General features: G+C 44.1%; 14 protein-coding genes across 22 annotated transcripts; 9 read left to right on the forward strand and 5 right to left on the reverse strand.

The window, feature by feature from the left end:
• Positions 1–110777: 110777 nt before the first annotated feature.
• Positions 110778–200354, forward strand: CDYL2 (chromodomain Y like 2). The gene is made up of 7 exons (XM_063141223.1): positions 110778–110850; positions 162548–163142; positions 186584–186801; positions 189733–189905; positions 191509–191719; positions 194817–194960; positions 199654–200354. Exons 1-7 carry the CDS (start codon positions 110827–110829, stop codon positions 199810–199812), a joined length of 1524 nt encoding a protein of 507 aa, XP_062997293.1. The 5' UTR covers positions 110778–110826; the 3' UTR covers positions 199813–200354.
• Positions 200355–222643: 22289 nt separating this feature from the next.
• Positions 222644–827761, forward strand: CMIP (c-Maf inducing protein). 3 transcript variants are annotated; one of them, XR_010026126.1, is made up of 23 exons: positions 222644–222648; positions 644484–644658; positions 747140–747265; positions 760335–760385; positions 786515–786676; positions 788216–788257; positions 795514–795576; positions 797301–797381; positions 798471–798574; positions 799041–799145; positions 800896–801249; positions 807254–807319; positions 810833–810859; positions 812796–812844; positions 813816–813923; positions 815359–815475; positions 816133–816273; positions 817180–817227; positions 819805–819951; positions 822194–822299; positions 824080–824150; positions 825404–826766; positions 826982–827761. XR_010026126.1 is itself a non-coding variant. In XM_063141221.1 (21 exons), exons 1-21 carry the CDS (start codon positions 644365–644367, stop codon positions 825455–825457), a joined length of 2316 nt encoding a protein of 771 aa, XP_062997291.1. In that variant the 5' UTR covers positions 643532–644364; the 3' UTR covers positions 825458–827761. The 3 variants fall into 3 exon arrangements, 1 of the variants encoding a protein (XP_062997291.1); XR_010026125.1 differs by lacking the exon at positions 222644–222648 and having other exon boundaries at positions 643532–644658; XM_063141221.1 differs by lacking the exon at positions 222644–222648 and having other exon boundaries at positions 643532–644658; positions 825404–827761.
• On the reverse strand, positions 226829–250295 carry CMC2 (C-X9-C motif containing 2). Of its 2 annotated transcripts, none has more exons than XM_063141226.1 (4): positions 250228–250295; positions 234843–234967; positions 229441–229512; positions 226829–227045 (listed from the first exon to the last, which is right to left on the reverse strand). In XM_063141226.1, exons 2-4 carry the CDS (start codon positions 234921–234923, stop codon positions 226968–226970), a joined length of 231 nt encoding a protein of 76 aa, XP_062997296.1. In that variant the 5' UTR covers positions 234924–234967; positions 250228–250295; the 3' UTR covers positions 226829–226967. The 2 variants fall into 2 exon arrangements, with proteins under 2 accessions (XP_062997296.1, XP_062997294.1); XM_063141224.1 differs by lacking the exon at positions 250228–250295 and adding an exon at positions 236668–236724.
• Positions 250613–271490, forward strand: CENPN (centromere protein N). Of its 3 annotated transcripts, none has more exons than XM_063140920.1 (11): positions 250613–250747; positions 253219–253399; positions 256619–256664; positions 257181–257240; positions 258261–258337; positions 258772–258948; positions 259144–259245; positions 260205–260262; positions 260678–260790; positions 263666–263789; positions 270027–271490. In XM_063140920.1, the coding sequence occupies exons 1-11, from the start codon at positions 250674–250676 to the stop codon at positions 270140–270142; spliced, it is 1128 nt and encodes a 375-aa protein (XP_062996990.1). In that variant the 5' UTR covers positions 250613–250673; the 3' UTR covers positions 270143–271490. The 3 variants fall into 3 exon arrangements, with proteins under 3 accessions (XP_062996990.1, XP_062996991.1, XP_062996992.1); XM_063140921.1 differs by having other exon boundaries at positions 260687–260790; XM_063140922.1 differs by lacking the exon at positions 259144–259245.
• Positions 273362–280191, forward strand: LOC134408946 (ATM interactor-like). Its single transcript, XM_063141464.1, has 3 exons — positions 273362–273669; positions 275773–277431; positions 280137–280191. Exons 1-3 carry the CDS (start codon positions 273362–273364, stop codon positions 280189–280191), a joined length of 2022 nt encoding a protein of 673 aa, XP_062997534.1.
• On the forward strand, positions 283574–293735 carry LOC134408551 (ATM interactor-like). Of its 2 annotated transcripts, XM_063140862.1 has the most exons (4): positions 283574–283744; positions 287424–287549; positions 289243–289442; positions 290281–293735. In XM_063140862.1, the coding sequence occupies exons 1-4, from the start codon at positions 283703–283705 to the stop codon at positions 292106–292108; spliced, it is 2196 nt and encodes a 731-aa protein (XP_062996932.1). In that variant the 5' UTR covers positions 283574–283702; the 3' UTR covers positions 292109–293735. The 2 variants fall into 2 exon arrangements, with proteins under 2 accessions (XP_062996932.1, XP_062996931.1); XM_063140861.1 differs by lacking the exon at positions 283574–283744 and having other exon boundaries at positions 287491–287549; positions 289224–289442.
• On the forward strand, positions 326315–327434 carry LOC134408843 (protein phosphatase 1 regulatory subunit 3E-like). Its single transcript, XM_063141331.1, has one exon. The coding sequence runs from the start codon at positions 326322–326324 to the stop codon at positions 327432–327434; it is 1113 nt and encodes a 370-aa protein (XP_062997401.1). The 5' UTR covers positions 326315–326321.
• On the reverse strand, positions 356341–374175 carry GCSH (glycine cleavage system protein H). Its single transcript, XM_063141146.1, has 5 exons — positions 373780–374175; positions 361093–361172; positions 359246–359309; positions 357836–357967; positions 356341–357083 (listed from the first exon to the last, which is right to left on the reverse strand). Exons 1-5 carry the CDS (start codon positions 373964–373966, stop codon positions 356986–356988), a joined length of 561 nt encoding a protein of 186 aa, XP_062997216.1. The 5' UTR covers positions 373967–374175; the 3' UTR covers positions 356341–356985.
• Positions 377781–450999, reverse strand: LOC134408947 (polycystin-1-like protein 2). The gene is made up of 43 exons (XM_063141466.1): positions 450675–450999; positions 447097–447261; positions 444097–444282; positions 442809–442919; positions 441099–441246; positions 439874–440103; positions 437841–438245; positions 435950–436048; positions 435412–435461; positions 434399–434519; positions 432051–432258; positions 430790–430915; positions 430285–430421; positions 429345–429545; positions 428468–428613; positions 427247–427441; positions 423905–424030; positions 422158–422340; positions 420690–420814; positions 418718–418844; positions 417119–417250; positions 415805–416030; positions 414651–414841; positions 413581–413811; positions 410502–410603; positions 409867–410045; positions 408744–408890; positions 404469–404668; positions 403082–403302; positions 400149–400365; positions 398266–398494; positions 395209–395440; positions 393642–393738; positions 390863–391003; positions 389278–389463; positions 388265–388592; positions 386993–387126; positions 385416–385543; positions 384190–384350; positions 383795–384005; positions 382757–382858; positions 379555–379686; positions 377781–378131 (listed from the first exon to the last, which is right to left on the reverse strand). Exons 1-43 carry the CDS (start codon positions 450973–450975, stop codon positions 378006–378008), a joined length of 7443 nt encoding a protein of 2480 aa, XP_062997536.1. The 5' UTR covers positions 450976–450999; the 3' UTR covers positions 377781–378005.
• BCO1 (beta-carotene oxygenase 1) lies at positions 490961–541432 on the forward strand. The gene is made up of 11 exons (XM_063140947.1): positions 490961–491113; positions 499094–499222; positions 508959–509088; positions 510110–510257; positions 511473–511620; positions 512426–512652; positions 514990–515247; positions 522217–522322; positions 525267–525361; positions 530713–530824; positions 537437–541432. Exons 1-11 carry the CDS (start codon positions 491026–491028, stop codon positions 537631–537633), a joined length of 1638 nt encoding a protein of 545 aa, XP_062997017.1. The 5' UTR covers positions 490961–491025; the 3' UTR covers positions 537634–541432.
• GAN (gigaxonin) lies at positions 556288–603559 on the forward strand. Its single transcript, XM_063141222.1, has 11 exons — positions 556288–556514; positions 584342–584456; positions 586466–586816; positions 587773–587990; positions 590552–590673; positions 592536–592648; positions 592899–593048; positions 596077–596213; positions 597842–597970; positions 601075–601184; positions 602702–603559. Exons 1-11 carry the CDS (start codon positions 556339–556341, stop codon positions 602881–602883), a joined length of 1803 nt encoding a protein of 600 aa, XP_062997292.1. The 5' UTR covers positions 556288–556338; the 3' UTR covers positions 602884–603559.
• Positions 827762–862448: 34687 nt separating the features above from the next.
• Positions 862449–935943, forward strand: PLCG2 (phospholipase C gamma 2). Its single transcript, XM_063141227.1, has 33 exons — positions 862449–862671; positions 881581–881724; positions 883180–883273; positions 884866–884913; positions 888892–888976; positions 890535–890618; positions 890993–891036; positions 891923–891995; positions 892865–892966; positions 894226–894344; positions 894435–894520; positions 895262–895382; positions 897030–897198; positions 903974–904078; positions 905041–905130; positions 905752–905930; positions 907269–907469; positions 910103–910222; positions 912305–912485; positions 914780–914848; positions 915083–915192; positions 916552–916648; positions 918899–918965; positions 920586–920743; positions 921695–921797; positions 923540–923749; positions 926251–926396; positions 927979–928093; positions 929605–929769; positions 931350–931438; positions 932671–932849; positions 934222–934306; positions 935549–935943. Exons 1-32 carry the CDS (start codon positions 862476–862478, stop codon positions 934262–934264), a joined length of 3792 nt encoding a protein of 1263 aa, XP_062997297.1. The 5' UTR covers positions 862449–862475; the 3' UTR covers positions 934265–934306; positions 935549–935943.
• Positions 935944–936469: 526 nt separating this feature from the next.
• Positions 936470–1031424, reverse strand: SLC12A4 (solute carrier family 12 member 4). The gene is made up of 24 exons (XM_063141425.1): positions 1031227–1031424; positions 994261–994355; positions 984045–984176; positions 980647–980793; positions 979601–979655; positions 978350–978480; positions 976610–976851; positions 974403–974617; positions 972339–972503; positions 971647–971745; positions 970050–970107; positions 965712–965886; positions 962168–962286; positions 959321–959419; positions 957854–957973; positions 956748–956852; positions 954858–955026; positions 950251–950446; positions 948297–948466; positions 944957–945088; positions 944645–944752; positions 942416–942600; positions 938896–939029; positions 936470–937666 (listed from the first exon to the last, which is right to left on the reverse strand). Exons 1-24 carry the CDS (start codon positions 1031375–1031377, stop codon positions 937575–937577), a joined length of 3294 nt encoding a protein of 1097 aa, XP_062997495.1. The 5' UTR covers positions 1031378–1031424; the 3' UTR covers positions 936470–937574.
• Positions 1031425–1044872: 13448 nt separating this feature from the next.
• Positions 1044873–1076536, reverse strand: LOC134408684 (dipeptidase 2-like). 3 transcript variants are annotated; one of them, XM_063141055.1, is made up of 11 exons: positions 1076452–1076536; positions 1072277–1072554; positions 1070903–1071029; positions 1068382–1068511; positions 1066340–1066487; positions 1064015–1064081; positions 1060593–1060769; positions 1058626–1058713; positions 1055750–1055825; positions 1051748–1051883; positions 1044873–1049135 (listed from the first exon to the last, which is right to left on the reverse strand). In XM_063141055.1, exons 2-11 carry the CDS (start codon positions 1072417–1072419, stop codon positions 1048950–1048952), a joined length of 1278 nt encoding a protein of 425 aa, XP_062997125.1. In that variant the 5' UTR covers positions 1072420–1072554; positions 1076452–1076536; the 3' UTR covers positions 1044873–1048949. The 3 variants fall into 3 exon arrangements, with proteins under 3 accessions (XP_062997125.1, XP_062997126.1, XP_062997124.1); XM_063141056.1 differs by having other exon boundaries at positions 1072277–1072551; positions 1076452–1076502; XM_063141054.1 differs by lacking the exon at positions 1076452–1076536 and adding an exon at positions 1076031–1076097.
• Between the last annotated feature and the right edge of the window lie 76897 nt (positions 1076537–1153433).

Consider the following 1153433-nt stretch of genomic DNA (forward strand, 5'->3'; position numbering starts at 1 on the left):
GGCTTACAAGACAATATTAGCCTTTGGGAGCCCTCCTCCTGGCCTCTTTAAAGTGTGGCTCCTTGCAGAGCGGCTCCCAGAAGAATAATCCCTTTTCACTCTTGCTGCCAGGTGCAATGGCGCTCTCTTGAAGGCAGTGGTTCATTGACACAGTGGCGGATCAGCCATAGGGCAGCCAGAGGACTGTTCCCACTGCGTCTGGATCCCTACTCAGTGCCCCCCTCAATTCAGCTCTTATTGTTGAGACATTAGGGTGTGCCTGGGCACAACCGGCACACCCTTCTGTGCATACCTATGGTAGCACTACCTACAATTTACCTTTGATTTCCACACACACACAGACACACACAGGTCCAATTACTCTCCTATTTCCCAAATTCAGGTAAAGTGTCCCCAGCTAAACTCTTGCCCAGTGCTGAGTTGGCCCAAGGAGGGCTTTTTTTCTTCTTAGGAAGGGGTGAGAAATTCATTCCATCCAAATGTTAATACAGATTTAACAAACCTGCACATGCCAAAACAAAGAGCAACGAGAATAGAGGTGCACACCAGAAACTCTACTTTCCCAAATTTATCAGTAATAGTTCTCCACCAACACCACCAACACTCAAATGCACACAACAAATGGACACATTGGCACACAAAAATCCATACTCCATGGAAAACTGTGCAAATTTATTTATTTATTGCAAGATCATGAAAACAATGCACAGACAAGCATTATTCCAGAGAAAACAGTGTGGAAAAATGTGCACATTTATATCTATTAAGAGCTGTACCCAACATTATATCTATTAAGATCAGCGTGCTGGAAAAATGCATAAAAAATTCCATCCAGACATTTACAAATCAAATGTGTGTATTGACGTGGAATTGGGCTGAACCAAACTTAAGCTCAGAAGAATGAGAAATGTAATGGGACTAAAATGGACAGATTTGACTTTCTCTGCTGCCCATGCAAACTGCATTGATCCTCACAATAAAACTGTTTCCTAATAATAATGATGCTTCACTTTACATGGCTCTTCCAAGGCTTAAAAGCATTTCACATGGAGCATTATTTAGTGGTAATCCTTACAACAACCCTATAAGGTAAGCCAATATTACTATCCCCCATACTGGAGATGGGGTACTGAGGCTGACAGAGAACAGCTTGGCAAAGGGCCACCCAGTGAATCCTTGGAAGAGGGGAGGTCTGAACTCTTCAAATACTTGAAAGGTTGTCACACAAAGGAGGGCAAGGATGTCTTCTTGATCATCCCAGAGTGCAGGACGAGGACTAATGGGCTCAAGTTACAGGAAGCCAGATTCCAGCTGGAGATCAGGAAAAACCTCCTGACTGTTAGAGCAGTACGACAATGGAACCCATGACCTAGGGAGATCGTGGGCTCTCCCACACTAGAGGCCTTCAAGATGCAGCTGGACAGCCATCTTTCAGGTATGCTTTGAGGTTGATTCCGGCATTCGGCAGGGAGTTGGACTTGATGACCTTATAGGCCCCTTTCAACTCTACTGTTCTATGATTCTATGAGCCGGGGACTCCCTAATTCACAGCTCTGTCTCTTAGCCACTATGCTACACCAGCTGGTATCTTAGCAACCAGTTTAGGTCCTCTCCTGATTTTGATATTCTTTTTCCAGTCCTCCCCATGTCTTTTACTTGGCCATGGTAGCCATTATTTTTTTAAAAAAATCACATGTCTTTATCAGTTACCAGAAAAGTTGTACTTCAAAATGACTTTCCCCCCCCCCTTTGTAATCCCTTTACAATGCAGCCGAAGTTTCCTTTTCACTCCCACACTGGCCAGAATCATTATTGCTTAGAATGTCAAACAGGACAGGTTCGCAAATTAACGCCTGTACAATGATGCCTTACAAGCAGACGGCAATTGACGGTGTACTGTTTCCTAAAGTGGAAGCAGTGATCCAATATTCCAGAAAATGAAGAGTGAGAAACCCCTTCTATAGCAGCAGACAGAATTGTCAGACATGTTGTTGGATAAAATCAAGAGCCTGCGTGTCTCCGGAGAGCTCGCTATGAACTGGATGATACACGATTAAGTAAAATTGCTGCTGTTATTGATTGCTTGGGGCCAATTATTCTCTACTGACAAAAGGAGATTCGTTATCTTATCTGTTCTGTTAGTTTTCACTGCTGTGATTGCTCCGGAGATGGTCGAGGATTTGGTTCGGTCCGCGTTTCAAAGAGAACTGTACCGATCCACACCTAATCCAAACCACTGTGGAGGTTGGAACTCAGTTATCCTTCGGAGGTCACATTTCTACAAATTTTACAATGCAGCTCTCAGCTAAAAGAAAGAAAGAAAAAAACAAAGCACCTATTATTATTATTATTATTATTATTATTATTATTAATTTATTTATTTATTTATATAGCACCATCAATGTACATGGTGCTGTACAGAGTAAAACAGTAAATAGCAAGACTCTGCCGCATAGGCTTACAATCTAATATGAAGAGGTGTGTTTTAGGATACAATGCATTCAGAGATGTGTGCTTTGAGAGAAAATGCTTTTAGAAATGCATACTTGGCAAGATAAAAATGTGAATGTATGGGTTTTTTTAATGCTGATTTGCAGATTAACGTTTAGACTGCTGAAATTTGCTCTACGTGGGTCTACCCCTGAAGAGTGTCCAGAAGTTTCAATTGATGCAAAATGCAGCAGCTAGACTGCTAACTGGTCGATGGTATCAGGACCACGTTACACCTGTCTTGAAAGACCTGCACTGCTGGAAAAATGCTTTCAGGGTGCAGCCAAGGTGTTGGTTTTAACCTTTAAAGTAGGGCAGTGCACAGATCCCCCCTACCCAAATCAGCCCTGACCTGTTTCATCCTGGATCCGACCTGGTTCGGAATGAGATTCGGACGTCCGAATTATTCAGACATCTGACAGGCTGGATGGGTACCCACCAAGCAGCTGACCCGCTCACCCACCCACCCCGCCGTGTGAGCCCCCCTGCTCCTTACCTGGACCTGTCAACCGGGCCACTTCAAGGAAGTCACTATTTTTAAAATCCTGCCCAAACCAGCCTCCAGTTCCAGACCAATTTGGTCCAAATTAGCCTGCCGTGCCTTGGAATTCAAATCTGGAGTCCAAGCAGTGCACCTTTAAAGGTCTATGCAGCTGAGGGCTGGGCTATTTAAGGGAACCCTTGTCTCGGAATGCACCTGCCCAAGTATTAAGATCTTTTGAGAGCGCCCTTTTGTTGTGTACATGTGAGGGGGCTTTCTCCTGTCTTGTCCCCAAACTATGGAATGTGCTCCCTCAAGAACTACAATTGGCCCCCGCTCGCCAGGCATTTAGAAAGCGTGTAAAGATGCAACTTTTCAAAACTTTCCAGCTGTGCAGTTTTAATGTTTCTTTTACTGTTTGTAATGTTCCTTTTTATTGTTTGATGGTTTTATTCTTTGAAATCATTGTGTTTGAAGGCTTTTTAGAAGACAAAGGTGAATCAATAATAAACAAACAAGTACTGTGGAAATGGGGTGGAAAGGCCTTCTGAATGGAAACGTGCAAAACTGACACAGACTGAAAATAGACTAATCCATCTGTCCTTATTCCTGACCAACAGTGGTTTGTTTCCCAATGATCTCCTTTGTTAAATATACCTCATGTGAAAGAGGGAAGTAGAAATCAAAATTGTTTCCAGATTGCCTGCACTAACAGTTGGTTCACATGTATGTATACATCAGGGGTGGGCAACCTTTTTGCCTCCAAGAGCATCTCTACATTAAGGGGAATATCATGTTGCTTACCTGGGGCTTTTGTGCTTCCTGCTTTTTCGCATGATTGTTCTGGGCTGCGTTACATGGGAGGAGAGGAGCGACCAGGTGGTTTGAATTGAATTGAATACTTCCCCTCCATTCACTTCAAAGAGATAGCACCATCTAGTGGTGGAAGATTCTGCTTTTTTCATGAGTTTACCACTTTAAAATGGTTCTATTCATGGTGGAATTTTCAGGGGGTACTACACTGACGACATCATATAAAAGCCCTGCAAACTTTCATGAGTGGCCAATCATGAGTGTGCAATAAATCGCTTGATTAGAGGAGCTACAGGGTCATCTGTAGTGGTGGGCCATGGGTCTATGGCCTCCTGTTAGCAGAGGGCATGGCTAGAGTAATCAGGTGGCAGAGCCATTAATCCCCATCTCCTCTCCCACACAAACACACACACACACACACAACTCTCTTGCTTCCTCCCCACAAGGGGTGTCCCTATCAGGGCCTTGAGGAACTCAAGAATAAGATATTCCCTCAAGACTACCATTTATCTTAAGGGAGAAACCACAGAGGACAGAGAGCTAGAGCTTTTGCCACTCTAGCCCTCTGTGCTCCATGTATTTTTATCATGGAAAAGATGCATCAGTCATCTGTAATCTGTGGTGTCCCATTCAATAATGTTATTTTTGAGAAGGAAACCATAGCGTATGTTGGGCTAGGGTGGCATGGCAGTCCATTTTAGGCTCCGAGGAACAGGGGTACAGTGAGAGAGGTGCAGAATGGCAAATTGGTCGGCGGCTACGATACTGGTGGGCCACACGGCAGACTCTCTGAGGGCCAGGAGTTGTTTGTGATTTATTCATTTAATTATTTAATTATTAAAACATTTGTATCCCGCCCTATACCACTGGGATCTCAGGGCAGCATACAGATAAAATCATACCAACAGTATAAAAACAATAAATATACACAGCTAAAAACATGACCCCTTCAACACTTGCTGGTCATTTCAATGGGTGAAACCGATTCAATTTAACACAACTGTGTTTGAGGTCAGACTCTTGATAAACACGATCCCTTTGGGTGACACAGGCAATCACATTTTAAGAGTGACAGAGGTAGTTCAATAGCGTTCCCGCTGCTCTGTAAACGAACGTGCGGTATTTTCTCTACCTCTGGGAAGAGCTCTGGTAAAACTGGTTCTGCAGGCTTTCAACGTGGTTCAGCTCAAATGAGGAAAAGTGGGTTATGGGAGTCATCTATTGACTAGTATCCATGCATTATTATCATAGAATCACAGAATCATAGAGTAGTAGAGTTGGAAGGGGCCTATGAGGCCGAGTCCAACCCCCTGCTCAATGCAGGAATCCACCCTAAAGCATCCCTGACAGATGGCTGTCCAGCTGCCTCTTGAAGGCCTCTAGTGTGAGAAAGCCCACAACCTACCTAGGTAACTGGTTCCATTGTTGCACTGCTCTAACAGTCAGGAGTTTTTTCCTGATGTCCAGCCGGAATCTGGCTTCCTCTAACTTCAGCCCATTATTCCATGTCCTGCATTCTGGGAGGATCGAGAATTGATCCTGGCCCTCCTCTGCATGAGTATTAACTCACCATCATCACCTCCCAAACCAAAAAGCCATTTTCAACTGAGCTTATAATGCTTGTAAACAGGTAGGAACAAGCAAGGTGCATTCCTACCAGATAGCAGCTTTGCTATCAAGTTCCCGGAGGGAGATACCCCTATACCCTAAGGTGCCTTCAGCCCTCTCTGCTCCCGACTCTCTCTCTTCAAAGCCCTAAACGGCTTGGCTCCTCAGCACTTGAGGGAACACCTCTCCCTATATTTGCCTGCCTGGGATCTGAGATATGTGAGAGAAGCTTTCCTCTGCATCCCACCAACACGAGGCGTACGTTATGGTGGGACAGGGCTTTCTCTACTGTTGCACCCCGGCTGTGGAATGCCCTCCCCTTGGAGGCCCGATTGGCACCGGCACTGGCTTCATTTTGGCACGTGGGCTGGATCTACACTACTGCTTTAAAGCGCTTTATAACAGTTATAAAGCGCTTTAACTGCTTTAAAGCGCTGTAAAACTGTTATAAAGCGCTTTAAAGCAATAGTGTAGATCTGGCCCAAGTTAAAACTTGGCCTTTTATCAAAGCCTTCAAGAGTTAAATTCCCCATGCTTACACATAGTTTTAATTGATTTTGATTGATTGATTGATTGATTGATTACATTTCTATACCGCCCAATAGCCAGAGCTCTCTGGGCGGTTCACAAAAATTAAAAACATTCAAAGTATAAAACAACAGTATAAAACCATAATATAAAATACAATATAAAAGCTCAACCAGATAAAAACAGCAGCAATGCAAAATGTTATTGCTTTTTTTTAAAAAAAAATCTACCGTTCTTAATTTGTTAACAATTTAATACATTTTTAGCTGCTTAAATTATTTGGGTTTATGTTGTTCTGATTTTATCTGTACGCTGCCCTGAGATTCCAGTGATAGTAGGGCAGGATACAAAAGTTGTAGTAAATAAATAGGCAGCACCCAGTTCCCCAAATTAGAAATCACAGTAACAATGGTAAGTTTGACACATTGGGTGTTAATTCTGGCAAGGTAGAAAGTTGGCTAGGTCAGTGTGTATAGCTGGCCTGGCAGTGACGTCCTACTCCTTAGGCTTATTATCCTTAGTCATGAAGAGATAGAATCATAGAATAGCAGAGTTGGAAGGGGTCTATAAGGCCATCAAGTCCAACCCCCTGCTCAATGCAGGAATCCACTTAAAGCATGACAGATGGTTGTCCAGCTGCCTCTTGAATGCCTCTAGTTTGGGAGAGCCCATGACCTCCCTAGGTAACTAGTTCCATTGTCGTACTGCTCTAACAGTCAGGAAGTTTTTCCTGATGTCCAGCCGGAATCTGGCTTCCTGTCACTTGAGCCCATTATTCCGTGTCCTGCACCCTGGGATGATCGAGAAGAGATCCTGGCCCTCCTCTGTGTGACAATCTTTCAAGTATTTGAAGAGTGCTATCATGTCTCCCCTCCGCCTTCTCTTCTCCAGGCTAAACAGGCCCAGTTCTTTCAGTCTCTCTTCATAGGGCTTTGTTTCCAGACCCCTGATCATCCTCGTTGCCCTCCTAATAGGGGAAAGCGTGGGTAAAGGAGGGACGGACATCACATGGATCCTCAGTAGTTGCCTGAACATAGCTACACTTGACACCAGCCCTGTTTACCAGTGAGCCATGTGGCTAAATACCATTAGCACAAATGCTTCTGCATCCTACAGTTGGCTGCCAAGCCAGCAAATCAATTACATGTCCATTCAGTATGTTCCTCAGGACTGTTCAGCATTTTTCTCCACCCCCCTAGGAGTGTTCCTCCAAGTGCCCTATCCATTAAATTGTGTTTCTCGGTAGCAGCAATTGTATTAATTATAGCTGAATTGCAGGCGGGGTGGGGGATGTATCATGGAAATTATAGCAGAACGCAATTGAGAGTTATCAGTTTGGCCTTCGATATATGCACACAGTTAGAGAGGAGTAAATCCAGGCACAAAACAGAGCAGCAACTGGCAGGCTTCCAGCAGCTAACTTCAGATTCTGTAATATCTCAGCAGTTCTGCCATAGCACCAGATTCCTGAGCAGAGTAGTTATGAAGGGGACACAGCATCCTTTTAGAATTACACCTTGGTTTCAAATGCATCAGCACACGCATTTAACAGAAAGTAAGTACTATTGAACTCAACAGGACTTACTCCTTGGTTCATTAATATCTTTCATTTCTACTACACAGAGAGAAGGTCTATGGGACTATTGTGATTCATCTATTTTCTGTCATCATTGAGTGTGTGTGTGTGTGTGTGTGTGTGTGTGTGTGTGTGTGTGTGTTTTGCTAGCTGCCATCAGTATGTCAATGGAGACAGACAGTTTGAGTGAAAGGAACAGTACATAAGTGCATAAGAAATTTGCTCAGTCCAGGGATTTTTTAAATGGATTTACCAAATTCACACTTCCCTAGCCTTTCAGCAAGGTGAGACAGAGTTGTATTCTGAAATGTTTTTGTGAGCTTTCTGGTACACCTCGCCTTGGGGAAAATATGCACAAAAATGAAAAGGTTAGTGCATGCAAAATGTGTATATTTGAGAAACAGCATTTCAGCAATGTAAAGTAATTGGGAGATGTGCATGTTTAAAAAATGTGCTTGAAAATGTGCACATTGATAAGTACATTAAGAAGAATGTATGCCAAAAAAATATGAATTTCCATATGGGTTTAAAAGTAAAATCACAAGTGCATGCAGAACTAGGGTGGAATGCAGCGGAGTTCAATCTGAGCAAGACCAAGATTGATAAATCTCCCGATCCCTAAGAGGAAGACCTGCACCCATATTAACTTGTTCAGACCTTCAAATTGGCCCACCACTGAGAGCACAAGAGACAGATCTTTTCCAGTAGAGTCTCCATGTAATGTTTTAATGCTTTTTCTTGATTTTGATGATCTATGTTTTGCCATTTTACACTGCCTTGGTCCATTGTTGTTTTTATGGAGCGCTGCGCAAGCATCCTCTCAAAATCCCCCACCTTATTTCTGGGTAGAGAAATTGGGGGGACATTTTCACAGAATTTCTCCAGTGGGAGGAGAAATTCTCCAACAATTTCTCACAGGTAGGCATCATCATTGGCAAGGGTTGTTGAACATCTACTTTCTTTTTTCCTATGGGTTTTTTTTTGGGGGGGGGGTGTTTTTGCACTGCCACTGCAAGTGGCAACAGCATCAACTGTGCTGGCAGCCTGGCCCCCATTTTGCATCCTCCACAATGCCCCATCTACCTAGCACCACCCCAGGGGAGGGAATGCAGCCACCACAAAAAATAATGGTAAAGAAAATATGAAGGAAATTCTGAAATATGTCCTTTATTTCTAGGGGGTAAAGAAAGGAACCTCTCGTGCAAGCACTGAGTCATTACTGACTCTTGGAGGGACACCAGCTTTCTCTGACGTTTTCTTGGCAGGCCTTATAGTGGGGTGGTTTGCCGTTGCCTTCCCTGGCCATTATTACCTTTCCCCCAGCTAACTGGGTACTCATTTTCCCGACCTCGGGAGGATGGAAGGCTGACCAGAGCCGGCTGCCTGAAACCAGCTTCCGCTGGGATCGAACTCAGGCCGTGGGGAGAGTTTCAGCTACAGAAACTGCTGCTTTATCACTCTGCGCCACACGAGGCTTACTAGGGGGTAAGAAAAGAAAAATTTCAGGATTATCCTGAAAGTTTTCTTTCCCCAGGGAAAAGCCTTTCATTTTTCTGCCTTATTCTCAGTGCATTTTATAATTTATGATGTGTGTTGGTTGTTTTTGACCTTAAGTAATCACTATGAGCGGCTGAGGGTACTGTCTATATTTTTCTTTGTATTACACATCTCAGAATTGCCTGTAGTCTCCCAGGCTGCCTGCATTTCCTGATCTGAAAAGGCCCTACGGGAGGAATGAATTCATGATGTCTTCCCCTAGGCAGGAAGTACGGGAAGCCAAGGAGGCTGCAGGCTGTCAGAGAGGTGACAGTACAATCAAAGACAGGACAGTCACACACACTCCTCAGCCATCTGATAAGTAAGATAAATACAAGAACCCTGAACTAGACCCATGAGAATTTCTCTGAAATTTCTTCTCCTTTGAATTTCTTTTCGAAATCAATTTCTTTTCCATCAGATTATATGAGGATGGTTGAAATTTTCGTAGGAGAATTTTTCAGCACAGCACTAGTCTTTTTTACTTTGAAAGGTATCATATTTATTTATTTATTTATTTATTTATTTATTACAATTCTATACCGCCCAATAGCCGGAGCTCTCTGGGCGGTTCACAAAAATTAAAACCATTCAAAGTATAAAACAACAGTATAAAGCCATAATATAAAATACAATATAAATTTCTGAAATAAATAAATACATCACAATAGCTCATCCATTATCCTTGCTGCACATTTTTCTACAACTTTCCAGGGCTATGGAATAGATGGACTATGGATGTAATTCAATGCAACAATTCCCACTGGTTGATTTTTAAAGACTTTCCAAACTTCAGTTCCACTTCTGGGTATTCTCAATTCTCTTTTTAAAAATGGCAGTGCTTTCCAGGTGCAATTTGTTGTACAGAGTTGTATTAAAAATAACGTTAACAAATTTTAAAAGTGCTGAACAATTAATCAGAGGTACCTTTCTTTAGTCAATCAAATTGTTTTTCATTGGTTAATCAATTAATTTATGAACTGAGAGTGGGAAATGGTATCGCTGGTTGCTTTTCATCTTCTTTGCCTTTATCTTACTTTCTAATAAATTTCTTTTTAAATTAGCTTTATTTTTAAAATTTCCATAGACGGCATATATAAATGAAGCCAAAGAAAAGGAAAATCAGGACATGTTCATTACTATTATTGTTCAATTAACAATTAACAATTGTTGTTAATTTTTACATGCTACATTTGGGTGGGTGGGGGGGGGTAATCTAGTTGATTTCTTGGGCATGGAGAAGTGGAATTGGACATGGAAGAATACTGCCTAAACCAGCTTTTCCCAACGTTGAGCCCACAGATATTGTTGGACTGCAATTCCAGCATCCCTGAACATGTGATGCAGGGATTATGAAGATTGTAGACCAACAATTGCAGATCTAAACTATTATCAGTTAATCTGAAAGAGAGAAAAATGACATTCCATCTCAATGCTATTAAACCCTGTATAAATTAAGTCAGTTTTATAATTTCACATATCATTCTTGTTGGTAATTCAGATGTCTTTTGGAACTGCCCAGCAAAACAACCATTTTGGACCAATATTCTGAACCTGATTAATGGAACACCCAGCTATTTAATAGCACAAAATCCTAAAATAGCATTATGAACTTGATTAATAACATTGATCTTAAATTTGCTGTAAAATTACTTACTACTGCCAAAATGTGCACAGCAGCAATTTGGAAGGAAATACTTGCTCCGTTAATATCTGAACGGGATATGGAACATCGTAATTTTATCAAGATTAATCTATTATAAAAGATCAACTGACATTTAACAGACTTTCTGCAACAGGTTAATTCTGATAGAACTGTGATGTCCCATATCCTGCCTTACCTTTCAGAGTTTTACCCTACCCTGTGCCTGTTTACCCTACCCTGTGCCTGTTTGCATTCTCTTCCCCTCCTTATCGCTTTACTATGATTTTAATAGAATGTAAGCCTATGCGGCAGGTTCTTGCTATTTACTGTTTTACTCTGTACAGCACCATGTACATAGATGGTGCTATATAAATGAATAAATAATAATAATAATAATAATAATAATAATAATAATAATAATAATATTGATGGAGCAATTATTCCTTCCAGCATTCCCGTGGCCATGTTGATTGGGGAGCTAAGATCAAAGCCATCTTTCAATTTGGTTTCTGCAGCACAGCATCTGCATTCTATCATCCCCAGGTTCCCACAACATCATGCTGACCAGCCATCTCCAATCTGGTGCCCTTCAAATGTGTACAAGCATAACTCAAGTCATCCCCAGTCATAGAGATGTTGGCTTCCAATTAGCCATGGAGCATGTTTGAGATGCATGGTGATCCATGACCTCCACAGCAGAATAAGGCATAATGTTTCAATTGGCCCACAGGGACATTTCATTAGAGCAAAATCAGCCAATCACAGGTTGTCACTTGACCATTATTATTTTTACCTCAAGTAGAGCAGCAGAATTAACTATCCATTGCAAGTCTGAAGTAGCTAGAGCTAATCAGGACTTATTATTACTCAGAGATATTGATCAATGAATCTGTTACTGTTCTGTTTAGATAGGCCAGGCCACTGTGCTACCGTCTGTTAAGTAGATCTTCTTAGAAGGTTTTCCGACAGTTGGTCCTCAGGGTAGATTTAATACACTTCAATTATTTCAGGTGAGAAGCTGAAGATTCTGGAGGGATTGTCAAGAGCAAGGCTTGCTTAAAAGTTTCCAAGCTATTCAATACAGGTATTAATTTTAAACCCTCATGCTGCTGCTGTGCCTGAATTTAAATTACTTTTCATCTCACTAGAAGATTTTGAGCATTATTTTATTTATATTATTATTAGCACAGTACAAATAATCTCTAGATATACTTTGAAGTGGGGACAGCTATTCCAAGCCGTTCTTCATCCTGTCCTTTGCAGATCCTTATTTCCAGCTGAGTATTTTCAAGTATGCCAGGTATCAGAAGTGACACTCCAAGTAGGGTGACCACTTGTGAATCACCAAAGCAGAGAACATGCATCACCCAAAAAGAGGACCAAAGAGGAGAGCTATTTGTGTAATGTTTGCATATGCTAATTTAAATGAGTAGATACAAATTTAGATGCAAATTTATTATGAGTTACATAGAAATATGCTTTGTCTCACCATAGTGTGGAAGACGGTGGGCAGGTGAACTCTATGTCTTGCTCAGTCCGTTTTCCATAATTTGTTGATGGGCAACTTCAAGACCCACCTCTTCCTTCTGATGGTTATTTATCTTTATACTGGACTTGGACTGGACAGCCCTTCAAATAGAAGATGTCTTCAAAATAGATAGGGCGTCATTCCTCTAACAGTCCTTCAAATAGAGGACTGTCCTCTGTAATAGGGGACACATGGCCACCCAAACTCCAGGTAAGTACATTGCTCGGCACAGTTCAAGTCATCCTCCTTGCAATTGGTCCCAGAGACTATGGCAACAGTCTATAAATTAATTTGAACTTGCTGTTTTAATTTGTATTTTAAATTTTTATTTTTGCATTGCTGCTGTGCTTTTGCATTGGTTGTGCTTTTATATTGTATTTTATATTATGGTTTTATACTGTTGTTTTATACTTGAATTGTATTAATTTTGTAAACCGCCCAGAGAGCTTCGGCTATTGGGCGGTATAGAAATACAATAAATAAATAAATAAATAAATAAATGATGTGTTGGTTGCATTTATAAAGACAGAACTTGCAAGTGGATAAATATATGGAAATCTGGTCTGCTTTTCTTGAAACTTTTGAGGGTTGTTGTTGTTTTTAAATGGTACGTATGATGGGAAATGATTATAATTTTATATACACAATGTATGTTTTTTCCCCATTTTCACGATGTATTTTTGTTTTGTTTGTTGATAGAATAAAAAGAGAAATTAAAAAACAACAACCCACCTTTCCTTCAAGGTGGTGGACATGGTTCTCTGATGTTGTATCTTCACAGCAACTCTTCCAAGTAGGTTAGAGTGGGGCAGGGCAGGAGGGCAGTCCAGCTGGATCTGGTGCTACATTATTATTATCTTTATTATTATTTCTTATTATTTCTTTCTTTAAAAAAAAAGACTCAAGGCAACTTATAAAATTAAGATATGCAAAAATTCAAAACAATTTAAAACAGCTAAAAACAATAATCAATAAAATCCCATGACCCCATAAAGTGTGTTTTTCCCACCACTACCAAGGACCTGATTTTTGAAAAGCCACTCCATGCAAGCTCCACTTCCCCAAACTTTGAAGCTCTACACACTTCGTAGCTCTCTCCAAGGTGGCACTGGAGAAGTAGAGGCACCAGGGCGCGATCTCATTCCCAGCCTCCATATCCCACCATCCTCCATTCCCACTCCTCAAATCCGTAGATGTGGCAAACTCGCCCCCAAAGCAGGTCAAAAAGCGGGCAAACCCTCTCTTGCCATTTGTATCTATTCACTACTCACCTCTCCCTCATTCCAGTTGGCTGAACATAAGGGCCAGACTCCACATCTAGACGCTCCATTGGGAAACAGACCTGCTCATCTTTACTTCCTCCTTTTCCCCACTAAAGCTCCAAAGAAGCTCCTGTCTGTGAGCAGTGATTGGCTGCCCCAAGACTCACCATTGGCTTGCCTCCCTCTCATTCTCTCTTGCCTGAGACCCCTCACACAGGGTAGGTTGGTGGCTGTGGGGGTGGGGGAGTGGATAGTCCACTCCAAATAGGTTTTCAGATGGCCGTGGCTGCCTCCTTAGCTGCTCTTTATGACATGACTCATAGCTTTCCTTCAAACCATGCCTGTGTTCTCTGCAAATGCTCATTTAGCTAAAAGCTACTTTCTCCGGCTCCATTTTACTCAAGGACTAGCTGGAGCTATTTTTGTTGCCTGATCACCTGCATTGCTAGAGTATAGTTGCATAATCAATCTATGTGGATGAAGATTTACTAGATGGTGGGAGAAATGGAAAGTGTTCAGTGTAGTCTATGGTAGCGTGACCATATTTTGGAACCCCAAAAGGAGGACAACAGGGCTCAAGGAGGCGTGCCCAACCCAACCTGCTCAGCCCCCAAGGCGGGCCCATCCTGACATGACCGGCCCCCAGGGGGCGTGGCCTTCGCCACATGTCTGATTTTACAGCTCACAATTAAGACAAACGTGTTCTACAAAACAGGTTAATGTTAAAACCACTGAAATAAAGTGAGCCATTCAATGTATCTGAAATTAACATGAATTTTTAGTTGCTGTAAACATTTCTTTGTGGAGGCTCTTTTTGCTGTCCTCATAGCAGATCAATGCAAAAGAAAATCTATAATTTTCCATTTTTCTAAAGAAAACAGGTCCTGGATTAGAAAAAACAAAGGCTAAAGCTCACTGGGGTTAGGACCTGGTACACAACGGCTAGACTAAACAGAAAATGGGGAACTGACAGTAAAGAAAGAAATGTCCTACAACTCCCAGCACTGCACAGACAGCATGCAAAGGATTGTGCCCTAAGCAAAAGCGAGCCTCACTGAGATTAACAGGACTTATTCCCAGACAAGGGTGGAGAAAGAAAAGAGGAAGAATGATTGGGTCACTGCAGCAATCTTTTCTCAGGCCCATTCAATGTGATTGAATATTGAGCAAGAAAGAGCGTCTCTCTTTAAAACATTGTAACACTTGAGATGTAATATAAACTAGATTTTCACAATTTCTATTAAAGGTCTTGCTCCAGGCATAGCCTTTTGCAGATTTTTATCTGTACAATAGTGGGAGAACTGGTGAGAAGCACCCACCATAAGGCCTCAGTGTTGAGTTTCTACCAAACTCTGTTACGACCACTATCAAAGCATCTGACTACAAGTTACAAGAGTTAGGTTTTATTTATTTATTTATTTATTTATTCATTCATTCATTCCATTTATATCCCACCATTTTCCCTCTAAGGAACCCAAAGCAGTGTACATAATCCTCCTCTCCATTTTATCCTCACAACAACAAGCCTGCGAGGTAGGATGGGCTGAGAGTCTGTGACTGGCCCCAAAACACCCAGTGAGCTTCCATGGCTGAGTGTAGACTAGAACCCAGATCTTCCGACTCTCAGTCCGACACTCTAGCCACTACACCCCAAACCACAAGTCAGACATTTAATATGCTAGCAATATTAAAGGGATAGTCAGTGTGAAGTTCAGGTTAATTCTGGTTCACTTTGTGTGAATGACTAGGCAGTGTAGCCTAATCCTACTCAGAAGTAAGTTCAATGGAGTTTAGTGAACACAAAAGAAGACGAAGCGCTCCATCTGCTTTTCTTCCCCTCTGCTCCCCTTTCTCCAGCAAGTGCAACTCGCTCCTGTCAAGGGAGGTTTGCCATAGGATTACATTGGCCTAAAGAAATGTCTATAACTTTTTTATTTTTAATGATATAAAAATGAAATTTGGTGAGCTTACAGATACCTTGGAGATGCTTAAGCATTTCCAATTTTAGACAGATATGTCCATCAGTTTTCTTGCAATGAATTTTTTAAAATGTGAGTTCCAGTCACTTCAAAGTGCTATAACTTCCTCATTTTTCAAGAAACACACATGTAACTTTGCATTGTGATAGAGCCTAAGCGGGGCTTGATGCATGGCAATTTTGAAGCACATATGTTCATCCACTGATTTTTAAGATTTTACCCTCAAACCATCCCCCCATTTACAAAAATGCATTTATCACCATCATTTTTTAAGGTAAACACACATAACTTGGCAACCGGATAGCTTCTAATTATATCCTTAGGAATGGCAATTTTGAAGCACATGGCTTCATCTGCTACTTTTTAGGTTTTTAAAAAATGTTTGAGTTTTTAAAATTATTCTTTAAAAATACGCTGTCATTTTTCAAGCTACACACCTGAAATATTGCAGCATGATAGAACCTAAGTAGGGCTAGATGCATGGCAATTTTGAAGCAAATAGGTTCATCCGCTGGTTTTTAGTAGTTTTTTAAAAAGTTTTACCATTCTCCTTTTACAAAAATGCATTCATCTCTGTCATTTTTAAAGGTAAAGCCATGTAACTAGGCACCATGATAGCCTTTAAATATGGTAGGTCTTTATAAGGGCTTGATGCATGGCAATTTTGAAGCATATAGGTCCATCCGCTGATTTTTAGTGATTTTTAAAAAGTTTTAGCCAAGTTCAGAAAGCTCTGTGTGTATTGGCAGCCGACAAGTTCTTCAATAAATTAGAAACTTCCTCTCAGCAGGAGTGTTAACCACTTCAAAGGAACACAGGCAATACTAAGACAGGGAGGCCCAGTGGTTTGGCCCAGTATTAGGGGAATTCCAACACATTCACCTGCGGCAGCAAGTGGGCTATCACCTTTCTTGCAGGGGGAGGGGTACTACCGAACAGAAGATCCAGCAGAGACAACCAGCTCAAAAATATGTATTGATTTATTAGTATTTATAGAAGTTTTAAATCAACAGATTTCAGTGTAATGAACCAAAAACATAAAAACATAAACATATAAAAACTACGTTGGGAATGCAATGCTGACATCAACTGATGTGTCTTCTTCCCAGCAGAACCCAGAGAGGATTGGAGAATGTCCCGGATCCCTCAGGAGAGTGGAGTGTACATACTGAAACAAAACCTCTGCCTAGCCCACGTCGCGAACCGTCTAGCTGCCATGCCAACTCCTCAGCCGAAACAAGTGCCGACCAGCCTGCCGAAGGTGGTGGAGGCCTTCTTCCAAGGCCCGTGATTGAAAGAAGGGCCCCTTGGCCGAAGCCAGTACAGGGCCCTTGTCAAATGCCAGTAGAGAAGCCTGTGCCGCCTCCAACAACGGTACAGAAGCAGTTGCCGCCTCCTGTGCGGAGCCCAGATATCACCAGGTGGCCAGAGCCACCCCACACGTCTACCCCGAAGCCGGTGCCTCCCCGTCTGCAGAACCTAGTGACAACTTCGCCGCCGAAGCCACACCTGACATCTCTCCCGACATCGATGGCGGCCTGCGTGGAAAAGGCCGTGGCAAAGCCAGGGCTGACCGATGGACCCAAGATGGATATAATCAATCCTATGGCACTCTGGAAAAATGAAGGCATAACATGTTAGTCTTCCATTCAGACAAAAGGGTTTTCAAGTGATTCTGTGGAAGAAACTTAAATTATCTTGACTAAGGAGGAATACGGCCCTGAAATGGACTTTGTTGCCTAAACCGTCTTCTCTGTTTCATACCTTGCCAGTAGAGATTCCTGGAAATGAGTTCAAACGTTGGCAACAAGCTCTAGCCACGTTCAGTGGAGGGGGCAAGCGCATCCGTGTCAATCAAGCGACTCTCTTCCAGCCAACTAAACTAGGGGGGTTGGGTGTCCCAAATCTTAGGCTGTACCATGATGCCTTTCAATTGAGGCAACTACTCCAAATAATTAGGAACAAGACCGCAATCCCGTGGGTGTCAATTGAAAGCGCCCCCTGCATCCCTACGATCAGGGCGATCCCCTTTCTTCCAACACTGAAAAAACATGTACAAACCATTAAAAACCCGTTTTTGAAAGCAAATGTAAAGCTTTGAGCAAAATGGGCAAAATGGTTTGCAACAACCCCTTCCCCCTAACCCTGATTTATCAATAGGAATCCTGGCGAATCCTTACAAATGTCGTAGTCTCGTCACTGACCTGTGCGGCGGCTTTGGATAGTAAAGCCGCGTTGGCCTGGACGAAGTCGAAGGTGGTGGGTTGGGTCCATCGGTCTTTTGCCAAGGCGTCTCTCTCGCTTTTGCCGGAGCGGCCTTTCCGACGCAGGTCGCCTTTGACTTTTGGAGAGATGCCCGGTGTGGCTTCTTTGGCGAAGTTGCTCCTCGGCTCTGCGTTGGGGGTGTCACCGGCTCCAGGGTAGTCACGTATTGTGGGTTGACCCACAAGGTGATAATTTCTGGGGTCCGCACACGAGGCGGCACCGGCTTCTGTACCGTTGTTGGCGGCGGCACAGGCTCCTCTACTGGCACTCCTCGAAGGAAGAAATTGTTATTTCTTTCGGGCCTCGGCAAGGAGGCCTCCACCAACTTGGGCAGTCTGGACGGCACTTTTGTCAGCTGATACGTTGGCCATGGCTTCGCTTGAAACAGAGTGGTTTTACGGCTCCACTCATCACGACGTGGGCTTGGCAGAGGTGTTTCCTTGGCAGAGGTCATTCCTCTCTCCTGAGGGATCCGGGGCAGTCTGAAATCCTCTCTGGATTCTGTTGGGAAGAAGACACATCAGTTTATGGAAGCGTTCTCTGTGTAATTCATCCTACACTATACATACAATCTATAGCCGGTGCCAGACTACTTTGAGCCCTAGGCAAGGTGAGCTACTTGCACTCCCCCCCCCCAAATGGCCAACTTTGATTTTTAAGAACAGATCTTCTGTAGAAAAAATAAAAAGCACAAAACTTGAACTTATTCTGTTTTTTCTTAAAACAGCTAATTGGTATAAAACGGTGACCCTTAAAGGGCAGTACGGCGCCCCTCTGAGGTCTGCGCCCTAGGCGGCTGCCTAGTGGGCCTAATGGTAGCACCGGCCCTGCTTCTCCCAATACGTTGACCATTTCTTGCACCCCTTCGTGGCACAAATGCTTTCATATTTAAGAGAAAACTTTGATTTCATCTATAAAATAGAGGGTAAATATATTCCGCCCGATGCCATTATGGCAATTTTCGACGTCAATTCCCTCGATGCTACCCCCCATATTGAGGCACGCAATACTGTTGAATGGTATCTCAAGAAACGGGATAATCTTTCTCCACCTACCTATGTCCTATTAGAACTTACTGAGATCATATTAGAAAAAAACTATTTTAGGTTTGATGAAAAACAATTCCTGCAGATTCGAGGCGTTGCCATGGGAAGCCCTTTTGCCCCTAGTGCGGCCAATTTAATCATGGCACGGCTGGAAGAGGATTTTATCTCTCATCCGGCTCAAAACCCCTTCTATAAGGAAATACTATTCTATAAACGATACATAGACGATATTTTTTAAATTTTTGCAAATCCACATAGTTTCATTGACTTTTTAACCTGGATCAATACTATAGCAACATCAAATTTTCCTCTCATCAAGATAGAAATGAGACTGCCTTTTCGGATACGTGGGTTTACTGCCATTCTGATCACTTATATCTAAAAAAGTTTATAAAACCAACAGACAGAAATTCTTTCTTACATTATTCCTCATTCCATCTTCCACATCTAAGAAAAAATTTCTTACCTGCCATGATGTTGAAAGGCCACCACTCTGGAAAGTTTCCCTAATGCTGAGTCTCACAGCTGCAGTCCTTACCGTCCCAAAGTCCGGTAAGGAATAGGCCACACACTTGCAATGATGTAAACCTGTTTATTGCTGTTCCCATGGTAACCTGGGATTTGTGAGGCGGGCTCAAGGGAAATATTCAAAGTGGGATATGGTGATGAAAGACGGTGTCATAGCAGAAGGTAGGGTGACCATATGGAAAGGAGGCCAGGGCTCCTGTATCTTCAACCGTTTTAGAGAAAAGGGAATTTCCCTTTTTATCTCAACAGTGAAAGCTGCAGGAGCTATACTAGAGTGACCAGATACAAAAGAGGGCAGAGCTCCTGCAGGCTGAACTGTTTGATGACAAGGGAATTCCATCAGGTACTCCATGCATACAAATGACACCTGCTGAAATTCCTTTTCCTCTACAATTTTTACAGAAGCCCTGTCCTTCCTTTTCATAGAGTCACCCTACAGAAGGCAGAAGAGCAGACCAAGGGCTAAGAATTCAGCTAGGCAGGGAAGAGAGTTAGTGGTTCACAGACTCCCTGTATCTGTCTGTTGAAGAGTCAGTGATCTCCATCTTGACCTCTAGAGAGCAAGGCCTAGTCTGAGATGGCTGAGATAGTTCAAAGAGAATCACTTGAAAGCCCTTTTGTTTGAATGGAAGACTAACATGTTATGCCTTCAGGTTTCCAGAGTGCTATGGGTTGTGAACAGTGCCAACTCCAGGTTTTTGAGAGCTTTGGGGCCAGACACCTTCAACGGGCTCCTCCCTCAGTGATTTTACCTTGGTGCAGGTTCATGAGCCCACCTAATAATAGCACCAGCCCTGCCAACCAGGCCTATCTTTGATGCCAGCCCTGGTTGACACATTTTTTCACTGAATTATCTCAATTAAGTAAATATTTGTTTAGGTGTACATCCCCAAATGTTTGGCATGTTCAAAGCAAACAAAAAGGGGATTACACTTACTACTCCTTCCTAGAAATTACATATTGCCTTTGGGACGTGCAACAATACAAGCTAATGTGATATCCTAGCTACACTTTATTCTCAGGCTTTGGATTCTGAAAATCCTGAAAGCTCCTCAAGAGACAGACAAAGAAAGAAAGAAGGGATGATAGAACCCCAGAAGACCTTTCTTTCTCTGCTTACAGATGCTTATTTTATCACTCTTTAGCAGCTAATTATCACAGCTCCTCCATCCTCCTATTCATAGAAAAAAAAATAGCTGCTAAAAGATGGTATAAAATAAGCAGAGGTGAGCAATGGACAAAGGTGGCCAAGGGCAGAACCACCATTGAGGGTAGGTATAGTTGGGCATTTGCCAGGGGACCACAAGCCAGTAGGGGCCCATTGATAATAGCCCCCTGGACATGTTCCTCCTCTTCACCACTGCAACTTCCTTGTTCACCTGTCTCTCACCCTGACCCAGGCAACAGAGTTGGTGAAAAGATAGAGAAACCATTGTATATGCTCCTGTCTACTTGCACACTGGCTATCTGCCAGTCAAACAAGTGAATGGTAGCAATAATAATAAAAAGGATAAGGAACAATAGCAGCTGGTGACAATGGCAGTGACAACGTAGTCTCACTGAAGGAGGGGGGCATTGAAAGTGTCTTCTCCAGGAGCTCTCCATAACCTAGGGCCAGCACTTGGCAAGGACTATATGATCCCGCCTGGTTTCTCTACCAGTCTCTGGAGAACTTTGAGAATCATAGAATAGAAGAGTTCAAAGGGGCCTATTCCTGCAGGAATCCACATCAAAGCATACCAGACAGATAGTTGACCAGCTGCATCTTGAATGCCTCCAGTGTGGGAGAGCCCACAACCTCCCTAGGTAACTGGTTCCATTGTCAGTGCTCTAACAGTTAGGAAGTTTTTCCTGAAGTCAGCTGGAATCTGGTTTCCTGCAACTTGAGCCCATAATTCCATGTCCTGAACTCTGGGAGGATCGAGAAGGGATCCTGGCCCTCCTCTGTGTGATAACCTTTCAAGTATTTGTGATAACCTTTCAAGGAAACCTTGTCTCCCCTCAATCTTCTCTTCTCCAAGCTAAACATGCCCAGTTCTTTCAGTCTCTCCTCATACGGCTTTGTTTCCAAACCCCTGATCATCCTTGTTGCCCTCTTCTGAACATGATCCAGCTTGTCTGGATCCTTCATGAAGTCAGAGGTTGACTTATATGTGGTTAACTTTTCATGTGATGAGTGTAACATCTAGCTAGGATCTAAGAATTAGTGGAGGAGGAGAACGAAGTTGCCATTTGCCCTCAGAATTAAATATTGCAATAACTATGATGGAGAGCCATGCCTAAGAACTAAGAAACTTGGGAGAACTCAAATACCAGCTCTACTGCAATGCATTGTAAGACTGAGTCTTGGCTGTGTCAATGCCAATTTAGAATGTTTTGTATGATGTGATATGTTGTCAAGCACATATACATGTGCATTCCAATTTGTGTGTCCATCTTAGAAGTGAGCTGAAATTTCTTGGAATTCTGAGCAAATGTCTGAGATTTTTTATTATTATAATTATTTCCCAAGAAAAATTGTAGAACATTCTCCAAAAGTTCTCCACCCCTTGTTTCAAGAGGTTTTGTTTTGTTGTGTTGTGTTGTTATTTTCTGGCAACTGCTATTCCCACAACTCCAGCATGTCTTGGAACAATACTAGTTCCAGGGCATTGTGGAAAGTGAAAAATGGTGGTAATGCTGCTAACATAATCGCAGCATGCGCACGCGCGCGCACACACACACACACAAAACCTCTGTTGGTTTTACACTGTTGGTTTTACACAGTTGCTAATACACTGATAATAGTGTAACTGACTTCTGAGGAACTAGCATTACTCCTTCTACCACTGGAGAGATTTAGTGAAAGGGCCTCTGGAATTTCTCTGCCCACAAATAGGGTGGGAGATTTCAAGAGGCCCCCACCCTATTTGCACACAGCTCTAGTTAATCCATCCTTTTTTGGACAGATCACATGGGTAGAACATATATATGCAGGGATATATGTTCATGACTTCCCAATCCCATGTTGCCTCCTATAAAGCAGCTTCTTCCTGGGCCCTACTACATGTACAATCCGGACACAGCTCAGAACTGCAATACCTGAGAAAAGCACTTGTCCTGATATGAACCTACCTGGACACTACAACATCTGAGCCCCCCACCCCCAGTGCATCCTCCAAGGGAAGCTCAGAAGATGGCAATAAGGGAGAGAATCTTCTCATTGGTAACTCCCCAATTGTGGAAGGCTCTCCCCACTGAGGTCCACCTGGTGCCAACATGGACATCTTTTTGGTGCCAGGTTAAGACCTTCCTCTACGTCCAGGCATTTGACAGCATATCATGGGGCTTTTAAAATCAGTTGTTTGTCGGGTCCCAGTATCTTATTGTAACTACTCCTTTTAGCTGTTTTAAAACGTTTCAAAATTTTGTATGTTAAAGATATTATGTTTTGATAATGTTGTGTTTTGGGGTTGTAATGTTTGCAAACTGCCCAAAGAGTTTTGACTATTGGGCAGTATAGAAATGAAATGACATGAGATACAAAAAGTACGAAAAGAAGATCGTCAATAAAATCTACTTTTGGCTTGGGTTAGGCTAAGTGGAATTTTAGGCTTTCTTTCCCCATCTGAGCAGCTGACCCCTATGCCATATCGCAAATTGCTTTAGAAGTCCCCTCAGTTTAAAAAGCTATTTGCTACACCTGTGCCATGCAGGGGCCGCTGTCCAAGGATAACAAGTCAGAATTGGTGTCATGGTCATTTGGATCCTGGGCATCTTCCATAACACTATCTGGTCTCAGAACGACCTTGTAGGAGCAACACAAAGAAAAGGGAGCGGAGAGAATCCAAGCCACATTTGAAGCTTCCCGGCTAAATGCAAGTGCATTGCCTTCAAGCTCATCATTCTGAATTAGACCTGAGGATGTCATTTACCTAATTATACACATCTATGGATTGTGTCTTCGCTGCTCAAAAGCCTCCAAACTGAGTGGCTCCCAAGTTCCCTAAACTCTGCTGGGCTGAAGCTGGCAAAGTGGGAGGAGCAGCGGAGGTGATCTTCGCCTCCCCATCTTCCAACCTTTCCTTTATTTATTTATTTATTTATTTGGGGTTTGTTTTGCTTTTTTGCTGTTTTTTTTTTTTTTTTTTGCTAGATGGGCTTTTCAGCCCATCCAGTGAGGGTGCTTTGAGGAGGAGGGCAGGAAACTGGAGAAGGCTCGGGATAAATTGTATCCTGGGCTCTCAGGGTTTCTCCCCAACCCACTGGAATTTTTCAACATCAGAGAGGAAGCTGGCATCAGATCTCTGATTCCTCCTCCTCCTGTCTCCAACCTCAGAGGAAGGAATCTGAGCCACCCTATGGTCCCTGGGACATTCGCCCAAGGGACCATAGGATGGCTCTCTTCCAAGATACTCCAAGATCTTCCAAGATATGCCATTCCATTAATCCTCCACCCCATTTTCCATTTCCCCTCAACTTTCAGTATGGATCCCAAACCAACTGAGTATGTCCTGTCCTCATTAAGCTGTTGTCGGAGGGTGTACCCCTTTAAGGTTATAAATGGCCAGCTGTACTGTTAAGCAGAGTGAAGTGGTTGCCTCAGGCAGCAGTTGCCGGGAGGTGGCAGCAAGGTGTTGGTGGAGAGGGCTGTGAGCCATGTAGCCTGTCTGTGCCCCTTAAGTCAGCCTGCTTTTTTCAGGTGCAGTGGAGGATGCTGTCCCATCCCTAGTATTGAATAGCCAATCTAGGCAGCTACTGAATATGGAATGGGAGGGGCTGCCCTCTCTCTCTCTGTGTGTGTGTGTGTGTGTGTGTGTGTGTGTGTAAAACCTTAGCATTTTCCTCAAGCCACTAGTGCATGGGAAAGTGCCCTTTTGGATACATGAGGAACAGAACTTGGAGAACAAATTCATTATTAACATACAGCAGGGGTGGGCAGAAAGTAGATCTCTAGATTTCTTGGACTTCAACCTCCAGAAGCCTTTCCCAGCATGTCCAATGGTCAGGAATGCTGGGAGTTGAAGTCCAAAGCACTTGGAAATCTACTTTCTGCCCACCCCTGGGCCATATAAGATACTGTGTGTGTGAATTTTGATACGCTTTCATTCTCATCTTCCTCCCCAATATGTTACTGATATGCATGTGTGCCTTGGCAAAACACCACAGAAAAGCAATTGCAGCTGTGATTGTACATACTGTATAGAGATTCTCTTTGTGTATGATTTTTTTTTATTATTATTGTGCAGGAACATATGAGCACATCAATGAATCGCTGCACAAGAAGAACCTTGATCTAATCCTACGTACAATCTCACATTGAGATTGCTTCTTTTATTGTGTTTAATCAATGCTCATGTAAGGGAAACACTGTGGGAAAAGGAAACAATACAAATGAACTAAAGGACCTGTTCACACTCTAATTCTGGGATTCATCCTGCATATTCTCCTGGTTCAACCAGAATCCAGCAACAGTGAAATGCAAGGCAGTGCAAATCCATGAAACTACAAAGCATAGGTGTAGAACATGTGGCCTGCCATATGTTGTTGGACTCCAACTCCCATCAACCCCAACTGATATCATCAATGGTCAGATATAATAGAAGTTGGAGTCCAACAACGTCTGGGGGATGCAGGCTCACTTAGTCTGGATCTAATCCACTTATTAGTGAGTAAACCCCATCAAATACTGGGATTTATTCCCAAGTCAACATACAGAGCATTATGCCGACAGTATGAAAGTCAGCCAGCCAAGATAACATATAACATCTTTTCTCTCTTATCTTCTCATTACATCAATTTAATTTAGGTGAGTTTTTTTGGGTGGGTCGAGCACATTTTTTAAAAAACCATATTTTACTGCTGTACTATACACTCAAAACCCTTCCTCAGTTTACATTGCACCAGTTCAATAGCCGAAGGAGCAGGTTGAAAAATGGGGGTTAAAGTAGCAGATTTCAAGAACACAGTAATCAACACAGCAACGTTTCGAATATATTTTTCCCCCAAAGTGGGCTCCATGTACAAATCTAAAACCTTCAATTAAGTGTAATGTGCTAAACCCAGCAATTCAGGAGAGACATAAAACTGTATAGAACAAATCTAACTACCCAGGAGAATTCATAAAACTAATTATCCCTTGTTATTCACAACCCCGATTTGATCTAAGTGCAAAATATTTATACAGAATTGTTTATTTCAAGTTAGTGCTCTTACTCTAGCAGTCTGATTTTTGTGGAAGTTAGTCATGCTGAGTCATACATTTAAAAAGAGAGAGAAGAAGAAGAAGAAGAAGAAGAAGAAGAAGAAGAAGAAGAAGAAGAAGAAGAAGAAGACAAGACAGAGCCTCTCTCTCTCTCTCTCTCTCTCTCTCTATATATATATATATATATATATGAGCAAACATAAAAAATCAAACAAACAAAAATATGGTAAAGGCGTGCAAATATTTCTGTATGTATTTTCCACTGCAAAATAGCTGACTATGTTACATGGCAGCAAAAAGATGCATTTTCATTTTGATACCAATCAGCTATGAATGCATTTACATTTTTGTACCAAATATTTCCTGGAAATAGTCTACCGAGAGAAGAATGGTCGTTGCAATCAGGGAGGGACTGTAGCTCAGTAGGAGAGTGCAAGCTTTGCACGCAGAAGGTGCCATGTTCAATCCCTTTCATCTCCAGTTAAAAGGATCAAGCAGCAGGCGATATGAACAGTAAACCTGCAGGGCAATTACCAATCAGGGAACACAGTACTGGGCTAGATAAATAGTTTGATTGAGAGGAAGGCATCTTCCTAACATCCTGCACACAACAAAAGTGGTGGCTATTCTAAGTTAGGGCTTTGCTCCGCTTCACTTCAGTTCATAGAAGCAATAGCGGAGCAGCCTGATTCGCCTCTGCCAATGGCGGAGACAGATCGGGTCGGGGGAGCTACGGATCGAGACAAAGCAGATCAAGACACAGTGGATCCTTTGCCTTGTTCCGGAGCTCCGAAAAAAAGGTATGTGTGGGGGGAGGGGGCTTACTTGGCGCCACCACAGTCCGTGTGGCGATAGCGGCAGAGCCAGGTAAGGGGGGCTTACCTGCCTCCATCGTGATCTGGTGGTGGCTTCAACTGAGGCCCAGGCCTCAAACCAGAAGAGCAGCCTACTCTTCTGGTTTGAAGCTTGGCCCTCAGTTGAAGCTGGTGCCGGACCACGACAGAGGTAGGTAAGTAGTGGTGGGGGAGGGGGGCTTACCTGGCTCCGCCGCCCACCGCCGCTGCCACAGTCCATGCAGCAGTAGGCAGTGGAGCCAGGTAAGGTGGTAGGGGGACTTATTCACCCCCCATTTTGTCCCCCCTTCCCCACTTACCTGCCGTCCGCTTTGGAGGCAAGTAAGTGGGGAAGGGGGGCAAAATGGCGGGTGAATCAAGATCCGTCCCTTTGGATCTCGGTCCGGGATCCAAACCGGAGCGGTTCAGGGGAGGATTGGATCAGTGCAAACCAGTTCGGGCCCGATCCGAAAGTTCCGGATCGGGCCACGAAGCGGTTCGGGGGCCTGGTGCACAGCCCTATTCTAAATGCATGTAGCTGAGGAATGCTGAAAGTGTAGGACAATTTTCTCTGTCTGAACATGTATGGGATTGGTCATTGGGTAGAATTCAGACTTGCAAGATCAAAGAAGGTGGTGGTGGTGGTTTTACTAGAAGATCAAGAGCCTGGTAATGCAAAATAAATAAGTCTGCAGTCCCACAGGCAATAAGCCTACATACAGTAGTTTTGGGGGAACATGGGTGGGAGGGAGCTGTTGCACTTGTGTCTTGCTTGTGAGTTCCTGTTTGACAGTTGGTTGACCACTGTGTGAACAGAGTGTTGGACTAGATGGACCCCGGGTCTGATCCAGCAGGGCTCTTCTTACGTTCTTAACACTTTATTGGGAGTAAGTGTTGAACTCAATAGAATTGAGGCTTGGGGCCAGGTTATCTGAAGGAACGCCTCCTCCCATATGTACCTGCCCGGACCCTAAGGTCATCTTCAGGGGTCCTTCTCCGTGAGCCCCTGCCAAAGGAGGTGAGGCAGGTGGCTACCAGGAGGACGGCCTTCTCTGCTGTGGCACCCCGGATGTGGAATGAGCTCCCTAAGGAGGTTCGCTTGGCACCTACATTATATGCTTTTAGACGCCAGGTGAAGACCTTTTTATTCTCCCAATATTTTAACAATCTATAAATTTTAAATAACATGGTTTTAAATTTGTAATTTTGCATTGCTGCTGTTTTGTTTTTATCTGGTTGAGCTTTTATATTGTATTTTATATTATGGTTTTATACTGTTGTTTTATATTTTGAATGGTTTTAATTTTTGTGAACCGCCCAGAGAGCTCCGGCTATTGGGCGGTATCGAAATGTAACAAATAAATAAATAAATAAATAAAATGTCCTTCTGCATAGATGTGTACAGGATTGCACTGCTAGATTTAAAGAATTCTGAGCCCAGGAATGAAGGAATAAATGGAATTCACAGTCCTTCTATCCCAAAACCCATTCTTGGTTATTACGTGACCTCTCTTCATTTCAGCAGTATCATTTAGAATGGAGAGAAGGAATCACTGTAGCGGCTATTATTCCATAACTGGAAGTCAGAAACCCTTGCCAATCGGCTGCAAATCACCCAGCGACCTACCATTGGATCTAGATCTACGCACATTGACTATTTCCAAATACAGGAGAGCGTTCATGCCCACTCGTTTCAATGTGTTACTCTCTGCACAGCTAAGTGAATAATTCAATAAGATCCCGATTAACAAACGTCTGTATCTGTGTGGAATGGATGCAATAGAGATTCTTGATGATGTACTCCTGTGCTGTAGCCTGTATAAAAACAACAGGGAGAAGCTGACTTTCCCCATACTAAGAACTATTCTGGGATGGCCTTCTGAAGAACTGATGATGTTCTCTTTGAAAGATGATTCATCCTATATCACTAGGAAGATTGCCAGGTTCTTTCTTATTTTCATGCAGACAAGGGGGAAGGATATGTTGGCCTCATTTTAAAAAGTTGTTGGTTTTATTGAATTAATTAGCTGAATCTTTCTTTTGCACAAAAATTAGTATTTGTCTGTGACTGTAATAAACAAATCATTCATTCATTCATTGGGTCCAGATCTTCTTTCTGCCCAGCCCTGCATTAAATCATGTACTCTTTTATTTGTTCTAACTCATGCCATTATGAAGCACGCTGTCACAACCCAACATGGAATTTGATGCATATCAACCATAGGTGGTGCCATATGTATGGGGGGAGACTGGTAAGTAACCCCTAAACTGTCTTGCTCACATTAGCTGCAGAGGCCCACAATTCCCAGCTATGAACCTTATCTCAGCTGCTGGCTAGAACTCAAAGCAAACTGTGCTAAATAGTTTATATAAGCAAGTTGTTCAGCCTCTTTTAGTGATAAACTACTTTTGTCTATTGTATTTCATTCATTACATTTCTTTATCACGCTATAGCCAAAGTTTACAAAGATTAAAACCCTAGAAAGGCAATGTATTAATGTAATATAAAACTATTTGCATGCAAAAAGAGGAAAACAAATTTGCACAATCAACGTTAAAACTCTCAGGACACATTAAACAGTTTTTTTATCAAATGTTGTCAAATACCTCGGGGTAAAGGAAAGACTTCACCTGGTGCTGGAAAGATGACAATGTTGGCACCAGGTGGAACTCACTGGGGAAGAGTCCCACAATGAGACACCAGTTCCAGATAATCAAGATGTTCAAAACACTTCTCATTAAATGCCTAGGAAGGAAGGAAGGAAGGAAGGAAGGAAGGAAGGAAGGAAGGAAGGACGTGGATGTAGGGCAACATGGATGCAAAGAAGAGGGGAAATATCTCCTCTTGTTAATATAATATCTCAAACTAGTTTTTCTGGAATTACTGCGGTGAGGTGGGTGGCTACCAAGGAAAGGGCCTTTTCAGTAGTAGCACCCTGGTTGTGGAATACCCATCATAGAAAGGCTCTACTGGTGCCTAGGCTGTAGTCAGTGCTAGGTGATTTCTTTATTCTCAGGTTTTTTCATAGTTCCAGTTTTAAAAACCGTGTTTGTGCTTTTTAGATCTTCGCACTGCTATTGGTTTTACTTTGGTTTTATTCAGCCGCTGTTGATGCTGTGTCCTACGTTTTCCTGTTTCGTGGATTTAGCTCTGCTTTGTGACCTGCTCAGAGAGCTTCAGCTATTGGGTGGTACAGGGCGTTACTAGACGAGGCCTTAGTGCGCCTTCTGACCCGGTTTCCCTGCTGTGCGTCCAGATGACGCACAGGGGAATCCGGAGGCAGGCCGCGCTGAGGCCTCCTCCAACGCGCCATAAGCGAATGCGCTTATGGCGCGCCTTTTCCCCAGCTCCGGCCTCAGGCCGAGGCTGGGGGAAGTGTGCTGACTTCCGCGGCTTTTCGCGGCTCCTCGAGGAGCCGCGAAAAGCCACGGACCTGCCTGGCACAGCGCTCATAGGAGCGCTGTGCCCATTGGCGGGGGGGAAGAGAGGGGAGGGTGAAGGATGGCAGGGTGGGTGGCACGGGGGAGGGCGGGTGAGATCACGCCACGCGCCGCCCGAGCAAGCAGCTGAGCGGCGCTTGCCCGGCCCGGGCAAGCGCCGCTCAGCTGCTTGCTTGGGCGGTGTGCGGCGCGATCTCACCCACCCTCCCCCGTGCCACCCACCCTGCCATCCTTCGCCCCCCCCCCCATAAAAATAACCAAAACAACCGGATTTACCAGTCCGACGTCTTCGGGCCGCACCCGGCCCCTTTAAAATAATTTTAAAAATGGCGGACGCTGCAGGGACCCTGCGCGTCCGACGTCTGGAACCCTGGGTGAGGCACACTAACGTTAGCGCACCTCGGCCCCGCCTCCCTGCCGGCATAAGCCGGCAGGTCTAGCAAAGGCCATAGAAATGCAAAACCATCTCTGGTGTAGCGGTAAATTCTGAAGCGGAACTGCTCATCATGACAGTCCCCAGAACCAAGCCCCAAACAAGAATCCAAAACTGCAGACAGCTGCGTTGATCCATATTAATGAATCAGTCTTAGCAGGACCAAGACTTCTGTAAAGCGAATGGGTTATTATTATTATTATTATTATTTATTTATTTATTTATTTATTTATATAGCACCATTCAAGACCAGGGTGAGGAAGAAGAGCCAAGGCTCTGGTCCTAGTGTGAATAGTAAAACTGGCTTTAATATGTTTTTTTTAATATACAAAAAAAGCACTCGACGTTTCGGATTACTGAGAATCCTTCTTTGGGAGCTAAAATAAATTGAATTAATATACTGTTATAAAAAAGGTACCTTAAATTGTAAAACATAGCATATAGCAAACGACATGGACAAAACCTAAGAATATGGAACATCTTAAAAACATTTCTATTGTCTCTTACCACGGTCATTGTAACTCCAGTTTTTATAACATAGTTTCTACCTGAATTATTCTCACATCAATACATACATGTCTTCAAGCCACCCGTTCACTTTTTAAGCGAAAGAACTCTATATGAAGTCACATTCAAGACCAGGCCACACCAAAACACTTTATATGCCAATATGGAACGATACGTTGTTGTTTGGAAAATGCATTTCCTTCCAGCTACTGCAAGGATGGCACCTAAGCTCAGGATCAACAGAGCATTCTGGGCGGGGGGGGGGGGAGAGTGGCAGAATATTTCAGCATCCCTGCTAGTAAAAAGGTGCATGTAAAGCATCCCTGTGAGCCCTGACCCCACTACACCACTGAATTAAATGAGTGAATGAAGAAATATTAGTCTCACCTAACTAGCAGCAGATCTCTGGCAGAAAAGGGCTTTTCCTAACACCTACTACCTGATCCATTCAACTGCAGAGGACTGTATTGAACTTGCAACCTTCTGCATAAAAAGCAGGTGCTCTAACCACTGAGCTACAACCATTCTGTCTATAGAGGGACACTTCATTGTAAATATAGATCATAACTTGTTCACCATCTCATTATGCACTGCTAAATTTTCAATCCATGATGTAACTTGGCTCCTAAAATATGTCTTCTTCGCTAGGATCAATTGGTGGACAGACACAGCGGACCTAAACAGGTGCTGTGTACCAGGTTGGAGTAGTTGTCGACCTAGCCCAGTATTGTCCACACTGACTGGCAGAGTCTCTCTCTCTCTCTCTCTTAGTGTCTAAGGACTCCAGAAGAAGACTTTCCCATAACCTGCTAACTGTTCCTTTCAACTAGAGAGGATGGAGATCAAACCTGAGAGCTTCTACATGCAAAGGAAACCACTGAGCTATATGGACTTCCCTCAACCCTTTTTTATTGTAAACCTATTTTTATTACAATATTTCAACAAAAGAAAACATGTGGCTACATAGATTTGAATATATCAGTTTGGCCTCTAAGAACTATACATAAACTTCAACAAAAAAACAGACGAAATATCCAAATAAGTATCCATTCGCAGGTGTGATCTATATACCACTCATTCAAATTACATTGAAAATGTTGTAAGGTCTTTAGTCCATTGCATTACAGGAAGCGAGCATTTATCCTTCAGATCTTGTAATATCATTATTTTAGCTGTCACAAAGGTGTAGAGAATCCATTTCCACTGACCATGTGAACTTCTAGGAGGCAGGTAGATAATTTTTAAAAGGATGTACATCAGTAAACATTAAGGAGTGTTCCACTACAAAATGTATCCATATAATAACCTCCTCTCAAAAGGGGGTAACTACTGGGCATTGCCAAAACATATGCTTAGAAGAAGAGTCAGCTGTGTTACACCACCAACAGTTAGCCAACTTTGACAAATGCTTACTTCAAAGTTGTTGCGGCATCCAATAGACACAAAGCAAATGTTTTTGCTGAGTAAGATGCAACCTGATATGTCCCTCGGCAAACCTGCAAATCTAACATGGAAACAAGCCAGGTTCCTGTATCCACACACATGCCATTGCTTTCTCCTATTGTTCATGATGTAACCAAGGGAAACATCAAGCACAGTCCATAATACGTTTAACACCTTGTTCTGTACTTTATCTCCGCCAGTGTCATTTTAAAATAAACCAATCTCCCTTTTTTTCTTTCTTTCTTGTTCCCAGAAAAGGTTTACTCAGAACCGTGATACGCTCTGTACCATGTTGTGCTAGCTTTTCACGCTCCAATTCCCCTCTGCATTTCTCCAAATATATATATTTTTAAATCACAGGCAAGAAATGCTAATTGCCAGGTCTTAAGAGCCACTGATCACATTTGGGCCATTGCACTGTGGCTTCATATAGCTCCTTTCCAGCAGATCCAATGAGCCAAGAAAGCTCCCGTGAACTGTACCTGCCATTCTCAACATGTCACTTAGAGACTCATCAATGCCTGCAAGAACTGCTGCCTCCACCCAACTTAATTCTTAAAAAATTACCAGGAAGCCAGGCGCACTGAAAAGCCAAGCACTGCCCCCCAGTTCCATCTTGATTTCCCCAGTATACTATTAGGCTACATGTGGGCACAGAGGCAGTCTTCAGAAATTAAGACTTCAGGTGGCCAGAGACCAGCACTTTGGAGGATACCAAGCTGCCCAGGCGGGGGGGGGGGGGGCTGGGGGGTTAGAAAAAGGAGAGGAAATGGAGCATCAACTGGTGAACTGGAGGGGGTGGTGGAGCAATCCAGTGGATCAGGGGAGGTTGACAGAGATTTGAAGGTGAGTTAAGTGGCAAAAAAAGGAAGTACTTCTTCACAGAGCACATAGTTAAATGATGGAATATTCACTACTACAAGATGTAGTGATGGCCACCAATTTGGATGGCTTTAAAAGGGGGTTGGATAAATTCCTGGAGGCAAAGGCTATCAATGGCTACTAGCCCTGATGGTTAGGTGCTACCTCCAGTATCTGAGGCAGTAAGCCTGTGTGCACCAGTTGCTGGGGAATATGGGTGGGAGGGTGCAGTTGCACCACGTCCTGCTTGTTCATCCTTGGCCGATGGCTGGTTGGCCACTGTGTTAACAGAGTGCTGGACTAGATGGACCCTTGGTCTGATCCAGCAGGGCACTTCTTATGTTCTTAAGTTCTTATGTAAGATAGCAGTGTCTGCTCATAGAGGAGATAGTGAAGAAGAAGAGTTGAAGGCAGCAGACAGACGTAGCGGTGAAAGATATGTTGTCATTGGCATGACATAAAAAGGTCGCAGGGAAGTCACTTCTCACAAGAGAAAAAATATCACAAGAAATTGACTGGGGGCATAATTTTAACTAAGACCAAAGAATGATGGGGATTTGTAGTTGCTGATGGGAAAATGGCACAGCAAAGGATTCTGAGAAGTTCGTGATGGAACTTCTGAATAGTTAACCTCAACATCCTTCTGAAAAAAACCCAGCCTAGAACTGCAATCCTGCATGCAGCCAGATCTCTTACATCCTATGAAAGACTGTGGGATTTTTGCAGTCTTTGCGTGGGATTTGCAACCTAAATCAGCAAATATTCAAATATAGCCCTACTTCTTTGCTGTTCTCTCATGTCAGTAATACAAATAAACTCGTTACATGAGCTGTCGGATGTGCAAGGGAGCCAGCAAAGATAATACCTCTTCTGTCACAGAGCACTTCTCTCTCTCTCTCTCTCTCTCTCTCTCTCTCTCTCTCTCTCTCTCTCTCTCTCCATGGATAAAAAGTGAGTGACATGGTGGTTATAACATCATGGGAGGGGCCCCCTCCAGACCACAAGAGGTTTCCCCCTCTGCTGTAGCCAGTCACCCAGAGGAATGGACAAATATAGGACTAGGATAGTCATTAAAAGGGGATTAGATAAATTCCTGGAGGAGAAGGCTATCAATGGCTACTAGCCCTGATGGTTGTGTGCTACCTCCAGTATCCGAGGCAGTAAGCCTGGGTGCACCAGTTCCTGGGGAACATGGGTGGTAGGGTGCAGTGGCACCATGTCCTGCTTTGTTGGTCCCTGTTTGACAGCTGGTTGGCCATTGTGTGAACAGAGTGATGGACTAGATGGACCCTTGGTCTGATCCAGGATGGCACTTCTGATGTTCATATACTTCAAGGGCTGGCTCTACCATTAGCCAGACTGAGGAGGCTGCCTTAGGCTGCAGATGACAAATGTTTTGTCATTCTGCCCCACTGACGGTGCAGGTGTTTTTGATTGTATTTTTATGTTGTACCTTTGTTATTTGTTGTGTGATACCATGAACTTTTTTTATTCTTCTTCTTCATGTTTAGCTTATTAGCTGTCTTGGCAGTCGTTGGACTGAAAGGAAGAACAGCAATTACTGGAGTGCGTAGACATATTTTTGTGTATCTCCTTCCGTGTTCCCCCCACCTTCATTCTTTTTCTGTATCAGTTCTTTTTTTAAAAAAAAAAAAAAAAAAAAAAAAAACCAAAATGCTCTTCAACATGAATCACACAGCCCTCTCCAAAGGAAGAGGTGGAATTAGTCATAAATAAACACAATTCTATAATTGAGAAAAGACAACTGTGCTGAGCAGGAGGAGGAGGAGGAGGAGGAAAGGGAGGAGTGAAAACATGAAACAAAGCTATTTTTGTCAGTAAAAGAAATAGTGATAATACACATGAAAACAAGTTAGCTTCAACATACATAGCCAGCAGAGGGAGCAAGGAAAAGTCCTTAATGTCCTAAGATAACAAATTAATTAAAAGGAAGGTGGGTGGGTGGGTGCATTTTTTAAAGCTTTCTTTTCTTTCTTTGCATAATGCAGGTACTTTGCTATCTTCTGTTGTTTAGAACTCCTTGATTCATTGGATTTAAATTTTTTCTGTCTGACTGAGGGCCAGATTTACACCAAGCAGGATATAGCAATATGAAAGTGGTATGAAAGCAGTATATGGTATGTGTCTATGGGCCCCAACATTTGTCAGTGCATTTCGATACAGGTATAAAGCAGTAGTGTAGATCCTGTCTTTTATATACCGTTATCATACTGCTTTCATAGTGCTATATTCTGCTTGGTGTAGATCTGGCCTAAGGCCATGGCTAGATGGGGCTTTATCCCGGGTGAACCCCGGGATTGTCCCTGTGCATCCACATGACGCACAGGGGATCCCAGGATCAGAGAGGGATCATCCCTCCCTTGCCCCAGGATATAGCCCCCCCCTTTGGCCCCAGTTTTTCTGTGGTCCTGGGCTGAGCCGGGAGGACCAGAAGCCAGGAGGAGCGCTGCACCCATTGGGGGTAGGAGGGGGAGCAGGGAAAGTAAGTTAAAAAGATTTTTAAAAAATTTGCCTTTAGCTCACAAGCATTTGTGCGCTGCTGTCTCTTTAAAAAATAAAAATGGCGGATGCGACACCTCTCCTGCTGAGGTCGTCACATGTCATGTGTAGACAGAGGAGGGATCTCACATTAAACACAACGCAAGATCTTCCCTCCTCCCTCGCGGGATAGCAGGTAGGTCTCGCTAAGACCCAATCTACACCAACCAGGATATTGCACTATGAAAGCGGTATGAAAGCAGTATATGAAAGGCAGGAGCCACATTGCTGCTTTATAGCAGTATTGAAGTGCAGTGACAACTGTTGGGGCCCATTGACACAAACCATGTACCACTTTCATAGAGTTATATCCTGCTTGGTGTAGATTAGGCCCATGAGTTACTTTACTATGAGATCTTCTGCTGAGCTTTGGAAATGTGGACAAATCTCGATTTAACAGATCAGATTGTTAATGGACAGGCATACAGGTGTTGCATTTGTTCAACTAAAGTGAATCTCAAGCCAGTTCCAACACTTGAAATCCAGTGATCCCATGTATGCAATTGGACAGTTGACCCAAATAAATATACCCTCTGTTATGACAATGATTTATCATGTGATATGTACAGTACAACTTCATCTCTCTGAAGGTGAAAGAAGGAACAAGGTGATCTGCTATCCTGGGCTTAATCTTTGAGAATTCCTGGTGAACAGGTAGATACTGGAGACAGGCAAATGTTTTTCTCATTTTCAAGAAGGGGGAAAGGGTGGATCAAGGAAACTGCAGAACAAGTCACCCTAATGTCCAAACTGGGCAAAATTCCAGAACAAATCACTAAACAGTCAGTCTGTGAGCATCAATAACAAGTGTAGGCAACCTTTTGGGGCCATGGGCACATTTGGTAATTTGAGAAACTGTCCTGGGCACCACCACAAAATGGTTGCCTTGGGAGATGTAGCAAAGGACAAGTAACTTGCCCAAAAGATTGAGTACAAGGCAGAGGTGGGGTCTGAGTCCAAACACACTAAGCAACTTCTTTGGACTCAATTTTCAGCACCAACAGAGACCTATTTCACAGCAAGCCCAGATGCCAGTAAGAAAATCTGTAAAATGTAAAACAAATAAGTGAGAGCAGATGGAGATGCGGTTGTAGAGATATTGCTTGTTGGATCTGCAGATGACACAAAGCTAGGAGAGAAAGCCAACACCAGAGAAGACAAGGTCAAGGTTCAGAAGGAACTAGATTAAATCTGAATCAAACCTAACATGATAAAATTCAACAGAGAGACTTACATTTAGGTACAGGAGAAAAAACCAGAAATATAAGGATAAGATGGGGAAACTTGGCTTGGGTGCAGAACATGTGAAAGGACTTAGGTGTCTTAATGGATCGCAAGCTGAATATGAGCCAGCAGTGCAATAAGACTGCTAATAAGGCAAATGCAGTCTCGGGCTGCATTAACAGAAGCATTGCCTCCAGGTCATGGTAACTAATAATGTACTTATTTCAATAACTTTATCTGTTCTTCTAAGAATCAGCAGCAACCTTGATTAATTCAGTACTGGGAGACATCACTGCGCTAAAGACCAAATGCCTCCATTTACACACAGATATCTTCCACAATGATGAATCGCCAGAGCTGTCTGCCCTGCGCAGCATGAAAGTGTACGTCCATTAATATTTTGCTGCAAGGAAAGCAAACCTTTCGTTACTTTGAACACTCAAAGAGTTTGAGAGGGAGGCAGTTTATTTGCTGATTCCAAATATTGATTGACAGTTTCTATTTATACAGAGGATTTTCCAGTTAAGTGCAATCCACTTCACTTGTGGCATCCCAGGTTAATCTAAGGAATGGCTTCATGCATCCAAATTTCAAAAACCCATTTCTAATCACCCCAGTCCTTTTCCATCTTCATTGGCTGCCAGTCCAGGCCCAGGCCCAATTCAAAGTGCTGGTATTAACATTTAAAGCCCTAAACAGCATGGGGCCAGGTTATCTGAAGGAACGCCTCCTCCCATGTGTACCTGCCCGGACCCTAAGGTCATCCTCAAGGGTCCTTCTCTGTGAGCCCCTGCTAAAGGAAGTGAGGTAGGTGGCTACCAGGAGAAGGGCCTTCTCTGCTGTGGCACCCCGGATGTGGAATGAGCTCCCTAAGGAGGTTCACTTGGCACCTACATTATATGCTTTTAGATGCCAGGTGAAGACCTTTTCCTCAGTATTTTAACAATCTAGCAACTTAATTTTAACTTTGCTGTTTTAAATTTGTATTTTAAAACTGTATTAATTTCTGCATTGCTGCTTGGTTTTATCCTAGTTGTGTTTTTATATTGTATTTTATACATGCTTTTATACTTATTGTTTTATATTTTGAATGGTTTTCATGGTTTTAATTTTTATAAACCGCCCAGAGAGCTTTGGCTATTGGGCGGTATAGAAAACACGATCTTGGGGTTCTAAGCTTGAAATCTGTCCGTGGCTGCCTTAGGCCAATGGTTTTGAAACCACGTTCTTGGGAAACATGGAACTCCAGTTGTGGAAAGGGTTCCCTGGAGGCAGGAAGTTTGGGGATGACTGCATTTGCCCATTGTCACCTGTAAACACTGCCTTCCCTATGGTGTGCATATATTTATTTCTACCCACCTCTCCCAGGGATGCTAGAAGCATCTCAGCACATAAAACGTGAACAACGTCCATGAAATTAGCAGTGTCTAAAGCAGATAATAAAAAGCTGAAATAACCACAGCAGTAACTGCAATAAACCAGTGAGAAGAAAAGGGTAAATGCATCACAACACTGAAAAGCCATTAAGTCATAGAAGGCTGAAGAGCTGTTTAGTTACATTGTTAAAGGTAACAGTCTGAGAGCTGCAACGCTGGCAGATGCAGCATTATTATTATTATTATTATTATTATTATTATTATTATTATTATTATTATACTGTTAGTTTTACCCTACCCTGTGCCTGTTTACCCTACCCTGTGCCTGTTTGCATTCTCTTCCCCTGAGAACTGCAAAGGACATTGGACAGTAAATGCTTAATAGAAGTGACCACAGTAAAGACAATTCTCAAAATAGTTAGGCTGGGCTGCTGCCACCCTGCTGCTCAGTAATGTCAGTACTTTCCTCTGACATGTCACATTAAATTTGTGTGATTGTCAAGCCCAACTTGAAAATATTCAAGTTATTTGCATTGGTAATTAGCATGAGACTCAACAAGTTAAGGATATTTTTGGCTGATTAAATACTTGGCATTTCAATAATCAATTAAGTGACTACACTTGCACATTTTTTAAAAAAAATTGCATAATAAGTTGTCCCATTAAAGGTGATTGTGAAAATCCTTAGGGAAGGAGGGGCAGTGTAGTACAATGGTTATTGCATTGGACTAGGACCAGGAAGATTCAGTTTCAAATCCCCTGTTACAAAGCCCATTGGGAGATAAGATACTCTCTCTCTCTCTCTCTCTCTCTCTCTCTGGCTCTTTCTACACCTAAGGACTTTCGGAGAGGGAGAGGGGATGATCCTGGACTTACCTGCTTCTGGGATTGTCCCTGGGCATCTAAATGGAAGCGCATCATCCCAGAAGGGAAGAGGGATGTCACGCCTGTCACGCCCACCATTTTTTAAAAAAGAAAAAAGAAAAACAGGAGCCGGAACACACTTGCGCTCCAGCGAAAAGTAAATGTTTTTTTAAAAAAAAAACAAAAAAAAACAATCCCACTCCCCTCCACCTCTGATGTCCCTGGACTCCCCTCTGCTGAGCTCGTTCCCTCTGCTGACCCCCACTACTCACGGGGAGGAGGGAAGAAACTGGGATGGGCGCATGCACCATCCACGATCATCGGGATCATCCCAGGACCATGGGTAAAACCAAGATAACCGAGGTCTCGGTTATCCCAGGAAAATGGAGGGATCATCCCTGCCTGCTCCCAGAAATCCCTGTGCATCATTTGGACACACAGGGATGATCCAGGGATGATTCTGGGGGGGAAGGCAGATGTAGAAAAGGCCTCTCTCTCTTTCTCTCACAATGGCTTTAAAAGGGGGTTGGATAAATTCCTGGAGGAGAAGACTATCAAGGGCTACTAGTCCTGATGGTTAGGCGCTACCTCCAGTATCTGAGGCAGTAAGCCTATGAGCACCACTTGGTGGGGAACATGGGTGGGAGGGTGCTGTTGCACTGTGTCCTGCTTTGTTGGTCCCTGGTTGACAGCTGGTCGGCCACTGTATGAACAGAGTGCTGGACTAGATGGACCTTCAGCCTGATCCAGCAGAGCACTTCTTATGTTCCTTGATCTAACCGCAGCCTTTGACACGGTTGATCATGATATTCTCTTAGACTCCCTCCATGACCTTGGACTTTGTGGCTCTGTCTATAACTGGTTTGCCTCCTATCTAACGGGTCGCTCCTTCAGCGTGTTGGCTAATGGCAACTCGTCCTCCTCTTTTCCCCTTTCAGTAGGGGTTCCGCAAGGCTCGGTGCTTGGCCCGTTGTTGTTTTCTTTATACATGTTGCCCTTGGGTAAGCTTATTCAATCTCATGGCCTCCAATATCATCGGTATGCCGATGATACACAACTATATCTCTCATCTCCGGAACTTTCTCCTGATGTTCACGATCGTATCTCAGCTTGTCTTTCAGATATCTCAGACTGGCTGCTTCATCGTCGTTTGAAACTCAATATGGCAAAGACTGAATTGCTTGTTTTTCCTCCTAAACCTTCTCCTCACCTCTCATTCTCTCTTACTGTCAATGATGTTACGCTTACTCCGGTCAATGAAGCTCATAGTCTTGGCTTTATATTTGATTCCTCGCTCTCCTTTAGTCCTCATGTTGAGGCAGTAGCTAAATCCTGTCGCTTTTTCCTGTATAATATTGCCAGGATTCAACCATTTCTGTCTGTCTCTTCTGCCAAGACGCTTGTTCATGCACTGGTTATTTCTCGGTTGGACTACTGCAACCTTCTTCTCTCTGGCCTTACTTCTTCTCACATCAGTCCGTTGGTTTCTGTCCACCACACTGCCGCTAAGATCATCTTCTTGGCTCGCCGCTCTGACCATGTTACTCCACTTCTGAAATCTCTCCATTGGCTTCCAATTCACTTCAGAATCCAATATAAACTTCTCTTGTTGACCTTCAAAGCTTTTCACGGTCTAGCTCCGCCCTATCTCTCCTCTCTCATCTCACACTATTGCCCCACTCGTGCTCTTCGCTCCTCTGGTGCCATGTTTCTCACCTGCCCAAGGGTCTCTACTTCCCTTGCTCGGCTCCGTCCATTTTCTTCTGCTGCCCCTTACGCCTGGAACGCTCTTCCAGAACATCTGAGATCTACAAGTTCAATCTCAGCTTTTAAAGCTCAGCTAAAAACTTTTCTTTTCCCTAAAGCTTTTAAAACTTGATGTTACTTGGACTTTAGACTGTTAGTTATACTGTTAGTTTTTCCCTACCCTGTGCCTGTTTACCCTACCCAGTGCCTGTTTGCATTCTCTCCCCCTCCTTATTGCTTTACTATGACTTTATTAGAATGTAAGCCTATGCGGCAGGGTCTTGCTACTTACTGTCTTACTCTGTACAGCACCATGTACATTGATGGTGCTATATAAATAAATTAATAATAATAATAATAATAATAATAATAATAATACCTCATCGGGTTGCTGAGAGGATAAAATGAGGGACTGAAGAATGGCAAACATTGGCTCAAATACCTTGGAGGAACAGTGGGATATGAACATAATGAACAAATAATGAAATAACAAAACGATCAAATAATTCAAAAATAATCAGTGTATTCCCTCATTATTTTATTCAAATCTGGGGAACAGCCACACTCTGGTCCTTCTGGGTTTGAATTTAATGGGTTATTTTGAAATAACTGTTGTCTGGCCCATTCTTTGGCATTATTTAAGCATTAAGTATTGGCAGAGTCTGAAAACATCATGGTCCTGGAATCAACAGCCCTGTAGCCTATTGACTAGGAAGGGAAACTTTTTGGTGCACAAGAAAAATCTGTTACATAATAGTGTTTTGTCTGATTAGCTTATTTATTTTTAAATCTGTGATTAAAGCTTTAATCCGTTCATCTCACCATTCAACAGATTAAAATCTTGTAGCCCTAATAAGGGCCCTTCCACTTCCTTTGTTTATTTGTTTATAAAAATATCTACCCCACCTTTCACTATAAACCAGCTTCAAGGCAGCTTTCAATAAGTAAAATAAATTGTCATAAAATAGAGCTCTAAAATATGCCTTTTAAAAAAATAAGCACATTTAAAAAAAAATAGCAGACAAAAAAAACCAGACAAAATGTAATTAAAAAACATTCAACTACCACTGAAAGATCAAGAGAAGAGGATGGACAAAGTCAGCAAAGTTGATGCCAGGTGAATGTGTCTGAGTAGAGTTCCATAATTTGGGTGCCACCATAGATAAGGCCCTTTTCTTTAAGAGCCAGCTTCCTAACATCAGAAGACGTTACTAAACAAGCACCTTTGAAGGATATCTGAATCGGCAAGTAGGTTCCTATGTGTAAAGGGGTCCTTTAGTATTGCATCTATAGGCAAACTATCATATATATTAACAGTGAACTCATTGTCTGATTGTCATGGGGCATGGGAGGCATCTGTCCTCTTTTACAGAAAACAGACCTCTGTTTGAGGGCATCCTTTGGACTGTCCTTTTAAAAAAAAAAGTCCTATGGTGGCCATGTGTCCTCTTTTACAGAGTACAGTCCTCTATTTGAAGGCATCATCTGTTTGAAGGATTGCCTTTTTTAAAAAAAATCCTAGAGTGGCCATGTGTCCACTTTTACAGAGGATACCCATCTATTTGAAGGTGTTCTCTGTTGGAAGGATTGTCCTTTTAAAAAATCCTAGGGCCATGTGTCCTTTTTCACAGAGGATAGTCCTCTATTTGAAGGTGTACTCCCTTGGAAGGGCTGTCCTGTTTAAATATAAAGAACCATAGGAAATGTCACCCATCGAAAGTTAGCAGACTGAACAGGCAGGCACACAGGTTCCATTGGCACAATTGTCCACACTATGGTGAGACATAGTGTATTTCTGCTTAAATTATAACAATAGTTTCTAAATTTGCACCTATACCATTTGCATCCATAAATTTTTAAGCAAACTGAATCCAGAACATGAAAGAGGTGACAAATTTGATTGAATTGAAAACAGATAGTTCCTTGGCTAAGCAGTCAACAGAGCAAATTGGGCCAATTTCTAACAGAATAAAACCACCACTACTACAAAACATACTGAAAGTACTTCTCTTCTTATCCACCACAAATCAGGCTAAAAGGGGACATTTTGCTCCACCTGGCTGCTGGACAACATTCCCCCTCCCTCCTTTTCAGGGCTTTCAAGTGCATCCAGATCTGTTAATTACAGGAACGGCCAAATGACCAATATTTGAGATCACCAAGATTTCTCCAACACCATCTCACTGCCCGTCTTGTGCCCATTTGCATTTGCGATTGCTACTTTTGTGCAAATTTAGCTGTGATCAAATGGGAGTGTTACACAAACCACCCCACATTTACACAAATTTCCTCCATAGACTAAAATGGGTTTGATTCAGTCTACTGAGGAAATTTACCCAAATTAGGAAATTTGTTCAAATCAAATTGGGAATTGGGATCAAGGTGAATGAGAGTGCATGTTTGACAATTTGCAAACATTTTCAGCGGACACTTGCTCACGCTTGCATCTTCTGCAAGCACAACTGAAATTTTCAGATATCTCTAGTTAACTAACTTGATATTCTTGCGATTACATCTAGTAACTGCTTTAAAAACTCAAAAGAGCACGTGAATTCTTAGCCTATACCTTGATTTGGTGTGATTCCTTACCTTGCTATTCCAACACCCTAAGCATGAGCAGTCCACACCACAATAATTTGTTGCAGGTTCCACTTGTTACTTGTACAAACAAACCTTAGAAAAGATCTGTTTGCTTTTGATTCTGTCCAATAAAGAGATCTCTATAACCCAGAAACCTGTCATCACCTTTCATCAGTAGCATCTAATGCATTTATTTATTTTTTCTGTTTTCTTTTTGTATCTCTCGACTGTATTTTGTGATATGACCTATGGTGACATTGTATTCATTATATTATCCTCATATAATTAATAAATTGATTCCATTATCCTCATGAAAGTTAATCTAATACCTGTTATTATACAGAAACATATCAGAATAAGGTCCATTCTCAGAGTACAAACCAGGCTTGGCTTCAGCGGGAGGTGTTTTTTAATTCATGATGAAAGTGATAGAAATGCATGCTCATCAACAATGCTCCATCTCAATTAAAATGTAAAGTAAATACCACTCTCTAAACTGCAAATGCTTTTCAGCTCAATTATCAGCAGTGAAATAAAATAAACAATATCGTAGCAAATTAAAGGACACAAGATGTACAAATAATGCCATTAAGTAGTCTCGCTGGTGATATGTAAATAAGAGTGTGTGTATATATATATATATTGAGGAGGAGAAATATATATATTTATATATATTTCCTCAATATATATATATATACACAGACTCCTCAAAAGTATGTGTATTTTTGAGCCCAACCAATTTGTATCAACTTAGTAGCGGTGTAAATTTAATTAAAGAGATCTATAAATCATGAATTTTGTACAGTGCAAATTTAATTTTAAAACATGGTACAGTTATAATTTGTCAATCTAAAGTTTCTATTATCTATTGCTGCTACATGGGAAAGGTATGATCATGGTAGAAACAATGAACCTGTTCTGACAACCTGCTAAGCCATGGTGGTTAAGCATTTTGAGCTAAACGTTGTGGCTCAGCTTGACATGTGAACCATTCCTAACTATGGTGGTTACATAACTGTGGTTTAAACATGTTTACTAACCTTTTTCTGCAAAAGGGTTAGTGTCCTAACCATGGCTTAGTGTGTTGTCTGAACAGGGTCAATATGCTCTTAATAGGCCCTTTCTACACCTAAGGATTATCTCAGGAAAATGGAGGGATCATCCCTGCCTGCTCCCAGGATCCCCTGTGTGTCATTTGGATGCACAGGGATGATCCCAGGATATAAGACTGGTGTAGACCTCAGTTACAGGAAAGTGTTGTAAGAAGATATGAGTGAGTAAATGAGTCTCACCTGCCTGTAGAAAAATACATATTCAGGACTGGTGGAAGAAAAGTAGGTGAGATTCCAAATATAGAGATATTACACAAGCAAAATCATCTTTTGGCAACCCACATTTCAAGACCCAATAGGCCATCAAGAGTGTCATGACTGATACTTGCATTTAGAGGTAGTTCCATGTTCAGCTCTGTGGTTGAGGGATTTCTTGTCAGGGCACTGTCCAACCAGCCTCCCATGGCAGTAATAGATCTGCCACTCTAATTTTCCCCAAATGCTGTTTCCAGACTTCAAAATTTGCACTACCAGCATTGACCCAGAAGAGGTTGCCTACCACTATCAAGGCTAACCAATCTTGAAGTGTCTGAATTAGAAGCACAATTTTGAAGCAGCAAATGTGATCCAAAATATGTTTACCATCCGCCAGTCTGGCACTAACCTCATCAGCTCTAGACTCTTGGAAGCGTTCCTCAGGTGTGGGTGGGTGTTGAACCGGGACTCAGGCTCCAACACTTTACCACATAAGCTACCAACGCTTGGTTCCCATTGTAAATCTGGTAGCAGACTGTGCACTGTGTTCTGGAGGGCTGGATTGAGCCCTGAGTCAACAGTTACCTATCCCCACTGAAAACTGATTGATATTTTTGTTATTAAATTCCTACATTTTCAGCTTGATCCTATACTAGGAAGAAAAGCTTCCTTGCAGGAAAAAAAATGTACCTAGGTTTACAGTCCTTGCTGGGGAGTGAGGCAGGGAGGGGTTGCATTCATCCTGTAAAGTCTTGCATTTCCGATAATCACGTTGGCAACACCCCAAATAAAAATGAAACAGTGCCTTTTTTAAAAAAAAACCTATTGATGCTCTTTACAGTAAGCGAATTGCACACAGCAGTTTTACAGTGTGATGTATTTCCTTTTTATCACGATAGGCAGCCAAGTTTCATGTGATCTTATTTTCAACTGCAAAATTACTTCCTGTAGTGAGTTCAACTACTCAAAAATACCTTTGCAAAGAACGCAGCTCTGCAGGAAACCAACTTGCCCTATTTAAATATTTTCTCATTATACAACTTACTTCCCTAAAGATTTTTTTTTCTTCCCTTTTCCAAACTCTAAAAACTTTATCGACTGAGTGGGTTTCCTTAGCAAAGAATCTTTCTTTCTTTCTAAATTAATAATTTCAAAGAAAACTTTTATTATAGTTGAGAAGTGTTTAGGCTAGATCTTTTCCAACATCAGCAATAACAAAAGAGGCAAAATAAAAGTGAAAGAGAATTGCTTCGGTACATCTAATGAGGTGGAATTTCATGTGAAAATGAAATTTGGATTTTCCGCACTGATAAAGGTCAGCCTATTAACTTCAAGGCTTTCATAAAACAAATAAGCATTATACTGGGTCTTGTTTGTTTATTTGTTTGTTTGTCTTTCAGCAGGAAGTCTTTTTATTAGCTGTATGGATTACATATTCGGGGTGGTTGGGGATACACATTTCAATTCTCTGTAAAATCCTGCTTTTTTTAAATCAGGTATCTCTGGTTTGCTAGGATCCTGTTTAGTGAAAGACAAGCATGAAATGACATTCGGCAATGTCCTATGCAAACAAATCAGGTGCGTGTCTAACAAAGCCATTCAAGAACAATAAAGGTCCTGGTAACAAAAGAAGTTATATTTAGACTGGATTTACTGCCCAGTTCCCACATGAAGCTGTGATGGCAGCATCTTTATTAAAGTTTGGTCAACATTGCTTAAGTCACTGTCTAATTATAGAGAGCAAAAACACAGGCTTAGATATCCACCCTTACTTTTCTTTTCTTTTTTAAAGTCTCTCTAACAAGAAGATCTGAGAGGTGTGCAGACCTTACAAGGGGCGTTGTTGGAGGGGGCTGTCAAATACAACCATTAAGAAGAAATCATCTGTAAGTGAAGCGGCACAGCTCAAGGCTGGCAGAGAGAAAACAGCGGAGGGGAGGGAGGTCTGATGTAGTAGACAGGGTGGAATGGTGAGATGTGGGGCTCATCTGCACCGCGCAGGATATTCCACTATGAAAGTGGTATATAAAAGGCAGGATCTACATTATTGCTTTATAGTGGTACTGAAGTGCACTGACAACTGTTGGACCCATTGACACAGGCCATAGCTAGACCTAAGGTTTATCCCTGGATCGTCCAGGGGTCAAACCTGTTCATCTAGGTGACACACAGGGGATCCAGTGCTCAGACAGGGACGAACCCTGGGTGATCCCAGGATAAACCTTAGGTCTAGCTGTGGCCACAGACCATATACTGCTTTCATAGTGCTATATCCTGCTTGGTGTAGTTTAGGCCATGGAGTCTTAAGCCAGATCTACACCAAACAGGATATAACACTATGAATGTGGTATGAATTTATTTATTTATTTATTTATTTATTTATTTATTTATTACATTTCTATACCGCCCAATAGCCGGAGCTCTCTGGGCGGTTCACAAAAATTAAAAACATTCAAAGTATAAAACAACAGTATAAAACCATAACATAAAATACAATATAAAAAGCTCAACCAGATAAAAACAGGAGCAATGCAAAATTACAAATTTAAAACACCAAGTTAAAATTTATTTAACGGTATATGGTCTGTATCAATGGGCCCCAACAGTTGTTAGTGTACTTCGATACCGCCATAAAGCAGTAGCGTAGTTCCTGCCTTTTATATTTATTTTATTTTATTTATTTATTTGTTACATTTATATACCGCCCCATAGCCGAAGATCTCTGGGCGGTTTACAAAAGTTGAAAAGTATACAAAATTTAAAAACATAAAAACAACAGTATAAAAACAACAGTATCCATTTAAAAACAACAGTTCTGGGGGTCTGTTAAAAATCAAACTTAGCGTTGTTAAATGGTGTTAAATGCCTGGGAGAAGAGAAAAGTCTTGACCTAGCACCTAAAAGTTAATAGTGAACCGCCCAGAGAGCTTCGGCTTTTTGTGAACCACCCAGAGAGCTTCAGCTATTGGGCGGTATAAAAATGTAATAAATAAATAAATAAATAAATAATGTTAGCACCAGGCGAGCCTCATATCATTTTCATTAGGGGTGTGCACGGACCCCCCACTCTGCTTCACTTCCAGATCCGCCATTTTCGGATCGGGCCGCTCCGCCCCGCCCCCACTCCGCCTATGCCCGCTCCGCTCGGAGCTCCGGATCGGAGCTCCGTTCCCCCCCCATAGGGCGACGGCGGCAGAGCCCGGTAAGGGACCAAGGGAGAGGGGGACCTTACCTGCCTCCGTCCACGGTCCGTCGCCGTCTTCAATTGAGCCCACGGTTCCACCAGGAAGTCTGGGCCGCAAGTGCAGCCTAGACTTCCTGGTTGAACCGCGGGCTCAATTGAAGAAGCCGAGGGACCGTGGACGGAGGCAGGTAAGGGAGAGGGGGGGGTTACCGGGCCCTGCCGCTGTCGCCGCATGGGCAACAGCGACAGCGGAAGGGCCCGGTAAACCCCACTTACCTTTCCAGCGGAGCTCCGGATTGAGGCGAAGGAACCGCCTTCACCTCGATCCTCTTCGCCACGCTCCGCCGGCCCCCCAATCCTCTTCGCCTCCGCCTTAAGGGGAGGCGAAGCACCCCGCTCCACTTCTAATTCACCGGTCCGATTAGAAGCGGAGCACATCCCTAATTTTCATATCGCTTTCATAGTACAATATGAAAGATGTAGATGAGCCCATGATCTACACCATGGCCCTTTCTACACCTAAGGATTATCCCAGGAAAATGGAGGGATTGTTCCTGCCTGCTCCTGGGATCCCCTGTGTGTCATTTGGATGCACTGGGATGATCCGGGGGTGGGTGGGTGGGTGGCGGAAGTAGGTGTAGAAACGGCCCTTGCGTCAAACCATTACAATCCCATCATGGTAACACTATATCCCTCTTGTACACTTGCAGCTCCATCAGACGAGCATTTTATTGCACGCTCGCTACTGGGCACTCACAGATTTTTGCAGGTGCCTCTCATGCCGTCGTCTGCCTCCCGCATGTCTTCCACACGCGACCTGCCCTTTCTAGCCTTATTTTTAAAGACGGATGTTGCCGCTATCTCCTGATGTGTGCAGGAGAAGCAGCGGGATCAAACCACCCCACTGAATGGGCCACATGCAAGTGAGGAAGTAATGAGGGCAAACGCACAGGCGGAGAAGCGACAGTAAGCAAACGCGATTTCCCCCTGTGCAATGATGCTCTTATACTTTCCCCCCTTTCTACACCTACAGCCCTTTCACAATGGCGGAAGGGTGATTGCGAGTTTTGCCGCTTCTGCGATTGGCACTCACAGGGCACACCCGAGCACAGTTTCCTACAATGGCAGAAGTGCCATTGCGGGAGCACGTGTGTCCCGTTACAGTGGTTCCACATGTGTATCGGTAGAAGTGGGCGGGGCTAGGCAAATGGCTATGGGGCACAGGATTTTTTAATTACTCATGAGGGATGCGCACCAGAGCAGATTCACAGCAATGCATGGGTGAGTAGGCTCAGCCGAATATGCACTCCTGCACAGAGATATTGTCATGTCTAGCCCTGCTCCCCCTGGGTTGGAAGAAGGTGTTTCAGGTGATCAATCAGAATCAGACTCTGAAGTAGAGGAGTCGGCGCCAGAAACAGGCCAGCCTGTACCAATGTGGGAGGAAGCTCTCACGGGCTCTTCACCAGCTGGGGGTGATCTCTCTCCAGAGCTTATCTCCTCAAGGGCAAATAATACACAGTCAGTGGGAAGCCAACTTTCTTCCAAAGGAGAGAGCACGCACAGGTTAGCCGATCCCAGAGTACGCCACCAACTAAAACAGGCAGAGTGAAAGGAAGGTAAGAGAAAGTTGGCCCGGCTCATATCGCATCAGAAGCCACCTCAGAACTAGACTCTCTGACGTTAACATGTCTTGGGAAAAGGCTTTCCCTTCTTCTTGAAAGGACAATTGTCTCGCTTAGTTTGCATAGTTTTGCCTAGGGGAAAGTTCAAAGAGGTTAGACTCTCTTCAGGTGGGAAGAGATGTTTATTGCTTAAATAAAGCTTGGTGGTTTACTTAGAAGGCCTTGTTATTGTCTCCCAAGAAGGCAGGAGGTTTTGAGAAACACGACAGATAGGTTTGTTTTAAAAAAAAAATACATTGGCAGTAAAACACGTCAGCACCCCTGCACACACCCCTCACAGCTAATTGGCTGTTTGCTGATCCTGGAACTCATGGCGAACAGCAACAACCTCGCAAAGGGGGGAGCCACACCCAGGGCCAGGGCCAGACTATTTTGCGCCCTAGGCAAGGTGAGCTACTTTCACCACCACCACCCAGTTATTATTTTTTTGCCAACTTTGATTTTTAAGAACAGATGTTTTGTAGACAAAATAAGAAGCACAAAACTTGAAACTGCTAAATTTATTTTAAAGTGCAAGAATAAGTAATAATCAAATTTTGATTATCTTTCGCAAATACAAAAGAAAATATTTTGGCACACAAATCGTTTTGAACTAAAGGGCACTCGGTAAAAAGTATACCTCCGCCATTGGCAACACAACATTGAAACCTTTGTCTTATACTATTTAAGGTAACTTGGTGTAACCAACCCGTCATGTTAACAGAATGTTTAGATAGAGAAACAAACAAAAATCAGACAAACAGAGTTAAAAACGTCTCATAAAACGTCTCATTTCTGAATCAGTAAAAGACGGCATGACTTGGCAAAGCCCTTCATGTTCATCTAGAAAAACTACCACAAGCAAGAAAAGTGAGATAAATGATGATGATGATGATGATGATGATGATGATGATGATGATAATAGCAACCCTGTTAATTTTTTAAAAGGTTTTTAAGAAGGATGAACAATTATCACCCATATACGTCATGCCAATTATAGCAAACAAATTGGAAAGGAAATGTATTATTTAATAGGAATATCACTTCCAAATCATCTCAACTCACACACAGAAAACTACAGCCCTCCCCACACACACACACACACATTGCAAACATGCACATGCATCCATTCATAATAAAACAACCACCAGGCATCCTATTCAGACATCAATACACTGCCAGCACACGTGCGTGTGCGCGCACACACACACACACACACACACACACACACATACTCAGCATCACTCACTCCAAACAAACACATGCATGCACACATGCATTCAATCAAAGACCCCATGCATGCACCCCATTCACCCATACATTCTATCTCTCTCTCTCTCTCTCTCTCTCTCTCTCTCTCACACACACACACACACACACACACACACACACACACACCCTCAGTCTTACCCTACTTGCTTCTTCTCTCCCTCCTGCTGCTTGCTTCTTGCTGCTGCTGCCTGCTGCAGTGCTGCTGCTTCCTTTTCTTCCTCCCCTTCTTTAGCACTGGGTGTGTGTGCTGGAGGCTGTGTTGAAGAGTTCTTGCAGCCCCCACTCCAGCCACTCGCCTCTGATCTGAAGCAGTCCCCAGCCCCTAGTTCTCCCGGGAGAACATGTGCGCCATGGAGCCACCCCACCCCCACCCCAGCGTCCCTGTCAACTTGTGCGATGTGAGGCGATGGGCGGGGATTTGAGGCAGCCTCCATCCACACCTGTCGCCTCATGTGACGTATCCCGGAAGTGCGACACTAGACGACAGGTGGGGCTACCTGCCCATCACCTTGCATCGCACAAGCCGACAGGGAAGCTGGGGTGGGAGGGCGGCTCCAGGGTGCACACGTTCCTGGGAGAACGTGTGCGCCATAGAGCTGCCGCCCCAGCCCAGCATCCCTGTAGGCTTCGCTTCGGCTGGGTGGGCGCCTTCTCGCCCACCCAGCTGAGAGCTGGCCAGCTCAGACACAGCCAACGCAGTGCACCGCCCTCTTAGCTTGGCACCCTAGGCCAGCACCTGAGTCGCCTTAATGGTCGCGCCAGCCCTGGCCACACCGCAAATGTTCCTTGCAGTGGATGAAAGAAGCCGGGGAGGAAACATGACAAAAGCAATCAGCAATATTCTGGGAAAACTGAGAGGTGGAGCCGAGATCACTGTGGGAGCAGGTGAACATCATGTGGCCCATGAGTGATGACTACAATACAATCCTGGAATAAACGGCTGGTGTAGACTCCTAGGACACACGATGACATTTGAGATTATGTGGAATAACAAGCAGGAAATAACAGCATGAACATGATATATTGGGGGAGAGTGACTCTTTACTACCCAGCCCAGCAGAATTTGATCATTAACAGGTGCACCAGTGTGGTCCACATCACCCTCTAACATCCCCCTACCCAAACAAAACAATAATCATGGATGGTACAATGCGCTCCTCTTTAGGGCCACAGCTAGACCTCAGGTTTATCCTGGGATGATCCAGGGTTCGCCCCTGCCTGAGCACTGGATCCCCTGTGTGTCACCTAGATGAACAGGTTTGACCCCTGGACGATCCAGGGATAAACCTTAGCCCTAGCTATGGCCTAGGAATTTTACTTTAAAAACCAATCTCCCACTCCATCATACCCGAAATTCTACTGTGTACACCAATAAACCCTAAATTCTGTATAAATGATGCTAATTCAAAGATTCACATACAATAGATTGATGATGAAGATGATGATGATGATGATGATGATGAAATGTTTATATAGCACTTTCAAGTGTTCCCAATGCTTCACATGCATTATCTAGCTGCAATTCTTACAATACCGCTGTCAGGTAAATCGGTATTATAATCCCCATTTTAGAGATGGGGGAACTGAGGTGGAGAAAGCAAGACTTGCTTAAGGCCACCTAGTGAGTTCATGGCAGAGGCCAGATTCAAATCAGTGACTTCCTGATTTGCAGCTTGGTCACCTAGGGTGATGATAATAGGCTGCAATCCTCTACACACTGACCTGAGGGTAAGCCCATTGAACTCAATAGGACTTACTTCTGAGTAGAGAGATATAGGTTTGTGCTGTTGGCTTTGTTTTGGTTTTTCCAGGCCTTCCTATGCTTTTTTGCTTGGCCTTGCTACCTGATGCATATAATATTCCGATCACTGTAGCAACTGCACCACACTGCACCACACACTAACCACTGCACCACACTGCTTCCCTCCAAGTTGTTTTGCATGCTTCCTCCTCCTCCTCCGTCTTCTTCTTCTGCCAAACGACAATCTTATTTCCACAATGTTTCCTGCTTTTTTCACTCGCCCGTTCCTGCCCGCAGACATTTTACATATATCTTCCCCAAGTATGAAGTATATTCTGGGGTTTTTGCCATAATCTATTAAACAGGCCCTGCGAGTATTTTCCAGCCACAGAAAGGCTGGATGTTTGCTGAAAGCACAGGCTTAACATTTATTTGAAAAATTACACCCAGGAAGAGACTTGAGTTCCTTGTCGCTGTTTTGGAAAGTTGTACATTAAGTGCAGTGCAGTTTCTAAAGGCCAGAAGGCTACAAGATGCAGAAGGGGTGGAATGTTTGGGAACAGCTGAAGATCTCCTGCTAAAAGGAATGAGAAATCTTCATTTGAAAAAGGACTTTGTGTCATTTCATCAAAGGATATTGACATGGACCTGTCACAACAGCATTATACAATGAACGAATACTTGCAGGACAAGACAGTAGTATTTGGGATCTAATACAAATCCTTCGTGTATTTATATTATGGATGTCGGAGAAATTCACAACACATTCCCAGTGGATTCAGTTTTCTATGAATCTCACCTGCAGATTCCGCAGTGGACTGGCTTTTTCTGAAACATGTGGATTTCGGGACCTCATGGGATCATTACTGTGATTTTGTGCAGATGAGGGGAGCTGAGAAGGAGAGAAGGGGAGAAGACGGATGGTGAGTCAAAACAGATGAGTGGAAGGGGGAAGCCCTCTGCAAACAAGCAAGGAGAGAAGGGGAATCAGAAATGGGTGGAGTGATGGAAAGAGGAAAAGCCCTCAGCAAGGGGACAGCTCATACCTCCGGCAAAAGTAATCCATCCATCTCTCAATAGCCAGGAGACACAGAGAGAAAAGGGGTGTCAGAGAGAGAGAGAGAGAGAGAGAGAGCATTCAAAATACACCTTTCACCATGGCTTTAACCATGGTGAATAAGGGTTTTTGCTTTATGCACGGTGGTTAAAGCCATGATTTAAGGTGTTTTCTGAACACAGCCTGGTTTTCTGGGTTAACCACTGTGGTTAAAGCCATAGTTTAAGGTGTCTTCTGAACAGGACCACTGAGAGAGGGGGTGGTGGCCACTCCTGACTCTCGCCTCTCTGTTTCTGAATTCAAAAAATTCATTGAGAGTAAGGCTAGCAATGGCTACTCGTCCTCATGCCTCTATGCTACCTCAAGTATCAAAGGCAGTATAACTATGTATTCCAGTTGCTGTGGGAGCATGGGCCCAAGGGTGCTGTTGCACTCCTGTTCTGCTTGTGATTTCCCCATGGGCAGTTGGCTGGCCACTGGGTGAACAGAATGCTGTACTTGATAGATGTTGCTCTGATCCAGCATGGCTCTTCTGATGTTCTTATGCTCCAGTGTGTGGTCCCTGACAGAATCACCCTGAGAAAATAGGGACCTCAACCAAAAAATGGCCTGGAAACATGAAAGAAAAAAGAAGTCAATCAAAGTTTGAGTTAACTTCAATTATTGTGAAGGGAATTGGTCCCCTTCTATCAGATGGTCAAGGAGTTCCCCAGTGCCAAGAAACCTGAGAATGGTGTACATTTTTAATTAGTTAAAATGGACTGAGACTTCCAGCCTAGACTGAACGTGTTCCTTATTACAGCAAATGATAGAAGTTGAAATTGTCCTTTGCCTAGTTTTGCTCCCACTTAATCTACTCAAGAGCTGTCCACTGACACATATTTGCTCTCAAGGCACAACTTCACATGCAGTGGTGCATATCAAAGCATTGAGCTTTGATGTTCAATGCAATGTACAGTTTTAGAACCCTGTTACCATAGAGATTCTCTCTCTGGCATGCATCTCCAAGGAATTGGTGGCTATTTAGGGTGTTTTGTTCCACACTGTCCCCCAACTGTTGCACTGAAAAACCAGGAGAAAGGCATTTCCCCCCTAAGAGCAACTACATGGCTTGCCTTCCCAATCACACATTAGGGGCTTTATCTGTTGACCTTCAAGGAATATTGAAGCTTTTCTTAAAGACTGACTTATGCTAGTAATTGGATTTTTGTGGAGTGCAATGCAACTCTGTGCATGTTTTCTTCGAATTACCTCCCATTGTGTTCAATGGATTTTACTTCCAAGTAAGTGTGCATAGGAGTCCAATCCTATAATACTTGGAAATAAGCCCAAATTGTACTCAGTGGGACTTACTTATGAGTAAGCATGCAACACATACAAATATCGCAATAAACATATTAGAGATCTACACACCCTATTCATTATTGAAGTTCCTAAGATTCCTTGAGGACCAGTATAAAGTCTGTAGTGTAGATATGACACAAGAATCTTTCCATTGCCTGAAACAATAGATACAAATGGGCTTGCAAGCATAGAGCATTCTCAGTGATGTCTTCCTCATACACCTAACTGAGCCTGCCTTCCTAGGCAGATCAAATCAGTTAAATTTTTCAGTAGTTTGGTGAATCTTTTTGCATGCAGCGAAATTGCCAAAATTGGGCACCAGCAAAACGGAATAAAACCATCATCATCATCATCATCATCATCATCATCATCATCATCTTTATACAATTTCTGCGTGCTGTACAATACATTTCTTATAAGGATCTTGGAATTGTTGTAGATCGCAAGCTGAATATGAGCCAACAGTGCGATATGGCTGCAAGAAAGGCAAATGCTATTTTGGGCTGCATTAATAGAAGTATAGCTTCCAAATCACGTGAGGTACTGGTTCCTCTCTATTCGGCCCTGGTTAGGCCTCATCTAGAGTATTGCGTCCAGTTCTGGGCTCCACAATTCAAGAAGGACGCAGACAAGCTGGAGCGTGTTCAGAAGAGGGCAACCAGGATGATCAGAGGTCTAGAAACAAAGCCCTATGAAGAGAGACTGAAAGAACTGGGCATGTTTAGCCTGGAGAAGAGAAGATGGAGGGGAGACATGATAGCAGTCTTCAAATACTTAAAAGGTTGTCCCACAAAGGAAGGCCAGGATCTCTTCTCGATCCTCCCAGAGTGCAGGACACGGAATAACGGGCTCAAGTTAAAGGAAGCCAGATTCCGGCTGGACATCAGGAAAAACTTCCTGACTGTTAGAGCAGTGCGACAATGGAATCAGCTACCTAGGGAGGTTGTGGGCTCTCCCACACTAGAGGCCTTCAAGAGGCAGCTGGACAAGCATCTGTCAGGGATGCTTTAGGGTGGATTCCTGCATTGAGCAGGGGGTTGGACTCGATGGCCTTGTAGGCCCCTTCCAACTCTGCTATTCTATGATTCTATGATTCTATGAGTTATCTTCCTACAAGCTTAGCCGACGATCTAAAAATCAACCAATACTATTGTTGGGATTTTACTAAAGATGTTCAATCACAGACAGATGACAAGGAAACTTCTGAGATTATCTACATTGTATTACCTTTGTGGCAATGAAGCCTCACTACCTACATCATATGTGCATTTCACTAAAGATGTTTGATCAAAAATATAAGAAGAGTTCAGCTGGATCAGACCGAGGGTCCATCTAGTCCAGCACTCTGCTCACCCAGTGGCCAACTAGCAGTCGACCAGGGACCATCAAAGACAAGTGACAAGGAAACTTCTGAGATTATGTACATTGTATTACCCTTGTGACAATGAAGCCTCACCACCTACATCACACATGCATTTTACGAAAGATGTTCAATCAAAGACAGGTGACAAGGAAACTACTGAGATTATGTCATCCTCTTATCACCACCACCTCAGAATTCCTTGTTCCCTCTGAGTTTAGCTGCAATCCTCACAGTAGCTGGCAGGACATCAAATTCCCAACCAACAGCATCTTGTTCCTTGTTGGAATGCAAAGTATTTTGGGGTGTCTTGGTCTTGAAAGGGCAATTAAGATCCATCAGCACTATAAAAGACTTGTTCCTGGTGGAGATGAAAACTGCTAGAACTTGTTCCCTGATATGGATTAACATCATTGCCTGCATGTTTGGAGTCTCCATGGGGGCATTGCTAGGGGAATGTCTTCATGAGCACCTGCACTTCCAAATTTACCACTACACCACTGTTCAGAAGTTAAGAAGAGCTAGCTCAGACCAAAGATCATCTAGTCTCATAACCTGTTTCTTACATTGGCCAACCAGACGCCTCCAGAAGCCCAACAAGCAGGAGATGAAAGCAACAGCCTTGGCCACTTTATGTCCCCTGTGATATTCTATTCCTTTGGATTTTACTTTACTTTTCAGTTTATTTCCTGTGTCCTCTTTGAATCTCATTTTCATAAAACGAAGCTTACGAAGTCTTTGGGGTTACTGTGAACTTCTTGAGAATGCTCAGCTTCTGGCATTTGGAGGCATACTGGCATTTAGCTATTGGATGATGATGATGATGGTGATGATGATTCCACCCAATAGCCGAAGCCCTCTGAGCAGGCCACAACAATGTCTTCTTTCCTTTTAAAGACATATAAGCCAGTGACTTCCATAAATTGCTTGCGCATTGTGTGGGGAAAAAACCCACTTGCTTTTGTCTGTCCTGAATCTACTGTCAATCAATTATCAATTGGGTTTCCCAAGTTCTAGTGTTACAGAAGAGAGAGAAAGTCTCTCTTTTGTCCACTTGCCTGTGAAGCTTCTGGATTAACTGCTCAGTCCTCACCTCCAACATCAACAAAGCCCAAGTAAACGTAACTGCATTTGCCAAAAGACACTTCGCCACTGAGCTCATCTCTCTCGCTCTCCTCCCAACTCTCTGCTCCCTCCTCCAGTATTGAAATTTAGTGAAGCTTCTCTGCATGTCAGTTCCTGTGAGCAAGGTTCCATATTGCTTTTTCCATGGACCACTTGAAAATTGCTGGGTAAATAACTCCTTCTACATTACTCATATTTTAGTAACGTTAGTCTTGCCTTTCTCATGTAATGCATGTCCCTGTTTTTATAAGCAAAATTTTGTGAAGTTGAATGTCAGCTTTAGCCTCAGGTCTGGTTCAGCAAAATTGTCTTTAATTTTTTAAGAAAAATCAATACACTGGAAACCCAGAGGTCCTAGGATAGGCTCTTATTTGCCTGATGGATGATCTGCCCCTGCTCAAAACAGCCTCCATCTCCACCATCAGAATCAATAAGTTATGTGTAGCCTCATCTACAGATGTTCTTGACTGTTCCATAACCTTTCTGAGCACCACATGAATGGAGCTTGCGGACTACGAATGGTTTGTGGACCGCAGTTTGAGAACTTCTGAATTATTTTATTCTGCAAAGTGCAACATACACTGATAACATAAATAACAATTAAAATGTACATATAACTAGCTGACACATGTATTTGCTTAATAAGTAAACTTTGCAGTAAATATTTGAATGTTTAGTTTTAGTTTTAATGTGTTATTTATTGATTTTTTTAAACATTGGAAGATGCATATTGTTACTACATTTTATTTATTGCATTTACGTGTTTTTTTACTTCAAGGAACTCAAGGTAACGTACATAATCCTCCTCCTCTCCATTTTATCTTCACAACGACAACCCTGTGAGGTAGGTTTGATTGAGAGTCTGTGACTGGCCCAAAGTCACCCAAGGAGCTTCCATGGCTGAGTGGGAACTAGAACCCAGATCTTCTGACTCCCAGTCCAACACGCTAACCACTACACCACACTGTAAAAAGATTAGTCAATTATGTTTAAGGTTCTCAGACTGTGGAATGGCCTGCAGGAGGAGATTTGTCAACTTAATACTCTCTCTGAGTTTAACACAGCTAAAAAGATTAGTCTCTTCCAGCAAGCCTACCTAAGAATTTTAAACCTAAGAATTTTAAGATGTCCTGATTGTTATTTTAATATTGTATCTGTTTTATATGCTCATTTAATTAGTTTAATGCATTTGATTTATATTGTATTGTTGTACTTAATGTTGTTCCCCGCCTCTCCCTTTGGCTCGAGGTTGGTAAGAAATAAATATGATGATGATGATGATGATGATGATGATGATGATGATGTGTAGGCACTTCCCTTGGGGAAACAGCTTTTCCTAGTGAGATACGATCCAAACCTGGGTTGCAATATCTGCCTGGAAGAGGAATGCAGCGGGGAGGTTATCATAATTTTATTTGTAAAAGCATTTACTTTGCCAGTAATTATCAGTGAAAATGCATGGGTTCAAAGATTTTAAAAAGTCATGTGCAGTGCTTAATAAGTTGGTTTCCATGAATAGAAACCATAAGAGAATGGCCCCGTTCAGACAACACGCTAAACCATGCTGCTTAACCACAAAATGGTTAACGGCATTCCGTTAACCATTTTGTGGTTAAGCAGCATGGTTTAGCGTGTTGTCTGAACGGGGCCACAGTCTCAAATTTATAAATTTTCACAGTGTGTTGGGGTAAAAGGACAGGAGAAATCTAAAATGGCTTCCTCTTGGACAGCTGGTGCAAAATATCTTGGTTACACAGCTTGAAAAGGGCAGGCTTATTTCACTTTAGGTTTTTTTAATCTTTATCCCCACCTTCCTCCAAGGAGCGCAGGGTGGTATACATGGTCTCCCTCTCCCCAGCCCCAGCCCATAACACACATGTACATTTCATCCTCACAACAAATCTGTGAACTAGCTGAGGCTGTGAAAAGGCTATGGTCACCTGAAAGCTATGTGGCAACACGAAGATGAATTTTCTTCCTAGTTTCTCTCTTCCTTTGTTGCTGGGCAATGAATATTATATAATCACTGTGATGTGGCCTTGCTGTCCTTTTGGGCATAGGCTTCTGCCTAACTGATTAATTTAAAATTAATTTTAAATATGATCCTTTTATTTGTGTGTGGTGGGGAGAGCTGCAGCGGAGCGAATGTCAGCATTGTAATGACCCTCAAAGTAGCACAGAATATCGAGTGCCTTTTATGTGATGATGATAATAATTATGAATCTGTACCAACCAAGAGACACATTTCTGTGAGGGTCAACATGGTTGAAAAGACCTTCTCCTCTTGATTAAATGGAGATTGTGCATTAACAGAGAAGCGTCCCACTGATTCAAAGGTTCCAGTAAAGGGCTCCAGAAACAGCTTCACTCTGACCTCTGTACTACCTTTGCTAATTCATTTATTCTCTATTGTTGTTTGCAGCCCCATGGAAGCACATTGCATCCCATTGCAATGCTTTTATCAGCTTTGGTTGATATACCAACTACGCCCTTATCTGGACAGAGATAGCCTAGCTACAGTTATCCATGCTCTGAAAACCTCTCGTTTGGATTACTGCAATGCGTTATACGTGGGGCTGCCTTTGAAAACGGTCCGGAAGCTTCAGCTGGTACAAAACAGGGCAGCCCGTTTACTAACAGGGACTGGCCGGTGAGATCACATTACGCCAGTCCTTTTACAACTTCATTAGCTGCCAGTCCAGGTCCGGGCCCGATTCAAAGTGCAGGTATTGACATTTAAAGCCCTAAACGGTTTGGGGCCAGGTTACTTGAAGGAACGCCTCTTCCCATATGTACCTGCCCGGACCTTAAGATCATCTACAGGGGCTCTTCTCCGTGAGCCCCTGCCAAAGGAAGTGAGGCAGGTGGCTACTAGGAGGAGGGCTTTCTCCGCTGTGGCACCCCGGTTGTGGAATGAGCTCCCCAGAGAGGCCCGCCTGGCGCCTACACTGTACTCCTTTCATCGCCAGCTGAAGACCTTTTTATTCACTCAGTATTTTAACACTTAATTTTAACTTAAATTTAAATTTTACTGTTTCAACTCTGTATTTTAATCTTATATCAATTTTGCTGTGTGGTTTTATCCTGGTTGTGCTTTTTATATTGTATTTGTGGTTTTAACCTGTTGGTTGTTTTATGATGGTTTTAATTTTTGTGAACCACCCAGAGAGCTTCGGCAATTGGGCAATATAAAAATGTAATAAATAAATAAATAAATTGTGCAGCCCCTGTTGAATGGGCACTCAATGCATCTTTCATAGCTAGGGTCAACGTTTTTCATGCTTGATAAAAAATAATAATACTGGATCAGGGCCTTAGACATCAATCCTACATGGTGGCTCTGATTTCAGTGGAGTTATTAACCCATTCTGTTTTTTTCAGTCAGAATCAGCCATAACTCTAAAGGAGGTCTCTCCAAGGTGCCGACGCCAAGTGAAAACATGGCTTTTTAACAAAGCTTTTAATGGTTAAATTCACTAAGATGTACTATATAAGGTGCCAGGAGGCACACAACTACTCCAAACACCAATAAAAAGTGATAATTATCAAATAACCCATTTATTTACAATTTGTAAAGATATGTAAAACAAACTGATGTGTCTCATGGTGGTTAACAATCACGATGTTGGGTACTATAATAACCAATAATATATACCAAACATGAAAGAGTACAATTATAATACAGTCCAACAATATTACAGACTTTTATAACACTTAGCACCTGAGACAATACCATCAGAATAATATATATACAGAAATAGGGTTTCTTCTCATTTTCTATTCTTTTCAGCGTTGTCAATGCATGAGAAGAAACCCTATTTCTGTATATATATTATTCTGATGGTATTGTCTCAGGTGCTAAGTGTTATAAAAGTCTGTAATATTGTTGGACTGTATTATAATTGTACTCTTTCATGTTTGGTATATATTATTGGTTATTATAGTACCCAACATCGTGATTGTTAACCACCATGAGACACATCAGTTTGTTTTACATATCTTTACAAATTGTAAATAAATGGGTTATTTGATAATTATCACTTTTTATTGGTGTTTGGAGTAGTTGTGTGCCTCCTGGCACCTTATATAGTACTACTTAATGACTACTGCCTTCTATTACTTGTGTAAATTCACTAAGATGGCACATTGTTTTAACTGTTTTAATTGTTTTACTGCTTTTAAATTATATATTGTTTTAACTTGGTTTATGGTTTAATTTGTTTTTAGCTGTGTATATTTACTGTTTTATATATGCTTTTATCTGTATGCTGCCCTGAGATCTTAATGATATAGGGTGGGATATAAATGTTTTAAATAAATAAATAAATAAATATTTGGGGGATAGGGTTCAGCACCTTGGATAGCTTCTTTAGAGTTCTGGATGGTTCTGGCTGGAAGATGCAAGGGGGCATCCAAGGTGGACACAAAAGGAGAGAATAATCTCAGGATAAGATCATAAGGGTCATGCTGGATCAGGCCAAGGGTCCATCAAGTCCAGCACATTGTTCACACAGTGACCAAGGAGCTGTTGACCAGGAACCCACAAGCAGGACACAGGTGCAACAGCAGCCTCCCACCCATGTTCCACAGCAACTGGTGTAAATGACTTAATGGATGAAAATTCAGATGCGTTTCAGCCTCTTTCCACACTAATAATAATATTTATTTTATTTATTTATTACATTTATATCCCGCCTTCTTTCCTCCAAGGAACCCAAGGCGGCATACATAATCCTCCTCCTCTCCATGTTATCCTCACAACAACAACCCTGTGAGGTAGGTTGGGCTGAGAGTCTGTGACTGGCCCAAAGTCATCCAGTGGGTTTCCATAGCCGAGTGGGGACTAGAACCCAGATCTCCCCACTCCCAGTCCAACACCTTAGCCACTACCCCATTACTAATATTATTAATAATAATAATTTATTTATTTGTTTGTTTATTTCTTATCCTCCTCTCCCTCTGGATCGAGGTGGGGAACAACATTAGATACAAATGAAGGCCTCCTTCAAGGGATGTAACAATACATATCTAAAACATGCATGAGACAACATAAATAAGAAGATCTTGACAATTAGAAGTAGGGCTGTGCACAGACACACACCCGTGATCCGCTCCAGTTCCCGATCCACAACTTCAAGATTGGGTCCACTCCACCCTGCGTTAATCCGCCTATGGTCCGTTCCGCTGTGGAGCTCCGGATCAGAATCGGAGGTCTGTGGTGGCGGCGGTGGTGGTGGTGACAGGTAAGGCCCCCCTACCCCCTCACAACTTACCTGCCTCTGTCGTGGTCCAGCAGCAGCTTCAACTGAGGCAGAGGACTCAGACAGGAAGACCAGGCTGCAGCCGCGGCCTGGTCTTCCGGTTTGAATCCTCAACCTCAGTTGAAGCCACCATGGGATTGCAACGGAACCTGCTGCGGTGGCGGCACCAGGTAAGGCCCCCCTCCCTCCTCCCCTCTTACCTGGCTCCGTCACGGTCCGGCAGTGGCTTCAACTGAGGCCGAGGATTCAAACCAGAAGACCAGGTGGCCTGGTTTTCCAGTTTGAATCCTCAGCCTCAGTTGAAGCCGCCTCCGGACCGCGATGGAGCGAGGTAAGCCGCCGCCCCCACCCCTTACCTGGTTCTGCCGCTGTTGCCGCACGGATTGTGGCAGCGCCAGGTCAGCCCCCACTTACCTTTTTTCGGAGCTCCAGATTGAGGCGAAGGATCCTCTTGGTCTCGATTCACAGCTCCCCTGACCCGATCCGTCTCCACCTTTGTTGGAGGCAAATCAGGCCGCCTCACTATCGCTTCTCTGATCTGAAGCAAAGTGGAGCACAGGCCTGATTAGAAGAACAATATATTGTTGCATCCCTTTGAAAAAGGCCTAATACTACAGAAAGAGGCTGAAACACATCAGGCTTTTCATCAATAAGGTTGTTTACAGCATCCTGAGATTATTCTCTCTTTTTGTGGGCCTGACTGACACCCAGAATGAATTCACAGCCCCACTGAAATCGCAGCCATCAGCCTTCAGTGGCTACACTGCTCCACACATTCTGTGTGTAGGATTACAGCCAGAGCACTGACCTTTTGAGCATTGCTAAGCTCAGAAAGACTAGCACAATAAAGACAATTGTTTATTTTTCTATCATTTGTGGCCTCAAAAACTAATTATGTTACAGGCCAAAAAGATCTGTTTCTACACACACACACACACACACACACACACGCTTGTGTCATAATAGCAAACTCCATCTGGAATCCGAAAAATCAGCTGTGTTTTTGCCCTCACTGGATAAACATCACTGACAATAAAGAGTGTTCATTTGGAACTCTCACGACACAAAATCTGTATTCTTGGGTGAGAACAGAACTCAGCGAGCCCTTCGTGAGCCGGGAGAGTACATTGACCTAGGTGGCATTCAGTGAAAATGATACTGGTATATAAATGATACTGACAAAAGATTGACACAGTTAAACTGCAATATTATTTAGTAAAAACGGTATTACATTGCACATAACAATAACCACATTTATAAACCAGATTCAAACTATGACAGTATTCATATTTGTAGGCCCCTTCCAACTCTGCTATTCTATGATTCTATGATTCAAACTATACTGTGATACAGTATGCCATTAACAAAACTTTCAGTGAGTTAAAAAAGTCTTACACAGGGCTGAATTTCTTGAATGCCCTTTGAAAGAAAGGACTTCATTCATGGAATAATGAGCTCAAGTTACAGGAAGCCAGATACCATCTGGACATCAGGAAAAACTTCCTGACTGTTAGAGCAGTATGACAATGGACGCAATGACTTAGGGGGGTGGTGGGCTCTCTCACACGAGAGGCATTTGAGATGCAACTGGACAGCCATCTGTCAGGTGTGCTTTAAGATGGATTCCTGCATTGAGCTGGGGGTTGGACTTGATGGCCTTATAGGCCCCTTCCAACTCTACTGTACTATGATTCTGTGACTCAGTTTGGCACATATGAAGATGGGCAGATGTACAGTTCAATCAATGTAGCTGGGTGGGTTTAATATTAAGAGTAAGGAGAGAGATGGACAATAGATTTTTAAAAGGGTTGAAAATCATACATACACACACTTTTTAAAAAATGTTCCCTGTCTTTCCCCTATGAGCCCAAGGTGGTTTACTAATGAACTGAATTAAATAAAAATAATTTAAAAATATAACGAAAGTTTAAAAAATAACTTAACAGATTGAAAGCAGTAGTAAGAACATAACAAGAGTCCTGATGCTGAATCAGATAAAAAGTCCACTTGGGCAGGAGCCACACTACTGCTTCATAGCGGTATTGAAGTGCACTGACAACTACTGGGGCCCATTGACACAGACCATATACTGCTTCCATACCACTTTCCTAGTGTTACATCCTGCTTGGTGTAGATGTGTCATGGGCCCCAACAGTTGTCAGTGCACTTCATTACCACTATAAAGCAGTAGTGTAGATCCCGCAGTGCACTTCAATACCACTATAAAGCAGTCGTGTGGCTCCTGCCTTTTTTATACTGCTTTCATACCACTTTCATAGTGGAATATCCTGCTTGGTGTAGATGAGCCCTCAGTCTCATGCAGCAGTGTTTCACATTATCTGAAACGTCTAACTAGAGATGCTGGGCCCTGAACTTGAGACCTTTTATACATGCTCTACCACTGAGCCATGGTCCTCCCATATTTTGGTGTCCACGTTCAGGGCCTGATACTCCCTCCTGAGTGACTCATTGTGTTCCCTCTCTAAGGCCCCTTGCCAAAACCTTCCTTTTTAGGGAAACTTTTGTACCAGAAATGGTTGCTCTGTTTTTGAAGAGGACTTAATTGCTGTGACTACATCAGTTTTTATGATTGCAGCATGTTTATTTTCTTTCTCTGCTAAAGGCAAATTCCTTGCCAGGCATAATTAAGGAAAGAATTGAAAATAAAACTGCCAATATCATATTGCCTATATAGAAATCTATGGTGTGGCCACACTTGGAATACTGTCTACAGTTCTGGTCACCGCACCCAAAAAAGAATATTGTAGAGTTGGAGAAGTGCAGAAGAGAGCAACTAAAATGATCAAGGGGCTGGAGCATCTCCCCTATAAGGGAATGTAATAACAGCTGGGATTGTTTAGCTTAGAAAAGAGATGAGTAAGGAGAGACATGATAGAGGTGTACAGAATCATGCATGATGTGAAGAAAGTGGATAGGGAGACATTTTTATTCCTTTTTCAAAATGCTAGAACCCAATGGGGTCATCCCATAAAGTGGATTGGTGAGAGACAGAGGGCAGATAAAAGGAAGGCGTTCTTCACAGAGTGCGTAGTTATACTAGGGAATTCACTTCTACAAGATGTAGGGATGGCCACCAATTTGGATGGCTTTAAAAATCTATGGAGGAGAAGGCTATCAATGGCTACTAGTCCTGATGGCTATATGCTACCTCCAGTAACAGAGGTAGCATGCTTCTGTAGACCTGTTGCTGGGGAACATGGGTGGGAGTGTGCTATTGTATTCATGCCCTGTTTGTGGGTTTCCCATGGGCAGCTGGTTGGCTACTGTGTGAACGGAATGCCAGACCAAGGCCACAGCTAGACCTAAGAGAGCTTCGGCTATTGGGCGGTATAAAAATGTAATAAATAAATAAATAAATAAATAAATAAATAAATGGGATCATCCAGGGTTTGCTCCTCCCTGAGCACTGGATCCCCTGTGTGTCACCTAGATGAACAGGTTTGACCCCTGGATGATCCAGGGATAAACCTTAGGTCTAGCTATGGCCATAATTTCCCTCTGTGTGATGAGACTCTTTGGAGAACCAATCTTTGTAAATCGCCCAGAGAGCTTTGGCTATGAAGCGGTATATAAATGTAATAAATGATGATGATGATGATGATGATGATGATGATGATGATGATGATATCAATCCAACATAATGGGCTTGGTGGACAAATTTCTGCCTTAGTATAAGGCTTCTTCCTATGGTACAAGCAATAGATCCTCTTTGAAACTGCCTTCAACTGTCTAAGAAAAATCTCATTCTTTAGTCTAAGAGCTCCATCATACCAGCGATTTATCGCACTCTCACCATGCCTGGTATGTGTTTTTGCAAAAGCGCGGTACTCACATGACGTTGTCCCTGTCCTGTGCTCATCTCACCTCTTCCCCTCCCTTTTTCATCTTATTTTGCCCTCCATGTGCAATAAAACCGCTCCTCCATCCCTTCCTTGCGCTATATCGGACCATCCTGTTTTTTGTTGGGTGTGTGTGTGTCAAAGGGTGTTCTCCGCTCAACTGCTCAACTGTGAAGGGATTTGCCCAAAGTTTTGCCCAGTTCTCACCTTCAAGACTGAACATGGACTCAGATGCAATCTGCGTTCAAAGTCCATACATTTCTGAGGCTGCAGTGTCATTCACAGACCCCAGAAAAATGTGTTTGAGAGCATGCGAACATGTGAAAAATGTGCGTGAGAAAACACATATTTTTGAAACGTGTGCAGAAATGTGCTGTAATCAATGGGGAAAGAATGTGTACATTTCAAAGATGTGCACAATCAGCATGTACATTTGGAAAAACTGTGCAAAAATACGCATGCATGTTCAGGAGAAACATTGAAATCAAAGCTCGCAATCTGATCCCAACTCAAGTCGGAACAAGCTTCAAGATGGAATTTGAAGAGATTAGGTGAGCTCACATTTTGTTTATTTGCACTTCTCACTGCCTGAGATCTTGGAGAACAACTGAATCCAGCCAGAGTAGATAGTCCTGAGCTAGATGGACCAACAGACTTACTTAGTATAAGGCAGTTTTAGACGTTCAAAGGGGTTAAACACACACACACACACAGGGCTGGTATGAACAAAGTCATAGCCCACCCCAACAGATTTCCATGTTTGTTTGTTTCAAATGCCAGGCAATCCAATCACAGATCTCCCATATAATATGTGTAATTTTGTTCACAAAGCCCTTCCAACCAATCTGATCATCAGACATCAGAGCCCAGAGCCATCCATGATCAGAAGGAGCTAGATTATCTCATTGGTAAACTAAATTTACCAAGCTTTCAATAGCTCCAGATCTCTTCAACAAAGATCTAGAAATCTCTGATGAAGATCTCCGTGAAGATGATGTAACACACCAATGGCTACTAGCCCTGATAGCTATATACACCTACCTCCAGTATCAGACTCAATAGGCCTGTGTTCAACAATTGCTAGGGAACGTGGGCTGTTCCACTGATGTCCTGCTTGTAGGCTTCCCATGGGCAACTGATTGGCCACTGTGAGAACCAACCAGCTTGGTCTGATCCAGCATGGCACTTCTTACATTCTTAAGTTCTTAGCGCATTGCATAATGAACATATATGAAGCTCTGAAAAGCTTGCCCATTTTGTGTGACCTTAAGTTGGCCTAATAAAGGTATTATTCTAATATGGATTTTGGACTTCTTATTTCCAGCACAGCTACCTTTGCTTTTTGTGTAAATCTACAGTGAAAATAATTTATTTATTTATTTATTTATTTATTACATTTCTATACCGCCCAATAGCTAGAGCTCTCTGGGCAGTTCACAAAAATTAAAACCATTCAAAGTATAAAACAACAGTATAAAACCATAATATAAAATACAATATAAAAGCTCAACCAGATAAAAACAGCAGCAATGCAAAATTACAAATTTAAAACCATGTTATTTAAAATTTATAGATTGTTAAAATGTTGGGAGAATAAAAAGGTCTTCACCTGGCGTCTAAAAGCATATAATGTAGGTGCCAAGCGAACCTCCTTAGGGAGCTCATTCCACAGCCGGGGTGTCACAGCAGAGAAGGCCCTGCTCCTGGTAGCCACCTGCCTCACGTCCTTTGGCAGGGGCTCACGGAGAAGGACCCCTGAAGATGACCTTAGGGTCCGGGCAGGTACATATGGGAGGAGGCATTCCTTCAGATAACCTGGCCCCAAGCCGTTTAGGGCTTTAAATGTTAATACCAGCACTTTGAATCGGGCCCGGACCTGGACTGGCAGCCAATGAAGCTGGAAAAGGACTGGCGTAATGTGGTCTCACCGGCCAGTCTCTGTTAGTAAACGGGCTGCCCTATTTTGTACCAGTTGAAGTTTCCGGACCGTTTTCAAAGGCAGCCCCACGTATAACGCATTGCAGTAATCCAAACGAGAGGTTATCAGAGCATGGATAACTGTAGCTAGGCTATCTCTGTCCAGATAAGGGTGCAGCTTTTATTTGCTTTTATCTGGTGTTGCTTATTAGCGATGTTTTGTTAGCTACTGTTCCATTTTTGTCAGGACTGTCATAAGGGTCAAATCCTGTCTTACCAGGAGTAGTGCTGTGGGTCAAAGATACAGACATTCAGATTTGCAGGGGAGTTGTCCAACAATGGCTAGACTCCAACTGAGCAGCCCCACCACATCTCAGCTTGTCACTGAGGGCTTGATCCAGAGCAGGCTTCCTGCTGCTAGGTACTCACTGATCCTCCAAGTTCTTATGCTTGTGCTTCTGTTCCTGGATCCTGAGAATGACCTCCAATGGGTCTGGAATGTGGGGGGATGGGACCAGTCAAGGCACTTTAATTCTTCCAGTGCTGCTGCAGCCTCTCCATGTGAGGCACCCTTTTGGGTGATAATCTTTGGAGGGCTATCTGCAATTTCCAACTCTTACTTGACCGCTGCAATACTTCTCCTCTTCCTCCTCCTCCTCCTCCTCCTCCTTCTCTTCCTCCTCCTGGGATGGTACTGCCAGGGAGGTAATAGCATATGTCAGCTGCTTTGGGCACTCCTATTTTGGAGCCGAAACAGAAAAGAAAGACTTTTAATTAATAAATCTATCTCTTAACCAAATACATTTGTATAGTGCTCCAAAAGTAACCCACTTGCAATGGAATGGAACATTTCCAGTGCAAGCACCTAAAATCTGCCTTATTTACTACGATCAAAACACAAGGAAACCCAAACCATTAGCAGCTAACAATTTGACTGGGAATATGACAAACATGCAAAGTAATGCTTTGAGTCAAGATAAGAGGAGATCGCTGAAAAACTGTAATGTGTCTTTTATTTTATTTTTATACTTAGGGTTTCACCACAGAAATATGACAAGTTAAGTGTCTCTATAAGCCATTAATGTCATCATGAATGAGGGATATTTTATCATGTGCTGTGGAGGACTGGATTTAAGCAGAAGTGATCTGATGAGATATATCTTATTAGTGAAGGCATTATAATTTCCACAATAAGAGAAAACAATTGCCCTATTCAGTTGTTAAAGGGCGTTAAAATCAACACTCAGGGGAGGGGGATATACAGATTTTGTTCAATCTGTTCCGCTTTTCATTATGTCGTCTGCTCATTGACGGAATTGGAATTTTTTTTCCATTTTCCAAACTTTCTGTTTGCATTGGAAAGTGTGCACTTGTGTAAATGTTCACTATGAAGATGCACAAATCCCCCCTACATGCATTTTCATGCTTCAGCCTATAGGAGGGGAAGATGCACATTTTCATATTTTTTCCAGAAAATTAAAATATCATCTGCATGTCTGCAGAACCCACATGACTCTGGAAAAGCCAGTCCACTGCCGAATCCATAGGCCAAAACCATTTTAATCCATTGTGGATTTCACCAATATCCCTGCATGAGGGGAGAGAGCACTCCATCCCTGCCCTTCTAATCAGTCCCTACTCATGGAAGACAACTGTCTGGAGGAGACACCACATCTACCTAACCCCTGTGAAATAAAATAAAATAAATAAGATGAATTCAGTAATATGTTGGAGAGGTTGTCAAGAGAAAGGATCGTATTTACATATGTGGTGGGAATGTGAATTTGTACAAAAATTATGGAAAATGGTGTTTAAAGCGATAAAAGAAATTATAGGAATGGAGATAGAAGAGACACTTACTGTGGCATTATTATCAGTTTATGGAGAATTGAATTGTAATCAAGAGACAAAATAATTGATAACGAATTTTTTAACAGCCACAAGACTAATGATATCCAGGAACTGGAAGGTTCAAGGGGATTATCATTTAGAAGATTGGTATAAAGAAATATGGGATATTGCTATTAATGATAAATTAACATGTAACATGAAAGTTAGAAGAGGAATGATAAAAACGAATTATTTTGAAGGAATATGGAAACAGTTTTTAGAATGTGTAATATTAAAGAGGAGAGGGAAAACACCTCCAGAGGAAGTAATGAGATTTTGGAAATATAAATAAGATCCCGTGGTTGGGGGGAGCACACTATTGTTAATTATGATTATGTTAAATGGAATTAAGTTAGAATATATGTTTATTAAATTGTTTACTTTATATTATTGTGTATTATGGGGTACTGTTTTATATTGTAATGTTGTATTGTTTGGATGTTTAGAAAAAATAAAAATTAATTATATATTTAAAAAAAGAGGCTCACCTCATCATTGAGTACCCTTACTTTCCCTATTCAGGTACTGAATAGGGCTAAGTGACATATTTCCCAAAACCTCCCACCTTGTAGAGAGACAATAAAGAGGTCTGCCACATAATCCACAAAACATTATTCAGGGAATAAACACCTCTTCCCACCTAAAGAGAGTGTAACCTCTGGGAGCTTTCCTCTAGGCAAAACTAGGCAAACTAAGTGAGACAATTGTCCTTCCAAGAAAAAGGGAAAGCCTTTTCCCAGAACACTTTAACTTCAAGGAGGCTGGTTCTGAAGAAGCCTTTGGTGAGAAGCTAGCTGGGCCGACCTTCTCGCGCCTTCTTTAGCTCCACCCATTTGAGTCTGCGGCGGACACTAGGGTCAGCTAGCCCTGAAGTGCCTCCCCCTCTGAAAAATACTGATTTCCCTCAGACTGTGTGTTGTTAACATTTTCCGTGATAAGGTCTGGTGAAGGTTCATTCCCAGCTGGTGAAGACCCTGTGGGAGTCACCTCCCCAACTCCCCATGTAGGCTCATACGTTTCTGGTGCTGTCTCTTCCGCTTCAGAATCTGATTCTGATTGATTGCCTGAAACTCCTTTCCCCTCCCCCCCCCCAGCCTAGAGGGAACAGGCCTTGACATGACATCGAGAGCATAAGTCTTTACTTGAGCTCAGAGCCCTTGTGTCTAGCTGTCTTCCAGACACCAGGGAAGGAGCTGATTCTAACTGGGGATATCACAAGCCTTCAAGGAGGGGAGCTTGAAAAAAACATATGCTGTTTGCTCAAGTCATTCTATGAATCCACCTCAGGAGCAGGGGCCATTTTTTCTCGCCAGTTCCACATTCCATCATGGTTAAACTGACGGAAGCAGCTGGTTGGCAGTGGGCTGAGCCAAATGCAGCAATGATCAGGGCCAGAGCCAAAAATAGATGGGCTCAGAGCCGGCTCTCGGGCAAAGGACAAGATGGCGCCCCCTTCAATTCCAGGTACAGAACCCAACTGGACTTGCACTTTCTTGAACACTGACTACTATTGTCCTCCATCAATCCTGAGGGAAGCAAACTAATTTAGGGGATGTAGGACAGGTTGTGAGGCACACACCCCTTTGTCATCCTGGAGATTAGAATTCCTGGGGGACACAAGATAATTTGTTGTTTTTTTAAAAAAAGTCTTTGCAGACATTATTACAACCCTTTGAAGAAGGCCTATCAACAAAGAGGCTGAAACTTATCAGTCTTTTCATAAATCAAATTGTTTACAGCGTCTTTTTGTATTCACCTTGGACGCTCACCCAACTTGGACTAGCACTGATGCCTCCTAGCATCAGCCACCAAAGGCAGAGTTGCCTCACAATGGGCCCATTCAGGAAGACACCTTAAACCATAGCTTTAATCATGGCGAATAAGGCTTTTTGCCATGGTTTAAGGTGTCTTCCGAACTCAGCCTGGCTTTCTGGCTTAACCACCATGGTTAAAGCCATGGTTTAAGGTGTCTTCTGAATGGGCCTTTGCCTAATGACAGGGCTGGCCATGAGTGAGTCACCCATTTTCTCTTTCTGCCACGCTTTTCCTCTCTCTCCCTCCTGCTCCCCACCCAACAGACTCCCAGGAAAAGGACAATTGGCTCTTGTCAAATGTCTGAACAGATTGCATGTAGTTGGCTTCTGAAATGATTAGGCTGAGGCCCACTGGTGTCTCAGCCCTGATCTAGCCTCAATATGGCCTTCACAGACTGGGAGTGAGTGGTTCTTCGGGGTTTCAGACAGGGGTCTTCACTATCCACCCCAAGAGATGCCTGGGGATTGAACCTGAGACCATTCACATGCAAAGCATGTGCTCTGAGCTGCAGCCCTTCCCAGTTTTACTTGAACTGATCAATTCTAATCAGTGAGGGCATAATATAATCAGCCGGATGGCAAGTTAAAGGGCACTCCTGTTTACTTTCGAAAGCTATTTTTACCTCCGCACCCTTTTGTGCATGCTCTCTCTCTCTCTCTCTCTCTCTCTCTCTCTCTTTCACTCTCTCTCTCTTGTGGCTCCTTATATGTGAAATTCTCTTCTATGAAATTTTCACGTGGCCTCACTTTAAGAAATAAAAATAACATAAAATAATCTCTTCTCTCTTGCTACTTTAGAACAGAGAGCAGGGGGATAAAAATCTATAAAGGTCAAAGAGGATAAAAACCACTATTTTTGTGTACTTTTATAAATAATAGATGGTGGTGATAGAATCACAGAATAGTAGAGTTGGAAGGGGCCTATAAGACCACGGAGTCCAACCCCCTGCTCAATGCAGGAATCCACCCTGAAGCATCCCTGACAGATGGCTGTCCAATGTTGAGTCTCCTCGTAGGGCTTTTTTTCTAGACCCCTGATCATCCCTGTTGCCCTACTCTGAATCCCTTCCAGATATTCTGGATCTGGCGTGTTACTGGAATATGGGGCTTGTAACAGAATGAGTTGTAGCTCCTGTGATTTAAAAGTTACCCCATCCTTCCTTCAGTATTTGCAAAAACCATCTCTGTTGGGGGGTGGGTGATATGCCCATTTATTTGAATATAATAAATTGAACAAATCAAAAGTTGATTAATCAAATAAATATCCTTTATTCAGCTAACCATCCTAAATGTTATCATTCTTGACAAATTAATCTGTAGGGTCTTGAGTCGTTTCTTGCACACTGGTGCAAGCGTTTTACCAAGGCATGGGCACTTAACTGGTTTACAAAGTCTACGTTATTTTCTTTACTAGAACTTCTAGGTTCTGCACAAAGAATCAAAAGCGACAGATCTGTTCCAGAATGGCCTGGTGGATGTGATGCCAAAGGGAGACGTTGACAAATGGGAGGATGGAGAAAACAGTCCAACTCAGAGGTCGGATATGATCCATTTGCAAATGACCAAAGCTTTATCTCAGATCATTTCCCTGAAAATCTTAAAGTCTCTTTACACCCAATATTGGTCTTTGTTTTTAAAAGGGCATTTATCACAGATCATTTACCAGTAAATCTTAATGTCTCTTTACACCTAATATTTCTCTTTGCTTTTAAAAGGGCATAAAATGCACACGGCAAGGCTCAAAATTGAGTTTTCCAATATATTAAGGGTCAAGTCTTACGTTTGAATAGTATCGAACTGTTACACTGCAATCCTATACCACATCCTTGGAAATAAGTCCCATTGAATTCAGTGGTGCTTGCTTCTGAATAAATATATATAGGATGGAGATAGAAATTGGCTCCTCCCAAAAGACCTATTTATAATCTACTCTTAGTTTTTGAACATCTGCTTTACCAACAGAAGTGTAACTGCTGAGAAAAACAGAGAAGAGGCCGTTTTAGTGATGGTGGCTAAACTTTAGAATTGCCTCCCAAGAAAGGTTTGCCTGAGTCCCTATTTGCCCACGTTTAGATGGGTATTTTTGAGTTAGAGCTTGTCATGATATATATTTTAGTCTACTGTTGTTGATAAAGGGCTAAGTCCAGACTTAGGCCTTAGCTAGACATAAGAATTATCCCAGGGAAATGGAGGGGTCGTCCCTGCCTGCTCCCGGGATCCCCTGTGTGTCATTTGGATGCACAGGGATGATCCCGGGACAATCCAGGGATATAGGCCTGGTCTAGCCATGGCCTTAGTCAGAGTAAAACCCTTGAAATCAATGAGGCTTAACTTAGTTATGCCTAATTCAGATCCCATTGATTTCAGTGGGTCAACTCTATGTTTGACTAAGGGCCTTGCTAGATGACGGGTTAGGCCAGTGCAAGCCCCGGGCCTTCCCCTGTGCATCCAGATGACACACAGGGGATCCCGGGCTCAGGCAGGGGTAACCCTCCCTTGGCCCAGGATTACCGGCACTGCTTTTGGCCCGGTATTTCCCGCGGTCTCTGGCTGAGCCCGAGACCGCGGGTGTGTAGACCGGTCCACCACTTTTCCCGGCTACCGCAATTACTCGCAAGTAGCTGGGAAACGCGGCGGACAGGGCACAGCCCTCCGCAGGAGCACTGCGGCCATCAGGGCAGGGTGGGGAGATCAGTGGGGGATCGGAGCCAGGGGGAAATCAGAGCCAGCAGGAGATGGGGGGAATCTGAGATCGCAAAAGGGAAATGCGGCCAGGGTGAGGAAATCGGGGGAGCGGGTGTGGCGTTACACCCCACAAGTCAATTCCAAATATATGTCTGCAGTTTGTAAGTCTGTGGTTTTTAGAGTGTTGGCCTGAGTGGGTGGAGTTAGAATGTCTTGGGAGGGGGGAGGAGTGATATATATAAGGGAATGACTGAAGGGTTTGTGAGTTCTAGTTCTTTTCAGGGAAGGCTTTTCAGGAAAACTTTTCAGGGAGACTTGTTAGTTACTCTTAGAGTCTGTAGTGCTCTCTGTGTTTATGGTACTTAAGTTCTGGGAAATTTGAGGGTCAGTGTAGTGAGTGGTGTCTTTAGGGTGTGGTGTGCACGTAGTGGAAGTATATTAATCAATACTGATAATAAAGAAAGTTCAAGAGTGATTGTGTGAGAAAAAGGAAAGCGCGAATGTGAATGAGTGACAGGATTGTATGAAAGGTTTCAAAAAGGTTTTTAAATGTTATTTGAAACAAAGCTTATGAACTTTTAAAAATAAATTTTGATTGTTTTGTTTTTAAACTACCACAAAAATCCCACGTGTCTGTTTGGCATTTATCATCTTAAGTTTACACATTCAGCACCCACTCTGACAATCATTCACCTAAGCAGATATAACTCACAGCGCATTATTATATATATTAAAATCCTTCTCCATTTTAAACACCTTTCTCCACATAGTTTGGAGGAAGGTGGTTCTTATCCCTTGCCTCAGGCGTATCAAGCGGCGGTGCTTAGTTTGAGCAGGGAGTAGCCTCGGCCGGGTCTGGTGTTCAGAGCCTGTGTCGCCCCATAAGAAGTGGTGGCAGACGTGAGGTCTGGTGTTCAGAGCCTGTGTTGTGGCATCAGGGCAGGGTGGGGAGATCAGTGGGGGATCAGAGCCGGGGGAAATCAGAGCCAGCGGGAGATGGGGGGGAATCTGAGATCGCAAAAGGGAATTGCGGCCAGGGTGGGGAAATCAGGGGGAGCGGGGAACCCTGTTTTTTAACAAAACAAAAACAAAAAAACTTACCTTGGTCGTTGGTGCTCTCCTGCGCACCCGGCCCTTTAAGAAATGAAACAAAATGAAGGACGTGACTGGGCTTTCCTGCAGCCCGTTGCGTCTGACGTCTGGATTGGAGCAACGGCCCATGCTACATGTAGTGTGGGCTCGCCCATCCTCCAGAATGGATTCCCAGGTAGGTCTTGCAAGGCCCTAAGTCTGAATGTAACCCATGCTTTCTCTGATGACATCTTAACTGCTTTTTGTTTTATTGTTAGGATTGTTAAGGTTTTTGTTTTGTTTTTTAAAATTGTTTGTGATTTATTTTGGTTTGTATTTTAACTTGGAAGCCACCTCGGGTTTGATTTTATCATAGGAAGTTGGAGTATAAACAGTGCATATATACATAGACATGTGCATAATGTACATATACGAGCACATTGTAAGTTCAAATAAACTCAGCTGACACCAGTCACTTGGTCCTGGGGTTTTTCTGGAAAGCAAATATTCTCTCTCTCCCATCTGTCTATCTGTCTGTCTGTCTGCCTGTCTCTCTCTCTCTCACACACACACACACACACACACACACACACACTTGTGTGCACAAGTCAGTCAACCACATCTTGGCTGCAATGAGAAAGTAATCCACAGTATATATTCCTGAGCGCAAGAGATTGGAAAGGACTTCCCTGGCTGTTAAGTCCCTCACTTTATTTAACTACTTTTTTCCCCAGAAAGAAGTCTTTCTGACAAAGCAGTGCAAATGTATGGAGACATCCCATCGCTGTTGTCTCTGTAAATTCTGTTCAGGCAACGGCAGGAGAGAAAAAAGGAGGTGTGTGTTCGTGTGCAGCAAAGAACTGTACTCTCTGAAAGTGGGAATGTCTCCTGTTCCCAACTATTACGCTTTGTTGATATTTCACGAGCTCTGTCCATGAGAAATAGAAACCTTCCTGTGGGTCTTTGTTCCTAAAATAATAGAAAAGATGTAAAATGCATATGGTAGAGATTATACATGATGATGTTGGCTCCATTCATTTCATGGCACTACAATGCGCATAGTGCTTTTTATACAGTAAATGGCACATAATTAGATATCCTTCATTATACTAGTGGCGGCCAAAAGTCTCAAAGAACTATACTGACTTCTAATTTGCTCCTGGGCGCAATTTCATCTGCTGGTTAAGATTTTTAAAGCCCTACACATTTTGGGAGCTCTCCACTCATTGAGATAATCAACCAAGGGCAAAATATTATGCATGTTTAAATAGAAAACAAAGTCGTACAACTTTTTGTAGGGCGTCCACATGACACACCTTGCATCCCAGGAGCAGCGAGGGATGATCCCTCCTTTTCCCCAGGATCTTGCCCTACCCTTTAAGAGTGCTTTTTCCGCGGTCTTGCGGTGTGTGTCACAGTTTGTCCCGGCTCCTTGCGAGGAACTGCAAGGAACTGGGAATTGTGCACGAGGCACAGAGTTCCTCAGGAGGTCTGTGGCCATCGGGATGGGGGGGGGAGTGGAGGATTTTTTTAAAAAAACAACAACACCTCACAGTTCGGCACTCAAGCACTTGTGCGCTTCTTCTTCGTTAAAAAAAATGGCGGGCGCAATGTCCTTTTTCTTCCTGGACACTGCACGCCGCGTGTAAACAGAGGGGGATGAACTCATGATCATAATATCGCGAGATCCTTAGCCCTGCATCATGCTTGACCCGTAGGTCTAGCTGAGGCCCATGTCTTTTCAGTGGCGGCTCCACAGTTGTGGAATTTTCTGCCCAGGAAGCTCTGTCCTCATCCCCCACACAATCTTTAAAAAAGCTCTGAAGATGATGATGATGATGATGATGATGATGATGATGATTCCACAAGGATTTTTTACGAGTAATTTTATGCTGGCTCAAATATTTCATCTTGATGAGCTTTTAATTGTTACTATTTAAATAGCAATTGTGGGTTCTATTTATTGCTGTGCTGTTCTATTTTGCAAGCTGCCTTGGTGGGGAAATTTCCATTTTAAAAACAGAATACAAATGAAAATTATAAATTAATAACAACTTTGGCTCCTGGATTTTGCACCACTCACATAGGGAACACCTGAACTGTTCATAATGTGGGAGGTTAAGGTGACACACCTATATGAAAATGCCCAAGGGATGACCTGGCTAATGACACTTAGCTCTTTTGATGGTGTATTTCATTGTCTCATTAGTATTAAACATGATCAGGAACATCTGAAGCCATTCAATTCTCTTTTGATGACCTCATGGTATTCTTGGCTTCTTGCCTCGTTCACTTTTTCAAGCTGCTGTTTTGAATTGTACAAAGTACAGCCAAGAAAGATCAGAATGATGAGGACTGCAAATGCCCTCACCCATTTCATTACACCACCACGCCTTTTAATTACTATTTACTGTTTATGGCTGCACAGACTGTCTCCACCTACAAGAAGTAATTTGACCCCTTGTGCTGACGTGTAATTACAATGCAAAACTTTCAGTGGGAAGAGGTTATGATAAATTTTTAAAAAATCTCAATTCCTTTCCTAAGCCATCAATTCATATTTACTGGGCCAAATGTAAGTATGAGAGCCAGTGTGGTGTAGTGGTTGAAGTATTGGACTGGGAGTCAGAAGATCTGGGTCCTAGTCCTCACTCAGCCATGGAAACCCACTGGGTGACTTTAGGCCAGTCACAGACTCTCAGCCCAACCTACCTCACAGGGTTGTTGTTATGAGGATAAAATGGAGAGGAGGAGGAGGAAGAGGATTATGTACACCACCTTGGGCGGGATATAAATGCAGTAATAAAATCAATGGGCAACTTATCCCAGAATCTTCTTTCCGATTGCCCTTCATTTGGCTTTTGGAGGAGGCATTATGTGCACAAATGCATCAATATTATTTTTGTGATGTATGTTACTGAAGCATATATGAACTTCTGTGCTTTGATAAACCACCACCAAAAATGCAAGAACTGTGATTGCATGTACTGTGGTATCAAAATTCTTTTTGTATGGTGTTTTACCATCAAACAGGAGAGCATTTGTGCACTGGTAAAACACTGCACAAAAAGAATCTTGGTACAAACTGTATGATGCATGCAGTATTGTTGTGTGTGTTTTTGACTCCTGTTCACTCAACGCTGCAGCAAACACTGCATGCTTCTGTTCCAGAATTCATTTTAGAAATTCTCCTAACTAAACCAGAATTTAGGAAGAGATCCACGCGTGGCAGAGTAAACTCATGGAACAAGAAAGGGACACAGTGAAAAAGATCTGGCCATCCCAATCATCATCAATATGGAATGTGGCATGATTGTTAGGGATGGCAAAACATTGAAAGAGTTTGGGACAGTCACATCTGCTTTGTTCTCTGGTTGTGCCACAACCAGAAACTGGCTCAATGTATGTTTGGCATGAATTAGGCTGAGAGCAGCTTTTTTTCTCTCTTGCCAACCCCAAAAAGGCTCTTGGCAAACACTCAACAGATCATTGCTTCCAGCTTCTAGATAAAGAATACATTTATTCATTTCCAGTCCATAAACAATAAATATTTGCAGTGCCCGTTACAATACTTGGAAGCACTCCTTATCACATTAATTCTGAGAATGCAGAGTAGATCTTAAAACCAGCCGAAATGAAAACCACACCAATTGTGCATTCTGAGAATGAGACTTGACTGCAACAAGCAGATTAGTCATTGAAAATTACCCTAAAATATAGGCAACCCAACAGATTGTTAGGTTGTTGAACTATAAGCTGTTATTGTGTGATGGGGGAGAACGTTCATGAAGAACGTTGTTTTTCATGCTAGTATGCAATCTGGATGGAAATGCATAACTATGAACACAGTGAGAAGTAGTCGGTCACTTTGCAACAGTTGCAAAACACGATTATGCACTTAAGTAGTTAATGGAGATTCGATAAGGCACATGAAACTACCATTTTTAGATATGCTCATTTGATAGAAGCATTTTACCTGCTGTCTCCTCTTTTCAGCTTGTGGTAATCCACGGTAACTGAATAGAACCTGTACTGGTCATTGGATTCCATCTTGTTCCATGCATAGTTTTTATTTATTTATTTATTTTATTTATTTATTACATTTCTATACTGCCCAATAGCTGGAGCTCTCTGGGGTAGTTTTTGTTTGTTTGATATCATGATAGCAAAGAGCAGGGCATATGGTGTACAAAGGCTCACTGTTTTTTCTAGCACCACTCAATATCAAGAGAGGAATCAACTTTTTAGCCCAGCTGATCCTACAATGGAACATGGCAGTGGAGTAAGTGGGTGGGTGGGTGGGTGGGCAGGCAGGGGAATAGGCAGTAGCAACCTCTCCTTCCACCTCAGTGTTGAATACAATAAGAGAGGCAGAGTAAAATACAAACACTTTATTTAAAAGTACAGATAGCAAGGGTAGAGATAGGAATGTATAGATTTTGTTAAATCTGTTCCAACGGTCAATTTCATGGATTGCAAGGCATCTTCTGTTCCAACGTTTGCCCATTGGTCATAATTTCATTCGACTTGAACAAATGTGCACAAGAGGTAATGCACACATGGGCAAATCCACCCCCCCAAAAAAGGTGGAAAAAATGGTCTAAATTCCGCAGAATCTGCAGGTCACATTCATTGTAATCTGAACTCTAGGGCTGTGCACGGACCACCTGAACCGCTTCGTGGCCCGATCCAGAACTTTCAGATTGGGCCCAAACCGCTTCAGGTTGATCCAACTCTCTCCTGCGCCATTCTATGGAGTGAGATCCAGAGGGCCAGATCGAAATTTTGCCCCCCCCCCTTCCTCACTTACTTGCCTCCGCGGTGGATGGCAGAGGCAGGTAAGTGGGGAAGGGGGGACAAAAGGGGGCTGAATAAGCCCCCCTTCCCCCTTACCTGGCTCCGCTGCCATCACCGCATGGACTGCAGCAGCAGAGCCAGGTAACCCCCCCCCCTCCGAAACAGAGCGAAGGACAGCCCTACTGAACTCATTTGAATCCATTGCAGATTCCTCAACATCCCTTGTAGCAAAAACTAGCAGCTATGCCTAAAACTAAGCAGAACTCATTGCCTCTTCCTCTTTCCTTTTATAACCTACCTGCCTTCAACTGGGTATAATCCCAGCTTAAAGGAACAATGCCTTAAAAATCACCATACCCGGCATGTCTCAACTGCCACTTAACCCATAGAAACATTTTATCGCATGCTTATTTGATGGCATTTTTTTCTTCTTTGTTATTAGTCACCTAGAGAGATTGACTAACATCGTGGGAGTATAATATTTTTACTTGTCCTTAAAAAAGATCCTTTATTTTAGTCTGAACAGCATGCAATAACTACAAATGCCAAAGACCCACACAGAGGAATGAAAGTTATGGTTGCCACTTTTTTTTCTGGTCCTGCTCCGTTGCTGTTAATAAGCTTGTGATGCAGAAAGTTACCCCGGCTCTTCCACATGACAGCAATGGACTACACAGACCCCCAGCATCTGATGGACCATTTCACTGACTTTGGCCATTACATGAAATGCCTGATTTATACATTCCTTTATGTGCAGGGGAGGGGCGCATATTTACTTCTTCAGCCATACAATTTGGGGATACTGGCCAAACCAGATTCTGGTGTTTAGGTATTGCTCTAAAAAAAACACCTCTACAGCAGCCTTCTGATGTTTTGGACTTCAATGCCCATCAGCCCCACCCAGTGTGGACAATAGTCAGGAATGCTGGGAGCTGTATTCCAAAATATCTGGTGGGCCACAGGTTGGGTCTACAGTGTTAATATTCTCCGTATAATTTCCTAGATGGCATTAAGAAATTCTGCACTAGGAGAGAGGTAGTTGTTTTGATAAGGCTGTTCAAATCTGCAAAGCCTTGTTGTTCAGTTGCCTTTGAATGTGTGTCAATTACAAATTTCAGGACTCTGCCTCTCTGACCATTGTTGTCAATTTCACTGCAGCTTCCAGCAGCTGAGGTGGTTGGTTTCAGGGGAGAAGAAAGGGTAATTTTGCAGCAGTTTCGCTACTGCTGAAGTTTCAGTGAGGCAGTGTTTCTTTTTTCTCACTTTCTAAATTCATAGATGACATTCATGTAAGGGTGACTGCTAAAAAGAAGAAGTAAGCACATCTTGAACCAGAAAATGCACAGTGTTCATTATATGACTTCCTGTGCTATTGGGAACTCTCAGAAACGAATTTTTAAAATGACAAATTCCTCCCCGGTACCTAACCCAAATTGTTTCTATTGTGGTGGGTGATTTTAAAAAAATAGTACTGATTTTTTTAAAAAAATTAAAGTGTTCCCCATTTGAATCCCCCTTAATACAATTTTCTGTCGTGTTCCGTTTTGAATAGCCCGTCACATTTTCCTGCTGCTTTTATTCATCCCCTGCCCAGAATCAAATGACAAGTGAATCAGCATTGTTCATTCCAGTGACTCAGATCAGGAACCTGCTGCAACATGATGCCAGTAAGGCATTTCCTTCTGTAACATATTTTCCCTTCACACTGGGAGCAGTGCACTGATGAAGCCCTTTCTAAGAATTTTGGGAGGAAATTCCAGAAATTCTACATTTCATCTATTTTCCTCCCCAAGAGACATTAAATGTGTGTCATCAAAATGAAGAGCATTCTGCTGTGGAACGTTGTTAGAGAATCCAAACAGGTTGGATGGTAGCTCCTCCCTGGAAGCCACACCTTCTGATCTGGAAGATCTAGGTTTAAGTTTGTTTGTTGTTATGTGTTTTTAAACTTATTTATTTATTTATTTATTTATTTATTTATTTATTTCCAATATTAATATGTTGTTCCCCAGTCAAAATATTTCAGAGCGATGAACAACAAATAGAATAAAAGAATAAAAAACATCATATTAAAAATACTTTTTTAAAAAAGTTCTGATAAAACCCCATTACTGGTAAAACTGTGGCCAGTTACTCACAGAAAGCTTCTTGAACCAGTAATGGTTCCAGGACGCCCTGAAAGCAATATAACGTTGGCACCTGCCTGACCTCCAAAGACAGGGAATTCCATAGGAAGGGACAGTTTCTTCTCCTGGTGGATTCTGATCAGACCATTGGTCCTTGTGGAATCACCTGAAACATGGTCTCAGATGACCCCAGTGACCTCAGAAAATTTATTATTATTATTATTATTAGTAGTAGTAGTAGTAGTAGTATCCTGCCTTTTGCCCAATGCTGGGCCTCAAGGTGGCCTTACAAAGTTTAAAACATACATGGGAGGGGGGGACACTGCCCAGAGAGCTTCGGCTATTGGGTGGTATAAAAATGTAATAAATAAATAAATATAAACATTTAAAATACACAACAAAATCATAAGACATTAACATAGATGGAGGGCCAGATTATTCTCCAAAGGCCTGCTGGAACAAAAAGGTTTTAGCCTTGTTCCAAAAGCCCATCAAGGAGGGAGCCAGTCTAGCTTCCCTGGGAAGAGAGTTCCAAAGCACTGGAGCAGCCACCAAGAAGGCCCTCTCCCATGTTCCCACCAAGTGTATAAAGCCCCAAACAACCTGAGACCAGGAGACTTGAGAGGGAGAGACTTCTCCATTACCAACCTACTCAATTACTGAGATCATCAGAGGACGTGCTCCTGGTGATTCCACATGGACCTGCAGTTCATTTGGAATCCACCTGGAGCGAAGCCTTCAGTGTGGTAGCTTTCTCTCTGTAGAACTCCCTGTACTGAACTGGCTTTCAGTGTGTACGTTTTACTTATGCTCATAACCTAAATTTTCCCTCATGTCACATTAGCAACTTGTAACCATATCTTCCCTCACCCACGCAATATTTTCCTTTGTTCCATCGCTTGACTAATCTTGAGATATTTGAAATAATTCTCTGCATCAAAAAGGCCTGTTTTAAAATCAGGATGAGCAAATGTTCAGTACAACAATGACCCTATTTAGATGGCATGCTAAGCCATGGTTGTAAAGCATTTTGAGCTGAACATTATGGCTTAGCGGGTCAAGCAAACCATTCTTAACCATGGTGGCTACATAACCATGGTTTTAACACGCTCACTAACCATTTGCTGCAAAAGGGTTACCGGCCTAACCATGGCTTAGCATGTCATCCAAACAGGCACAATGGCTGCAATCCTAAACACATTTACCAGTTCTACTGAAAACAGTAAGACTTACTTCGGAGTACGGATGCTAGAGAAATCTGTAACAGATTAAAATGCATACAGTTTTTGATGAATTCTGCAGCAGGCCAGCTGTTTCTGAGTTGCACAGACTGCTTTTTTACATTGGGCATTTGTGCATATTCACACTGATGCTAATGCACATTAGCAGCAATGCACACTTGCACCGATGTCCATTCATGGCAATGTGCACTTGCGCTAATGCACATTAGCACCAAGCGAACAGAATTCCCATACATCCCTAAGGCACTCTGATCCTGTCAATGAGCAGAATAAGAGATGTCTGTGGAACACAGATGGAACAGTTTTAACAAAATCTGTAAATACCTACGTCTAAGTACATATGCATTGGAATACAGGGTAAATTGTTTCACTGAGCAGCAGGTAAATATTTGAGAAGGACCAGAACTCAGTGGTATATTATTTATTTATTTATTTATTTATTTATTTATTTATTTATTTTAGAGTATTTTTATCCCGCACCTCAGCCAAAAGGCTCTCGGAGCGGCTTACAATTTATCAATAAAGAAGACAGTCCCTACCCTCAGGCTTACATTCTAAAAAAGACATGATACACAAGGAAAAGGGGATGGGGAGGGAAGAGGGAGAAAATAAAAAGAAATTAAGGAGACTTGTTTAGGCTGGTGGGAAGGCTTTGCTCCATCCTCTCATCTCCCAATGGAGGGGCAAACCAACAGCTCCTTCTTCTTCCACACAGGGTGAAGATGTTAGCCCTGTGGAGGGGGGTGGTCCAACTGAAACAGGCTCCAATGGTCCCTGCCTGCTCCAGTTTCCTTCGCATCTTCTCCCTTGCCTTGCATGTGGAAGGTCCCAAGTCCAATTCCCAACATTTCCACTTAACAAGAACAGGTAGCAGGTGATGAAAAAGATTCTGCTTGAGGTCAAGGAGAGTCACTGCTCGTCAGTGCAGACAGTACTGGGCTAGATAATCAAATAGTCTGAGCTGGTATAAGATAGCTCTCCGCGTTCACAACATTCATTTGTAATCAGGACAGGCCATCTTGATTATAGTAAAGCAATTTAGGATGCCATCCTATTAGTCGCACTGGGACTTTCTTACCATGGATAGGATTGTTTTGGCATTCTGTTACTTATTCTTTTATTTCTATTAAGTCCCTCACCATCTTGATGTAAAAATGCCTTTGATAAATTTGAATGGGGACATTTATACTGCATCTCAGAGAAAGTTTGGAATTTCCCCTGTTTTTATAGCAAGCACACTTTAAAAATAGTCTTCACAAGCAAAAGCTAGAACCAGTGTGCAAAAGTTCTCTCTGCACCAGCTATGGGGATGGAGGTGGGAGCAGGGAGCATGGTTTCCTGGCTCCAAGGTCAGAGCCCTATCTCTGACCTCGGAGCCAGGAAACCGAACAATCCTATGACCCCCAGACACTGTCAAGGAGCCATAGCATTGCTGTCTGAGACATATAAAGACCCTTCACCCCAAGGAATATCTTTCTCAATAGACACTGGGCTATCTAAGAATAATTACAAACTGCTGTTTTTTGCTTTGATATATGTTGGTCATGTTCAGTCATTCAAGAGTCATGCTAAGCATCCCATGTGTCATCCACCCCATCACAAACATATTCCCCCACCACAGCCCACCAAATAAATGATTGGCAGACTGGAGTAAATATGATTTTCGTGGAGAAGATCACATCAGCAGAGTTATCTCCTTGCACTGTACTCATGTAAATTGTGTGCCTCCCCACAGCCCACCTGCCCACTTGGTTGGTGCTTGGAAAAGCTGAGGAGCATGGCAATTAGTGCACTGCTCAACTGGTAACTGTGCCAACCAGCTAGGCAGTGCGGAGGTGATAGGAGTGATAGGAGGGGGGCACACATGGACTGCAGGGTGGCCATGGGTGCCATGCGTATTGATTCCTAGAATCTTTACAAAATTAGAATCATGTAGTGGAACTGAAATAATGATTAACTTAATAAAAATGGTAAAGAGTCTTGTGAAACTGTAAAGACTAACACATTTAATATGGCATAAGTTTTTGTGATCTGCAGTCACCTTCACTGGAGGCTATCCTTCTGGAAACTGTAACTTAATAAAATCTACTAGAATCCTAACAACACAGTCTGAGAGACAGAGACAGAGAGAGAGAGAGAGAGAGAGAGAGGGAGGGAGGGAGGGAGGGAGGGAGGGAAGAAGGGAGGTTGGTTCAGACTGGAAACAAAGCCCTATGAGGAGAGACTGAAAGAACTGGGCATGTTTAGCCTGGAGAAGAGAAGATTGAGGGGAGACATGATAGCACTCTTCAAATACTTAAAAGGTTGTCACACAGAGGAGGGCCAGGATCCCTTCTCGAGCCTCCCAGAGTTCAGGACACGGAATAATGCAGGAAGCCAGATTCCAGCTGGACATCAGGAAAAACTTCCTGACTATTAGAGCAGTACGACAATGGAATCAGTTACCTAGGGAGGTTGTGGGCTCTCCCACACTACAGGTCTTCAAGAGGCAGCTAGTCAACTAACACTCAGGGATGTTTTGATGTGGATTCCTGCATTGAGCAGGGAGTTTGACTCGGTGGTCTTATAGGTCCCTTCCAACTCTACTATTCTATGATTCTATTTGGCAATGGGGAAAATTCTGGTCAATTATAAGGAGCATAAAATTAACATATAATGTGCAATTCAGCCAAGAGGAAATTAAATATAATGAGGGTATTTCAAAAATTAAACAAAAGCTATTGAGCAAGTAAGTACAGTTTGAGGTTGTCTAACGGGTTAGTTGGAATGGATTAAGAATCACTGTTGTTTGACCTATTTCAAATGTTTTTAGGGATGTACTGATTTTTTTAAAAAAAACAACCCATTTCATCTGTGTTTTGCGGATTGCCAGGCATCTTTCATCCCATTATTGGCTCATTGACGAAGTCAGATTTTTTCTTTTCTTTTAGAGATGTACAAGAATGCGCTCATGCACAACTATGCATTACAGCAAGTGTGTAAATTTCAAAAGTTATAAAGTTTTTAAAAAACTGGTCCACAAGTCTATGGAATCAGAACAACTCAGAAACAGCCAACCCACTGCAGAATCTGTGGATTTCTCCAAATCTCTAAATGCTTCTAAGGAGCACTTTGTCTGGTTTTGGTTTTTCTTTTGCTGTTAGTATATTGAAGTGTTCAGGAACACTTCAAAATTGTGTGCGTGGGAGATTGGCAGGGAAGAGGGACCTGGGCCGGATCTACACTACTGCTTTAAAGCACTTTATAACAGTTTTATAGCGCTTTAAAGCAGTTAAAGCGCTTTATAACTGTTATAAAGCACTTTTAAGCAGTAGTGTAGATCCTGCCCTGGTGAAAATTGGCTCTCCCATGTCCATTTTTGGAAGATCCACAGGTTCTCATCCCTCTTCCATGAACAGAAGGAGCTGTTCAACAAATAGGAAGATTCCCACTGATCACAAAAGGGCAACTTTGCATCCAGCTCCTATCTATGGTTGCCACAGGACATCGAATCTGAAAGAAGGAGAAAGCGGTGAGAATCAACACCTAGGTTCTGAACATGTGAAGTGCCTATGCACATGGGTGCTCCTTGCTAGGAATGCGCAAATCAACAAAATTTAAGCTCACCAAAATTCATTGTTTTTTATTCTTTCTGCATGAAAATCCCTGCATAATTTTCCAAAAATATGCATCAATTTTGCACATTTTAAAAATCTGCTTATTTGGTTGTGTATGCATTTTTGAGACATATGGACTCTTCTCCCATGATTCTGTATTTGTGAGATTTTTGAAGTGTAGTTACTTTGAAATGTATGCATTTTTTATATATATATATATATATATATATATACACACACACATGCTGTTGAACACTTTTTTGGGTGGGTCTGTGGATCACTTTGCAAGATCAGAAAAATATGGACTTTAACTGGACTGCAGTTTAACTAGATTGCAGTTTGAGATTGATAAACAAATGGTCAAAGAACACCTAATTTCCTTGAATGAGTTCAAATCTCCAGGGCCCGATGAACTGCATCCTAGAGTAATGAAGGAGCTAGCGGAAGAACTCTCATAACCTTTGTCTATTATCTTTGCAAAATCATGGAAGACGGGTGAGGTGCCGGACGACTGGAGGAGGGCTAATGTTGTCCCTATCTTCAAAAAGGGCAAAAAGGAGGAACCTGGGAACTACAGACCAGTCAGTCTGACATCCATCCCTGGGAAAATTCTGGAGCAGATTATAAAGAAGTCAATCTGTAAACACCTTGAAATCAATGCAGTGATTACTAGAAGCCAACATGGATTTATCAGGAACAAATCCTGTCAGACTAATTTGATCTCATTTTTTGATAGGATAACCTCCCTTGTGGACTGTGGGAATGCTGTGGACGTCATATATCTTGACTTCAGCAAAGCTTTCGACAAAGTGCCCCATGATATTCTGATAAACAAACTAGCTAAAAGTGGGCTAGATGGAACAAGTATTAGGTGGATTCACAGTTGGCTACAGAATCGGACTCAAAGAGTACTTATCAATGGAACCTTCTCAAACTGGGGAGAGGCAACGAGTGGGGTACCGCAGGGCTCAGTCCTGGGCCCAGTGCTCTTCAACATTTTTATTAATGATTTGGACGAGGAGGTGCAGGGAACGCTGATCAGATTTGCAGATGACACAAAATTGGGTGCGATAGCTAATACCCTGGAAGACAGAAACAAACTTCAAAGTGATCTTGACAGGCTGGAGTGCTGGGCTGAAAACAACAGAATGAAATTTAATAGGGATAAATGTTGGGTTATTATGCCAGAACTTTTCTCTCTCTGGAACTCTGTTTGTGCTCAGAAACAAACACACATCACGCAGGTCTTACACAGCAGAGCTGGTTTATTTCCTTCAGGCTTCTGTGCAGTTCAATTCAGATCAGTTCAGATCAGCACACTGAGGCATACACAGAGAGCAGTGATCATAGAGCAGTGATCAGTAAGCAGTGATCATAGAGCAGTGATTGGAGAGCAGTGATCGGAGAGCAGTGATCAGAGAGCAGTGATCAGTTCCATTTTACACAAGTGAGAAACTATATACAGATCTACACAATTCTTATCTACATTACATACAGCTGTGATGAGGCTAACTTAGAATCTTGGCAAGGTTCCCAGAACAGCCTCTATCTCAAGGTAATTGCCCACAGATAGACTTTCTCTGTTTAACCCTGAGATAGCCATACACACACAATTTTAATGACTAAGCAAGTATTTCTTTTCATATACTTAACAGTCCTCCTCTTGCGCATGTTGTTTAAATTGTGTTACAATCTGAGACCCAGCTTTAAAAGCATCTCTTTGTGTTTTACCATTGATACTGGTTTTGTGAATAAATCAGCCAACATCATTTCAGATGGACAATATTCAAGCTTAATCCAGCCCTTCTGAATTATATCTTTCACATGAGAATAACGAACATCCACATGTTTAGTTCTTGGTTTACACTTTTCAGATGTAGCCATACTAATACATGCCTGATTATCCTCAAATATGGTTACTGGTGTCTCAATTTCCAACCTTAGATCAGCAAATAATTGTTTATACCACTCAATCTCATTACAAACCAGAGATAAGCTGATACATTCTGCTTCTGCACTAGAGGTTGCTACACAATTTTGTTTTCTTGTAATGTTCCACCTGTCCTTTCTCATTTTGTTTTACTTTGAATACCCATTTACAGGTAATGGCTTTACGACCTTCAGGTAAAGGTACTAGCTCCCACGTTTCATTTTTTTCCATTGCTCTGATTTCCTCTGACATTGCTTCATGCCAGCCCTGAGCTTCTGTAGGTTCCATTTCCTGAATTTCCTCAAATGAAGTAGGTTCATAGGCTATTAGTAAAGCTCTATGAGAAACCTGTTTGCTTTGGTATTCATCTGAGTAACGAATTGGAGCTTTGCGTTCCCTTTCTGATCGTCTTGGCATAGTTACAGGCATAGTTTCCTCCTCTACAGTTTCTTCCCCCTCCCTCTCTTGCTGAGATTGTTCAGGAATTTCTTCTGTTTCTACAGCTTTCTGTTCTACAGGCAAACTTACATACTGTTTTGTTTCCTGCATTTGTTCATGAAAAACTACATCTCTGCTCACAATTACACTTTTGTGATATGGAGACCACAAACGATAGCCTTTTGTTTGTGTATCATATCCCAACAGTTTACATTCCAAACCTCTCTGAGCTAGTTTTCCTGGTCTGTTTTCTTTCTGAATATGAGCAAAACATTTACTTCCAAAAACCCTTATATGTGACACTCTAGGTTTTCTTTTGTAAAACATTTCATATGGAGTTTTTTCATGTACAGAGTGGTAAAGCCTGTTTAACAAATAATTTGAGGTGGACAAAGCTTCTGCCCAGAACAGGTTAGACAATCCTGACTCTTTCAATAGAGCTCTTAACATGTTCTGCAAGGTTCTGTTTTTCCTTTCTGCAACTCCATTTTGAAATGGTGAATATGGAGCAGTAAGGTCATGTTGTATACCCTCATCACTGAGGAATTTTTTAAATTGGTTGCTGAGAAATTCACCTCCCCGGTCCGTTCTTAGATTAGCTATAGGTTCTTTAAATCTATTTTTACTCCACTTAACAAACGCTTTGAACTTTCCAAAAGTTTCACTCTTCTGTTTTAACACATACACAAATCCAAATCTACTGTAATCATCAACAATAGACAAGAAAAATCTGTTTCCTCCTTGACTTGTCTCAAAAGGACCTGCAAGATCTGCATGAATTAATTCAAAAATTCTTTTTGTTGTTCTGTCACTATGTTTTGGAATGTTTGACTTATGACACTTGGTTTCACTGCATACATTACATTCTACATAGTTAGAACATGGTTTGATTTTCACCCCTTCACACAATTCTGGAATCTTAGAAATTGTTTTATAGTTAGCATGACCAAACCTTTTATGAGTTAAATGGATACACTCTTGGTGTGGTTTGCAATTGGCTATTGTTTTTGTTGTGACTTTGCTGGCTACAACTTCATTTTTTGTACAAGTATTAATCACATACAAAGATTCTTTCATTATTCCCTGCACACACACCTTGTTTCCCTGTTTTATAGTACAATTTTCTTCAGTAAAACAAACCTCATACCCCATTTCTGTTAACTGAAACACACTTAGAAGGTTTGTTTCTAATTCTGGTACATATAAAACACTTTGTAGTTCAACTCCCAGACAATCAAAATATACATTACCCACACCACAAATCTGGATTTTTGTTCCATTTGCAAGGGTAACACACTTTTGCTCTGAAGTAGAAGTTTCCAAGGTTACAAATGAAAGTTTGTCTTTTGCCATACTTATTGAAGCCCCAGAGTCCAAAAACCAAGGATTTATTGTCTCTTTGACTCTTGCTAGAAGACACTTCTTTTTTGATTCAGCTTCATTCATGTTGTTTTCTTCTCTCCACTTTGCTGTTGACTGCTTTTTCTTCTTCTTGTTGCAATCCCGCCTTAAGTGTCCTGTGGAACCACAATTAAAACATTTCCTTGCCTTTAATGCAGCCACCACATCAGAAGATTTATGGCTTTGTTGAAATTCAGCCACAGGATGTTTAAAGCTCTGTTGTTTTGAAGCTTGTCTTCTTTCATAGGTTTCCAGTAGTTTTCCAGCTACATACTCGAGGGTTAAATTTTTCTCCTCTTGACTTTCCATCATGGTGACAACCGCGTCGTACGATGAATCAAGGCTTGACAAAATCACATAGACTTGGTGTATAGTTGTAAACTCCATCCCTCGTGCCCTGAGTTGATTGAAGATTTCTCTCATGCTTTTCAAATGGTTTGACATAGACTCCCCTGGTTTCAGCTTCATTCCATACAGCTTCCGGGTTAGAATTACTTTACTGCCCGCTGTTTCTCTTTGATATACAGCTTGTAGCGCATTCCAGCACTCTTTTGATGTATTCAAAAACTGAATGAAGGAAATTTGAGAGTCTTCCACAGCTAATGCAATAACTGCCATTGCTTTTGCATCGTCCTTAAACCATTTAGCATTCTGTGGATCTGCTCTATCTGGTGGATCCTCTGTGACTACATACCACAGTTCAGCCTGAATCAGATACATTTGCATTTTGTAAGACCATAATGCATAGTTAGAGTCATTCAGCTTTTCCAACAATTGATGCAAACCAGACATATTAGCTCCTGCCATTCCCTCTGCTTTAGGAATTTGTATCTCACCGTCCTCCTGCTCAGAGTCCTCCTCAGAGTCAGCCGACTGAGATTTTTCCTCACTTTGCAGCACTGGCTTTAGCTTGATGTCTTCCTCCATCAACAGTTAGCAGACTCCTGGTTCTGATACTGCACTGTTCCCACCAAGTTCTGGTTCTTCTGCCTGGATTAGGCTGACGTAGGCTGGTCTAGGCTGGACTGGGCCCATAACCTTTGTTGGGTTATTATGCCAGAACTTTTCTCTCTCTGGAACTCTGTTTGTGCTCAGAAACAAACACACATCACGCAGGTCTTACACAGCAGAGCTGGTTTATTTCCTTCAGGCTTCTGTGCAGTTCAATTCAGATCATTTCAGATCAGCACACTGAGGCATACACAGAGAGCAGTGATCATAGAGCAGTGATCAGTAAGCAGTGATCATAGAGCAGTGATTGGAGAGCAGTGATCGGAGAGCAGTGATCAGAGAGCAGTGATCAGTTCCATTTTACACAAGTGAGAAACTATATACAGATCTACACAATTCTTATCTACATTACATACAGCTGTGATGAGGCTAACTTAGAATCTTGGCAAGGTTCCCAGAACAGCCTCTATCTCAAGGTAATTGCCCACAGATAGACTTTCTCTGTTTAACCCTGAGATAGCCATACACACACAATTTTAATGACTAAGCAAGTATTTCTTTTCATATACTTAACAATAAATGCCAAGTTCTACATTTAGGAAATAGAAACCAAATGCACAGTTACAAGATGGGGGATACTTGGCTCAGCAATACTACAAACGAGAAGGATCTTGGAATTCTTGTAGATCGCAAGCTGAATATGAGCCAACAGTGCGATATGGCTGCAAGAAAGGCAAATGCTATTTTGGGCTTCATTAATAGAAGTATAGCTTCCAAATCACGGGAGGTACTGGTTCCTCTCTATTCGGCCCTGGTTAGGCCTCATCTAGAGTATTGCGTTCAGTTCTGGGCTCCACAATTCAAAAAGGACGCAGACAAGCTGGAGCATGTTCAGAGGAGGGCAACTAGGATGATCAGGGGTCTGGAAATAGAGGCCTATGAAGAGAGACTGAAAGAACTGGGCCTGGAGAAGAGAAGATTGAGGGGAGACATGATAGCACTCTTCAAATACTTAAAAGGTTGTCACACAGAGGAGGGCCAGGATCTCTTCTCGATCCTCCCAGACAGGGAGTGCAGGACATGGAATAACGGGCTCAAGTTAAAGGAAGCCAGATTCCAGCTGGACGTCAGGAAAAACTTCCTGACAGTTAGACCAGTGTGACGGTGGAATCCGCTACCTAGGGAGGTTGTGGCCTCTCCCACACTAGAGGCCTTCAAGAGGCAGCTGGACAACCATCTCTCAGGGATGCTTTAGGGTGGATTCCTGCATTGAGCAGGGGGTTGGACTCGATAGCCTTGTAGGCCCCTTCCAACTCTGCTATTCTATGATTCTATGGACGTGTTCCATCCTGGGCAAAATCCTGTTCAAAAATGTCCTGAAATAAGTTTCTCACTTATCCCTAACCTTTACAGATGTCTCAGGCCTAACCCTATACCAAGCAGGATATTGCACTATGAAAGCAATATGAAAACGGTATATAAAAGGCAGGAGCCGCACCAAGCAGGATATAGCGGTATGAAAGCGGCATATGGTATGTGTCTATGGTCCCTAACAGTTTATTTATTTATTATTTATTAAATTTATATACCACCTCATAGCCAAAGCTCTCTGGGCAGTTTACAAAAGTTAAAAACAGAGAACATTAAAAAGTATACAAAATTTAAAACAATCAAAAATATAAAAACAACAGTATAAAACAGTATCCATTTTAAACAACAAAAGTTCTGGGGTCCATTAAAAAAACAAACCGACTTAGCATATGTTGTTAAATGCTGTTGTCAGTGCACTTCAATACCACTATAAAGCAGTAGTGTGGCCCTTGCCTTTTATATACCACGTTCATACTTCCAAATTAGATTACTGCAATGCCCTCTACATGGGGCTGCCTTTGAAGACGGTCCGGAAGCTGCAGCTTGTGCAAAATGCGGCGGCCAGATTGATAGCTGGAACAGGGAGGTTTGAGCATGTAACACCGATTCTGGCCCGCTTGCATTGGCTGCCTATATGTTTCCGAGCCCAATTCAAGGTGCTGGTCTTAACCTATAAACCCCTACATGGCTTGGGACCACAATACCTGATGGAACGCCTCTCCCGACATGAACCTACCCGTACACTGCGCTCAACATCTAAGGTCCTCCTCCGAGTGCCTACTCCAAGGGAAGCTCGGAGGATGGCAACAAGGGAGAGGGCCTTTTCAGTGGTGGCCCCCCGACTGTGGAATGATCTCCCCGATGAGGCTCGCCTGGCGCCAACATTGTTATCTTTTCGGCGCCAGGTCAAGACTTTTCTCTTCTCCCAGGCATTTTTAACAGCATTTTAACAGCATTTAACAACGTTAAGTTTGTTTTTAATGGACCCCACAATTGTTGTTTTTAAATGGATACTGTTGTTTTTATACTGTTTTTATGTGTGTGTGTGTTTTTAAATTGTATACTTTTAATGTTTACTATTTTTAAATGTTGTAAACCGCCCAGAGAGCTTCGGCTGTGGGGCGGTATATAAATGTAATTAAATAAATAAATAAATAAATAAATAATACTGCTCTCATAGTGCAATATCCTGCTTGCTGTAGACTAGGCCTCGCTCCACACATGGATGACTGAGCTGGCAGGATGTGTGAAACTGGGGGCAGGGCTAACAGGCACATTTCCACTCTCCCCACCCCACCCCTGTGCATATAATCGACAAATGGAGGTGAACCTCTGAAGAAGGCTAAAGCAGGTACGTGAAATGCAGAAGACAAGATCATGATCATAAATGGACATTGAAGGTGGAGATGCTTTGTTCTCAGGTTTTACGTTGCACAATAAGGTAAATAAGAAACCCCTCAATTTGTATAAACTATAATCAACCAAGTGGGACTTAATTTTGAGTGAATTTAATTCAGATTAGAAGGCCCCCTTAAAACATTGCATTTTCTTTAAGCTTCTTGAATTTAAGTCATGCCCAAACAACCTTGCGAATGAATCTCTAATGCCGTGGTTCCTAAACTTTCATGCATTGGAAATCACTATTTCCTAGTTTGTTTCTCCTTCTACCATGATCACAAGTTTACCTTATCATTGTTATGTGGGATTTTGATTAAATGAGATCTTCTGAGTTAAAAATAAAAATAAAAAATCAGCTGCCACACTTCCTACTACGACCCCAATTCAACAAAGTGATATGTGCCATCATCCTGCCAGTTTTGAAAGATCATTTGACCCATGTTCCTCTTCCACAAGAGGTACGAAGATTATTGACAAGGGCGAGGATAAGGTCTGGTGAAGATTCCTCCCTGGCAGGTGAAGAGCCTGGGAGAATCACCTCCCCGCTTCCTGTGTAAGCTGGTGCGTTTCTAGTCCTGTTTCTCTGGATTCAAAATCTGATTCTGACTGATAGCGCGAATCTCCTTCAACCCACACTAAGGGGAACAGGCCTAACCATGATAGGGGTGGTTCAGGAGACACTGTGGGTCCTTCCACCCCCACCCTCAATACCCTTCCCCAAATTGGCCAGTAATCTACAATGGGCCTGGAGCTAGTATAGATCAGGGATAGGTAACATGGAGCCCATGGGTGCCCTACCACTCCCACTTAAGACACACTCACACATTTTCTTACTAGCAGCTGGGAATGCAGTGAAATAGGTTGGTGCTGAAAACATTGGGTTCAAAGGAATTGTTTAGTGTGTGGCGGCTCAGAACCTACCTCTGCCTTGTACTCAGTCTTTTGGGAAGGTTACTTGTCCTTTGCTATGCCTTCCATGACAGCCATTTTGTAGTGGCGCCCTAGACAGTTTCTCAAATTGCCAAATGCACCACAGACAGAAGGAGGCTCCAGCATCTGAGCTCTCTAAAATACAGGTTAGGATTGCTCCGTCAATCAAGGACGTTTTACAGAGCAATCCAAAGAGGGATTTCTTTTGGTTTGCTTTTCCTTTCCTGTATGTAAATTAAATTTAAAAAATAAAGGCGGGGGAAGAAAGTATATTTTAACAGAAGTAAGAGAATCTGATATCCTGCTACTAAAAGATAAATCCCCCTAAGATATTTCCGAACATCTGTCCTCAGATGTGCCCTGGATTAACCTACTAGATCATGGTCCCAGCAATAGGAAAGAGAAAATAGCTATTGAGCTGTAGTTTTATGATTAAATAAATAAAAGGCATCCTGCAGCCTAGAACAGAGCAATAAGAATTAAAGGTGTTTACTCAGCTCTTAGCAATAAAACAACCCTAATAACTTCTCACTGTTCAATTGCCTGTACAGGATGCCTAGTAAATTCTGTTCTTCTAAGAGGTGCCACAATGTTGAGGTATGGTAAAGTGTATTATTATTATTATTATTATTATTATTATTATTATTATTATTATTATGCGGTACCATTTTTTGAGTGATATATTATTCATAGTATTATCAAGAATTAGGAAACAATTTACAGAACTGCATTACTGATGCAGATCAAAAGATTGTTATAGACATGAGCTTCAAGCAGGACCAGACCTACTATTAGCCAAAATGCAGCAACTGCCTTGGGTGGCAAATGAATCCCCCTCTGTCCCCTTCTGATTCCCTAAGACAGTCTGCCCTGCACTCCCTACTCAACCATGCTGCTCTTCGGTACATGAAAGGATGTTATCGTATTAACAGGGTTGAAGTAAGTTTCATCCGCTGGTCAAATTCTGTACACGGGGGTATTGGTGCTCTTTTGACCTTTGCGGCAAGCAGCAAATTATCTTCATAGAATCATAGAATAGTAGAGTTGGAAGGGGCCTATAAGGTCATTGAGTCCAACTGCCTGCCCATTGCAGGAATCCACCTTAAAGCATCCCAGACAGATAGCTGTCCAGCTGCATCTTGAATGACTCTAGTGTGGGAGAGCCCACAACCTCCCTAAGTCATTGGTTCCATTGTCATAGTGCTCTAACAGTCAGGAAGTTTTTCCTGATGTCCAGCCGGAATCTGGCTTCCTGTAACTTGAGCCCATTGGTCCATGCCCTGCACGATCAAGAAGAGATCCTGGCCCTCCTCTGTGTGACAACCTTTCAAGCACTTGAAGAGTGCTATCATGTGTCCCCTCAAACTTCTCATCTCTAGGCTGAACATGCCCAGTTCTTTCAGCCTCCTGATCATCCTCATTGCCCTCCTTGGGCCAGCCCTGATTTCAAGGTACCTTCCCCATTGTAGAGGAAAGACCAAAGGAGGAAGATCCCATAGGAATTGAGCTTAGGGATAAGAAAGGGGGGTCATGTTGTTTTTATCATTATCATACAGCCAGAGCTCTTGATAATCTCAAAGGGCCTGTTCAGACAATATGCTAAACCAGGTTAGTCCACTAACCCTTTTGCAGCAAGGGCTTAGTGAGTGTGTTTAAACCATGTTAATGTAGCCACCATGGCTAGGGATGGTTCACACGACACACAAAGTCATGGTTCACAAAACATGATACGCTTTAAAGTTTAGCTCAAAACATTTAACCACCATGGTTTAGTGTGTTGTCTGAACAGGGTCAATATAACACTTTATACCAGGGATCAGCAACACATGCCCCCCCCCCTGGCCTTTTTGCAGCCACCACCCCCACCCCACCCAATTCCCACCGCCAAGTTACAGCAGTGGGGAGAAGGCACATTTTTTCACTTTAAAGCAAAGTACATGCGGAGCACACACCTTGTTTTAATGCAAATTTGCACTCCCACAGGGCTTGTGGGAGTAAGATTATGCATTTAAAAAAAGGCACATGTTCCTCATGTGTCTTTTTTAGAGTGAAAATGCAGGGGTGGGGAGTTTGTGTCTTTGTTTTGCCACAACTGAATTGATGCTGAGTTTTGGCAGCAATTTGAGTGGTGGGATGCACAGCCTTTGGTGGATTATGGAAAAAAATTCCCCTGGACTCACTGAAGTTGTCCACCACTGCTAGGCTGTAATCTTATACCCACTTACTTTGGAGTAAACCCCATTAAACTCAGTGGAACATACTTCAGAATACACATTTCTAGGCTGCTGCTGTCTAGCATTCTTTTAACTCTACAAAAGTTACGCTGACTTTTCAATTGCTTAGGAAAGGGAGACCACTTTACGAAGATGAGATGAGATCAGGTACAAGTGCATTACGAGGCATGGCAACTGCGTGTGTCCCAGAAGCAAGATCATGTGCAGTGGACATATTTATTTTGTTTTATTATATTTTAAATCATTTTTATATGGCCTTTCCCCACAAAATCCTTTCAAGGCTGCACAAAACAATAAAAACCACAAAACTGAAACAATATAACATTGTTAAAACATGTTTAGATTCCCAAAAACGCAACAACAACAACAGCAATGACATTTTGAAATATAAAACAGGCAACATAAAAATATCTATCTCAAACCACAGCAATAAAGCTGTGCATCAGCAATATATCCCATATCATATCAATTAAATGCCACCTGCAACATATAGGTCTTCAAGCCCTTTCTAAATAACAGGATTGAAGCTTGAACACAGAGATCAGATTATCTCAGGGTGAGGAGGGAACTACGGAGCAGGGAGGGGTAAGAAAACCGTGACTCGCACGCCCCACAAGGGTGGCAACAGCGTAGTGCACCATGGTTTACTTACCCATTGCCACCCCATAAGTAGATTGCTATCCGCCCTCCACCCTCGCGTCTCCCAGCAGACAGAAATCGCATCGTGCCAGCCATTCCATCCATCGCTATGCAACGGCGACCATAGAAAATGGCTGCATCCAAAGCAGGTGCTGTACCACTGCGCGTGCGAAAAGAAGGAACACCCTATAGGGGTGTAAAAAATAAGCCAAAGGCAAGGGCAGAACCAAGGGATCTTGGCACTTTAAAAAAACCTTTTACTAATAATATTATTGCAGGAGATTCCTTGGTTCCGCCCTTGCCTTTGGCTTGTTTTTTACTGCTCTACCACTGCGCTACAGACTCATGGATTGCATCCCAACAGGGGCCTGATCTACTCCTGCCACAAGGTCGTCCCTGCACATCCAAATGATGCGCAGCTGATCCTGGGGTGAACCAGGGATGAGCACTCAGTTCTCCCAGGATAGTTGGGACTGCTTTTTCCCATTTTTTCTTGCCATCTCGGGACCATCCTGAGCTCTTCGGGCAGGGGGGATTTCCCTCCCAGGGCCCTCCCTCTTTGCCATGAGTAGCAGGGTTCAGGAAACGGGCACAGAACTGTGCGGGGGGAGTCCGTGGACATCAGGGGTGAGGGGGAGAGCATTTTCACCATTTTGGGGATGGCAGCCATTTTTGTGAACCGCCCAGGGAGCTTCGGCTATTGTGCGGTATAAAAATGCAATAAATCAATAAATAAACCTTCCAGCACCGAGTTTGTTGTATATATGTGTGTTTTTAAAAAATCTCACCTTGACGCAGGATTGCACCCGCACAATTGTGTAAATGTCTTCTCTTTTTTTAAAAAAAAAAATGGTGCTCCAGAATGTCCCTCTTTACTTCTGGGACAACTCGCTGGCGTGTGGCCCCTGAGGGGTGAGCCTGGAAGTGGAAAACACCGTGATCGTCCCTCCCTACTCCTCAAAGGGCTGTTGGTGTAGATGAACCCTTAGAGCGCAATGCCCTGGCCCCTAGACAGCATCTGGGGAAGGGGGCATCAGATAGTTCAGATTCCTGGATCCGAGGTCAGAGACAGTGCTCCCACCTTGGGCCTAGGGATCCCAGTTCCCTGCCACCTCATAGCCCGACAAGGGAAAGGGGTGGTTCTGTGGCAGGGAGGGGAGAGGACTGGGGAAAACAGCTTACCAAGGATCCTCTGGCCTCCCCAGCCTCCTTTCCTTCTGCTCTGCAGGGCCCCAACTAGATGAGTGAAAAAGCCCATCTAGCAATAATGTAGAATGGGAGTTTCATGGAGAAGAAGATTGCCTCCACGCTCTGCATAGGATGCCCATCAGCCTCCAAGTTCCAAGGGTGATGGGCATCCTGATAGGACCGCACCCTTAGTCATGCTTAGCATAGTCCCACTGAAAACAGGAGGACCTAAGCTAGTCAAATTAGGTTTCAACTACTTCAGTGGGTTTACTCTAAGCATGAATATGCCTGGAACCAACCCTATGATAATACTGAGGGCTGATTAAAACAGAGGACATTGTGCCAGTCAGTAAGTTATTCTTCTACCATTGTGTTTAATCTCTGGCATGAAAAGTGGTGTGATGTTATTATTTCTGCCAAGCGTTCTAGCTTGTGGTACAGGTTGTAGAGCTTATGAAGTCATAATGTGTTGTTCATTTGTTGTTTCAACCATCGTGGTCATATCAACTTACAAACGCATAAACCAAAAATACAGGAATGCAGATCTGCATACACAAACTCTGTAATACAAAGGATTAAAACAGAGAAGAAGAAGGAGAAGGAGAAGGAGAAGGAGAAGGAGAAGGAGAAGAAGAAGAAGAAGAAGAAGAAGAAGAAGAAGAAGAAGAAGAAGAAGAAGAAGAAGAAGAAGAAGAAGAAGAAGGAGAGGAGGAGGAGGAGGAGGAGGCTTCCTCAAATTTGCCTCACAGTAAAGTGGCATCTATATCAGTAATTCATGGTGGGTGACATTGCGTGAGGCAGGCATTTCCCCGAGGTACAGAATTGCACAGCTATCGTTGTCTTTGAAGGAACAACTTCTCTTCCTGGCTTTTTCTGCACGGTTTACAGATTTTAAATTTAATGTTTCAGATTGCTATTTTAAGCATTGTTCAAACATTTAAAAGATATAAACGTCTGCCATTTTTGTGCGGGTTTTTTTTTTTAAAATCACTTAATGTGGGGAGTGTTTTATATGGGGACGGAGATATCTAAATGGGGAGGAAGGGGAGAAAAATTCCTAAGTGCTGCTTGCTCATGCCAACCAGGATGGAAAACATGGGGCAGGTTTTTCCATTCCCCACCCCCATTTCATTAAACGCCCCGCTCCCACCGGACACAAATGGGAGAGACACTCACTATACCGACTCCAGGGCTGGCATAGATTTTCTTCCTTGCCATTGGAATGAGGGGACTTTGGATCATGCAAATGCAAGGCCACCCCCAATATGCCAACAACATGCCACCCCAAATGACCCACCCAGAACCAGAGAGCTTCAGCTGTTGGGCGATATAGAAATGTAATAGATAGATAGATGGATGGATGGATGGATGGACGGACGGACGGACGGATGGACACCTTTCCCCACACTTTTGAGAGGGCACCAGTGAAACACTGGTGGTGGTAAATCTACAGTATGCCAGGGGCTCCCAGGGGTTTACATCTGAGATGGACAAACCTCAGGCTTAGGGACATAGGAAGCTGCCATATACCGAGTCAGACCATGGGTCGATCTAGCCCAGTGTTGTTGACACTGACTGGCAGCAGTGATTCTCCAGGGTTTTGGGCGGGATTTTTTTCCCCTCAACCTGGAGATGCTGGGGATTGAACCTGCGACCTTTTGCATACAAAGCAGGTGCTCTTCTGCTGTACCACAGCCTTCCCCACTTCTGCAGCATCCTACAACCCATTGGGGCCCAGCTGATGGGGCTGCAGGATTGCAGCCTAAACTTCCTATTCGCTTTATTTGCAGACCGAGAAATCTGAGCCATCCGTGTGGGGTCACGCTGGGCAGAAACTGAAAGGAACTGGAAAGAAAAGTATGGGTGGACTCCAGCCAGTTATACTCAATCCTAAATTTATCCCTATAATATGTTTGAGGGTTGGCTTTTGTTTGTGTTTCTAAGCAAAGAAAGAAAGAAAAGGAACCGTAGTCATATCTCAAACTTATGGTTCTGTGTTATGTGATCAGTGGGCTGGGGGAGGTGAATGTGTTTGCATATATGAGTAATCTCGATTTTATGATGTGAAATTATACACATTTCCAAGACTTAAAAGCCATGCAGGAGACAGCTTTGCAGGCTTAAAAAGCAATGCAATCTACTTTTTAAAGGGACTTTCCCCCCCCCCCCCAGGAGAAAGGGAATAATCCAAAGAGAAGAGCAAATGTTTTATGGAGTTGTTTGAAACAATGCCATCATCAGTATGAATAAACATTCAAGAATGGGCGAACACATTAACCATCTATGTCCTTAAACAAAGAACCGGGATGTGAGGCTAGCCTGTATTGCATCACACCATTAGTCTTTCCAACTCAACATTGGCCAGTTCTACACCAAGCAGGATATAGCACTATGAAAGCTGTGTCAATGGGCCCCAACAATTGCCAGTGCGCTTCAATACTGCTATAAAGCAGTAGTGTGGCTCCTGCCTCTTATATACTGCTTTCATACCGCTTTCATAGTGCTAGATCCTGCTTGGTGTAGAACATTGGATCTGGAATCAAGTGGACGAGCATCTCCAAAATCCCAGATCTAGGAACACAAGAAGCTGCTTAAGATCAAAACAGGCCATTGGTCCCTTTAACTAAGGCCGTAGCTAGACCTAAGGTTTATCCCAGGATCATCCCGTGTTCGTCCCTGCCTGAGCGCTGGATGCCCTGTGTGGCACTTAGATGAACAGGTTTGACCCCAGGACAATCCTGGATTAAACCTTAGGTCTAGCTATGGCTTTGGTCTTAGTGCCTCCCCATAGTTTCAGACAAGAGTTTTCTCTAACCCTACCTGGAGATACCACGGATTGAACCTGGGACCTTTTGCATGCAAAGCATCTGCTCTACCACTGAGCTACAGTGAAGGGATATGCAGTAGTGTAGAGGAGCCAGGAATCACAGGGTCAAAGTACCAGGACTTTTTGATTAGCAGGGATGATTACATCATCTGCCTCCCCCTTCAGGTTTCCCTGTTCTCTCTGAGCAATCATAACAGTAGCTTGGACAGAGGAGGGGATGGATTTTCCCAGCAACAATATATTGTGGTGAGCTATCCCTGTTGTAATGCTAAATATTTTGGGATGAATTGGCCTAGAGTGGACAATTAAGCCTCGTTCACTTTACAAAACACCTGCTCTTGATGGAGTTGAAAATTCCTAGGACTGGTTTGTTGTTACGGATCAACACAGCTGCCTGCATTTTTAGAGTCTCCTTGGGGATGTGGCTATGGGGACTGCCATCTTGAGTGCCTGCACTTCAAAATTTCCCATTATACCACTGAGGATATCACTTCGCTCCATAGCAGCAGAATAAGTCAACAATTAGGGATGGAGTGAGCAACACAACAGTCACCAAATTCTGCAAAATCAGCCACAGTCTGTATAACTGCTTTTTATTTAGTTGCATTTCTTTTGTATAGAGATTTCTACCCTGCCTTTCTAGTGTCCAGGCAATATGTATCTTTAATAGATAGATAGATAGATGTATGAAATATATCATAAATATATGGAAGATTCAAAAATTTATAGCAGAGTATATAAAAATGAATATACTTTGAGCTAAACCTTTCAGCTTCCAGCCTCATCAATAGCTGAGCTGTTAAAAGCTATGCTGACACCTATCTATAGATATAGATATATGGATATATATGGCAGATAGATAAAACCCAGCTCTAAGCAAAAATCCATTGAGATAAGAATGTCTTCACCAGCTGGCAAAAGACGATTTCCTTAGGACAAGATGCCCCACAATGACGGTGCAATCACTGAGAAGGACCTGTCTCTCATCATCATCATCAACCATGCCTCCACAGTTGGACTCAGAGGTCAACCTCTCTTTATGATCTCAGGGAGTAGGCAGGTTGTTTTTTGAAGGCACTTTAAGCACACATTTAAGAAGCGTGCAAACTTCCCCACACTTTGACCATTCAGTAAGTTGGTCATCTGCATTCATTGCATGTCTTATGACTGGATGACTCACATCCAAGTACGTGAACTTCCTCCACTGGAAGGCAGGATATCAGTGCTTCGTATGAAGTGGCATGAAAGCCTTCCCTGTACAGGTTGATCTGCGACAGCCCATTCCCACATGGGAGTCATCCTCCCTCACCCAGCGTTGCAGTCAGGAATGGGTTGAGAGAAGGACATGGTCATGTGATCTCCACAAAGCTGTGGGCCATAGCTAGACCTAAGGTTTATCCCTGGATCGTCCAGGGGTCAAACCTGTTCACCTAGGTGACACACAGGGGAACCAGTGCTCAGGCAGGGGTGAACCCTGGATGATCCCAGGATAAACCTTAGGTCTAGCTGTGGCCGTGATACAGTTTCAGTGCCACAGTCTACTGAAACCATTTTTTTCAGGGAGGCAGCCATGTTAGTTTGATGCAGCAAAAGCAACGAAGGGTCTTGTGGCGTTTTGAGGATGGATAGAGTGATTATGGCATAAGCTTTTGTGGGCTAGAGTCCACTTCATCAGAAACTGAGGTTATAATACATTTTAAAGGTCTTAATCTTTGTAAACTGCCCTGATAGCTTCGGCTATCAGGCAGTATAGAAAAGTAATAGACAAAAGGAAAGGAAGTCAACATCCACCACTTTTCGGTGTGGTGTCTCCGTTAAGTGAGTTGTTATTGTTGTGAAGACATTCACTAAGGAATTTAATCTCTCTGATGAGAGGAACGTTGAATCAATTAAGTAATTGTTAATGGAATCTGAATGCAACCATGGGCTTTCCTCCAGCAGCCCCCTGGGCATAAAGGTCATCAGGTGAAGAACTGCTTTAGTAATAATATGTAACATTTATATAGTGCTTTTGAATGTTCAGGGCTATTTCACATGAATTATCTAGCTGCAATCCTTACAACAACCCTGTAAAGTAAGTCAGTAACAGTGCTTGTCTTTTTTAAAAAGGAGAGAGACAGAGAGACAGAGAGAGAGAGAGAGAGAGAGAGAGAGAGAGAGGAGGAGGAGGAGGAGGAATGACACATTGGGATGATGGAATTAAAAAGTGGCAGAGGGGAGGGCACAACCCGCCCAGAGAGCTTCGGCTATTGGGCGGTATAAAAATGTAATAAATAAATAAATAAATAATAAATAAACCCTTCCCCCCCTCCTCACCATATCAAATCTCTCCTTCCCACTCCCAACTCATGTGCACCAAAGTTATTGATAATAAGAAAGGATTCACAGTAGACTTCCATGGATGATAGAAGATCCTAGAAGGAAATTCAAGAAAGATGCTTAATCTATGGGGAGCAGGCAAAATTAAAGGGAGTGTGTTAAGAGATAATTAAAATAGTCTCAGAGGACAGTGAACAAACTAATTGTTCATGTGTACTATATCCAAGACAACAAACATTTGCATAAAGTGCACGGTCCTAGACTTCCCACCACTTGGGGTTAGATCACACAAGCATTTACATTATTTGATTGCTCCTCCTTAATTACCCAACACCTGGAGACACTTCGGACGTGCATATTCATCACAACAATGGTAATATCAAGCCATAACAGCTTGTGTGAATAAGTCATTGCAGATCAAAAGTCATGGCTAGAACTTCCACATCTGCAGTACAGTGGTCAAAAGTGTCAGTTGTTCACCTGGATCCAAATCCCCACACAGCCATAAAACTCACTGGGTGACAATGGTCCAGATAACTGCTTGACCAACCTCACAGGGTTGTTGTGGGGTTGAAACAGGGGAAGGGAGAGAACCATGTATGCTAAACTGAGTACCTTGAAAGAAAGATAGGAATAATAATAATAATAACAATAACAATAATAATAATTCCTCACCTCAAATGAAAAACAAAGTCAATGGATTTAGCTCAACAATCAGCAAGTGTAGAGAGATCAAGCGACAAACAGAGTCATAGAGTCATAGAATAGTAGAGTTGGAAGGGGCCTATAAGGCCATCGAGTCCAACCCCCTGCTCAATGCAGGAATCCACTCTAAAGCATCCCTGACAGATGGTTGTCCAGCTGCCTCTTGAATGCCTCTAGTGTGGGAGAGCCCACAACCTCCCTAGGGAACTGGTTCCATTGTCGTACTGCTCTAACAGTCAGGAAGTTTTTCCTGATGTCCAGCTGGAATCTGGCTTCCTGTAACTTGAACCCATTATTCCATGTCCTGCACTCTGGGATGATCGAGAAGAGATCCTGGCCCTCCTCTGTGTGACAACCTTTTAAGTATTTGAAGAGTGCTATCATGTCTCCTCTCAATCTTCTCTTCTCCAGGTTAAACATGCCCAGTTCTTTCAGTCTCTCTTCACAGGGCTTTGCTTCCAGACCCCTGATCATCCTCGTTGCCCTCCTCTGAACACGCTCCAGCTTGTCTGCATCCTTCTTGAATTGTGGAGCCCAGAACTGGACACAATACTCTAGATGAGGCCTAACCAGGGCCAAATAGAGAGGAACCAGTAACTCACATGATTTGGAATGTGTGAAGACTCACTGAGGAGTAGTTGAACTACAACAAAAAAATATGAAATGATGGATGTGCAACAATATGGAAGTCCTCTCCATGGTGTTTGATAGGCAATGGCACACACAGAAATGTAAGCCGCCATTTTGTACTGAAAGTTGTGGGATGGACGATTCATGCATCAGCTGACTCTTGAACGTTTGATGGCTTTAATGAACAGGCAGTGGTTGCACTGACTGGATGTGATGTGAATGTTCTGCATAAAGTCTTTGACCTCTGACAAATCATCCACACATGCAAGTCATCACTATATCCTGCTATTCTGAATCTTTTGCCATTAGACTGATGAGAATGAGACCAAGATTATGGAGAAACTGGCCAGTAGAGATCTGTCATGCTCCCCTCTTTTCAAGTAATTAAGCTCCCCACCCATTTTAATGTAAGTTAGGTTTTAAACTGCTGTTGCTGACTTTCACATTCTTACAAGTGGGACCAGAAACAAAATGTTGCAGTGTAGTGATGGCCACCAATTTGGATGGCTTTAAAAGGGGGTTGGATCAATTCCTGGAGGCGAAGGCTATCAATGGCTACTAGCCCTGATGGTTGTGTGCTACCTCCAGTATTCAAGGCAGTAAGCCTGTGTGCACCAGTTACTGGGGAACATGGGTGGGAGGGTGCTGTTCCACCATGTCCTGCTTGTTCATCCCTGGCTGATGGCTGGTTGGCCACTGTGTGAACAGAGTGCTGGACTAAATGGACCCTTGGTCTGATCCAGCATGGCTCTTCTGATATTCTTATGATGCATTCCAGCCACTTCATTCCTTTCCGCATCTCCCCAGGTTTCCCTCTCTCCCACCCCCCATAAACACTCAGCATACCCACTGAGCATGCACAGTGCTCATTTTTCCCCAACAGATATTTTGTACTTGGATAGAACATAGTGATGTCTCTTGCATGTGGGTGGTGTCATTTTGGCTACATAAAGCATTGAGCATTGGAAATAGAAAGAATAATTATTGCTTTCTGTTTTAACAGTTCAGAGTATTTTAATGTGTGATTTGTATTTGGGGGGTTATTTCATATATATTCCATTTAAGCCGTTCTGGATACTATAGAGAATAAACTGAACTGAAATGTGCATTTCACTTTAAAAGGACAAGTCACTTCCCAAGTGGCTTATAGTCTAGTGTCGAACACAATGGAGACACCAAAGGAAAGGGAGGCAAATAAATGACTAGATGGGGGAAAGAATATGCATTTATTTCAGTTACACTTAAGTTCAGGTGAACCATCTAAGCCTAAATTGACTAAGCAATTTGTGAACCTGCCCTCAAAAGAGAAAATAATTAAGAGAACGACTCAATGGTCCCTGACCTAGTGTCCCAAAGACCATAGGATTGCTCAGAAAAAACCTTCTGAGATTGGAGACAGGTCTCTGACCTCAGGAGGGGGAGTCAGATATCCAACCGTTCCTCTGCCACTGCCCCATGGAAATAACTATGCCCTCCGTAAAAGTGACCTCGGAGGAGGAAAGGGGGTGTTCCAGTGGATGGGGAGGCAAGGAGACAACAGAGGCCACGATAACTCAAGTGATCTTGAACCTCTAGCCGCCTCCTTCGCTGCCCCTCCGAAGCGCCCTCGCTAGATAAGCGAAAAAGACCATCTAGCAAAAACTGAAAGGTGAGAGTTACGGGGAGCTGACAATCGCCTCCACCACCCCTTCCTTCCTCCCTGCGTTGGATGATTGGACGCCTCTGGAATCAGGAATTTCTGATCACCAAGGGTGCAACCCTCTTGATGAGCAAGACCCCAGATGAGATGAAGGAATCACACTGGGAGCTTCAGCTATTGGGCGGTATAAAAATGCAAGAAATAAATAAATAATAAGTTGGGGGAGTGGAAAGGGTAAAAGAAAAGAGCAATCAGATCCAGCTGATTCACATCTCTTCAGGCAGGGCAAACCTGTTTTGTTTCGTGTGTGTGTGTGTGTGTGTGTGTGTGTTTAATTAATAATGAATTGCCTTATCATTGGGATTTAAGGATTCCAGAACAGTTTCAGTACAATCCAAGTTGGAGAGGTGACGTCTTTCTTATTTGTGAAATTTGTAGGAATCGGATGTAGAATGGGGGGAAAGTCATTACACTTCAACAATTTAAATGTCTTGATTTACTAGGCTAGAGAATGTTTCGCCTAGAGGTATAAAACAAATTAAATAATAAAAGAATTGCCATTCTTCTGGAGCTTGGATGTGACTTGTTTACAACCTTCTTTCTCCACCATTTTGACTGGTTTGGTAGCTGGAATTATGGGTAAACAAGGGTTGAATCCAAGTTCTATCTTTCACAAGAAGAGACATTCCATAAGAAGAAAGGCTCTACTTGCAGAAAGTCCCTTGGTCTGATTTTTGGGGATTCCCCACACACACCACAGTTCACTCCAGGTCTCCTGACTCTCTGTGTAGCATTTTCAGGGGCCTGGAGGGGCTGCCATGGGGAGGAGAAGATAGGGAAGTCCAGTTTTGTCAGTGTAGTTGATCCAGCATAAATCTGGATCTAACAAAACGTCATCAAGGAAGAAAATATGCTTTCCATTTTAGTTATTTAAACCAGGGGCAGAAGGAAGATCTCCAGATGTTCCAGACTTCAACTCCCAGAAGCCCCTGCTAGTATGGCCAATAGTTCTGGAATGCTTGAAGTTGAAGTATGAAACATATGGAACTCTGCTTTCTGCCCACCCCTGATTTAAGCATCTCAGAAACTCAATGGATTGAAAGACCAATATGGTCTGATTTACTATACAACAGTTTCCTATGTTCCTAGATCTGAGATTCTGAAGACATTTTTCCATTAGATTCCAGACTCAATGTTCTCCGGCCAGTCAAAATGGAGTGTCTCTAAAGTCTTGAAAGATCTGTTAACAGGAAGAATGGAAGAAACCAGGTTTTGGCTTGGGTTATTTGGGTTTTCCCGGAACCTTATGGATATCCATCTCCAACAAAAATCTAGAAGACATGAGATATGATCTTGGGGGTGGTCAGATTTTAAAAGTCAGATGTTTGCCCAGTGGTGCAGCAAGGTAGTAGCAGGCCCTTGGCTTAATGGTATTGGGGGAGGACTTTTGATGGTCAGTTGTGAAGCACATTGCTTTAAAAAAAAACACCTCTCTCACACACAGACACATATTCCATGCTTTAAAGCTCCTTCTACATGCCTGATGTACAACAGCAACTGTTGCCAGCTCTGATTTTAAATCAATCAATCAATCTCTGAGCATGTACAGTTTTGCATTTTGAGCTCACTTCTATCACAGTGCCCTCCTCACTACAGGGATAAACCGGAGTTTGCTTCTGCACCAGTTGCTGTCTGGGTGGTCAACGGGAGGGCCCCCAAAGCCCAGCCGTTTGGGCCAACATCTGGAGTCGCCGGTTCTGTGCATGTGCAAATTGCCGACCTACCCAGACGCTGCCCACAGATCCCAGAAGACTTTTTCCCCTCCCTCCCTAGGCAGTTGGATGGGGACATCTTTGGACCCGGGAGCGAAAGACCACGGCGTGCCCCCAAAGCGAATCAGAGTCGGACCTGACGTTTCCAAACCAATCGATTCCATCAATTGGCCGGGGCGAGCGGGCGGGCGGGGAGGGGGAAGAGGTCTTCCTTGTGGCCAAAGGCGCGGGGGTTCTGCTTGCCGGGGGAGTGGGTGCAGTTGGGGGGGGGGGGGTTGGTTGCGCTGCGTAGGGATCAGCCTTCCTTTTTATCCCCACCACCACCACTCACTCCACTTCGTCTGCGCCGCTTTGATCGTGTGGCGGGTGGGGGGGGCGGAGGTTCCCGAAGGCAGAGTCACACGCGCGCAGGCACAGGCACACGCACACGCACACACTCGCCGCTGCCTGGCTCACACCAGATCCAGCGCGCTGCTCTCTGCTCCACAACTGCTGCTGCTGCTGCTGCTGGTTCCGCCTGCCTGCCTGCCTCTCGCCGTCTCCCTTCGCCTCCGATTCTGCGCACACCCGGGCAGCCCCGAAAGCCTGTCATTCTGCACAGCGCAGTTTTTCTCGCTCCGGTCGGCGGCAGCGAGAGCGAGAGGGGAGGGGGGGAGACGGAGAGAGAGAGAGAGAGAGAGAGAGAGAGAGAGAGACACGCACACACACACCCGCGCGCACACACACGCCGAGAGCGAGAGCGACGCGCGCCCCCAGCACGCAGCGAGAGCGCGGCGCCCAAGCGCCCCCGAGTCCCGCAGCCCGGCATGGCTTCAGGGGACCTTTACGAGGTAACGCCGCCCCGCCGGAGCTCGGCCGGGCTTCGCTCGAGGGCAGCCGGGCGAAAGGAGGCGGGGAGGGACGGAGAGAGCGGGGAGGGACGGAGGGAGGGGAGGCAGAGCCCCGGGAGCGCCCGGAGAAGGCTGCGGGGACTTGTTTGGCCAGGGCGGCTGTTCCGCGGCGCCTTTCTTTCGCCTTTCCCAACGCCCCCCGTCCCCACCCCGCCGCGCGTTTCTTCCTTTCGAGTTCCTGGAGAGACGGAGGGAGGAAATGGCCAAGGGAGGCGAGGAGGGCTGGGAAGGCGGAGGAGAGGGAGGGAGCCGGAGCTCCGGCTACTGCTTGGGCTGGCGGGAGGGAGAGATGTGAGCCTTCCCTCCTCCTTGCTCCCCCCCCTCTCTACTTTCCATGGGGGTGGGGGGGATGAGCTCTGCAGGCTTTGGGAGGAGACGGGAGGTGGGACTCCCCTCCCACCCACATACCCCGGGTCGGGCGCCCCTAGTGCAGAGAAAGTCCAGGTAAAGTCCAGTTTGCCCCCTTCCTTCTCCTCCTCCCCCCCACCCGCAAGCCACCCGAGCCAGGGTTGCGCCTAGCTTGCGCCAAGACTTGCCAAGAACGCGGCGTTGCCTCTCCGCCCCCTCCCCTTCTCAGTCTTGCACCTGAGGGCTGATGTAAGCCAAGGGGGGAGGGCTTTAGTTGCTGGGGGGGAAGGAGGAGTTTTGGTAGCTACAGATGCATGCTGGGGGAGGTTGTGGGGAGGGGAAAGGGGCGGCCCCTGGAGGATGCTGGGAATGGGCTGTCAAAGTTTGGCAGCCTTCTTGTGGAGAAAAGAGGTGGAGCTTACTGGGTTGGATCGGTTCTGGACACATACATACCCCCCCTTCCCAGAAGCTCATCAAACGTCTTGGTTTGATAAACTCTTTGATTGGGGACAGCCATGAGGGGCATGTGCATGGGTTTCTCATATCTGAGTACTACCTCTCCCCCCCCCCCCCCATCCAAATAAAGTGTACCATGTTGGGCACAAGTCGATTATATTAGAGTTCTCCTACCCATGTTGACCCCACTTATTGCCCTGGTCTGGCTTTTAGAATAGCCTTTGAGCCTTTCCGAATCGGCGCAGAAACTGGTACAGTCACTGTCTGGTTTGTCACAATTATGAAGTGCTGGATGGGCGTTTCCACAAGGCCACCAAAGTTCTGTGCCGCCAAGTCCGTATTCCGCTACATAGCGGAATTTTACTGGCTTGGCAACACTTTGTACCAAGCCTCATCATCCGAAGCGCCATCAAACCATCATCTGACGCGCCATCAAGTCCAACTCCGCCAAGTAGTTTAAAACTATTGCTCAATCCAAAGCCCATTTAGTTTATATATTTCTAAATCGTGGATCCGGGGAAGGGCGCCAGTGGAATCTTGATGAAGTAACTTTGATCTCACATTGTACCGTCGTTCTGAACTTGATGTTGCCTCTTTGTGAACGCCTACCTTCAGAAGAAGTCCTGGCAAAGCTAATGCCCATGGGTTATAGTTTGGTGCAGAAACACGGCTAACTTTCTGATTGGCCCAGTGGTTGGATTCACATATGGAGTGTCTTGAAGTCTTATGTTCTGAGGGAAATTTCAGACATTGAAAAGAAGTAGCAACAGGTGGTCCATAGTGTTGGAACGTTGTAAATGTTGATAGGGTTGTGTGAGAAACCTGTACCATCAGATGTTTGTTTGTTTTCATGGATTTTGGTTATCCACACCACCTGGAAATGGATGTGGATCAGACTCAGTTTGTATCCAAAATCGTACATATCTAGATGTGCATTCTGTGTAATGGAGGGGGGGGGGGAGGCGGTTCTCAGAAGAAATGTGCACATTTGAAAAATGTGCCAAAAATGTGTGCATTAAAAAAAAAGGTGTAAAGACTCTTTAGTCAATGAGTGGTCACATACAAAAATATGACCCACATTTGAAAAATGTGCAAAAAATGCACACATTTTTTAAAGTACGCCAAAAAAGGAGAAAGACCGCAGAAATGGACTTGACAGATCTACCCCAACACTAAATGTTGAATAGTACAGAAGCACCTAGAAGATTTTTTTCTCCTCCCACCCCCAACAATGCTCACCACCCACATAAAGATTTTTCAGTCAATTAACAGCCTTGTTTGTAGCCAATTAATTGATTAATTAACTGATTCAAGTTACTGTTAAAAGTCTTAATGGTGATTAATCCCAGTCGGAAGTTTGGGCCATCTTTCCCTAGCCAGGCCTTATAGTATTACTCATGTGTTTATAATATAATGATATGTATAAATAGTATATGAATACTTATGCTATATTTGAAGGTATTTGATGATGGAAGCATTTTTTTTCTGGTCTTTAAGAAAAAATATATATACTTCCCTTGGAAAATAATCTGTGACAGAGGTGACAAATAATATTAAACACAGTGGCTGCAATCTAGTAATCCATGTATGATGTCAGCCAAGGAGGTCAAAGAATCATTCCGTAGTTGACAATGGAATTCCTCTGCACTTCTAATAGTCATTCATTGGATGACAACTATTGGGTAAATAAAGGAATGGATTATCTACCCCCAACAATGCTGTCAACACTGTTCACCTTTTCACAAGGATCACTGTTGATTAAAATCCAACTTTAACCCCAAATTTTAGAGCCATGATTGCTAAGCCAAAGTTATTTGCACAAATGAAACCAAACTAATGTTTTTGATACCTCATTTGCTTATATTTAACTTTAAGGGCAAAAATGTTGCTTGATCACGTGAGATCCTTTCCTTGCATTGCACATCTGCACTCAACCTCTGAAGATTGTTAGGAGGAGAGCTGCTTGGAGGACAGGTGGGGTATAAATGTAGGAAACCTTAACAAATGGATTTTTGTACCTTCTGATGTCTCGAAGGATTTGGTTTCTCTATTGGATGATTTGGAGGCAAAGAAGTCAAGATATGGAAGCAACCTGTTGGATACATCTTTATAGTTTTAGTGGTTATTGATGTACCCTTGGAGAGCAATTAATGTTTTGAACACTTGTTGATTTCTTCTGGGGCAATCTGAACCTCCCAAGGTGGCATCAGTTGCTCAGAAATTTGTTCTGATTGGTATTCATGCCTTTAGCTTCACTTGAAACTTGATGCTAAAGTGACTTGCATAGGTTTGTGTTTGTAGTTAGTCATGGAGTTCCTTGTGTCAACTTTTCTCCAACACCATCATTGTTGGTGAAATCCTACTTACTGATTACTTTGGCTGGAAGTAATTGATTACCAGAGTAATGTACTTGATTAGTTTATGCATAGAAATATTTTTGTGCTATGTTGTGTAAATATTAATTATTACATTTGCTATTGTATTGTTTTTAGCTTATGAACTGACATGAGAGGGGTTTGTACCCTAAAATTCATCTATACCATTTGGAATAAATACTGGAAATGTTTATATTCTTTCACAGTCTTGAGACATCTCAGCTTAGATGTATAAATGGTTTCTAGAGTAAATCATGCATTCTCCATGGATGTCATTGTCCCACCATTTTTTCTTTACAAATATTATCAAATGTGTGCACTTCAGAATTGTGCCCAAGAAGTAAGATGAATTATGGGCTGATCTTACGTTCTGGTGTGGAATGTCTATGAATATCAAGTGGAATTTCTATGAGTAACAACACCATGCCAGAACACTGAAGCAAAATCACTAGTACTTTTAGATTGTTTGGCCATCTCTGTTTCTAGATGAATTTTGGGCAACGCTTAATCTCACATTTTTCATCTTTGGAATGCTCCCTCCCTTCATAGCAACTTTTACTTTAAGTAAAACTTTTTGTTGTTGTTAACTGCCCAGAGAGCTTTGGCTATTGGGCTGTATAGAAATTAAATAAATACATACATAATAAATAATAATAATAGGGTGGCATAGAAATTAAATAAATACATCATCATCATCGTTGTCATAAACAACAGATTGGGTAAACAGTTGCATCCGTTGGCATGAAACTGGCAAAAACATCTCTTTCCTTGACTTGATAGCAAGCGTGATTTTGCTATTACATAAGCACCTGTACGTCACGTGTTGGGCAAAAGGGTTTATTTACAGGTTCAAGTCAGTAACCCCAAAGCCTACAGGCTGTTTTTTTAATAAAGCCTTTTTTTAAAAAAATATTTATTTATTACGTTTATATTCCATCTTCTTTCCTCCAAAGAACCCAAGGCGGAATATATAATCCTCCTCTCCATTTTATCCTCACAACAACAACCCTGTGAGGTAGGTTGGGCTGAGAGTCTGTGACTGGCCCAAAGTCACCCGGTGAGCTTCCATGTCTGAGTGGGGACTAGAACCCAGATCGCCCGGCTCCCAGTCTGACACCCTAGCCACTACATCACACATTCAAGGTCAAAAGAGTTCCTGATGTGATTAAATTGTGAAGATGTAAACAACTGATTAAGCCAACTAAACCACCACTCAAAAAACCCATATCAAGATTGATTTACTGGAGCCATAAGAACTAATCTTTCATAGTTTTTTCCCCCCACCCGAATGCATGGTATATCTTAGTAGGCTGTGTCAGATTTTATTCTCTTCCTGTTTGGGACACTGAAAACACCTGATAGCTGAATACATATTATTATTATTATTATTATTATTATTATTATTATTATTATTGTTTATTTATATAGCACCATCAATGTACATGGTGCTGTACAGAGTAAAACAGTAAATAGCAAGACCCTGCCGCATAGGCTTACAATCTAATAAAATCATAGTAAAACAATAAGGAGGGGAAGAGAATGCAAACAGGTACAGGGTAGGGTAAGCAGGCACAGGGTAGGGAAAAACTAACAGTAGAAAGTAACAGTAGAAGTCTGCACAACATCAAGTTTTAAAAGCTTTAGGAAAAAGAAAAGTTTTTAGTTGAGCTTTAAAAGCTGTGGTTGAACTTGTAGTTCTCAAATGTTCTGGAAGAGCGTTCCAGGCGTAAGGGGCAGCAGACGAAAATGGACGAAGCCGAGCAAGGGAAGTAGAGGCCCTTGGGCAGGCGAGAAACATGGCATCAGAGGAGCGAAGAGCACGAGCGGGGCAAAAGTGTGAGATGAGAGAGGAGAGATAGGAAGGAGCTAGACCGTGAAAGTCTTTGCAGTTCTTTTTCAGTAGTAATGTTCTTACGGTGCCCTATTTAGTATCAGAGATTGTGCTTACAGGCTTTTGCTGAAATGTGGTATATAAGATGATGGTGATGATTGTAATTAGTTTTGTCATAGTAGTAATTGGTGATGTTTGCAACATCACTTAACTACCTATGATTATGATCACTGCTATCAAATAGACATCGCTCAATGGAGCACTTTTGGCATCTGCACTTATAATTCATGCTAACTCCTTTCATTCCATCTCTATGAGTCCTCAAAGAAATAAAAATCAATAGAGATACCAACATTTTCATAGTCAAGGCCATATCAGAGTAGCCCAAAGCAGTCTTACCCTATGACATACGTCATGCAATACTTATTGAAAGGCAATGTATCAAATATATGGAGAGAAGATTGTGGAAGATTGCCCTAGATAACTGTGGAACAATAACACTGACCCATCCATCACTAGAAATGGAAATTGTGAAGCAGTCACATAGAATCATAGAATAGCAGAGTTGGAAGGGGCCTACAAGGCCATCGAGTCCAACCCCCTGTTCAATGCAGGAATCCACCCTAAAGCATCCCTGATAGATGGTTGTCCAGCTGCCTCTTGAATGCCTCCAGTGTGGGAGAGCCCACAACCTCCCTAGGTAACTGGTTCCATTGTCATACTGCTCTAACAGTCAGGAAGTTTTTCCTGATGTCCAGCTGGAATCTGGCTTCCTGTTACTTGAGCCCGTTATTCTGTGTCCTGCACTCTGGGAGGATCAAGAAGAGATCCTGGCCCTCCTCTGTGTGACAACCTTTTAAGTATTTGAAGAGTGCTATCATGTCTCCCCTCAATCTTCTCTTCTCCATACTAAACATGCCCAGTTCTTTCAGTCTCTCTTCATAGGGCTTTGTTTCCAGACCCCTGATCATCCTGGTTGCCCTCCTCTGAACCCGCTCCAGCTTGTCTGCGTCCTTCTTGAATTGTGGAGCCCAGAACTACCCTTCCATTCAATGAAAATGGCACATGTTGGCCAATCTAATTTTGGGCAGGTGCCAGTACCGATTTGGGGTGTGATCCAATCAAAATGATTCTCACTAATTTCAACAATGATAAAATAAGCACATTCTTAACTTTTCCCCTGAAATCAGTGGGAATGCATAGTGCTTCGGGTTGACAGGATTGTGCCCAATGTTTTAAATCTTTCCAACTCGATGGTGTTAGTTTAATGTCCCATGAGTGGTGGATAAGATTAATGTGAATGCAACGCAAAAGATTATGCTGGTGTGTTGAAACATACAAAATGACAATCATACTAGTCATTGTGTTTTATGTTTTCCTGATGTGTGTTTCAATATAAAAATGTCTCCTGATGATGTAGGCTTGAAATATGGTCTACTGTACTTCTTGAAAGGTTGTGAGTTATTTGTCATTTACACTACAGAATGAGCCTGCTTACAGAGACCTACAGGAACTAGAAATATAGTCCTCTGTTTTCACTTCTTCAAAATCCAGCTATCAACCTTTTAAAACGATTGATAAAAAGCAAGTCTACATTCTGAAAACAGCAGAAAAATATAACATAGGTGCCTGATTTTCAATTAAGGAATTAAGTCAATGTTATTAATTTAAGAGTCTCATTCAGGGCTGAATTAAAGAACGCAGCACGTTTGTTCTGGGTAATGTTGATCCCAAACCACTCGCTGTTTCTCAGAAACATTTTTGGCATGTTGGAGAGTGCTCCCCTCTTTCAACTATTTTTTGGCAATGCCTTTTAAATGGTCAACCTAGTCATTTATATTGTTATCTCTCCTCCCCTCTCTCTGCTTCTTTGCTGTCCTATTTGTTGTTTATTCGTTCAGTCGTTTCCGACTCTTCGTGACTTCATGGACCAGCCCACGCCAGAGCTTTCTGTTGGCGGTTGCCACCCCTAGCTCCCCCAAGGTCAAGTCTGTCACCTCCAGAATATCATCCATCCATCTTGCCCTTGGTCGGCCCCTCTTCCTTTTGCCTTCCACTTTCCCTAGCATCAGCCTCTTCTCCAGGGTATCCTTTCTTCTCATTATGTGGCCAAAGTACTTCAGTTTTGCCTTTAATACCATTCCCTCAAGTGAGCAGTCTGGCTTTATTTCCTGGAGTATGGACTGGTTGGATCTTCTTGCAGTCCAAGGCACTCTCAGAATTTTCCTCCAACACCACAGTTCCAAAGCATCTATCTTCCTTCGCTCAGCTTTCCTTATGGTCCAGCTCTCGCAGCCATAGGTTACTACGGGGAATACCATTGCTTTAACTATGCGGACCTTTGTTGTCAGTGTGGTGTCTCTGCTCTTAACTATTTTATCAAGATTTGTCATTGCTCTCCTCCCAAGAAGTAAACGTCTTCCTATAGCCAAAACTAATTAACTATGCAGGGCACAATGAGATGGGAATCACTCATGATCCAGGAAGCATTGCCGTCACTCTCAATTGACTTCATTTGTCTTCTCTAATCCACGTTTGTAACATAGTGATGTCATCCCATTCCTCACATGATCTCCACTTGGCTAGAATTTCCTATGTGACTAAGGCTGCAATCCTGAACACATTACTTCAGAACATAGGAATCTGCCTTATAGTCAGACTATTAGTCCATCTATCCCAGTATTGTCAACAGTGACTGGCAGAAATGGCTCTCCAGGGTTTCAGGCAGGAATATTTCCAGACCTACCTGGAGAGGCCGTGGACTGAACCTGGGACCTTCTGCATGCAAAGCCTGTGCTCTACCACTGAGCTACAGCCCCTTTCCCTTGGGAGCAAGTACCATTAAACTCAATGAGACTTACTTCTGAGTAGAAGTGCATGGGATTGTGCTGTGATCCGGGAAGGAAAAAAGCAATAAACATGCATGGGTGCAAAATAGCACCCAACAAGCATCTAAGAAAAGCAATGGTGCCAAACACGATTGAAGCAAATGTGCATATTCTGACTCGCAAGCAAAGGATGATTTCATTTCTAAAAACCCTTCACCAAAGTCAGTATTTTGCACACACACCCCCAAAGAAAATATTCAGTGCAACCCATGTTGTAGACTAGAGGTTGTCTTCTACCAAGCTTCTTGTTGCTCAAGTTGTGGTAGACTACCTTGAACCTGAAACACATGCTATCCACCTGCATTGTTTGTTGAGTACACTTAATATCCCCAGGAAGCTAGGACAGTGGCATTTGGTCTTCAGTAGGGCTGTGCACGGACACACACACACCTCGATCCGCTCTGCACCCAATCCGCAAATTCCGGATCAGGTCCGCTCCGCCCCGTGTCGATCTGCCTATGGTCTGCTCCGCTTTGCTCCGCTGCGGAGCTCCGGATCCAAATCAGAGCTCTGCAGTGCTGGTGGCGGCAGGTAAGCCCCCCCTCCTTCCCCCTTACCTGCGTCCATTGTGGTCTGGCGGCTGCTTCAACTGAGCCCGAGGACTCAAACCGGAAGACCAGACTGCAGCCGCGGCCTGGTCTTCCGGTTTGAGTCTTCAGGCACAGGTGAAGCCGCTGCCGGAACGTGACGGACTCAGGTAAGACCCTTCCCCCCTGCCCCCTTACCTGGCTCTGCCGCCGTCACCACACGGACTGTGGCAGCGCCAGGTAAACCCCCACTTACCTTTTTTTCGGAGCTCTGGATTGAGGCGAAGGATCCACTTGGTCTCGATCCTCTTCACCTCGATCCGCACCCCCCCCAACCCGCTTCATCTCTGCCTTTGTCAGAGGCGAATCAGGACGCCTCGCTATTGCTTCTATGCTCCAAAGCGATGCGGAGCACAGCCCTAGTCTTCAGGTATAAGATGAGATGAAGGCCTTAGCTACACCTAAGGTTTATCCCGGGGTCGTCCCTGCCTGCTCCCGTGATATCCTGTGTCATTTACATGAACAAGGATGACCCCGGGACGATCCTGGGATAAACCTTAGGTCTAGCTAAGGTCGAAGACTCACCAGATTCTGAACCAGAGGGGAATGAAAGCCACTGATCCAGGAAATTCCCACTCAGAACTCATGGTAAACAGAGCAAAAGTATATGTGGGGGTATACATTTTACCATTGGAAAGTTCCCAACACTGTGTATTTAACCGAGCAGTCTGGTTTTTACTGCATGTGTGTTTGAGTAAAGGCCCGGGGGGTTCTTCAGGGTTTTGTTTAGATAAAAAAGCTGATTCTAAGTTTTTCTAGGAATATGAGAATGTGTTTCTACAGTTGCTCCAAATGGTTGTCAAGGAACAACAGGCTGATTCGAAAAATATATTTCTCGTCAACAGAACCAGTCTAGGTTTTATCCTGTTGTACACTCCTGTGGACAAATGTAATAGCTTGTGATAAATATGGCTGGTTGCAATTGCCACGATCACAGCCGCTGGGTGTTGGGTGGGGGGATCCCAGCCGTGGTTACAGATGTTTCCTTATCCAAGACCTTACATTCCATTTATCTATAGAAGTGTATGTTTGCAGAAAATGAGGATTGCTCACATGCAGGAGTGCTGCTAGGTACTTCAAAGATTCAGGGCCTATGCCCTTAGGATGCAAATCTATATAAATATAGATATATGGTATCCTTCTGGAACACCTGAGGGGTTTGGGAATCAGGGGCACTGTGCTCCATTGGTTCCGGTCCTACCTCTCAGGTAGGTTCCAGATGGTGATGCTTGGAGATAGTTGCTCCTCAAAAAAGGAGCTGTTGTATGGCGTACCATAAGGTGCCATCCTATCCCCAATGCTGTTTAACATCTACATGAAACCGCTGGGAGAGATCATCTGGAGGCATGGGTTGGGGTGCTATCAATATGCTGATGATACCCAAATATATTTCTCTGTGCCTTCAATAACAGCATCAGCTAAGGATAGTGTGTCTCCTCTGAATGAAGGTGGTAATGGGCTGGATGAGGAAAAACAAACTGAAGATTAATCCAGACAAAACAGAGGTGCTTGCTGTCAAGGGCTCTGACCTAGGTTTGGAGGTGTGTCAGCCAGTTCTGGATGGGGCTACACTCCCCCTGAAAGACTGTGTTCACAGTTTGGGGGTGCTCCTGGATCCATCGCTCCAAATGACAGCCCAGATAAACGCAACGGCCAGGAGTGCCTACTATCAGCTTCGGCTGATACGCCAGCTGCGCCCCTTCTTAAGAGTCAGAAGATCTAAAGACGATTGTGCATGCACTGGTAACCTCAAGGCTTGACTTCTGCAATGCGCTATACATAGGGCTACCATTGTACCTAGTTCAGAAACTTCAACTAGTTCAAAATATGGCAGCCAGGTTGGTCACCGGTACATCTAGGGGTGAGCATATTACCCCAACATTAAAATCACTCCACTGGCTGCAAAGTACAAAGTGTTGGTCATTACCTTCTGGGCAAAGTACAAAGTGTTGGTCATTACCTTTAAAGCCCTAAATGGTTTGGGTCCAGGTTACCTGCGGGATCGCCTTCTCCCATACAGTCCGCCTTGCACACTCAGGTCCTCTGGGGAGAACTTACTTCAGTCAGCCAAAACTAGTCTGACATCAGTTTCCCAGAGGACCTTTTCTTCGGTCGCCCCTGGATTATGGAACGGCCTGCCGGAGGAGATTCGTAATATTAACTCCCTCTGTGATTTTAAGGCAGCTTTGAAGACTAGCCTTTTCCGGCAGGCCTACCCAGATTAATGTAAAACCAAGAATTTTTAAAAAATATGTTGATTCCTGCACTAATGTTGTTCCCTGCCTCGATCCAAAGGGAGAGGCGGGTAAGAAATAAATAAATAAATATATTATTATTATTATTATTATTATTATTATTATTACCACATGTGCTGATTTCTATCTATATATCCATATTAAAAACTATGAGAATTTCGTTACATTTCACAAGAGCCAAAGCCAGTTCGTTTCTCATCCAAATGGTCTGAAATAAAATAAAGGCTTCCATTCATTTTCACCCTGATCCAGATCATACCAAACCAATGGGAAACGTTTTTCCCCAAGTTTAATTGCTGTGCAGGGTATGACTTGGGGTGTGAGTGTGTGTCAGTGTGGCTGCACTCTTCCCTTTCCAGCTGCATTTTCCTTGAAAATTGCCCCCTGCATTGCAATTAAACTTAGAACAAACTTTTTTCCCCATTGGCACCAATGAGCATTCTGGGCTCTGGGGAACAGAGTACCTTGCACAAGGATTGAACTCATACCCCCTTTTGACTTGCCAGTTTGTTTTTGTTTATTTAACTTTTGTGCCACAATAAAAAATATGTTGTACTTTCAAAGTCTTAAGCGTGTTGTGTAGATCAAATCGTAAACATATCAATTAACTCAGTTTGAGTTCCAGGTTGTAACACAACAAAACGTGGACAAGTCAAAAGAGGAGTGAATACTTATGCAAGGCCCTGTAGATCCTGGGGGCCTGGGACATAAGGACATAAGAATTTTATTTATTTATTTATGTATTTATTCATTACATTTTTATACAGTCCAATAGCTGAAGCTCTCTGGGCGGTTCACAAAAATTAAAACCGTGAGGAACATGATAAAACAACCAATAAACTAAAAACCCAAATACAAAATGCAATATAAAAAGCACAACCAGGATAAAACCACACAGCAGAAATTGATATAGGATTAAAATGCAGAAATAAACCAGCAAAATTTAAATTTAAGTTAAATTGGGTATTAAAATACTGAGAAAATAAAAAGATCTTCAGCTGGCGACGAAAAGAATACAGTGTAGGCGCCAGGCGGACCTCTCTGGGGAGCTCATTCCACAGCCGGGGTGCCACAACAGAGAAAGCCCTCCTCCTAGTAGCTATCTGCCTTACTTCCTTTGGCAGGGGCTCACAGACAAGGACCCCTGTGGATGATCTTAATGTCCGGGCAGGTACATATGGGAGGAGGCGTGCCATGTTGGATCAGACCAAGGGTCCAGCTAGTCCAGCACTCAGTTTACACAGTGGCCAACCAGCCATCGGCCAGGGATGAACAAGCAGGACATCGTGCAATAGCACCCTCCCACCCATGTTCCCCAGCAACTGGTGCACACAGGCTTACTGCCTTGAATACTGGAGGTAGCACATAACCATCAGGGCTAGTAGCCATTGATAGCTTTCGCCTCCAGGAATTTATCCAACCCCCTTTTAGAGCCATCCAAATTGATGGCCATCACTACATCTTATGGTAGTGAGTTCCATAATTTAACTACGCGCTGTGTGAAGAAATCCTTCCTTTTATTTGCCCTGGATCTCCCACCAATCAGCTTCATGGGATGTCCCCTGGTTCTAGTACTTTGAGAGAGGGGGAAAATGTCTCCCTATCCCCATCCTCCACACCATGCATGATTTTGTACACCTCTATCATGTCTCCCCTTAGCCTCCTTTTTTCCAAGCTAAACCATCCCAGCTGTTGTAACCTTCCCTCATAGGGGAGATGCTCCAGGCCCTTATCATTTTAGTTGCCCTTTTCTGCACTTTTTCCAGCTCCATAACATCCTTTTTAGGTGTGGTGCTCCAGGCCTAGTAACAACCCTTCTCACGTGGGCAAGAAAAGTATCACACGTGCTTTAAATAACTGTGGTTTGGATCTAAAGACTGTGAGCAGACGGAGAAAATGCATCCGTGCTTTTCCGTGGACTCTTGCGCAAGTGCTAGCAGGAGACTTCTCGCCATGCATCATCACAGCAGATTATCAAGAGTTTATAATAACATTGAGTGTATAAAGCAGCGAATAAGGGAATTACAGGCTGCAAGTCTTGAGAATGGATTTGTGCAAAGTCTTGACACAAAAGATGCTGGACAGGTATGCAGCTCCCCATGTGGCGCACTCTTGAACTGCAGATGGAAACTTCTCAGTAAAGAACTTCCTGGATTGACCCCGCCCACTGCCAAGGTCTACGTCAATCTCCAAGTGAATAGGCTTTATTATGCTAGGCAATCAGCCCTTCAGCAATTCTCGTTACCGACTTGGTCGGCATTTCTAAAATCTCTGATTACATTGACGGAATTCTGAGAGCTTATTTCAAGACCCTTTTCAAGGACAAACAGTGGCTGCAAGTCTGAGAGTAATCCACAACACAAACCCTGAAATGCTTTCTTAGAACCGCCTTCAGGCAAGGTCTTCCCCATGAGACCTCCAGTGATGGGCTAATTGGGTGGAACACCGTACGTCTTTGTGCCTCTCCTCCCTACTTTGCGTCTCGTACATGCATCTGCCATGCTGAACTCCTCCCCCCTCTGAGAGTGGCTGGGTTCCCACAACAGGAGAAGTTCTGACTGGGCCTTGAACCACTGGATATGATTGCCCTTGGGAAGAGTCTTCCCTGAATCTGTGTCCTTGAGCTCCCTGAAGCTCAGGTTCCTCTGATGATGAATCTCCCTCCACGGTCCCTGCAGGGAGCCTGGGCCCAATCCTGACATCCACCCAGGCCAACCATTGGATGCTTCTGGATCAGTCGAAAGGCCTTCCTGTTCCAGTTGAGCCTTGCTTGATCAATAAGGCCTTCTTGAGCTCTGGTGTGTTCCTGTGGCCTTGGTTATTCTTTGATCCTGATTTTTCGTTTGCTCCTCGATCATAAGAACGTAAGAAGAGCCATGCTGGGTCAGACCAAGGGTAGACCAATGAAGTTGTGCTGACGGGAAACCAGGTTCTGAACAACGCTCAAGAGAAGAATCCAGCTATGGTTACATTTGCCCGAGTGCTTTTGTGTAACTCTGGTGCAACGTGTTCTGCATTGCCGTTGTGCGGCCGGTTATGCAACTGCTTGCACCTGTTGTGCATTGCATTGTACAACCGCTTGCACAATGCAAAGTTTCAGCCAAACTCCACTAGCGCTGTTTGAGTTCACGGAATTTTACGATTGGATACTGTTGTGAACCGCCCAGAGAGCTTTGGCTATTGGGCGGTATAGAAGTGGAATGAATGAATGAATGAATGAATGAATGAATGAATGAATACAGCCCCTTGGTGCAATCTGGATAATGTAGCTTATAACATGCTAAATATAAGATGTTCTTTAGAGCAGCCAGGGCAGGGTTTTCATGCGGAGTGGGGCTTGCAAGTTTGCCCTCATATAAGCAGGAAGAATGCCTCCATAGCAATATTGATGCTGTATGATGGTTGAAGCTAAGTGGTTGTGGACCTGGCCATTGCCTGGATGAGTGACTAGACAATTGGGAGCCCATGTAGGCATGGGAGCTTCCAAAAGGAAGGACACTGGGAGCCAGTGTGGTGTAGTGGTTAGAGTGTTGGGACTTAGGTGATCTGGGTTCTAGTCCCCACTCAGCCATGAAAACCCACTGGGTGACTTTGGGCCAGTCACAGACTCTCAGCCCAACCCACCTCACAGGGTTGTTGTTGTAAGGATAAAATGGAGAGGAGGAGGAGAATTTACACCACCTTGGGTTCCTTGGAGGAAAAAAGGCAAGATATAAATGTGATGATGATGATGATGATGATGATGATGATGATGATGAATATAATAGATAAATAAGCAATGGAAGGAGGTTTCTTGTATCCCAGTGGTTCAGAACCTCAGGCCCATGGGCCAAATCCTGCGTTCGTAGAGTATCAGTCTGGCCACACCCCTTCAAGGTGGCCACACCCCTTCTCTCACCCCCGGCACCAATTACTTGGTAGTTTCTTAGCTTTTATGCAGTCCCCCCCCCTTCTAAAAGTTTGAGAAGCTTTTGTAGGGCTTAGTTGCTGGAAGTAAGAGCCCCCACCTCTTCGGCCTTTGGCCCCACTCGCCACTGGAATGTGGCTCCCGAGAGCTTTTCCGAAATATAATTCAGCCCGCGGGAAGAAATGGTTGTGCACCCCTGCTGTATCCAAAGGGCTTCTAACTTTCTTAGTACAGTTTTGTTTTACAATTCTGGCAACTATTAAGTATGTTGCTATAGAGTCCTTTGTGATTTTAATGGCAAACAGAATTAGTCATCTGCTCATCAGTAGTAAATTTCAGCATTGTTTATTGACACTCATTAAACCTCTTGCTGTTGACTTGGGATAGCCGAGTGCATTCTCCACATTGTGTTCCGCTCCAGCATGTTAAGGATAATGAACAGCTCAACCTTAAAAGCTCTTCATCAACAAAAGCCCTATTAAAGTTAAATAGGGCCTCTGCGAATAGAGGTGCTTGAAGATCTGGCTGCCAAGCTTAAAACACAAATGAGGTTCTCAAAGAATCGTATGGCTGGAATAACGAAGTTAGGGCGATAGGCTTAGATTGATTGTGCAAAGTTTTCATCTAGGCTTGTAGGAAGAATTCACTTTTACAATCCTGATTTCCACCAAAAACATTTGGTTGGAGGGAGGAAATATGTCTACTCAAATTTTAGCAAATTTTGTAGCCGTCCTTCTGTTTGGGTGACTAATATTCTTAAAGGATGTCATATTTGGGGGCTTGCTGCTACAATGCATCATGGCTTGTGTAGTCTTAAGTAGGGCTGTGCACTGCTTTGGATCTGGATCCAATTTCCGAGCCAAAGCGGGGCGATTCGGACTGAATTGGTCCAGTGAGCCTGTATCATTCAGAAGTGGGTGGGTCAGATTGGGTGTGAAGCAGTTCAGATTGCTTCAGACCGATTCAGACGATGCAGAAGACCCAGGTTTTCCTGGGTGCCAGCCGAGCAGCTGCCCCCACTTGTGCCTACAGATCTGTGTGAGTGCTCTGCTCCTTACCTGGACCCATCGCAAGCACCCACTGCCATCCATGCCTCTTCAAAGAAGTCACCATTTTCTTTTAAAATTGCAACTCGTCTATTTCCGTAAAACAAATCTTGTGCAAATGGTGACCGTAAGGCAGTCATTTACACAACATTACAGGCTCAGTGGGTGCATCCATGGATATGTGTGTGTGAACTGGGGCAGCTGTTCAGCAGGCTCCCGGGAAACCCAGGCACCCACCCAGCCTGCCGGGTGTCTGAATAATTCAAATATCCGAATCCCAATTCGGATCCGGATCTAAAGCAAGTTTGATCAGGTCCAAATTGGGCCGAGGCGGATCAGGGGGTCTGTGCACAGCCCTAGTCTTAAGGCTGTCTGAACAAACAGTCATTCTCACATAAGTATATTTTACTTGTCTCCAAATACTTTATCGTTATAATTGTCCCACCTCCTCTTCCACCTTTCCTCTTACCACAAAATAAATCTGTTAAGCAGGAAAAGACGGAATAGCTGCACAATACCTTTTGTTTGGTAGAAGCCTGCCTAGTTGCCCAGGGACTGCAACACCAAAAGTAAGTGCACACACTCTATCCATTGTCCAGAGGACTAAGGCTTGCTGGGTTGAGTGTGTATGTGTGCATTTGGTGTGGTGATCTTTGATGTTGTTGTTGTTGTTGTTACGCTCCATGGTAAGCCATCCACGGGATGCCAAAAATTACAACGCCGTAACTGCGGGTGAGAAAACCAGTGAGACACAGTAGCTCCTGCTAGCACAGCAACTGTTTCCAGGTTAGAGAGAACAAGTTTTGGCTTCGTATTTGTATTTTTCTGTTTGTATTTTTATGTACATGTAATAGTTTATAGTCTATGTGAGGCATTGCCAAGGGAAAGTAAAATATCTTTGGCAAGGTATCAATACGGGAAGATAGTGATTGCATAGGATTAGAAATAAGCCATTAACGGGGAGGTGATGAGTTAAGTCAGAAGAGCTTAGATTTTTGAAGTGAAAAATTTGTGGACTAGGGTCAGCAAATAGTATTACATAATCCTGGGGAGGGACAAGGACAAAAGTGTCCCTAGAAAAACCTTTAGTCTCCATGACTTGTGGCAACTACGAAATCTGTAGATAGGAGTAGCTGAGGTTTCTACATGAAATGTTTCATTAATGCATGGGTGTTGTTCCTGTTTTGTTATTTTTTAAAAGAATTGCATATTTTATTATAGCTCCTGACAAAGGACGATACGTCCGAAACGTTGAGCAGAGCATTTTTGGATTTTAAGAATAAAATAGTTTGTAATACGTTTATCAAGCACCAGAGTTGATTTCTCTTTTTAGCATCTACGCTTATTGGTGCGTTTTCCCCCCCTACATCGGCATACAAGCCATCTTGAGAACCATTTGATTAACGTTAAACTAAACTAGTCTTTCATCATGCTAGCTTTCATAAACTCTGTTAAAAATAACAGCAACAAGTAGACCAAGGATGCCAAGAGCATTGTATGCTTCACAAATGTGATGAGAAGATATTTAGGTTAGTTGTCTTTTCTTTAAACCAAGAATGGTAGATTTGTGGGATATTTTTTAATTGAATAATGAATGTTTAAGAAAAAAACTGTTGTGTGCATTTGTGATCTCAAAACAACAACAATCCCACCTTTGAGATTTAGCAGTCTGTACATTTAATCAGCAAATTATTTATTTGATTGTCAGTACTAGGTAAAATATATAGGTGAAAGCATATGTTAACTGCAATATAGTGCCCATATCATTTAGGAATCTGTGATGAATACTTAATGAATTATCAATATTGGAAAGGAAGCTTTTGTGCATGGACGCTCTTCCTTTGAAGTGCACTTTTTTATTTTGAGCTATGTGACTTTTTTTTTTATCACCTCCCATACTTTATACCTGATCCTTTAGAACAGCAACAATGAAGCCTGGGTTGTCAAACACACAGGCTTAGATTTAACACATCTTCAACGCGCGTTGCCCAGATGACAGAGAAGAGGAAGTGATTCACCTTTTCCTGTTTTGATGCATCCAGCGTAATGCGTGAAGGGGAAATTAGTTAGGGTGACCACTTAGCAAATTACCAAAGAATAGGAAATACATCACTGAAAAGAAGGCAAGATATCTACATAAAATATGCATGTGCTAATTTAGAGAGAGAGATGTACACATTTAGAAATGATGACTATAATTTAAATAGAAATTCAATACATCTCTTACCATAGTGGGATGACTATGACCGGCTCAGTCTGTTATGTGTACCTGCTCCATCAGCTGCTGTCCAGGTGTTAACTGTTGATGGACAACTTCAAGACTCCTGCCTGCTCTCCCTCCTTAGGTTCTTTTTCATCTTTAAATACACTCGGACTGGACAGCCCCTCACAGACAGGATGTCTTCAAATAGTGGGCTTTCCTTTGTAAAATAGGGCACATGGCCATGCTAAAACTAGTGTAATTTGTGTACAACTCCTGCAACTTTGAATGTTGCACCAGAAGTGCTGAAACGAAGAGCAAGCATGATTAATTATGGTTCCTGTACCCTACATCTTCTCAACCTGCAAAGCCTCTTTCATTTGCACTACAACAAGCTGAAATTTGTTATTAAATAATACCATCATATATAAAAGGCATTCCCCAGGGATCCATTACACTCTTGGCCCTACACTTCATTGAGAAGGTCAGCCCATGTCAGGAAGACTGTATGAGTTCAGTTTTCTTTGAGGGCTTGGATGATTGAGTGCTCCTCCATTAAAAAAAAAAATCTGCACATAGAAAACTAAATGTCAGGGTGAAGGGTTCTAGTCTCTTCTCTTCCCTTACATGCTAGTTATCTATGTGTACGATCATTTTCTTTTGAAGCGGTTTGGGGGTTGAGGGAGCATTCTATCGTGCAAGAGCTTATCTGAAGATTGAAGTGGTACAATCACGATGCTGATTAATCAGTTCAGTGGGGGACTAGATTCAGCATCATATTTATTTATTTATTACATTTTTATACCGCCCAATAGCTGAAGCTCTCTGGGCGGTTCACAAAAATTATCAAGATCTAGACCACTGTGGAAGAGATAGGCAAATGAAAATAGAGCCCATTCATTTAGGGTCTGACTCAGTTCTCAGTCGATTCCAAAGTAAATGGTTTTTTTGCCATTATTACATTTCTATACTACCCAATAGCCAAAGCTCTCTGGGCGGTTCACAACGATTTAAACCAGAAAATGCACCATCGGACACACCACACAAGTTTAAAACTACAGCATAAAGGAGAAGTAAATGCCAAAATAAAACCTAGCAGCAATGCAACGGTTTAAAATACAATAACAGATCTAAAACAACAGAAAAGGAAATACGCATTTATTACATTTGCAATCAGAATCTTGGACACTGTTTACAGGGAGCAAACTCTGAGGCTCACTCCAGATGGTGCAGTCAGCAGAGACATGGAGCAAGTTTTTTACCCCATCCGATAGTACCCCTTTACTTTCTCCCATGTAAATGATGGACAACTGATCTCCTCTATTAGGAAATACCATTGGCAGGCCTCCTACTAAGGGTTGCTCATACACAAACACAAACACAACACACACACACACACACACACACACACACTGGGAGCCCTGCAGTGCAGCAGCTCTTCCTCCCTTCACACGAGACTCACACCACTCATCATAATACTTTGCCAAAGGGGCACTTTGCCAACGACATCCTTAATAGCAGAACCATGCAATTTCTGTATCTGAAAGGCTGCAGCCAATTCATGGAGCAGCAGGTGAGCCCACCATTGGCCTTCATGTCTTCGCTACATCTCATCTACCAGCTCTAATTAGGTGAGCAACAATCTGTCTTTCAAGAAGATTGGCATATCTGAACTGCAATCACGTAATTATTGGGCAGTGCCATTTATTTTTTAACAGAGACGCAGCCAGTTGAATCGGTGTCAAAAGCGAAGTACGCGTTAACTGCGGTTCATTCTTTTGCTGAAGTCTTGAGGAGTGAGTGAAGTATAGCCCAGCTTGGTAAAGAAGTTCCTTCACTAATCAAATCCCCTTTATGCGTTGTGTTTGCCTATTATTGCCGATGTGTTGGTGGATGCAGAATATGGAAGGCCGAATTCCCTTTCAGGGGAGCAATTGGGGCCCACATTCCAGTGGTGGGTGGAGCCAAAGGCAAAAGAGGAGGGGCAAAAATACCTACATATTTTAGATTAAACCTGTCATGTCCAGCCCTGTTCCCCCTGGGTTGGAAGAAGGTGTTTATTTATTTATTACATTTTTATACCGCCCAATAGCCGAAGCTCTCTGGGAGGTTTCAGGTGATCAGTCAGAATCAGACTCTGAAGTAGAGGAGTCGGCACCAGAAACAGGCCAGCCTGTACCAATGTGGGAGGAAGCTCTCACGGGCTCTTCACCAGCTGGGGGTGATCTCTCTCCAGAGCTTATCTCCTCAAGGGCAAATAATACACAGTCAGTGGGAAACCAACTTTCTTCCAAAGGAGAGAGCACGCACAGGTTAGCCGATCCCAGAGTACGCCACCAACTAAAATGGGCAGAGCAAAAGGAAGACGAGAGAAAGTCAGCCCGGCTCACATCTTGTCAGAAGCCGCCTCAGAACTAGTCTCTCTGAAGTTAACGCATCATTCTTCTTGAAAAGACAATTGTCTCGCTTAGTTTGCATAGTTTTGCCTAGGGGAAAGTTCCAAGAGATTAGACTCTCTTCAGGTGGGAAGAGATGTTTATTGCTTAAATAAAGCTTGGTGGATTACTTAGCAGGCCTCGTTATTGTCTCCCAAGAAGATAGGAGGTTTTGAGAAACACGACAAAAGCCCTTCTTGCGAGTAACTAAGCCTTAGCAAAGGCATTTCAACCTTTTAGAATAGAAGGGAAATGGCACAAAAGTTGGGAAAGTACCAAGTGATTGGTTGTTGTGGGAAAGGGGGTGGAGCCAGAGAAGGGGTGGGGCCATATGGGGAGGTCCAGGCTGAGACCCCAAGCAGGCTGGATTAGGTCCCTATGCCTGAGGTTAAGAACGTAAGAAGAGCCCTGCTGGATCAGGAAAAACGGCGGGATATATGTGGTAAATGCAATAAAATAAATAAACAAATCAACAAGTGATAAACAGTTGTTTGTGAACCAGGCCTTGGGCTGTCTTTGCATACCATGTCAATTCAAGAAGGAGCTAAAATATTCAATTCATGCATATCTTAGCATTTATCCATATGCACTTTTCCCCCCTTGAGGACAGGGATTAGAAAGCCCAAGTAGTTTACACACACACACACACACACACACACACACTCTGTTGTTATATTTCTTCACACTTTGTGGATTTTTTTCGGCTCTATCCCATACAAATATATGTATCTCTAACAATATTAGTAATGTTGTTTGGAAACCACAATTCCACCTCTTTGAAAAGAGTTCTTTCTTTCTTTATGTCAATTAGTTGTGGTGGTAATATATATGATGTCACAAGTACAAAATGTTGACTTCAGTGACACTTGTGGTCTGCCATGAATATGTAATTAGTTAATGTTCAGCCGTGTGCTATTTCAGACAATTGTAAAATTCAAATGTGATCAAAATCAGCATTTTTTTTAATCAAAGGAGTGATTGTGATGACTAACTGCTATGGAAAATCTAAAAAAAAAAAGTTCTTTTGTCCATTCATTAGATTTTTAACAGTGTAGCATATACTTGGCTCCGTATCTTTTTCTCTCTCTCCTTCTTGCTATCCCATATATTGCATTGAGGGAGAAAACATTTTTTATCTATTTTATGACATACGCACCTCGGTGGTGTCAACCTTTTTGAAAAAAGAATTATTCTTTATTGTGAAAAGCAGAAGAATTAACAGAAGTTTAATATCCAGCCATGTCAACACATGGAAGTTTTTATGGAGCAATACAGGACTATAAGAAATTGTTGGCATCCATGATTGCTTTACATAAATTAAAACCAAATCCTCTTATGGATCAGTAACTGGTTAGATAACAGAAAACAGAGAATAGGAATAAATGGTCAATTATCCCGACAGAGGAAAGTAAATAGTGGGGTCCCACAGGGATTGGGACCAATTCTTTTCAACTTGTTCATAAATTATCTGGAATTAGGAGTGAGCAGTGAAGTGACCAAGTTTGCTGATGACACCAAATTATTTAAGGTTGTTAAAACACAAAGGGATTGTGAAGAGCTCCAAAGGGATCTCTCCAAGCTGGGAGAGTGGGCTTCCAAATGGCAGATGCGGTTCAATGTAAACAAGTGTAAGGTGATGAACGTTGGGGCAAAAAAAACCAACTTCAAGTATAACCTAATGGGTTCTGAGCTGGCGTTGATCGGACAAGAAAGAGATCTTGGGGTTGTGGTGGACAGCTCGATGAAAATCTCCACCCAGTGTGCGGCTGCTCTAAAGAAGGCAAACTCCATGTTAGGCATTATAAGAAAAGGAATTGAGAATCATAGAATCATAGAATAGCAGAGTTGGAAGGGGCCTACAAGGCCATTGAGTCCAACCCCATAAAATGGCCAGTATCGTACTGCCTTTATACAAATCTATGGTGTGACCCCACTTAGAATACAGTGTACAGTTCTGGTCACCACATCTAAAAAAAAAAAGAGAGAGAGCTGGAAAAAGTGCAGAAAAGGGCAACTAAAATGATTAAGGCGCTGGAGCATCTCTCGTATGAGGGAAGGTTACAACAGCTGGGATTGTTTAGCTTGGAAAAAGGAGGCTAAGGTGAGACTGGGAGCCCGTCTACACTTGTCTAGATGAAACGTAACAAGTTGGCAGAGATGACGTCAGCAGTCACGTGATGCTGTTGTTGTTACGTTTCTTCTGACTTTTAAAACCGTTCCACTTTCTGTTAAAATCGTTTTAAAACTAACAATGTGCCCCAACCTTTCGTTGTATTCAATGCCGTCTTTCAAAGTCATGTCTCGTGACCATGGTCTTTGCTTCCTGATTAGGACAAGTGAGGGCTTTTCTAGGGGAGGGAGAGCTGGCACAACGCGACGAGGGGGAGGGGGAGGGGGAGGGAGGGCGGTGAAAGAGGGGACAGAGGCTTAATTTTTTAAAAAAACTGCTTATCTTTCCGGGCGCACGTGGCCCCTTTAAGACGCTGCAGGGTTTCCCTCGTCCCTACGCGTCGCCCCGCCTCCCTGCTGGCTTATCCTGGCAGGTTTAGCTCAGAGTCACCGGAAGAAGGAGGTTTACTTCAGAGCCGGTATGAGCATAATGAAGAACGTTCTAAAGAAGAGTGTGCCGGGGTAAAACGATAGAAGAAAAGGTATTTCGATTGACTGGGCTCAAGTTGCATTTTGTAACGTAGCAAGGGAGGATGCAACAATGCACTTAAACAATGGTGTAATGAATAGTGTAGATCCTGCCATGATAAAGGTGTACAAAATTATGCATGGTATGGAGAATGTGGATAGGGAGACATTTTTCTCCCTCTCTCAAAATATTGCTTCATCCCATGAAACTGATTGGTGGGAGATTCAGGACAAATAAAAGGAAGGACTTCTTCACACATTGCATAGTTAAATTATGGAATTCACTACAACAAGGTGTAGTGATGGCCGCCAATTTGGATGGCTTTAAAAGGGAGTTGGATAAATTTCTGGAGGAGAAATCTATCAGTGGCTACTAGCCATTATGGTTGTGTGCTATCTTCAGTATTCGAGGCAGTAAGCCCGTGTGCACCAGTTGCTGGGGAACATGGGTGGGTGGGTGCTGTGGCATCATGTCCTGCTTTTTGGTCCCTGGTCAACAGCTGGTTGGCCACTGTGTGAACAGAGTGCTGGACTTGATGGACCCTTGGCACTCCTTATGTTCTCATGTTTCTTATGTTTTAAGAACACTATCATGATCATTTTAGTTTTATAAAATACAAGCCTTTCTCAGTAGTTTGGAATGGGTTCATCTTTTTCTATCATCCCTAACCACTTGTAACAAAATGCAACAAAATGTTGCAATGTGAGGTGCTCCTGTTCCAGGAGACTCTGTTCCATGCCCTCTCCCAGGAGACTCCATTCCATGCTCTCTTCTAGGAGACTCCATTCCATTCCTGTGCCATTCCTATCTCCATTCCACTTCAGACTCTGGCTTGTGAGGGGAGTGATAAACTAGGCATCTCAGTTTGGTTGTAACTAACCTTTTTCTTGCTGATGAGCTGTGAACTACTATTGGTAACCACAGTGTTCCATGGGCACTTAGAGACAACGCTGTAGCCATTCCAAGAACTTTCCTTCAGTCACCATTTAGTAGGTGGGGGTGGATTCTTCATTCCTTTGTGGCTTATCATTTTCCTTGCTTCATATGCTAGAGTTCAATGAGATATAAGCCAATGACTTGCCCAACAAAACTGCAGAGCCCCCTACCCAGTACAGCTTCCGTTTGGATTTGGAAATAAATCCAAAACAAATAATCAGGTGGAAGCACAGGCTTTGAAGTTATACAGAGCAGTGCCAGTTCATCATTCCACAAAAATGAAGAGGACTATTTGGAAAGAATTCCATCTCCCCCCCCCCCACACACACACACACATTTCCCTTCCTACCACTAAAATGTCAAGGGTTCCAGATATTACAAAAGAGAAAATGTGAATAATGCTGAGGGTTTTACACTACTAATAGTTCAAGTGGAAGCAAGAATCACAGGATTGTGTTAGTTCGGAGAAGTCTCTTTATGAACTGGTCAGATAAGCGACTGAACTAATGAACCTGTTTTGGGGGCCAAAAATTAATCTCCAAGTTTAATGGGAAGCTTTTCAGACCCAATGCATCACCAGGCAGTCTCTGTGGCCAAAGGAGGAGCTTTAATTCTTAAAGGTGCAAATCTGTCCGTGTCTACTCAGAAGCAAGTTCCATTCAGTTCAATGGGACTTCCTCTCAGACAAGTGTGTATAGGATTGCAGCCTAAGCCTCAATTCAATTTCAGTAGCATATAGATGTTTCTGAATGTGCTACATCATGGTCAATTAACTAATTGCTAGTTACTGATGGGCCTCTCAACCTAAAATAATACTGCCCATTTTACCTCTTTGTTTTAGCATCTTATGCCCAACATAAATGCTTCTGAAACTTGTGGGTTTTGTATTCTCATTCTTTGGTGTTTCCACTTGTATGTTTGGCTTATCCTTATGGTGGTCGCTGTGCTTTCAGCCAGCCCACATCAGAGTCTGATAAAACTATCTCAAGAACTTCGAAAAGGTGCACCACATGTCATAGTGTCCTGTAAGAACCTGGGGGGCGGGGAGTAGTAGAAACCAACAGAGAACAAAGACAGACAAAGAAAACTTGAGGGCTCATTGAGAAAGAAGATTACATGTTATACTGTCTGCAAGGATCGCTTTTGGATTTGTAAGCCATCAAGGATTGTCTGAACAGAGGAAAATATATTCTTCAATTTTAAGCTTCTCTGTTCCAGCAATTGGATTAAAGATGGAATCATTTGGAATGATGAACTGGGAGAGCAATACTATAGCTCCTAAAGAGCATCTGGGAGGTCATAGGAGAGTTCGGACTCCTGGATCTGAAGTTGGAGAGAGTGCTCCGATCTCAAACCTAGTAGTCTGCGCTCCCCAGCCCCTCCCCCTCTTTTCCAAGGAGGGAAAGTGGGTGGTTCTGTGAGTGGGGAGAGGAGGGGACTGGGGAGGCCGGGATATGAAGAATCCTCTGGTCTCTCCAGCCTCTTTCCCACTCTGTAGAGTTGCAGCTAGATGAGCGAAAAGACCATCTAGCAAAAATCCAGATAGCCTCCTGCATAGGATGCCCATCAGCCTCCGTTTTTGGAGGCTGATGGGCATCTTGATAGGATTGTACACTAAAGAGTAAAGGCATAATAAGAACATTGTAAAGTCCCTAGTTCAATGATTAAAAAAATATATTGTACCTATTTATATCCATTTATTATACAGAAATATTCTATACCGACCATCTTACAAAAAGAGAAAATACAAATACAACTTAAAACAATGTATTAAACAAAACAAAACAAAAACCTGGGAAAATAAATGATGACAATGTTGGCACCAGATGAGCTTCTCTGGAAAGGGAATTCCACAAATGTGGAGGGCCACCACTGAAAAGGCTTCCTATCTGATCACCATTTATCTTATCTCTCATGGTATGGGGAACTTGAAGGAGAGCTGTTCCTTTAACAGCCTTTGTCCTAACCCATGGACAGCTTTAAACCTAAGCACCAGCACTTTGAGATGTGCTCCAAAATAGGCTAAAAGCCAGTGCAGTTAATACTGGCAAGATATGTTCCCACCTACTGGCAGGGATGGTCCAAGACATTTTGCTGCCTGAGGCAAGACACAACATGGCGCTGATTGGATTATCAACTGAAATTTATTTTGACACTGGTAATATCAGTGTCAAAATGTGTTTTATATTCAGTGTTCCCTGCCTCGATCTAAGTGGAGAGGCGGGTAAGAAATATTATTATTATTATTACATCCTCCTGATGGTAACAGGCTAGTTTAGGAGGCACAGGACAGGCCTATGTGGCCCCTAAAGTTTTGTCCTCCAACACCACACTGCCTCTCCTGGCAACTGCCGCCTGAGGCTGCTGCCTCACTCTACTTAATGGAAGGGCCGGCCCTGCCTACCCATCCCAGTCAACAGACTACCTAACCGAGATACATGATTTGGTGGTAACAAATATGGTCTAATGTTGAAAATGGTGAGTTCATGCACTTGGTTCAGGTAAATGAATGGAGGAGTGTATCATAGTTGGAGCAGCAAATTCCAAAAATAATAATAATAATAACTGGAAAACTGTAAAGCCCTTTCTAGCAGTTTTTAAGTATCATTGTGAGATGAGGATTCCTTACATTGTGAAACTGGCAGAAGTACTATATGAGTTGAGAAGTAAGGAAGGCACTTCATAATCAATGACTCTTCACGTATGTTCACTATGGTAAGAGATGAATAGTGGGACTCACACAAGCAACTCTTCTAGGAAAGGTGTTCATTTACGTTCCTAAGTGTGCAGGAGGCAGAAGTGACAATTTGTAAGGCCCACCAAAATAACCTGAAAAACAACATCCAAATTGAGCTGAAGAACTCTTGAAGGAGCTCTTCAAACTGAGTGTCTGAATGGACAGAACGGTAAAAGAATATGTTCTTGTGGGATCAGCGTTGAATGCAACTACTCAGAAAGTTTTTGTGGTCACGGTGGAAAACAAGATGGAAATGTCAGGTCAGTGCACTGCTGCAGAAAATAATGCAGATATCAATTTTTTTAAAAAAAAAATCTTTAAATTGGGGAAGGATGAACACACACACACACACATATTCTACCATCGTGTAAACCTATGACGTAGCCGTATTTGAAAGAATCTGATCACGTCACTTCAAAATGGTATGATTATACTACAGCAGATACAGAAAAACGGCAAATGAAATGGACAGCAGGGTGAGTGAATGTTATGCTTATGGAAAATAAACAGACCAGAATTTTATTGTTAGGAACTGCTAGGACTTAAACCAGTGGTTCCCAAACTTTTTCAGGCCACCACCCCCTTGGTTCCACAAACTCATGCCCAGTGCCCCCTACCCTACACTATAAAAATCATTATTCAGAATAGCCGTTTTCAACGACCCACTAAAGAAGATAATAACAATAAAATTCAAAACAGTAACAATTAATTGAATATTTATTCAAAATCTGAAGCACCTGCCGCAGGCTTGCCGAGGGAGGGGGGGAAAAGAGAGCGAACGCCTCTGTTTTGCAGCCGGCGTGGCGGGGCACACCAAGTAGGATATGTCTCTTCATTAGCATTTTGGTGCTTTTGAAACATTTGAATTCACCTTTAAAAGGACTCTTCTGAAACGGTATTAATACATGTGTGGATTCTTCCCCTATATGGCTTGGGATCAAATTACCTTCTCTCATAAAAATGTCCCTGGGTTTTAAGTCCTTCTGGAGAGGTGCTTCTCGGAAAAGACCACCTTGAGCGCCCCCTGCTCCCCCTTTGCCTCTTAGCACCCCCCTGCCGCCCTTGCCTCTTAGCCCCCCCTATGCAATCCCACTGCCCCCAAGGGAACCACTGACTTGGGAACCACTGACTTAAAGCATCAATCTGTATGCTGTTGTCTCGTGGCAAACTACTGAGGCTCCAAGTTGGAGTGTTCTCTGGATGGTGAAAAGTTTTTAGGCTCTAGAGTGTCTCTGCTCACCAAGCCCGCGATTGGCTCCTTTTAACTGTATTTACTGTAAAGACTTCTGGGTCAGGCTGAAACTTTACATGGGCAACCATGTAAGAAGACCCGTGTTGGATCAGACCAAAGGTCCATCTAGTCCAACATTATGTTCACCCAGTGACCAAACAGCTGTTGATGAGGAATCCACAAGCAGGGCATGAGTGCACCAGCACTGCCCCACCCATGTTCCCCTGCAACCGGTGTACGTAGGCTTACTGCCTCTGGTACTGGAGGAAGCACATAGCCATGAGGACTAGTAGCCCCTGATAGCAGCTAACAGCAGCAGCAATCTTTGCAGCAGCATCTCAAATATTCCAGAATATTTAAGAATTCTTGTGGTAGTGAATCCCATAGTTTATGTGTTATGTGCTTTTATCTGTCCTGAACCTTCCACCAATCAGCTTCACAGGATGACCCCAGGTTGTAGTATTTTGAGAGAGGGAGAAAAATGTCTTCCTATCCACATTCTCCACATCACGCATAATTTTGTACACCTTATCATGTCACCCCTTAGCCTCCTTTTTTTTCTAAGCTAAACAATCTCAGCTGTTGCAACCTTCCCTTATAGGTCAAATGCTCCAGCCCCTTGATCATTTTAGTTGACCTTTTCTGCACAGTACCTACTATGTCTAAATCCTGGCTTTCACTCCAAGGATGCCTGTGCCCCAACATTGACGACACTAGCTTAATTGAGCATAGGGATGTTAAAAGTGTTATTAAATCCTGATGGGTAAACAGAGAGTAAATAAGGGAAATTGTTCATGTGTTGTGACAAGAACCCAAGGTTATCCAACACTATGTACCAGCAACAGGTTCCAAACATCCAAACAGGAGTCATAATTAATGGGAGAGAATGAATTGCTGCTTGTTGTTGCGACCCGGGAATGGTATTTTTAACAGGTTAAATTATTTTGTAGTGCAATTCATCACTAGCTACTGGTTGTGAGATCCAGAAACATAACAGTGGTGTTCAGAGACAGGATGCCTTTGAATATCACATGCTGAAGACGGACAATAGGGCAGATGAGTATCCCCATGGCTTCTTGGAGACTTAAGTGTTAAGCTTGTCCAAGTATTGGTTTCATGCAATATTTGGACTCTGCAGCTAAGATCATCTTCTTGGCTCGCCGCTCTGACCATGTTACTCCACTTCTGAAATCTCTTCATTGGCTTCCAATTCACCTCAGAGTCCAATATAAACTTCTCCTGTTGACCTACAAAGCTTTTCACAGTCTAGCTCCTTCCTATCTTTCCTCTCTCATCTCACACTATTGCCCCGCTCGTGCTCTTCGCTCCTCTGATGCCATGTTTCTCACCTGCCCAAGGGTCTCTCCTTCCCTTGCTCAGCTTCATCCATTTTCTTCCCCTGCCCCTTACGCCTGGAATGCTCTTCCAGAACATTTGCGAACTACAAGTTCAATCGCAGTTTTTAAAGCTCAGCTAAAAACGTTTCTTTTTTCTAAAGCTTTTAAATCTTGATTTTGATCTTACATTGATACTGTTAGTTTTACTCTACCCTGTGCCTGTTTGGTGCATTCTCTTCCCCTTCTTATTGTTTTATTATGATTTTCTTAGAATGTAAGCCCATGCAGCAGGGTTTTGCTATTTTATTGTTTTACTCTGTACAGCACCATGTACACTGATGGTGCTATATAAATAATAATAATAATAATAATAATAATAATGCATCATGTAAATTCTTATATTAATCATCATCATCATCATTTTATTTCTTACCCACCTCTCCATTTTGATCGAGACAGGGAACAACAGTAAGTATAAAATACATAAAATACTGATAAAAAACATATACATTGGTAAAACATCCTTAAAAAAAACCGCCTTAAAAGCATCCTAAAAGCATCCTAAAATTCCACTGGATAGGCCTGCTGGAAGAGATCAGTCTTAATAGCTTTCTTAAATGCTAAAAGACTGTTAAGTTGACGAGTCTCCTCCGGCAGGCCATTCCACAGTCCAGGAGCAGCAGAAGAGAAGGTCCTCTAGATCATTGTAATGGAGTCTCTAGCCTTACAGAGCCGTTAAGAAATCTTCACTGATCTCCATGGAAGAGGATTATACAGACTTTTAATGGGCTGCGACGGATGCTGGTGTTATAAGGAAGAGCTGCTGTTCTTTCTGTATAGTTTTAGCCCTCCTCTTCCACTCCTGGGCAATGCTCTATGTTCAGTGTGTGCGTTTCGCTTGCTCCTCTTTCCATGCTGTGTTCATCCGCCACCTCCCTGTGCCGCCTTCTTTTTGCTGAAAAAGGACCCGCTGATACGGGATCATAAATTCCGCGCATAATTGCAGAGTCATCTAATCCTCGGGTATTCTTTGTCTCAGCAATGGAAAACTTGCATTTCACTTGTGACCTTGCAGCAATTGCCTCGCATTCTGATGAACCGTCTTGTTTCCTAGCTGTGGTGAGGTGGTTGTGCACAGCTACTGCTGGGCACAATAAAATGCAAAAAAAAAAAACCCAAAAAACACGTTTTCAAGAGCATGCTGAAAGCTAAACCTCGCACACAGCATGACTGTCATCCCCACCCTTGGAAAAGGAAGCGGATTGGAACAAGCTTTTCATGTGGCCATCGCGGCTGTTCATGTGACCAAGCCTTTGGGTGATACCTATGGAAGCAAGGTCCTGCCGCAGCCTTGCTTGGTGCCTTCAGACTGCCTTCCTTAGAGGGAATGAAAGAGAAAGACTGGGTTTTGCAGCCTGAGCTGAAGGTCGCCACTCTGTGGCTCTGTCAGAACAAAGGAGGAAGCAGAACATCTTGTGGGGAATTCTCTGCCTGCAGCTTCCTCATCCAAGGGCACGAGAAGGAAATCTATTGGCTTGATTCTTCTACTTCATTCTCACTGCCATGGAAAAAGCCAAAAAGCCAGTGTGGTGTAGTGGCTAGAGTGTTGGGCTCAGAGTTAGGAGATCCAGGTTCACTTGGGCATGGAAACCCACTGGGTGACTTTGGGCCATAGCTGGGTGGGGCAAAATTCTGGGGCGATCCCCGGGATCATCCCTGTGCGCTCACATGACGCACAGGAGATCCCAGGATCAGGGAGGGATGATCCCTCCCTTGCTCCAGGATCTCACCCTACCCTTTAGGCCTGTTTTTTCTGCAGTCTCGGGGGTGGGGTGAGAGGAGCGGGGAAAGTAATTATTTTTTAAAAAATCACTTACCTTTTGCGCATGAGCGTTCATGCGCTGCTGTCCCTTTAACCCCCAAAAATGGCAGGCGCGATGCCTCTCCGTCTGAGGTCATCACACGCCACGTGTGAACTGAGGGGGAGATCTCACGATGAAAAAATCGCGAGATCTTCACCCCTCCATCCCGCTAGACTGCTAGGTCTCGCTAGGCCAAACTCTCATCCCAACCTACCTCACAGGGTTGTTGTCGTGAGGATGAAATGGAGAGGAGGATTATGTACTCTGCCTTGGGTTCCCTTGGAGGAAAAAAGGCAGAATATAAATGCAATAATGAATAAAAATAAATTTTAGTCACTGAAACCCCTCAGTTAAAACTAGGGATAGGGAATAAGTTTGTTCAGTTTGCATTTTAATGCAAACTTCACTAATTTTGTACTTGCAAACTTAACTGGTAACCAAAATCCTTCTCCAAACTGTGATTCAGTTCTCAAACCAGAAAATGTGTACAAAAACACATGTATTAATAAAAAATAACTTTTAAAATGCATTCTGTTAGGGCAAATCAGTAATACATATAATAGGCACAACTGCACATGAAAAATTCATTTCATTTATTAGATTTCTATACCGCCCAGTAGCCAAAGCTTTCTGACCAGTTTACAAAGATTAAAAATGCATGCATTAGGAGAAATGCACACACATATGCATATAGATTTTTGTGCAAACTTTTTGTCTACAAAAGAAAAAAGTCTCAAACTGTTGCGGAAACAGAATGAACTGAATTTAAGGTTGGAAAAATGAGAAACTGAGAGAACCCACCAATGGCAGTTTTGTTCATCCCTCATTGAAACACTTTATCCTGGTGGCAGGCAACTTGTTAAACACAGGGCTCTTTATTTATTTATTTATTTATTTATTTATTTATTTATTTATATAGCACCATCAGTGTACATGGTGCTGTACAGAATAAATCTACACCAAGCAGGATATTCCACTATGAAAGCGGTATGAAAGCAGTATATAAAAGGCAGGAGCCACATTCCTTTATAGCGGTATTGAAGGCACTGCAGGATCTTCACTACTGCTTTATAGTGGTACTGAAGTCCACTGACAACTGTTGGGGCCCATGATGCATCTACACCATGCAGGATATTCCACTATGAAAGTGTTATGAAATTGGTAGATGGTCTGTGTCAATGGGCTTCAACAGTTGTCAGTGCACTTTAATACCGCTATAAAGCAATAGTGTGCCTCCTGCATTTTATATACCGCTTTCATAGTGGAATATCCCGCTTGGTGTAGACGAGCCCACAGAGAGTGCTGATCCTATGCAAGTTTACCATCTGAACAAGTGGGACTTACCACTGAGTAAACATCAGATCTTCCCATTTGAAAGGCGAGAAGCTCTATTTCTGAATCAGATGTGAAAATAATGCTCTCTATCTTGGAGAGTTCACATCTTGCTCACATGTTGATTCTCGCTCACATTGGATTGCTTTAACATTACAAGCACATTACTTGTTGGGGACACAGGAAGATGCCTTCGACTGATGCGATCTAGCCCAGTACTGTCGACCCTGACAGGCAGCAGCTCTTCAGGGTTTCCAACAAGATTCTTTCCTAGCCCTACAGATGTAGAGTTTTTTTGTAAAATCCATTCCATCCGCTTTTCGTGAATTGTCAGGTGCTTTTCGTGCCGTCGTCTGCTCATTGGCAGAATTGGGATTTCCTCCGATTTCCAGAAATTGCACAAATTTGCATTTACGCAAATTTGAACTTCTGAATATGTGCAAATCCCTTCCTCCCAAAAATGTGCACGTCCCGTCCCCCCAAGTGTGCATTTTCATGCTTTAGCCTATTGTGGAACTGTACATTTTTGCCCAGTGGTTATTTTTAATTATTATTTTACGTGTTTTTCTACAACTAAATTTGCATAACTTTCCAGAAAGTAAAACAAAACAAAAACCTCTCTACAAGTCTACAAAATCCATACAACTTGGGAAAAGCCTGTTGAATTTGTGGGTCAGATTCATAGGAATGCGAACAGATTTGATTCTCTTGGAGATTTCTCTGACATCCCTACCTAGCCGTACCTGGAGAACCCAAGTATCGAACTGGGGACCTTCCATTCTAAGCCATTCTTCATGAGACATTTATTGTCCTATCGTGATTCCTTACTCACGGTTGTTTACAGGTTCTTTTGACGATGTTGTGATCCTTCAGTTTTGCTTCTGTTTAAGAGCACTTTCCCTGGGTTGAGAGGTAGAGAAGGGAAAATGGGTATTATTTCTGAAAGCGAAAGAGCTACTTGTGTATTTTTCCTGTTCTCCTATAGCACCACCTAGAGGTTATATAGAGGAAAAGCAGGAAAGGAAAATCTCTTTATATAGAGCTTGGATCTGAGTTCTGCAACAAACTCAAAAGTAAATATGGTGATTAACAAGCTCATGTAGAAAATCTCTTAGAATGCAACTTTTTTCTGCTTATTTTTGCTCCTTAGGAAGTGCAACTTGCAGTGAGTCTGGTAGGGGGAAATAGCCCCTAGACCAGCCAATGTTGAACATGCTCAATGGTCACAGAATGTTGAATGACTTGGGAAGGGGAGACAAAAACAGGGGGATGGATGGAACGGAGTATCTTGGGAACGGGCTGCCTATCTGGCTACTAGGCAGGAACCTGAAGAAGAGCACTCCACACTTCAACATTTTCTTACACCCATTATGGATTCTAGCAGGGTTACCATTCAATCCTCCCCCTCACCCAATAGCTCAGCTTCCATCTTAATCAATGAACAACTGTGTTTGGATAGATCTAACTGACTTGAGAGATGCAAATTAGTAGTGGCCCCACCAGCTGAGAACTGTTTACCTATGTTCCCAGGATCCAAATTAGTCCTCCGGAAGAGGCAGGAAGACATAAATCAAGTACATATAACATTACATGTGATGCTACGTCTAATAAAACTTTAACCTTCTGAGCCTTAGCGGCTTCCTTTCAACAAGGACTCCAAAAGAGCTTTGCAAGTTTAAGCCTCATTAATAAATTAAGTCTCCTCATTCCCACAAGGTGAGCAAAGAGTAAATAAGTCAGGATTTTCGGAATATTAATTGCACCCAGATTGTTCAGCATACGTGTTCTGGGGCTTCCTTCTTTGAATACATTTTTTGTACCATAACACAGGTACAAAAATTTCACTAGGGGTGCTTGAGGAATTTGGTTCCTCAAGCAGACTCACCTGATTTGCACCTCCTGGACTAATGTCTGGATCCGTTGTGGTCCACTTCAGAACTGCCTCTGAATTCAATGAAGGTGTGGTCTGAGGGCTAACCATTTTTTCTTTTCCTATTTACAAATACTGGCCTGCCCTCCAAGGGGCATCTAGTTCCTGGTTTTGTTTTAAAATGTGAGCCCTCAATCCACCTCATAAAAACTTTAATAACATGTATAGTCCATGTGGACTTTTGTGGTGAGTGGTGGTGGAATCTGCATAGAAACTAGACAGAATGGACATTTAGTTATTTATTACATTTATGTCCTGCTTTTTTCGTCTTCGACTATTGGGCGGTATAAAAGAGCTTCGACTATTGGGCGGTATAAAAATGTAATAAATAAATAAATAAATAAATAATAAAAGGAATCCAAGACAGCATACATGTTCCTCCTCCTCCTCTCCCATTTTATCCTCACAATAACCCAGTGACGTAGAGTAATCTTAGGCCACAGCTAGACCTAAGATTTATCCTGGGATCATCCAGGGATCATTCACCCCTGCCTGAGCACTGGTTCCCCTGTGTGTCACCTTGGTGAACAGGTTTGACCCCTGGATGATCCAGGGATAAACCTTAGGTCTAGCTATGGCCTAAGAGTCAGTGACTAGCCCAAAATCACCCAGTGAGCTTCATAGCCCAAGTGGGGACTGGAACCCAGATCTCCCAATTCCCAGTCTAATATTCTAACCACTTCACTGCCCGAGTCTCACAACATTTGTGCTTTGTATCTGTTCTTCAGTTGCAAAAGTTGCGATCCCTAAGCCCATTTTCTTCCCGCCCTTAAAAGAGAACTCACCTGTACCCAGTGCAAAGCAGGGAAAGGTCTCCATGGGCATGAACAGAATGTCAACATGGTGAAGGCAAGTCTAAGGAAGAATTAACACAATTGTTTGTGATGGGGAAAGTTAGCCCAGGATGAATTCCACATCACATTACACAATGGAGCTTTCTTTTGAATGTACCCTACAGATGAAACAATTCTACTTTCTCATTTGTGAAGTGCAGTAGAATCTTTGATTCAGGATAATGGCCAGGCATGTGTCAGTGTGCCTGGTGCAACACGTGCCCAGATGAAAACCAACATATGAGGGGGGAAAGAGCACCATGGGTATGTCTACACCAGCCCAATATCCCGGGATCGTCCCTGTGCATCCAAATGACACACAGGAGATCCTGGGAGAAGGCAGGGTCAATCCCTCCATTTGCCTGGGACAATCCTTAGGTGTAGAAAGGTCCTGTATGAAGAAAACATTATGCTTTTCCAATGTAGGGGAAGCCCATATGCTAGACTTGCCAATGGCCAAAGCAAGTATGGTGGGCAGTAATCTAAGTCAGAAAAAGGGAAGGACATATCCACCATGTTACTAAGATCTCATGTTGGCCTAATTTGGAAGTAACACTAAACCCTGGTTTAATGAGCAGATCATGGGCTCGCAGGTTCCTGTCTCCACTCTCCTCCAGTTCATCTCCTGGAGATGAGATTGGAAGCATCACTTCCTGTTTAAAACTAACCAGAGTTTATTGTTACATCCAAAGTGGGAACTGCTTGTTTGTTTCAACTAGGATTTGTTAATAAGCCAGGATTATAAACCATGGTTTGCTCCTGGCTCTTCCAGAAAACAGTACTTTAAAATTAACCAAACTTAAACAGGAAGTGGATGATTCCTTGTGGCTGGAGGAGGTAACGGATGAGCCAAAAGCTTGCTTCTGTTCACTCACATAGGCCGTTGCTAGACAAGGCATTAGCGCGGTGTGAGGCCCGATTTCCCTCCTGTGCATCCAGATGACGCACAGGGGAATCCGGGGTCAGGCCGCGCTAAAACCTCCCTTAAACCGGCATAAGCGAATTCACTTAGGCCGGGGCTGCAGAAGGTCTAGCAGGGTCCGTGGCTTTTTGCAGCTGCTCGCTTACTCGTGAGTAGCCAGGAGAAGCCACAGACTGGGCACAGCGCTCATAGGAGCGCTGTGCCCATCGGGCCGGGGGGGGGATCAGGGGGAGATAGGGGCCGCGGGGGAAGGCCGGACCCGGCAGGAGAGAGGGGGGAAGAAGGCATGGGGCATGGAGGGAGGGAAGAAGGCATTGGGTGAGGGAAGAGGGCACGGGGCATGGGGGAAGGGCAGAAGGCATCGGGCGAGGGAAGAAGGCACGGGGCATGGAGGGAGGGAAGAAGGCATCGGGCGAGGGAAGAAGGCACGGGGCATGGAGGGAGGGAAGAAGGCATCGGGCGAGGGAAGAAGGCACGGGGCATGGAGGGAGGGAAGAAGGCATCGGGTGAGGGAAGAAGGCACGGGGCATGGAGGAAGGGAAGAAGGCATCGAGCGAGGGAAGAAGGCATGGGGCATGGGGGAGGACAGGCGAGCGAGGAGGAAGGAGGTCATCAGGCATTGGGGGGAATCGGGCAGGGGGCGCGGGGGGGCTTAATTTTTTTTTAAAAAAACCACTTACCTTCTCCGGCGGCTCTCCGGTGCACATGGCCCCTTTAACTAAAAAAAAAAAAAAAAAGGGGCCGATGCTACAGGGCTTCCCGTTGCCCCTTCACATCTTATGTGTAGAAGCCGGCGACGGCGCACGCTACCTGCTTATCCAGCAGGTCTAGCAAGGCCCATAGTAATAAACCATGGTTTAGTGTTACATCTGAGAAGCATGTCTCCAGAAGGTCTTAAAACCCAGGGACATTTTTATGGGAGAATGTAGTTTGGTCCCAAGCCATATAGGGGAAGAATCCACACATGTATGAATACCGTTTAAGAAGAGTCCTTTTAATGGTGAATTCAAATGTTTATCCGGCAGGTCTAGCAAGGCCCATAGTAATAAACCATGGTTTAGTGTTACATCCAAAATGGGACATTGGAATAATAAGTGGTTGTTTCCTGTGTTATATGCTGGATCTGCCGTATTTACAAGGTAAGAAATGCTACATTAAGGACAGAAAATATGTGTTTCACTTCTAGAGACTGCTGTAGCTCCAGTAGAGTTGAAAGTGAAAGAGAAAATTGTATGTATTCACCAATGTAAATGAACAAAAATGGGGAATATAATAATTATTTGGTTTGCATGTGTCAGTTCCAATTGAAGAGAGAACAGATGGGGAGATGGAAATCTAAATGACTGGTTTCTTCTTCTTCAGAATTGAAAATATCCTGATTAGCTATATAATATTTTTCCATACTAATAGAAACTCCCATGAATGTACTTTGAGAAGTTGTAGAATATAAAAGAAAGCTCTTCTGAGTCTCCAACCTATGAAAGCAGCAAAATATGCATTTTGAAACTGGAATAATGGAAATTAAAAGTGCCTCTTTCCAGATAAGCACATCTGGCAAAGAAAGAGGCTAGGTTGAGTCCTTCAGGGTATCTTGTTCTCAGTCTGTATCAGTGGTTCCCAAAGTGGGCAGTACTGCCCCCTTGGGATTGCATCGGGGGGCATTAAGAGGCAAGGGGGTGGCAGAGGGGCACTAGGAGGCAAAGGGGCAGCAGGGGGGCATTCAAGGTGGTCTTTTCCGAGAAGCACGTCTCCAGAAGGACTTAAAACCCAGGGACATTTTTATGGGAGAAGGTAGTTTGGTCCCAAGCCATGTAGGGGAAGAATCCACACATGTATGAATACCGTTTAAGAAGAGTCCTTTTAATGGTGAATTCAAATGTTTCAAAAGCACCAAAACGCTAATGAAGAGATATACCCTGCTTGGTGTGCCCTGCCACGCGGGCTGCAAAACAGAGGCGTTCACTCTCTTTTTCCTCCCTCCCTCGGCAAGCCTGCGGTGGGTGCTTCGGATTTTGAATAAATATTCAATTAATTGTTACTGTTTTGAATTCTATTGTTATTATCTTCCTTAGTGGGTCATTGAAAACGGCTATTCTGAATAATGATTTTTATAGTGTAGGGTAGCGGGCACTGGGCATGACTTTGTGGAACCAAGGGGGTGGTGGCCTGAAAAAGTTTGGGAACCACTGGTCTTTATTATGATACCTTCATTGAACCCCGTACTGGAAGTTCATGCACACAATGGCCCCATGTGGTGGTGTCCATCATTTTCAGTAAAAATGTACTGACTTTCAGCTGCACTGCCATAAGTGGTCATGTGACTGCCGACTATGTGCAGAAGTCTATAAAGATGGGATTTTAGTGCCCCATTGTAACCCATCTCCAAAGGAGCAAACTCCAAGGCATATTGCTTGCCGGTTGGTAGACTTTCCGTATGCCAACTTCTTTTTATGGCAGCGCAGATAAACATTACCACTACCATCTGCAATTGGTACATATTTTCTCATCAAGATACTCAGAACTGGCTGTCTGATTCTTTCCCCAGTTATAGTATTATTTATTTGTTTTGTTTCGGCTACTTCAAAAACAGTAAATTCAATCGGCAGTATAACCCAACACCAGGCCAGAATTGTACCATTAAATATCACCAGAGCCTTCTAAAACAGTGTCAAAGGAGAAGCATTATAAAAAGCTTTAGGGATGGGGCCCTTGAAATTAAAAGGTTCTTAACGCCCATTTGAAGGCCTGAATTGCTGGGACCAGGCATACACCAGTCGGAAGGGAGCTCCACAAATGTGGGGCCACCACTGAAAAGCCCCCGTCTCTTACTGAGTTCTTACAGAGCATTTAAGAGCATCCACAGTTTCATTTTTACCTAGTTTGGTGAAAGCTGCACGTAACATAAAAGCTGATTTGAGCAGCGGAGAAGGAAGGTGGATTTGTGGGTTTGCATATAAGAAGAAAAAGCACGTGTGATTCCTGCAGCCTGCTCACGGTTATTTTAATTTTTTTAAATGTGCTATGTTTTACATCTTTTTCAGTTGTTATTTTTTGCCAAATAAGCAAGCGTACCCGTCTGGTTCTCCTAATTTTTCCGCACAAAGTAATGTAATAAATACCCTACGCAAACAATCAAAACAATGAAAGCTTCTCCAAGTTCCAAATATGGGCAGAGTTTACATGCAGGTTTAGTTGTATATCGTGAAGCAGGCGAAGTTAATTTAGGAGGTTGTGTGGGCTCAGTCTGGCAGATGCCCAATGAATTCAAGGCTAAATTAGATTCAGTTGATTGTGTGGTTGCAATTAAGATGTTTAATTTTTTAAAAAATGAAAATAGCAGCTAATTAATGCTGTGGTCCAGATAAAAATCAGCACTCACCAAGGCTGCTGTTTCCAAGACAGGTAGCAGTTTTGGGGGAGGAGATAATTTTCATCAGGACTGCAGTGTTGTGGGGGTTAAACCCACCTTCCCCGTGCCCTGCAGTCCTAATCCCAGTGCAGGCTGGTGGCTCTGCTTTCACTAGGGCTGTGAATCCATTTTGGGTTTTAGTAAGAATCAGCCAGGACTCAAGGCTGCTAACCAAGGTTCTGAATTTATTTATTTATTTATTTATTTATTTATTTATTATTTAAAGCATTTTTATCACGCCGCCTCACCATTTCTGGCATCGAGGCGCTTTACAATAACACATAAAACAATTCCATTAAAACCCTCAACCCACATTAAGACAATTCCATTAAAACCCTCACCCTCAAACCATTAAAAGCTCTCAACCCCAATTTAAACCACCCCCTCCCCAGGCTCTTGTGAAAATAGAAACGCCTTTCAAAGGCGTTTGAAGCAATTGAGAGTGGAAGCCTGTGTAATCTCCAGCGGCACATTGTTCCATAACCGGGTGCCAGCCACTGAAAAAGCCCTGGCCCTGGCACATTCCAATTTGCAGCGGGGGACCATCAGGGCACCCTGCTCCTGAGAGCGAGTCTGCCAATGGTGAGACACAGGAGAAAGGCGAGTGCTCAGGTATCCAGGACCCAAGCAATGCAGGGCTTTATACATGGTCAACAAGACCTTGTAGCTCACCCTAGCAGCCACCGGCCACCAATGGAGCTCTTGAAGCCCCGAAATGATAGAAGACCACTTCGGGAGCCCCTTGAGCAACCTCGCTGCTGCATTTTGTACAGCCTGTAGGCGTTGGATTTGCTTCAAGGGAAGCTCTGTATACAACAGGTTGCAATAGTCCAGTCTGGAAACAACCAGGGCCTGGACTGCGGTGGTAAGATCAGCCTCTGACTGAAAGGGGCGAACTTGGCGGAGCACATGGAGTTCATAGAATCATAGAATAGCATAGCAGAGTTGGAAGGGGCCTACAAGGCCATCGATTCCAACCCCCTGCTCAATGCAGGAATCCACCCTAAAGCATCCCTGGCAGATGGTAGTCCAGCTGCCTCTTGAATGCCTCTAGTGTGGGAGAGCCCACAACCTCCCTAGGGAACTGGTTCCATTGTCGTACTGCTCTAACAGTCAGGAAGGTTTTCCTGATGTTCAGCTGGAATCTGGCTTCCTTTAACTTGAGCCCGTTATTCCGTGTCCTGCACTCTGGGAGGATCGAGAAGAGATCCTGGCCCTCCTCTGTGTGACAACCTTTTAAGTATTTGAAGAGTGCTATCATGTCTCCCCTCAATCTTCTCTTCTCCAGGCTAAACATGCCCAGTTCTTTCAGTCTCTCTTCATAGGGCTTCATAGAGTTGATAAAAGAAACTCCGAACCACAGTCCCCACCTGTGATGACATAGTTAGGGACTGATCAAGAATAACACCCAGGTCCCGCGCCTCAGTCACAATCCTTGGTCGGATTCCTGAAATAGGCAGATCTGCGAGCTCCTGGTTCAAATCTGCCAGCCGCCGACCTCAGCCAATCACAATCAGCTCAGTCTTCTCTAGTTCAGGACCTAGAACTAATCTAGTTCAGGACCTTGGATAGCTCTTTTAAAGGACTGGCTGGTTCTGACTGAAACCCAGGATGGATTCACAGCCTTGCCAAAATCAGAGCCACCAGCCTCCATTGCTGATCCTACCCCACCACTAAGCAGCTGCTATTTAAATATTTTAAAGTCATCACGTTCATTGTCATCATGCAATGAATGTCCTGTCCAGTGTGGTTGTGGGGGGAGTGGTTGATAGGCAAAATCACATTTAGGACTTCAGGTTGCTATCTCAGGCACCAGGGATTCAAATGCTCAGATGCGTAGATGGGGCGTTCAACAGTTAACATACGTCTAGTTGGTTTTATATTTCACTTCGATAATTCTGATCTTTTTTGCAAAAAAAGTTTCAGGGATGAAGAAGCCAGGAACTGTGTTGCACCTGTTAAATCACTGCAATGTTCTTACCGTAACTTTCATTGGTTCGGGCACATTCTCTTTCAGCCATCAATGACAGATGCTTTGGCTTTTATACCCCTCAGAGAAGCTGTTAGATGTTTTGCAACTGACTGCTTATGAAAAATTTAAGACAGAAAACTGGAAGCCATGAGAACGTCTTCTTCCAAAGTACCCTACACACAGGCCCTGTTCATGGCCAAAATCTGCCTTGGTTGTCAGGAATTGGCTTCGTGCTCACATGGTTTTCTCCTTCACCTTTTTCCTCCCCTTACTTGCTACAATTCCCAACTTCATGTCCCGGCTTGCTGTAAGATCTGAATCAGGTACATTGTGACTATCACAAATCATGCCTCTAAGCAAGGATAGGAAACCCAGTTCAAACCATGGTTCCCAGTTCTGGGTGTTTGTTTTGTAGTAACCATACTTGGCTCAGTTGAGATATGACAGTAAACCATGATCACTGCAAACCAGGAAATGAGGAGAGTGTAAGGTCAGAACTGGCCTGAGGCAAGACCCAATGGCGAAAACATGGTTTGTCCTTGACAGGGATTGAAGGAGGTGTCATTGAAACACTGCTCCTGTTCTCTCACAGTCATGGATCAGGAACCTGAACCCTTATCTTTAGAAGGGTTGTAAATCCACTCTGGAATTCAGTCAGAACCGGTCAGAACTCTAAAGGAGATGTCCAAGGTGCTGAACCCTATCCCCAAAAGAGGTTCAGCTCTTTGGATTGCTCCTTTAGAGTTCTGACTGGTTCTCCTTGAAACCCAGATCGGACTCACTGCCCAATTGTCATCGGAGCCACTAGCCTCCACTGATGGAAGTGAATTCATGCAAAAATAGAAGTTGTTTCTTTGGAATCTTGTGTCCTTCTTTTGAGTGCATGTGTACAACTGATAGAGTCAGCACATGATGCAGTCCTTAAATCAAGGAAAGCATGTGTTCCTTTAAGAGGTCTCTCTCCCAGAATACTTGGCCTAGCTTTTAATAGCAGAGATGGCCGTTGTGTTGAATGACAATGTACTCTTCTTCTCGAAATCCTCTTTGAATACCATAGGATTTCTTCCTTGTCTTTTTGCCGCGTATTGCCTAGAGAGATCGCGCTGTAGAGTTTCTAAGATTAGATTCTGTCAAACTGTGACGGCGGAATCGTATGTTGTACTAAAATCATTTTCACAGTCAAAAATAGGGCATCTGTAAAAGGAGTCGCAATCAACATGCAAAAGTGGCCGGACAAGAGAATTCTCTTTCGCATAACCCCATGAATGAGCGCATCCCTTTGACCCATGAAATCCTTAAAGTCTTATGAGGACGAAGGGGAATGCAAGCAAGACGAATATAGGTCAACAAATCAACCATACGGCAGCAGAGCCAGGTAAGGGGGAGGGGGCTTATTCGGCCCCCATTTTGTCCCCCCTTCCCCAATTACCTGCCTTTGCCATCCACTGCGGAGGCAAGTAGGAAAGGGGGGCAAAATCTCAATCCGCCCCTCTGGATCTCCCTCCGCAGAACAGAGCGGGGGAAGGTCAGATTGACCCAAAGCCATTTAGGCCCGATCCAGAAGTTCCAGATTGGGCCACGAAGAGGTTCGGGGGGGGGAGGGGTGTCCGTGCACAGCCCTAGTTTTCAGGATGCAAAATGTTTATTTTCACAAAGCCCAACATGTTTCGGCCTGTGCTTTATTCAAAGGCCTTCCTCGGAAGAATATTAGAAGATGGTGTCTGCAGAATTTCTTCTAGCAAAATACAAACTAAAATGATTACAAGGAGACAATTATTTTGCTAGAAGAAATCCTGCAGACACCATCTTCTAACAATCCCCTGAGGAAGGCCTTTAAATAAAGTACAGGCCGAAACACGTTTGCAAATCATGCGAACATTTCCCATTTGTAATCCCGACTGCAAGCAGGAGCGATTTCTTTTCAACAGGTTAGAAAAATGTAGTTTTTTTTAAAAAAAATGCACACTTAAAATGCATCTTTTTTTCAAAATGTGGGGAAAGTATGCACTTTTGAAGACTAGGCATGGAAATGCACACTTTTCCCATTCAAAATGGCACTTTTCCCATTTGAACGAGCCAAAAAAAAAAAGAGCCAAAAAGGTTTTTATTGATTGCTTTTATCTCGCTCTTAAAGATCTTCATGGCTTTTTAGTCTTTGAATTTTACAGTAGCTCTGATTTGTTTTATCGGTATCTTTTGAATGGTTGTTATTGTTGTTCCTTTTATTTATTTATTTATTTATTACATTTTTATACCACGCAATAGCCAAAGCTCTTAACTAGGAATTTCCACTGCAGGGTACTATAGATTATTATTATTTATTTATTTATTTATTTATATAGCACCATCTATGTACATAGATATTATAATAAATAAATAGTGTCACATACCAAATTAGATGGGGGTGGGGAGTACAAGTATTTGTCCTGTTCCATTGGGGGGGATCCAAAAACAAGTGAAGTATAATAGCAAATAAGCGCCAATGTCGTATAGTGGTTAGAGTGTTGGACTGGGAGTCAGGAGATCCAGGTTCTAGTCCCCACTTGGCCATGGACGTTCACTGGGTGATTTTGGATCAGTCTCAGACTCTCAGCCCAACCTACCTGGAGAGGAGGAAGATCATGTAAGATGCCTTGAGTTCCTTGAATGAGGAAAAAGAGGTCAGATATAAATGTAATAAATACATCAATGAAATGATATAAAGGCCATCTAATATGTCATCGAGTAGAGAGCAAGCTTTCAGGTTCTTCAGAACTCTTCTTCAGGTTAAATGTTTGATAAAATAGTGTGGGCAGGGAGGAAAACAGATAAGCATGATGGGAAAGTCTATAAGATACATGAGACGTTATGCAGACTTAATTTGGCTATCTTGCTAGTTGCAAATCAGGTATCAGGTTACACTCAGGACTTTTGTTGTTTATTCGTTCAGTCGCTTCCGACTCTTCGTGACTTCATGGACCAACCCATGCCAGAGCTTTCTGTCGGCTGTCACCACCCCCAGCTCCCCCAAGGTCGAGTCCGTCACCTCCATAATATCATCCATCCATCTTGCCCTTGGTCGGCCCCTCTTCCTTTTGCCTTCCACTTTCCCTAGCATCAGCCTCTTCTCCAGGATATCCTGTCATCTCATTATGTGGCCAAAGTACTTCAGGTTTGCCTTTAATATCATTCCCTCAAGTGAGCAGTCTGGCTTTATTTCCTGGTATGGACCGGTTTGATCTTCTTGCAGTCCAAGGCACTCTCAGAATTTTCCTCCAACACCACAGTTCAAAAGCATCTATCTTCCTTCGCTCAGCCTTCCTTATGGTCCAGCTCTTGCAGCCATAGGTTACTATGGGGAATGCCATTGCTTTAACTATGCGGACCTTTGTTGTCAGTGTGATGTGTCTGCTCTTAACTATTTTATCAAGATCGGTCATTGCTCTCCTCCCAAGAAGTAAACGTCTTCTGTTTTCCTTGCTGCAGTCAGCATCTGCAGTAATCTTTGTGCTCAGAAAAGTAATGCCTGTTCTCTCTTTGAAATAATTTGGAACTGCCTCTAATGCAAATCATAACACAGAGCCCCTTGAAAGGCAGAGAGCAGAGTATTTCAATAAAAATGTCCACATAATATAACATATAAATCTCATTAAGTGTGCTTAATTTTTCCCCCCCTCCAATACTTCTGGTCAAGTGGTTTTGTTCTAGTTTTGTTTACCAAATAAAGGGAAAATAAACATGCTAAAAGGGATTGCTCGGTTGTGCATCAGAACATTCTCTTATGCAAATTAACTGATATGTAAGCAGTGCAATGTGCACAATACAGCACTCCAGACAAAACAAATGTTTTGTAGCGCATCAAGTTTATACGTTGGGCCTTGCTAGACCTACCAGTTAATGCAAAGAGGAGAAGGAGTGAGGCCGCGCTGCAGCTAGCGCGGGCCGTCGCCCTTTTCTACACGTAAGACACGATGGGGAAAGGAAAGCCCAGTCACGTCCTGCATTTTTAAAAAAACTTAAAGGGCCATGTGCACAGGAGCACACTAACGAGAAGGTAAGTCTTTGTTTTTTTAAAAAAGGGTTCCCCGCTGCCCCCTGCCCCGATTTCCCCACACACAATGTATGATGCCCCCTTGCTTGCCCGTCTGTCCGCTCACCCCCCACTCACCCCCTCGCCCGCTCACTCCATCACTCACTCGCCCGCTCGTCCACCCCCCCGCTCGCCATGTCCACCTCCCCGCTTGCCATGTCCACCCCTCTGCTCACCATGTCCACCCCCCACTCACCTGTCCACCCCCTCGCTCGCCATGTCCACCCCCCGCTCACCTGTCCACCACCACCCCGCTTGCCATGTCCACCTCACCAGCTTCAGTCAAAAACAATACCACTATAAACCAAGCCAGAACCAATCAGGAACATGGATTAACAACCAACACTTGAATTTAACTATTTGTTATTTATTTATTATTGTATTTATATCCCACTTTTTTTCCTCTTAAGGAACCCAAGGCAGCATACATAATTCTCCTCCTCTCCATTTTATCCTCACATCAACCACCCTGTGAGGTAGGCTGGGCTGAGAGTCTGTGACTGGCCCAAAGTCACCCAGTGGGTTTCCATGGCCGAGTGGGGACTAGAACCCGGATCTCCTGACTCCCAGACCAACACTTTAGCCACTACACCACACTGGCTGTCAAGCCACATTGATAAACATCATGGCTCATTTCTTCCTCTAGAATTGCTTAGAACCCTAGCAACTGGTTGTGTTCAGCAGCCAGAACATTTTATTTGTGGAACCTTCCGCCAGGATATATGACCTGTTAATTTTCAGGCAAGCCTTTAAGACTTCTTTATTTGGGGTCACCTTTAGCTAAGGAGGGATTTTCCACCCCCTTCAAAGTGGCTTACAAAACAGCAAAAATTAAAACACAAAATTAAAAAGCCCCAGTAACAATGGTCATCAACATTTAAAACATAAAAATACATATTTATGTCAGCCAGATAGGAATACACATACCAGTGTCTCATTAGAAAATGTTCAGGGTATTCTGAATATCCAGATATTAACACCAAACATGAATAACACCCCCCCTCCCAAATGTGCAGATGTCTTGGTTATGTCTGCAAATTGATACTGTGTGGGATACATTGATTTATGAGACATAAATATGATCTTGGTCATGTCTCTCTTTTACGGAAACCTAGAAATGTGTTCTATTTATGGCATCAATTCTATCTGTTAAGTATATAATGTCACAACTGTTATTCAAGCTAAATGATTCCTGAAAAAAGCTTACTTCATGGTGGAGAAGAAAAGCACAATTAAGGCAGATAATATATCACATGTATTGGCTTTCACATTCCTTCCTAGTTCATTGCATTTTTCCTGAGCTTGGCCGACGGTTATCCACTTTGGTTGCCATTAAGATGTATCTTTCCTCTCCAAGCCCCAATCTGCAGGACTTGGTAACTTTGGATGTCTTTCAGGTACCTTTCCTAGCACATGTCCTATATGATTGCATGTTTTGCACATTACTTGAGAGTAGAAATGCTGGAGAAATTCAAGCTGGACGAAAATGAGTTCAGATTTCTAAGAATCCAACCTGCAGAATCCACTGTGGACCAGCCTCCTCTGGCCACACAGAATCCCCGAACTTCCAGATTTTAGTTTTTACTTTCCCAAAATTTACACAAATTCTTTTGCAGGAAAATACGCGTGTTTCTCCCCTTATTGGCACAGGGAGGCCATGCATGGCTGTACAGATGTTGGAAAAACCCACAACTGATTTCTATGAATCTTGACTTTTCTCAAGTCGCACAGATTCCACGGACTTATGTACTTTTTCTTTTTTTACTGCCTGGAATTTTACGTCAATTTAGTCATAGAAAAATATGTAAAATAAAAATTTCTAAAAAAACAACACTGGCCAAAACACATTTCCCCCATAGGCTAAAGCATGAAAATTCACATATTGGGGGATTTGTACAAGTGCGAATTTGTGCAAATTTAGAAAATTGGGGAAAAATCCAATTCCATCAATGAGCAAATGATGAAAGAAAGCCACCTTGAATCTGCGAAACTCAGACAGAATGGATTGTACATCCCTTCATGGTAGTGCCTTGAACCCCAGAATAGCATTGGGCTGGATGTGATCCTCTAGTATCTTGTAGATACTGTATTTCCTTTCTGTACCTCCCTATGCTAAACCACTCTGGGCAGTTCACAAAAATTACAGCCCACAAATACAGGATAATAAAAACATAATATAAAACCTTTAACACACACAAATTAAAAAATTTAAAACAGCTTTTTAAAGAAGCCCAATTACAATAAGATACCTGGACTTGATAAAAAAATTGCTGTTAAAAGCTCCATCATATGCCAGCAAATGCCTTGGAGTAGTGGAAAGTCTTTACCTGGTGCAAAAAGATCCCAACATTGGGGAGAGCATTCCATAATCATGGGGCCACCACAAAGAAGGCCATCCTCTGGTCCTCCCAAAAGAGATGTACAGAGAGCTTCAGCTTCTGGGCACTATTGAAATGTAATAAATAAACCAATGAATTTTATTTGAGATGGCCTAAAGCTTTATTTGGGCTGCACGCTCCAGTTCGTTATTCATTTATGCATACGTTGGGTCTATCTTTAGCATGTAGCAGTATGCTTGACAGTGTCCGGCACCCAAGCAATGCACTGGGCCAGAAATTATGCTCATAGCAACTCATAGTGGACACCATGTCAAAGGTGTGGTTGATGCTGGGTCTTGTATTCACCCTCTCATGCTGCTTGAAGCAAGTTACATGGCCGGGCCAACTCGTGTAACATTTGTATTAATTGTGATTGCCCCCCGAACCACTTGATAGCCACTGGTCCCCCACCTATTTTCCATCTGTTGGCATGTAGACCTTGTTAAAAAAATCACCTTCATTATTATTCATCACAGATGGTAAAAGTTTTTGACCTGGCTCATGGACTGAAAAATAGAATAACAGAATTGTCAGTCGCCTGCCCCTAGGGGGCATTGCTTAGTGGGATCCATTTTTTAAAAAAAAATAGTATGAGTCAATGTATAAGTGTGCCAAGTTTCATATTTTTGACCCAAAGGGCATTATTATAGGCTTAACCGCTCCATTAACTTTCCACTGAATGGCACCAATTTTTCATAAATTGTAACATTGTCAATGGTGCGAAACATTGTGGGAGAGTCTTGCAGCTGGGGCGAAAATGACCCCAAAAGCCAGATTAGTAAATTTTGTGTGAAATGATGGGGGGGGGGGGGGAAACCACCCACTTTTGCCCTCATGGAAGGTTGTAACTGGGGGGAAATAAGTTTTAAATATTCAGGTCTGTAGAGGGTTTTTTGGTTTTGTTGGAGCACTATTGATCCCTGTTATCATTTCTGGGGATATTATGGAAAGGGATTATCTATGCTCCTTTCTCATACAAAATGGGCAGAACAGATTCTGGATTAAGTAACAGCAGACACATCAAGTTAACTAATAAAGTAACATTTGGTGTGCATCGTTTTTTTGGTTCTCTCAGACTGCTCCGAAAGCTGGAGCTGGTGAAGAACGCAGCAGCTCGGCTGCTGTCAGAAGTTGCCTCCTTTCAGCATATAACTCCTTTGCTGAGGGAACTTCACTGGCTACCTATTGGCTACCAGGCCAGGTTTAAGGTTTTGTTACTGGTGTACAATGCCCTAAACAACTTGGGACCAGGATACCTGAAAGAGTGCCTTCTCCCTTACCAACTTGCCCGGTCACTGAGGTCATCTGACGGCATGCACCTGGTGGTTCCACATGGACCTGTGGCCCAACTGGAATCCACCAGGAGAAGAGCATTTAGTGTAGTGGCCCCTTCTCTGTGGAACTCTCTGCCCCTGGAGGTCAAGCAGGCACCAACACGAGGCTGCTTCCGGCGCTTCCTGAAAACAAGTCTGTTTCGAGAAGCCTTCCTCAACTGAGTAGCCACTGTTTTTCTGGTTCCTTTGTTTTTAAATTGAACAATTTTAATTTGCTTTTTTAAACTTCTTTTACGGTTCATAACTATGTTCACTGCTCTGTGTTAGATAATTGAGCGGCATATAAATATTGTAAATAATAATAATAATTAATAATAATAATAATAATTCCAATGGGATTGAATTGACCCCAAAAGCCATAAGAGTAAAAAAATATTGATTCTCTAAGTTCATCCCTGAACAGCAGGATGAGGAACTTGTGGTCCTCAGGATGTTGTTTGACTCCTTGTCCTACCAGCCCCAGAGAGCATGTCCAATGGCTAACATACCTATCTGTCATTGAAATGCATGTATGTCTCGGAGTGAAATGGAACTAATAGATAGTGACAGTGAAACTGAAGGTGCCCCAATGACCTCAGCGGAAGAGAGTTGACCTCTGTTGAAATAGATCAGTAGTTGTTAGCATATCATGCACGTGTCTTTGGGTTCCTAAAATTAATTCGTGTGTCAACAGTTTTCAGTACCTTTGGGTTTTTTTCTTAAATTTAAACCATGTCAGGAAGTACCTGCTTTAACTTTTTACAAGCATATCAAGATAATTTTTACAGAATGCAACATCTGAATCACATTAAGAAAGTAGTGCTATCGATTGCGCCCTCAAACTTGGAGGCTTCCAAGATTCCTATGCTCTGAAACTGACAGGGCAGAAGGAGTGGCAGAGGTGATCTTCACCTCCCTGCCCTTAGTCTTTGGTGAGTTTCACTAGGTGGGGAGTCCCCATCTAGTGAGGAGAGTTTGAAGGAGGCTGGAGGCAGCTCAGGATATCTCGTGTCCTGGCCTTTCTAATCTCCTCCCCGCCCACCGGAACGCCCCCTTTCCGCCTCCTTCAAGGTCACTTTTCCAACTTCCAAGGGCAGCCACATGGTTCTTTCTGCACTCACTGCGAGGGGGCTGGGGAGTGGTGTTGGATTACTGACTCCCCCTTCTGAGGTCAGAAGGTTGTCTCCGACCTCAGAACAATTTTTTTGAGCAATCCTATGATCCTTGGGGGGTATTTCAGGTCAAATACTTGTGGTGTACCAGGACAAAAAAAATGACATGGGTACAGTTTTTTTTTTTAGCTTTGTTTGCTAAACAAAACACGAAAGAGCCTCGTGTGGCACAGAGTGGTAAGTGGCAGTTACTGCAGCTGGAACTCTCCCCACGGCCTGAGTTCGATCCCAGCAGAAGCTGGTTCTCAGGCAGCCGGCTCAGGTTGACTCAGCCTTCCATCCTTCCGAGGTCGGTAAAATGAGGACCCAGCTAGCTGGGGGAAAGGTAACTGCGACTAGGGAAGGCAATGGCAAACCAACCCACTACAAAGTCTGCCAAGAAAACGTCAGCAAAAGCAAGCGTCCCTCTAGGAGTCAGCAATGACTCAAGTGCTTGCACGAGAGGTTCCTTTCCTTTCCTTGCTAAACACATGTAAAACAAACATGCTAAATTAGATCTACCTAGGGCAGTGGTAGGCAACTTGTGGTTCTCCAGATGTTTTGGCCCATGGCTTCCATCAGCTCTATCCAGTATTGCCAATGGTGAGGGATGCTGGGAGTTGTAGTCCAAAACTTCTGGAGGGCCACAAGTTGCCCTCTAGGGAATCCGAACATTTTCTGATGCTAACTGAAAATTTTTCTATGCAAATGAACCTAATTTGCATTGGATTTCCCCCCCCCCTCGAAAATCTATGTCAGGGCTGCTGAGATATGATTAACCCTACCTGTTATGGAGGGTTAAAAGAGGCATTTCCTTTTTTAGAGAGAACAGGAAGTGCAACTTCTAAGATTATGTCTACTATAGCACATGTGTACATTGTCTATAAGGAAGCATTGGGTTAGGTTCTAGATTAAGTAAAGTCCCAGTGATTTCAGTGGCAATTCAGTTCAATTAAGCTAGTTGGGGTCCAACTCATAATTTTTTCTCATGTGCAAATTAATACAGGTTTAATTGATCAATTAATCAATGCAAACTTAACTGCTCGATTAATCAACTAAAATGAAATACCCATTGATTAATATTTCTGTAATTGGATGACAGCTCTCCTGATGAATTGCGTGTTTCCTATACTTTTCTGCTTAGATGTAAGGCCCATTGAGTTCAATGGGACTTACTCCCAGGTAAGTGGATCGAGTTTTATAGCCTGAATTATTTCCCCTTGTACCTGCTCACAGTTTTTTCCATTTTCTCTGCTTAGGTTGAAAGGATTGTAGATAAAAGGAAGAACAAAAAGGGTAAATGGGAATATCTTATACGGTGGAAAGGTTATGGGAGCAATGAAGACACGTGGGAACCTGAACATCACCTATTGCACTGTGAGGAATTTATTGATGAATTCAACGGACTGCACGTCACGAGAGAAAAGCGAGCGAAGCACGGGAAACAAGCCAGCACACCAAAATTTTTACGAGAGAGCAGAGGGTCGTCCCTTGACAAACTACCACACAGGCCATCTGACTCTGGGAAGAGCAAAGGATTGTCCCATAAAAGGAAGCGCATGGCCCCCACATTTCAAAAGCCAAAAAAAGGCTACACGGCAAAACCGGCCTCTTCGGGAGATAGAGCTGCGAAAACGGTATCTTATCGGACTACCCCCAGCGGATTACAGATTATGCCATTGAAAAAGCCACAGAACGGCTTGCAGAATGGAGACGCCAGTTATGAGAAGGATTCTAGACATTTTGGGAATGGCTCCCAAAAGCCAGACATGGATTTAAATGTACATGAAGGGGAACCTGACGTGCCCGGAGTGTTGGATGTTAACAACGAATCACCCGTCATGAATGGAATCGGTATGTGATTTTGATTTGTTTACTTCAAGCATTCTTTTTTTATTTTCATATGATATTTCAACATTTTAAGTCTATTATAGTATTAACTTATTAAGCATAAATGCAGTCAATAAAATGTTTATGTGTCAGGGTTCCTTTTATATCCTGGATCCATTGAGCAACACTTTGAGGATCTCTTGCCTCCTTAAGGGTATCATCTTCTTTCTTTTCATCTTCCCCTTCCAACTTATGCAGGGTTTAGGCATTAGACATGGGGTGATTGGCATTTAACCCAGCAGTTTACTAATATATCAAAATGAGCAAATTACTATTAAAGATAGAGCTGAGTGATAAAAAGGCATTAAAAGAAAATAAAAGTTGCAAACACTCAAGTTCTTTTACCCTAAGCTCCACCTAGACTTCTTCAGGCTGTTTCTTTCCTCTCCTTCCTCATGCTCTGGTCTTTTCTGGCTCTGCCCTGGCTGGCTCTCCCACTCTTTTACTATTTCAGCCTTGAAGAAATTAAAATTAACCAGGGAAATAAACTTAACCAGAGAAATAAAACTACTCCTTTCAGGGATACGACGGCGACGACGACAACGATGATGATGATCATCATCATTTACATACCGCCCCATAGCCAAAGCTCTCTGGGTAGTTTACAAAAGTTAAAAACATTGAACATTAAAAAACAAATATACAAAATTTAAAAGCATAAAAGCATAAAATACAAACAAAAACAAACAATATCTGTTTAAAACAACTATTATTGGGTAAGAATAGTTCTTCTAAACTACTTTAACACCCCCTCCTAACAGAAAAAAAACTAGGCCTCTAAGGCCTGGCCTTTTTACTTTGCCTCTATAGGCCTCAAACCTTCACAGTAAGTTATTACATTTATTTATTGCATTTCTATACCGCCCAATAGCCAAATTACATTGCATCATCATCATCATCATCATCATTATTATTATTATTATTATTATTATTATCATTATTTCTTTACCGCCACATAGCTGAAGCTCATAGCTGAATCCATAAAAATATAAAATATGACATAATAAAAACAGGCTAAAATGTTTAATAAAACAATGCAAACAGCTAAAAACACTTTAAATAAACAATATTCCCCTCCACCAGCAGACCTGTTCTAAAACAGCAGACATAGATGCCTCATCATTTACCATTAAATGCTGGGGCTGGGGGGTCTTTATTCCTTTCCCACTACTGAAAAAGTATGTGTTAAAATACATTAAACTTACTCAGATCTCTTATCCATTCTTCCCTGTATCAAATGATGGTATTTTAAACAGTTTTGTACTACTTTGCCACAAAGGTCAAAATGGTTGAGCTGGCTATCTCATGTGTGGTGGACACTGTCCTATTGCCAGTGTTGAACTGTGATTCAATATGTTGTATTTTGTGGTTTTAATTGTGCCTCAGCTAATGGGCAGTATATAAATGTAATAAATAAGTAAACTGTGAGTCCCACTGGCTTCTATATATGGAATGAAAACAGGGCGCTAACTTGTCCTTTGCCTCAGGCAGCAAAATCTCTTGGGCCGACGCTGCAGGCTGATATATGGTGGAGTGGTCCTTTTAGTTTTTCAACAAAAGCTTTATTAATTGTCATTAAAAGTGGTGATTTCTAGTGGAAAGCTTCTGTGCATGTAATATCAGGACATCTGTTTGGCTAGGGATGAGGTATTCCTTCAGAGTTGCCTTTCACGGGTTGGTCCAGTCAATGGAGAACATATCTTAGGTTACCAATGAGGCGAGTTCCATGACTGCAAATAAATGCACAGAACCCCATCTGGAGAGGCATTTCTATAGAAAAGTGAATGAGGCATCAGACAGACACAGTCAGGCAGATCAAGGGAGTAAAACCCATACTTGCTAGTTGCAAGTTACCAATAGAATACGTAGGGCTGTGGCTGACCTGTCTTGAAAAGGTGTGCCTAAGCTTCCCAGCCAATCAGAAGTCTGGACTCAGGACTGATAAGAGCCAGGTTGTCTTGCCATCGCAACCAAAAGATGGGCAAGTTCTAAAGAAGGGGTCAACATCTCACACCCTCTTGACCAACTCCAATCCCCAGTGGACAACTTCCAAATGTCAAGGCAAAGAACATCTTTGGCAAAGGAATTGATAGCAGGTTCTTCAGCAGGGAATGAGGTTAAGCCTTAGCTTGTTATTCCCCATTCTCCTGTCAAAATGGGACTCTCGCTAAGGTTCTAAAGGTTACCAGGTCCTCCACGTTGGCTGAAAGATTGACGCCTCAAAGGATGTGAAGTCTACTCCCTTGAGGGCTGCCACTGACCTGTGAATTCCGAACATGATGCATTTATGATTGTGGATTTTTGATGGCCATCTCTTCTACCATCGCTAGGGATCGTCTTGGCCTATCCATCAATACACAAAATGCTTCCGTGCTAATGCTTGATCTTCATTCATGATAAAATCCATTGGCGGGGGGTGGGGGTGGGCTCAGGAAAATGCTACTTTATATCAATGTTATATGTTCCAATTCATTTTGGGGTTTTGCTTATATCCCTTTGTTCCTGTGTTGTATGTACAGGTGACAAGGAGTATTCATAACTCTCCAATTCCCGTTTATCTCCTCCCTAGACCAAGCAATCCCGATATCGTCACGGTCTCCTTATATGGAAATCTGCTCTAGCTTCCAAAAATTTTTGCTGATCTTTTCGCGATCCTTTCTCTTGCCATTATATCCTTTCAGAGATTATGGGCTCAGGATTGAGCATGCTGTTCCAGCAAAGGATGTCATTGCAATATGTTAGGTTCAGCGTGTACAGTCTTTCGCTTTCTTCCATCTTCAGTCTGGCTTCTTTAACTCTTGTAGTGCCCACTCAGCAGAAGTTTTGAAATATTCAGGGCAACCTTCCAATCTCTTTCCGGTTAGTTTCATTTCAGACGAAGATGTTTTCTCCTTTTTGCATCATATTCCCTCACCCAGGCCTTTTTTTAATGTCTTTGAGAAGCCCGGTAACTGAACATTCATCTAATGCAACCTTCCATCTCACTGTCATTGAATTTCCACCACCACCGCCCTCAGCTGGAGTGTACTCTTTCTCATTTTTTGCTTTGCTTTTCAAACCAGTATTTTTCATGTCTTATAACAGACAATGCAGTCTCAAAGAAAGAGATGCAATAGGGAAGGTGGAGGAAGGGAAGTCATGGATCAGCATTCAACTAGCGGCCAAATCCCACCAGTTGAAGATGAATTATTATTTCTCAGTGAGCTTATCGTCCATGAAAGCTGACCAAATGGGCATACATGTGTCCATATCGTGTTGCAGAACATAAATGGGAGACCTTGGGCCTTCCAGATGTTGATGGACTTGGCCAACATGGCCAGTTCCCTTTCACCCTGTTATAGTTCCCAGGGTGACAGGGAAAGTAGATTCTCAGGGCTCTTCTGGACAAGGCATTTATCTTGCTTTCTTCATTCCCTACTCATAGTTGTTCACAGGTTGTTAGACGAAGACGTGGCCCTCCAGTTTTGCTTGTGTTTTTAAACAGCAAGGTTTTTTTAAAGCAGGGAAAGTGCAGTATTTAATTGTAAAAGTGAAACAAAACCCTTTTTTTTACTTGTGTATTTGCGATATTCCCCTATACCACAGTGCTACCTAGAAGTTACATAGCAGGAAAGCAAACGCTCTTGTATAGTGCTTAGATCTCAATTGTGTGACAAAACCACAAGTAGATACAGCAGATTAACAATCTCTTGTAGAAAAGCCTTCACCCTGTATGGGGTGAGAAGAGACATGAGTGAGCACGGATGTACCAATGAACTTTGATTCATACATTGCATGAATGAGGTGCTGTGATGGATCTTTTGCCCAATAGCCTCCAACGTTCTACATGTGACACAATTGAATTGGGTGTCCTGGGTTCAAACATTTTCTCAGCTGTCAGGTTTACTGGGTGACTTTGGCTCAGTTACTAATTTTGAGCCTAAGGTACTCAGGGCTGGCCCAAACAAGATGGCACCCCCTCCCATTCCAAGTATGAAAGCCAACTGGCCTGCCAGATGAAACTGAATTCAATGCTGAAATGGTACAGCATCCTCTACTGCACCTGAAGGCACCAGGCTAACTTAGACGGCACAGAGCAGGCTGCACGGCACACAGGTTTTCTTCCAACATCTTGCTGCCACTTCCCAAGATCTGCTGCCTGAGCCGACTGCCTCACTCTTCCTAACGGTAGAGCTGGTGCTGAAGCTACCTCCTTGTCATGAGGATACAATGGGTATTTTGAGCAGAATTAGGAAAAGGACTAAAAATAAAACTGCCAATATCAAAGTGCCCTTGTACAAATCTATGGTGCGACCATGCTTGGAAATATTCTGTACAGTTCTGGTCACGCCAACTAAAAAAGAGGAGATATTGTAGAGCTAGAAAAGGACATTCAAGGTGTTCAAGGGGCTAGAGCAACTCCCTGTGAGCAAAGGATACAATATTTGGAGGCTGTTTCCCTTAGAAAACAAGACGAGTAATAAGTGACGTGATAGAGATGTATAAATATTGCATGGTGTGGAGAAAGCAGATAGAGGGAAGTTACACTCACAACTTCTCTCTCTTCCTCATAATATTAGAACCCAGTGGGGTCATTCCATGAAGCTGAATGGTGGGAGATACAGGACAAATAAAAGGAAGTCCTTCACACAGCACATAGTCAAACTACGGAATTTGCTACCACAATTTGGATGGCTTTATAAGGGGGCGGATGAATTCCTGGAGGAGAAGGCTATCAATAGCTATTAGTCAGAACTGGCTAATATATTACCTCCATTATCGGAGGAAGTATGCCTCCTGGGCTGGCCCTACCATTGGGCAGGGTGAGGCAGTTGCCTCAGGTGGTAGATGTTACGAGGTGGCAACAAAGCATTGGAGGAGAATGCTGCGAGCCATGCAGGCTTCCCACAAGCATCTGGTTGGGAACTTTGAGAAGAGAATCCTGGACTAGATAGGTCTGTGGACTGATCTAGCACAGGGATCTTTTTATGTAGTAGGACTTAAATTAGTCATGGCTAATTTAAGTTCCATCGAGTTCAATGGATCTAGTTGTTCTTATTATCAGCAGTTATTTGGAGTAAAACTGGTACCTCTTCTTCTTTTTGACAAAAGATTTGCTTTCCTGCATAGGGTTTCATCTAGCCTGAAATATCAAGGTAGTGAGATATTTCTGGGTGGCTTTGGAGCATAAGAACTGGCAAAACCCTTCCAGCGTTTCTTCAGATGAGGTGTACTCTCTTCCCCCCCGCCCCACTCCTACTCCGTTCCCTTCCTTCATGTCTGGCTTTCTCGCATTGCTGCCTTCATTCAAGTCAGTTCCCTCCTGCAGGAAGCAGCAAAGAGAAGCTGACTTTCCATTTTATTTCTTTTTTTCCTTCCCCGGCGTCTTTGAGCCCTGGGCTCCTGTCGTCGGCAAATTCTGTGCTCATGAGGTCAGGATGCCGGCCAAAATTGCTTTACATTGGCCAGCCACACACGCACTGCAACATATGCATACGGTGCAATGGAGCCAGAGGAAGAGAGATGAGGTAACCGAAATGAAATAGGGGAGGGAGAGAGAGAAGCAACTGAGAAACTGGCTAGACCACAGGTTGCAAATGATGATGGACAGGAGGGACGGGAACACTATAATGCTCATTTTAAATAAATGATCTAGAAAACAAGGGTTGGGGGGGGGGGAAACAGTGATTCAACTATAAATTTGTGAAATTGAGCCAGTAATTCAAGGAGAAACGGTTCAGTGAAACAGGGTGGGTGGGTTTAAATCTAGGTGATTTAAATCAGCAAGAAAAAGAAGGTCGGTTTAAATTACTGATTTAAGCCATGTTTCCCACTGAAACCTTTTCATCTATTTCCTGATCAGTCGTGCAAATCTGACCACTAAACCATGCTAATTTACAACTAAGGGGCAATCCTATGCAAGTTTCGACTGAAAAATGTCCTACAACATTCTCCAGCCAGCAACGTAGGACTTTTTTTTCCTGTCTAAGCATGCAAAGGATTGCATCCCAGAGTATTATTTATACGGTTTCCTTCTTACAAGGAGGCTTTGCATCTCTTGGGGGCGGTCTTTACACAGGGCAAGCCCTGCGGTGGCTGTGAACCTGCGCTGCGTCCCATGGAGCTGCGCATTGAAAGAGTTGGGGACTTACCCTGACTTTTTCATTGGGAGCCAAGTCAGTACAGCTCTTCCGCCATCTGACATCATCCCTGGGGCAAATCCGGGGGATGGTTCTGGTGGGAGGCAACCAGCAATTCACCTTCCACCAGGAAGAGGGCAGGAATGTGGCTCTGGTACCCGTGTAACCACCAGAATCCCTGTGCCCCCTCCTTGGTGTTGGGATTACCCAGTGAGAGTAAAACCGCAAGGTTTTGTGGGAAGGCAGTACCCACTTTTCTCGATCATCCCAGAGTGCAGAACACAGACTAACGGGCTCAAGTTACAGGAAGCCAGATTCCTGACTGTTAGAGCAGTATGACAATGGAACCAATGACCTAAGGAGGTTGTGGGCGATCCCAAACTAGAGGCCTTCAAGAGGCAGCTGGGCAACCATATGTCAGGTATGCTTTAGGGTGGATTCCTGCATTGAGCATGGGGTTGGACTCGATGGCCTTATAGGCCCCTTCCAACTCTACTATTCTATGATTCTATGACTCTGCGCCATGAAGACAGAGCCTGTCTCACTGTATACATTTTGCATGTTTTTAATTTTTTTTACCTATAGAGGGCATTGTCTTTAAAATATTCCCCTATAGGGTGTCTCTTATGTCCAGAACCCATGACAGTTTGAGCTTAACAGCGCAATCCTATACATGTTTACTCAAAAATAATTCCACTGAGTTCAATGTGGCAAAGGGCTCATCTACACCAAGCAGGATATTCCACTATGAAAGCGGTATGAAAACGGTACATAAAAGGTAGGAGCCACACTACTGCTTTATAGTAATATTGAAGTGTACTGCAGGATCTATACTACTGCTTTATAGTGGTAATGAAGTGCACTGACAACTGTTGGGGCCCATGACACATCTACACCAAGCAGGATATAACACTATGAAAGTGGTATGAAAGCAGTATATGGTCTGTGTCATGGGTCCCAACAGTTGTCAGTGCACTTCAATACCGCTATAAAGCAATAGTGTGGCTCCTGCCTTTTATATAACGCTTTCATACCACTTTCATAGTGGAATATCTGCTTGGTGTAGATGAGCCCATAGTCTCAGGAAAGAGGCTATGGAATTGCAACCTAAGTACAGAAAGAAATAAAGAAATAAATTAACCCAAGTACAGAAATGCAGGAGAATGCGCACAGGCCATTATCCTTTCCACTTCACTCACATCTCGGCCCAGCCTCGCTCTCACAAAAGCTAAGTAGGAAGCAAAATCTAAATGCTCATGACTGATAGGTCAAAGCAAAGTTTGATCGTTACTGGGCAGACAAGAACCGTTTGTTTTCATCAGGTGAAAATGAATTGCCTGTGTGGTAGGTAGAGGGTAAATATTCCTGTTTGAGAAATGATCAGGCTGATTCTTCATTTGGATAGAAAAGCCAATTTTAACTCAATATATGGCAGGTTTAAAACTGATTTAGTTAACTGTCTGATTAACATGCTTATACCCAGATTATTTAGTGTATTTACACTTTTTGAAAGAACAGATTTAAATTTTAAAGAACCTCATCAGGGGTTTTATCCACCATTCTACACCGTCTTTCTGTCTGAATTAACTCCATTGCCTTACTTGGCCCAGCTCCATCACCGCATAAAGACAGAACAGCAGTCCTGCCCGTCATGTATCATGGCACATGTGACTTTAGTCAGAGAAACAGAAACCAAAAACTCAGAACTGTCAAGAAGCAGAAGCTGGTAGCTAAGCTGTACAGGGCCATTTTCACAACATAAAAAACTAATAGGTATGCCCACATTTGATTGCATTTCCTACCAATGTGTGTCAATACAACAACAATACTTTTTTTTTTGTATGGTTTTTAAATTTTGTATACTTTTTAATGTTTACTGTTTAAACTTTTGTGAACTGCCCAGAGAGCTTCGGCTGTGGGGCGGTATATAAATGTAATAAATAAATAAATAAATAAATAAATTGTATAACAAAAGCCATTACAAAGAAACAGGACACATAGAAACAAACTTCTTACTGGGGGACAGATTGAAAGATGGCCCAGTTTGCCTTCAAAGCAGCAATTTTAAAGAGAGAAATTTGCAATAAGCAGATCTATTGTTGTTTATTCGTTCAGTCGCTTCCGACTCTTCGTGACTTCATGGACCAGCCCAAGCCAGAGCTTTCTGTCGGCCGTTGCCACCCCTAGCTCCCCCAAGGTCATGTCTGTCACCTCCAGAATATCATCCATCCATCTTGCCCTTGGTCGGCCCCTCTTCCTTTTGCCTTCCACTTTCCCTAGCATCAGCCTCTTCTCCATGGTATCCTGTCTTCTCATTATGTGGCCAAAGTACTTCAGTTTTGCCTTTAATACCATTCCCTTGAGTGAGCAGTCTGGCTTTATTTCCTGGAGTATGGACTGGTTTGATCTTCTTGCAGTCCAAGGCGCTCTCACCACAGTTCAAAAGCATCTATCTTCCTTCACTCAGCTTTCCTTATGGTCCAGCTCTCGCAGCCATAGGTTACTACGGGGAATACCATTGCTTTAACTATGCGGACCTTTGTTGTCAGTGTGGTGTCTCTGCTCTTAACTATTTTATCAAGATTTGTCATTGCTCTCCTCCCAAGAAGTAAACATCTTCTGATTTCCTGGTTGCAGTCAGCGTCTGCAGTAATCTTTGCGCCCAGAAATACAAAGTCTGTCACTGCCTCCACGTTTTCTCCCTCTATTTGCCAGTTATCAATCAAGCTGGTTACCATAATCTTGGTTTTTTTGAGGTTTAACTGCAACCCGGCTTTTGCACTTTCTTCTTTCACCCTTGTCACAAGGCTCCTCAGCTCCTCCTCGCTTTCAGCCATCAGTGTGGTGTCATCTGCATATCTGAGATTGTTAATGTTTCTTCCTGCGATTTTAACTCCAGCCTTGGATTCGTCAAGCCCAGCACGTCGCATGATGTGTTCTGCATACAAGTTGAATAGGTAAGGTGAGAGTGTACAACCCTGACGAACTCCTTTCCCAATCTTAAACCAGTCCGTTGTTCCGTGGTCTGTTCTTACCGTTGCTACTTGTTCGTTATACAGATTCCTCAGGAGGCGGACAAGATGACTTGGTATCCCCATTCCACCAAGAACTTGCCACAGTTTGTTATGATCCACACAGTCAAAGGCTTTAGAATAGTCAATAAAACAGAAATAGATGTTTTTCTGGAACTCCCTGGCTTTCTCCATTATCCAGCGGATATTGGCAATTTGGTCTCTAGTTCCTCTGCCTTTTCTAAACCCAGCTTGTACATCTGGCAATTCTCACTCCATGAATTGCTGGAGTCTACCTTGCAGGATCTTGAGCATTACCTTGCTGGCATGTGAAATAAGTGTCACTGTCCGATAGTTTGAACATTCTTTAGTGTTTCCCTTTTTGGGTATGGGGATATAATTTGATTTTTTCCAGTCTGATGGCCATTCTTGTATTTTCCAAATTTGCTGGCATATGGCATTCATCACCTTGACAGCATCGTCTTGCAGTATTTTAAACAGTTCAGCTGGGATACCGTCGTCTCCTGCTGCCTTGTCATTAGCAATGCTTCTTAAGGCTCATTCAACCTCACTCTTCAGGATCTCTGGCTCTAACTCACTGACCACACTGTCTGAGGTATCCTCGATGTTATTATCCTTCCTATACAGATCTTCCGTATATTCTTGCCACCTTTTCTTGATCTCTTCTGTTTCTGTTAGGTCCTTGCCATCTTTGTTTTTGATCATACCCATTTTTGCCTGGAATTTACCTCCGATGTTTCTAATTTTCTGGAAGAGGTCTCTTGTCCTTCCTATTCTATTGTCTTCTTCCACTTCCGCGCATTGCTTGTTTAAATATAATTCCTTATCTCTTCTGGATAACCTCTGGAATTCTGCATTTAATTGGGCATATCTCCCCCTATCGCTGTTGCCTTTTGCTTTCCTTCTTTCTTGGGCTACTTCTAGTGTCTCAGCAGACAGCCATCTTGCCTTCTTGGTTTTCTTTTTCTTTGGGACGTTTTTTGTTGCCACCTCTTGGACAATGTTGCGAACTTCTGTCCATAGTTCTTCCGGGACCCTATCTACTAAATCTAGTCCCTTAAATCTATTCTTCACTTCCACTGCATATTCATTAGGAATATTAGTGAGCTCATATCTAACTGATCTGTGGGTCTTCCCTATTCTCTTTAGTTTGATTCTAAATTGTGCAATAAGAAGTTCGTGATCTGAACTACAGTTAGCTCCAGGTCTTGTTTTTGCCGTCTGTATAGATGTCCTCCACCTTTGGCTGCAAAGGATGTAGTCAATCTGATTTCAATGTCAGCCATCTGGTGAAGTCCATGTAAAAAGCCGTCTTTTAGGTTGTTGGAAGAGAGTGTTTGTTATGCACAGTGAGTTGTCCTGGCAAAATTCTATCAGCCTATGTCCCGCTTCATTTTGTTCTCCTAGACCATGCTTACCTGCAATTGCAGATGTCATTTCACTACCCACCTTGGCATTCCAGTCTCCTGTAACGAAAATAACATCTCTTTTTGGTGTATTATCCAGTAGGTGCTGCAGATCCTCATAGAACTGATCTACTTCTACTTCTTCAGCATCTGTGGTTGGGGCATATATTTGGATTACTGTGATGTTAAATGGCTTACCCTGAATTCGAATTGAGATCATTCTATCATTTTTTGGATTGTATCCAAGCACTGCTTTAGCCACTTTATTATTAATTATGAATGCTACTCCATTTCTTCTGTGATCCTCTTGTCCACAGTAGTAGATCTGGTGGTGATCTGATGTGAAGTGGCCCATTCCAGTCCATTTCAGTTCACTGACACCCAATATATCTATATTTAATCTTGACATCTCACCAATAACCACATCCAATTTGCCCTGGCTCATAGATCTTACATTCCAGGTTCCTATGGTGTGTTGATCTTTAGAACATCGGATTCGTCGCTCACCACCAGCACCGTCGGCCGCTAGCCGTCCTTTCGGCTTTGAGCTAGCTGCGTCATCACATCTGGGGCTAGTTGAACTTATCCTCTGTTCCTCCCCAGTAGCATTTTGACCATCTTCCGACCTGGGGGTCCCATCTTCCAATGGTATACCGACATACCTCTGGTTGTACTGATCCATTTAGTTTTAAACCATTACAGTTGGATTTTTTTTACATTATTTTAAACTGATGTGTATTTTACTTTTGTTTCTATGTGTCCTGTTTCTTTGTAATGGCTTTTACTATAAAAATAAATTTGTATTGTATTAAAAAAAAATGTGTGTGAGTATGACAGCTGTTAATTAATTTTGATCAGTCTGTAAGTGCAGGTTTAGCATATTTATGATGAGATTTAATTGTAGCTATGTTGTTGCTTTTTCAAATGAGAGAGAAATTCAGTATTTTATTTATGGGTTTTTTTTAAAAAAAAATCCAATTTTAATTTTAAATGAATAAAATAAAAAACAATTTAAGTATCAAAACAAATTTATTTAAACATCATCTGTTTTTTATTCATCCTGCAGTGAAATGGCCCCTTCCTTCCAGACTCTACCCCTGCCCTACAGCCTTTGTGAAATTGGAGTACCCCCAGATACTCCATGGGGTTATCTAGGGTGACCATATGAAAAGGAGGACAGGGCTCCTGTATCTTTAACAGTTGTATTGAAAAGGAAATTTCAGCAGGTGTCCTTTGTATATATGGGGAACCTGGTGAAATTCCCTCTTCATCACAACAGTTAAAGCTGCAAGTGCCCTGCCCTCTTTTAAATCTGGTCACTCTAGTATAGCTCCTGCACCTTTAACTGTTGTGATGGAGAGGGAATTTCACCAGGTTCTCCATATATACAAAGGACACCTGCTGAAATTCCCTTTTCTATGCAACTGTTAAAGATAGAGGAGCCCTGTCCTCCTTTTTATATGGTCACCCTAGATAACCCCATGGAGTGTCTGGGGGTACTCCAATTTCACAAAGGCTGTAGGGCAGGGGTAAAGATTCTCGACTGCAGTTGAGGCTTTTGCAACTTTGAGCCATTAGCTTTCTCCTTTTCTTAAGCTCTGCATTAGGAAAAGGCTGCACCCGTTGAGTTTCTTCTTTTCTGCACAGCTGTTAATATAGGGTAGAAGGAATGGAAGGTGACCCTGATCTTCTGCAGCCAACTGTTGAACAGTAGCTGATGGCCAATGCAGTCAAACTAGAACAAGAAACTAATTCATGCTGCAAGCTTAGCTCTCCAGGCACTTTGCTATCAGCCAGCAGATGTCAAAAGCTTCCCCGGGTGTCTCCCGGCCCACGTTGGCCAAGCCCTTGATAACATACAGAACATCTATTGAGGTATCTCCTACTCTGACTCGCAATGGTATTCTGTCATCTTCCATTGACATAGGCTGTCTTTTGTTATCACATTGCTGTCTGCTTCTTTTGTGATACTGTAATTGAGAGTGATTGTTTTGTCAAGTTCCTTGACAGCATTTTTTTTTTAAAAAAAAAACTGCCAATCCATTAAGTTGTCCTTTTCTCTCTCTCTCTCCAGTGATCTAATTGTCTGCACCATTTCCTAAAGAATGCTTGTTTTATTTCACGATACCCTCTTCCACTCTCGTACCTTCGTAGACCCAGGGACAATCCTTAATTGCACTACTACGGTAGTTTCTCTCCCAAGGAAATCCCTGTTTGCGCCGATTGCTTTCCGAAATGCTGGCAAAATACCATTTTGCCACATGTTAACTTTGCGAGACTGTGCTTTGTAGTTGAACAAATGGTCGCTGTTTTTTCTAGGTACCCCACAGAGGGGCTAGGGACTCCAGGAAACGGCAGTGAACATGGAAGGTTTTTTAAATTTGGATTTTCTTTTATAAAATGCTGTGCTCAGTGCTTTTTGAGTGGAAAGGAGTTATAGGGGGAGTCTATACCAGCCACTTATTGCAGGGCTGTACCTCAGTCACCTGCTCCCATGGTAATCTTGGGTCCACCTCTCAATCAATCAATATGTTTATTGCTCAATCCACAGATCATTGCAACACATACAAACATGACATTTTGCTATACTATACACGATAAAAATTACATATGGTTAAAAATTACAGAGCTATCAAAAACGTAACATGCATTACTAAAAGGGTAGTAAGATAGGAGCACAGCGGACACACAGAAACCTTTAATTGCTTCTCAATGACATTTCATTTATATCTCTGAATCTTTATAACAACACACACCAATAGTATCTAAAAACTTTGCTCTACATCTATTAGCTTTCACTGCAAATAGTGCAACCCTTTGTATCACATATGGGTTGGTTGAATATAATAAATAACTCAGTTTTTCCTTAGCACCCCAGTATTTCACTTCCTTTAAAAAAGGCTCTAAATAACTTTTCCTTATATCTATATATAAGGGGCAGTCAAATACATAGTGTGCTATGTCCTCTGGAACTGGCTCTCCACAAACACATAACCTGTCTTCTACTGGTATGCCGTGGAATCTCCCCCATTTCTTCACAGTATCCATTTGTTCAAACCTTAAACGTGTAAGGGCTTTCCGGGGGTCCACCTCTCAGTTATACCAGAATATCCCTGCCTGCTTTTTGTCATGTTTTTTCCGGCTCTCTTGCGTCCATTCCAAAGAACATGTGCGGTGTGCCCCCCTCCTTTATGAGGTCGTTGTTGTTCGCCGCGTGTTCTGGTGTCATCGAACAGCCAATCAGCTCTGAGGGGCATGTACATGGGTACTGGAGGTGTGCTGGAGTAGACCTGTCTGCTATTTTCGCCACATGTTTTGGATGGAATGGGAGGTGACACGTCTGTCGCAAGTTGTTCTCAATGGCTCCAAGTGTCTTTCCAAGCACCAGAGAGAATGGAACAAAACAGCGTCCGTTTTCTCCTCCCATAACCTGGTAAATCTCATCGGGCCTGTTCAAGCAACAAACTAAGCCATGGCTAGGCTGCTAATCCTTTTGCAGCAAACGCTTAGTGAGTGTCCTTAAACCATGGTCATGTAGCCACCATGGTTAGGGATGGTTTGCACAACATGCTAAGTCATGGTTCACATGACAGACTATGCCATAATGTTTAGCTCAAATGCTTAACCACCATGGCTTAGCGTGTCGTCTGAACAGTGTCGTCCTATTATGGCACTTGGTCATGTTGTGAAGTTCAGGAGGCCGTGTGATTCAGGCTGCCATCAGATTACGTGGATTAAATTTTGACGCATAAAACAGCAAAATGCACACGGCACAGTATCCCATTACATGCCAGCTCATGTTGTCCGTAGCCTCTCCTTTTCACTTCTCACAAATGCGGCAATGGATCTCCCGTGGACTAACCGTAGTTTGAATTCCCATCCTTTTGCGCTCGCGCTTTGCTTTGCTTGGGAGACTGCTGTGAGGTTAACAGCCTCTTTTGTCACCTCTTCAGCTCGCTCGCTGGGCGCTCTCTTTGAGCAAACGAGGAAAAAACAAATAATGGTAACCTGATTGATGAAAGGGGTTGTGTTGTGTTAGATTTCCCAAAGGATTAATCTCTTGCCCTCTTCCATTACCATCTGTACCTTCAACAGCTGTTGCTTATTCCTCAATAGCATGTAGATTAGCAGCCCACTAAGCCCAAATCAGCCTTCATCTTCACCAAATTCACTAGCATGTGATCTTTCTTTCAGCATCCTCCAGACTTCGCTGTAGTTGAGCCAACTTGGATCTCCTTCAGAACTAATTCCATTACCCTCCCAAGTCCTACTCATTGGGGCTGCCTGTCACCGGATTAAGGAAGTGTTATTGAATTATTTGTGTGTGTTTTAGCTGACCAATTAATCAATTAAATTTGCATTTGAAAACACAAATAGTTACACTTCCTTGAAAAACAAGCAAACCATACTTCTGTTGTATTTAAATTAGGGATGTGCTCCACTTCTAATCGGACCGGCGAATTAGAAGCGGAGCGGGGTGCTTCGCCTCCCCTTAAGGCAGAGGCGAAGAGGATTGGGGGGCCGGCGGAGCGTAGCAAAGAGGATCGAGGTGAAGGCGGATCCTTCGCCTCGATCCGGAGCTCCGCCGGAAAGGTAAGTGGGGTTTACCGGGCCCTGCCGCTGTCGTTGTCGCCCATGCGGCAACAGCGGCAGGGCCCGGTAAACGCCCCCTCCTCTCCCTTACCTGCCTCCATCCGTGGTCCATCGGCTTCTTCAATTGAGCCTGCGGTTCAATCAGGAAGTCTAGGCCGCACTTGCGGCCCAGACTTCCTGGCTGAACCGCAGGCTCAATTGAAGAAGCCGACGGACCGCGGACGGAGGCAGGTAAGGCCCCCCTCCCCCTTGGTCCCTTACCGGGCCCTGCCGCCGTTGCCACACGGGCGGCAACAGCAGCAGGGCCCGGTAAACCCCCCTGCCCTCCTCTCCCGGCCTTACCTGGCACCACTCCCCTCCACTGCGGAGCTCCGATTCGGAGCCGGAGCTCCGTGGCGAAGAGGAGCGGAGTATGAGCGGGGCGGAGCGGAGCAGGCCGATCCGAAATTTTCGGATCGGCCCGCGGGGTGGAGCGGGGGTTCCGTGCACACCCCTAATTTAAATGCCTTTTGTCACAGATAGGTTTGCCTTCGGGTCAAAACATACCAGACTTTAAACATGTGTCTAGCAACTATGGGTAGTGTCCAAGGTTAGTCCTAGTCAGAGTAGATGCATTGCAATTGATGGGACTTTCACCATCATTCATTTTTATTTCTTGCTTGGGCCTCGTGTGGCGCAGAGTGGTAAGCGGCAGTTACTGCAGCTGAAACTCTCCCCACGGCTTGAGTTCGATCCCAGCAGAAGCTGGTTCTCGGGCAGCCGGCTCAGGTCGACTCAGCCTTTCAGCCTTCCATCCTTCCGAGGTCGATAAAATGAGTACCCAGCTAGCTGGGGTAAAGGTAACCACGACTGGGGAAGGCAATGGCAAACCACCCCCCTACAAAGTCTGCCAAGAAAACGTCAGCGAAGGAGTCATTAATGACTCAAGTGCTTGCACGAGAGGTTCCTTTCCTTTCTTTTTTTTTCCTGGGCCATAGGCCATTTGCATACAAAACTTAAGTCCCATTCATTTCAATGGGTCTGTTATAAATAGGACTAACACTGGACACAACCACATGTCTTTTTTTCATTTTTAGTCTGGAGTGAATGCACATGCACACACACTGATTTGGATTGGGACCCTAGTGTGTTAAGTAAGGAGCCTTTTCAGATCCTCATTGGGCTGCTTTGGGGAGGGTGTTACCCCCTTGGTGTGTGTGTTTTCCTCAAATAGCTTTTCTACATTTGAAAACCAGGGTTTTCCCCGCCAACATGATGTTATCTCCCTGTTTCTTAACGGTCCTTTTTTGTGCCCAGTCCTATTGGCACTCACCATTTGAGTGTGCTCTTAGAGGGAATTATTATTATTTGACAGTTGGTCCAAAGTATTCCCGTAATGAAAAGGATATTCCCGGAGTGAATTGTTTTAACTGGTGTACCAGAGTAAGACGCACAAAGGCCCTTTGCCCATGAGTGAGACCCTTCTCATTGTCAAAACATGTCAAGTAATCGTCGAAGCAGTGGAAGCTGGTGACTCCGATGTCAGTGCAGTCGGTGAATCTGCTCCAGGTTTCAGTCAGAACTCTAAAGGAGCTAGCCAAGGGGTGGACGCAACCTGGGTAGCTCCTTTAGAGTTTTGACTGAAATTCATCACCCCACTGACATGGGAACCACCAGCCTCTACTGCTTCGAACAGTAATAAATTTCCGTTTTAAAGCAGCAGTCCTTGACTGAGGTCAGGGGTCTTCTTATAATTAATCCATGTAAGCCCCTTGGGAGCCTTTTTTGGTTCGAAGGTAAAAATGCTGTAAATAAATATGGTAGGTATCCTCTTGTGCAGAGATATCAGATGCACAAATGGACTGCTTGCACTACTTCACACCTGTGATCATTTATACAAGAAGTTCTGCTAGGTTTTGAATAATCCTTGTGGAGAAAGGCAAGTATATTATTGACTTGGACTTCACCAAAGACTCCTGAGCAAACTGAGCAATCATGGAATAAGAGCAAAGGCCCTCTTATGGTTCAATAACTGCTTAAAGAACAAAAACCAAAGAGTAGGAATAAATGGAGGGACGTAAACAGTGGGGTCCCACAAGGATCTGCATTGGGACCAATGCTTTTCAACTTCTTAGATCTGAAATTAGGAGTGAAGAGTCAGGTGGCTAAGTTTGCTGAAGCCCCCCTCCTCCCTTCCCCACTTACCTGGCTCTGCTGCCGTCACCGCACAGACTGTGGCGGTGGTGGACAGGGGAGCCAGGTAAGCTCCCCTCCCCCACTTACCTGGGTCCAGAGCTTTGGAACGGTCCGAATTGCTTTGGACCATTCTGAACCACTCCAGACCTCCCCCGATCTAATCCAGAACCGGACTTCGGAGGTCCGGATCGGCCCGCTCCACTTCGGATTCGGGGATCCAAAACGGAGCGGAGCACACCCCTACTATCAGATGCAGTTTGCTGATGTACATCAATTGTTGGGGAACATGGGCTGGATGTTGCACTCATGTCCTGCTTGTGGGAATCCTATTGGCACCTGGTTGGCTACTGTGTGAAAAGAATGCTGGATGAGATGGACCTTGGTCTGATCCAGTATGGCTCTTCTTTTGATCTTATGTATATCCCTGTTTCCTCCATGCAGAGGTTTGCGCACGTATGTATGTATGTGTGCGCACATGCTCATAAGATCTCATTTTAGAAATAATTACTGAGTAATTCAGCCAAGCAAGTTGAAGTACTCATCACTTCTGCCATTTAATCTACCTGAGCTTCCCTTATTTGTCAGTGCTCTAATGAAGACAAGACAATTGTTGGAACACATATATTGTTTGACCATTAGGATATGATTCAACACTGACATTCTGTCTTCTATCATCCAGTACTGCTCTGTGGCTACATTTTCTCATCAAGGCTAGATTTCAAATGTCATTTCACCTACACATGAACTGCCAATTTCCTTCTTTGGCACTGCACACACACACACACACGCCACACACCCTTAGCTAGGGAAATATTAATTTAAGCCAGGCTGCGAGTAGATACTGCCAGCAGTTGTGCATTATCATTTTCACAACCCTGGGGCAACTCTTTCCAGCTGCTACAGTCGCTGTAATTGCTGTGGCAGCGTCCCTGAACCACCTGCTTCACACTATCCTGTTCCCCCATACATACCATCATAGGTGCACAACTGGACAAGGAGGAATAATGGCTTCTTAAAGGTAAGAGGAACTGCTCTTGTCAGCAAGCCCTTAGAGAACGACTCGTGGACTCTAACTCAGTGGCTTTCAACCTGTGTTTTGTAAGGAGTTACATTGGGAGTTCCAAGGGATCATGGGAAATGGAAATGGCTTCTTGTTTGCAGATGGAGTCCCATTTGGGTGCAGCTCTGCTCTGGGATTTCCTCTACCTCTTATCAAGTGTCTGGCTGTTGTACCCTAGACAATTGCAGGGCGGCTTATTTTTCTCAAACAAGCCATCTTGAGAACCTATGGGTTGTTGTTGGGTTGTTCAGGGTGGTTAACAAGCCACACTGCATGGTTAACAAGCCAACTTGCCGAAAAGGCCTGGGTTCAGACAGCAAGTTAAGACGTGGTTCAATAAACAACCCACACTCAGCAATCGCCCCACCCATCCATACCAAATCAGATCATTGGTTCATCTAGCTCAGTATTGCCTGCTCTGACTGGCTATAGCTCTTCAGACTTTCAAACAGATGCCTTTCCCAGCTTTACATGAAGATGCCACTGGATTGAACCCAACACCTTTTGCAAACAAGGCATGCGCTTTACAAGCTGCTGGTTCTAACCTATAAAGCCTTACAAGGCTCAGGAACACAGTACCTGACAGAACGGCTTTCCCAACATATATGAACCTACCTATATACTACGTTCAACATCTAAGGTCTTTCTCCGGGTGCCTCCTCCGAGGGAGGCCCGGAAGACGGCAACAAGGGAGAGGGCCTTCTCTGTAGTGGCCCCACAATTATGGAATGATCTCCCCATCAAGGCCCACCTGGCGCCAACATTACTATTTTTTTGGTGCCAGGTTAAAACTTTTCTCTTTCCTCAGGCATTTAGCAATATGTGATGAGCTTCATTGATCCTGGATCTGTTTTAATAGTTGGTTTTAAATTTGTTGTTGTTGTTAGATGTATGTTTGTATGTACGTTGCATGTTTTTGTGATTTTAAATTTTGTATATTGTTTTTAATTCTTTTAATCTTATGTAAAGTGCCCCGAGAGACACGGCTATGGGGCGGTATAGAAATTTAGATGATGATGATGATGATGATGATGATGATGATAATAACTGAGTGACAATCTTCCACTTGTTCTGCTTTATTACATAGTTGGTTTAAGCATGGAGTGAACTCACAGTATCCAAACTGTAATTTGTCAGATTACATAAATGACACTACATGCACCAATAAATCACATATTACTATTATCCCACATTACGCTTTTTGGAAGGAAGGGGGGGGAGAGAATAATGAAATCTCATTAAGAACTTCAAATGGGCTCTTCTAATCTGAGGAACTAATTTAAGGGGTTTTCTATATGATTAATAATCACCATCCATAATCATTATTTCACAAACTATCTCTAGTAGGGCTCCATTAAATTTGATGCAGATTTGACTCCAGAGAAAAATTAATTAAAGTGCTTGCTGCAAGAATAAAACAATACAAATATACAGTATAAAAGTTGCTGCTCTGACAATATTAGATATTTAAAATAACTTCTTAATGTATTAATAAACATAATAATGAAAGAGGCAGTGGGTGCAATATATATGATGAATGGATTGGATCCAACAGCCACATTTGGAGTAGACCTATTGAAATCAATGAAACTTCAGTCACAATTAATTCAATCCCCATTGAATCCAATGGGTCTACTGCAATTAAGTCTAGATTTGATTAATTATGGATCCGACCCATTATATCTGGAGTATAATGTTTATAGAGGCCATTATGTCTGGAGTAAAATGTTTATAGAGGCTGTCCAGTCACAAATTATGTAGACATTTTTCTTCCAACAGCCTAAGAGCACATAATCCATGCCCCAGTGATATCAACTGAAAAATGTCTACTGTTTTTGTGTGCTGCCAAAGCATGGCTGGCTGGGGCATGCTGGGAGTTGTAGGACTTTTCCTGTCCAAACATACATAGGATTGTGCCATGATTTATCTTAAATTCCCATGGCAGTCCACCAGTTCTTTAACTTAGCAAATATGAATCCAATCTATGAAATGCAGATCTAGGTTCCATTTGTTTTGATTCTGATTGAAATTACACTCAACTGTCCGGAGCCAAGAAGCGGCATGTTTCATTACAGTTCAGATATAAGGACCAACAATGAAGTCCAGATTTAATATTTATTCATTTATTTCATATCACGCCAGTCCTTCTACAACTTCATTGGCTGCCAGTCCAGGTCCGGGCCCGATTCAAAGTGCTGATACTAACATTCAAAGCCCTAAACGGCTTGGGGCCAGGTTATCTGAAGGAACGCCTCCTCCCATATGTACCTGCCCGGACCCTAAGGTCATCTTCAGGGGTCCTTCTCCGTGAGCCCCTGCCAAAGGAAGTGAGGCAGGTGGCTACTAGGAGGAGGGCTTTCTCCGCTGTGGCACCCTGGCTGTGGAACGAGCTCCTCAGAGAGGTTCACTTGGCACTTACATTGTTTTCCTTCCGTTGCCATCTGAAGATCTTTTTATTTTCTCAGTATTTTAACACCTAATTTAACTTAAATTTAAACTTTGCTGTTTTAATCTCATATTTTAACCTATATCAATTTTTGCTGTGGTTTTATCCTGGTTGTGCTTTTTATATTGTATTTTGTATTTGTGTTTTTAAATTGTTGGTTGTTTTTATGTTCTTCGTGGTTTTAATTTTTGTGAACCGCCCAGAGAGCTTCGGCTATTGGGCAGAATAAAAATGTAATAAATAAATAAATAAATAAATAAAATAATAAATTTAACATATTTGCATCCTACCGTTTAGCGTAAAAAATCTCACAATGCAGCTTATAGCAATCAAAGAATTCAAACCTAAGAATAAAAGCAGTTGATGACCAATCAAAACAACAGCAACTAAAACATGATAACCAAACAAAGCCATTAATAAAAAGCTGAGAATAATAATTTGGGAAGTTTTTAAAAGCGGTTTAAAAACCACCAGTGACGGGGCCATACACACCTCTTGGGGAAGGGAATTCCAGAGATATGTGGCCACTACTGAAAAAGACCTTCTGTCCCTGATTTTGGATGGACAGCTAATCTGTTTCTTGTGCACGTCAGTTTGGCATATATTCATTCATCATTTCCATTACCACATTTATGCGTGTGTTGTTTTTAGGGGGGGAGGGAATCCACGTGAAAATTCGTATTTAAATATATACTTTCAAGTGTATGTTTAACAAAAAATAGATTTCTTAATGTATTTTATCCTATAGTTGTCAGGCATGCACACAACAGTAGGATGCATTTCTATATTATTTTATCCTACAATCTAGATTTTGATACATTTTACTAGTCAAGAACTGCATTGCAATTCAGAAAAGTGTGAAATCCAAGTGATAGCTCTGTTGCTATCCACACATTGATTCAAGAGGTGGGGATCAGGTTGGTTTGCTTTGAAATGCAGACCAAACAAAACCCTCCGCCGTCCCTATCATTTACCAATCTAGTGAAACTTAGTGGCTGGCCAGAAAGCAGTGTCTCTGAGGCTGATCTCCAGTTTGGGGCAACTTCATATACAGCAGGAGTGGCCTACAACTCAGCTAGGATTGTTGTTACTCCTTAGGAACACCACAACGGTCACATCTTGTTGAAGTCTCTTCTCCCTTTATCATATTTATTCATTTATCAACAAGTAATTTAAAACATACAGGCATGTGACTGTCAGGGAAAAGAAATGGTGACTATATCTGATACATAAAAGCCAATGGCAACCTCTACATTGAGGGTGGACAACTTGTGGCTCTCCCGATGTTTTGGCCTACAACTCCCATCAATCCTAGCTGAGTTGTAGGCCACTCCTGCTGTATATGAAGTTGCCCCAGACTGGAGATCAGCCTCAGAGACTCTGCGTTCTGGCCAGCCACTAATGCCGTAACTAGACCTAAGGTTTATCCCAGGATTGTCCTGGGGTCAAACCTGTTCATCTAAGTGCCACACCAGGCATCCAGTGCTCAGGCAGGGACGAACCCGGGATGATCCTGGGATAAACCTTAGGTCTAGCTATGGCCTAAGTTTCACTAGATTGGTAACTGAATAGTGTTGTAAAAAAAGCATATCATCATTTTCAGCTCTTTTATTCTGCATGGATGATATTTGTTGCCAGTTGGGTATTTAACATGGAATCCTAGCTTCAGTTCCATAGATTCCATGCATCTGTTCCAGCAGACAAATCTGGTACTTAGATCCACCACACTTCCACCATCACCAAGCCATCTCCACCGACAGCCATCCACCAGCCATAATGGTGAAGCTAGAGCTAGCTCCAGCATAGAATATCATCCCATATCCCTATTGCTAAAAATAATACATCCATTAAATGTGTGGCTCTTGACATCTCCAAGTTCCCAGCATTTTTTGGCTTGAGTGAACATGGAAAGCCTTTAATACAACATGTTAATCCAAAAGTTTTTTTTGTGAACTCAATAAAGATTTATATCTCAGCTTTCCAGTGCTTACACACCATTCCAGGCACCTTAAAACAATTAAAGACAATTGTGAAATGAAATAACATTCTGTGACAAAGCTTTATTGTTCCAACCCATTGTTACAACAAGCACAATAAAAGCAATACCAACAAATCATACATATAAGGTCAGAAATTTTGCTATATACATTTGAGCTTCAAGAGCGAAGTTGACCAACGCCAATATGACAGTCTTGTTGTTGCATGTATTCTTTTTGAATCAGACCAGCTGGACTTTGCCTCAAAAAACCAATCTAAATATTTAGAATGAATTTGAGAATAGATAGGGCAGCAGAACAAATAGTGAGGGGAACCCTCCACTTTGTCACTACGGCAAGGACAGAGTCTCGAGGCATAAGGGATTTGATTCAAACAACAATATGATGAAGCAGAGGCAAGTTCAGCAGATAAATAAAAAATATATATGGCAAAACACAAGAAGAGAAGGGGCAAAATAAGTATCGTGAGACAAAGAATTCCCTAAATTGGTAACGATCACTGAGAAGGCTGTTTACTTCTTTTGGGGGTTATAGAGATAATGATGCGTGTTCCCTTTGACTCTTTGCATTCTGAAAGGTTCTTCTCTGGCGAATGGAAGCCTGAATCTCCATAGCACTGTGAAAAGGAAGCTGGAAGGGGAAAAAGATTACGTCTTTGATAAGAGACTCAGGTACAGCGTGCGTCAAAACGAGAGCAACTGTCGGTTCAGAGACATTGTTGTACGCAAAGAAGATGGATTCACGCACATCCTCCTGTCCAGTCAGACCTCAGATAACAATGCACTGACTCCAGAGGTATGCAGGCGAACATCAAAGCAAAAAGAAAAAAGAAACCTTCCTGAAAATTGGGACAAAATCCAGTCTTAATCTATGCTTAAGATTTCTCCCTCTCCACCTGTGAAGGAGCTATCTCTAAGTTTATTGCTAATGCCCACAACAGTTTAAATGAAGATTAGAATCATAGGCTCTAGATGTGGAATCTATTTACAAGTTTTGTTGGGTTTCTCAGAGCTTGGTCCTAGGTGACATTGAATTACAAGGGTGGTATTATTATTGTTGTTGTTGTTGTTGTTGTTGTTGTCATGTTATTTTTCCTTTCTTTTTTCCTCCTGAATTTACCCCTCAGTGGTAGAATCATAGAATCATAGATTAATAGAGTTGGAAGGGGCCTATAAGGCCGTTGAGTCCAACGAATGCAGGAATCCACCTTAAAGATCCAGATGGCTGTCCAGCTGCCTCTTGAATGCCTCTAATGTGGGAGAGCCCACACTAGGTCTTCAGAGTTACTATATCTTGGAATATTTTGGTCTTTCACTCATTCTCCAGGATGAGATAATTCTGAAGAACTTACCACCTGAGAGAACAATTAGTAGAAAAGTATACCCCAGTAAAATGATGCATTAAAAGTCACCTCAGACACAGTCTGCGCTGCTGGTATGACCAGTTTCCCTGTGTTCATGTCCGCAGATGACTTGTGGAGACTGAGAGTGATCATAAGTCGGGGGCGAAGCCTGGTGTGAGAAGAGGATGGTGCTTGCCAGTCAGGAAAGAGGCTGGATGTCAGGGCTGGAGGCGGGCTTTAGTGGGCCCTTGGAAGAAAGCCACTGATGCCTCCACCAGTCTTGCCACCAGGCACTCCCCCAGATGTACTTACTCAGCACAGTGCAATACCTCCAGTCCACAGTGGGCTGGCGCCATCTTGCATTCCGTCAAACGCAATGCCCACTGTTGACTTCTTGAAGGCACAGCCATAGCACAATGTCCATAAGGCTTTGTTCCCTTGAGGCAGTAGCTTATGCCATTTCATCTTCAATTAATTAAGATGCCTCAGGACCTGATGATTGCATTTCAGTTCCCTGCGTGTATGAAAAAAAACAAAGCAGAACTAATCATTCACCTGGCATCTCTGCGTTGTGTGTGCTAGGCACAAGATGCATCTATTTCCTATACAAACATTTCAGAGACCCCAGTAGGGAAAGAGGTAAGACTTGGAGATGGAGGATTCTTGTTACTCACACTCATGTTTTAAGACAGAATCCCCGAAAATGGAAACGGAGACAAAAAAATGGGCAATGATTTCGCAGGGACAGACACCAGAGGCTAAGGACTCCCCAGGATAAGCGGGGAAAGTTGAGGGGGGAGAGCTGTTAATGCCGTCTTCCCAAACTGGTGCCTTCCAGATTCATTGAGGAACAACTCCCAGCATGCCCCAGTCAACCACAGGAGTTGAAGTCCGACACATCTGGATGACACCCATTTGGGGAAGGCTGTGCTAATGGAATGAGAAGACTACTGCTTTACTAGACTAATAGGACTAAGCCTGTAACATTTTATGGGTATTTTATGAATTATTTTTAAATTTACAGGAAATCAAGATAGTCATTATTTCATCTCCCCTGAGGATTTCAGTGCTGTCTTCCTGGTAGAATTTTAAAGTTTCCCAACCACACAGCTGTACTCCTGGAATTGGCAGCCCGTCTGAGTCACAGAAAACTACATTTCCCCCAATACTCTTTAAGACCAATGAAGGTGTTCTTCTCAAGTGTTTATAACTGGGGGAGGGGAGGGGATGCCACTTAGGTCCGTAGTCTCCATCACATCCCCACGCCTCGCCCCAACACTCTCCACACATTGAGGCTGAACCTCTGCAGCGAGGAGCCTGCTGCTGTTCTCTTCAAACCCTGCCTCACTGACAGAATTTCACAGGAAGTCCAAACATAACTCTCCCATGTTTTCCCACTGCTTCTTCCATTTTTTTCTTACAAGAAGAGAGAGAGAGAGAGAGAGAGAGAGAGAGAGAGAGAGAGAGAGAGAGAGAGAGAGAAGAGGTGTCCATCGCTGGGAAATCCAGTTCTTTTTCAACTCAACGAAGTTCTGCAACGTTTACAACTCGATTTGCATTTGCGAGTCAAGCTGCGAGCTTTTCCCCTGAACTCTGGCGCCTGTTTTGCGCATTTTCTTTTCACAGGTTCTACAAGTTGCGCAAATTTCTGTGCAAATTGTGCAAATTTCTGAGCAGTGTGCTCAAATTACTGGGCAATGTGCACGAATTATGGCCTAATTTGCACAAATTGCACAGAAATTTGCTCAAATTGCTCAGAAATTTGCTCAAATAGTAGAACCTGCGGGGGGAAATGTGCAAAATGCCAGGAAAATCCTCAAACTGGCCCAATTCAGGCACCACAGTGGGAACCAGAATGAAGTCGGGGGGGGGTAAGAAAACCTGCCAAATTCCACCCTCCAAATGATTTTCTTTGATATCCCTACTTGAGGAAAAGGGGCAATACTTGCACAATGCCTTTTGACTAGTAGCAATAAGAGCCCACTGTTTGGACACACCTTCACTCAGATGCCAAGGTAAAAAGCTTCTCTGGAAGAAAGACAGGAATGTGCAATTTCAGGTATGGAATTGGGAAGACTTAGCAGGCCCAGAAACAATCCAGGGTGGCCTTAAAGTCGAGTCTTCTTTATTTCTATAGCAATAGCTGTTGCCTTTGCTGTAGGAAAGCATCTTATTAAAAATTGATATATTGAGTAAATATGTTGATATGTGCAGTTTTGAGAAGAACATCAAGGGTGCAAAGGCCCAAAGTGGATACAGAAGTTCTATAAGTTGACTTGAAGTTGCTGAAAACCATGAGACTATTCTTTTGGTGATTTATTTTCAACCGGTGATCGCCCTACTTCTATACCTCAAAGAACTGCATTCGTTTCGGTTCTCCGCAGATCATGAAGGAGGTCCGGAGAGCGCTGTGCAATGCATCAGCTGATGACAGTAAACTCCTGCTCCTCAGCGCGGTGGGCAGCGTCTTCTGCAGTGGCCTAGATTACTCCTATTTAATCGGCAGGTTATCCAGTGACAGAAGAAAGGAGAGCACGAGGATTGCAGAAGCTATAAGGTGACTTGGGCTTCCTGTAGTCACTCAGTGAGGAAATGCACTGTGCAGGGGTAGAGGGGGGTAAGATTTTATTTAAATCCAAGGTTGTTTGTTTTTTATTGGGCCAAACACCCAGGGCACTCCCAGGAATGCTGTAGGGCTTTTCTCTGTCTAAACATGCACAGGATTATTGACTCCTAAACGTTGCTTATTTATTTACAAGAGATGCTGCCCTGCACTTTTGGTTCCATCAACCAAACAAGGTGAAGGGCACAACCCTACTGAGATGGCCGTAAGCCTCCGAACTCAGAGGTTTATGGCCAACCAATGAGCGGGAGCTGCAAGGCAATCTTTGCCTCCACATTCCTCCCACTCTGCATTTGGGGTGGACGGGGCTTTTCACCCATCTAGCTAGGGAGCCTCTGAGCAGGGGGAGGAAGGAGGCGGAGAAGGCCTGGGGGTACAGCATAAGCTGGCCTCCCCCTTCCCTTCCCCACCCACCCATCAGCATGCCCCCTTTCTCTCTTCTCCGAGATTGCTTCTTGCATGGTTCTCTCCACACCAGCTGTGAGGGGACGGGGAGCTCAGATTCTTGTCTCCAAGGTCCCCGACCACCGTTCCAGGAATCAACTATCCTATGGCCCACCCAGACTCTGGGAGCCATGGAAATGCTCCCTAAAAGTTTTGTTTAATGTGCCAGCCACTATAAACATGGATTTGCACATGGAATGAGTGGACCACACATAAGTTCATAGCCAAATAAGTAGCCAACATTTTACTAGGGTGCAATCCTATATGCACTTATCTGGGAGTAAGCCCCATTACTTCTGAGTAGACATGCATAGGTTGCACTGTAAAGGATCTACAATGGGATCAACTAAAATTACCTCATCTCCATGATAGAGATACCATGGTTTGCAAATGAGCCTCTGTGTTACCCTGTGCTGGGGACAAAAGAAAAGGCTATATTCAGCTTGTTTGTTTTATGAGCTTCACTTTTTTTTTTTTGAGCTTCACTCATTGTCACAGACAGTGATGGGCGGGATGGACTTGGATCTCATTCATCAAGGCAAAAGTTCTGCCTTAAGGGCACGATCCTATCGGGATGCCTGTCGGCCTCTGAACTCAGAGACTGATAGACACCCTATGCAGAGTGGGAGAAGCACAAGGGCGCTTTTCGCCTCTGCACTCCTCTCACTCCGCATTTTTGTTAGGTGGGCTTTTTCGCCCATCTAGCTAGGGCTCTGCAGAACAGGAGGGAAGGAGGCTGAGGAGGCCAGAGGATTCTTCATAAGCTGCCTCCTCTGTCCCCTCCCCACCCACAGAACCGCCCCCTTCCCTCCTCTCTGAGGTCATCTTTGTGAGGTTCTCTCCATGCCGGCTGCGAGGGGTCAGCTCGGACTCCTGGGTCCGAGGTCGGAGCACTGCCTCCAACCTTGGATTCAGAAATCCAAACTATCCCATGGCCCCCCAGATGCTGTCCAGGGGGCATAGGATTGCTCACTAAAAGTCTGCTCAGAATGACAGGGCCAGCCATTGAAAATACTCTCTTTATATTCCCATAGGATCTTTGCCATTTCAGAATGGGATTCATAACAGTCTTCCTCCTTCTCTTCCATTTTAGGGATTTTGTAAAAGCATTTATTCAGTTTAAGAAGCCAATCGTGGTTGCAATCAACGGTCCCGCTCTGGGTTTGGGGGCTTCGATTTTACCGCTCTGTGATATCGTGTGGGCAAGCGAAAAGGCCTGGTTTCAGACACCCTATGCAACCATTCGGCTCACTCCAGCTGGCTGTTCATCTTACACCTTTCCACAGATATTGGGTGTCGCTCTGGTAAGATTGCTTCCTGAATGGTGTTTTTTTTGTTCTGTGGTGCGGGGAGGCCCAATCCAGATCAATCCTTGGTTCCAAATGTGAGAAGCTTCTTCTGCTCCAGAAGGACCATTTCTGCCTTTGCAGAAGAACATTGCACGACAGAAGTGAACTGAAATCCGAATATCTTCTCTTTGCATCGCCCTTGCTCAATTGTTTATACGAGACCGTTTGATTTCCCCCCCCCCCTCTGAGTTCAATACCTTTCTGGTACAAATCCCTTACATGTGCACAAATCACTGGGGTACACGCATTTTAATAGTGATTAAAATATTTCCAACCTGCCCTATATCAATAGATCTCAGGGCAGCGTGAAATAATTAAAACAATTCACCATAAAATCACAACAATATAAAATCGGCATTCATAACTCAAACAAGCAAATCAAAGACACCAAGGCCTAATCTACACCAGACTTTTATTCCGAAATAATATTGAGGTCGTCCCTACCGCGATGCATGACATTCACTTACTCCCACAGTGATCTAGAGACAACCCCTCAGTTATTCAGGAATATCCCTGAGTCCTTTTGTCAGTGTTTTTCTAGCTCTCTCGCTACGATCCCGAAGTCTGGCTGGTGTGCCCCCCCTTCCCGAAGCTGTTGTTGTTCGGTGCGAGCTCCCAGTTCAGCGAAGAGCCAACCCACTGTCAGGGCCATGTCCAGCGGTTTCAGACATGTGCCAGAATGGGCAGCCGCCATTTTCAGCACATTTTTAATTGGCTATCAGCATGTTTTGGTGCCAACCATGGGTATTTTTTTTTAACACAACCATATCAATGCGCAGGAGCGCATCTTTGACACAGTACCTATCCCACCCCCTTGCCTTTCTGTGTATTTGCGCTGGTACACATCTCGGACAAGGCGTACGGTGGAGGCCCTTAGATGCTGAACATGCCGAGAGAGGTGCTCAATCAGGTATTGAGGCCCCAAGCCATTTAGGACTTTAAACATCATCACTAACACCTTGCACATAGACCGATAGTATATTGGCTGCCAGTGCAGCACCTTTAAAAGTGGTATTATGTAAGCAGTTCCCTGCAGAAATCTACTGAAAGCACTCAGAACAGCCGCTTGCAAGACTGGCCACTTTTAAGCCCCAGACCCTGAGCTCAAAGCAAACCCTAATGACTGAAGTTTATGCAGTTCCCCATTGGGAAACAAGCTTTGCTTTGTACTGGGCCTTCGGGATTTAAAATGGGTCGCTGCGTGCAGCCCTACCAGTGGGGTCAGAGGGAATTTTAGAAAGAAACCCCACACGTGAAAAGGTGTTCTCAAGAGCATCAGCTAAACGGCTTCACGTATTAGCTGGCTTCCTCTGTTTCTCCGGTGGTAGGAGAGCAGGTAAGCGAGCTCACGTTCCACAGGAAGTGTGCATAGGATTGCAGCCTGGGGCACCCTTGAGCTGGACTTTTGTTATTTCTGGTGCTTTAAGCTGCGTTGTGAAGCATGTGATGATTACGTTATGATGCTTTTAGGATTGGGTTTTTACTCTGTAATTTTTCACCTTGTGGGGAAGGGACAAAAAAAATTAAAAAAAAATGCTGCACACCCAGTCATTCGAGGGACTAATGTAGAAAATTATCAATCTCTGGGAGCAAAAGAAGTGAGTCCCCCTGTTTTTAGTATTACATGAGGAACTGTGTGCTGGGTATTTCCTCTTTATTAAAATGGTTTCTACAAGAAGTATCTATAGAAGCCAGGGGATGGTGCCAGTCTCTCCCCTTGTCCAAAGGGTATGTAAACGTACCAAACAAACGCAAATCACACAGTTTTGTATCCCTAGTGGGACGAAGGAAAAATATAAGGAGACAAGAGAAGAAAGGACTGAGGCTTTGAACTCTTTACCCGATTGTACAGCAGAAATAAAAGGATTAGAGGGAGAACGGGAAACACCCATTATGGAGCCGCTGCCTAAAGGCCTTGCTCAAGAGCACCTAAGGTTCGAAAATTGGACCCTGCCAAATCCAACACATTCCCCTGAGCTCGCTGAGTTAGAAGACCTAGAGTCAAAGGAAATAAATGAGTCAATGAAAGAGCAAATGGAGAAGTTAAAAATTGAAAGGAAATCAATGGCTTTAGAGGGGAAAATAAATAAGTTGGTTGCTGCACAAGAACAGATAAGAAAAGAAAGCCTAACAATAGAAGGTGGGCTTTATATAATAATGAGAGAGATAGAATTAATTAAAAATTTCATATCTGAATGCAACAATCTTCTAACCACCATTGTGGGAACGTACATAAAAACAGACCCTAAACTAGAAGATGTGGGTTTAGGGAAAGTCTGTAATAAAAACTTAGCACCGAAAAGTAACTCCACATTGAGGAAGGGTGAGAAACAGAAGAAAGTAGAAAAGAAGAAAAATGTAGTTCAAGTAAAGAAACGTAAAAATAAAAAGACCCCAAAGATACAACGTTATAATAAAAAGGGTCTTGAAAGGTTATGCAAACTACTGGTCTCTCCACCAAGTAACAAAATGAAGATAAAGACCAAGAAGCAAACTAAACAGGGATCATCATCAATGGAATCAAACAATACTAAGGACGAATCTCTCTCGAAAGAGGCAGCTGTTTCGCCTCTAGTTACTGCCCAAACACAAGTCGAGGCATCAGAACAATTGGACCCATGGGGCAGCGTACGTATGCAATCTAAACAAAAATCAGAGAACTCCCCAAATAATAAAAAGTGGTCGTTAGTATTAAACCGCCAAAAATTGGTGATGTTAAATTATCCTAAACCTACTGGTCTTCTTACACAAACTGAACGCAAACTACATCTTCTAGAAATTCTGAATGTGCACACCCAGTCTGCACGCACATATCCAGTGGAGCAAGGAAATGAACCGACTGAGCTGGCAAGCACACACGTGACCTGGTCACCGCCTTCTCCACCACAGTGAGAGACTGGCATTGTATTTCTGCTTCAATTATAGCCGTTGCTTCTAAATTTGCATCTGCACATATGAATTGGCCTACTCCAGTTTTATGCAAATCGGTGTCCTCTTTTGTCCTCATGCTGCGTAAGTGGCCACCCTGCTCAAACGTGTTTGGTCATTGCAGGCAAACGAAATGTTGTTCTGCGGAAGGAAGCTCACGGCACAAGAAGCCTGCAGCCGAGGACTCGTCTCCCAAGTCTTCTGGCCGACAACCTTCGGGCAAGAAGTGATGCTGAGGGTGAAAGAAATGGCATCCTGCAGTGCAGTGGTAAGAAACGTCAGAGGGTTGACATGGGGTATTGTCGTGTTTCTCCAAGACACTGCCTTATTGGTAGACAATAAAGAGGTCTGCCATGTAATCCACAAAGCTTTATTCAGGCAATAAATGTCTCGTCCCACCTGAAGAGAGTCCAACCTCTGTGAACTTCCCTCTAGGCAAAACTATGCAAACTAAGTGAGACAATTGTCCTTTCAAGAAGAACAGAAAGCCCTTTTCCCATAGTGCTTTAACTTCAGAGAGACTGGTTCTGGAGAAGCTGTTGGTGAGAGGCTAGCCAGACCAACCTTCCTTTAGCTCCACCTGTTTTAGTCTGCAGCTTACTCTAGGAATCAGCTAGCTTTTCAGTGCCCTCCCCCTAGGAAAAATACTGATTTCTCACAGACTGTGTGCTGTTACGGTTTACAGAGATAAAGTTTGGCAAAAGTTCATTCCCAGCTGGTGAAGAGCCCATGAGAGTCACCTCACCCACTCCCGTTATAGGCTGGTATGTTTCTGGCACGTCTCTTCTGATTCTGATTGATCGCCTGAAACTCCTTCCCCCAGCCTAAGGGGAACAGGCCATGACAAGTATTGGCTAAACTAGGAAACCCAATAATTCAAATCTCACCTCTTCAAGGACCTTATGAGATATGACCTTAGGCAAGTCTCTCTCTCTCTCTCTCTCTCTTCCACCCTCCACATCACACAGGGATAATAACACTGGCCTACCATAAAGGGTTGATGTTGTGATGTATTATAAGAAGGTAATAGATGTGACGTGTCTTGAAGATTATAAAAGTTCTTATAACTTATGGAGGAAGGGCTTTTTGAGATGAGATTCATAGAATCATAGAATAGTAGAGTTGGAAGGGGCCTAAAAGGCCATCGAGTCCAACCCCCTGCTCAATGCAGGAATCCACCCTACAGCATACTTGACAGATGGTTGTCCAGCTGCCTCTTGAATGGGGTTAGGCCTCATCTTGAGAATTGCATCTAGTTCTGGGCACCACACTTCGAAAAGAATGCAGACAAGCTGGAGAGAGTTTAGAGGAGGGCAACAAGGATGATCAGGGGTCTGGAAACAAAGCCCCATGAAGAGAGACTGAAAGAACTGGGCATGTTTAGCCTTGAGAAGAGAAGGCTGAGAGGAGACATGATAGTTCTCTTCAAATACTTGAAAGGTTGTCACACAGAGGAGGGCCAGGATCTCTTCTCGATCATCCCAGAATGCAGGACACCGAATTATGGGTTCAAGTTACAGGAAGCCAGATTCCAGCTGGACATCAGGAAAAACTTCCTGACTGTTAGAGCAGTACGACAATGGAACCAGTTACCTCTGGAGATTGTGGGCTCTCCCACACTAGAGGCCTTCAAGAGGCAGCTGGACAGCCATCTGTCAGGGATGCTTTAAGGTGGATTCCTGCATTGAGCAAGGAATTGGACTCAATGGCCTTATAGGCCCCTTCCAACTCTACCATTCTATGATTCTATATGGTGTGGGGGCATTTTCTAAGGGAATCAGCAAGAGTGAAGACTTATCCCCAGGATAAGTCTTCCAGCTGGGAGCTATTTTTCTTCCAGCTGGGCTCTGAGTCTAAGTGGGTAGAAAAACTGAAGTTGTGGGGGGAAATTAATGAATCTGATAAGGTTTAAGCATTTCCACTGCTACGCACCAGTTTTCCCCTGCAAATTATCCTCAGCTCCTGGAGGGAAGTAATTATCATGTTACCTGGTAAACATAATCCCAGCTGGATCAGAACAAAGAACTATTTAGTCCATCATCTGGTTCCCAACAGTGGCCAATTATATTCTTCTGACAAATTCCCCCCCAATCTTTCTTTTATATGAATATTACTGCTGATTATATTATCTTTTTGTTTCAATCAAATTCATACACCACCTTGGTAGCTGCAAGGATGAAGGTCAATTTAAAATGCTTTTAAATAAATAAATAAATAAAATGAGTCAGATCAGTAGTCTATGTAGCGCAGTGCTGGATAGAAGCAAGATGGGGATGCAAGATGTCACAGGTACCAGCCAATCAGTGCTATGCACAGACTGCTTCCTCTGCAGACTTGCAAAACCAATTTCCCTGAGATCAGCTCTTGGACAGAAAATTGTTCATTCCCACAGACGGGGGTGAGTGTGCTTCAAGAGCGGTCCCAAGACATATTCAGGCATTCCAACCGTGTGATTAGAATCACCTGAGAGAACAGAAGTGCTGGCTGGCCCCACTGCCCCCTACACATGGGAGGGCAAATGTCTGCATCAGGGAGCCTGCTGCACTCCATCTGAAAACGAAGCTTTTTTTTCTCCACCTGCTGTATTCAAGAATGTTGCCCTGCTACATTTTCGGGCAAAGAACATAAGAAGAGTTGTGCTGGATCAGGCCAAGTGTCCATCTCGGCCAGCATTCTGTTCACACAGTGGCTGACCAGCTGCCTGAGGGAAACCCACAAGTAGGATATAAGTTCAATAGCACCCTCCCTCCCACCTATGTTCCATAACAACTGGCGTGCCTCTGATACTGGAGGTAGCACATAGCCATCAGGTCTAGTAGCCCTTGATAGCCTTCTCCTCCAGGAAATTGTCTAACCCCTTTGTAAAGCCATCCAGATTGGTAGTCATAAGTACACCTTGCGGCAGCAAATTCCATAGTTTGACCATGCACTGTGTGAAAGACTTCCTTTGATCTGCCCTGAATCTCCCACCCATCAGCTCCATGGGATGACCCCATTGGGTTCTAAGTATTTTAACACAGAGAGAAAAATGTCTCTCTATCCACTTTCTCCACGCTGTGCATAATTCTGCACACCTCTAAAGACAGGACAGCTCCTCATTTCACTGTAAAGGGCCATAGACACAGCAAGGCACGGAGGAGTTTTAATTAAACGGAGTGCAGATTACATCTCCTCCAAGGCACTTGGCATGAGACACACAAAAGAAAGACACACTGAAAAGACATTGTAACTCCCTTGGATTGGGCCGATAAGCATGTCTATTGATCTGGCAGTGCCCCAGGCCTGATCCTGGATTCTTCATTTCCCATTGTTATCTTCCAAGACCTCATTCCATTTTTGGCTTGTATCAGATGGTGTAATATAGCTGTGTCTGGCCACAAAGCCTACAAAAACAAAGCGATTAGGGGGATGTTCGTAAATGACGTTAAGAATACTTCTCTCCCTGCCAAATTCATTTTTTCAATTAGATGGTTACTCTTCCATCATCATCATCATCATCATCATCATCATCATCATCATCATCATTCACAGTGGCTTTCAATGGTTAAAAAACAACCCACAAAATAAAAGGAGAATTTAAAACGGACATCAATTCAAACGGTAAAAGCCATCAGAATTTGAAACAAGAGCAACACTTTTCCAAGTCCATGGATTGGATGGGGATTCCCCCCCCTTCCTGCCCCCCTTCCCCCGGGAAACTTGGAAACTTTCAAAGCCAATCTGATGAAAGCTTCAAAGAGCTTGCTCGTGACTAGTTGTTAATGATCTCAAAAGTCATTTTATGTTCGTTTTAAATGCTGATCAGCTGGCTTGGGGACCATGGTCAAATGGTGGAGGAGAAATGTTTTAAATAAATTAATAAAGCCACTTGTTGAGTTTATGGGTGGAGGCAAAGTCGGAACATGGATTTCCTGGGTTTTAGCTTCTCAGGACTTACATTAGTGTAGCATTCTAAAACAGAAACAAGTGTTTGGCATGAAAGTGGTCCCCATGACTAGATTGGATGGGTGGGTGGATAAATGGAAGGGTAGATATAATCCCTATTCAGGTGTTATGCTAAGTGGTTAAACTCGCCATGGGGGCCATGCTGAGTAGCTTTCTATGTGACTCAGAAACCTGCCCAAGTGGGGTTTTAAGTGATATGGAATCCTATGCACACACAGCTGTATGCATGAAGGCCTCCCCACTGCAGGCGTTAATGCTGTATGCATGGATGCCTATGGGCGCAGCTATGTTGTGACGGGGCAGCAGCGGCAGAGCTGTTCAGCACAGCCCCACTCCTGCTTGCGTGGTGAGTGTCACCACTTAGCATTATGACTGAATAGGGCTACAGTTTCCTTTTGCTTTGGTCGTCTCAGCTCCTTTCAAATGGGAGAGGATGGCACTTCACCCATAGCATGCTGCAATCTATTACAGGTGTGGGGAAACATTTAGGTTGAGTGCTGAATATCCTTGGCAGTGTGAAGGCGGCACATGCCAGTAGTGGATGGGCCAAAGTCATTGGCGGAACAGGACCAATTCTCTCTCTGTGTGTCTTTCTGACACCCCTCCCTCTCTCTCTCTCTCTCTCTCTGTCTTTCTGACACCCCTTTCTCTCTCTCTCTCTCTCTCTCTCTTTCTCTCTCTCTGTCTTTCTGACACCCCCCCTCTCTCTCTGCCTTTCTGATACCCCTTTCTCTCTCTCTCTCTTTCTCTCTCTCTCTCTCATACCCTTTCCCCCCTCTTCCTTCTGGCCAAGCAGATTCCCAGGAAGGAATAGACCACCTTTGCCATAGATCTGAGCCAGCTACTTGCATAGGGCTTTTGAAATAAGTCCAAGGGCCACCTGAAATTAGCTGAAGGCCATAGTTGCTCACCACTGATCTGTTGTTTCCTGAAGCAGACTGATCACAGTGTTCTACTACTCCGATAGCATTGCTAGGGTCCAAATGATGAAATGGGGTTGTGATTTCTTTTCTTAGGTATTAGAAGAATCTAAATGCCTGGTTCGAAGTTTCCTGAAATCTGGCCTTGAAGATGTGAATGAGAAAGAATGTCAGATGTTAAAACAACTCTGGAGTTCTTCCAAAGGACTGGATTCATTATTCAGCTACCTGCAAGACAAAATTTACGAAGTCTGACATCATTGCGCAACTTGAAAGAAAGAAGAGAGAAAAAAATGTTCCCGAGAGATTTCAGGCATCACCGGGGTTTGAAAAATAATACGAAAGTCAAACCCAGATCCAACAAATCCCTCGGAGGAATTTGTGACAGTGTACCTAACATACCTATGGTTGTGTCAGTTTCCTTGTGAGTTAAATAGAGACATTTCAGCGGCTGCTCCTGGAAGTATCGGTTCTTCTTTGACAGAGGGAGAGGCAGATGTGTTCAGGTGCACAACCATTGCCAAAAGCTGCAATTTAATGCACATGTGGCTGGAAAGAAACATAACATTCCACATGCTGGAAAGCACTAGGGTTGCCCTTCAAGGCACACCAGGAATATCAATTTCTTTGTCTTATTTTTTTTCCGTCCAAATTAACTTATTCTTGCTTTCGTGAGCAGCTTGTCTCTGCGTTGACCCAAGTGGTGCAATTTAGAATTTGGGCCAAAGTTACACTTTTCAGGCCTGCTTTAAAAAGATTTCAATACTTTTGTGTTTGTCGAAACATTAACAGTGGAATGAATTGGGGGGGTGTTATAATTTATATGTATGATGTATTAAAAATAATAATTTTGCAACAAAAACAAGCCCTACATGGAATTGTTTTTTCCCCTCTGTTGGTTAATTTATTTAATTAATTTATTTGTGTGTGTGTGTGTGTGTGTGTGTGTGTGTGTATACATGCACAGTTTCACTGATGGTCTGATTAAATTATTAGTATAATTATTATTGTTGATTTATTTGAATATTTCCCAGGATTGGATATTTTTGTACAACTGTACAAGCTCTTTGGTTTACTTTAAACAGGTTGAGCTGTATGGGCAAGAAAAAGACAGTAAAATGGAATGTTATGGGGCAATGGGGCATTAAAAAGCAACAGCCATATCCGTGTTTCTATATGCAGGAAATGTTACCAAAAGGTAGAGGGTAAACATCATTGTTTAATATTGTTTAACTAGCAAAAAAGTCCGTCATACAACAGGTGTAGAGGAGCAGTCTGGTGAGGTTAGTGGGTTTTGGCCCCTCTGCTAGGCCAGAAGCTCTTTCTCAGAACTTGGAACTTTCATAGAAGGTCGCAGTTCCGAGAAACATAGCTAGATGGAGCCAGAGAGCAAAAACTGTTTCTCGGAACTTGGAACTTCCATAGAAGGCCGCAGTTCTGAGGAAACGTCCCTAGATGGAGCCAGGGGGCAAAAACTAAAACTGGCTTGGAGGAGCAGTCTGGTGAGGAGGTTAGTGGGTTTTAGCCCCTCTGCTAGGCCGGAAGCTCCTGGCAGTTATCTTTCTCGGAATTTGGAACTTCCATAGAAGGCCACAGTTCCGAGAAACGTCGCTAGATGGCGTCAGAGGGCAAAAACGATTTCTTGGAACTTCCATGAAAGGCTGCAGTTCCAAGAAACGTCCCTAGATGGCGCCAAAGGGCAAAAACTATAATTGGCTTGGAGCAGCAGTCTGGGCTTTTATATATAGATATTCCTTAAGGAAAACCAATGGAACATCCTGAAGCAGTGAGTGTGGCACATGTAAGGGCAGGGTATGCTGATTTTTCTTTCAAAGCTAATATGTTTAATATTTTTCTTACTAGCTGAATGTTAATAACAGGGTGAACAGTGCCTAAATTGTGGTACCCACGAAAGCTTAGCATTCTTTTTGTACTACGGACCTTAGTACCTAACCCTCATGAGCCGCTCAGTCTAGTTGACACTTTCTTCAGAAGTGGTATATTACTTTTCAAGTGAGCTCTTAGAGGTGTCAGGCCGTGAATTAGATGGGCAAAGGCTTTCATACTTCTTTCTTTCTCCAGCACGGAGGGGCTCGCTCTTCCACCACGAAACTGGACAAAGACGTAGTTTTTCCTCTTAGAACGTGACCACCACCCTCCCCAAACAATATTCCTTGGAAACAAGGAATGGATTTTTTCCTAATTGCAGCATTTTAACGTCTTGTTGTGAGTGTGCCGTCCCTGGAGAAATAATAGAAGGAATGTGTTCTTGAAATTAAGCAAAGACACTGGAGAGCCAAATCAAAGCTCATTCAAGCAGAAGGTCTACATGGGTGGGTTGTCCAAGTGGCTGATGCATTGAGTCTCCATTTTTCGATTACTGCAATATGGGTATCTCCAGGCCCATATCTTTTAAAATTGTAAAAGGAGAGTGTTCCTTACAAAAGAATACTAGAAACAGAGGTTCAGCATTATCTTTTTGGTTAGTCATTTCTTGGAGTAAAGGAAGTAGCTTCCACGAGTTCCCTATGGAAACTCCTAGAAAGGGGGTGTGGTTCTGTGGTAGAGCACATGGTTTGCCTGCAGAAGTTCCAGATTTATCCCCAACATCTCCAGGTAGGGCTGGAAAAAATCCTGCCTGAAACCCTAGAGAGCTACTGCCAGTCAGTGTTGACAATACTGGGTTAGATGGACCAATGATCAAACTCAGTATAAGGCAGTTTTTTATGTTCCAAAACGTTATCGTCTTTCTTTTCTTTTCTTTTTCTTATCTTTTCATTGTCTGTTCAATGTTATGTAGAAAACACTTTCCATTTTCAGAGTTTCCAAATGAAACTGTTGGAGTTTAGGATTTTATTTTCTTTGTTTTGTTTTGTGTTTTTCTATATATTTGGCATAGATGTCTTCTAGTTAGAAGACCTTCATCAAAAAGACCTTTTTGATGGAGAAGTCCTTCAAAATCAGTGCACAATTCAGCTTCTAGTTAAGATCTGTCTAAATATTTTTGGAAAGCAATATTCAAGGCTTGTAAATCTATTCTTTTCCACGTGCATTGGGAACAAATCCTGAGTTCTTCCATGAAGATGAAATGGCTGATGCCTTTCTTATGCTCCCCCAAGGATTGTGAATGGTGTCAGAAACCGATGTAGTCCATTGCTACTGTAGTCCAATTGATGTCTTTGGATTCAGTGTGTGGAACTGAAATCATTCTCTTGAACATACATGTGTAAGAAAGTACTTGTAGTGCCTGACATTAAGCAATTGCGGGAAATGAAACAAAATGTACGGCAAAACTTCCTTTTTAAAAATTCATCTTTCATATCTCACGACAAATTATACAACCGTAAATGATGTGTCAGACATGTTAATGAACTGGCAGGAAGATGTTTCTGTGAAAAGATTTGTTTTGTAGCAACTGCTGTAGATATCATTCTTGGGAATGTGAAAATTTGGTTTTAGAACAAAGAATTGTCATACAACACCTGATTTTTCAACATTAACAGTTTCTTCAACAGCATTTTCAAAATATTCTTACTTTTACATTTTCTTGGCAAATGAATAGTTGCAACATATGAATACTATTTCTTCATTTTTTAAAAAAATGAGCTCTAAAGATTTCAACAGTTTTTAAAAAAGCATATCTAGAGGGTTAATCTGATTTCAGTGTAGTCTTTCGTTTAACAGTGATTTTTAAAAAACAAGACAAAAAAACCTTCATCCAGTTTTAGCTTTCTATAGTCACTGGGTATACAGCTATGTAGGTGTACTGTATATACTACACCAAACACTTTATTAATATTCACAGTATTTAATAAAAGCAAATGAAAATCTGTTAAGTATGTTATATTATTTCATGTAAAGTTTTTTGTACAAATCTTTAAAGATCTGCAGTTTTTGCATTTGTAGATATGGAAATGTAAGCAATTCATTTCTGTGTGTTTGTCTTGCATGTATATTTTTGCTGTACATAATGTGTGGCTTAGTTGAGTACCCTTCTGCTTCAATGAATAAGCTTTCAGACTTTAATACAGTATATATTTTCAAAAATATAAACTTTTATATTTCCGTGGTAGATTAGGGTAAGCGTTTTAGGCAATCTTTTTCAATGATGGTTAACCATTCTTTTAATCTCTAGCATTCTGGAGTTGGTGCCAATTGTTTTCCCCTTAGAAGAATACACTCTTCTACTCTTATAAATTATATGTGGGCAGGGTTTTATTTTGTTTTTGTCTTTTGGTTTGGTTTTCTTTTTGTTTGCTTGTTCGTTTTGTTCCAGCCTTGAAATGTGAGTTTAAGGTATAAATTTGTAAATTGACTGCATTTGTGAATAAGCCTTACCACTAGTTTGAAGCAAGCATGGTTAATTGCAGAAGTAAGATCCAGGGTCCGACTAGAAGTGATGGAAGCAGAACATGGTTTAGAACACAGCTGCCGCCATGGAGATATAAATCAGGGCAGAGGGCAAATCAGGACAAAAAGTCTGAGTAATACATGTTTTCCCCTCATCAAAACCCTCTCGTCCATCCAAGTTGCATTTCTCCCATCCAGGCTGAAAACCCTGGATATCAAAGCAGCAGAGGAGAGGTGATTCCGGGGACAGAAACACATGGGTGGTGAAAGCGTCCAACATAATGTGCCTTCCAGTGGAGTCTGGTGGCTCCCATGTCAGTAAGAGTGATGGATCCATGCCGGGTTTGAGTCGGAACACTAAAGGAGCTATCCATGGAGCAAAGCACCTTCAATATCTCCTTTAGAGTTCTGACTGAAACCCGGAGCAGATTCACCACCTCACTGACTTCAGAGTCACCAGCCTCCACTGGTGCATTCTAAAAAACAGATGGTGTCGCCATCACTTCTACAGAGACCCTAAGAAATCCAAACCCACCCCACCAAAAAGCTGCGTTCAGACAGTTGGCAAATTTAGCTTGCAAGGCCTTTTGGTTTTATTTTTTCCTTTGTGAAATGGATAATACGGGTTGTTTCTTTCAAACAACATAGTTAGATATGTCGGTTTCGGCTTTGTTCTATATAATCTGTGCATATTGTCCACCCAGTCCTATTAATCAATCTCAGGCTCTCTTTTTTTGGGGTGGCTAGATCTATAGAAGTCAAATCTGACTGAAGCCACCACTCTTTAGGAGACACTAAAGAAGTTTACATAAGAGACTTATAGACAATCTTAATCGTAGTGCATTTAAGTACTCCATTTAAGTACTCCATATCCTAGGTGTGTTATCCCTGTCTACCCAATTAACTGTATGTTTTTAAGCCATACTAAATCTCTTTAAATACTACACGGAAAGTCATTCATTAACTCACTGACATTGTCAACAGGATTTGTGCTTCTAGGGAAATAAAAATATTATATATTAAAAAACACAATAAGGACCAAAGAGTTCCATTTTCTTTACCGGGCATTAGTTAGAAAATGAACCAATTTCATCTGTATAGCAAAGGTCAGCTGTTGACGCACTTTCAACATTCATTTTCATATCATTTCTTATTCATTTCAGGGAGATAGAAAAGGGCAGGGAAGCCAGAGAAGGCCTGACTGCTTTAAAAGATTGTTGGAAAATAGAGGAAAGCCAGTAAATGATAGAGTGTCTATTGGTAAGGCTTATTACCAAACCGGGGAGAGAGAGCAGATAACCAAAAAAATTAAAAAAAATTAAAAAATTGCAAAATATGTCTCTGAAATATGATTTCTAATGAGTATCTTGCACAAAGCAATTAAAGCATAGATGGTGGTTTTTTTCAGATGAACCCATATGTTATTTTGTTGTGTGGATGTCATAGGATAAGACGGAATCAATTTCCAATATTTGTGATGATGGAGAATGCACAGTATAATGACTATGAGGGTATGGGGCACCCCTTAACCACAGTGTTGTAAATACTACTTCGGAAACTAGTTCAGTACTGAGGGGCACGTATCTTCTGATATATCAAATATTGACTGTCTAGATCAAATTGTACACAATATATTTGTCGATGGTCCTGTAAACTAGTGTATGAACACATTTTTCTGGGTGCCTTAGAAGTTGTATTTTTCATGTGTGTTAATATGCAGTATTTATACATTGTGAGAAGCTGCTTTGAATAAAAACATTGAAACTTCCAATTGGTTAGTCTGGGATTTTGAAAAGGGCCACGGTGGGTTTCGTCAAGGAGGGTCAAGGCACATTTCCAGTACCGCAAACATCAAACTTAGCGTGACAGCACAAGCAAGAGTTAAAGAATATAAGACGAGCCATGCTGGATCAGACCAAGAGTCCATCTAGTCCAGCACTCTGTTCACACAGTGGCCAACCAGCTGTCAACCATAAGCAGGACATGGGTGCAACAGCACCCTTCCTCCCATGTTCCCCAGCAACTGGTATATCTAGGCTTGCTGCCTCTGATACTGGAGGTACCAATAGCCATTAATAGCTTTCTCCTCCAGGAATTTATCACATTGATGGTGCTGTATAAATAAATAAATAAATAAATAATAATAATAATAATAATAATAATAATAATAATGGGATGAGCCCATTGGGTTCTAGTATTATGAGACAGGGAGGAAAAAAATGTCCTTATCCACATTCTCCTACATTGCAGAATTTTGTATAGTTCTATCATGTCTCCTCTGGCCCTCATTTTTTCCAAGCTAAACAATCCTAGCTTCCCTCATAGGGAAGATGCGCCAGCCCCCTAATCATTTCAGTTTCCCTTTTCTGCATTTTTTCCAGCTATACAATTATTATTTTTAAGGTGTGGTGACCGGAACTGTACACAGTATTTCTAATTCTGCCTAACATGGAGTTTGCCTTCTTTACAGCGGCTGCACACTGGGTTGACATGTTCATCGAGCTGTCCACCACAACCCCAAGATCTCTTTCTTGGTCTGTCATCACCAGTACAGATCCCATCAGGTTATATTGAAGTTGGGATTTTTTTGTCCCAACGTGTATCACCAAACACTTGCTTACATTGAACCGCATCTGCCATATGGCTGCCCATTCTCCCAGTTTGGAGAAATCCTTTTGGAGCTCCTTGCAACCCTTTTTTTTTGTTTTAATCACTTTAAATAATGTGTGTCATTGGCAAACTTGCCCACTTCAGTGCTCACTCCTAATTCCAGATCATTTTTTTACAAGCCATCACAGGGGTTCCTTTATCCATGGTGTGAGCATGGCTTCCCATCCTACATTATAGACAGGTGTGTATTTTTTCTTAAATTCATATTCATGCAAATTGCAGCTATAATTTGCGTAAAATTTGACCATAATTTGCACAAATTTGCACCCACAATTTCAATTTACGAAAATATTTTTTTAAAAAAAGAAAGAAAATCCATGAGCTGGCCTGACTCAAACTTCATTGAGTCAGGCTGGTTCATGGGTAAGTGAACCGAAATCTGGGGGGGGGAGACCTGATGAGAGCTCAGCGAACTTTAGGCCCCGGGTGGATTCCTCTGATATCCCTACTGAAGGGCCCTCAAAAAACTGACACCACCTTGAACGCCTCAGAAGAAAAGCCAGAAAATGATGATATTATTATGCCCCACAGTTCCAAACTTCAGATCACTTGCACCAAAGAAAACCCATGAAGTTCTAAAATGAGACTGGAAACCCCATGTCCATGATGAATATGGCTGGCTGATCTGCTAATTTGTTTCATTGGCCTCAGTGCTGGTCAGTAGTTCAGGCATAGATTTGCATGGTTTTAAAGAAGTAGCGCTGCAGTTTTATTCCCACTTCCATGAGCACAAGCCCCATTGAATTTGGTGTGATTTATTTCAGAATAGACACATATACACAGGGCTGTGGAGTCGGAGTCGGAAGCAATTCTTGGGTTACTGGAGTCGGTAAAAATGTACCGACTCCAACTCCGACTCCTAATAAATTTAAATTGTATATAGAATTGCGATATGTCCCTGAAAACCAAGATTGTCCTGGATTCCAGCCAATTCCAAAATATTCTGGCTGGTTGGACAAAAATCCCGGATTTGCAGTCCAGCTGGCCAGAGAAATTCAGACCCCCTCAGTGGATCGGCAGCAGCAGCAGAGAAAAAGACGGATCAATGTGCTGCCTTTTCCAGAGTGCCGCTGCTCCTTCACAGGCAGGCTCAGATGAGTCACCATGACTCAGGTGCTCCAAGCATGTGAGTTCCAAGCACAAGAAGGAGTTTGGTCATCTTGGCTGGTTGTGGTAAGCGCTGGGCCCCACTGGGTTGTTTGTGGGGGAAGAAAGAGTTTTTTGGGGTGTATGAGGGAGGGTGTGGGGGGAGGAAGGAAAGGAAGCACAAAAACAAACTTTCACTTTTAACTGAATGAAATACAGTTGTTATGAAGTAGCTGTCCTGTGAGTGAGCAGTACAGACTCCATTCTGAGGCAGCCAACAGTCCAGGTGTCTTCACCCCTCCATCTCCAACAGAGATGGAGGGGGAACAGGAATGGGGCTGAGAGCAATCACAAGGCTAGGTCAAGGAATTCATTTAGATAAGAATCACCTTACTTAGCCACAGACGCTCTATGACCAATGTCTAAAGATTCCTTACAAGTGTGTGTGTGAGTCTCATTAGAATGTGTGCAAGTTGTACACGGCTCTAATGAGAGCATATCACGTAACACAGTAAAGGAGATTTTTATTTGGATTTTAGAAAATATAACCTCATTGTTTTCATTTTTGGGCTTCTTTAATAAATAAAATTTAAAAAAACCAGAATGTCTTAGCTATAGCCTTTAGACTCGAGCTTTAATAGGTTACGGTTCTAAAAAGTTGCGTGCTTGCAGTCGATGTAGGAAATATATAGAACATTTATTTCCTATATCGATATATAATTAAAGGAGTCGGAGGTGCCATGAATAAAGGAGTTGGAGGTTTTATGTGCTGACTCCACAGCCCTGCATATACAGGATTATGAGATTACAATCCTAAGAAAACATAGGTGTGCAAATCTCATGAAAGTTGGTAGATTCCAAGTAAACCTGCATAGATTTTCACTGTAAAATAGGAAAACAAGCAATTAGACTGCGAAAGACTGCAGGACAATTCCTCAGTTTCTTCCACCCAACCAGATTCCATAATCTCCCAGACAAGACTAACAAAAACTTGTTAAAGGGGTGGGGAGAAATTGTTGGAGGGAAAAGAGGAAATTAGGAGTTTCCTTTGTTTTGGCAGGTATTTCATATTTCCTGCTGTTATCATGTATTTTACATCTATGTGCAAGTAGCATAATATTTTACCTGTATGCATTATTTACTTGCAGGCTGCAATGCTACTGTTCGAAAGGAAAGATGCCAAAATCTGCATGAGCAGGATGAACAGTGTTCATTTTCTTGCTTGGTTCCCAAGGTGTCCAAACAATATTTTTACTTTGGCGCTTCCTTTAGTTTCATTTGTCATTCGAAAGCCGAAGCTAACTTTAAAATGAAAACATTGTAAAACATTTATGTGCTGTCGTAAGGAAGTGCTTCACTTTACGCTCACGCAGGCCATTTTTTTTATAGGAGGTAATAATGTGATAATCATTCCATGCAGTAAAAGGAGAGAAACTATAAAACAAACAATATAGAAATTGCTAGAAAGCCTGACTTGGAATTCTCTTGTGCAAATGACAATCTGTGCCAATCCTCAGTAATCTCACCTTTTATTTCATATTTTTAATGAATAAACTTAATATGTATCTTAAATAATCCTGTACAACTTAATTGCAGTAAGGGAATTACTATAAGGGAAGCCTCAAGTGGCTGGAGTGTCACTCACCCCACATTTGCAACCTAACCCCAATGTGGTGTAGTGGCTAGAGTCTTGGACTGAGAGTCAGGAGATCCGGGTTCTAGTCCTCACTCAGCCATGGAAGCTCACTAGGTGACTTTGGGCCAGGTTTTGCCTTGCCGGCTAGATGAGAGTACCTCTAACCTCAGCAACTCGAGTCCTGACACAGACTATTTATCTATCTATCTAATATCTTTTATATCTGGACAGATGAATGGACAGATAGATGGATAAATGAAAAATACAGAAATCAATAAACCAATCTGTACGTGTAATGCTTTTCTAGGAGCCCTTACTAAGTATCCTGTTCTGATCATATCAGCTGCTTGAGATATTAATTTACCCCCCCCCCCCCAGTTCCAACTGTTATACCCAAAGGAGATTCAGGGATTAATTGTACTCCAGAGACGCAGAAGAGACAGACAGTTGTTCTGTAGAAAAAACCCTTGTGAATAATTACTGAAAAGCTGAATGGTGAACCAATGCCGTCTCATTAATCAATAAGCCATCTGACATGCTAAAAGCAACTCACAATCACACTGTTATTCAATCTCTCCATCAATTGCATTCAGTTACTATTGTGCCTGGTTGGTGAAATGATTGGTTTTGTTTGTTTGGTAACTGGTTCGTTGAGATTTTTAAAATGTCGAAACTATAAAACAAAAAATATAGAAATTGCTAGAAAGCCTGACTTGGAATTCTCTTGTGCAAATGACAATCTGTGCCAATCCTCAGTAATCTCACCTTTTATTTCATATTTTTTAATGAATAAACTTAATATGTATCTTAAATAAACCTGTACAACTTAATTGCAGTAAGGGAATTACTATAAGGGAAGCCTCAAGTGGCTGGAGTGTCACTCACCCCACATTTGCAACCTAACCCCAATGTGGTGTAGTGGCTAAAGTCTTGGACTGAGAGTCAGGAGATCCGGGTTCTAGTCCTCACTCAGCCATGGAAGCTCACTAGGTGACTTTGGGCCAGGTTTTGCCTTGCCAGCTAGATGATGTTAAGATTTTTACCTGTCATGCCTGCTTCTATTATATCTTACTGATGCAGTACTTTTATTGTGCTATTGTCATTTTATCAGATGTAAGCCACCTTGGATGATGTGTAGCCATCTGAAAGATAGTGTCAACATTGTCTTTAAAATAAAATAAATCGGTATTTGCATGAGACAGATTCTAACAGCTAAAGACTCTGTGGCAATCTGCACTCCCCTGTCTTTGAAATAATGGGAGATTCCCACAGTGGTGCAGTTGGCATCTTCGGTCAAGTTGTTGCCTGCTAGGGCTGTGCTCCGCTCCGTTTCAGGTCATAGAAGCAGATACGAATCAGATCGGGGAAGCGGAGCAAAGCGGTTCGCTCATTTGCAGAGCGCTCCGCGTAGTTCTGGAGCTCTGATCGCCATTGGATTACATTCGGTGAAAAAACACCTATAACTTCTTTGTTTTTAAAACTAGATCCCTGAAATTTAGTGTGCTTAGAGATGATTGGGGGTCATTTGTGTAGATTTTCAAAAACATACATTCAGCGCTTGGGTTGCTATTAATTTTTATTGAATGGGTAAAAGCGGGAGGGGGAAGTTTTTTCCAGTGTTGATAGACAGCTTCATCTCCCAATCGTGATGATAAGTGATCACCTGATGTGAAGCATCCTCCAATCCCAATGTTGGAGGTGGGGACTAAGTCAGAGGCACCAAGAGACACTTTTCTCCCTGTGTTCATTTTTGAAGTGGTAAACCTGAGAGGAAGATTCTGATTTAGGTTTAACTTTAAAAATTCCCAAAAAATCAGGGGATGATCTGATTTCCTTCAAAGTGTCTATGCCTAATGTCCTATGTGGAAGCTATCCTGGTGCCCAGTTACATGTGTGTAGCTGACCAAATAACGTAGATAACTGCATTTCTGTAAAGGTGGGAATATTTTTAACAATTCCCCCAAAATCAGGACATGATCTGATTTCCTTCAAAATTGGCATGAATAAGGATCTATTTGGAAGCTATCATGGTGCCCAGTTACATGTCTGTATCTTGAAAAATTACAGAGATGGATGAAGTTTTGTAAATTGGGGTAATGGTTGAGGGTTAAAACGTTAAAAATTGCTAAAAATCAGGGCATGATCCGATTTCCTTCAAAGTAGCCATGGCTAAGGATCTATGTGGAAGCTATCATGGTGCCCAGTTCCATGAGTGAATCTTAAAAAATAACGGAGATAACTACATTTCTGTAAATGGGGAAATCTTTTAAACATTCCCCCAAAATCAGGGCATGTTCTTATTTCCTTCAAAATTGGCATGAATAAGGATCTATTTAGAAGCTATCATGGTGCCCATTTTGATGTTTCTAACTTGAAAACTAAAAAAGTTATAGGTGTTTAACCTTTGCAATGCAAGTCTATGGGGAAACGGAGCTCTGATCCGGATCTGGAGCTCTACAGAGGAGCAGAGCGGAGGTGGATCGAAGTGGAGCAGAGCGGACCCAATCCAAAAGGAGATCAGGATCAGGATCCGATCGGGGGGTCCGTGCACAGCCCTATTGCCTGCTACAAACCTGATGAACAACCGGAAGCTGAGGAGGAGTTTGATCCCCAGTCTAAGAACTTGATAATCAGCCTGCCATAGCTACACACTAACAAAGCAAACAAAGAGGTCAGATAATGCAGCTCTTCACTAACTCGGAATGGGGGAAGAGAGCTTTTCAGGGATGCCTTTATCCATCTAATGACCTCTCACAGAAAATAGATACTCTGGAGCTTGCTTGGAAAGTTATGTAATCTGGGAGCAGGAAGGGGAGCAAATGTACTTGTGGGATCTACTTTGTTTTTTACTACATCCCCAAGTTGTAGTAAAGAGCAAAATGCAACTTAGGGGGAAGTAGGCGGCAGAATTAATTACCTACTACACCCCAGCAATCATAGACTGTATATATAAATAACAATCTACAACTGATCTGGCCTCAGTCATGTATGCCTTAGTTACATCCTGTTTAGACTACTGTAATGTGCTCTGCATGGGACTACCTTTGAAGACTGCATCCTGTAACCAGCGTGCAGCAACCAGATTGTTGACCAGGGCTGGTTACAGGGAGCCTGTGACTGGCTACTGGTCAGTCACCAGGCACAATTCAAAGTGCCCTAGAAGACTTGGAACCAGACTGTTGGAAAGACTAAATTCTCCTATACATAAGAACATAAGAAGAGCCCTGCTGGACCAGACCAGTGGTCCACCTAGTCCAGCACTGTGTTCACACAGTGGCCAACCTGTCTGGGTTTGAAGATCTTTGAGAGGAACTATAGAGGACAGTCCTCTATTTGAAGGCATTTTGAAAGTGCCCTTTGAAGGGCTGTCCACATCTCTCCAGTATGAAGTTAAAGAACCATCAAAAGGAAGACCTGGGCCTTGAAATTCCCATTTCACACCAGACTAAGCAAGTCACACAAGTCTAGGGATGTCAGAGAAATGTGCAATGGAATCAGATGAGTTCAGATATCTAGGAATCCAGCCCATAGATTCTGAAGCGGCTTTTCTGGGTTGCAGGGATTCCATGGACTTGAAGACTGCTGTTTACTTTCTGGAATTTTATACAAGTTTAGTTGTAGAAAAATACATAAAATAAAATTTTAAAATGCACATTTTCCTCATAGGCTAAAGCATGAAAATGCACATTTTGAGAGGATTTGCGCACTTTGGGGGGAGTTGTGCATTTTCGCAAGGGTGAATTTGCACAAATTTGGGAAACTGGAAAAATCTCATTCCGTCAATGGGTGCACGATAGAATGAAAGACACCTGATAATCTACAAAACACAAACAGAAAGGATTTTACAGGTCACTTGGGCCACAGCTAGATCTAAGAATTATCCTGGGATCATCCAGGGTTCACCCCTGCCTAAGCACTGGTTCCCTTGTGTGTCACCTAGGTGAACAGGTTTGACCCCTGGACGATCCAGGGATAAACCTTAGGTCTAGCTATGGCCTTGGTCACAATTTTCTGCAATGTGCTGTATTGTGCTGTATTGCTATTCAAATTCTAATATTTATTTCTAACCTTTACATATATGCAAATTTTATGCAAATGTGTCCAAATAGGCGGGGGTGTATGTGTGTCATCTTTTTTGGTGAGTCATAAGCAGCCATCCTCCTTGAGTGCCATTTTTGATGGAAAGGTGGGACATAAATTACATAAATAAATTAGGTTATTATAGATCTGTTGATCCAGTTTGCCACTAGTCACATGGGTGAACCTGGTTTTGGCACGCTCTCATTGCTGGAACCAAATGTGAATTTAGCAGAAAATAATTGGTGAAGCACACCTCCACAGTAATGCAACCTTTTGATTAAGCCACCTCTGAGCACCCTCCAAAAAAGTCTTTTCCATCAAGCCAGAATGTCACAGGTTTAAAATACTCACATTCCCCCCTTGCAAGTTTAAAAACACCAAAGCACAATATCATTCCCTTCATGCCCAAAATATTTATTACAGAAGGCTCTGAGCAATAGGAAGATGGCTGTGTGCCAGTCAAATGATGAGTCAGCATTTGGGAGAGGCTACCGAGAGAAAGAGAAGGAAGGCATCCAGCATCAACTCTGCCTTGAAATCCTCAGTCTAGAGGTGTTTTATGCAGAGCTGCATAAAATGCTCAGTACCAATAAGGCTGCACACGTTTTTCTCTTAAGGCTATGTGACCTCTTTATTTTAATTTGCCCAAATGGATCCTCTCTCTGTAGTTTTAATAATGGAACCCTTTTTTTCTTTTTTGAAGAGAGAGAATGAAATTAGCAAATGAAAAGGCAATTTAAGAAATATTCTTGCAGATTCCATATACATAAAATGCCAGGCTGGTTCCTGAATATAATTTGCAGCCTGTTTGCTGAAGTGTAGTGTTTCCAGACTACAGATATTGGAGAAATCTGTTGGAGGGTGGGGGATTTCAATGAGTTGTTCTAGGCTAGTTCTGGGTTTTGTTTCAGTTCTTGACACAGGGCCCAACTTGATCTGCAGTAAGTTGGGCCACTTCGTAGATTTTCTGGGAATTTCGTGCATTTTTTCTATAGTTCTGCAATTTGCACAAATTATGGCTGAATTTTCACAAATTGCACAAAAATGCGCAAAAAGATTCCCAGACATCGGGGAACAACCTGCAGCTCAGCTCAGAGGTGCAAAGTGAATCATACATGTTCCAGAACTCCATTGAGCCAAAAAAGAAATGGATTTTCCAGTGATGGACATCCCTGTTCCAGAGAAGACATTTATGGCACCACTATATTGCTGCATTCGTGAAATTTTATAGGGAGCGTCCATTTATTACCCCCTTGTTTTTTCTCACTGCTTCTTTAAAAAATTAATCTTACCACAGAACATCTGTTAAGGAGAAAAAGTTGGAAGAGCAACATAATGCCTTCTGGTAGTGCTAGGAACCCTCTGTCTGCAACCCTATGGTTGTAGCCATCAGCGGTGGGCTTAAATACTGCTGTTCACCAACTGCTACTTGGCTCAGCAATACTACAAATGAGAAGGATCTTGGAATTGTTGTAGATTGCAAGCTGAATATGAGCCAACAGTGCGATATGGCTGCAAGAAAGGCCAATGCTATTTTGGGCTGCTTTAATAGAAGTATAGCTTCCAAATCACAGGAGGTACTGGTTCCTCTCTATTTGGCCCTGGTTAGGCCTCATCTGTATTGCGTCCAGTTCTGGGCTCCACAATTCAAGAAGGACGCAGACAAGCTGGAGCGTGTTCAGAGCAGGGCAACCAGGATGATCAGGGGTCTGGAAACAAAGCCCTATGAAGAGAGTCTGAAAGAACTGGGCATGTTTAGCCTGGAGAAGAGAAGATTGAGGGGAGACATGAGAGCACTCTTCAAATACTTAAAAGGTTGTCACACAGAGGAGGGCCAGGATCTCTTCTCGATCCTCCCAGAGTGCAGGACACGGAATAACGGGCTCAAGTTAAGGGAAGCCAGATTCCAGCTGGACATCAGGAAAAACTTCCTGACTGTTAGAGCAGTACGACAATGGAATCAGTTACCTAGGGAGGTTGTGGGTTCTCCCACACTAGACGTCTTTAAGAGGCAGCTGGACAACCATCTGTCAGGGATGCTTTAGGGTGGATTCCTGCATTGAGCAGGGGGTTGGACTCGATGGCTTTGTAGGCCCCTTCCAACTCTGCTATTCTATGATTCTATGATTCTATGCTGCTTCCAACTGACCACAGAACAGCCAACAGAGAGCCAGTGTGGTGCAGTGGTTAGAGTGTTGGACTGGGAGCCAGGAGATCCGGGTTCTAGTCCCTGCTCAGCCATGAAAGCTCACGGGCTGACTTTGGGTCAGTCACAGTATCTCAGCCCAACCTACCTCATAGGGTTGCTGTTGTGAGGATAAAATAGAGAGGAGGAGGAGGAGGAGGAGGAGGAGAAGTATTATGTATGCCGCCTTGGGTTCCTTGGAAGAAAAAGTGTCCATTACATGAGCCAGAACTCTAAAGGAACTATCTAAGGTGCTGAGCCCATTTTGGGGACCAGCTTCAAGCACATTGGATCACTCTCTTAGAGTTCTGGTTGGTTCTGACAAAAAACCAGAATAGAATCACAGCCACCAGTACTCGTAATTGTATTCTATCGTCTGCCTTTTTAATATGTTTTGCTGTGGTTGCTGGATCTATTTATTTTTCTTGGCTGTTTTATCTACGTGTGTGTTTTATTATATTTTAGTGCTTTCTATTTTAAGCCACCTTGGGTCTCTTCCAGTAAAAGGCAAGGTATAAGTCTTGTAAATAAAACAAATATACGATAAAACCACAACTAATGGAACACCGAAGCATCCCAAATTTTATGCTGTAGCTCACAAAGCTGTCTTGTAGCACAGTTCTAATAGTTTTTACTATTAGAAATAAGTAAACCCACTTATTCCAATTCGACTTCTTCTGATGCAAGGGTGCATAGGATTGCAAGCTTAGGCATCTTTTAGGAAAACCACAGAAATCCTGTTACCTGCATTGCGTTCCTCTCTCCACATGCCTGGTGTAAAGAATATCTGGAGAGGCTCCATTTGTTAGGGAAACAGACAAAAGGTGTTTTAAAAACGCTCATGTATGTCAGGCATCAGCTGAACTTGGCCAACTTTCAAGAAGGAAATCATGTTTTGTCACAGGCCATACCATAAAACAGGAAGCAGCACAAACCACTTTTTGACAGGAAATCATAACAGCAGAAACAGAGAACTGCGCATTATCTCGCTAAAGACAGATTATAGGTAAGAGACCCACTAAATGCAAAAGGCGGGATTCCATTCCCTAGGTATAGATCAGCCTTCCCAAGCCAGGTTTGCTTCCAATGGATTAACTACATCTCTCATCCTCCCCAGCCATCATGGGCAATGATCAGAGATGGCCAACGGTACTTTAAGCCCAACTCATATGGAGGGCATCAGATTTATTTGTTGCCGTTTGGGTTGGGAAAAGCTAGCACATCTTGTATTAAGCTAGGCCCGTGGAGACCTGGAATCAGGGCCGGTGCTACCATAGAGGCCACTCAGGTGGCCGCGTAGAGCGCCAAGCTAAGAGGGGCGCCGGGTGCAGCACTCACGTGAGTTGGCTGTAATCCAGCCCAGCCTGAGGATTCAGCTGGGCCTGGGCAGGCGAGATGGCGCCCCGCGCCCGCCCAGCCGAAGCGTGGGTTGGCTCCATGTTCGGACTTCCGGAATGCGCCCGGAAGAGAGAGAGAGAGAATGTATGGGTGAATGGGGTGCATGGGGTCTTTGAGTGAATGCATGTGTTCATGCGTATGTTTGTTTGGAGTGAGTGATGCTGAGTGTGTGCGTGCGAACATGTGTGCATTGGGGGGGGGGATGATTTGGAGGTGATATTCCTTTTAAATAATGCATTTTAGACCCATAGACGTTCCTTTTGCTATAATTGGCATGACGTATTTCTTGCACTTTAAAATAAATTTAGCTGTTTCAAGTTTTGTGCTACTTATTTTTTCCAGGAAACACATGTTCTTAAAAATCAAAGATGGCATTTTTTGGGGGGAGGGTGAAAGTAGCTAACCTTGCCTAGGGCGCAAAATAGTCTGGCACCGGCCCTGCCTGGAATCAAATCCCTGCTCATCTGTGAAGCTCATTGTGTGACCTTGGTCCAGTCACTATCTCAGCCTAACCCACCTCACAGGGTTGTTGCAAGAATAAAAGGGTGAGTGCAAGGATCCATATATGCCCACCTTGAGTTCCTTGGAGGATCGGCGAGACAGAAATGTAACAAAATTAATGCATTAGCATGGAGTAAACCCAGCCTTGCCTGTTACATTGGAGAACTTGATTTTCATTGCATTAGTATTATTTTCAGCCCTATTTCAATGCTACTGGAATTGTAAGGTATTCCAAGAATCAAGAGGAAGAAAAGAGAGAGCAGTGGAAGTGACCAGTTGGTGGCTCTAAAGCAGCGTGCTTTATAACCCAGCCTCCAAATGCTGGGCCTTTTTCCCTAGTCCCTTTAGGTTAGGAGAAAGTCCTGCTGCAGTCCTGTGTTAAGAGCCATCCTGGGGAGCTGTATAACCCGTTTGCACTTGCATACAGGCCAAATGCTATAGGATTTCTCTACACAGAGGCTTTTTATCCCACAACTTTTCTAGGGCTTCTGGATTCTTTGCGGGATTAAGCTCGGCCTTTTCAAACACTTGCCCATTTTTTCCCTGGGATTTCGTTTATCTGCAAGTTCTATATGTTTCATTATACAGCCACTAGATGGTGCTGTGGCATAGCTGCTGTTATATCACAACTTCGTGGAGAAATTTAACTTGCAATGTTTAAAGAGCACATTATCCCCAATCTTTAAAAAATAAAAATAAATAAACATGGGATAAAGGTCAAAAAGCATGGGAGAGGCTTTGGAGGTTGATGATGTAAAGGAAGCACGCCCCAGCAAAGCTGGCCTTTCCACTGGATTTTGCACAGATCCCCAGAACATACGCACACAGCTCACAATTTAGAGGTTTAAGACCATTTTATTTCAGGATAAGTGGTAGGTTACATGGGATTAGCATACTAAAAACTATAAAACATGCATATATATATAAGAACCCAGAAAAAGCAAGCCAGAAACTAAGTTACAACTCATACATCACCCAACCTTGGAGTCAGCCAGCTCAGACCAACCCCCCCTTTCAAAGAATAGGCTTTATAGTTTCTTTTTCCAACTCCATCCCCCCCCCCCCCCTTGGCTTTCCATACGAAGATCTTTCACACCTCCGCCTGAGATGTTAATTTCTCTCAAGGCCGGCCGGACCTTGCCCCAAGCGGTTCCTGGATTCGCCACAACTCCCCCATGCAGCTGGCCGCTTATCTCCCAGTTCCTAGGAACCATAATAAAATTTAACATATTAAAAGACAGGCCATTCCCAGTACCATTCACCCATCCCTTACAGATGACACCATGTTAAGGATCTACACACATCCGTGAGTAACCAATCTTGATCGCAGGATAAAAGCCTCATGTAGAGATACCCATAGTCAAAAACAAACAGACAACAGTAACAGTAAAGGAAGGTGGGCATGTTGACTGAAATAGAATGCCACACATTTATGCATTTGTCCCTCTATCCCTATTGTTTAGTATAGAAATAGGCAGCTGGTAGTTATGGGGATCAGGTCCTTGAAGCAATTTTATCTGGTTTCTGAGGATGCTAAAAAAAAAAAAAAAATGCAACAGTAGAATGAAATGTTTGCCCACAGTTTCACTTGCAAGGAAAAATTCTGACAGCTGTAAGAAAGATATTGACAGTTGTAAGAGAATACAATCCATGTTTTTTAGGATTACCTCGCTCGCTCACTCGGGTATTCTGTGTAATGCCCAAACTCTGCCTCAATGCATGCACTCTGTTCCTGTTAAATCCTTACTGCAAGAGCGAGAAACATGTGGTTTGGTTTAGTTGTGCCCCGCATTTTCCCTAGTGCCATGCCACCAAAACTCAGCAGCATGGTTGTGGTGGTGGGGTTGGAATTGGCATCTTGCTTTGTAGCAGCAACAGCAAAAAGGGTCTCCTTCAAAGCAAAAAGCCATTCGGTTTGCCGCGGCTCTTTGACCAACCATTAGGACCTCAGTCTCATTGTGGTATGAAAACATTTAGGAAACATATTTCTTTATTCTTCAGATTCATATAAACAGGAGAGACAGGTAACTTTATAAGTGTGCCTGCAGGGCTTCAGGTCAGATGGTATCGGTGGTCTGCTGGTGAGTTTTACTTTCTTTAATTCATCTCAAAAGAAGATCGTTGTCTCTCAATGTGTGGGCAAGTGGCGGTTTCATTCCCCATCTTGCCTCGGTTTAATATTAATAATTGTATTCTCAGTTTTGCAGGCTAACATAATATCCTGTGAAAGAGATAAGAAGCTAACTCCAGGAAATTGGGTGGGGGGCAGGAATGTCAACACGAGATTAGCAGCAGGAGTGTAGTGATAAAATGTCATTGTTAAGAGCATTAATTGATGTTTTGCCAACTCTTCCCTGTCTCCCCACTTTTACAAACACATAGAATACACTAATGTATGATACCCAAAGGTATGGGAGGGATTAACTTGGTTTTGGAAGAGCTGAAATCTTAACTATTCTTATGTGCTATTGGACAGCTAGAAAAATTGGAGGTCTGGTTAAGAGCATGCTTGGACCTTAATTTTCCTTTAGACTTAATTTTCTAGCTACACCACATTAAACCACCTAATATTGTTGTTAGCCACATGTCAGCATGATAACTGGAACCCACCAGGGTTGGTATAGAGCAGGAATGGGCAACTTCTGGCCTTCCAGGAAATCAGCTGTGGGGGAGGCAGTTGGACCGTTGGGTGACAATGGAGTTAAATGAGTACTAAAGGAGGATAACGAGACCGCAGAGAAGCTGAATGAATACTTCTCATCGGTCTTCACTGCAGAAGATACAGGACAGATATCTGTTCCTGAACTGATGTTTTCAGGAAGGGAGTCTGAGGAACTGGGGCAAATGGTGGTGACAAAAGAACAATACTGTTATTTTATATTGTTGTCTATATGTTTCTGATGGTTTTTTAAATTTTGTATACTTTTTTTATGTTTACTGTTTTTAACTGTTGTAAACCACCCAGAGAGCTTCGGCTGCGGGGCGGTATATAAATGTAATAAATAAATAAAAATACTCTGAAGTCAGAATACTCTAAAGTCAGTCTCTCAAACAATCCTTGCACAATCACCACAGACCTGTCTCTCCCTCTCTCTCTCAGTTCTAAAATCTTAACTCTGGTCTTAACCTTATCTCAACAAATCCCTGTTTGCCTCCCACAGGCACAGCATTCAGTTTATATAGCACACACACATTTCACCCCCTCTTTCTCACTCTCTCAGCCACAAATTCAAATCCATAATTCTCACCCTAGAGTTACATACCAAACCATAGATCTATAACAAGAATACAGAGTTATAAACTCAGTATGGACAGACGTGTAATGTCACAGTGTGCGTGCTTTTTCTACCCACCCTCATTTTACCCACACAACTACCTTGTGAAGTACATAAGATTGAGGAAGAGCAACCGACCCAAGGGTCACCTAGTGAGCATCATGGGAGTGTAGCAGGACCGGCCCTACCGTTAGATAGAGTGAGGTGGCTACCTCAGGCAGCTGATTTTCGGTGTCATGTAATATCAGCACATTGTTCATTATTTAATTTGTTCTTGTTGTGTTTTTAATGCCAGGAGGAGGAAAGTTGCTTGCGGTATTTTCTGCCTCAGGTGCTAGAATAACATGACCAACCTAAAGTCAGGGGTGGGCAGAAGGTTGATCAGGATATAATGGTACTTCTCCAGATGATTTGCAGTACATCAATAAGGGTTTCTGATGCCCAAGTTTAACAACTGCCACCTTGAGAAGCAGTCTAGAAATGTTCTAGAGCCTTTTCTATTCCTAAATTATGTTGCTGAAATCAAGAAAGTTTGGCCACAGGTAGCCTTCAGGTCTCTAAGCCTACAGTGAGGTTTCTGGTGAGTTGTTCCTTCTGCTCCTCCCCTTCCTTCCCCTCCTCTTCCCTTACTGGGAGCAGTTGTGTTTGATCTCTTGCTCCTGCCAGTGCCATAGAACACAAAGTGGACTGAACAAACTTTGTTTGAAACTAAACGTTGTACCTGCATATTGTATGCAAGAATATCGTGAGTAAACTATTTTATCTCTTTCTGCCAACCTCTTCTCTCTCTCTCTCTCTCTCTCATCTCATCCATTCTCTTTCTCTCTCTTTTTCTAACACCCTCTTCCTTCTCGGTCTTTCAATTCCTCCCCACCCAGAATGCTGCTACCAACTCCTTCAGTTTCTCTGTCCATTTCACCCTCCCCCAGAGTTTTCTCTTCTCTCCTCTTCCTTCTCTTCCTCTGGGCTCCCCACTCCCAGATGCATGAAATGAGGCAGCCATTGGGTAGCCAGTTCCCCATTCCTTGTCTACGTGGACTAGCTGCAGCTCTCCAGGGTTTCAGTCAGGAATCTTTCCCAGACAAATTTGGACATGCAGGGGATTGACTGGACTCTCTGCATACAAAGCATGTATATATTTGACTGAAAGTCCAATATTTGTGTGTGCATTTTATAAGGAATACACATGGGGACATGGAGAGATTCTACAGATGAATGACTGCACTTCTCTTCATTACTTCGCTGGACAAGGCTAGGCAAAACTGAATCCTACACAAGGAGCTCAACATAAAAAGGATATTACGTAGCAGACTATAAATACTCATTTTATTTTTAATTCATAACTCTGCCAGGCACTGGCTGCCGGCCCAAGAATGATCATTGCAACAATGCAAAGTGCTTTTTGGCAAACAAATACAATATGCAAACCAGCCTTTTCATGGCTCCGTCATTCGCCTTGAAAGGCCCATCCCAAACAGGCAGGAATTCACATGGTCAAGGCTTCTCAAGCATCCGTACCACTTCAGCTTCCGTGTGATGGCTGCCCCGTCTGAAAGCATGCCTTGCCCACCTCAGAACACACCCTCATGTGTCATCTCTATTCATCCGGGGAAAATGAACCTTCCCTTCCCATCCCTTTACAAAAGGGGATACATTTTTGTTATGGGAGCATTGCAAAGAAAGTAACTTTCCAAGATCCTAATGTTTGGCGAAATGATTATACTACATTTATTTACTTATTTAAAATGTTTCTTGGCTGCATTTCAAGGCAGAAGCCCTCTCAAGGCGGCTCACAGCAATAAAACACACATAAGTAGTTAAAATATTAAAAGCAACAAATACATAAACACAATAAAAGAGCAATAAAAACAATAAAAGCCAATAAATAAATAAAACCACCACCAGCAGCAGTAACAATGGCAATAGCAACAACAATGGTAGATCTGATCGTATCACAAGAAGGCCATGGTAAAATCATGTTTTCAAGGCCTACTTAAAAGCTTGCATTGATGGGCCTCTGATGGCAGCTTGTTCCAAAGGTGTGGGGCAGCCGCAGAGAAGGCCCTTATTATTCCTTGCACTTTTGAATCAATCCCTATGGACAACTTTCACATGCATTTTGGGTGTATTTTTGGTAAAGGAGATACCATATCTATCTAAAGTTTCAGCAGCATGCCTCCTTCAGTAACGGCTGTAGGTGCCTGTTTTGATCAGTGGACAGGATTATGGCACTGGGAACCCCAAGGGATGAAGCCTAGCAATGCCATAGATTGATTATGAGCTTCTCTACATTAAAAATAAAATTAAATTATAAAGTCCTGCTGCTTTACCAGGGCTTTCTGCTTCCACTTTCTTTCTGGGATTATGATGGGCTCAATTATACTGGCAGCCAGATGGCTTGAATTGAATTCTTCTCTCTGCATGCTCCATTCACTTTAATGAAACAGCACCATCTAGTGGTGGAATGATAGTGCAATGCCAGCTTTACACGGATCCAATTTTGCTCTTTAAAAAAAAAAAAGAAGCTGATTATCTCCAGGTTTTTTAAAGGGGGATAAGGGGCGTGGAAAGTGCGTGAAATGTCCCAGTAGTTGACAATGTCATCTAAAGGACTCACAAACTTCCATGAGTGTCCAATCATGAGTGTGCAATGAATCCCTTATATAGAGAAGCTCTATGTGGTTCTGGGCGTGCTGCACTGTTTCCTTTAATGGACAGTGGCTCTCCAGTCCCAGGCAGAAGACTTTCCCATCTCTCACTACCTGATTCCGTTAAATCAGTAGACCTAGGTAATGAATCTGGGATGTACCACTGTAACCCGTCCTATTTGTGAATATATATGATAGTGAATTACGTAACAAGACTGTTGTGATGGGGGAAACTAGGGTTGTGCACTGCTTCGGTTCTAGATCTGCTCATGCTCAGCAGCTGCCTGTCGTCCATGAGAGCCACCATTTTTAAGGAAGATGGGGGCTCTGTATTGATGGGTCATGTAAGTCCTGGCTGCATGTGCCGCTCAGCAAGCGGGACGCAGCAACTCACTGATTTTTGTGGGGGGGAATCCAACGGACTCCTGGTCGTTCTCGCACCTGGCTTTGCCAGACTCGCACTGAGCAGCTGCTCAGAGGGAACCCGGAAACCTGCAACATCCGGACGGCTTCAGATGCCCAGATCTTGCTTTGGAACTGAGTATGAAGAGGGCCGAAGCAGATTGGGGCTGATTCGGAAGCCCCGAATCAGGGCCTCTGAATCAGGTTGGGAGGTCCTTGTACAGCCCTAGTGGAAACTACTGTACAGTACATTGCTGTTTACATTTGGGACATCAAAGCTACAATCCAATGTCACACCTCTTGATTTGACATCAGACCTTTCTAAAGCCTGAGGTCAAAGAGGTTTCTGTCTGGAGCCAAGAAGATAACAGGAAAGATACTCCTTCCAGGAGGTGATTTGAAAGGGAGTGTCACTAAGAAAGCTCCTTGCACCATCACCCCCCACTTCGTCCAAGATGGCAGAGGCACTCGGAGAAGTATCTCAAACCATAATCATAACATATGGACAGGTTGATGTGGGATCAAGCAACAAAATGTGGCTTTATAGACAGCTGCTCTAGTTCAGGACAACTGCTCTTAAGTGCCGTATATAACTATTTACCTCCTCCAGTGCTCTGTTTCGAGATATTTTATTTTATTGTTGTGGATTTCCATTTCAGATGCAATCACAAGCTGCAGTATCTCCCAGTTGTAGCCTCACATGAAGGGAGTATGGTGCACCATAAATGTCAATGCTTTGATTTAATGCAACTATCTGGGGAACATGATATTACAAACGCCATAACTGAGCACAGCTCATGTATAAAACACCTTTATGATGGGGCTTTTATTAGCAGTGATGTTAGAATTAGAAGCAAGAAACAGTCAAGGAGGTAAAATAGTCTGCTTAAGCCAAGACTCCAAAAGGGCTGAGAGGCAGTGACCCAAAACGTCAAGTGTGAAGAACTCAGAGCAACATTATAACTCAATCAATGAAACTCAGGAGTTAATTTTCATAAAAGAGATTATATATAATTTTGTCTTAGTTCATTTTAAGTCTTAAACCCCCCTCCTCCAGCACAACCAAGAAAAGAAAAACAGCAACAGCACATACCATCGCTCTATGAGAACAGCCTAGAGCTCAGAAACCAACAACAAACCATAGGTTCCCTATCTGAGATATTCATGGTTAACAACCCATGGTTAAAATATAGGGCAGGTTTTGCATGTAGCGACAACCCACAATTCAACAAGCCACAATTCAATAACAACCTAGACTCTAGGTTGTCATTATGTGCAAAACAAGCCAGTATGACATAATACTGTACTCTTGAAGGCACTTCATAAGTTAGGCACCAATGTCTGTATTAATCCACATAACACCTATTTTAACTTGGTTCAAAGCAATCCAGTGGCCCAGTTCAGACAATCTCCCATGCCCCCCAAATGATGGTTTAAGTGCTCTGGAACAACACACAGAGATCCTTAGGCTCACCTCCTTTACACAGCAGGAGGAGGGTTGGGAAACAAACCACAGTTGTGTGTTACACATGAACTCAGGAAACCATGGTATGTTCTAGACTAGTTCAGACAAACAAGGATCAAACACGCATTTCAGGTCCTGGTTTGTTAACTAACTTTGCTTAAAACACATCAGTTCAGCTGTTGGCACAAAACTGCAGTTTGTTCTTACGAATGGAAGTGGAAGCTTTCACTCTCTACCTCTTATGAAAGAATGGGGAGGGGAAGTGCACAAACCAGAGGCTTGCCATGGCTCTTGCCTGATCACCAAAACAATTATGAACTGTGGTTTGTTTCCTTAATCCCTGGGTTATGTGTTTCCTTCCTCCTTCACCCGCTTTCTCCGTTTTTCAAATGCCTTTGTGGCACTGTAATACTGGAATGAAGAGAAGCTGTTGTTTTTTATCACACTTGCCCAGTGCTTCCCTAGCCTGCTAAAACAGCCCCTGAACTCACAGTTCTGGGGTTCACTCATAATGACAACCCATGGTTTAAGCAAACCTCAGTTCACAAGCCAACAACAAACAATGAGTTCTCTTTCTGGGTTGTTCATGGTTAACCATGGTTTGTTAGTGCAGCCCAGAATTCAACAAGCCATACTGTGGGTTAATGTTATATGTGAAGCCAGCCAATGGCCTGGTTTGCACGCAACGATAACCCTGAGTATGGGTTGTTGATGAATCATGGGTTGTCAATATGTGCAAACCCTGCACAATGGTTTAACTACGTGTTGTTAACTACAAACAACCCAGGAAGACGATCCATGGTTTGTTACCGGGGTTGTTTGAGGTTAACAACCCATAGTTAAAACACAGTGCAGGGTTTGCATGTGACAACCCATGATTCAACAACAAACCACGAACCCACAGCAATCCATACTCAACCTGCACTTTGAGTTGTCATTGCGTGTGAACCAGGTCTATGTCTCATTATTTCTTGTTTTATTTCTTTCAAGAAGTGGGTATGTCCGTGTACACATGTTCGTAGCACTTCCCTGATTAGTTCCATAAATAAAAATTATACTCTTATAAATAAATACATAGGGAAAAACGTAGGAAGCTGCCTTATACCAGGTCACTTTTTTTGTCCATCCAGCCCAGTATCGGCCATTCTGATTGGCAGTAGCTCTCCAGGGTCTCAACAGAGGCCTTTCCCAGACCTGTCACCTGGTAACTTCACTGGAGATGCGAGGGACTGAACCTTGGATCTTCTACATGCAAAGCATCTGCTCTACCACTGTTCTCCCACAGACAAACTCTAGAAGCAGTTATACTCCTTGGCGATCAATGGCTACTAGCCATCATGGCAATGTATTACCCTCCAAGATCAGAGGCAGCACGATGCTAAATACCAGGCGCTGGGAATCAACAGGGGGTGAAGGCCATTGCTCCCATGTCTTGCTTGTGGGCTTCTCAAAGGCACCTGGTTGGCCAACGTATGAAACTGAAAGCTGGACTAGACCGACCATTGGTCTCATCCAACAGGGCCCATCTTATGTTCTGAAATCTACACGAAACAATAAAAATGCATTCAAGACCTATCAGGAGCCAACCACAATCGTTTTTATTACTAAGAGTTTTGAATAAATAGTTTCCTGCATTCAAGTGTACAGAAGACATGAGCTGACAAGCTCCTTTAGCTGTCCAACTGATGTCCAATCGGCTGTGTCGCCAAACCGACTAGTCTTCAGAACAATTCTGCAGTTTCTGTCTGATCCGTTCTGCATGTGCTTGGCTCTTGGCTCTGTTCACTTGGTACTGGAAGGAAAACAAGGTGAAAAATGAATAATAGATAAGTCATGTCACTGCATTTAAAATGCAGCATGAGGTTTATCACTCAAGGAAGGGAATAAATGTTTTTTTTGTAGAACGCCAATTAGATTTGGATTGGTAAAACTAGAAAAGTGCTCTAGGATTATTATTTAATGTGCATCTTTAGCAATTCCATTTGGTTTAGGTTGAACACAGCGTTCAAGAAATGAACAAGCAAACAAAACACTCTTCACAAAGCACCATTAGTTTTCCTAAGACCTCAAGCGGATTACAACTGGGTTCACACAACACGCTAACCCATGATGGTTTGCTTTCCGGAACAACCCATGTTGGGTTAGCATGTTGTGGGATGTTCCCCCCTCCCCACCGCCTTAACAGTGGGTAATTCCCCCCCACAAAGTCACTCTGGGTTCACACAACACACTAAGCCATGATGGTTTATTTTCTGGTGGAACCCATGATGGGTCCATGTGTCGTCTGTGGGACGTTTCCGCCATCCATAATGGGTTAATCTGCCCAAATGCGCCACCCTGAGAACCCACACTCTGCAGATGGGCACAGTGGGCTGTTTGCATAACCTACAACTTATCGTGGCTAGCAACCCATCATGGCTTGGGTGTTGTGTGTAAACTCAGCCACAGTCTGCAGTAAGGGTTATTTTACCTATGGTGGGGTAGTGTGTTCTGTCGTGCAGCATGGGTTACAGAGATTGCCTATACAGGTGCTTGGCAAGAGCGCCCAGAAATGATGCCGTTGCTCTGCCCCTCTCAAGCGTTCTCTATTCCCGCCGCAAAGGAAACTGGAATACCTGCCTGGCTGGGCAGGAGGACTTCAGGAGGAGAAGGTGCATGGGGGGCTTGACCTAAACTACTCTGCGTAACTTTGTTGCCTGATCATCTGATGGAAGCACAGTAGATTGTTTGCATAACCACCTACCCAGCGTAGCTTGCCACCCACCATGGGTTAAAAGTGATGTGCGAACCCAACCACTGCCTATACATTTTTAAACCAGGAGGACTATCAAACCCCCTAAAGTGGAAGCTGTACTAACTAGAAAGCCAAATTCCATGGCAGAATACAGACACAGCCCTGTACGCGTAGATGCACACAGAACTACCAGAGGATAACTAGAAACGGTCTAAGGCAGGTGTGAGGAACCTCCAGCCCAGAGGCCAAATCCGGCTCCCTGGAGTTCTCCAGAAGACCACTCCCCTTCCCCTGGCTCCACCCTCTTCCCCCAGCTCCACCCCCTTCCCCCAACTACCTGTCATTTGGTGGCTTTCCATCTTTTGTGCAGGTTCCCCCCATTTCAAAGTTCAAATGCCTTAGTTACTGACAGTAAGAGGTTTATGAGTTTTAATATGCTGTTATTTTTTGTATTGTGGGCCCCACCACTTTGACCTTTGGCTCTCCTCCCCTCATTTTACCTTCCACGCCACACACCTCTGAAGTCCCCACCCCCTTCGAGAGCTTCTCTCAGTCTTGGGGCGAGAATGGTCCCCCCTCCTGGTCTAAGGAAAGGACAGGTAACCTAGTGCTCTCCAAATGTTTAGGACCACAATTCCCATGAGCCAGTGTGGTATAGAGAGCCAGTGTGGTATAGAGAGCTAGAGTGTTGGACCGGGAGTCAGGAGATCCGGGACTTAGTCCCCGGATCTCAGCCATGGAAGCTCACTGTGTGACTTTGGGCCAGTCACAGACTCTCAGCCCAGCCTACCTCACAGGGTTGTTGCTGTGAGGATAAAATGGAGAGGGGGAGGAGGATTATGTACTCCGCCTTGGATTCCTTGGAGGAAAAAAAAGTGGGATAGAAAGGTAATAAATGAATAAATAAATAATAAATAAACAAACCAGCATAGCCAATGGTCAGGAATTATAGGAGCTGTAAATTCAAAATGTCTGAAAGGGAACCTACCCCTGTCATAGGGCCTATGACCAGAACAGGAGGGATTCACATACCTGGGGTGAGCATGGATTATTTATTACATTTATATATACCGCCCCATAGTCAAAGCTCTCTGGCCGGTTTCACAATCCCACAGCCTAATCCCTTAACCAAGATTAAAAGGTTATGACTCCCTAAACTGAGAGCAAGAGCCATTATCTGTATTTTTTTCTACACCTGTCTCAGTCATGCCTCGGCCTTTGCACAGCTTCCTTGGCATAAAACAACATTTTTATTGCTGGAAGTGGTTTCGTAGTCGAACTATAGATACGAGAAGGTTGAAACTTCTCGGCAAGAATCTAGACCAACTACCCTTCCTCAACCTGCTGCCCTCAGCACTGGCTGAGGATGATGGTAGTTGAGGAAGACTGGTCTAGACTCAGAGGAAGAAATGCCATCAAACGCTTGTGAATATTTCAACGGTTAGCGGCTTACCTCTTTCTTTAAGCATTTCCTCATTTCACTGTCAATATTATTGCAATGCCCAAAAAATTTCAGGAAGGAGTGCTGAGAGGAAAAGAGAGAGAGAGAGACTTTGTAATGATAACAAAACAAAACAAGGAGTTTGATTTCCATTACTGCCACGTCCTCCTATGCCAGAAGGACTTTATGTAGTGCTTTCTTTTTTTATTAAATGCAAAATGCCAAGAACGAATATAAGCAACATAATTATGTCAAAATAAACATTAAATCATCAAAGAGCATTTATATGCATCAATAACATGCTTTTGTTTCCAGCAGTCAATAAATGGATGCTAAATCAGTATTATTAAAATAATAATAAACACGAGGAACCTCTCGTGCAAGCACTTGAGTCATTGCTGACTCCTAGAGGGACGCCTGCTTTCGCTGACGTTTTCTTGGCAGATTTTGTAGCAGGGTGGTTTGCCATTGCCTTCCCCAGTCACGGCTACCTTTCCCCCAGCTAGGGATGGAAGGATGGAAGGATGGAAGGCTGAGTCGACCTGAGCCGGCTGCCTGAGAACCAGCTTCCGCTGGGATCAAACAGGCCGTGGGGAGAGTTTCGGCTGCAGTAACTGCCGCTTACCACTCTGTGCCACACGAGGCTTTTTTTAATCATAGGGTCTTGTTTAATTTTGATAGCCAGCCTACGTGACAAATTATTATTATTTAGCCACTCCTTGAGTGTAGAGGTTTTCAAATGACACCAGTTTGTCGCTATTAATTTTGTGGCTATATCAGTGGTTATACTGTCAAGACATAATGACTATTTGGGGCGAAATCATTTAGATATCGCAGGGATACAACATTCTGCACGTGGTAAATCGTAATTAGTTCTTCTTAATTTTGTGCACAATTTCCACCCCAAATATCTGTATGATGGGGGTGAGGATTTGGAGGTTCAGAGAGCTTTTAGATTGAAGTTTATTCTGCATAGAAGTCAGATTCCTTTCTGAAGAATCTTCTACTGAACTTGGAATGGATTTTAAGTTACATCCCAAAATCAACTCCAAAGGAGCCAGGAGAAGACGTTCAATCCAAGACAAACCTACCATTTAGTTGGCAGCCTATGAATAGCGGCCAGTATTCATTTGGAAGACGCTCCATTCACTTTGAGTCACAGAAGAAGCTGCGTCAGTTTTGCCAGGTACAGATAACCAGCTAACAGAAATAGCACTTCCTATTTGTGAGTTAAACCTGGCAGCCTTTGGGGGGAATTTGGTCTTCTAGGGAATTCCTTAAAGGACTGTACAACACCACGGTGACTTTAAATATGGATAGCTAAATGACTACACCCAAGATCCAGAATTGCTCATTTATCTCCACGAGCTCAGTGGGGATGTTGGTTTCTTGGACAGTACTGCTGGCCAAGCTTACAATCAAAATGTGTTTCAGCTCAGAGTGGTTTCAAAAGCAGTTTTTAATAACCATGGTGTAGTGAGTTTGTTAGTGAGCAGAAATATGGACTCCACAGAGTTCCAAAATGCTGCTATGAGATCTGTGTAGCCGAAAACAGTGAGTCGGTTTTAGCAGGCTTTAGGTGACAAGAGCAGGCCTCATTCCCTGGATGGGTCTCTCATAGTTATGTCCGCCTTTTCTCACAAGGTCTTATCTCTAGATGAGCTGGGAGGTTTTCACTCCTAAGGAGGCACTGGAAAAGGCAATTAATTTCCCAAGCTGAGATGCTTTGGGAACATGGGAGAGGGACCCCCACCTGCTTCTGCTTCTTCTGACAGGGGGGAGGGATGCAGCCTGTCAGCTCCTGAGAGAGAGGAAGGATGCTCACAGGAAAGCCCATAATATCCAGTGCCCAGGCTTCATGCTCGCTTCAGGAGGAACCGCGCAACCAGCCTGGAGAACCTGCTGTGGCAAAGGAAGACCTTCTGTCTATCATGGCAGCCCAAAAAAACACCCAGTTAGCTGGAAGGAGGTGCTAACTTCCTCTGCATTCATTTCCCATCAATAAACTGTCGCCTTTTTGCACAAGTGGCTTGTTTCATCTTGGTAACCAAATGACTTGGGGCCTTCCTAGAGGGTTTAGCCCGGTGCGAGGCCTGGGCTCCCTGCTGTGCGTGCAGATGACCCACAGGGGATCCCGGGGTCAGGCCGGGCTAAACCCTCCCTTGACCCGGGATAACTGGATCCACTTGTGGCCCGGTTTTTCCGCAGCCCCAGACTCAGCCCGGGGCTGCGGAAAGTCTAGCTTGCTCCACCGCTTTTCCCGGCTGCTCGCTTACTCGTGAGTAGCCGGGAGAAGCCGTGCTGTGCCTATCAGGCCGGGGGCAAGGGAATCATGGGGGGAGAGATGGGGGCCAGGGGGGTAAGAGCGGACCCGGCAGGAGAGATGGGGGGAAAGCGGAGCCAGGGTGGGGAGATCGCGGCCGGGGTGGTGGTGGAGGGGGCATCGGATATGGCGAGAGGGCGGACGGGCGAGCGGGGGGGGCGAGCGGGGGGGGGCATCAGACATTATTGGGGAAATCGGGGGCAGGGGGAGCGGGGAACCCTTTATTTTTTAAAAAAACCAACTTATCTTTTCATTGGTGCGCTCCTGCGCACATGGCCCCTTTAACTTTTTTTTAAAAATGGAGGACGCGACAGGCCTTTCCTTTCCCCGTCGCATATGACGTGTGGAAAGGAGTGACAGCCAGCGCTACTTCTAGCGCGGGCTGGCTGCTCCTTCCACATGGATTCTGAGGTAGGTCTAGCAAGGCCCTTGGACCTAGCAGAACCAGAACCCAACTCAACACAACATGGCATGAAAAAAAAAGTCTTTTTAAGTAAAGAATTCCACTGAACACTTGCAAGCCTTAGGGAGCATCTAAAACAGGGTTGGGCAACTAGTGGTCCTACAGATGTTTTGCAGACGATTATCAATGACCTTCACTATTGGCTATGTTGGCTCAGGCTGGTGGGAGCTGTAGCCCAAAACATCCGGAGGGCCATAAGTTGCCCAAAGCAGCTTTTTGGGATCTTGACCTTCATTAAGAAGAGGGAAGTAAGGGAAACAGCAGGAAGTCATTGGATTACGACCATTGTGCCTGTGCTGCCCAAGCAAGGCCATGCTTTGTTGAATGATTCCCCCCAACACTAGAGTGTTCCATCTGTCATTGTAACCAGATGCCTCCTTAAGGGCCCAATTAAGAAGATATTTTAATTTGTCCCAATATATTATATATGCTGGGGAAGGGGGCAATGTGGTGCCCATGGGACGCCTCTCTTGGTAACAACCAGGATCCCTGTGCCTCCTGATTTTAATTTTATTTCTTAAGATTTTTTTCAAATTTTTAATTGGGAGACTGGCATGTGGCAAAGTGACGTTTTGTCCTTCAAGGTCATCTTTATAGGGGTTTAAATGAGTGGTTTTGTGTTTTAGATCTCAGCCCCCACCTCTGACTTGAAATTCGGGCAAGTTACTTTTCTTTTAGTCTCACAAATTTGCCTACTGGGAAATGGGTGTTTTGTGACCAGCCATGCCCACCTTGTCAGCTGTTTTATGAATGGCCAAGCATTTATTTTATTTTATTTTATTTTATTTATTTAGAATATTTATATACCGCTCACCATTGAAAAATTTCAGAGCAGCGTACAAGATAAAATGAAAATAAAAACAGAATAAAACACTTAAAACAAATTTTAAAAGAAGCAAATACAGAGACTCAAGGCTGCATATTAAGGGAAGGCTTCCTGGAATAAAGATGTTTTTAGGAGGCGCCAAAAGGAGTACAAGTTTGGAGCCTGCCTGACCTCCAGAGTCAGGGAATTCCACAGGAGCGGAGCCACCACGCTGAAGGCTCTTCCCCTGGTGGACTCCAATCGGAGGATAGATCTATGTGGAACCACGAGGAGCAGACCCTCGGATGACCTCAGTGACCGGGCAGGTTGGTAGGGGAGAAGGTGCATCCCCTATGACAGCCATTTTGTGAGAGCACCCACAACATCCTCTCAAAATTCCAAATGTGCCCACTGGCCCAAAAATGTTAGAAATCCCCTCCCACCTCCAAATTTCTGAATACAATTATTATGCTCACATAGCATAGGATGAAAAGAAACAGCCAAGTAGATCCGTTTTCTCAAAGGGGCTCTGGATTCGTGTTCCTTGAAGAGCAACCTTCTCCCCCACTTACACCTACCTCCATGACAAACTGTGTTAAAAACTGAGGAAAGTATTAAAAAGCCATTGTAATGCGTCATGTTGGTGGTCAAGATGAAAAGATGGGCCTTGTTTGAAGTAACTTTTTGGAACCATCTCACAGCCATAATTAAGTCATTTCTATTCTGCAGATTACTATTTCTTCCACCATGAGAACCATCCAGGAAACCTGCTCAGCTAATTCTATTTGGGCATACACACAACACTTCTACATCAAGACATTTATGTTGTCAGCTTTCAGTTAAAAATTGTGAAGTCATATATAAATATATACTCCAACCATTAATATGCTAGCTTATAACCATGAGGTCTGGAAATGGTAAAACAGCAGAGGCAACTTATTGCCTTCCTACATTTTAAAATATAAATGAGAATGCTGAGCTCTGGCCACATCATCTCCAACTGTGGCTGATTTCCTCTGGCATTCGTCTTTTTGAACTAAAAGAAAATTAACCAGTGTCTATTGATATTTGGTGACAATATCAGTATGTAGCAAGTACAGGACATACTTCCCTTGCAAACCTCCTAGCTGGGAGACCATCTCCCTGGGAATCATATTTCAAGTGCTCTGACTTCCTTAGAAGACCAAGGTATAAATAAAAGAGAGGTGATTCCATCGGGCAGCCAGGAAGGCAAGTCTGAAAACAGGACAAGGCACACTTGCTTGGGATAGCCCCATTTCACATACCGTAATAATCCTTGGTTTGGAGGAGGGATTTCCAGTGGCAGCTAGGAAAGTATGGTCGATGTATGGACAGTAAACGTTGTCGTTGTTAATGTTGTTGTTACAATATCCCTGTTTTTGGCACGCAAAGGAATTTACATAATGCAATGAAACCATAGTAAAATGGTACGTTTATGAACAGGCACATTAAGGGTAATCAAAAGGGTGCCCAGTTTATATATGCACGTCGGTACCTGCAGTGATACAGAGGTAAGCTGGGAAAGAGATGGTAGATGACATTTCCTCCTGTGAAAACGGGCAGGTTCACGGCTGCAGACCCCATCTAACCTTTGTAACTTGCTTTCCTTGCTAAAGGCTTCAGGGGAGTTCTGTGTGCCTCTGAGCCTGAGAGCCAGGGAAGCATATGCGGTCTTTAGGGAGAGTTTAGCTATTTCACGGTCTTACTCCCTGGGGGGCTCTTTCACCTAACTGTAGGACCCTGGGGTAAGCATCGTCTCTCAGGGGATACTTCTTTGCCTGGGGTTTCATCAGAACTCTTACCTCCTTGTGACACTCCTTCAGCAAATGGATAAGAATATTGCATTCTTCGGTATGCAGATGAGGAGACAGGTCTGGGTGCATCCTGCATTAAGGACAGTTCATGAGCAAAGTCAGACGCCTTCCACCTGTAAATATGGGGATATGTTCTTTTTAACCCACACAATGCCACCTTGCTTTGTGTATATTCATTACTGATGGATAACAATATGAAGACCACAGAATGCTTGCAAAGCAGCGTTGATTTCAGTTGCTACTCTACAGCCGGTTGGAGATCTTAGGTCAGCTCAATAGTCAGCAATCCCTTGTGAGTCAGCTTACAGGGATTATTACTGCACTATCATCATGGTAGAAAACCAGCAAGGTGTTAACTCACATTACTGGCCTAGGGCACAATGGACTGGGATTAAAATCCCCACTCAGCCATGAGGCTCATCGGGTGAGCTTAAGGCAGCCACACTGACCCATGGTTTATTTAACCCACAGTTTGTTGCCCTACGTAGGGTTGGCCTGGCAGACAAGTGAACAAACTGTGTGTGGGGGAATTTTCAATGCCCAGGTTGTTTCCCTTCACCCTCCCTATACCCCAAATGCCTCTTCAATGCTGTAGTGCCACTTTTGTTCACTGCCTCTGTAGCTTGGTGAAACAATCCATGGTTTCGGGGTCACACATAATGACAACCCATGGTTTAAAAGCCAGAGTTCACAACCCAACAACAAACCATGGGCTCTCTCTCTGTGTTGTTTGTAATTAACAAACCATGGTTTGTTAGCATGGCCAGGTCCGCACAACATGATAACCTAGAATTCAACTACCCATACCATGGGTTAGTATTATGCCAACCTACTCTGTCTCACAGGAGAGTTGTGAGAATCAAATGAGGAGGGAGGGAGGGAGAACCATATATGCCACCTTGAGCTTCTTGGAAAAAAGTAAAGATGTAAATGTAATAAATAATACTCATCAGGCCACTATTAATATATAATACTATTGCTAATATATCCATATATATTTCAAAACAGGTAAATCTCAGAAACCTGACATTTACTGGTAAGTCTTAACATTTTGGCAAACCTGCAAGAGGAACTTGCATTCTCCATTTTTCTCTTTTCTAGAGAATGTTAATCCTCAGAGCAACAGGGAACAAAAAACTTTCTCAGCAAGATATATATATATATATATATATATATATAAATGGTAACGAGTAGTTAGTGGTTCTTTTTTTAATCATGTTATTTAATCAAGTTATTTACAAAATGGCAGAAGACACAGTGATCTGTATCTGTCTGATGTCTACCTCTTCCCCTATCTCCAATAAAGCAGCTCCTTGGGAATGATGTCTTCTGATTTCAGCTTCTGCTTTGTCACATCTCATTCTCTATGAGAATTAGTTTTTTTAAAAAAAAAAAGAAAAAAGAAAAAAGCTGAAGCTTTATTTCCACCCCATCACTGCAGGATGATACTGGAAAAAGAGCCTCCATTTCTGACTGCCTATACAGATTGAGTCATTGGGTGTTTTTTAAAAAGAAGTAAAATATGTACTGTACACATTGTCAATACCTTGAACATGTGTCCCTAGACATTACACAGAAGGGGTAAGAGATGTAACTCCCTCTGCTTTAAAAACAAATCATGAAGTAAATCCTCCTGCAAGGCTTTCAAAGTTGACCTCAGCGGTCTAGCCATAAACCCACAGAAGCAAAAATACTAAGCCCGCACAGCCAACTTCAATAAACCTTGATCCATCAGATTTGGGGCGGGGGGGGGGGGGGGAGGATAACGGCACAGTATATGTGGAGAGGGGGCATGACCGTAGGATAAATTTACCTGTAGCCCATCCCAAAAGTCCTTCAGCCACCACAGAAGTAGCAAGTTAGAGCCAACCTACGAAGTAAGATAAAGGAAGGGGAGTTCTCTGAGCCTTTAGGGTAGGCTAGAAGTCAAACTTAGAAGTCAACAAGGTATATATAAACTGACAAATAGAAACTGATTTTTAAATCATTCCTTCAAGCTTAATAAATGTTAAGAAATGCTACTGGATGGAGGGAAGATTAAGTTTTGTTAACCACCCTGAACAACCCAACAACAAACCATGGGTTCTTAAGCTGGTTTATTTGAGAAAAAATAAGCTACACTGCATGGTTAACAAGCCCCCCTGTGGAAAATGTCCTGGGTTCTGACAAGACGTTAACCCACAGTTCAACAACAATCCACACTCAACCACTCAGTGTTGGTTAGCGTGTTGTGCGATCCCAATCATTCTGTACCCGAACAGAAAGGCACCCGGATCTCTGGACGCACAGACCAAAATGGCTTAGAAGATTTCAAGTTCAACCCTAAAGGCCCTTATGGTCTCCTTGGACTTCAGAACTAATTGCATCTGTCTCTGGATCCAGGTTAACGATTCCATGGCAAGTTTAAATTCAATGGAAACTTACAAGACAGAAAGCAGATAACCATGTTGGTCTATGACCAACTCTTAAAATCCACAGTTGGGTGATGCCTTTATTAGGAGCAACCAAGCAAGAAAAAAAATCACAGAGCAGTGAGTAAGATTTCAAGTTCTCCAAAACTCTTCATCAGATTATATTAGGGCCCACCAATTGCTTTGGGCTGGTAAGCATATTTGGAAGTTTGTGTGTCTTGGGCACTCTCACAAAATGGCTGCCACAGAACAGGCTTGCCCATTCACAAAATGGCTGGCATTGTAGGCATGGACAATCACAAAACACCCATTTCCCAATGGCATACTGATGAGGCTTAAGAAATAGTAACATGCCCAAGAACTGAGATATGGTCTGGGCTCCAGAACACAAAACTACCCTTCTGATGCCACATTTTTCCTGCTCTAACATCCATTTCACAGACAGCAAATGGATGAGGCTCATAGGGAAGCAGCTTGGCCATGACACTGCATACAAGGCAGAGGTGAGCCAACACATTAGACACTTGAGGCCAGTATGTTGTTTTGCAACATGCCAGTTTCTCAGGTCTTTAAAAAAAAAACATCTTTTTTAAAATATCAGTGAGCGCCATGGGGCCTGGAAGGCGCCATGGGCTATGTGCATGGGCACCATGTTGGAAATCCCAGGGCTAGACAGTACCAAAAAAAACCACAGATGATGAGGAAGAAGACAAAGCAGTACAAAAATTAGACCAGACGTTGTGGCTGTGAGATCTGCATTTTAGACTCAGTCTCAAGATGAATGAATTAGTCACTGGTAGTTGCTGCAGGTATCAGATTTACACCTACGCAGCTCTGAGCAGTGACCAATTCATTCACTTTACTATCGCCATCTTGAGACTAGTTACAAAACAGGGTTTATAGGTGCATGCACATATATACACTGTACCATTACGTTTGCAAATGTTTGGAAAGAAAGTTATGAATAAAAATGGTTCAGAAAGAACACACAGGAATGCCAGGGGAGAGGGCCAGTGCGCGCTATCAAGGGAATTCAGCAATTGCTCGGAAAGAAATATTAGACTTCAAGCACAAGGATAATATAGCAGTTGGGAAAATAGAGCAATTGCTCAGGGAGAGAAGTTTGCTGGGGGGGGGGGGGGGAAGCGCTAAGCAAACACCATTAAGATATAAAGCAATTATTTGGAGAAAGGTATTAAGGATGAACTCCATTTATTAAGCAGATAGATCGTGTTCCGCAGGACACTGACAGGCAGCTGCCTAGATTTCAATTAAATCAATTTACTGGAAAACTAGTCATCTTGTGTGCACGACTCTTGCTGATGGATAATAGGATTAACAAATGAGTCAGCAAAAATCATGAAGTTTTATTATTATTATTATTATTGAACAAGGACTCTGAATTTACATAGAAATTGGCTCAGTTCAGACAACACGTTTCTCAACGATGGTTTTAGAACCCCACAGTGGAGTTCTAAAACCACTGTGTTGTCCGACAGGAAAAATCCACCCCACAGAATATCCACGCTGTGCAGAAGAGACTTCATGCACAACTGTTGTGTTGGTTGGAGGACTCCGTGGAGTTTTCTGTTGCATTGAGTTGCCTTTTCCCACTGGCTACAGAGTTCCCTGGCAGGAGCGGCAGAAGGAGTGAGTGCTGCTCTCGGAGAGCCACTGGGATTGTGTTTTTGCAGCAATGGTTGATGGGATACCATCGGGAGGACCAGGGGAAGAGATAGGGTGGAGGAAATGTCAATCAAACGTCGCAATGGATTTTACTTAACTCCACAGTAGCCCACAGTCACACAACGGTGGAGTTAGAACATGTTGTGTGGAGCCTACCCCCTACAAACTCAGCCACTGAGTGGAGTTTTCACACTGGGTTGACTAACGTATTGTCTGAACTGAGCCGTTGACTCCTTCTTCGACCCTTTCTGAAAGAGCATGAAATCAAATACAGTCTTGGTTACCTGCCTTCTTCATCTATTCTAGGGCTGTTGAACCTCTTTCAACCAGAGGGCAAAATTCCATTTTTAACTCTCAGGCGGCACATTCCAGTGCTGGGTGGAGCTAGAGATGTGAAACCCCGGAAACAACCCCCCCTGAAAAATTAGTTCCCCACCCCCATTTTTTTTCTGAGAATCGTTTTTGTTTCTCAAAAAAATTTTTGGAAAAATTGAGAAGCTATGGATTATGAATTAATTTCTTTTAGAATTTAAGACAAGGTACCCAGCCTTCTCCCCTCCCCCTCCACAAAAAATATTTCAAAAAACTATGTAATAAGAACAATTTTATTGAAAGACTAGGGATGTAAAATATCGGGAAATAATAAAGCAATGTGAGAAAATGTTTTTTAATCCTCTCTGTAAGATTTAAAACATAGTTATTTTTCATTCTTTATTAAAATTATTGACCTAAATGGATTGATTCTACAGATAGATATTTATGCTCAGTTTCCCAACATGTGAGTAGGATCACCATTGAACATTCGTGACAGTAAATGCACATTCTTGGCAGTCTGGGTTTTGATCTACAGAGTCCTAATGTTGTAGCTACCATTTAATGTAGCTCTAATTTATTCAGACAAAAATTACAAATTTACTGAGTTTACTTTTAAAAGTTTTAAAATGTAGTAACAAATTTTATGAGCAAACTAGGGTATGCATAAAATAACTTCAGGAACAGAAAGCCTGCTTTATGGTCCTAACGCAACCCTCTGCAACCTCTGGACGTTTTGGACTACAGTGGCCAGCATTCCTGACCATCGGCCATACTGCCTGAGGTCGATGGGAGCTGCACCCACAGGACCAAAAAGTTGGGGATCCCTGCAGTAGACCTGCACCCACAGGACCAAAAAGTTGGGGGATCCCTGCAGTAGAATGGTGAATAGCTACTATACCTACTGAGAACAACCATTAGACCCTGAGATGGGTGCATGTGTGTCAAGATTTCAGAAACCTGAAGGAATATGAATGTGTGCGTGCATTCAAATCACGATTAGTACTGAAAGACGTGTTGTAATGGAAGAGGGATAAGAAACTTGCTTATACACATTGAGCACAGTTTGAGAAATGTATGCAGGATACAGAATGCTCCCATGCTTAGTTTTTGGCTTTCACCTGAGGAGCTTCTAATCCCTAGCGTTGGAGATCAATAGCCTTCATTCTTTCCAGAGCCAAGATACATATTTAATTGCAAGATAGAACATTAGACCCACTTTAATGGATTTGTTTTCATATTTTACTGACAAATAAAACAAAAACCATATCATCATGCCACAGCACGGTGAACGTGCATACTTAAATGTCAGCAGAGATTATTCAAATCTCATATCAGGACCCCAGAAAGATGGAAAACTTTAGAAGGGGAAGTACAACTGTCCAAAACAAGTTAGAACTTTCAGTAAAAAGTCTTCACTGAAGAGTCTTCATTAACACATGCAAGACCATTGGCCACACGTAATTCTTGCATTAACATGTCCATCAAAGCCAATTTCAATCATCTTTAGTATCACTGATTAAGTTGGGCTGCTTTCCAACACCAAGCAATTTCCATTCTTGCTGCCTGAAGAAGAAAAGAACCCAAGAACCATGCTTCCTTCTGCAGTGCTGGCTCCAGGTTTTGGAGGGCCCTTGGGCAAGCTATCGCCAATGGCGACCCTTCCGTAATGAAATGACTTCTCGCAACCATTGTCATCAGCACCGCTTGCTCCTCATCCTTCTTTTTCTCATCCTAACCACCTGCTTGCTTGATCGGCAGAGAGCCAAAGAGCAAGTTGACGGGAGCATCTCCTGACCTTCCTTCAACCCAGCACCACTGTCTGGACTAGAGCAAGAAGCGGGTGGAGAAGCAGGTTTCAAATTGGGAAGAGATGGAGCAACTCTGGTCAATGCTGACATGTAGATCCTTGGCAAGCATCTAACAATGCCTGCCCTTGACAATGGCTTCGAGAAAGTTTTCTTCTGCCAGTGGAAAAAGTCCCAAAAGAAGTCTTCCATCTAACAGAAAGACTTCTCATCCGTTGGACAAAGACGCTTGTCTTTTGGCTAGGTTTTTCTTTTTTTTAAAAAAGTGACAGTGGCCAGACAGATGCAAAGGAGAATCAGACTCCTATTTCACCTACAATTACAGTAGAAAGGAGGAAATATCAGCAGATACAGCCTCCACCCCACCCCTGCAATCTTTCATCCAACCAAAGGAGTCTTCCTCTGTTGGAGGAAGACCTCTTGGCAGAAAGGAGGTAACGATGCATCCCACCTTAGATCAGAATGTAGTCCATCGCCTAGCAATGCATACATCAGTCTATTTCTAGTACGTATCAGTTTCACATTATTTCAATTGTAAATGCCTTCTGTCCTATTTCCTGTGATTTGGGGAGGGAGGAACTACACAAAAAATTGCAACCCACCTTAGATCAGAATGGCCCCATTCAGAAGACACCTTAAACCATGGCTTTAACCACGGTGGTTAAGCAAGAAAACTGGGCTGTGTTCAGAAGACACCTTAAACCACAGCTTTAACCATGGTGAATGGAGCAAAAGCCTTCTTCACCATGGTTAAAGCCGTGGTTTAAGGTGTCTTCTGAACACAACCCGGCTTTCTGGCTTAACCACTGTGGTCAAAGCCATGATTTAAGGTGTCTTCTGAATGGGGCCTCTGCATACCACCACCTAGCCATGCACACATCAGTCTATTTCAAGTCCATGTCAATTTCACATGATTTCAATGGTAAATGCCTTCTGTCCTGTCCTGTTTTCTGTGATTTGGGGTGGGGAACAACACAAAAAAATGCATTTAAATCGCACGCCTTTTCCCCTAAAACACCAGCATTTTCCTATAAAATACATGGTTTTCTCTGCATTCTTCTGAGCAGAAAACGGCATCGCAAAATTCGAAGAATAACTGCATTCCAACCTGCATAAGAACATAAAAGTGCCATGCTGGATCAGACCAAGGGTCCATCTAGTCCAGCACTGTTTGCACAGTGGCCAACCAGCCATCGGCTAGGGATGAACAAGCAGGACATGGTGCAACAGCACCCTCCCATCCATGTTCCCCAGCAACTGGTGCACACAGGCTTACTGCCTCGAATACTGGAGATAGCACACAACCATCAGGGCTAGTAACCATTGATAGCCTTCGCCTCCAGGAACTGATCCAACCCCCTTTTAAAGCCATCCAGATTGATGGCCATCATTACATCTTGTGGTAGTGAGTTCCATAATTTCACTATGTGCTGTGTGAAGAAGTACTTCCTCTTACCTGTCCTGGATCTCCCACCAGTCAGTTTCATGGGATAACTCCCAGGTTCTAGTATTTTGAGAGAGGGAGAAAAATGCCTCCCTATCCACATTCTCCATACCATGCATAATTGTGTTCACCTCTATCATGTCTCCCTTTAGCCTCCTCTTTTCCAAGCTAAACAATCCCAGTTGATGTAACCTTCTCTTGTAGGGGAGATGCTCCAGCCCCTTAATCATTTTAGTTGCCCTTTTCTGCACTTCTTCCAGCTCTATAATATCCTTTTTTAGGTGTGGTGACCCAGGCGCTGCAAATTAGGTTGGCTATCCTGGTATAGACGATGCGGAGCGAGGCACACGAACAATCTGGCAGCCTGCCCGCAATGATTAGCAGTGTATCAGGGCAGCCACACACACCCCTAGGGCACCTACATGCAGGTAATGATTGCATCCCTCCCTTGTGCAAAGAGAGCAGCAGCAGCAACACCCCCCTCAAAAAGCCCCTTCTCCCCAGATGCCTCAATTTGCATGAGACCATTGAGCTGTCCTGCTAACTCCGTTGGTTTGACACTAGAATCACGGCAGAGCACGCTCTCACTCTCTCCACTGCCAAATCATTCAGGGAAAAATGAGCAGGTCTGCTCCACCAAATTTCAAGAGGGGACTTATTTCTATTTGCAACAAACAGCATTCTCCACGGCTGGAGGCTTTACCCTCATGATGTTAGAGCCCCTCACAGAAACAGCACTTCTTTTCTTGCACGGAAGAGAGCGCTGTTTAGGAAATAGGATATGGCCAGTATTTTTCCACTACCTTCTGGGATAAACAGAAGAGTTTTACATCCCCCTAAAGAGATCTAACCGTCTCGTAGCCCGTTTTATCAACCCTACATAATAACAACGAACTCATTCTCCGAGTCTAAACCAGGAGTGGGCAAAAAGTAGATCTGGACTGGTAAATCTCTGGGCGATTTACAGTTGATCAGCAAAGATTTCTAACTCCCAATAATTTAATAGCAGGTGTAGCAGCAAAAAAGAAAAAGGTAAAGGTAGCCATGTTGTCCATAAGAAAAATGCCAATATAATAATAATAATAATAATAATAATAATAATAATAATAATAATAATAATCTGCTCCATATCTAAAATAGATTCCGGAGGGGTGCACAAAGGAATGAAACAAAAAAAAAGATTAAAAGCAGCATATTAAAATTGTTCAATTAAAAATAAAGGACCAATAAAAACAGTGGCTGGAGGAAGGTTTCCTAGCATAGTTTTCAGGAGGTGCCGGAAACAGCCTAGTGCTGGAGTCTGCCTAACCTCCACGGGCAGGGAGTTCCAAAGAGGAGGGGCCACTACACTTAAGTCTCTTCTCCTGGGGGACTCAAACTGGGCCAGAGGTCCATGAGGAACCACCAGGAGCATGCCCTCTAATGACCTGGCAAGTTGGTAAGGGAGAAGGCGCTTTCTCAGGTAATCCTGGTCCTGAGTTGTTTAGGGTTTTGTACACTAGTACCAAAATCTTAAACCTGGCCCAGTAGCCAATAGGCAGCCAGTGCAATTCCCTCCGCGAAGGAGTTTCATGCTGAAAAGATGCCGCTCCTGAAAGCAATATTAGTGTAATACCTTTATTAGATCTACCCAAAGGTGTGATCGTTTGAGCTAACCTAGCAACAAAAAGCTAGGCTGAACTGCTGAAATGAAGAAAACTGAGGTTAACTTAGGTCGATGGAGATTAGGAAATTGTACCAGCCCCAAGACCAGGCGTATGCTCAGCTCAGCGAGTAGATGGGATCCTTTCCCAGATGGCCTGTGGAGAGGCCGGAATGGACCAAGCTTTGTGTCCCCCTCCAGCGACTAGTTTTCCATTCCCCGGCTCCTTTCGATAGATGAGATTTGCATCTAGAAAGTGGGTAGGAACTGGCCAAAGGACTGAGAGCGAAGAGCCAAGAGAAACACTGTCTCATGTTTTAAATGTTGTTGTTTTATACTTTTGGTGGTTTTTTAAAATTTTGTATATCTGTTTTAAACCACCCTGAGAGCTTCGGCTACGGGGCAGTATATAAATGTAATGAAGTAAATAAATAAACCAAGAGTGGATATTTTGTGGGGAAAGTCTGAGCTCCATTCAGTACTGGAACTCAAAACTAATTCCTAGATTCAAGCTTCTTTAATTCTAAAGCCTTACCCAGGTGTTCAGAAATGGTTTATCTTAAAACATGAGAGGGGAGGAGGGCTGCCCCATGTAGCCTGACCCCGCAACGTCACTCACATGGCGTAGCCCCACCCCCTGGGGGCAACTGCGCAAACAGCACACAGGTTTGCCGGAAGAGCACACAGGGCCATGTTGCTGTCCCTTAACCAGGGATTTAAAGGTCCGCTTCCCCAGCGCGTTAATAGCCAATCAAACACACGAGGCTGGAGAATACACTTAATCCATTTACTTCCAATACTGCAGTATGGGGGCGCTCCCCGGTTCTACAAGATGGAAGCGCCCAGAACTAAGGAATCTCACAGTATATGTAGGCCCTGACTACAAGAGGGTGTTAGTCTATTATTAATTATTATTATTATTGTTGTTGTTGTTGTTATTATTATTATTATTATTACATTTATATCCCGCCTTTTTTCCTCTAAGGAACCCAAGGCGGTGTACATAATCCTCCTCCTCCTCTTCATTTTATCCTCACAACAACAACCCTGTGAGGTAGGCTGGGCTGAGAGTCTGTGACTGGCCCAAAGTCACCCAGTGGGCTTCCATGGCTAAGTGGGGACTAGAACCCGGATCTCCCGACTCCCAGTCCAACACTTTAGCCACTACACCTAACCCTTCTATTGGTCAGTTCTGGATTAGCAAGTTAAGTTACATTCAATTTTCAAGTTAAGGTGCACAATCTCAATGAGTCATAGGTTACATTCGATGCTCTATTGGTCGAAAGTTTTCCCCTTTGTCTGCTAGGACATGATGTCCACCATTAAGGAATGCAAATCTGGCATGTAGCCACTTGTAGCCACCTTTTGGCAGAGAAGCCATCTTTTAACCCTTGGCACATTACATTCATCAGAGAGATGAAACCTCTCCCTGGGGCCATCAATGTGATCTAGAACCTTGCATTATTGGGAGCTCCAGCTGACATGGAGACCTGCTCCCATCACTGCAGATGTTCACGCTGTACAAGTCAGCACCTGGAAGGGGCTGCGTAGCACTCATGCTTCCGGGGGGTGAGACTACATGGTGTGGCCCAGACTGTGCATTAAGATAAGCTATATTTTGAACATCCAGACAGGGCTATAGTGTTATGTCTTTTGCACCAAACTTCAGTTGGTAGATCATAGAATCATAGAATAGTAGAGTTGAAGGGGCCCATAAGGCCATCAAGTCCAACCCCCTGCTCAATGCAGGAATCCACCCTAAAGCATACCTGACAGATGGCTGTCCAGTTGCCTCGTGAAGGCCTCTAGTGTGGAAGAGCCCACAACCTCCCTAGGTAACTGGTTCCATTGTTGTACTGCTCTAACAGTCAAGAAGTTTTTTCTGACGTCCAGACAGAATCTGGCTTCCTGTAACTTGAGCCCGTTATTCCGTGTCCTGCACTCTGGGAGGATTGAGAAGAGATCCTGGCCCTCCTCTGTGTGACAACCTTTCAAGTATTTGAAGAGTGCTATCATGTCTCCCCTCAATCTTCTCTTCTCAGGAGAGATTTCAGGATTCTAGTAGAAAAAGAAAAAGGAGATCCTGCAGGCCTGTCACCTACCCATCTCTGGTCTAAACAGCACCATTTGCAAACAATATGTTTGCAGAAATACCAAAAAACTTGGGGGGGATTTAAGTTTTGGGGGACAAAAACAGCCCAATGTGGACGGATCATGCTCAGCGGCCACAGAATACTGCCAGTTGGGAGTGCGAGAGAAAAACCAGGAAAGGGGATGGAATGGAGTGTCCTAGCAAAGGATATGGCAGGCTGGCACCCTTAAGAGGAGCACTCCATACTGCAACATTTTGTTGCAGGTCTAACTTTCAACCGTCACCATCAGCCACAGTCATAAAGCACTGAGCAAAGAGTGGATTATTCCAAGCCTGCAAATCAAATCAAATATAGATTTTGTGACGCAGAAGCCACTACAAAAAGCAGAACACATCAAAGAACAGAATAAAATTACACCGGTCACTTAAAATGATTGATAATAAAACCTAGCATACTAAGAAATAATGGATTACACATCACGACGGTTCGACTTAGGGTTTCCCCCTTAAAACTTTCCCCCTTAAAATTACTGCTTTAAAAGCAAAGCAGGCCACCTTTCCAGAAACATGAGGGGACCTGCCCCCCCCCATAAAAAGAACAATTAAACACCCAACAGATACCCAAGCCTGCAAGCAGTATTAGAGTCCCTCATCTTCCAGCTTCCTGAAACTCCAAAGCAGCCTGTACTGCAGCTTTCGCAGATGTGATGGACCGCATCTGGCATAATTCCAAGCCAGTACAGCCACCAGCACCACATTAGGGAAGGCTGCTCTACGATTTGGCTTGCCCAGCTGTCTCAGGCCCGCTTCCATTGGCAAGATCAAAACCACACTAAAACATGGTCAGGGAACTGCACTAGCTGCCTATTTGCTACTGGGCCAGGTTTAAGGTTTTGGTACTAGTGTACAAAGCTCTAAACAACTTGGGACCAGGATACCTGATAGAGCACCTTCTCCCTTACCATCCTGTCCAGTCATTGACATCGGTAGAAGGCATACTCCTGGCGGACCTATGGCCCAGCTGGAGTCCCCCAGGAGAAGAGCCTTTAATGTGGTGGCTCCTTCTCTTTGGAACTCTCTGCCCCTGGAGGTCAGGCACACTGGGCTGCTTCCGGCCCTTGAAAACTCTTTTTCCTGTCAGCCACAATTTTTTTATTGGTATTCTGTTCTGAAGAATTTTAATATGCCATTTCAATCTTTTTTAAAAAAATCTTTTTATTGTTTAATTCTTATGTTCACTAGTTTGCAATGTTTTTCAGATATGGACCAGTATATAAATACTGTAAATAAATACAATACAATACACAGAGTGATGTTTATCAAAACTTTTAAGTATATCGTTATGAGAGAGAAATATCCAAAACGAAACAAGCACAAAATAAGCAGCTGAAGTTCCTGAAAATTTTCTAGATTTAAGTAGGGGATCCTGACCTCATAACAAGCTAAATATAAATCGGCATGGCTTGGACCTCGCTCAAAGCAGACACGGAAGGAAGGAAAGTGGTAGAGATAAAGAGGTAGCTTATGTACATTCCATAAACCACACAACAAGGGTGAGGGACGAAGAAAAATTAAAATAGGTCAATCAAAAGCTTAAATATTTAAAAGCACTGAAGGTCTGTTGGGGGGGGGGGATGACCCATAAAGGGTGATCACCAATATGCTTGAAATTTGTCGTAGTTACAAAAAAACAACAGATTAGACACGTGTTATTGAGAAACAGTAAGAAACTTTTTTAAAAGAACTGTAATGATTTATTCTATTACAGCATTATTCCACCCTTCTGCCAAGGTCAGTGCACTCCTCACCGGCCATAGCTAGACAAGGCTTTATCCCGGGGTGATCCCCAGGATCGTCCCTGTGCGTCCACATGAAGCACAGGGGATCTCGGGATCAGGGAGGGATGATCCCTCCCTTGCCCCGAGATCTCGCCCTCCTCCTTGGCCCCGGTTTTTCCGCGGTCCCGGGCTGGGCCCGAGACCGTGGAACGTGTGGCTGGGTGCCGTGAGCTGACCCGGCTCCGCGCGATTCCTCGCAAGGAGCTGGGAGCCACGCACGGGGGGGCGCAGGGTGGGGGGAGCAGGGAAAGTACTTTTAAAAAACCACCATTTGCGCACAAGCGTTCGTGCGCTGCTGTCCCTTTGATAAAAAAAATGGCAGGTGCAACGCCTTTCCTTCTGAGGTCATCACGTGTAAACAGAGGTGGGATCTCGCGTTAAACACAATGCGAGACCTTCCCTCCTCGATCACGGGCTAACAGGTAGGTCTAGCTAAGGCTACTTTATCCACACACACACACACAAACTGCCATTTTATTTTCACAACAAATCTGTGAGGTAGGTTAGGCTGACAGAGTGACCATGTTCAGACGACACGCTAAGCCACGGTGGTTAAGCATTTTGAGCTAAACATGACTTAGCATGTTGTGTGAACCATTCCTAACCATGGTGGCTACATAACCACGGTTTAAACCCGCTCACTAGCCATTTGCTGCAAAAGGATTAGTGGCTTAACCATGGCTTAGCATGTTGTCTGAACAGGCCCATCACCACCTAATGAGTGCCATGGCCTAGTGAGGATTTGAACCTGGTACTCCGATGTCATAGCCCAACGCTCTACAAGGACAACCTTCCCATTGACCATGCTGGCCGGGGATACTGGGAGTTGCAGTCCAAAACATCTGGAGGGCAACAAGTTGGCTTCCAGATGTACTAGGCAGTCGCCTATGCCAGTGATGACTGCTTGTGCTATTGGGTGGTATAACTATCATTTGATATTCCATGGCTACTGAACAAGCTCAGTTCTCATTGGGCTGTGCGGGTTAACCCCTTCACTTTTTAAAAAAATTACTTTTGCAAACCTCAGGATTCCCTGAACATGGTGATACTTCATTCTTGTTTCTCAGTGACCCTAATTTTGTTCCAGTTCTCTTGGCACTCATCGCCTGAGTTTAAAGGAAGGAATATTATATAGCTGAAGGTAAAATCATTCACCTTCAACTAAAGCCAGATCTGCAGATTTTGCATGATATAAAAATACCTTTTGCTAATATGCATGGACTTCTTCTTTATACATTATACATTTTGTGAATGACTGGTTGTCAATGCAATAACTGAACTGAACTATTAACCAGTGCACAGACAACATATACTAAAAAAAGAAAAAGGAGGTGAGGGAATCACAAACAAGACCGAGATAGGGTGCAACCCTATGCATGTTTAGACAGAAAAAAAGTCCTACAACTCCCAGCATTCCCAGCCAGCCATGCTGGGAATTGTAAGACCTTTTTCTTATCTAAACATGCATATCTATATGCCGCCCTGAGATCTTAGTGATATAGGGCGGGATATAAATATTTTAAATAAATAAATAAATAAATAAATAAGATTGCATCAGTAATTGATAAGATTTCCAAGCTCCCTAATTTGGAAAAGTTATCCAACTCTCAAAGAGACCTACTTAAAAAAGTTATCCAGAAACCTGTTGTTATGTGTATATTAAGTATTTATTCAAGTATTGATTTTGATTGAATTTAAAGCATTACTTGGATCTTCTTGATACTTATCTATCTATCTATCTATCTATATATATATATATATATTCCACTGTTACTTACAAACACACGTTAATATATTGCACGTTTTCTTTTAAAAACGTTGATCTGCAAATTGTATTACATAACACACTCAACAACACGATTAGTGCAAAGAATCATTATTATTATTATTACATTTATTTGTATCCCGCCTTTTGCCAAACGTTGGGCCTCAAGGCGGCCTTACAAAGTTTAAAACATACATTGGGAGGGGGGAGAACCATAAACGTTTAAAATACACAACAAAATTATTAGACATTAACATAAATGGAGGACCAGATTATTCTCCATTATTACTCTTATTTATATTCCTACTCCTCCTCTCAGGTCTCCGGCTCCAAATCCCAGCAGTTTCCCCCCAGTCTCCTCCACTTGGCACCTACCTCAGTTTTTACAAAACTCCTCACACACCTGGAATAGACAAAAAAAACCACGGACGGGCATAACCCGGAAATAAACCTCACTCAACCCGGAAGTTGTTCTTTTAAACCCCTCCCCCTTACACTCAGCTACCCCTCCCCCTTTTTTTTCTCTTACCGCCGCGAGAGTAGAAATAAAAGCGACGTGGCATCTATTTGATAAGGAGGCGAAGAGAGGTGGTAGAGCAGCCTTCCCCAAGTTCCCTTCAGATGTGTTGGACTACAACTCCCATCATGCTCCAGGCTAGCTGGGGTAAAGGGCTTCCCCATGGAAGTGTAGGTCAAGCACTGCGCAGCCGCCAACGCGGGCAGGCGGTTGGTTAGCTGGATGAGAAGGCGGCAGCTGATTGGGTCATTCGAAGCTGAGGGGCCGGTTGGGCGCTCGCGGTGGCTGGCGGGAGGCGCCTGGGATGCTGAGGAGAAAGATGGACAAAATGGCCAAGAGGCGGGCGCGGGATGGTCGCGGCAGGAGTCCTCCGCCTAAGTGAGTCGGCCGTGAGGGGAGGCCTCAGCGGCAACGGGCCTGGTGTCTTTCCCTCAGGAGGGAGCGGGGGGCCGTTTATCCAGGCTGCAATCCTACCCGCACTTACCCGGGAACGCCTACTTCTGAGTAGACATGCGCAGGGTTGCGTTTATTCATTTTATTTAGGACATTTCTTGGCCGCCTGTCAGGGCAGAAGCCCTCCCGAGGCGGCTTACAGCGATAAAATACATTTTAAAAGTTACAATTTTAAAGGCAATAAAAAAAGTAGTGCGTTTAAAAGCCATAAAAACAGTGTCCTTTTGCCCCGCTCTTCCTCCATGGAATCTGGGGCTGCGTCCGTGATGCTCCCCCGTGTCATCCTTGCAACACCCCTGTGAGGTGGGATAAGGCCGAGAAAGAGTGACTGGTCATCCAGTGAGAACTTCGTGGGAGAGGCTAAGTGGGGATTTTGAACCCTGGTTAGGCCCATGGAACAGCCTTCCAGATGCCTTGGGACTACAACTCCCATAATTCCCCATCAACATGGTCAGTAGCTGGGCATTATGGGAATTGCACTCCCAATGCATCTGGAAGGGACCAGGGTGGGGAAGGCTGCCATAGACAGTATGCTGTTTATTTACTAAGTGCCACCTCATTTGGAACAAATCCTGTTAAGCTGGTCATGAATGACAAAATGCCCTCATAATAAAAACAAAAATTGTTTTGCTGGATCCAGATAAAGTCTGTTTAACTCAGCAGTCTGTTTCCAACATAGGCCTGCCAGATGGGTCTGTAGACTACAGTGTAGAGGCTCATTTTCGGAGCATCGTGATGATTGCCTTCCACTTTTGTATGTAGTTAGTATCTGGTATTCAGAGGTACACATTTAATTATTTGTATCTCCAACTTTTCTCCAAGGAGCACAAGGCTGTTTTCATGGTCCCCGACTCCCTGTTCTGCCCTCACAACAACCCTGTGGGGTGGGTTAGGCTGAGAGAGAGGCCCCATTCAGATGACACCGTAAACTATGATTATAACCACGGTGGTTAAGCAGAAAGCCTGGCTTTGTTCAGAAGACACCTTAAACCACCTTATTCACCATGGTTAAAGCCATGATTAAAGGTGTCTTCTGAATGGGCCCATAGTGGCCAGCTGACGGTCAACCAGAACACTTCATGGTTGGGTATGGATTTAAATGGTGAATTAAGAAGAAGAAAGAATGTAAGCTCTTTGAGTGATATTTTATTACAAAATCTAATGGTAACATATTAACACACTAATAGTAAAAAACATCATAAGCCTGATACTTAAAAATCCATAACAAAATAAGCCAAACGACATGGAAGTCTTCAGCAGTGGCTTAATAGCAGTAAAGCAACTGAATAGGCTTTTGTATACAAACTTTAAATGGAAGAAGACAAAACAATTCTCTTCAGACCCCATTTATAGATTGCCATCCTAAGTAAACAATTGATTATTCTTCAATGTGGTCATTGGGAAAAGCTCTCCAAAAACAATTACTGTTATAACAGTTGCTCACTGGTGTCTTTGAGCTTAATATAGGAGAAAGCGATTTTATGGATGTCAGGTATAGTAATTGTTTTTAAGAGTTCTGTGGGGGTTCTCATTTGGTCTACAGATAGCCTCTTGTGAAGCAGATTGCTTTAGTAAAGAGTCAGTGTGGTGTATTTAATGAGTTCACTGAAAAAAGGAGTTAGAGGACTGGGGAAATATTAAACTAATGCTTCTTGGTAAGGGTGTTTTCTTCATATGTTCAAATGCTAGCTGTTATTTTGCATGTTTCAAGCATTTTCTCTAACATTGCTCATAAGAAAAAGGGGCTGTTGTATGCTTGTGATGCTCTGTTCTCACAACAATAGCAAGGGTCAGTGTGGTGTAGTGGTTAATGTTAGTATACTACACTGGTTGGAATGAAATCAGAGGGGTTAGACTGCAGAGTGGTTACACTGAGATAAAGGAACAGACCATATATGCTGCCTTGAACTCCTTGGAGGAAGGACAGGATAAAAATGGAATAAAGAAACAACAAGGATTATTGTTCAAGGACTCACCCATTTAAGTATTTCTGAAAGCTCTTTTCTTGCAGTACACGGTATGTATTTAACCTGTAGTAGTGTGTCCTGGTTTCTGAAGCAGGTTCAGGTAGTCAAAGCACAGGAGATCTTGGTTACTAATAATCAGACTTCCTTGAAATTCTGTGGCAGCAAGAGCATTGCCGGAAGTGGCGGTTGCTTTTACTGACAGACTCCATGGTCACCAGTTTTTCTTTTTTGCTGAAACAGATCATCTTGCAGATAATGGTTAGCGGGCATGGGTACGGGTACATGCCCCACCATGGTGAGGGGTTTCTCTCAACACATGATGTGCTAACCCACCATGTATTGCATTTTTTAGCAATCCACAGTTTAGTGTGTCATCTGAAAAGACCCTATACCTGATTCTGGCTTATTGTGTTTCATTTTATTTTGTAGGGTCTTCATTATGGATGAGACAGTAGCTGAATACATAAGGAGAACTGTGCTGCGAATCCCATGCTCAGAAATAGGAAAAATGTTGGCCACATGGGGGTTTCTGACTGAGACTCAGCTTCAGTCTTTAAATATTCATCAAAAAAAGGAAAAGGTGTCCCAAGAAGTAGTGCAGCTTTGTGAGGTGAGAACAAAATTTGAGAAATGCTTTGAAAAACTTGTGAAAATGTTTTGGTGTCAGCTCAAGAAATAGTTCATAAAACATTCTTGTAAAATGGATTGTTTTTATACATATGTATTGTAATAAAGGTATAAAAAATAAATTCATCTCAATTTAAAAAGGGAGTCTATTGTCCCTGTTCGCATGTCACAATACCCCAGCATTATTTAAAATTATGGTTTATTGTGAACACGTCAGCATGCTATCCATGTTTCCAGATTGCTCCCACTTTAAAGTTATTCACTCTGTAGGTGTCATTTTTGTAGGCTTATACCTTAACTTAAGGGGCATTCATGTACCCCCTTTGATTTCAATAACGTATATGTATTCTCTCAAATACTTGGTAGGGATAATCAGCTGATAAAAGTTTAATTACAACTTTGAAACTGCCAAGGTTGCCTAATATTGTGTTTGCCATTGGCATCAATTCATTGTTACTAATAAAGTTATGAATTGGAACATTTTCTGCATAAAAATTAAGCACTGGAAAAATGTTCTGACCAACATCACTGCTTCCCACCTATTTAGCTCTATGTTTGAAAATAAAGTGAATATTACAAAAACACCACATGTCTCCTCCAAAGGAACTCAAACCCTGAGTTGCATTGCCTCTGAAGCTTCTCACCACTCAGGGAAATAATGTGTATTCAACAATTTGTTATACAAATAGTTTGTAGTCCTATTTACTAGGCTAATTATGCCAAAAATAGGACTGGACATGGGCCACAAGGAATAGGGTGGATTGAATTCATCAAGGTGATTTAAATAAATGATTTGAATCAGCGAGAAAAAAGGTTGATTTAAATCACATTTTCCATTGAAACTTTATTCATATATTCCTGATCAATGGTGCAAATATGACTACTAAACCATCTTAATTTACAACTAAATAGTGTTTTACACTGTTTCCTTCTTTACAAGCATGTTTTGCATCTCTTGGTCTCACTATATACTTTGCATGTTTTCCTTTTTTACGTATAGAGGGAATATCTTTAAAATATTTCCATATACCATCTTTCTTATGACCAACACTCATTACAGTTTGAGGTTATCAGCACAATCCTATACATGTTTAATTAGAAATAAGTTCCATTGAGTTCAGTGGGGTTTAAAACCACGCAGGAGGTTTATTTATTTTTATTTTATTTATTTCATTTCTATACCACCCAATAGCCAAAGCTCTCTGGGCGGTTCACAAAAATTAAAACCATGAAGAGCATAATAAAACAACCAACAATTTAAAAACACAAATACAAAATACAATATAAAAAGCACGACCAGGATAAAACCACACAGCAAAAATTGATAGAGGTTAAAATATGAAATTAAAACAGCAGAGTTTAAATTTAAGTTAAATTAGGTGTTAAAATACTGAGAAAATAAAAAGGTCTTCAGTGGGCGACTAAAAGAAAACAATGTAGGTGCCAAGCGAACCTCTCTGGGGAGCTTGTTCCACAACCGGGGTGCCACAACAGAGAAAGCCCTCCTCCTAGTAGCCACCTGCCTCACTTCCTTCGGCAGGGGCTCACGGAGAAGGACCCATGTGGATGATCTTAAGATCCGGGCAGGCACATATGGGAGGAGGCGTTCCTTCAAATAACCTGGCCCCAAGCTGTTTAGGGCTTTGAATGTTAATACCAGCACTTTGAATTGGGCCCGGACCTGGACTGGCAGCCAAATGAAGTTGTAGAAGGACTGGCGTAATATGATCTCATCGGCCAGTCCCTGTTAGTGGGCGGGCTGCCCTGTTTTGTACCAGCTGAAGCTTCCGGACCATTTTCAAAGGCAGCCCCATGTATAACGCATTGCAGTAATCCAAGCGAGAGGTTATCAGAGCATGGGTAACTGTAGCTAGGCTATCTCTGTCCAGATAAGGGCGTAGTTGGTAAATCAGCCTGAGCTGATAAAAGGTGCTCTTTGCCACTGAGTTCACCTGTGCCTCAAGTGACAGTTCTGGATCCAAGAGCACCCCCAAACTACGGACCCGATCCTTTAGGGAGAGTGCAACCCCATCCAGGACAGGGCAAACATCACCTCGCCGGACAGATGAACCACTCACTAACAGTACCTCCGTCTTGTCTGGATTGAGTCTCAGCTTGTTAGCCCTCATCCAGTCCATTACCGTGCCCAGGCACTGGTTCAGAACAGCCACTGCCTCACCTGGGTTTGATTAAAAGGAAAGGTAGAGCTGGGTATCATCCGCACATTGGTGACACCTCAGTCCACATCTCCGGATAACCTCCCCCAGCGGCTTCATGTATATGTTAAACAGCATAGGGGATAAAATAGCCCTGTGGAACCCCATGGCTTAGGAGCCACGGCACAGAGCTGTAATCCCCCAGCACCACCTTCTGGAATTGGCCATCCAAGTAGGAGCGGAACCACTGCAACGCAGTACCTCCAACTCCCAGCTCAGACAACCTATCCAGAAGGATACCTATCCAGAAGGTTATAGAATTCTAGCCTCAAACAGTTCTGTACCCCTGCTCATTGTAATAATAAAATCCTGATTAACCTAGTTTGAGGGAAAATAATGACAACCTGTAAATGTCCCATTGCTTTAAAAAAATGAAATTATGATTTATCATTTCAGTTTGGTAAACACTTTTTTTTATTGTGGTTTTAAGTGAGAACCTTTGCTTCATCTATAGTCAATGATTTTATCACAGGGTTGCCTTTGGAACATTTCATGCCAAATCAAGAAAATGTGGTACGTGAGGGTTGTGTTATAGTTCAATTGAATTTTTTCAGTCACTGTACATGTTCAAATGTATGTACAACCAAAAAAATTGTTTTACAAGAACTCTAGCACTGCAGGGCAACCACCTCCATTGCTCAAACTTGTTCTTGCTTTTCAAGAACAAATTTTCTTGGAGTTGAACAAATTTTGTGAGATGGGCGGTTGCCATTCTCCCAAGTGATAGGAAAGTGTCAGGAGACACGTTTCAACTTATATAATGACTGCAGCATTTCAACAGGTTTGTTGATTTGGGATTGAATGCTTCCAATATTATGTCAATCTCAATGGAGCATTCATTCCCTGTGTGCTATATTTCAGGCAGATAGGTTTTGATGCTTTATAAAGTTCCTATCTTAATGGAAAAAACAATTTAGTTTTATATGAATGAATATATTGTATAAAATGTGTAACCATGCTCATGAGATGTTCATATTGTCTTGAAGGAGAACTGTGCAACTATCAAGCATGCAGCAGATCTAGACATGATTTGTAAGTAAAGTGCTGGTTGTATATATTGTAGTTGGTTTTTGTAAAGAGGACATTTTTACATTGTTTAGAAAAACCAGTTACATTTCAGACAAGCTCTTAGCAGTTCCTTTTGATGAGATTAAGATTTGTCTTCTCCACCACTCAATTGTACATAAATGACAAAACAAGTCCAGTTTTCCTTTTTAAGTAATATAAGATAGTGTTCTCTTGGTGCCTGGCAGGCTCTCTGTCTCCTCCAGATTTTTATTTTATTTCTTACAATTTTTTAAAAAAATGAAATTAACTGAGAGGCTGGCATGCTGTAAGCTGAAATTCTGCCCTCCAGCGTCTTTATTTGGGTTCAAAAGAGTGGACTTTGTGTTTTGAAGGTCAGCCTCACTGTACTTAGTTTCTAAGGCATTTTATGAATGGACAAGCATTCATGACACTCCTTCTAAATTCCAAATTTGTCGACTGATCCAAAATGTGTTAACATTCTGTTTGTTTCAATGCTAATTATTAAACATTTTTCCTCAGATAACTACACATTCAGGGAAAAAAGGGTTTGGAGTGTTTACCAGATGACTAGAGAAGAAGGTAAGGGTTCATCCGTCTAGCAAAACATAACTAACTAAAATGCCTGTTCCTATTCAGCTGAATACATTAAAATTTATTTTCTCGTGTTTAAGCTATTATAGTAGAATGTGTTCCGTACGTCTTGTCTTCTGCTTGCAGTACGTAGTTTCCTCGTTGCTGTAGTAATCACATTATTTCATACAAAGTACTTAATCATTAGGAACTGGAATTATCTAATTCATATCTTAACTTCCAATCACATTTGAAACAAATATATGAAACATTTATTAAAGGAGTGATTATTCTTAGGTGTTATAACGTTGTTCATGTGCAGTACTCTATAGCCTTATTTTGCGTATCCTCACAATGACACTAAAGTAGTTAACTTTATCAACCATCTTACAAAACATGCAACTTGTTGGGAAATCCCAAAGTCATGTTATATCTAGATTATGGTATCGTGTGTTGTCTGAGGTTTACAGTCAAAGATATACATTCTTTCATCCCATAGTAAATGGTATTTGACATGAAAGTAAATATACACCCATCAGTGTAAAACTGTATGTAATTTTTTACTTAAGCTATACATATTGTGTCTGGAATGAAGCATAATTCAATAATTCTACCCTGTGGGGAAGAAGATGCGAGGGAGACTGGAGCAGGCAGGGACCATCAGAGCCTGCTTCAGTTGGAAACACCCCCCCACACACACACACACACAGGGCTAACATCTTCACCTTGGGAAGAAGGAGCTGTTGGTTTGCCCCTCCATTGGGAGATGAGAGGACGGAGCAGGGCCTTCCCACCAGCCTAAACAGTCTCCTTAATTTCTTTTTATTTTCTCCCTCTTCCCTCCCCATCCACTTTTCCTTGTGTGTCATGTCTTTTTTTATTTTTTAGAATGTAAGCCTGTGGGTAGGGACTGTTTTCTTTATTGATACATTCTAAGCAGCTCCGAGAGCCTTTTGGCTGAGGTGCGGGATAAAAATACTCTAAATAAATAAATAAATAAATAAATAATAGGTTTTATTTTATTGGCAGGTGATGAAAATTACTTTTTTGACTTGGTGGATTTCAAAAAGAAATTTAAAAGAAGTCTTCGGTCAGCTTTGAAAAATGTAAGAATAAACAATGAAAATGCATATAAAGGTTTTTACTTAATTAAGAGGTTTTACTTATTGTCCTACTGTATTAAAATAATCTAAATCTAAAGCAGTTTGAAATTACAAGGGAGGAAATTTTGTCTTATGTCCTATTTAGCAGTGATCCTTATCTTTTGAACTGCCTTTAATCCTTGAAGGTTGGGACACAACGCACAATGCAGTTGTCATACAGGGGAAAGTAATCATACGCTTAAAGTCATATTACTTTTATAAGCTGTAGAAACTATGTTTTGAAGTAGTTTGCAATCTTTGTGTTCACTCTAATGCGCATATAAGAAATAACTATGTCTATCCCTCTAGAGACTTTAACTATGGTGTGCTCACTGCTTTGATATGCCTAACTCTACCAGCTACACTGCAATGTAAATCTTTCCTTACCTTTGAATCAGGTAACTATCAGCTTTAAAGAATATGAAGACAATGCAATATGGATTCGAATTGCTTGGGGAACACAGTATACAAAACCAAACCAATACAAGCCAACCTATGTTGTTTACCTGTCACAGACTCCTTATATCTTCATATCCAACTCTACGAAAAGGAGCTGTATACCTTTGCTTTTTCAGGTAAATATACTTTCCCTTTTAAAGATTTACGTTCTGTCGTCTTGAAGGTAATTCCTAAACTTAGCCATAGCAAGAATGAATGAATGGGCGAGCAACAGTGCAAGTTTGATTCTCTGAGAATTTAAATATGCTTAAATATGAAATTATTATAGTGTTTCAGCGTAATTAATAAATCACCTCCATTTTCATTTGAAGGCCCTGTTGATTGCTGCCCATTACAGTGACACCCATGAAATGGACCTCCGAAGCCATTGTTTAGATTCCCTTAAAGATATTTTACTTAAGCGGTATAGCCAGGTGAGCAACTTCAGTATTCTATTCTGAACCAAACTTGGAGTTTTTGTTTTAGGCGTGGTTCTAAACTTCCCAGCAGGTGGGGAAATGACTTATTCCAAGAGATCGCATTATAGTACTACAGAACTGGACAGACTTTCAGTAAGGTAAACTTACCACCGGACAGGATTAATTTCCCGACTTCTGATTTTTAAAGGCATTCCTCAATTCTTAATCAATAGTTGAATAGTAAATTGGAGTTTTAAAATTCTGTGCTGTTACTACTTAACCTCTAAAGGTACTGATGCAGGAACTACGATCATTGAGCATTCACTTCCCATTTCTGAATAGCAACTCAATAGGATTTGTTCAGCCATTATGACTGAACAAGAAATTCCAACGTTTGTAAAGAGTGCAGGGCCATGTGTACCAGCCCCACCTTTCCATGTTAAGTGGAAAGGTCTAGAGGGAGCTTCTCTGCTCATTGAGTGGAAAACGCATAGTTGCCTACTTGATCACTGTGGCAAGGTTGAGATTGGAGAGGGCGGGGCTCTTGCATGTGGGGGGTGTTGGGGTGGGGGCAGTAAAGCCCCATGCTGCTACACAAGTTGGAATTCCACAAGCTGGAATAACCTGAACAGGACTATAAAGAGGTTTGAAATCAATACATGTTCCTGCAACACTGGTCATTACTAGATTCCTATTGCTTATAAAAAGAGGATAGACTTAAGAATATTTCCTAAAATTTACTTAGGGCACAATCCTGTACATGTTTAGGCAGAAATAACAGCCATGTTTAGACATAGCTTCCTAGGGAATCCTGGCAGTTGGAGGGCCTATTTCTGTCTAAACATGCATAGGATTGCACTCTTAATCGTAAACTTGAAATACTTATTTCTAAATGCTTAATTTCCAACTCATAGCCAAAATACACTAAATTAATGTTCTGGTATTCTTTCTTTTTTCCCTCCTCTCTTTCCCAGAGCTTTCAAACTCATCACCCACAACCTCTAGAAGAAAAAAATAGCACCTTGAAAAGTGGTATGTATACTACCTTGCTATGTATAACTTCACATCAAAATAGCTGACTTAAATATTAAGACTTCTGGCCATCGCTGAAGGTAGATAGATCACCTTCATTGCATGGCCAACTTTGTTGGGCTCCCTGTCTCCTCTCTGTGTGTGCACAACAAGAGGTTTAGCATATGCAGGAGCATGCCTTCAAGCTGTGCCCAACATGTTTGTCTTGCCAGGTGATAAAGTTTTCTCTGGCACTGGCCTAATAAGACTATTATTGGGTAAAAGGATTTTAAGGGTTCAGCATACTTTAATGACACTGGGCTGAGCATGCATGCTTAACTCTGTGTTTTTGGAATTCTTTTCACTTCTGAATGTCACTTTGAAAAAGATAAAATTTAATGTTTTACATGTGTTTATATGATTCTGCATTTTCCAGTGGTTCCAGGGATTATTCAGGAAGATAAACATGAAAAGGAGAAAATTCAGAGAATTAATCGGGAAGCTTTTGCTGATGGTCCTCAGCCAAAATTAGAGTTTGCACAATACAAGGTAAAAAATGTATATTTAAAGCGTATTTGGCAGTACAAATAAGTACATTCTTCAAAATGTATTTTTCCCCAAAATTTTGCATTCCTTATGTTTTTTAGGGCTGTAACGTTTAGTCAATTGCTTAAATTAATTTATAAAAATACTTCCTCAGCTAAAAAGGATCCTTTGCTCATATTAAGCAGATTTTTTTTTTTTAAAAAAAAAAAGTTAATAATTTGAATATCAATTTCCAAAAAAACCCACATCTTAGAGGGGGTATGTCCCCTTCTGTTTCATATAGGAAGAAATAGTAATAGTAATATTTATTTCTTACCCGCCTCTCCCTCTGGATCGAGGCGGGGAACAACATTGAATACAAAAATATAAAATACATAAAGCTGATTAAAAACAGAAAACCAATACATTATTAAAATCCTAAAATCTTTTAAGACATCTTAAAATTTGACTGGAAGTAATAATCGAAAGATCATGCTGGTTGAAAGATGTGCGTTCTTCTTTAAACAAGTATTTTATTCATATGCAGGTTTAACCGTGCAATCTTCTGCATGGAAGTAGGTTCCACTTTGTAAAGTGAGATTTACTCCCATATAGGTATGCATAGGATAGCAGCCTAAAATTCATATAATTGATTGACTAAGGGTACAGTCCTATACATATCTAAACAGAAAAGGTTGTACAACTTCCATGCTGCTGGAGTATGCTGGGAGTTGTGGGGGTTTTTTCCTGTCTAAATGTGCATAGGATTGTGCCCTAAGTTTTGTCGTCATTTTTTTAAATTGGGCAACAGCCCTATAATTTTCTAAAGATCAGGAAACTCTGAATTTGTAGTTATCATTGCGCTTGTGAAAAAATATTGGTTTGCTTCTCAGTTTTGTATGAGTCACCTCTAATTATACATTTGTTCAACATGCAGCATGCTTGGGATGCAGTCTGAAACGCATTCTTCATTCTCTTTTATTAAGGGAAATATTTCACTGATTGGGATTTTCCATTCTGCATGCAGATCATTCCCTGCATATAGGATAGCAAAATTCCATACACACTGCAAATGTTGAAGCATGGTTATGAAATTTAAAATATTTCTCATGCCTCAGTAGACTGCAATCCAAAAACAGTGTTCTGAGGCCGAAGTCATTCCTATGCTTAATGCAGCCATCTGTCGCCAGTAACAATACTGAGTAGGTCAATTATAATACATAATTAGTTGCAAGAAGAACAAAAATTGCTCCAGTGGCTGTGTTTTTTACTTGCTAATAGTGACCTTGGTCTTAAGTTGCCTGTCTACCACTGGGGGGCACCCTTTGCTTTGTCTTTAATAAGATGCTAGTAAAAGTATTTATGGCTTAAGAAAATGAACTCTAAAAGGCAAGTCAATCATACTTTAAACAAAATAACATTGGGATGATGGTCTTTGGCAGGAGGAAAATAAAACATAAATGGATGATTAATGAAAATCCCATTGAGCAGGTTGCTAGCTGTAAATATCTGGGAATGATGTTCCATGCATCTGGATCATGGCTCACTCATATAAATCATGTGGTGACACATGTGTGGAGGAGCACTGCAGCACTGATAAGATTTTTTTATACTAAAGGCAGGCAACATATCCCCTCCGCGATCCAAGTGTTTGTGGCTAAAACTATTGCCCAAATGCTATATGGAATTATTCAGACCAAATTTTTAAGAACTATATTTTCAATACTTCATTGTGTGTCCAATACAGCTTTGCAGCTAGAGGCTGGTCTTATTCCCATTGAAGCCCGTACCAAATTGCATATGAACAATTACTGGTTGAAACTTACATTCTTACCAGCTGGGCTGGCTCCTTTGATACTGTTGGACCCCTTTCAATTGAAATGGGAAAAGTATCTGGGTAAGGAATTATCTCTATTGGGATTTTCTCCCAATGTCTTAATAGCTTTAGGCTACTCAAATGCCAAGGCAGCAGTCAAACAGAGAATCTGGGATATTGTATTGCAGGAGCATGTAAGCTCATTGTCTTATACCAGTCCTTTAAGAAATAAGACATTTGAGTCAAGTGCTTACCTGACCAATCTGACTTTCCGTAATTACAGAAAAGCTTTTACTTTGGCTAGACTCAATGTTCTGCCCTCCAAGTTTTTGGAGGGGAGATTTCAGGGAATACCATTCCAAGACCGTCTATGCCCTTGTAATAACAGGGATGTTGAAATGGTGAGTTGTACTTTTATACTGCTCCTTTTATCGGGATCTTCGGAATTATCTTATTCTACCTATTTTATATAAATACCCAGGTAGAACTGCAAAATTTTATATTTCCTTATTACTTTTGGATAAGATTTCTTATATTACCAATAAAATGGCTAAATTTTGTACAATTACAATAATATGCCGTACCTTTTTAGCCCCTGAGGGTACCCTGTGATTTTCGACGGATTTGTTGATATAACTGTTATGAACTCTGACTCTCTAGATGTAGGTAGATGTAATGTGGTAACGTATTTTGTATAGAGTGTTGTTTGTTAAATGTATTGCTGGTATTGGTCAATGACCGTAATAAATATATTCATTCATTCATGGATTACTATATAGTAAAAGACTGGATATTTTGAAAAGAAATTGTAAATTCTGGGGAAGTTGACATGGGTTATTTTTATTACGTATTTGAAATTAAAGAAAATGCTTAAACCTTGAAAGGGGTATCTAGCAGAAGGTAAGGAGTTCTTAAAGCAGATAATTAGTAGGCCAGCGTGATATCTTAAGCCAAGCCTCAAAATATAATCATGTGTTTTCCAAAAATAAAGCGCAGTCATTTTAAGATTTCGAAATCTAAAAGTGATTTATTAGAAACTATGAAGGCCTTTTAAAAAATAACATTGATTGTTTTGGCTTATAGCTTGAAACAATGTTCAGAAGTGAACAAGAAAACGTCGTCTTGAATAATAAAGAGCCATTTAGATGCATGGTCAAGTTTTCCAGTCCTCATCTTTTAGAAGCACTGAAGTCCCTAGCACCTGCTGGTAAGCGTTTCAGTGGTGGCAACGCCAGAGAGCAATTGTATAAGCAATTACTATGTTGTGGTATATTTTGTAAACATATTTGTGTGAATAAGGAGATTGTAGAAGCAGCGATTCAAGGTTCCCTGTGCAGGGGGGAGAGTGTCCATTGCAACAGCTTTACTGCCAATCTTCTTTAGAAGCGCCCTTTGTTGGTTCCAAATTTAGTCAAGAGTAGACCAACTGAAATCAGTGGAATATAAGTTACTCATTACTGATCTGTCCCATTGACTCCATTGAGTCTGCTTGAAATATGAAAATCTGGATTCACCTCCTCATGTTTAAAAAAACGGTTTGGGAGTTTTACTGACAAACTGCTAATCAGACAACTACCAAAATAAACTTTTTTGTAATGCTCACAATCAAGTGTCAAAATTTGAGTCGAGCAATATTGACTCTGCCAGATGTTTCATTCCAATATATGCCAAGATACAGGTAAAGGATTCCTTAACTCACCCATTCTTCAACCCTTTGGTCACCTCAGTTGTTCACTACCACTCAATTGCCTGTTCCTTCATTCTCACATGGAATGAACAGCTGAAGTGCTTTCATGCAATAATCTCACGTTGCTGGAAATTGTGTAAAGCACTTGTATAGGTGGTTTCAAAAAGTTACTAATATTCAGATATAGAGCCAGACAAAAATGTTGACTTCAGAGGACTAGTGGTCTGGCCGCTAATAATTTCGAACTTCTCATAGACACAATGCAAAATACCAATTATAGAGTACTATAGTTGTCCAAATTAAATTGCAAATGTATATACTAGAGTGCACTAGCAAAAATGACAGTTCTCCAGGTTGGTGTGCGGAAGGCATCCCACAATGGGTTAACTCCCCCTATCGCCCAGGAAAAGCAGGGATTCACATGACTGAGTTTTAAGCCCTCTATTGGTCTGAAGCTCCTCCCACCCAGTTCGTCCCTGCTTTTCGCCCAGGACAGAGCTACTTCTCATCTCCTATCTCAAGCCTATACTTATCTCTATTTCTAACACTTTTTAAACTTCTTACCTCTTTGACTTTCTTTCTTATAACCAGGCTTTATTTTTTCATCCTCTTACCAAAAAACAAACCTTTTCTGCTTCTTTTTCTCTGCCGCTTGCCTATCATTCTCTATGACCCCTCCAGCAAAGAAAACCATTTCGAAGCCTCAAAAGAAAAAGAAAACAATGACTCATGTGAGAGTCGTTAGGAAGCCATCAGCAGACAAAAGGATGACCTGCCAGAAAGGTCAAGGAGAGTTTGCCGGCTTAGGCTGCCTACTGAGTCTCCCAGCCATGGAGGATCAAAGAGATCACCAGCGAGGCCCCTCGCTGAGTCTCTTACACACCAGGAATGGTGCGATCCCGGCCTCAAAAGTTGCGGCCGAGACTGAGGGAGTCCGAGACTGAGGGAGTCGGGGGTTCAGCACGCCACCCTCTCCACTCAGAACAAGAGGAGGAAGCAACGGAGCAGCTAGATGCTCCAACAGCATCAAGGGTGAGATCAAATCCATTCTTTCTCCCCCATGTGGATGTTTCCCGCCAAACAAAGCGGGCAGCCATTTTGAGTTGCAGTTTCGATTCCAACTTGCAAAGGGAAGCCCCTCCTCCTTCCACCTCCTCCATTGCTCAGACACAGAATAATGAGATAGCCCCAACGCCTATCCTAAGCATGGCTCAAATAGATAAATCTGTTTTAGCACAGATCACTAAGGCAGTACTGGATAATCTGTCTGTCCATTTGTTAGACAAGCAAACCTTGAGATCAAGCCGTTCTGCAAACTTGCAGAATCAAGCTTGCACACTTCTGAGTCTTCCTCCTCTCCTCCTCCACAATTAGAAAACAAAAATAAAAACAATGATAAAACAAAAAACAAAAATAAGGCTTTCAGGTCAAAACAGCCCAATTCTTCCCATAGTCTGCACTCATCAGCAGGCTCTGGGGATGACTCTCCAGACCCATACTCCATAGCCAAAGGTCGCTCTAACAAATCCAAGACCCCCTTGGCTGAGCCCCACCATGACAGTGATTCCTCCATAATGTCACTGCAGGAGTTCTTTTCAGAAGGAGAGGAGGGTGGATGGTCAGACATAGAAATTACAGACCATATCTCGGCTGATCGATTCTTTAACAAAGAGGATTTTTTACCTTTATTGTCCAAAGCAATTGTCTCTCTAGCTAGTGAGCCAGTACAACCCGACAAACAGCAATCTTTATCTAGACGGGCAGCGATGTTTCCAGAACCCAAGCCAACCACCAGAGAGGTACCTTTTCCCAATTCCTTTAATAAATTAATGAAGGAGGAGTGGAAATCTCCCCTCCAGGGGAAAAAGGGAGTCAGTACAGCGCAGAGGTTTTATACTCTTCCTCACAATGTGATGGAAGAATTAAAAATTCCATTAGTAGATGCCCCTGTGGCGGCCTTGCTCTCAGGTGCTGTATTGCCAAAAGATGGTGACTTTCCCCTAAAAGACCACGGGGAAAGAAGATCAGATACAGCTTTAAAAAAGGCGCATGAAGCTTCAGCATTAGCTTTAAGGGCCTCAGCAGTATCATCTTTTTTCGCTAGAGCTTCCATCTTATGGGTGGAAGACATAATAAAAAATAAGGAATTAGATCAGCCTACTTTATACAGAGGACTGCTCAAACTCTCTAAATCTTTTGCCTTCCTGGCTGATGCTACACAAGATGTGCTTCAGTTTTCAGCCCGCTCCATAGCAGCTGCTAATGTGGCCAGACGTTCCATTTGGCTTAAGCACTGGAATGTTGATCTTCCCTCAAGGGGAAATCTTGCGCCAACTCCTCTAGCGCTTCTGGCCTCAAGGTCTGGACGACAGCAGTTCTGACGCCAGGGAACCCTTCATCGGGGGGAGACTTCAGAACCAGTATCATCCATAGAAAAATACGAAGGTATTTATTCCATCTTATTTCTAGTAGCCAAAAAGGGCAAAGGCTGGAGACCAATTCTGGACCTCAAGCATCTGAACAGGTTTGTCAAATATCGAAAATTCCGTATGGAGACATTGCAAACCATCAAAGAAGCCCTTCACAAAGCAGAATATTTGACTTCCATAGACCTCACAGAGGCATATCTGCATGTTCCCATCTCACTACCTCACAGAAAATTCCTACGCTTCACGTACCAGAACTATCATTACCAGTACAAAGCACTTCCATTTGGCCTATCCTCGGCACCCCGCATCTTCACCAAGATCATGGTGACACTAATAGCTCATCTCCGGCTAAAGGGCGTGCATATTTATCCATATTTGGACGACCTTATCCGTTCTGTTTCCAGTCAGAAAGCCTCGCAGGATCTACAGACAGCTGTCGAGTGCCTAGAAAGACACGGCTTTGTCATAAACAGAAAAAAGAGCCATCTCACACCCACCCAGGTCCTCCCTCATCTAGGAGCACTCATCGACACCTCCAAGGGTTTAATATTCCTCTCCCCAGAGAGAATAGTCAAGCTTCAGGACCGCTCAAGGGCAATTCATCGGCAAAGAACCAACTTAATGTATGCTGCGCATCTTCTGGGTTTAATGATCTCGTGCCTCGGCATTCTCCCATGGGCCAGGCTGCATTCTCGCCCCCTTCAGTGGTTCCTATTACCCTTCCAAGCTCAAATAGCAAGGAGGGATCGCCTCCCAATACTTCTCCCTCTGCACGTCAGAGACTCCCTCATGTGGTGGCAAGACCTCCAAAATCTGCAGGTGGGCAGCCCCTTCCAGGAGCCTCAGAGGATCTTACTGACAACAGATGCCAGCCTCGAAGGGTGGGGAGCCCACTGCAACTCTCTCCTGGCCCAAGGAAAATGGAATGCAGAGGAAAAATGCCACAGCATCAACTGGCTGGAGCTCAGGGCAGTACACCTGGGTCTAAAAGCATTCTCACGCCATCTGCGACATTCTCATGTCCTAGTCAGAACGGACAACACAACAACACGAGCCCACATAACACGTCAAGGGGGTTCCAAATCCCTCTCCCTACACCTGGAGGCCCAGAGCATGCTATTATGGGCTGAACAGAACTTAGCCTCCATATCAGCCCAACACATCAAAGGGACCCTGAACCATACAGCAGACTATTTGAGTCGGCAACAAATAGACCCAGGGGAATGGAGCCTACATCCAGCAGTCTTCCAGAGAATCATACACCATTTCGGCCCACTAACGCTGGACCTGTTTGCATCCAGGCACAACCACAAGCTGCCAAGATTTCTCTCCAGATTCCAGTCTTACGGAGCCGAAGGGATAGATGCTCTATATATCAACTGGCCGAAAGAGAGGCTCTACGCATTCCCTCCAATCCCCCTCTTAGCCAGAGTTCTACAAAAAATCAGAAAGGAACAAGCCACTGTAGTCCTAGTAGCCCCCTTCTGGCCCCGACGCCCCTGGTTCTCCGAGATTCTAGCCCTAGCAGTGCAAGGTCCATGGTTCCTGCCCCAGATCTCAGATCTCTTGTCTCAGGAACCAGTACTGCACCCAGACCCAAATTGGCTCAAACTAGCCGCCTGGCTGCTGAGAGGTCCATCTACTTAACTCTGAGTTATTCTGAGGATGTCATATCCACCCTGCTGGCATCCCGCAAGGACTTCACCACCAGAATTTACGAAACAACCTGGAAGTCCTTCTGCAGGTGGAGTGAAAGGGAGAAGCTTATTCCACGGGCAACAGGTGTCAAGGAACTCCTACCCTTTCTCCAACAAGGCCTTCAGATGGGTTTAAAACCGGGTACCCTGCGCAGGCAGACGTCAGCCGTGTCATCAGTCCTTTCCAGGCCTGGTAGGCAGCCACTAAGTTCACACCCTCACATCAAAAGATTCCTCCGTGGAGCAGCACTCAAGAGTCCTCCCATTGTCCATAGGTTTCCTTCCTGGAGCCTACATGTTGTACTTTCTGCATTGACTAAACCTCCCTTCAAACCAATTGCCTCTATTCCACTATGCATTTTGTCACAAAAAGTTCTTTTCCTTGTGGCCATAACATCTGCTTGCAGAATCTCAGAGTTATCTGCCATCTCAATCAGAAAAGGCCTCATCACCTTCCATAAGGATTCTGTCGTCCTTCGAACAGACCCGACCTTTATCCTTAAGGTCAACACGCTATTCCATAGGTCACAGGAGCTTATTCTGCCATCTTTCTGTCCTAACCCTTCTCATCCACAGGAGAAGGCCTGGCACAAGCTGGATGTCTGCAGAGCCATTAAAGTTTACTTAAAAAGGACAGAGTCCTTTCGAAAATCTGATTCACTGTTTGTTTCCTTTCACCCTGTGGCTATGGGCAAGAAGGTTACCAGATCTACCCTAGCTAGGTGGTTAAAAGCATGTATTTTTTCGGCCTATGAGGCCTCATGCCTCCCCAAGCCATTAGGAGTCACAGCTCACTCCACTAGAGCAGCAGCTACATCAGCCGCCTTAAGTACTAATGCCCCTCTGGCAGAAATCTGCAAGGCGGCCACCTGGACAAGTCCTAATTCCTTCATAAGACATTACAAAATAGACACATATGCCTCAGCGGATGCCTCCTTTGGCAGGAGAGTCCTCCAGCAGGTTGTAGGACTACAATAGACTCGGCTTAAGATTTTCCCACCCAGATAAGGGGTTTTAGCTTTTGCATATCCCATTGTGGGATGCCTTCCTCACACCAACCTGGAGAACGGAACATTGGTACTTACCGAGAAGGTTCCTTCTGGGTTGGTGTGCGGAAGGCATCCCAACCACACCCTGAAACACCACCGAGTCTATCAGGCCACTTGTCTCTGCATTTAGCCGGCCAGACCTTTTCCTAAGGATCCTCAAAGTTTGTACTCTCAGATTGATTTCTAAGTACTTACTAAAAAGTTATCTGTTCCTCTGTGGTTCTTCCTTACCTATGATACAAAGAGATGCTTCCTTTCTCAATTTCTGAGCTTTAGCCATGGACGGAACTGGCTAGGAGGAGCTTCAGACCAATAGAGGGCTTAAAACTCAGTCATGTAAGTCCCTGCTTTTCCTGGGCGATAGGGGGAGTTAACCCATTGTAGGATGCCTTCCGCACACCAACCCAGAAGGAACCTTCTCGGTAAGTACCAATGTTCCGTTCTGTGACACTTAAAAGACAATTGTCATTAAACTCTTGATTTGTTATTTAGTTATATCAAATGTGCTTTTGAAAAGCTATAAAGAACTATATAGAAATCATATAGAAAATTGGTTCTAACTTTATTTTATTCTCATTCTAGGGCTGGCAGATGCTCCCCTTTCACCATTACTTACTTGCATCACCCAAAAAGCTAGGAATTATTTTAAAATCAGAGAGAGAAATGGTGCACTTTCACAAAGCTTTGCAGGCCAATGACATTTTTAAAATAGACTAAAGAACAAATAACTGTATTTCTCCTGATTGCTTAACTGTTCTATTCTGCCGAAGAGACACCACATGGAATCTACTCTCCCAAGCATTCTACAGTTGAATTGATCAAATTACAATATGACAGAGCAAATAATCATCTTGGCAGGTTATAACCTGCTAGCTGGTGTGACCTGTTGACAAGAGTTGGTGTATAATTCCTGCACAGTGACTAGCTGATCTCTTCCTTACCGTTGCACATTATAATAGAAGCACGTCTTTGTGATAAGCCATGTGAGAAAGTTTTCAGAAACTCAGTAAACCACTAACTTTGCCTTTAGGGTGCTCAGTAGGTTAAACAAAGGGTGTTTTGCTAGTGAAAATCCCCATATTCTTAAAATGGTATTGAAACAAATGAACTTGACACTCGATGATCAGTTGATTTTAAGTGTTTTAGCTAATTGCTATGTAAATAGGTATTTGATCCGTGTATGATAAAACTTAGGCCTACTGATTAAATAAAGCTGACAATTGTATCTAATTTTTCCACAAGTGTAAATAACAAAGCAATTACTTTTAAAGGCAGTTTGCGCTTAATAGTGTGCTTATCGAGAGAATCAGATCGCTTGTTAGCTATCCATATGGTTAAAGTTTTTTATCCCAAAAGCTAGTCAGGGTGATAAAACACATACAAAAATCAGGCTATGGATAATTAGACCACTTTTGAAACAGGCACCCCTGAAATGACAAAGCACTAACCTAGATTCAGCACACTGTGAAGTGTGAACAGGTAGTGGCTCTATACGCTTTAAATCAAATGTGTGTGTGTGTGTGTGTGTGTGTGTTTGGTAAATTATCTGTTTTCCAAAGAAGGTTGGAAGACAGCATATTTTGGAGAATTAAAGATTTACTTCAATCTTCTCTTTAACAGCATGCCTAGTAGCCATAGGCAACAAGGAATTCCATGCAGGCAAATAAGTTGTGTGGTGGAGGATGCATCTTTCTTTCACTCTACCACCTGGTTTCCATGCAGGCCATGGAGAAAATGAAGCCCATCCCTCAGATACAGCTAGTAAAAAAAAACCCTGTAGGCTAGTAACTTTGTAGGCTTATTTATCTTTTTTAAACTTGTAGGCTTATTTAATTTTTGTGAACCGCCCAGGGAGCTTCAGCTATTGGGCGGTATAAAAATGCAATCAATAAATATCACAAGTGCAGAGAAATTGATACTTGCCATTTAAAAGGGAAATGATACCAATTAATATAAAATCCAACTGGTATAGCTATTCCTTTTTCCTTAATGAAAGCCTGTTTTAGAGTTTCTCCTTCTGTTCTAGTATGGCTCAGTTCAGACAACATGCTAAACCATGCTGCTTAACCACAAAATGGTTAACGGAATGCATGCATTCCATTAACCATTTTGTGTTTAAGCAGCATGGTTTAGCATGTTGTCTGAATGGGGCCTATAGATGAATTGTAAGGAAGTTAATGTGATATTAGTTAGAAATTAGATTTTCTTCCAATTAAATAACACGCATGGTCAGTGTGTCAAACCATATTCACAGAGAAGGCTTCAGAAAGTTGGGGTAGGTAGTTAAGAGAGGTTTCAACTGCATAAGTGTTTTTAACCATTATTTTTAGTGAAAATGTGTATTTAAAATATTGCAATTGTGATTTGAAAAGCAAATGGGTAATTACCCTTTGCAATGGGATTTTTCATAGACTAGTGCTCTTTGGCACTGTGTGTTGCAGGAAAGAGAAAACTACTGTCAATACAGTTTGGTTAAATTGTATATCTTTACTTCTGTAAACATAAATAAAAACTGCTTTTGTAAATGTTAGTTTTGCTTATTATTGCTATTTTGTTGCATTTTTATCTTGCCCTTCCTGCAAGCTCAGAGCAGCATATGTTGTTGCCCGACCCACACTCTATTTGTATCCTCACCCTGTGACATAAATTAGGCTGACAGATGGAATCTACACCAAGGTCACCCAATGAGCTTTACAGCCCAATCCTATACACATCTCAGAAATTCAATCACACTGCGTTCAATGGGACTTAATCCCAGGTGTGTATAAGATTGCAGCCAAAGGGTGCGATCCTATACATGTGTTAACAGAAAAAAAGTTGTACAGCTCACAGCAGCCAGCCATGGAATCCTGACTTTTTTTCTTTCTAAACATGCATAGGATTGCACTCTACGTTGCCTAAACATGAGCGTGTGACTTCTGTCACTATCGCTCAATACATTTGTGGCATACGTTTCTGTGGATTAGGATTCGCTTCATCAGGTACATGAAGTGTATCTGTTGTTGGCAAGTATATACACACATGAGTGATGGAAAACACTAAAGAGATCAGATGGAAATTAAGAGTAACATTTTATGTGTCATAAGACTTCCTTGGTTTTGCTACAACAGACTAATGAGGTTACTCCGCCAGAAAAATTGCACTCTGGACAGCTAACAATAAAATCCAGATTTAAAACTTTTAAAACATTAAAAACAAGTCTCCCCCCTCCCTCACGTTTAATATGGGGTTAACAGATGCACCTCATAAAGCTACTCCACAAAAAAAACTCAAAATTACAACGGATACTTAAAAGAGTGCAACTTGTGGTGCGCCATCAGAAGGCGATGTACTAAGTCCTTCGTCATAGGAGACAGCTGCAATTCGGAAAGTACTTTACAACCTGCAGTGCGCACATCCTATAATAAACCTGCAAGTTGCGTCGCTATTAATCCTACTCTGCAGGTTGAGAAAGCGAAAACGCTGCCCTACCCATCTTCCCAACCCAGGGCAAAGTGCTAGACGAAGTGGAACATTTAACTGTAGGGGGGCAAAGAAACGAGTGCGGGGGGGGGGATGCGCGCCGGAGTGAGCCGAGAAAGCGCTGCTCCACTGCAGTGCAAGTCTCGGATCAGTCGCGATGCTTGCGAGGGGCCCTTTGGGGAAGAAGCTGCATCCCTCCGAGATCCTCTAGCTGCGCTTCACACGTTGCAACCCAAGAGGGCACCGCCGTCGCCCGGCCTGTGCTACGCCGAGATCACGTCTCCCCACTCGAGCAGCACGTGGGCCGAGCCTCTCTTCCGGGGAGGCCTCTTATCACGTGGCCCTCATGAATGTAGAAAAGCGCTGTCATAAACATGCACGAGCCTTTCCCTTCCCTTCCACTCCCCCCTACCGGAAGTGCCCGACCGGTCGGTTTGGCAACGGCCGAGCACAACATGGCGGCGGCTGCAACGGCGGCGGCGGCGACGCGGGAGCCCGCTGGGCGTGCCGGCTTGGGGCTCGGGCGCCCGCCTCGCTCCACACCCCGCGGGGCCCGCCAGCTCCCGGCCAGCCCGTGGGAGCTGGTGAAGCCCTCCGTGACCGAGCTCTCGCGGGCCGTCCGGAGCAACATCCTGTGCACCGTGCCCGGCTGCGGCAAAGTGCTGCCCAACCCGCCGGCGCTGAGCATGCACCTCAGCAAGGCCCACCGCGTGCAGCAGCAGCAGCAGGTGAGCGCCGCCCCCGCCGCGGCGTCGCCTCGGAGGCCTCTTTCCTTCTCCCCCCCCCCCCCCCGGGGAAGGCTTTACCTCAGCGAACCCCTCCAGGGCTTTACCTGGGAGACCCCCTTCCTCCATCCCACCCTCCCTCCAGGGCTTTACCTGGGAGACCCCCTTCCTCCATCCCACCCTCCCTCCAGGGCTTTACCTGGGAGACCCCCTTCCTCCATCCCACCCTCCCTCCAGGGCTTTACCTGGGAGACCCCCTTCCTCCATTCCACCCTCCCTCCAGGGCTTTACCTGGGAGACCCCCTTCCTCCATCCCACCCTCCCTCCAGGGCTTTACCTGGGAGACCCCCTTCCTCCATCCCACCCTCCCTCCAGGGCTTTACCTGGGAGACCCCCTTCCTCCATCCCACCCTCCCTCCAGGGCTTTATCTGGGAGACCCCCTTCCTCCATCCCACCCTCCCTCCAGGGCTTTACCTCGGGGTGGCTGGGGTGGCTCTCTTCCACGGGCCGCCCCCCCTCAAGCATTTGCCTCGGAGATCTTGCCTCAGGGGCTTGCCTCGGTTCTCTTCCCAAGGCTGTAATCCGGAGAGACACCCCGCTTTCTTTCCCCCCATCATGCGGTGCTTTACCTCAAGAGACCCCCGGCCACCGCACAGGCTCTGAACACCAGACCCGGCCGCGGCTGCTCCCTGCTCAAGCCAAGCACCCCCGCTTGATACGCCTGAGGCGAGGGATAAAAACAACCTTCCTCCAAACTATGTGGAGAAAGGGGTTAAATGGAGAAGGATTTCAATAATATAAAATAATACGCTGTGAGTTATACGTGCTGAGGGGAATGATTGTCAGAGTGGGTGCTAAATGTATAAACTTCAGATAATATATGCCAAACAGACACGTGGGATTTTTGTGGTCGTTAAAAACAAAATGATTAAAATTTATTTTTAAAAGTTCACAAGCTTTGTTTCAAAATAAAACCTTTAAAAACCTTTTTTGGAACCTTTCATCCAGTCCTTTCACTCATTCACATACACGCTTTCCTTTCCCTCACACAATCACTCTTGAGCTCTCCTTATTGTCAATATTGTTTAATATACATCAACTATCTGCACACCACACTCCGAAGACACCACTCTCTACTCGGAACCTCAAATTTCCCAGAACTTAAGTACTCTAAACACAGAGAGCACTAAAGACTCTAAGACAGCCTTTCTCAACCTGGGGCACTCCAGATGTGTTGGACTACAACTCCCAGAATGCCCCAGCCAGCTCTGGCTGGGGCATTCTGGGAGATGCAGTCCAACACATCTGGAGTGCCCCAGGTTGAGAACCACTGCTCTAAGAGCACCTAAAAAGTCCCCCACAATCCCCTCCGTCCTTCCCTTATATATCACTCCTCCCCCTCCCCAGACATTCTAACTCCGCCCACTCAGGCCAACATTCTAAACTCACCACAGACTTACAAACCGCAGACATACATTTGGGAACTGACTTGTGGGGTGTAACGCCACACCCCATCCTTCCTTCACCCAGGGACTTACTTCGGAGACGACACTCCCCCCCCCCCTCTTTCTTTCTCCACTGAGCAGGGGGTTGGACTCAATGGCCTTATAGGCCCCTTCCAGCTCTACTATTGTATGATTATACTTCAGAGATCCCTCCAGTGCTTTGAGTCAGAAGTCATCTTACATTCCCTCCCAGTGGTTTACCTTGGAGATCTTGCCTCACTTCCCTCCAATGACTTACCTCAGATACCCATCTCATGCTTTGATTCAGAGACCCGCTTTCTTTCCCCTTGTGATGCTTTATCTCAGCAACCCTTCCAGTGCTTTACCTGGGAGACCCCCTCCCTCCAATGGCTTACTTCAGAGACCCTCCCACCTGTCTCTCTCCAGTGAGTTCAGATATCCCTCCAGTGCTTTATGTTGGAGGTCTTTTTCCATTCCCTCTCAATGAGACCTCTGAGATCTTGCCTCACTTTCTTCCAATGACTTACCTCAGATACTCTTCCAATGTTTTGATTCGGAGACACACACCCCTTTCACCGAAGTAATGCTTTACCTCAGCGACCCTTCCAGTGCTTTACCTGGGAGACCCCCTTCTATTAGGGGGTCAGTTGTTAAGGATTTATTAATGTTTACAGGGATCCACCTAGTAAGAAAAGGAAAATTGAAACTTCAATATCAAGTCAGTTGCTGGGGGAGAAAGTTAAAGAAGCTTCTGCCAATGTCCACAGCAGATGTACTAGCACTAAAGACTTGGAGACTTCTGTGATCAAACCAGCAGCTTCCTTTGAAGATTCCAGCCGCTCCTATACCACTAAGCAAACACAAACGCAGCCCAAAAATATGCCAAAGTTGCTTCTGCCAAAGCCCAAAGTGGCTTTGGTTAAACTACCTGTAATGCAGCTTACTCACTTGCCTATCTTTGTATCTGCGCCAGACTCTTCTGTCAAACCCGTTGTAGTTGCTGTTGATGACAAAGGCTCTGTTATGAGTACCGTTCACTTGATGCCTCTGCCATTAGGAATTATGATGCCTGCACTGGAAGCTGAAAATCTTGCATTTAAAGACACTTTGACCCTTTCAAAAAACAAAAGTTCTGGCAGCATTGAGCCAGTCAGCACAGGTATTCAGGTCAATTTGGGTAAAGTTACATCAAATAATACAATTCATGGTCTGGAGGCTATATGCTACAAGAATGGAATTTGTTCCACAAATGTACAAACTGATCTATCTTACATTTCACAAAACTTTGTGCCCTCTACAGCCTGGACTCCCGATTCCTCAGTGTCCTCTTTTTCTCAAACAGACCTGACATTCAGTTCACAAGTTTTGCTGCCAATTAGTGTACAGACACAGACCCTGTTGCCCAGTTCAAAGCTGACTTCATCCATCGCTGCTCAGACAGATACACTTGCACAGGCTTGCTTCCAGTCATGTGGAGTTTCTCGAGAGACTCAAACCACCAGGTCACAGAAAAGTATTGATGGGAGAGTACAAATGGACCAGGCTGTAATGTGCAATGACATTTTTGACAGTGTTAGTTCATCGTTTAATGATTCAAACTCAGTTGTGCTTCCAGGCAGCAACTTGATGGCTGCAGGCCTGGGTCAAAGTTTGCTACAAAGAGGAACCTGTAAATCTTTGAGTCAGGACTCTAAGTGTGAGCCGATTATCAACTTCAGTGCACAGAATAATATTCTCCCACAGCAAGTTATGACAGACAATCAAACCCAGACAATGGAGTTACTGAATGATCTCGAAACTATTTTTTCAAGTAATACAGCCGGTCAGTCGTTGGATAACCGTAGTCTTTTAACAGATACTAACTCCAATTCTGGGGCCCCACTCCCGTCTGGCCCTACACAGAACTCAGGAATTGATTTTGACATAGAAGAGTTCTTTACAGCTTCAAATATCCAAACTCAGACAGAAGAGACCGAACTTGGTAACTTGAATTCTGAGCCAGTCTTGGAATCACTAGATATTGAAACTCAAACAGATTTATTTTCAGATAATGCCACACAGTCCTATACCTGCCGAGGTAATCCCAGTTTCTTAGGCTTGGAGATGTTTGACACACAGACCCAGACAGACTTAAATTTCTTTTTAGATAGTCCCTACCTACCTTTGGGAAGCATCTTGAAGCAGTCCAGTTTCTCTATGAGCATAGATTCATCTGATACAGAAACACAGACAGAAATGCAGTTTCCTGAGAGAAGTGCCTCTAATCAGATAGCAGAGAGCAAAGTCCAGCTGAACCGCTCAAGGGCAATTCATCGGCAAAGAACCAACTTAATGTATGCTGCGCATCTTCTGGGTTTAATGATCTCGTGCCTCGGCATTCTCCCATGGGCCAGGCTGCATTCTCGCCCCCTTCAGTGGTTCCTATTACCCTTCCAAGCTCAAATAGCAAGGAGGGATCGCCTCCCAATACTTCTCCCTCTGCACGTCAGAGACTCCCTCATGTGGTGGCAAGACCTCCAAAATCTGCAGGTGGGCAGCCCCTTCCAGGAGCCTCAGAGGATCTTACTGACAACAGATGCCAGCCTCGAAGGGTGGGGAGCCCACTGCAACTCTCTCCTGGCCCAAGGAAAATGGAATGCAGAGGAAAAATGCCACAGCATCAACTGGCTGGAGCTCAGGGCAGTACACCTGGGTCTAAAAGCATTCTCACGCCATCTGCGACATTCTCATGTCCTAGTCAGAACGGACAACACAACAACACGAGCCCACATAACACGTCAAGGGGGTTCCAAATCCCTCTCCCTACACCTGGAGGCCCAGAGCATGCTATTATGGGCTGAACAGAACTTAGCCTCCATATCAGCCCAACACATCAAAGGGACCCTGAACCATACAGCAGACTATTTGAGTCGGCAACAAATAGACCCAGGGGAATGGAGCCTACATCCAGCAGTCTTCCAGAGAATCATACACCATTTCGGCCCACTAACGCTGGACCTGTTTGCATCCAGGCACAACCACAAGCTGCCAAGATTTCTCTCCAGATTCCAGTCTTACGGAGCCGAAGGGATAGATGCTCTATATATCAACTGGCCGAAAGAGAGGCTCTACGCATTCCCTCCAATCCCCCTCTTAGCCAGAGTTCTACAAAAAATCAGAAAGGAACAAGCCACTGTAGTCCTAGTAGCCCCCTTCTGGCCCCGACGCCCCTGGTTCTCCGAGATTCTAGCCCTAGCAGTGCAAGGTCCATGGTTCCTGCCCCAGATCTCAGATCTCTTGTCTCAGGAACCAGTACTGCACCCAGACCCAAATTGGCTCAAACTAGCCGCCTGGCTGCTGAGAGGTCCATCTACTTAACTCTGAGTTATTCTGAGGATGTCATATCCACCCTGCTGGCATCCCGCAAGGACTTCACCACCAGAATTTACGAAACAACCTGGAAGTCCTTCTGCAGGTGGAGTGAAAGGGAGAAGCTTATTCCACGGGCAACAGGTGTCAAGGAACTCCTACCCTTTCTCCAACAAGGCCTTCAGATGGGTTTAAAACCGGGTACCCTGCGCAGGCAGACGTCAGCCGTGTCATCAGTCCTTTCCAGGCCTGGTAGGCAGCCACTAAGTTCACACCCTCACATCAAAAGATTCCTCCGTGGAGCAGCACTCAAGAGTCCTCCCATTGTCCATAGGTTTCCTTCCTGGAGCCTACATGTTGTACTTTCTGCATTGACTAAACCTCCCTTCAAACCAATTGCCTCTATTCCACTATGCATTTTGTCACAAAAAGTTCTTTTCCTTGTGGCCATAACATCTGCTTGCAGAATCTCAGAGTTATCTGCCATCTCAATCAGAAAAGGCCTCATCACCTTCCATAAGGATTCTGTCGTCCTTCGAACAGACCCGACCTTTATCCTTAAGGTCAACACGCTATTCCATAGGTCACAGGAGCTTATTCTGCCATCTTTCTGTCCTAACCCTTCTCATCCACAGGAGAAGGCCTGGCACAAGCTGGATGTCTGCAGAGCCATTAAAGTTTACTTAAAAAGGACAGAGTCCTTTCGAAAATCTGATTCACTGTTTGTTTCCTTTCACCCTGTGGCTATGGGCAAGAAGGTTACCAGATCTACCCTAGCTAGGTGGTTAAAAGCATGTATTTTTTCGGCCTATGAGGCCTCATGCCTCCCCAAGCCATTAGGAGTCACAGCTCACTCCACTAGAGCAGCAGCTACATCAGCCGCCTTAAGTACTAATGCCCCTCTGGCAGAAATCTGCAAGGCGGCCACCTGGACAAGTCCTAATTCCTTCATAAGACATTACAAAATAGACACATATGCCTCAGCGGATGCCTCCTTTGGCAGGAGAGTCCTCCAGCAGGTTGTAGGACTACAATAGACTCGGCTTAAGATTTTCCCACCCAGATAAGGGGTTTTAGCTTTTGCATATCCCATTGTGGGATGCCTTCCTCACACCAACCTGGAGAACGGAACATTGGTACTTACCGAGAAGGTTCCTTCTGGGTTGGTGTGCGGAAGGCATCCCAACCACACCCTGAAACACCACCGAGTCTATCAGGCCACTTGTCTCTGCATTTAGCCGGCCAGACCTTTTCCTAAGGATCCTCAAAGTTTGTACTCTCAGATTGATTTCTAAGTACTTACTAAAAAGTTATCTGTTCCTCTGTGGTTCTTCCTTACCTATGATACAAAGAGATGCTTCCTTTCTCAATTTCTGAGCTTTAGCCATGGACGGAACTGGCTAGGAGGAGCTTCAGACCAATAGAGGGCTTAAAACTCAGTCATGTAAGTCCCTGCTTTTCCTGGGCGATAGGGGGAGTTAACCCATTGTAGGATGCCTTCCGCACACCAACCCAGAAGGAACCTTCTCGGTAAGTACCAATGTTCCGTTCTGTGACACTTAAAAGACAATTGTCATTAAACTCTTGATTTGTTATTTAGTTATATCAAATGTGCTTTTGAAAAGCTATAAAGAACTATATAGAAATCATATAGAAAATTGGTTCTAACTTTATTTTATTCTCATTCTAGGGCTGGCAGATGCTCCCCTTTCACCATTACTTACTTGCATCACCCAAAAAGCTAGGAATTATTTTAAAATCAGAGAGAGAAATGGTGCACTTTCACAAAGCTTTGCAGGCCAATGACATTTTTAAAATAGACTAAAGAACAAATAACTGTATTTCTCCTGATTGCTTAACTGTTCTATTCTGCCGAAGAGACACCACATGGAATCTACTCTCCCAAGCATTCTACAGTTGAATTGATCAAATTACAATATGACAGAGCAAATAATCATCTTGGCAGGTTATAACCTGCTAGCTGGTGTGACCTGTTGACAAGAGTTGGTGTATAATTCCTGCACAGTGACTAGCTGATCTCTTCCTTACCGTTGCACATTATAATAGAAGCACGTCTTTGTGATAAGCCATGTGAGAAAGTTTTCAGAAACTCAGTAAACCACTAACTTTGCCTTTAGGGTGCTCAGTAGGTTAAACAAAGGGTGTTTTGCTAGTGAAAATCCCCATATTCTTAAAATGGTATTGAAACAAATGAACTTGACACTCGATGATCAGTTGATTTTAAGTGTTTTAGCTAATTGCTATGTAAATAGGTATTTGATCCGTGTATGATAAAACTTAGGCCTACTGATTAAATAAAGCTGACAATTGTATCTAATTTTTCCACAAGTGTAAATAACAAAGCAATTACTTTTAAAGGCAGTTTGCGCTTAATAGTGTGCTTATCGAGAGAATCAGATCGCTTGTTAGCTATCCATATGGTTAAAGTTTTTTATCCCAAAAGCTAGTCAGGGTGATAAAACACATACAAAAATCAGGCTATGGATAATTAGACCACTTTTGAAACAGGCACCCCTGAAATGACAAAGCACTAACCTAGATTCAGCACACTGTGAAGTGTGAACAGGTAGTGGCTCTATACGCTTTAAATCAAATGTGTGTGTGTGTGTGTGTGTGTGTGTTTGGTAAATTATCTGTTTTCCAAAGAAGGTTGGAAGACAGCATATTTTGGAGAATTAAAGATTTACTTCAATCTTCTCTTTAACAGCATGCCTAGTAGCCATAGGCAACAAGGAATTCCATGCAGGCAAATAAGTTGTGTGGTGGAGGATGCATCTTTCTTTCACTCTACCACCTGGTTTCCATGCAGGCCATGGAGAAAATGAAGCCCATCCCTCAGATACAGCTAGTAAAAAAAAACCCTGTAGGCTAGTAACTTTGTAGGCTTATTTATCTTTTTTAAACTTGTAGGCTTATTTAATTTTTGTGAACCGCCCAGGGAGCTTCAGCTATTGGGCGGTATAAAAATGCAATCAATAAATATCACAAGTGCAGAGAAATTGATACTTGCCATTTAAAAGGGAAATGATACCAATTAATATAAAATCCAACTGGTATAGCTATTCCTTTTTCCTTAATGAAAGCCTGTTTTAGAGTTTCTCCTTCTGTTCTAGTATGGCTCAGTTCAGACAACATGCTAAACCATGCTGCTTAACCACAAAATGGTTAACGGAATGCATGCATTCCATTAACCATTTTGTGTTTAAGCAGCATGGTTTAGCATGTTGTCTGAATGGGGCCTATAGATGAATTGTAAGGAAGTTAATGTGATATTAGTTAGAAATTAGATTTTCTTCCAATTAAATAACACGCATGGTCAGTGTGTCAAACCATATTCACAGAGAAGGCTTCAGAAAGTTGGGGTAGGTAGTTAAGAGAGGTTTCAACTGCATAAGTGTTTTTAACCATTATTTTTAGTGAAAATGTGTATTTAAAATATTGCAATTGTGATTTGAAAAGCAAATGGGTAATTACCCTTTGCAATGGGATTTTTCATAGACTAGTGCTCTTTGGCACTGTGTGTTGCAGGAAAGAGAAAACTACTGTCAATACAGTTTGGTTAAATTGTATATCTTTACTTCTGTAAACATAAATAAAAACTGCTTTTGTAAATGTTAGTTTTGCTTATTATTGCTATTTTGTTGCATTTTTATCTTGCCCTTCCTGCAAGCTCAGAGCAGCATATGTTGTTGCCCGACCCACACTCTATTTGTATCCTCACCCTGTGACATAAATTAGGCTGACAGATGGAATCTACACCAAGGTCACCCAATGAGCTTTACAGCCCAATCCTATACACATCTCAGAAATTCAATCACACTGCGTTCAATGGGACTTAATCCCAGGTGTGTATAAGATTGCAGCCAAAGGGTGCGATCCTATACATGTGTTAACAGAAAAAAAGTTGTACAGCTCACAGCAGCCAGCCATGGAATCCTGACTTTTTTTCTTTCTAAACATGCATAGGATTGCACTCTACGTTGCCTAAACATGAGCGTGTGACTTCTGTCACTATCGCTCAATACATTTGTGGCATACGTTTCTGTGGATTAGGATTCGCTTCATCAGGTACATGAAGTGTATCTGTTGTTGGCAAGTATATACACACATGAGTGATGGAAAACACTAAAGAGATCAGATGGAAATTAAGAGTAACATTTTATGTGTCATAAGACTTCCTTGGTTTTGCTACAACAGACTAATGAGGTTACTCCGCCAGAAAAATTGCACTCTGGACAGCTAACAATAAAATCCAGATTTAAAACTTTTAAAACATTAAAAACAAGTCTCCCCCCTCCCTCACGTTTAATATGGGGTTAACAGATGCACCTCATAAAGCTACTCCACAAAAAAAACTCAAAATTACAACGGATACTTAAAAGAGTGCAACTTGTGGTGCGCCATCAGAAGGCGATGTACTAAGTCCTTCGTCATAGGAGACAGCTGCAATTCGGAAAGTACTTTACAACCTGCAGTGCGCACATCCTATAATAAACCTGCAAGTTGCGTCGCTATTAATCCTACTCTGCAGGTTGAGAAAGCGAAAACGCTGCCCTACCCATCTTCCCAACCCAGGGCAAAGTGCTAGACGAAGTGGAACATTTAACTGTAGGGGGGCAAAGAAACGAGTGCGGGGGGGGGGATGCGCGCCGGAGTGAGCCGAGAAAGCGCTGCTCCACTGCAGTGCAAGTCTCGGATCAGTCGCGATGCTTGCGAGGGGCCCTTTGGGGAAGAAGCTGCATCCCTCCGAGATCCTCTAGCTGCGCTTCAAACGTTGCAACCCAAGAGGGCACCGCCGTCGCCCGGCCTGTGCTACGCCGAGATCACGTCTCCCCACTCGAGCAGCACGTGGGCCGAGCCTCTCTTCCGGGGAGGCCTCTTATCACGTGGCCCTCATGAATGTAGAAAAGCGCTGTCATAAACATGCACGAGCCTTTCCCTTCCCTTCCACTCCCCCCTACCGGAAGTGCCCGACCGGTCGGTTTGGCAACGGCCGAGCACAACATGGCGGCGGCTGCAACGGCGGCGGCGGCGACGCGGGAGCCCGCTGGGCGTGCCGGCTTGGGGCTCGGGCGCCCGCCTCGCTCCACACCCCGCGGGGCCCGCCAGCTCCCGGCCAGCCCGTGGGAGCTGGTGAAGCCCTCCGTGACCGAGCTCTCGCGGGCCGTCCGGAGCAACATCCTGTGCACCGTGCCCGGCTGCGGCAAAGTGCTGCCCAACCCGCCGGCGCTGAGCATGCACCTCAGCAAGGCCCACCGCGTGCAGCAGCAGCAGCAGGTGAGCGCCGCCCCCGCCGCGGCGTCGCCTCGGAGGCCTCTTTCCTTCTCCCCCCCCCCCCCCGGGGAAGGCTTTACCTCAGCGAACCCCTCCAGGGCTTTACCTGGGAGACCCCCTTCCTCCATCCCACCCTCCCTCCAGGGCTTTACCTGGGAGACCCCCTTCCTCCATCCCACCCTCCCTCCAGGGCTTTACCTGGGAGACCCCCTTCCTCCATCCCACCCTCCCTCCAGGGCTTTACCTGGGAGACCCCCTTCCTCCATTCCACCCTCCCTCCAGGGCTTTACCTGGGAGACCCCCTTCCTCCATCCCACCCTCCCTCCAGGGCTTTACCTGGGAGACCCCCTTCCTCCATCCCACCCTCCCTCCAGGGCTTTACCTGGGAGACCCCCTTCCTCCATCCCACCCTCCCTCCAGGGCTTTATCTGGGAGACCCCCTTCCTCCATCCCACCCTCCCTCCAGGGCTTTACCTCGGGGTGGCTGGGGTGGCTCTCTTCCACGGGCCGCCCCCCCTCAAGCATTTGCCTCGGAGATCTTGCCTCAGGGGCTTGCCTCGGTTCTCTTCCCAAGGCTGTAATCCGGAGAGACACCCCGCTTTCTTTCCCCCCATCATGCGGTGCTTTACCTCAAGAGACCCCCGGCCACCGCACAGGCTCTGAACACCAGACCCGGCCGCGGCTGCTCCCTGCTCAAGCCAAGCACCCCCGCTTGATACGCCTGAGGCGAGGGATAAAAACAACCTTCCTCCAAACTATGTGGAGAAAGGGGTTAAATGGAGAAGGATTTCAATAATATAAAATAATACGCTGTGAGTTATACGTGCTGAGGGGAATGATTGTCAGAGTGGGTGCTAAATGTATAAACTTCAGATAATATATGCCAAACAGACACGTGGGATTTTTGTGGTCGTTAAAAACAAAATGATTAAAATTTATTTTTAAAAGTTCACAAGCTTTGTTTCAAAATAAAACCTTTAAAAACCTTTTTTGGAACCTTTCATCCAGTCCTTTCACTCATTCACATACACGCTTTCCTTTCCCTCACACAATCACTCTTGAGCTCTCCTTATTGTCAATATTGTTTAATATACATCAACTATCTGCACACCACACTCCGAAGACACCACTCTCTACTCGGAACCTCAAATTTCCCAGAACTTAAGTACTCTAAACACAGAGAGCACTAAAGACTCTAAGACAGCCTTTCTCAACCTGGGGCACTCCAGATGTGTTGGACTACAACTCCCAGAATGCCCCAGCCAGCTCTGGCTGGGGCATTCTGGGAGATGCAGTCCAACACATCTGGAGTGCCCCAGGTTGAGAACCACTGCTCTAAGAGCACCTAAAAAGTCCCCCACAATCCCCTCCGTCCTTCCCTTATATATCACTCCTCCCCCTCCCCAGACATTCTAACTCCGCCCACTCAGGCCAACATTCTAAACTCACCACAGACTTACAAACCGCAGACATACATTTGGGAACTGACTTGTGGGGTGTAACGCCACACCCCATCCTTCCTTCACCCAGGGACTTACTTCGGAGACGACACTCCCCCCCCCCCTCTTTCTTTCTCCACTGAGCAGGGGGTTGGACTCAATGGCCTTATAGGCCCCTTCCAGCTCTACTATTGTATGATTATACTTCAGAGATCCCTCCAGTGCTTTGAGTCAGAAGTCATCTTACATTCCCTCCCAGTGGTTTACCTTGGAGATCTTGCCTCACTTCCCTCCAATGACTTACCTCAGATACCCATCTCATGCTTTGATTCAGAGACCCGCTTTCTTTCCCCTTGTGATGCTTTATCTCAGCAACCCTTCCAGTGCTTTACCTGGGAGACCCCCTCCCTCCAATGGCTTACTTCAGAGACCCTCCCACCTGTCTCTCTCCAGTGAGTTCAGATATCCCTCCAGTGCTTTATGTTGGAGGTCTTTTTCCATTCCCTCTCAATGAGACCTCTGAGATCTTGCCTCACTTTCTTCCAATGACTTACCTCAGATACTCTTCCAATGTTTTGATTCGGAGACACACACCCCTTTCACCGAAGTAATGCTTTACCTCAGCGACCCTTCCAGTGCTTTACCTGGGAGACCCCCTTCTATTAGGGTGACAAACAGCTAGGATAATAAAAGATTGATATAAAACCACATCTAAATGACAGCACAAAAATTTAACGTAACATAGAATCAGTATTGCATATTAAAAAGGACTGGTAAATAGGAAGGTCTATTTACCTTAAAGAGGCCTCCTTTCAGAATCCTTTCTTCAAGTGATTTCTCTTAAACCAAGAAATAGTGAAGTGGCAACAGCACCTTGTTGTGTCACAGTCCTTCCCTGTGTGGTATAGTGGGATAATCACTGTACCACATTGTCTCTGTCATAACAGATCATCGGACTAGAATTAGGGGGCCAAGAAGACATGGATTCAGGTTCTCACTCAGCAGTGAAGCTCACTAGGTGACTTCAGGCCAATCACATGTTGTCTCGGCCTGATATGCTCCACAGGGTAGTTGTGAGAATAAGATAGGTGGGGGAGTACTGTGTATGCTACCCTGATCTCCTTGGAGGAATGTTGAGATGAAAAATGTAATAAATTTAGGCAGCTTTTTAAAAGAAGAAGAAAGAAGATGCTTGTACCTAAAAAAAAAAAAAAAAAATTGAAAATATTTTTCATTCCGAAGGATTTATATCAATTACCATTGCTATTTCCTGAGGAATGGGGAAGCGCTGAAGAACAAAAAGAATTCTAGTCCCTGCTTAAACTGCAGTGCCTTTCGGACCTAATCCTTGAATTCCACGTTGTAGCCCAAGTTGTTTTCCCACACCTTCTTCACTCCCTTTTGTGGGGGAAGATAAAAGTTAAAGAGGAGGGATTGATGTTGAAACTTGCAGCCAGGCTGTGAGTTTTTGGAGGGCAAGCAAGCTCCATCTAGTGCAACTAGTTTGGGAAATCTTGGATGATGAATATTTTGAAGTATAATTTATATATTTCCAGAGGAGTAGCACTGTTAGTCTGTTGCAGCAAAAGCAACAAAGTGTCTTGGGGCACCTTAAAGACTAACAGAATTGTTATATGGGATAAGCTTTCATGGAATACATCTGATGAAATGAACTGTAGTCCAAGAAATCTTATGCCGTAATAAATTTGTTGAACTTTAAGGTGCCACATAGTGTTTACTGCAGGATATTTCCCTGAAGATTGCAAAAAGAAGATAGCTCTGTCGGTCTTAAATTCTGGTTCAGAACAACCCAGGATTTTAAAGCAACTTTAAACCTCGGCATAAGCTGATGACCATATTTTCTGGTTCAGATGTAACAGGGAAGTATGGTTAATTGGAGATTTCCTGGCTTTTCCCAGTTATGCCAAAGAGGGGAAGAGCTAGAATAATGACAGAGCTTATAGACATGAGCCTTTTGCACTTCTCAACTTGTTACACTGAGATGATTGTCCATATCAGGCCAGTGAATGTTCAGGTTCTTTAAGTAATTAGACTGACTTGGGATGGAATCTACAATGAGGCTTGTTTCTGTGTGAATAATGAGACAGGCATATTAATTCCCACGGTTATGGTCCTTGTGTTTAAGGGTCAAGCCGAATAAAGGAAAGCTTCATTTGTCTTGAAGATATTTCTAAACTTCAAATATTTGCTTTATTTTTTAAAAAAATATTCTGTTTCCTCAGGATGGAAAAATAAATTCTGCAATAAGGAAAGACTTGAAAACCCCACAGAAATACTACTGCTGTCCTATTGAAGGTTGCCCTAGAGGGCCAGAAAGGCCTTTTTCACAATTTTCTCTTGTAAGGCAGGTATGTATCTTAAGTATTATGTTTAATATAACAGAATTAAGAGAATTCTGGATACAACACATACAACATTTTATTAAAGAACTATGTATCTTTCTGAATTTCTACATTTCTGTATAAAGGTATATTACTTTACCATCCATTAGAGGTCCTGCATATTTTGAGATCAGTTTTATTGTCAATTAAATACTGATTATGGGATTAGTATGTTGGGAAAGTGCTATCTTATGGAACTGAAAAGTGCATAGCTTCATTGTGAGTCTACTGTATGCTAGTTCTTTTAGTAGAAAAGTGTACTTGTTGAATAATTGACCAGTGGCGTTAAGTCACTGTGATCCAAATTATCAGAGATTTATTGTAGCTGGAAGTGAAAGCAAGAAATGGAAGAAATATTTTGCTTTGCATTTCTGAGTAGTTAATTCAGATACTGATTTGATTTACGCATCTATGGTATGAACTCTTTCAGTAGAAGTGCAGAACTATGTAAAGCTTATAATGGCCTGTTTAGATTACTGCAAACATGGTAAGAGTACCCTCCTGCTCATATTCCCCAGCAACTGGTATTCAGAGACATAGCACCTCTGATACTGACTAGAATCATAGAGTAGCAGAGTTGGAAGGGGCCTACAAGGCCATCGAGTCCAACCCCCTGCTCAATGCAGGAATCCACCCTAAAGCATCCCTGACAGATGGTTGTCCAGCTGCCTCTTGAATGCCTCTAGTGTGGCAGAGCCCACAACCTTCCTAGGTAACTGATTCCATTGTTGTACTGCTCTAACAGTCAGGAAGTTTTTCCTGATGAAAATGCTAGTAGCATTATCCTCCATGAAACTGTCTAATCCCAATTTGCTACACCATGTACTGTGCGAAGAAATACTTCCTTTGTGGGTCTTCAATCTCTCATCATTCAACTTGATTGGATGACCCCAGGTTCTAGTATTGTAAGAGTGGAGGGGAAACATTTCCCTACCTGTTTTGGCCACAACATATATAATTTTATACACTTCTATTATGCCCGTCCCTTACTCAGTTTTTTTCACCGGGGTAGCCAAAAAGCCCCAAACATTGCAGTCTTTCCTCAGATGTGAATTGTTCCAGCCCCCTTATCATTTTGGTTGCCTTTTTTGCACCTTTTCCAGCTGTAAATGAGAATGAGTGGCAAAGGTCTGAATCTTCCTTCAAGTGCATTCCTCTAATTGATAGTATCTTTTGAAAACTCAGCTTAGTAGAGTGACATTAGATGCAATCCTGTTAAAGTCAGTTGCAAGACTTGCTTGGATTCCAATGGAGCCACATAGCACAGGTAGGCTTTTATCTCATGTTCTAACCATTTTGTGATATTTAGGTAAAAATGTTAAACCCTTAAAGCATTTCCCATGGATGGTTTAAAAAAGAAAAAAAATACAGAAAATTTTTAATAGCCTACTTTAAAATACACTATTGATGAACAAGACAAAAAAGTAATTATGTCTCAAACATGACTCCACTCTATCACCTCAGTGATAGAGCACCTGCTTTACATACAGGAGGTCCCAGGTTCATCCAGGTAGGGCTGGGGAAGACTCCTATCTAAGACAGTAGAGAGCCACTTCCAGTCAGTGTAGACAGTATTGAGCTACAAGGACTAATGGTCTGTCTCAGTCTAAGCAGATTCCTATGTGCCTATGACGTGCTTAGCTTATTTTATATATTTCAGCACTTTATGAAAATGCATGCCGAAAAGAAGCATAAATGTGATAAATGTAGCAATTCGTATGGTACCATATGGGATCTAAAGCGACATATTGAGGATTGTGGCAAGACTTTCCAGTGTACGTGTGGATGCCCCTATGCCAGCAGGACAGCATTATTGTCTCATATTTATAGGACGCAGCATGAGATCCCTGTTGAACACAGGTAAGGGAAACATCTTTCATTTGTTAACGTGTTCCTGTATGTACACACATTCATCTTAAGTGGTGGAGTCGGGGTGGATGGATTCTAGCATCTTTGCATGCTTTGCTTCTCTTTTCCTCTAAATTTTTCCATAAAATTTCTGCTGACAACATAATGGGCATAGAGTTTTTCAGGTTTTGTATAATCAAGATTATTTTTTTCAAATATACTGCTACAAGCACAATGTATTCTCTTTGGACAGCCTGTTGTATTCCTGTTAGAGGAGAAACTTTACTGCTTCTCATGAAGTCCTTCATCAAAATGCTTAACATAATAGGCTCATGAATGTTGAATGCAGTTAATGAGAAATCAGTATTAAAGACTATGGTACTGCAATGCAAATTTTCCTATTAAGTCAGCATTGTTGGCTACTTAAATCTTTTCTTGCTTAAACTGCTGCAGTATTATATTTTGCATTTCTTAATTGAATAATCTGAAGGAGATACCTGATTTCTTTGCTCAGTAATGAACATAAGCATGATTTCTGCTTAGTTTGGCCTTTTAATTCCAATTTCTTACAACTGGTTTTTAAATATATATATATATGTTTTCAAAGCAAACAATTCCCATTACTTTGTGCCTGGGATTTTGTTTTAGGAATGGAAAGAGCGGCAGGGTGGTAAATTACATTTAAATGGAAATCTTCCTTTACCGATTTCTGTCCTTCTTAGACTGGCTCCAATAGGGCACGGATGGGAAAATGCTTCCATTTTCACAAGCGCTTACCTTGATTTGGAGGGAATGGGGGAGACTGTCCTATACCTGAACTCAGTTGTTAAGGATTTATTAATGTTTACAGGGATCCACCTAGTAAGAAAAGGAAAATTGAAACTTCAATATCAAGTCAGTTGCTGGGGGAGAAAGTTAAAGAAGCTTCTGCCAATGTCCACAGCAGATGTACTAGCACTAAAGACTTGGAGACTTCTGAGATCAAACCAGCAGCTTCCTTTGAAGATTCCAGCCGCTCCTATACCACTAAGCAAACACAAACGCAGCCCAAAAATATGCCAAAGTTGCTTCTGCCAAAGCCCAAAGTGGCTTTGGTTAAACTACCTGTAATGCAGCTTACTCACTTGCCTATCTTTGTATCTGCGCCAGACTCTTCTGTCAAACCCGTTGTAGTTGCTGTTGATGACAAAGGCTCTGTTATGAGTACCGTTCACTTGATGCCTCTGCCATTAGGAATTATGATGCCTGCACTGGAAGCTGAAAATCTTGCATTTAAAGACACTTTGACCCTTTCAAAAAACAAAAGTTCTGGCAGCATTGAGCCAGTCAGCACAGGTATTCAGGTCAATTTGGGTAAAGTTACATCAAATAATACAATTCATGGTCTGGAGGCTATATGCTACAAGAATGGAATTTGTTCCACAAATGTACAAACTGATCTATCTTACATTTCACAAAACTTTGTGCCCTCTACAGCCTGGACTCCCGATTCCTCAGTGTCCTCTTTTTCTCAAACAGACCTGACATTCAGTTCACAAGTTTTGCTGCCAATTAGTGTACAGACACAGACCCTGTTGCCCAGTTCAAAGCTGACTTCATCCATCGCTGCTCAGACAGATACACTTGCACAGGCTTGCTTCCAGTCATGTGGAGTTTCTCGAGAGACTCAAACCACCAGGTCACAGAAAAGTATTGATGGGAGAGTACAAATGGACCAGGCTGTAATGTGCAATGACATTTTTGACAGTGTTAGTTCATCGTTTAATGATTCAAACTCAGTTGTGCTTCCAGGCAGCAACTTGATGGCTGCAGGCCTGGGTCAAAGTTTGCTACAAAGAGGAACCTGTAAATCTTTGAGTCAGGACTCTAAGTGTGAGCCGATTATCAACTTCAGTGCACAGAATAATATTCTCCCACAGCAAGTTATGACAGACAATCAAACCCAGACAATGGAGTTACTGAATGATCTCGAAACTATTTTTTCAAGTAATACAGCCGGTCAGTCGTTGGATAACCGTAGTCTTTTAACAGATACTAACTCCAATTCTGGGGCCCCACTCCCGTCTGGCCCTACACAGAACTCAGGAATTGATTTTGACATAGAAGAGTTCTTTACAGCTTCAAATATCCAAACTCAGACAGAAGAGACCGAACTTGGTAACTTGAATTCTGAGCCAGTCTTGGAATCACTAGATATTGAAACTCAAACAGATTTATTTTCAGATAATGCCACACAGTCCTATACCTGCCGAGGTAATCCCAGTTTCTTAGGCTTGGAGATGTTTGACACACAGACCCAGACAGACTTAAATTTCTTTTTAGATAGTCCCTACCTACCTTTGGGAAGCATCTTGAAGCAGTCCAGTTTCTCTATGAGCATAGATTCATCTGATACAGAAACACAGACAGAAATGCAGTTTCCTGAGAGAAGTGCCTCTAATCAGATAGCAGAGAGCAAAGTCCAGCTGAATAGTGCCGAAACACAGACCATGGATAACTGCTTTGAAACTCTAGGGAGCTTATTCCTTACCAGCAATGAGACTCAGACAGCTATGGATGACTTTCTGTTGGCTGACTTGGCTTGGAATACAATGGAGTCGCAGTTCAGTTCAGTAGAAACACAGACTTGTGCAGAATTGTGCTCTTTATTTCAGAGTTCTGAAAAAGCAAGCCATTGAGTGTGGTGCTCAAACTCTGTCTTATCTGAGAATTAAGTTATGTGTGGGTAGGAGAAACTGACATTGGAGTTAGCTCTGCTGAATGTAATTGACCATATACAGTTGGTTTACAAACCTTGTCATACTATAAGGTACTTTAACTGTTGTGTGTTGTTACTAATATGAACCCTGTGTGGGTGTGTTCACTGTAGTGTGTTAGTGTATGTTTGAACACTTCATAACGGATTGTTATCTGGTGCCTGCCTCTGCTATTTTGAGTTGCATTTTTTAAAACCCAGAATTTTAAACCTGTATCCTTTAGTCATGTCTGTACTCTGAACTTGGCACTAAAGCTGCAGTCCTTTATTCATTTACTTGATAATAAGCCCCATGGAACAAAGTAAAACTTCAGACAGAGGATTGCACTGTATTATTTTAAAAGATTGGACCAAAAGCTAGGATTTTTTCATTCTTACTCATTCCCCAGATCCTGAACATGTCATCATTTTTGTTGTTGTTGTTATTGTTGTTCCTTATATTGGAGTTGGTTGTCACAATTTAAATATAAGGATGTTACAACATGGTTGTCCTCATTAGTTCCTACATGTTCACCCATCAGCATATTGATTCGACATCAAGTCCTGTTCAGGTGTCAAGCCTGAACAGGCTATGGATCATGCATGCTAGCCCCACCCTCTCAGCCTAAGATCTGAAGAGGGGTTCTATCTCAGCGCAGCAAAGTTGGGGACTGAGGAGGTAGCACCATCGTGCACAGAGTTGTAGGGGTGGGGGCAGCATGCAACAGCTTGACACCGGAGCAAGGCTATAAGCCAACAGGTTTGCAAGATTGTATTCTGTAAATTTGGAGTAGCATGGCAGTTGCTGGATTATTTAGTGTAGTGTTCTAAGAAATGCAACAAAGTATATGAACCAGGTTTTTTTTCTGGTTTCTAATACTTCATAGAGCATAAGTCAAGCTTTGTGCTTCTGTGGGTAGGAGGACAATTGAATTTTGAAGCTACCATGTTAACAAAAAGTCCATATACTTTGTCTTTAAAATGGGGAAATCTCATGGATTTAATTTGATCGTGGATTTAATTTTCTTGAAACAGTGTCTGCCATCTGGTACAATTTTGGCTCTGAACTTTTGCCAGATTTCACAGTCATAACAGGCAGTTTGAAATTGAGCTCTTTTGCCTCCAAAATCTATACCAAATAAGGAAAGGAGGGAGGGCAGCAATGCAAAAAGAAGAGCCTTCAAAAGGTGCACCTGATTATCTTATTTTGAATCAGCAACTCTTCTTCAAAAGCACAAGTTGAAATAGTGTCCTGTTCTTTCAAGGACTGCTTTGTTTTAAGCAGTATCTCTGAAGTGTATTGCTCTAAATTATTTCCAGTTGTACCCTTTGGAGCTTTCATTTCCTTCTTCAATTTTTAAACCTGTCTCAAGCTGCTGTCAAACAACTACTTAGGAAATGTAGCTGTAAGGCAAGCCATAAAAATTAGATTCTATCGACTCAGAACAAGACCGGTAGGTAGCTCTTCTACAACTAATGAAGTTCCTCAGAGCACCAGATGTGTGTGCAACTACAGCCCTTAACCAAAGACCTTATATGCTAATGGACATATAGTTATGATGATGAGTAAACTCTCTGAATTCCTGTTAAGCCCTGAGCTTCTGTAAGCACCAGCGTCACTTTCAAAGCCCCCAAACGGCCATCATTGAATTTGTGCTGGGAAAAGTCTAACAGCATAGATATATCAACTCTTCATTTTCCAAACTGATTTTGTGTTTTGCCTTTTTGTTATTATCACTGTGCAAATTCTGAAGTGTTAGCAATTGCCCAATATTTCCAATGATGTTCTCCAGAAAAGTTATATTGATGGGTTTTGTTCATTCAGTAGGGATATCTTGCATTGGATATCTGCTGTCTATATTAACCGTGTACAGAACTTGTCTCCCTCAGTGTTTTTTCGGTGTATCTATTTCTTAGACTGCCTTGGAAGTACATCTGGAAGGAGAACTTGGGACTGGGCCATATATGTATAGAGCACTCTTGGTATGTGCCAGCTGATGACTTCAGCCAAAAAGTGGCTTCCAGGTTGATCCAGGTTCTTCACAGCTGTATGGCATACCCCTCACAGAATGCCTTTGTTGATGCTGTTTAACAGCCGGTAGAGCTGAAGGTCTCAAATGAGATGTAGTTTTGTCAGAGTCCCTGTCAATGGTGGAGTGTGAATCTAAGGGTACTTGCCAGTGCATGGAGATATTGGCGTACCATCAAGGTTACAGGAATGAAACTCCCAAGGTTTTATTATACACTTGGCAGATTGTCAGGATGCACTACAAAATCTCCAGTCCCCCTGAAGCATGGCGCCATGCTTGTGCTTCCAGTGCCAAGCTAGTGTGGTGTAGCTTACTGAGGTCTACAGCCTGGCAGTTGCAGTTCAGAACGCAGCGGCCTTGATGCACTTTTGACAAAGAAGCTAGTAGGCACCTTGAAATGGATCTGAGTAGTGTGTCTGCTCAGAGGATATCTGCAATTGTTCAGGCACTAGTATGAGTGTGTGTGTTTATGAAGCACTTCAACTAAACAGATATCTGTCCTTTTGTTTCAAAAATGTAGTTCCACTGATGCAGTGGAGATGTTGGTATATAATGCCCTCAAGTTGGTGATAGTTTTAGCTATTTGTACTTACTTCCAGAACCAGTGCTGCCATTTGATCTTTGGACCCTATGCTTTTACAGTGTCCTATCACAGATGCGGTGTTTCTGCAATAGCTGCCGAACTGCAGCCTTGCCTATATCAATCCATGCATTTGGGTCAAGGATTTCAGAGTGGGGAGAGGAGTGTTCCACACCTTTGGATGCATAAAGTAGACTTAAATGCTATCCACAACTTTGTGTACAAAACTGTTACACTTTTTTTTTAGCTTATTTTCCAGGAATGACAAATTTGTTGCATGCGACTGAAAGCCAAGAATATATTTGCTAAAGAGAAACTATCTTGATGGAAAGCAGTCCAGTCATATTTGCAGGAAAGTCCTGATTCCTGGGTATCTATCATCCTCTAAAATAGGGCAACAAAGGATGAGGACCATGTGTAGCCAGATCCTGCTCTGAAAGGATGCCAGGAGGAAACCTTGAACCTGTTCTAGAAATGAACCTCATAACATTTTGTTCTTTGGTTCTATTAAGTGGATTCCCACTACCACTTAACACTTTACAGAACCAGAGTGTTTCTCCAATTGTAATTATCTGAACTTAATCCTTCTATGAGATTAATATGAGCTCATTAAAGGGAGTTTGGTGCATAGACTACTGCCTCACCCTTTGATTATTCCAGTTACCAGGTCCTTTCTAGCAATTAATGTATCCTGCCTGTTAGTGAGTAGTAGTCACCACTATGAATTTTTTGAAAGTGAGTTATTCAGAAGTTTTGCAAAACTGACATGACCCAAACACAGAAGTCCTAGTTGCCTGACAGTATTGCGACAGGAAGATAAGTTTCTGCAGGCATGAACAACCTGACCTGAATAAAGGTTGATACACAGATCCTTATTCTGAGCTGGAGATTATCCCTTGTTAGATCTAAACCATCAAGCCCTTCAAAAAAGACTCCTTGCATTCAGTGTAGTCTTGTCGAAAGCGAACTAAAAATTTTTTAACAGTGCTTCTGATTATTAATCTAATTTAATAGGAAGTTAAAGATGATAAAATATCAACTAATGTGTTGGTGGGTTTAGTTTTAATACGAATTGCTGTAATGCTGAGACAAAAGGAAAGTATTTCCCCCAACGTCATAAATACAGATATATAGGAATGATTTTGAATGATTCCTACAGTATCATACAGCATGTATGCTTCATATAGACAACGTATCTTCTAAATGCTCTAACTTAAATCCTAACTGAGATGCCTGATTTTACTAAGGGAACTTCCTCATCTTTAATTCATGGGGTTTTTTTCAATTAAGGGTCAGAATGAAGTAGGTCTAAAAGAATCAGGTTCATTTTTAGGCAGTGAACATTAATGCAGTCCTATAAATTACTACCCACCTGAGGCAAGTATCAAACAACCTCTACAAGTAGCTGCATGACAAACTGTCCCTCCCAGCCACACACAAAGTCTCTCACTCCTCATTCACACACTCTTAACTCCACCTTGACGGCAAAGTTGAGGTGACTTGCAATGAATATTCACATGAAACTCAGCCTGTTGTAAGTTTGACTGGACTTGTTTCTGAGTAAACATGCTTATATTGTGGATAAACCTGTATCTTGGCTGTATAGACGGCATAGGTAGTAAATTTAGCATGATGGGAACAGGATTCCAGTCTCTCGAACATCTCATTTTCTATAGAGAGGGAATTATTTGTAAGGAGGGTCATTCAGTCATGTCAGCTCTAGGCTGAAGTAATACACCCTAGGCACAGGTTGACCATCTCAAGCACAAGCTGGTCCTGTGAGCTACATTTTCTTGTCCACCACACATTGGTTGAAACGGTAAAAACGAGTGGATTCACCAGGTTTATCCATTAAACGTGACAATGGTACTTGGTCATGTAGATGAATCGTCTGGGTGACACCATATTGAACTTCAGCACCGCATTTTCTTTGTCATCATTTTCTGAATCCAAATCATGCACTTTATGAACGGTTTTTGAAAGGAAATGGCACAGGATGGTTATTTCCTCGCTCTTGTTTGGGGAATGTTCTATTTCAAATCTCATGAGTGGAGGAAGGGAGCAGGGGGTGCTGGTCTTGAGTAAAATACAGTTGTGGCCTGTCACTTTTAAGGAGCCTTTCATATGATCATTACAGTTTTGAGATCTGTCTGGAAATGCATGAGAGCAAATATTTCGGTCTTGTCTATAGTGATAACTTTCTGCCTAGCTTTTGAGGGCACAATAATCCTCTTATCTTAGAGAAAGATGGGGGTGGGGTGTTTCTCCTTTGTGCTCACTTTGCTAAAGATCTGATTGTTCTGCTACAATTAAAGCTGTTCTTTAAAATGCTGCAAGCTCCTATTTTGCTCTTCAGTACAGCTATGCTCACTTGCAGGCAGCTCATCAAGATGAAATGCCAAAGACCACATTATGTTACACCTGCACGCAATGACGTTTTAGAACTCCTAGAGTAAGTAAACACCCAGAACCCAATATGCACATACATTCTTCTGCTTTTAGACAGTAAAATGGAAAAAACCAGACTTCTCTCTGTGCATTACATATTTGCACAGACAAATGCATGCATAGAGTTGCAAATATTGTGAGGTTTAAACAACTGAACTCTTGTCCTGAATGAAACTGTTCAGATTAAGGTCAGAAATGTATGTGCTGAAACACATGTATTTTGCAATGACAAATGAACAAATAAATGTCTGCCTTATACCAGAGTTCTCCTGCCTTTTATTTTGCACAGTGAAATTGCTGCTTACATACTCATACTCTAGTGTTCTTTCCTTTGTTCTGTATTTGTCTTTCTTGGGCCTGGAAAAGGGGTTATACTGTGGAAATTTCTGCATACATGCCAATTCCAACAGATTTTTTTAAAAATAAATTAAACCTTAATGCTACAGCTTCACTCCTCTGGTGGGGGTGGAGGGAGAGAGAAAAATTCACCTTCTGTGAAATAGAGTTTTGTTGGTGATGAAAACTGTGTTCAAAGGAGTTGTTCCTGCCCTGTACTCAGTCTTTTGGGCTTTATTTGTTCTTTGTGATTAACCACACCTCCCATGGCAACCAGGACACATTCTCAAATTGCCAAATCTGGCCACGGGCCCTAAAAGGTTGCCTACCCCTGGAATATGGTTATCCCCGAAGCAAGAGGTTTCCAAGTGATGGACTATTACCTTGAAAAGAAGTATAGTCAAGCTGACTTTTTTTAAGGCTATTCAAACATTCGCATGCTTTAATACAGAGGTATATTATGGATTTTATGCTGCTTGTTGTTATTATTATTAGTTGTTTATGCTTGTTGTTATCTCTTTCAGGCCAAGGGCTGAATTCTATTTTGGAGAAGCTTTGGGGGGGGGGCACATTCCAGGTGTGGGTAATGTTGAAGGCAAAAGGGGGGCAGGGCCAAAAATACCAGCATATTTTAGCGTAATGTTCTTCTTGCTAGCAACCATCCCTCTGTGAGGCGTTTCAAGCTTTGAGAATGGGGAAACTGCACTGAAGCCTGGATTACCACCAAACGATGTGTAATTGGGGGGAAAGGGGGTAGGGCTGGGGAAAAGGTATCTGGGGAGACTTGAAGGGTCAAATGTGGCTCCCAGTCCTGAAGTTCTGCACCCCTGCTTTAATACAAGGAAGTACTCTGCCACCAGTTATTTAAAAAATCAAAATAGCTGCAAATAAAAGTTGGAGAGGACATCTGTCAAGGGACTGCTGCACTTGCCTACAGTTGGCAGTTAGATTCTCTGGTAGAATCATTTGGGATGAGATCTTCACAAAATTTAACAATATGACCGAAATAATATTGGTAAGACTCCGATTTTTGCAATTCTGGGTGTTTTTCCAAACAGTCTGCGCTTTCTTAAAAACTTAGTTTTACACTTTTTTTTTTTTTTAGCAACAAGAGCAGTCATTACAACACACTGGAAAAGTTCAGTGGACTTATCTATCAAGGCTTGATTCTGGGAGCATTTATTAAGGGACAAAATTATTTGCCACATGACGATCATTAGGGGTCTTGCAAATCCCGAAGCAGTGCTCATGTTCATTATAAGATTTGGTAACGAGGATTTTGTGGTTCTGTACTCTGTTTATCCTGACTAAATTAAAATTATGTTTGATTTCTTTAAACGGTTTGGACTATGTTTAACCTGAGTTACTGGAACGTGCATATTAAAAGTAATGCGTTATTCCTTAAAGTCCACAAAATGCAATGAGCATTGGCTGGTGAAGGCTTATTAATCATCAGCAGAAAGATCTTGGGCATCTCTAGTAGATACCTATGATATTTGCACAACCACATTTCCACATAATTGACTTATGTGTTGGGTGGAGCAGAAAATAATGAATTATTCCTTTATAAACCTCTTTTAATAAGCCCCAAGCATTGGGAAGTATCTTCTCTGACTCAGAAGAATCATAATAGAATAATATAATCATGTTGTCATAAGCAGCTAGAGTCCTAATTCTAAGGCTCCATGTTACAGGTAAATAAATGTTCAGTGGATGTACCACCACTTCGCAGTACCAATATAACATTGCAAACTATCGTTTTTGGATAGGGACACTGGGCTACAACCCTGTGCTGTCTTACTTTGAGTTAGAACTTGAGTCTGATACTGTTAGTATACTGCAAAATCAGACTTTGCAACATGAAAATAGCAAATTCACTGTTCCCCCTCCCATTTACTTACATAATCCTGTGAAAACTATTATACTCGTGACATAATTAAGTTATTCTCAATGATGTAATTAAACATCGCTGATTCTTCCGTAGCAGCATTTTTTAACATTTATTTATTTATTTATTACATTTCTATATTGCGTTATAGCTGGCACTCCTGCTTTTCCTAACATTTTTATGCACGGAACAAATTTGTTCTTGAAGATGTTTGGCACAATTGCAATTAACTCACTGTACTATCAAAACAAACTAAGGTATCCCTACTTTACAAACTGTTTCCTTTGTTGAAAGACTAGTTGGATAAGATTTTATTAGAATAGAAACAGGCATGTCTTTCTGGGTCAATGCATGATTTGTTGATTGCCATAGAAACAATCAAAGTTATTCCAGTTTCCCTTGTAGCATTTGGATCTTGCAAAATGTTCTGCATTTCTAGGGGAACAATATTTCCTTCTGGTGGAGCCCCACATACTTTGTGCAATGTTACTCTGGAGGGCTTTTCAGGGGGCTGCCACTGAAAGAAAGCTGGAATGCCCCTATGCACAAGTGGAAAACCATGGAACTGGCTGTATATGGCATAGAGAGGCCATACTTTATTTTTGTTTAAATTTTCAATTATAACACTAGAACCAAAATAGCCTCAAAAACCAAGAGTACTTTTCATTTTCATCACCACCCCATTCATTTTTGGCTTCAACTTATTAAAATTAGTAATCAACTGAACTTTGAGGTTATTTAATGATTAAAGCTCAAATCCCTGATATTAATGCTGTAGCCCTTGTAATTCTCCCTGTTTTACCAGAACAGTGCAGGTAATTCATATCACTTCACAATTGGAGTTTGCAATATTCTATACAAAAGAAAAAGTTCAAACAGTTTTGCGGACAAGAACAAAATACCTGAGCATCATGGACAAATCAACGGGCGGTACATGATTTTTGTATTTGCTTTTTCACCGTATTATTCATACTAAAAAAAATTTCATTCTGCTTTACTTTTTTAGTTGCATGGCTATGAGAAGCTGTGGAGATACTTCCGGTTGACACGCTGCCCCCTTTCTCAATTCCCTTGAATGCAGTTGCTTTGTTTTTTGAAGGGGGTTCCAGATGCAAGTTGATTATCCCACCTTCATGTGGTCTAAAGACCAACAATGCATTTAAGGTTATACAGTTCAAGCTGTTGGAAGGATTTCCATGGATTACTTTCGGTAGGCCGATCTCATTATATTGCAAGACTTCAGGTTCTCTGCGTTGTTGCGGGTATTTAATTTCGTATTCCTTAATTGGCAAGGTTCTTTTTTCACCTAGGAATGTCTGAATGGAATCTAATTTCCCTCTTGTTCTTTCCCCCTCTGCATTGGCTGTCATTATTGGGATGTAGTTGTACGGTTTGATGCAGGAGACTCCAATCTTTTTGTTGCCTAAAACTGTTTCTCCTTCAGTAAATTTGCAGTCCATCTTCCGTCGTTCTCTTGCCAGTTGTGTTACCCAGGCCACGTTTTTCTTAAAAGCAGGCGCCATATTCTGGTGAGATATGCTTGAGACTGTTTTAGTTATTCTTCGTTTCTTGAGCTTTTGGGGGATCTTGCAGCATGTGAAAGGATTAGCTCTCCCCCAGCCTTGTTCCTGAGGGGGAAAAGAGGGAGCCTTTAAATTAATATAGAAGATTTCACAGCTATACTAAAAATGTGACTCTTCCACTTTACATTTAATATGAATTTGGCCAAATGTTCCATCCAAAAATAGTGCTGAATTTTGGCCAATTTCAACTTAATTTTTTTCCATGCCAGGAGGCTTTCATTTAAAAGCTAAGAATTCCCACTATACAATCGTTATATTGGCTCTAACCTGATGGTGTCAGAGGATTGAGAAATTAATAAAATTCTGTAAATAGAATCCAAATAACTGCTTAGGCCAATAACTTATAACTGCTAAGGTCTTGCGTTTGCCTAGTATATTTTTCCCCCTTGGAATAGCTGACTCCCATGGCTTACTTCAAACACTTTAAAAGTTCCCTCTGTTTAAAAAATAAAATTTCCGGTTGGCATGGGGAAAAAAAGTCTTAGGCTTATGGAATTAGTTTCCATGGTTCTATAAATCAAGAAATTAAAATCCTTATCAGGACTCACTCATTCATATAACCTATTTTCACCTCAGCACTAAATGCTAGTGATTAAGTAATAACGCAACAGAATTTATCTCCCATTCTTTGTGGTTTACATTCTGCATGCTCTATTATCCTTTTCATTTTCCACATTTGATAAAATACTTGAGGTTGTTTTGTTTTTTTAAACACACACACGCAATAGAGGTGTGTATTTCCAGGACAGAAGAGTGTATATGTACATTTTGCAAATGCACTATTTTTGACAAAGTATGTTGAAGAACTAACAAAAATCTGTTAAATTCATACTCTTATTTGAGCTAGTAATTTGGCAACACTAATTATCTATTTCCTTTGGAGGGCAGGAAGGGGGTAATAACAAAGGACATGATCCAATCAAAGTGAGGCACTTTTTATGTCCCACTGATTTCAGTGAAAGAATGAAACGTGTACTTAACAGCACAATCCTACTACACATGTCTACTCAAGACATCAGCTCCATTGAGTTCAGTGGGGCATATCTCCAGATAAGTGTTTATAGCAGGGGTGGGGAAACTTTTGGGGACTGGATTGGGCCCCAGGATCCACCTCCAGGCCACATAACGGGTGGGACCCCACCTCCTGACATCAGCTCCCTAGCTGAAGCTGTCAAAGGAGTGCTCCTTTAGCCTGCACCTCCACTGAAGAGAAACCCGTGAAGTAAAACTTTGGGAAGAGTGAGTAGGTCTCACCTGAGGCCCACAGGTTGGTTGGATGGGTTGGTCTGGCCATACATTTCCCCATCCCTGGTATATAGGATTGCAGCCATCATTCTCCAGTGGAAATCGATGGTACATGCAGCCTGGACATAAGTCCAGGTAAATGTGCATAGGTTTGCAGCCTTTGATTAGATCATATCAAAAGATCTTTACTTGGTTCACTTTAATGCCAGATCCCTTTTGTAGGTTTTTTACAAAGGCATCAGGAACCATATCTTTTAAGTATTATTAAGCATAGTTCTTCAGCTCACTAATTTGGTCTAGCTGGCATAAATTTTTAATTTGTTGAACTGCACCTGTTTTATATTTATTCACTCATCAGTGGAGTCAGTGACTTCACACTTGGAAAATTGACGTCCTATGGATTTATCCCATCAGTTAAACATCAATCACATTCATTTTTATTCTACTTACGATTCTAAACAAAAAAAAGCACTTATTGTTACGCCTAAATATGAGAGGGGTGTACATAATTATATTATGTAAATCCACTACTTCACAAAACAAGTCTATATAGATGAATATCGAATAAAGGTAAATTTATCATACATCTGCATTTGATGCATGGTAAAACTTCTTACCGCTTAGCAAGACTGTGCAGATAACGGACTCACCAAGAGATTATACAGGTAAGTTAATGCTTGGTAAATGGTTGTCTACATAATGGTTAATTTCTACATAATGGTTAAAGCCTTTGGTTTGGTTAAAACCTTTGTGGAAGCAAATCCAGTCCCCTAGAAATTTGTTCACATTATGACTATATGTGTCACTATCTTATCAAGTATATATGTCATAGTTAGAGATGTGAAGGCCTGGAAAAAAGCCAGAAAAATTCATGGGGGAAACAGATTTTATCCGTTTTTTTCGGAAGCCTTTTTTGTTTTTGGAAAAATTGGAAAATGTGAAGAAAAATGGATTATGGGATGTTTTATTTTAGCATGATGAATAAAATGTTAAAGACAAGGAGTTCCAATATTTACTTCTGCAAATGATTTCTAAAAACTATGTACAGTATCAGATTGTTTCCATTTCTGTGCATTGAGGACAAGCAAGTCCTAGGTTGCAAACTGAGACTACAACTCTCAAATGCAAGAGCAAGATGCATTTCTGCCTCTAGGGGGCACTGCCACTGAAGCAGACACTGAAACTGATAGTGATAGCTATATATAGCTTCGAAAATAAGTCTGAATAAATTTATTGCATATTCATTTAATCTTGGTCCCTGCCTTTTTTTCTCAGTTCTTTTTATGAGAATGGGTGCTTTATGTCTGCTTGACACTGTGGAGGACTAGCGCAGACATAAATATTTTTCTTTGTTACTAACGTTGAAGGTTTCTTCTATTTGTTTTTAATTGTTTTTTGCCTGCTCCTCATAAACTGGCAAAACCAAAGAGATTCCTTACAGTTCAGGAGCTTGTAGCTCCACCTGTCACCAAAAAAAAAAGTGTAATTTTTTTTTAAAAAGTACATTTAATTTGTCATAATTGCTTGAATACACTGAACTTTTAATATAACAAATGTAATAATTTTATGCCAAACCAACTTGGACATAATTACATTTTATGTTCCTAAAGTAACAAAGTGACTTTCAATCAGTAAATAAGTTCTAATATTGCATTATTTCAATTTTTCTAAAATTTCCATTTTCCCCTGAAAAAAACAGGGGAAAGTGGGGGGTTTTCATTGCTTCAAAATTTTACATCTCTAGTAGTCCTATAATTCCTAGCAATAAATGTGTCGATGTGTATACATGCAATGAGGGTGACCGGAAGCATTCCAGTATAGCTCACTAAGGAGGAAGGATTATTTTGCAGACAGATCCAACCAAGGAAAGACAACTATAGAATTAAAGTAGTCTTCAAGCCCTTTTTTGTGGTAATTGGCTATGAGAAAACGGCTATTAGAGAGCGTTTTTCTTCCATCCTATTGCTATTTAACATTTCTCCTTTAAATGGGTTTGTGCTAGTTTTAAAGACTGAAGACCAAGCCACAACTTTCAATATCAGTAGTGACAATTAACAGGAAGTTATATTTGCTTTAACTCCTGCAGCTTCACTTGGGAATATGATTATTTTACTATGAAATACCTTAGAGCCCAACTACATTAGGGCCTGGCTTTCCTTGGTCAACTGTAAGCAGCAACTTCTACAATATTTTCTCCAGCAGCTGTGATTGTGGAAATTGTTGAGGTTTATGCAAATCCATAGCTAATGAGAACCCTTTCTTTGCTAGCTTAAAAAGAAGCTATTCAGCTCTCAGCTTTTGGGGACATAGAGCCCCAAAGTTCATGGTTCTAAGTCTATGATTAATTTATCTACAAACTCATGTCATTGGGACTAAAAGAGAATTTGGCAAGATTGTTATGAGAATAAAACTACATGAACAAGTTTCTGTACAGTTGATCCAATATCAGCGGGTTCCATGGATCATGGTCTTAGTGTGACACTGGGACTTGCAATTGGATATCCAGAAATGTCATTACCTTCCTGCTACTCCAAATGCATCAGATAAGGTGTAGGATAATTATGGCTGGTCTTGACAGTAAAATCTCTTGGATTGAAATACTGAGGAACATGCTGTCACTGTGCATACAGAAAAGTATTTTATTGTAACTAAACTATAAAGCAATGTGAGTTACCTAATTTGGTATGGAAGGAAAAGTCCTAGCTAACATAAACATATTAAAGTATGCAGTCTACACAAAAACATTTACTTATAGTCTTATCTGCAAGTTGTTCAAATATTAAAAACAAAAGGAAAATGTTAAAATATAAAACTTTTCACAGCATCTAAAAGTGGTTAAGTTCACAAAAACTGATGGGCATTGGAGAACAGAACAATTATTTTCTAGGTGCTGTTCAGTGAAGCACTTGGACCAGGCCTGTACAACCTGTGTCCCATCCCGCTGAATATAGCCCACCAGTTACATAGTATGGCTTGCCAGATGTTTAACAACTTTCATTCGCCATTTTGCAGCAAAATCAGGAGCTGTGGGCTGTGTTTGGTTTATTGACTCCCAAATTGTGCAGGTGTAAGTCAGGCAAGGCCTGAGTCTTTGTCCATCAAAGAGAATTAGGGCATGTCTATGCATGCTTCCCATGTCCTTAGTTTGGTGCAGTAAGCACAAATATCCCTGGAAATGACAAACTGCACAGGCCATGCTGGTCCTGCAATGGTCCTTCCCATATACATGTGGACTAATGAAAACTAACTGACGCAAGTCGTGATAATGCACTGTGAGTTCTGGAAGTACTGAAGCACCACATCCTAAACAAGAGCTGAGTGTGCTCTGAAAGACATAAAAGTTTTTCTAATCTGGGCCGTTGCACTTTAAGCCTCAACTTCTACAGATTCAACAAAGTATCATTAAGGATCTACTAAAACCATTATTATATTGTTAGAGGCAATAAGTAGACATTTTAGTTTTGTACCGAAATGAGTAGTCATCAGTTTAAACAAATAACCCTTATCAATGCCCTGTCTGCTTTACAGTAAATATTTTCTTTCATACAGAGTGCCCAAAACAAATCCATAAACCGCTCAACATGAAATTACAATTTAAGAATTCAGGTCAGCCTAGAAGGCAAGGCAGTTATTGCAACACGGCTGACCGTTAAGGAAGGGAATAGTCCAGAAAGCAGCGGGATCTCCTGGGTTTTTGACTCATTTCCTTGTTTGGTTCCAGTGTGACTCCTGCTTCTGGCACAAGGGTCTTGAATCACATTGGCTTTGTTGACTTGCATTCCTTTTGTATGCAGAAAATGCATGCTGTTGAGATGATTGTGTCTTCTCAGTGCAATTGAATTAGACATGGTTGCAATTTTCCTATCTGGTAAAAGAGCACAATGCCAGTAGCACTGATCCGAATTTCTTGGGATGAATGAAGTCTTGGAAAGCCTCGGGACCAAAGAGGCAATCTCTTGCAATTTTATTTGCTCCTTCATTGCATCATACATTGTGTCTATTCCTTTTTCACATTTTTTCTCTTTAGTTTTAAAAACCTGCGTGCAGGACACTGCCTCTGAAACAGGATGGAATGTTTTTTCACTTGCCTGAGAAATAACTGCCTTACTTTTCTTTGGTGAAGGATCCAGGCTGTTTTTGAGAGCTGTATCCTTCAAAGGTGGCAGTACCAGTGATGACTTAGAGGCAGTAGTTTCAGAGCCAACCTGATTATATACAGAAGGCTCTTGGCTCTTTGTGTCTTTGCATTTCAGGGTTTCCAGACTTTTGGGCTTTCCTGGTGACAGTATACTATACTCCTTTATTGGCACTGTTTTCTTCTCTGTTTCAAATAGCAAACTGTCTTTCATTAGAAAAAGCTTCCTTTCACTTAGAGAAGCTTGAGCTTCCTTTAAGGTTGTTTTTCTCTTTTCTCCTTGGGATGTTTGAATAGTGTGTACTTTGCCATAACAGCTTTCTTTTTTAGTATCATCAGTTGCAGAAGAAGAGTTTATGGTTGTATTAGAATAAAGCTGTTGTTTTTCTGGAATACTATGTGTAGCAGCACTTGTACTTAATTTGAAATCATATTTCAATTGATCTGTAGTCTTGGGGTCTTGCTCCAATCCTTTGTCAACAACTTGCATCAGATCTAAGCAATATAGGCATCCGCTGTCAGACTCACTTGGCCTCATTTTTCTGGCTCTCTTTTGTAACTGAAGATAAGCAAGTGGAGCTGATTGGCTCCATCCTTGGACCTGAGACCAAAAAATATCAGTACAAGTAAGCAAGGGGTGAGGGATGTATTGAAGAAATCAAGTACAATTAGCTATGATATTTTAAGTGGTAAGACAATTGCATTCATCAGTAATCCAAACCACACATTGCCCCAAAAATACCTATTTTATGTAGGACAATCCAATTAATTTCCCCTGATTACTTCAAATAATACTCCTCTAAAACTAATTTATTCTACCCAATTAATAGGATGATCACCCACAAATCAATTCAGCCCAAATTCATTACCCAAACCTATTCCTGTATAATTAACTCTCAATCCACTCATTTCACTTCTGCCAGCCAATTCACTCTCGACAAAATTCTGTCGCACCTATCAGTTATCAGCCATCCATGCAAACTCTTACTCAATCCAGATCAACTGTACATACACACACACACACACACACACTCACACAGATGTATCACACATGCTACTCATTCACCCAAACAGACACATTTATATATAGCACTACCCCAGACTCCAGCTGCTCCACCATCTTAATAGGTCTAGCTGCCATATTCCAAACCAACTGAAAGTTCCAAATAGTTTTCAAAGGCAGTCCCACATGCAACACATTGCAGAAATCATATTTAGATGTTTGTCGGACATAGATGACCATGCCAGTGCTATATCTGTCTAGGAAAGGTCATTGGTGGCTCACCAGTTTAATTTAATGAATGGTGCTTTGGGCCACAGATGCAATTTAGTCATCCAGAGTAAGGGCCAGATCTAATAGTAACCCTAAACTGAGCTTTGGGGAAGGGGGAGAATCTGGGGTGTGACAGTTCAGAACACACTGAACACCATCATGGGTCACTGGTTAGTTAAAAAACTAAAAGTGGAAGCTTTCAGTTTTCTACACTGATAGGTGAAAGAAGAGAAGGGGGAGCATAGGTGCCCAAGGCTCATGCAGGCATATTCACATAATAGGAAAACATGGGTTTTCTGAAGGGGATTTTTAAACAGATTAACTCACTTATTGCATGCTGGAAAATTTATAAAACAATGGAAAGCTCACTGAATTCCTAATTTTAAAACAAAAGACCTATGTATGCAGATACATAACTTGCTGGATTGAGAAACGAGTATAAAGTGGATGAACATCAGAATTCAAAAGTAGATGCTGTTTATATGCATTCCATTGGTTCAATGCAATGCACCTTTGTATGAACAGCCCCATCCACATTCTGGTGTACCTAAGGCCTAGTGCAGACAACTAGTTTACAAAATGATAGAAAAAATCTACCACAGTTTTGGCTGGTTACCTGAATTAATGAAAACAGGTTTGTTTAAACTTGAGTTTCCATTTACGTACATCCCAAATAGGAAACTGTGGTTTGAAGCGTCATCAGACAAGTGTTTTATTACATGCTTATTGCTCCCCATTCATGGATGTTTGCAGGTCCATTTGACGACAATATCCACCTCCCATGCATCTCCTGCTCCTTGCCTTCTTTCCATCACTAAATAGAACCCTTTAAATCCGATTTTTTTAAACGAAATGTGCCGCCATTTCCTGCTGTGTGCAGGAAAAGCGGTGTGATAAAACAGCCTCTGAATGGGCCATGTAGTCATTGTTTACTTCCTCTTTCTCCCCCTGTGTATCATGGCACAGAAATGGGGGGAAGCTACTGTAAGGAAACGTGATCCCCCCCCCCTCTGATGACGCTCTAAATCTCTGCTTGTTATCTAAAATATGAAACCAAGATCAGATCCTGGTTTCATATCCTGGCTCATAGTCTTGAAATTAAATCACAGTTCCCAGATCAATAGAGCCCAACACGTACAAGGTATGGAGATAAATGGCAAGGGCGTGAGCACAATAAACCATGGTTTATTATACTGAGAGCATTACATTTGACTCTCTCTCTCTCTCTCTCTCTCTCTCTCTATATATATATATATATAACAAAAGTCCTCACTCACAGCTTCCTCCCATCCTGTTCCAGTCACACAGTCCAAGGACCTTTCCTCTTGCTCAGTTACGCTGTTACTGATGCTCAGAAGAGTGTAAATCTGATTCCTCTCACGCCTTTCATTTGGATAGGTGCAGCGTGACTCTATTTCCACACTTCTTGTATTTGTATCGTCTCTTTCGGAATTGATTTCACTTTGCTTCTGTCCAGAGGAATTCATTACAGTTGCTGACTCTGCAGGTTGCACGCCTTCTGCCTGCAGGAAGATGGTTTTAAAAGTAATGTCAGGCAATGGATTTTATATCAGCATAAATGAAACAAAATAGGAATGGTTATATCTTTTATTGATCAGGTTTTACTGGTGTAGCAATGTTTAAACAGTTTGAGTTACAACAAGTAATTTTGTCCCGGAAGTTACATGGTATAACTCCAATTCTGCCTTATAAATAGTCCTGTGTGCCAAAATAAAATCATTCAAATAATAAACAGCCTGTTGCCCTGGCCTTTCTTTCATCTAGGAGCACATACATACTCTACAGCATTTCAAAGGGAGATGTCCTGTAACACCTGGAAGTCCTTACCTTACCCCTTCATCTCCTACACATAGCAACACCTTTCCTTTAATTTGTTTTAGAAAATTTATATAAGCTACCTATTTTTAAAATCCTGAAGTGATTCATAGCATAGTATAAAACCATACATCGTTAAAAGTATAACAGCACATTCCCTTAACATTAGTTAAAGGAAGGCCTTCAGCCTATGGTCAGAGCCATCCACATCTTTTAAGTTCCACTTATTAATTAATGAGAAGTCCCTCAGCATACAGTCTGAGGTTCTTCAACATTAAGTTTGTTATTTGTAGGGCAGCACTCTGCACGGAATCAGAGGCACCATTGTCTTGAAGCTCCAGTTACTTGTATTTATTTATTTATTACATTTATATACTGCCCCATAACCGAAGCTCTCTGTGCGGTTTACAAAAGTTAAAAACAGTGAACATTAAAAACAGATATACAAAATTTAAAACCATCAAGAACATAAAAACAATAATATCCATTTAAAATAACTATTCTTGGGTCAGTTAAAAACTCAGCATATAAATGCTTGGGAGAAAAGTCTTGACCTGGTGCCTAAAAGATAACAATGTTGGTGCCAGGCGAGCCTCGTTGGAGAGATCATTCCATAATTGGGGGGCCACCACTGAGAAGGCCCTCTCCCTTGTTGCCATCCTCTGAGCTTCCCTCGGAGTAGGCACTCAGAGGAGGACCTTAGATATTGAGTGCAGTGTACGGGTAGGTTCATGTTGGGAGAGGCATTCCATGAGGTATTGTGATCCCAAGCCGTGTAAGGCTTTATAGGTTAAAACCAGCACCTTGAATTGGGCTCAGAAACATATAGGCAAGCCAACGCAAGCGGGCCAGAATTGGTGTTATATGTTCAAACCTTCTGGTTCTGGTTATCAATCTGGCCGCTGCATTTTGCACAAGCTGCAGCTTCTGAACCGTTTTCAAAGGCAGCCCCAGGCCAGGATCTACACTCCTGCTTTAAAATGGTTTATAACAGTAGTGACAACTGTTGGGGCCCAGGACACACTCCGTTTTCAAAGTGTCATATCCTGCTTGGTGCAGATCTGGCCCTAGGTAGAGCACATTGCAGTACTCTAATTTGGAGGTTACCAGGGCAGGAAGAAACTTGTAGGAAGGCACCCAGCACATGATGGGAAGCACCCTTCTCTTTACGCTCCAATTCCTTGGGGGGCAAGGCCCTCGGCACGGGACCAGCGGCACCCTCGTCAACAGGTTACATGGAGGGAGGCACTCAGTCCATGGGCAGAGGCCATCTCGCTTTCAAAAAAAAGTCTCCCCCTTCTGGAGCTCGGCTTCAGCCCTGCCCTGCGACTCACCCCATAATAACGTCTTCCCTCCTTCAGGCGCTCCTGCGAGGCTCCTTCCTCCCTTCCTCCTCCCCGCCACAAATCCCGTGACCCGCCCCCGAGGGCTGCCGCCTCCTCCTCCTCCTCCTCCTCCTCCTCAGCCGGCCAGTCCCTCGTATGGGAGGAGAGGGAAGGCGGAGAAGAGCCCGGCGACGAGGGCGGACGCGGGTGTTGTGCGGCGCTGCTCAGGGAGATGGAGCCGCCGATGCGTTCACAGTCCCCCCGCGCCGCCCGCCTTGTCGCCGCCGCCTCTGTCGCCGTCATCATCGTCCCCAGGCCCCTCCGGCCTCCACCGCGCCGTTGCTATGGGTTACGGGAGCAGGCGTTGTGAGGGGGGGCGTTGTGAGGGAGGCGTTGTGAGGGGGGCGCGCGCGCGGCCCGAGATCGGGGGGGGGGGGAGGAAGGGAGGGAGGAAGAACGGCAAAAAGAGGCGGGAAAGAAGCCCGGGAGGGGAGATGGGCTGAGGAGAACCTGTAGTCTGCGAAGAGCGGGGGGGAGGGGGGGAGGGGAAACAATGGGCGAAATGAAGCGAAAAGCGTGAGGGGCCGCCGAGCAGCCTTCCCCAACCTGGTGCCCGCCAGATGTGTTGGGACTACAACTTTCCGCGAGCCCAGCTGGGGCATGATGGGAGTTGTGGTCTAACTGTGTTAAGACTTCTTAACACATCCGGGGGGCTCCCAAGTTGGGGGAAGTTGACAGGGAAGCTGGGAGGATGTGGCGACAAGGGAGAGGGCCTTTTCAGTGGTTGCCCCCCCTGACTGTGGAATGATCTTCCCGATGAGGCTCGCCTGGCGCCAACATTGTTGTTATTATTATTATTTATTTATATAGCACCATCAATGTACATGGTGCTGTACAGAGTAAAACAGTAAATCGCAAGGCCCCACTGCATAGGCTTACAGTCTAATAAAATCATAGTAAAGCAATAAGGAAGGGAAGAGAATGCAAACAGGCACTGGGTAGGGTAAACAGGCACAGGGTAGGGTAAACAGGCACTGGGTAGGGTAAACAGGCACAGGGTAGGGTAAACAGGCACTGGGTAGGGTAAACAGGCACTGGGTAGGGTAAACAGGCACAGGGTAGGGTAAACAGGCACAGGGTAGGGTAAACAGGCACTGGGTAGGGTAAACAGGCACAGGGTAGGGTAAACAGGCACTGGGTAGGGTAAACAGGCACTGGGTAGGGTAAACAGGCACTGGGTTGGGTAAACAGGCACTGGGTAGGGTAAACAGGCACTGGGTAGGGTAAACAGGCACAGGGTAGGGTAAACAGGCACTGGGTAGGGTAAACAGGCACTGGGTAGGGTAAACAGGCACAGGGTAGGGTAAACAGGCACTGGGTAGGGTAAACAGGCACAGGGTAGGGTAAACAGGCACTGGGTAGGGTAAACAGGCACTGGGTAGGGTAAACAGGCACTGGGTTGGGTAAACAGGCACTGGGTTGGGTAAACAGGCACTGGGTAGGGTAAACAGGCACTGGGTAGGGTAAACAGGCACAGGGTAGGGTAAACAGGCACAGGGTAGGGTAAACAGGCACTGGGTAGGGTAAACAGGCACTGGGTTGGGTAAACAGGCACTGGGTTGGGTAAACAGGCACTGGGTTGGGTAAACAGGCACTGGGTAGGGTAAACAGGCACTGGGTAGGGTAAACAGGCACTGGGTAGGGTAAACAGGCACAGGGTAGGGTAAACAGGCACAGGGTAGGGTAAACAGGCACTGGGTAGGGTAAACAGGCACTGGGTTGGGTAAACAGGCACTGGGTAGGGTAAACAGGCACTGGGTAGGGTAAAACTAACAGTATAACAAACAGTCTAAAGTCCGAGCAACATCAAGTTTTAAAAGCTTTAGGAACAAGAAAAGTTTTTAGCTGAGCTTTAAAAGCTGTGATTGAACTTGTAGATCTCAAATGTTCTGGGAGAGCGTTCCAGGCGTAAGGGGCAGCAGAAGAAAATGGACAAAGCCGAGCAAGGGAAGTAGAGACCCTTGGGCAGGCGAGAACATTGTTATCTTTTCGGCGCCAGGTCAAGGCTTTTCTCCCAGGCATTGTAACAGCATTTAACAACGTTAAGTTTGTTTTTAATGGACCCCAGAATTGTTGTTTTTAAATGGATACTGTTGTTTTTATACTGTTTTTAAAAATTTTGTATACTTTTAATGTTTACTATTTTTAATTGTTGTAAACCGCCCAGAAAGCTTCAGCTGTGGGGCGGTATATAAATGTAATAAAATAAATAAATAAATAAATAATATTGCATGGCAAGAGGGGTTATTGTCATTCATTCCCCAGAGAGCTTCTGCTATTGGACGGTATGGAAATGCCGTCAATAAATAAGTAAATTGACACCTCCCAGCAAATAGAAAACTAGCACAGCCAAGAATCTCTCTCTCTCTGATAGGCTAGCTTTCTCTTTGCAAGGTGTTCCTATTTGCAACCATCTTGCAGGCGGATCCCTAGGGGTGTTTTACTGAGAAGCCCCACTGAGGCCTGGTATATACACTCTCAATTGCTTCAAATGCCTTTGTAAGGCGTTTTTATTTTCACAAGAGTTTGGGGAAGGGGTGGTTTAAATTGGGTTGAGGGCTTTTAATGGTTTGAGGGTGAGGGTTTTAATGGATTTGTCTTAATGTGGGTTGAGGGTTTTAATGGAATTGTTTTATATGTTATTGTAAAGCGCCTCGATGCCAGAAATGGTGAGGCGGCGCTATAAAAATGCTTTAAATAAATAAATAAAATAAATATACATGCAGGAGAATGAAATCGCAGAATCCTAAGGTAATAAGTGGACTCTGCCAACTTTAAATAAAAAGGAGAAATTGAGGGATGCCACTTTTAAGGCTGGGAGCAGTAGAGTGTTTTCCATCTAAACATGCATAGGTTCGTGCCCTTAACTTTCAAAGGGCACTATGGTGAATATATTGAAATATACAAATGCAAACACTATTTATTTATTACATGCTTCCTCTCTCCAAGGAAATCAGGGTGGTACAGTGCCTTGCATAAGTATTTAACGCACACACACCTTTGACTGGTCCACATTTTTGTTGTGTTACAATCTGGAATTAAAATGGAGTTAATTGGTATGTTTACCATTTTGATTTACACAACGTACTTTGAAGGTGCAAAATATTTTTATTGTGGCACAAAAGCTAAGTGAATGAAAACAAACTGACATTTGTTGGTTGCATGAGGCACTATGTGTATGATTTCTCTCCCCACACCATCACCACCACCACCACCACCACCTACACTATTTTATCCTCACAACAACCCTGTGAAGTAGATCAGGCTGAGAGATTAGCCCATAGTCAACCAGTGAGCTTCATAGTTCAGTGGGAATTTGATCTGACTCTCTCCAGTCTAGGCCAACACCATCCATTCTACTACAATGCAGGAACAAAAATCTAGAATTGCCACCAATCTGACATATGGACAGTGCAGCTATTCACAACACCATAAGGGGGAAATAAGGATCACTAGCCACATCATTTTCATTTTTAAATGTGAAGTTGGAAAACACGTGATTAATGCAGTAATATATCAACTGAGGGTGTAGGAATTAATTTAGTCATCTGCCTGTCATCATACATGTGAAATTCCTTTTTTCCAGTGGGTTTCTTTTCCTTTGAGAAATAACTCGTGACATTTAAAAATATGGACAAGGCTTGGTCTTGGAAATGAATTTTCCACCTACTATTCACAGAGCTTACAAAACATAAAGAGGCCATAAAAATATGAACAGGTGGCAAAAAAAAGAATCTAGCACAGTCTGAATGTCACTCCTTTTGGCCCAAATACTAACATTAGCAGTTAAGATAAACTAACAGCAGTTTATTGGGAGACTAAAACTGTAATATTGGCACCCTTTCTCAAGAGACCTATTCATAACTGCAGCGCCATCACTGAAAGAGCCCTGTCCAAAGAAGCCATAGTAAGAACAGAAGTGCCCTGATGCTGGATCAGACCAAGGGTCCATCTAGTCCAGCACTCTGTTCATACAGTGGCCAACCAGCCATCAGCCAGGGATGAACAAGCAGGACATGGTGCAACAGAACCCTCCCGCCCATGTTCCCCAGCAACTGGTGCACACAGGCTTACTGCCTCGAATACTGGAGATAGCACACAACCATCAGGACTAGTAGCCATTGATTGCCTTCGCCTCCAGGAATTTATCCAACCCCCTTTTAAAGCCATCCAAATTGGTGGCCATCACTACATCCTGTGGTAGTGAGTTCCATAATTTCGCTATGTGCTGTGCGAAGAAGTACTTCCTTTTATTTGTCCTGGATCTCCCACCAATCAGCTTCATGGCTGACCCTGAGTTCTAGTATGAGAGAGGGAGAAAAATGTCTCCCTATTCACATTCTCCATACATGCATAATTTTGTACAAATTGACAATCCTAAATAATGATAATCTGCTGTGTCCCTTAAATGCTTTTTAAATTAAAGCAACTTTGTAGTTTAGTTATTTTTGTATCTCTATTTCTGTAATGACTAAGGGAAAGTCCTTGTTTCAAATGTCACCTTTATTCTGGACCAGATGCCCTTTGGCAAAACATTATTCTCTTTGCCTCGGGCCACACTTCCAGTCTGCAATATCTATGTTACAGACCTGTGTATGTGAAACACTGAATGCAAAAAAAGAAGAGCTATATAAATGCTTTAGATTATTACTGTAATTGTTAACTTGTTTGGGACATGCAGATAGACAGATCTGCAACATTTTGATGCTAATATGTTTGGGAATTTTGTTTTTAATCATTGGATTTAAGAGTAGTGGTTACAAACTGTAATCATAACGCTCAAGTGTAACTCTGCTGCCCTGTGACTAATCCTGTTTATTTATCATTTGAATCAGGCACTAGTGAATACAATAGAACTTTCTCCCAAGTAAGGCTGTAATTCGTATACACACTTAACTGGGAGTAAGTCCTATTGAACTCAGTAGGGCTCATTTCTGAGTAAACATTTGTAGGATTGCACTATTAATATGATAGTATTGCAGTCTTACACACAAGGTAAATCTCAACAAAGGCACTAGGATATAGATACATATAATCTGTTTGAGTTGGTGCAGTAAATCTTGAAAATGGATTATAGCTTTCAAGAGAGCATGTGTCAAGGTGAGGGAGGAGCAAACGTGGAAATAGTCAAAGGCATGCAGAGAATGAGGGTAATGGTGTGAGCAGGGCCAGGTCAAGCTCTGTTTGCTGCCATTGGTTCACCCTCTTCATATATGCTGATGAAGTGGAGTGGAAGGCTGTTTGCTCTTAGGAACTTTCCAATGACAGCTCCAATTAAAATTGCAGAGGGGAAACAAAGCATCTACTTCCACCCTGATCCTTCAGCCAAAAGGTTATGAGAAGACCTACCCACCTATCCCACACATTCACAAGGGTTTCCCTTGTCAGTGGGGTGGTGAATCCGCTCCAGATTTTAGTCAGAACTCCAAAGGAGCTATCCAAGGTGCTGAATCCAAATTGCATCTTCCGTAACTCCTATAGTGTTCTGACTCGTTCTGACTGAAACCTGGAGAGGATTGGCTGTCTCACTGACACTGGAGCTGCCAGCCTCCACTGGGTTTCCCAAGTGAAGCCCCTTCTCCCTTTTCCATGCAAGTGAATGGACACTATTAGTCATTTCACTTGTACGGAATGAGGAAAACAGTCTTGAAAACATGTGATCCCAAAGATGTTTCCATGGGGTGAAGATTGTGCTCCCTCTATCATGGGAATGGGGGATGTTTGCCCTTCCAGATGTTGGACTACAGCTACAACTCCTATCATTCCTCACCATTGGCAATGCTGGTGGGCGTTGCCATCCAAAACATCTTGCTCCCCACCCCTGCCTGTTTGCATTCTCTTCCCCTCCTTATTGTTTTACTATGATTTTATTAGATTGTAAGCCTATGCGGCAGAGTCTTGCTATTTACTGTTTTACTCTGTACAGCACCATGTACATTGATGGTGCTATATAAATAATAATAATAATAATAATAATAATAATAATAATAATAATTCTCCAAATTAGCACGGTGCCCTTTGAAGTCTGCTTCTCTAGGCAGCAGCCTGTGCTGCTTATTTGGGCTGGGCTGGGCTGGGCTGGATGTAATGAATACAGGCAATTTCTCCCATGCTGGGAGGGAATGGAGGCTGAGACAATGCAGAGCAGATTGACAATAATTACACACACACACACTCTTCCATTGGTAAGAATGGCTTGCATGTTAAGTATTATAAACTTTGTGTAACTATCCTGACTGCCTGAGTATCACTTTGCACTTAAAATGAAATATTATATTAACCTAGTAACAACACACGTAGCCTGCCATTAAACAGTGCTCAGGGAGTAGTGCTGGGCAAGGCTTGCTTTTATTCCAGGCCTGCAATTCCATTTCCTCATAACCATCCTGGCCCGAACCTCCCCACCTTCATTCAAATGCGCTGAATGCGCTTAGCCTTCTGGAAGGCTGTCAAGCAAGAAGGGAAGAAAAACATCCCTTCTGCTTTACACCATTTAATCCTTCTTCTCTGGAATGGAAAGTGGTGATTGCTGGTTTCCATGTGTACACATTTGTACACATGAGACGTAACTAACGCCAGGGTCTAAGCTGATTGGAGAAATTCCTCCACTAGTCAACATCCCCGACTAGTTAAGTTGAGTTGGGTTTTACTGTGCTTTTGTCTTCAACTGGATATCTATGGGGACCTACGATGCCAGCATGTAACTCTTGGGACTTAGCCTTATAACTGCTTAGTATAGGCTATGTAGAAGCTATTTATTTGTTCTATTTTCCGTTGCACCTCACTTGATTCCTCTCTCATTTCTCTTTAGGTTTTTCTTAAATTAGCCTCCAAAGTTTGTCTGTTGAAGTCTGTTCATCCCATTTTTTTCCAGCCTTTTCTCCAAGTAGGCGAAAGCAGCATACATTTTATCCTCCATTTTATCCTCACAACAACCACCCTGTGAGGTAGGTTAGGCTGAGAGTCACTCAACCCAAAGTCACTCAGTGATCTTCGTGGGAATTAGAATCCAGGTCTCCCCAATCCTAGTCCAACACTCTTGACCACTAGACCACACTGGCTCTACCTATCTTAAACACCCAAGAGATAATCTTCCTCTTGCTAGAGCACTTATCTTATACTCCATGCATTGATCTAAGGGGAATAAGGAATAATGGCCCCAAACTCTCAGCACTATCTAGGAATTTCAGCTGGCAGCATCTTCCCCCTCAAATTAGAAGCCATTCATTTCTGGGGATCCCTTCACCATGTTAAGCAAAGGATAATTTGTCAAGGTGGTGGCAGATTTAAAGAAGATTGTTGAACATCATCCATCTTACAAGGTTGTTTTATGGCCCTTCATCAGAGTAGGAAACTGAATTAAAAGGTGGGGGGAGGGGAGATCACATTTTATTAAAAAATACATCACGCCTATATTGTGTAAAGAAAAATATTGCCCAAATACCCAGACCATCATAGATAGAACTTCTTAACAACATTCTTTTGGGGGCATTATCCGATGCCTGTATTGAACAAAAGGGCTCCAATTTTCAAGTCAGATTGTTCGTTACCATGATGTTCCAGATTCCGTGTTTCCATACCTCAGTTAATGGTAGTTGAATCAGCTTTCATGATTTTGCCCCCAAACGATTCTACCTGGGAGATTCATAACAGATAAAAGGAAGTATGTCTTCACACAACACATAGTTATATTGTGGAGTTTGCTACCTCAAGACATAGTGATGGCCACCAATTTGGATGGCTTTAGAAGTGGGTTAGACAAATTCCTGAAGAAGGCTATCAGTGGTTACTAGTCCTGAAGGCTATGTGCTACCTCCAGTATCAGAGGCAGTAAGCCTATGTACACCAGTGGCTGGGGAACATGGGTAGGAGGGTGCTCTTGCACCATGTCCTGCTCGTGGGTCCCTGGTCAACAGTTTGTTAGCCACTGTGTGAACAGAATGCTGGACTAGATGGACCCTTGGTCTCATTCAGCCTGCCTCTTCTTATGTTCTTACCTCTCATTGACATATTAGTTCAAAGTACTTTGTGCAAACTCTATACTACGTTCTTCAACTATCCTATTAAAATAACCATGGGATCACATGGAAGCTCATAGTCTAACTGCCTTTATATAAAATAATTTTATATAATTATATAAATTATATAAATTATAAAATAATTCCTAACATACATGAGAGCCCACATGAATCCGTCTGGGGAGTTCAAGTCCCCACACTCAGCCATGAGGCACACGGGATGACCTTGAGCCAATCACACATTCTCAGCCTAGCCTACCTCACAGGTTTATAGTGAGAGTAAAATGTGGGGGGCGTGGGGAGGAAAGAATCATATATGTGTCCTTGGATTCTTTGGAGGGTGAGATATAAATGAAATAAAGAATAATATAGGTCCCTACCAAATATGGCAGAACATGCATCTTACATAAGATACCAACAAAATCCAGATAAGCTTTTTTGTTACATTACCACCCGAAATTGATAGAGCACATCAAAGGAAAGGGCCCGTATCTGTGACCATTCTGTCTTACCTGTGCAGGCCACTATTATGAGGAAGACTTCATGGGTTCCCCTGTATGTGTACTGGACTTGCTGCAGGATGGGAGGGTGGGAATCCTACCTTGTACATTCAGCATGAATGTGAAATGCTGGTTCCTATAGCTGTATGTATGTAGAGATCCTGTATGTAGGTAGGGCTCCAGAACACAGTGTGAAACCCTAGAGCAATTGCTGTTCACAATCACAAGCATACAATCCCTTTCACACATACACTGAACTCACAGGCATTGGCACCAGGGCCGCCAGGCAGTGGAGGCTGGTGGCTCTGATTTCAATGGGGCAGTAAATCCACTCTGGGTTTCCACCAGAACCAGTCAGAACTCTAAAGGTGCCAAACCCAATCCTCAAAATGGGCTCTGCACCTTGGATAGCTCCTTTAGAGTTCTAACTGAAACCTACAGCGTTTTCACAGCCCCACTAAAATCGGAGGCACTAGCCTCCACTGCCAGTAGGCATTACCCCCCCTCCACACAACACCCATTTTGTATACACATGTGGCCTTGCATTTCCCAGCACTCAAGGAAGGGGGGGGTCACACAGTCCCATTTTCACGTTAGCCCAATAGCTCTTCTTCCTGGGATAGAGTTATTGGGAGAAGCAGCTTTGCAATAGAGTAAGTGGAAGAGGTTAGCCTGTTCCCCCCCCCCCCCCCGCCAACCTGCTGCTGTCGATTTGTTGGCCTAAAATTCCCAGCATCCCCCAGCCAGGCTGGGGAAGGACAGCTTAACTTTTCCCTGGCAGCTGTCCCCCCACCCCCCACCCCCCCCAATTCTGCCCTAACCACCTGTGTTCCAGCCATGTTATTTTTCCTCGCAAACACAGTAGAAAGACTACAGATGCATCAGATTTCAGCATCACAGTTTTAATGCTTCTATTACGGGGTGGGAGCACAAGTCATACTCGAGTTTGTAAATAGCAGTTCTCTGTAGTGTCAAGATAGTGTCACGTTCACTCAGCTTCACATAGGGCTAAGACAATGAGCATGAAGCACTTTTTTTTAGGTAAAAATCAGAGGCGTTTTGAATGTTTCATCTGAACACTCACAGCCAGCAACAGTGGGAGTTGTGCTTAGAACAAGTCTCCTGTGAGGTTTGCTTCCCTCCCCTATATGAGCAAGACTTAGCAGTCTGTGTGATTTTCATGTTCAATTATCCACGTAATTAACTGTATTAGTTAAATTCCTCTTTTCAGACCAGTTTTGATTTTTAAAAACGCACACAGGTTTGCAGTCTTTACAAAGGGCCCAGCCTATAAATTGCAGCTTTTATCTCCATTGCAAGAAAATAGTTCCCCACTCCACCCCAACATTCAAACTGCAAATTTATCTTTTCCAGTAGTCCAATGCAGCACTAGTTTTTTGTACCTTTCTGTGTCACAGAGCTTCAGGATGTGTAGAAATGTAACATCGGATCAGGAGTTGCAAGAGATTGTTCTTCTGCAAGGTGAACCCAGTTTCTTCCTGCTTTTGTAATGTAAACAACAGGCAGAAATATCACCTAATCAAATTCTGGGTTTAAAAGCATAATTTTAAAAGAGTTGCAAAATTCTTCAAAGGGTGAGGGGAGAGTTTACAGTCAATCTGTGTTGTACATATGGGGTTAGCTCCAGTCTTGGGCTCAGAGAAGAGCCACCAAAATCAATGGGAACTGAATAATCATGACTATAAATTCCATTGCTTTCGAGTGATCTACTGTAAGTCTCCGTTTGGATCCAACCTATTGTGTAGAGGAAACCTTATTTGCAGTTTGATAGGAACAGCTTGTATAAGCAGCAAGCCTGCATTACTCATTTATGTACATTTTTATCCTGCTTTTTAGACAAGTATTGTCTCCCAAAGTGTTTCACATCAATAAAAGAGAGAAATCCTGCCATCGTGCTTACAAACAAAAATGACAAGACACACAAAAAAGGGAGAGTAGAAGGAAAAGGAAGAGGGAAATACATTTTTCAAGGCCAGAACATGGAGGTGAGCTATAAGCAGACATTTAAATGCACTTGGAGCCTGACTGATCTAAGCTGGTGTTCTCTTGCTTGAATGTGGCTCTTGTTCCTTAGCCCAGTGAATGGGGCTAGTGCATTCTTTCCCCCTTCCTTCTTCAGTCCAGGGCAACGATCACTTGGAGCACTTGAGATATTCCTGGCAAAGAGAAGGAAGCAAGTTTCCTGCAACTGTTCCTTCTCTGGCTCAGTTCTCCCCCTTGGTTTGATGTTATTCCTCGGAAGCAGGGGATGCAGCCCCAGATCCCCTGGCTGATGTTTTTTAGGCAAAACTGATGCTGTCTTTTAAAGTGCAGCAATGTCCGTGTACATCATGCTTTTCAAACTAAATTTCTGTTCCCAAGAATGCTGGTCTCAGTCTGTATGAATGCTTCTGACTTGCTCTCATTCAGCAATGGGTTCTAAGCTGAAAAGCACAATATTCCCATTTGGAAGGCAAAAGTCCTACAGCAAGATAAATTAACATTTGAACATAAGGCTGCTAACCAATGAAGTATTATGTACTTAATCAGTTGTCACACACCTAATTATTTGGTTCAGCTTAAATAAATCTATGTCACTAAATCATCAAAATGCTTTTGAGATACTGAAACGTAAGATAACTTGCAATTGAATAAACAAATGCTAAGGCTGATTGTTAGAAGCAGATTTTATTAGCTTCATCCCCAGTACACTAGCCTGTTAGAATGATAATCTCCAAAAGAATCAGGTGTGCCCCTAAATGACAGCCCATCTAATTCAAAACTAGCCCAATTAATCATGGAATCTGCATCTATAAATTTACACCTAAGAAGTAAATCCCATTTTATTCAACAATATTTCTGAGCATAATACTGCAGTCTAAAGTTTTGTAATCGGATGATTAAAAGCCCACAGGCCTACTAAATAGATTTTGCATGTATGTAAATTTACCATCAAGAACAGAATGACCTATCTATAGTGATAAATAGGTATGAAAAATAATGTTTACAGGACTGGACTCAACATAATATTCAGTGTCATTTTTTTGGCATTATTAGAGCTTTATGCCTGCAAGAGCGATCTATAAATCAGGAGTAGGCAACTTGTAGCCTTCCAGACATTTTGGTTTACAACTCTCAGCTTTCTTGAGAGCTATGCTGGCTAGGTTTGATGGGAATTGAATGCCAAAAATACCTGGAGGGCCACACATTGCTTACCTGTGAAAATGATAGGTCAAGTAACAGGTCCTATCTTCCTAACGCTGTATTTGGCATTCTAAAACCCTCTTCGAAGCTACGGACTTTTAACAGGCGTGTCCTACAAGGTCTGTTTAGTGAACATTAACACGATTGATGTTTATACAGTAAAATAGGTGTAACTTATCTAAGCAAAGCAGCATGACATAACCAAAGGCAAAGTGAAACCATTTTAAGCGCTTTGGCTTATTTGTACACTTTTCTTTTACGCCTTCTGCATGTCTGTTTAAACCAGAACAAGCCACAAAGAACAATTTTAGTCATCATTTGAAGGATGAAGCTACGTAGCTATACAGAAAAATACAGTGACTCAGGAAACCCGTCTTGTGAATGATGTGTCTATAATTACAGTTCAATTTTTTGTGAGTGCTTTTAAGTTCACTTACTGCAGGTTGCTCTCTCCACTACACTAATGTTCCTTCCATGAAGAATATTTCACTTTTAACAAGAAATAATCACAGATGAGCTCAGCTGCTGTTTACCTTCTGCCGAAACAAGATGACCATTTCTGATTCTGTAATACTGCTGCTACATAGTGCAGTTTTTAGCCGTTGCTGTTTACATTTTAAATTGGGTATTGGTGTTTTATTTTTTGTTTTGGGGCCACCTCAAGTGTTGGTGAAGCAAGATACAAAGAGTCTAAATAATTTTTTAAATAAAAATCCCAGAGGAAGCATGGCAAAAAAGGGAAAAGAATGAATTGTAATTCCATCAATCTTTTATTGAATTACTCCCCCAAATATAGAAGATGTAAAAACTAAAAACAGAATCATAGGCATAGAATCCTGGAAGTAAAAAATGAATAAATAAAAGTAGCCCACGCCTGCTGTAAATAATACCTCCAAAACCCATAAGCGGCAGTTTCTGCAGCCGAAACTCTCACCACGGCCTGAGTTCGATCCCAGCGGAAGCTGGTGCTCAGGCAGCCGGCTCAGGTCGACTCAGCCTTCCATCCTTCCGAGGTTGGTAAAATGAGTACCCAGCTAGCTGGGGGAAAGATAACGGTGACTGGGGAAGGCAATGGCAAACCACCCTGCTACAAGGTCTGCCAAGAAAACGTCAGCAGGCGTCCCTCGAGGAGTCAGCAATGACTCAAGTGCTTGCACAAGAGGTCCCTTTCCTTTTTTTCCTTGTAAAAATTACCTAAGTGACAGCACACCATAAAAGGTAGGTGCAAATTTTGGCTCTAAAAATTCATGCACGGAACACAATTGTATAAATTATGCTTTATTATGAATCACTGATATGCCGCTTTATTTGTTCAAAGCACTTTTAGAAGACTTCATTCTTGTCATGGCTTGGCAAGGTTGAAATACAGTTGCTTGCGATGAGTAGGGGCTTGAATTCAATGGCCTTGTTTAGGCCCCTTCCAACTCTACTATTCTATGATTCTATGCCCACTGGGTCTTTAACTGAACTGGGATGGTTTCCCCAATGCAATAGTTTACCCACTGGAGCATAGCAACTTCTATTGTTTATCTGTGATATAAGTAAATGACCAAGTCTTGTGGAATCTTAAAGACGATGCAACCCTAGACAAGTCTACTCAGAAATAAATTCCATGGGGGTATTTTTCCCCCCTAGACAAGCAGATATATTACACAAACCTGTGCCATATCACAAACTGCTTTTGGGAAACAGAAGCCCAAAGATTTGTTGAATTTACAGAATTAGTCATTAAGTTAGATCCCATTCACTTACAGTAGTCTTAGCTTTCCAAAAGTATCCTGCTAATTTAACAATGAGAAAGTGTTCTCTATTTCCTTATGTAACTATCTGTTCCTCTGCTTAATCACAATCTTTATGGCTGGTCTCATATTTATTTTGAAGGTATGTACAAAAGCAATGAGTACTTCCTGGCTTTGAAATTTTTTTTCCTGATTGATCCCAAACTTCTAGAAGCTTTTAAAGGCATGTTTATCCAAGTAGATAATCTAGAAAGAGAAATTTTAATTGTTTTACATAGTTTTAGTAAATATTTTAAGGGAGTTAATATAAATTCTGAGTTTGTGATAATATATACTGAAAAATCACATATGTGATATATTTAAAACAATCATATATATTTACCACTTACCTTTTCATCTGCTAATGATGACAGGCATTAAAGAGATCTGGGTAAGTGAGACAGACAAGAAACTCACCTCCCAGTATTTCAATCCATTGAGGTTTACATTGGATAGAATAATAAGGCTGACATCTCCTTTTTTTCTATGTAAATTTTGTAAAAACATAAACAGCTCAGGTGGAAACTAAAATAACATTAACTCAGAAATTAGTCAGAGTAGCAATGCAACCTGACCCTATGCACGCTTGCAAGTTGTTTTTTTGCTAACATGCAACTGTGCATAGGACTCTTTTCTCCCTGTTCCTTGTGTCATTGCTGTAAAACCACTTTCCAAATTAAAATTCCAGGACTGCAATATGTTGAACAGGGCTTGAAAAAGACAGGTTGCTAAATTCCCTTTGCCTCTGTTGCGCTGCCATTATTCCCCCCTCCTCATTATTATTTATATCATCTGAATGCCATTTCATAATCGAATTAACTTCCTTTTTTAAATGGGACCAATAAACTGTCTCCAGTGTGTTTCAACCAATATCTCTTTTGTTTTGCTGTTCTGGACTGTGACTGAGCCACTCTGCAGTTCAAGCGTGGCTGATTGATCGAAAACGGCATTACAGGGGATTAAACGGGATTTCCTCCTTTTAAATGTGCGCTGTCAGATCCAGTCCGGGAGCTCGCAGCCGCGTCGCCGTCTTCTCGCAGCCCAGCCTGAAATCTCCCCGAGACGGGCTTTGATCCTGCTATTTCTGTATAGGATGCATGGCGGCAGAAGCTGAGCTTTCCCAGGCTGCTACCGGGGAATCCCTACTGTCCCCTCCTCCTCCTCCTCCTCCTCTTGGATCGAGTTCCTAAGGACGCTCGGGAGGGAGGGAAGGAGGGAGGGAAGGAGGGAGGAAGATGGTTGGCAGAAACATCGCGGTCCGGGGGCAAGAAGCAAGAGCGCGAGGGGAAGAGGCGACGGGGTGATCGTGAGCCGAGCTGGCAGGAGAGGCGGCCGAGTGGGTGGGCAGAGGGAGACGAAGGGGCGGAGAGCGGAGCGGTGATGAATTGGAAAGATGACACGAGGCCCGGGATGCGTATATTCTGCTGCATGACTCCGCGACGTCAGTAGCAGCAGCAGCAGCTGTCGGGAGCAGCAGCGCGTCGAGAGGGGCTCCCTCCTCAACCGCGCCGGGCTTTGCAGCAGCAACAGCAGCGCCGCCGCCGCCGCCGCCGCCGCCGCCGCCACCCGCGGAGATTAGCGGGCAAGTCACGGTCACGGCGGCGGCGGGCGCTCGGCCACGCCAAGACCCGGGCAGCGCTCTTCCCCCCGCAGGGGGACCTAAGCCGAGACGCCGCTCTGGCCCGCGCCCCGTCACGCCAGAGCCAAGCGGAGCGCTGCAGCCCGGCGACGGCGGTGCCTCCAACGCCGGAGCGGGAAGAAGCGGCGCAAGGCAGCCTGCGGCCGCGCCGTGCTCTGAAGGGGCGCCGAGGGAGAGACCCGGCTGCTGCAGCCGCCGCCGCCATTGCCCGGGCCATGAAGTGACCGGCCTGCTCTCCAGACAGCGTCTCCGAGGAGAGCGCGCCGCCGCCGCTGCGCCATGGAGAAGGCCGGCTCGCTGCACGCGTCGGTGCCCACGCCGCCGCCGCGCCTCTACCTGCCGCGCAACTTCAGCTGCAGCGCCTGCCTCTACGGCAGCCTGGCCGACCAGTGCAAGGGAGGCTGCAGCCCGGAGCCCGAGGCCGTCGAAGCGCCCGCGGAACAGCCGTCGCCGCCGCCCTCCCCGCCGGTGACCCGCGAGGCGGCCAAGAAGCCGCCGCCGCCGCCGCCCTCCGCGCCTCGCTCGCCCTCGCCGCCGCCCGCCTCGCCGCCGCCGCCGTGCCGCGGCAGGGAGCCCACGCTGCCGTCGGTGCCCCCCAGCCCGACCCTGCGCCGGAGGGCCAAGTCGCTGCCGACCCCCGGCGAGCGGGGCCTGAGGCCGGCCTTGCAGCAAAGCCCGTCGCGCCGCAAGACGGTGCGCTTCGCTGACTCGCTGGGCCTGGAGCTCACCGCCGTGCGCCACTTCTGCCAGGCCGACGTGCCGCGGGTGCCGCCGCCGCTGCCGCTGCCGGCCTCGCCCCACCCGCGCGCCGGGCCGGGCGCCGCCGCCTCCTCGTCCTCCTCCTCGCCGTCCTCGTCAGCCGCCGCCGACCTGCTCAAGACGCGCAAGCCGCCGGCGCTGGGCGAGCTGGAGCCGGTGCTGTTCGGGCCGCCGGCGCCCGTGCTGGAGCCGCTCTTCCCGCCGCAGCCGGGCTCGAGCGCGGGCTTCGGCGAGCGCGTGCGGCAGCACAAGGTGAAGCTGGAGTGGGTGCGGCCCGAGGCGGCGGGCTTGCGCGGCGCCGTGCGCGTCCTCAACGTGGCCTACGAGAAGAGCGTCTCGGTGCGCTACACGCTCAACCGCTGGGCCAGCTGCAACGAGGTGCCGGCCGCCTACCAGCCCCCGCCGCCGCCGGCCGGCCACCCCGCGCCCGCCCTCACCGACCGCTTCGCCTTCCACCTGCCCGTGGGCGCGGGCACCACGCTGCTCGAGTTCGCCGTGCGCTACCGCGTGGCCGACGCCGAGTACTGGGACAACAACGACGGCCACAACTACAAGCTGCGAGGCAGGCAGCGGCCCGCGGGGGCATCTGGCCACGAGCCCGGCGGCGGAGGCGCCTGGATCCACTTCATTTGACCGGGGCGAGGAGGAGGAGGCGGAGGTGACCCGGGGCCTCTCCGCCAGCAGAGCCGGCGATCGGAGCCCCCCCCCCTTCCTCTCCTTCTGCCTCTTCGCGGCCCCGACGTGCGTGTGGCAGCAGCGGAAGAGCCCTTTTGGCACTGGCCTGGCGGTGGTAGCACGTGAGAACCGGGAAAGAAGAGGAAAAAAAACCCCGCCGCCGCCGGGCGGTGCTCTGAGGGGGTCGGGGGTGCCTCCTCTGTTATGCCCACTCCCCGGAATTGTGGATTATGGCCAGTAGATGTGGAAAGCCCCTTCATTCAAACCTACGCTTCCTTGGTTTTGCTTAGTTAAAGGCATTCGTCTCCCTCCAGTTTTGGCGCACCTTCTATGAGGCAGTGGTTCGTTTTTTATTTATTACATTACGTTGCTATCCCACCTTTTTTTGACTTGCAAGAAGCGCAGTCAGCAATCAGCCTCCGTGCTTCATAGCCCAGAGGAGACTTGAACCCGGATCTCCTGGGTTCTGGTCCAACGCTCTCACCATTACACCAGGATCATCCTCAACCACCTTTCACCTGCCTTCTAATTAACCTGGAGCAAGTCTCCTTTTCTTTGCAATTTGGCCTGCAATTCGAAATTACTTAAGAAGTAAATCCCCTTGATGAATTCACCCAGGAGGCCTACCGGTTCCTGGTGGTGCGTTTGAGGCTGCAGATGCAACCCACCCATCATGGAATGTTGCTCTCTGTGTTTTTAAAGAATGAAATAAATTCTCTCCACAATGAAAATTGCCCTGTCACAGGGAAGGCTAGGAGGGATTTATTTATTTTTCATGGAGGTGCATTCCATCATGTGACATACACACGCACACGCACACACACACCACATACAATCTGAGATGGTACAGCCAGAGGATTCAGGCATGGGTTGCATAGGTGATTTGAGCAGTGAGCCTGCTGTGGCAGCTCACCCTTTGCATTTTGTTTAAGGGCACAATCCTATGCATTGTTTAGACAGGAAAAAAGTGCTAAAACTCCCAGCATTCCCCAGCTAACCTGTAGCCAATTGTAGCACTTTTTTCCCTATCTGATCCTGCATCGGTTTCCACCCTCTGTGTACCATTTCCTCTCAGATCAAGGTCAGGGGCAAGTTTTTGCAACAGTGTCTGGCTGTGTACAGCGCTGATTGGCTGGAAAATAGTGACATCACTAACCCACCTTTCCCCCTCCCCTTAAATATCTTTTGAGCATTTTTTTAAAAGAACGATTCTACCTTTTTAGAAAAAGGTGAAATGAATGTACATTTAATTTAATAAATGTAGATCAGTGCTATTTTAAAAAGGGTAGACAGCTTGTCTGAAGCATGGAAAAGGGCAAACCAGAGCACTGAACCGAGTTCAAAAGCATGACAAAGGATAAGGAAAGGGGCATGGCAGGCTTGAGCTGTGGAGAAGACAACCCCACAGCATGTCCTGGTTTTAATGTCTGGCCGTACTTCCTAGTTAGATGTGTTTAGCGTTGGCTGTAGGGGTGGCTTCAGTTCAACATTGTATGCAAACAAGCTCTGTTGGAACCCACCATCGGACGTTGAGCTGCTCTCCTATCCCGCTGAGGGTTCCATATGTGTGTGCCTGAGAGGTTATCGGGAAGATTTATTTCAAGATTGGGGAAGACTTGACTTTCTCAATTCCCTCCGCCCCGTCCTGATGTGGACCACGAGACCTCGCCTACTGTTCTCACGGGTATCTTTTCCTCCGCAATTCTTCACTCGCTGTCTCTGAGTTGTGAGATGTTCCTTATTTATACGCCGCCAGATGATATTTTCAGAATTGTGTGTTTCCGAGTTCAATACAGATGGTTTATATTTTATATTTCGAAAACTGTATTTGGGGAAGGGAGGAACCATTTCAAGCCTCCTTCAGAGAAACAATGTGAGGCAGAGTGTCCGGAAAGTAATGTGTTGTAATAACTTGCAAGTCCTTGTGAGCTTCCTCTTTTTTCTTTTCCCTCCCCCACAGTCATTATGAAAGCTGTTTGTAGTATGAAAAACTTTGGATGCTGGGCCAGACGGTAACAGAGGGGAAAGTGTGCAAACCAGCATCTGGCTTGGTATTATTTCTGATTAGGTGTTTGGAGCAAGGAGTGGGAAATTATTTCTAATTCCTAGGTATAGATCATTTGTAGGAGCCAGAATCAAATTTTGAGTCACCAGTGTTGCAAAGAGCTGAATAATTACTTTGAGGTTTCTAAGGGGTTAAGACCAGCAGTTGCCTCCGATTGTACAATGCAAAGGGCTCTTCTGCATTAGAAAGGATGCAACCCCCAAACACCTGCTCTCGGGTTGTTCTTGCGCCCTGATGCTTTGCGTGTTTCTTAAGAAGTAAATGCCCCCACCGGGACTTACTCTCATACATTGGATTGCAACCTTAGGTCTAGGGTACAATAAGATGATTCAGCAGATTGTCTGATTGATTCCAAATGACAGACATGAGGACGTCAGAGCCGTACTGGATCAGACCAAAGGCCTATCGAATCCAGCATTCTGTTCCCACAGTGGCCAGCCTGATGCCTATGGGAAGCCCAGAAGCAGGGCATGGGTGCAACTTGAGCACCATGTTCCCCAGCAATTAGTATAAAGAGGCACACTGCTTCTAATACTGGGCATAAGACATAGCCATTGTGACTGGTAGTTATTGAAAGCCTTCTCTTCCATGAATTGATATAAGCTGTCCATGTTAGCAGCTGTTGCTACATCTATTCATTTATATCCCACTCCATATCAAGACAGATTCTGGAGCGGTGAACAGTAAGGGATGAAATAATACAAGGATAAAAAGAATAAAACACCATAATAACTTTTTTTAAAAAAAACACCCCAGAATGCCTGTAAAAACCATAGTAGATTAATTAAGGGAGACTTCATGGAATAGAATTGTTTACATCTGACTCGAATCTCCTACTGTTTGGCTTCATTGGATAACTCCGGGTTCTAGTATAATTTCTCTACACCATACATAATTTTACATGCTTCTGTCTAGCTTGCATTAGGAACTGGGAGGCATTAGGAAAAATCCTGTATCCGATCAATGATGTCATGGCTTCACCTCAGTTCAGACACTTGTTCACAGAATTTGATACTGGCCCCTAAGGAACTGAATATTTTACAGCACCGCCTCAGGATTACAATCCTGATAGCGTTACCTACGATTTGGAAATATTTTGTTCAGCCTTGCTTTCTGGATTTGTATACTAAATGTTTGCCGAAGCTTAGGTGTTCACTTTGTGTGTGTGCATCAATCTGTCTTCGGCTCCATTAGAACTTGCACTATTTTTGAGTGGCAGATGTCCCTGTAAAGACGTCTTTGACTCCAGATTTCTGTCACTAGTGTAGCTTCTGTATGCTGTGAACCACCGTTTAATTATTGTGAAATGCATACAGTGTAGCTGTGTTCGGTTTGAATGGAGCACAGTGTAAATTATATGGATACTTGCGGGGAAAATGTTTTGAGGTTGGGGGAAAAGAGAAGGGGAGAAAGAACTGAACTAGAATTTTCTTGGGGGGAAAAGAGTTTCCTGTCAAATGCCAATTATTTTTGCTCTGTCTCAATCCCCTCTAAAAATTAGAGAAATAATCTTTCTGTTTAATGTTGAGGTACGTGCAATGGTTTTTCAACTCTTTTCTGGTTTTAGCTCCTTTTAAAATAGAAACTCAGTACAGAGGTAATGCTGACATTTATTTTATCAAAGCCCTATCTTATCAGGGATGTGACGAATCGTAATCTTGTTGACTCAAGCAAGATTGCTCATTCCACAGGGAGAATCACCTGCTTATCTGAAGAAAAGAGGCCTTATCTAAAGTGTGATTCAAGTACATTTCCAAGAGTAGGAGGAATCCTAGCCTCATTAAAACCCACTGAGCTGCTGCAATGGACTCCTATCTCACTGGGTTTATTCCCTTGTTAAAGAAAAAAAACAAAAGCAAAGCCCTTCCTCAAAGGACAGGCACAAAATAAATAGAGCCTGGGCCAATGAAGTTGTCAAGGACAACAGATCACCACCCACTGGCGGATTCTCCCATTGCATCTCTCGGAGATGCAAAAGACTTATCAGTGGAACTGGCCTAGAGTGAATGGTGTCCTGGATCCTTTTGTTTATTAAATAAATCCTAACTCGTTTTTTTTCCCGTTCTTTCACCCGTTTCCGCCTTAATGCAAGAGAACAAAACAAACGGAACGTTTTGATGCACCTTTCGAATGCCATGTTCAGATTTTTGCAAACCAAGCGGCTTTCTTTTCTGCGTTGGAACTTTTCAGCACTTACAGTGTGATCCTGCAGCTATTTCTTGGGGGGTGGAGGGGAATGGCTTGGCCCTCAACCAGGCCGGCACAACTTGCGACCGACAACAGCCATGTTTGGTGGCCCAGGAGGGGCTTAAACAACTCTCCTGTTCTTGCTGCTTGCCTGGGAAGTGAGCAAAGGAGCATTTGCCAGGCCATAATGCTTTAGGCCATAAACCTAAACAGGTTTTTAAGGTTTGCAAATCCCTTTGAGCCACAGTCTGTTCCTATGAGCTCCAACAGATGCTTGTGTTTTGTTTTAATATAACACTGTTATCATGGCAAAGTTTATTTGCAATGTAAAGGGATGTAAAGTAGTTTAGTTTGAGCAGGGCGAGGTCTCTGGAGCAATCATTCTCATAGCTACTGCACTGTATCCCTTTTGTCAAGAAGCCCAAATGCTTGCTTGCAGCTCGGATGTATAGCATAAAGAATCATAGTCTTGCACTAGTTCGTTAATAACCAGCCAACTGCATTTGTGATTTATGCTGTGTTCTCAAACTCCTTGTGGTTTTTATTGAGTATCTTTGCACTAGAGCTGCGGCCTCTTTGTTTTGCATCCCTGCCTCTAATGGCACCTTGTCAAGCAGAAATTAAGCAAATGGAGCTGATCTAGAACTGGAGATAGTTGGGGCTGGTGCCAGGTTTTGAGGAGACCCCTGGGCAAGAGATCCCCAGTGGGCCCCGTCTTCGAGTGCATTCGTCTCCACCTCTTCACCGCTATCGCCACTGCCAATTCACTTATGTCTTGCTCGGGACCCAATTTTAGGGTGACCCTATGAAAAGGAGGACAGGGCTCCTGTATCTTTAACAGTTGTATTGAAAAGGGAATTTCAGCAGGTGTCATTTGTAGGCATGCAGCACCTGGGGAAATTCCCTCTTCATCACCACAGTTAAAGCTGCAGGTGCCCTGCCTTCTTCTGAATCTGATCACTCTAGTATAGCTCCTGCAGCTTTAACTGTGGTGATGAAGAGGGAATTTCACCAGGTTCTCCATATATACAAATGACACCTGCTGAAATTCCCTTTTCTATGCAACTGTTAAAGATACAGGAGCCCTGTCTTCCTTTTCAGATGGTCACCCTACCCAATTTGTATCCCTCTCGTGCCTCCCGCAGACCCCTCATCATCAGGGGACGAAAGAGGAGTTCAAGCTCCAGTAGATCCTGGGGAAGGGACTAGCAGCAAGATAGGACAAGAGCCCTTCCTTTCAGGGGGCAGGCAAGACCCGTCTGAAGCCCCCCCAACAGAGTCTGACAGCAAGGAAAGGGATCGTGAGGTTCCTCCAACCTCAGCTGAGCACAGGCTCATGAGAGTAAAAGATCAGCGCCTGCAGCCTGCCAGAGTTTGGAAGCTACAAGGCTAAATGCCAGCACCTGGTGTCAGGTTGTTAAGGGTTAAAAGGTCCTGAGCAGCCCAGGGATGGCACTGGAAACAACCCGCAGTCCCCAGTGTTCAGCCCATCCAGGTCTTCCATGTGTTTGGACTCGCTGGTGAACTGAGACCGCTTGGCCTGTGACCCCAACTCTGCCTGCATCTAGGAGCCCTCTTCTGTAACTCCAGGACTGCGTTATTCAGCTGTGCCAGTGTCCAGCCAACGGCAGAATCCCAGCTACATTGTCTCTGGCTCGGTCTCCACACTTGATAAGGACAGCCATAAATCTGCGCTCTTAGCCAGCAAACACTGGGCCTGTTCAGACAACACGCTAAGCCATGGTTAGGCCTCTAACCCTTTTGCAGTAAATGGTTGGTGAGTGTGTTTAAACCGTGCTTATGTAGCCACTAAGGTAAGGAATGGTTCCGACAATATGCTAAGCCATCATATTTAGATCAAAATGTCTAACCGCCATGGCTTAGCATGTCTTCTGAACAGGGCCACTGACAGTTGGTTTCCAGCCCTACCTTGCTGCTAGTCCCTTCCCCAGGATGTGCTGGAGCTTGCTGTTCTCCTTTGTCAAGCCTCCCCCTGCCACTCCTCCTCAACAGAGGACAATCAGCTCCCAGAGGGAGGGAGGTGCTTGGATTACTTCCCATTCTCTTGAGCCCTGCCGTTGCTCAGAAGCACCAATGAACAGGCAGCAACAGCAAGGAGAAACAGGAGGATCCAGGGATTGTCATGGGCCTGCCGAATGGGGCATGGGTCTCAGCATGTGCCCAGCGATGCCAGTGCTGACATGAGTCCCGAATCCAGTGATAGGAAAAACTTCGCCAATTAATTTCTGTGTACCCGGCGGTGGCTAGAGACACGGGAGCAAAACTAGAGGAAAGCAGCACTGTATATTTGAGAGTCGTGTGCTACTGCCCAAAGTACTCATATTAGCACTGTCCCTAAAATGCTCGGAGAAGCTTTCCAAGAGTCCGTGAGCTTGTGCATGAAAGTATGTAGAGGAAGACCACAGATAGATGCATACTGTATATTCTTTGGGGAGGCGTGGCTTCTGATCCATCAAGTGTTTAAGCCTGTATCGTTCATCAAGTTCCTAGCCGAAGGATCCTCGAATCACGTTGCTCAAGTCACTTCTTCTGGATCAGGGCTCTTGATCTTTAAGAAGTGAGAGGGTGGGATTATTGCGGCGTGGTACTCGGTCTGCTTAAACAGGATTGGAGTTCCCAAGCGTGTTAATTGCAACCAGTAGTTTTCTAAGAAAGCATATTGAAATCTACCGCTACCAATTGCTAGCTACCGTCTGTACTTTGGGGGGCGGGGGTGGGGCAAGCTGGACTTGGATGCAGACAAGGAGGGGGAAAGAGCTGGCCCACAATAGGAGGGTTGTTGAGTATTGATATATCTGAGACATGAGCTATTATTTTTTATACGGAATTTTAGTATCGCTAAGAACTCTTGTAACACTGACAAGAAGCACTTTCCCAAACAAAGTATGTGTCTGTGTGTGAGTCACTATAGTCTGTATGTAGACATATACTTAGCAGAGGTCATTCCCTAGCACTGTGATAGACAAATGAGCTGGAGTTGAATGTTCGTCTCTACAGAGCAGCAAACAGCACTTTTGTATATACAGAGAGCTTTCAGAGACTTGAACCTGATTTCACTGAACCCTATTGCCACTTCAGTGGGCACAGGAGTGAGCCACTTCTCTTGCGAACCAAAATGTGTACAGTAGCCTCATAAATCAAAGATGATGCTATATATTTCTAAGATAGAGTCTTAATATATATCCCCCCTGAGAGGTATGGATGTTTGAAAATGCACTATATTTTTAGAGGAACGGTCTGCTGTATTGTGTGTTTTATCTGGGTGCAAACCAGCGCACCCCATTGTCCTTTCCTAATCGCATTAGAATGACTTTCCCCAAAGCAATATTTAGAGCAGTGGTTTTAAGTCTGTATTCCCAGGAAACACTGAGCTTTCTTGGTAGCTTATCAGGGGTTCCCTAATGCAAAGAAAGCAGTGATGGGCAGGCATCCCAGAAAAAGGGAGTTGGTTCACCATTGCTAATCTTCACCTGTGCTGTTGAGACTCTGAAGAATACAGGGCATGTTGTGTGCACATGTTCAACCCATGCAGGGCAACAATGAGGGCCAAAATGCCTAGCTAAGAAAACGGGGACTATTGGGAGAATTCTGACAATAATCTCTCAGTTTAATTAGCTGAGATGTGAACCAGTTTTTTGGCCATGCACAGAGCCCCCTCTCTCCAGCGAGAAAACAAACCACAAAGTCTTCCATTAACTATAGTTTCCCGTTAAATCAAAACCAAAAAACTATGGTTAACAGCTTCGGAACAAACCAGGATATTAAACCTTGGTTTGAAGTTGGCTAAATATCCTAGCTTTTTGCAAAGCTCTTAACCATAATTTCATTCAGAAGTTCTAGTCTAGTTAATAGAAGATGCCCTAGTTTTTTTTATAGAGGGAGTAACAAAGGAGGTGTGTGCCCAAGCAAATGGTACATTCCTATCTCAGTTTATTAAGCCAAGATATGATTGGTTGAATGCTGGCAATGTGTGCCCTAGAAAATGCTCCCAGAATCCTTTGCAATACATGGGGTTCCATAGCAGATGCTCATGGCTTCCTCATTAGACTTGTCACAGTGGAAAGTGCTCCCAGCAGGTAGGAATGTTTGAAAACCACACTGGGTTAGCGGATATCTTTCTTTGTTTTTCATATATGCTTTTCGTTCTTTTTTACTTTATAAATGAAAGCTGCTTCCTGCCAGTGTGAAAATGTAGCTTTATGAAATGTGCCATGTTTTATGAAATGTGCAATATGTTCTCCTGTCCCTTTGGTCAGTATAGAAAGCCTTTAGTAAAACTACCGACAAATGCAGCACTCAGGTAAGAGCTTTAACTGCTCCTTTTAAAACGAAATGTGATGCCATCACCATGAGTACTGTGCTAAAATGAGTGACTAAAATGTAGGTGGCCCTTGCAACTTCGTTGTAATAATTCTGCCATTTAATATTAGCTACTCTATAGTTCAACACGCAGCTGACAGGCTATGTGAAAAATGACTAAAGACTGGTATGTTTACACCCACATGCTATTTATTGAAATAATAACCGCTCAGTTGCTCTTTGCATATAAACTAGCAAATGAGCAAATGTGTGTTCATGCATAACACTGTTCTTTTATCAGCTAGCTGAGGCATTGGTTGATGAAGCTTGCAGGCAAAAATCTGTTAAACCTATATATTCTTCTAAAAAAGACATTAATTTGCAATGCATTCAGTTTGTTTAGGTGCCTTTCAAAGACAGTTGCTACTACAATATTGGATATGTTCTTCAAAGAGTTTCCTTAATTCTAAAGAATAATTTGGGGTGGGTTTTTATCACAAACACAGAAATTGGCCATTTGCCGGCCCTTTTTCCTCTACTGTTTGAGTATGCCAGTGTTTTCAAAAAGCCTGACGGGTTTTAAATCTTTTCCTTTTATTGTAGTGAAAGGTGTTGCAGTGAGAAATGTGTTCTTTGTGCATTTCTGTAAACCACATCCATCTTGAGTCTAGAAAAGAATGGTGTGACCATAGATCCTAGTATATTATATATAAATACATATTTGTGCAATTCTTATGCAGATGTAATTCTACACAAATATTTATGTAATCAAATTCTAGTTTTTTAAAGAGTTGATTTCACGTAGAGTTGATCTTACGAATGTCTGTCGCTCCTTCTGCTGCATTGCACTCCTAGATGGGTTTTTATCTCTCTTGCACATTTTTAAGCATTCACAAAAAAAAGAAAAGAAAGAGGAATAGTCACTGAAGGACATTGCTTCAACATTTTTAATTAATATGCACGGCTCTTTAGAAAAACTTGAATAAACCTGTGTCGTACATGTGTCTTGTGTGCAACCGATGTGTTGTAATCAAAGGCTAAGCATTGTGTCCACGTCACATAGCCCACGGTAAAGTGTGGCTGCTCTGATATTGTCCTTATGAGCACTTTCAGAATGACATTATTATTACTGCTATTATTATTAAGTTAACTTTCTGTTACAACGTCACAAAAACATTAAGCAATTATTGTCTTGTCATTGACTAAGAGCATGCAAAACAAACAAATCTATTTAGAGTGAGATATACATATATATACTAGCAATTCCAAAGAGCATCAATAGCCCATTCTTCATTCAATGTGATTTGTGCAACATTGGGGTGCCTGGGATTTGTAACAATCTGAAAATACCTTCCATTTCCAAGAATAAAAGAATATTTTTACCAGGGATTTTTCTATGCAATAATCTGTTCACCGTGTGTGTGTCTGTGTGTGTGTTTCAAGAGAGAACTTCAAAAATTTAGCATGATCCAGTTGCAATGAAGTACTGTAGAGACCCTGGATAGCTCCTTTAAAATTTTGACTAAAACTTGGAGCGCATTCACCGCCCCACTGATATTAGAGCCACCAGCCTCCACTAATTAAGTACTTTTAAGGCTGCAACCCAATGTTCATACTTCATAATAAGTCCCACTGTCCTCAGGGGGGTTTACTCCTGATGCACAGGAGTGGGGAAACCTGGACTCTCCAGATGTTGGATTCTAATTCCCATTCACCCCAGTTAATGATCGGGGATATGAGAGTTATAGTCCAGCCAGAGGGCTCCCAACCTTGTTCTTTTGGCAAGCATGTTGCTTAAATTTCTCCCATTGAATTTGACAAGACATAATATCTGTTGGGTCGTTTCTGCATTGAACTACCCTACAGCAAAGGGTCAAGCAGAACATGAAAACAGAATGACTTTTCAGGAAACTTAGGTAAGATCCTATCTACAATGCAAAATGCATCGCTTTGATCAGAATTCTTGCCTTTGCAGTCATCACTAAAACTGTTAATTGTACTGCCCAACTCTTTTATACTAAAGAAGGTATTTTTAAAAAAAATATTCACGTCAGCCACACAGTCATACAAGCCCACCCTGAGGTTACAATCGTGTATTTAGTAGAAGAGCAATTCACCGTAACTACATTTTCTGATTAAGACTGCAGTCCTGTGCAAACGAAGTGAGTCCTATTGAACTTAGTGGGACATCATTCTGACAAAGCACGTATGTGGCAGGGCTACAAAGCTTTGTTTCGCTCATGTGTCCACATGAATTCAGTTCTAGGATTGGGACCTGGCCCTCTCCAGATGTGTTGAAGGCAAATGGCTCTGATGTCAGTGGGGCGGTGAATCCGCTCTGGGTTTCAGTCAGAACTCTAAAGGAGCCAGACAAGGTGCAAAACACCATGGACAGCACCTTTAGAGTTCTGGCTTAAACCTGAAGCGGATTCACACCCCCTACTGACATTGGACCCACCTGCCTACTCCCAACACATCGGCATGGCGCCTGTTTGAGGAAGGATGATCTAAACCAGATCATAGTTCAAATAGTTTCTCTCACCAACCCATAGAGTGCAGGCCTACAGTTCCCATTAATTTCAGTGGGACTTGAATAGGAAAACCTCCTGGTGGGTTGTGCACAAACTTACTAGCTCTTGGCGAAGAGGGATTTCGTAGGGACATGTACCTGTTGTGATAATATCACTTTCTGTTTTTTCCATTCAACTTGACTTCATTCAAAGTTAACTCTTAACCACCGAACGTGAACTGGTATCTGGATTCTGTAATGTTTGTACTTAATATGTCATTTGGTTTGTAGTTTTTGATTTATTTATTATTTTCTTGGTAAAAATTATTTCATGTCATTTTATATTAATGCCTTTTACTCTTTCTGATACCGGTGAATACAAACGTAATCTATCTTGCCTTATGACAACATTGCATTTCTTGTCTACGTAAAACATTATCTATCCAGTCACTGGTTGTAGTACTATGGTGAAAAAATATATATTTATAAATATGTAATTACTAATTGTCATTAAAGTTCAATGGTGCAAAATGGAGTGTGATGTGAGAAAGTGCAATGTTTGTTCTATCTGCAGCCTGGAGCCATTCTACCCGTGCACTGGTGATTGCTCACTCTCAGTAGTTTGTGGGTCCTTTACATGACATCATTCTCCAGGACCTCTCCTGTTCTTTGCAACCATTGCAGTGTGTGTGTGTATATGTGTGTGGGTGTGGGTGTTCTAACAAGGAAAGTCTGGCATTATTTAGAAATGGTGGAATGAGTGTCTCATGTAATTGTGCAGTTCCACTCAGAGAAGGACCTCAGATACTGATTGCAGGATCTGGGTAAGTTCATATACTCTCTTCCACTTCTCCTAGCAGGGAGAAATTCTTAGAGAAGCATTACAGGGGTTAGTTTCCTTTGGATGAGACATCATTAGAGGTTTAACACATTTTTAATCATTTTTTTAAACTCACAGGCTGGGTTCACACAACACACTAACCCACCCACTGTGAGTTGTTGATGAATGAGTTTTATCGTGTTGTCTGAACACAGTGCATTTCCGGCCAGGTTGCTGGTTAACAACGCAGCATGGTTTGTTAACCACGCTGAACAACCCAACAAAAAACATGGGTTCTCAAGGAGGCTTGCTTGAGAAAAATAAACCACACCGCATGATTAACAGGACACCCTGTGGAAAATGTGCTGCGTTCAGCCAACACGACGACCCGTGATGGGTTAGCATGTTGTGGGAATACAGCCACAGACAAGTATAATATATTGGAAGCAAGTAGAATCTAATGCCCTTTCTACACCTAAGGATTATCCCAGGAAAATGGAGGGGTTGTCCCTTCCTGCTCCTAGGATCCCCTGTGTTTCATTTGCATGCACAGGGATGATCCCAGGACGATCCCTGGAAAAAAGGCAGGTGTAGAAACGGCCTTAAGAAGAAGAAGCAAAAGGAGGAGAAGAACATCACCATCATCGTTAGGTACCTAAAATGGCCAGTAGATTCCCAGAGAGAGGTTTGCCTTCAGCAAACACAGATACCAATGTTCCCAAAGTTCAAAGTGCTAAAAAAAACCCTCCTTTTTTCTCTCTCACAAGCATGCTGTGGAACACTGATCCCTAGTCAGGAGACCATTCACTGCCATTGCAGGAATTCTGTCAAATTTATTTTGTCTTAACTCCCATCACAGGAAACTTTAGGCAAAGCCAACAGCAGTAATCAAATGGCCCAAATTCATAACAGTATTTTAAGAGAGTCTGCTGTAGTCCCATAAAAAAAAATCCTAATAAAAAGGATAGGAATGTTATCATCTCAGGAAAATTCATTTTTCTTCTACCGCATCCCACTTGGCCTTTCCCCTAATAGCAAGGTTTGTATGCTTTTTGGCACGTATGCTGAAATGCAGGGTCTAGGGAGACCTGGGTTCAAATCCCTCTTCAGCAATCCTGAGGAAATCACTATCTCTCAGCTCAACCTACTATAGGTTATTTATTTGCTTTAAATATAGTGCCTTTACTTTTAGGACAACAGAAACAGTATAGAAAAATAACAAATCAAATCTATTAAAGGAGCAGAAGCGGTAAAAGCATGAGAGCACCACCGCTAGTTTTGTTTACGTATTTATTTATGTGTTCTTGTATTTATATTCTCTCTTTTCCCCACCCTTGCAAGGAACCCAATGCAGCTTACATAGGGTGGCCTTCACAGCACCAAGCTGGCACCGCTCCGCCGCCAAACCCCGCAGTTTCGCTGGTGTGGAGTAGCAAGTTATGGAGGGAGACAATGCTGGCTTTTGGGTGGCCATTAGGCTCACTGGGCCCATCCCCTTCCCCTCCTATGGCTTCCAGTGAACAATGGCAGGTCGCCTTCCACCCAGGAACACTCCCCCGGAGCAGCGCCCAAGCGAGGACAGACGGAAAACAGCCTCACTGACCTCGCCCGGGCAAGAAAAGTCAGGGTAAATCCCTGACTTTCCTGCTCCACGTCTTCAGCTCTTCGCACCAGGGTGGTTCCAAATCGGTGGCTGCATCTTATAACTGACGCAGTGCAGATTCGGACCCACCCTGGGGCAAAGACAATGAGCCAGTGTGGTGTCGTGGCTAAAGTGTTGGACTGGGAGTCGGGACATCCGGGTTCTAGTCCCCACTCGGCCATGGAAACCCACTGGGTGACTTTGGGCCAGTCACAGACTCTCAGCCCAGCCTACCTCACAGAGTTGTTGTGAGGATAAAATGGAGAGGAAGAGGATTATGTACGCTGCCTTGGGTTCCTTGGAGGAAAAAAGGCGGGATATAAATGCAATAATATATAGACAGTCCCCTGGTCCTCGTCTTCCTCATTTTATCTTCACAACAAGCCAAATGTTAGGCTTCAATGCCCTAAGGGACACAGTGCTAGCCCTCATCAGCCTGCTACCCTTTTCTTTCTCCTTCCCTCGAGGAAAAAAAAATACCATCCTTGCTAATGGATGGAAGAAGGCTCCAATGACCATGGGAAAGTGACTTCCCTCTTCTCTTAGAGCCAGAAATGTCACTCAGTGTGTATTTTCTCATCGAGGATGATGGCTTACGGTGGGGGGGAAATGCTCACACCAATATTTTCTACTGCAGGAGAAGCCCATCCGCTGCTAACGTTACACTTCCCCGAGGTGAAGTTCCCCTCCCACCCACCCACCCACCCTACTAAGACCAGTGGAGTCTGATGGCTCCGAAGTCAGTGGAGTGGCGAATCTGCTCTGGGTTTCAGTCAGAACCACTCTGAACTCAAACTGAGCTATCCAAGGTGTTTCTCAGGACTGGCACTACTTTTTTTTTTTAATCAGCAGAGACACTGCCGTTTCTGCGGCCCACCCCCTCAGAATTCACTGTTCCCTCTGAGTTTCAGCTGCAGCCCTCACAGCTGAAACTCAGCTGCGGATTTATTTCAGTGCCTGAGGCAGAAAATCTCATAAAGCACCTTTGCCTGGCTCTACCAGAAGTAATAATACAATAACAAAATCATTAAATAACCATTTGCAGCTCTTTCATGATGGCCAATTTAGCTGCCTCCAGCAAACCACCTTCTGCCTAATGCCCCTGTCCCATTTAATTGTCTCTAATGATAGTTGGTCTGTGAGGAACCAGTGAACAGGCCGAAGGTACGGATGAACCTGAGGAACAACTGCACAGTATCTGAAACACATGAATGGAAAGAGAGGGACTGAATGTCCCCTCCCCACATATCTCCCAACTGCACCCACTTTTTTCTTTAAAATAAAAAGTTCTGCTTAGCTTTTTGCTTTTGATTTGTAATGAGAATGTTGTTGGTGTTGTTATTTAATATTTTACCCCACCTTTTCATGGTTTATATCCTCGTAAGACGGCTTACACACACAATAACAAAACTCAACAACAATACAACAAAAATCCAAATGATTGTAATAACATTGAACTGGCATAAAACACCAATGTCAACATAACATCAAAATCAATAAGCGCAGAGGTATATTTGCTAAAAAGGTGTTCCATAAAATTATGTAAATACAAGGCCAAGCAGAGAGCAAATTGAAAAAAGGGCACTTTGGGAGAACAGAGGACGTTCGTTTATTTTCGCGTTAATTTGTGGTTAATTGCGGTATCCTTTTACCAAATAACATTGGCACAATTCTTCATTCCTCAGAGCCTTTTTTGGAAAGGTAATGAACCGTAGCCACAATCTCAACTCTTTTTAAGTAACACGGAAAAGATGGCCTGCTAAAATCCCTCGAGGACAGATCTCTTTAATCATTATCTTCAATCAAATGTTGCTTTTGAATGAAACGTTCCAGGCTCATGGCCTCACTTTCAAAGGACAGATTCCATCTTCTAAAAACCACTTTTTCCTCCAGATGTGTTGTAGTACCACTCTATGGCTGGCTGGGGGATGCTGGGACTTGTATTCCCAACACATCTTGAGGGCACCAGGTTGGAGAAGGGTGCTCGAAGCCGCAGCAAGGGCTGTGCAACGCAAGAAGTGCAAAAGGCCTCGTCTAGCTTGCAGCTCCGTGTAGCTCTTAAATAAAACATGAACTAATAAAGCCCAGCCAAGTCCGTCACGTAGGCAGATCATAGCCAGCGTGAAATATGAACCGTAACTGGTAATTTCCCACTGTGAATATTGGCATGACCCCAAAGTGCACTGAAATCGCTCTGGGATTGAGAGGGCGAAAGATGTTCCGTTTTATGATACGTTTTGTTTTTCTTTTTAAAATCCATTTAACCAGTGTTGGGGAGGGGGGGAATAGATGATTATGGTTGTCTATGCCATTTTTAACTGTTAAAGCTTTATATTCTGTTTCAACGTGCTGTGTTTTATGGTTTTCGTTGTAAACTACCCAGAGAGCTCCAGCTTTTGGGGAGAATAAAAATGTAATAAATAAAGTATTTTTTTTTTAGAAAAATGTCTTTCATCATAAGGACAATGGAAATCAATATCATTTGTGCGGCATTCAAGCGCTTGTGGTCGTTCACACCAACCTCAATCCCGTATTCCTACTTTAGTGTCTGTTTATGTGTAATCAAAGAAGGCGGAAAGGAACCTTGTGGGAACCCAAATAGACGTGATGTGCGCTTGGGTATTCCTCAGGGCCGGTTCTATTATTAGGCAGAGAGCGGCAGCCGCCTCAGGCAGCAGATGCTGGTGTGTGTGCATGGGGGGGGGGGGGGGGGAACAGGATTAGTCCTCCCCCTTTCCTGGCCCTTCCCCTCTGTTTGTGGGCAGAGCGGTGCGCCCCACGCGGCCTACCTTGCGCCCCTGTGGTGGAAGACACACTGTAAGATTGAAGTGCCCGTCTGGATGACTTCTGTATATGGAACTGGGGGAGGGGGGGTTATTTCCATCTTCTCCACCTCAGGCATCAAAACGTCTCCCAAGTCTGTCAAAACATTACGAACCCAAACCACGTGGCGAAAAGCAGAGGCAACGTCCCAGGATGTAAAACCCCTCAACTGGACCTCATCTTGGAGGCATATCTTCCCCCCCCCCCCAGGGATTTCTGCAGACTGCATTAAAAACCTTTAACATCTGAAGACGGCCCCCAAAATATATGGCATTGGGCTGAAACACTGTGGCAGACTCTGGGGAATAAAACATTGTTGTTTTACATCCTTGAACATTGTCTCTGGGGCTGTGCTTGGACCCCCCCCCCCGAATCGCTTCATGGTCCGATTCGGAACTTTCTGATCAAGCCCGAACCGCTTTGAGTCAATCCGACCCTCCCCCACTCCGCGGAGCGCGATCCGGAGGGGTGGATCAAGATTTTGCCCTCCCCTTTCCTACTTAATTGCCTCTGCAGCAGGCAGTGGAAGCAGAGAAGGGGGGACAAAATGGGGGCCGAATAAGACCCCCTGCCCCCTTACCTGGCTCCGCCGCCGTCGCCGCACAGACTGCGGCGGCAGAGCCAGGTAAGCCCCCCTCCCCCCACTTACCTGCGTCTGTTGCAGTCCGTTGCTGGGCCTCAGTTGAAGCCTGTGACGGACCGTGACAGGCGCAGGTAAGCCCCCCTCCCCCTGCCCACTTACCTGGCTCTGCCGCTGTTGCCACACAGACTGCAGCAGCAGCAGAACCAGGTAAACCCCCTCCCCCCTCCCACTTACCTGCATTTAGAGCTCTGGATGGAGGCAAACCGCTTCATCTCAATCCGCAGCTCCCCTGACCCAATTTGGATCCGCCTTTGGCGGAGGCAGATCGGGTTGCTCCGCTCCAGATTTGCAATTCGAATCAGAGCAGAGCACAGCCCTAGTTGTCTCTCTTTTTCACTGAGCAAACTGTCTTTGACTGCCCTGATCTCGTCAAGGGGTGGGGTGTTTTGGGATTTAAACAGCTGCAAAGGCTCTAAATTTGATTGGAGCAAAGAGGCTGAAGGACAGGAGGTTACCCACCCATATATATACACACACACACACACACACCTGTGTTTTCAAACTAAAACCTTGCCCTGGAGCTGCTATTAATCTTGCTGGGGGGAAATACATCCCCATCAGCATCAGAGGATGTACCCCAGATTCTACTATTATAGGCTGCCTCATACTGGGTCATACTAATTGTCCAACTAGCCGAAAGTTGTCTCTCTGACTGGCACTAGCTCCCCAGGGTCTCAGGAAGAGGCCTTTCGCATCACTTTTAAAATGAGAGATGCTGTGGTTTGAAGTAGAGCCAGCCCAAGGAATAAAATGGCACCCACCGTTGCTGACTGGCCTGGCCGTTGAAACTTACCTTGACCCTGGAGGTGGGTCAGCATCCCCCACCGTACCTGAGGGCAACAGGCTAGCTCAGGGGCTGGAGGATGGGCTACCTGGAACCCACAGCAGAGTCCTCCAATAGAGAGGGATGGCCAGGGGGCTGCCACCACTGCCGCCGCATCCCCTCCGCACCCTCCAGCATCTGCTGCCTAAGGCCACTGCCTCAGTCTGGCAAATGGTAGGGCTGCTAGAACCTTCTGCAAACGAAGCTGGCACTCTCCCATTGAACTGTGGCTCCTCCCCTGGGAAGAAGGGAGGGTGGAGCCAGAGCATGCAGGCAATGGCCACCGTTTTGGTGCTACAGCCCCAGCTGAGCAATGCATTTAAATTCACAGTTGCCGAGTTGTGGGCCTGGCCGCAATCTCAGGTGGCTTTAAAGGAAGGTTAAGCAAGTTCCTAGAGGAGGAAAGCTCTATCGGTTGCTATCAGCCACAATCGCTAAATGAAACCTTCAAGTCGAGAGGAGGAATACCAATAAAGTAGCAACAGATGGGGGTATTTATTTATTATTAAAACATTTATACCCCGCCGGTTCCACGTCGTCCGGTGAGCTCTCACTGGCCCTTGAAAATCCGGGGGAGAGGGTGTAAATCTCGCGCCGGGCCATACCCATATCCGCAGCAGGTCTCCAAGGTGAACAGCCTCTGGCATGTTAGAACAATGTAGGTAAGGGAAGTCGGCAAGCTAGATCCAAAATTTCTGGATAAGGATTGGCTCTGAGGACTGGGGAAATATGTATTTTATGGTTGTACCCTGCCTTGATCCAGAGGGAGAGGTGGGTAACAAATAAATATGTTGTTGTTGTTGTTGTTTCAAGGATCTCAGAGTAGGAAGAACAGCAGGAGAAGCCCCGTGCCTTTATGCTCTGGTTGTCAGCTTGCGAGAGGCATCTGCTCACGGGCACAGGGTGCTGGGCTTGACGGACCTTTGGTCTGATCCAGCAGGGCTGTTCTTAAGTGATATTAAGTGCAGACGCTACAAGAGGTTCAGGTTGCACTACCTGCCCCTCATCCTTTCAAGATCAGCGCAGCAGTGGCATTTTATACTAATCCACAGGGATCCAAAATGATGTCGCGTCTCTCCTGCCAGCCCATGTTTCTCCGACAGCTGTTCAGCACGTTCGCCGAGCGCGTGCCTGGCCATCGGGAGTCACGGAGTCAAGTTGGGAGCTCAGCGGAGTTATAAAACTGGCGCCGTACCTGCTATCGTGTAACGACTTGCTTGGGTGTTTGCCGTCCCCGGATCGCGCAGAAGCCACGGGTGAACCCTGCTGGGATTTCACAGGCAGAACAGGAAGCATATGCCATCATACAGACAGTCTACAAGCTGAGGACATTTTGTTGGTGGTGGTTACTTTCTTTGCCCGGAATAGAAGATCCAAGCGAATTCCTTGCAATTGTTGACAGCCTTCAGAGGTATCCCTTACACCTGCGTTGCCTATTCGAGCAGCCATTACTCCTAGGTAAGCTTCCTCCTGAAGAGAAACACTGACTTTTGGGTGGGGGAGGAGCATGCTAAACAGGGACTCAAGTACTAGCAAAATTGGAGAATACAAAATGTGGGTTTGAGTTCAAGTTATAACTCAAATTAGTCTCTCCGGTTTTATATCCTTGGGAAAGGAGAGGACACTTCCATGTAGCTTCAGCCTCTGTATTATCTCTTTTTCATATCTGTTGTTGTTAAGAAAAGTAGTGTTAATTAATACATGTGAAGTCAAAATGGAAAAGGATGTTTTTGATGCATTACAGGGCAGAAAAAGTGTCAGAGACTAAAGACCAACTCAGACTTGATAGAGTTGCAGTTATCACCCAGTGGCAATATGTTAACAGGTACACACACACACACAACACTAGAGTGATCATATGTAAAGGACAGGGCTCCCGTTTCTTTAACAGTTGTATAGAAAAGGGAATTTAAGCAGGTGTCATTTGTACACATGCAGCACTTGGTGAAATCCCCTCCCCATCACAACAGTTAAAGCTGAATGAGCCTTGTCTTCTTTTGTACCTGCCATACTAGAGTGACCAGATATGAAAGAGGGCAAGGCACCTGCAGCTTTAACTGTTGTGATTGAAAGGGGAATTTCAGCAGGTGTCATTTGTACACATGCAGCACTTGGTGAAATCCCCTCTTCATCACAACAGTTAAAGCTGCAGGAACCTTGCCCTCTTTTGTAGAGTGACCTTTCCATTTCTGGCCGCCCGCCACGCATTCTGAAAATGGGAGCTCTTACATTTCTAGTTTGAAAAGTGATCACAGCCTGCCTTTCTCAGCTTGTCCCATTGATGCCAGGCTGGTCTCCGCGTCCTTTAAATGTCAGTTTTGATTACTCCGCTGTCATCTTGCAGTAGGGATCCGAATCCGAGACCGTTGTAAATCCCACGTCTCTCAGAGGATGAAAAGTGAAAGAGAATCTTTTATCCTCTGTCTTATCAGCTGGCCTAGAGGGGCCCAGCGGAGAAGAGGCCGCGTTTGCCACTCCTTCTGTGGCAAAGGCATTGAGATGTGCAACTTTCCACAGCTTAGTCGGTAAAGCTGCTGCGGTAATTGGCTTACTGTTAACTTAATTTGACGCAAGGACGCTGCGTTGGCACTCTCCGTGACCCTGCTGACAAATTTGGCAGCTGGGAGGGCACAGTTCACGCAGCGCCAGCTGGTGGTCATTCTTCCTCCATCTCAAGAGGGGCTACATCTCAAAAGGGGAGCTCTTCGAAAATCACCCTCCACAGGCTCCAGGCCTGGTGTGAGCTCTGCACAACCCTCGCCGCCCCCTGCTGCCACACAGCCCTCCTTCTCTGCCACCCGCCCCTCCAGCCCAGAGAGCCCACCACCTTTCCTTCGCTGCTGTCCGGGGCCTCTCATGAGATCTCGGTGGTTCCGGGCTCCTGTGGGATCACAGCCACATGCCGAGAGCTCCAGGCCCCACAGCAACAGAGGGCCAGCGGCTGGTCTGAACCGTCCCACCAGCAGCTTTCTTCCTGCCGGATAGTGGCTGATGGAGTTCTCTAGGTAAGCCGGTGGAGGTGGGCTCTCCGGGCTGAGGCTGGGCTGGGTTGAGGGTGGAGCAGAGGCTACCTTCTCACTGCCATTGTGGCCAGCTGCTCTTCCTCTTCCTCCTCTTCCTCATCACTGCTGCTGCTTGCTTGCTTGGACTGGGAGGGAGCCAGGGAGCAAGGAGGCAGGGCATCTGCTTCTTCTTCTTCTTCTTCTGCTCCTCCTCCTCCCCATCACCACTGTTATCTGTGCCAGGGCAAGGAGGGGGTGAACAAGCCGCTTGCAATGGTGAAGAGGATCAATTCCAGGGTGGGGTTTTCTTTGACAGTGGGCCTGTGCTGGAGTCTGGGCCCTTGACAGGTGCCTAACCATGCCTACCCTTGATGCTGAGCCTGTCCTCAGATTTGCAGGGGTAAGGCTGGCTAACAGCATGCTGGCTGCCGCACACGAAGCTGATCAATTCTTCCCTTCGTTTGTCCCTCCGGTACAATGATTTGCCGCTGTTGAAGGACCACTTTCTCCTGTACCAGCCTGCCACACTCCGAGTTCTTCAACCGAGGCTCTTCTCTCCTGCCTGCTGCCAAGGGTGGTTAGGCTGATGAGTACAAGGGAGAGGGCCTTCTCAGTGGTGGCCCCACATCTCTGAAATCAACTTCCGTCAAAAGTTTGTCATGGCCCTTCTTTGCAGGTCTTCAGTAAAGCTCTGAAGACCTGCTGTTTTCACTGGCCTTTTCTTAATCTGGGCCATTGGTTTTTACCAGTAATTTGTACTGGTTTGAATTTGCAATTTCTCTTGTGATGGATTTTATCGAAACAGTTTTTTTTATAAATTCTTTTAACTGTATCCCTGAGAGCTCCACCCTTAAGGGTGGGCTAGAAATGAAATAATTTTAGATTTATTTATTTATTTATTTATTTACATCATTTATATACTGCTCCACATCCAAACAAATTGCAGAGTGGTGAACAACAAAAGGTAAAATGATAAAAAGATAAAAGAAATAAATGCCAAATTAAAAATTGTACCAATAAAGAACACGGTTGGTCAGTTAAGGAAGGCTTCTGGAATAAAGCTGATTTCAGAAGGCTCTGGAAAAACACAGTGTTGACACCTGCCTGACCTCCAGAGGCAGGGAGTTCCATAGAAAAGAGGCCACCACGTTGAAGGATCTTCTTAGGGTGGGCTCCTATTGGGCCATACGGCCATGTGGATCCACCAGGGGCATGTCCTCTGATGACCTCAGTGACCAGGCAGGTTGATAGGGGAGAAGGTGCTCTCTCAGGTATCCTGATCCCAAGTTGTTTAGAGCTTTTATTACACTAGTACCAGAATGTTAAACCTGGCCCGGTAGCAAATAGGCAGTCACTGCAGTTTCCTCAGCAGAACAGTTGCAGGCTGAAAAGGGGCAGCAACTGACAACAGCCAAGCAATCGTGCTGCATCTAAGGTTTAAAAGCTCTGCACAGGCGAGCGCACAGCTGTGGCATCTGTCCAGCCCTGCTAGCTCTTTCGTTCACCTCTCTGGCCTGCAGTGGAGTGCTTTGATACCTGGACTTGATAGATCTTCATGCTGTTGCTTGCATCTTATTTTAAGCCTGGAAGGAGCAGGCACACACACGGCTGTTCTGGAACGCTCTCTGGGAAGCCGCCTGGAACTAACGTTTCTGTCAGCTGTGTCTATTTTCCCAGTAGTGTTTTGCAGCCAAGTGATTGAAAATTAAGGTTATCAAAGGGAAGACGTGCCCCAAAGCAAGTGTCTCGTGTTCCTTCAGATTAACTCCGTGCCAGGCCTTCCAACGGGCATGTAGGGGATTGTGAGCAGGAGAAGCCTCTGCTGACAATGGCGAGCCACCCTAACCCTCTAGGAGAGCCGCCATCTTTAAGGAAGATGGCAGTTCTGGCCTGCCGTAGATCTACTGTTGCAAACTACTGCGGCTGGAAAAGGCCAGATTCGGTGCAGGTTGGACTCCTGGTTGGCCTTGCACCTGGCCGGGAGGCCATAGGACTCCCGCAACAGCCAACTTGCTTCAGATTTGGAACCGAATCCAAAGTGGGCCAGGGCAGTCCTGAGGTGCCCCAAGTTGAATCAGGGCTGGTTCAGAAGCTCCAAGGCATCCCTCTGAGGTGAATCAGAGGGGGGATCTATCCAAAACATCTGGAAAGCACTAGGTTGTCTACCTCTGTTTTACATATTCTTTTTCAGGATTCACATCATGGACCATTTCTGGTTACCAGTCACCTCTGGAACACTGGCCTTCTGTCCTCTCTTAAGTTTGGGGACATTGGTGTCTTTCTTTTAGTGCTGTACATATCTTAAGTACATATCTTAAGAGAGGGAGAGGAGCATCATTGAATTTGGGAGAAGGGAAAAGCTGGATGGTCCAATTTCAAAACTGCAGCATCTTTCTCAAGAGCCCCATACCAGTCAATGAAATGGTGGAGTCAATTGGACCGACTTACCCTAATTTCTGGCAGAGTCCATTTCATTCCTAAGAGAAGCTTTCAGAAAAGAGGGAATATTCTCAAATGGGGATACCACACCACCACTTCTTTATTAACAGGGATGCTGACATTGGGCTCCTCTAAACAAGCAATTTATTGCATGCTCATGAAAGGTTTCGGCACGGAAGGTTTCAGCACCATTGAATGATGTCTTCTGCAGTATCTCCTGGAAATCCCGGAATGTAAAGAACCATTTTTAAAATGGTATTAATTATTATACCATTATTATACCATTTTTAAAATGGTATTCCACCACTAGGTGGCACTGTCTAAATGCAAGTGAACAGAGCATGCTCAGAAGGGAGGTATTCAATTCAGAGCATGGAGATGCCCATCTCCTCTCGTGTAATACAGCCCATAACAAGTGTGCTAAAGAACGAGGAAGCACAACAGCCTTGGGTAAGCAACGTGATTTCCCTTAATGCAGAGATGCTCATTACCTCTCCCTCCTCTCAGAATTTCCTGCTCCTTCTGAGCTTAGCTGGAAGCCTCACTGTAGCTAGGGGTAAATCGATTTTTCCAGCAAGTATATGTTGTTGTGAGTTATCCCTGATGTAATGCAAAGAATTTTGGAGTGGCTTGTTCTTGAATGGGCAAATAAGGCCGTTTAGCTTTACCAAAGATCTGCTTGTGGTGGAGTAGTGAAGTGCTAGAACTGGTTTGCTGCTACTTATCAACACAGCTGCCTGACTCTCCCTAGAACTCTCCTAGGGAGATGTGGCTATGTGGACTATCTCTCCTAGGGAGATGTGGCTATGTGGACTGTCACGACGTGCACCAGCAGTTCAAAATTTAATACTACCTCACTGGGTATGGCATTTACCTTGATTTAGTTCCATATACGGAATGGCAACCATCCCCTGTATTATTCAGCCTTTTAAAACTTTTTACAATGTGAAAGTTCCTGAATCGCTCACTACTCATCATAAACACTGCCCAGTAGATAGCAGTGAAGTCATAAAGATTAGTCATGCTTTTAAGTGGGGCAGGCATTAGAAGGACTAACTTTGGCTTGTCTAGGATACACATCAAAGTGCAAAATGTAAACTTGCAAAATGAATTTGTGCAGACATCATGGCAGGCCAGAAAAGCACACACTATAGTCAGTGGAGGCTGTTAGCTCCGATGTCAGCGGGGTGGTGAATCTGTTCCAGGTTTCAGTCAGAACCTTGGATAGCTTCTTTAGAGTTCTGACTGAAACCCAAAACCGATTCACCACCTGACTGACATCGGAGCCACCAGCCTCCACTGACTGCAGTTTTAAAATGTTGCTTTCAAATTACTCAATATAATTTCTGTATCACCCCATAGCTCTCTGGGCAGTTTGTAATTCATAAAAATACTAGGGATGTGCTCCGCTTCTCCTCGAACCGGAGAAGCAGGAGTGGAGCGGGGGGGCTTCGCCTGCCCTTAAGGCGGAGGCGAAGAGGATTGGGGGGCCGGTGGAGTGTGGTGAAGAGGATCGAGGTGAAGGCGGATCCTTCGCCTCGATCCAGAGCTCCGCCGGAAAGGTAAGTGGGGTTTACCAGGCCCTGCCGCTGTCGCTGTCGCCTATGCGGCGACAGCGGCAGGGCCCAGTAAACCCCCCCCCCCCCCGCCCTCCTCTCCCTTACCTGCCTCCGTCCGCGGTCGCTCGGCTTCTTCAATTGAGCCCGTGGTTCAACCAGGAAGTCTGGGCATTTGCGGCCCAGACTTCCTGGTTGAACCACGGGCTCAATTGAAGAAGTCGAGCGACTGCGGATGGAGGCAGGTAAGGGCCCTTGGCACCACTCCCCTCCACTGTGGAGCTCCGATTCGGAGCTGGAGCTCTGCGGCGAAGAGGAGCGGAGTATGGGCGGAGCGGCGCGGGGCGGAGCGGGGGGTCCGTGCACACCCCTAAAAAATACAACACAATAAAAACATTTTTAAAAAAACCATAGAAAAATTAAAACAATGTAAACAGCTAAAACAATTTAATGTTTTTCCTAACAGGCCTGTTCTAAAACAACAGACATAGATGCCGCCTCGTATACCATTAAGTCCCCGGGAGTAGAGGGTGGTCTTTACCGAGCACCGAAAAGATGACGATGCCTGCGCCAGGCAGGCCTCAGGGGAGCTCATTCCAGAGTCAGGGGGCCACCACTGAGAAGGCTCTTCCCTTATTGTCACCTTCCGAGCCCTGCACAGAGGTGGTACTCGGAGGGGTTCCCCAGATGTTGCTTGTAGTACCCAGGTATGTTCAGGTCGGGAGAGGTGTTCTGTCAGGTTCGACGGTCCCGAGCCATGTACTGACGCTCATAAGAACAGAAGAGACACTAAAAACAGTCCATTCGTTTTATACTGTGGAGGAGCACGAACCAGAGCACAAAGATGGTTGCTTGCGGTGTTCAAGCATCATTTCTTTGGACTTTTGTACAACTTGTAACATGCCCCCTACCTTGGTGAAGTAGCCTTAAACATACTGAAATCAACGGGCATAAGTATCAACATCAATTGTGTTGAACAGGGCTCCTGTCTCTTCCTTGGAAAAGGGAGTTTTGAATTGGTCTTTCTGCTGATGTAGCCTCACATACCTGTTGCTTGGAAAGACGGCGCTGCCCCCTGCTGGAGGGATTGCAACACTCTGCTCTCACGTGTGCATTAGCCAGCCGCTCTGACGGACATTAGCCAGCCACTCTGACCGTGACTTACTGTACGTAACGCAGCAAATATTTCAACAGGCAATAGAAGCAAAGTGGGCTGGGCACTGGAATGTCTTAAATGAATGTTCTGGGCTCCACAATTCAAGAAGGACGCAGACAAGCTGGAGCGTGTTCAGAGGAGGGCAACCAGGATGATCAGGGGTCTGGAAACAGCCCTATGAAGAGAGACTGAAAGAACTGGGCATGTTTAGCCTGGAGAAGAGAAGATTGAGGGGAGACATGCCAGCACTCTTCAAATACTTAAAAGGTTGTCACACAGAGGAGGGCCAGGATCTCTTCTCGATCCTCCCAGAGTGCAGGACACGGAATAATGGACTCAAGTTAAAGGAAGCCAGATTCCAGCTGGACATCAGGAAAAACTTCCTGACTGTTAGAGCAGTATGATAGTTGAATCAGTTACCTAGGGAGGTTGTGGGCTCTCCCACACTAGAGGCCTTCAAGAGGCAGCGGGACAACCATCTGTCAGGGATGCTTTAGGGTGGATTCCTGCATTGAGCAGGGGGTTGGACTCAATAGCCTTGTAGGCCCCTTCCAACTCTGCTATTCTATGATTCTCTGAACGGGCTTGTGTTTTTCACGGTTTTAAGCTGCAAGAAATAACTATTGCCTATTTGGTGACATAGTCTGTTCATCGTAATGGTTGGGCTGTAATGTTTAGGGATGAAATTCCTATGCAATCAGTTAAGGGCACCATCCTGTGCATGTTTCAACAGGAAAAAAAAGTCCTACAATTCCCATCATTCCCCAGCCAGGAATGCTAGGAATTGTAGGACTTTTTTTCTGTTGAAACATGCATAAGATTGCGCCCTTAATCAATTAACACAGCCTTGTATTTAACTGGCCTGGTCATCATGTGCGACTAGGAATTCCATGCTGGCGAGCAGGCAGAGGAGGAAGCGACCACACTGTCCCTCCTTTCTCAACTTGATTGGTTTCTGCTCAGTGCTGGTTGTGGGGGAAGGGAAACCCTTTCCTCTAGGACAGGGGTGGGCAACTTTTGGGCCTCCAGATGTTTTGGCCTACAACTCCCATCAATGCTAGCCAGCACAGACAAATGGGAATTCTAAGCCAAAACAACTGGAGGGCCATAAGTTGTCCACCTCTGCTCTATGGCCAGCATGAAAATGCTCTGTCCCTCCTCCAACCCATTTGATAGAGGGTAATTAATTCTTTTTATTAGTCTACATGTTCACGTGGCTGCAGAGGAAAGGGCTTCTCCTGTAAAGCCAGCATGGATATACGGGCTACTAGCCTCTTAGCAGACTAGCAAAATAATGTGGCAGGCTAGTACGTTCTGTGGGCTTACTTCGAAGGTAAGATAAATAGGTTAATTTAAAAACTTCGAATGCCCTCATTAATCAGGCAGTAGATTATTAAAAAGCGTGCTTATAAAAACGGCAGTTGGCAAGCATCCAACAAGAGATTCTCCCACAAGATATGCATGCCTCTTATAAAATAAGAGAGCCAGTGTGGTGTAGTGGCTGGAGCGCTGGACTGGGAGACGGGAGATCCGGGTTCTACTACCCACTCAGCCATGGAAACTTACTGGGTGACTTTGGGACAGTCGGAGACTCCCAGCCCAGCCTACCTCACAGGGTTTTTTTGTTGTTGTGAGGATAGAATGGAAAGGAGGATTATGTACGTCACTTTGGGTTCCTTGGAGAAAGAAAGGCGGGATATAAATGTAATAAATAAATAAAATAAATAAATACCACATTATGACAGTGCGCATCATCTAAACTGCAAAGGAAATAGGCTTCTTGCTTCAGAAATCATATGCACATTTTATTCAACAGATGGATTACACAAGCACAATATGAACCTGCAACCACCCAGATGAATCAGAGGTGGCTGTTATCTGTCCCACCACTTAGAGGTAGGCTGGTGGGAACTTAAGACAGGGCCTTTTCCATAGCAGCCCCAAATGGTGGACTCCCGAGAGAGGTGAGATTGGCTCCTTCCTTAGTCTGCTTTTGATGGGCAATAAAGACTTCTCTTTCTGTCACGCTTTTACAATCTAATGGTTTTGCCCCTCTTTAATGTTGACGCCTCCCATTCCTTGGTTTATGTCAAGTTTTTATGTTTTTAGTGTATGTTGTCCCAAGTGCCTGCTAGACAAATGGTGCAATTTTATACTTCGAATAAATAAAGTCAGTGTGGTGCAGTAGTTAGAGTGTTGGACTGGGAGTCAGGAGATCCAGGTTCTAGTCCCCACTTGTCCATGGAAGCTCACTGGGTGACTTCTCAGCCCAACCTACCTCACAGGGTTGTTGTTGTGAGGATCAAATGGAGAGGAGGGTTATGTACGCCACCTTGGGTTCCTTGGAGGAAAAAAAGACGGGATATAAATGTAATAAATAATAAAATAAACCTGGTCACTCTAAGAGGGCAGGGCTCCTGCAACTTTATCTGTTGTGATGAAGAGGGAATTTCACCAGGTGCTGCATGCCTACAAATGACACCTGCTGAAATTCCCTTTTCTATGCAACTGTTAAAGATGCAGGAGCCCTGTCCTCCTTTTCATATGGTCATCCTGGCTAACTACTATGTATGATTAGACTTTTACTCTTCTGCTATTTAACCCTACCCTGGCTTAAAAGAAACAAACAGAAAACTGTACTGCAGAAAACATCTTCAGTCTCCAGTTAACCCAACTCAGTCCAGTTGGCAGTTGAAAGGGTGCTTTGGCCATTGTCCAGACATCCCAATCAAACAAACGTGTTACAACACCAGTTGAGGTTGTTCCAGCTGGAGATTGATCCTGTACATTCCAAAATGTTACACACACACAAAATACCCTTTAAATATTAATCCCACGAAGAGGCTGCTTCAGAACATAAAAAAAGAACAGCAAACACATTTGGTAAAGTCAGGATTTTTTATTAACTTCTGTTATCTGTTCTGCTAGAAAGCTTTATCTTTAGAAAATGGCCACTCTTCCACGTTTTTACTTTAAAACGTGAAATCTGGTTCTGCTGTAATCACCGGGAATGTTCACTAATTCTGAAGATAGAGACACAGTTTTAATATTACAAAACCTGATTGAAAGTAGACTCACGTACCCGTGGGGGTGGTGGAATGGGACGGAGGAAAGAAATAAAATGACAGAGATGAAAAGCACACTTTGTGCTATGGAATTAAGGCTGTTGCATCACTTTACAGTTCTACGTTATCAACGCTGGGTTTATTTAAGGGATAAAGGTTATTCTACTCCAGATGCAATTATGAACTTCAAACTCCGACATCATGGAATTACATTTATTAGGCTACAGGACGCCCACGTACGAGACAACTGACTAGCAGAAGGTGGGCAAAACAAGATAAAATTGCTTTGCTCTACAGTCTCTTGTGGGCAGAGATCAGCACAGTTTGAATCAAAGGCAGCTCATTTTCCTTGAAAATTCCCTCGATAAGCTGCTCAGACTTAGACCTTCGGTACATAACTAATTTAGGACAATCTACACTGAAGTAAGTGGTTCTAGTCATTTACTTTTGATATTCAGGTCACTCCTCAATAGATTTTATGTATTTCTCATACGCGTCTTCACTCATGAGTTCGTCAAATTCTGAAGGGTTATCCACAGTCATTTTGATAAGCCATCCTACGAGCAAGAAAAAAACACCAGGTTTTTTTTAAACAAAACAATGTATACTTTGCTCCTTGCAAGCTCTAGTAAATGCTAGCTCTTATCTCTAGTAATTAAACCCAAACACAAATCCCATAGAAATTTGGCAAACACAAATCCCATAGAAAATTAGTAATGTTTCATAGGTGAAAGTTGAGAAAGAAGACAACTGTGATTCTATAAAGGAAAGGCATCAGTGTAGTAACTAAAGAGAATGAGCAACAAGTGAACCAGAAAGTCCCAGCTCAAATCTCACATCCCCCTTTATCTCTCCATCCCACTCTACTCCCTGAGATCTCCTTTTAGGTGCCTTTTATGAGTTACAGTAGTGGTACGTGAGACACTTTTTATGGCTTCATCACACGGTGCTGATACTATTTAAACAACTTTCACCTTATGGACAAAGCCAAACATGCTCACCTGTTTGTCAGCCCAGATACTTACCTCCCGCACCACTGCTAAAGCAAGTAAAGGGTACCATAGTCCTCAACTATCTCTTTCTGACAATTAAATTCCAGCCAGACTGACAGTGGTCCCTTCCCGCAAAAAAGCGATAACTGCAAACTGTTGAGTTCCCTCAGCACCTAAACATCCCGTGCCTTCACACTAGCTCACCCAGTGCTGGATGTTTCACTGCCACAACCAGATCACAATACCAGATGGGTTTGATGTTACCACCTCAATTTTCTGCAGAAACACTTTTGAGATATCATAATGCATTCTCTTACCATCCTGGTAACAAGATTTGTTGACAAGTCCTGGATTATCAGCAAGGGTGGAGTTGATTTCTGTTACTTCTCCCGTGAGTGGGGAGTAGAGTTCACTAGCGGCCTTCACGCTTTCCAAAGCACCAAACTCATCTGAAATAAAGCATTGGAGAGAGAAAGGCAAATTGACTAGAATACTGAAGATGGGATCTTGCTTGATTTTCACAGACGTCTCAAACCATCCCCTCAAGAATTCAGAAAAGTTAAGGAGCTCTAGCACTGTTGGGGAAGATTGGGTTGAATCCAAGCTCCATTTCAAGTCAAAAATAGAAAAGAAAAGACTGTTTGCTCCATCTATATAAGAGCTAAGAATATGAACATAATAACCTAAGAAGAGCCATGCTGGATCAGGCCAAAGGTCTAGCCCAGCACTCTGTTTATACAGTGCCCAACTTGCTGTCGACGGCAAACCCACAAGCAGGACGTAAGTACAACCGCACCCTCCTGCTCTTGTCTCCCAGGTGTACATGTTTATTTATTTACAATATTTATATACCGTTACCAATTCAAGAATTTCAGATCAGTGAACAAATAGATTAAAAGAATAAAAACACTTTAAAATACATTTTAAAAGAAACAAAGTGCAAATTTATCCTAAGCTGGTCATTAAGGGAAGGCTTCCGGGAATGTTTTCAGTAGGTGCCGGAAGGAATACAAAGTTGGCACCTGCCTGACCTCGAGAGGCAGGAAATTTCATAGGAAAGGGGGCCACCACACTGAAGGCTCTTCTCCTGGTGGACTCCAATTCATGTGGAACCACCAGGAGCATGCCCTCAGAAACACAGGCAGGCTCCCTCTGATACTGGAGAAGCACATAGCCATCAGGACTAGAACCCACTGACAGCCTTCTCCTCTGGGAATTCGTCTAACCCTTTTTAAAGCCATCCAACTTGATGGCAGTCACTAAGACTTGTGGTAGTGAATTCCATAATTTAACTATGCACTATGTAAAGAAAGTGCTTCCTTTTATCTGTCTCTGAAAGAACAGGGTCCAAATCCTGGAAGTACATGGCTCATTTTGCTCACTAAACCAGTCTCTGACCTGCATTTCACAGCCCTCACGCCACCTGACAAGCTAGCTTTCAGAAGTAACAGTCTTTCAAAATCTGATTGTGCCATGAATTAGCATGAGTCGGGGGGGGGGGGGAGACGTGGGAGGGGGGAGAGGTCTATTAATCGAAGTTTAAAAAAACCCCAAAAAGTACTTGGCATGCCCAAGCCCTTGAAAAGCACCTCAAGCAGCTTTCTGGGTTCCAGTCCAAGAATGGCATTACTGTTTAATGTAAAAAAAAAACCCAAGCACCCATTGTTTTCTGGCAATGTTTCAGTGTGTTAATCACCAAATATTAAAAGAAGGGGGGGAATGCTTACCCTGTTTATTCAACTTTGTTCCGATTTCTGGAAGACTGCAATAAACGACATCTCCTAATGCTTCCTGAAATGAAAGTTCAGGGCATCATCAGCGACAGCTGAGAGGACATGAAAAAGCTGCCAAACTGTTAGGCTCCACAATAAGGATTTCAGCAAGGAGCAAATCCGCCATGCAGTGACTCCCATATTCCATAAACACGAGCTGAATGGGGCTAATACTTTCGCAGTTCCTAAGAACCCACCCCAAATACCTCTCTTCTCTTTGAATAAGTCTTAGATTGGCACACTGACCACATCCCAAACAACAAGGCCTGACTTCTCATGCATAGCAAGGTCAAAGCGGAGAGTAATGAGCAAAGGAGAAAACAGCTGGGAAGTCTCTCAGCCACACCAGTTTCATAGTACCTTACACACACACAGTCCTGTGTTACTATCCAGCCAACTGGATCTTGAAAAGGAGAGGACTAGCCCTCTTTCCTGGTCTCTCTCTGCGTATGGATTTTACAACTGGATCAAGAGACAGTGACTCAAGCATTTCAGAAATGGCTCCAACAGTGCTCCTGTAATGACTTTCTGGCCATGTTTGAACAAAAAGCAAAGCCAGAATTCTTCAGAATCCTGGTTTCTTGATCACCTGTAAGCACACTGCCTGATCGCTCCCACTTGGCTCCTCCTACAAGTGGGACAGAGCAGCTAAACTAACCAGGAACTTACCAGGGTAAAAATGCTTCATATTACATCCAAATCGCGATGACCCAAGCTTGCTGTTCCTCTAACAAGCCTGAATCTGGAAGCCAGCTTCAAACCAGAGTTTGAAGAGGAGCGACTAGCCTGGAGTCTTGGTTCGGATGTAACGAGATGCTATCCCACGCTGGTATGCTCCTAGTTAGTTTAGCCATGCCTGTTTACTACAGGAGCCGGGTGGGAGCGATCGGGCGTTTACCAGCACCGAAGAATTCTGGTTTAGCAGTTTGCATGAACGCGGCCACGTACTGCAGGGGCAGTTCTTTTTAAAAGGGGGGAAAATGGCATCCAAGCAGCTACAGAGTGCCCAAAAGGTCAAAGTTAGCTTGTTTTCTCAAAGGCCCCCCCCCAAAGTTTCAAAACAGCCAATCTGGAGACCATTTTGTGTTTTTAAAAAAGTATAATTATGATCCACCATATTAGGGAGCAGCAATGGCCACATGCAGGCTGCACGTTGCCACCCGTTTTAGAAATTACATTTTTTTATAGATGAGGAATGGAGACGCTGCTCAAGCATGCCACGGTAACGCCCTGCTCTAGAACTTGCATAAGGTGGGACCCACACAGCTGAATGCAGACCAAATGCCAGCCACATCCACAAATTCATTTAAGAAATCATACAGTCTTTATACACAGAGCAGAAAGTCTACGTGCTCACCGGCCCCAAAAACTAAACTATAAATATTTTGGCAGGGACAGTAATGTTTCCAATTTTGTTGCTGTTGTTTTGTTTGCAATTTCATACCTTCATCAAATATTCAGATGCACAGGTAAGCAACCGAGCATCATTGAATTTTCCAACCCCAGATACAAGGGCGTATGCAGCCCTATAAATGCTTATATTAATAAGCATGATCCACAATTAAACAAACGGAAAGTAATAAAAACTTGGAGCCAAGAGACTCCCATTAAGTCTTAAGTGTACTGCATAGAGGCCAAACTGGTAACCAATGGCGTTCTCCGGACGCACACTGAGTTCCAAGTCCACCATTTGGCTCTGTATGCAGAATGGGCAATTAGAACAATGATGGAAGCAAAAGCCAAGGCCTACAGCAGCTTGACAAATGTACATTTTAAGTGTGTGTGTGGGCTGAGATCAGTACCTGTGCAAAGTTGCTGATTCCTACGGTCCCAATACCATTTTCAACTGAGATCCATTCATGCTTGTCTGTGAATCGGCGAGCTAAAACAAAGCACACAGGGACATTTCAACACATCCTGCTTTTCTAAATCCTATTTTTGCTTCATACCTTAAAAACTCCATCTAAGTATCCCTAGTTCCAAATCCAACAACAGTTAGAGAAGGCAAGTCTTAGTGGCCTATTTTCCTGCCTAGTTGTAAACCGCCCAGAGAGCCCTGGCTATTGGGCGGTCTAGAAATGGAAGAGGAAGAGGAAGAAGAAGAAGTTCATTTACCTAGGGTGACCATATGGAAAGGAGGACAGGGCTCCTGTATCTTTAACAGTTGCATAGAAATAGGAATTTCAGCAGGTATTATTTGTATATATGGAGAACCTGGTGAAATTCTCTCTTCATCAAAACAGTTAAAACTGCAGGAGCTGTACTAGAATGACCAGATGCTAAAGAGGGCAGGGCTCCTGCAGCTTTAACTGTGGTGACGAAGAGGAAATTTCACCAGGTTCCCCATATATACAAATGACACCTGCTGAAATTTCCTTTTCAATACAAGTGTTAAAGATACAGGAGCCCTGTCCTCCTTTTCATATGGTCACCCTAATTTACCAAAGCATTCACTCGGAGATCCACGCCATTAAGTAATCTCAAATGCCTCTCCTTCTATGCTATGTAGTTCTGCTTGTCACTTTTTGGTTTTTGTAATATTGAAAAAGTAACAATCAAATAGTGTGCTAAAGTACAACGATTTAACAACATTAGGAATGGACAAACGCACTGAATTTTCAATACTGGATCAGAATAGTTCCAGCCAGCCATGCCCTTCTCCAGCATGCCATTTCATCCATTCCCCCTTTCATTTTTGCCTTTTTCAGCTGATATTCAACATTCCATCCTCATAGGACTGGTTTTGGGGGATTTTCTGGAGTGGGGGCGGGCAGGGCGGGCTAAAAAGGTGGTTTGGTGGTTTTTTTGTACTTCTACAAGTCTTAGGATTCTCCTAAGCATGCTAATAACGGGTTAGAGCTCACTATCGAGCCTACTCTGTGGCGGTGAGGGTGGCAAAGAGGCAGTTCTTTTCCACCAGCATTGCGTCTTCTCAGTGTCGTCCGGCGGAGCTTTTCCGGGTGGTTCGCGGCCTGTTACACTCTGGGCCAGGGCGAGAGATGGTGGAACCCTCGGTAGCACGCTGTGACAAATTTGCACGGCACTTTGAAGATAAAGTCGCTCAGATTCGTCATGAATTGGACACCACACTTAATGCAGCTCCACTAGTAGAGGTGTTCAGAGCGCCGTCCGGTTCAGTTTTATTGGATGAGTTTCAGTTAGTGAGGCCCGAGGATGTGGACAAGGTGCTTGGCCAAGTCCGTTCGACCACCTGTGTGCTTGACCCTTGCCCCTCATGGCTCATTACATCAAATAAGGAGGGGATCGCCGGCTGGGTCCAGGAGGTTGTAAATGCCTCCTTGAGAGAGGGAGTGGTGCCGGCCTCTTTAAAAGAGGCGGTAATTAGACCACTCCTGAAGAAGCCTAATCTGGACCCGGAGGATGTTAACAACTATAGGCCGGTGGCTAATATCCCTTTCCTGGGCAAGGTGCTTGAGCGGGTGGTTGCAGGACAACTCCAGGCACTCTTGAATGAAACGGATTATCTAGATCCATTTCAATCGGGCTTCAGGCCTGGTTTTGGAACGGAAACTGCCTTGGTCGCCCTGTGGGATGACCTCTGTCGGGAGAGAGACAGGGGGAGTGCGACCCTGTTGGTTCTCCTGGACCTCTCAGCGGCCTTCGATACCATCGACCATGGTATCCTTCTGGATAGGTTGTCTGAGCTGGGAGTTGGAGGTACTGCGTTGCAGTGGTTCCGCTCCTACTTGGATGGCCGATTCCAGAAGGTGGTGCTGGGGGATTATTGCTCTGTGCCGTGGCACCTAAGCCATGGGGTTCCACAGGGCTCTATCTTATCCCCTATGCTGTTTAACATATACATGAAGCCGCTGGGGGAGGTTATCCGGAGATGTGGACTGAGGTGTCATCAATATGCGGATGATACCCAGCTCTACCTTTCCTTTTCATCAAACCCAGGTGAGGCAGTGGCTGTTCTGAACCAGTGTCTGGGCACGGTAATGGACTGGATGAGGGCTAATAAACTGAGACTCAATCCAGACAAGACGGAGGTACTGTTAGCGGGTGGTTCTTCTGTCCGGCGAGGTGATGTTTGCCCTGTCCTGGACGGGGTTGCACTCCCCCTAAAGGATCGGGTCCGTAGTTTGGGGGTGCTCTTGGATCCAGAACTGTCACTTGAGGCACAGGTGAACTCAGTGGCAAAGAGCACCTTTTATCAGCTCAGGCTGATATACCAGCTGCGCCCTTATCTGGACAGAGATAGCTTAGCTACAGTTATCCATGCTCTGATAACCTCTCGTTTGGATTACTGCAATGCGTTATACGTGGGGCTGCCTTTGAAAACGGTCCGGAAACTTCAACTGGTGCAAAACAGGGCAGCAAGGTTATTAACAGGGACTGGCCGGCGAGATCACATTACGCCAGTCCTTTTACAACTTCACTGGCTGCCAGTCCAGGTCCGGGCCCAATTCAAAGTGCTGGTATTAACATTTAAAGCCCTAAACGGTTTGGGGCCAGGTTATCTGAAGGAACGCCTCCTCCCATATGTACCTACCCGGACCTTAAGATCATCTACAGGGGGCCTTCTCCGTGAGCCCCTGCCAAAGGAAGTGAGGCAGGTGGCTACTAGGAGGAGGGCTTTCTCCGCTGTGGCACCCCGGTTGTGGAACGAGCTCCCCAGAGAGGTCCGCTTGGCGCCTACACTGTACTGCTTTCGTCGCCAGCTGAAGACCTTTTTATTCACTCAGTATTTTAACACTTAATTTTAACTTAAATTTAAATTTTACTGTTTTAACTCTGTATTTTAATCCTATATCAACTTTGCTGTGTGGTTTTACCCTGGTTGCGCTTTTTATACTGTATTTCGTAATTGTGTTTTAAACTGTTGGGTGTTTTACTGTGGTTTTAATTTTTGTGAACCGCCCAGAGAGCTTCGGCTATTGGGCGGTATAAAAATGTAATAAATAAATAAATAAATAAATAAATAAATAAATAATAACTCCCCTTTTGTTTCTCCGTGGGCTCCTTTCAGCTCCAGTCCTGTCAGCACTCATCATTTGAGTTCATTATTACAAGGAATGATACTCTTAAATACTCTTAAATGATACTCTTCACAGTACTGGCAGAGTCTCTGGCAGAGGAATTCCATGGGAGGGATCCCTCCAGGGGGCTCTCTGGGTCAGACTGTGTCAGACTGTGGAGCCCACTGGGCTGTATTAGGCCCATAGCCAGGGTATTGGAACACAATAAGAGCCCTGATGCTGGATCAAACCAAGGGACCATGTAGTCCTGCATTCTGTTCACACAGTGGCCAACCAGCCAGAAGACCCACAAGCAAGACATGAATGCAGCAGCACCCTCCTGCCCATGTTCCCCAGCAACTGGTTTACATAGGCATACATTTATTTATTACATTTTTATACCGCCCAATAGCTGAAGCTCTCTGGGTGGTTCACAAAAATTAAAACCACTAGGAACATAATAAAACATCCAACAAGCTAAAAACCCAAATACAAAATACAATATAAAAAGCACAACCAGGATAAAACCACACAGCAGAAATTGATATAGGATTAAAATACAGAATTAAACCAGCAAAGTTTAAATTTAGATATTAAAATACTGAGAAAATAAAAAGGTCTTCAGCTGGCAACGAAAAGAATACAGTGTAGGCGCCAGGTGGAGCTTTGGGGAGCTTGTTCCACAGCCAGGATGCCACAGCGGAGAAAGCCCTCCTCCTAGTAGCCACCTGCCTCACTTCCTTTGGCGGGGGCTCACGGAGAAGGGCCCCTGTGGATGATCTTAATGTCTGGGCAGGTACATATGGGAGGAGGCGTTCCTTCAAATAACCTGGCCCCAAGCCGTACTGCCTTTGAAACTGGAGATAGAATCTCGCTATTAGGACTAGGAGCCCCTTTCCCAGGAATTTATCTAACCCTTTTACAGCCATCCAAATTGGTGGCCATCACTACATCTTGTGGCAGTGAATTCCATAGTTTAACTATGCGCTGTATGAAGACGTCCTTCCTTTTATCTGTCCTGAATCTCCCACTAATCAGCTTCATGGGGTGACCCCACTGGGTTCTAGTATTATGAGAGCAAAATGTCTCCCTACCCACTTTCTCCACACCATGTATAATTTTGTACATTTCTATCATGGCCAGATCTACACCAAGTAGGATATAACACTTCAAAGGGAGTTTGAAAACAGTATATGGAATGTGTCATAGGCCTCAATAGTTGTCAATATCATTATAATGCAGTAGTGTAGACCCTGCCCATGCCTCCCCTTAACAATCCCAGTTGTTGTAACCTCCCCTCATAGGGGCATTGCTCCAGCCCCTTGATCATTGTAGGTGCACTTCAAAAAAGATATTGAAGAGCAGGAAAAAGGGCAGAGAAGGGCATCTTAAAATGATGGAACATCTCTGTACGCCACCAAGAAATCCTTATGATATAGGGCGGGATATACTGTAAATGTTTTAAATAAATAAATACATCTCCCCTATGAGGGAAGAACCTATGGTGCAACCACACTTAGAATCCTGTGTACAGGATTCTAAGTTTGGTTGTACCATCAGTTCTGCACTCTGTCATAAAAGCTTAGCTGGTCAATTTCAAATTCATATTTATTCTCTTTCACTTACATCATCTCAGTGTATTAGTTTTAGTAAATTTTAATTAAGGTTTGTGAGGGGTTTTAATCTGAGAAATACAAATGTACGTTGTATTTTATAAATACTAAAGAGTACCAATTGAGAGTTGATATAGTAATATTACCATTATATAGGAACAATGAATTCAAAATAGTCTAAGTCACTGAGAAGTTGACAGCTTTTAGGTTAGAACCTAGGCTTACTTTAACAAGATTTCTGTCCTTTATAGTAGGTTTAGGATTGGTGTATAATGTGGGACCCTAACAGAAGCATAGGTGTGACAGGAACTGAGCCTGCAACCCTATTCCCACTTACAGTACATGGGAGTAAGCCCCGCTGAACACAGTGTAGTTTTTTTCTAAGTAAACATGTATAGTATAACGTTAGAGCAAGACTCTGGGTAAAAAGTTTTCACTGGACGGAAAACTAAAAGACAGAATACTTTTAAGACAACAAACTTTCTAAAAACAACTATTATTCAAGCCACAGCAAAACATGACAAGTAATCCCTCTTGAATTGACCTCAAAAACTGACCTTGGCTTTGAATGAACTGTGTATTTAGCTATCCATGAACAGATAAAACTCAGTTAAGAAATTCTTCCAAGAATTCTTCAAGCGCCATTGATGATCACAGTCTGGGCCATTACAATGGAAAGAAATCACAGTAAGACAGTGGTACTGGTTCTCTAAGGCAGGGATGGGGAACATGTAGGCCCCCAGATGTAGTTGGACTGAAACACCCAACTTCACATGCCATTGGTTACGCTGCCCTGGGCTGATGGGAGGTGCAGCCCAACAATTGGTTCACATAAATATATAAAACACTTAGGTATGTTTCCGTAAAGGCTTCAGCTGATACAGGTTGCTAAGCCCCTCGCCCGACTCCTCCAGGCTTTCCAAGGTAATCCTACCCCCCTTTCTGCCTCTTCACTCCCCCCCCCCAGAAGGGGGCAGCGCCACGGTCCAGAGCATGAGCGAGGCACAGCCAGGGCCCTTGGTGGCCGGGTGGGAGGCTGCGAGCCCAGGCCCTGGCCTAATCTCATGCGAGCTGGGCGGGTGGCCCAAGGCTAACAGGAACCCCGGGGAGAGGAGGACACCTGCTCCCCCTCCCCCAACCTCCCTGCTCCCCAGGTCTGCAGACAGTGCTGTATCGGCGGCCTCCAAGCAGCCCGTGCCCCCACAATGATATTTAATTAATAAACTTTAAGATGTGCTACAACGGCGTATGTTACGCCGGGTACAGCTAGTGGTCAAAATTTGCTGAATGCAACACCTGGCTTGCATCTGTGAATGGACCGTCATAGATATAACACCAGAGATTGGGGCCACAATTGCTGTGAATACAAAGGCTTAGTGTTCACACGGCATTAGGAGGAAAACCTGGTGTGATCTACACTCTCCTCCTCCAGTACCACAATGAGATTGGAGGTTTCTGTTTACATTTTTGATTAGCCACTATTAACTTTATGTCCAGACCCTAAACTATGATTAATTTTAATGATGTCTTACTAACACAAGCCAGCTTGATAAACGAAGGTTTATCATTAAATCATAGTTGATTTAATGAACTGCTTGTTTTTCCTCCTAAACCTTCTCCTCATCTCTCATTCTCTCTTACTGTCAACGATGTCACGCTTACTCCGGTCAAGGAAGCTCGTAGTCTTGGCTTTATATTTGATTCCTCGCTCTCCTTTATTCCTCATATCGAGGCAGTAGCTAAATCTTGTCGTTTCTTCCTGTATAATATTGCCAGGATTCGACCATTTTTGTCTGTCTCTTCTGCCAAGACTCTTGTTCACTTACTGGTTATCTCTCGGTTGGACTACTGCAACCTCCTTCTCTCTGGCCTCCCCTCATCTCACATCAGTCCGCTGGTCTCTGTCCACCACTCTGCCGCTAAGATCATCTTCCTGGCCCGCTGCTCTGACCATGTCACTCCGCTTCTGAAATCTCTTCATTGGCTCCCAATTCACTCCAGAATCCAATATAAACTTCTCCTGTTGACCTTCAAAGCTTTTCACGGTCTAGCTCCTGCCTATCTCTCCTCTCTCATCTCACACTATTGCCCCGCTCGTGCTCTTCGCTCCTCTGATGCCATGCTTCTTGCCTGCCCAAGGGTCTCTACTTCCCTTGCTCGGCTTCGTCCATTTTCCTCTGCTGCCCCTCATGCCTGGAATGCTCTTCCAGAACACTTGAGAACTACCAACTCAATCACAGCTTTTAAAACACAGCTAAAAACTTTTCTTTTCCCTATAGCTTTTAAACTTTGAGTTTGTTCTGACTCTATACTGTTAGCTTCACCCTTCCCGGTGCCTGTTTACACTTCCCTGTGCCTGTTTGCATTCTCTTTCCCTCCTTATTGTTTACTACAACTTTATTAGATTGTAAGCCTATGCGGCAGGGTCTTGCTATTTACTGTGTTATCTGTACAGCACCATGTACATCGATGGTGCTATATAAATAAATAATAATAATAATAATGACTAGCCAGTTTGTCCAGATGCACAACACACTATTTATTTATTTATTGCATTTATATACCGCCCCATAGCCGAAGCTCTCTGGGCAGTTTATAAAGATTAAAACACGGAACATTAAAAACAAATATACAAAATTTTAAAACATAAAAAAGCATAAAAACAGATTACTTACAATATCTATTTATTCTGTAGTTAGTCAAAAGCAAAAGCTTTTAAATTCCTCCTTGCATTGGAGGAGGAGGAGACACATGGGAACCTGAGTTTTGTTCTCATAATCATGGTTTAGTGCTGAGGTGAAAAAAAGCCCAGCTCACAAAAATGCATTAGGAACAGGTTATATGATTCCTGCTACAGAAGCCTTGCTCCTAGAGCATCCTAGAAAGCCATGCTCAAAAGCTTATGCCTACTTCCTAGGACACTCTAGGAACAGGGCTTCTATGACAGGAAGTGTAGAGAGCTTTTTCTCTGAGTTCCCCCCCATACCTGAAAAAATTCTAGGAAACAGAGTATGAACTAGAGGAGGAAGAAGGGCTAGGAGCCAGGATGGCTGGGTGGTTTGAGAACTGAGGTTTATGGGAGAACTGTTGGTTTTATCTGATCAAATCAGGTGCCAGGCCTCTGACGCGCTTTTGGGCAACAGCTGGATTTGAGTGAGACGTGCATGTGTGTGTTTGTGCAGTGTGTGTGTGTTTGTGCAGTGTGTAAGAGGGAGAGTGGTATGCTGCAAGAGTTGTATGTGAATGTGCATGTCTATGAAACGTCTATGGACGAGGGTGAACAAATTGAAGCTCAATCCAGATAAGACAGAGGTGCTCCTGGTCAGTTGAAAGGCAGATCAGGGAATAGGGGTTCAGCTTGTGTTGGATGGGGTTACACTCCCCCTGAAGATGCAGGTCCGCAGCTTGGGTGTACTTCTGGATTCAGCCCTGAGCCTGGATACCCAGGTTTCGGCAGTGGCCAGGAGTTCATTTGCACAGTTAAAGCTAGTGCGCCAGCTGCGCCCGTTCCTAGAGATGTCGGACCTGGCCACGGTGACACATGCCTTAGTTACATCCCGATTGGATTACTGTAATGTGCTCTACGTGGGGCTGCCTTTGAAGAGTGTTCGGAAACTCCAGCTGGTTCAAAGAGCTGCAGCCAGATTGTTGACCGGGGCTGGTTACAGGGAGCACACAACTCCCCTGTTAAAACAGCTCCACTGGCTTCCAGTCTGTTTCCGGGCACAATTCAAAGTGCTGGTTATGACCTAGAAAGCTCTATATGGTTCGGGTAGGGTGACCACATGAAAAGGAGGACGGGGCTGCTGTATCTTTAACAGTTGCATAGAAAAGGGAATTTCAGCAGGTGTCATTTGTATATATGGAGAACCTGGGGAAATTTCCTCTTCATCACCACAGTTAAAGCAGCAGGAGCTATAATAGAGTGACCAGATTCAAAAGAGGGCAGGGCACCTGCAGCTTTAACTGTTGTAATGAAGAGGAAATTTCCCCAGATTTCCCATATATACAAATGACTCCTGCTGAAATTTCCTCTTCAGCACCACAGTTAAAGAAACAGGAGCCCTGTCCTTCTTTTCATATGGTCACCCTAGGTTCGGGTCCAGGTTATTTGAAAGAACGTATTCTCCCTTATGAGCCTGCCCGTGCTTTGAGATCTTCTGGAGAGGCCCTTCTTTTAGTCCCACCTTCTTCACAGGCGCGCTTGGTGGGAACATGGGAGAGGGCCTTCTCGGTGGCTGCTCCGGTGCTCTGGAACTCTCTTTCTGGGGAAGCTAGGCTGGCTCCCTCCTTGATGGGCTTTCGGAAGCAGGCTAAAACTTTTTTGTTCCAGCAGGCCTTTAGAGAATAATCTGGCCCTCCATCTATGTTAATGTTTTATAATTTTGTTGTGTATTTTTTAATTGTTTATGGTTTTGTTTCCCTCCCCCCCCCCATGTATATTTTAAACTTTGTAAGGCCGCCTTGAGGCCCAGCATTGGGCAAAAGGCGGGATAATAATAATAATAATAATAATAATAATAATAATAATAATAATAATAATAATAATAATAATAATAATATGAATTGGCATGTGTGTGCACACAGACACTGGATGCAGGCTCAGGACCAAAAAGCTTGTGCATCCCTGGTTTAGCACAATGTCTGAAGAAGGCCACGGCTTTTCCATTGTTGGTTTACACATTCAACTGTTGCTCATCAAGCAATATACATGCATGTGTGAACTAGGCCCCAGCTGCCATGCAATATTATTTGCAAGACTTTGTTTAAGCATATGCATTGCTCACTTATCAGAGAAAACAACAACCCTTTGTCCCATCTAGTGGATAATACTGAACTCACAAGTGCTCGTGTGGATTCAGGTGGCTTGAGAAAGGTCTAATCCATCACTTCTCAATTTCTATAGAACTTCTGCAAAGTAAGTTCATTGAGATCAGTTGGCAATTTTGAAGACTTCCACGGCCCAGGTCAATGGGATCATTGTGAGTCTTGTGACAATCCAGTTGTGAGTGTTGCTCATCCCAGTTTTTAATGAAATAGGCACATGACACAGAAACAAAGGCTTTGCTTGCACTGGCAAGTTATCTTAGATCTCAGTCCCAAGGACACGTGTACTAAGTTAATTATTCATACGAAACATCCCATTCAAGAGGGTCGACTATTAGCTGCTTAATTACATGCAAGTGTTTATGAGCAGTTCGTATTTTCTCTTGCCAGCAACCCACAAAAGGCCCCCTACAACTCAAAACACAGAGATATTAGTGGGAGGAAAAGGGCTAAAAATATGTTAGAACTTCCAGCTCAAAACGGACCAGACTCTGGCATTTAAAATATAACCTACCAACATTGCATGACGCAAGGATATCACAGCATAGTTTACACGCAATCGAAACATGCAGCGATTCAAACATGTGGCATAGCATGGAGTACAGCTCTCACTTGACTCCCAGCACACACAGGATCACTGGGGTGCAACTTTCTAAGAGGCCGTAATTAGAGATCCTGAGTATGCACTCTTGCTTTGTAAATGAAAGCAAAGCTAAGCCATGCAGGGCTGAAATGAAATAAGCCGACCCCTGTCCGTGGACTTCATCCCAAATCCAGAGGGCCATTTGTACAATCTTGTGTAAATACCAAGCTGTATCTCCTCTCACTCCTACAATCCCTCTCCCCTTATTTCTGCACCTTCCACCATGAGCTAGCTCAACTTAATGGCCCCACTGACATGCATGCACCTCATGGGTGCAATCCCAAGCCAAGTTCTCCTGCACAAACTCCTGCAAAATGAATAAAGCTTCTTGTTGCACCTTAAAGACCAACACATCTATTGTGGCATGAATTTCATGGTCTTGAGCTCATTTGCCCGATTCACAAAGTGTTATCCTCGGTTGGCAGAATGTAATCTGAGTACTGAAAGAGGAAAAAACAGGGGGAGGGGGCGGTTTGCCAAGCAATAGAAGAAATTACTAGGCAGCACACCAATAACACACAATTTAGCCCAAAATGTCAGATCCAATTAGAGTAGGTGCAGGATCCAATCCCAACTGGGCCTAAATTGGCAAACTGAGAACAGCTGAAGCTGCAACAAAACTAACTCTGTGCAGACAAAATGACATTGGTGAAAGGAGCACTATAACACCCTCGGCCTTGCCATGTTTTGATCAGCTCTTGCACACACAGACTCTGTAAGTCTGATATGGTATCCTGCAAAGTTGCATATGTGCCGGTAACTTGTATGCCAGGTGAGTACATTCTGCAATTAATACATGATAATCCACTGCCATGGATACAATCCCACTACCAGTTTCGGCCTTCCACTCCCACCCCCCATGTGTTAAATATCCAGGAATCCAACATAATTTGCACAAGACTTAACTTTTGTGCACCACAAACCTGAGCATGTTTACTTAGAAGTGAGTCTCACTGCGTTGAGCTTACTCCCTAGTAAGCGTGTTTAAGACTGCAATCTTAAGTCCTTCAGGTGCTCAGGACTCTCGCAATGGACTAAGAGGACAGATCCATTCACACTCGATTGGGGCTCAGTGGGTGAGTTCTGAGTAAACATGCACAGGCTCGGGCTGTATGTCTATGCACACTTCCTTGGGAGTAAACACAAGTTGAGGCTGTAAAGCAGCAAGCCCTCAGGTCCAATGAAATGAATGGGAGTTGTACTTAAGGGCACCATAAGTACTAGGGATAGTATCCAATGTTAGTCCTACATAGAGTAAAGCCACTAAATGAACAGGGCTAAAGTTATGCATGACAAACTTAAGTCTCGTTCATTTCAGTGGGTCTTAAGCGTGGTATCCAATCCTAATTTTATTTATTTATTTATTACATTTTTATACCGCCTAATAGCCGAAGCTCTCTGGGCGGTTCACAAAAATTAAAACCATAATAAAACAACCAACAGGTTAAAAGCACAAATACAAAATACAGTATAAAAGCACAACCAGGATAAAACCACGCAGCAAAATTGATATAAGATTAAAATACAGAGTTAAAACAGTAAAATTTAAATTTAAGTTAAAATTAAGTGTTAAAATACTGAGAGAATAAAAAGGTCTTGAGCTGGCGACGAAAGGAGTACAGTGTAGGCGCTAGGTGGACCTCTCTGGGGAGCTCATTCCACAACCGGGGTGCCACAGCGGAAAAAGCCCTCCTAATGCTACTTAGAGCAACTAACTTAAGTCTCATTCATTTCAATGGGTCTACACTAAGTAGGACTATTATTGGATACTCCCTAGGGTGACCATATTACAAGGAGGACAGGGCTCCTGCTCTTTAACGGTTATATTGAAAAGGGAATTTTTGCAGGTGTCATTTGTATATATGGAGAACCTGGTGAAATTCCCTCTTCATCACAACAGTGAAAGCTGCAGGTGCCCTGCCCTCTTTTAAATCTGGTCACTCTAGTATAGCTCCTGCAGCTTTAACTGTTGTGATGAAGAGGGAATTTCACCAGGTTCTCCATATATACAAATGACACCTGCAGAAATTTTGTGAACCGCCCAGAGAACTCCGGCTATTGGGCGGTATAGAAATGTAATTAATTAATTCCCTTTTATATGCAACTGTTAAAGATACAGGAGCCCTGCCCTCCTTTTCATATGGTCACCCTAATACTCCATCAAGTCTCAGTCATTTCAGTGGGTCTGACTAACCCAAGTCTCGTTCGTTTTAGTGTCTCTGCATAGCACTAACGTGGGATGCTAGCCCACTGCTCCGGCGCTCTTGCGCAGCTCCCACTCACTGCAATGGCGGGGCTTGCGCAGGAGAACGTCCCGCCTGGGACCGGGACTTTCGCATCCCCCGGCCTCCTCGGAGCAGGGCCCAGCGCCGCTTCCTCGCCCTCCCCCTTTCTCGCTCCCCTTCCCGCCACCCGGCTGCGACTCACCGGCGAGCAGCAACGCGGGGCTGGTGCTGAGGCGCCTGCCCGGAGCGGCCTGGCTGACGGGCCAAGCCAGCGGCGAAGAAGCGGCCCCGGGGAAGGCGCGACGCGAGGGCCCGGCCAGGCCGCCGCCGGCCGCCCCGAGCCCGACCCGCCGCAGCGCTCGCCAAGCCGTCACAGCCGCTGCTGCCATCGCGGGGGCCGCTCCACAGAGACGCGGCCGGGGCCGGAGGGCAAAAGCAGCCGGCGGAGGCGGAGGCGGAGGCGGGCCTTCCCTTACCAAGGGGGCTTGGCCTAGTCTGGTCCGGCCTGGCCTGGCGCGGGCGAAGAGGGCGCTGAGGGGGCCGCAGCCGGTGCGTGCGGCCTTTTCTCCCTCACGGCGTCGTGGGCCAGGCAGGCCCTGCACACACTTACCCGGGAGTAAACTCCCGTGGCGTTAAACAGTACCTCCTTCTGAGTAAACACATGCACGGGATGGGGCCCCCTCCTCCTCTGCTAAGCATGGAAACAGCGGAGGCTGGTGGCTCCGATTTCGGTGGGGCTTGGTCCGGACTGAAAACCGGAATGAACTCACAGACCCGCCGAAATCGGAGCCATCGGCCCCACACTACGTGGGAATAGGGACACCGTTATGGTAATAGCAGCCACCACCACCCTCCCTACAATAGGTAGAAGAAAGTCGGTCCCTCCCTGGGGGAAATCTCGGGATTTATTTATTTATTTATTTATTACATTCTTATACCGCCCAATAGCCGAAGCTCTCTGGGCAGTTCACAAAAATTAAAACTGATTTTGGTAGATCCGTGAGGGTCTCCGATTCCTCGCTGCCGATTCTTTAGCCACGAAACTCTTCTCTCCTCACCCCCCCTTCCGCCCCCAAAGCCTCTGCTACATTTTTACTGCTGAAATAAAAGATTTGAGGTACCCAAGAGTGGGGTTTTGTGTGCCTGCGCAAGGACTGTGAGTTCCATTCAGTTCTGGTACTCAAAACATGTTCCTTGGAAGTTGCATGGTGGTTGATCTTGGGGGGTGGGTGGGTTCCTTTTTAAAGAATGATTTTTAAGAATTGTGATGGCCACCAAAGGCATGTCTTAGCATAAGCAAAGCCATGATTGGTACTGGAGTTGAACTATTCATTTTAAAAAATGAACAGTTTAGCCTGGAGAAGAGAAGATGGAGGGGAGACATGATAGCACTCTTCAAATACTTAAAAGGTTGTCACACAGAGGAGGGCCAGGATCTCTTCTCGATGCTCCCAGAGTGCAGGACACGGGCTCAAGATAAAGGAAGCCAGATTCCAGCTGGACATCAGGAAAAACTTCCTGACTGTTAGAGCAGTACGACAATGGAATCAGTTCCCTAGGGAGGTTGTGGGCTCTCCCACACTAGAGGCCTTCAAGAGGCAGCTGGACAACCATCTGTCAGGGGATGCTTTAGGGTGGATTCCTGCATTGAACAGATGGGTTGGACTCAGTGGCCTTGTAGGCCCCTTCCAACTCTGCTATTCTATGATTCTGCCTAGTGCAGAAATAACATTCACTCGATGTCAACTTTGAAACATCTGACTGTTAAACAAGGGGATGTCTATACGCGTTCTTTACCCCGACCTAAACACACAGATTCGCATTTCAGGACACATGCAGCCATCCACTCCCCGTAGCACCCGGTTTTTAACGCGATAATGTGCATATTCGTAGTTGCGATTTTCTGCAACTTTTGGATCAACATCCGAGTTTGCAGAAATATGTTTAGTCGTCCACACCAGCTTTAGCCCTATACCTAAATATCCATTAGTCTGTACACATTCAAAAACATGGATTTTCTTCTGGTGCCAAAAGCTCTTATCAATGAGAAGCCCCATCCGCGTTATAGTTATGTGTCGTTGGGGGAGTTAATTCGCATTTTGACATGTGGGTGTAGCTTTGAGGGCAGGACAAAGTGATGGGCCAATTCCCCACCTTCCCACCTATCGCGTCGTCCTCTGGCTCCCTTGTTCCTTCCTGCCGTTTTCATTTTAAATTATATGATTCTGCGCAGCTCCGCAGATAGAGCTTACAATATCAAAACAAAGAGCGGGAGGTGTTCAGTCCCCCTCTTGCTCTTTGTGTGTTTAAATGCTACTGACAGTTCTTTCTACCGTTGCTAGGAATAGCCTCCATTTTCTCACTCTCCTGCGTAAGACTCCCGAGCAGAGGCTGACCGCCTCTTCACCCCGCGCCTTGCGTTTCTCCTGCCTGTGGTAAACCTTTCTTTTTAGAGGGTTGTCCTTTGCAACACTCTGCTTCCCCCCCGCTTGCATCCTCCTCTGCTGCCTTGTTCCTCCGGAGCTCCACAGTTAAAATTTATAACTTCGCACGTCTATACTCCGTAGCATCGTGTGCTCATTAATAACTGCACTACAAAAAAATAATTCAGGAGATAAATCACTGTTGTTGCTGCAGTATGATGCTCTTTGCCTAGATTCAAATCAACGAAAATTTGGGTTTATATTCAATGAGGAGCAGTCCCGTTGTCGTATAGATGGGGGCCAAGTTCCTCTTACAGGACAGACAAGAAGGAGCTAGCTTAACCACAGAAAATACAGGAATCAGTGGTCAGTTAACTTTCTTATTGAGCCAACAGGTGTACTTTGCACATGCTCAATTGTTTTATGCTCACGTGATCAGAACTTGCTATAAAACAGCTGGCACATCCAGCAAGCGTCAGAAAAGGTGCTCCTTGGCAGAGGTGCATTTTTCTCCATCGCAACGTTTCCCTTCTCGCAATAAATGTGTTGAAACCTGGAAACTAAGGGCACAATTCTATGTATGCTTAGACAGGCTATGTTGGCTGGGGCAAGCTAGGAGTTGTAGTGCTCCCCCCCCCCCCCATCTAAACATGCATAGGCTTGGACTGTAAGACACACCAGGGGCAATTTACAACAAAAGATAGGTAGTATGTACAGTATTTCATCAAAGATTCAAAGTAGATCGAGTTCATCTAAGACAGCCTTTCCAGAGAGGGCCATGCATATTCCGAGAGTGTCATTCTTTTGCTTCATTTCTTACATAATCTAGGAAACAGCTGGCGAAAGTGTGTACTCTGTTGATTAAAGATGCAAACATATTCATGTTTAGACAGGGGAGAAACTATCTACTTTCTCTATGCAACTGCCGTCGTTGATCATCTTGCCTGGGACAGATAAAGGTCTGTTTCTCTCTCTCTCTCTACCAGCCAGATGATCAGCAATGTTGCATGAGCTGTTTAGCAACGCCAGCATGGCGGGGTTGCTGAGTGAACAGCCTGACAGCCAGGCGTGGGTTTCCCCTATCCCCTCCCACAATTCCCCATTATTCTTCTGCGCTGAAACAAGTTGAATTGCACCCAGAATTATAACTTAAAAAGCATTGCAAGCAAGTGCACGAAACAAACATCAGATGACTAAACAAACAAACCCACAAAAAGAACCCAGAAAAGCTGAAGCAAAAAGCTTTCCATACCTGCTGTAGGTGAAAAATGGCTTGGAGACAATTTGGAACAGAGCAGAGGTGGGTGGGAAATGGGTTAAGCACTCCCCCCCCTCCCACACACAGACACTTCTTTGTTACAAATTTCCCCAAAGTAATTCTTACTTTAAAAAGGAGGGCTGTCAGGATTAGAAAGTTGCAGATTGAAGATCAAAGTTATCTAGAAAATAGTCCTTATGTTTGCATTCCACTTCCTGGAATATAGTATGTTTTTGTACAATGCTCTCCTATTTGTATGCAATACTACATTGTTATACATTAGCTTTATATTGTAACATTTTGTAATTGCACTTATTAATTTTAAGGCCTGCAGCTGATCTGCCATACAAACTATCTGGATTCATTTTCTCTTTAATATACACCATTTCCAAATAAAGCATTTTGTAAGAATATATGATATACTGAGCTGGTGGGGATTTTTTCATTTTAAACCATTTAGCCGGATGATGCTCTTAAGCATTTATTATATCGCACTTTGGAATGATTATAGAATAAAGCAGTGTGCACCATCAGAAGGCATCAATTTTATACACATTTCCATATCTGAATACAGGATTAAGGGCACATTCTTAAATACAATGATTAGAGAGCAGGTTGAAGTATCAGTTCCTGAAAACAGTCCTATTTTCTGCCACAGCATGTCACAAATACAGGAACCACAATATCTAAAGGCAGCTGCAACAGCTGTAAACTGAAGTCAGAAGAAAGGTGTTGGACAAATAGTTGTTACTTGTTCACAGATTCGTTCACAGGCTTGTCACAGGCTGGTTTATGATCGGTTTTATATTTTATTCCAAGGAAACTGCAAATTTTCTTCAACATTAAGTCAACTATCTCTTCCTCTTCTGAAGCCTTAAAAAAAACAAACCACACAGACGGTTTTATAATTATGCATAAAACAATAGTTTTATGGGGGGGGGGGACTTCACACAGCACATAGTGGAAACCATGGAATTCGTTAGCAAAAAATGTAGAGACGGCCACCAGTTTGGGTGGCTTTAAAAGAGGGTTAGGCAAATTCCTGGAGAAGGCTGTTAATGGCGACTAGACCTGATGACTATGTGCCACCTCCATTATCAGAGGCAGTCTGCCTACATATAGCAGTTGCTGGGGAACATGGGCAGGAGGGTACTGCTGCACTCATGTCCCACTTGTGGGCTTCCCATGAGCAGCTGGTTGACCAACGTATGAACAGAATTCTGGACTAGATGGACATTTGGTCTCATCCAACATGGCTCTTCTTATGTTCTGATGTTCTAGTGGTGGTAATACAGGTAGGAAAAGACCCCAGTAGGTCCTATTTAACATTGTAGCTCCCTCTACATCCTCAAGAAGGGGTGACAATATTTTTCTGGTTCATGCTTACAGAGATCTTGCTATGTGGGTGACTATGAGTTATTTCCATTGTTCAGATGACAAGCTGATCATAAGCAAAAGGAAGACTATCATGGAGTGACTTTGTGGTCAAGTTTAATCTAGATCTCCAAGACATTCAGCTTCAGCAATGAAACACAAGCCCAAACTCTCCTTCCTTGAAGGTTTTCAAATGAAAACCCAGACAAACATCTGTGAAACACTGTTTAGCCCAGGGGTAACCAACTTGCGGCCCTCCAAATGTTGTTGGACTGCAACTCCTATCATCCCTAGCACAGCCAATGATGAGGGTTGATAGCAGTTGCAGTCCAACTACATGTGGAGGGCCACAAGTCGTCCACACCAGCTTTAGCCCTATACCTAAATATCCATTAGTCTGTACACATTCAAAAACATGGATTTTCTTCTGGTGCCAAAAGCTCTTAGAAATGAGAAGTCCCAATTATAAAATAAATAAATAAATAAAAGACATAGAACTTTTACAGCCTGAATGTTTACTCATATCAGAGGTTTTCCTATCATGTTCAATGTGGCCTACTCCCAAATATGTATGAACAGGATTGCATCTTGGCAGCCATGTTTACTCAGAAGAAGGTTCCTCTGGATTAAATGGGGCTTACTCACAAGTAAATGTGCATAGAACTGCAGATGTAAATTCCGGCCCTTTGGCAGTTTACACACTAGCAAGACCAATTGTGGTTACTTATTGGGAGCAAGCTTCACTGAAACCAATAGTTTTTTCTTTTCTTTTTCTGAATAGACATAGGACAGAGTTAGTCTTGTGAGTCAGTGCAATGCTTTGGTTTAGTCCCGTGAGATCTTTCAGTACTTCTATAGGGCACGCAACATGGCAGATTGCTCCTAAAAGGGTCGGGTTCACAAAATATTTCTACAAACAAACCTGATAATGTTTCTGCTCCTCGCTGAAAGCAACCAGGATCACAGAAATAAAGAGATTCAAGACCACAAATGTCATGAAAATTATGCAGGAACCGATTAAGAAAGAGCCCAAAATAGGATTGTAATCCAAAACCTGAAAGACATATATAAATTGCAGTAAGGCATTTTGCTATCTTAAGAAGAGGAGAGAATACTGGTTTGTGAAGTATTTGGGGAAAAAATTAAGTACCTGATGCCCCTTGTAAATATCTTTCTTGCCTAGGCAACTAAGTAACAAATGCTGCAAGCAATAATGTAAACAAACTTTGTCGTCTGTTGCAGTCCAGCTCAATATTGAATTAGTGCTTCCTTGTAAATATTGTATATTATGAATAAGAAATACTTAACATAGCAGTATTATTATTATTTTATTTATACATAAAATTTATACTTGAACTTCAGGACAAAAAAACCCATCAGGGCAGCCTTATAATAAGTGAAAATAATTTTTAAAACAGATTATTATTATTATTATTATTATTATTATTATTATTATTATTTATTTATTTATATAGCACCATCAATGTACATGGTGCTGTACAGATTACACAGTAAATAGCAAGACCCTGCCGCATAGGCTTACAATCTAATAAAGTTGTAGTAAACAATAAGGAGGGAAAGAGAATGCAAACAGGCACAGGGAAGTGTAAACAGGCACCGGGTAGAGTGAGGCTAACAGTACAGAGTCAGAACAAACTCAATATTTAAAAGCAATAGGGAAAAGAAAAGTTTTTAGCTGAGTTTTAAAAGCTGTGATTGAGTGGTAGTTCTCAAGTGTTCTATTATTATTATTATTAAAAATGCCTATGCAACAGTAAGTGGATTCCTGTGCATGTCCACACAGAAGCAAGCCCCATTGATTTCAATGGGACTTACTCCCAGGGAAGTGTGTATAAGATTTGTATTTAAGGTGCCACAACCTTCTTTGTTGCTTTTCCTACAACAGATAGCTCAAACAACAAAAGTGGAATAAAACATGAGAGCCAAAAGAAGAGCAGGCTAAAAACAATTCAGCTGATATTGACGAAATCCTTTTCCTGGTTCCGGAAAGGACAGAAAAGTAGGTGTCAGGTGAGTCTCTCGGGAGTTTCACCCTACAAAGGGGGTGTCACAGTGGAGAAGAATTTCTCAGCAGCTGCTACTCCCTTGTGTTTAGAAGGTGGGGGCATCTGGAGAAAAATCTTAACATCTGCCCAATGTCTTTACACAGCTCTGTTCTTTCTCAGAGGATGAGTTGTTTGTCGTCTTTGATTGTTTTTATTTTATTGTGTTTTTAAATGGCTTGTTAGCCACTCAGAGGATCCCATCTGGGGGAGGCATGTGGGGGTGGAAATGATTTTATAAAAAGCAAAGAAACAAGCAAACATATGTTCACAAAAGCAGGTACTTATGGGGAAAAACAGTCCTCTGAGTCCTTGGATCCCAAGCTGTATGAGGTTTTAAAATGTACGAGTGTGCAATGAAACAGATGAGTGTTTCATTGCACGCTCATTACTAGGCACTCACGGATTTTCACGGGTCCCTCTCATGATGTCATGTGCCTCCTGTGCACCTCCCTTCTAGCCTTCTTTGTGCCACAAAAAACCACCTCAGTAAGTCTGACTTATTTTTAAAGACGGAAGTTGCTGCTATCTCCTGCAGGAGAAGCAGTGGGATCAAAACAGCCCACTGAATGGTCCACACGCACGTTGTTTACTTCCTCTTTCAAAAGATGAAGTAATGAGGGAGAAACGCACTGGCAAAGAAGCGTCACTAAGCAAACATGATTTTACTCCATGTGATGATGCTCTGGGTTTTTTTTTGTGGTGTGAAGAAGGCTAGAAGGGGTGAGAGGTGCACGGGAGGCAGACGATGTCGTCAGAGGGACCCATGAAGATCTGTGAGTGCCCAGTAACAAATATGCAATAAAACAGTCATCTGATGGAGCTCTAAATTGTACTCAGAAATGGACCAGCTGTCAGTAAAGCTGCTTCCAAAGTAGTCGGGTGCATTCCCTGAGCAGCCTAGCAGTTGCACACTGAACTTACTGGAGTTTCCAGAAAGTCTTCAAAGGCAGTCCTACATACAATGCATTGTAGTAATCCTGCCTGCCCCTGGATCCTTGTGATTTCCTCCAAAGTTCTCTGTGGCCTTGCCCCCACTTCTCTGCCCCACTTAACTTTCCACTCACCTATCCTGATACATCCATGATTGTGACCTTTACTCCTCCCATTCCACCACCCTCACCTGTCCAAAGGACTCCTCCTTCTCCTCTTCTTCCTTGTTGCCCCTTATACCTGTAACATCCCCGCAAGGTACCTGGACAATCACCTCCCTTACATCCTTCAAAACACATATTTCCTACAAAGCCTTTGACAACCCACTTAAAGCTTTTCTATTTGATGCTTTTAATCCACGCCTTTACCGAGGCTTCCGCTGCCAGATCCTTTGCAGAATTAAGACCGGCTCCTTTACACATCCCCCCTCCGTTTTTTCTTTCTCTTCCTTGCTACATGCCCCATTACACAACCACTAGGTGGCGATGTGGTAGAGCAAAATTGTGCAAATGCTCGTGGCTTCTATAATGTCATTGAGAAAAATACCAGACTTTTCTCGTTAGGAAAACCATGATAATGGTTGCAAAGCACAGGAAGGGCTCTGGAGGATGACAACATCTTGTAAAGAACCCCACAATAAAAGCCTTGTGTAGTAAGGCTCTTAGTCCAAGACCCTTAAGCCTATGCGTGACTAACAGATAAGCCAATCCTGTACATGCCAACTCAGAATAGACGTATGCCCCACTGAGTTCAATGAGATTTACCCCTATGTAAGTGTGCATATAGGATTGCAACCTAAAATAAGCACATCTCCTTCCCCTGCCTCTCTCTCTCTCTCCTTCCTCTGTTCACTTCTCTGCCCTGTGTCAAAGTTAAACTGTACACTCCTCAGGGCAGGAGTCTCTCCTCTTACACCAGCCTATCCCAACCTGGTGCCCTCCAGACGTGTTGAACTACAGCTCCCAGAATCCCCCAGCCAATTATGTACACCAACACAGGGGAGCACCAGGCTGGGGAAGGCTGTCTTATACTACGTACCTTGACGGTGCTAAATAAAACTCAGTGGTTTCATTTTATCCAACCGCAGCTATAAGGAAAAAAACAAACTCCGAAGGCCAAACGTCATACCTCTTCATAGTTGAAGATTCCTAGCTGAAGGCTGACCATTGTCTCTGCTGAATCAAACAGGGTCTTGTAAGAGTTCAGCTTCCAGCCGTATATCAAATTTGTCTGCAAGTGAAAAGAGAGAGAGACAAGCAGGCAGACAGAGAGAGTTTGGGATGCAAGTCACAAAAGCTAGTTAGCAATTGACACACATCACATTGGGCAGGTTAGTTTCTCCATAATGCTCTATTTTGCTCCTCAAGCACAGGAATGATGTGATGTTTCTAAACTACTTCAGAGATCAAGACAGTACTTTTTTTAAAGACCTTACCGGAGTTTTATGGTGCTTTAGGGAGAAGGGGAACGTATATATTATGCCATCGGCTTCTGTGGGCTGGAGTCCGCTTTAGCAGATGCATGAAGTGTGACGCTGAGTTACTGGTATGTATGTATACACATGGTTGGGAGCAGGGGCAGGAGGGAGGCTGTGACCAGTGAGGTCAAAGGGAAATGAAATGCAGATCGTACAGAAAGTGATAGTTATTTTATTCACAGTAGCCCATCACAAAACAGCTGTTGGGTGATAACGTAGACATCCTTGCATTAGTGAGCTGATTAATACATGCAGTGTGATAAAAACTTTATTCGGGCCAAACTACGTCACTGACATCAATGGCAGCGTCCCCAAAAGAGCATCCCTCACAATGAAATTATTGATTTATTACATTTCTCTACTGCCCAATCCCCGAAGCACTCTGGGCGATATTTTCATCAGGAGTGCAGCTGCGGAGGGGTTTAAATTCCTCACCCACCCACCCTACACAATCCCAATCCTGATCTCTCCCCCACCAATGTGGCAGCTGTTTATGTTTTTCAACCTGGGCTTGTGAAATGCAACAACGCTCAGAGGAAAAACCTGGCAGTTGCGCGTTGGTGTGTGTGTATTCGCGTAGCATGCAGTTTGTCCCTTGCTTGCTGCAGCTAGAGCGCTTCAAACTAGGAGCAACCCACCCAAGCTGACAGCAACCCCATGGGGAAGAGATGAAACCCAAGGCTACTCACCGCAATGGAGTAGGCAAGGAACATGATGATGATCACAGTGGCAAACCCTGATATGTCCCCCCAGGCCCTCCTCAGGGTCGAGGTGATCATGTTCAACTTGGGGTTCAGTCTCAGCAGGTGCCAGAGTTTCACGGTGGAGAGGAGCACCAAGAAGGCGATCAGGTAGCCCAGGACTGCATCAACTGTCGCGGTCTGATTGAAGCTTGCAAACCTGTGGAGGCGCAGGGAACGTAATGAGTCAGTGTGGTGCAGCGGTTCCTAGCCTTCCCCAACCTCGTGCTCACCAGGTGTTTTGGGCTACAGTTCCCATCATGCCCAACCAAGGCTCCTCTCCCCTGTCCAGCCCTGCTGCTGGGATGGTGAATTTAGAAAGTGCCAGCCTCGGGAGTCCTTACTCGTCCTTATGCTCCTGATAGTAACTGATGTCCCGTAAGCCCAAGATCGTCCGTCTTACAAACACCGACAGGGCGCTCCAGCTGATCAAAATGATGGCCAGCTCCAGCAGGTTCCACTTGCTGCGGAAGTAATTCCATTTCAGAGCCCGCATGAGTTTCCCCTGTCGGAAGAAAATGTCCAGTTTCAAAAGGGGAGAGGAAGACCACAAGCTTCATCCCCCGTACCTGCTTCCCTCGGATTATCCCCGTAGCGCTAAGCTTTCGCTGTTGTTGTTGTTTTTGCTGCCGGGCGACAGCGATCCTTTGCAAACCAGGAAGTGAGTTTAAGGGGGGAAATGTAAAAAATCATTAAAAATCAACAGATGGCCCAATTCAATTCAAATTTGGTATGCTTAAAGCTCTCCCTAACATCTATCACTGTACCAATTTTGATGTCTTTATCTTTAAAGCTTACGCAGATGTAAGCATTTCTTTAAAATCCTGCTCCTGCGCCCCAGCGGCGGCTCGGAAGATACGCTCAAAAAGTAGGGGTTAAATAGGGCGAGTCTTTTGGCTTTATTGCACAATTAAAGCAGGATGCCTGGGAGTACTTCACAATCAAAGTAGATTATAAGGTGGAAAACGTCTGAGTCCTTTGCATGCAATTCGCAGTGATTGCATAGTATAACGCTGGTGTGATAAAGCTCGACGTTGCCGCAATGTAATTTGGTTTAGAGAGCCATCCTACAGCCCCAGGGACCATGGGATCGCTCAGAAGATCCCTTCCAAGGTCAGAGGCAGTGCTCCAACCTCGGAGTAGGGAATTGGGGATCACCCCCAGCCCCCTTGCAGCCGGCACAGAGAGAACAGCACAGGCCGCCTCTGAAAAGCCTTTTTAGTGAAAATAAAGGGGATCAGGGAACAGGGAGGCAAAAATGTGCCCGCTAGATGTGATTGGACTCCCATCTGTCTCAGCTACCATGGTCAAGCATGATGGGAGTTGTGGTCCAAGAACATCTGGAGGATGACAGCTTCCCCGTCTTGGATTCAGATATATTTCTTGCATTGTTCAGAGACAGCGTGACTCTGAATGCCAGTTTTGGGGAAGAACAATGGAAGATGATCACTGTCCTCATGTTTGTGACCTTCCTGGAGCCGGAGGCACCTGGTTTGCCACTACAGGAAGCAGGTTGTTGGACTAAACGGACCTTTGATCTGATCCAGAAGGGCTTTTCTGGCCTTCTTACCTGTCCCACCATGTAGTAGATGACAAAGAGGAAATAAATTACTTCGGCTGCTACCACAAAGATATGCAGACCATCTGTGTACGGGTAAAGCCGGACACTCTGCAGTTCAGCCCGTGTAAAGAAGGCCCCTGTGAAATCAAAGCAGAGATCAGCGTGGTGCTCTGCAGGACACGCCATCTTCTAGGTATCAAAAGCACGGCTGCTTGAAATCTGAGTTGAAAAATTAAAAATCAGGAGTCCGTGCGATCCAAATTCTGCACAAAGTAAAGCTGACTTCTACAGCCACTGTAAATTATGCAAATGGAATGATTTTGCATCATGTCTTTTATTTTGTGCAATTCATCTTGCTGGCTTACTACTTAAAAAAAAAACCCCTACATCTATTTTGTATATTTTGTTCTGATTTTGATAGCCATCCACTGATGTGCCAGCTGAGATCAATGACTCTGCTGTTTGTGAATGATGCAAGTTTGATGGGATATAAAAGCAACGCGCTCTGCATGGGCAAATCATTTCTCTGTATTTACACCTCACTCAGCCACTGTCTTGTTTAAATTTTTATTTATGTATTACATTTCTATACGTCCCAATAGCTGAAGCTTTCTGGGCAGTTCACAACAATTAAAACCATAAAACACATGACAATACAATACAATTCAATACAAAAATGTAGACATTTAAAACTATGGTATATAAAAAAAAAAATAACGATCAAGTAGAACCCAGCCACAGTGCAAAGCCTGAAAATACAATATGAGATTTAAAACAAAAACTAAAAACTAAAATGCCTGGATAAATATAAAAGAGGTTTTCACCTGGAGCTGAAAAGAGCACAGTGTAGGCACCAGGTGAGCCTCTCTGGGAAGCTCATTCCACAATCAGGGTGCCACAGCAGAAAAGACCCTCTTCTTAGTAGCTACTCACCTCACTTCTTTTGGCAGGGGCTCCCAAAGAATGGCCACTGAGGCTGACCTTAGGGTCTAAGCTTTCTATGTGTGCTGATTCACGGACATGCAGTGTTGCAGTGCCAGCATTCTGGCACTGCAAATTGGCATGCTAATGCAATTTGTCATTAGCAGGGTCTCTGATATCATCTGCCACCCCACCCCTCTGAGGCTTCTGTGTTCCCTCTGAGCTTCTCTGCAATCCTCATAGTAGCAGGAAGTGCTATACAAATGCTATGTCCTGTTTGTGGGTCCCTGGTTGACAGCTGGTTGGTGACTGTGTGAACAGAATTCTGGACTAGATGGACCCTTGGTCTGATCCAGCAGGGCTCTTCTTACGTTCTTATGTTCTTTTCTGCATAGAAGAGAAAATTCCAGCAGGTGAAACTCATGGTGGAGGGTTGGCGGAAGCTGCACCCAGCTGAAATTTGCTCTTTTATGCAACTATTCAAGGTATGGAGACCCTCTCCTGCAGCTGGCTGCCTTAAGACTTACAGTATCCCCACAACGTGCTGAGTTAATACTAAATTCCTATAGCACTTAGGATTCATGATGTACCAGGCCATCTCCCAGAGCCATGTAGACCCTGGTAACTTCTTGTCCAAATACACTGGAGCAAACTCAAGGTCTCACCTAAAGCATTGGTTTCGAACATGAGGCTTACAATGCAGAAGAGGTTCACGTTGGCATTGTAGACGGTGAACTCGATGAACACCGCTCTTGTAAAGCTATCCAGCCAGATATTCTCAAAGAGGTATTGGAGAATTCTGCCAAAGAACAAACACAAGGATCAGAACAGCAACAGGAAGTACTTCCCCAAAGCATGCCTGTTTGGTTGTGCAATGCTATGGCCTTACAAATCTTAGGTATCAAGTATGAACAAGAACATAAAGAGGAGTGGGGAGAGTATCCATTTTCTACACCAATAAGGTTGTTGTTACATTCAACACAACAGATTCTAAATCTCTTTTTCCCTAGTTAACCTTATTCAGGTAGCCATGTACTCACAAAATATTTCATTCATTCATTCATTCATTTTATTTATTTATTTATTACATTTCTATACCACCCAATAGCCAAAGCTCTTCGGGCAGTTAAAATTAAAAACCATCGATACAGCAAAAGACCATCTAAAAGCTTAAAACTACAATATAAAACAACAACCAGATTAAAATCTAGTAGCAATGCAGAGATTTAAAATAGCAGAGCTAAAAGAATGCTAAACTGCCCAGGGGCGGAATGAATAAGAAGGCTGAAAGGTGGATGATGTAGGCATCAGGTGAACCTCTCTAGGGAGATTATTCCACATCCGGGGTGCCACAGTAGAAAAGGCCCTGGTAGCCACCAACTTCCCTTCCCTTGGCAGATGTACATAGATAGATCTCATATCCCCAGTTTGAGAAACCCTACAGCTAACAGTACCCCACTTAGGGCACTGTATAGAATGAACATATGAAAAAGCGGACAGGGCTCCTGTATCTTTAACAGTTGCGTAGAGAAGGGAATTTCAGCAGGTGTCCTTTGTATGAAATTCCCTCTTCATCACAACAGTTAAAGCTGCAGGAGCCCTGCCCTCTTGACCAGCTACAAAAGAGGGCAGAGCTCCTGCAGCTTTAACTGTTGTGGTGAAGAGGGACTTTCACCAGGTGCTGCATGCATACAAATGACACCTGCTGAAATGCCCTTTTCAATACAACTGTTAAAGATACAGGAGCCCTGTCCTCCTTGCCATATGGTCACCCTATCCATACTACAAACTCAGCACGGCTAGCTGGGGAATGCTGGGAGTTGTCAGACATTTTTCTGTCTAAACATGCATAATTTGATTCATTTTTTAAACGATGATGATGATGATGATGATGATGATGATGAAACGAAACTCTAGCAACAGAGAGAAGAAGGTACCTGGAGGCGTTGCGGGAATCCGTCCCCAAGTGAACCACATACCCTCCACCTCTGTAGACAGCCAGTTTGCCCCAGATTGGGTGCCCTCTCAGCTGGGATTGGCTCTGATACTGCCACGCAGAACTGACCTCCGAAGAGTTGTCGAGGGAAGAATTGTTCCACTGTGCTCCATAGGCCCCTGTGTCTTCGGTGTCGAAAGAATAAGTGGCGTGGCATTCCCCAACCGTCAGCTGCAGGGTAGGGGCTATGGGGCAGCTGTCGCCCCTGACGCGCACTTGGCGAACCCGTGCACTGCCCACCAGCTTGGAGTTGCCGTCTGTGATAAAGCCTTAATGGGATTTAAGGGGGGAGGGGGGGAAGTGTTGGGAAATGCCATTTGCTCTGCAATCATTTGCAGCATTCTCCAAGTTAATGGGTTTCCCACTGACAATTTTGCCCCTTGATTAACAATGTATCTTATTCACCAACCGGGAATGTTGGAAGCTCTCCCCAAAATCTCTCCTGCATTGTCAGCAATTAAGACCTTTTGGAGTCCGTGAGTAAAAAGATAACGTGAATACGCTTGTTGTCTAAAAGTTAGGGGCTGCCAAATAATTACAGCGTTTTGAAAGCACAACTAATTAGGTAACAAAAAAGGTAAGTAAACTGATAAGCTAAAAAAACCCAAAAAATGGACCACCTCCTTGGATGCCCAATTAACAAGAATGTCAGAAGAGCCCTGCTGGATCAGACCGAGGGTCCATCTAGTCCAGCACTCTGTTCACACAGTGGACAAACAGCTGCCGACCAGGGACCCACAAGCAGGACACGAATGCAAGAGCACCCTCCCACCCATGTTCCCCAGCAACTGTTGCACATAGGCTTATTGCCTCTGATTGTTCAAACTTAAACATTAGGATTCCCAGCCTTGACACAAAGTATTTATTTATAATTTTATTAATTGATTACACTTCGGTATCGACCAACTGCCGAAGCTTTCTGGTGGGTTCCCACAAATTAAAGTCTCTTTGTACCTTGATATGAGCCATACAAATTGCTGACTAAGGTGGTTCTTGCCCATTTGAAGAAATCCTGATAACTTAGGATGTCTTGGAATCCATTTGTGAAGCTGCTTTCAATGTGTTTATTGAGATAATAGGAGTTAGGGTCTCGCTGTCCGTAGGTAACCAAAAGCAACATCCACAAGAAACCCAAATAGGCTGGTGAAAAGACAGCAAACGCAAGACGTGTTAGGGTTCCAAGCCAAAACTGATGCTGGTTCTATTCAGTGCATACCAATGGGATTACTATAATAATCCTGCTAGGCTAATATACTGTAATCCCATCATTAAGACCTCTCTAACCAGCTCTAATTAGTTTACTTGGATTAATAAGAAGCAAGTATATTTCTCCTATTATGCTCCTGGGAATCTCCTAGGAGATTCAGGACAGATATAGGGTTTTTCTACATGAGGCATGTATCATGTGCTCATTATTCCCTACTCACGGTTGTTTACGGGTTCTTTAGACAATGTTGTGCTCCTCCAGTTTCGCTTCTGTGTCTAACTAGCACTTTCTGTGAGTTTGTTTAGAGCAGCGAAAGAAAGCACAATTTCTTCTTGTGTATTTGCACTATTCCACCATGCCACAGTGCCACCTAGGGGTTTTGTAGTGGAAAACCAGAAAAACAAAAGCTCCTCATGTGGTACTCAGATCTCAATTTTCTGATAAAAGTAGATACAGCAGATTAAAATCCAATTAACAGCCTCATGTATAAAAGTTCAAAGAACAAAAGAATTTATTTCTTGTATTCCTGAAAATTGGCCTTCATGAAGATGCTGCATATACTTTTAAAAGTGACAAGGTCACAGGCATATCATTTCAGTGAAAACTATGCTTAAAAATTAACGTTAACAAGCTTGGACCTAGTTTTGGTCTTTTGCATAACCTTGTAACTCCTCCAAGGGCATCTCTACATTAAAAAACCCACATCCTTACCAGGCTTCTTTCCATGTTCATTACGGGTTCCTTTATTTATTTATTTATTTATTAAATTTATATACCGCCCCATACCTGAAGCTCTCTTAGACAGCAACCAACAGCGCAATGTGATTTGTAGTTGAAAACTTCCCCTCTTGGTAATGCTCCATAAAATTAAATGAAACATCACCATCTAGTGGCAGTATTATAGCACAATGCCAACTTGACACACTGTGGATATTCCCTGATCATTTTAAATAGTCCATTATCTCTGATCTTTTTAAAAGTGAGATTATCAGGGGAAGGTGTGGGAGACATTGTGGAGGTTGATAGTGTCATGTGAAGGACCCGCAAACTTCTGTGAGTGGCCAATCATGAGCATTCATGTAGAGAAGCTCCAAATCTCTTACCAGTCTGACTTGGGCTACAGTTGGCAGCAGTTTGCTTGTAAATTCAGACCTTGTTTGAAAGCAGGGACGAATAATTTTGAGACATCCAGAGGAGCATTTTTGCACCATGGACCCCCCCCACATAGTGGTGGTGGTGGGTCCTCACTGGGGGGGCCTCAGTGGAAGCCATGGACTCCATGCTTCCCACCCGTTTTAAAGCTTCTCCAGCCATAAAAAGTATAAAAAGTACCGAATATTTCTCTAATCAAGGCAAACGCTTTTTGCTCCTTGATGCGGTTGCTCTTCATTTTCTCAATGTCGGTAGCAGGAGGAGGCTGGTAGATGTTGCTTCCACTGTCCCGACGAGCTCCAAAGATAGCATTCGAGTCACCTGTGCAGGAAGAGGAGGTGGCAACTTAAAGCTAGCTGGAACGTATCAGCTGGAAACAACGAAGGCGAAAAAGTATTGTGGCTGTAAGACAAAGAGGACTATGGGCTACCAAGGTCAGGCAGGTACAAGCACATTCTTGGCCATCTACGAAGTGCTCTTCATGGTGGAAGTGATAACACCTCATTTGGACTAGCACTTGAACCGGTTTTGATCATCTAAGGGTGCAATCCTATGCATCTTTAGACAGGGAAAATGTCCTACAACTCACAGCATTTCCCCAGCCTACCATGTTGCCAGGGAATAATGGGAGCTTTAGGACTTTCCACCCCCCCTATGGAACCATGCACAGGATTGAACCAGAAAAAGTAGAAGAAGAAGAATCGAAATGATTGCAAAACACAGGACCTCCTACCATATAAAGACAGGTTGTAAAGGGTGGACCTCTTTGGCCTTATAAAAACTTGGTGATGTTCCACAAATGCATTGGGAGGTTAGATGCAGTGGAGGAATGACTTATTTCGCTTGAAGATAACTATGGGCATAACTATACCGCAAACCTACACTGATATTATACCAGTTCAACTGTCATGGCTTTCTCCAAAGAATGCTGGGAAATGTAATTTGCTGAAGGATGCTGAGAAGAGATTCCTAGTTGCCCTTACAGAACCACAAATCCAAGGGGTCCTTGGAAGGGAGGGATGACTCCTAAGGGCACAGTCCTATGCATGTTTGGACAGTAAAAAGTCCTACAGCTCCCAGCATTTCCCAGCTAGCCATGCTGGGCGTTATAGGGCTTTTTCCTTTTTAAACAACATGCATGGAATTTTGCCCCTTGTGATTTTCAAACCTGTAGAAAGGCAATTCTGGTTTTCTGGGCAAGGAGTTGGTAGCTTTTCTGAAAAACTGACAATGCACAGAGTTGCATATTGTCAAAAGCAACCCACCCATAGCCGCCACCCCCCTTCAAAATGCAAGGAGTGGAGGCTGGTGGTTCCTATTTCAGTAGGGCTGTGCATCCGCCCTGGGTTTCAGTCAGAACTCTAAAGGAGCTATCCAAAGTTCTGAACCCTATCCCCAAAATGGATTCAGCTCCTTGGATAGCTCCTTTGTACTTCTCATTGGTCCTGACTGAAACCCAGAGCGGATTCACAGCCCCACTATAATAGGAGCCACCAGCCTCCACTGAATACACACTATAAATATGCAACCCTCTGTCACCAGTCCCAGACCAGTGCAACCCTATTCATGTTTACTCTCAAATAAATCCCACTGTGTTCAATGAACCTTACTCCCAGGAAAGTGTGCATACAGCCCTAATTATTCTTGTTGCAGACCAACATTAAAATCACTCCACTGGCTGCCAATTAGTTTCCGGGCAAAGTACAAAGTGTTGGTCATTTCCTTTAAAGCCCTAAATGGTTTGGGTCCAGGTTACCTGCGGGATCGCCTTCTCCCATACAGTCCGCCCTGCACACTCAGGTCCTCTGGGGAGAACTTACTTCAGTCAGCCAAGACTAGGCTGACATCAGTTTCCCAGAGGACCTTTTCTTCTGTCACCCCTGGATTATGGAACGGCCTGCCAGAGGAGATTCGTAATATTAACACCCTCTGTGATTTTAAGGCAGCTTTGAAGACTAGCCTTTTCCGGCAGGCCTACCCAGATTAATGTAAAATCAAGAATTTTAAAGATGTGTTGATTCCTGTACTAATGTTGTTCCCCGCCTTGATCCAAAGGGAGAGGCGGGTAAAAAATAAATTTATTATTATTATTATTATTATTATTATTATTATTATTTTGCTATTTTATGCTAAGATACCTATTTCAGATCATTGTTTTCTCTGTAAGCTGCCTTGATTCTTATCGAAAAAGGAAGACAGGAAATAGATTTGAATAAATGATTTTTAAAACCCCAGCAGAGAAGTGGAATATTTAGAAACACGAAATATCGAGGACTTACCCAGTACCTAGGATTATGAATCAAACCCATCACAGGACAAAGGTCGTGTAGGAAAAGCTACAGATTTCAAGCGAGACAAATGATCCTACCTCTGCCATGGTTCTCCGGAGGGGCAGGAGGAGGAGGAGGAGGAGGAGGAGGAGAGAAAACGTTTGGCTTAAGGTGAGATAAAAATAGATCTCGACACAAGGGGGAAAAGGCCTAAACGCAGCCAGCAGAGCTCTGTTTACAAGCAGTGAAACTTCCACTTTTCAAAGATGTCAAGGAGAGCGGGCAGACGTCCAATATGGCTTGGCCGAGTGCTAATTTTGTCTGTGAAATTGATGTGACGGGAAGCAATTCTCACACGGGAAAAGAGATGATCCTGAGTCTTAACGTTGGTGGGCGCTTGCCCGTGGAGTCATGAGATACCCGTCTTAAAACAGACCCACAAAACAACAGCATGCATCCCTGCAGCATGCCTCCAGGTCAGCTAACTCCAAACAACAACAACAACAACAACAACAACAGATCCCCAAACCTCTCATCACTCTACAGTTAGTTCTAAATAAAAACAATATGTACTTCTAGGTTTATCTCTGTCTCTGGCGGTCTAATGTGTGTCACATTGCAAAATCAGGGGAGAGAAATACAAGGCCACGAAGGATTATTACTGTTATTAGAGCGCCTTACTGAATTACCTGGAGCAGACAATGGACCATCAATAGATGTGCTCTCTTCATCTTCCTGCTCCACCTTTTTCAGAACCAGAGCAAAGAAAGCAGCAAATCCCAGAACCTGGAAAATATCGGTTGCAAATCCAGAGACAAATTTGGCACAGATAAAATCGGTCTCAGTCTCAAATAGTGGTGCAGCTTGGGAATTTTCAACTCTGGATTTGATAGTCCTGCAGGGGGCAGTTTAGATGGCCAAGTGTGCCCAGTACTGCAGCTAGGTAATTTTAGACTCTGGATTCAACGGTCTCACATGCCCCCCTTTTGATGGCTAGGTAGGAGTAATTTTATCGTATTTTAATGCTTGATGTTGTGAAGCACACAAGTAAATTTTCTCGTCTCCCCTCTCCGCCACCCATCACCATGTCCGTGCTTTACAACTGCTCCTACATCCCTGATATGTTAAAACAAAGCAAAACAAAGCTGTTTGCCGACCCTGATAAAAAGAGATACTCTGCGCACTTGCAGTTTTTCATTTTTTTAAAAAAATTTTTTTTCCAAACAGTACAAACAATACAATATAAAATAATACCCCATAATACATAATAATACAAACTAAACAAATTAATAAACATATATTTTTAACTTAATTCTGTTTAATCGTTGATTAACATTAACATGCTCCCTCAACCCAGGGATCTTATTCTGATTTCCAAAATCTCATTAATTCCTCTGGAGGTGTTTTCCCTCTCCCCTTTAATAATACAAAGTCCAAAAACTGTTTCCTTATTACTTCAAAATCATTTGTTTTTATCATTCCTCTTCTCACTCTCATGTTACATGTTAGTTTAGCAGTTTTTCATTTTTAAGGCCACAATCCTATGCACATTTAGACAGAAAAAAATCCCCCCTATCTAAGCATGCATAGGATTGTGCCCCCTAACTCACTTAAATCACAACAGCATCATGATCATCAGAATATAACAGTTTGCTTCAGCTGCCTTGGTGCTAAATGAATTTACTTGGGAATAGGCCAAGTTTCGCTGTCGAAAAGAATAATATGTTTTCAAAGTACAAAGAATAAAATGATCATCTGTAACTGCCCTCATGCCTGCCCCCTCCCGCCCCCCGGATGCTCTCTGACAATAAAATGTTTGAGAAATAAGAGGAAAGAAAGGATACTGCAGCAAGCAGTACGAGCTCCATGGACCTCAGCATGAACATATGATGACACTTGTAGTGTCATCATATCTGTAAATGAAAAGCAAAGCAAAGTTCTGCAATTCTTCCCACATATACTTAGACAGTGTCTTTGGTGCACTATTTTGGCCTCAGCCTGGTACAGGAAGAAGGAGATCAAAGGGGGGTGGAGGAAAGGAAGACCACATTGAGTAGGACCAACTGTTCTGCAAGTGGTTGATGGAAGCAGAACCTTTAGGGAATAATACAGGCCTCCTCCTAGTCTCCCCAGACCAGAATACCCACTTGTGCTTGTACCCTGGCAAACCACTGCTAATTTCATGTATGAGCACATATACATAGCTTTTGCCATCAAGTCCAACATAGATGAAGAAAGTGATGGAAAAGAACCTACCTTTAATGGCTGTGTGATGAACAAGCTCTCAAAGAAGGAGATGGCCATGGAGATTAACCACTTGATGGAGTTGTCCTTGCCATAATGCAGCCCGTACAACATCGTGAAGAATCCAGACACACCACTGGTGATGGCCACCAGGAACCAACCAACGAAGACAACCCACCAGGGCAGGCCTTTGGGTGTGGGTTCCTTCTTGCCATTTTCTGGAAGGCTGGGACTGGGTGAACCCCTGGTGAACCAAAAAAAGGCGGGCAGTGGTGTTGTACAACATGGCAAAATCATGGAAGACGGGTGAGGTGCCGGACGACTGGAGGAGGGCTAACGTTGTCCCTATCTTCAAAAAGGGCAAAAAGGAGGAACCTGGGAACTACAGACCAGTCAGTCTGACATCCATCTCTGGGAAAATTCTGGAGCAGATTATAAAGAAGTCAATCTGTAAACACCTTGAAATCAATGCAGTGATTACTAGAAGCCAACATGGATTTGTCAGGAACAAATCCTGTCAGACTAATTTGATCTCATTTTTTGATAGGATAACCTCCCTTGTGGACTGTGGGAATGCTGTGGACGTCATATATCTTGACTTCAGCAAAGCTTTCGACAAAGTGCCCCATGATATTCTGATTAACAAACTAGCTAAAAGTGGGCTAGATGGAACAACTATTAGGTGGATCCACAGTTGGCTACAGAATCGGACTCAAAGAGTACTTATCAATGGAACCTTCTCAAACTGGGGAGAGGCAACGAGTGGGGTGCCGCAGGGCTCAGTCCTGGGCCCAGTGCTCGTCAACATTTTTATTAATGATTTGGATGAGGAGGTGCAGGGAACGCTGATCAAATTTGCAGATGACACCAAATTGGGTGGGATAGCTAATACCCTGGAAGACAGAAACAAACTTCAAAGTGATCTTGATAGGCTGGAGTGCTGGGCTGAAAACAACAGAATGAAATTTAATAGGGATAAATGCCAAGTTCTACATTTAGGGAATAGAAACCAAATGCACAGTTACAAGATGGGGGACACTTGGCTCAGCAATACTACAAACGAGAAAGATCTTGGAATTGTTGTAGATCACAAGCTGAATATGAGCCAACAGTGCGATATGGCTGCAAGAAAGGCAAATGCTATTTTGGGCTGCATTAATAGTATAGCTTCCAAATTACGTGAGGTACTGGTTCCTCTCTATTCGGCCCTGGTTAGGCCTCATCTAGAGTATTGCGTCCAGTTCTGGGCTCCACAATTCAAGAAGGATGCAGACAAGCTGGAGCGTGTTCAGAGGAGGGCAACCAGGATGATCAGAGGTCTAGAAACAAAGCCCTATGAAGAGAGACTGAAAGAACTGGGCATGTTTAGCCTGGAGAAGAGAAGATGGAGGGGAGACATGATAGCACTCTTCAAATACTTCAAAGGTTGTCACACAGAGGAGGGCCAGGATCTCTTCTTGATCCTTCCAGAGTGCAGGACACGGAATAACGGGCTCAAGATAAAGGAAGCCAGATTCCAGCTGGACATCAGGAAAAACTTCCTGACTGTTAGAGCAGTACGACAATGGAACCAATGACCTAGAGAGGTCGTGGGCTCTCCCACACTGAGAGGCATTGAAGAGGTAGCTGGACAGCCATCTGTCAGGTATGATATGATGTGAGTTCCTGCATTGAGCAGTTTTTAACCCTTGTAAAATTGTATAGAATGAACAGGAAGTCAACCGGTGGAGGCTGGTGACTCCAATGTCAGTGGGGTAGTGCATCTGCACCAGGTTTCAGTTGGAACCAGTCAGACTGGTTCCAACTGAAATGCAGAGTGGATTCACTGCCCTGCTGAAACCAGAGCCACCAACCTCCACTGAAGTCACCCAAGATCTGTTGTTTTATCTGCTCAAGGGCAAGGATGAAGGCTCTTACACCAAGCTTACATCGCTTTATCATTTGGGATATGCAGAAGTCACAATGTGGTGATTTCCCCCTGTCTGATAATGGAACAAACATAATTGCTTAGAGCCAGAGACAATCACCATCCAAAATTAAAATAAAATCAGATCACCAACATGTACAAAAATGTCCAAACAGGTATAGTATATAATAACATCAGGACCTCCTCTGGAGATTAAAAACAAATTAAAAATAAATAAATCTTATGCAGGCTTTACAGAAAAACATTTGAACTGAAGAATATATCTTAGATATTAGATATTAAAGAAGATGATCAAGAGCATAGGGCACCCTATGAACTTTGATATACTGAGCTGGCATTTTCTATGTTGCCAATACAAGTTTTGCAACCCTCAGAGAATAGCAGACAGGTCACACTGCCTTAGAGAAGAATTTGTATTTGCTGTATTATAGACCTAATAGAAAGATACTGTAAGAAATATTCAAGGAATCTATTCCACCCCCTGTCCACAGGTCATTCTCCTGTGATAGAGCATCTCCTAACATGGTTGGAGTTAAATATATTCAGGCTCTGAATAATAAGAGATAATATTATAGTCCAGTAGACAGATAGGGAAATGTGGACTTTTGAGGTCTGGGTTCAAGTCACTACTCTGCCAAATCTCTTGACCTCAGTTTACACATACACACCATCTGTAAAATGGGAATCATAGACCTATTTCAAGGGGTTCTTTTGTGGGGTTTTAAACACCCACCCACCCACACACACACACCAAGATAATGCTTGTAATCGGTAGAGACTGCTGGGCCTGATTTGAGCCGGGTTTCAGTCAAAAGCAGCCAAAACTCTAAAGGAGTTGTCCAAGGTGCTGAACCCCATGCCCCAACCAGGTTCATCACTTTGGACAGCTCCTTTAGAGATCTGGCTGGTTCTGACTGAATCCTGGAAAGGATTCACACCTCCACTGAAGTCAGATCCACCAGCCGTTATTGCGCCATTGCTCTTTTGCAAGCCAAATTGGGTTGGGGAGTGGGGTGTGGGTGTGAAGGGTGACAACCCCAGTTTAGTGCATAAGTCAAAGAATTCTGTATTTTGTCTGGAAGTTAGATGCACAGGCAGCCTCGAAGTTGACCTTCCCTGGTTGTGTGTTGTTGTCGTTTTACCTCTCACTGACGGATGCTGCAGAGCACAGGTAACTTTCCAGGAAGTCCTTCATGTGCTTCACCTGCCTTACGGCTTGAGAGTAGCTTTGCAGGTTCTGGAAGCGATGAGGCCCCAGGAGTTCCAGCTCCAGCTCCACGTGCTGCAGCTGCATGTAGAGGCAACGGTTGTAGTCACGATGCTTCAGCCTTTCCCCGACTCCTTTCTCCGGAGTGGGGGTCCGTGTCTTTTCTCCAGGGGAACAAAGAGAACAACAAAAAATATGTCTTCACATCATTTGAAAAACAAAACATGCTTTATTTTTCTGCCATGTACTACAAACTTACATGGGATCAACGGCCATTGAATTCAATGGGACTTATTTCTGAACAGACAGGCCTAAAACTATTATTGCTGTTGTTTTATCATCATTCCCCCTTCTAATAGTGAACTCAGGTACTGAGTGCCAACAGGAGCCAAAATGGGGCCACTGAGTAACAATAGGAAGGTATCAGCATGCTTGGGGAACTCCAAGATTTGCAGAAGTAAAAACATTTTTTAAAAAACAAACAAACCCGAAGGGGGCCAAAACCTAAATAAAAATTCCTAGCCCAATGAGAACTAAGCATGCTCAGTAGTAGAATGGAGTATCCTGGAGAAGAGCATGCCTGGCTGGCAACTTGGACTACTTCTTTTAAGAGGCGAGGATACACTGCAACATTTTGTTGCAGGCCTCAATTACAATGATGATGGTGATGAATCATTTATAAAACTTCTAAAATTCTTTTAAAGTGGAGCTGTGCACTGCTTTGGCTGCAGATCCGCATTCTGAGCTGAAGCGAGCCGATTCGGACCGAATCAGTCCGAAAGCGAAGCGGGTTGGCTCCTGGCTGATTCGGACTGAATCAGGTCAGACTGGATCCTACATGCCTTGGAGCGCCTCAGACCAATCTACACCCTACCACTACCATGCAAGCCACCTGCCCCTTACCTGGGTGCTTTTTGAAAATGGCAACTTCTTTGAAGAGGCCTGGATGGCTGTCGGCATTCACGTTGGGCCTAGGTAAGGGGGCTCACATGGGGTGGGGGGGAGCAGGGGAGCTGCTTGATGGGCATCTGGGAAAGCCATTTGCCCATCCAGCCCATTAAATGTCCAAATAACTCAGACATCCAAATCTCGCTCCAGATTCAGAGTGGGTCAGATCCAGGCCGAGGGAGATCATGACCAAATTGGCCTCTGCATCAGGTATGGGGTGTCCATGCACAGCCCTATTTTAAAGCCCCTTGCTTTGAAGCAAATGGGTCATGAAGTGGAAGAAGTTCCTCCCACTGAAGGGGACAAAGCATAAAGTTGTTTGCATAGCCCTACCTCAGAAGTAAGCGGAAGGTGTAACCTCTACCATTAATAGAGAATTCTCTTTTCAACAAGCTAACGTTTTCTTGCCCCTATGATCCCCATCCAGTCTTCTCCTAAAATCTTCTCCAGCCTAACAGCTTCTGCAGACAACTGCACTAATGTTATGAAGCCCTGAGGAAGAATGCAACCGCGTTCGAAATGCGTAGGCACCTGGCACTTTAATAAACCTTTTACTAATAATATTATTGTAGAAGATTACTTGGTTCCGCCCTTGCCTTTGGCTATTTTTTACTCCCCTATGGGGTTTTCCTTGCTTTCGCACTTCTCCTAAAATACAGCTTTTCAAAAGGTCCGTTGAAAACTTACAACTTACAGAGAAATCCCTGTCCCGAACACTTTGCAGGGTATTCTGTGAAATGTCCTAGAATGCGCGTGTTCATAAGCCACCAGGATTGTGTGCCTACCAGATTTTTCTCTGCCCTTGGCAGCAGCTATCACCTTCACTTCCCGGAATCCTGCTGTGCCCGAAATTGCCAGCTCGTAACTTACCTTGTAAATCTACCAAGCCGAGGGTGATGATAATTGGATCATCTTTCTTCTTGTTCTCGTCGTAAAATTCCTGTCCAATCCTGTTCTGCTGGCAGATGATGTCCTCTACCAAGGCCAGAAGCTTGTTGATATCAGTCGATTGAACAAAATCAGGTTCGGAGGAAGGTAGGGGAGCCTTGAGGGTTTTGAAGAGAGAATTGGCAATTCTCCGAATATCCTGGATGGAATTGAAGATACAGGGCCTGTTCAGACAACACACTAAGCCACGGTTAGGCTGCTGACCCTTTTGCAGCAAATGGTTACTGAGTGTGATTAAACCATGGTTATGTAGCCACCATAGTTAGGAATGGTTCACACAACACGCTAAATCATGGGTTCACACGACACACCAAGCTATACTGTTTAGTAGGGCAGTGCACGGAGCCCCCGATCCACTCTGGATCCCGATCCGCAACTTCCAGATTGGGTCTGCTCCGCCCTGCGTTGATCCACCTATGTTCCACTCCAATCTGCTGCGGGGCTCCAGATCTGGATCGGAGCTCCATGTTTCCGCCCCCCCCCCCCCATAGACTTGCCTGGGCCTCAGTTGAAGCTGCCACTGGACCACGACGGGAACAGGTAAGCCCCCCCCTCCTGCCACACTTACCTTTTTTGGGGGGGAGCTCCGGATCGAGGCAAAGGATCTGCTTGGTCTCGATCCGCTTTGTCTTGATCCGCAGCTCCCCCAACCCAATCCGTCTCCGCCTTTGTCAGAGGCGAATCAGGCTGCTCCGCTATCGGTTCTAAGAACCGAAGCGAAGCGGAGCACAACCCTAATGTTTAGCTCAAAATGCTTGACCACCGTGGCTTAGCGCGTCGTCTGAACAGGGTCACAGTGACAGTGGAAAAGCAATTTGCTGAAATTAGGAAAACAAAAACACTGGCAGTGTTAGTTCCACACCAAAACCATGCACGGTTTTCACATCTTCATCCCAGGCCTAAAACCCTAAGAATCCATATTTTCCCCAAAGTAACATGAGTGGAATTATATGCCAGTAAAAATTAAAGTAAGTGTTGAGAGAGGAATTAAGTCTCAAACTATGGGCAGAACTCACTTACACTCCTGCTAATTCTCTTACTCACCTCCAATTTCATTGCACAAGTGACCTCTTCCGCTTGCGCAACATCGATTTAGAGCTTCTGGGAGCATTTCTACTCATTTTGTGGCTTCCTCTAGGAAGCGCTAAATCTCTCTTGATGGGTCCTTTCATGGAAGGGAATCATCAGGACCCACCACTTCTGGACGGGAATCGGTGGGCATGTAAACGCCCCCTTGGATTCTGCCCTATGCTTGACATTTAAGACTTTTCAGATCAAGACCTTTCTCTTTGGTAGCATTTGGTAGCACATGATAAGTTTTAATCAGGTCCTGCATTGGTCTTAAGGTTATGACTGATTGCTCAACACTGGTTTTATCATAGAATCATAGAATAGCAGAGTTGGAAGGGGCCTACAAGGCCATCGAGTCCAACCCCCTGCTCATTGCAGGAATCCACCCTCAAGCATCCCTGACAGAGGGTTGTCCAGCTGCCTCTTGAAGGCCTCTATTGTGGGAGAGCCCACAACCTCCCTAGGTAACTGGTTCCATTGTACTGCTCTAACAGTCAGGAAGTTTTTCCTGATGTCCAGCCGGAATCTGGCTTCCTGTAACTTGAGCCTGTTATTCCATGTCCTGCACTCTGGGATGATTGAGAAGAGATCCTGTCCGTCCTCTGTGTGACAACCTTTTAAGTATTTGAAGAGTGCTATCATGTCTCCCCTCCATCTTCTCTTCTCCAGGCTAAACATGCCCAGTTCTTTCAGTCTCTCTTCATAGGGCTTTGTTTCCAGACCCCTGATCATCCTGGTTGCCCTCCTCTGAACACGTGCCAGCTTGTCTGCATCCTTCTTGAATTGTGAAGCCCAGAACTGGACGCATATTAGATATATGTTGTCCATGGGTACACTGCCTGTTTGTGTTTTTTATGTAAATGGTTTCTATTAATCTTTGATGTCACCAGATGAGTGTTTTATTACACGCTCGCTACTGCCTACTTATGGATGTTCACGCATCCTTTAGATGATGATGTCCACTTCCCATGCACCTCCCTCTCCTTTTGCTTGTTTTCCATCACAAAATGGACCTCTTTTAATCCAACTTTTTTTTTTAACAGAATGTGCCACCATATCTTGCTGTGTGCAGGACAAGGGGCGTGATAAAAAACGCCCCCTGAATAGGCCACATGGCCTTTGTTTACTTCCTCTTTCTTCTCTGGGCAAAGAGACGGAGAAGCGACAGTAGGGAACCATGATTTCCCCCCACCCCGTCTGATAAAATCCTTCATATCCTGTATATATATATATATTTTAATCTTTGTAAACTGTCCGGAGAGCTTTGGCTATGGGGTGGTACAGAAACGTTAATAATAAATGGAGGAAAAGAGAGAAAAATATACACCACTGACGATGGAAGTTAAAGAATTATGGCAACAGGAAAAAGTCACAGTTTTTCCGTTAGTCACAGCATGACATCAAAAATCTATACAGAAAACCTTCAGAAACTGGATCTACCAAAATACATCCACACCAACATCTATAAAGCAGTCATACTTAAAACATGCTCAATAATCAGGAAATTCCTGAATCAGGACAGCATGACTTGGCAAAGTCCATCATGCCTGTCTAGAAAAACCACCCCGAGCGGGTCCTTTCCATCACCGCTCCAAGGTGTGTGTTTGTTTAAGTGAAGCAGCTATCAGGGCTTCCCCAAGACATTTGGGTGCCACCAGAAAGAGGACAGCATCCCTCAGCAAAGACATGTAAGTTGGAATCCTGCACACATCTGATGGATGCCAGGTTGGGGAAGGCCTTGTTAAGCTATGGTTTAAGGCCCCTTTGGGGTCAAAGGAACTTGCCTTGGTCACAGCCTCAGGAGTGAGTGAGGCGCTCTGAGTAGGCTTGTGTGGAGGGGCAGGTAGGTCGGGGGACACTCGCCCACTTTTCCCCGGCTTCTTCTCTTTCTTAGGCCGAGACCGGATGTTCCTGAAGATCTGCACGATGAGCAGGTTGATGGGGAACATGAGGAGGGAGCTCTCAAAGCCAATCATCACCTCTTGCCATGTGAATTCGATCTTCCCTGGGGAGGGGAGGTGGAAGAGACAAGCCGTGGTCTTGTTGTGCTCACAATAAGGCATTTCCAAGCTTTTAAGCCTGGCTTGGTTATTTATTTGATTTATACCCTGCCTTTCTACCCAAAAATGGCACTCAAGGCAGCTTTCGAGATGGTTTTCATGGTGTAGTGGTTGGAATGTCAGACTGAGACTCAAAAGATCCAGATTCCTGTCCCCACTCAGCCATGAAGCTCATGGAATGACTTCAGGCTAGTATCTAACTCTCAGTCTGACTTTTGTTATATTGATATTGACATGAACCCATCAGGGGGACGTCTGGCTCCTCTAAACGAGTGATTTATTGCATGCTCATGACTGGCCGGGTCCATTACATGACATCGTCAATGACCAGGGGCTGATCTACACTTCCATTGGTGGACACTTCCAAACCTCCCAAGAAACTTCTACTAGTGGACACTTAAGGCTCTGAGGCAAAGATCTAGGGCTTTGAGGGACAGCTCTTGGCCTCTGTGAAATAGATTTGGAATAGCTCGGAGGCCATGGGAAATAGATTTGGATCAAGCACCCCATGGGCCCAAGTTTAACAATGTCTCACTCCTATTCCACCCAGCTTTTCCTCTTTACTTCTCCCCGCTTTTCTCTCTCCCAACAGTCAAATGCCAAAATCACCCCCCCACACACACACACACCTGCCGCCCCAGTATGGCCTTCCACATACCTTAACATTCTATACTCCAAGCAATCTCCTCCCCACTTTTCTCCTTACCCAAACCATGGGTCACTACAGAGGCATTTCATCTGCAAAACATGGAGTACCAGGACTCCAGCCTGATGGAGGTGCATCCATGGATCCAGAAGCTAACTGGCACAATCCCAGGCACATGTTGGAGAACTTACATGGTAAGCATTCCTCAAGCAAGTTTCGTGTATTCATGGATCATTCAGAAATCCTTACAACAGCCCTGTAAAGTAGGCCAGTTTTCCTAAGGCAGATTTCTGGCAAGGGCTGAAACTGAGATAATAACAGCTTGCCTAAAGCCCCCTAGTGGTGAAGCCAACCCCCAAAGCAAGGTGGACCCATCAGACATAGAAGAATCCCTTATCGTTGGTCATCCATCCGCCTTTGCTCCTTTGCTTCCCAACCCAAGCCGGGAAGCTGGTATGTAATTACCTAGATCCATTTTCTGGTCAGCTGGATCCTTGGGCACCCCCCAAAACATGATGCTGGTCAACATGGTGCACAGAAGCAACGAGAAGCAGCAGGATACCCTCTGGGCTCGCGTGAAGGAGCTGCGTGGTGAGCGGTTGAAGATGGAGTACCAGATATGCCCGTCGCGGAAACCCTTGGAGGTCTTCATAAAAAACAGGTTACTGGGAAGAGACAAACAACTTCAGGTTGGACCATGTGCAGCAGGTTTTCTTTTCTGTCTTCCTTTCTTTTTAAGTTCTACATTCGGCAGCAACAGGAGCAGCGACCGTGACTAATATCCGAGGGGGTCTTATTATTTATTTATTCATTTATTTTTATTCATCTTATTCACCTTATTTATTTATTTATTTATTTATTTATTTTTATTTTACAATATTTATATACCACTCCCCATCGAAAATTTTGGAGCCGTGTACAAGATAAAATAAAATAAAAACAGAATAAAACACTTTAAATCGATTTTTAAAGAAGCAAAATGTACAGTGAACCGTGGGGTGGTCATTAAGAAAAGGCATCCTGGAATAATGATGTTTTCAGGAGGCGCCAAAAGGAATACAAAGTTGGCGCCTGCCTGACCTCCAGAGGCAGGGAATTCCATAGGAGGGGGGCCACCACGCTGAAGACTCTTCCCCTGGTGGAGTCCAATCAGAGGATGGGTCTATGTGGAACCACCAGGAGCAGGCCCTCGGTTGACCTCAGTGACCAGGCAGGTTGGTGGGGGAGAAGGCGCTCTCTCAGGTATCCTGGTCCCAAATTGTTTAGGGCTTTGTACGCAAGTACAAGAACCTTCAACCTGGCCTGGTAGCAAATAGGCAGCCAGTGCAGTTCCCTCAGCAGAGGAGTTACATGCTGGAAAGGGGAAGCTCCAGTCAACAACCAAATAAAAGATCTTATTCTTTAGTGATGTCCATGGCTGAGCTTCTCAGTAACAAATGGCACCAGCCCACTGGAATCCTCCACTGCCAGCGTTTATTTATTTATTTTTATTATATTTCTCTACCGCCCAATAGCTGAAGCTGTCTGGACGGTTCACAAAAAATTAAAGCCCCCACAACAGCATAAAACAGAGGCCACCAGTGAGGGAGGAAGCAGCAGCCAGGCACCTCTCCACCGTGCCTGGGTCCAGCTCCAGCTGAGAGCCCCCTCCCTCCTGCTACCAACTGTCTCTGCAGAGGCCACCAGTGGGGGAGGAAGCAGCAGCCAGGCACCTCTCCACCGTGCCTGGGTCCAGCTCCAACTGAGAGCCCCCTCCCTCCTGCTGTCAACTGTAACTGCTGAACTTTACAACTAAGATTGTAGTGCCTGAATTTGCTTTCCTTTCCCCCCTCCTCCTCCTCCCTCCCAATCCCCTTTCCTTTTGTGTCATGTCTTTTAGATTGTAAGCCTGTGGGCAGGGACTGTCAAGAAATACTTTTGTAAGCCGCCATGAGAGCCTTTTTTGGCTTAATGGCGGCATAAAAATCCTTAAATAAATAAATAAATAAATAAATAAATAAAACAACAGAAAAGCATAACACTATAATACAAAAATACAAAGAGAATGAAAACCTAGCAACAACGCAGAGATTTCAAATAGAGACATAACAAAGCAGAGCTAAAAGACCAGAATGCTAAAATTCAATTCAGTTTGGATTTCTCCCATTCAAACTGAAACATTTTGGAAACCTGCCAATGCCAGACTATTTTCCCCCCACGGAGATTTTCCTGATGGAAGAAAAATGTGAGTCAGCGGCATGTCTCAGGTTGTTATTTATTTATTTATTATTTAAAACATTTCTTGGCTGCCTTTCAAGGGCAGAAGCCCTAGCCAGGATGGCTTTCAACAATAAAATACATAAAAATAGTTAAAATATTAAAATCAATTAAAACATAAACACAATAAAATAGAAATTAAAAACAAGAAAAGCCAACGATAAAACCAGAAAAGCTGAGTGTAACCATAAGCGTACTCTGCATTTTAGGAAAGCTGATTTTAATAAACTGAAAACTATGATAAGTAAGGTAACATGGCAAGTGGCCCTAATGAGAAAAGGAGTCCAAGATGGGGTGGGAGTTTTTTAAAAAGGAAATTTTAAAGGCACAATTACAAACAATTCCAATGAGGAAAAAAGATAGATGACAACAGAAGAAACCAATATGGCTCCACAAAAAGCTTAGAGATGACCTGAAAACAAAAAGGGATACATATAGGAAGTGGAAGGAAGGCCAGGCTACAAAAGGAGGAAGACAGGTAGCACAGAAGTGCCAAAATGGCATCAGGAAGACTAAAGCTGAGAATGAGCTGAGACTAGCGAGGAATGCTAAAAGCAACAAAAAAGCTTTCTTCAAGTATGTGCATAGTAAAAGACAAAGGAAGGGAATGGTGGTTCAACTGCTTAATGAGGATGGCAAATTGATAACAGATGACAAAAAAAAAAAAGTAAGAAAGAAAAAAGGCCAAAGTGCTCAATTCCTATTTTAGCTCAGTCTTCTCCCAAAAGCGGGTCTATGACCCCCTGGCAAAAGTGAAGTACAAGCTGTTTGAGATTGATAGACAAATGGGCAAGGAACACCTAAATTCTTTGAATGAGTTCAAATCTTCAGGGGCTGATGAACTGCATCCTAGAGTAATAAAGGAGCTGGCAGAAGAAGTCTCAGTACCGCTGTTTGCAAAATCATGGAAGACGGGTAAAGTACCGGACGACTGGAAGAGGGCAGAAAAGAGGAACTTTGGAGTTACAGACCAGTTAGTCTGACATCAATACCTGAGAAAATTTTGGAGCAGATTATGAAGAAGTCAATCTGTAAGCACCTTGAAAACAATACAGTGATTACTAGAAGCCAGCATGGAATTGTCAAGAACAAATCCTGTCAAACTAATCTGATCTCATTCTTTGATCAGGTAACCTCCCCTGTGGACTGTGGGAATGCTGTGGACATAATATATCTTGATTTCAGCAAAGCTTTTGACAAAGTACCACATGACATTCTGATCAGCAAACTAACTAAAAGTGGGCTAGATGGAACAACTATTAGGTGGATCCACAGTTGGCTACAGAAGAGTGCTAATCAATCATACCTTCTCAAACTGGGGGGAGGTAATGAGCAGGGTACCGCAGGGCTCAGTCCTGGGCCCAGTGCTCGTCAACATTTTTATTAAGGATGGATGAGGAGGTGCAGGAAATGCTTATCAAATCTGCAGATGACACAAAATTGGGTGGAACAGCTAACACCCTGGGAGACAGATACAAACTTCAAAGTGATCTTAATAGGCTGAAGCACTGGCAGAAAACAACAAAATGACGTTTAATAAGGATAAACGTGAAGTTCTACACCCAGGGGCAAAAACCCAAATGCACAATTACAAGATGGGGGATACTTGACTCAGCAGTACTACAAATGAGAAGTATCTTGGAATTGTTGTAGATCACAGGCTGAATATGAGCCAACAGTGTGATGTGGCTGCAAAATAAGCAAATGCTATTTGGGGCTACATTAATAGAAGTATAGCTTCCAAATTGCACGAAGTACTGGTTCCCCTCTATTCAGCACTGGTTAGGCCTCATCTAACCAGGGGGTTGGACTCGATGGCCTTGTAGGCTCTTTCCAACTCTGCTATTCTATGATTCTATGAACTTGAGTATTCCACCCATTTCTGGGCGCCAAACTTCAAGAAGGATGCAGACAAGCTGGAGGGGTTCAGAGGAGAGCAACAAGGATAATCAGGGGTCTGGAAACAAAGCCCTATGAGGGGAAACTGAAAGAACTGGGCATGTTTAGCCTGGAGAAGAGAAGGCTGAGGGGAGACATGATAGAACTCTTCAAATATTTGAAAGGTTGTCACACAGAGGAGGGCCAGGATCTCTTCTTGATCATCCCAGAGTGCAGGACACAGACTAATGGGCTCAAGTTACAGGAAGTCAGATTCCAGCTGGACATCAGGAAAAACTTCCTGACTGTTAGAGCAGTACGACAATGGAACCAATGACCTAGAGAGGTCGTGGGCTCTCCCACACTTAGAGGCATTGAAGAGGTAGCTGGACAGCCATCTGTCAGGTATGATATGATGTGAGTTCCTGCATTGAGCAGGGGGTTGGACACGATGGCCTTAGAAGCCCCTTCCAACTCTACTATTCTATGATTCTATTATTCAATAGCGACAATGACAGTACTCATATCCCGAGAAGGCCACGGGAAAATAATATGCTTTCTAGGTCTGCTTAGCTTGTTTTCACCTCCGTTTTCACCCTGACGTACCTGAACAACTTCATGTCTTGCTCAGTGGCTATGGGGAACGCTTTATCTAAGACGCAGTCTCCAATGTCAATGGACAGCCAGGAATTACATAAGAAATACCACTTTTGATCCGTGGTGACATCATGGACCAGCAGACGGTTCACATACCTTGGGATAACAGAAAGCAAGTCACCTCGATTTAACGTACCGAAAAGTAGATTGCGGTATTTGTGCCAGGTGTGATTATTGTGAATGCAGGGGGGTGACTTTGTGGTGCCAAGTTGCTGCTGCACCACCAAACCCTGCAGTATCGCTGGTGTGAGGTAGCAGCAAGTAGTACAGATGCATGGTGTGGAGGATATGGACAGGAAGCCATTTTTCTCCCTCTCTCAAAAATATCAGAACCCAATGGGGGTCATCCCTTGAAGCTGATTGGTGGGAGATTCAGGACAAATAAAAGGAAGGACTTCTTCACACAGCGCATAGTTAACTTATGGAACTCACTACCACAGGATGTAGTGATGGCCACCATATGGGCACATTCATGGAGGAGAAGGCTACCAATAGGCCTGATGGCTCTATGCTACCTCAAGTATCAAAGGCAGTATGCCTATATACTCTAGTTGCTGGGGAACATGGGTGGGAAGGTGCTGTTGTACCATGTCTTTCTCTGTTGTTCTCTGGCCGACAGCTGGTTGGCCACTGTGTGAGCAGAGTGCTGTACTAGATGGACCGTTGGTCTGATCCAGCATCAGGGCACTTCTTACGTTCTTACTGCTTTTTGCATTTGTTGGTTTTTATCTTGTTCTGTGGAACCTTCTCATTTTGCTTGTCCTTCTACCAAATCAGACCATTAGTCTATCTAGCCCAGTATTGCCAACACTGGCCAGCAGCAATGGTTCTTCAGGGTTTCAGGCAGAAGTCTTCCCAGCCCTACCAGGAGAAGCTGGGGATTGAACCTGAGACCTTCTGCATGCAAAGCAGGGGCTCTACCAGTGAGCCACAGCCCCTGCCCCAAATGGTGGTGGGTGATCTTGTTGTGGTTGTACTCCAAGACTCCTTCCTGGAAAGATCAAGTGAGAGATCTTTCACTTGGCGAAAGGAGTTATGAAGGACGCTCCTCTGTCCACTCCATCTTGCATACCAGGATGGGCTCTCTCCTGAATTGTCATGCCACAGCCTGACGCTGTGCAGCTCCCCGAGAGGAAAGAGCGTACGCAGCAGGAAGACATCCACTCCGCCTCGCTCAAAGACCGGCGTGTCAGGGTCCACCAGGTGATGTGGCTCACTCTCTCCTTCCTGGCCGTACAAAGTGAGGGTCACCTGGAATTGCAAGGGTATGCATTGATTGGTTCAGTTCCCAAATACCTGTGCATCCTTGTGCTCCACCAAATCCTGAACTACGTTGTTCTAGCAAACTACAGCTACGGACTTAGGTCAGTCTAGCGGGTTTGCTTAGCTATACGAGCATGCAGCAAGGTATCTTGTTTTTACTCAGGTTAATTGCAGTGTGCGCATATATGTTTGCACACACAATATCTTCTTTACCAGAGATGCAATGCACAGGAAACAGGTGTTTGTCTCTTCCCTCCCAAGTGGAATTGGAATGAAGATCCCACCCACCCCCAGCTTAACGCGGAGTCTTTAGAAGAAAAGGCCCCAATGAGGAAAAGAATTCTATGCCTCTAGCTATGCATGTGGGGCGGGGGGTGGCTACAGCCTTTCCCCCAGCTCTAGCCCATCCCTGATGTACAACAATATCCAGGACTCTCCTGGTACCTTGGAAGTTGTAGCTGCCCCTCGGCGGTGTCCGGTATAAACAGTCACCAGGTAGCGATATTGAGCAAAAGGGTCATTGTCCTCTAAGACTGTGATCTTCACCTAGAGAAAAGTATGGCAGCATCAGGAAATACATGGGAACGACGAATGAAAATATTAAAATATAATTGTTATGGCTTGGTGTCCGCTGGTTTAAAAGAAAGTATCATTTTCAAGCTAGACAAAATTCTTCATTTAGAATAAAAAAGAAGAAGCTTATCCCTTGTAAGGAAATGTGTTTTTATTAAAAATTTACCAAGAGTATTTTCCTTGTTCCAAACTCGAACTTGTTCCACTTTCCTTGTTCACATGGTCACATAAACGTAATGAAATGCAAGCAAACAAGCAGAAGATAAAATCACAAAAAGGACAATGACCAAGAAATGGTGCCATCAAAAAATGGTGCCATCAGGACAAAGGCCTGCAAATAGCACTTTGAGATGATGGTGAAACACCATCAGAGAAGAGGCCAAAGTGGATCTCCTGAGGCAAGGAGTTCCAAAGGGTGGGTGCTACATGTGAGAAAGCCCTTTCTTGCATTCCCATTGACAGCTGGTGGGCCACTGTGTGAACAGAATGCTGGACTAGATGGAGCCTTGCTCCGTTCCAGCAGGGCTCTTCTGATGTTCTTCTGTTTTCAGTATCGGAACTGAGCTCACAGTCCTTTCACAGAAAAATCCACTCCTGGACTCCTCCTCCTGCAACAAGCTTTCTTCAGCAGCCTAATTTAGAGGTTGGGGGGTGGAGAGCGAAACCCTTCTGGTTATTGCTGTGGTTAAACAATTGGGGATCTAATTGTTGCTGCTAATCTATTGTAAACCATTCAGTAGACCCATATTTACCTTCTGCCCACCCCTGCCTGATATGAAGGCCTGTAGCCAGAGGTGGACTAAGAGACATCTGCCCCCTTCCCACAATTTTCTCCGCCTCCCTATTATTATTTTTTACAAAATAATAATTAAAAAACAGTTTAAAATTTTGCTTTTAAAAGGCCTGCAAATCAGATGCACTGCCCCCGTACGCCCCACCCCCCACCCCGTGAACTTTTAGGCTAGCTAAATATGAATAGAAAATTATGCTGGTTTTGAATAGGCCTCTTGGGTCACTCAAACACTCTGGAATCTTTTGCCCGATTCTCCATTTTAAATAGTTTGGGCAATATCCAATACTGCCTGCCTGCTAGCGAGACCAATCGCTAGCACAAGGGGAACCTGGCAGTTCCCAAAGCAATCAGAAACGAACAAAAATGGAGGTCACAGGTAGGAGCTTTGCTGACCTATCCCATTTCCTCTCAGTTCCAGGGTTCCTTTTGGAAGCGCTAGTTCCTGTTGCGCTAGCAATGGGTCCTGCGAGTGCAACGGAACCACCAGAAGTGGAGCGGTAGTATTGGATATTGCCCTTAGTGAGTATTCTACCGTTATAAACCTGAAATGGCTAAAATATATTTGCAACTCAGCTTGGCCTCTGTCTGGTTTCCCCTCATTCCATTCAGTAGAGCTGGACATGACGTAAAGGCTCAGAGACTGAAATACGTTGGCTCGGGAATAACAGATGTCACCCACATTAGCAGCAAATGCTGCCAAAGTATCAGACGGATTAGGTTCTTGAATGGTGAATGTGGCACAGCACCATCTCGTGGGTCCTGCATGAATCTAAGATGTACCTGTAAACAGGAATAAAGAGTGCGTGTTTGCTTGCTGTAGGCCCTTATACCGGTGTCGAAGGGGGAGGATCTCACGATATCCTGATTGTGAGATCTTCCTTTAGTCCACATGTGGGCGCAATGTCCCAGGAGGAAGGAGGGTGATGCGCCCGCCAAGGAGATGAGCACACGTGCGCTCCAACTAAATGTAAGGGTTAGCCCCAACCCCACTCCCCCCTGATTCCTCCCAGCCTGGTTCCTTCCCTCTACTGATCTCCGCTACTCACAGGGAGGAAGGAAGAAACCGGGACGGGCAGCCACACATCCTGTGGTCTCAGGACGATCCCGAGACCGCAGGAAGAATCAGGTTTTCCCAGGGAGTACTTATCCCTGGGAAAACCCATTCTCATCCCTCTTTCCTCCCAGGAGTCCCTGTGCATCATTTGAACACACAGGGACTCGGCCGTGACCAGCCCGGATTTTCAGGCTGGTGTAGAAACAGCCGTAGTGTGACATCTGCTGCTACCTAGCCCGGTCCTCAAATGACACAAGTACATTTTGCAAATGGAATGTTGATTTCCTATGCACATGTACCTGCATTCACATTCACATCCTTTAGGCAGGCTGTTTGCTCAATAGACCTTATTTCCAAGCTGACAGGATTAGGCTTGGGGCCAGGTTATCTGAAGGAACACCTCCTCCATATGTACCTGCCCGGACCCTAAGATCATCTTCAGGGCTCCTTCTCCACAGGCCCCTGCCAAATTAAGTGAGGCAGGTGGCTACAAGGAGGAGGGCCTTCCCTGCTGTGGCACCCCAGCTGTGGAATGAGCTCCCTAAGGAGGTTCACCTGGTACCTACACTATACTCTTTTAGATGCCAGGTGAAGACCTTTTTATTTTCTCAGTATTTTAACAGTTTACCCTCTTAGTCTTTTAACTTTACTGTTTAAAACTTTACTGTTTAAAACTTTACTGTTAAACTTTACTGTTTAACTTTACTGTAATTTAAATCTGTATAAATCTCTGCATTGCTGCTCGGTTTTATCCTGATAGTGCTTTTATATTGTACTTTTATATAGTTTTTTTTTAATATTGTGATTTGTTTTATACCTTGAATTGGACTTGATGGATTTAATTTCTGTGAACCGCCCAGAGAGCTTCAGCTATAGGGCGGTATAGAAAAGCAATAAATAGATAAATAAATAAAATACTATTCAACAAAGATGGCTAATCTACTGCTGAAATATTTAGGCCATCGGTTCACTTTTCCAAATAGCATTACTTCACTCCCTGTCCCAAGCCATGGTAACGACCCAGCCACAACCATCCTTTGCAAACTGAGAGGGAATCCTTCATACTGCAGAAGGGAAAGAGCACATTGGAGCGTGTGACTTACTTTAGCATCATCTTGGATGTCTTTCCTTCTGGCCCAGATCAGGACGAGCAGGTAGACTAGGAAGATGCAGCCCACAGTCGTCACCACCACAGGGTTGTCCACAAAAGTGGCAAATAACTCCACCGTTTTGCTGACGTCGATGGAGTTTGGCATCACGAAGAAGGAGCTCCCAAAGAAGGTTAGGTGGTTACAGAGACATTGGGTGCCAGTGGGTGTGGTTTGGGGGCCAACCTGCAAAGCCAAAGGATAGCTCTCTTTATGACCTTCTACCAAGCCCACCTGCACAAACTCACACCTTACTCATGCAGGTGTGCTTTTCATTCTTGCAGAGCAGTGGTGCACAATCTTTCCAGTCCCAAGGGCTGCATCACGTGTCTGCTGGGGTGGCGGGGGATGTACATAGGCACATATACATGCACATACACATGTGCACACATTGACATACAACCCGTGGAACTTGGTGGCTCCGATATCGGCAGGGTTGGGAATCCACGCTTTCAGTCAGAACCAGCCAAAAACTCTGATGGAGCTATCTCAGGTGCTGAACCTGAACCCCAAAATCAGTTCAGCACCTTGGAGAGCTCCTTTAGAGATCTGGCTCACAGGTTGCTGTGGGGTGGGTTGCTCAGGGAGAGAGGACGCTGAAGCCTACTCCCCACACCATTGGCTCCTTCAAGTCAGAAACACTGGCCATTTCCTGGGTTCTTTGGGGCAGGAAACAGTTTTTCCTCCAACCTCTCTGAAAGAAGTTCTAAAGCTCCTGCCACAGAAGCCTCCTGCATTCCTAGAGCATCCCTGGAGCATCCTAGGAAGCAGGCACAAGGTTTCAAGCAGGCACTGCTTCCTACCATGTTCAGAGATGCTCTAGGAATAAGGCTTTTATGGCAGAAACCATGGAAGCCATTCCTAGGATGGTGGGTTGTTGTTGTTCTTGTTTTTAGTGCCACAGCTGTTTTTTCAGTGGGGGCAAATGCTGGTGGTTGGGGCACTTTCTACACCCTTCTTATAGAGCAACGCATTGTTCAATGTACCACATCTCTACTTCATTACTGTGACTCCTCTCTACTTACATGGCATCCATAGTTATTCCAGTTCCCTTCATGCTCGTCCCAGAACACGCACTGGGACACAAAGCAAGTGACAGAAACATTCATGTCACTGGTGGCACTGGGCTCCAGTTCTGTTTCTGGTCTCACTATGAAATAGTAAGTTCCTTCTCCGAAAATGTCTTCTGGGTGAAGGATCCAGGAATATGCTTCATCTGGAACAGATTGAATTTAGTTGAGAAGTAGGGAAGAAACAATCAGATTGAGCAATGTACAGAGGTGCGATTTCCGGAGGTTTGACGTGCAGAAATTATAGAATCATAGCATCATAGAATAGTAGAGTTGGAAAGGGCCTATAAGGCCATCTAGTCCAACCCACCATCACGGCATGGGGCTAAACATGATTACCTGTGCATTGCTGCAGATCGAATTGCTGCTAAAGTGACAGTCAGAGCAAGTGTGGTGTAGTGGTTAGAGTGTTGGACCGGGACTCAGGAGATCTGGGTTCCAGTCCCCACTCAGCCATGAAGCTCACCGGGTGACTCTGGGCTAGCCACTGACTCTCAGCCTAACCTACCTCACGGGATTGTTGTGACAATAAAAGGGAGAGGAGGAGGAAGATTATGTAAGCCGTCTTGAGTTCCTTGCAAAAGGAAGAAAGGCGGGATATAAATGTAATAAATAAACAAACTGTTGCTGAGGTTCAGAAGTTGAAAGCCCTAGTAGAGGACGCAGTGGTATGTTGGTCAATACTGAAGATAGGCACTCATCATGACAGTTTCCAAAGCCATGACTCCAAGGAGAATCTAAAACTTCAGGCAGCTGGATTGATCCATATCAACAAACCTGTTCTAGTTGTTTTCTTTTCCACCAGGAGAGGGGATGAGAGCTCTAGCTGATTATGAAAGCAGCTCAATACCACCTAGATCAGGAATAAGTACCCTCCAGATGTTTGGGACTGCCACTTCCATAAGCCCTCGTCAGCATAGCCAATGGTCAAGGATTATGGGAGTTGTAGTCCAAAGCATCTGGATGTTAGCAGGTTGTTTACCCCCGATGTAGAGTCTTCAGTCCCAGAAGATCCTGGATTATTTCGGAAGTCCCTTACAGGCTTACAGAATCCCTTTGGTTGATGAGCAAGCAAAAAAGGCCTCCAACAGAGAGTGAATTGATTTTACCTCTAGCATTTCTGTTGCGAGGAAGGCGGGTCATCAAGTCATAGTCCGTCTCGTTGGGATGATAGCCGTATCCCAAATATAGGGTAAGTGGAATGTTTTGGTCCAGCTCCAGATGGAACACTAGAGATGCATTTACTGAGGTCACATTAACTTGGAGAGCATTGAAGTCTCCCAGACTCAACATACTTTTGTCATCTTGGATTGCTGAATTCCTTGGCAGCATTATCTGCATTTAAAGCCAACAATTCAATTCTGGAAATGCATCCAAATCTCAAAAACATTTAAGATCAGCAAGACCTCATCAAATGGGGACCCAGGTGACCTATAAAACATGAGTGTGTGCCTCTTTATATATCACATTAGCGAACAGACCTGGCTTTGCACGGGTTTGAATAGCCCTGAGTTTGATACAGCAAAACCTTCGGGCAAATTTACCCAGAGTTCAGCCCATTGTGCCTGCCCTATCTCAGTGAAGACATGGCCGCTGGCATCCGTAGGCATGGTTCCTGCCATGGTGCACCCCTAGAGCCCCCTGAGGGAGGGGTCTGTCACAGCAGGGTCTGACTCTCAGAATACACCCCCCACCAGTTTCAAATTCAATTAATTGCAAAGATACGTGCTGATTAGTGAAGATGGCACTGCAGGCTTCAAAACACATCTACGCATTTAAATTAATAAAAAGTATTGAATGCATTTTAAAAACATAACCCCAAGGTGCACACCTTCAGGGTCCCCTTAGTATGCACACCAAGTTTCAGGTGACTACATTTCACAGTTTTGGAGCTATGGTGCCAACAGACACACATATATCTTCTTTTATTAGATGATATACATCCTGCCTTTCTTGCACGTTACTCTAGGCAGTGCATTGGTGAACACTGGGTTCCCAAACAGTTTCAGTCCAGGCAATGACCACATCCAGACCTGCTTAGGTTCAGCAATTTTGCTATATCAAGTAGCTTCAAGATTCGGGTCCCCAGATCCAATGTGAGAATGTTCTATCTCACAAGTGGAGGATCCTGGCCTTCCAGATATCATTGAACTCCAAATCCCATCAGCCTCAGGCAATATGGACAAGGATGATGGGCACTGTAGTAAAAAACACATCTGGAGGGTCAAGGTTCTAGGCCTCTCCTTTATATGATGAGGATCAGGGTCTTTCCCTCTCCCCAACACTAATGGGTGAATTGCATATTCAGAAAAGGCACGTGGTACAGTCCTTCTGGGAATGCCAGTGGGATTTCTTGCAACTGAGTGCTACCCCACATCAAAAAGTCCCTGCCTGTTGGAAAGTAAGCACATCAGGAGAATTACCTCAATGTCTTCCATAAGGTTATGAACCGGAATGACCAAGCCCTCTAGGCTGGTGAGCGTGAGGCCCCCCACAGCTCCATGGATACCAAAACTGTCACTTGAGGAAAAGGGGTTCATGGAGAAGCTGACCATCTAGAAGAAGGAGATTAAATTATCAAAGGGATTTATTTATTTATTTATTTATTTATTTAGAATATTTAGATACCGCTCCCCATTGAAAAATTTCAGAGCGGTGTACAAGATAAAATGAAAATAAAAACAGAATAAAACAGTTAAAACAAAATTTAAAAAGGAGCAAAAATCAGAAATCCAAGGCTGCATGTTAAAGAAAGGCTTCTTGGAATAAAGATGTTTTCAGGAGGCGACGAAAGGAGTACAAGGTCGGAGCCTGCCTGACCTCCAGAGGCAGGGAGTTCCACAGGAGGGGCGCCACCATGCTGAAGGCTCTTCCCCTGGTGGATTCCCATCGGAGGATGGATCTAGGTGGAACCACCAGGAGCAGGCCCTCGGATGACCTCAGTGACCGGGCAGGTTGGTAAGGGAGAAGGCGCTCTCTCAGGTATCCTGGTCCCAAGTTGTTTAGGGCTTTGTACACAAGTACAAGAACCTCCAACCTGGCCCGGTAGCGAATAGGCAGCCAGTGCAGTTCCCTCAGCAGAGGAGTTCCATGCTGGAAAGGGGCAGCTCCAGACAACAGCCGAGCTGCAGCATTCTGCACTAGCTCCAGCTTCCGGAGCAGCTTCAAGGGCAGCCCCACATAGAGCGCGTTGCAGTAATCCAATCTTGAGGTTACCAATGCCTGTACCACCGTGGTCAAGCTATCCCTGTCCAGGAGAGGCTGTAGTTGGCGAACCAACCGAAGATAGTAAAAGGCACTCCGAGCTGTGGCGGCTACTTGAGCCTCCAACGACAGAAATGGGTCTAAGAGTACCCCCAAACTATGAACCTGTTCTTTCAGAGGCAGAGCAACCCCATCCAGAACAGGCAATGAGTCTGTCTCCTGGACTCGGGAACCACTCACCCACAGGGCTTCCGTCTTGCCAGGATTCAGTCTCAGTTTATTGGCCCTCATCCAGCCCATTACTGAGCCTAGGCACTGGTCCAGGACTTGCACAGCCTCACCTGATTCAGTTGTCACAGGGAGATAGAGCTGCATGTCATCAGCGTATTGGTGGCATTTAGCTCCAAATCCCCTAATGACTGCTCTCAATGGCTTCATATAGATGTTAAATAACATTGGGGACAAGATGGTGCCCTGCGGCACTCCATAGCTCAATTGCCAAGAGGCCGAGGACTGGTCACCCAATGCTACTCTCTGAAAACGACCCCGTAGGTAGGACCGGAACCACTGTAAAACAGTGCCTCTGATGCCCATCCCACGGAGTCGATCCAGGAGGATACCATGGTCGATGGTATCAAAAGCCGCCGAGAGATCGAGCAGGATTAACAGGGTTGCATTCCCCCTGTCCCTCTCTCGATAAAGGTCATCCATCAGGGCGACCAAGGCTGATTCAGTCCCGTAACCAGATATCTTAATAAGAAAAGAAGGGAAGTGAATTCCAAGAGCAAGTCACATCACAATTAAAATGGCACACTTGCCCGGATGTCCACGGTCTCATCGCTGTCTCCTGAGATGCTGAGAGAAGAGGCAGAGGGCAGAGTGAAGCTGGCAGTGCTGAAATTGGAGATATTAATGGATGTGCTGTCCATGTCATCCGTCTGTAACCTTTTCAGAGAAGGAAGAGAAAAAGTCAGAGAAGATGAAAGCAAAGAAGCAGAGCTAAAGGCAGGGCCATCTGGAAATGGCGACACTGTTCACAGAGGAGCAAATCTTGTGGCAACCCTAAAAACAGGCAGGACTGAGCAACGAACAAACAAATGAAAAGGAAGGATGAACCACACTGGACTGGGAAGGGGTCGTAGCTCAAGGAAAAGATCCCAGGAGAAAGATCAAAGGCATGGGAGATTCCAGATAGCAGAGATGGGAAGGAACCCTGAAGAGGCACTGCAGGCCTGATGGACAAATAGTAGTCTGACCTCAGTGCTTTCAGATAGGCAGGTCCTAGGAGTAATAGTGTTTATTGTGCTGGTATTAACATTTAAAGCCCTAAACGGTTTGGGGCCAGGCTATCTGAAGGAACGCCTCCTCCCGTATGTACCTGCCCGGACCCTAAGGTCATCCTCAGGGGTCCCTCTCCACGAGCCCCTGCCAAAGGAAGTGAGGCAGGTGGCTACCAGGAGGAGGGCCTTCTCTGCTGTGGCACCCCGGCTGTGGAATGAGCACCCTAAGGAGGTTCGCTTGGCACCTACATTATATTCTTTTAGACGCCAGGTGAAGACCTTTTTATTCTCCCAGTATTTTAACAGTCTATAAATTAATTTGAACTTGCTGTTTTAAATTTGTATTTTTGCACTGCTGCTGTTTTTATCTTGGCTGTGCTTTTATATTGTATTTTATATTATGGTTTTATACTGTTGTTTTGTACTCAAATTGTCTTAATTTTGTAAACCGCCCAGGGAGCTTCGGCTGTTGGGCAGTATAGAAATGCAATAAATAAATAAATAAATAAATTATTGCACCTTTAGAGTTCTGATTGGTTCTGACTGAAACCCGGAGAGCATTTACTGCCCCACTGGCATCAGAGCCACCAGCCCCAACCAGCAGAACCAGCAGAGAAGAAGATGAGAACATGCAAACGGCCTCTGTTTTGGCAGCCGCACTCCGAAAACTAGAGTCACTCCAAAGGGACACTTGAGCTGCTTGTTTAGACCAGCCACAGCTGCAAAGTAAAAGCAGGAACGAATACAAGGAAAGGCAGAACCTCCATGTACAGAGGCAGTATATCTCTGAACACCAGAAGATGGAGACAAACAGAGAAAGAGGCCTAAGTGCCACAGCAAAAATATGCACACACCAGAGACATCTTGGAAGGGACGGCAGGTATAGGTGTTTCTATGGAAATAATAGAAGCCTCTGAGCCAAAATGGGAGAGTTGTAGTGCTTGGTTTCAAAGGAGAACCTGGATGGATTCGCCACCCCACCGACATCAGAGCCACCAGCCTCCACTGAGCTTTGGATTGTGCGCAGGGGGAAGCTTTGGATCAGGACTACAGCATGGGACCAAATGGTTAAATACTGCCTTCTTTCATGCCACAGCCCCCCCCCCCCCGCCCCTCTTCACAGCTGCTTTTGGTAATATAAAAAGTCAATCAGGAGATGCCGACATACAACTCAGTTGTCACAGGGAGTTGGACTCTAGTCTTTCTACCTACTTAAGAACAGGTGGCATCCCCACTGGGAAAGCCCAGGACAGGGGTCACTGTGGTTGCCTTGCTGCAAGGCGAATGGGATGTCTGAATAATGCCTTGCCTTATGCTTTTCCTGGTCAGGTTCTACACTACTGCTTTATAACGGTATTGACAGTGGTTGAGGCCCACGACACATTCCATATACCATCTTCAAATCGTTTTCAAAGTGTTGTATACTGCTTGGTGTAGATCTGGCCCTGGAGGGAGATGAAAAGGAGTTGGGAGTCCAGCAAAAGTCAAAGAAGCGAAACAAGCTGCTTACCTGTTGATGTACATCGCAGCAGAGGGAGCTGTGAGCACCATGGGTTCATTGTCAGGGAGCTTCCCAATCAGGAGAGCGCTTTGGAGGTTTTCAACGGCGGTAAGGAGTTGCTGTGACACCAGAATCTATGACCGAAGAAATTAGCCACATTCTGTGAGATTTCTTTTAGTGGTAGCATAGATTACATGGTTATATTCTTGTCTTGCTTAGACTGGTTGATCTACATCCAATGCTCTCTGTTTCACCATGTTCCTCTTACGCTGATTACATTATTCCACATTTCAGCTATTGCACAATGTGAAAGGGCTGATAAGAGCTTTTCAAAATGAGGCATTTATTGTGCCCTCATGATTCCTTACATATGGTCATTTATGGGTTCTTTAGATGATGATGAAATCTTCATTTTGCTTCCACTTATTAAGAGTACATTCCTGGATTATTTTTTAGAGTGGGGGAAATCAGGTATTATTTCTGAAAACAAAAGAAAAGGTACTTACCTACATGTGTATTTGTGCTATTCCACTACGGCACAGCGCCACCTAGAGGTTATGAAGCAGAAAAGCAGGAAAGGAAAAGCTCTTTGTGTAGACATCAAATCTCAACTCTGTGATGAAACCAAAAGTAGATACAGCGATTAGCAGCCTCGTGTAGAAAAGCATGAAGACTGAGAAGAAAGAAATCTAGTGCATGAGTGTGACTGGGTCCTTAGTGCAGACACGGACATTCAAACACCGACATTATACATATCCATTTCTTTCTGTCTTTTTACATTTTTATATCCCTCCTTCTCAGATAACAAATCCAAATGGAACAAGATCAAATAAAAACCAAAGTAAATGCAGCAAAAGCAGCTAAAATAGAAGCATTTCAAATATTAAAAGCCTTTCACACTTACAAGAGCGCTGTAAAGTGTCACCCTGACCCCACACTTGGAAAACAAGGTAATATCTTCATTTTCTTAAAAAATATATCCAAGGGTGATGAAACTGATAAGGAGTCAGTTGCAGGAACTTTAGCAGAGGCAAATAGAAGAGAGGATGATGAAGGTGAGAAGACAATGCACAGAGGTCAACCAGCCACAACTCTGCCCAAGCCGAAACGTTCACCTTTTCTACAGGAGGCTGTTAATCCACTGCATCGACTTTCACTTTTGTCACAGAATTGAGATCCAAGCACTACATAAGGAGCGTGGCATTTCCTGCTTTTTCACTACATAACCTCTAGGTGGCATTGTGATGTAGTGGAATCGTGCACATACACTAGAAGAAATCATGCTTTCTTTGACTTTCACAATAAAATGCTGCTTCTGCACCTTGGATAGCTCCTTTAGAGTTCTGACTGGTTATGATTGAAGCCCGGATTGGATTCGCTGCCCCATGGGCATCAGAGCCACCAGCCTCCACTGGCAATATACTGATATTTTATGTACCACAGATGAGTCTTTGACCTTTTAGAATAAAACACTTACCTGTGCAGACTCTGGGGCAGAAGCATCTTCTGATCCATTTTGCACAGTGGCTTCAAGGACATTGCTCACTGCATTGAATAGATAGCCGGCTGCTTCCTTCCGCTCCAGGTCATCCTTGGCATCTTCTGTATTCACGATGAGCAAGGATTCACTGACACCTTTCAGCGTATGACCAGCTTCCACCTAGCAAGGAAGAGAAGTGTCTGAACACACATACCCCATCCTAAATCACAGGGAACAAACCAACAAGCTGGTCTTTAGCTTCCTTCTTCAAAAATCAGTCAGATTATAAAGTAGTGGCAAAACATCACCCCTCACAAATCCAAGATCTTCTGCCAGGGGGCATTCAGCACACTCAAGCTTTGGTTGGCTCAAAGAGGAAGGTTCCATCTGCCTTAAGAGCATTGGGAATATTGAAACTTCGTCTGCAAGTTATTGGAAGGGGGCAAGTGTTGCAGTTAGTTAATTCATGGGAATTTTGACCACAGCTAGCTTTAGGATCTCTATAGCCTACAGTATGATTTCTTCCTTTTCCTCCTCCCCTTTCTGCGCTCTCTCTCTCTCTCTCTCTCTGATATCCACCATTCCTGGGAGTATGTATGTTTTCTCTCTCACTCCTTGTCAAGTCTAGCTCCACTCCCCCTGGGTTGGAAGAATGTTTCAGGTGATCATTCAGGATCAGACTCTGAAGTAGAGAAGTTGGCACCAGAAACGGGCTAGCCTGTACCAGTGGGGGAGGAAGCTCTCACGGGCTCTTCACCAGCTGGGGAGTGAACCCTCTCCAGAGCTTATCTCATCAAGGGCAAATAATACACAGTCAGTGGGAAGCCAACATTCTTCCAAGGGAGAGTGCATGAAGAGGTTAGCTGTATTCCACAGACTAAAACGTGAGGAACTAAAAGAAGGTGAGAGAAAGTCAGCCCAGCTCACGTCCCATCAGAAGCTGCCTCAGAACTAGTCTCTCTGAAGTTAATGCATCTGGGGAAAAGGCTTTCCATTCTTCTTGAAAAGACAATTGTCTCGCTTAGTTTGCATAGTTTTGCCTAGGGGAAAGTTCCTGGAGAACAGACTCTCTTCAGGTGGGAAGAGATGTTTATTGCTTGAATAAAGCTTTGTGGATTACTTAGCAGGCCTCATTACTGTCTCCAAAGAAGGCAGGTTTTGAAAAACACAATACTCCTGCCTGTGAAGTGGAACACAAAATAGACTGAACAAATTCTTTTGAAACCCTACTCTGTACCTGCGTTGCATATGCAAGAATATTTGTAAATAAAATTGTTTTCTTTCCTTCAATGAAGAAAGGTGTCCTCTATTTATTGTTCTAAGATAGCCTGTGTGCATGTGGGACTGGTACGCACTCATTCTGTTTTGCGTTTTTGTTTTTTCTCTGTTAATTGCCTTTCTAACAGGTGGCATCATTACCAAATAATCCCATCAAGGAGGATTATTTTTTACTATGCACTGTCTGTCCCAACACCAGTTATCCAATGCCCGCAAAGGGAAGCTGACAGTTTGAAAACCACTGCCTTACTCTGAAAAGAAAAACAATCATTCTGGAATAGTTCCTTCACTCCCCAGTCCCTGCCCCAATTTTCCATTCCCCTCCCCCCTTACCAAACCATGGAATCAATGCCAGTGTTTTAGGAAATTCCCCACACCCAGATTCTCACACCATCAATACCTCTTTAGCCATTTTGGCATGGCCTACATGCAGGTAAGAAGAAACATGCATCACCTGGCTGCTCACCTGTGCTGAGGACGAAAGCTCTGCACTCCTGTATGTGACTTCTTTGAGCACCTCAGACATCTTTAGAGCTGTCTGCATCGATGTGACATTGACAGCCGAAAGGGTTGTCAGCATTAACTCTCGCAGCTTGGGATGCAAGGAGAGACCGTTAGAGAAAGGAACACAGATACACAGACGTATAGAGTGGAAAGGGCCTTTTCTGCAGTGGCCCCACACTTCTGGAATAAATTGCCATCAGGGGTCGCCCCGGCCCCATCACATGCAGACTTTTAAGACATCCTGAAAACTTATTGCACTGTGGCCTTCCCCTGATTATGTTTTATCAGACTGGCTTGTAGCTGCAGTTGTATGCTGCAGGTTTTGTTTTACACTGATGTTTGGTGTTTCTTTTAGAACGTTTGCTGTGGCTGCTATTTTTACTGTTTTTATTATTGCATCATTTTTTATTAGTGTTGGGGGTGAAAATCCAGTCCTGCTTACTTCTGAGGCTTGTCCTGCTCACTCGTGAGCAGACAGGCTGCTCATGCTTACTTCTGAGTAGACATGCAGAAGCTTGGTATTTGGGATGCTGTTTGAAAGTGCTGCTCAATTATTCCTTCCTGCTTACTTCTGAGTAGACCTGCAGAGGCTTGTCCTGCTTACTTCTGAGTGATAAGCATCACATTTTGGCTCCAGCTGCTCTGCCTTTAGTCCCACCTACCTTGCCTTTGGCCACACCCACAGATGGAACTCAGCCCCTGAGGCTTTTGTGAGATTGGAATCCGGCCCTTGGACCGAAAAATATTCTTAGTCTCTGCTACAGATCCTTGGATGGGGAAACTGTATTCACAGGCACACTAATCTGAGATGAAAGCCACTCTAAATCCAAATCATTTGCTTACCAAACTGTTGATTGTACAATCACAGGAATATTTTGTCTCCTTAATTTAAGGGAACTTTATGCATGTGGCATATCCATTTACAATAATTACAGTTTCTAATGAGATGAAAACATAATCCTTTAGTGCATAACTACCAGCTTCCCTCAGTCTTTCAGAAGAATAATTATTAATGCCAATTAAACAATTTTATGCTTCTCCAGCTTCTTTTATCTGGACATCCAGAGGCATTTCGGAAATGCCAGTTACACTGTGGATTTCTCAAACCACTAGAATACAAGCACTTTTTGTGACAGTTGGTTTCCTGCTAAAACAATGCTTCAAGAATTAGGAAATGAGGCCCTGTCTGAGGAATAATCCTCTTAGTAGCAAAGGATCCATTAATACGGTGGGCTGTATTTTCATTCTTCTAGACTGCACTATTGCAGTGCTCTCTGTGACTCTGAACACACTAAGCCATGGCGGTTAAGCGTTTTGAATTAAACATAATGGCTTAGCGTGTGAAACATTCCTAACCATGGCGGCTACATAACGATGTTTTAAATATGCTCACTAATCATTTGCTGCAAAGCGTTAGCAGCCAAACCCAGGCTTAGTGTGTTGTCTGAACCAGCCTTGTGTGGCACTCTGTATGAAAATAAACCAGAAACTTCAATTGATGCAAAACGCTGCTGTCGGTCCAATACTGGGAGCTTGAAGATCAGAACCTATAACTCCAGTCATTTCCCCTGTGTCCTGGTTATCCATCTGCTTCCAGGCTCTACTTAAAGTACAGTGTTTGGCTTTAAGCCCTGGATAGCTTAGGAGCGGGGTTGCTTCCAGAAAAGGCTTTTATTGTGCAGTCGCTCTGCCTTGTTCGTGGATGTTTAAGAGAGGGTTCAGATGCCACCTCTCCTACTCGTGACTTTCCCATGTTCTCTTACAACTTCTTCTGCCTTGTTCCTTAACACAGAAAGACAGCGCAGCTGAACAATACCTTATCATTGACAGTGTGAGCAGCCCACCGGGGGTCTAAGAAAAGCAGATATTTTCCACTTCTAACTAGGGATGTAGGGATTTTGTGAAATCTGTTCTGTCTGAATTTTGCAGATTGTCAGGTGCCTTTCATCCCATTGTCCATTCTTTGACAGAATCAGGGGTTTTCCCCCAACTTCCCAAAATTGCGCAAATTCGCATTTGCGCAAATTACCTTCGAGCTAATTTGCCCTTGCAAAAATGCACAATTTCCCCTAAAATATGCTAATAATCCCAAAATGCTTTAACCTATTTGGGAAATGCACATTTTCGGTTCGTCGTTGTTGAGTTTTTTTAAAAAATAATACTTTTCTATGACTAAATTTGCGTAAAATTCTGGAAAGTAAAAAATAAGTAGAAATCCAGTCCACAATCTGTGAAATCCATGCAATTAAAAAAAAAGTGGGTTGGCTGCAGAATCTATGGGTCAGAGTAATAGAAATTGAAATCATTTGATTTCACTGTGGACTTCTCCCACATCCCTACTTTTAATGCTCCTGTGTTTCCCTCTTAGGGGGGCTTCTTTCATCTTTTTTCTTTCCACCCAAAATCTGGTAAGGAGGAAATGACTGAATAGCTGCACAGTCTCTTTGGACTAGCAGTGCTTGGAGACATCAGTCTGGATTCTGGAAGCACCCCAAGTTATCTCAGAAACTGCCTGCTCCCATAAGAACCTGCCCGGCCTTTGAATTTGGCCTTGGAGACCCTGATCTCTGTGCTCATCATGTGTAAGCATCAAGTGCTCTGGCATGAGACACAGGGCCTTCTCAGTGGTGGTGCTGTAATTTTCGCACTAACTTCTGTTGGAGATTGCTGAACTCCCACTCTTTCCATGTCTTGACAGCTGGCAAACACCTTTCTATTCCAGCTAAATTTGGATTACTGGGCTGCTGTTTATATTGACCTTTCTGCTTGACTTTTAAATACTGTTGCCTTTTGCTGTTTTAACTGTTTGCTGTTTATTGTTTTAATTAGATGTATTATTTTATTGTTTGATTTTGATGTGCCTTTTTTCACTGTTATCGTAAGCCGCTCTGTTATTACTTTAAAGAAAAGCAGGATACAGATGATGGACTAACTAACTAAAACATTTTCCTTGTTTTCTTCCACAAATCTTCCCTTCTTTAATGTTGCAGTCACTTTCTCTCCCTCTGCACTGATGCAGCTAACACAGTGAGGCTTTGCACAGCTATCACAGCCATTGGTGAAATGCTCTGATGTCACAGAAAGCCTGGACGCCCTTTTTGCCAGGCACCTGGGTGTTCAAGGATGAGGCTGCAATGTCACCCCAAATCAACCAAATACATCAAGAGGTTTGAATTCTACAGTCTGGGAGTGCCGTTTAATCCTTAAATTATTCAGATATTGCTTACCAAAAAGTTGCTTTGTAGGTTTCAAAAGATGGACAACGGATGCAAAACAGTTTCAAGAGAAAACGTGCAGAGCTCACCTCTTTCCGCGTATCTGTCCGCAGAGATGAATTAACAGTCTCTACCTTTGTCTCTTGATTGAGGACAGAAGATACCGACTTGTACAACTGGAATAGGGACATGCTGTTGTTCTCTCCTTTTAGGATGGTGTTTGATTTTTCCGAAATAATGGCCTGCAAGGTCTGGTTCCCAGTGCTTATATCCTCATCTCGAACCTAATAAAACAAAGTGGGGGGGGAATGCTCGTAGAACAAACAGAGCTGTCGATTCCATAACAACCAAGGACATCTTTAAATATTATGTGACAGAGGGTCAAAGGAGATGTGGTGCTAATTACATCTTTAGACCCTGGTATGGCTGGCTTTTAAAAAAGAAATAGCAGGAATGGAGGGACCCCTGATTGAGATTAGAAACATAGCATGGAGAGAGGGCAATTTTAACCCTTTGCTGTCACCACAGTCTCAAACCCAATCAGCCCCCACCCACCTGCTATTTGCAATGGGAGGACGCCATTTCTTTCAATGGCGCAGTTAAGAGAAACCCTTACAGCGTTAACTCAGAAATAAGTCCCACAGTGTGCAATGATGCTTATATGTACAGCTTAAGAACTTTATTATATTAAGCGGTATAGACTTAATATAATAAATCTAATAAATAAATACTCCCAGGTGAGCAAGAATAGGATTGCAGCTTTAAGAGGATCTTAGAGATTGTCAGCTGGGCCACGTAGCAACACCCATGGGTTGTTGTTACATACGAACTGGGCCAGTGACATTGACATTATTAACAAAACAGTTGTTGCTTATAGCACAAACATCTACAACCTTCCGGCACTAGTTAAACCCATGTAGTGTGATGTACAGAGGTGTGTGCAGAGCCGGTGTGAGCCTATTTTGCGCCCTAGGCAAGGCGAGCTACTTGCACACACACACCCAAAAATTGCCAACTTCGATTCAGCTGTTCAAGAAGAGTTTCTGAACTATTATATTTTCCTTTTATTATGTTTTTTTCTTAAAACAGCTAATTTGTATAAAACTGTGACCCTTAAAGGTCAGTACAGCGCCCCTCTGAGGTCTGCGCCCTAGGCAGCTGCCTAATGGTAGCGCTAGCCCTGGGTGTGTGTGTGTGTGTGTGTGTGTTTGAAAGTTTGGATTATGGATTCCTCTCCCCTCACTTTCCCAGAATGCAAATTTTAGGAACATGGAGCAAAACGCTGCTATAGCAAACAAGACAGCACCTACCCTGACTGTGGCATTTGTTCGAACAGTATCTCCGTAGCTGTTGCTCACAGCGATGTTAATCCGTAAAATAAAGTTATTGTCCTCTTCTCCAAGTGGAAGGTAAACTGAAGGTAGTACAGGATCTCGTCTACAGCTTAGGAGAGAATCTGAAAGGGGCAGGAGGGAGGGAAATTGCTGGGGGCACATGTGTTTGCTGTCTCTCGCTCCTGCTTGTGTAATGGAACACAAAGGGGACTGAACAAAGTCGTTTGAAATACTACACTGTACCTGCATTGTATATGCAAGAATACTTGTGAGTAAAACTGATTTCTTTCCTTCACTTAAGAAGAGTGTGGCTTCCTTTTATCATTCTAAGATAGCCTGTCTGAATGTGAGACTGGTAAATGCTCATTCTAGTTCACCTTTTTGCTTTTTCTCTGCTAATTGCTTTTCTAACAGGAGGCATCATTACTAAATAATCCCATCACCACCTAGGCTACATTACTCAGTCAGCTGATTCCAGCAGCCAGTCCCTAACCACCAGGCCCATAAAACCCTAGCTTCAGTGCTTGCTCCTCAAAGTTTCAGTAACATGTCCTTTGAGTGAGGGCACTGCTTGCTTAAATGCTGGCATCTCATCTCTTACCACGGTTGTGGAATTTGACCGCTGGGTGGTTTTGATTATGTACCTACTTCTGGTTCTTCTGACCTGCGATTTCTACCTGGGAACTTGATCCTTGCCTATATGGACCAAGCACCTTCTTCTGGCTCCGTTGAACTGATTGACGGTTTCCCCATCCTGAAGCCGATGTGCAACAGCTACTAAAGGGCCTTAAGTGTAAGAATGTTGTAACATGTGAATGAACCATCCCAGCGTACGCAACCACCTGATTCTTACTTGGCTCCAGGTAGAAGCAGTATGTGAGCGAGGAGCTGTCAACCGGAACACACTGATCCACCAAGCAGGAAGAATGGCAAGAGACGGAGAAGATGGTGAGCACCGATCCTTGTGCAGGAGATACACTACATACTGGGACTGCTGGAGGCGGCACAGTGCTGACAATATAGGTTTCTTCGCCGTATTTACGCTCGCTCATTGCTGAAAATTTTAGAAACAAAACAAATCAACAGGCCTTCACGTGGTTGGTGTCAGGCTAGAATTCACACTAAGACGAGCAGTTGATTTTCCTGAATTAAATAGTTACATGTTTGCTGATGAATAGTATATCTTATAGCAGTATTGTACATTACCATACCCTTCTAAGGATTCATACTGCAATGTTGAGCTTTTCTACATGAGGCAGTTAACCTGTCTTTGTCATTTCCTACTCATGGTTGGTTATGTGTTCTTCAGATGAAGTCGTGACCCTCCAGTTTCGCTTCTGTGTCTAACCAGCACTTTGGGGGAGCTTTTTTAAGAGCAGGAAAAATGTGGCATTTAATTGTGAAACTGAAAGAAAGTATTATTTCCTCTTATGTGGTTGTGCTATTCTGCCATGCCACAGTGCCACCTAAAGGTTATGTAGCAGAAAAACAGGAAAGGAGTACTCTTTTGCAACAAAACTGAAAGTAAATACAGCGGATTAACAGCCTTGTATAGAAAAGGTCATTGACTTTTCTTTGAGCCAGGAGCAACTCTGAAGTGCACATTTATTTATTTATTTATTTATTATTCATTATTGTTATTATCCTGCTCTTCTACTAATTACGCAGAGCAACTTACAGACAGAAAGCAATCAACAATATACAGTATTAAACCCCCTAAATTTAAAGCAAACAATAATTAGAACAGCAAATAAAATAATTAAAACAGATGAACCAAATCCTGGTTCGCTCACCTGTTACTGTAATTCTAAAGGCATCTCCTTGTGTTTGCAAGAAGGAGCTGTTTAGTACCAGTGTAGTTGTGTTGCTCTGAAGTAAAGTGAGGGAGCTCTGTGGGAAACCATTCAGGCTGCAGCCAGGCGGCAGTGGAGTAACCTAAAAAAAAGATAAGGAAATATGAATAAAAAGCCATCCCCTGTCTCAGGCTGAGGTGGATGTAAGAGGTGGTGGCAGTCAACCTGCCTACACTGCAGGAAGTTTGGGTAACCCCCTTCCTCCTTTCATAGTCCCCTCGGTATAATGCAGCTTCTTCTGTTCAAGAGGCACACACAGCATCCTCTACCATAAGGTAAGAACTTTGGGCTTCCACAAGCCCTTAATTATTTTATTTATTTATTTCTCCTAGCACGTTAGCCATTCTCACATGGAATACTAGAAGACCCTGGCATGCAGTCTAGGAAATATTCCTCTTCAGAGTGGAATGTGTGTGTGCAGAATTTCTGACCTGGGCAATGAGAGCTCACCTTTCTGTGGAAGGTGTGATCTAAATACCACTTGTAGAGAGTAGCCTTTGAGTCTGTCCCTGCAGAGACTCTGAGTGTGACATCTTCGGTGACATTCACCGGTTTACAGTTCGTTTCACACCTAAGAGGGATGCAGGAATTGCGGTTAGCAAGCAGAAAGAAATGCCCTTCCCCCCCCAAAAAAAGTGGGGGGAGGGAAGGATCCTTGCTTCCCAAATAAGCTCTAAGGCAGGGGCCCAAGGACTGAATTTTAACCATTTATGATGGGTGGGTGGAAGAATGTGCAAAAGCCGTGAAACCACAAAACAATTGAGAGTGGATCGAAAGGAGCATGACCATCTGGTGAAAGGTGGATTGGGGCCCCAAGTGGGCCAGATATGGCCCACGGACCTGAGGTTCAACACCCCTGGGGTAGTATCCAATGTTAGTCCTACAAAGAGTAGACCCATTGAAATAAATGGGACAAATTAGTTGGGATACTACCCATTCTATAACAATATGACCCAAAGAAGCAAAGTGTCAAGGAACAATAGGAGTTTAGGCATTGGCTTCCACTCAACATAGTAACTAGAGAGGAGCACTGTGAAGGTTTGAGGTCTACAGAGGCAAGATAATAAAGTCAGGCCTTAGAAACCTAGGGTTATTTTGTTGGGAGGGGGTATCCCTGAGAGGAGTCATTTCATTTCCCAATTAAGTTTCATTTCTCCAGTTAAGTTTCATTTCTTCAAGACTGAAACAGTACTTTCTGTTTTGGGGAAAGAGCATATGAAAGAGCGAGAGCGAGAGTAGTCAGCAGGAAAGGACAAGAGCATGAGGAAGCAGCAGCTGGAAAAGCCTAAATGCAGCTAGGGTAAAGGACTTGCATTTTTGCAAGTTTTCTTTTCTTTTAATGCCTTTGTGTCACTCAGCTCTATTGACTTTAATTGTAATTTGGTGGTTTTAATTTACTAGTAAACTGTTGTGTTAAACCACAAGTGTCTGGAGTGTCCCTCACCCCACATCTACAGCCTAAACCCCAAGTTGCTGGGAAGGGGAAGGTAAAAGAAGGAAGGTGAGACTCTTAAGGAGTCAGAAGATCATTCAGGAGTTGCTCAGGGGGTGCAAGACATAGAAGGAACCCTGACACACTGTGGCCCATACAGACCTCACCAGTTCTCCAATTGACATGGACAACAATAACTGGGTATTAAGAGGGATCCATTTCCTTAAGAGGTCTCCACTTGTCATTTCCAGGAAATAACAGAGGTGCTGCTCACCCAATTCGTGGGCTCAGCTCTTGTTTGGCTGTGACGTAGAGGCATTGCTCATCCTGCTTCTCTTCCTGCTCCTTGTTTTTGACGCTAACTTTCACAGTCACCGCAGAGCTGGGAGGTGGTAAACAGGCAGGTGGGATCTGGATCTCCCTTTGGTCTATGGAAATCAACTGCCGTTGCACACATTCAGCCCATTCAGGCCAGCAGGACCCTGCAAACAAAGGCAGTTTTCAGCAGAACCATTTGCTCTTTTAAAACAAAAGGTGTTCCCTCTTATCCTTCTCAGAACCCAGCCCCAAACACGATGGAATGTACTTCCTATGGTGGCTCTATGATAGGCTTTTCTACATGCAGGTTTTCAACTGCACCTTTACTGAGGCTCCTGCTTCTGGAATCTTTATGAGATTAAGATATGAGCCAAAAGTGTGACGTGGCTGCAAAAAAAGCAAATGCTATTTTTTATTATTATTATTATTATTATTATTATTATTATTATTATTAATTTATATAGCACCATCAATGTACATGGTGCTGTACAGAGTAAAACAGTAAATAGCAAGACCCTGCCGCATAGGCTTACATTCTAATAAAATCATAATAAAACAATATAGCTTCCAAATCGTGCAAGGTACTGGTTCCTCTCTATTCGGCACCAGTTAGGCCTCATCTAGAGTATTGCGTCCAGTTCTGGGCTCCACAATTCAAGAAGGATGCAGACAAGCTGGAGCGTGTTCAGAGGAGGGCAACCAGGAGGATCAGGGGCCTGGAAACAAAGCCCTATGAAGAGAGACTGAAAGAACTGGGCCTGTTTAGCCTGGAGAAGAGAAGATTGAGGGGAGACATGATAGCAGTCTTCAAATACTTGAAAGGTTGTCACACAGAGGAGGGCTTGATCATCCCAGAATGCAGGACATGGAACAATGGGCTCAAGCCAGATTCCGGCTAGACATCAGGAGGGACTTTCTGACTGTTAGAGCAGAATGACAATGAGACCAATTACCTAGGGAGGTTGTGGGCTCTCCCATACTAGAGACATTCAAGAGGCAGCTGGACAACCATCTGTCAGGGATGCTATGATGTGGGTTCCTGCATTGGAACTCGATGGCCTTATAAGCCCCTTCCAACTCTACTATTCAATGTTTCTATGATTCAATAGCGACAGTGACAGTACTCATATCGTTTCCCCCTTTTGTCTTTCTTTTTCTTTTTTTGTATAAAACAATAAAAATTGTAAAACTCAAAAGAGGCAGCTGGACAGCCATCTATCAGGTATGCTTTAGAGTGAATTCCTGCATTGAGCAGCAGGTTGGACTCAATGGCCTTACAGGCCCATTCCAACTCTACTATTCTATGATTCTAAGAGCGGCTCTTTTAGACATGGTTTTTCCTCTGAAGGTTTTCTTTCCCTGCCTTTCTATACGTTCCATTACACAGCCACTAGGTGGTGCTGTGGTATAGCAGAATTGTTGAACTGCACTAGGATTTCATGGCAATGAGACTTTCCTCCTTTCAGAAAAAAAAACACTAAAATGGTTGCCAAGCACGGGAGAGTCCCCAGAGGATGAAGACATCACATAAAGCACTCACAAACTACCATGAGTGCTGATTGACAAGGCCACAATAAATGCCTTGTGGAACGGCTCAACAATTCAAAAGAACTGGGGCTCAGATTGTAATACACTTGTTATTTCCAAATTGTGGTTGGGTGGGTGGGAGGGAGTTTCTGAACTCACTCCCCCCATTCTGAAACTCAGCAATATTGGTATCCAAAAAGGCTACAGCTCTGCAAAATTTCCTAGCCTCAGAGGGCTCCTTAAAGACCCCTCCCAAGACTCTATAAATCTGCATACGATAGGTACCACCATCTCCAAAGGAAAAAAAGCACTTCAACAGCGATTTGTGGTGAAGTAGTATTAACTTTTATACATCTAATGCTCTTTTAATGTAAATTCTTAATGCCTTATTTTAATTCTTTGTATTAAAACTAACTTTAACATATTTGTGGGCACCTTTTAATGAAAACCTTTTTAGTATCTTTTTGTATCTTATTCCTTTGTATTGTAAAGTTTTTGTGTGTTTACCTATGCATGTGTAAAGTTGATATGACCATGAAGGTTGAAAGAACAAATAAACAAAGTCATGTCAGCTATCTGTGTAACAATGCCAAGCCAGAGTGGGTGGGTGGGTGGACCATGCTTCACCTTCCTTAGAACATTTGTTCTTATTTGTACTGATAAGATTCTTTCCCCCCTTATCAGTACATTCCGTCCCCCGCCCCCTATTTGTACTGAGAATTCTGGCCACCACCAGGCACTGGGAAGAAGACCATGAAATGCACACAACACACATACCGCAAGACCAAGTGTAGAGGGAGCTGTTGCTGGTGTCATCTGGCCAGCCAAGGGTAATGGTTGTGAAGACACTGGCATGGCGGCTGGGCTTAATGTAGATCCTATTTTTCCCTTTCTCATCCTAAGGCAGAAGGAAAGGTGATAAGCAGAGGCAGAAGCCTCCCTGTGCAGGCGGGGTGTCTTATCTTTTGAGAAAGCCTTCCCTCCCGCCCCCCAGATATCCCTCCTTTTAAAAGGGACACATTCCTCATTGGCATCTGCTGAGAAACCCTCATTGCTTTTAGCTTATCATCATATAAGGTCCACCTTCTCCAACGTGGTGCCTTCCGGATGTATTGGACTACTACCCCTATCATCCCCCACCAGCATGGCTGTTATCTGACTGGGGGATGATGGGGTCTATAGCCCACCAGAGTTGTAAGGCACCAGCTTGAGGAAGGTCGATAATGGGGATTATAATTTCCATGATTAGGCTAGATCACCATTCCCAAGGTGATCTAGTGGCTTCCTGGACAAGTGGGAATTTGAACCAAGTCCTTTTCGAAGTGTAAATTTAATGGTTTATTTTGGTTTGTTTTTACGTTTGCTGATACGTTTGCCCTAATGGTTTTACTGAAGGGTAGCATAAAAATTATGTAATAGAACCACATATAATAAATACAAACCTAGGAAGCTGTCCTCTACTGAGTCAGACCCTGGGTCCATCCAGCCAAGTGTTGTCAACACTGACTGGCAGCAGTTGGGTCTGCAGGGTTTCAGGCAGGAGTCTTTCCTAATCCTGGAAATGCCAGGGGTCGAACCTGGGACCTTCTGCATGCAAAGCAAGGCTTGTACCACTGAGCTACGGCCCCTCCCTGACCTTGGCCCCTCCCCCAATAAATCCAAAGTCACATTCTAAAAAAATAAAATCAGTTACTTAACCCTTATGAAATACTTCCAAGGAGAATTTATCAGCTATTTCCTCGTGTCCCACCCCACACACACTATCTTACCAAAGTGTAATCAGTACTCACAACCCTTCTTTGACCATCTGTGGTGGTCTCCTCTTTGTCCTCAGGAGGATCTGTTTAACGTAAAGAACAAAGCTCAATGTTTTAATAGCACCAGAAAATGTAGTGTACCCCATCTAGATGAAAGTCGTGGTAAACCGTGGAAGTGGGCGTGTGGTAGACGGAAGAAGCACCACTGGACAGGTGATAAACGAGAGACAGGCTCTGGTGCTCTTGAAAAGTATAAAATCCTTAATAGTTCTTTTTGTATCAAAGGTTCAAATGGTGAAAGTGGCTATTATGTAGTCTGCTTTGTACATGGGAAGGAAGGGGACAGATTTCAGTTCTCGGAGCTCCGAGGACCCATGCTGCCTCATGCTCAGCACCCATCTGTTGCCCCTGGTTCTGCTCCTGTTCTCCATTATACTCCCTGCACACAGCTCTGTGCCTTCATTGCCATCTCTGACCAATCCCTGCTGGGGCACATGGACATTTTTTTGCCCCTGAAAGAGCATTTATTTTATTCAGTCATCATTTGACATGACCAAAGACCCAGTATTACCTTCTTTATGAGAACTGTTAGATGACACGGTGACAGTTCCTACATCAATGGTCATGTTTGAGAAGGCATTCATAGCGAACACCTTGACCAGAAAAGTACCTGAAAAGAAAAATATGGGTTACGTTGGAAAAGATAAATAGGGGTCACAGTTAAAAAATTGAGCTTGGGAGGGGATTAGATGAATTCCTGGAGGAGAAGGCTATCAATGGCTGCTAGCTCTGATTTCCATGTTTCCAAGCCTTCCCACTGAGATGTGAGTCAAGAAAGAGGTCTGCCGTGCAATCCACAAGACATTTATTCAGTAAATAGACACCTCTTCACACCTGAAGGGAGTGTGTATGCTAGGACCTATCCTCTCAGCATAATTAGCCTAATGAAGCAAGGCAGTTGCCTATCAACTAAATGGACAGTTTTCTGCTGTGCCTGACAGGGTTTTACTGGACCACTCCTTCAGGGAGGGTCTACAAGCTGTAACCTCAGCTGAGTGGGTAGCCTAGCAGACCGCCTCCCAACTCCTCTCAAATCCTCCCACTTGATCCTGCAGCAGACTCTGGAATTGGTCAATTCCGAAGCTCCCTCCCCCTCCGACAAAGACTGAGTTCCCAGGGAGAGGGAGGAAAGGAAAGATGATCTCTGAGCCTGGGCCTCCTGTTCGATAAGTTCCTGGGAAGATTCCTCCTTGTCTACTGGAAAGTCTTGGAGAATTTGTTCCCATGCTTTCTGCCTTGGCCGGCCTACTTCTTCTTCAGGCTCTGAGTCCAATTCAGGATACACACCAGAAAGACCAGGCCTGATCCTGACACCATAGTGCTCACCAAAGGGCCCCCTGCTTAGTGATGAGCCTTGGCGGGTGACCCACAAGGCCAACCCCGTGATGCGGTGCCGGCCTGGGAGAATATGGCTCTCCTAGTTATACCAGTCAAATACTATCCAGGTGGCAACTCTGCCCCAGTGAAATCTGACATAGTAAACATGATATTTTAATATTCTGAACAGGGGAATGGAGGCTAGTGGCTCTGACGTCAGTGGGATGGTAAATCCACTCTGGGTTTTGTCGAGGAAATGTGTGAATGGGCTATTTTATTTGTGCCCACCCTGTTTTGATGTAAGCCCCTTCTATTAGAAATTAAGTTCTATAGCAATTTGATCCAGACTGTAACCGAAAATATATTGAGCAACACTTGCTCAACCAACAAGAAGTGTTGACACATTAGTCAGAGTGTGAGCCTCCCGGCGAGGACAGAAAGAGTAGTAACCACAAAGGAACAGATGTTCCAGGATTGCAATACCCATCTACGTATTGTTTCTCTAGTCTTAGAATTATTTGCACTCTGCACATGCACAAATGCCTTGTCTATCATTGGTTACTGTATTGCAAAACTGTATTATGATTGGTTGATTATACGAGGAAGTTCTGTTGTTGCTTCTGAGGACGTTACCCTATAAGTATGTTAGCTTTGCCTGCAACTAGTGAGCAGTCCTTCAGATCCTCTAGGGGTTGCCACCTTGCAGCACTGCAGGCTGCTCGTAATAAAACTTTTCCAAGACGAGAGAAATTGTGTCTTGAGAGTCTTTGACCGCCACTCAGCGAACCAAGGGAACCTGCCCTTTTGGGTTCCTCGACAGTTTCAGTCAGAACTCTAAAGGAGCTATCCAGGATAGCTCCTTTAGAATTCTGACTGAAACACGGAACCAATTCACACACACCTCCACTGGCAACAGAGCCACCAGCCTCCACTGGACCATGATGTCCCAAAGTCTAACCCCTTCCCTATAGTGAGAGTACCCTGTCAATATTTCCTTTTCCCCATCACCTTGCTCTTGGTTTTCTTAATTGTAAATAAGACTCCTTTCAGCCCAGTTATGTGATTATGCTTTTGGATGACAGTACCTTCAGACTTCATTGGGATCCTGTAGGTTTCGGCTTCTCCTTCCGGACCCTCCTCCAAGTGGGAAAATGTTTCGTTCAGCCCAATCACCTCAAACCTCAGTTTTTCAGGAGCACCACGGCGTGCGGAGACTTTGATCTCCAGCTCTTCTCCCAGTTCCACGGAAGAGGAGGTCAGCATGGCTTGAAGGCCAGAGATGGGCTCCACTAAATGCACAGTGAGGGTTTCGGCTATCTCCGACTCTGTGGCATTGCTGGCCGCAACAATTTCAAGGCGATGCACCCCAGGGCCTATCAGCTGTTGAGTCGCACTATCCAGGGTCAGATTATGAGGAACAATTCCCGACTTGGTGGTGGACTCCAGCAGAGTCTTATTATCACCTAGCACAGTGTAGGTCACTCCGTTCCCTGAAAAGCAAAAGATTTCCAAAATGGCCTTCTTCAATGATGGGGTAATTCAATGATAGGGTAGGTTCACTTGGCACCTACGGTGTACTCCTTCCATCGCCAGCTGAAGACCTTTTTATTTTATCAGTATTTTAACACCTAATTTAACTTAAATTTAAACTTTGCTGTTTTAATTCCATATTTTAACCTATATCAATTTTTGCTGTGTGGTTTTATCCTGGTTGTGCTTTTTATATTGTATTTTGTATTTGGGTTTTTAGATTGTTGGTTGTTTTTATGCTCTTTATGGTTTTAAATTTTTGTGAACCACCCAGAGAGCTTTGGCTATTGGGCGGTATAAAAATGTAATGAATAAATAAATAAATGGAAAGAGGAGGAGGAGGAGGAGGAGGAGGAGGGAGAAGGAGAATACGATGAAAGTGAAGACGAAGAAGAAGAAGAAGAAGAAGAAGAAGAAGAAGAAGAAGAAGAAGAAGAAGAGAAGGAGGAAGATGAAGAAGATGAGGAGGAGGAAGTCAAAGAACAAGAAGAGGAGGAGGAGGAAGGAGGAAAGAGGAAGAGGAAAAAGATGAGGAGGAAGGAGGAGGAGGAAGAGGAAGAGGAAAAAGACAAGGAGAAGGAAGATGAAGGACAAGAAAAAGAATTCTATGTGATATTTATTATGCTTTGTTCTCTGTTCCTTTCTTTATTGTTTAAATAGTCCCATTAATGTTCACAGACATGCTTATAGAACATAATAATAAATCACAATTAAAAATAAAAATAAGACAGATATAAAACACAGCAGCATTAAAAAAAACCTTTAAAATAACAGCTTTTCCCAACCTGGTGCCCTCAGATGTTTTGGACTTCAACTCCCATCAGTCCCTGCCAGCACAACCAATGGTCAGGAATGCTGAGAGTTGATTTCTGAAACATTTGGAGGGTGCCAGGTTAGGGGAGGCTGCTATAAAACATCAGAAGTCAATTATAAAATGCCTTGGGAACAAAACCTTTTCCAGCTTCTGTCTAAATACAGGAAGTGTGGGTTCATTGGACCTGTCTGGGGAAAGAATTCCACAGGTAGGGTGCCACCACCGAGAAGGCCCCACCTGTAATACCTGCCAATTTGATTGCTAATTAATTGCTAGGGAAGGCTCACTTGTGCGCCAAATGTCATCAATCATTAAGAAACCCCTTTCACTCTCAACTCAATTTCTTTTTTTAAATACGAGACATGCAATTATGTCAATGGCATTGCCCAAGTTTCTGTATTTTTTTAAAAAAAAAATGGGGTAGAGTTTAAAGAGACATTGGGAAGGGCTCATGTAGCATCTTGTGAAAGGTTAATTTTGAGATTTTGCATTTCAATACTGCCCAATAGCCGAAGATCTCTGGGCCGTTCACAAAAATTAAAATGATCAAGTACAATTCAAGGTACAATTCATGTACATTGATGGTGCTATATAAATAATAATAATAATAGTAATAATAATAATAATAATAATAATAATAATAATAATAATAATAATAATACAAACCACAATATCAAAACATAATTATAACAATTATATCACTACTATCCTGTGCACTGTGAATGCAAAGGGTCGCACTATTATTAAGCTGTGGGGGGGAATGATGGCTCTGACCTCCATTAAGTTCCACTTGAATCCACAACGTCTCCTCATAAAGGGTCCTGCAATGAGAGCTGTTCCCAACTTCATACTTGCTGAAGCACCCGGTAACATTCAGCGTGTCCATTTTATCTTGGACGGTCATCAGTTTTTGAGCTGTCACGTGCCATTCGCTGGTCGTGCATTCCACAAAGATGGTGAATTCGCCAGGAGATGCGTAGCGATGTGTCACGTTGCTAGTCAAGCTTGAAACATAAAACAGAAAACATTATCAGCAAGACAAGGGAGTCCTGCTCCTGCTCAGAGCTCCAGCCAGCTATTAGGATCATAGAATCATAGAATTGGATAAGGCCATCGAGTCCAACCCCCTGCTCAATGCAGGAATCCAAATTAAAGCATCTCTGACAGATGGTTGTCCAGCTGCCTCTTGAAGGCCTCTAGTGCGGGAGAGCCCACAACCTCCCTAGGTAACTGGTTCCATTGTCATACTGCTCTAACAGTCAGGACGTTTTTTCTGATGTCCAGCCGGAATCTGGCTTCCTGTAACTTTAGCCCATTCCCTTTCCCTCCGCCCCATCCATTCCACTCAACTGTTAGCATTCCACCCTCCCGCTGAGCACATACTCTGCAGAGGCCACCAGTGAGGGAGGAAGCAGCAGCCAGGCACCTCTCCACCGTGCCTGGGTCCAGCTCCAGCTCAGAGCCCCCTCCCTCCTGCTGTCACCTGTAACTGCTGAACTTCGCAACTAAGATTGTATTGCCTGAATTTGCTTTCCTTTTCCCCCTCCTCCTCCTCCCTCCCAATCCCCTTTCCTTTTGTGTCATGTCTTTTAGATTGTAAGCCTGTGGGCAGGGACTGTCAAGAAATACTTTTGTAAGCCGCCGTGAGAGACTTTTTTGGCTGAATGGCGGCATAAAAATCCTTAAATAAATAAATAAATAAATAAATAAATTCAGTCCACACTGAGCTGTTTCAAGCCCCTCCCCTTTAGGATATCCCCCTGTCCCCAGGTGTGCCCTTCCTGATACCTTCCTTTGGGGTGTGTTTAAACTAGGGTGGCCCTATGGAAAGGAAGACAGGGCTCCTGTATCTTTGACAGTTGTGTAGAAAAGGAAATATCAGCAGGTGTCATCACAAAAACTGAAGTCTTGCCAGATCACTGCCAGGTTTAGAGAGCATGCTTGACACAAAACAAGGGGAAAACATCCGGCTTGCTGGAGTGCAAAAGTTTAAACTTACGATGGTGGGTAGTAGGGGTCAATAGTGTTTCCATCTCCGGTGCTAACTATGCAGGAGAGGTTGCCAGAGTAAGGGGAGAGTAACCATTTCAAGGATATGGTGATATTTTCAAAGACAAAGTTCGTCTCAGTCACAGCCAGTCGCAAGCCTGTGAAACAACGCATGGGACAGTATCACTCAATATCACCCATTGAAGGATCAATGTCGTGCCCATGAAGCGGACTTATACCAAGGGAGACCATGGGTTCATCTACTCATGATCACCACAGCCCACCGCGGCTTAGTTAAGCCACAGTGGGTTGTGGCATGCGCCAGCAGCCATTTTGAATATTCAAGTCTTGGTGTGCAGTCGCCGTGGCCGATCGTGATGTCCAAACCTGGGCCAAATCTACACGTCGTTGCAAAGGCGCTTCCGTGAGCCTTTTTTAAAGACGTACCTAAAAGAAGCGCCTCTTTCTTTACTGTGTGTACTTGCGTTTGCGTGCACGTGTGCGAGCACACACCGAAGAGAGTCCCGGGGAGATGACACTGCGGGGGAGAGCGAAAGGCAGGAGCTGAACTCGTCCGCCGTGCGCACGCAAATGCAAATACAAACACACCGAGGGAGAAAAGTGTTTTGCAGGAGGAGCCGCCGCCGCCGGGACGCGCCAGAAGTGCCGCCGGGTGGGAGGGGTGATTATTCGAATGGAAGAACACGCGAGGGGGAAGCGGCCTGAGCAGCGTCTTTGAATGGGGTAGAGATTCTTCTGCAGGCGGCGCTGCCTAGCTCACAGTACACACAGTAAAGAAAGAGGCGCTTCTTTTAGGTACGTCTTTAAAAAAAGGCGCCTTCACAACGACGTGTAGATCTGACCCTGGTAAGTGTGGGTTGATGGAGTGGTTAACAAACCACCCACAACCCTGAAACAGTCCACGTGTTCATATTTATTGTTTTACTCTGTACAGCACCATGTACATTGATGGTGCTATATAAATAAATAAATAAATAAATAAATAAATAAATAATAAGCCCTGCTGTGTGGAACAGTTCCCAACACCACTTGGGTTAAGAAATGGGGAACTCTGGGTGGAACTGCTCATGTCCTTTGCTTAATAATTACTTGACAGGACAATGCTCATGCCATGTTCCTGAGCATGTGCAGTTTTGATTGTTAGCTTTGGGGCAGGACTGGGGCGGGGAGTGGTTTTCCATAAAAACTGGCAAATGAAAACCATTTCATAAGAACTAAGAGCTATGCTGGATCAGACCAAGGGTCCATCTAGTCCAGCATTCTGTTCACACAGTGGCCAACCAACTTCCCACGGAAAACTCACAAGCAGGACATGAGTGCAACAGAACCTTCCTGCCCATGCTCCCCAGCAACTGGGGTACATAAGCTTACTGCCTCTACTACTGGAGGTAGCACACAGCCCTCAGGACTAGCAGTCGTTGATAGCTGCATTTTCTAGTGCCATGGCTTCTCATAGCAATATTAGTGCCATCTTATATTTTTATCTGTGAGATTTGGTAGCTATGCACTCCTTCGATATAGTTTTTACATCTATACATGTCTCTGCTTGGAAGTTCAAAGTCTGCTACTGGAATCAAGATGGGTGGTTGGCATTCCCAGAGCTGATTCAATTATTTGTGCGTTACATGGAAGTCACTGGAAAACCTCTCCCTATCTGTGGCTAATCCCGGCTGTGTGGGTGAAAAGAACTACTGCTTACCTTCCATGCAGTGGTATCGAACAGACAGGTAGCTTCCCAAACCTGGACAAGGGTCTCCAAAAAAGGTCCCATCAGCTGCTACTTGGCATGCTTGGAGTCCATGACACTGCCCTGCAAGAATTGATTTCATCGATTAAGGGGATGAATATTAACATTCCAAAACGCAGGGTTTAAAGCTGGATAATAGCCATGTAAATCCCTCTCAATTCAATGGAGTTATTTCTGGAGATTAATAACCGAATTGTTTTTATGGTGTTTGCTTTAGCTATTTTGAATGATAAACAGCCTTGAAGGCCATGTGGCTATAAGAGTGTGTGTGTGTAGGGACTGTGACCCAATTAAAGAAATTGATTGTATTAGATGGAGTTGATTAAACATTTAATCAATTGGTTAAATCTGCATAAACAGCATAAACAAGAGTTCTGATGAAGGAAGCATCTTTTCTTTGGTTTTAGAAGATGCATGTGTGTATCCCAACAGGCAGCCTCTTAGAAGAGGCCTTCCCCCTTCTTGGGAGAGGAGGATGCCTCTTTTAAGATGCCCATCTGCATTTTATTTTTATGAAGACATGATTTAAAATAATAACGCTTTCTAGAATGGTTGTGAAAACCTTGGACAGTTAACAGGAAGAAACGTGGAGCTTCTTCAGATGAGCGTTTTATAGCACACTCGTGACTGGCTAGTCACAGTTGTTCGCGGGTCATTTTGACAATGCTGTGATCCTCCCGCGTGTCTCCCACTCGTCTCACATGCCTTTCTACCATTTTTTTCGTTATAAAATAATCTTCAGAAAACATGGCTCTTCTGAGATATGGCCAAATTGGTCACTATTTCCTGCAGTGCACAGGAGAAGTTTCACTGTAAAAGGCCCACTAGAGGGCGCTGTCCCACTAAACTGAATGGACCACATGGTGGCTGCTTGCTTCTCCTTTCTCGTCTGTGTGATTGTGCTCATCCCTATCATGGAAGAGAAGCAGGAAGCAAGTGCAATGGTAAGGAAATATAATCCCCCACCATCTGAAAGAGCCCAGAGATAGCCATGCTTATCCGTGAAAACAACACCTACACTTGGGCAATACCTTTATTGGGACCTACCAAAATGTCACAAAAGAGTGTGCAATCTTTCAAGTTCTCCAGAACTCTTCATCGGGTTAATTTTTTTTTAAAAAAGTACAAAATTTAAGCCAGTGGAGGCTGGTGGCTCCAATGTCCGTGGGGCAGTGAATGCGCTCCGGTTCTCAGTTGGAACCAGTCAGAACTCTAAAGGAGCTCTCCAAAGTGCCCTTACCTGCAACTTCGTCCTTTACACTAATCCAGCTGCATTCCTCTTCGACGTCAAACTGCAGGGGAGTCTCTAGTACACAGTAATGAGGAGTTTTCCGTCCGTAGAAGCTGTCGCCAATCTGAATTACTTCTCCTGATCCACACTGCACTGTGGCGTTAAAGTTGTCGCAAGCAACGCTTTGGCCTGATTCTACCCAAGAAAGGAAGGACGAGTGTGCAGTTACTGGCTGAGCACAGAGACCCTTTGACATTTCCCTGCCCTCGTGTGGCACAGAGTGGTAAGCGGCAGTTACTGCAGCCGAAACTCTCCCCATGGCCTGAGTTTGATCCCAGCGGAAGCTGGTTCTCAGGCAGCCGGCTCAGGTCGACTCAGCCTTCCATCCTTCCGAGGTCGGTAAAATGAGGACCCAGCTAGCTGGGGGAAAGGTAACCGCGACTGGGGAAGGCAGTGGCGAACCACCCCGCTACAAAGTCTGCCAAGAAAACGTCAGCGAAAGCAGGTGTCCCTCTAGGAGTCAGCAATGACTCAAGTGCTTGCACGAGAGGTTCCTTTCCTTAACATCTCACCGATGAAACAAAAGCCAGAGCTACACCTCAGGTCAGATCGATTCGCTCCCATCATGATCATGCTATATCCTTCTTGTGCATTTATACCTCATAGGACACACAATGACCCTTGTTCAGATTAGGGCTCTGCTCCGCACCGATTTGGATAGCAATCTGGAGCAGACCAACCCAATCCGCCTCCACCAAAGGTGGATCCGGATCGGGTCGGGGAGCTGCGGATCAAGGTGAAGCGGTTCGCCTCTATCCGGAGCTCCGAACACAGGTAAGGGGGGAGGGGGCCCACCTGGTGCCGCTGCAGTATGTGCGGCAATGGCGGCAGTGCCAGGTAAGGTGGCAGGGGGGCTTACCTGCCTCCATTGCGGTCGGGTGCAGGCTTCAACTGAGGGCCAGGCCTCAAAGCGGAAGAGCAGGCCGCAGCCTGCTCTTCCGGTTTGAGCCCTGGCCCTCAGTTGAAGCCTGCACGGGACCGTGACGGAGGCAGGTAAGTGGGGGGGAGGAGGGCTTATTCTGCCCCCATTTTGCCCCCCCCTTCCCCACTTACCTGCCTCCACCATCCGCCACGGAGGCAAGTAGGTGAGGGGGGCCAAAATGTCGATGCACCTTCCGGATCTCGCTCTGCGGAGCGGGGGAGGGTCAGATCGGCCCAAAGCGGATCGGGCCACGAAGCGGTTCGGGGGGGGGGGTCCGTGCACACCCCTAGTTCAGATGGCATGCTAAGCCATGGTGGTTGAGCATTTCGAGCTAAACATTATGGCTTAGCATTTCATGTGAACCATGATTTAGCGTGTCATGTGAACAGTTCCTAATCATGGTGGCTACATAACCGTGGTTTAAACACGCTCACTAACCATTTGCTGCAAAAGGGTTAGTGGACTAACCATTGGCTTAGTGTGTCATCTGAACAGGCTCAATAACATTTGTTGCTGCATTTTGGAGAATGTGGCATAAAAAGCAAGAAATGACAGTATCAACGTGGTATATGGAATGTGTCATGGGCCCCAACAGCTATCAGGGAATTTCAGTAGTGCTGTAAAGGAGTTGTGTAGCTCTAGGCCAAGAGAGTCTTGTGTAAGCGCAGCACCTCTGTTCTCAAACTACGGGACGTTGCCTGAGGCCTCTCCACAGCCCCAGTATTGCACACTGTAGGAGGCTCCTCTCAACTTACTGATTTTTAAACTTCCCATTTGGTTGGTTTACTGTCAAGCAAGGTTCGAAGGAGGCCATGATGAGGGACCCTCTGATAGGACCCCTCCTATATCGGTGGGCCGCTGCAAACGTATCTGATGTTGGCGGTGAGAACAGGTAGCAGCCACAATGAAACCAGCACTGGGTTAGCTTAGTATTAAGGGAATCATGTGTGTATCCTACTTTACTGAGGGCAGTCCTCTATTTAAAGGCATGCATTATTTGTCCAATCCAAGTTGACTTCATTCATTCATTTCATTTATTGCACTGATATCTCATCTTTTTTCCTCCTTAAGGAACCCAAGGCAGCATACATAACCCTCTTCTCCTCCATTTTTATCCTCACAACAACAACCCAGTGAGGTAGAGCCAGTGTGTTGATCTGAGACTCAGACTAGTCCCCACTAGGCCATGGAAGCCCATTTGATGACATTGGGCCAGTCATAGACAGGGTTGCTGTGGTGAGGGTAAAATGGAGAGGAGGATTATGTATGCCACCATCAGTTCCTTAAGGAGAAAAAAAGGCAGGATATCAGTGCAATAAATAAGTAAATAAAATTGGCTGGGCTGAGAGCCTGTGACTGGCCCAAAGTCACCTGGTGAGCTTCTATGGCCAAGTGGGGACTAGAACCCAGATCTCTTGGCTCCCAGTCCAACACTCTAGCCACTACACCACACTGGTTCTCTTTAAAGTTAAGGAACCATAATTACAAGGGACAGCAGGGGTCTTGAACTTGCCCCTCAAAAGTCAGTACCAGACAAAAGACTGAGTAAACACACAGACATCTGCTCTCTCTCCTCCACTAAGGTAAGATGTATTGTCTTTCTGTTTCAATTATAGTAGTTCTTTCCACATTTGCAATTATACATACAAATTCACATATGCAAATGCTATGCAGGTCTGTTCTGTGCCTTCTTTTAGCAGAGCATATCCTCTTGTTTGGTGATGCATAATTGCCCACCCTACCTGATGCCGCCATTTTGAATTCTCACTCTGTTTCAGCCTACAGCACACGTTATCCCTCACCGTTGGCTAGGTTGGCTCGCGCTGACGGAAATTGTAGGCCCAAACATCTGGAGTGTCACAAGTTGCCCACCCCTGGGGTACACCATGAAATGCGCCTAAGTACGAAGAGCGTGCCCATAGGTCTTCGCTCGAAAGAATGGAAGGAGTGGAAAGGATGCAGGACTGACGGCTAAACGTTATAGATGCACTTCCCCAAATGCATGGGACAGGCTCAGGATCGCTTACCAAACTCACAAATGAAGTCAAACTCCTGGCTGCAGTTCTCCGTTACACCCCACTCATAGCCAGAATTCTTCAGGATATAGCCACATGACGACGTGAGGACGGAGGCTGGCTCTTCGTGCCACTTGCTGTAGCTGATATTCGAGGTATCCAGCCAGATCATGGAACCTGCACAGAAAGGAATCAGCAGAATTTATTGCATATCTATTATTATTATTATTATTAATAATAATAATAATAATAATAATAATAATAATAATTGCATTTATATCCCGCCTTTTTTCCTCCAAGGAACCCAGGGCAGTATACATAATCATCATCCTCCGCTCTATTTTATCCTCACAACAACAACCCTGTGAGGTAGGTTGGGCTGAGAGTCTATGACTGGCCCAAAGTCACCCAGTGAGCTTCCGTGGCTGAGTGGGGACTAGAATCTGGATCTCCCGACTTCCAGTCCAACACTTTAGCCACTACACCACACTGCCTCTCACCAAATGTTCCTTTGGCAGGAAACAGACGACCACCAAGAGCTCTTTACTTGGGCAACGTTCCCAAGGAAACGCGAAAGCAGAGCTGCAGGAAAGAGCAACGGAAATGACCGAGGAATCAGAGCCACTTCCCCATGAGGAACGGTTACAGTGGTTGGGTCTGTTTAGTTGAGAAAAAAGGTGATTGAGGCAAGGCTTGAAGGAATTTATTTATTTATTTATTGCATTTCTATACTGGCTGCAACATAACAGACCCTTATGCTAGGTCCGCCGCATAAACCCTGCTCAGGCCAAGCGCCACCACTTGAAAACCTGAGGGAGAGTTAATTAAAACCTTTCCCCTAGCTATGAGGGAAACAGGTTTAATAAAGGATTTGCTCTAAATGTACTGTGTGGGGTGTGTGTGTGTGTGTTTAAGAACTGTAAGGCAAGTAAATAATGCCAAGCTGACATGTGGTATTTGGTAGCTAACAAAATAATAATAAGTTTATTGTAATTTAAAAACTTTAAATAAAATATAATACTTTCAATCCTGCCTAATCTAAATTCTCCACACACCAACCACCTCCCTCTCTCTTTCTCTCTCTCTCTCTCCACACCAATCCTAAGTCCCTAGAGTCTAAACTCTTCTTACTTTACAAATAAAACCCACAAGAAAACAAAACCAAAAAACACTCCTTCACAAATGCCCAACACACTCCTTATATACTCCTTTCTCGCCCTCACACCTATTACATCATAAACCACCCCCACTCAGTTCTAAAGTTCCCTACTTACCAGACATACGAATTCAGACATATACAATATAATCAATTGTTGGGTAATGCCACACCGCCCAATAGCCGAAGCTCTCTGGGCAGTTTAAAAAAATCTAAACCACAAAACCCAATCAAAATATAAAACAACCAGTATAAAATACAAAGTTAAAACAGCAAAGTTAAAATTAGAGTTAAAATTAGAGTTAAAAGTTAAAACTAGACCGGTAAAATGCTGAGATAATAAATGTACAAAATGATGCATGACGCATGGTGTGGAAAACATGGATAGGGAGACATTTTTCTCCCTCTCTAGAAGGAGAACCTAATGAGGTCATCCTATGAAAATGAAAGGTGGGAGATTCAGGACGGATAAAAGGAAGGACTTTTTCACACAGCGCATAGTTAACCTATGGAATTCTCTACCACAAGATGCGGTGATGGTCACCAATTTGGATGGCTTTAAAAGAGGGTTGGATAAGTTCCTGGAGGAGAAGGCCATCCATAGCTACTAGTCCTGATGACTATGTGCTACCCCTAGTATCAGAGGCAGTAAGCCTATATACACCAATTGCTGGGGAACATGGGTGGGAGGGCGCTGTTGCACCATGTCCTGATTGTGGGTCTGTTGGCCACTGTGTGAACAGAGTGCTGGACTAGATGGACCACTGGAGGCATTCAAGAGGCAGCTGGAAAACCATCTGTCAGGGATACTTTAGGGTGGATTCCTGCATGGAGCAGGGGGTTGGACTCGATGGCCTTGTAGGCCCCTTCCAACTCTGCTATTCTATGATTCTATGACCCTTGGTCTGATTAATATGTTAAAACCAATATGAATTTTTAAAACAGTAAAATCCAATTAAAACAAGACAGTGTGCAGACAATGTCAAGCTGCTCTTACCATGAAGACGTTTCTCCTAATGTTCAAACGAAATCTACCCTCCTGTAAATTAAGCCCATTAGATTTAGTTCTGCCCTTTGGGGCATCAGAGAACACATCTTTGCCCTCTTCCATGTGGCAGCCCTTCAGGTATTTGAACTCGGTTCAAATCTACTTGGTTAAGATTGCAATCTTCCAAACACTTCCTTCATGTTAAGTCCCACCAAACTCAGTGTAACTTCTTTCCCTGTAAACATTAATACCATTTGGCTTCGCATTGGGGTCTGTTGAACCCATCACATTCACCTTCCACCAATGAGCATCATTATATTTTCAGGGGGGATAACATATATACATTTTTAAAAACAAAACAAAAACAAAACTTTAAATATTACCCCAGAAAAGAGGCTGCCTGCTCAAAACATTTTAAAGTTTTCATTTATGGAGTTCTTAAAAAATAGTAATCTGGAATTTTGTAAAATGATCCACATTTCAGATGGATTGACTCTCATGTACATGATGCACTGTGTCAAAGTGGAATCTTTGGCAGCTGGGGTTGTGAGTAAACCCCCTTTACTGCTTTGTCTGCCCACTCCACCAACATTGTTTTCAGCCTGCACCTGTCACCACACCATTCTCTGGTGAAACTCACAAGGTAGGCAGGAAGACCATGTCAATTTTGCCGCTGCCATGTCAGTTTCCTTTTGAAAAAAATAAAATGTTTGCTGTATTACACAGCTTATGACACTCCCAACGTTGGTTTATAATGCTCATTTTTAAAAAATACAACCATTGAAACTTGCCGAAAGAAAGAAAGAAAGAAAGAAAGAAAGAAAGAAAGAAAGAAAGAAAGAAAGATGAGATATATCCATTATTCTGTGTAGTGGCTGGATTATAGATTGTGCAAGGAAGTCACCATTTTACAACACTCAGGGGCTCCGTCACCATTAGGACTCCAAATCTCGGCAGTAGAACCACAAAACAAAAATGACACCACCATCGCCCCCACACCAAAAAAACCCTCTCTTGGTATTATTTCTTGTGGTTTTGTCTCGGGGGTATGTTTGATTATGACATTTATATTCCACCTTTCTCCTGAGGAACTCAAGACGGCATCAAGATGGTTCTCCCCGCACAACATTTTATTCTCACAACAACCCTGTGAGGTGGGTTAGGCTGAGAGAGAGAGAGAGAGAAAGAGTGACTGGTCCAAAGTCACCCAAGGGGCTGTATGGCTGAGTGGGGTTTGAATGGTAATCACCCAAGAATGTGTCTGAGACTTAAACCCAGCCATCCCCAATCTTTAGATGGGCATGATGTTGGCTGGGAATAATGGGAGTTATAGTCCAACACATCCAGAGGGCACCAGGTTGGGGAAGGTGGCTCCAACCACTGCTCCCTGTTGACTTGCTCCCCACCCACCTATGTTATACAGAGGAAGGTTGCTATTTGTCCTACCTTCCGTGGTTTCGTTCGAAGAAGAACTGTAGGTGATTCCAATCCACCACTCTTTGTCCTGGGAGATGTGTTCCTGTAAGAACGTCTGGGTTTCTTCATTCTCGATAAAGACCAGATGACCCCCTCCTCTCTCACACCAGCTCTGGGCACTCGTGAAAGTGCGCTGAAGTCTCACAAACTCATAACATGAATCATTGAAAGCCACTTGATATTTTGAACATGGTATCCCCTCTGCAAGGGATGAATCCTCTGTAGTCGAAGAGGGGACAAGGAAAGCAAGAAATATGACGAGAAGCCGCATGCTTGGTTCACAGGTTCGCCAAGTCCTGCATCGGGATGGATGTAGCCCACCACCAAATGAGCCCCTCTCTTTGAGCCCGTCTTCAAATATCATTCTGCTCTAGCATCTATTTTCCTCCCTCTTCCCTTTCCTTTCCTAGATAATAGCAGCCATAGCTTGCTCCCAATAGCTTGCTCTCAATAAACAAAGGTTATGATGCCTGTGAATACACAGGAAAATGTCCCGAGGCCAAGATGCAACAGTGGATAGGAGAAAAGACCATTGTGGAATGGTCCAACTCTAAATCAAGACACTGCACACCGCAGGCTTTAATTTATTGCCTTTCATGTGTACAGAGAAGATTACTTTGATATATAGGCTCATTGGCCATATGGCAACCAGAGATAAAAGACACTGTGAAGAAGCTATTGTACGTTCAGTGGCTGGGCATTCTACCCCAAAATAAGAATTCAGAAACCCAGAAAGCCGGCACACCATAATAATCAGCCAGAAGTTCTGTATCCACAGTGATATGTGAACCAAGGGCGTACACACATGTGCAGTGATGCACATGCACAACCAGTTCTAGCAATTCTTCCCCTTGACAAGGGGGCGAAGAAGGCCTGTACGAATGAGGCATATGGCCACATGTGAGAGTCTGCACGTAAAAGTTTGGGACAAAACAAATCCCTATCTGTAACTGAACAGAAGCTTAAATACAGATAACTGGGCTTACTTAAGCAGCAGCAGCAACATTATACCGGACAGATGGACAGCCATGTGTCAGGGATGCTTTAGGGTGGACTCCTGCATTGAGCTGGGGGTTGGACTCGATGGCCTTATAGGCCCCTCCCAACTCTGCTATTCTATGATTCTATTATTATTTCATTTCTATACCACATTTTCTGGATGGCTCACAAAAATACACATCACAATACAAGATAATAAAAACATAATACTAAAGCGCTAACATACAACATTTAAAACAATTTAAACAGCTAAAACATTTACAATAAGCTAGTGGACCTGATAGAAACAACAGACATAAATGCCCCATCGTATGCATTCAAATGCCTGGCAGTAAAGCCGTTTATCCGCCTTCTCTATTCTCCTTTTGTCAAATTTAGACTGTAAGATATTTGGGGCAGAGACCTCTCTTTTTGCTGTTGCTCCTTAAATGCCATGTACGTTGATGGTGCTCTATCAATGGTTTGTTTATAACGTACAGAATAGCAAGAATGCAGGTCCTGGCCATGACAATCTTACCCTCTGAAATTCAACATGGATGGTAAGGCAATAGGAAGATGTGAAGAAGAAGGAACCAAGGGTTCCAGTGAACGAGCCCAGTGAAACCCAGCCTAAGTACCTCCAAGAGGGGAACAATATAATTTCAGTTCATTTGCAGATACTTAGGCTGGGTTTCACTGGGCCCATTCAGAAGACACCTTAAACCATGGCTTTAACCATGGTGGTTAAGCCAGAAAGCCAGGCCGTGTTCAGAAGGCTTTTTGCTTTTTTCACCATGGTTAAAGCTGTAGTTTAAGGTGCCTTCTGAACACAGCCCGGCTTTCTGGCTTAACCACAATGGTTAAAGCCATGGTTTAAGGAGTCTTCTGAATGGGGCCAGTAAGAGAGAAGAGGTTATACCACGTCTCCACAGAAAAGAGGGGGGGGGGGGTAGACAGACAGACACACACACACACACACACACACACAGAGAGTTAGGCCTCATCTATAATATTGCGTCCAGTTCTGGGCTCCACAATTCAAGAAGGATGCAGACAAGCAGGAGCATGTTCAGAGGAGGGCAACCAGAATGATCAGGGGTCTGGAAACAAAGCTCTATGAAGAGAGACTGAAAGAACTGGGCATGTTTAGCCTGGAGAAGAGAAGATGGAAGGGAGATGCGATAGCACTCTTCAAATACTTAAAAGGTTGTCACACAGAGGAGGGCCAGGATCTCTTCTCGATCCTCCCAGAGTGCAGGACATGGAATAATGGGCTCAAGTTACAGGAAGTCAGATTCCAGCTGGACATCAGGAAAAACTTCCTGACTGTTAGAGCAGTACGACAATGGAATCAGTTCCCTAGGGAGGTTGTGGGCTCTCCCACACTAGAGGCCTTCAAGAGGCAGCTGGACAACCATCTGTCAGGGATGCTTTAGGGTCAATTCCTGCGTTGAGCAGGGTTCCTGCATTGGACTCGATGGCCTTATAGGCCCCTTCCAGCTCTACTATTCTATGATTCTATGAGAGAGAGAGAGAGAGAGAGAGAGAGAGAGAGAGAGAGAGAGAGAGAGAGAGAGAGCGAGAGAGAGAGAGCATGCTATGTAGTGGTAAGAATACTGGGTAAGAATACTGGGCTAAGGGCCAATGTAGAAGTTACTTACATAGCATGGTTAGTTAACAACCACACCTGCACTTCTAACAAACTGAATACCAGGCACTTGGAGGGGAGATTTTCATCAGGATCACTCTGTGCAGGGTGGGAGGCTGCCCCCCCTCAAAACCTCCCCAATTCCCAGGGCAGTTTTGAGAGGGGGGAGCTCCATTTTTGTACTGATAAAGGGGATGATTGAATGATTACGCAGTTTAGTGGTGCTCTGAAAACTAAAAAAAAAATGCCAAGCAACCCAGCTGATCTTGGCGCTGAACATTGATACGTACATTTACTATTCAAATTGTGAACCCAGAAGGACTCCACAACAGAAAAGCTTTTCTTTCTGTGTTCGTCTTCCCGCTTACAAAAAACAACCCTCTTGGATGTGCACCTTTGTGAGTTGATTCTTACCCAGATAGGACCATTTTTGCATCTCACACCGAAAGCCTGTTACCCTGAAATCACTTATGCCTGGAAGGAAATGGTTCCAAGATGCTGCTGCACTCCCTGAAAATGTTATGCTTTGCAGCCTTTTGGCTCGGGGGCGTAGAGTTCGCAATGAAAAAGGGCCATCTCCTGCCTTCCTGTGCTAAGCAAAAGAGCTCAAAGAGGGCATAAGAGGACGAAGGCACACTAAGGTAAAGCATTATATTGTAAGTCAAAGCACAGTACACAGGCAGGCATTGTTTAGTTTGTGAACTCCTGGTATGATCTCTCTCTCTCTCTCTCTCTCCCCCCCCCCCCCTCTCTCTCTTATTATGTTCCCTTAGCCAGGACTTGGAGGAGCCATAGCTGTGTGGTCGAACACATGCTTTGCATGAATAAACGTTGCAGGTTCAGTCCCCAGCATTTCACATCACAGGGCTAGGAAACAGACCTCCGCCTCTGATCAGTTTTGCCAATCTGCTGCCAGTCAGGGCCAATGCCAGCTCTAGGTTTTGGAGGGCTCTTGGGCCAGACACCCTTCATAGGGCCCCTCCCTCAGGAGGAGTTTCTCTATACACAGGAAAAATCCTGCAGCCTTACCAGGGCGTTCACCCTCACAGTCTTCCTACTATCACAACGTGCTCCTTTACGTGATTTTGAATTGTAAACGTCCCAACTCGGAAAGGTTCCATTGTGTTTCATGAAACAGCACCATCTAGTGGGGATAACCCAGATAATGCCACATTGTCTCTAGGTTTTTTTTTAAAGAGAGATTCCCTGTGGATAGCGTGGGAGACATCCTGGATGTTGATGACGACGTGTAATGGTCCCACAACTTCCATGAATGGCCAGTCACAAGCATGCAATCAATTGCTCATTTAGAGATGCTCTAAGTCTACCTTCTCACCACCATTGTGACCAGCTGGTCTTGCTTCTCCTCCTCTTTCTCACCATGGCTACTACTCGCTTGCTTGACAGGCGGAGAGCTAATGGTCTGCTTTGGCAATGCCCCACCTATTTATTAGTGGTATTTATATACCCCTAAATATTGTAAAAATCAGCAGTTCACATCTAAATATTAAATTCACATTTAAAACACAATGGCCCCGTTCAGACAACATGCTAAACCATGCTGCTTAACCATAAAATGGTTAATGGAATGAATGCATGGTTTAGCATGTTGTCTGAACAGGGCCTATATTAAAAACATAACATTAACAGGAAGGAGCAGGGTCTCATTAGACAAAAATGTCCTGGGCTGATTGCCACAACGTTCCTTTTACAAATTCATATCCATCCAAACATCCTCCAGGCTCTTCTACCTCCCAGGCTCGGCAAAGGATTGTATCCCTTTCTAGCAAAAATATTTAGTTGAGTCCTCAGAGCCCCTTTCACAATATACATTCCTCCACATTGTATAAGCTTAGTCAGCTGCCTGAGCTAGTCCCGTCACAAGGCTAATGAGGAGTTTATCTTAATTGGTAAGGTAACTGTAATAAACCCTCCCTTGATAAGCTATCTTGACCGAGTACAAAAAGTGACCTACACGCTTCACACTCAGCGCAAGCCAAAGTCGATAACACAGACTGAACCTCACCAGGAGGAATGGGTAGGATTACAAATGTTCCTTTTTTGTGAAACTAAAGGTGTCTCCATATGACCAATTTATTGCATGCTCGTGATTGGTCACTCATGGAAATTCATGGGTCCTTTACATGATGTCATCAACCTCCAGGATATCTCCCACACATTTCCCCCTTTATGCTGCTTTCAAAAAGATCAGAAATAAGCTAGTAATAAGAGTTAATGGTGCCATATCAGCAGTGTGTAATGCCGGCATAGTGCAGTGAACTTTCCAAGGAAAGATTTTCCTCAATTCGAACTACCTGTCTGTCATGTGAATACTTGAGCATATTTCTCAGTCACAAGCCAATTGGAGGGAGAAGAGGGTAAAATGCCTCCTTGCAACAAAGAGAGACAGATCTGATCCCCCACCCCACCAAACTCCGGATCAACATCCTCTGTTGATTTAGAGCACCCCATTAAGTTCATTGAGGCTTATTCCCAAGTGAGTGTGTCAAGGGTTGCAGACTTATAGTGTGACCTTATGTCTACTCATGGTGGTTTATGGGGTTTTTTAGACAATAAGTGCGAAAAGAAGGAAAACCCCTTAGGAGAGCAAAAAATAAGCCAAAGACAGGGGCGAAACCAAGGAATCTTCTACAATAATATTATTAGTAAAGGGTTTATTAAAGTGCCAGGTGCCTACACGTTTCGAACGCGGTTGCGTTCTTCCTTGGGGCTTTATGCAGCAGAAGCTGCTGCATGACATTTTAGACAATGTCATGACCCTGCAGTTTCACTTCTTGTGGAATCAGCACTTTCAGTGAATTTTTTTAGAGCAGGGAAAATGCAGCATTTAATTCCAAAAGTGAAAGAAAACATGATTTCCTCTTATGTCTTTGCACTATTCCACTATAGCACAGTGCCACCTACAGGTTATGTAGCAGAAAAGCCAAAAAGGAAATGCTTCTCAAGTAGCGCTCGAATCTCAATTCTGTGATGAAACCAAAAGAGACGTGATTCCAAGCCCTCCCACCAAGATGTGATACAATAAAGAAGTTTGCCATACAAACGACAAAGCTTTATTCAGTAGATGTCTCTTCACACCTAAAGAGAGTGTGAAGCCTTGGAGTTATCTTCTAAGCTTAATTAGCCTAATAAAGCAAGGCAATTACACTCAACCCATGTGTGTTTCTTTGGATGCATTCACACAACACTCTAAACCACATTCAGTGGTTGAGTGTGGTTGTTGTTGAACAGTGGATTGTTTGTTGAACTGTGGTTGAATGTGTTGTCCAAACCCAGGACATCTTCCACAGGGTGAGTTGTTAACCGTGCAGTGTGACTTGTTAACCATTGTATACAACACAACAACAAACCAAGGTGGATTGTTCAAGAAAAATAAATCACTGCATAATTAATAAGCTACACTAGGGAATATGTCCTGGGTTCAGGCAACACACTAACCCATGGTTCAACAAACAACCCATGGTTCAATAATAACCCACTGTGTGGGTTGGCATGTTGTGTGAACCCAGCTTTTGAAGGTGTGAAGCCTATGACTGAGTTCACACAACATGATAACCCACGCTCAAGTTTGAGTACGGGTTGAGTCTGGGTTGTCGTTGAACCATGGATTGTTGCTGAAATATGGGTGGGGTGTTGTCTGAACCCAGCCACAATAACAAACCATGAACAACCCACAGTTTGCAACCTCCAAACACACAATGGGTTCTTCTCATGGATTGCTTGTGGTTAACAAATTGTTAAAATTGCATCTTATGGTCTGATAGATTAAGAAGCAACCATACTTTTTGGCAAAATATATTAATAAAGTCCACTTGTTTTGCCCTTGAATCCACCTATATGGCACATAAAGATCCTCCCTCTGCAAAGTTAGGAACCTTGTTGAATTAACTGATTAATGTTCAGCTAATGAATACACTTGCACTTTATCGCTAGCAAAGATCATGGCAATATCCAACAACGATGATGATTAGCCCTGTGTCTCCAGGCACAATGCGATAACAACAGAGCAATATAATTTCAGGAGATATTCTATACTCTGTAACTGCGGTCACATTCCCTGACTAGCTGTACCACAGAGACTGGGTGGATTCATCTGTCTATCAGATTGTAAACACGATCATTTACAAGTCCTTTACTTTCACGACTGAAAATTATCCCCCTGATAAAGAGTCACATTTTGTTAAGTTGGCTTCGTTATGTAAGACAATAATATGTCCCCCATAGATAAAATGACGGGTTCAAAGGTAACTAGGCAGATGCAATATTGCAGTTGATGACAATAAATAAATCCAGAAATAAACAAGTGAGACCTGCAACAAAATGTTGCAGCATCGAAAGTTCCTGGGTACTTCGTTTTGTTCCCATTACCCCTGCATATCCATTTCCGCCCACCTCCAACAGACAGCTGGCATCCTGTGGACATTCAGTATGCTCAATTACCTTTGAGTGGTTGGGGTGTTTTTTGGGGGTGCCCCCTCATAAATTATTTTCAAAAGGGTTTTTTTTTTTTAGTAGGCTGCCAAATGTACATCCGTGGGCTCCTTGGTTATGCAAGTGTGGGAGTGGTCTCAATCTCTTCGTTTGACCTTGGAGAAACATAATTTCGATGGTGTCACTCTCAAAAATGGTGCGCTTGAATGCTGCAGGCGAAAAACAATGGCTGCCATCGCAAACACTTTCCCCCATTTTTCTAAGTAACCGTCTGTTTAATACAAAAAAATATATAGACAGAAAATGTTTCTCCTTCAATTCTACACACAAAAAAGTAGGGCTGTGTTCCGCTTCTCCTCAGACCGGAGAAGCAGAAGTGGATTGGGGTGCTTCGCCTCCCCTTAAGGCGGAGGGGAAGAGGATCGGGGGAGCAGTGGAGTGTCGCGGAGCGGATCGAGGTGAAGGCGGATCCTTCGCCTCGATCCGGAGCTCCACAAAAAAGGTAAGGGGGGGTTACTTGGCCCTGCTGCCACCACCGCCGCCGCCTGTACGGCAACAGCGACAGAGCCAGGTAAGGGGGCAAGGGGGAGGGGGCTCTTATCTGCGTCTGTCTGCGGCCCCGCGGCTGGGGGCTGCGGACGGACGCAGGTAAGGGGGAGGAAGGAGGGGGTGGTTACCTGGTCCTGCCACCGCCACCTGTGCGGTGATGGCAGCAGAGCCAGGGGAGGGGGCAAGGGGGAGGGGGTCTTACCTGCGTCCATCGCGGCCCATCACTGGTTTCACTAGAGCCCGTGGCTCAACCCGGAAGTGTAGGACGCAAGCGGGGCCTACAGTTCCTGATTTAGCCACAGGCTCTAGTGAAGCTGGCAGCGGGCTGGGACGGAAGCAGGTAAGGGGAGGAGGGAGGGGGGGCCCTGCCGCTGCGGAGCTCCGATTTGGAGCCGGAGCTCCGCAGCAGAGCGGAGCAGACTCTAGATGGATTAAGGTGGGGCGGAGTGGGCCCGATCCGCAATTTGCGGATTGGGAGCGGGGCGGGGGGGGGTCCTTGCACAGCCCTACAAAAAAGGTCATTACGTATTTTTAGGACCTATCATTTTATCAAAAAGTTTACTTTTAAGGTTTCCGTATGATATTTCCTGAACATTTCTTCTAAAAAGAGATTTACCACTTCAGGTTGCTGTTGGTCTGACAATTCATGGGTCAACCCGCAGCCATTTCCTAGAAAATATTGTGCATGGTGTCGGCTGTAGCATTGATTATAAACGGGTCCTGTGGTTAGAAACACAAATCACATCAAGTGTTTTGAAAAGAATTCATGAAAACGATGGCGTTTACATCCCACCAGACATTGTGCCAAATAGATTTATACATTGTGCTGCTGACAACCTTGACTTCTCTGAAGACAGAGCAGATGGCAGAAGAACACTTCATGGGACTGTCATAACGGTGTACCAAGTTATGAAAGAGTGTGATCCCATTACACTGCTGTCATCAGCTTCATCAAAGGATTGGCCAGGAGAAACCTTTGACACTGCTCTACCAACTGTATTTGCATGTCCAAACCCACCCAACTGGAAAACCTGCTGCCTGTGGGTTCACACAAACAAATGAACTCCCTGGCAATTCTTAATGAGCCTGTACTTGTTGATGCTGCTTGGTTTTTTCTAAGAAGTTACATACTGACTGCCAACAAGAAGTCTACTGGATACTCTCTAACGTGGTCTGACTATAACAGCCTCATAGTAGATGAGAAACCTGTCTCAAGAGTAGCCGTGCTACCTATGATTCCAGAGTCACCAACCAATCATTCAGTGCAGCTTACTGTCATGAGGCAACTGGAGAAACTTAACAGTGCAGTTCATCACAACAGTTTTAATGCATGACACCAGTTCAGTACCTCACACAAGTTCAGTGCAGGCAATGGAGGAAAAAAAGGTAGTTGTCACAGTTGACATGGCTCTTTACACACCACTGAAACAACTGGAAATGTCTGTCGAAGACTGTAAGGGAAAATGGCTTTTGAAACCTGGTGAGCTACATATTATAATTGCTCAACTGAGCACAATCGGAGAATTTATACAAGGATCTGGTATACCTGAATTATGGCTGATATGTGATTTATATTCTACAGCAACGATGAAACAAATCCTTGATGGAAAACACATAAGAGCAATTCAAGCTTACATAACCACAGTCTCTGCATTGACTAGTCTCCTTCTAGAAGAATTTGAGGAAGAATATCCCGGAAAACTAGACTGTGTGAAGCCTCTTTTCCAAGAAGTGGTTGAGGGCTTGACAGCTGGAAATGAAGAAGAGCTTCAAACAGCACATGCCACTTTAATTTCTACCATAAAAGAAAAGAAGATTGTTGTTGAAATAGATTTTCAAATTTTCCACCACAAGAAAGGCCAGAGAGCCTGTTTTCAGACTAGCATGCACATATATGGATATGGTGCAAACAACAATGGGCTTCATAAGAGCTGTAAGAACATCGGATTGGACACTGGGCTTGGCATCCCTCCACGAGTTTGTGAAGTACTTCTTTGCATTTAATCGACTGAATTATGCATGGATGATCACCCTATACCTTTCAGAGATGGAAACCTTGGAGTCAGAAGATCCAGAGATTTGGAAACAATTCATGGAGGGGAATTGGGTCGTGAACAGAAGTTCAGTGCCATTTTGTGCTCTTGGCACTGACGAAGCCCTAGAACATCAAAATCGAAAACTTAAGGTACACGGAGGACTTGTTGGTATAACACTTAACGAGAATGCTCAGAACCAATTCTTTCTTGCTAATTCGGAACTAACTAGAATTGCAAGTGAAACTGATAACATGATAGCCTTTCGAAACACAAAACAAAGTAAACATCATGAACTGTCCATTAAATTACAACAACGTCAGGACAACAATGTTCTAAAACTAAAAAAAGTTTTTTAAAACTCAACAAATCCCTTTCACTGCCAAAGTGATGAGCTCATTCATACCCTAACTCAGCGTGTCTTTTCACAAGAAGTACAGGTGTCTTCAGAGAGTGTGGCAGAAGTTGGACAAGATCTCTATAATACCTTCTTGCAACAGCGAGTTCACAGTAACAGCATACAGTTCTGGGCGCCTATGAAGAAGAAGGTAATTAAAACGTGTAAAACAGCAGCGAAGAAAGTTAAAATTACCCTGAAAGACAAAACTATAACCATGAAGACGGATCTGTCCCTTATTTCAAGGTTGTTGATAGCATCCAGAACCAGGCATGACATAGATTTAAAGTACAATTTCAGTAACTACCAGTTTTCAGCACTGCCGAAGTAATTGTTTGGTGCTGATGGGAGAATGCATCATTGCCTAGCTAAGTACAAACTTATGGATGCCCTAGAATCAATACAAACAACACCTGGCCAAGAAATGATAGAGATAATGCTACAGCACCCGCAGATTTGGAAGAGCATGAAGAACTACAGGAAAATGCTGCGATTGTAGATGCCATGGCACTTCTTCATACCTACCACAAACCTAACTCAGTGAAAATATGCCGTGACCTTGGTGTAAGCTTCAGCAAATGGATTGGTGAAAACTTATTTATTTATTTATTTATTTATTTATTACACTAGCTGTACCCTGCCACGTGTTGCTGTGGTTCAGTCTGGTTAAATTGAAAAGAAAGAAAAGACAAAGCGGATGTTTCTAATACGTTTAATTTCACAATGCTTGTGGATATACAATATTTTTAATTGTTCCATTGTCTGTGTAGATATAGAGATTGTCTGGTTTGCCGACTCTAGAACACGCAACATATAATTGTCCATGTGAGAAGCAATCTGTGTCTAGATCTAAACCGCACAATTCTAAAGATTGGCCCTGAGCTTTGTTGATGGTGATTGCAAACGCCCATTGAATTGGGAATTGCAATCTCTTAAATTGAAATGGCATATCTGTTGGAATCATAGGAATGCGAGGAATGAGGACATCTTCACCTTTGAAAGGTCCTGTCAAGATTGTTCCTTCTATGACGTTGCTCAGTAATTTTTTTACTGCAAGCCACGTGCCGTTGCAAAGTTTTGTGAGAGAACATGCAAATAGGAGAGGAGGCAGAGGCAGTGGATTGGCCTACTGTTTGGTTTTTAAAAAAGGATGTTTTTACGGTGAGGAGGTTAGTGGAAACTCCTGGCAGTTGCCTTTCTTCAGAACGTGTAACTGTCACAGGTGTGACATCTATATTCACTCAGCCAATTGTGAGAGAACATGCAAATAGGAGAGGAGGCAGAGGCAGTGGATTGGCCTACTGTTTGGTTTTTTAAAAAAGGATGTTTTTACGGTGAGGAGGTTAGTGGAAACTCCTGGCAGTTACCTTTCTTCAGAACGTGTAACTGTCACAGGTGTGACATCTATATTCACTCAGCCAATTGTGAGAGAACATGCAAATAGGAGAGGAGGCAGAGGCAGTGGATTGGCCTACTGTTTGGTTTTTAAAAAAGGATGTTTTTATGGTGAGGAGGTTAGTGGAAACTCCTGGCAGTTACCTTTCTTCAGAACGTGTAACTGTCACAGGTGTGACATCTATATTCACTCAGCCAATTGTGAGAGAACATGCAAATAGGAGAGGAGGCAGAGGCAGTGGATTGGCCTACTGGTTGGCGATGTCACAATGAGCTATAAGAGCAAATAGGAGAGAACATGCAAATAGGAGAGAAGGCAGAGGCAGTGGATTGGCCTACTGGTTGGCAATGTTACAATGACCTATAAGAGCAAATAGGAGAGAACATGCAAATAGGAGAGGAGGCAGAGGCAGTGGATTGGCCTACTGGTTGGCGATGTCACAATGATCAGCAGGACTGGTTTTGAGGAGGCCTATTTCTTCGATTTTAGGACAAACTTTTGTCCCCATATAGAACATAGTTACATAACAACGCTCGCATATTCGAATGCAACATTGTGTCAAAATTTCAAAGCATTCAGTGAAGAACTTTCGGAGATATAACGTCTGTTTCGAACGAACATTTACATTTTTATTTATATAGACTAGCTGTACCCTGCCACGCGTTGCTGTGGCTCAGTCTGGTTAAATTGAAAAGAAAGAAAAGACAAAGCGGATGTTTCTAATATGTTTAATTTCACAATGCTTGTGGATATACAATATTTTTAATTGTTCCATTGTCTGTGTAGATATAGAGATTGTCTGGTTTGCCGACTCTAGAACACGCAACATATAATTGTCCATGTGAGAAGCAATCTGTGTCTAGATCTAAACCGCACAATTCTAAAGATTGGCCCTGAGCTTTGTTGATGGTGATTGCAAACGCCCATCGAATTGGGAATTGCAATCTCTTAAATTGAAATGGCATATCTGTTGGAATCATAGGAATGCGAGGAATGAGGACATCTTCACCTTTGAAAGGTCCTGTCAAGATTGATCTCCGACTATAACAATTGCCACTTCGTCTATAGTTGGAGCATTGAATCTTCGCACATGTTCTCCAGCAGGTGTTTTGTCAGCATGAATAACAATCTTGTGTGTATCAGATGGCATCATGTCAATTGCTGTTTTGAACAAATGTACTAAATTGTTTTTTTCGTGAAGTAGCTGTTGCAGTTTTGAAACGATGGACCATTTTATGCCGGTATAAATTCCGCAGCGTGCATTCAATTCATTGTTCTTCCTGAGTCTGATTTGCAATTTCTCGTCGCAGTGCTTCCGCTCTGCGAGTACTACAACCTAAGTGTGATCTTCTGCGAGGCATTATTTGGATGAAGTAAAGCAGATTGTTTGGTTTTTTAAAAAGGATGTTTTTATGGTGAGGAGGTTAGTGGAAACTCCTGGCAGTTACCTTTCTTCAGAATGTGTAACTGTCACAGGTGTGACATCTATATTCACTCAGCCAATTGTGAGAGAACATGCAAATAGGAGAGGAGGCAGAGGCAGTGGATTGGCCTACTGGTTGGCGATGTCACAATGATCAGCAGGACTGGTTTTGAGGAGGCCTATTTCTTCGATTTTAAGACAAACCTTTGACCCCATATAGAACATAGTTACATAACAACGCTCGCGTATTCGAATGCAATGTTGTGTTAAAATTTCAAAGCAATCGGTGAAGAACTTTCGGAGATATAACGTCTGTTTCGAACAAACATTTACATTTTTATTTATATAGATTTCTATACCGCCCAATAGCCAGAGCTCTCTGGACGGTTCACAAAAATTAAAAACATTCAAAGTATAAAACACAGTATAAAACCATACTATAAAATACAATATAAAAGCTCAACCAGATAAAAACAGCAGCAATGCAAAATTACAAATTTTAAACACCAAGTTAAAATTTATTTATAGACTGTTAAAATGCTGGGAGAATAGAAAGGGTTTAAAAGCATACAATGTAGGTGCCAAGCGAACCTCCTTAGGGAGCTCATTCCACAGCCGGGGTGCCACAGCAGAGAAGGCCCTCCTCCTGGTAGCCACCTGCCTCACTTCCTTTGGCAGGGGCTCGCGGAGAAAGACCCCTGAGGATGACCTTAGGTACACATGGGAGGAGGCGTTCCTTCAGATAGCCTGGCGCAAAGCCATTTAGGGCTTTAAAAGTTAATACCAGCACTTTGAAACGGGCCTGGACCTGGACTGGCAGCCAATGAAACTGGAAAAGGACTGGCATGACTTCAGCAATTACAGTGAGGTTCATGTGGTTTTCGACTCTTACAAAGAGAACTCATTGAAAAAAGAGATGAGAGTGATTCGGCAAAAAGGCTCAGATCTAATCCAGTACAAAATCAGACCAGAAACAACGACTGGAAGTACACCAATGAATAAATTACTGGCTCATGATAAGACAAAGGATGAACTGACAGAGTTCCTTTCCAACCAGATCCTTCAATTCGGTGTGACCAATAGGAAAAAGTACGTTGTCAGTTGGAAGGACAAAGCCGCTTCAACACATAGTGCTGATGTATCGAGTCTTTCAAGTACCCAGGAGGAGGCGGACATGAAGATCATACTACAAGCTGCTTACTTAGCACAGAGAGGAATAAAAAACACCCATGTGTTTTCACCTGATACTGATGTTTTGGTTTGAGCAGTAAGACGATATCCCCAACTTACACCAGAGTTTGGACTTTTCCTTGGCTGTGGTATGAAAAGATTTGTTCAGCTAGCTTTAATTTACAAAGCACTAGGGCCACTGAAAGCCTCTGCACTCCCTGAATTACATGCACTTTCAGGAGCAGATGTAACAAGATCATTTGTCAACAAAGGGAAAGTAAAGTGGCGGAAGACATTCAATTCTGTACGTGATGAGCCATTAGAAGCTTTTGCCAAACTGGGAACTACACTCTCTCTCACTGATGATGTCAGGGCGAGCTTGGAAGCATTTGTTTGTCAGCTGTATATCCCTCAAACGGCACTGACTGATATAGGAGATATAAGATGGTTGTTGTTCACACAGAAACAATGTCAACAAAATCTGTTGACAATGCCAACAAAATCTGCTCTGAACCCAGCTTTGTTAAGGGCTCATCTTCAGGCTTTTGAGTGGAATTAGGACATCATCCAGCATCCTAATATTTTATTTATTTATTTATTTATTTATTTATTACATTTTTACAACCGCCCAATAGCCAAAGCTCTCTGGGCAGTTCACAAAAATTAAAACCATAGTAAAACAACCAACAGGTTAAAAGCACAAATACAAAATACAGTATCAAAAGCACAACCAGGATGAAAACCACGCAGCAAAATTGATTTAAAATTAAAATACAAAGTTAAAACAGCAAAGTTCAAATTCAAGTTAAAATTAAGTGTTAAAATACTGAGAGAATAAAAAGGTCTTCATCTGGCGATGAAAGGAGTACAGTGTAGGCGCCAGGCGGACCTCTCTGGGGAGCTCATTCCACAACCGGGGTGCTACAGCAGAGAAAGCCCTCCTCCTAGTATTTCACCACCTACGGATCTCGGATGGAAGAAAGTAGGGAGTACATACCAGCCAGTTGCATGAACCATGCCCTGTGCTCCAGAGCTTATATTGGAACTTTGTGGCTGCTCATGCTCTCAAAGGCGTTACTCTCATCCATGTACATGTCAGTCGAATGGCTTAAGGTGTACCGAGATGTGTAGATGTGAAGGTGATCCTGACCGATGTGATAATATGGGAGAGTTCGAAGAAGATGATGAAGAAGACTTAGGACTAAGTGAGATTCGTAATGAAAGCGATGACTGTAATTAAAATGTGATTGCAGTAGTGAATAAGTATTTTGTTTAAATTTTTAAAATATACTTTTTGATTCAATTGTTATCTTTTAATTTCATAGGTCTGTACTGTAAAAAATATGGGGGCATGAAGAATACCCATGTGGTGTCACTACTAATAATTGATATCTGGTGTCACTAGAAACAGTGTCATACATATCAATGTGCACTGGCTAAACTCCCAAAAGTCTATTATTGTTTAATTACACATAATCTTTATTGTTTCCATGGTTAAGAGATGACTGAGCAACATTAATGTTCACAGAACAACTTTTAATTTTTGGTACCACTATTTTAATTTGGAAACCTTAAAAGTAAACTTTTTGATAAAATGGTAGGTCCTAAAAATACGTAATGACCATTTTTGTGTGTAGAATTGAAAGAGAAACATTTTCTGTATATAGTATTAAACGGATGGTTACTTAGAAAAATGGGGGAAAGTGTTTGGGATGGAGGCCATTTTGTTTTTCACCTACAGCACTCAAATGTGCCATTTTTGGGAGTGACACCATCGAAATTACATTTCTCCAAGGTCAAACGAAGAGATTGAGACCACTCCCACACTTGCATAATCAAGGAGCCCACGGAAGCCTGTTTTTATACATTTTTGGTATTTCTACAAACCTTGGGACACAAGCGTGCTAATGCCTCCCTCTTGTATGTGTTTGGCTACATAAAAACTAGTACTTTGAGAACTGAGTTGGAGATTCCTCTTTACTTTTACTATTTGCCATAAGAGTTTACAAGTGGAACCTGCAACAGAGTTTTGCAGTGTGAAGTGCTTCTATTCTGGGTTCCATCCAGCTGGCCATACCCTCTTCCAGAATATTCCATCCCCAGCAACTGGTATTGAGAGGCATTCTGCCTCCGATACTGGAAGTAACGTACATATAGCCATCATGACCAGTGCCTACTGACTGCCTTCTCTCCCATGAATTTGTCTAATCCCTTTTTCAAGCTGTCCAAGTTAGTGGCCAAAGCTAGATCTCATGATGGTAGCTTTTGGGGTCATAGATAGCTGAGGTGATAGATCTCAGTCCATTATAATTCCTTGGGAGCAACTGCAAATGTCTCTCTGCCCCCTCCCCCCTGTCCCTTTACCCTATCAGGACATGGTGATTGTGAGGTGTGCTCTGGTTGTCTATTGTGATGCGGTTCTTATTCTGAGTGGGAGTGGTCAGCAGCGGCTACTAGCACATTTCCCCTGAGTTCATGGCTCAAGCTCTTGGTGTCAGGTGGGTGGGGAAGACAGAGCTCCCTTTCCCATTGGAGGAAAAAAAAAAGACTTTAATAACTCAACAGAGAATAGCACAATAAAGGCATGTACACATCAAACCCAACCAATTGGTAAGGTAAGTAAAATGCCTTGTTTTGCATTACCAAGGAACAGGAATCAGCCCATCCCCAGTTGCCAAACTCTCGATGCAGCGGCTAACCAGGTGTTCTTAAGGGCATGATCCTGTGCATGTTTAGACAGAAAGGAGTCCTACAATTCCTAGCAGGCTCCAGTCTGCCAAATGTGGCTGGAAGGATGCTGGGACTTGTATGATTTTTTCAGTTTAAATATGTTTGGATGGTGCTCTCAGCTTCCTTATTGCCAAGTGAATGAGATGGATTTGGGGAGGGAGGAACTTAGTTTTAGAATCCAGTTGCAATCCAGTCTTTCGTTATCTGGTACTAGAAAGGTAGAAATCTTCTTTGGACATTGCCGTGTTAGTTATTACGGAAGACAGCCTCTTTTTTTTCTCCAGGTGAAGAAGGAAAGGAAAATAACATGAGGGATTTCATCAAAACAAAGCAAAAAAACATCACGGAGTTTGGGTCAGAAATACTATGGAGAAACTGGACAATAAGGCTGGCCTGTCGTTCTCATACTTACTTACTGTGTTTGTTGTGTAAGTATGCTTTCTGTGGTTGATGTTGATTGGTTTTGCTGTCGTATGGTCCTTCGTTGCTACAGGTGAAGAGGTGATAGATAAATGAATTATGGACGCTGTAGAGATGTTGGAGTAATGAGTTTGTGGAAGTGAACGAGGAAAGGATCTCAGCGACATGGTCACTGCAGTGCTTTGGACAAGAATGGAAAAAGCATCAATGAACAGTGCAGGTGAGAATCGCAATGACTTGAACAGATTGTCATATATATACATTGTTCTCTCTGCCAGGACGTTTGTTTGCAGGTGGCAAAGGGGAAATTTCCCCCCAGTGAAAGAGCTGTAAAGCTTTACCTTTCTGAAACAGCTAACAAACTTATCTGGAGTAACACAAGGAATTGTTCGAAGTGGTTGAGACAGGAAAGAAGAAATGGTTTGATTACCATTGACCATGAAACCATGGTCTTCGCCAGCCCTGAATATTGTCCTCCATTCTCAAGAATGAGAAGTAAGCATTCTATCTATCCTCTATCATCATTTTTGAATGTTACTTTTTGCTGTTTGTTTTTAATGATAGTATTTGTTGTTATTGTTAGCCAATATTGTTATTGTTAATGGGTCATAATTCATGGGAAGGCAGGATATAATCACGTAATTGCATCCCCCCAATCCCACCACATTCTCATCTCTTCTGCATGAGGAGATAGGTTCAAAGCTCTGAAGCTCAGATAACTTCTCCACCTCCAGGTAAAGTGGAAGGACCTTTCTCAAGGGGCTCTGAGTGATGATCCATTTAATCAGTTTTATTTTTCAGTTTGAATGGTAAAAATTGGATGTATCATAAGAAATGGAGGCATGCAGGAACTCCAAAGGAAACACAAAGTTATTTGAATGAACTTTAACAGATTGGTAAGAATTTCAGTCTCTGTGGTTCTCTCTTTGGTTATATTTATTACCCTTTCCTGCATCTGTGTGACTGATCAACCATTTTATCTCCCTTTTAGCATCTTTTTTGAATGTCATATTTTGCAGCTTGTTTTTAATAATGTTACTGTTTTTATTGTTATGAATCATGGAAAGGCAGGGTATAAATATTTATAATCAAGGAATTAATTACATTTCCACATGCCCATCCTCATGCCGACATTTTTACCACTGGTCCTTGCAGCTTAAGAGTCTCTGCATGAGGAGATAGTCTTAAAGTTTGGAGGCTCATACAACAGGACTTTGAAAAGTGGAGCATTTTTTCACCACCAGATAAGAAAGGCTTTTTCTGAAGGGGTCTTGAGTGATAATCAGTTTAATCAGGTTTAATTTTCACTTTGAAAGCTAAAAATCAGATCCATCAGAAGAAATGGAGGAATGCAGGAACTCCAAAGGTAAATGGAAAAATGGAAACACAGAGTTAATTAAAAGCAATTTAATAAAGCAAGACATACTGTAGGTAAGTTTTCACATCTCTGTCTCTGTCTAGTTCCATTTATGACCCTTTCCTGCATCTGGATGACTGAACAACCTGGCTTTAATTTTGGACTTCTTTAAAGCACCAAAAGATATTATATTCCAATCTAAAAAGTGAAACTCACAAGAGTTGGATGGTTTGTCAATCTCCATGGGAAAGTCAGGAGGAATCAACCAAAGAGACATTTTCTCTTTAAAGGTAAGGACCCCATCTGGCAGCACACATATTCCTATTGATAGATGCAATTCTTACGTTATGGTCAAATAGATTTTGTTCATTTAAAGAGAAGAAGGCTACAAACCACTGCAGTGCTTAAGTACATTGTAGTTGTATATGATGCTATCTGTTTAACTACAGTCAGGATTTTAAAAATGAGAGGGATGGATTATGGGGCCTAGAGAAGGGTCCACTATCAATCCTTGCCACCATTTTCCCTTCTTGGGCACAAACGTGGGCTGTGATCTCCCATCCACATTAGCAGGGAAGCCATATAAAGGCATAGATTTCATAATAACTGTGCAAATTCAGAGATGCTGTCTGGTCATCACAGCCATTGCTGTATAAACCCTTTCTTCATAATTTCAGTTGCTTTGTGGTTGGCTGTGATCATGTGGTGGTAAGGGAAATAACTTTGCACATTCTCAGACACACTGTCATCTTTCTGTTTCCATATATCTAGGGACAATGTGGACTGGGAAGGCTCACTGATATTCTGGAGGCAAGGCTGCATATTAATGTTCAGGTAACAGTAAAATCAGGGCTGGAGAATTCATATTTTTAACTCCACCATCTAAAAAAAAACATCCAGGTGAGCATTCCAATTTCTATACTTCTTTGATAGTTCTTTTTCTAGGGCCTCGGTTGACTGAACCAGTTATAAATCCTGAACGGATGCCATTATTCTCACTGCAGCCAAGTCCCTTACAGATTGATAATAACACAATACAGCACAGCAGATAATCGTAATTAGGATAAGGCGAAATTCGTGACGGTGCAGATTTTGCAAAGGCTTTTACTGGCTGTGACACCTCCTCCTTGACCTTTATTTCAAGGGCTGGAGGAGGGGGAGGGACTGCGAACAGGGACAAAACCAATCAACCACTAAGAAACACTGTCTTATCTTGATTGGCTTGATGATATGTCATCATAAGTCCTGTTGCCATGGTGCCTTTGTTCTTTTCAAGTAATCCTTGGTTTCTCCTATAAACCCCTCTCTATTCAACAATAAAAAGTTAATATAACAGACGGGAAGGTCATGGTAGAGAGGTCAGACTAAATACGATCCCTGGGGAAGGTAATGGCAACCCACCCCAGTCTTCTTGCCATGAAAACTAAATGGATCAGTACAACCAGAGATATGTCGGTATACCATCGGAAGATAGGACCCCCAGGTTGGAAGATGGTCAAAATGCTACTGGGGAGGAACAGAGGATAAGTTCAACTAGCCCCAGATGTGATGATGCAGCTAGCTCAAAGCCGAAAGGACGGCTAGCGGCCGACAGTGCAGTGGTGAACGACAAATCCAATGTTCTAAAGGTCAACACACCATAGGAACCTGGAATGTAAGATCTATGAGCCAAGGCAAATTGGATGTGGTTATTGTATTTTATATTGTATTTTATATTATGGTTTTATACTGTTGTTTTATACTTTGAATGGTTTAATTTTTTGTGAACCGCCCAGAGAGCTCCGGCTATTGGGCGGTATAGAAATGTAATAAATAAATAAATAAATAAATATTGGAGAGATGTCAAGATTAAATATAGATATACTGGGTGTCAGTGAACTGAAATGGACCGGAATGGGCCACTTCACATCAGATCAGCACCAGATCTACTACTGTGGACAAGAGGATCACAGAAGAAATGGAGTAGCATTCATAATTAATAATAAAGTGGCTAAAGCAGTGCTTGGATACAATCCAAAAAATGATAGAATGATCTCAATTCGAATTCAGGGTAAGCTATTTAACATCACAGTGATCCAAATATATGCCCCAACCACAGATGCTGAAGAAGCAGAAGTAGATCAGTTCTATGAGGATCTGCAGCACCTACTGGATAATACACCAAAAAGAGATGTTATTTTCATTACAGGAGACTGGAACGCTAAGGTGGGCAATCAAATGACATCTGGAATTACAGGTAAGCATGGTCTAGGAGAACAAAATGAAGTGGGACATAGGTTGATAGAATTCTGCCAGGACAACTCACTGTGCATAACAAACACTCTCTTCCAACAACCAAAAAGACGGCTTTACACATGGACTTCACCAGATGGCCGACACCGAAATCAGATTGACTACATCCTTTGCAGCCAAAGGTGGCGGACATCTATACAGACAGTAAAAACAAGACCTGAAGCTGACTGTAGTTCAGATCACGAACTTCTTATTGCACAATTTAGAATCAAACTAAAGAGAATAGGGAAGACCCACAGATCAGTTATATATGAGCTCACTAATATTCCTAATGAGTATGCAGTGGAAGTGAAGAACAGATTTAAGGGACTAGATTTAGTAGATAGGGTCCCGGAAGAAAGTTCGCAACATTGTCCAAGAGGTGGCAACAAAAAACGTCCCAAAGAAAAAGAAAACCAAGAAGGCAAGGTGGCTGTCTGCTGAGACACTGGAAGTAGCCCAAGAAAGAAGGAAAGCAAAAGGCAACAGTGATAGGGGGAGATATGCCCAATTAAATGCAAAATTCCAGAGGTTAGCCAGAAGAGATAAGGAATTATTTTTAAACAAGCAATGTGCGGAAGTGGAAGAAGACAATAGAATAGGAAGGACAAGAGACCTCTTCCAGAAAATTAGAAACATCGGAGGTAAATTCCAGGCAAAAATGGGTATGATCAAAAACAAAGATGGCAAGGACCTAACAGAAACAGAAGAGATCAAGAAAAAGTGGCAAGAATATACGGAAGATCTGTATAGGAAGGATAATAATATCGGGGATAGCTCAGACGGTGTGGTCAGTGAGTTAGAGCCAGACATCCTGAAGAGTGAGATTGAATGGGCTTTAAGAAGCATTGCTAATAACAAGGCAGCAGGAGATGACGGTATCCCAGCTGAACTGTTTAAAATATTGCAAGATGATGCTGTCAAGGTGATGCATGCCATATGCCAGCAAATTTGGAAAACACAAGAATGGCCATCAGACTGGAAAAAATCAACTTATATCCCCATACTAAAAAAGGGAAACACTAAAGAATGTTCAAACTATCGGACAGTGGCACTTATTTCACATGCCAGCAAGGTAATGCTCAAGATCCTGCAAGGTAGACGCCAGCAATTCATGGAGCGAGAATTGCCAGATGTACAAGCTGGGTTTAGAAAAGGCAGAGGAACTAGAGACCAAATTGCCAATATCCGCTGGATAATGGAGAAAGCCAGGGAGTTCCAGAAAAACATCTATTTCTGTTTTATTGACTATTCTAAAGCCTTTGACTGTGTGGATCATAACAAACTGTGGCAAGTTCTTGGTGGTATGGGGATACCAAGTCATCTTGTCCGCCTCCTGAGGAATCTGTATAACGAACAAGTAGCAACGGTAAGAACAGACCACGGAACAACGGACTGGTTTAAGATTGGGAAAGGAATACGGCAGGGTTGTATACTCTCACCTTATCTATTCAACTTGTATGCAGAACATATCATGCAACGTGCTGGGCTTGACGAATCCAAGGCTGGAGTTAAAATTGCAGGAAGAAACATTAACAATCTAGGATATGCAGATGACACCACTTTGATGGCTGAAAGCGAGGAGGAGCTGAGGAGCCTTATGACAAAGGTGAAAGAAGAAAGTGCAAAAGCCGGGTTGCAGTTAAACCTCAAAAAAACCAAGATTATGGCAACTAGCTTGATTGATAACTGGCAAATAGAGGGAGAAAACGTGGAGGCAGTAACAGACTTTGTATTTTACTTTAGCGCAAAGATTACTGCAGACGCTGACTGCAGCCAGGAAATCAGAAGACGTTTACTTCTTGGGAGGACAGCAATGACAAATCTTGATAAAATAGTTAAGAGCAGAGACACCACACTGACAACAAAGGTCCGCATAGTTAAAGCAATGGTATTCCCCGTAGTAACCTATGGCTGCGAGAGCTGGACCATAAGGAAGGCTGAGCGAAGGAAGATAGATGCTTTTGAACTGTGGTGTTGGAAGAAAATCCTGAGAGTGCCTTGGACTGCAAGAAGATCAAACCAGTCCGTACTCCAGGAAATAAAGCCAGACTGCTCACTTTTGGGAATGGTATTAAAGGCAAAACTGAAGTACTTTGGCTACATAATGAGAAGACAGGATACCCTGGAGAAGGGGCTGATGCTAGGGAAAGTGGAAGGCAAAAGGAAGAGGGGCTGACCAAGGGCAAGATGGATGGATAATATTCTGGAGGTGACAGACTTGACCTTGGGGGAGCTAGGGGCAGCGACATCCGACAGAAAGCTCTGGCGTGGGCTGGTCCATGAAGTCGCGAAGAGTCGGAAAGGACTGAACGAATAAACAACAAAGGTATAGAATGCAAACAAACAACAGAAAGCTTAAATCCAAAGGCATTTTTAATTGTTGTAAACCGCCCAGAGAGCTTCGGCTGTGGGGTGGTATATAAATGTGATTAAATAAATAAATAAATAAATAATGCCATAGATTAAATAAATGCACATAAACATTGGGAAACCAGAACCACTCTGCATTCACACATTTAAAAAATGGAAGTGTACCTCTCTAAAACTTTCTTTTTAAAAGTAACCTTTTTCTCTGTTTGTCTTAAGATAGCATTAAAACAAATGGCATTATCAGACAAGGAGAAATCGTGTTTCCCTACTGTCACTCCTCCCCCCCCCCCTGGCTTCTGTCCCACAGTACTTGCCCGGCCGGAGAAGGGGGGGTCTGCCACAGCCAGCCCAGACACACACCCCTTCACTGCCGCTTTTAACCCTTTAGGAGTCCAGGTTCTCAAGGAACGACACCACTCAGGAGATAGGGACCAAACACGTTTATTCTTCACACAACACACTTCCATAAGGGTCCACACATTAAGGTAAACATGTAAGAGGTTTGGGGGGAAAACACGGACAAAGGAATGAGGCACTTCGGACAGCAGGGGCTAATACTTCCACCTCCCCCTTTTACACACTCAGACCAATTGGATTCGCACTCACTCCCCACTAACCACTCACCAGCTGTAACTCCAGCAAGGTCCCTTGCCCACTTGTACCCAAACCTAATCTAAAACAAAACAAACACTTAACACTGTAACTCAACCTCTTGTGGCTCACTTCGACTCGGCTTCACGCCACTCGAACTAACTCTTTCCCTCAGCAGCCACGTGGGGCTTCCGCCATCCAACCGGCTTAGCCTGGATGCTCTGACTCACCATGCACTCACTGGACTCCTAACACCATAGGAAAGAGGCCGGACCCTTGGGTGCCCAAGCTTTTTATCCCTTTCTGGGACCTCCTTGTCACCAGACCCACCCTGACCAATAGAAACCCCTTAGCAACCCACACCTCACCCGAAGGGAGGGGGAATGCTCCCAGACATTGCACAGCTGCAACTTGTTACTTCTCCGCCGGTACCAGCCCGGGGAAGCGCTATCAGATGCTAGGCGCTTCTCGCACAGCGTGGCCTTGGCATTTTACTTGCTACTCCTTTTTCGGACACAAAGAACCCCCTTTCCCTCTCCCCAGGGTGAAGCAAAGATGTTCTCTTAAAGGGAACATGGGCTCAGCCCATGACAGAAAGGAGTGGGAGAAGCATGTGAGGCGGACGTCTTCATCAAAAGGACCTGTGAAAAAATGTGAGCGGCCAGTAATGAGCACGCGATAAAATACTCATCTGATGAAGTGCAAAGTTCCAACTCTATCTGAATCTGACAGCTCAGTCCTAAGCACACTTTCTCAGAAGGAAATCCCATGGGGTTTGATGGGATGTATTCTCCAGGAAGTGTACCTGGGATTGAATTCCTGGGGCAGAAGTAATCCCCTTTAATGAGAAAAGCCTTCACACTTCCCAAAAGGGTCACACACTTCAGAAAGCACCCAAAGATGAAAGGAACAGCATAGAACTGGTCCAATATGCATCGTCGGAAAGCTGAAGGCCAATAGGTACCTGGCGAGCAAGAAAACAGTCATTAGACTCTTGACATGCGCATCTGGAAATACCACAACAGCGGCTGGAGGGCCAGAAGGAAAGCTTGCCTCTTGTGTAGCTGATGGCTAGGCTTCTTCTGCAAGGGATGGAGGATGTAACTGACTTAACCTTCTGGAGCATAACACAAGACTCTGCAAATCCGATGCTTGAAAAGTGGCAAGGTTTTAAGGAATGGATGGGTTGGATAGCGGTTACTGCTAGCAATTTGCATATAAATTGGAAACGGACAGCTGAACTGGCCACAAACAATAAGAAGAGAGTAGTAGGACGAACCAGTTTCTATGTTTGACAAGTTTAACAGTGAAGGAAAAACCGCCTGGGCCCTCTGAAGTCAATATTCAGAAGGAACATGCCTTGCTTGTGGGTTTCCTGTGGGCAGTTGGTTGGCCGGTGTGTGGACAAAATGCCCGACCTGTGGTCTGACCTGGCACGGCTCTTCATTTGTTCTTGACAGGGAATCCTGCAGCTATTGGCTGAATTGGAAAGAAAACTGCTTCCACGCTTTCTAGAGGGGACGATTTCCCACAGAGGATGGTAACAGAGCTCTGCAAGACACCAGAAACACCTTAGAAGAAGGAGCGCGCCTGCGATGGTTCGCTTGCGCATGGCCCTTGCTGACATGCCCAGGGTAGCACTGACCGCCACTTCTGGGGTCGGGAAGGAATTTTCCTCCAGGGCAGATCGGCCGGAGACCCTGGAGGTTTTTCGCCTTCCCCTGGGCATCCAGCAGGGGTCATCACATAGGCCGTTTGAGGAATTAAAAATAATAATTAAAAGACATTTAAATTCTTTAATTAAAATAATTTAAAAACATTAGAATTAAAAGAAATTTCAGGACTGAACTCTATAATTAAAAACATAATCCCATTGGAAAATTAATAAGAACCATAAACATAGAAAGACTTTTCCTCCTGGCCACTGGCCTCCTCCTTCTCCTGTGGGTCTCTCTCTTTCTCTTGGCCCACTGGCCTCCTCCTTCCCCGTGGGGGCTCTCTATTCCTCCTGGCCCACTGGCCTCCTCCTTCCCTGTGGGGTCTCTCTCTTCCTCCTGGCCCACTGGCCTCCTCCTTCCCTGTGGGGTCTCTCTCTTCCTCCTGGTCCACTGGCCTCCTTCCCACTGCCCTTGGGTCTCTCTCTTCCTCCTGGCCCACTGGCCTCCTCCTTCCCCATGGGGGCTCTCTATTCCCCCTAGCCCACTGGCCACCTTCCCACCGCCCTTGGGTCTCTCTTTTCCTCCTGGCCTACTGGCCTCCTCCTTCCCTGTGGGGTCTCTCTCTTCCTTCTGGCCCACTGGCCTCCTTTCCACTGCCCTTGGGTCTCTCTCTTCCTCCCGGCCCACTGGCCTCCCCCTCCCCTGTGGGGTCTCTCTCTTCCTTCTGGCCCAATGGCCTCCTTTCCACTGCCCTTGGTTCTCTCTCTTCCTCCTGGCCCACTGGCCTCCTCGTTCCCTCTGGGGTCTCTCTCTTCCTTCTGGCCCAATGTCCTCCTTCCCACTGCCCTTGGTTCTCTCTCTTCCTCCTGGCCCACTGGCCTCCTCGTTCCCTGTGGGGTCTCTCTCTTCCTTCTGGCCCAATGGCCTCCTTCCCGCTGCCCTTGGTTCTCTCTCTTCCTCCTGGCCCACTGGCCTCCTCGTTCCCTGTGGGGTCTCTCTCTTCCTCTTGGCCCACTGGCCTCCACCTTCCCCCTCTGGGGCTCTCTTCCCTGTTGGCCCACTGGCCTCCTCCTTCCACATCTGCACTATGGCCCTTGCTGACGTGCCCAGGGTAGCACTGATCGCCACTTCTGGGGTCGGGAAGGAATTTTCCTCCAGGGCAGATTGGCCGGAGACCCTGGAGGTTTTTTGCCTTCCTCTGGGCATCCAGCAGGGGTCATCACATAGGCCTTTTGAGGAATTAAAAATAATAATTAAAAGACATTTAAATTCTTTAATTAAAATAATTTAAAAACATTAGAATTAAATGAAATTTCAGGACTGAACTCTATAATTAAAAACATAATCCCATTGGAAAATTAATAAGAACCATAAACATAGAAAGACTTTTCCTCCTGGCCCACTGGCCTCTTCCTTCTCCTGTGGGTCTCTCTCTTTCTCTTGGCCCACTGGCCTCCTCCTTCCCCGTGGGGGCTCTCTATTCCTCCTGGCCCACTGGCCTCCTCCTTCCCTGTGGGGTCTCTCTCTTCCTTCCGGCCCACTGGCCTCCTTCCCACTGCCCTTGGGTCTCTCTCTTCCTTCTGGCCCACTGGCCTCCTTCCCACTGCCCTTGGTTCTCTCTCTTCCTCTTGGCCCACTGGCCTCCCCCTCCCCTGTGGGGTCTCTCTCTTCCTTCTGGCCCAATGGCCTCCTTTCCACTGCCCTTGGTTCTCTCTCTTCCTCCCAGCCCACTGGCCTCCTCCTTCCCTGTGGGGTCTCTCTCTTCCTTCTAGCCCAATGGCCTCCTTCCCACTGCCCTTGGTTCTCTCTCTTCCTCCTGGCCCACTGGCCTCCTCGTTCCCTGTGGGGTCTCTCTCTTCATTCTGGAACAATGGCCTCCTTCCCACTGCCCTTGGTTCTCTCTCTTCCTCCTGGCCCACTGGCCTCCTCGTTCCCTGTGGGGTCTCTCTCTTCCTTCTGGCCCACTGGCCTCCTTCCCACTGCCCTTGGTTCTCTCTCTTCCTCCTGGCCCACTGGCCTCCGTTCCCTGTGGGGTCTCTCTCTTCCTCTTGGCCCACTGGCCTCCACCTTCCCCCTCTGGGGCTCTCTTCCCTCTTGGCCCACTGGCCTCCTCCTTCCACATCTGCACTATGGCCCTTGCTGACGTGCCCAGGGTAGCACTGATCGCCACTTCTGGGGTCGGGAAGGAATTTTCCTCCAGGGCAGATTGGCCGGAGACCCTGGAGGTTTTTTGCCTTCCTCTGGGCATCCAGCAGGGGTCATCACATAAGCCTTTTGAGGAATTAAAAATAATAATTAAAAGACATTTAAATTCTTTAATTAAAATAATTTAAAAACATTAGAATTAAAAGAAAGTTCAGGACTGAACTCTATAATTAAAAACATAATCCCATTGGAAAATTAATAAGAACCATAAACATAGAAAGACTTTTCCTCCTGGCCCACTGGCCTCCTCCTTCTCCTGTGGGTCTCTCTCTTTCTCTTGGCCCACTCGCCTCCTCCTTCCCCGTGGGGGCTCTCTATTCCTCCTGGCCCACTGGCCTCCTCCTTCCCTGTGGGGTCTCTCTCTTCCTTCCGGCCCACTGGCCTCCTTCCCACTGCCCTTGGGTCTCTCTCTTCCTTCTGGCCCACTGGCCTCCTTCCCACTGCCCTTGGTTCTCTCTCTTCCTCTTGGCCCACTGGCCTCCCCTCCCCTGTGGGGTCTCTCTCTTCCTTCTGGCCCAATGGCCTCCTTTCCACTGCCCTTGGTTCTCTCTCTTCCTCCCGGCCCACTGGCCTCCTCCTTCCCTGTGGGGTCTCTCTCTTCCTCCTGGCCCACTGGCCTCCTCGTTCCCTGTGGGGTCTCTCTCTTCCTTCTGGCCCACTGGCCTCCTTCCCACTGCCCTTGGTTCTCTCTCTTCCTCCTGGCCCACTGGCCTCCGTTCCCTGTGGGGTCTCTCTCTTCCTCTTGGCCCACTGGCCTCCACTTTCCCCCTCTGGGGCTCTCTTCCCTCTTGGCCCACTGGCCTCCTCCTTCCACATCTGCACTATGGCCCTTGCTGACGTGCCCAGGGTAGCACTGATCGCCACTTCTGGGGTCGGGAAGGAATTTTCCTCCAGGGCAGATTGGCCGGAGACCCTGGAGGTTTTTTGCCTTCCTCTGGGCATCCAGCAGGGGTCATCACATAAGCCTTTTGAGGAATTAAAAATAATAATTAAAAGACATTTAAATTCTTTAATTAAAATAATTTAAAAGCATTAGAATTAAAAGAAAGTTCAGGACTGAACTCTATAATTAAAAACATAATCCCATTGGAAAATTAATAAGAACCATAAACATAGAAAAACTTTTCCTCCTGGCCCACTGGCCTCCTCCTTCTCCTGTGGGTCTCTCTCTTTCTCTTGGCCCACTGGCCTCCTCCTTCCCTGTGGGGTCTCTATTTTCCTCCAGGCCCACTGGCCTCCTCCTTCCCCATGGGGGCTCTCTATTCCCCCTAGCCCACTGGCCACCTACCCACCGCCCTTGGGTCTCTCTTTTCCTCCTGGCCCACTGGCCTCCTCCTTCCCTGTGGGGTCTCTCTCTTCCTTCTGGCCCACTGGCCTCCTTCCCACTGCCCTTGGGTCTCTCTCTTCCTTCTGGCCCACTGGCCTTCCCACTGCCCTTGGTTCTCTCTTCCTCTTGGCCCACTGGCCTCCTCCTTCCCTGTGGGGTCTCTCTTTTCCTCCTGGCCCACTGGCCTCCTCCTTCCCTGTGGGGTCTTTCTCTTCCTCTTGGCCCACTGGCCTCCCCCTCCCCTGTGGGGTCTCCCTCTTCCTTCTGGCCCACTAGCCTCCTTCCCACTGCCCTTGGTTCTCTCTCTTCCTCCCGGCCCACTGGCCTCCGCCTTCCCTGTGGGGTCTCTCTCTTCCTTCTGGCCCACTGGCCTCCTTCCCACTGCCCTTGGGTCTCTCTCTTCCTTCTGGCCCACTGGCCTCCTTCCCACTGCCCTTGGGTCTCTCTCTTCCTCTTGGCCCACTGGCCTCCTCCTTCCCTGTGGGTCTCTCTCTTTCTCTTGGCCCACTGGCCTCCTCCTTCCCCGTGGGGGCTCTCTATTCCTCCTGGCCCACTGGCCTCCTCCTTCCCTGTGGGGTCTCTCTCTTCCTCCTGGCCCACTGGCCTCCTCCTTCCCTGTGGGGTCTCTCTCTTCCTCCTGGCCCACTGGCCTCCTTCCCACTGCCCTTGGGTCTCTCTCTTCCTCCTGGCCCACTGGCCTCCTCCTTCCCCATGGGGGCTCTCTATTCCCCCTAGCCCACTGGCCACCTTCCCACCGCCCTTGGGTCTCTCTTTTCCTCCTGGCCCACTGGCCTCCTCCTTCCCTGTGGGGTCCCTCTCTTCCTTCCGGCCCACTGGCCTCCTTCCCACTGCCCTTGGGTCTCTCTCTTCCTTCTGGCCCACTGGCCTCCTTCCCACTGCCCTTGGTTCTCTCTCTTCCTCTTGGCCCACTGGCCTCCCCCTCCCCTGTGGGGTCTCTCTCTTCCTTCTGGCCCAATGGCCTCCTTTCCACTGCCCTTGGTTCTCTCTCTTCCTCCCGGCCCACTGGCCTCCTCGTTCCCTGTGGGGTCTCTCTCTTCATTCTGGCCCAATGGCCTCCTTCCCACTGCCCTTGGTTCTCTCTCTTCCTCCTGGCCCACTGGCCTCCTCGTTCCCTGTGGGGTCTCTCTCTTCCTTCTGGCCCAATGGCCTCCTTCCCACTGCCCTTGCTTCTCACTCTTCCTCCTGGCCCACTGGCCTCCGTTCCCTGTGGGGTCTCTCTCTTCCTCTTGGCCCACTGGCCTCCACCTTCCCCCTCTGGGGCTCTCTTCCCTCTTGGCCCACTGGCCTCCTCCTTCCACATCTGCACTATGGCCCTTGCTGACATGCCCAGGGTAGCACTGATCGCCACTTCTGGGGTCGGGAAGGAATTTTCCTCCAGGGCAGATTGGCCGGAGACCCTGGAGGTTTTTTGCCTTCCTCTGGGCATCCAGCAGGGGTCATCACATAAGCCTTTTGAGGAATTAAAAATAATAATTAAAAGACATTTAAATTCTTTAATTAAAATAATTTAAAAACATTAGAATTAAAAGAAAGTTCAGGACTGAACTCTATAATTAAAAACATAATCCCATTGGAAAATTAATAAGAACCATAAACATAGAAAGACTTTTCCTCCTGGCCCACTGGCCTCCTCCTTCTCCTGTGGGTCTCTCTATTCCTCCTGGCCCACTGGCCTCCTCCTTCCCTGTGGGGTCTCTCTCTTCCTCCTGGCCCACTGGCCTCCTCCTTCCCTGTGGGGTCTCTCTCTTCCTCCTGGCCCACTGGCCTCCTCCTTCCCTGTGGGGTCTCTATTTTCCTCCAGGCCCACTGGCCTCCTCCTTCACCATGGGGGCTCTCTATTCCCCCTAGCCCACTGGCCACCTTCCCACCGCCCTTGGGTCTCTCTTTTCCTCCTGGCCCACTGGCCTCCTCCTTCCCTGTGGGGTCTCTCTCTTCCTTCTGGCCCACTGGCCTCCTTCCCACTGCCCTTGGGTCTCTCTCTTCCTTCTGGCCCACTGGCCTCCTTCCCACTGCCCTTGGTTCTCTCTTCCTCTTGGCCCACTGGCCTCCTCCTTCCCTGTGGGGTCTCTCTTTTCCTCTTGGCCCACTGGCCTCCCCCTCCCCTGTGGGGTCTCCCTCTTCCTTCTGGCCCACTGGCCTCCTTCCCACTGCCCTTGGGTCTCTCTCTTCCTTCTGGCCCACTGGCCTCCTTCCCACTGCCCTTGGGTCTCTCTCTTCCTCTTGGCCCACTGGCCTCCTCCTTCCCTGTGGGGTCTCTCTCTTCCTCCTGGCCCAATGGCCTCCTCCTTCCCTGTGGGGTCTCTCTCTTCCTCCTGGCCCACTGGCTTCCCCTCCCCTGTGGGGTCTCCCTCTTCCTTCTGGCCCACTGGCCTCCTTCCCACTGCCCTTGGTTCTCCCTCTTCCTCCCGGCCCACTGGCCTCCCCCTTCCCTGTGGGGTCTCTCTCTTCCTTCTGGCCCACTGGCCTCCTTCCCACTGCCCTTGGGTCTCTCTCTTCCTCTTGGCCCACTGGCCTCCTCCTTCCCTGTGGGGTCTCTCTCTTCCTCTTGGCCCACTGGCCTCCCCCTCCCCTGTGGGGTCTCCCTCTTCTTTCTGGCCCAGTGGCCTCCTTCCCACCGCCTTTGGTTCTTTCTCTTCCTCCTGGCCCACTGGCCTCCTCGTTCCCTGTGGGGTCTCTCTCTTCCTATTGGCCCACTGGCCTCCACCTTCCCTGTGGGGCTCTATCTTCCCCTTGGCCCACTGGCCTCCTCCTTCCACATCTGCACTATGGCCCTTGCTGACGTGCCCAGGGTAGCACTGATTGCCACTTCTGGGGTTGGGAAGGAATTTTCCTCCAGGGCAGATTGGCCGAAGACCCTGGAGGTTTTTCGCCTTCCTCTGGGCATCCAGCAGGGGTCATCACGTAGGCCATTTGAGGAATTAAAAATAATAATTAAAAGACATTTAAATTCTTTAATTAAAATAATTTAAAAGCATTAGAATTAAATGAAATTTCAGGACTGAACTCTATAATTAAAAACATAATCCCATTGGAAAATTAATAAGAACCATAAACATAGAAAGACTTTTCCTCCTGGCCCACTGGCCTCCTCCCCCCTGCCCTTGAGTCTCCATTTTCCTTCTGGCCCACTGGCCTCCTTCTCCTGTGGGTCCCCCTCTTTCTTTTGGCCCATTGGCCTCCTCCTTCTCCTGTGGGTCTCTCTCTTTCTCTTGCTCCATTGGCCTCCTCCTTCTCCTATGGTTCTCTCTATTCCTCCTGGCCCACTGGCCACCTTCCCACCACCCTTGTGTCTCTCTTTTCCTCCTGGCCCACTGGCCACCTCCCTCCCCATGGGGTCTCTCTCTTCCTCCCGGCCCACTGGCCTCCTCCTTCCCTGTTGTTATCTCTTGGCCCATTGGCCTCCTCCTTTGCCGTGGGGGCTCTCTCTTCCTCCTGGCCCACTGGCCCCCTCCTTCTCCTATGGGTCTCTATTTTCCTTCTGGCCCACTGGCCTCCTCCTTCCCCATGAGGGTTCTCTATTCCTCCTGGCCCACTGGCCACCTTCCCACCGCCCTTGGGTCTCTCTTTTTCTCCTGGCCCACTGGCATCCTCCTTCTCTGTGGGGTCTCTCTCTTCCTCCTGGCCCACTGGCCTCCTCCTTCCCTGTGGGGTCTCTCTCTTCCTCCTGGCCCACTGGCGTCCTCCTCCCCTGTGGGGTCTCTCCTTCTGGCCCACTGGCCTCCTTCCCACTGCCCTTGGGTCTCTCTCTTCCTCCTGGCCCACTGGCCTCCTCCTTCCCTGTGGGGTCTCTCTCTTCCTCCTGGCCCACTGGCGTCCTCCTCCCCTGTGGGGTTTCTCTCTTCGTCCTGGCCCACTGGCCTCCTCCTTCCTGCCTTGGGTCTCTCTCTTCCTCCTGGCCCACTGGCCTCCTCCTTCCCCCCTTGGTTCTCTCTCTTCCTCCTGGCCCACTGGCTTCCTCCTTCTCACATGAATCTCTCTCTTCCTGTTGGCCCACAGGCCTCCTCATTCATATCTGCACTATGGCCCTTGCTGACATGCCCAGGGTAGCACTGATCGCCACTTCTGGGGTTGGGAAGGAATTTTCCTCCAGGGCAGATTGGCCGGAGACCCTGGAGGTTTTTCGCCTTCCTCTGGGCATCCAGCAGGGGTCACTTCTTAGGGCAAACATTTGAACATAAACAAAACAATATCTAAATTTGCAGATATAATTTTAAATATTTAATTTTAGAAAACTGGAAATAAATAAAAACTATAAAAGAATGCAATATGTCTCGTACTTCTACTTTTTATTCTTTGTCAGGTTAAGCTCAGCCTTGGAATATCTCTACCAAGATAGTTTTTCCTGCAATTCTTTGCCCTCTGGCCCCTATTCCAACTAGCCACCAAACCCGAAACTATAAAATGTATTTTGGCACTGAGGAACTCCCTTATGAGGAATGGTTACTACACCTGGGATTGTTTAGCTTAGAAAAATGGTGAGTATGGGGAGACATGAGAGAGGTGTACAAAAGCAGACATAGAATCATACAGTAGTAGAGTTGGAAGGGCCTATAAGGCCATCGAATCCAACCCCCTGCTCAATGCAGAAAGCCACCCTAAAGCACACCTGACAAATGGTTGTCCAGCTGCCTCTTGAATGCCTCAACCTCCCTAGGTAACTGATTCCATTGTCATACTGCTTTAACAGTCACAAAGTTTTTCCTGATGTCCAGCTGGAACCTGGCTTCCTATAACTTGAGCCCATTATTCCATGTCCTGCACTCTAGGATGTTCGAGAAGAGATCCTGGCCCTCCTCTGTGAGACAACCTTTCTGTATTTGAAGAGTGCTATCATGTCTCCCCTCAATCTTCTCTTCTCCAGGCTAAACGTGCCCAGTTGTTTCAGTCCCTCTTCATAGGGCTTTGTTTCCATACCCCTGATCATCCTGGTTGCCCTCCTCTGAACATGCTCCAGCTTGTCTGCACATGGTGTGGAGAATTTGGGATTGGCAGGCGATGCTTTTAAAATAGGTTGAAGAACTTATGGTGCGACCACACTTGGGGCTCATCTACCCCTGCCAAATGTTTGGGGAGTGGGGAGGGATGGTCATGGAATTTTCCACCTCCAGGATCGTCCCTTGGGGCCACACGCCAGCAAGTTGTCCTGGAAGTAAAGAGGGACGGTACGGAGCAACACTTTTTTTAAAAAAAAAATAGACATTTGCGCAATTGCGCGGGCGCAAACCTGCATGAAAGTGACACCCAACAAAATCACCCAACAAACTCGATGCTGGAAGATGACGAGCACCTTCCAAAAGATGGTGAAAATGCTCTCCCTCTCACCCCGATGCCCATAGACTCTCCCCACACAGCTCCGTGCCCATCCCTAAGCCCTGCTACTCATGGGGAAGAGGGAGTACCCCGGAAGGGAGAGCCACACTGCTCGCGGAGCTCAAGATGGTCCCAAGATGGTGGAAGAAACAGGGAAAATTTGGAAAAAGCAGTCCCAGCTACCCCGGGAGAACTGAGCGCTCATCCCTGGTTCGCCCTGGGTTCAGCTGTGCGTCATCGTGACCATCCTGGGATAAATGGCAGGTGTAGATTAGGCCTTAGAATACTGTGTAGTCACCGCTCTTAAAAAAAAAGATATTGTGGAGCTGTAAAAAGGGCAGAAAAGGTTGGCAGGAAGTTGTTCTTGCAGGCTGCCCTTCAATTTCACATTTCTCTTTTCCTGGTGATTTGTCCAAGCCTGTGAGGTGATATGGATTCAAACTGGTTTTGAAGTGACTAGAGTTAGAGAGACTAATATTAATATCCAACTACCTGTAAAATGCAATAAACCGGCAGCTGTAGACTAGCTGCCAGCAACTGGTGTCGTAGGTGAACCATGCCATCGGTGCCCCTGCACCCAAACCCCAAGGCCAGGTCTAGGCTGAGGGTCGTCGTTGTCCCCCCACCCTGCTTTCATTGTAATATTTAACAAAAAACAGAACAAAAAACAGATCATGGGAAACGAAAAAGAACAAAAGAACAAAAATTACATGCCTAGGAATGTCATTTCCCCACCCCACACCCCACCCCACACACACATCAAACACAGCATTCGTTAAAAAGAAAAAAAGAGGGAGCTTTATGCTTAGGTTTCAAGAGTGGTATCTATATGCCACCCATTCAAATGTTGATAGGCTGAGTTCTTTTGGTAAACTGGGCAACATTTTGCCCCTATTTTTCATTTGATGTTTGTACGCCTATTTATTTAAAAAGAGTCACAGTTACTGGGTTTTTCCATCCTGCCGTCTGTCCAACCAATGTTTCTGAGATCAGAGACGATAGAGACATGACAGTTTCATTTGTATTTGTTGTTTTAATTTGTATTCTTCCCCCCACCCTCAACTTGACATCTTAGCTCACCTGTATATAGATGGGCCATCCCTGTCAATAGATGAATGAACAGGTTCAATACACTGCTCTGACAGCTGCATATATTGGGTTCTTCCAGATGAGCAGGAAAGCTATACGCAGTTAGCCCAGCACCACAAACTTTTGCCACCTCTAGTGCCAACTCCCCCACCACCACCAGACTAAAAATGAGATGGGCATGGCTATCCTTGCTACTGGGGATGGTGAGGAAAGGGTTACTGTTGCCAGCATCACCCTGACTTGTTTTTATGACAAGCAGTGGTTCAAGACATCTTCAGTATATCTCCACCCCATCTCAACCCAGGAAACATAGAATCATAAGAGAGCCGTATACATCACAAGCTGTACTTTTGCTGCACCAACAATATATATTAATTGCTTAATCAGTTATTAAGAGAGGATTTCAACACACTCTGGGCAGGGGTTTAACCAAGCTTTTAATTTCCTAAATCTAATCGCATGAGAGTTTCTGACATGCAACTGTTGTGCAAGGAGTCTTCAGTCACACTGGCCATATTGCGCCACGGGTTATACGATTCAGGTTTTATCAGAGGAAGAGTTGCTTTTGATTTCATTCAAAGCACATTTATTGTTTTTATAAAGATTTTACATGTATTTGTTGTGTCTGTCTTTCCTATATATCAGAAGAATTATAGCAACGTTTATCAAAGGAGGGAGGAAAATGTCATCCTTTAAAAAAACCCCACAGATTTGTGCTTTTGGGATTTATAACAATAGCTGCTCTGTGTGTAGAACTAGGGAATTGGCAAGAAATGAAATATCGATTTTCCTAAGGTCCAAAGTACAGAGGGATATGCCCTTTCTGACTTCCCAAAAATTCATATGTGCCAGCTATTCCTAGGGATTCATTTCTTATTTTCTGTTACCGATTCCTGGTAAATCATTGACCGTGTCCTTGATGATCCATATCAGTGGACCAGTTCAAGTAGTTTTCATCTCCACCAGGAACTGATATTATGTAAAATTATATTTCTATACTGACCCAAAGCTGATATAAAATGTAAACGCTTAAAATTGCAATGCAAAAGTACAAACCACAATTAAACCTGGCAGTGATGCAAAGGTGTAAAGTACAATAACATGTTTTTAAAAGAGAATAAAATGCCTGTGAAAATTAAAAATTCTTCACCTGGTGACAGAAAGAGCACAATGCATGCATCAGACAAGCCTCTGTGGGAAGCTCATCCCACAACCAGGGTGCCACAACAGAAAAGGTCCTCTTCCTGGTAGCCACCCGTCTTACTTCCTTTGGTGGGGCTCCTAGAGAAAGACCACTGAAGCTGACCCTACTTTGCATTACAATATATTGTTGCTGGGAAAATTCATTTCCACCACCCTCCAGCCCCATAAGATTGCAGCTAAGTTCAGAGGGAACAGGAATTCTGAGTGGAGGGACGACAAATGAAGTTGGCGTCCCTGCTAATAAAAAATTGCCGGTGCTACATCCCTACAAACCCTGGTTCAACTACACCACTACATCCAATTAAGTAGGGTGACCGTATGAAAAGGAGGACAGGGCTCCTGTATCTTTAACAGTTGTATTGAAAAGGGAATTTCAGCAGGTGTCATTTGTATATAGGGAGAACCTGGTGAAATTCCCTCTTCATCACCACAGTTCAAGCTGCAGGAGCTATACTAGAGTGACCAGATTTAAAAGAGGGCAGGGCACCTGTAGCTTTAACTGTGGTGATGAAAAGGAAATTTCACCAGGTTCAACTCTCTGACCAGGCGAAAAGTCAACTCAACGGATAGAAAAACTCCACTGGATCAGTTCAGACAACATAATAACCACCGGTTGTGCCACTAGTCAACTCTACAGCTGGTTGTGTTTCTCCAGTTTTGTGTGTGTGTTGTTGTTTTTTGAGGAAAAAGTCAACCGTTGTGGTTTTTGCCCAACAGACGACACAAAGGCTGCTCAACTGACAGTTGACTACTAAAACCACTGGTGGTTATTGTGTTGTCTGAACGCAGCCAATGGTTTGTTGTTAGGTTAACTCTGGGTAGTTTAACCCATAAAGAATACGTCATGGCACAACCCAGGAAGACCAAGATGAAGGTAAGAGGAGTAATGATGCGCTCAACTTAGTTGCACAGAAAAAACAAGATTACTATGATGTTTTCTACACAAGGCTGTTAATCAGCTGTTAAACCCACTGTATCTACTTTCGGTTTTGTCACAGAACTGAGATCCACGCAGTAAACAAAGTGTTTCCTTTCCTGCTACATATACTCTAGTTGGCACTGATAGCAAAAGAGTGCAAATACACAAGTAAAAAAGTTTTCTTTCTTTTCAGAAATACTTCTGCAAATTCTGTCCTAAAAGAACTCACTGAAAGTGCTCATTAAACACAGAAGCGAAACTAGAGAGTCATGTCATCATTTAAAGAACCCATGATGAGCGCACAATAAATGTGTCATGTAAAAAAAAAAAAACTATATCTGGGTGCGTGCGTGGGAAGAATACACAATAGCCAATGTTTATGCCCCAAAATGTTAAAAGGACTGAATTTTTTGACTTTACAAATCGCAGAATGTTATATAATATTAACATGAGATTTTAATGGGATTCTTGACCCAAACTTAGATTAATCAATCTCTAGAAAGGGGAATCAAGAGGAATTACCAAATGGGAAAGAGATTATCTCCTTAGTGGATATATGGAGAAACAGATAGAGTAGGCACAGTTTCTAGTAATACTTCTAGTTACATAGTTACCCAATTTAATTTTTTTTAAAAAGCCTGAATAGGAAGATTAGCAATACTGGAAGCTAAATGTTTTAAGGTTCAATCCTATGCATGTTTAAGTAGAAAAAAGGTCCTACAATTCCCGGAGTAATTCTGGGACTAATGCCAGGTTTTTTCTGCCTAAACAGGCATAGAATTGCACCCTTACTGATGCAAGATGAAGACTTGGTTAAGTTTTGTTCAAAACAGTTGCAAGAATATTCATATTCTAGATGTATCTAATCAGAAGTAATCCTCAATGAGTTCAGTTAGGGTGACAATATGGAAAGGTGGACAGGGCTCCTGTATCTTTAACAGTTGCATAGAAGAGGGAATTTCAGCAGGTGTCATTTGTTTGCATGCAGCACCTGGGGAAATTTTCTCTTCATCACAACAATTAAAGCTGCAGAAGCCCTACCAAGTGTGATCAGATACAAAAAAGGGCAGGGCTCCTGCAGCTTTAACTGTTGTGATGAAGAGGGAATTTCACCGGGGGCTGCATGCAGGGCTGGCGCCAGACTATTTTGTGCCCTAGGCAGGCGCGCCGTGCTAAAGCCGCCCCCTCCCCCCACGCCCATTCCTGGCTTCGAAGCCAGGACGCTGGGGTTGGGGGTGCGGGGCAGGCGGAGGCTTTGAAGTGGCACGCCCGGAAGTGGCTTCGAAACAGCCCCCCAACTTCGAAGCCCGGAGCTGCTTCCGGCCGGGCACTGGCTTCGAAGCCAGGATGCTGGGGTTGGGGGGCGGCGGCTTTGGAACAGCGCGCCTGGAAGCCACTCTAGGAGAGCAGCTTCCGGGTGCACCGTTCGGCGCCCTCCTTTGCTTGGCGCTCTAGGCTGCCGCCTGAGCTGCCTCTATGGCAGCACCAGCCCTAGCTGCATGCAAACAAATGACACCTGTTGAAATTCCCTTTTCTATGCAACTGTTAAAGATACAGGAGCCGTCTCCTCCTTGAGCCCTTTGTAATTTTAAACCAGCTATTGATTGATTGATTGCTTTTTTATACTGCTCAATAGCCAAAGCTCTCTGGGAGGTTCATTTAAAGCTACAGAGATTATGGGTGCAATCATGTTTAGACATGGGGGGGGAGTCCCACAACCCCCAGAATGCATGGCTGGGGATGCTGGGACTTGTACGAAAAAATCTGTCTTCCCATGCATAGGATTCAACCCTTCCTGATTTTTAAATCAGCTATTTAACGGCATAGAAATTAAGGCGTGAAAGCAAGGAAAATCCCATAGGGGAGTAAAAAATAGCCAAAGGCAAGGGTGGAACCAAGTAAGCTTCAACAATAATATTAGTAAAAGTTTTATTAAAGTGCCAGGTGCCTAGCTTCTGCAGACAACTTCACAAACGTTATAAAGCCCTGAGAAATTAAGGCTACAGTCCCTATACGTGGTTAGTTCAGCCCCCCCCCCCCCGATGAAATTCCCTCTTCATCACAACAGTTAAACCTGCAGGAGCCCTGCCCTTTTTTTGTATCTGATCACACTCAGCAGGGCTTCTGCAGCTTTAACTGTTGTGGTGAAGAGAGAATTTCCCCAGGCGCTGCATGCAAACAAATGACACCTGCTGAAATTCCCTCTTTTAGGCAGCTGTTAAAGATACAGGAGCCCTTGTCCACCTTTCCATAGGGTCACCCTAACTGAACTCATTGGGGATTTTATATTATGGTTTTATACTGTTATTTTCTACTTTGAATGTTTTTAATTTTTGTGAACCGCCCAGAGAGCTCCGGCTATTGGGCAGTATCGAAATCTAATAAATAAATAAATAAATAATAATAAAAATTATCCCTACAACTCCCAACATTCCTCAGCCAGCATATCTTCCCCGGGGAATGCTGGGAGTTGTAGGACTCCTTCTCTCTCCCCCCCACCCCCCAATCCTTCTCTCTCCCCCCCCCCCCACCCCACCCCCCAAGCACACATAGGATTGTACCCTGAGCCTCCCAGTTCTTCTGATTGAGCCGGAGAAGTTGTAAAGCGGAGAAGGCGGCAGAGAGACTTGTGGGGTTAATCCGCAGCTCTTGGAAAGCGGCCGGCAAACCTTCAGCCGCGCTGCTGGAGGCGGACTTCGACCTTTCACCATCACTGTAAATATAAGCAAGCAGAAAACGGGCGTCGTGATTTCCCAAGTGCCCGAGAGCTCCGCCGACTCCAGCTGGGACCGGGAGACGGAATGGCAGCCGCCGCCACCGCGAAGATGGAAGCGATTTTCGCCACGAATAAAGGGGAACACCCTGAACCCCTCAAGGCAGAAGTACAGGGTAAGAGGCGTTAAAAGGGGAGGGGTGTCTCCCCCCCGATTTTTTAACCTTGATTTGACAAGGCTGAAAGGAGGGATCTGAAGGAGCAGACAGAGGCGTGAAACAAAGCCCACCCCTGCGAGTAAGCAATCTTACTCCCTTGTAAGAGCGTTCAGCTTTGCAACCTGTGGGTGGCGATTCAGGCTCCAATCCTGTCCGGATTTACCTTTCAGGCGGCACAAAACCAGATGGGGTGGACTACATGTCCCATCCTCCTCCCAGCCAGCGTGGCTGCGGATGATGTGAGTTCGAGTCCCACGTAACTGGAGGGTGGGTGCCGCCTTGGGAAAGGTTGCATTAGGCTCTCGTTGTTGCTGTGACTTGGGGAGTAAGTTCCAGGGAGCTCAATGGGATTTACTGTTGAGGAGACATGTTTATAGGGCTGCGTTGCGCTTTGGATTTAGATTGATGGCACACACGCGCACTGCTTTGCGTTGATCGAAACGTCCCGTGCAAAATGGATCCTGAAGGGATTCACTTAAGAACATAAGAAGTGTCATGCTGGATCAGACCAAGGGTCCAGCTAGTCCCGGACTCTGTTCACACAGTGGCCAACCAGCTGTCAGCCAGGGACTAACAAAGCAGGACAGGGTAGATACAGGATTACTGCTTCTGATCGCGGAGGTAGAACTCCATGCATTGCCGTTGCAGAATTGCCTGTTTTTTCCTCTGCATTTTGAAAATGCCAACTCCAAACAAGTCCTGGAGCATGGTGCGTTGGAGCGAAATCAGAGATACTAATAACAACCTCCAGGAAGACAGATCAAATGCCATCTTCTTTCCTTCCTTCCATTTCCTTTTATGCTTTCTTCCCCCCCTCCCTGTTCTTGGTTTAATATCTCCTCCTGCCTCTGGTAATATTTTGTTACTTCCTGAACAGCAAAGGCAGATCTGTCGCCCACATGCTGAATTCCACATGCTGAAACGTGTGCGTTGATATCCTGCTCTGTTGTTTTCGCTGACAGGAGACAACTGTGAAACTTCTCCTTTCCCTTGAACTGTGATGTTTGTAGGTTTTTACTGTATTTTTGTTCCATTGTTCCTCCTGGGAGCTCAGCGTGCACCTCCCTGCCTCACAACAACCTTGCGAAGTATGTTAGAATGCGAGAGAGTAACTGACTGCGTTGGGGTTTGAACTCCCTCTACAGTCCTAGTCTGAGAGACACCACGCCGGATTACAAAACCCATAATCTGAATAACTTGTCATAGAGATCTATTGCTCCTTCCAATAGCAAACTCAGGCAGTGAATGCTGATAGTAATGGAACCAAAATAGGGTCACTGAGGAACTACCTTGGAGGGAAAATGAGGTTTGCAAAATACAATTTAAAACAAAACGAAACTGAAGGGGAGTAACCCAACCCCCCCCAAAAAAGCCCAGTGAAAACTGCTCAGTAGCCCCAAATAGTTACGTGTCAGTTGGAGAAGGAAAAACAGAAAAGAGCAGGCAGGGGATGGAATGGAGTGTTCTGAAACATGGTATGGCTGGCTCCAGAAGCATTCCTGTTAGGAGGCGAAGGTATGCTGCAACATTTTGTTGTAGGTCCCACCAAAGGTAAATTTAAAATGCCAGTTCCCAACGTTCCAACCCACTCCAGCATGAGGGCAGAGCAGGGCTATGCAGATGAAGAGGTGGAGCTATGCAGATAAGTCCGTGCTTGATTTTCAGGAGCTGGAGTCACTGGGCAGGAGGCAGGCTTAGTCTCTGTGTGATGGCATCACCGAGTTTGATTTCTCCGAAGTCAGGGCTGCAGAATCTCAGGCCCAGGAGTCAAACCTGGCCCTCCAGAGTTCCCCCAGTGACCCCACCCCCTTTCTCCTGTTTGTTTGTACAACCCCCCCCCCCCCCACGGTTCTGAAAGGCTGAAATGCTAAGGCTAGTAATTGGTGGTAGAACTTGAAGCTACAAAATGCTGTAATTCAGTCCTGTGGCTGAAAGATGTGCAACACCTTTGTCCTAAATGGACAGGCATTTCACAGCAGGAGCGCAATGAGTGCGCACGCAAAGAAACTCAAGGTTCCTTGCGCTATACCAACCCTTCCTGGTGATGGGGGCTTCGAAAGTTTCGTAAATAGAAGCTACCTCCTCATTGTTATGAAATGTTCTCCATTACACCACCAGATTCAAAAAAGCTTCAAAATTAAACAAGTTCAAGTCCCATCAGCATTGTGAAAGCCCCAGGTTTAAAAGACCTTTGGCCATTGATTTCTATTGTATGTTGCTGCATGGCCTGGAGGCTCGTGAACCTTGGCTTCTGGGTGAAGGGCTGCTTCTGCTTCTAAGCTAGCAAACTGTTATTGCCTTCTGTACCAGTCAGCAACATTCCTTTGTGTTATGGGAAAGATGGGTCAAAAGCACAATTACAGTGATTTCATGAGAACATCAGGTGTCTTATCTATGTAGCCTGGTACTGTATCTGGAGGCTCTAACGAGCTGACATTCCAGTCTTGCCATCCAATTAGTACGTGCACCTGGGTGAAGGGGATGCTTACCTGTGCCAAAGAAGTGCCAAGTAGTGGCTTGTTTATCAAAACAATGTAGACTTATGCTATAGATTCTTATGATGAGAAGAGCTGCTTTGTTATTAACAACATGCAGTTAACCACTTATTTATTTATTACATTTATATACTGCCCCATAGCCGAAGCTCTCTGGGTGGTTTACAACAGTTAAAAACAATGAAAATTAAAAACAGATGTACAAAATTTAAAACCAGCAAACTCTGAGCACTTTTATGGCTTCTTGCTTGTGTGAATTCTTTGATGTCGATTAAGGTTTGGCCTCTGAGAAAAGCTCTTTCCACACTCTTGGCATTTGTAGGGCTTCTCTCCTATATGAATTATTTGATGTTTCTTAAGGCCTGTGTTGTGAGCAAAGCTCTTTCCACACTATAGGCATTTATAGGGCTTCTCCCCGTGTGAATTCTTTGATGTTGCTTAAAGTGTGTGCTGCAAGCAAAGCTCTTTCCGCCCTCTAGGCATTTATAGGGCTTCTCCCCATGTGAATTCTTTGATGTTGCTTAAAGTGTGTGCTGCAAGCAAAGCTCTTTCCGCCCTCTAGGCATGTATAGAGCGTCTTGCTGGTGTGAATTATTTGATGTGACTTAAGATGACCATTCTGACTGAAGCTCTTGGCAGTAATGCCAAGTTCAGTTACGCCATAATTGTTCTTGTGCCCAGGGGTGGGGGTCCAGTTTTTGCAGAAGGGTCTTCTGTGCAAGAAGCTTTTGCAGTCTAGTCCACTTTATTGGAATATGCCTGAAATATGCCAATGAATTAGTCTCCTTGTAAGCAAACCTGTGAGTCTGGCTAATTTTGACTCCTTGGTAACCCTGATAATTTGAAGCTCACAGCCAGAGCTGGAAGGATTGAAACAGTTCCTGACTCAGGTTGCCTGCAGATCTTAATTTTTGTGAACCGCCCAGAGAGCTTTGGCTATTGGGCGGTATAGAAATTAAATAAATAAATTATCACTAATGTGAAAAATGACAACAGATTCACCTGAATGATAGTTTTAGATACAAGCTGAAAGCAGAATTCTGCATCAAGCTTCAGTTTCCTCGAATTTGACCAGAGGAGGAGCTTGGCAGCACATCTGCGTGGCCGAAAGGGTGGTTATTCCTTGAGCAGTCCCAAATCCTAAAATGTCACAGGAAATGCCCTCAAGAAAGGACACACTCCCTTTTTTCGACACAATCTCATGGCAAGAGTATGGAATTTATGGTTCTGCCACCATTATTGTAGCTCATGGGTGAACCACTTCAGGGTTTTATTATATTTAGTGGTAAATAAATATCACAAATAATAAAATGAAATAAATAGTGCAAGGTGATGGTTTTTCTACATGCAAGCTGTAGGGGCAAGATTAAATTTTGAAATTTGGAGCTGGAAACTTCTCTCTTCCTTGGTTAATAACAGCTGAGTGGGAGGAGAATTAGATTGCATCTCTCCCAGGGCCCACTCACACACCGTGACCCCAATTCAAACCTATTTATGTCTTAATTTACTGCATTTATTAATCCTGCTTTTCAGACATGTCCGAAAGCAGCTCTCAAAAAATAAATAGGAGGGCCAGCCCCAGCATACCACACACACAGAGGTTAAGAGTAACGCCATAGTTAATCGACTCACGTTATACAAATGTATTGTTAGATAAACCCAGATAAAACCCAAATAAGTATGTTAGATAAATGTCTTTCATAAGACATTTATATGGATTAGGTCGAGTCATTTTATAATAAATATGTTGTTGCTGTAAGAGAGTAGGTAGATTTGGATTAAATATTAGCACAAACATTTTTTGGCTGAAAGAATGGTTAGGTAATAGGAAAAGTTGCCTCGGGATATAGAAGGAAATGGAAGAAAGGAGGGGGAACCGCAGAAAGTTATGGAAATAGAGTTGGAAATGTTTTCAGCACAGGTTAGATGAGTGTGTGCAGCGGTCTTGGTAAGAGCTGCAAATATGATCTGTGTTTATGACAGTATAGTTGAGTCGCAGCTGAGCCCTTTCTAGCGCATGTTAGTCGATTTCTCCATTTGACCACCACCTATGGAGGCAGCATGGCTGCTGTGAAATGCAGAAGTGTATGCTGGTTTACAGTTTGATGGAAGCGTACTAAGTAGGGGTGTGCTCCACTCTGTTTTGGATCCCTGAATCCAAAGCAGAGCAGGCCGTTCCAGACCTCCTAAACCCAGTTCCAGAGCGGATCAGATGAGGTCCGGATCTGTCCTGCTTGGGCTGCAGGATGCTCTAGGTGCAAATCAGGAATATACAGAGGGACGATCAATCCAGGCTGAAGTCAGAGCACATGCAGTCAATCATGGTCAGGCCATAACAGGAGTCGTCACGATAAACAGGCAAAGGTCAAAACACCATGAACAGTCAGTACTTTACACAGTCTGCGTAGAGAAATGTGTTGTCTGAACTGAACTGAACCACAAAGTAAGCTGATTTGAACTTCTTTTAGACTTGTTCTAGTTTGCGCTTATTGCCTCCAGTACTAAGTGCTGCGTTGCCACGCTTTCTCTCTATAAGGCAATTTTGCTGTAAGTCACACCAGACTTTCCATTACGTGTATTTAAGCCAAAGCGATTTCATCTTAGTTATCTTACATCTTTGTCATCTCCAACACATTTAGACGCCCCTCATAATAGGAGGTGCTAAGCCATGGCTTACTTGGCTTGGTCCTAAATCCGGCACTGCCAAACTCCCATTGGTTTCAAAAGCCGTTTGAATGTGGCTTGTGGGACAGGGTGCTGTTGGAGGAAAACAACTCTAAAGGACCCTTGGGTTCACGGAGTAAGTTTCACCATCATTGGCTCCTGGCTGCTCTTTATGACCTTCCTTTATCGCTGTCGGATTTGAGAGATTGCTGTCATAAATTCTGCATTGCCCAATGTGTCATTATGTTGTGTAACATGAACAGTGTTGTTCTTACTGGAACTCGGCTGGCCTGGGACTTACTGTATATAAAAAGCCAGTGCCACAGTGAAAGCTGTTGACATCTAATGAGTCCATATTTCTGCTCTGTTTTTTCCACTCCCTGAAATTAGAGGTGGGGTTCAGCAGACAGTTTGATGGTGTTTACAATGAGAGAGAATTCCCCCTTTGTCAGTCAAGTTAAGAACATAAGGATGTGATAAGAGCACTATTGGATGAGACCAGTGATCCATCAGCATCCTGTTTTCTACAGTGGTTAGCCAATGTTTCTGAGAAGCCCCCAATCATGACATGGGTCTCCCCTCGAGCTGGTATCCCTTGGCTACTGCCTGTGAATACAGAAGTTCCCGATAGCCAATACGGTTCACACTGTTAACAGATATAAGAACATAAGAAGAGCCCTACTGGATCAGGCCAAGGGTCCATCTAGTCCAACATTTGTTCACACAGTGGCCAACTAGCTGCTGATGGGAAAACTGCAAGCAGGACGTGAGTGCAACAGCACCATCTGACCTCTGTTCCCCAACAACTGGTGTCCGTAGGCCTACTGCCCCTGATACTGGAGAGAGCTCATAGCCATCAGGACTACTAAGCCATTGATCGCCTTCTCCTCCAGGAACTTATCTAACCTTCTTTTAAAGCTGTCCAAAGTAGTGGCCATCAGTACATCTTGTGGCAGCAAATAAGTATATAGAAAGATTTATATCCTTTATGTAGAGGTATGTCCTCAACAACCATTTCTTTTCTTCTGTCAAGGGCCACATTCCCTTGAGGGGAATCTGTCAGGGACAATGGCTGGGGTGGATGCCAGTGATGGGCAGGGTCAAGGCTCAGCACACTTGGGCCTCTGCAGTGGGCCCATACCCCGGAAGAGCTCCTTGGCAAGAGCCCTCTGGAGTTCATAGAATCACAGAATAGTAGAGTTGGAAGGCCATTGAGTTCAACACCCCCTGCTCAATGCAGGAATCCACCTTAAAGCATCCCTGACAGATGACTGCCCAGCTGCACCTTGAAGGCCTCCAGTGTGGGAGAGCCCACGGCCTCCCTAAGTCATTGTGGTGTAGTGGCTAAAGTGTTGGACTGGGAGTCAGAAGATCTGGGTTCTAGTCCCCACTCATCCATGGAAACTACTGGGTGACTTTGAGCCAGTCACAGACTCTCAGCCCAACCAGCCTCACCGGGGGGTGGGGGGGGGTGTCGTGAGCATACAATGGAGAGGAGGAGGATTATGTATGCTGCCTTGGGTTCCTTGGAGGAAAAAGGTGGGATATAAATGCAATAAATAAATAAATAAATAAATAAATAGGATCCATTGTCGTACTGCTCTTACATTCAGGAAGTCCAGCTGGAATATGGCTTCATGTAACTTGAACCCACTATTCCATGTCCTGCACTCTGGGACGATCAAGAAGAGATCCTGGCCCTCCTCTGTGTGACAACCTTTCAAGTCCTTGAAGAGTGCTATCATGTCTCTTCTCAGTCTTCTCTTCTCCAGGCTAAACGTGCCCAGTTCTTTCAGTCTCTCCTCATAGGGCTTTTGTTTCCAGACCTTGGATCAATCTCGTTGCTCCTCTTCCTCACTATAGGTTAAAGCAACATGGAGAAGGGGTTTGCACAATGTTCCTTTATTTGGGTGCTGTCACCCTCTGACCCAATATGCATGAGGATTAGCGCATCCGACACCCGTGTCTCGTAGCACCCGTATCTTCCTAAAATCACCATCCCCGTTGCGACGAAGTGATGTGGGGGCTTGGCAGCTGGGCCCCTCCTCAGTGATAGAATCGGGGAGGAGGGAAGGAGAGAGCACAGTCCCCTGGCAGTCGGGACTTGGAAGTTGGGGAGGAGGGCGTTAACTTGAGAGCAAGAAGGAGCTGGATTCGTTCGCTCTAAGCTGGTCTCTGTCCCACGCAGGTGTAGTTGACCTTGCGCGCCTCTTCAAATGGCCCCAGGGTTTGGTCCCATCTCGGTGTTGCAGCAATTTTGTTTCTTTTGCTTTTGAGCAGGGGCGTGGAAACTCCGGGTTCAATCTGGAGACCTTAACGGGGAGCTGCATCCCATTTATTTATTGCATTTATATACTGCCCCATAGCCGAAGCTCTCTGGGAGGTTTACAAAGATTACAACACGGAACATTAAAAACAAATATACAATATTTAAAACCATAAAAAAACAGAAAAACAGATTACATACAATATCCATCTATTCTGGGTTAATTGAAAACTCAACATATGCTGTTAAATGCCTGAGAGAAGAGAAACATCTCAACCTGGCGCCGAAAAGATAATAATGTTAGGCGAGCCTTGTTGGGGAGATCATTTCAAAATTGGGGGGCCGCCACTGAAAAGGCCTTTGAGTGTGGGTTAGCAGGTTGTGTGAACCAGCCACTCTGTTGGCTGGAGCAGGGCTTGTCCAATTTTCGGCCGTGTGATCAAAATACCTTTGGGGGCTCATTGCTGCGAAATCAAATGACCACCCCTAATGTGTCACCTTTCCTTTTTACAGGCGATATCCCAAGTTGGATGGAAGGGATTCTCCTTCGCAATGGTCCAGGCATGCACACCATCGGGGAAACCAAATTCAATCACTGGTTTGACGGCATGGCTCTGCTGCACAGTTTTACAATCAAAAATGGTACATTTGTGTTTCCTGTGTCAGGCGTTGCGAAGTGACATCTGCAGTGTCAATGTTGGGCTTGGGAGGGAGGGAGAGGTTTCCCTGCTCATCAAAAACGTACTGATCGAAAACCAAATTGAAGGGGCTGCTTGGAAAAAGTGTGCAATGCATCCCTTTACTTACGAGCACCACAGCAACACCAAGGACAGCTCTATCTATGGCTACTAACAATTAGGGCTGTGCACAGACCCCCCCCCCCGAACCGCTTCGGGCCGATCTGCCTGTCCCCCGCTCCGCTCTGCGGAGCGAGATCTGGAGGGGCGGATTGGGATTTCGCCCCCTTCCCTACTTACTTGCCTCCGTGGCAGATGGCGGAGGGAGGTAAGTGGGGAAGGGTGGACAAAATGGGGGCCAATAAGCCCCCCTCCCCCCTGCCCCCTTACCTGGCTCCGCAGCTGTCGCCACACGGACTACGGCGGCAGAGCCAGGTAAGCGAAACTCCCCCTACCCCCTTGCCTGCCTCCATCGTGGGCTTCAACTGAGGGCCAGGCCTCAAAGCAGAAGCAGGCCTGGCCCTCAGTTGAAGCCCACGATGGACCACAACGGAAGCAGGTAAGCCCCCCTGCCCCTTTCCTGGCTCCATCGCCGTCGCCACATGGACTGTGGCAGCGCCAGGTGAGTCCCCCTCCCCCCACTTACCTGCATCCGGTGCTCCAGATCGAGGTGAACCGCTTCGCCTCGATCCACAGCCCCCCCGACACAATCAGTCTCTGCCATTGTTGGAGGCGAATCAGGCCGCTCCGCTATCGCTTCTCCGAACCAAAGCGGAGCACAGCCCTACTAACAATGTTATCTAAATGGAATTGTTGCGTTCAAAGAGGCAGGCATGCCTCTGGTTACCACAAGATGGAGACACACATCATGGGATGATCAGCCAAGAGTCTGTGGTAGGGATATACCAGAATTTGTTTTATGTTTGCAAATCATGAAAACGTGTCCCATTTGCAACCTCGAATGCAAACACTGGCAGGAGTGCCTTTCCTCTAAAACGCCCCCAAATTCCCAAACTTGCAATCACATTTGAAAATGCATATTTTTGAAAAATGCACACTTTGAAATGCACTTCTTCTTTTTTAGACACACACATTGCCACATTTTAATCAGTGCAGGGGCAGAAGTGTGATCTTTTTGCACTTTCCTCGTTCGAACGAGCCAAAAAACTGAACAAAAACGAAAATCGGAATCCGCTGAAATGCGCTTCAAAGTAATTTGGGGAGAATTTAAGTGAGCTCAGAATTGTTGGTTCTCCCATTGGTGGGAGTGCAGATTTCAGAGTGGGCCATGTTCTGATCCATATGTTAATTCAGAAACTGTGGATGGGGTGAGTTCACTTTGGAATGTGGACTCCCTGAATTGCTCAAACATCTCTACAAGCAGGAGCTGAGGTCTAATTGAAAGAGGCCGTTTCTTAGTTTTAAATTCAGCTACAGCTCTCCTTTAGTTTAGCTCTATTTCTAAATATCTAGCAATGTGCTTAGAATCATGATTTCAATCCCTTCCCCCTAAACCCTGTGCAATGGCACCAGCCTCACACAGAAGGCCTTGCCTAGCACACCCTTCTCAAGCCAAGCGCTACCTCTTGAAAAGCCTGAGGAAAGGGTAAAAACAACACAACCTCTCCCCTATATGTGAGGGAACAAGGTAAAGGGTTTTGGGAAATAGGTTCTATTACTGAGGTACGGAACAGCAAGTGTATTTTTAGATGTTTTTACACTGTGTAATATAGCAGGTTATCACTCTGAGCTGACACGTGGTTTGTGGTAACAGAACACAAAGTAAAGTTTATTGAAATTTAACAAATCTTCAGTATTTCAATTTAACTCAAACCTGCATATTTTTATATTCAAAATAACAACCCCAAGTCCCTTAAAATTCTCACTCCTCACACCAAACACTTTCACGAAGCACAAGCCAGACTAAAACTCCTAGACTAAAACCAAACCTCAAACCCACCTCAAAACTAAAACTCACAATCCCCTCAGCCAGCCTATTAATACTCCTCCCTCCCCCTCTCTCACCGCATCACTAGCCACACCCACTCAGTCAAACATTCCGCACTCACTAGACATACAAACTCAGACATACCTAAGGGACAGAAAGCTGGGGTATCGCCACTTCCTGCTATGGATTAAAGGTCTGGTTTAGGGTTACGTGAGGGTTGTTGAACCCTCAAATAAATCCCGCTGCCTGGGTTCAGATGACATGACAAGCCAGAGCGCCCCCAGCTGGGGCTTGCATATTCATAATGGCTGCCATCACATGTCGCAGCTCCTCGTGGGTAAATTAATCCATGATGGGCTGTCATGTCATGCAACCTGGCCCACTATAACTTAACAGTAAAGCACCTGTTTTGCATGCAGAAGGTCCTCTGAGCCACAGGAGGCGCTGTATTTGGGGCAAATGGGGCAGTGACTGCCTGTCCCCTACTCACTTGTGGCAGAGAGATTGCCCCCACAACCAGCTGCATTTGAACACTGCTTCCAAGTGCCACGTGGTCATCTCCTGTCCTCCTCGAGAAGTCTTAGTAAAATAATGAGCTTCTGCCCTGTCCTCCGCCCCACCAACCTCAGTGACCCTGTTCAGACAACACACTAAGCCATGGTGGCTAAGTATTTTGAGCTAAACATTATGGCTGAGTGGTGTGTTGTGTGATCCATTCCTAACCATGGTGGCTACATAACCATGGTTTAAACACACTCACTAACCATTTGCTGCAAAAGGGTTAGTGGCCTAACCATGGCTTAGCATGTTGTCTGAACAGGCCCAATGGGCACCAGCCACCACTGCTCCGAGCTTTAGTCCTTTGCATATCCAGTTACTAAATAAGAACATAAGGAGAACCCTGCTGGATCAGACCATTTAGTCCAGCACATAGTGGTCAACCAGCTGTTGACCACGAACCCACAGAAGCAGGGCATGGGTGCCACAGCACCCTCCTGCCCCTGTTCCCCAGCAACTGGTGTACATAAGCTTACTACCTCTGATACTGGAGGTAGCATATAGCCATCAGGACTAGTATTATTATTATTATTATTATTATTATTATTATTATTATTTATATAGCACCATCAATGTACATGGTGCTGTACAGAGTAAAACAGTAAATAGCAAGACTCTGCCGCATAGGCTTACAATCTAATAAAATCATAGTAAAACAATAAGGAGGGGTAGAGAATGCCAACAGGTACAGGGAAGGGTAAGCAGGCACAGGGTAGGGAAAAACTAACAGTAGAAAGTAACAGTAGAAGTCTGCACAACATCAAGTTTTAAAAGCTTTAGGAAAAAGAAAAGTTTTTAGTTGAGCTTTAAAAGCTGTGGTTGAACTTGTAGTTCTCAAATGTTCTGGAAGAGCGTTCCAGGCGTAAGGGGCAGCAGACGAAAATGGACGAAGCCGAGCAAGGGAAGTAGAGGCCCTTGGGGTAGTAGCCATCGATAGCCTTCTCCTCCAGGAATTTATCCAACCCCCTTTTAAAGCCATCCAAATTGGTGGCCATCACTACATCTTAGCCTCATGTGGCGCAGAGTGGTAAGCAGCAGTTACTGCAGCAGAAACTCTCCCCATGACCTGAGTTCGATCCCAGCGGAAGCTGGTTCTCAGGCAGCCGGCTCAGGTCGACTCAGCCTTCCATCCTCCCGAGGTCGATAAAATGAGTACCCAGCTAGCTGGAGGAAAGGTGACTGCGACTGGGGAAGGCAATGGCGAACCACCCCGCTACAAAAGTCTGCCAAGAAAATGTCAGCAAAAGCAGGCGTCCCTCTAGTAGTCAGCAATGACTCAAGTGCTTGCACGAGAGGTTCCTTTCCTTTCCTTTCCACTACATCTTGTGGTAGCGATATTCCATGCTTTAACTGTGTGCTGCATGAAGAAGTCCTTCCTTTTATCTGTCCTGAATCTCCCATCAATCATCTACATGGGATGACCCCCACTGGGTTCTAGTATGATGGGAGAAGGCGAAAAATGTCTCCCTATCCACATTCTCCACCCCATGCATGCTTTTATATGCCAGTTGTAACCTTCCCTTATAGGGTAGATGCTCCAACCCCTTGAGGTAGCAGGAGATGGGAGATCCTGGAATAAGGCATTTCCCTAGGTATCTGCATGACAATGGGACATAGAGTGGGTTTGGCATCCTAGTGCTAAAGGAGAAAGGCTCTGCACATGTGCAGAGGCACTGTATTCCGTGACTCACCTATTCTAAGGTTAAAACTTTGCACTGGAATAAGTGCTAGAGCTGTGCCCTGGTTCATAATCAAACCCCTAGAATGGTTAAAACCAAAGAAGTGGCCCTACATCTTTTCTCACTGCGCTTGTCATTCAGGTGGAAATTCGATGCATCCTTTGCAAGTCATTTCTGGACGCTTCTGCTCCTGGTTCTCTTGAGTTCTTCTCACTGGTCTGTCAACAGACCTGTCCAGGAAGCCAATAATTCCAAAGGGCCATAAAAATCATGTTCATACTGGTGGTTTCTTGCATTCCCACTTCAAACAGTGGAGTGAAAGCCACTTTATGGAGGCTTGGTGTGGCGCCAGGGTAAACGCCAGGTTGCCATGACTGGGAATGTAACCCATAATTAAACGATCGGATTCACTGATGTTGTGACGGCTGCTACCTCAGTTGGCGTGTTTTCAAAAGGCAAAACGTGGTGGCATGCTACCCTGGAAGGCTTTTTCTTCTGATCATCCAGCGAGTTCTAATCCAGTGCAGCCCACTGTATGTTAAATCCCATTTTGAAGCGTGCATGCTTCAAATTGGAGTCTTAAACCATCTCTGCTTATCCCCTTAATCCAACAACGAACACCAAAAAACTTAGTAGATGTGAGGCAAAGGATATGGTACAGTTCTGCACCCATCCATGATAACAACGTCCTCTCCTGGCAACTCACACGTAAACATTTGTGCCGGCCTTTATAGCCCACAGTTGTACCTGCACAGCGTTATTTCAGGGTTGATTCATACATCCACGTTCATCATTTGATGACTGCTGCACTGTGAAATTAGAATCACAGAGTGGGAAGGGATAAGAACAGAAGAAGAGGTGTGCTAAATCAGACCAAGGGTCCATCTAGTACAACATTCTGTTCACATAGTGGCCAGCCAGCAAAGGCGTATGCAGCACATTTCATTAGGGTGTGCACCCAGGGTGTTTTTTAAAGCCAAACATTTACATTATACTCAATCATAAAGGACATTATGATGCAATCTGAATGTGGTGTGACTCCCAGCGCCACTGCTTGTCTCTGTCCCTTCGTACCGCAGGATGAAGGGGTCAGGGCCAAGGAGGGAACTTCTATGAGCCACCCACCCAGCTGGGGAGCATGCACAGCAAGACATTAGGGTGTGCTTGGGCACATCCGGCACACCCCCTGTGCATGCCTATGCAACTAGCTGCTCACGGGAAAACCACAAGCAGGACATGAATGCAACAGCACTCTGCCACCCATGTTCCCCAGCACCTGGTGTCCTTGTACCACAGCTGTTTTAGGCACTGACAATCATGTGATGATGATGATGATTTTATGTTACTACTACTACTACATTTACATCCTGCCTTTTCCCCTCTTGTAAGTAGCCCAAGGCATCTGACATCCTCTTTCTCTCACATCAACCCTGTGGGGTAGCTTAAGCTGAGAGTCAGTGACTGACCCAAAGTCAACCAGTGAGATTCATGGCCATGTGGGGACTAGAACCCAGGTGTCCAATGTCCCAAGTCCAGTGCTCTTAGCCACTACACCATGCTTTCATGGAAGTTGTACTCCCAACACAGCTGGAGAGCCCCAGATTGGGGAACACTGGACAAGGGCATTGGACTAGCATGGACTAGCATGGGTTTGAAGCCCCGTTGTGTTTTATTTAACCCAGCATGGGTTAACATGTCACCTGAACCCAGTCAAAGGTAAAAAATAATGATGGCTAAAAAGCACAGGAGGGTATCCTAGTTACTGAGCAAGTACACCATACATCAAACCATTCTAAAAATGGATTCCACATTTCTCCCACTGCCAAAAATAATAATAATAAAAAGTTTGTAAAACTTTTCATCGTTGGGAAGAAATCCATCTCTTAGAAACCAAATGTACTGTTTTGACTTCTACCGGCTAGATTTGGGGATGATGGTTTTTTTTTTAAATGTCAGACTGGCATAGCTGTTGGTACTTCCCACCCCATGCATTGCATTGATGTACCGGCAGCCCGGGAATCGGCTACGTACTTCCCAAAGGAGGAGGCATCCAGCGAGCAGCCTGATTTTAACTGCCATTCTGCAAGATTTCCACGTGAAGCCAAGCGTAGAAAAATAGGCCGCTGTGACGTGGAATCTTGTGAAACTGGATTCACTTCAATATGTTCATTGTAATGACCAAATAAGTGGACAGGCAGCCAAAAAGAAGTGACCCGGCCTTAGCCAGGGGGCAAGTGGGTCAACCAGTCCATTTCTGTACTGCTTCCTGTTGCCCGAACTTTGCCGCCCACAATTTATAAAACCTGAAAAGTAGCCTATCTGTACAACTTAACTCAAGGGCCTTTCCGCCCATCTTTCTGTTTGGACAATCTGTGTGTCTCCAAGACAGCTGGCATTTTCTTTATTTGGGATTTCGCTACAATTGTGTTCTTGTGGTTGCATTTAAATCAGTGGTTCCCAAAGGGGGTGGTACCGCCCCCTTGGGGGCAGTGGGATTGCATAGGGGGGGGGCGTTAAGAGGCAAGGGGGCAGCGGGGGGTGATAAGAGGCAAAGGGGCACCAGGGGGGTGCTCAAGGTGGTCTTTTCCAAGAAGCACCTCTCCAGAAGGTCTGAAAACCCAGGGACGTTTTTTATGGGAGAAGGTAGTTTGGTCCCAAGCCAAATAGGGGATCCACACATGTATTAATACCATTTAAAAAGAGTCCTTTTAAAGGTTAATTGCTATCCTGCACTATGGAGAGTGGTTCAGAAGCTCCTGGTTGTATTTCCAACATCATATTTGGTGGAACGTGGTTTTAGTGTGGTCTGCCTACTTCTCTCCAAGCAAAGAAATCGACTCCAGATTACTAAACATGGCGATTTAAGACTCATGTTAAATGACTTTAAACCAGACATTGGGAAACTGGTATCACTTCATCAATCCATCACATTAAGAATTTACAGAATAGTGAGGTACTCTACCCTAGTTACTAAATGTGATATCTAATATCCTTGCTTAATGACTATCAAACTGAAAAGATGATATCACTGGATCAAGTTTAATTGAATAAACTAAAAAAAGTTAATTGGATTTTGAATAAACAATCCATTAATTGTTACTGTTTTGAATTTTATTGTTATCTTTCTTAGTAGGTCGTTGAAAACTACTATTCTGAATAATGATTTTTATGGGGGGGGCACTGGGCATGAATTTGTGGAACCAAGGGGCGGTGACCTGAAAAAGTTTGGGAACCACTGATTTAAATGGAAAATGTTTCAGTGATATTCCCAGTTTAATGCATTTTTAGAATTTAGCCAGTGAGGAGAAATTCGTTCAATTTCAAAATGAGGCAATTTGCATGCCCAGGGGAATTGCTATAGTTACAGTACAATTTTTTTAAAAAATCCATTCTGTGTTCCACTGATAATCAGATGCCTTTCATTCCACCATCTGCTTATTGATGAAATTAGATTCCCCCTCCCCCAATATTCAGAATGCGCCCAAATTCACATTTGGGCAAATTCTCACTTGCGAAATTGTGCAAATCTCTATCACCACCACCAAAATGTGGGATTTCATGCTTTAGCCTTTGGGGAAAATGCACATTTTTGCCTTGTTGTTGTTGTTGTTGTTATTGTTATTATTATTTTGTCCTTTTGTACAACAAAAGTTGCATAATAGCCCAGAAAGTAAAATAAATTGGTCTGCAAATCTGTAGAATCCATTCAACTCAGAAATCTGAATTAATTTGATTCCTTCGCAGATGTCTCCGACATCTTTGCTTAAATTTGACTGCAGTGGTTCAAAACACATTGAGCTTTAGCTAAAGTCCTTCAGCCAGCAGAAAGGCAACCTTTAGCTTTTAATTAGAAGTGCAAATAATCTTCGTGCCAGCCTTTTAAATGGCTGGCATGAAGTAGGAGCTCCATCAAACAAAACCTCTGCTCTATTATTTCCCTCATTCTCTGACTTCCTTGATGCTAATCTGACACAAACAATACTAAAACCTGAAAGCCTTGTGATCACCCCATTCACTGACTTTCCAGAATAAAGAAGGGCCCATCAATTGCCCTGCTACTCTGGCAGATGATGTCATAACATCTCGGACCTTACATGATGTAATGTGCAGGAGCTAAGATCTCCCATGTTACGTGGGGACATAGAAAACTGCCTTATTCTGCAGGCATCCCCAACCTTTTGGGACCTGTGGGTATCTAGGAGAACTTGAGAAACTGCTGCAGTCACCACCACAAAATGGCTCCCATGGAGGATGTGGCTGCAGTTGAGGGCCTGCTTAAGAGGTGTGGGGTAGAGGGGGAGAAATAGGCTAGAGGATGGGAAGGAGAGGGAAACAGCAAAACAAAGGGGGAAAGAGGATAGAAAGAGCAAATCTGGAGGCTAGAAAGGGAGAGAAAGACTGTCCATATGTTTTTCAAGGTTTTTATTTTTATTTCTAAATGGAAATGGACGGATTGGAGAGCTTCATGGGTGTTATTGGAGGCCCCTTTGCACCACATTAGGGACTCCTATTATATTGAGTCCGACTCTTAGTCCATCTAGCCTAATATTGCCAACAGCAGTTATCCAGGTTTCAGCAAGTTTCTTTCCCAGCCCTAGCTGGAGATGTCTAGCTGCAGATGTCAGGAATCGAACCTGTGACCTTCTGCATGCAAAGCAGGTGCTCTACAATTGAGCTACACCCACCACACCCCCAGTCTAATGTGTAGACTAGGGCAGGATCTACACAAGCGCTTATCACGGTTTTTTTAAACCATTGAAAACGGTATATTTTGTGCCGGATTAAAACGTCACAGGGCACACTAAGGGATTAGAGCGTAACTTACCTTTCTCTTTCCCATTACGAAATCATTAAAGCAGGACACACTGTCTCTTCTGTCACTTTAGCGAGGAGTTTCTTTTCGTCGTTTGTTGCTATGATCCGCCCACTTCCTGTTCTCCTGCCCTGCCTTCTCCCTCCCCCACTATTGACACTAGGAGAAATGCAGGAAGCTGTTGTTTTCAGCACCAAAATCAAAAGGACACGCCCCCCAGGTCAATGATTGGCTACACAGAGAGGTTTCAACTTGAAGAGACATGTCATGATAACGAAGACAGGGGCACATACGACCTCGTGCAATGTATTTAAAATGTCCGGAAAGAAAATTTAAAATGATGGAAAGAAGGAGAAAACAACAATGATACAACGTGACGAGTGTCATGTGGCGCAATCAGTTATCATAACCCATCATGAACGTTATTTTTCGTAAGTGTAGATCCGCTCTAGGTAGACGGATGCCCAATTTGGTCTCCAGCGGGTTCCAGTCAGCCTCCTAGCCCAGTCCCTGATGTGTGATCCGTGAATGATTGCTAGAGTCATGTCTAGTGATCAAAACTCAAACTTAAAAAAGCCAATGTCTGCTGGTGAGAGTTGTGTCTGTTTTACACCAACAGTATCAAATTCCATCTGTACAATTTGATCCTGCCGCTGCTTACGACGTGCAGAGATACTGAGCTTTTGCTTCCTTTTCTTATCAGGTGAAGTTTTCTATCGAAGCAAATACCTCCGCAGCGACACGTACAAGCATAACATAGAAGCCAACAGAATTGTGGTGTCGGAATTTGGAACCATGGCGTATCCAGATCCGTGCAAAAACATATTTTCCAAGTAAGCAATTCTTTCCAGTCCCACCCGCCTCCAATTAAAGGGCATTTTCTGCTTCTCGGTTCTGCATAGATGATCAGGGTGATATGCTTCCTCTACCCTGGGGGTGAGGAACGGTGGCTCTCAGACGTTTTTGGACTACCACACCTTACATCAGCCCCAGCCAGCATGCCCAATGGTCAGGGACATCTGCCAATCCAGAAAAGCAATACTTTACCTGGAAAACGTTCAACGTTACAAAGATATTAATCTGCATTCATTTTCTGCAGTGGAGGCTGGTGGCTCTGACGTCAGTGGGGCATTGAATCTGCTCCAGCTTTCAGTCAGAATCCTAAAGAAACTATCCAAGGTGTGACTGAAACCCGGAGCGGATTTACTGCCCCACTTACACTGGAGCCACCAGCCGCCACTGTTTCTTGACTCGCCTCCCTACATGCACTTTCAGATTTGAGTAGGGAAATGTAGCAATAGTTGACCTGCTTCCTAGCTACACAACATTTAAATTTTCAGTCTCTCGAAGCTTTTATTTATTTATTTATTAAAACATTTGCATCCTGCCCTCTATCACTAAGATCCCAGGGCAGCGTACAGATAAAATTATACAGCAATATAAAACGATAAATATACACAGCTTAAAAATAAATTAAACCATTAATCAAGCTCAAACCAGCATAGTTTTGGCTTGACTGCAAACTAGTAACATGGCAGACAGAATGCTTATGGGTTATCCTGATTCACACGTGCTGTCTCATCACTTGAGGATTGCAATCCAGTTCCATGCATGCATGCATGATCCATCAACCGAGCAAATACTAGAACGTTTTTGTCACCTCGGATTTAATCCTTTTGCACGGGGTATATTGACACTTTCGAATGCATGTTATCCAATGTGGTATAAAAACCAAGTCACGTGTGTGTGTGTGTCCAGCGGAATTTTTTTTGTAGGGCTCAAAGGTGTGCCCTGGTAATGCTAGAAGGGAAAGATGATGCAACTGTGGTGTGATTTTTCTACCCCAAATCACAGGGCATTCTGTTATCTATCCCACACGATACCCGAGTTCACAGACAACTGTCTTGTCAATATCATGAGAAATGGCGAGGATTACTACGCCGCCAGTGAGGTCAATTTCATGAGAAAGATTGATCCCAGGACTCTAGAAACCTTGGAGAAGGTAAGTGTGGGTATCTGTCTACATCAGCCATCTCCAACCTAGTATTATGAGAGAGAGAAATTCTCCCTGTCCATTTTTCCTATCTACCATGCATAATGTTATATGCCTCAATACTCCATCTAGAGTATTGCGTCCAGTTCTGGGCTCCACAATTCAAGAAGGACGCAGACAAGCTGGAGCGTGTTCAGAAGAGGGCAACGAGGATGATCAGAGGTCTAGAAACAAAGCCCTATGAAGAGAGACTGAAAGAACTGGGCATGTTTAGCCTGGAGAAGAGAAGATTGAGGGGAGACATGATAGCACTCTTCAAATACTTAAAAGGTTGTCACACAGAGGAGGGCCAGGATCTCTTCTCGATTCTCCCAGAGTGCAGGACACGGAATAACGGGCTCAAGTTAAAGGAAGCCAGATTCCGGCTGGACATCAGGAAAAACTTCCTGACTGTTAGAGCAGTGCGACAGTGGAATCAGCTACCTAGGGAGGTTGTGGGCTCTCCCACACTGGAGGCATTCAAGAGGCAGCTGGACAACCATCTGTCAGGGATGCTTTAGGGTGGATTCCTGCATTGAGCAGGGGGTTGGACTCGATGGCCTTGTAGGCCCCTTCCAACTCTGCTATTCTATGATTCTATGATTCTATGATTCTATGTCCTCTGCTTACTCATCCTTTTCTTAGCTAAGGAGCCCCTAACTGAGGGAGCCTTTTTCTTCAGAGGGGACACGCTCCAGCACCTGGAATATTTTGGTTGCCCTTTCCCCCCTGTCTTTTCTTGCTCATTGGTCTTCCTGCTGAAGTCACCAATAGGTTCATAAGAACAAAAGAAGAGCCATGATGGCTCAGGCCAAGGGTCCATCTAGTCCAGCATTCTGTTCACACAATGGCCAACCAGCTGCCTGTGGAAAATCCACAAGCAGGACATGAGTGAAACAGCACCCTCCTTCCCACGTTCCCCAACAACTAGAGTACATAGGCATACTGCCTTTGATACTGGAGGTAGCATAGAGCCATCAGGCCTACTAACCATGGATATCCTTCTCTTCCAGGAATTTGTCTAACCCCTTTTAAAGCCAACCGAAGTGGTGGCCATCACTACTTCTTCTGGTAGTGAATTCCACTGAAGAAGGGTACTAATACTTTCTGGGTGTGAATTAAGACCCTCAACACATTCCCCTTGGTCCTCATTCGGTTTCTGTCTTCTGTGTTGTCCTGTGGTAGGTTGACTACACAAAGTATGTAGCCATCAATCTGGCAACAGCCCATCCTCATTATGACAGTGCTGGAAATACTCTGAATATGGGCACCTCTATTGTGGAGAAGGGGAAAACCAAATACGTTATCTTTAAGATCCCTGCTTCAGCACCAGGTAAGAGGCACATTTTGGTGGAATCTGTGGGCTCTTCTAAACGAGCAATTTATTGCACTCTTGTGATTGTCCAGGAGGTCTCCTATGGCATCTGTTAGAAATTCTGTCATGAAAAGAACCATTTTTAAAGTGGTAACATCCTGGGGTGGGGAAGAAGTGGGATCTTTCACCACTAGATGGCACTGTCTCAATGGAACTGAACAGAACTGAATGGAGGGGAAGTATTCAATTTAAAACATCCATCTGTGTAATGAAGCCCATAACAATCGTGCCAAAAAGCAGAAAGCACAAGAGCCCCGGGTAAGCAACACAATTTCCCCTTAGTGTAAAGATGCCTTGCAAGCTCATAGTTAATGTAGGGTTAATTGGGATCACAGCAAAGGGGTATAGGGTAAAAAGAAAACCCTTTGCCCCTCACCACAATCTCAATCCTGATCCCTTCTCTTCCCCTGCCCCCGCAGCTGCTATTCAGGGCTTTAAAAGCATATTTAACATAATGTGTAAATTAGCTCTTACACTAATGCAGCCGTCCCCAAACTGGTACCCTCCAGATGTTTTGGACTTCAACTCCCATCAGCCCAAGGCAGCATAACCAATGGTCACAAGTGCTGTGAATTGTTGTCCAAAACATCTGAAGGGTCCCAGGTTGGGAAAGATTAGTCTACTGAAATTCCATCAAATCCCACGAGATTACATAGATGTAAATTCTTGCTGGATAATTCAGAGGTCTTTGTGTTCAAATTATTTAGAAAGCTGCAATGCAAACCCTGACGTGTGTTTTCTTTCTTTCTCTTTTTCAATCTAGCAAGTGAAAAGAAGAAAAAGAAGACGTGCCTGAAGCACCTGGAAGTCCTCTGTACCATCCCCTCCCGTTCCCTTTTGAATCCGAGTTATTTTCACAGCTTTGGCATTTCAGAAAATTACATCCTCTTCATAGAGCAGCCTTTCAAACTGGATATACTCAAGCTGGCCACAGCCTATATTAGAGGGGTGAACTGGGCTTCCTGCCTCGTCTTCAATAAGGATGACAAGGTACCTTCTTTTTCGCTGAGTAATCGATACCGAATTTTCTGAGACTGCCTATTAAAACCCAAATGGAAATTTGAAAGAAGAAAATAACTTTCACACCAACCTCATCCAATACAAGAGGAACCAGAAACCACTAGGTTTTAAGATGAAAAACCATTGATTTCTCCAGAAATTGTAACTACAAATGGCTGCCAATACCTTTTCCAATGAAACTTTTGACAGAGGGAGAGTTTTATTTGCTTTATGCCTTTAAAATGCTCTTTCTCCCTCAAGCTTTCCCCAATCTTCCTGAATTTTTCAGGGTATGTAAAACTAACATGTCTTTCTGGCACCTGAAAATTTCAGAAAGATTGTTCTAACCAGTTCAATTTTAAAAAGCTTAAGAGTGATCCCCCATCACCCCTTAACATGGTATGATATTCGATTTAATCACAAGACTTAACATAGGTCCTACTACTGTGAAGCCTATAATGTGGTTCTCATATGCACACGCATGCACATTCCTTTTCTCCTTGAGGCATAAGAGACATCTGTTGGGGCAGGAGAGACAGCTGGGAGCATGATTTTGACTGAACTTTCATCCCCGGCAGTTGAAGCAGCAGATTGTAGAGAGAAATTAGCAGTTTTAAAATTGAGATATGTATAGATAGGAACTAATACAATATATTTGGCAATACTAATTTGTAAGACAATTACAGAATTGGGAGTAGGAGTAGAATCAAGTCACAGTGCTCTGCTGTTACATAGTAGGGAAACTAGGACAAAATAACTACAATGACCACATGCCCTGGTTACGCCCAGCTTAGATTACTGCAATGCACTCTACATGGGGTTGCCCTTGAAGACAATTCAGAAACTGCAACTGCTACAAAATGCGATTGCTAGAACGTTCGTGGGAGCTAGGTGTTTGGATGATATTGCTCCTAGTCTGTATGGTTTACGTTGCTGCCTGTATTTTTCAGGGCCCAATTCAAGGTGCTGGTTTTGGTCTTTATAGCCCTAAATGGCTTGGGATCGTGTTATCAGAATGACTGTCTGCACCTGCATGAGCCTGCCCAAGCGTTAAGGTCTGCCTCAGAGACCCTACACTCTGACCCACCAGCAAGAGCCATTAGGCTGGTCAGTACTAGGGACAGGGCTTTCTCAGTAGCGGCACCACACTTTTAGAACATCCTCCCCAGAGCGATACGTATGGCTTCCATGCTGCTGGGTTTTTAAACAAACTCATAAATACTAAGTTATTCCAGTCTGCATTTTGGTGCTTAAAATCATTATTAGGGGTGTGCACGGACCCCCCCCCACTCCGCTTCACTTTCAGATCCGCCATTTTCGGATCGGGCCACTCCTCCCAGCCCCCACTCCGCCTGTGCCCACTCCGCTCCGCTCGGAGCTCCGGATCCGGATCGGAGCTCCGTTCCCCCCCCCCCATGGGGGGGGTTACCGGGCCCTGCCGCCATCACCGCCCATGCGGCGACGGCGGCAGAGCCCGGTAAGGGACCAAGGGAGAGGGGGACCTTACCTGCCTCCGTCCGCGATCCGTCGCCGTCTTCAATTGAGCCCACAGTTCCACCAGGAAGTCTGGGCCGCAAGCGGCCCAGACTTCCTGGTGGAACCGCGGGCTCAATTGAAGACGCTGACGGACTGTGGACGGAGGCAGGTAAGGGAGAGGAGGGCGGGGGGGTTACCAGGCCCTGCCGCTGTCGCTGCATGGGCGACAGCGACAGCGGCAGGGCCCGATAAACCCCACTTACCTTTCCGGCGGAGCTCCGGATCAAGGCGAAGGATCCGCCTTCACCTCGATCCTCTCCGCCACGCTCCGCCGGCCCCCCAATCCTCTTCGCCTCCGCCTTAAGGGCAGGCGAAGCCCCCCGCTCCGCTCCTGCTTCTCCGGTCCGATTAGAAGTGGAGCACATCCCTAATCATTATATATATGATATATATATGACGTGTGTGTGTGTGTGTGTGTGTGTGTGTTTAATTGTAATTCTGTGCTCATGTTTTTGTAATATGACAAGCAGCCTTGGAAGGACACTACACCCTGAAATTATATATCTAGGTGGCTTACAGATGAGGGTTTTATGGCAACACCACCCTGTTTCATTCATGAATCTTTTTGGCAGGTGTTGGGTGGGCAGACAACGACGTCTTCCACTCATAACCTACCTGTGTTTTCCAACAGCTTTTTCCATCTTTCTCCCTGTTGAGGAAAAATAATAATAACTACATGACTCTTTCTGATGAGTAGTGCTAGGAGCCCTCTGTATGGAAGCACTGAGCAGTATAACCAGTAGCTTTATGATAGTAACCATCTTAATCAATAGTCGCTTTGCCGTTTTGCAGACGTGGTTTCACCTCATCGACAGGAAGACCAAAAAAGATGGGTCTGCCAAGTTCTACACCGATGCCATGGTCTCCTTTCACCATGTGAATGCTTATGAGGAAGATGGCCATATGGTTTTTGACATCATCTCCTATACAGACAATAGCCTGTACCAAATGTTCTATTTAAAGAACCTGGATAGTGACTTTGAGGACAACGTGAAGCTCACCGCCATACCCACCTGCAAGCGTTTTGTGGTTCCTCTGCAGTACGACAAGGTAACTCTAAAATGGGTCTATGGGTTTGGATTTGAGCAGGAATTCTGAAATGCAGCATTTACAAGCATAGGGAAGTTTTGTCTGGGCATTGCAGTACTTACAGATTTTGATTTTGATGCTCTTCTTGAATAGCTCCTTTTCCCAAGAAGAGTCCTCCCTACATGAAGCTTTCTCATCTCCCCCAAACCATTGGTATTTTAAGAAAAGTTAATTGTGTCCTGTGGGTGAACCTTTGACATAGCATTTCATAAACATGTCATTCCACGATCTCCAGCAAGCTATGGATGATCCAGGTTCCATACCAGATTCATCAAGAAGGCAACATAATCTGGAGGACACTGCCTTCTGGATGACTTCAGCACAACCCATGTAATCTAAATCATTATTTTCTTCCATTCTTTTTCTTGTGCTGAGCAATGCTATGGAATGACCTCTCTAGCCAGGGTTTTGCTTGATACGTATGTCTGCACAGAAGACCCCTCCATAAATACAGCAAGGGAGAAGATCCTCTCTCAATGGGGTCATCCCATGAAGCCGATTGGTGGGAGATTCAGGACAGATAAAAGGAAGGACTTCTTCACACAGTCCATAATTAAACGATGAAATTTCCTTACCAGAATTCGAAGTGATGGCCACCAATTTGGACAGCTTTAAAAGGGGATTAGACACATTCATGAAGGGCAAGGCCATCAGTGGCTACCAGGCCTAACAGTTATATGTTACCTCCATTATCAGAGGCAGTCTGCCTACATACACCAGTTGCTGGGGAACATGGGTGGGAGGGTGCTGTTGCACTCATTGTGTCCTGCTTGTGGGTTCCTGGTTGACAGCTGGTTGGCCACTGTGTGAACAGATGCTGGACTAGATGGACCCTTGGTGTGATCCAGCATGGCTTGTCTTTCATTCTTTTTCTGTGCTGTCTTTCTCTCCCTCGTGTTGCTAATTCCCCATCCATATTTTCTTTCCATCTCTTGCCCCCAAATGCTCCATCTCATCTCGAGACCCTAACAACCAACCCCATCTGTTCCTCTCTCCATCACACTGCCCTGTGTTCTGGTCTCACTCTCCTCCGTGACACGTCCAATATTTGTGGCCAGGCTTCAGCACAATACATTCATTACAAGATGTGCTTTGGAAGGAAGGGGCTTCCCCAAGGTCACGGAGTGATTTTTACATCAGTGATGGGCATACTGCAGGAAGGGGAACTGATGGACTGTTGATTAAAACTGGAACTGAAGAGCGTGCGGCTCGTGCGCTCTGCTTGACCCTGCAATTCCTGGGTCAACCAACCCAGGAATTGTACCATGACGTGGAAACTCGGTCAATACATTCTAGCACGCACAGCACCTGTTGGAAAAGGTCTTGCAAGAGCATTGCAAGAGAGCCGGCACTTAACGCTGTTTGCTGGGAAATCACCTCAACCATGAACCTGCTACAGTTGGCCCCAACCTGATGCCCTCCAGCTATGCTGGACTACAGGTCCCAACATTCCAGTGACCAACACATCTGGAAGGCACCAGGATGGGGAGGCTGACTTCCCAGATGGCCTTTGGCAGATCGCCATCTCTCAGCCCCACCCCAGATCCGCAGTATGAGGATAATAATGCCAGTCTACCTTACAGGGTTGTTGTAATAATTATTGAAGGCCAATGTAGAGGGTACATGGGAGTTCTGTGATTGAGACTTCCTGTGTTTTATTTCCTTTCTTAAAAAGCAGCTAACGGAGTGGGGGTTGGACTGAGACCACAGCATGGTGGGACGGAAGGATCAATTCTTTACCCCCACACTGCAGCCACGTCCTAAGCCCTCCCAACTACTACTCGATCATCCCAGGGTACAGGACACGGAATAATGGGTTGAAGTTACAGGAAGCCAGATTCCGGCTGGACATCAGGAAAAACTTCCTGACTGTTAGAGCAGTACAACAATGGAACCAGTTACCTAGGGAGCTCTCCCACACTAGAGACATTCAAGAGGCAGCTGGACAACCATCTGTCAGGGATGCTTTAGGGTGGATTCCTGCATTGAGCAGGGGGTTGGACTCGATGGCCTGAGAGGCACCTTCCAACTCTGCTATTCTATGATTCTATGACTAGCTGTAGATAGGAAAACGTATAGGAACAATTCCCCTCAGTGACTAATAGAAGCTTCAGGGAGGTGGGGAGAGATTAAACCCTCTTCCTCCAAACCCAGAGCCAAGGCTGCTTTTCAGTCCCCAATCAACCTGGCAGCCAGAGATGCTTTTTAAAATAAGAGAGAAAGAAATGCCAGAAGTCCAGCTGGGACAGCCCCTTGTGGCTAGAGGTAGTGTGGTGTAGTAGTTGGAGTGTTGGACTGGGATTCAGGGTTCTAGTCCCCACTCGGCCACAAAGCTCACTGGGGAACTTTGGGCCAGTCACTGACTCTCAGCCTAACCTACCTCACAGGGATGTTGTGAGTTAAAATGGAGAGGAGGATTATGTAAGCCAACCTGGGTTCCTTGTAAGGGGGGAAAAGGGGGATATAAATGTAATAATAATAATAATAATAATAATAATAATAATAATAATAATATAAGAAAAATAATAAGACAACCTGTAGTTCAGCCTTCTCCAACCTGGTGCCTTCCAGATGTGTTGGACTACAGCTCCCATTACTCCCAGCCAGATGGGTACCAAGTTGGGGCAGGCAAATATAGTTTGATCCTTAAATGTTGGTGAATGGTTTGCAACTCTCTAAAGTACAATATAAATGCCAAGTGTTATTACATCATCACAACATTCATTTTGTTATTCAAACACATTCACATGCGCCTGGGAGCTGAGCACGCTGGGCCACAGTTCCCCCGGTGCGTGAGCATGCAGTTAAACAGACCTGTGTGCTATGGTTATGCAAGCCGTTTGCAAGCTTTCTCCCCTTCAACAAAGTGGAGAAGCATATTTCTCGTTTACCTCAGATCTAAGGAAAATGTGACCTTGCCTCCCTCCCACAACTCCACCCCATTCTCATTGAAACGAAATCTGATCCTTTCAATAATTTAGAAATAATGGACAGATCTCCACGAATGTACCTTACATTGCCTGCACTTAAATCCTTCTTTGAAAAGAAAGCAGTTTTCCGGTGTATTGAGTTACACTGGCCAACGCGTTTGGATGACCTTGCAGAGATTTTTATGTTCCTCAAATCCCCCTTCACCCCACCCCACCCACCTGGTAGATCTCTGGGTGATTTGCAATAGATTGGCAAGGATTCCTGACGCTCAACTTTCTCATAATAGTAGCAATGACACATATGCATTGCCTGCCCTAAATTATAGCATTGAAATGAAGAAAGCAGTGAGTAACCAAGAGTGGAGTTTTGTGCAGAAGAACTACGGGCCCTCGAAAACAAATTCCTGGGCTCAGAATTCTTTAATTCTAAGGGTTTTGCACCAGGAATTGTGGGGTCAAGCAGAGTGCGTGAGCCACACACTCTTCATTTCCAGTTTTAATTAACAGTCCATCAATCGCCCATAGTTTCTCTTTAGGTTAATGCTGGGTTGTTTTACCCATAAACAACCCAGAGTTTCTGGGACTGTTCACACAACACACTAATCCACACTCCGGGGTTGAGTGTGGGTTGTTTGTTGAACCATGGATTAGCGTGTTGTCAGAACCCAGGACATTTTCCACAGAGTGGGTTGTTAACCATGCAATGTGGCTTGTTAACCACCTTAAATAACCCAACCACAAACCATGGATTCTCAAGGTGGCTTTTTCGAGAAAAATAAGTCACACTGCATGGTTAATAAGCCACCCTGCGGAAAATGTCCTGGGTTCAGATAACCGCAACCCACACTCAACTACTGAGTGTGAGTTAGCCTGTTGTACAAACCCAGTCTCTGGGTTCATATGTCACAAAACAACCCAGGGCTCAACAAAAAGTTAAGGATATATATACAATGAAACCATAATGTTTAATATACAAAAATATAAAATAAAGATTAACAATGATATTGCATTAGAAGTTCAGTAACACATTGCACAGACCAATATGTAGCTAAAACCACATAGAGGCCAAATGTGTTTCGACAAAGGGTCTTCATCAGTGGCCAATACTAAAATGCAATATAAAAAAAGGAACACATTACATGAATATACATACATTGTCAAAACGCGTTTGGCCTCTTTCTACATGGTTTTAGCTACGTTATTGCACTGTTAATGCAAGATCATTGTTAATCTTTATTTTATATTTTTGTATATTAAACATTATGGTTTCATTGTATATATATCCTTAACTTTTTGTTGAGCATTGTATTCTTGTTTGTTAAGGATTTCACCTTTCCTTGCTCTTCACAAAACAACCCAGGAACAGGGGCATTTCTGGGTTGCTAATTGAAAGCAGAAAGGACGAGTGCCCGGGAGCCTTGCACGCTCGTCTCCGGCAATTCCTGCGTTCAACAACCCAGGAATTGCAGCATGATGTGTAAGCTGCCCCATTGTGTTGGAAGCAGCCCTGAAAGGACATGTTTGACGTTGTTGTTTTCATAGAGAAGAGCTCATTCTGCCCATCAACCTGTCTGACAAGTTTCGGCCCGCCTGCCTGTCGAATGGCTGATTCAGTGTTCCCTGCCTCACCTTTGAAACAGAGCTATACTAATGCTATAGAAAGAGCTCTGGACGAATGAGAGAGATTTTGTTGGTTGTTCTCCCTTCTCCCCTTCACATCGCCTTCCCCCCCCCCCAACCCTGCAGTGTAAGAATTCAGCTGCAGAACCCCAGAAAACATTTTTAAAAAAGATGTTAGTGGCCAACATGAATTATTTTCCTCCAATGCCTGATATGATGACATTTTATAGTAGATCAATCTTTGCATCAGTGCAAGGCATCCAATCTGTTCAGTTTTATACTATGACAAGGGGATCTGCAACAGAGTGTTGCAGTGTATTCTCACCTCCTAACAATTCTCACCCTCCTCTTCAGGGTTCCAGGCAGGCAGTCATGCCCAACCAGCAGATCATTCCATCCGCATCTTCCATTTTTCTTTTCCAGTTGACACTCAACCTTACACGGCTTTTGAGCATGCAAAATCCTTATGGGGCTGTTTTGGGATTATTATTATTATTTTCTGTCCTGTTAGGGTTCTTAAAAGCGAATGTCTTGTGCATCTGCCATCCCTGGATTCCTCTGAACATGCGGGTACCTCCTTCTTGTTTCTTGGTGGCCTTTTGGGGGGCTTCGTTTCTCTTGGCACCTTCCATCTGAGTTTGCTTTTATAAGGAGGGAGATACACACACACACACCCCCCATGTATCATATTCTCACTGTACTTACCTTAGGGAAACAGTCGCCTTCAGAAACAGAACGGCTGGCTTCAGCTATTCCAGAAGGGGGAGTTCACTTGAGTACCCCCTCCCATCTATTGCATTTTTGGGTGGTCGAGGCAGTGGGACCGCACCGCCCAGCCCCACACTCAATATTGCTCATTTACTAGCCCAACACCCCCACAGTCCTACGTTTGGCACCAGTGTGAAGAGGCTTTGGCCTGGTTCAGACAACACGCTAAACCATGCTGCTTAACCACAAAATGGTTAAGGGAAGTCCCTTAACCATTTTGTGGTTAAGCAGCATGGTTTAGCGTGTTGTCTGAACCAGGCCACTGTGTGCGTACAGGTTCATGTGCACAGAACAGGCGTGAGCAACCTTTTTGGACCGTGGCCTAGGGATGGCAGAGGAATCCGTCTGGAGAGCCAGCTTGTGGATTTTCTTTCCCCCGCTTCTTTCAATAGAAAGTGGCGCAAATTGTGGTTGCAAATTACAGCCGGAATTCGTGCAAATTGCACCTGCAATTTGAGCAATTTCTATTGACAAGAAAAGAAAATGCACAATGTTCCTGGATCCTTAGAACAGCCTGCGACTCAGCTTACGGCTGCTAGCTGAGCAGTGGGGATCCATCGGACCCCAAAAGGGCCAGATTTCCAAAGAATGGACATCCCTACCATGGTCACATTTGGCATTTTGAGAAACTCTCCTGGGCACCACCACAAAATGGCTGCCGTGGGAGGCATTGCAAAGGACAAATAACCTTCCCAAAAGACTGCGTACAAATCAGAGGTAGGATCTGATCTCTGGCATACTAAACAACTCCTTTGAACCCACAATTTTAATCACCAACAGAAACCTATGTTGCTGCTATCACAGTTGCTAGTAAAAAAAAGAAATCCACCTTAGCAGCTGCCAAGACATTAGTGCCTATGGGCTCCATGTTTCCTACCCCTGGGATAAAGGCTTCATGCAAGTGGAAACATGGGGATTACACAGGGTTCCTGCTTTGGGGTGAGAGAACCCTACCTATGTATGCACCTAGGATCCCTTCACACTGATGCTGAACATGCCGGTGTTGGGACCATGCTGGAGTTGGGACCATGGCCAGCATGCACATTGGCGTGCAGGGGGTGTGGCTCTCCCTCATGTCTTTGATGAACGGGTGGGGCAGCATTGTGTAAGCACCCCTAGAATATCACCTGCAAGTCCAACAATGTAATATACATTCTAGAATGCAAACATCCTGAACACCACATAGAGGATGTTGAGGAAGAAACTAACAACCTTCACGCCTATTTCAGAATTCATTAGCAAGTCAGCAATGGTAATTTTTTTTAAAAAAAGCCTGAACAACCTGTTGGAAATGAATGTGCTTAACTTTGGCTGGATGCTCAAATTCTCTTCTTGGGACCTTTTGAGTTGCTCTTCTGTACGTTTTGCGCACAATAGACTTATTGTTCTTGAACTCGGGTGGGCCAAAGCGGACGCCGTATTCCAAACGTGGGTTGACTATTATGCCTTGTACGGGAATCACACCAGCTTAATCAATCACGGGGAAGGAAATGTTATCAATCACGTCCTACTGCGAAGCACACCTCGGTGCGAGGAATGCTGCTTTTAAAGAATCCACTTGACATGTTCCTCTTTGAAACGCAGCACCCATTTCGGTGTGTCTTTCTTTCAGGATGCAGAAATAGGCTCCAATTTGGTCCGACTCCCATCGACCACGGCGACAGCAGTGAAGGAAAAAGATGGTAGCATCTACTGCCAGCCCGAAACGCTGTGTGAAGGTGAGAGGCCTTCATTGGGGCGGGAGCGGAAATGTGTTGTGTTTCCTGGAACGTCATCATTTCGAGGGACAGATCTGCAAATATAATGCCTGCCATTTTTGGAGGGGAAGGGGAGAAGTGTATTTGGGCTGTGTCCCACCGACAGCACGGAGCCTGAGTCTCATGAGCGCAAGGCCTGTCCGTTAATTGTGGGTGCGTTTCCCTAGGTTGGTCCTCCATCCAAGCCAGAGGTGCCAAATTTCTTCCAGCCCAAGGATTCTGGATTCTGTTTTGAAGACGCTCTTTGGGTCCACATTCCAGCAGTGGGAGGAGCCAAAGGCAAAGGGGGAGGGCCCAAAAATACCAGCGTATTTTAGCTCAAAACTCTTGCTTTGAGCACCTGAGCCTTAGGAGAAGCATCTAGGACTTTTAGACTTGGGTGGGAACTGTAACCAAGTGACTGAACGACTGAGGTTTTGGGGAGAAAGAAGTGGGTGAAAAGAAAGGAGGAACTGGTTCCCAGGATGCATAGGATTTATTGATAAAGCCCAACGCGTTTTGACCTGTGTCTTTTCAAAGCCCTTCTTCAGGGTGTCTTTTCAAGGCCTATGTACACGTGTAGGTTTTAAAAGGATTTTTTTTTATTATTAAAAAAAAAACTTTAAAAAACAAACTTTTAAAACCTACATGTGTACATAGGCCCTTGAGGCAGTATGTTAGTTTAACTTTATAACTATGTGTTTTCCTGCATACTATGCTTTTAAATGTACTTTTAACATGGGGCCAGGGAAGGGGATGTGGCCACCATGAGAGTTGGATTGGGACTTCTGGAGGGGCAGGTTGCCCCCTGGGCCTGTGGGTCTGCACCTCTGCTCTAGGCAGCTGGGCGATGTGGTGGTGGGGGGTTGCATTCAAACCTGCAAGCCCTCAACAGGGCAGGATCTACACTACTGCTTTGAAACGGTTTATCAATGTAGTGACAACTGTTGGGGCCCAGGACACGCTCCATGTACAGTTTTCAAATCATTTTCAAAGGCCCCGTTCAGAGAACATGCTAAACCATGCTGCTTAACCTTCTAGAGAGGCCAATGTGTCATAGCCTGCTTGGTGTAGATCTGGCCCTGCAGCCTGAAGTGAACTGCTTAGAGAGCTGTGGCTATTGGAGGTATAAAAAATTAATTCATTCATGGTACAGTCCAGGAAAAACTTGATTTATCTGGCTGCATAAAATGGCCCTTGGTTGGAGAACTGAGGTTAGGCTAGGCGAAGAGATAGTGATCAACCGAAGGTCATCCAGTGAGCTTTGTGGCCATGCAGGATCTGGGTCTCCTTCAGTGCCAGATTCAACTTTTGGAGGACCCCTGGGCAAGACACCCTCAACGAGCCCCCTCCTCCAGTGAGTCTACCTCCTCAACACCATTGCCACTAGTTGCTATGTCTCCTCCTCCTCTTCGTCATCATTGCTACCATGTGCTTGTTTGACAGGCAGAGATCCAAGGAGCAAGTAGACAGCGCAATCTCCTGCTCCTCCTTCTCACCGCCGCCATTGTCTGGCTGAGACCGTGAGGCAGGTGAACAAGTAGGCTGCCATGGTGAAGAAGAGGAGCAACGCCAGGGGACTCCTGTCAGTGGTCCCCAGCAGAGGTGTGGGTCCTTGACAGGTGCCCGACCACGCCTGCCTTTGGCGCTGGCCCTGAGATGTCCTTGGTCCTAGTCCAATACTCTAACCCAGTGGTTCCCAAACTTTTTCAGGTAACCGCCCCCTTGGTTCCACAAACTCATGCCCAGTGCCCCCTGCACACAGCCCCTTTAAATGGGAAGCACCCACCGCAGACTTGCCGAGGGAGGGAGGGATGGAGGGAAAAGAGAGCAAACGCCTCTGTTTTGCAGCCGGCGTGGCGGGGCATACCAAGCAGGGTATGTCTCTTCATTAGCGTTTTGGTGCTTTTGAAACATTTCAATTCACTGTTAAAAGGACTCTTCTTAAACGGTATTAATACCTGTGTGGATCCTTCCCCTATATGCCTTGGGACCAAACTACCTTCTCCCATAAAAATGTCCCTGGGTTTTAAGACCTTCTGGAGAGGCACTTCTCGGAAAAGACCACCTTGAGCGCCCCCCTGTTGCCCCCTTGCCTCTTAACGCCCCCCTATGCAATCCAACTGCCCCCAAGGGGGCAGTACCGCCCACTTTGGGAACCACTGCTCTAACCCCTGGACCAAATTAGCTTTCTTGTGCCCATTGGGTACCATGTTGTGTTGTGTTGGGGATCTGGTTCTGCCAGGTCCAAGTCATCAATCAGGTTCTTTTGGTTACCAAGATGAAAACAAGCCACTTGTGCAAAAAGATTACAATTTATTGATGGAAAATGGATGCAGAAGATATACATGCAAAAGAAGTTAGCACCTCCTTCCAGCTAATCAAGCTTCCATATCTGGGTGTCTACCAGGGCTCTCATGATAGACAGAAGCCGTTCCTTTGCCACAGCAGGTTCTCCAGGCCGGTAGCAGCACAGTTCCTCCTGGAGCGAAACCAAAGCATGAAGCTTGTGCTTTGGATCTTATAGGCTTTCCTGCTAGCTGCCTGCCTTTCTCTCAGGGGCTGACAGGCTGCATCCCTCCCCGCCCCTCAAGGGAATGAGGCTGCTCTTGTCAGCTAAAGCCTGCTAAAATCTCCTCACTGTGTTAGGCTACACAGGTCTCTTAGCAGCATTTTGGAACTCTGTGAAGTCTATATTTCTGCTCACTAACAAACTCACTACACATGTCTCTACCTATCCTGCACAAAGCCCATTGAAATTGTTGGGAATCCTTGTTGGTCCATAAATCCAGATGTGAGCACAGCTGCAAAGCCCAACCAGCTGCCTCATTGCTCCTGTCTTTTAAATACCTTTACAACTATGTCAGCGGTGACCCTATTTTCCCCTTGTCATTTATGAGCATGAATTATTCCACTTCACCTGCAGGAGTTGAACTCCCTCGCATCAACTATGATTACAATGGCAAAAAGTACAGGTATATCTTTGCCACAGAGGTGAAATGGAGCCCAGTTCCCACGCAGGTACGTTATTTCAAGGCAAGCTTCCTGTTCTAACATGACATTGTCTAGTAACAATCTATGTGAAGCTGAGATTTATACTTGTTACACAATCTGACTTTATGATGAAATGCAAAGGAAATCCATTTTGATCCAGCACCGCCTTTGCTCTGACACAGACTTTGGCAAGAAGACTCCAGTTTCCTTGGAGATGCCAGATATGGAGAAGGCCACGTAGTTGTGCAAAAACTCGTGGATGGTGCCATGCACTTTTAAATGGATTTCATGCTGCCAAACCATTTGGCCCTAACCTAGATACAGGCAGGCCGCTTGAGACAGCGGATGGGAACGCTTGTTTACATCTGCATTTCACTGACCTTGGAAATGTGACTCCCCATTTACACCTAGTATTGCAAATACCAGTGGAAGCTGGTGGCTCTAGTTGTGGAGGGGCAGTGATTCCATTCTAGGTCTTAATTAGAACCAGCCAGAGCTCTAAAGGTGCTATCCAAGGTGTTGAACCCATTTTGAGGATAGGGCATACTAATGCTATAGAAAGAACTCTGGACTAATGAGAGAGATTCCATCAGTGATTTTCCCTTTTCCCTTCACATTGCCTTCTTTCCAAAGCAGGGAGCTGTTTATACATCGTCTTTGCCCTGGGGTAACTCTGAATCTGCGCTGCATCAGATATATGATGCAGCCGACGATTCGGAGCCACCCTGGGGCAAAGAGCCAAAGATTGCTATGGTATAGATTGCTATGGTATAGAAATGAAATAAATAAATAAATGATGAAATAAATAAATAAAAAAATGAATAATAATCCTCAGCTGAAAAGTCAGGGACTTACCCTGACTTTTCTTGCCCAAGCAAGGTCAATGCGACTCTTCCGCTGTCTGTTTGTGCTCTGGAACTGCACTGGGAGTGTTCCCAGACGGAAGGTGACCTCCCATTAGTCGCTGGAAGCCATGGGCCCAGCAAGGCCATGGAAAGCCCACCCTGCCTCCCCCAGCAGGGATTATTCACTGACACCCCCAGCAGCAATTTTATTTATTTATTTATTTATTTATTACATTTCTATACCGCCCAATAGCCGGAGCTCTCTGGGCAGTTCACAAAAATTAAAAACATTCAAAGTATGAAACAACAGTATAAAAACATAAAATAAAATACAATATAAAAGCTCAACCAAGATAAAAACAGCAGCAATGCAAAATTACACATTTAAAACACCAAGTTAAAATTTATTTATAGACTGTTACAATGCTGGGAGAATAAAAAGGTCTTCATCTGGCGTCTAAAAGCATATAATGTAGGTGCCAAGTGAACCTCCTTAGGGAGCTCATTCCACAGCCGGGGTGCCACAGCAGAGAAGGCCCTCCTCCAGGTAGCCACCTGTGAGGTTTGCAGTGCAGCGGTGCTAACTGAAGGCAGCCTCCAGTAGTGTAAGAATTCAGGTGCAGATGTCATGTCTAGCCCTGCTCCCCCTGGTCTGGAAGAAGGTGTTTCAGGTGATCAGTCAGAATTAGACTTTGAAGTGGAGGAGTCAGCACCAGAAACCAGTGGGGGAGGAAGCTCTCAAGGGCTCTTCACCAGCTGGTGCTGAACTAACTCCAGAGCTTATCTCATCAAGGGCAAATAATACACAGTCAGTGGAAAGCCAACATTCTTCCTAAGGAGAGAGCACACACAGGTTAACCAATCCTAGAGTACGCCGCAGATTAAAAAGGGCAGAGCGAAAGGAAGGCGAGAGAAAGTCAGCCCGGCTCACATCTCGTCAGAAGCTGCCTCAGAACTAGTCTCTCTGAAGTTAACGCATCTGGGGAAAAGGCTTTCCATTCTTCTTGGAAGGACAATTGTCTTGCTTAGTTTGCGTAGTTTTGCCTAGGGGAAAGTCCCAAGAGAATAGATTCTCTTCAGTTGGGAAGAGATGTTTATTGCTTGAATAAAGCTTTGTGGATTACTTAGCAGCCCTCATTATTGTCTCCCAAGAAGGCAGGAGGTCTCAAGAAACACGACAGCAGATGTGTCTGGCCTTATCACATCCAATTTGGCCTTTTTTCCTGCTAGAATGAAACGCGCGCTTGGGTACTGAAGAAAATGGTGCCAAAGAATGCCACATTGGCTTACTCCCATGTAGTGCTTGTGCGCCGCAGGTGGGGTAATAAGTAACGGTTTTTAAACTACAGGGACCCAACCGCAAACAGAGCAACGTAATGAAATGAGCTGCCCAGGGCAGCAGGCGGCATCGCCTTCCTTACAGATTTTCAAAAGAAGATTCAACAAGTAACACATCAGGGGTGTTTTCAACCTTTGGCTCCGTCACTTCCATCTGTGCAGTGCAATCTGTAGCCTATTTCCATCTGCAATCTGTAGCCTATTTCCCCCCTCTGCTGCTCAGCACAGCAATTGTTGGTGCTCCGTGCTGTACATAAATCACAAGATTAGCAACAATCTAAGGCTCCTGAATTAAATTCATTTGTCATTCATTCTTTGTTTATTTATTTAATTAATTTATTCATTGCATTTTTATACCGCCCAAGAGCCGAAGCTCTCTGGGTGGTGTACAAAATTAAAACCATGAAAACCACTCAAAATATAAAACAAACAGTATAAAAGCATAGTATAAAATGAAATATAAAAACACAACCAGGATAAAACTGAGCAGCAATGCAGAAATTAATACAGATTTAAAGTACAAATTTAAAAGAGCAAAGTTAAAGTTAAGTTGATAGAATATTAAAATGCTGAGAAAATAAAAAGGTCTTCCCCTGGCGTCTAAAGGAGTATAGTGTAGGTGCCAGGCAAACCTCTCTAGGGAGCTCATTCCATAGCTGGGGCGCCACAGCAGAGAAGGCCCTCCTCCTGGTAGCCACCTGCCTCACTTCCTTTGGCAGGAGCTCACAGAGAAGGACCCCTGAGGATGACCTTAGGGCAAGTACATATGGGAGGAGGCGTTCTTTCAGATAGCCTGGCCCCAAGCCGTTTAGGGCTTTGAATGTTAATACCAGCACTTTAAATTAGGCCCGGACCTGGACTGGCAGCCAATGAAGCTGGAAAAGGACTGGTGTGATGTGGTCTCGTTGGCCAGTCCCTGTTATTAAACGTGCTCTTAATGAAGTCTCTGGCTTCTTCCTGGCTTAAGGTGCAGAAGGAAAGCATAGCAAAAAAAAAAAAAACCCTTCCTCTCTCAGCAGCAAATAAAGCTGGCTAAAGTTATTCCAAGTTTCCTTCCGCAGGCAACTTTGGAATGCTGCAATGAAGCATGATTCATGTGTGATTTATGGGTCATGTGCTATATTTATTGGCCTGGCCAGAGATATAGGAGCAGAAGCAGGAAGTCATACCCATATGCCGGGGTCCATATTCTGGACTACATCTAGTCCTCTTCCAAGAACCCAAACAAAACGTTGTGCAACTTTTGGCAAGGTTTCAGTTGTGAACGTTGTTGTAAACCGCCCAGAAAGCTTCAGCTATGGGGCGGTATAAAAATGTAATAAATGACATGAACATATTCCAATTTAAAAACAGAAGAAGAGCTCTGCTGGATCAGACCAAGGCTCCATCTAGTCCAGTATTTTTTCACACAATACACTAACCAAGGGTCTCCAACCCCCGGGCCATGGACTGGTACTGGTCCGTGGCCTGTTAACAACCGGGCTGTGCAGGTGAGCTGCTTTCACCCCCCACCCCCACCCCAACGTACCTGGGCAAGGGGCGTGATCTCGCCCACCCAGCCGAAGCGAAGCCAGGAAGCTGGGGGGGGGGGGCTTCCCAAAACCATCCCCTCACCCACCCACCCCATTTTTCCATGGAAAAATTGTCTTCCATGAAACCGGTCCCTGGTGCCAAAAAGGTTGGGGACCGCTGCACCCACCACTGGTTATTGTGTTGTCTGGATGCAGTGCGTTTTCCGCAGTGCAACTTGTTAACCTTACAGTGTGGTTTATTTTCTCAAACAAGCTACCTTGCCAATTCAGTCTTTCTACACTTACAATTTCTGCCCAACATCCTCAATATTTTTTAAATAAGCTCTTAATTTATTATGATTTGCTATAGCCATTTTTATCCTACCTTCCAGGATACAAATCTTTCTAAGACATCTTACAACAAAACATAAACACAATAATAAGTATAATTAAAAACAACTATATAATTTAATTATTCCATTTCTGCCTTGGAAGGATTTGTATCCTGAAAGGAAGGATAAAAATGACTATAGTAAATCATAAATAAATTACAGGCTTACTTAAAATAAAAAAGTGAAGATGCTGGACAGAAATTTTAAGTGTAGAATTTTTAGTGTATGCTGACTTTCTGCCAATGCATTCAGGGTGGTTCACAGTTTAAAATAATAGGCCTGTTCAGACAACACGCTAAGCCATGGTTAGGCCACTAAACATTTTGCAGTAAGTGGTCAGTGAGCATGTTTACACTAGTTATGTAGCCACCATGGTTAGGAATGGTTCACACGACATACTACACCATGGTTCACACGACACGCTAAGCCATAATGCTTAGCTCAAAACACTTAACCTTCATGGTTTAGCGTGTTGTCTGAACAGAGCCATTGACCATAATGCACAACACAAAAAGAAAAATGGACAAAGAGGGAGGAGGAAAATATGCAAGATTCAGGTTCCTGCATAACACAGTTCTGGGAGGGAGGAGTCAAATTGCATCAGTGGAGGGGTCCTTGGTGTCTCATAACTTTGATCTCCCTTTCCTGCCACTGGACCAGTTCTGGGAAGGGAGGAGCCAAATGGCTATAGGTCCAAACTAAGCCGGGGTGGGAGGTGGCTGTCTGTCAGGTTCTGTCCTGCAGCACCACCTGGCGGCTGCAGTGTACCTTGCCGGCCGCAGAGTGGTTGCAGGACCCAGGCTCATATCATCCAGCCCTCACAGGTGGGCTGATGCAGACAAGCTGGGAGCAGCCAGGAAAGGGCTATATAAGAACTGCATTTCCACTCCAGCTTTGCCACAGCAACACAGTCTCCTGTGCCTGCTGCAACCCATACCTGACTACCTGTGAATCGTGGACCTTGCCTTGTCTGACTTCCTGTTTCTCCTGACTATGCCTTTTTGTCTCTGGCCCTGCCTGAACCCTGTTTGCCTCTGGACTCCGAACCTTGCTTGCCTCTGGCCCTTGCCTTTCACCTCTGGCCCTGCCTGGACTCTGTTTGCCGGTTCCACTGCCATCCATCCTGGCGCTGAGACCTTGCCGCCCACGCCCCGGACCCTGACACTCTCTCACCTCTGTGTCTGAGGCAGCCAAATAGAATTAGTATTTTTGCATGCAAATTGCAATCGGGAAAATGGTTTTAAAATTAGCACGGAAATGATGTGCATTTCCCCCCTTCTCTGATCACCTAGGTAATTAAATTTGACGTTCTGACAAAGGAAAAACTTCACTGGGAAGAAGAGCACTGCTGGCCAGCTGAACCCGTCTTTGTTCCTAAACCAAATGCCAAAGAGGAAGATGACGGTAAGATTCCTGACTGGTAAAAATCCTGAATGGTATTTTCGTTGCTCACAATGTAACATTTTCACTGAAAGGCTTGTATCCAATCTTATTGAGCCCCATTCATTTCAGCGAGTCTCCTCTAAGTAGCCCTAATGTTGGATTCAACCCCAAAGTCTCAAATAAGGCTGTAAGAAGCTGCTTCCTACCAAGGATGAAAGCAATTGGCAGCTTTTAAGAGAGATAAAACCAGTAGGAGAATGTTTACTGTGATGCGCAATCTCATATTTTAATCCTACAGTTGTTTATGGTCAAATAGGTTTCTGAAGTATTACAGAGACCTGTAAAACGGAACAATTTATATATTGTATCTATGAAAAAAATCCCCTTGTATCTTTTCCTTCTTTCCCCACCATCCCAGTTAGATTATCACCCTTCTTTCTCACACAATCACAATACATAAAAAGAAGGGAGGGGGAGGGAAAGAAAAAAAGGGAGAGGAACCCTGCCCACATCATACATTTCAAACATATTTCCTGATGTCAGGCACGTAATATCAGAGTCCCGCTCTAACCCCACCATCGGGAATGTCCAAACAGGTCCAAACAGCCGTATGGAATTTATACCTGAGTGGAGATTTGAACTCGGGTCTTCCTAGTTCAAGTCTAAACTTTTCTCCTTCACATCAGATTTCATTACTACACCTGAAACCCAGCGTTGGAGTTTGGAGCATTTCTTTTCCAAACGAAGAGCGGGATTTTTAATGGCTATGTTGGCGCAAATCGTCCTAGACCTGAAAATTCACTGACAGCACAACTCCCTGACTGACAGGGCACAACTGACGACGACGCAACACTGCGTTTAGCCTTTACATGCAGGCCTACATAATGGATCTTTCACACAGCCTATTGGAATGGCTTATCATCAAAAATCATCATCTTAAAACGCTTCATAGAGTCCTGGAGATTAAGGCAATTTTATCTAAGCAAAAGAGCGGAGTCAGCAAAGCTCAGCAGCCTTTTCAGGTTTTGACACCCTCTGTTGTTGCTTCTGTTTTGGAAGAATTGCAGAGAGGCGGCAGCCATATATGTGGCGTATATGAATACAGCTGTTAACTGATTGAACAAATTTTAATTCAATATCTCACTTTACCGATTAATAAGCAATTAAATTTAATTGCAAATTAGCAAAAGCTCTGTGTAGGTGCTTTTTAATGCATCGATGGAATTGCGAGATGACTTCGAGTGTAATAAACAAAGGTTTCTTCTTAAGTTTAGAAGGAAAAGCTATCTGTAATGTTTCCTTTTCTTTTTTTTTATTTATTTATTTATTTATTTAGAATATTTAGATACCGCTCCCCATTGAAAAATTTCAGAGCGGTGTACAAGATAAAATGAAAATAAAAACATAATAAAAACAGTTAAAACAAAATTTAAAAGAAGCAAAGCAGAGATGGCTGCATATTAAGGAAAGGCTTCTTGGAATAAAGATGTTTTCAGGAGGTGCCGAAAGGAGTACAAGGTTGGCGCCTGCCTGACCTCCAGAGGCAGGGAATTCCACAGGAGGGGGGCCACCACACTGAAGGCTCTTCCCCTGGTGGATTCCCATCGGAGGATGGATCTATGTGGAACCACCAGGAGCAGGCCCTCGGATGACCACAGTGACCGGGCAGGTTGGTAAAGGAGAAGGCGCTCTCTCAGGTATCCCGGTCCCAAGTTGTTTAGGGCTTTGTACACAAGTACAAGAACCTTCAACCTGGCCCGGTAGCGAATAGGCAGCCAGTGCAGTTCCCTCAGCAGAGGAGTTCCATGCTGGAAAGGGGCAGCTCCAGACAGCAGCCGAGCTGCAGCATTCTGCACTAGCTCCAGCTTCCAGAGCAGCTTCAAGGGCAGCCCCACATAGAGTGCGTTGCAGTAATCCAATCTTGAGGTTACCAATCGAGGTTGGTAAATAGGTTATAATAGAGGTGGTCCATATTTGCAATAACAGCAACAACAGGAAAATTTTTATTTATTTATTTATTTATTTATTTATTACATTTCTATACCACCCAATAGCCGGAGCTCTCTGGGCGGTTCACAAAAATTAAAACCTTTCAAAGTATAAAACAACAGTATACAATAGTATAAAACCATAATATAAAATACAATATAAAAGCTCAACCAGATAAAAACAGCAGCAATGCAAAATTACAAATTTAAAACCATGTTATTTAAAATTTATAGATTGTTAAAATGTTGGGAAAATAAAAAGGTCTTCACCTGGCGTCTAAAAGCATATAATGTAGGTGCCAAGCGAACCTCCTTAGGTCACAATTGTCCCGTTAGTCAGATCAGTCACAGCATCACATAAAAAAACTATACAGAAAATGTTCAGAAACTGGGCCTACTGAAATACATCCACACTAACATCCAGAAACTAGTCATACTTAAAACATGCTCAATTGTCAGGAAATTTCTGAACCAGTAAAAGACAGCATGACCTGGCAAAGCCTGTCATGTCCGTCTGAAAAAAATGTCATGAGCAAGAAAAGAGACTATTGTTGTTGTTGTTGTTGTCATCGTCGTCTCTTTTCCTGCTCATGGCATTTTTTCTAGACAGACATTTATTTATTTATTATTTATTTAAGGATTTTTATGCCGCCATTCAGCCAAAAAAGGCTCTCATGGCGGCTTACAAAGGTATTTCTTGACAGTCCCTGCCCACAGGCTTACAATCTAAAAGACATGACACAAAAGGAAAGGGGATTGGGAGGGAGGAGGAGGAGGGGGAAAAGGAAAGCAAATTCAGGCACTACAATCTTAGTTGCGAAGTTCAGCAGTTACAGTTGACAGCAGGAGGGAGGGGGCTCTGAGCTGGAGCTGGACCCAGGCACGGTGGAGAGGTGCCTGGCTGCTGCTTCCTCCCTCACTGGTGGCCTCTGCAGAGACAGTTGGAAGCAGGAGGGAGGGGGCTCTGAGCTGGAGCTGGACCCAGGCACGGTGGAGAGGTGCCTGGCTGCTGCTTCCTCCCTCACTGGTGGCCTCTGCAGTGACAGTTGGTAGTAGGAGGGAGGGGGCTCTCAGCTGGAGCTGGACCCAGGCACGGTGGAGAGGTGCCTGGCTGCTGCTTCCTCCTTCACTGGTGACAGGCTTTGCACTAAGTAGATGAATTTACACATTTAAGGCTTGTGAACCTATATGTGACCCATTTAGTCCGTGGCCTATTGAGCAATATGGTCCAAAATACTTCAGTTTATAATTTTTGTGAACCGCCCAGAGAGCTTCGCCTATTGGGCGGTATAAAAATGTAATAAATAAAATAAAAATAAAAATAAATCTGGGATACATTTCTGTTTAAGTGAAGCCAGAGCATTTGAGCCCAGGTGTTTGTTGTTCGTGGTGATGCTGACTTCATTGGAGATGTTGACATCCACACATTTTGCATTTTGACACTTGTCACTTTCCTTTGTCAATCAGCCCTGTTGCTCTGGTTGTCCCATTTTGTTCCCACACCCTTTTCCCAAGACGCTCAGGGTGACGCGTCTCCCATCTTTTAGCCTCACAATAACAGCTCTTGCAATGTAGATAAGGCTGAGAGATGGTGATAATGATGACGATGAACATTTTTGCCACCTCCGAGCCAGGGCTTTATAGGCAGTTTACAAAGATTAAAAGCATTAAACATTAAAGAAGAGCTCCATCAGACCAGAGTTTTATTGCATGCTCAATACTGGGCACTCATGGATTTTTGAGGCTCCCTCTCTGCCTCCCACGCACCTCCCACCCCTACTAGCATTCTTTGCGCCCCCAAAATCACCCCAGTGGTAAGCAGCAGTTTCTGCAGCTGAAACTCTCCCCATGGCCTGAGTTCGATCCCAGCGGAAGCTGGTTTCAGGCAGCCGGCTTGGGTCGACTCAGCCTTCCATCCTCCTGAGGTCGGTAAAATGAGTACCCAGTTAGCTGGGGGAAAGGTAATAACGGCCGGGGAAGGCAACAGCAAGCCACCCCGCTATAAGGCCTGCCAAGAAAATGTCAGCGAAAGCTGGCATCCCTCCAAGAGTCAGTAATGACTCAGTGCTTGTATGAGAGGTTCCTTTCCTTTCCTAAGTCTGATGTATTTTTAAAGATTGAAGTTGCTGCTATCTCCTGCTGTGTGCAGGAGAAGCAGCATGATCAAAATGGTCCACTGAATGGCCCACGATCATGTTGTTTACTTCCTCTTTCAAAAGAGGAAGTAATGAGGGACAAACTCATGGGTGGAAAAGCGACAGTAAGCAAACATGATTTCCCCCCGTGTGATAACACTCTTACAGGGTTTTAAAAAAACCTTAAAAAACAAAATATACCAGTTTAAAAACCATTTAGGGTAAAACACACAATGGCCTTAGCTAGACCGAAGGTTTATCCCGAGATCGTCCCTGCCTGCTCCCGGGATATCCTGTGTGTCATTTACATGAACAGGGATGACCCCGGGATAAACCTTAGGTCTAGCTAAGGCCATACAGTATAAATGAACATCAGGGTAAATCTAATGTTTCCGAATCAAGAAGCATGCTTTCTTAGTTTTTACATGGTGCACACATGTGTCTCGTCATAGAAGAGGCATTCCGTCCTGTGAGAAAGAGAAGGAGGAATGCCTCTTTTGTGATGGTACCTTCAAGATGGTGAAGTTTTTCTAAGTACTTGTGATCTACCTGTCTATGCCTGATTAATCAAGAGCAGTCTTTCAGTGGATTAAACGCTTTAAGCAATTAATCAAACCAGTTCATCAAACATTGTAGCCCTAAATATACCTCTCGGCATGCACACAGGTGTTTAAAGAGAAAAATGGTAAAGAGAGAGGCTCAGAGGTTATGAGATGGCAGAGGTACAGCCCATGCCTTCCTGTACAAAACACAATGTATACATCAAACACAGGGACTGTGTGTGTGTGTGTGTGTGTCCATGCATGCATATGTGTCTCTCTGTGTGTATTAGGGATTTACACTTACTCCTACATTTGCCTTGGTCCCTGATTTGATACTTTAGTAAATGGCCCAATTTTGCTTAGACTAATTCGAGGCCATTGACTATGACCATGGCTAGACCTACCCAGTCTAGCGCAACAGAGGGGGCATGATCTCGCGATATGGTTATTATGAGATCTCCCCCTCTGTCTACACACAGTGTGAGACGTCCTAGGAGGAAGAGGATGTCGCGCCCGCCATTTTGTTTTTTGTTTTTAAGAGGAAGGAGCGCACGAGTGCTCGAACGGCAAATGTGAGTGTTTTTTATTTAAATAAATAAATGTCCCCATTCCCCCCACCCCACCCCCAACGGGCACAGAGCTCCTGAGGAGTTCTGTCCCTTGCTCGGCTCCTGGCTCCTCACGGTTACTCGCGAGGAGCCTGGACAACCTGCAACGCCCACCCACACATTCCACGGTCTCAGGATCATCCCGAGAACACGGAAAAAGCAGGCTGAAAGGGTAGGGCGATATCCCAGGCCAAGGGAGGGGTCATCCCTCCCTGCTCCTAGGATCCCCTATGTGTCATGTGAACGCACAGGGACGATCCCAGGGCAATCCCTGGGATATCGCCCCATCTAGCTATGCCCTTAAGCTCACGTTCAATGTGGAAACCTTTGACTTCATGACTCCTGTTGACTGTTAAAGGGAATTTTAAAAATTGCTATACCTTTTTTCCCTCTTTGACAAAATTGGGTGATACTTGCAACCAGTTTGGAGAATCAGTCTGGTATAGCGGTTAGTGTGTTGGACTGGAACTTTGGGGATCTGGGTTCTAGTCCCCACTCAGCCATGAAGCTCAATTTGGGACAGCCACTGTCTGTCAGCTTAAGCTACCTCACAGAGTTGTTGTGTCGATGAAATGGAGAGAAGGAGAACCATGTACACTACTTTGGGCTCCTTAGAGGAAAAGCAGGATATAAATTGAATAGATAAAGAATGAATAAATATTTGCAGGCATAGTAGCCCTTTAGGAGGCAATTGCACCTGCCAGTGTGTGAAAAATAGGCATAGGGGGTTTTGTGCAACGCACAACGTTGTCTTCCAACATCTTGCCTCCTCCACCACCACCAGTATTTGCTGCCTGAGGTAACTTTCTCACTTTGCCGAATGGTAGCTCTGGTCCTGACTCACTGGGTTGGGACTAGCACCAAGAACAAAGCATAAACTGGGACCAGGATACCTGAGAGAGCACCTTCTCCCTTACCAACCTGCCTGGTCATTGAGGTCATCAGAGGGCCTGCTCCTGGTGGTTCCACATGGACCTGTCGCCCAACTGGAATGTACCAGGAGAAGAGCCTTTAGCGTAGTGGCCCCTTCGCTGTGCAACTCTTTGCCCCTGGAGGTCAGGCAGGCATCAACACGAGGCTGCTTCCGGCACCCCCTGAAAACAACTGTTTCAAGAAGCCTTCCTCAACTGACTAGCCACTGTTTTTCTGGTTTCTTTGTTTTTAAATTGAACAATTTTAATTTGCTGTTTTAATCTTTTTACTGTTTTATTCCTATGTTCTCCACTTCAGTATCTATTTTAGATAGCGGTAAATAAATATTGTAAATATTTTTTTAAAATCCCTTTCTTCCTCCTCATCTTCTGGAAAGAGCTGTACTGTGGGGGGAATTAATTTTAGCATACCTTTTGTTGCAACTTAGGTATCATCTTGTCAACCATTGTGACCTCTGATCCCCAGAAGCTCCCTTTCCTGCTGATACTGGATGCCAGAACATTTAAGGAACTAGCTCGGGCCGTAGTAAAGGTAGACATGCACTTGGATTTACATGGAATCTTCATCCCTCAGAAGGATTTGAAAATGGAGCAAGAGCCAGATTTGTACAAAGAACCTGAGTAAAGGACAGTTCTATCTTATAATGACATGAATTCAGCCTGTTGTAAAGTATTCCCGGATTTGTTTTACTCCAGTTCTTTGAACTTTGAACTGTATTAACCTGCACCACTGGAGTAATGACCTGGTTCTTGCAGCACGGTGATCAGAAAAATCATAGCTTTTCTTGTTTGGTATTGCAAAATGCAGGATCCAGGCCATTGCACTGTGGACTGAAGGAGAGTGCTGCACAGGTGGCCTGCCCCTCTCTTCCCTTGGAGGCCCTTAGCTATACCTTCAGTCCAGAGGCTTTACTGCCTGCTCCTTTCAGCACTGGTGATGTGGGGTGGGAAGAAGGTTTAGCCATGCCAGCCTGTGCTCATCTTTGCATCCTTGAGATGAGATTGTGGCCCACTTCCTATCAATAGCAGATGAGGCAGCAGCAGTGGAGGCTGGTGGATCCGATTTCGGTGGGCTATGAATCCATTCTGGGTTCTGGTAAGAACCAGCCAGAACTCTAAAGGATCTATCCAAGATGCTAAACCAATTTTGTGGATAGGGTTCAGCACATTGGATAGCTCCTTTAGAGTTCACTACATTAAGGGAAATTGCGTTGTTTACCTGGGGCTTTTGTGCTTTCTGATTCTTTGGCGCTATTGTTATCGGCTGGATTACATGAGAGGAGAGGGATGACAAGGGGTTTGAATTGAATACTTCCCCTTCCTTCACTTCTATTGAGACTGTGCCATCTAGTGATGGAACGTCCCGCTTTTCCCCAGCTATTACCAAAATTAAAAGTGGCTCTTTTCATATCGGGATTTCCAGGGATACCGCAGGAAACATCCCGGTCATTGACAACGTCATGCAATTGACCCGAAAACTTCTGTGAGTGGCCAATCACGAGCATGCAATAAATTGCTCATTTAGAATGAATTCACAGAATGAATTCACAGAGGTCCACCGAAATGGGAGCTACCAGCTTCCACTTGGTAGTAGAATCCTAGAATTTTAAAGTTGGAAAGAACATTGACGGTCATAAACTCCAACTCAGTGCAAGAATCATGCAATGACAGCATTCCTGACAGATGGCCTCCCAGCCTCTGCTTAAATACCTCCAATGAAGGTTGCTCACAACCTCCAGGTGCAGTCTGTTCCACTGCTGAACAGCTCTTACAGTTAGGGAGTTTCACAAACTGTTTGTCTGCTTCCATGCAATTTCAATCCCTCAGGTTCTAATCCTCTCAAGCAACAAAAAACAAGTCTCTTCCATCTTCTATGTGACAGCCCCTCAGTGATTAGTAGACAGCTATTGACCTGACAATCAAGCTATGCACCTTTTTATTTAGATTTTTTTAAAGGGAACTGCTGATGATGATGATGAAGAATTATTATTTCCTGGCAAAATTGGATGAAATTTGCAGGGATGGTTGCCCCTTCTGAGGGGATTGAACCTGGCAAGTTTCAGGTGAATAGGTGCTGGGGGTTTTGTGCAAGAGCACCCTTTACATGTTGATGGTCTCTCTCCCCCCCCCCCCCACATACACACCCAAAAAAGGATGTATTTATCTCCCTATGCTCCATGTGGACCAGTCTTCTGAAAATGACAGACTGTATAGAAGTGGCCCTAAGTAAGAAAAACTGCAATGTTTCAGAAGGATAGGTGCCGCGGTTTATATCGAAGAGGACTCCTCAAATTTGGGAGGAAAATTTGGGAGGAAAATTCACCAAGTTGTTTGTGGGGCAATTCATATTGAAATGATACACATTGCAGAGGTGTAGAGAGCCAGTGTGGTGCAGTGGCTAGAGTGCTGGCCTGGAAGTCAGGAGATCCGGGTTCTAGTCCCCACTCAGCCATGGAAGGTCACTGGGTGACTTTGGGCCAGTCGCAGACTCTCAGCCCAAGCTACCTCACAGGATTGCTATTGTGAGGATAAAAAAAAATTATTTATTTATTTATTTAAAACATTTATATCCCACCCTATATCATTAAGATCTCAGAGCGGCATACAGATAAAAGCATACAGTATAAAACAATAAATATGCACAGTTAAAAACAAATTAAACCACAAACCAAGTTAAAATGATATTTAATTTAAAAGCAGTAAAAACAGTTAAAACAATGTGCCAGTGAGGAGAGGAGGAGGAGGATTATGTATGCCGACTTGAGTTCCTTGGGTGGAAAAGTAGGATATAAATGCAGTAAATAAGTAAAAAATAAGTGATTAGTGTCTCTGGGCAAGATACCTGAAACATTTCAGAAAGATAGGTGAGTGAGTTATGCTACTTGAAAACCAGTTTAAGGCCTTTCTCCATAGTGAAGCCAGGTGGCACTGGAAGAATGGCCATCTCACCGTCCCATCCTCGTCCTCTTCCAAAGCACAGTGATTAGAGCCGGTGTTGAAACAAGTTCTATAATTAGAAGGTGGACCTGTCAATCACTCAATCTCCATCCCACCTCATCAGTGCTTAGAGAAACAAAAACGAAAGATGCTATTTTTGGAGACATGCTGTCTGCCTTGCTGAAGCCGAATACTGAACGAAGCCCTATGTAAGCTCTAGCGTCATTCTGGTCATTTCAGAGGAAAGCCAGCTTTGCCTCAGGAAGTACTATTACATATAATCTCCTGGCAGGGATCTAGGCACAGGCCTGCAGCAAGATTAGACCTAGGCCCTTTCTACACCTAAGGATTATCCCAGGAAAATGGAGGGATCGTCCCTGTCTGCTCCCGGGATCCCCTGTGTGTCATTTGCATGCACAGGGATGATCCCGGGACGATCCCAGGGAAAAAGGCAGGTGTAGAAATGGCCCAAGTCCAAAGGAAGAGACATGGAAAGGAGCCTGGGTTGTTCTTAAGGACACGGCAGGTCCGGTATCAACCGTAGGCAGGTTTGGGTAACTGACAAAAGTCTCCTAGAGTTGCTCCTCTTCAACATCACCACCTTCTTGTTAACCTGTCTCTCACTCTGGCCCAGACAGTGGTGGTGGTGAGGAGGTGAGGAGGAGGGGGGGAGCAGATGCCCTTGCCTACGTGCTCATTGGCTTGTGTCCTAATTAGGCTTTTCATAGCAGCTAGTGACCATGGTGCTAAGAAGGTAGACTCATTGAGGGAGGGGTCCCATTGGGAGTATCTTACCCAAAGGTCCTCAAAACCCGAGGGGTGGGGTGGGGGATAATACACAGTTAATTTTACCTGCTTTGTGTGAGATATGCCTTAATCATTCCAAAGCGGACTTGAACTAGACAAAAATGGTGGTTTTGAATTGTTGTACCCATCAGAAGCCTTGGAAATGCAAAACGAATATGTCTTTGTGTAGGACAGAGGCCTGCATCTCCTTTTCTCTGTGTGTTTTAGTTTCTGGCAGGGCTTGCAAGGTGTTTGATTCTGCACAGGGAACTCATGGCTGTTAGCCGCTGAAGCAAGTGTGTTTACAAAGTGGTGTACGATGTGAGTCACACTTGCCAAGCTTTTATGTAAGCTTTGTGGGTTGTTTTTTGAACGCTGCATGCAAGGAAAGAAACCTCACAACCAACTATCATCTGGGTTTGTCAGAAGTTTGAGGTCCACCAGGTGCTTCATTTCCTAAGTCCAATGATCAAACCAAAGTGAAATGCCAGATTAAGGTGCCAAAAAGCTTTTTGACCAGATGTTTAGATACAGCTTCTGCTATCGTGAATCATTTTCTGGAGCCTTTCAATAGAAGGAAATGTTTATTCCTTTTTTTAAAAATATAAGAATCATCAGACTTCAATTCAAATCCAGCATGGTTGTATTTAACTTTAAGGTTGTATTTGAATTATATGTAAACCAAGCTTTTCTCTCTCAAATCCTTGAACTGTGCTTATTTTTGTTCTCTACAAACATACGATAAACGGTCAATGGATTTACTGTCTCATACGTAAATAGCGCTTTGTCGTTTCAGCAGGGGTGAGTTTGGTTATGTGCTTGCATTCGTACAATTTAGTTTAACGGGGCTGCCTGCTTAAGAGAAATAACCAAATCGACTCATAAGGTTTGTATCCAGAGAACCTGACAATTAGCAGTGACAAAGTAATTTGACAAGCTGCAGACAGACAGTCCACAGTCTTCCCATCTGGTATTCCCTAAGGTATATCAAGCAAAATGTTTTTATTAAAATTAAAATGAACATGGTATTCTTAAGCCAGGGGCAAAAGAAACCTGAATATGATTTGGTTTCAGTCTTCAATATATATGTTAAAAGATTAATGTGCTACCGGGTAAGCAGTTGAAAACCTAATATCTAATTATGTTGTGGTGTCACAAATGCTTAGGTTGTTCCATATGTTTTCTGTTAGGAACCCACACAATCCTCCTAAAGTCAGGATGCTCTTCTGAATATGTTGGAACAAGATAGAAGCTTTACAGCACAATCCTATGCATGTTCATTATGTTTGGTGTCTAGGACTGGTCCTACCATGAGCTACAATGACCCATGTGGTTCAGGCAGTGGATTGGAGACAGTGTGGTGTAGTGGCTAAAGTGTTGGACTGGGAGTCGAAAGATCTGGGTTCTATTCCCCACTCAGCCACGGAAAGCCACTGGGTGACTTTGGGCCAATCACAGCCTCTCAGCCCAACCTACCTCACAGGGTTGTTGTTGTGAGGATAAAATGGAAAGGGGTAAGATTATGTACGCCACCTTGGGTTCCTCAGAGGAAAAAAGGCGGGATATAAATGCAACAATAAATTGGGAGGGACAGTAGATTGCACCTTCATCCGATGCTCTCAGGGGTCTCCCTTTACTGCCGCTGCCAGTGCACCACCACAGACATTGCTGGCTCCAGGTTTGGAGGGGGGGGCGGTTGGACAAGACACCCTCCATGGACACCCTCCTTCAGTGAATCTACTTCCTCAACACCATTGCCACTAGCTGCTAAGTTTCCTCCTCCTCTTTCTCATCATTGGTACCATTTGCCTGCTACCACTTTCCTCCTTAAGAGTCTCACATTCCTTCCCCTTCCCAATAATGTGAGGTTTAGGGTGTAGATGTGGTGGGGAGAGACATGCCAGACACTTTAGGTTTAACACTACAGTTTACTTGAATATTGAAACAACCAAATTACAAGTAAAAGCATTTAGTCAATAGAGCTGAGTGATATGAAGACATTAAAAGAAAATAAAAGTTGCAAAAACACAAGTTCTTTACCCTAGCTGCATTTAGGCTTTTCCAGCTGCTGCTGCTTCATACTCTCATCCTTTCCTGCTCTCTCCTTTCTGGTTTTCTCACTCTTTTATACCCTCTTCCCCCAGAACATAAAGTACTGTTTCAATCTTGAAGAAATGAAACTTAACTGGAGAAATCAAATTATTCCTCTCAAGGATACCCCCTCCCAACAGAAAAACCCCAGGCCTCAAATGCCTTACCTTTTTACCTTGCCTCTGTAGGCCTCAAACCTTCACAGGTGGCTTAGCATTACATGTGAACATGCCAGGGCCTTCACTTCCTCTACTCATTTGCCAATCACCATTTTGGGGGCAAGATTGTTATTGTTATTATATTTCTGTTCTTCCTCTCTTCCAAAGAGTGTAGGGCAACACACAAGGGACACCCCAATTTTATCTTCACAACAACCCTGTGAGGTAAATTATAGGGGTGTGCAAACTGGGTCTTCTCCACCTCTAAATTTGAGCCAGAGCTCCAATGAGGTGATTCTCTGCCTTGATTTCGGAGCGGCTGCCCTTACTCTGCCCCGTCGGAGAAGCACCCATTTTCGGATAACTGCTCTAGTCAATGGAAACTAATCAAATGCTTACAGCTCCCTCATTTTTAAAGATAGAGATGGGACTTGTCACTATGATAGCTCTTAAGTAGGGCTTTAGGCATGCCAAATTTGTAGCAGATCCATTCATGCCTTGATTTTTTAGGAATTTTTAAATTCCCCTCTCAAACCATTAGCCCCTTAAACAAACACACACACACAAGTGAATCCACCCCTGTGCATTTATTGAGGTTGCTTTTATCCTTTAATTTACTGTTGCAGAGCTCCACTGCTGATGGTGGAAGTTTCTACTCCAGCCTTCTCCAACCTGGTGCCCTCCAGATCTATTGGACAGAGCCCCCGCCCCACTGGAAGCCCAGCCAGCCAATAGGAGTAATAATTTAACTGAAACAAAGAGCCTGCCTGACTCAGGTATAGAAGCTTACTGACAATGCCAGCCAGCCCAGCAGCACTTTCACTGTGGATGATTGACTTCTGTGAGTCCGAGCAGAAACGTGCTCCCTCTCAGTTATTGTTTCCCAGCATCCAGTTATTGTTTCCCAGACAGCGCTGTGGCAATTCTTAATTGGTTAGCCACAGATATCAATATCAAAGCTACTCCTCACCCCACTCATATCCTTCCAAATATGGAGATATTCAATTCACAGAGAGAGAGAGAGAGAGAGAGAGAGAGAGAGAAACAGTTGGATAATTTCAGAGACGTTAGAAGCTCTGATTCGGCGTGTCTTCTCTCTGATATTAATCGATGAGTTTGGAAGCGACCAATCTCTGCTCTGGAAGATCGAATGCTCCACGGATGTTCGTGGTTACCAGATAATTCCGAGTTGGAGAGCACACCCCTAGTAAATTAGGCTGAGAGATAGTAATTCACCCAGTGAACAAAGTAGTTAACTAGGGCTATGAGATGAGACCTCTCTGCTTTCAGGACGACACCACATTGACTCTTAGTCATGATGTAAATAAGGGTTCTGGCCCATGAAACCTGATGCCGCAATGAATGTATTAGCTGTTAGGGTACCACGGGACTCTTTGCTGTTTTTGCCCAACCTTCACATCTCTATGGGGCAAAGCCTATTCACCACTGACCTGGAAACGAGAAATGTCCAACACTTCTTTATCGGGAATGGGGCTCTTTAGGAATAACAAATGCTTACTCTATCCTACTTCCTAGACAAGGGATCTTCCTTCAGCATTTATACTGTCGCAGTTTAACTCAGCCTGTGGAACTAAGCTGCCTGGGTCTTTCTAAAAGCACATTATTTCTGAAGCAGCAAATCCATTTGGAAATGGAAGACGGTTTTATTTATTTATTTATTTATTTATTGCATTTCTATACCGCCCAATAGCCAGAGCTCCCTGGGCGGTTCACAAAAATTAAAACCATTCCAAGTATAAAACAACAGTATAAAACCATAATATAAAATACAATATAAAAGCTCAACCAGATAAAAACAGCAGCAATGCAAAATTGCCGATATTTCATTCTAAATTGGGTGGGACATCTTGCAGAGAGAAATATTGACAAACCACTTGAGCGATGCAGAACAGTCCAATTCCAGTAAAATCCTTTTTCCATCGGACATTGCCTGGCCAATTTGATTCAGGTCCATTTTAGAGCCTTGATTCTATCACTGTTGAAGTAAAGAGACGGCTCCTTGACTTCGGGGGGTACAGAATCAGACCCTAAGCTCAGGATGCAATTAGGGCTGTTGAAATCAATACAACCACTTAAGGAGTTGAACCATGCTCCAATATCCTGGAAGAAATTTCACGCAGTGGATTATAATCAGGGTGAAGCTGACAGCACGCTGTCACTTATGGGCAAGTAATATAAGAGGGTGTGTGTGTGTTGTTGTGGAGCAGAGCAAGGCGAGCTAATTTTCCTGTTTGGATGACCTGCTTAACCCCAAACTATGCCACTGCAATGACTATGCTGAAATCAGCCGGTAAAACTATGATGCATGTTCCTCCCATTAATTTGCATGAACAAAGCAGGAGGATTTATTTGATTCTTCTTGTGACCCAAATATTGGACTGCCCTCAATTGCAAACAAGTTCACACGTGATGTTTTCCCTACGAGGAGGTGATTTCTAGGTCAAAAAACCTGCAAACATTGCAGGCAAAGTGTGATGTCAGTCTTTATTATGGACACACCTTGGTTTCCTGATAAATACTCTTTCAGAAATAACATAGAATCATAAAGTTGAAAGGGGCCTATAAGACCGCCGAGTCCAACCCCCTGTTCAATGCAGGAATCCACCTTAAAGCATACTTGACAGATAGCTGTCCAGCTGCATCTTGAATGCCTCTAGTGTGGGAGAGCCCACCACCTCCCTAGGTCATTGGCTCCATTGTCGTACTGGTCTAAAAGTCAGGAAGTTTTTCCTAATATCCAGCCGGAATCTGGCTTCCTGTAACTTGAGCCCATTATTCCATGTCCTGCACTCTGGGATGACCGAGAAGAGATCCTAGCTCTCCTCTGTGTGACAACCTTTGAAGTATTTGAAGAGTGCTATCATGTCTCCCCTCAATCTTCTCTTCTCCAGGCTAAACATGCCCAGTTCTTTCAGTCTCTCTTCATAGGGCTTTGTTTCCAGACCCCTGGTCATCCTCATCGCCCCTCTCTGAACATACTCCAGCTTGTCTACATCCTACTCTCAATGCAATCCTCAAGCACACGGGTTTTCCCCTTAGGGAGATTATAGCTGTGGAAGAATCACCTTTGGAATGCCCTTATCTAGTGATGAGAAAACAAACCTTGGCTCCCCAAACTGCTACCTGCGTCTTCAATCACTCATGCAAGTAAACGAAAGAAAGGGCTTCACTTGGAAATTCACAGAAAGCAACAGCTAATCTAGCCCCTCCAAGCTTCTGGTCACAAATTCACAATGGGTAATTCTCTCCAGTCTCATTGATATCTCATTGGTATCAGTTTAGGCTGATACACCAACTACACCCTCATCTAGACAGCGATAGCCTAGCTACAGTTATCCATGCTCTAATAACCTCACATCTGGATTACTGCAATGCGTTATACGTGAGGCTGCCTTTGAAAACGGCCCAGAAACTTCAGCTGGTCCAAAACAGGGCAGCGAGATTGTTAATGGGGACAGGCCAATGAGTTCATATTGTGCCAGTACTTTTCCAGCTGCACTGGCTGCCAGTCCAGGTCCGGGCCCAATTCAAAGTGCTGGTATTAACACTGAAAGCCCTAAATGGCTTGGAACCAGGTTATCTGAAGGATAATCTACTCCCATATGTACCTGCCCGGACCCTAAGATCATCCTCAGGGGCCCTTCTTCGTGAGCCCCTGCCAAAGGGAGTGAGCCAGGTAGCTACCAGGAAGAGGGCCTTTTCTGCTGTGGCACCTCGGCTGTGGGAGGAGCTCCCTAGAGATGATCGGTCTGCACCCATGTTATACTCCTTCCAGCGCCAGGTGAAGACCTTTTTATTTCCCCAATATTTTAGCACCCTAGTCTTTTAGCTTTGCTGTTTTAAATCTGTATTTTAAATCTCTGCATTGCTGCTAGGAGTTATTGCATTTTTATGTTGCGGGTTTAAATTTCCATATTTTATGTTGTATCTTGTGGTTTTAATTTTTGTGAACTGCCCAGAGAGCTTTGGCTTTTGGGTGGAATAGAAATAAATAAATAATAAATATGCCATGTTGCCAATAAATATCCAAAAGGATAGCAATGATGGAATACTGACAGCAAACCAAGCCATTTTTGGAGAACCTCTGAGCCCCACACGATGCGGAACGTGGTTGCAAAAACAGAATTCAAAGTGGATGATAGCAAAGCACTGCCTCTCTTCAGATCCGAAGTAACCCGAAGAATAACAAATAACAGAAAAGGCAAGAGAACTGGGGGAAAGAAGTAAGGAAGAGAGCCTAACTAAGTGTTGGATGTGTCCAGCTTGTAACCCTGTGAAACCTTAGCAAAATGCCCTTGGCTCTTAGGTTGGCAACAAGAAGGGTAAAGTACTGAGTTTAGAACCAACGGCTCTTTAACAGTTCTGCTACTTACTTCCACTATGGGGCATAGTTCTCCCTGGATCGCTGGGAGGATCAACATACAAAAGTCAGCAGGCTCAATATTGTAGCTATGCACAGAGGGGCAGTCTCTTGAGTAGGGTGACAGTATGAAAAGGAGGACAGGGCTCCTGTATCTTTAACAGTTGCATAGAAAAGGGAATTTCAGCAGGTGGCATTTGTATATATGGAGAACCTGCTGAAATTCCCTCTTCATCACAACAGTTAAAGCTGCAGGAGCTATACTAGAGCAACCAGATTTAAAAGAGGGCAGGGCACCTGCAGCTTTAACTGTTGTGATGAGGAAATTTCACCTGGGCTGGAGCTACACTACTGCTTTAAAACAGTAGTGTAGATCCGGCCCAGGTTCTCCATATATACAAATGACACCTGCAGAAATTCCCTTTTCAATACAACTGTTAAAGATAAAGGAGCCCTGTTCTCCTTCTCATATGGTCACCCTAAAGACTCCTGAGTATCCCAGGCAGATGGCTGAGCTCCCCAGTGTGGTTGAGCAACACCAGTGAAATGGACATTGCCTAAATGTCGCAATGGGTGTTTCACAAGGACTTAAGCTCTATCTGAGAAAACAAGGCAGCAAGTTAGTGCAAGCAAAAAGGAAAGTTCTAGACCTGGGCGCCATTTACATGGTGCCGCTTTCACTGCTGATACCACCCCTCAAACCCGCAGCATTGCAGTTGCGAAGCGACAACCACTGCAGTACATGGGCAAGACTTTACGTGTACTATCCTGCCCCGAAGCTTCACGGGATTTGTTACATAGACATAATGAGCAGCAAACAGCAATTAACAATGGGGCTCTGAAAGGTTGTTGTTTTTAAAAAATCTGCTCAAATTCATAGCAGTGAAAGGATGTCTCCACACACCCATACAGCTTTGAATTAACAGATGCCCACCCTCTTTCAGCTGTGCTTCTTTGTAGTTGTAAAGCTTTGAATCAACAGATTTCAACAACTGCAAAATAGTGCAGCAGTAAAGAGTGGAAAGGCAGTGACTGAGCCCACATTCGCAACAGTGCAGGTTCAAAGCAGCAAGACTGACTCCCCTCCCCACTCCTGTACAATGGAAGGAATGGGTGACTTCCAGAGAGCCACGTTTAGCCCCCTGCTCTCATCATGCCTGGAGGGGAGCATGTGTCACCTGCCATAATCAAATTGCGGGTGGAGTGGAACTGGAGTAAAAGCTTCATGTAGATACTGCCATCTTAGCCCTGTGGGGAAGAAGAAAGACCGAGGGGACAGGAGCAGGCCGAGGAAACATCGGGGCCTGCTCCTCTTCGACTCTTCCCCCACCCCCACAGGGCAAACTGCCATCTTGGACCTGTGGCGAAGAAGAAGGACCGAGGGGACAGGAGCAGGCCGAGGAAACATCGGGGCCTGCTCCAGTTGGACTCCCCTCCTTCGGGAGCAGGACAATTCCATCAGCCCTTTTCCCAGTCCACTTAATTTCTCTCTCTCTTTAACTCTTCCCTCCTGAACTCCTTTTCCTTGTGTGTCATGTCTTTATTAGACTGTAAGCCTGAGGGCAGGGACTGTCTTTTTTGCTAAGTGTAAGCCGCTCCGAGAGCCTTTTTTGGCTGAGGAGCGGGGTATAAATATGATAAATAAATAAATAAATAAATAAATAATCAAATTGCGGGTGGAGTGGAACTGGAGTAAAAGCTTCATGTAGATACCACTCTGGAAATGTGGGGTTGGGCTCCATTGAGAGGGATAGAGCTAAGAGCAGATCACAACGACTGGGAAACAAGACAGAGGAGCCCTGGGAGAATCACAGGTTCACACAACAAAGGGTCTGTGTATGTCAGTTCCTGCATCACACTCTGAGAGGCTGGACTAAGGGCAGTTTATAGGGTACAGGCAAGGAACATAAAGAAGAGGATGACTTTGGATGGGCCTGGGTTATGGATTAACAAAAGATTCAATAGCTTTGCTCCGGGAGTGAGCAGGTGTCTTCCTGAGATTCCCATTTCTATGAATGATTTTGAATTGGCCAGGTAACCATTACAAACCCATGCTTTTGAAGGACAAGCAGGTGGTCCCTGGAACAAAAGGATTTTTCAGTGTGAAGGGTTTAACACAGTGCCTGAACAAAGGTGTGTGCATGGGAAGTGCCTAGGCATACCCTAATGTTCCTAGAGCCACCTCTACTTTCCTACACACACACACCACTGCTCAAATAGGGGCTTTTAAGGAGGACGGTAAAGCACTTTCTGGAGCCTTCGGAAAGTGTGTAGTTTTCCCAGGCCATGATTGGACCAGAGGCGGGGAATGCGCTTTCCCCTCCTCTGCTCCAATCAGGGCCTTTGGACATACCTATGTGCCTGAATTAGCCCAGGATGCTGTTGGGGTAGGAAAGCTGCAGGAAAATAAGTCCAAAGTAAGTCTAACAGGAGTAAATATCTCTTATCAATGTCTTCACAACCTTCCCCAAAACATTGCTACTGTCAGGATCTGTCCTGCAGCACCACCTGGTGGCCGTAGTGCACCTTGCCAGCTGCAGAGTAGTTGCAGGACCCAAGCCCATATCAGCAAGCACTCCTAGATGGGCTAATGCAAACCAGCTGGGAGCAGCCAGGGAAGGGCTATATAAGAACGGCATTTCCACTGCACCCTTTGCTGCAGCAACATGGTCTCCTGTAGTCCGTTCCTGACTCCCGACTTTGCCGTGCCTGACCTTCTGCTTCGCCTGACCATGTCTTTCACCTCTGGTCCTGCTTGAACCCTGTTGGTCCTGGACTCCCTGCTTGTCTCTGGAGCATGCCTTTTGCCTCCGGCCCTGCTTGGGCTCTGTTCTGCCTTTGGACTCTGAACCCTGCTTGCTTCTGCACCTTGCTCTTTGCCTCTGGCCCTGCCTGGACTCCGTTGCTGGTCCATCCTAGCCCTGGCGTTCCTGCGCTGAGGCTTTGCCGCCCACGCCCTGGACCCTGACAGCTGTTTGTGCTAGTATGTGTAGTACTCCTTGATTACCTTCATTACACAAATTGTTAAAAATGAGAGAAAATAAAATATGGCTGTAATTCAAGCCATTTATCACAGGAGTTGCTGTGGTACAGAGCTTCAACACAGATTACATGTGTGAGAAATGTACACCACAGCTGTTCTCCTTTACAATTTTCTGGCTATTTCATGTAATCTAAGCTCTGCCTAAATAGGGGTGATGGTGAACTAGACACCACAAAACAAAGGCAACCCAATAACAGTAACTGTAGAAACTGTGAAAGCCATGTATTAAATATATAATACCATATTTCTTCGATTGTAAAATGCACACTAATTTCAGTACCACCAACAGAAAAAAGACCCAAGACACACCCGCAATTCTAAGACGCACCCCATTTTTAGAGATGTTTATATGGGGGGAAAAGTGCATCTTAGAATCGAAGAATTAGGGTACCTGTTGTTCTATAACAAATATATATGAATCTGCCCCTCTTCTTTGTAGATATGTTTCTGAAATAGCCAAATCCTGTGGTCTTGGCCACCATTTCCTTTTCATCCTCACATCTTCTCCTGTATTCTTCCATACAGCATTGGTCTTTAAGTTTGAGGTTGATTGTGTGAGTAGAACCACTATCACTTTCTTTTGCTTTTTAAAGAGAGCCAGTGTGGTATATTGGCTAAAGTGTTGGACTGGGAGGCAGGAGATCTGGGATCTGGCCCTCACCCGGCCATGGAAACCCACTAGGTGACTTTGGGTCTGTCATATACCCTCAGTCCAACCTACCTCATAGGGTTGTTGTTGTTTTGAGGGTAAAAATTGAGAGGAGGATTATGTGTGCTGCCTTGGGTTCCTTGGAGAAAAAAAGGTGGGATATAAATGCAATAATAAAAAATGGATTTTAAAAGAGGATAGGTAGAAGGGAGAAAAAGAATAGGGAGTGTAGGGTAAAAGGGAGAAAGGCAAAAGTGAAGAAAGGTCATCCTTGGTGTTTAAGGATGTTTCTAGATCCATTTATGGTGCAATCATCCGCCTCGTTCACAGAAAGGTGGTCCATATGTCTTTACCTTCCGTTTGCAAACCTCCTGTGTTTTTTGCACCACTTCTTTCACCTTTTTTCTTCCCACCAAAAATCTGTTTATGAGGAAAGTTGGAATAGCTCAGGGATTGACAAACATTTTGGGCTGTGGCAATGTGAGGAACTGTCCTAGGCACCACCACAGGATAGCTGTTATGAAAGGCATGGCAAAGGACAAGTAATCTGCCCCAAAGACTTAAGTACAAGGAGAAGTTGGGTCTGAGGCCCAGCACACTAAACATCTGCTTTGAGCCCACAGTTTTCAGCACCAACAGAAACCTATTTCACAGTCATCTCAGCTGCCGGTGCGAGGGCAGGTCCCTTTGATGGGCACCAAGAAAATGGTCTGTGGGCACATTGGTGCCCATGAGCACATGTTGCCTGCCCCTGGAATAACCGCACTAGGAGCTGCCTTTCTGGAAGTACCTCAAATTCTATGTTGCAATTTGGAGCTAAAGGTGGGATCCATGGTATGAAAAGGTTGAAGGCTACTGTGCTATAGACCTGACAGTCCTTTCTTTCCTGGAGTCAGGTGGGGAAAAACAGGTGGGGCAGGAAGGACTGGGTTACTTCCTGTTTTTCCCCCAACAGCTTGCTTTCTAATTTTCAGCACCTAGGTGTTTGTTACATCATCTGCTTTCCTTATTGACCTGGATAAGCTATTTGAGCAAGCCAAGTCATTGTTTACAAGTAGGAGGGGAAACCCGAAACATCATTCTGCTTCCCAACATCATAATCATTAGCAAGTGACAGCAGAAACAAATAAATTACTTCCCTCAAAATAATTGAGACAAGGTCACTCAATTACTGGCTTTCACATTACATGTAGTCAAAGCACAACTCCCTTGGTTATGAAATTCCTAAAGCTGCTGTAATAATAAGTGATATACGTGGGCTTTCTTGCTAGTGCAGTTCCTTTTAGTATGTCCTCAGCTTCTGGGAAATGAGTGACTGACCACAGGGATTTGGTTTGCTCCACTTGTTCACTCCTTCAGGTTAACTGAGAGCCAGCAGCATTCAGCCCAGCATGCCAAAAGAATAATAAATCTATCATAGTGTGTGTGTGTCAGAGGCAAAGGGAAATGCATTGTTTCTCAGAAAAACACACATAAAACAAAATAGGCCATGCTGGCCCTTAAGAAGAATACCAAAATCCATGGTGCAGCAAAGCCTTTGTGAGGACTAACCAAAAATGTACCAAATCATGGGCATTTCTTCATCAAAAGGGGGATAGGGAGAAGAGTAAAAAAAAGGAGGGGACACATACTTAAAATAGATTAGGTCCTAACTAGATGTCTTGCAGGTTTCAGGTTACACCTAGGAGTGTTGAGACAAACAGATGTAATGGCTGATTTGTCCCAACACTCCTAGGTGTAACCTAACCTTAAACCTGCCTGACACCTAGTCAAGCCTAATCCGTTTTATGTTTGTGGCTTTTCCTCCATTCCATCTTGATTCTGGCCATACAGACTTCGTGGTTTGAACATCAAGCCAGCTAGGGTTTTTTTTTCCTCCCGCCTGCTTTTTGTGACATCTTGTCCAATGAAGAGATTTGGAGAGCTCGAAAGCTTGCCAACAATTTTGTGCGTATTTGGTTGTTCCTAATAAAAATGTTGCCTCACTGTGGATTCTTGACTTGTTCCTCATGGTAGCAATCCTGGAAAAACAGTCCTGAGATAACCTTAGAATCTTCCAGGGAGGTAACAATATTTGTCCGTTGCAACAAAACCCACAAATAATCTTGTGACACAAATGGATTGTGGTAGAATCGTTCTGGGTCCACATCTGCTTTGTCAGATGCGTAACATTATCCTCAGCTGACAGAAATATGTTTGGACTAGGAATACTGGAGAAATTTTGACAGAATAAAATAAGTTCGGATTTCTAAGAATCTGACCTGCAGAATCTGCTGCAGACCAGCCTCCTCAGGCCACATGGAATCCACAGACTTTTGGATATATATTTTTGTACTTTCCAGAAATGTATACAAATTTATTTGCAGGAAAGTCCTCAAGTTTCTCCTGAGACATATCCCATGCTAGAAAATATACTTGGGGGCTCATAGACACACAATCTCCCAGCGATTCTGATACAGACTGTTCTTTATTTGTTGGTAGCTGCAACTACAATGATACAATTGGGTCCAGGGGATTTGGTGGCAGGAGGTCAGGGTACCTAGGGAGCACAGTTGACTTTCAGGGCAATGGGTTATGCACCTCTGAATTAAGACACCAAACTTGCATGCTAGGATATGCAAATCTGTATTTATCCGTACCATATGAACTTTGTACTACCATATTTCTTCAACTGTAAGATGCACACTAATTTCTGTACCACCAACAGAAAAAAAGCTTTGATTCTAAGAATAATAATCGCACCCGCGATTCTAAGACACACCCCATTATTAGAGATGTTTATATGGGAAAAAGTGTGTCTTAGAATCAAAGAAATACAATATTTATTTCAGCTGCTGAGCAGATTTTAGTCATTTATTTATTTTATTTATTACATTTTTATACCGCCCAATAGCCAAAGCTCTCTGGGTGGTTCACAAAAATTAAAACCGTAATAAAACAACCAACAGTTTAAAAACACAAATACAAAATACAATGTAAAAAGCACCACCAGGATAAAACCACGCAGCAAAATTGATATAAGATTAAAATACAGAGTTAGAACTGTAAAATTTAAATTTAGTTAAAATTAAGTGTTAAAATACTGAGAAAATAAAAAGGTCTTCAGTGTAGGTGCCAGGCGGACCTCTCTGGGGAGCTCATTCCATAGCCAGGGTGCCCCAGGCAACAGCCTGCTCCTAAACATTAGCAATGGGCCCAACAAGGAAGGGGCATTTTATTTTATTTTTTTTGGGGGGGGACTCTGTTTACATTCCCTTAGCTGGCCATATGTACCCTCTTTGTCCTGCCAGCTATGGACATTTACAGTACAATCTAATTGGACTGGGACGCAGGATTTCTGGGTTCTAGTCCATTTGGCCATGAAGTTCACTGGGGCCCTTTCTACACCTAAGGATTATGCCAAGAAAATGGAAGGATCGTCCCTGCCTGCTCCTGAGATCCCCTGTGTGTCATTTGCACGCACCGGGATGATCCCTGTAAATAAGACAGGTGTGGAAACGGCCTTGGTGATTCTGGGCCAGTCCTGAACTCTCAATCTAACCTACCTCACATGGTTGTTGCATGAAATGGAGAGGAAGACCTTGCAAAGTGTGGGGTGGGTGGGTTAGATGGGATATAAATGTAATAATAAATAAAATCCTATATAATAGGCAGTCCTATTGAGTCCAATGGGGCTTGCTCCCAGGGAAGTAGGTGTAGGATTGCATCCTACCTCACAGGGTTGTTGCAAAGATGAAATGGAAGAGGAAAACCTTGCAAGAGGGTGGGGGAAAAGACTGGATATAAATGGAATAATAAATAAAATAAAATCCTCTATATATCTATTAGGAAGAAAGTCCTATTGAGTCCATCGGGGCTTGCTCTCAGGTAAGTAGGTGTAGGATTGCATCCTACCTCACAGGGTTGTTGTGAAGATGAAAACCTTGCAAGAGGGTGGGCGAAAAGACTGGATATAAATAGAATAATAAATAAAATAAAATCCTATATATATCTATTAGGAAGAAAGTCCTATTGAGTCCAATGGGGCTTGCTCCCAGGGAAGTAGGTGTAGGACTGCATCCTACCTCACAGGGTTGTTGCAAAGATGAAATGGAAGAGGAAAACCTTGCAAGAGGGTGGGGGGAAAGACTGGATATAAATGGAATAATAAATAAAATAAAATCCTATATATGCCTATTAGGAAGAAAGTCCTACTGAGTCCATCGGGGCTTGCTCTCAGGTAAGTAGGTGTAGGACTGCATCCTACCTCACAGGGTTGTTGTGAAGATGAAAACCTTGCAAGGGGAGAGGGGAAAGACTGGATCTAAATGGAATAATAAATAAAATAAAATCCTATATATGCCTATTAGGAAGAAAGTCCTGTTGAGTCCATCGGGGCTTGCTCTCAGGTAAGTAGGTGTAGGATTGCATCCTACCTCACAGGGTTGTTGTGAAGATGAAAACCTTGCAAGAGGGTGGGGGGAAAGACTGGATATAAATAGAATAATAAATAAAATAAAATCCTATATATGCCTATTAGGAAGAAAGTCCTGTTGAGTCCATCGGGGCTTGCTCTCAGGTAAGTAGGTGTAGGATTGCATCCTACCTCACAGGGTTGTTGTGAAGATGAAAACCTTGCAAGAGGGTGGGGGGGAAAGACTGGATCTAAATGGAATAATAAATAAAATAAAATCCTATATATGCCTATTAGGAAGAAAGTCCTGTTGAGTCCATCGGGGCTTGCTCTCAGGTAAGTAGGTGTAGGATTGCAGCCCAAATGTCTCTGACGAAGGAGCTTCCACGAATGTTTAAAATGGGGAAGAGGAGGATTATGTGCGCCACTTTGGCTTCCTTGCAAAAGGAAAAAGAAGGCCGGGATATAAATGCAATACATGCACACGTATTTACATACACAAACAAACACACACACCATAACCTGCCTCCCCTCAGCCCGGCGGCGCCGCCGCCGCCGTCCTCCCGGGCTCCTCCTCCGTAACAGGCGGAGCCGGAGAGGGGCGGCGCGGAGAGATGATGTCAAGGCCGAAGCCGGGGAGTGATGGTGGAGACCGGCTCGGAGGCGAGCAAGCAGGCAGGCAGTGAGCGGCTGGCTGAGGCGAGGCAGGAGCCGCTGAGGCAGCTCGGCCTGCGCGCGTTCGTGTGAGGCGGAGGAAAGGCAGGCCGGGCCTGGCGGAGGCGGAGGCGGCAGCAGCAGCAGCAGCAGCAGGCCTGTGAGGAGAAGAGGAAAGGGCGGGAAGGCGTGAGGAGGGCCGCCGTCGTCGTCGAAGGACCGGACCGGGGACGCCGCGATGTCGAGCGGGGCACCGGGCAGTGCCGTGTCGGACCCCCAGCATCCGGCCCGGCTCCTGCGGGCGCTGAGCTCCTTCCGCGAGGAGGGCCGCTTCTGCGACGCCCACCTGGTCCTCGAAGGCGAGGAGATCCCGGTGCAGACCAATATCCTGGCCGCCGCCAGCCCTTACATCAGGTGAGAAACCCCGGGCCTGGGAGTCGGAGTGGGTGTGTAATCCCATGAGCATGTGCAGAGTGCACTTTCTGCCCACCACTACCACCCTCTAGCCTCGCCTTCCCTGACGTGCTCCAGATATAGGAAAGGAGGACAGGGCTCCTGTAGCTTTAAGAGTTGTATAGAAAAGGGAATTTCAGCAGGTGTCCCTTGTATGCATGCAGCACCTGGGGAAATTCCCTCTTCATCACTACAGTTAAAGCTGCAGGAGCCCTGCCCTCTTTGGTATCTGGTCAAGATTAGAATGTAAGCCTATGCGGCAGGGTCTTGCTATTTACTGTTTTACTCTGTACAGCACCATGTACATTGATGGTGCTATATAAATAATAATAAATAATAATAATAATAATAATAATAATAATAATAATAGAGGGCAGGGCTCCTGCAGCTTTAACTGTTGTGATGGAGAGGGGATTGCATACAAAGGACATCTGAAATTTAAATTTCACATTCACCCAGAATGTGAACCGCTATTGGGCGGTATAGAAATGTAATAAACAAATAAATAAATAAATAAATTCCCTTTTCAGTACAACTCTTAATGATACAGGAGCCCTGTCCTCATTTCTGTATGGTCACCCTAGTGTTGGACTACACCTCCCAGCATCTCCCACCCAGCCATGCTAGCTGGGAGATGCTGGGAGTTGTAGTCCAACACATCTGGAGGGCACCAGGTTAGGGAAGGATTTAGCCTAGAGGGTGAGGGGGAGCATGGGGAGCATGCCCTGCTTAGAGGGAGTCTGCACATGCTCAAGGTGCCCTGTTATTGTAATATTATTACTATTATTAGTGGTGGCAGTGCTAGTAGTGGTAATAATATCGCCTCTAGTGTAGTTGGATAGGGCTCAGCTCAAGGCAGTTAGAGAAGCAGTGTAATGGGTCGAGTGCTGGTCTAGAATGGGAGAAACAGGTTCATATCCCCATTTAACCATGAAGCTCAGCAGTAGATCATGGGGTCAATGATTCTACACGACCTCATAGGGTTGTTGTGAGGATAAAATAGGAGTGGGGAGATAATCATGTATCCAACTCCTTGAAAGAAAGGTGGAATATAAATCCAATCAATAATAATAATAAACACTGCCTTGAGCACATGAACCTTTTGCTCACCTCTTTCCTGCCCATTGGAAAAGAATCAAAGAACCTCCAAGATGATACCGACGTCCAGGAGTGGGTTTTTCTAGGGCAATGCTTTTATATTGCTCTTTTTTAAAATGAAAAAATGCAATGAGAAATGAAGAATGTGAAGTTGAGGAGCAATCAACCCCCTTCCCCCAACAATATTGTCTTTTTTCAGTGTAAACTAGCAGTGTCTAAGCCCAGTGTCAACCAGGTGTTACCCATTGTTGGAAACAGGATGCTGGAAGAAATGGACCATTGTTCTGCTCCAACTGGGCACTTTTGCTGTTCTTAGTAAGCTTTGTAAGCCAAAACATCTGGAGGGCCAGAAATTGTCCCTCCTCCTTTTCTAAAACATGGAAGCTCCATTTAACTATGTTGGCTGATAGGTCTTCAGACAAATACTTAAGTGTTCTGCCTAACTTGTGAGGAGTGTTTTCCTTAGCATGCCCAGAGTGTCTCTCCCTCTCAACACTGATGAATTGCATGCACCTTGCCTCCCAACAGATATCTTTAGGCTTAAGGAACTGAGGCTTCCAGTTAGGCCTGAGCACCATCACTTCTCATTGTACGAATTAAGCACTGTGCCAGGACTACTTGGCAGCATCAAGACTCATTCTTGACACTGAGATGCCAGTTTGTACCTGTACCTTTAAAAGCTGTGTGACAGGCAGAAGGCTTCTCCTGGGTCAGTTCTACACCAAGCCGGATATAGCACTATGAAAGCGGTATATAAGGAGCCACACCAAGCCGGATATAGCATTATGAAAGCGGTATATGGTATCTGTCAATAGGCCCCAACAGTTGTCAGTGCACTTTAATACTGTTATAAAGTAGAACTGTGGTTCCTGCCTCTTATTTTATATCAAGTTTTTATATGGTGTTTTATACTTTGAATGGTTTAAGTTTTTGTGAACTGCCCAGGGAGCTTCGGCTGTTGGGCGGTATAAAAATGCAATCAATCAATCAATCAATCAATCAATAATAAAATATATACCTCTTTCATACCACTTTCATAGTGTTGTATCCTGTTTGGTGTAGATCTGGCCCTGGTTTGCTTCCATAGGTCTGGAAGCCATACACTTTTCTACCACCTTAAAATGATAGATTAAGAAAAGCACTATTGTAGTTAAAACCACTAACAGTTAATTATTCCACATTTCGCTGTCTTGAAAAGTACACCTAGTCCGTTATAGGGGCTTCACATGCTCCTCACAGTTCTGCAGGGTTGTTTGTGTATATAAATATTCATTAGGGAGAACACACAGTTAATGTATGAATGCTGCAAACTCTATTGAAACCCATGGGAGAAGGTTGTAAAATGCATATGAGATGATGTGAAAGGGGGTCGTGGTATTATTTCATTGAATGTTCTACTTCCCTTGCAACATAGAATTCAAGGCAGCTTAAATTGGGTCCTCGTACAGTCTCCCATCCAGGCAATGACCAAACCCAGAGCTGCTTCAGCAAGGTTTCTGCATTGTGTACCCTCAGACCATGTCTCTGGATCATAGTTTAAGGGAAACCAGATAAGAAATTGCATATAAATGGTTTAAAAAACCTGTCCATACCAAGTGCAAAGTTATTAAGTAAGAACTATGATGTTGGGGTTTTTCCATCTCTTTCTTCACTTTTATGGATTCTCATTTCTTGTCGACCCAGTTGGTTAGCTAGCAGCCTAGCTGCTCACTCCCTTCTCTCTTTTCCTCTCCCCTGCCCCACCCTACTTTGGCCTGTGATTTTCTACTTCTCCACATATTTCTTCAAGAATAGAAAGACAATACTTTAAAAAGTGCAGGCATGAAGCCCTAAGACACTAAGTATGCCCATAGATAAGTTAGATACATAGATAAGTTGGATACAGAGTTCTACATTGTCATTCTGACTCAGTCTTGGGTGTCGTGTCCTTTAATTCTCTTAACTCCTTAAAAGCATATTCATCTCATTGTAAACAAGAGAAAGCATGTAGCTGCACTTTATGATTCAGAGAGGCAAGACGAAGCTTAGGCTCTGACCAACCCAGTACAGGCGTGTAGCGTCTGGGTGAGTGTATACTGTTTTGGGGAAGTTATTGTCAAGTTCACTTCCTGCTCATGTGCCCTCACTGCCTGTGTTTCCTTTCTATTTGGGTGTAAAGTGATACATAATTGGGTGTAAATCTCATAATTTGTTTACCAACATTATACATCGAGGTCACTGTCAGCCTTCCCAGTTCAACCTGACAAACCTAGGCTCATTTGCAAACATCAAAGGTGGCAGTTTTCGTGGTGGGGGAGGTTTTGAAACTATTGGCTGGCGACTAATTGAAATGCAGCTTCTTGGAGAGTTCCTGCTTTGTGTATTAAAAACTACTTTACTGTTTAAAGAAAGAAATAGTGGCATTTTTAGGACTGGCAGTAAACAGCTGAGAAGGGAGTTTCTCAATCTGTTGCATAGGTGTTGCAAAGATACGAGTTACATTTGAAGATGTTGTGTTACATATAATTTTATCTATGCAATTTCTCTCCCATTCCTATGCTTCAGTTTAAATACATGTTTTGAATACACATTTCAAATGAAGTACCTCAACACGCCTATCTAAAAGCTGACTGAACATTCTAAGTTAAAAATCCATTATTATAGGATGCAACTGTGTTTATACAATACTGTGACACCCTTGTAAAGATTGTGGTACCTTGTTATTTCCTCCTCGTAGGGAACTAATAAATAAATTAAATTCATCATCTCCAGCTATCTTATCCAATAGGAAGGGGTTCAGCATTTCAGCATTAGTATGTTCTCTGCATTGTCTAGTTTTTCGGTCAGTGCATGTTGAATATTCAGTCACTGCTCTTTGTATAACCTGCATTAATGCACTTTGCCACTTTTAGAGGGGATATGACAAATAAACCTGCTTAAGTATTAGTTGTTTGACAACTGTCATTTCAGCAGATAGTTTATGGTTCCAGCAGAATTTATAAGTTAGTTATTATCCTGCTTTATTGGCTTAAATATAAGAAAAGGTAGCTTTAAAATGATTTTAGGTTTGCTGCCACCTTTGATGTCAATTGTTATGATGCTGATTATACATGGATACTTTAAGGCTCTTAAAGTATAGGTATAGACTTCAGTCCAAATTAGGAGTTTAGCTGTTAGTTTATCTCTTTAAAGCCAGGTAAATCTAGAAAGTATACATTTAGCTGGGTTCATAGTGACTCAGCCCATTGCATTTTCAGAGGAGCTCAAACTACATCTTTCCTTTAATCCCCATACCCGTTGTCCACCATCCACTTATCTGATAAAAGTATGCATTCCAGGGGCTCAATTGACCTAGTTTTCTATTCACTGGAGTCTAGTGCACCCCAGTGGTAGACCCCCGCCCCCAGTTTTTAAAATGAAGCCTTCCCTCTCTTCTACTAGTCCTCACTTAGTTTTTTCAGATAAATAAACCAAGTGTTGAAACCTTTGTGAAGGTAGAAAGCCAGCAGGGGTGTGGAAGCTATCCATTTTATTGCACTGAGTGTCACATGTATGTCTATCTGCCTGCTGGATAGAAGTTGTGGGTGTCTTCTTGGTATATTGAGCTTCTTCCCCTTGGGGAACAAGTTACTGTTTCCTTGAAGCCAAGGTTGCTGACCTAGGAAAGCAGAGAGAAGCAGAGGCATGTTTGGAAGAGATTTTCAGGGGCATGATAGTGGTGTCCCAATCCCAGGGTGATAGCTCCTCTGAAGTCATGGAGAATGAGGGTCTTGTTGAAGGAGAATGTCACTTGGAGGAAGAGGGAATGGCCCCTTAAAATGGACCCATTTTGAGGAGGGAAGAACAGATAATCTCTCATGCTGAGGGCACACCTCTGAGGCTGGTGGGGCTCATGGTAGTGGGACACTTGATCACTAAAGCTGGGTTTGTGACGAGTGTATAGAACATATGGTGAATTGCCTGCCTGGTATGAAGGCTGTGGATATTATACGTTGTCTAGATAGCCTGGTAGATAGAGCTGGGGTAGAATCTGTAGTCATGATGCACATTGGCACTAGTGACATGAGGAAATCTAGTCATGAGTTCCTGGAAGCTTGAAAATGTCAACCGAGTGACCTGATTCGCAAGTCATGGCCAGTTTCTGAGTTATTAAGCCCAGAAATTGGCAGGGGCACACAGAAGTGAACAAGCACTCTGCCTCACGCCCACCTTCCAGTTCTGCTTTGAATTAACAACCCAGAAACACCCCATTCCTAGGTTGTTCCATGATGTGCAAACCCAGAACTCTGGGTCATTTAGGGATTAAACAATCCAGAGTTAACCAAACAGCAAACCCCTAAACAACCCAGATTTTCCAGGTTTACACATCATAAAACAACCTAGGAATAGGGCATTCTTGGGTTATTAATTCAAAGAGGGAGTGGGCAGGAACCAGCACACACACGCACACACACTCCTGCATGCTCACAAATAGTCCCTGATTGACATTTTTGATCATGGGACCAGGTCATTGTGTGAGTGCGGTAAAAAAAAAAAAAAAAAAAAAAAGGCAAATTCCATGCTTGGGATCATTTGGAAAGAAATCAAAAACAAAACTGCCAAAATAATTATGCTCTTACAGAAATCTGTGATGCCACCACATTTGCAATATTGTCTACAATTCTGGTCACCACACCTCAAAAAGAATATTATGGAGTTGGAAAGATGCAGCAAAGGACAACCAAAATGATCAAGTGTCTGAAGCAACTCCGCTATGAGGAAACATTATAATGTTTGAGGCTTCTTAACTTGGAAAAAAGGTGAGTAAGTGGGTACGTGACAGAAGTGTACAAAGTGATGTGAAGGTAGTGGATAGTTAGAAAAGCATGTCCCTCACTAGAACCCAGGATCATCCAAGGACGCAGAACAGTGGGACACCAAGGGTTGATAAAAGGAAGTATTTCTTCATATAGTATATAGTTAGACTATGGAATTTGCTTTCGCAAGATCTAGTGATGGCCACCAACAGGGATGGCTTAAAAAGTATATTAGCCAATTCATGGTGGATAAGGTTATTAATGGCTACTAGACATGATGGTGATATAGCATTTAATCTAGGATAAGAGGTAGTATGATCTGTGTGCCATTTGCTTGAGAACATGAATGAGAAGGCATTATTGTGTCATGTCCTGTTTATGGGCTTCTCATAGGCATCTGTTTGGCTACATGTGAACAGAATACTGGTCTAGACAGGCCTTTGGTCTGATCCAGTATGGTTGTTCTTACGTTGAACAGAATTCAGATGTGTTCAACTCATCTTTAAAATGTCTTGTATCATGTTAATATTTAAACTATATTTTATCATTCATATATCTTGGATCTCCTGGAAATTCTGAGACCTTATATTCCTAGTGTAGACTAACTTTAATGAATAGCGATTTCAGGAGCAGATTAACCAATATTGGTTGTGACCTATATATTTTTTTTAAAAAAAGAACATGTGCACTATAATTAGTATAAATCGAGAAAACATGAAGAGTTTGTCCAGTGGGACTTGCTCAGCTTTAGCCTTTGCTTGCTGTTAATGAGGTCTGGTGAAATAATGTATTTCTCCAGTTTTCATTGGCACAGCGCACACAATAGATTTAGGGCACAATCCTATTGGGAATACCCATCAGCCTCAGAACTCGGAGGCAGGCAAGCATCCTATGCAAAGTAGGAGAAGCACATGGGTGAACTTCGCCTCCGTGATCCTCCCACCCTATATTTTCAATAGATGGATGTTTTCGCCCATCCAGCAGAGGTGTCAGAGAGGGCAAGGGAAGGAGGCTGGAGGGTTCCTTGTAAAACAGCTTCCCCAGACGCCTTTCCTCCCTGTCCATCAGCATGCCCCCTTTCCGTCCCCTACAAGGTTGCCTTTGCGACCTTGGAGAGGCAGCCAGTGCAGTTCTCTTTCTACCAGTTGGGAGGGGGAGCAGAACTCAGACTCCTGGGTCTGAGGTCGGAGCACTGTCTCCAACCTTGGATCCAGGAATCCAAAATAACCTATGGCCCTTTAGACGCTTTCTAAGAGCCATCGGTTTGCTCTCTTCATTTACAGTAGGGGGGAAATGTTTGCAAATGGTTCTAAGTATTTGTCTACATATTTGTTTAACACTTAGAGATTTTATTATATTAAACAGTATAATTATTATTATTAAATAAATAAATAGTTGCCAGGGGACGGGCAGGTTTGTGCCAGAAAGTGTAGTGAGAAAGTGGTTAGCTCACCTATACACTGCAGTCTTGCTCCAGATCTGGATCCTTTGCGGCTGCTTCTTCACACACAAAAACTGACACACGCTAAGCATGGTTTTACACGTGTGGGTTTAGCAAAGAAGTGGGACGCTTGTGATCCTTTAGATGTTTTGACTGACAACTCCCATCATCTCTCAACATTGGCTATGCTGGCCAAGATTAATGGGAGTTGCAGGCCAAAATATTTGGAAAGCCACAAGTTGCCCATTCCTGGCTTAGCATAACATCTAATTTGACTTTAGTGAAAATAGGAAGTAGCTTAACTGAATCATATTTCATTTCAAATAGTCTGTTGTCCTGGCAAGGCACCTATTCCTTTAACAATTTATTACAGACATTCAGCAGATTAATTATTTATTATAGTTATTTTTCAGTTTGTATCATGCCACAGGCTTAAAAGTCTGACTGTATCTGCACAGGACCAATGTGCTATTTTTTTCTGTCCATCCTAGATAGAAGGAAGATGTAGACCATGCTAATTACTTGTTATACTTGAGTTTTCAAGTCTAGTTCAGAGGTTTGTTTTCCCATTTACAGAAGTAGGACTTAAATTTAACTGTGGTATTAAAGCTTGCATCTTATGGATGTTACTAAGCTGTAATAAAGGTTTTGTTTGTATTCAGGCAAGGCTGGTTTAACAAGTGTAACAGCACATGCTTTTACATTAAGGAGGGTATTTTTGCAGTATCCTATTAATACCTCAGGATTCCATGTAAGGAGCTGCAACCTCCTGAAGATACGTTTTATAGTAGGGCACTTTGCTAGTGTATGTAGTGTGCCCTTGGATAGTATGGGGAAATGGAAATGCTGATGGTTGTAAAACGAATGTCAGCTCAACACGTCTAATTAAGAAAGGGAGAGGCCCCAACCAGACAAAAAGCCTGTGGCCCTAAGCAAGGGGACAAGAAGAAGAATTGAAATTGCCTGAGAATGAATTCCAGCTGCACAGCTGCTGGAAATCATAAGGCTCTGTAAACAATATGTCTACGCTATTATAATGAATTGTAATGGCTGTTGCCATCTTCTTTCCCTTACAACATCCCTGGAAACTGTAGGTTTGCAACGATGCTGACAACTCATTGCTAGTCCCCTCACAGCATGACAGTTCTGAGAATGTGGCATGATGATTTATAATCGAAGCATCTGCTCATTACTGAGCATCCTGGAATACTATTCCAGGAATATTCTTTTCAGGTATCTTGAATTCAACCTCTGATTTCTTATATTTCCAAATTGTGATTCTGAGAGGAAAGTGAATGTGGTTCATAGTTCCCTAGAGAAGCAAACTCACTTGTGAATCATTAGTAATAGTCAACAGAATGATGTATGGATTAGTCACCTATGGATAGCCTCCCTAAGATAACCACTGCTGAATCTGGGTTGTATAAACAAGCCATATATAGTTGTCATGTTGATGTGCCGAACAAGGTGAGCTCAGACAATCTTGTTCCCGGTGTATATTTTCATCGGTTTCCCTCATGCCTGCAGCAACCTCCCTCCAATTCCAAATAATGTGACCACAGCATCCAACCCAAAGTACTGTGATTCACAGTAGGCTTATATTAGGCTTATAGGTGGGCCTAAAATGTATGGGAGCTAGGGTGATCTCTCTGCAGCGCCTTGTGCTGTATCAGATGCTACCCTGGTTTTTTAAAAATAAATAAATAACTGTAGTTTGAACAAAGTTAGTCTACCTTATTGAGAGGGCAGGACATTTTGTTGCAAGTCGTGACTGGAAGCGTCTAATCTCCTCATATGTGAAAGAACAAGGAACTGGAGGAAGGAGCACGCAAGCCTCTGGCTCATGAGATAAAATTGTGGTTCGTTATATTGCAGTTGGGTCATAGAGTTAAATGCAAAATGTAAGTATAAAAGAACCATGTGGTGAAATGTTGCCATTTATAATGTTTAACTTCAGAAGGTATCTATTATTGTGGGCTTCCTATTAGATCCATGGATTAAGCACTAGGATTTAGGAGATGTTGTCCTTAATCTCACCAAAACTAACCATAGAGATGACATTTACTATTTCATGGTGAGTGTGTGTGTGTGTTAAGCAACCTTTCAGGATAAATTATGTGTAAATTTTTAAATGCCAATCAGTTACCTGAGCTCTACAATATATTTGGTTCTCAGATTATAAATATTTAGAACTCTACCAGCCCAATAAATGAAGATGTGTGTACTTTCCATTTTGTGAAGAAACTTGTTTTTTATGTAGTTACTACCAGCCACTGGCTTCTGGAAAGATCTAGATACCTAGAGCTCATTTTGTACATGTTTACTCAGAAGACATCCCACTTTGGTCAGTGACACTTCCTAATAATTATGCATAGAATTGCATCTTTAGTCATCAGGTCAGTGATCTTTCATCATCATCATCATCATAAAATTTAATAATAATAATGATAATAATATATTTATTTGTTACCCGCCTCTTTGCATGTGCTTAGAGAATGAAAGAGAAATCTGTCACTTAACTAGGTATAATACTTTAGTCAAGAAGGCAATTGTGGCCGCATGACCAAATGTTTTCAGTTATATTCCGAGGTTGTGTGATAATTGTAGTTATTTGCAAACCAATCTTGTGGCCACAAAGTCTGCGGTATAGACTCAGTTTTAAAATGGTGATTGTAGACACAATTTGGTTTCAATTGACCTTTTTTACTTAACAAATCATTTAAAATTAATCTCTGGCTTTGGTAATATAAAGATTGTCATGTTTCTCTTTATTTTTATGCTTTCCCTGGTCAGGGACCTGTGTGTTTTGGCCAGGGCAAGAAACAGAACTGAGTTATATCCAGCCATTATATTTTCAGAAATGAGAGTTAGCCATTACTTCTTTGTCACAAAATCCTAGATGTCATCTGATACCTGCAACATCTACCAGTGATTCATTCAATCTGACTATTTTGAAACTGAAGCCTTAGCTAGACTTAAAGTTTATCCCGGGATCATCCCAGAGTCATCCCTTCCTGCTCCCAGGATCCCCTGTGTGTCATTTACATAAACAGGGATGACTCTGGGACGATCCCGGGATAAACCTTAGGTCTAGCTAAGGCCTGAGTCTATACTGTAGGCCTCATGGCCAAAGATTAGGTCTAATTTTTTAACTTTAATGTTTCTTCTATCTCTTGCCTCTTATAGCCTGATAAAGAGTTCTGAAGAGCTTGAGATCTTGGTTGTAATAAAGGTATTGGCTGCGTACGGACAACACATTAGTAAATGGTGGGTTAATAGTCAACTCCATGGTTGATTTTTGAGGGGGTACTCCCCACACGACATGATTATGATCAATCGTGATGTGGATTAAGGTCAGTGTTGACTATTAGCCAGTGGTGTGTTTGATTGATACATCCCCCGCCCCCTCAGTCCTCCTGCTGGTATCTCATCACCCATTGCAAGTTCTGGCAGCTGGACTAGAGCAGCAGCCACTGTTTTGGTCGCTCTTGCCAGGGGACTCTGTAGTTGCTGAAAATAAGCAACTGTGTGCAACAAAATAGTCAATGATGCGCAACACACAATACGTTAACCAACGATTGTTCAAATAACTCTGCACAGCATTGGTTATTTCAGCTGAATAACCAACCGTGGTATGAAAAAGTTCTGACAGACGACACAATAACCCACTGTTGACTATTTAACCTACCGTTGGTTATTGTGTCGTCCGAACCCAGTCATTTGCTCACTGTGGATTTTGGATTTTTTATTTATTTATTTATTTATTTATTTATTTATTACATTTTTATACCGCCCAATAGCCGAAGCTCTGTGGGCGGTTCACAAAAATTAAAACCACAGTAAAACACCCAACAGTTTAAAACACAATTACGAAATACAGTATAAAAAGCGCAACCAGGATAAAACCACACAGCAAAGTTGATATAGGATTAAAATACAGAGTTAAAACAGTAAAATTTAAATTTAAGTTAAAATTAAGTGTTAAAATACTGAGTGAATAAAAAGGTCTTTATTCATGGACCAGCACTGATAACTTTTTTAAACTATTATTATTATTATTATTATTATTATTATTATTATTATTATTAATTAATTTATTTATTTATATAGCACCATCAATGTACATGGTGCTGTACAGAGTAAAACAGTAAATAGCAAGACCCTGCCGCATAGGCTTACAATCTAATACTCTGAATGTGTCTCTTTTAAATATATAAGCTGGTTGGAGGGCTAAGGCAACATACAGTAGGCCTGGGTATCTGAAGGACCGACTCTTTCCTTATGAACCTGCCTTCCTTTCTCTACATCATCCTCACCTTCTGAGGTCAGGTGGGTGGCTATAACAGAGATGGTTCTTCTTTTTGAGAAATGGCTGTAGTTGAGTTATACAGCACATGCTTTGCATGCAAAAGCTCTCATGTTCAGTCACCAACATCTTCTAGTAGGGCTGGAAAAGCCCAGTGTCAAAAACCCTTGGGAGCTTCTGTCAGTCAGTATAGACAATTTATTTATTTATTGCATTTCTATACTGCCCAATAGCCAGAGCTCTCTGGGCGGTTCACAAAAATAAAAAACATTCAAAGTATAAAACAACAGTATAAAACCATAATATAAAATACAGTATAAAAGCATAACCAGATAAATACAGCAGCAATACAAAATTACAAATTTTAAACACCAAGTTAAAAATTATTTATAGACTCTTAAAATGCTGGGAGAATAAAAAGGTCTTCACCTGGCATCTAAAGGCATATAATGTAGGTGCCAAGCGAACCTCCTTAGGGAGCTCATTCCACAGCCGGGGTGCCACAGCAGAGAAGGCCCTCCTCCAGGTAGCCACCTGCCTCACTTGTTTTGGCAGGGGTTCGCGGAGAAGGACCCCTGAGGATGACCTTAGGGTCCAGGCAGGTACATATGGGAGGAAGCGTTCCTTCAGATAGCCTGGCCCCAAGCCGTTTAGGGCTTTAAATGTTAATACCAGCACTTTGAGCTAAGTGGTATAAAGCTGCTCCCTGTCTTCCTAGATGCTGTATCCAAAAATGGCTTGCTGTCTACTTCTATTGGCACAGTTGTTGCTCTTCCCTGCTAATATTTGACCTCTGAGGTTGGCAGTTGAGGCAAGGGCTGATGGCATCATTTAGAGGGCAAGCCAGGAACCACCAGTTGTTGAGCTCTAATACGGACACCAGTAGGAAATTTCTAACAGAATTTGGGGACAGTATTAGAGAAAGCAATGTATTCTGCTAGTGGAGAATAATTTATCTTAGCTGACTGGTGTGAGAGCTAGTGTAGCTTTAGTGCCATTGATCTGGGAAGCTGCATCCCCTGCTTCCTAGGAAGGGAAAGGGAGACCAATCTGACCCCATCCATCGGCCAGAGAAGGAGCAGCTACAGGGGGGCTCGTTCCCCATCCCTGCTGGACAGAACACTTAGCCCGGGCTGGCTGTTGCCCTGGGATTGTACTAGCAAAGGGACAGAGCACTCTGTCCCCATCCATTGGCCAAAGGAACAAGAGCCACCAGTTTCTATTCAAGCAAAAACACCAGCAAAGGAAGAACAGCCTGACCCAAGCTGGAAATAAATACCTGCTTATAGCTCACCACATATGGCTCACCGCTACAACCCCCTTGCTGCTGCTGGTTCTTCTTCTTGTTCCTGTTTGTAAGCCTGGTGGTGGGGACAGTCTCTCTTTTGTGGTGTGAACTGCTTTGGGAAACAGTAATTATCTGAAAAGCAGGATCAAACTACAGTAAATAAACTGAGATATGAATCAGTAAGTCCTTGGTCCCAATTTCACTTCTGCCACAAATTCACTAGGTAGCTCTAGGCAAGCTCCTCTCCCTTTGCCTCAGCTCCCCATTATATGAGGATAACAATACCAGCCTACCTTTACAGGGTGGTTGTAAGGATTACAAGTAGATAATGTGTATGAAGTATTTTTGAACAGTTGAAAGTGCTCTACAAAGGCTAATTAATGCTATGGATGGCTAATTAATGGCTATGAATTCAGTGGGTGGCAAATTGGGAGCAGCAGGAAGCGAAGCGGGGTGGGTGGGAGGCCTGATTTGTAAATTGTAGCGTGGCGATATTGGCGCTGTTGCTGCTGCACTACAGCTGCAGACTAGGAAGCCAAGGTAGGGTTTGAGAATGACATATGCGCCTTCGAACAGCCACTCCCCACAAAGTGCTCCTCAGCTCAGGTCCCAGTCTGAGTCAGCCAAGTGAAAACGACTCGTTCTTCCCAATGGAGGGGGTTATGTGCTGGGCTGCCTCTTGGAGAGCAAGGCTGCTGAATGGGCTGCTTCTCCGATGAGGATTGGAGACCTTGGTGAGCGGGCTGGCTGCCTGCGCCTGAGCAATCTCAGAGCTAGCCACGTTTCTTTCTTTTAGGACAGTGTGCTGAAATGGTGGCTGGTTCCTTGTGTGTGTGTGCGAACAAGCGGGAGAGAAAGGCAGGCAAGCAGGAGTCTAACTCATTTTAAAAAATCCAGATTTTAAAAAAGTAGTTAACTTTAATTTTATTTATTTATTTATTTATTTATTTATTTATTGCATTTCTATACCGCCCAATAACCGAAGCTCTCTGGGCTGTTTACAAAATTAAGACAATTCAAAGTGTAAAACAACAGTATAAAACCATAATATACCTTTTGCTGTGTGACCCAGCCTAGCCTGGCAACTTTAAACTCTTACCTCCATTGTTATGTCCTTGCATTCTCCTTAAGTCCAGTCTTCCCTCATCCTCAATTGATTTCTAAAGTCCCTCATTCCTTTGTTCTCCCCCTTTCCTCATTTCTCAAAAAAAGGTTGCTGGAATTAAAAACAGCCCCTTTCTGGAATAAGTTAACATTCTCTCCTCCTACCCCATTCCCATTTTTTGTTTTGTATTGCATTCACTGTTGTTGTTTTTTCTGAGGGACCTTAGTTTGAAGTTCTTCATAAAATGCAATAGTTTGACACCCTATTTCCTTACCCCTTTGGGAAGAAACACCTTTACCGTTTATTTGTTTTTTGCTTCATTTTTGTTGCCTTTCCTCCCCCCCCCAACCCATCAGAGGAATTGTCAAAATCTTAACCTTCTGTGGATCTGTGTTTTGAATCTGCATAATCTTTACACACACACACACACAAAATCCAAAATGGCAAACATGCATTCTTGTTGACATAGGAAAAAACTTGCTTGGAAGACCGAACTATGATTATTTTTACTCATACATACATCTAACAGAGTTCAATGGGCCTTACTCCCAGGAAAGTGGGCATGGGATTGCAATTTTAAACTTTGGGGGTCTGTTTCTTGTTTCTGGCTATTTTTAGAAATCTGGTGTGCTTGCTTAGGCAATGTTTGTTTGTTTTCTTTGCTTGTGATTTGTCAAGCAATTCTTGCTCTTTTTTGGTGGGTGGCAGTTTGTGTAAAATAGCTTTCTGACAAAGATATTGTTTGTTTGTTTGCTTGCTTTTTAAAAATTTGTTAGTGGTTGGGGGAATATTGTTTTGGTCTAGTAAAAAATCTGTTCTGGTCATTGCCTGATTGCAAAAGCAAAAAGATTTTCTTTCCATTTGTAAAAATATCTGCTGGTGGTTGGATTCTGCGCCATGGCTGGAGTAATGGAGGGAGGGTTAGTAGTGATCTGTGTGAAGGAACGGGGTGGATGAGTGGGATAGTAATGGCCTCTGTGTGGTTCTGGTATGTGTGCATGTGTTTGCTCTGATTGTGTATTGTCACTGGGGTGAGTGTGGGGGTGAGAGAGAGATGAATTGCTGCCTGGAATAAGTGTGGGCTGCCTGAATTGCTTTTGTGTGGTGGTGGAGGAGGAGGAGGAGGAGGAGGAGGAGGAGGAAGAGGAGGATTACATGCAGAGGGGTGAATTTTGGACGCACTTTGAACTGGTTGCTGGGCTCTAAAGATTTATTATTTTGTGTGACTTTGAGGATTCCTTTACCCTGTTTTGCACTCATGATCTCAAAGTCACTCCATTCCCTGTGTAATGGGAGTTGTTGGTGAAACGGGAGACTGTTGGGTCCAAAGCAGTGCTTTTGTGTGGATTCTTCCCCCTGCTTTGCACTCATGATCTTAAATGACTTCTGACTACTGTGGATTCAGAAGACTCCTTCCCTCTACCTTTGGTGAACTTGTCCTGTGCCTCACCAGTCTGAGGGAAACCATCTGTCACTATGGCAAATAAAACACAATCTAGGCTATTTTCATCCTACCTAAGCTATTCAGATCTCCCAAGTGTAATAAGAATAATTCTGTTTGTTTTATGGTATGTCTTTATATCAAATGCATGCATCAAATATTAGCAGGAAATGAAATCTGATATAACCTGGGTATTGCTGAGTGTGCAAGTCAGCCTGTATAAATGGGTATATTAGAGTAGCTTTGGAGAGATGTAGCCTATCTCAGGTGTGCATGAATTTTTAATTTTACTTTTAACTTGACAGAATTCTGCTAGGTATGGGCCTGTAGGAATGGGATGTAACATGAGTTCCCATGGGGCTGCCATCAGGCTGTTCGGATAAAATTCTAAAGTATATTTACAATTTTTCAAGGACTGAGTTAATAAATTATAAGCATTGCTACAGAATATGTGGTGTATATAGTTTCAGGAGTGATATCCGTTACTCCATGTGTGAATACAGATGATCATTTCCAAAGTGGTAATTTTGATGTGCAACTAATATAACTTTTGATTGAGAAATGTCTTAGAAGACGGGATTGAAACCACTAACGTTACCTCGCATAAAAGAATCATGAATAAATCTGTAGTGTTATCTTCTGTTGTGGAAGAGGGTGTAAGCCAAGCTATTATGTACCAGACTTCTTGCTTCTTTGTGTTTGGCTTTGTCTGATTCTATAACATTTTGATTTGTTTTTATTGAAGCTTGTGAGGAGATGGATGACTAAACCTCCTTAGTCACTGCATACATTTGCTGTGCATCGCTCAGCACTTAATTTTAATGACAGAGTAAGATTTAAAATCAGTTCTGGAGTTTATGTAAGAACGTAACTAGGAGAGTAATGGCAGCTATAATGTCACCATCTTGGAACGTTTTTGCCGAGTAGAAGTGTTAGGTTATTCCTCATATGGTGACATGTTCTGGCACCTTCTCTTCTGTATTCTTAGTGGAACTACAATTTCTGTTATATTTTGGTATACTAAATTGTTGTTCCTCACAAATATTTTATAGTCATGGACAGAGGATCCAAGATTTGTTTAGTGGGAGTGACTGGGCTGTGCTCATTCCCAATAAACTGTTATTGGGAGCCCTGGTTTATTGTAATATCCACAGCAGTCCACTCTAGTTAAACAAGCCAGCTAAACAATACTACAAATGAGAAGGATCTTGGAATTGTTGTAGATCACAAACTGAATATGAGCAAACAGTGCAATATGGCTGCAAGAAAGGCAAATGCTATTTTGGGCTGCATTAATAGAAGTATAGCTTCCAAATCACGTCAGGTACTGGTTCCTCTCTATTCTGCCCTGGTTAGGCCTCATCTAGAGTATTGCGTCCAGTTCTGGGCTCCACAATTCAAGAAGGGTGAAGACAAGCTGGAGCATGTTCAGAGGAGGGCAAGCAGGATGATCAGGGGTCTGGAAACAAAGCCCTATGAAGAGAGACTGAAAGAACTGGGCATGTTTAGACTGGAGAAGAGAAGATTGAGGGGAGACATGATAGCACTCTTCAAATACTTAAAAGGTTGTCACATAGAGGAGGTCCAGGATCTCTTCTTGATCCTCCCAGAGTGCAGGACACGGAATAACAGGCTCAAGTTAAAGGAAGCCAGATTCCAGCTGGACATCAGGAAAAAAATCCTGACTGTTAGAGCAGTACAACAATGGAATCAGTTACCTAGGGAAGTTGTGGGCTCTCCCACACTAGAGGCCTTCAAGAGGAAGCTGGACAACCATCTGTCAGGGATGCTTTAGGGTGGATTCCTGCATTGAGCAAGGGGTTGGACTTGATGGCCTTGTGGGTCCCTTCAAACTTTTCTATTCTATGATTCTATGAATCCAAGGTTTGTAGTTGGATTGTTAACATTTGACAAGGATTTGTATTAAGCCATGGTTCCTGGTTCATACATAATGACAAGCCATTAATGTGGTGTAGAGGTTAGAGGAGGAATTTAATATTTTTCAAGGGGGTGCCACATTTTTGTGTGTGTCAATGTGAGAACTACATAAACTAGAATTAACACAGAATAATCAAACACAAAATTTACTTCAGTGTTTTGGGCTTCAGTTCCCATCAGCGTCAGCCAGCACAGCCAATAGTCAGGAATGCTGGGCGCTGTAGTCCAAAGCATCTGGAAGGTGCTAGATTGAGGAAGGCTGATTTAATGTATCTCCGCACCTGCTCCCCCCCACAAAGACCTTCAGATAGCTCCAGTTGTTTCTAATGGACATCTTTGTTATTCATTTGTACATTGCATAATTAAGATGTGACTCAAGAAAACTGTCATGTTAAGGACTTATGTACTAGATCAGACCAAAGTCATCTCTAGTACAGCATTTTGTTCCCATACTGGCCAACCAGGAATAAAAGTGTAATTGGGACTGGAGGAGCCTACTTAAAAATCCACCTCTCTGGGACTTTACAACCAAACAACACCTGCCCCCCCCCCCTCTCTCTCTCTCTCTCTCTCTCTCTCTCTCTCTCTCTCTCTCTCCCATTATTCTCAATGCAAAAACTCTTCCATTGTTTCACCCCCAAAGACCCTACTTTTTTTCTCCGCCTCCTCCCCAAAGGGGGGAAGAAAGCACCAAACATAGAGAAGAAGTGTGAAAGAAAAAAGAGACAAAATAAATTAAGTGTGTATGTGAGGTGGAGCAAGTATGGAACTAACCCAAAATATTTTGCTTCAGATCAAGACCTCTTGCTCCTGGTTCGGGCAATAGTAGACCAACTCTCTGCACCAACTACAGGTGCCAAGGTTCCCCGTTACCTTTGCTGGAGAATTGTACCTCCTGAATCAGCCTGTATAAACAAATCCTTCCTACTGGGCACAGAAGCCCAAATTCACAGAGGGGAGGAGGAGGGAGATCCAGCCATCATCAGTTTGGAGGCGAGTTGGGGTGGGGAGAAGCTCTTTGCATGCCTAGATACACTTGCACCCACCCCGGGGCCTGCCCGAATCTTCTGATGGCAGCTCCAGCGTGTGCCCACCATGTTTTCAGGGGACAGGCAGTCAATGGCAGCAGTGGCCCTCAGCAAGATGAGAAGGCCGTGCACCTGACTAGGAGTCTCCAAAATCCCTGCTTCATCCCAAATCAACTCTCTTTGTCTCTCCCTTTTCTACTATGAGTCCTCCCTCAGACAGCCACTTCACAAGTGGGCTCGCACAGAAAAGGCATGCCTCAAGGAATGCGTACACCCAGCCTAATCAGTCGTTGAGTTCAGCTTCCTTGGAAGTGAGCTGGATAGAAGGTCTCCTCAGCCTAATCAACCAGTTAGTCAATTGGATTTCCTGGGAAGCAAGTGGAATGAGAGAATGGGGAGCTGCCCATGTGGCTTGCAGACCTTGCAATGAAGAGCACCGAGTTAGAGTGTTTTACACCACATGGCAACTCACTTTTGAACAGAAGGCATGCTGTTCAAAGTACAACAACAACAAATGTACTTGTTTCATCCAACCTTTTGGGCACTCTGAAAGAGTCCAGCATTATTATTATTATTTTGCAAATCTGTTGGCACTTGGAATAGCTGTGCAGATCATTTTGACAGAGGGCAGTGCCTTTTGTCCTATTTCGGATAATAGTGTTTCAGTGCGAAGTGTGGAAAAATGTCAACAGGAGACATTGAAAGGACAATCTGCAATTTGAAGGAATGCTAATTTAGGCAGGGGGTAGTTGATCTTCCTTGTTTTATCCTGTCCTGCTGGAAAAGCAGGAGTTATTTTTGCTGTGCTTTTAATTATACAGAATTCCTGTGACGTTTTCCTGTGACGTTGAATTTGTACTTCGTAGCACTGGATCTCCATCATGGCTCTGACTGAAGCTATCAGCTGGTCCTGTTCTTTTTTTTATCCTTTGCTGTTCTATTAGGTACCGAATAGCCTCTCACAACTGGCCTCTGCAAACTCATGTGTACGTGTAAGATTTGTCACTCCCTTACCATAACTTCACATATGCTATAACCATGTTTTCCTACTGTGAATGCAAATGGCTTTCAAACTGTGCATGGGCTCCATGGCAAAAGATTCTGGAGGTCAGGGTAATGTTAAAGGCGTATACATTCACTTTGTGAGGAGTGCTGATCATGGCTGTTCAGCCACATTCTTGCTCCACTTCGGCTGTGTTCCAGGGCATGTTCTCTTGTAGCTGTGGGGAAGTTGGTAACGGTGGGAAAGCACTGTTTCAGGGAGGCTTGTCTGCCTATGATCTTTTTCTCATGAAGGAGCCCCAGATAAGCTTCCAAGAATCCAAGGGTTTTCCAAAACACGGTTTGAAAAACACTGCCCTGCACTATTTATTAATTAGTTACATTTATATTGTGGCGCAGAGTGGTAAGCGACAGTTACTCCAGCCGAAACTCTCCCCACGGCCTGAGTTCGATCCCAGCGGAAGCTGGTTCTCAGGCAGCCGGCTCAGGTCGACTCAGCCTTCCATTCTTCCCAGGTCAGTAAAATGAGTACCCAGCTAGCTGGGGGAAAGGTAACTGCGACTGGGGAAGGCAGTGGCGAACCACTCTGCTACAAAGTCTGCCACGAAAACGTTAGCGAAAGCAGGCGTCCCTCTAGGAGTCAGTAATGACTCAAGTGCTTGCACGAGAGGTTCCTTTCCTTTCCTAAAAATGCTCAATCTGGCTAATAACAGCAGTTGGAGAGAAAGGAGAGATGGGCTCTGGTGCTGTAGTTGATATGGAATGAACGTTTTATTGTTTCCAAATTTAAAATGGCTCAACGTTTCGGACTCAACATCCACAACAAAAAAATAACTAATCCAGAGACAAGCAACATCAGATAAGATAGGGTGACCATATGAAAAGGAGGACAGGGCTCCTGTATCTTTAACAGTTGCATAGAAAAGGGAATTTCAGCAGGTGGCATTTGTATATATGGAGAACCTGGTGAAATTCCCTCTTCATCACAACAGTTAAAGTGCAGGAGCTATACTAGACTGACCAGATTTAAAAGAGGCCAGGGCACCTGCAGCTTTAACTGTTGTGATGAAGAAATTTCACCAGATTCTCCAAATATACAAATGACACCTGAAATTCCCTTTTCAGTACAACTGTTAAAGATATAGGACCCCTGTCCTCCTTTCCATAGGGTCACCCTAGATAAGATAAGATTAAAAAATGGCAGTCAGTTAAAATATAATTAAATTAGAAATACAGATAAAAAACACAGCAGCAGGTAAAAAACCCAAATAAGTCCAGTAGGCCTAATGTCTGTTTAGATAAAAAGTTTTTTTGCATGTTGACTGTGCTTCTTCAACTTGTAAGTGTTAGAAAGTCTTTCCAGATAAAGTTTGTATTATATTGCATGTTGTATTTTGTGAACCGGCCAGAAAGCTTGAAATGCAATGAATGAATGTATGTATGAATGTGTGTAGTATCAAGGTATATGTGTATGTGTGTGTGTGTGTGTGTGTGGCATGGAATGGGATTCCTTCTAATTTATTAGCTGTTGTTTTCCATCTGTGTCAGTCTGTGATCAAGGAATGCTAAATTATTAAAGTGAGCACTTATTTTCTCCTGTAGGGTCATTCTTGTTTAAGAACAGAAGTCTAGAGATAAATGCTCCTTTTGTTCAGAAGATCAAACAGTGTGGTAGTGAATCATCTTTCCAAATTGGTACATTATAAGGGATATGTTTCTGTAAGAGTCTGGACGCTGTTTTTTAGTTTTTATGAAGAAAAGATTTAGCAATGATGATTTACTATGCTACCAGTCCAGGCAGTACCATGTCTAGAAGGGCTTCTACAGCATTGTAATTGAGATATTGAGCTAACGTTGAGACATGGCCTACAATGTCAACATTAGCTTGGCTTTTGCCTATTAAACCATTCAGCTAACATTAGAGCTTACTAAAGCATCGCCACATATTGGCTCATTGTTGAAGAATTTGATCAGCCGATTTCCAAGTTTCTTATTTAGTCAGTATTTCTTATTTAGTTAGGATTTTATGTGGGCATTTTGTAGTGTTGACTTCTGTGCCAAACAGGAGTCTGCACCTCCCAATTCTGTGAGGTAGGACTGGCTGTAAGACACCCTTTGCCTCTTTCAGAGGTAGATTACCACCACTCACACATTTAATAACTCTTATATCCTGGACATGTGAATTCAAAACTTTTACACTTGTGTAGAAGGATAGCTCTCTTTTCTAGAGCTTTTAAAACTAGTTCAGCATGTTTGCCAGGTGGTTTAGATGAACTGGATAAGGCCAACCTCAGCCTAGGCAAAAGAGCTTAAATCAACTCTAGTTTCCAGTTGATTACCAAGCGAAGAGAAGCACAAAAGTGATCCATTGGTTTTAAAATGAAGTAAAACGTAGAATTGTCTAACTAAGATATTACTACCAGGAAACTAAAATCCTAATAACTCAGCAAACCAGGAAGTTTTCACAAACAAAAGTATTTCTTGGGCAACTCCCAGAGAAAGAATTTCAAACTGATAAATCAGTGCTGGGGTCATGCACCTTCCTTGTTTAATATAAGGATGAGCCATAAGGGGATGAAGGGAGAAAGTTGGGTTTTGATGTGTAGTAACGCAGATAAGAACATAAGAAGAGCCATGTTGGATCAGACCAAGTTTCCATCTAGTCCAGCCTTCTGTTCGCACAATAGCCAACCAGCTGCCCACACAAACCCCTCAAGCAGGACCTGACTTCAACAGCACCCTAGCAGTTGATCTAAAATTGATAATACCATTCAGTTTTTATAATAAGCACATGCTGTGTTTAGTAGCATTACATGCACTTTAGGCAAACTATGAAAAGTAATCGTACCACTTCATTTGGCAGTAGTTAGGATGACCCAAACGGGCCTTTTATGGTGCAGTCACACTGTCTCGTTTCTGGAATTCTATGGGAGGGGGTAGAGATGTAAAATTATAATCTGTTTGTAGTCCCTCCTGATTTCCTACTGCTTCTTCCTTCGTTTTTCTGATCAGGAAAAAGAAAACTGCTAAGGAAGAAAAGATGGAATAGTTGCGCGATGCATTTTGCTTGTAAGTTCTGGGAGCCCTCCAACTGAAAGCACCCTTAGATTCAGCTAGATTGCTAAATACTTTTTGAGCAATAGAATTTGAGGGGTTTGAACAAATCGATTACAAGCATTCAAAATATAAGACACAAGGCGAGATGGAATAGGTAGCATGTTTCAGTTGATTTATAGCATTTGCCAAAAAAAAAAAAGAAGAGTACTCAGTATACATATTCTATTGAATGCAGGAGATTTATGTGGGTAGTTTCCAATAAGGGAGGTGCTCATGTGGCCAGCCCCACCGGTCCCAGTTCGCGCCCAGCCCAGCCAGCCCAGGTCCATGTGCAGCTGCAATGTACAAGCCTTGACGTGCATGAAAAGCTTGGTCACTGGAAGCAGTGCGTCCTGCCCCTTCCTGAAACCCGCGTTTTTACATGTGTCAGGGCTTGTTCCCGGAAGTGCTATATTGCAGCCACAAGCAAACCTGGGCTGCCGGGATTGGCCACGCATATACCACCTCCATTGGATAATACTCTATATCATCATCAGCATCATTTCAAAATTGGAGCAGTAGATGCCCCTGCCTATTTGCTCACCAGTTCTCTGCCTGTCAAGCAAGCAAGTGGTAGCAGTAATGAGACAGAGGAGGAGGAAGAGTACTAGCAGCTGATGACAATGCTGGTGAGAAAGTAGACCCACTGGGAGATGGGGCCCATTGAAGATGCGTTGCCCAAGGGCTGTTAAAAACCTTGAGCTGGCATTACATAGGTTATAACTACGGGTTGTTTCTCTCAACAAACCAGAATTCCGAATTCAGGCAACATGGAAGACATGAGTGAGCGGTTGGGAGCAACTGGGTCAACAAGCAATTTAGCAACAGCTCCCTTTTTAAATTTTCCTTTCACAAGTCCAATATATCAAATGTCAGTATGTTCTATATCTGTCAGGGATGCTTTAATTCCTGCATTGAGCAGGAGGTCAATGGCCTTATGGGCCCCTTCCAACTCTACTATTCTATGATTCTGTGATTCTGTGATTCTCTACCATTGTTACTACTGCACAAAATGCATATTAATTAGGATAATTTTAATTTAACTGATAGTAATTTTCTAATATGGAGGGAGAATACTGTAATTCATCAATAGTTGGAGGAGGGGTTGGGCTCAAATATTGTAGGATCTAAAATGCTTAAAGGAACTGGAATTTGGCCACTGAAACTAGGACAAGTAGTAACCAATTTAGGTTAAATTTCTAGAAATGTTCTAGGTGCAACAGGAGTTGCAGTGGCTTGGGAATGTCTGCTTTATGCAGTTTTATGGAATATTTTACCAGCACGACATGGCAACAATGAGTCCTACCTAAGTGGAAGAGATTGAACTAAATTTAAGTCTGTGTATGAGCGATGTAAATATAATATTGGGGGAGGGAGCATAATTGCATCTGTCTGTCCCTTACTTTTCTTTTGCTGCTTGGAATTTTTTTAATTCTGTTGTACATTGAAAATGTCCTCGTCCAGCATAGATGTAACACTGCTGAACTCTTAACATAGTTAGGAGGTTTTGAAAGTGCATTATTTACTTCTACTTATCCCCCCTTCTCTCTCCCAAGCAAATTCCCTCTTTTTTTCCCTATTTGGCCTTAACCGAGGTCTTACTGTAACCATGTCTACCTCAGTGCTAATCAGAATAGTTTTAAGTAAAGTTGCAAACCAAATTCGACCTTATTTTCAAATTCTGCTTAAATGCTGCCCACAGTTGGCATTAAGTATGGCAAGAATTGGGGCAGATGTAATTCTAAGAAGGGCAGGGAAGACGGAGTGGGAGCAATTTCTTAATCAAGGAAATTTTCCTTTCACACTGAGCTGTAGTGAATTAAATGTGTTTGGGTGTGAGAGGATGGGATTACTCAATCTTCCTGAAATGGGGCATTGAAAAAGAGGGATTAGAAGGTGCATTTGGGGGGCAGTTTGGTTTCTAAAATACAATTATCCGCTCAGTGCATTTGGGGAAGGATAGAGTAAAAATGGGAACAACTATAAATTATGGTAGCTGCTTCTGTGGGATGGAGGTAGGGGAGAAATGGGGATACTGTGCCCTGGTTTTTATACAGACATGTTGCAAGGATTTGTTTTTATTTCCTTTGAGTTCTGAGGTTGCTCATCTATAGAGCACCTGAAAACAAATACGTAAGCAAAATGCTCAGAAAATTGGCACTAGGAGCAGGGTGTGGTGAAAGTTCATATCTTTAATGTGCAGTGCCAAGAGGCTCAGGTGTGACCTGAAAAAAAGAAAAGAAAAATAAAACTTTGTTTCTTCATAGAACAAATCTTTATGGGGAAGGGTTTTATCAGTGTGTGTGTGTGTGTATCAGGGAATATAATGCCCCTTAAAACTTGTTCATGAAACTAACCCAGAATTGATAGATGGGAAATACTACACAGATTAAAAACAAGCCACATTATAAGGTGGCTAGACATCTTTTATATTATACAATTAATGAAGACTTAATTAGGGTTAACAGGTGTTACAAATGTTGTGCAGTATTTAACTGGGGAGAAATAAGTTTGCTTAGTTGTGGTTTGGCACAAAGTCGATTTGGACCAAAAACTACAGTAAAGGTTGCAGTAGTAGAGAAGTCTATAGATGAGCTTTTCCCAATCTGGTACCCTCCAGATGTTTTGGACTACAACTCCCAGGATTCCTGACCAATGCCCATGCTGGCTGGGACTGATAAAAGTTGAAGGTCCAAAACCATTGGAGGCCACCAGATAAGGGAAGGCTGTGATAGATATTTGCATTGACACTGAATGAAACTTGGACAAAGGAGTATGTAATGGTGCTGGGCCTGTGTCTTTAAATGTGGATCTACCCCAATCTTGTCTAAACGGGGTGGGGCATAAAGTGCCAAAGGAGTACATGGACAGAGAATGCTTCTCCCCACCCTGCCACCCCCTAAAGATGCTTTTTTTTTCTCAAGCTGGGCTCATTTTGAGTATCTTCATCCATTGGAGGAAAAAGGCCTAGGTCAACAGACTGATTTGTGTGTGTATATATATAAAAGTGGCAGACAGTGGAAAGGGGGAACACCTCTCTTCTGTGTGCTCCATGCACTTGCCCCTCTGTTTTACATATGATTGGGGGAGAGCCACATTTAAAGCCCGGGTCTGCTGCCACCACGTTTAGTTTGGCCTTAAATGTTACGATAAACAGAGAAAATGTGGCCCAAGCCAAGATTATTATTTACTTCCTTCCTGTGGCGAACGAGACGGGTGTGTGTATGTGCCTGAGACACATACTGAATTCAGACTTTTCCTTAAAATATGGTGCCTAAACATGTTGCTTACTGAAAAAGTTGTCATTCTTTTGTACAACCTTAAGCAATAGCATTATGCTGACTCAGTCAGTGTTTCCTTAAGCGATGTGTAATAGCCTAGATTTGCTTACCTGATAACCACGAACATTTTCTCTTTGTGTTTTGTATAATCTTGCCAGGTAAGTGACCTATCCCTGATGGGGAGATGAAGCTTAATAATTATATAACTTTTTTACATTCTGTACATACACACACACACACTGTAAAGACAATAGGATGTGTTTCCTTTACATTGTTTACATTCAGGAAAAAACAAAGATACTGAAAACTGTTGACTAACACTGATCTATTTCAATGGAGTTTTGAGGCTGCTAAAACACTTCCATTAAGGTAAAGCACCTTCAGTTTCGCTGTCAATATTAGTTCTGCTTCACTCTGAGGCATATATATGTATTTCAGTGACATAAACATATTCCCTTACAGACTTGCTAGGGAAAATGCCCTGAAAATCATTAATTACAACTTTGAAACTGCCAAGCTTGCTTAATATTATATTTGCAATTGGCATACATTCATTTTTATTAATAAACTTATGAAGCAGAAAAATTAAGCCCAGGAAAATTATCCGCTGCACGTCAGTGTAGGGTACATCTTTGTGAGTTGAACAACATACCAGTAAGCATTCTAGGCTAGTGTTTCAAGCCTGGAACCATTTGTCAAAAGCAGCTGGTTACTAAAGTCAGTTTTATTCATAAAAAAGTGAAATAGAAATAAATAAGGAGGAAAGCATGCTGTTCCTTCCTTTATTTTTCCCTTTCTCTCTCTCTCTTGCTACCCCTGCCATGTTTTTTCAAAGGAGGCCTGTTTTCCTTTGGCAGTGGAAGCTTATTAAGGTTGTGCTTAGATGGGCTTCTTCATACACGGAGGTATACAAGTGGGCCATGATCATTGCGGAAGGGCCTGCCACAGGCTCTCGTAGATACTGCTTTGTGATAAGATGGAACCCACAGTGCGGGCTTGTCACCAAATCTCAAAGAACATAAGCATTGTTTCGTTGGATCATACTAAGTTCCAGTTCTTCATTTGTTTTCTGCAGCGGCTAGTAAAACAATACTCCCAAGAGTGGTCAGAGCAGCAGTGCAGCTCTAGTACAGCTGGCTGGACAGTTTTTAGGCAGAAATGGCTGATGGGATACTAGTGGGAGGACTGCGGGGAGGAGAGAGGGCGGGGAATGAGTGAGTCAACTCAGTGTGGACTAATAGTCAACACAACACTGATTCTAATCCACACCACAGTTGATTATTATCATGTTGTGTGAGGAGTACCTCCTAGATAAACAACTGTTGAGTTGATTATTACCCCACCTTTCCCTATCATGTTGTCCAAACACAGCCTCTGTCTTTCCCTATTCCAGACTCTTCATCATTGCTGCCAAATTGTGAGCTCCCTGAGTTATCAGTGTTGGTTTGGTGTGATTTCCATTGCAACAATTACTTGACTTGATCATAGAGCTCATAAAATGTTTAGAGTAAAATCCTCTGACTACCACTCCGAAGCATTCACCCTTTTATATGAATGTTGTTGCTTAGGAATACCATATGCTTTGCAACTTTAGGCTTATATCTGGTTAGATTCGGGGCAGGGGGGTGGGATTATCCTAGCATCACTTTGAATGCTTCTGTACAAATCCTATACAATGAGCTAAGCTGATTTGGAGAAATACCAAATGATGGTAAGGTCAAAATTAATAATAAACATGAGAAGTTATTCCTGTTTTCCTAAATGCTGGAATGAAAGTCTATTTTGCTCTCCACTGAATATCCACAGGATGATACCATGAAGTAACCTAACCTGCCACCTTTTCCCTCTGTCTTGGTATCTTTGAGATTGTGTTTAGTAGGATATGTAATTAACTCATTTTGAATGCTGATAACTTTTGGGGTGTGGTCTTCCTTTGCTTCTGTCTTGGTCTCATCACTTTTTAAAACAAAGCTCATTTTCTAATTTCAGAACAAAACTGAACTACAATCCTCCAAAAGATGATGGCTCCACATATAAAATTGAACTTGAAGGGATATCTGTTGACATTATGAAAGAGATATTAGACTACATCTTCAGTGGTCAGGTTTGTGTTACCAAAGTTAATCCTACATATCTCTGTATTTCAGGAATTCTAGCTGTAATTTACATCTCTAAATCTCCTGTGAAAGGAATGGGCATAAAGTAGACCAGAGTCCACCAATGGACCACTAGTGTCATGTCTAGCCCTGCTCCCCCTAGTTTGGAAGAAGGTGTTTCAAGTAATCAGTCAGAATCAGACTCTGATGTAGAGAAGTTGGTGCCAGACACAGGCCAGCCTGGTATCAATGTGGGAGAAAGATCTCACAAACTCTTCACCAGCTGGTGGTGAACTCTCTCCAGAGCTTATCTCGTCAAGGGCAAATAATACAGTCAGTGGGAAGCCAACATTTTTCCAAAGGAGAGAGCATGCACAGGCTAGCTGATCCTAAGTACGTCTCAAGCTAAAACGGGCGGAGCAAAAGGAAGGCGAGAGGAAGTCGGCCCGTCTCGCATCGCGTCAGAAGCTGCCTGAGAACTAGTCTCTCTGTAGTTAACTCATCTTAAGAAAAAGCTTTCTTCTTCTTGAACGGACAGTTGTCTCGCTTAGTTTGCATAGTTTTGCCTAGGAGAAAGTTTCAAGAGATTAGGCTCTCTTCAGGCAGGAAGAGATGTTTATTGCTTAAATAAAGCTTTGTAGATTACTTAGCAGGCCTCGTTATTGTCTCCCAGGAGTTGGTTAAAGAGAAACATGACAACTGGCCAGTTTTTCACAGAACTTCTAATGCTAACTTATTGCTGGGGTTCTTGTAAAGAACCTGGAGGTTTAGATTAGGAGCCCTGGCTAATGTCTTTTGATACACATATCCTCTATGAACTTGTCCCTTTTAAAGCCGTCTAAATCAGTAGCCATCACCACATCTTATGGCAGCAAGTTCCATGAGATGACTACAGTAGACAATGCAGGACTGAAGTTAGCCCACTTCTGACTTCAGGAGTTACTTTTTATCATAGGTCAACCTTCCCCAACCCTGTGCCTTCCAGTTGCGTTGGTCGATAACTCCCATCACCCCTAGCCAGTGTAGCCAGTGACAGGAGTTGTGGTCCAACCCATTTGGAGAACACCAAGTTGGAGATGGATGTCATAGGTGATCCATGTGAGGTACACACACCACAAGTGCAACAGGTAGTAGGAATGCGGGGACACCAGGGGAGGAGAAAAGCCCACTGTGGCAGAGTCGGGTATGCATTTCTAGTTCCCTCTCCAGTGCTATGCTGTTCTCTATTTAATAATAATAATAATAATAATAATAATAATAATAATAATAATAATATATTTCTTAACTGCCTCTCCGATTGGATCTAGGCGGGGAAAAACAAGCGTAAAATACATAAAATACTGATTAAAAACTTGGTATACACTGTTTAAAAACATCCTAAACGCATACTAAAAATATCCTAAAATTCTACTGGATAGGTCTGCCGGAAGAGATCAGTCTTGATAGCTTTCTGACGAATCTCCTCCAGCAGGCTATTCCACAGTCTTGGAGCAGCAGAAGAGAATGTCCTCTGGGTCACAGTTGTTAATCTAGTTCTTGCTAGCTGAAGTAGATTCTTCCCAGAGGAGCTGAGTGTGTGTGGTGGATTGTACGGGAGAAGGCGATCCTGTAGGTAGCCTGGACCCAAACCATGTAGGGCTTTAAAGGTGATAACCAACACTTTATACTTCGCCCAGAAACTAATTGGCAGCCAGTGAAGAGATTTTAGGACTGGTGTGATGTGATCATCCCTAGATGTTCCAGTGACCAACCTTGCTGCCATATTTTGAACTAGTTGAAGTTTCTGGACTAGGCACAAAGGTAGCCCTATGTAGAACACATTGCAAAAGTCAAGCCTCGAAGTTACCAGCGCGTGCACTGCCGTCTATAGGTCTTCTAACTCTAGGAACTGCACCAAACAGGAGAGGGAGCAGTTGGCTAGCTGCAGCAATGTCACACTCTCATATTCGGTACTTGACTTTTGGCAGATGTTACCACTGCTCTAGATTTAACTGTCTCTCACTTAAACCTCTTGCAGATCAGGCTAAGCGAAGACACTATCCAGGATGTTGTGCAAGCTGCCGATCTATTGCTGCTTACAGACCTAAAAACTCTGTGCTGTGAGTTCCTAGAGGGCTGCATCGCTGCTGAAAACTGCATTGGAATCCGGGACTTTGCATTGCACTATTGCTTGCGTCACGTTCATTATCTTGCCTCAGAATATCTGGAAACGCACTTCCGGGATGTCAGTAGTACAGAGGAGTTCCTGGAACTGAGTCCTCAGAAATTAAAGGAAGTGCTATCTTTGGAGAAGCTGAACGTTGGGAATGAAAGATATGTTTTTGAAGCAGTCATCCGGTGGATCTCCCACGATCCCGAATTAAGAAAGGTACGGAATTCGAAGCCATATAAAGGCTGCTGCATAAAGCGTTTCCTTATTTTACCATACTTGGGTGCTTTAAATAGCAATGTGTTTGAGGGTGTTGCTTGCTGTTTTTGAGTACTGAGGTTATCAGCCTGGTGTGCACTCCTGATTGAAAATATAAATACTGTGTTCCGTCCCCCCCAAAAATTGAATTCTGCAGCATGTGTAAATTAAGCAAGTTTAACAAATCCTCAGGTTTTTCATAATTTGCGTATTTTCATTTTGTGTTTTACCTATTCACATAATTCTGCCGTTGCTAGTCAAAGGAAAGAACAAGGAGGTGTGCAGATAACCCAGCCCTGGCCTAACCACTGAAAATCTTATTTAGCTGTACTTCTGGCTTCTGAGATTTCAGCAGATATTCTTCACTCACTGGCAAGCCTACCTTGTCATAAGAGCTAGGAACTTGCTTTAAAAACACACATTAAAAATGAGATTCCCAGAACGTTGTATTTTTCACTTCCTTCCATATTCTGCTCATTGGTAGAATCTCAACATATATACAGCATATGCTGTAACATTGTTTTGTCAGCACTTTTTTTGCCCCTTCCAAAACTAGTATGTTTGTTTAGTATATTTTATTTATTTATTTATTCATTGCATTTTTATACCGCCCAATAGCCAAAGCTCTCTGGGTGGTTCACAAATATTAAAACCGTGAAAACCATTAAAAATAAATAACCTGTATGAAAGCATTAAATGAAATATAAAAACACAACCAGGATAAAACTGAGCAGCAATGTAGAAATTAATAGAGATTTAAGATACAAATTAAAGCAGCAGAGTTAAAATTATATAACTTTGTTATAAGCAGGGATTCGGAAAAATACCCTTTTCGCAAAGCCGCGAATAGTCCCACGACTATTTTGTGATTTATTTATTGATGTTTGTTTGTTTTAAATATCTTTCCAACTCTCCAGGTTCACATGAAGGATGCCATGTCGGCTGTGTGGGTATCTGGGCTAGACTCCGTGTACTTGCGTGAGCAAATGATGAGTGAGCCATTGGTACGGGAGATTGTCAAGGAATGTAACAACATTCCACTCACTCCACCCCAACAGGGGGAAGCAATGCTAGCTTCTTTTAAACCTAGAGGATACTCAGAGTGCATTGTGACAGTTGGCGGTGAAGAAAGAGTGTAAGTGGTTAATGGCTGCCATTTTGGATCTTATTAATGGGTGACAGGGCTAAGATTTGAGCAAGGTTCAAGAGCCGGCATATTTGAGATTAAAGCTCAGTGCTGTTCTGCAGTTGTTGTTGCTTTTAATATGTCGTAAAAACACTTCGATCCAGAAGTGCACTTTGATGTGTGGAAGGTTTCCTCTGCTCACCAAAAGGGTTGTGTTACACTTTGCGCTGAAGGGTTGTTAAAATAAATAAATAAACTAAATCCAAAGATGATCTTCCATTTGTGTAACCTCTTGTAGAAGCATAAAAAACCTATAGAGCCAATAGCACTGTGTGAAGCCTTGCACAAGTTCCTGCACAAGTGTGTTTGGAGCAGAAATACTAGCTATTTTCCTTCTGCAGAAAGTTCTTTGAATCCAACCCATTAGCAATATATAAAGAAATTGGCATTTTGTTTCTTCAAAAGCAAAGGGATTTTTCCCTTTAACATGCATGCTATACAGGTCCATTTAATTGTTTATAACAACCACTCAGCATGTAGAACATGTAAACAGAGAGAGGTGTTCCTGAGGCATAATTGTATGTGATCTGAAATACACAAGTGTGATTGACTGTCTCAACATTCTGTTTCTGGTACAAATAACTTCTCTCAGTCACTTAATATATATCAGTTTATTTATTGCACTCAACAGCTAAGAAAAAAATACCAGTCAAGACACAATAACCTGTAAATTGCCTAGACAGCTTTGGCTGTAGTGTGGTATAAAACTATAATAAATGAACGAATGAATTTCAATTACAAAGCAAAGTATAACATATATACAAAACAGCAAACAACCTGAACATAATCGTCTAAAATCATCTTTTCAGTACCAGATAGTTGATTGTTTCCTTGTTCTCACTGCCACTGAAAAAAGTTGGCCACTACTAACCACACCCACAGGATTTTGTCTGTCAGCAAGTATTTAATGTAAAAATCAGCTGACCTTCCTGGTAGTGTGCTTTGTAAAGGGACAATCCTTGGCTGATGGGTTCCATCATTTAAAAAACAACAACACAGAATAGAAGAATATGTTCCAGAGATTCCACTTCCTAGGACAGATTCTCAAGAACAGCTGAGCACCGTTGTAACTTCCTCAAAGCATTTGAGAAGCGAACACATTGAATCTAACCAAAGTAAAAGCTCTCTGATATTTAAATATATGCAGTTTCCTAAAATAGACAGCTAACTGAACAGGCGTTTTACTGGAACACAGAACAAGAGCAAGTTGTGCATGCACAAGTAGAAAGGTCCTAAAAAGAAATGGACCAGAGTCTTTCTTTTATTAGAGTTAACACAGTCTTGTCCCTTTTTTTAAAAAAGGAGGGTGGGTGACAACCCAATCTAATGAGCTTTTTGGGCATCAGGCTTCATATAAGCACTAGAATATCTGCCATGAAGGTATGATGGCAGCCCTGCAGCCATCTTAAGATGTAAATCTTAAGCCCAAGCTTGAAGGGTGCTGTCCAGGCTCTCACCTCAAACGCAGGCTGTCCTGTTTCCAATAATATTGTTGTGCTACGAACATCTTGGAATATGCAGAAGGACTTGCAAAAGGCTGACGTGAACGCCATTTAAATCCAAAGACACTCCCTTAATTCAAATAGTAGCCCCATAAAGGATCCAAGGAGTTATCTTGTCATTAAAGATTTTTATAGCTGTAGGAATATGCTGACCTCCTTTGCTATAAAGGAAATGCAATATAGGAGGCTAGCTAATTAATATTTTCTAGGACACCATAGAATCTCATGACATGAGAGTAGTTAATAAGCATGTTAACCACTCCCATGCATGCCAAGCACATGCTGCCAGATTTCCCTAATTACCTTTGCCTGGCGCAGATTGTTACGTGGGTAACTGGGGTGGTTATCAAACCACCCAGAGATCCTATAACAGAGCGTGGGCTCTTTGTGGTTTATTAACCACCCCTGCCACCCACCCCTGTCAGTTCGCACATAATGACAAGCCACAACTGGTGAGTGTAATTGTTACCACAGATGACTAGACAGATGATTATCTACATGTCTGGCCTGACCACAGCTTCATTAATAAATCAGTTCCAAGAGTTCTATTATTGGGTTATACTTGGTGATCAAAACGCACAAGCAGTATTGTGAAAATATATTGGCAGGATAGAAGAGGTTCCTTTCCTTTCCTTCCTTCCAAAACCCCCAAAACAAACGAATAAACAATTGGATTAAGTCTCACACAAAAGTCAATGTAAAGCACCCAGACAGAATAAGTTTACACCAAAGTAGGGCCCTTTTGGTCTTTTATCTCACTCCCAACATTGTTGGCTTCTGATCAATGCTTGTTTTATGAGATGGAATTAAGTGGCATGTTCTTCTGAATAAAATAAATGCTGGTGGGGGAGGTGGGACCTTATTTTTAATACAGTTCAGACTGTTTTGACTTCTAGAATTCTGTAAATACACATTTGAAATATGATACATTAAGTTGGACACTTTTGACTAGTATTTAACTGCAAATAGTCCTGCATTGGTGAGTTGATTTCTGCCTTTCCTCTTCAGATCACGAAAACCATCCGCAGTAATGCGATGCATGTGCCCCCTCTATGATCCTAACAGACAACTGTGGATAGAACTAGCCTCTTTGAGTATACCCAGGATAAATCATGGCATACTTTCAGCAGGTAAGAAAATTACTTGTTTCTTATTGTATCAACTCTTCCAGCTCCGGCCGTGAGCTTCAGGTTGTTATCAGGGTTACCAAAGAGATAAAAGTAGCCAGACTCACAAGTCTGCTTACAAGGAGACTTAATTTATTGGCATATTTCAGCACATTCAGGCATATTGCAATAAAAGTGGACCAGACTGCGAAAGCTTCAGGCACAAAAGACCCTTCGGCAAAATCTGGCCCCCACCCTTGGGCACAAGAACAATTATAGCATAACTGAACTTGGCATTTCTTTGGCACACATAAGCATCCACCCAGGTGCACTTACTAATTGGATGGCAAGACTGGAATGTCAGCTCGTTAGAGCCTCCAGATACAGTACCAGGCTACATAGATAAGGCACCTGTTGTTCTCATGAAATCACTGTAATTGTGCTTTTGACCCATCTTTCCCATAACACAAAGGAATGTTGCTGACTGGTACAGAAGGCAAGAACAGTTTGCTAGCTTAGAAGCAGAAGCAGCCATTCACCCAGAAGCCTTTGCAGGCAGCCATGGTTTGCCAGCCTCCAGGCCATACACTTATGCAAAAAGTTACAAGCCTAATGCTCTTAACTGTTTAGAAAGCCAATGATCTTTTAGGTTCCATGGATTAATGGAACATTAATCCTTGGAGAACATTAACTTGTGGATAATTAAGCAAGTGTCTGTCTCTTGTATTTTGGACTGAAAACCATGAGAAAAAATGGCTAACAGCCGTGGTTGGTGAGGTGTTTGCGGTACAGGCCAAAGGTCAGGGAGCGTCCACCAAAAAATAAAATTAGCAATACTCCCCCACCTTCACAATACATGTGTGCAAAGGCAAACACTTTACACCGATGCATCAACCTCTTTGGAAACTCGCTGTATAGTATAGACTTTGCCAAATTTCATTTGTTTACATTTAGCACTAGGCAAATTGCACTCATTCAGATTTTCTGTGTTGTATTAAATGAGAGTGTATACATGGATTTCCAAGAAAGAACTTTGTGACAATCCACTGTAAAATATGTAGCAAACCCCATGCATTTGAGGTATTCCTGCAGCCTTAGAAATGCTGTTTGCTGTCTGATGGAAAATTGCAAATCATGTTCTTGCAGGCGTGTTCCATTTTAGAGCCACTAGAACCTTACTCGGTATACTCTCCTACCAAATGCAAAACAACTTCTCCTGCTTTAACTTTTCCTTTTAACTGATATTCATTTGGACCAAATGTATGTAAAACAAGTGGTCTAGTATAAGTAAATCAAAATATCTTACCTGTATAATACAGAGAGTTTGGCCTATAGTGTTGTCTCTGAAAGACTAAGCAGCAAAATGTGGCTGTTGCACGCATATCCTGCTTTTGGGTTTCCATGGGCAGCTGGCTGGCCATTGTGTAAACAGAGTGCTGTACTAGATAGACCCTTGGTCTGATTCAGCATAGCTCTTTTTATGTTCTTAAAATGTCAGACCATTGTTGTGGTTGGTAGTAGTAGTAGTAAAGATATTTATGCACTGCTTTTCAGCCGGAAAGGCTTTCAGATCAGTAAAAACAAGAACCTGCAAGCCCTGATTGTGATGTATGATAAACAAGCATGATGGCTATTAGTCATAATGGCTCGTGGAGCCTCCATGCTCAGAGAGGAGCAAAATTGGAAGAGGGCTATTGCCTTCACGCTCTGCTTGTAGGCTTCCTGGAGGTATCTGGTTCAGCAGCTTTGGGGAACAGATGCTGAGATTAGATGGACTTCTGGTCTGGTCCACCTAGGCTCTTCATGTTCTTCTAAATCCTTATATCAGCTGGATGCCATCCATGCTACTTGTATTTTGAAATCTTTGTATGTTATCTGTTTTGCAGAAGGGTTCCTGTTTGTTCTCGGAGGTCAAGATGAAAATAAAGTCACTTTAGGCTCTGGAGAAAAATATGATCCAGATACCAATTCATGGAGCTCTTTACCACCAATGAATGAGGTAACATTGCCTTTCAATTAATGGTGTGTGATATTTTTGTTCATTTTCCATTGTTGAAATTTGCGTTGGTCAGACCTGGTTTTTGAAAACGTATTTCATAATAAATATATTGGCTTTAACGGTAAGTCTCTTTATTGCTTGAATTTTATTATAGTAAATATATTTAACAAAAACTAGGATGCCTCCTTCCTTTAAATTCTTCTATTTTATTGCATGAGTGAACTTAATAACGGTCATTTATTTCCAATAGGCACGACACAACTTTGGTTTGGTAGAGATTGATGGAGTATTATATATTCTGGGAGGTGAGGATGGAGAACAAGAGCTCATCTCTATGGAATCCTATGACATTTATAATAGGACGTGGACAAAGCAACCAGACCTAACTATGATTAGGAAGGTAGGATCTAAGAAGACCTAGACTGATTTTTAAAAAACTATTTCTAAAGAGCTGCACTTAATTTAACATTGCTTGAACTTCTGCATTATTTCCACGCTTTTGTAAAGTGCCCAACATGTACCAGTATACACAGATTAGGAACAAAATATTGCTTGCAATCAAATAAACATGACAAAAGAAGAGGAAAGGGAGGAGGAGAGAAGAGGAAAACCAGTAAACTCAGGCACAATCGTTTTTATAATTATCAGTTTGGATAGCCTTTGGCCCTGCTGGATGGGGATGTATGGGAATTGTAGTCCAACACATTTGGAGAGCACCAAGTTGGGAGGGCTAATGTAATACGTTTGAAATAAAATTAAAAAATAAATCTCTGTAATCCTTCCAACAAGCTTGTAAATTAGGTCAGAATTATTTCCCCCAGATGTGAGGCTTAAGAGAGAGAGGCTTGCCTAAGGCCATGCCATGAATTTCACGACTACAGTTGTATTTGAACCATGAACATCTTGGTTCGTAGCTCACTTATAGCCACTACACTACACTATTTATTACTCAAATTTATATACAGCTTTCCACAGAGTTATTAAAATGGTGATCATACAATGCCATGCCATCAAAACAACATTAAGATATAAAAATACAGTTATAAAATACTAATCAGCAATAAAATTGCACACTGTACTATGCGCTACAGCCCATAGCTGGCTGGGTCACACTTCAGGGAAAACCTGTGTGAAGAAATGGGTCTTGAAAAGACATCTAAATGTCAGAACTTTGGAGGGAGGTCTGCCCAATGACAGCTGGTAATGCATTCTGGAGGGTGGCTGCTGCAGCACTATTATGCTTGGTTATTTACTCTAGATCTTGTTCATTTTCACAACAGCACTGTGTGGTAGATTATGAATATCTTACAGCTAGTGAACAAAGGGCCAAATTCTTTGTTCTTTAGATATAAGATATTACAGCGACTGCACAGAATGTGGGAAGTACGGGATAGCATCCAACCCTCCATGTTGATGTAGAGCTTCTGCCAGAAGCCCTTTATTCCAGGGGTAGACAACTTGTGGCACTACAGATGTTCTGGCCTACCCTTGCCTTGCATGGTGTACTAGCGCCATGCAACAGGGTTTATTTATGGTGGGTGAGGAAAGAGTGGAAGTGAAGACTCAGGACAAGTCTTTTGTAAGTTGCTGATACAGACTGCAGAAGAGCCTGCTATTTGCCGTGGTTTGTACCTAGTGGATGTCCTTATGTTTGGGGACTAGGGCTCCCCCTCCACCCCCCGCCCATATCAACCCCATTTTTCTTCACCGGAACCATTGTGGCACACACCTCTGCTTACACTCTTTAACAAACGCAGAGGGGATAGTATTAGATTTTCAATGCTAGTAAGGAGATGTATGTGATGAAAAAAGACAGGAGCTCTATAGGACAATTAGAAAAAGTCAGGGCAAGAGCTTCTATCGCGCTCTTCAACCTGAAAGGAAAACCTAGAAAAGTGTGAAGACATTCATTAAAACTGCAATAAAATGAAACGGCATACTAAAGCCAGAGCTAGAGCTAAACATGATTATTAAAACAGCATATAGAAGGCCTGGGCAAATTGTTTGTTCCTTCATTTCTGTAACTTGCCAACATGGCTCCAGGGCCACTTACAATAGATCAAATGGTTGAAGGTTATTTTGCATGTTGCAGAGACAGAGTTTTATAGATGTGTACACATAGCTGATAAAATTCATCAGTTGTGGCTCCTCAGACATGTTTGTATTGATTTATATTGGTCAAAGCAGATGTTCATCCACTCAGGGTTGTTGTTTTTATAAGTTTGCAAAGCATGTAGCACTGAAAGGATAACTGAGTCAGTCTTGGGGAGAGCATTCCAAAGATGGATGCTACCCCCGAAAAGGCCCTTTTTTGGGTCACCACCTACCTCACTTCTCCATGGCATGGGGGACTTACAAAAGGGCAGGTTTATGTAGGAGCAAGTTGTCCAGGAGTTAAGTTGTAAAGGATTTTAAAGGGCAAGAGCAGCACTTGGAAGCAGACCAAAGGCCGGTGCGTGTCAGGTGCAGTGATTTTAAGACTGGCATATTAGAGTAGGTACATAAGAAACTATCTTATACTGAATTCAGAATCCATCTAACTCAGTATTGTCTACAGTGACTGTCAGCAGGCCTTCTGTGTTACAGACACAGATCTCTCTCAGTCTTGAGATACCAGGAATTAAACATGAGAACTTTTGCATGTGCTCTACCTTTGAGCTGCATCCCTTTCCCTAAAATAGGGGTGGGAGGGAGAAAATGAGAATGTGGAAAAAAACATTAGAGTTTGTTGATAGTCTAGGATTTATTTTTATAAACATGTTATAGGAATGGTTGCTTAATAAGGTTACACCTGCTTGTTTAATTTCCCAGTAAACTAGTTAACAAGTTCTTTGATAACAACTTTCCCTCTTTCATTCATGTGTTTAAAGTAGAATTACTACCTGAACTCCTCTTGCAAGTTTTATCAGTTTGTTCATTCCTTCATTTCTGTATCCTGCCAACATGGTTTCAAGGAGCCTTTAGGGCCTCTTGTAATAGATCAAATGGCTGAAGGCTATTTTGCACATTGCAGAGACAAATAAAGAGTTTTAAGGATGTGAACACACAGCAGAGAATATTCATCAGTTGTGGCTTCTCTGGCATGTTTGTACTTATTTACATTGGTCAAAAAATGTGTTCATCCATTATTATTATTTTTAAAAAAGGTTGAAAGCAAGGCTGAATTCCAAAAGAACAATCTTGGATGCAATTGACTTAACGTGTCGTAGATAGCGACCTGTTCTTCACTGACTGTTGCATTTGCTATTTGAATTATATTAGAGATGGTAGGCGCCAATAATTAATGTGTGAGAGAACTCTCCTCCCCCCAATTCCCTGTAGAAGTATATGAATTGTTCTTCAGTTTGTTAGTTTTCATTATTTCCAAGTAAAAAGTTTATAATATTTTCAAGTTACTGTGTGTAATAGCTTTGGGTGTTTTTTTTAAGATTGGTTGCTATGCAGCTATGAAAAAGAAGATCTATGCAATGGGCGGTGGTTCATATGGCAAGCTCTTTGAATCTGTTGAATGTTACGACCCGAGGATCCAACAGTGGACAGCTATTTGTCCACTAAAAGAGAGAAGGTTAGTAAAGTGTTAAAATATACTGCTTCAGAGACATCATTGCCTTCATCCCACATACCATCCAACATTCCACAGATGAAAAATAGGGGAATACTTATATTAAAGTACTAGCTTGGCAGTGACAAACATTCCATGCATGTGAGTGAGGGGGATTTCAAGAGTCTGGCTTCCATGCAAAGATTCTGGAGCAATTGGGGGTGAAAGAGAGAAGGTACTCTAATTCGACTACTATTTAGGCCAACTTGTGGAACACAGTTTTAAAATTCATCTGGGATACCTCCCAAATGTGATCTTAAAACTTTCACAGAAGATACTGGCCTGTAATTGAATAGTGCAGTGTAGAAAATTCCTCTCCAACTGTGATTTTGAAGCGTACCACCATATTTTGCACTGTTGTATACTTAGTGTTATTTTTACTATTGTATTATTTACAAATGAATCATGCAATAGTAAAAAAACCAAAAAAAACCAAAACAGTAAACACACTGCAACTTATGTTGGTATTCTTTGTCAACAGCAATTTAAACATTTCCATTTTTGAAATGCATGATGTCCTTGTAAATAACCGTTAATGTTTTAAATTGTTGACAGTACTACAAATGGGATTGTGAAAGAAAAAGGGAAGAAGCTGGTAGGTTTGCAAGGCCGGCTGGGGCTGGGGCATATACAAGATAACACAAAAGAGTAAATTGTGGGAATGGTAAAGCAGCTGAAATCCAGCAGCTTTACAGATGGTAAAGGATTCTTTAAAAATCTTTCCTTTACATTTATATGTGGGGTAATGGCTAGTACCAGATTGCATGTAATCATAAAAGATCTTCCAGTTTTCTCAGCATCAAATCTTAGTTTAAGAGAATGGGGACAAGCATGTGTGAAAGTAATGGGTAACTAGTTTACATGTGTAAAGAGAGCCAGTGTGGTGTAGTGGCTAAAGTGCTGGACTGGGAGTCGGGTTCTAGTCCCCACTCAGCCATGGAAACCCACTGGGTGACTTTGAGCCAGTCAAAGACTCTCAGCCCAACCTACCTCACAGGGTTGTTGTTGTGAGGATAGAATGGAGGAGAGGAGGATTATGTATGCCACCTTGGGTTCCTTGAAGGAAAAAGGCAGGACATAAATGCAAATAATAATAATAATAATAATAATAATAATAATAATAATAATAATAATGGCGGCTACAGTGTTCATACCGTGTGTATGTGTAATTTTGGTGCCTTCAGCTTCACTTTTTGTATTTTTTACCTTAGCTTCGCCTTAGCTTCAATTTAAGACTGAGGCATTGTTGTTGTTTCTGGTATTACATGTATTTCATTGCACCAGATGGGTAGTATAAAAAGAAATCTGACCCCAGAATAGTTGTTTTAAATAGATATTGTTTTTACTTTTGATGGTTTAAAATTTTCGTAAATTTGTTTTTAATGTTCACTGTTTTTAACCTTTGTAAACCACCCAGAGAGCTTCAGCTATGGGGTGGTATATAATAAATAAATAAATCTTTCACTTCTTGCGTGAACGAATTCTAATTCTAGATAGTAATACCTTTCTCAAATTCTGCTTTTAGTGTCGAGAAAGCAGGAGCACTGAGGTAACATGGACACTTGAATTTCCCCTCTTACGTTCTTTTCCAGGTTTGGGGCTGTAGCGTGCGGAGTCGCTTCAGAGCTCTACGTCTTTGGTGGAGTGAGAAGTCGTGACGATAATCAATCCAACGAGATGGTGACATGTAAATCAGAGTTCTATCATGATGAATTTAAAAGGTAACACCGTTTTCCACAGCTTGTCAGTCTGGGATCATAACCTCTAAAATGGCTGCTATCCACTTTATCCTTTTGCGGTTTAGTGGAATGGTACAAAATGCAGCTGAACATATATAGTTAGCATATAGAGGCAGACCACTGGCCCATCTGGCCCAATACAGTTTGCTCTGATTGGCAGCAGATCTTGAACAAATTTCATTCTCATGCCTGCCACCTGATTCCCTTCAGCTGGAAATGCTAGGGATTGAAGTAGAGAGCTTCTTCATGCAAAGCATGCGCTCTGCTGCTGAACTATGATCCCTCCCCTTTAAAACAAAACAAAAAACAGAAGCATCTTCTTGTACTGGTAAATCTGAACCCTGACCTCCCCACCCCCACCCCCAGATAGTGGAATAAACTTATTTTTGTGAAAGAAGTGTTAATTTATACAAGCCAGCTTGTTGGTTTGATTTTCCAACTAAATCTAATATGACCTACAAGTTATAGTTTCTCTACCTGAGAAACTGGTTTGCCATTCTTTTGTTAGTTATGCACGAAATGGTAAGTAAGATTGAATATTTGTAAGCATATTTCTGTTCAGAAACGGTCTCTTGATGTGGTGTCACTTATACTTCTGCTAACCAGAAGAGGGTGCTGTTTTACAAGATTGGTTGGTTACTCCAATGATCTTTGCTATATGCAAGTGATCTGTGCGTGTCCAATAAAATGGACTACCAAATATTTAGGATATTTTATTTAGAGCTCTGTGTATGTAATACAGTGTGCTTAGTAAGCCAGTTTTGTGCTCCATTCCTATGAGCTGTGGGAGCAAATTTTCCTGGACACTCGCTGTGCTTACTCTTGTTTGGGTAAGGGTCACCTTGTTGAGTCATACCCACCCTGTCAGGGCTTTTCCTAGCAGGCATGCCAGAATCTAGCATTACGGCTTTGGGCACTGTTGTGGGAAGAAAGGATTGCCCTGTGTCAAAAGTCTGTTGTACACTGGCACCAGTGATGTTCCTATTAACACAGAATGATGGCTTTGTCAGAGTCATTTGCCAAGGTTTTCTTTGGACATCTGGATCTTTAGTGCTATGGCCCATTCTGGACTTGAGGGATTTCAATACCTTCATCACCACATTGAAGTCCTGAATGGTTATGCTGGCCAGTATATGGACTTAGAAGAGCTATTCTGGATCAGATCAAGGGTCCATCTAGTCCAGCACTCTGTTCCCACGGTGGCCATCCAGCTGTCAACCAGGAACCTATAACCACCCATGTTCCCCAGCAACTGGTGTATATATGCTTACTGTCTCTGATACTGGAGGTAACACATAGTCATCAGGACTAGTAGCCATTGATAGCCTTCTCCTCCAGTAATTTATCCAACCCCCTTTTAAAACTATCCAAATTGGTGGCCACCACCTCATCTTTGGTAGTGAATTCCATAGTTTAACAATGTGTTGTGTGAAGAAAGTCCTGCTTTTATCTGTCCTGAATCTCCCACCAATCAGCTTCCTGGGATGACCCCCATTGGGTTCTAGTATTATCAGAGGGAGAAAAATGTCTCCCTGTCCACATTCTCCCCACCATGCATAATTTTGTACACCTCTATCAGGTCTCCCTTTAGCCTCCTTTTTTTCCCCAAGCTAAGCAATCCCAGCTATTGTAACTTTCCCTCATAGGGAAGTTGCTCCATTCCCTTGATCGTTTTAGTTGCACATTTCCCAGTTTCATGCTTCTTTTTAAGACAGGAAGACTGGTTTGCTTCCATAGATTTTAGGGGCTCCCATATCCCAATAATTTTCTATGACAGACTAGTTTCAGTTCCTTCTCTTTGGCCTGACAGCATATATAGATGACTTGGCTCTCAATAGCCCCTTCTTAGGGGGACTTTACTTCACCACTCTGATAATGTCTTGCTTCTCCTGTGAATGTTGGACTTTTGTGTTAACTGGTGAGTGCGGACAGTATCAGAGGCAATAAGCCTGTATACCCCAGTTGCTGGGGAACATGGGCAGGAAGGTGCTGTGCTTGTGGATTCCTGGTCAACAGCTGGTTGGCCATGTGTGAACAGACTGCTGGATTAGATAGACTCTTGGTCTGATCCAACATGGCACTTCCTATGTTCTTATGACAGACAGACAAATACTCTCTCTTTCTCTTTCTCCTGCTATGTTTGGGGCATGGTAGAAAAGCCCGGGTGATTTCAGAAGTGTTGAAAACATAATTTCATTTAAAATAGAAACTTTCCTTTCATTAAATGGTATATATGTGATAGGATCATAGTATTTATGTGGGAGCGAGTCAGTTTTACGAGTTTGTGCTGGACCCCTCTGAAAGGATGCTTCAGCACTACAAAAGACAGTTAGTGTGTCTATTTCTGCATCCATCTGCTCTACCGCAGAACCTTTGTACATAGTAAAGGATTCTGGTATGCATTCTAGGTATAACTGAGTCCAAGAGCTCCCAACCTTTTTAGACCCATGGGCACATTTGGGAATTTGAGAAATTGCTGTGGGCACCACCACAAAATGGCTTCCATGGAGGATGTGGCTAGTCACATAATGCCTATTGTGAGGGGGGCCTGGCTAGTCAAAAGTGAGAAAAAGAGGGCTGGGAAAGAGAAATAGGGAGGCTGGGAGGGAGGGGGAAATTGCAAAGGGGTAGAAGAGAAAGAAAGAGCAAGGCTAGGGGAAAGAAAGGAAGACGAAGGCCAAGAACAGCGATGGGAGAGAAAGAACAAGGCTAGAGACTAGAAGAGAGAGAGCAAAGGGGGAAAGATTGCTGGGGACAGAATAATATTGGGTGGGACCAGGAAGCAACTCTTTCCTTCTCTGCTTGCCTGTTAACAGCTGATCGGCACCAGGTGCCCTAATATTTTTCAAGTTTTTTATTAAAAATATTTTTTGAAGGGGGCAGGGAGTCGAGAGCTTCATGGCATCGTTGGAGAACCCCTGGGTGTCATGGCACCCATGGAGACTGTACGGGGGACCTTCACTTGCCTTAATATTTTTTGCCATGCATGGGCAAATTTGTGGAGCAAACACCTTTTGTATCCACATGTCTCTTGGGTGCACAAATTGCTCTAAAAATTACGCTTAAAATGTTTCCTTTTCTTGCAGGTGGATCTACTTGAATGATCAGAATTTATGTATCCCGGCCAGTTCTTCATTTGTATATGGAGCTGTGCCCATTGGCGCTAGCATTTATGTGATTGGGGACCTTGATACAGGTTAGAAGCTAAACAATAGACTATCTTGGGGGGTTTTTCCCCTTAATTGTATTTTTTAAATTGTTTCCGGGGACAGTCTATGAGGTAGTTAATTTGCTCTTCAAGAGTTTCGCTTGTTACATTTTTGCAATATGGAATTCTGTAAGTATGGAATTCTTAGTATTTTCCCCATTTAATTCTTAAATTATTCTTGTAACATTCGCTGCACTTGCTTAACATTAAAATTTACACCTAAAACCAAGCTTCAGGACATGGCACAGATAGGGTGATGTGTGGGGTATGTGTGTCACCTTTCCATCTCAAAACCTGTTGGAGAGTTTCAGGTAATTTGTATGTTCTGCATTTTATTCGTGTTCATTTTTTTGAACTTCGAAATAGATAGGATCAGCATTATCTGATTCTCCAGCTTTTAGAAAACTCTAAATAGGGAAGCAGATGGATTTACTTCCATGTATTTAAAATGTTTATACCTTGGCTTTTCATCCTATCATCTGTTTTATGGTAATACGCTAGAATTGTTCAGTCAAATTTTGGGGAATATACTGTTGGCTACCAAAAATAGCCATGTTTATTGTAGCAGAAATGACAGTCCAGTGGCACAAATTTTTCATGGTGACATGAGCTTTTGTGGATTACAGTTCACAAAAGATACATGTGATGAAGTTGTTTCCAGCCAATGAAAGCTTGTGCCATGATAAATTCATTAGTGCCTATTATGGGATTTGAAAGCACCATGAACTACTTGAATAGCATTTATTTCTCTCAATGATTATCAATTTTGGTCAGGGTCTTTTTTGATACTTAGAGCAGTTAATCTTGCCAATGGAATATACTAGCCTTTTTACATCAGCTTGGCAAGGGGAGCTAACATGGGCTTGGAAATCCAGCATGTGCAGCTTTTGTTGATTCATGGAGAATATTTTCTCATGTCTGCAAAAACAAGGCCATTAAACTGCATCAAAAAAGGGAACCATGTCACCTTCTACTGTACTATTGCTGGCGTCTTTCCAAAGGAGCAGTCCAGATGTTTAAATATCCCTTCTGTAAGAGTCAAACCAGTCCGCTTGTGCATTTTGCCATAAATATAACAGCTACAAACTTTAATAGTGGTGGACATTCTTCGGAATTGAGTAGTCCATGTGTTTCTCACTCTTATTTTAAAACGGTCCATCCTTGATATTTTTTTTTAAAAAAAGAAATCACTTAATTTACAACTGATAACTACTTTTCATGGCATGTTATAATCATGGCAGATAAGGAAAAGGTAGGAAACAAATATGGCAGATAAATAAGTATAACATTCATCTATTATTTTAGCTGCGTATTTGCAGAAGAACGATCCCGTGTAGCAAGATTATCAGATGCAAAATGCATTGCTGTTGAATTTAGTTTTGCTTTGCATTTTTAATAGGGTGGTGGTGGGGGAACAATTTCCACGAGAAGTTGCATTGATCTTGCATTGAAGCTGTATCCTAAACGCTGTTAAATCCTAAAATGGAAAATCTCTTTCCCAACAGGTACCAATTATGATTACGTTCGAGAGTTTAAAAGAAGCACTGGAACTTGGCACCATACAAAGCCATTATTTCCATCCGATCTTCGGCGTACCGGATGCGCAGCTCTGCGTATAGCGAACTGCAAGCTTTTCCGGCTCCAGCTCCAGCAAGGATTGTTCCGCATCCGTGTTCCTTCTCCTTGAGAGTCCATCAGAAAGCTGAAGAGATGGGACGAGCTTGAGAAAGACACCACCCTAACAATATAGCTTTATATAAGGGAAAAACAAACATCTTGCAACAGAAACGTAAACTGTATGCTCAGCTTTGATATGGTAACTGTTCTAACTTTTGTTCCCCCCAAACTGCTTAAGTGCTTAAGCCTCAGCATTTGCTTTGAGGCAAGTCATTGTACGTTGAGCAATGATTAAGGAGACACCTTCAGTTCAATTTATCTAAAGATAATAAACCATGCTGTTGAAGCAATTCCTTTGCTTCAGATGAGGAAGAGTGGGTTAAAAAAAAAAAAGGAATCTACTGAAACGGAGAGAAATAAGCAAGATGCATTTTCACCAAGGGAAATTATTCTGAATAACTCTGCCAGGTTGACCTTGGGTAGCACTGATTGTAGAAGAAATACCATATGAAAATCAATCTCACTGGTATGCCAAAAGAGACTGTTAACTCCACTGTGGAGAGAGGTGGGCAATTGCACCTTTATTTCAAGGCCTTCGTCACAATTTAAGGTCTGTGCCTGAAAGAATAGAATTGTACATACGTCATTTTTCAGTGTGTTCCGTTCTTAAGAATCTTTTTTTAAATATATTTAAATGGACTAAACTAAACGGAGCTAAGAATTACACTATAATAGAAAATGGAAAATTACACAGATTTTTTTTTAAAATTTGTGTACATCAAGCGTTCTAAAACTGTGTCATTTGGGGACCAGCACAAAGCCGTTGTGTGGGTTTCATATGCTGCAGTAACCACTCATTTTGGGGTGGGTGGGTGGGTGGGTGGAGCCCAGGTTGGAAGCTGGGCTTTCCAAATTTGCCATACCATTGCTACAAGTGGGGCACACCGCATGCAAAATGTTGCTTTTTTTGCAGAGTGATACTGTAAGGAGTGTCTTTCCAGACGATGTGGAAGTTGCCACAGGTTTACAGGGCTGAATTTTTTTTAGTAAACTATACCAATACAAAAGTGAGGAAGGTCAAAAATTGATTTTAATCTTCTGGGTAGGGTGGGGTGTGTGTCTGGAACTGTTAAATAGTAATACATTTCAGACACAGTCTGATGAACTTCATTGGGATCAAAAGCTGGTGAACAAATGACCTCTTTGTAAGATACAGTCTCACTGAGTGCTGATGAATTTTAGAATGCAGTTATAGTGAATAATTTTTATTGATTTTTTTCTAAGGTTTTTTTGTACGTTTTTGCTCACAAATATTAATATTTAATTGAATTGTAGATGGTAAACTTTTACCGGTAGAACACTGTTTACCTCACTACTTAAACTTTATTTTGTTTCTTTGTTAGCGAAACTCAACAATATTCAAAAGAAAACTAAAAAAGAGCAAAGTTATATGGTCGAATGCTCCATAACCTTGCACTACAACTTTTAGAATCCGTGTTGTTATCAGACTTAGTATTTTCTGCTCTGAAAAGTTGTAGGACCTTAGTAGTGCCTATTACTGGGACAGATGTTGCTCTTGTTTACACTAAAGTGAAACCAGAGAGGGGTTTGCTCCCCCAGAGCAGAGCTGGACCACCTGTGGATCCTACTGTGTTCTCTGCTGCTGCAGAGAAGGTTTGCAAAGAGAAAGCGGTATTGGTGGTGAAAAATCACAGCAATTTTGCTTCCCGGACACCTTGTTTCCCTGCAAAATCACCATGAGATTTTCCTGCTGTTGCCACTTTCTCTTCACGCAGCTGTCTTGGCTGCAGCAAATTCAGGGGTGGAGATAACTCACAGCAGGTTCTGGGGGGCGGCAATGTGGACTCCTCTACACACACACACAATCCCTGGAAATTGACCATCTGTGTCCTAGAGCAATCTTTTTACTCTCCAGATGTGCTGGACTGCAACTCCCATTATTCATTGGCCAGTGAAAGCAGACTGGGTTGGAGAAGAGAATGAAACAACTGGGCATGTTTAGCCTGGAGAAGAGAAGATTGACATGATAGCACTTTTCAAATACTTAAAAGGCTGTCACACAGAGGAGGGCCAGGATCTTTTCTCGATCCTCCCAGAGTGCAGGACATTGAATAACGGGCTCAAGTTAAAGGAAGCCAGATTCCAGCTGGACATCAGGAAAAACTTCCTGACTGTTAGAGCAGTACAACAATGGAATCAGTTACCTAGGGAGGTTGTGGGCTCTCCCACACTAGAGGCCTTCAAGAGGTAGCTGGACAACCATCTGTCAGGGATGCTTTAGGGTGGATTCCTGCATTGAGCAGGGGGTTGGACTCGATGACCTGTACCCCCTTCCAACTCTGCTATTCTATGATTCTAAGATGGTCCTAAAGGATCGTTCATTAAAAAGGAGGCCACAATAAGACAACAGTGTCTGAATCCTATTGAAAGAGACATTCCAAGATTTGTGAAGTTTCAGCATGATCCAGCCAAAGGTTCAGCACATTTTAGTACCACTTATGTCAAGGGAATAGATCTACAGGGCAATCCTGTGCATATTTACTCAGAAATAAATCCCATGGAGTTCACTAAGGACTTTCTCCCAGATACACGTGCACAGGAACGCAGCCTTAGGCACTTGCCCAGTGTCTGGACTGCAAGTTGGCTGGATCATGGCCTTCCTTTGAATCATATAACTTTTAAACAAAGAGTGTATTCCATGCATTTGTGCCGTTAGGGATGCCTGCACAATCCAGAGTTCAGTATATATCTGATCTATTTGCACTCTGAGATCGCAATCCAACAGAGCACGCGGCTCACACAAGCGGTAGAGCTCCTGCCTCTCTCTCTCTCCCTCCCTCCCTCTCTCTCTCTCTCTCTCTCTCTCTTTCTCTCTCTCTCTCTCTCTCTCTCTCCCCCCCCCAAACAGTGGAAGGCTCTCGTGGGAGCTTTCAACTAGAGAGGTTCTGTGGGGAGTCTGGAGGCTGCTCCTTGGAGCGCTCCCCCCTTTCTTGCAGCCTCCCAATTGTTTTCTGGCTGAACACTAACTTCTCTGCAGCAAAGCACTTATTCTTCACGCCAACTATTGCCCTCATGACGCCCCAGGCTTTGAGATTTTGTGTTGAGGGCTTTATTCTTCCAGGGCAGAATAAAGGGGGGCTCCTTTGAATCATTTACAACCTTATTGGAGTGGCAAGATAGATAACCTAGAGCATGACTCTAACTGGATGCTTACTTATGAGTTGTCTTTCCTTGGGGCTATCTCTTACGACTTTTCAGCTTACTCATCTGGACTAAAGAATGCCAGTTTATGTACAAAAGTAAGAGAGAGAACTGCCAAGAGAAGGAGATGTAGGTGTAGTTGGATTTGTTTGGGGGGAACTTGGTTCACTGGAGATAATGATGGGTTCTCCCCCCCCCCACCGCCATTTTTTCTTCCCTCCCTAGTTATATGAGTGATTCATTTTTGGTTGGAGTTTCTGGTGTGTTTGCAGGGTTGCCATTTTAAAGTTTAATTTCTGAGTCTCTGCCCTGTTGGAACTTCTTACTGAAAAGACTGCAGGAGTGGTTGGAGCATGAAGTAGTATTTGGGTGGCTTTAAAAGGGGGTTGGTTAAATTCCTGGAGGCGAAGGCTATCAAGGGCTACTAGCCCTGATGGTTGTGTGCTATCTCCAGTATTCAAGGCAATAAGCCTGTGTGCGCCAGTTGCTGGGGAACACGGGCAGGAGGCTGCTGTTGCACCATGTCTGTTCATCCCTGGCCGATGGCTGGTTGGCCACTGTGTGAACAGAGTGCTGGACTAGATGGACCCTCGGTCTGATCCAGTGGGGCTCTTCTTATGTTCTTATGTTCTTTCTCTGACGCAATGCTGCCACTCTCCCAAACAGGGATGGAGTGGCGGTTCTGAAACTATATATCTTGCACTGACCATGCTTTGAATTGGAAAATGTTAGCTTACTTTAACCAAAAATAAAGTTCTATATGGCATGTCAAAAGGATACGGTTAGGAGGAATCTTCATTTGTTTTCACTGACATTTCAGAGAACTTCCGTTTTGTTTTGTGTTTAAAACAGTCAGTGCAAGGTTCCTGTTGAGAAATAAACAGGATAAGCGTGTCTCCAAATAGGGTGCTTTCCTTCCTCTTTACCTGCAGCCCCATCCTTTGAGCTGCTACACAGGGAATAATTAGGGTGAGATGCAGCAACTGCTTTAGCTCCACTGCGTTGTCGAAATCCACTTATTGTCAAGTACGACTTACCAACGTGGCAAAAATCTGTTGGGTCTATGCAGTTAGACAGTGTGTAGTTGGGTTGTGACTGGTAATGAATAGTCTTCATGGGTAAACTAGCGCTATTTCAATCAGAGCAATCTCATCTGGTGCAGTTCTGTACATCAAGTATATGGTCATGAGCTTTTATAGAGAAACTTGCAACTGGCAAATTATATGGCAGGCCTAGTTATAACAGGGTTTTTTTCTGGAGCTACGCAGGGAAAATGTTCTCTGCATGCCAAGACGATTTTGCTAACTTGTGACTTTGGAGCCAAACTGGACTTTCCACCATTAGATCTCTGTGTGAGGATCAGTTTGCTGCCCAATCCCTATAAAACAGCATATAACCGGGGGGGTGGGGGTGGGTTACGGCTTCCCCCCACCTTTTCTCCTCCAAATAATTTCTCCCAGTCTGTGTTTCTCCTGGAGAGAAACAATTTCAGGGGGCAAGGGCAGGAAAGGGATTTATCTCTCTCCTCCTGCTCTCCCGGGCTGCTTTATAGAAATTCAGTTCATTCTGTATTGGATTGTGGTGCTTCTATGCCTAGTTTGGCCCTTGAAGTCTTGAGCTCAGGTTCTGTTTATTCCAGAATAATATCCAATCCTAAACATTTGTGTTTAGCGTACTCGGCCTGGACTACCAACGATGGCATGATTTGTGGCTTTTGCTTGTGCAGCAGCTGTTAATACTCTTTCTTCTGACGGAGAAGCAAGGCTTAGTTAGCATTGTGTACTAAATCTGCTATAGGACGCAAGTTAAAACCACTTGTTTATCTTATGCAAACTCTGTTATATTCCGTTTGCAAAGAGCAGCAGTCAGAGCCCATTGGAAATTGAACTGGAATCATCTCTGAGATTCTGGTTTAAAATAGTGTTATAATTTTGTTTTGAAAAGTGGGGTTAAGAGTGCAGACGAGTACATTCCATTCTTTGCAATATGTGTCTTGCGGCTCTGAATGCTTAAAGTATCATCCAGTGGTGCAAATAGGAAGCTCTGTTTAGTTTAGTAACATTTATCTGCTCAATATTTGCGTCAGTATAGTTTCCAAAAGCACAGAGCTTATACTTGTTGCACATAATGCAGTATGCAATAACAAAAGGCTGCTATAAGAAGTGCCAACCGTCGAGTTCTCCTTCTATGCAGCTACTGCAGACCTCTTCCGTTAGAGCACAGGGGTGTTTAAAACGTTGAGCTGCAAAATAAATAGTTGAGTTCTTTTGTAAATAAACATTACGCATCTTAGAACTTTTTAAATTAAGGTTCTGCGGGGTCTTGTTTTTTTGTCTTAACATATACTCCAAAACTGCCTTGGAAAACACTGCCTGTCATACAAATGGGCACTCAGCTGTCCCATTGGTATTCTAGAGTCATGTATGTAAATAGTAAATGGCACCTGACCATTTTTATTTTTTAACTTTTGCATAAATACTTAAACCATGAACATGAGATCCATTTACTGCGGTATATTTGGTCCCATGGGAGATGGCATAAACATAAGGTTAAGTGGACCCTGCTTCCCTCACTCTCCTTGCCCGGCTCATCCTTAGCATTGCATTTTCTTTGGAACATGCCAGCAATTGTTCTTGATTACTAAGAATGGCCTGGTCCGCACATAACGCTAACCAATGGTTTATTTTATCAATGATTTGTTTGTTGCACTACTTCAGGATTGTCTGGCAGAGGGGAGTTTGCTTTCTCAATCCCTAGGTTTTTTGTTTGCTTCCTTCTTCACCCACTCCTACCTTGTATCCCAAAAGCCTTTGCAGTGGCTGGTTTGGTTTAGTTTGGTTTGTGCCTGCCTCCTCTGTTGCCTGGTGAAACAACTTATGAACAACCCATGGTTCTGCATTTGCACGTAATGACAACCCATGGTTTAAACAACCCAGAGTTCACAATCTAACAACAAACCATCAGTTCTCTTTCTGGATTGTTTCTGGTTAACAAGCCATGGTTCATGCAGCTGAGTTCACACATCGCAACAAGACGGAATTCAACAACCCATATCATGGGTTAGTGTTATGTGCAAACCAGGCCAATGAGTACATTGCTAGCTGGGGCCCTTGAGAGCAGAGAAATGGATGGATAGATCTGTGGGAGGTGCATAAGGGCCTCCTATTGTGAGTTACAGCTGAAAGTAGTAGTCCACATACCCCCCAAGGACAAGCCAGGCAGAGAAGAGTATTCAATTGAGCCCTATGTCAGTCCTTTCCTGAATGTGCAGCAGTGAAATTAATTTTAACTGATTTCACTTACAAAACTAAGGTTGTACCTCTCAGGTTAAGTAACCCTAAATGTGAGTTACCATAAAGGCATAAAAAGTACTCGGATATAAGATTTGACCATTGTAATCAGTGTACATCTTTGTGATACTTATGACTGTACCTCCCCGTCCATCCCCCCCACACATTAATTTTCAGAAGTTAACAATGACACGATCTACACTACTGCTTTAAAACAGTTTAAACAGTTTTGATAACTGTTGAGGCCCAGGACACACTCCATACACAGTTTTCAAAACGTTTTCAAAGTGTTTTATCCTACTTTGTGTAAAACTGGTCAATGCTTTCCAAGCATTCTGGCTTTTTTTAGGCTTTGTTCCATCAGCTTTTTGGTATCAGCTTTTCCCTGCAATGCTGATATGAGCAGAAGCAAAAATTAACTGAAAATGAAATGTACCGATTCTACATTTATTTATTTATTTTTGATCTTATTTATTTTTCAATTTATCTGTGTGATGAGGCTTGGTTCCAATTCCAGGCAACACCCATCAACACTCCTATCTTTACTGTATTTACCCTTTTAGCAGAGTTAAAAACTTCTTAGGATATAGATTTCTACAGCATACCAAATGTTATAGGCAAATATAGACATTTATCCAGTGTTCAGCTTTGCACGGTCTTGCACATGTTAAAAGAAAGAAAGAAAACATTGCCTACCCACGTATTTATAAGAGGGTGGTTTCCGTGATGCACTTGCCAGTCCCCACACACTGGGCAAATAGGAAATGACTTCCAAAAGTCTGCCTCAGTCTGTGTTACGTCACTCCAGTTATTTTATTTATTTATTTATTTATTTGATTTGCAGCCTACCTTTCTATGAACAAAAACGGCACTCAAGGCAGCTCAGATTTGACTTAGGGTTTGAACTTGTGAAGCTTTGTGCTCACTCAGGGCATTATAGCAAGTTATACCGGACATGAAAATGCCACCAAAAATTTTTTTAAAAAAATGGCAGCCCTATGTGGCGTTCTCTTCCTCTTTTCCCCACCCTAAGATAAGTACACTTTGTGCTTTCCCCCCCCACCCCTGCTCCTCTCCATGGAGTCAGCAGCCATCAAATAACTGCTTCTTAGTATTTACTCTCATGAGCGGCTCTGTTGATGTTCAGTTTACAAAGAATGGGTCACTATGGTATAACTGAAACTGCTGGGTATTGTATTTTTCCGTCTGTCGAACTTGCCAGTTACCGTTTATTAAAGAAAACGTTGGTTTTAAAGTGTAACATTTAAAAAAAAATAGTGTAAGCATTTCCAAGTGCCTAATGAAATGGACTTAAGAGTGGGTTTTCCCCCTGTAGATGGAGGAGAGACGCTTTTGTACCATAGAGTAGACTCCTCAGTAGTGTATAATCAACATTAAATAAATGTATTTAGAAATTATTCTTAATCTTAAACTGCCCTGCCGTAAACTACACCGCCCTTGTGATCTGTATCTAATATTAAGAAATTGTGAAACATTTAAAATAGTTTGGAGGTAATTTCAATATCTTTATTATTCTAATAAAGCCTTAAGAGGAAGTCAGAAGGCAGGAATTTTTCATTACTTAAATTCTTCTGCAAGGTGCTCCGTATGCAACTGTAATAGAGAGACAGACAGGGAGAAAGGCAGGTATACCAAATGACTCTGTTGTCTGGTTGCTTAAATTATAAGGACTAGAGTGTGCTCTACAGGCTGTGGGTGCAATCCAGATGTTAAAATGTTTGAATATGATAACTGAATCCAACTAAATGAATTATATTCTTTGGCCTTTACCTTATTTAACAAGATCATACTGAAGCTTTTTTTAGTGAAAGGAAACAATGTGCTTATGGTTGATTAATTGATTTGAAGTCCATTAATTTGATATAAAGTGCACTTGACCCTTCTGAGCCTAACTCTTTGTTTAAAACAGTGTTAGAATTCACCCTTTTAATATGGCTCTGGCTGATATATAACCATTTGGTGTGCTTGAACACCAGGGTGAAACTACAGCCGTAAATCTCCTGGTGCAGAATTGCACCATGATAAGACCAGTTATCTTTGGAAATTTCAATGTTCTCGCGTTAATGTGTTAAATAGGATTTTCTACATAGGCAGCCTCTGGTTCCCTCATATTCCTTGTAACACAGTAGGAAACTGTTTCTTGGTTTAACAGTAAACAATACAGAATGGTACTGATTGCTTCTTTATATTACATTATAATGCCCATCATTATAATGTGGTGTCTGTACTGAGATAAGGTTTGCGCGTTCCAGGGGTACAGAGCAAATAATTGCTGGTTGATAGTGAGCCTACTGGGGAAGAGGAGTCAAGATACCCAGAAGGGAAGTTTTGGTCTTGATGCGCCAGTATCTCCAAGTGCAGAAGAGCAAGACTTCTTCCATTGCTCTGGTCATAACTGCTCCCCGGTCCTTCCTCTTTCAGGTTCCATCAGTTATAAACAACTCTGCAGCCAAACTGTTGACTTGTGCTTTATCTTTCTTGCGAACTACCTGAGATATTCTGTTTTTGGGGGGGGGGAGCTGAGATATAAATATAATAAATACACTCAGCTGCATTGAAGTGAAAATGTCTTTAATTCACTTGAATTTTAACAGTTAACTATAGCAAAATAAAAACAAGTGCAGGTTAAAGCAGAAATTTCCAGCATTTGCTTCTCAGGAAAAGCAGAATTACCACTTAACACATGTGCAAAGATAACCTTTGCTCACTTAGTTTAGTCGCTTTTTCTTATACTTGATACCAAGGCTTTGTTCTTCTATTCTTAAGGTGCTATTATGACATAACTTCTAGATTCTTTACAACTGTGCTTGAAACGTTTAAATCAATCTGTTACTTGAATGTTACGTATTCGTTGATAGTGATAGTTGTTTGTCCCTCTGTCTGTGGTTATTTGATGACAGGAGAAATGATCCATATTTAATTTAGAGCTTTTTCTGTGAAAAGCCTTTACTCTGCCCTTATTTACACCTTTCATTTAAATATAATCACCACCTTTTATTGAATAATAATCTTTTTCCTTTTCTTTTTTGCAATCTATGCATTGCTATAAAATGTTGGGCTGTTTCACGTAACATGAGGAATTTTCTCAAAATATTCACTAATGAAATTGTTCTCAAGGTGCGTCTCGGTTCTCAAACGGTGTTGGTTGATAAATATGGAACAATTACCTGATCATTTTTTTAAAAAGTACTTCAAATATATGCTAACTTTCTCACCTCTTGTAGGTTTTTAAGCAGTCCTATATCAATTCCATAGCTATGAATCAGGGGAAGGTAGGCTGACAATACCCAAACACAATGAAGGATGGAAGCTAATGAGAAAAACTGAAAGTTTGTTATGTTACTTAATTGTTTTCTATGAAGGAAGGCACATAATGAAACTAGACATGGTATTAAACATGTTGTGTTGCTTGTGTTTCTCTAAACCCCACCCCTCCTTTTTTAATATGGCAGTGGGGGCCTACAATCTCGATCCAAACCCTTCCACCCTAGGTGCTTGTATCACAAAACACTGCACCCTCCATGCTGCTATTGATCCCTGAAACAGTAAATCGCTTTAGGGATAGAGATTTTGGGCCAGAATACAGTGTAGGGTGTTCCCCACAACATGATCTTTTTCTGGATTGAGGCCTTCGCATAGCCATTATTTTAAAAAGGTGGAATGACATGTTGAACATTAGGTCTAGTTTGGTCTAACTGGAGTAGAAATGGTACCATTATGAGTAGTTAGTTGCAGGGGAAGCAGGAAAGATAATAAAAGCAGGCAGTGATACCTGCGGTTCCTTTTTCAGTTGTGACAGCAGTGAAAATATGAATATTCTTCTACTCCACTTATGAACTCCCCTGGTATGTTTAGAGAAGCAAAAAAAAATGTTTTGAACACTTCGTCATATTTTTCTTGTTTTAAAACCAAAGGTTACAACCGTCAGTGTGAAAAGTAGAGCATAGTTAAATTGATTGTATCTCTGTCCCCCAGTTGTCATTGCGATTTTGCTGTGGCAAGCGAGGCTGTCATTTTAGTAACCTCCTTCTCTTTACCAGATGGGGGAGAAAACCTGAATCCTATTAGTGAAATAACCATATCTCCTCTACTGGCACTATTGAGAGTTTCATAAGGTCTTTTTAATGCAGGGATTTATCTTTTCATGGTGCTAAAGAGTAAAAGAGTATCTGCCCCAGTGTACCTTTTTAAAAATGCAGTTGGAATTCTTTTTTAAAGCACTTACGAATATAGTAAGTGTTAAGCATAGGTACAATGCAACTAGAAATCCTACAAGTTAGAGCCTTGTAGGTTTTCCCCATCACATTTATATTCCATCCATGTCCATTTGCTCTGCTCTCCCTGCAAGTCTGTCAGCTTTCTGAGGTATACCTTTGAGTTGAACAGTTAGATGTAAAAATCCCCAGTTTCTAGTATTCAGGATCTGATACCAACAAGACAGATTGTGTCATTTAAATTGGTTGGGTGTTTTTATGTGTGCTTATCCCCCATCCACTGAACCAAATTAAATATGAAATACAAACATGAAACAAACCTTCAATAGCTCGTCTTTTCCCCCCTAGAAAAACAGCCGTTTCGGAAGGGGTAATGTGGTTAACCGCTTTCCTGCTTTTCTGCTCCAAATTGCCCTCTCACATTGACATCTAATTCAGGCCTCCCCACCCCGGTCAAAATTTAAATTTCTATTCAGACGTTTGAATTACCCACTTGTAACCCTCACTTCTCTATTAATACAAGCGTAAATATTTCCATTTGTGCATTTCTATACAAATCCATAGTGGGCAAAACTAGTACAAGAATATGTATTCCTGGGAGGAGAAAATTAGTAAACAATAATGCCTTTCCACTGCCTTGTTTAGCTTATTGTTTGCCTCTGGAGCTATGCAATTCTGTTTTGTGTACTCTTCCAGAAAGGGCTATGCAGACAAGATACAACAGTCTCAGAATTCTTTTTAAATACTTGTGCTTTCTGCAAGAGCAGCCAGCACAGAGTTCATTGTTATTATATGACGACACTAAATGGTGCCTTCCATAGCACCTCATTTGATTTACATCCTGCTAGCAATTTAGCGTTTCCAGTCAGAATGACTACTCTAGGCTTGAGAGGTGGTTCTATATTTGTTTCAGACGAAATGACTAACGGAGGTATGTGTAGACAGGCAGACTGGCTAGTAATGTTTTGTGTTTGGCTAGTAATTCTTGTGGACGTATTTGCATGACTACAGGCTTTGCTAGACCTACCACCTTAAGTAGCACAGGCTGTCGCGCCTTGCTAGACGTGGACACGACGGGAACGCGAAGCCCCATCGCGTCCGCCATTTTTTTTATTTTTTAAAGGGGCCGAATACAGGAACACTCCTGCGCTTAGGTAAGGCTCTTTAAAAAAAAAACACTTCTCGCCGCTCCCCCCCTCTCCCGCCAGCTTCGTTTCCCCCCATCCCCGCCAGCACCGTTGCCCACCCTCCAGACCCCTTCCCCCCCTGCCTCCAATCTTCCACACACACACACCTCCCCCGGGCTGTGATCTACCTCCCCCGGGCTCTGCTGCTTTTCCTGGCTACTCGCAAGTAAGCGCGGTAGCCGGGGAAAGCAGCGAAATGAGCTAGACGCCCGCAGGTAATACCGGGCCAAAAGAGGTTCCAGTTAGCCCAGGTCGAAGGAGGTTTCAGCCCTGCCTGAGCCTGGGATCCCCTGTGCATCATCTGGACGCACAGGAGCCGGCCCGGGGCTTGTACCGGGCTACCCCCTCGTCTAACAAGGCCCTACCACATTAGCCTCTGGAGAAGTAAGTATTTCATCCCGTTGGTCATATTTGTACTGCTTCATTCATGTTTCAATTAACAAGGATAAATTTCATAGCATTTATGGTCTCACTACTCTATTAATCTAGAAGTTACCATCCAGAGAAAGTTATACGCATATAAGCTTTGTTGAAATAAATGAGATAATACGTTTTTATTGTGTGCTTATATATATACCTGATTTAATGGGGTTGAAGTGTGCCTAATTTTCTTTGGATTCTTCTCACAGCCTTCTTTAGGTGACCTCAAAGAGAACTTAGATTTAAATATCTTATTTCTTTTATTAATTGAAACATGTAAGTGTTGAAGTGTTGTATGACTTTGTTCACATATAGCCAAGCCAAAAGGTAATTGGATGTTCCTTGTGCTTCCAACAATACACTGTATTAATAGAAACGCAGGTTATTTAAGGAAACGTACAATTTTTGTACTTTGTCAAAAGTGGCCTTTCTAGAGGAAGCGCACAGTATATAGAATAACATCGTGCAGCTGTGGAATTTCAAAAGATTTTTTTTTTTTGTATTGACAGAATTTGTATGCATTTTTAAAATAATAAGTTCTTTCTTTAGAGGTATACAGCAAAATGGGAAAAAAATGTTCCACGTTTTCCGTCATTATACATTTTGCCTGGATCTGTATGTGTTGGGGAATGATGAACACAAGGAGCATTCTCTAGTAGTGAAGTGAACTGACCACCACATCCCCACCCCATGGGATCCATATGCAGTATTAGCCTCACAAGACATTGGATGAGAGCTATTATTTGCTCATCAGAAGGCTCTTACCTCAATCAAGTTATTTTTCTATATCCACAACGCCAGAATAGTGAATTGCAGACATGAAATACAGCTTTAAGAGGCTAGCTGTAGAAGCATGTGACATTACCATGGGGACGGGGGTGGGAAGGGGCAGAGGTTTATAGCTGAGGAGTTGTCAGACCCAAGCAGTTTACAAAAATAAGAACTTATCGCTGTACATGACTCATATTCATGAGACGGAGTTCTTTCCAGCCATTGATGTTTACAGTTGAACTGCTGAATTTCAGAAAGCTAGATTTTCTTGCTATCGCTGCTGTTATAAGCACTGTCTTTAACGGATAACATGAAAAATCCAGAATCACTAATGGGATGGGAATTGGAATTGGCTAAATGTGAAGAAGTCCCTTATATGCATATCTTCCGTTAGTTAGTGCATAATTGATTTTAATCTGTCGATTTCGCTAGATTTGTTTGAGAAAAATTGCAAACTGAGTAATTGGAACATTAATGCAAGAATACTTTTAAAAATGGGATGCAGGTGTACTTTAAGTTGCTTGTGCAATGCCACAGGAGTGTTTGCCATGCTAAGGCTGTAAATTGCCAATAATAATAATAATAATAATAATAATATCCTTGATGTTGTCATTGCTCATACACAATCCTCTGCAAAACATAAAGGAAGTGTTAACTAATGGACCTCCAAGATCAGTTTTGTTTTGTCAACTCGGTCAGCTGGGTTTGTTCAGATGTCATACTTTTCCACAGGAAACGTCTGGGAATGTACACACAAACATGCATGTGTACACACACACACACACCTATTGTAGTGATGATTATATGTGAGAGTATGTGTGGAAATTATGTTACTCTGAAGATCTCAGGCTGACGTTCTTTCCAGCTTTGCTAGTTGAATTTTTTTAAAAAACACACGAGATACCTGGGATTTAACATGGGACCATCTGCACACAAACCTATGCAGAAGGAGTTTTATGAACCTGCTCCTAGAAAGTTGCTGTTTTGTGTTCTTATTCCTTCTTTACCCTTTGCATTTTCTTGATGTGTATGCATATTTTTACACTGCTGTCGGTTGGTTGGTGGGTTGGTTTTCCAGTCATGGGATAATCGCCATCACTGCTCTTTCTTCCCCACAAAAATAAGTGATTTTTGAGCTAGCTACTTCTGCCAAGGGATTCTTTATCAACCTATTTTTATGGCATCTGAACAAATCCATCGTTAAGTATGTGTAGCTTCTTTGGGGCTTTCCCCCTTATTTTGTAACTTAAGGGATCCTTCATCCCTTAATAGCTTGGACTTAAAAACAGAATCTATATAAGAACTGCTACGGTTGAATGTTGTGCATGCTAACATTTGTACAGTTACATTTGAAGAAGAAAAAAATGTGCAATTTTAATGGCACTTTGTGATCGGTTAGTGAAAACTGGGCTTTGCAATGGAACTTGTGATATTAATGCATAATGAATAAGCAGTGTTGTCTGTACTGTTTGTATATCTTTTTCAAGTGTTCAGACAGTGGCGCTTTCTTTTTAATGTGACCCTGAGAAATCATGTTGAATTTATATTAATTAGATGGGCTGTGATCCAGTAGCTCTGATGCGTGCACAGTTCTCAGTAACTGCAGGGGTTTCCCCATTATGTGACCAGTGGAATGTCCTATGCTCGCTGTGGGGAAATTGCAATATGCACCCAACATGTTTCTCTTCTTAGAGTAAAGATAGATGTGACGTTTAAACGTTGGTTACAGCAGGTCCTTTACCCGCATATACATTTATCTTTCAACTTACTTTGGAACAGAACTGCAAATATTTTAAAACAGTTGCAGAACTGCTCCAGGGATTGGGAGGAGTATGTTGGTGACGACCCAAACACTAGCCAATTTATTTATATTTATTTATTTATTACATTTATATACCGCCCCATAGCCAAAGCTCTCTGGGCAGTTTACAAAAGTTAAAAGCAGTGAACATTAAAAACAAATATACAAAAATTTAAAACCATCAAAAGCATAAAAACAACAATATCCATTTAAAACAACTATTCTGGGGTCAAAAAAACCCAAAAACCTCAGCATATGTTATTAACTGTCTGGGAGAAAAGTCTTGACCTGGCACCGAAAAGATAACAATATTGGTGCCAGGCAAGCCTCTTTAGGGAGGTCATTCCATAATTGGGGGGCCGTCACTGAAATTGGGGGGCCATCACCTTGTTGCCATCCTCTGAGCTTCACTCGGAGGAGGACCTTAGATGTTGAGCGTAGTGTACAGGTAGGTTCATGTCGGGAGAGGCATTCTGTCAGGTATGGTGGACCCAAGCCATGTATTGATATTGTCCACTCCTCGTTTTCTGCCCATTGAAATTGAAGCACTCCCAAAAGCTGCAGAACCAGTTTCTTGAGCACTCGCCTTGGGACAGAAGTTGTTTGGCTTGAATGGTGTGAGGGTACCCCTAACCCTTCCCCCTATGAACACACGTATATTGCTCTACAAAGGTTATGTCAGTCTTCACTCATAGAAGGGATGAGAACTCTTTACGTGAATCAGAGTTTTAGGGGTGTTGGGTCATGCCCTGTATATGTGAATTTGTTTGCTTTAGGATCATTTCACATGCCTTGTGTCCACCAGTCTGTTTTCATGGAAAATTTTGCATGGCAGCAATTAAAAAATTAGAATTTCTTTATTCACATTGGTATACTTTTGAGGTTTACATATTCTAAAGATGCGAAAAAGGGATACAAAATGGTTCTCAGATTAAGTAGCACTTTGTTTACATGTTCAGTATAAAGTTGGGCAAAAAAAAAAAAGGTTTTTGATTTTCTATTCTTTTTAATTTAAAGCACATGGATTGTGCTCTCGGGGCGTTGTAGCCACTGTGCAAATTGTGGCGTCATATTGTACTAAGGATCAGTGAAAGTATGTTATCTTTTTTAATGTAGTTTGTATTGACCGGGTTTTATAAAACGTAAGAAAAAAGAGTGTTGTATTTTGATCTGAAATTTGTGTATGGTAAAAGTCACTTTGTTTTATGTATTGGAGGTTTGTTGAAAACTTGAACTATTTTATAGAAGGGTGCAGACCAAAATTGAATTGTCTTAAAGATGTTTAATGAACTAACCAAATAAACATTTTATGGTTTGCGTACATTTCTCTTGAATGAAAGCTTTTCTTGTTGTTTATACCTTAAAAAAATAAAATGGAGAAATTGAAAATAGTCTGGAAAGGGAGTGGAGGGGATAAGGATGTTTTGTAAACAGCTGGCCTGGTCATGAAAGGAGGCTTAGGGTGCAATCCTATGCATGTTTAGACAGAAAAAAAGTCCTACAACTCCCAGCACGGCACAGTCAGGCACAGATCTCCTAGAAATGGGGCAAGATTCTGCTACATCCTCTTCGCAGGGAGAAGTAGGAAATGTCTCTTCCTCAAATCTGAATCTCTGCTGGTGCAACTTTTGTATTACAGCTGTGCTGATTTTAGCAAAATTTGGCGGCTGGCTGAGAGTGTCTTTCTAACTTACACTTGTGCACGTGTGCAGCCGCAAACATGCAGAGCAAACTGAACGTTTTAATATTAAAATTGTCACCAGTTCAACAAACACCTAAGAAATGAAATAATGCTTGACTTGGGAATGTGAAATAATTTTTATACGGCAGCATCCGTGTGTGTTATATTTTATGGAATGATGTTACAGCCCTCATGCTTAGTGCTGATCTCTGCTACCACCATGACCCCCACCCCACCCAATTTAAGACATACAGTACTATGTGCGCCCGTGTTTTCAGCCGTAGAGGGGACAGAGGCAATACGTCAACTCTCCCAAGGAATCTTTCTCCTTGACCTAGAACCTCTTAACACCTCCTTTCACAGGGAAGTGCAAATGTCAACTGTGTGTATTCACTTAGCACTGTATAATTATCCAGAACTGAGACGGGATAGAAAAAGCTTTTTGTACAGCTGTTAAAATCATGATATGTATAAGGTCATAAAAAAGGCAGAAGCTTCCATTACCATGTTTAGCCCTGTTTTATGGGGTTAAAGCACAAGAGACTGTAAACTAGGGATATGGACCTCTGAGGATGGAACGAGTGTTCAGCAACAGTAAACACCACGTGCAAACCTGAAACCAAAACAGCCATTATTCTGCGGCAGCAATGACAAGAGAATAATCTGAGGCTTACATGTGGATTTTGAATGGGTAGGGTTGGGCCGTCCATATTTTAGAGGGAGGTTTCCTTTCGATAAAGGCAAGCGTATGTCTGTATGGTCCAGGTCAGAAACTAATTTTGCCAGCAGACCAAAGCCAACGTCCAACCCTCAAAATGGCTTGTTCCCAAGTCCCACTGCTATAGACACTCTGCCATGTCTATAATTTATTCCTGAGATTGAAATGAGGGCCGGGGGCCAGATGCACAATTCCGTGGGCTAGGCGTGGTCCAGGAGCTGCCACTTCTCAGTGCTTACTGTCAGGAGACTTTGGGCCTCTACAAAATTCAATAGTCCCGGGCCTTTATTATTTACTTATTTGTTTATTTATTGCATTTCTATATTGCCCAATAGCTGAAGCTCTTTGGGTGGTTCACAAAAATTAAAACCATGAAGACTATCCAAAGTATAAAACTAACAACAGTAAAAAAAAAAACAATAAGAGGAAAAAAGACATTTCCTCTTCCAAATATTCCAAAATAACTATTTCTTGTTGCCGTTACAAGATTATTTTATAGAGTTCAGTGGTTAAAATATGAAATTGGTTGTCACTCATGATGATTCTATGCAGGGGTAAATTACTCCTGGCTACATCCAGTTCTCGGTGCTTGTAAAACGTATAACTATTGGCTGAGAAGTTGGTGGAGATGTACATTCAAATGCACATTTGAATGTTCATCTCAAGAGTAATGCAGTGTGGAGAGGTGACATACAAACTCGGATGCAATTTATATCACTGAAGTGACGTACTTATGGAAGTCTGCTTCTATGGGCCCCAAGCTGCTTATAATTTGGAATCTAAACTCCTTTAATCAAAACAATACAGCAACTTTGTTTTTTGTTTGTTTGCTTCCTTAAACAAAAAATCAAAGGGTAGTGACAGACAAGTCAGTGGAATTGATTTGAGCACACATTGGCTGGGTTCACACATCACACAAGCCCACACTCAGTGGTTGAGTGTGGTTGTTGTTAAACCGTGGGTTGTTTGCACATTATCCAAACCCAGGACATTTTCCGCAGGGCGGCTTGTTAACCTTGCAATGTGCCTTATTTTTATTGAACAAGCCACTTTGACAACCCATGGCTTGTTGTTGGGTTATTCAGGATGGCTAACAAGCCACCCTGCAGAAAATGTCCTGGGTTGGAACAACGCGCTAACCCACAGTTCAACACCCACCCACACTCAACCGCTTGAGTGTGGGTTAGCAAGTTGTACGAACCCAGCAGTTGTTCCTAAAACCAACGCAGCAAAGGTGCATTCAAACTGCTCGCACACCTCCGGATGTACATCTGTCATCGCCGAGGAGATAAAGCAAATCAGCCCTCTTTCAGAAACTGCCACCTTTTTTTCACCTCTAAGAGATGTAAAGAAGCAACAAGACACTGACAAGCTGAAGGAACATTATCTGCCCCCCCCCAAAAAAAGCTTTGTGAAACTGTGGATGTGGAAATGGCCCTCGGGTTAAAATGGCGGAGTAATGGCCTCGCTCTGTCCCCCCCCTTCTCTGCCTCTTGGAGAGAAGCGAAGAAAATAATGTGAATGAAGGAGGGATGAATGGAAAGGAACAAGGCAAGCGGCACATTGATATGAATGAGATGCTGAAGTTGTCTGAGGACATGCGAGATGTGTCTGCGCTTCCTTGAAACATGTGAGGAAGTGGGCCGCAGCACTCCGCACGTGGAGGTAGTGCAGCTCTTAGCGATGCTCTCTCCCTGGAGTCAGATCCTCGTTCTGACAGGATTTAGCATTTCAAAGCACAGCAGGGCTTTGTGACTCCCCGCTGCAGACTCAAAAATAGCTTTGCAGTTATTTATAGAAGCTGCACAAGCTATTCTGCTTGGGTATCCTGCGAGGGATCGTATGGCAAGACACACACCCCACCCCCGGCTCCCTCTTCCCTTTGATTCCAACGGTCTGTAGCACAGGACAGGAAAGGATGGAACGGGGCTGAGATTTCAGCTTCTCCGCCGTCCCCCCATCTGTGTGTTTCCATGGAGCACTGCAGGGGGGGTGGGGGGCACAAGGTGAACCCCTCGGCCTCCCTTTCAGTGAGCCCATGTGAAATTCCTTGGAGAGAGATTGTCAGAAGCTGAAGACGTTCTCGGCGAGGTGCCTCGTTTGTAAGCGGACGGCCCTCCTTACAAGTCTCTCATTCACAAAGAGCCTTCATTGACAAATAGGTGCCATTTTTACGCGGGCGGGTGAAAGCCCTGGTGAGCAATGTGGGTCGCTGATTCCTCGCCCTCACGTGGCACAGCTGCTTGTTCGCTGGCGAGAGCGGGGCTGAACGCCTGTCGGCTGCATCTGTCTGCCGCTAAAATCCCCACTGGGCCAAATCATGCGAAAAGCAATGGGGTGGGACCAGGAGCGTGCATATGCTGCAAGGTGCACATCCCAGCTTCAGTTCTCAGCATTTCCATTAAAAAGAGGGGGGGGGGGGAGAATGAGGTAGCATGGGGAAAGTTTGTGTTTCTGAGACATTGAGGGGATGCTGGCAGTTGGAATAGCTGACCCTGGGCTACATCAGTAGATATTCTGGCCTGATATACGGCCCATGTATCGATGCACCAGTTCTTATGCAGCAAGCACATTGGGGCAAAAAATCCCAACTTCAAGTATAACTGAATGGGATCTGAGTCAGCAGTGACCAAGGAAGAACGATCTTCGGGTTGTGATGGACGGCTCGATGGAAATGTCCACCCAGTGTGTGGCTGCGGTAAAAAAGGAAAAGTCAAACTCCATGTGAGGCATTATAAGAAAAGGAATCGAGAATAAAACTTCCATTATCATACTGCCTTTATACAAATCTATGGTGTGACCACACTTAGAATACTGTGTACAGTTCTGGTCACCCCACCTAAAAAAGGATATTATAGAGCTGAGAAAAGGGCAACTGAAATGATCAAAGGACTGGAGCATCTCCCTTATGAGGGAAGGTTGCAACAGTTGGGGTTGTTTAGATTGGAGAAAGGGTGAGGAGAGAGATGATTGAGGTGTACAAAATTATGCATGGTGTGGAGGATGTGGGGGTAGAGAGATGTTTTTCTTCCTCACAATACTAGAACACAACAGGTCATCCCATGAAGCTATCAGTAGAAGAAAAATGCCAGTGCTTTTTCAAAAGGAGGCAACCAAAATGTGAAGAAGCTTGTGCAAAAGCGAAATCAAAGCCCAAACCTGGGTTGCAGTTGCGGGCAGTTCCGCATCCGGATTTACGTTAAGAAACAAAAGCAGCAAGGGAAGCTAATCAATTTACCCCCATCAGATATCAGACATTGGTGAAAGGTGAACACTTTTCCACTCAGAGGGATGTGCTGCTCCTTCACGACTTCCTGCTGCGTGTCATAACATTGCCTCAGCCCCAGCACTTTTTATGAATTAGAGATATGACGCCTTAATCCGCTGGCATTCCATCGCTCTGTACACGATGTTTGTCAGTTTCGAAACCGATCGCACCCAGCTCTCTGGGTGGATGACTCTGACATGATCGCAAGGTATCTTTATAATCCCTGTCCTTTCCTTTATCAGGGGAAATTAAGACTGAAACACCATGATCCTTGATCAGCAATGACGACTTGGGCGGAGCTCTTTCCTAGACTCACTTCTCCTTGAAAGAAATTATTCGCCTTGTTGTTTCAGGTGAGGTGGAAGGAAGACACTTATGAAATCTTATGTGAACCAGAAAGATTGAATTGGAGCATAAGGCTGATGTCAGAGACCTGCTTTCAGCTGCAAGTAGCAGCCTTGTAACACGTGCGGCTGTAAATAAAGCAGAAGATGGATCTAAGCCCCGGAGATGTAGTCTCTATTCTAGAGCATTGGTCTTAGATGTGGGGGCCATTTTCAAATCCCGACTCAGCCAGAAATCTCAGACTAACCTATTTCACAAGGCTGCTGGGAAGCTAAAATGGGCCGAGAAAGCACATACAGCCCCGGTTTTCTTGGAGAAAGGGTTGGATGAAATCACATTCCAGGTAGCTTTTTGTCTACCCTGTTGCTCTTTGCTTTTTTGGCATCCCCTGCACAGTTTCCTATTTTGTTGGCTCCTGGAGATTGCACAACGAGCATTACAACTGGGGACGATATATTGTTGCTGGGAAGATTAATTTCCCCCCAGCTACTGTCAGGATTGCAGCGAAGCTCAGAGGAAACAGGGAATCTGATGGCGGAGGCAGATGACGTCAGAAAAAAAAAAGTTCAGGCACTGTGTCCCTGCACTACATCACTGGGGGAGAATGAAGAGAAAGAGGGTGATAGGTATCAGTATAATCCTTACAACACCCTGTAACGGAGGTCAGTATGATTTTTGGGCTCTGCACAGACCCCGCAACCAACTTCGGAGGCCGATTCGGAGCTTCCGAATCAACCCTGATCCGGTCCCCTGGTTCGGACAGCCAAATCCCCTCATTTATGCCTGTAAGGTTGTGTCCATGATGGCATTAATTTCTGGAAGAAGAAAAATCGCCATTGTTAAAGGAAATGGCAACTCCCTCGGAGATGGAGATGGCTGCGGGCGCTCGTCCAATAGGGCCACGTCTCCAGCTAATGCGGCTGGGCGGGCAGCACATCAGACTGATCCAACCTGCTCTTTACTAAATCGAGCTGCTCCCGACCTGCTCTGATCCAGACTGATTCGGTCCCAATCAGCCCGCTTCGGCTCAGAATTCAGATCCAGAGGTGAAGCCGTGCACAGCCCTAATGATTATCCTCATTGTGGTTAGAGTGTTGGACTGGGAGTCGGGAGATCCACATTCTAGTCCCCACTTGGCCACGGAAGCTCACTGGGTGACCTTGGGCCAATCACAGACTCTCAGCCCAACCTACCTCACAGAGTTGTTGTTGAGAGGATAGAAATGGAGTGGAGGAGGCTTATGTATGCAACCTTCGGTTCCTTGGAGGAAAAAAGGTGGAATATAAAGTCAATAAATAAATCTTGCAAATTGGGATAAGGGGAGAGGGGATCATGAGGCTGTTATTTGAACCAGGGATGTCCTAATTTATGGCTCAGCCTCTTATCTGCTCTACTACATCAGCCTTAGGAATAAATTGCAGGATTTCTTGAACTCTGCCTAATTCTGCCTCACTCCAGCTCCCCTGGATTCCATTGCATATCTGCCTTCAAAATCTGGTTGCGTTCTTGGAGGGCTTTCGTTCCAGCTGAATGATTTGTATTTGCTGTCGTTTAATGCCGTCAGGAACTGTGGAGGCCTGTAGGTCTGTGCGACTTCCATCACTCCTTTGACAGGTTTACTCCCTTTACAAGTCAAAACAAGTTTGTCTCCCTTTCAGCCCTTCTGCATAGCTTTCAACCCTGCTGTACTCGTTACTGTTCGCCACGGCCAATTAGTACCATTTATGCTTTCCTGACGCTTTGCAAACCATAAAACCCCATGATCCTGATAAGCAGGGGAGCCTTTAGAGATCGTTTGCGGTAAAGATGCTCACACACATGCATGCGCCTGTTTGCGCACACGCAAAAACAGAGAACAGAGCATCAGATATTTCTATGGATATCATAGAATCATAGAATAGTAGAGTTGGAAGGGGCCTATAAGGCCATCGAGTCCAACCCCCTGCTCAATGCAGGTCTGCTTTTGTTGAAGTTTATGTTCCAAACCGCATAAGGTACTGGTTCTCCTCTATTCAGCCCTTGTTAGCCTCACCTTGAGTACTGTGTCCAGTTCTGGGCATCATACTTCAAGAAGGATGCAGACAAGCTTGAGGGGGTTCAGAGGAGGGCAACAAGGATGATCAGGGGTCTGGAAACGAAGCCCTATGAGGAGAGGCAGAAAGAACTGGGCATGTTTAGCCTGGAGAAGAGAAGACTGAGGGGAGACATGATAGCACTCTTCAAGGACTTGAAGGTTGTCACACAGAGGAGGGCCAGGATCTCTTCTCGATCCTCCCAGAGTACAGGACCTGGAATAGTGGGCTCAAGTTACAGGAAGCCAGATTTTGGCTGGACATCAGGAGTTGGAATGAGATAGGGAATTATGATTTTTATTTAGTCAAATATTTATAGGCTGGACCAAGTTTGCTCAAGGTGTGCACAAAATTCAAGCAGCAAAAATACAATAATATAATACCATCATAAAACTAGTTTTATTGTAAGTGCTGGTTTTGATCAGTAATGCCCTAAAACATTGAGGGCCAGGTTATCTGAAGGAGCACCTCCATGTCCAAAAGGCCGACTATCAGAGACTGAGACAAGGGACTAGAGAAATCCATTACCTTTAGGCCCAATGTGTGAGTTTCCCAGAGGCCTTTGGAAAAAGGATACAGGACTTGTTGATTCTTCATGTGATCCAACAAGTCATTCCTTATATGTAATAATTAAAAAGGGGGGGGATCATGAAATATAGTTTCCTTCCCATACCCAGAAATCCAAACAAGGGGTTCTTGGAGCACCAGAAGGATGCAGTGAGCTTCTCTAAATGAGTGATTTATTGCAAGCTTGTGATTGGTCACATACAGAAGTTTGTGGGTCCTTTACAGATAAGTAGGGCCCTGCTGGATCAGACCAAGGGTCCATCTAGTCCAGCACTCTGTTCACACAGTAGCCAACCAGCTATCAACCAAGAAGCCACAAGCAGGTCACAGGTGCAACAGCACCCTACCACCTATGTTCCCCAGCAACTGGTGTATATAGGAATACTGCCTAGGATACTGGAACTGGCACGAAACCATCAGGACTAGTAGCCATTGATAGCCTTCTTCTCCATGAATTTATCCAACCCCCTTTAAAGCCATCCAAATTGGTGGCCATCACTATATCTTGTGGTAGGGAATTCCAGAGTTTAACTATGCACTGTGTGAAGAAGTACTTAAGAACATAAGAACAGGATCAGACCAAGGGTCCATCTAGTCCAGCACTCTGCTCACACAGTGGCCAACCAGCTGTCGATCAGGGACCAACAAAGCAGGACACAATGTCGTCTACCTCCAGGACATTACTGGCTTTGCCCCAGTAATCTTTCTTCTAAACCACCCACCCCCCAGTGATAATGCAATATTCTAAATTAATATGGGATGTTCACAGTGAGTACAGCCGCCATAGCGCTATAATTCCGCCTGTAGATGTCGCTGTTTCATTGAACATAACAGCATTGACGAGAGGGGAAGTTTTCAATTCAAAATCACGTGGTCGGCATCTAAAGGGGCTAGTCATAAATGAGGAAAGATTCCAAAGAAGAAAGCCTGGTAAGGATGTGTTTTTCCCCCCTTAATGTAGAAACTCCTAGTGATAAAAACAGCCAGCAACAGAGAAGTGCCAGGGACGAGCCAAACATAATAAAGTTTTCCAGAAGAAGTACCTTTCACCCACACTCTTTGCTGAGATCCAGGAAGCATTATGCAATTTCAGGAGAACAACCCTTGCAACCTTTCAGGATTTCCACATTCGTCGACACCATCCATTTTTTGTTTGGTTGGTTGCTTTTTGTTTTGTTTTTTCCAAGGAACTGATTTGCTTCTGACTTTCTGTTAGATCATTTCCAGTTCTGACAGGCAGACAGAAGTATGCCAGCCGGAGTTGGAAGTGCTTTAATTGAAACTGCGTTGTTTGTTTTTTTACTTTGTAGAAAGCAGGAGACCACAGAGAATGCACGCACTGTGGGGATATTGTGCCAAAAGCTGGTCACTGGAGAAAAGACATTTCCCCAGGAGAGGAGAAAATACTCCCTTAGCTCGTTAAGTGATCGTGACAAACGATACAATTAAGAGTAGTTAATATATGCTAAGGGTGTGTGTGTGTGTGTGTAGACAGATTACAGACAGATTAACAACAGAGTAATTTCAAAATATATTTAGAGCTAAACATGTTGGCTTCTGCCCTTAGTAGCTGTGAAGTAAAATGGATACCAAGAGTGTCTGTTTGGAATGCTGGGAAATGAAAATTTGTAAAAAGAAAAAAAACAGAGGTATGAATAGTCGTCCAAATACGGAGTAAGAGTTCTGAGGCTGTAAATCCTGAGGTTTTCTGTCAAGTTAGGTAGTGTCTTTTTTTTGTTCAATTGGAAGCGATTGTAAATCTGAGACTGGGTTCAGACAACATGATAACCAATGGTGGTTTAAATACTTGATGATTGGGTATTTAACCCAACATGGGTTTTTGTGTTGTGTGGAGTACATTTTTTCAACCAACGGTTGGTTATTTGGCCAAAATAATCAACGCAAATAACCAGCGCTGTGCAGAGTTGGCTGTTTGAACCACCATTGGTTATCGTGTCATGTGGAGGGCACCGTTGATTATTTCCTCAGCCACCGTTGGTTATTTCATTAGCCACAGAGTCGCAACACAAGAATAGTCAAAGCAGTGGCTACCGCTCTAATCCAGCTGGCAGGATAGATTTTTGGCAGCAATGGCTGATGGGATAGTAGTGGGAGGACTGAGGGGGAGAGAGGGTGGGGGATGAGTGAGTCAACTCAGAGTGGACTAATAGTCAGCTCAGTGCTGATCCTAATCCACACCACAGTTCGCTATTATCATGTTGTGTGGGGAGTACCCCCTAGATAAACAACTATTGAGTTTATTATTACCCCACCATTGACTATCATGTTGTCTGAACGCAACCAGACTCTGTGCACATGAGTTTAAAATGTCTTGTATCAGGCGGCTCCAGTTTTTTTGGGTTTTTTTTTTTTGTAAGAATTGCAGGTTTGTGGTTACAGAACCTGGTTCTTAGGTCCATTGCTGTTTTTCCTCACATATTGCATACATCCTTTTAAAAAAAATCAATTAAATAAATTACCATAGTGGAAATGCATGTTTCTGACTTTCTAATTTAATAAGTTATGTTGGTAACTGTGCTCCTAAATGAAGTGGTTTCTTGGAGGGAACTGCAGGTAATGCTATGCACTGATTTACATTGGTGTGATCCTTGGTTGCAAATATCTTGTGTATGTGCTGCTTTAACTAAAATTTGTGCAAATTGAGTGGTTTTCTGAATGCGATACATGGTAGGGAATTAATGGATTCCATTAATCGAGCACGATAGGATATAATCTAGATCATCCCAGAGTGCAGGACACGGAATAATGGGCTCAAGTTACAGGAAGCCAGATTCTGGATGGACCTCAGGAAAAACTTCCTGAATGTTAGAGCAGTACAACAAAACATCAGGAAAAACGCCCTGACTGTTAGAGCAGTACAACAATGAACCAATGACTTAGGCTTTCCCATACTAGAGACATTCAAGAGGCAGCTGGACAGCCATCTGTCAGAGATGCTTTAAGGTGGATTCCTGCATTGAGCAGGGGGTTGGACTTGATGGCTTTATAGGCCCCTTCCAACTCTACTAATCTATGATTCTATGATAATGCAGTAACTATCTTTTATTCTCTGGTGGTAATTTGGATGTATGTTGGATCCAGATGTACACTGAATCAACTATGCCAGCAGAAGTGAAATTCCCTGCCCTCTCCTCTCCTCTCCCTGGCAAAGTCTCCAGGCCCTGGAAAATGCTTCATAGCAAGCCAGAACAGCCAGCTGAATAGGGTGAGCTTTAGTGTGTCTATGGGAAGGGGAGAAAGGATCCACAAAATACTGCAGAGGGACCTGCCTTCAGGGCCGGTGCCAGACTATTTTGCGCCCTAGGCAAGGTGAGCTACTTTCACACACACACACACACACACGCACACCCAAAAAATGCCAACTTTGATTTTTAAGAACCTATGTTTCCTGGAAAAAATAAGAAGCACAAAACATGAAACTGCTAAATTTATTTTAAAGTGCAAGAAATACATCATGCCAATTATAGCAAACAAATTGGAAAGGAACGTCTAAGGGTCTAAAATGCATTATTTAATAGGTATATCACCTCCAAATCATCCCCCCCAACTCACACACGCGCGCGCACACACACTCTCAGCATCACTCACTCCAAACAAACACACGCATGAACACATGCATTCACTCAAAGACCCCATGCACCCCATTCACCCATACATTCTCTCTCTCTCTCTCTCTTCCAGGCATGTTCCGGAAGTCCGAACGTGGAGCTGCCCCACCCCCACCCCAGCGTCCCTGGCTTCGCTTCAGCTGGGCGGGCATGGGGCGCCATCTCGCCCACCCAGGCCCAGCTGAATCCTCAGGCTGGCCAGCTCACAGCCAACGCGCGTGAGTGCTGCGCTGTGCCTGGCGCCCCTCTTAGCTTGGAGCTCTAGGCGGCCGCGTGAGTGGCCTCTATGGTAGCACCAGCCCTGCCTGCCTTGGGTCTCTAGAGTTGCTTCTGCCCTTAATCTTAGCAGGAAGTGGAATTAAAATGGCTATTTCAGAAGGGAACTTGCAGGCATATCTGAAAAGGGACGGAGGGGAGGTCAATATCGAAGAGACAGTTTCATTTCCTCTTCCCTTCTTTGCCCCCCCCCTTGCAACATTAAGTGTGGTGATGTGCTGGTCTCTTCCTTCATATGTTTTTATTATCAGCAGGGCTGTCAACCAATTAAACAATTGTTAGTTGACTAACTGCTTGCTTCTGAACGAGTTAGTTTATTAATTAATCAAGTACGCGTGCATATTGAAGCCTCGATACGAGTGCCTTTTTGAGATATTGAAGAATGTGTAAGATATCAATTCAATTAAACTTAATGTTAGTCACTGTTAGAAGGAAGGCCCATCCTTAGGATGACCCTAGGAAAAGGAGGACAGGGCTCCTGTATCTTTACAGTTGCATAGAAAAGGGAATTTCAGCTGGTGGCATTGGTATATATGGAGAACCTGGTGAAATTCCCTCTTCATCACAGCAGTTAAAGCTGCAGGAGCTATACTAGAGTGAACAGATTTAAAAGAGGGCAGGGCACCTGCAGCTTTAACTGTTGTGATGAAGAGGGAATTTCACCAGGTTCTCCATATATACAAATGACTCCTGCTGAACTTTCCTTTTCAATACAACTGTTAAAGTTACAGGAGCCCTATCCTCCTTTTCACAGGGTCACCCTAGTTTTACTGACTATTGTGAGCTACCTTGAAAATATCATTTATCCTGAAAGGCAGCTTAAAAACTCAATATACAAACAAACAAACAATAAAGCTGACAGCCCTAATGAGTAGTTATGATAAATATGATGTAGAGTGAAGGCCACTAACTATAGTAGAATGATTGTGTGTAATACTGAGATTTCGTGGTGCCCTCCGGATGTTTTGGATTACAAATTCCATCATTCTCGGCCAGCCCAGCCTTCCAAGGTTGGAAAAGGCTGATCCAGATGAATCCTGCTCCTACACCATTGTCTAGTAAAAAGAGAGTTTTATTTCTTTGGGACAAACAGAACAACCATTGCTTTCTCTTTTCGGATATTAATTTGGCTTGAATTTTGTTCCAGGGTTGGATCCTAATTTAAGCCAGATCAACTGCGCTGGAGAAAATGGATTCCTGCTCCCCTCCTATGCAGCTCCTCAAGTCCCCTGAAAAATGCTACAGAGAATAGGGGATCCTGCTGAATGGGGTGAGCTTTGCAGTAAGGGGGAGGTGGGGATCCCCTAAAATTGGGTGGACGGACCTTGCACAAGCAGTTCCCTTCCTCTTGTTTAGCTTGGAAAAAAGGAGGCTAAGGGGAGACATGATAGAGGTGTGCAAAATTATGCATGGTATAGAGAATGTGGACAAGGAGACAGTTTTCTCCCTCTCTCAAAATACTAGATCCTGGGGTCATTCCATGAAACTGATTGGTGGGAGATCCAGGACAAATAAAAAGAAGTCCCACAGAGCATAGTTAAATTATGGAACTCACTACCTCAGGATGTAGTGATGGCCACCAATCTGGATGGCTTTAAAAGGGGGTTGGATAAATTCCTGGAGGTGAAGGCTATCCGTGGCTACTAGCCCTGATGGTTGTGTGCTGTCTCCAGTATTTGAAGCAGTAAGCCTTTGTGCCCCAGTTGCTGGGGAACATGGGTAGGAGGGTGCTGTTGCACCATGTCCTGGCCGATGGCTGGTTGGCCACTGTGTGAACAGAGTGCTGAACTAGATGGACCCTTGGACTGATCCAGCAGGGGACTTCTTGTGTTTATTTATTTATTTATTACATTTCTATACCGCCCAATAGCCGGAGCTCTTGTGGAAGGTCCCTTCCTCACATGGAAGGCAGACCCTGGATCCAACTATTAATCTGTAAGTACTGATCCTTTTTTTCTAAAAGGTCTTTGCTATATTTTGAAAGGGCTATCTTTATGGGGATTGAAAGACAGGTATATCAGTGTGTTGTATAAAGAGACAGTGCAGTGTAGTGGTTAGAGTATTGGGCTGTGACTAGGGAGATCCGGGTTCTAGTCCCCACTCAGCCATGAATCTCATTGGGTGACTTTGGGCCAGTCACTGACTCTCAGCCTAGCCTACCTCACAGGGTTGTTGTACTCTTCTTTTCCATTTTATCCTCACTGTGAAAACTGCCATGAGTTCCTTGAAAGAGGAAAAAGAGTGGGATATAAATGTAATAATAATTTTAAAAATCCTAAGCGTAGTCCCATTGAAATCAGTGGGACTTAAATTGGACTAATTTCAGTCCCACTGATCTCAATGGGTCTTCTCCAAGCATGATTATGCCTGGCTTCAACCCAACGTTTCTATAAATAAATAAAAACAAATCCTCTCTTCCTGGATGTCTTGGGTTTGATTTTTTTTTTTTAAGTGGCATTTGGGTCAGTTACTTCCTCGTCTCCCTGATCACTTGCTGGTGCATTTTTGCATCTCCGCTGAGATGGTGCTTATCAACTCCCCCTCCCCCAACTTCCTTGCAATTTTTTTTTGGTTATTCCTTGCTTTTTCAATTAGATCCAGCAGTAGGATAACTTGTCATGTCTGGGTGTTATTTGAAGAATGGAAACGTTTTGTCTAACTTCCCTCCCGAGATCTCTGACTCAATTCCTGAAGGGAAACGAAATCGTGAACCTAGACTTTTTCCTGGGCAAGCCTGGTGGAAATCAATGGGGGCCTTTGTGTCCAAAATGGTGAGGACCCCAAATGGCTTCTTGGAGTAGCCAGGCTACATCTCAGGCTACTCTGAGAAAGAAAACTTTGATTTGTTACCTTTTGTCTCTTTTTCGCCATGCGATTTTGGATGTTCTCCACTTTTGTCTGACCCTAGATATCTTCTACCAGCCTTCCTCAACCATGGCCAGGCTGGCTGTGGATCATAGGAGTTGTAGTCCAACACATCTGGAGGGCGACAGGTTGGGGAAGGCTGCCTTATATTGTTTCAGACTATCTGACAACTGCTTTTGGCCCAAGTCGGTCTTCTCTGGCCAGAAGTGGCTACCCGAATCTCAGGTGGAAACTCTTTTCCAGGCTGGTACGTGGGATACTGTTAACTATGCCATCAATAGAACCTTCTCAAACTGGGGAGAGGCAACGAGTGGGGTACCGCAGGGCTCAGTCCTGGGCCCAGTGTTCCTCAACATTTTTATTAATGATTTGGACGAGGAGGTGCAGGGAACGCTGATCAAATTTGCAGATGACACCAAATTGGGTGGGATAGCTAATACCCTGGAAGACAGAAACAAACTTCAAAGTGATCTTGATAGGCTAGAGTGCTGGGCTGAAAACAACAGGATGAAATTTAATAGGGATAAATGCCAAGTTCTACATTTAGGAAATAGAAACCAAAGGCACAGTTACAAGATGGGGGATACTTGGCTCAGCAATACTACAAACGAGAAGGATCTTGGAATTGTTGTAGATTGCAAGCTGAATATGAGCCAACAGTGCGATATGGCTGCAAGAAAGGCAAATGCTATTTTGGGCTGCATTAATAGAAGTATAGCTTCCAAATCACGTGAGGTACTGGTTCCTCTCTATTCGACCCTGGTTAGGCCTCATCTAGAGTATTGCGTCCAGTTCTGGGCTCCACAATTCAAGAAGGATGCAGACAAGCTGGAGCGTGTTCAGAGGAGGGCAACCAGACTGATCAGGGTCTAGAAACAAAGTCCTATGAAGAGAGACTGAAAGAACTGGGCATGTTTAGCCTGGAGAAGAGAAGATTGAGGGGAGACATGATAGCACTCTTCAAATACTTGAAAGGTTGTCACACAGAGGAGGGCCAGGATCTCTTCTCGATCCTCCCAGAGTGCAGGACACGGAATAATGGACTCAAGTTAAAGGAAGCCAGATTCCAGCTGGACATCAGGAAAAACTTCCTGACTGTTAGAGCAGTGCGACAATGGAATCAGTTACCTAGGGAGGTTGTGGGCTCTCCCACACTAGAGGCCTTCAAGAGGCAGCTGGACAAGCATCTGTCGGGGATGCTTTAGGGTGGATTCCTGCACTTAGCAGGGGGTTGGACTCGATGGCCTTGTAGGCCCCTTCCAACTCTGCTATTCTATGATTCTATGATTCTATGCCAACCACAAAGTACGCCACTCTCTCTCTCTCTCTCTCTCTCTCTCTCTCTCTCTCTCTCTCTCTCTCTCTCTCTCATTCTCTCTCTCTCTCTCTCTTCCTCCCCTCTCTCATTCTCTCTCTCTCTTTTTTCTGTTTTATCTGAAGGTGTTTTTTTTTAGGTTGTTGTCTAGCACAATTCCTGTCTAGATGACTTGCAAACATAATCCAAATTCAAGGATTAAGTCTAGTATAAATATAGGCTAACTATTTTAGGGTGCAAACCTATCAGCCTCAAAGGTAGACGGCCATCCTGTACAGAGCGGGAGGAGCGCAGAGGCAATCTCCACCTTCATGTGCCTCCTGCTCTGCATTTTTGCTAGATGGGCTTTTTCGCCCGTCTAGCTGGGACTCTGCAGAGCGGAAGGGAAGGAGGCTGGGGAGGCCTTTGCAGACTCAAAGAGGCAGCTGTCCACCCCAGCTGCGAAGGCAAAGAGGCGGGGAGCTCAGACTACTGGGTCCAAGCCCTGTGTTTGACCGTGGATCCAGGAATCCAAACTATCCAATGCCCCCCCACCCCAGACGCTATCTATGGGCCATGGGATTGCTCTCTTAGTTGTTAATTAGTTTAATAAATTAGAACGAGCTTTTATGGGTTACAACCCACTTCATCAGATGCTGTAAGCGGAATTGGTGGCTATGAGACTTAAAAGACAGTGAAACAGGTAGAACTGCAGCAAGTTTTCAATTCTCTTAAAGTAAATAGTTAAAAAACCCACCTGAAAACAGTTGAAATTGGGGGCTGGCTTGGAATGTGAGCTTGCCAAGCAAGAGATGATAAAGAATTTCTAATTGTGTTCATCATGGACTCAATAGAGAAAGTTATTTTTATGCACCTTTTATTTATTCATTTATTTATTTATTGCATTTTTATACCGCCCAACAGCCGAAGCTCCCTGGGCGGTTCACGAAAACTAAAACCATTCAAAGTATAAAACAAACAGTATAAAAACATGATATAAAAAGGTCTTATAAAGACTTTCACTGCATCTTCTGCTTTGTAACTGTCATTTTTGCTGCAGATAGACATTTTTAATTGTCTTTTCAGACTCAAAAAGCCTCCAGTTCCACCTACAGCATCTGATGAAGTGTCTTGGAACCTGCTGGAGAAGAGGTTAAAAGGGCAATCTCCCCCCCCCCCCCCCCGTAACTCAGTGTGGGAAACAGGAAATACGAACTAAAAGCCCAGCCCAAGGTGTAGAGAGGGTTACCCACAATGTCCTTTAAAGGGAGGTTGCAGAAGTCCTTTTAGCCACGGGGGAGGAGGGGACCAGAGTTGTGAAGTACTTTCTTTTCCCACTGACTTTGTCGTAACAGTTTGTTAATTCTAAGAAATTAAAAAACCCATCTAACCACACCATGTCCTCCTATTGCAGTCAATGGATGTGTTTTGATTGGGAGGATACTGCAAGCTCAAACGCTCCTCCTCTTATCGTGATCAGTGAGCTTAGGAGTTCCCTTGTCACTCTGTTCCTATTGAGTTGGCTCCATCTTTTCGCTGGATCAATTGCACTGCCAGCAACGGACTTCCGCAATCGCCTTCTTTCCACAACGGCCCCTCCAGCCCCCTGAAAATGCTACACAAGTTGTCCGTTATGCGCATGCAACTGGTGGTGTACCAGCGCAAGTGGAAGGTGCAACCCATTGCACGAGGGGTGCAAAGCAGTCGTGCAACCGGTTGGACAATGCATCGCGCAAGCGTTCTGCAAAAGCTTTAGTTGCAATCTTCCCTCGTGCATAATTCTGAACCTAGTTTCCGCTAGCGCAACATCATAGGCGCTAACGGAACGGCACATTTGGATACTGCCCATAATGTCCCGGAACAATGCTAAGTCCAAGGTATTCTGCAGGATGCAAAATGGCTGCCGGGGATCCGCACGTCGCTCCCAGAGCGCTTCTATGCGACCCCAGAGCACCCCGAAAACGATAGTCTTACTTCCCTGTAAAAGAAACGAGGAAGAGCCGTCCATGCCGCCGCCACCGACGACGACGAGGAGAGCTCTCTGCCGGCGAGGAGAGCTTGGCAAAAGAAGGTGGGGTAGCTCTCCTTGCCGGCGGAGAGCTCTTCTCGTCGTCGGCGGCGGCGGCATGGATGGCTCTTCCTCGTTTCTTTTACAGGGAAGTCAGACTATCGTTTTCGGGGTGCTCTGGGGTCGCATAGAAGCGCTCTGGGAGCGACGTGCGGATCCCCCCCCAGGCTGTGGCCATGTGCACGGTGGTTACAAAAACAAATGAGACCTTAGTCAAAACGAAAGAAGCTGTGCTGCTGTCACTGCTAATGGTGACCTGCCCACCCCACCCGAAGAAATTCAGGGAAAGGGAGAAGTTCAAGGAAATGGTCCCCCTAATTTCTCTGCCCACACATAAAGTGGGGGATATTGAGAGGACGTGTACACACTGCTCTAATTTAAGCACATGGAAACTGTTGGATTCATTTCTAGGATGGCCCTTAGGACACATCAAGGGCTATTTTCACAGCACCTGAAATTAAAAAAGAACACATATTCAGTTTCACTATTTGACACTGCTGTCTTTTGACAACATTGAAAACTACTGGTAGCGTTACTATCCAGTGCGCCAGAGGTCAGGATGGCTTGGCTTTAGTTCCAGTTCCGTTACTGCCTTGTTGAATAATCTTGACTACGTTATGTTTTCTTTCCTTCCCTGTTCACTATAGCTCAGTGGTCTTGCGCAGGGGCAGACGTGCTCTTTGGGCAGTGGGTACTGTCCTGGGCACCATCACAAAATGGCTGCCGTGGGAGGCGTGGCAAAGGACAGGTTGCCTGCTTAAAAGACTGAGTACAAGGCAGAGGTGGGGTCTGAGCCCCAGGACTCTAACGCCATGGCTAGACGAGGGAGTCAGAGGGCGACGATCTCACGATTTTATGATCGTGAGATCGTCACCCTGGTTTACATCTGCGCGTGACGTTGTGGCCGCCTTTTTTTTTAAATAACGGAGGAGTCCATGAGCACTCGTCCAAAAAAGGTTGAGGTGTGTTTTTTTTAAAAAAAAATAGCAGCCGCGGGTCCCGGCCCCTCACGGTTACTCGCGAGGAGCAAGGACAACACACAACACCCGCCCACATGTTCTGCTGTCTTGGGATCATCCTGAGACTGCGGAAAAAGCAGGATTAAAGGGTAGGGTGAAATCCTGGGCCAAGGGAGGGATCATCCCTCCCTGCTCCTGGGATCCCCTGTAGGTCACATGGACGCACAGGGATGATCCCGGGACAATCCCAGGATATAGGCCTGGTCTAGCCATGGCCTAAGACACTCCTTTGAACCCTGGTCTAGTCCTTGCTTTGCATGCAGAAGGCTCCATATACTTTTTTTTTTTAAAAAATAGCTTTATTATTCATTAATTTATTACATTTTTATACCGCCCAATAGCCGATGCTCTCTGGGCGGTTCACAAAAATTAAAACCATGAAGAGCATAAAAACAACCCACAAATTTAAAACACAAATACAAAATACAATTACTATGGATAATACAAAAATCCTGAAGTATAGAACATTGGCATTTAATACATCCTACAAAACTGAATGTTAAGTTTAGATAAAAGAAGAAAAATATGCAAGAAAGAAAGGAAGAACGCTCATACCTCAAAATAATAATTTGAAAAAAATATTTAAAAAATTTACTTTGCATGCTTAAGGCAGGGGAAAAGAAGTCCTACAATTGCCAGCATGCTGCGAGTTGAAGGACTTTTCTTCTGTCTCAACAAGTGTAGGATTGTGCCCTAAATCAGTAAATAAACATATTTAAATGTTGTTAGAAAAGCTGTTAGTAAAAGATACAAAGGCCCATGTTCATTCTCTAGCATCTCTGTTTAAAGGCTTATCCGGTGAAAATGATCTTGAAGAAGAGGTCTGGGGAAGGCCTCCACTTGGTCCTTTGGAGATCCATTAGCAGTTGGGATAAGCTAAGTGGGCCAATGGTCTGATTCCATTTAAGAAAACTTATTATGTCCAGAATACCTTTTTTCCACGTTCTTTTCCCAGTATTGGGTCACTCAATCCAATGTTTTCCAAGCCTACAAGTTACTCAAGTTTAAAAGAGAAAATTCTAGAGGGGAGAGGCACACCCTTTGCTGGAAGATGTGTTACGCACGTTGGGTGGTAATTCAGTTTCCAGTATATCAATGAGCTAATGTTTAGAGGAAGAACAGTGGTCAAAAGGGCTCGCCACAGATACACTCAGCCTGCTACCGGCTTCCCATGCCATCTTCCACAATGATTGCGACAGAGTCTGACACAAATGCTACGAAAATCAGCTTGTGATGTTGTAACGTCGTTTTGCTGATTACTGGGTTTCTTTGAACCCACAGATGACCAAACTGCCTCAGGTGATCTCTCTCTGTCTCTCTCTCTTTCTCTGGGGCTGTCTATACAGCTTATTTTGTTGTAAACCGCCCAGAGAGCTTTGGCTGTGGGGCGGTATATAAATGTAATTAAATAAATAAATAAATAAATAAATATTTGCCCCTCAGTGGCTGCGCGGTGGCACTGTGTCGGTTATATGACGCAGCCACCAACTCGAAGCCACCGTAAGGCTTTTTTCCGAAGCTCCGCATTTAAAAAGCCGGGGACTTACCCTAACGTTTCCCCTTGAAGCGAGGTCACCACAATCCTTCCACCTCATGACCTCACTTCAGTGTCGAGCTGGGGGGCATTCCCGGGCGTATGGCGACTGCTGATAGGAAGCTGGGCAGAGGGCAGGCCCAACAAGCTGAATGGTCACCAGATAGCCCACACTCCTTTCTGCCGTGATTTCCCGCCCCCACACCGCAGCAGCGAAACCCCGGGGGTTTCTCTGAAGCGGCAGCGAAGCGGCGCTATGAAGGCAACCTCAGAGTCTCTTCCTCTCACACGCCAGAATAACTAGGTAGCCCTGCCAACTGGTGAGGAGAATTTCAGCACACCTCTGGCGCAGACGTGTGTAACAAAACATGTGGTTAAATTTGGGGCCAGTGTCAACGGTAGGCACACCCCAGCAGGGGCCCACTTGCTCCTCCTCTTCCCCATGGCAACCTCCTAGTTTAGCTGCTTCTTGCTCCGGCCCAGGCAACAGTGGTGGTGAAAAAGAGAAGCAAAAGAAGCCATTGCCTACTCACTCACTGGCTGGCTCTCAGCCTGTCAAGCAAATAACTGGAGGAATGACAAGGTGGAGGAGGAAGAACAGCAGTTGACAATGGTGGTAAAGGAGGTGGACTCACTGAGGAAATAGGCCCACGGAGGGCTTCTTGCTCAAACCTGGGGCTGGCCCTGGTTAAATTTATTGACTGTAGCCCTATTCAGGCATTTTGAAAGTTAAAGTAAATGCATGAGTTAGAATCATAGAATAGTAGAGTTGGAAAGGGCCTCTAAGGCCATCAAGTCCAACAAGCATCTGTCAGGGATGCTTTAAGGTGGATTCCTGCATTGAGCAGGGGGCTCAATGCAGGAATCCACCTTAAAGCATCCCTGACAGATGCTTGTCCAGCTGCCTCTTGAATACCTCTAGTGTGGGACAGCCCACAACCTCCCTAGGTAACTGGTTCCATTGTCGTACTGCTCTAACAGTCAGGAAGTTTTTCGTGATGTCCAGCCGGAATCTGGTTTCCTTTAACTTGAGCCCGTTATTCCGTGTCCTGCACTCTGGGAGGATCGAGAAGAGATCCTGGCCCTCCTCTGTGTGACAACCTTTTAAGTATTTGAAGAGTGCTGTCATGTCTCCCCTCATTCTTCTCTTCTCCAGGCTAAATATGCCCAGTTCTTTCAGTCTCTCTTCATAGGGCTTTGTTTCCAGACCCCTGATCATCCTGGTTGCCCTCCTCTGAACACGCTCCAGCTTGTCTGTGTCCTTCTTGAAGTGTGGAGCTCAGAACTGGACACAATACTCTAGATGATGCCTAACCAGGGCTGAATAGAGAGGAACCAGTACCTCATGCAGTTTGGGGAGTGTGCTAGTCAACCCCCTCCTGTTTCCACATGATTGAGAACCCTGCAAAATCAGGATTCTCTCAGTGACATGGAGAGCCTCCACAGACACAAGGGCTTCTCCTCTTCAGAAAGTCATCCTCCATGCATAGAGGGCAATGGAAATGCACCGTTGAGAGGGAGGGGCAGGGCTATCCTGCTCCCTCTCCTCACACATGACTGAATCGAGCTTTTATAGGTCTCTTTGCCAAACAAAGAGACAAGAAAGCTTGAGTCCATGCGGTTCCAAGAACTCTGGATGAAGTTGTTTTGAGAGGAGAACAGCGAAAGACAGAGACAAACAGACAGACTTAAAAAAGGCAAACATGCTGAGATTTTCTTCAGCCAGTCACTGAAACAGACCCTGTCCAATTATCCCTTATGCAGAGATGTGACCTTCGAGTTATGATTTACTTATTTTTTGAGAGTCTACAAAACCAAACATATTTCCAGTTGTCCATGGCCATAAATGTTATCTAAATAAATAAAGTGAGTCAATTCCCCCCACACAAAAAATGATTGTTTGTAAACATATATAACCCATTTATATATGCATTGAGCAAGGGGTTGGACTTGATGGCCTTATAGGCCCCTTCCAACTCTACTATTCTATGATTCTATGATTTCTCTGGTATATGATATCAGTTGGTTTGTCCACTTCTGCAATTTCCAGGCCCTAATTTTCATTCCCATGGGAAGAAGCTTGGCTTCTGACACCGTTTGGTGGGGGATTAACAAGCGTTGGGTTTAGACACCAGGACCTGTCCATCTGTGGTCCAACATTCATAGCCAGTGTGGTGGTATGGTTAGAGTGTTGTACTGGAACTTAGGAGATTTGGGTTTTTGTCCCTACTTAGCCATGAAGCTCACTGGGTGACTTTGGGCCAGTCACAGGCTCTCAGTTATGAGAACCCGATTGGAGTGGAGGAGGGGAAAGGATTTCATTCTGCACCACCACCATCCACTCCAATTGGGGCCTTTTCTATAACGTCCACGAATGACCCACTTTCCCCTTTAAGACAATTGGAGCTCTGGGTGGGGGAATGATGTGCCTCAAGAAAGCATGTCTCTCCCTCCTGCCATGCTAATGGCAGCCTTAAAGGGGAAGGTGTGTCATTCCAGGACATTATTGAAAATTATAGAAAATCCCCCCTGACACCATGGGAAGAACAAAAACCAGGACAAATCCGGGGAAATCCTGACAGTTGGTCACCCTAATACTGCAGAACCACAAAATGGTTAATGAAATGCATTAAGGCCAATGCATTCCGTTAACCATTTTGTGGTTAAGCAGCATGGTTTAGCATGTTGTCTGAACAGGGCCTATGTGTGAACTGCCTTGGGTTTATTGCAAGGGGGGCAGGAAAGGGAGGAAGTGGGACATAAATGTAATCATTTATCCTGGTTGTGCTTTTTATACTGTATTTTGTATCTGTGTTTTAACCTGTTGGTTATTTTATTATGGTTTAAATTTTTGTGAACCGCCTAGAGAGCTTCGGCTATTGGGCAGTATAAAAATGTAATAAATAAATAAATAAATAAAATCATCCAAATATTTCCCATCCTAGAATGCCTTATCCCTGTCTTGTGCATGTTAAGAGGTGCAATATAAATTAATAATAATAATAATAATAATAATAATAATATGCATCTTCATTTTAATGTTACATTAAATATGTTACATTACATAATTGGCATTATACTGATTTTGTGGGTGTTGTCTTGTGTATGTTCGTTAAGAGGTGGAATATAAATTATTTATAATCATTTGTGTTAAACTGAACCATTTTAATTTGCTTTTTTAATACCTATGTTCACCGCTTCACAATCTGTTTTAGAAATTGAGCGGTAGATAAATATTGTAAATAAATAAATAAATTTTAAAAACACATCTTCATTTTAATGTTACACTAAACGTGTTATATTAAATATTTGGTATTATACTGATTTTATGGATGCTGTCTTGTATATGTTTGTTAACAGGTGGAATATAAAAATTAGTTTGGTTATGATTAATAACATTAATAATAATATGCATCTTCATTTAATAATTCATATTAAATATTAAATATTTAGCATTATACTGATTTTCTGTGGGACGTTTTATTTATTTATAACATTCCTACCATACCACCACCCAGTTCAAGGGATCAAGGTGGCTTACTGCAACAGCATTTTTTATTATTATTTGAAAGCCAGAAGATTAAAAAAAATGTTTTAAAAAATGAAAGAATAAAAATGTATGTGAAACCTGCTGGAAATGTGAAGAGCAAGAAGGAATATTTTATCAGAGAAAAGCCAACATCTAGATTTATAACTGAATGGAAACCCTTCATAGACTTTTTGCAGGGAGTAAAATAAACAAATAACTTGTTTAATCTGTGGATTCAATGAATGAAAACAAAATGTTAAAACGAAAGAAATCCTTTTTAATTACAGAGTAAGAGAAAATAGCGTTACATATTTTTTGCTGTGGAGGGAATCGTAAGCCCGTCTTAATTGTGTGTGTGTGTGTGTGTGTGTGTGTGTGTGCGTGCGTGTGTATGTGTATATATATATATATATAATGTTTGCTATGTTGTTGTTCGATTGTATGTCCTGTACTGTTTATGTGGTTGGTTGGTTGTGTTTTGGAAAATAATAAAACATTTAAACTGAGATAGATAGATAGATATTTATGAAAGAATTAAAAGTAGCAGCCCATGCTGCTGTTGGTGATGGAGGATCCTTTCTCCTTCTCCCAGGAATGGCCAGCAGCAGCACCCTGCACAGACCCCCCCAAGGTGGAGCCCCCCCCCCCCACCGGCCTCCTCCCCCCCCCCCACTCACTCCCATCTGCCTTAAGCGAGCGAAAGGACAGGCAGGCAGGAAGGCAGCGCAGCAGCAACCCCAGGCTTGCATTGACGTCAGAGCGGGCCGCACATGACCGAAGGGACCAATCAGCGCGAGCTCTGGAGCTGCTCCCGCAACACTCTTTCAGCTGAGCTGGAGTCTTTTCCGACCAGCTGCAGGAGCGAAAGCAGAGGAGGGAGGAGGAAGCGGAGCAGGAGCGGCGGCGGCTCCTCCACGCGCCTTTCCCCCCCTTTCCACGCCACGCGCCCCCTTCCTCCTCCGCCTCCCGGACACGCGTCTGCGCCCATTCCGACGTGCGCAACAGCCCCAAGAGAGCCGAGGCACAGCCTCGCCTCCCCACCTCCACGCCCCGCTCCTCCCCGTCTCTCTCTCTCCACCCCCCTTCCACTCGCACAAAGAGGATTCCCACGCCCTCCCTTTTGGATGCAACCTACTACCTTTTGTCTCCGGCTTCCTGCGCGTCTGGATCTATCTTTTCTCTCCGACATGGATTTGGGAAACTGAGCAACAAGCCTCTCTTCTCCCCCCCCCCCCCCCCACCTTTCCTCCTCCTCCTCCTCCTCCCCTCCCCCCAAATCACAACCAGAAGACAAAAGGAGACGAGGATCAATGCGAAGCAGCAGCAGCAACCGAGAGAAGAAGAAGAAGAAAAGAAGCTGAATCGGTCCACTTCCCACTCGGGGTTTTCTTCCTCGAAGCGAGCCGTTGCCTCCTCTTGGCGTGCGTGTTCGTGTGGATGCCTTGGGGTTTTTTTTCCGGGGGGGTGTCGGGTTCCCCCCTCTCCTTTCTTCTCTCCCTTTCTCTCCCCCGCCCCAAAAGCCTTTTGTATGTCTGCGTGGGGTTTTCTACCTTTTTAACACCGAACGAAAATTAAAAGAGATTTTGGGGGAAGCGTGGGTGGGGGGGAATCGGACACCCACCAATCCAAGCCACCGAAAGCTGGTGTGGAAGGGATTTTTTTTTTCTTTTTAAGAAAAGGAGGGGATTTTTTTTTTACATTTTAATTTTTTTTAAAAAAAATTCCCAAACCCCGCGGACCCGTCCTCCTCTTACGCGGCTATGGAATTCACGAGCGGCGGGGGCGGGGGCAGCGACCCCCGGCAAATCGAGGAGAGCAAACCCTTGCTGGGCGAAATGTCTGCGACGGAAGGCACTAAAATGGGAGCCGCGCTTTGCAGGCGAGGCGTCCACTGCAGTGGCATGAGGTACAAACTGCTCCAGGAAGGGGACATCCAGGTGTGTGTCATCCGGCACCCGCGGACATTTCTCAGCAAGATCCTCACCTCCAAATTCCTGAGGCGGTGGGAGCCGCACCACTTGACCCTGGCGGACAGCAGCCTGGCCTCGGCCACGGTAAGGAGCGCGCCTCGCCCCCTCTCCCCCCGACGACCCCTCTCTCCAAAAGTCCTGCCCTACCCATGGGCAGGCAGGCAGGCGTGGGTGTGCGTGGATCCGGCCCGCTTGTCTCTCGGGGTGGCTCAATTCCGGGTTTTTCATGCGTGGACTTGAGGTTCCCCCCCCACCGCCCAGCCGGAGAATGTGGGGTCAGGCGAAAATCTCGGGCGAAGCTTGTCTTTGGGTCATCTCGTGCAGCGTTTCCCCCACCCTCCAAGCGGGGGCGCTCTCCGGACGCGCCGCACTACGACTCCCATCACCCACAGCCCCGATGATGGGGGTTGTGGTGCGGCGCTTGGAGTGGCGGGGGAAGGCGGTGACACCATAAGTGACTGTTGGTCTAAGCTTCTCGAAAAGGATCTCTTCTTTCTTTCTGTAGTCCTGCAAACCTTGGTTGCTGCTCCACAGGAGTTTTAATTTAATTTAATTTAATTTTACTATATATATTTTTGGCTCTACCCGCGTGAGACTTTTGAAGGCGGACGCCTCAAATTATAAATAAACGCAGACAACTCGAAATCGGGCTGCGTGTTGACCCTTGCATGCAGAAACTCTAGGATGGGTTGTCTTAAAAACACGCACCAAAATACAGAGGCAACTCGTGGAGCTGAAGCGGTAGGCCAAGTTGAAAAAGTCTTCATCTGCCTGCGATCTTCCTGTCCTAAAGCAGTTTAGAAAGATCTGAGGTTGAAATGATAATTAAAACTAGTAGCAGCAACAACAACAAAATCCTGGCAGATGAGGACTTCGTATTGGTTGAGACCATCTTTTTCTGGTGGTGAGGATGAGTTTGTAAATGGAAATTAGTTCACAGTAACATATAATGACGTGCGTTTTCTAAATATCAATTAGTGATTACTTTATGCTTTGGAATAATATTTTCCTTTTCTGAACCTGAACTTTCGTTTTGAAATGATGGGTATGCCTCGGCTTAGAACTGTGACGTAAAAAGAGAGACAATTTAAAAACAAAAGGGACGCCCCATAGATGAAGGTGTTGTGTTGAGAGTGGGCAGGAATGGCACAGTTTGAATGGAGTGATGGGATGTTCATGCTGTTGAAGTCGGATAAGTCTTACTATGAGTAGTAAAAATGATTTAGGCCTTTTTGCTTCTGATTGGGTCTGTGGGGTGTATTCCCTTCCCACAATTATAATGGATAGGAAATAGGTTCACCTTAAGTTCGCTTTCTGCCCGTTTCATTGAGGGTTGGCCAAGAAATCAAGGTGTGAGGGAAAATAATTTACAACACAAAGGTGTATTTAAGCTGCAGTCATATACTTAGTTTCCTGGGAAGAAGCACCATTGAACTCAATGGAATTAACTTTTGAATGCTTACATATATGCTATGAGTCACCCAGATCAGCCCAACCCTATGCATGCTTACTCAGAAGTAAATCTCACTGGAATTCAAGGCCTTACTTTGAAGTCAGTGTGCATAAGCAGGTGTGGGGAATTCATATTGGATTCCATGTCAACATTTTGTGTCCCTCTTCCCAATCCACCCTCAGTTTTGTGTATGCTAGCAAATTTGTGCAGGCCTTGTTTTGTTCTTCGCATAGAAATGAATTTTCTGGTGTGGAAACAAATATGGGGTGTATTTAAATGATACGTAAGTTGTGTTGGAGGCCCAACATGGTACCCAAAAGAGGCATATAAAGTATTTCTTACTATGGCATTCTTTCGCAACACATATGGAGTAGATGGCCTAGAAGGCCCTTTTCCAACTTTATGATTCTGGGAATGGAGGTGGCCCATAAATAAGATGTTTCTTGGAATACCTTTTCTGGTTCCTGCTATGCTTGAATGAGCCATTCTATTGGTTCAGTCCAACGCCCATCCTGTAAGTAAGACATGGTGCTGTTGCCGGAAGTGAATAGGCCCAGGCTGGATCCAAAAGCATTCATACCGAGAAATGCATCTGGCGAGGGTGTTCTCCAACTCATAATGCCTGCGGTCAGTCTCCAGGACTAGGAGTAGAGCAGACAGAACCTATTGTGTCTGTTGGCCAGGTGAAGGGAAAACCCAGTTTTTTAGAAGTTATACCAAGCCTAGCTAACCCAGAGGACGCATACTATTAGCCAATCCCGAGGCTTCATATTACTTGTCAGTCACAAAGTCTAGTGTTGCACATTCCTTTCCATTGCTTCTGTAGATGGTTTTGCCGCTTCTTTTCGCAAGTGCTTTTCTCTCTGCCAGGCTCACTTCTGGTATCAGTGTTTCCATTTTTAAAATATTTTTTGAGGGGGGGGGAGGTTGGGGTTGGGGTATGTTAGTGGGCCTATCTTTTCCTCACCACTGCAGCCCATTTGCTTGCCATTCCCATTTGGTGGTGCCGGTGGCAGCCCAAGACAAAGGCCAAGATGGCACCCCATCCCATTCCATGTACAAAAGCCAACTGGACTGGTAGATGGATTTGTCTTCTACACCGATCATGGTACAGCATCCCCCACTGCCCCTGAAGCCTGCAGGCTAACTTAGGGCGTGCAGAGAAGGCTGCGTGGCCCACAGCTCACACTCCTTCAATGCTTTCCAGCATCTGTTGCTTGAGGCAACTGCTTTACTCTGGCTAATGGTAGAGCCGGTCCTCTGCACCGTCACTCAGAGGGAGAGTGCAAGATGAGAGAAGGAAGTGGGACACTGTTCGCAGAGTGCAAGAGAACAGGCAGCACAGAGGAGGAGCCACAACAGGGCCAGGAATCTCTGTTGGGCCTTGCAGGTTAAGAACATAAGCAGAGCCCTGCTGGATCAGACCGAGTGTCCATCTACACTCTGCTCACACGGTGGCCAACCAGCTATCGACCAGGTAGCCACAAGCAGGACACAGGTGCAACAGCACCCTACCCCCCCCCCCATGACCCCCCATCAACTGGTGCATATAGGCTTAATGCCTCGGATACTGGAAGTGGCACATAGCCATCAGGGCCAGTAGCCATTGATGGCCTTCTCCTCCAGGAATTTATCCAGCTTCCTTTTAAAGCCACCCAAATTGGTGGCTGTCACTACATCTTATGGTAGTGAATTGTGCCAACTTCTAACACCAGGGGCAAAGCCGCAGGCAGGACCACATCACGCCAGTCCTTTTACAACTTCATTGGCTGCCAGTCCAGGTCCGGGCCCAATTCAAAGTGCTGGTACTAACATTCAAAGCCGTAAACAGCTTGGGGCCAGGTTATTTGAAGGAACACCTCCTCCCATATGTACCTACCAGGACCTTAAGATCATCCACAGGGGTCCTTCTCCGTGAGCCCCTGCTGAAGGAAGTGAGGCAGATGGCTACTAGGAGGAGGGCTTTCTCTGCTGTGGCATCCTGGCTGTGGAATGAGCTCCCCAGAGAGGTTTGCCTGGCACCTACACTGTATTCCTTCCATCGCCAGCTTTTTATTTTCTCAATATTTTAACTCCTAATTTAACTGAAATTTAAACTTTGCTATTTTAATTCTGTATTTAAATCTATATCAATTTCTGCTGTGTGGTTTTATCCTGGTTGTGCTTTTTATGTTGTGTTTTGTATTTGTGTTTTCAGACTGTTGGTTGTTTTATTATGCTTTTCATGGTTTTAATTTTTGTGAACCGCCCAGAGACTTTCAGCTATTGGGTGGTATAAAAATGTAATAAATACATAAATAGACCCCCCCCTTCAAACGCACAGATATGTCTCTGTCAAGTGTAGTTTGACCCTCACACCGAGCCTCAAGCCTTTGGTTCCCAATTTGAGACCTGGAGGCCCTGACGTAATGGTTGGAGGGTGTACAGGAAGCATCTTTTCCCAGGAGACACGTTGAAGATAAAGGCTTGAACTGCATCTTTTCCTTTGGATGCAGAAGTATTCAATAAATCTTAGCAAAAGATGCAGGAGTTTTAACTGGTGAAAACCCAGGCATTATCATGCCTGATAATTGTCGACACTTCGCAGCAAACTGTGGCTCTCCGGGGTTTCAGGCTGGAGATGATGGAGATTGAACTTGGGACATTCTGCATACAAAGGTGGTGCTCTACCACTGGGCCATGGCTCCTCCCTAAGAGTAGGTAGGGACATGTTTATGCTTGATCAAAGACTAGTTACTTCGGTATTTCTATGCTGTATCAAGCGTACACACATCCATGCCTATTAATACCAGGCATTTGACCCATTAGTTTCAGTACTAAGTACTTGCCCTTGGGGTGCTAAGAGGAGAGTAAAGTCTTGGGAAGGTAGCTGGCTTTGAGAAGGGATTTGAAGTAAGTGGCACTGCAGGATGGATTTTTATTTAGAAGGGCAACTTGTTCAAAATAATTGTGAACGGGATGTAACAGCCAGGCGTGATCCGAAGGCATGTGATGCAGCAAACTTGTTAAAGCTAGGCTGGTTTGCGTCTGGGAGACACACACACACACCCAGACCCCGATGTACACTTGAGTTCCAGGATAGAAGATCAGGTAATTTAGGGAGAAAATAAAGAGGTTCACTGGGCGCATTGCATGGTGATTATATTGCTTAATGTGGAGGGCTATAGCCCAGGAGCAGAAGGTCTGAGCAGAGGCTCAGTCTCAGGGCAGCTGAAGTTCAAAACGATCTTGGGTGACAAGTCCAAGGAAAGACCCCTCTCCGCATGAGACCCTGGAAAGTTGCTGCCAGTCAGAGTTGACAGTGCTGAGCTAGATGGACTTGCGGCGAGTGCTTCACTCTGGCTAATGGTAAGGCCCTGTGTACCACCTCTCAGAGGGAGAGTGCAAGGCGGTGAAGGCCTTGGGTCAGTCACGTCACCCTGGTGGTCTCACCTTGGTCCATCTAGCTCAATACTGCTGACTTTGACTGGCAGCAGCTTCCTAGGCTTGGTGCAAAGCAGCTTCCTGTGTCCTGTGTTGGATACAGGAGGTTGTTCATTGGATACCATTCAGTTCTGTTAGCATCCAAAGGAGTTTTGCCGCTGATTTTGTGGATTGCTGTGTTTCAAGCGAACTGTTTGTTGTTAGGCAATTAGCAGCCTGGGATATAAATTATTGTAGTGCATATTTTCCTGATCTGCTTTACTGTTGTGCCTGGTCTTTCTCATTGTTCAAGACACTTTTAAACAAGCTGTGCACAACTCTTCTACCGGGCTTTTTCTGCTGCTGTGCTGGATTCCTCTGAATAATAATTTCATTTTGTATCAATGAGCAGATGATTTTTTATTGTTGTTTCAATGCCCGATGTCCCAATAGAACAATTTAAGATTTACAAACTTTTGTTTTCTAGTTAACTGCTTGCTCAGGGACATATCTAAATTTTCCCCTCTGGGTTAGATGAAGTTTTATAAAGCAAACACCATAGGACTTTAAATATTTGTTTATTTAAGACTGAGTCATTGCACTCTCTGCATTAATACCAGCCGAAGCAAACTAATGAACACTAAAATATGGCAAAATTAAGAAAAAAATAAGAAAATAAAGAAAACTGATTGCAAATGCTCAGCTGTTCTTCTTCTGCCTTTCTGTCCACTCCTTCCTTAAAAGATGTTTCTTAACTTCTGCATGCCGAAATTGGCATTACTTCCCTTAGAGCAGCAGGCTATTCTCACTGAAGGCACTTTGGAGTTTTGCAGATTTCAACTGGAAAGATTCCAGCTTTGATTTTTCAAAACAGTTTTCTAGCCCTCATGATTGTAGAGATGTATTTTAAAAACATTGTGGGTAAATGTTCCCAGAGATCAGATACTAAAAGGCTGGTTCAGACATTTGACCCACTGGTGAGCTGTGTGTGATTGGACGCCAACTCAGCCTGCAGGAATTCATGTTCTTACCACCATGCAAATGACACATGTGGGCTGGGTGTATTGCACACAAATCCACAGAAGAAAATCCGTACTCTGTCTTCATTTGTTTGCTTGCTTACTCATTCATTCAGAAGAGTTAGCTTGCGTTACAGATCACATATGTTAAAAACAAAATACGAGAATCCAAGCAAGAACATTTGATGCCTGTGCTAATATTCTCCACCTCCACACGCACCTTTATTTAGTCGGAACAATTGTCTATTATTAGACGTTAACATTTATTTTGGAAATTGGGTAGTCTTGATTCCTTGTCTGAGGATTAGGACCTATTTGAGATACAGTATTAGGGGCAAATGATTTTGGACGGATACAAAAATTGATCAAGGTTAAGGTATTCAACAAAGGCTGTAACTGAAATATGGAGAATCTAGCAAACACCAGGTTTTCTTTGTGGTAGAGGCATATAAAAGTAAGTCATACTTTGCAGCTCTATTTACATGTCCTTACATTTCCTTTATTATTTGATTTGATTTGATTTATTAATTGGAGAGGTGGTAAGAAATAAATTATTATTATTATTATTATTATTAAGAAAGGCTTTTACCAAGCTCCGCTTCCAAACTATGCCGACTTCTTGATTGGAAGAAACGTTCCATGAAGTTCCATGGGACCCAACTTCTGACTGCATCTGTGGGTGGCGAGAGGGAAGATTATAACATAACATATACTCTAGTCAATGATAGAATCGTAAAAGGCGGTTTGGATACTTTGAAGTTATTAAAAGTTGTTAAAAGCTATAAGTAATTAAAATTTAGTTACGATAAAACGCCGCATGTAGAGACTAAGGTAGAGTAGCCAAGAGGAGTCCCCTGCTATGAAAATATGTCATTCCCGATTCCTTGGCTTTGTTTACTGGTCTGTTTCCAAATCAAATAGGGACGCAGCAAATCAGTCTTTGTATATGGGACATGCAACCTCAGGCATTGGCAGGACGTAGAGCACGGTGGATCCAGTCATTATTTGTTGTACTGCTCATTCTATAGGACATGTAAGGAGAGATCATTTATCCTATTTTTTCTTACCCCGAGATGTCAGATTTTGAGAAAATGTGTACGCTTTTGGCTGGTTAGAACAAATACGTTAATGTACCAAATGTCATTATTTGCAATAGCTGCTTTTACTATTAGATGGAATGGTGTATAATTATATATATAAGCAACAGAGAGTATTTGATTGATTCTTTATTGGTTGGGTTTCCCCTCTTCTCTCTTGTTTTGCGGTGATCTTTGGGTTTAAGCAAGTAAGGATTGATTTGATTCCTATAAATATTATATGGTAATAGGTCAGGTGGTAGCATCTCCAGCTGTAGAGCTATTTATTACTTTTCTTCTTGTTCCCTTCTTTGCTCCTTTGAACTTGTTCGTGCTCTTCTGTTTTACTTTCTTTCTTGCCTGTATGGAGACAGTGTAATTCCTCTGCCCAGTGTGGAAGACTTAAACCCACGCTGCTGCGACAAACGAAAGGGCAAAGAGTGTTGGGAGTTGCCTCACCTAAATCTCCAGTGTCTTGGACAGAAGTCTGTCCCATCACCCACTTTTTAAAAAACCAACCAACCTAGAGATGCCAGGTATTGAACTTGGGGCGCTCCATGCATAAAGCATGTGCTCTACCACTGAGCTATGGCTGGTTCACACTATGGATGTCACTTGATGAGCTCATCTCCTGAGGCCCAGCAGCTAAGGCCCAGTTCATATGTGCAAAGTAACCACCTGATGGACTCCCATCTGGTGAACGGGCTACTGCGGACCATTGACCCTACCTGGGACTTTGATCCCTCCCCCAAGCCTGATGCCTTTCAGCAGAGTCCATTCATGCATCCTATTGTGAATCCTCACATTATGAGCAATCAAGTGGTGATAAATTGACAAGTGAGCATACCTGTGTGGATAAACCCTACATGATGACTCTGCTGAAAAGTGTCCTTTGAGTCAGCATTGGGTGATAACTACCTTCCAACAGATGAAAATAGGAACGTGATGATAAACCTCCTATTGTCATGAACAGGATAACGTAGTGAGCCTCCTCCAGTTACACAGAGTTGAAGGCTCTTCATTGCTATATGCTGCATCCGTTGACTCAGCAAATAGCCTTGCCCTCCAGTAACTTAAGAAGGCGAGAGGGTGATTGCTCCTTTGGGAACAGCATTATGGGATAATTAGATTTTTTTCTAGCATATCTTATCAGCTGTTCAAAACTTGCCTCAGCTTCAGCGTGAGAAATGGCAGGCTGTACGTGACGTGGGGCCTTAGCACCATGAATGCGTTTTCGTGCACATGAGTGACAAGATGTATACGCTAGGAGGTTTGATCTCTCAGAACTTCTAGGAGGGAGCTGATTTCGAAGGAATGGAGGATGCTGAGCAACCAAACTCATAAGGGAGGCAAAACAACTCCTCCCTTGCGAGAAAAATCTTTGCCGTTTGGTGCTTTTTAACTTGGGGAAAAGTCCGTTAAGGGGTGACGTGAAAGAGGCGTGTTCTACTTCTGCATGGTGTGGAGAAAGTGAATAGGAAGCCCCTCACTAATACGAGAACCCAGGCTTTTTTCAGTGAAGCAGAAAAGTGGGAGATCCAGGGCAGATAAAAGGAAGGTCTCTTTCTCACAGCGCATAGTCAACCTGTGGAATTCGCTACTACAAGAAAGTGGATAGGGAGGTATTCTCCCCCTCTCATAATACTAGAACCCAAAGGGGTTATCCCATCAAACTGATGGGTGGGAGATCCAGGGCAGATAAAAGGAAGTCCTTCTTCACACAGCGCATAGTTAAACTATGGAATGTGACAAGATGTAGTGATGGCCACCACCATGTCTGGCTTTAAAAGGGGATTAGAGAGCCAATTCATGGAGCGTAAGACTATCAGTGTCTGCTAGTCACGATGCTTCCAGTATCGAAGACAGTGTGGCCCTCAGTGCCAGTTGCAGGGGAACAGGAGTTGGGGGGTGATCCTGTACTCCTGTCTGGGGGCTTCCAGAGGCATCTGGCTAGCTACTTTGGGGACACAGTGCTGGCTTGGTCTGAAACAGAATCCTCTTAAGTTCTTACGTGGTGATGCAAACCATCCTTCGCATGATCAGTTGATGAACTTACAGAAGTGAATTTTCCCTAAGGTCCACGCGTAATCCGATGAAATCATGCCTCAAAAATGTACCAAGTCTTGTTAGCCCTCTCTTCTCAACCCCCACCTCCTGGCATGTGCGTTCTTTTAACATCTGACATGATCTGCAAGGCCGGTCTTCCTAACCCAACCTGGTGCCTTCCAGATGTGCTGGACTGGGCGTCATGGGAGTTGCAGTTCAACACATCCAGAGGGCCCCAGCTTAGAGAAAAGTTTGTTGTGGAGGTGCTTTAATTTATATGTGAATGAGTGTAAAGTTTATTGTACTAGCCAAAGGCCATGACAAATACATCAAAAGAAAATATCTACAGTCGTGTGAAAAAGAAAGTACACTCTCTTGGAATTGTATGATTTTACATATCAGGACATAATAACAATCATCTGTTCCTTAGCAGGTCTAAAAATTAGGTAAATACAACCTCAGATGAACAACAACACATGACATATTACAACGTGTCATGATTTATTTAGCAGAAATAAAGCCAAAATGGAGAAGTCATGTGTGAAAAAGGAAGTACACCTTATGATTCAATAGCTTGTAGAACCACCTTTAGCAGCAATAACTTGAAGTAATCGTTTTCTGTATGACTTTATCAGTCCCTCACATCGTTGTGGAGGAATTTTGGCCCACTCTTCTTTACAACGTTGCTTCAGTTCATTGAGATTTGAGGGCATTTCTTTATGCACAGCTCTTTTAAGGTCCCGCCACAGCATTTCAGTCGGGTTGAGGTCTGGACTTTGACTGGGCCATTGCAACACCTTGATTCTTTCCTTTTCTGCCATTCTGTTGTAGATTTGCTGGTGTGCTTGGGATCATTGTCCTGTTGCATGACCCAATTTCGGCCAAGCTTTAGCTGTCAGACAGATGGCCGCACATTTGACTCTAAAATATTTTGGTATGCAGAGGAGTTCATGGTCGACTCAATGACTGCAAGGTTCCCAGGTCCTGTGGCTGCAAAACAAGCCCAAATCATCATCCCTCCACCACCGTGCTTGACAGTTGGTATGAGGTGTTTGTGCTGATATGCTGCGTTTGGTTTTCGCCAAACGTGGCGCTGTGCATTATGGCCAAACATCTCCACTTTGGTCTCGTCTGTCCAAAGGACATTGTTCCAGAAGTCTTGTGGTTTGTTCAGATGCAACTTTGCAAACCTAAGCCGTGCTGCCACATTCTTTTTTAAGGGTTGCTTTCTCCTGGCAACCCTTCCAAACAAACCACACTTGTTCAGTCTTTTTCTAATTGTACTGTCATGAACTTTAACATTTAACATGCTCACTGAGACCTGTAGAGTCTGAGATGTAACTCTTGGTTTTTTTGCAATTTCTCTGAGCATTGCACGGTCTGATCTTGGGGTGATTTTGCTGGGACGTCCTCTCCTGGGAAGATTGGCAACTGTCTTGAATGTTTTCCACTTTTGAATCATCTTTCTCACTGTAGAATGATGGACTTTAAATTGTTTGGAAATGGCCTTATAACCCTTCCCAGATTGATGGGCAGCAGCAATTGCTTCTCTAAGATCATTGCTGATGTCTTTCCTCCTTTGCATTGTGTTAACACACACCTGAATGCTCCAGACCAGCAAACTGATTTTTTTTTTGGCTTTTATAGAGGTGATCATACTTGCTGATGATCAATTAATCATGGGCATTTGATTAGCAGCACCTGTCTGCTACTTAGCATCTTAATTCCTATGGAAGCAGTAAGGGTGTACTTCCTTTTTCACACATGGCTTCTCCATTTTGGCTTTATTTCTGTTAAATAAATCATGACACGGTGTAATATGTCATGTGTTGTTGTTCATCTGAGGTTGTATTTACCTAATGTTTAGACCTGCTAAGGAACAGACGATTGTTATTATGTCTTGATATGTAAAATCATACAATTCCAAGAGGGTGTACTTTCTTTTTCACACGACTGTAGACATAAATGCAGCAATACAAATGTTTCCAACAGTAGAAAATTGTACAGGTAACTTAGAATTGGCCATAACTAAAACTCAGCTTTCACTCAGCAGTCTGAATCTCCAAGGCAGTTTATGGCAATTTTGTCTATATTTATTTATTCATTGCATTTTTATACCGCCCAATAGCTGAAGCTCATACATTGTGTGTTGCAGATCAGATTCTGTGGGCAGCAGGTATGATGGATTGTTTTCCCACAGACTTTTAAAAGAGCTCTTGGAAGTGCCAAATAATGTACATTTATTTTATAAATTTATATTATGAATAACGATGCAGTGTGAATCGGGTCCTCAGGCAGTCCCCAGCCAAGTACTAACCGAGATTCAGACCTGCTTAGCTTCAGCAAGGCGGTGGCATCCTAGACTTTCATGCCGTGCACGTACAGATCTGAGATAGCCTAGGAAAAACAGAGAAGGTGAAAGTATCTTTTCAGTAGCAAGAATCTCGCCGACCCTGTATCTGTGGTTACTCAGGACAGGGCACGATTGTGCAAGAGCGACAAAGTTACCCAATAACCTCCCCCAAGGAAATGAAGAGTGGACATTGACGCATTGTTTTTAGTTTCGCTTCTGTAGTGGGAACCAAGCTGAAGATATTGCTGATGAGAAGTCAGAGCATACCGTGGTAGCAGAATGTGCTCAGCCACGAATGGAGGTCTCATTGCACATTAGTCTGTTAGAACAAACACAAAAGATTAGTCTTGGGGCACCTTAAAAGACTGCCAGGTTTATGGGGCGTACTATCCACGTCATCAGACTCAGATCATTGACAGAGTGAAGTGCTAATGTCTGGGTTCATGCAGCACAGTAAACCACCCAGTGGGGGTTGTTCTTGAACCGTGGGTTGTTATGTTGTCTGAATGCAGCGCTTTTTCCACAGTATGGGTTATTGTGTTGTCAGAATGCAGTGGTTTTTTTCCATAGGGTGGGTTATTGTGTTGTCTGAACACAATGTGTTTGCCACAGGGTTGCTTGTTAACCAAGCAGTATGGCTTGTTAACTACCCTGAACAACCCAACAACTAGCCATGGGTTCTCAAGGTGGCTTGTTCAAGAAAAGTAACCCACCCTGCGGAACATGCACTGCGTTCAGACAGCAAATTAACCCACCCTGTGGAAAAAGCACTGTGCCCAGACGACACAATTGCCCATGGTGGGTCACTGCGTTGTGTGAACCCAGCCATTGAGTCAGAATGGAAGTCATGTCACCTTTGGTTAAGTGGATTGTATTCCATCACTGCCTGATGAAGCAAGCGGTTGGAATTAAAGCATGATTTGAATTTCACTTGGGGTGTAGAAATACCATCCAGGTTTTGCCATGTGCTATGCTTTTAGAAAAAAAACATTTTGGCTTCAATCAGGAGTGCACAACCTTTTCGGCCCGTGGTGTCAGGATGCATGCTCACAAACATGCGCACGCACTGTTCCCCTCATACGTCCACTATGCCCCCAATTTTTCAATTTATTGCATTTAAATTTATTCCCATTTAATCGATTAAATTTGTTTTAACGTCACTTTGTCTCAGACATTACCCTTCCACCGTCCCCTTCAATTACGACTTCCTTTTGGAAGCGCGCTCCTGTCTCTCTCTTTCTCAGGAGTAGCAGCACTCCGAGAGCCGGAGAGCCCTCTGACGGGGATTTACGTCTAAGTAGCCATATGCATAGGATTGCACTGTTATTGGGTCAGACCTGGGTTTAAACAAATGGGTCTATAATCTATGTCTGAGCTCTTTTGGAGGGGGAGAAGGGATGGAAGTGCAGCTTTCACTAATAAATTGAAGCTTCGGAATGATGTATTTCACTCTGCAGCAGCCCTTTTGTATTGGTGGGAGATTCAGGACAAATAAAAGGAGGTACTTCTTCACTCAGTGCAGAGTTAAGTTATGGAACTCACTACCACAGGATATAGTGATGGCCACCAATTTGGATGGCTTTCAAAGGGGGTTGGATGAATTCCTGAAGGAGAAGGCTATCAAGGGCTACTAGCCCTGAGGGTTATGTGCTATCTCCAGTATTCGAGGCCTGTGTGCACCATTTGCTGGGGAACATGGGTGGGAGGGTGCTGTTGCACCGTGTCCTGCTTTGTTGGTCCCTGGCCAACAACTGGTTGGCCATTGTGTGAACAGAGTGTTGGACTAAATAGACCCTTGGTCTGATCCAGCATCAGGGCACTTCTTATGATCTCAGCAATTTGTGCCTTAAAATATTGTTTTGATCTACATGTTGTGTATATGATAGAATCGCTAATAAAATGCCCGAGTGCTCACCGAGATGAGATTTTTTGCTATGGTAGGGCTTCACAGTTTGTCTTCCTTGGCTTTGCAGGATTTATTGTTTCCCGAATTTCATAGTGAGATTTTAACTGTACGGCTTAAAATGGCTCACATTAATAAAACAATTAAAAATATCAGTTGAAGCATCACGTGATAATAGTAATAATAATTAATGATATAGTGCTGTCGCTATGCATGGCATTTTACCATGCATACCATACAAGAGACAGGTCTGTCTGTGCCCCACGGAGCTTCCAATCTATTTATTTATTTATTATTTATTTATTTATTACATTTCTATACCGCCTAATAGCCGGAGCTCTCTGGGCGGTTCACAAAAATTAAATCTATAATTCAGTGCAGGAGAGATGGACTGAGTGGGAAATGGGGACAGGGATAAATAGGGAAATATTACGCATTTCAGGCTTTGTTCCCAAAGAGTACAGGGACTAGTGGGTTGTGACAAAGACATTCCAAGTAAATGTCCAAACAAGAGGATTTATGATGCGTCGTAGGAGATGCTTTAGCTTTTGTGAATCTTCTGGAGAACTGTGAAAGATAAAACAGAAATGTCTCCCTCCACCTGTTCAAGCTCGACATATGGGTGTTCTTATTCGAAGAGCACCCTTGTTTAATTTTAGGAAAGATTGATTAGAAATACCTCGGTGGAACTGTATGAAGAACACTTCCAAGGGGACAGCAAACAGAAGAAGAATGACTTGTATTGAAAGGGCACAAATTCAGCCGATGTTGCTACATGATGTACGTGCACGAGAGGCTCTCAGAAATCCTATACTTTCAAGCCTTATTTGGCATGGAAGCGAACCTACAGGCCCCGACGCTTAACTGGAAGGGTGGTTTGCACGCCAGTTGTCTTATGTGTCTGGCAGATGGAGGGAGCAGAGATCAAGCTGCACCTCACAAGATCGGGCCTTCAGGAGGAGGATCTCATTTGTTTGCTTTCTGTACGAGCAAAGCAGCCCAGCGATGGAGCCTTCGCTCATCAAGGCCAGGATGTAGATTGATGGTTAGACATGTAAAGCGATTTCCAGGAACTTAAAATATTAATCGGAGTTGTAACACGCGCTGCAGCAGCCTCTTGGTCTTGCATTATTTTCGGGCGGCGAGAGGAAGGCAGAAGAGGAACTGTAGTTCAGGGGATGTGCTTTGCATGCACAATGTCACAGGTTCAATCCCAGCGCTCTAGTTGAAGGGAGCATAGTCTGTGCAGATGGGCAAATGGCCTGGCTTCATCCTGTGTACTCTATGGTGGTGAAAAGGGGGGGACAAGGTGCTCAGGAAACAAAAAAAACTAGGGCTGTGCACCGCCTTAGGGCCAAATCCCTTAGGAAAAAGTTCCCCACCCTTTTCTATGGGGCGGAGGAGACAGAGCATGCCACTCTTAACACCACATGAAGAGGAGTGCCAATATCTCTCTAATCCCACCTTGGTATGTAGGGCAGCCTTCCTCAAACTCTTGCCCTCCAAATGTGTTGGACTTATTTTTATTTTATTATTTATTTATTGCATTTTTATTCCGCCCAACAGCCGAAGCTCCCTGGCCGGTTCACAAAAACTAAAACCATTCAAAATATAAAACCGTATAAAAAAACATGATATAAAATACACATTAAAAAATTGATTAAAAACATACCATACATGATTAAAACTTCCTTAAAACACCCTGAAAACATTCTAAAATTTCACTGGATAGGCCTGCCGGAATACATCAGTCTTTATTGTACTGTGCCGAAAATTCAGTACACTTAGTACCATGCCGGAAATTTCTCCCACGTGTTTTTCGACCGATCTCATTCAGTTTGATAGAAAAGAAATTCAAAGGAGAAGAACATTTTGGAGAAATTCTCACGGGTTGGCCTTGGGGTTCTTGTGCTTACCTTACTTATGAAGTGGCAAAGGAGTGTGTGGCAGTGCTGTGTCTTTCATAGTACAATCATGTCTCTGGCAGCCGGCTGCCTCCTTGGCTTCCCACACTTCAGTTGAATTCGTACGGTGGCTGCCTTCCCTCTCTTCCCCCACAATTGCTCCGGAATGATGCTAAGTATGGGACATTGCGAAGGCTGTTAAAGCTGTGCTACACCCCCTGCCAGTGCTGTGAGAAACTGTTGGAGAATTCCTCCTCCTGCAGGAGGATTTCAATGAAATTGTTTCCCCAATTTCTCTGCCCACAAATAGACTGGTGAATTTTGAAGGGGCGGGGGGCATTTGTGTACAGCTCTGGTCGGACTACAGGTCCCATCATTTCCAGCAATTGACATGGCAGGATTAAAGTCCAAACCATCTGGAGGGTACCAGCTTGAGGAATCATGCTTCAGAGGAGCAAAACTATTAAATGTGATGGTAGAGCGTTGGAAGGTTTGGAAAAGTTGGAAGGTTTGGTAGTGATGGCCACCAAATTGGATGGGTTTAAAAGGGGGTTGGATCAATTCCTGGAGGCGAAGGCAATCAATGGCTACTAGCCCTGATGGTTGTGTGCTAGCTCCAGTATCTGAGGCAGTAAGCCTGTGTGCACCAGTTGCTGGGGAACATGGGTGGGAGGGTGCTGTTGCACCATGTCCTGCTTGTTCATCCCTGGCCGATGGCTGCTTGGCCACTGTGTGAACAGAGTGCTGGACTACATAGACCCTTGGCCTAATCCAGCAGGGCACTTCTGATGTTCTTAAGGTTCTCTGACCCTGTGTTTTTTTTTAAACAACAACAACAACAAACCTTTTTTTTTTTTAAAAAAAAAAATATGTCTTAGATGGTCTCATGGTATTGAGCTTTCGGGGAGCAACCAGCCCACTTGGTCCCTTCAGCTAGCTGAGATACTCAGCTGGTGAAAGAGGAGCTCTCGCATATCTCAGCGAGCCGGGAATTGTTTCCTGAAAACAAGACGCTGAACGAGGCAGAGCGCCAAAGATTTGCGGCTCATGTGGCACCACAGAAGGGTATCGTGTTTACCAGGGGTGGCCAGCATCCACCCCCCACCCCCTGCACTCCTGCGGAGGTTCTGCTACCGGCGCCTGTGTGAACATCAGCTGCAAGGTCTATTGTGGGCTTGAATCTGCAGATCAAATTAAGTTAGAAGGATATGCACTATGATCAGGTTCAAATTTGGTGCGCGCTAGCAAATGCTACTCAAGAGTAAGGAAAGGGCTCGCTACTGTACTTGTCCGGTACGTTTGTATGTATACGTTTGTATACAGGGGGAAAAGGTTTGTGCAAATCGGAAGAGAGATCTTGCTATTTCTCCTGAATCTTTCACCAGGGAAATATTAAGCTGTATGTTTTATTCTGTCCAGATTATGAAATATAAACTGGTTAGTTGGCTTTTCTGCTCCATATGCCCGCCCAGCAGCAAAGGTTGAGAAGATGGTCTGAATGGTTTTTATGCTGCAACAAAAAGCTGGTGCATAATAGAAGAAGGCAAATCAAAGCTCTCTTTCAAACTGGAAAACTAACCCCTGGAACTGCTTCTCTAGGAATTAGGGTTTGTAAAAGCCCGCTGTACTAGAGCATCACACAGGACACAATAAACAATGCATGAAGATAGTGGAGGCCAGAAATGATACACTGAATATTTATTTATTTATTTATTGCATTTCTATACCGCCCAATAGCCGAAGCTCTCTGAGTGGTTCACAATATTTTTTTATTATTTATTTAAGCATTTTTATGCCGCCATTCAGCCAAAAAAGGCTCTCACGGCGGCTAACAAAAGTATTTCTTGACAGTCCCTGCCCACAGGCTTACAATCTAAGTATGTGATGATACAACATATATATATATATATGTTAGGAAATGTGTTTTTTGTTTTGTTTTGTTTTGTTTTCGTGGAAAGAAAGGTTTCAAGCTGCTCTAAGTGAATCTACTTGAGCTGAAATCCCCCACAATGAGGAGCTAAGTTTGAAAAATTGGGGGAAATTAGTTAGCAAACATTCTAGGCAAAATTTGTCGTAAATCAAAATGGATCATTTTGAGGTGACTCCAAGTGACTGCCCCTGATTTTCTCCCCATATTAGTATTGTAAATTTTGCTCATGTATTCTTTACTTTTGGAATCTTTTTATGGGATTTTTAATCAATCAACTGCTTTTCAGCGTATCGAACAATGCGCATATTGCTAAAACCTTGGTGCGGGTGTCTTTTTGAGATGTGTAAGAGTTAAGGGAGTTTAATTCACAATTCGAACAGCCATTCATTGTCTGAAGAACCTTTTTTTTTCTTCTTTGTTCTGTTTATTCCTTGTTGCAACACCACACTAGGCCCAAGCAAGCTGAAAACAACTACCAAAGAAACAAACTTAGGTGTGTCCTTGATTCACACAACCCTTCCAGTTGAAATTAATCTTGTTGGGATTACTCAACTAAACTCTAGGTTGACTAATCTACCTGTAAAATGTAATTAAAGCTTGCAGCCATATTTAGGGTGACCCTATGAAAAGGAGGACAGGGCTCCTGTATCTTTAACAGTAGTATTGAAAAGGAAATTTCAGCAGGTGCCATTTGTATATATGGGGAACCTGGTAAAATTTCCTCTTCATCACAGTAGTTAAAGCTGCAGGTGCCCTGCCCTCTTTTAAATCTGGTCACTCTAGTATAGCTCCTGCACCTTTAAGTGTTGTGATGAAGAGGGAATTTCACCAGGTGTGACATGCCTACAAATGACACCTGCTAAAATTCCCTTTTCTATGCAACTGTTAAAGATACAGGAGACCTGTCCTCCTTTTCATATAGTCACCCTAGCCATATTTATTTTCTGTGTGATTTTCCTACCCTTTCCCAATGTTAAGAAGTGCTGCTTTATAGCAGAGAGGATCTAGGGTCAGATGTGCAACTTGTGTGAAATCGTTACGAAGGTGGATTAAAAAGCAGGAAATAACCCAATGAAAGCGGTGCATGGAATGCGGATGGCGCCCCGACAGTTATCAGTGCACTTCAATATAGCTATAAAGCAGTAGTGTAGATCTAAGAACATAAAAACACAAGACGTGCCACGCTGGATCAGACCAAGGGTCCATCTAGTCCAGCACTCTGTTCACACAGTGGCCAACCAGCCATCAGCCAGGAATGAAAAAGCAGGACATGGTTCAACAGCACCTTCCCACCCATGTTCCCCAGCAACTGGTGCACACAGGCTTATTGCCTTGAATACTGGAGATAGCACACAACCATCAGGGCTAGTAGCCACTGATAGCCTTAGCCTCCAGGAATTTATCCAACCCCCTTTTAAAGCCGTCCAGATTGGTGGCCATCACTACATCTTGTGGCCACTACAGATTGGTGGCCATCACTACATCTAATCTAGCTTAATATGGGATGTCCCACTGAATTTGTCATGTTTCATTATGATTTATCTCTCAACTTCTAGCATCATCCCCCATATCCGGTATAGATACACGGCTGGCCTTGTACCTAGTAGTTAGATTTATTAGGAAATGGTTTGAGAATGTCAGATGTTCTCTGCAAGCTTATCTTTGGAAGCAGTTCCCATGGGAGTAGCTGGTTCACTCCTTTGCCTTGGTCTTGAAGCTGCACTCCCCCCCCCCCCACGAAAAGGAGGAAGAAGAGAGAGCACCCTTGCATTTGCATTGAACTCTGCTGCAAAAGAGCTGATATACCTTTTCAACCGCTTCCTTTAGAGAGCAAAGATGGTGCAGGAATTGGGGCATTTTCTGTTTGTAGCTCAGTCGCAGAGGGTGTGACTGTGTTCAGCCCCCAGCATCCGTCACACCATTGTTTTTATTCCGCAAGTTTGGGCAAGAGTCCTGTTTGCTTTTGAGACGGCCGGGTTACTCACGGACGGCGCAAGATGTATCATTGGTCTGACTCAGTCGGACATCTCTCTCTTCTCAGTGTTGCTTTTGAAGCCGAAACGTAAGAAGTGTTTGAAAAAGGGGCATGCGGTGAGCGCACAATTCTATACATTGCAGCCAGATCTACATGGCTGGGAGATACTTAAGGGGATGATCGGGTGCATCACTCACAGCTGTGAGCAGTCTCAAAGTGTGATGGAGTTATGGGGTGTCCAGTTAGGGTGACCCTTAAGCAGAAAGCAACTTTGTTGGGGTGCAATGCAAAGCTACAGTGAACCAGAGAATTGGGAGATGGGCCGTGGGTGGCAGAGCACCTGTAGTTTGCTGGGAATTCTCCTTTAAAGACCCCACCCCACCCCACCCCAATTTGCCAAGCCAGGGAGTGCTTTTTAATAGGCATTTAATAGGCACGAGGTTTTAGTCTGAGCAGAACTGCGAACTTCTTTTTATCCACTTCTTTCTTGTACTTTTCTGCAGCAGCTTTGCAGCAGCAGGGGGTGGGAAATGGGTGACCCTTTGGATGTTGTTGCATTGCAAGTCCCATCAGCCCTGACTACTGACTATGCTGGCTTTGACCTTTAAAGTCCAGTAGCATCTTCCCCCACCCTGCATTAGCCTCTGATGATTCTGAACTTCATGCACTGGGGCAGCCGTTGGCCATGCTGGTGGTGGATGATAGGAGATGTGATTCAACACCACTGGAAGGTGCCAGGTTGGCAAAAGTAGCTGTGCAGCCTCACCTGCTTAGTCTTGCATACTGAGCCTGCTGTTAAATACACATGAGCAAGCCACTTCCCTTCCCACGACTGAATGGCAACCTTAAAGAATACACAGGAACCCCAGCTAAACCAAAATAGATAGGAGGATAACAAATATGCTGGGCTTTAAGGATGGTAGTCAACAGGGGAACAGGTTTGTAGAAGAATGGAGTCTCTTCATTTCACTTTGGAACAAGAGAGTTCAGGGTGCTGTAAATCCTTAACGTTGTATCGTCTGTAATCTATTTTTATTTTCTTGGTAATACTTAAAAGCTTTTTCCCCTGCCTCCGGGCATAACGATGGAGAGGAGAAGCGTGGCTCAGTGGGTAGATCACCTGCCACCCTAGGGCCAAATTTCAAGCATATTAAAATTACTTAAAACGGAGTGCATGAACCGTGCCCCGGCAACCACTCATTACAGCCACTGTCCCCCCCTCCCACAATGCAATGCCAAAGCACGTGTCAAAGCACAGCCTCTGTCTTGTTGGAATTTATAGTGGGGCGGGGAGGGGGGGCGGGGATTTCTCTAGCAGCGAGCTGTTTCCAGAATGCCCCACCCTCCCACCTCCAGGTAGGCTGCATGCAGTCCTGCCCCCCCCCTTCTTGGCCCCTGTACAATCTCTCTAGAGTGACAGTATTGGCCTCCGCCACCATCCGGTGCAGCCTCCACTGCCCCCCAACTGTTTTACATTTCCCAGACCTCAAAAATGGCGTTTGTTGCAGTTTTAGCGCATCCGAACGGCAAAATTCAGCTTTTTAAAATTTAAATCTGGGCCCCTGGGCTTTCTGTAGCAGTTCTGGAGCACCAAAAGGGTTACATTTAGTGTGGGAACAAGCTAAATTTAGCCATTGCTGTGCTCTGTAGTGCTATAGAGTGTTCAGCTACCAAATTTTGTCTGGGGGGCTCCCTGCGGCCTGTGGTAGGGTTGCGGGGACGGGGGAGGGGGCAAAAATGCCCCCTGGAATGCCAGACATTGTCCACCCCTGAAATAGAGCGAGGGCCAGATCCTGCGAGGGCCAACATACCACATTGTCTCTATCCAACATGTCCAATTAAAAAGGAACGGGTAGCAGGTGATGGAGAAGACCTCGGCCTGAGACCTGCTGCTACTCAAGAGTAGACCATCCTGGGTTAAGTGGCCCCGTAGTTTGAGGGTAAATCAGCCATGTATGTTTATGTGATTGCTATGCAAGAGTCTTTTGGATGATACTTATTAAGAAACCTTTACACCTCGGTGGTCCCTTCCTCTGGCGGCCTGCAGATGACCTGTGCTGCCGGCCACAGCCTCTGCATTCGCATTTGCCCACGGGCTTTCTGTGGAACGGCGTGAGCGAGCCACTAGTTAGCTTCCCTTGCAATTTCCTGCCTGCCCTCTCTCTCTAAAACCTAGACGCTGGCACTGTGAAACGAGAGAGCCTCCATTTCCAGAAACTCAAGCGAGTCCACTTCCTGCTTTTGCAGATGGTTTGTGTGCAATCTTGGCATTTGGTGTGTTGATGTGGGGGGATGTCTGGATTGGAAGCAAATGACGAGAATGTGGGCAGCGGGTGGGTGGCAGAAGGGTGAGGAGGAAAGGGAAAGGCAGAGCAATCTTTGGGTCGGAGATCTTTGACTTCCTTTTTATTTTCACTTTCAGCTCTAGAGGAGTTTGCTTAGGGTGGAATGCAAGGGCTTTGTGAGTTGAGGAAACTTCACCGAGGCACTGGCAAGATAAGAGAAACTTTCGAGTTTGATGGAGTTTGCTGTTGCTTGCACAGACATGGGGGGTTAACGCGTCATTGAGCAGAAATGCCCAAATCCCCGAGCCTTTGTATTTTGGCATTTTAAGGTTGCTTCCTTTCTCGTCCATGGCTCTTTCTCCTTCTTTACATATCTTTACGTATCTTGTTTATACATGCTGCAGAATTTTGCAAGCGGTAAAGCATCCTGCCATCCCCTTCTCAGGACTATACCACTTTGGGCCGCAGCGGGAGAGCTGAGCGTTGGAGGAAAACTGGACGCTGCTGATGCTTCGGGGGATTTCAGTGTGGGTGGGTGTTTTGTGTGCGTGCAAAATCAAAATCAGTAATAATATAATAATGAACCCACTGTACTTTCTCTTCTTCTACAGCCTCCCATTATTTATTTGGTCACGTGGTGTATCAACCATTGAGACTGCAAAGCAAAATGCTGAAATCTCATTGTAGGGCGCCAAGCTTGGCTAAGTCTAATTTTGGGGCTGGCTAAGAAAGCAGGATGGGCTGGGGGAATGAGATTGGGAAAAGGAGTGAAAACAGATGGCTAAAAATATGAATCTGGCAGTTCCCATGGCTTGGCAGCCCATTCCATTGTTTTTGCTGACAGCATCTATCTAGTGTGTGCGTGGGTGGAGAATTCATTGTAGACCACTGCTAAGTTGATGTCTTAACCCCAGCTTCCAGTCTGTTTCCGGGCACAATTCAAAGTGCTGATATACGGCTCGGGTCCAGGTTATCAGAAAACCCGTATTCTCCCTTATGAGCCTGCCCGTACTCTGAGACCTTCAGGGGAGACCCTTCTCTCGGTCCCACCACCATCACAGACATGCCTGATAGGAACGCGGGACAGGGCTTTCTCAGTGGCCGGTGCTTGATTTGATTTGATTTATTACATTTATATACTGCTCCATAGCCAAAGCTCTCTGGGCGGTTTACAAAAGTTAAAAACAGTGAACATTAAAAAGTATACAAAATTTAAAACCATCAAAAACATAAACAGTATAAAAACAAAGGTATCCATTTAAAAACAACAGTTCTGGGGTCTGAGATGGTGGGCTAACAAATGGGAAGAAACGTCCAGGTTTTGCATTTGTCAGCAGTTTGCGTGTGGCAGGGACAAAATACTGTGAAAGTGTGTTTTAAAGAAATCATGATCCAGGAACCAGTTAATGACATGAGTTTGCGTGGCCGTGTATAAATAAAATTGACTTTTTGAAAGAAATGTTTGGGATTCAATAGACTGTTGTACTAATTTATTTGATTTTAATTTTTAAAAGGTATAAATAGGGCCTCCATCCACAAGGAATCTCAAGGAGGGGTACATAATGTTATAAAAAGACAAATACAATATTTCAACAATAATAACATTACAAAATAAGAGGAATGCAAACTATTCAACCATTTGGCACCAGAAAGGAAGTGTGGTTGGCTCCAATAATTGTTTTCAGGAAAGTATTTCAAAGTCAAGGTGCCGCCACAGAGAAGGCCATCCTCACTTACAGAATAGTAACTTGCAGAATGGTCACAGATCAAACATGACAGGTGTAATTTTTGTATCAACCTGACGTATCAAATTCAATAGACCAGTTCAGATGTAATAATCTTGGTCTGATGAGCCATGTTTATTAGACCGAGAATGACCACTGTGCATGTATGCCTTGTCTTCCCCTTCCTTCCTCCCTTGCTTGTGAGGAGCAAGTGAAGACTTCCAGGGTTTGTTAAATCAATGATTCAGTTTACATGATTAAACAACACATAGTTTAACTGTCTCTTGTTTGGGACTGCAGGAGCAAGCAAACATCTCCTGCTTCTGCTTTGATGAACAAATCAGGAACATTCCTGGGTTGTTGAGGGTGAAACAATTCAGACTTTTTAACCCATGGCTTATTCTTGGGTTAAAACTCTGGGTTGTATCTCCTTCAACAGTCCAGAGTTCTGAGTTTGGACATCACAGAGAATAATCCAGGTTGTTTAGAGAAGCAGAAGCGGGTGAGCGGGCAGGATGCTCTCTCCCCTACATTCCCAAACAATCCATGGTTAACAAATGGTTTTTTTAATCGTGCAAACTGGGTCATAGTTTCCCCTGTTACATCTGAATTGAGAAATGATGATTTAGTTTCAGACTACAAAACAAGTCCTGAAACCATGATCATAATTCTTAACCCTGACATTAGGACTGTTTGCACAACACAACGTCCCACCGTGGATTATTTAACCCACCTCCCACCCTTAGCCTCAGATACAAGATAATCTGTTCTGCTTTGAATGGAAATTGGTTCATTTCGTGACAGGATAATGTTTGTTCAAAATGCTGGCAGTATCTGTATAAAATAAAGTCAACCCGTGTCCCGCAGGAACCATAAGGGAGATTTCAAGAAGTCGTGTAGCCTTGTACCAAGTTTCCTCTCTCACCACGCTGCGTTTCCCTGTCTGTTGTCATAGCAATGTGCCTGTCTGTGTCTTTCTCAGATGGATTTAATACAAAGGGTGGCTGGACTGGATATGTGTGTGTGTGTGTGTGTGTGTGTTGTTTCAGCAGCAATGTTTATGCTTGAACAGAACCAAGGACTCAACGCCTCTACTATACCAGGAAGTCCGTGAAGCAAGAACAGCTAACGCTCCTAAGAATGTGTTCCAATTTTGTGCTGGCAGATTTTATTTATTTGTTATTCCATTTCTATCCCTACCCTTTTTCCTCTTGCAAGGAACCCAAGACAGCTTACATGATCCTCCTCCTCCTCCTCCTCTCTATTTTATCCTCACAACAACTCCATGAGGTAAGTTAGGCTAAGAGTCAGTGACTGGCCCAAAGTCACCGAGGCCACAGCTAGACCTAAGGTTTATCCTGGGATGATCCAGGGTTCGCCCCTGCCTGAGCACTGGATCCCCTGTGTGTCACCTAGATGAACAGGTTTGACCCCTGGACGATCCAGGGATAAACCTTAGGTCTAGCTATGGCCCCAGTGAGTTTCGTGGCCTAGTGGGATTAGAATCCAGATCTCCCAACACCAACCCCCCACCTAATAACTTCATCTCAGTGGGGATTAAACTCCATACTCTCTCACTGGCCAGATCTACACCCAGCAGGAAATGACACTTTGAAAACAGTATATGGAGTGTGTTCTGGGCCCCAACAGTTGTCAATACAACTGAATTGTATTGTATCAACTGAAAGTATAAACCATTATAAAGCAGTAGTGTAGAACGTGGAGGCAGTGACAGACTTTGTATTTCTGGGCGCAAAGATTACTGCAGACGCTGACTGCAGACAGGAAATCAGAAGACGTTTACTTCTTGGGAGGAGAGCAATGACAAATCTCGATAAAATAGTTAAGAGCAGAGACACCACACTGACAACAAAGGTCCGCATAGTTAAAGCAATGGCATTCCCCGTAGTAACCTATGGCTGCGAGAGCTGGACCATAAGGAAAGCTGAGCGAAGGAAGATAGATGCTTTGGAACTGTGGTGTTGGAGGAAAATTCTGAGAGTGCCTTGGACTGCAAGAAGATCAAACCAGTCCATACTCCAGGAAATAAAGCCAGACTGCTCACTGGAGGGAATGGTATTAAAGGCAAAACTGAAGTACTTTGGCCACATAATGAGAAGACAGGACACCCTGGAGAAGAGGCTGATCCTAGGGAAAGTGGAAGGCAAAAGGAAGAGGGGCCGACCAAGGGCAAGATGGATGGATGATATTCTGGAGGTGACAGACTTGACCTTGGGGGAGCTAGGGGTGGCAACGGCCGACAGAAAGCTCTGGCGTGGGCTGGTCCATGAAGTCACGAAGAGTCGGAAACGACTGAACGAATAAACAACAACAACAAGTGTAGATCCTGCCCAAGTTAATGTCTTGAGAAATGGCAAGGCCTGAAATAGGTATTCTAAACTGTGGAACTTTACACATTTATTGATGGATCCTCCAGTGGTAACTGACCACCCAAAATACCCCTGGATTACTACTGCTTCATGATTCATTTATCACTGGTGAACCCCATAGGTGAAAGGCCTTTTTTTAACCACCACTGACATTTATTAATATTTGTTTTATTTATTAATCTGCTCATTAACAAATGTTCTCTCGGCAAATTACAAGAATAATTATTTCTGTTAAAAGAATAGAACACCATACAAATTGTTAAAATAACAAAATACAATGCGATACAAAATAACAAGCAGCAGAGGAAATATAAGAATAGTCATAAAATCTAAAAACAACCCTCTAAAATGCCTGGGAGGGGGAAAAAGCCTAGTGTTGAAAATATAACAATGGATGCTCCTGGTGTGCCTCCTTCAGGAGGGGATTTCATAAATGGGGTGGGGGCCACAGCCTGAGAAGGCTACTATTGTTCTATGTTGCTCTCCTTCTGTTCACACAACAGCGCCTTTCATTATGGACAAAGAGCTTTAAGTTGCAATCCTATATGGCATATAAGATGCACACTTACCTGGCAGTAAGTCCTGTTAAAAGCAGCAGGGCTTTACAGCTTAGCAGGCAGGCATAGAACTGCATTGACAAAAGTGGGCACTGATACTGTCCTTTGTAAAACCTTGGGGAACATTTTATACTGCTGTTCTGTAAACCGCCCAGAGAGCCCTGGCTATGGGAGCGGTATATAAGTGTAATAAATAAATTAATTAATTGTTTTATACTTTGAATGTTTTTAATTTTTGTGAACCGCCCAGAGAGCTCTGGCTATTGGGCGGTATAGAAATGTAATAAATAAATAAATAAATAAATAAATAATAAATAAACATCGGTGTTGGAGAACATAAGTACAATTGGAGGAGTCCATTGCTATAAACTCACGATGGTGTTGTACTCTGTCCTAATTATTCCACCCACTCCTTCTAAACTTGCTATCGCTAATATTTATTCCGTTTTACCGTGGGGTTTGGTTCTTTGTTTGGGGTTCTCTTGCTGCGTGCACCGAGCCTTTGCGATAAGGCCAGAAATGAAATAAAGTGGATTAACTTTCCCATCTCACCTGTTGAAAAAGGTAGGAGAAAATAACCTGCTTTTTACCAGCCTGTTAGAACTGCAGGTGCTGAAAAGAAAAGAGAAGATGTTAAGGGATCCGTGCTTTGTGTGATCTTGAGTATGCTTGGGGCTATATGAAGGACAGAAGTGAACTTGAGGAGAAAAAGACCTTAAGAGACCTGTCTTTGCCTGAGGCAAATGAGGCCAAAGAAAGTACAACCCATCCAAGGTCCTTGTTGATTAAAGTCCTTTAAAGACTTCCACCTAGGTCTGTTTTGAATGTGGCTAAGCCTCTACATTACCTCTAGCATTAAACACATCTGTGCTGGCTTTGCTGTTGATCCTACTTTTTTTTACTTGTTGTTTTGCCTCAAGTGCCCTGTTTTGAAATTTTGTTGGAAGCTGAACCGTCAATGGTAACTCTCTGGTGCATTTCGTGGAAAAAAATAAGTTTTCGTAGCAAAGGAGGGAGATTTTCTTTGTCAGCTCTGTTTTCTTGTTTTGCCTGTTCTGTTTTGTTCTAAGAATGTTTGGGATCATCCAGTTGAGGCAGGGCCATTTACTCATAGAGTTACACTTGTTAGGTGGATGAAAAAAGAAGTCAGAATCTGCCATTGAGGACTTCCTCATGTGGCTGCTTTGGCAAAGACTGTTAACCGAGACAATGACTGGGGGACAAGTACACCCAGAGTACACACGTACATTTCCGTTTGCAGTTTGGTAACGTGTGCATAATTTGGGTTTCCTTCAATCTCTGCTTTCATTGCAAGCGTAGGATAGTTTGCAGTCACTGTGGCTGTGAGAATAACTTCAGAAACGTGCAGGCAGTCACTGTGAAGAACTGACTCTGGTTTGCACACTTTTAAATATATATTCCGGCGTATAAGACGACTGGGCGTATAAGACGACCCCCAACTTTTGAGAAGATTTTCCTGGGTTAAAAAGTCATCTTATACTGGGCGTATAAGATGACCCCCAACTTTTGAGAAGATTTTCTTGGGTTAAAAAGTAGTCTTATACGCCAGAAAATACAGTATATATTTATTGTAAAATTTCAGCTAAACAAAACAAAAAAAGGAAATTATGCTACATAAATATGAATGTATCAATTTCAATGTATGCATATGAAATGTGTGTGTATTATATGAAAAGACAGCTTTCTAAGAATTATACATAAACTTCAACAAAACTGACAAAATATCCATATAAGTATCCATACACAAGTGGCATCTACATACCATCTGTTCATACGTTGAAAGCATTGTTAGGTCCTCAGACTTAGTTGTGAAAAGGGCACAGAGAATCCATTTGCGTTGACCTTGTGTTAACTTTCAGGAAGCAGCTAGATAATTGAAGAGGACATGTACATCAGTTAATATTAAAGTGTTCCAATACAAGGTTTATCTGTACAATAACCTCCTCTCCCAAAGTGGCAGATACTAGGAATTGACAAAATGTATGGATAAAAGGGGCTTCAGCTGTGTTACATTGCGAGCGTATTAGCTGACTTAGACAAATGCTTATTGAAGAGAAGGTGTGGCGTCCAATAGACATGGAACAAGAGTTCTTGCTGAATAAGGTATCACCTGAGAGCCATGGACGCTTTAGCTATATGGGCACTGGTGTGCGTACTTGGGGTCTTTGCCTATCCAGTAGAATTTTAGGATACTTTTAGGATGTTTTTTAACAGTGTATACTATGTTTTTAATCAGTATTTTATGCTTGCTGTTGTTCCTCGCCTCGATCCAATCGGAGAGGTGGGTAAGAAATATATGATGAAGATGATGATGTGGGGGCTGTCCACTTTGCTCTGTGACCTTATGAAGCCATCTTCTACTGGGTCAGCGCATTGGTCCGTCTAATAAAGACTGATCTCTTCCAGCAGCCCTACCCACTTGAATTTTAAATTTGCCTTTTAATGATGTGCTGCTTTTAGTGATGTATTGGTTTTAAATGTTTTAATTAGTTGTATGATGTTGCATTTGTGTTGTGCCCCGCCTCGATCCAGAGGGAGAGGCAGGTTGTTGTTGTTGTTGTTGTTGTTGTTGTTGTTGTTATTATTATTACTACTACTACTACTACTACTATTCCAGTGCTGTCTCTTCTGCTGGTGGCATACCTCCATGATCTCAGGCAGAGGACTTTCAAAGCTCTCCTGCTTGAGGTCCTTTCCTTGGAGATTGTAGCAATTGAACCTACTGATCTAGGGGCCCTGTCCCCAAAATAAAAAGTATGGGGGAGTTGGGTACTTTCCACCATAATTGGGAATGTCCAGTGCATGTGTGGAATATCCCTCCCCCCCCATGTTTATCCCTTTTGTGCATGGAGCTCTGCGTGTGCATTAGAGCTCCATGGAGTTTTGGATTATGCCCAATGTCTATCAAATGTGATGTTGACAGATGCCACTTCTGCTGTTGGCATTGAATTTACTAATCCCGCCTCATTATTGCCTCCAGTTGCATCACGGTCTCCTTATCTGCATGCCCCTGCCATACCTGGCTTCCTGATCACTGTACAGCTTGGTTGTATGGGCTTCTTTGGTGTACACACATCCACCAAAGAAGCCCAAATAACCAATGTGCCTGCGTGCTAACAATTTGTATTATGCAGAGTGCCTCCTTTAATTTTTCATGCTTTGAGCCTTCTGTGCGGAGAGAGAGAGACCTGTGAACAGCCTTGTTTTGAGTCTCTCACAATGTTGCTTCATATGACCACATGTGATTTTCAGGAGTTTTTTGGTTGTGACTTGTCATCACAACTAAAAGTTCCTCTTCTAATGTTTGTCTCTGCTAGTGGTGTGCTCTGACCTGTGTGAGTGTGTTAAATTATGTGTTCTGGAGTTCTATCTAGTCTAGTAGTTCCCAGATGCTGTTGGACTCCAATTTCCATCAGCGCCAGTCACTGGCCATGCTTGCTGGGGATGCTGGGAGTTTTAGCCCAACCTCTGGGGAACCAAGGCTGGCAACCTCTGGAAGCCTGTAGATAATTTCCATCTAACCTCTAATGGCTTTGGAACGTGCCTCAAACCACACTTGGCACCTGATGCTTTCAGTGCAAAAACCAAATCCCGCCCATTCCTTTTACAAACACACCATGGTAGTAAATAATACTATGGTCAATAGCTGGCAATTGGCTGCCCTTGATTGGCACCTAGTTACAACCACAGTGATCCATAAATTGTCATTTCAACAGACCAGCACTTTCAGTTATTTCTTGGGTCTGGATGGAAGCATTGAGGAGTGAAAGATGGTTAAACTGTGCTATATCCTTGACTGAATGTATATGCTGGGAGGAATGTTTTTGGCTTTAAAGTCTCCCATGATGATGTTGATGATAAAAATTAATTGGAAAGGTGTCAACTAGGGTGTAAGATCATCCGCTTCGCTTTCCCACTACAGATTAGGATCCTGTGACTGTTCTTGGCTTATGAATTCAGAGTGTTTTCACACAAGAGTTTTGGTTGGTGCATGTAAGTGTGGTGTAAAGTTTAATATGAAAGACAGCCTGGGCATTCCAGCTGTTTGGGATAAAAACCAGAAACGTCTTAACGTGAAGCAAGGATATTTCTGAAGGACTCTGGCTCTTAACTTTCCAAATGATCTCCAGATGTCTTCTGTTGCTTGATCTTCCTGCGGCCAAGCCGTAATTTGGTTTTGAACGCTGTCCAGTCACTATTGCCAAGTCCTGGAATAAAGTAAAGCAGCGAGTTGATTTTGGACATTTTTCCCTAATCCAGACCAACCCAAATCAAACTTTGGTCTAACCTCAGACCCTCCTGTTCCAATAGTTTCCTTTGCCTGCTTCCTTGCCTCAGAAGTAGCAAATGGCCGGAGATGACCACTTTGTGATGTTTAAACAGACAGCTTGTGCCACAGCCAAGGTAGCTCAAGCAATGATTTCTCTTTGGTGACAGAAGCTCACATTGTGCAAAGCATTTCTGGGGAGGCGCAAATGATTGCTAGACGTCCCAGGATTTCTGACTATTTGTCTTGACTGGGCTCTGGTAACCTGGGAATTTATTCACACGTACTTTCGCAAAACAAAGAGTTACTGCTGAGGGGCGGTGGGAACCATCCCCAGATGCACTCACCAGCTGGCCATTGGCTAGTCGAGCACAGCATCTGGGAAAATGGGTGTACTGCTCCTGAGCCCTGGAGAAGAGGGAGGCCGCCCAATATTGGTGGCCACTCCATCGTATAATGTTCTCTGAGCCAAGTTTCAAGTGCTGGTTTTGGCCTGAACATGTGCAGATGTCTTCCCCAGCCTGGTCTCCTCCAGATATTTTGGACTACAGCTCCCAGCACTCCAGACCATTGGCCATCCTGCCTGGAGTTGATGGCTGTTGTAGTCCGAAGCATCTGGAGGAGACCAGACTTGGGAAAGCTTCTGTGCATGCTCAGAGGCACACTTCTTCATAATGTTACATATTCCAAGATGAGCCTTGATTCAAAGGTGCTTCCAGACCACTTGGCAAATAAATATGGCTCTGGAGCTATTCCATAGGCATAACAAGATCTTCCCACCCCTAGGTTAAATATAGAATTACCATCCTCTGCTTTCACATGCCTAACTGTTTGCAACAGGTTCCGGGGTTTGGCCTTTAGTAAGCCATGGCTTCTCATTACCCCAGTTTATTACCATGGCTAGCGTAAGAAATGCATTCCCCCATTGCTTGCTGCTGCTTAAGGAAATCAGGAAGGGCACCTGTCCCACGTTTGGCATTAACAGGACATGCTATCAGGTTTCCCACATTAAAAAAACACACACACGTACTGCCAGCGAGAGTGAAACATTCTAGAGGCTTGGCTGCAAAATGAAGAAATTAAACGGAAACCTCAAATATGTTTGTCACACTACCGATCTGCAAAGGTCTCTTGAGCTTCCTGGGTATCGCCAAAGCAAGAGGCTCAATAAAAAGAAGGAACTCACGAGGAGGTGAAACACCATAATCGTCTCTTTGTTTTTTTGATTTTTTTTTGAAGCATAGGAGAAGTGTTGAAGTTAGAGCTGTCAGTTAATTGGGGAATTCTTTTATTCAGTTGAGTAATCTCTTAACACTCCCGTTATTATCCAAATTAACTTCAGCTAAATTTGTGCATTAAGAAAAACTCGGCATCTGCTCCTTTCTGAGATACTTTAAGCAAGTGTGAGATAACTTACCTAGGGTGACCATATGAAAAGGAGGACAGGGCTCCTGTATCTTTAACAGTTGCATAGAAAAGGGAATTTCATCAGGTGACATTTATTTATTTATTTATTTATTACATTTCTATACCGCCCAATAGCCGGAGCTCTCTGGGCGGTTCCTACATTTGTATGCATGTCGCACCTGGTGAAATTTCCTCTTCATCACAACAGTTAAAGCTGCAGGAGCTATACTAGAGTGACCAGATTTAAAAGAGGGCAGGGCACCTGCACCTTTAACTGTTGTGATGAAGAGGGAATTTCACCAGGTTCCCCATATATACAAATGACACCTGCTGAAATTCCCTTTTCAATACAACTGTTAAAGAGACAGGAGCCCTGTCCTCCTTTTCATATGGTCACCCTAACTTACCAATGAGTAAGAAAAGTATATTACTATAAACTGTAGTATAAAATACTACAAATAGTATAAAACTATTATCGTTAACTATTCCAATAGTGAATACTATAAAATATAATCTAGCACATTGGGGGGATTGGCATGTAATGTTGTAGTCCATTGTAGCAGCTCAGCCAGGCAAATTACTCCCCACCCAAGATGGCGGTCAGGGCCAGCATCAGGCGGTCGACTTCGTTGGGCAGTGGCCAAAGCTCGTGGTGCGGTAGAAGACTTGCTGCCAAAATCCATGGAGCCTCCTTGCCTTACAACAGAGCTGGGCAACTTATGGGCTTACAGACATTTTGGCCTATAACTCCCATCAGCCTTACAAACATAGCCAAGGGTGAGGCATTATAGGGGTTGTAGGCCCAAACATCTGGAAGGCAACAAACTGTCCATCTCTCACCTATAACTTTTCCACCTCAGTACCTGATCACCTGCCCTCTCCCAAGTGACCAATCAGCATAAGGTGCAGGACTGAGGGGGTTGGTCATTGGGGCGGGGCTTAAGTGTGCACACAGGTCCCATTCCCACTTTTAGACTTAACTGCCTGACTGGGGTTCCTCTCCCTCCCTCCTTCCCTCTCTCTCTCTCTCTGGTCTGGATTTGGCCAGAGGCATAGGGCAAAGGAACGGGAAGTGGAAACAGGAATGAGGAGGAGGTGGGCGTGCTCAGGGAGAGGCACCAATCCAGTTTGAGACCCAAAGAAATTGTATTTATTTACTAGTGATGACAAAGTGCCAGCCACTTTTTTGGAGGTTAAATTTAGCCTTGGTTTTGTCTGCCATTATAAATGCATGCATTCCTACATTATGTTACAGTAGGGTGGTTCAGCCCAGCCCTGGGCATTGACGGAGGGGTGCTAAAGACACTCTTACAAAGTTTGAATGACCCACAACCTTTTATTTTCTGTTTATTATTTACTTTATTTTGTTTGTTACGTTTCTGTACTGCTCAATAGGCGAAGCTCTTTGGGTGGTTCTCAACTATAAAGAATCTTACATTTATATTCCACATTTTCCCCTCTTATAAAGAACCGGAGGTGGCTTACATGGTCCTCCTCCATCATTCTATTTTATCCTCACAACAACCCTGTGTGGTTGGTTAGGCTGAGAGTCAGTAACTGGCTCTGTGTTCCAGTGTAAAAAGAGGCAAAGCGTTTGACTGGATGAAGTCAAAGTTCCTTCTGTTTTTACAGTGTATTGTTTGTTTAGTTATTTATTTTAAAAAAAAGCTTTCAAAAATATTGTAAAAGGCAGGGCATTGCTGAGACTGACTGTGTGGCACAGTGGTTAATGTTGGACTGGGGTTTGGGAGACCTGGGTTCTAGTTCCCACTTGCCAAGTGCAGAAAAGGGCAACTAAACGATCAAGTAACTGGAGCATCTCCTCTATGAGGAAAGGTTACAACAGCTGGGATTGTTCAGTTTGGAAAATTTTACTCTGTACAGCACCATGTACATTGATGGTGCTATATAAATAAATAAATAAATAAATAAATAAATAAATAAATAATAATAATAATAATAATAATAATAGGAAGCTGAGGGGAGGCCTGATAGAGTTGTGCAAAATTATGCACAATGTGGAAAATGTGGGTAGGGAGACATTACTAGAACCCAACGGGGGTTATCCTATGAAGCTGATTGGTGGGAGATTCAAGACAGATCAAAGGAAGTATTTCTTTATGCATCACATAGTTAAACTATGGAACTCACTACCACAAGATGAAGTCATGGCCATCAATTTGGATGGTTTTAAAAGGGAGTTAGATAAATTCCTGGAGGAGAAGGCTATCTATGGCTACTAGTCTTGATGGCAAAGTGCAGTAAGCCTGTATACGCTAGTTGCTGGGGAACATGGGTGGGAGGGTGTATTTGCATTTTGTTCTGCTTGTGGTTCCCTGGTTGACAGCTGGTCGGCCACTGGGTAAACAGAGTGCTGGACGAGATGGACCCTTGGTCTCATCCGGCAGAGCTCTTTATGTTCTTCTTCTTAAGCCACGAAGCTTACCGGGTGACTTTGGACAAGTCACTGGATCTCAGCTTAACCTACCTCACAGGGTTGTTGTGAAGATAAAATGGATTGAAAGAGGACCTGTAAGCCCCGTTGGGTTCCTTGCAAGAGGAAAAAAAGACAGGATATAAATGTAATGAGAAAGAAAGAAAGAAAGCTATTCTGTTGCGTGTGTAAGTTGGAAATCAGGACATCTGCATCAATAAGGGTTAATTTGTGGTTCTTCTCACCCTAGTTGGCGAAGGAAGCATGTGTTCTGCAGGGTAAAGCCCATTTTTTGCTGTAGTGTAGAGTAGAGGCACTAGGAAAATAGGTCAGTATCAATGAGGATTTCATATTGCAACACCCAGTTTCGCTCTACACCCTTCCTAAATTACATAGCTTCCTTGCTCCAGCTTCTTTGCGCACACTGCTTTCTTTTATGGAGATTATCGAAACCTAATGCAATGCTATATTTATTAGAGGGGCCAGAACCAGCTTGACTCAACTGTAGGGTGGGGGCTGCATTATAATGAATGGGGAGGCATTGCACTTCAAACAAGTGTGCATGGTGCTGCAGGGAACATTTGCTTGCAGAAGGTCCTGGCTTTTTCATTGAAAAGGTCCAGGTAGGAGGTGATGGAAAAGACCCTGAGAACCTGGAAAGTGGCTGTCAGTAGAGGAGACAAAACTGATCCAGACAGACCCAGGGCCCGATAGGTTTATCTAACTTCTTTCTAGGAAAGAAGGTTGGAGATGCTTAAGTAACTCATTCATATGACCACTTAATAGAAAGAAGATGTGGCAAAGTCTTCACAAGTCTGCTTGCGACCTGCCTTAATAGACCATCAGATTTCTGTCGTTTGAATATGATCCTGCAATTCATTCCACTTTTTGCTAGCAATGGGCAAGGCTAATGAGCATTGAAAGTCCTTCTCTGCAGGGATCAGGCCTCTTCTGGGATGTCACAAGTCGTGGGCTTATCTTCAAGTCCATAAGGGCTGGCGACATGCTTTCGTTTAACGATTGATAAAAGTTGAAGCAGGGTTGAGGACAGGATTGCTAGTAAATTGATGAACAAACGAGAGCCGAGCAGACTTTAAAAACAACGCTTCCTAAGAACAACGTTAAAGCAAATGGCTTTCTCGTTTTGCTAACGATATTACAACCTACCCAAACTCCAGGCTGTTCCTGTTGAACTCGTGTCTTTTAGGGCTATTTTGCACACAGCGTTTTTAAGGGTACGCCTAAGATTTAAGGTCTGCACTTAAAGAATGCTAAGCGCGACAGGAATAAAAACAAAACCAGCAACTTGCTTGCACTTGCTTGTATTTGTCACAGAAGCAAGCTTAGCTGCAGCTCTTTGTTAAGTGAATACTTGTGGCTAGCCGGAGTTTTGCTGGTGGGTAAGGTGTGAAATGATCCCTTAGTGAACAGCTGCAAAGGTAACTCTGTGACTCGTCTCGTTTATATTTGCTATTGCTTCAGTGTAAACTTTATAGCGAGAGGAAGAATGAAAAAACAGCAGCAGCAGCCAACCAGCTCTTTAAAAACTTTGGTGTAAGGGTTCTGCATTATCAGCTTCAGCCTCCTTCTCTAATCTGCAGTTTTTATTTCCTGTTGCTGGAAGTCACGCTAAAGCCAACCTTGCACATTTGAATGATTCACAGTATTTTCTTTCCTGTTGAACTGTATGTATTAACCCTCCCACTTCATCTAATGCAGCCTTCCCCAACCTGGTGCCCTCCAAACGTGCTGGACTGCAATTCCCATCGTTCTCAGCCAGCATGGCCATTGGAGTGATGGGAGTTGCAGTCCCAACACATCTGGAGGGCACCCGGTTGGGGGACGTTGTTCTGATGTAATCCGCTTCCTTTTCTAGATTGTGTGGACCTGCCACGTGGCATTCTGGGGGAGAGAATTGAGAAAGGCAATTGTAAAACCTCCTAAAATTGCCTGTAGGTTCCAGCGGGGCTGTCTCTTGTCCCTTCATTTAAATCCTATTATTCAAAGTAGGAGTGTAACTCCAGTGGCCTTTCAGATGTTGTTGGACTGCAATGCACGTTGTTCCTGGCCAATAGCGCTGCTGTCTGGGGCTGATGGGATCTTAAGGGCAAGTTCTCCACTCCTGTTTTAAAGGATGGTTACTAGTCCTGGGCGAAAAATTTCGACCATTCCATTTTTGGCATTTTGTGGGGGTGGGGGAAATGAAAACTCAGGTGAAAGAGGAGGTGAGAATTTCCTTCTTGGGGAGCGGACAGGGTTTCCACATACCTTTTTAAATGTAGCCAGTTGTTGAGGGGTCTTTTTTCTTTTTCTTTTTTGAAAATACCCCTGGCACTTGCGGGAGCCTAGGAGCTCTTCCTGAATGCTTATTGGAGAGGGTGAGGTCCCATGGACTCCAATAGGCATTCACTAAGAACTGCTGGGAGGGTTTGTGGTTGGGTTTTTTTTTTTTTTTTTTTGGTTTTTTTGGAAAAACTAAAAAAATACGAAGCCCCTTCAGCAACCGGCTATACTTAAAAAAAGGTATGTGGAAACCCTGCCCCTCTCCCCAAGGAGAAAATTCTCTTTCTCCCTCCCTGTGAAATAGGCAGAAAAAACAATGCCTCTTTCACAGGGCGAAAGGAAGTCCCCCAAAATAGGGGGAAGGATTTTGCCCAGCACAATTGATTACCTCTTCCGGTCGCAGTGCCTGTGATTGTCATGGGAGTCTTTATGTTGGACTTGATCAGCTTTTCGATTACTTCATTGTAAAGTTCACAGCAAGAGGAAGAGTGGAAAAACAGCAGCAGCCAACCAGCTCTTTAAACACATCGACGTCAGGGTGCTACATTATCGACTTCAGCCTCCCCCTTTAATCCGCAGTTTTTATTTCCTGTTGCTTTTTGGGCACTGAATTTTTAAGCAGGCATGTAGATGTTCTGCAAACTCAGATCCTGCTGCCCTTTTCCCCGAAGGGTGTGGCCTTTTAGTATGTATTATTTTAGCCTGATTTTGCTTAGGATGTGTTGTGTTTTACATTGCAGAGTGCTCGAGTCCTGGGATGGAGCTGGTTAAACATTTAAATTAAACTGTAAATGATCTGGAAGCATTTATGTGCCCAGGAAGTAGCAGAATTGTAGAGCTGCAAGGAGTATGTTGCAATTTAAATGTAAGAATCGGGGATCACCATCTTATTTCAGGGGAGGAAACGTAAGCAGGGCCAATGTCAGGCCAGGCAACCTTGAGCAGTTGATGCCTGGCCTGGTTGTCTGAGTTGCTGTTTAAAACTTCCCACAATGCCCCTACTGGGGGCATACCTCTGGGGAATGGTGGGAAATTTGTAATGGCAGCTCTTAGATGGCGGCTGCTGCCTGTTGGCCCAGGGCCTACCAGTGTACCAAAGACCATTGTGTTGAGAGCTTACTTAGCTGACCCTGGACATAAGCAAGGGCTAGCTTCCAGGCCATCAGGTTCTGAGGCCCATGGTCCAAGTGGGGAAAACCCCCTGGGGATGTAGTTCTAGAACAACAAACAAGTACCAGGAGGCACAGAAGCAGATGTAAAGTCAAAGCCAGGCAAGGTTCAGCATCTATGGCAGCAGCAAGCCAGTGTGGTGTAATGGTTAGCGTGTTGGACTGGGACTTGGGAGATACGTGTTCTAGTGGCCACGAAGCTCACTCAGTGGCTTTGGACCACTCTCAGCCCAATCTTCCTCACAGGGTTGTTGCCAAGATAAAATGGAGAGGAGGAGGACCGTGTTGGGTTCCTTGCAAGTGGAGAAAAAGTGGGATATAAATACAATAATAAATAAATAAATTGGGAAAATGGCACCTTCAAACCAAAGATCTTAGTCTGCCTGGCTTGCAGAGAAGCTAGAACCCTGATGGTACAGAAGGGGAAGATCTGACTTCGGGGCAAAATACATACCACAAAAATGGAAGAATTCTGAGTGCAAGAATTTGTTTTTTGTACCAGAAATGCCATAAGTTTACGGTCCCCCTGCACAAAAGTCTACTCCTGGTTTACACACACAGCCAGTAACTTTCTTCATTTAAGCAATACAATTTAGGGCAGGGAAAAGTCATTTTGTTTCTCTTGTTGTTAAAACAATTGGGAACAAGAAGTCCTTGCTGATCTAGTTCAGATCATCCAGGGATCTACTGCTAGATTCCAATCTACTTTCTGCCCACCCCTGCACTATGCCAACTAAGGGAAAGTAAAGGTTCAACTCTCATTTATGACGGTAACCATCAGAACCCCATATCAAGCCCTGGGCAGGAACAGTATTAAGCAAACCTGCCTGGCACATCTAGTTGGGCTTCACGATGGCTGCCTGGGGCTCCTTGTGAGGAAGGTTGGGATATAAAAATTAATAAATGAAATGAAACGTGTAAATCATGGATTTGGACTTTGGGTTCAAGATTGGCTTCTCCGTTGGTTCAAATAGGGCCTTGGTGGATCCGCTTAAGAAACCCAAACCGCATGGCATTAGCCCTATAAAAAGGGGCTTATTAGCTTAACTTTTAAAGAACATTGAAGCATGTTATCCTTAACTAGCAACTGTAGTAGTTCTTTGGCTCCATGTCTCTTGTTCTCTCCCCCCCCCCCACGCCCCCCCCAAATCAAAACCAGATCATTAGTGAAATTCCCCGGGGGATGATGGCAGTTCTTCAGTTCTTGGTGCATTTGGAGAATGACACTGTTGTTTTGAGCCTAAGAAAAGACCCTGCGATGTGTAAGTTTAAGCAATTTGACAACAAAAGGGAAAAAGAGGAGTCTACAAGCGATGACGCACATGCAGTAATTCTCCTTCCCATTCCTGGTGTGTTCTGGCTCTGGGCTTATTCGAACGCTATAAGAAGCTTTTAGAGTTGAGATTGTCCCCTCTTTTTTTAAAATAAAATAAAGCAAAACTGCGACGGCCTTTGAGGCTGGCACTACTTTGCAACCTCGGTGGTTCCCTAAGATTATGAAATGCGCCGAATCTACACCTCGTTTCAAATCATTACAGTCCGTCCCATCGTCGTAATGCTATATCCTTCTTGTGCATTTATACCTCATAGGATACACAATGACATCTGTCGGGTATTTTTGATACTATGGAATAAAAAGCAGGAGAAAACACAATGAAAGCAGCGTATGGGATATGTGTCATGTGTCCCAACAGTTATCAGTGCACTTCAATACCACTATAAAGCAGTAGTGTGGCTCCTGCCTTTTATATACTGCTTTCATAGTGCAAAATCTTGCTGGGTGTAGATTAGGCTCAGGCGTTTTTTTATGTATCTGTTGAAGTATTTATTCATTTATTTTATTTATTACATTTTTATACCGCCCAAAAGCCGAAGCTCTCTGGGCGGTTCACAAAAAATTAAAACCATAATAAAACTACCAACAGTTTAAAAACACAAATACAAAATACAGTATCAAAAGCACAACCAGGATAAAACCACGCAGCAAAATTGATATAAGATTAAAATACAGAGTTAGAACAGTAAAATTTAAATTTGTTAAAATTAAGTGTTAAAATACCGAGAGAATAAAAAGGTCTTCAGCTGGCGATGAAAAGAGTACAGTGTAGGTGCCAGGCGGACCTCTCTGGGGAGCTCATTCCACAGCCGGGGTACCACAGCAGAGAAAGCCCTCCTCCTAGTAGCCACCTGCCTCACTTCCTTTGGCAGGGGCTCACGGAGAAGGGCCCCTGTAGATGATCTTAAGGTCCGGGCAGGTACATATGGGAGGAGGTGTTCCTTCAAATAACCTGGCCCCAAACTGTTTAGGGCTTTGAATGTCAATACCAGCACTTTGAATCGGGCCCGGACCTGGACTGGCAGCCAATAAAGTTGTAAAAGGATTGGCGTAATGTGATCTCACCGGCCAGTCCCTGTTAATAAACGGGCTGCCCTGTTTTGTACCAACTGAAGTTTCCGGACTGTTTTCAAAGGCAGCCCCACGTATAACGCATTGCAGTAATCCAAACCAGAGGTTATCAGAGCATGGATAAATGTAGCTAGGCTATCTCTGTCCAGATAAGGGTGTAGTTGGTATATCAACCTAAAGGTGATATAAAGGTGCTCTTTGCCACTGAGTTCACCTGTGCCTCAAGTGACAGTTCTGGATCGAAGAGCACCCCCAAACTCCGGACCCGATCCTTTAGGGAGAGTGCAACCCCGTCCAGAAAAGGGTAAATATCTCCTCGCCGGACAGATGAACAGATGACACTAGTTTTCTGGGATATTTCCCACTTATGTTTTGATCTTCTTGCCACCATAAGAGCTAGAAATTTGCTTTAAGAGAGGGAAAAAAGCTATGCCATGTTCTACGCTAGTGTAGCACAGCTACAGGACTGAGATGATTCACAGAACTCCTAATTCTCCTTGTAGGGTGTGCTTCTTTTTCCCGTCTTGGTTGCACAAATGTTGACCATGAGTACATTGTTGTTGTTATCATTAACGTTGTCATTGTCACCATCACATCATCTTCCCAAGGCAGGATGAGCACGGGCAGTGTATGTTGATGGTGAATGATTTACAGCCCCTCCAACATTAAATGTTGCATGACACAGCGAAGGGGAGGGGGGAGAGCAGCTGGCCATGCATGGGGAGTCCAAGGGCCAGTTTATGCATTAAAGGCACTTTAATGTCTGTGGTCGTGTGGAAGAGAAAGTCCAATTGGAAAAGACTGATGCATTTATTGTTGAGTGAGAATGGCTGCGTACACTTAGAAAATAAAATAAAATGCTGGGCCTCCACAGTCCAAATTCTCCATTTTTAAAATCCTTTCTTCTAGAGTTAAAGGAAATTGGGCACGTTCATATGATTTCTCTTCTTTTTGTATGGTTTATTCTGCACTGTTTATTGTTGGTTCCCTCCCCCCCCCCAATAGTTCTGTTTTGCTAGTTGTGGGTGAAGGAGCTACAGAAATCTTATCCAGCCACATTTCAGGTTTCTGAAATGTCACTAGGCAGTGCCTCAGCACTTCCCAAGACTATCTTTTCATCCATAAGGACTATCATCTTGGTGTTACTGTTGTTGTTTCTAAAGGAAAGCTGAGCGAGGTTTTGTGATTCTCTTTAACTCCTCTTCTAATGTGAAGTTTGAATCATGCCTGCTGTGACCCTTGCACTTGCAGACTAAGTGAAGGATTGAAGCAAGTTCAGGGTTGGTTAGGTTGAAGTAACTGATTATCTACGTCATTCGGTAGTTCTGAAAATGAATAACCCACACGCTTAAAGACCTTAGGACATTGCCTTGTACCAGGCGAGTCCATTTAGCTCAGTATTTTCTACCCCAGGGACAGGCAGACTTTAGGTTTGTTGGATCTGCTTTGCGTTTTCATTAGAATGTCAAGACCCACTAACCGGAGCGAAGTGTAAAAAAGCATACACTTTCACCACTGACTGTATCCTGAGTCTGGGCTAAGGGATTTGTTTTTGGTACCACAGCTGAGCTGAGCTGATACCAGCTCCTTTCTCCTGGTATCTCCATTTCAGTACCCTAATTTAGGTGGTGAAAATAATTTTGTTGTTGCTATTGTTAAAAACATTTGGGAGTCAAATGCTCTTGCTGCTTTACTGCAGAACCACCCAGAACATCCCAGAGTGCAGGACACGGAATAATGGGCTCAAGTTACAGGAATCCAGATTCCGGCTGGACATCAGGAAAAACTTCCTGAGTGTTAGAGCGGTACGACAGTGGAACCAGTTACCTAGGGAGGTTGTGGACTCTCCCACACCAGAGGCATTCAAGAGGCAGCTGGACAGCCATCTGTCAGGGATGCTTTAAGGTGGATTCTTAGGCCCCATCCAACTCTACTATTCTATGATTCTATCTACCAGTAGATTCTTAACTACCTTTTGCTCCCCTCTGGTCTACCTGACTGGTCCATCACCTGCTACCTTCTCCTTTTAATTAGAGATGCCAAGGCAGGGCTGGCATCAAGGAGAGGCATGGCTGGGCGCCTGTCATGGCCCCACTGACAAGAGTTCCCTGGAGTTGCTGCTTCTCTTCGTCATGGCAACCTGCTTGTTCACCAGCCTCTTGCTTTGGTCCAGACAGCGTTGCTGATGAGAAGGAGGAAAAGGTGATGCCCCGGCCTAATTGTCCCCTGCCTCTTTGCCTGTCAAGCAAGCAACGATGAGAAAGAAGAGGAGGAGCAATAGCAGCTTGGGAGAATGATGGTGAGAAGATAGACTCACTGATGGAAGGGGCCATTGAAGATGGCTTACTCACGGTCCCTCACTATTCCTATGCCTTGGAGTGGCTCCACCTGCACTGTTGCAAGTTTGTTGTTGTTGTTATTATTATTATATTTATTTGTATCCCGCCTTTTGCCCAATGCTGGGCCTCAAGGCGGCCTTACAAAGTTTAAAACATACATTGGGGGGGGGGGGGGAACAAAAACATAAACATTTAAAATACACAACAAAATTATAAGTCATTAACATAGATGGAGGGCCAGATTATTCTCCAAAGGCCTGCTGGAACAAAAAAGTTTTAGCCTGCTTCCGAAAGCCCATCAAGGAGGGAGCCAGCCTAGCTTCCCCAGGAAGAGCGTTTCAGAGCACTGGAGCAGCCACCGAGAAGGCCCTCTCCCATGTTCCCACCAAGCGCGCCTGTGAAGATGGTGGGACTGAAAGAAGGGCTTCTCCAGAAGATCTTAAAGCACGGGCAGGCCCATAAGGGAGAATACGGTCTTTCAAATAACCTGGACCCGAGCCATATAACCTGTTGACCTCCCTCTGGCCCAGACAACAGTGGCAGTGAGAAGGAGGATCAGGAGGTGCCTCTGCCTACTTGTTCACGGACTCTCTGCCTGTCCAGGGAGCAAGTGGTTGCCATGATGAGAAAGAAGATGAGGAGCAATGGCAGCTGGTGACAATGGGGGTGAGAAGGTGGACTCAGTGAGGGAGGCCCCCATGGAAGGCGTCTTGCCCAAGGGCTTGCAAAATCCTGGAACCAGCACTGCCTCTGGGCGCTGTTCCCCTATTAGCTGCCTTTTCTTCCTATCCCTCTCATTACTATTATTTATTGCATTTTCTGTCCTAGAATTCACTGGCTACCTAAGGTCCAGTTCTGAAAGTGGACTTCAAAGTCAAATCCTGGGTCAAAGTAAGGACCCATATACAAATGATAATTTAAAAATATTGGGTTGGTTCCGGGCTTAGCCTTGCTTAGAGTAGACCCATGGAAATAAATGGGAGAAGTTAGCCATAACTAACTTGGCTGGCGTCAAGGATAGGCATGGTTGGGCACTTCCAGTGGCCAACACCTCAGCACGGGTCCCAGAAGAAGCCCCCTGGTCTGACATCTCCTCTTCTGCCATTGCAACCTGCTTGTTTACCTGCCTCTCACTCTGGTTCAGGTAATGGTGGTGAGAAAGTTGAGCAGTAAATGCCACAGCCTTCTGGCTCTCTGCCTATCAGGCAAGCAAGCAAGCGGTGGCAGAGATGAGAAAAGGAGGAGGAGCGAGAGCAGCTGGAGACGATGCTGGTAAGGAAATAGACACCAACCCCCCCTCCCCCCATGCCATGCCAAGGAATGACCCTAAGATCTTCAGCATGGAAACCATGCTGAGCTATGGACTTCCACCATTTATTCTTCGTCTTTGCAAATCCATCATCAACGGCTTGAAGAAGCTGAATGATGGGCTCAATCCTACCTTTGGTGCTTCTGCAAAATGGGGGCTTATAAGGCACACCACCTTAGCTTCCACAGCTGCCTGATGTGCATGAAAAGGGCAGAAGGATTTGTGGACACACATAGACACATATCATAGAATCATAGAAATAGAATAGTAGAGTTAGAAGGGGCCTAAAAGGCCATCGGGTCCAACCCCCTGTTCATTGCAGCAATCCACTGTACAGCATCCCCAACAGATGGTTGTCCATCTGCCTCTTGAATGCCTCTAGTGTGGGAGAGACCACAACCTCCCTAGGTAACTGGTTCCATTGTTGTACTGCTCTAACAGTCAGGAAGTTTTTCCTGATGTCCAGCCGGAATCTGGCTTCCTTTATCTTGAGCCCGTTATTTATTTATTTATTTATTTATTACATTTTTATACCGCCCAATAGCCGAAGCTCTCTGGGCGGTTCACAAAAATTAAAATCATCATAAAACAACCAACAAGTTAAAAATACAAATACAAAATACAATATAAAAAGCACAACCAGGATAAAACCACGCAGCAAAATTGATATAAGGTTAAAATACAGAGTTAAAACAGTATAATTTAAATTTAAGTTAAAATTAAGTGTTAAAATACTGAGTGAATAAAAAGGTCTTCAGCTGGCGACGAAAGGAGTACAGTGTAGGCGCCAGGCGGACCTCTCTGGGGAGCTCATTCCACAACCGGGGTGCCACAGCGGAGAAAGCCCTCCTCCTAGTAGCCACCTGCCTCACTTCCTTTGGCATTCCGTGTCCTGCACTCTGGGAGGATCGAGAAGAGATCCTGGCCCTCCTCTGTGTGACACCCTTTCAAGTATTTGAAGAGTGCTATCATGTCTCCCCTCAATCTTCTCTTCTCCAGGCCAAACATGCCCAGTTCTTTCAGTCTCTCTTCACAGAGCTTTGTTTCCAGACCCCTGATCATCCTGGTTGCCCTCCTCTGAACACGCTCCAGTTTGTCTGCGTCCTTCTTTAAGTGTGGTGCCCAGAACTGGATGCAATATTGTAGATGAGGTGGAGAGCAGAGATAGAATCAGGTGGAAAGAAAAGCTGGTGATATGTTTGTGTGTGTGTGTGTGTGTGTGTTTGCATGCATGAGATTCAAGGGATTTAATGGCGGGTTTGGATCAGCAAATTGAATTCTCCCTTACCCCCCTATGTTTTTCACTGCACGGTTCCGCAAGTGGTAATTGGAAGACTATAAAAGGATCCCTTTTTCGTCCGGCGGCGTCAGCCGTAGTGTAAGCCGGGTCCAGTCACCGGAGCTGAGGCCTTCGTGAAGTGTTCTCATGAATCAGATCCGTTATCTGTCCTGGGGGAGTTTCCTCCTGTGTTGCGCCTGATTGAAAACAATAAGGCAGGGCAAAGAGCAGATAAGGTGACGGGTTTTGGTCCAGGCCTTGGGAATCTTGAAAGAGGCCTGCTTTGCTTGGTGAATCCTTTGATTCAATGGGGGTATTGGTGGCAGCGATCGGGCGGTCAGGTGGCGAGCGAGGGAGAGATTGTGTGACACCTTCAGACGTCAGAGCTGCGCTCGAGTTCAGAATCCGACTCTGAGGTGAAGCCGATACAGCCTCCGACGCCCGAAATGTGATCCTCGTTTTTTGTACTTGGCTCGGGTTCAGAGTCGCGGTTCCCACCCTCTCTGCGTGTGTTTTGGTTTTCGTTTTTACTCTACTGCAATCCGATACCTATGGTAAAAAGGAACCTGCCAATCCTCTCCCCGTTCGTATCAATCATCTCACACGGAGGTTACGCTGTTCTTTTTTTTCCTTCTGGCTTTGGGAAGAATTCCCTGGCAATTTTTCCTCAGCCAGCACCCTGGGCATGAAGAGAGCTACTCTGAGAGAGCTCAAAATCTCTTGGTCGGGAGAAGAAAATGCCTATAATTGTTGATTGAGAAGGAAGCTTAGGTGCCCTTTATCACCGTGTTAAAGCTTGAGGGATTTTCTTTTTATTGGGTCGCGGTGCCTGTTTAAAGATCAGGGGTTTTGAAAAACTTATCAGTGGGACATTTTCTTTTGTTTTGTCTTCTTGCCTCAAATGGGTGCACGTTCTCTCTTGTCAAAAGCTTTGCAGCCTGCAAAGATCATGTTCCAAAACCGAGCTTTGCAATATTCATGTCATTTTAAAAACAGGGTCAGGGAGCCTTTTGGCCCTCCATATTCTCTTGGACCCTTAACTCCCATCAACCCCTGCCAGCATGGTCAAGTTATAGATAGGAATTGTAGTCCAACAATATCTCGGGGGTGGGAGGCACAGTTTCCCTGTTTTGAAAACACCTCACTGGGGGCTTTTCCTTTCCCCCGCCACAACTTCCGTTAACAGGTTGGTTACTTCAATCTCAAGCGCATCTTACACGAGCCTTTCTCTAATCTGGCACTCTCCAGATTTTTGGACTACAGCTCCCATCATCCATGACCATTGGCCATGGTGGTTGGGGCTGATGAGAGTCGAAGTCCAAAAGCACTGAAGATGACTGGCATCCTGAGAAGTTGAAGTAACCTGCAAGCTGCAATCCTAGGTGCTTTCCAGTGAATGTGTGTTTTTCTTCTCTCTGCCATCTCTTTTCAAACCTTTATGTTGAAACCGTTAAGGTCGGGCGTGGAGGGGGTGCGTGTGGGGACGTTGGGCCCAGGGCATGCACGGTTCTGTCCCCCTACATCAGACATGAGGAGCCTCTTCCACCTTGAACGCCAATTCAATTTCGGAGAAGCTCTCAGGGCCATGTTCTAATGGTGATTATAGAATCATAGAATAGTAGAGTTGGAAGGGGCCTATAAGGCCATTGAGTCCAACCCGCCCCACCCGCCGCTCAGTGCAGGAATCCACCCTAAAGCATACCTGCCAGATGGGCCAAAGGCAAAGCGTGTGGGGTCAAAATTATGAAAAATAACACCGTATTGTAGCTTAAAGCTCTTACTGCCAGTCACTAAGCTTTCTGGGAGGCATTTTGACCTTTTAGAATCAGGTGGAAAACTACGCAAAAGCTGGGAGACCACCAAATATGATTGGTGGTTGGGGAGAAGTGGCGTTGGCCACCAGGGAAACTCCGGAAGGCTGGATTAGGATAACAAGGGCGCCAGATTGGGGACCCAGGCCTTAGGTTCTCAGCTCTGCCCTACATGCCGTGCCCTCATATCTCTAGGCGGAATGCCTGAACTGGTCTAACACATGACCATGACATTTTAGGGTTGGGATTTGCTTTCTTCTTGAGGCTACATTGGAAAAGGAGACACTCCAGGCTTGTAAAACCGGAACATCTAGGGGTCTCTCTTCTACCAAGTCAGAACACTGGTCTATTGAGTTCCATATTACCCACACTGACTGGCAACGGCTCTTCAGAGTTTTCCCCGATCCCACCTGGAGATGACCTTTTGCATACAATGTGCTGACCTTTTGTCCGAACTCCAAATTTCCATTTCTTTTTATTTATTGTATTTCTGTACTGCCCAACAGCCAAAGCTCTCTGGGCAATTTACAAAGACTAAACCCCTAAAAATGCAACGGGATAAATAATATGGAATCGTGAATGTACAGAAATATAAAAACAGTCTTAAACAATGAACAATAAAAATCCCAGGATCCATGCAAAAGCTTTATGGTATCATACCCAAAAGCCTGGGAGAAGAGAAACTCTTCACCTGGTGGCGAAAATCTTGGCTGGCCCCAGGAGAACCTCGCCGGCGAGAGCATTCCGTAATCGGGGCCACCACTGAGAAGGCCCTCTCACTTGTTGTGATCCTCTGAACTTCCCTCGGAGGAGGCACCTGGAGGAAGAGCTGTTCTGGGGCTGCAGGGCCAGGCTTGTGGGTGTGAATATACAAAGCTGCCTTGTACTGTAAGGATATTGGTCCAGACTAAGCCAGTATTGTCTATTCTGATGGGTACTAGCTCCCCAAGGCATCGGGGTGTGTCTCAGCCTTGCTTCCTGAAATCCTTTAACTGGAGATGCCAGCAATTGAACCTAGAACCCCCTGTAAATAAAACTCGATGCTTTGCCACCTGCTTTCCCAAGCCTTCTTTGTAGGATAAATGACCGATTTACATAGAATTGAATCAATTTATGCATGCACTTAATTAGAAAGACAGAATCCTTTTGAAGGGCTTTTTAGAAATTACGGATGTCGGAGGAATCCGTTTGCAGGGTGGAGCTTGACGAGTTTCCGTTGACTTGGCCACATGGATCTCGGCCTGCAGAGGGTGGGGACAGTTAGTGGATTTTCCATGTTTTTTAATTGCACCAATGGCAGCCCGCATTTGCGCACATTTGCATAATTCGCACAAACCACAAATTTTGGCCACAGTCTATGCAAATGGCATGAATTTCAGCTGCAATTTGTCCAAATTACACAAATTTTGGCCACAATTTGCACAAATCTCTATTTGTGCAAATTGCAATCCGACCTCAACACACACACACACACTACACAGAAAAAGGCCCTGGAGTTCAGGGACAACCTCACGGCTTGGCTTGCAAAAGCAAGTTGACTTGGGCAGGTAGCGAATGTCCATTGAGCCTCAAAAGTCATTTTAATAAATAAATAAATAAATAAATAAATATACTTGTTTTAAATGGATATTGTTGTTTTTATGCTTTTGATGGTTTTAATTTTTTATATTTGTTTTTAACCTTTGTAAAACCGCCCAGAGAGCTTCAGCTGTGGGGCGGTATATAAATATAATAAAATAATAAATGAATAAAAGGGCCGGGATTTCCAAGGGACGGACGTCCCTATTAGAAATGGTTCCATGATGCAGTGCTGGAAGCCTTCCTGGGGAACACGAGCAGGAGGGTGGTGCTTTCCTCATGTCCTGCTGTGGGCTTCTCGTTGGGGGCACCTGCCTGGCCACCATGGGAAGAGAATGCCGGAGTGGATCAGCCTTTCGTCTGATTCAGCATGGCTCTTCTTTTGTGATTATGAGGGCTGTTCCCTGTTTCTCCATGGTGCAAGAGCGAAAATGAAAATGAGTCATTTACCCAAACCACATGAGGTTGGGCTAAGCAGTAGCTGACGTAAACCAGGCCGCTTGCAGATCTGAAATGCATATGCTCTTAATTCTTCATTGTTATTGCAAAGGGCGCTTGCTGCTTTTATGCTTAATGTGGAGGCTGCCCGTGTTATTTTAGCACTTGAGCGTTGGAACGTGGTCTGTGCCACTGCCCGTGCCAAATAGCTTGGATCAAAAATAAAATTAAAAAAATCAGCTGCGTCCAATATATTCCTATCCCATAAGGCCCTCATGTAATACGATCCCTCAATCCTGCAAAGACCCCATGCTTAGCTTTTGGCATGGCAATAAAGCGCGAGGCCATTACCCTGCGGAAAACAACTGAACGGATTCATTGATGGACAGGTTTATGTCGGAAACGCCGGCTGCCTATTTCGGGTGGGGAAGACGCGAACCTGCGGGTTCCTGGGAAGTGCTAAGCGATGCTCTCTGTCCTCAGATGCCACTAGGAATTATTTGGAAGTGGGTGGACTTGCAGCGATGATCCAGATGGTTTTGTTTTCTGTGTGCATGGAGAAAGGGGCTGCCCCTTTCCGGGTGCAGAGAGAGGCATGCAAATTTTTGTGAACCGCCCAGAGAGCTTCGGCTATTGGGCGGTATAAAAATGTAATAAATAAATAAATAAATAAATAAATATCTGATAATGGAGGGAGACACCCATTCATTTCCTCCATTGCCAGATTGGCAGTGGGTGGGGCTTCCAGGAGGTGTCCTCACTAGGGGCAGAGATTCCTCACATCCTTGATTTCAAGTGTGATTGATTTTTTTAAAAACTTTGAAAGACAAAGTTAGACTTGATATAATAGCTACAGGAGACGATAAGAAGGAAACAGAAAGTAAAGGTCTGATTTGCCAAATGGTCAGTTTTGGAAACCATCATTGGCTACACCACCTATCGATTCTGAGGCCTGTGCAGCTCTTGAAATGCTGCAAATGATTAATCTCATTTTCCTGCTCAAAACTCTCAGTTCTATGATTAATATTTGCACCTATCCTATGGTCTGTTAAATCCGCATAGAATGGAGAATATACGATGCCTTTTAAGCCGTATAATAGACTCTCAAGTTAAATGCCAGTTGAACTGTGAATCGTTTAAGATTAATCACAATACTATTAAAAGCACATGAGCGGGTCATGTACTGTGAACAAAGGCTAGGGATAAGTTGGCTGCTCAGGCATGAATTGCATTTGGTTGCGTAGAGAAATGTCCGAAAGAGATAGGAGAAATGTCTGTGTTTTGTCCTTAAGAGCAGGGCTGTAAAAAATAAATTGTTTTGGTCTGTGCATCTGAAAATATGATGCTGTGCTATAAAATACTGTTTAAACTTGCTTTTTGGGGGGTGGGGGCAGGCTTTACATATGGATCTTTGGGTCTAGAACCTAAAGCTTTTGTAGGAGCACACAGAAATTTGAGTCCATTCCAGCCAACAGAGCTTGACATATTTTATCTTTGCCAAAATTAGGCAAACACACCTGCATGTGTTCGAAGGGTGCATCTCAGGTATAACTGAGATTTGACATATTCTGAAGTTGACAGTCCTTGACATTTACTGAACTACATGAGGGAATGCTGGGAGTTGTAGGACTTTTTTCTGTCTAGACATGCAAAGATTGCAGCCTAGGTGAACCTCCTTGATGTAATGACAAAAATGTTGTAGAAAAGGAATAGGAGAAGAGAGAAAAATATGCCCCACTAGCTATGGAAGTTAAAGAACTATGGCAACAGAAAAGGTCACAGTTATCCCATTAGTCACATAGAATCATAGAATAGTAGAGTTGGAAGGAGCCTAAAAGGCCATCGAGTCCAACCCCCTGCTCAATGCAGGAATCCACCCTACAGCATACTTGACAGATGGTTGTCCAGCTGCCTCTTGAATGCCTTCAGTGTGGGAGAGGCCACGACCTCCCTAGGTAATTGGTTCCATTGTCGTACTGCTCTAACAGTCAGGAAGTTTTTCCTGGTGTCCAGCCGGAATCTGACTTCCTGCTTCAGCTGGCTGTTGCTCTACAATCTCTTGTGCTTCTTGTTGCTGTTGCAGTTCCACCATTCTGTCTAAGAAGTCCTCGTCTTCTCTTGTTCCTTGGATGGTGGACACTTGCCGCTCAAGTCCTCCCACTTTTTCTTCCAAAAGTGCCACCAGCTTGCACTTGTTGCAGGTGTACGCCATGTCGATCTCAGGCAGGAACACAAACATTGCACACCCTTTGCAGGTCACCACCCCTAGAGACTCATTTCTGTCCATATAGTCTATTTCTGTTTTGTTTTTTTTCCTTTCTGATTATAGTAGAATTGCCTGTGTTTTGTCCTGTCATCTCTGAAGGTGCACAACTATATGAGAATGTCTTCAGAGAGAGAAAAAATATTTTGTTGTTGTTCTTGCTGTTGTTGTTTTTTGTGTTTTTTTCTTTTTTTCTTTTCTTTTCCTTAGAGGCCTCCCCCTTGACCTCCCCTGCCGAACTGATCAAATTTGCAGATGACACAAAATTGGGTGGGATAGCTAATACCCTGGAAGACAGAAACAAACTTCAAAGTGATCTTGATAGGCTGGAGTGCTGGGCTGAAAACAACAGGATGAAATTTAATAGGGATAAATGCCAAGTTCTACATTTAGGAAATAGAAACCAAATGTACAGTTACAAGATGGGGGACACTTGGCTCAGCAATACTACAAACGAGAGAGATCTTGGAATTGTTGTAGATCACAAGCTGAATATGAGCCAACAGTGTGATATGACTTCAAGAAAGGCAAATGCTATTTTGGGCTGCATTAATAGAAGTATAGCTTCCAAATCACGTCAGGTACTGGTTCCTCTCTATTCGGCCCTGGTTAGGCCTCATCTTGAGTATTGTGTCCAGTTCTGGGCTCCACAATTCAAGAAGGATGCAGACAAGCTGGAGCATGTTCAGAAGAGGGCAACCAGGATGATCAGAGGTCTAGAAACAAAGCCCTATGAAGAGAGACTGAAAGAACTGGGCATGTTTAGCCTGGAGAAGAGAAGATTGAGGGGAGACATGATAGCACTCTTCAAATACTTAAAAGGTTGTCACACAGAGGAGGGCCAGGATCTCTTCTCCATCCTCCCAGAGTGCAGGACACGGAATAACGGGCTCAAGTTAAAGGAAGCCAGATTCCGGCTGGACATCAGGAAAAACTTCCTAACTGTTAGAGCAGTGCAACGGTGGAATCAGTTACCTAGGGAGGTTGTGGGCTCTCCCACACTAGAAGCCTTCAAGAGGCAGCTGGACAACCCTTTGTCAGGGATGCTTTAGGGTGGATTCCTGCATTGAGCAGGGGGTTGGACTCGATGGCCTTGTAGGCCCATTCCAAGTCTGCTATTCTATGAACTCCCCCTGTCAAACTCCTGATTGCTCTTCCTGTTCGCTCGCTCTCTGGGAGCTGGCTTTCTTTTCTAGCTTCTAGTTCAGCTGGGCCAGCTGCTCTTCCCTGCTTCTGCTCAGCTCCAAGTCAGGAAGCAGCATCACATCAACAAACTATACAGAAAACCTTCAGAAACTGAAGGCCCACACCAACATCCAGAAAGCAGTCATACTTAAAACATGCTCAATTTGTCAGGGAATTCCTGAATCAGTAAAAGACAGCATGACCTGGCAAAGCTCATCATGTCCGTCTAAGAAAAAACACCACAAGTGAGAAAAGAGAGGGAGGAGGAGGAGGAAGAAGAAGCCGAAGAAGCAGGAACAGCAGCAGCAGCTTCTGAGAAGGCCTTATATTATGAAGGAGTTGCATCTTACCATTTGCTCTATTGCAAAACTGCTGACTCCAGTGGTAAATTGACACCCAAAGCTAACACAGTCCTGTCACCTTATCTGCCATTGTTTATTGACACAGCAGAACCATATTGCCTAGAAGAGGCATGAGGGATATTAAAACAAACATTCATCTCTGTTGTAGCATAGGATGAAATACAAGACTCTCTCCCTTAAAGGTAGTCTTGTAAATATTCCACGGAACCTTTCCGGCTTTCGCTGCTCTTGTAGATGTGCCATTGTTTTGCCCTGCCGTGCTTTAATGTTCTGTTGCGTTTGCATGCGCTTCCATGTGGGAGCACCTGGTGGTCTCATTTCTTTATTGTTGGTGTTATGACTTGGTGGTGTGCGCCTTTATTTTTGGTATGGTCAAACCTATGAGGAATCTACACTCTTTAGCGGGAATAAATGCTGAGGCAGCGTTTGCAACAGGTACACAAAGCTCTACCAAGCAGAGTACCTTTTTCACAAAAAGAAGTAATTATGCCAAAGTGCATGCCAAGAACAACATGGTTTAGGAATTTGTGAGTCATTAGCAAAGCATAATGACCAAAGCTTGAACTTAGGGTGCCACAGAGAGGGCATTTAAAACAATTAGGCATTTAAACTGTGAGCCGTTAATGGCAGCAGGCAGAAGCAAAATCTGGAGAGCTCTTATTAACGCCGCCTTTGGATAAAAAGCCTTTTCTGTTCTTTCTGCCGACTGAACTTTTTTTTCTTTTAACGCAAATCATGCAAGATGCAACAACAGCTTCCGTTTCACTGGGATTTTCCTAGACAGGAGTCACGATTTCCTCCCAGGCTCTTTATTTGCTAATCAGAGTGCCGCTTGCTCGGCCGAGACGAGAGGGAAAGGCTGTAGTTCAGTGGTTCAGCACACACTTTGCATGTGGAAGGTCCCCGGTTCGATTCTCAGCATCTCCAGGTTGGACGGATAAAACTCCTTCCTGAAACCCTAAAGAGCCTTTGCTGCCAAACAGTGTCGACAATACTGGGCTAGATAGGCCCAGGGTCTGACTTGCTATTTATTTATTGCATTTTTATACCGCCCAATAGCCGAAGCTCCTGGGGCGGTTCACATTTATGTTGCATTTGTATCCTGCCTTTTTTCCTCCAAGGAACCCAAGGCGGTATACATACTCCTCCTCCTCTCCATTTTATCCTCACAACAACCACCCTGTGAGGTAGGCTGGGCTGAGAGTCTGTGACTGTCCCAAAGTCACCCAGTGGGTTTTCATGGCCGAGTGGGGACTAGAACCCAGATCTCCTGATTCCCAGACCAGCACTTTAGCCACTACACCACACTGGCTCTACACCATACGGCAGCTTCCTATGTTCTTATAGAAGAACGCCCAGTCTGGCAAAAACCATATCCATGGGGTTTTTTTTCTGTCTGGGGAAGTTTTAAGATAAACAGAGGATTGATGCCAGCTGCCATGTTGCTCACTTTCCACTATTAGTTTGTGGGGTCTCACCCAGGTTGCTTCCTGCTGTTGTGAAGCAAGGGAATTAGCGCTGGTTTCCCCTGGATGGAGTGCTCTGCTCTCTCCTTAGTCCAGCATCAAAAGTTATTTTATTTTATTTTATTTAAAAACATATTTATAGCGCCACCTCGCCATTTCTGGCATCATGGCGCCTTACCATAAAACACAAAACAATTTCCATTAAAAATCCTCAACCCACATTAAAATTTAAACCACACCTCCCCCAAAAGTTCTTCCTCCTTCTTAAGGCATTTCTTATTGATGGTAGCCCAAGCACGCGTGCCCACGTTACTTTAAATTGCACAAGAGACATGCTGCTGAGCACACGAGTTTATTGGCCAAGAGATAACAGTCTGGTGAAGTCAGATGCAAAATGGTGGCTGGGAAGAGGGACAGAGCCAATTACCTACTGCATTCTAGGAAGCGTTAGAGTGAGGAGACCGGCACATCCAAGCACACATCAACATCCAGGTTATTACAGATCACAGATTCTAACAATGTAATTTTGGGGGGCAGGGATGCCTTTTTTAAAACATTTAAGAGTCCAACACTAGGCAATCTACTGTAAGTCATGCAGAGAATAATCTTTAAGATCCTTTTGCCCTCCACTGACTTCAGGTATAACAATTAAAGTGGTTTGTTTTTGATATGTGGACAAGCCTTAACTTTCAAGAAAAAATGTTTTTGTGAATACATAAAATAAGATGAATCCCCCTTCCTTTAAAAAAAAAAAGCATATCCACATATTGTATCATAACTTCATGGCTAGGTAAAAAGTTTTGAGATTTTGTTGCTGAAATTGATCTCCTTTCTCTCCCCCTAGCCCAATAGTCCAAAAATAATTTGTCAATTTGGATCATCGTTTGCAAAGAGAAAGGGGGAAAAGGTACTGCAATGTTACCATAGTAGCAGTGCAGGATGTGGTTTCTATGGTTACAAGTCACAATGACATAGGCAGAAAAGAAGTAAGTTTTTTGTGTGTGCTTTAAAATCCTCTAGTTTAAAGAACACACCAAATAATCTATAATGGCTGGGTTTTTTTAAAAAAAAACTTTCTATGCTTTCTCTTGGGAATACTTTCCTAATCACAAAAGGAGTCTCTTGTCACAAGTGGGATGTCTGTGAACTTAGTGGCCTCTTGATCAAATCTGGAAGACCTGGAACTGATTGCACCAGAAAAAAACCCCCAGAAGTAATTGGCCGGCTCTGTCAAAGTATCCTTTCCGTAGCAGCAGAGATGGGGAGCTGGTTGGATTACAAAACCCATCAGCCCCATGTCAACATGGCTGATGGCCAGGGATGATGGTAGTTCCTGGACTACATGTTCCCCACCTGTGTATTATAGCAAGACACTGAGAATGTAGAATGTAGCCCTTGGCTGAAATTCATGTGGCCCTTTGCAAACAATTTCAGACTTTTGGCAAGAGTGATCTATCTTTCCATTGCAGAGAGAGGAAGAGAGAGAGAGAGAGAGAGAGAAAGAAAGAAAGAAAGAAAGAAAGAAAGAAAGGGAGAAGGATGGAGAGACGGGAACATGTTCAGACAACATGTTAAGTGCTTAAGCATTTTGAGCTAAACATGGTTTAGTGTGTCGTGTGAACCATTCCTAACCATGGTGGCTATATAACAATGGTTTAAACACGCTCATTAACCATTACTGAAAAAACGTTAGCAGCTTAAACATGGCTTAGTGTGTCGTCTGAACAGGCCCAGAGAGAGAAGGGATGGTCCTGCCCATTCTTGATAGGGTCCTGCCCATTCTCCTGGCGTGCATCCTCTGATAAATTTACCCTCATAAGAATGCAGCCCATGGCAGAAAAAAAACGTTTCCACCCATAATTAGACAGACACAGGGCTGAGTTACATGTTGATGAGGAGAAGGGGGGAATAATATGTTATGGGACTTTTGGGACTATGTCATTTTGGAGTGGAAGTGGGCGCCTGCATGTTTGAATGCTCCCCCACAATACTCTTGTAGGTGAAAGCTGGTGCATCATGGAGCAGATGTTTAGACTGGCCTAACTTCTACTCAGACGTGTTCATTCTTTATTTCCAAGGAGGGCTTTTCTTTGTGGGGTGGGGAGGAGCATTCCAAATTGAAATCCCTGACCTGTTTTCTGAAGTGGAACCGTCTCAGAAGAGCTGCACCGTATGAGATTTCTAAGATCTGCTGGTTTAATTCTTTGCTTTAAATTCTACCATAGGCATGCGCAGCACATTTCATTAGGGTGTGCACCCAGGGAATTTTATTTATTTAAAAAAATGATCAATAAAATCAAAAAAATTATTGATTGAGTATTCAATAAAAACATTTATTGAATACTCAATCATAAAGGACATTTTTTATTCGTTTATTTATTAAACGCTGTAGACACTGATACCCTACTGTGCGTTTGGCTTGCCATACTGTAGGAGGGCCATTGCAGGTGAGGGGAAGATTAAGATGCTTATTGCTTGAGACATTAGGGTGTACCTGGGCACACCCAGCACACCCCTTATACACACGTATGAATTCTACTAACTCTCATTTAAAAAAAAAACATTCACAGAGTATTTTGGCTCAGAGTAACACACAGTACATCTGCCAGTTTCCTCTTCCCAGCCCCAGAGTGATAACTGGGCTGTGTATTTTTCCACACACACCCCTTTTAGAAATGCATTATTTCATGAAATTAATTAGTACGTCCTTGTATTTAAGGATTAGGCTGATTGCCTCAGTCGATGCAGGTGAGGGGATGTCAGAGAAGAATTGAATGCCGCCCCGTCCTTCTGTACCTAGCATAGAAATGCAACCAGCTGCTGCAGAAAACAAGGCTGTGTGTCTCCATCCTCCTCTGCTAGCCTCCAAACAGCTAGTAAAAAACAACAACAACGTTTTGAGGGCCCCTCTCAAACGTCATCCTAGCCCTGCACAGAATGACTACATAGTTCATCCTTTGATAGGGAGAAAGTTTTGTGATGGTTGTGTGCTACTAGCCCTGATGGTTGTGTGCTGCCTCCAGTATCCGAGGCAGTAAGCCTGTGTGCACCAGTTGCTGGGGAATGTGGGTGGGAGGGTGGTGTTGCACCATGTCCTGCTTTGTGGGTTCCTGGTCGACGGCTGGTGGGCCACTGTGTGAACAGAGTGCTGGAGTAGATTGACTCTCGGTCTTTCAGTTTGGCAGGATCTACACTACTTCTTTTTAATGGTATTGAAGTGCGCTTACAATTGTTGGGGCCCAGGACACATTGTATATACTGCTTCCAAACCACTTTCATAGTGTTAGATCCTGCTTGGTGCAGATCTGCCTAAATCTCTCAATAGCCAACTAGGCTATTGCATAGCTGCATATATATCAGACTAAAAAACACAGAAGAAGAAAATACAGAGTGTCAACGTACAAGAAAACCAAGCTAGATTTAATAACAGCAAAATAACTAGCAATTTAACAAACCGTCAACAACTGGTTTGTATACTAAAAGTATTAAATTAATTAAAATAGTTCAAAATGATCAACTGTTGAGGTAAAAAATAACTTTCCTTTTCCACAGAGCCAACTTTACCAATTCAGCAATGTGGTATGTCACATGATCATCTGTCCCAGCTACTAGTATAAGATTTTGTTTTAAGAGAAGTTATCTCTAATACCAGCCGTAAGGTAATCAAGGTACCAAGTCCTCAAATCTAGATACAATGGGCATTCCAGAAAAAGGTGAACAGATCCTCTACCTTCTGGCATTTTAAAACTTGATGTTGCTTGGACTTTATACTGTTAGTTTTACCCTACCCTGTGCCTGTTTACCCTACCCAGTGCTTGTTTGCATTCTCTTCCCCTCCTTATTTCTTTACTATGATTTTATTAGATTGTAAGCCTATGCGGCAGGGTCTTGCGATTTTCTGTTTTACTCTGTACAGCACCATGTACATTGATGGTGCTATATAAATAAATAATAATAATAATAATAATAATAATAATAATAATAATAATAATGGCATCCTACTGGACAATGTCTAATCGCCTTAAGTTGGCCACTACAGTGTCCCTTAACCTCCATTAACTTCAGAGCATTTAATTTGTATTGAGTTAAGAGCCATCTAAATTCATATGGGCAGATGAAAGATGAATATGGGGACAATTTCCGAGGAACAGCTGTAAAAAATTTATATGGAACAACACTTGGCCACTAAAGCAGTTGTAGCCTGGATCGGATGTCTTGTGATTTCATAGCCCATTCTAATCAGAGGCCACTGAAAAATCCAGTTTAGAAGTTATTTCATGGCCTGTGATTCTGCCCCCATGCTTTCAAATGGCAGTAAAACCAGAGGAAAGGGAAATATAAGAAGCAACAGCAAAGCTTCATCCCCCCCTGTTTTTGTTCTGAAAGTGTTCCAGAACATGTTGAAATAAAATAAATATAAAAGTAATAAAAAAGGCCCTTGTCTAATGGAGCTTCCAGTAGGCAACTAGACCACATTCCTCTTCCACATTCCAGTTCTTTCCTTTGTGTAGATTGCTGTTTTTGTTAAATCAAACTTCTGGAGGGCCACCAATTGGGATGGCTTTAAAAGGGGGTTGGATAAATTCCTGGAGGAGAAGGCTATCAGTGGCTACTAGTCCTGATGGTTGTGTGCTATCTCCAGTATTTGAGGCAGTAAGCCTGTGTGCACCAGTTGCTGGGGAACATGGGTGGGAGGGTGCTGTTGCACCATGTCCTGCTTGTTCATCCCTGGCCGATGGCTGGTTGGCCACTGTGTGGACATGGCACTTTTTATGTTCTTATGCCCATGGTTGTTAAATGTTGCAGTCTGCCAGCACATCATATGGATGGGCAGGAGATCAAATCGTGGTACACTGCTGCACATGACTTAGGTTATCCTTCTGCAATGTCCGGTCTCCAAATGTTGTTGCACCAACATGACCAATGGCTGGGTGATGGGAGGTAGTAGGTCAATATTCTTAGGGGAGAGACCTATGGTGGGGATATACTGTATATTGCAAAATCCTTCTTTAGCTTTCTTTTTGACATATTGGATGTGCCCATAGACGTTTTGCTAGACTTAAGAGCATACACACGGAGACAGCAGGGGAAAGAATAGAGGGAATCTTTAAAGGCAATATACCTTGCCTTGGACTGCAAGCCCTTTCCTGTAGAGCAGAACTGGGGAGCATTGCAACTCTTGGTCTTAGGTGAAGAGGAAAAGAATACAGCAAGGCAAAGCCCTCATCCATGGCAGCTTGCTCTCGCAAGCTGGAATGTGTAGTATGCTCTGTGTTTCTGGTTCAAAAGAGAGAGAGAGAGAGCTAGCCTTTTTTCTTCCCTCCAACTTGAGGGGTTTTGTATGATTTTATTTAAAGATCTATTTGCTATGGGAACAAAAGGGTGATTTGGGATGATGGCTGTACTTGATGCAGCCTGGAGTTCAGCAACAGGGCTGCATTAGCATGTGTATGACCAGGTATGACTCTTGCCATCCAGCATTCATATTCTGCTTAGTTTTACCCCTGCCTTTGTCTCTGGGGAATGCATTTGAAGAAGTCTATCAGGAAATGGTTACTTGACCCAGGCCTTTTGTGAATGCCCTCAGTCTGTAGGTGGGGTTTTGGGTTGTTTCAAAATGGAGTCAGTACTGCTCACAGAAGCTACCTTGTAACAACTCCCCCCCCCCCCCCCCCCGGTTGATGACAAGCCAATCTTATTGGTGGCGTCATCACAACGATGATACAGGTTGGAACTGGAGACTTATTTCACTGGTCTAGAATCATAGTAACTACTCTTTCTAATTAGACTTTATAGCCAATTAGAATTTATCCTTAAAACAGGATACAGTATTGCAAAAACACGTTCATGCTGAAAACACAAAAGTGATAACCTGGTAATACACAATACTACTAACAGTATAAAAACTTTGGCACTTAAAAACACCCTTTCTGAGGTGGGGGGACACATTCTATATGATTCTTTCATTCTTGCTTATTGCTTATGTGTGCTTGCAGATGTATGGTGGTTAGCTGGTGGAGGGAATGGAAGAAGGGTTGAAAGTACTAGGATAGACAAAGAAACTTGCTCTTAAGGAGGGAAGCATGGGGTAAACGTCACAATTATTTACACTATAAACATTTTGGGAAAACAACAATTGGAAGAGAGCACATTTTTCTTTATACAGGAGTAAAACTCAAAGTTCTGTTTTTATTCAGCTGAGATAGATCTGCCCTGCAAACCACAAAGCTTTATTCAGTAAACAGACACCTCTTCACACCTGAAGGGAGTGTGGATCCTAGGAGTTATCCTCTAATTTGCCTAACAAAGCAAGGCAGTTTCGTTTCAACTAAATGGACAGTTTCCCACAGTCTCCGACTTACGGAACCCTTCCTTCAAGGAGGATCTTGAAGTTCTAATCTCTGCCATGTGGCTAGTCTGGAGGAGTGCCTCCCACCTCCTCTCAACTCTGGCCCTGCGGCGGACTCTGGGATTTGTCAATTCCAAGGTTCCTCCCCCTCCGACAAAGACTGAGTTCCCAGGAGCAGGGAAGATGATCTCTGAGCCTGGCTTTCCTGTCCAATAAGCTCCTAGGAAGATTCCTCCTTGACTCCTGGAGAGTCTTGGAGAATTTCCTCCCCCGCTTCCTGTCTTGGCCGATCTACTTCTTCAGGCTCCAAGCGCAATTCGGTATACACACCAGGGAGGGGCGTTGCTATGATCTACATTAATCCTGATCTTGACACCTTGCTACGATCTACGTTAATCTAGACCAGGGGTAGGCCTTTCCTATGTTTTGGACTACAATTCCCATACACCCTAGCCGGCATAGCCAATGACCAGGGATTATGGGAGTTGTAATCCAAAGCTTTTGGAGGACACCAGGTTGCTTACTGCTGATCTAGATGGATGGTTGCTCAGAGCTAACATGGCAGTTTGTGTACATATATCTGCTCCGCTTCAGAAAGAGACAATTTGTATTATTTCGCTTCTCTGGCCTCCTTCTACGGCCTGTGTGTTCTTGGAATAAGTCTCAACACTTCCCACTTTGACTATGGCATGGCAAGGGAGGGCTGCTTCCTAAAAGAGAGCACAGATGGTGGATGAAAGTGACCATGCTATCTGCTTAATGCGTGAAACGCTCGTATTCCTCCCTAATGTTTTTAAGATATGCGTTTTTTGTTTTGTTTTGTTTTATTTTTAATTCCACCAGGCTTTGAATATATTTTAATCATGCCAGCTGTTAGTTCTCTGTGCTGTCCGTGTTCTGGACTTTAAAAAAAAAAGAAGACTTTTTCAGTTCAAAGGTTTTTTTATTGCTGTAAACTGTCTTGGGACCTTTAGGGCTGAAAGGCAGTATAAAAATGTTTGTAGAAAAAGGTAACTGCCATGTTATAGACACGTAGGGAGGCAGGTTCTTGGCTCACACATGTACTGGCGGAAAAGTTTTCTGCTGCTTCTCATTAAAAGATGCTGCAAAGCAAGAATGCCATATAAGAAGTCAAAGTAATTGCAGGAAGGGGAATTTGCAATTTCCCTGACCTCTTCAGGACTCCTCCTTCTGGCTACTTCTCTCCCTGTGTCCTTGCAAATTGTTTACACCAAGCCATTTAAAACAAAAAAAGAGAGGGGTGTATCATCATCATCATCATCATCATTGTTATTATTACTACTACTATTATTTATGTAACTAGCAAGTACAAAGAGCATTGTCCTGCTTGTGGGTTCCTGGTCAAGAGCTGGTGAGCCACTGTATGAACAGAATGCTGGACTAGATGGACCCTTGGTCTGATCCAGCAGGGCTCTTCTTATCAGGTGGGTCTTAGCCTCTGGAGTGACAGGAAACACATTATTATTATTATTTATTTATATAGCACCATCAATGTACATGGTGCTGTACAGCGTAAAACAGTAAATAGCAAGACCCTGCCGTATAGGCTTACATTCTACTAAAATCATAGTAAAGCAATAAGGAGGGGAAGGGAATGCAAACAGGCACTGGGTAGGGTAAACAGGCACAGGGTAGGGTAAAACACATCCGGAACTGTCATCCATGTGATGGCTCTTCCAATACTTGAAGATGGCCGTCCAATCGCCTCTTCTCCGCCTCTTCTCCTGGTTGTGAGCCATTTGTGTGTCGCCTTTCTACCAATAACTTGACACTGAGATGAATATCTGAGATCTTGCACTTTAAGGCACAAAAGCAGATCCTTTTGTTTCTTGCTTATCTGGTCTCTTTCAGGCACATGAGCACCATTTAAGTCAAGCTGTAGTGTCGGGAATAGACATTTTAAGTCCAGCAGCATTCTCCTGCCCATGTTCCCCAGCAGTTCCCCAGCAACTGGGGTACATAGGTTTACTGCCTCTGATACTGGAGGTAGTACATAGCCATCAGGACTAATAGCCACCCAGAGCCTTCTCCTCCAGGTATTCATCCGGTCGGCACCCTGGATAGCTCCTTTAGAGCTCTGACGTTTTTTGACTGAAACTTGAAGTGGATTTTCCGCCCCGCTGATGTCGGAGCCACCAGCCTCCGCTGCCTGAGACCCTGCAAAATCACTGCCAGTCATCCAGACAACTGTGGGCCAGATGACCTCATATGTTTGGTGAGAGTTCAAGGTGTGCTCAAGATCAAGACACCCCCAAATCCTTTACGTGACAACGAGGAACAATATTTTGTCGCTGGGAAAATTCACCCCCTGCCCTGCGGTTCCCTTGAGGATTGCAGCTAAGCTCGTAGAAACAGGGGGTCCCGATGGGGTGGTGTGCATACGACTATGACACCAAAACCCCTGCTAATAAAAAAATGCCGGCACTGAGTCCCTACAAGCCCTGGCTCTGCTACACCACCGTTGTTGAGACACAGCCACACAGCTGGGGGCTACATCTAATCCCGGGAGCAGAGCCTGTCCAGTCATCAGGCGTGGGCAGTTTTTGGGTGGCCGTGATGGCCAAACCAAGACTTAACAGTCACTGCAACATGTCCCCCTTGTAGGAGTAGAGGTCTTGTACTTGACCTCACGCCATCTCTCTGGAACGCAACACGAGGTCAAGGAGCAACCAACGTGCCTCTGACGTCCTCCTCTGGGTTCGAGCTGGCGGAAAGCCGTGGAGTTGCGTCACCTTCCTCTCCCTCTGCGGTTGCCAGGTGGATGGAACTCTGATTGCCTGGCAGGCATGGAGTCGAGCCATTTTGTCTCCGCTTTCCCTTACCAAGGGGTTGTTTTGGTGTTCGCCATGTGCCCAGGGAGCACAGAGCCAAAAAAAGATTTGCCAGTTTTTGCCCAGGTTTGGGGCTGGGAAGGGGACAGGGTTCCTCCTCCCCCCACCCCCCATTCTGGAGTTCCAGTATGGAGGAAGAGAGAGTTGGGCTCAGTTTGCTCACCGGAACTTGACTGAATCCACACCATGGGGAGGAGTGGGGAACGAGATTGTTGAGCCCTTCCTGTCGGGATTGGGAAGCAGGCTGATGAAGCAGCCCCAATGAGGGCCAGTCCTAGAGCACATGGTATCCCAGGCAAGGAGCATTTTTGAGGTTTCCCCCCACTCTATTTGTTCAAATTCTGAATATATTTTTTAAAAATTTCACTATTGCTTTAGTTGAATTATCACTGTCTATACTGGATGGTAAATGTCTGGATTTATTTATGCCATGTGAACTGCTGGTACGTTCTGTTTCAGCAGATGAGTAGCTAAGGCATGGTGGTTCTCGCCCCATGAATCGTGTCCACCCCCTCCAAGCCCGGAACCACAAGGAGTCACCTAGTTTGTCTGCCCTAAATCAGCGTGATGTGGTGGTTTGAGTATTGGATGGGAGTCAGAAGATCCAGGTTCTAGTCCCCGCTCGGCCTTGCAACACACTGGGTAACTTTGAGCCAGCCACCGACTCTCAGACTAACCTACCTCACAGGGTTGTTGTGAGGATAAAATAGAGATGAGGAGGAGGAGGACCATGCAAGCCGCCTTGGGTTCCATGCCAGATTAAAAAAGAAACATAAATAAAATAAAGTAAGCTGTTCTTGCTTCCAATGATGAACAAACCAGTGAAATCCAAAAAAGGAAAGTCAGTGTGTGTTCATGTACAAGCCTGCCTTCTTCACACACAGCCTTTTTGATTTAAAAAGCAGGATCTCCTCTCGGTGCTCTTTACTTGATTCGCAGACCTACCAATAAAAAATGTGACCGTCTCCACCACATACCTGTCCAGTCCAGGTCCAGGCCCGATTCAAAGTGCTGGTATTATCATTTAAAGCCCTAAACAGCTTGGGGCCAGGCTATCTGAAGGAACGCCTCCTCCCATATGTACCTGCCCGGACCCTAAGGTCATCCTCAGGGGTCCTTCTCCGCGAGCCCCTGCCAAAGCAAGTGAGGCAGGTGGCTACCAGGAGGAGGGCCTTCTCTGCTGTGGCACCCCAGCTGTGGAATGAGCTCCCCAGAGAGGTTCGCTTGGCACCTACATTATATGGTTTTAGATGCCAGGTGAAGACCTCTTTTTATTCTCCCAGCATTTTAACAGTGTATAAATAAATTTTAACTTGGTGTTTTAAATTTGTAATTTTGCATTGCTGCTGTTTTTATCTGGTTGAGCTTTTATATTGTATTTTATGTTATGGATTTATACTGTTGTTTTATGCTTTGAATGGTTTTAATTTTTGTGAACCGCCCAGAGAGCTCCAGCTGTCGGGCAGTATAGAAATGTAATAAAATAAATAAATAAATAAATAAATATGTGGTGGAGACGGTGGTGGGCAGCTTGTGGCCTCCAGATATTTTGTTCTGAAACTCCATCAGTTCTACCCAGCATATCCAGTGGTGAAGGATCATGGGAGTCGTTGGCCAAAACATCTGGAGGGCCGCAAGTTGAGCAAAACGTTACAGGTGGTGGGAAACTATTGCTGTCCATCAAACCTGTTTGACACCTTGTTGAAAATAAGATCCAATTTCAAAACACCCAGTTGTGTTGATCTTTCACTGTGCAAGCACAAATTTCCCTACAATGTAGTGATGTGGTATAGGTGTGTCATAAGTATCTATTATGTTTTGATCCCAATGCAAACACTACACATCTGTTCCTGGAGAAATGGTTCCTGAACAGCCAGAAAAATTGAAAATATTATTGTTGGGTGTGGGGTAGGGTGGGCAAAAGAGGGCTGATTGGATTAAAGTTGTCACACAGTTTGCTCAGGGGATGATCAGCGATGATTTGGATCTTGCATTAGATCTGTCTGTGCCTTCGAATGGGGAACATGATGCGCTGTAGTCCTTTAGAGCTGGACTGCTGCCTGTGCTTTGGGGCAAAGAACATGATGCGCAGTTCAGCCGGCGATGTGTGTGATGCGCTGTGCAGCAGTACTTCAGCTCTGTCAAGCTGTCTGAGCTTTTGTATAGGAAACATAATGTGCAATTCCGCCCACTGTGCGCATGAGATGCGGCAGGGATTTAGATTTGCGCTGCGGGGTTTGCTTTTGCAATGCGGGACATCACAAAGGGCGAATCCAGTTGCAGCCAACAGTACGCACGGGATGGGCAGTGCAGCCATTCCGATCTTTGCCGTAAATTATTTGAAGCTCTATCCAATAGTGTTCCCACTTATAAGTATCAGTGTCCCAAACGTGCAATGCAAGTGAGCGGAAAGGCAGAAATAGCTACAGGAAAAAAGGGGGCTAGCAGGGCGAGAAGGCCCCTGTAGCACCGGACAAGGTTGCCTGTCTAAGAGCTGACCCACGGCTGCTTGTGCACACGAACAGGACCTGAGAAAACCCACAGGGGGATTTTGCAGTGACTCAGCTTAACATCTGAGCAAAGCTTACGGTTTCACGCACCCTGCCTTGATGCTGCTGATAGAGTCGTTTGGGTGGGGTGGCATCTTAGCTTTATGGTATTTGCTGAATAAATAGTAAGAGAACTTGATGTCGTTCTCTCCCCCCACCCCCACCCCCGGGCCATGCCTTTCTGCTAGTGTTTGACTATCGGTCGTATTGTGTGGCTGGCCTTCTCCTCGCCTCTCTTAATTGCAGAGAGGTCTGTTCTTTGTGTGTGCGCTTTGTGTAGGTATGAACATGCCGCGCACGTAGGCAGGGCAGAGGAAATCGCCTTCTCTGGACTTTGTTCACCTGGCAGTACTAGGAATCTCAACGACCACGAACTTGCCAGCAGGCACGGAGCACGGTCCTATGGCAAAACGATAGCAGCAGGAAGTCGGAGTTTGCGCGCGTGTGTTTTTAAAAATATGTTTTAAAAGAACATTTAGAAAAGAGCAACTTTGTAGACGGTTTAGCTGGTTTGCGGATCATGGATGCGATTCCTGCTCAGTGCTTGGAAACTTGGAAACATTCGTTTGGCAAAGAGGCATGAGCTATGCCTCTGTTTATCTGTCATTCTCTCTCCCTATATATCTTTTTGGTTGTATGGATTTCACTGCTGTGATTAATCAGCCTATAATCAGTATAAAATTATATAGGTTCATTTTGTTTTATTTATTATATTTCTATACCTAATAGCCAGGGCTCTCTGGGTGGTTTGCCATGCTTAAAATCCTAAAAGTGCAATATAATAACGTAATATAAAACTACTGTCATTCACAAATCTAAAACTAAAATTTGCACCGTCAGCAGTTAAATTCCCAGGCCCTATTAAAAATTCTGTGCTGCCAAATGCCTGGGAGTAGAGGAAAGCCTTAACCTGGAGCCAACAAGACAACAATGTTGGTGCCAGGCGGGCCTCATTGGGGAGATCATTCCACTTGGCGGGCCACCATTGAGAAGGCCCTCTCTCTTGTTGCCACCTTCTGAGCCTCCCTCCAAGAAGGCACCTGCAAGACGGCCTCAGATGCTGAACGTAGAGGATGGGTAGGTTCAAAGAAGACTTGTCTGGATGGCTGGAATGCGTTCCACACCCCAAGACTTTGTTGCAAGTCCCACGTGTCTCTGCAGTGCTAGCGCTACTTCCGTACAGGGCTTTCAAGCGTTCAAAATGATTTCCTTACGTGATTTTGTCGCAATCCTATGCTCCGAGACAGGCTACAGAATGGGGTGCGGATCTCACGCAGGCAGACCAAGTTCCAAAGGGTCTGAGGCAGATGATGTGATCAAAGACAGGCAGTGGGGCTGGGTTATTCAGTTCCAGAACAAGCAGGCAACATAAAGCATTCAGAGGGACAAATTGGTTGGACTGAGGATCCTAGCCTGGAACAGTAGTTAAATAGAACCAGCCAGGCCCCGATTGGTTACTGAGGTCACCTGGTCTGGCTGAGTACCGTTTCTGGCCACTGTAAAGGTAGTGTGGCACTATGGGGAAGGTCCTTTGTTCTGTAAGCTGCCTAGAGACTAAGGTGCCTGGGTCCTTCTGACTAAGTCCCCAATTTGAGATTTCTGGCACCCTACAACAACCCTATAAGGTAGGGTTTTGTAAACTGTCCAGAGAGCTTCGGCTATGGGGCGGTATATAAGTGTAATAAATAAATAAATAATCTTCCCCATATGCAGGGGCTGAAGTGGAAAGACAGAGAGTGGGTTACCTAAGACCACTAGTAAGTTAACGTCAGAGGCGAGGTTTGAACCTTGGACTTCTTTTTGTATTTATTTATTTTTATTCATTATTTCATTTATATCCTGCTTTCTTTCCTCTTGCAAGGAACCAAGGGGGATGACATGGCCGCCCTCCTCCTCCTCCTCCTCCTCTCCAAGGCAGTTCACACATAGTCCTGCTCCTCTCTATTTTGTTCTCACAACAACCCTGTGAGGTAGGTTAGGCTGAGGATCTGTGACTGGCCCAAAACCACCCAGTGAGCTTCATAGCCGTGTGGAAACTAGAACCCGGATTCCTGAGTACCAGTCCAACACTCTAACCGCTACACCGCACTGACTCTGAATTTGCATTCACCTGCACAGGCTCTTCTGGTCCCTCGGCTGGGAGGGAGCAGAAGAAGATCTCTATAGTGTCAGCAGGAGCACCATTCCTGAAAAAGGGTTGACGAAAGGGTTGTCGGGATGTTGAACTGGCGTATTTGAACTGGCTCACCTTTTGCGTGACACGCTTGTGGTTAATGTGTTTCTTCTGTTTAAAAATGACTTGTCAGCCAGGGCTTAGGGGGGTGGGGAAACCCTTGTTGCCTAGAAATGCGGTAAGAATGAAAATAAATAGATCAATGTTCCCACCTCCTCCTGCCCCCTCGCCGTGCAATTGGCAATCATCAACAGCTTGGTAGTGTGTGGAAAAGAAAAGAAAAGCTACCCACCAAGCCGTTGTAGCATCCCAGCATTGTACATTAACCAGCTCTTGCGTCCAACACATGGTTTATGCCCCTAATCCTTCTGACCCAGTACAGTAACGCAGGGAGGGTGCCGGTTAATGTGAATCTGTGTTCCCGTTTTGTTCTCTCTCTTGCTCGTAAGTAAACAACGCTGACCTTCAGCCTGCTCTTTTACCGCTTCATGCTGGGACGGCCACAGCACCTCGCCGCAAACGCATCTTGAGTGATATGAAAATAGAAGCCTCATTGTATGTCCCTTTCAGGTATCCTTTGCAGCTACTGTAGCAGCAATAGCAGAGGGTGCAGTGGTGGTCCAGGTTGGTGTTGACATGAAAACACAGAAACAGCCCTGGGGCTGCCCACGGCAGCTTGTCAGGGTCCTGGTAAATCCTACTGTTGTGTGTGTGTGTGTGTGTGTTTGCTGCTTGTCTGGGATTGCAAAAGCCTGGCAAGCCAGGGTGCAGGAACAGTAGGCTGCGTTTAGCTTGATGGACTGTACTGTGCAGGCCTGTCATAGGCTGACAAAATGGCTTCATTCCCACATAACACAAGACCATGGGTTGGCGTTGCATCTGAACCTGCACCACCTTACAAACCATGGTTTGTGAAGGGCCACCGAACCAGGATATCAAACCGTGGTTGGATGTAGGTTTAGGGAGGAAAATAATACCTCCCTGTGGTGTCTGGCAAATTGACTGGGAGTTGTAGTCCACGGCTGCAGGAGCTGGAGATGCAAGGGCTCAAGGAGGGGGATTCTCCAGGCCAGCTCCTAAAAGGGCATGTGGTTCAAGTCCACCTGTGGGTCATGGACCCCAACAATGGCTTCACAACCGGCAATAAAAGGCCAGTGGGGACATTTTGGCTTGCTTGGCTGCGGCAGCTTGAACCTGGCTAGCCACCCACCCTCTTTACCTTCCCACAATTGCTCCAGCGTTGTGTGACGTCGGGCACTTGGGGCGTTTTGGAAAATTTAAAATGGCGGAGAGCTATCTGGACCCAGCCAAAACGGGCTGGCAGGAGCAGCCCCAAAACGGCTTCAGCACCACTGAGTCCTGCTGCCCCTCCGGGCTGCTGTCTGAGGTTGCCACATTCCGATGCTGCTTCTGCAGGAACGCACAGTTGCTCTTCACAGATGTTGCGTGAGGAACCGTTCAGCTGCATTCTTCTTGCAAATCTCCCTTTTCCAGATACGGGTGTTAATAGGCACGTGCCGAGGGAATGACGCTGGAAAGTCCTCTTCAAACTAAGCGAGCTCAAAGTTGTGTCCCTGCAAAGAAGCGGCCTAAAAAAGATTCTCTCTGTAAACAGCAAGGTCGCTCTTCAGCTAGCTTTCTCTTCGACCTCTGTTTGCACAGCTTGAAAGGCTAAGCCAGCCTTCTCTGTGAAATCTCTTTGGCCCCCCTCTCCCAATTCCCACCCCCCTTTTAATTTCAAAAAAACAAAAAGAAAAAACCCTCCAGGTTTTTTGGGTACTTTGTACTCTTTTAAATCTGAAGCAAACATTCTGTCTTATCCGTGCTAGATAAAAATGCCTATGTAAATATACAGTGACTGCACTCTGGAGGCTCTGGCCTGGATGAGCTACCATGTTTATGAATGATTCTCGTGTCCCCAGCAACGGGGCCGTGGCGGGCTCATCTTACACTCGCCCTGGCTCCTCCGATTGCAGGAGCGGCCCAAGAGCCTTCCAGAATTTAGGGATTCTTGTGGTGGTTTATCGAGGTCGCCAAAAATGTTGTAATCCGGTGGGGTGGGGGATGGATTTCCGTCAGGTGTCTTCCTCTTTCCAAGGGCCGACCCACCCCGAAGGGTACATGGGAGAATCGGTCCCCTTGGCCCCTGTTGTGGCTCACTTAGACCCAATTGGGGTTGGGCGTAAGGGAGCGGAAAGTATGAACGTGGCCGTTTTCTCCCTTTCGCAGCTGCTTGCTGACTCTGTAAGTACACAACAAGGGCTGTTAAATGCTCTCTTTTTCCACTACCCCACCCAGCATCTGGCCTTGAGTTTAATCACATATACAAACACCCCAACTAATTTTGAAAGATGTTTGGCAAACCAGGCCACCATTGCTGGTGCTGTGCTGTGTTTCCTGAAATCTGAACTTGAGCTATTTGAAGGAAGTGAGATGTATGATGGGGAAAAAAAGCATTTTAAACTTAAGAGAACAGCCCTGTGGCCTCTAGGCAGCAGCTGGGGGTGGGGTGGGGGGGCATAGGATACTTTGTATTCTCAGATTCATGGCTGGAAACAGCACTTCAACCTCAGAGGGGTGAATCTGAGCTTGGTTTCCCCTCTCTCTCGCAGCCGGCATGGAAAGAATTGTGCCAGTTACCTCTCCAAGGTCTGGAACCCAACCTCGGTGAAGGGGTAAAGGGGGTGCTCCGATGGGTAGAGAGGGGAGGGGACTGTAGAGGCCAGGATACGAGCTATCCCAAGGGCTCTCTGGCCTCTTTCCCTCCCCTTTCGAGATGCCCTAGCTAGACAGGCAAAAAGCCCGTCTAGCGAAAATGCAGAGTGGGAGGAGCAAGGAGGCGATGATCGCCTCCGCCGTTCCTTCCGCTCTGCACTGAATGCTCGTAAGCCAATGAGTTTGGAGTCTGACGAGCCTCAAGGGTGTAAACTGCATGATCGTGCTCTAACTTACTGTAACTCTCCAGTTTTCCAGGCCTGCCACATCTTCTATTACAGCTCCTTCTCCTTCCTTTTCTTTCCTCCCTCCCTTTTGCCGCGCTCCCTTTGGAGGAACTAACCTTGACATTCCCGCAGACACAGCATAGCATGCTCTTTTCACCATTCCAGTTACTATCTCCCCGGTCGGGGCTGCCTTTTGGCATGGTAGTCTGCTTGTGGTTTTTACTGCCCTGCTAATCTCTGGGGTTTTTTCCCCATGCAGAACAGCTGCGACCAATTTTTTTAAAATAAACCGAGTAAAAGATTGGTTCCTCGGTGTTAACTGCAAACCTCCCCCAAAGATATGCACAGAGGCAGTGCAGTCCAGTAGAAGGCACGAGTCCGTCCCCGCCATGAAAGTTTTGTCTTATGTACTGTTGGGTAGTCTCTTAAGCCACAACAAAGGCCCAGGGTTGCTGTGCCCCTGCTCACTCGCTTTCTGCCTTTCTGTGCCAGTACGTCCCCCTCTGCCAGATGGTCTCTGATGCAAGCCATATAATCTGTCAGCCTTTCCTCTTGATGTTTGCCTCCCTCCCTCGTGCAGCGATTCTGAAAAAAAGTCACTCCTTCACTCAGCAGCAAATGAACCAGCAGCCCTCTCTGCCTTGTGCCAAATTGGTCAGCCCGTGGCCACCAGGTGCTTTCCCCCCTAATAAACGCTCGCACATAACTCACAGGTCTCCGTGACATAGAAGTTGGCAATGATCCCTGATCCAACAAAACTCAGAAACCGTATAGATGTCTGGAGACCCCATTATGCCACACGTTTCACTCAGGTTTTGCTGTGACTAAGGCATCAGCCATTTACGCATGTTAGTTTTGTTTTTAAAACAACACATTGTTCACAGAATCGTGCTCTTAGTGCAGTTCAGAGAGAAATAAATCTCATCACCCAAAAATGCAGTGACTAACAATTCCAGTTCTCAGACGCATTTCATTCATTGGATATTCTTCAGCAGTATATAAATGCTCAGTCCCCATTATAATTCTTTCTTTCTATCTTTCCTTTTTGGAGGGGGTGTTGCCCTCTTTGGATTTATTTTTTTTTTAATTTATTTTTTGTACTCTTGCCTCAGGCTTCCGCAGAGCATCCAGTATCTCCTCCTTGTTTCTCAGTGGCTATGTTTTGGCTCCATTTCTGTTGGCACTCAGCACTTGAGATTAGTATTAGAGGGAGGTTACGGTTGTTGTTGTTTTAGAGCGCTGAAGGCGATACATAACAGGCAGCATTGCGTTGTGGTGTGTACATGTTCATCACACTGGATTTCCTGGGTCGCGCTTCAACTTGCAAGACTAAAACCAGGCAAATCGCAAAAGCGGGAGAGAAGAAAAAAATGTGTGTACATGGCCACTGGTGTCTCTGCCACACCACTTTCAGCTCACTTGAAAATCATTGTCTGTCTCCTGGCCTGTACTTAAATTGGTCTGTTACAACAGAGCAGTGCCAGATGTGGGTGATGCCTGTTTATGTCTGGGTGAATATAGAATTAAAAAAAAAAAATTGGTGCAACGCTTTAAGAAAGAAATTATGGTGGGAAAGTGGTGTGTGTGTGTATTTCTGTGTTTTGTTTTGAGATTCTGACTCATAAGATCATATTTCAAACTCATTCTGGTTTTACATGGCAGGTTTTTAATAGATGGGGCTGGGGTCTTGAAACTAAAGAGAAATTGGTAGAATAAAATCCATTATCGGAGAAATGGAATAGCCTAAAAATATATATATAGTGCATTTCTATACCACCCAATAACTGAAACTCTCTGGGTGGTTCACAAATTAGTCTTCAGTTGTATTATGTTCTGTGATTTTTATTTATCTTATTTATTTATTATTGCATTTATATCCCATCTTTTTTCCTCTTAAGGTACCCCAAGGCAGTGTACATAATCCTCCTCCTAACCATTTTATCCTCACAACAACAACCCTGTGAGGTAGGTTGGGCTGAGAGTCTGTGACTGGCCCAAAGTCACCCAGTGGGTTTCCATGGCCAAGTGGGGACTAGAACCTGGATCTCCAGACTCCAGTCCAACACTTTAGACACTACACCACATGGCTGAGTGGTGCAAAATTTAAAAAACACACCCACATTGCCCCTTATTTATTTATTTATTTTCAAGTATCTTTCACCTGCTTTTCAATTTCGGCACTCCCTTTTTAGGGTTGATCTCTCAAGCACTGTGATTCCCTACATGCAAACAAATAATGTTTTTAGACCAGACTTCCTCAACCTGGCGCCCCTCTGTTGGCCGTGCTGGTTGGGGGATGCTGGGAGTTGTGGTCCCAACCCATCGAGAGCCATCAACTTGGGGAAGGCTGCTTTAAACAGAATGAAAGCAATGGTTGCACCCATATTTTCTTTCAAAAGGTTTTCTTAATGCTGGATAGAATTCTTTTAAATATGAAAATATACCATGCAAAACAGCAATAGGAGGTGATGCCATTAAAATGGGCATTTTCAGTCTTGTATTAGATCAGCCCAAGGGATAGTTTTGTAGCATAATATGTTGCGATCTTTTAAGAGTGCTCTTCTACAGTGCCTTTGGCTGTAATTTTTGTTTTTGCTATTATACTGCATCACATCCTTGGTCCTTCCAGCTATCTGGCTGGAAACAGCTCTCCAAAGTCCCGTAAGGGACTCTTTTCTAGCCAAAAACTGAATTTGCACAACATTTGCTTTGCTCCTCTACCACTGACCAACATTTACAGTGCAACTTTAAGCATGCATACTTAGACGTAAGCCCTGCTGTGTTGTTATTATTATTATTATTATTTATTTATATAGCACCATCAATGTACATGGTGCTGTACAGAGTAAAACAGACTGCATCCCAAATATATTAATCGCTGGGCTATATCCAAACCCTCGCTAGTGGGAAAATGACCGGAGTCACAAAACAACTAGCACAGCAGGCGTAAGCAACTGGAAGTTGTAATGAGTTGCGGAACACTTTGCACAAGCAAAATCAAAGTTTGAGATTTTACATTTGCACAAGGATGAAAACGGGGAGTCGCCCTGGCGGAACGAGTTCAACCCTTGGTGTCCCAGTTGCTTGTTTAACATTTATTTCTGACCTCAAAGTGTTTTACTAAGTTTGGTATTTGGCTAATATCGTAAATGCTGCAACATCTTCCCTTTGGGAGAATTTGAAAAAAAAATGGGGGTGGGAAATAAAGGAACTCAAAACGCATTTTCTGATCCCTTGTTGTTGATGATAATGAGCTGTTAGTTGCTGTCTATAGTATGTAAGACTTCAACTCAAAGGATAACTGATTCGTTAATCTTTCCCACTATCTCCCATTAAATGACTTGGGCCCAGGTTATCTGAAGGATCTCCTTCTCCCATATGTGAGGCTTGGGCAGGAAGCTACCAGGAGGAGGGCCTTTTCTGCTGTGGCACCCCAGGCTGTGGAATGAACTCCATAGAGAGGTTCGCCTGGCACCTACCTTGTATTCTGTCCGGTGCCAGGTGAAGACCTTTTTATTTCCCCAGTATTTTAACAGTTTATTATCCTAGTCTTCTAACCCTGCTGTTTTAAATCTGTATTTTAAATCTCTGCATTGCTGCTCGGTTTTATTCTAGTTGTATGTTTCCATTGTGATTTTAAGCTTGTATATTATATTTAAAGCTGTATTTATTATTTTAACTTTTGTGAACCTCCCAGAAAGCTTCGGCTGTTGGCGGTATAGAAATTAAATAAATTAATATTGATGATGTGATAAAGGAAATAACAGCAAGCTTTAGAGCGCAAATTGTACTTAATGGAAGATGTTTTTCTTAGCTCTCATGTGACATTTAGCAACTTTCTGCTGCTAAAAAGAAGAAGTAGTTTACCGAAAGCCCCGCAAAACCCACACGGACGACTTTCTGGTTAGGAACATAGGAAGGTGTTGCCTACCAAGAGAGATCTTTGTTCCGTCTAGCTCAGTATTGCATACACTGACTGGCAGCAGCTCTCCAGGGTTTCAAAGGCTTTTTCAGCCCTGTCTGGAGATTCAGGCTGGGGCCTTTCGCAAACAGGTTGTCTGCTCCACCTCTATGCTTTGGCTCTTCCTTCATTCTTAGGAAGGGTCCCTAATTAGGCATGGCATGGAGAATGTGGACAGGGAAACATTCTTCTCCCTCTCTAATCAAATTAGAACCCAATGGGGTCATCCCATGAAGCTGATGGGTGGGAGATTCAGGCCAGATGAAAGGAAAGACTTCTTCACACAATGCATAGTTAAACTATGGAAATCGCTGTCACAAGATGCAGTGACGGCCACCAACTGGGATGGCTTTAAAAGGGGGTTGGGTAAATTCCTGGAGGAGAAGGCTATCAATGGCTACTAGTCCTGAGGGCTATGTGCTATCTCCAGTATCCGAGGCAGTAGGCCAATATACACTAGTTGCTGGGGAACATAGGCAGGGGGGTACTATTTCACTCATGCCCTGCTTGTGGGTTCCTTGTTGACAGCTGGTTGGCCACTGTGAGAACAGAGTGCTGGACTAGATGGACATTTGGTTTGATCCAGCAAGGCTCTACTGATGTTCTAATGAAACACATTGGTCGGGCCCTAGCCCATGAAGCTGATGGGTGGGAGATTCAGGACAAATCAAAGGAAGGACTTCTTCACACAGCGCATAGTCATACTGTGGAATTTTCTACCACAAGACATAGTCTAACCCCCTTTTAAATCCAGTTTGGATGGCTTTAAAAGGGGGTTAGACAAGTTCCTGGAGGAGAAAGCTATCGATGGCTAGTAGTCCTGATGGCTATATGCTATTTCCAGTATCAGAGGCAGTAGGCCTACGTACAGCAGTTGCTGAGGAACATGGACTGTTGCACTCCTGTCCTGCTTGTGGGCTTCCTGCGGTCTGCTGGTTGGCCACTGTGTGGACAGAATGCTGGACTAGATGGACCCCTGATCTGATCCAGCATGGCTAATCTTAAGTTCTTGGGATGCAAGGTCAGCTTCTGTGCTTCTTTTGGCTAAACCTCCCAGCAGCTCTACGAAAAGGAAGCAGGAAGAGCAGTCAGCAAGCGGCTCAACACCTAGTGCTTGGAGTGCCTTTCTTCGTTCCTTATTCTTCGTCCTGACTTGTTGTTTGCATCTGTTATTTGCCTTGAATCCTGCTCCATCCTGCCTCTGTGTGCCCTCCATCTGCTCTGCCTTCTTCTTATCACAATCTTGCCACAATGTGCCTCTTTCAGCCCCGCACTCCTGCCCTTCCAGCTGTGCTGCTCATGCCTTGACTTGGCTGTGGCACCCGTTGACAAACGCTGGGTTAGTCACCCATGAGCACACACTCAACCCCATCTCTGTTTTCCTTGAGGTCTCTTTGTCACTCAGACATGGAATCCATTCAAGCTTTTGTGCAAACAAGAAAGGAGTAAAGTCTAGCTTCAGAAGGGAGCAAATGTTTACTTAAGCTTTGTCATGGTAGTTCTACTGATTAGAAAATGGGAAAGTTGGAACCAAACCATTCACCGGAACTGTGTGTTTGTCATAGTCTGGTTCTTTCCCCCTCTTCTCTTCTACATATGAACATATGAAACTGCCATTGGTTCACGGAGCTCACCATGGCCTGACTTGTAGCAGCACACCTCCAACATGTTGCTGCCACCTCCTGGCGTCTGCCGCCTGAGGCAATCTGCTGTCTAACGGTAGGGCCAGCCCTGCTTCCTGTTTTAAAAGGGCTCGGGGGCCAGCCAAGGTAGTAGGTAGGACCGACACTTTACAGCCAGGAAGATATTCCCGGTTGCATTTCTGACGGCTCACCACACAGGGCAGCTGTATAGAGAACTGAAGGTTCCTGGCAGCTCCTGTGTGACTTCAGTTCATGCTTTCAAAGTGGCTTTCCAGCTAGTTCTCTTGTTGCAACCAGCACTGGGTGACCTGGTCAACGCCGTTTAGGGACTTCGATTTGGTCCAGGAGCTGCCGCTTGTTGACCCTGGCACTAGAATAAGCCCTACAGAGCTATCATACGCCATTAGCCCTTGTTCCTGTGAATGCACATTTTGTGGAATTAAACAATCCCACATTACTAATGTGTTAATTGCCAGAATGGGGATCCATTTTTTGTTTGGCTTATGTGAGAAGGTGGAAGTAGGTAATATGAAGGACTGTTTTTAAAGGCTCCACACCAAACGAGCTGTGGGTGGACGCATTAACGGAACTTTTTGGTTTTGTTTCTCAGGAAGGAAGTAGAAAGAAAATGATTCACGTTGCTATTGCAATGTGTTTCCAGAATGAAACTATTTAGACTAGTGCCCTCTGTGTTTATCCTAATCACTCAGAAATAATAATAATGATAATAATAATAATAATAATAATAATAATAATAATAATAAATGCTACTTAATACTCCTCTGCTAACACTTTGCTCATTTTGTGGTTAAAGTGAGAAGTGTATGTCAGCAGAAAATAAGATCTTTAGTAAAGCAAATCATAGCTTACAGGAAATGACATAGATGTAAGCTGTATTCTTTTCGCTTGCCGCTTGCTTCCTTTTAAATTGTGACATTTACTAGAAAGGAAGTAAATTCCTGGAATATGAGAATAAAGGTTATAGCTTGAAAGGGGTCATTCTTTTTAAAACTCACATATGCGTGCATACACACCGTTTTTGCAGTCAAACCTTGGCACAATATTGAGTGGAAAGCTCTCACTATCTCTTCTATCACTCCTTTTTCTCCCATATTCATGAGCATCACTGTTACAGGGGCTACAGACCACATTGTTGATTCCTAGTTGCTTTCTTTTCTTTTCAAACGGATCTCTGGTCCTTCTAGTGAAGAAGATAAGGTTTGGTTTTAAATTCTGTGGGTTTCAGGTTCCACTCCATAATGCTCTGGAGGAAAGTGGGATGGATGCCATGCTAGACGGAGCTCTCCTCCATTGCTGGAGAAGTCATGTGACTTCTCTGCGCCCTTATCTGGACAGAGATAGCCTGGCTACAGTTATCCATGCTCTGATAACCTCTCATTTGGATTACTGCAATGCGTTATACGTGGGGCTGCCTTTGAAAACGGTCCGGAAGCTTCAACTGGTACAAAACAGGGCAGCACGTTTACTAACAGGGACTGGCCGACGAGATCACATCACACCAGTCCTTTTCCAGCTTCATTGGCTGCCAGTCCAGGTCCAGGCCTGATTCAAAGTGCTGGTATTAACATTCAAAGCCCTAAACGGCTTGGGGCCAGGCTATCTGAAGGAACGCCTCCTCCCATATGTACCAGCCCGGACCCTAAGGTCATCCTGAGGGGTCCTTCTCCGTGAGCCCCTGCCAAAGGAAGTGAGGCAGGTGGCTACCAGGAGGAGGGCCTTCTCTGCTGTAGCACCCTGGCTGTGGAATGAGCTCCCTAAGGAGGTTTGCTTGGCACCTACATTATATGGTTTTAGATGCCAGGTAAAGACCTTTTTATTCTCCCAGCATTTTAACAGTCTATAAATAAATTTTAAATTGGTGTTTTAAATTTGTAATTTTGCATTGCTGCTGTTTTTATCTGGTTGAACTTTTATACTATGGTTTTATACTGTTGTTTTACACTTTGAATGTTTTTAATTTTTGTGAACCGCCCAGAGAGCTCCGGCTATTGGGTGGTATAGAAATGTAATAAATAAATAAATGTAATAATAATAAATAAATAAAATGTGATCTTGCCTTATATTAAATTGGACCATTGGTCTTTCTAGCCCGGCATTGTTTGCTCTGATTGGTGGTGGCTTCTCAGCCCCTTCTCAGCCCTGATTAACGGAATATACTGTTGGATGTTGATTCGTCACCTACTTAAAGAATTCTAAGTCACATGAGCTTAAGTTAAATAACTGATTTATGCTGCGGTCCTATACTCATCCACATGCTAACCAGGCCTGACCCTGCTTAGCTTCCGAGATCAGACAAGATCGGGCACATTCAGGGTAGTATGGCCGTAAGCCCCACTTGAAGAATGAACCTGTATACTAGGAATTCCGCTATAAATCTGTATATAAATAGAAAGTACATCGGGTGGGCATAGGTGATGTCCCCGCACATTGCAGGTAAGAAACTGTCTTAGAAGAAGCTTTCCCTGCTGTGCAAAAGGAGGGAAATGCATCTTCTCAGCTGGTTCCTACCTGCTGTCTTTGTAGGTACTTGTATTTTCAAATACCTGTTTTTTAAAGAACTGGTGATCACAAATTCAAGGAGCTGTTTTTAAATCGATTAAAGGTTTTAAACCTATGCATGTTTAGACAGAAAGAAATCCTCCAGCAATGCATCTTAGGAAACATTGGAGTCCCCGCTCTAACCCATAGATACTGCTACGACATCTGGAGAGGGACTTTAAACTCCAATTCCCCACCTCCTTGCAACTATGGTGGAAAGATCCATGCTGGCTGATGGGTGTTGATCCTGCCTAAACTTGCATAGCATTACACTCTAAATAATAGGGGTGTGCACGGACCCCCCGATCTGTCCGTGGTCCCTCGGCTTCTTCAATTGAGCCCGTGGCTCAACCAGGAAGTCTGGGCCGCAAGTGCGGCCTAGACTTCCTGGTTGAGCCGCGAGCTCAATTGAAGAAGCCGAGGGACCGCGGACAGACGCAGGTAAGGGAGAGGAGGGAGGGGGGGTTACCAGGCCCTGCCGCTGTTGCCGCATGGGCGACAGCGACAGCGGCAGGGCCCGGTAAAGCCCACTTACCTTTCTTGCGGAGCTCCGGATCGAGGCGAAGGATCTGCCTTCACCTCGATCCTCTTCGCAACGCTCCGCCGGCCCCCCAATCCTCTTCGCCTCTGCCTTAAGGGTAGGCGAAGCCCCCCACTCCGCTCCTGCTTCTCCGGTTCGAGGAGAAGCGGAGCACATCCCTACTAAATAATACTAATAAACAGCCCAAGCCTATGGTATGTTTACTCAAATGTACATCCACTCAAAATAATGAGGTTTATTCCCAAGCACATGCCTGTTGGATTGCAGCTGGGGAGAGAATTCCATAGAACTGGGCTAATCAAGTAGTAGTCTTTTCTGATTACGTTGCATAATGTAATTGTGGTCATATGTCAGGATGGGCGGGACCACATCAACGTTTATACGTTTTGGTCATGATTTCAGATCTCCCCTGTACCGGGAGCACTGTTGTTCAGGCACCAATAGGGTATTCTCCATAGCGCCACCTGCTGGTTGGAGGAAGTAACTGCTGGATCGTAGCCCAGAATCCTCCAGGTCCTCAGAATCAGGTGATGCCAGAGAGCCAATCCCGTGCCACTGCCCTGCTATAAAGCTCCCAGGTCTGCTGCGTGCGGTAAATTGGAGCAGATAGTTGCTGAGGGACGCCCTCAAGCGATTGCACTTGCTAAAACTTCTCCAAGTACTTGGCAGCATTCAGAAATAAGCTCCTGGCAAGCGAATTGGGCAGTCTTCCCCTGTGTCAGTTACTTGCCCCCTTTGTGGTGAGATGGGGTTTAATTGCCCCTGCTTTATTGAACCAGCCAGCTGAGAAGTCAGTCTTGAAATTTGTGTTCGCCACCCCCTGGATTAAAACAACCACCACCCTTTGGTATTTCTTCTAGTGCATTTGCTGTAACAAAAGCCATTGCCGCCTTTTCTGTCTCCATCTTCTCATAGGAAAAAAAGGGGTGTGGGAGCTCCATTTGCTGACGTCTTTTGGTTTCTGTTGAAGCCATTCGGGAATGTTAATTTTGAAGCTCCTCTGTGCCCTTGGGTTTTTCCTTTGGATCTCAAGAGATGAGTGCTGGGGCGTTGGAAGGGGGGAAAGAGTGCTTAAAATCTAAAGTGATTCCACAACCTTGGGTGGACAGGCCTCTCATGTCAGTGCAATGAGATGCCTTCAGAGTTACTTATCAGATATTGGAGCATGTAAACACAATATGTCCCTCCACACTACTTCTTTGCTTTATCAGAGCCAGGAAAACATACTGCTGAGATATTTGATGTAAAGGGCATTTCCAGGAGCAAAATATCACCTGCATTTTCTCCTCCTCCTTCTCCTCCTTCTTCCCCTCAATTAAATACTGAAATTTATTTTATTTATTTAATTCTGGAGGAGAATGTTTGAAAGACCATATTCTCCCTTATGAGCCTGCCCGTGCTTTGAGATCTTCTGGAGAAGCCCTTCTTTCAGTCCCACCATCTTCACAGGCGCGCTTGGTGGGAACATGGGAGAGGGCCTTCTCGGTGGCTGCTCCAGTGCTCTGGAACTCTCTTCCCGGGGAAGCTAGGCTGGCTCCCTCCTTGATGGACTTTTGGAAGCAGGCAAAAACTTTTTTGTTCCAGCAGGCCTGGGCGTTGTGTCCGCCCAGAGAGCTTCGGCTGGGGGGCGGTATATAAATGTAATAAAATAAATAAATAAATTTGGAGAATAATCTGGCCCTCCATCTATGTTTATGACTTTAATTTTGTTGTGTATTTTAAATGTGTGTTTTTCCAATGTATGTTTTAAACTTTGTAAAACCACCTTGCGGGATACAAATATAATGATGATGATGATGATGATGATGATGATGTTGATGTTGTTAGGGGCTCTATATATTCTTCAGCCTGTATAGGTTGGTCCTCATGTTGGCTGCATAAGGACAGCCTTCTTTGTCCACCAGATGCTTTGAACTGTAATTCTGAACGTTCCTCTCCACTGGCCTAGGACTACTGGGAGTTTGCCCAAAACATGTGGAGAAGAGCAGTTTGTATTAGGACCTAATGAGGTGGGGAACCTTCCAGATGGCGATCAGCAACTCCGCTCATCCCTGACGATGCTGGGACATACATAGGATTGTGTCTAAATATGCATAGGATTGTTCTTTAAGCCTACCCCCCCCCAAAAAAAAAAGAGTTCTACAAGTTGTTTGGGTACTAACTATAAAAACAAACTTCCGCCGTTGAGATTGAAAGTTATGCTTCCATTTCAGTTTCCAGTTTGATGTCATTCATGCTAGATAAAAATCAGCTGCACATGGTTTTACTTTGAGGCATCATTACCAAGCGCTACAAATACTATAAATACTATAAATAGCTTTCTTTGGGGAAAAAATATTAGTGAAGCTTGCTCCTGAGTAAACATTAGGGGAAAGACAGAGTTATCTGTAAGTTATAAAGCAGTCATCTCCTAGTTCCTCAGAACCATTTGTGAACCGCCCAGAGAGCTTCGGCTATTGGGCGGTATAAAAATGTAATAAATAAAATAAATAAATTATAAATAAAAATAAATAAAACCATGAGATCTGAAAGCCTAAGAGGGAAAGCAATGGGTTGGAGCATAATTCAGAGGCTGCACACATATGAGTCCTCAGCATCTCTCCATCTAGGGCTGGAAAAAACCTGGAGAGCTGCTGCCAGTCTGTGGCTGCGTTCACACGTCATGCTAACCCGTGGCGGGTGGCAAACTACACTGGGTAGGTGGTTGTGCAAACAACCTACTGTGCTTCCATCATTTATTTCACCCTCTCGTCCCTCTTCCTCCTGTAGGCCCTCTGCCCAGCCAGCCAGGTATCCCAGCTTCCTTTGCAGCATAAATAGAGATCCCTTGAGAGGAACAGAATGGAGTTAGTGTTTTTGGCTGCTCTTGCCAGACAGCTCTGTAGGCGATCTCTGTAACCCACACTGTATGACAGACAACACACTAACCCACCATAAGTAAAATAACCCTTACTGCAAACCGTGGGTTCTCAGGGTGGCTTATTTGGGGGAAATAACCCACTGTGGGGTGGGGTGGGGACATCCCACAGACAAAATGCAAATGCTATTTTGGGCTGCATTTATAGAAGTGTAGCTTCCAAATCACGTGAGGTACTGGTTCCTCTCTATTCGGCCCTGGTTAAGCCTCATCTAGAGTATTGCGTCCAGTTCTGGGCTCCACAATTCAAGAAGGACGCAGACAAGCTGGAGCGTGTTCAGAGGTAGGCAACCAGGATGATCAGGGGTCTGGAAACAGCCCTATGAAGAGAGACTGAAAGAACTGGGCATGTTTAGCCTGGAGAAGAGAAGATTGAGGGGACACATGATAGCACTCTTCAAATACTTAAAAAGTTGTCTCACAGAGGAGGGCCAGGATCTCTTCTCGATCCTCCTAGAGTACAGGACACGGAATAACAGGCTCAAGTTAAAGGAAGCCAGATTCCGGCTGAACATCAGGAAAAAATTCCTGACTGTTAGAGCAGTACGACAATGGAATCAGTTCCCTAGGGAGGTTGTGGGCTCTCCCACACTAGAGTCATTCAAGAGGCAGCTGGACAACCATCTGTCAGGGATGCTTTAGGGTGGATTCCTGCATTGAGCAGGGGGTTGGACTCGATGGCTTTGCAGGCCCCTTCTATTCTATGATTCTATGAAATGTTAACCCATCATGTGTTATTGCAGAAAATAAACCATAATGGGTTTATTTATTTATTACATTTTTATACTGCCCAATAGCCGAAGCTCTCTGAGCGGTTCACAAAAATTAAAACCATAATAAAACAACCAACAGGTTAAAAACACAAATACAAAATACAGTATAAAAGGCACAACCAAGATAAAACCACGCAGCAAAATTGATATAACATTAAAATACAGAGTTAGAACAATAAAATTTAAATTTAAGTTAAAATTAAATGTTAAAATACTGAGAGAATAAAAAGGTCTTCAGCTGGCGACGAAAGGAATACAGTGTAGGCGCCAGGCGGACCTCTCTGGGGAGCTCATTCCACAGCCGGGGTGCCACAGCGGAGTGTTGTGTTCGCCTGGTGCCTACACTGTACCCCTTCCATTGCCAGCTGAAGACCTTTTTATTTTCTCAGTATTTTAACACCTAATTTAACTTAAATTTAAACTTTGCTGTTTTAATTCCGTATTTTAACCTATATCAATTTTTGCTGTGTGGTTTTATCCTGGTTGTGCTTTTTATATTGTATTTTGTAATTGTGTTTTTAGATTGTTGGTTGTTTTTATGCTCTTCGTGGTTTTAATTTTTGTGAACCGCCCAGAGAGCTTTGGCTATTGGGCGGTATAAAAATGTAAATAATAATAATAATAGACCAGCTTTCGCTGCCTCACACCCTCCAGTTATGTTGGACTACAATTAGCATCATCCTCATGCATTTGATGGGAAGTGATGGGAATTGTAATCCAGTACATTTGGTGGGTGCCATTTAGGGAAGACTAATGTAGGCAGTAGTGCGATAGATGGATCAGTCGTTTGTTTTGGTATAAGACTGATACCTACGTGCCTTGGCTTGCCTAGCCTCTGGGTATAATATAAAGAAATGTAATTACATCCATTTGGGGGAAGGAACATAGCATTATTCTTTGAATGCATTTTTAAAGGAGCTCTTTCACTGTGGAAATAGTCAGCAGGATGGAACAAAATTGGCTTCATAGATCAAATAATAAAACTACAGCTGAAGTGTCTAGTTTGAAATGGAAAACAATGCGTGAGACCACAGTCCCAGTTTTTGCATTCTTGGGATTGCAAACCTCTCACGATGGTTGCTAGCTCCAGCAGTTAGATGCCTTAGAATTGCGTTTTTGTAGGAATTTATTCTAACACACAAAAGTGGGCAGTGATGGGGTTGTTTTTTCTTCTTCTCAAATATGTCTGGGAATCTCTCTCTTTTTTCTTTTCATGGGTTTGTGCAGATGCAAAGTGTGCACCTCTGGAATTCTATGGGCCACCAGCGTTGAGATGGCTTAATTTGGTCCATCATTTGAGCAAATTCAAAGGCCTAGGAAAAGATACAGGATGCTAAATTGTGGTTTCTGTTGCAAAATCCAGTTGCCTGTTACGGATTCCAGTATCTTCCAGGGTAAAGAGTGAGAATTGGTGTAGTATCGTTCCTTCTGTTAGTGAACTCTGGTGTTAAGTGCTAACAGGATTGTGGCCAACACGAGACCACTGAGAAAGGAAAGCATTTTCTGGGGAACACCAAGATTTGCAGAAACACACAAGATCTTTAAAAGAAATTCCCTAAGGGAGTAACCCCGCCCTCCTCAAACCTGAGCATGTCCAGGAGCTATGGAAAGTTGACATGTCAGTTGGAAAAGAATAGAGTGGCTGGCTGGAGTTAGCTAGCTGGAACCTTGAACAGAAGTACTTGTACTAGGAGGTTGAGGATTCACTGCCATGTTTTGTTGTAGGTAGGGTGACCATATTTGGGAAACCAGAAAAGAGTACACCCAGTGGAGGGGGGCGGGGCGGGAAAGCACGCTTTCCAGGGCCTCCGGAAGGCACATCATCCCCCCACCACCACGCTATTGGCAGCTCCCATTAGCATGGCAGTTGTGAATGACATGTTTTCAAGAGGCCCCAGAAAGTGTGCTTTGCCCTCCTCCACTCCAATCAGAGCCTTAAAGGCCCCCGATTGGAGAGGAGGAGGGGAAAGTGTGTCATTCCTGCTCCTCCTCATAGGGGCCTCCTGAAAGCGTGTCATTCCCCAACCCACCCACTCCGCCACACTAATGGCTGCCTTAAAGGGGAAAGTGTGTCATTCCAGGACATTATAGAAAATTACAGAAAATCCCCCCTGACACCCAGGCTAGAACAAACTCCAGGACAAATCCGGGAAAATCCTGACAGTTGGTCACCCTAGTTGTAGGGTCTTATCTTTTCTTGGGTCTTCTATTTCAGCCTCCCACCCCTGCACTATGAGATTAATATTTCTGAATTTACAGGGTTGAAGTTAATGATTACAGAGGTATGCCCTGTGCACTTGCCAATTACTTCATAGGGTTAATCCTGAAGAATGGCCAAATATATATCTATATATCTATATCTATATCTATATAGATATATAGATATAGATATATATCTACCAATTCCTAATACAATGGTGAGATGGAGGAAAACCGCTGGAAGTCCCCAAGTATAACTGTTTTGTTTTTTTGGAAGAGACTATCATAAATAAAGGAGAAACAAACAGCACCTCTTTGTTGCATGGGAATGAATGAGTTAGTGTGGCTGTGGAACAGGTTTCCATAGCTGTACACAATTCATTGTATCACTGTGTGAACGCTGCAATTCATGGGGAAGAATTCAAAGTCCTCTCCAGTGGAATCCAGTACATAGGCTGTACAATGGGCAGTGTTTCTCTTTTGGTGTGCTGTACAGAGTGCTACAATTCTGAAGTTTGCTTGGTTTGAGTGTGTATCTGTGTATCTGTGCGTTAAACACAACACTCTTGTATTTTGGATGGATACGCTGATCGGTTGAGTTCTTTGGGTAATGCCTCTCCAAAGGCATAGTTACTGGCAGTTAGAGCTTTAAGCTAAAATAGGCTTAATATTTGGGCCCTGCCCCATTAGCCGTGGCCCTGCCCACTACTGGAATGCAGCCCCCAAAGCCTTCTCCAAAATTGAATTCAGCCCTCAGGGTTCAATAGCGTTGAAGCCTTAACAACACATACCATCAGATCCCTTCAGATAATCAAGGACTCTGTTTTTGTAGGTCCCCAGAAGTTGAAGATCTGATAGACTATCTATGAGTGTATCCTTTATATGCATTATTGCATTCAAAATGTCTTGGGAATATTATATCTGGGTTGCAGCCTGAATATGCTTTCAGAAATACCTGATCAAGACAGATCTCCAAGTGATCCAGCAGATTGTACAGTTTGTCTTAGCTGCCTCAAAAATTTGTACTTAAATCCCTAAGTGACACCACAGTTACCTGTTACGATTCACCGTTATGATTCTTTGGTGTAGAAGCCAAATGGAGTCTATTGAGGTCCTTTTCATCCATTTAATTGCTTCCGTGTTTTATTCCTGCTATCCATTTTACAATGTTGTATGGGTTTTGTTAATGGCTTTGGGCTTGCACATAAACAACAACTGACAATGTTTGCAAGCTGTTGAGAAAGGCAGAAATGTTGCCAGCCAAATGACCAAGAGAGCCTTTGGGTGAGGACAGGATTAATATGAGAAGAGGTGCATTGGATTCACAAGTGACATGGCAGATGAGCATCAGCAGTGGATCTGCTGATATACCAAGCGCAACGCTCTCTGGACAGAGATTGCCTTGCAACAGTTATCCCTGCTCTGTTAATCTCCCGGTTGAATGACTGCAATGTGTTTCTTCATTTGAAAAGGATCTAGAAACTTCAGCAGGTCCAAAATAGGGCAGCAAAGAGATTGCTCAGAATTGGTTTATCATCTGCACTGGTCCCAAATCCATTTCCAGGTGCAATTCAAAGGGTTGGTGTGAATTAACCTTTAACATTCTCAATGGCTTGGGGCCGGGTAACTTGAAAGACTACCTCTTTCCTGTCTGGTCCGTAAAATCTTCGTCAAAGGACCTTATAGATTCATAGAATAGTAGAGTTGGAAGGGGCCTATAAGGCCATCGAGTCCAACCCTCTGCTCAGTGCAGGAATCCACCCTAAAGCATACCTGACAGATGGTTGTCCAGCTGCCTCTTGAATGCCTCTAGTGTGGGAGAGCCCACAACCTCCCTAGGTAACTGGTTCCATTGTCATACTGCTCTAATGGTCAGGAAGCTTTTTCTGATGTCCAGCTGGAATCTGGCTTCCTGTAACTTGAGCCCATTATTCCATGTCCTGCACTCTGGGAAGAGATCCTGACCCTGTCTTGTGGTAGAAAATTCCACAGTATGACTATGCGCTGTGTGAAAAAGTCCTTCCTTTGATTTGTCCTGAATCTCCCACCCATCAGCTTCATGGGCTAGGGAAACATGACCAATGTGTTTCATTAGAACATCAGTAGAGCCTTGCTGGATCAGACCAAAGGTCCATGTAGTCCAGCATTCTGCTCACACAGTGGCCAGCCAGCTCTCGACCAGGGACCCACAAGCAGGACATGGTGCAACAGTACCTTCCTACCCATGTTTCCCAGCAACTAGTGTATATAGGCTTGCTGCCGCTAATACTGGAGGTAGCACGTAGCCATCAGGACTAGAAGCCATTGATAGCCTTCCCTCCAGGAATTTATCCAACCCCCTTTTAAAGCCATCCAGATTGGTGGCCATCACCACCATCTTGGGGTGAGGCAGGTGGTTATTAGGAAGAGGGCCTTGGCAGTGGTGGTGCCTCGATTTATGGACTGCCCTCCCCAGAGAGGCTAGCACCTAACTTTGTGGGCCTTTTGGCACCAGGTAAAGACATTTTTTAAAAAAATGTTTCCCAGCCCTTTTATTTGCATGTTTTTAGCACATTTTTTAGATCTTGGCATTTTTTAATTTATTATAATTTAAAAAAACCAGTCACAGCATAGGGGGGAAATCATTATTTTATTTGTTTATTTATTAATAAACAAATAAAATACTTTTTTCCCTATGCTGTTTTTAGGCTGGTTTTTAAAGACCAATTTTATGCTGGTTTTGCATTGATTTTATGATAGTTTTTTAAAAATGTTATGTTGCTTGTATTGACATTTTAATTTATGTTTTGAAGTTATTATGCTTCGATGTTTGTATTTTATTAATTCATAATTTTTGTACATGCCCACAGGGCATTGGTAATGGATGGTATAAAACTACCACAAATAATAAAAATGCTGAATTAGGCTGTCAGTCCTTCCTTTCCCTGATCCTTTGCCTCTGCTGCCTCTGCCTGTAGTTGGTTCCTGTTGGACAACGAGTGAAAAAGCAAGGCTGCCTTGCCTAAATTAGGACATCTGACTCCTATTCCGATCTTCTCCTTCATGCACTGAGCAGGATCGAGTTAGCTGGCCCCCATCTGGTGGAGGACCTCAACCCCGTGCATTAGGATGAAAGGTCTCCACATGGGTAAAACTGTGCATTTATAGGGTAGAGAATCTATAAATGCAGTTTTACCCCTGTGAAGCCCTTTCTCACCCTCAGCCTAATGTGCATCAGAGGTGGCTGGGGGGAGTAGTCAGTGTAATTCTGCTCCCCATCCTGGTGTGGACAGAATGCATGGATAAGGTAAGAATAGGACTCTGGTCACTTTGCTGTTTGGCTATCTCGGTGTTGTCTTCAGCCAAATTAGATTTACTGTAGGTGTGACTGGGGTTGTAAGGATTGTGCAAAATACCTTCCGTTTGTGTTTTGTGCATTGCCAGGTGTGTTTCTCTCTGTCATTCGCCCATTAATGGAATCGGATTTTTTTGTTTGTTTCCAAATTTGTGCAATGCGAATTTGTGCAAATTCACACATGCATAAATTCCCCCCAAATGAACATTTTCATCCTTTAGCCTACGGGGTAAATGTGCATGTTTGGCTGGGTTTTTATTTTTTTATTTTTGCGTATTGTTCTATGCTGAAATTTGCACAAAATTCCAGGAGGTTAGGAAAATGCTCTGCAAGACTGTGGATTCCACCTGACAGGGAAAAGGCTAGTCGGCTGTGGAGCCTGTGGGACGCATTCATAAAAACCCAAACTCATTTCGTTCTGTTGCGAATTTCTCCGACATCCCTAGGTGTGACAGATCATAGCAACAGTGATCTTTCACATTTAGCCATGTCACATTCCTTTATATCTCAAAAATAAATGAAAAGAAAACAGAAAAAATATATACATCTGTGTTGTGTTTGTGTTTATGAGACTGCTGTGAGCCAAAATAGTGAACATCTGGCCAATTAGTGATGTGATGTATACATTATGATGTGACATTGAAGCCTCTGAGAAAGATTGGCTGAACTGTTGTGCCGGTACAGAATATGCATCAGCATTCCAACTTCTCTCTGCCAGAATGTTTGCAGTGCAGCTCCTGTGAAGGAAGAGGAAATTGTCATCTTGGCTGGGATCAAAACCTCATACAGGATGTTGGGCCTTTAGCTTTTGGCACAGGCCGAGAACTGGGAAGAGGTTCAAGAGGTAGGGAAGCTAAGAGGCAGGGAGCCCAGCGGCTGAAGGAAGGATGCCCAGAATGTGCTGTGCTGAGAAATAGAAAACTGAAGGTGGGGGAAAGGGTAGGCAGAGGGAGGAGGCTGAGGAAATGGGCAGGAAAGATAGAACTAAAGTCAATCCATATATTACTTGAACTCGGACATATTTTGAGAACTGGACCGTTTAATTTGCTGTTTCTGAAATCCTTTTTTCTTTTTTTAATTTCTTGGCTTATTGCTCTTAATGAATCATTTTCTCTCTCTCCTTTTTGTAGTAGACTTCTATTGTGGTGAGCTACTTTTGTCTGAAAAGCTGGTTTTATAAATCTCAGGTATTTAACACTTTTCATACCGCTTTCAAGTGTTCAAAGTGCTCAACGTGCATCGTCTAGTTGCAGTCCTTATAACCAGACTGCCCCAACCTGGTGCCTTCCAGATGTGTTGGTTCTACAACTTCCAGCATCCCCGGCTAGTCATGTTGTCTGGGAGATGCTGGGAGTTGTAGTTACCAACATATCTGGAGGGCACCAAGTTGGAGTGAGCTGCTGTAAGCAAAGTCAATGGTACTCCTCTTCTTCCTCCTCCATATTGCAGATGTTGGTGGGATTGAAGATGTGAGAGAGTAGCTTGGCTAAGACCACTAGGAAGTTCATGGCAGAGGTAGGATTAGAAGTGGGGACTTCCTGATCCATTTCTCAGTCTCTTAGCCCACTACGTTGCACCTACTTCTCATAGAATCATAGAATAGTAAAGTTGGAAGGGGCCTATAAGGCCATCAAGTCCAACCCCCCTTGCACTCAGTGCAGGGATCCATATTAAAGTATAGTGGACAGATGGTTGTCCAGCTGCCTCTTGAATGCCTCTAGTGTAACTGGTTCCATTGTCGTACTGCTCTAACAGTCAGGAAGTTTTTCCTGATGTGCAGATGGAATCTGGCTTCCTGTCACTTGAGCCCATTATTCTGTGTCCTGCACTCTGGGAGGATTGAGAAGAGATCCTGGGCCTCCTCTGTTTGACTGTGACAACCTTTCATGTCCTTGAAAAGTGTTATCATGCCTCCCCTCAGTCTTCTCAATGAAATCATCATCATCATCATCATCATCATCATCATCATCATCATCATCATCATCCTGGTTTTATTTTGCAGCTGTTGTTGTTGTTGTCTGTAGACATCCGTTATGGCTTTAACAATACCTCCTGTTATTAGGATGTGTGTGGATTGGTCATGCAAATTGGTACAGATTTCGGGACAAATGTGCCATCATAATGACTTGTGGACACCAACTGCTGTCCATCTCCTGCCCACACCTTCCTGGGGACCTCTCCCTAAATGATGACTGACCTAGCATGACCCTGTTTAGCTGGTGATGTTTGACTGTGGGCTAGCTTGCAAATGTGGAATAACCCCCCACTTCCTAAATTCTCACAACTGTGCTTTGATCCTTGTGACTAATTTGTAGAAATGGGTCATGTAAGTGACTTTTTGATCTGCTAATCTTTCCGTCCTCTCGAATGGCCAGATTCAGCAGCGAATGCCAAGCCACAGATTAACATGGCATGTGTGTGTATGTGTGGAAATAGACTCGGCTTGTTTTGCAGCTTTCACAGATTTTATATATATATGCAGAAGAGTGGCAGTTTGCGACCTGAACTGTTTGTGTCTTTCTTAGGTGGGATCCAGTGGCCGTCTGCCCATTGGCTTTCATTCTGGTTATTAGTGAGTCAAGGAATGTTCATTGATTATTATACTGTTTGCTCTAAAAGCATCTTAATTGCATTGCGCATTGCGCAGGTTGTGGTGCGGAAGATATGGGGAAATTGATGTTCTTAAGAACAAGCCAAGTTCTAACTTTCCTTTTTATCTACTCATTTGTTTTGTTTTCCGAACCGGCCCATCTTTAGAACTCGCAGTAGGTGGTGAGGCTAAAGAACAGTTTTAGCAATTCAGTCGAACCATTATTTGCATGTATATACCTTCACCCTTCTTCCAGGGAGCTCCAAGTCACGGTGTGCATAGTTTTCTCGCTCTCTCCACCACCACCGCATTTCTCCCCACAACAACCTTGAAAGGTAGATAGGGTAAGAAGGAGTGACAGGCCAAAAAACATCCAGTGAGCTTCATGGCTGAATGGGGGAAGTGGAACCTAGGTCTCCTCAGTCCTAGTCCTATATTAAACATATGTTCTTTTAGTTAATTTGGTTTTTTGGGGGAATTCATCTACCAATCAGGCAAGTTTTAATTAGCAGGGCTAAGTGTGAAGAACATCTTTTTGCTTCTTTCTTTCCTGAGGATATGTTTTGGTCATGGCGTGCTGCTGTAACAAGGAATGGAAAAGAAAGCTATCAACGGGCTGCTTAAAAATGTAATAACCCAACAAACAAATAAAACCAGCAAGTTTTATAAAAATTATGCACAGTGTGGAGAAAAGGGATAGAGAGAAGATTCCTCCTTTCCAATTATTCAGGGTCATCCATTGAAACCAGCAAAGAGATTAAGGACAAACAAAAGCAAGTGCTTCTTTACAAAACTCATAATATATTTTTGCAATTTCCTGCTTCCAGGTGAATTGGTAGCCACCAGCTTTAGTTGGCTTTACAAGGCAAATTTGTGGAAGCCTAGATCGTTTTCAGGGGCTCTGCTGATGTGCCTAGTTAGAACAGCTTGCCTGGTGAGTTGAAAGGGCAGGGCTTTCTCAGTGGTGGCCCCTCAAGCATGAAACTCTCTTCCTGACGTTTAGCACCTTCCAGCTTTGGTGCAGGTTTTAAAGGAAGCTTTTAAAATGTATTTATTCAAACTGGCTTTTCCTGAGCAGGAAGTTAAAACATTTTTTGTCTTTTCCGTTTTGCTTGCAATGTTATATTTTAATGCAAAGAATGCACCGTGTTTTTGCACTTTTAAGACATCTTACAACACCGGGTTGAAATCCTGTTGCATCATCTGTACTTCTGAAACTGACACAATTCTGAGGCTTGCTGTCATATTTTGACTCCCATGTTGGGCCGACATTCTGTGTTGCAGTGACCCTCTCTAGACTGTTGAATAAACAGCTCAGCTTCCTTGCAATTCAAACAACTCATCATGAAACTATGAATAAGATCAGCAGGAAGGTTGAGTGGGTGGAGAGAAGGTACAGCTGAGATTGCAGAAGAACAGATTGGGAAACCACAATTTAATAAGACTTCCTGGTCGTTGTTTTTAAGAAGATATATTAATTAAAATAACTTCTCATTCAATTAAGGGCGAGTGTTCTTTAATATAATATCGTAACTTGATTTTGTTTTTTTAAAAACGGATGCACAGCACTTTTGATACATTTTTAGTACTTACAAGTTTATTTGTATAAACCATAGGTTATTAGATGGTGTATTTTTAGTATACTATCCTTAGCCCATTCATCTTCCCAATGACCCTGTAAGACACAAGTTTTCAGACTTTTCATGGCCCCCTTGACATTTTTTGCAGGTCTCAGCAGATCACTTAGTAAATACCTTTCGTTCTACAAAACAAAGCACACATATAACTTCTATTTTAATTACTGGTCTTGACTTTAACTGCCACATTTTTAGAGAAAAGTTTTTAAAGACTGCACCAGCACTATATTAAGAAAATTACAGGCCCCTGACCAGGGTCTTTTTATCCTGGTAGATCATCTGGCCTTGGTCAAAATGGCCTGAGTGTTCTGAAAAGATAAAACCTATTACAGAAATTCTAGACTGTTCTTCAGCCTGTCTGCAGACCACCAGAATAGGGCTTGGAGACCACAAATGGTCCATGGCCCACCATTTCAGAACCTCTGCTGTAATGTTAAGTAGTCTGCCTATCATAGACTTCGTGCGTCCAATGTCGTGGAGTCATGGTCGTCTGACATGGCGGTGTAGAAGTACCCTAGCAAGTTTGCAACCTCCAAGAATGTGTGAGCAATGAGTGCTTTTGTATGTATTATCATATTGTGACCTGACCTGACATAGGGTGGCTGATGCACTAACTGGGAACCCTCCTAGACGGATTGTTTTATGATGGTTTTAATTTTTGTGAACCGCCCAGAGAGCTTCGGCTATTGGGCGGTATAAAAATGTAATAAATAAATAAATAAATAAATAAAATAACCTGGCCCTGGTTATCCATGCCCTGGTAATCTCTCAGCTGGGCTACTGCAATGTGTTATGCTTGGGGCTGCCTATGAAAACTTCTCAGGGACTTCAGTTAGTAAGAAATACATCTGCTAAATGGGACGAGCTCTAGAGAACACAAGCAGAAAATGCAGTAAAATGTTCCTATGCCTCTTCCTTCCAGGGTATGCCATTCCATTCCCCCATTCCCTGGTTTTCCTTACTCTCTCTGCCTCTGCCCCCTTCCTCTGTTAGCTAGCATCCCATGAGCACTGTTTTGCCTGTTTTGTGGTTCCGCACCCCCTTTTATTCTTGCAAATCTTAGGATTCCCATCATGGTGGATTTGATTTAAATCATGATTTAAATCACAATTTAAATCACTACTCAGAAAGACTCGATTTAATCATGTGACTCCCCCCCCCAAAAAGTGCACCCTTCCTCACTATATTTTACACAACTCAGTTACCAAAGACTCATTCTTGCTGGTACAATCTTAATATTTACAACCAGATGAAGGTTTCATTTTTAGAATAGCAACTTTTCAGATTAGTTTTACAGTTATATATAAAAAAAATACTGATTTGGTTATACTATTAGAAACACATCATAGATAGATAATTATGAAATTATTGCGAGGCTAATCATTCGTATTTGGACAACTTTTCTGCTGTACTTTATTGGAAGGAGAAAAATAATCTTACAGAAACCTCTGGAAGAGCATGACATTGTGAATAGATTAATGGAATTCATTTACCAAAAAATTTAAACAGCCTCATGCTACATAATTAAAAACTAATCCTTATTTCATGATGAATAACCTTTGGTTATTCATCTTAAATAGAAAACTTAAATAATCTTAAATAGAAAACTATCTTTAGATAGATTTTTCCCTCAAAAAGCATTTTATTAAAAAAAAACCACCCCAATTTAAATTAAAAAAATCCGATTTAAATTAAAAAAAAATCTGATTTAAATTTAAAAAAAACCTGTTTTTCATTTATTTTTTAAAAAATCTCTGATTTTTATCCACCCTGATTCCCATGAACCTCCCAATTCTTGTGCATGGGTAGTGCTGTTTTGGCTATCCTCACCTGGAGAATGAGTTTGCTATTAATAGATAGGATATCTCACTAGCTACACTGGCCGCAGGTCCGATTCAGGGCACAATTCAAAAGGCTTTGATTACTACCTATAGAGCTTAGCATCAGGCTACCTTGAAGGACTGCTGCCTTCTGCATGACCCTGCCAGATCCTTCCACTCTTCATCCCAGCCATGGCTTGGCGTGATGTGCGAACCCAGCCATTGTCTTTCTCAGCTTCATAGGTAATAATAGGTAATAATAACCACGCAGGAAGGGCCATGGCTCAGCGGGAGACAACCAGGTAGCAGGTGATGAAAATACACCTTCTCTTTGCTGTTGTTGATCAGAGTATGCAATACTGGGCAATATGGGGAAATAGTTTCCCCTGGTGCAAATCAGCCTCCTCCTCTGTCATGTTTTTCAATCACACGTTGGTGGTGAACTTCTGCCACAGGATCAGTTTATATTGCTGTCAACCCCCTACGTGATTTAGAACCCTGGCTTTACTTTACAGGGCATCTGTGCAGCACACGGCAGTTAATTGCACACTTGATTAATTGACGAATACGATCAGATTTTCGTCGTCTCAAACGATTTCGGCTTTCCTTCCTCTCCTTTAAGAACTTTTCTCCCTTCTCCCTGGGATTGGACTACAAGGCCTCCTCCAACTCTCTGGTTCTTTGCCCAGTTTAGACCCACAGACCAAAATCTTGTGTCCAATATTTTGTACAATCTTGTGTTTCTAATGCTTTTAACTGTTCTAAATCATCCAGACAGGCTATAGAGCAGTATAGAAATATAATCAATGGGTGAATTTTGTTGATAGCAAATGAATTCGTGTGCGATGAAAACTGAGCCCCTCGATAGGCCTTGAAGTGAATTTTTCCCAAATGCTGCATCTTCTAGGAAAAGACGTACACAAACTGCAGCTTGTTTATCAAGCACCGCGATTCATGTGGATTGGCACTGCTAATCCTGGTCACCAGAACTAGCGTGTGCATCAGAAGGAACCAGTGATTCAGGCTGCAGACTTTCCTACAGCGTGAGCTGTTTCCTGGCACTCCGTCCAGCTCAGTGCTACTCAGCGAGTACACAAGAGTGGGAGCCTGATTTGAATCACTTTGCATGTGATTGGGGGCTTCCAAACATGGGTTTGGTGTTCCACCAAGCGGCTGTGTCATCTTTGGATTTGAGAGAGCTGTGGGATCCATTCTGTAAACGACAAGCCACCAGTGGCCAGCCAGCAGTGCCGTTTCCATGGAGGAAAAGGCAATCGATGACTACTAGCCTTGATCGCTATACATTATCTCCAGTATCAGGCGTTGATACCTCTCAATACGAGTTGCTGGGCAACAGTGCTTGTGTCCTGCCGTGAGCTTCTCATTGGAGCATCTAGTTGGCCATTCTAGGAAGAGAAGGCTGAGCTACATAGACCTTTGGTCTGATCCAGCATGGCTCCTCTTATGTTCTTAACCTTGAGTCCCAGATTTTATTTATTATATTTATTTATCATAGTAGATGTTGGGCTACAATGTACACCATCCCTGACTATTCGCCATGCTGACTGGGGAAAATGGAGCTGTAGTGTAACAACATTGAGGAAACCAAGGTCGAGAATTGTCTAGAAGATCTAGAAGATTTTAAGTATCCAGCATGAAATCAGAACAGCATTAAAAGATCAGGGCAGAAAACGAAACAAAAAAACCCATTCCTCCTGGCACCAAAAACAAAGATGGCCCCAGGGAAGGGAGTTCCATAAATAGAGTGTTACAACTGAGAAGGCCCTTTCTCCAGACATCACCCAGCATTATGTTTCTTTAGCATTTTATAGAAAATGGAGTGTGGTGTCTTCTTTGTTTAGAAGGGTTTTATAACAGGGGTTTATTAAAAAAAAAGCATGGTTTGTAGAAAGTGGATAGGGGAGCATTTCTCTCCTTCTCTCAGAACTCTACAACTTGTGATCATCCATTGAAACTGACTGGCAGTAGATTCAGGACAGACAAACGACCCTCTTCACAGTACGTCTAATGGATATCACAAGATACTCTGATGCCTTCTAGCTTTTCACATAACTTTACAAGGGGATGAGACAGATTTGCAGGGGGAAAGAAATGGATTGATGACTATTAGCCACGAGGACTGTGTGGAAAGTCCATGTTCAGAAGGGCCAGTTGCTAGCAGGCAACAGCATGTGCGTATGTGCATGTGCTAATTGGGTGTGCTTCCTAAAGGCCTCTAGTTGGTCTCTGTGGAAACGGGACGCTGGTCTAATTGGAACTTCAGTTTGATCCAGTCGGGCTTTCTTTATGTTGTGGCTGCCGACATTATCTCAACATCTCTGCTCTGTTTCACTCCATTGTTCCAGACATTCCTGCTGGTTTGTCCCTTGCCTACAGCAGTAGTTCTTAAAACATTGTCTTTGAGGACCGTTACTCTGTTTTGTACTGTATTTGTGGGCGGCCACGTATTCTTACCTTACAGCAAGGATGGGCAACTTGGGGGTGGGGTGGGGCAGAGGCCACTTTCAACACAGCCCTGCAGGCCACGCTCCTTCTGCCACAGCGTTGCTGAATTTGGTGGCGTGGTGGCAAAAAGAAAACTGGCAGTTTGCCACCAAAACTTGGTGGCAAACTGTTATGGACTCTTAGAAAGGACAAGGTTAGTTTGCAAACAAAATGCCATTTTTTTTTTGCTGTATGTGGGGTGGTGGTCCCAAATTAGGTTTCTTAGATGCTCCCACTATTTGTTGAAGAGGCAAGCCATTTTTAATTGTGAATTTTATAACTTAGAACTGAAAAACTGCTTACCTCTTCAGCAAAGCATACTCATAAGAGTATGGCGGGACACATACGGCTCTTGGCCATGTCTGACCCTCCCCTGCCTCACAGTTATCACATGGGGGCATGCTTGGAAGGACTCTTGTCCTCTTGCCACCCACTCTGAAACCTACTCTTTCTATTTGATTCCATTAGTTGTTCTTCTATTCTTTTTTCTCCTCTTTTAACTACTACTTTTACATTTTGGAGTGCAAAATCCCAAGCACAAAACTGTAATCCAGTATCAGTTGGTATACATAGCCAAAAAAATACCTAAGTATAACATCTAATTACATTAATATTATCTAGCTACCCAGTGAAAGATGAGCATGTCTTCAAAAAGCAAATATTAAAGCTGTACGTTTGGAATCAAACAGCATTGCTACAATAACTGCACACATACTCTCTGTCCTTTAATATTGGAAAAATAAAGAATATTTATAGAATGTATATACTCCAAATTTCTTCCTTCCTTCCTTCCTTTCTTTCTTTGGAAATGTTTGGTTCACTGAAGCCTTTGCCTTCTGAAGAGACAAGCAGTTTTTCAGTTCTAAGTTATAAAATTCCCAATGAAAAAAATGGCTTGCGTCTTCAGCAAGTAGCGTGAGCATCTAAGAAAACCTTATCTCCCCAGTACTTTCCTCTGTTTTCCTCAGGGACCACATGAAAATGCAGCAGAGATGGCACTTTCAGACCTCTAGCCTATATCTCCTTGGTTCCTGAATACTGTGAAAGTAATTTGTTCTTATCTTGAATATTCCAAGGAGTTAACTTGGACTACCAACTCCTACTCCTGCTTGTTCACTGAGCACATAGTAGCCTGAATTACTTTTTAAAGTTTGAAGAAAGTGGGTATCACTTGTGGCGCTCATTAGAAAGTGGAAAATGTCCCCCCGCCCCCACTGGTGACCTCCCAATGCTTTTTTTTCCCTCTTGGTGCTCCTGTGTTTTTAGATATAATCTCCTGAGCAAAACAGACCCTGGGATTGTGGAAGTTTTAATATACTCCTTCGGTGGTGGTAAGGTTGATCACCAAAGGATCTTGGGTCTTTTCTTCCTGTGAGAACAAGATAATTGCTCTCCAGTAGGTAGCGTATGACGTACAGTATCAGGAGAAACCCCCGGGACTTCAATTGCGAGTGTGGAATTATATTGTGGCTAAATGAATAAACAGAAGGTTATCAAGCTTCCTGCATAACAGGGCTCTTTGTTTGAAGGGAGCAAGGAGAAGGAGGTGGGGACTTTTCCTCCTGTGAGTAGCAGCGTGATACGGGAATTTTAAAGCAAAAATCGTTGTTTAAGCACGACTTTAGCCTCTCAGGAGAGTCAGCAACGATGGCAAAAACACAAACTAAGCAAAACAATACACACACACAAACCTTAACAAGATCCACACCAGCCTCTCGAAAGAAGCAATATGATATTGCCTGTGATACTGTCTGTGGGATTCCATAATATTTCAGCAGGGATTTTACAGGCGTGCAGTGATAGCATGGCAGATTTGAGAGACGTAAAGCAACATGTTTAACATTTAAGAGCTTCCCTTCTTAAGGTTTCTCAGATTAAAACAGGGGGACATTTATAACACCTCAAATTTCGTAGTTAAATATCACTGCCCAAGTGTTCCCCCCTGGTTATTGCACATTGCTTGAAGGCTCTACTGTGCAGTAATATATTCTGAAATGTTGCTAGGGGAGAATGTTCCCCCCCCCCCTCTGGTTGCAAAGAGCATTGTTTTGATTGCCAGAGTTGTCCTGAGATGTCTATTTGGTACTGTGGTTGGTAGGAAAAGGGTTAGCTGTTAGTTGAGAGATGGTTTCGCCATCGGGATGATTTCCTCAGCTGAACGGGGAGGGCAGAGCAAAATGAACAGGTTTGTAATCCATGGAATTGAAAGGATCGGGTGCTCCCAACAAAACACTCTGCACACAGATCGCTTAGCAGATCAGGGAGAAGGGTAGAGCTCTCCCTGATGTGCTAGTTTTCTATGTTCAGGGAGTTTTGTTAGTAAGTGAGCAATGTATAACCTGCTGTTCTGTCCACAGGGAACTCAGAACAGTTTCCGAGCAGAAGTAATATACAAGAGAAAATGCAGAGATCCAGAGAGCGAAGATGCACATTAAGATGCACATTAAGAGCACTGCCATGAATAAATTTATGCAAAAGCCACCATCTGAAATATAGCTGCACTGTGGCCATTCCGCTTTGGCTCCACTGTAACCACCTCAAAGATGTTTGCAGCGTCTCCAAATGCTTGGTCTCTGCCAAACGGGAAGGTTTCATCTTTGGAGGCCGAAGAGTTGCTGACAAGTTTAATATTCAGCCATAAGCAATGTGTGCTTGATCCCATGTGTGCTTGAGGGGAGGGAGTCCAGTGTAACAGAGACATTCGCTTGTGTTGCTCGCTTGCTAATCCGAAATAAGCATCCAAAGATCTCTCCCCCACCCCCTGCACCCAGCTTTTTGGCTGCAATGTTCATTGGCTCGACTTAGTAAATTACCTTCTCTTCCTCATCTTTCTTTTAAGTTTATTTATTTGTGATAATTCAATACCGCTTAATATAATAAAATCCCTTAATATAAATATTAGAATCACAGTTAGTTTCCAGGTGAAGTATAAAGTGTTGGTTAGTACCTTTAAAGCTCTACATCAGTGGTTCCCAAAGTAGGCGGTACTGCTCCCTTGGGGGCGGTGGGATTGCATAGGGGGGCGTTAAGAGGCAAGGGGGCGGCGGGGGGGCACTCGAGGTGGACTTTTCCAAGAAGTGCCCTCCAGAAGCTGTTAAAACCCAGCGAAATTTTTATGGGAGAAGGTAGTTTAGTCCCAAGCCATACAGGGGAAGAATCCACAAATGTATTAATACCATTTAAGAAGAGTCCTTTTAACGGGGAATTGAAATGCTTCAAAAGCACCAAAACACTAATGAAGAGACATACCCTGATTGGTGTGCCCCGTCACGCCGGCTGCAAAACAGATTACTAAACGTGGTGATTTAAGACTCATGTTAAGTGACTTTAAACCAGACATTGGAAAACTGGTATCACTTCATCAAGCCCATCCATCACATTAAGAATTTACAGAATAGTGAGGTACTCTACCGCTCAGAGAGCTTTGGCTATGGGGCGGTATATAAATGCAATAAATCAAATCAAATCAAAATCAAATCTACCCTAGTTACTAAATGTAATATCTAATATACTTGCTAAATGACTATCAGACTTTGAAAAGATGATATTACTGGATCAAGTTCATCAATGATGTTTAATTGAATAAACTAAAAAAATGTAATTGGATTTTGAATAAATATTCAATTAATTGTTACTGTTTTGAATTTTATTGTTATTATCTTCCTTAGTGAGTCGTTGAAAACTGCTATTCTGAATAATGATTTTTATAGTGTAGGGTAGGGGGCACTGGGAATGAGTTTGTGTAACCAAGAGGTCAGTTACCTGAAAAAGTTTGGGAATCACTGCTCTACATGGTTTGGATCCAGGTTACCTGCAGGATCGCCTTCTCCCGTACAATCCGCCCCGCACACTCAGGTCCTCTGGGAAGGGTTTCCTCCAGTCAGCCACAACTAGACTGGCAACTGTTACCCAGAGGACCTTTTCTTCTGCCACCTCCAGACTGGAATGGCCTGCCAGAGGAGATTCGACAGCTTAATGCTCTCTCTGAGTTTAAGACAGCCATAAAGACTAGTCTCTTCCGGCAGGCCTACCCAGATGAATTTTAAACCTAAGAATTTTAAGATGTCGTGATTGTTATTTTAATATTGTATTGGTTTGATACACTCTTTTAACTAGTTTTATGTATTATATTGTTTTTAATGCTGTTTCCCGCCTCGATCCAGAGGAAGAGGTGGGTAAGAAATAAATAAATATATTATTTATTTATTTATTTAAAATACAATAAGAAAAACGGTTCCGATTATGATAATAGCTCAGAGCAATACAAGAAGCAGTAAAATGGAGCAGCATTTTTCTTTAATTCTTTAATTACAATTCTTTAATTACAATTAATACATCAATCAAATCTATTTCTTCTCATTCTTTCTTCTCCCCCCTTTTCTTTCCCCATCTAAATACTAAAATCCACAAACAAACAAATACATCATTTTCCTCTGTCTCTTGCACATATTCTATCAAAGGTTTCCATTCCAACATAAACATAGTTGTTGATCTTTCTCGACCGGTCCCCTCTTCACTGCAACTAGGTGCAGAATACGCTATTAGTCACAGTAGAGTTCAGCATCCTGAGAAGCAAGTTTATAAGAAGCAAGTTGCTAGCCCACAGGGAAATATGTGAGCAACTCCTGCAGAAAACTTAGAAACCAGCGGTCAGTGGTGTCAAGACTCCCTCCCCTGTCTATTTCCTTGCCCCTTTCTGTGCCTAGCAAAACTGAGGCCTTAGCTAGACCTAAGGTTTATCCCAGGATTGTCCCGGAGTCATCCCTGTTCATGTGAATGACACACAGGATATCCCAGGAGCAGGCAGGGACAACCCCAGGATAAACCTTAGGTCTAGCTAAGGCCCAAAATACATGATGTAAAATAAGTCAAACCGCATGGAAGACATTACACAAAACGAGGAAAACGGTGTATGTCTGCTCCATTTGAATGATGTATACAGGATGCAGGATTTTTCTTTGCCCAGAATTTGGCTTGCCCTGGTGCAAAACGTTTGTTTAGTCATGGGTTAGCGCATGTTCTTACAGTTCTTTTTCTTTTCCCTTTTTTCACATTGGTTTGGCTAAATGGTCAGTTTTAAAGAACTGTACAATTCTTGACTTAATCCTTGCTGGTTTCTTTTTGATGTGCGAAGCTCAATCACTTAATCTTTTTTCTTTATCTCCTTTCTGTTTTTTTCCCTGCAGCCAACTGGGTACATGGAAAACTCAATTTCCTACAGCTCAATTGAAGATGTTCAGCTGCTGTCTTGGGAGAATGCGCCCAAGTACTGTTTACAGCTTACCATCCCTGGGGGTACAGTCTTATTGCAGGTACAGTAAACACAAAAGAACAGTTCTCTGCTGTTCCCATTGTGACATCCTTCCATTTTCTCTTGTTTGCGAAGATGAACTGATAACTGTCAAAGGATTACTTGTTTGCTTGTTTGCCAACACGTGTGGAGGGAGCGTAACATTCAAAACTCTTCGGTTGGGTTTTGGTTGGCCCCGTAGCTGTCCGTTGGTGTTGTCTATGGAGATGGCCATTCGGGTGATTTCCTAACCTGATGGAAAAGGCGGTGTGAAGATGGAGGTCTGGAAGGGTGAAACGCACCCAGCAGAAATAATCCCCTGTGCATAGAAAGTTTAGCAGGTTCAGGAGATGGCAAGGATAGAACCTTTCGCTTGACATGCTAGCAGCAAGGGGAGCACTGCTGAGCTTTGCATCTCTGCTGTCTGAATTTAGATTCCCCCACCAATGGCTGCATTCAGACAACATGATAGTCAACTGTGTGAACGGAAACTTCTTAAAGACTTTTTGCAGGATCTAGAAAACAATTATTTGTTTACCTGTGGATTCAACGAATAGCAAAAACGCACAGCGGGAGGAGCAATAGAGGCAGTGAATATCTACCACTCCTCTCATTCTGTGCTGGGTGCTCATAAGCCTCTGAATTCGGAGGTTTATAAGCATTGCGATAGGATTGCGCCCTAAATCTGCCCAAAATCATTTCCAATATCACATCAGAAAATATTCTGGATAAATAAGAACGTAAGAAGTGCCCTGATGCTGGATCAGACCAAGGGTCCATCTAGTCCAGCACTCTGATCACTCAGTGGCCAGCCAGCTGTTGGCCGGGGACCCACAAGCAGGACTGGCGGCTTTGTTTTGTTTGTTTTTAAAAAGTATTATATAATGAAACGTTTATTTTGGAATCCGTATTCATCTGCATTCTCATTTTTTTCCCAGCTTGATTTTTTTTTTAAAGTGGGGTGGTGGTGGTCTGTTTATGATGGCAGATGGTACAGGAACCCTGAATTCAAAGCTCCAGGCCAAGTGTAGAGGGCGTTTGGCAGGCCTGGTAGATTTTTATCTGCAGCGGCTGGCCGTGTTTTCTGTTGTTGATCTGTAAGCCCATGAATAGCAGTTGTGAGAAACAGGCCTCTAAGCGGAACACTTTGCTCGGATGTTTTCCTTTTGAAGGTCTGAGGTCACAGTACGATTTCATCAGCGCTGATAATGGAATTGAAAGGGTCCGGGGCTGCCATGAATGTTTATGTTGGATCCCTCTCACAGGGGCTGAGCGAGGCTCCCTTGCTGGCTAGCTGGCATCGTAGGGCTGACACAATCGCTCCCGTCTGTTTTCCGTTGGAGCAGTTGCGTCTGGATCCGCGATGCGTGACTGGCTGCAGAGGCCGCCGAAAGAATGGACTTCCCATGCGAGCAGGTTCCATTGGATACAGTCCCAGTGCAAGTCAGGAGTAGAACACGAGAACAGAAGCCAGTTACTTGGGGGATTCAGATGGAAAAGTTATATTTAAGGCATGACACAATGAAGAAGGTAATTAGGCAAAGGTAGGGGAGACAAAGAATACTGCAGCTTCTGTTTCCTCTTTTTTTTTTTGCCAAAATATAAAGTAAAGGTGAGATTTGTAAACAGCTTCAGGTCTGAGTTCTGTGTTCATCTACAAATCACACATTTCCTATGTAAAGATATATAGGAATCTGTGTTGTTGTTTTAACATACAAGAGTCCTAATACTAAATTGAATTAGAATAGGAAAACTGTGGTTGATAAAAGGCTAATAGTATGAAAGGCGAAGGTTTCAAATTGCATGTTTTTGAGTATTTAAGTCAGTCTTCCAGATTTGTTGGACTACAACTCCCAGCAGCCCCCAAACCAGCATGCTGGGTATTACAGTCCAACAGATCTGGAGGGCCCAAACTGGGAAAGACTGACCTAGGAGATCATTGCTTGAGATCTTGTCACTGATACGTGAACAATCCCCATGGCAATGCAATGTTTCAGATGTAGCAACCGTGGCCTGTTTCAGATATAGCAATCTTGGTCTAATTAATCATAGCCTGCGTTTGGACAGCACAATAGTCAATGGTGGGTTGATAATTGAGGGGGTACTCCACACACAACATGATTATAGTCAACCATGGCATGGATTAAGGCCAGCGTCGAGGTGATTATTAGTCAACGGTGTGTTTGATTAACACATCCCTTGCCCTTTCTCCACCCCCAGCCCTCTCGCTGGTATCCCATCAGCCATTGCGAGTTCTGCTGGCTGGACTAGAGTAGCAGTAGCTGCTTTGTCACTCTTGCCAGGGGACTCTGTATTCACCAAAAATAACCAACGGTGTGTGACGAAATAGTCGACGGTGCCCAACACACGACACAATAACCAATGGTTGTTCAAATAGTCAACTCTGCCCAGCATTGGTTGTTTCAGCCGAATAACCAGCCATGGTGTAAAAAAGTCCTGACAGACAACACAATAACCAACCATTGACTAACCTATTGGTTATTGTGTCATCTGAACCCAGCTATAGTGTATTAGACCAAGAAGAAACGCTGTGCCTGTGTGCTCACTCTGCCCTCCTTCCTTCCTTCCTTCCTTCCTTCCTTCCTTCTCTTGTGGCTTGCCATTGAAAACTTTCAGGATTTGTTAAACTGTAGCTTTCCATTACATCTGAATTGGGAAACTCTGTTTCAATTTGTTTTCTTACCAAACTAGAATCTGATCCTTGTTTCTAACTGTGTTCCAAATGTTAGTTTGGAAATTTTGCTCCATGACCTGTGGAACAGTTCCCCTGTCTCCCTGATAAGATGTTCAGATGTGACAGTTGTCACTTGATGCTGCAGTCATCAAAGGAGGGACCACTCAGGCGTCGGCATCACCCCAGCATGGATGTCTCTAAGGGCCATTTCAAACAAGTATAACAATCTTCTTTGTGCACAACTCTTTCCACTCAGATTTCACTGGGATGAGAAAGAGGAGGTTGTACAATTTGAGTCCCCTGCACACACACAAATACCATCCCGTGTAAGTTAATTTTACTGCCTTGGACAGAAAGCATGAGCGCTGGTTCATTTGTTCATCCATTACATTTCTATTCCACCCAATAAGCAAGGCTCTCTGGGTGGATCCTGGCATAATAAAACGTAATATAAAATCGTTAACATTCAAAAATGTAAATCAGATTAAATCAGTTGACAGTAAAACTACCAGGAGCTGATTAAAAAGAAAATAAAAAGTTAACCACTGTCAAATGCTTGGGAGTAGAGGATAATCTTAATCCAGCGTCAAAAAGACGACAGTGTTGGCAGCAGACAGACCTCACTCTGAAGAGCATTCTACATTCAAGGTGCCACCACTGAGAAGGCCCTGTCCCTTGTTGGCATCCTCTGAACGTCCCTTGGAGCAGGGCCACAGATGTTGATCATAATGTATGGGTAGGTTCATGCTGGGACAGGTGCTCCATCAGGTATTACAGCCCTGAGCCATGTAAGGCTTTGTAGATCAAGACCAACACCTTGAATAGGGCTCGGAAGCATACATTATATTTTTCAGGGTCCAGCGACTTCCAGCTTTTCCATAGGCCAGTGACCCTCTCATTCCCCAGTGATTTGTACAGATGAACAGCCACACGGTGATGGTCTGCAGTTGCATTTCATGTGTTCAAGGGATACAACTGCTGTGAAATTTCGTTTTAAAAATTGGTTTGTATACACAGGAGATTCAGATTTGTTTACTTGCAAGGATCGTGAGACCATCACAAGGTACTAGATATCAGTGCAAAAGTATTTACATAATTTTAACATGAATCCAGATCAAATAGACTGAACTTAAAATTCTGGATCTCTAGCTAAAATAAATAAAAAGTACACAAACCTTATATAAAATGATATAAAAATCTCTCATAAACTTAAGGTTCTGAATTTCCTTCGCAAGGCACAGCATTCTCTTTTAAGTGTTTTCCCCCTAACAACAATTACTATAGATAGAAAAGTCAGTCGATTGCAGTCTCGTGGATGGACCTCCTCAGATATATCTCTAAAAACTGAGCCAAATATTGTTCCCTCGGCACATTATATAAAAAAGACGATAGATACTGTGTACAAGAACTTCCACCTGTTTTAAGCCACAAGGACAGGTACATGTACTGCTTCACACAGCACATAATTAAACTGTGGAATTCACTACCACAAGATGTAGTGATGGCCACCAATGTGGGTGGCTTTAAAAGGGGGTTGGATAAATTCCTGGAGGAGAGGGCTACCAATGGTTACTAGTCCTGATGGATAAGCCTATATACACCAGTTAGTGGGGGACATGGGCGGATGGGTGCTGTTCCACCATATCCTGCTTGTGGATCCCTTGCCGACAGCTGGTTGGCCATTCCTATTCCTGTATCTTTCTTCTAACACAGCTGAAGACTTCAGATTTAACCAAACTTTAGGGGCCACCCTATCCTGCAAATTTTTAAGTAACAAGACAGAACTGAAAGAACTGGGCATGTTTAGCCTGGAGAAGATTGAGGGGAGACATGATAGCACTCTTCAAATGCTTAAAAGGTTGTCACACAGAGGAGGGCCAAGATCTCTTCTCAATCCTCCCAGAGTGCAGGACACGGAATAACGGGCTCAAGTTAAAGGAAGCCAAATTCCAGCTGGACATCAGGAAAAACTTCCTGACTGCTAGAGCAGTACGACAATGGAATCAGTTACCTAGGGAGGTTGTGGGCTCTCCCACACTAGAGGCCTTCAAGAGGCAGCTGGACAACCATCTGTCAGGGATGCTTTAGGGTGGATCCCTGCATTGAGCAGGGGGTTGGACTCGATGGCCTTGTAGGCCCCTTCCAACTCTGCTATTCTATGATTCTATGAAAAGGAGTGAAAGTGAAATTCTTCTAGACTGATGCAGTTTTCAAAACATATCATTTTTCCCATCTCTGTTAGGATACATCATCTATATACATATATATCAGAAAAATATTAAGTGCTTAAGATATGGGGGATGAAATCACCTGAGACACAAGCAATTTGTTTATTTATTTATTTATATTGCATCATCAATGTACACAGTAGGAGCATTCTTCCCATCTGCAATGTTGGGCTAATAACACTGACCTCCCTCCTCCTCCTCCTCCTCCTCCTCCTCCTCCTCCTCCTCCTTCTTCTTCTTCTTCTTCTTCTTCTTAATATTTATTTATATAGCGCCATCAATTTTCATGGTGCTGTACAGAACAAACCCTTGCAGGGCTGTTGTAAGTATTACAAGGCAATGCAGGAAGCATTTTTGACCACGAACAATCCTTTACCAATAACAATATTCAGTGGCAAAACTAAGTTGTGTTCCACCTGTACTTATTGTTTAAGGGCTGTTTAGAAAGAAAAGTTCTCAGAAGAACACACTTTCCCCTTCGGGTGTTTGCTTAAGCAGAGTTCTAAATTTGGCTGAGTTCTGCCCTATAGTGTTGCTATTTTTTAAAAAAGTCTATTCCAGGCAATCAGGTGTACCCAGAAGGAAAAACAAACAGAACAGAAATTCCTGATAAACATAACAATGGCTGCAGATAATATGCAGCTCGCCAGTTTTTCAGTAAGTGCAGCGATTTTATTTTTTATTTTTCTGTCAAAAGAATTATCCAGGGGAAAGGTTTAGCTAGATTAGGAATACAATTGTGTTTATAGTTATTTTTAACTCTCCCCTCCTCTTTTTCATCCATATGCCCCCCCTTATTTTTTTATTTTTTTTGCACCTGCTTCTATTTTAGGCTCTGCTTCCAATACCCACTTTTTAAGAGTTTCCTTCCCTTGCCTAGAAAATATTTTTTTCAAGACTATATATTACAAGGTCATGGAAAGCCTGAAACTTAACCATGGCTTTCCTAAGGAAAACATCCAGATGCATAAGTTGCTAAATATAGAGATTTATTTCTCACACTTGGTAGTGGAACAGCTCTTTATTAAAACAGCAGCAACAACTTAACGCTTTCAGGTTTCTGCGTCAAAACAATAGTAATTGCACACAGCTCATGGTCAAACATTGCTTTCAGCATTCTTTAATCTAATTTCTTCTTCTCTCTTTCTCACACTCTGGCCTGGAACACATGCAGTGGTAATCTAAGGTTCAACACACACACACATCCCACTGTGAATGGACCAGCGTACTGGTTCTTGTGGCTCAATTGTTCTCACTACTAGTGGGAAAGATTAAAAAAATACGACTGGGATTTGAACCAGGATCTGTTGTCAGGGAAGGGACACGCCAGAGTTCTGTGCTACTATTTATTTATTTCTTGCATTTCTATACCGCCCAATAGCCAAAGCTCTCTGGGCGGTTCACACCAATTGAAACCACAGAATGCATCATAAAATACAAGATAGCTTAAAGCAACAACATAAAAGTACAAACTAAAATAAAGCCTAGTAGGAACGCAGAGATTCAAAGTACAGTAACAGATTTAAAACAACAGACTGAAGACTACAATGCCTGGGAAAATACTGTATTTCTTCGATTGTAAGACGTCATTGATTGTAAGATGCACACTAATTTCAGTACCACCAACCTAAAAAAAACCTAAGACACACCCGCGATTCTAAGACGCACCCCGTTTTTAGAGATGTTTATATGGGAAAAAAAGCGCATCTTAGAATCAAAGAAATAGGGTAAAAAGGTCTTCACCTGGCGCCTGAAAGAGGACAACGCAGGCACCAGGTGAGCCTCTCTGGGATGCTCATTCCACAGCCGGGGTGCCACAGGAGAAAAGGCCCTGTACTTGGTAGCCACCCACCTCACTTCCTTTGGCAGGGGCTCCTGGAAAAGTCCGCTGAAGATGATCTTATTTCACACTAAACAACAGGAGGAGACGAGTGAGAGTGATCAAGCCATGTGAACTAGCGCACTGGTTCGTTCACGTTTAAAAAAACACCCCAACTTGCCATTTGTCAGGGATGCTTTAGGGTGGATTCCTGCATTGAGTAGGGGGTTGGACTCGATGGCATTGTAGGCCCCTTCCAACTCTGCTATTCTATGACTCTATGATTTGAGAGCCAGTGTGGTGTTGTGGCTAAAGTGTTGGACTGGGAGTCGGGAGATCTGGGTTCTAGTCCCCACTCGGCATGGAAACCCACTGGGGCCGTAGCTAGACCTAAGGTTTATCCCAGGATTGTCCTGGGGTCAAACCTGTTCATCTAAGTGCCACACAGGGCATCCAGCGCTCAGGCAGGGACGAACCCGGGATGATCCTGGGATAAGCCTTAGGTCTAGCTACGGCCTGGGTGACTTTGGGCCAGTCACAGACTCTCAGCCCAACCTACCTCACAGGGTTGTTGTTGTGAGGATAAAATGGAGAGGAGGATTATGTACACTGCCTTGGGTTCCTTGGAGGAAAAAAGGCGGGATATAAACACAATAATAAATAATAAATTTGTGCAAACACATCCTCTTTCTTCCTCTCTCTCTTATATACTTCTTTCCCATTTGCATGAGGCAGGCAGGTCACAAAGCAAACGTTGCAGAAAGCAAACATTGCACAAAGCAATCAAGGCAAGCCAATTGCGGCAAACATAAGAATCAGCAAGTGAAATGCTATCCTTGTTAGAAAACTGCAGAAACTGAAAACCTAAGACGAGAATGGCAGCAAAACAAAAACAAAATGGGGGCAAAACCCTACCATCGTTACTCATCCCTAGAGAACGTCCAGTTCCCCCACCTCAGAATGACCAAAGAACTACAGACGAAGCTTGCTAATTCACTCTAGCGTTTGAGGAACAAGCAGCCAGATTTGTGTTGCTACAGCAAACATGCTGAACGAGCCATAAACCAGATGAAAGGCAGCTCATGTGCACAATGTCTGTTATGTTGTAGCAGAATTTCCCTAGATTTTCCTGTTGGTACTGAAGACCTAAGATGGTTTAAGCAAGGCACCTGACCTGCATACAGCACTTGGCCCCCCAAAAAAAGCCCACCTCTGATGTAGCAGGTGACGGAAACAACCCATCCCTGCCCGAGACCCTCAGAGAACCACTGCTAGTCAGCTCGGATAAGGCTCAATGGATAGATAGGCTGTGTTCACACATACCACTAGCCCGTGGTATGGGTTGTTGAATTCTGGGTTGTTGTGTTTTGAAAACCCAGCTGTGCTAACACTACCATTGTTTGTTAGCCATGAACAACTGAGAAAAAAAGCCCATGGTTTATTATTGAGTTGGGAACTCTTGAGTTATTTAAATCATGGGTTATCTTTAAATGCCAACCCACGACTGGGTTGGCATGGTTCTTTTCGCCAAGCTACAGAAGCAGTGGGTAAGCGGTTAAGACAAAAAGAACAGCTGCTCCACATGCCACTACGACAGCACTACAAAGACATTTGAGATACAAGGAGGAAGTGGGCGAAGGAAGAGGAAAAGCAAATCATCCAGCGATTCAGAAAACTAACCATGGTTTGTTCAGTTGTTTGCCAGGACAACAAACCATGGGTTAACCATAGACTAAATAAACCATGGATTACCATTATGAGCAATCCAGGTTACAGTCTGACCTAGTGTAAGTTAGCTTGCTAGGAAGTGAAAAAGTGGATGTAAAAGCCGTGGGAACTGACAGGAACTTCCTGTGACAGAAGCTGCTGCCCTTTCAGTGTCTAAGAAACCAGACACCATTGTTGCATAACCAACAGTGTTTGAGGACTGGGTTCATTAGTGGTTTTTGCTTGTCGGTATAATTTAGGGTGACCATATGGAAAGGAGGACAGGGCTCCTGTACCTTTAACAGTTGTATTGAAAAGGAAATTTCAGCAGGTATCATTTGTATATATGGAGAACCTGGTGAAATTTCCTCTTCATCGCAACAGTTAAAGCTGCAGGTGCCCTGCCCTGTTTTAAAATGGTCACTCTAGTGTAGCTCCTGCAGCTTTAACTATTGTGATGAAGAGGAAATTTCACCAGGTTCTCTGTATATACCAATGACACCTGCTGAAATTCCCTTTTCAATACAACTGTTAAAGATACAGGAGGCTTGTCCTCCTTTTCATATGGTCACCCTAGTATAATTGTTAATTTATTGGTTGTGTTAACCAGCTAGTAAAATAAATATTGTTCATGCCCATTTGTCTAAAGGGTGATTGCCAATTCACCTCTCTACTTCCAGTAATTGAACATGGTGTTCAGTACACTGTTCTCATGTCTTCGATGCTGTGTTTAGCTTTGTCGTGCCTAATTCAATATGCAGGCTTGGGCATCCTTTTCCAAATTCAAATCTGTTTATTGCAGTCCATGGCCAGGTTGAAAAAGCAAGGTGTAACACCCACCCACCCACCAGCAAAATCTATATACAAACACATATAGAACAGTGTACCACCCACACTGAGCAAATAAAAAACAGGTTAATTAAGCTCTCAATGTATTTTAAACAGAAAAAAAACCCCTTAGCAACTTTTCTAGTAATAGCAGGAATGGTGAAACAGTTAGATACATGGAAGAGTTTGTCTCTGCCAGGGACATAGATAATAAAAGCATGATCAATTCTCTCCTAATATCCTGGTAGAAATTGCAACATAGCAAATCATGCGTTACAGTTTCTATATCACCTGCACCACAGGGCCAACACTGTTGCAATGAAGAATGCGTATTAAATCTTCTCTCTACCCTGGCAGGTAGAAAAGCTTTCATAGGGGCCAGTGTAAATGCAACCCAAGGCTTATAAGTATGAATTGTTTTTAGATAGATAGTTCTTTGCTCCAAAAGCCAGTGTGAGTGTAGTGGTTAGAGTACTGGCCTACGAGTCGGGGAGATCTGGTTTCTAGTCCCCATTCGGCCATTAAGCTCACGGAGCGGCTTTTTGGGCCAGTCACAAACTCTCAGCCCAACCTCCCTCACAGGGTTGTTGTTGTGAGGATAAAAATGGAGAGGAGGAGAATTATGTATGTCGCTTGGAGGAAGGAAGGCGGGATAAAAATGCAATAAATAAGTAAATAAATAAAATGGGAATTGAGTGCCCCAAATAGAAGAAGAACAAGAATTAACTCCCAAGGATATCAAATTTTGCAGTTCGATATCATCCAGCCTAACAAAAGAATCGCTGTTGCCTTTTCCTTGCCCAAAGAAATGGAGAAATACTCATTTCCATTATTTTACAGTGTACAGCCTTCACACAGGTATTGTTATAAGAGTCTTGCCAGATCATAGAATAGTAGTAATAGTCCTGTTGGTCAACACAAAATTTAATCCATCTAGATAGAATAGACACCCATGTTATGGATTTTAACCCCTTTTCGAAGCACAACACTGCATTAGACACACATTTGGGGATTCCAAGAATTATTCTGAGGAAAAGTGACAGAAATCACTGAACCTCATTTCTTAGGGCATCCTTTTAAACCCATCTGGCTTGGTGGTGCTTTAAAAATAATAATTCACTCCTAGATTCTCCTACTGTTTTTAAGCAGCGGGTTGACTGTTCCTGAAATTCCTTCACTGGTCTTCTTATTTTCCTCCTATTTGTTTTAGATCTTATTTATTTGTATTTATTTATTGGCGTGAATTGCCACCCTGGGAATGCTGACAGATAGACATTGATGGAATTTATTTTAAAATATGCACTTATTAAGAACATGAGAACAGCCATGCTGGATCAGACCAAGGGTCCATCTATTCCGGCACTCTGTTCACACGGCTGCCCACAGGAAACCCACAAGCAAGACATGGGCACAACAGCACCCTCCCACCCATGTTCCCCAGCAACTGGTGCACACTGCCTCGAATACTGGAGATAGCACACAACCATCAGGGCTAGTAGCCATGGATAGCCTTCTCCTCCAGGAATTTACCCAGCCCCCTTTTAAAGCCATCCCAATTGGTGGCCATCACTACATCCTGTGGTAGTGAGTTTCGTAGTTTAACTAGGGGCTGTGTGAAGGTGTCCTTACAATCATAGAATAGCAGAGTTGGAAGGGCCTTACAAGGCCATCGAGTCCAACCCCCTTTCATTCATTCCTTTCATCTGTTCTGAATCTCCCACCAATCAGCTTCATGGGAGGGCCCTGTTGGGTTCTAGTATTTTGGGAGGGGGAGAAAAATGTCTCCCTGTCCACATTCTCCACACCATGCATGATTTTGTAAACCTCTATCGTGGGGACTATTACATTAAATTAATTTTTTAAAAAATAATTTAATTTAAATGATGATGACGATGATGATGATGATGATGATGATGTCAATCTGGTGTGGCAGGAGAGAATGGGGCATGTAGGGAAAAGAAAGAGCAGTCCTAACACATGTGTTCCCTGCCTTTGTGAAGGCAAGGCTCTTCCTGCCTGCTGTTGTCACGGGCAGCTGTGGTTAGGCTTGCAGCTGACAATTACAGTGACAGTCCAGCAGCCTTCCCCAGCCTTGTGGCCTTCCAGATGTTTTGGACTATGTCTCCCTTCGGCCTCATCCAGCATGTCTCATTTCCATATGGCCAGTAAAAAGGCGGCTCCATATTTGGGGCGAATGGGCCAGCAGCACCCCCTGGTCCCCCCACGACCAGCCGCCACTACAGTAAGGCAACCAGGATGATCAGGGGTCTGGAAACAAAGCCTTATGAAGAGAGACTGAAAGAACTGGGCATGTTTAGCCTGGAGAAGAGAAGATTGAGGGGAGACATGATAACACTCTTCAAATACTTGAAAGGTTGTCACACAGAGGAGAGCCAGGATCTCTTCTCGATCCTCCTAGAGTGTAGGACACAGAATAACGGGCTGAAGTTACAGGAAGCCAGATTCCGGCTGGACATCAGGAAAAACTTCCTGACTGTTCGAGCAGTACGACAATGGAACCAGTTACCTGTCGTTTTTTCCTGTATAATATTGCCAGGATTTGATCATTTTTGCCTGTCTCTTCTGCCAAGACTCTTGTTCATGCATTGGTTATTTCTCGGTTGGACTACTGCAACCTTCTTCTCACTGGCCTTCCTTCTTCTCACATCAGTCCGTTGGTTTCTGTTCACCACTCTGCTGCTAAGATCACCTTCTTGGCTCGCCGCTCTGACCATGTTACTCCACTTCTGAAATCTCTTCATTGGCTTCCAATTCACCTCAGAATCCAATATAAACTTCTCCTGTTGACCTACAAAGCTTTTCACAGTCTAGCTCCTTTCTATCTTTCCTCTCTCATCTCACACTATTGCCCCACTCGTGCTCTTCGCTCCTCTGATGCCATGTTTCTTACCTGCCCAAGGGTCTCTACTTCCCTTGCTTGGCTTCGTCCATTTTCTTCCGCTGCCCCTTACGCCTGGAACGCTCTTCCAGAACATTTGCGAACTACACGTTCAATCGCAGTTTTTAAAGCTCAGCTAAAACCTTTTCTTTTTTTCTAAAGCTGTTAGAACTTGATTTTGATCTTACTTTTATACTGTTAGTTTTACTCTACCCTGTGCCTGTTTAGTGCGTTCTCTTCCCCTTATTGTTTTATTATGATTCTATTAGAATGTAAGCCTATGCGGCAGGGTTTTGCTATTTTATTGTTTTACTCTGTACAGCACCATGTACACTGATAGTGCTATATAAATAAATAAATAAATAATAATAATAATAATAATAATAATAATAATAATAATAATAAGGTTGTGGGCTCTCCCACACTAGAGGCCTTCAAGAGGCAGCTGGACAACCATCTGTCAGGGATGCTTTAGGGTGGATTCCTGCATTGAGCAGGGGGTTGGACTCGATGGCCTTATAGGCCCCTTCCAACTCTACTATTCTATGATTCTATAAGGCCAGCGCTGGAGGGCTAAGGCGGTATTTCATAGCTACTGGAAGGTCGCTGCTGCAATTACACGTTCACTTACTGCCAGCTTTGAAAGTGGATCAATTGCGAAGCAGAAAAATGGCCTCCTCTGATTGCTGTTAGAGAACACTCCTCCGTGCCTGCGAAGGACGTGTTTTGAAGCTAGCAGCAATCCAGGAACCGACATGCGAGGCTAATGGGTTCAAGCAAATGAAATGACGGGCTACTTTCCAGGCTCTAAAGACCATGTGAGTGATTGACCTATGTTTTGGTTTAATGGCGTGTGGCTTTGGCGAAATCTAATGCTTGTATTGATGTTGTTTCTCTCTCTCTTTTAAATTGCAGGCTGCAAACAGTTACCTAAGAGATCAGTGGTTTCATTCGCTGCAGTGGAAGGTAAGCAACTTTGTATTCCTATAATGATCGTTTAGAAAGAAAAGCAAATCCTTAGATTCATTATTGTCGTCCTTTTATACTTTGTATTCTGTGGACCTCTCCATTATTTCCCATTCAGGATGATGTGCAGATGTGCAATTCTGCAGCAACTTTCATTGGGCCCCCCGAGTCTTGCTGTGTTTTTCAAAGTCATGAAACCTATTGGCGGAAAATACTATTTCTGGTAGGGCTGTGCATGGACCCCCCGAACCGCTTCATCGCCTGATCCGCAACTTTCGGATCGGGCCGTTCCGCTTCAGGCCGCTCTGACCCTCTCCCACTCCGCTCCGCAGAGTGAGATCCAGAGGGGCGGATCAAGATTTCGCCCCCCCTTCCCTACTTACTTGCCTCCGCGGCTGAATAAGCCCCCCCTGCCCCCTTACCTGGCTCCGCCACTGTCACCGCACGGACTGTGGTGGTGGCAGCGGAGCCAGGTAAGCCCTCCCCCCCCCACTTACCTGCCTCCGTCGTGGTCCGGCGCCGGCTTCAACTGAGGGCAGACAAAGTCTGATGTTGTGCAGACTTCTACTGTTACTTTCTACTGTTAGTTTTTCCCTACCCTGTGCCTGCTTACCCTTCCCTGTACCTGTTGGCATTCTCTTCCCCTCCTTATTGTTTTACTATGATTTTATTAGATTGTAAGCCTATGCGGCAGAGTCTTGCTATTTACTGTTTTACTCTGTACAGCACCATGTACATTGATGGTGCTATATAAATAAATAATAATAATAATAATAATAGGGCCAGGGCTCAAACCGGAAGAGCAGGCAGCAGCTCCCCTGCCCCCTTACCTGGCTCCGCTGCCGTCGCCGCACAAACTTCACCACCGCCACCAGGTGAGCCCCCCTCCCCCCTTACCTGTGTTCGGAGCTCCAGATGGAGGCGAACCGCTTCACCTCGATCCGCAGCTCCCCCGACCCAATCCGGATCCACCTTTGGTGGAGGTGGATCGGGTCAGTCCGCTTTGGATTCGCTATCCAAATCGGAGCGGAGCACAGCCCTAATTTCTGGCACAAGAAACTATGACACGTGCAGCAAAAACCCCAGAAGGATAACACACACACACACACACTTTGCTATACTAAAATATAATGCTGCTTATATTTAACAACTTGTGTGGTCATCACAGGCGACCAGACATTCCATGCAGGCGAATGAGCAGACTGGTGGAAGAGGGACAGATTGCTCCATTCCTCCTCTGCTAGCCTGCATAGTTCCTGTGCTAACTGCAGAGGAAGGAACACCTCTTCTTCTATGACCAGCACAGAAATGGAGTGAATTGGCCTGGTGGGGAGAGTGATCCATCCTTCCTCTACCAACCTGCTTCGTAGAAGAGGCAAGTTGCCTGTGTTTCCACGCCGTCTCTGGAAGGGGAGGCTTGCCTCCTCCCCGGCCAGCATGAAAATGCAGACATCTAGTGAAAAAGTGTTGCTAATTAGTAACTTTTGGGGGTTTATTTACAAGGCTGATACATCTGTCTTCCCCCTGCAGCAGCCCAATCTCTCCCACACTGGGGTTTTCCAGCATTTCTTTCCTTGTTCGTTGTGTACAATACTTGGCCCTGATTTCTTCTGCTAGCTATTTCTTAGGAAACATCAACCTGCAAGGGCACGACTTGTGGAAGTAACCTGTATCAGGGAACAATGCAAAGGGATGAGCAGAGCATTTTTGTGGCTCCGGATTGAGATTTTTCACTGAGATTGTAAGGCCGCCTTTCCCAACATGATGTCCTCCAGATGTGTTGGGACTACAACTCCTAGCGCCCCCCAGCCAGCCTGATGGGGAAGCCTGGGGGAAGTTATCTTAAGTAATGGCTAGAATCCCTTGTAGTCAAGCCCTGCCTTTCTGGTGTTAGATGCTGTCTTGCGGATCACAGCCAAAATATGACTCTAGCCTGAGGGAGGGGACGTCTTGCTCAAGGGCTTCAAAAGCCTGGAGTCACCACTGGTGCTTTGTTCAGGCTCCCACCAGCAATATTTAAAAGCTGTGAGACCTCTTGAAGATCAGTTTGTTAGTTGCAGCCGCTGCCAAGCTGCCTTTTGGCCGAACGGTGCTATGGTTGTGCATTCAACTGTGCAACCGTGGGTCATAGAATCATAGAATAGCAGAGTTGGAAGGGGCCTACAAGGCCATCGAGTCCAACCCCCTGCTCAATGCAGGAATCCACCCTAAAGCATCCCTGACAGATGGTTGCCCAGCTGCCTCTTGAAGGCCTCTAGTGTGGGAGAGCCCAAAACCTCCCTAGGTAACTGATTCTATTGTCGTACCACTCTAACAGTCAGGAAGTTTTTCCTGATGTCCAGCTGGAATCTGGCTTCCTTTAACTTGAGCCCGTTATTCTGTGTCCTGCACTCTGGTTGCACCACTTTCGTTTGCCCTGTTTTATTATTTAATTTAATTTTTTGCAAGCCAAGTTAGTGTGTGTGTGTGTGTGTGTGTGTGTGTGTGTATGAGCGAGAGAGAGAATAAAAGATAGCCACTGGAAAAGATAGCCACTGGCTACTAGGAGGAGGGCTTTCTCTGTTGTGGTACCCCGGCTGTGGAACGAGCTCCCCAGAGAGGTCCACCTGGCACCTACACTGTATTCTTTTCGTCGCCAGCTGAAGACCTTTTTATTTTCTCAGTATTTTAACACCTAATTTAACTTAAACTTAAATTTTGCTGTTTTAATTCTGTATTTTAATCGTATATCAATTTCTGCTGTGTGGTTTTATCCTGGCTGTGCTTTTTATATTGTATTTTGTATTTGGGTTTTTAGATTGTTGGTTGTTTTATTATGTTCCTCATGGTTTTAATTTTTGTGAACCGCCCAGAGAGCTTCGGCTATTGGGCGATATAGAAATGTAATAAATAAAATAAAATAAATAAAAGACAGATTTAATGGTTCTCCAGATATGCAGCTCATCATGGGCTAAAATTGCTACTAGAAGGGACCACATCAAACTGTAGGTGAGAGACGGGGTGGCATGACCGAATGCTCCTCCTAACCAACTGGTACAGTTAGGGCTGGTTTGGACAAGCCTAGCCTTCCCCCAGGCACGCACACTTATTGGGCAGTATAAAAATGCAATAAATAATAATAATAATAATAATAATAATAATAATAATAATAATGCCAACTCAGGGGTTAGTTTGCACATGGGTCTGTGGGCACCGCCTCCCACCTGTTTGCCACTTCCGCTTTGCATCCAGTTTAGCAAACAATACAGGAGCACCCTGTTCCTGGGTTGCTTGGGGTGATGTCCAAACCCAGCACAGCACCCTGGATTGTTGAGGGGGAAACAACCCAGACTTGCAACCCACGGTTTGTTGTTGGGTTAAAAATCTGGATTGTTTCTCCCTCAACTAGGGTGACCATATTTTGGAAACCAAAAAGGAGGACAACATGGTCACCCCCAAGGGGGCGTGTCCAGTACCAAGGGGGCGTGCCCACCCGAACATAGCCTTGGTCACATGTCTGATTTTACAGCACACATTTAAGACAAATCTGTCCTACATAACATCTTAACGTTAAAATCACTGAAATAAAGAACAAGTGAGAGATTCAATGTATCTGAAATTAACTTCACTCACTCCTACTTTTGTAGGTTTTGCTGTACTTTGAAGCTTTTGCTATACTCTGTGTGTTACATTCTCCCCTTCCCTCAAATACCTTTTTTGACTGTATCTTCACTCATTGCAAGCTGCTGTTGTTGTTAACAGGGTTTGCTACTGGCCCCAGATCTGTTTCAAATTTGGTATGGCTAAAGCTCTACCTAAAAGTTATCACGGTGCCAACTTTCAGCTCTTTATCTTTAAAAATGACAGTTTAAAAAATAATAATTTTAAAACCTCATTTTTTAAAAAAATCCTAAAAACTCAATGGATGAACGGATCTGTTTCAAATTTGGTGTGGCTAAAGCTCTACCTAAATCCTATCATGGTACAAAGTTTCATCTCTTTATCTTTAAAAATGACGATTTTAAAAATAATAATTTTAAAACCTCAATTTTTTAAAAATTCCTAAAAACTCAATGGATGAACGGATCTGTTTCAAATTTGGTGTGGCTAAAGCCCTTCCTAAGAGCTACCATTGTGCCAAGTTTCATGACTTTATCTTAAAAAATGACGGAGTTCTAAGCACTTTTGTTAATTCCCATTAGAGCTGCTCTTTGAAAAAAATTCCGGATTTCCCCTCCCCTCCCGGATTTGCCATCAAAAACCCGGACAAATCTGGGCAAATCCGGTCATATGGTCACCCTACCTCAACAAACCCTGGATTGGTTACGAGAGCGGATGCAAAGCAGAAGTGGTGAACAGGGAAGAGGCCGTGTGCTCGCTTGCTGATGGGGAGCCCCAACCAACCATGGATTGATAAATTAACCCATGTGTGGTTGTTACAGGTCACCCACTCATCTTCCTACTGGGAGCTGTAGGATTTCCCCCCTGGTCTAAACATGCATAGGGTTGTGCCCTAATTCTCCTACCTTTCAGACATTCCCAATGTAGGAATGGGGTCTGCTGCTGGCTTCTGTTTCCCCCCTAAAAACCATTGAAAATGAGACAAAGCATTACAAGGGCTGGTGCCATGTGAGGCTGTTATGTCGCCATCACTCAGCCCCATTCATGGAATCTCATGGGGGTCCAGACCTCGTTGTCTTCCGGTCATCATTCTCCCATCTTTTCCCACCGCTTCTTCCAGCGTTTTCCTTACCATGGAATATCCGTTCAGAAATGATGGAATAGCTGGCCAAGCCTTCTGATGGTTAACACTAGGACCCCTCCGTCTGGAAACACCCAAATTTCTGCTTTCCATCCACTAACCCCTGCCCCCTCCCACCCCCACCCTGGTGCTACCTTAAATCCCAGCCAATGCACGTTATCATCTGGGCATCTCATTTCCAGCAAAAAGTTGTTTCTTTTTAACGTTTTTTTCTGGCTGTTTAACTTTTCCTGCCGCCTTCTGAGTAAGAATTCCTGCTTCACGTTTAGCTGTTTACCCTGGAGAGGATCTGACAGGTTTCAGAGAGCTGTAACGGAGGCCCAGCCGTGGCTGGGGCGTTAAGTTCAACGTTTCCAGAGAGTGCCACATCCGTAGGAATGAGAGAGATCCGAGGTGCTTTCCTTAAATCTTCTACTCGTCCTCTGCTTAAAAGCCGAGCTGCTTGGAAGAGAGACGGGCAAAAGAGATGAAACCTCAAAACATTGGATGGGGGAATTGTGGGTTCAAAATGCATTTTCCAAGGATACCAGCTCAGCCACTCAGCTTCTGGGACAGGATAACGGTCTTCCCTCCTTGCTCCAGTGGCAAAGAGAGCCTTTTTCTTTTCTTTTTTCTTTGCAGAAAAGGGCAACCAGGGTGTATAAAAATCAATGATTTTTTTAAAAATAAAAAAAATGTTTTTTAAAAAATTTAAATCGGATTTTTTTATATATAAATCAGATTTTTTTTAATAAAATGCTTTTTGAGGAAAAATCTATCTAAAGATAGTTTTCTATTTGAGATACATCATAGTCCAAAGGTTATTCACCATGAAATAAGGATTAGTTTTTAATTATGTAGCATGAGGCTGTATATTCGTGCAATGTTTAATTTTTTTTGGTAAATGAATTCCATTAATCCATTCACAATGTCATGCTCTTCCAGAGGTTTCTGTAAGATTATTGGGCAATTTTTCTATCTAGAAGATATTATCACAGATGCTTGGTTTTACAGTTCTCAAAAACTGTGAGTTTGTGTCTGCAGAGATCACAATCCCATTGTTCCTTTGCAAATCTGTGTACACAGAACTAACCCCTTACCTCTTAAGTGCTAAGTTTCAAAAAATTCAATGAATAGAGTGCACTTTTTGGGGGGGGGAGTCACATAATTAAATCGAGTCTTTCTGAGTAGTGATTTAAATCGTGATTTAAATCAAAATGATTTAAATCAAATCCGCCCTGAGGGCAACTAAAATGACCAAGGGGCTGGAGCATCTCCCCTATGAGGGAAGCTTACAACAGCTGGGATGGTTTAGCTTGGGAAAAAGGAGGCTAAGGGGAGACATGATAGAGGTGTACAAAATCATGCTTGGTGTGGAGAATGTGGACAGGGAGACATTTTTTCTCCCTCTCTGATAATACTAGAACCCATTAGGGTCATCCCATGAAGCTGATTGGTGGAAGATTCAAGACAGATAAAAGGAAGGACTTCTTCACACAGCGCATAGTTAAACTATGGAATTCGCTCTCACAAGATGCAGTGACAGACGCCAATTTGGATGGTTTTAAAAAGAGATTGGACCAATTCCTGGAGGAAAAGGCTATCAATGGCTACTAGTCCTGATGGCTATATGCTGCTTCCTGTATCAGAAGCAGTAAGCCTATATATGCCAGTTGCTGGGGAGCATGGGTGGGAGGGTGCTGTTGCACCTATGTCTTGCTGTGGGTTCCTCGTCAATAGCTGGTTGGCCACTGTGAACAGAGTGCTGGACTAGATGGAAACTTGGTCTGATCCAGCAGGGCTCTTACGTTATTTACCAGCAGAACCTGCAACAAAATGTGTTCCTGTTCTGAGTAACAGCCAGCCACGTCCTCCTTCATGATACTCCATTGCTGCTGACAATGCTTAATTCTTACTGGGTTGTTTTTTAGAGGGTGGAAGGTCTCTGTTTTGTTTTATTAAAAAGGAAGGAAAAGTACTCCTGCAAACATTGGGATCCCACCCACCTGAGCAGGCCGGCAACACTCTCTCAGTGCCCAGTTTTGGTTAAAACTCTGTTGGTACTTACCAGTTGAATTCAATATTAGAAAGAATGATTACATCTACAGTGCCTTGCATAGGAATTCACACGGACACGGACACCTTTGTCTTGTCCACATTTTGTTGTATTATAACCTGGGGTTGAAACTGAGTTCATTGGCATCTTCACCATTGAATTTACATGACATACTTAACACTTTGGAGGTGCACAATATTTTTATAAATAGAGGGAAACTGTTTCCGTCTGCAAGGCATCTGAGGATGGGGTGGAGGTTCACTTTCCAGCAGGGCCATGGCCCTAAACACACAGCCAAAGTTGCACTGGGGTGGATTGAAAACAAGGATTTGAATGTCTTCAAATGGCCCAGGCAAAGCCCAGACCTCAACCCGATTGAGAATCTGTGGCAAGACTTGCAAATTGCTGCTCACCAGTGGTCCCCAGACAGCCTGACAGAGCTTGAGCAATTTTGCCAAGAATGGGGAAATATTGCAGGATCCAGCTGTGCAAAGCTGGCAGGGACTTACTCAAAAAGATTCACAGCTGTAATTGCTGCCAAAAGTGCTTCTACCGACTCAGGGGGCGAATACTTCTGCAACCAACCAATGCCAGTCTGTTGTCATTTACTTAACTTTTGGGCCTATATATATATATATATATATATATATATATATATATATATATATATATTGCACCTTCAAAGTGTTCAGTGCGTTGTGCAAATCAAATGGTAAACATGCCAATTAACTCTATTTTAATTCCAGGTTGTAACTCAACACAATGTGGACAAGCCAAAAGTGTGTGTGTGTGTGTGCGTGTGTGTGTGTGTGAATGAATACTTATGTGAGGCATTGTATACCTCCTACTGGGCCTGTTCAGAAGACACCTTAAACCATGGCTTTAACCACGGTGGTTAAGCCAGAAAGCCAGGCCATGTTCAGAAGACACCTTAAACCATAGCTTTAACCACGGTGGTTAAGCCAGAAAGCCAGGCTGTGTTCAGAAGACACCTTAAACCATGGCTTTAACCACAGTGAATAAGGCTTTTTGTTTTATTCACCATGGTTAAAGCCATGGTTTAAGGTGTCTTCTGAACGGGGTCACTGATAAGCTAACAGTGTTCTCCCCATCACTGCTCCCCCAGTCAGGGCATCTTTGTTGGCCTTGCACCTCCTCCTTCAATGCCGAGGTCTTAAGTACTGGAAGGGCTGCAGGGAGGGAAGCTGCTGGATCCAGTGAGGTTGAGTTGATGGCAGAACATGAAAGCCAACATCTTTGGACCCCACCGGATCACAGCAAGGGGAGCGCTCAGCAGACAGAAAACGTGTTGGCTTTCTAAACCATGGTTTGATTTTATGTTTGGAAGCTGGAGCCATGGAATGGGTTCTAAACTGTGGCTCGCACAATCCGTCCTCTGGCCGGGGTAATGTACCTGCCATTATCTGAAAGTCCGCTCCTTGAGATCGACGGATGCCCCGGCAGAGCAAAAGAGGCCTTGTCTACCCCCCAGCATGGAGCCCTCTCTTTCCTTTTGACCATGGCCTGTGGCAGGTTCTGGCACCCACTGTCAAATGCGGACACTGCTGAACGAAAAGGCAGTACTTCTTGGCTTCTGTGACGTAAGGTGTTTTAACTCTCGGTAGTCTATATCATTCACACGCATTTGGTCACTTGTCAGTTGTTCGGTTTCGCATTAGCGCTCTCTATTTCATGCTCATGAGATACAAACCTGGGCCCTTTGTGCCTTAAGGCCCCCTTCCTCTCTGAGAGAAAAAAAAATTGTCACTACCCATGTGGCTGTTTGGGAATTGCCGTCTGATGAGCAGCTCAAATATCCTGGTTTCTCTGTCTTCCGCTTGGCAGCGGGTGTCCGACCCATGGCTAACGTTCCATGCTTTCTGGTCACAACAGCTGCTCAGATGTGTTACAAATACCATCCTGTAATTTTGGAGGCGTGTATTGTAATCGTGCAATGCGGAACATTTTTTTCAGTACCTTGCGGACCTGTACTTCTAGCAGGGTATTCCTGTCTAGAACAGAGCAAAAGCTACATTTTTCATGGCGGACGCTCTTGTGGACTAGTGTAAATGCCATCAGATGCATCTGTCCCATGCAAGCTTATGCCACAATTCATTTGTGAGTTAGAATTGAAGGTGCTTCAAGTCTGTTGTTTGTTCTGCAGATAAATGGTTATAACAGAAGGCATTTCATCTAGAAAATAACCCCAAAGGTTGTTGCAATATGCTAAATTGTACTCGTCCTCCCTGTAGCAGGGATGCCTCACCTGTACAGGGCTTTTCTGCATAAGTCCGGTAACTTTAGCTGGTACAAAACAGGGCAGCACATTTACTAACAGGGACTGGCCAATGAGACCACATCATGCCAGTCCTTCTCCAGCTTCATTGGATGCCAGTGCAGGTCCCGGCCCGATTCAAAGTGCTGGTATTAACATTCAAAGCCCTACATGGCTTGGGGTCAGGTTATCTGAAGGAACGCCTCCTCCCATATGTACCTGCCTGGACCCTAAGGTCATCCTCAGGAGTCCTTCTCCATGAGGAAGGAAGTGAGGCAGGTGGCTACCAGGAGGAGGGCCTTCTGTGCTGTGGCACCCCGGCTGTGGAATGAGCTCCCTAAAGAGGTTCACCTGGCACCTACACTATACTCTTTTAGACGCCAGGTGAAGACCTTTTTTATTATTATTTTCTCAGCATTTTAACAGTCTATCAAATTAGTATTAATTTCTGCATTGCTGCTTGATTCTATCTTGGCTGTGTTTTTATATTGTATTTTATATTATGCTTTTATACTGTTTGTTTTCTATTTGGAATGGTTTCTACGGTTTTAATTTTTGTAAATCGCCCAGAGAGCTTCAGCTATTGGGCAGTATAAAAATGCAATAAATAAATAAGTCCCGGAGCTCATCGTGAAATAGGGATGCATCCGGTCTGTGTATTCTAGCAGGCTGCTTTCCTCGCCTTGGCGGACAGGGAGGATGCAAAGACACGACAAGCGGCCCTCCTAACCCTGGCAGCTGAGCAGCTGCTCGCAAAAGCTCAATTTGGGGCTGTGGGGAAAAAGAGGCGAAGCGAATGGCTGATTCTCCCGGCCCCTTCCAAATTGCTCGGTGCAAAAGAATCCGTTTCGGCTCGTGCTGCCGCGGCTGCCCTTTGGTAGCCCGAAGGGGTTGGACCGAAATTATTTTGGAAATGTGACACCGCCGTGCAAAAACGAGGGAACTGGAACGGCTTCTCCTGCCTCCCGCCCCCAGAGTCTTTTTAAAGCTGCCTTTGTGTGCATCACATCTGCAGTTCGGTACCCGAGCCGTCCCCGAGGGTCCTGCAGCAGCTCTCCGAAGCAAAAACCCAAACACGTTTCTCGAGCCTGGCAGCTTGACTCCTGCTGACGACACTGATGATGCAGGTGCGCTGGGGAGAGAAGTCCATTTCACAGCCATTTATGGCGAAGCTAGGCTAAAGCCACAGCAGAATAGCACGTTTTTCCAGAGAAAAGTGGGCACATTAGGTAGGTAAACAGATCTTTCTTTTTTTAAAAAAACCGTTTTCCTCCGCTTGAAAGATCTTCTGGGTATGAGGGAGAGGCAGAGGAGGGACTAGGAAAAGAGTCGGTGAAGGATGGAGAATAAAATCAAAACGAATGGGGATTGGCACCCCCCCCCCCTTTTAACCTGATTTGGGAACGGAATTGCCTGGAATGCTTTGCACGGTGGTGAAAATGGTCTCTGCTAAATTAGAAATCGATCTGAAAAAAGAAGTCCCCTTAGGAGATGAATATTCATTATTGGCTAATCAGGTGCTGAGTTGTGGAGATTAGCTGCTTTGCCTGAGACGTCTCGCCTTTTATTCAAAGCCGAGCCTCTGAGATGTTTTGGTGCATGTGTGTGCGTATAGATAGATACATGCATTCATTTTTCAGCCTTGTGGCTGAGACAGGAGGCTGGTCACCTGGGCAACGGGCAGCTCAGGCCTGGTTTCTCTGCAACGCGATGCTTTGTGGCTATGCAGTCTCTGCCGGCAACCCCTTCCTTGAATAACAGGTCAAAGTACAAGGAGATAAGGCCTCCGTTGCCAGAGCGAGCCTCTCCTTTTTAACAGGGTTAACAAGCACTCAGTCCCAACAGGCAGCTAAGAAACATCTTGTGACTCAGAGAGAGAGGGAGAGAGAGAAAGAAAACGGCTATCTATAAATTAAAATCAGATGCGGCCCCAGAAGTAGATTATTATGATTTTATTTTATTTTTTAAAGTATTGGTTCTGCAGCCTTCGTACTCTGTGGTGCATGTGAGGAAACGGCACTGTGCTCTGTAGCCTTGGTGGCTTTTTCGATTAAAACATACTGGCGTCTAAGAAGTGGAGGAAGGATGCAGTGTGACCGCCATGCGGTGGGTCGCGATACCTCCGAGATGCGCAGAAACAAGTTTAGGATGCAATCCTGTGCCTGTTTGGAGAAAAACAGTAGCCACCTGGGAATTGTAGGGCTTTTCCCTGTGTAAACATGCGTAGGATTGCGCCGTGATTCCAAGGCCTCCCACCGAAATGTGAGACAACAAAGAGGACTCCTGTGCAATCCACGAAAGCTTTATTCCGTAAATAGAGACCTCTTCACACCTGAAGGGAGTGTGAATGCTAGGAGCTATCCTCTAAGCCAGTGGGTCCCAAAGTGGGCGGTACTTTGAGGCAAGGGGGCAGCTAAGAGGCAAAGGGGTGGCCGGGGGGGCGCTCGAGGTGGTCTTTTCCGAGAAGCGGCTCTCCAGAAGGTCTTAAAACCCAGGGACAATTTTTATGGGAGAGGGTAGTTTGGTCCCAAGCCATATAGGGGAAGAATCCACACATGTATTAATACCGTTTACAAAGAGTCCTTTTAACGGTGAATTGAAATGTTTCAAAAGCACCAAAACGCTAATGAAGAGACATACCCTGCCTGGTGTGCCCCGCCATGCTGGCTGCAAAACAGAGGCGTTCGCTCTCTTTTCCCTCCCCTCCCTCCCTCGGCAAGCCTGTGGCGGGTGCTTCCCATTTAAAGGGGCCGCGCGCAGGGGGCACTGGGCACGAGTTTGTGGAACCAAGGGGGCGGTTACCAGAAAAAGTTTGGGAACCACTGCTCTAAGCGAAATTAGCCAAACAAAGCAAGGCAGTTGCCTATCAACTAAATAGATGTATTCCCAACAAGTCCAACAGGCTTTTCCTGGACCCCTCTTTCAGGGAGGGTCTACAAGCTGCAACCTCTGCCGTGTGGCTCATCTAGTGGACTGCCTCCAACCTCCTCTCAAATCTGCCCGCTTGACCCAGTGGCGGATTTAAGGATCTATCCATTCTGATGCTTCCTACTCCTCCGACAAAGACTGAGTTCCCAGGGTGGGGAGGGACGGGGAAAACTATCTTTGAACCTGGCCCTCCTGTTCAGTAAGCTCCTGAGAAGATTCCTCCTTGACTCCTGGAGAGTCTTGGATAATTTCTTCCCCTGCTCCTTGTCTTGGCTCTGGCATAAGATCTGAAACCGAACCAGGGTGCCCGGGCTCCATCTTGACAGGGTTGCACCCTTAGGGTTTTTTCTGATAGCAATTCTGGTTACCTAACACAGTATGGGGTGGGACTGTAGTTCAGTGGTAAAGCAGGTACTTTGCATGCAAAAGACCCTGAGAGCTGCTGCTAACCTATGTAGACCTTTCTAAGTTAGATGGACCAATGGTCTGACTCACTTTAGGCAGGTTCCTCTGTACCGCACATGGTTTCATTGGCCCTGTGTAAAAAAAACCAAAACGCTATGTGCCAGCAGGACTGTTGCAAGTAAATAAAAAATAGCCTCAAGGTTTTGCAGCTTTGGTCACTTGCACTATCAGGGTGTCCTGGAAAGGGGGTGGAGCCAGGGAATGGAGGTGTGGCCTTCCTGGAACTCTGGAGGGCCTGATTTGGACTCCTTGAGGAGGTGAATGGATGTGGCCTCCTAGGCCTGAATTTCTGCACCCCTGTGGTTGCTAGTTGCTCTGGAATGACAGTGAGAGAGGCCTTTTGCCCTCCTGTCCGACCTGTGGGCGTATTTATTCCTGTTACTACTTTAAGTTATTTATCTCCAGCTTTTGAGGCAGAACTCAAAAAATGGTTTACATAAGATTATCGAAACAAGAAGCATCAATTAAAAATTAAACAATAAAACTGAGAAAAGAAAGAACTATTCATCTGAAGCAGTGTCGGGTTTAGGAACAAGCCAAATAAGCCATGGCTTAGGGCCTCGTATTATGAGGGGCCTCTAAATATGTTGGAGATAACTAAGATACATTATAATTGAAATCACTTTCGAAAGTCTGGTGTGACTTACAGCGGAGTTGCCTTATAGAGAGAAAAGTGTGGCAACGCAGCATTCGGTATTGGAGACAATAAGCACAAACTAGAGCCAGTTTACAAGAAGTTCAAATCAACTTACTGAATTAATGCTTTTATAAACCTCTTCAGAGAAAGCTAACACTGCCCTGTTCAGAAGATACCTTAAACCACGGCTTTAACTATGGTGAATAAGGCTTTTTGCCTTATTACCATAGTTAAAACCATGGTTTGTCTTCTGAACAGGGCCAGCATTTAAGTACAAGCACCCCCTAATACTGGGTGGTACCCATTCATTACCCTTCATATTATAATGTAATGCACGTTTTCTCTTTATTTTTATGGTTTAACTTGGTTACTGAATACATCACTGTCACAAAACAGTTGGGCAGTTTTTACCAGCTTTGCCTAGTATCCCAAGAATGACTCTATCTGGTGGTGGACTTCAGGAGATCCAGGACAAATAAAGGATTTAAAAAATTAAAAAAAAATTTTTTAATGGTATGAGGCCTCTGAATCTTGATATGGTTTAAGGTCTCAGCATGTCTTAATCCAGCAATGCCTTGAAAAAAGCTGTGTTGCTTCTTTTTCCATTCGCTCAGGACAAGATTATTCTTCTGAAGCCCCTGTGATCAGAACCTAACTTCCCAGAGGCACACGTAAAAGCCTTTTATTGCAATAATTCCAGTAACTAGCTATAAGACTTTACAGTCCCAATCAAGATCTACAGTTAACAGATTGCAAGTCCTTGACCAGAATCAGTTCATGAGCATCACGACAAAAGACCTGAACAGCCCTGGGTTCAGCACGCAGAATAAACCCAAATAGGGTCAGAGAGTTCTAGTGAAAACGGGGAAGCTTTCTAGGTTATCGAAATGTTGTTTCCAGTAAAGTCTACTGCTGGATGCTCTGGTTTAGATGCAGGGGGGTAGACGCTAAAGATCAGTATAGGGCATTCGATCGTGGCAGGGAAACCTGGCTTTTGGTGGTCGCTGCACCTCACCGGCTGCTTCTGAAATGCACCCTTTAGTTGGCGACGTGCTAAAGGAGACACTTCCGAAATGCTCTTCTGCAGAGACCTCCTATTGCTGGCCTGTTCCCATGGAAGACGTCCCTGGTTGACAGGGCTGGCCCAAGACAAGATGGCGCCCCCTCCCTCTCCAGTCCGTGTACAGAAATTGATTCGACTGGCAGTTATTCATTATTTATTTATTTATTTATTTATTGCATTTACATCCCGCCTTTTTTCCTCCAAGGAACCCAAGGCGGCATACATAATCCTCCTCTCCATTTTTTTATTCTCACAACAACCACCACCCTGTGAGGTAGGTTGGGCTGAGAGTGTGTGACTGGCCCAGAGAGCTTCCATGGCCGTGTGAGGACTAGAACCCGGGTCTCCCAACTCCTAGTCCAACACTCTAGCCACTACACCACACTGGATTCAGTTGAATCTTACATCAACACTACCAATGGAATAGCATCCACCATCACACCTGAGGTAGCAAGCTAGTTTAGGACAGGCTGTGTGGCATATACAGCTCTGATATGTAACAGAGGGAAACAGCCAGGAGACTGCCACTGCTGTCCCCCAGTATCTGCCATCTGAGGCGGTTGCCTCACTCTGCCTCCTGGTAGGGCCGGCCTTTTTGATTGATAGGGTCAGATTTCCCGGCAGTGGAAAATAGAACGTATCAGCTTCCTGTGTCTCACCTCCTCCCGGTTCTTAAGTCAGTGGGAGGCATGGTAAAACTGGTGCCTAGCTTCTCATTACTGGTCATGACTCTACAGCGTCCTCATCTGAGTCAGAATCGGTGCCTTAGGCTTATAGCTACCCCCAAACTGTGGCAAAGTCTCACATCTGTGGTGGCAGCAGGAGGGTCATCTGAACGGCCACTCCGGGAAGCAGGATGCTGGATTAGATGAGATTTTGGCCCAATCTACCAAGGCTCTTCTTATGTTCTTATCTCCTCTTCATCCTTCTGACTGTACAGCGGGGCTTCTCATTTCTTGTCAGGGCGAGTTTTTCCAAGCCAGAAAGAAAACAAACTGAACAAAATAATGAAAAGTCGGCTGGTGGAATTACATCTAATGTGAGGCTGGCTGGAAAAAAAAAATAGAAGCACACTCCATTTCTCCTGAGGGGACCATTTGGTGAAAAGATTAGAACTCAAGCTGAAGGGATACCCACAGAATAATTGGCTTCACCACTCAACAAAAACTCAAAATTGCAGTCACTTAATTTATTGATCCAGTCAACCCACCTCAAAATAAGCCTTACACATCACTTGCCATGCAGGAGTTAAGCTCAAATATATCAGTCAACGTATAAAAGTAAAGTTCAAAAACAATAGATCAAATGTTGATGCAAAAAACAAGCAAACAAAAAACATTTCATTAGCTAGTATTTTAGGTCATCTCATTGCTCTTAGCAAAAAAATAGCAGTAGTTTCTGTAATAAATTCATTTGTATCATAAAGACAGCATAGTGTTCAGACAGTCTCCCAGGATACAAAGTGATTAATGGATTGGGAAAGTCTTTAGGGAACTCTCAATAAAAATTACAGAAAAGAAAACCATGATTTCTTCTGAACCACAAGGCCATAATCTGTTGGAATAAGGTATCCCTATTAATCTAAATAACAATGTGCACAACAATATTAATTCTATATTTGAGTCAGAATAATTCATCTGTTATTGCATTACTCATTTCATTATTGCTTTTATTTATAATACTGGGCACTTTTAAAGTGCAAAGTATTTTATAAAATATTTTTTTAAACATCATCTGCCTCACTGCTTGATTGTGCGATTTGAAGTACTATTTCTCTGAATCTTTAACATAGCAAAAGATGCATACATAATATGGTGTTAGGCTTTTTGTGTATATTTTTTCCCTCCTTCAAATGTTCAATACAGATTTCTATGATAATTAGCTGTCACAAGCATTGAGGCATGCTTTGTTTTTGCTTTTTCACTCTCTTTTTCTGGAGACATTCAGCAGTAGTAAAGAAATTCCACACAATCTAACTTTCTATTAAAAAGTAAAGCATCATAATATATGAACCCTGGACAAACTGCGAGTAGTATTATGGTTAGTGAAAACAGGTTAACTTCAAGCTGCACTTTATAAAGCTATCTTCGTCTCATTAACCTTAGTTAAGATTAACCACAGTTTAGGGTTTGGACATAACACTAAACTGTGGTTAATCCAAAACAGAAACTTCAGATCTTCTTGTGGTTACAGCAGAGCAGGGATGTGAAGGGGAGATGTGAGCCTGAGGCTCACAGACAAGGTCATCATTGTAATACTAAACCATTGTTTAGAATTATGTGTGAACGCAGACATTTTCTCCTTTCTGGGACAGGCCTGGCTGTGTCAGGTCAAAGCATAGCTGGGCTCACAATTGGTCTCCCTTCGGTGAAGTAGTTTAGTTCTCAAGCACATAGAATGAGCGACATCCATTTTGAAGCTGAAAGCAATGTCCCAAGATTTTATATATCAGGGGAGTGCAATTTGTGACCCTCCACATGTAAGAACGTAAGAAGAGCCCTGCTGGATCAGACCAAAGGCTCACCACTCTGTTCACACAGAGGCCAACCAGCTGTCGACCAGGGACCCACAAGCAACAGCACCCTCCCACCCATGTTCCCCAGCAACTGATGTATATAGGGAGACTGCCTCTGATACAGGAGGTGGCACATATGTAGCCTTCTCTAGGAATTTATCCAACCCCCTTTTAAAGCCATCCAGATTGGTGGCCATCACTATATCTTGTGGTAGCAAATTATAAACTATAAATACCATATTGGTGAGAGTCTGCTTCTGGAGAAGCTATCATGTTGGTTCCCCAGTTTGAGTTTAAAAACCACAGTTACAAATAGCCCAGCTTCCATAAATATAAACTATTTGCCTCTGCTACTGTGAATGTATAAAATGTGCAAATGGTCAACATCATATTGTGTCGATTTTTGGCCTGCTGAGCCTTGGCAGGTCTCGCTGAAGGCATCACAAGCGCCGACTTTTAAGCCTTGTCCGTTGAGGCCTGCCCTGCAGCAGGCGAAGGAGGGATCCCCCCACAGACCTCGTAGCTTTTTTTCATTTTGCCGGCGCTTGACTTCCTCGACGCTGCGCCATAAATCAGTGCTTCCTGGCTCACGCGGCCCGTGGGAAGCTGAGGCCCATTTCAGCCGGAACATTAGCGCGGCTGCACGAAGACGAGCGATTCCCCGCTGGGAGAAATGGTCCCCAGCAGAAATCCCGTCGCCGTTGGCAGCTTTGGTGGGCTAGAAATGTCCAGCTGGGGAAGCGGAGACGTTTGAATTTCTGTATTTGAGCCTTGGAAAAATGCTGAAGTCTCTTGGGTGACATTTGTTTGGGGCAGGGCGAGGAATGTACGACTCGAGACGGGCTGGAAATGCAAAGAGGGAAGAGAAGGGAATGAAGAGATGAGGTCAGGCTTGTGGTTCCTGGGGGAGAAGAGGGCTCTGTTGACTTCACAAGGGACAGTGCAACCCCCTTGATGACCGAGTTCTTTCCATCTCTCTGCCATTCCCACTGCATTGAAATCTTGACAAGGGTTTTGCTGACGTCACTGCATACTCTAGTGGCTTGGGCACACGTCTTGACAGAATAGGCTAGGGAGGAAGGAGCATTTCTATGTTATGTACGCCATTGAAACATTCCATCCATGTCACGCTCTATCTCTTGTCCTTTCAAATGCAGAAGAGTATTATTTATATATTTAATTTATTAAAACATTTGTATCCTGCCTTATATCACTAGGATCTCAGGGCAGCGTACAGATAAAACGATACAATATAAAACAATACATATACACAGCTAAAAACAAATCAAACCATTCGTCAAGCTAAAAACCAGTATATAATTTATTATTATTCTCCAGCTTTCAGAAATTGAACCCAAGTGTGCCAAGTGGCAAATAATATAGCTCATTTAAAAGATGTGCGTGTGTCACACTCAAACACGCATACATGCTTTCCTTTAGCATTACTTGTATGATCAGATTCAATAGTACAGTTTGCAGTGCAATCGTAATGCATGTTGATTCAAAAGTAAACCCTGTTGAGTTCAGTGGGACTTGCTCCCAGGTAAACGTGGGTAGGATTTCCACCTTAGTCTAACTTTCCAAAGCAACAGTTGCATTTCCTTTCAAACCCAAATAGCAGTTGTTATTATTACCAATAAAAGCAGAATGTGCAGGGGGAGAAAGGAAGGAATTCATTTAAAAAGAGAGGCAAGTGTTTTTGCCATTGACTTGTTTTGCAGTTCCGCAGCAGAACTCTGGGCTGTGGGGGGTTGAGTCCATTCAGTCTTGACACGTTTCTCAGACACGAGGCAGAGGTGGGCTTGGGAGAGAGAAAGAGGAAACTAAGGCTGTTTCTACACCAGCCTGAAAATCCGGGCTGGTCATGGGCGAGTCCCTGTGCATTCAAATGACACACAGGGATTCCCGGGAGGGAGGGACGAGAGCGGGTTTTCCCAGGGATAAGTACTCCCTGAGGAAACCCGATTCTTCCAGCAGATACATTATAATTGAAATTACTTTCGAAAGTCTGGTGTGACTTACAGCAGAGTTGCCTTATAGAGAGAAAAGTATGGCAACGCAGCATTCGGTATTGGAGACAATAAGCACAAACTAGAGCCAGTTTACAAGACGTTCAAATCAACTTACTGAATTAATGCTTTTATAAACCTCTTCAGAGAAAGCTAACACTGCCCTGTACACCCCGTAGTAAGTTATGGGAGAGGGAACCGTAGCTCAGTGGCAGAGCACATGTAGAGAGCCCCAAGTTAGATGGGCGAATACTCTGACTTGGCCTGACGCATCTTCCTAGGTCCCTCTATACCTCGGTAAACGGCCCATTATGTGTACAAAAACGCAGTTTTATTCCGCTGAGCACTTCTAGTGTTTTCCTGGGGAGAAAAACAATGCTGCATCCAAGCATATCCAAGATAGACCAGAGTTGAAGTCTCTGGAGGGCTCTTGAATCTCTTTCTCCCCTCCCACCACTCTACTCAAACTGCTCTTCAATGTTCCAGTAACATTTCTTGAAGATAACAGTACAGTTGTGTCGGTCTATTTAAACATCTCTGGCCCCAAGAGCTGCAAGGAGGGCGGGAGAGAGAGACACACACATACATTGATCTTCTTTTCCTTGTGACTCTTCCACAGTGGGAGTCAAGAGAGAGAGAGAGAGAAATTAACCCCAGAGCTCCATTTCAAACGATGCTTTTCGGGCAGCTGTATCAGCAGTTCCAGGTCTTTCTTCAATAGCCGACCATTAGTCCTTCCACGTTTCTCCCTCGGCTCCTTTGGACGTCGGCACCAGTGTTTTGTTTGGTGCTTTTAAAATTTTCTCTAAGGGGCCGGGGTGGAGGTGAGAACAAGAAAAACGCCTTTCAAAGCGCTTAGCGAAGGCCGTAAAAGAAAAGGAGAGTTTTGCAAGGGAGAGATTTTGACAGCTGCGTTCAAACATCCGGCATCGCCCAGTGCTAGCTGCTCTTCCTGAGGAGGAGCCCTGCCAGATTAGAAAAATCGACGCTGGAGGTCGGCCGGGTGGATGGATTCTGAGGTACGGGGGACAATTCACAGCGGGGCGTGTTGGGAGTGCCTGGCACGGTGCGTCGGTCTGCTCCACATTTCTGCGTTCGTATCGCTTTTTTAGAATTTCTTTATTTGATGAATGAGGCAGGCTAGAGAATGCCGAGTCTTTCAAGGGCCTCTTCCTTCCCTCCGATGTCTCCAGTCAAGCAGAAAAAGACAGCCTGCGAGTCGGAAAACCCGTCCGCTTTTCCTTCAGCAGTGCGTGGAAACCCTGGGAAAGTTTGAAAGAACGCGGTGGGTATGGGGAGGACCAAGCTATGGCTCTGGAATGGATGTGTTTGGGTGGAAATCGTAGTCGTCCGTTGCTAGAGAGCGCTTGTAAGACTGCCTGACTTCTACAGGGATATTGTTTTTAGCTCTTAATTTTTAGAAGGATGTGTTGCGTCTTTAATGAATGGTATCAACCACCTTGTGGCTGCATCTTTAAAGGCGAACGGATTTATTGTGGCAGAACCTTTGGATCCGGTGTGTGTGTGTGTGTGTGCAGGGACTGTCTGACAAAACGGGCCATGGCACGCAGGAACTTCTGCCACAGTAACATCGCGAGTCTTTAAGGTGTAAAGGACTTCGTTGCTTTGGTTGGAGAAGAGTAGTCTCTTGGAATTAATAGTATGTTACGCTTACGATAGCCAGTGTAGTGTAGTGGCTTAAGTGTTGGACTGGGAGTTGGGAGATCTGTGTTCTAGTCCCCACTCAGCCAAGGAAACCCACTGGGTGACTTTGGGCCAGTCAAAGACTCTCAGCCCAACCTACCTCACAGGGTTGTTGTTGTGAGGATAAAATGGAGAGGAGGAAGAGGATTATGTATGCCGCCTTGGGTTCCTTGGAGGGAAAAAGCCGGGATATAAATGTAATAAATAAAAATAAATAAATTACTGCTGATATCTGTGTAGCACGTATTTCAGTATCACAAAAGCCCCCCTGGTCCCGAGAGCGGGGGCAGAGAGAAATAGACCCAGCTTCCTGTTGAGGGGCCTTAGAGCTACTAAAATGGTGGAGCCTGCCAGTGGGACGCCCTATTCCTGATAGATATTTCTGCTTGTTCTTCAGGAAATAAGCAATAGGCAGCGATAACGTTAACTGTGGTTTTTGTCTGTTTCCAGTCCACTGCCTGTACAAGCTTAATTTAATTTCTTCTGTATATTACATCTGTATGTCACCTTCCCTCCAAGGACCTCAGAGTGTCACACGGGGTTCTTCTCCCCTCCCCTTTTAAATACAACAACCCTGCGAGGTAGGTTGGGCTGAGGGATAGTGATTGGCCTGAGGTGAGTTCATGAGTGTTACGGTGGAATGGGGATGCAGACCTGCCCCTAGTCCCAACAGTTGTAGCAGCCTAACCCAACCCTCCAGACTGCAAGTCCCATCATTCTCAGGCAGCATGGGCACAATAGTGCATAGGATGGCTTCTTCAGAGCAAAATATCCCTGAATGGCTCACCTGACCCCATGGGGTGTGTGAGAGGAATGCAAGAGGTTTTAGGGGAGTGGCTAGAGATTATGGGGAGACCGTTCCGGAGTGGATAGGGGGCAGGAAGCGAGGTAGGTGACAGAGAAAACAAGGTGAAGGGTCAGCATTTCCCAGCTGATGGTCAAAGCACAATGCATTGTGGAGAATGTAGTCTTTTCCCCAGTGGTATGAGAAATAGCTTGCTTTGACATTCTGCCCCATAACTTCTAAAGCAGAGACGGGCACAATGGAGTTTCGGATCTCTGGGTGATTTTCAGTAAAACAGCAAGGAGTTCTGAGCCTTTACTGCTTATCATTAGCAAACTCTCCCCTCTCTCCTCCCAAATTAGGCTACTGAAAAGGAGGAAGTTTCAAGGAAAATCAGGGGTGTTTGCGTGTGTGTGTGTGTGTGAGCTCAGTTCTGGTACCAAAACATATCTGTGGGCTCGCTGTGTGCTCAGAAACAACCTGTTCCGTAATTCTCGGTGAATGTCCTTAACCCACCTACTCCTCCAGGTACAATTTTGCATCTGGGGGACCTCAGGATTGCCATTAAAAAAAAAACCCCACCAACCCAAGCAAGCAAAAATAAGTAGAACGAACAACCTGAAATCTGCCCACCTCTCCTCTAAAAAGATCTCTTGATATAATAATTTAACCTGGCCAGCAACATAATCCTAAAATCTATAGTTGCATTTCGTGACGGGCGTCGTGCAATGTGTGAATGCAAAGGCCCTTGAGTGCTTTTATAATACTCTGCATTCAGGCTTTCAGCCTGGTGACTGAACTGTTTTCCCATTTACACTTAAAACTCTACATAATAAATTCAAAGCCAAACTCTTAATTAAATCAGTCCCTTTGCATGAAGTCTCTCCCCCCCCCCCCAAATGCTTATCTGTTTTCTAACTCCCAGCCCAAACCGGTGGCCTACATTGCACAGAATTACCACCCGTCAACCTTTGGCGGTTTTCTGCTGCCTTTGGGGCGGGGAAATGGCTGCACTTGAAAAAAGAAGCATAAAGCCAGTTGCCACCTGGGGAAGGAAATGATTGATGAGCAAATAAACATAGATTAGGCGTTGCCGACGAAACCACCCCGCTGCATTAGCCAATGGTAAACTCATGAAATCGGACTGTTAAATGGACAAGATAAAATCTTTAATGCTCTCTGCTCTGTAAATGGCAAAATAGAACATGAACAGAAAGGGGGTTGAGGGATATTGCTTACATACATTCCGCCGTGCAGCTGTATTTGGGTCTCACTCACTTGTTGGGCGAGAAATGGGCCCATGGAAAGCACTGAGGGTCAAGCACGCGCCCTCCCCTTTCCCCGTACGTTTGGGAGGACGCATAAATAAACCATGAGTTAGTTTCACTTTAGCCAATGCGTGGCTTGTTGTTACATACAAGCCAGGAATTGTGGCTAAAAATATATTCTAGTGAATTGCTAAAAAAACGAATTTCAAGCCCTGGTTTATTTTTGTGTTTTGTTTACTTAAACCACAAATCCTGTTTCACACGTAGAACAATGTGCGAAAGCAGTACAGAAGGCTGGTCTATTTTATACACACGTCCCATCACGTCCCTTCCTCCCGACTGGGTTATCAAAAACTATTTTAAAGATATTTATTATATTTCTTTACCACTTCGGTGTGCCGTCATAGTTCCCATCAGGTACTCCCAGACCATATTAGAAGCTTCAAGAAACAACGGTGATGCCCACATGTTGCCGTGACCTGTTCCAGGGCATTAGAGATGTCAAGCCTCTTCCTTAAAAATGTGTGTCTTCAATATCTGGCAGCCAGAGGCAATGCTACCCACAAATAGGGAGGGTTCTTTGTTAATAACTGCGGTGGGCATTATTAATACTGATTTTTTGACAGCATCGTGCTTTGCTGAGACGATGCAATTGAAAAATGTATGGAAAGCTATCTGTAGGTCCACATGTCTACCCACCATGGCTTTGGAGCTCAGGAGGAGTCTCGGAAAAAGGCAATTGCCTTTTCCCCAGGAGAGCGCTACATTCAAAGTGGAAAAAGAGCTGAGCAGATTTTGCATGTGTTCCTCTCAACCATATTCATGGACAAATTCATAGAGGAGAAGGCTATCAATAGCTTATTTATTTATTTGTTGCATTTATATACTGCCCCATAGCCGAAGCTCTCTGGGCGGTTTACAAAAGTTAAAAACAGTAACATTAAAAGTATACAAAATTTAAAAACATAAAAACAACAGTATAAAAACAACTATCCATTTAAAAACAACAATTCTGGGAGTCCGTTAAAAAACAAACTTAGTGTTGTTAAATGGTGTTAAATGCCTGGGAGAAGAGAAAAGTCTTGACCTGGCGCCTAAAAGATAACAGTGTTGGTGCCAGGTGAGCTTCATCGGGGAGATCATTCCATAGTCAGGGGGCCACCACCGAAAAGGCCCTCTCCCTTGTTGCCATCCTCCGAGCTTCCCTCGGAGGAGGACCTTAGATGTTGAGCGCAGTATACGGGTATGTTCATGTCGGGAGAGGCATTCCATCAGGTATTGTGTTCCCAAGCCATGTAGAGCTTTATAGGTTAAAACCAGCACCCTGAATTGGGCTTGGAAACGTATAGGCAGCCAATACAAGTGGGCCAGAATTGGTGTTATATGTTCGAACCTCCTTGTTCCAGTTATCAATCTGGCTGCTGCATTTTGCACAAGCTGCAGCTTCCAAACTGTCTTCAAAGGCTGCCCCATGTAGAGGGCATTGCAGTAATCTAATTTGGAGGTTATCAGAGTATGGACAACTGAAGCTAGGTTATCTCTGTCCAGATAGGGGCGTAGCTGGGCCACCAACCGGAGTTGGTAGAAAGCACTCCGTGGCACCGAGGCCACCTGAGTCTCAAGTGACAGAGATGGTTCTAGGAGAACCCCCGCGCTACGAACCTGCTCCTTCAGGGGGAGTGCAACCCCATCCAGAACCAGTTGAACACCCCCCATCCAGTCGAAAGAACTTCTAGTCCTTATGGCTATATGCTACCGCTAATATCAGAGGCAGTATGCATATCTACACCAGCTGCTGGGATCATGAGCAGGAGGGTGCTGTTGCACTTGTGTCCTGCTTGTAGTTTCCCGTGGGCAGCTGGTTGGCCACTGTGTGAACAGAATGCAGGATTAGATGGACCTTTACTCTGATCCAGCACAGCGCTTCTTCTCTTCTCATGTTCATAAGGACCACTGTCGGTTGAAGAACACCAGAACAGTGTTTTGCGGCTCTGTTCTCAATGATAAATAGAACACTGGGTTATTCCTGGAGTTCAGTTTCATCTCCAAAATGAAACAAATGGCCACCAGCAGCACATCCAATTTATAAATGTACAGATTTAAAATTTACAAAGTGGATCTGCTACTGGCGGTCATTCGTTTTGTTTTGGAGAGTTGTATCATGCCCATTGCATTGCCTGCGTATCGGTTGGTGTAGTTTGAATTCATTCTTTTTCCATCGCTGTCATTATGATACTGATAGACTTCCTGAAAGTGCTTCTCATGTTCCTCTGCCCCCCCAAAAAATACTTGCCTTCTGATTGTATGAATCCAACAGATGTTTAAAGGGTTGCCATTGTATCTGTATCCTGTTGCATCGAGTCATGGCGACCTGCGAGGGTTGCCATCATCCCGTGACTAGAGTGTAGCTGGTTTCTCCTGGGATTCCACAGCCAGAGGGTTATATAACCAAGGCAGCCTCTAATATATAAGTAGCAAGATCTGTTCTTTGGCTGCTGACATGGTAAATTTTGGATGGCATCGATGTTATTGGGGAAGGGCCGTAGCTCAGTGTGATGGGGACCCTGCTTGGCATGCAGAAAGTTCCTAGTTCAATCCCTGGCTTCTCCAGGTAGGGTAAGGAAAGGAATCCTGCCTGAAGCCCTGGAGAGTCATTGCTGCCAGTCTACAATACTGGGCTAGATGAACTAATGGTCATACTCCGCATAACGCAGCTTCCCATGGTGCTATCATTTGAAGTGCATAAGAAAGTGCATGGGAATTGGCCCTCATTTGGGCAGGTGAATCAAACTGAACAAATGCAAGCTAATCCTTCTTGTAGTTTACTCCCTCCCTCTATGTTTACTGTGTAATCTGTACAGCACCATGTATATTGATGGTGCTATATAAATAAATAAATAAATAAATAAATAATAATAATAATAATAATAATAATGTTCAATGTAAGTTACTCCCAAGTAAGTGTGCATAGGATTGCAGCCCTAGACTGTTTCAAGTGGTTGTCCAACAGGTAGGACCGTACACACTTTTTACATGTTCCCTTCCAAGTACTGGCTGGACTGATCTGCTTTTAATTGTAAAGGAACCCTACCACCACCACCATGAAGGCCAGCAATGATGGGGCCTGGTGGATATGTTTGGAACAGAGTTCCACACAGGTGGGCTACATATCATCAATTACCTTTAACTTAGCTTTAACTTGGAATAATTATTGTGTATTATTTGGGAGATTTATAGCAAGTAGGCCCCACATACAGATAAATGCAGCAATACAGGGCTTATCTACACCAAGCAGGATATTCCACTATGAAAGCAGTATGAAAGCGGTATATAAAAGGCAGGAGCCACACTATTGCTTTATAGCAGTATTGAAGTACACTGACAACTGTTGGGGCCCATTGACACAGACCATATACTGCTTTCATACCACTTTCATAGTGTTATATCCTGCTTCGTGTAGATGTGTCCTGGGCCCCAACAGTTGTTCGTGTGCTTCAGTACCACTGTAAAGCAGTAGTGTAGATCCTGCAACAGTGAGGTGGAAGGAAAGGCGGAACTCTTGCTTTATAACGGAGCTTTCTCCTCCTTGCCCAGAATCTCCGCTTTTTCCAGATTCTATATGGTGTGTAGAAAGTTGTCTTGATGTTTCCCTGTGGATTCTTAACTGAACACCTGGAGTTACATGGTTATTGTTGTTTTTCCTAGAAAAAGATCTACAAGTACAAGAAGGTGCTGAGTAACCCAAGCCGCTTGGAGGTGGTTCTGAAGGAGATCAGGACCTTGGTGGACATGGCACTGACTTCCCCTCTGCAAGATGAATCCATCCATCAAGCTCCTCTGGAGATAGTTTCCAAATTGCTCTCAGAGGTAAAAACTTGGCAACTTGGCAAAGGTGCAACTTGTTGCAGCTTTGCAAACAACATCAAAAATGTGTTAAAAACCTAAGAGCCTTAAAATGTGTTTGTGTGCTTGGATATGCAAGGGCGATTGCTATCTTCGGAGAAAGAGATTGCCCTGTGCATTTATTTATTTATTTGGATATTAACTGACCTTTGCCAAATCGTATCGGGGCGATGGATGATCAATATATCCAAATAATGGTCATTCAACCACAAAATGCAATTAAAACAATAGAAATAGAATAATAAAGGAGCATTACAAAGCAGTAAAAAAAAACACAGTCGGACCAATTTAAAATGCCTGGGCAAACAACAATCGTTTTGACTTGGTTGCTAGTTGCGCCTGTATGGGGAAGGTATTCCACAAATGGGGTGTTCCACAGAGAAGGTTCTTTCCCTACTTGTCACACAGCGAGTAGATGGTACTTTGGCTCCCCTGCAGATCTCAAGCGATGGGCAGGATGGCATAGCAAGAGGCATTCCTTCAGGTATTTGGGTTTCAAGCTGTTTAGGGCTTTAAAGGTAAATACCAGCACCTTGAAATGTGCCAAGAAGAGGCTACCAGTGTAGTTCTCTTAGATCTAGTGTATCCGGCCTCACCCGTTAAACATTCCAGCTGCCACATTCTGCCTTGCTTGAATATTTCAGGTCATTATCAAGGATAGCCCTACATATAATGCAGTGTCAAAGCTGGATCCAAGAGTTTCCCCAAGCTATGCACCTGATCTTTCAAGCAGAGTGCTACTCCTCTGGCGACAGACCTAATTCTCAGCCCTCACGGCCACCTACCCACAGGGTCTTTGTGTTGTCAGGATTCAACTTCAGTTTATTGGCCCTCATCCAACCCACACAGAGTCCAAAAACAGGATTCCCAGTTTGCTGGTTCCCTGAACCTTGTAGGTGGGCACCAGTAGATCATCTTGCACTGTTTTGCTGGGCAGAGAGAGGGGGAAGTTAGAGCAATAAATCAGTAAAGCGTGCAAAGCATAAGAAATAATGTGAAAATTTGAATATGAGAATACCTGCTGAAAGATGGTATTCTACATCTAAGGTCCTCCTCCGGGTGCCTACTCTGAGGGAGGCTCAGAAGATGGCAACAAGGGAGAGGGCCTTCTCGGTGGTGACCCCCCCTCCCCAAATTATGTAACGATCTCCCCGACGAGGCCTGCCAGGCGCCAACATTGCTATCTTTTTGGCGCAAGATCAAGACTTTCCCCAGGCATTTAACAGCATATGATAAGCTTTAATCAATCCCAGATCTATTTGACTAGCCAGGCTCCCATGGCAGCCATTATGTGACTAGCCACATCCACTGTGGGAGCCATTTTGTGGTAGTGCCCACAATGGTTTCTCAATTTTCCAAATATGTCCACGGGTCCAAAACGGTTGGTGACTCTTGAGCAAGAGGGCCCTTTTGATCCATTCCCGATTTAAACATCAACAGCAACCAAAAAAGAAGGGGAAGCAGATTTGTTCACTGATTTCTTAATTTGCGTTTCCTTTTCAGAATACCAACCTAACCACTCAAGAGCATGAAAATATTATTGTGGTAAGTGCAAAATAACATCTTTTTGCTGTCAGAATGATTCAGGTTTTACATCACAGGTCCATTGTGTTTCGCTTCACTGTTTTCTTTTTTCGGTATTATCTGCACCCTTCTCGTTTCATGTACTACTTCTTCTGGCCGTTACTACTCTAGATTTAAACTGGTTTTATTCTGAGCGTTGCCTTGCCGTCAGTACTCCGCCCCCGGCAAGAATTTTGCAAATGCTAGTTTCGTGAGAGCCTGAGAATTTTTTCCCTTCATTTCCCAAGAAAAATGCAGTTGTGGTTAATCTCAAATGGAAGCAAACATTTCCAAGCTCCTCTTGTGACCACACTGGTGGAGGAAGTTGGAGCATGTGAATCCAGGATGGGGGAACTAGGCTCATTTGCGTGATACTGAACTATGGTTTATTGATTTATTGCATTAATATACCGTCCAATAGCCGAAGCTCCCTGGTCAGTTCACATCTGAATCAACCCATACTATTGTTTGAAAAGAAGAGAACAAATCTTTGCAGGATCAAAGATCACGAATGATTCTTTCTGCAGATATAATTTATAGAAGACAGTGCAGAAAATAGTGAATAATTTATTTATTTATTTATTTATTTATTACATTTTTATACCGCCCAATAGCCGGAGCTCTCTGGACGGTTCACAAAAATGAAAGCCGCGAAAAGCATAATAAAACAACCAACAGTCTAAAAATACAAAACACAATATAAAAAGCACAACCAGGATAAAAACACACAGCAGAAATTGATATAGATTAAAATACGGAATTAAAACAGCAAAGTTTAAATTTAAGTTAAATTAGGTGTTAAAATACTGAGAAAATAAAAAGGTCTTCAGCTGGGGATGGAAAGACCTCTCTGGAGAGCTCATTCCACAGCCGGGGTGCCACAGCAGAGAAGGCCCTCCTCCTGGTAGCCACCTGCCTCACTTCCTTTGGCAGGGGCTCGCGGAGAAGGACCCCTGTGGGGTCACAAATAGACGCATAATTTTATTCGTAGTTTTGTTTTTCTTCTGCTCTTGAGAGGTCAGAGCTTGTAAAGAAGGCTGTAAATATTTTCTCAGTGGGCAAAATCATGCCAATTCTGCAAGATGATTTTGCGGGAGGGATTGCAGGAGGGGGGATGTATAAAAATCCATCCCATTGAGAAAACTGAGCTAGTTGCGTTTTTTCCATATCCAGCTTGATTGGACTCTTAGCCACACTTTGGACAGTCAATCATTCAATCAATCTTTATTGTTACAATCTGCATCAGATTAAAAACACAGAACAAAATTGCTATATTCAGTAGTTTATGGAACGGCTGGTTTCAGATCTCCGGAGATTCTGATAGCTGCTGCACAAAATTTGGCTACTCTGATGGTAGTACTTTGGGTTTTGGTCAGTTAAATCATCCTCTTCTTGGTGTACATTCTTCCCTTCTGTCCGGCATCCAGGAAGGGAGATTGATAGTGGGATAACATATGGGGTAACATTCATCAGCTGTTATTGCTTCACCCAATACATGATTACTGAAGTAAAGCTGCTGGAGGCCAGCCCCAGGACATGCACTAGGTTTCTTTAAAACAGCATGGTCTCTAAAAGGCTTGAATCACTGCATCTCACACAGTGAGCCAGTGTGGTACGGAGAAGCAATGTTACATAGCGGTTAGAGTGTCAAACTTTGTCCAGGGAGAACTGGGTTCAGATCTCTGCTCGGCATTAAAGGTCACACCGGAAATCCACATCTTCTGAATGCAAACCCTGGGTATATCTATAGTCTATGGTGACCATATGGAAAGGAGGACAGGGCTCCTGTATCTTTAAGAGTTGCCTAGAAAAGGACATTTCAGCAGGTGACATTTGTATGACATTTAACTGTCGTCACAACAGTTAAAGCTGCAGGAGCTACAGATACAAAAGAGGGCAGGGCTCCTGCAGCTTTAACTCCTGTGATGAAGAAGGAATTTCACCAGGTGCTGCATGCATACAAATGACACGTGCTGAAATTCCCTTTTCTACACAACTGTTAAAAATACGGGAGCCCTGTCCTCCTTTCCCCTAGTCTGAAATAATTAATACATGTCTGGTTGGCTAATAAAATGAGAGGAAAAGTCGGTACACCTCATATATATATATATCTCCCCTAATGATGCCAGCAATTTATGAGAGAGGTGAAAATTGCCTCCCCATCATTTTAATTTCATTTCGGCCACTGGCGATTTCCAGGAGATTTGCTCAGTAATCTAATCTAATCTAGGGTGCTGCTGTCACCTGATCATATCTTCCAGCAAAAGTGACCTGACGGCAGAGTGTAGCGGTCACCAGGCGCGAATTGCTCTCCCCTCGGGGAGCCCGCTTGAGCTGGGTGGTCGCTATGGCAATCAGTCTCCAAAACCACCGTCGTCTTCCCTTTCAATCCCAAATAGGTTAATTTGGGCTCCACGGTAGCAGTACAGTGAGAATGTGCTGGAACTAAAGGAAGGGAGGGGGAAACCATGTCAAAAGCTGCACACAGGCAAATGGAGTTGAGCAGTAAAGGCCCAGGGCTTCGGTCGGCCTTGGCGTGAGGCAAGCTGGAGGGGACAGAAGGAGGAATCCAGGGCCAGATTTACACCAAGCAGGATATGACACTTTGAGGACATTTTGAAAACTGTACATGGAGCATGTCCTGGGCCCCAACAGTTGTCACTACTGTTATAAACCATTTTAAAGCAGGAGTGCAGGTCCTATGCAGGATGCCCCCTGGAGTTCCCTTTGGCCAGGGGGTTGAGTTCACAGCAAGGAGTGTGACAGAAGGGTGACAGCCTGGGAGGGCACAATTTAGAGGTTGTGGCGTGCCTAGGCATGGGCAGGATGTCTTTCAGGCCTGGGTATGGTGTCCCATGAGGCTTTCATGAGCTCTCCTGTCCATAAGCAGACGTAGAGTATACCAAGTGAGGGGGGGGGGGGCGAGTTCAAAGTATTAGTCCTGACTTTTAAAGCCCTTCACGGCTTGCTCCTTCCCAGGTAACCAAAGGATCTCACTTCCCCGCCTGTGCCTGCCTGTACAACAGTGAACATTCATCTGGGTTTCCGCCACCATCCAATATGCAGTGGGTGATTCCTGGGCAGACAACGACCCTGTTCAGATGACACACTAAGCCATGGTGGTTAAGCACTTTGAGCTAAACATTGCGCCTGTTCAGATAACACACTAAGCCACGGTTAGGCCACTAACCCTTTTGCAGCAAATGGTTAGTGAGCATGTTTAAACCGTGGTTATGTAGCCACCATGGTTAGGAATGGTTCACATGACATGCTAAGCCATAATGTTTAGCGCAAGATGCTTAACCGCTATGGCTTAGCGTGTCATCTAAACAGGGTTTTTATGGCTAGCTTGCCATCTGATCCATTCCTAACCATGGTGACTACATAACCGTGGTTTAAACATGCTCACTAACCATTTGCTGCAAAAGAGTTAGCGGCTTAACCGTGGCTTAGCGTGTCATCTGAACAGGGTCAATATGGCTTAGTGTGTCGTGTGAACCATTCCTAACCATGGTAGCTACAGAACCATGGTTTAAACATGCTCATTAACCATTTGCTGCAAAAGAGTTAGCATCCTAACCATGGCTTAGCGTATCATCTGAACAGGCCCAACCTTATCAGCAGTGGTGTCCCAGCTTTGGAACACCCTAACCTTTTGAGGTCAACAAGCACATTCCGAACGTTGAGGGTATTGTCTTCACTCAAGGGCTTCGCAGCTTGGATAACTCCTTAAAGAGTTCTGACTGGTTCGGGCTGAAACCCAAAGCAGATTCACCACCCCACTGACATCAGAGCTACCAACCTCCATGAGTTGCTACGTGGGCCGGTGGTTTTGACAGTACAAAGCAGCTTTGTATGTCCATATCTGCAGTTTGGTTTCTGCAGGGGCCATTTTATGGTTTGGTCTAGGCCGACAGAAGGAGGAATAGAAACCAAATGCACAGTTACAAGATGGGGGACACTTGGCTCAGCAATACTACAAACGAGAAGGATCTTGGAATTGTTGTAGATCACAAGCTGAACATGAGCCAACAGTGCGATATGGCTGCAAGAAAGGCAAATGCTATTTTGGGCTGCATTAATAGAAGTATAGCTTTCAAATCATGTGAGGTACTGGTTCCTCTCTATTCGGCCCTGGTTAGGCCTCATCTTGAGTATTGCTTCCAGTTCTGGGCTCCACAATTCAAGGAGGACGCAGACAAGCTGGAGCGTGTTCAGAGGAGGGCAACCAGGATGATCAGAGGTCTAGAAACAAAGCCCTATGAAGAGAGACTGAAAGAACTGGGCATGTTTAGCCTGGAGAAGAGAAGATTGAGGGGAGACATGAGAGCACTCTTCAAATACTTAAAAGGTTGTCACACAGAGGAGGGCCAGGATCTCTTCTCGATCCTCCCAGAGTGCAGGACACGGAATAACAGGCTCAAGTTAAAGGAAGCCAGATTCTGGCTGGACATCAGGAAAAAATTCCTGACTGTTAGAGCAGTACGACAACGGAATCAGTTGCCTGGTGAGGTTGTGGCCTCTCCCACACTAGAGGCCTTCAAGAGGCAGCTGGTCAACCATCTGTCAGGGATGCTTTAGGGTGGATTCCTGCATTGAACAGGGGGTTGGACTCGATGGCCTTGTAGGGCCCTTCCAACTCTACTATTCTATGATTCTATGAATTTGAAGGGATTGGCTCCTGAACCAAACTTATCTTCAAAACAACAACACCCAACAGTGTTAGGAAGCTTTAATACAAACTGTCCCAGCTGTTGCGCTTAAAAAAAGTTCTACTTTGTAAACTGATACCCGGAATCCCGTAGCTCTACAATGGAAAAGCCCCAGGGCTCTCCCCGTATGCTGAGAATCTTTTGTTCTAGCCACGCTTTGTAATTTGTGATGGAGGGCGGTAATTTAGTTACACACGCCACAGCAGCTTATAACCTCTAATACATTTACTGCATGTAACTGCATTGGGTTGCCTAGTGATGGGTAGAGAAAGGACAAGCCAAGCTGACAGACGGCAAAAGGCTTGTTTTGAAAAGAATTATACCCCAGAAAAGCAGGGAAGCTCAGGGGCTCCCACAAACCAAATCTGGAGCCGGTTTGGCCTTGGCTTATACAGCAAGGAACCCAGGGGCAGCCTTTGTACTAAGCCTGATCAAGTAACTAGTCCACAAACGGTTTTTCTTGCTGACATATACCTGGTGTTAATCATTTGCGAAAGTGAGAAAGCTACAGCGCCTTTCTCTTCATGCTCACTTAGCAGTAACCCTCGCTCGCCATATTGACGTTTGTGTAATGTTGTGTGAAAATGTGTTATCTTTGATAGGGACAAACATGTGGTTCCTAAGGCAGCCCTCTTCGCGTTGGCGGTGCAAATGATTAGAGATGCGTTTGCTGTTTGAAATGTGGCTGGCTGTTAGAGGGAACGATCGTATCTAGTGGCATATTGCATAGGCCTGTCCTCTGGCGGTTACAAGTCGCTCGCTTTCATTTTATACGTTCTGTCGTGGGTCTGATGATCGTCAGGCACCGTGATGGGGAGGGCGGGACTCGAACCCGTGCCTTCAGCCTCGCACCCCTAGTACTTTGCTGCCAGCTCTCTGGCACCCTTAGCAAACCCGCCAGACGAAGCTCTGTGCGTCAAGAGCGCCCTCTAGGTTTCAGTACCAGCTTGAATACGGTCAGCTGAGCCTGCAGACCAATCCAGACGTGCCGGGCCCTATAAAGCCCTGATCTCCAGCCCACCTCCTCCGTCTGAGCAACTTGTCACTGGGAGACGCTCTTGCCTCCCCCCCTTCAACCCTTCCCCAGAAGGCCTGAGCCCCCAAACAACCCACCAGACACCACCAACAAATCATCCGGGTCGCAGAAGTATTTCTCCCAGTGTGAAAATGGCAGCAAGCTGAAACCATCCAATGCTACCTTGTTGGGGGGTGGGCACTGGAGCAGGCAGGCCCCTTGCTGTTCTGGGGGGCCCATGGGCCAAGCGCCCCCAAACACAGCACCAGATTGCTTCACTCTTACACTTGGAGAAATGCTTCCGGTGAAAATGGCGCACGCATTGCCACAGCCTGTCCCAGACAGCTGACGCAGAACGTCCTTTTCCTGTGTATGATGGTGGGCGAGTTAATGGTGTTGCTCCTGCTGCTGTTGTCCCAGTACCATGCCACCAGGTTTTTTAAAAAATGGGGGCAGCTGGGGATGTGGAGGGGTCGTAGTCAGGGATGCTGCCCCACCTCAAATCACTCTGCCCTGGCGGTGGCCCTTCCCTCCTTGTCTGCCTGTTCTGGAATCTTTCAGCCTGTCTACATCTGCCTACATCTTCTGTCTCTGATCCTTTGGTCCCAGGGTGGAAGAACCTTACGCCAGGTGGGGGTGGAGGGCAAATCCAGCCTTCTGGGATTCTGCAGATGGCTAAGCACCCTTCCCCTGCCCCACTTCCCTTCCCCAACCAGCTGTTGATTTCCTGCATTTCAAAAAAGCTGAAATGCCTCCCCTAAGGCTTACTCTTACCAGCAGTAAGAGCTTTCAGCTAAAATATGCTGACATTTTTTCATATTTTAGTCCCATCCCTTTTGCCTTTGGCCCTAGTAACCTGTGGAACGCGGCCCCTGAGAGCTTCTCTGAGAACCAATTTGGCCCTCGAGACGAAAGAGGTTTTGCACCTTTGCTTTGATGCTCCTCGGTCTATGCTAGAACTGGGTCTCCATCTGGCCCTCCTGGCTTTGAGCTTGACTACTGCCTGGAGCTGATGGCATGTTTTAATTGGTATATTGTTTGCCAGGCCTAGTGTGTCTTCCCGTGTTCTTCCAAGAACCAACTTTCACAAGCAATTAAATGATACTAGATTGATGTTGATGTAATTATTGGTTAAATGACTTTGTAGGTTTTTTTAAAAAAACTTTTTTTAAAAAAAGAAGGCTGGAAATAAGATCACACACTGACAATGAAGAACTGGTTAAATAAATGATGGAACTGCGCAGTAATGTCAAGAATCATGAATTGTGTTCGTGCAGATGAGGAGAGAAAGATAATAGACAATGTTTAATTGTAATTGGTACATGTTTATTGATTTGGGTAAATGAAAATGTATCTGTTTAATGCAAAGTATTTATGTAACTTGCAAACAAGAACTGAGTATTGATATAAGTCAGAACTGGATTTTTCCCTAATATAGAATGATGATATATATCTTTTATTCCTGATAAAGCCAAATATCAGTATATACACCTTTTCTCCACAATTTTTAGGCGCTTGCTCCGTTGCTGGAAAACAACCACCCGCCTCCTGATTTGTGTGAATTTTTTTGCAAGGTATTTCTGAATTATTTCTGGTTTTGAAACAATCTGCGGAACTCAGTAACTCGACTATACTCCGCGCGTGCCCACGTTACAGACTTATACTGACTTAACCCCCCACAGGAGTTTCTACTATGCACGTTGGGCAGTATCCAACGGTGACATTCCGCAAACCCAAATCACACTACCGCCAAATCTTTCTGTCGCACAAGTAGCTGTTGCCTGTTACGCTGTGCAGCTGGTTGCACAACGTGTGCAAGCAGTTGCGTAACTGTTGCGCAACGGGTGCAAAGCCATTGCACGGCAGGTTGCACAATGCATTGCACAAGAGTAACGCAAAACCGCTTGAGCAACCTCACTTCCACAAACGTAACTTTAGTTGGACTCTTCTTTTGCTCATGGTTCAGAACCTAGTTTACGCTAGAGCAACTTCATTTGCGTTAACAGAACGACACAGTTGGATACTGCCCATTGTGTTCTGTGCCTGCTGGGGATCCCCTGTCCTCCACAGTAGGCTTTCTCAACCTGATGGTGCCCTTCAGATGTGTCGGCTCTCAATTCCATCATCCCCAGCCCATGTGTGAACACAAGGACTTAGGAAGGGGTGGAATGTACAAAGCATTACAAGAGGGAAAGGTGAGACAGAAATGTAGATAATAAACAAAAATGTCACAGGACTGAATATTTGGCATGCTTATATTATTGGCAAAACCAATAATTCTAGCATAAATTAGGATTAATTTATGTAATTCTGGTTCCCTTTCCATTCTGTATATTTCCTTGCAAAGCATTTTGCTTTTGATAGGGGGAGTACGATAAAACAGCCTTCCCCCAAACCTGGTACTCTCTAGATGTGTTGGACTACAACTGGCTTGGAATGCTGGGAATTGTAGTCCAACACACCAGCTTGTAGAAGGCAGCTGTTATAGAGGCGTAAAAAAATTATTCCTGGAGAAAAGGGAAAGAGAGTAGTTTTTCTCCCGTCTTTGCAGTACTAGAAGCCGGGCTCGTCCAATGGCACTATTTGGCAGTGAGTTCCATCAGTGAATTCATCCAAAGACTTCTTAACACAGTGCATCGTGAATCTATGGAGCTCACTGACACAGGATATGGTGATGGCCACTAGCTTAAATGGCTTTAAAAGAGGATCAGAGAAATTAATGTAGAATAAGTAGGGATGTATGAGAATTTCGTTTCAGTTTGCAAATCACTAAAAAATGCCCTGTTCCCAACCCCAAACATGAACTGGAGTGCATGTTCTGCAAAAATGTTTGCAAAAACTCTCAGAAGTTTGGTTTGCATTCACAAACTGTGCACTTGGAAGATGAGAAGGCCCTCTCTCTTGTCGTCACCCTCCAAATATGGGCCTTTGATCTTGTGTTCTTATAGATGTATTAATGTTGTTTTCCAACTCAAAATAGGCCATTGGCAATTCAATATAGATGCACTGTGGCTGTCCCTAACATATCATAGAATATAGATCTTCACTAGCCGATTAAAAAAAAAGTGTTTAAGGAGAAATGGGTCCAATTTTTAGGGAGATATATTTCTGGAGCCCTTCAAACAGCATTACTCACCCTCTATATTGATCTATGCTTGTCACCCAGGGCACGAAAGGCCACTTCAGAGGCATATTTTACTTTTTCTGGTTAACGGAAGCCTTCGTATAGTCGAGAGTGAGATCTCGTGTTTCTTCTCTGCTCTTTTGAATCTAATACCTATGTGATTCCTCAATGCAGCACTGCAGAGAACGCCCTCGGTCCATGGTGGTCATAGAAGTGTTCACGCCGGTTGTGCAAAGAATCCTCAAACACAACATGGTGAGTTGAGACGCTCCGTCTCTTAGGTTAGAGTTCTGAGGAACTCTTTATATCAGGGGTCTCCAAACCGTTTGGACAAAGGGGCCCATTCGGGACTTTGAGGAACTGCTGTGGGCACCAGCACAAAATGGCTCCCATGGAGGATGTGGCTAGTCACATAATGGCTGCCATTGGGGTCCTGGCTAGTCAAGAAGTGGTGTGTGTGTGTGTGTGTGTGTGTGTGTGTGTGTGTGAGAGAGAGAGAGAGAGAGAGTGAGAGAGAGAGAGAGAGAGAGAGAGAGAGAGAGAGAGAGAGAGAGAGAGAGAGAGAGAGACTAGAGGCTGGCAGGGAGAGGAAAATGGAAAGAGTTAAGGTCTGCATTCTTCCTTCCACACAGACCTTTCCCCTTGGCTCTCCCTCCCTCTCTCTCCCCACGCCCAGCCTCTAGCCTCGCTATTTCTCTCCCCTAACTCTTTCTTCACTATTTCTCTCCCTTCCCCATCCCTGGCCTTCTTCCTCTCCCTTCCTAGCCTTTAGCCAGTTCTTCCTCTTCTACTCACCCCTTTATCACGGTTTCTCTCCACTCCTCAACCTATAGCCTTGCCAACTCTCTCCCTGCACCACCTCCTCTTTTACCTCACTGTTTCTCCCCCACCCAGCCTCTAGTGCCTCTCTTTCTCTCCTCACTACCCCTTTGCCTCGCTTTCTCTTCTTGCCCGCTGCGCAGCTGATCGGTGGCAATTTCACGAACAGGACGGAGAACCTGGCGCCTTAGTGTTTTTCAGTTTTTTATTTTAAAAAATGTTTTTGAAGAGCAGAGGAAGGGAAGACCTTTCCAGGTACCGTTGGAGGTGCCCGCAGGTGCCGCGGTGCCCATGGGCACAACGTTGGGCAGCTCTGCTTTATACCTTGTAGCCCTCTAGATGTGTTAGACGGCTGTGATCTGCAGCCCAAAACGAATGGAGGCCACCGAGTTGTGGGAGGCTGTTTCAATTAACAGAGAAGAAAGCAGAAAATTGTCCAGAGGAATCATTCAAAATTCACGCCTGGGAGCTATGCGTCCATTCTTCTGTGACTTTATTTGATGATCCCTCTTCTGTTTTGGACAGGATTTTGGGAAGTGCCCTCGGTTGAGGCTGTTTACTCAGGAGTACATTCTGGCCTTGAACGAATTGAACGCTGGCATGGAAGTCGTGAAGAAGTTTATCCACAGGTCAGTGCACGTCCGGTCGAAATCTCTGCCCTTCTTAGGGTGTTGGTCTTTTAATCCTTCCTTCTCTTCTTCATCTCAGCCACGTTCTCCTCTTCAACAGGCTGCAGTGGCCATTCCTCTATCCCAGCTCTTGTTTTTTACTTTATTGTGAAACATAGAATCATAGAATCATAGAATAGTAGAGTTGGAAGGGGCCTATAAGGCCACCGAGTCCAACCCCCTGCTCAATGCAGGAAGACACATATATGGCCACATTGGTGCAATAGTTGCCCCGAAGGGCGTCTGCTTGACAGCCCTTTCACAAGACTGTAGCCCTGCACTGTATTTTTGTTTCCATCGGCCAACCTTCCTCCAAACTGGTGCCCTCCAGGGATCTTGGACTACAGTTCCCATCACCAGATTGCAAAGCATTGGGGAAGGCTTGCCTTTGCGCCCTTCTGCATCTGCTGTTTTGTTGTCGTTCCAGCATGCACGGTCCAACCGGGCAGTGCCCCCATCCCAGGGTCCTGCCGAATCTCGTCGCGGTCTGTTTAGCAGCCATCTATTCCTGCTACGAGGAATTCATCAACAGGTCAGTGGTTGCGCCTCTGAACGGACACGCTTCTCATTGGGGCCTGATTCTCTGTTGACTTGCTGTCCTTGGGGGTTTGGATGTCTGACTTCTGACAAAATCCACATGGTGATGCTTTGGACGTGAAAGGTACATTTACATTGATGAGGCTTGGCCACCTCACAATAGACACTGCAGCCAGAGCTGGCCCTACCAAAAGGCAAGGTGGGGCAGTGGCGGGTACTGCAAATCAGCGAGGACTGAGGTTTGTGAGCCACATGGTTCTAAGGCCCTCCTCCGGGTGCCTACTCCGAGGGAAGCTTGGAGGACAGCAACAAGGGAGAGGGCCTTTTCTGTGGTGGCCCCCCAATTATGGAACAATCTCCCTGATGAAGCCCACCTGGCGCCAATATTGCTATCTTTTCGACGCCTGGTCAAAACGTTTCGTTTCTCCCAGGCGTTTAACAGCATATATTGAGTTCTAAGTGACTCCAGAACTAGCTTTGGCCTGGCTGAGTGTTTAAAAATGGCTTTAAATGTTAGCTGTTTTTATGGTTTTATATTTTTAAATTTTGTATATTGATTTTTAACGTTCAGTCTTTTAATCTTTGTAAACCGCCCAGAGAGCTTTGGCTATGGGGCAGTATGTAAATGCAATAAATAAATAAATAAAATATAGGCTGATGCCCACAGAAGCAGTGGTGGATGCTGTTGCAGTACCGTGACATGGAGGGGGTGGAGGTGGAGGTGCTGTCTTCCATGTCTTGAGCCAGCCATGGTTGTCATGGCAATTGGGGAAAGATTGGACTGCCAGTTCCATGTACTTTGTGTGGCCTTTTAAGCAGGTGTGTGCCATTCACATTCCAGTGAGCCCATGTGTGAATTCCTCTGTATTCAGGTACCTGCAGTGGACCTGAGACAATGTTCCTGTTGTGGAAGGTCCGTTGCTCAGTGGTAGAGCATCTGCTTTGCATACAGAAGGTCCTAGGTTCAATACCTGCCATCTCCAGGTGGTAGAGCTGGGAAAGACCCCCCCTCCATCTGAAGCCTTGGAGAGACAATGCTGAGATAGCTTGGAATAAGGATCTAGCAGGGATAGGCAACCTGGTGCCCTCCAGATATTTATTTATTTATTTATTTATTTATTACTTTTTTTGTAATAAAATACATGTTTTGGACTACAGCTCCCATAAACCCTAGCCATTGGCCATTTACTGGCTGGGACAGAAGGCCATTGTAGTCCAAAACATCTGGAAGACACCAGGTTACCTACCCATGCTTTTTAAGTTCCCCATATTCCTGTGTCTAACTGTGTGGCTTAGCCCACTCCCACTCAGCCCATCCCATAGTGAACCATTGCCAGAGGCAAGAGGGGTGCATGGAACAGTGACTAGACTGTTGCTGCCAGGCCATGGAGATGGGGGGGGGGGGCTCCACTCTCTACCCCTTGTCCAAATTGACCCCCCAAGGAAATCACGGCCGGCTGTGATTAATCACAGTTTTGCGTCATTGGGAAAGGAGAGCTGCGTTCCTCCCCATTATGGCCAAGTTCACAGACCTACACGAAACAGCACTGCCCAGCGCTCTTTTTGGAGACGCTCTTCAGGCAACAAAATTGCAAAATTTGCAATGGGCCAAGTTTTTTTTACAAACCCCAACTTGAGGCTCTGTTGCCACACAGCTAGGCCTCCCAGTCTGGCCACATCCTTGCTATTTCTGTTACGTCTGGCTAGCGAAGTTATTTATTTCTAACCCCTTTTTTTCAATGCAGCCGGGACAATTCTCCGAGCCTGAAGGAGATTCGGAACGGCTGCCAGCAGCCGTGCGACCGCAAGCCCAATTTGCCCCTCCGGCTCCTGCACACGAGTCCCGACCTGGTGTCCCAAGAGGCCACGTTGACCGAGTCCCGCCTCAAGTCGGTCATCGTCACGTCCAACGAGATCCACGTGGAGGTGGAACGCAACAACACCGCCAACCAGAAGATGACGGCCAACGTGGGCAATGACAGCGAGCCCAACCTGATAGACTGCCTGATGGTCAGCCCCACCTGCAGCACCATGAGCATTGAACTCAGCGCCCAGGCGGATCGCATCCTTGGCTGCTACGTGGAAATTCTCAAGATGCTGTGAGTGGTTGTTTCTGTGCCTTCCAAGAAGCCTCTCCTGAACCGAGAGGATGGGGGGGGGCGGGGGCGGGGGGCACCTCTGGCTGGCTTCTCCTCTTCAACATCTGCGGGCCTCCAGCGAGATGTGCAAATAGCAGAGCAATAAATCTAACCCTGACATTAATGTCTGCAAAAGGCATCTGGCCCAGCCGGTTGAGCTCTAAAAATAGTATCCAACCGATAAAAATGGCCAGTTTCTGTTTGCATGTTGACCCTTGGGCATAGTTTACGAGATGGGGATTTTGTTGCTTGTGGCTCTGGGCCGTGCCTTGCCCACCAATGACCCGTTTGCATCTTCCATTTGACTATCTTAACAAGTGTGTTTTCAGACTGTGGCTGGCTTGTAACCGGGGGTGGGGGTGTGTGGGTGTGTGGAAAAGATGGAAATGGAACGGCTGCCCAAAGTGGGATGAAAGGCATGGGGGCAGAGATTTGGGGGCAGGGGGGCGCTCATGTGACAGGGACGGGGACGGTGCGGTTGTTGATTTGCAGCTCCCATGATCCTTCACCATTGGTTACGCTGGCTCAGGCTGATAGGAGTTGCAGTCCAACAACATCTGGAGAGCCACACTAGAGGCATTTAGGATGCAGCTGGATCGCCATCTGTAAGGGATGCTTTAAGGTGGATTCCTGCATTGAGCAGGGGTGGGTGTGTTGGACTCGATGGCCTTATAGGCGCCTTCCAACTCTACTGTTCTATGATCTTATAAGCTTCTTGAGTTGGCAGGGCCAGTATAAATCTCACAGTAAGAGAGCAGCACCAGATCAGCTCAAAGGCTTATTTAGCCCAGCATTTTGTTGCCAACCAGATGCCCATGGGAAGCTCACAGCAAGACAATGCAACTGTACCCTCCCACACAGGGTCCCCAGCCACCTTAATTAAGAGGTGACATAAAGCCATTAGCCTCCATGAATTTATCTCATCCTTTTGTAAAGCTGTCCAAGTTGGCGGCCATCACTACATCTTCTGCTACTGAATTCCATATTTTAACCCTGCACTGTGTCAAGAGGTCATTCTTCTTGTCCTGAATCTCCCGCTATTCAGCCTCATTGGATGTGACCCCATTGAGTTCTAGTCTTATGGAAGATGGAGAATCCGGTTAGTGGATCTCAGAATTCTGATATATGTATGTATGTATGTATGTATGTATGTATATAAACCCACCACAAAATAGATCCTGCAAGCTTGAAATCTACCCACCCTTGCTCTTGTTCATGGCTTCAAAGTGACTAATTTCTTGGGAGTGAACCCCATTAAACTCAATGGGGCTTACTTTTTCAGTAGATTGTAATGGGGCTTACTTTTCAGTAGAATTCAATGGGATTTACATTTCAGTAGAATTCAATGGGGCTTACTTTTCAGTAGAATTCAGTGGGACTTACTTTTCAGTAGAATTCAATGGGGCTTACTTTTCAGTAGAATTCAATGGGGCTTACCTTTCAGTAGAATTCAATGGGACTCACTTTTTCAGTAGACATGTATTGACTTGCTCTGTAAGTGCAAGACAGTTCCCTTCCAGGTAAAGTATAGAATAACTATCGCATTTGGTGGGGCTTAAGAAATTCTCTGAAGGGAGTTGCCTAATGCTTATGAGGCAGAAAGCCTAAGGTGGGGTCCTGTGATCCATGTCTTGGTTTGAATAATTCCAGTTCATTATTGTAATTATTCCCAAAAGGTGTTGTCAGCTTAATATTGCATTAAGAGCCTTATTATTTAAGTCACCTGCCTGTCATTTGCTAAGGATGCTGAATCACATCCCGTAAAGACTGGATTGCAAAGTGGATTCCCTTCTTAATGCTCGTGTTAAGAAGTGCCGTAGTTCAGCGCTACGGTCTACGGAGACGTTCTGTTCCCCTTGCTTTGTGGTTGTCTGCTTTCAAAATGAATGTTGGTGTGATGTTTACTTGCAGGGTTTGGTTGGGCTGAGAGGACAGATGTGCCGGTGGAGTGATCTCTTTCATTATTATTTTTTATGTTGTCTTTTTTAATAAGAAAGAATGGACATAACTTCCGAGAGGCCCCACTGGGCCTCCGAACAAAGAGATTAGCACGCGTTTCCTTTGTGGGCCGTGGAAGATTGTGGTAAAGCTCCTGGAAGCCATGGGCTTTGGAAGGCAGGAGAAATTGGCAAAATATATGCATTTTCTCCCCTCGGGGCACCAGTTGCTGGGGAACCTGGGTGGGAGAGTGTTCTTGCACTCGTATCCCGTTGTGAGTTTCCTGTGGGCAACTCAAAGGCTTCTGTATGAACAGAATGCTGGACTAAATGGACCCTGGGTTTCATACAACATGGCTCTTCTTATATTCTTATGACATTGCAGGGTTTGTACAGGGCCCCGAAAAGGCAAACAAAATTGTCCTGGGGCTGGAACATTTTTCTCAGAAGGAAGAGCTCAGGTGTTTGGGGCTAGCTTGGAGAGTGGGCAGGAAACACATCTGAGTAAACACAGGCGAGGGGGTATGATATAGATTCATAAAATGATGCACGGTGTGGAGAAAGTGGATAGAGAGATTTTCTCGCTCTCTCCCTCTCTTCCCACAGTAGAACGCCCAAAGAAGTTGCTTGTAGGTTCAGGAAAGTTTCGAGGAAGACAAAACGGCATTCGTTGGACCTGCTGCCATCTGATAAGAAGGCCACAGGCTGAGGGCCAAAACAGTTGTGTTTTTTGTCACACACTGCAGCCCTGTGTAGCTGCTTTTTCACAGACAGATCAGCATCCTCGGGGGCTAAAGAAATTTTCTGAAGGGAGAAAGGCCTAATGATTACGAGGGAGAAAGCTCAAGGTGGGATCCTGCAATCCATAGTTGGCTGGGGGATGATGGGAGTTTTAGTCCAACACATCTGGAGGGCACCAGGTTGGGGAAGGAGGATGTATGCTCTGCTATCAAGGATGACTACCGCCTGTACTACACCTCATATAGTAACCAGGGGAGCCAGAAGTGTGTTTTACCACACAAAATGAACCCCATTCCAAATACGCACACACACAGTCAGGCTCCATAAAAAAGTTGGCACCATTTAGCAACCCGCCGGGACTGGCCCTACCATTAGGCAAGTGAGACAGTTGCTTCAGACAGCAGATGCTGGGGAGGCAGCAGGAAAGTGTCAGAAGATAGTCGTGTGGGCCCAGGGCCGGCCCTACCATTAGGCAAGGTGAGGCAATTGCCAGGAGCCAAGAGCTGTGTGCCATGCGTGCCCCTTAAGCTGGCCTTCTCCCTTCAGGTTCAGTGGAGGACATTGTCTCATCATTACCGTTGAAGACAGATTCAGTCCAGACAGTTTTTGTACATGGATTGAGAAGGGCTGCCATCTTGTCTTTTGCCTCAGGCAGCAAAATGTCTTGGGCCGGCCCTGAGCACCCTAGGCTAGCCAGCTGCCTTCAGTTCCAGTGGATGGAGATGTTCCATCTCCAGTATTGAAGTAAGATTCATCTGGTAGTCGAGTTTAGCCTTTGTACATGGATTAAGAGTGGGCGCCATCTTGTTCTTCACCTCAGGGAGCAAAATGACTTGGGCCAGCCCTGTGGCCAGGCCTTTGTCACTTACAGGGGATATCTACCCCATTTAGAAGCCAGATAGGCTCCCAAAACCCATTTCAGACCTCCCACAGGGCTGCTCCCATCTCACCGTTTTAACATTGTTTTTGCCAGCGAGTCAAGACCCTGCTGTTTTGCCCTGTTCCTGAGTTCCCCACCTCCTCCCTGCTGCCCTCTGTGTGACAACCTTTCAAGCATTTAAAGAGTGCTGTCATGTCTCATAGAATCATAGAATAGCAGAGTTGGAAGGGTCCTACAAGGCCATCGAGTCCAACCCCCTGCTCAATGCAGGAATCCACCCTAAAACATCCCTGACAGATGGTTGTCCAGCTGCCTCTTGAAGGCCTCTAGTGTGGGAGAGCTCACAACCTCCCTAGGTTATGGTCTCCTCTCAGCCTTCTCTTCTTCCCTCATAGGGCTTTGTTTCCAGACCCCTGATCATCCTCGTTGCCCTCCTCTGAACCCCCTCCAGCTTGTCTGCATCCTTCTTTAAGTGTGATGCCCAGAACTGGACACGGCACTCAAGATGAGGCCTAACCAGTGCCGAATAGAGGGGAACCAGTATCTCATGCAATTTGGAAGCTATTCTTCAATTAACGCAGCCTGAAATAGCATTTCCTTTTTTTGCAGCCACATCACACTGTTGGCTCATATTCAGCCTGTGATCTACAACAATTCCAAGATCCTTCTTGCTTGTAGTATCGCTGAGCCAAGTATCCCCCATCTTGTAACTGAGGGCTTTGACTCAACGTGACCTGCAGGGCAGCTTTCTTGCTCGAGCCGAAAGATGAAAAGGCCTCCAGTGGGGTCTGTGTGCAGAGGGCAGCGAGGAGCCCTCAGGCCAAAGAAAAAGAAATGCCGCTTGGGCACAGGCTCGTTTGCTTTGCAGAGGTTGACTAGACTCATAGGCCAACACGCTGCATGTTTTAAGTCAGGGAGAGTCAGTCGCAGGTGCAAGGCGGGCGCAAAGGCAGCCTTTGCACGCTTAGAACCCTGCCACCTTGCAGGCCATGAAATTTCCACAGACTCTGCAGATAGGGTTGCACAGCAAGCGATGCACAGCTGCTGTTTAATAATTTCAATTTTTTGCACGGCTAGGAATATGATGGAGAAGTCGCTGCTTAGCCGACTTAACCAACCAGGATTTGGTGTGTGGTTTTTTTTGTGGTGGAGGACAGTGAATAGTGGGGGAGAGAGATAAGAAACACTTACCTGGGCTGCTTCTTGCTATTGATTGATGACTCCTGTGTAAATGGTGAGCCCTGCTTTGTGTCTGAAATGAGAGATCCTGGAGCTCAAAGCCATGTGAACCTTTTAGCCTTTGCCCTCGAAACGTAGAAAGCCGCCTGAGGTCAGAATATTTGTCCATCTAGCCAAGTGGTTCAGTACAGTTGATTTTATTGTATATAACCGCAGGTTCTTACAGTTTGGGCACAACCAACAACAACAATAAAATAGGGGAACCACGGGGGTGGAGGGTGGGGGGAAAGGTTGAAGCCAATCAAGTCAAATTGTCATGTGCAGCCGCTGCAAATAAGACTGCTTGATTAGTTACAGAAAGATCCATATCTGCAAGTAGTTTTAACATCTGCTCAGCCAAAGTTCTGTTGAACATTCCTCCCAGCAAAGGTGCAAGAAATCTTTTCTTAGGACTTGCATACTGTTCACACACACACACACACACACACACACACACACACACACACACACACATATTTTAAGGTGTTGAAATGTAGGAACATTTGTATACCTCCTGCCCAGGTATACCGATGGCATAGTCTGGAAGCGTAATTCCATAAATGCCATCCTTAACTCCGAGTGGGTCGAGGAATTAAGATAGATGGAGAGAGATCCCTCACCCTTGTAAAGGTGGTACCACTTGCTAAATCTTGTTTGCTGAATGATTCCAGTCTCTTTATCAGCGACCTTCGAGTATTAACCATCTCTAATTTTAACTTTAAATTCATGGCCAATGGTCGAGAATGCTGGGTGTAGTGCTCCAAAACATCTGGAGGATGATTAAGGTGTCCATTGCCCCTGGGGTTGTGGAGAGGGCCACATTTATGGGCAGGATGCACAGGCAACTGTCTCGGTTATCATACTCAGGGGGTGTCAGATCCATGCATGCAGATTTATGGTCTTACACAACAGAGAGAAATCATACGTACACATCGTGCCTTGCTCATGTAATGTGCTGTACATGCAATAGAAAACTGAGCACTTTGGAAAACATTGAACAACTGGAAGGGGACACTGAAGATGCTCCTTGTGTGGAGGTGGGGGAGTATTTAGTCTAGGCCCAGCCCCAGGTGGATTTCTTTCACATCCATTGTACACGGTGGACTGTACCGACTTGATAAATGAAGGGCTGATCAACAACAGTGGATTCTACATTGTGTCTGGGCTAATGCCACTTTTCCAATTTCAGATCAGATTATGACGACTGGAGACCAGCTCTCGCCAGCTTGCTTCAACCCATCCCGTTCCCCAAAGAGTAAGTTCATGGCAGCAAGTCGCTGTTTTGGCCTCTTTCCATGGCAGAATTGTAGATGAACCTCCACCAGATCTTCTGATCCTGGAGACATTGAGTGGAAGATTCAAATAGATTTTTCCTAAATTTCGTAGCGTATGGCAGGGACTTTTCAATATTCAAGGAGCAAAAATAAATTCATAAGTACTTTGCACAGGTTTTCAGAAAGAAAACTTAAGGGGATATGTCAGCTGCAGCACCAGCTCTTCGTAGGACTGGACCCAGAACATCTCATGCCAAAATATTTAGAGAGAGTTCAGGAGGCATTCTTCTCATGCAACTCAGAGCTAGGGATGCGGGGGGTGGGGGGTGGAGAGGGATTCATTTGGTCTGGATTTCATTGCAAACATATTCAATTTCACACTTTTGAACCAATATGCAAGCCAAAATTCTGTTCTCCTTCGAAATTCAACTTTTACAATGGAGTTCTCCAACCAAAAAATGAATATCAAAATGTCCATATTAGGGCCAGTGCATTGCTTGCAAGTGTAAGTATATCAGGCAAAAGTGCATACAAAAACGCATGTGTCAGGAGAAACACGCCCACAAATGGGTGCGAACCTCCGTGCACACTTTTTTAAAACAAAAATTTAAAGTTCGGGATGACCTAAATTTAAAACTGGACGAATAAGAGGCTGAAATTGACAGGTTTGTTTATCCCTACTTTGATCCCACCCTCAGACCTAAACTGTCGGTGAATGAAATTGTGTCCAGAGCCGTTCAGATGTGCTTCTCCCTGCTGGGCTCTGTCACTCGCTTCTGCTGCCTCTTCTGCCAATGGGGTGCTTCATTTGCTTTCCCCAGTCAGATGTGGAAGACAAGGAAGGAGTCATGGCCAGGAAGAAGACACAGCGGGACAGGTCTAGCGAGTAGAGCTTCAGCTCAGGTTCTGTTCACTGGTGTTGTCTGACAATTCAGGGTTGAAGGCAAGTGTGAATTTTATTGGAAAACACACACTCTAGACTCTCTCATTATCTTCAATCTAATTCCAGAAAAGCACGGCTACCAATTTTGATGGCTATGTGCTACCTCCAGTATCAGAGGCACGATGCCTATGTACACCAGTTGCTGGGGAACATGGGCGGGAGGGTGCTGTAGCACTCATGTTCCACTTGTGGGTTTCCAGTGGGCAACTGGTTGGCCACTGTGAACAGAACGCTGAACTAGACAGACCCTTTGTCTGATCCAGCAGGGCTCTTCTGTTCTTCCTTCCTCCACCTGGTGAAGGGTTGGGCAGGAAAGATCCTATTTGCCCAAGGGTCCTGCTAGACTAAGATAACTTCCTAGGAAGTAAGAAGTGAACGGGATCCACTGTCTATAACATCAAATATCAAAAAATAAAGTGATTGGGCCAAGCAAGTAGAACGGGACAGGCGTGCCCCATTGAAAAAATAACAGCAACAAAAGTAAGTTGTTCCATAAGCTGCGTCTGAATGCAGCAAAAGTGTTGCTGACGGTCTCCCTCTGAAACCTATTAATGACACCAGTGTTTATGAAATGCAGATCTCAGAGGGGCAAGCATTACAGCCTATAATTGGCCAATTTGCCAGTTTATCACATCCCTCAGCGGCCTGGTGCTTTGGTCGGCTGAGCTTTCGCGAGCGACGCGTGCTTCAGGAAGGCTGGGGAGGTGTCGACGCACCTGGCATCATTTTACCTGCGTCGGCCGTTCGAGCAAAGGAGCCGGGCCGGCTTGCAGAAGAGTATCATGATGCAATGCACTCTATGAGGGTGACCATTAATGGCTTTGCTAATGTGCCACACTAATTAGATGTGACCGTGGTGTAATTGCAATGCAATTAATGAACACACCTGGGACTTGGATGGAGCAGAAAATCCTGTTTACAAGTGTGCAGTTTTTGTCACTGGGTCTGAAAGTTTCCATTAGCTTCTTCGATGACTGCATTTCCCTGTGGATTAATGTCAGTGTTGGCTTTTGCTTTATTTATCTAAGTATTTAAATACTGCTTTTCCAGATCAAAGACACGCCAAAGACACAACAAAGCCAATACTTAAACAAGCCAGTACATAAAAGCATAAACATTTGACGTAACACATAAAAAGTAGCAGCAGATAAAATGATTGACCAGCTGTCTTATTTCATTCAAAGCAGTCTGGAATAACCAGGTCTTTAAGGCCACATTAAAACAACTACAGGAGGAGTGTTATTATTTCATGTGGAAGGAAGTTCCGTAGGCACAGGGCCACCACTGTAAAGGCCTTGACTCTTGTGCCCGCCAACCTGGTAGATCCTAAGCCTTTTCTTTTTGCAAGAATTCCCAAAAAAGTTGCCGTAGAAAACGTGCCTGCATGAATTTTTGCCTTGGCCTAATCAAAATGAAATTCTCAGCCATCTGCATCAGCAAAATTGAATAGGTGCAGATTTTCTCAGCATGAGGAGGACCACGATGTCCCTGCCTGCCATATAGCTGTTAAAGGTGAGCAGCTGTCAGAAAAAGAGGTGGTAACTCTTATACTAAAATGGCGGAATATACAGGGATTCAAAGCCATCCTTTTAAGAACCCCCAAGGCCTTGGGCCTGAATGAATGAATCTGTTAGTTTTGGTTTCTTCCATGTTCAGTTTTTAAAAATCTCAAGCTCTAACCATGCCGTGTATGGAGAAATTATTGAATTTTGATAATATCAGAACTGAACTGGAGCAAATTCCTCACCCATCCCTATTCATGAGTCCCATCTGTCCCATTTCCACACTAATCTGTGTGGGTTTTTTAAAAAAAAATTACACATGAAAATGCAGATTTGAACACCTATTTTTGAACTTTCTTTCTTACAAAACATGCACCTCCAAACCTTTTTGCTCTCAAAGTACTCATTTCTAAACCTTTTTGCTTCGTAATTTTTTTTGCATCGAAGTGCAGAATCGTAAGGACAGCTGAGTTTCAGTCCACATATTAGCTTGGGTAGCACAGATCAGGTGGCTTTTCGTCAAAATGTGGACCAAACGAAATCCTGGAGCATCTTTAATTCCAACACTAAATAGGGGGTGGTACGAGGCCACATGACACAGCAATCTTGAACCCCCCCCATGTATGCCAGCTTGAGTTCTGTCATGGAAGAAAGGCAGGATATAGATGAATCAATAAGTCATCAAAATTGAGAGCTCTTTTGTTACGCATTCATTGGTATTGTTTCTGCATTATTTTACATCAGTCTTCCTCAACCAAATGCCATCTAGATGCTTTGGATGACCTCCCATCATCTCCTCCGTTGGACATACTTTCTGGGGATGATGGGGTTTGTAATCCAACACCTCTGGAGGGCGCCCAGTTAGGGACGGCTGTTTTACATCTATTTAAAAGGGCTTTCCCCAATCTTTCTCTCTTGCAATTTCAGTGTTCATATAATGACGTTGTTTCTTGACATTTATTGGACCCATGTGTGCATGATTGTTTTGGAAAGAGCTTCCTGAAGGAAAAGGAGGGAAATCGCTCATAATTTTCTGTGTTTGATTTCAGGGCTCTTGCACACGAGAAGTTCACAAAGTAAGTGGTTGTTTGCTTAAAATTATTTCCTGTGGTGCTATAAATAGGCCAGAGCTAGCAAAGGCTGATAACTTTGCGTTTCTCTGATCCTTCAGCACTGAGGTTTTGAAAGTTGCTGATAGAATCAGAAAAGTCAGATTAAAAGCTTCCCGTATCCACCAATTGCAGACATACTTAATAAAAATGGGGGAATAGAGCAAAACCCTCTTACCATCTGGAATTTCCCTCTGAGCCCCCAAAATGCCACCCAGCATGAAAAGACTTACCCATTAAATCCTCTCCCATTGAGATACATTCTTATGGTCATCCATATCATTGTAGCATCTGGATTACTGTAACGCTCTGCTTGTGGGGCCTCCTTTGAAGACTTTTTTGGAAAGTTTTCTACATGCAGGGTAGCTTTTTCCCACGGCGTTGAGGCATTCAACTCCCCGCTGAAGTGGTATAGTTCCAGCGGGTCTGTGCCATGTGATTATTGTGAACTTGCTGTAAGAAAAACACTACATGGTGATCATGTCCAAAAGTGAATACTTTCTGGAACAAAGTGTTCCAGGAGATTAGCTCAATAATCAAAAAATGGGTTCAACCCATCCTCTCACCTAGCACTGTTAAATTTATGTAAAGGACTGGACAATAAACTATTAGACAAGGATTTAATAGGCCACCTTTTACTGGCAGCAAGAGGGTCGATTGCCAGGCACTGGAAGGATGGCAAAGGCCTACACATTGACAATTGGTATCAAAGGACTTGGCAGATTGCCCTTCTAGAAAAATTGACTGATAAAATGAGGAAAGTGCAAGGACAATAATGCGAAAATAAATCTGTGGGGACCTGGAAGAAATTTATTGACTTTGTGAATAAAGAAGAAGAAGGGAGGACACCCCTGTTACTGTACATAGACATTTGGAGTGGGTAGGAAGACGGTAACACCAGGGTGTGGGGGAGTCCACCCAAGGCAGAAACTTGAAATTCCTATCTGAACTGATATGGAATGCAGTTATATGTGTATAAATAAATGATGTAACATCTGACCTCTGTAACCAAAAATACTAAAAAGAAAAGATTAAAAAAGAACAACGCTATGGCCTTTAAAGCCCTTAAACATCTTGGGACCTCGATACTTGAGGGAGCGCCTCTCCCTATATATGCTTATCTGAGACTTGAGAACTGTTAGAGGAGCCCTCCCCCGTGTCCCACCGATGCAAGACATACGCTATGGTGGGACGTGGGACAGGGCTTTCTCTGTTGTGGCACCCCGGCTGTGGAATGCCCTCCCCTTGGAGGCCCGACTGGTGCTAGTACTGGCCTCATTTCAGCACCAAGTTAAAACATGGCTTTTTAACAAAGCCTTTGATGGCTAAATTCACCAGGGTTGCACATAGTTTTAATTGTCCTAATTGTTTTTATTGTTTTTAAATTCTATACCGGTTTTAGCTTGATTAATGGTTTAATTTGTTTTTAGCTGTGAATATTTATTGTTTTAGCTGAACGCCGCCCTAAGATCCCAGGGATATAGGGCAGGATACAAATGTTTTAATAAATTAATAAATAAAAAAATATGGCTTCTGCCTGGTTGAAGGAAGAACAAGAACTGAAACTGGGGAGGGGGTGGAAGCTGCGAAACCTCCGGGGAGAACAACCGGAGCGACTTTCCCGTGCTAGAATTTCCAAGACGGATTGCCTCTGGCAGGGACAAAACCCCTTCCTAGTCCATAAGCACCATTCTTGGCAACCCGTTTCAAAGGCCTCATAATTCCTTCCTGTGAAATGTTCTCTCCACTTGTTCCCCTATAACCTCTCCAAAAGAGAGGCATCAATCACTGAACGCAGAACCAGAATGAAATGCGACAGCTGTGTACATTTTGGAAACCACCGGCCGCCAGTCATCTTTCTGCTTTTTTCTTTCCTGTTGTTTTTCTCTTTGGCCCTTTCAAGGGAGCTGAAGTACGTCATCCAAAGATTCGCAGAAGATCCAAGACAAGAAGTGAGTCTCTTTCCAGCAAAACGATCAAAGGGATGGTGGCGGTGGGGTGGGGGATGGGGTGTCTGCATGTTCTAGCTTTAAGTAGCTTTGAGTTCCAAAGTAGGGCCAGCCCCTCTGTTCGTCTGCCTTGATTTTGCCCCCAAAAGGCTTGGGAAACATAAGGCTACCCGTAGGATGGATGGGTTCTTACTTCTTATGTAAACACGGACCCCACGCTGGATGTTTAAGATCTGCTGTTGATGTCACCATGTTGTAGAAAACTGCAAACAGCTAGGGATCATTTCCCACGAGAAATAAATGCCACCAAGAATTCCTTCATCTATTGAAAAAGCTAGATTGGAAGCTTTGCTTTCATGGACTACAACTCCTGTCCGCCCTGACCATGAGTTATGGTCCGAAACATCTGGACTGACCATGAGTTGTAGTCCAAAACATCTGGAGAGCTTGAGGTAGACTGGATTAGCCTAACAAAATGGCCATCCATCATGATGGATGGGGTGTGCATCCGGATAGAGGCTCCGTCTATTATTACAGGGTCAGCCTGCAGGGGAAGCAGGTGGACTGTAACATGAAGGCACATGGTACCGCAAACTCGCTGAAGCTATGCAGGTCTGGCTTTGGTCAGTGCCTGGATGGGAGTCCACTTGGGGGCCTCTATGTTCACATACATAAACTATTGAGTTATATGATAGAAAGGAAGGAGTTCTACTTCAGGGCTCCCCTCTGCCTCCAGGTTTCTTGTAGGAAGGTCTTAATTCCATGCCCCACATTGCATCCTGTTTATACCACTAGATTTCTTCCACCTAGTTCTTTGGAGGGGAGTCTTTCCACTCTCAAGATTTGCCCATTTGGTTGGATGGAATGAATTGACCACCCCTCCAATGTAAAGCAAACACCCTCTTTCTCTTGCTGCTCCGTAGAATGATTTAGAAGTGATGCTCACCTTCTCCTGGTCTATGTTTTTCTGGTAGGTCCATTCATGTTTGCTGAGTGTGCGGGCTGGCAAGGACGGCTGGTTCCAGCTCTACAGCCCCGGCGGCGTGGCATGCGATGACGATGGAGAACTCTTTGCCAGTATGGTACGTGACTATGGCCAACAAGGTCTGATCCTCCATTACTCATAAAGCAACCCCAAAATGGGCACCCTCGAGCTGCATTGGAATTCCTGTCATCCCCGCCTTTGGCCATGTTGTCTGGGATGATGGGACATGTGATCCTACGCATCTAGAGGGCAACCTGTTGGGGAAGCCTGCTCCAAAGTCTTTTAGGAACTTTGGATGGGCCAAACACTCAGATATTCATTTGTTTTTAATTGATTTTTATTGCAAAATTTCTTGACAAAGTAAGAGAAAAAGGAAAAAATATTGCTACATGAATTTGAATCTATCAATTTCAGTGCATGCATCTGAAGTGTGTGTGTGTGTGTGTGTGTGTGTGTGTGTGTGTGTGGCTTTCTAAGAATTATACATAAACTTCAACACAGGAAGGCCAAGTATCCATCTCCAAGTGGTGTCTATATACCACCCATTGAAATATTGAAAGCATTGTTAGCTCCTCAGTCCACTGATTAAAAGAGATGGCCACTTATCCTTCCAATGTTGTAATGTCAGTCTTTTAGCTGTCAAAAGGACCTGGGGAATCCATTTGCACTGATGGTGCATTAACTTTCAGGAAGCCGATAGATAATTTAAGAGAACATGTACTTCGATAAATAGTAAAAGAGTGTTCCAATACAATTTTTATCCATTTAATGACCTCCTCCCCAAAAGAGGCAACTATTCGACATTGCCAAAAGGTATGGTTAAAAGAAACATTAGCTGTGTTACCTCGGATATTCTGAAGTTTGACCCAAATTTTGTGAACCACGCGTGGTGGTGCAGTGGCGCTACTTTTGTAGCAGTATTCACCAACGGCCATCCTGGCTGAGAATAATGCGAGATGTAGTCCAACACATCTGGTGGACACGAGCTTGGAGAAGACTGGTTTAGTTCCTGGCAATAAGGGCTTTAAGCTAAAAGATGCTGTTTTTTTGGGGGGGGGCACCCCTTTTGCTTCAGCCTCGCCCATCACTGGAATGCACCCCCCAGAGGTTCTCCAAAATGACTGTTGGGCTGAAAGAGGTTCCTTACCTACTTATCTGGGAGTAAGCCCCCTTGAACTCAGTGGGACTTAGTTCTGAGTAGGCATGCATAGCATTGTGATGTAGAGCTTTGAGGGAAGGAATAGGAATGAGAGTGTGTCAGCTCAGCACCCACTTCTGATTTTTCCCAGCGGGCAATCCCACATCAGCATCGAACAGAATAATGTCCCAACTGGCCTTGGCTGTTCAGTAGATCTGTATAGGAGAGCGCAACTAGCAAACCCAGTTTGCCATTCCTCTGCCGACTGGAGTGAAACTACCTCTCGGGGTGTGGTGAGGTGCTCTCGAACTCACCTCAGCATCACTTAAAGGGGTGCAGAACTCTCTTTCCCACACCTGCGTCTCTAACCCAGATCTCTTTCCCACTTTCGCAGGTTCATATTTTAATGGGCTCCTGTTACAAGACGAAAAAGTTCCTTCTTTCGCTGGCTGAAAACAAACTAGGGCCCTGCATGCTACTCGCTTTGAGGGGCAACCAGACCATGGTGGAGGTAAGACTGGACTTTTTCCATTTCGCAGGGGTACGATTTGGTCATTGTGGACACACTGGATCTAATGGCCTCTCCCCATCCCCCAGCCCTTTGGGTGGACTTTGTCGAGAATGGTCGCTTGTAAACATTTAAGTCACTCAGTTGGCCCAGGTGAATTACTCCACTTACATGGTAAGCCAGCACCGCTGTGTTCGGGGGCCTCCTGCTCAATTGCCCCATAGTTCAGTTCTGATGGCACCAGTGTCCATTTGTTGAACCAGATGGTGCCAGGCCCATGAAGGGGCAATCCTATCAGGATGCCTGTCAGTCTCCAAACATCCTGTGCAGAGTGGGATGAGTGTGGAGGTTATCTTTGCCTCCGTGCTCCTCCCTCTCTGCATTTTTGCTAGATGGGCTTTTTTTTTATTTTTGCCCATTTAGCGAGGCTCTGAGGAGTGGGAGAGAAGGAGGCTGGGAAGGCCCAAGGATTCTCATCACTGGTTGCAGAGATGTCTTGAGCTAGTTACTATCCCTCCATCTAACCTACCTCACAGAGCTGTTGTGAGAATAAAACGGAATAAGCCCTGTCCAAAAAAAATAAGAGTTTGTGCATTTTCCGTTAGGATGTTCCCCGACCATCAAGTGGTGGAGCAAACTTCTTTATCTTCCTTCTGCCAGATTCTTTGCCTGATGCTGGAATACAACATCATAGACAACAAAGACACCCAGCTTCAGATTATCTCCACCCTGGAGAGCACCGACGTGGGGAAGAAGATGTACGAGCACCTTTGCGACAGGCAAAGGGAGTTGAAAGAACTGGTGAGTCTTTGTCTCGGTCCAGGCACATTTCTCAACAGTGGTTTTAGAACTCCACGGTGGCATTTTCTCACCACCGTTGAGAAATGTGTTGTCTGGAAGGAAAACTCCACCCCACAGTGGAGATTTTTTGGGAAAACACTCCACACTGAATATCCACACTGGGCAGAGGAGAGTTCCTGCACAACCATTGTGTTGTGTATTGTGTGGAGGGCTCTGTGAAGTTTTCTGTTGCATTGAGTTGATTTTCCCCACTGGCTACAGAGTTCCCTGGCAAGAGTGGCAAAAGGAACAAGTGCCACTCTAGGAGAGCCGCCAGGATTGTTTTTTTTTCCCCCAGCAATGGCTGATGGGATACCATCGGGAGGACTGGGGGAGGAGAAAGTCAATCAATCATTTGTCAATCAAATGTTGCGACGGAGTTCACTCAACTCCACGGTAGCCCACAGTCACACAACGGTGGAGTTAGAACATGTTGTGTGGGGAGTACCTCCTTCAAATTCAACCCTTGAGTGGAGTTTTCACACTGCGTTGACTAACGTGTTGTCTGAACTGAGCCTTTGTGTCTGCAGCATTCCCTGCTTGCACTGCACAAAAGCCAGGACCAGAGGGGATTTAGATGGGACCCCTGGCATGCTAGGCATTTTATTTTTAAACATGCCCCAAAATGTCCAATGAGCACAGGTGCTTCTGCACCTTGGAGAGGTCCTTTAGAGTTCTGACTGCTCCTAATTAAAACCTGGAGCGGATCCACTGCCCCAGTGATATTGGAGCCACCAGCCTCCACGGCTTGCTACCCTGCCACTCCAGGTCATGCTAACTGGCGGTGGTGGGGATTTGAACCCCGGGCCTCCGCAGCCTGTGGTCGACCACTGCAGCACGGTCCTTACGCTATGCGTTCTTTTTCAGCAAAGGAAAGGAGGGCCTACAAGGTTAACACTGCCATCAAAATCCACGGTGAGTTGCCATCATTCTCTTTAGATTCCTCGTTGCGTTGCAGAAAAATCATTTCTTGTCCTCCCTCTCTGGTTATCAGAGCTCAGTGAGCTTAACGTGGAGCCAGAGCTGGATTACACACCAAGGCTAAATAATCTACAGAGTAGATATCCAGGAGATGGCTGCTATTATTATTATTATTATTATTATTAGTAGTAGTAGTAGTAGTAGTAGTATCTCGCCTCTTGCCCAATATTGGCCTCAAGGTGGCCTTACAAAATTTAAAAATATACATTTTAAAACCTATGAAAAGAAATATACAAAAGTTAAAAATATATTAAATATATTACAATATTAAAACATTAAACATTTTAAATACGTGACAATTAAAAATGTCTTTAGCACAGACAGAGGGGCAGAGTAATCGACAAAGGTCTGCTGGAACAAAGAAGTTTTTGCCTCTGAAAGCCCATCAAAGAGGGAGCCAGTCTAGCTTCCCCGGGAAGAGAGTTCCAGAGCACTGGGGCAGCCACCGAGAAGGCCCTCTCCCGTGTTCCCACCAGGCACGCCTGTGGTGGTGGTGGGACTGAAAGAAGGGCTTCCCCAGAAGATCTCAAAGCACAGGCAGGCTCATAAGGGAGAATACGGTCTTTCATATAACCTCGACCCGAGCCATATTTCCAGATAACGGGCAAAAGCCCAACTTGGCTTTGGCGGTTCTCTAGTGTAACTTTGTGGCAAGGGTCTGAGCTGTAAAACAGGACGTGGATGCCCTTGGTTGGTTGTCATCTCGCTCCTGCTATGCACTCACTTGGTGAGCTTAAATAAGCTGCTTCCGCCCTCCCTCACAGGATGGGCGTAAGTGTTACTGAGATTACATCTGTGAAGCAGGTCTGGGGTGAGGGCATAGGTCCCACCACTGCGCTGAGGCCTGCTCTGGGCCTCCCATGCTGGGTGGCTTGAATTTGCCATTAAAATTTTCCCACAATGCCCCTGACATCGTGCTTTGGGGCATTATGGGAAATTTAAATGGCAGCTACCGGTGGAGACTGTCATAATTTCTCGCTGTGCCTTGGAGTGACACTAAATCAGGGGCATTGTGGGACATTGAAATGGAGTCTCCAATATGTCCAGTGCTGATTGTGGCGTAGCTGCTGCCACCCAACCCTGCCAGGTGAGCTTGCCGGGGCCTACCAGCAGGGCCGGCCTTCTCGTGAAGCAGACTGAGGCAAATTAATTAGGCGGCGAAGAGGGAAGAGTGGCAAATTTTACCACTCCCATCCCTGCTAGGAGTGCCCACAGCAGGTGCCCTTGAGAGCTCTGTCAGCCACTCTCCTGCCATGGCATTTACTGTGGCAAGAAAACAGCCGGCAGGACTCTCTGGAGCAGCCACCCACCTTCCCAGTGCACACCTACACACACACACACACACACACACTCGCTTGAAGTCTCGTGAGACTTCACTGTGTCACGAAACTTTGGGCGAGTGCCCCACAGGTGGGAAGGAATGTGATGGCAATGGCTTCTTGCCCCGGGCAGCGAGATAGGTTGGGCCACCCGGCCGGCTTGCCCACCATTGCCGGAAGGGGCCCAGCCAATGGCACGTCGATGTCACCTAGTGTTAAGTATTTTGAACACTCAGAAATCACTCTGTCAATGTTCAGCGTTATTCTCGGAGTTCAGGTCTCATGGCTTATTAGCCCCCAAATCATTGTTTGAGAAAGATGGGTAGTTGGTGAAGCTTGCCTGGCGGTGAAGGCACGGCTCTGTGTGACTGTGAACATGCTGTGTGGAAAATGAATTCGAACATGTAAATTGACAAAATTGATCATCTCTATTTTAATGTGCTGGGGAAAAAAGCACATTTCTAGTTCTCATCATGATGGGAAAAATAGTTTAAATGGGCTGGCAGGGACATCTGTCATCATGGGAGTCAGGACTTCTCCCAATTCCTCAGGGTTGTAATTGAACACATTTTATTGTAATCCGGGCATTACCTTGAGGACTATTCTATAGAAGAGCCAAGTCATAAATGCACGCACAAATGAATCAAGGCTCTTTCTTTCCCCTTTCTGGCACGCTCTCGTCCCTTTTTGGGAAAACACAAATATTGCCATCAAAAGAAATCAATAAACAGTGCCGTTAAAGGTTAACACAGGCAAATCGAGAGAGAGCCAGTGTGGTGTATTGGCTAAAGTGTTGGACTGGGAGTCGGAAGATCTGGGTTCTAGTCCCCACTCAGCATGGAAACCCACTGGGTGACTTTGGGCCAGTCACAGACTCTCAGCCCAACCTACCTCACAGGGTTGTTGTTGTGAGGATAACATGGAGAGGAGGAGGATTATGTATGCCGACTTTATATCCCACCTTTTTTCCTTGGAGAAAAAAAGGTGGGATATAAATAAATAAATAAATCTGGTTTTCCAAACTCATGCCGGGCATGGAAGTCAGCGTGGTCCACCGGAATGCTCCGATGGATGTGGAGCAAGTGATGCTGCCCATCAGGCTCTGTGGTGCAAGCATCAGGCTTAGGATGGTGGATGTGCCTCAACGGGAAAGACCTCTTGCGCCTCATCCATGCAAACTTTCGCCCTCCAGGATGCAGACCTGGCCCGGTTGCTGAGCTCGGGCTCCTTCGGCAACCTGGAGAACCTCAGCCTGGCCTTCACCAACGTCACGAGTGCCTGCGCTGAGCATCTCATCAAGCTGCCTTCGCTCAAGCAGCTGAACCTGTGGTCGACTCAGGTACGAGCCCTGCAAGCGGCGGCGGCAAGGAGGGAGAGCTCACAAACTCATTCCGAGATGGCCAAATGTGTCGGCGTGCGCCTGGCGGGTTTTGTGACAGCGCCAGGGGCCTGAAGCGAAAGGTAGTGTCCAATGTTAGTCCCACTTAGAGTAGATCCAGTGAAATGAATGGGACTTTGGTTGGCTATGATTAACTTAGGTCCCATTCATTTCAATGGGTCTACTCAAACTGGGACTAATATTGGACACTACCCAGGATCCTTCTCGCCCACTACCTTGCCCTCTCTATTTTTAAAACGACGCACATTAGCCCCACTGCAGGTTATCTGCTGCACCTTAGATTAGCCTTTCCCTAACCTGGATCCCTCCGGGTGTGTTGGAATGTACTGTTCACAGCTGGAGGGCACTTGGCTGAGGAAGGCTGAGTTGGATCATGCCAAGATTTGATGGCCTTGTAGGACCCTTCCAACTCTACTATGATTCTATGAAAGATTTAATAGTAAAATATGGTCTTGGATTTTGCTTTCAACATTGGCCAAGCAGCTGACTCTGGGAAGCTGAGGACCAGGGTTTGAAGGCAATAGCCCTACCCTGCTTTTTGTCCCCAGCATCTGGCATTTGGAAGTATACTGCCTCTGAACATGGTCCTTGATTTGATTTAATGCTTGCATAGCCATTTCCCAACAACCAAAGTTGATCTCAGCATCCTTAACCAAGCATTACCGAATACCATGCAAGGGTCCCTTCAGCTGTCATTGCTTGAAGGCCACCCTGTCTCCTACGAATTTGTCTTGGGTTGGCTCTGGCACACCCTGTGCTAGTGCATACGAGAGCGATCCTACGGTCCCTGAGCGAGTGTCCCAGGGACAATGGGATTGCTTGGGGGAACCCTTCTGAGGTTGGAGACAGCACTTTCACCTCAGAAGGGGGAGCCAGACATCCACCCTTCCCTCTTCTGCCCCATCACAGCCAACATGGAAAAAACCAACTGAGGAGGAGGAGGAGGAAGGGCAGAGAGGGGAGGAGACCGGAGAGGCCAGGATACCAGATATCCCGGCAGGAGGCTTCCAAGCAGCAAGGGCACAGGTCCATAGAATTGTGCCCTAAGTTACTTACCTCCTCCTCCCTCTTCCTTGAACCTGCTTCCAATAAATTTCATGGGGTGGCTTCAAATTTCAGGATTATGAAAGAGTGATAATTTTATCAACTTCTGCCATGTCTTCCATTCAGGCATCTCCCTCCCACAAGCTAAAAAAATCCAAACCCCTCTTCCCGGATTAAGGAATCTTCTATGGCTTCTTTGTTTGGGGAGTTGGTCCATTCTCTTTGCTGATAGATCTCTGTTCAGACTTAAATGAATACATGACACTTCCTGGTAGGGAAGATGCATCAACCCCTTTGATCACTTGGGTGGCATGGCGCCCCAGTGTGAGCCGGGATTCATTAATTTTGCCGTTCAGAGATTTCTCTTATTATTATTATTATTTATTTATATAGCACCATCAATGTACATGGTGCTGTACAGAGTAAAACAGTAAATAGCAAGGCCCTGCCGCATAGGCTTACAAACAGAGCAAAAACAAAAAAAACGGGTTAAGGTCGCAACCTGGCGACCATCCCATAGACCATAGGATGTCTTGGTACCCCCATCCGAGGTTGAAGGCAGTGCTGCGAACTTGGAAGTGGGGGTTGGAGATCCCCGCCCTCGCAGCCAGCATGGCTGCCTCTCGAAGAGGGGAGGAAGTGGGCATTCTGATGGGCAGGGAGGGGAACATACGATTTATCCTGAGCTTCCTCCACCCTCCTTCCCTCCCACTTCGAAGCTCCCTTGCTAGATGGGCTAAAAATCACGTCTAGCAAAAACACGAATGAACAGAGGCCAGGGAGGCAACAATTGCCTCTGTCACTCCTTCTGCCCTTCTGGTTAATGCCTAGCGGGGCATAAGAATCTCAGAAGCCTCCAAGTTCAGAACTTCCAAGGAGCAAAGGCATGGTCCAGTGTCATGGTCCTGCTTCATAAGCAGAAATGGCCCCAGATCCAACCCCTGCCATGTCCAGTTTCAAGACTCCGATCTTGGAGAACCACTGCCATTCAAGAGCAGAAAACTCTGGGCTAGATGGGCGAATAGTCCGATCAGGAAAACGGCAGCTTCCCACGTCCCTGTGGAAGAGCCTCCCTCCGGAGAGCTCTTTCCCTCCCCTTTCCTGTCACTTATCGCTGTTTCTTTTCTACCCTGCACAGTTTGGAGATGCCGGGTTGCGGCTCCTCTCCGAACACCTCACCATGCTGAAAGTCCTCAACTTGTGCGAAACGCCCGTCACCGACGCTGGGCTGCTGGCGCTGAGCTGTAAGTGGACCAAGAAACAGAAGAGCGGTGGGGAAAAGCGGGGATGAATTCACCCGGGTGCAGACGGAAAGATCTCATGTGCTGATTTGCATCCATGTTGATGGATGAAGTGGGCATCACAGTCTACTGGAAGCATAGTAGTAGCTTTATCGGTTGGAGTCATGGGCAATCGCAATATATATCAAGGAGGGGGGGGAGGGAACAGCACAGCCACATATTTGTATATACATGCTTACACATATCCAACAGGAACATCCCCCACAAGTCATTTGGGATTTGGCACATATTTTCCTTGCTGCCAAAGCAAATGTTGATACCTAGACAGTGGTAAAAACGTCCATGTCAGAAAGAAGAGCAGATATCTGGTTTAAAAGTGGTCTGTTTAATGCAGCGGTTCTCAACCTGTGGGTCGGGACCCCTTTGGGGGTCGAATGACCCTTTCACAGGGGTCGCCTAAGACCATCGGAAAACACATATTTCCGATGGTCTTAGGAAACTGTATTGACTGAACTATGTCATGTATCATCTTTTGTATTATTAAAGCTATTGTTATGGGTTATTTTCATTAGCAAACCATCCCATGACAATGGATCATGTAGAGAAGAATGAAAATAATTTTATGGTTGGGGGTCACCACAACATGAGGAACTGTATTAAAGGGTCACGGCATTAGGAAGGTTGAGAACCACTGGTTTAACGGGAACCGGAGAAGAATAGCAAGAAATGTATGCCTAGGATGATCATAGAGGGACCATAAGAGCCCTGCTGAATCAGACCAAGGGTCCATCTAGTCCAGCTGTCGACCAGGAACCCACAAGCAGGACACGGTGCAACAGCACCCTCCTGCCCGTGTTCTTAAGAACCAGTGAGAAATAGCCTCAACCTCTCCAGACTCACAAAGTCTTTGATGGACTGCAGTATTATGAAGCAGAGTTATAAAGCAGCTCTCCAGACCAAAGGACATGTTGTGTAATGGGTAGAAGCAGGAATAAGACATCTGTGAGATTGTAACCAGATCCACCCTCTTAGAATAGAGTTGCTGTTTTTTCTTTAAGCATCTGCTTGACTCTATCAGAAACGAAGGATGGTAAAGACTCGGTATCAATCCTATAAGCATCCTCTCCTAATGGAGGGCTAAATAGTTCACATAACTATGCTCAGTGTAAAATTCTGTGGTCTGTAACCAGCCCCTGCAGTCACATTACATCAATCACACTGGCATCATCTTGTTCATGATTGCCACTAATTTGGATGGCTTTAAAAGGGGGTTGGATAAATTCCTGGAGGCGAAGGCTATCAATGGCTACTAGCCCTGATGGTTGTGTGCTGTCTCCAGTATTCGAGGCAGTAAGCCTGTGTGCACCAGTTTCTGGGGAACATGGGTGGGATGGTGCTGTTGCACCATGTCCTGTTTGTTCATCCCTGGCCAATGGCTGGTTGGCCACTGTATGAACAGAGTGCTGGACTAGATGGACCCTTGGTCTGATCCAGCATCAGGGCACTTCTGATCTTCTTATGTTCTTATGAGCCAAAGATCAATTTCAGAGGTTCTTCCCTCACAATAGCACAACAGGTGGCTACCAAGGAAAGAGTCTTCTCTGTAGTGGCCCTCCATCTACACAATTCCCTTCCCAGGGATATCTGCTTGGCATCTTCTTTGCCTGCATTTAGATGCCAGGTGAAGACTTTCCTCTTTGAACAGGCATTTAATCTTTCATCCATTGTGTGGTTCTTCATTCTACTGTGTCCACAACATCATATTGTTTGTTTTATTTCCTAGCCATGAAAAGCCTGTGTAGTTTAAATATGAATAGCACCAAACTTTCGGCAGACACCTATGAAGATCTCAAGGTATGACGCATTTTCAAACTGCATGGGGCACGGGACATAGGTGAATTCTTTTTTCAGCCTAGGATGGCCTGTGCCAAGAAGACAGGATGTTCGGTGGGCCAGGCCGACCCACGTAAAACGCAAGCAACACCTTGATTCCACCAATGATGTTGCAACACTCCAGAACAGCCATAGCCATAGGGCTTTGTGTCTGCCTGCCACTTGGGAAATTGGTGATGCACCAGGTGCTACCTAGTTAAAGAGATGGAGAGAGGAGAGAGCCCCAGAGTGCCACCACAGCTGAAATAATGAACAAATGAAACCGAGGAAACTGCTTTATATTAGGTTTTATCTGCCTGGCCCCTAAGATCATTTTCAGGGGCCCTCCTCCTGGTGCCCACACCAAATAAAGTGAGGTGGGTGTCTAGTCAAGACGGCTTTTTCAGTTGTGGCACCTGGATTATGGGATGTTATCCCCAAAGAAGCTCGCCTGAGACCCCATGTCATGGTCTTTTCAGCGCCAGTTCAAGACCTTTTTAGGATACAATCCTACACATGGTTAGGCAGAAGAAAAGGGCTGTATACTGGCTGGAGAATGTTGGGAGTTGGAGGACTTTTTTCTGTCCAAACATGCATAGAATTGCACCCTTTTCCCTCCAGGCATTTTAATCCTCCAGCTTTTGTTCTTTTAAAATCGGTTGTTGCGTTTTTACATCTTCATACTGCTGCTGTTTTTTACTTTGGTTTTATACTGTAGTTTTAAACTTTTTAAAGTTCTGTATATTGGGGCTGTTCACACAACACACCAACCCGCACTCAGAGGTTGAGTGTAGGCTGTTTCGGAATGGGGTTATTGGTTGAACCGTGGGTTGCCATGTTGTCTGAACGCAGTATATATTAGCTGTTGTATACAAGTGTTAATACATTATTATTATTACATTTATATACCGCCCTATAGCCGAAGCTCTCATTGAGCTTTGCTCATTGAGATTTAGCCTGTTCCTAATCAGTTCTGATTTAGTTTTTAAGTGATGTTATGTGTGACTGAAGCTGGTATTTTCTACCAAAATGTTTCACATTTTAAAATCTATCTATATAATAAAAATTTAAGCTCTAAAAAATTAATTTTTAGATTTTTTAAATATTTAAATCTATAAAACTTATCAAGTGGATGTAATACTTGTGGTTGTCTGTTTTGTTTTTGGAAAATAAAATTTAACTATTACACGTTTGTTTCTCTCTCCTTTCCTGCTTTCTTTTCTCTTTTTATCCAGGCTAAATTGCCCAATTTGAAGGAAGTGGATGTCCGCTATACAGAAGCGTGGTGAAATCTCTCGTGCTGAATTTGTAGCTTTTGTGGAGGAGGAGGAGGAGGAGGAGGAGGTGTGAAGAAAGATATTTGAAACAATAAAAAAAAGCAGAGAACTAAACTTTTGGCTTCTACTTCTAGAGAGCAGCAAGTTCTGAGGACTTCGATTTTAGGAGCTGTGTTTGTGAGGTAGCGGAGTGTGGCTTTGCGTGTGGGAGGGGGAACTGAGCATGTCCGGACCCCACCGAGTTCTTTCCGCTTCGTACTCTGAAATTCGACATCGTCTAAATTAAAGGGGAGTGGGGGGGGGGAAGCAAGACTGTGTAGCTGCAAGAAAATTAGGAGAAAAGGGGGGGCATCTGTCTGGATTTTCATTTGCTTTTTGTGTGCGTGTGTGTGTGATTTTTAAATGCTATGTGGAAAGAAAGAAAGAAAGAAAAATACACGAGAACATAACGCCAGTTTTTCCTAGTTTTCCTTGAATGGACCCTCTGCCTTTAGGTGCTTTTCCATCTTTCCCGCTCTTAAAAAAAGAAAGAGAAATCAAGAGAAGAAAAATTAAACTCACGTGATTTTCACATCTCGCTCTGTTCTTTTGACCGTTATGCAAAGTAATTTTGTTGTACATACAATTTACATAATGCACCTATTTAAGACAATGGCTCACAAACAACAGGTCTGGGACCTGTGTCTCTTATTTATGAATTGTTCATTCTTTTATCTTGTTTGTTTGTTTGTTTCATTTTGTTTCGCATATAGTACTGTATAAACTAGTTCGCCGTCTTACTGATTTTTTGTTTTGTTTTTTTAAAAAAACAACCACAACAGAAAACCTTCTTTGAATAATGGACTTTTGGACATGCCTTCCTGTATTACATAGTTTCTGTCATATCCTTCAGCCCGCCGCATTTCTGATTTACAAATGCCTCAAGCTTTGTTCAGACAGAGGAAACCGTATGCATATAAATACATTTATATTATACATACAAAAGTGAAAAGAGGGTTGGGGGGTTGGGAATAGGTTGGGAATTACCCAAGTTATACTTTAAAACTGTGCCAGGGTTAGGAAGTTAGGAGTGGCAAAGAAGCCACCTATTATAATTGTTATTCTTCTTTTTAAAAAAAAAAAAAAAAAATGTTAGATAAAAGAAAAACTTGAGTTTCAGATAAAACTTAAGTTGAGCTGTCAAGGTATGCCTGTCTGTTTTTTGTTTACGTCCAATATTTCAACGGCAAGTACTTCCACATAGCAACTTTCCTGTCATTTCCCCACCCACAGAGCACTTCTTTTCAAAAGATGGAGGCACACCCTCTTTGCTGTGATGGGTGTCTAAGGGCTCATCTACACCAAGCAGGATATTCCACTATGAAAGCAGTATATAAAAGGCAGGAGCCACACGACTGCTTTATAGCGGTATTGAAGTGCACTGACAACTGTTGGGGCGCATTGACACATGCCATATACCGCTATATCCTGCTTGGTGTGGCTCCTGCCTTTTATATAGCACTTTCATAGTGGAATATCCTCCTTGGTGTAGATGAGCCCTAAGTCCCAACCTGAAGATATAACCACTATCCATTTCCTGATCCTCGTACAATTACTGAGAAAAAATATATGATACAAATCCACCCCCACAAACCCCAGTGTGTTTTCTTTTATAAATATGCTTTTGGATTATTATTATTATTATTACTATTATTATTATTTTCACAATAAGCAATCTTTGGATGGAGCAGCTTTTTTTTTTAAAATAAAAAAAGCAAAAGTTTTATTTTTTTTCTTTTCTTTTCGAGTTTAACAGATGTTTTTCAGTTCTTTTTGCACCTCAAGATTTAGCATCCAGGCAATGTAATTTTTATACATATATATAAATATATATATAAATATAAATATATATATTTAATCGTATTCAATGGGAAGCAAAGCTTTTGCTGTTCTGGTTGTCTTTGGTTGTGTTTTTTTAAAAAATTTGTTGATAGGTAGCTTATTCATACTTTGAGTCTCCATCTTCTGACTCTTCACATCGACAAAAACGGTTGTTTCAAGTCTTAATTCATATAGTGTGATAGGTTTATTTTTTGTTTTGGGGTGTGTTTTTTTCCCTGCCTTATATCCCAAGCTGTCTGATAAACTCAGTGAGGGAAGAAAAGAAAAAGAAAAGAAAAAGGAGATAAAACTTATGCCAACATTTTATCCTTAGCACTGTTGCTTTTACCGATGGATTACTACTACTGTTCTGTAGCTGTGTATAAAAAGAAAAAAGAAAAAAAAAGATGTGAAATAATTTCAGGCAAAAAAAATAAACTGTAAGTGAATATCTTTTAGTGGCGTGCATTGTCCGTTCTTTTCTTTTTAAGTGCTTTGTGGGCCGTTTGCTATTGAAGGATGGTCCAGGGAGTAGTTTGAAGGCCCGTGACGCAGTTCCAAAGCAAAGCCTGGCCTAAATTAATAATAATAATAATAATAATAATAATAATAATAATAATAATAATATATTTATTTATTTCTTACCCGCCTCTCCCTTTGGATCAAGGCGGGGAACAACATTACAACAAGAATCAATACATCTTAAAAATTCTTGATTTTACATTGATCTGGGTAGGACTGCTGGAAAAGGCTAGTCTTTAAAGCTGCCTTAAAATCACACCGAGAGTTAATTTTACGAATCTCCTCCGGCAGGCCATTCCACAATCTGGGGGCGACAGAAGAAAAGATCCTCTGGGAAACTGATGTCAGCCTAGTTTTAGCTGACTGAAGTAAGTTCACCCCAGAGGACCTGAGTGTGTGGGGCGGACTATATGGGAGAAGGCAATCCCGCAGGTAACCTGGACCCAAACTGTTTAGGGCTTTAAAGGTAATGACCAACACTTTGTACTTTGCCCGGAAACTAATTGGCAGCCAGTGGAGTGATTTTAATGTTGGGATAATATGCTCACCCCTAGATGTACTGGTGACCAACAAATATGACGGTCGCAGCAAAGCAAAAACAAGCTGTCAACGTTGTTTGCCAGAGGTGCCTGTTTGCCTTCCTTTCTTTCCGCGTCTTTCTATTCCTCTCCATGGCTAAATCCCTTTCACGGGGCTTGAGTGGCCCTGATCCATCTGGGGAGGAAGTAGGATCATAGCCATATCCTACATCCACAAAACAGCCATGATTCACAGCCCCTTAACAAACTCCTCTTATAGTTCCCCCAGACCTGTACACCTCAGAAATGGTCATGCGTTAGGGTGACAGTTAAAGCTGCAGGTGCCCTGCCCTCTTTTAAATCTGGTCACTCTAGTATAGCTCCTGCAGCTTTAACTGTTGTGATGAAGAGGGAATTTCACCAGGTTCTCCATATATACCAATGACACCTGCTGGAATTCCCTTTTCTATGCAACTGTTAAAGATACAGGAGCCCTGTCCTCCTTTCCATATGGTCACCCTAGTCATGCCCTCACTAGAGGAATCCTCAGAGGAAGAAGTCGAGCCTCCAGAAACCAGGGGCACACTGGTCGCTGGCACCAGACCAGGAGGAGCCTGGGCCTTCGGGGGAAATGGCTCTGGGTCCTTCCTTGTCAGTGGGAGGGGACTCTGACTCTGGAGCAGATACGGAGCAACCTCCTGACCTCTAGGAATGTTGTCGCCTCAAGCGACAAGCCAGTAGGCCTCCTGTCCTGTAAGAACACTTACAAAGATGGTCTCCTCAGGAGAAAGCCACTCCATTTGAGTAGGGCTCTGGCCAGAGAGCTCTGATGGACAGCAGCTGAGGCTGGGTGGGGCTCAGCAGCCTTCGTGATTAAAAGCCTTCAGTCAGCGCTTGCTAGTAACAAGGTTTCCTGTTTTGTTTTATTACCTGGTTTCCTGCTTGAAACCCTGTGCTAGGCTCAGAATACTAGAATTGGAAGGGGCCCAAAAGGCCATTGAGTCCAACCCCCTGCTTGGACTCCTGCTTGACTCTGCTACTGGATTGTGTTGCTGCCTTGCTGTGCTTTGACCCTTTGCATGTTTGGCTGCTCCTGCTCTGCCTGAACTCCCTTGAACAGAAACCTTTCTGCTGGAACATTGGCCTGGGTTATTAATTGGCTGTATAACTGCTACAGCCAACACTGGACAGAAAGAAGAGGTAAGGAATCATTCCCCAGAGCCTGAAAGCTGTAGTTAATGGTTATAGTGGTGGTGGTGGTAGTAGTAGTAGAGAAAGAGACCTACCCAACCTGCCAACTAGGCTCCCGTAGATCTTGCAGAAGGGAATTGTCTCCCACCCACCTAGCACAATCCCAAGTGTCCTTGTTGATGATGGACAGCTCAGCCAGTAGCAGGAGTTGTGAAAAGGTTCTGTTGTTTGTCTCCCCTTGCCCCCGTTAGCAACTTGTTTCAACAAACCATACCCTATTTTGTCAAAACATGCCAGAGCAAACCATGGTTTATGAGATCTTACAGACTGGGCTGGTTTGCATGGGAGCAAACCAGCCTTCAGGTATGCAGTGGTTCCCAGCCTGTTGGCCTCCAGGTCTTTTTGGACTGCAATGCCCAGGATTCTGACCATTAGTAATGTTGGCTGGGGTGATGGGAACTGAAGTCCGAAACACTTGGAGGGAAGCTGGTTTAGGGCTTTGTTGGTCAAAATAGGGAGTTTGAATTGTCCCAAACCAAATTGGTATCCAATGTAGTTCTTTTAAGTATTGGCGAGTTGTGTTCCCTGTTACTAGTAGCTGCTGTCTTTTGCAGAGGGGATATATAGCTTGGCATCTGTTGAGAAGCCACGCCTGGCAGGGCCTCACTGGCAAGAGCCCCCTTGATTTGCTCTTCCTCTTCCCCATTGCAACCTAATTATTTGCCTGCCTCTCTCTGACCTGGACAACGGTGATGGTCAGAAGGAGGAGCAGCAGCAGATGACCCTGCCTGTTTACTCACTGGCTTTCTGCCTGTCCAGCAAGCAATACTAGCTGGTAGCAATGATAGCACAGAATATTACAAGCAATACCAGCTGGTGACAATGCTGGTGAGAAGACAGACAGGGGATGCCATTGAGGGTGTCTTGCCCAAGGGACCTCAAAAACCTGGAGTCAACACTAGTCTTTTGCACCACAGCACTTAATGGGAACCCTTGAGAACCTGATACTCTTGCTTTATTGCCTTCTGTTTCTTGGCCATGCAAGAATGTGACAGAATGTTGGATGAATTGGACCGGATGTTTAATACAGAGCGAGCACAATTAATAGGATATTCGCCACAGATCATTACTTAGCACTTCAAAGTTACCGTAGTAACACAATTAAACTCGAGTTTCTCTTGATTGTGAGTTTATTCACAAGAGACAACACTCTGGTGACAAGCTGTTTACAATATATACCTTCTCTAACTCTTTTAAAGTTCTGTTTCAATATACTATTGTGGACATGACTATCTCATTTTCTGACATGTTCTGGGGGCATGTTTATAATATGTAGACTCAAGGGCCGTGATTTAGAAGCACCAAGTGCATACACATTCCAAACTAACACCCCCAAAATGAAATCATGCACAAATTCTACTCTTTGAATGTTGTCAGATTTCACATTTGAGATCCAACATTGAGCTGTACTTTTAAAAACTTCACGCTTGTTGGTGAATGATAAGGCAACAACGTTCCATAAATTTAAGGTTTGTCTTTGTTTACTATACGTCTATAATGTCTACTTAGAGGTAAATCCCATTAAGTTCAGTGGGGCTTGCTCCAAGGTAAGTGAGCGTAGGATTGCAACTTTGGAGGATTAATTTGAATTTCTGCATGATAATTTCTCCCCCAAAAAGCTTTAGTTTAATTCCACTTGTCTACGTTAGATTGCATGATCCTTGGGGCAGGGGCTTGTCTACTTTGCCTTTTAACCTTTATGAAGGACCATGTGTGCTGATGGGATGTTGGTGGCTGAGATTGGAGTTCTCAAGCATCTCAGGTTTATCTCTGCCTATTACACATCTGAGCTCAGCTTTGATTCCATGTAGAATCTCAGTTTTGGTAAAGCTTATTTTAATTAGCTTGCGAAGTGCTTTGACTAGCAAAGTGGATTTCCAGCAGCAAGAGGTGGTTCTGATGTAGGGAAACATGTAAACACAACTTCCAGTTGGCGTTCTCTGGTAGTTCAGTCCCTACAGGATTTTAACATCTCTTTAAAAACGGGTATCATTTCAATTTTCAGTAGGGGAAAGCAGAGAGATGCAAGGATGTCCTACAAGATCTAAACCGTGACATGCAAAGTTATTTGTTCTACATCCAACTTTTATTTTTCATTTTTTTAGGGAAGGGGACTTGTGTTTTTGGCATGCACACCTTGTAACCAGACCCAATGAACTGTTTTTAAAAGTAGTCATTCATGGCAGGTGTTCCTGACCAATATCTGGGGCTTAGTTGATGGGGCGTTCTGTGTTACCTGAGACCCTTCCCAGATGACATTCTCATCAAGACTGAAGACGTTATGGTTCAAACCATCCTTTTGGTGTATTGGATGTCTGGATTTGTTCCCTGACCTACTTATTTTCATCAGCTTCCCTGTTGCTATTTGGTTTTCTTATATTTGTTGTTGCTTTCTGTTTTTCAGATGAGTTTCTTTTACAGTTTTTGATTAGTATATTATTGGATTTTTAATTATTTTTAAAATCTTGTCATAAGGCACCTTGAGTGCTTCATACTGAGGCAGATAGAAATGGTTTTAATACCAAATCCATCTGTCAATTACTGGATTGAATCCCAAGGGCAGAACAAAATCATAAAAGATCCAATCAGTCATAGAAAATATCAGCAAAGTTGATAAGTCAATATACACCTAGTTAAGATAATTACGCTGACATGATAACAGCAATAGACAAAACATATCTTACAGATCCCCCACCCCCAGTGCAGCTGTCATTGAAATAACTGAAGATGCGTGATTTGTCTGAGGCTGCAATCTTACGCCAGGAGTGTGCAACTAGTTTTAGGTAGGAGGCCAAATTGCCCCACACTGGGCCCTCCACAGATCAAATGATGCCAGTGGGTGCGGTCCACTGACATCATAGCCCCACCCATTTTGCTTCTCTCCGTGCTCGGAGAAGTAAAGAGTTCCATGCATCTTGGAGCATGAAGAAAGGGACGGCTGGCACAGGGAAGTGCTGCTGCTTGCCCCAGCAATGGCCAAGTCTTGGTCACCATGGCAATAGGATTTGCCATGGGAAGAGCATCAGATACAGACACTGGCAAGTACCTCACCACTGGCTTGTCCACTGCTACCTCCAGTCTGAGTCAATGGGAGATTCCTCCAGGAAGTAAGGCCTGGAGGTCAAGGTCTGCCCCCTGAAGGAATCGAAGGAAACTCCGCAGGCCGAATGTGTGACCTCCGTGGGCCAGATTAGGCTGGTTCCCCATCCCTGCTGTATCTGGGAGTAAGTCCCATTGAATTCAGTGAAGCTTGCTTCAGTCTAGACATGCGTAGTATTGCACTGTTAATCATCCAAAAAGAGGGGTGGGGGAAGCAGATCTTATAAAACAGTGCTATTAATCGGACCCCCTAGGAATCTTTTCCTGGGAACTTTTCATAATGGACAGTATAAAACGTCATGAACTACATGTTGACCATGAACACATAGGTCTAGGGGTATAAAATATTCTTCAATAATCAGAAGAGGCTTGATCTGCCTAAATTCACGGGATTGAAGCGGAGATCCTAGTGATATAGGGTGGGATACAAATGTTTTAAACAAATAAATAAATTGCACCCCTGTATTTGCATCAGCTCTCAAGCACAGCCTGTATAGAGCAACATCTTCTATATAGAAATGTCTTCCTGCAAGGATTGCCACACCTTGGGGTACTGTGCACAGCACTGCACAAGATGGCCCTGCAGCTCCACCAGGCTCTATTTTTGAACAAAGCAAGGGGGCAGAGAGAGAGAGGGAGAGAGGGAGAGAGGGAGAGAGAGAGGGAGAGAGAGAGAGGGAGAGAGAGAGAGGGAGAGAGAGAGAGGGAGAGGGAGAGGGAGAGGGAGAGGGAGAGGGAGAGGGAGGTCACACAAGAGGTTAGCCCCGTTTCATCCTCCAAGGCAAGGACATCCGTGTTGCCATAGCGATGGAAACTTCACCCAGGTTTCCGTGGCGCTTGCTTGGCTGTCAAGGAAACCGATGCAAGTGACAATGCAGGCATTGGCCTTCTGGCACAAATCTGGAGCTACGAGGCCAAAGGGCTCTTTCTTACCGCTTCCCATTCACGGGAGTGAACCGGAAAGCCGAGCAGCCTTCACCCATAACTCCAAGCCGTTTAGAAATTGGCGTGCTTTGCAACTGAAATCTCTTATACCCTTAAATCCCCATTGACCAGAGCACATACACAAGAAGGCAGTGCCACCTCGAGGTTTTCATGGGTCCATGAGCAAGACACCCTCCATGCCCGCTCCCTCTGTGAGTCTACCTTCTCACTATCATTGTCATCAGCTGTTGTTGCTCCTCTTATCGTTGCTGCTTTGACAGGCCGAGAGCCAGGGAGCAAGCAGGCCGTGGCAGCTCTTCCTCGTCCTTTTCCTCCCCACCACGGTTGCTAGGGCCAAGAGCGAGAGGCCAGTGAGCAAGCAGGTTGCAATGGGAAAGACCAAGAGGAAATCCAAGGGGCTCTTCCCTGGCTGTGCCCAACCAGGCCTACCCATGGCGCCAGCCCTGCATAGAATCATAGAATAGCAGAGTTGGAAGGGGCCTACAAGGCCATCGAGTCCACCTGACAGATGGTTGTCCAGCTGCCTCTTGAATGCCTCTAGTGTGGGAGAGCCCACAATCTCCCTAAGTAACTGATTCCATTGTCGTACTGCTCTGACAGTCAGGAAGTTTTGCCTGATGTCCAGCTGGAATCTGGCTTCCTTTAACTTGAGCCCGTTATTCCGTGTCCTGCACTCTGGGAGGATCGAGACGAGATCCTGGCCCTCCTCTGTGTGACAACCTTTCAAGTATTTGAAGAGTGCTCTCATGTCTCCCCTCGATCTTCTCTTCTCCAGGCTAAACATGCCCAGTTCTTTCCATCTCTCTTCATAGGGCTTTGTTTCCAGACCCCTGATCATCCTGGTTGCCCTCCCCTGAACACGCTCCAGCTTGTCTGCGTCCTTCTGGAATTGTGGAGCGCAGAACTGCATGTAGGCTGCTGTGTGCAAGTAGGGCCTTGGATGTATGGAGGCCACGGTTGGGTTCAGCAATCACGTTCCTGATTCTTTTCCCACTCCACGTGTTCCTTTGCAGGGTCAATTACCATCTCCTCTGAACTCTTGTACTGGTGTGATCTGATGCCTATTTATTTAAAACATTTCTTAGCGCCTTTCAGGCCGGAAGCCTTCTGTGTTTTAAAACACAGATGTGTTTTAAAATTGTTTCTACCTCCATGAATGTTTGGTTTTGCTTTTAGTATTTTTTTATATATATTAGTCTTTATTGTTTTAAACTGTGTTTGTGGCTACTCTGAATTTTTATTTTATTGTATTTCATTGGATTTTATTGTGTGTGTGTGTTTTGTATTTGTGTCTGTCTCCTTGAGAGCTTCAGCTAAAGATTCAAGTTGAATGAATAAGTGGATAATTTTACATCGTGATCATTCAGAGAACAATGCTATTGTGTGGCCTTATAGAAAGAATGTAAATAAATATAAATAAAATCTAGGAGGCAAAATCTTTGCCTCCTAGATTTGAAATTTCGGGCTTGCAATTTGGATTTTTATGTCAAAATTTAATCCCAAAACTAAAGATTTGAGTCAAAACTTGACTCAAAATTCAATATATAACTCCTGTTTTGGTTTTCCCATTACCCACCCATCCTGACATCTATTCTAGGTATATTTCTTGATTCATTGAGGGCATAATTCTGTGCGTGATTAGAGGCGCAAGGGGAATCCGACAACTCCCAGCATTTCACAGCCAGACTTTTTACTGGGCCTTTAACGAATGAGTGAAGTATGAGATTAAATGCTATTGCCTGTCAGCTGTCAGATTCTAGCAAATATTGATTGCTTTAAATCTGATGCTGTCAAAATGTTGACTATTATTTCAGAGCTATCAGTTATCAAATGCTGATTAAGATTTGCAGAGTGTTTTGTTTCAACTATTAATTTGTATATCAGGATCAGAATATACAGAAAACTGGCGGTGGGGACGGGAGAAATCCTTCAGCAACGTTCAAATTAAGTTCATTTACTAGAATGCCATCTCTGGAGGAATCAGAAAATTACTCCTTCCAATTGCCTGACTCAGAATAAGAATTCAACCTTAACCAAGGCAAAAACTTATTATCGTAGCTTAAAATTAGAAAATCCAGATATTAAATTAAGTATGTGTGTGGAGAGGGATTCTCTCTCAATACTCACAACAGTTTCATTTAGAAAAGTGTGTGTGTGTTTTAAAGGCTTAGATTTTGGAGCAACAATTCTTTTAACTTTCTTTGATAGCAAGCTGATAGGGAAGATTTTATGTATGTAAGTTTTATCTTTCGTTATGGTCTATGGGCTTCTTTAGATTAAAGAGAAATTGTGTTATCTTACTGACACTTTGCTTCCTGCTTCTCTTCTGCAATTGTAATGAGCTGAATTACACAGGAGAGGGGCGACCATGTGATCTGTAACTGAAAATTTCCCTGCTCATATTCTCGAATGGGACAGCACCCTCTAGTGGGTGTTTTGTAGTGCAACTTCAGCTGTAGAATGGTGGAAATCCCAAGTTAATTCAGGATTTCCTTGTTATTTTTTTAATGGAATAGTAGTAGTAGTAGTAGTAGTAGTAATATAAATAAATATATTTCTTACCCGCCTCTCCCTCTGGATCGAGGCGGGGAACAACACTAAATATGATATAATACATAAAATTAGTTAAGAGTATATAAAACCAATACAATATTAAAATAACAATCACAGCATCTTAAAATTCTTAGGTTTAAAATAACCGGGGGAAGGAGTAGGGGATGTGCAAGAGGCTCACCATGCTGTCAAAATGACTTGCAAACTTCCTTGAGTGGCCAGTCACGAGCGTGCTATAAATCACTTTCTTAAAGAAACCCAATATTTAGGTATAAAAACTGAAAATCGTAATTTTAAACTTAAGTTTGAAACCTGTATTGCTGGCTTTAATAATTATTTTTATGTTATCGGCTTGACTCTATTGCCTTAACCAAGCCTCATAGAATTATAGAATAGTAGAGTTGGAAGGGGCCTATAAGGCCATCGAGTCCAACCCCCTGCTCAATGCAGGAATCCACCCTAAAGCATACCTGACAGATGGTTGTCCAGCTGCCTCTTGAATGCATCTAGTATGGGAGAGCCCACAACCTCCCTAGGTAACTGGTTCCATTGTCGTACTGCTCTAACAGTCAGGAAGTTTTTTCCTGATGTCCAGCCGGAATCTGGCTTCCTGTAACTTGAGCCCGTTACTCCGTGTCCTGCACTCTGGGATGATTGAGAAGAGATTCTGGCCCTCCTCTGTGTGACAACCTTTTAAGTATTTGAACATCCTGACTTAAGTTTTAGAAAGCAATCATATGGTCTCTGGGAGAACATTCAGTGGATGTAGGATTGCTTGTACAACCCCTCTGAGGTCGGAGACAATGCTCCAACCTCAAAAGGGTGGTGGTGGTTCAGAGATCTAATCCCTCCCCTCCAGAGCCGAGGCAGAAAGAACTGCCACTTGGAGCTTCAAGAATTTTGTGGTAAGCGGCAGTTACTGCAGCCAAAACTCTCCTCATGGCCTGAGTTCGATCCCACCAGAAGCTGGTTCTCAGGCAGCCAGCTCAGGTCGACTCAGCCTTCCAGCCTTCCAAGGTCAGTAAAATGAGTACCCAGCTAGCTGGGGGAAAGGTAACTGCGACTGGGGAAGGCAATGGCAAACCACCCCGCTACAAAGTCTGCCAAGAAAATGTCAGCGACCCTGCTACAAAGTCTGCCCCGCTACAAAGTCTGCCGAGAAAATGTCAGCGAAAGCAGGCGTCCCTCTAGGAGTCAGCAATGACTCAAGTGCTTTGCAGGAGAGGTTCCTTTCCTTTCCTTGCAAATTATCAGAACTTGTCCTGCTCACAACCCTGAACGTGAGCGGGAGCGCATTTTGCTGAACTTGCAATTGTGTTTGAACAATGCATATATATCTTTTAATGCGCATCTTAAACTGTACAATGTGCATAAAAACATGCATTTTTATGCTTTGGTCCATGGAGGAAAATGCACATTTTTGGAAACTAGACATGGGAAATGCATACTTCCCCTGTTCAAAAGGTGCATTTTCCCCATACAAATGGGAAAAAAGAAAACAGATAAAAAAAAGAGAGCAAGGCAAAGTGAGCTTCAAAGTAGAATTTGGAGAATTTCATCAAGCTCAACCATCCCAGGTTTTCCTGTCTCTAGTCGGAAGGACCAGTACATGTTGAAGCACATGGTGCATCTGGTTTAGGGGCGTTAATGTGACTGATAGTTTTCCCCAAGTCTCATGGCTTTTTAAAGGTGGTGTGTGTGTGTGTGTGTGTGTGTGTGTGTGTGTGTGTGTGTGTGTATATGTATGTATGTATGTGTATGGACGGACGGACGTCCAACTTCTCATTTCATAATCTATGCTGCCCTCATCAGGAAAGAATAAGGAATGACAAATCCCATTGTGGTTTTTCAAAACTACCAAATAAAGTCTGAAGATTCTAGACCATCTGTCAAGGATGCTTTAGGGTGGATTCCTGCATTGAGCAGGGGGTTGGACTTGATGGCCTTGTAGGCCCCTTCCAACTCTGCTATTCTATGGTTCTACGATTGCCTCAGAGAAGCACATGTATTTTTCTAAATGGGGTTCCAATGTTGACAAATCTATGGTACGATAACACATCTACTGATAGTCTAAAAGATACCAGCAAATGAGACAAATAGAAAAATCTACTCCTTCTGTCAGGTATTTAGGGCAAAATCCTATGCATGTTTAGACAGAAAAAAAATCCTCAACTCCTAGCATGCCCCAGCCAGCCATATTAGGGAGTTGTAGGGCTTTCCTTCTATCTAAACAGGCATAGGATTGTACCCTTAATGCAGCAGTTAGAGGGCAAATGGATAATGGCCTGGAAGCCTTTAGTTTGCTACAATATCTACAAAGGAAGAGTTTTCTTTTGGATAATTCGAGTCTCACTTGTTCATTAAGAAAATTAACAGCTTGGGAGATATTAAGTTGAAGCAACTTTCAGGCCAGAAGTCATATGATATAATCTCTCCAAAAAGCCACATATTTAAGATATGTTGGGGAGGGGGGGGGGAAATCTATGCACAGACATATCAGAAGAAAAGTGGCCACAGGTCTATCCAGTGACCTTTGTTAAGTCTTTCAGTCCAAGAAATGGAATTTCCGTTGGTATTTGACATTTGCTTGGCTTAATATGACGTTTGCTACTATAATACTGAAATGTTGAAAAGGCGGGATGAACAAGCGACATGGATTGCCCTTCCTGGAGGAGGATTTGTCTGATGAAGAAAAGGAGGGGGAGACCCAGTTCAACAAGCCCCAGCTAGAGCCAGGTGAGGAACTGGACGCTTCACCTGACAGCCCCCCTCCCCTGGAACTATTAGAAGCAGGGCGGGTGCCAGACTATTTTGCACCCTAGGCAAGGTGAGCTACTTCCACCCCCCACCCCAAAATGCCAACTTTGATTTTTAAGAACATGTTTCCTGGAAAGAATAAGAAGCACAAAACTTGAAACTGCTAAATTTATTTTAAAGTGCAAGAAATACATCATGCCAATTATAGCAAACAAATTGGAAAGGAACATCTATGGGTCTAAAATGCATTATTTAATAGGAATATCACCTCCAAATCATCCCCCTCAACTCACACGCGTGCGCACACACACACTCAGCATCACTCACTCCAAACAAACACATGCATGAACACATGCATTCACTCAAAGACCCCATTCACCCATACATTCTCTCTCTCTCTCTCTCTCTCTCTCTTCCGGGCGCGTTCTGGAAGTCCGAATGTGGAGCTGCCCCACCCCTACCCCAGTGTCCCTGGCTTCACTTTGGCTGGGCAGGCGCGGGGCGCCATCTCGCCCGCCCAGGCCCAGCTGAATACTCAGGCTGGGCCAGCTTGGCTCACAGCCAACGCGTGTGAGTGCTGCACTGTGCCTGGCACCCCTCTTAGCTTGGCGCTCTAGGTGGCTGCCTGAGCGGCCTCTATGGTAGCACCGGCCCTGATTAGAAGAGCAACCTGGCCCCTCCAGTGCCGCTCCTGAACTCACCCAAATGCAGGAATCAGAGCCCGAGATGATCATTCATCCCTCTGAACAGCGTAGGTTTAGACGTGAGCAGCAAAAAACCCGGAAGGAAGCCACAGCATGGGGCCTTGCTTAAAAGCAACAAGCTGAAGTGAGCTCTCAGCTGCAAACAGCAGTAATTAAACCCCATGCTTGCTATTCTGGACCTTTTCAGATTTCTAGACCCTCAGCTATCCATCTGGCCCACTCTCTTGGGCCAATTTGACAGTGTTGTGAGAACTCTCAAGGAATGGCTGCTATGGGGGAGGGCTGCTCTTTCCTAAAACGGCTACCATGACAGGCATGGCGAATCACAAAACATGCATTCCCCAGAAGGTAAAACTGCAGAGACTAAAATAAAATATACTTGTTTGGGCTCCAAAATGCAAACTCACTCTTGAATCCAAATAGGGATGACAGCACGTCACTTTGTGGTATAATGGCCTCCCAGTAATTTTTTTATTTTTTAAAAAAAGTCTTAAGTTATAAAATACATATCAGAATGGGCACAGAGCCTCATGAGAACCAGGAGAGATGTCTTCTGGCACATTTGTACATTGGAGACCCCAGCTGTAGAGTTATGTGCTCTGGTTCTTTTAAATAAAACCAAGGTTAACATCACTGTCAAATTATTGACCGTAAACTTACTCACTTTGGCCAAATGTGTATTGTGTAATTTACCCCTAAATAAAATAAGCAGTACATGACTTCCCACTCAATAGAAAACAGTAAGACAAGAATAAGTGTACATGTATTTTGGCTGTAGGACAGAAGAGGGCAGCAAAGGGCAGTTCAATAAGAGAAGATAGATAGATCTATATGTAGCCAACGTATAGACTTTTTCAAGAGAGTCTTTGCCGTACACTTAATTAAAATTTCCCCAGGCTTGCCAAACTGTAAGAAAGAAATCTTTTAGGGATTAACCTAGATTTACATTGGAAACTCATTATGATGCAGTGACTGAGTGCTACTATTATTTCTACGGTCACCTTGTAAATACACCCCCACCCCCCAATGACTAGCCTGCAGGATGTCTTCCTCAGTGGCACCATCAGGTACGACTTTGGGGCAGAAGAATGCATCAAGGATGGCTCACCACATTTTGAAGTAAGTAATGTGCATCTTCAAAAGTAGCCTTCCCCAACCTGGTGTTCTCCAGTGGTTGGATCCAGTATCCATCTTCCACAAGATGAAGGTCACCTTTTGTGGAAGGTCCCTCTGCCCAGTTTGGAGTGAGGATTTCCCCTTCCCCCCCCCCCAAACACCTCATTCAGCAGGGAGTCCTGAATCTCCAGATAGCATTTTCAGCAGGCTGGATCCAATTTCCAGATGTTTTGGACTTCAACTCCCATCAGCCTCAGCCAGCAGGGCCAATGGGAATTGTAGTGAAAAACGTATGGTGGGAACCACATTGGCAAAGGCTGTAAAAGTCACCACCACCTTGTCAGTAAGACCATTAAGTCCAGAGTTTAAAATTACCCAACTGCACCACTGCTCCACTTCCTCGCCATTACTCTTGGGGATGCAGCATTAGAGACAAAAATAGCAAGGAAATAACAGAAAAGCACTCTCGCACAAAAGAAGCAAATTGAGTTTTATATATAAGCACCTTTGACTCATAACGGCCTTGTGAGTTTTACAATAAGTGACTGACTTGTGGGGTGGGAATGGTCTCATCTTTTGGGTCAGGCTAGACGCTTTCAGCTACTGGTTTTAGAAGGCTACTATGGAGGGAGTGTGTTTTAGCTAGAAATGGGGCAATTAGGGCTTGTGGATTTCATGTAGCTGCTCAATGTAGATTTCACCCTAGCTGCTCTTCTCCCTCTTCCTCCCATAACTCAGGCATTGCTTAGAAAATCTTTTTTTTTTAACCTTTTGGCACTGTGTGCCTTAGCTCTTCTTTTATGAAATGCCTCTTGCCTGAAATCCTGCAGAGTTGCTGCTAGTCAGAGAAGGCAGTACTCAGCTACATGGGCCTCATCTACACCAAGCAGGATATAGCGGTATGAAAGCAGTAGTCTGTGTCAATGGGCCCCAACAGTTGGCAGTGCACTTCAATACTGCTATAAAGCAGGAGTGTGGATCCTGCCCATGGACTCATGGAGGGGCGTGAACGGGTGTGCCCATCTACATCCAGAGCCACTAGTTGTTCCTCAGGACCATGGTTGGGTCAGGGCGATGTCTCTTTCCGGCTAGTGGTGAGGGCTCACAGAGGTGGGTGGGTGTTTATACGGTCTGTTTTACCCCATCATGGCTGCACAATAATGGTGTGTTGTTTATATGATGCTTGCAGCCACTTCAACCCCCAAAACTGCGCTTTTTCACGGTGTGGTTTTTTTACTGAGAATTTTTTGGGTGTGTTGCTCCGGGTTCAGTCAAGTGGGCGTTGCTGGAGGCAGATGCAAGTCCTGTTCAGCATGTGCAAAATGCTGTTTGGATCATTTTTGCAGGCTCTCTTTGCAGGTAGCTCTGCTCCTCATTTTCTCTGTCCCCCATAATAACTGCCAGGGACCACTGTGTATACGGGCAAACATTTAGTTGAATTCCTGGACAGGTAAGCGTGGGAAGACAGGACAGGACAGGGGGTGGGTTTGATGAGCCGAATTTCTACCGGCTCTGTGGTTATTTGGCCAGAAAGTCTGCACTTCCTCCTGCCAGCTAAATTTATTCTTCCCACTGCACAGCAGGGATGCTGCTGGGTTTTGAGGTAACCAGCTGCAGAGTGGCGTTGTATAGCTGTCCCCAGGGATGTAATGTGGGTACTTCTTTATTAGCAGGGACAAAATGTTATCTGCTACCCCACCCCCTCAAAAACCCCTGTTTCCTCTGTGCTTAGCTGCAACCCTCAAAGCAGCTGGAGGAAATGAATTTTCCTGACAACATATTGTCCCCTGTAATAATACAAACCATTCTGCCATGGCTTGAATTTTCCAAAGGGCAATAAAGACCCATTAGCTTTAGAATTGAGCTGCTCCCGGTGGAGATAAAAGTGCTAGAACTGGTTTGTTGATATGAGTCAACCCAACTTCCAGAATTTCTGGACTCTTCTTGTGGGCATGGGAGCTGGCCTGATGACCACTTGCCCTTCAGAATTTACCACCGTACCACTGGTGGTGTCACAAAAGAATATTAAATCAGTTTATTTGCTATTTTAAAGTTTTGCATCCTCCTACAAGGCAGACATTTTGGAGTTGGGTTATGTTTCCGTCAAAAAAACACAAAACACTTTTGTTTTATTGTTTTGAGTGAAAGCTCTTTAAGGGCTCCATTAAAGGGCTCTCACCAGGTGTGCTCAAAACTCCCAGCATTCCTGACAACTGCTCACCTAATGTAGGGAGGACGTTCCTCTATTTGAAGGGTTGTTTGGACCAAGTCCAGTTTAAAGAATCATAAGGAGGGAGAACAGCAGGGGCCTTGAAGTTGTCCATCAGCAGTTAGCACCTGGACAGCTGACTGAGCAGGTACATCAGCTGGTCACAGTCTTCCCCAGTACAGTGAGATGTATTGTATTTCTACTTACACTGCAAGCATTATTTCTAAATTTGCATCTAGAGAGATCATGTAGCATATGCAATTTTTATATAAATCTTTGTTCTCTTTCTTGGCAATGTGCAAATAGATAGGCTACATCTCACTGTAGAGGCGAAGACAAAAGTTCCATTCTAAGAACATGTGTGGAGCCCTGCTGGAACCATCAAGGGTCCATCTAGTCTCGCATTCTGTTCACACAGTGGCCAACCAGCTACCCATGGGAAACCCACGAACAGGACAGAAGTGCAAGAGCATCCTCCCACCCATGTTCCCCAGCAAGCGCCTCTGGGACTGGAAGTAGGCTCTGAGACTGGAGGTAGCATAGAGCCATCGGGACTAGTAGCCATTGATAGCCTTCTCTTTAAAGCCATTCAAATTGGTGGTCATCACCAATTCACTTCAGACATTGCAAACAAATACGAAGAAGAGGAAGCCACTTGTGGTTCTTGCAGAATGTCTTTCAACCCAAGGGCCGCATGCATTTTGGAGCAGCTTTCAGGGGCTGCATTCTAGTGGTGTGTGGCCAAAGGCAAAAAAAGGCAGGGCCCAAAATACTAGCATATTTTATCTTAAAGTTCTTATTGTCAGTAGCTAAGCCATCAGAAAGACATTTCAATAGGCCTGTTCAGACAACACGCTAAGCCATTGTTAGTCCACTAACCCTTTTGCAGCAAATGGTTAGTGAGTGTGTTTAAACTGTGGTTATTAGGAATGGTTCACATGACAGCTAGGTCATGGTTCACACAACATGATAAGCCATAATGACTCTGTTCAGACAACACGCTAAGCCATGGTGGTTAAGCATTTTGAGCTAAACATTATGGCTTAGTGTGTCATGTGAACCACGACTTAATGTGGTATGCACCATTCTTAACCACAGTGGCCACATAACCAGGGTTTAAACACGCTCACTAACCACTTGCTGCAAAAGGTTTAACAGCCTAACCGTGGCTTAACGTGTTCGTCTGAACAGGCCCAATGTTTAGCTCAAAATGCTTAACCACCGTGGCTTAGCATATTGTCTGAACAGGGTCATTCTTTTGAAACTGGGAAAAACTGCAGGACAGCTGGGAAGCCACCAAACAATTGGTTGGGTGAAAGGGGGGTGAGGTGAGAGAAAGGGGGGCATGGCGATTGGGAGCCCAGGAGGGAGACATTTGGGCCCCGAGACTGAGGCCACAGCTAGACCTAAGGTTTATCCTGGGATCATCCAGGGTTCGCCCCTGCCTGAGCACTGGATCCCCTGTGTGTCACCTAGATGAACAGGTTTGACACCTGGACGATCCAGGGATAAACCTTAGGTCTAGCTATGGCCTGAGTTTTGTGCATCCTTGGTGTGGTGTCTGAAACTGTTTAGAAACCAGTACATTACATGAATTCTTGCAGCTTTAATCCTCTTCTCTCCTTGCCGTTATAGGCAGCCAGACCTCAACACTAATTTGGTATTCAAAATATGGGCTCATTTCTTAATAAAATGTCCCCTGTGAAGCGACACTGCCTCTGAGAAGCTTGTGTGAAAATTTGGTATTCAAACTCCCAAAAAACACAAACTGTGTATGCAGGCAAAATATTGTATGTCGTTACCATTGTTCTTGCTATCTTGTTGATGGATTTATCTGTGTAACTAAACAAATGAGCTTTGGGCTTACTGAAAATACAGTTAGTATTGTGGAACGTAGAGGTCTTCTACACAATTGGCCAAAATGTATATTTGTGGCCTTGGCACCATAATCCCCTGAGGCCCCTTCCAATGGCAGGAACATGAAGTCCCAATTAATCTTGGTGACAAAGAGGGGTTTGATTGCTTCGTTGCTGTTGCCCCCTTAAAATGGTACTGTATCACCAGTTTTTAAAATTGTATTTGGCCTTTTTTAAAAGAATGTTCTGTTCTTGTTTTTTTGTGTTGATGTGGTAGTTTTATTGGATTTTATTTATTTTTATTTATTTGAAGGGAGATTCAGATTTTCTTTGTATATAATAATCAGACCATCAGAATTTTAACATCGCAAACATTAAACATCACAAAATAAACATTTAACAAAAGATACTAGGTGTCAATATAAAACTTACATGAGGTTAACACATATCCAGGTCATATAGAATGAAATTAAAATTCTGGATGCCTAGCTAAAATAAGTAAAAATTCATACAAACCTATATAAAAATTATATAAAATCATTCATCAACTCAGAGATCTGAATCTCCCTGACAAAGCACACACAGTCTTTTTAAAGAATGATTTTTGGTGGGCAAAAAAGTGATATATAAATACTGTTATAAATAAATAAATAAATAATAGGCACAATCTGTATAAAATATTAGTGGTGATTCATTGTTTCTCAGAGAAGCGGATTTGGTCAACATATTTTAGATATAATACTCCAAGGGAGATAAGAACAAACTTAGGAACATGTGGAATCCCACACCACTTTTGGAAACTTATATTCCTTTCAAGTTAAATTGAGCAGACAGATTTAACTACTTATCCTTTTTAAAAATTGGTTGTGCTTCATGTGGGCTAAACGAGGATGCTTTGGGACAGGATCTAACTCCGTTAACTAACTGCTTGAGAGCTATCTCTGATCTATGGGCTGCATTGAATTTTCCCAAGTACAAAATAGTGCGTTCAGCAAATGTGGGACTTTCCATGCATTCTAATTTGCCTCGGGGAGTTGCCCAGCTGTAATAAAATTTCTCCCGCACTTACCAGCATCAGTTTGAATACTCCTGCCATTTTGCCTTTAAAAAAAAAATCCTGTTGGTTTTCCCCAACTTTAAAAGTTGAGTGCAGTTCCAGTGTGGTGTAGTGGCTAAAGTGTTGGACTGGGAGTCGGGAGATCCAGGTGCTAGTCCTCACTCGGCCAAGGAAACCCACTGGGTGACTTTGGGACAGTCACAGACTCTCAGCCCAGCCTACCTCCCAGGGCTGTTGTTTTGAGGATAAAATGGAGAGGAAGAGGATTATGTACGCTGCCTTGGGTTCCTTAAGAGGAAAAAAGGGTGGGATATAAATGTAATAATAATAATAATAATAATAATAATAATAATAATAAATGCAATGTTAATATCACGCAAACATAAATTAATGCAGGCAGGCAATGTCAGCTCCAGAATTTAGGAGCTTCTTGGGCAAGGTGCTGTCACTGGGTTTCTATCCTGAGTAGTTCCCCACCCGCCCAGTTTTTGAGGCACTTAGGTAAGGCGCCTTCATTAGGCCTCCTCCCTCAGTGAGTCTACCTTCTCACTGCCATTGTCACCAGCGGCCATTGTTCCTTCTCATCCTTGCTACCACTTGCTTGCTTGACAGGCACAAAGCCAGTGAGGAAATAGGCAGGGTCATCTGCTGCTCCTCATTTTCACCACCGCCTTCGCCTAGACCAGAGTGAGAAATAAGTGAACAAGCAGGTTGCAATGGTGAAGAAGAGGAGCAGGTCCAGGGGGTTCATTGTCAGTGGGTCCCTGCTGGAGTTTGGGCCTTCAGCTGGTGCCCAACCATGTCTAGCCTTGGTGCCGCCCCTGATCACAGCCCATCTATTCATCCTCTGTCTTGCTCCAATCCTCCCAGAAGGAGAAGACAAGGGAAGGGTTCTTCTCATTGTTTGCGGGCTTGGTGGATAGGAAGCAACAGCAAGGAGTAGGGGGGCAGGGAGCGCTGGGGGTCAGCAGCACCCCCACCCCCGTTGCTGGCAGGGAGGGCTCAGATGATTTTAAATGATTCTGACACCTGATGACGGCTTTGCATGCAGACTCAATGCAACAAATGAGAAACAACTGTGTAGTATCCCTCATCACCAGGTGTGATCTGGAGAAACTCACTCACCCGTCACGACAATTCCAGATACAGCTGTTATGGGTTTGACTTGGGGCTGTCTTCATGGTGCCGGGTTGGTGCGCCTCCTTCATCAACCCCGTGCTTTCCCTCTCCCAGGACAACGTCGGGTAATCCCAATGTTGAGGAGGGGGCGTGGGGTTTCTGGGTGGCCATTTGGGTCCCGGAGCACCCTTGCCCTCTTCCTGGTGGAAGGCGACCAATCGCTGGTTGCCTTCCACCAGGCTCCGTTCCCGGGTTGACCCTGGAGAGAAGTCACATGGCGGAAGTGTTGGCTTTGCTCCATTTGAAAAAGTTGGGGCAAATCCCCAACTTTTTCAAAATGTAACATTGCAGGGAAGCCCCATGGTGGCTGCGAACCACATCTAACCGATGTGGCGCAGATCCACAGCCACCCTGGAGCTTTCCCATGTATAGACAGCCCCTTGGGAGCTATGTCTCAAATGTTAGATTTCTAAAAGGGAAACAATGGTGTATTTTACTCTCTCCCCCCCCCCCCCCCGAACATATTCTCTGTGAAGTAAGTCCTATTTATTTTGATCAAGTTAACTTTCAAGTGAGCATGCTTAGGAATGCAGCATTATTTTTATTTCTAGTTTATGATTAAGTTATAATTCACATGTGAAAAAATTGCAGCAAGGCTGTCAAGTAGCCGGCAGGGGAGCATTTGGCTTCGGGAGTGAAGTTGCCAATGTCTTTCTGGCTTTGCTCTTGTGCTTTTAATAGTGGCCTCAGCTTGCCTTGCAGAAAATTAGCAGGTGAAGCTTTTCCTGGCACGGGGATAAAGGGAGGGGGGAATTTTCATCAGCTAAGGGTGAAATCCTATGGCTAGCTGGGGCATGCTGGGAGTTGTAGAACTTTTTTTGTCTAAACATGCATAGTATTACATACTAAATTTCTGCATGATATGCTGCTGACAAAAACACGACAGAGGCAGAAAAAAAAGTTGCCAACTCTGGGTTAAATTTTTATTTATTTATTTATTTATTTATTTATTTATTTATTTATTTATTTGTATCCCACCTTTTGCCCAATACTGGGCCTCAAGGTGGCCTTACAAAGTTTAAAACATACATTGAAAAAAAATGTTTAAAATACACAACAAAATTATAAGTCATTAACATAGATGGAGGGCCAGATTATTCTCCAAAGGCCTGATGGAACAAAAAAGTTTTAGCCTGCTTTCAAAAGCCCATCAAGGAGGGAGCCAGCCTAGCTTCCCCAGGAAGAGCATTCCAGAGCACTGGAGCAGCCACCGAGAAGGCCCTCTCCCATGTTCCCACCAAGAGCGCCTGTGAAGATGGTGGGACTGAAAGAAGGGCTTCTCCAGAAGATCTCAAAGCACGGGCAGGCTCATAAGGGAGAATTATTATTGTTTATTCGTTCAGTCACTTCCGACTCTTCGTGTCTTCATGGACCAGCTCACGAAAGAATTTGAAAAAATATGGTCTTTCAAATTGAGATTTTGAGTATTGTTGGGGATTCAAAACTCATAATCAATGCTGCCAAGTATTTTTTTCCCTTTTAGACGGGCCTTTTTTTTTTTACTGTGCAGAGAAAAGAGAACGATGCAAAAAACAACTATAATACACAACAGCTAACAATTTGTTTGCTATGCTATTATGGGTGGAGAGATGCAATCAAGTTGTGACACAGGAACACTAACATGATACTGATCTTATTTCCTGGACCTAGTCATCCAAAAGGTGTGCCTAAAATCTAATAGGGATTTGCTAGTCTCATTCCAAATTCAAGTTATTTCATAATCTGGGATGAATGTTCCTATTGTCATAGTATCAGAGAAGACCTGCCTAGTGTTTCTGGATTCACATTTACTATGGAATATTTCTAAGCAAACAGGATTAGAAGTGCACTATGCAGAATTTATAGTATGCTTTTGAATGGTTGTGCACCAATTCTTTTTTTAAAAAGCATTTGAGCAAGAGGTACATTTTCCAGCTTTGTAGTTCAAACAGATTGATCTAGTTCATTGGAATTCATTGGAGTTCATTGGAAACTGGTAGAGATTCATCTTGATTTCCAGCACAAAAGCTGGATTCCCAGAAAATATCCAAAACTTCTCTGACAGATGCTTATCTATCTTATTCTTTAAATGCTTGAAGTATCTTGTGCAATTGGTTCCTTTTAATTGCTTTATGAAATTTACCTGTATGGGAAGCTGGGATTCTGGGAAGCTACGATCAACCTTTACACGAAGCTGGGCCTTCAAAGCACTGGAATTCTTTGCCCTCTATCTTAGAAGCAGCAATAACTAGATCCTACCTTTGCTCAGAGGAACGTAATTTATTTTGTTTTTGTTTCTAAAGGAGCTCCTTATCTTACCTCTCCCCAGATGATCTGGAACACCCAGAAGTGAAGACCTTTTTCACATGAGAAAACTATTCATGCGAACATTATTGTGATTAATATTTTCAGCATGCAAAGTACTTTATAAATTCTTTAGCCTCAAACATAAGTTACCAACTTTTTAATCAGCCTTGTTCATGTGTGTGTTTTCAACAGCAGCCTGACACATACAGAAAGGTAACACGTGGTGCTGTCCCCGTAATTTCCAAAAAACCTCAAACAAAATATCTCCAGGTGAATATATAGTTTATTTATATATTATGTTTTCTCCCTGTTGGATGGCTGCCTCCCACCCCTTCTAGCCTTCTTCGTGCAACAACCCCCCCCCAGTAAGTCCAAATTATTTTTAAAGACAGAAATTGCTGCTATCTCCTGCTGTGTGCAGGCGAAGCAGCGCGATCAAAACGCCCCATTGGATGGGCCACGTGTAAGTTGTTTACTTCCTCTTTCAAAAGAGGAAGTAATGAGGGACAAAAGCGCCCTCAGAGAAGTGACGGTAAGCAAACACGAGACACCCCCCCCCCCCCGGCGTGATGATGCTCCCAGAAGGAAGAAACTGATGTGAGCAAATGGGCTCTTTCCCCAGAGGCAGCCCAAAGGCCCATGGCCAGAGATTTTCATGACAAAAGAATCTAAACGTACTGTGGTGGGTAGGGACTGGTTCCAAACTGCTTAAGTGTAGGACAAGATGACGGAAAGTTCAGTGCCTACTTTCAGGAGAACAATTTACAGCATGAAATTAACAGCATGAAATCCATACTGGTGCAAGAAAAAGAAATGACATAAGTGGTTTTTAGACTCTACGGAAATAGAACAACTGGAGTCTTTCACTTACTTGGGGATAGTCTTTTCATGTGTTGGAATCTGGACTTTACAAAGAGAAATGAGCTGAAAGCAACTGCCTATACCCAAACTCTGAATAGGCTTTTAAATTACAGATATCCAGGTTCACGCCGGACAGCTATGAGTGTGTATAAGATAGGGATGGTGCAAAAATCCCCCTGGGGCCATGAAGTCACCAGACGCCCCCACGACTGGCCCTCCCGGGCCCCAGCAAGCACGCATGGCAGATTTTTGCCCCATGATCCTTTTACTTACAACGGGGGCACAGGTCTGGGGAGAACTCATTTCCACCCAGACCTGTGTGTGCCCTTTGTCTTTTTCCCCGTGATGCAGTTGTAGCAGCCGCTATTACCACAGCGGGTGTGGGGGTGGGGTGGGGGTGGGATATGCAATTTCTCCAAGGCTTGGGAAATTGTGTATTTTCTCCTTCCATTAAAGTGGAGGCAGAAAATATGCAGTTTCCCCAGCCTTGGGGAAATTGCGTTTATCTGTCCTGTCCCCCCCTTCCTGTGCCAATGGGGGTCTTAAAGGTCCTGTTAACAGGGCCTTTAAACCCCCCATTGGCAGGGGAGGAGAAGAGTTTGTCCCTTCTACTCTAATGGCAGCTGCACAACTATTTGGGTGCCATTTAGGGCAGCAGAGCAGGATATAAACAGAACTGACCTATGGTGGGTTTCTTGAATTGTTGTTTGCTGCACCGAATGGTGTGGCATAAATGTTTGCGATATATGCATGGTGGGGCACAACTCCTCTGGAAATTTTCCTGTTCATGCCACATTTCAACAAGCATTGCAATTTAAAAATAAATTGTTTTTATTAATTTTAGAAATTTAAGCCAATACAGGAAAAGCAAAATATATCATTAAAAAAGAACAATTGCCAACAATAAAATCAACAGGGATTATATGTCATAGAGTCAGTAAATTCAATTAGGAAAATTTCATTAGGCGTTTTTATATTCACAAGAGTTTGGGGAGGGGGTGGTTTAAATTGGGGTTGAGGGCTTTTAATGGTTTGAGGGTGAGGGTTTTAATGGAATTGTCTTAATGTGGGTTGAGGGTTTTAATGGAATTCTTTTATATGTTATTGTAAAGCACCTCAATGCCAGAAATGGTGAGGCGGCGCTATAAAAATGCTTTAATTAATAAAATAAAATAAATGAATAAGTACCGCAATCTTCCAGAGCAAGACCAGCACATTGAATGTAAACTACACTGGGAGGAAAAAGTGCTCAGAAAAACTAAGAAGATCCCTGCTGGATCAAACCAATGGACCATCTAGTTCAACTAACCGTTTCCAACACTGGGAAACCAGACAGGAATAGAAGTTTTCCTCCCTCTCTCGTAATACTAGAACCCAATGGAGTCATCCAGGAAAGCTGAATGGTGGGAGATTCAGGACAGACGAAAGGAAGCCTATGTTCACACAGCTGCACATAGTTAAAACTATGGAATTCGTTTCCACAATGGCCACCTTTAAAAGGCTCTTGGACAAATTCATGGAGGATAAAGCTATCAACGACTACTAGTCATGATGGCTATATACTATCTCCAAGACCAGAGAAAGCATACCTCTGAATGTTGCTGGAGAGGGCAATTGCTCTTACATCCTACTTGTGGGCATCAGGTTGGCCACTTCAGGAAACAAGAAGCTGGACTAGTTAGGCTCTTTGGTCTAATCCAGCAGGGTTCTTCCTATGTCCAGTTGCTTCTTGGGAAGCCCACAAGAACGGCATGTCAACAGCAGCCCTCTTCCATAGTTGTCCTCCAGGAACAAATTGGCAAATTGCCTCTGAATATGGTGTTTCCATTTAGCGATGATGGATAGGCACTGATAGACCTCCCCCCATGAAAAATTATTTCTATCCCCATTATTTGTCTCCCCAGAAAGACAATGTCCTCAGAGGCACATTGGGTCTGAACCCAGAAGCTCCATTTAGATATCGTGCATGCCCAATAACGGTTGGCAGACCTCCATAATTGTTTCTATAATCTTTTTCTTTTTTAAAAGAACCCATCTAAGCCAATGGCTATCGCCACCACTTGTGGCGGTGAATCCTACCAGCTAATTATTTAGTATTAAGTTGGTTGCAGCAAAACTGGTAAGCTTCTAGGACTTTAAAGCCTAAGCACCTTATGCCAGAATAAACATGTTAGTCTTTAAGATGCCACAAGACTATTTGGAGTTAATTATTGTGTAGCGTGTGAAGAAGTGATTTTCTATTTTCTTTGTCGAAGTGCCAATCCAGTTTACTGGAAGGCACTGAGCTGCACAATTATAAGTGGGGAGATTAACCAGAGGCTGCCGTCACCACCCTCTTGTGACAGTGAATTCCATGATGTCAATATGATTTTGCCCTTCATTTCGTTGTGGTCATGGTGACCCTGAGCTTTTTAGTAGGATAGAGGGATAGTGTGTAGTGTGTATACACACACACTCCCTCTCATATCTATAACTCCCCACCCTCGGCATCAATCAGTCTTCTTTCCCTCCTTCATGTCTTTATCTGTGTATATTATATTTATGTCTATACATCATTCCCCTCTCTCTTCTCTTCACAAAGGGCCTGAAGTGTGACCCAGCAGCTATGGTTTCTGACACACAGCAGAGTGTGTGGTTTTACTAGTGTGGTTTTATTAATTTTGTTAGTGTTCAGATGCAACCACATTTTATGCTCTCCGCTTTGACACCTTTGTGGGAAATGGTATATGAATTTGAGTAATAAATCATATATATATATATATATATATATATATATAATACATATAGTACACATACCTACATACACCCCTAGTTCTCATTCTCTCCCACCACACACACTGTTTCTCATATCTCTCCCCTTTATAGCTATTGTTTTTCTCTCTCCCTCCATATATTCTCATATATCTATTCATCATTTCTTTTAAAAATCTATTTTTACTGTGTTCTTATTTTATTCTATTATTCACAGCTCTGAAATTCTTGAATAGGGAGTGGAATATAAATAGTGTAAATAAATCATCCCCCCTCTATATAATATACACACAATCACATACACCCCTAGTTTTCATTCTCTATACCTGCATACACATACCTAAGTTCGAATTCTCTCTCTACACACATACACTCCCTCCCTCATATCGATAGCTATTCTTTCCCTTCCATCAATCTTTTCTCCCTCCATCGTATATGTGTATATTTTCTCTCACATCTTTTCATCATTCTCCTCTCATATTCATATATGTGTGTGTCACACACACACACACACACACGTGTTAGGGCCGGCCCCACCATTAGGCAGAGTGAGGCAGTTGCCTCAGGCAGCAGATGCAGAGAGGTGGCTGCAAAGTGTTGGGAGGAGAGGACTGTGGGGCCACTCTACCTGCCCCGTGTTTCCTCATCTAGCCCACCGCCTTCAGCTGTGGGGAAGGAGGACCCTGCCCCATTTCCAGTGCCCAAAATTCATACAGGGGGATGGGGACATGTGTGTGTGTATATGTGCGCCCTTTTGTCCTCTGCCTCAACTTGCAAAACGTGCCAGGCCACCCATGAGAAACATACACATATACACTCCCCCTCCTACTTTCTCTTTCCATACACACACACACACACACACACACACACACACGTATGTTAGGGCCGGCCCCACCATTAGGCAGAGTGAGGCAGTTGCCTCAGGCAGCAGATGCAGAGAGGTGGCTGCAAAGTGTTGGGAGGAGAGGGCTGTGGGGCCACTCTACCTGCCCCGTGTTTCCTCATCTAGCCCACCGCCTTCAGCTGTGGGGAAGGAGGACCCTGCCCCATTTCCAGTGCCCAAAATTCATACAGGGGGATGGGGACATGTGTGTGTGTATATGTGCGCCCTTTTGTCCTCTGCCTCAACTTGCAAAACGTGCCAGGCCACCCATGAGAAACATACACATATACACTCCCCCTCCTACTTTCTCTTTCCATACACACACACACACACACACACACACACACACACACACACACACACACACACACACACGTATGTTAGGGCCGGCCCCACCATTAGGCAGAGTGAGGCAGTTGCCTCAGGCAGCAGATGCAGAGAGGTGGCTGCAAAGTGTTGGGAGGAGAGGGCTGTGGGCCCACTCTACCTGCCCCGCGTCTCCTCATCTAACCCACCGCCTTCAGCTGTGGGGATGGAGGACCCTGCCCCATTTCCAGTGCCCCAAATTCGTACAGGGGGATGGGGAGGGGCGCGCGTGCCACCTTGTCCTCTGCCTCAGGCAGCAAAACGTGCCAGGCAAGTCGTGGCAAAGACACGCGCGCGCCGCCGCCGCCGCCGCTCACACGTCCCCTCTCCCCCCTCAGACACACGCATCTCCCCTTCCCCACAGACACGTCTCTTTCTTCCGACCTCGTTTTCCCTCTCTCGCAGCCGGGTGGCTGGGCCGCGTCACGTGGGGCCTCCTGCCCGGCCCCCGCCCGCCCAACCCTCCGCCTGCCTGAGAAGCAGAAGTACGAACCTTCCTGGGGCCGACGGAGGCGGAGGTCGCGACGGGGCGAAGACGGCGACGGGGCGGGTCGCCAGCTAGCCCAGCCGACGAGGGGGCTCGAGCGAGTCCCCGTGGGCGCCCCTGCCCGCTTCGCGCGCGCCCTGCCCGCTCAAATCGCCGCCTTGGGGAACTGAGGCGCAGGTGAGGTGAGCGCCCGACTGAGGAGGGGGTGAGGGGGGACCCCCCCCCAAAAAAAACATCCCTTTCCCGCCTCGGCTGCTTCAGCATCACCGCCGAGGGTCTTCTCTTGTTCCCCCACTCCCCTCAGGTGCCCTGACTGGGGTGCAGTAAGGGATGGTGGTTCCCTTACTCCCCCCCCCCTCTCCTTCCTTCCAACCCCCGTACTGGTGCGGTGTCTTTTAAAAGGTGAGGGGGCTTAAAAGCCTTCCTCCGTCCGCCCCCTGTGAGAGAAGCTGCTGTGTGTCTGTGCACCCCCACCCCTCCTCCCCAAAATCGCTTTTACACATGTCAAAGGTGCCCTTCAGTATAAGGATTCTCAGGGTGGAGGAGCTGATAAAAAGAAGAAGGAAATTAAATTAAAGACAAGGTCACAATTTTATGTTTCAAAAGCTTGAAATTAAGTTGGCAGCGACCGGCGCTCTGAGCATGTTTTTGTAGCACTGCTTCGGGTGCGCCTGCCTCCATCAGTAAGGATGCCACATCTTTTTTGATTCTTTCTACTACTGGCCAGCAGTGTCATTGGCTAGAGAAGATGGTGTGTGTGGGTCTCAGCGACATAGGGACTTGTCATTCTGCACATGCCCTGTGGCACTCTTTGGTGCCTCCCCTCCATCTTTATGCAGGTTGCGGTTATGTTGAATTTTCCCCATCCTCTGTCTACCTCCACCTTTTTAATATTTGCTTTGCTGGGAGTTATAGGGCTTCCCCCCCCTCCCTGTCTAAACAGAAATAGAATCATGCCCTTAGTGAACTGAAAAGGTGCTTGTGCTTAAAAATAACTGGAAGGTGGGGAGGGAAGTTAACACTGTGCACATATTTTAGGGTCCTCCTATTTTGCTGTTTTCATCCTCCCCGTCACTAACTAGGGTGCGGTTATTCAGGGGTAGAAAGAATTACCACTCTGCACATGCCCTTGGGCATTCTGTTATAGAGAGTGGCCTGTCTTTACCACTTTCCCAATATTTGAGGACTTTCCTGGAAGCTTTGCTCTGGGTATCTTTGCTTCAAGGGTTACGATCTGGTGGTACCCAGGTCAGGACTTCCTCTGTAGCAGGTCTCTGAAGCCTAGCTAGGAAGGCCCAACAGGGACACCTCATCACTTAGACGAAATGTTCTTTTTATTTACCCAGACGTTTTAACATGGAGCATGTTTTTGGAATAGTAGCACTGCTGCTTTTATTTTTAGCTGTGTTTTCTATTGTGCTTAATCTTTTCATGTCTTAATACTTTGAAAATCGTTTTGAACAGGACGGCAACTCGTTGACTTTATTATAATAAAGCCTGTCTTCTCTGGTGAGACTTGCTCTCGATTTAGCAGTCAGCCCGGTTCTCTGGCAGAAGGACTCTCTCAGCGCTGCTGCCGCCTCCCGCCAACAAGCGGAGGAGTGTGGTGGCTTCAAAAAGAGGGAAGGAAACCAACTCTCCGCCCTACCTTCCCCTTGCTTTTTCCCCAATTGGGAGGTAGTAACAGCCGTAGCGGTAGCAGCAGCGGCAATTTAGAAAAGGAAAGAAAGGTAATGGTGTGAACAAAGAGCTGGATCTGTGTTATGACAAAAGTGTGTGTGCGTGTGAAGGAAATGAATGGGGATATTACTTTGTTCCAATATATGAATATTGTTTTAAGGTTGAAGAGCCACAATTTCTCATAACAGCTTAAGTCACCGGCTTCAAACCAGCTGCAGCACTTCAAACGCCCTACTTTTGCTTTGGAATAGGGAAAGGCTTTATCTGGGGAGCAGTGGAAATCTCCTATAGCAGAACAACAGCAGCTGCAGGCAGGGAATTTGGTATTGTCTGTTGTTAGCTCTCCCTGGCCAGTATTAGGTCACTTTTGTAGGTGCTGCTAGTTGGAAGAATTGAGGGGTGTTCACAAAATCGTGTTATTTGTATTATGAGAAAAATTGGTACCTGGCAGTGTAATCTACGTAGAAGAAACTCCTTCGGAGTTCAGTGGGGCTTTCTTTGAAATGTTTATTACAACCTTCCCGAACCTGGTGCCCTCCAGATGTGTTGGACTACAACTCTCTTGCCAGCATAGCTGGCTGGAGGATGCTGGGAAATGTAGTACAACACATCAGGAGGGCACCGGGTTGGGAAAGACTGATTTACAAGATGGTATCCTAGAATGGGTAAAACCCTATGCACCTGTTTTAGACTCAAAAAATGACTTACTAGTATCTAGGCATCTGAAATACATTTTCCACCAAGTGCATAAATATCATAATAGGGCTACTTCATCTAAACTCCATTCTTTTTCCTTAGCTATAATCAGTAAAGTTTTTGAGAACCTTCATATCATGTCATAATCTCTAAGGCTAACATAAAATGCCTCAAGTTTGGAGAGTGGGTTTCCTGCTATTTATCATAAGAAACAAAGCAGTTGACAATTATTTTGTAGCCAGTTTAAGGAAGTCCTTACATCAGTATTGTCGCTATGCTTGATCTTTGCTAAATGTCCGAGAAGCAAGAGTCAGGATACAGTATAGACACATGCTTGGCTTTTCATTCATTTCTGGCATCCTGCATGAGTTCCAACACTTTTGGGCTTTACAGAGACGACTCAAACATTCTCTCATCTTGGCCTACGTTCTTAGATCAAGTATAGCTTTAAACTAAAACTGTGTGTGTTATGCTATTTTTATTAGGTTTTATAATGTTGTGCTGGAGAAAAACTTTAAACCAGGGTTTGCTGTTGGTTTATTAATCTTTGCTTGTTTGGAAGCACTTAACTTTAGTTCCTGGCTTGGACATGGGAAACTATGATTCAGTGTTGAATCCTGGCTTGTTTTGTTTCTCATGCCAAAGGACTACAAAAGTGGTAGGAAAGGAGCTGAAAGCATGTAAACACCGCTCATACATATCTTGGCTTATTAAATTGGAATTGCAAGCTTAGCATGATGTGCAGACAGGGTCAAAGTATTCAAATTCACCACTGATTAATCGTAGTAACCTGCAGCTACTGGCATATATAGGCCTTCAAACTGGTGCTCAGACTTGATCTAAGGGGGCTACTGGCTGATAGCATAGGTAGTCTCATGGTGGTGATATCCACAAAAATGTTTTTCCGCTCAATAATGACTTAAGAGGGAGTTTTACTTCTTGATTTTTGCCATTAAGAATTGTCTCTTGGACCGTGGCTGCACATCCACCCTTCTGTGGTGCAGATTTTGATATTTTGGGAGATTCACTTTTATTGTTCAGCCTAAATGTAGCCACACTAATGAATATTTGCATAAGTTTAGTTAAAACATTCTATCCATCTGCATGTTTTCACACATGTAAGAGTGTATTGTTAACTTCTTTTACAGGTAGATGACTCAGCCTATGGCTTCTCAGAACTCCTCCTATCAGGGAATTCTCTCCTTAGCTGCATTGTCTTTCCAGGTTCCAATGCAAATTAGTGGGGTGCTGTAATAACAGCTAACGCAGTATTACTGTGGCAATTCAAAGCCACAGTAATTCAAAGCCATATTGGTTCCTGAAGTATTCTAAAACATGTTTTTTAATTTGTTCGCTTTGTAGTACGTAGGTTTTGAGAAAGTTGCAGCGAAGGAGGCAATAGTAGTTAGGCCTTCACAGATGCAGGATCAAGAGGCTTTTCACATAGTCATTGACATTTTTTTCTTCCCTTTCTGTCCCAGCCACAGAGAATTTATACTTTTCTCTCATCCTGGTTCCTCTTTAATTGGCTCTTTCAAGCTATATTCCTTGCTAGTGCTGTCTCTTCTCCAGTGGTTCTATTTTGTTAGCTGATGCCAGATTTTCTTTCTGCCAAGACGTGCTGTATGAACTGTTATGTTTATTCTGTGTTGGCTGTTTATAGAGACCGGGGCGTCACTGCAGGTGTTGAGTAAATTTTTCTGGTGTACTGTAAAAACAAACAGACATAAAAGCTAGGGTTTTTAAGGATCAGGTCTGCTGTGTAGGAAACTGAATAATTATCATCTGTTTCATTGAATAAATGCCACAGCTCCTTTCTTACTGAATAAGTTGATGTATATCCCAGAGATTTTGGGAATGGAGTGCTGTAAAGCTTCCTGCTGGCAATTTGAGATTAAGGATGTGAAACACAGTGAGTGCCATTGTTGTGATTTGGTCCATATCTTCATAGAATCATAGAATAGCAGAGTTGGAAGGGGCCTACAAGGCCATCGAGTCCAACCCCCTGCTCAGTGCAGGAATTCACACTCCCATCAGGTGGCAAGGTGAACATTCAAATACCAAAATACTTATTGGTTTGTGCTTTGCATTAAAATGACAATTTATATGTATTTCCAGAGCGAGGCAATTTTGTTTTTCAACATCTCTCTTTAAATATCAAGTGAGACAGACAAAACCCAAGGAGTTAAGGGGGAGCTATGGTAAAGAAAACTAAAATGGTGAAGTCTGTTCATTAACAAGGAAACTGAAACAAGATGCTTGTCATGAAAGCTAGTGGGCAAATTGTGTGGTAGAGCACATGCTTCCATGCAGAACGTCCAGGGAATCTCCAGTTAAAGGATCTCAAATAGCAAGGTTGAGACAGAGCCTTGTCTGGGATTTTGGAAACCCGCTGCCAGTCAGAGGAGACAGTGTTCAGCTAGATGGACCAATGATCTGAATAAAGCAGCTGTGTTAATATCTGGGCCTGTAAGAACTCATGTCTTGCTTGTGGGTGTCCCATCAATAGCTATCTAGCCACTGTGTGAGCAGAATGCTGGACTCGATGGACCCTTGGTCTGATCTAACTTGATGTTTCTTAGGGTTCTTATGGTCTTAACTCACCTGTTCCTTATGGAGTCAATGAATTTTTTAAATAAGATATCAACTTGATATTTGAAGTTATTGTATGGTGTTTGTGTGTGGCAAAAACAAAACAAAAATCCCTCGGTGAATTTTAGCATACTGACTGAGGCTAAAATTTTAGGCATATTTATGTAGGAGTTAAGCCCCACTAAATCTAGTGAGACTCTTGTCTGTGTAAGCATGCATGGGATTGTGCTACACAGCAGTTAATTGAACAGTTGTCAAATGAGAGCCAGTGTGGTGTAGTGGTTAGAGTGTTGGGACTCAGGAGATCCAGGTTCTAGGCCCCACTTGGCCATGAAGCTCACTGGGTGACTTTGGACAAGTCACTGACTCTCAGCCTAACCTAACTCACAGGATTGTTGTGAGGATAAAATAGAAAGGAAGAGGAGCATGTAAGCAGCTTTGGGTTCTTTGCAAGTGGAAAAATGTGGGATATAAGAAATATATAATAAATGATAATGTTAGCAGGGATATGGAACCTGTAAGGATGGGGAACCTGTGATGGACTCCAGTGCCCATTAGCCCCAGCCAGCATGGTACCGGATTTGCAATGCTTTTTGGGAAAACCAACACTGAGAAACTTTGTTCCACACCTCTTTAGGACTCTGCTAACTTATTTGAGTTTTGGAGTACGGTTGGTTGTTTCATTGACACTTCACTAAAGCTTGTTACACATGCAGGACATAACGTGAGCATAAGTAGTTTATATTTATAATTTAAGAATCGGAAGTTCTGTTCAAATGTTAGCTGAGTGATGGAAGTGGTGTTGCTATCGCTTTGCATCTCAGTTCCTCATTGTAAAAAGAGTAAAAAAGAAAAGAATCTCTCAGGGTTATTGCAATACAAGGCTTGCATCAGTGTTACCAGTTCATTCCTATTTTCTTCTGATGCCACCTCCCCCTGCCTAAATGCCACAATTGAAGTGCAGATGTGTTCTTTTTCTTTTAAATTGTTTTCCAGCTTCAGTATTCCTGAAATAATCAAGAAGCAGACTTGAGTCATTGCAAGAACATACTATTGCAATTTAGGGTGCAATCCTGTATATGCTTACTCTGGTCCAGTCCATGCACCATTTAAACTAGAGCAGCCTTCCCCAGGTTGGTGGTCTCCAGATGTGTTGAGCTACAATTGTCTTCATCCCCATGGCCATTAATTTCTAATGAAATAATTAAAGCAGGCACTGCTTATTAGGAAGAGCATTACATCTATCCCCCCCCTTCACTTATTCCTATGTCAGACACGTTAGTACAAAGCTATTTTTCTTAGGTGATCTATAAGTAGCCATCTGAAGAAAACAGTTATTCCCTGTGTTTGAATTAGTGTGTTGTTGGTTTTTTTTTAAAGGAAATAGAGATTGTTGGGTATGATATAAGCAATTATTAACTTGGTACCCCAGGAGTTGCATAATAACATTATTTGTGTGACTTAGATATAGTTGATTTGAAGTATATTTGATTTCCTGATGACTTTGAGAGGTTAACCTGAATATGCCTTTCTTCCAGAAAGACAAGTGTTCACACCATTGAAATAAAGGTTTATGTTTTCACTATTCAGACCTAATTTGGCCTAGATACAGTGAATTCCTTACATTTCTGGAAGGGATTTCTGCTCATCAAAAGAGGTTTCTCCAATTTCCACTATTTCCATTCTTGTCTGATGCAGCTCAGGCTGTATCCTCCATGGTAATTATGGGTCTGACTCAATTTTATATCTGCTCTGGGCGGACACTTGATTTAGTGTTTTGTACTGGCGAGAAGGCAATTGTTCTGTGGCTTGGTGAACCTGTTATGGTTTCAATGTCCTGGATAGATCACTACCTGGTAAGGTTTGTGATTTCAGCAACATCTGACCCCTGCAGGGATGAAGAACCTATTAGGTTCTTTTTCTATTGGAGTCTTATGGATTCTGATGGATGCAAATGTCTCTTGAGGATTTTCTTGCTGACATACCTGGCTATCCTGTTAGTACCTGGTCCATGGGGGAGTGGAGTGATTGTATCTAGAGCCCAGGTCTAAGCACCCTCTCCCAAATCATAGAATCCAACCAGCTCCTTGCATTTCTGAGGAAATTGGGGTAAAGAAATGCATGTTTTAGCTCAGAACTCAGTTTCTTACAGACCACATTTACTCAGGAGGAAGTCCCACTTTGTCGAGTGAAACTTAGTTCTAGATAAGTGTCCTCAGGACTGCAGCTACTATTCTTTTGTCTTCTGGGTGTCAAATTTTAATCCAGAAACCGCTGTCAAGATTTTGATCTTATAATTTGTGGTAAGCCATCTATGAAGTTTGGGGAAAGGGGTGGGCCTATATGTGTATTCTGGGATGGATTATTGTATAATGCTGTGAAGGGCAAACAGTTGATGCTGATGCCTTGTTGGCAAATTAGAGGCATTCTTTCTTTGTTTTCCATAACGTGAGGTCATACTTCAGCCACTGCTCAGGCTACTCCACCCCAGCCATTGTTAATAAGTAGTATTTACTTGTATTGTGTTGGCTAGTGTAGTGTTAACTCCTTTCTTCTGCAACTGCAAATCACTTGGTAGTTTGTTTTTTAAGGTACCTAATTTGGGTAGGACAGTAGTGGACACCTGTATACTTAGTCCTCAGGAGCAGTTATTTATGTTTAACTCTTTGAAATTCTTTCTTCTTTAAAATGAAAATACAAAAGAAATCATTTTTTTAAAACCAAAAGGCCTGTTTTAAAATAACATTGTTCTTCCTCCTCCTCCTTTCAGTCTGCTGAAGACTTGCTGCCTTCATCCTGAAAATGTCCCGGAGAAGCATAGACTATGGGGACCTACCAGAATATGAGAAGAGTCAAATCAAAAGGACCCTGGAGCTGGGCACTGTCATGACAGTGTATAGCCTCAAAAAGAGTAATCCAGAGAGGAGGACAATCCAGGTCATTATGGAAACCAGGCAGGTAGCATGGAGTAAGACATCTGACAAGATAGAAGGATTCTGTGAGTATTATTGCAAATCTTTGATATTATCTGTCACGCCTGGCTGCATTCTTAAGATGAGATGTTTGGAACGAAGAAACTCTATATGCTGTTGCGTTAGTCTGCAGTCCCATGTTCCTGATCCCTGTAGTATATATGTGCAGACTGGAAATGTGGGTCAGAGGGTCAGAAAGTGATTTTTTCTCTAAACTTAGACTTCCAAGCCTTTCACTCATCCCTTGAGAGTTAGTAAATGTGGGCAGTATTGTCCATGCCATGCACAGTTGTCTGAAGAAATATCAGATCACCCTATTAATCATTGATATTGTTTTTAAACCAACTTCTCTATTGGGTTTCAAGTTGTTAATTTTTGTTTTGTTTTCACAAACTATGAGGATTAGAAACACGTTTTGTTTTTCTCTTCTTTTCTTAAATGGAAAATGGAGTCCTTGCAATATAATATACTCCTAAATGGACAAGGTTTGAGATTAAAAATCAGAACAATGTGTGCATGATCTAACAAATACGAAGCATTTATTCTTATTTAAATAATTGAAAGGTTTTTTTTAAACTTATGTTTAATTCCTCTCACTTGAAATTATTGGGATACAAAAAGCTTAGCCTTCGATAGGTTGTGACTCTGACCTTTCAATTCTTTTCCACATGCCCAAACAAATGGATCAGAACTGAGTAAGTAATGACTTCCATGATTGCTAAAAGTAAGACAGCTAGACCTGTCCAAACAAGCTGAAAGTTCTTGGAAAAAGTATCTACTAAATTATAAATCCAAGCTATGATATGTTGTTAAAAATTAGAGTAACTAAGAATGCTGAAGAGCAAAACCTATTTTACAGTGCAGTTCTGCGCATGTCTACTCAGAAGTAAGCACTGTTGAGTTTAATGGGGTGTTTTCCCAGGTAACAGTGCACAGAATTGCAACCTTAATATATTTGTAGTGAAAAGTAGTTGTTTAAAAGAATTATGTTTGAAGCTGCCTAAATGTGAGGCTGCATATTATGTTTCATTTCAAGGAAGCTTTGTTGCTTTTCACATAAAATCCACACAGGGATCTGTTAATCTGCGCAATAAAATCTCAGTTGTGGAGTATCCATAAAAACAGCAGTGCAAATAATGGTGTACATACAAAAATACTTCCAATGATGACTGCAATGAATTGGAAATTGAGAATAAAATGAGCCCACTATAAGCAAGACGTTATGAGCTTGCACCTCAGGGTTTTCCAATTGGTCTCCCAATTTCTATTTCTTTTTATAAAAAATATTAAATGCATACACAAGTTTCCTGAATTTGATGACAGCAGCAGCTTCAGTTTGGTGTAACCTATTTTCCCAATCAAAACTGTCTATCTATATTTTTCTCCTCATAGGGAAAAAAGTAGCGGTGGCAGTGGGAAAATTTTGATTGGGAAGAGTATTGACGGGTGAGAGAGAATACACCATCCCTGTCAATACTGCTGGCAAACTCTCTCTCTCTCTCTCTCTCTCTCTCTCACTCACACACACACACACACACACACACACACACACACACTGTATTTCAGTTAACGAGGTTGGAAGATTAGTTGTAGGTCTGCATGATGTACATTTTTGCAGTGGCTTAACTGTAATATTGCAGCAAACCATAGTTACAAATGTTTGTTTATGCTGTTGACAATGAGCTAAATTGACAAACCATAGTTACAGCCAATGCTCCACCTCTAGAAGTTTTTGTACCATCGAGATGGGAGTGAACTTATGCTGAGTGGAGTGGCCGGAAAACAAACACACAGAAGTAGCTCTAAGCAATAGTTTGCCTGTTGTACATTTGGCAGCTAAAACTATAGTTTGTGCTTTACATTATGGTTAGTTCAAACCATGGTTTAGTGTGATATCTGAATTGAGTCACTAATACAAAACTTCACTCTCTGCTATGTGTTGAGACTGTTGACTAATAACACTATAATGCACCTACAAAAACAAGATGTGTTGCTGGGGCTGTATACCTCTGGGCTTTCCCAGATGGCCATACCCCTTTCCCCGAAATCACCATTTGGTGGTTTCCTGACTTTTATGCAGGTTCCCCCCCCCCCATTTTAAAAGGTTGAAATTCTTCACCTTAGGCTTAGTTACTGGCAGTAAGAATTTTAAGCTACAGCTTGCTAGTATTTTTTGTAATTTGGGCCCTATCCCTTTTGCCTTACCCACCTCTTGAATGCACTCCCCCCTCACTTCTCTGAAATTCAGTTCGTTCCTTAGGCTGAAACAGGTCCCTCAACCCTGCTTTAGCTGGTCGATTGATTGATTTAAAGCTTTAGACTCAAATGCTGCACATAGTTAACCTCCTTAAATTAAGTCAATAGGATTTAAGCAGCCTGTGTGCAGGATTTTAGTCTCAGTTGATAGGTTTCACTGTATTAGCTGTAAAAAGACAATGAAAAAGAAAGTATTAAATATGATCTTTCCTTTTCACAATTAGTGTTAGCTAACACTTCCGTTAGTATCTCAGCAAGGCACCTATGTAGAAATTCTGATATGTTAACTGCATTTGTATTTGATTAATTGGTTCAAAGTCATGTGTTTAATCAACTATAATTTTACTGAGCAGTTGTTAGCCCTGCCTATTCCCATACATATAAGATAGTATTTTCTAAGTAGCATTTGGTATGTTGTGATGTAGCATTTGTTTTGTACATAAAATTTAAAGATCTTTTGAAACTATGTTAATCACAGAATGGAAACTTTGGCCGGTGTTTTTCCCTGTTAAATTATTAACTAAAGAATTATATGAGTTGCAACATCTAGTGATGAATAGCTTTCTTTTTGGTGAAAATTGACAGTTATTTGAACAGTTCCTGCAAAGAACATTGATCGTTGAACCAGATCTTATTAAAATAAATCTCATGGCTGAGTCTGTTTAACAACAAGCACAAGAGAGGAAATTCCTTAGCTTCAAGTTCAGTTTGTTCACCAACAGGTTAAAATATCTCTTTTTAAAGAAAATGTGCTAAACTGCTAGTAAAAACAAAATCCAATTTGCTTAATTAAGGTTGGAATATGTGCTGTGTACCTTTAAATTATACTTGATGAAAGATGTGTGAAGTCTTGCTATCTGAAGACACTTCCATATTTTTATTTATTTTTTATCATTTTACATTTATGGAAAATCTTAGGATTTTAAACACTCTTTTTCAATTTATATTATTCCAAAATCATGGGAAATGAAGGATTAAATTAATTACAATAGATAACTGAAAATGGAAAACTTCCAGTATGTATAGTGGAAACCACACATTGTAAATAGCACATTTTGCAAAATGGAAACCCACCAGATAAGACCCACAAGTTTTAAAAGTTTATGTAGCTGTCTAATTTGTTGAATAGTGCAGAATACATTGTTGAAAAGGTGTCAACAGGAAAAACGATATAAGAATAAGGCTTTCAGAATCCAGCATCTGTACAAGAACAGTGGTATGCTGAGCTTCACAAGCACGTAGATTACTGTTTCCCATTCTATAATTAGCAGTGAGGAAGTTTCATATGCACATGTGGGTCTCCCTTTCTTGATGAACATGGCTGGTATCTGCACTATTTGTTTAAGCTCTACTGAATCTTGGACCAAACTTGATCAATCCAGCTCCATATTGAGCATATTAAGTTCAATGGGGCCAGCGTTTTGAATGTTCAGTCTCTCATAGGGATGATCTTCAAATGGCCAGCGTTCTAAGAAATTTGCTAAATGTGCACTATTCCAGCTTGTGGTTTTGCCTTCCTGCCACAAGTATAGGGTTGGATCCTGCAGTTTTTGTTCAAGGCAGAGCACCAAGTAGTTTAGTGCAAATTTTAGCTTGTATTTCCCCCCCAAGCCAAAGCAAAGCTTGTTAGTTACTACAAGGGCCTTTGACTAGCAGCTACCACTTGGGATGGTTCATAAGTGCTAGAATAGCAGCAGTTGTTGTAGACAAAGACCTGAGTTTTGCAAAAAAAAATTAAAAAAGCTTTTGATAGCTTTTTGGGCAGCTTTTGATAGATTTTTGGGCAGTGGCCTACCTTCCTTTCAGGATGGTTAACTGCAAACTCTACTGCTTTGCAGTGCCTCCACATAAAGAATTTAATACTCTTCATACTTAGATGGCTTATTTGACACACTGTGTTTCTTCCCTGTCCCCCTTATTTATGGCATTTTTATCCTGCTCTTCAGCAGAAAAAGGTCTCTCAGAGCAGCTTACAAAGATTAATATTAAGTCCATTCCAGCTTACAATGTAAAGGACATGACACAAGAGGAAAAGGAATTGGGAGGGAGGAGGAAAACAACAAAACTCAGGGACTAGTTCTTAGTCTTTAAGTTCTTATAGGTATTCTTTCTGGCAGGAAAGGGTGAAACAAGCTCCCTACGGCTGTTCTTTTTCCGACCAATGTATGGGGCTATGTTGGTCTCCCCCTTACCATGATATTCTTTCTGAGAGGCAGGAGAAGCAGCTTTCTAGTAGTCCTTGGTCCTTTGGCTGATAGATGAGGTCAGAGTCTGCGAGCCCAGGGATATGTCTGTTGGAGCTGCATGTTCTCTCCGGCACGGAAGGATGAAGTGAGCTCCTTGCAGCTGCTCATACTATTCTTTCTGGGAGGCAGGGGGTACAGCCTCCCATGGCCCTTGGTTCAAAAACATTATACATTTGGGTAGATTCAGTTAAAAGCAGTTTACAAATTTGCTCATAGCGGAATAGAATCTGTTACTATGACTTTTCTTTTTTACTGTTTGGTTTTATACCTTTTTTGGAGATTGACAACCTGGTTAGGCTTTTTTGTAGACGCCTAGAGCGAGCCAGCACCACTCTCCTTAGTATTTTGCTGAAGCCCTTGTAAAAGAGGACTTTAAATTGCAGTTATCAGGCAATCCTGTGGTTCTGCCATAGCTACAATTAGCATACATCTACATAATTTCCATGTAGCATATTTGGGAACCTATGCACTCCCAGCTGAAAAGATGAGGAGAAAAAGGCAACAGGACAAATGCCAGAGAACAATCTGCTTCCCCAACATCTATAGCAATGCCATGAATACATACCAGTCACGAAGCAGCATGCTGACACCCCTATGATTGTCCTGCATGTATTTGGACAATCCACACAAGGCAATGGGGAAATACCGCGACAAAAGCTGGGGTGAACACCCTCCAACCACAAACAGAAAAAAACAAATACTCACAAAAACTGTTAATTAGATGTGTATATAGTTCTCATTGGCAAGTTATGTTACACTGCCTCAAACTATGTAAACATCTTGACATTTTGCATGCTACACACATGCGCACACAATCTGCCAGGAACACCACAACACCTTCCATGGCATGATCTGCTATAGCACAGGCAGCAAGATACCAGCAACTGAGAGCCTCCAGGAATCCCTGTATACCAATTCAAATCTCCTTATACCTCCTGCACACAGCCTGCTGAAAATTGCCCTTTTGACTGCACAGCACAAAAGGAAGGAGGTGTACAAAATTATGCATGGTGTGGAGAATGTGGATAGGGAAACATGTTTCTCTCCCTCCCATAATACTAGAACCCAATGGGGTCATATCCGATGAAGCTGATTGGTGGGAGATCCAGGACAAATACAAGGAAGTATTTCTTCAAACAGCGCATAGTTAAACTATGGAATTCACTACCACAAAATGATGTGATGGCTTTAAAAGGGGGTTGGATAAATTCCTGGAAGAGAAGACTATCAATGGCTACTAGCCCTGATGACTATGTGTTACATCCAGTATCTGAAGCAGTAAGACTACATGCCCTAGTTGCTGGGGAACATGGGTGGGAGAGTGGTTGGCCACTGTGCGAACAGAGTGCTGGACTAGATGGACCCTTGGTCAGATCCAGCATGGCTCTTCTTATGTTCTTATGTATAAGGAAGGATGGGAAGTTTAACAAAACTCTCAGATCGTTCTCTTAGGAGGAGGCCTGACTTTTCTCCATAATTCCCATCCCCCAAATCCCCCTTTGCATACTCTAGGCACGCAGAACAGAAGGGGAGGGAGCCATATGCTTTCCATCTGAGTTACGGGCTCCCTGACAAAGGTTTTTATACTGCTATTGGTTTGCCTTGACTATACAACATCGAAGTAATGTAGTTGGAGTGGGAGAAGGTAGGAAAGGAAGTTTGCTTTGGCTCTCCATGGAGTTCAGTGGGTAGCTTTTGATTCACCACCACCATTTTGTTGGCATAGCATTACACTAGAGTTGGGACTGAGAGGCAGGATCTGGGTTGGGGGTGGGGGTTGGATTTGGACAGAGTCCCGCCTCCCTGCTGAAGTTGTGCCTGTGGTGGTGGAATATTGGTGTAACATTTTGTTAGCATTGGCTGATAGTAGCTGATATCCTAGATTTGCCAGCATAGAAATTCTCTATTTCAATTTCCGCCCCGTTTCAGGCTTTTTCCATGATGTGGATAAACTTTTCATTTGTGCCTGATGTAAGGCTGAAATCCCATAGAGCAGTTTTTTCCTTCTGTCCAAAGTACCTGGGAAAGTGATTTCCAATGTTCGCTTGAACTGGAATCATTCATAATACTTCACTTTTAAAAAATAAATATATGTTGGTGTTTTAATACAAGGAGACTTGACCACATATGGCACAAATGAAGTGACTACAATTTTCCTGACTCCAGTTAAGCTGGAGTCAAGAAAATGAACACAATGAACACAATCTTTGTGTTCATTGTGTTGCCACAGCAGAGGAGGATTGCTATTTCTTCTGTCTTGAAGTCAGAATGCTTGCTTGTTTAGGAAAGGATGATATCCACATTTTGTAACCTAAGTGAGGTGGTACATGTAGTAAAGCTGCCTTGGTTTGTTTGGGAAAAAATACAATCTATTTTGCTGTTCCTATAAAGGATATGAACATATTTAAAAATACATAAATAACGAGAGCTGAGATTCTGAGATGATGAATTAATGTTGTGCCCAATATCAAATTCCACACTAGAGCCATGGGTGTCTAGAACCCACAGCACATTGCATGATCTCTCGAAAGAGTGAAAGGTATGAAGTTTATTCCTGGCATTTCCAGGTAAAGACCCGTATTCTAAAACCCTCGGGAGCCTGTGCCAGTCCGAGGGGACAATAGTTACCAATGTGGCGCAATGGTCTAACACAGTAAAAGGCAACTTCCCTTTTCTAGTAATATGCACCTGCTTCTACTGCAAAGAATGAAGAGCTTAAGAGAAGGATAGATTATTTTAGGCCAAGTTTCCCTGAACCCGGTTCCCTCCAGATGGGTTGGACTACAACTCCCATAAGCTCTATCCAGCATGTGTCCAACAGATCTAGAGGGAGCCAGGTTGGAAACGGATGTCTTAAACTTAAGACAATCAGCCAAACAATTTGCACAAGAGAGGGAGAAAAGGACTGTCACTTCTTTACTTCTGCCTTACTGGATGATTCATGACAGTGCAAACTTGCACTTATTTGATTCACTGATGCTTCCTCTTAGGACGTGGGAAACTACTCTGGTAATGCTTGTATAATAAAATCATATTATCTATTCTGCATAGTATTAGAGATGCAACATTTGGTTGATTATTTGGTTAGGTTAATTGATTATGAAACCCTCTCGATCAATTAAAAAGGGTCCTAATTAATTACGGTAGGAGATATTATTACTTTTGTATTTCATTAGAAAAGTACTTACTGAATCCACTCGTAGGAGGGCGTAATCTCAAATGAGACGATTTCCCTTTGGTGTGTGGAAATTCCTCTTCTAAAATGGCACCTTCTGCCTGCTGGCCCCAAGGCCAAGATCATCTTCCACCTTGGTTTGTTGATGGCAGCACCAGCATGTGTCTCAGCCACCTGAGGAGCCCTTCTGTAGTCAGTTCTCCTTCACTGCTTGAAGTCCCATTGACGAGGGCAGTGGGGAAGGGGACTGCGTTGGCAGTATCACTAGCTGAGATGACAGTGAAATCCTACCCCGCCCTGCAAACCTTGTACTTCACAAATGTGAACAAACTTGGGTTATACTTTGACTACACAGTAAAAGCAGCATGTAGCAGCATTTGAGGGATAATAGCTTTTTAATGTTCTAAAAACAAAGTCTGCTTTTTTTTCTTCAGGGCAATCTGTTTTGAACTGCAAATAAAATAGATTAATAGATTAAAATGAACGTGATTAATTGACTGTGATCTTAAGCAGGGATCAGGGGACAGCTCTACTTAGAAAAGAACTAGGAGGGTCATAGTTGATTTCTTTCAACTATGAAATCTTCAACTAAGGGTGTTGGCATAACCCTTAGCAACAGATCTTGTATAAAAGGTGTTACTCGCCATGTTAGGTTTGGGCCTTTTAAATAAGACCCGTTTGCAGAAGCTAATGTCATACCTTAACACAGAACAAAGCAGCCATTTCCTCTTTTTTCCACACAGACTACTTCAGTGCACCACAAATATATCTGGGTTTTTGCTGCTGCCTTAGCTGCTAGTGCTTGCAAAAATGTGTGACTAGATAATAAAATATTGCAGTGATGAATTCTGATAAATTTTTAAGCTGTGGCAGAGACCTCCTGCATTGGTGCCACCTGTTCAATAATAGCCTTTGCAGTTGTGTTTATTACATATTACCTGTTCCAAGGCAGTAGTGACACAACAAACGTTTCCATTTATAAATCCTTGTCAGCAGTCAGGAGCATGGACATTTGAAAAGACACTGAGCAGTGTAATTGTATGCGTGTTTACACAAAAGCAAGTCTCATTGATTGTAATGGGACTTATTCCCAGGTAGGTACGCGTAAGATTTTAATAATCTTAATTTGACCCCAGATATCAAATTTAGAAGGCACAAAATGTTTGGCAACTTTCATTTCTACAAATCTTGCACTTTCTAGCGTTCAGAAAAAGGTGGCCTTGTTAAAGGGAACTTGCTGTATTGTGAAAAGCTCTTGCTTCTGTCTTTTCTCTCGCACCCCTTCTAAAGACTAAAATTACTTTCACTCTTATGGAAAAAGAGATGAATATTTGCATAATTGTTCTGCATGATGGCAGCAAGAGGTCTTGGGTGCTCCTTCACTGTCACCTGACTCTTGTCTGTCTACCCCATCTTTACTAATTTTATCTGTTCCTGTCTTGCCTGTCTAATTTAGTCATTGTTGAGGTGTTGCAGTAATCTCAACCAGAATAAAAGTGAATTGCTGCTGTCTACAATGGAAAGAAACAAGTACATAAGAAGAGCTTTGCTGGATCAGACCAAAGGTCTATCTAGCCCAAAGTAGACAACCAAACACCTATATGAATATGGGATCTATCTGCGCTTTTAATACATATCCCTCTTTCAATCCAAAGCAAAGGACAGTGTGGATTCTCTCTGCCAACTTTACAGAGCCTATTACCTTTCGCAGCATTATCAGTATCCATCTCATTGTAACAGCTTCCAGAAACAAAAGTTCTGCTTTTTCATTCCTAATACTCTGTTGTACAAGAGGGGAGAAGTTCCAGGAGCATCTTTCTCGAGAAGGAAGAAGTTCCAGGAGCATTACTACAATTAGTTTCCTTTTTCTGTAACAGCAATGGATGGTCCCTTTGTATATGTGTATAGCGCCTTTGTAAAATTTGTTTGATTAACAGATATACAAGCAGAACGTATTGGAAGTAAATTGACACTTCTGTAGCATCAGCACAGCCACTAACACAGCATCAGATTTTCAGAGAGCAATTTGTAACCGTGGTTTCAGCTTACTTCGATTACTTTTTGCATTGTGTGTTGGGGTGTGTGTCTTGTACTATGGGGGGGGGGGAATGTAGATGTTAATTATGATTAAGGAAAAACTATGCAGAAGGTCCCAGGTTTGATCCCCAGCATCTCCAGGAAGGGCAAGAAAAATTCCTGTCTGAAACCCTGGAGATCTGCTGCCAGTCAGTGTCGACAATACTGGGCTAGATGGACCAATGGTCTGATTCAGTATAGGGCAGCTTTCTATGATTTACCTCCTTTTGTCTTTATTTTGTTCTGGACCCAAGTGGATAATTAATGAATACCAGGTTATATTGCATTAGCTGCAATTGCCAAGATTTATTAGTTTGTGAAGGGTCTTTTACAATAATCTCTCTAGTGCTTTCAATAGTTACCTTGGCTGGGAGTTTAGCTATGGTCCATGGGTCCTGGTTCTCATCCATCACCACATTTGTATTTTGTTGAGATATATTGACCATTGATAAAACGTTAACCGATCATTGTAGGCCAGCCTTCCCCAACCTGGTATCCTCCAGATGTGGATTGTAATATCTATAATTCCCAGCCAGCATAGTTAATGCCTATACTGGCAGGTAATTATGGGAATTGCAGTCCAGCACATCTCGAGAGCAGTAGAGTTGGGAAAGGCTGTTGAAGGTCATTTTCATGTCATCAGTCTGTCAAAGGATGATTAGCTAGAATCCCAAACAATCCTTAAGGAGTTATTTTGTTTCATGTTGAAGATCCCTAAAATATAAATGGAGTAAACTTTGTTCTAACAGTAAGCAGGACATCCTGAACCAATCATCCATGTGTGCTCATATTTATAAATTCCTGTATAAAAGTACATTGGGGGCGGGGGAAATAGAATCAGATTTGTATTTACATCTACACAGATGGACAGAGAGACAAACAAAATGTGACAGTAGCACTTCCATGTGTTAAAACATAGAACTTCCCCAGTTGCATAGAAGAGGGGTGATGGGGTATGTGGGGAGTGTCACCTACCCTGCATCTGTAACTAATCTCTCTCAAGACCTTTTCTCCATGTGTCTTAAGGGAAAGGGCTGCATGAAGGTAAACCACAGGTGGCATGAGGGTTCTGACTCCCTCACCTACACCTCTCTTTTTCTTTTAAAATCTGACCTCTCTCTTTTTATGTAATGGTGGTTCCATATTCAACATGTGGAATTGCCAATAGTCTGATTTGCTCACAGACTGGTTTGAATTTTACTTTACCGGGGCAGTTGCAAAAGTCCGTCCTGGCCAATAGAAGCCAATTTTAAAAGGTGGGGAAGGGGAATGGTGCCCTGTTTAGAAGCTACTATATATCTCCTGGCCATATTATTGAGCATCTTACATATTTTGTTTTTTTAGATCTCAGAGGCCTGATATCTACCCATTGTTTGTGTCCATAGCAAAACTGATTGTGGCTTCCCACAAACTTGTTGGGTTGCAACCGAAGTTGGTACGATCCGGTGTTGAAGCATCCTAAATGCCAGCCATAATTCTTGACAAAGTTAATTTGCATAACCTTGCAAGGGTGCATTCACTCACATTCATCTATTTTTGTTCTAAAACAGTTGTTTCACTTCTGACCCATGGTCTATATTAGATTCATCATTCTGGTGTTTGTTCATCTGGGTATTTAGAATTTCCTTTCTGTGGTCACATAAAAGGCTCAACATGTGTGGCCTTCTAACTGTTCATAAGTCTCTTCAGCTGTTCATTTCCTCTGCATTTAATACTAACCTAACTAGGCCAGACTTCCTGTTTATGGCCAGTCAAAGTACATTCTAAATGTACTTTGCATTGAGGCATGGTTTGGACATATTCCAAGCAGGATGATGATGATGATGATGATGTACAGAGCTCATACTTTAACTTAAACTCAAGGGAAATGGGTTTCTGGACTGTGCACTCTGTCCCATCTTTGGCATGAATTACCCACACACACCCTTACCCTTCCGGTGACCTGAAATTATAGTTCTCTTCTTGACCAGCATTTGAAACCAGAGTTTGAGGAACGTTCAACACCTGGGTAAGAGGGAATCTGGTTTGCATTAACTATGGTTAAAGCCGATTGAAATGTACCTCGCCGGTTGGGGAAAGGAGGAATTTGGACAAGACAGGGGAGGCCTTTGACGCTCCTAAAGCCTGCTTCCCATTTCTTAAATCATGATAACGAGATCAGGAGAGTTATGTCTGCACTGGTTTTGGGTCTTCATAAGATCAGAATTTTAACATTAAAAAAAGTCTTCCACCAGTTAAATATTCCTCACAAATCATCACTTGTCTTGTGGTAAGGACCATGTTTTGGAGGCATTCCAGTTTTGGATAGCCACTGTTTCAGGACAAACTAAAGCATTCTCTTTGATTAACTAGAGGGAATGCCAAACTGTTTTCTCAGTCAAGGTTTATATTCACTTTTTGATTTCTTAAAGGAAAGCAAATTGCACTTTAGGCCCTCCAAATTCTTAACACATTTTGTTTTAATACAAATGTGCACTGCTTTCCAAAAATAGCTTTTGATTTATTCTGTTGAGGAAAGTTATGTCACATTTTCTGTTTGATCTCAGAAGATAATAGTCTCATTCCTCTAATGTCCTATTCATATTGTGAGGCAGATTCAGAATTGACACCCCAAGTTATTGGAGTTGCATCCTGGGGTATATTTGGTAGTCCAATACCAAACAGGATGATGTAACAATGAAGCTATTGTTTCTTTCTTAGGAACAGTGAGGCAGATTTGCAGAAGGAAACAACTGCTTTTTAATCTTGTGCCTCTCATTTGCACACTTTCCAGTGTTTTAGGGGTTGTGTAGTGGAAATAATGGTCAGGTTGACTTTCTAAAAGAAGAAAGCCTCACATTATTCAGAATGTTTGCAATCCAAATATGGAAAACAAAATTTCAAATATGTGGCAATATTTCTCTAGTGCTGCTGTGTTAGGTGTTGTAGTGTAAGAGGTGGTTACAGCAGCAGTAGCTTTTCTCTAATGTGAGCTACTGAAACTAGAGTGATGGTTATTTATTTATTTATTTATTTATTTATTTATTTATTACATTTTTATACCACCCAGTAGACGAAGCTCTCTGGGCGGTTCAAAAATTAAAACCATGAAGAACATAATAAAACAACCAACAATCTAAAAACACAAATACAAAATACAGTATAAAAAGCACAACCAGGATAAAACCATGCAGCAGAAATTGATATAAGATTAAAATATAGGGTTAGAACAGTAAAATTTAAATTTAAGTTAAAATTAAGTGTTAAAATACTGAGAGAATAAAAAGGTCTTCAGCTGGCGACGAAAGGAATACAGTGTAGGTGTCAGGTGGACCTCTCTGGGGAGCTCATTCCACAGCCAGGGTGCCACAGTGAAGAAAGCCCTCCTCCTAGTAGACCCCTGTGGATGATCTTAAGGTCCGGGCAGGTACATATGGGAGGAGGTGTTCCTTCAAATAACCTGGCCCCAAGCTGTTTAGGGCTTTGAATGTTAGTATCAGCACTTTGAATCGGGCCCGGACCTGGACTGGCAGCCAATGAAGTTGTAAAAGGACTGGCGTAATGTGGTCTCGCCAGCCAGTCCCTGTTAGTAAACGGGCTGCCCTGTTTTGTACCAGTTGAAGTTTTCGGACCATTTTCAAAGGCAGCCCCACGTATAACACATTGCAGTAATCCAAACGAGCGGTTATCAGAGCATGGATAACTGTAGCTAGGCTATCTCTGTCCAGATAAGGGCATAGTTGGTATATTAACCTAAGCTGATAAAAGGTGCTCTTTGCCACTGAGTTCACCTGTGCCTCAAGTGACAATTCTGGATCCAAGAGCACCCCCAAACTACAGACCCGATCCTTTAGGGAGAGTGCAACCCCGTCCAGGACAGGGCAAACATCACCTCGCTGGACAGATGAACCACCCACTAACAGTACCTCTGTCTTGTCTGGATTGAGTCTCAATTTATTAGCCCTCATCCAGTCCATTACCGTGCATGTAATCCAGTCCATTACCAATCCATGTTCAACTTTAGCCTGTCTTCATAAATCCATCATGAGTACATCCTACTATACTGTTTTGTGTAGTAGGTCCTGGAGACATTCTGGTGGCACTTAGGATGTGATGCTCTCACACAGTAGTGGTAATGGCTGCTACTCTATCAAAGCTTGGGCAAGATCACAACCCTAATCCAGGGCCAGCAATACCATAAGCACCTTTGGAGGGGATAAGTAACATTTCAGAAAATAAGAGCCGTACTGGTTTAGACCAAAGGCTTATCTAGTCCATCATTCTGTTCCCATGGTGGCCAGCCAAATACTCAAACAAGACTTGAGTACAATAGCACCCTCATGTTCATGTTTTCCAGCATTGAGAAGCATACTGCGTGTAACATATAGCCAACATGACTAGTAGCCATACTGTAGATAGTCTTATCTCCCATGAATTTGTCTAAATCCCCTTTTAAACTCACCCATGTTAGTGGCTATCACTGTAGCTTGCAATAGCAAATTTCATAGTTTAACTTTGGACGCTGTGAAGAAATACGTCTTCATATCTGCCCTAAATCTCCTGTCATTCAGCTTTACTGAATGACAGAAGGAAAAAACAGCAACTGCTCATTTTCTCAACATTATGTTTCCCCTACGTGGCTTTTTTTCTAAGCTAAAAAGCCCCATATGTTGTGCAAAGATTACAATGTATGGCTCAGATCGCTATCTACAATTCCGTTTTTGTTATGTTTTCTACGTTTTCTGTGATTTTGCTTATAGGAGTATTTTCTTGGCCATCTTGGTGTCTTTTTACTTCAGACATTCACCCACAGAAGAGCAAGCTTGTGATTTAGAGAACAGTCCTGTGGTTCCTGGGAGGGTGTTCCAAGGACATAGAATGGAGTGGAATTTCTCCTTCCTAGGTGTCGTGTTCATGCCTGTTTCCTCTGGCATTCACACATGCTGGCAAGCTGACATGAGGCACTCATATCAGTGAGACTTCTTTTATTGAGGAAATCACACAGTAGACAAGCTTAATGGTTACAGAGTCTCTAAAACACACTTAAAGCTGAACGATGGTTAGGAAGCTTGAGGCTCTTTTTTCTGAAACGATCTTTAAGGCAAACACTCGGAGAGGGGTTGGTGAATAGGGTACGCCAATAACAGCTTTGAGCTTTTCCAGACGCCGCGTACGCTGCTCCTCAGATGGATATGGCTAAGCTCCTAAAACAAAGTCTTAAGAAAGGTTGCTCTGAGCCATCAGAGCTGGGCAGAGAGATCTGTCACGTCAGTCTCAGCTTACTACTACTGAGCTGACTTTGTTACTATGACTTCAGGAAAGGTTACGCTTCAGGCTCAGGAGTCCCATTTTTTTTGCTAAGGACTGGGAACTCTTTGCTACCTGAGTCTGGGCACGAATACAGAATCTACAGCATATGCAAGTCTATGAAAAGCTTCACTATTTTTTATGGCACAGTTCTTAGATATTTAAAGTGTAAATAGCAAAGCGTCTATGTGTAGAGTGTTTTCAAAGTCTTAAGCAGAGATGGAATCTAAAGCAGGAGGGAGATCAGGTGTTGCGTCAAGAGATGAAACCTAGCAAAGCGTTTTCAGCTTTGTACCAGCCTTTAAGGCCTATTCAAAGTCACTTGACAGACAGGTCCTCTGACCTGTAAACCATGCCTACATCCCAAGAGGGACGGATGTTACAACTCACTTCGAAGAGGGTCACCCACCTTTTCTAAAACGCTCTGAAGTTCTCAGAGAACCAGCTACTTCAAGGCCGAAGCAAAGGAGTGAACCAGCTACTCCCATGGGAACTGCTTCCAGAGATAAGCTTCCAGAGAACATCTGACATTCTCAAAGCATTTCCTAATAAATCTAACCACTAGGTACAAGATTTATACCTGACACTAGGATGGAGATAGAAGTCGACAGCTGATTTTGTATCCCCTCTCCCAACCACCACAGATATCTCATTGGTGGCTTCCTCCCAAAAATCCCTATCCTGTAGGCGGGGAGGGATCCATAGCGCTTCTAGCCCCTCCCCTGGCTGAAGGTGAGTCATGCAAACCTTGGAGCTCCTGTAGCTTGCAGTGGGAGGGATTTTGTTTTGGCAAAGAAAAAAAAACGGTGGAGGGGAAACCAACACGCAAACAGCCTCCCCTCTCATTTCTGTCCTGGCAACAAGAGCCCAGAAGGGTATAGGATATATAGGCGGCTCTGATATCATCACAGTCTGTCACTGAGCATAGGATGTTCCCTTAGGGTGGAATCCTATGCTTGTTTAGGCAGAAAAAAGTCCTACAACTCCCAGCATTCCCCAACCAGGCATTTAGGGCTGGGGAATGCTGGGAACTAAAGGACATTCTTCTGTCTAAACATGCATGGGATTGCACGCTTTATTCCTGAACAATCTAAAATTTTTGTGAATGGTTTTAATTTTTGTGAACCGCCCAGAGAGCTTCGGCTATTGGGCGGTATAAAAATGTAATAAATAAATAAATAAAATGTAAGAAGTATCCGTACTTTTGCTCTGGAATTACAGCCTCCTCCAGATGAGCTCAGCATCTGAGGATATTAGTCTGTGAAGCAGTGAAGAGGTAAATACATTTTCAAGGTTCAAGCCAAATAGACGAGGGAAGAGTTTAACCTTAATAAATGTACATTTTAAAATGCCTTTAATAAAACGTAAGGAAAAGCATTCAGACTACTATGTGTTTAGAGGCTCAAGCTCTTGAAAATTAGGAAATAACTGATAGGTGTTTTTCAGTGTAATGCTAGCTGTCCCTTCCTCCCTTCACAGTTTTGCCTAATAATTAACTTTTTAAGCTACTTATTTCTAGATGAAAATGGTGTAATCATCCACCTGGCTCTCTCTTATAACTGTGTGGATTGTAAAATGCATCTGATCCAATCCCAAAGACAGAGAATCTCCTTTTAAATATATGCTTACATAGATGTCAGGGTTGTAATCGAGAAAGGAAGTATTCTGTAATACACAGGAGAAATTAAGCAAGTATTCTGAGGTCATTGTGGTATTCTAGTCATTCAAAATAGGAACAGTTATTGAGGGTGTCTGGTCCTATACAGGTGCTGGAAGGGGTAAATGACATTATCCTTGATCCAAAGAAAGTAAATTGTGCTTAATTCTTATTTAAATCAGTGAGACTTGAATTGGGCATGATTACTTCTATTGCTTTAAATGGAAGTTAAACATGGGTATGTTCTGGATTGGGTCTGCCGACAGAAATAGTAATTTGAAGTAGTCATGCAAAAAGTACCATAGTCTGGGGCTGGTCCAGCCCAGTAGCCCCTACAGTTGGCTACCTGGGGCATCTGAATTTAGGAGGTGCTGGTCTGTTCTGGAAATTGCTGATTGAGAAACACATTTTCCTCTGCCCCAGAATCTTGGGACAACATGACTTCCACCTCCTCCCTGATTATCACCCCCACTTCTTGCTTCTCTGCACTTCTACATGCAACAGGGTGCAAGGCAGACACAGCAAAATTAGTTTATGCTACGTGAACTGGCTTTGAATAATGTTATCAATATTCCATTTAACATTTCATTGATTTTCTTTTTAAAGTCTACATGAAGTTGAATAACTTTTTAAAACATCCCTATCCTCAATTATGTTTGATGACTATATTATGCAAATAATACAGAGCTTAATTCAGATTAATGAATTGGAACATTTTCTTTGTTCTGTGACAACGTATAACTCAATAAACACATTTGAGGAACAGCGGTGCAGTTTTTCTTTACTGTTCATACTGTATATTTAACCATAACCCTTGACCTGTCAAAGAGTAAGTAGGAAGAGCTATCTGCTTTTGTATCCAGACTGCAGAGTGGAATAAAACCACTTCCTCAGTTCTCAAATAAGTGCTTTATCAGAAGAATGCACATTACTTGTGTTCGGTAGATCCCACCCCCAACATAGTTTGGTTAGCAAACTATGTGGTATAGTTTGGTTAGCAAAACCTGGGCATGAAGAAATGTACCAGCACATGGGAGATGCCACCCATGATTTTAAAATGTGTCGGGTACATGCTTAGTGAGAAGAAAAAATTGATTTTTATTCATTATATAATTTATATCCCATCTTTTCCACCCATGTAGGGTACTCAGGATTGTTTAACTTTGAAAAAAGGAGGGTAAGGGGAGACTTGATAAGGGGAGAGATACATAAATTAGGCAGCTGAAATATATGTAGACTTTCCCTTTATTTTGCAGAATTTTGCCTTTTTTACTATTTTAAATCTTTCTTGGTTTGATTGTCATGGGATGGGCTAGGAGACAGAAGGCTTGCCTCTGGTTTTTCAAAGTGTTATTCATCATTCTCTGGCTTCTGAGTTTTCAACAAGTACTGCCCTCAGATTTTCGGTTATATTAACTATATATAAAATGACCAAGGGGCTGGAGCATCTCCCCTATGGGGGAAGGTTACAATTGCTGGGATTATTTAGCTTGGAAAAAGGGAAGACATGGTAGAGGAATACAAAATTATGCATGGTATGGAGAATGTGGCTGGGAGGCGTTTTTCTCCCTCTCCCATAATACTAGAACCAGGGTCATCCCATAAGATGATTGGTGGGAGATTCAGGATAGATAAAAGGAAGGACTTCTTCACACAGCACATAGTTAAACTATGGAATTTGCTACCGCAAGATGTAGCGATGGCCACCAATTTGGCTGGCTTTAAAAGGGGGTTGCGGAAATTCCTGGAGGGGAGGGTTACGATGGCTCTATGCTCCCTCCAGTATCAGAGGCAGTACACCAGTTGCTGGGGAACATGGGCAGGAAGGTGCTGTTGCACTCGTGACCTGATTATGGGTTACTGGTCGAAAGCTGGTTGGCCACCGTATGAACAGAATGCTGGACTAGACATTAATCCAGCATGGCTCTTCTGATATTATTATGACAGTTCTGCCACACATACCTTGGAGTAGGAAGCCTCTTTAACTGTTTCAGTGCAAGCCTCTTTTTGAACCCCAGTAGTCAAATTGGGAAATACTGCAAATTAACTTGGGCAGTTTTTGTCTGCTGTTTCACAGTTTCTTAGGCAATTATATTTTTTTCTTGGTCACTACAGACAGTCTCAAATGTAGGCTTACAATTCTAGTTTTTGTAGTGTCTAATTAAAGAAATTGACATCCTCTGGAAGTGAACTTACATTGAACTGATGCTTCTGTTCTGTTTTCCTTTGTGCTTTTCAGTGGATTTGATGGAAATAAAGGAAATACGACCAGGGAAAAATTCAAAGGATTTCGAGCGCGGCAAAGCAGCACGGCAAAAAGATGAACTCTGTTTCACTGTTTTTTATGGTACCCAGTTTGTTCTCAACACTTTAAGCTTAGCAGGTAAATGGTTTTCAGCTTGGGTTACAACTCCAGTTCTTTCACATGCCCATTGACATATTCCCTTAATCCTTATTCCGAATTTTAACTGAATTTTAAAAGCAACAGTGTCTTATATGATGTTAAAGACTAACAAATATATTATGGCATAAAGTTTTCATGGAGTGGTCAGACCAGCTCAGCTACTACTCTGAGAAGTTTAAAAAATAATTATTAACTTCATTTGCCCCACTAATCTCTCCTTTTTCTTCTCTCTGTCTCCTCTGTTTCTCCTCTGTTTATTTTATATTGTAAGTTCCTTAGGATCACAGACTTGTCTATTTGTCCTGTGAAATGTTTTAAGGCATATCTTGGTGATACCATATAAATAACTAGGTCTGTGACGTGGACTATGTCCTGAGAATGGGTAACTCTTGATTTCAGCAAATCAGGTCTTCGTTGGGTTATTAGGGCTGTGTGACCATCACAAGATTCTGTAGGTTGCTGAGAACTTGATATACTGAGTTAAAACATTGCCTGCCTGAGTGTACTTATGTGCCAGTTCACAGTTTGGCCAGCTTCTTGCTCAGGAAGAAGAAAAGCTAATTTAAGGGTGGGTTAAAAGCTAGGTGCTCAAAACTGGGAAAAAGAATGTACCCATTTACTGAATGATGTAAAGTACCTGGTGAGCACTTTTTCACATGTTTAAATGTGCTCCTCTGCTAGATTAACTGGTGCAAACTCATTTTGTGTCGTGTCAGGGTAGCATCAATAAATAAGAATGTGGACATTTACCACCTGAATGTCTGTTGTCCATAGTTAAACTTACTGAGGGCTCAAGGATTTTAAAGGATTGGGGTAGAGTGTCCAGGAGAGGCTATAATAAATAAGAATATCTGGATATTTATTTTAAAAAAAACATGCTTTAATTTCTCATGTTTTAAGCATGTGTTTAATCTAGCCAGGGCTCTGTAGACACACTGTATAAAAACGCTACTCTTTATGAACATTATTAAAGTGAATAGGACAAGAGTATGTGCTCCTGGAATTTTCCTGGCTTGATCATGATGTCTGTGGCACATGTAGGCCATGTTTTGATTTTATACAACATGTTCAGTTCAAAGGATGTATAAAATATCCAGGACTGTGAGAGCAAGATAGTCCGTAACTCTTATGGGTACAAGATGATAATTAGCTGTACATCTCTATCATTACTCCTTTTAAAGTTTTGAAATATCCCATCTTCTAATGAGCTTAAAAAGAAGAAGAATGCATTTTAAGTAGGAATTTCAGTGTGCAATCCTATACCTGCTTAGACTGAAAAAGTCCTACAACTCCCAACATGCCACAGGCAGCCAGGCAGTTTTGCTTTGATTTTGCAATGGGAATATTAAAGAAGCTTAACACACCTTCTTCTCTGATTGAATGCTGCAGATAGAGGCCATAAATTTGTAATTTAAAATTCTGTTTCATTTGCAGCTGACTGCAAGGATGATGCTGACAAATGGCTGTGTGGCTTAAATATTTTGCATCAGGAAGCTATGAAAGCTGCTACACCGGCAATTACAGAGAGGTACCTGAAAGAACTATTTCTCATTTTCTTTATGATAGGCATTTTTAGAATTTTGGAATCCCCTGGATTTCACATGGTGAGAAAAGCAGTAACAACGTGCTGTGAAAACATTATTTTAAATTTTGGATCTATGCAAGTGTTCAGTACGCTCAGGGCTGGTGAGAAATATTGTGCCATGTGAGGCAGACCAGCTGCCCCCACCGCTGCCTACTCCTTGTTCCCCTTGTACTAACCTGTTGGTTTCTGCTTTTAGATAGGTTCCCCCCCTTCCTGCTGAATTAGTTGCAGCGTGGGCACGTCCAGTATTTCCAGGATCATCTTGCCCCTCAGTGCCATGCTCTGGGGAAGAGGTCCTTCCTCAGAGTGAGACATTGGGCTCATCTACACCAAGCAGGATATTCCACTGTGAAAGTGATGTGAAATCAGTATATAAAAGGCAGGAGTCACACTACTTCTTTAGAGTGGTATTCAAGTGCACTGCAGGATCTACACTACTGCTTTATAGCGGTACTGAAGTGCACTAACACTATGGAAGTGGCATGAAAGTAGTATGAAAGCAGTATATGGTATGTGCCAATGGGCCCCGACAGTGGTCAGTGCACTTCCATACCACTATAAAGCAGTAGTGTGGCTCCTTTTTTTATATACTGCTTTCATACCACTTTCATAGTGGAATATCCTGCTTGGTGTAGATGAGCCCATAGTGGGTGAGCTGGCCCTGGAGAGTGCCTGTGTAATGGCAGCAAATACTACTTACATAAATAGGGTTTACCGCAGTTGTAGCAAAGCACACAAGACCCCATTGTAAGAGCAAGGCGTGGGTACTTCAGAGAGTTCTGTAAGAAAGCTGCTGGCCACTTCCCTGAAGCAGCAAATATTATTTAAAGTTACACAGTATTTGCTGTGGCAGCAAAAGTGGTGATCTCCATGGTAGGTGGGAAGCAGCCATAGCTTGTGTAAAATATAATGTGTAAAATGGCCCTTTGTCTCTCGGCTCAGGCACAGTCTTAAACTAATAGTGATGGTGGGGTATCTGCTCAAGGATTCCCCATGATTTTTAAAATGGTGAGCATACCTGAGGACCCTGATTTGGATTAGGGACATAGCACCGCAGGAGAGGGGGGTTTAATCTTTTCTCCTTGTGCCCTTTTTCTGAACTGACCATCTGATGGTGTACCATGAGGGTGACAGTATATTTTGCCCTGTGAAGGTTATTAAAAACACATAGAGGAAAATTTCGCATCCCCCACCTGCAGCCCTTGAAACCATGTTCCAGATTTCTCCTTTACTGCATGTGTGAATATTTACAATTACTGCCTGTTACATGTAATGAGTTGTTCAGCCTCATTGCCACCTCTTGTTTATAAGAATTTTGCACAAAAAGAAGACAGAAAGAGAGCTTGGAGACATGGCAATGGGAATAAGGTACTTTAAACTGCTGTTGCTAAGTTTTCCCCTCATGAAAATTGATTTCAGATTGAAGTGGAGATACTGTATTTCTGCTGCTGTTTATCACTGTTGAGGTTGACATAACTGAGGGAATTCGGTCAATTCTCCACAAAACTTATCAGTGCTGTTTTTATTCTTTAAAGCTGGCTGAGAAAGCTGATTTACTCTGTGGATCAGTCTAGAAGGAACAGGTAATGTTTCTCCCTCCAAGTTCTGCATTTTTCATTATATTAACTGTGGTAAAGTTAACAATATTTTATAAACACACACACGCACACACACGCACACTCTTTTCTGGAAATCAGGCCTGATTAGGGCTGTTCTTGTTCATTCTTGCATCTAATTTGTTCAGTTTGCACCACAGATGGCTATAGTTGTGATCTGAAAGTCTTCACACTGTGTCAGGCACAATATCCACACTGGGCCACATGCTGGATCCGTTTTTCTGATTTAAAAGGTACAGCCTGTAAATTGTTAGTCCACATACAGCCTAATAACATCTCTACAATGCAGACTGGAAATATGCTTAACAGTAATGTCATCTTTTCAAGGAAACCCTAGAAATTGCAGTTCTGTCAGGTGTGTGTACGTGTGTGTAGGGATTTCCAACAAAAAATTCTTGGCACCTCACTACAATTTCCAGGATTGAAGTGGTATAAAACCAATATAAGGGTTTAATGAAGATAGGACCTGTTTTGCAGTCCAGAATTGGTTAGCTGTATGGCAGGGAGGGGCCATTGCTCAGTGGAAGACCGTCTGCTTTGCATCCAGAAAGCCCTGGGTTCAACCCCCAGCATATCCAGGTAGGGCAGGAAAAGCTCCTGCCTGAAATCCTGGAAAGCCATTGCTGCCAGTCAGTGTAGACAATACTGGGCTAGATGGACCAGCGGTCTGACTCATTATAAGGCAGCTTCCTGTGTAGGTGGAGAGATGGTGAAATAAAGCCTTGCAAAGAGGCTCATGTAAATTCAGAAACTGCATGGGGAGATGGGAAGGGACTGAAAATTAGAGTGAGAGCGAAAGAGAGAGCGCTTTGGCTTAAGGAGCCAATGCATTCTGGGTCAGGTTGGCATAAATGGGTGCTTCAGTGCTGAGATGATAATGGCATTTTGCATGGAGAATTAGCCCCCTTCTATGTAGCATTTCATCTACTTTTATGTCAATGTTAGTTCTTGTCTTGTTCAGTGCATACAATAGCAAGCATTTCCTCTAATTTGGCTGTTTCCTAAGGAAGGCACAAAAACAGGTTCTCATTGAGGCAAAGAGGTTGCTTTGTGGGGCAGGCATGAAACAGCACAAGTCTGTAAACAATTTTCAGTTTGGGGCAGCTGGTTTCATCTCAGCCTGTGAGATTGAGAAGTGGGGTCATGTTCCCCAGCAAGAGAACCTTTGTCAATGACGCTGTGTTCATCTCAAAGGAAGGTTTAAGCACCAACTCCAGTGTGTTTTTCGATGGCAGCTCACAACACTGTGCTGGCACTTGTGTTTAGAAAAGAAACACCACAATAAGGAAGATTTGTGACGCATGGGAGATTCATGGTCCAGTAAAGCCTTTTGCAGCAGCGGCCATAAATGTGCCCTAACTGACCTTCATTGTTTTTTGCGTGTTGTGTTCACAATGCCAAACAGCAACACAGCTGTTTTCATCCCAAGGTTAAGGAAGCTAGAATTGAGGTGGCACTACTTCTTGCTATCAAAAACAACAGGGAAAAGTGTGAACTCTATTTAAACTGTGGGAATCCTGGTAGTTGAGTGGTAGAGCATGTTCTTTGCAGGCATAAAGCCTCGCGTTGTGGTGGTTTATTTATTATTTATTCAATTAAGCTCTCAGGGCGATATACATAATAAAAGCAAATACAATAAAACCAATGGAAAAACACGCATTGAAAGATTTTTTTAAGAGCAGCAACAATAATTTAGAATAATTTAAAAGAGATGCATAATAGCACAACTGAATCAGAGAGAAAGATTATTTTGAAATGCAGCATTAGACATAATAAAAATAAAGCAAGCAGCAGTTACAAATTACTTTAAATGGTCTGGTTCTTTTAAAAGGTTTAGTCTTTGGCATCTGCAGTTAAAGTATTCCTGGTAGTGGGGCTGTGAAACATCTTTGCCTGAAACTTTAGGGAGCTTCTGTCAGTCAGAATAGCCAATACTGGGCTAATTAGACCAGTAGTCAAACTCGGTATTGTGACATGTGGAAGATCCCTGGGATGGCAGAACTTATGCAAGCTCCCTTGAACATTGGAAGTAGGGTAAAATAAATAAGTCAGCTTCATTTGTATGTACATGCTTATCTAAAATGGTCAGAGCCAATTTTATCAAATTATTTTGGACATTCAGCTTTCTTGCTCTTTAATTTTCCATTTTCTAGTAGACTGGAGGCTCAATATGCCCAGACAAGGGTCGTAGGTGCAGTAGTATTATGAGGGCTTCCGTTGGTAACAAGGGCCACTTCCATTTTAGTATTAGAGATGCATTCAGACTAGGTTGAATGCAGGGTCAAATCCTGTCTAACAAGTTAAAGTACAGGAAGCAGCCTGAAAGTAAGTGGAGCTGACGCTAAGATAAATTCAGTAATACTACTGAAATTATGTTGATAGGTAGTAGCTATAGCAGAAGAACAGGGGCCCATATAGGACACTAGTATCCAGTCCCCTGATTGCTGGGATCTGGTTGCTATCTTGTAGATTTCCAACTTTTTGCTGTAATCGTGAGGGCTAGTAGCACATTCCCTTAACTAACAAAATTCCCCAGTACTTGCATTCCTATATAGGGCACTCTTAAAATATTGGAAAATGGGGGAAGGAATTGAATTGTTCCGTATTTTGGGGGTACGTGAAGAGTTCTGTCTTAAAACTGCATATCTCTCATACTGTATCTGTGATACTTGCACTTTATCCTTAGTCAAATCTCCTGGCTGCTGTTCTTGTATTTTTAGAAAATGGGGATTTCAGAGAGAAGCTAGGACAAAGCTGTATTTGTAGAATGTTTTCAAGGTCGAAAAGGCTTAGCACAAGTATGGGGATAAGTGTTGATTTGTTCTACAAAATCAAGACACCATACAATTAAAACATGGTATATCAGCAGGAGGGATTTGTGAAACCATATAATGAGTTTATTCTGTTTACTAACGTGTGTTTCTTAGTAATCTCAACTACAATATTCAGCTGTGTGAGATCAAGGCAGTTTGCATCAGTAAAGCCTATATGTGATGTAGGGTGATGAAAATATTAAGCATGACCTTTGATCTTGAGGCAGCTCCCTTCAATTTGTCATATATGTTCCTTCTTGGAAAAAGTTCTGTCAACGTAAGGGACAATCTAGATGAGACAGGTGAGAGCCATGCATAGTCTGAAATTCAGACCACGACTGAAATTCAGTCACATGGGCGTGTAAATTTCAATGGAGTAAAGTTGAAAGGATGTTTAACGTTTTCCCATGGGCTGTTTTTCCAAACAAAATTCCCCACTGTTGCTTTTCCACCCAGAAGGGGGGCAAAAATCAGAAAATGCTCCACACCTTTCCTATGTCTTATCTACTTTATCCGAGAAGCAGATGTATATGTACTGACCCGTGCCCAAAAATCATCAGCAAGACGGTCTTCTTCAACCTAAAGTCTACAGGGTGGTCATTTTTGTGGAATGCTCTCCCAAGCAAAGGTCTTCTGTTGTATACTTTAATGTTCTTTTCGGCACCAGGCTAAGACATTTTTATTCTCCCAGCCCTTTTTAACATCATGTTAATATTTTTATATTTGTTGACGGTTACTGCTGGTTGGATTTTTGTGGTTGTTTTAGCTCCCTTTATATGATTGATTGTGCTGACATTTGGTTTACACCTTTTAGTTTGATTTGGATTTTACTGTTAATTGTATTTTTAAAGTTTTAGGTTGGTTGTACATTTGATTTTGTATGTTGCTTACAGAATGTATTTTATGAAACGACTAAGTAATACATCAAACTTACGTTAAATCTGACCATTGGTCCATTTAGACTATTATTGTTTGCAGACTGGAAAGTACTGATCTCCTACTTTTCTTCTGCCATATTTTCCAAGCCTTTAATTTTAAATTGCATGTTGGTGAAAAACAATCCTTTCTGCTATGCAGTTTGACTGCAAGAACATTGTTGTTAATCTCCCCTCCCCCATTCTCCTGCTTTCAGCATCAGCCTTAGAGAGCTGAAGACTGTGCTTCCGTCAGTAAACTTCAAAGTGAGCAGTGTGAAGTTCCTGAAAGATAAGTTTTCAGTAAGTGTGAACTGACCGTTTCTAAAGCTCAAATGTGTATAGATACATGTCCTGCATCTTACCAATCAACTTATAATTGATGCAACTCCATAATAATCGCTGTTACATGTATGACCGCATTGGAAGATAAAAACAAATGTGTCTCTCCTGAGATAAAGATTCCCCATAGCTGATATTTGATACAAATTACTTTTTCTGGACTAGGATTCCTTTGTATTTTAGGATATTGAATATGAGAGGGGACCTGTGAAGATTGTGGCCCTTACTTTGGAGAAGGGAGGCTGAGAATGTGCTTCCTTGGAGCACAGACCTGTTCTGCATGGGATCCTTTTAGTGGCAAAGGGGCAGCCCTCCCTTTGCTGCTGAGAGGGTCTCTGGGGAGAGAATAGGGTTCCAAAGATACACATCACAGGCAGTGTGTTGTTGGAGCCCCTAATTTCCTCTCGTATGCTGATAGCTAGTGTCTTTGCACTGCCGTCTGTTCCTAAGGATATTTCCCAGTTTATAAGCGAAATAGGCATAAATACTTCTCTCGCCCTGTCATTTTTTAAAAATATTGGGGCAGAGCTATTTTTCTGCAAAATTAAGGACCACTTCCTATCCTGCCCTTGCTCAGCCCCCACCTTTATCATTCTCAAAGTTTGTAGATATATTCTGGCTTTGGAAATTGAGGTATAGATCTCAAGCTTTTAATCCCATTTTTGTTTTGTTGTTGTTGTTGTTGTTTCAAACACTTGTTTACCACTCTTCATCATACATTGGATTGACTCTGCACAGTCAGAGGTCATTGTTTTCACTATATAGCAGGGATGGGGAACCTTCAGCCCATGAGCCAAATTAAGTTTTGGAGAAGCTCTTGGGGTGCGTGTAGGGTGTCACATTCTAGTAGTTGGTGGGATTGAAGGCAAAGGGGGCAATGACAAAAAAGCACCAGCATATTGTAGTTTAAAGCTCTTATAACCAGCATTGAAGCCATTTCAACTTTTTAGGATGGGTGGAAGGAACTGCACCAAAACTGGGGAACCCCCAAATGACCAGTGGTCTGGGAAAAGAGGGGGCAGGAAAAGGGGCCGTTGCCATATGGAGAACCCCAAAGGACAAGGCTGAGACCCCAGGAGGGCCAGATTTGGCCTCTCTGCCTGAGGTTGCCCACCCCTGCTATATAGCACCAGCCCCGTTGACTATCATTGGTTCTTAATTTATTGCTCCATAGTTGGACTGTGGAGCCTTTGCTAAGATCAAGGCTAAAACTTTGCAGAGTTTATCAACTTTTCTTTTTGTTGAGGAGAAAAATGCTCAGCTAAAGAAAATGAGGCTGAAAAAGCTGGACAATCTAGTAAAGGGATGTGTAGGATATAGGGGGGCAGTATTAGCCCCTTGTATCTTAAATAGCGTGTGGTTTGCTATTTTACTTGTTAGATAGAGATCTCTCATACAATTACAGTTCTCTTGGTTCTTCATATAGGTAATTAGGAAACAATTTACATCTTGTTTCCGAGTTTTTTGTGTAGAAGTAGCTTTTGGAGAAAACCATTTTTTATCACTTTTTTTTTGACAGGAAATAAAAGCTGTTAAAGAAGAGCTTAGCTTTGAGCAATTCCATCTCTTCTACAAGAAAGTTATGTTTGAGCAACAGAAATCGGTAAATATGTAGCTCTTATTCCACATACACAAGGGCAAATTACTTTTTCTTAGTACATAAATGTATGTGTTATAACATGAATACAGAACTTTGCTAGAATGCAAGCCTTCCATCCACCAAAGAAGATAAGCAGGGTATCTTATTCTCTTTTTTTGTAGTTTTATAGAATCAGAAGCATAGGTATCTATTGTGAAAAAATAAATCTGTAGTATCTTTGGAGAATAGAAAGGGTGAACATGTTTGCAGAATTAGAAATGACCTAAACAAACAAGCTTTTACTGCAAAGTTGCTTGATAGCAAACATTGGTTTTTCAGGCAATAACTGTTCTATAGTAAAAACATCCATATTTTATTTCTCGTCTTCTCCTTCTCAGATTCTTGATGAATTCAAGAAGGATTCCACTATGTTCCTTCTAGGGTAAGATGTCTGTTATTGGATATGAAACTTCTTGAGATGTGATGTTTTGGAAACAGTTTGTCATAACGTATTAACTAGTGAGGCAAGATTACTTTACTTTAAGCCATGCAGCCTTGATTGTTAAATCACAATGTGAACAAGCTGCATGTTGTTGTTCCTTCCATTGTTCCTCCCAGTTGCACATAAACAAACCAGTCACATAAACAAACAAGCCAAAATTCATATGCCAGTTTTAAACTAGATTTTGCTCTCTTACAATCCTCATCACATTGTGGCTTACTAAGTGAAGAAATGCATATTACTGTCTAAAGACCCCTGATCCTGGTAAGAACATTAAGCCATTAAGCCCAGAGTTTAAAATTACCTAACTGAGTTCATTTAATGTATTGAAACTTTAACTGATCCTCACAATAGTTCACTGTGATATTCTTTCATTTAAAGTTTGGTCTTGACACAAAACATGGCAGGCCTTACCCTTTATCCTGCCTGCCCACATCTTGCTTTTACTGATCATCTCTTCAGTTGATATTCTGTCTTTCTTCTTATCCATCACCCCCAAAAGGAGGTGCGAAACAAGAAAAAAATACGGGTGTTTCATCTTTTAAATGAAAATGTGCATTCTTAAATCATTTTTCTAAGATTATGTCATGTATTGGTATCTTCCAAGGTGCTTCGTTAGTTACTTTCTAAAATGGAGGTCTAGTGAGCTAACCTTTAGACAATTTAGATGTTGTCTGTGGTGGTCAGGCTTTGCTTTAATACAATGCTCTTTCCCCCCTCATATATTTATCTTGGCATTGTCATGGTGTGTAGACTAACTTTCGCATGTTGTTCCACTGATATTGTCTTTTAATAACTGTTCTTCTCCTTTCCTCTTCTGTTGCAGAAACACCGATCGTCCAGATGCGTCAGCAGTGCATTTGCATGACTTTCAGAGATTTTTGCTACACGAACAACAGGTGAGATGTTCCCTGAACTCAGATTATTCTGTAAAACTCAAGGAAGTATGTGTGACGTAGTGTGGGTTGGATCCAGGGAAGTAGGAGTAGATGTCATAAATCACAGGAGTTGCAAGATAAGCCATGGCTAGAATCATCAATTAACAGTCCAAGTTCAGGATGCCAGGAATATCCGTTGTGAGCCAAGTTAAACAATACAGGTTTCAGGGACGCGCAGAAGAGTTGTCGAGGTCTTTCCAGGGTCAGATAACGTTCAAACAAGTCAAGTTGCTGGTAGACAAAGCACAAAACAAGACAATTGGTTCCAGCAATCAAACAGCATCTCTGGCTTGCCTTATATTGGGATATTGATGATGGATTGACAATACTGTCTTTTGATTGGCTGTTGGGGCTGGTTTTTGTTTTGTACTAATTTCACTCAGTTATGAATTGACTCACATGCTGTAGCTGCAGTCCTTGATGGCCATACGTATGTGCACATGAAGGAGAAGTCCACACAGCCAAAGATGTTTTGGAAGGTGCTTTACTGCAGCCAATTGATTGGCTGTACAAGCAGTTTGGTTTTAAATGGAAAAGTGACTTGTGGCTTCAAGGGGTTACCAGCTGATGTAAATGTTTTCAACCCCCCTCTGACTATGCAAACACTCCTCTCTTTTGTGTACATATGGTTTTCTGTGGGATTGACCTATGTCTCTTAAAGAAATGAGTTAATTTAACCATTTAAATAATTATTGAATAGTCTGCTCAATGGTATACCATGAACTCTAGTGAAAAGCAAACTTTTTTTTCTAAAGTATGTTAAATTATATCAACTATGAAGATAAACACAGGGGAGTTTAAATTACAATTGTATACTCTTGAAATTTCAGGAATCTTGGGCACAGGATCTTAATAAAGTAAGAGAACGGATGTCTAAATTTATTGATGACACTATGAGAGAAACTGATGAACCCTTTCTCTATGTTGATGAGGTAAGATACTGATGTTTTCATACATTTTATTTATAACGTTTCTTCTATAAGAAAAGCCCTGCTGGATTCAGACCAAAGGCCTATCCAGTCCAGATGGTTGTTTTTTTTCAGTGACAAACCAGATCCGTTTGGAAAGGCCACAAGCAGGCAGGGCAATACCTCTCTCCCACTGTTGTTCCCCTGCAACTTGTATTTGGAAGCTGTCTCTAATCCTGAAGTATATATTCTTCATGATTTGTAGCCCTTAAGGTGCAATCCTATCCTGATCCCTGTAAGCCTGCTGCTGCATAGGGCATCCTATGCAGAGCGGGAGGATCTTTACTTCCACACTCCTCTCTCTCTGCATTTTGGCTAGTTGGGCTTTTTCTCCTGTCCAACTGGGGCGTGTCAGAGCGGGAGGGAAGGAGGCTGGGGAGGCTTCCCCAGTCCCCTTTCTGTTTTCCCCACTGGCATTCCCGTTTTACCCTTTCTCCAAGGTTGCCTTTGTGACCTTGGAGAGGCAGCTGGTGCAGTTCTCTGAGTGCTAGCGGGGAGAGGGAGGGGAGTGCAGATTCTCCAACCTTGGATCTAGGAATCTGAATTCGACTACGATCCCCCAGACTCTGTCCAGGGGCCATAGGATTGCTGCCTTAGTAGACATCCTCCATGAATGTGTCTCATCCCTTTTTAAAGCCATCTAAGTTGCTGGCTGTCACCATACGTTGTGGCAGTAAATTCTATAGTTTATAAGTGTTCAAAGCTATAGTTAAACTATTCTATACTTTTAACTCTTCAGTTCTTAAAGAGCTTCTGGAGTGGCTAACAGTTGCAAACTAACGATTTAAAGCACCAGTCTCCTCATGAAAGCAAGAGAGCATTGCAGAGTGTAAAATCCAGACCAGTAAGATAAAATAATATCAGTTCTAATAAGCCCGGGCATATAAAAGGTGGGCAGGTGGGGAAAAAAAAAGGACATATCAAAATTACAAAGTAGCGGGAATGTTGGTAGCTATAGCTTGTCATGCAGAGATTGTGAGGGACTGTAACTTCTGCATTTCGTTCCTCAGTGGGTTTCCACTGCTATGACCCACCTTTAATTGGGACACAACTGACTTGTGGATTGTGATCCACTAGTGAAAGGCGGATGGTTAGATTAATTTCTTATCTCTCATTCTGTTATGATTCCAGTTGAGAAATTCAGCTCTTCTTTCTCTCTCTCCATTAAAATGTATTTACATCTTTTCTCTCTCTCTCTCTCTCTCTCTTTTTGTATGCATTAGTTCCTTACTTACCTTTTTTCAAAAGAAAACAGTATATGGGATGACAAGTATGACTCAATTGACCCTCAGGACATGAATAATCCTTTGTCCCACTATTGGATTTCTTCTTCACATAACACGTAAGTTGCTAAAAAGAGAAGTAAATATTATCATCCTAGATAATATGGAAAACTGAATTATACCTTTTGAATATTATTTTCATGTTCCAGATATCTCACAGGAGACCAGCTTCGTAGTGAGTCTTCTCCAGAAGCTTACATTAGATGTCTTCGAATGGGATGCCGATGTATTGAGTGTGAGTAATCTGTTTTACATGCACAGTGAATTTCAGATGTGAGAATTTGAACTATAAAGTGGTAATTAGTGAAGGATCTCCTTAGAATTGTTACATTCTCATTTGGTATATCGTCTCATTTTTCCTGGTAACCTTTGTTGAACTAAGCAGGGACTTAAATGTTCATAGCAGCTGAATATTCATAGCAGAGAATGTTCGCAAGGCCCTCTATTATCATCTAATATACATGTACGTTGATGGTGCTAAATAAATAAGAAGAGAACTACTGTGGTTTTCCCCATTTTGGCCAATAAGAAACCACCAACAAGGGATAAAATACAACTGTGGGAAAGACACCAACTAAACAAGAAGACAGCTTCGATGGATGGTAGCCCAGTTCTGGAACTACCAATTTGTGCAGCTGCCCTTTGCTCTGTGAATAAGAGAAGTCCTCTTCTCTCCCTTTTTCAAATAAGGGCTATAAAATCACCACCTCTACATACATGTTCACTGTTAAGACGTCATTCTAGTACACAGAAGCAGATGAGAAGCAATCATAATTTTCTTTTTAGATCTTAGCTTCTGCTTCCTTAATGTCTGAAGAGCTGCACTGCCTTTTAAACTTCCTGGTCCATAAGTATGGCTGCTTTTAATACTTCATCTTTTAATCCATATATTTAATTTATTGGATTGAGCACTCTGAAGTGCTGGAAACACACTGTTAAATATTGCATTTTGTGTTATCTTTATTGCCTATGCTAGTGGATTGCTGGGATGGTCCTGATGGAAAACCCATCATTTATCATGGATGGACACGGACAACAAAAATTAAATTTGACGATGTTGTGCAGGCAATCAAGGAACATGCATTTGTCACATCTGAGTAGGTATTCATTATTTTTCGAATGAAACGTTTTTCCTAAGGAGAAAGTACAGTTTTGTGCTTGATTTACTGATCTAAAAAACAGGGATCCCATCTTTCCTTCCGTACTCACCTGTCTGTTCGTGAAGCCTCCAGACATGTCAAGGAACACAGATGCTAGTCTCGGAAATGTTGATTCCCCCTAAAAATCCTGCAGCAGATTCCAAGGCCGTCTTTAGTCTAACTATGTTGTTTTGCTAGAAATGCCTCATGTATCGGATGCAATATTGGGGCAGGGTGTAAGACTAGAGCCTGATGAAAAGGAGCATGCTGCTGGGCTCATTGGGCTTTAAAACGGTAAAATTGAATAAGCAGTGTGTTGGTTTTGGATGTGGGCATCCAGGTCCAAATCCATGGTCAGCCCAAGGCATGCTGAAAAGTGTGTGCATAATGTATGGACTAGCAAAAGCTGTGCAGTTGATGTAGTTCATCTCAAACTGACCAATTCCCCATGTGTACACCTCCTAGACCAAGAGAAAAGGCTAACGTGTTTGTGGCTTTTTAAGGGAGAGACACACCAGAGATCTCTTTCACAATATTATGATCAGGGGATTAGAAACGATGAGGAAAGACTGAAGGAACTAGGTATGTTTAGCCTTGAGAAGAGATGATGGGCTGGTGGAGGATATGATAGCACTTTTCAAGTACCTAAAGGGTTGTCACAAAGAAGAGGGCAACAAGTCATTCTGCATCATCCTGTAACTTAAGCCCATCACAAAATAATGGGCTTAAGTTACAGGAAGGCAGATTTCAGTTGAACATCAGGAAAAACTTCCTAGTAATCAGATAATGGAACCAACAGCCTAGAGAGGTGGTGGGCTCTCCATCTCTGGAGATATTTAAGCAAAGACTGGATAACCTTTTGTCAGGGATGCATTGAGCAGGTGCTTGGACTTGATAACCTAAATGGCCCCTTCCATCTCTATGATTTTATGATTAGAATTCTGTATCATCCAAGAAGTAGATTCAGGACAGACGAAGGAACTTCTTCAGGCAACACATAACTAATTTATCAAACTCACTGCCAAAATATGTGGTGATGGTCACTACCATCGATGGCTTTAAAGGGGGTGGTGAGACAAATTCATGGAAGATAGGTCTATCAATGGGCTGGTTCATACACAGCGCTAAACCATAGTTTAGTGTTATGAGAGTGAGGGTACCCTCTCCCTGAGTTCATGTGCTTCCTTCCTTAGTTTGGAGGCTTTGGCTTCTGTTTTAGATTAATTATAGCTTGCCTTGTTATCCACACTCTAAATTTTGGTAATTTATCCTAAACTCTGGTCCCAAGGCTCACTGTGCGTCATTCTTGTAAATAAACCATAGTTTATCCTTATGGCCGAGTGCACCCATAGGTGGTGATGGCTACATGGGATCTCCATGGTCAAAGGCAATGTGCTACTGAATACCACCTGTTTTTAAGAAGGGCGGTGTGTGTGTGTGTGTGTGTGTGTGTATGTGTATGTGTATGTGTGTGTATGTGTAACTTCAGCATAGTTTGCTGCCTTCATACTCTGCTTGTGGGCTTCCCAGAAGAATCGGACTGGCCACTGTGAGAAGCAGGATAAAGCAGTGCTGTTGTCATCATCTTTGCTTTCCTTGCCTAAGGTACCCAGTGATTTTGTCAATTGAGGAACATTGCACCTTGGATCAGCAACGCTACATTGCCAAAGTGTTCAGGGAGGTGTTTGGGGACCAGCTTCTAACAAAGCCTATTGAAGCTAGTGCAGATCAGCTACCTTCACCCACTCAACTGAAAGAAAGGTTCATCATCAAGGCAAGTTTAATCTGCTGAAGAAAATGTATTGGGAGTTGGGGATCCTGGTGTCTCACTTCCTGCTGTCCTCTCTGGGTAGTTCGGATGGCAGGTTTTTGTACTTCTGGCTGGGAACTTTAGCTGCACTCCTGCCTGGATGCTGTGACACACAATCCAAAGTCTAGGAAGTGTCTTGAAGACAGGCTGATATTTCACCACTCCACCCAGGGGCTTTGTATGAGAAGTCAGCCATATAGAAAGCACAGTCTGCACTGGTCTGCATGTGACGTCTTTGTGAACTGGCAGGGATGGACTAGGGTGGAAGCATCTTTCATATCAGTATTAAAACAGTTGCTACTTTTTTTAAGCATATGGATATTATTTTAACGTACCATTGGCATTAAAAAGAAACTTCTAAACTTTTTAAAGACTGAGGGCAGCTTTTGCCCAGGACAAGAAAGAATACTTCTTACTTTTATTTTGTGCTAACAAATTCATCTGTGCTAAATGTTTCCAACCACAATAGCCAGTATACATGTTGACAGGCATGTACTGCTCCTTAACAAATCCAGGATATGCAGAGTGTTTCACTGGGAGCCGCAAAGGAAGCTTGCCTTTTGAATTTGTACTTTTAGGCTTGAGCTCTTTTGCGGGAATAAACAGTGGAGTGGCTGTGTGGATGAAGCACTGCTTACACATTGCAGTAATATCCATCTAGAGTGCCAACAAAGCAGCCTGAAATTGTCCAAAGCAAATACACCATTCCTGTAAGATTTTAAGGAACAAGACTTGATCCCGTAATACATTTTGTGTAGGTTGTTTGTTCGGCATTTTATATGCTTTCCATTAGTATGGTCACTCTCTGGGTGGCTTACAGCTAATATTTAAAACAGTAGAATATGACAATGTAGCCAATTAAAACATTGGCACAAAGAAACATACCAGCGAAGATAAAACTGGTTTAACCAATATTTGAAAAAGCATGCATACATAACAAGATTAGATGCTAGTTGATTCTGCCTGGGAAGAACCATTTCTCTGGTCATCACCTGCCTTATCTGAAAAGATGATCTGAGCATGTCAGTGTGTTCTTGTGTGAGTAGATGTCCCTTCAGATAATTGCAACCCAAGATGTATATGGTTTTAAAGCAGGGTGGCCAACTTCTGGCCCTCCAGATGTTTTCGGCCTACAACTCCCATCTTTTCTAGCCACCATAACCAGTGTCAAGGGACGATGGGTGCTGTAAGCCAGAACAACTTGTGCACCTCTGCTTTAAGGGTTAGCACCTTTGCAATGTGGTCATGAGTGGAGCAGCAACTAGTGAAGGTGGGTTTAAAAACTGGTGGTCGGTCTAGCAGTGGTATTTTGGACCAAATGATGTTTCTCAGGAGTTTTTCAAAAGCAATTGCACTCATGTTGAATAACTATTAAAGGTAAGAATTGAGCCAGGGTGAGGCACTATTTTCCATGCATATCATTAACAAGCTGAGAGAACTATTCATGAGAGAACCATTTTATTACTGCTGCTAATTTTAGTTAGTGGTTTCCTGAAATGTGAGGGGAGAACAGCTTGTGTGACACACGGTGTCAAAAGGAACAGACTTTTTTACACCTTTTCTCTATCACCAGGCAGATGGAAAAGCAGTATTTATTTTATCTTATTTATTATTTAAGAAATCTCTTAAATTGTTTCTCAAATCGCTTTTCATTATAAAATAATCCCAAAGTGGGGTACAAGCAATAAAACACTGTAAAATAAAACATTGACAAAACTTGTAATCAAAGTGGGGGAAACAGAAATAAGTATTTAACAATTTATACAACTCAGCAAAAGAAAAAGAGGGAAAGTCAGTCAACAGCTGGGGTAAACTAACAGGTCTTTGACACTGAACGCATGTAAGTCTTGGTGCTGTGTATATACAGGGGTGCAGGGAGATTCTATAGTCAGGTTGCCTATATCAAGAACACTCTCTGTCAGGTTGCTGCATATTGAATTCCAGGCAAATGGGACATTGTCAAGAGGGCATCCCTACTTGATCTTAATATTTGGGGAGGTACATAAGGGAAAAGGCGCTCCATTAAAGCCCTACATGTTTTGGGTCCAGGCTACCTGCGGGATCGCCTTCTCCTGTACAATCCGCCCCACACACTCAGGTCCTTTGTCCTGGAAAGCGGCTTCGCAACCAGCCACTTTTCAACTTATCTACATGGGCTGTGTGCCCAGACTGGGAAGACCGCCAGGTACCAGCAAACACACCAAATGAAGATATAACACTTAATTTGTATTTCTCACACAGTTCAAATATAAAGAAACACAACAGTCTTTCTGTGCTTACGCCGAAGTCAAAGCCAGTCCATAAATCAATCCAGTTGTCATAAAGGGTCCGGGAGAGAGGGTCATGAAAGTCCACAAAGCCAGTCCGAGTTCCAAAGGGCAGGAGAGAGTCACAGAGTCCAAGAAGTCTGTAGTCCAACCGGTATAGCAGAAACACGACAAGGCCAAGGTTTCAAGGTCCAGAGCTTTCAGGCAAACCAGATTAAGTCTGACAAATTCCTGGCCTGCGCACTGTTACTTAAATACCCAAGCCCAGAATCACAGCTGTTCCCAGTTTATCTGTCGTTTAGTAGCAATACGCTTGGATCTGCGTAACGCCTCCTTCTCCGCCCTTTGTTGTTTGAACGATGGCACTGGTAAGATGTTTGTTTGCTCTTCCTCTAAGGCTGAGCTGGAGGGAGCCTCTGCTGGCTGCTACCCAGCCATGCTGGTACTGGGTCCAGCCTGCGGCTCTTCCTCCCCAGACTCCTCATCGTCAGCTACCTCACAGTTCCTAACATCCTCTGGGAAGAATTTACTCCAGTCAACAAAAACAAGGCTGACAACTAGTACCCAGAGGACCTTTTCCTCTGCTGCTCCCAGATTATGGAATGACCTGCCGGGAGAGATTCGTCAATTTAACAGTCTTCCGGATTTTAAGAAAGCTAAAAAGACTGATCTCTTCCGTCAGGCCTACCCAGTTGAATTTTAAGATGCCGTTTAATAATGTGCTGCTTTTAATGATGTATTAGTTTTGAATGTTTTAGTTATATGTATTTTATGGTGTTTGCATTTGTGTTGTACCGTGCCTCGATCCAGAGGGAGAGGCAGGTAACAAATAAATAAATAAATATATTATCATCATCATCATCAAGTAACTGGGTATGACAGCAAAATCGTTATAGTTCTCTTGCTCCTATGGAACAAGGAATGTAGGGCAGATGAGATTTCTCCTTTTACAAACTAGCTGGTGTTCAAAATGCACATTCTGAGCAACATAGAACTATGGTTCTATTTCTGGGCGGAGGTCGTGTCTACAAATTCCATTGTCTGCAGTCTTCTTTCAGTCATATGATGGAGGGAGATTTTTTTGGAGCAGATGCTTAATGATATTAAGATTGCGAGGTTTCAAAGGCAAAGCAGGAAATGAAAAACTTGGTCTTTGCTGGGGAGTGGGGAAACAAAGTCTACGATGTATCTGCATCTTTGGTATGGTTAGTAATACACCATTCTTGGACACACTTTTTGTTCTCTCTTACTGTCTTTCTGGCCAGTATTCCTTGGTTTTAGTATCTGGCAATTTGGTGGCTTTTTAAAACCATTCTGATTTATCCCAGATTCTCTGTTTCTGGGGCAGTAGTAACCATTATGAAGTTTTCCTGCTCCTCCAACATCTGAATTCTCTTGTAAATCTCTGTTTCAAGACATGTACATCATGTGGATCCCCACTATAGTTACTGCTGCTGGTCTTTATTTCAATGGAGGCACAGAAATGGGCCCTCATTCCTTACCTGTAAAATCAAGAGTAGTTAACTTTTTTTTTGTATTAGGACTGTTGCCTAATTAAACACAACTTTGTAGAATGATCATACAAGCTTTAGTTGGTTGATTACATTTACATGCAGGCAAAAATACTGTTGAAGAAGAAAAGTATATTCACTTGTTTTTTAGATTTTTAAAAATTTTCTTAGAATATGTATTTATTTTAGTTTAGATATAACAACAAAAAATAAAATAAAAAATAGAACAGTCCCCTAACAACTGGGGTTTAAACAGTCGTTTCAGAAAAGTTGGTTAATACAATTATAGGGGGAAATCAAGACAAAAGAAAGAAAAAAAGCTTTAGTTGGTTGATTAAATTTACATGCAGGCGAAATACTGTTGAAGAAGAAAAGTATATTCACGTGTTTTTTTAAAGGAAGCATACATGTCACAGCAGGCAACATCTTATTTAGTTGTACTGCATTTACAATATTTATATACAGCTTTTCTGTTAAAATATCCAAAACGGTTTACAACTTCAACATTTATTTATTTATTTATTTATTACATTTTTATACTGCCCAATAGCCGAAGCTCTCTGGGCGGTTCACAAAAATTAAAACCATCATAAAACAACCAACAAGTTAAAAACACAAATACAAAATACAATATAAAAAGCACAACCAGGATAAAACCACGCAGCAAAATTGATATAAGGTTAAAATACAGAGTTAAAACAGTATAATTTAAATTTAAGTTAAAATTAAGTGTTAAAATACTGAGTGAATAAAAAGGTCTTCAGCTGGCGACGAAAGGAGTACAGTGTAGGCGCCAGGCGGACCTCTCTGGGGAGCTCATTCCACAACCGGGGTGCCACAGCGGAGAAAGCCCTCCTCCTAGTAGCCACCTGCCTCACTTCCTTTGGCAGGGGCTCACGGAGAAGGGCCCCTGTAGATGATCTTAAGGTCCGGGTAGGTACATATGGGAGGAGGCGTTCCTTCAAATAACCTGGCCTCAAACTGTTTAGGGCTTTGAATGTCAATACCAGCACTTTGAATCGGGCCCGGACCTGGACTGGCAGCCAATGAAGCTGGAAAAGGACTGGTGTAATGTGATCTCGCCAGCCAGTCCCTGTTAGTAAACGGGCTGCCCTGTTTTGTACCAGCTGAAGCTTCCGGACTGTTTTCAAAGGCAGCCCCACGTATAACGCATTGCAGTAATCCAAGCGAGAGGTTATCAGAGCATGGATAACTGTAGCTAGGCTATCACTGTCCAGATAAGGGCGCAGTTGGTATATCAGCCTAAGCTGATAAAAGGTGCTCTTTGCCACTGAGTTCACCTGTGCCTCAAGTGACAATTCTGGATCCAAGAGCACCCCCAAACTACGGACCCGATCCTTTAGGGAGAGTGCAACCCCGTCCAGGACAGGGCAAACATCACCTCACCTACACCAGAGAGTGTAACATAACACAATAATAGAATAAAATAATAGAGAAGAGCAGATAAAGATCACAGCACAAGCAGTGTAAGGCTGCAATCCTGTACACACCTATCTGAGAGTAAGCCCCATCAAAAGCAATGGGACTTATGGGACTTAGGTCTGAATAGAGATGCAAAGTATTGCTTTGTAAAATAAACAAGTATTATGAAATTCAGATTAAAATTAACCTACAGAGAAGCCTTGGTAAGAAGCCTCAAACAAAAGCAACCGTGGGCAATGGAAGTGGCTTCCTGTAAGCTAAATGCTTCTCTAAAGAGGAAGGTTTTTAAGACTAGACTCTAAAACCTTATTTAGGCACTGCTCTTACTGTGGAATTATGATAGGAAATTAGGACCCCAAATAATGGGTAATAAGTTACAGCTAACTAGATTCCAACAGTAAGATCTGTACAACAGTGGAACAGTCTACCTACAGAGGTTATGGGTTCTCCATCTCTGGAGGTTTTTAAGAAGAGGTTGAACAGCCACCTCTCATAGCTGGTTAAATTGCTTTTCCTGCACATTGCAGAGGGTTGGACTAGATGTACCTTGTGGCCCCTTCCAGCTCAACAATTCTATAATTGTTAATGGGTTTTTTTTTATTACATTTCTATACTGCCCCATAGCCAAAGCTCCCTGGGCAGTTTACAAAGATTAAAAACTACTAAAAATGCAGTATACAAAGTTTAAAAACCATTTACACAAAAACACATAGACAGAGAGTGTACACATATATCTAAAAACAAACTTTGAGTAATCAACCATAAGACATATGCAGGACCTGATTAAAACTCATCATATCCTGCCAAGTGTTGTATGCGGCACGTGAGGAGAGGGGCGCTCCAGCTGTGCCCTGCTCTGTTGCTGCATCTGTTGCCCTGTATGTGTGGAAATCATCGTCAGTCTGAACAGGCGTTCTTAATCGTGTGGTGAGTATCCACGGATACAGGAGGCTCTCTGGTCAGACTCTCGCCCTGCATACATACATACAGAGTGACAGATGTGATGACAGAGGTGTGTGTGTGCAATGTTCCTCTCATCACACCTTCATACAACACGATAAGAAGAATGCCTGAAGAGGGCTTGAGCCTTAGAGCATTCCATCTTCTGTATGAGAGAAAGGAAGGGTAAAGGCTCTGTTAATATGAAGCCTGTCACCCGCAGTTTTGTAACTGTTTATATTAAAAACAACTTTATTTTTTGAAAAAGCTGCTGCCTGGTTAATTGGGGGCAGTTTGTTTTAAGTTTGTCAAGTTTTTTGATGAATGAATGTAACTCGTTATTCCACTGAACTTTACAGCCCTGCTCTGTGTGCGTAGTGATTTCGGGCCAGACGTTAGTCATTTTTTGCAGTAAATGAAGTGAGAGAACTAGCAGACCAGCAATTTGCGGCTTGGTTCAGAAGGCTTCACCTGCTGTTTGCCGTGGCTCTAATACAGCAAATAGAAAGTTCAGCAGAGATGTTGGAAAAATCGCACCAGATGTTCCATTTTTCATAACTGCTGTTTGTTTTATACTAGCATAAAAAATTGGGCCCAAAAGGTGATGTAGATGTGAACACAGAAGATAAGAAAGAGGAAAAAAAGCAACAAGGAGAACTTTACATGTGGGACACCATAGACCAGGTAAATATTTATTTGCTTCTGTCATCTCATACAAAGATTCCCAAGTTGCCTTTTTAATAATGTGCCATTTTTAATAATGTATTAGTTTTAAATGTTTTAATTAGTTATATGTATTTTATGGTGTTTGCATTTGTGTTGTACCCCGCCTCAATCCAGAGGGAGAGGTGGGTAACAAATAAAATTATTATTATTATTATTATTATTATTATTATTATTATTAGGCTGAAATTAATCACAGGGAATTTGGTTTCAACAGGGAACAGATTTATTTATTCATTATTGCATTTATATCCTGCCTTTTTCCCCTCCAATGAACCCAAGGCGGTGTACATAATCCTCCTCTTCTCCATTTTATCCTTACAACAATAACCCTGTGAGGTGGGTAGGGCTGAGAGTCTGTGACTGTCCCAAAGTCACCCAGTGGGTTTCCATGGCTGAGTGGAGACTAGAACCCGGATCTCCTGACTCCCAGTCCAACACTTTAGCCACTACACCACACCACGTACTACGTGAATGTTACTTAAGGATGTGCAAGGAGTCTGGTTGAGGGGTGGAGCTCTGGGAGCTTTCATCAGCTCACCACCCCCGGACTTTGGTTCGTCTTCCGCTAGCTGGCATGACTTGGCCTGCAGCGAGTCAGGCCAGCTAGTGGATTTATGGTATTTTTTTAATTTAAGCAAAGTGTGGCTGTAATTTATGCGAATTGCAACCATAAACGTTTGCAAATTACACAAAAGTGCGCAATTGCAGCCAACAACAACAACAAAAATGCAAAATGTTACCAGAGTTCAGGGAAAACCCGCGGTTCAGATCACGGATGTAAGTTGAGTCTGCCACACTGTGGAAACTCCAACGAGCCCAAAAAGGTCCAGATTTCCTGGACATCCCTAATGATGCTTCCCTATTTCTATATCAACTTTGTATTGCTTTTGTTACCTTCCAATAATTATTTTGCATTCTAGAAATGGACTCGTCATTATTGTGCTATAGCCAATGAAAAGCTCTCATTCAGTGACGATATAGAGCAGAACATAGAAGAAGAACCATCAAAGGTACTACAACTTCAGCAGTGAAAAGATTTTATAGTGTTTAAAGCTCCTTTTTTGCAACCATCTAATGAAAGCTCTGAGTGCTTTTTTTACGTAGAAAAATACCCTTTAACTCTTTATTTGCTTGGTCATGAATCCAGCATAGCCTTCAATGTGTTTGTATTGGAATTCCATGTTAAATGACTTCACTTAACTCAGACTACCTAGCAAGCCAAGGCAGATGTGAGATTTGAACCAGAAACTTACTGGTTTACAGCTCAGCTTCTTAACTACTGCCCTTCACTGGCTGTATTTAAAAATGCAAATGCTTCACATCCACTCTTTGCAAAAAGAGGGTGAATATACGGGTCCTTGTGATGTGCTGTGTTGTGGATTTCCTCCCATGACGTGGCTGCCGCACCTGCTTTAAGACAGGTGATCAGCAGTGGTACGTGGAGCCCTGCAGGATCGTTCCCTTTTTCTTGGCGTTTATCAAGCCCTTTCCTCTCCCCTACCATTGGGGCACAGCTCCTTCAGAGAGAAACGTTTTGCTCCTGATAAACTCTCCAGAAATCCAGCCCGCTACTAGCTTTATAAAGTAATGGCAGGTTGAAACCTGACATGTTGTTCCTTTCTGTATTCCAGGACGTGCAGCGTACAGAGTTGCACTATGGTGAGAAATGGTTCCATGGGAAAATGAAAGAAGGGAGAACCACTGCAGAGAAGCTGCTCCAAGAATATTGTGCTGAAATGGGTGGCAAGGATGGGACGTTCCTAGTGAGGGAGAGTGAAGCTTTCCCTAATGACTACACCCTGTCCTTCTGGTAATAGATCGCGGGATGTCTTAAAACAAAACAAAACCTTTAGTTGCACTTATTTTTCTGTTTTTGTGTAGGAATAACATTTGGTTGTATACTTTGAGAGCCAAAGCAATCAGGCGTTGTCTAAACATGCATTGGCTTGAGCCCTAAATAAAGGACTGCAGGCGTTAAGTAATCCCAATTCGATACAGTATGACTAAATTCATTGTAACTGTATCTGGTTTGATACCATTTGCAGTGCTGGTCCAAACACTGCTTTGATTTTCTCTCCCCCACCCGATCTGTCTAATGCTGTATAAGCGTACTCTTTTACGAGTGAAAGGAATGTCCTCATTTAGGTGGAATGAATTGATTATGAATTTAGTAAGCTGAACTTCTGGAATTCGCTGTTAAGCATAGGCGGCTGCTGCTGTTGTTTTAAATGTTAGGATCCTTGCTTTAAAAAGGACAATGCATGTTTTGCATACTTGATATAATGGTTGAAAGTAAAGTCCTCAAAAAGCTTGGCAGCTGCCATTAAGATAATGTCTATTTTTGTGCCCTAAGTCTTAACCTTTTCTTATTTATTTTTTTCGTCTGCCAGTTTTATTTGCTTATGGTGTATTATATTTGTTGTACGTTAATGGCTGGTGTAAATAATTTTTACAATCCTCAGTCTGATAATTTTACCTGTTTTAATGTGTTTTGTATACAATGTTGCAATGGCTTATGGCTAATGCATATTAAAAACACACACACACACCCTCGATCACACATCTACGATGGTTGTGTGATAGTGTACCATGGGCTCAAGCATTCACGCCTCCTTCCCCTCTGCCATGTGACTCTGCCCCCGCTTCCTTTCGTGATTTACTTTAACCATGTTTTGGCAGTATGTTCATTTCAGCACTAACCAGCTTCCCCCATAACCAGGGTTTGCAGACCCCCTCAAATCCTGGTTTCAAACTTACATGTAGCCTTAACCATGCAGTATTAATCATGCATCTGATATGTTTTGAGTGTTACGTTTTCACATGGCTTTCGTGACTTGCTGAAATGTACAGTCAAACTGTTTAAGCAAGTAGACTTTGTACTGTGTCTTACTCTTGGGTTTTCTGTCTTAAAAGCCATGTAGATTGCAGCCAAAATATTGGGCTGTAATACCGAATTCTGGCACACAAAGACATACATGTCAGAATGCCATAAATTCTTAGCTTTGTCTTACCAGCAGTTCTAGTTGCTTTCAGTCTTCTTTCCTAGCCCTGCAATTTACAAGCTGAATAAACAACAAGAAACCAAGGGCAAGTATATGGATGTGGTTTTAGAAAAATAGCTGGTTTATTCTTTTTTCATGCTTCCTAGGAGATCTGGTAGAGTCCAGCACTGCCGTATCCGTTCCTCAACTGATGGAGATACTATAAAATATTACTTGACTGACAACCTTACCTTTGATAGCATCTGTGATCTAGTTCAACATTATAAAGAAGCACACTTGCGGTGTGCAGAGTTTGAACTACGGTTGACTGATCCTGTGCCTAGCCCCAAGCCTCATGAATCTAAAAAGTATGTACAGCCAAAAGGAAATTCTAGGGTGGGGTTAAATGCTATTTTTGATGCTGAAGTTTTCTATTTGTCACAGCTACTGTGGATTATGGGGAATTTGTTTTAAAATAACAACAAAAAACCCTAGCCTAACAAACCACAATTTAGCACTTTCTGCTTTGACTATGCATTTTGACTTTAGGATTTTAAAAAGAGAGAGTTTTTACCCTGCTGGAAAACAAAGAACTCCCAGACAGAAGACCAAGATAGAAAGAGATTTTGTTTGAATGGGATTATCTTGGCCTGAATCCCTTCTTTACTTTCTCTGCTTTTAAACCACACTTAGGTGGTTTTTAAAATTGCTTTGCTATAGTTTGGAGCACATTAGACCTTGTCTTTATCTTAGGATATCCTGCTTATTTTGTGTAGGCTTTTGTTGTATTATTACAGTGCGTTACAGGCTGTTTTCCCCCCTGTGCTCTATTGTCTAATATTTATTTCTGTTTTCTAGAGTTGGAATGTGTTGGGTTATGCTGGAGTAACTGGGTTAGACCTTCAGATGTGTGGGATGGGTTTGCTGGTCTCTGATCCTCCAAGATTGATGTTTCATAATAGTAATACCTCTGGTCTGAACCAGCAAATCAGTGTCCTGGGTTCTTCTATCTCCATTTGGCACTGATACATGTGAAATGGCTAGTACAGGCATGCAAGGAAGAGAGAGTTATGGGGACAAATCTCCCTGTAAATCTGAAATAGAAATAACAGTTGTAAAAAGCAGCCTTAAAGATGTAACAAATTTAACCTGGCATAAGCTTTTGTGGACACTGTCAGAATAAATTTGTTAGTCTTTAAGGTACCACAACACTCTTAGTTATTTTTGCCGCAACAGACTAACATAGCTATCCTCCTGGAAATTTTAAAAAAGGACACAAAACAGGTTTTTCAGTTATGGAATGAATGCAGCTCCTCAGGAGTTGAACTGAAAGATGACCACACCGGTAAATCAAACACTAATTCAGCCATCATTCTTACCTAGCCCATCTGCTGCCAACACTTCCAGCTGAGGAAAGTTAAAAGAAGTATTCCACAGCTGCAGTAACAATTCTCTTACTTTCCATAGGTGCCTGAGATGGAAGGAAGCAGTATCCCTTCCACCTGTCTTGTTTGGAGATCTCTCCAGAGTGGGATAGGATCTGGCTTCCCCTGCCTTCTTCCCCTTGTTGAAAGGATGAGGAGAGGCGATCTTCTCATTTTCTGTGGCCATGGGACACCTTACTTAACTTTCCAGAGTTGAAGGAGGCTATAACAGCGATGATAGGAAAGCTAGTCCAGAGCATAGTGGAGAGGGGAGTACAAGACCAGTATGTGATTCACTGTTGTGCTCATCTTTCAAGGCCAAACTAGACTCCAGCAGATCCATTAGTTTAGACTCTAATCTGCTCCAATCTTGTATCAAAGCCAGACTGAGGGCTAAATGACATTCTACGTTAAACGCATGACTTCCAGTAGATCCTAGCTGCTTAAAATTTAGTGTAAGTACGAGGGACCTTGATCTGGATTGGGACCACCGTGGGTGGAGTTAAACCTTCTCACCCAGCCACTTCCCCCTAAATACACCCCCCACCGGCCCCCATGTGGTGGCTAGCAAAAGAAAAAATCTACTATTGGCACCAATGAAGGCTTTTCTCTTTAATCTCCATGTGGTGGGGGAGGGTGAATTTAGGGGGAAGCAGCTGGATGGGGAAGTTTAACCTCCCTGTCCACATGTGCTAGTCCTGATCTAGATTAAAGCTCTGTGCATTTACACTGAAGTAAAGAAACGGTTTGAACTAGCTATGCATTTAATTTAATGTAGCATATAGCTTATCCATGAGGGGTGTGTGTCTGTGTTTAGGGAAGAATAGATATTCTAAATCCTCACTCCCACCTACGGCTTGCCTTCCTACAGTCTGGTGTGAGAGTCTGGTCTGCCTCCTCCCCGGTAAGCATTTGTCTTCTCAGCTGAGCCCTAGTGAAAACCACTTAGGAAAAGAAGTAATAGGCAATAAATGTTAGTCACAGGAAGCTCACACCACCCAAGTACTTCTTTGCTTTAAATGTTGAAATGTCTACTTTATTTGTAATAACCTGGGCCTGCCATTGTCATATCTAATTTGGCCATCTATTCAGTTTTAATCCTAGGAAGAAACCACTGCAAGTTGTCCTTTTTAGATTATGTTTATTTTCACTCTTAAAATCGGGATGTAAGGGTGGTGCAGTTTGGGATTCTCTGTCTCTCTCTCTGCCCCCCCCCCCCCCCCATGCTCATGTTGACAGTCAGGAAAATCCCTCTGTATGTACTGTTGTTGCATCAGTCATGGGGACGCCCCTGTCTTTACAACTACATGTGTGCTTTACTATCAACTACCTCGCCTGTACTTAGCATCTGGTGTAAGGTGTTTTGTTACTGTTGTTGGATTTACACAATGTGAGAATGAGAAAAGCTAATGCGTTCAGTGTTTAGGAGTAACTCGTTGTTTCATTTATGGTGGCAGGCTGAAAGTATGTGCATAAAGTATCAGCAACTATTGCCTGAAATTATAATTTTATCACTGCTGCCTGTTCTTAATGGGATTGAGTCTACTTCTGCAACCACTTCTTTTTGTTCTTTGTAGCTGGTACTACAGTAACCTGAGCCGAGGAGAAGCAGAAGACATGCTGATGCGAATTCCTAGGGACGGAGCTTTTTTAATAAGGAAGAGAGATGAACCCGATTCCTATGCCATGACTTTCAGGTGAGAGACAAACAGTACTGATATGACGTGTCGTGACACGGAGGAGGGTAAGATGACAATTTCTAGGAGTTGGGATCCTGCAGGGGCAGACTTCCAAGCAGTCAGTTGCAAGGGCCGGAGCTGAGCACATAGTCGAGTTTAGGCAGAAGTTAAATTCCAGAACAGTGGATGGAGATCAGAGGGGGCAGTGTTTGGTAAGTAGCCAAGGTGTGTCAGATGGTGAAGTTTCAAAAAGCAGGAGTCCTGTGAAAGTGATACAAGGCACTGGAGTCACTAGAGCAGCTATTCTTACTGGAGAGTTACTCACATAGAGAGGAACCAAGCCTGAAGCAATGTTATGCAAGGCCAGATCACCTGGTCAGGCCGGTCTGATGAGCTGTGCTCTCATCAGTCTCTTTCTCTGAAAATTATCTGTGTAGTGCTATAGCACAGTAAAAATTGGGCCAATAGCTCCCTCTATCTGATGACTATCTCAGCTACACAGAGAGTGAGGCACCAAGGCACTACTGTCAGATAACCTCGTTCAAACCTCCTGGCACCTTATGCGAGGGGATGAAGTGAGAGCTCTCTCCCTTTACAGCTGCAGTAGTTATTACCAATTACTGCTTGCTTGCATTCTGCAAACATAGATACATTTCTGGCTGCCACTGGAAATCCGCTCACCTGCAGCCTGAGTCTGGTTCAAGTGTGCACTGGAAGAATTCTCCCCCCACCCACCCCCACCTCCACTCCGGTATTGTGCTTGCATGCTGGAATTATAAATATGCAATAGCTTTTGATGAGTTCTGTATACATGTTGCCCTTTCAGTTATCTAACGTATGTAGCTGCAGTTCAGAAATTTAAGTATCAATAAAGGTAACTTTGAAAAATAGCAGCAGGCTAGCTTCTGCATTTCTTCCAAGCAACACAATATGTACAATCCCAGAGGGAGAAAAGAATTATCCTATTGAACCCTGGAATATAAGAACTTTGAGCATCCTGGAAATGGTGGATATAAATGCCTTAAATAAAAATACTAAACTTGAAAACACCTTAGTTGCTTAAGGCATCTAACTTAAAACCAAAATAGAATAAAAGCTGATAATAGGATATACAAAAGATAGTGACTTGGTTTGCATGTAATGGCAAATCATGGGTCAATTAACCCAGGCCACAGCTAGACATAAGGTTTATCCCAGGATTGTTATGGGGTCAAACCTGTTCATCTAAGTGCTACACAGGGCATCCAGCGTTCAGGCAGGGACGAACCCGGGATGATCCTGGGATAAACCTTAGGTCTAGCTATGGCCCCAGTAGAGAATCCGTGGTTTGTTGTAGGGTTAACTGTTTGATTGTTTAGCACCTAAACAACCAGGCCTCCACATCACGTTTGCAACCCATAATTAGGGGTTGCTTACAGAAAGTGGTAGTGACTAGTGCATCAGAGGCAGTGCACTTGCTTGCTTCCCCTCGTGCGTGGGAAATCGTGGGTTAATTAATTCACAGTTTGCCTTTACGTGTGATCCATGTCATTATCTAATACAAAAAAGAGAAGTAAAATCCACCATTAAAACTCTAATGACAGTAGAGATGGGTGAGGCCCCCCAGGCTCAAACTGGATAGGTTCAGCTTAAACTGAGCAAACTCCCTACACTCTCAAATTGGGAAATAGTTCGACTTAATCTGTGCCAGTCCAAATTTCTGACAGAGTCTGATCCTTAGTCCTTCCCGCTTCCACCAACAATAATAGCCAGGTAAGTGGACCGGAGGAATGGTGGCAAAGGAGGTTTGATGGATTGTGTGAATGGTGTGGTTGGGAGGGGTTTGGGTGCTGGCTGGGTAAGAGTGCAGAAAGAGAGGATCCAAAACGTAGCTGGAAAAGTATTCAAGACCTGAAGACTTGTAAAGGCTCACCTTGTATATGAGGAAGGCCCTGCAAGCTTCTGAAACTTGTATTTCCGAGCCGGGAAACACAAGTCTTTCCAGCGTCTCTAAGTGACCGTGGCCCTCTGCAGAAGTTTAGCTAAATAGGAAAATCTTGCCAGTTGTTAACACAGACTTACTGGCATTTTTCAAAAGCTCGATCTCCATTCATTCCACAGAGCTGAGGGGAAAGTGAAGCACTGCCGAATCAAGCAAGAAGGCCGCCTCTTTGTCATAGGAACATCGGCTTATTTTGAGAGTTTAGTGGAATTGGTGAACTACTACGAGAAGCATCCGTTGTACAGGAAAATGAAATTGCGCTATCCTGTGACTGAGGAACTGCTGGAACGTTACAGCATGGCAAGTGTTTATCTTTTTAACCAAGGTGCTAAACCTTGTGTCAATCAATCAGTCAATCCATCAAAGCATGGGTTGTTAAAATCTTGTATAAAAGCCTTGTGTAGAATGTGGATGACTTGCAGGATTTATTGTGTACTTGTGCACTTTTTTCCAACCCCAAGTTTTAGGCTGTCAGTTTGGGGGGCTCTTGATAATTCAATCAATCACATATGGCTCCCAGAACACACTTCCATGCAGGGAGCCTATAAGCCTGCCTCTGCTTGTCTTCAGCACTGGAACTGCACCATGTGCCTTTAGAATATTCTCTAGGCCACTATTGAATCCTCAGTTAAACTGTTCAGTTTTAGCTATGGAAAATGGTATATAAGGGTGGTGGTGCAGGTGTAGCAGTGGGGATTCTATAACTGTAGTTAAGAAACCTGAAGCAGTCCACAGGATCATGTGCTCCTTCACTTCTTGACCACAAATACCTTCCACCAGTCCCAATTCAGACTTAACTGTACTTAAGCATTACGTTGGCACAAGTCCCACTGAGGACCATTGAGAATTAAAATGAACAAAAAGATAACCAGTGAGTCCATTTTAACTAGGCTTTGTAAATACCTTCAAACCCTGGTTGAGAGATTCCTTTACTGGCAATATGTATTATAAGAAAAGGAATTGAGAATAAATCTGCCAGTATCATAATGCCTTTATATAAATCTATAATGAAACCACACTTAGAATACCGTGTACAGTTCTGGTCACCACACCTAAAAATACATATATTATAGAGCTGGAAAAAGTGCAGAAAAGGGCAACTGAAATGATTAAGGGGCTGGAGCATCTCCCCTACGAGGGAAGGTTACATCAGCTGGGATGGTTTAGCTTGGAAAAAAGGAGGCTAAGGGGAGACATGATAGAGGTGTACACAATTATGCATGGTGTGGAGAATGTGGACAGGGAGACATTTTTCTCCCTCTCTCAAAATACTAGAACCCAATGGGGTCATCCCACGAAGCTGATTGGTGGGAGATTCAGGACAAATAGAAGGAAGTACTTCTTCACAGCGCATAGTTAAACTATGGAATTCACTACTACAAGATATAGTGATGGCCACCAATTGGGATGACTTTAAAAGGGGGTTGGATAAATTCCTGGAGGAGAAGGCCATCAATGGCTACTAGCCCTGAGGATTATGTGCTACTTCCAGTATCTGAGGCAGTAAGCCTGTGTGCACCAGTTGCTGGGGAACATGGGCGGAAGGGTGCTGTTGCACCATGTCCTGCTTGTTCATCCCTGGCCGATGGCTGGTTGGCCACTGTGTGAACAGAGTGCTGGACTAGATGGACCCTTGGTCTGATCCAGCAGGGCACTTCTTCTGTTCTTATTTAGTAGGTCTGCCATGGGCTAGCAGTTGAACAGTTCTGTCTTGGGGTAGTGTGTTGGGCCAGATGGTGTTTTGGAACACCATCACCACCACCACACACACACACACACACACACACCTCAGTGTGTGGGAATTAGGAGTTCCAAACCTTCCCTCCTGTCCCGCTGAGATCACGGGATCTGGAGCAGGATCGCTGTGGGTGGGTAGGGAGGTTTTAACCTTGCCCCCTCCCAATGATTCAATTGCATGGATTGATGTTTCCCTGCTGCTACTAGTAGCAGGGAAAGAGCGGTCTGTTCTCTGCTCCCCAGCTTATGGTTGACCAGCTGGTTGATGGGGAAAAGTGGGTGAGGCACATCAGGGCTGCATGTGGACCACGGGTTGCCCATAGGTGGCTTATTGCAATTCTGTGATTGTATGATGAATTGAAATGGCCACTTCCAAGGCCCAGGTGTGTGTTTGTTTTCTGGAATGGAAGATGAATACATTATACATTGTTTGTATTTAAGTTCTAACTCATGGCCCCACACAGAGGGACCTGTGTGCATGACAAAGTTGATGTCTTGCTGTGCAGAAAGCTGAGTCACCTATATTTTAATTTTCTTTTTAACAGAGAGTTACCAAGAAGAGGGTTATAATTATTTCTCTTAGTTCTTTTAGAATAATTACCAAAATTGTCAATCACTAAGAATGCTTCAGTTTTTAGTTCAAAGATTAAAAGTAAGTCAGAAAACTTTGCCAAAATACTGTTGACGCTTGTTTGGAAATCCAAATGTGGGAAGGAGAGGAAAATCCGCAAAACAATGTTTGGTTATTTGATATTTATTTGGGCTGTGTGATATTCTTATGTTAACACATTAAATACAAGCGTTCATTGTTTTGTTTTGACCTGTGGAATTAATTTTATTTCCTTTTCCAATCTCAGGAGAAAGACCCTAGCTCGTTATATGATCTCAAGATGTATGTGGTGCCCAATGAAATAACGCCTTCTGTGGTAAATTATTCTCTAAATTTTGTTCAGACTAAATCTTGATTTGAGAGAAAGGAACAGCTAAGAGAACCAGCATTGTTTATCTTTATATTCTGTTTAGAAAATTGAAAAAGCTGACTGCAAATAAAAATGCATATGGTGGGATTGTCTTAGGATTGTGTTCCTATTTTTATAGTGTTTCCAAGAATTCAGTAATCACTTTGATCTGTAGCCTCTTTCCATGTCTTTCTCTTGAAGCCACAGAGAACTGTCAAAGCCTTATATGACTACCAAGCTAAAAGAGAAGACGAGCTGACTTTTTGCCGGGGGGCCTTAATTCATAACGTCTCCAAAGAATCTGGTGGTTGGTAAGAAGAAAGCTCTTACACTTTTGCTACTTTTGTTGAAGCTTTTGTACAGATCTACCTTCAAACTTAAGTCTCAACCATCTTGCTTTAGGCAAGATACTGTTCACTTTTTCTTTTGTTTTTTTTTAAATAGGAACTTCCTCAAGGTGCTTGTGGAGGTGGCTTGTGGAGGTGGCAGATTTCAAAACGGTGCTAAGATAGCATAGGACACTCGTCAGAGATATAAAATACCCAACACTTTTCAATTCACACCTGCCTTATGGGCAAAGGAATAACCTCCTTAAATTCTTCTGTAGGGCATGACGTCTTAGCATCATGCCTTGCTGAAATAGTTTCCTTTTCCCCTGGGGAAGGTGAAAATTGAAAGCTTGTTTGGTATTTTGTTTACCATCTCTGGTTGGCTTCCTCTGTTACCTTAATGCTTTTTTGAAGAGTGCCCTTTTGTAGATTTTGGCTTTTTTGTGTGTGTGTGCCTCCCCCCCCCCCTCTCTTTTAAGTTCCTGTCATGGGGTAAAATGAGAAGCCAATTGCATGAATGAGATTAGAATTGTAAGGCATGATTATATGCCTTCCAAAAATGCTATATTAATAATCACGGTTCAGGGGGAGACTTCTGAAGGTTAACCTTTGCTTTGAAGGGACTGCAACGGTGCTTGAATGACATCCATGGGAGAGGATGCCAACCTGTAAGCAACCCTTGTCTGCTTCTCTGAGAGAACCTATTTTCCTCTAGAAGTCACCAAACATAGTAAACACTTATATATGCTTCGCATTTTAAAAATATTTCAAAGCATTTTACAGCATTAAAAGAACAATAATACAATTAAAACCATCTTGCAATATTTTTGATTAAAACAAACAACTAAAACAGAGTTAAATAAACTACTGGAAACAGTACTCTTGGAAGAAATAAAACAATTTCTTGTTTTTGTGTGTCTCCCTCCTGGAAAACTTGGCTGGCACATTTTAAAATTACAGTGATCAAGTAGTTTGAATTTTAGTGATAGCAAGCCGTTCTTTTCATTTTACTAAATACAGTCCCTTTGAAATTGTATTTCTGTCCTTAAGTGTCCTCTTGTTAAATGCTTCAGACAATTGTGCAACTTTTATTCTGATGGTATTGACCATCGTGCCTTGGTTGGGCGGAAGGTATTCTGCTTCTATAGAGAATGCATATTAATGTTAGCATTGTAAGAATGCTGATTTCATGATTATGTGTCTCGAACATTTTTGGAGAAAGCAGCTTTGAAATCAAGTTGGCAACAAATGGGCGATTGCTTGACGCTTATTCAGTGGGCATTTTGAATTTTATTGTTTTTTGTTCAGACCATACTGCTTACTGTTCTCTCAATTTATTAGGTGGAAAGGAGATTATGGATGCAAAGTTCAGCACTATTTTCCATCCAATTATGTTGAAGACATGTCATCCGATAGCATGGAACAACTTGAGAACCAGGTGGGAAGATCTAGTCCTAATTGTTATCCCTGTCATGGGGTTCACACAATCCATTCAGGCGCTCTTTTCCAGGAAAGCTCATCTGCATACAGGCACAGACACCTAAGGGTGACCTTCTGGATCAGGCCCCAGATGTGCACAAAGATAGAAATCCATGTAGTAATCTGTCGTGTGCATAAGTAGAAGATTGGGCTCAGTTGCCCTAGGATACCTTTCTATGTAAAGAGGAACTTTGTTAGATCTTGTGTGTTTTTGTGTGCAAGGGGGTTGCCAAATATTCTTGTTCACACATGCACATGTGTACCTGATGAACTTGGAAATGTTGGAATAGAAACATAGGAAGCGGTATTGTCAACAGTGACTTCAGTGGTTTCAGGCAGGAGTTTTTCCTGCCTTGCGTGGAAATGCTGCCAAGGATCGAACCTGGGACCTTCTGCATGAAAAAGCATGTGCTCTACCACTGAGCCACAGCCTCTCTCTCCCCTTTTGTATCTTTTGCTGAGGTGTGGTGCTCACATGGTAGACTATAATCTCACATGCTAGACTAAAACGGGAGAAATCAGATCGCTGGCAAAGATTAGGAGTAAATGGTACAAGTTTTGTATTTTGCCACTCTTCTTCTTCTTCTTCTTCTTATTATTATTATTATTATTATTATTAATAATAATAATATTATTATTAATATTAATATTATTTATTGCATTTATATACCACCCCATAGCTGAAGCTCTCTGGGAGGTTCACATAAGATAAAACGTTTAAAAACAATATACAAAAATGAAAGATCATAAAAATTAAAGACCTTAAGATCATCTACAGGGGCCCTTCTCTGTGAGCCCCTGCCAAAGGAAGTGAGGCAGGTGGCTACTAGGAGGAGGGCTTTCTCCGCTGTGGCACCCCGGCTGTGGAATGAGCTCCCCAGAGAGGTCCGCCTGGCGCCTACACTGTACTCCTTTCGTCACCAGCTGAAGACCTTTTTATTCTCTCAATATTTTAACACTTAATTTTAACTTTAATTTAAATTTCACTGTTTTAACTCTGTATTTTAATCTTATATCAATTTTGCTGCGTGGTTTTATCCTGGTTGTGCTTTTTATACTGTATTTTGTATTTGTGTTTTTAACTTGTTGGTTGTTTTATTATGGTTTTAATTTTTGTGAACCGCCCAGAGAGCTTCGGCTATTGGGTGGTATAAAAATGTAATAAATAAATAAATAAATATCACAAAAACATGCAAAATCCACATACTTTTAAAACCACTATATCAACTTTAGAAATGTTGAGTCAAAACACAGACCCAGCCTCATTACCTATTGCTAAATGCTTGGGAGAAGAGAAAAATCTTGACCTGGGGCCGAAAAGATGATAATGTCGGCACCAGGTGGGCCTCGTCAGGGTGATTGTTCCACAGTTGGGGGGCCACCACAGGGAAGGCCCTCTCTCTTGTTGCCACCCTCCGAGCTTCCCTTGGAGTAGGCCCCCGGAGGAGGACCTTAGATGTTGAACGTAGTGTTTGGGTAGGTTCATGTAGGGAAGGTGTTCCGTCAGGTATTGTGGTCCCAAGCTGGGTCAGGCTTTATAGGTTAAAACCAGCACCTTGAATTGGGCTCGGAAGAGAAGAATGATGGCTTAGCATAGCAACCTCGTAGCATGATAGAGTAAGCGAAGACAGAGGTGGGGAGCAGGGGGGATGCTATGGAAATGGTGAGGCGGGCTTTGAGAGGGCCTACACATTTCTGGATGACTTTTGAATTTCAGTGGCATGGGGCGGGGGTACTGAGGGGCAGAATGAATAGGGTTAGAGCAATATTATGAGAAAGAGGAAGAAATAGAGTGAGAGCAAATACGTTTACCTTGTTTCAGAATAAGGGGAACACAAAGGTCTTTCCTTCCTGGTTGGTTTCAGTTGCTTGGAAACTCCCAGTGGGCACAAGCTGCTTTGGAGCTGATCAGGTTTTGGGTCACACAATGGGGTAATCATCTCAGTCCACACCTCTACATTGTGGTCTTCAGGCCTATTAGAACCTGGCTTATACAGGCTCTTGGTGATAAAGGAGCAGTATAGAACATTTTAAAACAATAAAATCAGTAAATTGTGAATGAATCCCACAGTGAAAATGGTTATTTTTAAGCGCTGCTCTTGAAGATTTAATGAATTTATGACAGTTTTGTATATTATACTCATCATTCTGAAGATATTTGATGACAAGGTAAAATGACTGGTTTCAAATGTAAATATTTTCATTGCAGATAATTGAGGACAATCCTTTAGGATCATTATGTCGGGGTATTTTGGACCTCAATATGTATAATGTTGGTATGTAGCCCTCTGCTTTCCTGTGTCTTTTTACCCTTAATTTTTTTAAAAAAAGTTGTGTCCAATGTACTCTTGAGCGGACCCTTTGGAAAGGCAGGATATAAATGTAACAAACAAGCAAACATGGACATGAATGGGATTTCAGTTAGCACTCTTCAAATACTTAAAAGGTTGTCACACAGAGGAGGGCCAGGATCTCTTCTCGATCCTCCCAGAGTGCAGGACACGGAATAACGGGCTCAAGTTAAAGGAAGCCAGATTCCGGGTGGACATCAGGAAAAACTTCCTAACTGTTAGAGCAGTGCGACGGTGGAATCAGCTACCTAGGGAGGTTGTGGGCTCTCCCACACTAGAGGCCTTCAAGAGGCAGCTGGACAACCATCTGTCAGGGATGCTTTAGGGTGGATTCCTGCATTGAGCAGGGGGTTGGACTCGATGGCCTTGTAGGCCCCTTCCAACTCTGCTATTCTATGATTCTAGACTAACATTGGATACAACCCTTTGTGTTATAGCAGCTTTCCTCAACCTGTGGCGCTCCAGATGTGTTGGACTGCATCTCCCAGAATGCCCCAGCCAGCAGAGCTGGCTGGGGCATTCTGGGAGTTCTAGTCCAACACATCTGGAGCGCCACAGGTTGAGGAAGGCTGTGTTATAGAATCTCATAAGGACATTTAATTGTGTAATAAAAACTCATAATGATGCTTTCTTAGCTTCAGGGTATTTCTGCGTTATCCATCAAAATCTGCCCCAGTTGTATTCTAGTCTTTAAATACTAAGTCCTCTTTCAAGGGCAGTAGTATGATTTTCTGTTCAACTATAGCTGTTGGAGGAGAGAAGCTTGCTTGGTGGTGTGAGGGAGCAGCTGGAGTCCTGTAAGACACTGACCCCCCCCCCTTTTAAAATGGACAATTAATGCATGCTTACAAAAGGGGAGTGGGAAGGAAGCAACCTCAGTTTTGACGGAACAAAATTATACTCCAAAGGTTCATAAAAAGGTCAAGCATTTATGTGACAGAAGTGAAACTGGTGTTGTTGCTTTTTTTCCACTTAAAGGGGGGCAGGATGAACACTCTTGCACTGGTTGTGCATTGAAGAAGCACTCGGTCGCCCAAGAATCAAAACTGGAAAAAGTTAACAAAAATAACCTGTGTCTGTGAGATTGTATCATGGGCCATTTATCCAGCTGCAAAAACAAAACGAAAAAGCTGCGATGAGCTAGTTGTGATGCGCCTGCCAACGCTTTTTGCATAGCAGTGACAATAGCAATAGGAAGTCAGACCATTGGCCCATCTATCTCAGTGTTCGCTGATTGGCTGCAGCTCTCCAGTATTTCAGACAGGAGCTTTTCCCAGCGCTATCTGGAGATGCCAGCAATTGAACCTGGGCTCTTTTGCATGCAAAGAATGTACTCTACCACTGAGCTAATAGATGAGCAATCAGTAGGGAAACATTTGAACCCTGGAAAACAAACAAGAAACAATGTGTATTTTATTGTGCAGAATGGCTCTCAGGCTGGGAATTTTCTTGCATAAACTTTGGTTAAGCATGCGTGGTAAGATGGCGAGATGATCTTACAGTGTGCAGATTTGATCGTGCTTTACTCTTCCTGATTCTCAACAGCAAAAATGCCACAGGGAAAACATGGAAAGGATTTTGTCTTCATCCTGGAGCCGAAGAATAGCAGCGATCCTCCTGTTGAGTTTGCAACTGAGAAAGTGGAAGAGCTGTTCGAGTGGTATCAAAGCGTCAGGGAAATCACATGGAGAACTACCGAAAAGGTAAAAGTGATGCTACTGCTGAAGCTCTAAGTCGTTTTTATTTGAGGGCCCACTATCTTACCCTCTTGGAAGCGAAGATACAAAGGTTCTTTAATACCGTGTAAACAGCCAGGAGGCTTTTAGAGAGCCCTCGCCTGTCTTATGGGGGCTGTCTTCATGGCGCCGGATTGGTGCCGCCTCCCTCCTCAATCCCGGGGCAGCGCAGCTAATCCTGACACTGAAGAGGGACTGCAGGGTTCCTGGGGGACCATCCAGGTTCCACAGCTGCCCCCACCCTCTTCCTGGTGGACGGTGGCCAATCGCCTTCCACCAGGCTCCGCCCCCCGGTTGACCCCGGAGCAACGTTACATGGCGGAACTGCCAGGTTGAGGTTGCTCTCTTTGAAGAAGTTGTGTAAATCCCCAACTTCTTCAAAGCGCACCATCGCGAGGAAGCCCCGCGGTGGCTGCAGTCTTGTGCCTGCGTCGTCTAACCAGTGGAGCGCTGATCCACAGCCACCGTGGGGCTGGGGCTGCAAACTCCCTGCGCTTTTGCTGCAAGAACTAACTGACAATATCAAGCAAGTGCTAGCTTCCAATTTCCTCACCCCCTTCCAAAACTAGATTTTGTCCGCAAATGTCACTTTTGTCACAAAATCAAAGCATGACATTTTGGATGATAAAAGTTCAATTTTGTCATCTGAAATCTAAATAGCACCATAATACTATGTGTGTTCTATTAAAATTGAGGGCATTTTCTTGCTTTAAACTGGAGTTCAGTATGTTTCACTTTGGGGAGAATAACAATTCTTGTTCAATCTTAGTTAGGCATGTGGAGAATGTAGGGACATCTCTAAAATTACGGAATAATGGTTAATTATACAATTTTCTATTCCTTTGATGTTTGTTGGATGGTATTGGTGCAGATGTATATCCTGTAATGGGCTTTTGTTTTGATTAAATCTTCAAACAGGCAAATAACAAGATAATCTGGGAAAAGAAGCAGTTAATTGCCATGGAATTATCTGATCTAGTAATCTACTGCATACCTACCAGCAAAACCAAGGAGAATCTAGGTAATCTGCTTTTAATTATGAATTTGAACCCCTTATCTGCTGATTGCAAAACACGATCAAATATTTGCTAATTGCAGATTTCAGGAAGGAAAGTTTTATTCTTTTTTAAGTATGCAAACTACTTCTATGGTATGATGATGATTTATCTGCGTTCTTACATTCTCTGTGATGAAAGCATGGTTGACTTTGACGTCAGATAGGGCCTTCTTAGTGGCTGCACCCAAGAAGGTACCTTGCCTATCAAGTCGCACCAGCAACCTGGCTGGAGCAGATCAGAACTGAATGAGACTTGAGGAATGCGAACCTATTGTTGAGCCTGTTGCTTACTGGAATCGAGGGGAGTTGGCAGGTGTCAACACCCCCTCCTGAGACCACCACCTGTTTGAGAATGTCATGGGGTTGGAAGAACTGCAGCATCCTGACTGGTCTCATCTCTCTGCTCCAGATCTGTGAGGATTATACCCAAGAACCAGAGGTAGTGGCTTATCTGGACAGAGGCCCAGAGCTGGACCCACAGTGCCCATTTGGTAGCATGTCAAATATCTCTGAGCCATACTTATGTGGAGGAAGTATGCTAGGAATTAGGGCCCTAATGACAAGACAGGAAAGGGTGAGAGAGCATCACTTTAAAAGCTGCTCAGTTGGAGCCTGACTATTGCTAAACAATATCTCTCTTACTGTGCTCCAGTTGATCAGTTCCCCTGCTAACCAGAGCGTTCTTATCCTTGACCCACATGGTAGGGCTGGTTGGTGAGAGGGGTACAATCTAGCCCGATGGAGTAAAGGTTTCAGGTGGATTCCTGCATTGAGCAGGGGGTTGGACTCCATGGCCTTATAGGCCCCTTCCAGCTCTACTATTCTATGGTTCTGTGGTTCTGTTTTCTTGTTCTGGTAGGCTTTTGTCCTGCCAGGCAGACAGTATTTTTATCTGAGGTCTGTTTTTAATCTGTTGTGCCTGAAATCCTTACATCCTAGAATATGGTGCATATCTATGCCACCAAAAGGGTGGGGAAATGTATTGACGTAATTGGGGTAGTAGCATCCATTTTATTACCATTTTGTATTTGACTCGTGACTTTGACATTGCAAGTCAGTACATGGTCTCTTCAGGTCGGTCTTACATAAGGTTTCTGGGGAAATCTTTCTAATTAGTTGCTTGAGATAGGTAATAAATCCTGTGAGAAATGGGTTATCGAACATCAAACCATGGCTAAAGCACCCTTCTAATGGTTTGCCCTTTTAAAGGATGCTCTGTTTACCCACATGGCTTTATTGCACATGTGGCCATGCTGGCCAGGGCGCCTACATGTCACCGTGGCAGAGGCAGCAGGGAGTTGTGACCTGTCTGGAAAGTTGCAGGAGGGCCTTGGGCTTGGTGAGAAAACAAAGTCAAAGTTCTTCATCCGACTTTGTCTGGATCCATCCCTTTAAAATATTCCAATTGACCCCTGCCTGCTTTGCCCACACTTTGCTGCTGCCTTTTTTCTGGCTTGCTAGAAGGGAGGGGAAAACACACAAGGTACCAAGAGTTGAACATGGATGAAGTGTGTCCTAGAATGGCACTATTGCATTCTTTGGACTTGGCCTATGGCAATGTTGCCCAAAGGACTGGCCACCACAGCTTTAGTGCTTGGAGAAGCATTCTTAACCATGAAATGATTTCAACTTTGCAATCAACTGCACAAGGCTTCAGTGGAAACATGTCTTAACCAGCAGCTCCTTCTCACCTCTCCCTTTTGTAGAAAATCCTGATTTCAAAGAAATCCGTTCTTTTGTGGAGACCAAGGCAGAAAGCATAGTCAAGCAGAAGGCTGTGGACCTGCTAAAATACAATCAGAAGGGACTGACGCGGATATATCCGAAAGGGCAGAGAGTGGACTCCTCAAATTATGATCCTTTCCGCTTCTGGTTTTGTGGCTCGCAGATGGTGGCTCTTAATTACCAGACGCCAGGTAAAAAAATCTTTATGGGAGTGCTTGGCCATTTCCCACCCACCCCCTCCCGCTTTTAAAAAGTAAGCACCCATTTCCTTCCATGATATCCTCCTTAATTGGGGGTGGGGGGGGGGAGAGACTGAGGCTTTCATATCATGTGGGAAAAATCACTTGCACCTCCCTTACGATTTTTATGCCACATTTAAATATTATTAATATTGGAAGACAAAGTATACATATATTTTCCATAAGCTAATTTGAATCATAAATCAATTTAAGCTTTATATGTGAACACTGAAAAAAAGGTTCTGAGACCAAAATCTGTTTTTCAGATTTTTTTTTTTTTTGGTATGATATGATTGCGGTATAAAAATGTAATTAATAAATAAATAAATAAATAAATAAATAAAATAAAATAAAATAAAATAAAATAATGAATTTTTGACCCTCTACATGTCCTCTTCGCTTCTTCCTCCTCCCAGTGTTGCTCTATTCTGCTTTAACCTCTCTTGGCCCATGCTACCTGCACCCTCACAAAAACAAAATAATACACAAAAATGAAACTCCCACAACTGATAGGTTGGGGGCAGGGTTTGGGAAGACTAAAGCAGTTTGTTTTCTGTTTTGTCTGTATTTGGTAGTTAAAGTGTAAATATTCATAGTCGAGAAATAATCAAATGGGCTCATTTACCCCCCAAAATGGATGAAGTAGCAAGGGATGATTGTGAGTTTCTTTCTGAGTTCCCAGAGAGCTGCTACAAAGATTGAACTGTTTGTACCTGGGTAAATGTTATCTCGCCTGGTATAAGGCAGAATCCTATTTTCACAGCACCTTTGATCCTGTGAAAGCTGAGGCTGAGAGATGAGGTCCTGCTTAACGCTGTCCTATTCTCATATGAGCACAGGTCTGGCTCCATCTAAAAAGGCATTGCTGGGGGTTGGGGTGGGGTGGCAGTAGTAACAGCACGTTTGCATTTAAACTAAATTCAGTTTAATCAAATCCAACCCAAATGTTAAAAAGGCGGAGGAAAACGTGCAAAATGTAAACAAAGGAACAAAGAGATGCATGGCTTGGCTGCAACAATAAAGCAACAATAATGTGAATAATACTCTATTTAGTTGTAAATTAACATGGTTTAGTGGTCAGATTTGCACCATGCTTTAGAAAATATACGAACAGTACTTTTGTATAATGAAAGGACACTGTACAAGTGCCTGAGTTATATATAAGTCAAATGCAAAAATTGCAAGAAAAAGCAGTTAGTTATCAAGAAAACATCAAATCCGTAGTTTGTTGCAATGCATCTGTATTAAAGATGTTTTTGCAGAGATTTAGTGTTGGCTGATGTGAAGCCAGCCACTACTTTGGTGTTTTCCAGTAGCTAATAGGTTTTGTGTCATCATTTTTTATTTACAGTCAACAGACCAATATAAAACAAGAAGATAAGCAGTTATATACAGCAGTGCAAAGTGGGGATAAGGAAGTAAGGGGGAGTAATACAAAACCATTAAAGATACTAGATTGCTATTCTATGGTTTTGGAGAAGGGAACAGGATCGGGTTATTAGGGCCTTGCATGATGTTAAAGGAAGGGATGTATAGATGATGAAATTGCTAATCTGTGGATTAAAACACAATCAGGCATCCATAAGAGATCTGGTGTGGATGGCCAAATTCAGGAATTTGGCCACCTTCTTGTTGGTAGATTTGCTGGAGCCCTGGAGTAGACTAATCAGAAGTGACTTAGGGGAGCGTCCCGGGAAACGTGGCGTGATAGGACATGTTAGGTCTTTCCTTGCCTGTTGGTAAAAATCGCAATGGAAGAGAACATGTAGAATGGACTCCACCTCGATGTTGTTACAAGGGCAGCATCTATTTTTGGATGGAATTTTCTTATATCTGCCCTAATCGGTTTTGTGTAAATCCAACAATCACATCACCAGTAACTGGGGTGGGTGAAGAAACTTATGACAAGCTTTCTCTGAAACTAACACTTCGTCATGTAGCAGGAAATGCATTTTGCAATTCTATTCCCATGAAAACCAAAGGGAGTTTCATAACATATATTTCCGTGTCACCCATCAATAAGAACTGATAGCCGGCATTGTTGAGGGAGAGCTCCCAACACATCCCTCCTTTCTTCACCCCTTCCTCAGTTGTTTGGGACTTTTCCCCCCTGTGGAACAATCACAGGTGACTGCAGTATATGTCTCAATATGTCAATCAAATGGATTAGGCTGATCACCTGGGTCGTTCCTGGCTGGTCGGCTTCCATCAAGAAAGATGGTACCGGTCTTTCGGTACCATCTTATTTGAAGATGGTTCAAATAATTCATGCAGTTCAACCTCGCCACATACTTGCTTTATTCACAAGTTTGGGAGAAGCGGGATGCTGCTTGCCTTTATTATTTGTTAATAATAAAGATTTATCTGATTGATTCCCCACCCTGCCCACGTCCTTTCAGACTTGTTAAAACAGGCAATCTGGCTAACCGGGCTTTTCTAAATTCTCTCACCAGATAAATACATGCAAATGAACCATGCCTTGTTTTCGCTCAACGGACGGACTGGTTATGTACTACAGCCAGAAAGCATGAGGAATGAGGCATATGATCCAGTGCCAAATGAATCCAAGAAGAAACTACAGATGATCTTGACAGTGAGGGTAAAAAAACAACAACTTTTAATTAACTAATTACTTTATAGAAGAGGAACACATCTGTCACTAGAGGCTGCCTTGTTCTCCTTAATACTGGCTTGCGGAGAGGAGGTTTTCCATAGACTGACATAAGGGCTGCATTCGGACAACACAGTAGTCAGTGGTGGGTTGAGAGTTAAGTCCACGGTTGATTATTGATGGGGGGGACTCCCCACACGACATGATTATAGTCAACTGTGGTGTGGATTAAGGCCAGTGTTGAGTTGACTGTTAGTCAATGGTGTGTTTGATTGATACATCCCCCCTCAGAACTCACGCTGGTATCCCATCAGCCATTGCGAGTTCTGCTGACTGGACTAGAGCGGCAGCTGTCACTTTGGTCACTCTTGCCAGGGGACTCTGTAGTTGCTGAAAGTAAGCGTGTATGACGAAATAGTCAATAGTGCCTGACACAACACAATAACCAACGGTTGTTCAAATAATTCAACTGCGCAACGTTGGTTATTTGAGTTGGTTATTTCAGTGGAATAACCAAGTATGGTGTGAAAATGTTCCGACAGATGACACAATAACCAACCATTGACTGTTTAATGCACCTTTGACTATTTAACCCACCGTTGGTTATTGTGTTGTCCAAACCCACTCAAGGTCTTTGTGTATTAGCTGCCAACACCTTATTTAGCAAATGCTGTTTGGTGGCTTGCTTATGCATTCTCTGCGTTTGGCCCCCTGAAAACTGCAACAGTCCAGTGCTTGTGTGTGTGTGTGTGTGTGAGAGAGAGAGAGAGAGAGAGAGAATATGTATGTATATGGCAGGTGGGGGCAATACAAGTCCTGGAGAGGTTGGAGTCAGAATATCTTTGAGCTTTTCCTAGATTTCCTGAGGGTTTATTTCCCCCCCCCCCCCATCTTGTTCCTCACTGGCAATGTTGCAATAGGAATGCAGATACATGTTAAGGTGTTGGAACACTGATTCATAGTCAAAGCATTAATTCCCATCGTCTGTTTGAATGCAAGCCAAAAAATAAATTTAAAAAATCTGGTGGCTCTTAACTGCCCACCCTAGATAACTTTCTATCTGGATATGAAATAGTTCTCACAAATTTGCTAAAACAGAGTTTAATTATGTGGCATCTTAAAAGCACCTTAGAAGCCTAGAAGTACTATATAAGCATCTTAGAAGAAAAAACAAGTTAAATTAAGCCTATTGCTTTCTTTGGAATAAAATATGGGATCTTCTAATTGTCCAGACCCATTAAGTCCTAACATACTAGATTTTGGGGTGGCATAGTCTTAATGGTATATTTTGTCTTCAGCAAATTTCATTACTTTGATCAAGATGCAGCCAGCGTTGAGCACTTACCAGTCCCCTTGGTTTCAATGGGAGTGCTTGAATATCTGCTATTAAAACCAGTTTGTGCCCTATGTGTTTGGGGGTGGGAAGTAATTGTAATTACTTCCCACCCCCAATTACAACAGCTTATTGTAATTCAGCTGTTTGGATAATAGTTTCTTGAATTTCTATAAATGTATCAGTAACTCTTTTAAGTAACTCAAAATAATGACATGAAATACTTGACTGAAACAGGTCATTGGTGCTCGCCATCTTCCCAAGCCTGGCAGGAGTATTGCCTGCCCATTTGTAGAGGTGGAAATTTGTGGGGCTGAATATGACAACAATAAATTCAAGACAACTGTTGTGAGTAAGTACTACTCAGCCCTTTGTGGAAAGATGAGTTTTGTGTTAATATAAAAGAGAGCTAGCTTGGTGTAGTGATTTAGAGTGTTAGATCAGGGAAACTTAGGTTCAGATCTTTGTTCATGTACAGAGCCTACTATCTCTCTCACACAAATCTTTTTCACAAAGTAGTTGTTAAGATGCAATGGGATACATATTGCCCTGAAAAAGGATGGGATTAAAATCTAAAAAATAAATACATTAAGATTAGCACAGCAATTTGATTAAACTTTACGGATCACAACTGAAGGAAAGAAGAACTTGGAATGTCTATAGTAGTATTTCAGCATTTTCTTGAAAATGAAGACCATGATCCATCCATAGTTAAGCATTTCAGTTGGAGAGAATTGTCAATGCACTTAACACTGCTTTGAAGTTGATGGGGGTTTGCCTAGATTGCACCCCAATTACATTTGGACTCTTGTGGTGAAATCCAATGTACATGCCACTGACGTTAATGGGGGTTACTCCTAAGCAAGTGTGCATAAAGTTGCAGCCTTCATGAGATTGCTCATTAAGGCAGAGAAACATGTGGACACTACATTGTTCTACAGCAAGATTGCAGAGTAGCAATGTGCTTTTGGAACTGAGCCTGTTGTTGTGTCTGTTGGTTTTTTAATATGTGAGATGGAGATCAAACACATAGCATTACTCCAACCATGAGTCTACAAATTGATTGGTAATGTATATATGCATTATACATTTTATCTTATACTCAAATCTGGGGAATTCGTATATGTACATGTAAAATGGAAATTCATTTCTCTGAGCTAAGTATTTCAGTGAAGCAGTAGAGTTTTACTTCCTAGATGTTCCCCAGAATTTTTATTTCCAAAGTGGTTCAAAAACTAGGGAGGAAAACACCTGTAAAACAATACAACCTTCCAGCCTCTGTCGTCACTGTTTCTCTCCCCACCCCCTTAGCTCACTTTTGACCTCCACTGCAGCCATTATATGAGTAGCCATACCCATCATGGGAGCCATTTTGTGGTGGTGCCCGCAACAGTTTCTCAAATTCCCCAAATGTGCCCACTGATCCAAAAAGGCTGTGGACCCCTTTGCTATAGGATTGATTTCATCCACTTTTCATCCACTTTTATTCCACTCTTCAACCAGATGTGTTTCCGTAGATGGTCACAGCTCAAATGATTGAAAACAACAATACACTAAAGGGCCTTTTCAGTGGTAGCACCCCATCTCAAGTCAACCCCTGACACACCTTTGATAGCAGTGAGCCTGTAGATGGGCTCTGAGAAAGAGCTCAACATCTGGGTAGGCCCGTGCAGAAGGAATAGGTCACATCTGCCCATCTTGTGACCCGCCAAGCTTGAACACAGTCCCCTCCCCTGTGTAGCTCAGTTTTGGATTATTTCTGTGGCTCTGAGACTGCAAAAACAAAGGGGCTGCCTTGATCTCAAGCTTTGGTTTCATACTAATGTGTAAATTTATATTATAAAATGTTTTATTTCATTACAGATGACAATGGCCTTAACCCAGTTTGGTCATCCCAGGAGCAAGTGAAGTTTGAAATTTATGACCCAAATCTAGCGTTTCTGCGCTTCGTTGTCTATGAGGAGGACATGTTCAGTGATCCTAATTTCTTAGCCCATGCCACTTTTCCTATCAAAGGAATCAAATCAGGTAAATATCAAGTATAAAGTGACAGACTGAGCAAAAAATGTGATAATGTGGACATTACTTTGGCTTTCAGGTCCCAGGTGACATGTTTGTCTCGGGACGCTACTGTACACCAATACTGTACACCAAAAGGGGAATTGAGAAATGACTACAGAACTAAGTTGCATGATCTTTGAGCATATTTTTTTTTAAAAAGTGCAATATATACAAACATTTTCTCAGATCTTTTATGAGTAAGCCCTTGCTTAAGTGATTCCTTGCATAACCTCACTGATCAATCAAGCACACCCTTGCTTCTTCTTGCTTGCAAGCTCCTGTTTCAACCTTCTCAAGACTTTTCCTGCCGTGCCAATTCCTCAGGGTTTTATCATCCATGTACCATCGCCTCGTAAATTTCCCAAGGTACAGCTTTTGTCTTCCTAGGCTCTATCAAACACTTTGCTTATTCCAAAACTTATGACATTCTGCAGCTCTGGATATGTATTGTCTTAAAAAAAAATCTGTCAATTTCAACAGTGTTCTCGGAGAGGCTTTTTTAGCTCTCTAAAGCAATGTATTTTTTAGGACATAGTGAATCAGCAATAAAGCAATGGTCATGGAAATTCTATTATACTGCCAGTTTTCATAGCAGGGATGAGCTATATAGTATTGCAATAGAATTAGTATTATTGATTACATTTCTATACCACCCCATAGCCGAAGCTCTCTGGGCAGTTTACAAAAGATTAAGAACGATATACAAAATTTAAAAACATACGACAGTATACACAAAAACAACATACATCCAAAAACAACTTTGAGGTGTCAGCCAAACCTAAAAACAGATATGGGATCAATTAAAACTTATCACATTCTGCTAAATGCCTGGGGAAAAAGAAAAGTCTTGCCCTGTCACTGAAAAAATAGCAATGTTGGCACCAGGCGGGCCTCGTCAGGGAGATCACTCCGTAATTGAGGGGCCACCACTGAAAAGGCCTTTCCCTTGTTGCTGTTTTCCAAGCCTCCCTCAGAGTAGGGACCTGGAGGAGGACCTTAGATGTTGAGCATAGTGTGCGGGTAGGTTCGTCTCGGGAAAGGCGTTCCGTCAAGTATTGTGGTCCTGAGCTGTGTAAGGCTTTATAGGTTAGAACCAGCACCTTGCATTGGGCTCGGAAACATACAGGCAGCCAGTGCAAGTGGACCATTAGGCTGCTCCCTATGACTTCAGTAAAAAACCAAGACTGTGATGCAGTTAATCCTGTCACAGTGTCCACCACGCTCTGAATCTGGAATGAGTCCTGAAGTATCCCCCTGCTAAAAGATTGTTGGGCTCGCTTACATTCTACTTTTGCTTTTCGAAGTGTTGCAGAAATGCATATCCCTTGTGGCAGCTTTTGATTTTTTTCAGCTCTGGTTCATGTGACTGTCTTGCGATTCTCCATGGTGCCCTGTCTTTCCTGCTCTGCCTGCTGCTTCCTAGTAAATCTCCAAACTCTGTTCTACTTTCAAGAATAGAACAGGTGAGCTACAGGCTGTTCCATCGTGTCTGTGAATCTGCGACAGCCTTGAAGTTATAATTAACCTTGCTAATCCTGTCCCTTTAGGCTTTCGGTCAGTCCCTCTCAAAAATGGATATAGCGAGGATATAGAGCTGGCTTCCCTCTTGGTTTATTGCGAGATGCAGCAAATCCTGGTAAGTGCAGCAGTTGTGACCTTTAATACTGCCTTCCACCGGGTGGCAGAAATGGAGAGCATTTTGGCAATTCAGGGAGAGATAAATGCGATTCTTACTCCTGGCGGTGCTCTTCTGTGCAGCTTGTAGCCGAAGTCCTACCCCCCCCCCCAACAAGGTCAATGCTATGTGAAGATGGAATGTCTATTTTTTTACTTATGAATTATATGTATATTCCGCGTTTCCCCCAAGGAGCCATACATGATCCTCCTCCCCTCCATTCCTATGGGACTTGTGGGAGGAAATTGGCTGCTTTCAGTGAAAGCAGAGCCAACCTTGGGTGAGGGGGCAGAATCAGGGCAGGGAAAACACCACATCACCATTTTGGGCTAGTCGTTTTCACCAGGGAAGTTTCGGCTCAGCCATATGGAGAACTGAGTTTGACTGGATGCCATTTAGGATAGCTTAGTTTCTTCCCTGAAGAATTTGTGATGTGGACCATTGTGTATGGTTAGATTTTGTATCCCACTAGCCTCTCAAAAACTTTGAGCTGGATTAGGCTGAGAGAGTGGGGGGGTTCTTGGAGCCTAGCCTTTCCCAAACAGATACCCACCAGCCATGCAGGATGGAGTGATAGGAGTTGCAGTCCAACACATTGGCGTGCACCATGTTGCTGTAGCTGATTCTGCACTGTAATCCATCCAAAAAGCCGTTCCTGAGGGTTGGAGGGTCTTTGAATCAGATGTTTAAGCAGCGCGTTGCTCATGGGAAGAGAGCTGGTAAACTCTGCACTCTCTTTGTCTAAACAAAATTGTCTTCCACTCGCACCTATTTGCAGAGATGGGGAACGTGCAGCCCTCCAGATGTTGTTGGGAGTGGAATTCCCATGACCCTTCATGATTGGCAATGCTAGTTAGGGCTGATGGGAGTTATAGGGTGGTGGGCCACACCTTCGTCACCCCTGCCTATTTAAACCCCAACCCATTATGATTGTCATTTTAACATTCACTGTGAGCTGTCCATATTGCTTACCATCCCCTAAATGTTTCCCCTTTCATTCTGCATGCAGGTGTGTTTCCTGATGTAGCTGCAATCACACTGTTTATTTCAGTGGGAGAGATTTGAGCATGTACTTATTATCAACTTAATTCTTCTATTGAAATCCGCAGGATTATGAACTAAGTTTATGAAAAGAGCTTGATTATCGTTGTTCTAATTGTATCTAATGTCCTTTTCTTTCTTTTTCTGTGTAGGAAAGTGAAGAAGATCTCTATTCATCCTTTCGGCAGCTACGGCAGCGCCAAGCAGAACTGAACAATCAGTTATACGACACCCGGAGGAACTTAAGGAGTCCTAACCGAGACGCTTTATTGCAAGAGTTCAATGTGAATGAGGGTCAGCTGCAAGTGTATCAAGAGACATGCAACAGGAGGTACGTCGATAGGGACACCTTCTCTAGGAAACCCCCAAAGAACCTGAATAATAAATTAAAGAAGTAATTGGTATATAATTGAACCCCAATCATTATCTTTGTCTCAACTTGATTTTGTAGGAACTGTTTTATTAACTGAGCTGAGACATTCCAGGCTTTTTAAAGTGCTTTATTCAACTAACTCAACAAACATGGATGCTGCCCTTGGAATGTCATTCAGAGTCAAGGGGACTTTAGAAGTGCCATAAAACTAATCAAGTATTTTAAGGCAGCAAACCTATAAGGAGGGCATCTCATGAGCCATAGGATTATTTGGATCTCTCCCCTGCCAATCAGATCTTGCCTCTTAGCCCCCATGGAAATCATAGAGTCAGAATAGCAGAGTTGGAAGGGGCCTCCAAGGCCATCGAGTCCAACCCCCTGCTCAATGCAGGAATCCACCCTAAAGCATCCCTGACAGATGGTTGTCCAGCTGCCTCTTGAAGGCCTCTAGTGTGGGAGAGCCCACAACCTCCCTAGGTAACTGATTCCATTGTCGTACTGCTCTAACAGTCAGGAAGTTTTTCCTGATGTCCAGCCGGAATCTGGCTTCCTTTAACTTGAGCCCATTATTCCGTGTCCTGCACTCTGGGAGGATCGAGAAGAGATCCTGGCCCTCCTCTGTGTGACAACCTTTTAAGTATTTGAAGAGTGCTATCATGTCTCCCCTTAATCTTCTCTTTTCCAGGCTAAACATGCCCAGTTCTTTCAGTCTCTCTTCATAGGGCTTTGTGTCCACATACTTTAGCTCCCCAACACTGGAGCTCCAACATTGTGAGAGGTGAAAAGGGGAATTCTCCATCCAGCATGGGGAAATATTTCTGTCAGCCCTGGAGCTCATGTAAGCCATTTCTAACCCATTGCTTGCAAGAAGATGGAAATAGGTCAACACTCCCAGCTCGATCAGGAATGAAGGGAGCACATCACTTGTCCCTGACTTCCACCTTGCCAGAACGAGCACGGAAGAGCTTAGATTAAGTTAGAGGCGCTGACCTCAGAACACTGCAAATCAGGAGGTAGAATTCCCCAGTTAAAGATATTTGGTAGGATTCAGGCTTAGCTATCCTTAGAGTATACGGATTAAAATCAATGGGACAGGTCCTCCCATTGATTTCAACGAGTCTACTTGGTATGACTAAATCTGGATCTAATCCATAAAGTGTCATATAAATGCAAGTATATATTATGCTTCTTACCTTAATTATGCACAATGAATTTCTTTGATTTCTATGTTTAAGTTTAGTTTTAAGGGAAGAAAATGCTATGTTTGGGCTGCAGGGGCTAACATATGTAGCCACACAGATAAGTTTTCCACCCCTTTGCTCTCTTTCAGACTGAAGGAGAAAAGAGTCAGCAACAGCAAATTCTACTCCTAGAAGAATGCATTTCCTTTGGCGTGTTATTTATAAAACCACCTGGTAAGAGACGTTGCCTTATCTTTGGGAATGCTGTTTAAAGTGGACATTCTACAGAATGCGAAATGTTTAGATTTTTCTAAACAATTTTTTGGGGAGTGGGCGAATGGTAGGGGAAAATGATATGCTATGATGTTCTGTACAAAGCAAACCTACTATGAAGGCTGGAATTATTTGCGTAGTAAACATAAATTGTGTTATCTCTCAATAAGTGACAAGAGTGATGGCATGATGGGTGAGTTCAGATGATCGCAGCGAGGGAAGCAACCATCATAGCTCATCCCCCTGCCCTCGCACCTGCTGTGTGTGCGTGATGGCCATTCACATATTCCCTGCACTGCAGCACGGATTGACTGAACCTGGGGCATGACTCATTAGGGGTTGTACCCAGCCGACAACCTAGGTATGCCTCCCCCACTCTGCTGGGCTTTGATGACATGCCAACCCGTGCTGCAGCGCAGGGAATAATGCAATTCGTGGTCGCTCGCACGGCAAAAGTAAGGTGAGCAGCTATAGTGGTGGTGATGATGATATTAATTTATATCATGCTTTTCCCCCAGTACTGGGACTCAAGGCAGTTTACAAGATTAAAACATGTACAATTAAAACATATAAACATAAATTTACAAAAGCAAAATAGAATTAAACCTGCAGTAAAATTAAAAACCTGTGTAACAAATTAAAAGGGATGGGGGGATCCAGTGCATTAACACAGGTGCAGAGTAGTTCCAAACGCCTGTCGGAACAAACACGTTTTTGCCTGCCTCCGAAAGTGTAGCACAGAGGGAGCCAGTCTAGCTTCTCTGGGAAGGGAGTTCCAGAGCCTTGGAGCAGCCACTGAGAAGGCCCTCTCCCCCGTACCCATCAGGCGTGCCTGGGATGTTGGTGGGGCTGAGAGAAAGGCCTCTCCGGAAGATCTCCGCGCACGGGCAGGCTTGTAAGGGAGAATACGGTCTTTCAGATAACCTGCACCCAATGGTTGCTTCCCTTGCTGTGATTGCCCAAAACCAGTCTATGTTTGTACAGTGGTTGTGCAGGCCTACCCTCCTTTACAAATCATTAATCACTTACAGAACTCCAAATTCATTAATATTTTGTGCCATTTGGTAAGATGACTCATGTGACTGTAGATTCTTGCAGCATATTGGCCACATTCCAATAGTTAAGTGTGCTTAAGCCTTTCCAAATATCTTTGAAACATGTCTTCATCTTTTTTGCTGAGCCTTCTTTTGCTTCTTTCACTAGGTGGAACTGCGCTCCCAAGTTGTCTGGGAGGAGAGGATGTCTTACCACGTGCCTCAACTGTCACTATTTGGATTATATTGTCTTTGAAATCACATCCTAACTTAGTAACATGAGAAGTTAAACCATCAGATATATTATGGACCAAGCAAGGTTATTTCTACACAGTAGCTTGAAGAATGTCAGATTTTGAAGGAAAACAACTTTTCTTGTGTGTTTTAGAAACCTTAGATTGTAAAATCTGTATTTGATTTATGGGTCTGAAATTTTATTTATTTTTAATGTATGTGTACATCAGAAGTCTGTGAGTGAGTGTAAGTATGAAGGCTGACTGGCACTAAATTTACATGGATTTGTACTATTTTGGGACAGATTAAAAAGTGCCTAACAATTACAAACCAATCTACTTTTTCATTTAGGTTTTAATAAGGCTACTTTTTGTATGTTTTAAAGGCCTTTACACAAGAAAAATAGATGCATTGCAAATGTCAAGTTTCTAGTGTTCTACTTTATTTACAGCTACACCAGACCTTTCAATATAGGCTTATGCAAAGATGACTGGAAATGCAAGAATGCTATCATGTCAGTCTCCAATGAACCCCTTCAAGAGGGATTTATCGTAAAATTCCATTTTTAGTCACACTTGTAAGTTCAAAACTGACTCTAGAGCAGAATCCTGCATGGAAATTAGATACGAGGCAAGGATGATGGGTGTTGTAGTCCAAAACATCTGGAGGACAACACAGTGGGGAAGGCTTGTTTAGACCAGTAACAGTCCACAGCAGGGCTATGGCTATCAACAGTCTATGTCGTTATATAGTTGTGAGCAAAAAAAGCATTCTGCTTTTGTTAAAGCTTGCCCCAGTAGCTGGCAAGTCAAGACGCGATGTTCCTTCTAGGAGTGATTCATTCACTTCAGGACATGATACCGATTTAAGTGTATGCAATATTTTATTGGAAAAAAATACAGACCTCCTGTACAGTAAATACAGCGTAATGGGTGTGATAAAAAAATTCCTTAAGGTTCCGGGTTCTAAAAAGGTGTATTTTCTAACAACACGCCTCACTCTGTAACCAGCGTGACCCCCTAAAGTGTGCTGACATGTAAGACCTGCACATTTATACCGCAGTAGACTGCAACTACTTGAAACAGAGCAGAGCTATACAGAAATAACCTTTTGATCTAATTTAAAGAAACCTCTATCGTCTAACTAGAACAGTTGTGCATTTATTATATATATAGTCTGTTCAAGGTAAAAATGGTCTGCAGGCAATAGAGTACAATCATTAGTCTAGGCGGTTCGCTTTCTTACTGCCACTGTTTCTAACAAATAAATAGAAAAATAAATAAGGGAGAAAGGAGGGTCTATTTTAATCAGAGACCCATGAGTCTCTTGTACATCATTGTAATAATCAACATACATAATTCCCATAATTTAAAACTTGTATCTCAAAGTATAAATTCTGACCGAATACTGAAATTGTCATTTTAGAGAGCAGTCTACAAAAAAATGTGTGTTTTAAAAAATGCTGGTTCTGTGTTTTTCTTTTTATTTAGAAAATGCAGAGAATTAGCAGCAGCAGCAGAAACTAGCTGCTCTGTAAAAGCAGTTCCCTAAATCCTAATGCAAAAGTCAAGTTCATACCTTTACTAAAAAATTACATACCTGTACTAAAAAATTCTGCCCTTTTGTGTTCTAAAAAATAAAAAGGTTCAGCATTAAAACCACACACACATTTGCTGGAGTATGAAAGCAGAAGCAGAGCTGCATCATAGCGTCATGATTAGACGTCTCTCTAGCAGAATGGTGTAATGCCATCGCACTTCAAAACAGATATGTATGTTGCAGCTGGAAGAATTCATTGGAACTTGCATTTAAATCTGCAGTGCATTGTGTATACCTGTGGAACAAAAGGAAGATAGATCATGTAGAAGTGGAAGCAGAGAAGGAGAAAAGCCATACTCAAACTGGAATGTCCTTTTATCTCAAAGAGGGGTTAGCGGTGGCAGGCACTTCTCCTATTTGGATCAAGAGTAGATAGTAATGACTTCTCGGCCACCGCCTCTGACAAGTAACACTCGTTCCAAGCCTTCAGTCAGGACCTCAAGAAATTCCATATCTGGAGCATGCAAGTCAAGGATAAGAATTCAAGATATGTAGGAGTGTTTATAGTGTCCTAGATGGAGACTTAGGCCCTTTCTACACCTAAGGATTATCCCAGGAAAATGGAGGGATTATCCCTGCCTGCTCCCGGGATGCCCTGTGTGTCATCTGGATGCTGAGGGATGTTCCCTGGAAAAAAGGCAGGTGTAGGAATGGCCTTACTATAGCAGGCAAACAACATATGAACATAAGAAGAGCCCTGGTGGATCAGACCAAGGGTCCATCTAGTCCAGCACTCTGTTCACACAGTGGTCAACCAGCCATCGGCCAGGGACCAACAAAGCAGGACATGGTGCAACAGCACCCTCCCACCCATTATTATTATTATTATTATTATTTATTTATTTATTTATATAGCACCATCAGCAACTGGTGCACACAGGCTTCTGCCTCAAATACTGGAGACAGCACCCAACCATCAGGGCTAGCCTTCTCCTCCAGGAATTTCTCATACACAGGGCCTGTTCAGACAACACGCTAAGCCACGGTTAGGCCGCTAACCCTTTTGCAGCAAATGGCAAGTGAGCGCATTTAAATGTTTCACCAAGAATGATCACAGGGTAGTGTAAAACCTGATGTCAGAAATCCCTTCCAGTCCTACTTCATCAGAAACTTCGATCCTTTTCTTTATACAATTTTACCACAAGCCCTTAAGATAAGAAGGAAGGAAGGAACCTCTCGTGCAAAGCACTTGAGTCATTACTGACTCCTAGAGGGACGCCTGCTTTCGCTGACGTTTTCTTGGCAGACTTTTGTAGCGGGGTGGTTCGCCATTGCCTTCCCCAGTCGCAGTTACCTTTCCCCCAGCTAGCTGGGTCCTCATTTTACTGACCTTGGAAGGATGGAAGGCTGAGTCGACCTGAGCCGGCTGCCTGAGAACCAGCTTCCGCTGGGATCGAACTCAGGCCGTGGGGAGAGTTTCGACTGCAGAAACTGCCACTTACCACTCTGCGCCACACGAGGCCCTTAAGATAAACCAGACAAAACAAATAGGAAGAAGTCTGCATATTCCTTTTAGCTATCTTTTGTTTGGGACTAGCAATTATATACTAGTTTCTAGTTAGTGGAGCAACACCGCATACTTATCCAAATTCAGATGAATCCAGGATAGGTATGGAACAAGGTCCAGCCCAGATGCTTCCGTGTGTTTTACGTGGAATGATAGATTCCCATGAGAAAGGATACAGTTCTCATCTCCATCAGAGTTCTTCGGAGGGCCGGGCATGTTGAGAAGGACAAGTCTGGCATCGTGGGACCGGTTTACAATGACTTCATTCAGTTTCACAGCAGTGTGCATCCTTCGGACATTTGACTGGTTGCTGCAGAAAGGTCACATTCACACATGCTGTTAGAAGTTAGCATTTGCAAGATCAGAGTACCAATGAAAACTATCACTGCACTATAACGATTGGCCATGGTGGCACAGGTGATGGAAGCTGTGTAGTCCAACATCTGGGGGGCACCAGGTTGGGAGTGCCATGAGGCATGTTACAGAACTTTTGCTCCCCTTCTCCAAGTGGGGTGTGTGTGTGTGTGTGTGTGTGTGAGTGCGCCGTGTGCACCTATAATAATTATAAAATTCAATGGTTCCACCTTTGTGTTCTGAATTCAGGTTTGCCTGATATTAGTGCAATCACACATATGCAATTTTTTTTCAAAATGTGAATTTCCTCACTTTCCGTTGCAATGTGAAATGTCCCATTCCTCCATATACCCTGAGCTCTACATAGTGGTCAGAGTTATCAAGCATGCTGCATACTTCCTGGTCATTATTTTGGGGGGAAACCTGGATTGATCCTATTTCTGTAATGTCATCCCTCAATTTCATATAAAAGAAACCCTAACCCCCCCCCCCCCCGCACACTCCCACAAAATGCTTGTAGGATTATCCACATATTTGAAATTTTCTCCCCAGAGCTGCCACCACCTATGGGGAAACTTCTCTTTCGCTGGGGAATCTCACAGAGTTTTTTATTTTTATTTTTTAACAAGTCTTTATATTTCAGGGCCTAAGGAACTCCCTGCCCCCATAATAACTCAGACAAACTGACCTTTTTGCCATTGCAACCAATTCCCTTAGAATACTTTAAAACCACCTAGTTTGGTTAGGCGTTAGGTGGGCACCACCGCTAGAGACAAAATGAACTATTAAATTAACTTCTTAAAGGGATTATTTTGTACATACAGGAATACTAATATTTCCTTTGGGGATTTCCAAAGAATGACACTTCTGAAGGACTCAAGAAGACACTGCTGCTACTACAAGCCTCTTCATGACTTCTTTTAACTCAGGGCCAAATTCCGTAAGCTTCCACCACAGCCAAATGCACTCATAACCAGGTCCTGCTCATGGGACCTTCCACAGCACCTCCTATTGTATTTCTGGCTGGGTGGGGGATTTATCTGGGTTTTAATGCCTGCTTGTGTAACCTTCTTCTCGTAAGATCTTAGGGCAGCCTCCTGGCAAAACACGGCCTCTCTTCCCTACTCTTGATCTTCACCGGCTGTGTATGGCTATCCCAAAGATAAGGAGCAGCTTAACATCCAGACCCTGGCTGTTCATTTTCTCCTAATCCCTCCATAACTCCTCGCCCACCACGTTTTAAAACTTGACTTGCCACAATTGCAAGAAAAGAACACCACCAACAACTCACTTTTTGGAGGCTGCCGTACCCCCTTCCCCAACCCTAGCCTTCTTTTCTCTCTTCCTAGCCTTGCTTTTTCTCTCCCACCCACCCTTTTAACTTGCGGTTTCGCTTCACTCCCGAACAGCTACAAGGGGAGAAACAGGTTCTCGGGATGCTTAAAACACTTTATTTCAGAGCCCGACGCATTTCGGCCTGTGTTCTTCCAAAGGCCTTCCACAGGGGGCTGATAAGAGATGTCTGCAGAAACACTCCTAGCAAAGGCGATCGTCCCCTTTGATAATCGATGGCGACTGATCGAATACTCCACCTTTGCTAGGAGTATTTCTGCAGACATCTATCAGCCCCTGAGGAAGGCTTTTGAAAGAACATAGGCTGAAATGCATCGAGCTTTGAAATAAAGTATTTTAAGCATCCTGAGAACCTGTTTCTCCCCATTTTTTCTGTCCTGACCGGGATGCTCTCCTTTTGTTCCCCCCACCCTCTCCACTTCCATCGCTAGCCTCGCTATTTGTTCCCCCGTACCTCTTTACTTCACCCTTTCTCCTTCCTCCTAGCCTCGTTCTTTCTCTACCCCCCTTGGCTTGCCATTTCTCCACACAGCCCTCCCAGCCTCTACCCTCACGATTTCTCTTTCCACTACCACATCTTGACCAGTCAGCTCCCGCCCTCGGTGGCAGCCATTACGTGATTGGCCACATCCTCCATGGAAGTGGTGGCGCCCACAGCAGTTTCTCAAATCCCCAAACGTGCCCACAGCTCCAAAAACGTTGGGGATCCCTGGTCCATTCTGTCCTGACTAGCAGGGTTGCCCGAAGGTTTTCACACAGGAATCTTTTCTTAGCCCCACCTGGAGATGGCAGAGGCTGAACCTGAAACCTTTGGCCTTTCCTTCATAGGGACAAACAGGGTTCGAAACACAAAAAAGTGGTGTGTGTGTGTGTGTGTGTGTGTCTGACTTTTAACACAATAGAAGTATGGAAAAGGGGCAGTGGAACACCTTCATCCATACCACCCCTCTCTCCAAATACTCCCTGCCCCTGCTGAAGTCACTTCTTTGGCTGAAGAGAAAAACACTTGGGAGTGAGAAGCTGGCCCAGGGGTGGGGGAAGGTTTCTCCATGCCCCCTCCTTGCACCCTCTTTTTCTTAACTGTGAAAATCAGACACCAAACCCCAGACTTCTTTTTCTGTTTGGTTGAAGCTATTGTTTAAATGCACGAAACTGCCACCCTCCAATCTAGATGGGCGTAAGAAGGGAAGATACGGTACGATTATTAAATACGGTTAAAGACGATTAAACTTACAGATTCTCCCATTCGCTGGCAGCATGGAAAGAAACCGTAACGATAAAAGTTAACATGAAGATTCTCCAAACAACAACAACAATAAATAATAAAAAAATCGGTAATACGAGTGAGACCTGCAGCAAAATGTTGCAGCATGTTCAGAAGTCCACTCCATTCTTTCTTCCCCCACACCTCCAATTTTTGTTTCACTTCCCCAAAAGCCCATCCGCATTCTGTTGGCACTGAGCATACTCAATCCTCCTATGGCTGTTTTGGGTTTTTTCCTACCTTGTGTCCACCCCACCCATCCCGCAAAAAACCTTTGTTGTACTTCAGTAAACCTCGGAGTTTTAAGCACCGAAGAGGGTTTTCAGTGTGGCCCATGCATATACTGAATTAGTTTTTCCCCACCTCCCCCAAATCCTCCTCCCACTACCCTTCTGCTCAGCTGTGGATGATGGGAGAATGTGATTTATAGCGCATGAGTAAGGCCATTCACACACACTGCCCCCACCCCACCAAGGCAACTGTGCTCTTTCCTAGTCCTTTGAACAGTTGAGTGGGAGCACGATTCGGGGTGAAGTGGGGAAAATCTGGCCCTGGCAGCTTGGGCACAACACTGAAAGCCTCCATATAGACTGCATGTGGTTAACCCATATGTGGCCAGTGTGCCACGGGATACTCACACGTGGTATATATGAAAAGAAGGGTAGGATTTTTTAGTTTAGCCCCCAAACCCTTGAAAAACGCGAAGGACACTCTTTGGTGCTTACGGTTTAATACTGATGAGCTCTCTGAAGTTCTCCATGGCGCTGTTCCGGATCCGTTTCTCGGAGTCGTACTTGTCCTTCGTCCACGTCATCTGGATCTTTTCTGGCACGGCTTCCCCCTCGTCTTCCTCATCAGAGTAGAGGCTCTCTAACCTGATGATCGAATGTCTGTCCTTCACCAGCTGGGCCTGAAAGAACACAGTTCGGGCCTGGCACTTTTATTATTTGTGGCGTCTTTCTTAACTTCTGTTCTTTGAAGGCTATGGAGGGGACATGATTTGGCTAACATTAAGAGGAACTCAGGGGATGAGGCTTGTGATTTCATTAAGGACTCTTTACCTTCCTTCCCATATTTTGAGCTGTGCTGCGGCCAATTTCGGTAGTCTGATTCCATTCTGGGTTTCAGTCAGAACCAGCCAGAACTTTAGAGGAACTATCCACGGGGCTGAACCCTAGCCCCAAAATGGATTCTGCAACCTGAATGGCTCCTTTAGAGTCTTGGCTGGTTTTGACTAACATGGAACCAGTCCCACCAAAATCAGAGCCACCAGCCTCCGCTGTCTGTGGCCATGAAATGCCACATACATTAATAGCTCACTGCAGTCCTAAGACCCGCAAGCAGGACACGATGCAACAGCACCCTCCCGCCCACTGCCTCTGGAACTGGAATACTGTATCTGGCTGCTTAATTGTGCTTTTGGCCTTTGCTTGTATCTTGACCACTCCTGCTCTTAGCCTGATCCGACACTTTGCGCTTGACCATTTGAAAGCTTTCTTGCTTCACCTTTTGGACTGCCTGTAATTTGCCCAAACACCGGGTCTGATCCAGGCATAGGAAAAAGGAAAGGAACCTCTCATGGAAGCACTGAGTCATTACTGACTCTTGGAGGGACGCCAGCTTTCGCTGACGTTTTCTTGGCAGGCCTTATAGCGGGGTGGTTTGCCGTTGCCTTCCCTGGCCGTTATTACCTTTCCCCCAGCTAACTGGGTACTCATTTTACCGACCTCGGGAGGATGGAAGGCTGAGTCGACCCGAGCCGGCTGCCTGAAACCAGCTTCCTCTGGGATCAAACTCAGGCCATGGGGAGAGTTTCAGCTGCAGAAACTGCTGCTTTACCGCTCTGCGCCACACGAGGCTTGTAATCCAGCCATAACAGCACACTAATTAGTCTGCTACATCCTCCCCACATTCCCATCTTCTGACTGTCACTAAACGCAAACTCACGGCTTCAACATCAGGCCGCTTTCTTCGTCTCACCCTTCCCTGCAACTTTGTTTAACGTTTAGCCTGATGAAGAATTCTGCCCAACCTTGAAGCCTGCTTACTATTTTGTGGTGTTTTGGCCGGCCTCATAAAGCTACTACCCTAACACAGATTTTGAAATGTTGCGTTATATGCCATGGAGCTACCTTTACTTTTTTGTGTTGATTTTGTTAAATCGTGTTCCTTGGAACTGATCCTCAAATTAGAAATGGCCATTTCCCAGAATAGTGCTTCAATGAACTTTGTGAACAAGGCAACTAAGAGACCAAATGGCAGAACAGGTCTCTGCCCATTTATAAAGACAACCTTAGATGCAGCTTTTAGGGATGATTAATTGCTTTGTTGGATCTATCCCTAGTCCTGCTTAGAAGGGACCTACTGAAATCAATGATTCAACTCTAAGCATCATAACTAGATCCAACCCATTGACTAGGAACAGAGCAAATTTACTAGCATTTCCATCATAACCTAAAGCCCAAAACAACTTGGGACCAGGATACCTGAGAGAGCACCTTCTCCCTTACCAACCTGCCCAGTAAGGTCATGCTCCTGGATGTGCCACATGGACCTTTGTGCCGTCTGGAGTCCACCAAGAGAAGAGCCTTGAGTGTGGTGGCCCCTTCTCTTTGGAGCTCCCTGCCCCTGGAGGTCAGGCAGGTGCCAATATACTACGGCACTTCCGGTGCCTCCTGAAAACAACTCTGTTGCAGGAAGCTTTCCTCAACTGACCAGCCACTGTTTTTATTGATCCTTTGTTTGAATTTGGAACAGTTTTAATTTGCTGTATTTAATCTTATTTCTCTCTCTCCCCCCCTCCCCCCGGTTTCATTCCTATGTGCTCTGCTGTGGAATCTATTTTAGATATGGAGTGGTATACAAATATTGTAAATAAATAAATAAATAAATAAAATAAAATAAAATCCTGATTCAAAGCAACTCATCTCTGCAATGGCCTAGAGCCAACGTACCTCTCTTTCTCTTTCCGTTTTGGTCAATCTCATCTGCCTCAGCATCTGGGATCTCTGCTCCATCATCAGAGTCCGCTCATAAGTGTACGCCGAAATGTCACTGTTTTGCTAGAGAAAACAAGACCGTCTTGGAAGACCAACACACAAAGACCAACACGGACTTCTGCAAATCAGCCTTCCTCAACATGGTGGCCTCCAGATACATTGTACTACAAGACCCATCATGCTGGTTGAGGGTGACAGAAGCTGTAGTCCACGAGGGAAGACTATCCCAAATCTTTGTCTAGTCCAAAACAAGATACAGATCATTACCATTTCCACCACTTCTACTTCAGCCTCTATCCGGAGGTGGTAGAGGAAGGTTGCCAAGTCTTTCTTCATTTGGATGCTGTTGTCATCCATCTGGGCTACGGTGAAAATTCGCATTTTGCACTTTCGCCAAACCTGTGGAGGAAAAATGTAAGTTTGCCTTCTCAATTATTTCAAACCTCCCTACGATGCCTGGGTGAGCAGGAGTTGGCAGTCCTTAGTACCCCCTGAATTGGGAGGCTGCGTGTGTTAATTTTTTTAAAAAGAAGGCATTCATAGTGGTACAAAAGGCAAATTAAGCGTGTTTGCAAGCTAAATTTGTCCCTTTTAGCATTAGGTAGCACTACGGAGACTATGAACTTTAAAAAGAAGTTATTTTTCAGGACCCTATGGAGTGTATCTGAACCTCCTGCAGTAGCTGATCCCTGTGATAGATGTACAATGCAGCACAAACCATTTTTAAAAGGTTTATTTTAACTTTTCTGCATATTAAGTTAAATATATCTGACATATTTTGTCCATGTGTGTGCATGGGTGCGTGGGTACATGGGAGTCTATCTAGGCATGTGTGTGTATGTATATTAGTGTGAATAAGAACATAAGAAGAGCCCTGCTGAATCAGACCAAGAGTCCATCTAGTCCAGCACTCTGTTCACACAGTGGCCAAACAGCTGTTGACAGAAGACCCACAAGCAGGACATGTGTGCAACAGCACCCTCCCACCCATGTTCCCCAGCAACTGGTGTACATAGGCATAGTGCCTCTGATACAGGAGGTAGTACATAGCTTGAGGGCTAGTAGCCATTGATAGCCTTCTCCTCCAGGAATTTAGCCATCCCCCCCACCTTTAAAGCCACCCAAAGTGGTGGCCATCGCTACACCTTGTAGTAGTGAATTCCATAGTTTGACTAGGTGCCGTGTGAAGAAGTCCTTCCTTTCACTCTGTCCTGAATCTCCGATCAATGTGCTTCATGGGGTGACTCCAGAATTTGAGAATGCCTCCACTTCTCAAAATACTAAAAGAGGGCGAGGTAACGCAAAGAATTCAAAATCTGATAGGTGTCAACATTTGCCTGTGTACTGGCTCTGCCAATCAGAGCAGAGCGCCAGCTGCTTTGAGTTAACCTAATTTCAGTTACTGCTGCTGAGATTACTCTCTGAGCGCTGTGCTGGTTCTACTCTTCTGCTGTCGCTATTCGCTTTGAATTGATTTTTGCTATATTTTATTCCATCCTAGGCATGGATTGCTTGCTATTATTCTCTGGTTCCTGTCAAACAGACCCCTCTCAGAGCAGATATGCTCTCTTCTATCTAGCATTGATGTTTTATTTACTGCTCAGGTAGCAAAATTTGCCTTGGCAGACAGGAAAATAGGTGCCAAATCTCAACGGGCTTGGCAGGGGGTGGGGAGATGTTTCTGTTCAATATTCTTCAAATACTTGAAAGGCTGTCACACAGAGGAGGGCCAGGATCTCTTCTCGATCCTCCCAGAGTGCAGGACACGGAATAACGGGCTCAAGCTACAGGAAGCCAGATTTTGGCTGGACATCGGGAAAACCCTCCTGACTGTTAGAGCAGTGTGACAATGGAACCATTTACCTAGGGAGGTTGTGGGCTCTCCCACACTCGATCCTCCCAGAGTGCAGGACATGGAATAATGGGCTCAAGTTAAAGGAAGGCAGATTCCGGCTGGACATCAGGAAAAATGTCCTGATTGTTAGAGCAGTACGACAATGGAACCACTTACCTAGGGAGGTTGTGGGCTATCCCACACTAGAGGCCTTCAAGAGGCAGCTGGACAGCCATCTGTCAAGTATGCTTTAGGGTGGATTCCTGCATTGAGCAGGGGGTTGGACTCAATGGCCTTATAGGCCCCTTCCAACTCTACTATTCTATGATTCCATGTAGGCATGTATATGTAAATAAGTGGCTGTACTGTTTTCTTGGCCTTTTTTGTTTTCATGTATATTGTGGCAGCCTATAGCTCCAAACAATGAAGTTACAACTACTACTACAATAACGTAAGAAGAGCCCTGCTGGATCAGACCAAGGGTCGATCTAGTCCAACCGGCTCACCCATGGGAAACTCGCAAGCAGAACACAAGAGCAACAGCTTCCTCCCAATGGTTGTGTGCTCTCTCAAGTATTAGAGGCAGTAAGCCTGTGTGCACCAGTTGCTGGGGAACATGGGTGGGAGGGTGCTGTTGCACCATGTCCTGCTTGTTCATCCTTAGCCAATGGCTGGTTGGCCACTGTGTGAACAGAGTGCTGGACTGGATAGACCCTTGGTCTGCTCCAGCATCAGGGCACTTCTGATATTCTCTTTCAGGGATTTCTCTAGCCCCCAGTATCAGAGGCAGTAAGCCAATACAGACCAGTTGCTGGGGAGCATGGGCAGTAGGATGCTATCGCACCCATGTCCTGCTTATGGGTTCCTGGTCGACAGCTGGTTGGAGTGAATGGAGTGCTGGACTAGATGGACCTGTGGTCTGATCCAGCAGGTCTCTCATGTTCTTAAAGCAATCCAATGCAGGGGTTGTGGTGAAAAGGGAACGTATTTACATATGTGGTGGGATTGTATACATGTGCAAAAGTTATGGAAGATGGTGTTTTATGAGATTGAACAGATTGTGGGATTTAAAGTAGAAGTTACACCAAGGATTGCATTACTCTCACTGCATGATGATCTTAAATGTAATAAAGAAATGAAAGAATTGATAACGAACCTGCTGACAACTGCGAGGTTGATAGTAACTAGGAATTGGAAAATTACAGGAGATTATTGTATTGAAGAATGGTATAAAGAAGTGTGGGACATTGCTATAAACGATAAATTGACATGTAATATAAAAATGAAAAGAGGCATAGTAAAAACGAATGATTTTGAGAGTATATGGAAAAAGTTCCTGGAGTTTGTATTTTCTAAAGGAAGGGGGGTTCCACCAACAGATGAAACTATGAGTTTTTGGAAACAAGAATGAGATCCCGAGGTGGGGGGAGCACTGTTATGTTTATTATATTATGTTTAATAGGTTAACATCGAATATATGATAGTAAGGTATTATAATGTCTTTGTATTAAGTGATTTTGATTTGTGTTTGTTGTTTCAATAATAAAAATATATATAAAAAAAAGAAGAAAAGCAATCCAATGCTATATTTTTTGAGCTCCTTAAATATTCTTTTAGAAAGCGTATGGGTTTTTTAAAAGCTTGTAGATTGATTCTGCCTGAGTCAATCAATCAATGTGATAAATACACGATAATAAGCTAGTGTTCCATGCCATAGATTAACGCATGCAAGCAGTGGGGACGGCCCATCTAGCTAGCTCCTGGCACTCTTACTTTATGCTGTCTGAGTAGGAAAGGAAGCAGCATCAACATGCCTCCATCATGCACAATCCACCAGATGTCGATGTTCCCTTCGTTGTAACGCTCGTGGTTGCCAGGATAGAAGGACACATTTTTGGGCACTAGCAAGGCGAGGTGGGCTGCAGTTGTGCAACGCACAGTGTCTGGGGGCAAAAAAGAAGAAAGGCATTGCATATTCAGCAAAGCGTGAAATCTGAAATCTGGCTACACGGCATCATGATGTAGTCATGGCTAATATAGGATCCCTGATAGTTTGGGATTACTTGAAGATGACTGAAACTGGGGGCCGGGGTGGGCACCAAACCTATATAGCAGAGAGTGGCTATGAACCGTAGCAAACAGCCGAGAGACAGAGAGAGGAAGAATCACGGTTTTTTCCAGCCCCACTCCCAACATTCTGGACCACATTCAACTAGTGTTTAACTCAAGTAATCAAAAGATGATGAACGCTGGGGTGGGCAACCTGTGGCCATCTAAAGGTTGTTGGATCGCAACACCCATCAGCTCTGGCCAATGGTGAGGGATGATGGGTGTTCATTTCCAACATTTGGAGAGCCACAAGTTTGCCCACTCCTGATTTAACCTATTTCACACGGGCAATGCTCTTAATCAGGGAGGAGACGTAGCTCAGTTGGAGATCAGATGCATTGCATACAGAAAGTCCCAGATCTTCAGGTAACGTTGGGAAAGACCCTGTCTGAGACCCTGAAGAGCAGGTGATTAGCAGCACAGACAACACTGTGCTAGAGGGGGATTAATAGTCTGACTCGATATATGGCAGCTTTTCATGATCCTGAAACTGTACTTTAAAAATCTCACCTATAAGTTATCGTATGTTTCATGCAAAGGAACAAATGTTTGAGGGCAAACACAAACGTCCCCCTCTGTAAGGCTTAATTCAATGCACACAGTATCTCAGTATTGTTCTTACACATGGTTCCATGGCCCTGGCACTGCATGATGATTCATGATCATTCATGATCATTCATGATGATGCAGAGTGGGGGAATGGAGAAGTACATCAATATGATATAATAATATAGGATAAGTTCACATCTCAGCAATACTACAAATGAGAAGGATCTTGGAATTGTTGTAGATCGCAAGCTGAATATGAGCCAACAGTGTGATGAGGCTGCAAAAAAAGCAAATGCTATTTTGGGCTGCATTAATAGAAGTATAGCTTCCAAATCACGGGAGGTACTGGTTCCTCTCTATTCGGCCCTGCTTAGGCCTCATCTAGAGTATTGCGTTCAGTTCTGGGCTCCACACTTCAAGAAGGATGCAGACAAGTTGGAGCGTGTTCAGAGGAGGGCAACCAGGATGATCAGGGGTCTGGAAACAAAGCCCTATGAAGAGAGACTGAAAGAACTGGGCATGTTTAGACTGGAGAAGAGAACATTGAGGGGAGACATGGTAGCACTCTTCAAATACTTAAAAGGTTGTCACACAGAGGAGGGCCAGGATCTCTTCTCGATCCTCCCAGAGCGCAGGACATGGAATAATGGGCTCAAGTTAAAGGAAGCCAGATTCCAGCAGTACATCAGGAAAAACTTCCTGACTGTTAGAGCAGTACGACAATGGAATTAGTTACCTAGGGAGGTGGTGGGCTCTCCCACACTAGAGGCCTTCAAGAGGCAGCTGGACAACCATCTGTCAGGGATGCTTTAGGGTGGATTCCTGCATTGAGCAGGGGGTTGGACTCGATGGCCTTGTACGCCCCTTCCAACTCTGCTATTCTATGATTCTATGATGTTACAGAGGAAAAAGGATGAATCAACACAGGGCTGCTGTTTTCAGCGGCAGCCTTGTGTTGTTGGCAATATGCAGCCCTGCCCTACATCCACCTTTCCAGTATAAAGAATCGTGTTTACAGCATGTGTCAAGTGTACAAGCAAGGATGCTGACCCACATCCTTAGAACTTGCCTATAAATGTCTTCCAGGCTCTTGGATCTTCACTCTGCCTCCAGCCGTACGGCCAGCCCAGCACCACAGTGTTATGTTTCATGCCCCCCAATCCGCACGACTGTATCAAGTGAGCGATGCCATCTCGGACTTTATTAGCGACGACGACTTGGCAAAATCCTTTCACCTTCTCGATTTCAATCATGTTCTTGATGGTCTGGAAGACAAACCAATGGGATCAAGTTGTCTCCACTTAGAGAAGTCAACCCTTGTGGGCCAATAATACTAAAAACATTTAAAAATGCAGAAAGACTTCTCCATTTGCAAGCTTTTGATTCATTTTGTTCCCAACAGGGATGGTTAGTGCAGAGACTCCCAACAAATGGATTTTTGGAAAATAAATTACCATCTATTTTGGCAACAATAGCTTAGCCAGAGGAGGCTACATTTATCATGCACAGAATGCAGAATAAAGACAGAAACGTACAGGCTAATCAACTGTGTGTGCTATGCTCATAACATTAACAAAGACCAGGGGGTGCCCTGAAATGTTAAAAAGACTGCGTGGAATAATAAGTTGATTTATTTATTTATTTTTAAACATTTGTACTGCCCAACAGCCGAGGCTCTCCAGGCAGTTAACAATTAAAAAGATGGTATACAAACATTAAGATTTAAAACTTTAAAAATGTCATATAAAACCAGAATAAGTTATAGCCCACAGAAAGCTTGTTTAAAAAGATACGTTTTCAGGAGGCATTTGAAGCATGTTACATTTTCCGCCTCCCGAACCTCAAAAGGGAGGGTTTTCCAGAGGGTGGGTGCCACTACAGAGAAGGCCCTGCCACCTCCTATGTAGCAGCACCCACCCTCTAGAAGTTTAGGGCATGGTGCCTCTTACATCGGTTGCAATATTTTTCAGCTGCTGACTCCTTTGATAGCTGCACAACAGAAAAGTAAGTTCAGAGAATGCAGTTTCTCCTGTTATAGGACCGTTGTGATCGACACAGTGCAAACTCTTAAAGGCATGAATGAGCATAGCCTTTCTAGTTCAACTGAAAATGCTTTCCAGATTCAGAATTCAAAAGACTGGCCTCAGCTAGCTCAACGGGCTACTAAAAAGGAAGCATGAATATCCTTGCAGAATCTAAGAGCATTTGATTAATTTTCTTCACTGCTTACCACCACCATCCCAGCGTTTTTTATTATTATAGCAAGCTCCTTCTTCCTTTAATTGTTATATGAGAAAAGCAGATATCCAGCATAATGTCACTTTTCTCAGCGTACAGATGACTGGTAAACTTAATTCTAGTAGGCTGCAGTGCAGGAAAAGAGAGGGAAAAGCAGCCCTGCTGAAAGACTTTTTCCTTCTCTTCCCTCCTCATTACTTTTCCTTGTGTGTTGTGTCCTTTTTTTTTTTTTTTTTTTGGTAAATATTTTAGGTAGGGGCTGTCTTGTTTAACTGATGATATTTAAACCACTTTGGGAGGCTTTTGAGCCAAGGAGAGGCATAAAAAGACTTTCAAATAAAGTTCCTCTTGGGAAGATGCAGTATTAAAAGGCAGAGGATGCCTTTTAGTATTGTTTGTTTATTTGTTGTTTCAACCATCATGGTCATATCAACTTTACAGATACAATACGGGTAAGCACACAAAAACTCTACAATGCAAAGAAGTAGAATACAAAAAGATACTAAAAAGGTTTTCATTAGAAGGTGCCCACAACTATGTAAAAGTTCATTTTAATACAAGGAATTAAAACAAAAGACACTAAGAATTTACATTAAAAGGGCCACAAATGCATAAAAGTTAATACTACTGATATGTTAAAACTTCATGTTAAATTTTATCAGCTAGAGGTAAAACACTGGGCCAGATAGTTGCTAAATTCATGGGCTCTGAAGCAGAACGTATTCATTATCTGCTCTAGCAGCTACACCTCCCTATGTCAGCTACCAACGGCCATCTTAAAATTAGAATGAGAACCGTATCTACTAATCCCGTAAGACATTTTGCTAAACTGCTGTCTAGGATTAGTCATAGTACCTGGATTGCCTTCATTATAGCCATAACCACAGTTAGATATTTAGGATTTTATTATTTTACTTGTATTTTAGCAATGAACTGTTGCTTTATGCATGAAGCATATATGTTTTATTATTTCTAGGTGTATGTTTGATATACTGTGTTATGACTTGTGGTTACAACAATAAACTACTACTACTGCCTTGCGTTCTATTTTTTTTAATTTATTTTTTTAAAAAGCCAGGTTTCTAGTCCTTATGGCTGCAGAGGAAGTGCAGGGGTCATGCCTGCTGACATGGGAGCAGGAGGAACCAATGTCCATTCCCAACACATAACCAGTATAATTGGGATAAATTATGCAATACAAAAGAATATAAATATAAATTTATGCAGTATGAATTTTGCCAAATAACAGAAATGGGGCAAAATGTGCCCAACCTGAATGATTTATGCAATTTATATATTTTTTTATTTATTATGGGGATTCATTCCCCACTTTTCATCAATTAGACTCCCAAGGCGGCTTAAAAAATTCAAAAATACAATAGATTATTTTTTTAAAAAAAAACCCATACAAAAATACACTCAAATACTATAAGAGTAGCATAAATATGAACACATGCACACACACAAAATCCCCCACCAGTCAAAACAAAGCAGGTTAATTTGAATTAAACGGCCTGTGAAAATACAAAGGTCTCCACACTACTAAAATGACTTCAAAGTAGGCGCCAGGGAGGCCCCCTAACATTTGGGGACTTGCAGCTACGAGCCAGAACTCTTTGATTAGAGGCAGTTCAGCAGAACCCACAGAAGAGAAAAGGGCTCCAGAGAATATTCAAAATATAAGAATATAAGAGCGTCTTCTCCCTTACCAACCTGCCCGGTCACTGAGGTCATCCGAGGGCCTGCTCCTGGTGGTTCCACATAGATCCATCCTCCGATTGGAATCCACCAGGGGAAGAGCCTTCAGCGTGGTGGCCCCCCTCCTGTGGAATTCCCTGCCTCTGGAGGTCAGGCAGGCACCAACCTTTTACTCCTTTAGGCACCTCCTGAAAACATCTTTATTCCAAGAAGCCTTTCCTTAATATGCAGCCTTGAATCTCTGTTTTTGCTTCTTTTAAATTTTGTTTTAACTGTTTTATTCTGTTTTTATTTTCATTTTATTTTGTACACCACTACTACATTTTTCAATGGGGAGCGGTATATAAATATTCTAAATAAATAAATAAACAAATAAATAAGAATAAGGCTTCCACCGTCAGCTCCTGAAGGAGTATTTCTAATCTGAAACGTCGAGCATTCCAGACGCAGACAAGAACTATTAAAGGTTTTAATCATTTTTAACGGCACCAGAGCTAGTCTCTCAATCCGCGCCATGCTGGAGAAAGGCCTCCGATGAACAAAGACCCCAAGTCGTAAAGGGCTTTAAAGATCAAGATCAGGACTTTGCAACGAGGATGTAAATTATGGGTGGGCAACACGCTCCCCCCCCCACAGCCTTTTTTGCATCACCCTGCCGTGGGCTAGTGAGAATAGCCCAAAGTATTGGTTTGCTGCCGAAATTCGCGCGGTGGCAAACAGGCTAATTTATCACACAAAAGGAGGCCCCTTTCCTACTGTCAAATTTCAGCAGCAACCCCCCCCCCCCGCCCACACACTTGTTGCTTTTAAAAGAGGCTATTTCTCCCCCACTGCTACCACAATGGCTGTCGAAAGAAACCTCAGGGAATTGGTTGGAATCTGCTATTGTCATGCGCAATGTGGATAGGGAGAGAGTTTTCTCCTTCTCTCATAAAACTAGAACCTGATGGGGTCATATCCCATGAAGCTGATTCGGAGGAGATTCAGGACAGATAAAAGGAAGGACTTCTTCACACAGCGCATAGTTAAATGATGGAATTCACTATCACAAGATGGCCACCACTTTGGATGGCTTTAAAAGGAAGTTGGATAAATTCCTAGAGGAGAAGGCTATCAAGGGCTACTAGCCCTGGTGGCTATAAGCTACCTCCAGTATCCGAGGCAGTAAGCCTGTGTGCACCAGTTGCTGGGGAACATGGGCAGGAGGGTGCTGTTGCATCATGTCCTGCTTTGTTGGTCCCTGGTCAACAGCTGGTTGGCCACTGTATGAACAGAGTGCTGGACTAGATGGACCCTCGGTCTGATCCAGCATGGCCCTTCTTATGTTTTTAATCAGATGGTGGGGGAGGATTCTGGCCAAAGATTCCTCAGCAATAAAGGTTTCCAAAAAGGGGCTCCATGCAAATGCAGGGCCTACACATGTGATGCACAGAAACCATGAGCAGGAGTTTTAATTGTATTTTATTTAGTGAGAGAGACACAGAGCCTCTGCTAAATGCTTGAACAAACCAATAAATGTTGCACTTGTTTGTTGTGTAGTCTTTAGTTCAACTGAAACTCTTGAGAACATCTCCGAAAGCGCCTTATTGATTAGAATGGGATTTGTTTGTGTGTCAGAAAGCCCTTTTGGATGGAGGCCTCAAGCAACTTGGTTCTGCTCCTTAGAAAGTCTTTTGCCAGTTCTTTTGCCAAATGCTCCATCAAACAGAAAACTTCACATCTCGCTCCCGCCACACCAACCTGTTCAGCAGCCTGGGCTTCTCCGTAACTCTCCAAAAAGTTGCCTTGTATCGCCGTCCCGATGATGGTCAACCCTTTGCCAGCTTTCAGCTGGGAAGCGAACGTCAGCAGCCGCGGGTATTTCACATGCAAATCTTCATCCAGTTTCAGAAGCACCAGCAGCTGTGGCCTGAAGAGAGAGAAAAAGGAGGCATTTGGCAGCTGGACCGAGCTCCCTTTGACAATCATCAGTGTGAATATTAAGCAGCTCTAAGGTATATTTGACGGCTTTAGAATCTGCTCTGGAAGTCTTGGAGAATTCTTTTCACCAACTGACTTTCATGTTTTCAATTGGCTTTCATTGGGAGCCCAGCTCATCAGGATTCGGTTCACGCAGGCAGTTGTTCACAACTAAATTCAATGCAAGCAGGTTGAAGGTCCAGTTTTTGTGTCCCAAAACTACCCTCTGGACCTTAAAGGCCTGTGTACGTGTGTGGGGTATGTGTATGTAGCTAACCAGCATTATTTTACTCAAAATAAGCAACATCTGCATGAACACAGCAAAATCAAACACAAACAGATTGAAGGTTTTGTTTTTATATCCCAAAACCCTACCCTCTGGACCTTAAAAGGTCAGTATTTGTATGTGTGTATTCGTGGGGCCATTCAGGCAACATAGTGACCCACGCTCAGTGGTTGCGTGAGAGTTGTCGTTGGGTTTCTGAATGGTTTGATAGCATGTTGTTCTGGACGTCCGCAGGGTGGCTTGTTAAGCATGCAGTGTGGCTGGTTAACGACCCTGAACAACCCAACAATAAACCATGGGTTCTCAAGGCGGCTTCTTCAAGAAAATAATCTACAGGGTTAACAAGCAACCCTGCAGATGTTCAGACAACAGGCTAACCCAGGTTTCAACAAACAACCCACAGTTCAACAATAGCCTACATTTAATCACTGAATGTGGGTTAGCGTGTTGTCTGTGTGCGTGCACACAGCTATTCAGCGTTATTCTATTCAAACAGAATAATTAGAGCCAGTGTTGTGTAGTGGCTAAGGTGTTGGACTGGGAGTCGGGAGATCCAGGTTCTATATATTTTTAAAAGAAGCAAAATGCAAAGTTGACCATGGCTGGTCATCAAGGGAAGGCTTCCTGGAACAACAATGGTTTCAGGAGGCGCCAAAAGGGATACAAAGTTGGCGCCTGCCTGACCTCCAGAGGCAGGGAATTCCATAGGAGGGGGGCCACCACGCTGAAGGCCCTTCCCCTGGTGGACTCCAATTGGAAGGTAAGTCTATGTGGAACCACCAGGAGTATGCTCTTGGATTACCTCAGTGACCAGGCAGGTTGATAGGGGAATCATAGAATAGCAGAGTTGGAAGGGGCCTACAAGGCCATCGAGTCCAACTGAGAAAAGGTGCTCTCTCAGGTTTAAGGTGTCGTCTGAACAGGGCCATTGATTGATTGCATTTATATCCTGCCTTTTTCCTTAAGGAACCCAAGGTGGTGTACATAACCCTCTTCCTGTCCATTTTATGCTCACAATAACAACAACCCTGTGAGGTAGGGTTGGGCTGAGAGTTTGTGCCTGGCTCAAAGTCACCCAGTGGGTTTTCATGGCTGACTGCGGACTCGAACCTGGAACTCCCGAGTAACACTCTAGCCACTACACCACATTCGTTCTGGTCGCCCTAAGCCCACTTCCCAACCACATCAATACTCAACCTCCCAGCTTGGTTTGTATTTTGAAGAAGCGTCTCAACAGAATTCCCTCTCCCGTCCATGATTTTAAAGCATTTAAGGAGACCTGCATCAAAGTGTTTGCAAATTCAGTATCCTTTCAGCTTTTCCATGCACACACGGTGTCTGAGAAAACAAGTCTCCGTTTCGTAAACTGACGTAAAATAAGTCACCTCCAGTTCTTGGTGTGGGGGGGCCCTTCCTCCAGTCTCAGCAAAGCGTATCGGGCGGCGCTTAATGACAGACCCCGGATTCCATCACCCCACTCCTTCTCTGCCCTGAAAAGCAGAATTTCAAAACAGGGCCAGTTTAGGGCACATTTAGTTAGATGATTTAATGCTGCGTAATACAAACGGGCTTCTATGGCTTGATACTTTATCCAGTACATATCCCACTCTTCCTTTGGAAGAACAGTAAAGTTCCCAGAAGTTCTCCCCATTCAAGCAACATCATCAGATACTTCCAGAGTATTCAGTGGCTGATGCGCTTCCAAAGTAAACAATTCAGTGATTCGTTTCATTTCATGTCTTACATTTCTATACCGCCCCATAGCCCAAGCTCTCTGGGCAGTTCAGAAAAGTTATAAACCATTGAAACACATTATACAAAGTACAAAGGGAAAGACATTTACATACGTCCATGCAGACAACAAAACAATTTGTTAAACCATCAGCCAAAGATGATCCAAGACCTAATTTAAAACTCATTGAATGCTGCCGAATGGCTGAGAGAAGAGGCAGTTTTAACCTGGTACCAAAAAGATAACTATGTTGGCACCAGGCAGGCCTTGTCAGGGAGATCATTCCGGAACTGGGGGGCACCACAGAGAAGGCCCTCTCTTGTTGCGATTAAATGAGAGCCTTAAGTTTAGAATCTCAGAGTGGGAAGGGACCTCAGAGGTCATCTAGATCAACTCCCTGCCAATGCAAGAGATCCATTCTACCGCATCACTGATTGGTGGCCATCCAGGCTCAGCTTAAAGATCTCTAATGAAGAATCCTCTACCTCCTGAGGCTGTCTGTTCCACCGTTGAACATGTCAGGAAGTTCTTCCAATTTGAACTCATTGGTTTAGGTCCAACTGTTGGAGCAACAGAAGACGAATCTGCTCTGCCATCGGTATGAGAGCCCTTAAATTATTTGAAGATGGCTACTGTACCACTTCTTAATTGTCTCTTCTCCAAAATTCCTTGGGAAGATCCAGGGAAGTTACTCTTAAAATGACATTTCTGCATTCCATGCCCCACAACACCAGGTTATTTTAATTGGAAGTGACTTACCCTTGATATTCAATGTACTTATAAATCATGCCTGCGATGACCATTGCCACTAACGCGTAATACCAGGAGGAGATGAACATCAGTGCAAGGCAGATACTCATCCCTAAAAAGGACAAGGCCCTGGAGGAAACAAAACTCAAATGTCACCACATACTTAGGACTGGTTTCACATGTGCACGAGGAACATTCCTTGGGGGCTTAATGCTTGATGAATGTGTGAACAGATTCCTGCAGGAAGTATTTTGTCAGAGAGGATATAGAAATCCTTGCCTGAGGTGGCTCATTCACACAGGCAGGACATTGACCCGATGATACAGACATCATCATGCAACGGACGTGCTTCTATCAATCAGGCTGGAGAGGCATGAAAGGCTAACAGCCCCTTTTCTAACAATTTGGGGGGCTGTTCATTGTAACCCACACTCAGTGGCTGAGTATGGGTTAACTTGAACTGTGGGTTGTTGGTTGAACTGTAGGTTAGTGTGTTGTCTGAATGCAGCACATTTTCCGCAGGGTGGGTTAATGTGTTGTCTGAACACAGTGAGTGTGGGTTAGCATGTTGCATCAACGGCCCCTTAGCCTCCGATTCCTCTGGCCCTTCCTTGACCATTAGGCAACCAATGATCATGTGGACAAGATTTAAGGCAGGGTTGGGCAACCTTTTCATCCTGGAGGCCACATGAGGTGTTGACGGGCTCACTGGGGATGTGCACACATGCTCTCAATCCCCCTCTTCCCTCATACACATTCCAATCCAGATCACTGCATGGAGCGCAAGACAATAGACTCAATCTAACCCCATCAATTATGAGCAAGATCGCTGGGATGGGGGTGAGATGAAAGCCTCCCCCCAGCTCTTGCGATATCGTTCCAGATTGCTAGGAGGAGGAGGAGGAGGAAGGTACACCAGTTGCTGGGGAACATGGGTGGGAGAGTGCTGTTGCACTCATGCCCTGCTTGTGGGTCTCCTGTGGGCAGCTGGTTGTCCACTGTGTGAACAGAATGCTGGACTAGATGGACCCTTGGTCAGATCCAGCAGGGCTTCTCTTATGTTAAGGTGTGTGGGGATGACTCTACCCAGATGACTTTTCTGCCTGGCAGGATCGGGCTCCCGACAGCCTGCTGATGCTGGGAAAGAGGGTGCATGAAGAGAATCATCCCCACACACCCTCGTTCCCAGAACCACAGGCGTCTCTTTGCTGAGCAATTGGGAGCTCAAGGGACCGTGAAAGCAGGCAAGCAGAGATGCACTCTCTTCACACACTCTTTTTCTCAACTGCATTAGTCTCCTAACACGACTCAACTGTTTGGCAAGTTATAGCCCGATAGCACTGGGGAAGAGGGTGGTTGGGACAGTGCTGAGCAGCCGTGGCAGGCCGTGCAGGCAGCATCCAAGGGCCAGAAATAGCCCACTTGCCGCAGTTTTAAAGCAGCTCCTCACTTATTTATTCTTTTAAAAAAACTTACCAGTGGTAGTACTTAAACCTGGGTCGCCAGTTTGGTGTTCTTAGGAGTGTTTGCACGGCACAGGCCAAGTTGACAAACAGGTAGCACATCAAGAAAAACCTAGTTTTGGGGTGCGAGGGGAGGAGAAAAAGAAGGAGAAACATCATTCGCCGGTGGACATTTGCAGGAATCAGGGCAAGGCCCATAGAGATCGGAACTCACAATCCGAAGTCAAGGAAGGAGAGCTACTGTGAGGAAATGGCTCATGGAAGGGGGGTTAGATCTACAGCACAGGCTCAAATTGATTTAAATTGTAATTAATTTAATGGATTGGGGAGGCAGGGGGAGACATCTTCATCACAGAATTGTCAGCCCTTTCACCAAACTACAATTCCCAAGATTCTCTGGGGGGAGAAGTGGTGACACTTAGTGATGTAACGCTGACATAAATCTGCAGGATAAACAGACGTTAGGGTTTGGATGAGGGTATAGACAGGCTCAAATCTCCAGTAGGGTATGGAGTTCTCTGGGTGGCCTTGAACAAGTCTCTCTCACATGCACAAATGCGCATGCGCGCACACACACCAAGGTTCAAGTTATGCTTTTGTTCTTTGGAGAACGGGAACAGTACAAAGGAATGGGAATGGTTGATATACCAGCTGCAAAGCCATCTGGACAGAGATAGCTTGGTGATAGTTGTCCGTGCTCCCAAAACCACCTGGTTGGATTACTACAAAGTGTTGTATATTGGGCTACACTTGATGACAGTTTGGAAATTTCAGTTAGCTCAAAAGAGGGCTGCTTGGCTACTGACTGGGACTGGCTGATATGATCATGCAGTGCCACCAGGGCTTCACCAGCTGCACTGGCTTCTGGGCCGTTTCCAATGCAAAGTGTTGGAGTTGACCCTTAAAGCCCTAAACAGCTTGGGACCGGAGTACCTAAAGGAACGTCTCCTCATGCATGCATCTGCTTGGACTCTTAGGCCATGTTCAGAGGCCCTCGTCCAGGTGCCCCCACTGAAGGAAGCTAGATGAGTGGCTACAAGAGACAGGGCCTCCTCAGTGGTGACACCCCACTTGTGGAACAAACTCCCCAAAGAGGTTTTCCTGATGCCTACGTTCTTATCTTTTGGGCGCCAGGCAAACCTCTCTTCTCCCAGGCATTTTAGAGACCTAGTTCTAGATTTTGATGGCTTTTTTTATTATCATCAATTACTGGGCTCTTTGTTACGTTGCATTGTATTTTATTCTTTAAAATATTTGCATTGCATTTTACATTTTTACTGTTTGTATGGCATTTTAGTCTTTTGAATCTGTTTGCAATATGCCCAGAGAACATTGGTTATTCACCAGCTAAATATAATAAATCAATCAATATTAAATAATACACACAGACACAGGGGCATGGCTAGGCGCGAGGCATGGAGGGGAATAATCTTGCGATATGATGATTGTGAGATTCTCCCCCTCACTGTACACACGGTGAGCGACATCCCAGGAAGAAGAGGACCACTTGTGCACCACTTTTCCCCCTGGAAATGAGCACAGGAGTGCTCATGCGCAAAAGTGTTGCTGTTGGATTTTTTTTTAAAGAAACTCCTGCTCCCCCCACCCCCACCGGGCACTGAGCTCCCGAGGAGCTCCGCGCCGCATGCCCGGTTACTCGCGAGGAGGGACAAAAACGCTGGACTGAGCAACATCATGTCAAATTTGGTTCAAAGACTGCCGCTGCAGCATTTGCTGTCTCCTACCTGTGAACACGGCCAAAACTCTTTGTTTAACCAGCACTAGGCAGTGCTGAAAGCTCACTTTCTACAAAAGCACAGAAAATGTACAGCTGCCATCCTGCTTATGTAGCAACCGTTTGTGGTTTCTCAAGCTGTGTAACCCTGAGTTTCTTCAGAATTTCATTGGGGCAAGTTGGACAAGTTTCCCTGAAAGAAGCTAGTCCACCGTTACTGATCTTCCCCTGTAGTTCACTGCCACAGGACAGTGTTGTGTGTGCTCTGGAGCATTTCCCAGAATCCTCTGCAGTGTACTGAGTTTCCTTGGCAGACAAATCAGTGCGAAAAGTAGTGTTGAGGTGAAATCCCCTCACGCCCATTTCACAGCCCTGTTGGTACAGATGGGGAATTCCGCTTTTTTTTGGGGGTGGGTGGGCATGTTTCAGAGCAATGGGAAGGAAGCATAAAACTCCCTGGTACTCCTGTGGCTCTGTGGCCAGCTGCCATTTTTAATTTCCCAGAATGCCTCCAGAACTATGCTAGTTGATAGTGTGGCATCATGGTAAGCCACCCGCCCCCTGCCACACGTGAAAAAGAGGGTGACACTGTTTAATCTTTCTTTGGTGGACACCCCACCACCACATACACACACTAAATTTGGGCCATGCTTTCAAATGTTCAGCTCAACTCTAGTGGAAAGGGCTCCCTGGGGGTACAAAGTCTGAATACCACGGATGTGCTTTGAAAGGAGGACAGGGCTCCTGTATCTTTAACAGTGGCATAGAAAAGGGAATTTCAGCAGGTGTCGTTTGTATGCACGTCGCACCTGGTGAAATGTCCTCTTCATCACAACAGTTAAAGCTGCAGGAGCTATACTGCAGCTAAACTGTGACCAGATTTGCAAGTGCCCTGCCCTCTTTTAAATCTGGTCAGTTTAGCTGCAGTATAGCTGCAGTATAGTTTTAACTGTTGTGATGAAGAGGGAATTTCACCAGGTTCTCCATATATACAAATGACACCTGATGAAATTCCCTTTTCTATGCCACTGTTAAAGATACAGGAGCCCTGTCCTCCTTTTCACATGGTCACCCTAACATTACAAAACCCACAGTTCTTAAGACAGTAACATTCCGAACACTCACATAGAAAGGATCGGGGCCACCATGTCAAGGGAGGCGATCAGGATGCCGAGTTCTGCAATCAGCGCGGTTAACAGAAGAGCCCACGTGGGCTCGCCATTGGCCTTCCCGTGCCCAAACACCTGCAAAAGGAGATTGAGGAGCAGAATCAGCCTGCGTTGCATCATGTCATGGTTAACCGCTGAGCGGAGTTTAAGGAAACAGCTAAAATGGGTGGTGGGAAATAGCAGAAACTGCTGCCCTTTAAGGGCCTGCCCTCGTGCAGGATGAAAGAGGCAGAGAGGCAGGCATTGTGGGGCATCTCTGACCTCCTGACTTACACACAGATGTCGTAAGTAAAGCTGAATGCCCGAAAAGGACTTGAGCCATACAAGGAGCCACGCACTGCGTTTTGTGCCACATTTCCCACCGTTCTGTATGTAGTCCAAACTGTGCTCTTTCCGGTGCCAAGTGAAAACCTTTTTATTTTCCCAGGCGTTTCAGTCTTTTAGTCCAGTTCTTCTAAATTGGCTTTTGTGTTTTAAATCTCTGCATGGCCGCTAGGTTTTATTCTGCTCCCTACTTTTCTTTTATACTGTAGTTCTAAACTTTTATTTTTTTTATAATGTATTTTATGTGTTTTGTGGTTTTAATTGTTGCAAACTCCCCTGACCCCCACCGGAGAGCTTCGGCTGTTGGGTGGTACAGAAATGTCATTAATCTAGGGTGACCCTATGAAAAGGAGGACAGGGCTCCTGTATCTTTAACAGTTGCATAGCAAAGGGGATTTCAGCAGGTGTCATTTGTATGCATGCAGCACCTGGTGGAATTCCCTCTTCATCACAAAAGTTAAAGTGCAGGAGCTATACTAGAGTGACCAGATTTTAAAAAAGGCAGGGCACCTGCAGCTTGAAATGTTGTGATGAAGAGGAAATTTAACCAGGATCTCCATATATACAAATGACACCTGCTGAAATTCCCTTTTCAATACAACTGTTAAAGATACAGGAGCCCTGTCCGCCGTTTCATATGGTCACCCTAATCAATCAATCAATCAATAATAGGACTGCTTCCATCTCATTACAGTGTTCCTTCCCCCTACAAGGTCCTCTCTTGAGATCATTTGGTAATACAGACCCGTGTGCCTTTGAGCTATGCTGTAGCTATAGGGTTAATCCCCATCTTGTCTTAGATAGCTTTTGCCTTTCCTCTTCTGAGAGCAACACCTGTGTTCTTTTTCATCATTTGGGGTTGGAGACCTTCCAGCCCTCCGGTTTCCTACCAAGGTTATGAAAATTTCTTCTGGGCTCAGTTTCAGAAGTTATGCTTTCAGCACAGCATGGAGTTCAGCATGTCCACAATAAGAAGGATGCAAGTAAAGGTGCTCTAGATCTAGCATAGGGCGGATATGTTTGAATACAAATTCCGAATTGCAAGGAACAAGACTGAATATTCCTATTAGAAATGGTGATGGGAGAGTTTGGAGAAGCGTGTCATATTTTGATAAGTCTGGGGCCAGGGGCAGCTTGGGACCAAAGCATCTGAAAGACCACCTGCTCCCACATAACCTCGCCCATTCTTTAAGGCAGCCTTTCCCAACATGGTGCCATCCAGTTGTTTTGGACAACAAGTCCCATCATCCCCAGTCAGCATGGCCAACGGTCAGGCATGATAGGAGTTGTCATCCAGTTGTTTCAGATGTGAGCCAGAGGCCCCAGCCTGCCTTCTGAGTTGATATGGCTGGCAATCAGGTGCAGGGCCTTTTTAGTGGTGATGTTGAGCATGCTCCCTGAAGACACTGAGCTGGTGCCTATTGTAGTAGCTTGCACTGCTGGGTGAAAATAATTGTATTCTCCCTTTCTTTTAAAAGGCAATTAAATTTATTCCTGCTGGGTTTCTCTCTCTCTCTCTCTCTCTCCAGTTATTGATGCTTTTGCTGCTATCTTTTTGTTGTTTTCAGATTATTTTTTTAAAAAGGCTTTCATTTTCATGTTCAATGTTGAATTTAAAGTTTGCACTGTTAGCAGCTTAGGTAACTTTTGCTGTTTGCATAGAAGCGTTTAAGATCAATAGATATTTGGGTTTCTTAAAGTGGAAAAGGATGAAGGCTGCCATCCTAAACACAGACAGTAGGGCAGGGATGGGAGTTCCTCTGGCCTTCCAGATGTTGGACTCCAATTCCCATCAGCCCCAATCAGTATGGCCAGCCCTCAGGGATTATGGGGGTTGTAGTCCAACTACATCTGGCTGCCTATCTATCTATCTATCTATCTATCTATCTATTATTGTTTTATTGTTACAAGAATATTTTAAAAACAAAGGTAGCTGTGTCAGCCAAAGACAAATGCCAAATCCATATCAGCATAAAGACTTTAATTCAGCCAACTCAAAGGGTTCTTCTTTGAAGAAGGAAAGGTGGTAATCAAAGCAAAAGGGTGTGGGTTGAGGAAGAAGGAAAAAAGTGGCAGATGTTCAAGCCATGGACGCCACGTGTGGTTACAGACTTACGATGGGAAGTGGGAGGGGGCTGCAGACTTGAAATTAGGCTCTTCCAAATACTGGGTTTGCCCAGTTGCATACGCTTTGCCAATTCGTTCTTAACCAGCAGGCTGGTTTAGGGGGTCTAGGACAGGCTGTATAGCACACACAGCTCTACCCTCCAAGAGGGAGGAATTCCACAGGGGGCTCGGGGAAAATGGCTTGGAGGGTCTGCCACTGCTGCCCCCAAGCATCTGCCACTTGAAGCGCTTGCCTCACGGTAGGGCCGGCCCTGCAATTTATGGACGGTGGGCTCTTTGCTAGGTAAAATGGCATAAAATGGCACTTGAGAGGCTGCTAGGATAAAAAAAGAAATCACTTGAAGAACAAATACACCGGCTTACAAGTCTTGGGCTTAGGAAGACAGGAAGTTGCTTTCTACCATATGCCAGACTATTTCACTATCTCTCCCCCCCCCTCCTTTTTTGTGGTCTTGTCAGTCAGTTAATTTTATCGCATCTAACAACCATAGGTTCTTACAATTGTGCAACAACAAAAAGAGACACGTCACAGAAAGAAGAAGGTTGAAGAAGCCACTCAGATCAGTCCATTCCTGCACAATCTGCAGCATGTTTTTAGGAGTTTTGCCCTCTGCTTTTTAGCAGCCCCTGCGAATAAGGCTACTTATTATTTCACTGTCCAGCACAATACTCTTGACTGGCAGCAGCATCCGGGAGATTCCCCCCATCACCCGCTCTCTGATCTTTTTCACTGGAGTTGTGCCCTACCACGGAGAAACGGCTCCTTTCCCTTTCTTTTTATTCGCTTCTTTGTTGTCCATCTTTCAGCACGTTGGTCTGTCACGTTTAAATGACCACCGAATATATCCTTCATCAAAAGAAATGGAAGCTGGAATTCTCATGGGTCAATGCCCTTTGAGGAACCTTTTTTGTTTGGGGGCTGGGACAGCACAAAGAAGTTTCCAGATCCCCCTGGCTCTTTTTCAGGCAAACGCTTAGAAAGGATGCAAACACCTCAACACCTGCTTTGACCCTTGTAAGAAAAGCAAGAGGGCCCAACGGGTACTGACCCACAAGAAAGGAATGATGTTGTCCTTGGCGATCGCTTGAAGCAGCCGTGGGGCGCCGGTGAGGCTCTGCAATCCTGCCCCACAAGTCGAGAAAAACGAGCCGATCACAATGACCCACGGCGAGGGCCATGCGAGGGTGCCCACCACTAGGTTCTTGTTCACCGCGTCACCGTATCTGCAGGGTTGAGTGCAGACATTTTAAAAGACGACTAGGCTTCCATTTACTGGTTATGTGATTTAAGATAATTTTCCAAAGTAAAGTTCAAGGTAAGCCTGCCTAAAATGAGTGATTGCTCATGCAAACAGTTCCAAGTGTATACAACAGGCTTCTAATAAGATAAAAATACTGGAATTAAAAGCATCTGCTTCTCTGTCAAAAAACGAGTCACGGCATGTCTACACTTGCCAGAAATGCCGGAGTCATCTCTAGGTCATCCGTGTGCATCCATATGACGCACAGGGGATCCTGGGGGCAACCCGGGATGACCAGGGACTTTCCCTGGGATATCTGGGACCCCAGATTTCCCAATATTTCTGCGGTCTTGGGACCATCCTGAGGTCGCTGTTCCCGGGTCGTCCCTTCTTCTCCGCGAGTAGCAGGGCCAGGCATAGAGCTGTGCACAGAGGCTCCGCGCCCATGGGGGTGGGGGGGGAGCAATTTCGCCATCCCTGGGATGGTGGGTGTGGGTTTTTTGTTTGTTTGTTTACCTTTTTCCGCGTGACTGGCTCTTCTTAAAAAAAAAAAAAAAAAAGGCGGCCGGGATGTCACGTGGCCACTTAGAAGCTGGGGGAGGATCGCGGAAGCAGGTAAGTCCGTGATTCTCCCCCCTCCTTCCTGCTACACCCTTAGGTGTAGACACGCCCTCAGACTGGCTTCCTTCCTCCACAGCATAGGAGTCTGGGGAGGCGGAGTAAAAGGTATCCATTGCATTCTAACAATGAAGTAGGACCCGGGGATCCAAAATGCAGCAGAGCTCTTTTACATTATACATCCCTTTTTTTCCTACCCCCTTGCCCTTGGCTTTCTTGGCAGTTCCTAGGGACTGGGAGATCCAGGTTCAAATCCCTGCCCGGCCAAGATTTACACTTTGTGCTCTTGGGCCAGTGATTACCTCTCAGCCTTAACCTACCTCACAGGGTTGTTGTGAGGATCATAGGGGGGGGGGCATTTATTTAGGAGTTTTCATAAGCTGATGTTCAACATGAGCTCTCAGGGTAGCAAAGGGTTATGAGGATAAAACAATAAATAAGTAATACAGCACAGGAATGGGAGTGACCATGTATGTACGAGTTGCTGGGGAACATGGGTGGGAGGGTGCTGTTGCACCGTGTCCTGCTTTGCTAGTCCCTGGCTGACAGCTGGTTGGCCACTGTGGGAACAAAGTGCTGGACTAGATGGACCCTCGGTCTGATCCAGCATCAGGGTACTTCTTATGTTCTTGTGCTGTCCCGGCTTCATGGGAGGAAGTATAGGCTTAAAATGCCATCATAACATATAAGAACCCTAACACATATCCATTTCCTTGGGACAAGCTGAGAAATGAAGCAAGCACTAGCCATAGCTGTGTATAGCCAAGTCTTCGTTTGCTGGTGAAACCACATCAGCGGTGCTGTGCCTCTTCTGCCCTTTTGAGTTCTGCACCAAGTCCGGCTGAATCTTGCAATTTTTACTAGGGATGTGCTCCGCTTCTAATCGGACCGGCGAATTAGAAGCGGAGCGGGGGGGCTTCGCCTCCCCTTAAGGCGGAGGCGAAGAGGATTGGGGGGCCGGCGGAGCGTGGCGAAGAGGATCGAGGTGAAGGCGGATCCTTTGCCTCGATCCGGAGCTCCGCCGGAAAGGTAAGTGGGGTTTACCGGGCCTTGCCGCTGTCGCCCATGCGGCAACAGCGGCAGGGCCCGGTAACCCCCCCCCCGCCCTCCTCTCCCTTACCTGCTTCCGTCCATGGTCCGTCGGCTTCTTCAATTGAGCCTGCGGTTCAACCAGGAAGTCTGGGCCGCACTTGCGGCCCAGACATCCTGGTTGAACTGCGGGCTCAAATGAAGAAGCCGATCGACTGCGGACGGAGGCAGGTAAGGCCCCCTCCCCCTTGGTCCCTTACCGGGTGGTGACGACGGCAGGGCCCGGTAACCCCCCCCCCTGCCCTCCTCTCCCGGCCTTACCTGGCACCACTCTCCTCCACTGCGGAACTCCGATTCGGAGCTGGAGCACCACGGCGAAGAGGAGCGGAGTATGGGCGGAGCGGCGCGGGCCGATCCGAAATTTTCGGATCAGCCCGCGGGGCGGAGCGGGGGTCCGTGCACACCCCTAATTTTTACACATTACACAAATGAGAGTGGTATATTTTGCGTGATCATCCTGCTTTACATTACGGGGAAGGGCAAAATATACATTTATATATATTAAGCATCTCGATGCCGCCTTTCAAAACATACCATTTGCCCAGAGCAGCTTGCAATCAAATTAAAAACATATTTAAGAATGACAGTCACATCGAAAATAAATCAAAGCTAGAAGAACAGCAAAAACACCTGCGACTAGCCAACTTGAATTTGAATGGTGTATTACGGTCGCAGACCGAGACACGTTATTATACAGAATAAAGCTGTAACTGATTAAGAGTAATTAGATAAATAGAATACATTTTAAAATGGGGCCAGCTTAATTTTTTCCTCTAATTTGCACTGAAGTAAGAAAGAAACTTGCAACCAACTCAGTGAGATAGGATGAGCTATCCTTCAAAACAAAAAACAAAACAAAAAAACCCTCCATTACCATCTCTTCAGAAGATTGCCCATGGAGATTTCTGAGTATTTTAAAACAATTGAAGATGTTTCGAGTTAAGACGACCGGCATTACATATGGCTTCAGAGTCTTAGTGTGCAATCCTATTGGGATTCCTATCAGCCTCTGAATTCGGAGGCTGACGGGTATCCTATGCAGAGCGGGGGGAGCAAAGAAGTAATCGTCAACTCTGAGCTCCCCTGGCTCTGCATTTTTGTTAGATGGACGTTTCTGGCTGTCGAACCAAAACCAAGAAGTGTGGGTTAGTGTGTTGTGTGAACACAGTCGCTATCTTTTGGTCACAGGACTGTTGTGAAGAGAAGGAAGAGCGTGTCTGCTGCCTTTAGCTTTTGGGAATGAGGGCAGGATTTAAACCAACCAACAAACAAGAAACTTGCCTTTTACAAAAAGAAGTGAAACCTAAGTTTCTCAGATCATAGAATCATAGAACAGCAGAGTTGGAAGGGACCTACAAGGCCATCGAGTCCAACCCCCTGCTCAATGCAGGAATTCACCCTAAAGCAGTGGTTCCCAAACTTTTTCAGGTCACCGCCCCCTTGGTTCCACAAACTCATGCCCAGTGCCCCCTACCCTACACTATAAAAATCATTATTCAGAATAGCGGTTTTCAACGACTGACTAAGGAAGATAATAACAATAAAATTCAAAACAGTAACAATGAATTGAATATTTATTCAAACTCCGAAGCACTTGCCACAGGCTTGCCAAGGGAGGGAGGGAAAAGAGAGCAAACGCCTCTGTTTTGCAGCCGGCGTGGTGGGGCACACCAAGCAGGGCATGTCTCTTCATTAGCGTTTTGGTGTTTTTGAAATATTTCAATTCACCGTTAAAAGGACTCTTCTTAAATGGTATTAATACATGTGTGGATTCTTCCCCTATATGGCTTGGGACCAAACCACCTTCTCCCATAAAAATGTCCCTGGGTTTTAAGACCTGCTGGAGAGGCGTTTCTCAGAAAAAAACACCTCGAGCGCCCCTCCTGCTGTCCCCTTGCCTCTTAGCGCCCCCCTGTGCAATCCCACCCCCACCCCCAAGGGGGCAGTACCGCCCACTTTGGGAACCACTGCCCTAAAGCATCCCTGACAGATGGCTGTCCAGCTGCCTCTTCAAGGCCTCTAGTGTGGGAGAGCCCACCACCTCCCTAGGGAACTGATTCCATTGTCATACTGCTCTAACAGTCAGGAAGTTTTTCCTGATGTCCAGCTGGAATCTGGCTTCCTTTAACTTGAGCCCGTTATTCTGTGTCCTGCACTCTAGGACGATCGAGAAGAGATCTTGGCCCTCCTCTGTGTGACAGCCTTTTAAGCATTCTCTGCTTTTCAATGATTGCATGGAGTCTCAATGCATGCACACACAAAGCCCTGCATTATTAGCAGCTGGTGACAGAAAGCACTGTGTAGAATGAATGAATGAGATGAACTAGGCTGAGGAGCAAAGCAGTTTTGCAAGGCCAACGCGAGAGGCAAAGCCATGACGCTGACCCAAGAGCAAGCGACATCTTCTTACGCACAAAAGCAAATGTGATGGCTACTTACTTATCTCTCAGGACGACGCCTTCAATGCAAGCTCCAAACAGGACCACGCAGCTGAAATCTGAAGGTGCACATTCCCTTAAGGAAAGCCAGTTTGATTTCTGACAGGGTCGGTGACACACATTTCTTACCACAAAAAATACTCATGTAATCCTGCAGAGTCATGAAAATACTATAAAGGCACAATCCTAAGGATAGTTTAGACTGGGAAAAAAAGTCCGACAACTCCCAACAAATCATGGGTTCTCAAAGTGGAGTGTTCAAGAAAATAAGCCACACTGCATTAAAAACCTGCTCTGGTTGCGTTCAGACCACACGATAAACCACGGTTCATCAAACAATCCATGGTTCAAAATAACTCACACTCAACCACTGAGTGTGGATTAGCATGTTGTGTGAACAGCCCCAGAGTGCAGTATATAAATCTATACAATTTTGCTGATTTACCTGTCTAAACATGTAGACCTTCCCACATGTAGTTTTAAAACTTCCTCCCATATGTACCTGCCCGGACCCTAAGGTCATCCTCAGGGGTCCTTCTCCGCGAGCCCCAGCCAAAGGAAGTGAGGCAGGTGGCTACCAGGAGGAGGGCCTTCTCTGCTGTGGCACCCCGACTGTGGAATGAGCTCCCTAAGGAGGTTCGCTTGGCACCTACATTATATGCTTTTAGACGCCAGGTGAAGACCTTTTTATTCTCCCAGCATTTTCACAGTCTATAAATAAATTTTAACTCGGTGTTTTAAATTTGTAATGTTGCATTGCTGCTGTTTTTATCTGGTTGAGCTTTTATATTGTATTTTATATTATGGTTTATACTGTTGTTTTATACTTTGAATGTTTTTAATTTTTGTGAACCGCCCAGAGAGCTCCGGCTATTGGGCGGTATAGAAATGTAATAAATAAATGTAATAAATAAATAAATAAATAAATAAACTTTAACAGCAGTGACAAAATTTCACTCAGGGTGGACAACCTGGGGCCCTCCAGTCTACAACTCCCAGAACCCCTGACCACTGGCCATGATCAATAATGTGAATCAGCCCTGATTCAATTTGTGTCTTCTGGCCCAGATGTGTCCAAAGGACCCTTCACGTCAAGTGCAAAATATCAGAAAGGGTCTATAGCTCTGTGCTACAGAACATACTTCACACATGGCAGGTCCCAGGTTCAGGACTGGCCAACGACTTTTTGCTGCCGAGGCAGAAAACAAGATGACACCCTCTCCCACCCTTTCCCCAAAAGCCCACTTGACTGGGTAGATGAATCTGTCTTCAACGCTGAAGGCAGAAGGCTAACTTAGTGGTGAAGAGCAGGCTGCATGGCCCACAGACTTCTCCTCCAATACCTTGATTTACTTCCAGGCATCTGCCACCTGAGGCAACTGCTTCACTCTACCTAATGGTAGGGCCAGCCCTAACCAGGTTCAATCTCTGGTGTCTCCAAGTTAACAGAATTTCAAGCAGCAAGTTATAGGAAAGACTTTTCTCTGCATCAGAACCACTACCAGTAAGAGGAGACAAACGAATGGATAATCTGAAATGGAACAAGGTAGCTTCCTGTGTACCAGAACCTTGGTGTGTTGCTGTTTTGTAAAAGATACAGACTAGTGATGTGGTGGCAATAGCAAGGATGGTTCCAAAAGGGATAGACTTCTGGGCATCCTTGAGATCTCCAGATCGGTTTGAGCCCGCCATGATCCCTTAAAAGGAAAGCAAAAACTTAGGTATGAAAAGTACTTCTAAACAATCAATCAATCAATCAATCAATGTTACTGTCAAGGACCAGTATGAAAAGTAAATAACACACGTCAAACATATGGAATGCACACAGAATACTAGGGTAAAATAAAATAAAAACCTAAGGTGGGATAAAATGTGGAGGAAAATAAGACAACAATATGATGTCACTGCACTGCGATCTCCCAAGGAGGATCACAAAGTCTCTGAGATCAGTTGCTGGTGGGTTTGAGACGCTGCAGCACAGAATTTGGCAATGCTAAGAATGCTGGATGCATTTTGATCAGAAGTCACCCGGCAGTTTTAATAAAAAAGGTCCAATAAAAATGTTGTGCAAGTCATGATAGAAGGAGTGGGACAGAAGAACGCGAATCACCAATTCCAGGTCCACAGAGTCACTTGGGTCCATGGTAGGGTTTTGTTTTTTTTACACTATCTTTCCTCCAGCTGAGAGGAGAGCATTGCAGCCTGCTGGTGTAAAAGCCCTACCATGCTTCTCTAAACAACAACATCATCATACAGAGATGTGCAGCAGGCAACATGATCATAGGCTCACCTGTCACTGAAGGGAAGAAGATGCCAACAAGCACCATGAAGGATGTTGCGATGTCTGCATAAACGTAGAGGTGGAGGTTGTTCTTATGCCCAGCCACGTCAGCAGACGACCAATTAGCCTTCTCCAAGATCTCTCCTTTCTCCAGGTAATTGCTCCAGATGTTATCTGGAAGGGAACCGTCAGGAGCATAGAGTGAATGTGTGAGAAAGTGGATGAAACATCTGCCCGCTTCCTTTGTAGGACGTAGGGCAATGTTTCCACACAGGGAGTCACAAGCCCAAGAGAGATTGCACTGGATGTACTCCTGTCTAGAAGAGTCCATTAATCCTTTAGTAAGTAGCCCGATTAGTATATAGGGTGTGGTGTATTCTGTGCTTAAAAAATATGTATCAGAAATTCCACTGCAAATTCTGCAACGAGAACAGCTGGATTCTGCAACCTGTCTACATTGTGCAGATTAATCCATTTGCATTTCTCTTATTTTGCAAAATTTATTCTGCTGAAGCTAAGCCATGGGGAAGGGGAAGGAGTTTAGCAGGAGGACCCCATACCCCCCACTACATGACCAGGGGAGATCTCATCCAGAAATTCTTTTGGCTTCAGAATTTCATCAGGCACAGCCCAGGCATCTCTAAGCATGTTTTCACAACAGGGACTAGACACATTGTTGTTGTTTTAAATGGAAGCCAAGATTCTCTGAATTCTGCAGCCAGTAAGTAGCACACATCCTGCCACTTTCTCAGTGTGTGCACACAATCAGAGTGCAACCTACCCCATAAGGCGTTGCATTAAAATATGCCTATGAACTAACCAGCCAAAAACACTCTTCGTTATCATCTTGCATTTCTTTTGAAAAAGCAAAGAGGATACCAGGATGCTTAATTCTGTGCCCAGTCATAACGTCTGAAGCAGTGCGGTGCAAATCTTCAGGTGTGCCGCAGTCCTGAACGTAAGTTCACATTTTAAGCCCAGTTTTTCAGGGAAGCCTTTGGCATAACCTGTCAGCCCCCCTGTCTTACTGTAACTAAGCCAAGCATGATAAATGCATGATAAATGCACTCAGATAAATGCATATTCTTCCCTCATTTATCTTTATTTCCACTCTCCCCCTGAATTTTTGACTGGAGGCTCCTTGGAACAGGCTACCTACCCTTTCTACTTTGCAAAGCACATCGTTGGCACTTCATTTAAAAATAACACAGGAAACTGCCTTATACAGTCTTGGTTCGCACGTCACAGCCAATTTCTGGGTTGTGTAACCCAGGAATTGGCGGGGTACCCACCCACTACTTCGGTTTTCAATTAACAACTCAGGCACACCCCTTTCCTAGCTAGTTTTATAACATCAAAACCTGGAAGCTCTGCAATGTTTAGGGGTTAAACAAACCAGAGTTAACCCAATAACAAACCATGGGTTAAGCCTGGATTGTTTAACCCCCTAAACAGCCCAGTGTTCCCGGGTTCTCATGTCATGAAACAATCCAGGGACTGGGCGTTCCTGGGCTGTTAACTGAAAGCAGAAGCAGGCAGGAGCACAAATGCTCATTCGCTGGAGAAAGGGCTGATTTAAGTAGGAACTATACTGAAATGGGCTCTTGAACAATCTTGCTCAGTGGTGACTACACTGATTGGCAGAGGCTTTCTAGAATTACAAAGGACTTCCGCAGCTCTACCATGGATTGAAACTCAGCCCTTCGGGCATACAAGGCAAGGGCCAGCCCTACCATTGGCCAGAGTGAAGCAGTTGCCTCAGGCGGCAGATGCCGGGAGATGGCAGCAAGGTGTTGCAGGAGAGAGCTGTGTGGACCATGCAGCCTGTTCTACTCCCCCTAAGTTAGCCTGCGGCTTTCAGGAACAGTAGAGGATGCTGTCCCTTTATTAGTGTTGAAGACAGATCCATTTGCCAGTCCAGTTGGCTTCTGCAAATAGAATGGGAGAGGGTGCCATCTTCCCCATCGCCTCAGGCAGCAAAAGGTCCGGGACCGCCCCTGTACGAAGCACACGCTCCACCTTGGCCCTTCCTCAACAATTAATACAAGCATGCACTGCTGTTTTTGGCTGTACCTTTCAAAATTCCACTTGCAGCTCCAGGAATCCCTACAATTTCGGTGACATTATTGAAGTGAAAGTACTCGTCGCACAAGGCAGAGCTTGTGTTGAAATCTGGGCAGAAGTGCTCGGTCAGCTTGGTGGGCACGGTGACGTTGTCAACAACGGTTGTTTTGGCACAAATATCAAATTGGTCCCTCGAAAGAGTCCTGTTGCCCAGCATACAAACCCTGGGGAGAAAGGAAGTTTGCCACTTTGTTATGTGTTACATCTTGCAGATTTCTCAACAGAGCCACATTAAAAACACACACACACACACACAGAAAAAGTTTCTCAAAAAGCAGCAGAAAATGGAGGAACTATGCTGGACCAAAGGCCCATCAAGTCTAGCATCTTGCTTCTCCTCCATGAGGCCCACAAACGGGACAGGAAAGAAATAATTCTCCTCCCCTGTTTGTTTTCCACAGCAGTTGACATTTAGAGCTGGAATGCCTCCGATCCTGAGAGTTTCACATCAGCTCCTCTTTCAAGACTGCTGCCTTCAGAAGTGTGCTTGGTGACAACCTGAGACAGGGCCTTTTTGGTGGCTGCTCCCAGGCTGTGGAACCCCAAAGGGGAGGGCTAGGATTGCTCCCTCTCTGTTCTCCTTCCGTCGGCAGGCAAAGACCACGTTGTTCTAGAAGGCCTTTGGCCTGTAAGTGGGTCTGTTGGTTGGATGCTGTTTTTTTTTAAAAAAAATTCATTTCATTTTTATCTTTATTTGTATCCTGCCTTTTGCCCAATGCTGGGCCTCAAGGTGGCTTTACAAAACAAAAACATATACAGTTAAAAGTTATAAATAGAAATATACAAAAGTTAAAACTATAATTAAATAGGTTACAATATTAAAACATTTAAAATATTTAAAATGCATAGCAAATTTTTAAAAGTCAGAGGTCCAGATTATTCACCAAAGGCCTGCAGGAATAATAAAAAAATGGTTTTGCCTGCCTCCAAAAGCCCATCAAGGAGGGAGCCAGTCTAGCTTCCCTGGGAAGAGAGTTCCAGAGCCCTGGAGCAGCCACCGAGAAGGCCCTCTCCTACATTCCCACCAAGCGTGCCTGTGATGGTGGTGGGGGAGAGACGAGGGCCTTCCCTGAAGATCTCAGAGCACGGGCAGGCTCATAAGGGAGAATACGGTCTTTCAAATAACCTGGACCCGAGCTGTATAGGGCTTTATAGGTCATAACCAACACTTTGAATTGTGCCCGGAAACAGACTGGGAGCCAGTGGAATTGCTTTAACAGAGGAGTTGTATGCTCTCTGTAATTGTTATGCTTTTTATTGGAGTTTAATGTATTGTTTTAGTCAATTTTACTTGTGCCTGTAAGACGCCTTGAGTGCCATTTTGTGGTAGAAAGGTGGGGTATAAATCCAATCCAATCCAATCCAATCCAATCCAATCAATCAATCATCATGGTGACTAATACCCACAAAGAGCTTAAGCCTCTATAGATGTGCTTTACCTTTTTGTGAAGCAATTTAAAATGTTGGCTAGCCACACAGATCTAAGGGGCTGCTGGTCTCACCATGAACCTGCCTGGTTATTAAGGTAAGAACTTAAGAAGAGCCCTGCTGGATCAGACCAAGGGTCCATCTAGTCCAGAACTCTATCCACACAGTGGCCAGCAGCTGTTGACTAGGTACCCATAAGCAGGACACGGTGCAGCAACACTCTCCCACCCATGCTCCCCAGCAACTGCCTTTGATACTGGAAGATTGGCAAGAGAAGCCCTTTTGAGGGAACCATTAACCACAGAGGCCCGTTTGTCAGGTAGGCATGAAAGGCCTTTCTCCTGTATTGCCCCCAAACTAGGACAATACTTCATGCAACCGATGAAGTGGACTCCAGGCTGTAAAAGCCGATGCTATAATAAATGTATTAATCTATAACTGGTTTTGCTGCAACAGTCTAAACTAATTCCAGAGGGGTAGCAGCGTTGGTCTTTACAGAAAAACGCAAAAGACAAGCCTCTAGCATCTTTTTAACATTAAAAATATTCATAGAAGCGCTGATGGGGTAATAGCCGCAACACCGCTCCAAATCCCAAATGAATTAAATACATTTACTTGGATGCTGCGTTCCTTTCTTGCCACTAATTCGATTGTAAGGAGTTTATGCAAGCAAACTCCCATTTCCAATCCGAAATGAACGTTGGCGTTTCCGAGCAAGATTTACTTACGGAAAAACAGGTGGCTCAAAGATGGATTTGATCGCCCCAGCGTAGATGGATAAGATGGATATTATGACACAGGCCAAGAAGAGAGAAGCAAGTTTGTTGACGTATTTCACACCTACGAAGACCACCACAGCCATTAACGTGAGGAATAAAGTCCCGTACACTCGCATGTTGTTCAGCGTAGTGCTGGACGTGTCGTGGGCGCCCGTTGGATGGAAAATGGCGGCTTGGGGAAAGATGTAGGTCTGAAACAGTTAGAACATTATCTTAGAGTCTATGATGAAAAGCAAGACGTTTATTTATTACATTTTTATACCACCCAATAGCTGAAGCTCTCTGGGCGGTTCACAAAAAATTATGAAGTTTATGATGGTCAATGTGCACTCCGCCACACACACACCCATAAAAGCAATGATGATCATGATTTACAAAGTTAGCAAATCATCAATATCATCCTACATTTTTCCAAGCACCGTACAGATAAAGATAAAACTCACAAAGCAATAGCCACAACAGAAAAGGGGAGGGGGGTAAAGCATTGGAACAGCACAGTGGAGGCTGGAGACTCCGATTTCAGTGGGGCTGTAAATCCATTATGGGATTTACAGACAGAACCAGCCAGAACTCCAAAGGGGATGTCGAAAGTTCTGAACACTATCCCCAAAATGGGTTCAGCACCTTGGATAGTTCCTCTAGCGCTCTGACTGAAACCCAGGGCGCCTCTAAATGAGCCATTTACTGAATGTTTGTAGGTCTATTACTTGACCTCGTCAACAACCGGGATGTCTTCCATGCTATCACTTGGAAATCCCACTATGAAAAGAACCAGATTTCCAGATAGAAATATGATAATATCGGGGGGGGGAGTGGGATTTTCTGCCACTAGATGGCACTGTCTCAATAGAAATGGACAGAGGGGAAGTTTCAATTCAAAACACATGGCTGTCTTTGTCCTCCCATGTAATGCAGCCCATTAAAAACCGTGCAAAAGCAGAAAGCGCGAAGTCCCGGGTAAGCAACATGATTTCCCCTTAATGTAGGGACACTCCCAGAACAAATTCACAAGCCCACCAAAATCAGAGCCATCAGCCTCCACCAGGGCAGCATCTTCTTCTCTGCCCCCCCCCCCCAAAGTATATGGTTGCTGTCCTCCTTTGCCATGAAATTCTTCCTGGGAGGCAGGAGGTGTAACCTTCGAGAAGCCCTAATGTGATCCCCCCTTCTGCTCTTCAGTCCCAAGACTGTGCTGTAAAAAATTTAAAGGCTCCTACCCTTCTTCAAATTCATTTGCATTACATCAACCTCATCTCACGTATGTACACCAAGTAATTATATTAAGTTGGGCAAGATCCCAGAGTCTAATATATCATTCCCTTAAAACAGGGCTGGGCAACTCAAAGTCCAAAACCATTTGGAGAGCCACAACTCCCATCAGCCCTATCTGGCACGGCCAATGGTCAGGGCTGATGGGACCTGGAGTCCGACAACACCTGAGCCTTAAAACACCATTTTTACAGCCCACACCTTTAAAGCAGAGGTCTGGGCCTTAAAAATCACACCTCTGCTTTAAAGTGTGGTTTTTAAGGCACCCTGGAATCGTGAGCAAGACCTGAGAAGTTCCTACGGTTTGAAAAATAAGAGTGCTTCAACTATCAGAAGTCTGGTGAAAGCAACAACCATGAGTATTTATCAATACTTCTAACATGTTGTGTCTTCCCCTGGGAGTTATTGGTTACTACTTACGAGCAGAATTTCAATGGCACCGAGGATGTACATGGCACCTGCAAATGTTGTCCCCAAGTAAAAACACAGACCCACTGCTCCACCAAATTCAGGGCCCAACGATCGTGAGATCATGAAGTATGAACCACCAGCTATGAAGTGAAAAAAGAGAATACAATTATTTCCTCCTCCGGAATGAAGCAAATAGCAATTATAAACTAGGTGTCAAAAAAAACCAACAACAGAAAAATATTGCTTTTAACATTTTCCAGCTAACCTTTTCTTTGCATACTGAAAATAATCACGATTTTGATAGTAACCCTAACTACTGTCCTGCCACTAAGGAAATTCTAATGAATACAGGATGTTTTTAGATCTTGGATAGGGTCAGTTTTGGAGATTGCGTATGGACATCGATGTGCTTGCATGTCTCACGTTATAGATCCTAGGGAATATTATTGCCATATTAGCTCATACACCTAGTATGATATACATTTCATAGCACGAATCTTTGCTAGTAAAAAAGAGAATTCAAGTACCCAAACTGTACAAAATCTAAACACTTGCATTCCCTTTTGCCAACGACAGAACCAAGAGAAAGACGTCACCACAGCTCATTTCTCACCTCAATTAATTTCATGATAGATAGTTCAGAAGACACCTTCAACCACGGCTTTATCCATAGTGAATAAGGTGTTTTGCTTTAGTCAACATGATTAAAGCCGTGGTTTAAGGTGTCTTCTGAATGGAGCCAATGGAGTAAAGCACTAATTTGCTTGGGTTATATTTATACTACTCCATACAAACCCTAGTACAGGGATGAGCAATGTCTGGAGGCCATTTTCATCCCTGGGACCCCCCCCCCCCCCGCAAAACCCAGAACCACCAAAAGGGCTGAAATCGCTACAATGGTTAAATTTAGCTTGTTTCCAAGCTAAATTTAACCCTTTTGGTACTCTGTAGCAGCTAACAAACTAAAATTGCAAACAAACTAAACTTGACCTTCTGAGTGCTTTGTAGTCACATTTTTTAATTGAGGGGGGGGGAACCAGGGGGACATGCGTGCTATGTAGGCTGTGTGTTGCTCCCCCTGCCCTAGTACAATGAACAGAGGTATTCAGCATCCAAAACTTTGTATCCGAAGTCAATGAGGTTGGTGGTACATTGCATTTCAGCCTGAAATAATGCGTGTTTCCTATATTAACCAGCTGCTTAGCACAAGGGTCCCAATTGGTCTAAACCTACGTTTAGGACAAGTGAATTGGACGGTACCTGGAACAACTCCATTCGTCGCAATGGCGCTCATTGATATAGCTGTCAACATGGTCTGGAACAGCAAAAGAAAAAACAGCAAGGTTTACAAGTAACCTCGGGACGGGGAGAAGGCCACAGTTACTCTACTAAGAAGACAGGAGTCACCAAGTTAGAATACATTGCATCCACTTTGTTTCTTTTAAATTGTACTTTTAATGCGTTTTCATTCTGTTTTTATTCGATTTGTCCACCACTCTGAAATTCTTGAATGGGGAGCAGTATATAAATATTGTAAATAAATAAAAATAAATAAATAATATTCCAATTAATCAGCACCTATTTTATATCTATTATTATTATTATTTATTTATTTATTTATTTATTTAGCACCATCAATGTACATGGTGCTGTACAGAGTAAAACAGTAAATAGCAAGACCCTGCCGCATAGGCTTACAATCTAATAAAATCATAGTAAAACAATAAGGAGGGGAAGGGAATGCCAACAGGCACAGGGTAGGGTAAGCAGGCACAGGGTAGGGTAAAACTAACAGTATAAAGTCCGCACAACATCAAGTTTTAAAAGCTTTAGGAAAAAGAAAAGTTTTTAGTTGAGCTTTAAAAGCTGCGATTGAACTTGTAGTTCTCAAATGTTCTGGAAGAGCGTTCCAGGCGTAAGGGGCAGCAGAAGAAAATGGACGAAGCCGAGCAAGGGAAGTAGAGGCCCTTGGGCAGGCGAGAAACATGGCATCAGAGGAGCGAAGAGCACGAGCGGGGCAATAGTGTGAGATGAGAGAGGAGAGATAGGAAGGAGCTAGACCGTGAAAAGCTTTGAAGGTTAACAGGAGAAGTTTATATTGGATTCTGAAGTGAATTGGAAGCCAATGAAGAGATTTCAGAAGCGGAGTAACATGGTCAGAGCGGCGAGCCAAGAAGATGATCTTTGCGGCAGAGTGGTGAAGAGTGGATCTTTTAGGAGACTAAGTATACGACATGAGCTGGGGAAGGTATCTTATTAAGTAAAAGGAGACAGGGGGGCACCCCGTGGAGAGCCCATGTACTCACACAGCAGCAGCAGATTAAGACAATCAGGAAGGACTGTATAACGCCAGCTGTTCCCACCATCCAGGTCAGTCGAAGGAAGAGAATAACCCCAAAGATATTCTGCATGCATGGCAGGTAGACTCCCATCAGGGTGCCCATGCTGGGTGACTGAAAAACATGACATAGACATTAGTATTTTGTTTTGAGAGGTAGTGTGCTGCAGTGGTTACGGGCGTCAGATTAGGACCAAGGAGAGGTGGGTTCAAATCCCCATTCAGCCACAATGCTCAAGTCTCTTGTTCAAACACGTGGAGAATTGTTCACAATTAAACAGCCTCTCAAACAAAGCCCTGGGGAGAAAATTCATGAAAACCTCCATCAATATCTCGGCCTAACAGAACAGCCACAGTAGCATTAAACCATAACAGGATCAATACCTCCTCACTTTGAAATTAAAACATATCGAGTTTTCTTGGCATGCATGCCACAAAAAGATACCATTATTCCATGATGTGTACAGAGGTTAAACGTGAACACAGGCATATTCCAAGTTAGCAGCATCCTGCTTTAGGATTTCAGGTCCTGCGTGTGGCCCCAATAGACGTGTCCCATTCGTGGGATGCCCAGAACCCACAACAAAGAAACTGAGAGTAGACTTTAATACACAACAATTCTTCATGTGGATTTTTCATAGTACAAGGGTGAAGTTAGGGATGTCTGGATTCCGTGAAATCCATCCCGTGTAGGTTTCACGGATTGCACAGTGTCGTTCGTTCTGGCGTCCATTCGCAGACGAATTCAATTTTTTTCCCCATTATGCGGGAAAATGCACAAATAATTCCACAAGAAAGTTCCTAAGAATTTACATAATTTATGGTAAGATGTAACATTGAGCCTATTGTCCCCATACCATTCCACTTTTCCCCACTTATATTTTTTGTCTCAGCAGAAACGTGTGGATTTTCCCGCGAATGAATTAGCAAAAAATTCATGAAGGTAAAAATAAATCAATCCAGAAGTCTATGGACTCCGTGTAGCTTGGGGAGGCCATTTCATGGTGGATTCCGCAGTTTGGATTCTTAGAAACCTGATCTCATTTTAGTCCATCTCGATTTTCTCCAGTATCCCTAGGTGAGAAACATCTGCCCCTCCAGATATTGCCAGAGCTTTATCCTCTAGGAGCCATGGACAGCCAGAACATGGTCAATGGCCAGGGATAGTGCTGCAAAATGTGGTGGTTTTGCACAGCATAATTTATTTATTTATTATTGCATTTATATCCCGCCTTTTTTCCTCCAGGGAACCCAAGGCAGCTTACATAATCCTCCTCCCCTCCATTTTATCCTTACAACAACAACCCTGTGAGGTAGACTGGGCTGAGAGTCTGTGACTGGCCCAAAGTCACCCAGTGGGTTTCCAAGGCCAAGTGGGGACTAGAACCCAGATCTCCCAACTCCCAGTCCAACACTTTAGACACTACTCCACACTCTGTGCATGAAAATTTCACACTTGCTTCTCTAAACCCACGTTGCATGATGTTTCTTGTTCTGAAGTGCCTCTATATGAGAATTTTATAACTTGTTACATAGGTGTTAGGAACCCCACAGTCAGCTTGGTTGGAGGGGGGAATTTAAAATAATAATAATAATAATAATAATAATAATAATAATAATAATTATTATTATTATTTTGCTAAAGCAGGCTAAAACAAAAATTCAGACAAAGTTGACACATTCCCACATATTTAGAGACTGAAAGCTTCGTATATATAACTCACACGTATAGAGATGCAGCGTTCACTATTTAGTAAGACATTACTTTAAGCAACAAAACTAGTGTCTAGATTGGATGCATGCAGTTGAATACTGGAAGGCAGAAGTCAAACCAAGAGAAATCTCATTTGACAGATGCACATTACATTGGCTATATTTTCCCCCTTTCCATTATAGGGCTTAGAGTTGCAAATTCCAGCGCAATTCATTTTTTTCAGAATTTGTTTCACCCTGCACAGAATAGTGAAATAATAAAATGGCCTTAACAAGGTCCTGCTCTAGGGGGCAAAGTTTCACATTTTATTAGATTGTAAGCCTATGCGGAAGGTCTTGCTATATACTGTTTTACTCTGTACAGCACCATGTACATTGATGGTGCTATATAAATAAATAAATAAATAAATAAATAAATAATAATAATAATAATAATAATCTCGGGTTGAGAACTGGGAACAGCCAGGATTTGCAACCGTATTTTGACTCTGTTCTCAGTTAACTACTACTATTATTATTAGTTAATAATAATAGCAGTAAGAGCCAGTGTGGTGTAGTGGCTAAAGTGTCGGGAGATCCGGGTTCTAGTCCCCACTCAGCCATAAGACCCACTGGGTGACTTTGGGCCATTCACAAAGTCTCAGCCCAACCAACCTCACAGGGTTGTTGTTGTGAGGAAAAAATGGAGAGGGAGGATGTATGCCGCCTTGGGTTCATTGGAGGAAAAAAAAGTGGGATATAAATGTAATAAATAAATAAATAAAATAAAATAAATTAAAAAACCTATAGCTTTAATAAACCCTAGCATCCTAAATCCAGAAATCACAAGGCTCTGTGGTCAAATTAAAATCAGATGTGGATGTTTCCAATCTACTCCTCCGGTGCTTTAAAGAGAAGAGGGGGGCATGTGACCCAAAACCTTGCCACAACTTACTCAGGTAGTGGGAAACCATGGTTTCACATTACGCCCAAATCGGGCCTGTTTGACTTTCAGGTAGAGACGTTCGTCGCTGTGGAGTTTTGGGGGTTGATGGGACTCACCGGTGAGCCCCTGACTCAGCTTGCATTTGTAGGCTGAGCCAGAGGGATTTTCCCGAAATCTGGGAACTTTGTCTTTTTCTTTTTAAAAAAATGCACAAATAGAAATGTGCAAAAAAACCGTGGCAGGCAATTTGTGTGAGTTACACAAATTTCGGCCACAGTGAAATTTGCGTAAAATCACACAAATTGCAGCCCACAGATTGCGCACATAAATTTCCAAAAACCTGGGGAAATCTGCAAGCTAATTTGACTCGATGGAGACTGAGTCAGGCCAGCTGGCGGGGAAGCGAGCCAAAGTCTGGTGGGTCAAGCTGATGAAAGTGCGGCACACGCTCCACCTCCTCAGCAGATTCCGACATCCCTACTTTCATTACGGCTCTTCTTAGCAATAAAACCCACAAGCAGCAGAAGCTGACAGCTTATAGCAATGACAATCAGTTCATTTACCTTCAAATTCCAGATAATCCACAATGCTGATGGAATTTGAACTTGTTTATAATGGTTAAGTTTCTATTGTCCCTGGTGTGTGAGTGTATCAGGGAAAATTCCATCATCCAGATTCCCAACAGTGTCATAAAAATGAAAAGCCACTCACTGACGGAAGCTACATACTTTGGATACTTTCCTTCTTGAGCCCTCAGCACTTTCCGCTTCCTCATGTTCCTTGGCGCCTTGAGTGAGATTCGTGTAGCTGACCAGTTTGCCAAGCAGAGAAGAGACCTTCGGGCGAATATCCAGTTCCTCCTGCAAAGGAAACACATGTGATAATGCTGATTAATAGTAGTAAATGCTTAGCATTTACTAAATAGAGTGCTCAACACATTTCACATAGATTATCACAGATACTGTTACAACAACCTTGTAAAGTAGGCCAATGTGATCTTTCCCATATAAAGAGGAGCATCTATACCTGAGAGAGCGCCTTCTCCCCTACCAACCTGCCCGGTCACGGAGGTCATCCGAGGGCCTGCTCCTGGTGGTTCCACCTAGATCCATCCTCCGATTGGAATCCACCAGGGGAAGAGCCTTCAGCGTGGTGGCGCCCCTCCTGTGGAACTCCCTGCCTCTGGAGGTCAGACAGGCTCCGACCTTGTACTCCTTTCGGCGCCTCCTGAAAACATCTTTATTCCAAGAAGTCTTTCTCTAACATGCAGCCTCGGATTTCTGTTTTTGCTTCTTTTAAATTTTGTTTTAACTGTTTTATTGTTTTTATTTTTCATTTTACCTTGTACACTGCTCCGAAATTTTTCAATGGGGAGCGGTATATAAATATTCTAAATAAATAAATAAATAAATAAACCAACCAACACTAGGATCAACGTCAAAGACTTTCCTCCGAGGGAAGCTTAGAAGTTGAAAACAAGGGAGAGGGCCTTCTCAGTGGTGACTCCCAATTTTGGAAAGCTTCCCCCATTGAGGTCCTCCTGGCACCAACTCTGTGCTAGGTTAAGACTGACCTCTATTCCCAGGCATTTGATGGCATAGGATGGGGCATTTATGTCAGCTGTTTCTATTGTAGGTTAGAGATTTTATATTCTATTTCCATTATCTTGTATTGTAGTGTGTATTTTTGTGAATTTCCCAGAGAGCATCAGCAACTAGGTGATATAAAAATGAAATAGTTTAAGGCACACAGAAAAATAAATGTCTACTCAGAAATCCCAAGATTCTGTGGGGCTTACTCCCAGGTAAGGGGCTATAGGATTGCAACCATTGTGAATTTAGGGCCAAGGCAAGGACTACCCATTTTAAATATTTTTTAAAGCTGCCTTGAGTGCCATTTTGAGTAGAAATGCATGGTATAAATCAGATAAATGAATACTATCCATTTCTAGCCAGAAGAGGTACTGAAGGCGGCATAAAAATCTATTTTAAACAGTTTAGAACAATAAAACACATTAAAATACAATAAAAATGTAACAACTGCAGAATGAAAACGGCACCAAACCCACCCACCCCACTTTATAAAGCTGTCTTTGACTGATATTTATTTAAAATATTTCTTGGCCACCTTTCAGGGCAGAAGCCTTCCCCTAGGCAACTTACAGCAATAAAATATATGAAAAAAAAATTAAAATGTTAAAAGGGATCAAAACACGAACACAATAAAATGTCAATAAAAGCCACAATAAAACCAGCAGCAGCGACAAAGGCATTAACCGTAACAACAGCAGAGAGGGAGGGAGTCGAGCCTCCCTTGGGAGGGTGTTACACAGCTTTGAAGCTGCCACCGAAAAGGCCCTGTCTTGTGTAACCGTCAGACACGCTTCTGAAGGTGACAGTCCTGAAAGAAGAGCTTCTCCAGAAGATCTTAAAGACAGGAGAAGGAGGCCTTTCAGGAAGCCTGGTCCCAAGCCATATAGGGCTACGTAAGTCATAACCACCACTGAAGGCAGCCCCACGTAAACCACGTTACAGTAGTCCAAACAGGATGCAACTACGGTATTTCTCACACTTAGCCTTAGGGCTCCTCTAAACGAGTGACTTATTGCATGCTTGTGATTGGCCACTGATGGACGTTTGCAGGTCCATTACACGTCATCGTCAATGACCATGCTGTCTCCTGGAAATCCCACTACTAAAAGAACTACTTTTAATGTGGTAATATCTGGCAAAAAGCGGGATCTCCCACCACTAGATGGTGCTGTCTCAATGGAACTGAGTGGAGCATGCTTAGAGGGGAAGAATTCAATTCAAAGCACATGGTCGCCCCTCTCTGCCCATGTATTACAGCCCATAACAGTCGTGCCAAAAAAGCAGCAAGCAAAAAGCCACGGGAAAGCAAAGCGCTCTTTTTACACCTCAATACATTCACATCCAGAGGCAGCATGCCTCTAAATACCAGAGACTAATTAATGGCTGAGGAGGGTTTTTCATGCATACCTGCTTTATGTGCTTCCTAGCAAAGAGCGTAGGACCTGTGCCCTTCCAGATGTTACTAGGATCCAATTCCCATCAGCAAGCACGCCCAATGGGCAGGGATGATGGGGAGCTGTGTGTAGACTAGAATATCCCCTGAAGGGATATTTTTATGCTTTAAAATGATTGGAAAGTACTGCAGCATCTACATAGAGACGCATTGACAGATGCTTCTATAAACTATAATCTGGAAGACAGATGGAGATTTTAAAAGAGTGCAAAACACTGCAACCAAGTTGGTAATGGGAGCAGCTTATCGTCAACAGACTGCACCTATGCTGAGGGAACTGCACGGACTTCCAAAAGCTATCGGGGGCGGTTGCCAGACCCCACCGGCCTGTTCAGATACTGGCTTTGTCAGGAGATGCCCTCCAGGTGGTGCCTAGGATATCACAGGTTCGGTCCATGATGGCTCAGAATAGGGCCTTTAGTATCACAACACCCAGGCTCTGGAACTCCCTACCAGGATTAACACACTTATTCTGTCATTGTTACGCTTTTATTGCATTTTAATTTATTTATTTATTTATTTATTTATTTCATTTCATTTCATTTCATTCCATTTCTATACCGCCCAATAGCCAAAGCTCTCTGGGCGGTTCACAAAAATTAAAACCATGAAGAGCACAATAAAACAACCAACAATTTAAAAACACAAATACAAAATACAATATAAAAAGCACGACCAGGATGAAACCACACAGCAAAAATTGATACAGGTTAAAATATAAAATTAAAACAGCAGAGTTTAAATTTAAGTTAAATTAGGTGTTAAAATACTGAGAAAATAAAAAGGTCTTCAGCTGGCGATGAAAGGAAAACAATGTAGGCGCCAAGCGAACCTCTCTGGGGAGCTCATTCCACAGCCGGGGTGCCACAGCAGAGAAAGCCCTCCTCCTAGTAGCCACCTGCCTCACTTCCTTCGGCAAGGGCTCACGGAGAAGGACCCCTGTGGATGATCTTAAGGTCCGGGCAGGCACATATGGGAGGAGGCGTTCCTTCAAATAACTTAATGTGTTTTTTGTTTGTTTTAATCTATTTTAAATAGATTTTGTAAGCCCTGAGTGCGTTTTTTTTGGTAGAAAGGCAGGGGATAAATCAAATAAATGAATAAGTAAACCCAAAACAAATGAGGCAAGCACCATTCTTAACAACAAAAACAACATCAATTAACAGCCTCCCCTCGCCATCAGCACTGACAGACAGTATGGTGTAGTAGTTAAGAGTGTTGGACTGGGAGTCAGGAGATTCGGGTTCTAGTCCCCGCTCAGCCACGGAAGCTCACTGGGTGACTTTAGACCAGTCACTGACTCTCAGCCTAACCTACCCCACAGGGTTGTTGTTGTGAGGATAAAAGAGAGAGGAGGAAGATCATGCCTTGAGTTCCTTCCACGAGGAAAAATGTGGGATATAAATGTAATAAATAACTTAAAAACATACCCACCAAGTTATATGGGCACATGAGGCAGGAAATCCCAAAAGCACCTTTCCCCAAGATACAATAATAAATTAAGGGCACAATCCCATGTATGTTTAGACAGCCCTAAAACTCCCAGCATTCCCTAGCCAGTATGTAGGACTTTTTCCTGTCTAAACATGCATTAATGTTGAGCCCTACATTGTCAGTAATTTCCTGCCTTTTCATGGTGCCTGGAATCAGCCGCCTGAGGCAACCACCTCACTCCACCTAACGATAGGGCCAGCCTGGGTGGCAAACCATTTCCCTGCCTTCCAGCGTTCGGGCCAACGAGTGCAAAAGGCGCTGGGATAAGTTGAAGACACTTGGCCTCAATTTTAAATCTGATAAAATTACATTTTAATGTAATTTGAATAATTATATTCAACGCCTCTTCCGACATGAACCTACCTGAACCAACATCTAAGGTCCTCCTCCAGGTGTCTGCTTGGAGGATGGCAACCAGGGAGAGGGCCTTTTCGGTGGTGGCCCCCCAATTATGGAACGATCTCCCCGATGAAGCCCACCTGGTGCCAACATTGTTCTCTTTTCAGCACCAGGTTAAGACTTTCCTTTTCTCCCAGGCATTTAACAGCATATGTTGAGTTTTAACTAAAACAAGCTTTGGCCTGATTGAGTGTTTAAAAATTGTTTTTAAATGTTAGCCGTTTTTATGCTTTTGTTTTTAAATTCTGTACATTGATTTTTAATGTTCAGTCTTTTTAAACTAATCTTTTTAATCTTTGTAAACTGCCCAGAGAGCTTTGGCTATGGGGTGGTATATAAATAATAATAATAATAATAATAATAATAATAATAATAATAATAATAATCCACTGTGGAGATCCTCAGTTACCAATATGTATGTTCTGGCTGTTTTGGAATGATTCCCTGCCACCATAAAATATCTGATTATGGGCCACTTCTGATCTACACTAGATCTTGTACTTGTGTTTTGAATCAGAGCACCTGTCTGACTTTTCAGGCCGCAAATGGGCTTTGCGAAGGGACCGAACAGTGGGTGAGGAGGCTCAGCAAAGAAGGTTTTGCTGGAGGGGTCTCCCCACGTTTGCGGTCTCCATCGCTCAAGGTAGCCAACTTTTCCCAACAATTACAATGCAAAGCAAAACAAAAAACGAGAGAAGGGGAAAAAAGTCGGCGGTTGGAGCCAAGTGGAACATTCCTCGCAGCAACCGGGCAAACTTCTGAAGGAGCTAACAAAAACTGAGGAGTCGCCTGCTGAGGCAACGGGGAGAGATCCAAAGGGCCGTCTCCATGGAAACGAATTGCCCAAAATGAAGCGTCTCACGGCGGCCTCAGGAAGCAGCTGTTTGCTAACCTCTAAAGTTCAAAAACACCCTGGCAGGAGATGGTTCTGAGGATAGAAATTGCTCCGAAGTTTGGCAGTTAGCTCCTCAGTCCCACGCATTCCTGTCAGCCAGACAGAAGGAAAATCAGCCCGCCCAGGGCCAGTGCTTCTGTCACTTCGGACCCATTTTCTTATTTATTTATTCATGCATGCATTCGACGGGTTACATTTATATCCCGCCTTGCCTCCAAAGAGCCCAAGCTGAGGTACACATTTGTCCTCTGCTCCATTTTATACTCACGACAACCCTGTGAGGTAGGTTAGGCTGAGAGTGAGTGACTGGCCCAGTGAGCTTCATGGCCGAGTGGGGACTAGAACCTGGGTCTACCGAGTCCTAGTCCAACACTCTGACCCAGAGCTTTCCAAACTGTGTGTCGCGACACGTTAGTGTGTCAGCTGCAGTGTGTAGGTGTGTCACGCGAACATAATGAGAAACCTCTGAGTATGTGAAATAAGCAATATCAACTTGCATGCATTTTTACGCAGCAAAGGTGCCAATTAGTATGGTGCACTAGGATATTCCCCTTCCGTCGCATCCGTGTATGCACATCACGGTCGAGGGATCATACAGGTACTGCACATGTGCAGTATGCATAATCGGGTCGAAACGGCTGATTACGTGTCACTTCCGGTGACGCGGCTGCACCTGAGGTGACGCATTTGAGAAATTCCATGGGGCCAGTTTTTTTGATAGAACACCGTCTCAACCGCCGCTCGATCGCAACTCGACAAAACTGTGAAAAGTCTTGGAAATGTATGTTATTATCTTGCAAATCATATATTTTAAAATATATAAAGGAAAGGTTTTCATGAGATATGTTGGGTCCCCATACATTTCGTTATTACAATTTATGTATGCGTATCTCTTATAAAGGGTTAGTTTAACCTCCGGTTTGCTAGTAAAACTGAATTACTGTGTCGCGAAATGATGCGTGTCTAAAAAGTGTGTCAGTAAAATGAAAAGTTTGGAAAGCTCTGCTCTAACCGCTGCAACACACCGGCATTTTCCTTTCTGAAAATACTCTAATGTACTTTAAGGAGGCATAACGATGCGTCTATTTCAATTAGAGCAGCAATGTTTAAATCAAACAGTTCATTTTCAACTGCAATCCTGCACATGTCTACCTAGAAGTAAAGCCCCTTGAGTTCAAGAGGGTCCCTACATTAGGGAAAATCCTATTGCCTTAGTGGGGCTGCTCCTTCGTGTGATTGTGATGGGCTTCATTACATGGGCGGAAAGGGGGGGAACCACGTAGTTTGTAATTGAAAACTTCCCCTCCTTTCGTTGCTCATAGCCTTGAATGAGACAGCACCCTCTAGTAGGTGCTTTGTGGCATAACTTCAGCTGCACAGTATAAGAAATCCCATGGTATTTCAGAAGAATTGGGATATCTGGTGTGTGTGTGTGTGTGTGTGTTAGAACAAGATAATAGGGGGAAGGCATGGAAAACATGCAGGAAGTTGACAACATCATCTAAAAGACCCACACACTTCAGTGAGTGGCCAATTATGAACATGGCATATATCACTGGTGTAGCAATGCTATTCCAAGATATGCATGCATAGGACTGCTGCTTTAAAACAAAAAATTAATCATCTGAAAAACGTACCCCCAATTAATCAGGCAGTAGATAACGCTTTAACAGAAGTTCTTATCAAAACTGCAGAAAAATGCCACCTTAAAAGAGGCATTCCCTACTGTCTTACAAAGAAAGTCAGAGTCTTCTAAGCGGCTGACTGCTATGACACACAAAGAAAATATGTTTCTTCCTTTACAATCAGTTGCACATAGTCAAACTATGGAGTTCGCTGCCAAAAGATATAATGATGGCCACCAATTTGGATGGAGAAGGCTATCCATGGCTACTAGTCCTGATGGCTCTATGTTACCTCCAGTATCAGAGGCAGTAGGCCTAGGTATACCAATTGCTGGGGAACATGGGTGCATGAGTGCTGTTGCCCTTGTGTCCTGCTTGTGGGTTTCTAGCTCTTGATCAGGAACCCACAAGCAAGACACAATACTTCAAATAAATAAAAAGGAATAAATAATCTCATTTTGCATCACATGCATGTGAACTCTGACGCAGTGCCTTATGTGTGACTAAGGTGCCTGTCAGGTTCTTCACCCCTGAGGGTGGGGAGGGGAGATGGACCCTCCTCAGCCATGAAAAACAGAGGAGCAAGGTTGTGACCAGGGATGGATCCATCAGAGCAGCCGGGCCAGAAAGGATCTGGTAACTACAGGCTGAAGAAATGGGCCATCCCTGTCCTATATCATAAAAAACAAAACAAAATGGTGAACCTATGAAAGTTATTGTCTTCATGCAGGTCTATGGCTCAGAATATCAGAAGGGGCTCCTGAAACATCCATCACCTACAGCACTAGAAATCTCCCTTGCAGCTTTACAGAGTAGCCACTATATTGAAGGCACTAAATGAACATGAAGCAGAGGAAGCAGATACATAGGAAGTTTGCATGTACAAGGTCTGATTATGGGGCTATTCACAATACTCATGGACCCACACTCAGTGGTTGACTCTAGTTTGTTTGTTGAACCGTGGGTTAGTGTGTTGTCTGAACCTAGGACATTTTTCCGCAGAGTGTCTTGTTAACCACGCAGCGTGATTTCTTTTTCTCAAACAAGCCACTTTGGGAACCTATGGTTTGTTTTGGGGTTGATCAGGGTGGTTAACAAACCACACTGCATGGTTAAGAAGCCACACTGCAGAAATTGCCCTGGGTTCAGACAATACGCTAAGCCATGATTCAACATACAACCCAAGGTTCAGCAACAGCCCACACTCAATCAATGAATGTGAGTTAGAATGTCATGCGAACCCAGTCTATGTTGTCTATTGAAACCTAGTGTCATCTGATCTGGGGGACTGGACGTGGGACCTTCTGCAGGCACAGATACTCTACCGCTGTGCTATAGACTCTTCCCTTTATAACAGTCTCTGAGAAAATAAGTCAATGGAAGCTGTACATTCCTCTATATAAAGTTCTCTCTCTCTCTCTCTTTCTCTCCCCCAACAGTAATTGCACTGCTAAGGGGATATCAAGAGGAGAGGTACAAACCTGTGAAGACCCATCTTCCCACCAGAACTCAGTGTTAGACATGGCCACACATCCCACGTCACCCCATTCTCTTGTTCCGAGCTAACACAGGCAGATGTTTCTCCTCTGTGATGCAACATGGAAGGTTCTGAATTGAAAACACTAATGACAAAGATACTTCAGGGCTGGGATTTATCTTCTTAGGACTATTTTTTTCTTTTTACACGTGGTGCAAAAGTCACCACGGTAGGGCTTTCTCCCTCCCACGTTACCTATCGACATAGAAAGTGCCAAAGCGACTGTTAAACAGAGATTACAGGACATAGACTACCAGGAGCTCCAGGGAGCTGCATGGGAACCATGTTCCCCTGCAAAGATGGAATGCCATACCTGGGATGGCTAATTATCCCTAAATATAGGAAGGCATTCTCCTTAGCAAGGTTTAATGTTCTCCCCTCCAAGCTAATAGAGGGCAGATTCAAGAAAATCCTAAAGAATATTAGATGCTGCCCCTGTATTGACATCAAGGTGGAGTCTACCTTGCATGTACTATTCTACTGCAGTTACAATTAAGAGGCCAGGAAAGACCGAACAGGTCATGTTTCCCCAGTCACTCTCCTGAGTCTCTGATGATTATTTAACTTCAGGGCACCAATAAACCTATAACTGAGCAAGTGGCCAAATGTTTGAATCTGGCTATTCTCATTAGGCCACTCATAGATGTTTGATCATTACTTTAAACCTACTGATCAGCATTTGTACAGATTTTGAACCCTTTCTTTTTACCATCATGTATTTTTATTAACATCTGTGTACCTACATGCTATAATAATGGTCTGTTGACTTTAAATAAAGATTGGGTTTTTTTACACCTTTAGACCACCCAATAACTGACGTTCACTGGGCAACTGAACCCAAGATCTACATTTTAAAAGGTGTCATTCCAGCCTTTTAAACAGCAGCTCAGCTGGGGAAACTTGGGTATGCTGAGTACATATTTATGTGAGCTAAGTAACTGTGGTGGAATCCTTTGCAAGGCTGCATTATGCGTGGCTGTGAAAATGTGGCTCAGGAAAGAGCCATCTTACTTTTGCTTATGTAGTCTTTACACATTGTTTAGCTATCCGGATCCTTTCTACATGAGGCTTTTCTTGCGTGTCGGTGAGTGGGGACACCATTGGGTGCTCTGGCTCAGGCAGCAAAATGTCTTGGGCTGGTCCTGCCTGGAGATTTGCTGTCAGTGAGTGAAGACAACCCTGGGCAAGATGGACCAATGGGAGTCTCACAAATGTATCACAACCACGACGCCACTGCAGAGAAGGCCTTGAGGTAGTGTTTGATCAGGTGGTGATCACAGGACCACTGAAGGTATTATAACCTGCAGGGCAGGACTAATGTTGTGAGCTGGGGATGGGAAAAAACATTCTTGCCACACCAAAGAGTCCACTCTCCACAGTTACGGTCCATCACCCACATGGCTTAGGCACTCCTACAGGCCCAAGCGTAATAAAGAGGAATCAAGGATAAGGGGAGACATAAGGTGTACTAAATTATACATGATGTGGGGAATGTGGATGGGGAGACATTTTCCTCCCTCTCTCATAATACTAGAACCCAACGGGGTGATCCCATGAAGCTCATTGGTGGAGATTCAGCACAGATAAAAGGAAGGACTTAGTTAAACTATGGAATTCCCTACCACAAGATGTAGTGATGACAACCCATTTGGATGGCTTTTAAGGGGGTGGGTGGATAAATTCCTGGAGTTGAAGGCTATCAATGGCTACTAGTCCTGATGGCTATGCGCTACTTCCAGTATCCGAGGCAGTAAGCCTATGTACACCAGTTGCTGGGGAACATGGGTGGGAGATTGCTGTTGCACCCATGTCCTGCTTGTGGGTCCCTCGTCAAAGCTGACTGGCCACTGTGTGAATAGAGCACTGGAGTAGATGGACCCTTGGTCTGATCCTGCATGGCTCTTGTGTTCTTCAGGCTGATAAGATAGAGAGAGAGAGAGACTGCTTACCTCAAACAAGGCCAAGTTTCTATCATAGTAGTCTCCTGCTTTGCCGGGGTCGGAGTTGTTAAGGAAAGGACTGCTTTCTTTGTGGTTGCCATGGCCTGCAGAGAGAAGAGAGGAAGAAGCGTCTTATTTGAGGAAGAGGATCACCTCAGAATTCGGAGGAAAGGAAGAGATGTAACAGGCTCACTTTAATCGTCCTCATCCCCCCCCCAAGCTTATTAGGGCGCAATCTTATGCACGTTTAGACAGAAAAAAGTCCAACAACTCTAGGCATTCCCCACCCAGCCCTTTTGGTGTCCACAAAAGGGAGGTTCAGACAACCGCAGACACACGGTCAAAGGCAACGTGAGGGCGGCTGTGGGACCATAAAGGCTAGCCCCCCTCCCCCAGATGTGCTAACATCCACCACGCATATATTTGGCACATGTCAGGAAGGTCTACTCTATGTACATACCGACGCATGCTACTTAGATATCTACATGTGAAGAGAGATCCTGACTGGGCCAGGATACTCCTTTATGTGGAGGAAGAACTATATGTGCAAAGAGTCCCTTCTGATGCGCATAGAGTGTGCAAACAGCAGGAGCACAGCCACCACTTTTGACAACCCACAACCTCCCCACACCCTCATGCTAAATTCCCCCCAAATATTGGCCTTCTCTGAACTATGGGTGTCGTTCCGTGTCATTCCACAAACAGAAGCTAGTGGAACTCTCCTGAATGTTTTCAGTTGCGTAAAGTGCTTGACCATTACTGCTATAAATGCAATAATAGATATAAATGCAATAATAAATAAATTAGAAAATGTCTTCCCTTTGAACAGGGGCTTCTGGAAGCACTGCACTGGCCTTGTACAAACAAGAAAAGACACCATATAAAAATCGATCCAGGGCAAGGTGGGAAATCTAGTTCTTTAGACCATGAAATGTCTAGCATGGGAGAAGGAAGGCAGATAAACCTGCTTGAGGGCTAGTGTCTTGTGTGGACTTATTTACATGGCTGCCTTTGATTCTACCTGGCTCTGACAGGTATACTCAGCCTTCCGCTTGTCCAAATATCTACACTCTCTGTGCTCTTTTCAAATCACCCGCATGTCCAGAATTCCTCCCTATTAAGCCAAAGCCAAAAGGTTTAAAGCCAAGTTCGCAGCAAGGGCATCCTATTTTCATCTCTATCAATATGTTGATTTGGCCACTGCAGGCAGAGTGCTAGATGATTATATTCTCTGTGGGAATACATCATCACTCTGGCAAAAGCATCCACTCACCCAGATCACCTTCAGTGAAATACCTGAATAATCTACACTATGAGCTCCAGCTCATAAACCTTCAGGGATCTCATTCCGTCCAGCAGATGCCTTCTTCCCTCTTTTCCTAAGAAGTGCCTCTTAACTACTCATTTCCTGAGGTAAACAAAGAATCATGACTTTTTAAATGTAGCAATAGTTGTTTTGCCAAGTGATCAGGCAGTATTTAACTCCCCCCCCCCCCCGCCCCAAGACACACCTCCAACAGGAAACCAACCTGAAGATGGTCAATTGTTATACTTATGACCTTTAAAGCCTTTTATGGCTCGGTCCAGGTTATTTGAAAGATAGTATTCTCCCTTATGAGCCTGCCCGTGCTTTAAGATCTTCTGGAGAAGCCCTTCTTTCAGTCCCACCATCTTCACAGGCGCTCTTGGTGGGAACATGGGAGAGGGCCTTCTCGGTGGCTGCTCCAGTGCTCTGGAACGCTCTTCCTGGGGAAGCTAGGCTGGCTCCCTCCTTGATGGGCTTTCGGAAGCAGGCTAAAACATTTTTGTTCCAGCAGGCCTTTGGAGAATAATCTGGCCCTCCGTCTATGTTAATGTCTTATAATTTTGTTGTGTATTTTAAATGTTTATAGTTTTGTTCCCCCCACCCCCAATGTATGTTTTAAACTTTGTAAGGCCGCCTTGAGGCCCAGCATTGGGCAAAAGGCGGGATACAAATAAATATAATAATACCATTATATAAAACAATACAGAGTAGGGATAAAAAAGGAGTGTTACAAAGTCACTAAAGATACTAGATTGTTATTTGTTGGTTTCTGAAAAGGGAACAGAATTGGGTTATCGGGGCATAGCATAGTGAAAAAGGGAGGGATATATAGATATTAACAGGCAAGAAAAGACCTATTATGTCCTATTATGCAAGTCTCCCTGGACGATCCCCTGAGTCACTCCTGATTAGTATATTTCAGGGCTCCAGTAAATCTACCACTGAGCAGGTGGCCAAATTCCTGAATTTGGCCATCCGCACCAGATCACTTATGGAAGTTGATTGAGCTTAAATCCACAGATTAGCAATTTTATTATCTATATATCCCTCCCTTTTTCACTATGCTAGGCCCCAATAACCCAATTCTGTTCCCTTTTCAGAAACCAACAAAATAATAATAATAATAATTGTAAACCATGAATGTGTCAACCGTATTTGCAAACATGTGTTTCATACAAGTGCATGCTGTAAGAGAATCAGAACAGACTGGGGTTCCCTTTCTGAACATACGTACATTTCATGGCAAACTGCACGGAATGCTGCTGCATAATGTGTGAAACAGCCTTCCATAACTCAAACTTGCTCTCTTTTCTATAATGAGTTGCAGCCTATTTCAATCAACAATTCCAACTGCAATGCATGCATGTTCTCCAAAGACAGATGACATCAAGCGTTTGATCTTCGTTAGCAGTATTGAATTTGGCTTCTGAAATGGCCCAATCAATTACTGGCAGCCCGGGGCATTTATGTCTCAGCATTACGAATCGTAGTTAACACAATATGTTCAAATCTCTTGCCTTTCACTTTGACCAAAAACACACACACACACACACACAAAACCATGGATAATTATCTCAACGGAGCACTTCTTTATCCTTAAATTTTACTTACAGAAGTAAAGGCTGACTCACATGGAACACCAAATCATGGTACAAATTCTCCCACCAATCAGCTTCATGGGATTCTAGTAGTATGAGAGGGGAGGGAAAAATGCCTCCCTATCTACTTTCTCCACACCATGTGTCATTTTGTACACTGCTATCAGGTCTCCCCCTATTCACCTTTTTCTAAGCTTAGTATATGGTCGAGGTTGTCTTCCACCACTCGGGAATCTCTGTTTGCGCAGGGCTGCAAGAACGCCTCCCCACTCCCAGATTTAGCCCCCCCCTGTAAGTTTGTAAAGGGTTGTCCTTCTGAGATTGAGCTCCCTTTGTTGTGCCCTTGTTTTGGCTTCAGCTAATGATTTATGACTTTAAGTGAGTTTTTAAATGTTTACCTGGTGTAGGTTAATGGAGGTAGCACACAGCCATCAGCACTAGTGGCCATTGATAGCCTTCTCCTCCAGTAACTTTGCACACAACAACCTTGCAAATGCTAATGATTATAATTGTGTTTTCTGGATAGTGGAACTAGGGTGTGGCCACGTGTCCTCCTTGACAGAGGATAGTCCTTTAAATGAAGGGTGGCCAGGAAACTGTGCTTTTTTTCTTTTGGGGGGATGTGTATTCTATGTCAGCAGTCCCCAACCTTCTTGGCACCAGGGACCGGTTTCGTGGAAGACAATTTTTCCACGGACAGGGGGGCGGGGGTTGAGGGGATGGTTTTGGGAAGCCCACCCACCCACCCCACTCCAGCGTCCTGGCTTCGCTTCGGCTGGGTGGGCACTCAGCTGAAGCGAAGCCAGAATGCTGGGGCGGGCGGGCGGCTTTGGAACAGCGCTCCCGGAAGTCGCTCTCCCAAAGTGGCTTCCAGTTGGGTGCACCGTTCCAAAGCCACCCCACCATACCCCAGCGGCTTCGCTTCGGCTGGGTAGGCGAGATGGCGCCCCACGCCCAGGTACGCTGGGGTGGGGGTGGGGGGTGAAAGTGGCTCACCTGCGCGGCCCGGTTCCTAACAGGCCACGGACTGGTACCGGTCCGTGGCCTGGGGGTTGGGGACCCCTGTTGTATGTAATGTCCAAAAAACGAATGGTAAGAAGGGGAAAAAGCTGCCCATCAACAGTCAGAGCTCCTAACACAACACACTAACCCAACTCAGCGGTTAAATGTGGGTTGCTGTTGAACCATGGGTTAGCATGCTGTCCGAACCCAGGACATTTTCTGCAGTGCAGCTTGTCAACCATCGCGAACAACTCAACAACAAACCATGGGTTCTCAAGGTGGCTTGTTCGAGAGAGAAAAAAAAGTCACAATGCATGGTTAACAAGCCACCCTGTAGAAAATGTCTTGAGTTCAGACAACATGTTAACCCATGGTTCTGCAAACATCCCACAGTTGACCTACAAGCCACATTCAACCACTGAGTGTGGGTTAGCATGTTGGGCGAACCCAGTCAGTATGCGGAGAGCCGACTGAGCAGCAGGCACAGAGGTTGCCTGGTCCCAGACCTCCCCACTATGGGGAGCTGAATTGTATTTTGATTCAGATTATGGTCACACTATCTAAATTTGCATCTATCTGTGGGCGGCAGATAGGCGCTTCCAAGGGATAGTCACCTGAAAAAGTAAATTTTAAATTTGAGTAGTATTGTATCCATTCCAGTTGTCCAATCTGCCTCCTATAGTGCTTGTTCATTACGTAAGTCATTGTGAATGAAACAATGCAGTTTTAGAAAGTGGGAAAAATGACCCAAGAAACAGCCATCTTCTTTGAAAAGAGCTACCCATTGCAGGCATCGCAACTGGAGGGACTCAACAGGAGAGGCCATTTTGATGCCCAAAGAGAAAGAGAACATAAGAAGAGCCAAGCTGGATTAGACCAAGTGTCTGTCTAGTCCAGCGTTATGTTCACACAACGGTCCACCAACTGCCCATGGGAAACCCACAAGCATGTCCATACCCAGCTCTGTTTTTCAATTTTTGTCAGAGGGCAGCGGCTCGGTCTCAGAATTAGGGCTAAACTTAGTCTTGATATTCTTAATTCTGGTAACCTCTTGTATTGACTGGTGTAGTGGTTAGAGAGTTGGAATTGGTCCAGGGTAATCCAAGTTCAAATCCCTACTCAGCCAAGAAGTTGAGGACATAGAAAAAGCCCTGCCGGATCAGACCAAGGGTCCATCTAGTCCAGCATTCCGTTCACACACTGGCCGACCAGCTGCCCACAGGAGACCCACAAGCAGGAGATGAATGCAACAGCACCCTCCTGCCCATGTTCCTCAGCAACTGGTGTACATAGGCATACTGCCTCTGATATTAGAGGCAGCATATAGCCATCAGGACTAGTAGCCATGGATAGCCTTCTCATCCAAGGATTGATCTAACCCCCTTTTAAGCCATCCAGATGGGTGGCCATCACTATATCTTGGTGTACCGAATTCCACAGTTTAAACTGTGTGCTAGCCTTCCCCATCTGGCTCCTTCCAAATTATCAGACTACAACTCCCATCATCCCCAGCCAACAGCCGTTCTGGCTGGGGGACAATGAGAGCTGTAGTGCAGGGCCAGATCTACACCGAACAGGATGTAACACTTTGACAACGGTTTGAAAACTGTACATGGTGTGTGTCCTGAGCCCCAACAGTTGCCAATACTGTTATAAAACATTTTAAAGCAGTAGCGTAGACTTTGCCCAGCATACCTGGGGAAGGCTTCATTTAAACAGTCTGAACCTTATGAATACCACAGTCATAAATCAAGGAATACCTTACCCCTTAGCAAGAACCCTTTGCCATTCTCTGCAACGTGGCTCACCATTCTCCTTATTCTGCCAGTCCTTTAGACCACATTGAGCACAGGGAATCGAGACACGCCGGGGTGCCGGAACGAATGAGACCGATTCAGTGCAGCACTGCCGCGGAACAGACGCAAACCTCTTCTGAAAAACGGCCTCCTTGCAGCATGGGCACATGCTATCGATCGCTGAGGCACGCCAAACAGGGCTTCTAACAATCAGAGTCGAAACCAATATGACCCTGACAGTGTAATTTCCTCTCCCCACCCACCACCACACCTGGCTTCCTGCCAATGATAAGCTATTAAGGATGATGTCAGGAAGATGCTTGAGCTGCCGCTGAAATCTAAAGCTTCGTGGCATGCTGTCTGTAGTTCACAGGATTGTTAAGAAAGGACAGCCACGGCAAAAATCCTGAGAGGCAGAGCGCAGCAGGGTCCCTTGTGCAATCAAATACTTGCTGTTTCAGAGATGGCTACTGGCCGATACGTACGTCCCTCAAAGCCATTACAACTGGCCATGACAACCCTATTATAAATTGTAACCAAGGCATGGTAAGAAGCTAGCTGACTGTTCCACTCAGAAATGACAAAACATTGTAAAAGATGGGTGCTTGCGCATGAGAGAGAGAGAGAGAGAGAGAGAGAGAGAGAGAGAGAGAGAGCGTGGCTGGGTACACACAACACTCTAACCCAAACTCAGTGGTTGAGTGTGGGTTGTTGTTGAACGGTGGGTTATCGTGTTATTTGAACACAGTGCGTTTTCTGCAGGGTGGCCTGTTAACTATGCAGTGCACTTTGTTAACCGCCCTGAACAACTTGTCCACAAATCATGGATTCTCAAGCTGGCTTGTTCAAGAAAAATAAGCCAAACTGCATGGTTAACCTGCCACCCTGTGGAAAACATGCTGCGTTCAGGCAACACGCTAACCCACAGTTCCACAACAACCCATTGCTCAACCAACGAGCCAGTGGCCCTGTTCAGAGGACACGCTAAGCCATATTTAGGCCATTAACCCTTTTGCAACAGATGGTTAGTGAGTGTGTTTAAACCATAGTTAGGAATGGTTCACATGACACACTAAGTCATGATTCACACCACATGCTAAGTCATGGTTCACCCAATACACTAAGCCATAATATTTAGCTCAAAATGCTTAACCACCGTGGCTTAGCCTGTCATCTGAGCAGGGTCATTGTCAGAGACAGAGCTTCCACATCTCAATGTTACATCTCTTGAGTTTTCAACGCAATGCCCTAGGCTTGCCCAAATACACATAACCAACAACCGTGAGGGCGAACTGTGGTGTTGGACTAGGACCAGAGAGGTACGAGTTCAAATCCCAACTCAGCTGTAAAGCTCACCGGCTGACCCTGGAAGAGGCACTCTCAGCCTGAGAGGGTAGGGGAGTGGGGGAAGCAAGACAACCATGTATGCCTTCCTTGGGCTCTTTGGACGGAAGATGATCTGGTGCCACCCCCCACCAAAATGCAAAATTTCACTCTCCCTGATATATTGGGTAAATTCGAAGTCTAGGGTGGCCATTGACCACATGGGCTTGGGCTGATGGGAGTGCAATCCCAAACCTCTGGAGAACACTTGGGAAGGCCTGCCTTAGACCGATGCCCTGGCGCATGGCAGTGACTTGGAGCAACCTCTCAAGACATCTATTTTCCTCCGATTTGTGCGGCAAACTCGGAAACCGATGCACTGACCAGCCCCTGTTCTGCAGCACAACGCGGGGTATGATTTGTTTTTGTGGCTAATCCTTTTTGTGGCTTTGTGCCAAACAGCGCCGGGGAGAGGCCGCTCTTTCTGGTCAATCAAGCAAGAGGAAAGCTCAAGGGAGTGTGTGTGAGCAGTAATTAGGGGGAAAACACACACACACACAGAACAGACGCTCATCCATCATGAAGGTGTTTTACCTTTCATGAAGGTGTTTTACCTTTGCACCTTTCTCCGCTGCGGCACCCTGGTTGTGGAATGAGCTCCCCAGAGAGGTCCGTCTGGCGCCTACACTGTACTCCTTTGTCGCCAGCTGAAGACCTTTTTATTCACTCAGTATTTTAACACTTAATTTTAACTTAAATTTAAATTCTACTGTTTTAACTCTGTATTTTAATCTTATATCAATTTTGCTGCGTGGTTTTATCCTGGTTGTGCTTTTCATACTGTATTTTGTATTTGTGCTTTTAACCTGTTGGTTGTTTTATGATGGTTTTAATTTTTGTGAACCACCTAGAGAGCTTCGGCTATTGGGCGGTATAAAAATGTAATAAATAAATAAATAAATAATGTCAGCCTTCCCCAACCTGGTTTGCTCAAGGATGCATTGGACGGCAAAGCCCATAATTCCCCAACCAGTCCCCGGTTCAACCCCCAGCATCTCAAGAGGAGGCTGGGAAATGCCCTGCCTGAAACCCTTGAGAGCTGCTGCTGCCAGTCAATGTCTGCAAATATGGGCTGGATGGACCAATGGTCTGACACAGTATAAGGCAGTTTCTTGTGTTCCAATGAAGAAAGGGCCACCTGTATCAGGACTGCATGTGCATGGATATGTATACATGTATGTGCACATGTCTGTGAGTGTATATATATGCATACACACACACACACCAAGCCAAGCATCACATTTGGCACCCCTTGGGCGGTAAAGGATGCACACCCCTGATTTATTTTATTTCACAATTTCTATTATTACATTTGTATCCCACTTTTTTCCTTCTTGCAAGGAATGCAAGACGGCTTACACAGTTCCCCTTCTAGTCATTTTATCCTCACAACAATCCTGTGAGGTAGGTGAGGCTGAGAGTCAGTGACTGGCCTGAAAAATCATCCAATGAATTCCACGGCTGAGTAGGGATTCGAAGCTGGATTTCCCGAGTCCCGGGGGTCCTACACTCTGACCACTAGACCACACAGGGCTTGCAAGTCATAATGAGGTAAAATGAACACCAAACAGCATAGGAGCGGGATCTGGATAAATATATATTCATTCCACCAGATGCATTTGCTTACGCTGCTGTTGCCAAAACCGACCTGGAAACATAGGAAAACAAGAGGGGATAAACTGAAGACTTGCTGGCTCTTGTACGCTGAGCAGGGTACTTCAAAACGCCCACATTCTCTCCCACTTTAAAATAGATATCATCGTTTCTTGCTTCGTTACGGGTAGCAAGGAATTCACAGTCAGGAAGGCACAAATATGTAGCCATTTCTACTTGTTTATTAACCTGCCTTTCCATGATAAAACAAAACAAAAAACAAAAAAACTCAAGGCAACTTTCAAACAAAAATATAAAACCACAATAAAACAATCTTAACAATACAACAAAATATGTAAACACCAGTAAAACCATCAGCATAAAAACTATATTCGCAGCAGCAGACTAAAAAGGTATCTGGCTGAGGAATGGTTGGAATTGTAGGACTTTTTTCTGTCTAAATATTTAAGAGAACTCATTTAAAAGAGGGCAAGGAGGGGGTCAGGCAAGCTTCTTTAGGGAGGCTTTTTCATAATTTAATTCCACAGCCACATGGCATCAGACGGACTGCAGCTCCGCCCACTCTGCTCCAACATTCTGTCTGCTCTGTCATCTGTAACTCCACCCACTCTGCACCATCATCTGTAGCTCCACCCACTCTGCTCCAACATTGTCTGCTCTGTCATCTGTAACTCCACCCACTCTGCACCATCATCTGTAGCTCCACCCACTCTGCTCCAACATTGTCTGCTCTGTCATCTGTAACTCCACCCACTCTGCACCATCATCTGTAGCTCCGCCCACTCTGCTCCAACGTTCTGCCTGCTCTGTCATCTGTAACTCCACCCACTCTGCACCATTGTCTGTAACTCCACCCACTCTGCACCATCATCTGTAGCTCCGCCCATTCTGCTCCAACATTCTGCCTGCTCTGTCACCTACAGCCCTGCCCACTCTACTCCTGGACTCCATCTGCTCCATCACCTCTAGCTCCGCCCACCTGCCCCAACATTCCATCATCTCTAGCTCCGCCCACACTGCTCCAACATTCCGTGAAGGTGGGAAACACCAAAAGGTCATCGTTATGCGCCCTGTTGGGGATGGATCACTGGGGCGGATTCACACAGGCATCACCATTCCTCGATCCCTGTGACATTAAGAGGCGCCTTGCACGTGTCAATGAGCCAGTGCAGATCTGACCCCTCAGATCCAGCTTTTGCATGGCTTTCGTACTGACACACAACGCTTTTTGCAGGACCATTCACATATCCCAATGCTTGGCACTTTGCAGCAGTGAAATCACGCGATGGACAAGAGCGCATGACGACAAATTCCGGGATGGTACATCCCACAGCCTTGGCGGGCGGCACATGCCTGCTGGGGCCCCAGCTTTGTACCACACTGTTGGTCAGAACAGGCCAGTCTAGTCAAAACATTCCCCAGCCTCAAGGCCCCCACCCCGCTGTTTTTCACATGAAGGAAACGGGTCAGGACAACTGCAATTAGGATGCTGGAGGTAACCGCAGCTTTAAAAAAAAAAGAAAAACATTTCTCGATACCGATCTCAGCAAGCAGCAATTTAAACTATGTGATAGCAAGCCTCAACAAGTTGGCCCCCTGGAAGAATTAATTCAGCTCAGCAAAACAAACCGCTTCAACTCCTTGGTTTTGAAATGCAAATGGAAAGGAAAGCTTTGATCATTTGAAATTTGCATGGATGTCCTAGGGCTGCTTGACACAGGACATAGCTTCTCCAGAGAGGTAAATCTCCCAGTGTCAGGGAAACACACACCTGCATGTGAGAAGTCAGGCATGAACACTGATTCTGTCCGTACGCTTGCGCTGGTTGGCTTCCGTGTGTAAAACCAGTCGCCTCCCTTTTGCTATATTCAGCCAGGCCATTTCAAGAAACTAGTCTTCACTGTGGTTCGCTATTAGGAAACCATGCCTCTTGGACAGGACTTTTTGCAATCAAAGGCTTCATTAGCACACGCTGCTAGTGATGAAGAAAGCTGATTTTCAGAACCTGGTCCCTATAATGTGAATGACCAAACTAAACATTCAAGGGAAGGACCTAAAGTATCACTGGAGGAGGCCAAACCCCCCCCCCCCCAATTCCCCCCATCCTCCAATGATACAATCCTAAGTACTCTTACCTGGCTCTACTGTTCACATCATTTTCTACTCATCAGGCCAAAATGAGACATATACAACCAAATGAAAAGAGTGGGTGGGAAATAAAGAAATGCAGAAATAAAGCACTCCTAAACAAGCCCTATAGACTTTGTAATGTTCATGGAACTGCAGCCTAAGACATCTGGATAGCAGCTTCTTTCTGAGCAGTTCAATTCCATAAATTTGATCTTGAGCAAAACGATAGAAAGCTAGAAAATGAGGTAGCAACTTATTTTGCACGGCATTTTATGTAACTCATGGATTGTGCCATTTGGGCTGATCCTTTTAAGTTTTCTCCAACCTGGTCACCTTCAGACTACAACTCCGATAAGAAGAGCCCTGATGCTGGATCAGACCGAGGGTCCATCTAGTCTAGCACTCTGTTCACACAGTGGCCAATCAGTCGTCGACCAGGGACCAACAAAGCAGGACATGGTGCAACAGCACCCTCCCACCCACATTCCCCAGCAACTGGTGCACACAGGATTACTGCCTCGAATACTGGAGGTAGCACACAACCATCAGGGCTAGTAGCCATTGATAGCCTTCTTCTCCAGGAATTTATCCACCCCCCTTTTAAAGCCACCCAAATTGGTGGCCATCACTACATCCTGTGCTAGTGAATTCCATGTGCTGTGTGAAGAAGGACTTCCTGTTCTCTGTCCTGAATTTCCCACCAATCAGCTTCACCGGATGACACCAGGTTCTACTATTATGGGAGAAATGTGTCTCCCTATCCACGTTCTCCATACCATGCATAATTTTGTCCACCTCTGTCATGTCTCCCCTTAGCCTCCCTTTTTCCTAGCTAAACCATCCCAGCTGTTGTAACCTTCCCCTATAGGGGAGATGCTCCAGCCCCTTGATCATTTCCAAGCTAACCAATTCTCAGTCACTATGGCCAATGGCTGGGAGTTATAGGATTTATACTCCAACACACCTGGAGGACACCAGAGGGGGAAAGTCTGGTGCGGACTAACACGGAGCAGCAGAGATGCTAGCGTTTGCAAGAACCAGGGGGCGCATTGAAGTCCTGGCAAAAAAACCATCAAGAAAAACATCTGCCCTCTCCACACAAGTGCAACACCTTGCCAGGCAGGCCCAATTGGCTCCCAACCAGTTTGCATTGCCATGGCTAGCAAAGACCAAGCCGGAGAAGGGGATGGAAGGAGTTTCAGCTGCACTGAGCATAGCGGGATTTGCTTCCGAGTAAACATATGCAAGACTGCACTGCACAGAACTATTCAATGAAGTGGAGGAAAGCACCCGGGGAGAGTGGGACCCAGCCCTTACGGAAACCACAAAGGACGCTGCATGCGGAGAAGCAAACAAAAACAAAACCACCCAGAATATCCCATCATCTAGCCCATCCCACAGATAAAGAGAACAAGCATCCTAAATCTGTAACTTTGCAGTACATCCAGGAATTGCTTTGCTGCATTCCAAATCAATCGAGAGTCCAATAAGCCTGACAATGTCTCAATAGTTAAGGACACCAACGTTAAGAACCCAGGCTCCCTCCTTTCCCGTTTCAGTGGAAGTGTCCTCCGACTTGAAAAGCACTTACCGCTACCAGCTTTTAGGTTGCTGTGGTGCGGCGCGTCCCCCATCCTGTTACACTCACTTATAAAAGGAATTAATGACTACAAAGATTTGTTGTTATTACATGGGAGAAAAGCGGGGGGGGGGGGGAATTGAAAGGGGAGGCTTTTATGTCCAGCTGCATTTTGCTGGCCAATAGATCGGCAAAGGCCCTTAATCCCCCTTAGCATGGGGTTTCATCTACTGAAAACAGGCATGTTTAAGCTGTTCATTAAAGAGTAATCAGTGTGTGTGTGTGTTGTGGAGGGAGAGGGCTAACACAGAGCTAGCTAGCAGTTGCTGCTGTGAGCGGCATTGGGGCCAAACCCTGAAACAGGAAGCCCTGAGTTCAAATTTCCCTTGGGCCATGAATGAAATACGTGACCTTACGGCCAAACCATACATTACAACGAGTTGCATTTAACTTTCTCCAGACCAAACAAACCAATGAACAACAGAAAAGCATCCACAGGTGCCAGTTTTGATGGGAGAAGCTGGGAGGAGGAGGAAGAAGAGGAGAAGGAGATTAATTTCTTCTCCTCTGGACTTTTATTTATTTATTTATTTATTTATGGATTTTTATGCCGCCATTCAGCCAAAAAAGGCTCTCACGGCGGCTTACAAAAGTATTTCTTGACAGTCCCTGCCCACAGGCTTACAATCTAAAAGACATGACACAAAAGGAAAGGGGATCGGGAGGGAGGAGGAGGAGGGGGAAAAGGAAAGCAAATTCAGGCACTACAATCTTAGTTGCAAAGTTGAGCAGTTACAGTTGACAGCAGGAGGGAGGGGGCTCTCAGCTGGAGCTGGACCCAGGCACGGTGGAGAGGTGCCTGGCTGCTGCTTCCTCCCTCACTGGTGGCCTCTGCAGAGACAGTTGACAGCAGGAGGGAGGGGGCTCTCAGCTGGAGCTGGACCCAGGCACGGTGGAGAGGTGCCTGGCTGCTGCTTCCTCCCTCACTGGTGGCCTCTGCAGAGACAGTTGGTGGCAGGAGGGAGGGGGCTCTCACCTGGAGCTGGACCCAGGCACAGTGGAGAGGTGCCTGGCTGCTGCTTCCTCCCTCACTGGTGGCCTCTGCAGAGACAGTTGGTGGCAGGAGGGAGGGGGCTCTCAGCTGGAGCTGGACCCAGGCACGGTGGAGAGGTGCCTGGCTGCTGCTTCCTCCCTCACTGGTGGTCTCTGCAGAGACAGTTGACAGCAGGAGGGAGGGGGCTCTCAGCTGGAGCTGGACCCAGGCACGGTGGAGAGGTGCCTGGCTGCTGCTTCCTCCCTCACTGGTGGCCTCTGCAGAGACAGTTGGTGGCAGGAGGGAGGGGGCTCTCACCTGGAGCTGGACCCAGGCACAGTGGAGAGGTGCCTGGCTGCTGCTTCCTCCCTCACTGGTGGCCTCTGCAGAGACAGTTGACAGCAGGAGGGAGGGGGCTCTCAGCTGGAGCTGGACCCAGGCACGGTGGAGAGGTGCCTAGCTGCTGCTTCCTCCCTCACTGGTGGCCTCTGCAGAGACAGTTGGTAGCAGGAGGGAGGGGGCTCTCAGCTGGAGCTGGACCCAGGCACGGTGGAGAGGTGCCTGGCTGCTGCTTCCTCCCTCACTGGTGGCCTCTGCAGAGACAGTTGACAGCAGGAGGGAGGGGGCTCTCAGCTGGAGCTGGACCCAGGCACGGTGGAGAGGTGCCTGGCTGCTGCTTCCTCCCTCACTGGTGGCCTCTGCAGAGACAGTTGGTGGCAGGAGGGAGGGGGCTCTCACCTGGAGCTGGACCCAGGCACAGTGGAGAGGTGCCTGGCTGCTGCTTCCTCCCTCACTGGTGGCCTCTGCAGAGACAGTTGGTGGCAGGAGGGAGGGGGCTCTCAGCTGGAGCTGGACCCAGGCACAGTGGAGAGGTGCCTGGCTGCTGCTTCCTCCCTCACTGGTGGTCTCTGCAGAGACAGTTGACAGCAGGAGGGAGGGGGCTCTCAGCTGGAGCTGGACCCAGGCACGGTGGAGAGGTGCCTAGCTGCTGCTTCCTCCCTCACTGGTGGCCTCTGCAGAGACAGTTGGTAGCAGGAGGGAGGGGGCTCTCAGCTGGAGCTGGACCCAGGCACGGTGGAGAGGTGCCTAGCTGCTGCTTCCTCCCTCACTGGTGGCCTCTGCAGAGACAGTTGGTGGCAGGAGGGAGGGGGCTCTCAGCTGGAGCTGGACCCAGGCACGGTGGAGAGGTGCCTGGCTGCTGCTTCCTCCCTCACTGGTGGCCTCTGCAGAGACAGTTGGTAGCAGGAGGGAGGGGGCTCTCAGCTGGAGCTGGACCCAGGCACGGTGGAGAGGTGCCTGGCTGCTGCTTCCTCCCTCACTGGTGGCCTCTGCAGAGACAGTTGGTGGCAGGAGGGAGGGGGCTCTCACCTGGAGCTGGACCCAGGCACAGTGGAGAGGTGCCTGGCTGCTGCTTCCTCCCTCACTGGTGGCCTCTGCAGAGACAGTTGACAGCAGGAGGGAGGGGGCTCTCAGCTGGAGCTGGACCCAGGCACGGTGGAGAGGTGCCTAGCTGCTGCTTCCTCCCTCACTGGTGGCCTCTGCAGAGACAGTTGGTAGCAGGAGGGAGGGGGCTCTCAGCTGGAGCTGGACCCAGGCACGGTGGAGAGGTGCCTGGCTGCTGCTTCCTCCCTCACTGGTGGCCTCTGCAGAGACAGTTGACAGCAGGAGGGAGGGGGCTCTCAGCTGGAGCTGGACCCAGGCACGGTGGAGAGGTGCCTGGCTGCTGCTTCCTCCCTCACTGGTGGCCTCTGCAGAGACAGTTGGTGGCAGGAGGGAGGGGGCTCTCACCTGGAGCTGGACCCAGGCACAGTGGAGAGGTGCCTGGCTGCTGCTTCCTCCCTCACTGGTGGCCTCTGCAGAGACAGTTGGTGGCAGGAGGGAGGGGGCTCTCAGCTGGAGCTGGACCCAGGCACAGTGGAGAGGTGCCTGGCTGCTGCTTCCTCCCTCACTGGTGGTCTCTGCAGAGACAGTTGACAGCAGGAGGGAGGGGGCTCTCAGCTGGAGCTGGACCCAGGCACGGTGGAGAGGTGCCTGGCTGCTGCTTCCTCCCTCACTGGTGGCCTCTGCAGAGACAGTTGACAGCAGGAGGGAGGGGGCTCTCAGCTGGAGCTGGACCCAGGCACGGTGGAGAGGTGCCTAGCTGCTGCTTCCTCCCTCACTGGTGGCCTCTGCAGAGACAGTTGGTGGCAGGAGGGAGGGGGCTCTCAGCTGGAGCTGGACCCAGGCACGGTGGAGAGGTGCCTGGCTGCTGCTTCCTCCCCCACTGGTGGCCTCTGCAGAGACAGTTGGTAGCAGGAGGGAGGGGGCTCTCAGCTGGAGCTGGACCCAGGCACGGTGGAGAGGTGCCTGGCTGCTGCTTCCTCCCTCACTGGTGGCCTCTGCAGAGACAGTTGGTGGCAGGAGGGAGGGGCCTCTCAGCTGGAGCTGAACCCAGGCACGGTGGAGAGGTGCCTGGCTGCTGCTTCCTCCCTCACTGGTGGCCTCTGCAGAGACAGTTGGTAGCAGGAGGGAGGGGGCTCTCAGCTGGAGCTGGACCCAGGCACGGTGGAGAGGTGCCTGGCTGCTGCTTCCTCCCTCACTGGTGGCCTCTGCAGAGACAGTTGGTGGCAGGAGGGAGGGGCCTCTCAGCTGGAGCTGAACCCAGGCCTTTTGCCTTCTCAATGTCTATTAAATGTAGGGAAAAACTTCCTGGCGGTTAGATCTGTACAGCAGTGGAACAGTCTACATGTGGAGGTTGTGGGCTCTCCATCTACGGAGGTTTTAAAGAAGAGGCTGGCCTGGACAGCCACCTCTCATGGATGGTTAAATTGGTTTCCCTGCACATTGCAGAGGGTTGGACTAGATGATCCTTGTGGTCCCTTCCAACTCCACAATGCTATGGATCTAAGACTCTCCCCACCTCCCCATAATGTGTACAGTATCTTTTCCCTAGCTGGTGGGAAAGTTGCTGGCAGAGGTTGTGTGTGTATGTATGTGATTTTGAGCAGAAAAATGGCAAGCAGCCAATGGATTAAGCACCTCTTTCCCACCCACTGTACCACATGACAGCTTCCTGCAACAGCTTTTTGTTTTATATATAAGATATATATGTATATTTCAAGGCATGTGCTCATTTCCAATAATTTACGGATATTTTTTCCAACTGCAACATGCCAGTTACATTCTTTTCAGATAACCTCCTGGAGGGCTGCTTGTATTACTACTGTCAACTCCTTCAAAGAGTCCTTCCTCCAAGTCTTCTGAGATGCTTGAATTTAGGGGTGTGCACGGACCCCCCGCTCCGCCCCGCGGGCTGATCCGAAAATTTTGGATTGGCCCGCTCCGCTCCGCCCATACTCCGCTCCTCTTCGCTGCGGAGCTCCGGCTCCGAATCGGAGCTCCGCAGTGGAGGGGAGTGGTGCCAGGTAAGGCCGGGAGAGGAGGGCGGGGGGGGGGGGGTTACTGGGCCTTGCCGCCGTCGCCGCCTATGCGGCGATGGCGGCAGAGTCCGGTAAGGGACCAAGGGGGAGGGGGCCTTACCTGCCTCCGTCCGCTGTCCGTTGGCTTCTTCAATTGAGCCCGCGGTTCAACCAGGAAGTCTGGGCCGCAAGTGCAGCCCAGACTTCCTGGTTGAACCGCGGGCTCAATTGAAGAAGCCAACGGACCGCGGACGGAGGCAGGTAAGGGAGAGGAGGGCGGGGTGGGTGGGTGGGTTACCGGGCCCTGTCGCTGTTGCCGCATGGGCGACAGCGGCAGGGCCCGGTAAACCCCACTTACCTTTCCGGCGGAGCTCCAGATCGAGGCGAAGGATCCGCCTTCACCTCGATCCTCTTCGCCATGCTCCGCTGGCCCCCCAATCCTCTTCGCCTCCGCCTTAAGGGGAGGCGAAGCACCCCACTCCGCTTCTAATTCGCCGGTCCGATTAGAAGTGGAGCACATCCCTACTTGAATTCCAGAGATTTCTAAAAAGGCACGGATAAATGTATCCAGTGGTCTTGCTCTTTCTCATCAGAAGCTGACACCACCAGGCAGCCTCTGATGCAAGGCAGTCCGACAAAAGTTATTCACAACTGCGTTGGATCTGAAGTTTGACCCATAGGCAGGCAATCCACTTGGCCCACCTCACAAGGATGTCGTAAGGATTACCAAGACGATGCATGTGAACTGCTTCAGCCACTCTGTAGTGCTGTGTAAATGCTAAGTAGCAGTCTTGCGGTCACTTTCTTTAATTAAAAAGGTAGGACTGTGACCTCCAGTGAATAAATTGGTTAGTTCAAGTAATTAAAAACATTTTGTCCTACTTTAAAAGGTGCCAATTAATAAAGATTTGTTTTTATTTTTAATGCAAACATAAATTCTGTTTTCTTCTTCAGAACCATTTTTCTCATATGCAAACTGATACAGATTTAATTGATCAATTAATCAAGATGCACACAGATCTGACGCAGTTGTGAATAACTTTTGTTGGACTGCCTTGCATCAGCTTCTGATGAAGAAGAGCAGGAGAAACGTGTGGAACGCAAGATAGAGAAATATTTACCAGTACACAAAACATGGCATGTTATCATGGATTAAACAACCCACACTTAACCCTCAATTTGTAGTTGGGTTAAGTACGGGTCGTTTAACCCTCAATTAACTCACAATGGTCGGGGTCACATGACATGCCGCAACCCTCAATCAGAGGTTGCGCATTCAAAATGGTGGCTGCACTTGCCTCGCACATGCTGGAACTAATCTTGGGTTAATTAACCCATGATAAGCCACCATGACATGTGAACTGGCTCACAGATTACCCAAGCTTCCCTATGCCTCCTTCCTTTCTTGCTTCTCTACATCCTATTTTAAATGGCAACCCCTCTGGAGTAGGGATCTGTGCTTTGCAAAAGGTCAGGAACACAGCCAGCACTATAAAACTACATATTAATAACTACCGAGTTAGTAACAGCTAAGTTAGTAATAGATCCTAACTTATTTCTCCCCATAAATGGCAAATGACCAGTAATTGGGATGGGTTCTCAAAGACTAAAGGTTGTTGTTGTTATTATATTTATTTGTATTCCACCTTTTGCCCAATACCGGGCCTCAAGGCGGTCTTACAAAGTTTAAAACATACATTGTAAAACTTAGGAAAATATTTTTTTTAAAAAAGCACGTTTAAAATACAAGTCATTAACATAAATGGAGGACCAAATTACTCTCCAAAGGTCTGCTGGAACAAACAAGTTTTAGCCTGCTTCTGAGAGCCCATCAAGGAGGGAGCCAGTCTAGCTTCCCCGGGAAGAGCGTTCCAAATCACTGGAGCAGCCACCGAGAAGGCCCTCTCCCACGTTCCCACCAGGCGCGCCTGTGAAGATGGTGGGACTGAAAGAAGGGCTTCTCTATTAGAACTTAATGCACAGGCAGGCTCATAAGGGAGAATACAGTCTTTCAGATAACCTGGACCCGAGCCATATAGATTGACTTCTGAGAAGAGTCTCAGTTAGTGGCCAGCTGATACTGGTGGTAATATATAGTGATAAGGACTAGTACCACTGATAACTTTATTCTCTGATTTGTCTAATCCGCTTTTAAAGCCATCCCAGTTGGCGGCCATCACTATGTCTTGCGGTAGCTAATTCCACAGCTGAACTATGTGCTCCACCATAGCTGCTCTGGTGTTAATTTTATTTATTTATTTATTTATTTATTACATTTTTATACCGCCCAATAGCCGAAGCTCTCTGGGCGGTTCACAAAAAAATATTTATTTATTTATTTATTTAAGGATTTTTATGCCGCCATTCCGCCAAAAAAGGCTCTCACGGCGGCTTACAAAAGTATTTCTTGACAGTCCCTGCCCACAGGCTTACAATCTAAAAGACATGACACAAAAGGAAAGGGGACCGGGAGGGAGGAGGAGGAGGGGGGAAAGGAAAGCAAATTCAGGCACTACAATCTTAGTTGTAAAGTTCAGCAGTTACAGATGACAGCAGGAGGGAGGGGGCTCTCAGCTGGAGCTGGACCCAGGCCCGCTGGAGAGGTGCCTGGCTGCTGCTTCCTCCCTCACTGGTGGCCTCTGCAGAGACAGTTGGTAGCAGTTAATCACTTAACCCAAGCCTCATCGCCCCTCACCTCTAAAATCAGGTGCCTTTCACGTCTGTGTGCAGCTCTTGCTGGCCAGTTTTCCAATTTTGCATTAGGATCCCAGAACTACACTAACCCAGGGGTAATTTTATACTTGCACAGGTGAGTCTGGCAGTGTCACATGGTCCAGTCCAGGTTTCCAGCCACTCAATTCCAGTCGCCTTCCTAGTAACTGACCCTTCTCCCCAACACTAGAATTCCAGCAAGATGTAACAAAGCAAGATGAGAGAGGAAACGGGGTCATTCCACCAGCCCTGCCGAAAGACCACTTAATGATCTCCTCTTACGTCCCTCTGGCTTTTTCCTTTTGTGTCATATCTTTTCAGATCGTACACTGATGGGTACGGACAGACTTGCTTTACTGATTGCATGTAAGCCATTCGGGGAGGCTTTTTGACTGAGAAGGATAAAAATACTTTAAATGAATAAGACCGTTTCTTCTTTCCAGACCTCCAGGCGATTTTCAGTCCTAAGTGTACAAAAGCAAGTTGTGTAAACTACGTCCCAAGAGTTAGAAATGGATCCTTTGAATCAACCATAAAACCCTAATTAAGGCTGATAAAAACTGATCAAAAAACAATGGCATCAGAATCCATTTGATCTTCTCACACTGGAAACATCCAGCCCACACTGCCTATCTGGTTATGTCAAGATCACAGTTGCAGCCAACACAATCCAAATTATACACCTGGCAATCAAGAATGAAGATAAAATAAACAAACAGCCACCGCCCAAACTGGGCCAATGATTTATTTGCAGTTTGGGATAGGCAAATAAATGTCACTGGGAGATACGCAACTTTCTGCATGATGCCGAATGCTGGCTGGTCACACTCAAACTGGCAAAGACGAAAACAATAATAATCGTGCTGATAAGACAGTGACTAGTTGAGTGATTGGCTTTTGTAAAGGAGGGCTAATCAACTCAAGGTGCAATCCTGTCGGAGCCGCCCTTGACTCCCGTAAGATGCCAAACCCAGAGGCTTACGAGTATCCAGTGCAGAGCGGGAGGCACAACAGAGGCCCTCTTCGCCCTTCCCATGCCTCCAGCTCTGCATTTTAGCTAGACGGGGAAATAATAATAATAATAATAATAATAATAATAATAATAATAATAATAATTTCTTACCCGCCTCTCTATATTGATTGAGGCGGGGAACAGAAGTAAGTATAAAATACTGATTAAAAACGCAGTATACATTGTTAAAGCATCTTAAAAAAACATAGAATCATAGAATAGCAGAGTTGGAAGGGGCCTACAAGGCCATCGAGTCCAACCCCCTGCTCAATGCAGGAATCCACCCTAAAGCATCCCTGACAGATGGTTGTCCAGCTGCCTCTTGAAGAGCCCACAACCTCCCTTGGTAACTGATTCCATTGTCGTACTGCTCTAACAGTCAGGAAGTTTAACTTGGCTTCCTTTAACTTGAGCCCGTTATTCCGTGTCCTGCACTCTGGGAGGATCAAGAAGAGATCCTGGCCCTCCTCTGTGTGACAACCTTTTAAGTACTTGAAGAGTGCTATCATGTCTCCCCTCAATCTTCTCTTCTCCAGGCTAAACATGCTCAGTTCTTTCAGTCTCTCTGTTGTTAAAGCATCCTAAAAGAGGAGGGGAAAGTGGGCAGAAGAACTGGATCCTGAATGAAAGATGTGTGACAAGATAACATGTGGTGTGTGATCAGGTTATATCCAGGACTGTGCATAAGCCAGAATGTTGCAGAATATGGTTTAGAGAAGGCGCAGAATCCAGCCTTCTGAGGATCTCAAATCTAATTTAAAGAACACACACACACCCCGCACCAGGCACACACAAAGAAAACAGTCCTTTCCTTAACAACTCTGACCCTGGCAAAGCAGGAGACTACTATGATAGAAACTTGGCCTTGTTTGAGGCAAACAATCTCTCTCTCTCTCTCTCTCTCTCTCTCTCTCTCTCTCTCTCTCTCTCTCTCTTTTATCAGCTTTAAGAATATCAGAAGAGCCCTGCTGGATCAGACCGAGGGTCCATCTAGTCCAGAACTCTGTTCACATAGTGGGCAACCAGCTGTTGACCAGGAACCCACAAGCAGGACATGGGTGCAACAACAGCACCCTACTGCCCATGTTCCGTAGCACTGGTGTACATAGGCATACTGGATGTATTAAATAGACATAAGGACTAGTAGCTAGGGTGACCAAGAATTGCAAAGAAAAGGGAATTTCAACAGGCATCATTTGTATGAGGGCAGCGCCTCGTGAAATTCCCTCTGCATCACAACAGTTAAAGCTGTAGGAGCCCTGCCTTCTTTTGTATCAGGTCACTCAACAAAAGAGGGCAGGACTCCTGCAGCTTTAACTACTGTGATGAAGAGGAAATTTCACCAGGTGCTGCCTGCATAAAAATGACACCTACTGAAATTCTCTTGTCTATGTAATGGTTAAAGATACAAGAGCCCTGTCCTCCTTTCCATATGGTCACTCTACTAGTAGCCATTGATAGCCTTCTCCTCCAGGAATGTATTCAACCCCCTTTTAAAGCCATCCAAATTGGTGGCCATCACTACATCTTGTGGTAGTGAACTCCATAATTTAATTATGCGCCGTGTGAAGGAATGTCATGATCAGGCCTGTTCCCTTGGTGTGGGGGAAGCAGTGGCTATCTATCAGAATCAGATTCTGAAGCTGAAGAAACAGAACTAGAAATGTCCCAGCTTACACAAGAAGTGGGTGAGTAGGGTTGTCACGGTTTCCAAGCATTTCCAAAATGTCCCAGCCAGTCAGTCAAGAATCACGGATTCCTGTTCCAGCCAGCCGGAGAAATTCCAACCTCCGAAATGGTGCCTTGAGCCTGCTCAATGTAAGTCTCCATATTGAAGTCTTCTCTAGCTTTTGAGAACTAGTAGATAAATATAATTTAGTGTCATTTTTTTCTGTTTGCGTGCTTAAACTGTTCTTTGCCTATTATTTATTTGCAGGTGCTTAAGTACTTTAGGCTGCAATCCTATACATGACTTTATACTGTTAGTTTTACCCTACCCAGTGCCTGTTTACCCTACCCTGTGCCTGTTTACCGTACCCTGTGCCTGTTTGCTTTCTCTTCCCCATCTTATTGTTTTATTATGGTTTTATTAGAATGTAAGCCTATGCGGCAGGGTCTCGCTATTTACTGTTTTACTCTGTACAGCACCATGTACATTGATGGTGCTATATAAATAAATAAATAATAATAATAATAATAATAATAATAACTTAATAGGATTGGTTTCTGAGTAGACACACAAAGGATTGCAGTGTTAGATAACTAAAACTTAGATAGCTTTCTTTCTTTCCCCAGACCGTTACATATTGCTGATTTTTTTTTTAAAAAAAATAATCCTACCCCCCTCCCCAAATTGTCCCTCCTAAACCTTCCCCTCATCTCTCATTCTCTCTTACTGTCAATGATGTAACGCTTACTCCGGTCAAGGAAGCTCGTAGCCTTGGCTTTATCTTCGACTCCTCGCTCTCCTTTATTCCTCATATTGAGGCAGTAGCTAAATCTTGTCAATTTTTCCTGTATAATATTGCCAGGATTCGATCATTTTTGTCTGCCTCTTCTGCCAAGACACTTGTTCATGCATTGGTTATTTCTCGGTTGGACTACTGCAACCTTCTTCTCTCTGGCCTTCCTTCTTCTCACATCAGTCCGTTGGTTTCTGTTCACCACTCTGCCGCAAAGATCATCTTCTTGGCTCGCCGCTCTGACCATGTTACTCCGCTTCTGAAATCTCTTCATTGGCTTCCAAATTCACTTCAGAATCCAATATAAACTTCTCCTGTTAACCTTCAAAGCTTTTCACGGTCTAGCTCCTTCCTATCTCTCCTCTCTCATCTCACACTATTGCCCCGCTCGTGCTCTTCGCTCCTCTGATGCCATGTTTCTCGCCTGCCCAAGGGCCTCTACTTCCCTTGCTCAGCTTTGTCCATTTTCTTCTGCTGCCCCTTACGCCTGGAACGCTCTTCCAGAACATTTGAGAACTACAAGTTCAATCGCAGCTTTTAAAGCTCAACTAAAAACTTTTCTTTTTCCTAAAGCTTTTAAAACTTGATGTTGTGCAGACTTTATACTGTTAGTTTTACCCTAACCTGTGCCTGTTTACCCTACCCTGTGCCTGTTTGCATTCTCTTCCCCTCCTTATTGTTTTACTATGATTTTATTAGATTGTAAGCCTATGCGGCAGGGTCTTGCTATTTATTGTTTTACTCTGTACAGCACCATGTACATTGATGGTGCTATATAAATAAATAAATAATAATAATAATAATAAATAATGTGGATTCAGAATATGGCCACCCTATGGGTGAGGTGATTCTCCCAGGCTCTTCACCCACCAGGGATGAATCCTCACTGGACCTTATCAGTGAAAACATTAACAATTCACAGTCTGTGGGAACTCAGGAATCCTCAGAGAGTGAAGGGACTTCAGAGTTGGCTGATCCCAGAGTCCGCTGGGCGAGAGGTGATCAGCTCGGCTAGCATCTCACCAAACGCTTCTTCAAAGGAATCCTCCTTGAAGTGAAAGGGACTGGGGGGGAAACCTTCCCTTTTGTTGAAAGGACAATTGTCTCTCTTAATTAGCCAAGTTTAGCCTAGAGCAATGTTCCTAGTGTTTAAGCGCTATTCAGGTGTGAAGAGAAGTTTATTGGCTGAATAAAGCTTTGTGAATTACTTGGCAGACCTCTTTATTTATTTATTTATTTTATTTATTTATTTATTTATTTATCATACTTATACCCCGCTCCTCAGCCAAAAAAGGCTCTCGGAGCGGCTTACACTTGGCAAAAAAGACAGTCCCTGCCCTCAGGCTTACAGTCTAATAAAGACATGACACACAAGGAAAAGGAGTCAAGGAGGGAGGGAGGGAGGAGAAGAGAGAGAGAGAGAGAGAGAGAGAGAGAGAGAGAGAGAGAGAGAGACCAAGAGGAGCAGGCCCCGATGTTACTTCTTCCTGCTCCTGTCCCCTCGGTCCTTCTTCTTCCCCACAGGGCCAAGATGGCAGTTTGCCCTGTGGGGGGGGGGAAGAGTCCAACAGGAGCAGGCCCCGATGTTACTTCTTCCTGCTCCTGTCCCCTCGGTCCTTCTTCTTCCCCACAGGGCCAAGATGGCAGTTTGCCCTGTGGGGGGGGGGAAGAGTCCAACAGGAGCAGGCCCCGATGTTACTTCTGCCTGCTCCTGTCCCCTCGGGTCCTTCTTCTTCCCCACAGGGCCAAGATGGCAGTTTGCCCTGTGGGTGGGGGGGAAGAGTCCAGCAGGAGCAGGCCCCGATGTTACTTCTGCCTGCTCCTGTCCCCTCGGTCCTTCTTCTTCCCCACAGGGCCAAGATGACAGTTTGCCCTGTGGGGGGGGGGGGAAGAGTCCAGCAGGAGCAGGCCCCGATGTTACTTCTTCCTGCTCCTGTCCCCTCGGTCCTTCTTCTTCCCCACAGGGCCAAGATGACAGTTTGCCCTGTGGGGGGGGGGGGAAGAGTCCAGCAGGAGCAGGCCCCGATGTTACTTCTGCCTGCTCCTGTCCCCTCGGATCCTTCTTCTTCCCCACAGGGCCAAGATGGCAGTTTGCCCTGTGGGTGGGGGGGAAGAGTCCAGCAGGAGCAGGCCCCGATGTTACTTCTGCCTGCTCCTGTCCCCTCGGTCCTTCTTCTTCCCCACAGGGCCAAGATGACAGTTTGCCCTGTGGGGGGGGGGGAAGAGTCCAGCAGGAGCAGGCCCCGATGTTACTTCTGCCTGCTCCTGTCCCCTCGGTCCTTCTTCTTCCCCACAGGGCCAAGATGGCAGTTTGCCCTGTGGGGGGGGGGAAGAGTCCAGCAGGAGCAGGCCCCGATGTTACTTCTGCCTGCTCCTGTCCCACATTGTCTCACATGGCAGCAGGAAGGCTTGGAAATAAGACTAGCAGTACTTCTTTTTGTCTGTCCTGATTCTCCTACCAATCAGCTTCATGGGATGACCCCAGGTTCTAGTATTATGGGGGAGAGAGAAAAAAGCCTCCCTATCTGCATTCTCACATCATGCATAATTTTGTACCCCTCTATCATATCTCCCCTTAGCCTCCTTTTTCCAAGCTAAACCATCCCAGCTGTTGTAACCTTCCCTCATAGGGGAGATCTTCCCTCCTTGATGGGCTTTCAGAAGCAGGCTAAAACTTTTTTGTTCAAGCAGGCCTTTGGAGAATAATCCAGCCCTCCATCTATGTTAATGTCTTATAATTTTGTGGTGTATTTTTTAATTGTTTATGGTTTTGTTTCCCTCCCCCCCCATGTATATTTTAAACTTTGTAAGGCCGCCTTGAGGCCCAGCATTGGGCAAAAGGCGGGATACAAATAAATATTATAATAATAATAATAATAATAATAATAATAATAATTTGGTAATTTTATATAAATAATGTAACCGATAACCTGTGGGCAACAGTTGTTGAAATCTCAGAAGCCACAGAGAATGATGGGTAACACTTTGAAAGACTAAAGGCAAGTCTTCTGTCTCCTAGCCCTTCCCATGACAATCAAAACCAGAAAGATTTAAAATAGTTAAAAGGGTAGAATTCTGCAAAATAAAGGGAAAGTCTACATATATTTAAACTGCCTAATTTATGCATCTCCTTGATGCAGAATTTGGATTACCTGGGCACAGTTTTAAAGAGTGTGCGCACATATACAAAGGCAGGCAGGGACATACAGAATATATAGCCTTGGTCACATCCCTTTTCTTATAATGTTCACATATGCTCTTAGGGCTCATTCAAACCTTCGCATGCTGAAGTGGTATAGCCCTCTCACGGTTCTGTATTAGTGCAAGGTTTAACATGGGGAAAATGCTCCTTGCATCAGAATCACACAAGGCAGAACTGGCAGGACTATACCACTTCAGGATGAAAGTGGGGGTGAAATCACAGTAGCACCATAGCTTGGGAGGCAAAATAATTAGAGCAGCAAAGCAGAGACAGAACATTTGGTGGATGTCAAGGAAATAACCCCCTCCTGGAAAAGGTAGGTTAAACATAGACGCACCCAGAGAAGTTGGCCTTTGAAGATCTAGCAAGTTCAAACAAAGCCTCATCTGTTGTCAGAGACTATCCTGGCAGCAAAAGGGAGAATGCTTTTGGAAGGCTTATAAAACTGACATTGTTAAAACAACACATCCAAGTTATCACGGGACTTATCTCATTTAGTCTCCTGTGTGTCTGCTAACCTGCAGTAGTAGGTAACTCACTCTCCATTAACTGCCACAGAACTTTCCGGAAGCTTGGCAGCCTCCATCACGCGGACCTCAGCTCTGATTGGCTCACACAGAGAAAGGAAGATGCCTTATACCAGAACGGACTATTTGTCCATTTAGCCAGTCACCTCCTCTGATTGGCAAAAACTCTACGGGGGCTCTGACAAAGCACCACCCCTTACACAGGAATGGTCTCCAGTTGGGCATATACTCAAACCATCTTTAGCCAGGAAAATGTTTCCCATAATGCCCCAGACACTCACACGCACCACTAGTCCTTTTGTCCCAAGCGATTAATCGTTTTTATTCATCACATTTCTCTATCCCAAATTATCTCCAAGAACCTCAGGGCAAGTAAAATTTCCCCATTTTACCTTCACAACAACCCTGTGAGGCAGGGTAGATGGAGGTGTGGTGATTGACCCAAAGTGACCCAGCCAGCTGAAGGCCTAGGTAGGGACCAGAACCAAGGTCTCCCCAGCTGAAGTATGGCACTCAATCTGCTATTGGGGAACATCTTGAATGTACCTGCTGGATGTTAAGGCCGGTTCACCTTGCTACTGGACCAAAAAATACAGTACATGTGACAGGACCCCTGCCCTCTTTTGTATCTAGTCAAGAGGGCAGGGCTCCTGCAGTTTCAACTGTTGTGATGAAACAGGAATTTCACCAGGTGCTGCATGCATAAAAATGACACCTGCTGAAATTCCCTTCTTTATACAACTGTTAAAGATACAGGAGCCCTGTCCTCCTTTCCATATGGTCACCCTAGTTTAGCAACAGTTATCCATGCTCTGACAACCATTACCCAGAGGACCTTCTCTTCTGCCGCTCCCAGACTGTGGAATGGCCTGCCGGGAGAGATCCGCCAGCTTAACAGTCTTTCTGAATTTAAAAAAGCTATAAAGACTGATCTCTTCTGGCAGGCCTACCCAGTCGAATTTTAAAATGTCTTAAAAGATTTTAGGATTTTAATAATGTATTGGTTTTATGTCTTTAATCAGTTTTATGTATTTTATATTTTTGGATTCAATGTTGTTCCCTGCCTCGATCCAGAGAGAGAGGCGGTTAATAACAACAACAACAATGTGTTATACGTGAAGCTGCCTTTGAAAATGGTCCGGAAACTTCTGCTGGTACAAAACAGGGCTGCCAGACTGTTAAAAGGGACTGGCCGACGAGACCACATCACTACAGTCCTTTCCCAGCTTCAATGGCTGCCAGTCCAGGTCCGGGCTCAATTCAAAGTGCTAGTATTAACATTTAAAGCCCTAAACGGCTTGGGGCCAGGCTATCTGAAGGAACGCCTCCTCCCATATGTACCTGCCCAGACCCTAAGGTCATCCTCAGAGGTCCTTCTCCACAAGCCCCTGCCAAAGAAAGTGAGGCAGGTGGCTACCAGGAGGAGGGCCTTCTCTGCTGTGGCACCCCGGCTACGGAATGAGCTCCCTAGAGAGGTTTGCCTGGCACCTACGTTACACTTTTTTCGATGCCAGGTGAAGACCTTTTTATTCTCCCAGGATTTTAACAGTTTATATTCTTTGCCTTTTAAACTTTGCTGTTTTAAAACTGTATTTTAAAACTGTGTGTATAGATCTCTGCATTGCTGCTCGGTTTCACCCTGGTTGTGCTTTTATACTGTATTATACTGTGTTTTATACTGTTGTTTGTCTAACACTTTGATTTGTGTCGGATAGTTTTAACTTTTGTGAACCGCCCAGAGCGCTTTGGCTATTGGCGGTATAGAAATGCAATCAATCAATCAATCAGAAACAATCCCGCAACACTGGCCATTCTAGTTGCTGGGGCCATTCAGACTCAGCATACCCACCCTACTCCATGGTCTCAGGGGACAATGACAGCCTGACAGTGCCCCTGACTCACCCCAGCATGGCCTGAGCTTAACTGCTAGATCAGCTGCAAAGTCGTCAGTGGTATAGTGGTAGATTTTGAAGTGCAGGCATCCCCAAGGAGAATCCAAGTATTCAGGCAGCTGTGTTGAGATCAATATCAACAAACCAGTTCTAGTGGGTTTTGTCCCTACTAGGAGCTTGTCTTTTATAAAGCTAATCAGCCTTACCTGCACGTTCAAAACCAAGCCCCGTCCAAATCCTTTGCCTGGGAAAAATACTTTGTCCTTGCGAAAATTCATTTCCCTCCAACTGCTGTGGGGATTGCAGCTAAACTCAGAGGGAACAGGGAAGTCTGAGGGGGGTGGCAGATGACCTCAACATCCCTGCTAATAAAAAAAGTGCCAGCGACATGTCCCTACGAGTCAAGGTTCCGCTACACCACCGGATGCAGCTGTACATAGAACCTCTATGAGGTCTAAGCAGCATAGTCCGTGGGCAAGGACAGAGAATGGGGTGGTCAACTGGGAGGGTGGTGGGCTGTCCTTGCCTCGCCTGGCCACCACTGACAACTATGCCAACACGGTACTCAAGGTGTCTGCACATCTGCAGAGCCTCCATAGCTGGTACGCTGCACATCTTGGCAGGATCAGGCCTCAACTTATTTACACACTCTTTCAGGCGAAATCCTGTGCATGTTTAGACAGAGAGAAGTCCTACAAATCCCGGCATTCAGGCTGGGGGGGGCACTGGGAATTATAGGACATGCATAGGGTTGTGCCTTTAATATCCTAGTTTATGTATCCAATTTGCACATCTGCAGAACTTCCATATCTACTGTGCTGCACATGAAGACAGGATCAGGAGCAAAGTTATTTACACACTGATTTAGGGTGCAATCCTGGCTGGAGAATGCTGGGAATTGCAGGACTTTTTTCTGTCTAAACATGCATAGGATTGCACCTTTATATAATTGGATATTAAAGGTGCAATCCTATGTGTGTTTATATCACACACACACACACACACACACACACACACACACACACACGTCCTCTGACTTTAGAAGCCAAAGAAAACCAAAGAGAGTGAATAGCCATGCCAGGAAAAGCAAACACTAGCCAGCGATTAGGGTGATTAGCTTTAAAACAAACAAACAACAAAGGAACACAACTTTATGTAGTTTAAAGAGAAAGCCCTTGTGTAAATATCACTGACAATACACTGTTGCATTTAAGACAGTGGGGTGGATTCAGAATTCCGCTCCAAAACCAGATTGCTCTCAAATCCTGGCTCCCACTTCCTCCTGCACCATCTACTCTGCAAAGGCTTTACCAGGTGGGTGAATGGGTGGACTTCAACAGTACTGAGGTGGGCATAGATGGGGGCAGTGCAGGAGGATTTGGCGGGCACTGCCTTCCCCTCTACTTCAGCTCACTGAAGTGTTCTGGTGGACCCAAGCCTTGGACTTTCTGACTAGATTCCTTAATTTCTTAAAATATATCTCCAACGTCAGCAGTGTCCTGGAGTAAGGTCCCAGAGGGATGCAACACCCAGCATATTTTTAGAGTACCAAGGAGGCTGACGTCACCTCCAAGATCCTTCAGAATTCCTTGTTCCTTCAGAGCTTAACTACTGTCCTCACACTAGCTGGAGGGAAATGAATACTCCCAACAAGATACTGTTCCCACTTGTGAAGTAACTTGGTCTTGAATGGGCCATTAACACCCATTTGCTTGACAAAGGGTCTGCTCCTAAGCAGATAAAAAACATCTAGAATTTTATTTATTTATTATTGCATTTATATCCTGCCTTTTTTCCTCCAAGGAACCCAAGGCAATGTACATAATCCTCCTCTCCATGTTATCCTCACAACAACCACCCTGTGAGGTGGGTTGGGCTGAGAGTCTGTGACTGGCCCAAAGTCACCCAGTGGGTTTCCATGGCTGATTGGGGAATAGAACCCGGATCTCCCAACTCCCAGTCCAACACTTTAGCCACTGCACCACACTGATAAGCAATTTTTGGACTCTCCTTGGGGGTACAGCAATGGAGACTACCATGATGAAAGCCTGCACTTCAAAATTTACCACTACACCACCAGTCTACGCTATAATTTAGACAAACCCTTTGTACCAAACAAGTCGAAAGATCTTTTGAAGTGCTTTTTCACCGGAGTGTTTCAGCACAGATCTGCCAGGCCAGGTAGGGGTGGGACGGGGTGGAAAACCACTACCACAACAGCAATCAAACTTGCCAGACCAGTATAAAATTGATGTCAACAACGGCTGATGAACCGATTCCAGCATGTCCAGGACCTCACAGTACAACCATGTCAGGACTGCAAGTTCCATCTTTCCTAGCCAGTACGGCCAATGCCCACCCAGTCAGGACTTGGGGCAGGTAAAGATGAAGGATTAGGTAGCTTCACATGTCCATGTAAATCTCAGCCAAGACTTCTAGTGGTGCGGGGGCAAAATTGTAACCTCCGGCTAATAAGAAGCAAACAAATAAAAAATGGGTTTTAAAAATAGGTTCAGGAAGCTCAGAGGTTCACCAAGTTCTTTTAAAATAGGATTGGTTGGGCTTCATTTTTAATGTCCCGGACAAGTCGCTCCTAAACAACAAGCTGAACTAATTCTCACTCTCTGTTAAAATAGTCACTCACTGGATCAACCTTTCCCATCCTTGTGCTCCCTAAACGGGTTGGATGGGAAAGACTGCACTGGGGCTACTGGGACCAACCCTTGGCAACACACTTCCATTTTTCTATTTATGAAGCTGCTTTGAACTGGGCGCATTTGCAACGTGGAAAACAGCACAGCTTTTTCCATGAAAACATGAAGCACACGGTTCTTTAAAAAGCAACCACCAGTGCCCAAACATCAGCAAATGAGCAGGCCCAAAGCTTCATCCAGACCAAGCCTCCAGCACACAAAAACTAGTAAGACTCCAGCTCAGCTGAGCTAAAATTGTCAAGAATTGAGACACAGCATCCCACACTAACCCAAGCTTCAAGAGCATCTCCAGAAGTTCTCCCAAGTATTTTGTGTGTGTGTGTGGTTTTTTTTTTTAAAAAAACCTATTTATTACACTTATATTATATCCCACCTTTCCTCCACGGAGCTCAAGCCAGTGCGTCTACCCATGTTATCCTCACAACAGTCCTGCTGGGTAGGTCACAGTGAACGTATCCACTTTCTCCACACTGTGCATAATTTGGAGATGTGAAAGAGGTGTACAAAATTATGCACGGTGTGAAAAAAAGTGGAGAGGCAGGCATTTTTCTCCCTCTCTCACAATATGAGAACCCAATGGAGTCATCCCATGAAGCTGATGGGTGGGAGATTCAGGACAAAGAAAGGGACGTAGTTAAACTATGGAATTCATTTCCACAAGGTGTAGTGATGGCCACCGATTTGGATGGCTTTAAAAGAGGGTTAGAAAAATTCCTGGAGAAGGCTATCAATGACTACTAGTCCTGATGGCTAGGTGCTACCTTCAGTATCAGAGGCAGTAGGCCTATATACACCAGTTGCTGGGAAACATGGGTGGAAGGGTGCTGTTGCATTCATCTCCTGCTTGTGGGTGTCCCATGAACAGCTGGTTGGCCAATGTGTGAACAGAATGCTGGACTAGATGGACCCTTGGTCTGATCCAGCATGGCTTTTTTATGTTCTCATCTTCTTAGCTGATTAGGGATTTTAACCTGGATCACTCCAGACCAATTCCAACACTCTAACCACTACACCAGTTGATACAAGAGGTTACCAGAATCAAGATTAAGTTTGGCCCTAATTCTGGGACCGATCCACTACCCTTTGACGAAAATAGAATGACAGAGCTGGATGTGATCAGAGTACAGATGGGGCCACCTGCCACAATTGCCCAATGATCAATTGCACCTGTTGACTCCAGCTGTTAAATAGCATTAAGGACAAGATGGAACCCACAAAGCCCATGTGCTCCATATCCCTCACTCACTGCCTTCTCCACTTCAGAAATGTGAAGGGAGCAATCTAAGCCTTGCGAGTTCACAGAGCTAAGAAAGAAAGTTTCCTTTCTTTCTTTCTTTCTCTCTCCCTCTCCCTCCCTCTCCCCCTCCCCATTTCTGTCTGGGTCAGGTTTTGCCCACCCCACCTTTCTCCTTCTCTTTCTCTCAGCCAGCAACTGGGTTCGGATGACATGTTAAGCAATGGTTGATTAATTAGGCAATCGTCCATTGTGTTGCTTATCGTGTCTGGCAGAAAGTGGAAAAGTGACGGTGCGCTATTTTCTCGAATTAAGCAACAGAAAAGACAATGGGCTGCTCCATTGCTGATTGTGTCGTGTGGCGGGCTCAGTTGCTTAATTTCACATGTTGAGTGCGCTATTTCAGAAGCCCATAGAGTCCTCTGCTCTGGCCACTCCTCTACAGCCAGCAGAACTTACAATGGCTGATGGGATAGCCCTGGGAGGAAAGAGAGCAGAGCAACGACCGTCCAGAAGGATGACGGGAGTTTCAGCCACGTGACGGGGAGTGAGGCAACATGTTCTCTGAGGAGTACTGGCAGCCTAACGTGCTGTGAGTTGCCTATTCCCCCCTCCGTTGCCTAAAGTGTCATCTGAACGCAACCAGTGTGTGTGCTGGGAGAGAGCTTAGAGTAGCGAGCTGGCTGTCGAAGAAAGAGACCTCATGGCAGCCATTTTGCAAATGGGCCCGCCTCTGTGACAGCCATTTTGTGCCCGCCACACAGTCTCAACATTCCAAATGTGCCCATGAGCCAAAAATGGTTGAGGACCCCTCTAGAGCATCGGTCACCCAGAGCCACCTTCTGCCAACGACCTGTCACTAGGAGTGAAACCACTGCCAAGCCCTGCTTTTGACTCCCATCCCTGTCACAGGCATTCTAGGAGAAATGGATGATCTAGGGTGGTCACACCTCAAGCCTGCAAGACCTAGTTTGGTTGGTGTGGTGTGTGTTTTTTAACACAAATCGCAAGATCCACCAACACGAATCAGGGGAATAATCCCTACTTGAAATCCAGACTGGTAGGGGGTGCAGACTAACTCATCCGGGAATCCCCAAAGCTGTATTGCACTAAAATGAACGCATACCAAAGCCATCATGTTAAAAGGCACCTAAAAGAGCCGGTACTTCTTGCTCCCAAAAATAATCCAAAAGTGCCTCTGGTTATATAAACATTCCACCGCTTGCTGGCTTGCCTGTTTTTCTTCTTCCTGTAATGAGGCATTTGTTCCCTAGGGCTGAGATTTGTTGAGAAAGTCACAGGGAGCCAAATTCCTGCTGGACATCAGGAAAAACTTCCTGACTGTTAGAGCAGTACGACGATGGAAGCAGTGACCTAGGGAGGTCATGGGCTCTCCCACACTGGAGGCATTCAAGAGGCAGCTGGACAGCCATCTGTCAGGGATGCTTTAAGGTGGATTCCTGCATTGAGCAGGGGGTTGGACTCGATGGCCTTATAGGCCCCTTCCAACTCTATGATTCTATGAGACTTGTTCAGAAAGTATCCTGAGGCTATACCACCCTCTGCCTGCCTCAGAAAGAACAGCTGATTCTTGTTCCTGCTGTGGCTTCTGCTTGACATCAACACACTCCTCATTCATGCAGATGTGAGTTGAAACGGGCTGGGTGGGTGGAAGGAAGTGCTTTGAGCCATCTGGCTGTTCCATGAGCAGGAGGAGGAGGGGGGAGAGGAGGAGGAGGAAGAGGAGTGAAAATTGCCAAAGATTATAAATGTCCCACCCATCCTGCTCCAAAACACACACAGCCACTTTTCAGATTTAGGGCTCTGAAAAACTTTTAGCAACACCTTCAGTTTTTTCACCAGCCTGGCAAGTATCTCTACAGTGCAAACCTCAGTATGTTTACTCAGAAGTAAGGTCTCCCTAAGCACAAAGATGTTTTAATGTCTGCAGCCTTCAGGGGACAGGACTGCTGATTTCCCTGGTGCCCTTCATTTTAAGGGGCGTGGAACATGATGAATAAAGCAGGATTCCCTGAGGGGCCCCCCTCCAGATGTGTTGGACTACAACTCCCAGCATCCTCAGCCAGCATGGCCACAGCTGGGATTGCTGAAGGATGCTCACTTGCAGAATGAGTTTGCTGTGTATAGCGGATGCTTCATTTCCGAAATGCCCCAAATATTTGGCCCGTCCAAGCAGACAAGATTAAACAAGCCAACTAGAACATGGGGGGCATTCCAGATACTGTTGGACTACAACCCAAGCCACCCCTGACCATTGGCAATGCTGGCTGGGGTTGATGGGAGCTGGAATCCAACCACATCTAGAAGGCCAGTTTCCCCCATCCCTGGTCTGAATTAGGCTAATCAGCCATTTCCAAAATGCTACCCTCCAGATATGTCAGGTTACAACTCCTATTGGCCATGCTGGTTGGGGATCATGGGAGTTGTAGTCCAACACATCTGGAGGGCACTGGGCTAGAGAAGGCTGGAACAGAGTACTGGGGCTGGAGGCAGCATGTTCAACTTACTATGTAACGGATCAGGCATGAAGTCAGCTGGTGGACTTCAGGACGGTCTGGAGACAGGACACTTGGGTCAGGAAGTCCAAGAGCCTTCTCCTTGATTCGGGAGCTCCTCAGGATGAAAGACGTTCACCTTCTGTGGTGAAAGATGCTCACCTTCTCCTTAGCGCCGCTTTTCCCCAATCTGCTGCTTTTCCACCGTGTTGAACAACAAATCCTAGCATCCCCAACCAGTTGTAGGCCAAGCTGGCTGGGGATGATGGGAGTTGAGAAACACATCGGGAAGGCACCATGTTGGGGAAGGCTAAGTGCCTCATCACATTTTCTGTGCAGAGAGAAAAAGACTCCCATGGTTTCTTTATAATTTAAGTAATGGATTTATTTACCACCGACCATATTCAAACAAGTATCTCTAAGCGGTTAATGATCTCAGGGCTGTGGGCTTTGGAGGAAGGAGGCAGGGCTTTAGGAGAGCAGCCCCCCCCACCACATCATCCTCCCAGCCCTGCCCCAGACAGTGTGTGTGTGTGTGTGTGTGAATCCAGTCCCTGCGGCCAAAACAGTTCCCCAGAACAGTTTGTGCAAGTGCTCCATTAAAAAACTGATACTGTAATTCTTTGTAAACACAGCAGTTGAAGAGAGAGAGGGCAATATCCACTGGTAGACCTACATAAACTAGGCCCATTCATTTCAGTGGGTCTACTCTGTGTAGGAGTACCATGGGTCTGACTTCTGCACACTACCCAGCAGGGCATTCCCTTGTGTGTGCTCCACACTGAAAGCATTTGCACTTCCAATGGGGCTTCAGCAGCAGCAGGCCCTGGTGGATCAGGTCCCATGTTAGCGTGCTTATGGTAGTAGGAAGAGTGATATTTGGATCCTCCAGCACAGAAATATCTTACTCCTGCCCTTACTATGAGTTCAATAGGAGCTTACCCCCAAGCAAGCTTACCCCCAAGTAAGCACACACTGAATTGTGGCCTTAAAGACATCTATAACCCACCTGCGGCCCCACCTGACTGCTCTCCAGTGTGCCTTTCCAACAGTGCCACTTTGCACACGCCCAAAACTTCGTCCACACGCCCAGACTCCAGAGCTGGCTGGAGCAGAGGCACTTGTCTCCCGAAGCGCGAGAACGCAACCCTACACGCACTCAGAGGCACCCTTCCTCTCTGCGTGAAAAGCAGAGATAGCGATGCACGGAGGTGGCGAATGAATCCAAAACCCACAGCTGGGCAATTGGCCAACTGCGGATAAAATCCAAGTAAAGTCCTACTTCGAGTAGACCCATTGAAACCACCGGGACTTCAACCAATCACGATTCATTGAAATTAGCCCCATGCATTTTCAATGGGTCTACTCGAAGTAGGGCGTCGGCTGGATTTCACGCAACCTTTTGGGGCTGCTGCTTCTTCGCAGAACTGGCTCAAATCCGACGCGCGGACACCCCCCACCCGCTTTGCCTCCTGGTTAGGCCGGCCTCCGGAACACTTCACATGCTCAGAGACCAGCCCCAAGCGCCGCCGCCACCCCCCAGCCCCCCAAGCCCGCCGGTCTCGTCCAACTCCTGGCGCCCCTCCAACTTCAACCCGGAGTAGCGGTTCACAAAAGCGACGCCTTTGTGCAGAGCGCGGCGAGGCGACGGAGGAGAGAGGAAGGGGGACGCCGGGCGGGCAGGCGGAGTTCGGACGACGCGCGAATCGACGGGGGCGCGCGCGGGGGGGCTAGCAACAGAGGAGAAGCAGCCGCGGATTCGCGTGTCGTCCGAACGCGGCCAGCGAGACGCCGCGGGAGGCGGAGGCGCGGCCCAGGCCCAGGCGTGTCGTCCCCCTCCCCGGCCCAACTTCTCCCGCACTCACCGTCGGAGCTGACCGTATCGTAGGCTTCGCGCTGGCGGGACGCCCCGTCGGAGCCGCCGGGCTCGCTGTAATCCACCCAGCTGAGCCCTTCCAAGTTGTCGTAGTCCGTGCGGTGCTTGTCCTCCACCGGCACCACCGTGAAGTGCGGCATGGCCTCGGCCCGTCGGGGGAGGGTGGCCCGGGGGCCCCGCCGCCGCCGCCGCTCGCAGACGCCGCCGCCCTCGCCCTCGCCCTCCTCCTCCTCCTCGGCGGAGGCTTCCCCGGAGCGCCACGGAGCGAGCGAGCAGCGCGCCGCAGCCGAGCCAGGCTGGCATTCCAGCGGCCTTGGGTCACTTCCTCCCAGGAAACGCGGCTCTTCGACGCCACCCATTCCCCCTTCCAGGCACTGCAAAAAGAAAGGGAACACCGGGGAGGGCGGAGAGAGGAGAAAACAGCTGGAGGCGAGGGAAGAGGCGAACGGAACCGGCTTTAGAGCGATGCCCCCCAGGGTGGGATGGGGTGGAGTGGGGCGGGGTGGGGAGGGGAGGTGGGAATCGAGTTGGGAGAACGGGGGTGGGGGCGAAGCGTGGCTGTAACCCCTCCCAATCTCCCACCCCGGGACCAGGTTGCCCTGCTGCGCTAAAGGGCTTAGCCCATGACCAGAGCACACCTGAGCATGGGCAGAAGTGCTTAGCAGCTAGGTAAGCCTGGTTATTGTTTTATTAGTACATTTATATAGGGTGACCCTATGGAAAAGAGGACAGGGCTCCTGTATCTTTAACAGTTGTAGAATCATAGAATAGCAGAATTGGCAAGGCCATCGAGTCCCACCTCCTGCTCAATGCAGGAATCCACCCTAAAGCATCCCTGACAGATGGTTGTCCAGCTGCCTCTTGAAGGCCTCTAGTGTGGGAGAGCCCACAACCTCCCTAGGTAACTGATTCCATTGTCGTACTGCTCGAACAGTCAGGAAGTTTTTCCTGTTGTCCAGCCGGAATCTGGCTTCCTTTAACTTGAGCCCGTTATTCCGTGTCCTGCACTCTGGGAGGATCGAAAAGAGATCCTGGCCCTCCTCTGTGTGACAACCTTTTAAGTATTTGAAGAGTGCTCTCATGTCTCCCCTCCATCTTCTCTTCTCCAGGCTAAACATGCCCAGTTCTTTCAGTCTCTCTTCATAGGGCTTTGTTTCCAGACCCCTGATCATCATTGTAGAGAAAAAGGAATGTCAGCAGGTGTCCTTTGTATATATGGAGAACCTGGGGAAATTCCCTCTTCATCACCACAGTTAAAGCTGCAGGTGCCCTGCCCTCTTTTAAATCTCATCACTCTAGTATAGCTGCTGCAGCTTTAACTGTGGTGATGAACAGGGAATTTCACCAGGTTCTCCATATATACAAATGACACCTGCTGAAATTCCCTTTTCTATGCAACTGTTAAAGATACAGGAGCCCTTTTCATATGATCACCCTAATTTATATCCCACCTTTTTTCCTCTTGCATGGAACCCAAGGCGGCTTACATGGTCCTCCTCTCCAGTTTATATTCACAACAACCCTGTGAGGAAGGTTGGGCTGAGAATCGGACTGTCCTAAAGTCACCCAATAAGCTTCAGCCATGCTCTCTTGACCAGATACAAAAGAGGACAGGGCTCCTGTATCTTTAACAGTTGTGATGAAGAGGGAATTTCACCAGGTGCTGCATGCATTCAAATGTCACCTGCTGAAATCCCCTCTTCATCACAACAGTTAAAGCTGCAGGAGCCCTGCCCTCCTTTCTATATGGTCACCCATTTTAAGGAAACCAGCTAACTTCAAACTCTGGTTAATGATTCCGGCTTGTTTTCCAAAACCATCGTTCATGCTAACCACAGTTCTTGAGCTGGACATGACATGTAACCATGCTGCAGGCCCAAGGGCATCCAATTCAAAACATACCAGCATCTGTTTGCTTAAAGCTCTTACTTCTGAATTTCTGTTCCCCTCTTATAGAACAGGTCATTCCTGCTCTGCAAGGAATGGACTGGAAACATCTGCAGACTGATTCTAGGCAGGCTTACTCTGAAATTCCACGGAGTCCACTGGACTTATTCCTACTCGCGCGTGCATGCATACCGCCACACGGAGGACTTCCAGTTTAAATGAGTTGGTAGGATGTTCCTGGGGGGGGGGGAGAAGAGAGCCTGGCGCTCCAGAAGTTCCTTTCAGAGTTCGGAGAGGGGAGGGGGAAAGGCCCTTGGGGACCAGGAGGATAGGCAGTTTGGCTTGCAGGCAGGGTGGGAAGGATCTTTACTCAGCCCTGGGGCAAAACCATAAAAGATAAACAGGGCAGAAAGGAAGGGGCAGGAGGAGACAAGGGAGGGAGAGCTTACTGATGAAAGCAGAAATGTCAGGATTTGCCCTTTGACCAACACAAAGACCACTTTGAGGCTGCCAGTGACAGAATTCAAGAGGCAGCTGGACAACCATCTGTCAGGGATGCTTTAGGGCGGATTCCTGCATTGAGCAGGGGGTTGGACTCCATGGCCTTGTAGGCCCCTTCCAACTCTGCTATTCTATGATTCTATGAAAACCCTGCACCCGCGGAAATGTCAGACTGAATCTAATTTTTTAAGAGAGGAATCCGATGGTCCCTGGTGGATAGCATCCCAGGAAATACAGGATTGTTCAGAGTCCTGTCCCTGCCACCAAGGTTGTAGGTACTGCTACCATCTCAGGAGGGGGACTCTGTTTTGATCCCCTGCCCCCTGGCGCCAGCTGCTTCCCAAATGCAGCCTTGGAAGGAGGGAAAGGAGGCATTCCGGGAGGAGGAGAGAGGAGAACCCGGGATCTGAGAAATCCTATGGCCTCTCCAGCCCCGGCAGCTTGCCTCCTCTAGAACGTGTGGTTTGGCCTTCACTTTGCCTAATGGTAGGGCCGACCCTCATTCCCGAATCCATTCCAATTTGTCGACATCCTTTTTAAAGTGTGAAACACGGAACTGGATACAGTATTCCAGAGGAGGTGTGATGTTCAAAGACTTAGAGGTAGTCTTGCAGATGCTATTGTCTGCTTTTTCTGTCCTCTGTGATCTTTGGTCAAAATGTACTTTACCTGGGGAAAAGGTCCTCTAGCTCCCAGCTGCAGAGCCAGCACTGCAGCAAAGGTTGTGTGTGCAGCTACCATAGAAGACTATTGGATAACACCTGTGATGTCAGACCTGATGAGTAATACCTTCCATTCCTCCACCCCTTTAAATTATAGTAAAAGATATGGGCAAGCCCACAATCATGTATTCCATCTCCCCCTTACTCCGCACCACAAACAAAGGGGTCTCCTGCAGAGGTGGTGAGTGATATAAGTAACGCAGTCCCACTCCGAGGTTTGGAATAATATTAAAGTTTTTGTTTTCTTTTGTTTTTAAAGTTTGTGCAGAACATATCTGTTATCTCTCAAGAAGTGCTTTCTAAGGCTAAGAAAGATGGCAAAAGTAGGGTGACCATATGAAAAGGAGGACAGGGCTCCTGCATCTTTAACAGTTGCATAGAAAAGGGAATTTCAGCAAGTGTCTTTTGTATATATGGGGAACCTGGTGAAATTCCCTCTTCATTACAGCAGTTAAAGCTGCAGGAGTTATACTAGAGTGACCAGATTTAAAAGAGGGCAGCTTTAACTATTGTGATGAAGAGGAGATTTCACCAGGTTCTCCATACGTACAAATGACACCTGCTGAAATTCCCTTTTCATTACAACTGTGAAAGATACAGGAGCCCTGTCCTCTTTTTCACATGGTCACCCTAGGCAAAAGGCCATTCCTTCCCGCACATCAGTTTCTCCACCATTTTGAGAATGCTGGCCTTTAAAAAACAAAACAAAAACATTTTTTCTTTAAAAGTAGGACCACAGAGGAAACCCCAAATGAGCACTGAGTTGCTTTCGACATTCAGCCTGTTTTTGTCCTTCATTGTCCTCAAATAAATCTTCATGTGTTTCCCGTATATGAGTGTTTCCTCTTCCCAGAGCAGTGATTTGGCATTTTTTTTGTGGCGCTTAGTTCAGATTAATTTAATCTAATGTAAAAACAAACACCCACCACCTGCAAAAAACAAGGGAAAAGTATGGAAAAAGGTATAGAGAGACAGCGTGGTGTAGTGGCTAAAGTGTTGGACTGGGAGTCAGGAGATCTTGGTTCTAGTCCCCACTCAGCCATGGAAGCTCACTGGGTGACTTTGGGCCAGTTACAGGCTCTCAGCCCAACCTACCTCACAGGGTTGTTGTGAGGATAAAGGAGGAAGGATTATGAATGCCACCTTGGGTTCCTCGGAGAAAAGAGGGGGGATATAAATGTAAAGTAATAATAAATAAAAATAAATAAAAAGTGGTGGAAATTTATATTGTAAATTCACTGAAAAGCAGGGTTGAACTTCTGTAGTGACCTTTATGGTGTATGAGTAAGTGACCATATGAAAAGGAGGACAGGGCTCCTATATCTTTAACAGTTGCATAGAAAAGGGAATTTCAGCATGTATGCATGCAGCCTCTGGTGAGATGTTCTCTTCATCACAACAGTTAAAGCTGCAGGAGCGATACTAGAGTGACCAGATTTAAAAGAGGGCAGGGCACCTGCAGCTTTAACTGTTGTGATGAAGAGGGAATTTCACCAGGTTCCCCATGTATACAAATGACACCTTCTGAAATCCCCTTTGCTATGCAACTGTTAAAGATACAGGAGCCCTGTCCTCCTTTTCATATGGTCACCCTATTTACAAGCCCTTCACTGTATTCTTCTGTGAAATCCTGGAGAATATGCAAATTCTCCACGTAAATAGGGTGGGTGGGGAGACTGATATTTGGGCAGACGACCCCTCTCCAAGGACTGTTTTTAATTAACCTTGGCTTCAGGTTTGGAATGCACCCGTCATGTGCCGTCTATGCAGCTATCCATTCCGCAGAGGAAACAAAGACGAAAAACAGTTCATACAGCATGAATAAATACTGAGTTACAGGTGTGAGTGTGCTGGTATACAGTCTTCAATATAAACGGAGGCAGTGGTTGAAACAAGACACAAAAAGAGTGCACAGCACTCAACCACATATAAGCCAAACAGACTGCAGTTATAATGTGTCAACAACTTTTTCTTAAGAATTTTCCAGCATATTCACACATATTTCATAAAGAACACATTCAATTATTTCTTAAACATAGATGATTTCTTCACAATATGGATGTTTAAGAAATAATTGAATGTGTTCTTTATGAAATATGTGTGAATATGCTGGAAAATTCTTAATAAAAAGTTGTTGACACGTAACTGCTGTCTGTTTGGTTTATACGTGCTTGAGTGCTATGCACTGTTTTTGCGTCTTCAATGACATCAATGTGTCACACATGCAAATTGGGTGTCAAAGGCATGAGAAGGACATCAAATGCCGCACCAAAATACTAATAATATATTTTAAAGTGTTTTTAAAAATAAGTTTTTTAAGGGCTCAGTCCTGTGCATGTTTAGACAGCATGGATGGATGGGAAATGTTGGGATTTGTAAGATTTGTTTTCTGTCTAAACATGCACATGATTGTGTCCTAAAAGGTTTAGTACCAGGCCTACCCTCTCCCTCCATTTCCCATGCCTTATCCCTTTCTATTCCTCCCCTTTTCACACCCTCCAACCTTCTTTATCCTCTCCTCTTTCATTCTTTCTCTCATTATTGTGGAAGTTAATCCGCATGAATTCTTTCAGACAAGCAGGGACAAAGCAACATAGGATAGGGAAACTACGGCCTTAGCTAGACCTACCTGTTATTGTGCGACGGAGGGGTGAAGATCTCGCAATGTTTTTATCTCGAGGTTCCACCTCTATTTACACACGGCGCGTGACTGCCTCAGAAGGAGAGGCATCGTGCCCGCCATTTTGTTGTTTTTTTATTAAAGGAGAAGATGCGCACGAGCGCTCATGTGCAAAAGGTGAGTGGGTTTTTTTTTAAAAAAAAACTTATTTTCTCTGCTCCCCCCATCCCACCTCCAATGGGCACAGTGTTCCTGAGGAGCTCTGCACCCTGTGCGTGGGTCCTGGCTCCTCGCAAGGAACCGTGAGGAGCCAGGACACATTCCATGGTCTAGGGTTCAGCCCGAGACTGCGAAAAAACGGGGCCTAAAGGGTAGGGTAAGATCCCGGGGCAAGGGAGGGATCATCCCTCCCTTATCCTGGGATCCCCGTGCATCATGTGGAATCCCAGGGATAATCCCAGGGATCAGCTCGAGATTTCACCCCGTCTAGCTATGGCCTACAAGAACCTGATTGTCCCTTTACACTACCTTTTCGTTCTACAATTCTGCGTGTTTTTTAAAAAATGCAAAGAGAGACTTGGATGATGGACTACAATGCCTGAGGTGAGAGATAAAGCAAGTTCAGTTGCTCAAATGCTCTTCCATGAGGTGCATGATTTTGCTTTAAAAAAAGAAAAAGGAAGTAGAGCTCAAACTACCGGATAAGACGATTCAATGTAGTCTGCATCCCTTCCTCATCCTGCAGATATTAAAAACAGATTGTGCGCGCACACAGACAGACAAACCTTGGGTCTGGACCAGTAGAGGCTGGTGCCACTACTCTTCAAATTATTCTGCCTTCAAATAGAGGACTGTCCTCTGTCAGCCCTTCTAGTAAAGGACTCTCCTCTATGAAACAGGACACACAGCCGGCCTAGACAGGATGGAACACTTCCTACAAAACCCAAAGAAAGATGACAAATTTAAAGGTGGAATGCAATACAGCCGCCTCTCCTTTACATGTTGACACCCAGCGTATTTCTTTACAAAACATTTCCAACACCTTGATTAAATTTTTTAGAACTGGCCTCCTAGTTGAAGGAAGGAAGGAAGGCTCGCTCTAAATTTTGGAAATTATGATGGGGTATAGAAGCAGCAGCTTCAAACATGACAATGAGAAAGACCAGGCCATGTAAATCTACATAACCTTTCTTCACACAGGCCCAAGTGGGGTTTTATTTATTTATTATTATTATTATTATTATTATTATTTATTTATTTATTTATTTATATAGCACCATCAATGTACATGGTGCTGTACAGAGTAAAACAGTAAATAGCAAGACTCTGCCGCATAGGCTTACAATCTAATAAAATCATAGTAAAACAATAAGGAGGGGAAGAGAATGCCAACAGGCACAGGGTAGGGTAAGCAGGTACAGGGTAGGGTAAAACTAACAGTATAAAGTCTGCACAACATCAAGTTTTAAAAGCTTTAGGAAAAAGAAAAGTTTTTAGTTGAGCTTTAAAAGCTGCGATTTATTTATTTATTTATTTATTATTATTAATTTTAAATATTACAGAAAATAGAACAGTCCCCTAACAATTGGGGCTTAAACAGCTGTTACGGAAAACTTGGTTAATATAGGGGTTTTTTTTGGGGGGGGGGGAACAGGATAAAAGGAAAAAGAAATAAACAAATTAACAAGTGTGCTGTGTGGTCTTCATTTGTTGTTATAATGTCCAAATGCTCAGCGCGGAAGAAGGCATATATTGTAAGTCCGTTGTGACCTATGTTGAATGAATCTCCAAAGCAGAGTTGATGCATGTTCCGTTAAATCTATGTATAACAGTTCCTTCTGATTCTAAGGTTGTAACCCTATACACAATTACCTGGGAGTAATCATTGAAAATTTGGCATAGTTCTGAGTAGACATAAAAAGGATTGCACAATAATGATGTGATTCTCCTCACACTCAGTTGGGGGCAAGTGCCGTTGAACTCAGGGAGACTGACTCCTGAGTAAATATGTATATGGCGGCACTGTTAAGACACTGTGATTCTTTTCCACAAACTTGATGAGCTGTAACTGAGATTAAGTACAACTTCCAAAACAAAAGGCAAACTCTTTTCTTGTTTACATCTCTGATCTTGTTGAAACTGAAAGGGTTGCATGACAAAAAATAACAGCCTTTCTGGAAAATTCAATATTTGAAGCTCTGTGCATTGTTCATTGAAGATGGCTGATGTATTTATTCATTTGTGTGAGTAAATGAGTGCAATCAGAAATGTTTTATCTTTCGGGGGTGACAATCTTGAAGTCGGAGAAAGGAGTGCAAATTCCCCCCTCCCTTTTCCAAGTTTCTCTTCCCCCACCCGCTTGCACTGGAGTGCACATCATGCAACTTTTTCAAACAAAACAGAAGTGCAATAGTATTGCTTTCGTTTCCATTACAAGAAAACTGAATATTGCTCTCCTGAACTAGGCCATGTAGGATTATCTTGTAAAAGTTAAAAAGCAATTGGGGGAAAATGCTTTGAACTGGTTGTCAGGTTAAGCCCTGCTAGAATCTCTCACTTTGAGCTCCATCACACCTACTTTATTTCCCTGATACGCACCCGTGATTTTGACCTCTTTTTTTATTAGTGCAGCAAGCGCTGGTCACTTTCACGTGTGCATTGTTGCGCTATTTCATGTCATGGCTTATTTGCTCCACTGTGCCCTATCTTGCCCTTTCTCCTTCCCCCTTCAGTTCATTGGTTTTTGTCTTTGATGCATGTTGTGATGGATGTGGTGTGGCCGCCTCCATTTCGTTTTCAGATAACTGCTTCATTATAGCCTATTGGAATTAACCAAAATGCTTACAGCTCCCTCATTTTTAAAGATAAAGAGATGAAACTTGGCAGCATGATAGCTCTTAAGTAGGGCTTCAGGCATGCCACATTTAAAGCCGATCCCTTCATTGGTTGAGTTTTTAGGAATTTTTTTTATTTTTCTCTCAAACCATTTCTCCACCCCATGTACACACACACACAGCTCTCTGAATCTCCATTAACCCACCCCTGCACATTTATGGAGGGAGGTTTTATCCTTTACTTTGCTGATGCAGAGCTGTGCGGGACTATAGAATCAGAATAGTAGAGTTGGAAGGGGGCTATAAGGCCATTGAGTCCAACCCCCTGCTCAGTGCAGGAATCCACCTTAAAACATCCCCAATGAAAGGCTGTCCAGCTGCCTCTTGAATGCCTCTAGTGTGGGAGAGTCCACGACCTCCCTAGGTCATTGGCTCCATTGTTGTGCTGCTCTAATAGTCAGGACGTTTTTCCTGATGTCCAGCTGGAATCTGCCTTCCTGTTACTTGAGCCCATTATTCCATGTCCTACACTCTGAGATGGTTTTATTTCTGTTCTTTTTGAAAGGGGGTGTTGAAGGTGCACGAATATGCAACACGGATGCTTGCTGAAGTGGCTTTAACAAGAGTCTTTTCTTTTTATTTTCCCTCTGTACCTTAGAATTGTTCCGTGTCTTTGGTTCTGGATCCAATGATCCAAAATAGAGAGTTCGTTAAAGGGATATGCCAATGCCCAGTGGGGGACTGTAAGCATTTTGGAGCAGGGAAAGCAAATTCGACCAGCTCAGTTCGTTGGACATGGTGTGCTGGAGGAGAACTGCCCCCACCTTCCTCTTTCGTCCGCAAGCGCAAGTTCAAAGCACACGTCCCCAACAACAGAAAAAACACGAGGACGGCAATACATGGGGGCAGAAGGGCACTTTAATCTTGCATGGAGGAAATAAACCAGACTTCCCCCACTCCAAAATAAGATGGAAAAGGGAGGGGAAGAGGTGAGATGAGTGCAGGACAGTGATGACATCATGTGAGTACCGCATTGCAAAACCACAAACCAGGCACTACAAGAGTGCGATAAAACACTGGTGTGATGGAGCTCTTTGATTCAGAGATAAAAGCGGTCTTGGTAAGGCTGAGCAGAAAGCCAGGAATTGCCACTTAAACCTTGTTACTAGGTGGAAACTTTTCAGGTGTTTGTTTTAATCATGTCTTGGTTTGCTACTTTCAACAGGCAAGGAAGGGATAGATCAGAAAGACAGTTTGTTTTTCCACAGTAATTGTACATAAGCCACTAAAATTTATTCACCCTCATTTTGGAGCAAGATCATGGCATTTCTACATTTTTCATTTGGTGGGCAGCTCCTTATGCTTCTTAGAAATCCAGGGAGAACGTCTTCTCAGATGTAGGGTGGCCAAATGGAAAGGAGGACAGGGCTCCTGTATCTTTAACAGTTGTATAGAAAAGGGAATTTCAGCAGGTGTCCTTTGTATGCATGCAGCCCCTGATGAAATCCCCTCTTCATCACAACAGCTAAAGCTGCAGGAGCCCTGCCCTTGTTTGTATCTGGTCACTCTAGCTATACTTGAGCTATACTAGATTGACCAAATACCAAAAAGGGCAGGGCTCCTGCAGCTTTAACTGTTGTGATGAAAAGGGAATTTCATCAGGTGTTGCATGCATACAAACGATACCTGCTGAAATTCCCTTTTCAATGCAACTGCTAAAGATACAGGAGCCCTGTCCTCCTTTCCATATGGTCACCCTACCGAGATGCATTCCCACAAACACCTGTTTGTCTGAAGCCCAGGAAAGCTGCCCATTAGAATGGATAATTCCTGGGGCCTGTCTATATGTTGCCTTTGCCCTGGGGTGGCTCCAAATCTGCGCTACGTCAGTTATATAATGCAGCCACTGTTTCGGAGCCAGCCCAGGGAGCCAAGGATGAGGAGCAAAGAAGTCAGGTATTTACTTGTTCAAGCGAGGTCAGCTCAGCTCTTCCTCATCTGCACTTGCTTGGGCGCTGCTCCGGGGGAGGGGGTTGTTCCTGGATGGAAAGCAACCTGCCATTGGTTGCTGAGAGCCACAGGAAGGGGAGGGGGCAGGCCAGGCAAGCCTTCCTCCATCTGGACAACTTGCCTCCAACCTGCAAAGGCAAAACTGCGGGGCTTGGCATCAGAACAGTGCCAACTTGGTGCCGTGAAGACAACCCCTTGGGTTAGAAGTTTTGATGGTATAAGACAGGAGTGTACAATCTTTTTGGCCCTGAAGGCTGCATCTGGGGTGTGTTGGGGGGGGGGGAGCATGCAGACATGCGCACACACACACGCACACACACACTTACTTTTTGGTTTGTTTTTCCAATCTGGGCCTTTTCTGCCACCAAGCATACAAAGATCAGCTCAGTTCTATGCATGTCTGTTCAGAGGTAGATTTCAGGCACAGAAAGCACAGCTTTGTTTTGTGCATGTCTCCTCAGAAGTAAGGCACAGAATATGATACAGGGGTTGGGGGAAATGCAGATGCTTAAAACATGCCTCCAATTTCCACACCGTCTCACCTATCAGATTAAATATCCTGCTCTTTTTAAATACCTTTACAAATTTAAATAGGGTGACCCTATGAACAGGAGGGCAGGGCTCCTGTATCTTTAACAGTTGTATGGAAAAGGGAATTTCAGCAGGTGTCATTTGTATGCATGCAGCACCTGGGGAAATTCCCTCTTCATCACCACAGTTAAAGCGGCAGGTGCCCTGCCCTCTTTTGTATCTGGTCACTCTAGTATAGCTCCTGCAGCTTTAACTCTTGTGATGAAGAGGGAATTTCACCAGGTTCTCCGTATATACAAATGTCACCTGCTGAAATTCCCTTTTCAATATCACTGTTAGATACAGGAGCCCTGTCCTCCTTTCCATATGGTCACCCTAATTAAACACCTTTAAATTTGAAAAGGTATTTAAAGAGTGGGATATTTAAGCTGATGAGCGAGGAGAAGTTTTAACTGGCTTATTTGTATATATAAATCATTACCGACCAGAAGACCCTGCAACAACTGGGTTACACATGACTTGTAATTCGTTTCAGAAAATGATTTCCCCCTCTCATTTAGTAAAGGCCACCAGGGGGCACTAGTGTCTTGTGCATAGTTTTTGGAATTAAAGGATACAAATGCAAGCAAGTGGTCACAATGTTGTTTTTCAGTCATCTGCCATGCACAAAATGTATTTATGGCTAAGCCAAAAGGAGGCATGCATGATTTTTTGCTAGTGCTTCCAGTAGTGTTGAATTGGGATGCATGAGAATTTTGTTTCAGATTGCAAATCAATCGAATTTGCCCTGTTCGCAACCCCGAATGTGAATTTGAGCACATTTTTTCGGGGGAAATATTTCCACATTCCTGACTTGTGGTTGCATTCGAAAAATGTGTTGTTGTTTTTAAAAATGTGCACTTTGAAATGTGCATTTTAAAAACAAGTACACATTTTAAAGCTTTAATCAATAGGGGGAAAGTGCACACTTCTTAAAAAATGCACACTTTCCCATTTGAATGAAAATGCATGCTTTCCCCATGTTTTTAGTTTATCGTTAAAAACATCAATGACTTTTAATTGTTTATTACACACATTTTTATTTATCCTGCCTTTAACTAAAAGTGCCCAAGGCAGCTTCCAGCAAACAAATAAAAACCAGTAAAAAAATCAAAAGAATAAAATAAAAAACCAGCAAAGCACTAAATCATGAGTGGGGAATCTTAGACTTGGGCCAAATACCTGACGTGTGCAGGCAAAGTTGCGTGATGAAATGTCCACTAGAGGGCACTGTCCCATTCCACTGCATTGAGGCCGTAAAAGCCAAATGATCGCTGCTCCCTTCCTTGTGCAATTACCGCTCATTGCCGAAACGGAAGAGAAGAAGGAAGCAGAGTCACGGTAAGGGAACACAATTTCCCCGCTGTCAGAAGGAGCCCCTTGTGTCAAATCATTATGAATGTGGAATTCTTCTGACTGGCCTTCCTTCTTCTCACATCAGTTCATTGGTTTCTGTTCACCACTCTGCTGCTAAGATCACCTTCTTGGTTTGCCGCTCTGACCATGTTACTCCACTTCTGAAATCTCTTCATTGGCTTCCAATTCACCTCAGAGTCCAATATAAACTTCTCCTGTTGACCTACAAAGCTTTTCACGGTCTAGCTCCTTCCTATCTCTCCTCACTCATCTCACACTATTGCCCCGCTCATGCTCTTCGCTCCTCTGATGCCATGTTTCTTACCTGCCCAAGGGTCTCTACTTCCCTCGCTTGGCTTCATCCATTTTCTTTCGCTGCCCCTTACGCCTGGAACGCTCTTCCAGAACATTTGCAAACTACAAGTTCAATCACAGTTTTTAAAGCTCAGCTAAAAACTTTTCTTTTTTCTAAAGCTTTTAGAACTTGATTTTGATCTTACTTTTATAATGTTAGTTTTACTCTACCCTGTGCCTGTTTGGTGCATTCTCTTCCCCTCCTTATTGTTTTATTATGATTCTATTAGAATGTAAGCCTATGCGGCAGGGTCTTGCTATTTTATTGTTTTACTCTGTACAGCGCCATATAAATAAATTAATAATAATAATGAATAAAAAGCAGGAAATAATACTATGAAAGTGGTATATGGGATGTGGATTGTGCCCTAACAGTTATCAGTGCACTTCAATACCGCTATAAAGCAGTAAGGCAGATCTAGCCTTGGAGTCCAAAACCATCATTCCAGTGGTCATGTCGCTTTCCACCAACCACCACTCATTTGGTAGTTTCCTGGCTTTTGTACAGTCTTTCCTCCATTTTAAAAGCTTGAACCGCCTTTCCTAAGGCTTAGTTACTGGCAGTTAAAGTGTTAAATGGCAATATGCGGGTATATATTTTGGCCCCACCCCCTTTGCCCTCAGCCCTGCCCACCACAGGAATGCAGCCCCCCGGGGGGGGGGAGCTTCTCCAACTCTCAATTGGGCTCTCATGGGGAAAGAGGTTTCCCCTCCCTGCGCTAAATATAAACAGCAAGGGAGAGAGAGCGAAAACCACTCAACCCAAAAAAACTGCAAGGAGCAGCATCAAAGCACTTTATAAAACCCACACAGCTCATCAACACAGCAGGTCAATAACAGGCCAGAAACGGCTCAACGTAGGATGAAAGGCTGTCAAGCCTACTGCCTCTGCTACTGGAGGTAGCACAGAGCCCTCAGGACTGGCAGCCATTGATAGCCTTCTCCTCCAGGAATTTCTCCACCCCCTTTTTAAAACCATCCAAATCGGTGGCCTCCACCCCTACCAAAACTCATTTGTAGTGACTTACATTGGTGGTGTGTAAACTGTGCATTGCTTCCTGCTTTTTTCCTACGCTCCATGCAGGAGACTGGTCTTGAGAGGTACGTATGACTTGCATTCCTACCTGACTGTAGTCCTCTTCAGGCATTATGCCCCTCACCTGATGAGGGTGAGCCTGGGGCTGCACATGCGAGTTCTCCCCTCTCTATTGCATCACTGTGTCCATTCCCACATTGCGTTGGGAAGGGAATCTTCCAGGATTCAAAATTGTACGGGAAGCCTCTGCGGATAGAGAAATCTCCCCACTACAGCATTCCACCTTCCTGGCTTGTGTTGTGGAAGGTGATGAAGCGAGTGATGGGACACAACAAAGGGGGTGAGGCGAAGTCCTTATCTTTGCTGTCCTCTTCATACAGTGGTAGTCTGCCGGAGGGGGGGGAAATGCCTGAATAGGGCTCTCATAGAGTTATAGAATAGTAGAGTTGGAAGGGGCCTACAAGGCCATCAAGTCCAACCCACTGCTCATTGCAGGAATCCACCTTAAAGCATCCCTGACTGATGGCTGTCCAGCTGCCTTTTGAAGGCCTTTAGTGTGGGAGAGGCCATGACCTCCTTCGGTAATTGGTTCCATTGTCACACTGCTCTAACAGTCAGGAAGTTTTTCCTGATGTCCAGCTGGCTTCCTGTAACTTGATGCCATTATTCCGTGTCCTGTATTCTGGGAGGATCGAGAAGAGATCCTGGCCCTCCTCTGTGTGACAACCTTTCAAGTATTTGAAGAGTGCTATCATGTCTCCCCTCAATCTTCTCTTCTCCCGGCTAAACATGCCCAGTTCTTTCAGTCTCTCCTCATAGGGCTTTGTTTCCAGACCCATAGTCCTCAGCTATCACTTATTGTTAGAAACCATACCATGATACAAGCAGGATAACATGGTCCGTAAGATCATGTGTGTGCATTACAGCTCATCCATGGAATAGGATACATGAACTTTCCTCATGGTTCAGTTTTGGTCAGGACAGAAAACCGAGGATAGTCAATGAACAAAATATGTTGCCCAAATGGCACCATCACAACCTCTGTGTGCTACAGAGAAGGTATTGGGACAGTGTCCACTTTCCAAAGGGGGATGAAAAGGCAATGTTCTATGCAGAATCTAGTGACCACCTTCAAACTTTGGATTAAAGCTTAAATGTAGACTGATTCACCCAAACATGATGTTCGCTGCTTTCATAAGGACATTGGGTGGGTGAACCCTGCTAGGTCAGTCAAATGAAATTGCTTTACACATGTCTGTGGAAGATTTTACACATCTTTGCAAAACGATGAGGTCTTCCACATTTTCTACAATCTTTTCCATGTGCAGGACTTTGTCTTATCTTATGGTTGTTACAACACCTGCAACAAAACTTTGATCTTGAAAGAAAACTTGAAACGGGTTTCACAATCTTCTTTTCAAAATATCCATTTGTTTCTCTGCTGGTCCCAATCCTTTTAATTGCTTTACAGTCACTTCTTCTGCTCTGCAAATATCCACAGCTTTTTCCAGGGCATTTCCCTCGGCATCCTTGCCCTGAAATTCTCCGCTCTTATTCCACAAACGATTCTATCTCTCATTAGAGACTCACGCAGCAGGCTAAACTCACATCACTATGCCAATAACTTCAAATCAGATCACAGAGGAATTAATAGGCTCTTCCTCATTTTAAACTCTTGGAGAAAACCAACCTTGTGTCTTTCATATGTAACATGTATGAGGAAAATCACGAGAGGGAGTTTGGGAAGGAAGATAGTTGAAGTATGAATATAGAACAGAATGATTTTTAGAAAGATGGAGCTGGAAGAGAAACCAGTAATTACATCTAGGGGAAGAATAGTGAGAAAACTACTGAGATATGGATAAGGAAAAGGTAGATGTAATTATATGTGTATATTTGGCTTGTGTTACATGGAGGATTTATTTGAGTGTTACACTGATCAGTATAAAAGGACTCACCTGATATTTTAGGCAGGCATGAACAGGGCTGGCGCTACCATATAGGCGGGTCAGGCAGCCGCCTAGAGCGCCAAGGTAAAGGGGGCGCCAAACGCTGCACCCGGAAGCCGTTCTCCCACAGCGGCTCTGAGAGGGCGGCTTCTGGGTGCGCTGTTCCAAAGCCGCCCGCCTGCCCCAGTGTCCTGGCTTCGCTTCGACTGGGTGCCCACCAGAACACTGGGGTGGGGGGCGGGCAGGTGGCTTCAGAATGGCACACCCAGAAGTCACTCTCCCAGAACGCCAGCAAGCGAAGGCGGAGCCCCAGTCTTTGCCTCATGTCGCCATCATGCTTGTCAGCATGAGGGCGACGCGACGGAGGGGCGGGGGGTCTCAGTTCGCTCCCTGTCGCAAGCGGATGGGTCGTCTGTCCCAGCCGCTTGTGCCGGCAAGCGAAGGCGGAGTGCCAGCAGTTGGCTGATTTGCCGCCCGCTCCCTTCTCAGCACCACCGAAAACTCTGTTGCCCACCACACCCCTCCACCTTATACCTACCATTTGGTGTCGAGGGAAGGGAGAACACCGTGCTGCAGCCAGCAGTAACAGCTCCATGGCCGCCTCCTCACCCGGCAAGGACCGAGCAAGCGGCCCCACAAATCCAGCTCCAGCGCCTCTAGAGTCGTCGTCTGTGAGAGCCGGTATGTGAGGGAAAAGGGCAACGCGAGTGCTACAGGGAGACCGAGGAAGTGCACCACTGAAGGAGTGGGTCCACAGAGATAACAACCACCCCAAAGCCGGAGGGGAAGGACAAGAGATGGGCACAGTGCGCCTCCTGCGTTCAGTCTCAGCCACCACCGCCTTCTCAACGCCGGCTTGCACAAGGAGGAGAATAAAAATCGAAGTTGGCAAAAAAATTGGGTGTGTGTGTGTGTGTGTGTGAAAGTAGCTCACCTTGCCTAGGGCACAAAATAGTCTGGCACCGGCCCTGGGCATGAATTTTAGTTTGTACTGTGACTCACTCAGTAAAAGCTATTTTTTGGTATCTGTGTCTGGTGGAGTGTTCTGTTTATGCTCAGAAACACCAAAAAATGCAGTACAATGCTGCAAACAGAGTTTTTTTTCCTCACAGTGAGCAGTGTGTAATTAACAGTGCTGTCCTGAGCATGTCTACACAAAAGTAAGCCTCCCTCAGTTCCATGGGAATGACTCCCACTCAGGTAAATGCAAATAAGACGGAGGACTGCAGATGGGAGTAAGTCTACTTGAACTAAATGAGACTTCCTTCTGAGTAGCCATGTCTAGGATTGGGCTGTTAGTGATATAGAACAACATTAGACGAGCATTTTATAGCACATTCGGATCTTCGTGGGTCATTTTGTTGATGCAGTGATCTTCCTGCATGTCTTCCTTCTGTTGTTTTTTCTGCTACAAAATAAGACTTGGAAAATCCAATTAGTCTCGGCTACAATGATAATTGGTGCTATTGCCTGCCGTGTGCAGGAGAGGTTGCGCTATAAAAACAGCCACTGAATGGGCCATGTGGTCGCGGCTTGCTGTCTCCTCCCCCTATGTGATTCTGCCCATCCCTGTTGTGGAAGAGAAGCAGGAAGCAAAGCTACGTTAAGGAAATACGATTCCCCCCCCATCTGAAAACACTCATAGACACATGCGTGAACACACCCTTTTGCTGAACATGGTGCATGTGGGTGTTTCTAGAAATTAAGGCTCCTTGGGCACGGGTCCCAAACAATCTCCTCCATCGGTGGAAATAAAGGAGAAGGCAGAACAAATGTCACACACAGTAGCATCCAGTGGCATTACACGTCACCACGTTGCACGTTCACCTCTGGGCAAGCAGGTAGGGTCATTCCTCTGTTGCCGGAGATCATCTCAATGTAGCACAGGGAGCACCACAATAGCGAGTACTAGACTGTTTGTTAGTCCTCCCAAACGCAGTCCGTAGGAACGGCCTGGCCGAGGAGATGGGAAGGACAGTTCTAAGCGACAGGCGTGCTTGACCTGTTCCGGAGGTATTTCCGCTTCACTTGCGTTCCGTGACAAACTCTCCTTCCGTATCTAGAAGAATGCAAATTCAGTTCTAAGTCAGAGAATAAGACCTTCATAACTGCTATGAACGTATGAAGCTTATTCCATCTTTGGTCTCTAACAGGCTGTCCCCATCTTGTTTTTGTAATAACAAGTACTTTATTCAGCCTTCTTCACCACAGTGCATAATGCTCTTTATCGCCCGCTCTGGCAGCCTGAGAGAATGCATCCTTGACTATTTCTATACATCACTGCACACAGCCTTGTTCTGTCCATCGCTCTTGCCTTAAAACTCCCACACTCCCCAGCCAGCATGGCCAATAGGAGTTGCAACCCAACATATTGAACAGAGCCATGTTGGGGAAGGCTAATTTGACCCCATTCTGGACCTGGGATGTGGAAATGGTGGCCTTCTAGATGTTGGATTCCAACACCCATCAGCCCCAGCCACCACTGCCAATGATCAGGGGTGGCTTGAGCTGGAGTCCAACAATATCTGGAGCAACACAGGTTCCCCACCCAAGGTGTCGTTGGCTTATTTAATCTTGTCTCCTTGGAGTGGCAATGGCTCACTAGGGCATGGGGGGGACACCCAAAAATTTTGGGACCTGTGGCGACATTTGGGAAGTTGATAAACTAGCTCCCATGGAGGATGTGGCTAGTCACATGATGGCTGCCATGGTTGTCAGGAGGTATGGGGTGAAACAGGGCGAGAGAAATAATGAGGACAGAGGCTGGGAGGGAGGGGCATGGAAAGACTTGCTTCCTGAATTGCCTAATCGTCTTCTGTGCACACAGACCTTTCCCATTTGCTCTCTCACTCTCTGGCACCTCTACATTAAGGGAAAAACCCACACGCTTACCAATTACCGCCCCCCCCCCGGTCTTTTCGTATTCACTACGGGTTCCTTTAAATGGCGAGCAACAGTGACCACGTGATTTGTAAATGAAAACTTCCCTTCTGGGCAATGTTCCATAAAGTTCAATGAAAGAATGCCATCTAGTGGTGGAATTAATCCTGCGATTATTTTAAATGCTCTGTGTGTGTGTGTGTTTAAAGAAGCGAGATTAGAGGGGGAGATGTCCTGGGGCCGATCTACACCAAGCAGGATATAACACTTTAAAAACGGTATGAAAACGGTATTTGTAATGTGTCCTGGGCCTGGACAGTTGTCATAACCATTATAAACTGTTCTAAGCAGTAGTGTAGATCCTGCCCTGGAGGTTGACATCATGTAAATGACCCGCAAACTTCCATGAGAGGCCAGTCATGAGCGTGTAATAAATTGCTCATGTAGAGAAGCTAGCTTTTTCCATTCCCAGCCTTTAGCTTCACTATTTCTCTCCCCTAAACCCTTTCCTCAGTATTTGTCTCCCTTCCTCAATCCTAGCTGCCTTTTTTCTCTCCCTTCCTAGGTCCTAGCCTTGCTATTTCTCTCCTCCACCTCTTTACCTCACTTTTTCTTCCCCTTCTGCAGTTTTGCCTTGCTTTCTCTTCCTGCCCGCTGAACTAGGTTGACCATATGGAAAGGTGGACTGAGGGCTCCTGTATCTTTAACAATTGTATGGAAAACGGAATTTCAGCAGGTGTCATTTGTAGGCATGCAGCACCTGGTGTAACTCCCTCTTCATCACAACAGTTAAAGCTACAGGAGCCCTGCCCTCTTTTGTAAAGTGACCAGATACAAAAGAGGGCAGGACTCCTGCAGCTTTAATATTATCACGGGATGTCCCCAGTGTGTAATGCCAGTGTAGTGCTATAATTCTACCAATGGATGACACCGTTTCACTGAGCATAATAGCATTGCCAGGAGGGAAAGTTTCAATTCAAAATCATGTGGTCGCCATCTAAAGAAGCCAATCCTAAACATGGAAAGACTCTAGAAAAAGAAACCCTGGTAAGGTTGCAGGTTTTTTCTTTTAATGTAGAGACACTTATAGTTCTTTATCTTTAAAACTGACCAGGATGGGACAACCCTCAAATAATAGATGCATCCAAATAGAGGTCACCCCATCCAAATGGTTAAGCAATCCACTCCATCAGGGGCGGGGGACCTTTTTTCTGTTGAGGGTCACATTCTCTTGGGGAGAAGCCTATCAGTGGCAGATCCAAAAGGAGGTGGAATTACCCCCTTTTCTCTTTCTGCCTCACCCTTCTCTTTTTTCTAACACCTTTTTTTCTTAACACCCCTTCTCTCTCTCTCTCTCTCTCTTTCTCAACAGGCTACCAAGAGAGGGACTGCTCTTGCTAGAAGTCTGAATTCTGAACTGGTTGCATGGAAAGGGCTTTTTGAAATTAGGCTAAAAGCAAGTGAGGGAGGGCACGTGAAATTAGGCGGACCCCATACTACACCAAGTGTACATCAACTTGGTGTACATCAACTGTTGTTTTTATACTGTTGTTTTTATGTTTTTGATGGTTTTTTTAAAAATTTTGTATACTTTTTAATGTTTACTATTTTAAACTGTTGTAAACCGCCCAGAGAGCTTCGGCTATGGGGCGGTATATAAATGTAATAAATAAATAAATAAACTAGCATCCATCATTAGCAACTGAGCCATGCTATAGTGAAAGGGCAAAGGCAGCATGGCTCAGAAAGATGTTGTTGTTCTTGTTGTTGTTGTTATTGTTATTGTCATACTTTTTCCACTTCCTGGAAAACACGAAGGAAGTTCCCTCTCAAAACGCCCTTCAGTTCTTCGTCAGTCCAGCCTCTCTTCAGCAGCTCCTCGATCAAGGCTGGATATTTAGAAACATCTTCCAGTCCCACAGGGAATCTATCAACAAAGAAATTTCAGAATGACACAGAACAAATGGAAAACGTCTTGGTCAGCAAAAAACTTGCAAGAGCTCTCAATGCAGAGTTCAGTTAACGGGGAAATCACTCACCAGGGGATATTTACAACTTTGCTGTGCTAAATCAAACTCAGGTAAGGGAGTAATGCTATTGAAGTTTAGACAGGGGAAAAAAGGCATACAACTCCCAGCATGCCTCAGTCAATGACTGGAGAATGCTGGAAGTCATATGACTTTTTTCCTGTCTAAACTTGCATGGGATTGCACCTCAAGTGTCCAAACTGGAGAACTTAAGAACATAAAAAGAGGCATGCTGGATCAGACCAAGGGTCCATCTACTCCAGGGCCAGATCTACACCAAGCAGGATATAACAATTTGAAAGCAGTTTGAAAATGGTATATAGAGTGTGTGTCCTGGGCTCCAACAGTTATCAATACCTTATAAACCATTATAAACCAATAGTGCAGATCCTGCCCAGCACTCTGTTCACACAATGGTCAACCAGGGATCCAGACGCCGGACATTTATTATTATTATTATTATTATTATTATTATTTATTTATTTATATAGCACCATCAATGTACATGGTGCTGTACAGAGTAAAACAGTAAATAGCAAGACCCTGCCGCATAGGCTTACAATCTAATAAAATCATAGTAAAACAATAAGGAGGGGAAGAGAATGCCAACAGGTACAGGGAAGGGTAAGCAGGCACAGGGTAGGGTAAAACTAACAGTAGAAAGTAACAGTAGAAGTCTGCACAACATCAAGTGTTAAAAGCTTTAGGAAAAAGAAAAGTTTTTAGTTGAGCTTTAAAAGCTGCGGTTGAACTTGTAGTTCTCAAATGTTCTGGAAGAGTGTTCCAGGCGTAAGGGGCAGCAGAACAGAATGGACGAAGCCGAGCAAGGGAAGTAGAGGCCCTTGGGCAGGCGAGAAACATGGCATCAGAGGAGCGAAGAGCACGAGCGGGGCAATAGTGTGAGATGAGAGAGGAGAGATAGGGAGGAGCTAGACCGTGAAAAGCTTTGAAGGTTAACAGGAAAAGTTTATATTGGATTCTGAAGTGAATTGGAAGCCAATGAAGAGATTTCAGAAGCGGAGTAACATGGTCGGAGCGGCGAGCCAAGAAGATGATCTTTGCGGCAGAGTAGTGAACAGAAACCAACGGACTGATGTGAGAAGAAGGAAGGCCAGAGAGAAGAAGGTTGCAGTAGTCCAACCGTGAAATAACCAGCGCGTGAACAAGCGTCTTGGCAGAAGAGACAGACAAAAATGATCGAATCCTGGCAATATTATACAGGAAAAATCGACAAGATTTAGCTACTGCCTCAATATGAGGAATAAAGGAGAGCGAGGAGTCGAATATAAAGCCAAGGCTACGAGCTTCCTTGACCGGAGTAAGCGTAACATCATTGACAGTAAGTGCAATAGCGCAGTAGGTGCAATAGCACCCTCCCACCCATGTTCCCCAGCAACTGGTGTATATAGGCTTATGCCTCTGATACTAGAGGTAGCACATAGCCATCAGGACTAGTAGCCATTGATAGCCTTCTCCAGGAATTTATCCAACCCCCTTTTAAAGCCATCCAAATTGGTGGCCATCACCCCATCTTGTGGTAGTGAATTCCACAGTTTAATTATGTGCTAATTATTTAACTAGGCATCTAATAATTTCCTCCACCTTGAACTTGTTTTTACAGAACAATTCAGAGATTTAATCCTAGCCACGTCCAGAGGGCCTTTTCTGGTCAGAATATGACTATTTTCACAAGTGACAAACTTGTTCTCTCTTCTTCCTAAAGTCCCAGACTCTGAAAGCAGATGTACAAATTACACTTGGCACAGGACTCTTCTAGAAATAACATATGCAAAGCCAGCTCAAGACATTTTCCTGGCTGCGTGGGCTGGCAGTGGCATCTTACATTGTTGGAGAGTCTAGTATGACTTACAGCAGAGTTGCCTTAGATAGAGAAAGTGTGGCAACACACCATTTAGTATTAGAGGGAATTAATGCAGGCTAGAAGCAGTTTAGAAGGTCAAATCAAGTTACTTTAAAAGTCACTTGAAACTATTCAACTACAAGCACCTGCTGAAGTTGGTGAGTGACTATAAGTAAGTGAATGAATGAATGAATACCTTTATTGAATAAGTCTACTGACCATTTCAAAAAAATCACATATTATTAAAAACAAACAAATACTTAAAATTTATGATTTAAAATTCTAAAACAATATACAGTTCATAATTAATACATTATATATGACTAACAGTTAATAAAACCCCACATATATTGCAACATTTGATAAAAACTTATTAATTAATCCATTTTTTCTAATTCTTTTTTCCTTATACTGGCTGCTTTAAGAGCGAAGAGAGCAACCCTCTGGGTCACAAAATAGTTAGAACCGCGTAGGAGAAAGGCCAATTTATCCTTGGCTGACCAGTCTCTCATGCGTATTAAAAACATAGATAGATAATGTTCTCTACATTTTGAATATAAACAACATTCAAGTAAATAGTGAGTTAAATCTTCAATTTCAGGGTTGCCACATATACATAGCCTATCTTTCGATGGGATACCTTGGAATCTACCCTGTAACATCATTGTGTCCATCAGCTCGAATCGAAGCCGGGTAAAGGCTACTCGATGGGCCCGTTTCATAACAAAAAACAAATATTTTTCTTCTTTGAAATGGAATTTTGTTTTGGCTAGCCATTTCATGGCCCTTGATTTTGACACTGCCGCTATATCAGACTGCCTTCTAATATCTGAAATCCTGAGTTTAATGGCATTTCTTATATTGGTGTTTGAAATGCTAAGTGCCTGCAGACTAAAGCCATAGTTTGGTAGCATCTTACTAAATTTATAAAGCCAGGAAGTTTTTAAAGGTTTGGCCATCTGCTCGAGAAGACACATCTTTGGAAGCCTGGCTTCATTCATCGAAACTAGCTTGAACCAATAATTAAATAGCCTACAATGTATTTGGTCTAAAACAGCCAAGATACCTAATTCCGATCTAAGCACGTATGCTGGACAGGCAAATGCAACCCCTAGAATCATACGAAAGAAACGGTTTTGGACCCTTTCTATTTCCCTACTTTTAGAAAAGCCCCAGATTTCAGCCCCATAAATTATTATCGGCAACACTTTAGCCTTGTACACATTAATTACTGGCAAAAGAGAACCAGGATGTCTATAATTCAAGAGCTTGTTCAAGGATTTTGCACACACCGTTGCCTTTAGTTCGTTTCTTTTTAACTGCAGTGCCCAAGAACCTGAGGAAGTAAACTCTAAGCCAAGATAGATAAATGAATCCACCTGGTCAATTTCATTAGAATCCAAAACCCACTTATATCGCTTCTTTTTCTTTCCAAAGACTAACACTTTTGATTTCTTACCATTAATTTTAAGTATTTGTTTGTTTTTAATAATATGTGATTTTTTTGAAATGGTCAGTAGACTTATTCAATAAAGGTATTCATTCATTCAAGTAAGTGAATGCATCAGATCTGGTTACCTGTTTTCCTGAGGAAGAAAGCACATGCTGCTTGTTGCAAAGAGGAAGAAGGGGAAGGAATAGGAGAAAGGAACTGATCAAGTTACAGGACAACAAGGGGGTAAACAGCACAAGTGGCTGTTGACAAGTGTCTAGGAGCATGCAGAGTTGTTCCTATTATCCAACATTGATCTGCCCAATGTGATGCTGTCAAGAGTCAGGGCACAGGGAAAGTGTTCTATTCACTGAGGCAGAGGTGAGGACAGGGAGAATATTCAAGGATGCCATTTTCAGCAGCAGCTCAGTGTGGAGCAAACACATGTCAATTGAATGAAAAAGGTTACTAACACTTGTTCTCCATCGTAGTCACTGCCAATTCCTATTGAAGTTGCACCTGCAGTTTTCTTTATGTGGTCAAAGTGATCTAGGAAGACATATTCGACAAAATTTTTTTAAATGACAAAGCATAAGTACATAGCAGGGAAAAGGGGTAACGCAAATAAGAAAACCTAATTAACAGTCCTACCATGGGCAAAATCACTGGTGAATTCAACCACTGCAGTATTTGCAGTCTATACACATTTGGAATATTGGTTTTATTTATCATAGAATACTAGAGTTGGAAGGGGCCTACAAGGCTATTGAGTCCAATCCCCTGCTCAATGCAGGAATCCACCTCAAAGCATCCCTGACAGATGGTTGTCCAGCTGCCTCTTGAAGGCCTCTAGTGTGGAAGAACCCACAACCTCCCTAGGTAACTGGTTCCATTGTCATACTGCTCTAACCGTCAGGAAGTTTTTCCTGATGTCCAGCTGGAATCTGACTTCCTGTAACTTGAGCCCGTTATTCTGTGTCCTGCACTCTGGGAGGATTGAGAAGAGAGTGACAAACTTTTAAGTATTTGAAGAGTGCTATCATGTCTCCCCTCTTCTCCAGGCTAAACATGCCCAGTTCTTTCAGTCTCTCTTCATAGGGCTTTGTTTCCAGACCCCTGATCATCCTGGTTGCCCTCCTCTGAACATGCTCCAGCTTGTCTGCATCCTTCTTGAATTGTGGAGCCCAGAACTGTATGCAATACTCTAGATGAGGCCTAGCCAGGGCCAAATAGAGAGGAACCAGTACTACGGTGACCATATGAAAAGGAGGACAGGGCTCCTGTATCTTTAACAGTTGTAATGAAAAGGGAATTTCAGCAGGTGTCATTTGTATATATGGAGAACATGGTGAAATTTCCTCTTCATCACAACAGTTAAAGCTGCAGGTGCCCTGCCCTCTTTTAAACCTGGTCACAGTATAGCTGCAGTATAGCTCCTGCAGCTTTAACTGTTGCGAGGAAGAGGAAATTTCACCAGGTGCTACATGCATACAAATGACACCTGCTGAAATTCCCTTTTCTGTGCAACTGTTAAAGATACAGGAGCCCTGTCCTCCTTTTCATATGGTCAACCTAACCAGTACCTCACGCGATTTGGAAGCTATACTTCTATTAATGCAGCCCAAAATAGCATTTGCCTTTCTTGCAGCCATATTGCACTGTTGGCTCATATTCAGCTTGCGATCTACAACAATTCCAAGATCCTTCTCGTTTGTAGTATTGCTGAGCCAAGTGTCCCCAATCTTGTAACTGTGCATTTGGTTTCTATTCTCTAAATGTAGAACTTGGCATTTATCCCTATTAAATTCCATTCTGTTGTTTTCAGCCCAGCACTCCAGCCTATCAAGATCACTTTGAAGTTTGTTTCCGTCTTCCAGGGTAGAGGCTCAAACTATACATACCATGAACTTCCATGTCCCCAAGCTTTACTTTTTTAAAAAAAACCAAGGGCCAAACTAGATATTTACTTAATATACAGTTATGTATCTGTTTTTACTTTAACGAATTACAGAGCGGGGCAGGAGGTTTATCTCTTCCCTCCCTTGTGCAAATGGAACAAAAATCACTCAGCCCAGCATTTCCCCTGAAATGCTTAGAGGAAAAGTTACCCTTGGCTCCAGTCTCAAGGCCTTTCCTGATCTAAGTGGGGCGGATATGTTTATTTTTGAAATAAACAGCAGTGCAAACTTATGCATGTCTGCTCACAAGAACATACGAAGAGCCCTGCTGGATCAGACCAGGAAGCCACAAGCAGGACACGGTGCAATAGCACCCTCCCACACATGTTTCCCAACAACGGCATCTTACTGCCTCTGATATTGGAGGTAGCACATAGCTACCATGACTAGTAGCCATTGATAGCCTTCTCCTCCAGGAATCTATCCAACCCCTTTTAAAGCCATCCACATTGGTGGCCATCACCCCATCTTGTGGTAGCAGATTCCATAGTTTAACTCTGTGCTGTGTAAAGACGTATTTCCTTTTATTTGTCCTGAATCTCCCACCAATCAGCTTCATGGGATGACCCTGGATGCTAGTATTATGGGAGAGGGAGAAAAATGTCTCCTTTTCCACATTCTCCACACCATGCAGAATTTTGTGCACCTCTATCATGTCTCCCGATAGCCTACTTTTTGCAAGCTGAACAATCCCAGTTGTTGTAACCTTCCTAAGTGAGATGCTCCACTGCCTTGATCATTTTAGTTGCCTTTTTCTGCACTTTTTCCAACTCTAAGATAACTTTTTTTAGGTGTGGTGACCAGAAGTGTACACAGTAATCTAAGTGTGGTTGAACCATAGATTTGTATAAAGGCAGTATGATACTGGCAGTTTTATTCTTCCTTTTCTAAAAATGCCTAACCTGGAGTTTGCGTTTTTTACAGCAGCTGCACACTGGGCTGACGTTTTTGTTGAGCTGTCCACCACAATCTCAAGATCTCTTTCTTGGTTGGTAACCGCCAACAGGTTGTACTTAAAGTTGGGAATTTTTATCCCAACATGCATCACTTTACATCCAAATTGGTGGCCATCACCACCAATTGGGCCATCACCCAATGGGGCTACTCAGCAATAACCCAATTGAATTCAGTGGTAATTACTCCCAGGAAAGTCTGTATTGTGGTATAAATGTATGAAATCACCTTCTTGCTTTCCCTCACCATCCTACACGGATCTATAACTTATGCAATGGCCATTAAATGATTAGTAACATTTCATTGATATGCATCTTTTTACTTGCAATTTTGAGACGTGATTTTTTGAGACATGTTGTTGTTGATATGACTGATACAAAACAATTTACTGCTACTACTATGACTATTAGAGTGCTACAGAATGGGAAAGTGCAAACCTGCAACAGTTGAAACGTTGACCGCTTGGTTCCCACAGTTCAAAAACGTGGTTGGGAATGTCACCATTATAATCCCACCATTCTGTTTCTAAAACAAAGGAAAGGGGAAATGAAGCAAGTGAGCCAACCGTAAAATGGTACTGAAAATGGTAAGGGGAAGTGGTGAGAACAAAAGCAGCGTTAGCAGCAATACACACAGACGTTCCTTGAACAAAGGGATTTTGTAGACAGATATCAATGTGAAATGCCGAAATAAAATTCATCAAGAGATTCAGCTCTTATTCCTTGCAGTTTGAATAAGGACAAAGGTTTTGTGTTTGCTTGTTTTTAAATCACACGTGAATTGGATCTTTCTGCCACCCTTTTTAAATAATAATAATAATAATAATAATAATAATAATAATGAGGAGGAGGAGGAAGAGGAGGAGGAGGAGGAGAAGAAAAAGAAAAGAAAAGAAATGAAAAGGAGGAGGAGAAGAAGAAGGAGGAGGAGGAGGAGGAGGAGGAGGAGGAGGAGGAAAAGATGGAAAAGAAGATGGAAAAGAAGAAGAAGAAGAAGAAGAAGAAGAAGAAGAAGAAGAAGAAGAAGAAGAAGAAGAAGAAGGCAATTCCTTTCTTTTCTCTCTACCCCATTCACACATGGAGACTTTTCTCTTTTTCTTAACCAACTTACACTCAACATTCTGTTGCTGCTGTACATGCTTAGTTCTCATTAGGCTCTTTCTGATTTAGTGTATGCGTGAATACACACACACACACACACACACACACTTCTTCTGTAAGCCTTGAGGTGCTCCCAAGCAGTGCACACTCCAGGTTTTGGGGGGCCCATGGGCAAAACACCCAAGGGCCCCTCCATCAGTGAATCTACTTCCTCACCGCCATTCTTACCAGCCGCTAATGCATCTCATTTTCTTCCTCATCATTCCTACCACTTGCTTTCTTGATGGGCAGAGATCCAGGGCGCAAGGAGGGCCGTGGCATCTCTTGCTCTTCCTCGCCACCACTGTTGTCTGGGCCAGAGTCAGAGGAAAGTGAACAAGGGGGTTGCATTGATGGAGCATCAGCTTTTGTGGATATAGCCAATTCATCAGATGCATGAAGTATTGACCTCAAATTGGCAAGTGGACGTGTTTGCGGGTGGGGAGATTAAGCTGTGCTGTCAGGGGGAACTGAAATACAAAATGTACAGCCGGTGACAGGGCTGGTGCCAGACTCTTTTGCGCCCTAGGCAAGGTGAGCTACTTTCACACACACACACACACACCAAAAAAATGCCAACTTTGATTTTTAAGAACATATGTTTCCTGGAAAAGATAAGAAGCACAAAACTTGAAACTGCTAAAGTGCAAGAAATACATCATGCCAATTATAGTAAACAAATTGGAAAGGAACGTCTATGGGTCTAAAATGCATTGTTTAATAGGAATATCACCTCCAAATCATCCCCCCCGACTCACACGCGCACGCACACACACACTCAGCATCCCTCACTCCAAACAAACACACGCATGAACACATGCATTCACTCAAAGACCCCATTCACCCCATTCACCCCATCCACCCATACATTCTCTCTCTCTCTCTCTCTCTCTCTCTCTTCCGGGCGCATTCTGGAAGTCCAAACGTGGAGCCGCCCCACCCCCACCCCAGCGTCCCTGGCTTTGCTTCAGCTGGGCGGGTGCGGGGTGCCATCTCGCCCGCCCAGGTCCAGCTGAATCCTCGGGCCGGGCCGGCTCACAACCAATGCGCGTGAGTGCTGTGCTGTGCCCGGCGCCCCTCTTAGCTTGGCGCTCTAGGTGGCTGCCTGAGTGGCCTCTATGGTAGAGGCCTGCCTGGTAGACATTTTGTGAGAGCACCCACGACACTCTCAACATTCCAAATGTATCCATCGACTCCAGCGGTTTGGGTAGCCTTGCTTCCATGCACTATTTTTACAGCCAGGAGGAGAGGTAAATCTGACTTACTAGTTTTAGCAGAGTATCATCTGGAACGTTCCTTTGATGCTTGCAGACAGAGAAGGATGAGGAATGGCTGAAAATGACTGGCGCTTTGGAGATACTTAAAGCTGCCTTCGCTGTTGCATCAGAAGTGTGAGATAAGTCTATTATCATCCCGAGGCGATTCATCTCCTTCACCACTTCCTAGCACAACATGGGCAGGTGTTGTTGTCAGTTTTGCTACTCAGGCATACATATAGACACACACATCCCTGCAACAAAATGTTGCAGCGTATTCTCACCTGCTCAGAGTTCCAGCCAGTCAACCATTCCCTGCTTCAGGATACTGCATTCTAAATCCCCACCCCACCCCTGTTTTCTGTCCTTTTTCTATGGACAGTCAAAAGTCTGTGGCGAATGTGGGTCCTCAGCCATAATTGGGCAGCTGGAGGTATGTATGTATTTGTCCCTTTAAGCAATATTTTCTTGTACTTCTGCAAACCTCAGGGTTGCCCTGAGCGTGCTGTTACCTTCTTCTTGCTTCCCGGTAGACCCATTGCAGCTACAATCCTATTGGCAATCAGTACCAACGATTGTTATTAGAGAAAATAATGCTGGGGCACCCCTTAAACACCCTAAACTGCAGACGTATAATTTTGTAGAAGTGTAGAAGGTTTTGTGAACCGCCCAGAGAGCTCCGGCTATTGGGCGGTATAGAAATGTAATAAATAAATAAATAAAATAAATAAATACAAAATTAAATTATGCATGGCATGGAGAATGTGGATAGGGAGACATTTTTCTCCCTCTCTCAAAATGCACCAACCCAAATGGGGTCATCTCATTTATTTATTTATTTATTTACATTTATATACCGCCCCACAGCCGAAGCTCTCTGGGTGGTTTACAACAACTAAAAATAGTAAACATTAAAAGTATAAAATTTTTTTAAAAAACATAAAAACAGTATAAAAACAACAGTATCCATTTAAAAACAACAATTCTGGGGTCCATTAAAAACAAACTTAACGTTGTTAAACGCTGTTAAAATGCCTGGGAGAAGAGAAAAGTGTTGACCTGGCGCCGAAAAGATAACAATGTTGGCGTCAGGCGAGCCTCATCGGGAAGAGCATTCCACAGTCGGAGGGCAACCACTGAGAAGGCCCTCTCCCTTGTTGCCATCCTCCGAGCTTCCCTCGGAGTAGGCACTCGGAGGAGGACCTTAGATATTGAGCTCAGTGTACGGGTAGGTTCATGTCGGGAGAGGCGTTCCATCAGGTATTGTGGTCCCAAGACCCACATTCGCCACAAACTTTTGACTGTCCATAGAAAAAGGACAGAAAACAGGGGTGGGTGTGGGTGGGAATTTAGAATGCAGTATCCTGTATCTCATGAGGCTGATCAATGGGAGATTCAGGACAGATCAAAGGAAGAACTTCTTTGCACAGCGCATAGTTAAACTATGGAATTCACCACCACTAGATGTGGTGATGGCTACCAATGTGGGAGGCTTTAAAAAGGGCTTGGATATATTCCGGGAGGCGAAGGCTATCAATGGCTACAAGCCCTGATAGCTATATGCTATCTCCAGTATCAGAGGCAGTAGGCTTAGGTATAACAGGTGTTATGAGCAGAATCCTGGACTAGATGGACCCTTGGCCTGATTCAGCAGGGTTCTTCTGATGTTCTTAAGACTGCTCTTGTCCCTCTGTATCAGCTGAATGTAAGGCCTTTGAGCAGGAATTGGGATACTGTGTACAACACCTATTCCTACTGTTTTAATTGGCTATTGAACTTCTGATAGTGGCAGAGGTGACAATAGTGGGCCACATTTGCCACACTTGAAGTGGATGAAACCCAGAGTTTTAGAACTTCTCTACACAAGGCTGTTAAGGTGCTGTATCTACTTTCTGTTTCTTGGCTCTTCACAAAGAACTGTTCCTTACCTACTTTTCCATTATGTAACCTCTAGGTGGCACTGTACTGTAGTGGAACAAGGCAATCACACAAGTAGGAAAATAGCCTTTCTTTCCCTTTCACAAATAATACTCCACTTTCCCCTGCTGTATAAATAAATAAATAAATAAATAAATAAATAAATAAATAAATAAAAAACACACACCTGGGAATGTGCTCTTTAAAAACAGAAGTGAAACTGCAGGGTCACAAAGTCATCTAAATAACTGTAAACTGTGAGTAAGGAATGGCAAGTGCACAATAAATACCTCATGTACAAAAGCTTTTAGGAGCCAAGCACTCAAAGCCCTTTGCCTGAATGGACAAATCTGTTTGTTGCATTTTCTCCCACATTCAGTTTCTATAAAAAAATTCTCAAGTTCTTTCCCTCCTGTTTACACAAAAAATTACTAATTTTGGTAGGTCCTTGTATAGAATAAGAACTGAACGAAATTCTCATGTGTGCCTATTTTAGGAATTGGATTGGTTCTCGTTGCATTCATCCCCCACTTCAGATCACTGTGAATTTGTTCTCCTTCTTCTCCAAATAAACACTGTTATTAACTCTGGGTAATTGTCAATGAAACTCAAGAGTAATGGTTTGATTATCTAATCCAATACCTACAGCAGGGATGGGGAATGTGTGCCCTGCCTGACGTTAAGAACATCAGAAGAGCCCTTATGGATCAGACCAAGGGTCCACCTAGTCCAGCATTCTGTTCACACAGTGGCCAACCAGCTGTCAATCAGGGACCCACAAGCAGGACACGGTGCAATTCTTATCATCCTTGGCTATTGTCTGGGCTGGCTCCGGTTAATGGCATTGTAATCAATCATCTGGACGGTCAGTGCTGTTAGCGCAGTAAAACTGTGACTATATCCATTTCTGTTTGCTTAAAGCACATGTTGCCTGTGCTTTCATCAAATAAGAGCCACTGTGTCAGAATATTCAGAAGACAGTGGGGCTGTCTTCATGGTGCTAAGTTGGGCGCACCTCCTTCAATCCTGCACTTTCCTTCTCCCAGGGTGGCATCGGGTAATTTCGACACCAAAGACTGAGCATGGGGGTTCTGGGTGGCCATCCGGGTCCTGGAGCCATTCCCACCCTCTTCCTGGTAGAAGGCGACCAATTGCTGGTCGCCTTCCACCAGGCACCCGCCCAGATTGGCCCTGGAGCGATATCACATGGCGGAAGTGCTGTGTTGGTGTTGCTCCATTTGAAAAAGTCAGGGTAAAACCATGACTTTTACAAAAGGCAGCATCGCGGGGAAGCCCCATGGTGGCTGTGAAGCCGCGCTTGCGTCATCTAACCAACACAATGCAGATCCACAGCTTCCGCAGGGCGTTCCCCCTGTAAAGAGCCCCAAGGTTATAGTGGAGTCTCACTGAGATAGCGGAGGAAATGGATGCTGAACCATGACTTCCCTTTCAAAGACCTGCCTGACAAATCTTAGGGAATCATTTGCAAATGTTCATTCAAAACTTTATCTTACTTTGCCAAAAGCGCTCAATCCTTTAGTCTTGGGATAAAAATTATAGGCGTGTGAGGAAGTTTCTGCCCTGGGGGGAAAGAAAGAAGAATAAATACAGTTTAAAAAGTCACCCAGTGAGCTTCCATGGCCAAGTGGGGATTAGAACCCAGATCTCTCGACTCCCAGTCCAACACCTTTGCCACTACACCACACTGGTTCTCTATACCTTCTCACAACTACGGTCACTAATTGATATTGCTCCTCATCCTCTTTCTCATTCTTGCTACTGCATGCCAGAGTGAGAGGCAGGTGAACCAACCATGCTAAAGAGAAGGAGCATGTCCAGAAGGCTCTTGTCAGTGGGCTGGTGTGTGGCCCCTCAGCAGGGGCCTGACCAGGCCTACCTTTAACAAGGGACCATTTTAGCAGGCTGACAGGCTCTCCCCATCACACTGTTTTTCTCAGTACTGGCCATCCTTCCCCAGCTTGGTGCACTCCAGACGTTTCGGACTACAACTCCCAGAATTCCTGGCTATTGGCCATGCTGGCTGGGGTTGACAGGAAATAAAATCCAGGACCAGCCTTAGGATAAACTGCACCCATGGCGAGGAGTGCCTTTGGTACTTCCCCTGCCATCATCAAAATGGAAATTGAAAAAGAAACATACTTTCAAGCTAATTGAAGGAAAATACCCAAATAAACGGTGGAACATTGGAAGAAAGCTTCCAGACACTTGCTCTTTGCCACCCTAGCTCACTGCAGACAGTACATTAAACAAACAAACAAACAAACAAACAAACAAAAAAGACTCCCTCTCAGCTCAGCTTGTCACCCCCTCAGCTCAGCTTGGTGCCCTCCCTCAGCTTAGCTCAGCAACTCTCCCTCAGTTCAGCTTGGTGCTCCCCCTCAGCTCAGCTTGCACTTCTCCTCAGCTCAACTTGGCGCCCCCTCAGCTCAGCTCGTCACCCTCCCTCAGCTTAGCTTGGTGCCCTCCCTCAGCTTAGCTCAGCAACCCTCCCTCAGTTCAGCTTGGTGCTCCCCCTCAGCTCAGCTCGCACTTCTCCTCAGCTCAACTTGGCGCCCCCTCAGCTCAGCTCATCACCCTCCTCAGCTCAGCTTGGTGCCCTCCCTCAGCTTAGCTTGGTGCCCTCCCTCAGCTTAGCTCAGCAACCCTCCCTCAGTTCAGCTTGGTGCTCCCCCTCAGCTCAGCTCGCACTTCTCCTCAGCTCAACTTGGTGCCCCCCTCAGCTTAGCTCGTCACCCCCCTCAGCTCAGCTTGGTGCCCTCCCTCAGCTTAGCTTGGTGCCCTCCCTCAGCTTAGCTCAGCAACCCTCCCTCAGTTCAGCTTGGTGCTCCCCCTCAGCTCAGCTCGCACTTCTCCTCAGCTCAACTTGGTGCCCCCCTCAGCTTAGCTCGTCACCCCCCTCAGCTCAGCTTGGTGCCCTCCCTCAGCTTAGCTTGGTGCCCTCCCTCAGCTTAGCTCAGCAACCCTCCCTCAGTTCAGCTTGGTTCTCCCCCTCAGCTCAGCTCGCACTTCTCCTCAACTCAACTTGGTGCCCCCCTCAGCTCAGCTCGTCACCCCCCTCAGCTCAGCTTGGTGCCCTCCCTCAGCTTAGCTTGGTGCCCTCCCTCAGCTTAGCTCAGCAACCCTCCCTCAGTTCAGCTTGGTGCTCCCCCTCAGCTCAGCTCGCACTTCTCCTCAGCTCAACTTGGTGCCCCCCTCAGCTCAGCTCATCACCCCACTCAGTTCAGCTTGGTGCCCCCCCTCAGCTCAGCTTGGTGCCCTCCCTCAGCTTAGCTTGGTGCCCTCCCTCAGCTTAGCTCAGCAACCCTCCCTCAGCTCAGCTCGCACTTCCCCTCAGCTCAACTTGGTGTCCCCCTCAGTACAGCTCGCAGTTCTCCTCAGCTCAGCTCGGTGCCCCCCTCAGCTCAGTTTGGTGCCCCCCCAGCTCAGCTCGTCACCCCACTCAGCTTGGTGCCCTCCCTCAGCTTAGCTAGGTGACCCTCCCTCACTTCAGCTTAGCACCTGTCCTCTCAGTTTAGCTCAGCTTGGTTTCCCTCCTCTGAGCCTCCCCCAGCTCAGCTCAGTGTCCCCCCTCAACTCAGTTTGAATCCTGCCCCTTAGCTCAGCATCCTCAGCGAACACCCAGCTCGCCCATCCTTAAGGCTACCCCTATTAAAGTCTAAAACAACTAGAGGACAAGGGGTTTGAGAAGGGTGCTATCACTGTGTTTTAACTGCCCAGAGCGCTTCGGCTATTGGACTGTATAGAAAAGCAATACATAAATAAATAAATTAAGAAAGATTGGACAGAAGACGTTGACCGAAGACGTGCTTGCTGGTTACCAGGGAGTGTTGCAGGTGTGTGTCAGTGTCATGTACCGAACGCCCAGCTCGTAAAACATCCTCAGAACTGCAAGGCTGCTGTCAATGGAGTGCCCCCCTTCGATGCCCATCAAGCAGGCTATCTTGTTGCTGCCAACATCAGCAATCCCTGGATGTTAAAGAGAAAGACAGATCTAAAGTTAAAAGAGCAGATTGACCCAGAGCCAGCTTCTGTAACTCTGGACACGCTTGCAGCATGTCAGCAAGGCCTGAGTTGAAACAGAAGGTCACAGGGCTGGATAGGAGGATACTCCCCACCTCACCTGTGTGAAAACTGTGGCAATCACAGCTGACACAGCCTGAGCACAAGCACCATCAGGGTTCGATTTCAGAAAGAGGTCTCAAATATTTATGTACATGTGAGGACTGTAATGAAATGTTGCAGCATCAGTTTGGATGGCTTTAAAAGGGGTGTGTGTGGATAAATTCCTGGAGGAGAAGGCTACTTGTCTTGATGGCTTTGTGCCACCTCCAGTATCAGAGGCAGTGTGGGTAGGTATACAAGTTGCTGGGGAACATGGATGCGAGTGTGCTGTTGCACCATGTTCTGCTTGTGGGTTCATCGTTGACAGCTGGTTGGCCACTATGTGAACAGAGTGTTCAACTAGATGGACTCTTGATCTGATCCAGCGTGGATCTTCTCAAGTTTTTATGTCCATTGCTTGTTCCTGCTCATGATTCCAGCCAGCCATGCCCTTTCCCATATTCCATTCCATTCGCCCTTTCATTTGATGTTTATTACTCCCCCACCCAACAGTTAGCATTCCATTCCCATTGAGCATGCCACATTAGTTTTAGAGACCCAGTGTGGTTTAGTGGTCAGAGTGTTGGACTGGGACTCTGGAGATACAGGTTCTAGTCCCCACTTGGCCGGGACCAGTCATTGACCCTTAGCCTAACCTACCTCACAGGGTGTTGTGAGGATAAAATGGAGAGGTGGAGGATCATATATGCTGCCTTGGTCTCCTTAGAGGAAAGGCAGCATAGAAAGGTAACAAACAAACAAATAAACAAATGTTTAGTCTGGAGAAGAGAAGATTGAGGGGAGACATGAGAGCACTCTTCAAATACTTGAAAGGTTGTCACACAGAGGAGGGCCAGGATCTCTTCTCGATCCTCCCAGAGTGCAGGACACGGAATAACGGGATCAAGTAGCAGGAAGCCAGATTCCAGCTGGACATCAGGAAAAACTTCCTGATTGTTAGAGCAGTACGACAATGGAACCAATTACCTAGGGAGGTTGTGGGCTCTCCCACACTTGGGGCATTCAAGAAGCAGCTGGACAGCCATCTGTCAGGGATGCTTTAAGGTAGATACCTGCAATGAGCAGGGGGTTGGACTCGATGGCCTTGTAGGCCCCTTCCAACTCTATGATTCTATGAAATCCATAAATTAGTCCATCCCGCCCCCCGCCAAGAAGGGCTTTACCATAATTTTGGCATTTTCCCAAGTCTGTGCGTGGATGGCACCATTTTGGCTACATAAGGAAACACACTCAAAGAATGAGTGCACTATTAGTATATAAGATTGTATTTCTGAGCATACAAATTGCTCTGGAGAGGCCACCAGTGAGGGAGGAAGCAGCAGCCAGGCGCCTCTCCACCGTGCCTGGGTCCAGCTCCAGCTGAGAGCCCCCTCCCTCCTGCTGTCACCTGTAACTGCTGAACTTCGCAACTAAGATTGTAGTGCCTGAATTTGCTTTCCTTCCCCCCCCTCCTCCTCCTCCCCCCCAATCCCCTTTCCTTTTGTGTCATGTCTTTTAGATTGTAAGCCTGTGGGCAGGGGCTGTCAAGAAATACTTTTGTAAGCCGCCGTGAGAGCCTTTTTTGGCTGAATGGTGCCATAAAAATCATAAAATAAAATAAAATAAAATAAAATCATACATCCCTGTGTTTTTGTGTCAAGTAATGTAATTTTTCGCGCACAGAAAATGAACATGCATTCCCTTAACTCTCACATCGCCCTTAATGCTGACTTTATTGTTAAAGTAAAGGCCATGTTACCTTGAGAGGAAGTCACCAGTTCAAATTCTTCATGGGCCTGGCACATTCGCTTCACAATGTCAATTTGTTCCAATGTCAAGCGCACGGCATCTTTGTTCTGTGCACTGCAGAGAACATACACTGACCAAAACTGAAAAGATTGACAAAACGTATTTCAAACATTGAATTTCAGATCTATGTGTCACACTGGCACAGAATTATGTTCGACTGGGATGTCATTGATGTAACGGCCTCCATTTTGGCTCTGGATTTCCAAGTGGCCTGCACATTCCTTTGGCCTAGGAGACAGTTCTCGTGATGAATGAGAGATCATAACTACTTCTTTCGTGTTAGCATGATAGGATACTCTTGCCCTGGGCAGATCAACGAAAAGGAGTCCATAAACTCATGATCACAACTAGGGGTGTTCACGGACCCCCCGCTCCGCCCTGCGGGCCGATCCGAAAATTTCTGATCGGCCCGCTCTGCGCCGCTCCGCCCATAGTCCGCTCCTCTTCGCTGCGGAGCTCCGGCTCCGAATCGGAGCTCCGCAGTGGAGGGGAGTGGAGCCAGGTAAGGCCCCCTCCCTCCTCTCCCTTACCTGCAGGAACCAAGGGGGAGGGGGGCCTTACCTGCGTCCGTCCGCGGTCCCTCGGCTTCTTCAATTGAGCTCACGGCTCAACCAGGAAGTCTGGGCTGCAAGTGCGGCCTAGACTTCCTGGTTGAGCCGCGGGCTCAATTGAAGAAGCCGAGGGACCGCGGACGGACGCAGGTAAGGGAGAGGAGGGAGGGGGGTTTACCTGGCCCTGCCACCGTCGCGGCAGGGCCAAGTAAACCCCACTTACCTTTTTGGCGGAGCTCCGGATCGAGGCGAAGGATCCGCCTTCACCTCGATCCGCTCCGCAACGCTCCACCGGCCCCCCAATCCTCTTCGCCTCCGCCTTAAGGGTAGGCGAAGCCCCCCGCTCTGCTCCTGCTTCTCCGGTTCGAGGAGAAGCGGAGCATATCCCTAATCACAACAGCATTGGCATGGAGTATAGACTAACATTCTTGCAAGCAAAACAAAATGGCTTGAATGAATGAATAATCAAACTAGGAACTGCAGCAATGGCCATCAATACATTCAGCACCGTAGGTGGAAAAGCACATAACTATCATGTTTATACGAATGAATGGAAAGGCACCTCTGGATCCAACCCAATGTACATATAACTGGCATTTATTTATTTATTTATTTATTTTAGCATTTTTATCCTGCCCTTTAGCCAAAAAGGCTCTCAAGGCGGCTTACAAAAATATTTCTTAAGACAGTCCCTGCCCACAGGCTTACAAACTAAAAAATATGACACAAAAGGAAAGGTGATTGGGAGGGAGGAGGAAAAGAAGAATAAGCAAATTCAGCTGGACCCAGGCACGATAGAGAGGTGCCTGGCTAATGCTTCTTCCCCCATTTATGCTTCCTTGATCGTCAAAAACAGGGGTGGGCAACTTGTGACGCTCCAGATGTTTTGGCTTACCACTCCCATAATGCCTCACTATTGGCTATGCTGGCTAGGGTGATGGGAGTTGTAGTTCTCTAGGTGTTTTGGCCTACAAATTGGCCACCCTTGCTCAAAAGAGAAATATGCTTGGTACATTCTCTAGGTAGGAAATTCACCGTCTTCCTGTTCTGTACAATGCATAGTGCTATATTGGTGCAAAAAACCTGCTTGCAGTACAATCTCATGCATGCCTACTGGGAAGTAAGTCCCATGGAGTTCAATGGGACTTTCCCCTGGTAAATGTGTATAGGATTGCAGCCCTATGGCAGCTCATGTCAGCATCCCTTAAACACCCCCCCCGCCCAAAAAAAGAAGAAGCACCAGGCTAGCTAGCTACAGCTGCCATTATCTGCTTTACCCCCAACATAACTGTGTTGGGTTGGGATGGGTTCAATTCACATTTAATGCGAATTTAATTCCGTATGTTTGTACTGCTATGCATACTGTTATCCTTCAAAATTTGCACTTCTCCGAATTTTGCAATAGCGTTCTCCAACTAAAAAGGATGCATACAACAGTGTGTATATTAGGGAAATGCATTACATTAGGAAAATAGATTGCAAAAATAAATAAATGTGTACATTAGGCAAAAATGCATTGGAGAAATGTGCCCCAAAATGCTGATGAATTTTCGTTCAAACTCTTTTTAGAAAGGATTCTCGAAGTTGAGGATGAGTTGAACTTAAGACTGGAGAAATTCTCAAATTTGTGAGATGAAATGAACTAAAATAGGGGGAAAAGAGAAACCAAAACTGTCCCTTTTGTCTATCCCTAATGTTGGGTTTCAGAGGCATTCTGGGAAAATGAAGATGGCAGCTACTGCAGCCATTTCACCTAGTGAATCTCTTCTCCATGCTGAGCTGATGAGTACCACTGCCTGTCCCATCAACATCTGATCCTACCACCCACCCCTCTAACCCCTGGTAAGTTTACTTGTGGGGAGGGCATCAAGGTGGCACTTGCCCAGGGCCCTCAGACCTGGCACTGACCCTGCTACCTACCTGAGCACCAACATGACCAGCCTGGAGCCTCCCAATGTTTGTGTTTGTCTTGTTGAATGTCCTCAAGTCAACTTTGCTCAGTTTGGTTTTGTACAACCACCTCAGCCTAAGCGGCAGATCGTTGTGCCTGAATGGGGAAGAATACAGGACATTGTTATCTTTGATTGCCTTCTAAAGGGCTGCAGGATCAAATGATGCCTTTGGTGCTCCTCCCCAGTCAGTTTTGCAGGGCCACCCAGGAGATTTGTGGGATGTGATGTCCATTGAGAATAACATTGCTCAAAGCCTTGATCTCTCAGCCACTCTGCTACAATTTGCAGAAGCCGAAGTTTGAAAAGTCACTTTCGGAACATTGGCAATGCACTACACAACCCCAGCAGAACCATCACGGGTTTCACTTATAGTGGGTTTTTTTGTTCCTATCTTTTAGTAAATATTCTTTATTTTAGGATGCACTTTATTTTTATCTTTAAAAATAATAAAGAAAAGTTATCCAGCTGACCTCTTACAGCTTTCGGCTTTGTTTTACTATTGTTCGAATAGTGCTTAAAACAGTATTAGAATTGCTCAGTTGCTTCAAAGGAAAGCTGTGTGGTTTACTGTGTTGTGTGAACCCAGTGAATGACTATTCACTCTTCAAGATTTATCACTACACCACTGAAAGTAGGCATATCTGCATTCATTTATCCTCATGATTTATTCTTCGTTTTCTAGGAACAAAATGTGGTTGTTTTTATACCAGTAAACAAAATTATTTGTAAAAATCAAAGCCAGAATATATATCTTTATATATAAAGACTCTAAGACTCTGGCCCGTTGGTTGGGTATTGGAGTTGTTAATCTACTTCTACAGCAGACAGAAAGCTGAATTTTAATATATAATGAATCTAAGAAATGTTGGTTACTAGAAAAAGCTGCAAGCAGGACATTCTCATTTTGTTTCGGAGAAACCCAATCTATCAGTCCTGATTCACAACTTTGGCAATTGTTGCAGCCCAGAAAAACCTGCAGTACAGATAAGAAAATAAATAAATAAATAAATAAAAAATGCTGAGCATTGGGCTATTTCAAATAGCTTCAGATTTGGGGAGCAGGATGTGCCTCAGACTGGGAGGGAGCTGCAATGCTGTAGGGATTTAATTCTGAAAACAGAACATGAGGGACCTCCCCTTTGTACAGTTTCAGAATTTTTCGGGCTGGTGGAGAGGAAACCTCCAGAGACAGGCAGGAATGTTTGTCTATCCACAGGCTGTATTTCTTTTTCAGCATTCAGTAATAATGATATATTAAATCAAAAGATGAAAAGGATCACAATATATGACACCAGACCATCGTGTGGCCATCTCATCTTTGAAAACAAGAAATCCCACATACCCATCGATTAACGGGGCTTGTTTCATCAGGTCGAGAACTTTCTTTCGCAAGGGTGTCTCAGCCGTGGATCCCAAAACGTCACCAAGCAGCAGCAGGAGACGCAGAAGCGTCTTCAGCCAATTCCTCATTGGGTCCACAAGCATCTTGACTGAATGCAGATGTTTGCGGTGTGGTATCTTGGCTAAAAAGGAGCAGCAGTTTTTCTCAAGCTTGCAGAGTTTCCACAGACAACGGTTTTAAACACAGAAGAAAAGTACGTGGCTTTTGTCAGCCTCCTACTGCAGGATGGGGAAGGGGGTGGGGAGAAAGAGAATTAGAAGAAAACTTTGCTGTTGCAGAAAACCATATCTTTCAGGGTAGATCACAAGCTGAAAATGAGTCACAGTTTTGTTTTGTTTTTAACCCAGAAGGGGTCCGTGCCAGTCGAGATTTCACTCAAATGCCTGGGAGCCCTTCCCACATGGGAAGCAAATTCTCACATCCTTCTTTAGGATACTTGGGAAATGTTTTGAGGATATCCATGATCCTTTCTGTGGCAGACTTGAAGTCAGCTCCGGTATCCTTACTATAAACACCTCAAAAAGTTCTGGCATCCGGCCACACAGTAAGGACAGCATGATGTCAAGCGAGAATATATATTTCATATACTTCAAGTCAGAGTTGCATGAGTTCAGGGAAAGTTTTTTTTAAAAGGCTCTGTTCTCTCTTTCCCACCATTACTCAGAGACGTGCGTGAAATGGGAATCATGGCCTAAACAGCTCACGTCATCTGTGCCCAAGGTTTTTAAAAAAGCATCTGTTGAGAGAATGAGGTAAGTTGTCCAGACAAGGGAAGGAAAGGAAAAGAACCTCTCGTGCACGCACTGAGTCATTACTGACTCTTGGAGGGACGCAAGCTTTTGCTGACGTTTTCTTGGCAGGCCTTATAGCGGGGTGGTTTGCCTTTGCCTTCCCCGGTTGTTATTACTTTTCCCCCAGCTAGCTGGGTACTCATTTTACCGACCTCGGGAGGATGGAAGCCGGTAGGAGCCGGTTGCCTGAGAACCAGCTTCCGCTGGGATCGAACTCAGGCCGTGGGGAGAGTTTCGGCTGCAGAAATTGCTGCTTTACTGCTCTGCACCACGTCTTGCCTATTCCCGTCCTGCAAGTAACCTGGGGTGGCTTACATGGTCCTCAACCTCTCCATTTTATCCTCACAATGTGAGGTGTGTGACAAAACAGATCCAAATTGCCAAAAAAGTAAACAAAGATATAGATTATTGGGTGATACTTCTTTGCCCGTCTTCTCTTGACTAGCCTTTATAAAAGGCTGCAGCGGTTTAGCTCCTTAGAGACTGGGGGAATTTGTTGCTAGCTAGATATGCTAATGGTCTGGATCCTGGCTCTCCTCCTGACTACGAGGATCAGGACTGTTGTGTGGGAGTAACTGTGTAGTATAAGCAGGATAGACAGATAGTATTGCATAATTGTCGGAGATGTAATGCTTCTTTTATCCTTATGTTTTGGCAGTGTCCAATAGTTGCCTCCTTTTGGGAGGAGGCCATAATATGGATAAACTTTGTATTGGAACAGTCTTTAATATTGAAAGATGTGCACATCCCTCTAAATTGTTTACTGGTTTCTTCGAAATTAACATATGGTCAGCACAAATGGATTTTCAGAGCCCTTATGACAGTCAAAAGACTGATATTACAGTGTTGGAAGAATAAACGTTTACTTCCCATAATGCAATGGACTGAGGACCTAACAGCCCTATCAACATTTGAATGGGTGGTATTTAGGTGCCACTTGTGAATGGATAAATATTTGGACATTTGGTCAGCTTTTCTTCAAACTTACACAGAATCTCTCCACCAACACTTCTTTTTTTAAAGAATCTTATACTTGATGAAATATTTATATTTCAATGGCTGCTCTGTCAGGAAAAAAATGGGGGGAAATGGCATCATGACCATAGAGAAAGTCTGCTGCAGCAGGAGTGTCATCAGAAATCACAGTCAATCTTGCTGACAGACTCTCTGGTCATGGCCTACAAACCAGCCAGAGGCTGTTTTAACCTCTGGGGATCCTGCCATACATCACAGTAAGCCACCCCAGGGCCTCTTAACTCTGCTGCAGCAGGATGGTTAGCCGGAGGGGTTCTGTAACCATAGTTGTGGGACATGTTAAACCACATGTTTAACATGTCCCACAGGAGAGAGGAGGAAGGGTGCAGCAAACGCTTAACAGATTTGCAGATGACACAAAATTGGGTGGGATAGCTAATACCCTGGAAGACAGAAACAAACTTCAAAGTGATTTAATAGGCTGGAGTGCTGGGCTGAAAACAACAGAATGAAATTTAATAGGGATAAATACCAAGTTCTACATTTAGGTAATAGAAACCAAAGGCACAGTTACAAGATGGAGGGTACTTGGCTCAGCAATACTACAAACGAGAAGGATCTTGGAATTGTTGTAGATCACAAGCTGAATATGAGCCAACAGTGCGATATGGCTACAAGAAAGGCAAATGCTATTTTGAGCTGCATTAATAGAAGTATAGCTTCCAAATCACATGAGGTACTGGTTCCTCTCTATTCGGCCCTGGTTAGGCCTCATCTAGAGTATTGCGTCCAGTTCTGGGCTCCACAATTCAAGAAGGATGCAGACAAGCGTGTTCAGAGGAGGTCAACCAGGCTGATCAGGGTCTGGAAACAAAGCCCTATGAAGAGAGACTGAAAGAACTGGGCATGTTTAGCCTGGAGAAGATAAGATTGAGGGGAGACATGATAGCACTCTTCAAACACTTAAAAGGTTGTCACACAGAGGAGGGCCAGGATCTCTTCTCAATCCTCCCAGAGTGCAGGACATGGAATAATGGGCTCAAGTTAAAGGAAGCCAGATTCCAGCTGGACATCAGGAAAAACTTCCTGATGGTTAGAGCAGTACGACAATGGAATCAGTTACCTAGGGAGGTTGTGGGGTCTCCCACACTAGAGGCCTTCAAGAGGCAGCTGGACAACCATCTGTCAGGGATGCTTTAGGGTGGATTCCTGCATTGAGCAGGGGGTTGGACTCGATGGCCTTGTAGGCCCCTTCCAACTCTGCTATTCTATGATTCTCTGATTATCTGTTAAGCCACCATAGTTAGGTCAAAATTCTTAACTATCAAGGCTTACGATACGCCCTATTTCAGGGGTCCCAAACGCTGCACCCAAAGGCACTACCAGTGACACCCACACAGCTCTTCACTTCCTGCTCTTCCTTTCAGAAAAAGAAAACACAAAGAAGTAGAAGAAAAAATATATAATCAGAAAATTGAAAAACGATGGGCCTCCACATTCTCCTTCCTGTTCCTGAACCTGACATGGAGCAGCTATGTGGGCAGCAAGAAAAAGCAAAGCGAAGGGGCAGAGGAGGGAGAAACAGCAAGGTAAAGAGGTGTGCAGGGGAGAGAAAAGGCTAGAGTCTGGAAGTGGAGAGAAACTGCAAGACAGAGGGGTGAGTAGGAGAGAAAGAGCGAGCCTGGAGGCTAGAAAGGGAGAGAAAGAAAGCGGCTAGGGATGGGGAAATAGTGAGGACAGAGGCTGGAAGTGGGGAGGAAGAGAGCAACGGGGAAAGATCTGTGTGGGCAGAAGACTGGGCAAGGCAGGAAGCGATGCTTTCCATTCCGCCCTCCCTCTTTCGGGTACCGCAAACCCTTGGTTGCTTTTGATGCAGCAGATCTGACATAGCAGTTCTGCTCTGCTGCAAATGGTGTTTGTGTGCTCACACAGACCTACGCTGGAGGCAACGCATCCATCCTTGTTCGGCTTTAATTTCTAGAACTTTTGGCGGAATCTCCTGCAAATCAACCAGAGATCTACCAGTCAATCCTGATCTACCTTCTACCCTCCCCTAGTTTACAACCTACAAAACAGAACACTGGCATGAAATCGAAGCATTTCTGACACAGGAAGAGTTGTTTGCCTGAAGATTCAGCACCGTTTTGATCTACGCTCAAAGTATCTTCCACTTTGTCTCCGTGCTATTTCTCAGGAGTTGGCCAAATCTTGCCCCCGCACCCAGAAACTCGCACGTCTGTATTATCTAAAAATCAGCATTTCCTTCCCCAGCAGGAACCCACAATAACGGAGGTGTGGGGAGTGGTAAGTGGGGAAGAGAAGTATTTTAGGTTGCCCGTGAATACTTACCTATCACTGGTAAACTGCAATGATTAATGTGAGGGCTGTGACACTGCAACGCCAACGACAAAAGGGGAGGTACAGCACTTCGGCTGGGGCAGCCCGTGACATGGTGACAGATGATTTGAGAAAGATTGGCTGGGAGTGGCTCGACTTCTTTTAATATCAGCTCTGGCACATTTGCGTTCGCACAGGGAGGGAGGAGTAATAGAACAGCCTCAGATTCTTTGGCCAAGCTTCAGGTTCTAACCCTGGCCTCTCCCTAAGAAAGTGAGATAATATAGAGCTAGTCTTTACGAGGCCAGGGGTTGGCAAATTTCAGCCCTGGGGCCCCACCTGACCCTCTCCTGGCCTTATCCCATGGCTCACCCTGGGACTCGGTCCATCCATCCCGACCCTATACCCGATCACCTCCGAAGATCGCCAGATCTGTTCCGTTCAAGCAGGTAGATTCATTATTCTCTTGTCTCAACGTGATCTCTGCACGGACACAGCAGTAGTGAAACATTTGCCTGTTTGGTTGTTTCAATGAAGAAATCAAGAAGGAGGCTCTATCTCTAGATGGCAGAGATGTTTGATCTCTTCCGGGGAATTTTCCACTTTGCTTGCTTTCCTGGAAGCACTGTCAAGATGTATGTAGAAGAATTCAGATTCAGAGCTAAGCATAAGGTAAGACACACTGGTATGCACTAAAGAGCTGGTCCAAAGCATCCTTGCTGTATATCTGTATTCCCGAGTGCATCCTATACCAGGCATCAATCCATGTAATTCATTATGTCACAATATGAGAACTGGTGCAAGTGGCTGGGTTCACACAACATGACAAGCCAGAGTATGGGTTGAGTGTGGGTTGTCATTGAATCGTTGCTGAATCATGGATTGTTTTGTTGTGTGAACCCATTTGCGCAAACAAACCATGGCTTGGTAACTATGAACAACCCACTAAGCAAACCCATGGTTTGTTGTTGGGTTGTGAACTGTGGGTTGTTGTGGTTAATAAACCATAGTTTGTTAGTTGTTCATTTGAGTTCACACAATACAACACGACAACCCATGATTCAACACAAGCAACCCACAATTCAATGATAACCCATAATCAACCCATAATCGATCCTACACTGGCTTGGGAGAGTAATTATCACTGTCTGTACTTTCTGCATTTCATTTCCCACTGAACACACTGTTTATAACCCTCCCCTCTCCCCACCACCATCACATATACAGCTTATTATGCCATAATAATTTTGTTAGTCTTTAAGGTGCCACAAGATTTTGCTGCTCCTTAAAATTGGATATAACAACCCTAATCCTAATAGCTGTCATTGTCAACATCCAGCTATTGACATTTGTAAGATTTTATATTCACTAATCTGTCTATAAGAGCAGAGAAATAGAAAGAAAATAAATCTGTCAGTTCCCATCAGATTATTAAGCAATGGCTAGCATCTGCTTATTCTTGCCAATTTGAATATTTTCTAGGGGTGTGCACGGACCCCCCGCTCCGCTTCACTTGCAGATCCGCCATTTTCCGGATCGGGCCGCTCCGCCCCGCCCCCGCTCCGCCCACTTCCGCTCCGCTCCGCCCGGAGCTCCGGATCCGGATCCGGAGCTCCGTTTCCCCCCCCCATAGGCTTGCATTGAAAGCTAAAAAATTATACAACTTTTTTTCTGTTCAAGTTAGAAACCTCATGTTTGGCACCATGACACCTCATGGGGATATACACACGCACGCCAAGTTTCAAAGCAATCCCATCATCCCCTGATTTTTGGCGAATTTTTGAAAATCGGGCACCCCACACACAACATCCCTGCGAGGTGGGCAGGGGAGGAGGGAGGGAAGGCAGGCAGGCATGCAGCTGGCATTTCTGGGGGCATAAGGAAGTGAGCCAAGGATAAGCCAGTAATGCATATAAAATGGAATAAATCAATAAATAAACAAAGGAGGGGTGGAATTAAAAGCAGCAGTGTTGCTCAATAAACAGCAAGAAGATTTTTTTTTAAAAGGCTATATCTGTCTTTTACCAGCAATAGGGGGACGTGCCCGGGGGAGGGGGAAGCAGCTGCCAGTTCAACTCAAGACAGCCACCAACAGCTCTGAGATTAAGAAGTAAACGCTCACTTCAACTCATAACAGGCATCGCTCCACCACTAAAAAGTGAACATTCACTTCAACTCATGATAGGCATTGCTCCACCGTTTTACTCTCTTTGGAAGGCTCTAATGGCCTTCCAGTGCAGGAGAGAGTGGGGGCACGTCCACAATGAGATGCCCTAGGGGAGCTCATCCCCTTGCACCACATCTTTTCAGTTGTTCCCCAAAGTTAGGGTGGGGAGCAGTGCTGTGTTTCTATCTCTTATTCTTGGCTTAGTATATGATTTCAGGTTGTGTTTGTGCATTTGGTGGGGCTACTGTGTTAAAAAACACGGGGAAAAGCCCGTTCAGATGAAGAAAGAGAAGTTTCCCAGAATCCCAAGTTACCTGTTTTGCCTATGCCCTCCTCTAACTTTGGGATCATCATGACCGGGAGCTGACTCTGCCCCTCAGCCCTTTGAAAAAGGTATTTTTCCCGCCGATTTTTAAAAAACTTCTAGCCCACGACCCGGACAACGCAGAAAGTTGAGAGTAGTCTCAAAATGACCCGCATCCACGACTCTCTGTGCACAAGAATTTTCAGAATGATAGCTTAAAAACCAACCCAGTTATGCCTGAGTCTTTCCCTCAATGCAATCCTATGGGCGAAAAGCCGAAAACGCCGTTTGAGCTGCACGGTTGACCCGATTTTCACAAAAATATAGCACGCGACCCAGACAACGCAGAGAGGTGAGAGTGGTCTCAAAATGACCCGCATCCACGACTCTCTGTGCACAAGAATTTTCAGAACGATAGCTTAAAAACCAACCCAGTTATGCCCGAGTCTTTCCCTCAATGCAATCCTATGGGCGAAAAGCCGAAAACGCCGTTTGAACCGCGCGGTTGACCCGATTTTCACAAAAATATAGCACGCGACCCAGACAATGCAGAGAGGTGAGAGTGGTCTCAAAATGACCCCCATCCACGACTCTCTGAGCACAAGAATTTCTAGAACGATAGCTTCAAAAAGAACGTAGTTATGCGCGATTATTTGCCGCAATGCAATCCTATGGTGAAATGTTTTCAAGATGGCGACCGGAGCGCTCCGCCTGAACTAGGAGCTCCGAAAAATGGCCGCTTCTCTTCGCCTTGCTTCTAGGGGGTCCGCGGTCCGCTCCTACTCCGCCTCTGGGTAAGGCGGAGCAGGCCAATCCGCTACTGCTTCTACGCTCCTAATCGGAGCGGATCACACCCCTAATATTTTCCTTGCCTATTCCTCTCTCTGTAAGTAAAGTAAGGCTGCCATATTGTTACTTTTTAAAGGATGCACGGAAAGAATTTTGCCCTCTGATAGACATATCAAATAAGTTGAATAAACTCAGTGATTTGGATTGAGCTCATGGGATGCTCCTACTTATGGAAGGGTTGGAAGGGTAGTTTTGCCTTCCCCTGTATCCCCTGCTCCAGAGGGTTGGAGAACTCTCCAAAACAACATGGGAGATGGTGCAGGTAGGATCAGCAAAATCATTTTCCCCCACTAGCAGAAGCCTCCACTGGATCAAAATCCCTTCCCTGAATGGAAGGAACTCCATAGATTTGTGTAAGGGAAGTCCGTGTGGTGTAATGGTTAGAGTGTCAGGAGTTCCAGGTTCTAGTCCCCACTCAGGCATGAAACCCCAGTGGGTGACTTTGGGCCAGTCACAGACTCTCAGCCCAACCTATCTCATAGGGTGTTTGTTGTTGTGAGGATAAAATGGAGAGGTGGCAGCTTATGTATGCCATCTTGGGTTCCTTGGAGGAAAAAAAGGCAAGATGCAGCCAGGAAATCAGAAGACGTTTACTTCTTGGGAGGAGAACAATGTCAAATCTTGATAAAATAGTTAAGAGCAGAGACACCACACTGACAACAAAGGTCCGCATCGTTAAAGCAATGGTATTCCCCGTAGTAACCTATGGCTGCGAGAGCTGGACCATAAGGAAGGCTGAGCGAAGGAAGATAGATGCTTTTGAACTGTGGTGTTAGAGGAAAATTCTGAGAGTGCCTTGGACTGTAAGAAGATCAAACCAGTCTTAAATTCTTTTTCACTCTTAAATCCAGTGAAATCAATGGGTTTAAGGGCACTGAGGTGCCGACCAAGGGCAAGATGGATGGATGATATTCTGGAGGTGACAGACTTGACCTTGGGGGAGCTAGGGGTGGCAACGGCCGACAGAAAGCTCTGGCGTGGGCTAGTCCATGAAGTCACGAAGAGTCGGAAGCGACTGAACGAATAAACAACAAAAATGAATAAATAAATAAGTCTGGAACAAAGCCATTATCATTATTTGCCAAATGTTTCTTAACCAATAACCAGTGAACTGTGTTTTCATCAGGCAAAACATTCTCTCAACCAGTTCCCTCCAGTTCGTGCCACTTTTTAAATAGCTCAGTAACATTTAGGGTCAGCTGGCATGACAGACCCTCATGGGTTAATTTACCTTTGAGGAGCTGTGGTGTGTGTGCCAGATGCTATTATGAGCCTGCACGCCCTGACTGGGGAATGCCATGGCTTGAAGGTTAAATAGGGAAGGCCATTGGAGGGAAAGGAAGCAGCAGCCAAGCACCTCTCCATCATGCCTGGGTCCAGCTCCAGCTGACAGCCTCCTCCCTCCTGCTACCAACTGTTGCTGCTAAGGCCATTGGAGGGAAAAGAAGCAGCTGCTGAACTTTACAACTAAGAATCAAGTGCATGAATTTGCTTTCCCCCCCCTCCTCCCTCCCAATCCCCTTTCCTTTTGTGTCATTTTTTTTTTTTAGATTGTAAGCCTGTGGGCAGGGACCGTCTTAAGAAATATTTTTGTAAGCCTCCTTGAGAGGCTTTTTGGCTAAAGGGTGGGATAAAAGTACTATAATAAATAAATTAAATAAATAAATAAGCGTTGCATAACCCACAATCTGTTATAGGGTTATGTGAGGGTTGTTCAACCATGAAATAACCCTTGCCGGCTGGTTTGGCATGACACAACAAGCCACAGCCACCCTTGGCCAGGGCTTGCATATTCGTAATGGCATCCGGCATGCGCTGTGGCTCCTTGAGGGTACAATCAACCCACGATGGGCTGTCATGTCGTGCAAAGCAGGTCTTAAAACTGGAATGAGTTGCATGTCATATATCCCATTATTTCACGAATACTAGTCAAAATAAGCTGCCCTTTCCTTTCTATGGTTCCATCAAATGCGCAATAAGATGTTAAGTATACATTTATATAGCATTTTTTTCTTTTGACTATTGTCTTAAGAATGTCAAGAACTGCCCTCTTATCACTTAAAAAAAACTCAGAGGTTTTTCTACTGAAAATATGTGATGTTTGAACCCATTCCTATGCCACGTATGGTCCAGTAGGACGTAGAGATGACCCTCTCCCCCTACGAGCAGACTTCCTCCTTAACGTCCACACACAAACTGAGCAATTCAGTTTCTCAGTCTTTTCCCACCCTCGGATGTAAGCTGACCATCCAAATGGCTGAGGTGATGTACTACAACACCAGCTGTAGCATCCATGGTAAGCAACCAAGCTGCATTAAAGGTGCAGGGTGGGTTGGAAAAAGAGAAAAAGCATGGCCCAGAATGTGTGTGTTGTTGTTTTTTAAAATAAAAGTTAACTTTACTGTTTCCACCTTCCAGAAAACACGTAGGAAGTTCTCCCTCAGAATGCCCTTCAGTTCTGAGTCACTCCAGCCTCTCTTCAGCAGCTCCTCAATCAAGGTTGGATATGTGGAAACATCCTCCAGTCTCTTGAGATGTCTGTTAGCGAGGAGAACACAGAACAATGACTCTCCACAAAATTTCAGGGGAGCTTACTTCAGAGAAAGTCTGGAGCGCAGACGGTTGTGTCACACTCTGTCGAGGTACAATTCCCAGTTGCAAAATCCACATGCCTAGTGTCAGATGGAAATAGGGCTTGTTCTATTTTTCTGGAAGAGCTCCCAGGCCTTAAAAGCCACATAGGGCAGAAATCAGTGTGCCAACAAAGGGGAGGAAAATGTGTTTCCTGGAATGGAGGCGAGTGATGGCGCTGAGCTTCCATGGCCGAGTGGGGACTAGAACCCGGATCTCCCAACTCCCAGTCCAACACTCTAACCACTACACCACAACGATGCCCACACGCATGTCATTCTTAAACAAGGTCACCATTTCTCCCTCTCTATTATTTCTGGCCTGGTGCATCCTTTCTCAATCATGTCTTCTAGGAGTTTGATATGGAGGCTGTGTGTGTGTGCGCATGCGTGCAATATTCACAAAGTCTGTGCACCATGAAGTATCTGTTGCCAAAATCAAGAGGAGCTGCATTTTCTTGAAAGGCCAGGCTTCAGCTCAGTAATAGAGGACACGCTTTGCATGCGTAACACTGTAGGTTTAATCCCCAGCTCCTTAAGGAAGGACTGAGAAAGACTCTTGTTTGAAAACCTGAAGAACCGCTGTCAGAGTAGGCAATATCGTGGTCTGATTCAGTGTAAGGAGGTTTGTTCATCCAAAGATGCCTTAAAAAGATGCCTTTATGTGATGTGCAGTTCACACGGGGCAGAGGTAGGATGGCCATCCAGGCACCAGCCTTCCACGACTGCAGGCACAACCCAGCTCAATTATTCTGTACGTGTACAAGGGATTGCAGCCTGGATAACAGGATGCACTGAGGATTTTTGAGCTGGTGTGAGAAACCATCCAATATGTGCCCCAGATTATTACATGGCTTCAACTATGTTACGGAAAAACTGGAGGCCACACCAAAGTTCTGGTCCAAACAGATAGCTTTATTCGCTAGCGAGACAACAGCACGAGATGAGTCCGCGGGCTGCTGCCCCGGGGACTGGGAGGAGGGGCTTTTTATACACGCCCCTCATACAAAGGGAATACATGCCCCTCATACAAAGGGACTGCGCGCGCACACACACCTTACACAAAGGAATTGTGCGCGCATCTTGGCAGCATGGCAAAACCTGTTCAAACCTGTTCAACAGGAATGTCCGCTCCAGCCCAGGCATGCGCAGAGAGCGCGGGCTCCGAGGTAAAGTCAAAACCGGAAATGGTAGCCAGTTCTCTCACATTCCCCCCTTTGATACACTCTTAGCGAAGGTACAGAGTGTCATCATTATTACAGAGTGTCATCATTATTACAGAGTGTCATCATTGACAGGGACTGGCCTATAATCTTGCAAGGCCATTAGGTGCACTGCAGTACGCTTATCTGCAATTTGTTCTATCATGTTCTTCAAACCTTGTATAATCATTGGCATAAGACAGGGTAACAACAAGCATAACAAAATTCTTATAACAACAATACTGATCATCCTTTTTAGCCCACCAAACCAATTGAACCATGAGCCTAAGCCTTCAGCCCATTCAAACCCTTTCCACGTCTGGACTGGAACATGGGCTAACTTAACCATTCGGTTCGTGATGTCTTCGATGATTTTCTTGTTGTCATCTATTTGCAAACAACAATTACTAAGTTGTACTGTTGTGCTTTGCAGTTACTGAGGACTGGTACTTTGGTTAAAGAGGCGTGGATTTTACTAAGGGGTGTGTGTGTTGTTGAATAAGTGGCCCACCATACACAGTTCCAATAAGGACAACTGTTATCGCAATTGGCTTGTTTGGGGATGGTAGACCGCATCGGGTCTGTGGAGGGACATATATATTTGTCTTCGTGCATGTATGTCTTCTCCCAGCTGAGACTCCCACACTGATCTGGCCAGTGAGAGATCTTACAAGGATCTATGATTACAGTAGCTGGAGAATTTGGAGTTCTAAGTGGTATTCTCTGTAATAGTGTACCCTGCTTGTTAGCATCTCTGACTTCTAGGTGCCATTTAACAGGATTTTCTCTGGGATCAAAACATGTGGCTTTGTTATTCTGAGAACACGCTGAGAAGGAAACATTACGGAAAGTGCAAGACGTTTTGGTCTCAGTACACTGCAATTTACTTTGATATATAATAGTCTGTTTGATCTGGTTATGGACTTTCACTGTTTGTATACAAGAGGAGCAGAGATCAAGTTTTGACTTCTGGGATGTTATGCTCAGGGTCAGCAGGAACAGTAAAATAGGCAGAACATGCTTTGGGCGGTGTCCACCTCTTCTTTCCAGGTTGAGAGGGGATGCAGCGCCCCCAGTTATTTCGCTCCCTTGGTTGCCGGTCCTGAGGAGTCTTCTCCCGTCGCGTCCAGCGGTGAGGACTGTTTCCTCAGGGTGAGCTTTAGGCCCGCGCCTTTCGTGGCCTGCCATCTCTCGGGTGCGGCTAATTTGGCTCGGCTCCAATGAATCCAACTGGAATTCCTTTGGACCTTTAAAGCAGTAGGCGTAGTCAGTATAATGGTGTATGGCCCGTCCCACGTCTTCTCTAACAGGCTTTCTTTGTAACTCTTTACCCAGACTTCATCCCCGGGCTTGAAGCCATGAACGGGGGTAACTATTCTTAAGGGAGTCTGTTCAGTATGCTGGCTCATTTCTAGCACTATCTGATTCAGTTCTTTCAGATTCCGATTAAGGTTGATCTCGCCACTAAGTGGCAGGGTTTCGACTGTAGCTGGCAGCGGTGGAGGCCTGGCATAGACTATTTATTTATTAATTTATTTATTTAAGGATTTTTATGCCGCCATTCAGCCAAAAAGGCTCTCATGGCGGCTTACAAAAGTATTTCTTGACAGTCCCTGCCCACAGGCTTACAATCTAAAAGACATGACACAAAAGGAAAGGGGATTGGGAGGGAGGAGGAGGGGGGACAGCAAAGCAAATTCAGGCACTACAGTCTTAGTTGTAAAGTTCAGCAGTTACAGTTGACAGCAGGAGGGAGGGGGCTCTCAGCTGGAGCTGGACCCAGGCACGGTGGAGAGGTGCCTGGCTGCTGCTTCCTCCCTCACTGGTGGCCTTTGCAGACAGTTGGTAGCAGGAGGGAGGGGGCTCTCAGCTGGAGCTGGACCCAGGCACGATGGAGAGGTGCTTGGCTGCTGCTTCCTCCCTCACGGGTGGCCTCTGCAGAGACAGTTGGTAGCAGGAGGGAGGGGGCTCTCAGCTGGAGCTGGACCCAGGCACGGTGGAGAGGTGCCTGGCTGCTGCTTCCTCCCTCACTGGTGGCCTCTGCAGAGACAGTTGGTAGCAGGAGGGAGGGGGCTCTGAGCTGGAGCTGGACTCAGGCACGGTGGAGAGGTGCCTGGCTGCTGCTTCCTCCCTCACTGGTGGCCTCTCCAGAGACAGTTGGTAGCAGGAGGGAGGGGGCTCTCAGCTGGAGCTGGACCCAGGCCCGATGGAGAGGTGCCTGGCTGCTGCTTCCTCCCTCACGGGTGGCCTCTGCAGAGACAGTTGGTAGCAGGAGGGAGGGGGCTCTGAGCTGGAGCTGGACCCAGGCACGGTGGAGAGGTGCCTGGCTGCTGCTTCCTCTCTCACTGGTGGCCTCTGCAGTGACAGTTGGTAGCAGGAGGGAGGGGCCTCTCAGCTGGAGCTGGACCCAGGCATGGTGGAGAGGTGCCTGGCTGCTGCTTCCTCCCTCACTGGTGGCCTCTGCAGAGACAGTTGGTAGCAGGAGGGAGGGGGCTCTCAGCTGGAGCTGGACCCAGGCACGGTGGAGAGGTGCCTGGCTGCTGCTTCCTCCCTCACGGGTGGCCTCTGCAGAGACAGTTGGTAGCAGGAGGGAGGGGGCTCTGAGCTGGAGCTGGACCCAGGCACGGTGGAGAGGTGCCTGGCTGCTGCTTCCTCTCTCACTGGTGGCCTCTGCAGTGACAGTTGGTAGCAGGAGGGAGGGGCCTCTCAGCTGGAGCTGGACCCAGGCATGGTGGAGAGATGCCTGGCTGCTGCTTCCTCCCTCACTGGTGGCCTCTGCAGAGACAGTTGGTAGCAGGAGGGAGGGGGCTCTCAGCTGGAGCTGGACCCAGGCACGGTGGAGAGGTGCCTGGCTGCTGCTTCCTCTCTCACTGGTGGCCTCTGCAGTGACAGTTGGTAGCAGGAGGGAGGGGGCTCTCAGCTGGAGCTGGACCCAGGCACGGTGGAGAGGTGCCTGGCTGCTGCTTCCTCTCTCACTGGTGGCCTCTGCAGTGACAGTTGGTAGCAGGAGGGAGGGGGCTCTCAGCTGGAGCTGGACCCAGGCATGGTGGAGAGGTGCCTGGCTGCTGCTTCCTCCCTCACTGGTGGCCTCTGCAGAGACAGTTGGTAGCAGGAGGGAGGGGGCTCTCAGCTGGAGCTGGACCCAGGCATGGTGGAGAGGTGCCTGGCTGCTGCTTCCTCCCTCACTGGTGGCCTCTGCAGAGACAGTTGACAGCAGGAGGGAGGGGGCTCTCAGCTGGAGCTGGACCCAGGAACGGTGGAGAGGTGCCCGGCTGCTGCTTCCTCCCTCACGGGTGGCCTCTGCAGAGACAGTTGGTAGCAGGAGGGAGGGGGCTCTGAGCTGGAGCTGGACCCAGGCACGGTGGAGAGGTGCCTGGCTGCTGCTTCCTCTCTCACTGGTGGCCTCTGCAGTGACAGTTGGTAGCAGGAGGGAGGGGCCTCTCAGCTGGAGCTGGACCCAGGCATGGTGGAGAGGTGCCTGGCTGCTGCTTCCTCCCTCACGGGTGGCCTCTGCAGAGACAGTTGGTAGCAGGAGGGAGGGGGCTCTCAGCTGGAGCTGGACCCAGGCACGGTGGAGAGGTGCCTGGCTGCTGCTTCCTCTCTCACTGGTGGCCTCTGCAGAGACAGTTGGTAGCAGGAGGGAGGGGGCTCTCAGCTGGAGCTGGACCCAGGCACGGTGGAGAGGTGCCTGGCTGCTGCTTCCTCCCTCACTGGTGGCCTCTCCAGAGACAGTTGGTAGCAGGAGGGAGGGGGCTCTGAGCTGGAGCTGGACCCAGGCACGGTGGAGAGGTGCCTGGCTGCTGCTTCCTCTCTCACTGGTGGCCTCTGCAGAGACAGTTGGTAGCAGGAGGGAGGGGGCTCTCAGCTGGAGCTGGACCCAGGCACGGTGGAGAGGTGCCTGGCTGCTGCTTCCTCCCTCACGGGTGGCCTCTGCAGAGACAGTTGACAGCAGGAGGGAGGGGGCTCTGAGCTGGAGCTGGACCCAGGCACGGTGGAGAGGTGCCTGGCTGCTGCTTCCTCTCTCACTGGTGGCCTCTGCAGAGACAGTTGGTAGCAGGAGGGAGGGGGCTCTCAGCTGGAGCTGGACCCAGGCACGGTGGAGAGGTGCCTGGCTGCTGCTTCCTCTCTCACTGGTGGCCTCTGCAGAGACAGTTGGTAGCAGGAGGGAGGGGGCTCTCAGCTGGAGCTGGACCCAGGCACGGTGGAGAGGTGCCTGGCTGCTGCTTCCTCCCTCACGGGTGGCCTCTGCAGAGACAGTTGACAGCAGGAGGGAGGGGGCTCTGAGCTGGAGCTGGACCCAGGCACGGTGGAGAGGTGCCTGGCTGCTGCTTCCTCTCTCACTGGTGGCCTCTGCAGAGACAGTTGACAGCAGGAGGGAGGGGGCTCTCAGCTGGAGCTGGACCCAGACTAGTTCACATGGGGTCAGCCCGTTACTTCGGGGGGTGCACCTCATGTGGAGCAAGGCAACAGGGAGCATCTGAGTCCATTTAGAGTGTGTTTCTGCGCACATTTTGCGAAGGTGTAGTTTCAGGGTCTGGTTGGCTCCTTCTACTGCCCCGCTGCTCTGCGGTCTTCAAGCACAGTGTAGCTTCCAGTCTATATGAAGTGCTTTGCTGAGTTTTTCGGTGAGCTCTGCTTGGAAAGCTGGCCCATTGTCAGAGTTCAGCTGCTGGGGCAGGCCATAGCGAGGAATGAGGCCTTGGATCAGGTGTTTTGCTACTTCTCTTGCCCCTTCTGATCTGACTGGCCATGCTTCTACTCATCCCGAGAACGTGCATACGGCTACTAGGGCGACCTTGAAGCCTCCAGCTGGCGGCATGTGGGTGAAGTCGATTTGCATAACTTGGAAGGGCCGGCTGCCTCGGAGTATCTGGCCTGGGGGAAGCACAGGTCTTTTCTTTGGGTTATTTCGTGCGCAGGTGACACATCTTTTGGAAGCTTCCACGCAATGGGTGGCTAACTTGTCTATATACATAGTCTTTTCGATCAGATGCCGGAGGGTTTCTTTGCCTAGGTGGCATTGTCTGTGGATATGGTACACCGCGGTTCTGGCGAGACATTCTGGCACCCAAACTCGGCCGTCCGGCAAAATGTAGAAGCCTTTTTCTTTTCTGTATTCATGTTCTTCAGCTTCTTTCTCTTCTTCTTGGTTATACGGAGGCGCCATGGCGAGAGGTGGCAGGGAAATCAAGAGGGCGTGGCTTGCTTCTTGTACTGGCTGGTTGGCGGCGTCTTTGGCAGCCTGATCCGCCCTCTGGTTCCCTCGAGCAATTGGGTTAGATTTCCCGGTGTGTGCTCTGCAGTGAATCACCACAACCTTCTCTGGCAGCCATACAGCTTGTAAGAGCCTCTGGATCTCTTTGCGAATGTGCGATTTCTCTTCCTTCGGCTGTGAGGAACCCTCGTTCTCGGTACAGTGCTCCGTATACTTGGAGAGTGAGAAATGCATATTTTGAATCTGTATAGACCGTGATTTCAAATTGCAGCAGTTTTTCAAGGTGTTCATGCATTGAACTCTGGCTTCTAAGGGAATGGGGTACTTGGGCTGGTTAACAATGACATGAGTGGGCTTCAGATCAGTGATGACAGGATAAGCTGACAGTGCTAACCCTCTGGGATTGTTTTCGGCCCAGACCCCTGGCACGGCTCGGATGACTCGAAGGGCGACTTCTGTGTGGATAGTGTGGAGTGGCACGCAGAGGCCCATGGAAGGTCCTATTCTCCACGCTTCTCTGAGGGGGCAGGTGATGATAAGTGGCTGCCCTCCAGCTGTGCTCGTGACTTTGCCATCTGGATGGAAGGACAGGGTTGCTTGGAGTTTACAAAGGAGGTCTCTTCCGATAAGTGGTATGGGGCAGGACGGGATCAAGATGAATTCATGTTCTGTGGTACAGGCTCCTATCTGGGTCCCTTGGGGCTTGAAACAGGGTGCTCGTAGAACTTGGCCTCCTGCCCCTACAACTGGCACGGAAATTTTCTTCTGGAGGGGCAAGTGGGAGGCATTAATCAAGACTGACCTCTGCGCTCCTGAATCTATTAGTCCCTTAATTTTCTGTCTTCCCACGGTTATTTCCATGACGGGGTCGGGAGGAAAGGGTCCCCGCGGAGGCTGTCAGTCTTCTTCTCCATAGTAATCTTCCATGGTCATGGTGCGGACAGCATCGCGCAAGTGTGGTTCCAGAGGTGTTCCTTGTGGACTGGGGAAGGCAGTTGGTGCAGGGCCGGGGTAGCCACGGCCTCTTCCTCGAGGGGCCCCGCGTCCGCGGCCTCGATTTGGTCCAGCAGCGACATTCTGTTGTGGTCTTATGGGGCACTCTGTCTTCCAGTGACCCTCTTCTTTGCAGTATGCACACTGATTTCGGCCTAGGACTGGTCGCTGTGGTCTCTTATCTGTCAGTTGAAGGGCTTCCGGGCGTAGGGCGGCCGCGATGAGGCTGGCTTTTTCTTTCATCAATTTAACCTGCTCTTTTTTCTCTTCAACTTCTCAGTTGACATAAACTCGGTCAGCCAGGGCTTTCAACTGTGTTAGTGACATTCTTTCAAACCCATCTGTCTTCTGTAATTTCTTTCTAATATCTGGGGCTGCTTGTGACACGAAGGAGAGGACTACTGTTTGTCTGTTGTTCGGATGTTCAGGATCTATGGGAGTATGTCGACGGTAGGCTTTCATCAGTCTTTCAAGGAACATCCCCGGGCTTTCTTCTTTCTGTTGCACTACATCATGTATTTTCTGCATGTTCATCATCTTTCGTCTGCCTTTCTTCACTGCTTCAATGAAAGCCTGCTGGTATTCCCGTTGAAGGGCCCGGTGATCTGCATTTTGGATGTCCCATCTTGGGTCTAGTCGAGGTGCATACTTTGTGAGGGCCACCTGGGAGTCTGGTTGGTTGTCTAACTGCCCTCGGATTCCTGCAGCCTCTTCTAAATTGGCTTGGATCTGCAGTCTCTGTTCAGTCGTGAGGAGGTTGCTGGATGTCACTCCAGGTTGGATTATGGGCAGCAATAACTCCTTCAATCATATCTAGAAATTTCTCTGGCTCTTCTTCATAACCTGGACCATGAGTTTTCCAATTAAGGAGGTCAGAGGATTGGAAAGGCAGGTAAGTGTAAGTAGTAACAGTTTGGTAGCTCGGTCGGCCGTTGGCATCCTGTCCGGGAACCAGGGCTGTGGCTTCCCTGACTGGCAGGGTTCTGCTGGCTTCTCTTCTCCTCTCCTTCGTCCGGGCTCGGGTCTTTCTTTTGGACTTCTGTAATTCATCAGTCAGATCTCTATTTCGGCTAGGGCTGCTGCGGCGGCTGGGCCCTTCTTCTGAACTGGCTTCGGAGGCAACAACGTGTAGTGGCGGTAGGTCGGAGTCAGGCACATCATCTTGGCGGGGGGGAGGCGATGTGCTCTGGGCCGGTGAGGGGGGCAGAATGGCTGCTTGTTCGGGTAGTAGCGGAGCTGGAGCAGTGGGCACCGCTGGTGGGGGCCTCATCTGGGGCGCCGTAGGCGAAACATAAGGCGGCGGCAGTTCTTCCGGAGGACAAGGTATGATTGGTTTGTCCTTGGAAACAGTGTAAGTGAGCTGCCTCATCTTTTGGGAGACCACCCTATCAGGAGGTGGGACTGAATTCCTTTTACCCTTCTTCGCTTGGTTCATCATTATTAGGGCTGCTTTTTCAACCATCTTTTTCGCCCATGGTGGGGGGAGCTTAGCCACTTTCAGCCATCCTTCCGCGTATGGAATGTCTTCTGGGGTCAGGCCCCCCCCCTCCACTATGGCTAAGTTATATACTCTGGTGATATAGGACTCAGAAAAAGTCCCTTGTGGTGGCCAGTCTACAAGGGGTCCTAAACCCGGCCAAGTCTAATAGCACTTAAACTTCATGGTCTCTATATTGCACTGGGTTGTATCAAAAACTTCTGTGAAATGCTTAGCCATGAGATCTAACGGAGTGGAAGAACCTCCCCCCATCCTAACTTTCTGAATTCTCCAGACAGACAGACAAATTAGGTGGGTAGATGGGAAACCAACTGACTATCGGTAGTGGGGGAGTCAGTTAGTGGAAACAATAGGTTCACAATCACACACTGCCAGCCCACGTTGCCGGAATTTTCCAGGCACCTGAGAAGCGCCTGAGGACTGATGGATCCAACGGTCAACAATGGAAATCAGGCAGCCAGTCACACACCAAAAACACAAAGACAACACCCGTCTTCCCAATCCAGCCCAGCAGAGAAACAGAAAACAGAAACCTTCAGGTTTCGAGGGTTGATCAGGGCCCCCCTTCGGCTCCTGGGAGCCGGCTGAACAGAACAGATTACAGAGAGCCCGTGATACTTGCCTGTCTGAAGCCTCCGGCGCCGGTTAGAAAGGGATCTGTGGCAAACTTCCGCAGAGGTTCAGTTGAGTCCGCGCTGCCCCCCCCCCCAGGTCCGTCCTCAGACCAACCTGGCATCAGCGAAGCTGAAGGCACGCTCCCGTTGGTTGACGGCGGAAGCCTGGGGCGCTGCGAGGAGGCAAGCCGAGGCGGGGGAAATCTCCCTAGAGGGCTGTCCAGTGCTCCGTGAGGTTTCCCTTGTTGAAGGGGGCAGCCCCACGTTGGGCGCCAGGAATGTTATGGAAAAACTGGAGGCCACACCAAAGTTCTGGTCCAAACAGATAGCTTTATTCGCTAGCGAGACAACAGCACGGGTTGAGTCCGCGGGCTGCTGCCCTGGGGACTGGGAGGAGGGGCTTTTTATACACGCCCCTCATACAAAGGGAATACACGCCCCTCATACAAAGGGACCGCGCGCGCACACACACCTTACACAAAGGAATTGTGCGCGCATCTTGGCAGCATGGCAAAACCTGTTCAAACCTGTTCGACAGGAATGTCCGCTCCGGAGCCCAGGCATGCGCAGAGAGCGCGGGCTCCGAGGTAAAGTCAAAACCGGAAATGGTAGCCAGTTCTCTCACAACTACACAGATGCAGAAATAGGATGAGCAGACTTGCTTTCTTACCATGTTTGTTACAGAAAATCCCTGTGATTTTTATGGTGGCTGCAAGGCATTCCTCCACAGGCTCCTGCACCAACTGGTACATCGTATCTCTATACCAGCTCCTTCAATGTTTGAATGTCAATGCCACCAATTTGGATGGCTTGAAAAGGGGGTTAGACAAATTCCTAGAGGAGAAGGCTATCTATGGCTACTAGTCCTGATGGCTATGTGCTACCTCCAGTATCTGAGGCAGTAAGCCGTTATACACCAGTTGCTGGGAAACCATGGGTGGCAGGGTGCTGTTGCATTCATCTCCTGCTTGTGGGTGTCCCATGGACGGCTGGTTGGCCACTGTGGACTAGATGGACCCTTGGTCTGATCCAGCATGGCTCCTCTTATGTTCTTAAATAGTGGTGGCTACTTTCAGAGCCTCCAAACAGAAGAGAAAATATGCTCAGGTGCCTGAACCCCCCCCCCCACGTTTATTCTGCCCCACATTTCAGAAAGCTCTCTTCTTTAGGTGCTGCTTAACTTTCTCCAAACATGTTGCAAAGAATCCTTCCAATGCTCTTCTGTTTTAAAAGACAACAGCATTTTTTTCAGGCACCTGAGAATTTTTTCAGGCACTCTTCTTTTAGGAAAACGCAAGTGCCTTCTCATCTTGCTGTTTCCTGGCTGCTTTTAGAGCTCCATCAAAATATAAAAAAAATACTTGCATGTCGGTTACCAGGAAGTGCTGCATCGTGCCGTGAGAGTCAAATACCGAGTGCCTAGATCATAAATCATCCTCAGAGTTGCAAGGCCATTGTCAATGGCGTGGACCTCCATTGATACCGATCAATCTTGCTGTCTTTTGACTGTCAACAATGCCTGGGTTTAAACAGACAGACAGATCTACACTTCAAAAGGATGTCAACAACACATGAAATGCCCAGAACAATCCGTGACCTGGACTGACTCACTGCAGATCGAGTTGGGTGAGGGAATGAAGTTGGACGGGGCGGGGCGGGGGGACCATGAACCTAGGAAAACTCAGCAAACTCCATCTCCCAAAATGGATTTCTCTACATCCCTATTTTAGTTACATGTAAATATATCTTTGAGCCCCAGCAAAAGTAAAGGAATACAAAAAGTCCTCAGCTCAGGGTGTGAAGATGTCACCAGTTCCAATTCATCGTAGCTTTTACACATCTTGACCACGTCAATCTGTTCCTGGATGAAACGTATTGCATCTTTGTTCTAAGCACTGCAGAGTATTTGTAGTGCCCAAAACTGAAAGACACATGGATTTTGTGTATATTTTTTATTTCATTACATCCTGTACTTTAAGTTACAGATGTGCTATGCTGCCCTTTGGGTCAATATTTTTTTTTCCAGATTCACTGCTACAGAACCTCTGTGCTTCTGCTGCAGATGTCATCTGTATTTGCAGAGGATTCTGGGAAGTATTTTAAGGAACATTCTGTATTTACAACTGACAACACTCTTCCTTCCATAAAGGGCACCAGGGGTTGGAAATCCAGATTCAGACAGAGGTGTGGGGAAACTTCTTCTTGTTGTTGTTGTTGTTGTTGTTGTTATTATTATTATTATTATTATTATTATTATTATTATTTTAAAAAACAACTCTTTCCTCCAGAACCGGTGTCAAGGGTTGGCATGGCTGGGCACCTACTGAGGTGCCACTCCCAGCAGTGCCCCACTGGCCAGAACTTCCTGAAGTTGTTCCTCCTCTTCACCATTGAAACCTGTTTGTTCAGCTGCCTCTCACTATTGCTATAAGATCAGAAGGGTCTTGCAGGACTGGCTGGTCATTGTGCACCAGATCCTTTCTGCGCACTTTCAGGGCCCAGCATCTGTGAGGAGTGGAGGGGAAGCTGGCAGCTCTCAGGGGATGTGGGTGGCTGTGGGACGCTCAGAGACCCTGTGGTGAGCCATGCAGGGTCTCCCGTGGCCCTGGTCATGTGGCTAGGTGGCTGGTGCCAGACTATTTTGCACCCTAGGCAGGTGAGCTGCTTTCACCCACGCCAGTGTAACTGGGTGCAGAGCGCCATCCTGCCCGCCCAGCCGAAGTGAAGCTAGGACGCTGGGGTGGGGGGCTTCTGGGAGAGCGACTTCCGGGTGCGCCATTCTGAAGCCGCCCCACCCCAGCGTTCTGGCTTTGCTTCGGCTGGGCGCCCACCCAGCAGCCGAAGCAAAGCCGGGACACTGGGGTGGGGTGGGGGCCGGCGGGCGGGCAGCTTCAGAACAGTGCTCCCGGCTGGAAGCTGCTCTGGAAGAGCGACTTCTGGGCGTGCCGTTCTGAAGCCGCCCCCTCACCGCAGTGTCCTGGCTTCGCTTCGGCTGAGCGGGCGCCCAGCTGAAGCGAAGCTAGGACGCTGGGGCGGGCGGCTTCGGAACGGCGCGCCCGGAAGCCACCCTCTCAGAGCTGCTGTGGGAGAGCAGCTTCCAGGTGTGGCTTTCGGCACCCCCCTTACCTTGGCACTCTAGGCGGCTGCCTGAGTGGCCTCTATGGTAGCACCGGCCCTGGCTCCACCAGGATCAGCAGCGGTGAGGCCACGAACGCCTGTCACTCCCAGACCCTGGTAAGTCTGTGCCTCCGTGGCAAGGCATGCTGGGAGTTGCTGTAGGACTTTTCTTCAGTGACGCAAGGGCTGTGCATGACATGGGGGCTTCTCTGCAAAATGGCCACTGAAGCCTCGAAATTCTGAAGCCAAGGCTCAATCTTGCACAGCTCTCATTTCTAAGCCACACACTTCAAGTGCAACTATAATCATGGAAAAGTCACTGGCCCTTTTTGTAATGTTTCTGAGATGATGGGGATGGGGATGGGGATGGGGATGGGGATGGGGATGATGGTGATGATTTAACAACATCTCTTAATGTGTGAGCACTCGCTTTCACCAATGCTCTATGTTGGTTAAAAGCCTCATGTAGAAAGGCCTCTAGTTTCAAAGTATGCACCACCTACTTGAACACCAATGTGACCAGCCTTGAGCTTCTGAATGGTTGTGAGTGTGGTGTCCATGGTCCTTAGGTCAGCATGACTCAGCTGTTTTTTGTAGAACCAGTTCAGCTTTAGTGCTTGTTTGGTAAAAAGAAAATGAAAGTACCTTCCCAGTACTGTATTTCAACATAAGTACTTCTTTTTATGGCGGGTAATATCATACAAGGAATTCTTCCTTTAGAGGACACCTTTAAGACTCTTCAAGTGACAGGTATTCAATACTGTAAATAAGGCGGGGCCACACACCCGAAAAAAACGCCCCTGCAACCTCCAACCCAGGCCTCTCTGCATTGACCGGAAAAGTCTGCAGGGAGATTGTGGGCTTTTCTAGGTGAGTGTCCTGTTCCACAAAGCGTCAATGCCCAAACAGAGTCCAAAACATTGTCAAGTCAATTCCAAGAGTCAGGAGCCAGAAGGCTGTGAAGCTGAATGCTGAGTGGGTCCGGGTTGTTGAAGGGAGTCGTCCAGAAGAATGCCAGGGGGCTAGAAGTCCAAGTTGCCAAGAAGACTGCCAGGAAGTCAAATGGTTTGTCTTCAGCAACATGAGACTGGCTTGAGGCTTGTTTATGGCCAGCTGTTAATCTACCTCAGCTGCCTCATTAACGCCACGTGAGGTATTTAACTGCCACTCCATACAACCTCTGGTCCATTCCTGGTTCTGTTCCTGTCTCCTACTCCTGCTCCACTGTATTGGATTTATGATCTCCAGCTCTGTCTTTGATAGCTGTAGTATTCCAGGAATGTAGCTGGAAGTCTCAGGTTGCTCTTCAGCTGCCTGTAACTCTGACAGCTCAGCCGTTGAATCTTCCAGCTCTCTCTCTGGTTCTGGCTGCAGCACAGATAACTGGCCCTCATCCTCTGAGGAAGAATCTTTCCCAAGGTAAGGCATAACAGTGAGGGTTTTAACCCACTATTTTATGGTGGCTTTTGCTTCCAAATTCTTCGTGGAATTAAGATTGGATCCTCTACACACATTCCCGCTCCAGGTTTTCCTTCTCTGCCTTTCTATATGTTCTGCTACATAACCTCTAGGTGGTGCTGTGGTATAGCAGAATTTCACAACTATTCTAGCATTTCATTGTGCCATTTCCCAACAATATTGCACTTCCCCTAATTAAAAAAAAAAGTGAAAATACTTAGAAAGCATGGGAGAGGCCCTGGAGTATTACAGTGTCATCTAAAGCACCTGCGAACTACTGTCAGTGAGGAATCATGAGCTCACAATAAATGACTTGTGTAGAAAAGCTCAGAGACTTGCAGCAACTCGCTGTTTATACTTCTCCCCACCACCCCAACCATATGCACTGTATATAAACCTGAAGCTTCCCATAATACTCCATACATCCAAACAAGGGGGCAATAGTCCGCAAAAAAGTATGCTCGAATAAAATTGTTAGTTTTTAAGGTGCCATAAGACTCTTTGTTCCTTTTGCTGTTAATAAAGTTTCTTTGAGTTTATGTCCATGAAGAAGATGGAGGTATATTGGTGGGACATGTGAGAAGCAAGAGGCAGTTCTTCAAGTTTTTTATGTTTAATATGAATTATAAGAGTTGGTATCAGTCTTCAGTCTCCCTCCCTGGGGTCTTTATAAAATAAATTTACATTTGGGTTACTGCATGTATCTTGTCTCCTGTGCACATGCATGTCAATGAGTACACAAAGGCAGCATGCAATGGACGGCTAGCCATTTTACATGCCAGGGAGTTGTGTTATGAACATAATGTAAAATAACTGTGTTCTTCTAGTGTAATAGAACCTTGTGTGGCGCAGAGTGGTAAAGCAGCAGTTTCTGCAGCTGAAACTCTTGCCACGGCCTGAGTTCGATCCCAGCAGAAGCTGGTTTCAGGCAGCTGGCTTGGGTCGACTCAGCCTTCCAATCTCCCGAGGTCGGTAAAATGAGTACCCAGCTAGCTGGGGGAAAGGTAATAACGGCCAGGGAAGGCAACGGCAAACCACCCCGCTATAAGGCCTGCCAAGAAAATGTCAGCAAAAGCTGGCGTCCCTCCAAGAGTCAGTAAAGACTCAGTGCTTGCACGAGAGGTTCCTTTCCTTTCCTTTCTAGTGTAATATGATTTCATTTATTTTGTTGGATAGCTCCTTTCAAGTTCTGATTGGTTCTGACCCAAATTCGGAATGGATTTACTGCCCCACTGACATTGGAGCCACCAGCCACCACTGGCAAGGCGAGAAAGACATTTGACATATCCATCAATTAACGGAGCCCTCTGACATAATGACTTCTTAGCTCTGGAGCCCCAAGAATCACAAAGCAGCAGCAGCCGCCACAGTGGAAAGAACTTCTGCAGAACCTTCCTCAAGTCCACAGGCAGGTTCCTTGGACGGAGTTGCTCATACACAACAGAGGTGATCATTTCGATACAACTGGCAGGCTTAGCTCTTACTAGTTTTATTCTGAAAGGAAAAAGAGGGGAGCCTTGGCCCTACACTGCCTTCTTTGCACGCCAAAGTACTGCGTTATCCCCTGAAGCAGCAGGACAAAGAGTGCTCCCACCTGGAATGGGAACCTTCTGATCTCATCCATCACTCTGATGGACCTCTTACCTTCCCACAGAGAAGGAAAGCACTGTGAGATTCTGTGTTTAGCAAGTTCAGCAAGTCCCTTCTGGATCAACCTCCTCCACACCCATCCTGGTCTTGTCACAACTGCCATACATCCTCTAATTTGTGGCTATAAAAAGCAGCGTCAGCTCCAGTTTCTTGAGGGCCCTTGGACAAGACACCTTCAATGGGGCCTCCTCTAAGTGAGTCTATCTTCTCACCAGCATTGTCATTGGCTACTTTTACTCCTCATCCTTTTTGTCATTATTGCTTTCACTTGGATGGGCGAACTCACTGGATCCCGCCTTGTGCACTGTTTGCTGAACCCCCGCTACCTGGCTGACCCTATTCAGGTGTCACATGAGCCAGCAGATGGTCGTGGGTACCTGGCGCCCAGCGTCCCTCCTTACTGCAAGCTGCCATTTTGTGTAAAATGGCGGGGGTGTTATTTACAGAAATCACCATTTCCCACAAAATGGCGAGCACAAATAGTGTCATTTATGCAAAATTACATTCAGTGAAGATACAACACATAGTTTTGCATTCTCTGCTACTTTTCCGCAGAAATGTTTCAAAATCTGTACACAAAATAAATAAATAAATAAATAATCTATAAACTCAAATACTAGTCAGTGGGTGGGTGGAACATTTAGTCCCTTGGGGATATTTTTCAATATACTTCCTCCCATCTTTTGGCATTAGATTGACACAAATATTAGTCAGTCACATCCATAAGAAGGGGAGGCTGTTTGTGCGATGCAATGTGAATATATATTTTCACCGTACAACAGATTGCTGGGAGAGCAGCCAGAGTATTTTTATATCCCAAAATTTAGAGGAATGCAAAATCAATTTCCAACTGGCACATTAATCTGGGAGGTGTGTGGATCAAGTCAGTTTGCCTCAGAATTCAGGAGGGTTGAATTCTTCAAGCATCCCTAATCCTGGATTAACATGGATTCATTTCCTTGGGTGAATAACTGAGTGATTCACTGTACTGGGAAGTATTAATTTTTCTTAGCAGTTATTTGTGTAAGTTGAGGGAATGGTATTAAAGGCAAAACTGAAGTACTTTGGCCACATAATGAGAAGACAGGATACCCTGGAGAAGAGACTGATGCTAGGGGAAGTGGAAGGCAAAAGGAAGAGGGGCCGACCAAGGGCAAGATGGATGGATGGTATTCTGGAGGTGACAGACTTGACCTTGGGGGAGCTAGGGGTGGCAATGGCCGACAGAAAGCTCTGGCGTGGGCTGGTCCATGAAGTCACGAAGAGTCGGAAACGACTGAACGAATAAACAACAACAAAATATACTTGCATAACTGAATCCATTAACCCATCCTTCCCCAACCTAGGGGCTCCAGACATGCTGGCTGGGAATTATGGGAGATGCAGTCCAACACATCTGGAAGGCACCAGAGTGAGATCTACACCAAGCAGGATGTAACTGCATGAAAGCGGTATGAAAGCAACATCTGGAATGTGTCCTGGGCCCCAACAGTTGTCAGTGCAGTTCAATACCGTTATAAAGCAGTAGTGTAGATCCTGCCCAGCTTGCAAAAGGTTGCTATCCATCTTTGCTTACCCAAAGGTTTGATCCCTTCTTTCAAAACAAAGAAAATGATCCTGTTGACTAACCCCTCAGTTGAGTGTTTCACAGGAACGTAGAAAGATGCCGTTGGTCCATCTGGCCCAGGACTGTCAACATTTACTGACAGTGGGTCACAGGGCTGGCCCTCTCATGAGGCAGAGGAGTGGCAAGTTGCACACTCCCCTCCACCCCCAGCACCTCACTCCAGGGAGGTGGCACTACAATCGGTGCTCCAGAGAGTGCCACAGCCAGAGAGTGACCAATGGGGATCTCCAGAGCACCACCCGCCTTCAGGCTCTCTCGGCGAATCCTCTCAGAGTGAGCTGGTGGGTGGGCTCTCTGAAGAAGGTCCTTCCGCAGAGCCAGGCAGTAGGGGAGGGGTGTCCATGGAGATCGCCCGTGACCTCCAGAGAGTCCTCCTGGCTCCCTCTGAAAGGATCTGCAGAGCAATCAACAATGGTGGCAGTGAAGTAGGAGGTGGGAGATGTGGCAGTAATGGGGTGGGTGAACAGGTGGGGGGAGGGAGGGAGGGAGACACTGGCGCATATGCACTCTCCTCTGGTGGCAGGAGAGCCTATGCTACTGCTGCTGGCTCCCCAGGGTTTCACAGGAAGTTTTTCCAGCCCTACCAGCAGATGTTACAGATTGAAACTGGGACCTTCTGCACACATCACATGTGCTCTACCACCGAGGCATAGCCCCTTCGCTGTGTTATGAGTGCCATGCAATCCACCTAAAGAGGGTTTTAACAACAATCACAGTACCCCCAAAGAGAAAAGAGAAGCAAAATCCCAGAATCAAAACTTGTACAAGGCAGACGTTGGGTCGGTATGTAATGTCTCAGGGTTCCATAACCAGGATGAGGAGAGGCAGATTACAATCGCTCCAGAGACAAATCAAATATATATATTTAACAGAATTTAAGAAGATTTAAGAAATACTAACATGAACAAAACAAAACACTCTTCAGTAAACTCCAGCCTGTCGCCTTCTTCTCCTCCTCACGACGTTAATTTCTCCCTCTTCCTCCTCCTCTCTCCCAACTCAACCACCCTTCTTCAACAGCCATTTTTGCTCTTCCCTCACTCCATTCTTTGCCTCTCCCACTTAATTCAGCCAACAGCTCCCGTAAAAGGTTGACCAGCACAGACAACAGCGCAGGTCTTTTTGTCTGTCTTTGTGAGAGCCTGTGGATATCCTTCAAGGGTTTTAACAGAGCAAGAACCAGCATTGGAATCGCAGCTCTTCAAGGAGCTTTGTATCTTGTGTGGCAGCCGTGAAAGCAGGACTACATCGTAACATCCTAAAACAAATGGATTTACGCGAGCGGAGTAATCAAACAGTTCTTGGGCTTCTCAGAACTCTGGATCAGGAGCAAAGGAAGAACTGGCCCAGAGTACTGCCCGAAGAACTGGCCCAGAATACTGCCCGAATTAACTTATATATAATAATAATACTGTATGCTGCTCTACAGGATATACTCTGTTCTATTTGATGTTTGGTAGACATGGGAGACTCCCCATGGGTTTAGTACTGGATGTTAAGGTGAAGGAGGCCAGAGCATTTGCAGAGAACTGGGTTCAGGAACATTATTGTTGACTTAATACTGCAAAAGTGCAGGTGCAACAATGTATGGCTACAGCTCAGTGCAAGCAGAAAATGTATTATGAAGAAGTGACTGTGGCTGAACCACTGATAGTTGGGGAGAGAGTATTACTAAGACACAGGAGGAGGGGAAAAATGGACACCAGATGGGAAAAACAGCCATACATACTGATTGCAATTCCATATGCTAATCTTCCTGTCTATCAGATATGCAAGGAATCTGATAACAAATTTGAAAAAACAGTTCATCGGAATCTTTGGAACCTTGTAGAGTGGAAATGTTGAATTCTGTGGAAGTTGAAGTACAGCCAGATAAAGTTAGGAGACAATTTTGGAATACTAAAGAGATGTCCCTTGGTGGAATTCCCTTGGAACAATGGTTTGGAACAATACCCATGAACAGTCTTGCTGATCCTGTCTTGGAGCCAGAATCGAAGCAGCAGAGCCTTAGACGTTCTGAGAGGTCCAACAAAGGTGATCCCCCAGATGTTGATCCAATCATGCAGTAGGGGGGGTGAGTCTCAGAGTTAATGAAAGTAATGGGATCTCTGGTTGACCATACAGGCTACATGAGGACATGTATCATTAGGCGGGGGAAGAAGTACGTAATGCCTGTCTCTGAGGACCTTGGAATGTTGGCCGAACTAAGTGGGAGGGGCAAAGAATGGAGTGAGTGAGGAGCAAAAACAGCTGTTGAAGAAGGGCTTTGAGTTGGGAGAGAGAAGGAGGAAGAGGGAGAAATTAACAACACCGTGAGGAGAAGAAGAAGGCGGCAGGCTGGAGTTTACTGAAGAGTGCCTCTATGCAAGAGAGACAAGCGAATAGGGACACACCTCTGTTGCTGGTCCGGTAAACCTGACACTGGCATCTGAAAGGAAACTGTGGGTTGAAGAAAAGAGTTGAATAGAGTTGATTCATAGTGATGTTAATTGTTTTGTTCATGTTAGTATATCTTAAATCTTCTTAAAGTAAATTCTGTTAAATATATATTTTACTGGTCTCTGGAGTGATTGCAATCTGCCTCTCCTCATCCCGGTTATGGAAACCTGAGACATTACAGGTACGTGTCTGCAGTCAAGCCATTGAATTTCTTGTCAAAAGGCGCGGAAAGCTAAAATGACACGTACCATAAAGTTGCATTCTGAACCATGGTAACAGGCTTCAGGCCGACTTTGTAGAAGAAGAGGAACAGCTTTCAATTGATCCATTCCTTATGGCTAGCAAGGCTGCATATCTGCCCCAAAGCCTTGTTCTTGCACTAGGGGAAGCATTTCCGGTTTCATTGGAATGGGGGTAAGGGAGTTTTCAGTTGTGCAGCGAGGGAGAAACAACCAGACCTTCAGAAAAGTTTAACTCGTGAGGTTCTAGAGAAGAATGGCCTCCTTGCATCCTGATCCTGTGATTCCATGAGCTGCTTCACATGCTTTAAGATGAGAAACATACATGTTACTGCATTTGGACCTCACAAAGAATCGTAAGGTCTGATCAGATGACACACTAAAGCCATAGATAGGCCACTAACCCCTTTGCAGCAAATGGTTAGTCAGCATGTTTAAACCATGGTTATGTAGTGACTATGGTTAGGAATGGTTCACACAAGATGCTTAGCTGTATTGTTTAGCTCAAACCACAGTGGTTTAGCGTGTTGTCTGAATAGGGTCATCATCTATCCCGGTTTACTAAGACCCCTAACTTCTTATGTTGAATAATGCAGCAGTATATATTTAAATCTAAAAAAGCAGGCAAAACTGATAATAAATATGAAAAAGAAAAAGAGAGAAAGACAGAAAGCAAAGAAAGAAAAGATCAGAAAGAATAGATCAGAACGGAAAGAAAGAAAGATGAACCTTGCTCGGGTCATTATGAATGATCGTTAACATTTTGAAGAGCACTTTCAATACTTCCTAGATCCTTAAACAGAAGCTATGTTCTTTGGAAAAAAACACCCCTGGGCTCCTACTAACTGCAGATGTTTTAGTTAAGATGTTTCCTCATATCACTTCAAAACATAATGTGACTCAAGGGCCCGTGCTTGAGATAAGATAACATAGCTCAGACTGAACTTGGCAGCCAGATATCTCGAAGGGGATGGAACAGGAGGGGGCGGGCATCTGTTATTGAGTGACTTTGTAATCTATTCTATTTCATTTCTTGAAATGGAGATGGAAAGAAATACATCCTCTTGTTTTGGGGGGGGGGGTTAGAAGTGGATAGAAAAAGAGGAGACGGGGAATAAAGTGGTGGAGGGGCAAATCTCTATTTCATTGTCCCAAACACCTTCAACAGTGTGGATTTATAACATGAACAATACAGTCTCTTCAATTTCCAAGTATCCATCTTGTGTGTGTGTGTCCAGCTGCTCAAGTTTAATTCTGCCTCTGCTTTCTGAATTTTGAGAGAAGTCATCTTTCATCTCAAAATATCTTTTAAGTTCTCACATGATCTAGCACAGTTTCCCCCAACCTTCCAGACATTTTGGACTACAACCCCCCACATCCCCAAACATTGTCCATGCTGCTTGGGGCTGATGGGAATTGCAGTTCAAAACCTCTGGAATGATGCACACAGTGACTGCATTCAAATGAACAAATGGTAAGAGGTAGGGTGACCATATGAAAAGGAGGACAGGGCTCCTGTATCTTTAACAGTTGCATAGAAAAGGGAATTTCAGCAGGTGTCATTTGTATATATGGGGAACCTGGTGGAATTGCCTCTTCATCACAACAATTAAAGCTGAAGGAGTTATACTAGAGTGACCAGATTTAAAAGAGGGCTGGGAACCTGCAGCTTTCACTGTTGTGATAAAGAGGGAATTTCACCAGGTTCTCCATATATACAAATGACACCTGCAGAAATTCCCTTTTCAGTACAACTGTTAAAGATACAGGAGCCCTGCCTTCCTTTCCATAGGGGTCACCCTAGTAAGAGGTTTAGATTACTCCAGTGTTGGGCCTTTGTATTAAAAACCAAGTGAGGCCTTGTCGCTCTAAATACCCAATCATTGCTGCATAGTTGCGTTTAAATGACACAGCTGCCAACTTGCAGCCATGTTGGGCCTTTCTCTGTGAAACTGTGCTTTTCCTGATTTATCGTGACTTTTCCCATTGCTCTGATGTCACCACTGTTGTTTCTTTGAGCTCCATCCGACAAGCGTTTTATTGCACGCTCATTACTGGACACTCATGGATCTTTGCAGGTCCCTTACATGATGTCATCTGCCTCCCACTCCCCTTCCGCCCCTTCTGGCCTTCCTTGCACTGCAAGAAAAAACAGAGGAAGTACGAAATATTTTTAAAACCAGAAGTTGCTGCTCTCTCCTGCTGTGTGCAGGAGGAGCGACATGATTAGAACACCCAACTGAAAGGGCCTCATGCTCTTTGTTTACTTCCTGTTTTGAAACAGGAAGTAATTGAATGAAACCAGGAGCAGAGAAGCGATGGTAGAGAGCATATTTTCCCACATGTGATGGAGCCCTTTGTCTGTCAGTGGTAGCTTCAGTTTGAGTTTAGAAAGTGGGTGTACCAGAGGCAGATGCAAGGTGCAGGAATGTAAAGCAGGGGGCAGGGAGTTAGTGAGATGTGGGTTTAAGAAGCTCAGCAGCAAGCTTGAAAAGCCGTGGGTTTACACACACACAAAAAGCCGGCTCGAGAGGAGCAGAAGGGATCAACCCATGAGGCTGGAAGCAGAGTTGCTGCTGCATCCAGATCATTATAACCTGGTTGGTAACCAGAAAGCGAGCAGAAGGCAAGAGAGTCATAAGGCTGGAAGCGATTGGCATGGGGTCAGTGTACCCATATTTACATGGCCAGTGCAATCCCACCCAAGTCCACTTCAAAGGAAGCCACATTTGTTCCCCATTTGCACTATCTGACAACAGTGCTCCATTTTTCCCCAGGCAAGAGAGCTCAGGCTCACTTCTGCCATTCCGCTTCGCAGCTGCGACGCTGCGGGGGTCTGAGAGAATCAGGAGGCGAAGCGGAGTTGAATAGACATCACAGCCTGGTTTTCTTCTAGAGTGTGTCCTTTATCAGAAAGATGTGCCTTTCGTATTCCTTGATTTTTAGGATTTTTTAAAACTCCCCCCTCAAACCATTCTCCTGATACTCCACCAATGCGAAATTCACCTGTTTGTATTTGTTGAGGAACTGTTTTTCTTTACTTTGGTAATGCACAGCTGTGCATCTCCAGTTCATAAAAAACAGAGCTCTGCTGGGGTCCTCAGTGATTTACTGATTTAACAGACTAAGCACAAGTTCATCCATTGGATTTGTGGTTTAGGAGGGAGGGGGGAGCCATTCCAGAAGAGACTTCCTGATCTTGCTCAAGACAGGTTCTCAGAGTGCTTCCCTTCTATGCAAGGAGGAAATGTTCTAAGAAAAGAGAACATCATGGTGATGGATGAGAACAAAAGGATCCCATTCCAAGCAGGAGTGCTCCATGTCCTGGAGGTTTTGGAGCCAACACAATACTTTGAATTGCAAAGAAGGCAGTGGAGTTCATTCCCCCTTTTCCCTTTAAGACTGAAACTAGTAAGGGATACGCCTGCCAGTTGTGTCTAAACCCTTGCCTCTGTCACACGTGAGCATCTCCATCCAATGAACATGCTCATGGATCTGAAGAAGGTGCTGCCGAAATTGTTTTTATGGCTATGGATGCTGCTTTGGGGGGCTTGGGATTCCAGAGCTGATGACACGTTACGCCAGAGGGCTCTGGATCTCATGACGGAAGCCCCTCTAATTGACGGGTAGGTTGGTTGTCTTCCTCTCCTTTCTCCCAAATCCCATAGGGCAATGGGCCACATTCTTGTTGTTGACCTCGTGTTCAAACTGGCCTGATTATATTATGCATTTAAAAGAGCCCATTTTGAACCCGGGGCAGGCGTTTTCACACAGTACAGCATTGAGAAAGCTCTTCCGTTGGGTGAGATACAACTTTTCCAAAGGAGTAGAGGCTGCTTGTCCATGTGACAATAAGTATCCTATACATGTGTATCTATATGATACCAGTGTGGTGTAGTGGTTAGAGTGCAGGACTGGAAGAAAGGAGAACCGTGTTCTAGTCCCCACTTGACCATGAAGCTCACTGGGTGACATTGGACCAGTCACTGAATCTCAGCTTAACCTACCTCACTGGGTTGTTGTGATGTTAAAATGGAGACGAGGAGGACTAGGTAGCCCATATTGAGTTAATTTCAAGAGGGAAAAGGTAGGATTTAAATGTAACTCTCTCTCTCTCTCTCTCTCTCTCTCTCTCTCTCTCTCTCTCTCTCTCTTTTAAAATTTTGGTCTCACTCCACTGTTATATATTGCTATACCATCTAGCTAGATCCTTCCCCATTGAGAAGATACTTTTATAACAGAGGTAGGTACCCTATGACCACCATCCTAATTTCATGCAGCCCATAGTCCATTTTCAAAAAGGGGTAACTTAACATCCCACCTTTTACCATGGGTAACAATAGATGATGAGATGAGAGGCAATAAATTAGTAAGCCTCTAGCTGTGCTGGTCAGGAAAGCAAGATAATAGTTTGAACCAGTGAACAGGAAGCTTTCAAGGGAGATAAACACTAGGGGTGTGCACGGACCCCCCCGCTTCCAGATCCGCGATTTTCGGATCGGCCCACTTTGCTCCGCCCCCGCTCCGCCCATGTCTGCTCCGCTCCGCTGCGGAGCTTCGGATCCGGATCGGAGCTCCGTTTTCCCCCCCATAGGCTTGCATTAAGCTAAAAAAGTATACAACTTTTTTTCTGTGAAAGTTAGAAACCTCAAGTTTGGCACCATGACACTTCATGGAGGTATACACACGCATGCCAAGTTTCAAGCCAATCCCATCATCCCCTGATTTTTGGGGAATTTGTGAAAATCGGGCACCCCATTCACACCCTTTTCGATAGCTCCGTCAATTTGCACGTTAAAAATCTCAAACTCACCACCATGGTAGCTTATCCAGGGATACAGATGCATGCCAAGACTCAAGGCAGTCCCATCATCCCCTGATTTTTGGGGAATTTATGAAAATCCAACACCCCATTCACACCCCTTTCGATAGCTCCGTCAATTTGCACGTTAGAAACCTCAAACTCGCCACCATGATAGCTTATCCAGGGACACACACACATGCCCAGACTCAAGGCAGTCCCATCATCCCCTGTTTTTTGGCGGGGCTTAAACCTGCAGACATCTCAATGGGGCCATTTCAAAGGAAATCCCAACATGCCATGAATTGGGGAGTAGAGATCATCAACCTAATATGAATCTTCTTCCACACTTGAAAAATGGATTTGGAACTTCCAAAACTCCAAGTGAGCGCAGGAAGGACTTCTCGCCTGAGTCAAAGCCAGACACACACAACATCCCTGCGAGGTGGGCAGGGATGGAGAGAGGGAAGGCAGACAGGCAGCAGACATTTCTGGGGGCATAAGGAAGTGAGCCAAGTATAAGCCAGTAATGCATATAAAATGGAATAAATAAATAAATAAATAAACAAAGGAGGGGTGGAATTAAAAGCAGCAGTGTTGCTGAATAAACAACAAGAAGAACTTTTTAAAAAAGGCTATATCTGTCTTTTACCAGCAATAGGGGGACGTGCCCAGGGGAGGGGGAAGCAGCTGCCAGTTCAACTCATGAAAGCCATTGCTTCACCACGAGAGCTGAGGAGTAGAACTGTCACTTCAACTCATGATAGGCATTGCTCCACCGGGTTACTCTCTTTGGAAGGCTCTGATGGCCCTCCAAGTACAGGAGAGAGTGAGGGCACGTCCACATGGGATGCCCTAGGGGAGCTCATCCCCTTGCACCACATCTTTTCAGTTGTTCCCCAAAGTTAGGGTGGGTAGCAGTGCTGTGTTTCTATCTCTTATTATTGGCTTAGTATATGATTTCACAGGTTGTGTTTGTGCATTTGGTGGGGCTACTGTTTTAAAAAACACTGGGAAAAGTCCGTTCAGAGTAGAAAGAGAAGTTCCCAGAATCCCAAGTTACCGGTTTTGCCTATCCCCTCCTCCAACTTTGGGATCAAAGGCATTTTTAACAGCATTTTAACAGCATTTAACAACATTAAGTTTGTTTTTAATGGACCCCACAATTGTTGTTTTTAAATGGATACTGTTGTTTTTATACTGTTTTTATGTGTGTGTGTGTGTTTTTAAATTGTATACTTTTAATGTTTACTATTTTTAAATGTTGTAAACCGCCCAGAGAGCTTCGGCTGTGGGGCGGTATATAAATGTAATTAAATAAATAAATAAATAAATAAATCATGTGATCATGACCGGGAGTTGACTCTGCCCCTCAGCTCTTCGGAAAAGGTATTTCCCGCCGGGTTTTTTTAAAAATTCTAGCACACGACCCGCACCACGCAGAGAGCTGAGAGTAGTCTCAAAATGACCCCCATCCACGACTCTCCAAGCACAAGAATTTTCAGAAAGATAGCTTCAAAAACAGCACAGTTATCCCCCTTTCTTTTCTGCAATGCAATCCTATGGGCGAAATGTTTCAAGATGGTGATAGAAGCGGACCGCGGAAATCAGAGCGCTCCGAAAATGGGCGCTTCTCTTCGCCTTGCTTCTAGGGGTCCGTGGTCCGCTTCTACTCCGCCTCTGGGCAAGGCGGAGCAGGCCAATTCGCTCCTGCTTCTGCGCTTCTAATCGGAGCGGAGCACATGCCTAATAAACACTTAGCTTAGAGGCTTAAGAGAAGATCTGTCCAAAAATAACCTCTTGAAATTCCCCACCCTATTTGTGGGTAGAGAAATTGGAGGAGAAATTCTCCCACTTGTTGTGAAATTGTTCTCCAGCAATTTCTAACAAGTAGGACTCATGACTGGCAAGGGGTGTAGCACATAACCAGCTTGATCTACTATATCATGATTAGAGATACAAAAATGTACTAATGGAGTATTCTTATAGTTGCAATCTACATATGCCATCAGCATTGTCTACAAGCACAGTTTTATGAATGTTATATTCTGTATACATCTGACCTAGGATTTCTTTGACCTTGAATGGAATCTCTCCACCGCCTCTGTGCCACTGCAACCCTCTCCAAACAGGACTGCTGTAACTCTTCTCTTGTGCCATTTTATCATCCAGACACAATGATCTACCACTGAAGCTGAGATGGTTTTACCAGAACAAGCTGAGCACAATTGACTTAAGGACCCTCAGCACCACAAATACCAATCTACAGAAGCTCCAGGCTGGTCATGTTGGTGCTCAGGTAGGTGCTTTAGGAACTGAGGAAGCTGAGTTATACCAAGTCAGCTTATTGGTCCAGGAAGAGGGACGCCTGAGTGGGTGGCAGATGATGTCATTGTCCCTGCTAATCAAAAGGTCTGGGCAATTCGACCCTGCAAGGCCTGGCTCCACTACACCGCTGAGTGTATGGTCTAAAGTAATTCTCAGAAACCTCTGTAACATGAATGGGTTTGGTGGCAGACATATGAAGATGCCTTAGGAGACAAGCCCTTGAATACAGATATATTTTTAAAAACTAGCCAAAGGGGCAGTTTTAGCCTGCACAAATCTGAGACAGGATTAAATAAATATATGTTTCTTTCAGTTTTGGTCAGTGTATATCCTCTGCGGTGCTCAAAACAAAGACGCAGTGCGTCTCACCCTGGAACAGATCGATGTAGTCAAACGGATGTGTAAAACCTATGAGGAACTGGAACTGGTGACATCTTCACAAGGTGAGCTAAGGACCTCTCAACCGGGTTCTCACATAATGACAACCCAATGTATGGGCTGAGTATGGGTTGTTGTCGTAATTGTGGGTTGTCATTATGTGTGAACTTCGTACTATGATTTAACTATGTGTTGCAAATCAGGAACAAGCAGGAAGAAAACCTATGGTTTGTTTTGGGGTTGTGAACTGTAAGTTAACTATGGGTTGTTTGTCACAAAAAACTGAGAGTTCATAACCCAATAAGAAACCATGAGCTGGGTTGTTCGTGGTTAACAACACATAGTTAAACCATTGTGCAGGGTTCCCACAAAACTGCCTTTTAAAACTTTACATCTGTCTTTCTCTTTAACATCCAGGGATTGCTGATGTTGGCAGAAACAAGATTGCCTGTTTGATTGGCATCGAAGGGGGGCACGCCATTGACAGCAGCCTTGCAACTCTGAGGATGTATTATGAACTGGGCGTTCGGTACATGACGCTGACACACTCCTGCAACATTCCCTGGTAACCAGCAAGCAAGTGTTCCCTTTTCCCCTTGCAAAGAGGTAGGGTTCTGAGATCGGCTAATACTGGTTAAAAAAACAAACACTGGAGGAAACGCTGGAGTGATGTCACAGAGTTTCAGGACCAGCTCAAGACATTTTGTTGCCTGAGGCAGAACACCAAATAGTTCCCCCCTCCATGTATGCAAGTCAAGGTGCATGGTTGTACCATTTCAGGCCATGGGATCTGTTGACTCCTTGCACTGTATCCTGGTTTATAGGGTTTTGCTATGATCTAATCTTAAACAGAGGTCTGAATAGACCAAATTTCAAAAGGAAGTTCAGCACCATAGGAAGCTCCAGATGGGCATGGGGCTAGAAGCCAGTGATCTGTATGTTGCTCCAACAGGGAGCAGAGCAAGTCTGAACCTTTAATGAACATGTGGCTGCTTTTAGACTGGTTGGCCACACCTCTGTACTGACTGAGGCTTTGGTCTTAGCTACACCTAAGAATTATCCCAGGCAAATGGAGGGGTCATCCCTGCCTGCTCCCGGGATCCCCTGTGTGTCATTTGGATGCACAGGGATGATCCCGGAACACTCCCGGGATATAGGCCTCATCTATCCATGGCCTCTGTCTCCTAAAGGGACCTGGCCTGTTTTAGTAATATCAAGTTGAGACAATGTGGGAGTGAGTATGACATGTTAGTTTCATCACGACCCAAGTCCTCAGAGACAGAGGATGGTCATGTACCGTCCTCTAGATGCAGGGGAACTGGGGCCTTTCTGGGGAACTGGGTCCCAGGGATAGGCTTCCTGATGCCTTTCTGTAGCCAAGTCCTCTCTCTGAACATCCCTGGACCCTATCTTTCAACCACCAGTCCCAGATTCAGCTGAGAACCTCTCCTCATCTTCAGAGAGGCCCTTGGACAGTTTCTCCTCAGATTCTGCCTCAGCTGGGTTTGGCTTCTGTGGGATCCCTCTTGACTAATTCATCATTTTTGCATTTGGGGTTCTTTTCCAGGGCACAGACATCAACACCCCAGAAAGCAGGGAGCCTTTATCCCAACATCAATGTATCGTGGTAATTGCTTACCCAAAAAATATAGCAGAGTGCGAATAGCAGCAGCAGCATGGAGCTGGAAATGGTTTCAGCTTGGAGTTAAGAACAAAAAGAAGCACTCACGGTCTTTGGTCAGTAAGAAACTTTACTGACACTAAATAAATTACTTACAGAATAAATGGTCATATATACAGTCCTTTCACCAACAGTACAGCAACGTATCAGCAGTAATATATCTTCAGTAAGATCACATCAGCAGTAAGATAATGTCAGCAGTATAACATCAGTAGTTGCAGCAGCAGTTATTTCAGCAGCAGTAAGAAGCCTTACAACATGGACTTCTTAAATACACTTTTCTCCTTGGCCCAATTAACCAATAGTCTCTTCATCTTGTACATCTCGTACCGCACGTAGGCCAGGGAAGAATCTGCTTCATACTGGACTTCTCCTGGCAGAGACAATCTGGCCAAGGACATCTTTTTAACTCTTTAGAGTCCTTTTCCTTCTGTGGGTAAAAACCTAACCCCAACACAATGGCCTGAGTGCGTTTGGTCAAGTAAGAAAACACATAAGCTCATTTGCAATATTTGCTTCCATCTCTCTTCCGAAGGAGCCATCTAGCGTCCTGTAGCAATGAATGCCTTATATCTGCACCACAGACCCATCTGGGTTTTATACCAATTGAACTGTCTTGGCTTCCCCAAAGAATCCTGTGAGTTGTAGTTTGCTGAGGGAACTCAGAAATCTCTGCTGGAGTTCTCCACTTCCATACAGAATAACATTTCCCAGGATACCCACTATAGTGTATGTGTAGCCATGCCCTTAGAATGTAGCTGGAGCATACAGTACGAAACGGTCTTATACCAGGCCAAACTGTTAATCAAACTAGCCCAATATAGTTAGCTCTGACTGGTTCTCAGGTTGATCAGTTACCTTGTCTTTTTTTTTTTAATGGGATTGAATCTGGGCCCTTCTTGCATGCAAGGCATGGGCTCTGCCACTATAGTTCATCCCCAAAATGAGTCGCCGTAATGCTGTTACCGACAGACTCTCATAAGGAAGAAAAGCAAGGAATGCTTTTCCAACATTCTGCACTCACTAGACATACAAAGCCAGACATACCTAAGGGAACAGAACTGTGGGGTAATGCCACACGTGCTATTTGCAGAAATCACCCTTTCACACAAAATCACAGCCATAAATAGCATCATTTACACAAAATTGCATCCAATGAGGACACAACATATAGTTTTGCATTCTCAGGTACTTTGCTGCCAGAAACATTTCAAAATCTGTACACTCACCTAAAATAATAATAATAATAATAATAATAATAATAATAATAATTAATCTATAAATTCAAACGTTCATCAGTGGGTGGGTGGAACAGTTAGTCCTTGGGGATAACTTTCAATATACTTCTTCACATATTTTAGCACTGGATTGACACAAATATTGGTCAGTCACTCCCATAAGAAGGGGCGGCTGTTTGTGTGATGCAATGTGAAAATATATTCACCATTATTGTGACATACAACAGACGGCTGGGAGAACAGCCAAAGTATTTTTGCATCCTAAAATTTAGGGGAATGCAAAATTACTTTCCAACTGGTACATTAATCTGGGGCATGTGGATCAAGTCAGTTTGCCTCAGAATTCAGGAGGGTTGAATTCTTCAAGCATCCCTAATCCTGGAATAAGTCAGGATAACAGAGAGCTCCATCAGACGATGGTTTTATTGTATGCTATTACTGGGAACTCAAGGATTTTTACAGGTCCATCTCATGACGTCGTCTGCCTTCCAGCCTTCTTCTCACCACAAAAAACAAAAAAACAACCAGATGGAAGTTGCCACTATCTCCTGCTGTGTGCAGGAGAAGCAGCCCAGTCAAAACGGCCCACTGAATGGCCAAGTGCACATGGGCAGAGAAGCAACTGTAAGGATATGCGATTTCCCCTGTGTGATATGCTCATAGATTTGTTTTCTTGAGTGATTAACTGAGTCATTCACTGCACTGGGAAGTGCAGTTCCTTAACATTTATTCCTTAACATTTATTTGTATAAGTTAAATATACTCACATAACTCAATCCATTAACCCATCCTTCCCATGCTGGCTGGGAATTATGGGAGATGCAGTCCAACACATCTGGAAGGTACCAGAGCGAGATGTACACCAAGCAGCATGAAAGTGGTTTGAAAACGGCATCTGGAATGTGTCCTGGGCCCCAACAGTTGTCAGTGCAGTTCACTACCGTTATAAAGCAGTAGTGTAGATCCTGCCCAGCTTGCAAAAGGTTGCTACCCATCTTTGCTTACCCAAAGCTTTGATCTCTTCTTTCAAAACAAAGAAAATTATCCTGTTGACTAGCTCCTCAGTTGAGTGTTTCACAGGAACGTAGAAAGATGCCGTTGGTCCATCTGGCCCAGGACTGTCAACATTGACTGACAATGGGTCACAGGGCCGGCCCTCTCATGAGGCAGTGAAGTGGGAGGAGTGGCAAGTTGCACACTCCCCTCCACCCCCAGCACCTTACTCCAGGGAGGTGGCACTACAATCGGTGCTCCAGAGAGTGCCACAGCCAGAGAGTGACCAATGGGGATCTCCAGAGCATCACCCGCCTTCAGGCTCTCTCGGCGAATCCTCTCAGAGTGAGCCGGTGGGTGGGCTCTCTGAAGGAGGTCCTTCCTCAGAGCCAGGCAGTAGGGGAGGGGTGTCTGTGGAGATTGCCCGTGACCTCCAGGGAGTCCTCCTGGCTCCCTCTGAAAGGATCTGCAGAACAAGCAACAATGGTGGCAGTGAGGTAGGAGGTGGGAGATGCGGCACTAATGGGGTGGGTGAACAGGTGGGGGAGGGAGAGAGATACTGGTGCATATGTGCTCTCTTCAGGTGGCAGGAGAGCTTAGGCTGCTGCTTTTGGCTCCCCAGGGTTTCACAGGAAGTTTTTCCAGCCCTACCAGCAGATGTTGCAGATTGAAACTGGGACCTTCTGCACACATCACATGTGCTCTACCACCGAGGCATAGCCCCTTCGCTGTGTTATGAGTGCAATGCAATCCACCTAAAGAGGGTTTTAACAACAACCGCAGTACCCCCAAAGAGAAAAGAGAAGCGAAATCCCAGAATCAAAACTTGTACAAGGCAGACGTTGGGTCGGTACATGTGTGCAGTCAAGCCATCGAATTTCTTCTCTCCAGGGCTTGTCAAAAAGAGCGGAAAGCTGAAATGACATGTACCATAAAGTTACATTCCGAACCATGGTAACAGGTTTCAGGCCGTCTTTGTAGAAGATATGGAAGAGCTTTCAATTGATCCATTCATTTCTGCTAGCAAGGCCCCAAAGCCTTGTTCTTGCATTAGGGGAAGCATTTCAGGTTTCATTGGAACGTGGGTGGGAGAGAGTTTTCAGTTGTGCGGCAGGGGAGAAACAACCAGACCTTCAGAAAAGTTTAATTGGTGAGGTTCTAGAGAAGAATGGCCTTCTTTCATCCTAATCCCATGATTCCATGAGCCGCTTCGCATGCTATAACATGAGAAACATACATGTTACTCCATTTGGACCTCACAAAAGAATCATAGGGACTGATCAGACAAGACGCTAAAGGTTACTAAGCATGTTTAAAGCATGGTTATGTAGCCACCATGTTGAGGAATGGTTCACACAACATCCTAAATCATGGTTCACGTGACACATTGGCCCTGTTTGGAAGACACCTTAAACCACGGTTTTAACCATGGTGAATAAGGCAAAAGGCTTTATTCATTGTGGTTAAAGCCATGGTTTAAGGTGTCCTCTGAACAGGGCCACTAAGTCATAATGGCCCTGTTCAGAGGACACCTTAAACCATGGCTTAAGGAAAAAAGCCTTATTCACCGTGGTTAAAGCTGTGGTTTTAGGTGTCTTCTGAACAGAGCCAAGGTTTAACTCAAAATGCTTAACACCCTGGTCTGGTGTATCATCTGAACAGGGTCATTGTCTATCCGTGTTTACTAGGGCTGTGCTCCATTTCACTTCGCTTCTTAGAAACGATAGCGGAGTGGCGTGATTCGCCTCCGACAAAGGCGGAGACGGATTGGGTTGGGGGAGCTGCAGTTCAAGATGAAGCAGATTGAGCCCAAGCGGATCCTTTGTCTTGATCCAGAGCTCCAAAAAAAAAGGTAAGTATGGCAGGAGGGGCGCTTACCTGGTGGTGGTGCAGTCGGTGTGGTGATGGCAGCAGAGCCAGGTAAGGGGGCAGGGGGAGGGGGGCTTACGTGCCTCCGTGGCAGTCCGGTGGCAGCTTCAACTGAGGCCCAGGCCTCAAACCGGAAGACGGCCTGGTCTTCCAGTTTGAGGCCTGGGTCTCAGTTGAAGCCGCCACTGGATCGCGACAGAGGCAGGTAAGTGGTGAGGGGGAAGGGGGGGCCTTACCTGGCATCGCGCCACCACAGTCCATGCAGCTATGCTGATGGAGCCAGGTTAGGGGACAGTGGGGAGGGGGGCTTACCTGCCTCCGCCGCGGTCCGGCGGCGGCTTCAACTGAGGCCGAGGCCTCAAACAGGAAGACGCGGCTGCAGCCTGGTCTTCCTGTTTGAGGCCTTGGCCTCAGTTGGAGCTGCCGCTGGTCCGCGACGGAGGCAGGAAAGTGGTGAGGGGGCCTTACCTGGCTCCGGATGCTCAGATTTGCTTCAAACTGGGCATGAATGTGGATACATGTATAAGCTCTCATGGTGCTGATTTTGAGGTTTCTAATGTTAAAAGTAAAAAAGTTATAGGCGTTTGATTTTCAATGCAAGTCTAGGGGGGGGGGCGGAAACACGGAGCTCTGAATTGGAGCTGGAGCCCCACAGTGGAGTGGAGTGGAGCATAGGTGGATCAATGCGGGGCAGAGTGGACCCAATCTGGTAGTTGCTGAACGGGATCCAGAACGGATTGGGGGGTCCGTGCCCAGCCCTAGTGTTTACTAAGACTCTTAACTTGGTATGATGAATAATGCAGCAGTTTATATTTAAACCTAAAGAAACAGACAAAACTGAAAATATAAAAGAAAAAGAAAGCAAGGAAGAAAGAAAGAAAGGATCCTTGCTCAGGTCATTATGCATGATCATTAACATTTTAAAGAGCACTTTTAATACTTCCTAGCTCCTTAAACAGAAGCTATGTTCTTGGGACCTTTAAAAAAAAAAACATCTCTGGGCTCCTAGAAGCTGCAGATGTTTTAGTTAAGATGTTTCCTTGTATCACTTCAAAAGATAATGCGACTCAAGGACCCGTGTCTGAGATAAGATAACATAGCTCAGACTGAACTTGGCAGTCAGATATCTGAAAAGCAATGGAACAGGAGGGGTTGGGCACCTGTTATTTGAGTGCTTTTGTGAACTATTCTACTTCATCTCTTGAAACGGAGATGGAAAGTGATGCTTCATCTTGGGGAGAGGGGCGGGTTACCTCTTGTTCCTGAAAGAGAGAGTCTGTCCATTTGTAGGGGGAAAAGACACAGTTGGACAGAAGTGGAGAAGAGACAGGGGAATAAAGTGGGGGAGGGGCAAATCCCCATTACATTTCCTCAACCACTTTCAACAGTGTGGATTTATAACATGAACAATACAATTTCTTCAGTTTCCAAGTATCCATCTTGTGTCCCCTGCCCCCATTCAAGTACCACTCTGGCTCTGCTTTCTGAATTTTAAGAGAAGTCATGTTTCATCCCAGAATATCTTTTAAGTTCTCACATGATCTAGCATAGTTTTCCCCAACCCTCCAAACATGTTGGACTACAATTCCCACCATCCCCAAACGTTGTCCATGCTGCTTGGGGCTGATAGGAGTTGCAGTTTGAAACCTCTGGAATGATGCACACAGTGGCTGCATTCAAATGAAGAGCTCCTTTCGGGTTCTGACCGAAACCTGGAGTGGATTCACTGCCCCACTGACATTAGAGCCACCCACCTCCACTGGTGCATAGATTTGTGATAAAATCGGCCCAGTGGTGGAGGCAGGAGGGGGAGCCATTCTAGAAGAGACTTCCTGATCTTGCTCAAGACAGGATCTCAGAGTGCTTCCCTTCCAAGCAAGGGGGAAGTGTTCTAAGAAAAGAGAACATCACAGTGATGGATGAGAACAAAAGGATCCCATTCCAATCAGGAGTGCTTCATGTCCTGGAGGTTTTGAACAGGGTGACCAAACGTCCGGCTTCGTCCGGACATGCCCGGGAAACGGTGGGGGGGATCTGCGTCCGGCTGGAAATACCGTCCCCCCCCCTTTTGTCCGGCCCCAACGGAAGCTGGGGGGGCCTCAATAAACCCCAACTCTTACCAGGCCTAAATTTCCGTAGTGAGTGGTGGCGGCCATCTTGAATCTCGCTTGAAATCACGCGAGATCTCGGCAGCTGGCTGGGAACTCAGTGAGACCCAGCCAGCAGCTGAGATCTCGCATGAGTTTGGGTGAGATTCAAGATGGCCGCCGCAAGGGGTGGGTAGTGAGTGGGGTGAGTGCTTGGGGGCTGCGTGCAGGAACTTCCAGCAACGCAGCCTCCAGCCCCCCCCCCCAGTGTAGAAGCAGCAGCAGCAGCAACAGGAGGTAAGAGACTGAAGTTTGTGTGTTTGTGTGAGAGTGCATGGGGTCTTTGAGTGAATGCATGTATGTTTTTTGAGTGAGTGATGCCTAGTGTGTGTGTGCATGAACACGTGTGCTGGCAGTGTGAGTGTATTGATGTCTGAATGGGATGCCTGGTTGTTTGACTGAATGAATGCATGTGCATATTTGCAGTGGGGGTGGCTGTAGTTTTCTGTGAGTTGGGGGGATGATTTGGAGGTGAAGTTCCTATTAAATAATGCATTTTAGACCCATAGACCTTCCTTTCCAATTTGTTTACTATAATTGGCATGACGTATATTTTGTAACAGTGGCTGACAATTGTTCATCCTTCTTAAAGAAACTTTTAAAAAATTAACAGGGTTGTTATCATCATCACCACCACCACCACCACCATCATCATCATCTATCTCTCTTTTCTTGCTTGTGGTGGTTTTTCTAGATGAACATGATGGGCTTTGCCAAGTCATGTTGTCTTTTACTGATTCAGAATAGGTATTGCAATTTCAATGTAGGTGTGTTTTTCTTGGTTGTTTTTGACTGTTATGTCTGGTTGAAGTTGAAACAAGCTAAGACAAGCTTTAATCCATTTTGTTCCATGGCTAACATTTGCAGGCTGTTACGTGATGCGTTCTCATTAGACCCGTGTACAAAAAAGTCTGTCCTGCTCACAGGAGCTGCCTTGTAACCACTCCCCCCATTGATGACAAACCAATCTTATTGGTGGCATCTTCACAACAATTATACAGGTTGGAACTGGAGACTTATTTCACTGGCCTAGAATCATAGTCACTACTCTTTCTAATTAGACTTTATAGCCAATTAGAATTTATCCTTAAAACAGGATACAGTATTGCAAAAACATGTTCATGCTGAAAACACAAAAGTGATAATCTGGCAATACACAATACTACTGACAGTATAAAAACTGTGGCACTTAAACATATTCTTTCTGAGGTGGGGGAACACATTTTATATGATTCTTTCATTCTTGCTTATTGCTTATGTGTGACTGCCTATGTATGGTGATTAGCTGGTGGAGGGAATGGAAGAAGAGTTGAATGTACTAGGATAGACAAAGAAACTTGCTATTAAGGAGGGAAGCATGGGGTAAACTTCACAATATTAACACTATAAATGTTTTGGGAAAACAACAATTGGAAGAGAGCACATCTTTCTTTATACAGGAGTAAAACAATTTCACTCAAAGTTCTATTTTTATTCAGCTGAGATATCAGTTCTTGATGGGACTGAAATTTCTAGAGCTTCTTCAAAAGCAAGTTTTCTTGCAACTGGTGTCATCTGGACTCTGGTCTTCTGTACTGCAGTTCATCTGGATTCCATCTTTCATTATTACTTTTCTGAGAAGACTTCTTGCATCTCTTTAGGGTTATGATGGTGTTTGCAAAAACCTGCATAGGATATTAACTACAAAGAGGCGTGGATTGCTGGATGAAGAGCAAAAACAAAACAATAACTATGTATATGAATCTGCATTTTTTTTTCTCCTTAAGATTTAGAGGCTAAATTTTTACTCTGCACATGTTCTTGGCTATTATCATTATTATTATTATTATTATTATTATTATTATTATTATTATTATCAATTTATAAAGCACCATCAATGTACATGGTGCTGTACAGAGTAAAACAGTAAATAGCAAGACCCTGCCGCATAGGCTTATATTTTAATAAAATCATAGTAAAACAATAAGGAGGGGAAGAGAATGCAAACAGGCACAAGGTAGGGTAAAACTAACAGTATAAAGTCCGGCTAGGCTGCCAAGGGCTAGTTAAAGCTGAGTGAAACTTTCAATCAGAGGGCTTTGGGGGTGGCAGCATTTCTTATTCTTTAAACATACTTGCATGGCTGGCTAGAATAAAGAAAACTAAAGCAATTACTCTGAAAGTTACTGGTGCTCTTTGTGCAAAGCTTGACTGAGTAATTGCAATTGAAAAAGGCTAATAGTCAGAGGGCTTTACAGTCCATTCTTTGGACTGCAAGCAAAGGACACTCTCAGCTTTAGTTAGGCAAATGCTATGCTCTGTCTTGGAGGGGCTCTCCTTGTGCCTTACAAGGGTCTACCCAATGCGTGTAATTTTTGTCTACTCTCTGGTGGCTGCACTTTGAGACTATTTAATAGATTAGAGAGAAAACTAGGTTAATTTTTAAATTTAATTCAGGTTTGAGGTAGACTCTTCTTGCCGTTGGAGGCTCTATTTTTGAAGTTTTTCTGGTATGAACAGGTTGCTTATCAGGAAGCAACAGCTGGTTTGCAAACACAATGTTTTCTTTATTAGACTTTGCTACTAGTTATTTACTGTGTACTCTGTACAGCACCATGTACAGTGATGGTGCTATATAAATAATAATAATAATAATAATAATAATAATAGTTCAGATTTATGTTGTTTTATGTAGCATTCTTTTATGTAGCAGGGTGAAGATGGCAGTTAGCCCTGGGGGGGGGGTGTCCAACTGAAGCAGGCTGTGATGGTGCCTGCCTGCTCCAGTTCAAGAGAAAACCCAATTTAATGTTTCTGCCATGCCAAGTTGTAAAGAAACTTCTATGGCATGCTCAGAAATAGAAATTAAAAATATAAAGCATGTTAAAGAATGCTACATAAAACAACATAAATCTGAACTATTATTATTATTATTATTATTATTATTATTATTATTATTATTATTTATATAGCACCATCACTGTACATGGTGCTGTACAAGCATCCTGTTCATACCAGAAAAATTTCAAAAATAGAGCCTCCAACGGCAAGAAGAATCTACCTCAAACCTGAATTAAATTTAAAAATTAACCTAGTTTTCTCTGTAATCTATTAAGAGAGGCCTTCAAGAGGCCACTGGACAACCATCTGTCAGGGATGCTTTAGGGTGGATTCCTGCATTGAGCAGGGGGTTGGACTAGATGGCCTTGTAGGCCCCTTCCAACTCTGCTATTCTATGATTCTAAATAGTCTCAAAGTGCAGCCACCAGAGAGTAGACAAAAATTACATGCATTGGGTAGTCCCTTGTAAGGCACAAGGAGAGCCCCTCCAAGAACCAAGGCCTTGCAAAACAATTCTAGCAATTCTAACTTTTGCAGTTCTAAAAAGCAGTTTCTAAAATCACAGTTCTAGCAAACATTTAGGCTAAGCAAAACATTTTGCATGCAATATTACTTCAAACACATTGGTGTTACCCAGCACTGGAAACAGAATACAAGAAAGAATTCATACAGTGAACCTCTATGCTAACGTGTGTATGAACAGACGCGTGTCTGCCCACATTCTCCACCAGATCTGTTACGTGATGTGCTCTCATTAGACCCGTGTACAAACTTGCACATGTTCTAATGAGACTTACACCCACTTCTAAGGAATCTTTTGACATTGGCAATAGAGCGTCTGTGGCGAAGTAAGGCGATTCTAACTCAAGAAACTTACAGCACTGAAGGGGATAACGCCACAATGGCACATTTATTGAGGTTGAAACAAATACAAAGGCACAAGCTAGTTTTGGGGAAAGGCTTAGAAGCAGTTTCAAGATTGAAAAATAGACCTTTTGAGACTTAAGAGCATACACACAGAGACAGCAGGGGAAAGAGTAGAGGGAATCTAATAATAATAATAATATACCTCTCCTTGGGCTGCAGCCCTTTCTTGTAGAGCAGAACTGTGGAGCATTGCAACTCTTGGACTTCGGTGAAGAGGAAAGGAATTAGCGAGGGAAAGCATGGCAGCTCGCTCTCCCAAGCTGAAATTTGTAGTAAACTCAAAAAGAAGAAACTAGCCTCTCTTCCCCTCCCCCTTTAGGGGGTCTTGGTATTATCTTGTTTAAAGATCTACTTGCTATGGGAACAAAAGAGGGTGATTTGGGATGATGGCTGTACTTGATGCAGCCTAGAGTTCAGCAACAGGGCTACATTAGCATGTGTATGACCAGGTAAAACTCTTGCCATCCAGCAGTCATATTCTGCTTGGTTTCCCCCCAGCTTTGTCTCTGGGGAAGGCATTTGAAGACGTCTATCAGGAAATGGCTCGCAGTCTATAGGTGGGGTTTTGGGTCACTTCAAAATGGAGTCAGTACTGCTCACAGAAGCTACCTTGTAACAAGGCTAATTGTAGTTTATGCTCTTTCTGAATCATAGAATCATAGAATAGCAGAGTTGGAAGGGGCCTACAAGGCCATCGAGTCCAACCCCGTGCTCAATGCAGGAATCCACCCTAAAGCATCCCTGACAGATGGTTGTCCAGCTGCCTCTTGAATGCCTCTAGTGTGGGAGAGCCCACAACCTCCCTAGGTAGCGGATTCCACCGTCACACTGGTCTAACTGTCAGGAAGTTTTTCCTGCAGTCCAGCCGGAATGTGGCTTCCTTTAACTTGAGCCCGTTATTCCGTGTCCTGCACTCTGGGAGGATCGAGAAGAGATCCTAGCCCTCCTCTGTGTGACAACCTTTTAAGTATTTGAAGAGTGCTCTCATGTCTCCCCTCCATCTTCTCTTCTCCAGGCTAAACATGCCCAGTTCTTTCAGTCTCTCGTCATAGGGCTTTGTTTCTAGACCTCTGATCATCCTGGTTGCCCTCTTCTGAACACGCTCCAGCTTGTCTGCGTCCTTCTTGAATTGTGGAGCCCAGAACTGGACGCAATACTCTAGATGAGGCCTAACCAGGGCCGAATAGAGAGGAACCAGTACCTCACGTGATTTGGAAGCTATACTTCTATTAATGCAGCCCAAAATAGCATTTGCCTTTCTTGCAGCCATATCGCACTGTTGGCTCATATTCAGCTTGTGATCTACAACAATTCCAAGATCCTTCTCGTTTGTAGTATTGCTGAGCCAAGTGTCCCCCATCTTGTAACTGTGCATTTGGTTTCTATTCCCTAAATGTAGAACTTGGCATTTATCCCTATTAAATTTCATTCTGTTATTTTCAGCCCAGCACTCCAGCCTATCAAGAATGTTTGGTTGTTGTATACTTGTCAACTGCTTCATTTGTTCAGTGGTAGCAGTATGCAGTAAGGTGATGGGGAAACAGTGTTAAATGTTAGGAAAGGTTAGACTATGGTCATCCAGTGAAGGATTTGCAGTCAGAAAAGATATTTGAGGGAAGGGGAGACTGTATCACACATAGGGCTCATCTACACCAAGCAGGATATTCCACTCTGAAAGCGGTATAGAAAATCCAGGCGCCACACTACTGCTTTATAGCAGTATTGAAGTGTACTGACAACTGTTGGGGCCCATGACACATACCATATACCACTTTCATAACACTTTCATAGTGTTATATCCTGCTTGGTGTAGATGTGTCATGGGCCCCAACAGTTGTCAGTGCTCTTCAGTACCACTATAAAGCAGTAGTGTAGCTCGTGCAGTGCAGTTGAATACCTCTATAAAGTAATAGTGTGGCTCCTGACTTTTATATACTGCTTTCATAGTGGAATACCCTTCTTGGTGTGGCTGAGCACACAGTATAGCAAAAGCTTCAACGTACAGCAAAAGCTACAGAAGTAGGAATGAGTGAAGTTAATTTCAGATACATTGAATGTCTCACTTATACTTTATTCCAGTGATTTATTCCAGGCACAGTTACAAAATGGGGGATACTTGGCTCAGCAATACTACAAACGAGAAGGATCTTGAAATTGTTGTAGATCGCAAGCTGAATATGAGCCAACAGTGCGATATGGCTGCAAGAAAGGCAAATATTATTTTTGGCTGCATTAATAGAAGTATAGCTTCCAAATCACGTGAGGTACTGGTTCCTCTCCATTCAGCCCTGGTTAGGCCTCATCTAAAGTATTGTGTCCAGTTCTGGGTTCCACAATTCAAGAAGGATGCAGACAAGCTGGAGCGTGTTCAGAGGAGGGCAACTAGGATGATCAGGGGTCTGGAAACAAAGCCCTATGAAGAGAGACTGAAAGAACTGGGCATGTTTAACCTGTAGAAGAGAAGATTGAGGGGAGACATGATAGCACCCTTCAAATACTTAAAAGGTTGTCACACAGTGGAGGGCTAGGATCACTTCTCGATCCTCCCAGAGTGCAGGACACAGAATAATGGGCTCAAGTTAAAGGAAGCTAGATTCCATCTGGACATCAGGAAAAACTTTCTGACTGTTAGAGCAGTACGACAATGGAATCAGTTGCCTGGTGAGGTTGTGGGCTCTCTCACACTAGAGGCCTTCAAGAGGCAGCTGGACAACCAGCTGTTGCTTCCTGATAAGCAACCTGTTCATACCAGAAAAACTTCAAAAATAGAGCCTCCAACGGCAAGAAGAGTCTACCTCAAACCTGAATTAAATTTAAAAATTAACCTAGTTTTCTCTCTAATCTATTAAGAGAGGCATTCAAGAGGCAGCTGGACAACCATCTGTCAGGGATGCTTTAGGGTGGATTCCTGCATTGAGCAGGGGGTTGGACTCGATGGCCTTGTAGGCCCCTTCCAACTCTGCTATTCTATGATTCCAAATAGTCTCAAAGTGCAGCCACCAGAGAGTAGACAAAAATTACACTCTTCAAATACTTAAAAGGTTGTCACACAGAGGAGGGCCAGGATCTCTTCTCGATCCTCCCAGAGTGCAGGACACAGAATAATGGGCTCAAGTTAAAGGAAGCTAGATTCCATCTGGACATCAGGAAAAACTTTCTGACTGTTAGAGCAGTACGACAATGGAATCAGTTGCCTGGTGAGGTTGTGGGCTCTCTCACACTAGAGGCCTTCAAGAGGCAGCTGCACAACCATCTGTCAGGGATGCTTTAGGGTGGATTCCTGCATTGAGCAGGGGGTTGGATTCGATGGCCTTGTAGGCCCCTTCCAACTCTGCTATTCTATGATTTTAACATTAAGATGTAATGTAGAACAGGTCTGTCTTAATTGTGTGCTGTGAAATTAGACCTGTGACCAAGGCCATGTTTGGGTGGGCACGCCCCTTTGGGGGCTGGGCATGCTGGTGAGCACACCCCCTTGGGGGCTGGACATGTTGGTGGGCACGCCCCCTTGGGGGCTGGACATGTTGGTGGGCACACCCCCATGGGGCGGCCATGTTGTCCTCCTTTTTGGTTTCCAAAATATGGTCACCCTAACTATGGCACTCTGGAAACCTGAAGGCATAACATGTTAGTCTTCCATTCAAACAAAAGGGCTTTCAAGTGATTCTCTTTGAACTATCTCAGCCATCTCAGACTAGGCCTTGCTCTCTAGAGGTCAAGATGGAGATCACTGACTCTTCGACAGACAGATACAGGGAGTCTGTGAACCACTAACTCTCTTCCCTGCCTAGCTGAATTCTTAGCCCTTGGTCTGCTCTTCTGCCTTCTGTAGGGTGACTCTATGAAAAGGAAGGACAGGGCTTCTGTAAAAATTGTAGAGGGAAAGGAATTTCAGCAGGTGTCATTTGTATGCATGGAGTACCTGATGGAATTTCCTTGTCATCAAACAGTTCAGCCTGCAGGAGCTCTGCCCTCTTTTGTATCTGGTCACTCTAGTATAGCTCCTGCAGCTTTCACTGTTGAGACAAAAAGGGAAATTCCCTTTTCTCTAAAACGGTTGAAGATACAGGAGCCCTGGCCTCCTTTCCATATGGTCACCCTACCTTCTGCTATGACACCGTCTTTCATCACCATATCCCACTTTGAATATTTCCCTTGAGCCCGCCTCACAAATCCCAGGTTACCATGGGAACAGCAATAAACAGGTTTACATCATTGCAAGTGTGTGGCCTATTCCTTACCGGACTTTGGGACGGTAAGGACTGCAGCTGTGAGACTCAGCATTAGGGAAACTTTCCAGAGTGGTGGCCTTTCAACATCATGGCAGGTAAGAAATTTTTTCTTAGATGTGGAAGATGGAATGAGGAATAATGTCAGAAAGAATTTCTGTCTGTTGGTTTTATAAACTTTTTTAGATATAAGTGATCAGAATGGCAGTAAACCCACGTATCCGAAAAGGCAGTCTCATTTCTATCTTGATGAGAGGAAAATTTGATGTTGCTATAGTATTGATCCAGGTTAAAAAGTCAATGAAACTATGTGGATTTGCAAAAATTTAAAAAATATCGTCTATGTATCGTTTATAGAATAGTATTTCCTTATAGAAGGGGTTTTGAGCCGGATGAGAGATAAAATCCTCTTCCAGCCGTGCCATGATTAAATTGGCCGCACTAGGGGCAAAAGGGCTTCCCATGGCAACGTCTCGAATCTGCAGGAATTGTTTTTCATCAAACCTAAAATAGTTTTTTTCTAATATGATCTCAGTAAGTTCTAATAGGACATAGGTAGGTGGAGAAAGATTATCCCGTTTCTTGAGATACCATTCAACAGTATTGCGTGCCTCAATATGGGGGGTAGCATCGAGGGAATTGACATCGAAAATTGCCATAATGGCATCGGGCGGAATATATTTACCCTCTATTTTATAGATGAAATCAAAGTTTTCTCTTAAATATGAAAGCATTTGTGCCACGAAGGGGTGCAAGAAATGGTCAACGTATTGGGAGAAGCAGGGCCGGTGCTACCATTAGGCCCACTAGGCAGCCGCCTAGGGCGCAGACCTCAGAGGGGCGCCGTACTGCCCTTTAAGGGTCACCGTTTTATACCAATTAGCTGTTTTAAGAAAAAACAGAATAAGTTCAAGTTTTGTGCTTTTTATTTTTTCTACAGAAGATCTGTTCTTAAAAATCAAAGTTGGCCATTTGGGGGGGGGGGAGTGCAAGTAGCTCACCTTGCCTAGGGCTCAAAGTAGTCTGGCACCGGCTATAGATTGTATGTATAGTGTAGGATGAATTACACAGAGAACGCTTCCATAAACTGATGTGTCTTCTTCCCAACAGAATCCAGAGAGGATTTCAGACTGCCCCGGATCCCTCAGGAGAGAGGAATGACCTCTGCCAAGGAAACACCTCTGCCAAGCCCACGTCGTGATGAGTGGAGCCGTAAAACCACTCTGTTTCAAGCAAAACCATGGCCAACGTATCAGCTGACAAAAGTGCCGTCCAGACTGCCCAAGTTGGTGGAGGCCTCCTTGCCGAGGCCCGAAAGAACTAACAATTTCTTCCTTCGAGGAGTGCCAGTAGAGGAGCCTGTGCCGCCGCCAACAACGGTACAGAAGCCGGTGCCGCCTCGTGTGCGGACCCCAGAAATTATCACCTTGTGGGTCAACCCACAATACGTGACTACCCTGGAGCCGGTGACCCCCCCAACGCAGAGCCGAGGAGCAACTTCGCCAAAGAAGCCACACCGGGCATCTCTCCAAAAGTCAAAGGCGACCTGCGTCGGAAAGGCCGCTCCGGCAAAAGCGAGAGAGACGCCTTGGCAAAAGACCGATGGACCCAACCCACCACCTTCGACTTCGTCCAGGCCAACGCGGCTTTACTATCCAAAGCCGCCGCACAGGTCAGTGACGAGACTACGACATTTGTAAGGATTCGCCAGGATTCCTATTGATAAATCAGGGTTAGGGGGAAGGGGTTGTTGCAAACCATTTTGCCCATTTTGCTCAAAGCTTGACATTTGCTTTCAAAAACGGGTTTTTAATGGTTTGTACATGTTTTTTCAGTGTTGGAAGAAAGGGGATCGCCCTGATCGTAGGGATGCAGGGGGCGCTTTCAATTGACACCCACGGGATTGCGGTCTTGTTCCTAATTATTTGGAGTAGTTGCCTCAATTGAAAGGCATCATGGTACAGCCTAAGATTTGGGACACCCAACCCCCCTAGTTTAGTTGGCTGGAAGAGAGTCGCTTGATTGACACGGATGCGCTTGCCCCCTCCACTGAAATGGCTAGAGCTTGTTGCCAACGTTTGAACTCATTTCCAGGAATCTCTACTGGCAAGGTATGAAACAGAGAAGACGGTTTAGGCAACAAAGTCCATTTCAGGGCCGTATTCCTCCTTAGTCAAGATAATTTAAGTTTCTTCCACAGAATCACTTGAAAACCCTTTTGTCTGAATGGAAGACTAACATGTTATGCCTTCATTTTTCCAGAGTGCCATAGGATTGATTATATCCATCTTGGGTCCATCGGTCAGCCCTGGCTTTGCCACGGCCTTTTCCACGCAGGCCGCCATCGATGTCGGGAGAGATGTCAGGTGTGGCTTCGGCGGCGAAGTTGTCACTAGGCTCTGCAGACGGGGAGGCACCGGCTTCGGGGTAGACGTGTGGGGTGGCTCTGGCCACCTGGTGATATCTGGGCTCCGCACAGGAGGCGGCAACTGCTTCTGTACCGTTGTTGGAGGCGGCACAGGCTTCTCTACTGGCATTTGACAAGGGCCCTGTACTGGCTTCGGCCAAGGGGCCCTTCTTTCAATCACGGGCCTTGGAAGAAGGCCTCCACCACCTTCGGCAGGCTGGTCGGCACTTGTTTCGGCTGAGGAGTTGGCATGGCAGCTAGACGGTTCGCGACGTGGGCTAGGCAGAGGTTTTGTTTCAGTATGTACACTCCACTCTCCTGAGGGATCCGGGACATTCTCCAATCCTCTCTGGGTTCTGCTGTGAAGAAGACACATCAGTTGATGTCAGCATTGCATTCCCAACGTAGTTTTTATATGTTTATGTTTTTATGTTTTTGGTTCATTACACTGAAATCTGTTGATTTAAAACTTCTATAAATACTAATAAATCAATACATATTTTTGAGCTGGTTGTCTCTGCTGGATCTTCTGTTCGGTAGTACCCCTCCCCCTGCAAGAAAGGTGATAGCCCACTTGCTGCCGCAGGTGAATGTGTTGGAATTCCCCTAATACTGGGCCAAACCACTGGGCCTCCCTGTCTTAGTATTGCCTGTGTTCCTTTGAAGTGGTTAACACTCCTGCTGAGAGGAAGTTTCTAATTTATTTAAGAACTTGTCGGCTGCCAATACACACAGAGCTTTCTGAACTTGGCTAAAACTTTTTAAAAATCACTAAAAATCAGCGGATGGACCTATATGCTTCAAAATTGCCATGCATCAAGCCCTTATAAAGACCTACCATATTTAAAGGCTATCATGGTGCCTAGTTACATGGCTTTACCTTTAAAAATGACAGAGATGAATGCATTTTTGTAAAAGGAGAATGGTAAAACTTTTTAAAAAACTACTAAAAACCAGCGGATGAACCTATTTGCTTCAAAATTGCCATGCATCTAGCCCTACTTAGGTTCTATCATGCTGCAATATTTCAGGTGTGTAGCTTGAAAAATGACAGCGTATTTTTAAAGAATAATTTTAAAAACTCAAACATTTTTTAAAAACCTAAAAAGTAGCAGATGAAGCCATGTGCTTCAAAATTGCCATTCCTAAGGATATAATTAGAAGCTATCCGGTTGCCAAGTTATGTGTGTTTACCTTAAAAAATGATGGTGATAAATGCATTTTTGTAAATGGGGGGATGGTTTGAGGGTAAAATCTTAAAAATCAGTGGATGAACATATGTGCTTCAAAATTGCCATGTATCAAGCCCCGCTTAGGTTCTATCACAATGCAAAGTTACATGTGTGTTTCTTGAAAAATGAGGAAGTTATAGCACTTTGAAGTGACTGGAACTCACATTTTAAAAAATTCATTGCAAGAAAACTGATGGACATATCTGTCTAAAATTGGAAATGCTTAAGCATCTCCAAGGTATCTGTAAGCTCACCAAATTTCATTTTTATATCATTAAAAATAAAAAAGTTATAGACATTTCTTTAGGCCAATGTAATCCTATGGCAAACCTCCCTTGACAGGAGCGAGTTGCACTTGCTGGAGAAAGGGGAGCAGAGGGGAAGAAAAGCAGATGGAGCGCTTCGTCTTCTTTTGTGTTCACTAAACTCCATTGAACTTACTTCTGAGTAGGATTAGGCTACACTGCCTAGTCATTCACACAAAGTGAACCAGAATTAACCTGAACTTCACACTGACTATCCCTTTAATATTGCTAGCATATAAATGTCTGACTTGTGGTTTGGGGTGTAGTGGCTAGAGTGTCGGACTGAGAGTCGGAAGATCTGGGTTCTAGTCTACACTCAGCCATGGAAGCTCACTGGGTGTTTTGGGGCCAGTCACAGACTCTCAGCCCATCCTACCTCGCAGGCTTGTTGTTGTGAGGATAAAATGGAGAGGAGGATTATGTACACTGCTTTGGGTTCCTTAGAGGGAAAATGGTGGGATATAAATGGAATGAATGAATAAATAAATAAATAAATAAATAAATAAATAAAACCTAACTCTTGTAACTTGTAGTCAGATGCTTTGATAGTGGTCGTAACAGAGTTTGGTAGGAACTCAACACTGAGGCCTTATGGTGGGTGCTTCTCACCAGTTCTCCCACTATTGTACAGATAAAAATCTGCAAAAGGCTATGCCTGGAGCAAGACCTTTAATAGAAATTGTGAAAATCTAGTTTATATTACATCTCAAGTGTTACAATGTTTTAAAGAGAGACGCTCTTTCTTGCTCAATATTCAATCACATTGAATGGGCCTGAGAAAAGATTGCTGCAGTGACCCAATCATTCTTCCTCTTTTCTTTCTCCACCCTTGTCTGGGAATGAGTCCTGTTAATCTCAGTGAGGCTCGCTTTTGGTTAGGGCACAATCCTTTGCATGCTGTCTGTGCAGTGCTGGGAGTTGTAGGACATTTCTTTCTTTACTGTCAGTTCCCCATTTTCTGTTTAGTCTAGCAGTTGTGTACCAGGTCCTAACCCCAGTGCGCTTTAGCCTTTGTTTTTTCTAATCCAGGACCTGTTTTCTTTAGAAAAATGGAAAATTATAGATTTTCTTTTGCATTGATCTGCTATGAGGACAGCAAAAAGAGCCTCCACAAAGAAATGTTTACAGCAACTAAAAATTCATGTTAATTTCAGATACATTGAATGGCTCACTTTATTTCAGTGGTTTTAACATTAACCTGTTTTGTAGAACACGTTTGTCTTAATTGTGAGCTGTAAAATCAGACATGTGGCGAAGGCCACGCCCCCTGGGGGCCGGTCATGTCAGGATGGGCCCGCCTTGGGGGCTGAGCAGGTTGGGTTGGGCACGCCTCCTTGAGCCCTGTTGTCCTCCTTTTGGGGTTCCAAAATATGGTCACGCTATGTTAGCATAACCACCTCCATTTTCTAAAGGAAGCTGTAAAGTATCCATTACACACCAGGCGAAATGTCACGTAGCAGGGCGTCTTCAAGGGTGTCTTCATGTAACTGTCTTATCTAACCAAAACAATAGCTTCATGGCTCCAGGCAGAAAGTTAACTTGCAGTAACTTACTGTTACAAAGGGATTGTTTTGCAGAAGATAAGAAGCTCTGGGGCTACGTTCTGATTGGTTAATATTGCTATGGGGCACTGCCCCTTTCAGGCTTGAAAAGCTGTGCTGAATTTCCAATTCTTTGTCTGACTGTTGCTTTCAAGACTCTCAGATCTTGATTATAATCAATAAAGCGCTTTTGAACCCTCTGTCGCTGGAAAGTGTGGAGTCGTTCTTAGGGGCTGAATTGGATCTCGTTCGTAAGGGCAAAGAACTTGTCTAACACTGGGCTCCACAATTCAAGAAGGACGCAGACAAGCTGGAGCGTGTTCAGAGGAGGGCAGCCAGGATGATCAGGGGTCTGGAAACAAAGCCCTATGAAGAGAGACTGAAAGAATTGGGCATGTTTAGCCTGGAGAAGAGAAGATTGAGGGGAGACATGAGAGCACTCTTCAAATACTTAAAAGGTTGTCACAGAGAGGAGGGCCAGGATCTCTTCTCGATCCTCCCAGAGTGCAGGACACGGATTAAGGGGCTCAAGTGACAGGAAGCCAGATTCCAGCTGGACATCAGGAAAAACGCCCTGACTGTTAGAGCAGTATGACAATGGAACCAGTGACCTAGGGAGGTTGTGGGCTCTCCCACACTAGAAGCCTTCAAGAGGCAGCTGGACAAGCATCTGTCAGGTACGCTGCAGGGTGGATTCCTGCATTGAGCAGGGGGTTGGACTCGATGGCCTTGTAGGCCCCTTCCAACTCTACGATTCTATGATTCCATACGTATATAAAGGCTAAATATGTCCTAAAATGCATTTTGAAACTGGGGATCAAAACGGAGAGTGGCATTCAGTCTTGATGTTTTGACGAAACAATATCATTTTCACCGGCCGGCCAAAATTCCACAAAGAGGCTAGTCCTCTTTACCAAGCAACAGTTGGAATCGCAAACCGGCAGCTCTCTTTCCACAGGTTGGCCAGCAGGGGGCAGCACCACTTCACTCTGAAATGGGAGCCACCCATATTTCCCATGAAGCCAGAGTGTCGAAAAGTGTGTGTGTGTGTGTTTGTGCTTGTAGGAAGACTTGTTCCATTCCTAGGCTCAAGATTGAACTGGCTGCCAAGTTCTCTTTGAAATGTGAAACCTCAGGTTTTGCGCATGTGCAATTTCGAGGTGCATCTTGGGAGCCGTAGTTCGGAATCGCAGCGTGCGGCATGCTGACATGTGCCACCATGTCACATGACCCCTTTCTGATTGGTTGTGTTCATGTGGCCTGCCAGCTCTTGGTGCCTGGCTTCAGTCCTTGGCGCTTGAGTTGCTGGCTTCATCCCTTGGCCTGTGCCTCCTGGCTTCCTCCTTTGCCTCTTGCTTCCTGGTTTCAACCCTCAGATCTTGCTGGCTTCATCCCTTGGCCTGTGCCTCCTGGCTTCCTCCTTTGGCTCTTGCTGTCTGGTTTCAACCCTCAGATCTTGCTGGCTTTATCCCTTGGCCTGTGCCTCCTGGCTTCCTCCTTTGCCTCTTGCTGTCTGGTTTCAGCCCTCAGATCTTGCTGGCTTTATCCCTTGGCTTGTGCCTCCTGGCTTCCTCCTTTGGCTCTTGCTGTCTGGTTTCAACCCTCAGATCTTGCTGGCTTTATCCCTTGGCCTGTGCCTCCTGGCTTCCTCCTTTGGCTCTTGCTGTCTGGTTTCAACCCTCAGTTCTTGCTGGCTTTATCCCTTGGCCTGTGCCTCCTGGCTTCCTCCTTTGGCTCTTGCTGTCTGGTTTCAACCCTCAGTTCTTGCTGGCTTTATCCCTTGGCCTGTGCCTCCTGGCTTCCTCCTTTGGCTCTTGCTGTCTGGTTTCAACCCTCAGTTCTTGCTGGCTTTATCCCTTGGCCTGTGCCTCCTGGCTTCCTCCTTTGGCTCTTGCTGTCTGGTTTCAACCCTCAGATCTTGCTGGCTTTATCCCTTGGCCTGTGCCTCCTGGCTTCCTCCTTTGCCTCTTGCTTCCTGGTTTCAACCCTCAGATCTTGCTGGCTTTGATGTGGGGGTCTGTATCATCTGAAGGCCCTGATCATGTCCTATAGACACTTGGTAACCAATCAGGCTACCTGAATGCACAGCTGGCCATATATGGAGCAAAGTAACTGCTGTAAGGCGAACGTAGCAGCAGCCCGGAGAGGCTCTGTCAGCTATACGCATGCATCCTGTACCTTGATGTATAACTATCTCTATACCACATCCTCCCAAGTTAGTTGGAGCTGGGTGATGCTCTTGCGTGTATGACCTGTCTCTGTATCGATACAATAAACAACTCTTAAGAATACCTGGTTCTGTCTCACTTGGAGATAAGTCCGGTTGGACAACCTAACCCATCATCCACATCAATTGGCGAGCCAGCCAGGAGCAGAAAGTCCGACTGGTCGCGCGAGGCCGGCTCGCCCCGCTGCGGCCCAGTGGGCGCCCGGTAGATATTTCTACAAGTCACAGCCGTCGGCGGGACGTGTCTTCCTCCGCTTCCATCAAAGGACGAGGCTCCTGACAGGTGAGATGAACCTTTTATTCTTAAAAATCTTAGAGGGCCCTTAGAAATTTAGGAATTTTTAAGTCATCCGGCGTGGTGACACATTTACCCGGCGTGGTAATAAATCTTACTGACCTATAGTCATCCGGCGTGGTGACACATTTACCCGGCGTGGTAATAAATCTACTCGGCAAAGTAGAAATTAATTAAGAGTGACCCATAGTCACCCGGCGTGGTGACTTGATTATCTGGCGTGGTAATCACCAATTAAACTTGTCGTGACAAAGGACAAGAGGAGAAAATTTGTTCAAAATGGGTCAAGGTCAGAGTATTCCGAGTGGGAGTCCACTCAGTGTCATGTGTGAACAGTAGGAAAAAGGGAAACTGCCTGGCATGGCAGGATTGTCAAAGAAACGTATGCTTATATTGTGTGTTAATAAGTGGCCATTGCTGAGTCATTCATGGCCAGAAATTGGTTCTTTCAATCAAGGAGTTTTAAGATCATTGAGACATGTCTTAGAAGAATCTCGCCCTGGCCAAATGGACTACTGGTATCTGTGGGCAGATGTTGCCTATAAAAGAGCAGAACATATTAAAAGTCCTGGCCCTAGTGCTCCGCCAACAGCTTATCAGTGTGCATTGGGTGAGTCTGCTAAAGAGGCGCCGAATACTCAAAATGGCACCTCCAGTGTTGCAACCGTGGTACCACTCCCTTCACTTCCGGAGCCTGAATATGTTACCATGCAGACTCCATTAATGCTAGTGCCCCAGTCTTTAGTAGTACGCCCTATACAGCCGGCTACTGCCAACAATGCGGAAATACCAGCACAAATTAATCATCTGACCCACTGGACTTATGTACCATTTAAGACAAAAGACCTAGTTCTGTGGGCCAAAAACACCCAGACTTGTATGAAGATCCAGACAGAGCGGTGAGCCAATTTAAACTGATTATTGATATGTATAAGCCAACCCCAAGCGATCTGGCTCATCTCCTAAGTTCGGTTTTAAAACCTACCCAATATCAGGATTTTTGCCGAAGACTCACCGCTAATTTGACAGCCACCCCTCTAGCAGATGGAGCTGGAACTGTAGTCACATCTTTTCCTGTAGCATCCCCAATAAACCCAAACAGCGATGCCCAAAAGGGACCGTTAGATACATTGAACCAAAGAGCTCTGACAGTGCTACAGGACATGGGATGGAAAACCATCAATTGGTCAAAAGTAAAAAACCATTACCCAAGAAAAAAATCGAGAGCCCAGCCGATTTTATGGCACGGTTTCAAAAAGGGCTGAGGACATGGGGAGGAATCGATCCGGAGGCTGAACAAATGCAGCATTGGTGGTTAGTTTGTTTGTTGATCAAGCAGCGACTGGCATTAAGGAATATTTCAAATTACATCAGCCAGGGTGGCAAAGAAACTCTGTTTCTCAAATTGTCACCACAGCCAAATACATTTTCAATGGTAGAGAAGATAGAGAGAGTGAGAAGCGTAAGAAAGAGAGGCGCGAAGAAGCTTCGATGCTTGCAGCCGCGCTGACACAGGCACACTACCTCTATTCAGGAAGGGGCCGGGGAGGCGGCCCAAGGGGGCGTGGGAGACCCATACCATTTATAGCAGGGAGAAGAAGAGGGCACGGCGGTCCTCCTCCTCAGAGTAGAGGCGGGTTTAGCTAGCAAGGAAAGGGTGGAGGCTAGCAAGTTTTTTAACAAATAATAAATCAATGAACTTCTTCTGCCTCCCTTTCCGCCTTGCAACTTTCTGTCCACGGGCCCTTGTCTAACCGAGAGCACCAGGCCGTGCGTCATAGTGGTTAAAGCATCCGACCAAGAGATGTTAAGAGAATTGCGTTCAAATCCCTCCGGGGTCATCTTGAGCCAGTCATTCATTCCCAACCTGACCTACCTCCCAGGGTTGTTGTGAGTATCGAATGTGTTCAGGGAACCACACACATTGGTAGGGAAGGTGCGATAATAATCAAACAGCCGATACATTCCCTGAGGCCTGTGTTTGCGCGGCTGCGTTTTCCCTCCGCGAATACGTCTCATTCTGAAGTGAAGTCAAGAGAATACAAAGCATTTACCAGCTGGTATTGGCAGGCGTCCCAACGCCCTTTCATCTCATCCATGCTCTGGTTGGCGTTCACCAGTTGGACTCTCAGCCTGCCGCCTTCCTCTTCGTCCTTCTTCTTCTCCTTCTCCATGGCCTCCATACACTGCCTGAGGGACGCGATCCGAGCCTGAGTCTGAGAGCTCTGGTTCTGTAGCTCTGACTGGCATTCGGCCAGTCGGACGGACGGCTCCGAAAGCCATTCCGAGATGTACAAACCCAAGAAGATGATAAATAGGAACCACCCAATGGCTTGGAAGAGGCCACAAATTAGCATTTTTTTCTTGTTTGACATGTTGACGTCCATAGAACCTGTCGGGGACGAAGGGCAGGGGACATAGGCCACCTGTCTACCCATCGAAGGAGAAGTTCAAACAGAAAGAGTTCCTGCTCAGAGTGCGAAGCGAAGCTCTTCGCTGCCTCGTCCCTCCCTCCGGACGTCCTTCTTCCTCCCTTTTCGGAGAATTCACATGATTCAAGAGGAAAACAGGCACCAGTTGGTGGGTGTCGATACTCTAGCCCAGACTCAGTGGTTGGGTGTGGGGTGTTGTTGAACCGTGGGTTGTTGCATTGTCTGAATGCAGCGCATTTTCAGCGGGGTGGCTCATTAACCCCCTTGAGCAGCCCAGCAATGAACCATGGGTTCTCAAGGTGGAGAAAATTAAGCCATGCTGCAGAAAACGCCCTGGGTTCAGACAACGCACCAACCCATGTTTCAACAAACAACCCACGGAGTGTGGGTCGGCGTGTTGTGCGGACCCATAGCCAGGGTACGGGTGTACCTAGGTCAGGCTTGCTCAACCTTGTGCCCTCCAGATGCTAGCTGGGGATTGATTGATTGATTGATTGATTACATTTATACCGCCCCCATAGCCGAAGCTCTCTGGGCGGTTTACAAAAGTTAAAAACAGTGAACATTAAAAAGCATAAAAAATTTTAAACCATCAGAAACATAAACAGTATAAAAACAACGGTATCCATTTAAAAACAACAGTCCTGGGGTCCGTTAAAAAACAAACTTAGTTAAATACTGTTAAATGCTTTTTATACTGCATTTTGTAATTATGCTTTTAACCTGTTGGTTGTTTTATTGTGGTTTTAATTTTTGTGAACCGCCCAGAGAGCTTCGGCTATTGGGCGGTATAGAAAATGTAATAAATAAATAAATAAATAAAATGCCTGGGAGAAGAGAAAAGTCTTGACCTGGCACCTGAAAGATAACCGTGTTGGCACCTGGCGAGCCTCATCAGGGAGATCATTCCACAGTCAGGGGGCCACCACCGAAAAGGCCCTCTCCCTTGCGATGATGGGAGTTAGAGTTTCATTGTAGCCTCTCAGTTTTAGTCGCCTCGTTGTTCAGAAAGAAAATCTGACCGCACCGACACTTTCTCGGATAACTAAATTGATCAAAGCTGACTCACACCCAGGTGCTTCAATGACAGGATGGAGAACTCAGCCGCGACAGACGTTTGACATTTCTGAGAAACGCTTTCGAAAATTCAGACTCTTTTTAAAAAATAAATAAATGCAGACTTTGAGAAACGAAACATGTCCTTGTGGTTTACACAGGAAGCCGTTGATCAAGTTGGCTAGGTGGTTTTGAAGAATTATTATTATTATTGTTGTTATTATTATTATTATTATTTTAAAAAGAGAGGTAAACTTGAAACTGGTGCCAGGAGGAGGTTTTATGGTGCAATCTCATGCATGTTGACACAGGGGGGAAAAAGACCCAGTGTGGTGTAGTGGTTAGAGCATTGGTCTGAGGAGAGCTGGGTTCGAGTCCCCGTTCAGCCGAGGAAACCCACTGGGTGACTTTGGGCCAGTCACAGACTCTCAGGCCAACCTACCTCACAGGGTTGTTGTTGTGAGGATAACATGGAGAGGAGGAGGTTTAGGTATGCCGCCTTGGGTTTCTTAAGGTGGAAAAAAGGTGGGATATAAATGCAACAATAAATAAATAAGTCCTACAACCCTCCAGAGAGAATTTTCAGGCATAGCAGGAAGTAGGCTTAGGGTGACCCTATGGAAAGGAGGACCGGGCTCCTATATCTTCAAGGGTTGTATAGAAAAGGGAGTTTCATGACATGTCATTTGTACGCCTGCAGCACCTGGTGAAATCCCCTCTTCGTCACAACAGTTCAAGCTGCAGGAGCCTTGCCCTCTTTTCCATCTGGTCAAAAGGGCAGGGCTCTCTTGACCAGATATTATTATTATTATTATTATTATTATTATTATTATTATTAGTTACGTGATGTGCTCTCATTAGACTCGTGTACAGACTTGCACACGTTCTAATGAGACTCACACCCTTGGCAATAGAGCGTCTGTGGCTAAGTAAGGCGATACTTACTCAAGAAACTTACAGCACTGAAGGGGATAACGCCACAATGGCAGATTTATTGAGGCTGAAACAAATACAAAGGCACAAGCTAGTTTTGGGGAAATTAGCTGAGCAAGTAGAGGCTTAGAAGCAGTTTCAAGACTGAAAAATAGACTTTTTGAGACTTAAGTAGGGTGACCCTATGAAAAGGAGGACAGGGCTGTATAGGGTGACCCTATGAAAAAGAGGACAGGGCTCCTGTATCTTTAACAGTTATATTGAAAAGGAAATGTCAGCATGTGTCATTTGTATATATGGGGAACCTGGTGAAATGTCCTCTTCATCACAAAAGTTAAAGCTACAGGAGCCCTGCCCTCTTTTAAATCTGGTCACTCTAGTATAGCTCCTACACCTTTAACTGTTGTGATGAAGAGGGAATTTCACCAGGTTGTCCATATATACACAAATGTCACCTGCTGAAATTCCCTTTTCTATGCAACTGTTAAAGATACAGGAGTCCTGTCCTCCTTTTCATATGCCCTAGACTTAAGAGAATACACACAGAGACAGCAGGGGAAAGAGTAGTGGGAATCTTTAAAGGCAATATACCTTTCCTTGGGGAACTCCTGGTCTTAGGTGAAGAGGCAAAGAATACAGCGAGGCAAAGCACTCACCCATGGTGCTTTGGAAAGTCTAGTATGCCCTGTGTTGCTGGTTCAAGAGAGAGCGAGAGAGCTAGCCTCCACCCTTCCCTTCAACTTGAGGGTTTTTGTATGATCTTATCTAAAGATCGGCTTGCTATGGGAACAAAAGAGGGTGATTTGGGATGATAGTTGTACTTGATGCAGCCTGAAGTTCAGCCACAGGGCTGCATTAGCAGGTGTATGACCAGGTATGACTCTTGCTATCCAGCATTCATACTCTGCTTAGTTTGTCTCTGGGGCATGCATTTGAAGAAGTCTATCAGGAAATGGTTACTTGACCTAGGCCTTCTGTGAACGCTCTCAGTCTGTAGGTGGGGTTTTGGGTCGCTTCAAAATGGAGTCAGTACTGCTCACAGAAGCTACCTTGTAACATACTGAATATAATAGTATTAATATTCTAATAATACTTTACAATGTGATGATATGGTATTTTAATGTGTGCCGCTTAGAGATGTTAATATACCCAGTGGTATAAAATTATTATTATTAGTAGTAGTAGTAGTAGTAGTAGTATTGCGTCCAGTTCTGGGCTCCACAATTCAAGAAGGACGCAGACAAGCTGGAGCGTGTTCAGAGGAGGGCAACCAGGATCTCTTAAAAGGTTGCCACTCAGAGGAGGGCCAGGATCTCTTCTCGATCCTCCCAGAGTGCAGGTCACAGAATAATGGACTCAAGTTAAAGGAAGCCAGATTCCGGCTGGACATCAGGAAAAACTTCCTGATTGTTAGAGCAGTGCAACAATGGAATCAGTTACCTAGGGAGGTTGTGGGCTCTCCCACACTAGAGGCCTTCAAGAGGCAGCTGGACAAGCATCTGTCGGGGATGCTTTAGGGTGGATTCCTTGTAGGTCCCTTCCAACTCTGCTATTCTATGATTCTATGATTATTATTATATGATCTCGCAAAGAAGCAAAGCTCAGAGAATGGCAATAAGGGACAGGACCTTCTCTGTGGTGGCCCCCCAATTATGGAATGCTCTCCCCAACGAGGCCCGCCTCGTGCCCACATTGCTATCTTTTCAGCGTAGGTTCAAGCTTTTCTCTTTCCCCAGGCCTTTAGCAATAAGTGACGAGTTTCATCGATCCTGGGTCTGTTTTTATAGTTGTTTTTAGATATATGTTTCTGTGATGTATGTTTATGTGGTTTTTAAATTCTGTATATTGTTTTTAATTGTTTTTAATCTTGTGTAAACCGCCCAGAGAGCTTTGGCTATGGGGTGGTATAGAAATAATAATAATAATAATAATAATAATAATAATAATAATAATAATAATAATAGAAGAAGAAGAAGAAGAAGAAGAAGAAGAAGAAGAAGAAGAAGAAGAAGAACCAAACACATTTCTCCACCCACGCCTAGCTCCCAGCTCACCCCAGACTATGACCACACTGGCAATGGCCTTGTCGTCCAGTTTTTGGTGTCTGTGCCCCAGGAATTTCTATCTCTTCTCCACGTCTGTCCTGAATATTCATGTATTTGAGATGAATATTCAGCGAATGAATTTGCCGCTGCAAAGGTTTTCACCGGGGGAATCGTTCGGCGGATGACGTTCCAACCTTTCGCAACCGTGTTTTGCAGGAGCATAGCTAGGACGAGCAAAGGAGAAAGCGGGTGTTCCTAGCGTACGCTGTTAAAATACATTTTAGATGTCGAAACAGAAAGTTTCCCAGGAGAGGGGAAGAAAGGCAGGCGCTGTGTGTGTGTGTAGAAGGAAATGCCACCAAAGAATCTCATTCTTTGGGTTCACAAATGACATTTACAGTGTATTCCTATCCATGTCTACTCAGAAGTAAGCACTGTCAATTTAAGGCTTACTCCTTAGTAAGTAGGTGTAGGGTTATTTAGTATATTTTCCAATCTCCTCTTCTTCCACTCCGTGACTACCCGAGGCGATATACAATAATATATACTACAAACAAGAAGGATCTTGGAATTGTTGTAGATCACAAGCTGAATATGAGCCAACAGTGCAATATGGCTGCAAGAAAGGCAAATGCTATTTTGGGCTGCATTAATAGAAGTATGGCTTCCAAATCGCGTGAAGTACTGGTTCCTCTCTATTCGGCCCTGGTTAGGCCTCATCTAGAGTATTGTGTCCAGTTCTGGTGTTAGCAGTAGGGTGACCATATGACCGGATTTCTACTGTAAGCCGGTAAATCCGGGAGGGGGAGGGAAATCCGGATTTTTTACAAAGAGCAGCTCTAATGGGAATTAACAAAAATGCTTATAACTCCATCATTTTTTAAGATAAAGACATGAAACTTGGCACAATGGTAGCTCTTAGGAAGGGCTTTAGTCATACCAAATTTGAAACAGATCTGTTCATCCACTGATTTTTTAGGAATTTTTTAAAAATTAAGGTTTTAAAATTATTATTTTTTAAATTGTCATTTTTAAAGATAAAGAGATGAAACTTTGCACCATGAAAGGACTTAGGTAGAGCTTTAGCCACACCAAATTTGAAACAGATCCGTTCATCCATTGATTTTTTAAGAATTTTTTAAAAATTGAGGTTTTAAAATTATTATTTTTAAAATCGTCATTTTTAAAGATAAAGCGATGAAACTTTGTACCATGATAGGATTTAGGTAGAGCTTTAGCCACACCAAATTTGAAAGAGATCCATTCATCCATTGATTTTTTAGGAATTTTTTAAAAAATGAGGTTTTAAAATTATTATTTTTTAAACTGTCATTTTTAAAGATAAAGAGCTGAAAGTTGGCACCATGATAGCTTTTAGGTAGAGCTTTAGCCATACCAAATTTGAAACAGATCTGGGGCCAGTAGCAAACCCTGTTAACAACAACAGCAGCTTGCAATGAGTGAAGATACAGTCAGAAAAAATATTTGAGGGAAGGGGAGAATGTAACACTTTTTATACTGTTGTTTTTATACTGTTTTTATGTTTTTTAAATTTTTGTATACTTTTAATGTTTACTATTTTTAATTGTTGTAAACCGCCCAGAGAGCTTCGGCTGTGGGGCGGTATATAAATGTAATAAAATAAATAAATAAATACATAAATAAATAAAATAACACAAAGAGTATAGCAAAAGCTTCAAAGTACAGCAAAACCTACAAAAGTAGGAGTGAGTGAAGTTAATTTCAGATACATTGAATCTCTCACTTGTTCTTTATTTCAGTGATTTTAACATTAAGATGTTATGAAGAAGAGATTTGTCTTAAATGTGTGCTGTAAAATCAGACTTGTGACCAAGGCTATGTTCGGGTGGGCACGCCCCCTTGGTGCTGGACACGCCCCCTTGGGGGCGACCATGTTGTCCTCCTTTTTGTTTTCCAAAATATGGTCACCCTAGTTTTGAAGCCTACACAGTACTTTAAATTGCAAAGAAGAAAATTGCTCTCCATCATGACTGAAACTAGTAAGGGATACGCCTGCCAGTTGTGTCTAAACTCTTGTTTCTGTGGCACATGAACATCTCCATCCAACGAACAGGCGTGTGGATCTGAAGAGGGTTCTCTTGATACTCCACCAATGCAAAATTCCACCTGTTTGCATTTCTGGAGGATCTGTTTTCCTTTACTTTGATATTGATAACGCACAGCTGTGCATCTCCAGTTCCTTAAAACAGAGATCTGCTGGGATCCTCCCCCATCCCCCGCTCTGGATTTGTTGTCTAGTGATTTACTGATTTACTGTTTCATGGGCTGGGCTCTGTTTCTGTGGGCAATGAGGGTGGGGTTGGAGCACTGAAAAGTCTATTCAACAGACTAAGCACAAGTCCATTCCTTCGACATGGTGTGCTGGAGTGTCATGCTTCCCTCAGATTCGTCTGAGGATGAAGAGGAAGGAGAGGTGGCAGATCTGTGTGAGGGTCCTAGCACAGAAATAGCCCCGGAGCCCTCACTGCCAGAGAATGATCAATGCCCTGCCACAGCCCCTCTGTCTGATTCAGAGGACCAAGTTCCATTTACCCCTGCAGAGCGAAGGAGGCTTAATGTAAAAGAGCAATGGAGAAGAGTTATCTGAAGGCACGCCTCCTCCCATATGTACCTGTCCGGACCCTAAGGTCCTTCTCTGTGAGCCCCTGCCAAAGGAAGTGAGGCAGGTGGCTACCAGGAGGAGGGCCTTCTCTGCTGTGGCACCCCGGCTGTGGAATGAGCACCCTAAGGAGGTTCGCTTGGCACCTACATTATACGCTTTTAGACGCCAGGTGAAGACCTTTTTATTCTCCCAGCATTTTAACAGTCTATAAATTTTAACTTGGTGTTTTAAATTTGTAATTTTGCATTGCTGCTGTTTTTATCTGGTTGAGCTTTTATATTGTATTTTATATTACGGTTTTATACTGTTGTTTTATACTTTGAATGTTTTTAATTTTTGTGAACCACCCAGAGCGCCCCGGCTATTGGGAGGTATAGAAATGTAATAAATAAATAAGAGTGTTGGCCCGTTTAAGGGGAAAAGCCTGCCAGGAGACTGGGGACTAATTAACAGCAGCTGCTCCAGGACGCTGGAGATAAAGCTGCTGGAATCCCACAGGCCGGCACTGAAGTGCAACGTCAGATCAACCCGCTGGTACTCTTTTACCTAGGGTGACCATATGAAAAGGAGGACAGGGCTCCTGTCTCTTTAACAGTTGCATAGAAAAGGGAATTTCAGCAGGCGTCATTTGTATGCATGTAGCACCTGGTGAAATTTCCTTTTCATCGCAACAGTTAAAGCTGCAGGAGCTATACTGCAGCTATTCTGTGACCAGGTTTAAAAGAGGGCAGGGCACCTACAGCTTTAACTGTTGTGATGAAGAGGAAATTTCACCATGTTCTCCATATATACAAATGACACCTGCTGAAATTCCCTTTCTTATGCAATGGTTAAAGATACAGGAGCCCTGTCCTCCTTTTCATATGGTCACCCTATTTTACCTGCTCCTAGACCTTGAACCTTGCCCCATCTAGACACCGTGCCTTCTTTGGATTTTAGACCCTGGACTGGACAATGACCCTTCTTTGCCTTAGTGAATCAGCTTCGAAGACCCGGGAAAATTCCCAAGCCCTGCTTTACCTAACTCTCCCTCCCTCTCTCCTGGCCTTTTTGGATTTATTGCTGGTTATCAGCAGGAGATTTACGGTCATTCCTTGGAAAGCAGCATTAGTCAGCCAGCAAAGCCTGACATGGAGAAGGAGAACTTCCCTGCCCTCCCCTTTCATCTGCAAGTCTCCATTCAAAGCACACATCCCCAACAAAGGAAAAAGCGAGAGGACAGCAATACATGGAGGCTTAAGAGTGCATTAAATCTGCTTGGGGAAAATAATCCAGACTCTCCCCGCAACAAAATAATATGCAAAGTGGAGGAAAAGAGGTGAGATGAGTGCAGGATGACGTCATGTGAGTCCTGTGCTGCACTATCAAATACCAGCCGTAGAAAGAGTGTTAAACCACTGGTGTGATGGAGTTCAACATCAGCAGAGGAGGCGGAGCCATTCCAGAAGAGACTTCCTGATCTTGCTCAAGACAGGTTCTCAGAGTGCTTCCCTTCTATGCAAGGGGGAAATGTTCTAAGAAAAGAGAACATCACGGTGATGGATGAGAACAAAAGGATCCCATTCCAAGCGGGAGTGCTCCATGTCCTGGAGGTTTTGGAACCAACACAATACTTTGAATTGCAAAGAAGGCAGTGGAGTGACATGGCTCCCATTGGGACTACGGTTCATTCCCCCTTTTCCCTTTAAGACTGAAGCTAGTAAGGGATACGCCTGCCAGTTGTGTCTAAACCCTTGCCTCTGTCGCACGTGAGCATCTCAATCCAAAGAACATGCTCGTGGATCTGAAGAAGGTGCTGCCGAAATTGCTTCTGTCGCTGTGGCTGCTGCTTTGGGGGGCTTGGGATTCCAGAGCCGATGACACGTTACACCAGAGGGCTCTGGATCTCATGACAGAAGTCCCTCCAATTGATGGATAGGGTGGTCGTCTTCCTCTCCTTTCTCCCAAATCCCATAGGGCAATGGGCCACATTGTCGTTGTTGACCCTGTGTTCAAACTGGCCTGATTATATTATTTGAGCCTGTGAACAGGAAGGCTTCAATGGAGATAAACACTTTGCTTAAAGAGGCTTAAGAGAAGAGCTGTCCACAAATGACCTCTCGTAATTCCCCACCCTATTTGTGGGCAGAGAAATTTGGAGGAGAAATTCTCCCAATGGTTGGAGAAATTGTTCTCCAGCAATTTCTCACAGGTAGGGCTCACTTCTGGCAAGGGGTGCAGCACATAACCTGCTAGATCTACTATATCATGATTTCAGATACCAAAATGTACTAATGGAGTATTCTTATAGTTGCAATCTATATATGCCATCAGCATTGTCTAAAAGCACAGTTTTATGAATGTCATATTCTGCATACATCTTACCTAGGATTTCTTTGACCTTGAATGGAATCTCTCCACCTCCTCCTCCTCCTCCACCACCACCACCACCACCACCACCACCACCACCACCACCGTGTCACTGCACCCTCTCCAAACAGGACTGCTGTAACTCTTCTCTTGTGCCATTTTATCATCCAGACACAATGATCTGCCACTGAAGCTGAGATGGTTTTACCAGAACAAGCTGAGCACAATTGACTTAAGGACCCTCAGCACCACAAATACCAATCTACAGAAGCTCCAGGCTGGTCATGTTGGTGCTCAGGTAGGTGCTTTAGGAACTGAGGAAGCTGAGTTATACCAAGTCAGCTTATTGGTCCAGGAAGAGGGACGCCTGAGTGGGTGGCAGATGATGTCATTGTCCCTGCTAATCAAAAGGTCTGGGCAATTCGACCCTGCAAGGCCTGGCTCCACTACTCCGCTGAGTGTATGGTCTAAAGTAATTCTCAGAAACCTCTGTAACATGAATGGGTTTGGTGGCAGACATATGAAGATGCCTTAGGAGACAAGCCCTTGAATACAGATATATTTTTAAAAACTAGCCAAAGGGGCAGTTTTAGCCTGCACAAATCTGAGACAGGATTAAATAAATATATGTTTCTTTCAGTTTTGGTCAGTGTATATCCTCTGCGGTGCTCAAAACAGAGACGCAGTGCGTCTCACCCTGGAACAGATCGATGTAGTCAAACGGATGTGTAAAACCTATGAGGAACTGGAACTGGTGACATCTTCACAAGGTGAGCTAAGGACCTCTCAACTGGGTTCTCACATAATGACAACCCAATGTATGGGCTGAGTATGGGTTGTTGTCGTAATTGTGGGTTGTCATTATGTGTGAACTTCGTACTATGATTTAACTATGTGTTGCATATGTCTTGAAGTGTTCCAATGGATGGGTTGTTGTTGTAATCATGGGTTGTCATTGTTAGATCTGATCATCAAGTGTTCGAGAAACTCAGCCTATCATAAAGGAGCAGAGAATGAGATAGTTAATCAGTTAGAGACATGTTTGTACGATGTTCTTTATTTTGAGTGGTTAGTATCTCTTCAGCTGAAGATTCTGTGTATGGAAACCCAAACACCAGGAGGAAACAGATTATAGTAGATACACAGTCACGTATCTAATCAGAGAGAAAAGTCAAGTACTGGACAGGATTAAAACATATGTGGCAATGGTTAGCAACAGATTCCAGAGGAAGCCACAAATGATCCGGACAGCCAATGAAGGTGAATACATGGGGAAGAATGTGATGGAATATCTGATGTGAGAAGGAAAAGAACATCAAACTACAGTGCCATATACTCCGGACAAAAATGATGTGGCAGAAAGGAAGAACGATTCCATTATAGAAATGGCAAAATGCATGTTGTTTGATGAAGAGTTACCTAATAAGTACTGGGGAGAAGCAACTATGATGGCAACTTATTTGCAAAAGAGATTGCCAGCCAAAGGGGCAAGAAGCACACCATATGAGTTATGGGATGGGCACAAGCCAAGCATAGCACATTTAGAAGTTTTTGGTTCCAAGGCATACAGCTACATCCCAAAGAAGAAAAGGACCAAGATGGATCTTAGAGCAAAAGAAGGCATACTCGTTGGCTATACACTGGGATCAAAGGATACAGAATCTTGGTCACTCAAACAGACACAATCAGAGAATGCCGTGCTGTATGTATTTATGAAACTGAGAAATCAAATGCAGAAGAAATGCTAAATGCTGAAATGAGCTCATCAATAAAGGAAAATGAAAATCCACAACAATTATTAGTGGATTTGGGACTAATAGAAAAAGCGCCTTAAGTACTTAAACAAGAAGAAGGAAATACTGAGTAAAGTGTCAGACATTCAACCAGGTCAAACAAGGGAAATCCACCCAAGTGACTCTCTTAACTCGCCAAGGCTGAAGCTATATCAGAGCCCCTGACATGGGAAGATGTAGCAAAGATGCCAGCAGCAGAAAGGGAATGATGGAGCAAAGCCACTGAGGAAGAGATTGAATCTCTCTAGCTCAGAACCAAACCAGAACACTCGCAGAATTACCTCCCAGAAGTAAGGAAGTAGGGTGCAAATGGGTTTTTAAAATCAAACATGATGCAGAAGGGGAGATGCAAAGATACAAAGCCAGACTGGTGGCTAAGGGATACTTCCAGAAATGTGGCAAAGATTATGGTGAAATGTTTGCTCCTGTCGTAAAGCGCACCACCATAAGAATTCTACTAAGCATAGCAGCATCCAGAAAAATGCATGTCAAACATCTGGATATAAAGACTGCTTTCCTACATGGAGAGACTGAAGAAGACATATACATGGAACAACCACCTGGATTTGTAGAACAAGGAAAGGAACACCTTGTGTGCAAACTGAAAAAAGCATTTATGGCCTAAAACAAGCCGGAAGAGCATGGAATGAAAAACTGGATCAGATGCTCACCAAGGAAGGATTCAGACAAAGCAAAGTAGAGTCCTGTCTGTACTCAAGATTCGGAGATAACAGATGGACATACATGTTAGTTTATGTGGATGATCTGATCTTATGTTACCAAGATAAGAAGGACTGTGATGAAATCGTGCAACACCTGAACCAAGAAGTGGAAGTGAAGCAGTTGGAGACATCACATATTACCTTGAGATACAAATAGAAAGGGAAGAAGATGGAAGTTACTGTCTTAACCAAAAACAGAAAATTATAGATCTGCTTGATAGCATTGGCTTGAAGGATACAAAAGGAGTGAGAATTCCTAGGGAGATAAATTATCTTAAGCAAGATGGAAACAGCCCAATCTTGCCAGACAAGAAGTATAGAGAAGCAATTGGAAAGCTTCCGTGACATGGCCAAACATAGCTGCAGCTGTGGGAATCTTGTGCAAAGAAACCAACTTACCAACCCGAAGTGGTTGGAATGCAATGAAGGGGTTGTGGAGGTACCTAAATGGAACTGCACATCTAAAACTAAAATTGCCAATGAATGACAATCCCAAGCTGATGGGGTATGTAGTTGCTGACTGGGATGGAGATAGCACAGACAGAAAATCTACACGTGGTTATTTATTCTTTTATGGAGGTGGAGCCGTTAATTGGGCTAGCCGAGAACAAGTAAGAGTTTCCCTCTCTTCTACTGAAGTGGGATATGTGTCAGCAGCACAAGTGTGTCAAGAACTCATGTGAATATGTCAGCTTTTACTGGACTTTGGAATAGCTGAGCCAGAACCCATACAACTCTTTGAGGACAACCAAGGTTGTATCAAACTCTCGCAAACAGAGAAACTCAACTTTCGGAGAAAACACATTGACGAAAGTATGAAGGCTTGCAAGATCAAGCAACTGTTGAAATGGAGTATTGCCCAGCAGAAGAAATGGTTGCAGATGCACTTACAAAGCTGCTCACCAAAGACAAGTTTGAAAGTCTAAGAGAGAAGATGAATCTCATGAACTTGTGCACTCACTGTTGAGAAGTGGTGTTAGATGTGATCAACATTGAGTGTGGAAGAAACTCAGCCTGTCACTAAGAGAAGAATGCAGCAGAGAATCAGATCGTTAATCAGTTAGAGACACGTTTGTACGATGTTCTTTATTTTGACTGGTTAGTATCTCTTCAGCTGAAGATTCTACATGTGACCCATAATGCAATTCTCAGGCTTGCTTCCTGGTTCTAACTCCTCTCTCTGTCACAGTTATGTTTTCTAATGATAGTTAGTAAAAAGTCTCCAAGAAGTCTTGATAACATTCGTTTTTCTCTCCACTCCTATTCTATTAATGTTTCATTTTTGTTCTAAGCATAGGAAAGGAAAGGAACCTCTCGTGCAAGCACTGAGTCATTACTGACTTTTGGAGGGACGCCAGCTTTCGCTGACGTTTTCTTGGCAGGCCTTATAGCGGCGTGGTTTGCCATTGCCTTCCCTGGCCGTTATTACCTTTCCCCCAGCTAACTGGGTACTCATTTTACCAACCTCAGGAGGATGGAAGGCTGAGTCGACCTGAGTTGGCTGCCTGAAACCAGCTTCTGCTGGGATCGAACTCAGGCCATGGGGAGAGTTTCAGTGCTTTACCACTCTACGCCACACGAGGCTCCTTCTAAGCATAAGCAAATTCATTTTTTTTTGTTCTCTACTATTAAAGAATTGTCTCTAGCATTGTTCTTGAAGAACACACAAATTAAGACTTCCGTCAATAGTCATCACACGTGAACTCCTTACTATGATTTAACTATGGGTTGTAACCCAAGAACAACCAGGAAGAGAACCCATGGTTGGTTTTGGAGTTGTGAACTGTAAGTTAACTATGGGTTGTTTGTCACAAAAAATGGAGAGTTCATAACCCAATGAGAAACCATGAGCTGGGTTGTTCGTGGTTAACAACACATAGTTAAACCATTGTGCAGGGTTCCCACAAAACTGCCTTTTAAAACTTTACATCTGTCTTTCTCTTTAACATCCAGGAATTGCTGATGTTGGCAGAAACAAGATCGCCTGTTTGATTGGCATCGAAGGGGGGCACGCCACTGACAGCAGCCTTGCAACTCTGAGGATGTATTATGAGCTGGGCGTTCGGTACATGATGCTGACACACTCCTGCAACACTCCCTGGTAACCAGCAAGCAAGTGTTCCCTTTTCCTTTTGTAAAGAGGTAGGGTTCTGGGATTGGCCAATACTGGTTAAAAAAACAAACACTAGAGGAATCCACTGGAGTGATGTCACAGAGTTTCAGGACTAGCCCAAGACATTTTGTTGCCTGAGGCAAATAATTCCCCCCTCCATGTATGCAAGTCAAGGTGCATGGTTGTACCATTTCAGGCCATGGGTTCTGTTGATGCCTTGCACTGCATCTTGGTTTACAGGGTTTTGCTATGATCTAATCTTAAACAGAGGTCTGAATAGACCAAAATTAAAAAGGAAGTTCAGCACCACAGGAAGGTCCAGATGGGGATGGGACTAGAAGTCAGTGATCTGTATGTTGCTCCAACAGGGAGCAGAGCAAGTCTGAGCCTTTTGTGGCTGCTTTTAGACTGGTTGGCCACACCTCCATACTGACTGAGACTTTGTCTCCTACAGGGACCTGGCCTGTTAGTAATATAAAGCTGAGTCAATGTGGGAGTGGGTGTGGCATATTAGTTTCATCATGACCCAACTCCTCAAAAACAGATGATGGTCACCTCCTCTAGATGCAGGGGAGCTGAGGTCTTTCTGGAGAACTGGGTCACAGGGATAGGCTTCATGATGCCTTTCTGTAGCCATGTCCTCCCTGAACATCTCTGGAACCTATTTTTGAACCACCAGTCCCAGATTCAGCTGAGAACCTCTCCTCATCTTCAGAGAGGCCCTTGGACAGTTTCTCCTCAGATTCTGCCTCAGCTGTGTTTGGCTTCCATGAGATCCTTCTTGATTAATTCATCATTTTTGCATTTGGGGTTCTTTTCCAGGGCACAGACATCAACACCCCAGAAAGCAGGGAGCCTTTATCTCAACATCAATGGCTTGAGTACTTTTGGTCAAGTAAGAAAACACATACTCTCGTTTGCAATATTTGCTTCCATCTATCTTCCGAAGGAGCCATCTAGCGTCCTGTAGCAATGAATGCCTTATATCTGCACCACAGACCCATCTGGGTTTTATACCAATTGAACTGTCTTGGCTTCCCCAAAGAATCCTGTGAGTTGTAGTTTGCTGAGGGAACTCAGAAATCTCTGCTGGAGTTCTCCACTTCCATACAGAATTACATTTCCCAGGGTTCCCGCTATTAGTATTTCTGAGGATCCCCACTATTTATATTTCCAAAGGTCCTGACTATTTACATTTCCCAGGGTCCCCATTATTGTGCATAGTGTAGCCATGCCCTTAGAATGCAACTGGATCATTATGAAAGGGGTGAGGAGCATACAGTAAGAAACAGTCTTATACCAGGCCAAACTATTAGTCAAACTAGCCCAATATAGTTAGCTCTGACTGGTAGTGGCTCTCTGGGTTTAATGGAGATGCCAGGGATTGAACCTCAGACCTTCTGCATGCAAGGCATGGGCTCTACCACTAAGCTATGGGAGGTTATAGGGAGGTTTACAATCAGACACAGCACACATACACACAAAATGGTCACATAATTATGGAGATGTTAGAAGTTCTGATTGGGCATGTCTCCACTCTGAAATTGATGGGTTTAGAACTGGCCAATCTCCACTCTGCGAGATCGAATGATCCGTGGATGTTCACGGTTATCAGATCTTTCCAGAGTGGAAAGCATACCCCTAAAAATCATGCATGCCCCTCCTTGTGGGGAATCGCCAAAAAAAAAGTCACCATCCCACATCTTTGCAGATTGGGGTTGCTTAGATGTAAGGGTAAGACAGAAGGCAGATGTGACATGTTAGCAGTGGAAGAGGCAGCTTAAGAGTTCCTTAATTGTGAGTTCAGTTCAGCTAAGTTTTAAGGACAGTTCACCTTGTATGTGGAAAAGCCAGTTGTGAAGGATGCCTATTGGTTACTGGCTGTGACATCACCAACACACTCTCAGATTTCCAGTGCATCTTTGCATATTTAAAAAATCTTGGTGAATTTATTTCTAGGAGAAATAGCCATACCTGTACTACCTAAATTTAAAACTAAAAGCCAAAACACCTTCCTGGTCCACCGGGGTAAGATAAATAACTTCCAGTATTCAACTTTTTAAAGGTACATCATTGCAACAGTAATAAAGTTGCAACATTGGCTCAAGTCAGGTGAAAAACAGTGTTATGCCTCACCTTGGGAAAGATTCTTCCTCAGAGGAAGAGGCTGAGGGCCAGTTAGCTGTGCTGCAGCCAGAACCAGAGAGAGAGCTGGAAGATTCAATGGCCAAGCTGTTGGAGTTACAGGCGGCTGAAGAGCAACCTGAGACTTCCAGCCACATTCCTGGAATGCCACAGCTATCAGAGATGGAGATTATAAATCCAATAAAGCAGTGCAGGAGAAGGAGGCTGGAACAGAAGCAGGAAAGGACCAGTGGTTGTAGGGAGCAGAAGTTAAATACCTCATGTGGCGTTAATGAGGCAGCTGAGCTAGATTAATGGCTGGCCATAAATAAGCCTCAAGCCAGTCTCATGTTGCTGAAGACAAACTGTTTTGCTCCCTGGCATTCTTCTTGACAACTTGGACTTCTAGCCCCCTGGCGTTCTTCTGGATGACTCCCTTTGACAACCTGGACCGGCTCAGCATTTGGCTTCACAACTTTGTGTATTATTTAAAAAACAAAACAAGATAGGCAGTCCAATTGAAACATTCCAAGCTTGAATCATTGCTTGATTCATTGTCATTTCTATCAGTTGTGCAAAATTGTGAAATCATGTGGAAGCCAAGTTTATATTGTATTGGAAGAACTCACTGAATGTCCACGTCTATGCTATGTTTGTCTTCACCACCCCTGTAGTATCTAAAAATACTTTGGTGATGTTCTGGCATTGCATCCAACCTTGATGTTCATTGTTCTGGATGCTGTGCACAGTGCCACAAAAGAGTTGCTAAAATAGAATGCTAAATATGGTATGAGAGTGCCTTCTTCCAGCTCCATGTAGTAATATGCATTTGAATTTCCCTCCTTGCTCATCTGCCTTAAATTGTAACGAGCATAGGTGTTGTTTATTAAGAAGGCGGTGTTGCTCTAAACATGGAGTTCTATTGGCATTTTCAAAACAATTTCAGCTGGTTGCAAAATTCCAATTTAAATTCACCATCATTGACAAATAGCTTCTACCCCCCCCCCATCATTCCATAGGAATCTGCAGAACTCCACTCTTCCTTCTGAAGCTAACATTTGTATTGGGAGTATTTGTATTAACAGGTTCAGAAGAAAGATTTTTATCAAGGCTGTAGTAGAGAAGGAAAGGGTTAATTTTCCCTTACCACCTGCTGTATCCTGATCATTATCATTCTCCATCCTCCTATCTGATGCTATTTGCATTTTTTTAAAAACCTATTGCTAGTTAAAGGCAAAGAAACAGTTAATTTCCCTTAGCCCAAAGTCATCTAAGCCTACAGCTTTCACTCCATCTTCCCATAGGAGTGAATACTACACATGAAGCATTTGTTATGTTAAGAAACACTTTACAAAACTGGGGG

Source organism: Elgaria multicarinata, chromosome 14 (genome assembly GCF_023053635.1).
Source record: "Elgaria multicarinata webbii isolate HBS135686 ecotype San Diego chromosome 14, rElgMul1.1.pri, whole genome shotgun sequence".
Classification (NCBI taxonomy): domain Eukaryota; kingdom Metazoa; phylum Chordata; class Lepidosauria; order Squamata; family Anguidae; genus Elgaria; species Elgaria multicarinata.

Excerpts from the sequence above, each read along its gene's own strand:
- PLCG2 (XM_063141227.1), top strand. The coding sequence starts at position 862,476 with ATGTCCCGGAGAAGCATAGACTATGGGGACCTACCAGAATATGAGAAG. Across the intron at positions 918,966-920,585 it reads CCTCAATATGTATAATGTTG|CAAAAATGCCACAGGGAAAA; the intron begins GTATGTAGCCCT and ends GATTCTCAACAG. Across the intron at positions 931,439-932,670 it reads GCGAGATGCAGCAAATCCTG|GAAAGTGAAGAAGATCTCTA; the intron begins GTAAGTGCAGCA and ends TTTTCTGTGTAG.
- CMIP (XM_063141221.1), top strand. The coding sequence starts at position 644,365 with ATGGAATTCACGAGCGGCGGGGGCGGGGGCAGCGACCCCCGGCAAATC. Across the intron at positions 797,382-798,470 it reads GAATCCTCAAACACAACATG|GATTTTGGGAAGTGCCCTCG; the intron begins GTGAGTTGAGAC and ends TGTTTTGGACAG. Across the intron at positions 816,274-817,179 it reads AAAGGGAGTTGAAAGAACTG|CAAAGGAAAGGAGGGCCTAC; the intron begins GTGAGTCTTTGT and ends GTTCTTTTTCAG.
- LOC134408947 (XM_063141466.1), bottom strand. The coding sequence starts at position 450,975 with ATGCGGCTTCTCGTCATATTTCTTGCTTTCCTTGTCCCCTCTTCGACT. Across the intron at positions 410,604-413,580 it reads ACATCCAAGATGATGCTAAA|GTGAAGATCACAGTCTTAGA; the intron begins GTAAGTCACACG and ends ACTTTTCTCTAG. Across the intron at positions 404,669-408,743 it reads CAAGACATGAAGTTGTTCAG|TAACCTGTTTTTTATGAAGA; the intron begins GTACGTCAGGGT and ends GTCTCTTCCCAG.
- BCO1 (XM_063140947.1), top strand. The coding sequence starts at position 491,026 with ATGGCAGCCGCCGCCACCGCGAAGATGGAAGCGATTTTCGCCACGAAT. Across the intron at positions 509,089-510,109 it reads TGCAAAAACATATTTTCCAA|GGCATTCTGTTATCTATCCC; the intron begins GTAAGCAATTCT and ends CCCAAATCACAG. Across the intron at positions 512,653-514,989 it reads TCTTCAATAAGGATGACAAG|ACGTGGTTTCACCTCATCGA; the intron begins GTACCTTCTTTT and ends GCCGTTTTGCAG.
- SLC12A4 (XM_063141425.1), bottom strand. The coding sequence starts at position 1,031,377 with ATGCCGCACTTCACGGTGGTGCCGGTGGAGGACAAGCACCGCACGGAC. Across the intron at positions 962,287-965,711 it reads ACATCATTCCTTTCTTGTGG|GTGTTTGGGCACGGGAAGGC; the intron begins GTCAGTACCCGT and ends CTCCTTTTGCAG. Across the intron at positions 950,447-954,857 it reads AAGCCCAGGCTGCTGAACAG|ACCATCAAGAACATGATTGA; the intron begins GTTGGTGTGGCG and ends TTTGTCTTCCAG.
- CDYL2 (XM_063141223.1), top strand. The coding sequence starts at position 110,827 with ATGGCTTCAGGGGACCTTTACGAG. Across the intron at positions 110,851-162,547 it reads CTTCAGGGGACCTTTACGAG|GTTGAAAGGATTGTAGATAA; the intron begins GTAACGCCGCCC and ends TTCTCTGCTTAG. Across the intron at positions 194,961-199,653 it reads TGGCATCCTGCAGTGCAGTG|GTATTAGAAGAATCTAAATG; the intron begins GTAAGAAACGTC and ends TTCTTTTCTTAG.
- GCSH (XM_063141146.1), bottom strand. The coding sequence starts at position 373,966 with ATGGCAGCAGCGGCTGTGACGGCTTGGCGAGCGCTGCGGCGGGTCGGG. Across the intron at positions 359,310-361,092 it reads GAATCAGCAACTTTGCACAG|GAAGCATTAGGAGATGTCGT; the intron begins GTACTGATCTCA and ends CTTTCATTTCAG. Across the intron at positions 357,968-359,245 it reads AACAAAGTTGAATAAACAGG|ATGAGTTTGGTGCTTTGGAA; the intron begins GTAAGCATTCCC and ends GCTTTATTTCAG.
- LOC134408684 (XM_063141055.1), bottom strand. The coding sequence starts at position 1,072,419 with ATGCTTGTGGACCCAATGAGGAATTGGCTGAAGACGCTTCTGCGTCTC. Across the intron at positions 1,058,714-1,060,592 it reads ATGATACTCTGCTAAAACTA|AAACAGAATGGTGGGATTAT; the intron begins GTAAGTCAGATT and ends CCTTTGTTTTAG. Across the intron at positions 1,055,826-1,058,625 it reads CAACGTTTCAACTGTTGCAG|ATCACTTTGACCACATAAAG; the intron begins GTTTGCACTTTC and ends ATGTCTTCCTAG.
- LOC134408946 (XM_063141464.1), top strand. The coding sequence starts at position 273,362 with ATGGCGGCGGCTGCAACGGCGGCGGCGGCGACGCGGGAGCCCGCTGGG. Across the intron at positions 273,670-275,772 it reads GCCGCGGCGTCGCCTCGGAG|GGATCCACCTAGTAAGAAAA; the intron begins GCCTCTTTCCTT and ends TAATGTTTACAG. Across the intron at positions 277,432-280,136 it reads CGGCAAAGAACCAACTTAAT|GGCTGGCAGATGCTCCCCTT; the intron begins GTATGCTGCGCA and ends TTCTCATTCTAG.
- LOC134408843 (XM_063141331.1), top strand. The coding sequence starts at position 326,322 with ATGGAGAAGGCCGGCTCGCTGCACGCGTCGGTGCCCACGCCGCCGCCG.
- GAN (XM_063141222.1), top strand. The coding sequence starts at position 556,339 with ATGTCGAGCGGGGCACCGGGCAGTGCCGTGTCGGACCCCCAGCATCCG. Across the intron at positions 584,457-586,465 it reads ACTACATCTTCAGTGGTCAG|ATCAGGCTAAGCGAAGACAC; the intron begins GTTTGTGTTACC and ends AACCTCTTGCAG. Across the intron at positions 592,649-592,898 it reads CTTTACCACCAATGAATGAG|GCACGACACAACTTTGGTTT; the intron begins GTAACATTGCCT and ends TATTTCCAATAG.
- CENPN (XM_063140920.1), top strand. The coding sequence starts at position 250,674 with ATGCTGAGGAGAAAGATGGACAAAATGGCCAAGAGGCGGGCGCGGGAT. Across the intron at positions 250,748-253,218 it reads GGCAGGAGTCCTCCGCCTAA|GGTCTTCATTATGGATGAGA; the intron begins GTGAGTCGGCCG and ends TTTATTTTGTAG. Across the intron at positions 253,400-256,618 it reads AAGTAGTGCAGCTTTGTGAG|GAGAACTGTGCAACTATCAA; the intron begins GTGAGAACAAAA and ends ATTGTCTTGAAG.
- LOC134408551 (XM_063140862.1), top strand. The coding sequence starts at position 283,703 with ATGCACCTCAGCAAGGCCCACCGCGTGCAGCAGCAGCAGCAG. Across the intron at positions 283,745-287,423 it reads GCGTGCAGCAGCAGCAGCAG|GATGGAAAAATAAATTCTGC; the intron begins GTGAGCGCCGCC and ends CTGTTTCCTCAG. Across the intron at positions 287,550-289,242 it reads AATTTTCTCTTGTAAGGCAG|CACTTTATGAAAATGCATGC; the intron begins GTATGTATCTTA and ends TATATATTTCAG.
- CMC2 (XM_063141226.1), bottom strand. The coding sequence starts at position 234,923 with ATGCACCCAGACCTGTCTCCTCATCTGCATACCGAAGAATGCAATATT. Across the intron at positions 229,513-234,842 it reads TGAAGGAGTGTCACAAGGAG|CACTCCTTCCTGAAATTTTT; the intron begins GTAAGAGTTCTG and ends TTTTCCTCTCAG. Across the intron at positions 227,046-229,440 it reads GGAAATGCTTAAAGAAAGAG|TACCAAGTGAACAGAGCCAA; the intron begins GTAAGCCGCTAA and ends TTTTCCTTCCAG.